We start from the raw sequence: 1,009,485 nt of genomic DNA, 5'->3' as shown, positions 1-1,009,485 counted from the left end.
CGGGGAGGCGTTGCCCCGTCTGCAACTCGTCCGGTGACGAGGAGGTGCTCCTACTTTGCGACGGCTGCGATGCCGCCTACCACACCCAGTGTGTAGATCTCGACGACGTTCCGCGGGGGCCCTGGTTCTGCATGGAGTGCGAGCACGCCCTCGGCCCAGATGTGATGCAACCTGTGGATAATGTCCCTAATGGGGACGGTGGCTTCTCCGGCCGGGGCTACTACTTCCCTCGTACCCAAGCCAGCATGCGGCGCGCGCGCCAACGAGCACGATCCGACGAATGGCAGGGGGCTTGGGGCCGGATCACAGGTCGCGTCTGGGATGCACTCGAGTTGGACCTTGACTACCAAGACGAGGATGACTCAGCCGTGTTCGAGGGCCTGCAACGATCTCGCCAACTACGCGAGCGGGAACGGGAGGAACATGAACGGTGGCAACAACGCCTTAACATTGCGGCCCGCTTGGGTGCGAGGGACGTCTTTTTGAACAACATGGCGCGGTGGGTGGAACGCCCCCAGCCCAGCCCACCGACCCGCGAGGAACGGCTTGCCTGGGGCGCCTTGGAGAAGGCTCGGGATATGGATTCGCGGAAGCGCAAATCACGTTCTGCCACGGCCGAGCCAAACGAGGAGGAACCACACCACGAACCCGAGAGGAAGTTGAAGCGGCCACGCACCAGGCGGTTGCCACTCACGAACGGCGAATCATCATCGTCTGTGGCCCGCGATCCCGGCTCATCAAGCCGACAGCAGCAGCAACAAATAGACCAACAACTACAACAGCCACAACAACAGAGCAGCTCAGCATCGAACAGTGCGACTAGCGCGGGTGGCGCGCCGCCCTCATTTTTATCATCATTACTCAAAGAGGTGGAAATGAGCACGCCGTCGGACGAAGACACTTTGTTGCAAATGTTTGGGCCGATTCCAGGTGTTAATGACGCCCCATCGCCCGCGCATAGCCATGGCTCGATCACGCCGCCACCCAACCGTGCCAGCTCCCCAGTTATGACGCTGAGCTCGCACATCGCACCCCTCTACGCTGCACCGTCTTATACCCCAACAAGAGGGTTATCATTGGACACAGCGGAGCAATCACGATCATCGTCGCCCCAACGAGCAAGCCGTCGAGAGCCCCAGTCCTCCCCTGACAACAGCGACTCGGAGCACCGGGGCCGGAGGCAACACTCATCTCGCCGACACGGCGCGCTAGAGCTCCGGCAACCGCAGCCTCAACGGACGCACAACAGCATCTTGCCGTCCCGGTCGAACAACACATCACCCGCGCGGCCCCTGCCTTTTGAGATGAAGGAAAACATTAGTAAAATTGTGCGAGGTGCGCTGAAACCGCACTGGCGCTCCAAGCAGCTAACGGCGGAGCAATACGAAACCATCAACCGCGACATCTCTCGCAAGATCTACGATGAGGTCAAGAACCCGGAAATCAACGAGGACATGCAACAAAGCTGGGAGAGGCTGGCGACGCAGGAGGTTGCGCGTGCCGTCGCTTCTCTCAAGGCCTAGAGAGTCGGGAAGGCGCAATCGCGGCTCCCCGGCTTTCACTGCGAAACAATGGAACACAGCACACACAGCATGATCATGACACAGCCATGACCGGGATGGCGGTTGACAATGGGATGATTTCTTATCTTGAATGGGCCTTTAGCGGCGGCGTTTCGGGGCATCGGGGCCGGCTGGTTTGTTCGTCACGAGACAGACAACGGGACCTGGATAGGATACCCCAACGGACAATATCTGGATGGTTTACTGGGCGGGGGCGGGTTCATGAGGGGGTACCAGCGATTCGTATCTTTTTTTATCCTTCTGATCTAGTGTGTTTCAGCCAAAGGCGTCGGCGACGGTTGGGTTTGGGCATATGAGTTTTAACTTAGCTATCTGGTAAACATGCATATTAGCAGGTGCGGGATAGCTCCGGAGTGTTTTGGTCAGGGTGGCGAATGTGTGGATGCCTAAAAAAAGGCGGCTTTGTATATGTATTTATACTTTGAGGTCACAGTTATGCAGTGGCAGGTGGATGGTCGGCCATCCGAGTCCTCGGATGGCAACAACACAATTGCATGTCATAATGATCAAGTGGTGTTGCTGTTCTCATCCACTCCCCGTGACGATCCCTCGCCATTGATTATGGTCACGGCGGCTACACGTGCTGATATGGTCGGTCTCGACCCTGGCAATAGTTAATTGTGCTCGAGTAGGACACACACACCGAGAGACCGAGAGCCATGCAACAACTAGGCTCTGCCGCGGTCTAAGAATCATATAAATGAACTCGGCGTTGACCTCTCACGTAGAAAGCCACCTCCATATTGTTTCTCCAGACCTCGATACGAAGACCACCTCACCTCTCCACGATGTAGAACTCCCCTTTCTGCCCCGGTTGCTTCCAGAGCCCAACCCTCAAGTCACCATTTTACACCGCAGCCCCTACCTACTTCTTCACATACACCGAGTACGGACCCGGCAGGCTCCCGCCGAACTACATACATATCACCGAGGCCTCCGTGTACCGGGCTACCTCCACCTTCAAGTACAAAGTTGCCTGAATCAAGTATCCTGCCGCGAACCAGAGACTACCTCGGCCTACCCAAGCCGGTGCCAGAGAACAACCCCGATACTGCCGCCGGTTCATAACCTTTAGCTGGCCCTGCCCACAACTGAGGTGGTTTGAGTCACGATGCCGTGTCCTAACTCGGCCGGCAAGGCACAGAAGGTGGCCAGGGTGGATAGTGACTATACGTGTGCTTGTGAGAAGTGCTGGTGTGATAACAAGGTTAGCACCAAGGGCGGGGTCTGTGACGAGTGTAAGGAAGATGGGGGTTGAATTTCTCCTCCCGGCGTCGGTCTGGCTTTGGGGAGGGTGGCTGGGGGTGGTAGTCTCGTGCGTTTGGTAGAGGAGTGCATGGGAGTCGTTTGGGCGGATTGGATGGTCATGGCACCGGTTGCTTGATATAGATCGATTTATACAGCGTGCGTTTGGCACCTGGGGATCCGAATTGTCCCGGTTCTTCGATGTTGAGGTCTGATGCCAGACCAGCCTGTGAGATCCCACTTCTGGAACACGGGTTATGTTGACCATGAAATGGGCTTGGTTGCGAGCAAGCCAACGTTGAGAGTCCCAGAGTGTGAGGCACAGGTGCATGTGCCGCTACTCGAGTATCGAATCTTCAGGCAAAAGGGCCGGAGACAGCTGCTGCCGAGTAACTCGCTGAAAGTAGGCCTCATGATATACCAATCATTGTTAGGAAGGTCCGTAGCCACGCAAACCAACGCTGCCCGAACTTTCTGAGACCACCCGTGATGCTTTACATGGTTTACACAAAGTAACATACGTGGTCCGGGCAAAGGAACCCCCTCGCTTACTACACAGTTATAAGGACCACTCCGCGAGGTTACTCCGGGAAGTGATGCCTTGGTGTTGGTCAGCGTTGCCAGTGCACTCCACCGCCGCCACTCCCAGCCACCAGCAGTCCATAACTCAAAACACGGCAGAGCATGGACGACTTCGAGCAGCGCGTACCACGCGGCGGGAGGCCCATCGTGACCACCATCAAGAAATTCACCGCGGACGCGCCAGGGCTGGACACATGCATCTGCAAAAAGTGTGGCCCCTGCTACGAAGACGCCGTCGTCGGCCGTGAGTGGCGCCGAAAGTGCCTTGACAAACGATGCGGGATGGGTAAACGGGTTTGGGAGAAGTTACGCGGCTGGTTTGGCGTGGAGGGGAAATAGGGCTTGGGGTGGGAACGTCGTGGTTCATATGTCCTCAATGACGGCCGGGCCGTGATCGCAATATAGGTGGGGAATTGGTGAGGTTGGCGCACCATATCAACAGCGTTGGCTTGGGATGGGGTCCGAGTCCATGATCTCAAGCCCTCTTCTCAATGGTGAAGCGGGACCCGAATTGGGGACCATGGCGACCATCTGTTTCGCGAGAAGGGCCGCAAGGAGACGTAAAAATAGCCTGCCGGTTACACAGCATCGGAGCCGGGCCCGGTCGACCAAAGTATGAAAGCAGCGCATTTTTCCACGCAAGTCCATGCAACAATGGTGCTGGAATATGTGTCGTTGACCGACCCAACCCGACTCGCAACAACGATAAAATGTTTACCCATCGGTATGTTCACGGCAACTATCTAACAGCAACCCGGTAGGAGTATAGCCTTTCGGCGCAGGCACCGCTAGCGAATCAGCCGCATATCCCTCTGGGCACCTGTAAATGGTCAGGACGTTTTGGAGGTGAGAAACAGTCTTGATGATAAGGATTGGTGCCGTGAAGAGAAAGGAAAAAGAAAAAACTTTTTGGGCTGCGAATCGACGAAATTACTTAGCATGGCAAGTGGGAGAGGGCCCGTGCGTCAGGCCAGGAACTAGGCTGGATAAAGAAGGCGGTGTGAAGGAACTGTGGTGGGATGAGAAAGGTGGGTCGCCGGCCCGGCATGGAAAAAGTTCACGGTTCGCTGCCGCGATTTTGAAGGGTACAGAGAGGTCCCATAGTGAAATCGACTACATACAATAGTTGACTGTGTGGGCGTTCGACCAAGCCACAACACCACCACCATGATGTCGGCGCCAGGTAGAGGGTCAGCCCTGCTGAGGGGTAAGCTACATTCCCTTCTCTTTTAAAAAGGACATCAATTGGAAATGTTGACTGACGAAACCCCCTCCCCCTCCCAGGCTCATACCGAGTCTGCACCCAGTGTGCTCGCCCAGCACCCCGGCCCAGGATAGCAACGACGACAAGAACAACCCCTCGGGCTTCCGCCGTCCTCCCCCTAGCCTCTCGCCGCTACTACTCCGCCGAACCGGCCACCGCGCAGCAAACCCCCACCACTCCCGAGTCAACACCAACCCCTCCCACAACCACAACCATAACCCCCTCGACGGACCCCAACCCAGAGACGGCCCTCTACCTCATAAAATCATCCCTGATCCTCACGCGACCCCCGCTCCTGACACGGGAACAAACCCCCTTCGAATCCGCCTTCTACTTCTACCAGAAGCGGCTCAACGAGCGCCTCACCGCGCCCTTCCGACGGCAGTTCTACTTCAAGCAGGACACGGCGGCGGACCTGGACTTCCGCATCAAGCTGGCGGAGCGGCACGGGGTGCCGGCCAAGGACATTGGGCGGTACAACCCGCGCGGGCGCATGGCCTGGAACGACGAGCTGCTGACGGGCAGCACCACGTCCGACCCGGCCGAGCTCGTCAACAAGCTGCTCGCCGACGCCGAGGTCCGCGTCAGTGAGGATGGCGAGCCGATCGCGCCTGAGGAGCGGGTGCCGGTGGAGAGGCCCGCGCCGCGGAGGAGTGAGGCTGATGAGAAGGGGGATGTGAGGAGGTTGGATCGCGCCATGGAGAGGACGCTGTATTTGGTGGTGAGGCGGGAGTGGGAGGAGGTGGTGGAGGGGGTGAAGAAAAAGGAGGCGGTGTGGGAGTTCCCGACGGGGCTGGTACAGACCCAGGAGACGCTGCATGAGGTTTGTTTTGGCCCATCCCATTTTTGTCCTCTTTCCTTTTTTTTTTGTTATTCTTCCCTTCCTTCACCCCCACCCCACCATACATACACACAGTCAATCATAAACGGCGCCCACCAAGACTAACACCACCCCCCAGGCCGCCGCCCGGGTCATAACCGAATCCGCTGGCGTCAACATGAACACGTGGGTCGTGGGCCGGGTGCCCGTCGCGCACCACGTGGTCAAGCCCGTGGTCGACGAGGCGGGCGGCACGACGGTGGTCGACCGCGGCACGAAGACCTTCTTCCTCAAGGGCCGCATCATGACAGGCCAGGCCGACCTCGCCGGCAACAAGCACGGCCTGACCGACTTCAAGTGGCTGACCCGCGAGGAGCTGCAGGAGGTGCTGCCGGAGGAGTACTACCGCAGCGTGCGCGGCATGATGGATTTGAGGTAGAGATGGTGGGGGGATTGGGTGGGCCAAAGGGGGGGTTAGATGGTGGCAAGACATAGCAAGCGGGGCCACTTCTCGCGTGCTCTGTTTTTGTGTATTGTAATCTAGAAATGTACGCTATGTATCAACTGTCCATTTCGGTTCAGTCGCCGCCGCAGTCAGGACAGTATGACAGCGGAACAATCACACCCAAAACACTATCAAAGGGCAAATGCAGATATGGACCGAACCACCCGCCACCCAACCCCTTCCCGCCACTCCCTCAACTCTCCTCCGGCGCCAGATCCATCACCCCAACAGCCCCCATCCGCAATTTATTCCCATATCTCCTCCAAACCTCCCCATCCCACTGCGACGACGACGACGACGACGACGACGACGATATCCGCTCAACACCCCCCTTACCCACCCCCGGCTTCACACCCCCCTTCGACCCACCACCAAACGGACAAAGCTCCCGAAACAACTCATCCCCTTTCCCTTTTCCCTTCCCCCCGTCCCAACGCAACCCACGCGACAGTCGCGGAGGCAAAGACCCCCCCCCCCCCACCACCACCACCACCACCACCATCCCCCGTCGTCAAAACCCGCCCCGACAACACCACAAACACCACCGCCGTCATCCAGCTGTCGAATCCCGCGCTGTGGACCGTGCCGCGCTCGCGGGGGTCAAACCCCGGCTCGGGAATGATAGGGGGCGGTGGCGGTGGCGGTGACGGCGACGGCGGTTGGTGGTGGTGGTGGTGACGGGAGGGATGGGGGTGGGGGTGTGGTTGGGGGTGGTGATGCCGAGGCTTAGGGAAAATCCTGTGGCCCCTGCCAACCAGATCGGCATAGAGCTGTGCGAGGTTGCGGCTCGGTTTCCAGCCGAGCTGGCAGGCCAGGTGCTTGGTGTCGATGATGCGCGGGAAGAAGCGGTGTGTGGCGTGGCGGAAGGCGAGGGCGTCGGCGGGCAGGGGCTGCAGGAAGGTCTCGTGCAGGAAGCAGAGGTCGAGGAAGGGGTTGTGGCCGATGAGGATGGGGCGGTGGGCGCGGAGGCGGGCTTCGTAGAGGTGGAGGTTTTGGCGGAGTTGGGAGGCGGTGGATGGTTGGGAGGAAGTGGTGGGTGGGAGGTGCTTGTCGTCGAGGAGTAGTTCTGGGTCGAGAGCGTCGGCGAAGGAGCCGCCGACAAGGGCTTCGATGATGTAGCGGAATCCTGGTTTGGGTGTTAGCTTGCTTAGGGCGGGTGGTTGGGGGTGTGTTGATGGGCTTGCCGGTCTGTCTCACGACGGAATCATGGCGCTTTTTATATTCGCTGTCCCATGACCTTTGCGGCCGGGCATTCTTCGTCGCTGTGTTCGGATTCTGGGGCTTGGTCAGGTACAAATTGTTGGCCAGTTCTCCCTCCGAACGGCTAAGGTAAGGGACGCCCTGGGAGAAGGTCTTTTCGAAAGAGAAGTTGTTTTCCTTGAGAAACAAGAAGCTGCGGTATGAAAGAACCAGTTTCCGGTCGATGAGCTTTGCCAATGTAGTATTGGGTGGGAAGAACTCAGGAGTGAGTTGAAAGGTGAAGGTTCGTGCTTCGTACCCTGCTGTTATGTTAGCCCTTTTTAGCGGGGAGCAGTCCTATTCGGAAGCGGACCTTTGTGCTTGCAATCGTAGGACAGGCAGGTCAAGCCAACTTGCAAGATTTGGAATGTCCTGGCTGCTTCAGCCGCGAGGTGGTAGAAGGTCGACTCAGCGGGTTGAGAGACCCCGACTGAACTAGGAATTCCGCTCATTTCCAAATCAAAAGACACATAGTTGGCCAAAGAGATTGCCTCTAGGACGGTTGGCAGGGTCTGCCAGAAGTTGAAACGGTCTATATCCATGAGTGTGTATGTGCAGGGGGTTGGCTGAGACTAGGTCGGTGTAGGTTGTCTTGAGGTATCCGAGGTACGAAAACCGACCGATGGGGAAGCTCCGGAAAGTGGTAGTCACGCGGAGTAGGATAGGGTAACGATAAAGGAAAGGGAAAGCTAGACCCTGGAAAGGGAAAGGAAGAATAGACGACGAACTTGCTTGGTATTGTAAAGGGCTACCGATAGGAGGGGGGTCCCACAACAGTAGTAATAAAGCTCTAGGTCGCTCTCTCCCTCGCGGTTGACCTTGGAATCAGGAAGCTAGGGTCTCCTTTCCGCGCCGCCTTATTGAGGGTTGAGGGTGTGGTGGTGGTGGGTGGAGCACGGAACCGACCGACCTCCCCTAAGCCAAACCCCTGGATGTACATACATACATAGATGCGTTCAGGGGTAAATGGCCAACCGTCGTCGACGTCTCAGTCCTTTACGTACACGGCCGAACATGCGATGCAGACAGAGTTTTGAAGAGCCGATAATGACGGTGTTCAGTATGCTATATAGAAAAGTTTCTTCCTTTCAATGCCTTGCCATGTTGTGAACATGACTCCCAAACTTATAACCTCACCCCTACAGACACTACAAGCTAACCTTTTACGCCCATCACTTGTGACAATTCACAATCGCCGTCATATAGTCCACAATCATGCCCAATATCTCATCAGCCCCCTCGTCTCCAATCTCGCTGGGATCAGCATGCAGCCATAGCCTCAACGCGCCGTCCTCGGGATACGCCAACACGGTTGTCCAATCTGGCGTCGCCACCAACTCATTCCACCCCACGACAATCCCAGTCCCCTCGTTTTGCTGCCCGTCTTGGCCGGCGTCGGTGGTGGCGGAGAGACTGAGCTCGGGCGAAAAGTTCATATTACGAAAATGAACCGAGGAGCGATATCGAGAGTCGTCCCCTTCTGGCCACTCGGTGCACCTCCTGACAAGCTGGTCCCAGTCGAGTCCCTCATACGGAAGCCGGTCGTCAATCTGGCGGGCTGATTCCTCGACCAGCTTGAGCAGACCACTGCTGCCGTCACCACCGTCGAGAAGAGTACCACCCAGATCCACACTCCCCAAATCCATCCGCAACGGCACCATGCACACACATGGCCCGACCACATCCTCCAGCCCCGCCATATTCCCACCCCGTCCTGTCGTCACATTCCCAAACACCAAATCTCTCTCCCCGGTCAACCGCATCAGGACCAGCGCCCACGCGACGTTCACCAACACCGCCGGCCTCATCAAACCTCCGTCATCCCTACCAACAACAAAGCCAGGCATGGAGACGGTCCTCAATGTTCTGACCCCTCCACCACCGCGGGCAGGTTTATAAACCACCGGCCCCGCCGTTTTCTCCGACCCCACCAGCAGGTCCCGCCAATACCTCCCCGCCTCGTCGGCGACCACGCTCCGGTGCCGCAACACGGCCGAAAACGGCGGGGCCGGCGCGACCCGGCCGCCACCGTACGCGGTTTCGAGGGCGCGAAAGATGTGCTCGACGCACCACCCGTCGTGCTGGGCGTGCGAGAGGCGGAAGATGACGCGCCGTCGCCGGCCGTCGTCGGCGGAGGTGGTGGTGGCGAGGGTGAGTTCGGTGAAGGGGTCGGAGAGGGAGGCGTGGTGGGCGTTGGAGAGGCAGAAGGTGTTGCTGAAGGTGGTTAGGTCTTGGGTGTGGGCGAGGGTGATTTCGCGGATGGGGAGGGAGGGGGTGGCGAGGATGATTTGGTAGTAGGTGTGGTTGTTGTGGAGGATGAAGCGGGAGCGGAGGCATTCGAAGGATTGGAGGACGGTGCGGACGGCGGAGACGAGTTTGGGCCAGCTGGTGGTGGGGGAGAGGTCGAGATAGGCGTATTGGAGGCCGAAGGGTTCTTTCGTGCTGACCATGCAGTCGGCCTGGAACTGGTTGGCGGGGAGGATGTCGATGATTTCGGATGGGGCGATGGCGAGGACGGGGAGGACGGAGTCGTTGACAAGCGCTGCAAGATCAACGCCGTCGGGGATTAAGCTGTATGGTTTGTACGCATCATCGGCTCCGTTGGTGGTAGTTACAAGTGGCCTGATGGTCAGGGCGAGTTGCTCTAGGCGAGGCGATTTGAAGACGTTGTTGGCCATGATCAAGAAGCCGTGCTTATGGGCAAGTGTGGTGAGGCGCATCACGCCGATCGAGTCGCCGCCGAGTCGGAAGAAGGAGTGCTGGCGACTTATCGAAGCCACGTCGACACGCAGAATCTCGGCCCAGAGCGAGGAGAGGGTTTGCTCCATCTGGGTAGCCGGAGGTGTCAGCGATACCTCTTGCTCGTTCCCTCTAAGCCAGACCAACTGAGACGGGACAAGACGTGCTCCTATTGCCCGGAGTCCGACTCTGTCTGCTTTTTGGGAAGATGTCTTTGGCATCTGTGGCAACACCACAAAGGCCTCTGGTTGGAGATAGGCGGCCAGTGTCTGGCCAAGCCCGACATCAATGCTGGGAGCGAGCTCCAAAAGTTGCTCTTTAATGTTGTCTGTCGTGATGGCTTCATGTTCCTGGCCGAGCGCGGGACTGACGAATGCCAACAGCATCTGGCGGGGGGGCATCTCATCTTTCTCTGGTCCCCATCTCATCGACACCACCTCGGCGGCGAGCTCCATACCATCCTGCCGGACCAACCGTCTCAAGACATCTTCGACCTCAGCCAAATCGACCCTCTGACCTCGCAGCTTGACCTCGGACCCAATACGGCCAATATACACGATTGTCCCATCATCGGCATATCTCGCCATGTCGCCCGTACGGAACAGCGTCCCGCGCCGTCCGGGGTGCTTTGCCGTTCCAGCCACAAGCCACGGTGGATCGATAACCCTCGACGCGCTCTCCTGAGTCTGGGGGGATGGACAGACATAGCCTGCGCCAACCAAGGGCCCCTCGATCAGGATTTCGCCAACCCCGCCCACGGCACAGAGACGTGACGGGTTGCCCAGCTCAGCTAACCAGAGGTTGGCACCGAGACCGTGGCCAATGTTGCAAGCCTGCTCACCACTGGCAACCTGCAGCGTCGCAGAGCACATGATGGTGCATTCCGTGGGGCCATAGACATTGACGAGACGGACACGGTGCGCCCAGGTGGCAATGTCGCCCTGCATGAGAGGCTCTCCGGTGAGGACGAGGCTTTGTAGATCTGGTAACGATTCTGGGTCGAGCGAGCGGGCGACGGATGGGGTGAGTTGCGCGAGGTTGACTTTGTATTCCCGCATAAAGGCGCCGAGGTTGCCCTTGCGGGTGCTGTTGTCCGGGATGCAGAGACAACCGCCCTGCACGAGGGTGTAAAAGAGGTTGAAGATGCAAGCGTCAAACGAGTATGAGGAACTGTCGAGCGATCTCGTGGCGGACTGGAAGCCAAGGGCTTTGGGCTGGTGGTGGAGTGCCGAAGCAAGGTTGGAGTGGGTAATTCGTACGCCCTTGGGAATGCCGTTGCTGCTTCCCGATGTGAAGACTACATAGGCAAGATCGGATTCGAGGGGTTGTTGTTTGTTGTTAATTCCTCTGTTGACGGACGCCGTCGAACCAGTATCGTCTCCGTTGAGACGAGGTCTGGGAGAGCGGACACCCCCCTTAGTCCTCCCCACCCCGATCGACCCGTCGACAACCACGGCACTGCCCGCGTTCCCGACAAGCCGCACAGCGAGATCTCTCGTCCTCGCCGAACAAAACAACACGCTCCCCGTTCCCACATCCAAATTCTGCATCACCGCCCTCAGCTTCCCCTCCGGATGCTCCGCATCAAGCGGGACAAACGCCGCCCCCGCCTTGAGGACGCCGAGCATGGCCACGCATGCCCACAAACTCTTTTCGAACAAGAGCGGGACAAGACGTCCGGTAAAACCCGCCAAGGTGCTCTGCGCCAGGACGGATGAAAGCCGGTCAAGCTCGCCGTACGTCAGCTGGCCGTCCCATGCGTCAAGGCAGAGGGCGTAGGGGTGCCGGGAAGCGACGGCGGTGATCATGTCGTCAACTCGAGAGGAGATGGTGACAGGAAGGCGGCGGTTGCGCTGCCATATTGTGTCGGAATCTTGAGGACTGAGGTAGGGGAGGTTGCCGACAGTAGTGGCCGTCGAGGATGTTGATATTGTCAGGGGTTTTGTCGTTGTGGTCAGGGGCATTGTTGATAGGGGTGTTTGTTTTGTTGTCAGCGCCCCTAAAAGCTGTTGGAGTATGTGTCCCCATTGCGCAATAATTCGCTCCATCCGCGCTGTGGCCAAGACGCTCGAGTCATAACTCGCCCGGATATTCAGCGAAGATGCTACTGGCGTGACTTCCAACATCAGAGCATATTGGTTCAGCGCCACCATTTGGTCAGGGACCACGACCCCCCCAAATTCATCCACTTCCACCATAAATGGTTCCTCACCAGGCCTTTCCTCTTCCTCTTGCAGGGACGGCGGTTGGATGACCATCACAGTCTGGAAGTCACACGCCACATTTCCCGTCGTATCGACACGGCGAATCTCGGGGATGCCGAGGTGTTCGTGAGCCATCATGTCGGTCATCTTCCGTTGTATCCCCGCAACAAAGGCAGCGGCGGTCTGCGACAGGTCCCGTCGCACCCGGATAGGAACGGTAGTGATTGTCGGCCCCATCATCCTGTCGATGCCCGTCACCGGCGCGTTGCGGCCGCTGAGAATGGCGCCAAAGGTGACATCGTCGGTTGCTGTGAGGTGGGAGATGAGAAGGGCCCAGCTGGCGTAGAGAAGAACGGCTGGCGTGGCACCGGCACGGGAACCACCACCACTAAAAGGCAGCGTCGTGTCGAGTGTGCAATCGGCGAGCGGGACGTATTCTGAGTGTGGTAAGGCCGGGAAGAGCATGCTCCCTTCGGCGCCGGCCAGCTCCCGTGCCCAATACTCACGAGCTTGCGCCTTGTCTTCGGAGAGCATGTAGTGAACGAAGGGTCTCATGTCGGTGATTTCGGGCGGCGGTTGCCCAAGATAGGCCTTGCGAACTTGGTCTTCAATCATGGGCAGCATCCAGCCGTCATACAGGGCATGGTGGATAGTCCAGACCAACTTGCGCCGACCGCCGTCTGACTCGATGACAGCCCACCGACTCAGTCTCGATCCCAGACCCATCGTCTTGTGTTTCTCCGCGTCCAAGAATGCCCGAGCCGTGGGGTGCGCCTCCCACTCGAATTCGCAACCGCCACTCACGACAACCTGCACAAGCCCAAACCCAACCAGATCAACCAAGCGTGTCCGGAGGATAGCATTGCGCGACACCACCCTCGCCCACGCGTCCCGGAGCCGCTCCCCATCCATCCAATCCGGAATGCCGTAGACATTGACGCTGACAAAGTCGCCCGCCTTTTTCAGTGTTGCGGCCATCATGTTTTCTTGCAGCGGCGTCGCCGGGTAGGCATCCTCGCACACAACCTGGAGGCTCCCATCTCCATAGGTAGTAGTAGTAGCAGCAGCAGCACTGCATTTCACCACGGCCTCCTCCCTCACCCTCTCCGCCTCGCCACTCCCCAGCCCCCTCGCTCCCACCAGCAACTCGAACGGTCTGAACGCTCCTCCTCTCCCCCCAGCGACGACGACGCCATGATCCGCTCCGGCGGCTCCCAGCTGCTGCACACTCGCCGTCGTGTCGTCCCCGCCGTGCCTGACCTCCATCATCTTGGCCAACGCGCCCAGGTTCGGCGCGCCAAACACGTCGAGGACGGTCAGGGAACCCCACCCGTCGGCCCGCGCGAGGGAGACGAGGCGCATGGCGGAGATGGAGTCGCCGCCGAGGTCGAAGAAGTTGGAGGCGGTGGTGATGCTGACGGACCCTGGCGACCCTGGCGGGGTGGATGGTGGGAGACTGGTTTTCCAGAGGTGGGACAGTTTGAGTTCGGATGGGGTAGAGGGTGCGGATGCGGATGCGCGACATGCTTCGTGGTCTGTTGTTGTTGTTGTTGTGGTGGTGGGGGTGGCCGTTGGTGTGATGATGATGCCGCCGCGGTGGATCTGCTCTGGTCTGGCCTGCAACGCGAGTTCCGCGAGCCGTTTGCGGTCCATCTTGCCGTTGTGGGAGTGCGGGAGGGATGAGAGGAAGATGTAAGCGGAGGGGACCATGTAAGGCGGCAGGGTGGTTTGGAGGTGTGTCGAGACGGTGGTGAGTTCCGATAAAGTGTCTAGGGCTGGGTCGATGACGTGGCAATTGTAGTTGTTGTTGCTCTTCGTGTCCGAGCTGCTGTCTCCGATGCTGAGGAAAGCTGCTAGGATTTTGTTGTTGCTGGTGGTACCAGTCGCCACGAGATTCGCAGCCACGAAACGCACGCGATCCCCCATGGCCTCCTTGATGTGGTGTTCCACCTCACGGAGCTCGACGCGCTGACCGCGGATCTTGACCTGGGTGTCTTTCCTCGACAAGTAGTGGATGTATCCCCTCGAGTCGTACCGCACCAGATCTCCCGTCTTATACAAGGTGCTCTCACGGCCCTGTCTGCCCGCTGCCCCAAGGCGCAGCCACGGAAGGTCCGACACGAACGAGGCTCGAGTCAAAACCGGGTTGTCGTGGTACCCAGTGCCGCACAGAGGTCCCTCAATCAGCAATTCGCCGGCTGCTCCGATGGGGACCAGGCGTGTGTGATCCTCAGCGTCAACAATCCAAATGACAGACCCAACCCCCTTGCCGATGCCGTCCACCGCCAACGCACCGCTGTTATTATCCCCAAGGTTGAACGTGGCACTCGAGGTGCACTCGGACGGGCCATACGAGATTATGACCCTCACCGCCGGACGCCAGTGGTCAAACTCGCGAAGATCCACCGCCTCTCCCGTCAGATTCATCGTCTTGAGCGCGGGTAGCTGGGTAGGATTAAGCAGCCGCGCTACCGACGGTGTAAGGTTGATGTAGTTTGCGCCGAACCGATTCATCGATCTGGCCAGATCGTTCTTGCGCTCATGCTCCGAGGGGACGCAGAGACACCCGCCCGCGCTGAATACCTTGAACATGGTGTCCCAGCTGACGTCGAAGGCGTACGAGGCAAAGTCAAAGGCCCTGGTGCCGCGATGATATCCGGCGGGTGTAGTCTGGAGCATGACGGACGACGAGAGGGCGCGGTGGGATAGCAAGACACCCTTCGGTGTGCCGGTCGTCCCCGATGTGAAGAGCATGCAGGCAATGTCGTCTGGGGCTGGAGCCGGGGTCGGCGTCGCGGGAGGCGTCACATCGTCAGGGTCGCCATCACCATCACCATCGTTACCCTTGCCGGCGGCCATGGTGATGGTATCAAGTAGCAAAACAGCCTTCCCCAAGCCCCTCGCGGCATCCTCCAAATCGCTCGCGGCCAATGTCACCACCACCTGCGATGACACCTGATCCATGATGGCCTGGAGCCTAGCAGCCGGCAGATTCGCATCCAGCGGTAGGAACGCGCCGCCCGCCTTGAGCACGCCCAGCACGGCCGCGGGTACATATCCGCTCTTGTTCGCCAGCACTGGCACAATGAACCCCGGCTGGACCCCATACTGGCCCCTCAGCTGCTCACAAACCCGCTCCGCCATCTCGCCGAGTTCTCCAAACGTCATCCTGCAATCCCACGCATCCACGGCCACGCGCGTCCGGGCCCATCCCAGCCCACAGCTGCTGAGCACAACTTCGTGGAGACACCTCTCGGTGGCGACGGGGACCTCGGCGTTCCACGTCCAGATGTCTTGCAGGTCCTCCTCTCCCAAACACTGGATGCTCCCTAGCAGCGCATCCTTGCGTGCCAGCTGGTTGGTGACGTGCTCGAGACGGCTGGCAAGCCTCTGGAGCTCGCGGAGGTCGAGAACGGCGGGATCGAAGATGGCTTCGAGTTCGATCGTGTCGGCGGTGGCGGTGGGGGCGAGGAATAGGACGAGGGGGAAGCTGTAAAACGAGCCATTGGCTGTCGTGCTCGTGCTAGATGGTGGTGATGATGATGATGATGATGATGATGGCATCCCGACCTCGTAGGAGGCAACCCTGATCCCCTCATCGTCTTTCTCTGTCTTTGACTCGGAAGGAGGCAACACAGTCAGGAGGGTGTGGAACTGACTCGCCGCCTTGGTGTCGTGGCTGATGGAGCCAATCTTGTTGATGCCCATGTGCCCGTACGCGCCCATGCTTGATGTGTTGTGTTCAATGCCGTTGAGCAGCTCAGCGACTGTTTGTGACTTGTCCACGCGGACCCGGATGGGCACTGTGGTGAGCGTCGGGCCGACGATACGCTCGATGCCCCGGATGTCGGCGTCTCTACCGGTGAGGGTGGCACCAAAGACGACGTCGGACGCGCCCTCGGTGGTGCCCGATACAACAAGAGCCCATGCCGCGTGCATGACGGCCTGAAAATTGAACCCCGGGGCGGCCTTGGCTGAAAGTGTTTGTGCGAATGTGCATGTCGGGCGGGCGCGGTATGTTGTTTTGGGGAGAGGCGGGTAACGCACGGCAGATTCGGCGGCGCCAGCTAGGCGTGATGTCCAGAACCGTGTTCCTTCTTCCTCCTCGCTCTGGGAGATGATGTGCTGCACAACGGCATTGAAACCAGGGCTCACGGGGATGGCTTGGTCGTGGTAGGCCCTGCGCAACTGTTGCTCGATGGCGTGGATGGACCATTCGTCGTAGAGTGCGTGATGAACCATCCATGCAATCATGTTTTTCTTCCCCTCCTGACGTATCGTCACCAACCTCGACAGGGGCTTCCCGAAGTCAACACGAGCATCTCCAACGTCGCCGTCCAAGAAAGCCTGCAGCGAATCTGCTGCCTCCCACTGGAAGTCCCTGGTGACGAGCTGAATGAGACCCAGGCCGTCCATCTGCACGAAGCGGGAACGCAAGATGGCATTGCCGCGAATGACAACCTCCCAGGCGCGCACGAGACGGTCAAAGTCGATGTGCTCCGGAGCTTCAAAGACACACCTTCTGACATATGCTGCGGGCTGGCTCAGGGTGATGGAAAAGAGCTCGAGCTGCAACGGCGTGCAGGGATACATGTCGACAATGCAATCTGTCGACACATTGGCCATCTGCGCGGCCACCGAGATAACCTGGGATACGTCCATGTCGGACAAGCCCAGCAGCGAAAATGGAGCGAGGGTATCTCCTCCCGACTCAGAATCGACTCCCCGCAAATCCTTGACACACAGCGCCATGTCACCCAGCTGCGGGTTCATGATGATGGTTTTGACTGGGAGTTCGACATCGTGCTCCCTCGCCAGAGCTGACAGTTTCATGGCCGTGATAGAGTCGCCGCCCATTTGATAGAAATCGTCGGTGGGCATCCCCGGGCCACCATCCATGTCGTGGCCCAGCACGGTGGCCCAGAATGATCGAAGAAGCGTCTCGGTCTCGGTAAGAACATGAAGGCCCTGCACATAACCCCCCTCCGCGGTGGCGGCGGCGGCGGCGGCAGCGGCAGCGGCAGCGACAGAATTGTGTAGTAGCTCCGGCCCCATAGACCTGAGCCTCTTCCGGTCCAGCTTTCCCGTCTTGGTCAACGGCAACTGGTCCAGCGCGAGGAATGCCTCGGGTCTCATGTAGCGGGGCAACTTAGTGGCGAGCTGTTTTGACACGGCCGGCGACCTGTCGGCGATGGTGGCGGCATCCATCTCGCAAAAGGCCACCAAGACCTGGCGATTGGACGTTGGGTGCGCAATGATGTCGACGGCGATGGCGCCGGCCTCGGGCAGGGCTCCCTTCAGCTGGTACGCAATGCCGCCAAAGTCGAGCCTCTGGCCGCGTAACTTGGCCTGAGAATCGTCGGCTCGGCCGATGTACTCGATTGTTCCATCGTGTCTCCAGCGCACCAGGTCGCCCGTTCGGTACAGCCGGCCCTGTCTTCCTGGTTCTGTCGTGGAGCCTCGCACCAAGAAGCCGGGGTTCGTCAGGAAGGCGGCCGCTGTCTTTTCCGGCTCGTTGTGATAACCCCTGGAGACACCAGGGCCTTCCACCACCATCTCGCCGATGATACCGATCCCGACAAGCTCGTTGGCATCCTCGGGGTTGACAACCCACGCATTGGCTCCGGCCGACTGCGTTGTGCCAATACTAATAGTCAGGCCCGGATCGCGAAGTCTCGCCAACAGCGACACGGGGGTGCATTCTGTCGGTCCGTAGACGTTCAGCAGTCGGACGTGATCCTTCCAGGTAGCCACGTCTAGCAGCGTAACAGCCTCCCCACCAACCATGACGGTCTTGAGCGTAGGCACATCTGCTGGCCTGATGGTCCTCGCCAGCGACGGCACGAGAAGCACCAACTCGGTCTCGTACGCTGCCATTGTCTCGGCCAGATGGTCCAGCGTCTCGGACTCGCGCGCCGTGCAGAGGCAGGCACCCGTGGCGAGGGCAGCCAGGGTACACCAAAGCGTCCCGTCGAAGCCGTAGGTGCTGGGGTCGAAGATTCTGGTGCCAGCGGTTATGGCTGCAAACGACACTTGTGCCGCGAGGACGGATGCGACGTTTTGGTGTGAGTAGACGACCATCTTGGGGAGGCCTGTGGTTCCCGACGTGTAGGAAATACAGAGGGCCCGGTTTGTATCACGGGGGAGATGGTTGTTAGTTGTAGTTGTCCAACCAACAACAACAGCCTCCTTGTCCCAGCAGCCTGAGCTCAACGGCGAGTTGTCACCACCCACCGTGATTACCGGCCTCTTGAGCGACTCAGCCAGCAAAGTCTGAGAGGGAGAAGCCAAGACGATGGGGGCATCCAGCGCCTCGACAATGTGGGCAAGCCTCTCGGGAGGATGTGACACATCCAGGAGCGCAAAAGCCGCGCCTACCTTGAGCAGAGCCATCTGGCAGACAGGGACCCAGACCGACTTTTCAAAGCACAGCGGGACAAAGCAGTTTAGCCCAACCCCGCGCGTCCGTAGGGCAGCCGCAAGCCTAGACGAACGCTGGTCGAGCTGGCGGTACGTCAGTTTCCCGTCGTGCGCATGGATCGCCAATGTCTCGGGAACCAAGGCCACCTGCTCGGCAAACATGTCGTCGATGAAGCGGTCCACCACCTCCGGGACCGTCCTGTTGCACTGCCAGAGGCGCTCCACGTCGTTCGCATCCGCCCTGTCGAGATCCCTCAGCAACGCATCCAACCGTGTCACGCAGAGCCTTTGCGACAGCGCCCCCATCTGCTCCATCAAAAACCCCACGAGACCCTCCTCCAGCGCATCTTCACAATACACCACCTCCATCTCCACCCAGTCGCCGTTCTGAGTGAGCACCAACATCAGAGGATAACTGCTATAATTCCTCGTATCATCCCTCCCCCAACCGACCTCAAAAAGGGGCTCCCTCCCACCTGCCCCCTCCTCCTTCTTCTCCTTCTCCTCCTCCCGCTGCTGCACAACCATCAACGTGCCAAACCCAGCCGCCACCCTCGCGCCCTCCCCACACGACCTCGCAATATTCTGCAGCCCCATCTGCTCAAACGGCTGCATCTCCACGCTCGCCTGCGCAACCCGCTGCAAAAACGCCCCCAACGTACCCGCAGTAGTAGTAGTATTATTGCTGCTGCTGTCGTCGTCGTCGTCGTCATCGTCATCATCATCATCATCTCGTGGCACCACCCGCACCCGCACCAGCACGGGCACGGTCGCCAGCGTGGGTCCGCGCAGGTCCTCGATGCCCGGGATGGCGTCGTGTTCCACATGCCGGCCGAGGCGCGTCTCGCCAAAGACGACGCGGTCGCACCCGGTGTGGCGCGCGGTCACGAGCGCCCAGGCGGCGCGGAACAGGGTGGCCGGGGTGCACCCGGGCGGGAGTGGGTGGGGGAGGGGGAAGCGGGAGCGGGCTATTTTCTTTTTGGGGGGGGTTTTGCTGCCGGTGGTAGTGGTGGTGGTGGTGGTGGTGGCAGTGGGACGGGGAAAGATGGCAGCGTCGTGGGCGCCGGCGAGGGTGGTGGTCCAGAATTTCTGGCTCTCGGTGTGTTGGGATAGGATGTGCTGGACGAAGAGGCTGTATTGGGGGCCCGGGTTGGTGCGGGAGGCGGATAGGTTTGGATCATCGTCCTGGTGGTGGTAGATTGCGGAGACGTGGTCTAGGATTGCGGTGAGGGTCCAGGAGTCGTAAACGGCGTGGTGGATCGTCCAGACCATCATCTGGTGGTTGTTGTTTTTGGTTGTAGAAGGCTGCTGTTGTTGCCGGATGAGGCCAAACTTGCAGAGGGGATTGCCGAGGCCGAAGCCCTCGCGAGACATGTCTTGGAGATACTCGTCAAGGGAATCATACCATGTCCATCTTGGCTGTTCCTTGATGACGACTTGGACAAGACTTGGAGTGGTGGTGGTGGTGGTGGTATCCGCTGCCAGCTGTAGCTGTACTAGGCGAGTGCGGAGGATGCATGTCGATGCCACCACCGCATCCCATGCCGCCATGACACGGTCGAGGGACACGTCGGCCGCCATGCCGAGCTCCATGTGCTGCACATAGGCTAAGGGGTCGCTTGCCGTGAGAGAAAATAGGCCTTCCTGCAATGGCGTGCACGGGTACATGTCCTCGATGGCGTCGGCCGACACGCAACAGACGGCAGCGGCGGATACGCGTAACGCGTCTGCACGATCCTGCGAGCCTATCAGGGAGAATGGCGGGATAAACGAACTGGAACCTGGCTGGGTTGCTGGCTGGGTTGCTGGCTGGGCATTCTGGAGTGCGATGGCGACGAGATCCTCGAGCTTAGGGTGGCGGAGCACATCGGCAACGGTGAAGGCCAAGCTGCTTTCCCGACCTCGCTTGACGAGCCGCATGGCTGATATCGAGTCGCCTCGGAGCGCAAAGAAGTCACTCTGACGGTGCACATGGGACGGGTCGATGGAGAAGACTTGAGACCAAATGTCCCGCATCTTGCGGTGGGGTTCATCCAGCCTGTCATTGTCTTCATGTTGCTCCTCCTGGCTGGCCCCGTGCCCGTAGCTGTCGCTGACTCGTTGGAGATTCTCTTCTGAGAGGGTGGTTGCTGCGCATGATCTGAGGCCTTTTCTGTCAACTTTGCGCGTTGGCGTCAATGGAAGGTGGGATGTCTCGATGAATACCGAAGGAACTATGGCAGCCGGGAGGCGGTCCTTGAGATAGCTGATCAGGGGAGAGCAGTCTGGGGTGGCCATGACGCGCATGACCAAGTCGGATTTGGCGGTGCCACCTTGCGCTGGCTGCCCCTGACCGTTTGCCAGCTGATCTGGGACAAGATCTGGGACAAGAAAGGCCACAAGCATCGACGCACCACCAGCAGCCTTGACAAAGTCCACAACGGCATCCCCCGAGCTGAGCGGACACCGACGCAGGTGATACTCAACCTCGCCAAGCTCAACACGCTGTCCGTTGACCTTGACCTGTGCTGTAGACCGCCCCATATACACCAGTCCCCCATCGGCCGCGTACCGAACAAGATCGCCCGTTCGGTACATGGACCCCTCCCTGCCCAGCGTCGCGTCCGTCCCCTCGCGCAGCCACGCCGGGTTGTGCAACCATGACTTGTGTTCCGAGGCCTTGCCACCCACGTGCAAGTACCCGGGGCTCACGACAGGCCCTTCGATAGCCAGCTCGCCCACGGCCCCGATCGGCACCAGTCCATCGCCCGCTGGATCGAGAACCCACGTCACGCACCCAACCCCCCGGCCAATCCGGCTGGGGTCCTCCGCCGTGACCCCCGTCTGCACCACGCACACCTGGCACTCGGCCGGTCCGTACGCGTTAATGACGTTTCTGCCTGCCCAAGTCTGCATCAAATCCTTCCCGATCGCCTCGCCGCTGAGCACCAGCACCTCCAGCCCGGGCACCGCCTGCGGGTCTACCAGCCGCGCCACCGACGGCGTGATGTCGGCCCAGCTCGCCCTCAATCTTTGTATGGACCCTTCGATGTCGTTTTGCCTGTCGTCCTCGCTCGGCACACACAGACAACCGCCCACCATGAAGGTGGCCAGGGCGTTGTGCGCGGCCATGTCGAAGCTGTACGAGGCGTAGTCGTACACGCGCGAGGCTGCGTTGAGGCGTAGCGGGCCGGCGTAGGAGGCGACGTCGGTGCAAAGGTTGGAGTGGGTCATGATGATGCCTTTGGGGATGCCGGTGCTGCCGGAGGTGAAGACGATAAAGGCCGTGTCTGAGGGGGAGCAACGTGTTTTGGTTCTGCCGGTTTGGTTCTTCCCGTCTTCGTCACCGTGGTCGTGGTCATGGTCGTCAGACGGCAGTAACAAGTCCTCGCAGGTTACAATCAGTGCGCCGTTGGCGAGGTCCTGCGTAAGCTGTCTTGTTGCCGAACCAGCCGTGATAATGCACCCGACCACTCCGACCTGCTCCAGGATCGTCCGCAGCCGCTGCTTTGGCTGATGTCGAACATCCATGGCGACAAAGGCGGCTCCGGCCTTGAGGATGCCCAACATGGCCACGGCCGCCCACTTTGACTTTTCCATGCAGATCGGCACCAGACCCGTGATCCCCCGCCGCATCAACACGCCTGCCAGCCGCGACGAGAGCGCGTCGAGCTCGCCGTAGCTCATGTCTCCGTCCCAGGCGCAGATGGCCTGCTTGTTGGGCCGCCAGCGCACCACCTTCTCGATCGAATCATGAACACAATTCTCAACCCCGATGGGGACCCGCCCGTTCCATTCCCAGATCGTCTGCAGCTCCTCCTCACCTACCAACCCAACCTCGGCCAGCCTGCGCTGCTGCTGCGTGCCATCCCCAAGCTGCCGCAGCACAAACGCAAACTGATCCAGCACCCGCCCCATCGCAGCCGGCTCTATGACCTTGGAATCAAAACTCGCCTCCACCAGCAACCCACCACCATCCCGCTCCCGTTGCGGCGTCACAAGAATCATCAACGCAAAGCTGTTGAAGTTAGAAAGCACCTTGCTCACATCCATTCCCGTCAGCAACCCCCTCAGCTCTGTGGACGTTGGGCTCAGACGCTTGTCCTCGTCCTCGTCGGCGTCGTCGCCTGAAGGCGGTTGCACCACAAGCAGTGTCTCGAACAGATTTCCTCCCTGTTGCTGCTGGACGTCCAGGCCGCTACTGCTGCTGCACCTGCGAATATTTTGCAGCCCAAACCCCTCGAACCGCATCATCTCCACGGCCTCGTCTTGGACGCGCTGCACGTAACCCCCGACCGTCTCGTCCCGGTCCGCCGCCATCATCTTCACCCGCACCGGGACCGTCGAGATGGTCGGCGCGAGCATGTCCTGGATGCCGGGGACGGGCGCGTTCCGGCCCGAGACGGTGGCGCCGATGGTGATGTCGTCCGTGCCGAGGAGTTTGCAAAACAGGAGGCCGAAGGCGGCGCGGACGAGAGAGGGGGTGGATACGTGTACCGATCTGGCGGTGGTAGCAGTAGTACTTGTACTTTGGTGGGGATGGATGAGTTTGGTTATGCTCGCGTCTGCAGCGATGGAGTGGGAGGGGATGGAGGTGGGAACCGGCGGGAAGGTGGAGGTACTGTGCGGGGAGGAGAGTTGGGACTGCCAAAAGGTAGTAGCTTCAGGGGAGGGAAAGAGGGAGTGGAGGTGGTGGATGAAGAGGTTGAAAGGGGGGGAGGGCGAGGGGGGGATGCCTTGGTAGACGCGGAAGACTTCGGCGCCGAGGAGTGGGAGGGTCCATCCGTCGTAGATGGCATGGTGCATGATCAGGGTGAAGTGGGAGTGGGAGGAGTCGTCCGGGTCTACGGTGATATTCCAGCGGCAGAGCGGTGTCCCCAGACCCAAGGCTGCCGTGTCGTGGGTGTCTGGTGGCAAAAGACGGTCGGGCTCTTCCTTGAGAACGACCTGCACCAGGCCCCACGATTGAGTGTCGACAATACGCGTCCGGAGAATGGGATGGTTCCGGGCGACAACATCCCAGGCGTCTGTAAACCGCGACGGATCTACATGCTCGGGTAGCCGGAGACGCTGACTACCGACGTAGGCTGTTGCCCGTTGGTATCCAGCAACGATGAGGCCTACTTGCATCGGCGTGCACGGGTAGGCGTCATCAATATTGTCCGCCTTGAGCTGGCAAGTCGAACGCGCCTCCTCAGCCACCCTCTCCGCATCGACATCGGGGCCAAGGAGCGAGAAGCGTTCAGGGACCTGGGTGGAATGCACGCTGTCCGCGTATTGGCAACTCGAAGCCATCTCGGAGAACCGTGGGCTTCGAAAGATGGTTGCGATGCTCAGTACCAAGCCTTCTTGGGCGGCCCGGTTGACTAGCTTGATGGCTGCCAGCGATTCTCCGCCATGGCCGAAGAAAGTATCAGATGGCCGGATTGCGGCGGCGTCAACATTGAGGACCTCGCTCCAGAGATGCCGTAGTTTCGACTCGATGTCTCCATGTCCAGGTGTCTGAAGTTCTTCCGTTATCGGGGCCTGGTTGCCAGACACAGACTCGTGTTGATCAACAAGGTTAGTGTCAACAACTAACAGCTTCTCAGGCTCCATCTCCAACGCGATCCGTTTGAGTCCGGAATAGTCCACCTTCCCACTCAACGTAAGCGGGATGCGATCAACAGCCACATAGCCGCCCGGAACCATATACGCCGGCAGAGACGCGCGCATCTGGGCATCCGCCCGCCTTAGCATCTCACGCAAATCGGCCCCGTCTCCCGAGTTGCTTTGAACAAAGACGACGAGCAGCCGAGCCCCGTTGCCAAACGCTACAACATCGGCACAGCAACCCGCCAAAGACGGCATATACCGCTGCGCGTACATGGTCACCTCGGCCAGCTCAATCCTCTGTCCACGAAGTTTGACCTGCGAGTCGCGCCGGCCGACATACTCCAGCGACCCGTCGTCGAGATAGCGGACTAGGTCTCCGGTGAGGTACAGCCGACCCAGACGACCCGACGTCGCGCCAGGGCAGCCAGACACCAGCCATGGCGGGGTGTGCTTGAACTTGGCGTCGGTAGCTGCTTCGTCACCGCAGTATCCATCCCCGACCAGCGGCCCCTCGAGCACGAGCTCCCCCACGGACCCGATGGGCGAGAGTCGCCCATGGTCATCCGGATCGACAACCCAGGTCACGGCACCGAGACCCTTGCCGATAGAAACACCACCAGCAGCACACGGCAGGGCATTGCTGTTGACAACAGTGGTGATGGTGCACTCGGCCGGACCATACGTGTTCATGACTCTCACCGGCGTGTCTGTCCATCGGGCTAGATCCGCGTCTCCGCACGCCTCGCCGCCGAGATTGAGCACCTCGAACCCGGCCTGGATCTGGGACGGAACCAAGACTCTTGACAACGAGGGGGTCATCTCCGCATACGAGATTTTGTATTTGTTGATCAACCCGCTCGTCTCATGGTCGCGCTCCCACGCCGAGGGGATGCACAAACAAGCGCCGCTGAGAAGGCTGAGAAACATGTTGCTGATGGACACATCAAAGGCGTACGAGGCGTAGTCGAGAACCCGCGAGTGTTTGGTGATGCCGTGAACTGGCGTGTGGATCGCAGCGAGCGTGCACAGGTTGTCTTGACGGATGACGACGGGCTTGGGTCGGCCTGTTGTTCCCGAGGTGAAGACGACGTAGGCCGGGTCCGATGGCAGCGCAAGAAGAGCCTCCATCTCTCCCATCGGCAGCATTCCGGTTTCGCCGCCAAGTCTTCTGTACCCAACCGGAACAACATGGTACGAAGTGATGGCCTTTGCGCGATGTTCCTGGGCGTACGACGAAAGAAGCACCGAAACTCCACCCCCATCGTGAAGGCGGGCCATGCCCTCGATGCAGTGCAAAAGCCGGTCATGCGGCAGATTCTCGTCCATCAATGCGAATGCCGCCCCGGTCCTAGCCACCGCCAACACAGCAACCGACGTCCAGAGCGACTTTTCAAAGAAGCAAGGCACCGCCATACCCCGAGCCACGCCACGCACAGCCAAGTCATCGGCGAGCTTGGCCGCAACGTGATAAAGCTGACGGTACGTCAACGCTCCGTCCCATGAATCGACGGCCAATGCGTCCGGCGTCTGCGATGCCTGCCGCGAGAAGGATTCCCACACGGTCGAGACGACTGGTGCGGGGACAATGGCGTTCCAGGTCCATATGTCGTGGAGGTCCTGCGGCGTCGCCGTCCCGATGACGCCAATGGAATTCTTCTCACATCCTGGGATGCATAACTGGCGGAAGGTATGCTCAAACTGGGACTGCATTCGGGCAGTCTGGGTGGCAGTCCAGGCGGGTGCTTCAATACGGACAGACACGCCGCCGGCATTGTCAAGAAGGCATCTGGTGACGACGTCGAACCCTCCACAACCACCAAGATGATCCTCTTCTTTAGAAGACCCTGCGTCCAAGATGCACACCTGAGTGGAAAGGGATGGTGCGTGATCTATCTCACGCCGAGTCTGGCAAGTTGACTGCGTTTCCAATTCATGCTCCATCTGGCGTAGGAGCTCGCCGATGGTCTGCGCGGGGGCCATGTCCGACATGACTGTCTGGGAGTCTTGGGAGAAAGAGGCATCTTGAACGCAAAAGATCACCGTCGATGTACCAAGGTAATCCTTGAGAAGCACCGCCCAAGCGGTGCATATCCGTGCTCGTGAGACAAGAGGGCCGAGGTGTTGGCGATAAGTCTCCATCATGATGTCGACAGCAAATGAGTCCACCTACTCTGGTAAGCAGGATGGCGATATTGAAACACACAATCATAGGCAAAGGAATAGTGCAGCCATAATATAAACGCGATAACCTTAGGTACCTAGTACCAAGTCGTTCGTTGATCTCCCATGACCTCCCCGCAACCGGCTGAGCCGAGGAGGCTTGTTGACAGTCGAGCTGAGACTTGGCGAGCCCAGTCAATCTCTTCCTGTTTCCGTAGTAGTCTGAGACATACTTGACCATCCTCTCTACTATGTATGTACGGTATCACATCTCCGCGCTTAGAACGAGAAGGACATGGCGCCGGCGAGGCGCACCATTGGTGCGTGGGTGAGCAGTGCGGACATGTCACATGGATATAGCGAGAGGGGGCTGGGCTTGCTCGTTGACGGAAACCACCGGGAGCCGGGGCTCCAACAGAACTCCCATGTTCTTTGAGCTCCACAGGATGCCAGCGACTTCGAGCTTCCGACGCTGATCTCTCGAGCAGATATTCTGTATCCCTGCAACAGACGCACCATTTCCGACTGCGGGACAGTCGCCGGGGTAGAAAAACAGGTATAACATGGGAGACAGTTTGACTTGTCCCGAGAGTGCGAGAAGGGGAGCAAGTACCACCAGACAATACCCTGCCGAGCAAAATGTCGCCCAACAAAGCCCAGATCTTGACGGCCTATGACCTCTGGGTCCGCCTCAAGGAACGCAAAGCCCACCCGGTCTATGAACTCGATGGGAAGAGCCTCCATATTGCTGATGTTGTCGCTACGGCATAGTACGTTGTCAACACAGGCCGTGTGCACTTGTGCGTGCTACTGACGTTGAGTTAGTCATGACTGCATTCCGCAGCTCACCAAGCGAGAGGATGTCATCCAGAAGCTGGAGGACAGCGTACGAGTCCTCATGACCCACCTTGCCAACGGATATTACGTTTACGGTATGCGTCCCGAGTTCTCAGTGCCCGGATGGATACCGATCGTGGATACGTGCTGACAGGCGATCAGGCGTCAATACCGGATTTGGAGGAAGCGCCGACACGCGTACCGACGAGGTGGTCGCGCTCCAGTCAAGCTTGATGCAGCTCACGCAAGTCGGCATCCTCTCGCCTTCTGCCAAAGGCTCACGGCCCGATCATGCCATGCCGGCGTCTTGGGTGCGCGCCACCATGGTGACGAGGCTCAACGCAACGCTCCGCGGGCACTCGGCCGTGTCCCTGCCCATTCTGAAGGCCATCTCCAACTTGCTCGAGCACCGCCTGACGCCCGTGGTGCCCTTGCGCGGCTCTGTCTCGGCCTCTGGTGACTTGATGCCCCTCTCGTACATTTCGGGCGCGATCGAGGGCAACCCCGACATTCTGATAGAGAAGGCCGACGGGCGTGTTCTGCCAGCCCCGCAAGCCTTGGAAGAAGGGGAATTGGCCGCAGTGGCCCTTGGTCCGAAGGAAGGGTTGGGCCTGGTGAACGGCACGGCCTCGTCGGCAGCTCTCGGAGCTCTCGTCATGGCTGAAGCCCAAAGTCTGGCCGTGCTCACGCAGGTGCTTACTGCCATGGCCGTCGAGGTGAGTTTTGGATGGATTTCCACACGTCCGGCACAGCCAGCCCCTTGCTGACCCAACCTCCCTCCTCCCTCCATAGGCCCTCCGTGGTAGCTCCGAGAGCTTCTACCCCTTCATTGCCGAGGTCCGTCCGCACCCTGGGCAGATTGAGGCAGCTCGCAACATTCTGCTGTTCCTGGACAACTCGCATATGGCTCGCGACATCCATGCGCCCAAGGATCGTCGTCGGGAAGACCTCGTGCAGGACCGGTACTCGCTCCGCAGCGCGCCGCAGTGGATCGGCCCGCAGCTAGAAGACTTGCAATTGGCGGACCAGCAGGTCAGCATCGAGCTGAACTCGTCCTGCGACAACCCCTTGGTCGACAGCGAGACCGGGGACATCCTGTACGGCTGCAACTTCCAAGCGGCCAGCATCTCCTCGGCCATGGAAAAGGTCCGGCTGTCGCTGCAGATGTTCGGACGACTGCTCTTTTCTCAGCTGACCGAGATGGTCGACCCGACATACAGCGGCGGTCTGCCGGCCAACCTGGCCGCCGACGACCCCAGCCTCTCCTTCACCATGAAGGGGGTCGAGATCAGCATGGCAGCGTACATGGCGGAGCTGTCCTTTTTCGCCAATCCAATGAGCTCACACGTCCAAGCTGCCGAGATGCACAACCAGTCAGTTAACTCGATGGCGTTCGCATCGGCGCGCATGAGCATGCAAGCCACCGAGATCACCATGCTCATGAGCGCATGCAGTCTCTTCTGCGCCTGCCAAGCCCTCGATCTTCGGGCCCTGCATATGGCATTCATCCGCAGGGTGACGGAGGCGCTAGCACCGATCACCACGGACGCTTTCCATGCGAGCTTGCCGCCCAAGGAGCTGAGCCGGTTGCAGGCTGCCCTTGGCTCCCACTTTGCTACGGCATGGAACGCCACGGGCAAGCTAGACCTCCAAGAGCGATGCTTGTCGCTGATCAGCACAGGGCTTCCTGTGATCTTGACGTGGATCGGCGGGGAAGTGGCTGGCGTGACGGCCTGGCGTGACCGGGCGTCGGCTGTGGCCCTGGAGACGTGGAAGGGTACGCTTGCCGACTTCTCGGCCAGACAGCACACCCCGGAGCTTCTGGGGAAGGGGTCCAAGGCCATGTACACCTTTATCCGCGGCGAGCTCGGCGTGCCCTTCCACTACGGCTTCGTCGAGCACCCGACCTCGGCCAGCGACACGCTGGATGGACGGCCCAAGAAGACGATCGGCGGGTGGCTTTCCATCATCCACGAAGCTATCCGCAATGGGAGGATTTATGAGCCCATCATGTCGTTGGTGGGGGAGAGCCTGCATGTGGTGAAGGTCAATGGTGAGCGGGCCAAAACGAATGGTGTCAATGGAACCAGCTGAAAACAGTGGATGTCTGGGGTGCCGTGGTCGGCCGCAATGCTTGTATGTAGGTAGTTAAAGCGGAGCACAAAGAACAGCGGGCCAGCTGATAACTACCTAGGCAGGCAAGCTAGGCTCCAAGGGTGTTGGGGTGTCTCAGTGTTTCCAAGCATGTCAAAACACCCCGATTGCAGCCTTCAGATTTGTACATACATTACCTACGCAGTTAAAAGAATCGCTTTCGTCCCTGTCATGCATGTGGCTAAATTTGATCTGCAGGCCTCCAACCTAACAAACAGGAAATGAGTTTCTCTTTGACATTCCACACACTATGATTCCTCCTCCCAGCTCAGTGCCATAAAACGCGCCGCAGCCACTTCTTCCTACAATAGGTAAACTACCTTAGTGTATATTCCGCCCTCCGTCGATCGCGTTGTGCTGTGGCCCCCACAGGCGAGAGGCTGGCTGAGCTCAGGGGTTGTTTGGCAGGCAGGAAATCTTACTATGTAGCTCCCAAGCCGGATCAAGCCGCGACTGATCGGAGGAATCGGCGCTGTGGAAACTCAGACACCAGGTCACCTAACCCCGTCACTGCCCGTCCACCAACCACACACGTTGATGGTGCCCCAGAAAGGAAACTACGAAGTAGAAGTGGGGCTCATTCGGGGCCGATCTTGACTATGACTATGCCTATTCGGGCAGAGTTACTCCACAATTCGCTGAAGAAAGCTCCAAGGTTTGGTTACTGCTCCTTCCTGCCTGCTCCCCGTCTTGCACGACCGGTGTCTCCGTCTCTATCATTTGTTTCCTTTCGAATCATACTCTTGCTCGCTCGCTCGTTCGCAACAATTATTTTGTCTCCTTCATTTCCTCACTCCCTCCATGCCGCCATTATTTAGAGGACAAGAGGGAAATTAATATTCTCCATCACTCACCACCAATCGATCTCATAATTCTCATTTCATCTCGGAACATTTGATGATTTGGCCCTTTCGCCCCATGGCCATCCGACTTGGGTCGCTCCTGTACCTCCTTTCGTGATGGCTCCCTGGACCTGTCCCCTTCCTGTGTGGGAGGATGGCCGGGTCTCAGCATGTTTTCAGCATAGGGTGCTTGGTGTCTTCGTCCCATTGACGGCCTGTCTTGTTTCTCTTCTGCTGTTGCTTGCCCAGCTCATTCGACAACGCGTCCATACGTACACATCATACCAATATCGTCAACTGGAATCTGCCCGTCCTGGCGTGGCAGACCACGACAATGACCGCATGCCAAATGCAGATGGGCATGGCGTCCCTCTCCAGACAACGACTCCACCACGATATGTTGCACGCCACGGCCTGTCCCTGACACTTGTCGAAGGCCTCGCCCTCATGGCAACAATGGCCACCGCCGTGATGCCTCTGTTCGACTCGCCCCTAGGCACGCTGCCAGAACTTCGCAAGTGGCAAACTTTGGCCATGGTCCTATTTTCGACCTATCTGTCTGTGCTGCTTTGGCCTGCTATCTGGTTTACCCCAGCACGTACCATCCTCCTCTCTCGCTGCTGGTCTCATTCAACCGCTCTATACTTGCTGCAGTGGATATGTCTCCTCGTCAGCGTTCACGGGGTCATTGTCCTTCCCAGCCCCGACCCCGGAAACAGCCTTGCCACAATCCTTCTTTTTATCCGCTTCGGCCTCTTCACCTTGCTGCTTCTTCTTCGCTTGTTCGCGCCAAGGACGCCGGTAGACTCGTCGTTGTACCCAGGGGAGGAGGAGACCGCATTCCCCACCATGTCTGCAAAGGTAGAAACCGCCAGCTTAGCGTCCCGTCTTACTTTTTCCTGGGCCGGCGACTTGGTGTGGCACGGTTATCGAAACACCATTCAAGTCGGCCATCTCGACGACCTCGCTCATGATCAGAAATGTGCAAACATTGTTGCCGCTTTTTGGGCTCGTTTCACAGCTCCGCTACCCTTGGTCACGAGATTATTACGACTCTTCAAGCATGACCTGTTACTTCAAGGTGTATGGGCGGCGGGCATGAGCGTCATCGTTTTCGTTCCGGTATTGCTCCTACGTCTCATCGTCCAGTATCTACAAGATCCGGACTTGATGCAGCGCAGCACCGCCTGGTTATGCGTTGTGGGACTTCTCACCGCCGGCGTCTTGACAGGTCTCGCCGAAACCCAGTGCGAGTGGATTGGTCGCAAGGTCAGTGCCAAACTGCGGGCCATTCTGATCAGCGAGATTTATGCCAAGCTTTTGCGGAAGAAGATGACGGCTCAGCATGTGCGGGGCGGGAACGAGGAAGAAGCTGCTGAAGACGAAGACGAAGACGTGTGTGCGAGCGACGGCAACATCCTCAACCTTATGGCTGTCGATACCACAAAAGTCTGCGAGGTCGGCGCCTACCTGCATCTGATCTGGGTCACGGTACCGTTACAGATCGTGATTGCCACATTCATGCTGTACAGTATCCTTGGCGTGAGCGGGATTGTTGGCGTCGTGCTCATGATTGCCTTATTGCCGTTGAATGTTCTGCTTGCCAAACACCAGGGCGAAGCCCAAGGCCAAGTCTTGGCAGCCACCGATGCACGGGTTCAGGCCAGCAACGAGCTCATGTCCAATATCCGCACCGTCAAGCTCTGCGCCTGGGAGAGTGGGTTCAAAGCTCGGTTGCTCGGCTTGAGGGGGGTCGAACTCCAAAAACTGCGCCGGCGCTACATCTGGTGGTCCCTTTCCATGACCGTCTGGTACTGCATTCCCATGATTATCACCACCGTCACGCTATTCTTCTACACCGTCGTTGCCGGCAGGACGCTGGAGACGTCCATTGCATTCCCCGCGTTGGCCGTCTTTGCTGTCTTGAGGATGCCTCTCGATCGCGTCTCGGACATGATATCGTTCCTCCTTCAAGCCCATGTTTCCATTTTGCGCATCGACAAGTTTTTGCAGGAGAGGGAGATGACCAAGTATCCTCCCCAGCTCCAAAGTGACGGGACGGGCATTGGGTTTGATGGTGCCACACTCGAATGGCCGACCGCAGACGAACGAAAGGTTGACGGAATGACCGGCGAACAGCTTGTTCAGACAAGCGCCGCCGAACAACCCTTTAGACTCACGAATCTGAGTATCGAGTTCCAACCGAGAAAGCTGAATATCATATTTGGACCCAGCGGTTCCGGAAAGTCCTCGTTGCTCTTCGCCCTACTGGGAGAAATGGAGTTGCTTCGTGGCCGTGTGTTGGTAACGTACCAGCAGCACGGCCAACAAGATGAGCGCCTCATCGGCCCAGAGGACCGTTTTTCCAAAGGTTTCTTCACGGCTACAGCTTTCTGCCCCCAAGAGCCGTGGATCCAAAATACTACCATCATGGCAAACATTCTCTTCGGGCTGCCTCTGGACGCTCAAAGGTACCAGTCAGTCCTCGGTGCCGTTGCTCTCGGCCAAGACCTTGCATCTCTCGACAAGGGCGATCAGACACTGGCCGGCGAAAGAGGCAGCCGCCTCTCTGGAGGCCAAAAACAACGCGTGGCCCTGGCGCGGGCCCTTTACAGTCACGCCCCCCATGTTCTTCTAGATGACTGCCTTAGTGCCGTCGACTCCCGCATCGCAAAGCATATCTTCTTCCACGCCATCAGAGGGCCTCTCATGGAGGGCCGTACATGCATTCTAGCCACTCACAACACCCATCTGGCTCTTCCTCACTGCGACTATGCTGTCTGTCTCCAAAACGGTCAGGTCAAGGCACAAGGCACGCTAGACGCGCTTGTGAAGGCCGGTGTTGTTTCTGAGGACGTCCTGGATCGAAAGGGTGAGCAGTCTTCGTATGACACCCCCCCTAACGATCACAGCAGTATTCATGCCGCCGCTTCTCCGGGGAATATGCAACAACAGGGAGACGAGCGGCAGGCACAAGACCTTGTCGGAGAAGCCGAACGTGACTACGAGGAAGACAAGTTCAGCGGTGCGGTCAGCTGGGAGGTGATCAAGTCCTACATCACGTGCATGGGTTCTGTCTTGTTCTGGGCCGTTGTCGCTTTTGCGTTTGCAGGACAACAACTGGCCTCTCTTGGGACTAATCTCTGGATCAAGGAATGGGCACACCAGTATGATCAACTTTCTTCAATTTCCTCCAAGGCAGCAAGCGCAAGTAACCCACGTGATTCCGTCAACGCGCCATTTTACCTTGGAGTTTATGCCGCTGCCTGCATAGCCTTTGTTCTCATTTCCCTCTTTCGAGATGCTGTCACATTCTATGGAGCCTTGAACGCCACCGCGCGGATCCACGAGGGCCTGCTCTCTGCGATCCTGTACGCGAAGCTGACCTTCTTCGACCGCACGCCATTGGGCCAAATCATCAATCGCTTCTCCAAGGACGTCGAAGCCATGGATCAAGAACTCGCCCCGTACGCCATCAGTACCCTTAACACCCTCTCCGGTCTCGTCATGATCATTGGTCTCATTTCAGCCGTGTTTCCGGCCTTTCTAGCCGCCGCTGTTGCCATCGGCCTGGCCTACTACGCTATTGGGGCCGTGTACATCAACGCCTCGAGAGACCTCAAGCGGATCGAGTCGGTGGAGAGATCACCCCTGTATCAGCATTTTGGAGAATCGCTTAAGGGGTACGTAAGTGTACGTGCGTACGGCTGTGTCGCAAGCTTCACAACACAGCTCTACAACATGATCGATCGCTATAACCAACCGCACCTCCTCCTCTGGGCTAGCAAGGAGTGGCTTTCGTTTCGGATCAACTGCATGAGCGCTCTCGTGTCGTCGCTCGTCGGTGTCTTCATCCTTTGGGACATGGATTCGATCGACCCGGGAGTTGCGGGCCTCGTCCTGACATATGCCGCGACGTTTACGGAAAATGTCCTTTACTTTGTACAACTCTACGCCGAGGTTCAACAGAGCCTCAACTCGGTGGAGAGGATTATAGAATACGGAAAAATTGAGCAGGAGGCGGCTGAACCGCTCAAGCCCAGACTTGCCACCTCCCCGGGGCGGATGATGTCGGAGCGTGGGGTCCGGTTTCGGCAATACACGACACGGTATGCGCCTGGCCTGGAGCCCGCTCTGCGGGATATTTCCTTCGAGGCTGGAGCTGGACAGCGTGTCGCCATTGTAGGGCGTACTGGGGCTGGTAAAAGCACGCTGACACTGGCTCTAATCCGAGGCCTCGAGGCCGATAATGGCCAGATCGACCTCGACGGCATCGATATTGCCTCCCTCCCCCTGGAAGAGCTCCGTCAAGCAGTGACTGTGGTGCCCCAGGATTCCTCCATCTTCCAAGGCACTCTGCGCGACAACCTCGATCCTCTGCACCGCCAAAGCGACGAGCAACTCCGCGCCGCGCTGCGAAGCGTACGACTGGCTGAGTCCCTGCCCACTGGCAACAACGGTACTACAGACCTCGATACTGCGACGGGGGGGCTTTCCCTCGGCCAACGACAGCTCCTCTGCATCGCCCGCGCGCTCGTGCGGCAGTCGCGCGTCCTGGTGCTGGACGAGGCCACCGCCTCGATCGACCATGACACCGACGCGCTGATCCAGGAAACGCTGCGCTCGAGCGTGTCGGACCACACGACCCTGCTGACCATCGCGCACCGGCTGCACACCATTGCGGATTACGATCGTGTCGTTGTCCTAGACCACGGCCGCGTCGTAGAGCAAGGATCACCTGCCGAGCTGCTCCGGCGTCAGGGTCCCGAGGCTGTGTTCCGTGGTCTGTGTGAGGAGTCGGGGGATTGGGAACGGATTCAGAAGGCTGCTGGGGAGTTCTGATATTTTGTTCTTATTGCGAGCTACCAGTTTGTCCCGGATAATAATAGGGTTCGGCAAAATCACACTAAATTATTAGATTTGGTAGGAACGCCCGGATATTGAATTGGGGCGTGCCAGGTGTTGAGGGAACAGGCCAAGTAGGTCTGGCCTGCTTAGGGGTAACTAGAGTGTCTTTAATTTTTCCGATTCCGAGTTGCATTTCGCTATACATAATAAGAGCCCCTGGGATGGCCTCAGTTTTCCTTAGTTAAGAAAGGGAACAAGACATCAAGATCACCAGTTTTCCAAACTACGGCGTGCGCGGTTGCCAGTATCCCATGAGTGCATGACTACAGGAAGAGGTTTCAAGGGAGCCGGTTGTGATGAAAGCAAAGTATCAGTTACGGTGATCAGCGGGATACCTTGTTTGCTCTACATGAGGTCGTTGAGAGGCCTGGACTTGCATGATAAAACCCGGGGGGAGGTAGGAGAAACCTAAGTTGTTTGTGACACTAACAAATAAAAATTGCTCGAGAGAGCGTTTGCTAATAAAACAAGATGATATGTGCAATGGGGAAGGTGCTTGGTGCTCAAAAAGTCATTCATACCTTCCAAGAAGGGGGAGAACGCTTGACAGACTGGCATACCACAAACAAGCTGAAACAAATCTTGGAGGAAAGAAGAAGGGAGGGAAAAAAAGAATCAAGCAGAAACATGGTTCATTCTATTTTACCCTTTCATACCGAGACGCTTGCAAGCACAATAACCCCTTTCCATCGACCGACACTCCTCCCTCACTTTCTCTTGGTCTCTTTTTTTGCGACTGTCTTGGTTACTCTATTTTCTCATCGACTGAACCTGGCACCTAAAACATCCGGTTACCCGTCAATCAAGACCCTTAAATCGTATCATCTCCCAGCAATTAGTATCGAGCCACCTTAACTACCCGCGCATCCGTAATAACTACAAAGCGCGTGATGGCTTCTTCCCCCGACCCTCCGCAGGAGTCATCAGAAAGCTCGTCGCCGACAAACAACAGCACTGGTTGGCAGTCAGTTCCGCTGACCTCCGGTGGATGCAAGTCTCTCCCATTATGTCGAAACAGGCTATCGAGTACCACTAACATGGCCATAACGCTAGCTGACTCCGACGAATCGGGACAATCGGGACATCAATCATTTTCGGAAGGGGATCTCCCCTGGGGCCCAGAAGATATTTACGACGTCTTCCCTTGGGAACACATTACCGGCGAGAGCAGAACGTGGATTCGCTACGTGGAGGCCAGATACGTATGGCCCCCGAATCGCAATCTCGTATACTCCGCGCTTACAAACATACCAGGGCCCCAACTTCAGATGGTGCCGGCCCCGGGCCCCCAGAGGAGGTGACTCTCACTGGGCGGGCATGGTTGCGAACTCGGGGTTCTTGAAAGGAATCTTCTACGACCTGGCCGGTCCCCCGCTGCGACCTACCTATCTTACCCGCAGCTCGAATCCCACCGTTATCATGAATGGAGAGCCCGAGTGGTTCGTGCTGCCGTTCTTTTGCAGTCCCCGCCGGTCATTCTCTGATTATATCGAACCATTCAGCACTTTCGATCCCCGACCCATGATTTCCAGATCTCCCGATTTGAACCCACGGCAACTAGATCTACGCCAGCGCAACGCCTCGATTGCGACCATGGTCTACCTCTACGGCCAGGTCCGGCTCGGCGACAAGCAATGCCAGCGCTGCCGGCGCCGGAGGATCACCACGAACATCCCCGGCGAGGCGATCCCGGTGTGCGCCACCGCCGGGCGTTACTACCATGGCGTTTGTGCCAACTGTCTGGCAAAGGGCGGCACGCTAAACGAGTTGTTGAGACGCTGCGATCTGTCCAACCAGTTGAGCGACGAGGAATACGGCCAGCTGAGTCAAGGGCTGGGCGATCCGGGCTGGGTAGGACACTCACCGTTCATCGGAGACAACGCGACTGATCTGGCCTTTGCCAGGAATCTACTGTGGTGGAAAGCGACAGGCCGCTGCAAGAACCCCACACCAGCGAGAAAACGGGATAAAGTTGGCGACCCAGTGGCAGCATATGGGAGACTAAATGTCGCAATAAATAAAAACCCGGGCCTGGCAAGTAGCTCGGTCAGGGCAGTAGTCAAGAGGATCGTTGGACCGGTCACTTACGGGACCACAGAAATAGCGAGAACCCCAGATACGGCAGTTTCGAAAAGCCAAAACGCCGGGATGGCCAGCCCTACAACGGGCAGAAACCCGAACATAAAATCACCTGGTAACCGAAGCACGGTAACAGCCAGAAGACCAAGCGAGACGGATAGCGTGGAGAGCCATAAACAACAAGAGGGACGGCAGATAGTGACGGTAACAACAAGAGGGATGGTAGATAGCGATGGTAAGCAAACGTTAGCGAACAACATCTAACTTCATCATCAATTCATTACCATACAGCGAACCACCCAGCCCCAAACTAAAAGCCATCCACCCGCACATGCATGCCCGTCCCCATGCCCGTCCGCCTCCCAAACCCGGGTTGCGCTACGAACGGATTCGAGTCCCCAAAGGGCGGGCCGACATCAATCCCCGAATCCCTTCGTCTGATAAAATCGTCTCTGATTCTCTCCTCCTCATCCCGCCTCAACCTCTCCTCGTCCCGCCGGAGCCGCTCGGCACGCATGTCCCTCTCTCTATCCGCGTCCCTACCAGCATCCCTTCCCCACGCCCTGGTAGGTGGTGCCCCATGAAATTGCCCGTTCCTACCCTGCCCATAGTACTCGTCATCTTCCAGACCGACACCATCCCGCTCATCATCCAACCGCAGCCGATCCATGTCCCGCTCTAGCCCATTCCTACCCACACCATCGCGCGGCGCGGCATACCCGTTCGAGGGGCGGACAATTCTGAAGCCAGAGCGCGGACCACGGTGCGGCTGGGGAGGAGAACGGGCCCGTACACGGTCGACGCTTGGGCTTCGGCTGCGGCTGCGGCTGCGGCTTCGGTCCCTTTCACCGCGCCGATCTCCGCGCCGCTCTCTCTGCCTGTCGCTATCCCAGCCCCGCTCGGGTTGACGATGACGGTCCCCGCTGCGGTACCGATGCCGATGCCGATCGCCGCCCCGGTCCAGACCCCTGCTTCTGCTCCTGCTCCTGCTCCTGCTCCTGTCCCTAGTCTGGCCCCTCCCACCGCGCTGCCTATCCAAACCCCGGGATCTGCTCCTGGTCCGACCGCGCTGCCTGTCCAGGCTGCGGGTCCTGCTACGGGCCCTTTCCCGGCGTCGGTCCCTGTCCACGCCGCTTCGTGACCGGTCTCGACCCTGACCATGGCCATGGTGACGGTCCCGGTGGCGCTGCTCATGGCCCCTATTCCTCTCGCCGCCCTCGCGATGATCCCGGCGCCTGTCCACGCTCCGGCTTCTCTCCCGGCGCCGGTCCCGGGTATGGCGATCCCGATCCGGGCTGCGAGAGGGAGACCGCGAGCGTGACGCAGACCGAGATGGGGACCGAGACGGGGACCGTGCTCTACCCCTGTTGTCGTAATCATCGCGGTCGCGGTCGCGGTCACGCCCAGCGCGCCCCCGACCGCGATCTTCCTGTATCACGACGGGCGACGCCCCTCGCCTTCGGCCTTCGGCGGCCCTGGGCGGCACGGCGGCGGCGACGACACGCTCGGCGACCCGTTCGGCCATGTGCAGGGCTTCCTCGTGGATGTCTGCCCGGCCTCTGGCGTAGGCTGTTGCGTAGAGGGCGGTGGGGTTGAGGGCGGGGTTTTGCGGTGGTGGGATTTGGGATGGGTTGCCCTCTGTGTTTCCTGGGTGTCTTGGGTGCATTGCCGGGTTCGGGCCGTTTGCTGGGTTGCCGGCCAGGTTTACCGGCTGGTTGGGATTCATTTGGCCCATTCCGTTCATCCCGTTCATGGGCCCGGGACCGCGCGGGGCCATGTTCGGAGGTGGGTGGGAGCCGGGCGCCGCGGGGAACCCTTGCCCATGCTGTCCCGGCACAGGTCCGGGATTGTGTTGACCTGGGGGAGGGGTTGGATTAGGCTGGCTTGGGAAAGCGGTTGGGTTATGCCCTGGCGGAGGCCCCTGAGACTGGGCTCCCGGCGGCGGCGGCGGGAACTGGGCTGGCCCTGTTGGTCTTGGTCCAGTTGGGACCTGAGCCGTAGGGGGTTGTGAAGCTGCGACAGGTGGTGCGGCATCGGTCATGTTTGCGTGACCTGGCATTGGCCGAGGGAATCCTGGCCCCGGTGCTGGATTTGACATGTGCCGAGGGAGAGGCTGCTGGTTAAGGACCGGAATTGTGTGTTGACGTTCCCCTAGATCTGGTCGCCGCTCATGAGAACGATGTGGTTGAATATGGACCTCTCTCTGGGGCTTGCCGCGGGGGAACTTGGGCTGGATACCGTAGTGTGCTGGGCTCTCCCTGTAGCGTGAATTTTGCCGTGGCCGATCGAAGAAGTCACGGTTAGAAGTGTACGAGGGGGTCGAGGGGGAGGTGTAATCTGTGTCGTCGTCTGCGTCGGAGAAGACTTTGGAGGAGGCTGACTCGTCTGTACTGAGTGGGCTACGGGCGCGTTTCCGGATGGGTGAGGATGGGCGACGGTAAAGTGGTGAACGCTGGTGGAAAGAAGCTCGCCTGGCGGGTGAGTTGGGGGGTCTCCGAGGAGGAGCCTGGCCGGGGCCCGTTCTTGGATTTTGGGCGTAGGCCTGAGCTTGGTGGGCCGGGTTGGAATTTCTGGTCTCGGTAGGCCTTGGAGGAGGTTGGGGCGGCGGGTTGTTTAGCTGAGAGGGCGGGATACCCTGCTGGGGCGGAGGGTTGTTCATCTGGGGTGGTGGGACATTATGCTGGGGCGGCGGGGGGTAGTATCCGTTCACAGGTTGAGTTGCTGGCGGGGGGTACGCTTGCTGCATGTCCGCAGTGTGGATATTGTGCTGGGCATTATTAGGTGGTGGCGGAATAGAGAAGGGGTCGATCTCAAGTCTCGGCGCCCTCTTGAAATAAGCCGTGATGCTCACTCGCTCGGTGGTGGTCTTCTTGGGCTGTTTTGACTTGGAGTGTGGCTTGGAGTGCGGCTTGGAGGGCACCCTGGCAGCACCAGACTGGCCAGCGTCCTCCTTTCGGTGCTTATCATTCCTCCGCTCCCTCTCCGTTTCCCCTTCCCATTCGTTCTCCTTGGGTTTCTCCTCGAGTTCATCGTCCAGCTGGACAAGTTCCGTTTCGAACGTCTCATCATCCCACTTCTTCCGCAGGCGGAGAAGGACCAGCTCGACCTGACGTCTCTGATCCTCGGTAAGATCCCTCTTCTTCTCGGTTACTGAGGTGGTAGTCTGGTCGAGCTTGCGGACTGCGCGAGCCGCTTCTTTCTTTGTGGTACTCGGGTCTGGTCTGAACTGTACACGGGCCCAAGAAGGCTTTCGTCTTGTACCGTCACTGGCGTGGCGGCCCCCTTCGTCTCTCACGATGCGAATTATACAGTATTGAGAGTGCGCCTCGCGCTCTTTCTCGCGAGCTTCCTCGTTTGTTAGAGGCCGCTCCTTGCGAAGATCGGAGATCTCGACATGAGCATCAGGCTGCGCTGTGGCATATTGACGTTGTCGCCACTGTGGCGTTGATGCAGAGACTGGCGTTGTGTAGTACTGCTGCTGCCCGACTGGCGACTGGGGGTGGTATTGTTGCCCGCCGGCGTTTACGGTCCGGGGTGGTTGTTGGCCAACCTGGCCTTGATAGCCGGGTGTTGCAAGGACGGCAGGTCGGTTGACTGCTGGGTTGTAAGGAGGCCGCTGAGGCTGGGCCTCATGGAGGGTGATAAATTCCTCTCCGGGCATTTTGACTGTGATATTGCAGGGTTGAACAAAAAGGTGTATTTCAAGCCCCGAGGTATGGGGAAGGTTGGGACCTTGGGAGAGAGGGAAAATTCTTCTGCCCCTTTTGGCAAAGGCGTCTAGGGCGGAGTGGGAGTGACTTATACCGGGTGGATGGTAGGTGAGTAGATGACCCTGCTATTGAACCCCCAGAATCACAGCAGATCAATTATGAGATGGTATGGGGTAGATCGAGGCGCAGCAGGAACTGTCACATTCAGGAATGCGGAGAAAGAGAGACATAGAGACCGGGCAATGGCTTGGGAGCTAGATATATTGCCCATCTTGAGGGTAGCAGAGGACGAGCCTCTGAGGTTACGCAACCAGCGGGCCAATTCAGATGAGAAAGAAGGTGTGTGCCAACCTGTTCTGTGGGCGAGTGTGAGACTCGGCATGTACGGCAGGGACTTGAAGAATGGAGGGACGAGGCAACCAGACACCATCCATATTGATAGTATATTCATCAACAACTGCAGATGGTGTATTGTGGCGTAATCTGCCAACGAAGCTGCAGATCGAGGCTCTCGCTCTCGCCTCTCGCCTCTCGATCCTCGGAAGCCGGGCAAAGAAGGTGCATGAAACATGGTGGGCGAACCAATTTTTCAAGAGTGCCAAGTGGTTGCCTCTTTGAGCTGCTCTGCTTGACCGGGCAATAACGAGGCAGACACAAACAGAGGAAGGCTCGGGTCGGGCGTATAAGCCTTCAGGGCAACAAGCTGGGCTGTGCTTGCCGGGTTTCAGTTTATTAGTACCTATCGGGATCGGATAAGGTACTGATGGGAAGGGAAGGCTCTGGAAAACTGATAGAAGGAGCCACTCGGAAGGTGTGGCGTGCTGTGCCGTAGCTCTTTCTCTCCAGCCGTCGTCCTCGTCAACCCCGCATTCTCGGTTTATCCCTCGAGACCTGCCGTCAAAACTTGCCAAACCTCGCTTGGTCATACACACGTTTATTACTTATTTCCCCAGCGGTGCGGTGCGGCTCTGCAGGATGATCTGAAGAGTTTCCGCTTTCGGCTTGTCTTGGGCTCTCGTCGGTGATACATGCGATACATGTTGCGAGGCAGGGCACTTGCGCTCAGTTGCACAGCAGAGATGGGTTTTGGGTGGCTTCGTAACAAGGGGCATGCTTGGTGCGCGCTGGTGATGTCTGAATGGACCGGGTGGTGTTGGTATGCGTGATGATTCAGTGTGATCGAGTTCTTCCAACAGCCTTGCTTTTCTCTATCTTGGTTCCCAATGGGAACACTGAGATGGATCCCACATCAACCCCGTGTTGGTGACCGAGGTGAGGGGAACAAGCCCGAGAGAGAGCTAAACCCGCATAGCTCCCACCCTCCTTCAATGACAGCTTCACTCTTTACAACACGCGTCGCTGTTCCCTACTTCCATCTCGTTCACTGCCCGCTCTCTCGCCACCTCCCAAATTACATGCAGATACCCGCAGAGTGCAGTTGACACACTGCCCACCAAACATAATCCAGTGGCTTCGTCGTCTGAAGCTGGACATGCCTTGGCATGCAAGCTAACATAAGGGATGCACCGCCCGGCAGATGCACCCAAGAAAGCACTAGAGTATATGTACGGCATCAGCATCTCATCCGTTCGTTGCCCGGTTACCAACGCTTGCCGCCCGGCCGCGGAGCCGTCCTCTTCGAACGTTACATCTCTTGATGGCAAGGGTAAAATACATTGGGATAATATACACATCACAGTAAGGGCGCGACGCCACACTGCTTACTTTGCCTTGTATTCCGGTTGGCGCTTGTGACGGCATGGCTGGGCTGAGACCAAAACCCCGAAAGAGGGCAGAATCAAGGATCGAGCCGCAGGACGGGAGCCTCAACTGAGTGGATAGAAGGGAGCAGGCTGCCTCATCTGCGAGGCTCGGGGCATTCCATTTGTCATATCATGGGAGGTGGATCAGCCCTGATTGCAGGTATCGTACCACTCTTCTAACGCCACACAAGGCAACTGCTTTGGGATTTCTCTCGGTTTCCTCCTGGTATCCTAGATCAGGAGACACGTCTACCATAGCCCGTGGTTCGCGGCCAAGCACAGGAGAGATGGACGGCCGTCGTTGCGAGTCAAGCCAACGAAGCTGACCAAGTCCTCACTCAGGTGTGCGTTGTTCTGTGAAACCCCAAACTCACGGGGCCATTTGCATCTATCCATTCAAAAATGAGAGATCGCCAAAAAAAAAAAGCCCTCCGCCTAGATAGCACGGCCTCGGTATGAGGGGAACATCCAAGCGGAGAGAAGACGTAACTCTGGTTTCTTATCCCCGGCACGAGCTAGTCGGACAGGGCTTCCACGCCCACAAAGCGTAGCAGAGCATCCCAACGCGGTGCAATAATGAATAGCCTTAAACAGGACCTCGTCCAGCCCGTACCACCTTCATCTGCAAAACGAATCCAAACACAAGTCATCCGAGTAGTCGTATCACCGATGTGACAGGAATCCAAAACCCCCTTACCCCTTTCAGCCCCGGTGACGACGGTGACGACAGGGACGCATCAAAAGCCCCGAGCCCGACTCCTGCATCATCACTACGACACACACACACACACACACACACACACACACACACACACACACACACACACCAGACGCCGAGGCACTCGACAAGAACCGAGGGGCCGATGCAAGGAGCCCGTCAAAAAAACGATGTTGTCCAACCCTCCAACCCCCGCCAACACACAACAGCTACAGGATCCAGGTAGGTAACACAGAAGATTAATCAACTAACCAACATGGCTCAAGCTAGCCTCATTGCATCACCGACCTCGAACTCAACCACCAGACCCAAACCCAAACTCAAGCACGAGACAACCAGCGTGATCAGCCGCAGGCACGTCCCCTCCGACAGACCGGTTACACAAGTTCTCCTTCCCGTCATCCCACACCACACTTGATGCCTGAGAGTACATACACCCCCGCAAACACCAACTTTGTGCGCCAACTCGACTCAACCCGTCACACCCCTACCCCTTACCCCCTGATCCTGGCGTGTTACCATGCCACAAGCCTAAGCCCGGCCGAGTTTACCGACCCCGTTGCGCAACAACAGAGCCAACTTCAACGAGAAACACCGACAAAGAAGCCGGGAATCGAAGGGTGCTCGTCACGAAAAACACCCACAGTATGGTTAATTGTCCATGTCAATGCAAAGCACCCGATGATTATGAGCAAAGTGTCTGATTCCTAATCCTAGACCCCTATCCGATGAACGCCTGCCCCTTACCCATAATAACAATAACCTAAGCATTCCAAACTCTGTACATGCTCATAGTCAAACAGCGCCATCAATGCTCCCTCTTGTCACCACAACTCCTGTTCTCTCAGTCGGATTTGCTGTCCGAGTCGGCGCCGTCCTCACCGCAGCTATTTTCGCAGTCAGAGCCATCGTCCAAGTCGTTGTTTTCACTGCAATCATCCTCGCAATTGTTGTCTGACCCGTCGTCCGAGCCCGACTCATGGTCCGCGCCAGAGTCATGGTCCGAGCCAGCGTCATGGTCCGAGCCAGCGTCATGCTCCGAGTCAGCGTCATGGTCCGAGCCAGAGTCATGGTCCAAGCCAGAGCCATCGCCGGACTCATCACCACTGTGATCCTCGGGGCAAGACCGCCGCTTGCAAGTCTCATTGTTCTGGCGGTTGGCAACATGGCTGCAAGAACTTTCGTGGCATTTGCTGGGACGTGCCTGTTTGAGAGTGCAGACCCCGTCGTGGCAGTTGTTGTCCTCCTTCTTGTCGCCGCAGGACTTGGTGTTGCAGTCCTCGGCAACCTTCTCCTGCTCGTTGCATGAGTCATGATGGCAGCTGTCTAAGCCACAAGAACCGGCCTTGCAGTTGTCCTGTTTGTTGTCCTGTTTTAGGTCACAAGATTCACCCTTGCAATCATCCTGCTTCTCCTCACAAGGGACCGGAAGGGGGATTTGCGGCTCGCAGATCGACCAAGTGGGCTGGTGGAAAGGAATCACGGGGATCACCTCGATCTCGGCATCGTGTCCTTTGTGTCCCTTGTGGTGGTGCCCATGGTGCTTCTTCTTCTGGGGGATGACCTGGCGCGAGCTGACGTGGTACTTCTCAAAGACCCAACAGGAGTGCAGAGTCTTGGTGTTGTAGTGTCCGCCAAACTTGCGATGGTCTTTGCTCACCGAGGGGCGGGGCACTTCCTTGTTCTTGTGGTGGTGGGCGCGCTTGCCAATCTTGCCCATCCCACCAAACTTGCCCATCTCGTTGTTGTGTCCCTCGTCCTGGTGCTCGTCGTGCCCACCGTGCTCGTCATGCCCACCGTGCTCGTCATGCCCGCCGTGCCCGCCATGCCCGCCATGCCCACCGAATCCAAAGTGTTCGTCGCGGGCCCATGAGTGAGCAAAGTCGTTGCCATGGCCACTGTGGATCTGGAGATGCATAGTTAGTGGGAGATCGAGCAAGGTAAAGGATGACCGAACTCACTTCAAGCTTGTTCACGTCACCATGGCCAGACACCTCGTACTTGGCGCCCAGCTCTCCCGACCCAGTGAACTGGTCGGGACGGTCGAAGCTCGCGTGTAAAGGCCACTCCATCTTGGCGGGTAAAGACAGCCAGTCGATCTGGCCGTGGCCAGCGTACTCCCAATGTGACTGATTCCCAGAGGCACCATGGGGCTGTTCGATGGCGTCATTGTGGGAGCCGCCGGAGGCTGAGTCGTGCGACTCGCCATGTTCAGGGGCCCAATCGACCTCAACTTTACACTTGATCCCGTGGTGGGTGTTGGCGAGGAGAGGAAGGAGTGTTGACAAGTGCGCCGTGGTCTTGGGGCAGTCATCCTTGGCAACCCAGTTCCAGAAAAATGACCAGCTGTAGAGGCTGATCGTACGTGTGGTCTCGAGCTTCTTCTTGTGGTGGCCGTGATGGCCGTGCCCGTGGTGGCCGTGGTCCGCCTCGTGGACTTCGGTGTGGTCAATCTCGCTGAAGCAGGTAACACGGTGTGACCCGCGTGCTGTCTTTGGACATGTCGAGCCTGCGATGACAATTGGGGGACAGAGGAGGGCGGCGACGAGGCCGGCCGAGAGTGCCGACTTCATGGTATCGGTTGGCAATCTGAGAATGGAAAAGCTGGTAAGAGCAAATTAAGTAAAGGAAACAATGATGAGATGCTCAGATGACCAAAAATGGGATTGATGTTGTGGCGTGGATGAAGATTGTTGGAATGGAAAAGGAAGAGGTCCAAGAATGGGATCAGAGAAGAGATTAAATGCTCGTCTCTGAGCATAGAACTCCTTCCAGATAGATTGTGGCCTGATGCAATGTGGTATGGGTATTGGAAGGGGCAGGTTCACATCAGAGAAGGTGGCCTGGGGAGACCTCAGACCTGGGAAGGGGCAACAACGCATTTGCAAAGGGGTTAGGGAGACATGGTTTGTTGAGCCATCGGGAAGGTGCGAGGTGCCAGATTACACTGCCCACAAAACTCCACGGAAGGGATGTGCAGGAGAAGGCTCTTTCTGTATAATCCTACTGAGGTAGGTGCCTAGTAGACAAGGCAACTGCCCTGATGCCTGTCTCAGATCCTTCCTTGCTTCGGGATCGCAGCGACCACTACTGGTCCTTGCCCTCCACACAACTTTAGATCAACCAGGGGAGAGCACAGCTTAGAAGGCCAGGTGCATAACTTGCATATCCGAATATGGACATTCTTGTTGTTGAAAGTTGTAAGAAAGCTGATTATCCTCCAGTCAGGAAGTCGTCGCAGACGAGTGTATCTGGAATGACTAGTGCGCCCTCCACAGCAATCACGAACTGACCGATGCCTCCATTTCGACGGCCGGTCCCTTATTCCCCTTCTCCCGGACAAAATACCACGTATCCAAGATCCTATCCTCATCTTGCCCCGTCCGCTGCACAAAAGTCCCGTACAGCCTCCACCCATGCCCCTCTATCAACTCCAGCAGCCGCATCATCATAATGCGCACCGCGTTGCCCGCCGCCTCCCCCCTCGACCGCCACGGCTTGCCCTTGAGCTCAAACTCAAACGAATCGTGACTCCAATCCCCCTTCGCAAAACACCCCATCTCCTGCAGCGTCTTCTTCACCCCCGCGACCAACAACCCGAGATGGTCATGGTCATGCTGGCTATCCTCCCCGTCCGCGTCGTACACCAGGCGCAGCTTGTCCGTCCGCATGGGGGCTAGAACGAGCCACTCCACCGCGGGCACCGTACCCGCCACCCCTCCAGCCCGCGAGCGGCTCCGGAAAAATAGCGTGTCCTTGGAGGTATACCGCTTGCTGCACAGCACGGACGTGACCAGCTCCCAGCCGTGGCGGTAGAGCACGGCGAGCACGTCGCGCATGAGGCGGATGCCGCCGACGTGCTGCTGGGTGCCGAAGTAGCCGAAGGGCCGGTCCTTGCACTTGTACTCGAACGACAGGCCCCCCGCAGGGGGCGACGACGAGTCGAGGCCCGGCGGCCAGGCGGCGACGATGACGGGCTCGAGGACGGTGGCAAGGGAGGCGGGGAAGTTGAGGAAGCGGATGGTGTCGGATTTGTGGAGGGAGACGGTTGCGTAGCTGCTGGAGGGGAGGGTGGATGTGGAGGTTGGGGCGAAGGGGGAGGTGGGGGATGAGTGTGATGAGGACATGGTTGGTTATTGTGGTGTTGTGGTGTTGTGAAGTTACTTTGATGAGTAACCACCTAGGTAATCATGGGATGGATAACAAGAAATGGGATGACAACTAGGTGAGAGATGGGACGAAAGGCGAGTGGGACTAAATACTCTCGAAACCACAGCGTGAGGCTGATTCTTTGAATCGCATCATCCTATCATCTCCAACGTTCTGTAAGCCCTGCAGAACACCACTAGATAATTTCTCGCCGGGTGCATGGATCACTTCAGCTTCGACATCATCACTGCGAGGGTTGAGGCTCATGGTCGGTCACGAACACGGAACCGGAGCTCGGTTAGGTATACGATGCAACCGGCCATTTTTAGACCCGTGGAAATTCTAGGCTCAAGGCCCTTCGCAATCTGCTCGGTTGTGTCGACTGACCAGGAACAGCTCTACAAAACTTGAGAAGACCACTGAGCTATTTCCCAATCGGGTTCTACGTTAACAGCATGAGACTGTGTGAAGGGCAGCGCTGCGGAAGAATGCCAAGAAGACTGCCTCCGTATCTCGTTTCGATCGCTCATTGGTGCCTTTGACCCACGAAAACTTGGTCTGAAAACAAGCCACCCAAGCCACTCAAGCTTCAGACGGACCCACATTTGATTCCCGCAGATGGATGGTGAAATGGTGGAGGCCCGAGCTTGGCTGGCTTTCATGGTTCCCCGGCAACCAGTTGTTGGCCTTGGCATCCCCAGCTGACGGCAGGGCCAACGCATCGAAGGGTCCAAGAGCACCACCGAGGTTCTCACTTTTTTGGAGGCTGTTTCTGCCATGGGCAAGATGACGATGCAAATCCGCACCACGGCCGTCCTCTCTTTCTAAGACAACCTAGAAACTATTTCCCCACGAGCACTAATTATCCATGTGCAAGACAGAAGCACAATTGCGTCCAATCACTTACACGCCTGACAGCCCGATTGCCCCGCCATTCCTTCTTCCACCGCCAAATTGACGGGATTTATTGCCGGGGGTTGGTCGTCGAGGGTCTAGATAAAAAAGCCCAGCATTCCACAACTCCAAACTACACAATCTTTTGACAGCTCGGCCTCCCGACTGCGGAATACTCTGCTTCACACCACTCCCCAACCTGCCCGCGCTGGGCTCCATCGCCGCGCATCGCCGCAATGGCGCCGGCAGACAACCTTTCCCCGCCGGGGTCGAGTTCCTATTCTTCCGACACCCTGACGGTGGGCGATGGAACATGGGACTTCACCAAGAACACATTCCTGCTACCCAACCTTGTAGGGCTGAATTTTGACACTATGCGCTACAATGGTATGTGGGCCGGGCCCTACCGAGACATCCTAAGCCAGCACCACTAATACCTGGGCCACATAGGAATGGGGAACCGCTTTGCGACACTGACGGAGTACCACTCGCTGATTCTTGGCCACGGCGTCCTTGCTGCGATAACGTTCCTCTTCATCGTCCCCATAGCCGTCTTGCTAGCCAGGTTCTACACCCGCCAGCCGGGGAGCGCCGTCCGCTACCACGCATACTTGCAAATCCTCGCCGTCGGCCTCACCACCGTTGTTTTCGTCCTTGGGTTTATTGCCGTCGGCCCACCGCGCAACCTGACGAACCCCCACCATGGCATTGGCGTCGCTATCTACGTCCTCATCCTGCTCCAGGCCTTTGGCGGCCGCCTCGTTAGCAAGATCACTGGCCGCTCGTTCCGGCTACACATCCACCGCTGGTCTGGCCGAGCCATCACGCTGATGGGCATTGTGCAGGTGCCCCTGGGTCTAACGCTATACGGGTCGCCCAAGCACCTGTTCATCCTTTACGCCGTCTGGATGGGCTTCCTGCTGGTGCTTTATTTCATCCTAGACTACCGCGACTACGGCCGTCGTGATTACAACAGAGGTCGTGCTCATAGCAGTCATGTTGGGGCTGGGGATGAAAGTAGTCGAGTTACCGAGAAGTCCGGCGGCATGATGAAGTGGCTCGGTCCGCTCGCCGCCGGCGCGGGAGCGTTGGCACTGCTCCAGGGCCGCAAGAAGAACAAGGACACCGAACGGGCCTTGAGTCGCAGCCCCAGCCCAGTGGGCCGGCCGCACCGCGCGACTGTCATTTCCTCACGACGAGAATCGGATAGCTACTACGACGAAAAACATCCGGACCAACGGCGTGTGAGCGGCGTACCAAGCGGAGGCGGCGGAGGCGGCTTCATGAATAAGATTTTTGGAGTCGGTGCCGGACTGGGCGCGGGGGCGCTCGTCGCCAAGATGATGAACCGCGGAGACAGGCGCCACGACGATGAATATTCGGCTGTCGCAACCGACACGCCTAGCCGTGTACGCAGACACCCGCCGCCAAGGAGCGAGTTCACCGAAAGCGAGTTTACGGACTTGACGGAGGACACCCGAAGATATCCGAGCCGCCGCGACGCAGAATCATCCATTCTCCCGCCCCCTCGACCACCGGCGGGCGGCGGTAGACCGACGAGACCTATGACCCCGCAGCGTTCGCACGCGGCTACATCCCGGTTTGACAGCACTATCGATGGCTCAGATTACTCGTCTTATGTTAGCCCCTCCAGGAGAGCCTCCGAGCCGGCGCGAAAGAATAGTACTGGTGGTGTCGGAAAGGGGCTCCTTGCCGGGATGGGGCTGGGATTCCTGGCTAAAATGGGCAAGGACAAGCGGGATAGGAGAGAAGAGGAGCGGTTGAGGGACGAAGAAGACAGGCGGAGGGAGGAGGAGGAGGATAGAAGAGCAGGGCGCCGGAACTCGAAGTACATGGGCGACGGGTATCCGACCCCGACCAGGCAGGGATCGAGACGGCGACCACACAGGCCTCCACCGTCTGGAATCACCGCCACCGAGACCATGACCGGGACCATGACTGGGACCATGACCGGAACTTCAGTGTTCTCGGAGGAATCATCGATTGAGCCGCGCGGCAGTACACCATATGACCCAGCGCCGCCGGGTATGCGGCCACCTCCACCAGGCTCAGTCCCCGCCCCTGGGGCCCCTCCTGCGCCGGGAGCCTTTGCCGGAGGGCCACCCCCAGCGGCCATTCCGGTTGCAGGCACCATGCCCGGGCCTCCTCCGCGATACGACGCAGCCGACCCAGTGTCGATGCCACCAATCCCGGCAGACCCGCATGGGATCTTCCACCGCGACTCGGACGGCAGCGAAGCCTACGGCGCCACCGCCCCCGTCCGCAGCCGCAGTAGCCGACGACGGCGCGAAGCCGACCCGGCCATCGCCGCCGCCAACGCTTCCGCTAGCGCCCTGGCCCTCGAGGAAGAAGAGCGCCGCCGCCGGGGCGAGCGCCCCCACCAGAGTCCCGTCAGCGTAAGCCTGCGCGTGGCCGAAAACGACCCCAACCGATTCACCTTCCGGCGCGTCGCCGAGGGAGAAGCCGCCGGACACTCCGGCGGCAGCAGCCGCCCCCGCCGCCGCGCCGACTCGGTCAGCAGCCAATCCGGCAACGAGACCCCCACCGCGGCCAGCGCCGGCAGGAGCTATCGCCGCGACCGCCGGCAGTCGACCAGCCGCGGCCGCGCCGAGACGGCCGCCGAGCAGCGCGTCGAGGCAGGAAACACCACCGGCACCTCGGCCGACGAGCTGGATCCCCCGAACCCCGCCTTCGCGAGACGCGCCGGCGGCAAGGACTCGGCGTACTATTCCGGCGGGGCCGGCGCCGCTGCCGGTGGCGCTAGCGGTAGTGGTGGTGGTGGAGCGGGCCCGTCGGGCGCCGTGCCTGCTGCCGGCGCGACCATGTCCACGCTGGATAGCCCTGCGGGGCTCATGAGCCCGGGTGGGAGCCATGCTACGTTTACGAGCGTGCCGATGACGGATGCGGGCGCCGCGGCGGATCGGAGGCGCAGGAGGAGGTTGGAGCGCAGGGATGGAAGTCGGCAGCCGACTAGTGTGGATTATTCGTGATTGCGTAAGGTAGTGAGTGTGGGTGGGTGGAGGTGGTTGTGATTTGGCATGGCGTTGTTGTTGTTTTTTTCAGGTAGGGGGATGAGGTATTCAGTGTATTGTCTTGATGAGGGAATGAGGTGGATGCGAATTGTTTTCTTTTGTTTGTGTATAGTTGGTGAAGATGGGCTGGGGGAAGATGTGTGGTATGATGTGATGAAGGGTGGGTTGGGGGGAATAAACGTGCTTCATGTCGAGATTGAGATGATATTTTCTAATACCCGCGATGTAAATATGTAGATGAATTTCCTTGCGTTTTAGTTGGGGATCAAAAATGGAATTTTGAAGATGTTCGAGTCCGGGCTTCGATTGCTTTGTTAAAGAACCGTTTTGGGGTTGTTAGTGGGGGGCCTCAGAATATGGTTCAAGATCCAAAATGCGGTTCAAGAAGTTCGAGTTTGGGCTTCAATTGCTTCTGTGAGGAAACTGTAGTTATTAATTGGGGGAGAGGTCCAAGATGTTCGGTCTGGGACCCAACCGCCAAAAGGTGCTTCAACATCAACATCACCAACATCAACAGGATGTTGAATAAAAAAGACAAAAAAGCTCACCGCGCCAGCTTCCTGGTAAACCAGGCCGGTGGACGGCTAGGAAAAACCACAATCGCAAGAGGGCTACTTTCACGTGCAATCTAGGATTGACACCGAAACAATGCAGCTCATTGAAAGAGTTTTTACGAACATCAGCGTGTCTCGAACAAGCGACCTTTCGACCGGTAAACCGGCGGAGCTCAGAAGCAGATTCTAGACTTCTTTAGGCTGGTTACCTCCGCCAGACCGCTAGGCCATTGGGGAGGTCGGTGAAATTAGGGACTTCAAAACTGGTTCATGTACCCAGTAGGTAGGGCGGGCGGCATGAATGGGCAGGAATGGGCATTTCATCTGATGATCCGAGGCTGTCGCCAGGTGCTTGGTGGTTGATAGAGCCCGTGCGCCCTGCAGCTCAAGCAACAAGCGAGCTGCCCCGCGTTTTGCTGGGTCCCCTGTCGCTGCACCCCGCCGCCAAGGGTTAACGCGCCGCATCAAATGGATTCTAAGCGCGACGCGACAACCGCCGAAGCATTTTTAACTCCAACGAGGTCTGGTGGGAACGGTCAACATCCGGCCAAGAGCTGCGCAATTATTGTATCGGGTCAATTACCACGCCATCTCATCAGTGGGTACAGCAGTATCCGAAAATGGCCTCCGAACAAGACCCTCCCGCCCCGGCGCAACCGCAACCGCAGGACCCAGACACCGAGATGCCCGACCACCAGCAACCACCAGCACCACCCGCTCCAACCGACCCCTCCGCCACCACCACCACCACCGAAGCAACCGAAAACGCACCCCCAAACCAGCCCGAATCCCAACCCCAAGACCAACCCCAAGAACCCCAAGAACCCCAAGAAAAGAAACAACCGCCACCACCCCCCCCAGCACCCGGCCCGCGCGCGGCACGACTACAGGCGCTGTTTGCGTCGACGGCGAAACACACGCTGGACAAGATCAACAAAGAGAATTTTGGGGCGTGCTTCCCGACCATTTCGGACAAGGCGCCGGGGACGCTGGAGTTTGTGCAGAGGCAGATGGTGGAGCGGTTGGGGGGGTTGTGGAATGTAGGTGTTTTTTTAGGGGGGTTTTGTTCTTTTGTTGTTAGTTGGGGTTGTGTTGGGTTGTTTGGGAGAGGGGGGGGAGACGGTCAAGGGAAAGGGGGGAAGGGGGTTGTTTATATTTAGAGGGGGACTATTGGGTCTTAGGTGTTGATTTTGCATTGCATTTCAGGACAACAGATAAGCTAACATGGACTATAGAAAGAATTCGAGACAATCATGGCCAACCGGCAGGTTGTGGCACGGCTGAACGAGCTGGAAGAGCTAGTCAGCGACGCTGCCCGGCGGAGGATAGAATCCGACGACCCAAGTTCACCACCAGTCCCGTATGTTTGTTTACTTTTCTCCCCCCTTTACCCACTCCCCTTTCTCTTTACCTCCCCCCCCCCACCTCCCCCTTCCTCCCCTCTTCCCCCCTCCCCCCCCCATCATTCCCCCTCCCATCATCCCCCCCAACAACCCCCCCATCACCCAACCCCCCCAACTAACCCCCTTCCCAGACCACACACCCTCCCCGCCCCCACGATCCTGCACGCCCACCTCACCCCGCACCTCGCCTCCCATCAATCCCAACTCAACGCCAAACTACAAAACACGCAGGCGGCCAACGCGCGGCTGTGGGACGAGATCCGGGCGCAGCGGGCCGAGATGGAGGCGCTTCTGGCGGGCGTGGAGAAGGCGGTGCGCGACACGGAGGGCGCCAACGCATTGCTGGGGGAGGTGGCGGACGAGTTGGCGGCGGAGACGCGGGCGGCGGAGAAGGATGTGAGGGGGGTTAGTGTTGGTGGTGGGGGTGGTGGTGGAAATAAATAGGGGGTAAGTGAATAGGGGCTTGTTGTTGAAGAGGAGGGGGGATGTGGGATGATTGAAAGTGGTGGGATAGGATGGATGAAATGCCGGATGGCGTTGAGTGCGCAGTCAGAGGGCCAAGCGGGAAAGGAAACATGGGGTTGGCGTTGCGGGCTGGGTTTAATGCTGGATATCTAGGCGTTCACTGAGGGCGTTGCGTTCACATATAAGAAAGCCAAATGAAACCCACGAGATCAAAACAAATCAAACCAAATTGGTATATTGCTGTGTTGCTTCCAAAAGCTCCCGATATATACTGGTATGTCCATCACACGAGAACCCCCCAGTCTCCCCGGGATTCCGTCTTACATGCAAGAAAAAGTGGTATATGATGCTCGACCCGCCCACCGGTCCGCAACTTCCGAGTGCCATGCCTAAGGATATGCAAAAGAAAAAGCTCGCCAGATGCTCCGCCTGTACCCAAGAACGCCACGCCGCTGGTATGACAAAAAGAAAGCAAAGGTATATCGCAGGGGGTTGCTCGTAGCGCACGACCGTGGCACAACCGCCACGGGCGACGTAGCCTCACAACCGCACCCTTAAATCAGCCTGTTCTCCGGCATGATGATCTGCCACGGGCCCATGACATCCAGCTCGCCGTACGCTGGCGGCAGCACCCGGACCATGCGCCCGGTGCCCCAGTCCACGTACCAGCGTTTGCCCCGCGCAATCACATAGTTGCTCTTGCGCGGGCTCTTGAACAGCAGCACGCTGTAGCACAACCGCGCGTACAGTAGGTCGTGCGTCGTGCTCCAGCCGTGCTGCGGCTTCCACTTGCCCGTCTCGGGGTCGATGCTCTCGTTCGGATACGATGTCGTCGATAGTCGCCCCACGATCGGGTGGTCGGTCCGCGGGCCGTACCCGGCGGTCCCGTCTTCATCCCCTCCATAATCGAAGTCTGCTGGTTCGTCACCTCCACCTCCTCCATCGCCGTCTTCATCTTCGTCACTCCCGTCCTGCCTCCGCTGCTCGGTCAGCCGGTGGAAGCCGATGCTGTCTTCGGGTTGTGGCCGTTGCCCGCGCAGCCATCGTATCCGTTGGATCCGTGGTACGCTGAAGTCTCGGGGAAAGTCGCGCTCGTCGATTGGTGGTGACACGTTGATGGCGGCGAATATCCCGTCCAACCATGAGACAAATGTGCCGAGTTCGACGCACGACAGGAGGAACTGATCTGTTTCTACTCTCATGCGGATGACGTATCGTCGCCTAGTTTGGTCAGCTTTTGGTCCCTCAAGATGGCCCCCCATTCCGAGTGTACGCACTTTCTGTAGTCGGCGGCCATCCCCGCATCCGCGTGAAGCAAGCTGTAGCTCTTCTCCAACGTCGACTTCTTCACCCACGGCGGGTTGTCAGGCGAAATGTCGGGCCCGTCATGCTTCGACGACGACCACCACCCACGCTCCTTCTTGACGGAATAGACGTTGAGCGCAGTGCCCCGCAGCTCGACGTAAACCATCCTCCAGTCGCGGTATTCGGCCCGCTTAGTCGTCTCCTCGATCTCCATCTTGCGCATAAACACCCCCTCCATATGCACAGCGCACGAATACTGCGGCAGCACGTCCTCGGCGATGTGCCTGGCAGCGCCTTGTCCGGAAGCTGCTTGGGCCCTCCTCTGCGCGGCGACGACGGCCTTCACGGCCGAGTCGTAGCTGGGTGGCTTGGCGGGCCGCGATGTCATGAGCTCGCGGTAGAACATGTCCTCCTCCATCGACATGCGGCGCGGGCGCCCGGACGGCGCGTCGCTGCCGACGCTGTGCTGGGAGAAGGCATCGCTGGGTCTTCGCGCCATGGGACGGGGACGGGTGCCTCCTCTCGACGTGGTGGTGGATGGGGGGTGCTACGGCCTTGCGCACTACGGCGGCGGCGGCGGCTTTGTCGAAAATGGGGACCAAGCCCGTTCCGTCTCCCCCTCCCCCTCCCCTCCTCCCTTTGGGTGTGTTGGTGTTGGTGTTGGTGTTGTGTTTGTGAGCCCTGACTCACTCGGTTGCTGGTCCGGTCCTCTCCGGCATGACATGCCCGGCTCCGGAACAGCGTCGAGTGGAGTCCCCCGGAGGTACTAGAGAGGCGATGTGAGAATGCCACGCTCACGGTCCTTGGGTGCGGTTTTCTGATTCGGCGCTGCACTCCTTGGCTCTAACGGGCCCTCTCTTTTTTCTGCACAAAGTCTGGCTTACACGAGATGCCGAGATATATCGATCGTTCAGATGAGGTGATTGCCAAGGCCGCGAAACTTATCATCCAAAATCACCAACAACATCCAAAAAAAGAGGCTGTAATGCCGTCTAGGGTGAGCAGCAGTAGCGCGATGGTGTTTATGCGGCAGTGTGGTAAACGCAGGGGCTTCGAGGTGCGTCGTTAGAAGTCGGGATGCCCAGATCGGATGACTGACTGCAAAAAGACACCTCAGGGAAGGAAAGGTGAAGAGGGCACAAAGTAACGAGCGGAATGCGACCGGAACTGGCGCTAACGTTGTGAACAAGAGCGGAACACGGAAAGCGGAATGGGCAGTCACTTTGACGTGGCCCGCAAGGTAGGTGCCAGTTGAAACTACCAAATTGGCAGAAGTGGAAACGACGATGGAGAACGGGCGAAGTGACGGGATGCGGAAGCTGTGCCAATTATCCTAGGGAATCGATCAGTGACTGCTTGGCGACAGGTTGAGGGGCTGAAAGCCACCCCGGCCCGTCAGCATTTCAGTGGGTTTGATGGCGCCCGGATCCCTGGATCCGTGCCAAGTGCCCTGTCTCTTCTCAATCGAATAACTGAGACCTGACCCGACCCGACCTTCATCATCCTCAATATCGATCTCCCGTTCCGCACCTGCCGTTGAGGAAGGCGAATTGGGTTTTCAGTACTGCCGAGTGTAGGCCGGCAGCCAACAACAGGACGAAGTGCAGTCGAAAGCACCTGCACCATCTAGATTCGCAGCAGTGTCGCTCGCTTGCATGGGATTGTCGAGCGAATGGCCGATCCGGATTACACGACAGAGCTCTCGCCATGGGCTTCCATGTCCTCTCCTGTGCAAGGTGTGACAGCTCGCCCAAATGCTGTGCCGGGTTGCTCTCTTTTACCCGACTGGGTTTCCAGGAGCCGTTGGGGTCCAGCAATTGCATTCCATCAAATTTCATTTGGCTCTGCATCTCTCTGCGACGCTGAGAATAGCTCTCCTCGGCTCCCGCCTCATGTCTGGCATATAGTAGATTATCTACGAATAATAGCATGGCGTGATGGCCCGGTCGGACCCACGTCTCGTTCTCTTTTGTTTCTTCCCAGAGCGATGCGGCCTCCACGTCAGGGAGGTGCTTGCGCAACTTCATCCCAACTCGGCCCCGCCGTGTCGATGGGCGAGCCGGGCGTGACAAGCGCCAATCAAAGGGCGTGGGCGTTGCCTCACACAAATCTGGGCTAGGCTGTTCCGGGTAGGTGGTTGAGGGTCCGCATGGAGTCGGACAGCAGGGTTCATGAAGTTGGACCCCCGTTTTGAACAAGAATTCACTTTTCGCGTTTCTTTTCGCAGACCGAACATGTTTCAAGAGTCAAGAACACACTGCAGCGTGATCATCGCTTCTCTCTTCCAAGGGAGCCACCCGAATCCATCTCTGCCCGAAACATTCTGGCACCTCGTGCAGCTGGCTGCATCGGGTCGAGCTGGAGCCTGTGCCGTGGACTGGCGCTTCGGCTTGTGCTCCCTCTGTCGTTTCTAGAAGGCAGTCAAACCAAGCAACGGAACCTGGTACACCAAGCACTTCTCCGTCGCTTCCTGTCGCCACACCGCAGCAGGGTCCATTTCCCCAAACTCCGTGCAGCAGCTGAACTTGGCAGGTAGGAGCCGCGATGGAGGAGCTGACGAAAAGAACCTCTCTGGTTCGGTCCCGACTCCCCCTGCGTGGGCGGTTGTTGGACGGAGAGTCCGACTGCCACATTGCTTTGGTGTCTGGCCATCGCCCTGTGATTGCTCTTCGACGGGCAGGCCAGACCAACAGGAACAAGCCAGGCTGTTCATGAAACCGCACCTTCCTCTCCCATCTGTGAACTTCTCGGCAACCGCGCCGCCATCTCCCCTCGAGGCTGAACCGTCTGGTGGGGTCCGGGTGGGTCCAGACCATCGATTTCCGTTAGTTAGAGTGCGGTCGACCTTTCGGGAAGGTGGGAGCAAGCGCTGCCAGGCCCGACATGATCTTCGGCAAGGGCGCGGTAACGATTTGCCCTTGCCGTTTTCTTCCACGAGTGGCTGGCCGGAGTTGATCGTCTCCGGACAAGGAAGGCGAGAAGCTGTGTGCAGCGAAAACTCATTCGAGCCATTCTCTCAAATACATGGTGCAAGTGGAGAGAAGATCCGGGAGGTACGTGGCCGTCGCCACTCTGCCACAGCCCTTGATGTACTCGGTGGTTTTTTGCGGTTGTTTTACGGCTGTTTTGCGGATGTTTTTACCGCGTGATGGATTGGATGCGGGAAATGTTGCCTCGAGAAGAAGTTGGCGCCTAACATTGCTGCTCCAACAAGTCTCCCAAGCTCCCTTCCGACGCGAGCAGCCGGCCTCGTTGGTGCCCGGAACTCGGCATCGGGTCGAGTTGATAACCCGCATCCTTGGAGCTTACTCTGCACCGACCGCCTCACAGACGATCCCGACGGTGTTTGACATACGTTTCTTCGACTACCCATTCCCGAACCGGCCTGGCGGACGCGGGGGTAGACAGGGCTATGGTCAACCCCATGGAGCCCCGTGGTTCTGTCCTCCACCAGCGCTCCGGAGCCGGCGAGGGGCGGAGTTGCGGACCACGTGGAAAGCGCTATCGGACGTCAGCACGGGGGAGACTTCCCAATGGGAAAGAAATGATGAGTCTGCCGTCTCCGAAAACCTTGTTTCAGTGATCCATGCCCGGTGCGGCTGCTGAGGCAGTCGACAATGCCTCGGAACTACATACCTGTCGGCACTCGAGGGCCGATCCCTCGACGCTGGTGGACGATCACCTAGGCGATCCAGTGACGTGATTCCCCTGACCGTTCACCGGTTGAACCGGGTCGTGGCAGATTCCGTGGGGAGCGGGCCAGCATTGCCTGGTCTCGACTCGGCAAGCGATGGAGTTGTCGATCCCCAGGGCAGACCTGGGGCGCCTTGAGCGACCTGTCTGCGATCGACGGCAACATAATCCCCCAGTTGAAAGACGACCCCGCCTTCCGGTCCTTATCAAGGTGATCTTGCCCCCGTGAACATGAGGAGCGCTCGATCGTCTCGGAACATATCATGAAATCCGAGATATTGTGAGACAGGACCGCCGTTCATGATCGCCGTCATAACGGCGCTTCCCTATCACAGCCATCCAATTCCCCGAACCCCCAAGAGAATCTACCAACCAACGTTCCAGGGTGACCACTCTTGGAACGATTCCAGAGGGTTATCTCGCCTGCCGAAGTCGTTCATATTTCCAAGATCCCAAATAGTACCTCGTAGATACCCGTTTCCGCTCGAAGCTAATTTGAAGTCACGACGATCAAATTACGTCGACAGCACAACAGAAAGTGTCGGCTCAGAAGAGTTTACTTGTCACATCCTTGATATCATTTGGCTGTGGTTTTTAGGACGCACTTTTACAAACACGCTTGTATCAGACACAGAGCCACACCCATAGTTTGGTAAACTTGCAAAGGAAGGGTTATAAGTCAACTTGGAGTGGATGTGCCCAACTTCCCCGGGTAATGGCTTAAAAGGGAATCCGTTGAACATAAGAACCTACCTCTGATACCTCAGGACTCATCTTCTCCCGCTTTGAAGCAGTGTCAGTGCCCTGTAAATGCGGCGTGACGGGGGCATGTTTTGACCCCTTGCTGCCCACCATATTCTACTTATAAATACCACCCATGACATGAGAAAAGCGAACACTTCAAACGCCACAACAGAAACTACCCATGCACTAACTTGATACGGCTGCCTTGCTCTCGAGTCCTTACTACTCGAACCTTTTGAGGAACTATCCTTTGGAGTTTGGCGGTTTCCTCCCCTGACGGTGACACCGATCAAGCGCTCATAACCAGTCAGTCAGTCTAAGCAAGGAGGCCACTCTGATATCAGTCTGTCCCAAGCAAGTTGTGGCTTGGTCCCATGGCTGTCCACCACCAGTACCTTAGGTATGTACCGACCGACCAGAGCTACTCAGCTATGACAAGTAATACCACAACATCGAGGATATCTCGGGTCCGTTCACACCACCATTACACACACCCACAGATAAGTCAGAACACGTGCCACAGCTATCATTATACCTCACGTCCAAGCCTGGCAAGCTACGTTGATCTGCCCATACTACCTACTAATGTATGTATGTCTGTCTGTCCAGAGCCTCTTGATCGTATCGCCCGCCTATCCATGTCGTAGGGGCGGGACAGCCTGGCTGAAAGGTTGAGGCAGAATGAATCCTTCACCCCATGGTCAAGTAGCTAGCCCAGCACATCAGACCTTCTCAATCTTCGTTGTACAGGCCACCCAGTACCGCTGTGCCATTGCTTCCCGACCCCCAGCACAACCAACGGGTTATTGCCCCCAAAGGCGTCGAAGGCGGCAAAAGCAGGGGAGCAAACAACGAGGCGGCAAAAAGAGCAAAGATAAGAAGAGCCCATCGGATCCAGCAACGCCAACACGCAACGCACGTCCCTTATGTCATAGAAAGCACAACCTTTGCATCGAAAAGAGACATCCATAAGTGATTCTTTTGGCCGGTTTTCCTGTCCTAACCTCATCCATAATACCCCGTTACTCCATGACGCACCGATAAATGCCCTCGCCACCCAACTCATAAAAACCCGCCGTGATGTCGATACGATATAACGAAATGTCCAGGTGAATAGTCACTCGCTGCGGAGGCCGGCTTTGGCTCCCGCGCGCAAGGCAGCGACAAATTCAGGCGTTAGGCGGTGGTTGCCAACTAAGCAGCACCGGCCTGGGAAACCCCCCGCCCGCGCGGGCCGCCGCCGCGGCCCCGGGACTGACCGGTAAAACCACCGCGGCCACCACCCTGGCTGCCAGACCGGGAAGGCTCGAACCCACCGCGGCCACCGCGACCAGGACCACCCCGACCAGCGTTGTAGTTAGCACCGCCGTAAGCGTTGGCCTTGGGGCGGCGCTGCTCAACCATGATGTTCTCGCCGTTCACGGTGTGGGGATTGGCGGCGAGAGCGGCGTTGTAGCCGGCCTGGGTCTTGAACTCGACAAAAGCGCAGTTCTGGAGAAAAGAAAAAAAAGTCAGTCAAGCGTCGCTCATGGTGTGCATGGGTTCCAGACTCGTACCTTTTGGCGGTTAATGTCGAAATAGGCCAGCTCGCCAAAGGTGGTCAGAGTAGCCCTCAAATCCTCCTCCTTGACCTTATCAGTGACGTACTTGATGTACGCCATGGCGCCCTCTTTCTCGGGCGGCGCGGCAGCGACAGGCTGGACACGGCTCTGGCGCTTGGTCTCCGCGGTTTGCCACTCGCTACCTTGATCCTTGGGGGCGGCGGGTGCAGGGGCTTCCTGCGGCTGAGCGGCCGGAGCGGCCGGAGCGGCCGTTGCGGCTTGTTGGGGGGCAGCAGGGACTGGAGCGCGCACCTGAGCCGGAGCGGGAGGCGTGGCGGCCTTAGGAATAGGAACGACGGGCCGCGAGGCTCCAGCAGCCACCCGGCTGGCCCAGGACATGGGCTTGGGGGGCTCCTTGGGCTTCTCTGGCTGAGCCGGAGCGGGGGCGGGGACTGGAGTACGGGCCGGAGCTGGGGCAGCGGCGGGCGTAGGGGCGGGGTCCTTGGGTTCCTCCGGCTTCTCAACATCCTCCTCGGCAATCTCCTCGACCGCCTTCTCAACGTCGGCTTGGGGCTGCACCTCCTCCTCCACGGCAGCAGCCGGCTCCACCTCGGCGGCAGGCTCGGGGGCAGAAGGGGCTGTAACCGCAGGGGCCTCCTCAGCAGCGATCTCCAACTTCTCGTCAACGACCTCGGGTTCCAAGGGAGCTTCTTCCTCTTGAGCGGCTTCCTCCTCTGCAGCGAGAGGCTCGGCCTTGGCCTCGGCCTCAGGGGCGGCGGGCATCTCGACACGGGCCGAGGACTCCTCAGCGGCCGCCTCGGTCTCTTCCTCCACATCATCGTTCAGGAACCGCAGCATGTCGTTGAGGACGAAGTAGCCGGACGGTTGTTGGGCAAGAACGAATGTCTGCACAAACTTCTTAGGTTCCGCTTCCTTGTTGGCCAGCTCGCCGATGACAGTGATGAGAATATTCTCCTCGGAGCCCTGGGTGTCAACGTTGGAGATCCGGACCTTGCAATCCTGGAAACCCATGCTCTTGATACGGTCCTGGATGGGCTGTTTGAAACGGGTCAACATGAGCTCCCATCATTTGACGACCCTGCAGTCGGCACTTACCTGTCTGCCGAACGAAACATCGACGACCTGTGCCTCGCGACCGCAAACGAACTGGGCCTTCTTGCCGTAGTACAGCTGCGGAGACGGTCAATTCGATTCCATGCCAGAATTGACGAGGCATTCAACTCACATGCAGTCTCTCAGGCGACTTGCTCATCGTGGTGTAGTATTGTTCCACGAAGTACCAGCCGACCTCGACCTTGGGAAGGTTGTTGGTAGCGCCCTCGGTGCCGGTGCTGGCCGGGGCCTCTGTTGTTTGGACCGGAGCAGCATACTGGTCGTGATTAACATTACCGTTGGTCGCCATGATTGCTATATGTTCCTAGGATAGGGTGAAATAGCTGTTCAAAGCGAATGCCAAAATTCGGCGTGTGTGTGTGAGGGGTGCGTCGACAGGCGCAAAGGTCTTCAGCAATCGGAGGAGGGGGAACGATATGGCTAGCAAAAGAAGCTAGGTCAGCACAAGTTCAAAGAAAAGGTTTTCTGGGTCATTGAGGGCCGTACAGTTCCAGAGAGTCGAGGTCGATGCTCGGTTCAGAAAGCACCAGCCAGATACGTCAGGTTCCAGTTACCTAATCTCGCGCGCACCTTCAACTCGATATCGGGCAAGGGCGAGAGGGGAAAAGAGATGGGGTGGCGAAGAGTACAGAGGGAAATCCGTCTGCGAAATGGAATGCGGGGAAGAGGAAAAAAAAAACTGCTCCAGCGGAGTGGGAGATGGAGGAAGGAGACGCTCGTTTGCAGCTTGTTGCGCAACTTCTAAAATCGCAAAGCTGTGGTGGTGCTTCAGAAAATTGGTTTGGGCGAGTTCGGGCCCGGCCCACAAGAATAGTAGAGCACAGAACAGGTTCCATGGCTTGGCAATCTGGAACCTCACGCACGCGGTTTGCCACTACACACTGTGCAGCCCCCCCACTTGCTTCACTGCGCGTTTGACCCCTCACACCATACCTTAGGTAAGAGAGCGAACAACAGCAATACGGTTAATAGGGAGGCAATGGGTTCATCATTGGCCTTTTTTTTTTTTATTTTTTTTTTTACTACCTACCCAGCTCGCCACATGACTAATACACGATGGTTTTGCAACTTAGGCAATACATCCGAGGCGAGGCGACTAAGGGTGCCCAAACCTCCCATGGGCGAAAAAAACCGAACTCCAAGTGTAGGTAGGTACCGACAAAACGTTCAACTAAAGGAACGGAAAAAAGTCATTCGGAGACTCAGAGTCTTGTTGTTCGACTCGGTTTCTCTTCTTTAGTTTCTTCTACGTGGTTTTCTTTCCCTCTTTCTTTTTGGTTTCCTTTACTTCTTTCTCTTTTTTTAATATCTTGTTTCCCCTTTCGAGTTCGGCTTTTTTGGTCGGAGGGTGCCAATGTGCAGCGAAGAAAGAGCCGCAACCACCCGAGCTGTGGTCGAGCTTGCGCAGTAGGTATGTACCTCTGCGTCCTATCAGCTGGACTCACCGTCTCGGGATAGCCTACCCAGATCCGGGTCCGGGTCCGGGCCCGGGCACGTGCCGGCCCGCTCGCATCTCCTACACATCTCCGGCGGCTGTCGAATCTAATTCGTATGTTGTCAACATCGACTTTGTTGATCGCGCTTTTTACCGCCGGGAACCTACCAAGTGATTCAACATCCGTTAGAAAGGGCATAGAAGCCGATTGACCCGTCCCCTGTTCCCAGACATGATTCCTGCAATTCGCTTCTTCCATCCACCTCTCTGCATAAATGTTGTATTGCGATGGCAGCCTCTTAGTTATTTTACCCGCGCTGGTCGGGAACTACCTAGGTAGTTAACTACTGCTCCCTACCTGAGAGGTTAGAACCTAGACGGCGGCCTGTTTCCGCAGTAGTGAAACGAACAGCACCTTCAGCAAGTTGAAGCGCAATATTGGCTCGGTACGGGGAGAAAAGATACCAAGCCACCCAAGGGGAAGATTCTCTTAGGTCCTTGTAATTATGAGGATAACTCCAGTGCGGATTGGTAGGTGACGCTTAGCGACGGCATGCTTTGAAAGACAGTTAGCAAACTGTTGCATCCTCAGGCCAGTGGTCAACAGTCCAGTCCAAACTAAACGCCAGGAGAAAGTGGGCTGGGTTTAATGCCGAGCTGAAGGCCAAACGTTGCATCTAGTGACGCCGAGCCGGTGAGTTTTTAGCTAACTAAATTGGAAATGTCTTGACACTTATTCGTAGGTAGTTTATGTGGATCTGCGAAACCAAGAAGTTGCCCGGCCGAGGCAGTTCGAATTTGCCGGGGACGAGGCAAAACGTCTTCTCATTTCCCCTCCCAGCCCGGTTGCCTGCCGGGTCTGCTTGGCCAAAGGGCTATAACCACCGGCAGGCAAGGACTGATGGCGGTGGTCCGTGTCGTAACTGGGATTGCGAGCTAGTGGCTTTTCTCCTCCTTCCTGTCTTGGCCCAGAAATCTCAGTCATTGGCCGCAGGGAAACCAGCACCAAAACCCAGCAACTGTCTTGATTATGCTGCTTGTCTTTCCATTGCACCTAGCCCTGGGATGGTTAAGTTGTCGTTGAGGGGGATTTTGATTCTGTGGATTCTCGTTCAAGAGAAAGTGGGAGATGGTTCCCGACACACCTCAGTACCTATGGAAGCGTAGATGTCCGGCAGTTACCGTCTGCGGTGCCCTTCGACGCCGAGGCCTTCCAGCGACCTAACTAAAAACCCCACCACCAGTCAGGCCTAGCATCAGGGGAAACGGGAGCTAACGAGCTTCTGTTACAGGCCAGGGTCGCATTTGCATGCACCTAGACCAGGACACGAACGTCTCTCAACATCTCTTACCGAAAATCGGGCCATGGAGAAGCAGCTCTAACGGCGTCTAGCGTCAATCATTAGTTTCCCCGTTGCGATAATTATGGGTGTTTCGGGTTGGCGATCTTGTTGAGATTTTTATTTCTGGAGCTTCTGCAAGGTTCTCCTTGCTCATCACTTCATTGCCTTCTCGGCCGGTGCCGATCCTGGACCCTCTGCCCGCTCTCGTTCTTTTTCCAACACCCCGTCAGCCCGTTTCCAGCTGGGGGATTCGCCTTGCGCCTTGCGTCTAGAGCCGGACACCGTTTGCCGGCATCCTCCCTCCGCGCTAGTCGGCGAACTCTCGCCAAAGCGGCAGCGCCATTGGTGAGGAACAGAAACAAAGGACCGGAGCTGCCCCCGCCACTGCAGAGGAGCCACACTACTTAAGGTAGTTGACTGCAACCCCATCCACCGCGGAAGCCAGGCTAGGCTTCCGTCTCCATCCGGTTCTGGAGAGAGTCTATTAGTGGCTATTAACTGAGCGATGCTGGGATACGTTTCTACGTGACTAGTATGCTTTGTGCCCTACCGAAGCGAATCCGAGACCCCAAACCCACGCACGGCATGCAGGAGTGGGCTGCCGCTCATTTACTGCCATCTCTAGGTCGCCGACATCCTGGGCCCCCTGCGTGACCTGCCCGGCCAGGTCTCCGATTTCCCGCTATTACCTGAGTAGCATCCGACCTCTCCGTGTGAGTTGGATCCCACGTTTGGTCTGGCGAACTGGATACCCGTTCTGGGCCTTCCCTCGTCCACACGTGTGAGTGATATCAGCCATGGTATATTGTGGCAAGGCATCCCAGGGTTGCCAGAGTTGTCGGACAAGACGCATCAAGGTAAGATTTCGTGCCGAGCCGTTGTTTCTCTCTTTTGATTGTTGGGGAGATATTGGACAAAAACCTGCAAGCTGCTGGTCTGGTCGTGTTTCACAAAATCAGAAACCTGCCGCCTTGCCAACCCGTTTATTCGGTCTTCGGCAACCCTCAAGGACAAGGGCCTCGAGAGACGTCTCATGCTGACCCGAATTAGTGCGACAAAGTCCAACCGCAATGCACACAATGTGTACGAGTCCGCAAACAATGCCCAGGGTATCGAGACCAGCTTTCGTTGATGTTCCGGGATGAAAGCAACAAGGTCATGAAAAAAGCCCATGCTCAGTGGGGAGGAGTATCCGAGATATCAGAACTGGGAGATTCGTCCGGCTCTTCACCAACGTCCATGTCACCCTCCTCAGCAAGAAGCCGATCATCAGCTCCAGAAGCCGCCGTTCCGCCACCATCCACTACGGTCACTACCAACAGTCGAAAGACAAGCGCAGGGAAGCGTTTGGTAAAGGAGATATACGCTACCCCCGTCGAGAAAGGCATCCAATTCTATCTTGAGCACTACGTAATCGGGCTTCCGGACGAGCCGAGGGCAGGTCACGAGCTCCAAGGGGTAAAATGGTTTCATTCACGAGCAACACGCGACATCATAGCCGCCGTGGGACTGGCCGGCCTGTCAAATCTCACTGGCGACAAGGAGCTGAGCACGTTGTCGAGGTATCATTACGGTCTCGCCCTGCGCAATGTGTCTTCTTCCGTCCGAGATCCAAAAAGTCTCGAGCTGGACCTTGTAATGCGAACCGTGGTGATGATGGCCATGTATGAGGTAAGCTTCAGCTGTCAGGGGCGAGGGCTCGGGGACATGCTGGGCTGTGACAAAGACAGCAGCAAGCTAACTCACTGCCGGCAGGTCATACGTGGCGGAAACGAGCCTTCGAGTCCCGCGCGAACACACGTCATGGGCGGTGCCGCCATCTTGAATAACTCTCTACCCCTGCCACAGTCGCCGGCAGATGGTCCTCGAGGGCTCCTACAGCTGTGCTTCTCGATGGTCTCGTCAAGGCAGGGTTCCTTCCAGCACTCTTCGCAAGAACCGAACGTTGTGATCCCCACCCACATCGACCGCCATTGCGAGGGGGCTCTTCCCAGCACCTTCTTCAGCTGGATCGCGACCATCGACAGCACGGTATCAGAACGTGACCGGCCGTCAGCCGAACTCATCAAAGTCATTGCACGATTCGTCCAGCTGTCAGCCCTCGTCCGCAGCCAACCACACATCGACGGGCGCCCCAAAACAGCCACACTAATTCGCGAAGCACTAGAGATCAACCGGGACCTCGAGGCATGGGAGGGGCGACAAGAGGGTATATGGGCAGTTATCGAAGAGCGTTCCGACGACGACGGTTTTTTCCCTTCCGAGGCCGTCCTCGACGGCTGCTACCACGTCTACGACAACACATACATCGCGCGAGTCTGGAATCACTACCGCTGGGCCCACATCCTCGTCAACCAACTCCTCCTCGAGAGCGTAGCCCGCTTCCCCACCAGCAGCGCGCCCCTGATCTCCCCCGAACAGCAAACACGCTCTCTCAGCTGGATCCGACGCCTGGCGCGCGACATCTTGGTCTCGGTCCCGACGCACTACCGGCACCCCACGCTGCAGCCGACACACTGGGATTGCTTCGACAAGACGAAGCGCGGCGCCGTGATCGGGCTCGCGGGCGTGCCGACGCTGATGTTCGAGGTGAAGATCGCCGGCTGTGCGCCGGGCGTGCCGGCCCGCTACCGCGCGTGGGCGCTCGGCATGCTCGAGACGGCGTACAAGGATACGGGCATGTTTCAGGCCAAGGCGATGGCGGGGTTTCTGGGGAAGGTGGTGGAGCAGGAGCGGAAGCGGGAGCGGGAGGGGGGGTCGTCTCCACCGAATACGAATCCTGGGAGTGTTGGGGAGGGTGCCGTGAGGTGACCCGGAGGCGCTGGCGCAGGGTCGAGGAGTGGGAGCTTATGGTATGGGGCGGATGTTGGATAACAGATGGATGCTGCTTGGGGCTTGCCGATTGAGGGGCTTAGTTTTGGGAAGATAGGGAGGGGTAAGAGTCGGCCGGGGATTCGGGGTGCGGTGACGGTGGCCGGGGAAATGCATTCTAGAGGAGACACCGAGGTGTCCCCAAGGTTTTCCTGCAAAGGAAACCACGGAGTTAAAAGGGTCTTTCATACACATCTCTCATCAATATGACCCCTACCGTTCTTAGTAGGATTCTAGGTCTTTAAAATAAACATCCATTCGCCTTCTGTCCGACCCACCGCACCGTCTACAACTTAACCAGGTCACCAGAGATTTTATCTACACCGTAATAGCACACCCGTCCCAGATTCGCCCAACAAAATATCCCCCGCTCTAGTTAATCCTGGTTGATATCACTCCCGTCAACCCGACTCCTGTACTTCTTGGCCTCGATATCGTCGTCCAGCCGCCACGTCTCGGCCAACCCAAACGCCGGGTCCGGCTCGGGATACCCGCCTAGCGCCTTCCTGACCTTGAGAATCTCGGCCCGCATCCTCAGCGCCACCTCTATCCTGATCTCCTGCGCCTCCTTCCCATACATCAGCTCCTCGGTCGGCAAAACCCCAGGCGCCAACGCCGCCGCATCATCATCATCCCCCCTCCCCACCACCACCGCCCCATCATCCCCTCCCTTTCCGTCCCTCACCCCACCACCACCAACCCTCTCCCTCTCCCTCCTCACCAACCCCTCCCACCTCCTCTTCAAATCCCCAAACGTCCCCTCATAATCCAACACCTCCCCAAACGCCACCCTGACCGTCTTCCCGACACGCGGCAAAAACCTTGGAAACCCCCGATCCTCCGGCATCACCCGCTGCGTGCCGTCCACAAACATCGGCAGCACATCCGGCACCGGATCCGCCTCCAGAATCAGCCGCGCCAAACCCCACTTGAAATACCGCATGTCGGTGGCCGCGTGCTGGTGCACGCACCCCTCGGGGAAGACGTGCACCCAGCTGTGGCGGCGGAGGGTGGGGTAGCGGAGCGGGGAAGGGTGCGTGTCGAGACCGGTGGTGGTGTAGGTTTGGTGGTGGGGGGGTAAGGGGAGGGGGGTGGAGAGGAGGCGGATCGCTTGCCCGAGGGAGGGTTGGAAGGGCCCGCCGAAGGGGGAGTGTTTGAGGCGGTGGCAGGGCAGGACTTGGCCGTGGGTGAAGAAGTTGGTGAGGAATCTGAGTGAAAGTGGGGGGGGGGGAGGGGGTTAGTGAGGTGTTTTGAGTGAAAGGGTGGTGAGGAGAAGGGGGGGGGGGGGGGGTTTACTTGTTTGCGAAGCAGATGTCGGCTGCGCCGAGTGTCCAGCGGAGGTTGGATGGGTCAAAGGTGTAGCGCAGGGGGAGGATGCCCCATACTACGGGGTCGTCGAGGCTGGAAATGGCGGTATGAGTTACATGTCTTGATCTTGTACAGGTTCCTGGTTTTTTGAAACCAAAACTCACACGCTGACGTGGTTTGAGACTACGGCGTGTCAGCGTGTGCATGGGAGAACAAATGGGCTAAATGGTTGATATCCCACCGGTCAGGAGGCCGCGCTGGCGTTTTGCAGGATCTCTACGGCTGTCTAGGATGTCGAGAAAGCGGGAGAGCCCCGTCACTTCGACCCTGTTAAACCCATATAAGAAGCATTTTGAGAGAACGCCCGTCATCCCCATAATCATGGCCGATTTCAGGCGCATCGAGAGGGTCGGCCCATGAGGGCTCGGCGTGGGTGTCGCCATGGTCGGATCACCAAAGGGGAAAAAAGAAAGAAGCGAAATATTCAAGAATTAGGTGCCGACCGAGATTTCACATCATCTCACTGCCTCCCGTCGCGCACCGGGTCGGGCTCATCAGCATGGCCTAATGGAAACAGGGAAAATAGGTAAATCAAGAAGAAAACAGTGCCTTTCAACCGATTCGCCGCAGGTTCCACAACGGCCTGTAATTGTTGGGAATGGCAATTCCCTCAGGCTTGAAAGAGTTGCAGGTTGCCGAGCCACGAACCTGGAAACAACTGCCATTTTTGGCACGTGGAAAATACAGGGGTTGTTCCCCCACAAACCGCCAAGAGTTAGCTGGCTCCGCTTGTGCGTTGGCAGGCTGGTTTGCACGACAGGGTACGAATAGTGGAGCCCGAGGTCGAGGCCCTGCAGTTCGTGAAGGTCTACAGTTTCCCTTGGAGTTCAGGTACAGTACCTTAACTAGGGATCAACTCTTGCTAACATCAATCCATCCACATTCAAGATGGCCCACAGTGAGTTATCCCGTCAGGCCTATTCGCTACTCGACAAGTTAATCTAACTCTTTAGGCAAGAGAAACACCAGCCGACCCATCTTCACGTCCCACGAACGGGCAATGGCCCGCGTGGCCTGGGGCACGTCGACAGCTCGCCTTTCGCGGGAATCCTTCCTGCCATTTGCCTCGTGCTGGCTGTGCCTCGAGCCCGCCATCGACCCGGTCGCATGTGCCCACGGTGATATATTTTGCCGCGAGTGTGCCCTCAGCAATATCCTAGCCCAAAAGAAAGAGATCAAACGAGCCGACAAGGCCCGCGAGCAGGAGGAGCGCGAGGCATCGGAAGAAAAGGCACGACGGGATGCCGAGGCTCAGGAAAGATCCATACGAGAGTTCGAGTTGACGCAAGCCGGGCTGAGTATTAAGAGGGGGGATAATACAAGTGGTGGGAAAGAAAAAACGGAGCCGCCAGGACGGGATGCGCAGGCCGAGAAAGGGAAAAGCGGGCAAGACGACGGCCCAAAAACGGGCGAGAAGCGCAAGTTCTCGCTAGACCCCGACGAGGTTGCGCGCATTGCCGACGAAGAGCGGACGAAGGCGAGACGGGCCATTGACGACGAGAAGGTGGGTTGAACAACAATGGGCCCTCGGGACAGAGAACCTAACGCAGTTTCATAGGCGTCAAAACCCACGCTGCCGTCATTTTGGTCGCCTACTGTAACCCCGACGTCAAATAGCAGCAACACGTTGCATGAGGTGAAGAAGAAGGTCAAGTCGCAGCCGACCTGTCCAGCATCAGCAGAGGATAAACCGCACCACTACTCACTACACAGCCTCATCACCGTCAACTTCTCGGAAGAGAAGGACTCAAACAGCAAATCGCCCCAGAGGATATGCCCAGCCTGCACGAAGGGGCTCACAAACTCTTCCCGGGCTACACTGGCTAAGCCTTGTGGACATGTGCTTTGCAAGAGCTGCGTGGACCAGTTCATGAAACCAACCAATGGAGACTCAATGCGCTGTTATGTTTGCGAAGCTGACCTTACAGAGAAGGAGTTTGCGAAGAAAGAGGGCAAGGAAAAGATCCAGCCAGGCTTGGTAGAGCTACGTCGCGAAGGCACAGGGTTTTCGGCCGGTGGCAGCAACCAGGTCAAAAAAGATGCCGTGATGTTTCGATGCTGATGGTATGATCTTTTGGATTAACTGCCCTCTCAGCTACCGGGCTTCTTTTGGACCGCACTCAACCAATTGGTCGGAGTGTTCTGCCCCGAGTCCACTGCATCCTTGACATAGCGTGCTCCCCGGCGGATTTCGTTGGCCCCTGATGACGAAGCCCGAAGGTACCGTTCCCGCGCCTCTTCGCGGGCTTTCTTGATCCTCGCAGATAGCCTCGCCCTGAAGTGAGGATTCCGCTTCAAGATGGCCAAGATAGCGAAATAAAGCTGCACGATGAAACGGTGGATGACGTCCTTGGACAGCATGGTCGTGCCGTGACTGAAGAAGGCCTTGAGTAACTCGCCGCCAATCCCGTCATACAACGCCTTCCCCCCTTCGGCCCTTGCTATCCTCAACACCGTCGCGAAAATGTTGTCTCTCCCGATCGGCCTCCCGCCATCTCCTTTATCATCTGGCGCCGCCGACACCTGCATGCGCGCCTTGGCGATCTGGAACGGATACGTCATGCTCGTGGCGACGACCTTGCTCGCCGCCGCCAAGAGGAATGTCGTCGCTGCGCCCGGCTCGTCCCACCGCTCTCTCGCCACCAGCGCCCTCTTTAGCACTTGCTGCAGAAAGAATGTGATGCTTGGGTTTAGCGTCAGCACCAAGCTGGCCGAGTAGCCCGCCCACAGGCCGAGCACGCCTCGCTCTCGCCGCATCTCAGAGATGGTCTCGCCGAAGCTCAGGTCTCGTGCCTTCGTGCCACTGCCACTGTCGAGCAAACTAGCCGTCTGCCGCCTCGTCACCACATTGCTCACCGGTGTCGTGAACAGCTTCGCGCACGCCCCCGCGGCAGCACCAACCGCCAGCTCCTCGAAGCCACTCAGATGGGGCACATCCCGATGAGCCAGCCGTCGCGCGCGGAACCACTAGCCCCCACATCCCATATCAGCAGCCAACCACAAAGAGCACCCCCCTTCTCCAAAAGAACACCAAGAAAAGAAACGACAAAAGCGAACTCACGGTATAAAACCCAAACCACAACCCCGCATCCACAACCCCCTTCCCCAAATCCACCCCCAGCCCCGCAAAGAACCCCTGCAACCCACTTTCCCGCGCATAGATGGTGCGAAAGGCGTCGATCACGCCGTCGTACGTGTCCGCCGCCGCGATGCTGCCGTCCCGTTGCAGCTGTCGCTGTACCTTGAGCCGCGTGTTGACGAGGTCCAGGGGGTAGGTGGCGAGGGTGGAGAGGGCGGTGCCGGTGGCGCCGGAGGCGGCGTGGCCGAGGGCGGGGAGGAGGGGGGGGGGCATGGTTGGTTGGTGGCTTGGTTATAAGGGATAAAAGGGGGGGGGGGGGGGTGCTTTGGGTTGGGAGGGTTGGTTGTAAGGAATAAGGGGGGCGGGGGTTGGGTTATGGGGATGTCGATATCTTCACCAAGGGTAAATGGGAGATGTAAGCCGAGGAGGTTAAAGGGTGTGAAGATAAACTAATTGTGCTAGTTATTCACATATCAATTTTGGGGAACCACCCGAGTATATATTTCCCCATCTTGTTCCTTGATGCTGGCTGGAAGCCGAGGCATGATGCCCAGCCGCAACGACGTCATCCCGTGTGCTAGTGCCGGGTATGCCATGCATGAACACTGGCACCACATGGGCTTCCTGATGGGCAAAAAAGCCGAACTCTAAGATGTAGCCGTCGCGGAAACCTTCAGCTAAAATACCTACTGTTTTATTTAGCTTGTTTTCTTTTGTTTAATTAATTATTTTATTTTATTTTGCTTGGGTTCTTTTCACCTCCTAGTCATCAAATCAGCTACGCGTCACCTGTCACTCATATCCTGGACCTTTATCATTATCAAAAACGATGGACTTACACATGAAAACGAAGAGTATTTAACGTAAACGTACTAACTACCATTTGGGATCAAATACAACGCAATATATGCCGCAACTCGGTCTACCCACCCAATCGCTACCCCTTACCTATCTTGCACTTCTCCCCGAACCCTTGGTAAAGCTTGTTCATTGTAAACTACGGCGAGCCCGCAGTCCTTTTGGACCGAGGGCCGGTCGCCTGAGCCTCGCACCCAGTTCATCGCCACAGCTCGCTTCGTGTACCACCGCTTCAGGGTTCAACGACGGGCCGTCCTTTTCCGCATCCTGCACAACGAGCTGGGCCCGGTGCTGGCTGATGCCAGGTTCCTCTTTTTACTCCCTTGCTCGGGCTCCAGAGACGCCGCCCAACATCTTATCCGTCTTGCGGTCAGCCTAGAACGGCTGCTCCGAGAATTACTCCGCTACGATAAAATCTAAACCGCCATCGCCAGAGCGAGCTCCATAGCGCGCGGTGAACGGGATTTTGAGAGTTGCTTGTTCCGGAAACTCGGCCAAGACGTAGGATTTGGTAACAAACACCGTATCAGAGCTCTGGGATGCTATAGCGCTCTGGTCGGTCTATGTTCCAAGGGGCCTCAGGATGAATACGGCGGTGTCAGTCCGAAAATAAGATAGACAGGAAAGATGAGGTGGATAGGGGATAATCAGATGGATAGAGAGAATGGGATGGACATAGAATAATGAGATGGACATAGATAATGAGATGGACGGGGATATCGTCTCCCACCATTTACAGGGGTGTAGCACCGGAGATCGAAGGCCGAACCTATATATTAATAATGTCACGGGCACAGCCCGTTCCATATACGGGTTAGGGTTGTAGTTAGTCAGGGTCAGGGTTGCAGGGCAGGACCCCTGGTAGTGGGGTCCTGCTAGTGTGGTCTGTGCGCGGCCCACACAGATAGGGTTTTCCCTGGGCGCGCCGCGCCTCCTACATTCGGTTGCTCGTGCAACCACACAATATACCAGAGATCCCCTACCACGGCGATTCCACCCGTGATACCTCCACCTCAACCCCCAACCCTCTTGAACCGGAGAGCCTCAACCCTCTTGGACCGAAGAACCCCAACACCTCTGGACCGAAGAACCCCAACACCTCTGGACGAGCTGGGAATCGAACCCAGGACCTTTCGCACAACCGGAGCGGACGACCCCTCGCTAGGAGGGAGGGTCCAAGGAAAATGCTAAGCGAACGCTCTACCAACTGAGCCACACGCCCTGCCGAGTGGAAGTGGAGTATCACCAGTCAGCGGGGTGGAGCCCCTGTGATGGGGAGGACTGGGTCGAGGGTGGGTTTATGAAGGGCGATGGGGGTCTGGTTTGGGTGGGTGATTTGTGCTATGGTATGTCGTGTCATGTTGCAGGGATGGGTGAAGGGGGCAGGTGTGCTGGTGATGGGATTGGGGTGTGATGAAATGTTGCACTAGACGGGGGGACACAAAAACAGGCCACGAGAAACCTAGGCCGAGGGTAATCCTGAAAAATGTATTTCCATTTCCCTTCGCAAGTATGATGCTCAAACCCGATATGGAATGAACCAAGCAGCAAGCCGCCGACCCAACGCCTTGATATCCACCCCGCCAGCCAAGTCAAACCAGGCCCGAGACCCAATCCCAGCCCAAGCCAAGTCCGAGTTGCACCTGATCATAAAACGCCGTTGATGCCGTGTACCGTAACCGTGTAAAAAACCTGATGCTTCAGAGCAGGAAACCCAAAATATTCCGAAAGGGGCTTGTACCCCGAAAGCGAGGATGCTCGAGGTGAGCCCCGCAAAGTAAAGAAAAGAAAGAAGCCGGATGGGGTGGGGTATAATATAATGTTACATGGCCTCAACGCCAATGCCCCGGGGTAAAAGCAGTGGTGCAATGCAATGAACGCCGCCTCATAGTCATGCACCTATCACCCAGTCTCTTGCTTAATGCCACCCTGAGCCTGCTCCTGCGCCAGCGCCTGAGCCTGCGGTTGCATCTGTCCCTGCATCTGTGGCTGCGGTCTACCGGCGGCAGTGGACGCAGACGTAGACGCATGTGCAGACGCAGATGTAGATGCAGCCGTAGCCGCAGATGATGCAGACGCTGCGGCGGTCGAGAGCTGCGGCGAGGGTATAAGAGGCCTGCGGTTATGAGGACCGGCAATCGCGACGGCGGCCGCCATGGCAGCGGTGATCGACGCGGTCGGGCACCCAGCCAGCGGGTTCGGAGCCTGGGTTGCCGCCAAGTGCTGGGCGTGAGCTCGGATCTGCGCACGACGTTGGGCATGGGCCTCCCGCCTCACGGCCGCAATCTGGTGTTGCGCTTGTCCCTGCGTCTGCCGCATGGATCCTTGCGTATAAGCCCGGGCCTGCGCCTGCTGGTAGGCCCGACGCCCTTTGCTGTGACTTCCTCCCCGGCTCGTAGCTTGGGCCGATACGGTAACCCACTGCAACTGGTTTTGCTGTTGAGCATGCTGCTGCTGTTGCTGCGCCAGCAGTTGCTGATACCTAGCCACTTTTTTCTCCGGCTGGTGCTGCTGCAGCTGCTTTTGCCTCTCAACATTCATCGCGGCCCAAGTCCCCATAGCCTGCGTAGCATGTATGTCGGGGAGAGAGCTATGACGCGGAACCAGGCCGCCACTTCCAAAGCTGACATTCGGGTGCGGCCACCCGTACAGAGCAGGCGTCGGTACACTGTAAGCTCGAGCACCCTAGGCTCGGCCTGCAACCGACGGCTGCCGTTGGGGTGGCCCACCGAGGCTAAAGCTGGACGATCGCCGCGAAAAGTCCCCGCCCATGGCCGCCGGGTCCGATTCGCCCGGCGCGTCCTCGTTTTCGAGCAGGCCCGGATGTCCCTCGGGAAGCCGCTGGGCGCCGTAGCCAACGACCTGAAAAATGTTGACGCGGCCGCCGTTCGTTGCAGTATGTAGTTGTTCGTGGAGCCGGGCAAGCTGGTACTGACGCTTGGTGGGCGCAAACACGGGCTGTGGGACGACGGGCTGTGGGTTCCAGTTGGCCAAGGCACTCATCACGGCAGCCGTCTCCTCGTCGCTGTCGACCGCTGCCTGGTTGGCTTCGTCTTCGTCCTCCAGAGGCGCGTTCGCATCGATAGCAGCCTTCTGCTGCTTGGCCTGATTCTTCTTTTGGTACGCAGCCAAAAGCATGTCGTATGGTAGTGATCGGCCCGGCACGGCCCTTTTCGCGCTCATGCTATGGCTCTTGCAGGTCAGAGACCGGGCACACGGCTGGCCATTCGGCAGCAGCACACCGCATTGCCTCTCCACATCAACGGGGCCCTTTGGTTTCGCAGCTTTCGGCTTGGGCTCGTCCTTCTTCTTCTTGGCCTTGCCCTTGTCGAGCTCGCCCTCGGCCTTCCTCTTCTTGCCGGCGACGTTCGTCTTTTTCGCCTTGCCGGTCGTCTTGCCGGCATTTCCGTCCTTGATCTCGTCATCGTCGTCACTATCGTCGTCGCCCCGCCCGGCACCGTCGCCCTCGGCTTTGCGCTCCTGCTCCCTCACAGCCTCCTTCATCCGCTCGCGGGCCTCGCGGGCCTCTTTTTTCCGCTGCGCCTTTTCCTTCTTGATTTTCAAGCACCGGGCGACATGTTCCACGCCCGCAGATCGGGTAATGACCTTCTTGCAGTGTTTGCATTGAAACATGTCGAGCTGGTCTTCGAGCGGGCGGCCGGTCTGGAAGTTCTCGCGAGAGGCGTCGTCGAGCTGGATGGTGACGGGGCTGGGGGAGGCGGCAGTGATCGCATTGTCTTTTGATTTTTTCTTGTCCTCTGCCATCGAGCACAAGAATTAGCCTAGCTGGCAGATAGGAAAAAATGCGATCGAGGCCGGAGGGATATCAAAGGAAAACCCGGCGAACCTTCAATGACATTGGCCTCTTTCCAATTTCCAGGCTTGGCCTGTTTCGGCGGGGCTTTTTTGAGTTTGATCTTGCCGAACACCTGGGGTCGTGAGGGAGTGACAGATTTTTTGATCGAGGCGACCTTAATGGTGGCCTCCTCGTCTGTTGCGGCCGAGCAGAATCGTTAGCAAAGATGAAGCACGTGAAGTGGGAGAGCGCGTGTCGCAGCCGCAGTCGTACCCTTGCGAGAATCCATCGTGGCCGGGTCGGAGCAGCGGCCGTGCTATCAAAAAAGTGGTTGCATTCACGAAATTGAGCTAAGAAAATCCCGGGGGAATGTTATTTTGGGTGACGAAGTGATGTTGCCCATTCCCGCGCGTCTTTGTTGGTGATGGGTGTTGTAATGCCGGTCGCTGGTTGCACGTTGCAGGAGAGGCATCAATGAAGCTGCGCGCACCAATCAGATCGGTCAACTTTTAGGAGGCTCGGAGGTCCAGTGCAAAGGTGGGGCCGGTCCATGCATCCCAACCAGGGCATGGCATGAATAGGTGGATCCGATATGGCGACCTTTTCTTACCTTTGTACTGCACGAATACAGAGCAGTTCAATGCAACAATAGGGTAGGTGGTCAACTACAAGCAAAGAGCAGATAAAGCGTATCAAAAAAAAAAAAAAACCGTTTCATTTGCCATCTCCCTTCTATGTCGCTAGAAAATGCCCGCTTCGCTCATCCGTCCCGTCACGGCCTAGCAAGGCCCTGTTTCGGCCCTGCTTCTCCGGTTCTCATTATTACCCCCTTCCTTTCACTGTCGCCCTATTGAGCCAAAAAGACCTCCCGGAAACTGAAAACTGTGGCCCTCCTGTCTTCTTCCACTTCCACCGACTCGGATAACATTATAAGAATGTCGGTACGGGCTGCCACCTCCTTTTATCTGCCCTGCTTCGCCGCCGCCCCTTGCTAGGAGCAAAATTGTGATGAGGATACTACTCCAGGGGCGCCCCGTTTCCTCGTCTGGCATCCGGTCGCCTCTTCTGAAGGAGAACCTGCTCATTGATGCTGCCTCGGATAACGAGAGAAGGGTGTTGCTATAAAAGGTCGATGCTGATACCAAGCTGGCCACGGATGGCTCCTGGCGAAATCCATGCTACCGTATCCGCTGGCGTGGGCCGTCGCGAAATCCTGCCGTCCTGCAGGCATCCAGGATTGCTAATACTAGTAGCCTCCATAGTTGCTCTGGCTTGGCACGGTCTGCTGGTAACCCCCATGCGGGTGCATCATCTGCTGTGCCTGGAGATGTTGTTGGTGTTGCTTAGGTCCGATCAGGTCGTTGAACCATGGGTGGACGAGTGCCTCGGCCGCCGAAATGCGTAGCTCGGGTCGGACCTGCAGCATGCGCTGGAGGAGATCGATACCGAGGTGGTCGATCTGGGGCAGGATGCTGCCGAGTGGCTGCGTGGCGTACATCTGCCAGGTCGTCTTGTACTCGGGGAACTGCGAGAGGCCTGGCCAAGTGCGCTCCGTCGGCGTGCCCATGATGCGGAAGATGCGAATGATCTGGTCCTCGTTGGTAGTACCCGGGAACAAGGGTCTGCCCGAAAACATCTCGGCCATGATACAGCCGGCCGACCAGATGTCGATGCTGGTGTTGTAGGTCCGGCTGCCGAGCAGAACGTCAGGAGCCCGGTACCAGAGCGTGACGACCTCGTTCGAGAAGGTGTTGACCGGGATGCCGAAAGCCCTGGCGAGGCCAAAGTCACCCAGCTTGAGTTGGCCCTTGCCGTTGATGAGAAGATTCTGGGGCTTCAGATCACGGTGGAGAACCCGGTTTTTGTGGCAGAAGTCAATCCCCTTCAGCAGCTGGTACATGAACGATTTGATGACCGGGGGCTTCAGGGCACCCCTCTCGCCCTGGGTGTCCATGTACTTCTTGAGATCGCCATCCATGAACTCAAAGACGAGCATCAGCTTGTTCTCGGTGTGAATAACATCGTGAAGGGCAACAATGTTCTCGTGCTTGAGCTCTTTCATAAGTGAAATCTCGCGGATGGCAGTGCTGGGTGTGCCCTCCTCTGAATCCAGGTGAATCTCCTTCAAGGCCACCAGCTCGCCTGTCTGGCGGTTACGGCCTTTGAAAACCTCGACGAAGTTAGTATATTGGGGGTTAGGATTGATGTTATGAAAATCTCCACTCACTGTAGCATATGTTCCCTCGCCGAGCTTCTCCAGCTGTTGGAAGGACGCAGCATGCCTTTTGCCGTCCATGTCTCTGACGGTGAGCTGGGCGCTCGTGGTTTGCAGGGATGGATTGTTTGTTGGGCGGAGGCCGTCGCTGATGGCAAAACGGGCGATAGGTGGCGGTCGAAGAGAGGTGGAGTGAGGGAGGCCAAAAAGAACGCTACCAGCGGTGATGGTGTCGCGAAGAGAATTGTGTTGTGGTCCAGGAGGTATCCTCGGTGAAGATCCGGGAGAGGCCGTGATGGAGGAAGAGAAAATGCCTGCACCTTTGGAAGGAGAAGGCGTGAGTGACTCTTTTTGATGAAATGCTATGAACAACGGCTGACCGCTGGTGGCGAATTCTGCACACGTCGGTGGCTAGGTATGTACAAGCAGGCACAGGGCAGTGATGATTAGACGGAAGTTGAAGGAGAGAGTTCGCTGCTCCTGGGCGTTCGGCTTTTTGATTACTGGCTGAAGATGATGAATGGGTACGAAGTGAGGGTGAGATGGGATGTTTCAAGCCAACCGAAACACATGTCGGGTCGCAAGGGCGGCCGCCGCAATACCCCGCCCCCACTAGGCGCTTCACTCAGCTCGTTGGGTTGGGCGGCAGACAGTGTGAGCTAGCCATGAGTGGACAATTCAGACTGTGTCAAGCTGCGATGGCCAAGCTGGACAGAGAGGCACAGCCAAGGTGGGATGTCGATAAATAGAGAAAAATATGAGAAGTAAGAATATAGCCCCAAATAACAATGCAAGAGTAAACTGAGATGGTAGAGTCTTGGGGATTCAGTTGTGTGACTGGGAAGGTGTTATACCTGCTACGTCGCACGGCTCACCCGCACGGTGTACGCACTCAATTGTCGCCGCACTGCACTGCCCCTTTATAGCGCAACTCGCTGTATGTATGTACACTGGTACTTGATAGTGGTCTTACTATCCTACTATCCATCCAACCCAACCGAGGGAATCCCTGGCGAAGCTCGCCGTTTCAAGCCTACCCTTCAGGGCTTTGTGTCGAGTGCTGTCCCCCTCAACGGACTATCTCCGAGGGTATAAACGCCCAAAACATGTGTATGTATCGCCCACGGCTTCATCGAGAAGCCAGATCAAACCGTCCCGCCCACAACCTCCACAAGTCATGGAGGGCCCCAATCCGCACGAATGCCGTCCATAGAAACCACGTCATGACTGTCCCTCCCCCTTGGGCTCTGTGTTCTGCACATCCATCCACTCCAGCGTAAAGGCGGTGACAATCCTCGCCCAGTCCTTGATAGTCGGGACATCCAAATGCTCCGCGTCGTCATCCATCGTATGCCACACCTTCGGAAACGGCGAGGGAATCAGATGCAGCACGGGCGCGCCCCTCATCATGAACGGTACATGGTCGTCGCCCACAAAACCACCCCCGCTAAACTGCGTAGACATCTTCCCGCTCTCGTGCAAGAACTGGCCTCCACTTGGTTTGCTCTCCAGCAAGCCCATCTGCCGCAGCCGCCCCTCGAGGGCCGCCATCCGCTTGTATGCCCAGTGCGTGCCCTGGAAGTACGACGGCACCTCCGGGTCGGCGGCGCCCAGCAGGTCGAGCAGCACAAACAGGCTGATCTGCTGCAGCGGGTTCTTGAAGGTCGATCGAGCGGGATGCGTGGTGTTCTCCCACTCTTCCGCGAGCGCCCTGTCCCCAACAATCAGTCAGAAAACCCTATCAACCAACCACCCCCCCTTCCCCTCAACGCACACATAACACTGAACACACAAAACCAGCACTCACCTCGACCCATACAAACTATCCGTCTCCGTCCACCTCACAAACGCCTCCTCCCCATCCAACAACAAAATCTGCACGCCCTGCCCCACCAGCCCCTTCATCTCCTCCCCGCCCACCTTCGCCCACATCCTCGCCAAAAACCCCTCCACCCCCCTCGCCACATCCATCAACACGGCACACGGCGCCGCACTATCCGTCGCGCCCACAAACCCCTCCGGCTCGATCTTGCTATCATAATGCGCCACCAGCGTCAGATACCCCACCGTGCCCGGCCGGCCTTTCGTCCACGGCGGGTCGCGCCGCAGGATCATGTTGGCGAACGGCAGGCGGCGGTCGCCCGTGGCCGGGGTGGTGGCGGACGAGTTCTGCCAGGAGAGCTCCCATTGTGGGAGGTGGGTGCGGAAGAAGCTGGCGAAGTGGTGCTGGGCAGTTTGTTGGCCGGGGGTGCCGGGCACGCGGGGGATGAGGAGGGGGGAGAGGAGGGTGCCGGTGGTGGGGTGGTAGTCGGTGTCGGAGGGGGCGGGGAGGGATTTGAGCAGGGTGGTGGAGAGGGGGGTGTAGGCTTGGGTGAGGCCGAGGAGGGTGGGGAGGAGGAGGTGCGTGGGGCGCATGGTTGGGTTGGTGGGTGGTCGTTTAACTAGGTGTGTGTTCGTTTGGGGCGTTTGTGGTCGTCGCCGCCGAGGGCAAGGACCCCGACGGGGGGTTTGGGATCTTCGCGCGACTCGTGGCTGGGTAGCTAGGTAGCTTTTAGTGTTTTAGAGTCGAATGTCATGCGCATGCTCGGGGGTGTATCGCGGAGGACGAGTCCGGACGGATGGTACGGCCGGAGTGCATTGGCGCTGTCGAAGACGACTAGGCAATTGATCGCGCCGTCAAGACTGGAACAAAAAGACGAGCCGCTCTCAACGACAAAGTCCGATGTACGTGGTGTTTGTCGCTGTTCGGAAGACAAACCCCCGAGTGTCTTGACACGGTTGCTTGTACGCTGATTGGTCGGTTTCATATTCCCACGAGGGCCCCGCCCGAATCGGCCGGCCGGCAACGCAAGCCTCGAGCGCCCGGTGATCGCCGATCCAGGCACGCCGGCTGCCAACCCCTGCCGGGTCCAGCCCACAGATCGGCCTTGTTGGTGTTGGCTTGCATCGCGGGCATGCAAGAATTGAACTTTCCATTTTCGCTCAGAATAACAAATTATTGATCAAGCAAGATATGACAAAACCACGGGCTTCCATCTCCTGGTATAGAATCGTCTCACTCTATTATGATCCAAACCCAAACACACACAACTCCAACCATGCACACCCTCAAAATGCCGCCCAATATGGTACAGTACATAAAAAGGCACACCTGTATATGGATGGGACCACCCGCCCAAACAACCAATCTATGCGAGCCACAACATTGCCCATAGCACAACCCCTCTTGTCCAATGTTCGATGCAAATCCAAAGCAAAGCAAATCTACTCCCCCCCACCAACGCCTCATATCACACCCCAAATCACCCCCCCCTAAAAGGCCTCCTCTTCCCTATCCCTCACAGAATTCCGCCTCTCCATCTCCTCCTCCAACGCCAGCCTCTCCGAAAAGCTCCTCGGCACCCCGCCCCTCGCCAGGCTCGACGCCCTATAGCTCGTGCCCATGCTCGCGGCCTGGGCCGCCGAGATGTCCTTGACGCTGCCCACGTAGAGCTGCACGTCGTCCATGCCCGCGATCTCGTCGTACAGCTGCGCGTCCTTGACCGGGGGCATGACCACAGACCGGCCCATGTACGAGCCGACGCTGTGGCTGAACAGCACCGACGAGGGGGACACGGGCGGGATCCGAGTGGCAGCAGCGGATGTAGAAATAGATGCTACCGTTGGTTGCTGCGGTCGTTCGAGGCCTTCGTTGCGGAGGCGGCCGGGTGGGGTGGTATCCTCGTCGTCGGATGATTCGGGATCGGGTAGGTATTTCTGGGATTTTTGGGACTGAGATGCGGCGGGGCCCCCAGCTTCGTCGTCGAAGTCAAAGAGTGGGTTGAGGCCATCGTCGTCTGCGCTGTAGTTTCGGTTGGTTTCGGGTGCGGTTGTTTGGGACACGGCCGCTGGGGCGTTTGGTGGCCGGGTACGAGGGGCGGCCGTGGAGGGGGGTGGCGTAGAGGGGGATGGTGTAGAGGAAGAAGACCTCCGCTTGATCGGTATCGAGAGAAACTCCTCGTCGGACGCGCTCTCGTCTTCGTCGTCGTAGATCGCCGATTCCTCAAGCGGTAGTCCGGGCTTCGGCCCACGTGCAAAGTACCCGGTGCCATTTGTTTGGATAGTTGGCGACTCAGTCTTGGCCGGCTGATTCGATGCCTTTGCTGGTTGTGTTGTGCCATTCATTTTGGCGGGTTCTTCTGCGTCTGCGTTGACTTCTCTCCACGTTGTTCCTTCTTCTAGCGGACTCCGGGTGAGTGCCTGCAGTGCTTGTGTCGAGGACACCTTTCTTGGTCTTGGGAGGGAGTCCTGTTCCCCTACCGCGTCGAGCAGCGAGGTTCCCGAGTAGGCAGTTGACTCATTCTCGGTTGTCATAACCGCTGCCTCCGCCTCGGGCTGTGGTTCAGCCCCACTTTCCTCGACCGGGGCGATACTCGGTGCCTTGGGGGACGAAGATGCGGGAAACACTTCCTCGCCCTCAAACTCAAAACGTACCCGGCGTGGGCTGCCCTTAACTGAGCTGGACGATCGCCGGAGCGCGCTTCGCCGGGTTTTGGAGTCGCTGCTGGATGACTCAAGCGATGACGTAGACTGGTCAGTCAGCCTCCGAATCGCACTCGGCCTGTCCTCGTGATTCTGGAGGAATGCCTGCTTGGACTCCGCCACTTTCTTCACATTATCCGTCGACAGAGCGAGTGCTGTTCCTCTCGAAATCGGCGGCGGCGACATTGGCGGTGATTGCAGCGCGCGGCTGTCCTCGAGCAGCGGTAGGTAGGTTGGCGTGAATAGTCCCTGGAATTCCTTCTCCCTCGCGTGCGGATCCCTGGGGCTCTCCTTCGGGATGCCCGAGGTATGGCGAAGGATGGGTGGCGGGGATTTGCGACCGCCCCAGACTGTGCGGTCGATTGCCGGCGAGTCCGGCGCCTCGCGGCTCAGGCAGTTCAGTGCTGGGTATCTGCCCGCGGATATGGAGGCGGCGATGGCTCGGGAGACCTCCCCAGATATGTGATCCGGATAGTCCTTGAGACACTCGTCCATGTGTTTGTGGAATTCTGTTAGCATGTCGCGTTGATACGCAGTGACTTTGCCGTCGAGCTCGGTAAGCTTGTCTTGCAACTCGCCCACGAGCCGGGCAGCGTCATCCATTGTGTTGTTGCGGGCAAGCGATGCCGGAGCTTGAGGTAACCCCGCGGACGTTAATGATGCGCGTGACTCGATTGATTGGTGATCGGCAGGTTGTAAAGCATGGCCTGCGCCGCTGTTACACTCGGGATGGTTGCGTGAATCTGACAGGTCGGTATTCATAGAGGAAGAATGGATGCAAAAGTAACAGACGGGGACTGTGGGGGACCGAAGATGCGTGTTTTGTGAAAGAAGTTGTGCTTCTGGTCAGGTTAGGTAGGTAGGTAGGTTTGTGTCTCTTTTGCTTGCATGTGGTGGTGAGGTAAGGCAAACGTCAGTGAGGGACAAATCGCTGGGGCTCTTGGGTTCCAGAACCTGCAAGTCCCGCCCTGCCCACACGCCTTGGCCACTGGAGGCTCCGCTGATTCGGGGCGGGGGTACCTCCTGTTGTGGACCCCCGGAGCCGGCACCAGACGGCAACGGGTGTTCTCGATTGGCGATGCAGCACCCGAACATTGGAACGCTCTTTCATCGCCCTGCACGCAATATATCCATGCAGCCCGCTAGATGATACCAAATCCAGCACCCCGATTGGCACGGAACGCCCGTAGTTTGCTGCGCGTCAGAGTAGCCTCAGAACGGCTGCTCCAACAGCCTTGCCAGGAGCAGCCAGTCACTGACTCGGTACGCCGAACAAGGCCCCGGTGTTGGTGGAGGAGGATCGAGACAGTATCTGCGGCTCCCCTCTCGAAATGTGGTAGGCGGGGTCACCACGAGCCGGATGGCCTAGATCTTACTTCCCATTAGGTACGTTCAATCCAACGAATACAACTCCACGGAACCACGGCCGAAGCCGAAGCCACCGGCCAGTTCCATCCCGCCCCTCTTTCATCAAAGCCACGCATGACTGCGGCCGGTTCTCCAGTAAGCTTAGCCCGTGATCTGGGCTCATTTACAAATGCATGGCTTGAGTACGAGGTTAGCTACCTACCCAGTCGCCTTGTTACGCCCATGAATACGGGACTCGGGTACCTCCCCGTCAGCACGATTGAAGTTCTTATATTTGAGTACAGCTCATTGGTGGGTACATTAACCCGCTCATCATCAACGGCTTCCTCCGGATCGAATCGTCGAATCGTCGAGTATCTGCAACCTGAATACCCTCTCGAGCAAATTGAGCGTTCCAAGCCAATGACAATGGAAAGCGAAAATAAAGTGTAAAACAGCAAGTAGAGCAAGATATTGGTGAGGCGCGTCCGCCATCAAAGTATAATAAATGCATCAAGACCAGTCAAAGTCGGCCAACCATCATAAGATCCTACCAGCTGAGTTGGTTTGGGGATGAAAGGTTCAGGCCCACATACCAAATACAAACGTTATCAGCAGTCGCCTCACAACGGCTCCTCCTTGATCTGAAGGTTGCCAGCGATAGCCCCAGAGGACGCTCGATCAGTGCTGGCGGCAACGGGGACTTCACAACCTCCACCCGAAGCCATGAGTGATGTTCCAGGGTCAGATGTAGTCGCCGATACTTCGAAGTCGACATCCATGATTGCTGTATTTTCGTGTGCCGTTGGGCGCAGCACCTGCTCGAACTGTTGATCAACCTGTGACAGCAGATCTTGAATCTCATCTCGAGAACTTGACAAGGCTCTGAAGATGTCCCGGTTGGCCAGCAACGAGCTGTAGCCATTGTTGACCAGGCCAATAACTTCCCCCACCTTCCTAATCATCTCCAGCTCGGCCTCTTCGAGTGTGTGCTTGAGAGCGCTTTCCACGTTGTCCGTGGCGGCCTTGAACATGGTACCTCGCACATTATTAACGTGCGCGACCATGTGTGCCTTCATGCGCTTGAAGCATCCAATGCCTGACGAGGAGTTAGTATTTGGATCACCTCCATCTGCGTCGTATACTCATACCGCGCTGGCCAACACAATGCATGTAGGCGCCCGCCATCGCCGAGCCAATGGCTGGGATAAAAAGCCGATTGGCTTGTTTTTGTCCGGTCCTGACCATATCCTTGATCTCCATGATGTCCTTGAGATGGATTTCAAGGTTCTCCGCTTGGCGAGTGACCAAATCAAAAGACGGCGCCTTCTTCAACTCTGGCCGCTTATCCATCCGTAGGCGGAAAGATCTCAATGATTTCCCGAGGGCTTCGGCGAGAGTATCCGAATTTTGGGGGAGAGCAACCGAGAAAACATACTCCCAGGCCCGTGGGAAACGTTTCGTCATGGGGTCGGCGAGAGCTATTATGGTTAGATCACTAGCATTGACACGACAACTCGGGCGAAACCATAGAAGGCCTGCCTCACTTACCCGCGTTGAAGTCCAATGACCTCTTTTTGAAAGCACCGCTATGTGAACCGTTAGCAACAATGGTCCAGGAGGGATAATGTAGGAAGAACATACTCTCGAACGCAAGTCGCACGGAAGGTTTCGTATGCCAGCCCTCCATTTGTCCTGTGGGAAATCCACGAATTGACGGTGGGAATCGCGGCCTCTGAAGCTTCTCTCGCTGCGAAGTCAAATTTCCGGGAGATGTATGAGTCTACAACCTTCCGAGAATTGACAAACGACTGCAAGATTGCCGAGACGAGCTCCTATATGAAGGAAATAATAGATTAATCCAGGATCCGATACCCAGGGGGGCTAATGACTCTGTCGAGCATCAAAGGTGCATACCGTCTGGAGATCTCCCACGGCCTTGGCCAGAGATTGAAGCTCTTTCTCTCTCATGTTATCGGCGAGCTTTAGAGGCTGGTCGGACTGGACGACTTGAAGATGAAGCGAAGTCAAGAAGTGGCTAAGCTCATTGAGGAAACGGCGGCCGGTTGCTGCCCGCGCCTCTTGGACAATCCCCAACGCATGTCTCTGCAAAGCCGGGACTTCCGTATCCTCGAGACGAGAGAAGCCTGCTACTCTCTCATCGTTCTCGAGTCTACCAGAGATCTTCTGATATGCCTTGCTTGACACACAAAAGACTGGAAGCTTTTTGGCGATATCGCTGTAATCACGGCGAAGGTCATGAGGGTTGAAGTTGTCCTCATCATCAGCCGCATTTTCATGGTCCAGCCTGGTACCTCGTCAGCGTCACCAAGAAAGTTGGGTACAATGGGTGGATACTTACTCCCGAATGCCCTCGGCAAACTGCGCCTGGATGGTGGGCCGAGAATAGTTATTGCGATACCTGATGCAAGCTTGTTTTGTCTCGGACTTGAGGGACCTGGTCTCCGTCTTCACCTCCTTGAGGTCCTTCTGTGTCGAAGAACCCAGCCGTCTCAACTCCTTGCGCTCCGTAAGCAGCTCGGCCTGGCGGGACTCGCTTTCCCGCAATTGCTGCCTTGCCTTTTCACGTGTTATATGCTCCTTTTCGGCTTCATCTTCCGAAGTAACCGGCTCCTCGCCCTAGGTGGAGTCCGAATTCTCGGAGTCGTCATCGTTCAGACGGCGAATGCGCTTGGTAGCCTTCGACGCTGCTTCCCGGGTCGGCCTCTTGCGGGACCCCCCCGGCGAGAACAGAATCGGATCATCCTCATCGCCGGGATAGTCGAGAGCTGATCGAAGATTGTTAATGTCTGTCTGGCCTTGTTCAATCTCACTGTTGAGCTCGGATAGACGCCTCTTCAAGCTGTCAGATGTCTCTTGAAGCTCATCGCGACTCGTCTCTAAAAGCATGGTGCGGGCATGGAGTTGCGTGGCCTCTGCCTCTTCGGGCAACAGTTTCAGAATTTCGGTTACCGACAGGTCGTCGGCTTTGGAACAAATGACGGAGATGCTTGAGTAATTTCCATCAAATTGCAATTGGCGTTTAAAAGCGCCCCCGAGAAGATTCTGAGCAACCTTGTCGTCGACTGCCCGTGTGATGGGCGCAACGACCCAGAGTCCTGAGCATCGCTCGATGTACTTCGCGGCAACTGCCGATCGAGCGGCATTCGAATCATGGACGCCAGGCTGTGCAACGAGTTAGGACCTCAACCATATGCGGATATTAGAATCACCTACCAAGTCCACCAGGACAAGGCCTGATTCCAGAATTGGCGATCGGACAAAGACCTTGACGACCTTGATCAGGGGCCAGTACTCCATTTCATCAGACTTCTTCTCCCCGCCGCCCGCTTTCTCCTTGGAGTCAATGAATCGTTTGAGAAGCCCCAGGAACTCCTTGGAGGTGGAGCTGGCAACCTGCTTGACGGTGCCAAGCAGGCCCTTAACTGAAGGGTGTGTTACCAGTTCTTCGATGTCAAACGTGCCCTTGTTGAGGCCCTCGCTCTTCAAAAACGGGTAGACGGCACGCATCTTGTGGTAAGCAACGGCCGTCTCACTGTCGCTGTTCGTGAGTTCTGTGCCGAGACCATCCTGGCCATCTATTATATCAGCAAGCATCACCCGCAGTTCCCTGATCCAGTCTTCTTTGGCGACGAAATGTATTTCTGCGCAATACTTTTGGTCCTCTTGCTCTGAATAGTTGTAGGAAATTTCGGTGATCACCGCAGTGCATGCACGCATGCAGCTGGTTGGAACGAGGCACTCCTCATTGAGAACTGCATTTATCACCGAGCTTTTGCCAGCACCGGTGCTTCCAACGACGCCCACCACTGAAGGTCGAGGAGAGGTTTGGGCCTGAAGTTTGTCGCATGATTTCACCCATTCGGCGATCTCGGGCACGGTCTTTGCAAGAGCGAAGGCCTTCTTGACGCTGCTGAGAATGCGAAATCCGGTTTGGATGCCGCCCTCTGACTTGGATGGGGACTCGCCCACGATAAGCTCTTGAAGTTGAACGAGCTTCATGACGCTCGTTGGGTCTGGGTCATTCATGATGTCCCTGCTAGGTATGTCAGTCTTAGGTCAACAAAGTCTCTACTGTCGTGCAGCATGCCAGTAATGTGGAGACAACAAGAGATGAAATAGAAGAAAATCGCGATTGTGATCAAGTGCTAGATCAAAGACGATAATATCGCTGGTTGGCAACAGAAACTGAATGGGGACCCGACTCACTTATAGAAAAGGCCCGCGTATCGTGGTCGCGATTCCGCAAGGTGGTGTTTTCGAGAATGTAATGCGAGCTCCTTAAGCCGCGCAAGAAAAGACGACGAGAGGTGAATTCAGTCGCAAATATGAAGTCGATGATCTCGATGACAAAAGGGAAAGAAAGAAAGAATCAGAAGATCTGATGAATTTGACTTAGTTGCGATGAAATTCGCTTCTAGCCAACCGATTGGATCGATGGCATAGGTTTGAAGTTTCGCGTGGAAAAGTGGGTTGGGAAGAGTTCGGCAGCCAACTAGAAGAATAAGAGGAAATCGTTGGGAAATGGTGGGATGGAAAAACAATCAGAGTATGGCGGAAATATTGGATTCAGCAGAGGGGCATCGCTGAACGCGGCTTTGGTCCCTGCTCGAGAGAGTTGGGCAAAGAAGCGGTTACCTGAGAAGAGGGGAGAAAAAAGGGACTTCGAGAGGAAGTTTGTGAACAACCCAAAAAACATGCCGTTCGCTTCGAGTTTGGTAGTTTTTAAGTTTTAAATCCGTTACAACGTGTTGTATCACAAGGGGCAACCTGGGCAACCTGGGCAACCTGGGCAACCTGGGCAACCTGGGCAACATGGGCTTCCCAGTATCATCCACAGGTGACTGAGTGTTGGATATTGAAGCTTGAGAGATAATCATACCCCATCCCATGAATTGGATTAGTTGGGAACGACGGTTGTGTTTGCCTCTGGTATTTATGGATAATAAACTGGCATGAAGTAACCACTAGGTAGGAATCAGAACTAAAGGATTAGAAGTACCTAGGAAGGTATCACAGTCGCCACCCTAGTACCCTCTAGCCATAGAAAGTCAAACTCGAAAAGGTGAGAAGAAGACAAGAAAAGAGAAAGGAGCCAAGGAAACTAAGAAAGAAGAAAGCGGAAGAGCAGAGCAAAAAAGTTGATAAAAGAAACCGAGTCAAATAAAAAGTAGACTTTGGGCTTCCGAATGGCTTCCTTTTCGCTCCTCTAGTCGAAGATTTCGGCGGCACCTACGCCTGGAGCTCGACTCTTTTTTGCCCATGGGGTGTCTGATTCTTTCTGAGTTTTGACTCCAGATAGGGGCAAGCACTATTGTGAATGTTGGTGAGGAAGGAGGACGTCTGGAAAATGCGGCTCAAATCGGTTAGGCCTTGCCAAGATTAGATGTCTCCACAATAACTGACGCTAAATTTGACCGCCTTCCTTTTTGATTCTTTTGCCATCGCTTCCCCAAAGCCTGGGGCACTTGTCGCATCCAGAACCCGCACTCACACAACCGGACGAGACGCGGTTTCATTCAACAAACCACGTCCCATCCTGCCGCTATTTGGCTCTAGCAAAGCGATTTACCTTCATCTCATTGCCAGTTTGTTTCTTCCGAGAAAATCGCAACGACAAGCCTCAAGATGTCGACCATCACCCCGACGGCGCTGCAGAGCACGCAGCCGCCCATCATCCCGCTAAACTTCAATGGGAACCAGCCCGAGACCATCCGCTTGTACCCTCTCTCCAACTACACTTTCGGTGTTAAGGAGACCCAGCCGGAGGAGGACCCGAGTGTTTTGGCTCGCCTGAAGCGCCTGGAGGAGCACTACCAAGCCCACGGCATGCGGCGCACTTGCGAGGGCATCCTGGTGTGCCACGAGCACAACCACCCGCACATCCTGATGCTGCAGATCGCCAACGCTTTCTTCAAACTGCCCGGCGACTACCTGCGGCCCGAGGACGACGAGGTCGAGGGATTCAAGGCGCGTCTGGACGAGCGGCTCGCCCCCGTTGGCAGCCTCGGCGAGGGCAACAAGGCGGCGGACTGGCAGGTCGGCGACTGCCTCGCGCAGTGGTGGCGCCCGAACTTTGAGACCTTTATGTACCCTTTTGTTCCGGCGCATATCACGCGTCCTAAGGAGTGCAAGAAGCTGTACTTTATCCAGCTGCCGCACTCGAGTACGTCCATGTTCTCCATGTCTAGTGTTATCGTGATGCTAACCGATTGTCTACAGAGGTCTTGAGCGTTCCCAAGAATATGAAGCTTCTCGCTGTCCCCCTCTTCGAGCTTTACGAAAACACCCAGAGATACGGCCCCCAGCTCTCGGCTATTCCCCACTTGCTCAGCCGCTACAATTTCGAGTTTGTCAACGAGGACGGCGAGGTGGTTGCCATGACGCCAGGCTCCGGCCCGACCGATGGCGAAGTCCCCAAGACCAAGGTCCTGGCTGGGGGCGACGACATCGACATGAAGACGGAAAACGGGACGCACTGATTAGTAGACGGCATCACTCATGGGTTTGCTTTTCGGCGGGCGTCCGGCGTTGGGGTTAGGCATCATGGGATGGCGATTTACGGGTAGATATCGGTAGCTGGAGAGCAATGCTGAGCCCGCCATTTAGATAGGTAAACTGGGGGAAGTATACCCGAGATCTGAATGTGAATTCATGCCTTCTCACCCTGAATTGTAGCTACTATCTTGCGTGTGTGCTTCGCGGCACGGAATTCAAGGTACCAAATGCCTTGCCACGTCCCAGTGGCCTGATATTGTTAGCAATGTTCCCGTGAACTCCCCTTGGCATCAGGCCAGCTTACCAGTTTTCCATCCTTGATGGGAATCGTTACGCTCGCTCCGATCAACGCAGATTTGACATGCGCAGGGAGATCATCAGGCCCTACCCTCCGCGTCAGCCATGCCCGGCTTTGAAATCCAACCGAGTAAGAAAGGAACGTACCTTCGGCATCATGGCGATACAACGCCTCCCCATTCGGCCCAGCCTCGGGCACAATCTTATCCAGCGTATCGCTCATATCGGCTCGGACATCCTACGGCACAACCACCCAAGTCAACACTTCACTCCCATTACGTCATAAACACGGGGAGGGGGGAAGAAGGGGAAAAAAGGAAGGTATTGCGAGGCCCAACCGAAGCTAGCCCATCTAAAAAGAGCTAGAAAAGGACAAAAAAACGCACCTCATCCCAATTCTCATTCAGACTCAGCGCGCAGCTGGTGTGCTGGATGAACAGGTGCAGCAGCCCCACCTTGTACGACCGCAGCTCCGGCAGCTCCTTGACCACCGTGTCGGTGATGAGGTAGGAGCCCCGCGAGCGCGCGGGGAGCGAGAACTGCTTCTGGGACCACATCGTTTGTTGTGGGCTGGTGATGATGGGTGTTGGGGGATGGGGGGGTTGGTGGTTGGGGGTGGTGGTGGTTGTGCTGGTGGGGAAGAGTAGGGCGAGGGGCGCGGTCCAGAGGAGGTGGAAGAGGCTGGGGAAGAGGCAGATGAGGAGGAGGAGGAAGAGGATTAGGGTGGTGGTTGCTGATGTTGATGATGACGACGTTTTGTTGTTGTCCTTGTTGGTGGTAGTGGTGATGGTGGGGCTCGCTCCCGCCGTTGATGGTGTGGCTGGTGATGGTGAGCGTTTCGGAGACATGGTCTTTCAATTCGGAGATGGCCCGGAGAAGGAGGGGCAGATTAGTTACCGCCTCCACATCTCCTGCAAGTTATAAGAGGTGGAGGCGAAAAAGGCCGGATAGCTTGAAATCACTGGACACATCAAATTGCGGGTGGGGAGCCCATTCAAATCTGTTAACACCCTCTACCAATGCACGACTATACTGTGTAGGTGTCGTATCAAAGTATGGAATGGGTAATAACACACTGAGAAGAGGTTTACCAGAGGCAGCTATCAAGATTTCGGTCTCAATTTGTGAAGATTGGCTTGATAAGCGGGGAGATAAGAAGAGAATTGTCTTTCTTTCCAAAATTCTTTAGACTCTTCCATCTCTTCAACGCACCCTTGGTTGCCTAGCTCCTATCGGCTTGGCTGACCAAATCTCTTTAGTTACTCAGACAATGCAACACGCCGTCGTATCATGACACACGCCGAAAATAAAACCAAGGGTTCTACGTACTTCGTATCTTACAAAGCAACGAGGCAGGCGTTGTTGGCGTCAGTCCTCAGCGCCTGGCACGGTAAACGGGGCAGTTGGGTGTGCGGCCCGGTCGATGCATGGATCGACTTGTGGGGATGGGGGGTCCGAAGTCGGGTGGGGTAGCTGCACCAAGCCCGGTTTTGACGGTACCGGCTCTTGGCGGCGTTTACCGCCACGTTTTGCAGTGGTTGGAGCAACTTGTGAAGTCTCCCAGGCGCGCCAGGCTCGGTTCAGGCTGTTTTTTGGTGGAGCACCCGCTAACTGAAGCTGCATGCAGGCTGGGTGCCCCTGTCGACCAAACGCCCATACCCCCGGGCTGCTGACAATTGCACGACACCGACGGGGCAAAGTTGGAGCTCTCTTTTTTCTTTGAATGTTTCTCTTTCTCGGCGCGACTTCTTAAATCCGTAACCGCCGCGGGCTCTATTAGAGCAATTGAAACCAATGTGTTAACTTCGCATCCGAGCAATACGTAGCTCCGACCAGTGTATATCACTTGCTACTCCCGCCGATCGTTGTTGAGCAGCGGACGTCATACCAAGCCAAACGAACCGTCCAAGCTTCCCGTCTCGCCGCAAAGCGCTTCTCCGAACATCCACCGCCGGTATTCTTCTGACATGTCACTACTTCTGTACACCATCCCGAAGTCATGATATCTGCGCCAATGGGGCCGGCCGATTACAGCGATGGCCTGCAACAGGCGCAAAAGGTCATCTTCGAAACGGGGTCGTTTACCGGTTACCGCCATGCCGTGTCGGAACTCGGGAGCGGCTATCTGAGTGCCGCGCGCGTCTTTGCCCAGCCCTTGTGCGGAAACGAGGAGGGATGGGGCCCGATGAGCCCGTTTCGATATGACTTCACGCCGTGCTTTATCGACGTGTGGGTGGCTACGGTGGCCGCGTTTGGCATCTTCGTCGGCTCGATTGCCGTCTGGTGGCTGATTAAGAGGAAGCAACCGACACATGTGTCGAAGGACTGGCATTTTTGGACAAAGCAGGTGGGTGATGTCTTGCGGTCGTGGAAATGGTGATGATTATCATGTTCTGACTTGAAGTCCAGACGCTCCTCGGGCTTATCATCGCCAATGTCGCCGTCCAACTAGGCTTCCAAATCGCCAACTACCCGGATATCTGGTACGGCGACTTTAGGGTCTACACCACCGCTGCCACCGTCCTCTCCCTCTTCGTCATCTTTACGATCCAGTGGCTCGAGCACTCGCGACTCCGAAACGCAAACGGCGTTGTTCTGTTCTACTGGCTGTTCCTCCTGATCGCCCTTGCAGTCAAGCTTCGGTCCTTGATATCGCAGCAAATCTACGCCAAGAGCCTGCCATACTTTGTCACATACGCCGTAGGCTTCGGTCTTTCCGTGGCCGAGTTCTTCCTTGAGTGGCTATGGCCAAAGAAGAACAGCACGTACGAGGCGCTGGTCGACGAGGAGGAGGAGTGTCCCGCCGAGTACGCTACCGTCTTCTCCCTCCTCACTTTCTCGTGGATGACGCCCTTGATGAAGTACGGCTACTCCACGTTCCTGACGGAGGATGACCTCTGGGCGCTGTCAAAGGACGACACGACCAAGGCAACCGGCGATGCCTTCGACAACAGGTGGCAGCACGAACTGAAGCATCGGAAGAACCCTTCGCTTTGGCGAGCGCTTTTCGGTGCTTACGGCGGCCCTTACATGCTTGCCGCCGTTTTCAAAGTGGGAAACGATATTTCGCAGTTCATGCAGCCGCAGCTCCTGAGGTTCCTAATTACGTTTGTGACTTCCTACCGCAACGGGAACGAGCCCCAGCCCGTCGTTAAGGGCGCTGCTATCGCGCTCGCCATGTTTGCCGTTGCCGTTTTCCAGACAACTATGGTTCACCAGTACTTCCAGTTGTCCTTTGTCACCGGGATGAGGATCAAGGGTGGCCTGACTTCCTCCATCTACAAGAAGGCCCTGAAGCTTTCGAACGAAGGCCGGGCAGCCAAGTCTACTGGTGATATCGTCAACTACATGGCGGTCGATGCCCAGCGGCTGCAAGACCTTACTCAGTTTGCCCAACAGATGTGGTCAGCCCCCTTCCAAATCATTATTTGCATGGTTTCGCTCTACCACCTAGTCGGGTGGTCTATGTTGGCGGGCATTGGTGTCATGATCTTCATGATCCCCATCAACGGCATGATTGCTCGCATCATGAAGAACCTGCAGAAAAAGCAGATGAAGAACAAGGATGCCAGAAGCCGGCTGGTTGCCGAAATCATCAACAACATGAAGAGCATCAAGCTCTACGCCTGGGGCTCGGCTTTTATGAACAAGCTGAACTACATCAGGAACGACCAGGAGCTGAAAAACCTACGCAAGATTGGAGCTGGCCAGGCCTTCGCCAACTTTACCTGGTCTAGTACTCCGTTCTTGGTCTCCTGTTCCACTTTCGCCGTATTTGTGCTTACCGATGACCGTCCCCTGACGACCGACATTGTCTTCCCTGCCCTAGGTATGAGCCCTTCTTTACAAACCATTCTCCCACGATCTTCTGGCTAACCTTGGCTTCGCTCAGCTCTGTTCAACCTTCTCACCTTCCCCCTGGCGGTTCTCCCCATGGTGATCACCAGCTTCATCGAGGCTAGCGTTGCCGTTGGCCGCCTTACCTCATACCTAGTTGCCGAAGAAATCCAGCCCGAGGCTATTATCGCAAAGCCACCCGTTGAGATCTTGGGAGAGGAATCGGTCTTGATCCGCAACGGCTCCTTCTCTTGGAACCGCCACGAGGACAAGACCGTCCTAAAGGATATCAACTTCAGCGCCCACAAGGGTGATCTGTCCTGCATTGTCGGCATTGTCGGCGCAGGCAAGAGTTCTCTCCTCCAGAGTATCCTCGGTGATCTGTGGAAGATTAAGGGTGAGGTCGAGGTCCATGGAATGGTGGCCTACGTCAGCCAGTCGCCGTGGATCATGAACGCTACTGTCCGGGAGAACATTGTCTTTGGCTACCGGTATGACTCCAATTTCTACGAACAGACCGTAAAGGCTTGTGCCCTTCTGGATGACTTTGCCCAACTCCCTGACGGCGACGAGACGGTTGTCGGCGAGCGCGGTATCTCACTCAGCGGCGGTCAAAAGGCTCGCGTTGCTCTGGCGAGAGCCGTCTACGCGAGAGCCGACATCTATGTCATGGACGACTGCCTATCTGCCGTTGATTCCCACGTCGGACGCCACATTATCGACAACGTCCTCGGTCCCAAGGGCCTGCTCAGCTCCAAGACAAGAATCCTTGCTACGAACTCGATTCCTGTTCTTGTCGAGTCAGACTACATCTGCATGATCAAAGAAGGCGAAATTACCGAGAGGGGTACCTACCGCCAGCTCACGGCAATGAGAGGCGCCGTCTTCGATTTGATCAAGACTGCTGGGCAAAACGACTCGGGCTCGAGCTCTCCTGTTGCATCTCCTAGTGATAGCGACAGCGAGACCTCGACTGTCATCGAGGCAGGGTGCAGCAGCCAGGACAAGGAAGAGCTAGAGGAAGCTCAGGAAGGGCTAGGCGCATTACAGGCTATCAAGCCCGGTCCTGGCAGCTCCTCTTACCAAAAGCCGCGGACTGGCAGCATGGCTACCTTGAGGCGTGCGAGCGCCGCTAGTTTCAAGGGCCCCCGTGGCAAGCTTCATGACGAGGAAAATCCCAGCAAGACCAGACAGGCCAAGGAGCACCTGGAGCAAGGCAAGGTCAAGTGGTCAGGTATGTGACTAGGCGTTACCCGAGAGGCCAGCCCCCCGATGCTAACCCGACGCCAGTTTACGGTGAATACGCCAAGGCGAACAATCTCGCGGCCGTTGCTGTCTACCTCATTGCTCTCGTTGCTGCTCAAACGGCGCAGATCGGTAAGTCACCCACTCCTTCGCCTCGGTCATAGATCCCACTAGCATGTGTCCGTGGGGCTCATCACCTTGCCTCCATTTGCCTCCTTCTTCACCGCCTCTTTCAGTCACCATCATCGGCCTTGTTTGCTTTGTGACACGGATCGCTAACTCGGCACTTAGCCGGGAGCGTTTGGCTCAAGAACTGGGCCGACAGAAACACCGAGGCCGGCAGTAACCCCGAGGTCGGCAAGTACATCGGCATCTACTTCGTGTTCGGCGTCGGCGCTGCCGTCTTGACGGTTGTACAGACCCTCATTCTTTGGATTTTCTGCTCCATCGAGGTATGTCTGGCCAAACAAGCGGACCGGGTCTTGGGCTCACATGTGGTTCGCATAGGCATCCCGCAAGTTACACGAGAAAATGGCCACGGCCATCTTCAGATCGCCCATGTCCTTTTTTGACGTTACACCGGCTGGCCGCATTCTAAACCGGTTCTCGAGGTGCGTAACTGTGGCCCTACTCCAATAATTCTTTCTGTTTTCTTTTTCCCACGGGGTAGGACGGGCCAGCTGCTGTGAAAGGGGGCTTGAGCCAAGTGGCTCCAACGGTGCGGGAACGACCGGCGCCAGTGATGTCGTGCATCCGTGTCACGTAACGCCCATCGAACTCCCAATCCAGCACAGTGCAGGCAGCCTCAAACCTCCGCAGTTTACTGACTGTTTCACAGTGACATTTATCGTGTCGATGAGGTACTTGCCCGGACCTTCAACATGTTGTTCAACAACCTTGCCAGGTCGCTATTCACCCTTGTCGTTATCTCGGTCACAGTGCCTCCTTTTACCGCCTTCATCGTTCCGTTAGGTCTTATGTACATGTGGATTCAGCGGTACTACCTACGGTCATCCCGAGAGCTCAAGAGATTGGACAGCGTGAGCCGCAGCCCAATCTATGCTCACTTCCAGGAGTCCTTGGGCGGCATCTCCACCATCCGTGCATACCGCCAGCAGGACAGGTTTGAGCTCGAGAACGAGTGGCGGGTCGATGCCAACCTTCGTGCTTACTACCCTTCCATCAGCGCTAATCGATGGCTGGCGATACGGCTCGAGTTCATTGGTGCGATTGTCATCTTGGCTGCCGCTGGGCTCGCCGTCACTGCGGTGGCCAACGGCGTTGATCTCAGCCCCGGGATGGTCGGCTTGGCCCTCTCGTACGGCTTGCAAATCACCACGTCTCTCAACTGGATCGTCCGCCAAACGGTCGAGGTAGAGACCAACATCGTGTCCGTGGAGCGCGTGCTCGAGTACGCGCGGTTGCCGAGCGAGGCACCCGAGATCATCCACCGCAACCGGCCGGCGGTGAGCTGGCCGTCACGTGGTGAGGTTGAGTTCAACAACTACAGTGCGCGGTACCGCGAGGGCCTCGATCTTGTGCTCAAGAATATCAACCTAGATATCAAATCACACGAGAAGATTGGCGTTGTGGGACGCACGGGAGCCGGGAAATCCTCCCTGACCCTAGCCCTGTTCAGGATTATTGAGCCTGATACGGGCAATATCAGCCTTGATGGGCTCAACACTTCGACCATCGGCTTACTAGATCTTCGGAGGCGTCTCGCTATCATCCCGCAGGATGCGGCTCTCTTTGAGGGTACTGTTCGGGACAATCTGGACCCCGGACATGTCCATGATGACACGGAGCTTTGGAGCGTTCTCGGTATGTTCCCCCCGTTACACTTTCGACCGTAATCAGTCGACCCCTCCACCACAGTGTCCACATGGCCCTGCCGTTTATCGGATACACAAGACTAATCTCTGTTGCGCACAGAACACGCTCGGCTAAAAGACCACGTCGCCTCCATGGAGGGTGGGCTGGAGGCCAAGATCCACGAAGGAGGTAAGCAGTGCATATTTCCACGTGCTAGTCCCCATCTCGTCCCGTTCGTTTCGCGCTTTCTGTCGGCTTTCGCATGTGCCTGTCGTGTCATGTCGCGCCGGTTGCGTCAACGTGGACTGCTTGCTTTTCGGCAGCATCACGGCGCGACACGGCTAGTTGCATTACACCTTGACTGCGGAGCCTTTGATTCGAGTAGCCCTTGACCGCAACTACTCGGATTCGGACCACCAGGCCAGTGGGCGGAATGTCATATCATGGCTCGCACATGGGGGATGGGGTGGAAGTCGAGGTGCTCCGCGAACCGAGGCGCTGTTTCTGTCCTACCTCTTGCCTCGCCATGTGCACCACCGCACCCTCCCATCTAATTGGATGCGTGCCCGTACACAACGCAGGTCCTTGCAGGATCTCCGATGCCATGGGCATGGCCGCAACACTGGATAAGCCGGGTTCCGAACGTGGCCTGCCCCCCATCACACCATCCACCTCTATCCTGTGTGCTCTACCCGCTTACCGACATTGCCTGTCATCCGACCCAAATGGTCGCCGCCGCGGCACACAATCTGCCGGAACCAAGTGGTCCGTTGCTGTTCGGCCGGTGCCAGTCGGTGCAAACGAATGTCATTTCTCACACCCGGCAAGGTTCGGGATCGAGATGAGCGGCTGTGATGGAACCAAACCCTTCAGCAGACATGCATCACACCCCCCCCCCCCCCCCCCCCCCCGCATTACACCCGCACACCCCTTCCACCACGAATTACGATACAATACAACCCCAGATTACTAACCCTCCACCCTCACACACACAGGCTCCAACCTCTCACAAGGCCAACGCCAACTCGTCTCCCTCGCACGCGCGATGCTCACGCCCTCCAACATCCTCGTCCTCGACGAGGCCACGGCCGCCGTCGACGTGCAGACCGACGCCATGCTGCAGACCACGCTGCGCGGGCCGCTGTTCGCCAACCGCACCATCGTCACCGTCGCCCACCGCATCAACACCATCCTCGACAGCGACCGCGTCGTGGTGCTGGATAAGGGCGAGGTGGCCGAGTTTGATACACCCGCCGAGTTGATTAAGAGGAGGGGGTTGTTTTATGGGCTGGTGAAGGAGGCGGGGTTGTTGGAGGAGGAGTGAGTGAGTGGGTTGGGTTTGGAGAAAGGAGGGGGGGGGGGGTGTAAAAATGGATTGGATTGCGTTGGGGTCTGAAAATAATGAAAAAAGAAAGGACAAAAGGGAAAGGACGGAATGGGTGTTGTCATCATTATCATGCTGGCCCTGTCTGTGCTGGTGTGTGTGTAGTATAGCTACTGCTACAAAACAAATGGTGTGTAATGTACATATGGGAGCGGTAATGTTCCGCGCGAGATCAGAATGCATGGAGTTGAGAGTGTTTTGTGCTTTCCGTGTTGAGAATGTCTGCACGACGCACAGGCATAAAGCAGTTGGTGGTTTCGTGCTGTTGGTGTTGGTGTTGGTGGTGATGTTGGTTCGCCTGCTTGCATTGCATCACCTGGCTAGAATCCTTTATCTTCACCGCCACTCTCCTTTTCTCCTGTCGATGCCCTCGGTGTCGCCTCGTGGCTGTCTTCCTGTCGGTCTGTCGCCGCTGCAGTGGGATGTGTGTGGGGGGGAGAAGGTATCACCAACAGGACCTGCGGGCCGGTCTGGCTGGATGAGAAAGCTAGGCTAGGCTAAGCTAAGCTAAACTAAGGTTATCGAAGTGGGAGGGTGGGTTGGGGGATGGATGGCGGGATGGGTGGATGGAAGGATGGATTCGATGTATGAAGGATGGAGAGATGGATGTATGAATTGAAGTTGGAATTGGAGGAAATGAAACAAAACATGGCAGCTAGCTCGAGGAGGCAAAGCAGACAACCCGGGTGGAGAGGCAGGCAAGAAAAGATAAGAAGCTCGCTCGTCGCCATCAACAGATAGTTACCACACTTACACCCAACACAGCGCAATGCAACACAGCACAGCAGCACGCATGGCCAGCCAGCCGTTCAATCCCAGGTCTGTGTGGTTGGACCGTGACCAACCGCGTGACCGAATCTTCATGTCGTGTCAGCCCGAGTCATGCCAGCCACACACACACACACATCGGCAGTTGAGTTTTGCTTGGGTTGTGTGTGTATGTGTTTGGGCTGTGTGTCTGGGCTGTGTGTCTCGCATCGGTACGGCGGGGTGAGACATGTTGTTGTTCAGAGACCAGACAAAAAAGCCCTTCGAACATGTATGTGATGTGATGATGTGCGTATATGGTTCTGTGGCTGGCTGGCTGGCGGGGGATGGAACTCTAGATCATGCAGGCTGCCGCGGGTCGGCTGGGAAGGGGAGGCGTTGCGGTCGTGATGAAGTTATTTGAGTTGGTGGTGGTGGTGTGCTACAGTTGCCTTGTTTGGAATTACCTTGTTGGTGATGCCGGACGGATGGCGCCCAGGAGGGAAAGGGATTGCCATCCTGGAAGGGATATTTCCGAATGGGGGATGTCGGGTTGCGGCTCAGCGAAATGGTTTAGTATGGAAAGGGTGTGGTCTGGTCGCCTTTGCATGATCCGTCCACAAGGACACCACAGGATGGGTGAGACAGGACTAGATATGAAGAGGATTAAGAGATGAAGAACGAGATTGTCCCAAAAAAGCTCGCGGAGAGTCTGCTCCGGGTGGTATGGTCTTACTGTTGTGACCTGGCGTGGCTGATAAGAAGGGCCTAAACATCTCCATGCTTTTGCTTCGCTGGGCCCTGAACCCCCTCCTGCCCTTGCTTCTCAGTCCCACTCTGGGTACCGTTCCCTTCCATATCCCCGTAGCCCGCGCCTCACGGCCCCAGGGTGTCAGAACCAGGACCAGAAACAGGGGAACGGAGCGGGGGCCAGGGTCGTGTAACCCGTCCATTTGTCCAGACATATTAATTGTCCGCATTACACGCTTGATGACGGCGTCTGCGTGGACGAACACAGCTTAGTCGGCTTATGCTTGGGACTCGGGAAATATGGGAGAGAAACGTGTGGTTCGGTAATGGTGAGGTCGAAGGGGTCGTACCCTATGCAGTTGAGGAAAAGGAGGGTGGGACAAAAAAGACGTTGGGAGGTCTGAGACTGAGATCCTGCGGTCTGTTCGCTGAGTTACACCGGCGCAAGCCATTGCCGCGGTCGAGGGGTTACGCAAGGGCAGCCCCGTGGTACACGTGGTGATCGCAATGCCTAAAATGCAGATTCAGGCGGTGAGAATGACGATGAGGGAACCCTGTAGGCAAGATCCAAACCTCCGCGATATTAGCATGAAACCAACGCGCAAAATGCTGTGCTGGGACTCAACGATGGCACATCACCCGCGGAGACCGACGGCAGCGGAGCAACCGTGGTTCATCCACGGCCCCCTTTCCCCTGAATAACGAGTTTCTGGCTCAGCGAAGCGAGGTGCAGGCCTGGCTGTGTCCGCTGTTGTGAACACTGTGATGAAGCTTGTCAGGCACCGGAACGGAAAGTCCCAACAAGATCAGGGCGGCATGACAAGGATGGCGAGGCAGCGGCACAGCTTCCTGGAAGGGGGGTGGTCTCCGCATATCCAAGGCGATAAAGTTGCCAATAAGACTCAGTGTGGGTCCAATGCCGCAGGTGGGAGAGAGCATGTGAGCGGGCCCAGACCCTGGAAGACTCGCACATCTAATCTACGCATGTACATAACATATTGTGGATAGCCGGTCGATCTGCTGCTCTTGGGCTCGGGCCAACTTTGGTAGTTAACGCCGCGTGGGTTGTCTCAGTCGGTTGGTAAACCGTCAACGTCTGCTAGCGAAGCCAGAGAGACCAAGACGCCGATCCGGATACCCTGCAGTGAGACCCGGCGCGCCGCCTTGGCTACGGCATTGAGAAGACGTGTTGGTGCTCTGGGCGGCTTGGGGTGACAGGGTGGGCGTGGATGACGCCTCCATTGCTTCGGGTTGGCGATGCGCCCCGAAATGCAAGGGAATCTAAAAGGGGCTTAGGGCGGGGAGACATGATGTTGTGCCACCTCAAGTTGCGCGCGTTCAGCTTGGTGGCTGCCGCCCGCCGAGCCCCCCCCCCCCCCTTCCATCGTTAACTACTGTATAGTTAGCGTTGATCCGGCAGGCTTTGGGTTTGAGACAAGCGGAGCCCAGCCTTGTGGGACGGAAATGCGGGTTGTGGAGAGACGACTTTGGCAGTTGGCTCGGGGTCCAGCGCGGGATCTAAGACAGAACGAGTCGCGGCTCACTGGTTCTCACTGAACCCCGTTGTCGTCGAGGTCGGCGACCATGGGGCAAACATGCTCTTCGCCCCGAGTTCTCACCGACACCCAAACCGATGATTCCAGGCGCAAACATGGTGTACCTTGACACTTGGCACTTGTGTGGTGTCGAGTACGGACTTTCCCATAGGCCATGTCCTAGTCACTCACTTCGGACACGGGGATTTGTGCAACGGCACGGCGAAAGATGCTAAGGAAGCTCCTATTATTACGGGGGTTTTCGGAATACTTGACTGATTCTGGAGAGGTCATGGTAACTCGGCGCGGGGATGACGACGGTTCTGGCATCGGGTCCGTCCCTAGAGAGAGATTATTAGCGACCTGACGCGGATCGTGCTGTATGTACCCTCGGCCCTCTTCCTGCATCATGGCCTCTACCATGAATGGATACCGTCAGTCCTGGAAGATGGGAATGGATGGAAGAAGTTGCGTCACCCCCCTCCCTCGTCTTGGTGAGATCGCGAAATGGTGACGGTGCTACGTCAGTACTTGTACAATCCAATCTGGATGCCAGGCGAGGGCAAATGCCGAAGGTCCCGGGAGGACGGTTGTCATTTTCCTTCTTTTCGACCAAGATAAGCTCGCGGCAACCCGCCCAGTCGCTGATGGCGTGCATGTCGCCGAGGTCCTTGCAAGCCGTCCGGACCAACTCCAAAACCGACCACTCGGGTCAGGTGCTCCAGGTCGGGTCAATGATGAATTGGGTGTCTTTCCCGCCAACACGTCGGTCGACCTTTGCATTTTTGTATTTTTGCCTTTTTGCATTTCTGGACGGGGGGCCGAGACCATCGTCATCCCGGCTTCCTTTCTCATTTTGTCGCTTTAGGAATGCAAAAGAATCTGGGGTATTTATGTTGGAAAGAAAAGAGGAAGAGTTTTAATCGCGATGATGGGGGATTTTCTTTCTATCACATCATCTATTGTCTTGAGTTAGCGTGCGGATGCCGCGGGTGCGGGACTGGCAAGGCAGCTAAAGGGCCGTTCCGAACCTGGTGCCGTATCGATTTGGGCAAATGTGATGGAAAATGAGATGTTGTGGATAACTACCTAACCCAAACCAACAGTTATCCGTTCATGCCGTTATCTACGGTGCCCGGCATCTCGAGAGACCGACCGCAGATCGAGCCAGGGTAAGAAATCGTAGCCCCACCACGATTGTATTTAGTATGTTCAGCACAGCCAGGAGTGAGGTCCCTACATGCGCACAGTTCTCCCCGACATTTTTCTGCCGTGGTTTCGCCGTCTTTCCGCCGCGGCTTTCTCGAGTGTGTTGTTCCATATAATTGGCTCTAAATGTTCATTTTTGTTCTATTTGCTGCGTATTCGTATGTGACTCGAGGTCGGCCGCTGTTTAGCCATTCCGACATGCAGGATGCGAGGTACCTCGGTATGCAAAAGATAAGATATGTCACGTACCTTCCCTTACAACCCAACCAAGAGTTAGTTGGCCTACCTGACATGGAAGGTACGAAGGTACTCGGTCATTTTCACACTAGGTCGTTTCTGTCAAAATCACCAACGGAGGAAAGCGTGCCCGCCCGAGACATTCCGACGGTCTATTCATCCGTCTTATTGGCGGGCAGCTAAATGGTGGATTCAGACCAGCATCTGGCGGTTGCTTCTTTAGGTCATTCCGCTTCACCATATTGCATCCCAGGGTTACACTACCTCTTTTTTTCGGCGCTCAGGTACCTGTCGGGGGCATTATCAGCAATCAAAAAATAGCCCATTGGTCGTTTGCAGTCATGGGGAGTGAGATTGACCTCGTTTCCTATTGCCCAATCTGCGAATTTGGGCGACTCTGGGCTTTCTCCGGGTACGGTACGCGCCCCATTTTTCTACCTCCGTCCCCCCGCCATGTCGCATCGAGGCCCAAAAAGACTCTCGAGGCCGAGGATGCTCGTTGGTATTGGTTATTCGAGAATGCATGGAACACAGTGGGTAACATGGATTAACTACAAGTTTCGACGCAATGCTTGCGAGCTGCCTCTCGCCGCGTTCAATCGGGAACGATCCGGGCCATCGGGCGCTTCTGCAGCCGAGGTGACGATGACCCGAGCTTGCAGTTTGTTGGCTATGCCATGCATGCAGAGCAGAGGTCTCTCGAAGTTCTTGCTCAGCTCATGCAGGGATTCCGATCGATGGCTGGCCCCCGCTGCGCATCAGTGGGGAGTGGGGTTTCGTATTGGAGAATACATACAAGGGTACGGGAGGGAGATCTCTTGGACCGATGAAACCACAAAGTCCACTTGCCCGCCCATTTCCCAACCTCACGACTGGCGAACGGATTTTCCCGTGAATTCAGGATAGGCGGGGATGGGGTAGATGGCTTCGGGGGGAGCACGTTTCTTGGCGCGCACGTTGCTGGATGATTCATTGAAACTAGAGTAAACGGTTCTCCTCTGGCCGTTCCAATTCTCGATGGCGGTACGATTTTGCAGAATGGCGGCCGACCACCACGACGGCGGCTAGGTAACCTCGAACTCTCGAAAGCTCTGCGCGTTGGCCTCCCGAATGTACCTATATATGTACCTATGTACGACATTGCATTCTGGGCCAAGTGGGATGTGGGCGCACGAAAAGGAAAGCGCAGACAAGGATCACCACTCCTGTTGGTTCCTTCTGCTGCTCGCATGTTGCTCGCCTGCTGTTCGCCCGCCTGCTGCTCGAGGCCTGATCGAGATTATTCCGGCAGCAGCCGGCATGCATGCAGCGTCCCGGTACTTTCGAGTTATTCGAGTCATTCGAGTTGTTCGGGTTGGGGAGAAAGATAGGCTCAACTGGGCAGCATCGGCAAATATTGGCCGCTTGTCGTCATCGCCCCCTGCCATCGCCCAGCTTGCCGGCTTCGTCCTCGTCGTCGCCGTTATCAACGTTGTGGAATGTTTCGCTTGCTGTCTTGGTTCATGTCAAACTCGGGCCCAATTCGGGAATAACTGTTTGATTGACTGGGAGGGGAGACGTCATCTTGTGCTCTTGAAACTAGCCAAGACGGTGGCGGCGGTATAGCTATTGATTGCGCCCGGTGATCCAGCCTCGCTCAGATGGCGATAATGTTCATTCATGGCTGGCAGTGTTCGTTTGTAGGTACCTTATGCATGTAATTACCAGGAACCGCCAGCACTGGAAATTTCTAAGCCAGGCGACGAATACCGTGCCAAGACCTGGGGGTCCCATCGCACCCAAAACTAACTGATTAAGTGGGGCAATGATCTGAACCCAAGCTCCGGTCGATCTTTCTTTAGTTTCCATCCACGATGGATCCAGCACCAAGCTTTTTTTCAGGGACTTCGTTAAACCTACCCCAGTTCCCGAAACGTCCTCTTATTTCTTCTTTTCTCCGCGGGGAGAAAAGGGACGTCCCTTTCCAGAAGCCCCGCGTCGCGTTGCAATTATGGCGCCATTCGAGACAGTCAATCCTGTCTTGTCAATCCTGTTCCTGTCAATCCGGGCGATTAATAATTCAATTGCTGCTCTCAGGCGGTCTGCATCACTCCCCATTCATTGTCACTGACAGACTGGTTTTGCCATCACTTGGCTGTCGAGACGGAGCGGTGCAACATTGACTAACCTCTATCCTTGATAAGCCCGAACGATCCCCGATGGGAAAAAGAAGGTAGTAACCGAGCGCAGGCAGATAACCGAGACATGGTGCAGAACGAGGACGATATGGCGAGAGCCCTGTCCTCCCATTCCCTGCCCTGCCCTGTCCTGCCCTGTCCTGCCCTGTCCTGCAGGGTGGTGACGGCCGTCTTGTCCCCCCCAGCTCCAACGGGCTCCGTTTTGGCACAAAAACGCCCAGTCCACTCTCTCGCCTCCACCCACGGCGGCTGCGGTTATGTACCTGCGACTACACAGGGTACATACAGTGCGAGCTGCTCGCCAACGCCTCTCATGCTTGCCGTTCCGCAAGCCTTGCTTGTTCTGCCAGCCCGACGGAGGTACTGGCCAGTCTTGGGTTGGCCTGCGTCCAATGTGGCGCCTCGTTCGGTGTTGTGTCTCCATCTCGACGGCAGAAATAACCAAACACAGTAGACATGCACGGGCATAGGCATGAAGCTCGATTACACAGCATATGAGCAGCTGTGCGACGACATGCTGAAGGTCGGGAAAAAAGGAAACGAAGTTCGCTCATTTGTCTTCGTATATTTCCTCGTCTCGCGCCTTGCTCCTGTCGCCTTCTCTCTCTGCCTCTAAACTCCATCCAGCGTCTCGAACAATCGCCAAGCTCTCTCGTTCTCGTTCTACCTCCCTCTTTGACATATGAACCGTCACATCACGCTAGTTTAGTCCGGCTACCGTCCCGTGTCTCGGAGCACATCTTCATCTGCACCCGGTCAATCGTTGTCTTGGCTTCCAACCAGACTCAACCGGGCCTAGATACAACTCCCCCAGAGTCAGTTTCAGACTGAGCAAAGCCTACACTTCCCCTATAAGTCGACAATTGAGCTCGGACGTTTAAGAACCAGTCAGAATCGACGGAGACGGCGCCGAACATACATAGACCAAACCCAACGACGTTCTCGTTGCTACCGTGGAGTCGTCCTATTTTCCCAGTTAACTAGCAACCAAGGCCTGGGCGGTTGACAAGAGCCCGGCTCCCCGACAAGCTCAAGTCGGTCCCAGACCATCTCCACTTCAACTGCGCTCTCCCGTGGCCCCCGAGACCTCGATTGAAGAGGGGTGGTCACGACCTGTTCTGTATTTCCGGTACTTACTTACTCACCTTGCCTGCTGAGATACCTTCTCCCAGGACCAGCGGCCTTCCTCCACAGTAAACTCTCCTCGCCCGTTGGCCCCCGCTATTCCTTGACCTTGTCACCCCAGAGGTGACCCTGTCAGCCACCTCTCACCTGTGATCCTTGCGCCCAAGGATCCTGGCCATTGACCAAGTCAGCTTCAAGCAGGCCCGGTCCTTTGGCTCCTTCAAAGGTAGGGGGCGCCCTCCACAACAAGAAACCACATCCACACACCAACCCATCACACCACACACAAGAACCCACTCGCCTACTACCCCAGGACGGCACAGCTGGAAAGGGACCTACTATTCCCACGCTGCTATTTCTCCAGTGGTCAGTTGCCCCCCCCCCCCTGTTTCACAGCCGCACGAACAGACAAAGAAGTCTAACTGCAGGGTCCCGCCCCCCCCAGGCCATACTATCTCCAAATCTGATATCACTGTTTGAGACTGGCACCCTTACGTCTCCACCGTCTTGATAAGCAGCAAGCGCCTCCAGTACCGACATCTGACAGCCACTGTCAGCTCCCTTTGTTGTCCAGTGTCCCGCCGGCCCACTTCATCTGGCACCATCAGCGAGCCCGGCTACTTCCGCCCGTAAAGTAACGTTGTTGACTCCCTTCGGGTTTTTGGGCCGCGATCCTGTGGCTCGTCAAGATCCGTTCGACCATTGCGGCCTTCTGCCATTGGGCTACCTCAAGGGATAACGGCTGCCATCCTTCTCGCAGTCTTGTCCCAGAGACACACAGATAGATCTACGGAGTCCAACGAATTCAAGGCCGAAGCAATTTTGACTCTTGTCTACAATCTCAAAGTCCCGGAATAGCAAGGCCTGTGTGCCTGCTTTCCGAACCTACCCCCCTGACCGAGCTCATCAACGAGGACCCACCACGGTAGCCCCCGTGTCTCATAAGCCCACGCCTCGATTCGACCCGGTTCCACTCAGCCTGTGGCAACAAGATATATCTGCAGGTCCTCTCGCGTGTTTGCCCGGCAGAGCGCATCATCCTCGCTCCTCGACGCACAGAGTCCCTTTGAACGTTGACACTTGATGCAACCTCTCACTGCTGCCTTACTCGTGCCGCCCCCTTTATACGCCACGAAGCCCGACCCAGCCGCCACCATGGTCACTGCCCACAGTGACTGCTGCAATGCCTGCTCTCGGCCCTGGGATGGAAGCCGGCCCGTCCTGGACGACGCTCGAAATGCGGAAGCAAGGAACTCTCCGCCTCTGGTACGCGCTCCCACCCACCCCCGGCCCTCCTAGCTCGCTAAATCCGGGGCAACTGGGCATGCCTCGGACACAAGACTAACCACGACGCAGACTGTTGCTAGGGCACTACGGGAGCATTGCAATATTCCCTTCGACAGCTTCTTCCTTGCCACACACCTTGGGCATGGCAATTTTGCCTATTTCTCTGGCCCCGGCCCCATTTCGGAAGAAAACATCTGCAAGATGTTCCTAAGGGACAAGTACCTCCAGTTCCAAGAGCGGGCGTCATCAAGTAAGTTCGAAGGAAAGGATGCTACATTCTACCCCAGCAGTTGCTGACTGCGAACCTAGGAGACGGCGTACAGGAAGGGTATGAGGACGAATATCGGTGTTATTCTACTCGCAGCTCGGCTCTCTTCGACGACCGCTGGCCGGTCGAACCTAGCCGCAGAAAACGGGCGAGAAGGCAGGCCCCAATGCGCCGTGAACCAGACGACGACGCACCGCCCGTCATTACCAGCTCGAGAAAAACGCTTCTGATTGGCGACTCGGCGTCCGTGATGGAATTTTACGACCGCGGCTTCAAGGCCATCCAGCAAACCGCCTGCAAAGAGATCGCCAAAGCCTTCATCAAGATTCTCTGTCCCAAAAAGCAGCGCAGGAACGCGTACGTGGGGGGCGAAAAGACGGCCCCGGACTGGTGGCCTCTGCGGTACGGCCCGGGCGATAAGGACAAGGTCCGGCACGTCGAGCCTGACCATATGTGGAAGATTGGTGGGTGTTTGTTTTATCGGAGCCGGCTCTTGTGACTTGGGGCTGACTATGAAATAGAACGCGTTTACATCTTGAAGTACATACTGAGGATGGTCGTCCAACCCGAGGCCCGGTCAGCCAGCGTCCAGGCGCTGGGCGTACTCACCATGGATAAGTTCGAAGCCGCGGCCATGGATTCGCTCTCGTCCTGGTTTGTGGATCCTCATAGGCCCAGGAATGCAAAGAAGAAGCCCATCTTGAAGGAGATCTTCCGGGTTGCCAAGATGGAGGAGAGGTACCGGAAGAACGAGATCGGTGGGTTACCGTCGCCCGATCCTGCTCGGAAGTTGTATTGTGCTGACCTCGAGCCACAGATGCCACCACACAGATTATCGTCACGGCCGATGACATGGTCATGAATCACTGCTTCGACCCGGAGGAGGAAATGGCCGACGACCTGGCAGAGTCGGCCGCTATGGAAGCCGAGCGTTGCCGTCTAGACTCGCTCTTGACTCGCGTCTCACCGACCCGAAGTACCGCCGTGCCGGTGCTCCCGTCAATGTTGTCCACGAGCCCATCGGTTCAAACACTGACCACCCAGTTCCAAGCCACGCCGTTTCTCCACGAGCTGCCGATCCGCGCCCAGACGTACAGCGCGCCCGCTATGCTCCCCACCGGGCTCACCGCAGATCAGTATCCGTACACCGATGCCCACAGCTTGGCTGCCACCCATCCTGCGGCCTCTATGCAAATGAACCCCATGATCACCGGCAGCCCGCACCACCATCCCCAGAGCCCCCACAACCCACAGCACGACACGAGCCGGCGCTCCTCCCTCTTCGTACCCACCACTGAGTTCAACAGCCCCTCCCCGTCGGCCATCTACCATCACGCGAACCCGTGGCCCCAATCGCCCCAAACCCCGGGGCATGCCACGCCCAGCACGACCGGTGCATCCTCCCCGGATACGTCCTCCCCTCTATTTGCGTATGCGCACGCGCACGGTCTCCCGAGCCACCACCATCAACCGCCACCACCGCAGCAACATCATCACCACAGCCACGTTCAACAGCAGCAGCCACAGCAGCAGCAACACATCCAACAGCATCAACAACATCGACAACAACAACAACAACAACAGCAGCAGCAGCAGGTCACCAGTGTCCCGGCGCTTCCCCGGCCGATGCCCCTGGTGCAGATGGCACACCAGCAACACCAGCAGCACCAGCAGCACCAGCAGCACCAGCAACACCAGCAACACCAGCAGCACCCGCACACCAGCACATACAGCACCAACAACTACTACACCACCGCTGTGCCCCACGGGTTCGAGGCCCTCCCCGAAATGCCTCTGCCACCACAGCCCCAGCAGCATCATCACCATGGCCTGCCTACCATTTACCATCACCACCACCAACATCATATCCAGCAACAGCAGCAGCAGCAGCAATCGGTGATGGGCCAGAGCCAGGGTCAGCTTCAGGCTCACCGGGCCCTAGCAACGGCCGATATGGGCGCGGTGCAGGCTTAGTGTCTGCTTGCCCGCTTGCCTGCCTGTCTGCCTGCCTGCCTACCTTATGATCGGTTCGGTGTTCTGGTTCATTTTTTGGCTATAAACGTGTTACATGCTGTATGGCTTCCTTCTGTTTTACTACATCGCTCTGTCGTCGCTGTTTTCTGTTTTCTCATCTGGGCGGGTGGCAAGGCTGTGATAAAACGGTTGAGGGTGGAGGTGGTGTCACTGGGTGGGCTGCAAGACTGGATACGGATATGCCCTGGTGTTTTTGTCAGGCTCGGAGGGTCGCGTCGCTGGGTTTCTCTGTTATCGGTCTGTCTTATTTTTGGTGAGAGGAGGGGGTAATATTGGGGATTGATTGGCTGGACTGATTTTCACTTGGACGACGACTCTGGAAGCTCTTTTCTTTTCTCCTTGGTTGCGTTTGTGTTCATTTTCGTTCAATAACATAGTAAACTATCTACTCAGACTGGCATGGAATCACAGAACATACAACTCCCACAATTAACACCTGGGCTGTAAACCTCGTCTTGAATCTTGTGCTATCAAAGGGTGTCTGTCTTCGTGGTCATCCTTCCCATCTCCAGCTTCACACTAGGGTCCACTCCTACTTGCTCGACAGAATTCCACGCGTTCTGGAAGCCCTTCGATGTCGTAAGATTTGGTCCCTAATTCCCGCCTTGTCGAATATCACGTCTCCATGCCAAAGCCACCTCGTGCCCAAATCTCGTGCCCAAATATAGGAAGGGCGCCACGCCACAGTGGAAGTCCATGCCCCGATGAGATTCGCACTCAGCAGCAACACCTCACACACATACACCACACCCTACCCCCTTGTGTGTTGACATTACCCACACACGCTGCCCCAGCATCAAACACGCTCAATTCAGGGTTTCTAAAATAGACACCGCAGAGGAATCGCCAAATTAGATGACACACAGCACATGGAAGGAGGGAAGGGGGCTATCACCCGAGCAAGGGGGAGGGGCGGGGGAGGGTAAAAGACCGCCGACGTGTAACATGTCATTTCAACAATCTCAGCAACATGCCATGTCATGTCGTCAACATCAGCCAGCCAAGCGAAATAATGCGGGATTTTACACCATTTTTCTTTTGTTCGTGCTGCAGAATATTGACAGTCCTTTTCAAGGGTGTGTGGGCGGCGAATGTGACGAGGCTTGCCTTGGTGTGTTTGGGGTTTTTCGGTTTTCTTTGTCCTCATGCTGGCCGTGCAGCGTTAGCGAAAAAGGGGGAGGCGCTGCCGGCTGTCGGCGATAGGCTGCTGCTGGCCTGGGCTGGTGATCGATCACATTGCGTCCGCAGGCAGACTCCCATGTCCGTGTCGTTTTTTGGGGGGGAGGGGGTGGGGAGGGGGAAGGGGGGGGTTTGTTTTGCTCATCTGATTGAGGAGGACCGTACATACATTTTGCTCGTCTCGTCTTGGTTGCCCAGTTGGGAAGTTGGGGAGGTCAATCTCGCGTCGTATCGTATTCGGGGATCGGGTGTTGTGTGTTGTTGCCTCGGTAGGCTGTGTCGATGGTAGTCGGTCCTCCTCCCCTTTCCTCTTCCTCTATCCACACCCGTCCTCCGTTTTGTGCTCCCCGAGCTGTGGCGACGGTCAGTTCGGGCAGTAGCTTGCTCCCTCGGGCCGAAACCAACGGGGGGTATCGATCTACGTGCGCAATGACTTGCATATTGGTATCGACCGCGGGGGCGCGTGGGGAGGGAGAGGGGCTAAGGTATGTGTCGGCGAGCAAACAGAGGTGCTGGCAGACCGGCGTCGGCGGAGGTTGATGTGGAAATCGCACCAGTTGTGCAGATTCGCAAATCTTTTTCCGTTTCCTCTGCCCTTGCCTGGCCACGCGGTGGAGTGAATCTGCGCGAGGAGTGTCAGGTGGCGTCCATCTCCCCTCGGCTTCCTCACTACCCGGGAGGTCTACAGACAAACCCGCAGCGTGGATGAGATGCTCCGGTGGTGAGGGCAGCGGCGGCGTCGGCAGGCCACCCCCTCGCCGCCCCGCCCTCCTAGACCCCCGTATCATGTCATGTACCTAGGGACGCCACGCCAATCGCGGGCCCCCGGACCAGCTCGGTTTTCGTTGGCATGCACGTACTGCATGCATATGCGCATCGCTGGGTCCGCTCCGATGCGATGGGCCGTCAAGCCATCGTCAACGCCAGGCTTGGCGTGCGTTCTGCAACGAAAACAGAACGCGAGATGGGGGGTTTTCTCCTCCTGGGAGGGGAAGGTGCGGTGTTCGGGGCCGGCCCGGGCGGATCACTTGCCCTGCGAGGGGCGGCCTGTGGGATTTACGATGGGGAAGAGACATGGGTTGGAACGGGTGAGTGCAGGAGGCTACGGCAGCTGAGGAAGCTAAGGGGCCTGGTGCATCTGCACTGTGCTGCTGGTGTATCGTTTTCTCTGTATGTATCTTGTTTGTATCCGGTCCGTAACGGTGGTGATGGCACGAAACGGTGGGCTAGGTTGGTGTTGTACTGGGTAGATCTCATGGCACATCGTATCCTGCCCGTTTGTCCTTCCCAAGGCATCTTGAAGATGATGCAACGTGGCAAGCCCGGCTCTGTCCTCCACAAGATCCTGCGCCCTTCGAGTCACTTTACACCACCTGGTGGCTGGCACCGGCTTTTTTTGTTGGCAACAATGTTTCTCTAGTAGAGATTTGGTCATGTGTCTGCGAGACGCCACCTGCCGTGGATGCGGCGATGCCGCGGGGAGCGCGCTCCGGAGCCTTTCGGACCCCGACTCGAGCAGCGACTGGTCCTGAGCATACCACCGGCAGCTAAGCAGGGGTTGGCGGAATGGGTTACTTCATTACTTGTGTGGTATTTGTGACCACGGGTCCCTCGAGCTCCCCCGGAGACAAACCCCGTTACATGAGTTGGTAGTTACATGTAGGCCCACAGATATCGGGTATCTCGAGTCACGGTCGCTGTGGGATCCCGCAGATATAGTGAATCTGTAATTGAGCAGTGCACCCGTTTGTCGTTCGGTTTGATGCCCCCGTTCAACCAGGGTAGATGAACCTTGAAAATTCCAAATAGCCCGAAATCTAAGGCTGGGCTTTGTGTGTTGTGGTTATAAAACCGCCTCGTTTGTCAAGGTGGTAAATACCCAGCTTATCCTATTGTTTTCGATTGCGGTAATGCCGGAAAGTTGCGAGAATCGCCGGCCATTGCCCTCAAAGCTAACGGGAGGACGTTAGTTGAGGACGTTAGTGGTAAAGATGTTGGAACTAGAAGCAGCACCGCGAGCCGAGCTTGGCCTAGGGGCCTAGATCGAGTGCCAGAATAGAGTACGTCTGATCCCAGACATGTTCTCGGAGGCTCAGGGAATCGTATCCCTTGCTAGTTAGCGCTGGCGGTAGCTCTCGCGTGCTGGTGCCCCGATGAGAGCTTAGGCGTGTTGATGATGTATGGCAAGGCAACAACCATGCCTCAATCCCCATTTCTCGAAGGGTTCGCATCCCCGGGCTCATTTTCAGGCCCGCTCTCGCTCCTGTTGTCCCCTTCCTCCTCTTCAACATCATTCTCCTCCTCCTCCTCTTCATCCTCTCCCTCTTCATCTTCAGACTCATCCCCCCAATCACCTTCCCCATCCTCCTCCTCCTCCTCTTCCTCGTCACTACTCTCCTCCCCCCTCTTCCTCTTCCCCCTCCCCCCACCACCACGCCCATTACCATCCCCCTCCCCCTCCCCCTTCCTCACAAACACAAAACTCCTCGCCGCCCTCTCCTCCCCCCTCCACGCCCCCACCGCCACCCCCCCCTTCCGATTCCTCACCACCCCCAACGTGCGGGCATGCTCATAGCCCGGATACACCCCCGCCACAAACCGGAAACTGCGCTCCACCTGCAGGCCGGCGTGGCGGGCGAGGTCGCGCACGTTCCACAGGGTGTAGGGCTCGCCCTCGAACAGGGTGACGACGATGGTGCCGCCGGGGGCGAGGGATGGCTGCGCGCGCCGGAAGAAGTCGACGAGGAGTTCTTGGTTGTGGCGGACTTGCCGGTTGACGTCGGTGGATTTGCCGCCGGTGTGCGGGAAGTTGAAGATGATGCGCTTGATGGTGCCGGTGGGGGTTGGGGTGGCGGTGGTGGTGCGGGTGTGGAGGTTGTTGGGGTTGTTGGGGTTGGGGTTGGGTTTGGAGGGGGGGGGCTTGGTGGTGAAGGCGGGGAGTTTGCGCGCGTCGATGCCGTAGAGGAGGCGGTTGTTGGGTTGGGAGGGGTCTTCGATTACGGAGATGTTGGCTGGGACGTGGGGGTATTTGGCCGAGAGCTCGGCGAGGTCTTTTTCGAGGACGGTGGCGGTGACGTTGGTGCAGTGGTGGTGGGTTATGAGGGAGGCGGCGAACGAGAGGTCGCCTTCGCCGATGAGGAGGATGGAGTCGGAGGGGGAGAAGGGGATGGTTGGTTTTTGGTTTTGTTGCTGAGGGCCATTGCTGGGTTTGTTGGTAGTGGTGGTGTTGCCCGACTTCTGCTTCTTTGCTGCTGGATGTCCAGACCCAGGCTTCTTTGATGCGGGCGCCGACTTGGATCCAGGCACCGTCTTTTCTGTCTTTTTCGTCTTATCCGTCTTTTTTTGCTGCTTGACGGCCTTCACGGCGTTCTGCAGCAAACCGCGGCCTTTGGCCATGGCCAATCATCCAACTACTCCAAGATCGTTGCTGTCGATGAATAAAAAATAAAAACTGGGCCGGGAGCGAGGTCGGAGGACTCGGCTCGGGCGGCGACGGCAGTGTTCGTAGTGGTCGGGATCGGTTCGGGATAGACCAAGGTCAGCTCCGGACGGCCGGAAATTCGGAAATTGGCCGCGAAAAAAAGAGAGAAAAAAGATGACTTGCCGTTTGCTCGGCCCCAGCCGCCACTGACTTGCGTGGTTGGCTGTGGGGGAGCTTGATTCAGGACTGCCCGGGATTGGTATTGGATGGTAGATGCCAAGGCGGCTCCGGAGTTAAAGCTGTGGGTTCCCAATGCCTGTTTGAGATGCGGCCAGTCACGAGAGAGGACAACACAGCAGCAACAGCAAAGCAATACAAGGTGAAGAAATCAACGACTGCCAGCCTGGCATCGAGGGGTTTAACGAGCAGATGGTAGGCTTGCGGTGCTCATCACAGACACCGCCAACGCCTGCTATATTTTACGGTTGTTCAGGTCTTGTAAAATCTTGCTTGTCAAACTGGAAGCTAATTGACTGCTTCCTTACAAGTTTTGCAACCTCTAAGTTATCTATCCGACGTTGAATAGGCAGGTACCCGTATGTGCACGACATTCAGTTCCATACCCCGGATTCGTCGGCTTTAGTTCGTCCTGCCCATCTTCCGTCACGGCGATGCGGGTTAATGCAATTGGGAGTGGTAAGTCAGGAACAGGTATCTTAAGCAGGGAGAACGAACGCAGGGTCGAGCCCAGCGCTCAGATTGCATCGAGATGAGGAATCCAGCCTGCACATTCGTATATAATTCTGTATGATGCCGAGTATTCATCGCCGCTAGTAGTAAAAGCACATGCGATAGTTATTCCGATGCTGTGCCTGATGGAACGTAGCCTTGGCTTGGGGGGCTTGAGGAGGCACAAACATGAATCCGGCAATGGAAGGTGCTGGGCCAGCGCCACATGTGGCTGGGTCTACCAGGGAGGGCATTTGGCTGAAGAACAGAACGAAAAGAACAATAGCCAGCCAGCCACCCGATGCACAGACAATGCTATAACATCATCGGAACAATAAGATAGACTAGTACATTTTACCCAATTGATAATGCCACTTTCTGCCCATACATGACCGTAATTCCAACATTCAAGATCAAAAAACCAGCCACGAAAAAAAGGACGACTTTGCTCCTGTCCAGATTTGGAAGGAGTCCACGGGCTGTGATTGGCTTATGACTCGGTTAAGCCTCAGTGGGGCCAGGCTGGTGCCATGGGCGTGCCAGGGTAGGTTTAGGTAACGGGGGGCCCGGTTGGTCTGGCTGATCCGCCCGGCTGCCAGTGTGGAAAACCAGCGCCAGCCAGAGCAGTCGTCTCTTATTGTCAAGTCCTTCAGCACGGCGCACAATACACATACAATAAAGCGATGCTGCAAGCGAGGAACAACAATTGCTGAGGGCCATCTCATTTAAAGGTCCTCTGGTATATTGTGTCTATCTGTTCCATCTACTCACTTAATCGTCGTCGGTCTTGTTGATCAACCTCTTCCGACTACTTTCTTTCTTCGCTTTTTTTGCATTCGATGCAGAAGTCGTCATCGACGTCGTCTTCTGGCTCCCGGCCATACGTCTGCATCTTCTTCTCCCTCTTTCTCCATACCCCCTCTCTCCTCTATCGAGGTCTTCGTCGAATTCCCATCATTCATTCACGTCTGCATTGCCTCGACTTACCATCACCCGCTCCTCCCGTGAGCACATCTTGGCATTCGACGTCCATCCTTCAAGACGCCACGCCTCACCTGCTGTTTGATCGCAGCCTCTTTCTTCTCCGCAAGTCTTTTCTCCGCCCGGTCATCGCCTTTGACTACGGCATCCTACCAAAACGGTGGACCTTTGCACACTAAGCTTTATTTCTGCAGCCTGCAGCCAGCGGCGTGCAGCTTGTGGGAGATCGCTTTGACAGGTCACCCGAATCGCAATCAGACCAGTGCAGAGATCGTTCCCTCCTCGTCACTCCATCGGCACATGGGCATGGAACACTCGGATAGTCACCTGCAGGTAGAATCCGCACGTGCTCCCACTTACACCTTCATAAACAACACCTCCAGTACCCGGCCACTCTCGGGTTTTCCATCACTTCCATCACTCCCAATCAACCTCAAATCCCACATCAACCCACCGTCAAATCACATGATGAGCCAGTACAGCCTCCAAGCGGCTGCCAACGAACCAGATATGGACGGCGCCATCCCAGAAGAAGTGGCCATCACCCAGAATGCCGCCGCGTCAAGAGCCACTGCGGTCCCCAGCAATAAAGGCAGAGGTCGTGGTCGATGGACCCGCCCCAGGAACACCAAAGTCACAAAACCCGCCCAACAAAAAGCACCTTCCGGTCGGGGACGTCGCCAAAAAGTATACGAAAACCCCCGGGTCCAGGCCGCCCATGAACGCACCCAAGAACTGAAGCAGGCCTTCCTTGCCATCAGCAAGTTGGTTAAGCCGGCAGCTCAAGAGGTCGCCGACCGCTCCATCAACGAGCTGCTCGAAGACCCCGCTCTCTACAAGCAGGTGCCTCAATACGGAGCCACCAAGAAGTTCCTGCGGGACCGCCACGACGAGACCATTCAACAGTGCAATGACCGCCTCGAGCACGGCCTCGCCATGGCAGAGCATGTCTGGCAGGCCCAGCATCAAAAGGTCATGGAAGAGTATACCGTAAGTCGCCACCATTCCCTTAACCGCCGCCGTGTTCTCTGCTGACGTATCGACTTTCATAGACCAAGGTCGCCGAGCTATGCGAAGACAGATACGGCCAGCTCCTTCGCCAGCTGGACATCCTCGAGACTCTCTACGAGAACGGTCTGCCCGCTGATGTGAGTCTCTTCTTACCACGCAATTTTCCCGTGAATCGTTAGCTAACCTGGTCCCTCTCCAGTTGCCCGCCGACGACGACAACAGGTATCTCTTCAAGGAGATCACCCAGGAAGACGCCGACTGCCAAGGCGTCTTTCGCGAGACCGAAGGCGGCGTCGAGGTGCCGCATTCCGGCAAGACCATCTCCCAGCTGATGGTCAAGCCGCAGACGCTCCCCCTGGAGCCGAAGCGGAAGGCAGATAGCCAGCCGGAGGGCTTGCCTGCGGCGAAGGTGGCCGCCGTCGCCAAGGGGGACGAGACGGCGCCCCAGATGCCCAGGCATCCGGCTGGCCTCCTCGGCGCCGCCGACGCCATCGAAGAGAGCGGGGCGACGACCTCGGACTCGGGCTCCGGCGCGCCCACCCCGACCCCCGTCCCCGAACCGGCAGAGGAAGCGGCCCCCGAACCGGCCAACCAGCGCGTCGTCAGCGGCGTGGCAACCCCGGACGACGGGCCGGAACTCCCAATTCCCCGCGGCGCGACGGACCCAGACGAGTTTGGTGTTCGTCTCATCTCGAGACGACCCACTCGCATGGACATCCCGAACAACCGCATCATGGTGCCCAACTTGTTCGAGTGGGACGACCTTGACATCGGTTTCCGGGACTCGACCAACTGCGTCCAGAAGGGCGCCACCAAGCAGCGCCGCGGGAAGTACCTGGGCCGCCCCGGCTCGAACTGCATGTTCATCGACCGCCGGGCCGGCATCTGGGATTCCACCCTGGCCGCCGGGGAGCTGGACGACGACCTGGTGAAGAAGCACAAGCTTCACCCCACCCTCGGCATAACCCTGCCCGACTCCGTCAACGAGTGGGAGCCCCCCAAGCCCACCGCCGACGGCTGGAAGTCTGTCGTCTTCGTGCCGCCCAGCGGCGACCCCATCCACGCCTCGCGGACCATCGAGGCCGCTAGGATGGACGCCGAGACCGAGGTTGCCGAGCGTCGAATGAGGGTTGCACGGCTGGTGCGCGCTGCCTGCAAGCAGGACGACATCTCGCAAGAAGACGTCGCACCAGACGCCGAGCTTGTGGAGAAGAACCGGACCGAGGTATTGGTCGCTCGGGGCCTCGACCCCGCCCAAGTCGTCCAAGTCGCCCAGCCCGAGCCATCGCCGCCCACCCCCGAGCCCGCCGTCGAGGACACGCTGCTCTTCGACCAGTTCGCCAGCGATGCTCTCGGTGCCGCTGCCGCCCTCGAGGCAGAAGAGGAGGCCACCCGCATGGCCGCGGCGAAGCGAGCCCAGCAGCCCCGGCCCTACGACGCCATCCGGGACGTCTTCACCGAGAGCCCCTCCACCCGGCAGCCCTCCCCTCCCACGGCACAAGAGGCCCCCGTTCCTGCTCCTCCCGTGGCCACCGACACCACCGGGCTCTCCTACCTTGCCGATCTCGCCCTGCACCCGGAGCCTCCCGCGATGCAACACGCCGCAACCGAGCAGCCGCATCACGGCCAACCACCGCTCGAGATGATGATGGCCCTGGGCGAATACGACCACCAGCAGGCAGAATACGCCCGGTCAGCCGAATATCCGCCACCCGACCCTGCCCACTTTGCCCGGCAGGATGGGCCGTCGGCACCCATGGAGCCTGTCAGGACCAACGACTTTCTCCGGACCGCCCTCAACCCCCAACCGGCGTCCCCTCCCCTACACATGTCGTCGGTTCAGGAATACGGCGGCGTCCCCCTCGCCCCGGCACACGGCCCCATGACCAACCAAGGACCACAACCGTCGGCTGGGCGAACCCCCTTTGCCAGCACCAGCGCTGCCAAGGCCCTTCCGGCGCTGCGGCCGATGCGAAGTCTTTTGAATGAGGCCCCGGCGTTTCAAGAGCCACAGGGCAACCCAGCCTTGCATCACAACATGGTGCCTTCGAACAGCGGTGCCTACTTCCCACCCGCAGCCAACCGCCCATTTCACAACTCCTACTCCGTTCAGGGGCAGCCACAGCCGATGCAGTCCATGATGCCGCAGATGCAGCTAGGAAACCCCCACCAGCCGCCGTCTCACGCTTGTCCACCTATGGGACCAGCACCCATCCGGCGAATGAGCACGCCTCCACCTTACCACCAGCCGGCTAACCCTCCGCTCGGCCCCGCGCCGGGGTCCGCTCTCGGTAGCCAGGCGCCCATCCACTACCAAGGAGGGCAGCAACCCCTTGCACCAGCTGGGTCCTCAGCGCCTCGGTCCCGCCCGGGAAGCTCCTCGGCTGCGAACTCGGCGGCCGCTTCTAAATACCGCAAGCTCGAGCCGGCACCGACTCCGCCCCATCGCCTATCCTACACGGGCAATGGTCAAGAACTACGAACCGTCCAGTTCGACTATCGCGAGGCCATCAAAGACTACAGTGCCGTCGAGGCCCCGCCGAGGCACGGTCCCACCCAGATCAGGGGCTGGACCCACAACAATATCAGAAAGGTCGGAAGGCCGGCCTCGTCTCCTTCCAGGGGCGATGCACATGCCGGCAGCAGCGCCAACTCCGATGAACCATCCGCTTAGAGGGCGGATGGTGGAGGCGGCGCCAGTAGCGGAGGCAGCCCTGCAAACAAGAGGAGCGGCGACAGGAAGCGCACAAGGGAGGATCTCAACGAGGGACCACCGGGGAAGAAGGTCAAAACCGCGGGCCCCAGCATTGCTCCCATTTCTGGCCATGGCCGCGGGTTTACTGCTGCGTCTCAAGCTCCCTTCTCTTTACCTCCCTCGCGTTTTGTGCCAATCGCGCCGCGCATGGAGAACCACGCGAGACTTCCTACACCCACATCGGCGTCAGCAACGGCACCTGCACCGCCCATGGGTCACTTCCCTCCTATTCCTGCGGCAAACACGAATCCTGCCATCACACATAACCAGCCTGCGCCGAAGAGCGACACCAAAAAGCCGAGAGCGCGGGCCGCTACTCGCGCCCCGCGGGCAAGGAGCCCTTACAATTTGCGGAGCCGTGGTGGTGCGCAGAGCACTGGCACCAATACAAACCCAAGCCCGTAATCTTTCTATCTCGGAGGGCTTAAATATTAATACTGGTGGATGGAAAGAGATGGGGGATAACAGGTTGGCCAAGGCATCCAATCGGGCTGAGGTTATCACAGACTTGAAAAAAACATTCCAAGTAGAGGAGTTCCAAGCAGAGGAGTTCCAAGCAGAGGAGTTCCAAGCGACGGAGCGAGCCGGAGTTTTTGAATCATGCATTCATCATGATGGGAAAGGAGCGAGAGCGAGAGAAACTCGGGTAGGATATGGGCGTATGGATGGATCAACATATGACGCAAGGTGTCTCTGGTTTGGGTCAGGGCTGGAAAAACCATGAGTTGCATTTTTGGGGGTGTTGCATAGCTGGCCGGCAAGGTTTTACTCGGGCATAGCATCGACTTTGGCATTTGTGCGGATGATACCAAAAGAGCATGGTTGCGAAGCCCAGGGGCGAGAATACGGATGTCCCTGAGGCGGTTTTGCGTTGCGTTTCGTTACTGGGTAGCTGTTGGACTGTATCTAGGTACATACTTAGGAATCAGAGCTGCCCTATCTTACTAAAACTCCGTTTGTGATGGCGATGATGAAGTTGAAAAGTAACTGTACGGTGAGTCTGAGACCCTAGTAACCGTACATGTCGGTGGTGTGCTACCTTAGTGTTCAGAGATAATAAATCAATACTGAAGGGGTATACAGCCCCTCTTTGTCCCTTCGTTGATCCTCCCAATTTCCCATATCCCTCCAGGAGATCCAATCCACAGTGCTCAAGTCGGTTGTGTTCAAGCATATCACATCACAATTTCAGAGTTCAATACGTGGAACACGTCCATTCGTGCTGAAAACTATGGTCTGCGTTGCAATTCCACCGTCTAAAGCAAAACCACCCGGAGCCTGTCCCCAGAGCGTAGCGTTGCCATCGTTCTATTGTCTTCCCCTCAAGATATCTGAGTATCAACCCCCCGGGATAACGAGTTGGCCACGGCCCCTAAATACTCCCACGACAACGCGAGAGAGAGCGACAGAGAGAGAAAGAAAGACACCGTGGATTGCTCGCATCCTTTTGATTACATGATTCCACATAACCCAACACCAACCAACCTACTCTAGCCCAACAACAACAACAACAACCACACCCCGCGACCCCCCATCCCTCATCCCTCAACCCACCATCAACGCACCCCCCTCCCCAACCCCAACCCCAGCCCCAGCCCCAAGAACAGAACCATCAACACCACCAACACCCTCCTCCAACCCCACCACCGGCCCCGCACTCACCAGCAACCCCCTCCCCAGCTCACCCTCCGGATGCAAGGCATACACGCCGGCCTCCATAGCCTCCCCATCAAACACAACAAAGTTCTGAATTGGCTGCTGCGTGCACCCCAGCACATTAATCACGTCCTGCGCCAGCTGCCCACCCAGCACGGCCGCCACGGGCGCGACCTCGCTCGCACCGCCACGACCACTACCACTACCATCCCCCCCATTCGCAACCCCATTCCCAACCGCCGCCGCAGCCGACGGCGCAACATTCTGCAAAAACGCCCTCAGCACATCACTCCTCAGCGTCTCGGACGGCAGGCCCAGCGCCTTATGCTGGTCGCTACAGAGGCGGGTGAACTCAGCGAGGTGGGAGCGGTCGGCGGTCTGGGGGGCGGCGCCGGCGTGGTTGGCGGCGAACTCCCAGGCGGCGCGGAAGCAGGACAGCAGCGGGGTGACGGCGCGGCGGCGGCGCGGGGAGCGCAGGATGTCGGCGGGGAGCTGGGAGGCGCCCGAGGCCAGGTACCAGGTGGAGTAGAGCTCGCGCTTGGTGACGAGTTCCGTGGTGGCTTCGGCGCCGGGTTTGGGGGCGACGGCGAGGATGGAGCGCGTGCGGGATTCCGGGCCGAGGGGGGTGGGGAGGTTGGATTTGGCGCGCGAGATGACGAAGGTGTGCTCGATGAGGTCGGCGAAGAGGAAGCCGTAGAGGCCGTGCGAGTTGGCGGCGTAGAAGGGGCGGGAGTGCAGGCGGGTGGCGGTGTTGATGATGTTGAGGGTGGGGGAGTCGAGGTCGGTGGCGATGATGATGTCGAAGGGGGCGAAGAAGGAGGGGGGCTTGAACCGCACGTCGACCGTGTCGATGTGGATGCGCACGCGGGGGTTGAGGCGCTGGAGGGCGGCGGCAGCGGCGGCTGCGCGGTTGGTGCCGAGAGGGGTGGTTTCTTCTGAGAGGAGGAATTGCGCCCCTAGGTCGGAGGGGGTGACGGGGTCCGGATCGAGGATGGTCAGCGAACCGATGCCGGCGAGGACGAGGTTCTTTGCGATCTCGTTGGCTAGCGCTTTCATGGTGATGAGGAGGATGTTGGCATTGCGGATCTTCTCCTGGGCCTTCATCCCCCAGAGACGGATTTGGCGATCATAGAGGGCAATCTCATCTGGTGGGTGGTTAGAGGATGTGATATGGCAAACTGAATATTGCGGACCGCTTACCGGCGCTGATGGCGTTGCCTGGCGCCGGCACCGACCCGTTGTTATCAGTTGGCATGGTTGGTGTCGCGGCCGTTTGATTGCCAAAGTTGACGGCTGGCTCTGGGACCTGGGCTTGTTGATGATCCATCGAGAAGACTTGGGAACTTTTGTGAATTATGGATGTCGTTGGAGTGGGAAAGTCGAGGTTCAATTGTTAGGTCGGTTAAGAACCTGGAAGAGGTCGCTTGGTTGAGGGTGGAGGGATAAGTTCAGCAATTGCTCCCCGCAAACACGGAGACTTTTGACCCTTCTTGCCGAAAAGAATGGTCGAGGTCCGTTTGTTTTCAAGCAGAAGCGCAAACGCAGCTGGAGCAAGTTAAAACCGTTGGCTGCCCGATGCAAGCCAGTGAGTTGTCCGGTCTTAAACACCGTCGACTTGTAACTCGTGAAATCGGCCTGCCCAGGTGGGTATTCGTAATGACGAGCCTGGGACCTCAGCCTGAAACCTGAGCCTAGAATCTCGCCCCGTACCTTAGGTGAGCTCAAGATGCAGACCCCGCCGTGATTTGGGGCATGTACTCGGAACTGAAGGTTTAATGAACAAGAAGCTGGAAAACGCAGCAGTCACTCGTTCCTGCATTTGGTTGTGTGTCGTTGCAGCCCGTCGCACCTATTGCAGCTTGGCGAGGTTGCGTTAAGAGGTACACAGTTTAGGTGACGGCAGCAGCCAGGATGCGAGTATTTGCTAACTAGCAGTTTGCCTGATCCACTATTTTTATGCGACCCACAGTTAACTCGGAAAGCCGAGTGTTCGCTCACCATCTGACATGTTCCCTACAGGTTATATCCGTATTTCTCATTTTGCTCTTGTTTTATCACCTTCGATGCAGATTCCAATATTAAAATGTATAGCTTGAATGCCGCTTCCCTTTTTGTTTGAAGATCTTGTGATGAAGGCATCGAGAATGAAGCCTCGAGCCCGGACTGTCATTTGAAGCCGTCCCTGATTGGCTAACATTCCGTGAGCTTTCACGCCACAGTGCCAGCCACGGACCCTGGCTGATTAGCTTTCCCGTCTTGCATATTAACTCGTACTTGCGCTACCATTCGACTGAGGGCCTCGAATCTCCACCTCGAGCTGCCCACCCCGATAACCGACCGGTTTGTTCCTCAACTACTTCAATACATATTGTGGTGAATCTACCAATTTCAACTTACTGCGAGTTAACGTCTTTTCTCACTTTCCACTAATCGAACCTCTCTTTCAGGCTGCGGCTTTGTCCCATGGTTAGTCGTCCCTCAAGAAATCGGTACTTCTTACGGTCCGCCTAATAGCGTGGCCTCGTGTCACCTGTATTTGCTGCCATTTGCCGCATCCCCAGGTTGCCTGCTGGTTCGGAAACTGGCCGCATTTCCTCCCGTCCGCAATTTTAACACATAACTCAGTCCGGCGACCGTCCTCTGCTTCCTCCGCTGGAACCCGGTACATTTCGGGGCGCCGACGGTACCATCCGTCGCTTTCTCGTCAACCCCACCGGTTCCTCCTCCGATGACCGATCGACGGACAGCGCCTCCGAGAGGTGGTCCTCGGTAATCCGCCAATTCCACCCCGACTTCTCCAGCTTCAATCAGCACTTGTCTGCCAATACCCAAAGTACAGACCCGGCCGTCGCCAGAATGGCCTCCAATCCAGACGGAGACTTGCGACCGAGATTCAACCGAGATCCGCAACCCCCAAACGCCCCGCCTCCTCCCGCTGCCGCCTCGCCCGATTTTTCTTCGCTCCCGTCGTTCCGGTTTCTCGATCCGACACCGCGGGCCCCTCCTACCACGTTTACCGGGCCGGGATCCCGTTCCAGGCGCTACCGCCCCGTTCACTGGCACGCGGGCGCTACCTTTGATGACCTAGACCGAAACATGCACGACCCTGACGCACTACGAGCGTTGGTGGATTTTGCCAACAATCCTGTCATGCCGCGTTCATCCTCCGCCGTTTCGGACACACCAAACGACGTGGATATGGCCGATGCGAACTGCCGCATCAAACGTCGAAAGCTGGATACGGAGAGGACCACTCCGACTTACAAGGGCTTCCGTTATGGCAGATACGGCCAGATCGAGCCCGGCCAGCTCAGCATGGAAATCGTGAGCTGTGACGGGGGCCTCTACTCGGACGAGCACTCGTACCCACCCGAAAACATACTCAAAAACGACTCCTCTGTCTACTGCACCAAGAGCAATCGCTGCAACATTGTCTTGAAGCACCAGGCCGGGACCGTGTTCAGCTTACAGGAACTTGTCATCAAAGCCCCCGGGTCCAAGTTCTCATGCCCGTACGTTTCACTACCCACTCTGCGGAGATCTGCCATGCTCATCGTTGCCCATTAGTATCCGAGAAGGCATGGTGTTTGTGTCCATGGAGTCGGACGACCTGCTCAACCGCACCGCACAATATCAAATCCAGTATCTCCCTGCCCGCAGCCACCGACGTGGGACCGTCTACTTCCGCCACGAGGAGGACGACCTTCCCCGGATACAGCGTCGGCCGTTGCGGGCATACAGCTACGGCGCGGATGACGACGACGAGGACGGCGGCGGCGGCGACGGCAGGACAGCACAGATTCCGCCGGAGTTCACCGCTTCCCCGCCCCCCTTCAACGTTACCACCGTATGTAGCGACGACGAAAGCGACGGCGAAGACCACTCTTCAAACCTGCCTGCCTATCGCCAGGCAACCCGCCAGCCGGCGCGCACCTTACCCTTTGAAAGCGACAGCGACGACGAGGAAAGCACCCGAGTCTTTCCCCACAACCCACGCATGTCTTGGCCCCCCGTTGACGAGGACGAACTCGACCACGGCAGCAGCGCCGCCGCCGCCCTCCTCCGGCAGCAGCGGTACCGCGCCTCCCGCTTCCGCAACCGCGCACCTTCCAACAGCAACCAACCAAGCAACACCAACCGAAGCGCCAGCGGAAGCGCCAGCGCTAGCACTAGCACTGGTGCTGGTGCTGGCGGGAACGGCATGACGCTCGAGGAGGCGCAGGAGGCGTCGCAGATCGCGACGCAAGAGGCCGTGCGGGCGGTCGGCGGCGAGCTGATGGCGCCGCTGGCGCACTTCTTCATCGAGAAGGACAAGAACAAGTGCACCGTGCGCTTCGACCCCCCCGTTAGCGCCCGCTTCATCTTGCTCAAGATGTGGAGCACCCACCAGGACCCGCAGAAGAATATTGATATTCAGGCGGTGGTGGCGAAGGGGTTTGCCGGGCCGAGGTATTGTCCGGCGGTTGAGCTGGCTTAGATGGATGGGCATGGGCATGGGCATGGGGGTTGGGATTGGGAATGGGTTTATCGGATGGGAAACACTTTTGGCATTGCCCTGTTTAGAGGCGAGGGCTGGGCTGGGCTGGGCTGGGCTGGCGTCTCGGATGGGGAATGATGGTTTGGCATGGCATGGAGGATAGTATTGTATCTAGGGAACTAGATACCCTAGCATGGGTTTATGATGTGGGATCTCTCTTGGTTTGGCCACGGAAGCATGGATCATTGGTACGGCATAGTTATGGATTGGGTTTTTGAGATGCGGGTACGCCTGATCTGTTTGCTGGGTTTTGTTTTTGGTCCGTTTTGGGATCGGGATTGGTAGCGTTGATCAATGGGATGGGCATGGTACACAACAACTACGTCTGTTTTGTCCTGTACGAATGAATACTCTTTTGAGGAACTCGGTGGTTGAGCGGAGAGGCACATCCTCCGTGTGTTTGTTATTGGCGAAGCTGAGGGCCAATGAGGCGGTCCCCGGATGATTCATAGTGAATTGCACGGTTTGTTGTTAGGTCGCTGCTGAGTCACTGCAGGAGGCAATGCTGCTTCCCAGCCCTGAATGTCTTGGCGAGCGTGGCGTTTGACTCATCCGGCAGGGGCAAGAATTGGTCGGCCGTGGTGAAGAGGCAAACGGATGTTGGAGAGATACCTCGTTTTGGAGGATGGGAACGGGTGTTTCTTGGACGGTATGAAATATTTGAGAGGTGAATGGGGTTGGTAATGGGGAGGTTGTCTGATAATTGTAATATACTGTAATATGCGTGCCTGTTAAGCTTATCGCTGTACCAATATTCTACGTAACATTCAGCGCCAGCTTTCAGGTACGGAGGTAGGTACACCCCAGTGTAGCTCACAAACAGTTTGATAAAATAAGGCCTATACTTCTTCTATGCATACAATTCAGCTTCCTACCGGGGTCAAATTAATCATTATGGGGAGTCACGAGCTTCGCATTGGGCCGCAGGACGCAGGACCTTTAAGATGCGGGCTCCTAGCCCCACTTAGATTTCTGCCCAGTATCATATATATCTGCCGTTTTCTCTCGCCTCCACACCCTCGCATTAGCAAGCAAAACAGCAAACACCAAAGGCGACAGACCTCAAGGTCCCCCAGCGAGAGAAAAACACAAGACCCTTTCACCTTACCTCCCCACATTAGACACATAACAGCGACCACCAGATATTTGCAATCATGGCTGTCCGAGCACAATTCGAAAATTCCAACGAGTAAGCCACACCCAGTTTTGCCCCGCGTCCCGACGACCCCGCGATGATATGCGATTGTGCGACAGCACACACGCGACCCCCTTCTCTCGCATGATCTTGAAAGCATGGCTGACCATAATGTAGGGTTGGCGTCTTTGCGACATTAACAAACTCATTCGCCCTCGTGGCGGTCGGCGGGAGCGAGAACTTCTACAGCGTGTTCGAGGCCGAGCTACAGGACGTGATTCCCATCTGCAGGACAACAATTGCGGGCATGCGCATCGTTGGGCGGTTAACGGCTGGGTATGTTTTGCCTGGAATTCCCCTGAAACGGGAGAATGGTCCCATCGCAATAAATAATATGCTGACGGTACTCCCCGTGCTCTAGCAACCGGAAAGGCCTGCTTGTCCCCACCACCACAACCGACCAGGAGCTGCAGCACCTACGCAATAGTTTGCCGGACGAAATCAAAATCCAGCGCATCGAGGAGCGGTTGTCGGCGCTGGGCAACGTGATCGTGACCAACGACCACACGGCGCTGGTGCACCCAGACCTAGAACGCGAGACGGAGGAGATCATCGCCGACGTGTTGGGGGTGGAGGTGTTCCGGCAGACGGTGGCGGACCACGTGCTGGTGGGCTCGTACATGGCGCTCAGCAACCAGGGCGGGCTCGTGCACCCCAAGACCAGCATCCAGGACCAGGACGAGCTGAGCAGCCTGCTGCAGGTGCCGCTCGTCGCGGGCAGCGTGAACCGCGGGAGCAACGTCATCGGCGGCGGCATGGTCGTCAACGACTGGATGTCGGTCACCGGCCTCGACACCACCGCGCCCGAGCTCAGCGTCATCGAGAGCGTCTTCCGTCTCGGCGAGGGCGCCGCGCCCGGGAAGGTCAACACCACCATGAAGGATACGATAGTGGAGTCGTTTTACTGAGCGGCGAGGCGGGTGGGACCGGTCTGTCTTGGTTAATTACAAACCTTTCAGGTCTGCGCGAGGCGGGCTTGACAAGGTTGGATTCGCGCCATTTCAGGGGCGCTTTGGGTGGTCGAACGGGCGAATACCGATGTCGGGCTCGTGGACCGCCTTTGCGGGGGTATTATTAGTAGATCGAATAGATCACTTCGCTCCCACTCCTTTCCATCATGGCATGGCGCCTTGGTTGTCTTACCCAACTGCCGGTGCGAGGAGTGGCTCCAGGGTTAGGGTTATAATATCTGATTCTCGTCATGATTGCCAGATCGACATCAAACACGTTCTGTTCCTGTTCCTGGTTGCAAATTAGTTATGACCCCTGTGAATTTGAAAGATCAGCGGCGAGCTGGTCCATGGTATGCAGGTTCCTCTCGCTTGAAACCAGACCAATCGAGGCTCTCTCGAAGATCTCTGACCACGTAAGGGTACCGCATTGGTGCAGCATTTCATACCTCACCAGATATGGACACCACGAATGGATATCCTGTCTCTTCAAGTATGCGGGTCTGACTTCAAGCAAAGCCAAAGTGATTCGAGACAAATGGAACCTCGAATGCATGTGCTGCCTTCGAGGTTAGCGGCGGTTTGTTAAGTGGAGCCTGACGCGTGGAAATGTCAACTGAGAACCCCGGAAACTGCCCCAACTTGGAAGGCGCTTGCCGTTCTTGTAAATAGAGCAATGTCCTCGGTTCCCACCCGACGTTTTCTCCTGTTCACCAGCTTCTTTTCTCTTTTCTTTTTTTTCTCTTTGGGCTCCTCGACCAGCTCATGCCAACATCGGCATGGTGGTCGATGCGCATAACTATATTTGTAATCGATAGCTATCCCCTCTCGCGTTCCATTGCCAGCCCGCGCTGCGCATAACTACCGACCTGCGGGTTTGCGGGGATCTGGGGTGGTGTTGACCTGAACGAGGGAGCTCCTATTCGCCCACCTTTGCCGTGTCACGTTCTTATCCCCGACCTCCAACTCTCACTTCGTTCACAACTCGCGGGCAGAACTCCATTGGAGCTCGGTTCTTGACGACATTGGGCTTGTTTAGGCTTCCGAATCCTACCCGGACGTAACTGACGCGGCGCTCCCGTTGGAGGATTTCGACGTACGGAACGACAAGAACAACCTGGGAACTCATCGTTACGATTGCGAGTGTTGGAATGTCGAACTGTCACCGGACAAATCACCCAGTTACAACAACTTGAAACTCTCGAATCAGCCCCGCCAAACGAAACTACTTTAGTGGAGGCGAACCCGAATCGAGATCAGATTGTCGTGGTCGATCCAGGGATATCCACGGAGCGCCCGAAACATTAATGCATCATGCTAAGCTCCAACCCTGCCTTGTCCTCCCCGCCGCCCTTGCAGTCTCGCCCGCCGCCTCATTCTACACCAGCTCGCGCATTACAATCACGGGTGGCTACCCCGGATAATGGATACGTTTCCCCGCGGCAGCAACTCGAGAGGCACACACCCACACCCGGTTCACCACTTCAGCGAGGCCAGCAGCAGCCGCCGCATGGTCTGAACGCGCCGCACCCGTCGCTTTCGCCGCTGTCAGAATACCACAGCGGGTTCGGAGACGAGGACCTCGGCTCTCCCTTCAATCCAGCCAACCACCGCCGGCAACACTCTTTTCCCAACTTGCTTCCTTTGGCCTTCAAGAGCAGGACGCCATCGCCCACCAGGAAAACGCACAGTAGATCGCCCTCGGAGCAGATGCCTTATACCGGCGACGGGAGGAGTAGAGGTGGAGGGGGTGGAGGGTTGGCCAACTGGTTGAGCGGCAGCGCGGGGGCAGCGGACGCACTGGGTCTATCCCACGACCCAGAGACCCGCAATAGCCCCGGGCCCGGGACCTCGAAAGACGCCACAACGCCAAACATGACGCCCACCCGACCCCAGCAAACCCGTACCGGGCAAAGTACCACCGGTTCGAACGTAGCGACCCCCAAAAGCACGACCGCCACTACCACAGCCGCATCCCGCTTCATGTCGGCCCTCTCCTCCCGCTTCAACCCTACCACGCCCACAACCAGCCCCCTTCCCAGCGCCGCTACCGCCCACCCGCAAGACGAAATATGCACCCTCAACATCGAAGCCGCTCTCTTCCCCTCGTCCCCGTCTTCGCCCTCGGGAGCGGCACGGGACACCTTCTCACCCTCGGCCTTCAAAAACCTACACATCAACGCCGTCGGTCTACTCAATAAAATGCAAACCGCCTATCGCGAGCAAGCCGCCACGTTACGCGACCTCCAGGCGGAACGCTCTGCACAGGGAGACGAGGTCGAGGAGGCTGTCACGCGCGCAGAGCACCTCAGGATACAATTGGAGGGTATGGCACGGAAGGCGGCGGAGCAGGAGCGGGCAATGGGGGCGCTTGAGGCGGAATTGGAGGCGGAGCGGAAATCAAGAGCTCGGGCAGAGGCGGCTTTGGGTTGGACAGCGAGGCGAGCTCCATCGTCGGTAGGAGAAGGCGCATCGGTGGTGTCGGAAGATTTGGGGGTTGAAGAGGAAAGAAGGAGGCAAAGGCGAGAAAGTAGACACCGAAAGAGCGGTGCTGATGGTTTGTCGGGCGAGGAGGATACGACTACGGACGACGAGAACGATAGTGCCGGGAGCGAGAGCGTGTTCTCAAGATCCCGGAGCCCGGCCCTACCTCTGCAGTCGCCGCTACAACAGGCGCACACCGTCAGCAGCATGTCGGACGCGGCATCGATCGTGGGGGTGGCGGATGCGTCCGGGACCCCGCAGGCTGCGAAGACCCCGAGGAGCGGATCAGTGAATGCCACGCCGAAGCAGAGGCCGATGAGCGCGTTTCAGAAGATCTTTAAGGGCATCTCGCGCGAGGACGCGGGGTGCCCGAACTGCAAGGGGCAGGACGCGAGCGTGGCGTGGGATACGGTTGGCTTGCTGAGGGACGAGAACAGGCATCTGAAGACCAGAATTGGAGAGCTTGAAGTTGCGGTGGAAGGGGCATTGGATATGGTCAATGGGATTGGGTTATAGGTTGCTCAACTCGTCTGTTTTGGGTCTCGGCGTTTGGGCAACCATTGTGTTCGTATTCCATCCATACGGTGCTGTGTTCACACTGGTTTTTGGCGTTAACGGCGGTTTTGCATAACGGACACCTATTGGCATATAGGATATAGACTGGGTAGTGCTCATTGGAATAATAGAAAAGAGCACATGGAGCCCTCTTGTCAGAAATGCATATCGCTTGCTTCTGAACTCTGTAGGCAACGTTGTCACCTTGCTCGATTTCTAATTAAAGAATATAAACTAAAAGAAACATTTCTAACTTTCTATATCTACTAACCATTGTTACTACATTCCCTGAAGTAGGTTGGCATGTGGCCGGTCGGTTACCATAGCAAGATCCCTAGTCAAAAATGCAAAAGCTCACCGGCTAGCCCCCTTCGCGGTCGAAGGGGGGTAGCCGGTTACGAAACCCCTAGGGGGTTTACTTCGTGTGCCCAGTTGCAGCCGGTTGGTGCCCCGTCGGGCGGCTGCGTGATTCCTTCTGAGGTGGAGGACTCTACCGGCGGCCCGGTACCTCCCAGAAAAACCCCGAGCTAGCATCGTGATTCGAACCTTAGCCTTCCCTTAAGTCCGGTAGTGACGAGGGGTGAACCAGATGGCCCGTGGGCCGAGGGCCACCGCCTAACCGCTGAGCTACCCAGCTAGGTGGTGGTCCTCGTTGGAAACCGGCTGCGCAAGCCCCTCCTATATTGTGCAGGCGGTTCACGCATTGGCACCCCGCCTAGTTCCAGCAGTCATCGTGTGTTTCCAATCTGCCGTTGGCAATGGGCAACTTCGAGTGTTAGCCAGGCATACACCACCCAAAAGTCACTGCATTCCAGACCAACAACGCCTCGAAATGTACAATGCTATTCCATCTGACGTGCGCGAGGCACGAATCCGCAGATTTTACGAGTTTGAGCCCACTTTCGGAGCACCAACAACCCATCTGTCGGCCGCTTTAACCACCGCCTTCCACGTCAACCCATCCATTCCATGGATATGCCCACCCTCAACCCTCTCCATTCTCCGTATCTTCCCCCCACCGCACCGCATCACGAACCCCCCCGCCCCTCCCCCTCTTTCCCTCCCCCTCAAACCTCATACATCCCCCCTCACTCAACCCTTCCACCCCTCCACCTCACCCCCACCCAACCCTTCAATCCTCTCAGTGATGTCCCTCGCTGCTGCCGCCGTGGTGGTGATCGTCCTGCATGAAGAAGTGCTCGTACGCGCAGTAGCCCGCAAAAGCGACCGTGGCGATCCCGAGCCCCGGGAAGGCGTTCTTGAATCGGTTGAACCGTGTGAACCGGCCGGTGTAGCGCCAGGCTTCGCTGTGATGGGAGGTGGGGGGTTAGTTTGTGGGTGATTTGGGGTTGAGGTTGGATTATGGGGAGGGGGAGGGGTGGAGGAGGATGGTGGAGGGGTGGAGGGGCGGATGAGGAGGGAGAGGGAAGCGGAGGCTGTGACGGGTGGGATGGGATGATATGGGCTAATGATGCGTCATGAGAGGGGGAAGGGTGGTGGTGACGTACGCCCTCTCCCATGGATCGTAGCGTGGGTGGCCGCTGGCGGCGAGGAACTTGCGCATCTCGAAGCCCGTGATGTTGGGCTTCGAGTCGCCGCCGTTGTAGCGCAGTATTCTGGCGGGGAGCGTGGAGGTTAGTCAATTGAAGCGTGGCCGGGGGGTAGATCGAAGTGGCCGTACCTGGAGGGCTGCATTGTGGCGCTGGCAATTGCTCGTCGGGTCGGGCTACTGCTCAGCAAGCTGGACTGGAGATGGGGAGCTCAAATCAATGACAGAGGTCGCATCATCATCGAAAGCACCGCAAGTGGGAGTTTGGCTGCGGGCCGATCGCGCCAAGCGCTTAGTCAACCAGAATACGGTCCGTGCACACAAGGGGGGCAGACCTGTGCAACGCCTGGGCAGTGGCCCATCGCCAACCTTGCAGTGCTGTTGTTGCATTCGGGGCATGAGCAAACCTGCCGCTTTCACTTCAGCCCCCCGCGAAACCCAAACTCGTCCAAACTACTACCTACCTATTTGCCACTTCCTCACCTCAAAATCTGTCTCGACCCGCTCGACTCGCGCTCGCCAAATTCTTCTCCCTAGCATTTTCTAGGCCACCTTACGACAGCGCTCCGGTCCATCAGCACAACCAACCTGAATAGGAGGGTCTAATCGTAGTTACCTTGTCTCGTCTCGCGATTAGCCAGCATCGCCCAGCATCCGGATTACCACCAACAAGAGGGACGGGAATGGTCCCTTCAAGACCCGATCTTGACACGGCTATTAGGATACGGCCTTCACGATAGGACATAGTAGAGGCAACCCACACTACGGGCGCCGCCACCACGCGATGCCGCCGCTCAACCGGTTCCCGAGTGGGCCCAACACCATCTCCCCCTACCACCAGCAATTCCCCTCCCATGCCCAGCACGCGACGAGCCACCCGCCGCCTATGGGTGCCACCGCAGCATACCTCAACGCCCAAGTCGGCGGGAATCCCTTCGCTGGCAATAGCAATCTGTTAGGCCTGGCTGGGGGCCTCAATACCGGCGCCGGCTTCGGCGTAGGTGCTGACTCGGGCCTCGCTAGCCACGCTGCTCGTATGGGCTTCGCGCACGCTGGCAACCTCCAGCAACACCAACAGTCGCAGCAGCAAGCCCTCCAGCAACAACAACAATCACAGCACTCCCAACATGCCCCTCCCGTCCAGCACCCACAACATGCACAGCAGCAGGGCCATGGCTTGGTGGAACACGCGACACGGGCTGCGCCGAAGGGGCGGATAAGAGAAGTGTGGAAACATAATCTGGCAGAAGAGATCGGGCACCTGCGGGTGCTGATTGAAAGTTATCCGTACATTGCTATGGTGGGTTGATCCTGGGACAAAGCCAGGAGGGTGGGTTATAACGGGCTGCTGACACGAACCCCCGACAGGACACCGAGTTTCCGGGCGTCGTCGCGAGACCGATGGGGGGCTTCCGGGGAAAGAGCGACTACCATTACCAATGTCTTCGCACCAACGTAGACCTGTTGAAAGTGATACAGATCGGCATCGCTCTTTTTAACGAAGACGGCGAGCAACCCCCGGCCCGCCCCAACTCGACCGACTCGGCAGAGCTACGGAGAGCTGGCAGCCAGGCGCCCATGCCTTATGCCTGGCAGTTCAACTTCAAGTTCTCCCTCAAGGAGGACATGTACAACCAGACGTCCATCGAATCCCTGCAGCAGGCAGGCATCGACTTTGCGCTGCTCGAGCGGGACGGCATCGACCCGCACGAGTTCGCGTCCCTCATAATCCCGTCCGGCCTCGTCTGCTTTGAAGATGTCCGCTGGATAAGCTTCCACGGCGGTTACGACTTCGGCTATCTCACCAAGCTGCTGTTTTGCGAACCGCTACCCTGCGACGAGTACGAATTCGACCAGAACATGAAGCGTTACTTCCCCTCCACTTACGATGTTAAGCACCTGATGAAGCACGCTATCAAACTGCATAACAACGGCGCGCTAACCCCCACCGACCCAAGCGCAATCGAGATCATGCAGAAGTTCGAGCAGAAGTCGGGCCTCGAGCACATCGCCGAAACGCTCAAGCTCAAGCGCGTCGGCAGCGCCCACCAGGCCGGCTCCGACAGCCTGCTGACGGGCCGCGTCTTCTTCGAGCTGCGCAAGCGCATCTTCAACGGCGACATCTCGGACGACCATCTCGGCAAGGTCTGGGGTCTCGGCATCCCCGACTTCTCGATGGGCGGCGGCGGCGGCGGCGGCGGCGGTCCCAACCCCTCCAACAACCCGGTCGAGAGCACCCCACCCAGCCACAACCACCACCCCAACGGTGGCCTACAAAACGGCGGCGGCACCCCGAGCACCCCAAACACGGGCAGCGTCGCCCTGGCCGGCACCCCCGCCGCCTCGTCCCACAACACCAACGGCACCGCCAACGTCGGCAACAGCGGCGGCATGGGCCCCATGACGCCTGGTGGGGGAGGCGGCGTGTTTGGGGCGTTTGCGTTTGCGGGGAATGCGCGATAGTGTCGGTTAGTAGTTGTCGAATAGAAGAAGGTTGTGGGGCTGGGGGGAGTGGGGGAGGGAGCGGAGATATATATAAAGATGAAAGACGGGAAAGCTTTTATTTTGCGCGCGTTGTTCTGGGCTTTTTTTCTGGTCTGGCTGCCCTGTCTGTGTGTTGTGCAGTGTTGTGTCCGGTGCGGTAGGCATTTAAAGACCCCTTACTCTGTATCTCGAAAATCGGTTGGTCGGTCGGTCGGTCGGTCGGTGGGACGGATGCAAACAGCGGGAAAGGAAGGGAAAGGAAAGGCTAGGCTGGGCTGGGGCTAGGGCTGGGGCTGGGCTAGGCTTCATATTCTTTTAGGGGGGTATGCCTGTGTGTCCTTTTGTATTGCGGGTTCTGGCTTGCTGCTGCCGCTCTGTCTTCCTCTCGTTTTTTTTCTCTCTCTAACTAGGTACTTACTGCGGGGGAGGAGGGGGGAGATGGGATGGATGGATGGATGGGAATGTGGGTGAGGGGGCTACGGATACCCCGGAAATAGCATATGCGTCCTTCTGACACACACTCCCTCTCTCGCGTTTCGTTGTTGGCATGCCCTGCTTGTTGACTTTGTGTGTGTGTGTCGATGGAGCCCGTATGAATAGCCCCCGCCCTTTCGTCTGGATATCCCTTTCGGGTTGGGAGAGTGCCTAGGGCCAAAGGTGGCGGATATGGCGTCCCAGAAGCATTGTTATTAGGGGATCAGCCTCGTTCAACTTCCAGAGGACTCATCGCTTGTGTTTCTTATGTACTTATCTGAGTGCTAACCACTGGCCCTGTTCGCCTGCGTTCTCGCTGATCCCATCAAACCAACCGGAGTAGAGATAGAAACTCGCGTGCGCCGTACCCCATCAATGCCCACCATGCCCATTCTGCCTCCCGTCCAAGCCCATATTCCCTAGTCATCGTATAAACCAATCCAAAGAGCAACCAAAATTTAACGCCAATAATGCACTCTGCCGTTCCCGAACGCACCCCGCATAAAAGTATCACGATCCTCTTCAGGTGACGAAAACCTTCCTCCCCTCCTCCCCCGAGAACACTTCCCCTGTAACCAAATCCTTAACCTGCCCCGCGGGCAAGCCCGATTTCGCAGCGTACTCGTCCAGTCGGGCCTTACCGTAGACCCTGCCGTTGGGCAGCAGCACCAGGTCCTGCTCGAGAAGGCGGCTCTTGCCGTGGTGGGCGTAGCGCACGCTGCGGGCGAGGGCGTTGAGCTCGGTCGAGCAGATCGGGCAGACGCGCGTGGTGAGCGAAGCCGTGCCATGGTGGTGGTGCGGGACGGCGGTGGAAGTGTTACTGGAGGAGACGGCGGCGGTGGCGGCGGTGGTGGCGGTCCCGTCGCCGGCCCCGTTGACGGGCTGGGATTCTTCGGGTTGGGTTGGTACCTGAAGCTGGGTGCTGTGGCAGGCGGGAGTTTTGAGAGCGGATAGGCCCGAGGAGAGGGCGATGTGTAAGAGGGGAGTCATAGGTAGACCGAGAAGTTTGAGGTGGGCTTCGACGAATGTGTCGGCGAGTTTTTGCCAGCGGGAGGCGCTGTAGAGGGAGGCATATGGTTCGGAGATGGTGCCGGGACGGTAAGCGAGAAGTCCAGCGATGCTGCTTATCTCAACCGGGTAGGTTTCGGTGAACGGTGTGATGTACTTCCTTGCGTGGTGAATGGCCTCCGCCATCTTGGCCGGCGAATCGGTGCGCATCATTTCTATGTACTGCTGGCATCGCAGCAAAAATTCGAGGTTGGACTGCATCTTGCGGAGCTCCTTCTTGTTCTCGTTGCACCAGTTCAGCGCCTCCTGGACGCTGCCGCCCTCGAGAGACTTGCGGATCCTGCTCATGACCACGAAAGTATCAATATCGACGAGATCCCGCATCCCCCGCTCGTCCGCCAGCGCTATTGCAGATGAGTCATAACCGTGCCGGAGCATGTAGTCCACCAAGAGGCGGTCGAGGCGTTGGCGGGACCATGCCTCGTACCGAACGTCGTCAACCGTGTGAAGATCGGCGAGCTCGCGCAGGTGAGCGACGCGAGAGTCCATTTGGCGATACAGCCGGTCCTCCTCCTCGGCGGCGGCCGTCAGCTTGCGCTTCAGGCCTCGCATCTTGACCAGCATCTGGTCCAAGTTCTTGACGGCATCTTGCGGTGAGGCTTTCCCGCTGATCAAGCCATTAGCTGTTTCTTTGACCACATTCTTGACCGAGGTCGAGTCCCACTCGAAGGGATAGTGAACCGAGCGGAAGTTCTTTCGCAGGAGTTCGTATGGCAGTCGCAAACACGGTTGATCCTGGAGGAGGGCTGGGCGTTAGCAAGAGGGCATGCGGCAGAAATCAAGACGATGACGTCGTCTTACAAGAAGCAAGTGATTGTCGTGGTTGATGTTGGCCGCTTCAAGGTCCGCCATGGTTGCAAATCTGCTTGCTCCCAGCCACTTAGGAGATCGAAGGCTTCATGCGGAATATTTTGTACACGAGGTGCTGTTGGACTGCTTTGGGTGCGAGCATGCAGCAACTCGGAGAGGAGTTGAAGCGGATGAAGTTGGCCCAAGGACCAAGGGCCAACTGAACGCCGATTGGGAAAGTTCCCCAGTGGCCAGGAAGGCATGAGGGCAGCTATCCGATTTGTTCTTGGCTTTTGTGATGGGGCCTAGAACATCAGGTTCCCTTTGGCCAAACAAGGCCGAAGCAAAAACCAAGAAAAGAGACAGAATTAAAAGAAACCAAGAAAAGAAAAAAGAGGTAAAGGAAACCGCACAGAATAAATCAGATAAAAGAAATCAAGTAACGCAAAAGGTAGAGTTTGAGCTTCCCAATGGCTTTCCTTTCGTTCCTCTGGTCGAAGGTTTCATCGGCACCGACTGCACTTGGAGTGGGGGGATGAGAACCGCCAACCCTAACCCGCCACTGCCCACAGCAGAGTACGTACTTACCCCCCACCTTTCCATTTCCAGGGTGGCAGTTATTGGTTCCACAGGATGGATTCCCCCCCCCTTCAGCCCCCTCGCTGCCCGCGAACTTACGGACAATACAACAAGGGTGCAAGGCAAGGCAAAGAGAAGAGGGAGACCGAAAGCGCTGAGGTGATGGTTTAGTGGCTCGTGACATGCGCAGGAGGTCCAATCATGTGCCAGGCTGTCTCACTGCTTTCGCGTCATGAGGGGTTGTTGCCAGGTGGGGCAGTGAGAAGAGGAGAGAAGCATGATGATGGTGTCGAGGAATAATGCGCGGCTACTGGAGGGGGAGGCGTCGCATCGTCCTGCCGTCGGCCTGTTGGGGTTGGAAATCTGAGATGGTGGGCAGGGCATGTCCGGGGCAAGCACCTACTTTGTACGAGGGCTGGGAAGGAAAACAGGCCCATGGTGTCTAACTGTTAGAAAATAACAGGAAATATATCAATGATCCAAGGTCATATAATAATCTCAAGCGTTTACTACCCAGAAGTGCCTTTGCAAGATCAACGAGTTCCAACAAAGTCCCCCAAGCTGGTTGGTGGTTTCGCGTCTGTCCAAGGGTCCAACGATTTGGCGCGGGAGAAGAAGATTAAAAAGGCGCCAGTGGAAGGTCGAACCGGGGTGGGTCGTGGTGCTGATCGCTCGTGCATGCAGGCCGAGAAAAGGGTGTTTCGGCAAAGGTGTTGGACCGTGCGCCCTGATCCCTCCATGACCCGCGACTTTGATTAACCTTGACCTCCAGCCTCAGCTCACATGATCTTCCCTCTACTCTCGCGACTCCTCAAACAGCAACCTTCAACAGACACCGAAACACCAAGACATATCCATCGTTCAAGAATAGGTATGTATGCATTCCTAGTGACTATTTATTTCTTTTTTAAATCGATTCGGCGAATTTTGCATCGATTTTCCGGCCCTTCACAGCCCAGGCTAACCTCCCCCAGCTCTTCGTCACGTTTTCGGGCACGTTCTTCACATGACCTCGCTCCTCGACCCAACCACAGAGAGTAAGGAAACCCATCCCCAGGTGCGCATCTCCATCAAGAATGAGCAGGGGCCATATCAATCCAACCCCAACGCAGCCATGTTTGGTGTATAACCACCATGGAATGAGCGGCTGTGGATGCCCTCGATGCGACAAGCTCTGTGCAATTAGTCGCCTCTCGAGTGAGAGAATAGGTGTGCGTGAAGCAAACATCGCTTTCACAGGGTCTGTGATTGCCGTGACTGGCTTACCGTTGCCGATCTGATAATTCGCTCGACGCGCATGTGCTCAAAGGCGAAATCAGATTATTTCCTAAAACCTTCGCTGCACACGGTTTTTTTTAACGCTGATTGCGCGTTATGCGACATTTCGAGATGAACATCGGCCCGAGCAGGCAAACGGGGGTGCGATATCGTCTTGCACCATCGCAACAAGACCGGACAGGACTTTATTGTCGTTGGATGGCCCCAACCAAGTGCCGGGCTACCAACATGATCCTCTACCAACATGATGCTTGATAAACACCCTTGTTGAAATGTTCAATCATATATATTCCTGTGAAAGCTAACCTCATTTCTAGGATTGGCAAACCTACATTCAGCCATGGCCGCGACAGTCAGTGTCCCGCATCCCGATCTACCCGAGGCCACAACAAGCCCCAGTCAGAAGCGGAAGCGGGTGACTGAGTCTGCCTCACCTGACTCGCGCCGCAACAAGCGCGGGGCCCCGGCTGCAGCCATGTCGGTGCCGGACGCCGACACCCAGACTTTCCTCAGCGACACGGTCAGCATCGCCCAAGCCGCCCAAGCCGCCCAGGCCGCCCACGACCATGTCAACGTGGACGACTTCAGCGCTCTTGCCCAGGCCAGCGCTTCTGATCACAACGACACCACTGATGCCTCCAACGCATCAAGTACAGCTGCGGCGGCACTAAACATGTACCCATCACTGCATATTCCGCAGTCGACGGAAGAGGCGTTCGCAAACCAGGCAACGTCAGAGACCCAACATGAAGACAATACCTTCAGCAACCATTCCGTCAGCCAGGCACCTCCGGATGGTCTCCCATTGCCACCGCCCCCTTCGACCATCCAACAACCGCCCTCGAACGGAGTGCAGCAGGAGCAGCGCTACAGTGCTCCACCCAATGCCAAGCCTGCGGTAGGCTCTGAAGAGTGGCACAAGATGCGGAAGGACAACCACAAGGAAGGCAAGTTGCCATTCATCCCTGCTATTCTAAGGCATTCCTTTCTAACAATTCTGCAGTCGAGCGTCGCCGCCGTGAGACCATCAATGAGGGGATTAACGAGCTCGCGAAGATTGTGCCAGGCTGCGAAAAGAACAAGGGGTCCATTCTCCAACGGGCCGTCTCTTTCATCACGCAGCTGAAAGAGAACGAGACTCAAAATATCGAGAAGTGGACGCTGGAGAAGCTGCTTACTGAGCAGGCAATCGCCGAGCTAAGCCAGTCCAATGATAAACTCAAGCTGGAGTGCGACCGCCTCTACAGAGACATGGAGACATGGAAGCAGATCGCGCAGAGCGCCGGCCTGCAGTTACCGCAGCAGAAAGAGGAGTCCGGATCCAGCAGCTAGGCACTTGATGATGCCCATGCTCATTCGGCTGCGAAAGCTGATAGCTGGCTGGCGAGCTTCTCCCCGGCCGCCCTGCGGGAGAAGTTCTGCTCTGGCTTGCAGGAGGTACTCCGCCAGGAGGGGTCTAAGAGGCTGGCCAAGAAGGCAGCCAAGGTGGCCGACTAGACACGGACTTGGGTGTTTTTGCGTCGCCAGGTCAAGGAATACTTGTCTAGTCCTTTGGCCCGCTGGTGGGGTCACCACTTCGGAGTTGTGCGGGGACTGTTCTTGCGGCCGGAGATGTTGTGGTTAGCGACGATGCTTGGCTGAGTATGGCGCCGTGTCTAGGCCGCCTTGTCGAGGGCTTTTGCGATTCTTGAGGGTATACCCGGTGCTGCCCCTCACCATCTCCTATTGTCTCTGTATGGATACGAGAATTCGTTTGCTTTCTGTTTTCGGCGGCTGGCCTTCGGGGCCATTGTTGCAGATGGCGTGTTGGTATCTTTTATTACCCTTCTAGTTCGGTAGATTAGCCCTCGACTGTTTTTGTTTTGTTTGTACTTTCGGTTTTGTGGGAGGCCTTTTTGGCCGCGCTCTTTTCTTTTTGTTGGGAACCAGCGACGATAGCCAGGCGTCGGTCGGTGGTGGGCGTTGGAGGTTTGGCTGGTTGCAGTTGGTGTACACTCTCCTCCGTGGTCTACATGGGACGCTGGGCTGGCCGGTTTTTGATGGGAGGAGAACTCTCCTCTCTATTACATGAGCACAATGAGAAATATTGTTAAGGTCGACGCACATACACCGCTCGTTTGACCCGGACCCATTCGGGATTCTCGTCTAGGCAATCCGTAGCACTCTTTCGGTCTCCTTCGGGATTGCGTTGTTCGGTCTCAGACTTTTACTTAAAATGCACGCCGGGGGTTGGGTGATGGAGCGGCCGAGTGGGCTGATCTCTTCCGATGGCGGGCCGGGCTTTGTCTGTGGCCGCTTCGGATGCAACTGCGTGCTGATAAGAGCGGCGTCCAGACCCCGCCGGACCCCCGGCGGTGGAGGGCAGGTGACTTGTGCGATGGTTTCCGACTGGATGGGCCCGCACCAGGTCAAAACATCCCGATCCGGCATCGTTGGTACCTGAGCTCTGAGCTGTTGGGTTGGATGGGGTTGGATGATGGGAGGACAGCAAACAAGGACCGAAACAACTATCAATATATGCAAAATAATGCAATTGGTATTTTGTATCAGACATGACCACTACAACCGCACTGTGGACAAGCATTGGCTGTTTCTCTGGTGACATGACCATCTCCGTTCTTTTCTACTGACGTAATTGACAACGGCGACCGCGCCTTCCTGGAGCTCTCCCTGTCACACTGCAGCTTCCCCGCACCCGAATCATGGCAACTGAACCCTTGATAGGGCCTAGCCAGGGCCCAATGCACTGAATATAAGCCGGCGATATCCATCAGGGTGCTCCATTAGCATTCCTTGCCTCCTCCAGCCCCCAAGCAACTGGCAATAAAAGAAGGGCAACATCCCGCGGGTGCGTCTTGATCGATTGGCTCATCCGATTACGCGTTGTTCCCCTCAGTTGTGACAGTCGAGCATATTAGCGAGTGGGATAAACGGCAAAGAGGTATCAGGGATATTACAGGTATAGTACCCCCCGAGGTGCTATATACCTAGAAGACGACACCACCATGTCGGCGTGCAGAACGCTCCGGAGCAGCAACGCCCTCCTGCGCGCCGTATCCTCCCCTCTGATCGCCCGGCCCATTGTTGGGTCTCTCGAAGCCCGTCGCCGATTCACTGCTACAACCCGCGCCATGTCGTCCTTCTACCCCTCCTGGGAGCCCGAGGGCCCTTCGGTCAAGACCGATATTCCCGGCCCCAAGTCCAAGGCCGCCATCGCCGAGCTCGACGAGGTCTTTGATACCCGCAGCCTAAACATGCTCACCGACTACACAAAGAGTGTGGGCAACTACATTGCTGACCCGGATGGCAATGTCTTGTTGGATGTATACGCCCAGATTGCCTCCATCCCGCTAGGGTACAACAACCCGGCTCTGCGCAAGGCCGCCCAGAGCGATGACATGATCAACGGCATTATCAACCGACCCGCCCTGGGCAACTTCCCCCCCGCCGAATGGGCCGGGATTCTCAAGACCGGCATCCTCAAGGTCGCCCCGAAGGGACTCAACCAGGTGTTCACCGCCATGGCCGGCTCCGACGCCAACGAGACCGCCTACAAAGCCGCCTTCATGTGGCGCCGCCAGCGCGAGCGAGGCGGGCCCAACGTCGAGTTCACCGAAGAAGAGATGAACTCGGCCATGAACAACCAGCCCCCCGGCGCCTCCCAGCTCTCCATCCTCTCCTTCAAGACGGGCTTCCACGGCCGCCTCTTCGGCTCCCTCTCCACCACCCGCTCCAAACCCATCCACAAGCTCGACATCCCCGCCTTCGACTGGCCCCAGGCCACCTTCCCCCAACTCAAATACCCCCTCGACCAACACGCCGCCGAAAACGCCGCTGCCGAGCGCGCCGCCCTCGACGAGGTCGAGCGCCTCCTCACCACCTACCACGTCCCCCCTTGCGCGGTGGTCGTCGAGCCGATCCAGTCCGAAGGCGGCGACAACCACGCGACGCCGGCCTTCTTCCGCGGGCTGCGCGAGGTGACGCGCAAGCACGGCGTGCTGCTGATCGTGGACGAGGTGCAGACGGGCGTGGGCGCCACCGGCCGCTTCTGGGCGCACGAGCACTGGGACCTCCCCCACCCGCCCGACATGGTCACCTTCAGCAAGAAGGCCCAGACCGCGGGCTACTACTTTGGCGACCCGGCCCTCAGGCCCAACAAGCCCTACCGCCAGTTCAACACGTGGATGGGCGACCCGGCGCGGGCGCTGCTGTTCAGGGCGATTGTGGACGAGGTGGAGAAGCATGATCTGGTGAGGCATACGGAGAGGGTGGGTAATTACTTGTTTGGGAAGCTGGAGGGGCTGGCGGCGAAGTATCCGGGCGAGTTTCAGAACTTGAGGGGGAAGGGCATGGGCACGTTTATTGCCTTTGATAACCCGCGGAGGGACCAGTTCCTGGCGGTGGCGAAGAAGCTGGGGGTGAATATTGGTGGGAGTGGGCAGAGCGCGGTCAGGTTGAGGCCGATGTTGATCTTTGAGGAGAAGCATGCGGATATCTTGGTGGAGGTTTTGGAGAAGATTATTACGTCGTGGTAGTTAAGGGGGTGGTGCGCCGATTTATGCTCAATGAGATCTATGCTCGATGAGTACGAATGTATTCGTGCAAAGGTCCAGCCGGAATATTTCCATCCTCCTAATCCCACACTTGAATATCTTGTCGACCAGGCTGCCTGACCGATCCTTACTTATATATATATACACACACACGTTGGTGGTACATAACCTCGGACATCGGTAACCCCCCACCTGCGCGTGTACCTAACAACAAACGCGCGGGTGGTTGGGACGATATACATGACAAAGACCAACCCACATCACACCAAGCAAATGCAACATGCAACAACAACACCCACAGATGCGACGCCCCCGAAATGCCCCCACACACAGAATGCCAATGCCATTTGCTGCTGGTAACACCGCGGACAACCGCCGCCAAGCAACGGGCCGGAACCAGCAAACACCACCACTACCGCCACCACCCCAACCGAGACAAGAGAAGGAAGAAGGAATGCCACGATAGTTTTGGGGGAGGAAAGAAAGGGCAGATCAAATATATAACCCCGTCTCCGCCTTGCCCTAGAGAGAGAGAAGGGAAACAGCCCCCGTCTAGAAAAAAAAGAGAATATATACCCGGTATCGTATCGTACCCTCCTTCAATAACCCCGCCATGATATGAAACTAATAGGCAGGTAGCCTCGCCTCGCCTCCCAAGTCCTTCCCTGCCCGGCATGATCCTGGGTTCGAATTCCGAACCTGCTTGTCTGCCTGCCTGCCTGCCTGCCTGTTTTGATACCATCAAAGAGAACCCGGGACAATTAAATATATGTATTGTGTGTGCTGTGTGCGTGCGTACGTTTCCCTCGCAGACGCAATCCCCTCCCGCCCCTTGCCTCCCTAGGTAGCACGGAGCAAAGTAAGCGAGGGTTTTTAGTGACCCAGCACTGCCTGCTGCTGCCGTTGCTGCTGCTGTTGCGGCGGCTCGTCCGTGTCCATCATGTCCATAGCACCGCCCATGTCCGACCCGCCGCTCGACCGCCCGCTCGCCGGCGGCGCAGATACGGTGGCAGCGACCGTTCCATTCGTGTGAGCCTTCCCGCCGCCCTCTTCGGCCTGCGCCTCGTCCTCCAGCCGCTGGGCCTCCTCGTTCTCGCGCATGAGCGCTTCTTCTTGCTCGCGCATCGAGCGGTCCTCTTCGGTCGGTGGGGTGTCCGCGGGTGGAGGCGGCGGGGTTGGCGGGGACGGGATGGTGGTTGGTTCGCCTTCGCCTTCGGCGTCGTATTCCTTGACACGCTTGACCGATGGTGTCTCGGATGGGGGGGCACCGGGGGACTCGGCCTGGTCGTCGTGCTCGTCGTCGCCGTCGCGTTTGCGTTTGCGGCCTGCGGAACTGCCCGGGCTGGTGTCGGCTTCCACGTCGGACATTGTTACGTCGTCTTTGGCCGAGCTCGCGGCGTCGCCCGGGGGGCCATCGGAGGTCGGCTTGCTTGGGTTACGGGCCTTCTTCTTCTCATGCTCGGTGTACTTGGCTACGGCGCGGTCGAAAAAGTCGTGGGCATACTTTCGGACCTTCTTCGCCTGTTTGGGTGGGATGGATGTCGGGTCCTCCACTCGGTTGTTCTTGTAATCCGAGGAGACAAGCTTCTTGTTGACCTCCCGGGCGAACTTCTTCAGCTCCTCCTTGGGCAGTTTGCCGTGGAACCTGTCCACCACATGCTTGACGTGAGGGAAAAGCTGGTCTGATTAGCACACGGACATAGCGGCCAACATGGATAGACTCACTGTATTCTCGTAGATCTTCATCTGCTTCTCGAGAGGCAGGGAACGCCATTTGTCCTTCTTGGGCTCGGTCGCCGGCGTGGTAGATCGCTGTGGGGTGTGGCCTGCCGAGTGCCGCGGCGTCGGCTCCTTAGTTAAACTATCAATAATGCTCTGCAGGGCCTTTTGGTCCTGCTGCGCTTTGGCCGACACCTTGGGGGTTTCGATGGCGGGGGTGAGGGGACGCTGCCATTGCGTCTTGCCGGTGGCATCGTAAAAGTAATAGCGGCCGGTCTTGTCGGTGTTGACGAACCAGCCGGCCGGTAGATTGGTTGGCGGTTTCCGGGGCCGCTGTTGGCCGGTGAAGAAATTGGCGTTCCGCTGCGGGATGGTACTGCGGGGTCCTGTCGGGATCACGATGTTGGCGAAGGGATCTGTGGGCTTTGCCGGCTCCTCGCGGTCCTTGTTGCGCCGCTCCTCCTCAAACGAATTGCCGGGGATTGGCCCTGCGTGGTCGTGTTTCTTGCGCGGGATCCGGTAGGCCGTCTCCAATTTACTCCATTCGTCAAGCAATCGTTTCGCAGCGAAGGCGACCTCTTCGTGCGCTGCCGAGGCCAGTGGCTGCACTGCCCCCTCGACCTTGGAATCCGAGATTTTGTTCTTGGTGATCCTCGGAAGCTGGTACAAAATGTCGAGAATTTGCAAGACGACGTTGGTGTCATCCTTGAAGGTGTTGAGCGTGGTCTTCATAATCTGGTAACCGTGCATCCTCACAACTCTATGGCGGAGATGCTCATCCTCGGTGGCCTGAAGTCGGGAAAGCAATTTGACGGCAATCCACTTCTCCTTGCACTGCATGAGTGTTGCCATGACCTTGTTGACGCCGTCCTCGTCCAGTGCGCGGGGTTGCACGCTGTTAACATAATCCTCATCGTCCTCGTGGGCCTTCTTCTTGCGGGGCTTCTTGGCAACCGCCGTATCCCAACTGTCGCCATCGTCGATGCCGAGTGCCTCAATCGTCGCAAGTGGCAGTTTCGTCGCCCGTTCTGTCTGGGTCTTGCCGCCGATGAAACCGACGCAATTGGATTCCCCGCAGTAACAGGGTTGCGGGTCGGCACCGTACCGGTCGACGTTGTAGTTGAAGACCAACTCCTCACCAGCGCGAATGGCGCGGGTGGCAAAGATGCCCATGCGCAGCTTGTCGCCAACCACCCATTTGTCCACGTAGCAGTTCGGATTGCACGAATGGTTGCAAAACCTGCCCAGGTTCCCCTTTTTGGTGGCATCAACAAACTCGCTCTTGGTCAGCGACATGAAATAGAAGTGCTTGATGCCCTCCTTGTCGTACTTTACCGTCCGGTTGCGGAAAGTCGGCTCGTTGATGACTTCGCCCACATACTCAAACACAAAGTCGTTGGCCTGCAAGTCAGCATCTGTCCGTAGCCCGAACCCTTTTTTCTCCGTCTTAATGACCGAGACGTTCGCATATTGCTTGCGCTGGAACCGCTGGTTCTCGCAGCCCTCTCCACAATTGCAGTCGCCCCTGACACACTCAATTTTCGTCGCCCGATTGATGCAGTCTGAATCTTCGCCGCAAGCATGGTTCTGGCCGTCATCTGCGAGGCGGGGGGATTAGTGTGTTTACAGGCGGCATGTCACCCAGGAAAGGGTCATTATTAGGGTGCCAACTTACGCCATTCTTCAGCGCAGTCACAGTCCAGCGCGTCGTGGTCCGACGATCCCATGTTCTTAGAGCCATACAGGCAATCGTTGATCACCTGGAAAGTATCGCAGGCGTCCCCGGTGGCATCGGGGAGATGGTCGAACAGTGGCGGCGGGCCCCGGGGCGGCTTCTGTGACGGCTTGCGCGATAACTTCGGCGCGGTTCCGTTCTCGGGGGCCGATGTGCCGTCGGTGGCAGACTTTGCGTCGTCGGGCGACATGCTGAGTCGGGCGTCGGTTTTGGTGCCGTTCAGGGTGGTGGAATCGCTCGTGTCCTCCCTTTTTAACCTGACCCCATTGGATTTTGCCTTCTCCTCGGTCCCTGGCCCCGCCACCGTGCTCGAAGCACGATTACTTCCCTCCATGGCAACCAAAAGGCGAGCGTAACGCGCGGAGCGGCGAACCGAGGATTAGGGTCGAGATGAAGGTGCGGGTGCGGGCGCGGGCGAAAATGAGCGTTTTGCACGGGAACAAAAAGGGGTGTTGCCGGTAGTGCAGAAAATGAGGTACATGGGGGCAGCGCGAAATGCCGGCGGGAGGTTGTGGGAGAGAGCTGGGGGGGAGTTCGCGGGAGAAGAAAGACGGAGGCGATAGATGGGAGGAAGCTATTCTGCTGCGCGCCTCGGAGCATGCGACATGGCACTGGCAACGCCAAAATCGACAGGCGGGTCCAAAGAGATCTAAAGCGCAAACAGAGGCCACCGGTTCCACCGCATCCCGAGACTAAACAGTTTGATGCTTTTTGTCCTTCATAGCAGGACGAATCCCTATTCCACGGCCGATTACCAATTGAAGTTGTGGTGCTGGATTTGCTGTATTCTCAAGGATGGCGTCTCATGTCTGGGCTTTCGACATGGGTCCAGCGCGACGCCAATCCCACTTGCCTCCGATATTCAGAGGTGGAGCCAAGCCTCCCGACAAGAGCCCCACTAGTTGGCCGGTCCGATCATGTTCCGCCTCGGCGCCTCGGCATCCCGACAAAGGCACCTTTCATCCTCAGCAACGAAAGCTTGATTGAGGGGTCAAGTAGGTAATTCAAGAACAAGGTTGCACAGTACCCCGTTTATCGTTTATCATAGGCATGGGCCAATATCATTCACTAGGTAGTTGATCCCATGCATTCAACCTCTTGGGGCACTTACCTTGCGTTTGTTTGGTTTCTGCTACCGCGAGTTGATGGGCTTACGAATATTCAAATTACCTATCCCCTCTATGATGCTTTTTCTTTGTCTCAGCAAGTTCCCGTCAAGACAAACCCACAAAAGCAATCAGCCCAGCTCCCAATAAAGTATTCCATAGCGGGGTTTCGAACCAGCTCGCTTGGGTCGGAGAAAATTCCACGGTGGTTCCGTCATTCATGCCATCTCCCTCGGAACCTTGCAGGCGGATCGGAGCGGTGTGCATGGATTGGCAACCGGGAACGATGTCTGGCATAACGGCATAACGGTCCAGTCCAAAACCGCCCTTTATATAGCTTGTAACCCGAAGGAACCTGGAAATAGTCGCCGTGGTCCCGGTGCCAGCTCATCGTGCAGGAGACGGGTGGAGCGGAGCCCAAGGCAAGCCCAAAGGCATTTAAAGACTTGAGAGGGCTCCTTGTTGCCGACGATTTCAGGAAAAACTCCACACGTTTCATACAGCATACCATGATGCTGGTGAAAAACATCCCCAAGCCACCTAAACAGCATGGACCCACCGCGATTAAGCGTTGCGGCTCTTCCACGAGAACGAATCGATCTCTCGAAGGCCTGTCTGATGCTCGACTAGCACTCCGGTTGCTATCATTGGTGAGGAATCCTCACCGATGCGGCCAATGGGCCGCCTGAACGGGCCGCTCCTACCTCAGGCCTGGTGGGTACCTACCCCCTTCTGACCTCCAGCGCCGGCAGAGCCAATTGCGCTGAGTCTTTGAAAAAGCATCGACTTCACCTGTTAGTCTCTTCGTGCAACAGCCAGAGATACCCAGTCGAGGCCCGCAGACGATGTCTCGGCCGTGGCTAGAGATGTCAACAAACCAAGGCAGGTGCGGACCGAAGATTGGGCTCTTGATCAGGCCGAAATCTGAGGGGGCACCTTCCCCAGACTGCCGTACCCTATCATCGCAGGGCAGGCGCGCTGGGGGGTCACATGTGCAGCTGCACGTCGCTTCAAGGTGCAGATGGCCCGCCCATTCATCAACCGACGCTGTCTGCAGAGCTGCATGGATCCAGCAAGTCGCGAGCCGCTGATGCCCTCCTTCCGGCCTGCAGCAGAGCTGGGCAGTCGCTTGCCGTCTTTGGAGGACGAAATCGGACATGCCCTCTCCACGCACGTCTCCAGTCTTGGAAGGCGTCTTGTTTGTTTCAGTCCGGATCACCCGCGGTGCTCACTCGCCTCAACGGTCGGTGGGGAACAAGCCGCACGCATCCAAAGACGAGATCGCGGAGGTTTGGCCGTCCGTCTTGGATGGAGCGAGCCGGAAAACTCGCGCGCTCGCCGAGAGCCGTGCGGAGGATCCATTCCTGGCATCCATGGATGACGGTGGTGCTTTCGGGTTGAACCAAACAGGACAGCAATCGCTCCCACCCCTCTCCCATCGGGCGCTCGCTGGTCAAACAGATCAAACAGACCGCCAGAATAGTGTGCTTGACGGACGACTGGTCTTTTCGGTCTCTGACTCGTCGACAATTTTCTCACGCACGAAGACAGGCTGGGTTGATGTCCACACCACCTCGCCCCGGCCCGGCCGCACGCTATTAGCCACCTGAGCAGTCAAGTGATCTTCTGGGCTGCAGCTGCATGGTCTGTGAGACACCCAAACGGACCCAAAAAAAATTACAGAGGGGCAGAAATACGCGACAGCCATGGCGGGCCAAAGACATGGGAGTTTTGGGGCGGCTGATCATATGCCACATTTGGGTGGTTGATTCAAGAGAAAGCGTGGCGATGATTCAGGGTTGCCTCGTGCATCTCTTGTCCTGATGCAGGAGAGGAAAAAAGGGGGGGAGGAGAGAGCAAGTTGCTAGGCTGCTGCTAACTGACTAGGTCCATGCTCAGGAATCAAACACCCGACTCGACTAAGGTGTGGGCCGGGGCGCCGAAAGCTTGGGGCAAGCCACCAGGAAGTGCAGGCCGGGCAGGCAGGGTCAGTGGGTTTCGGTGGGACACTGGTCGCTTGTTTGCAATTGTTCAGGCCATCTCCGCACCGGAAGACGCGCGCTTCGGACGGCTCGCGTGTCTTTGCCGCCCTTTGCCAGATCCGCCCATGACTTGTCAACCACTCGAATTCCCGGCGTGCGAGCTTCCTGAAGTTTGACCCCCGATGTTGTCTTTACCCCGGGCGGCACTCCTGCGCTGACGGTCTCGCCCTCGGCGGATCTCGACATTCATTAATTCCCTAATTAGTCCATCTTTCAGTCATTCCAGCTTCCTTTCCTTTCGCCGATGCAGCACGCGCGCGCTGTGGGCAATCAGCAGACTCGTTCCAAGCTTCTTCCATCATAAACAGTGGCCTTGCCCTACCTGTTACGGCTTCGCCACTGCACCTGCTGTTGCTGTCACAACCAGACCCGAATCTCGAATCACGAGCGGCCTCCTCTTTTCGCCGACTCATCTCATCCGCGCCTTCTCAAATGACCAACTACCACACGCTTATGACGGCACGCTTCTTTACTTTATCGCCTTTCTTCTCTCCCGTGGCACTGGGGAACCGATCCTAGCCATGGAGTCTGTCCTTAATGATACCGAAAAGGTACGTTACCACACGTCGCTCAACCCCCGCTTCTGTCTGCCCTTCATGAATCTTACCTATGACGTGCAGCGCTTCATTCTCGCCGAGATGATCAAGCTCAGCGATGTTGATGTCGGGGTTCTCATTCACTTGGTCAAATCGCACGATATTCAACCAAAGTGGATGTATATGCAGCTCCCTGGAGGTAAGCGGTGTTGCCCGTGACTGCCATGTCGAGATACCGAGCTCGGTAACGAAAACGGCCCCTTCCTAACTTGCCATCGCAGGGCGCAACATGAGTCAATGTCTCCATGCGGCAGAGGCCATGTTCAACACGCCGATGCCGCCGCCCTTGATATCGCCGCTAAAGCGGCCTTCACTGGGCGAACTTTCCGATTACGGCCCTAATAAAAGGCAGGCTCTTGCGTCCCCGGGCGAGGTGTCGCCGCGCGGGTTTCCGCCTGGACCCAGCAGCCAGCCTGCTCCAGGGACGCAGCCAGTGAACATCCAACCACGTCCTAACGGCTTTCCGCCGGGCCTTCCAGCCCCTTCTCCGTCTGTATCGGCTACTCCGTACAATCCAGCCCCGAAAGCTCGCAAACGTGGACGTCCTCCGAAGTCGACACAGAGCACGTGGCAGGTGTCAACTTACCAGAACATCACGCCCGCTCCGCACCCGCCTTCACCCGCGTTCGCTCCTCAACCGCACAGCCCGCATTTGCCGCCTCCCGCAGCGCAGCAGTCTCCAATTCAAGGACAGCCCGATCCAAAGCGGGCCAAGAAAGGGCTGCCCGAGATTGCGCCCCGGCCACCGCAGGGCCCGCCAACGGCAGAGCCGGCCGCGATGCTGCCAGGGGTGCCAGGCGCAGCATTGGAGTATCAGAAATGGCGGGAAGAGACCTCCCGCCGCGACTACTACCAACTTCACACCTTCGAGCCTCCGCCGCGAGAACGCCCCGCGTCATTCGCACCCATTTTGCCTCGACCGCGGAGCCCGCTACCGCCCCCGAGAGAGTTGCCACGCGGCGCATCGACGGAACCACGACACTTCGCGGCGACCCCTCCGCCGAGCGCCCCAGAGCCAGTGAGGAACGACAGCCAAACAACGACGACGGGGCCCATACAAACATGATTTGGCCTGCCTGAAGGTCCGCGGCAGCGCTCCTTTTTTTTTTCCTTCCATTTGACCGACCTATACCCACAGTATACAAAGACAGTTGTCTTCATGTCCGTCCTTTCATTTCACAGGAGCGATATATTACGTTTCCCTTGCATATCGGAGATTTTACTTCACAGCTTGACGCCCGGAAGCACACGGGCACGACGGCATGGCGGCACGACAGAACGACAGGACGAGCATGAAAACAAAGTAACGGCCGAGTAACCACCATCTACAATTTCTTCAACGTACCTTATGCCGTACGACACGGACGAACTGCCCTACCTTTTTTTACTATATCAAGATTTCTTCAGGCTTTTATGATTGGTGTATAATGACACGAGCCAGTGTTCGGCAGAGTGGCAGATATAGTGTTGACTGTCCAGCTGGGGCCAGAGGAGGGTAAAAGGGGCGCGGGTTGGTGTTGTAAGATAACTGTACCGAGATCAAGGAGGGGGCTGGATCATCACGGGCGAGGGGCTAGTATGGTAATTGTAATGCATATTGGCAGAGAGACCTTTCAAAGTCTCGCATTGGTGCGCCGGTCCATCCTACGTCAAGAGTTGGGGATCTACGCATTCTGACCTATCAAACCCAACAATTTGTCGACCTATGGCTGTTGCAATCCACCTGTAGTTCCTGTGTCAGACTGATTACTTGTTAGGAGAGAATGATAATAATATTTCCCCCTAGTAGTAATGGGACTGTTGGAATATTATTCAGACGTCACCGGTTCCCCTTCACCGAGCCCCGGACTTCCTCCAGAGGAATCGATTTAAACTCGGCGTTTCTAATCATCATCTTTGACATGTGGTGGGCAAGCCGCTATAACAGACCGAACGCCCCTTAAAGACAGACATAATGTGCCCATACATTTACTTAGTATCTATTTTCCGGTTTTTGTTCGCGCCACGTTTTGTCTGGTTAGGTAGGTACCAAAGCACCTCCGGGAAGATGACCGGACACCGAAGACATCCTAGAAGCTCAAGGATTTGAGTAGAGAACATGGGGCAAAAGAAACTAAATGGGGCAAAACTACTCTATAGCAAGACTATCCCTATGTTCCCCGGAACCCACAACATGCGTTTTGGGACAGCAGAGGTTGAATCAGACTACACGTTTAGTTGGGCGTCAGTTCGGGTCACATGACTTGACTCGTGAATGGCTGCCTCGGAGCATCGACGCCTCTGGAACGCATCATCAACAGCTTCGGTGGATAACTAGCTCCAGGGCCGGGCTATAGCAGATGAAACTATACTATGCCGACGAGCCGGCGTTGCCAGGCCACCAACATGCCTGCTGTTTTGCTCCGGCCGGTGAGTTCCCTCCGAGATTGACCACGGAGATGACCCTGGAGTTAGGCCCCAAGTTAAACACCTAGGGCTTCGGCGATGGCTCTGTCGCGGAGCCGGCGGAACAACACTACTCCATCTCTCTGTCATCAACACCCACTGACAGTGGAGTTTTAAATTTCAGTTCGAAGCGGGCCCACTGCGAGCACAGAAGTTTGAGGCCGCAAACCCAGCCGAAAAGAAAAATTAAAACCCACGCTAGGGGAAGCCGAAGCCGAAGCCGTGAGCAATGACCACCTCACGCCCAAGGCTGAGGCCCAATATGGGAGTTGCGTCTGCCTCGGAGCATCACAGGCCCGTCTCTTTTGGAACCGAAGTGAATGGCGGCGGCCCGAGACCGGACACGTCCGCGCGCTCTCCTTCCCAAAGCAGCGCTGCGATTCCGAGAGCCAGATCTCTCTTCCAGCCCGTCGCCAGCCGGTAATGTAACGATGATGAGAAATAGCCTCACAAGCTCCACGACGAATCATGGTTCGGACCACAACCGGGCAGGTTCCGGCGACGTCCAGACCGCGAGCGAGCGGAGCACGCACTGCGAGAGAGAAACCGAAAGAAATGCCTCAGGCTGGCAGGCTGGTAGGCCGCCAGGCTCAACATCATCGTGTCGTCAGCAGCTGACAGCGACAAGGACCTGGCCCGTCGGCAGCTGCAGGGCGGGAAATGAATTGTGGGAGGGGAGGAGGGGGCGTGTCTGCATGTCAGACCACCGACAGAAAAAAAAAACTCTGCGGGAAAGAAACCGATGGAGGCCATCATTGGTGGCTTGGGGTCTGTGTGTCCCCCGGAAACACTCCGACCAAGGGTTGCGAAATTGCCTCCTTCGCACTGGACTCCCGACGGGAGAGCGGGCGGTTCGGAAGAGGATTTCTTTCTTGGGAGCGGGAGAGGGGTGAATTGGCGAATCAAGGGTGATACGTGTGCGGCTGAGTCACTGCTGCTGCTGCGGCGGCGTTGTCTGAACCTTGGGACGCGTTGAATCCCCCCGCGATTGCTGGGCTGTCTGCCTATCTGGCTGTCCGGATCACCTGTCTTCGTAGCGTACAATCGGGGGGTTTCGATGTCTCGTCCCAACTGCCGTTCAACCTTTTTGCAACTGCCGCAAAGAGAACCTCGAGCCGAGCGCAAAAGGCTGTGAAACTCGCTATTTCTGGAAGGTTGAGCCGTTGGATCTGCCCTAACCAGGTGGCAGTCAGCCCGGTGTGGGGCCGCATCGGTACCTGCGTCAGCGTAACCGACGCTAATCCCGAGCGGGTGGTGTACAGTTGGCCTTGTTTCACCATTCGCCGGGTCGCACTGTGGTGAGAGGAAAGGTCGGTTCTCAGACCTCTTCTGCTGCTTCCCATCCCTGGTCATGTTGACTGATCCCAGAGCTGGGGAGCGTTCTTTGTCCGAGCAACAAGCTTTAGTCTTTTTTTTCCTCGGATTTCCCGAAATCAAAAATTATCCCAGTTGCGATGACAGATCAGGGTTGATGACACGGTACTTATTTCGTAGTAGTGCACTGTTTCGAATTAGGTTCTCCACATCGATCGAGTTGGTCTCTTGGCATCTCTTGACCGGTGTTTCTGGAAGGAAAGAGGGAAGATCCATGGATCGAGGCTGTTGTTGACGGAGCTGTTTCCAAATCAAGTCGCGGGATGTTTGGTGCGGCACAAAGCATGTTTGTGAGGAGTTGAGACCCAACGGGAAAAATCAAAACAATCACATGTTTGAGGGGTCAACCTGGGACGGACGATAAGAGAGTTTGCGTACATCTGTACACAGTACTGCCGAAGCAGTGGAGCCGAGGCAGCTCTGCTTTCAAAGAAGAAAAATCGAGGCTCAGATTCTGCGCGCATTGCTGGAGAACGACAAATGAAGAAGGAGGGTGTTCCAGTTAATATACGCGCAGTATCCGACAGGTGGGAGCTGACGCAGAGGACCTCCTGTGCACCCACCACGATTTGTTTCTTGCATGAAAAATGGGATGGTTTGTCCGACGCGGCGTCGGTAGTCGATGGAAAGTTGATGGTGCGGCTTCGTCTCTCGTTGGCTATTATCATGCTTCGTGGAACTGTTGGATGGATGTGTGGTATCCAATCCTGTCCTCCATACTCCAATGGGTACGAAATGATACCTGGGTTGGTAGATAACGTCACCAACTGGTCGAAATCCGCCTGTCGTGGTCGGGACAAACCAGGCACACCTCAATTCTGATTGGAGTGATTAGGGAAATCCGACCCAGCAACTCCGTCCTTGGACAATCGAGATCGGGACTAACACACAAACAAATAATCGCCTGAAGCACTGTTGGGTGTCAAGGGAGCTTGTTGACTCGCAAGCGACAGCGAGATGAGGCCTCGCCATCAACAAACAGTGTGCTCTCGCATCGTGGTGGATCGGTCCCGATCTCTCCTCCCTTGCTTCTTTCACAAGCGTCCTCGCTTCGCCGGACGCCTGGAATCCCCTTGTCTCAGTCGGGACCCGAGCGGGATTTGAGCACGCAACCCAAGCAAGGGGTTACCCCTGTCTTGGGCCCGCCACTCCGTCCCAATGTCACTCACACCCCTTCCAGTGTCCACAACCATGTTGTCCCAGCACGCCCAGCAAGGCACAGCATCCCAACCTGCAGGTTCGGGGCTGGACGAACAACACTGGCCCCCTCGGAGGAGGGCTCCACGCGATCCGGACGCGTCGTTTCTTGTGTCTGCCTTTGCTACATTTACCCGGGGAGCCCACATCCAGGCCGCTGGGCGAACCCCAGTTTTTGTTTTCGTCGAAATCTCATCATTGTTATTCTCTCAGGTCATTCGTTTCCTCACTCCTCTCTTCACAAACCGTAACGGAAAAGGTATCCTTCGTTTTAGCCTCATTCCCTACCTGAGAGAACCTATCTGTCAGCTGTCAGCACAACGCCGCACACATATCAGACGGAATACACAACCCCGAAATATTGGACGGCCTGATACCACGGTCACCAAAACCCACAGCCTTACCTTCTTTCGACTTCGGCCTTCCCCATCCAACCATTCGTTTAGGAACTCCCGCGTGTAAGCCAACGCCGGGTTTCCTCCGCTTTACAAGACGGCAGAAGTCTTGGAATGCCATTGTCTCGGCGCCAGACCCAGTGACCCAGTCGCATGAACACGGCTGCTAAACAGCACCCCGCATATATAGGCGAAGCCCAGCAACACTTGTTGACCGGGGAGCTTCCTTCTCCTTACACGCCATCATTGGGATCGTTCGTCTGCTTCTCTTCCGCCATCGACCAGAGTAACGTCGGACCTTAGCGCTTACCGGCCCTGCGGATCAGGAGCTCGAAGACACTCTCCGGCCGGCGAAGACAGCAGGGCGCAAGCCGGGACTTGCAGGCATTGTAATCCTAGGACGGGCAACCGGGCTTTGGAGAAAGAGTATTGTTGTTGTTTGGGTTTGTGAGGGGAAAGGAACGGGTGGAGAAGTCAGCATCAGGGCGAACATTCCAGACGGTTGATAAATCCGTCCCACCAAAATCGATTCGACCAGGCCGGTTTTTTTTTTTGCGGCATTCTAGTAAGCCCGGAGATATGGCGATTTCCCGCACAGTCCCAGCCGCGCTGGGCGCGGTTGCATTCTTACCGACAACCGCCATCCTAGGCATCCACATTATCCTTGCTCGGTCACCCGCGGATCGAGCCTCGTCAGTGAGGACAACGGGTATTGTTGCGGCGCTTTTCGAAGCCGTCATCTTTGTTGCGGTGCCATTTCTCAGTCTCTCGCACCTCGTGCCATGGGCCCCGAGTTCGCGTTGGAAAGTGTTCAGGAGGGTATGGTTCGACGCGGGCTTAGCGTTGTGCACAGTTGCCACGGTTGTATCGATATCGAATATCGTCTGCCTCAGTAAGGTTGTTGATGATCCTTTGAGCACTATTTTGGGGTGGGGGGTAGGGGAGTTCCTGGTAGGAGCCTCGGTTGCGCTGGGGCTGGCGTTTGCGACACAACTCGTCTTTTTCATTTTCCACTTTCTCGCTGGGAGAGCACTCGGGAGTCGCCCTGAAGGATCGGCCCAAACCGAACTGGGCAACAAACTGGGCCCTCGTATCAAAACGGTCCCGTATCACGAGACAACCCCGACCTCGGGCAAGGACCGCGGGAGTGCCTCTTTCGATTCCCCTACACCCCCCGGGTCAAGCGGCGACCGTTCGGGGATGGAGACCATCAACTCGACTCGGTCTTCCCTCTCACACGCCATCCGACCCATCACGTCCAAGACACGCTTGTTGTCTCTCAGCCGCCGGTCCTCCCACCGGCCTACTTCTCTCGACTTGCCCGCCGCGCAAGACCGTCAGTCCCGCTCGACCGAAGCCGGCTTTGACTCCTGGGACACGTCCGCCGTGGACCCGGAGACCCGCCAGACAGTCTTGGAATCCTCGTCACCGCCGCACAGCCGCTTCCTCGAGACCATCCCCGCCAGCCCAACCACCAGCCGGAGTCCCAGCCCCGGCACCGCGCTGGACATCCTCGAGCCACCGCGGGCGAAACGGCGGAGCCGCAGCTACAGCCCCGTGTCGACGCGGGCGATCCAGGCGCAGCGGGTGGCCTTCACGCAGCAGGAATCAAACAGCGAAGCGCACATCCACCCGCTGTTCCGGTCTGACTCGCCCGCGCCGCCGAGCGCCACGCCGGGCACGGTGGTGGTCGCGGCGCCGAATGCCGGCCAGGTCATCTCGGACAAGCACAGCATCCGCAGCATCCAGAGCATCCGCCGCCTGCGCAGCGAGAGCCTCCCGCCCGTGCCCGGGCCCAGCCCGCTCAGCCGCGCCGGCTCGTGCGAGTCGTTCGCTCGTCGGAGGGCGGACAGCAGCTCGCCGGAGCTGCGCGAGGAGGACGAGGTCGAGGCTGTGGTGGCGGGTGCTGCTGCGGCGGCGGCGGCGGCGGTGGATACGGAGCGCAAGATGACACCGCCGATTCCGGATTACATCCTCAATGCTGGGTCGACTTCGAGTTTGGCTACTTCACAAAAGCCTTAAGGTCGACTCGCAAGAGTTGCCCGAAGCGCCTCGGCGTGATCTTGAAATCAACGGTTCCAGAGGATTTGATGAGTTATGACCATGATGCTATGGGACCAGCACAAGGTCTATAGGAATCTGCCTTTCTTTTGTCTTTGAGTTTTGGGGTGATCGGTCGAGCCAAGGCCTCGAGGTTTGGGAGCAAGATACCAAATGATGATTGATGCTTAGCGAGGCGTTGGATTAAGACGGGAAAACGGGAAAGGGGCAAGGAATGGGAAGGGCATTTTTGTCGCTCGACAATGTCCTGGAGTTTGAAGGGTTAGAATAGACAACTTTGGTTCAACCAACCGCCGCCGATTGGGCAACTACGAATACCATGTCGGTATCCATCTACACACCTTTTCTCTGCATGAACTCGTGGAACAAAGTGGGAAAGCGAAAGATTGAGTGAAGAACGGGAGGCTACATGTTATCCGGAGGTCCGTTTCATCCATGGATATCATTGGTCACTGTGCACCGTCTCAAACCACTATGGATCAGATCTGATTCGTCGCGAGTCGATCGGTGACGGCGATGTTGTGTTGGCGTTGAGAAATAGGGTTGGCTTGGCGGGATCATCAGCTCGAACCCAGGCAAGGCTCGCCCCCAAGAGAGTGGGGCATGTGCACAGCTGCTAGGCGACAGCGGCCGCGTGCCCCCCAATTCCCCACCTTGCTCCAACCTAACTTGAGTTCCCTCTGCAATGGTTTCGTTGCTGCCTCCCTCTTGCCACAGAATCACCTTATCATAACACACAACAACTGAGCTCTACAATATCGTAGAACCATCGACGGCAGTCCTTGAAATCACTCGATTAATCGCCATCGCAACCCATCTACCGAAAAAATCAGCCGCTGGTGTTTATTACGTTGCCCATCATGAAGGTGACGTTTAAGGTTTGTTCGACCCGACTAGAGCTGGCGGCTCTTGCACAAAACCCCAACTCCCCACGCACTCCTTTTCGGCACTTCATCGCATGTTGAGGGTTGCTCTATGCCAGATGTTAATTTATGGCCGCCCGCATTTAGGACCTCAAACAACAGAAGTTCGTGCTCGATGTTGAGCCGACCGACCTTGTAGGTTACCCCTCTTCATCCCTCAATCCGAGCCCTCGCCCCGCCGCTATGACGCTACCTAGCCGACAACCACTTTTCGCGAATGCATACGACGGTGCCTCTTAGTCGGCTCGGCGGATCATCATAATTATGGGCTTGCGTTCTGGAGATAGACACTGACAAAATTCAGATTTCTGCTGTCAAGCAAAGGATTTCTGAGCAGCGGGGTTGGGACCCCAAGCTCCAGAAGCTGATCTACAGCGGTATGCGACCACTTCCCGTGCTTTGTTCTTGACTTGAACTGGTAGCTTACTTCGTGTTTAAGGCAAAATCCTAAAGGATGAAGACACCGTTGAAACTTACAAGATTGAGGAAAAAGGTTTTGTGGTTTGCGTCGTGAATAAGGTAAGTGCGAATAATCATCGGCGCCAACAGTTGACTCGAAGCTGACAGCACTTAACACAGCCCAAGCCTGCACCAGCGCCCGAGGCCTCTTCATCGGCAGTCCCGGCTACACCTGCCCCCGCACAAAGCTCTACACCGGCACCCCCGGCCGCCCCTGCGCAGACTTCCGGCACAGCTGCGGCTGTTCCGGCTACCCCGACCCCGAGTCGGACTGCCGCCCCCGAAGCGGCTCCCAACGATGCCAATGCTCTGGCTACAGGTGAGCAGCGCGCAGAGGCAATTGCCAACATGGAGGCAATGGGCTTTGAGCGGGCACAGATCGACGCTGCTATGCGCGCTGCGTTTTACAACCCCGACCGCGCCGTGGAGTACCTCCTGACCGTACGTTCTATCCTGGGTCGAAGCGGCGTTGCTACAAAAGGCTAGTAGCTAACTATCTATAAGGGCATCCCCGAACACCTTCAACAACCCGCCGCTGCAGCTCGTCAGGCTGCCCCAGCTGCCGCCTCACCTGCGCCGGCAGCAGCTGCTGGTGCGGGCGCCGAGGACGATGCCAACGTAAATCTATTCGATCTCGCCGCTCAACAAGGTCGTGGTGGCTCTGGCACACGCGGTGGTAGTGGCGCTGGTGCGGGTGCGGGTGCTGCCGCTGGTGCAGGCGCCGCCGCCGCCGCTGCCGCTGCCGCGGCGGCCGGTGGCCAAGGCCTGGGTAACCTCGAGTGGCTCCGTGCCAACGCACAGTTCCAACAGCTTCGCCAAGTGGTGCAGCAACAACCCCAAATGTTGGAGCCCATTCTCCAGCAGCTTGGTGCCGGCAACCCCCAACTTGCCCAGTTGATCGCTCAGAACCCTGATCAGTTCCTCTCCCTGCTTAGCGAGTCGGGGGGTGACGACGACGCGCCGCTTCCCCCTGGGGCCCACCAGATCTCCGTGACGGAGGAGGAGCGCGATGCCATTGAGAGGCTCACTCGACTTGGCTTTACGCAAGACCAGGCGATCCAGGCCTACTTTGCTTGCGATAAGAATGAAGAGCTGGCGGCAAATTTCCTCTTCGATCAACCCGATGACGACGAGGACGTCAACATGCCTTGATTTTTTCTTTCGTCATTTCGGAGTTCTTAGCGGAAGGGTTGTGATTCCCGGCCTTTGTGGTTTCTCGTGGAGATCTGGATGCGATATGGGAATTTGGGCTAGACGTCCTAGCTAGGGTTCGGTTCTCACAGCGAGATGAGTCGGGGATCGGTTAGCATGAGCATACGGAAATGGGGCTTCGTTGATGATGGCTACGAAACGATGCACCTTTTAAACCCCTTCCCCTGCAAACATATGGCGGTGGTTACTAGATCGATGGATGGCTGCCGTAGGTTTGCCCCCTCATACTAGATGGGGATAATAACGCCCGGTTTGCAATGCAGGAGAGGGATGGAGCGGATGAAATAGCGGCCTGGACAATGGATGTGAATCTCGGCCGTTCTGCTGCGGCACCTAGCTTGCGTAGGGATGGGTCGGGGGCCGGAGGATTTAGCCCTCGGAACATCTTAGAAATCAGTCGATGAATTCTAAACTGAGCGAGTGAACTTGGAAACAGCGGAGCGTTGTTGGGCACCTGTGTATGCAAACTCACAAACCACAGTACGGAATCGCTGTGTCTCCTGTATAGCCTACATTGGGGTAGGTAAGCCCCGTGCTCATTACCAACACACTATATCGCTTTTGTTACCCCTGGATTGCCGGCCATTTTGCGGCCCGGCCTTCGAATGTCTCCTTCTGTATACTGTGAAAAGGGTATCAATATAATCCATCCATCGGATTCCGCTTGTCTTGCCAACCAACCAACCCCAAGCCCGATCTCGCTCTAAGTGCACCGCGTCTCCAGGTTATCTCACGGGAAACCAAGGGAAAAAAAAGGACCCAGGCAAACCAAAGACACCGCCGAGGCCGAACCCAACCAATATCAAAGCCCCATCGGAACAGGGCCCTTCTTCTTCCTGCCCTTGCGCCCGCCCTTCTTGGGCCCCTCGCCGTCGACGGCGCTGTTGAGCTGGGCGAGGACCTCCTCCTTCTTGCGGCGGACCTCGTCGGCCTTTTCGTCCTCGAGGGCCTTCTGGCGGGCCTCGAACTCCTCCTCGGCCTTCTTCTGCTCGGCGTAGATGGCCTCGGCCGTCTCGTACTCCTGGCCGGTGGCGCGCTGGTACTGCTCCATGTCGAACGAGACCGTCTTCTGGCCGACGAGGGCGGCGGTGATGCGCTGCGGGTTGACGCGCTCCTCGCGGTTGAACTTGAGCTTGATGTGCTTGCGCGTCTTGCCCCGGAACATGCGGCAGATGGTGTCGAAGTCGGTGCCGAACGCCTGTAGGGCTTGGTAGAAGAGGTCGGTCTCGTCGTCGGTCCACTGCTGCGGCTTGAGGTTGCGCCGCAGGTAGGTGGCTGAGGTGGTGTGGTGTGTGAAGTCGTTCTCTTCGATCTCGACGAGGTCGCCTGCCTCTTCGCGCGCCCGTGCGTGCCGGTCGACTTGGAGGGAGCGGTGGTCGAGCACGATCTCGCCGTCGATGATTTGATAGGTTTCGCCAATCGGGGCGCGGGCGCTGCTGTCGGCGGGGGTTTCGGCGGGAGCGTCGTCGGTGGCAGAGGGAGTGGGTTGGGCGCTGCTGTTGAGGTCGGATGATGGTGTCGCGCCGGGGGCTTCGCCGGCTTCCGCCGTTTCGTCGCCTTCCTCGCCAGTTTGCTGTCGCTTCCTACGCTCGTTGTATCGGAGACGCTTAGCACGCTCGCGCTCCATAAGCTCGTCGTGCAGGCTGAACTTTTTGCCGATGTGCATATCCTTCGCAAGGTCGGCCATCTTAACTTGGGTGATGTCGATCTCGACGGCCTCCGCATCGGGCGGTGTGGCTTCCCGTTGCGGCCTCGGTGGCTTCTTCTTGTGTTGCCCTGCGTTCTCCTCCCCGTCGTCTTCTTCAACCTCCTCGTCTTCTACCGCGGACGCGCTACGCTTTCGGCTCCGTGTTTCCCTTCGGGCCGCCGGTTGGTGTCCTTCCTCACCTGGGGGCGGAGCGGCCCTCTTTCGTGGTCGTTTCCTTGAGGTAGAGGGATCTTGTTCGCCGGCATCTCCAACAGCGGCAGCGGCTGTTGTGCGTTTACGGCCACGCTTTGGTCTTGCGGTTTGGGAAGAGTTCGTTGCAAGCTCGGGCGCCGTTTCACTCGCCGGTTGCGCCTGTTCGCTGATAGGCGTCTCGGCAGGTGTTGCTGCAACCTGCGATGATCGGTCCGCCGGAGCAGCTGCCGGGGAATTGGGGGTCGAGGCCTGGTTGGCGATAGGGGGTGGCGTGGCTGTTGCAGTCGTGCTAGAGGCTTGTATCGTAGATAGAACCTCTGTGGAGGAAAGAGAATTGTTGGTTGAAGGGGCAACGGTAGCGGCAACCGTAACGGCCGGCGACCGATCATCCACGCGAGATTCGGAACGGCTATCTCTGTCTATTACTGGCGAGTCTGACGGTGGGTGTTGTTGGGCAGTACGCGAATTCTGGGCTGTGGTTTTTTCGAGTTGGCTAGCGGCTGCCTCACTCACAGACTTTTCGCTCGAAACCGCGGTGGTAAGACTCCCGACTCTGCCTTCTAGAACGGTTCCCGTGGACTGAGGTGCTAATTCCGCATCCCCCGATTCTATATGCTTCTCCTTCCCCTGCAGAGATGTTCCAATATCTTCAGAGGCGCCATCGGGCGGGACGGCAGCGCGGACTTCGACGGATGTGCTAGTGGCCGGGTGCGGGGCAGATTGGTTTTTCAAGGACGAGGATTCCTGAGGCACAGGTGTACTGTTGGACGAGGGCTCTGTTGTCGATGGACGCGAAGCGTTCTGGGAGCCTCCTTTGCCAGGCGGGCGACGGATAGCGGCCTTCGGCTTGAAGGCAGATTTCTTATTCAACATCTTTTCGGTTCACTGCCCCGCAGTCGTCGTTCGCTATCGTTGGAAACGTGCGCAGTTGCGCATTGCCCGAAATAATGACAGGAAAGGTCTAAGTCTCTCTGTTCCGGCCCCGAGAGTAGTCGGCACGGGGCGCGGGTGGTTGTAAAAACTCGCCCGGTCGAGACGGGTTGGCAGAATCTAAAAGTCGAATTGAATGAGTCTTTGCTGCAGCAAGTGCAGGGCATTTCAGATCGAAAGATGGCGCTCAAAAAGCGGGCGCGACGTGGGGCGAGGGTGATAAGACAATGGGTTGCTGAGCGCTAGGGCCAAATATGGTTAGCGTAATGCCGCAGCATTCGAAAATGACCCTTCCTTGGCCGAACATGCATGCAACTCGGCGGCCCGTTCTTTCTCTCGTTCCCTTTCCATTCCCAAACCGCACGCTCCTTTTCACCACCAGGCTCTTGCCTTTCAGCTTCATTTTTCTCGGGGCGTTGCCTGAGGCTTAGGACGACAGATCATATCCCGCCAATCCCCGTTAATCCGGCTTCGATTTTAATCATTTTCTTCTTTTTTACTGCTTTGTTCACCACGTCGCTGCGCTTTTTCTGATGCCGATTGCCACCTCTCCATCCGTGTTGCCCCGTCCTGCCACCTTCGCCAAGATGGAGGACAGGAAGAGACCCGCGTCTGGCGCGGTCGATGACTACGCTCCGCCGAGCAAACGACAAGCTGTCAACGGCGGCGGCAAGTCGAAAGACGACTCCGCCGACATGAAGGAAGAGGCCTGGATCGAGGTAAGTGTGTCACACGACAGCCCCTACTTCGTCATCCTTTGGCCATCCCGCACCCCCTCTCCCTCCCGAGACCTGGCCTATGGCGCCGTCGCGCTGATGCCGCGTCCATCTTGCGGCGACAGCTGGCATCAAACGCGGCGGTTTTGCTGCGTTTCTTTGCCTTGACTGTGGCTAATGCGCGGCTGGCTGGCAACAGCACGCCTGGCTCCCTCAGACCTCTCCCTGATCCCAGTGCCCTCATACCTCCAATCATTCCGCTTCTTCTTCGCTACGATGTACATGGAGACTCTTCGCATGGTTAGGGGCGACGGGTTGGCTGACATGGGTGTCTCCAGGAATACCAAAAGGGCGCCATATATCGCCAAATGCTCGAGTACAAGAGGGAAAAGATAAATCTAGAAAGTCGCGTCCAAGAGCTGGAGAAAGGTTCGACGGATCATGACGACCATATCCGGATAATCGACGCATGGGTGCTCCAGGTACGTCCCGACGTCCGACCGCCCCGTGGGCCCCCGCTGACCACGCTTAGCTGCTGCAAGAAATCGAGGTGTTGGTGGATGGCGCAATATCATCCCGTGGTTCGGCAGATTTAGCACCAGGATCCGCCCTTTCCTTCAAGGACAGTAAAGAATTCCAAAGGCACCTCAACGACAAAGGGAAGACCTTCAGATCAAAGACCGACGCCATACTGCAGCGCCTAGCTGGCGCGCGAGGTGAGGTCAAGCCGGAAGTAACGCAGCTCGAGTCCCAAATCAACTCTTTACTGGCGCGGCAGAAAGAATTGCTTGTCAAGGTCGATCGACTGGAGGCACAAAATGCGTCACTCTCGGAACAGTACGACAAGGCCACCCTGAAGGTCATCAAGGCGGAACGGAAGCTAGACCGGACGAAGAGCGCGCAAGTACAAAAACTGGAGCAGCAAGCCTTGGCTAGCGCCACGGCTCATCCGGCCACGAAGGACGAAAACGGCGCCAATTCCGGCACCGCGAACGGAGATAGCGGAGCGCTCAAGCTGCAGTATCAAGAAGCGATGGCCATCGTGGCCAAGCAAAAGCAGCAGCTCGAAGCTGCGTTATCCGAGAATAAGGCCCTGACTGACGAAAATTCGACTTTCAAGATCAAGAAGGAAGCCGTCACCGACGAGGAGTACGCCCGGACAGAGGTTTTCAAACATTTCAAGGGACAAAACGAGGACCTTATTAAGCGCATAAACCACCTGGAGGCGACGAATAAGCACTTGCGGGAGGAAGCGGAGAAGCTGCGCGGGGAAAGAACCGAATGGAAATCCAAGCTAGAAACCGAGGCCCAGGCCGCTACGCTAGAAGTGGAAGATCAGCTCCAGCAGAAAGACCAGGACCTCACCCGCATCCGCTCCGCCCGCGACGAACTCCTGGCAGAGGTCGCGATGCGCAAAGCCAGCCAGGACCAGGAGAAGACGGCTCTGACCCAGATCAAGGAGCTCGCGGAGGTCCAGGTAGACCGCATTGCCGAGCTCGAATCGGAACTCGAACGATTACGACCAACCGAGGACACGGCCATGTCGGACCCGCGCCCGGACCTCGAGGCTCTAGCTGTTGAGGACCTGCGGCAAAGATATGTGAAATTGGAGAAGGACTTCGAGGCGATCAACAAAGAATTACCACTCCTGGAGAAGTCGTATAAAAAGTCGATGGCGCTGGCGCACAAGAAGGTCATGGATTTCCAGCACCTCGAGGACCGAGTTGCGACGCTCACGGCCGAAAAGAGCAAAGCGGACCAGAAATACTTTGCTGCGCGAAAGGACATGGACATCCGAACCGCCGAGATCCGGACACTTCGAGCGCAAAACGGGAAAAGCTCCGAAATCATCTCCCAGCTCAAAGACGTTGAGATGCAAAACAGGGCTCTTATTGGCAGCCTCGAAAAGCAGATCGCAGCGTTAAAGCAGGACATCTCGACGGCTATGGCGGAGCGAAAGAAGCTAGAGCAGCTGAGTACCGAGGCGACACGAAGGGCGGATTCGTGCAAGTCTCAGATATCCAACCTCGCTGATCTCGTGAAAGCGAAGGACGCGGCGGTTGCCGCCATGAAAGAGCAGCTCCTGAAGGCCGAGACCGAGCTGGAGAAGGCCAAGGTTGACGTCAAGGAGATCGGCAAGGATTGCACGAAGTGGAAGCTCAAGTGCCAGAGCAATTCGTCAGAGGAGGAAGAAGCGCTGAGGGTGAGTTGGTCCGCCCGCGTTATGTTGAGTTGTCACTAACGATGTGCAGAATTTGGTGATTTGCTCTGTCTGCCGAAGCAATTTCAAAAACACGATCCTGAAGGGGTGCGGCCACGTCTTCTGCAACGGCTGCGTCGACGACCGGTTGGCAAACCGCATGAGGAAGTGCCCAAGTTGCAACAAGGCTTTTGACCGAACCGATGCTATGGCCGCCCATCTATAGTGACGTCCGATAAAGGCATGGCGACGAGCAGAGCACAAGTCCCGCCGAGGCGCAAACGCGCCCAGGGACGACACGACACAGCCCCGCCGTTTCCGCCCCACGGCTACGGCGGTGTGGGCGGACAAACGCGGCGCCGAGCGCAGGATTGACGACCAGATGCTTCTTGTACGAGCACGGCAATTGTACCTGTACCAATGTAATTTAGTGGTGTGTGATTAGGATCCGGGATGCGTTGATCAAGTGCGGTTAAGGTTGGGCAAACCCAGAAGGGTTTATCTACGAGCGGTGACTTATCGTTCACTTGGAGAGCAGGATATAGAACTGGGGTCATGAGGGGAGGAGCTACGATATTGTACAAAGCGGTCTATCGATACCTATCAAGCCTTAATTTTTCCCTCATTTTTCTCAACGGCGACTGGTCGATCCGAAGCCGGTGCTTTCGTGACGAGCGCCAGACCCTGAGCTGCTCGCGCTTGACGAGCTTTCGCCACCGCCATAGCCGGAGCCAGACCCCCAAGAAGGCCGATCATTGCGCCGGTTGTTGTTCCGCTGTCCGCGACTGCTACCAGCCGTGTACCCGGCCGCCGCACCGCTCGCCAAACCAGTCCAGAACCCAGGAGACCAGCCCCCACCCGACGACGACGACGACGACGGCTTCGGCCCCGAACCGGGATACGGCGGCGGCGGATCATCCCCACGCCCCCAACCACCACCACCACCACCGCCGCCGCCACCCCAACCCGGTCTGCCACCTCCACCACCACCACCACCACCGCCACCACCTGTTCCCGCCCAAGCATCAAGCCACCCAAACAAAATCACCAAGCACACCGAAATAAACACCACCCAAAACAGAAACGCCCCCCACCCCATCCCCTCCCCCTCCCCCTCATACCCACCACCACCACCCTGCCCCCCCTTATACGCCCCCTTAACCGCCCTCAGCGTATACTCCACCCCGCAACTCCCCCGCAACACATACGCATCATCCGCCGACGCGTACCCCTCGCACTGCACCTCGGTGCGGTCGAGCTCGATGCCTGCGGGGAGATTGGCCGTGCACGCCCACTCGATGTCTTGGGAGGTGTAGGACGCGCCTTGGTTCGTGCAGCGCATGGTTTGGATGGCGGCGCGGTTGCAGAGGGAAGGGCGGGAGAGGCAGGAAAGTTGGGGGATGGCGGGGAGGCGGCGCGAGGTGGTCTTTTTGGGGGGGGCGTGGAGGGTGAGGGATTGGACCTGTGGGGGGGGAGGTTAGTATCCAGTTATTGAGGGGGCGGATGGGATGGGATGATGGGGGTTTGGTTGAGAGGGAGAGGAGGTTAACAACATACCTCGGAGAGAAGGATTGCATTCTTGGGGCGCGCGGCGAGAGTGACGGAGGGGAGGGCCAGTATGAGGAGGGCGAGGAGGGACGAGGTTACTGCGTTGAGGCGCATGTTGACTGAGGCCCGGGGGCAGTGTCAGTGTGTCGGGTGTGCGATGGTAGGTTGATCTTTTGGTTGAGGCGGTTGTGGGTGTTAATTTTCAGGAGTGGTTGTTGAGTATCTCTAGAGTTGGCGACTGCTGATGGACAAACGGACCGGACCTTGAGGGGCGAACAGGTCGTAAATACTGAGTTGCAGATGAATGCGGCTTTGTCGCCGAGCGAAGCTACCCTCGCCTCAAAGGCCGGGTGGGAAGCGGAGAAAAAGACAAATGTTGAAATCTATTTTGAGGTGGTCCCTGTTTGCCTTTCTTTCACCAGGTTGAGAGGTACGACAAATGGTGTTTGTCGCAGGCCAAGCTGGATGTAAGTTGTGAGTGGCGATTGGATGTGTGGTTTGAAGAGTGGTGGGGGAAGTTGGAGGCCGTTTGACCTCTTGAAGTGCCTTTTGAAGTGGGAAAAGCAGCGGTGGCAAGGCGCAATTGCGCGTTGCTAGATTTGTTGACACGTCAGTCAATCGACATTCGAAACAAGCCACCTAGCTAGTTATTCGTGAATCCAGGGATGAGCCAGTCAAGCCAGGGCTGGAATAAAGGAAGTTCGGATTGAATGTTTGACTGATTGATTGATGAACCCCACTGGAGCTGAGGCTGAGGCCGGCCAGGGGTGTTTAGTTGGATGGAATACTTGGTGGGCTGTCTGACATGTCACTTTCATACTTATCACCTATCACATTTCAAAAACCTCATAAATTTATCAATATCACATCCCAAACTTGTGATTATCCATTTGTACTTGTCATATTAAGAGAAGCCGACTATAATGCTACCCGTAGTGTGATGCGGAGATGTAATGTACTCGTACACATCATACACACATGCTAATCCCAGTTATCCCTCCCTCTCCCAGGGTTGTTGCCGCCTCGTCTCTGTCTATCATCTTCCAAGTATGTGTGTGACATATGCCAGCCCGCTGCCTAAACGCCCCCAAAATTCAAAATGATATCTCGCTCGCTCAACATTGATTACCCCCCCAGTCTATCCACCCTCCTTCTTCTTCCTCTCCGCCTCCCCATGTTTCATCCACCCCCCTCTCATTGATGCTTCTCCAAGCTCTGCAAGTTGACCAACTCCGCATAGCGCCCATTCCGCTTCATCAGCTCGCCATGCGTGCCCTGCTCCACCACACGCCCCTGGTCAAACACATAAATAATATCCGCCTTCTGGATGGTACTCAACCGATGCGCCACCGCAATCGTAGTCCGCCCCTTGGCCGCCTTATCCAGCGCCGCCTGCACAACATGCTCGCTCTCCGAATCAAGCGCACTCGTCGCCTCATCCAGCAGCAGGATCTTGGGGTCGCGGATGAGGGCGCGGGCGATGGCGATGCGCTGCTTCTGGCCGCCGCTGAGCAGGGCGCCCTTGGAGCCGACGACGGTGTTGAAGCCGTCGGGCATGGACAGGATGAAGTCGTAGATGTTGGCCTCCTGGCAGGCGAACTTGATCTGCTCGTCCGTGACCTCGCCCGCGGCGCCCAGGATGATGTTGTCGCGGATCGTGCCCTGGTAGAGGGTCGGTTCTTGGGATACGAGTGCGATGAAGCTGCGGTACTCGTTGACGTTGAGGCTGCTGATCTCCTTGCCGTCGATGAAGATGCCGCCCGCGAGCGGGTCGTAGAAGCGCTCGAGGAGGGCGATGGTGGTGGATTTGCCGCAGCCTGATGCGCCGACGAGCGCGACGTACTGGCCGGCGGAAACGGAGAGGTTCAGGCCGCGGAGTACGGGCTGCTCGGGCCGGGTCGGGTAGCGGAAGTGCACGTCGCGGAACTCGATGTTGCCCTCGGTGGACTCGAGCTTCTCGCCGCCCGCCGACCACGTGTCGACCACGGGCTTGCGGTCGAAGAGCGTCTTGAGCTCGCGGGTCGCCTCGACGGCCTTGCCCATGTCGGGGGCGAAGCTGAAGACGGAGCCGGCCGACTGCGCGCCGAAGATGACGGACGAGAAGACGATGAAGAACTGGAACATGTTGTACTCGTACTTGGCGATCAGGGTGCCGCCGTACCAGAAGCCGAGCGCGAAGGCGAGGAACATGAAGGACTGCGACGCCGCGTATAGGAGGCTGGACTTGAGCACCGACACGAGGCTGGAGCGCTGCTGCACCGCGAGCGACGCCTTGTACTGGTTGAGCACGTCGTCCTCGCGCGTCAGCGCCGCCACGGTGCGCATCGCCGTGATGGCCTCGGAGGCATAGCTGGCCGAGCCGGAATAGGCGCGCTTCGCGCGGCGCTGGTAGTGCGCCAGCATCCAGAAGCGGAAGAAACCGCAGCCGATGACGATGGGCATGGTGGCGATGCACACGAGCGCCAGCTTCCACCCGATCGAGAGGGCGACGACGCAGGCGGCGATGAGCGTGGTGGACACCATGATCAGGGTGCCGAGGGTCGCGCCGCTGAGGCCGGCGACGTGGGTCGTCTCGGTGCTGAGGAATGAGGTGAGCGCGCCGGCCGAGTTCTCGTCGCGGTCAAAGTACTCGACGTCCTGGCGCAGCATCGTCCGGAACGACTTGTCCCGGACTCTGTGGATCAAGCGCTCACTGCACTTGGCGAAGGCGACACCCTGCGTGACGAAGGAGATGAACATGACGATGGCGAGCATTAGGTACATGAGGGACCAGAAGGACGCTTCGGACTGGATGGTAGGGATCGACTCCGGGGTGACGGGTACCGAGCTGATTTCGATTAGTTAGCATTTAGAGTTCCACGAGCTGGCTAGCTAGCCATGGATGAGAGCAGAAAAACTTACAGAGCGCTGATGAGCTTGGCGAAGAAGACGGCTTGGGTCGGGTTACCACAACCGCAAATGGCCGAAAAGAAGAGACCGATCATCATGAGCTTCCACTCCTCTTTGTTGAAGCTGGCGATCACCTTGATGAGCGTCCCGAGGCTGTACTGCTTCTTGGCGTCGCCCGACTTGCGTCCCGCTAGGGCCAGGGAACTAGCACTCTGCTGCGTCTGGCTGCGGTTGAGCCTGGCTTGGATGTCGTCCTCGGGGTCTTCGGGCACGCCGGCGCCGCTCGCGCTCTTGCGGGTCGACGACTTGCGGAGGAGAGCCGACTCGACCTTCTCCAGAGCCTCCTCCTCCTCGACCGTCATCTCGTTGACGGCCGCGATGGCCTGGGCCGTGACGAGGTTGTAGTATGCGCCGCGCTTCTCGAGGAGCTCGTCGTGCGTGCCCTGTTCGACGATCTGGCCCTGCGACATGACGACGATGTTGTGTGCGTCCTTGATGGTCGACAGCCGGTGAGCGATGGTGATGGTGGTGCGGCCCTCGGCGGCAACCTCGAGGGCAGCCTGTACGACGCCTTCCGACTTGGTATCCAGGGCGCTGGTTGCTTCGTCCAGAAGAAGGATCTTGGGATCCGAAACCACGGCACGGGCGATGGCGATACGCTGCTTCTGCCCACCGCTGAGCAAGAAACCGCGCTCGCCGACGTTCGTCTCGTATCCCTCAGGGAGCGAAGTGATGAAGTCGTGAGCGTTGGCCTTCCGGGCGGCGTCCTCAATCAGTTCCTTTTGCTTCTCCGCACCCTCGTTCTCCCACTTTGTCCCGATCAGGCCGTGGCGGATGTTTTCGTAGATGGTGGTGCCGAAGAGAGTGGGTTCCTGAGATACCAATGCGATCTGTTGACGCAACCAGCGGAGGTTGAGAGTCGAGATGTCCACGTCATCGAGATACACGGCTCCCTCGAGGGGCGAGTAGAACCTCTCGACAAGTCCGATAATGGTCGACTTGCCGCTTCCCGAGGCGCCAACAAGCGCAGTCGTCTTGCCGGCGGGGATGGTGAGCGAGACGCCGTCCATGACCACGACGTCGGGGCGCGAGGGGTAGACATGCTTGACGCCCTCCAGACGGATAGTGCCGGCCACCTTTTCCAGCTTGGTGCCCTCGGTGCTCGACGGGTCGATCGGGGACTGGCGGTCGATGGTGCTGTAGATCTTGGCGGCGGCGCCGAGTGCCGTCGTGAAGGCCTGGAGGTTGGGCGCAACGTTTCCGAGGTTGAAGGCACCGATCATGACGCTCATCATGACAATGAGGACCTTGCTGAGAGGGACCTCCCCGTTCACGAGGAAGCGCGAGCCCATCCAGAAAGCCAGACCGTAGTTGAGGTAGAGGATGGTCATCATACCGGCAATCATGACGCCGAGCGTGCTCTTGAGCTTGAACCCGAAGCCCTCGGCACGGATGAGATGTGTGTCGTACTGCTTGGCCAGGCGGTCCTGGGTGCCAAAGGCGATGGAGTTGCGGACACTGCTGATGACCTCCTCGGCAATGGAACCGCCCTGGGCGTACGAGGCGATGTTCTGCTTCGAGAACCTGACAATGAACCGCGAGCCCGTGCCCATGCAGAGCATCAGCGCCACCACGGTGCTGAGCAGGATGAGCGTCAACTTCCAGAAGCTGACGAAGCCGATGACAAACGCAGCGACAAAGGTCGCGACAGCCGCGAGGGTGAGGCCGACCTTCTCCGAGATACCCTCCTGGATCAGGTTGGTATCGGCCGTGATGCGCGTGGTGACCTCGCCGGCGCCGAGCTTATCGAAGAAGCCAATGTTCTGCTTCATGCAGCTCTGGAGGTAGTGCTCGCGGATCTTGGCGCTGATGTGCTCACCCGTGTAGATGAAGCCGACGGTGGCGACGTAGGAAGTGACGAACTCGCCGATGGCCAGGTAGACGAAGTAGAGCACCAAGCTGCCCAGCTCGCTGTTGAACTCGGCCTCTGACATGGTGGTCCCCGGGGTGAAATAGGTCTGAAAGGTCCCTTGGAGGTTGCCGAAGATGATGGTCATCAGGGGGAGGGCGGCACCGGAAGCGATGGCGCAGATGGCGGACACGAAGATGATGAGCAGGTCATTGCGTGATGAGTAGCGGTAGAGGGTGGCCATCCCGACCTTGACGTCGGGGGTGTAGACCTGGTCTTTGAGGATCTTGGCCTCCCTCTCGGGGAGGTGGGCGAAGGGGTCGGCCTCGACTTCTTCATCTTTGGTCGCGACAACTTTGCTGTCGGCTTTGGCGAGGTCTATCGCAACTTCCTTGTGGTGTCCGTTGCTGTTTTCTGTCGAATCCCCGTTGCTCGAGCCACGTACTGATGGGACGCGGTCCGGCGTGGGCGCCGCGCTCTTCTCGTTCAAGTCGGCGGCGGCCATGGTGTGGGAGTGAGAGGGGTCGCTTTCCTCCCAAACGGCTTTAGCTTAGAACTATGTCCGAAGCAAAACGCGTTCAAAATGCAGGGCTCAGGTCGAGCAGCTCGCTCGACTTTACACAATGTGTTGCATCAGCCGATGGATGGGATGGGATATCGTAGGGCTATGATGATGATGCTTGATGGGGGAGGAGGGGAGGGGGGAGGTTTAATAAATAAACAAAGACAAGGTTGTTGAAAGTCAGAGCATGCATGGGAAAAAAGAGACAGACAGGCTAGTAAACGCGCCTCGGGTCCGATGTGAACTTTATTTGAAGTTAGTTGTGCCGACCCCCATCCATCCACTCTTGCCTCCCCCCCCATTCCCCCATCTCCCATCCCTACCTTACCCTTCCCATCACTTTGTTCAAAAACAGAATGGCGCCCCAATGGTAGGGTCTCAGGAAGCTTGAGAAAGCTGACCGCACGAGGATCTTGCCGATCCAACCGAACAAATCCGGTATGCGTAGCATGCCCAGGGAGTCATCGCCGGTGTTCGCACTCGCCACCGGGCCGATGTTGCTTTCGAGAAGTCCCCGGAGGAATGAGAAGAAAGAAACGGAAACATCTGCGTGCGGCTTGTGCTCGCTTCCGCTTCCAGGGCCGCTGCTGACCAGCCAAACGGAACACCCTAGCCCGATGCCCCACCACGCAAATTACAGGGTCCCGTCGCCGATGCCCGAGAGGGGACTTTTTGGATATTTGACCGCTTCCAAACAAGAACTTTCCCAGGAGCCCAGCTGGCTTTTGACTTTCACACAACCTAGCCAACAGCATAACTAACAAACCATCGTGAACCGAGCGCATTCGGACCCAGCTCATGGATGGAAGAACCACTCAACACATCTCGTACGAATTGCATCCCATGTTGGGTTGGGTGCCAATGGACAAGGCACAACCTGTCAAAGTCCCCATTCGGAATACAATCTGACCCCTCCATGAGTTATCGCCTTCTCCGAATGACGCATTCCATCAGTAAGGTGAGAAAGGGAGGATTCTTGAATGTGGTGTAACCATGCAACCATCCATCCACTCGGCGAGGCAGAGAACGTGGGCCAAGGCTTCCCGGAAAACCGGGGCCCCGGGGTTTAACAACCTCCGAGATGATTCAGTCGGAGACCGTGGATTATCCAGCCTTTGCCGCATTCAGGAGGTGGGAACGAAGAGACCTTGCAATCCTTTGCAAACGGCAACTGGACCGCCTACGAAGCACATACGAACCGAGAGACATATTTTTAACTCAATTGGGATCAATCCATGGAGAGAGGGAAAAAGATCGGGGATCTGGAACACGGACGCTCTCCCCGAAGCCCTCGATAAGCTCCCGAACTTGGCACTTGGCGATGCATGGCTCCCGGGCCGTTGTTTGACAGCTGTGATTCCATGTCCCGTCGTGGGAATGGGGGCCTACCTTGTGTCACGATGCGGCTGAAAAGAACCTCATCCGTTTGTCACCAACAGGGCTACTGTGTACATAACTTGTCATAATGATGCCTGGGAGGCTCTGTTTCACTTTGCCCCACGCCGAACACCGCTTCACGTACGGATATAAACGGAATTTAAATTTGCTACGCGTATTCGAGAAGCATTGAATACGCAACACGCATCTCGGTTAAGAACCCGACCCGGCCTGTCCCCTGTCCCTTCAGCCCTGCCTCACTGGTCGTTGAATCCTTCAAAGAAAGATGGAATGATTGGGAATGGAGAATGATTCCCCCTAAATCCTGAACATGCGGCCGGGTCCACGGGGGTAGGTTGCGACTATTTCCGGTGTCAGTCGGGGGGCGGCTGCTTCCAGGCCTTGGGCCCAGAACCATGCCCGACATGGGTCAACCAACCATCCGTCTCCATCGGCCCCAATTGCCCGTGGAACCGATGGTCGTTCGGGTTGGAAAAACAAGACCCCTATCGTAGCGGGGCTGTTCTAATCGGTGGGCTTCCGGCGGGGACCCAGCGACACCGCCCAAAAATTCCCATGGCAGAAAAAAATCCCCAGTTGAGACCGACTTGAGTGCAAGTTGGTGGTTGCTGGAGACCAGAGTACCTGAAGCTCCGTTGACGATTCTACACAACAACATCACCACCCCAATTTAACCCCTCCATTACCGTCACCCGACATCAATCGAAATCAACCACCACCGAAACACTAATACAATAACAAAACTGCCGCCACCATGCCCAAATCAAAACGCAGCAAGGTCTTCCACCTCACCCAGGTGACCAAGAAGACCCGCGAGCAAAAGGACAAGCTCTTCTCCAACATCCGCGAGTGTGTCCCGCAGTACCAGCACTGCTTCGCCTTCAGCATCGACAACATGCGCAACAACCACCTCAAGGAAGTCCGCCACGAGCTGTCCGACTGCCGGTAATTCTACCCCACCACCAACCACACCAAACCCAAACCCCCCAACTAACAACCCCCCTCCCCCCCCCGCAGCATCTTCTTCGGCAAAACCAAACTCACCGCCCGCGCCCTGGGCACCACCCCCGAAGACGCCCAAGCCGACGGCATCGACCAACTGACCCGCTACCTGGCCGGCTCCGTCGGACTGCTCTTCACCAACCGGGCCCCCTCCGCCATCGAATCCTACTTCTCTTCCCTCACGCACGTCGACTTCGCGCGCGCCGGCACGGTGGCCTCCCGCACCGTAACCGTGCCCCCCGGGCTGGTGTACTCGACGGGCGGGGAGGTGCCGGCGGAGCACGACGTGCCCGTGGCGCACACGTTGGAGCCGGAGCTGCGGCGGCTGGGGATGCCGACGCGCATGGTGAAGGGCAAGGTTTGTTTGGGGGGCGATGAGAGTGGGGAGGGCAGTGCGGAGGGGTATACGATCTGTCGGGAGGGGGAGGTGTTGGATTCGCGGCAGACGCGGTTGTTGAAGCTGTTTAGTGTGTGTATGAGTGAGTTTCGGGTCGGGTTGTTGGCGTATTGGAGCGCGGCGAGTGGGGAGGTGACGGAGTTGGAGGGGGCGAAGGAGAGGTTGGCGATGTTGCAGCAGCAGCAGGCAGGGAAGGGGAGCGGCGGGAAGGGAAAGGCGAAGGAGGGTGATGATGATGAGATGGAGGAGGATGAGGAGGATGAAGAGTAGGCTAGGCGTGAGGTGGGGAGGAAGCAAGGAGGCGATCTGTTTGTTTCATTGATTGTGCATATAGGGGTACTTTTGCATGATACCATAGCTTTTTCTGGGCTTGGGTTTTCGGGTACTGGCGTCTGGGAGGCGGGTAAAAAGAAAACGAGGGCGGGAATAGAGCAGGTCATTGCCGTCAGTCAGTCACTCACTCGGAGCCCCGCTGCACTACTAGTTCGTCGTCCACTACCTAAGCATTCTGCTTCTCCTGGCAACACAGGACGGACAGCTCTGCAAAGCTAGACTGAAAGGACTGAATGCGAATACGACTCAACGCAGGAAGGAAACTTACACATCAAGGGGCCACCATATATATATATACACACATCCCGGGGCCAAAGCCTAGGTTGCCCGCCCTCCTCCACCAGGCCAGTAGCAGGAAACAAACGAGTCCCTTACCTCTGACCTACCTTCACGTCGTTCTCATTGGGCAAAACGATTATTACCTAACATCGCTTCCTTGCTCCGTTTTGTTACAGGCATCAAGAAGTAAATAAATACAAGACGAAGAATGATTACCTTCCCGCGAACTCTTTTGTTCGTACTCGTGGCACAAAGGCATTGTAGCAATTCGGCCGTGGCACGGCTGGCCTGATTGTTTGGTTGGGTGGGTCTTTGGGCGACAAGAAATATCCGGGCAGTGAGCCGTCCGGTTCGGGGTGACGTGAGAAACTTCCTGGAGTGCTAGACATGGCGCTAGTCTGATGGATGAGGAGATGATACTTTGAGGCCGGACGGCATCTGCTGCTGCCGGCCAAAAAGTGGCCTTTCCTTTGTTGGCGAGTCGGTGTTTTGACGAGACGGCTTACCCTCATTGTCGGGACGAGACGAATCAGGGAGACGAAGAAAACGACAGTGAAGAAAGTGATACCCACCACAAGACATGAGCCAGTCTTGTTAGTAGCGTCGCAACTTCCTGGGGTCTTCGTAGCCGCCGTCGAAGCCGCGCTTCCGGGAGTCGTCGTGGTCTCTGGGCCGGTCGTAGTCTCTGCCACCGCTGCCGCCGTACCCACCATTCTCGCCGCCGCCGCGGGGTCGGATGGGCTCCATGTTGCTGCCAGACTGCCGGGGGTTGCGGTCGCGGAAGCCTCCGCCGCCAGATCTGTCATCATATGAGCGCGAGCCGCCACCGTCACGGCCATACCCACCACCCCCTCCTCCTCTGGGGCCGTCCCGATGGCCGTCGCGGCCGCCGTAGCCACCGCCGCCAGGTCCGCTGGGAGCGTTAGGGGGACCGCCGAAGCCACGATCGCGGTTTCCATACCCGCCGCCGCCGGGACCGCCGGGACCACCAGGGCCGGAGCGAAACCCACCCCGGTCTCCAAAGCCGCCGCCGCCGCCACGGAATCCACGATCGCGTCCTCCCCGGAAGCCGCCCCCAAAGCCGCCACGGAACCCACCACCGAAACCGCCGGGACCCATGGGTCTGGCCATAGACGCCTTGGTGTATCCGCGACCGCCGAGACCACCTCCCAAGCGGCGGGGCTTCCACCCTTTGACGGTTCTGCCCCTCTCAACATCAACCTTGATGCGGCGGTCCTTGATGCGGATACCATCACATCCTTCCAGAGCAGCTACTCGCGCACGCGCCAGATGCGCAGTTGTCAGTAACGCCTTACCATGAGATGACTTGTTACCTTTGCGGTAGGAGGGTGGGGTGGAGGGAAGGGAAAAGAAGGGAGGACTGGCAAGCTTGAGGGCCGTCATCGTCCTGGGGTGGGTTCCGGCAAGCGGCGGGATGGCAGTGTCAGAATCAAAGTGGCAGCATTACCTCTCATGTCCTTCTCGCGCTCGAACACTACGAAGCCGTAGCCGCGGTGGGGTTTCTTCTTCTTGTTTCCCTTCTCGTGGGCATGGGTATCACGGATGATGCGGATCTGTTGAGGTCAGCCCATCGTCCACGGCAAGGGGAGGGTGAAGCGACGGGGTACGTACGCGCTCAATGGGCCCAAACCGTCCAAATTCGCGCTCCAGATCCTTCTCATCGGCGCTGTAATCCAGACGCGCCACGATCAACGTCTTGAACGCATCACCACGGATGTTAGGATCGTCATGCGGCGAGTCTAAGCAAACACAACAAATTAGCTCCACGATCAACCAAACCAACCCATCAACCGAACCACCCCACCGTCAAAAGCAAAGGGAAAGGCAAAAAAAAAAAACACACAATTCTTCGGCCCCTCCGTAACGGCCTCCTCCACCTGCTGCAGCTTCTCGCGCTTCTTGCGGTCGCGGGCCTCGAGCCAGCTCTCGGACGGGTGGTACTCGTACTCGCGCTCGTACTCGGCCAGGGCGGGCAGGAACTGGGCGACGCCCGACACGGCGGCCGTCTTGCGCAGCTCGGGCGCGTGGTCCGAGGGCGGCACCCAGCGCAGCGGCGGGCGCGGCGCGAAGAGCGCGAGCAGGTTGGGCGGGAGCCGGTCCGTCATTGTTGCGTTGCGGGGGGCGGGCGGTGCTGTGGCCGAGTTGGTTTCTCTTTTTTTTGGGGCTGTTTTTTTCTACACTTGCTACGCGGGTTGTTGGGGCTGTCGTGGTCGAGGGATGAGATTCGCAAGGGGTGTTGTCGAGGGCGAAATTCCAACTAGCAGGTTGATGCTGGGTGCTGGTTGTTGATTAGTATAGTGCCCAATGATGAGTGCGAGACTCGGTTGGTTGGCTCGCGATGGGCATCGGCGAGGTGTTTGGTTGGAAACGAAGAAAGGGACTCGAGACAAAATGGGAAGCTCGCGATGGAAAGAAAGCATGCCTGGCCTGCCGCGCGCGGCCCTGGATTGGACCGTGCACGTTGTTCACTTGTTCAAGAGACTCGAGTTGTGGCCAATAATGTGGCCCTGGGCCCGCTTATTTTTCTGCCGCGTTTGAGCCGGGCCCTGGGCATTTTCTACCGCTGCAACTCGCGATATTACTAGGTCATGCTCTCCGGACGACGACGGCGACGATGACGGTAAGGGCATTACAACAAATCTCCACCGGCCGGGTAAGATAGTCCAAAAATCACAATTTATTCACTCTCACAAGTGCTGACCATGGCCTAGAATGGCGTCGGAACCTTCATCTTGCAATGCAAGAAGATGGACTTTCACTACTGTGACTGGGCGGGCAGTTCCAAGGGCATGAAGTACATCACTTTTGTTTCTTCTGTAGATGTCGGTAATTAATTCATTTGTACTAACTAATTCCCAGCGGCTTCATCAAGTCCCTACTCCCCAAGTTCGCCGCCTCCAACGCCCAAGTCGAGTTCGCCGTCTCGCCCCGGCCGTCCAAGCACCCTGTTATTATCGCACAGTACATCAACGGCCGCGAGAAGTCTATCTGCGTCCGCAACATGGAGCCGTATGAGATCCTCAAGAAAGCCGAGATTCTCCGCGACGGCAGCGGCGAGAAGAACCGGAGGACCGCCAAGCCCGTGCAGAGTATCAACGAGTCCGTCAGAGGCGTATGGTCCCCGTACCACGGGAATGGGTTGAAGGTATAAGGGCTCGGGGTTGTGGGAATGGTTGTATAAAAGAGTGTGCATATGGCGCAATGATTTGTAACAATACGAATACTCATGCAGCAATGCTTGCTCGGGCTGGAGTAACGGTGTATGTACCACATGGTCCAGGAAAGGATAGAAAGGCACATATGCGGGTTTGGTTGGGTTCATTAAGTTTTTTTTGCTCATCTCCATATCCTCGCGGGTGCAATCCCGTTCTTTCCCTTTTCAATTGCCCCAGGCGCCTTACATGCCTGTCCCTACGTTGCCCCTTCCTTAGCTGAGACGCTTACAGGTTGGAGTTGATGATGTCGACGACTAGTTTGGTTAGCTTTAATACACAACAGTGCTTGGGTGAGGTGAGGGGGCATACACTCGGGCTTCAAGCTGGCACCGCCAACGAGGAAACCGTCAATGTCCTTCTCCTTGGCCAGGTCCTTGCAGTTCTTGCCGTTGACGCTGCCACCGTAGAGAATCCGGGTCTCCTCGGCGACGGCGTCGCTGACCTTGGCCTTGAGCCACTTGCGAATGGCCTCATGCACCTCCTGGGCCTGCTGGACGGTGGCGACCTTGCCGGTGCCAATGGCCCAGATGGGCTCGTAGGCGATGACGATCTTCTTCCAGTCGTCACCCGAGACCTTGGCGGCGAGGGCGGCCAGCTGGCGCTCGACGACGGCGACCGTGTTGCCGGACTCGCGCTCCTCGAGCGACTCGCCGCAGCACCAGACCACGCTGACGCCGCCGTCGATGGCGGACTTGGTCTTGGAGGCCACCACCTCGTCCGTCTCGCCCAGGATGGTCCGGCGCTCGGAGTGGCCCAGGATGGTCCAGTGGATCTCGCTGTCCTTGAGCTGGGCCACGCTGATCTCGCCCGTGTAAGCGCCGTTGGGCTTGTCGTAGACGTTCTGCGCCGACACCTGGACGGTGGCCTGCTTCACCTCGTCTTGCGCGAGCTGGAGGTAGAGGGCCGGGGGGGCGATGACGACCTCTGCGAGTGAAGGGGTTAGCGAGCTCTCACTCCCATCCCATTCCCCCCCACCCACTTCACCAGCTTCCTTAACACTGCGAGGACTAACATACCAACATTGGGATCCAATTGCGCCTTGTTCAAGCCCTGAACAATGCTCTTGATGGACTCCTTGGTCCCGTTCCTAGTTATCGCGGTGGTCGGGTCAGCTCGCCGGAGCTTCAACGCGGGGTTTTGTACACTTTCGGGTCATGGCGGGGTAAAGCGGCCCACGTACATCTTGAAGTTACCGCCGACAAAGAACTTGCGAGCCATGGTGGGCGGTTGTTTCGGTTGTAGGATAATAGGGTTCGAAAAAGGGAGAGTAAGAGTATCAGAATCAAAGTCTGGTTGAGTGTTGAAGGTATTGAATAGAGAAGTTGTCTGGAAGTGGAAGTGGGATGGGGAGCTGCGGGACTAAAAAGTGGTGCTCAGCTCCAGCGGGATTTGGTGCAACCGTGAAGTCCACCCCACGCAATGGAGCACCTGCACGTCAGTCTTGGGCCCTCCATTTTACGTTAAGTACTTGGGCTTTTCCGGTAGGCGGTATTTTGGTGTACTAAGGTGAATAATGTCTGCTACTTACCTAGTTCAGATCCCAATCAGGAAATAAGTAAACATTGGGCTTTTGATATTGTGCTGCGCGGTTGGCAGACTCGTTTCTTTCTGTGTTCCCAGATTCTATTGGTACCATCTAAATGCCCGTCCCAAGAAGGGCCAACGTCACATTTCCCAATGTTCCCACACGTCGCGTCTCCGTCCTGGAGATTTCGGCTCAGACCGGCTATTGGTACCCCACAAGAAGCCGGGCATGTCCGGTCCGGCCCGGTCCATGAACTCCAGCCTCACCCTCGCCTTTCATCGCCCCAGGCATGCTTAGCGATTCTTAACAAAGAACCCCCCTCTTGGCTGGGCTATCCGGTCTCTCCGCAGAAGTGCCTCCTTCAGGTTAACCGCCTGCTTCTTCACCCTAGGGGCCAACCTCACATCACCGGCCCGCTTCACCACCCGGTAAGCTGCCGAGCCCAGCCGTTTGTCCTTTGGAAGCTTGGGCTCGCGGAGCAAGGCCTGTTCAGCAGCCCCAAGTTTCCTCCGCTTGTGCTGTCCATTGGCGTCAGGGTCGGTTTGCTGCGGGACGTCATCCTCGTCGTCCGACTCAAGGAGTTCAAGAGGTAGGAGTTTTGGCACCTCCCTCCTCTTTTCCGTCTCTAACGCAGGATCCTCGATGCCCGGAGTGTCCTCATCATCCTCGTCATCTTGCCTGATGGGCTTTTTCTGAGTTTGTTTCCTCTCTGCTGCCTGCTGCCTGAGGAACGTATCACGCTCCTGCCGTTTCCGCTTTAAAGCTGCAGCTTGTCTGCATGAAATTAGTGATCGCCGTCAACTTAGTGAGGATTTGGGATTAACTCACTGCTCAACCGCTTTTGCAGCAGCCCCAGCGGCTTTTAGAGTCTCGGCTTCCGCGACACGCGTAGAGACGGCTTCGGGCGGCGCCTCGTCGTCGGACTCTTCCTCCTCATCTTCCTCGTCGTCTTTCTCATTCGTTCCGGCCGTGATGGTTTCCATGGGATCCTTAGACGGCCCCTCTCTCGGAGTTACAAACTCATCGTGATCACTATCATCAAATGTGATGTGTTTCCTGTGTTCTTTCGGTGTCTTGAACACATCCTCGTCATTCCCTTCCTGGCTCTCTGAAGCTGAGGCTTCAGTCTTCTTCCGCCGCGCCTCCGCCGATGCTGGTAGCGGAATCTCAATGCTGACATGCCTATGCTTAGCAGCCCCAGTCTCCTTGTTTCGAACAGCCAACTTTGCGCCTGACACGGAGTGCGGTTCGTCCTGCTGCAGCTCTTCATCCTCTTGGGGTTCCGGTTTGTACTTGATGCCAGCTGCCCTGAGTAGTGGCTGGTTATGGATGTCTTCGTTGTCGTAAGTTGGTTCCTCGACGTCATCCTCGACATCGGGTGCCTCTGGCTCAGAATCTGATGAGAGGATCTCGATCACATCCTGGGCTTTTTGCTTCTGCTCAGCCAGTGTCTGACTCCTGCGAGTGACCATGCTGCTGAATCACTACAAACAGGAATTGTGAAAGTGAAAAAAGGACCGGCCAAACTACCCTAAATTTTGAAGGTTTGTGTGGAATATTGTCGTGCAAATTATGTTCTGTTTCAAAGGTCGATTCAATTGCTGAATGATGAATGGCAGAAGCCTCCGATACGTCGTTCCATTTCCTTAACTGAACTTTTTTTTTGGTTGCAACCGTTCGAATCTCCGAATTCTGATTGGATCGTTGCTTCGATTGGACCCACCGGCGTTCGTGCACGCCTGTCCCGAGTGTCCTGAGCCCACTCGCTCAAAACTTCCAGCACAGTGCCAGCCAGTGGTTGAAGCTGTCGTTTGGTTTGGTTTGTTTGTTCCATCAACACCATCACCAACCACCACTTCACTTACACATTTCCATAAAGTCAACGCAAAATGATTGATGATCCAATTCCGACCTTGAAGAACTCATAATATTGGCTAGTCGGTCAACCATTTGGATACTCAATCCGAAGAAACTTGTCCTCGCACCAAGCCCTCACTCAATTATATCTTGAGAGCTTCAGCCATGTTCTCACTACGGTCTTCAGCCCCGGCAAGACGGGCTGCTTGTGCTGTCCTCCAACCAAATGTGTTTGTGTTGACTTCACAACTCTCGGTCTCCTCGCATCTTGGACAACCCCAACAACAACAAGTACAGCAACAACGACGGCAGTATGCAATGCGTGCCCCTTCAGTTTCAAAACGCAAGAGATTCATACCTCTTGCACTCGTTGATTCGCCCGATTTGCCCGATCTGCCCAATTTTCCCTTCAAGGACGTCCCGATTCCACCTATCGACCTTTGGCGGTCGTTCAAAGACAAGCGGGGGCTTGGTGAGATGGCTCCAGAGACTTGCCTTCATGCCTTCAAGCAATACTGCCTCGTTGCTCCCAATGATCCTATGAGCACCGCGCCGGCTCTCGTTTTGGAAAGGGGTACGTGCGAGACGGCGGACAAACCTGTGGCTTCTACCCCGGAAACTAAAAGCCTACAGACTTTAACATCGACCTCTACACTCTGTATTACACCTCTCTGCCACTGATCAACTCACTGGATCAGAGCCTCGCCAAAATAGGGTACCGTATGCTCATCATGGCTTCTAATTTGGGCTATGCACCCTCCACCCTCACAGTCGTGGGCATGGTTGCGCAAACCGGCCGACAGCCCAAAAATGCAAAGTCCACGGCGTGGCGCGCATTCGACACGAACTTCAAGCGGCTCGTCCGAACCGGGAACAGCCCAGACATCTTCACCCTGCAAGGCCTCTTAGCCAAGCTTCAAGGCGATGCGGATAACTACGTGATGAGTTGCTTGGACAAAGCTATTCAAGCGGCAAGGAGCATCCCACGAAGCATCGCAGACCAACCAGCGCCAAAGAACCAAGACACCCCGGCAGGCCGTAAACCGAGATGGACTTATGAAGCTTTCTGCCACCTGGGCCGCGGGCGCATCTTGCTGAAGCTCAACCGCACCAGGGAAGCCCTCGCGTCATTCAAGATTGCCGCGTTAGAGCTGGACCACCCCGATGGTTATGCTGAGTTGGCCAAGCTACTGCCCCCAGACGCGCCGGAACGAGAGACATATCTCATAATGGCCGCCCAGGCCGGCAATTTTGAGGCTTGCCGGCTTCTTGCTCTCCTCATGGCCGATAGGGCTGCAGACCCCGCCCTTCCGCGGGGCGAACGTGCCGTCGCTTCGAAAATGGCCCACGAATGGGCGGCGATGGAACCGGACGCTGAGTTGAGGGAGCAAGTGGGGCTTCAAGTGACTGAGAAGTTGAGTGCGGCTTCACTTGGCTGAGGGAACGAAGTGTCCTTTGGGTCCGAGTCCGTAAGGTTAAATCCGAGTATAGGATATTGCCCTGTGTCCGGGCAGGTGGCCAACCTCATGGTCACAGACCCAACAAGGACATGTACATGCCATACGGAATGTGTATAATAGGGGATAAAATGCCTGTACTTTATTAAGAAACGCCATAGAAATGGAGAGATACCCGTTTGGAATTGTTTCTGGGCCCAAACTCTGTTATTTATTCTTTTCTTCTCTGCCTTTTCAATATCACAAATTGGTTGGTGATAACCTCACTTACAACCAACCCGCTTGGGAGATCAACTCGGAAGCATACCCCCAGGATTTTATCAACATCAAAGAACTCGGTAACTACACGTATTGGGGAGGGGTTTAGATTACTCGGCTCAAAAGTGAAGTAACAAGTATAATGATGGTGACCATGTATTTCTCATAAGGCATTATCATTGACTGAGCAGGTATGAAACTAAACGGAACATGCAGTTGTATTGCTAGCTGCGAACCCAAAAAAAGCCAAACCGTCGCCTGAGAAACACACAACCATGTATATAACTCCGATCCATTGCCGAGTCGCTCATTGAAATAGGTATCAGTGTCCGAGGCCGTTACCCAGTTGCTCAAAACGCCGGGCTAAACCGAACCCTTCGCCAACCCAAGTAAAACCCTTTTCATGACCAGGTGCCAAGGGGGAGGAGGTGAGCAGTAAGCAACCCAATGGCTGATTACCTCTTCACCCTCTTCCGCCCCCTCCCTTTCCCCTCCCCATGGCCACCACCACTACCCCCATCACCGCCATCCTCCCCCTCCCCATCCTCATCATCCTCATCCTCCTCCCCCCTCCCACTCCCCCCCGCACCACCCACCTCCCTCTTCTCATTCCCCTTCTTAATACTAATCAAACACCCCTGCTCCTTCAACCTCTTCGTCAACAACGTACTGGCCTGCATCCCCGGAAAATCCTTCGCATTATACACCTGAAAACTCTCACTCATCGCCGTCGCCACGATGGCCGACCGATCCCCGGTACACATCCGCGCGGGATCCAACACCACCAGCGCAAACTTCAGCCTAAAAACCCCCGGCGTGCGGCAGCTCAAATCCGGAAAACAGAAAAAACACCCCTCCTCGCCCTTCTCATCCAGGCCCACGAACGGACTCGCCACCAGCGTGCCCATCAGCCGCCGCTGCTGCCGGAAATCCTCCGGCATGCTGCTCATGTCCTTCTGGCCCTTCTCGTCCCAGATGCTGCAGTGCACGACGGAGAACTGGTGGCGCAGGCGCCGCGCCACTTCGTCTTTGCTGAGGGTGGTGTCGTGGATGGTCAGTTGCACGATGGGCGGTGGGTCGATTACCCGCCGGTCGCGCTCGCCGAAGCCGCAGCTGCGGGCGGCGGAGGGCTGTTGGCGGACGGTGATGCGGTGCTCGGAGGTGGGGGTGCGTGGGGGGGCGGGGGCGGCTGGTAAAGGGTGTGGGTGGTGGTGGTGGGAGCTGCTGCCGTTGGGGGTGCTGCCGTTGGTGATGGTGGTGGTGGTTGCGGCGGTGGTGGTGGTGTTGTTGTTGCTGTTGTTGCTGCCCCCGGTGAGGAGGTTGGATATGCTCATGGATTTGGGTTCTTGCCGCGGTGAGGTGGATGGCTGCGTGCTCGGTGGGCTGCGCGGGAGTTGTGGTGCTGGGGGGCGGCCGTTGGGTATTATGGATGGGGAGGAATAGGAGGTCGCCGAGGGGATTTTGGCGAGTACTGGCGGAAGAGACATGTCGTGTTGGAGGGAGCCTCCCCTTGACCGCGGTGATGGGTAGTGGATGGGCTGGCGTGGCATTGGGCCTTGGCTGTGGGGGTCGTGTAAGTTGCCCATATGCCTTAGGCGCAACTCCTGGGCCATTTCTTCGTTTGACCTATCGCTGGCTGCTGACGAGAGGCTCGGGGAGTGCCGGATATCCACCGCCCGCTTCGACATTGGGTGAGGGTCACTGTTTGGGATGGGGAATTGTGGTGGTGTCTGCCCAACCGGCGAAGGGGTCGCGTAGTCGGAGTAGTAGCTAGATCGTCCGCCATGATACGGGCCATCGCGGCCGTTGTTGGAGAGCACAGGAGAAGGATTTGATGCTGCTGCTGGAATCATGGTGGACATGGGCGGCAGCCGCGGGAGCTGCCTTGGTTGGGAGGGTTGCTGAAACGGCTGTTCTTGACCATAGTGCCCGTTCCCAGGAGCGTATGGCTCGTGATAGTTATGATGTTGAGCCATACCATCCAAGTGGGTACGGCGGCCAAAGTTGTGATGAGCAAAGTCGACCGCTGCAGACATTTGGGGGGCAGTCAACAGACGACAGGCAGGCGTGGCTCTGTCCTCCGCAATCCTGGTCAGCCTGTGTTGCTTGAAACCGGCCGTCGGCTTAACCAGAGCCGGGCAGCCTTACAGAAAGGGCGGCGACTTCCAGCAGCACAGGCACGAATCCGGCAGCCGGGTCCTGGGCCGGGCGCGAGAGTGTCTCACCGCGGGACACGAACAGCGGGAAGGTCTCGTCGAGGCGGCGCAGCTCCGGGCAGAAGCTACCTAGGTTGGATCCCTGGTCCGGATCTCCAACGGCGATTGTTCCGATGCTGGTGGAACCGAGGCTTGCTCTGCGGCTATGGAGAACTAGGCAGTCGTCTCATGCAGCTGCGGGAAGCCACGTCGAGTCCAGCACGAGTATGCCTAACCGCCACCGTCGGGAGGCTGTGTCACGCGTGCTTTGGTGTAGAGGTCGATGATCGTCTCTTGCCACGACTGTGGAAGGGCCCGAGACTTTTTTTTTGTTATTGTGAGACCTGCGGGAGGTGTGTGATGCGATGGTTCTGGGTGGCTGAGAAGAAGGAGCCAAGAAATAGATCCGATCTCGTGTTGCTACACAATGTCGAGGATTCTGCAGGGCGTTGGCTGTTTATCAACCGCTCAGGACGGGAGCGCTCAGGAGCTGCCAAGGCCCGGCTCTTGATAGATGGGTCTGGCGGGGCGTCTCTGACAAGTCTGGGGAAACGGTGCAGCGGGCTAGGATGCTAGCAAGATGCCTTGGGTTGCAGTCGGTCGGGATGTGTCAGAACAATATGGCAAAGCCGGGCTGGTGGGCCATGATGGGAGATTGGGGGGGGACGGCGTTAATATCAAGGGACCGTATCCGCATCCTGCTGCCCACCAGGGCGGAGGAGCCAACCAGTTCTTTTAAGTATTGCTCGCTTTCCTGACTGGACGGGATCAGTCTCTGCAGATTGCTCGGCAGGGATCTCAGGGGCTGATCATGGCAGTCAACCAGGCGGGTCAACGGGTCATGGTCAGGGCCGGGGCCGGGGCCCTAGACGGAAGTGCCGTGGCTTGAGTTCCCGGGGGCGCATCACTCGAGGACGGACTTACCAAACCCACGATTTCTGGGCATGGAAGGTGATGTGCTCTTTCGAACGGCCTGGGAAGAAACCATGGAAGACCCATAACGGCTGGGGTTTAAGCTATGCGCAGCTGGGGACGGCTGATGGCCCGGCTTGGGAGATGTCCATGTCGGTGTGTAGGCATGTACTGTACATACAGTACATACACTACATCCACAGTACCTCCGTCTAACCCACCTCATTTGCATACGCAACCAAGGCAGCCGGGTCCGGTACTTCTGGGGAACCAGGACCAGCCAGGCGGCATCGTTCTTGTCCGATGCGACCCCCGCCAACTCACCACGACCGCACGGCGTCTGGTAGCGGCAGAGCAGGGGGGAGCAAGAGTGGTCCACGGGCTTGTCAAAAAGTCAAACCGACCGGGGTACGAATCAGCTCCAGTTCGCTCAGATATGCCAAGTCGCAGCCGTTGCAGCAACCCAAGACCTCGACTTTGGCGCGCCAGAATGCCACATGGAGGCGAGACCTATGTGCTGTGCGTCGGTGATTATGGGAGCGCAAGGCATGGCAGGCAGCCACGGCGCTGATGATGAACCGCGAACCGCGAACCGCGAAACCGCCCGGCTGAACTCGAGATCCAGCAACCCTCGACAAAGTGAAACCCATCAGCCCATCTTCGGTCGCTGGACCGCGCCAGTGCATGAGTCCACGGGCCGGGTGCGCGGTTTCCTCCAGTTCAGGATGTCATCGCGCAGCTCGCCTCAGACATAGCCGAATTATTCCACAAACCCGGCATTCGAGAGAATAAGCTTGTTGGCTGCAACGAACGGGGTGGGGTGCAAGAGCGATGATCTTGGATTGTTGCGTGGCCGATCTCGCCCACAAAAATCATCAATTTCCAGGTTCAACGGAGGCAGCGCTTCCACAGGGCGGGTCCTGCCTGACTGGGCAGGTACAGGCGGCCACTGTCATTCTGCCACTGTCATTGACAGCCCTTGGGAGTGGTTGGCACTGGCAAGCACGGCAAGCAACCACAGGGCAGACCGAATTTTTACAATTCCTTCCGTCTGGGGGAAGGGACGTTGTGTTCCATGGGAAGGTGTGGGTGGGCGGCAGGGCGGGTATCCCAACCCCCGGTTACGGCAGTCGCAGCGCGTTCCCCATTGGCGTTAGGAAGCCTGAGCGGAACCCAAGAACCCCCAAAGAAGTCCGTTGTTTGGTCCCCTCTGTTCAACCAAACCTTCTCTCACTTTTTGTATTGTCTTGCTCCGCTTGAAAATAACCGTGCCGTCCCCCTCTGACTTTCTGTGACACTCATCATTTTCCGCGAACCTCGAGTGACTTCCTTCGGCCTTAGCGCCCCTCGAGGTCATTTAACATTTTTCGGTTGGCCAAGCCTCCAACGGTCGGTTGTATCAACAAACCAGCATCTTTCGTCTGGGGATAGATTGGCCGGTGTTTGCATCAGGCGGACTACCTGTACCTGCCGGCTTAACTGTGGACATTGCACACAAAGGTGGCTGCAGCTCATTAAAATCATCATGGAGAACCAGAGTCCAATCGGCTCGGGCAATGAACCGCGGAGCCGACTCCTCGACAACGGAGGAGCAATGGGAAAAGGAAGCGTACCCGGTCTGGCCAGCCAGGCGTGTGCGGACCAAGAGTCACGCCTCAAGCCACTTCAACGCCATCGCGTGGTCAGTCGGCGATTTCCTGACTTAACTTCGCCTCGATCCTCCATCTTGCAGCAGTCCCGGGCAGATATTCCCGGGCAGGCAAGCAAACAACCACCCTTGGAATTGCTTTTGACACTAAGCCTCGCAACGGTCGTCCGAAATGGCGTTCCGATTGCTGATCGTTGACGCCGGCCACGCCCCCGCGGCTAACTCAGACACGGCCACACGGCCCAACACTCGCGGCTTCTTTTCTGTGTTCCGCCTCTGCAAAGCCAGTGGGGAGGCGGGGAGGGGGTTGCTTTGAGAAATAGGTTGACTTGTGCGCCGCCTTTGTGCATCGACAACAACTGCCGTCTCTCATCGCCGAAACGACTCAAGAAGTAAGGAATCTCGTTGGGACTGGCCCAAGCGTGGGGCCTACATCACCGAGTCCAGACAAGAACGCGTCACAAACGGACCTCGATGTTAAAAAGGAATTTGCCTCTGCTGTGGGACGCTCCACCACCGCGAGCCAGCAGACTCGACGTTACAGAGGATTTGCAGAGGCGCCAATGAAACAATGGCGTGTGAGTGCCGCCAAGGGTCCTGGTCTGACACGGCAAGACATGGTTCGCCAGCACCCGTGGTTGGATGGATGTGACCCTGATTCCCGGTTTCCCTCTCGGTGCCCATGGGAGATGGCGGGGAAGAGGTTGAATGCTGCTTAAACTGTGAGGCTAATCCGCAAGACGTGCTGGCTCGTTTCGAGAAGCTTATCGGCATTTGGCCTGCTCTCCGCATCGGCGCCATGGGCGCTAGTAGGAAGACAAATCAACAAACACCACAGGACATCCATCCAGCCAGCCGCGAGCCTGACACAGAGACAGCGATGGGCATCCTGCTTCTCACGTCGTGCAGCCGTCGTGGACCCGCAAGGGCCGCTGTGGTGCACGAATACCACCACTAGGGAACAGTCAGCAGGATTTAGGCTTCGAACACTGCCGGAGGCAGTTCCGCTATCCCGTGCTTCCAGTCCAGCTGGTCGTACCCTTTGCTCTCGTTCGTGCTGGCGAGGCGGTGAGCCGACCTCGTCTGATCTCTCGCTGCGACCTCCTAGGGGCAACCTCGGTGCCGAGGGCTAGGCCTTAACGCGCTGATGACTCGAGTACTCGTAAAGCGTGAAAGGATGGTAGGGCGGAATGGAGTCCTGCAGTCAATATGTTCGTCAGAAATTGAACCGACATCAATGCGGCTATGCTTCTTTCGGGAAGAGGTTCCCAGTGGAGCATGATCGTCCCGTCCGAGTGGGGACTCGGCAACCGGCGAGAACTTGGCGTTCTCCGTCTTGGCCTAGCTTGGCTGGCTCACCCTGAGCTGAGCACTCGAGGTGCTTCTCTGGCTCGCATTCGTGACGCCTTGGCAAAGTCACAAGAGACCGAGAATGAAACGACACACCAAAATTGAGCAGGTAAACCAACGTCCTTACCACCTCAACTCTTGACGGGACGATAACTAGACAACCTTGACCTGTATGGTTCATTTTCTTACGCAGGTCTTCAGCAGGGCGCTGAGGAACCACCAGCCCCTAAAACGAGTGGTGTCTCTTTCGAAACGCCATGCACGACGTAGCCTCGAGCACAAGTAGGGCCACGGCGGTTGTTGATTATCGAACCAAGCTCACTCGGCGTCCTTGGCTGCGTCCAACGTCGAATCCAATATCAATGTCACTGCTTTTCTAGACCACGATGGACCGCCGCAATAGACGCCGCTTTTTTCCCAACGCGTGGCACCTCAAGAGGCACCAGTGGATGGCTGCATAAACGAACCCCTCGCGAGACGGTGTTCGGCCGCCTATACCCCCTCTCTATCAACCTGGGGTTGAACGCCGCCAAGACGTACGGGCAAACTGGGTTCCCCGACGAACGTATACCGGCCCAGTTAGAGCCCGTGAGCCCCAAGCGCCCGCTCTGAATAGACACGGCACGGGATCGAGTCATGCTGGGCGCCGCAACGGCCTCATAATCATCTCATAAGCAACCACGGAACCAACGAAACCCTCAAAGTTCAGCGCCCCAGTGCCATCGTCGCCCCCAAAGTTGACAAATCTAGCCGCTCGAGTGTGTTCTGTCGCTATCCTTCGTATCGGTCCCGAGGCTGCTCGCCGGCGGAGGCTTGCAGCTTACCAAGGCTGACCGAGGCGGTGGTGCATATCGCTCAAGGAGTGCAGTTTATACACCCCTAGCGGCCAAAGCGCCTGTGCTTTCTTTCTGCGGGAATCACTGCCCAATCGTTGATATTCGAAAACCACCGTGTTCTTTGAATGCCACACACCCAACCACACACACAACACGGGAACCATCTCCTACCTGGAGGCAAAGCCTTTTCGGTCTTGCTGGCCCGTTTGGCGGAAATCAACCGTAATCCTAGATCGGAGTGGCCGTTGTTGAAGTTAGGATGGGGGACAAGCTTTGAAAGGCAGAGCCGAGATGCCGAATCGAGGGGAAAATGTCCGAATGGTCGATGGCCTGTCGCTTGGCGCCCCAGATGTCTCCAAGGACCCGGACACCGTCTACAATGGTGCTCCACGCACGGGTCTAGCGTTGGTTTCGGGTAAAGGATATATGCAGGGCTCGATATCAAGACCTGGCAACTCACGATCCACGCCTTCCCCCCCCAACCAACACTAGTTATCCGTTTGGAAAGGTACTTGGCACGCAGAAGGCAGGCTGACTGGTCGTCCATCGGTTTGACCACTCTCTGCATTGACTGCTTTATTGCCAGCCGTGCGCTCGAACATTCTCGCAGCCCACGAGTTGGGACGGCTTCCCCGCGTCAAATGCAATACTACCCCAAGCGCCCGCAAATCGCGGTCGAGAAGACATGGTCCTTGGCTCGTGGTTGGCGATTCAGTCAACCTCGTTCGCCTTACTGTCGCTTTCTCGCTGCCGCGTCAGCCCGCATATCTCCCGCGGCTAGCCACCGCCGGTAGTTGCAGGAGTTTCCAGGAAAGCCCATCTCTCAAGAGACATCCGCGGATGATGCCGTCCAGCCCAACACCCTAGGGCAACCATCTTCCCAGTCTCGTTCATTCCAACCCGCACCCGCCCTCCTAGTTCCCAACTCGGCATCTATTATTCTGCCTTGGAAGGGCCGTCGGCGTATCGGGGAGATGGTTACCTGCCCAATCCGTTTTCATGCACTCCCACTGTCAAATCGTCACTCGGTTGCTCGACATGATCAACTTGCCTTCGTTCCGATAAAGCGCGGGTCGGTGTCAACGGGCTGCTCAGCCGTTGAGAAAGTGGTGATTTTTCGAAAGAAAGAGAAAAATACGTCCCATGTATCTCTCGGGACCCCATGAGCATGTTTTCGTTGTCGCTGTTCGATCACGCCTCGGTCGTTACACACCTTATAAAATCATCGACAAATCGACTTCCGAAAATGGACAAACAAGAGCCGAGATGTTGCGCTGCAGAATACTACCCTCCCGCATGTCCAAGAGACTTGAAACTGCGGCTAATTCTACCCCGGACCCAATCACCAAGGAATGGTTCCCCCCGCTTGTCGACCAATATCCGGCCACGGATAATTAATCTGACGGGCCTTCTCGAAATCTGCGAGTGAAGATCACGGAGCCACGCTGTCAGCACCGAAGCCACGCTCCCACGGCATGCAAGCACGGATTGACATCCAAGAGCCCCGTCCGGTTTGAGCTCGGAGCATCGTCCCCTCCCACCTTTCTTCGACCCATCCCACGACGATCACGCGATCTCGTGGCCGGCCGCCGATCAGTTCAAGAGATCAGATGGACTCTTGCCAGTTGACCATGTTGTCTAGAGCCGATCAACAAGCCCTTGGGTGACGGAAGCTTGACCACCACATCTTTCTTGCGCCCATCCTTTTCGGTTGCGATCCCATCTTCCGATAGTGAGACAAGACCAGGGGGGGCCGATAGACGAGAGTGAAAATCCGGGTAAAATCTACCCTCTCCAGATTCGGCTGTCACTTCATATACGCTTGCCTATCCTGGCCGGCTACGGAATGCCTTTTCGGCTTCGTATCGGGTCTTCCGAACAAAACCAATGACCGGATCGTCATACCAGCTGCTTAATGTGAACTCCCCCAGGTTCCGGGAAAGAGTGAAGCCTCGCTACAACTACCCCGCGGGCCGGCCGCGGGAGTTGTTCCAGGCCAGCTCACACACTTGTCATATTTGTCGGCTTCGCAACCGGGAACGACCCTGATTGCCTTTCCAGCCGCCTGGAGACTCCATACATTCACGAAAGGCCCTTTCCGTGCTGGAGGATAGGATCTGCAACGTTACGAGTGTTGCCATAGTACTCCCGCACCAAGGAAGGGACTCCTCTCGGCACGCCGCTATTCCCACGAACTGACACACACACTCCCTCTCCAGCGACCCCGTGACCGGAGCCCACTGGAGAACTGCCACATCCTTTCGAGGGCACGCCTGGGCAATTATTGCTCTCACTAATTGCCGCATACAGCTTTGTTCGATCCTTACCCGGAAAGTCTGCTAGTGCAGCTACAGCAGCAGCTTGATGCACTCGTCGGCTTCCTATTGGCGAGCCCACATCGACAGCTTCCAGATGAATGATCAGCCGGGAGAGAGAAAAACGGCCGTTCTTCTCTGACGTGGTTCCCCGGCCGGGAGTATGTACGACTGTCTCGGGAATTCCAAAGCTGGTTTTTGGCATACCGCCGCAGGTCTCGAGGGCGCTGGCAGAATACATCCGGCACACTTGGCGCCTGCGGGAGTTTGGCTGGCAACGGGCCGGGAAAAGCCACCGTGTTTGGGATGATGAAGAGGCTCCATTTCTCCCCATGCCGCTGCTGTCTCATGAGCCTCAGGTTTTCTGCTAACCGCCGGAAATCAAGGTCACCGTGAATGAAATACCGAGCCGTCTTATTCGGCTATCCTTATTTCCTGGATAGTGCCTCGCTGGCGGGCAGCGAAGGGGTTGTGGGTTTGATCATCGATTATCTGGATGCTATCGTTTACCGCGGGATGGTTGATATCGCCCAGTTCGACACGATGCTCTTCGGCCCAAGTGGTGTCCCCCTTTTCTGTCACGGTTCAGGTGAGTTACGGGCATGGCCGGTTGTTTTCTCCAGGCATGGGATACGATGTCTGGCTGAGCTCCTTCCTTGTCGAACTACTCGACGGGTGTGTCAGACTGCGGCCAGCCTGGGACGCAAGAGGAGTAAACCCGGCCACGGCGCTATCGCATGCAGAGGCCCAAGGTCCTACCTGTCTCGTGTTGGTCCGCTCAATTCTAACTGGGGCTGTTATAGGAGGGGAGCCAACATCGAACTTGATGCTATGGCCCTGTTCGTGTTAGTTGTCAGCTTGGCCCAAAACAAGGTGAGACATGGAATTGATGAATGAAGCGCGCCGGATGCCTTTTACCCAGACCAGTTATACCCCTATATCTCATCCTAAGTAGACCAAAAATGGACGCCACCTGCCATGGCGGCGGCAGCCGTGTGTGGGTATTTCGGTCGCCATGCTGGGAGCGTGTGAGTCCCAAATGGATGACATTCTTGGTTATCGTCCGTCTCCCTGAACCCGCAGCTGGTCGGCCTGGTCGCGATTGTAGGGACAAGTGTTCCTTGCGAGTCGTTTGAAGGGGGTTGTATGATTGCCGGTGACCTGCTGGACGAGAAGGCGTGTATGTGCCTGGGTCAGGTAGAGCACACGGGATGCCTGCTCGGCTGAGAGGTGAAACGGCGTTTGGGGCATACCGACGTGTTCACGACCGCACTTCGCTTGCTGCCGGATAAGCCAGAAAGGGCTCGAGAAGGGCATGAAACGTTGGTGTAAATTGAACATTCGTTCACTCGCTTCGAAGTTGGTTGGTCCCCGCCACGTCCGGCTTGGTTGCTCTTTGGGGCCATTCATCTCTGTGCTCTTTGCACACGACAGTTGTCTTGGTTCTAGCCATTAATAGATAGTGCGGATGATGGCCAAATGGCTCCCTCAGGCGGGAAGAGGCGTATGTCCTACATATTCAGCTATGCTTTTCATGGTGTTGATGGTGTCTCAATTGTGATATCCCAAGATAACAACGTACACGCATGATCCTACAGACTCTTGTAGGTTATCCTAGAAGGGACTTCCACGTTCCATGGGTCGAAAGGCATTGCTTGGGGTTGAAGGTTGAACTCAAACTGTACTGTACGTACGTCGTGGGGGAGGCCTTGCTAGCCTTGTTGTGCGCTTAGGGAAGATCCTCAAGCTCTCCATCTCAGCCCCAGCACTGTTTACATTCATTCAACACGATAGTCGAAAGATAGCGAACCATATGCCCTTTCCCAACATAATCTCACTCAATGTGAAGCACACTCACGTGTTTGTTGGGGAGCCGAGAAAAGAATCATTGTGGGCTCGATGTAGGATCTGAGCGAGGGCTATCTGGACTTGTTCTCCAAAATCCAGGCCATTAAACCCATTTTACGGGTATTGGTGACGGAATGATAGATAACAGGGAGAGGTTGGGTGTGCTTTTAGGGGCATCCGTTCTTATATCTATTGTGAGCCTTTGTTGTATTTTTGATGTTGATATAATAGGAGCCTGTTCGTTTACTTGCCCTGAAAATAAGAGCTCGATGGTTGAGCGGAGGTGATGATTCATCGTGTGGACGGCTGTGGTCTGGATTCCTGACGTGTAAGCTAAGGAAGAGTGTATAGTCCGTTGTCAGATGCCCCAGTTGACATCAATCCGCTCTATGATGCTGCGAATATATGTTGGTTATGCTTGTAGTTAGCCGAGGACTGGGTTCGCAAGTGGAATAGACTCGGCCGTGACAACATGGCCTATGGCGAGACGTCGAGATCACATATCTCATTTTGGAGTGCAAAGGGGACCTAATCTCGAGAAGCTTTAGGTAGCTGAAATGAGGTTGCTTGAGTGTAGATTCTTGTTCAAGAGGTCGAAGCTTGGAACGAGCGGAGAAGGTTGTCGAGAACACAGTGGTTTCTACTTGGCCATAACTTGTGACGAAAGTATGGGCTCACCGTAGAGGTCTGACCTGGTTGCAAGTTCAAGGTAGTTATAACCCTGCTAACACCTTAAATATGAAACTTGAACACCAGGCAACTAACTGTATCATTACACAGGGAGGATGGGGACGCATCCCCATTATCCTTGATCTTTAAATTCAGAAATATCGACTTGTTCGTAAATTACCAGAGTGTAGGGTCATTTGAATTTTACCTAGGCCGGCGCTAGCTTCGCAAGCATTCTACATCACTGTCAGGTATCTCGAGATTGTCGTTTTGCACTTTGGTAGTATCCTAGTAGGCGCTGCCCACACCGTCTAATTCGACAGAACTAGGCCTAGAATTGCACCAAATCATCTATGAGGAGTCGCGCAGTTTTATGGAATATCAAGCGCATCAAACTGTTGTTGAAGAATGGTCATGACAAGTGCGAAAACATCGGGGTCCTGGAAAGTAAACAAACCCCTGAATCACATCCTGAGCGACCCAACACGCCGCGCAACCAGGCAGAATTCAGTGTATTGATCGAATCTCACGACAAAAGCGGCATAAAATCTTTGATATGTGCTAGTGAGATTAATAACAAGCCGAGGGGGTGGGTTATAGAGCAACAAGCCAACGGTGAAGAGGTCAGAACCTCAGCTCGTCGTCCGGGTATACGACAGTTGTTCCCCAACCCACCAAGCAACAACATCACAGCGAGAACCGACAGGTATCTTAAACATTACATTTCATCAACTAGCCAGCTACTAACGAGCAGGTTCGTGCTGCCAGCCAGGATGTAGACCACGCTGTCCGAAATATACACAGGAAGGTATCGTAATTCCAAGCCAACCCAAGCCGCCAATGCACCGACCGACCAAACCAAAACCAACACCGCAGCTCGCTCCGGCTCCTCGAGGCGAAGCTCACCGCTGTAAGAGAGACCCATAAAATTCCGAGCCTCATAACCATCCATCCATAGGTATGAAGTAGCCCAGTTAACCCGAATCAGCACCCATAACACCATGCTTGCTCGCCCAGTACCCCAAAAAAGGCAATAGCCTGCAAAACGCCAACCTCCAAATGCAGCCAACCGGCCGCTTTTTTATCTTGCCCCAACCCACCGAAGAAAGTAACCAATAAAAAGAGGAAAAAGAGAAAAGAAAACAGAAGAAGTAGATGAAGGCAAAATAAGCCTTGCTCGCCCTCGACCGCACTTAGAAAAGCCATACGACAACGCCCAACAACAAAGGCATTGCCGTCTTCAGCCACGTCACGGACCGGCCCACGGCCGCCGCAGAGGCCGCAGTGGCATCGGCCAGGGACTCGTTCGCAAAATCGGGACCGCAGATGGCATTGACCTGCTCGGCAGCGGTGGCGTACGTGTTAGCGATCAGCTGGGCGCGATCGGCGGTGGCATCGTGGTACAGGTCCATGGTCTGCTGCAAGCAGTAGCCGCAGGCCGGGCGGGTACTGCCGGGCAGGGTCTTGTTGAGCGGCAGGAAGTAAAAGTAGGTCATGCTCGGGTTGGTGTTGTTGGTGATGGCGTTGGCGTAGCAGTAGGCGCCCGTTTCCGGATCGCGCAGGCATGTGGCGCCATAGATAGGGGCGTAGGCAAGCATGGCGCGGTGGGCGTCCACGACGGCGGCGAGGCCGCGGTTGTAGTCGGTCCCACAGTTCTCGGGAGCGGTGAGGTTCTGCGCGAGCTGCGTCAAGAACGAGGTGCAGAAGGTCACGTTAGCAGCGCAAGTTGCGTCCAGGGTGCGCGTTATGCCGACAAGCGAGCTCTGAGCTTCATAGAAGGACCGGGATGTCTGTCGCGGGGGTTAGCCATGGGCGGAGGTCCGAGTTCCGACGTTACACTCACATCGAAGAGCATTGATAGGGGGTAGCACCGCTTGAAATCGGGATTGTCGAGGAAATTATTAATAAAAATTGGGCAGGGCGCGGCCTCGCCGTTGGGGCCCAGCGAGAACTGCGAGGGCACGCTGTCGAGGATGCTGGGAAGAGGGCTTGCGGCCACGGTGGTGCTAGTACTGGACGCCTTCGGCGAACCCCCACCGATGGTGAATGTCGTCGTCACCGAGTGGACTGCGGACGTCTTGGAAGGCTCTGAAGATTTCGTCGAGTCTGATTCCTCCGGCTCGTCCGACGTGGCGCGCCTCTGCACCTTCCTCCTCTGGACCTCGTGCCCCGGTGATATGGCCCATCTCTGGCCCTCCTGGTGCAGAGGTTCGTGGTTGATAACCAGGGTCTCAGCGGGTGCGGCAGCATTTGGAGGGGCTGCTAGCGCGTGTGAAACGAGACAAAGGAGGACGGCGAGAATCATGGCCCATGGCGCCGTCGGCCGTCTGTTCACCGACGGGAAGCTGCAGTGACCGGCGGCGGATGACACTGTTGTGGAGGCCATTATGCTGTAGGTGCAGAAGTGATCCGGTGCAACATCACTCTGTGCAACGGGTCGAGGTGGTATAACGAGTGACTAGGTATCCGATTGCCCGGGCCCAACAAAAAAGATCGGCGTCCGGGGGATGCAGGACTGCAACACTGAGTTCCAAGCCGTCGAGATGTCGTTGGCGGGAGTTGTAACCAAGCCCTCGCCAACGAACGCAGCAGTCGTCCGTATTATATCGGATGGTCCAGACTCTCGGCCGTGTGTAGGGCGGGCGGAAGACCCGACCAACAGGTTTCGAGTAACAGGAAACTGGGAACCCCAAAAGACAACTCGGCGATGGTGAGTGATAGTGGGTTGTCCAATATGGGCGATCCGGGTAAATATACGCAGTGCCGGATGGGAGGTGGGCGACACCAATGGGGGCGGGCAATCGAATTTCGGTGGTAATGCCGCCGCCAAGTTGGGCAAGCGGGCTGCTGACTGACCGACGCGTGCAGACGGAAAGGGTGGTGTGCTTCGTAGGCTTCGTGTGCTTCTCAGCCGTCCTTGTGTCTGTTTCGAGGAGGTGGTGAGGGCCAATCGTGTCCGGAATCCTGTGTGGTGTTCGATCACAGACCGGAGAGGCTTGTCGACCGACGTTGTTTTCAGGGCGGCGGAGGGCGTTGGGAGGCTCGGAGCAGCAAGCAATGATAAAATAGGAACAAAAGCGCGGCACAGCGCATGGGCGAGAACACTTTCCCACGATCTGCTCCAGGGGTCGAGCTGCTGGACCACCCACCCATCCGCCGGGGACCCTTGGCAGAAGCCACGATCGGGGTTTCTGAACCAATGGTGAGCAACCCCCGGGCTCCAAGTCCAGGGGAGCTGTGGGCTGGTCCGGTTGGGGCAGCTGGGGCCATCGTCTATTGAGCGGGCTTTTCCTCTTTTGGCGGCACACCAACGCCTCTCAGATCTTGGCGATGAACCAGGACGGCACGGATGGTGGGCTGGGCTGTTCTTTCATTCTTTCAGGCCAACCGCAAAGCAGTGGTGTATTGATTTATTGGTAGCCCGCAGATAGTTGTTCGTATTATCGATGCGATGGTATGAAGACGCGTGACAGACGCTGACCTGCCCGAAGCGGCGCTGGCCTTCCATGCTTGTGAAGGCATCAACGAGAATGCTTGGAATAGTGGAGACTGCGTGCATCGATGGGGGAGGCGTTTGCGGCACCATCTGATATGCTGTAGCTACTGCGCCGACTTTGGCCGCCCCCTAGGCTTCATCCAACGTATCAAAAAGAAGGGACCACCTCACGGGCTGGTGGATGGCTGAATAGTATCAAGCCGAGATGAGGCAATCATCGGATGGCGGGCCGGACGCTGTGTTTTGGCCAACCGCGCGGGTGACGCAGGTACAGATTGAATCCAGATAAAAAAAACAAGTTGGGACTGGGCAGGAAATGAATTGGCACATGGAGCGGGAAAATCTTCGTGGCCATTTTCGAGAAGCAGCAGAAAGTTGTGGGAACCAAGAAAACAAAATATCGGGCATAAGCGAGATTTCATGCGCACCGTTGAGTTCTCAATCTGGCTCCAACATTCGTTCCATGGAAGGAGAAAGAACGGCCTGCATGCCTGCCTATACTAGAGGAGAAGGCATGGCATAGCATGTCGGGGCAAGTCCCCAAACCGGGCAGGCACGACCTGACAAATTCTGTTTATCTGAGGGAGGTTTCGTGTGAGGTTCGAGCTCTCATGACGATCTGTTTCCAAAGTACATATACAGGACACAGAGAGGCAAACAATCGCCCGCTGATCGGCGGTGTTCCACGTGGGTTTTCCGGTGTCGTGGGGGAAGCAGCCGGATCGGCGAGGTCAGAAATCGGTGCCGAGGAGGGAATGGGAAAGTGGGTCATATCGATTGCGATTTTATGCGTCTTTTTGCTGATGTTAATTGACTCCACAGCTTGCGTTTTTTGTTGGACCATTGGCAGCTTCGGGCAAGCTCTAAATTGGACCCACCGACTACTGACGGAATGTAACCTGGGGATCGGTCTGGCTTGGTCTAGACCCGAGGTCTGATGGAGGTCAGATAGAGCTGAGCTGCTGAGGTTGGCCCTACGAGCTCTCTCTGTCATCGCTGAACACACCAACTCATCCTTCGTGAATTCCCACGGCTTGGCATATTTAACGGCCACCTCACAAACGTCACACGGAGATGATTCGAGGCCTGTTCTGTGCGGGCAGCCGCCGGTCTGGGGATGGTCCATGCAGCTGCCCGGAGCTTCGATAGAACCTGGGGAACGGCCAACCAATCCCTGGACAGTAGTCCACCGTTGGATGGCGAGACAGACACAGGCACCGCGTCGCGTGGTGCGAGTTACACAGTGCACAACCTCCACACGACCTCCATCAGTACTGGTACCTATGCACACAAGCACACACCTTAGCTCCAGCCTCCATTGGTAAGTCAAGTTGCAGTCGGACAGCATGACGGCAACATGTTTCCGAGTGAATCAGGCCAGGCAGGCCGCATATGCAAGGTCCCGGATGGTGTGTCTCCAAAGCCATCCGTCGGGCTATGTACCTATGTCTGTCCTCCGTAGCCCAACCCCAGTTTCACGGCCGCTTGGCCGCACCGTTACGGCGAGGAGGCGGTGGTGTGGTGCTCACTCATGGCGACCTGCTTGCCCGTTCAAAGCACGCCAAGGTGGCGCGGACACGTCCAGCTGAGCTGCGCGAGCCCACTTCGTACAAACATACATACTGCTGAGTTTCGGCCCTCGCATGATGCACCGCCCTAAACGACGTATGCGGTGAACCTGGCTGGGAGGGCTGGAGGAGGGACAGTAAAGCCGACGGGCGGTTTGTATCTGCTTTAGGTGGTGGGGTCGGCCTCGTGGGTGGATGGAGCACGAGCGGGCGTGTGTTGCCGGCCGGCCTCCGTGCTCGCCGCTGAGACGGTTGCGTGTGTTGAACTTGGAGTACAGCGTTGAACCCATCTATGCTGTGTCAGCGCGGAGAATCCGGAGATGCCGGGCCGGCAAGGCTGTTCACCACTGCTTTTGTGTTCCAGAGATGAGACGACGGAGTGCTCATTTCAGATTCCATGTATTCATACTGGTAGCTCATTTCGTTTGGGTCCTTGAACGCTGCGGGTTGCTTATACACACCAGTCATGCGCGGGGAGCAAATTACGAAGGCGAAAATCGCCAGATGATGAAAACATCACGCAAACACTGCCTAGTAGCTGATCGAGGTTAGCTGTTTTACAGTCAAGTCATCGACAGCACCAACAATATCCCCTAACACATGAGAAAGCCACATTTGAATTGTTGCGAATAGTTACCTGACCCTAACTCCGTACAATGCTCTATTGAGCCTCTGGTACCCGAAACAGATAGATATCCTCCTATAGATATGGAACTGAAGCACGCCACGCTTGACCATCGCTTGCTCTTGCTTATCCAGACCGCTCCAAACAACGCACAACCGCAACCCGGAGCCGTTGCTTACGCCAAGTAAGTATACGATCCGCCCTCACGCTCTAAGTAATCCTTCTCGATGAGCCTATCAAGACAGGTTAGCATCACACCACACCCACATATCAGCAACGTAAACTTACTTCTCAATATTTGCCTTAATATCGGCGGGATCCACCGACCCCCTGCTCTTCGTCTGGTCGATGACCTCGGCGACCAGCTGCGAATGTGTCATCTTTTTCCGGCTCTTCATGATCCGGACGATGGCCGCCTGCGTCTCGAACTGCCGATCGGCAGCAACGCGCTGATGGGTCTCGCGGTTCTCCTCCTTAGTCTCCTTCATCTGGATCTGGTTGATCTTGATGCGAAACTTGGGGTCCGTAAAGGCCTTGTTGACGGTGAAGGTGTCGGTGGGGGAGACGTCGCGGCCCTTGGGAGACTTGGTCAGCACGCGAACCTTGCCGCAGGCGAGGGACTGCAGAGTGCGGTCGAGCTCGCCTCCCTGGAGACCCGTAGACTGAGCGATTTGCTCGTACGAGAGCACGCCGGCGGTTTTGCTCTTGGGGTCGTCGTCCTCGACCTCGTTGAAGAGCATGAGGACGGTGGCCTGCGGCGCGCTGACGAGGAGGTCCTTGGAGCCGCGGTTGAACCGGGCTCCGACGACACAATGCGCCATGTTGTGCATCCAGGTGAGCCGCCTGCCGGTATGCTTGGACTTGTAGTAGCTGTCGAAAGTGTTGACCTGCTCGAGCACCTCCTTGGGGAGGAGGACCTTCACTTCGGGGAAGGTCGGCCACGCCGCGGCCGAGAGAATGTTGACCGTCAGGTCGACGCCACCATCGTTCTTTCCTGTGCCTCTGAACCACTGCTTGTATGATGTCATCTCTTCCTTCGCCAGCGCCTGGTCTTTGAACATCTGTTCCAGGTTGTGGGTGAAGCCAGACCCGCACTCGACCTTGAGCTTCGCGAGCATGCTCCGCTCGGCGTCTTGGCTGGCGCTGCGACCAAGGAGCAAGCGCCGCGCCAGGTCTTTCTTGTAAAAGGCTTCGAAGACGTCCTTGCCCTCGATAAAGCGGAACAGTTCGAGGGCGTAGTCCAGTTGCCGGTCCAGTTCGGAGTCTTCGTCGCCCGTGCTTGCCACGCCGCTCATCTCGGCATCCGCCCTGTCCTTATTGTCGGATAAGAGCGACTTCGGGAGCGTCTTGAGACCCCCGCGCAGGAGCATGTCGATGTACTTGGCAATCATCTCGCCAACCTTAGACGTACCTGTGCCCCACGCCGAGGTGTTCTTCCTGCTGTTGATAAAGTTGCCGAATGACTCCCTCAGGGCGTAGTGGAAGACGTCGTCCCTGGAGAAAGCGTCCCGGATCATGGTGTCTAGGGACCGCCTCAGCTCCAACAGGCGGAGAACCATATCGTCTCCCCGCGCGGTATCGCTGACAATTGCGGAACCCGTCTCCCGGATGTACTGCTCCCAAGGGCCCTTCAGCCGTTTCTGCAAGCCAGAAAGCTTCAGCAGCTCGTAGAGCGCCTTTGTGGATTCGACATCATGGGCGTCTAGCAGCTTCGCTACGCTACCGGTGTCGAGCAGCTTGTTGGCGTAACTCTCGATAAGAACGTGGTGGGCATCGCCCAGTAGCTGCCGTTTGGTGGTGCTCTCGAAGTTGAAGGTGTCGCACCTAGCGCCCTCCCTCTTCAACAATGCCGCAACCGCAGTGATGTAATCCTTGAGGCCATACGAGGCGCTGACATCGCTGGCGAACTGTTCGTAGTAGCGATGGGACATGACCAGAAACATGGACTCGAACGACTTGCCGTAGACGCCACAAAGCCTCAGCATCTTGATCGCCTGCCTCAACAGCTCGTCATCGGTCCGCTCATCACCATACCGTGAATAGTCCACCAGCCGACACACGCCTTCCACCACCGCCTTCCCATACGGCGAGGCGGACCCCCCTTTGGACGACGAGCTGCCAAACACAGCCTTCCGAAACAGCGTGATCCCCATCTCATTAATCCCCTGCTTCCCCTTGGCCCCCTCACCACCACCCAACAACAACAAATACCCCCGATCCAAAAAGCTATACAGCCCCCTCACCACAAAAATAACCTTATTCCACCGCTCCCACCTCCCCACCACCCCCCTCAACAACACATCCCCCGCCCCCTCATTCCCAACCTCCCCACCGGTAGACGCAGCATCAAACCCCTCCCACAACCCCCCCAACATCTCCCGCCCCGCCAACCAGGCATTGCAGCGATCCCGCAGCCGGTCAGTCAGGGCGGCCGCGTCGCCCTTGCGGCAGACGTCCTCGATGCCGCGGTAGAGCCGCTCCATGGACACGGCCACGGGCCGGCCGTCAAAGACATTGTCGAGGGCGGCGTCGAGGTCCGCGAGGATGCGCGCGTAGTGCGATTCCACTGCCGCCGCGGGGGTGGTGGGGGTTGTGGGGGTTGTTGTTGTTGGTGAGGTTATTGGTGGCGGGGATGGCGATGGTGGTGCGGGTTGGGATGCGGGGCGCAGGTTCTTGATGACGAATCGGCGGGAGCCGAGATGTGGTTGGAGGGCGGGGCGGGGTTGGTGGTGGTAGGGTGACTGGCGAGCCGCGGGACTGTAGGTGAGGTCTATTACCTCGGGGCGCTTGCCCTGGACTTTGGCGGACATTGCGGTGGTTGGGGGGTTGTAGTGTTCGGAGCGGGGGCGTTTCGAGTTCGAGTTCGACTTCGAGTGGAATGACGTTGGGCGGGGAGTGGTAGAGTCGGAATCGGAATCGACGCGGCGTTTCCGCCGAGGAGGGTTTGGGGATGTGGATGATGGAGGTTGAAAAGAGGTTGTGTTCGGGTTGGGCGGGCCAGACGCGGGTGGCATGTACGCCGGTGGAGGCATGGACCGAGAAGTCCCGGCAGATCGGGTGTCGTGCTGGGATCTTTCTTATTTGCGGGATGGAGCTCGTTTAGCTGTCGTTGGTTAGTGTATGGGGTTGTTATTGTAATGTCGGTTTCCTAAGTACTGCAATGTCTCTTAGTTTCGCTGAGTTGATGTTTATTTACATTTCAGATGTGGTAGACTTACGATTTTCGATGTCTGTTCGAGAGCGGAGAGATGGATCATGGGTGCAATGCCGGAGTTAAGGTGCAGTGGCGGCCATACCGTCGGTCACGTTATCGATAAGATAATAGCACTGTGGCAACAGCTGGGGGAGAGTGTGAAATACAATACGCAGGACTGATGTATTAATGTATCTCGTCCTTGACGTAGTTTTCTTGGTTACACGTAAATCCTGGCTCATATCAGTGATTTTATGACCATAAATGCAAACCTTTACTAAATTATTCATGGGTCTATATATGTGATGAGATAATAGCTTTTTTCCAAGAGGTAAACGACCCTTATGAAGTATGAAGAGCTTCCGTGAGAGCTTCGGGAAATTTCGTGTGATACAGAGCAGGGATGGAGACGGCAGTCCCATAACGGTAATTACGTCATGTCAAGGGAGCTCCGCTCAATCCACTCTCTCCACAAAAAGAAACCTTCGAATGCAACTCAACCTGTAATTGGGAAATGCACATCCATGACTCGACGTGGACCACCCCGAGACTTTTCCTCCTACAACACCCATCAGACCATACGTTTTGCCAATTGCTAGCGACGAGGCTCACATAACCAGGTCCAACTTAAGAGAGAGCTTTTGGACACGCAATCCGCTGTTTTATTTTTGTTCGCTTTGATGAAAGTTTTTTCTGTCTCGTCTAGGCTGAGATAAAACCCGTTCCCACTGGTTCAATCATTCCATCTTTCCCTGACAGGGACTATCGGCATCCTTTCAGGTCCCTCTCAATGGCGCCGCCGACCGAGAACCTAAACCTCGATGTTGAGGCCATCTCGGGAATTTGCGGGTACGCATAACTATTGCACATGCACTCTTTGTCCCACGCCCGACATCTTCACATCCACTCCCCTAGGCAAGAGCACCCCGTATTAACAAACAGCCTGTAGCTCCATATCAATCGCTTGTTGGGTGGTCGTCTTTTCGCCCCAGATCATCGAGAACTTCCGCCGTGGTAGCGCCGAGGGCCTCTCGATCCAGTTTGTCGTCGTCTGGCTGCTCGGCGATGTCTTCAACATTCTGGGCGCCGTGTTGCAGGGCGTGCTACCAACCATGCTCATCCTCGCCATCTACTACACCATCGCCGACATCGTGCTGATGGTGCAGTGTTTCTATTACCGCGGTTTTACCCTGCGAGACGACGTTACCCCACCCGCCGCACCGCCACCAAGATCGAAGCGCAACGGTAACGGCAACGGTAACGGGCATTATCACCCCGGCGAGCCGAGTGAGCGGACGAGGTTACTCGCTGGGGGCCGTGGCGAAGGTGCTGTTTCTTCTGCCCACCCGGAAAGGCCGATGTATCACGAGGACCATGAGCGGAGGGGGTCTTGGACCCATCTCTCGCCGGCAGTGCCATTCGTGAGCGAGGAGCCCGAGACGATGCCAGCGCCCCCGCCGACGACATGGACGCAGGCGGTCGCTTTCAACAGTCTAGCCGTGCTCATGGTGTGTACCGCGGGTGTCGCTGGGTGGTGGCTGAGCCGGACGTACGGGCGAGGCGGCGACGGGGACGGGAAGCCGCCGAGCGACGGCCAGCAAGATCCTCTGGAGTTCAACATGCTGGGCCAGATCTTTGGGTGGCTCTGCGCTGTGCTGTACCTGGGCTCGCGGCTGCCCCAGCTGCTACTTAACTGGCGGCGCAAGTCGACCGAGGGCGTGTCGGTGCTGTTCTTCCTGTTTGCTTGTCTCGGCAACCTCACATATGTGTTGTCCATCCTGGCGTTCGAGCCCAAGTGTGCAGGGGAGGAGGGATGTCAACGGGGCGAAGCGGCGCAGATATTCTGGCAGTACATCCTTGTCAATCTCTCATGGCTGGCTGGCAGCGCGGGCACGCTGCTGCTGGACATGAGCATCTTCGTACAGTTCTTCGTTTACAGCAAAACCGAGGAAGACCAGATTAGCGATGACGACGAAAGCACGGACGAGGAGGAAAGCATTGTGGGCCCGGACCCTTGGGATCCGCGACCTTTACTGCAAAGGAACAATACCGGATACTAGCGGGGTGTTTGGATTAAGGTCTCGGGAGCAAGGCGTTGGAAAACATATTTTCAAAATATTTTGTAATGTATCACGAGCCGGCGGTTCAAAACCTCACTTCTCGATTGTCTTAGATAGGGGGGGTCGGTCCCAGGGTATACGGAAAAGGGGCAACCCAAAAATATAGCTCACGGTTCATCTAATTCTTCTACAGCAACCACCGAGTGCTGCCCATGCCTTCCTACAGCCACCCCAGTTTCTTCCACAGATAGCTGCCGCCGCCAAAGAAAGCAGAGGCGCCAGTAAAGACAATCAAGCCCCCGTAGCCGCTGCCATAACCGCCAAACGCCTGCCCTTGCCACGGCATCCCCTTGACCAACGCCTCGCTCAGGGGACCCGAGATCACGTTCCCAACGCCACGGCCCATGGCCAAGAAGGCAAACACCATGCTCGGATCAGCCAACTTCCCGTGATCCGTCCCGCTGCCCTCGCCCTCGTCCGAGCCCTCTGCCGCCGGTCTCCCCTTCGTAATCTCATTCATCACCCCCGGCCACGCCGACGTGTACGACCCCGCAAACATACCATACACCACGCAGAACACGTACAGCACCGGCAGGTTCACCGACAGACCCCACAGCAGAAACGTTCCCACGGCCGCACCCACCGCCGACACCATCAAACACCTCGTCACCTCCAACCGGTCAATCAACCACCCCATAGCCACACACCCCGCCCAGCTGGCCACATTCACCAACATCATCGCCACCACCGACGGCACGGAACTCGCCCCCAGCACCGCGCGCGCATACGACGGCAAATAAATCCCCGGCAAAAAGAACCCCACCGCCTCCAGCACATTAAACACCTGATACAACACAAACGGCCTCTCCACCACAAACCGCAACGAAAACGGCCTCCCCACACCCACCCTCCCCACCGGCAGCCGCGGCCTCACAAAATAGCTCAACGGCGCCGTCAGCACAAACACCAAACACGCAAACACCCTCAACGTCGTCTGATACCCCCGCGTCGCCAACAACCACTCCAACAACAACGGCAACACCACGCCCGACAGGCCCGTGGCCGACCACATGATGCCGAAGGCCAGTCCGCGGCGCGCCACGAACCATTGCTCCAGGTACACGATGCAGGACGCGTAGGCGATGGAGCCGCCGATGGCGTAGAACACGCCTTGCGTGATGATGAGGTGGGTTACGGTGGTGGAGAAGGAGGAGAGTGCGAGCGCCAGGCACATGATGGTTAGGCCCGTGATGGTTGAGTAGCGCGCTTGGTGGGGGAAGCGCCGGTGCGACCACATTACGAGGGGGGCCGTGAGGTACATGATTCCCTGGTGGGGGGTGTTAGTGGGTGGGGGGGTTGGAAGGGGGGTGGTTTGGGGGAGGGGGTTGCGTACCATGGCGCAGGTGCCGATGGTGGGGAGGTTGGAGGCGCCGATGAAGGGCTCGTGGGTGCTGTAGTAGTTTTGGAAGACGCCGAAGCAGTAGGTGAAGCCTGGATGGGGGGTTAGCTGGGGGTTTGGAAGGGGGGTCTGGGGTGCTCTTTGGGGAACTCGTACCCCATACTAGTGCCTCGATCATGAAGCAGGCGGCGAGAAAGAGGTAGGCGTCCTTGCCGGAGTCTACCGCGGGCAGACTGGGCATCTCCTGGCCGTTTCCATCCTCTGCTCGGCGTTCTGGGCTGGCGGTGCGCGGCGAGTGGTCGGAGCTCTGCAGCTCGATGGCTGTTGTGGTTCCCACTTCTGATCTCATGGCGGGCGAGTGTGTGAGGGTGAAAGGCAGATATAAAAATCAGCAAAACCGACGCTTGAGAGCTTTATAAACTGCGCTCGCCGATCCGAAGATATCATGCCCACTTTCACACCGAGCATGGCTCCACCAACGCCCTTGACAGAACATCGGAAGGGGTCCGAATTGGCCAATAGGCACAGTTACCGCCCTGATAGGCTCTGGCCAGGAACGGTTTTGACGCTTGATTACTATACATATGAAGTAGTTGGAAGATAGCCGCAGGTTGGTATGATGTCGTTGACTAGTAGGGCCATGAGGCTGAGAAAGAGGCCGGGCAAGATAGCTATCTGAAAGATATTAATTAGTTCATCTTTTTCCCCCTTTCGTCTTCTTTCTTTCCAATGTCATGATAATCTCGTCCAACCCTTCCGAGAGAGCTGCCCGCGCCTGTTGAACGAAATCATGACAGCCACAGCCTGTACCCAACCAATTCCCATCCCCATTCATCCTCCGCCGGTTTTCGATACCTCATCGAATTCAACGAACGATATGCAGGTCAAACTTAGTCGATAACCCCAAGTTCCTTGGCAGCCCCTCCCCCGTGTTTTTTGTTTCTTCCTGGGTTCGCGGGAAACAGCGGAGAGCGGAGATACCACAGTAGACCCCTGTCGACAGGCTTGACAGGCTGCTAAAACCGATGCGGGGGAGCCGAGGTCCGCCGAACAGTGGGTTTCAATTCCCCTTTCTGGCAAACAGTAGCCGAGGGGAGGCATGGCACGGATGCGAAGGATGGCTTTCTTATTCGTACAAAGTTGGCTTACATCTTGAACCGCGTGCCTTTCGTTCACTTCATGTTGAATTAGCATTCACTCTGCATCTCTGGTTTGGCCTCGGTTTCGTGGTCTTGTTTTGCTCTCTCTATTTTTATGAATTAAATTTAAAAAACAAACAAAAGAGCAATCCCAGTCTCTCACTCTCTCACTCTCACAATGGCCTCCCCCATCAAAGTCGAGTACCAGGGCCGTGTCGCCATCATAAGCATAGACAATGACAAGAAGCTGAACGCCCTCAGCCAGCCCGGGTACTACGACCTCGCCCAGGCCATGCGCGAGGTCGCCACCCACGACGAGGTGTTCATCACGCTGCTCATCGGCAAGGGCCGCTTCTTCTCCGCGTAGGCCCCCCTTCCCCCTTACCATCCACACATCACACAACATATTCTAACCCACCCCCCAGCGGCGCGGACGTCTCCATCTCGCGCACCTCCCCCCCCACCACCCCCTCCCCCACCGACCCGCACGCCACCCACCGCCTCTGGCTCCAATCCTTCGTCGCCTTCAACCTCAACCTGACCCAAGCCTTCTACACGCACCCCAAAATCCTCGTCGTCGGGCTCAACGGCCCCGTAGTCGGGCTCTCGGCCGCGCTCGTCGCCTTCGCCGACTTCGTGTACGCGGCGCCGCACGCCTTCCTGCTCACGCCGTTCAGCTCGCTGGGCCTGGTGACGGAGGGCGCGGCGTCGCGGGCGCTGGTGCAGCGGCTGGGGATTGCGAAGGCGAATGAGGCGTTGATTATGAGTAAAAGGATTAGTTGTGAGGAGCTGGTGGCGACGGGGTTCGTGAATAAGGTGTTTGGGGAGTGTGGGAAGGGGGAGGAGGATGGGAAGTTTAGGGGGTTGGTGCTGCGGGAGATTGAGGAGAGGTTGGGGGGGCATTTGGTGGGGGAGAGTTTGTTGGGGATTAAGAAGTTGATAAGGAAGCCGGAGAGGGATGTGATGGATGTGCAGAATGTGAATGAGGTGTTTGCGGGGTTGGATAGGTTCGTGAGCGGGGTGCCGCAGGAGATGTTTAGACAGATAGCGACGGGGGAGAAGAAGCACAAATTGTAGGCGGGTATGTTGTGTATATTGAATGGCAATAACGAGATAGGTAGTGCTCTGTGGGGTGCTCATTTCGGTATCATACCAGCAAGCCAAACAGCAGGCTTGTCTTCTTGAAGTAGTCCTGTGATGCCTCCGCCAGTCTCTCCTTCGCGGCAGTCTCGAGGCCCGACTCCTTTGCTATCGTCTCCTCCAGCCCCCTCAACGTGTCGTCAGGCCCGAGGAACAGACCGAGGTAGGATATGTCCATGAGCCATTGAACAAGTAAATCTCGCTTCTCGAGGTTGGTGTTGGCTTTTTGGTCTGTCTCCTCTGTGGCCGATTCTTCGGCTTCGGTCTTCTGGTCCGCGCCCTCCTCTGCTGCCTTGTCAGCCTCCGTCTCCACTTCCCCCTTCGTCTCGCCCTTTGCTTTGCCCTCGGCATCGCCGTTTGCGTCACCCTCTTCTGACTCTTCCAAAGCCCCAAGGGCCTCCAACCAGGCTGCAGAGAGTTGCTGGCTTAATTGGTGCTTCAGCACAGCGACGGCCGCGGGGCTCCACAGATCCCCGCCCGCATCACCCATGACCGTGGCCAGGGTCCGTAGAAACTTGAAGGCGCCCGGAGATGGTGACGTCGGGAGGGCTGGCTCCCCATCCCAAAGACTCCGGCCGACGACCGTCTTGCGCGCCAAAGCCCCGGTAGCAAACTCGTCGAGCGGCGAGACAATCACCGCTTCCACTATCGCCTCGTGGAGGGAGGGCACAGATGCCAAGCCGAAGCTTTTGACCGACTCCAAGTCTGGCAACCTCGCGCGGATGCCTCTTAGTAGCCGGGCAAAGTACATAGCAACAGTACCATTGTTCGGACCGTCTTTTTGCGAAGCCCACAGGGTTGTAAGCTGGTCATCCAGCCGCCCAAATGCCTCCACCAACAAGCGATTGAGATGCTGGTTTAGCGCCAGTGGGTCGTCCTTGGAGAGAAGCTTCTGGCGCTCCTCGATAGTCTCTTCGTCCTCAATCTCCTCGACGTCGTTGTCCCACCGCTGCCGCCTCAGCTGATCCACCACGTGAGCCACATCGTCAATGACGTGAAACCAGCTGTTGTAACTCGTGTCTGCTCTCGACACGACGTCATTTTTTCCATATAACCGCGCAATGACGTCTTGAGTGAACTGGGCGGCGCCGTGGGAAAGACTTGTGTCGAACGAGCGGACGTCCCAAATGGTCTGATGCCGGTCGGTGATGCCCTCGCGCCAAGTGTCGAGGGCGGCCGCCACTTCGGATCCCACGAGCCGCAACTTGGCCACCTTGGTTTCGAGGACCCGCAGCATGTGCTTGTTGATGGCCTCGCGGAGCTGGTCGAGCATCTCTGACGGGTCGAAGCCGCGCGCCTTGCCACCCTCGGCGATCCACAGCTTGAGAATGCTCGTGCGCAGCCCGACGATAGCCTTGAATTCGGTCATGCTCTCGAGCGTCTTCTCGAGGCCTTGAAGCAGGACGTCAGCCCCCTTCTCCGCCCATGTTGAAAGCATCCCCCTAGCCTGCTCCCCATTCAGATCATCATGGCGAATGAAGGGCGTGTAAAACTGGATCTCGTCTCCGCACCACCGCTTGTAGACGTCCAGCCTTAGCCCCTCCATCTCTTTTAGCGATGCGTTCTCTAGCAAGCGGCTCTGCGTTAGCGCAACCAGCGCCTCGGTAAGCTTATGCGGTACCAGCGTCTGCACGTCTAGAAGCGTCTTGGTGTACAACCCCAAAGCCTTAAGGACTTCCTTCGGGTTCCTCACTGCCCTCTCCTCCCCATCGAGCTCCAGCGCCACAGCAATGGCCTCGGCTCTGACTCGCAAAAAGTGCGCTAGCACATCCCTCGCGCCGGAACTCGTAGCCAGGCTGTACGCCACCAGCGCCTTGAGCACGTCCCCCTGTTTCATGGGCTTGTCGCTCCCCGTGCGCAGCACAGCATCAATACTCCTCGTCAGCCTCCCGCGGTGCACGCCCTCCAGGCTCTTCCTTGCTGCCTCTATCTTCCCATCCTTCCCCGGCGCAGCACCGCCCAAACTCTTGACCAGCAACCTCCCCAACACATACAACCTTGCCCCCAAAACCAACCTCTCCCCCCTCCCCTCTCCACTCTTCCCCTCCGCACTCTTCCCTCTCACCTCCCCCATTCCCTTCCTCCCCACCCCCAACCCCACCCCCTCCCTCAACCCCAACAGCACCCCCTCCAACAACCTCCCCCTCGCCACCCACCCCATCTCACCCCCCCCCTTGTCCCCTTCCCCCTCCCCTTGCCCAACAAACCCCCTCAACCCGCCTACCTTCCCCCCCACCACCCCCCTCCCACACCGCGCCCCCATCCCGCCCAACCCCAGCAGCACGGCATCCATGTCGGCGCGCATGGCGACAATGGTGTCGGCCGTGCCCAGCAGCTCGCGGTACGAGCCGCCGACTTGTGTGCGGAGGCGCCCCGCGGCGTCGCTGGCTTGGCGCTGGAGCGCGGTGTGGATGGTCCGGATTTGGGGGAGGGTGTATTCTGCTGTTGAGGGGGAGGGGGTTGGGGGGGGGATGGGGGTGGTGGTGGTGGTTGGGCGGGGGGATTGTGTGTGGTTGTGGTTGGGGTGGTGGTTGTGGTGGTTGGCGGTGGAGGAGGAGAAGAGGGCGGCGGAGGAGGGGATGGCGGTGAGGTCGATGTTTGGGGGGAGTTGGGTCGCCATGGTTTTTCTTTTTTTTTTTTTTTTTTGTTTATTATTATTGAAGGTTGGGTTGTTCGTTCTTGGGTAGACTTTTGGAGGACGGTGTTCGTTTCGGCTTTGTAGAGGTGAAAGTTGCAATTGGTGTGGCTGCGGTGATGATTATGACGTCGGGCGGGCCATTGGGGACGGCAGCTGCACGGGTGAGGTATCGCAATTCGTAATCGTAGTGGCGAGGTGAGAAATGTCGCGGACAATTGTCTCGAGGTTGGCGTTCGGTTCGTGCTTTGTTGCTCAAGCTGAGCTGCCAGGTTCGTGGTAAGAAAGGCAGATTGACCCTAACCCTGGATCTCGAACCAAAGAAGCAGCTCAGGGGTCACCGCGGGAGGTCAAGATGGAAAAGAATGATTATACTTCAGAGTCGAGAACGGATGAGTATTATCGTTGTGAAATTCAAGTCGCAGACTGTACTGCGTCAGCCAACCGCCACACCCAGCCATGGTCCGGAAGCCTGTTTGGGCACTTAGCAGCATGCCCCTCCTTCGATGACGGATCGGATGATGAACTGACACCAACGACGAGGATGAATAGGTAGCTCCTAGGTACCTAGGTATGTACTCGTACCTCCGGATTTGCGGCCGCCCCTCTGCCCCCATCCCCACCCAACCGCGCACAGTTCTGGGGCTACAGCTGACCTACAGCCCGTCGGAGAGTCATGACTCTTGCTAGCGTACCTATAAACGTACGGCTGCCCTTCCTCTGGAGCTCAACGGCCTGTCCCATTCTTCTCCCCCAACAGACAACAACCCCGGACTCACCTTTCTTCCCTCGAAGACTTAGGCACCCCATTAATACCAAACGTCGTTTGCCCAACTCGCAATGCCCGCCTTTCTATCTCCTTCCTCTACCCCTGGCATTCCGACTCCCGAGTCCGACATCCTGCCATCCTTTTTGCTTGATGACCTTTTCGGCCGGCCACCAACCCCTCCCAGGGATCCGTGTCCCTTGGGCTTCCTCAACCCCCTTCGCGCGCCACCACATCCCCCAACCCCCCACTCCTACCCCCGACCGCCTTCCGTCCTGGCGCTATCCGTCGGGGGTTCCCAGATCTACTACCTGCCGTCACGCTCCATGCTGGACCTTCTGGCTTTCTCTTTGATTCTTCTTCCTCACGCGTGCGCGAAACTCCATCGCGTACCAATGGCGCCTGCCGGCTACCACTGGCGCAAACTCCCACTGGCCGAGGAGGATCAGCCACAGGCTCCGGGCCTGCCAGTACCCCCGCCGGCATCCCCTTCAGCGTCCCGGCTCGACTCCTGGGCCTCGTCGTGGTACCGTTTTCGCCTTCCAGCAAGAACCCCCCCGCTCGTCATGTGGTGCCCCTTCACCCTATCGTGGTACAGCGCCATCCACAGCTGCACTTGCCACCTGCTACCGACTGGGGAGTATCAGACGGAGTGGGCCGAGGGCAACGGGCTCCTGCCATACTCGTGGCTTCTCCGGCCTCCCGGATATGCCGTGTTCCCGGCCTCCTACCCGCCGGCGGACTGCATGATCTGCCGGGAGATCGGTCGTTTCGGCCTGGTGCGCGACGACTGCCCACTGCATGATCCCTTCCCTTGGGATTGGCAGGTTTGGCCAGGCAGAGGAAGGGAGTGATTGAGCGGGGGCAATAATGGTTATCTACATGTAGTTAGCGTCGGTGTTTTGTCTGTTTTCTCTGCTTTCGCTGCTTTCTTCGTCGGAATAAGTCGTGGACATGGTGGGAGCGGAAGCACCTGGACGGGAGGGAGGTAATGTTGTCATTAGATTATATATATTTGAATGTTTGTGTCTGTGTATATGTATAGTGAGTGCAACAACAATCAAGATACTCATTAAAACATACATTCCGGATCCACGGGATTTTCCTTGACCCATACCACCACATTGATAAGCAAATGCCGGTGGGTGAATTACTCATCAGAGTCGCCCACTGTCAGTGGTGGGCGACCAGGCGACATCGGTGGAGCGCCGGTCCCGATGCCGCGGCCATGCACCCCGCCCCCGCCCACTCCGGAAATTCCGCCATCATGGAGAACCCATACTACACAGAATTGTATCATAATTCTAGCCGGATATAAAAGGGATTTCCCAACCTTTACTCACTTCTCCCACCCAACTCCCACCTAACCCAACCCCCAACTCACCCCCCAACACAATAACTCACCTCTTCATCAACTCTCCAACACCGCCTCCCCCTTGTCCAACCTCCACTCCAACTCCATACCAACATCCCCCTTTCACTATACCAACCACCAGATAACTACCAACGATCAAACCCCAAACCCACCACCCGCCAAACCCACCACCCACCAAACCCACCACCCACCCACCATGCCAACCCCCTCCCTGCCCACCCTCCCCCCCACCCCCACCTCCCATCTCACCCTCAAACACGGCCCCGAAACCGCCAACTACTTCTCCGGCAGCCCGCTCAACCGGCTCTCCTTCCTGCGGTCCGACACCACCTTCCTCCGCGCCGCCTTCGCGCACCCCGACGCCCGTTTCCTGCTGCTCAACAAGCTGTCCCCGCTGACGCGGCAGGGTGATGGGAGTAGACTGGGTTTTGTGGGGGGTGGGGATGTGGTGGGGTTGACGGGGACGGGGGAGGAGTTGTTTAGGGAGGAGGCGGAGATGGTGGAGGGGTTTGATTCAAGCGTGGAGAGGGTGGTGGTGGTGTTTTTGGGGGTGGATGATGGGGGGGTTTTGGTGGGGGGTGATGTTGGGGTGTCTGGGGAGGGGGAGGGGAAACAGCAGCAACAGGGGGTGGAGGAGTTGCAGAAAGAGGGGTTTGTGTATAAGGATTTTAGGGGGGCGCCGTATTTTGCGGTGGATGTCACGCCGAGGGGGGAGAAGGCCGGTGTGGCGGAGGAGTTGGTTAAGAGGGTGACGGAGAGGGGGTTTACGTTCAAGGAGGCGACGCCGCGGCATATGGGGCTGCAGGCGGGGCACGGTCGGTTTACCTTCTTTCTTACTACACGCTCCTCTCGCTCTGTCCCTTTCTTTCCCTCCTCTTGATAAACTCAGCGATGATACTGACACTGCACCCCACCCAGCCGCCATGTACGGCCAAGCACGCGCCCTGGTGGACTGGAACGCGCGCACGCCCTTCTGCGCGCAGTGCGGGCAGCCTACACTCTCGGTGCATGCGGGCACGAAGCGGGTGTGCCCGCCGACGGACCGAGCCGGGGTTCCCGCGGGCGAGCCGGCGCGGGAGCGGCGGCCGTGCGCGACGCGCGGCACCGTGTCCAACCACAGCTTCCCGCGCACCGACCCGACGGTCATCATGGCCATCGTCAGCGCCGACGGCACCAAGGTCCTGCTCGGCCGCCAGCGCCGCTGGCCCCAGTACTGGTTCAGCACCCTCGCCGGCTTCCAGGAGCCCGGCGAGTCCATCGAGGAGGCCGTGCGCCGCGAGGTGTGGGAGGAGAGCGGCGTGACCGTGGGGCGCGTCATCCTGCACAGCTCGCAGCCGTGGCCGTTCCCCGCCAGCCTGATGATCGGCGCCATCGGCCAGGCGCTGCCGGGGGATGGGGAGAAGATCTTTTTGGGCCACGACGCCGAGCTGGAGAGCGCCAAGTGGTTCCCGCTGGAGGAGGTGAAGGAGGCGTTGGTGTTGGGGACGAGCAACATGGGCGAGGGCGCACCCGAGGGGTATGTCGAGGGCGCGCTGAGGCTGCCGCCGCAGACGGCCATTGCGAATCGCTTGATAACCGCTGTCGTTGAGCAGTGGTGGGTTCAGCCGAAGATGTAGGAAATATAGAGGGGAGGTCGTTATAGAACGGATAGAGATAGAGCATAATGGACATGATGTAGGGGCTATCGGGTGTGAGATGCAAATATACATTCATTCGTTCTTGTAGCCTTGGAATACAGAAACTCAGGTTTAAGCATTTAACACAGCGACTTGCGTGCATTGTGAAGCAGGCCAGCTCCGCTCGGGTTCCTGCATGGCGGAGCTGTTTAATCCCCATCGTTCGGAAAAAGGAGAAGGAAAATACATTAAAAATTACAAAGGAATCCTCAGCTCCACGCCCACATACATAGCGAAGGACTTCGAAGTCAACTTGCAAACTGAATGAATGGTGTTGCGAAATCGGCATGGATCCCAATCTGCGCCGCCAGGCTCAACCAGCAGCAGCCTCAGCCAGGCGGAGCTCCAGCCAAGCCCTAACCAGCCCAACCAATCACACCCCCCAATCTCTCACCCCACCCACGGCCCCCGCGCCCCACCCGCCAACGCCCATAAAAAAATCTTCGCACCTCCCAACTTCCTCCTTCTTTCCCTTTCCTTCCCTCATCAGCAACACCACCTCCAACCCAGCGAGAACCACCCCGTCCGTCTCCCCTGCACCGCCACGTGAAGCGGAAGATAGACGGGCTCTGTTTCTCGTTCTGGGTTGTTGGTGGTGTTGTTGACCGGCGGCTCCACACAGTGGCTTGCTGAGGGTTAGTCTCTTTCCTCGATGATTCTTCCTCCGTTCCCGGCCTCCAACAGCAACGTCCCGCAAGGGGTGCGTTAGACCATCTCTCCCTTAATACATAGCTGCGGACGGCGACTCGCCGAGGTCCGTGGCCGTGGGGTGGTCTCGACAGATCTTTTTTGTGTTTCCCATTTTTTTGTCGTGTGTGTGTGTTGTGTGCCTGTGCCTGTCGAATTGTGAGGGGTGGGGTGAGCGAGCGACTGGATCCATCACCGCAATGCGCCGGGCAACAGGTTTATGACTTGTAGAGTGCGAGCGTTTTGTTGGCGAGGGTAAAAGGTCGTCCTCATCGCGTCCCATTCTCCGGTTATTACGTGGCCTACGCGTGAACAGACTGAGAAAGAGAGTGGTTTATCAAGCCACTGGCTGGGATTTCCTCAAGGTGCACAATGGTCACTTAATTGCGAAAGGCATGATGCCGAGTCATCGAGTCACAAGCTCGTCGCGCCCATTAAACAGCAGTGGGAAAAGGCAATCTTCGACCCTACGAAGCATGAGACAATCACATACCGTCACCAGGAAGATTCAGAACAACATTAATTCATTAACCATGATACCGAGCTTTCGCCCGCGAGGTCCAACCATGCTATGAATTATGTTCCGAGTGGCCTGAGGGGCCCAGACTCTTTCCGTCACGGCATCAATCCCCGCTTAGTAGATGCGCTTCGGGGGCGACATGGTAGCCTTGATGGTGAGGCTACCAACGTTCTGCCAGCCCTTCTTGAGCAGAGAGACCAGGTAGTTGATGGCCAACATGATGTTGGCGATCAGCTGGTCCGAAGTCATACCGACGTTGCCGACGGCGACACCCATGCACAGAACCTTCTTGAGCTGGAACTTGACGGTCGACTTGACCTCGGTAATCTTGGCGCTGAGGTCGTCGGCGTGCGAGACGGGGGTAGGGAACTTGCCAGCTGTGGGTGGATGGTTAGTCTCTTGCCGTTGCCAGTATGAAGTTGCTGATTGAACATACCCTTGGACAAACCGGGGCCAAGCAGACGGGGGATCTGCTTGATCAAAGTGTCGGAGGCGACGAAGGCATCGTACTTGCGAGCCAGCTTCTTGATGAGCTTTTTGTTCTTGTTGAGCTTCTTCAAGTCGTCGGCGCTCATGGCATCGACACCGCCGTGCTTGGCCCTGTCGATATCGTGCTGGTCACCCAGGATGCAGATGGCCATGTTCGGGCGGGGAACGGAAGGCAGCTTGACAGTGCCGGAGAAACCTGGTGGTCGGGTTAGACTGCAGTCGCTCACATTTCGCTGTCATTCGACGTACGCTTGTCACGCTGGGGGTCATAGTTCTTCAGGCCGATCTGGAGCCTTTGTGATTGTTAGTTCGTGATTTCCAAGTGGTTCCACTCATTCGTGCGGGCGGCTTACTCGACGGTCTCCAGGAAGTTACGCTTCTTGGTCTCGTTGCTGTACTCGAGGAGCTCAGCAACGTTCTGACGCACACCGGCTGCAAATTGGTCAGTTTGGGGATCGTAGAGTCGTGGGTGGCTGTGATCGCATACCGACGGTAATTTTAGACATGTTGGCCGTCTTCCAGTAGAATTTCTTCTATAGGTGAGGTTTATTGCGTCGTGGACGAGAAGTTGCGAAGTTGGAGGTTTGAGGGAACGAATTTGCGAGTTCACTGGGGCATTTTCAGATGTGGGACAGACGGCGGGGTGCCTGCGGCAGCATGTGTTACGCTAGTCCGTTTCGGGCTGGCCGTGAATTTGTGGGACAGCTGGCCACAGCTGGTCGCCAGGTCACCAGCTGTGTGCCCACAATACCTCCCGCCCAAAACATCAACTGCCTGTAGTTATTTCACGGACGACGTTAAGACTCAGTTATGTTTTCTCCGACCGAAAAACCGGGCCATTTGGTATTACCTAGCAGCCAAGCAGGAGTCATTAGCAACAGCAGTGGCGGCTGTGCGTATCTCGAGCGGCCCCATGATTTCTCTATTCAACAAAACATCATCACAACGTCAAGCAAACAAATCAAGCGCGCAACATCAAGGCGCATCAGACGTCCGCGGCATGATCTCTCCGTTATCTTCGACCTCCCAGCGCTACCCGGCTGATGAACTGCCTCCCTCGTTCATGGCCCCGTCTTCTGAACCGTGTCGCAGACCTGTACCGTCCGATAAGGGTCCCACTTCCTCCTCTTGCACACCCTCCTCCTTGTCTTCATCATCATCCGAGTCGTCGTCGACACCGACGTCGATGAAGACGCCATGCGGCGGGGGATGTAACACGGCGTGAAAGCCATGGCACGTAAAGCAGAGACAGTAGTCCTCGCACTCGATGCACATGTAAGCGGCCCCGACTACGGCCTAGAGATACCAGTTAAGTTTCTTTCTCTCGTTGAAGAGTAAGAGATGTAGCGAGGAGCAGAAAAACTCACTAAGAAACAGCAATCACAATACGACCCGTGGCGCTTCTTTTCTGACTTCAGATTCGACGTTCTCCTCCGAACCAAACCCCTCTTGCCATCGCCCGTGTTGGCAGGCACCGCGAGCGCGTCTAGCGCGTCTAGCACATCCTGCGGAGCGTCGTGGTAATGAGCGACGTCGAGTGGCGTCCACACCTGATGTGGCTGACGTCTAGTCGACGGCCCCTGGGCCGTGGCCGCCCTTGGGTCAGCGCCGTGGTTGATGAGCAGGCGCAGGACAGCTGCATGGTTCTTGTCTCCTTGACTGTCGTCGCTGTCAAAATTGTTCGGCCAGATGGGCGCGGCGCGCGCCGCCCAGTACAGGGGTGTCCAGCCTCGAGCGTCTGGAGAGTTGATGATGGAGCGGAGGTTAGAAGCACCAGCTGCCGCCGTCCCTGTCGCTGTTGCTGTCGCCCCAGGCTTGGCGATACCGAGCTTTTCCAGTACGTGGCGGACGAGATCCGGCTTACCGCTAGCTGCGGCATAGTGCAGGGGGAGGCGGCCCGTAATATCCTTCGATGTGCTCAGCAGTTTAGTGACCGCCGCGGCATCATCTTCTAGCCTGGCAGTCCCTGCTTTTTCCCCGGTGCGGGTGTGGGTTGTGTGGCCGGACAACACAGCATCGACAAAACGGATGTCGCGATAACACGCCAAGTGGAGCGGTGTGCGCCGGGCCGGCGTGTCGCACACATCAACGCGCGCGCCGCGGTCGCGGATCAGGAACCGCACGACGCCGAAGGGTGCCCCTAGGCAGGCCGCGTTGACGGCGTAACCGAGCGCACCCTTGGACGGTACTGACGGGTTCAACTCGGCGCCTTTTTCGAGGAGGAGCGTGATCAGGCGGATCATTTCAGCGGCGAGGGGCGTTATATCGTCAGCGGCGATGGTGGCATCTCCCGTTGTACAAGGGCCCGACGACTGTGCTGATGCCCCGGCGAGCCGGTGACAGACGGACTGGAGTGGCGTGCCGTAGAGTCCGGGGATGTCTACATTGACGTCGGCGCCGCCGAGCCGGACCACGGCCTCGACCAGGTCCGGAGCGGCGTGGATGCAGGCCCACCGGAGGAGACCAGTCCTTCCAGTCGTGCCATCGCTATAGTGCCCACCGGAAATCAGGTTGACTTTGGCACGACCGCGCGGCCCCAGTAACAGCCGGACAATGGCTGCGTTGCCGGCTTGCAACGCGTTCCACACGGGCGTATAGCCGTTGTCGTTGGCAGACTCAGTGTCGGCGCCCGCACAGAGCAACGCCCGAGCGACTTTGACCGATGTAGAGCTCGTTACCCGGTGCAGCGGCGTGTCCCCGGTCGCGTCTCGGGCGTTCACATCAGCCCGGCACTGCAGCATCTTGTCTACCAGGGCTTCGCTGCCGCGTTGGACGGCCACGTGTAATGGCCGGATCTTCTCACCACCCGCAGTGTAATGAGCACCCATCGCCCGGTTGACATCGGCGCCGGCATCGAGCAAGGCAAGTGCGATATTCTCATTTCCTTCATACACCGCTGTTGTCAGCGCTGTGGCGCCGCTGCCGTTCTCCGCCTCAAGGTCGCATCTCTCGCGGCGACCATCAATACCATCGTCTAGCAGAACCCTAACGGTATCAGGATAGCCATACATCGCCGCCATCAACAATGGCGTACCCCAGCGACTTGTCCTGTTGCATTCAGCACCGTGCCGCAAGAGAACCATTGTCGCCTCGGCGCTGTCGTAGGCGATATGGATCGGCCGTAACCCATCAGATTCCGTTGTTTTCCCCTCTGGGTCCGCGCCCCGTTGCAGCAGCAGCTCCAGTGTCTCCGCGTGGGACCTATGCGCTGCACGGTACGCTGGGGTTTCCCTGTCGGCGGTTTTCTTGTCGATCTCGGCGCCCCTATTCAGGAGATATTCAGCCATTTCAGTCAACCCCTGCTTTGCGGCTACATAAAGCGGCACGCCCCTGGACACTTTCCTCGTTGACGTTAGCGCCGTTATCGATGAGGAGGGCGACCATCTGCTTGTTATTCCGAGCTACGGCTCTGTGTAACAGGGTTGCTTGAGTCTCGGTATGCTGCCCCTGGAGCTGTGCCCCTCTCCCAAGTAGCATGCGGGCCATGTTGACGTCCCCGCTTTCTACTGCATGGCCCAGCAACGTCTTTTTATCAACTACCATCTCAAAATCGCCCGCCAGACGACATAGCATCTCGACGCACCGCCAGTAGCCTCGGTTTATGGCCAACGCCACCGGGTGCTCCCCATTACAGTCGTACCGGTCGAGGTTGTCATAGCTGAGAATGCTCTCGACGGCAGGGAAGCACCCACTGGCGGCTGCAAACTGTAACGGTGTCCGATCCTTATCCCCCGCTGTGATGTCCGTCCTGGCGCCGCGCTCGACAAGAAACTTGGCAACTTGCGGAGAAGCATACTCGCATGCAATTATGAGGGGACTTGGGCGAGGGTTGAGGTCATCGGCTACCGTCCCTTCCATGTCTGCACCGGCACCGTGCAAGAGCTTTGCAATCTCAATATGGTCGCCCCTGGCGGCGTAGTGTAGGGGCTGCAAGGCCCCTGCTCCAGCACTACTGTGACTTGCGTTCCAGGGAGGGCCTAGGAGCTCCCTGACGACGGCGGTAAACCCCAGTCTCGAGCTTTGAAGTAGAAGATCCGAAGCCCAGGCTGGCGCGGCGCCATCGGCTTTGGCCGGTAGTTTGTCTAATACTTCGAGGATAACCTCTTCGTTACTGGATGACATGGCCGCCCTTATCGCCTTGTCGGGGTCTAAACCGTCGGCCGCGGTGGGCTCGGTAGCGAATATCAAGCGCAAGGTATCGATTTGATTGTGTGCCGCCGCCTCCATCGCCGCCTGTTGCCAAGCCTGCTTCCCAGACCCGCCGCCAAAGTGGCGTAGGAGGTGGCCGAAGCCAACTTGACCACAGACTCGAAGCGGAGGAAATGTTTCCGAGGCTGCATTCTCTGCTGGCCTATGAGTTACAGTGCGGTAGTAGGCGCGCGCCCATGGCTCTCTTAGCATGTCATTATCTAGGAAGTCTACGACATCGTCGTCTAGGTCAGGCGAATCCGATGCGGTGAACCTGTCAGGAGAGGAGCTGCTCTCTTGGTAGGAGTTACTCTCCTGATAATGAAGAGGCCAGTTCGCCGTGGTATAGGCTAACAGCCTCCTGTCAGGAAGCTCGATCTCATCATTCTGGGCGGCGTCCTCTGCCCAAATTCGACCGGTCGAGCTCAGCTTCTCCAGGGCGTGTTGCATGCCCCGACTGCTGAGGTATTGCAGGCACTTTTTTGCAATCTCCCAGTGGCCATCATGGCTATCCTCGGCAAGAAACTCGTACCAGGGAACTTGGGCGCTTGGTCCTCTGGCGGCGCCCGATTTGACTGCCTGCCAAAGTTTTGGACCTCCCCTTACCTCGCCATGGACGATATAAAGCAAACCCCCAAAGTTTTTGCGGAGAGCAGCCACAAAGTCCCTACCAGAACATGGTCTGTTGTTGTTGGAAATTCCCAACCCAACCGCAGCCGCAGCCTCCTCTATCGTCAGGGGTCGGAACGACAAGGCCAACCACGTCATGACCTCGCGAGCCCAGCGCTGTTTCGGCTCAGGAACCGCGTCTAGGATGGCTCTGCAGACCGAGGTAAACGAGAGAGGGGGGAGCTGTTGCTGCAGCGTGGCCGCCATCTGCTCGGTGCCCTTTCTGTTGAGCTCGATCCATGGCGCCAGCGCGTCGTGGACCTCGGGCATGTCCGCTACTCTTGAGAATAGTTCTGCGGTCTGTGGGTATCGCTCCGGGTCCCGGGCGGCTAGGGGCGCCGGGGGTCTCTCGTACTGGCTTGTCGAGGCGGTGAAGTCGAGCTTGTCCAGGTCAAGGGTGTACAAAATCGGATGGGTTTCGGGCGAAACCGCGCCCTGCCCGAGGCGCGACAAAGCCATCCTGAGTTCGTCACCTTTGTCAGTTCGATTGTGAGTGATGATCAGCTTTAACGAAAGCTCGGTGGCCACGATGGAGGATGAGAGTCTCGAAAGGAACCAGTTGCGGGACCGCGCGTCGCACTCGTCGAAGCAGGCGAGGACCAGCCATACCGCGGGCCCGTCGATAACCCCAACAAGATACAACCAAAGGTCGTACATCTCTCCGTCCGCCCAAACGGTCGAGTTCTCGGCCAGCTCCGCCATGTGATTGTGGAATGCGTTGGTGGTAGAGGGCCGGCTGATAAGTTTGGCGACCTGAGCGATTGCGGTCCGGAGCATGCAACCAATGTTCTTGAAACGGGCGTCGTGGGAGTTGAATTGGAAAAATTGTAGGAAGTTCCGTGGTGCGTTCGGCGTCTCATCACTCCGCAGCTCGTCAGCAGGTTCCAGATTGTTGAGAATGTACTCGGCAGCTGTCCGCACATCCCCATGTCCGAACACTTCCAGAACAGAGATGCCCGCCCTCATCTGTTGGAAGTCCTGGAACGAGAGTTGGCTTCCGAGACGGCCTAGCTGCAAGCGGTCGGGGGTGCGGGTTGATGGCGGATAGACTGGGGATGACAACCGGACAAGGGCCTCCCTTTTCGCCGCATTTTTGACCCCTAGCGAGGACGGAGGTCAATGGCACCGAACAACCATCGTTAGACAAGGCAGTGGCCGGTCACTCACCTAGAGGAAACCCATGATAAAGTTTGATTTCGGAGAGTTCCTGGTGACTGAGTTTGGTCGGCCAGCGAGCTTCAGAGGGCACAAGGAAGCAGACGTCAGCCTTGTCGAAAATCTGAGTCGGTTAACACCCCTGAGGCCAAGATTTCTCTCTAGTGGTAGTGACAGGGACTTACCCGCAGTGAATCGTCCTTGTGAGTCGAATATATGGCAAGGAGGAGGAACCGAGCGAGAAGATTGGCGCTGATAAACTCCTCGTTCGTGGCCCGGGTGGTCTCGGCCATGACGCTGGCCAGGCGAGTCACGCCCGCTACATGGTGGGTTTTGGACTTTGCTTCAAGCAGCAAGAGCTTGGTGAACTTATCTTCCAGGTCTCTGGCACGATCGCAACGCTGAGGGCAGCCAAGGAACACCTGTGACAAAGTAGTCAGTAGGACGAAGTCTTTCTGCCTGGGCTTTGTGGCGGACTTACAAGACCCCAAGTGAACAGAAGCAGGTTACCAAACGACTCGGTCCGAGAGGCCATGACCAAGGCTCTCTTGACAATGGTGCCGCCATAGTCGTGGGACACGAAGGCGATGGGCCAATCGGATTCTTGGCGTGCCCTCAGTCGTTGGACATCTAGGAGAAGCCGGTGAGCCAAGTCGTCGAGGCCACCGCAGTGGGTGATGGCTTCGGTCGAGTAGGTAAACACCTGAAGCAAGGTCCCCGGGATTCCAACAATTTCCGGAAACTTTTGAGTCTAGTGGATTCCGCGGACAAAGATCACACTATGTCATTAAGAATCAGCATCTGAGCGTGTGTTAGGTCTAGCGACTTACTCGACCTCGCGGTCGCCATCCACCTCGCTACCACCAACCGGACCAAACCTTGCCAGCCAGCTTCTGTCATCATTGATTGAGTCTTGCGGTTCTGGGCTGGCCATGGCTGCAACCCGAGTATTATTCGTGCCGCTTGTGAGAAAGCGATACCTTATGGGCTCGCGTTGTGCGTAGAGTATTATGTCCACATAGTACAGTGTGCATGCGAGTGAGTGAGTGAAGCACCGATCCCTAAGGGCCCGGCAGAGCTTGACCGAACAGCATTCAAAATATTCCGCGGTGCAGATACCGTCCCGACGAAGACATGGCTCGCCAGCAGGCGACTGTCTGGCCGCTCCCAGAGCAGCCAAGAGGGATATATTATAAGAAGTACATGGCAAGTACAAGGCAATGAGGGGTCCTGTCACATCTCATTGTACTGGCATGAGCTGAAATGCGCGAAAACACGAAAGGTGCGTTGATACATATGAGCTGGGGTGTTATTGGCTTGGTGCGCCTTGTGCAACCCCAAGGCTCGGTCCTTTGTCCAATCCAGGAGAGAGGTGGCATGAATGCTTGCGCAACCATGTAGCCTTTTCGCTGATCTTCTTCCTCCAACGAGAGAACTACTAATTCCTCCTTGGGCATGAGGGCCAGGAGGGGTCGGTCCATCAGGCTGCCGCGGTTTTCTTGAGTGCGCCCACATATTCGGTGCGGAAAGTAACATCCATCAGCGATTGCAAGTCTATGCCGGTACCCATGTTGACGCGGGAGTAACCCTGCGACAGCACACCCTGCGGGGGCATGTCCGGGTTGAACAGGACCGGGTCGTCGATGGGAAAGCTGCCAAAGAACTAGCCCAGGCCGGTCTTGAAGTCGGCGTGGCAGCCCATACGCACCATGCCCTTGAACTTGGAATGCCTGTCCACCCGCTTGACCACCACGGCCACCCGCAGCGAATCGGGCAAGCCTGATTTGCGCGTTGCGTTTTCCAGCAGCGTCCACCCAGCGCAACTGCGTGGGCCGGAGTTGACGCCGGGCGCGAGACTGATATTGCCCGAGACGGTCGTCGCATCAGGGTTATCGCGCCGCTTGCTGCGCTCAAAGGAGCCGCCGATACTAGGCGTCAAGAACGGCACGCCAGAGAGTGCCAGGTCGACGTTTAGCGCATGCTTGATCTCCTCGGGGTCTGTGGTGGGCACTATCTCCAGCCGGTTGCCCGGCGCAATATCAACCACTGTAGGCTTGCTTGTCTTCGCGCCATCATCAGGCATAGGTATGGACGAGAATTCGACCGTGGCCTTGCAGCGGATGACGCGACGGGCGTGCTTCTTGGGGTCGAAGCGGAATCGAAATACCATCAGCGTCGCAAAGGGGCCCTCTTCCGACTCCTCGCCGAGCCATCCGTGAAGCACCCCGACCAGATCGCAGCTGATGTCGATGGCCCCCGTGCGCTCGATCACAGCCTCACGCTGCCAGTCCTCCAGCGATGTGTTCTCGACCCGGAACCCATCCTCGCCTTCGTCGGCCGCAACCGGAATAAGAGGCACATTGACGGAGAGCAGAGGGACTTCGTGGCCGCCAGCAGCAGGCATGGTTTCCGACGTTGACGACATGATGAGATGGAAGGGAGGGAAATGGGTTTGGATTGGAAGTAGGGTGTGTTTGCAGGACCATGCTGAGCCCTGGGTCTTATAATACAGCCAGATGTGGCAGCTTGATGTTGACTTCCCGTCGGCGCTTCTCGCTTGACATAATGGATAGGCACACAGGTAAGTACACCACATGTACCTCAGCTAGAGCGAGGAGGAGGGGGAAGGTTGTGCGCGGTTCGCCCCACCCTCTCGGCGAACAGAGGTTGGGGACTCGCTGCATGCATGGTAGCACAACAGTCCAAAAGGCCGAGGTACATACATGGTACCGCCATCGTAGAGGCGAGGCTGCCAACCCCGCGGACCACTCCTTGCTCAACGTGTTTCTTGGGTTGGGTGGTCTCTTATATTTAGAATTTTGGCCAGTAGCCGCGGCAAATCACTCAACCTAGATCGTTTGTGCTTCTAAGTAGTTCAGCGCCCTTCCTCTCCTTCAACCTTTGCCTTCCATCGAGTTACCGGTTTCGTCCTCTGCACGGCCACACATACACACATACACATACGCAACAAAGAACAAGCGTGGCCAACCAGGCACATATCTACCAGACTGATGACCCTCAAAAACGCGATTGCTGGAAACGACATGAGCAATGAGCCCGAGGGTATTTCTCTGGACCTAGCCTGGAACTTTGGGTCCCATACTGTAAATGGAGAGCTGGAACTGATCGACGACGAGGAGAGAGATCCTGTCGAGGAGGAATTCAGAGGGACTGTTGACGAGACAATGCGAGGCTTGATAGATCTCTGCGGGAGCATGAGCAGAAGGCCGACAAGGGAGCAGATGGGCGCTCTCAAGGAGTTCAGCGAGGGGGTCATCAGGAACTTCAAGCCCAAACTGCGGAAACGCACGCGCGATGGCCAGACCATCTTGCACATATTTGCGCAGAAGCGGCCCGCGGGAAAGAGTAACAGTGTCGAGTCCATGGTGTACAAGGCCTTCATCTCCTACTTCCTCATGTCCAGCCTCGGACTCATCGGCTACCTGGACAACGAGTTCAGAACGCCACTCTCGGTTGCCATCAAGGGGAAGAACTACGCATTTATCCTTGCGTGCAAGATGATACCCGACGGAAAACTCCTCGACCGCATCCGTGAAGAACTTGAGGCTGAGATCGATTGCGACGACGGCAGCGTGGAGACGTGCCTGGAGATGGCCGTGAAGAAGCAGGGTCTGCCCCAAGAAGTCCGCCTCGAGCTGGTGCGGCTCGCGCCACAACAGGCGTTTAAAAGAACCAACAAGCGCGGCTGCACGCCGTTGCACCTGGCTGTGGCCTACGACAGCTTTGAGAAGCAGCCGGCAGATCAGGTTGCCCTGGTCAAGGCGCTACTCGAGTACGGGCCCGAAGCCATGAGGGTGCGTACCGCGAGTCCAAAGGGCCTCTCCGTCTACCAATACCAGGAGTACACTCGGTCAGAAAAGGCGAAGGAATCGGCGCAACAGGCCAAGAACACGACGGGCAGGAGGGGGTCTCTCCGCCCCTTGGGACTGGACCGGGCGGCGAACACGGAGGTTCCGCGAGGAACCCAGACCCTGGTCCCATTAGAATTCCAAGACCGCGAGGGAGGCCCCAAAGAAAAAGGTCCCAAAGCCGACGAGATGCCCAAGGCTAAAGGAAACACCGGGGTTTCCAGTACGGCCAAAGACATACTCGAGATCAAAACAGTCGACAAGGGGCACGGGCAGGGGCGGGTACCGCAGACTGTCGACGGTCTCGGCAAACACGATGATCAGTTCAATGAAATCAAGGAGGAACTGAAGCTATGGCACTTGCGCAACGAGAAGCCGGGTGATGTGGTCAAGTACCTACATATACCCATTCGAGACCAAAGGCGTAATATATTCCCTCCTCCAACTCCTGCTCCCATGTGGGCGTCTTTGATTGTATCTTCTAACTCCTCTCTTTCACCCATCCTAGGCAAGTCATTCTGGTTCGACTTTGGCCGTGCCAACTACTCCATGACCGAGGCCGAATTTGAGGCCGAGTTCAACCACCTCGAGTTCGACCAGAGCCTGAAATATGTCTACTTCCGCCATGGCAAAATCAACCCGAATACCAAGAGTCCCTGTAGCTACGTAGACAAATCCCTCGGCGGTTGTCAGGGCATGGTGTTTTTCTTCGGCTGGCTGAGACGCCAGGGGGTATCGCGAATCCTATCCGTCACCGTTGAGGACCACGGCCCGCAGACACACAGCGACGAAGCAATAGAAAAGGCCATTGGCGATTTCAAGGTCGAAGTACTGGACTGGAAGAAGGTGGACCTCGACGCGGGCGTCCTGCACCGCGTCGGGGGTCACCTCCGCGAGGTGCACCTGCAGTGGAGCGGAAACAACTCTGCCCTCCGGGCCTGGTCCGGACCTTCTGGATTGTGGGCCATCCCAACGCTCGAGAAGGTGTACTTGTATGCTCGCGAGGTATGTCTGCATAAGTAGCCACTGCTATCTTCTCTCTCTCCTTAGTGCAAGTGTACCTACCTGGTAGCCAGGAATGCCATGCTTATACAGTGCACAGACTCTCGATTCCGACAAGAGAAGGGAAGAGAACCTAAAGACTTTCAAGCACTTGTTGGAAACTTCGCGGGAGAAAGGGTCTCTAGCTTTGAGAGTAGACCACACGGCAGTGGCCGGCAGAGGCAGCGGCGGCGGCGGCGGCGGTGGCGGAGCGGGTAAAGGCAAACCCGGCGCCGGCCAAGGCAAAAACAACATGGGAGAAGGTGGCCGTATGGTGTACTCGCACCAGTGGATCAAGTGTATGGACGACTTTGTGAGCCGCTTCCGCTACCTCAAGCTGCCGCAGCAAGGGCCTAGCTCGCCGCCGAAGTTGTTGAAGCCCGTGGTCGTGGCGCTGATCGACGACGGGGTGGATCTACCTCACCACGAATCGGCCGACCACAGCTTCACCGGCGAGAGCTTTCACGCGTACGACTATGGACGCAGGGTGTGGCCGTGGTGGAATTCAGCAGCCGGCCACGGGACCTTGATGGCTCGCCTCATCCATCGCATCTGCCCTACGGCTGTCATATACGTGATCAAGCTGGAGACCCGAACAACGGAAGCCGATGATACCAAAATTCTCATCGACGCCGAGAGCGCCATAAAGGTTCGTCTTCACTTCCGTTCCCCGGCCATCCCTCTCCATCCCTTGGTGTACGCACCCACACCCATCCAGCGCGGCTGACACATAATTCCTTGGGTATCCTTGACAAACAGGCAATCCATCATGCCGTAGAGGAGGGCGTCGACATCATCTCCATGTCGTGGACGTGTGTCCCGAAGCCCGAGCTGCAGAAAGAATGGGAGGGGGCTATCGACGCGGCAGCGCGGAGAGGCATCCTGATGTTCTGCAGCGCGTCGGATCGTGGCCAGTTTGGCGACCGCACTTTTCCGCACGCTTGCCGGCCCAACATCACGTTCCGCGTAGGCGCGGCGCTGCCCTCGGGAAAGGTGTTTGACCTCGTGCCCGACGCAAGCAGCCTCGACTTCGCACTGCCGGGCTACCAGGTCTTCCTCGAGGACGACCCCGTACGGCAGGCCAATGACATGGCACCATCTGACAAGCCCGAGTCGCACACGGCCAGTAGCGTAGCCACGGCACTCGCAGCAGGGCTCGCGGCGCTCGTACTCGAGATCGTGCGCATCGGCCTGGCTCACGACCTGAGCAAGGGCCGCACCGACGATAGCGCCCTCATGGTCCACGACCTGGATGTCGTCAGGAACCGCACCATCTTGAGCCGCATCTTCCGCGAGCGCATCGGCACCAGCAAGGACTCGGCCGCAAACCTCAACAAGTTTATCGTCGTTGATGATGTTTTCGGCGCCTATGCCAGGAGGCTGGCCGACGACGGGCCGGACGACCAGCTCGACACTATTGCCGACTTGGCCAAGCACCTGCTTGTCGGGTTTCGCTCCCTGCCGTTGCCTATTCGGTAGTCGAATGGTACAGCGAGAACGTCATGTTGGACAACCTCTCCACCTCGGTTAAGGGCGTCTTGCCTTATGTTCGTTATGAAAGATCATAATTGCCGCGTTGAGGGTTGGAGTTCGCTCATCGATTCTCTAAGGTACCTATGAGCATCCCCTTCTAAATAAACAAAATACGCAGCAATCTAGTTCAACCCATGAAATGTATTTGCCGACTGGTTATGTGGCAAGCTGCTCCAAGTATGTCGATATGAAGCGCCTCTCCTTGCAGATTTACACAGTATGGCCAGCTACCTATCTTCCTGTGAGTCTCAAGCCGGTGTTGCCGTAGTTCACCAGCAAATGCGAAGAGAGTGGCGCAGCCGTTGCGGCATTGCGAAGTCTGCATTCTCGTGCAATGGTGATTATGCAACTCGCTATTCGTCTTTACTATCGGAGGAGGAGGCCGATACAGGCGATACAGGGGATGCGGATGATGGCATGGCCGAGTCGCTCTCTGAATCGGAAAGTGGTGGCGGCGGAGGGAGTGGTAAGAATGCTCGGCTGGCATCTCTCCTTCTATATCCCTTCGGATGCCACCAGTCATTTAGAGGGGATCTGAAGTCAGATAGGTCCACAAGCACGCCGCTTTTCCAGTTCTCCTTTTGAAGCGTCTGGGTGTACTCAAAACCAGCCCGCCAGAGGAAATCCAGGACTTCCTGCATCTGGCCCGTGTCGTTGTCGCCTTCCGGAATGTACTCGTACATGATGGCAAAGTGCCGTTGGCCGCGCACTATACAACGGTCACCGTACTTGGGTAATCTGACGGGTATCGGGCGTAGTCGCCGCTGTGGGAGGTTGTGAAGATATTCGCCGTCGATTTTCAGCCAGCCGAAGCACTTCTTCATGCGCGGAACGGATGAAATTTGCACCCCGTCGGCGTCTTTCACTTGCCGCCTCTGACGACCCTCGGCGGAAAACGCCAACAGATTATCAATGGCGTCCTCAAAGCCAGCCGGCCGAGCGTGCACTCGTATGGGAAGAGTGTCTGTGTCATGACTAACCGCAGCTGCCAGCTTCTCAAGGAGAGCGGCGTTTTGGGCCTCTCGCTCAGCCGCGTAGTAGAGCATGTACTTTGGCGGTGGCTTGGTGTCCCAGAACTAGCTAGTGTGTCAGTCCGACCGCCAACATGGACGTGAGGGCATCAATTAACGCACTACCTTGACAGCGAAAGGTCCCTCGCTGCCAACCATAACTTTCCAGACTAGCCCGTCAAGTCCACCGCTTAGCAAAGCAACCCACGAGATGGCTTCGAGATCAAACGGGCACCGCCGGAGAAGGGGCTGCTTGAAGGCCGCTTCCGAACAATCGGGAGGGCCAACCATCGGCGCTTCATCATAAAATGGTCGGCTTGCGAGCTCGGAATTGTGGTACCGAACCCGTCGAGACATTGAATCGACAAGGACACAAATATAAATTGTTAGTGCTGGAACGACGATGACGCTCGTGTTTGCGGGTTGCAAACACAAAACAGCGAGAAAGGGAGCATGTTCTGAGACCCCAGGCAGCCCTCGGGGCGCCAAGACTCCGGAGGGCCTATGAGGCAGTGCGTTGGCGAGCCAGACTCACTGGTGTCTCCCAGGAGAAGATGACATACCGGCCGTCATCCCCTATGCGGCTTCGGACCCGAAGGCGCTTTTTGCTACGCCGCGGGTCAATCCATGGCGTATCGACTTGGTCCCCGTGGATGGACAGGAGAGAGTCTTGTAGTCGAACCGCCACGTTCTCAACTTATAAAGTGTCAAGTATTGTCGCCATAGAGACGAGTATCTGCCATGAGGTATCATGGTGTAGAAATCACATGAAGAGTGTCATCACATCGTTGCTGATGCCCAAGAATAAATGAGTGAGAAAGAGACAAAGACACTTAACGTGCCCTATGACATTATATTCCCGTGTACGTCGGCAACGTAGCGGTACCGATGTGATATTAAATCTCCCTTGAACGACACCGTGAATCCTAACTACATGGCATTAAATGTCCCTGCCGACACACCAACTTCCAGTCCCACAACCGTAGACGCAAGTGACGAAAGCAGTAACCCGGTCCGGCCATTTTCGGCACATTTTACACCGAGGATCGAAGGTGAACTCAAGCCTAGGTGGCAAAGCGCCTCCTTCTGCTGCTGCTGCTGCTGGAAAAACCTTCAGATTGACGAGATGTGTACCGCCCAGCATGTACTTGCTGGTATCCATAGCCTGTTGAGGGGCAACGAATGTCAGTGGGGAAACGACAACAGCAAAGGCTATTCAGGGGATGTCCCCCATTTGGCAGTCCGAGGGGACGGCGACTGGATGTACACATACCTGGATCAAAAGGCACACCTTCGGGTTCACTGGAGGGCCCACTACTTGGTTTGACCGGGGCGGGATTATGGTTCGGTGACGGTCTGATGTTTAGCCCTACGAAACGCATGGTGCTTCGTGGGGGGTCGTGGTTGGTACTGGGTTTCTTTTGATCACGGCCAGGGGCCAAAATGTAAGGAGCTGGAAGTAGTTGGTGGTTTGATGTTGGGTTTGGATCTTGGTTTACCCCTTCTTGACGTCAGTTCAGCTCCTTCTTATATGCGTAGGGCCCATTGTTCATGACCGCGACGACGCCACTAGAGAGGAAATGTTTGATGCTCAGGCGACGCTCCCGACTCAGAGTGTTTCGAAGAACCAAGGTGGCAGCCATCGCACAAGTCGCCGCCGTCCAACCATGTTGCTGAGCACACAGGATCCCTCCCGTCGCCAGCGGTAGATAGCAGCCGCATCTGTACGGAACTCAGGCTATGCAACGGGACGTTTTACAGCCCATGCTCCTTTGAGAGAACCGGCCTCTTTGGCTCTCGAGCAACGGCCAAGCATTACATCTCCTATCAGTCTTCTCTCACAAGTCGAGCGACGTTCACGGCTAGGGGCCAGCTACTACGCCATCTGCGCGGACCGTACACGGCATACAGAGACCGGATGGACTAACGACACGATACAGCGTGAGAAGGTGGCCACGCGGGGTAGGTCGCAGGCTGATGATCGAGTGGTCTCGGACCGAAACGGGTAGGCAGAACGCAAACTCAAGCCAAAACAGGAACAGAAGAGTGGCTGATAAGGCACGGGTGAACCACGAGTCTTGCCCAGACAGGACGATCCCGTCGGGTGGCAGAGTCTTCTGACGGGAACCAACTCCTGGCCGTTCGTGAGCACGACGGTGACTGTTCAGGAGCTGCGAGAACCCACCGGCCTACCTACTCCTTTTGTGAAGGTGCAGTGCCAGTATCCCCAAACCCCTTTGGTGGGCCTTCTAGATTCCATGGCCATCTGCAACCTGCCGCCACGCCGCGATTTGGCCGGGCAGCCGGGGCACGGCCAGGCCATTGCGGCGGGACACGGCCATGCCATGGCGGATATGCCGAGCCTTTTTAAAACGGACATCTCGATCGCGCAGACAGAAAGCAGGCAGATGGAGAGATCCTGTCAAATCCTCGCCGTGCAACCCGTCGCTGACAACGGGCACACATGGCACCTCGCACGCGAGCACAGGCTGTGGATAGCCGCGAGACACACCGTCATATGGACACATCCAGAGGGGATGAGGCTAGTTTGGTGGAATATTGGGACACTAGTAGTTTTCCAGTTTCCCAGCACATCGAACTCGTGGTGAAGAAAGAATGTCGGGAACCCCCACCACCAGAACACAGGGCCATCGAGGCTCGAGCTCTGGTTCCCGAAGGAAATCGTGGTGGGGAGACCCAGAATTCTCTGGCACGCAATATGACCGATGGCGAGTGAGAAATGTCAAAACCGGTTGATTTATGGTGCTAAAGTGTATGGAGAAAAAAAGAGGAAAAGAGGAAACAACGTCCAGATTGAGCCGTTATCTAAACCCAGAAAATGCTGCATGGGCGGGGCCAGGTGTAGCCGGCACGACTCGGGCCGGCAATAAGAGGCACGGACCATGCCAATTTGGGGTTTGGCCCCACCACCTTCGCCAAATAAAAATCGCGAGCTCAAGAAATTCCTTTCCTGGGACTGACAACTCCAACGAAAAGTTCTGGACCTGGAATCCCGAAAAGTGTGCAACGCTTCACACTCTCGCCTGAGCGACCGCGATTTTATGTTGCGGTGTCCTCCGTCACCTCATCGGAGCAGAGCACAATCAGTCACACCAAGGTTTTCCTCGTTACCACGATCGATGCCTACACAGTAGCGGTCTCGCTCTGCGCATCGCTGCTTTTTGGAAGCACCATTTCTTTTCCCATTCCGAACAGCTTCGGAATCTCGCGGCTCTCAACTTCAGAGCCGCGACATCTTTTTAGCGAAACCACGATTTGCCTACCTTTGTGCCTTTCAGTGCACAACAGGTTAACTTATTATATCGTTCGCAGTGGAAGAACAATCCAACGGCCTAGACAGCCAGTCCTATCCACCCTGCTGCCGGGCTGTACCCGTACGGTAGCAGGACTAAAACGGACATACATTTCATGACCAACACAGGCTGTGCATTCTTATGTGTACAAACCCTGGATGTGCTCCAGGCTGCATTCTATTCATCGTCTCATCGTATCAAACATGACCTTGTTCCGTGTGTCCCTGGGAATATCTCTCTCGCACTCGCACAATCCCGTCGATGCTCCAAAACGCCAGAGAATAGCAACCCAATCACAGCCATCCTATGTCTTCCCGTCAAAGATGTACTTCTCGTCGGTGAAGGAGAGCAAGAACTTGGCGACCAGCCGGCCGGTGTAGTTGTAGGCCACGTTGCGAGGGTACGGGTGGTCCTCGATGTTGGGCAGGATGGGGTCGGCCGTCAAGTAGTCCAGCTCAGACCCTGTCTTGGTTAGCACGGCACTTTGCAAACATCCGAGGATAGCAAACTCACAGTCATCGTCGATGAAGCGCCTCAGCTTCCGCACCATGTCGCCCGCCTCGCGGTCCAGCTCGCCCAGCTCAAAGCAGGCATCGTCGATCAGGGGGTTGAAGCTGCGAGCAGCGGCGTCGCGCGAATGCGTCTGGTAGATCTGGTGGAACTGGAAGGCGAACTGCTTGAAGGGCATGTTCTCGATCTCCCTATTGATGCCGAGCACGAAGGACCGCTGCCAGGCGGGGGCGTAGTGGCGGCGCAGGTTGATCTCGTTGTCCGAGATGACGAACAGGTCGGCCGCCATCTCGACCGACTCCATGAACAGGCACAGCACCAGGAACGAGGCCAGACACGGCGCCCACTCCCTGCGCAGCTTGGGCTTGAGCGACTTGCTGAAGTTCTCAAACAGCAGCTGCATCTCCCGGCACAGCATCTCGTCGACGATGGCCTTGATCTGCCGGTTCAGCACCCGCGGCGTCACCCACGGCACCCCTTGCGGCACCAGCCCGGTCGACTGAAGCTCGACAATATTCTCCTGCGTCAGGCAGAGGTGCCTCGTCATAACAAAGTGCATGGCGTAGATAGACAGCGCCCGGCGGACCATAGGCACATCACACCGATTCACGTAGTCGTGCACAATGCGTAACACCTTCCTCGGCAGCTCGGTATGCTGCGGCGCGGGGGTAACCAGCTCCGCAAACCGCGGCTCATCCACCAACGCCTGGATATACTCCCTCAACTTCTTCTTCAACTCGCCCTTCTGCCCATCACTCCCCTCCTTCCCCCCCTCCCCCCTCGGCATCTCCAACCCAATCGGCGCGGCCCCCCTCGCCGCCAAATCCATCCCATTCCTCCCCATCTGCACATGCCAATGCTGCAACACATCGGGACTCCTCGCCGTAAAAAACTTCGCCCTCACCTCCAGCACGCTCCTCCTCCCAAACCCCACCCCAGACACCAACGCCACCGTACACGGCACCTCGACCCCCCCGACCCTAAAACACTCCACATTCCCCTCCACAAACCTGACCACCTCCTCCCTCTTCAAATGGCCCCTAATAAACCCCGGAAACAGCACCGGCGTAAAATCCCCAAACTGCCAGCACACCACCTGCGGCACACTGCCCGCCAGCCTCACGCAATTCCTACACGGCCGCTCCTTGTCACAGCGCACCTTGCGCGCGTGGCAGCTGAAACAGGCGCCCATGCGGCGCACGACGAGCGCGGACTGCTTGGTGTCGGTGGCCAGCGGGCCTTTGCGGCCGCGCTGGGTGGGGCCGCGCGCCAGGGCGTCGACGCAGTCGAAGGGGTTGAGGTTGGGTTGGGTGGCGGTGTTGAGGGTGATGGAGGAGGGGGTGACGATGAGGAATTTGGAGGCGGCGGTGGAGGAGGCGGATGTGGAGGAGGTGGTGGAGGAGGTGGGGGAGGCGGAGGTTGGGGAGGGGTGGGGGGCGGTGGGCGTGCGGCGGGGTTTTTGGATGCGGTTGTTGGTGTTGAGTTTGCGGGTGGCCGGGATGGTTTTGGGGGCGGAGGTCGGGGGTGTTCTGCGGCGGTCGGGGAGGCCGGGTTCGAATTTGATCTGCGGTTGGGCGGGGGAGTGCGGGCCGGCGCTGGCGGGTGGGCTGACCGAGACGGAGTGCAGGGAGGGGGAGTAGGAGTGGGAGTGGGATGGCGAGCCGGACATGAAGCTTGGGTCTTCGATGATGAAGATGGGGGAGGCTTCGTTGGCGGGCGGGGGAGTGTTGTGGTTGCTGCTGTTGCTGCTGGCGTGGGCGTGGGTGTGGGTGTGGGCGTGGACGTGGGAGTTGGTGTTCATCTCGTGATTGCCCCTGAGGTTGATGGGTTCCCATGGTGGCACGTTGATGGCCGACTGCGGGTTCTCGAAATGGCCCGTCTCGATTGACTGTGATTGTTGTTCTTCGAGTATGCTGGCCGAAGAAAAAGGGTTGAACACGGCATCGTAGTCTATAGCGATGGTCAGCATACCACTCTCAAAAAGCCTGCCCAATACCCACACACCTTCACCGTTGAACTGGTCGAACACGAGCTCGGCTGGTGCCTCGACCGAAGGCATGAAGCCCAGTCCATGATTCTCCAAGCCGTGATTCTCCAGCCCCTGGCTATCCAACCCGTGGAAGAAGCTCACGTCCCCATATACACCACTCCTGCTCTGCTCGACGGCCGTTGAATAAGGGCTCGGCTGGTCAAAGTCTCCATGCAAAGGCGATGGCAGAGCTGCTGGCGAAGGGTGTTGTAGCTCCACAAGTTGGCCATTTTGTAAGACGGCCCACGAACTCCCCAAGCTGTGTGCCGGGCTGGACAAGAGCCCGAGTGATCCGGAACTGGGGTTGCTAATCGCCGTCCAAAAGGCCTCGTCCTGTTCGCGCGTCGAATCCGGGGGAAACTCAAATTCGAGGCCCGAAAGTGGCGATGTACCCGACGAGACTGATGCCGATGCCATGGCTGCTGGGGTTACCGTGGTGCTGGTTGCACCGATCCAGCGATGCTGTACTGTGTTTGCCTGTCTTTCGTCGTCGTGTGCTCTGTTCGAGCCTGTGTCGTAGCTGTCCACCACCACCTGCCGTCAACCGTGGCCAGAGTGCACCGAAGGATGTTGTTTGTCCTCGGTCAGGGGCGGCGAAACGTAGCGCGGGGAGTCTGGTGGTAGTGTTCGTCCGGTTTGACGGGGGCTGTGAGAGAGGGGATCGAAGCACAGGTTTCCGTGTGTGCAAGACACCGATTTCCAATACACAACGGGCGAATATCCGAATATCACAGCAAAAACCGGTCGGTGCAAGATGGTATTTTCCTCGATGGGGAGTAGACACAAGAGAAACCCTTGTCGTCGTCGCATGCGGGGCGGACGTTGATCTTAAAGGCGGGCGGCCATGACAATCCCCCATGCTCAGCCTCGAGGGACTAAACTGGAACGAGCGACCGAATGGGAATTCAGGCGGGCAGAACGTGGATGGGGGGCGGGAGACAGGGATTGCCGATCGCCCTCTCAGCGTAAGCTAGCCCCTTTTTGATCACCGAGGCCACTCTGCCGGGCCGGCTTGCATCTGTGGTGCACACCGAGGTCCTGGAACAGCGAGAATATAAAAGGGCCTTGTTCCTTGCTCGGTGACGAGGCAGAATGACTTGATGATTCTTGCCAATCGGGGCTTTGCCCTGTCGCCGTGGGTTGAACAAACTTTGTCTTGTGAGACTGCGAATACTACATACCGAGTGGCGATGGCATGGCTGGGCCTCTCTCATTTTCTACTTGCAAGTGTCAGTAACACAGCGGGGAAGCAAGGTTACCTACTGCTCTCCGGAGTTGACAACGTGTTACTCCTGAGCCCGTCTAGGCTGACACAAATGCATTTCACAACAACAAATACCACAGATGCATCATGCATGCTTTCAGACAACAACAAAGCCATTTGGCCGGGACCAAAACGCAATCAACAATACGCAATCAACAATACGCAAAAAATAAATCGCTTAAGTACTAACTGAAAGCAGAGTGCCTACCCAAAACCACAGATCTTGCCATCCCAGCAACCTTCTAGCAAACGTGTTCGAACGAGATAACCTCCCACCCACCCAGTCATCATCAGATTGCTTCGGCTCCGCTCCAGAGCGTATGCGAAGAGCCGAGTGAAAGAGAAATAAAGGTCATCAGACACGCAATAGACAATAACCAAAACCAGTCGCGCGTATATCCCTTCCTTCATCAAGTGAGCGTCGGATGCCAAAACCAAAACCACCTGACAAAATGCAAGAAACAGGCCATCAGCAACCAAAAGTCATGGGCCAGAGAGCAATGCGTATCCATCGGCCCAGCCCAGCCAGCAGATACCATCAGGCAGCTCTCGCCACATCCGCAATAAGGAGAGGAATGAATGCCCGGCAAAAAGAAAGCCCACGCTTCCTTCGAAAGGCCCATCTATTGTCCCAAGGCCATCCACATCATAAACCAAAAAACCTGCAGTGGTGGTGGTCGAGTCACCGTCGGCATAAATCGTATCATGCTTGCATACATTGCAGCAGCAGCAGCAGCAGCAGCAGCAGCAACCCCTTGTGGCAGGGGGCCAAAAAACGTAATGGGGGGTTGTTTATCCTTCCGGTAAGCCGTCCATTCCTAGGTGGCGGCAGAAAACGTCATAAAAACGTGAGCGTATGAGGGCGAGCGTGAGCGTGTTGGTCTCAAAAACGACCGGGCACGTACGGCCCCAAAAGAGACATGGCAGAGCCGGATCATCATGTATCCAAAAAAAAAAAAAGGAAAAACGTTGTGGGGTTGGTGTCGCTGTTGCCAACCATGCCGTAGAGAGAACGGCAAAGAGTCATGGAGAGGAGGCTCATGAAAGCGCCTCTTCTCTGTTGACGGAATTAACGGAATCTCATGGCGCCAGAAGCTGCGGCGGCTGCCGCGACCCGCTCCTGGATCCGCTGTTCCGTGGAAACGTATAGTCTGTCAAGATAGTCCTGGAGGCGTGTTAGTCTTATCATCGGCCCGGTCGTGTAACAGGAGAGCCAGGGGTGATGCCGATTTCTCCAGCCTTCCACCCCCCAAGCTTGGAGGAGACGTGGTGAGGCAAACAGGACAAAGAACAGAAAAAACATACCATAGCTGGTGCATCCTTGACAATCTTGGCCACCTGTATCCCCGCCGAGATCAGCTGCAAGATATTCCGGTCATCCTTGAGCGGGCGGCTCTGGTGCTTGGCGGCGTGGCGCATCTCGAGCGAGTTCTCCAGGATGGTCACAAACTGCTTGATCTGGCCGTTGTACAGCACGCGGGCAGGGATGCGCCGCTTGGTGGCCAGCCGCTTCAGCAGGTACACCCACTCGGTCCACTCGCGGTCCTGGGGCCGCTCGACGGGCCGCATGTCCTGCGTCAGCGGGATCGGGAACTGGTACTTGGCCACGAAGTCGTACGCGCACTGCGACAGCCGGTCGTTGACCTGGTTCAGGACACTATCCTGCTCCTGCACCAGCAGGTGCGTCGGCAGCCGCGGCAGCTCCCGCTCCTGCATCGCCACGTACTCGGCCGGGGGGCGCTTGAGGTACTGGTGCGGGCCGTCGAACTCGTCCCGGTTCGACGGCCGCCTCAGCGTCCGCGGTTTGGTGCCGACGCCACCGTTGCTGACGCCGACGCCGCCGCCGCCACTACCGCCGCTGCCACCGCTTCCGCTTCCGCCTACGGCCCCGTTCATTCGGCCATTGGTCTTGCCGCCACCCGGTGCCGCGGAACCGAGCATGGCATTGTCCAAAGAGTAATCCGAGAGGCTCGGGGAGGCCAGGTCATCCATGGAATCCGAGGGCGAGTATCTGCTCTGGTAGGGCACCGGGTTGTTCACCGGGTAACTCTGCGGCTGGTCCCATCCCCACGAACTTTTGGAGGAAACCGGCGCTGGTGCTGGGCTGGTATAGGGCCCCTGTGCCAACCGGGGATTGCATGCTGGGATAGGAGAAAACGTGGGCTCGACGGGGGTTCGCCTGAGCTGGGGGATGACTCCGGCCGGAAAGTTGGCCGGCAGGTTATGGGTGGATGCAGCAGCGCCTGGTGTGTATGTCACGCTTTTGAGAGAGACGCTGTTATTCTCATGATCCTGAAAGAGAAAGAAGAAAAAAGGGGGGGTCTCGTGTGGTTGGCAATCTTACCTTTGCGGAAGAGACGGGGTGCTCCCCGTCTCAAACTTGGCACTATAAAAAGGGTTATTGTAAATGGGGCTTGGGAGAGCCGTTAGCTGCCATGTACTCCTCTCCGGCCGGGTGGTTTCGAGGTTTTGTCCACACCTTCGTGAAGCAAGCCACCGCTCGTTGGTCATGGGAGCGGTCGGGCGGTAGGCAAAGTCTGCCATGATTCCTTTTCTCTCACTCTTTCACTCTCTCTCTCTCTCACAATCTTGTGTGGATCCTATCCGTCCCGGCTGGGTTCTGGGTTTTTTTCTCTGTTTTTTTTTTCCTCTGTCCAAATGGTATCCTTGGGAACGGGGCGTGGGGGGAGGGTCTCCTTGAATGGCGCGATCGATCACTGCAGCAATGTCCTCTGGTCCTTGGAATTTGGCTGAAGAAAGAAAACAGCAGACGTGAAACAGAAAAGAGAACGGCCCTAGATAGTACGACTGTCAAGGTGCTAAAGTCCAGATCCGAAGGGCAACCGAAGAAAAACCTGCGACCGGGATGTCCTGGGATAACGGCCACCAAACTCAAAATTTCAGGGGATCCACGGGGCGGCGAGAGCTTCACCGGGATGTGTCCTTTGGCGGTGATAGCAGTTGGTAACCCGGGGGAACGGTCGACCAGACTGACGGAGTCCACCGAACGAATTTGTATGTGTGCCTCTCTCTGGGCGGGAGACAACGTGGCTCTGTTTCAAAGTCAAAGAATGTTGTCAAGCCCAGACAGGGTTTGGGAGAGGCTAGGAAACGGTCCCAAGATGGAGACATATATGCCCCCGCTAGGGCTAGGTGGCAAGGTTGACGCTGTCAGGGCTGCAGGGCAGCAGGGCAGGGCAGGGCGGCAGACCGAGCAGCCGAACAACAGCAGCTAGTCAGTGTAGGGCGGCGCAGCCAGTCCAGTCGCCCGCATCGAGAGAGAGAGGAGAGGGGGAGAGAGGAGAGAGGTGTTTCTTCCCACCTAAACCTGTCGCCCGCCGCCAGCTGGACAGTACCTTAACCGGGGAGAGGACCTAAGGAGCTACGCTAGAGGAACGGAGGCGGCAGAGGGCAAAAGGCGTTGTTGCCCGGTGTGAAGTCGCGCACAAGCAGCTTCGTGACCTCCTTGGCGCCCGTAAGGTGGAGAAACCGGGAACCAAAGCAAGCCAAGTTGGGCCATGACGAGTGGGCGGCGAGCGATGATCACCAAGAGGGTGAAAGCGGCCGAAGATCAGATGCAAGGGCAGTCCAATGGCCAGCAGCATTTCACAGCGACTCGGATCCGCTCCTCCGTCGCAAAAACCTCCCACCACCACCACACCACACCAACCATATGGTTTGTCGTCGCAAGCGCCATGCTGAATGCCGTCTGCCGTCGAGGGAAATCAATGGCACAATGCGCACAATGCACACGATGCGCACAATGAGGGGATGGTAAGGTACCGTTGGGCGCCGATGGACTTCCGAAGCAGGCTTGCGCTGTCGCCCAACGCCCAGACATTCAGACGCCCCGGCAGTCGCGATTGGTGCCAGGACACACACTCCGTCCCGAACAATGGCGGTGACGGTACGATATGATTCGGGGCAGGAGAGGAGCGTTGGGCAGGGACGCGCTTCGCTGGGCGAGCCCAACCATCCCGCAACGTCCGCATCTTGATCTGGTGCCACGCATCCTCATGCGCCCGATGCTCTTCCGGACCAGTGTGGGTTCGACGAGGAATGCCGTCTCGAACCTGCCGCATGTTGACACGCGGTGCGCTTCTCGCCAACACCCCTGACAGCCCGGCTCTCTTTAAGAAGCGAGAGGGACGGCCGTGATGCGCCGCCCCGATTGCCATCCTTGGTGTTTTTGGAGCGAATTCGGCATGGCGGACTGCAGGGTGCCAAACACGGCGCGGGCCCTGGCCGAGAAGAGACCCATTGATAAAGACTCGACCCAGCGCACAAATGCCTTTCTTACCTTTTCACGTGCGCTCACCCTAACACACTGTAACCGATCCCCGATTTCTTCAGCTTCGACGCGGCCCGAGCTCCGCTTTTCTCGGCACCTTTCCCGGCTCTGAAGCACACCAACTCCCGGAACTATCCCAGGTTGTCGCAATTCATCTTCCTGGCTTGCGGACATTGAGGTCGCCGCCGCCACTGCGGCGCGACCACTTTCTAAGCGCATGGCTTGACCGCCATGGCATCTTAGCCTTGGACTTTGTCTTGTTCCTCCAAGACTGGAATGCTCTTTTCCCCCAGCACAGCATGGTAAGTGAGGTAGATGGCCAGCCATGGAGCCGTCCTCGGATCATAACTCTACTTCCCTTCGGTGTAAGCCCCAAGCATCTGGGTGCATCATGCCAAGTCCAGCCGGACGGGACACTGAAAGCTGGTAAACGCTGCTCGGGAGTTAGTGCTGTTCGGTTTGACCGTTCATCCCGATGCGCGACGTTTGGACATCACGATGTCCGTCGCTGATGTCATCCATCGCCCCCTTGGGCCGGAGAGCGAAATCTCAAATCGCCGTCAAGTACCACCAAGACCCAACCGGCCATGACAGTTTCGCAGAAACCCCTCCAACCCTAACGACAATTGCCGGAACTAAGCGCCCCTGCTTTCTCGGACGGACTCCATCAAGGCCGAGGCTGCAGGACACTGCAGGGCACTGCACCGCATCTGCACAACACTTGCATGAGGCTACACCTTGACCTTCACCTTCGGCAGTTGCGCCCCGAAATGCTCTTTTGGGACATGCCTAAGGCGGCGATAGCGTTGTGAAGCGTCAGCATGTTGTTGGAGAGACCAGAGAGCCACACCAAAGTATCCGCGACTTGGTGGAGAGCCTCTGCTGTTGTGAGTGAGTGCGTCTCCCGAGTAATGGCCTGGACCGATGGGAGATCAATATCTAACAGCGAGGCAGTGAATACCCCCTGCGGATTGTTCATGGCTCGGTCACTTCCCGGTGCTCAACCACGATCTTGGTCGGCATGGAGCATGACATATCGAACTTCGCGGGCGTGATGTTCAGGCTCACCCTCTTTGTGAACTGGTCGTTGCTTAATCTCAAATTGGCGCTCGTCGAAACGTCTCTTGGAGGAACCTTTAAGGCAGGGGAATGCTCCCCTTCGCGTAACGTTCATGCCCCTGAGCCCCTTCTCGAAGCTGTTGTTAACAAACGTCCCCGGATTTCTCGTCTCGCTTCACCTTCGACGTACGGTTCTGGCATCTGTTCTTTTGTCCAGTAAACAAGCTTCTTTCATGAACAGAGACGTCTTCGTCCGAGTGTCATGGTGGCTTCTGGGACCCCGGTACCCTTGGAAGAGTTGGGTCTGGGTTGGATCTTCATCTTTCGAAACCTGGGTTGAGGTGAGTCCCCGGAAATTCGCAACACAAGATGCCGAAGCCATGCTTTATGCTTCAGCAGGGTTTGTTGGTGCTGTCGTCAGTGCCCCTTACCAGATCTTGAACTTGAGTTCATGCTGACCCCTCGGACATGTGTCGAGGTGTCTCATGAGACTCGAGTCATGATCAACATGTTCCTGAGGGGTGGCTCGCCTTGAAGGGATGTGAGTTGGCCGGCAGCTTTGTCGTGCTTTGTCGTTTGCTGGCATGCTGGCATGCTGGATGATTTGTAACAGAGCGAGGATCAACCGGACCAAGTCCTATGAGTCAACGCTCCATCGGGCTCCTATCAGTGGAAGTCTTCCACCTATTGGTTTGCCGAAGGTTGGCGCGGCAAACGCGCAAAAGCTGAAGGCCGGCAGAGCCCCTCATCGACGCACGCAACCGGATCCGGCTTCTTGCCCCTCTGCCTCTCGCCCGGCACACATCTCCAGGTAAGTAGGTTTAGACCATGAGACGTTACCTCTTGATGCAGGAGATAAGCGACGACGCGAGCCACAGCAATCACGACATGCCACACATACCGCCCCTCATCAACATTGCCCGCCAGGTTGGCATCGACTCAACATGACTCGCATAGGGAACGGGGCAACTGTCTCGGCGTCGACTTGCCCCAGAGGCTCGAGGCTGGACAAGGCGAACACGGCGACCCGTCACCTGGTCGGAATCCCTAGCAGTTTACCCCTCGCCCCGAGGCTGCGTTGACCACCAACACGTCTGGGGCACAATACTGCTCGGGCCGACCGGCCACCACGCGCTTGAATGGTCAGACATCGTCCACTCAAACGCCAAAGCTCACACCAGAGGCCATGACCCTCCCATATCCGTCGACGCGCATCTTTGCTCTGCATTGCCTTGCAGACCACTCGACACGCACAACACGGCGGGCGGCGACAGCAATGTGAAGACAGCTGGCTGCCGTGGGTCAGATGCGGCTCCATGTCGCAGGGACTCGCATGACAGCGGGGAAGCTCAAACGTCATGGTGAGAGCAACAGCGGGGTCATGGTTCCCACGAGGCTCGCGTATCTCGCTGACTGCCTGCGTCTGCCTGCGTCTGCACGAGCAGAGCGGCTGATCTCGACAGCGCCGCAGCGCAGAGCATCGCGGTCGGCGGCACGCGCGGTTTCTGGAGGCGTGCCATGGCAAGCTGGCAGTTTGCGCTGGCCATGCCAATGCTGCCGTCAATTGAGTCCGCATGAAGAGCCGGCGAATGCGGAAGCAGAATCACCTTGCTCCCCTCACGAGATGGCCGGAGGAGTGGGCTAGCCTGTCTGCAGTGATGCGTTGGCACTCTGTCTGCTGCTCCCTAGGCCCCTGTAAATGTTGCAGGCTAGCCGTGGTTGGAGGTTGTTGGTGGTCGTGATAGGTCCGAATGCCCTCCCCTGCCCCGCCGAGACCCCCCCCCAAGCAACAGAAACAAGAAACCAGCACCAGTCAACAGCGGTGTGCGATGCAGGCGTGCGGGTCTGGCCTATAGGAGAGTCGGAAGGTCTCTGCCAGCTCAGCGCCGCCTTAATGTGACAGGTCGTGAACACGCCGACCGGCGCAGCATCGTGAGAATTCGCGCGCGGATTGGTGAGTGAAAGTGCAGGAAATGCGGGAGAAGCGGGAGGAAACATTGTGATGAGCAAGCGCCCAGAAGGAAGCGGGGCTCTTGCTCATTTGAAAAAATGCTCATTGAATTGCAAGGGGTGGAAGGGGAAGCGACGACCAGGGACGATGCCCCAGGATTAAAACCCGACTGCCCCTTCTCTTGCCCAACTGGATGCTCTCTCCCTCTAATTTTCCAACCAGAGCCCAACGACCCGCAAAACATTTCAGCCCAACACGAAAAACCCCTCGACCCGGACTTTCCTCCTTAGCCTGTTGCTCTCTGCACCCCTCTTGGCCTCGTTGCCTTCTTATACGCCAATTCTCCGCCACCTGTCATCTGTTCTCTTGCTTTCTGATCCAGGCCGCGCACACCCCAGACCAGACCCAGACTTGCTTCCATCACGCCCCAAAAAGGATTCATCTGTTGTACGGCAGCAATTCCTTGCAGCACGACATCAGTTCAGTCCACAGGATTTCATCTGCCACAAGGATTCGGACACGCGGGAGCCCCCGTTGCTGTCTGCCACTCGGAATCGAGCAATCAGCTTGCTCTTGAATGCCTCCAGGAATGTCTTCCATGGTTATGCCCCGGACTGAGACCATGCCTGGCTACAACCACATTGAACTGGACGAGGTTCACACTCCCTCGAGGTATTTTGCTTTGCTTTCATACTGTTTTCCTGGGAGGTCCATTGTGCATTTTGGCGTTCTGCTTTTCCTGTTGCGAATCAAATCATGTCTTTTCCTATATGTCGACCCAGAGGTCCCTCAGTGAGGCGAGCCTAAACGGTCAACTTGGCGACAAATTCACCGAGGACAGCCACAAGGAGCCATTGAGGATCATGCGCTGCATTCACCTGGAGCCCGTACATGCCCGGACGCTTGTTTCCATGGACTGCCATGCGCACACTACCCATGCTGGATCCGACTCGACCGAGTCGCGGAACAAGAACGGCCAACTCGGTCTCTGACTGGGAAGGCTGCTTCTCAAAACGTTATTGTCATCACAAGCTCCTTGAGCTCTTCTACACAGTAAGTTTCACCAACGACTTGGCCGGACTTGGACCTCGACAACCATCTCAACTTTCTGGTTTTCTTTTTCTTTCATGGACACCGCAATCAGTGCATTTTCAAACCGCAACAGCCTTGGTCAAAGGACAGGACGCCAAAAAGGATTTCATTGCTTCACCGGTCTCCCTGTGGATAACGATTTTTGTCAGCTTAACTGGAAATGGCTGGAACCAGACAACTCGACATGGACATCATCTCGCTCCCCTGACACACTTTTTTCTCGCCACTTGAGGTTTTCCTTGTACATGGACGCCCTGACAACTGCATCACTGGATACACTCGGCCCAACATGACAACACTTTCCCTTGTTTCGATCTCCTGGACGCTGTCCATCCATGCACGGATTGATGCCCCACTGTGTTGACGACCTTCACAACACCTTCGCCTTGCTGGAGTTTGAGCCGAGAGCTCAATTGAGCTAATCAACCTCGCTCGATCTTGCACGAATGCCCTTGGATCGCCCTAATAGTCACAAGCCCAGGAACGGATTGCTCTTGATTATGCCCGGATTTTTTTTTCTTCTCTGGCTTTTGGCCCACCAATGCGTTGTCTTTTTTTTCTTCCACGCCGGAACTCGACAACACGCTCAGTTTGGTTTGTGACCATCCCCTGTGACAAGCCGTAGAGCTCAACTAACACACCGCGCCACAGGAACAAAGTTGTGCCATCTGATGCCATTTCCTTGGTCTTTCTTCAGACTTGCATCATGCCAAACAGTGGTTGAACAGCACACTAACTCTACCCAGCGAATACAGCTTTGTCCAGCCCAACATGCTTCCCTCCAATGCTTCCGGGATGTTTTCCTTTTGTCAAACAGGACCAGCGGACCTGGCGGGTTCGTCCTGGGACGCGACAGTTGAAGGATCACAGAACTTCCCTGAGCTCGCAGATGCTGCGGACTACTACACTGGAGAACCCGAGGATTTCGTTCTTCCCTTTGGCCAAAACACCCCCAAACCGGACCATCTGGATGCCGCAGATGACTTTCAGGCCAGGTGGGCTCCTTCCGTCGCAGTCGAGAGCAAGGCTCTGAAGGCGGAGCCCATGCGGAGAGGGACTTCGCGCAGCTCCGCGGGGAGCCACAAGAACAGGAGCACCAAGATCTCCGCCCAGTCAGTCAAGAAGAACCGCTCCAGGGTCCAGACCATTCTGTCACAGACATCTTCGCAGATGTCCAAGCTTGACATGTCAGGTAATGCATCGGCCTACGCTCAGGGCCGCATCATGGACGTTCAGCAGTACCTTGCTCAGGACCTGGACACTCTTTCTGTTTCGCCTCAGGTGAACGGCGCTGCCTTCTACCAGGGACTCGTGGGTTTTGCGGATGGACTTCCCTATGCTGCAGACCTCGGCGCTGCCATGGCCCAGCACGTGAACCCCCAGATCTTCGATGCCGGCCTCATCGCCGCTTCCCCCCACTCGTGGGGCTCGCTGAGCCCCGTTGATTCGCGCTTGTCTTCCCCCGGGCTGCAGGACGGCTCAGACGATGTCTGGTCCGCCGCGCCATCCGCCTCTTCTCCCGCAGACAGCCAGCACTCGAACTCGCCGGCTCTGCAAGGCCAATCACCCAGGTAAGCTGTGCTCTCCGACACCGGGTTAACACAGTATTTCTTACACATTCGGCGCCACAGGTTGAACCGCAAGCTGGATGCCTCGCAATATGTCACCACCGAGGACCTGCACGGAAACATGATCCCCACCATGGGCGACGATGGCTTTGCCCTGCCCCACTCTGCCTTCGGCTCCCGCCGCATGAGCGGCGAGGGCGAGTCCGCCCGTGACCACTACCTTTACAAGAACGCGTTCCCCCACGCGGACGGCCTCTTCCACTGCCCGTGGGAGGGCCAGGCGAGCTGCAACCACAAGGCCGAGAAGCTCAAGTGCAACTACGAGTAAGGACGATTGCCTCCTCCCACCCCTGACCTCGGCAACTGACCCCATCGCAGCAAGTTCGTGGACTCCCACCTCAAGCCTTACCGCTGCAAGGTTGAGGGCTGCCAGAATGCCCGGTTTTCTTCTACTGCCTGCCTCCTCCGCCATGAGCGCGAGGCCCACGCCATGCACGGTCACGGGGAGAAGCCTTACCTGTGCACCTACGAGGGCTGTGAGCGCTCCATCGCCGGCCACGGTTTCCCCCGGCAATGGAACCTCAGGGACCACATGAGGCGCGTGCACAACGACAACGGCACCACTGCCCAGCCCGCTTCTCCTCCTCCTTCGGGAGCTGCTACCACGTCGAGGGGACGCAAGAGGAAGAGCGACGCCGCGGAGAAGCAGTCCAGCCAGGAGAAGCCCAGCTCTCGGAAGTCGTCCAAGGCTGCGGTGGAGTCGGTCGCCCAGGCTCAGAAGCAGCCCGAGTCGGTCGCTCACCCCGAGCTTGACCAGTGGTATGAGCACCAGAAGTCGCTCCAGACCTTCATCCAGGGATGCGTCCAGCCGGACGACGCGCAGACTCTCCAGTACATCAAGGATGCCCAGGAACACCTGAACGCCATGGGAAAGATCTCCCACGGCCTCATCCAGGGATCGCGCCGCTCGTGGAGGGGTTGAATACCGTAAGCTTTATCCTCCATGACTGACTGTCATAACATTTCGCTAATGCGCATTGCAGTATGAACCCATTTATCATCTAGACATGCCGTGTTGGATGTGACGGTCTGCAAGTGCAGATTCCCTTGCTAGGTACTTCGGCATCTCCAGGATGATGCCATTACCATTGGATAGCGAGGAGACACATGATCTCGCGGCCTACCATGGCCGCGAGACAACACAGCACGAGCCGGACCACCCCGGATGAGATGTCGAGCCAAGGCCGACGACCCCCGGGACTTTGTCTGGCCCTAAATGTGGATGGGTTGAGACTGGAGTGTGCTGCTTGGAGACTCGCATAGCGAGCTACCATTGCGCTGCTCTTGTTGGGTATGAACACGGGGATCAGTCAGTAGGACTGAGAGGAATGGGTGGAGGCGGAGGAAAAGAGGAAAAAAAGTAAAGAGTACAAAAAAGTAAAAGGGGCCATAAATTGGTCACCTGATGGTACAGTCACGTCTACGATACGGGGCAATTGGGAGGAAGGCTATGGGTTACGACTTGATGATTGATGACTTTCCTTTGTTTGGGATTTTTTCTTGGGGTTTGGTTTGGTTTAGGATATCCGGTCGCAGTTAGAATATTTGGAATTTTGGTTCTCGAAACATTGGACATTTGGCGTTTGGTAGAAGATCTTGTAGCCTCAAGGCAGCACATAACAAAACATGAGCAATTTTGACAGTTATTTCAAGACTCTGAGCATGAGTTTTGGGTTTGATGTGTTGGTGATGTGTTGGGTGAGTTGGGTGATGTGGGAGGTGCTGAGGGATGAATCAATGGGGGCCGAGCAACCCCTGACGGGGACTGGATGCGCTGTAAAACCAGAGGGTCATTAACAAGAATATTGGAGGGTTAGTGGTAAGTTTGAAGATTGTTGGAAGCTTTCAGGTAGTGGTTCGAGGCTATTTAAGGTGGGAAGTGAGATGGCGGGTGGCAATGGGTTCAGTATGTCACCTTCGGTACCAACCATCTGGAGAAAGAATTCAGGTCAGAATCTGCCCTAAAATTATCCTATCTATCTATCTACTCCTTTTTGCCCAACTACCCGCTTTTCATGCACCAAACTCACCAACAAACCCCCGCTTCCCATCACCGGACGGGAAGCAACAAGAACTGAACGCCCCCTACGATATCCACCCCATTAACCCTCCCTTCCATCCCTTCCCCAACCCCAGAGCAGCCTCCCTCCCACCCCAACCCCCTACCCCAACTCGGCATCACTCAACACTTAAAATCTCAACGAGGCAGCAAATCCTCCCCCGTCAGCACCGTGCCGTTCTCGATCGCCGCCCGGTGCGCCCGCGCCACCATGCCGTAGGCGGGCATGTACCGGTCGATGAAGGGGAACACCTCGGCCGCGCCGGGCGTGTGCCGCCAGTCCCGCATCAGGTCGCAGATGATGGCGAAGAGCGAGACGACGTTCACGCCGGCGCGCAGCATTTGGTCGTTGGCGATGTCGCGGATCTGTTTTTTTGGGGGGGGGGGGAATTGGTTAATAAGGGGGTTGTGGGTGGGGGGGTTAAGGGGTGTTCATCCGCAGGGGAGGGGAAGGGGGGGGGGGGGGTGTTGTTCTAGAAGAGGATTGGGGGTTGGGAGGGAAAAGGAAAAAAGGGAGAATGAAGGATGGGAAAGGGGTGAAGGGGGAGGCGGTGTGGGACTGGGGACCGGTACTGACCTCCTTGGTGGTTGTGCCGCTGGCCTCGAGGTTCGCCCAGACGGAGTAACCCTCGGCGCGGAGCGAGCGGGCCAGGAAGGCAGTGCCTTGGTTTCATGGTCAGAACATCTCCCGGATAGATAAAGGGCGGGGGTAGACATACAAACATCGGTCACAATGCCGGCAATGATGATCTGCGTGCGGTTGGTGGCCTTGATGGCGGCGCGGAAATCCGAGTTGTCCCACGCATTGACCTCGCCCTCGCGCTTGATGAGAGGGGCGTCAGGGTACATGTCGAGGATCTCCTGGGGCAGGACGCCGTTAGGGCCTGGGGAGCAGGGTTAGCGGGCCCCGGAAGCCACAGAATGGCAGGGTGACACAAACCAATCTCGGTCGAGGTCGTCATGATAACGGGCAGATCCTTGAAGAGAGTGCCGAGGCTAGCATGGGCCATCATGCTATCACGGTACAGGGTGGCATCTGGGGCAAGGTCAGCAGTGGATCGGCAGTGTCTTGAGCGAGCGGCTGCGTACCCCAGTCGCGGGCCACGCTGTAAAGGCCTTCCTGCATGTCGAGAATCACGAGCACCTGGGCAGGTTAGCGGGTGTGTCTCGGGGCGGTGGCGGCAGCCATACGGAGTCATTCTTGTCGAGCCTCTCAAACGGGAAGCCTGTGGTTGGGTTAGCCATGTGGTTGCCACGAGCTGGCGTGGGGCTTCTCACTGTCAGCGAGGGCGGTGCCGACCATGAGGCCGGCAGAGAGCAGGGCGGTGGTGAACTTCATGTTGTCAGGTCAAGGAAGCGTATGTACTGGTGGTTGACTGGAGCTCTGATGATGATGGATGGCTGCTGTGACCTGATGCCGGGAAGCAGAAGTGCGTCGTCGATGGCCCCTTATATACACAATCTCAACACACTCTCCCTCCACCCGCCGGTCCTTTCCACATTCCACATCACAAGTGATAACGGTCGAAAACTCGGCTGTCCCCTAGCTGCATCGCGAACCCCGTCCGACCCAGGCATCCAGTTCGTCCAGTCCATCCAGCCCAACCCACAACGAGAGATCTCCGCCGAAGAATCGCCATCGTCCTCTCTCTTCCTTCCCGTTCCGCCGTATTCCCGCCGCTGCCGCCCCCCATCACCCTAGCGATATCACCAACCCCTAGGCATGAGCATGTCGTAAAGAGTGGTTCAGCATTGGCTAATCACTGCTCATCCAAGTCATATCCAAGTCATGCATCACAAATGGGGGTCATCACTGCGTCGATGTAGTAGTCACTATGGAGCACTGCTGCAGTGTACCGAAGCGAGGCCGCCATGATCGCCGCTGGAAACCCCCCGAGTTGGGCGAGGCTGATGATATTTCCCACCAAGCATTATGCAGTTCTGACGCTGCAAAAGGCGGCGACGACGTTGTTGTGGGATGGCCGACATGACTAAGGCAGCGGTTTGTTTCTCCACGAAAGAGCCTTGGCGGCGGGGTTATGTCAGCGATTGCCAAGCGCTCTCCGCACACTCAAATGCTGTCCAAGCGCTGATGGAACGTGCTTCCAGATGGCTGATTCAGCGCCCTGGTTGGGTTCTGGACCTGTCTCCCCTGCGTGCTTCTTGGCGCTTCGTATTACACGAATCTTTGCAAGCTGGAGATATGCTAGCGTTTTGAGTTGGAATAACGTTTATATTGCCCCTTTATTAACCGGTTCATATCCGGAGGAGGAGGTCCAGTGAGGACGATGACAGCTTTAACCCTTTTGTATTACCACGATCTTATCAACCTAGGGCATGCTGCTCCCTGAAAGCGCAACCGATTCGAACCCCCACTCCCCAACCCATAGCCCCCCACTTCCCGACGGAGCATCTTCGCCAAGAGTTGCCCTCCATGGTGAACCACTCGGTAGGTAGGTTGAAAATCGAGCAAAGAATTATCTCCCTTCCTTCTTGAACATTTTTTTTTTAAAAAAAAATTGTTCTTGATACCACGCTCGGTGAGTGTTGATCAATGCGTCGCCAAGGGAGGGCTGCGCAGGAGATGCGACATGTGTGAAAGCTCCCTGAAACAGGGCAAGCTCCTGTTAAGACCGAGTCACTGCTTCAGCTTTCAGCTGAATGTTTCGCCCTGCCACCAACCGCATGAATGTCCACTCAAAATCAGCCGGCACATCGCCGATCGGCGTGAATTGGCTGGGATGATATCCCGACCACTTGTTTTGGACGGCGACAACTTCGAAACAAACACGATCGGGGCCAACGTTCGTTGGGACAGTTGGGACGGGCAGTTGGGAGGGTTAAGACGGTTGGAACGGCTCCGAGTCAGTTCGCGAAAGGATCCAACTTGGCTCCCGCTTGTCGCCACTAGACTCGGTTGGACTTAGCCTCGAATTGACAACACTTGTCGAAGTCTTTCAATCTCACGATCCTTCGGGTCCGTGAATAGTAGTTTTTTGGACACCTCCAAGCAAGAATGCGCCCCTGTTTTTGTCTTTTCAGTGCTGCTCAGTGAGCTCTCTCATCGCAACTGCAAGGCCCACCCACATTGGCCCCATATTCAGCCTCACCATTTACCATGAGGATATCACTGCATCTTCTTCTCTTTTTTGCCAGATCGCTGCTAGCTCGCAGTGACCTAGGACAGACCGAAATATGTGGCTTGGGGGCTTCGTTGATATTCCCGGAACACCCGGTCTGCCTCGCTGCTCTCAAGCATGACGAGCATGAAGAAGTTGAAGTGGTAAGGTCAAACTATCTCCTCTCACCTTGGAGCCCTGTACTGATGAGATGAGATACAGCAGTGTCAGGACGGAAACTGCAACAGCCCAGAACAGGATGTCTGGACACACTCCTCCCCATGCTTCCAGGGTGAGCACGCGGAGCAACCCATCTGCGTATTCACCGACACGCGCTTCGCCGGCGGCAGGGGCATCTCGCTGGTCACCACGCCCAGCCGCGCCACTTACCTCGCGTCAACCCCGGCCTTCACCAACCCGGAATCCGTCCACACCATCAACCAGGACCTCAACCAGACTTCCCCACCCAAATACGAGATGCGCCGCATCCCCGGCAAGGGCATGGGCCTGATCGCCACGGCGCCCATCCCGCGCGGCGAGCAAATCATGGCCAACACCGCCTCCCTCATGATCGACTACCGCGCCTTCAACGAACTCACCCGCGAGCAATACACCTCCCTGCAATCCGACGCCGTCGCCCACCTCCCCCCCAACCACGCGGCCCTCATCCTGGCCCTCTCCCCCGACGCCGCCACCACCCCCAACACCACCACCACCACCCCCCCGCGCGCCGCCCTCATCGACGCCATCACCACCACCAACAGCTTCGACATCGACCCCCTCCCCACCGACCCGGACCAACACCACAGCCTGTTCGTGCTCTTCCCCACCATCGCGCGCATGAACCACGACTGCCGGCCCAACGCCGAGTACCGCTACTCCGCGCGGCACCTGGCGCAGTTCGTGGTCGCGGCGCGGGCGATCGCGGCGGGCGAGGAGATCACGCTGAGTTATATCAACCCGGTGATGGTGCGGGCGAAGAGGGTGGGGCGGTTGAAAAGGAATTGGGGGTTTGAGTGTGGCTGTGGGTTGTGTGGGTTGGAGGGGGGGAGGTTAAGGGAGGCGGATCGGCGGGTGGAGAGGATTGGGGAGGTGAGGAGGGAGTTGGAGGTTTGGCCGGAGGAGGGGGAACTGAGGGGGAGGAGTGGGAGGGCCGGGACGGGGTTGGGGGAGTTGTTGGTGGGGTTGTATGAGATGGAGGGGTTGTGGGGGGGGATGCATGAGGCGTATGCCATGGCGGCGCTGGAGTATAGTGGCGTGGGGGATGCGGCGAGGGCGGAGAGGTTTGCGCGGTTGGGGCTGGAGTGGGGGTTGCCGATGCTGGGGGAGGAGGATGAGGAGGTGGAGGAGTTGAGGGCGTTGGCGGAGGATCCGGAGGGGCATTGGAGTTGGAGGAGGAGGTTGGTGGGTGTGGAGGGGGGGGAGGAGTAGGGGGGAAAGGGGGGTTGGATACCGTACCTAGGGGAGCTTTGGATAGAAAGGCTGGGAGATCTAGTATATATTTCGTACTCTTATACACTACACAGGTATCTTGGATGTTTCATATGTGTAAGTAGAGTTTAGGTGTGTCGTTGAACGCCTTGTTCCCGCTGGGCTTAGCGCCCTTCCCAGCCTGGCAGGTATGGCGCACATCACACTGCCTATTCGGGCAACTTTTCTTCTGATCGACAGCCTCAATTCTCCAATTCCACGCCGCGGAATTTATCACATCCGGTCAGACACCACGTTGCTCAAGAATTTGCTCCTTACCTTGCTATGCTCAGTCTCACAACGGACTGCTTCGATTGATGGGTTTGCTGTTTGCTTGTATCTGCTGGCGTGTTGGTTCCCTGCATTGAATTAACAGAGCGCCTTTCCATGCTTCAGCTTCTAGCTAATGGTATTCCAGGTGCACATGTACTTGTTGCAGGGCAGCAAGTAAGATCCGGGTGTAAGATAAAAGGACCGGGGCTTGCCTGAGATAGCTGCTCAATGTTATTTCTCATGCCCCTCCCTCTGTCAAAATGTTGAGGGATCCAAGGTCCCGTTTGTTGGAGGAAGCGACAAGTGGAGTGCGGGGTACAGTGATGTCAGTGCCTAGAACCGCCCATGAACCGCCCACGCTCCTCCATCCCACTGAATCCAGCCCCCGTTTGTCCCACCCATCAACTCTCCCATCCAAGTGTGCAGCCTCAGCAGACTGCGTCGCAAATAATACGCGTCAAAGCAGCCCGACAGCACCATGGCCGAGACCCCCAAACCCGATCCGACAAAGGCCATCGAAGCCATCCGCGAAGCTCGTCCGCCCGCGACCGACCGATTCACGTATTTGACCATCATCGAGACGAACCTTTGCCCCGAAGTGCTCCCGACCCTCAATGAGGTCCTCCAAGACCCGGGGCTCACCCAGGAAATAGGATGGGACCTGGTGTTCAACCTCGTCAGCCTACCCGGCGCCGAGGCATGTCTCGAAACGGTTGCGCGGCTGGGTAACCCCCGGGAAGTGATCCTCAAGGTGCTCGAGACGCTCGAGCTGTTGGAGAGTGAAGAAATAGAGGACGAAGAAGCCGAAGAGGAACAAAGGAAACCTAAACCGACTGTCTCATCAACCGACAAGTTCATCACCCTCCTCGGCATGCTCGCCATTCTGCACAAGCGCATCCAGACCAAGTACCCCAGCCGCTTCCTCGCACAGACGCTGCTGACTGTCTACCGCACCTACCGCCCGAACCAAGAGATGACGGCGTCCGTTCTCAACCTAGTCCACAGCCTGTCCGGCCAGCGGCGGCCCCCGCTGCCGAGCCGAAAGTCCAGCGTGAACGTGGCCAACCCGGACCAGACCGGCGACGCCTCCAAGAACGCCCCCGACCCGGAGGCCGACCGGGACGACCGCGAGGATCCGGACGAGACCGACCTGCAGCAGAAGCTGTTGCTGAGCTTCGCGACGTGCATCTTGGAGGCGTACGCCAACGGGAATGAGATGGCGTGGGCGGCGCGCCTGCTCGAGTTCTACAACCCCGAGAAGATAGTGCCTGGGCGGCGGACGTTGATGGCTGCCTTTAGGGAAGAGCAGGAGCTGCTGTCGCGAGACTCTATTGTTGGGAAGTTGGTGGTGAGTATTTTAGGTTAACATTTTGCTCGGGGATACAAATCTGACATTCATAGGCACTCATAGGTGACCTCGGCCTCGACTCGTGCTCCAAGGCCTTCATCCACCAGGTCTGCGACGGCCCGATGCACAGCGAGCCCCTCGAAGAACCGGACCTCTCCAGCCCGGACAAGATTGCCCTCTCGACTGGCGGCTGCGTCTGCCTAGTGGCCTACTGGGCCTTTTCGTCGACCGTCTTCGACGCCAGCCACCCACAGCCCGAAATGCATGTCTTCCCGGAGCACTTTGCCGTGCTCGACAAGTTCCTCCAAGACGACGCACACTCGCAGATCCAAAACTCGGTCGGCACCATCGAGGCCCTCATCACGATCGGCCTCTGGCTCGAGTCGAACAACCTCGTTTCCACGAACCCGTCCTCCCCGCTCGCCAACCCCACAGCCTCGCCAGAAGACCCAACCTCGGACTTCATGCGCTACATCCACCTCACCACGCTCATCGCGCTCTACCACCCCTCCATCCAGGTCCGCAACGCAGCGAGCGTGCTGGCCGGCCTGGTGCTGCACGCCAACCCCGAAGACGACGACCGCCTCAAGATCCTCGAGGACCTGCTCGAGAACTGCATGTTCGCGACGCTCAAGGCGCGCGCCGTCGCCTGGCTGCGTGAGGAACTACTGGAGGCGGCGAAACAGCAACAAGAGCAACAGCAAAAACAAAAGGAGGAGACCCCCCAAAAACAACAGCCAACCAACCTCTTCGCCACCCCACAAGCCCTCGAAACAGTCCAATACGTCGTCTTCCCCCCGCTCGCCTCCCTCCTCGACCTGCCCACCCTCGGGCTCGTCGAATACCTGACCGCCAACGCGCCCTTCCTCATGCAGGCCGTCAACTTTGCGCTCTTCCTATGGGGCACCGCTTCCTCTCCTACTTCGTCTACTTCGGCGGAAGGCGAGACGGCGGGGAGCGAGAGCAGGTGGAAGCATGTCCTGCCGGCGAACATGGAGGCGACGGTGCGGGAGCGCTGGTTGGAGCCGCTGCGGGAGGTGGTGGAGAGGGTGCAGCGGGAGAGGGAGAGTGGGGAGTTGGAGAGGGAGGGGGTGGAGCTGGGGCCGTTGGGGGGGGAGTTGGAGGTGTTGGGGGAGAGGATGGGGAGGTTGGGGTTGGGGTCGGGGTCGAGGGGGAGGGAGTAAGGTGTGAGTTACCTAGGGTGGAGGTGAGTGGTGGTGGCTGTTTGGGTGGTGTGTTGTGTGTGTCTGTTAAGGTGATTGACTATGGGGGTTCCTGTTCTGTGTATGTGAATGGTTTAGGGGAGTGTTGGAGAAGTGAATTAGTCCAGTCTTAGTTCAGAAGCAGTGGGTTGGCATACAGAGATGTGAAATATCGCCGCTTGAAAGGGCAAGTAGAATAGCAAGGTGGCCTTGATATAGGCAAGCTTTGAAACCATCACTCTCTATCTGGCCAAGAACTGATATCACGGCCATCTTTCCGACCGAATCGAGGGAATGCATACCTAGGTACTATTCTTGGCAACTGCTCTGTCCCATGGCGCCAAGCCGCTAGAACAAGGATGCCAGGAGAGACTGTTCCGGCCGTTAACACCCCTGTCGCCCAGCGCTGGCGGATGACGTCATTACAACTTACAAGCTGCAACACGACCAAAACGAGGCGGGAAGGAGCAAGAACAATGCCATTCAAGGTTGCCTTTGGGTTCCAATCGCCAGGCACGCCAAGCCAAAGAAAGGGCCCAGGCCCGTGTTTAATGCAGACCCGTTGTTGTTGAATTTAGGGATCGGGCAAACGGGATAGGGTGGTTTTGAGGGTGGCCGTGACCGCCACAACAACGGTAACTTCCATGGCGCTAACCACGGCGACTCGGCACTACGTCAGGGGAAACACAGCTTAATGTAGCAGTGGACATGTGCCGGCAGAAAAGAGATTTAGTATACATTGTGTTCCGTCTGTACGAATGCACCTTCTGTCGCACCTCCCCATCCTCGACATTTAACCCCATGCGTTAGCTGAAGATCACACCCGCCGATCTCCAACACCCAATCCAACACACCACAACACCATCATCAATCATCATCACCACCACCACCACCAACTAACCATCCATCCCAATACACAACAACACAACACACCACCGCCCACCATGTCGGCGCTAACCCCTTCCCCATCAGAGGAAGAGGGCAGCAGCCCCGTCCGCGTCGAAACAGTCACCCACGACGACGGCCGCCAGGTCGCCGTGCTCCGCGACCAGCGCGGTAACGTCATCTACCCATCCTATGTACCGCCGGAGACACAACCCCCAGGCCCCCGCTCTAGCGCACTGTTACCGACACACTCGCGCCCACAGCAAGCACCACAGGAAACCGTGGCGGGGCCAAGCCATAGGCAGGAGGTCACGCCCCAGGATGTGAACGTTGATGTGCACGATCCCCGGCCGCCGCAGGTGAAGAGGGATATGTCGGGCGCGGTGTGGCGGGCGGGGGCCGAGGTTGATGGAGTGGGCAAGGCGCCTGCTGTACAGGAAGGGGAGAGTGAATCATCTTCGTCTTCGTCGTCTGAATCCGATGATGACGACGATGACGGCGAGGAGGGATCCCAGCGGGGCTCCTCCAAACAGCAAAAGAAAAAGAAGCCACGCCAGAAAAAGGACGACGAAGACAGCCGGTTCCGCCGCTTCCACTTCAGCAATGAACACTACCACACCCGCGGCAAGGTCTCCAAGCGCGACGGCCGCCTGGCCATCTCGCTCAGCGACATGAGCAACACGGGCTACCTGGCCAAGGCGCTGGGCACCGCGGCGCGCAAGATGGCGCCCCTCACCAAACTCGCCGAGGAGGCGGCCAAGAAAGCGGAAGGAGAGGGAGATGAGAAAGGGGAAGGCAAGGAGGGCGAAAAGACGACAAAACCCCAAGCATCAACAGCAGCCAAACCCGCTCCCCCCTCCACCACCACCACACCCCCTCCCGCCCACCCCCGCCCCCCGCGCCTCAACATCGTAATCATGGTGATCGGCTCCCGCGGCGACGCGCAGCCCTTCCTGCAAATCGCGCGCCTGCTCCACACGCAACACGGCCACCGCGTGCGCATCGCCACGCACCCCGCCTTCCGCTCCTTCGTCGCCGACGACTGCCCCGGCGTCGAGTTCTTCTCCGTCGGCGGCGACCCGGCCGAGCTGATGTCCTTCATGGTCAAGAACCCCGGCATGATCCCGACGCTGGAGACGGTGCGCGCGGGGGATGTGGGGCGGCGCAGGGCCAGCATGGCGAGCATGTTTAAGGGGTTTTGGAGGGCGTGTATCAATGCCACGGATGAGGAGGTGGATGTGGGGAATGTAAGGATGATGGGGGAAAGGGATCCGTTCGTGGCGGATGCGATTATCGCGAATCCGCCGAGCTTTGCGCATATTCATTGTGCCGAGGCGTTGGGGATACCCGTGCATTTGATGTTTACGTTTCCGTATACGCCCACGCAGGCGTTTCCGCATCCGTTGGCGAGTGTGAAGAGGTCGAATGTCGATCCGGGGTATACGAATTGGATTTCGTATCCGTTGGTGGAGATGATGGTGTGGCAGGGCTTGGGGGACTTGGTGAATGAGTTTCGCGTGGGCACGCTGGGGCTGGATCCGGTGGTATGTGACTTTCTTTTTTGTGCTCTGTCCCCCCTTAAAGCCAAAGCCATAGCTAACATTGGGTGTCTAGTCCACGCTATGGGCGCCGGGCACGGCCTATCGGCTGCATGTTCCGTTCACCTATCTCTGGAGCCCGGGACTGATCCCCAAACCAGCCGACTGGGGCGACGAGGTGGAAGTGGCGGGGTTTGTGTTTCTGGATCTGGCATCCTCGTTCGACCCGCCCAAGGATCTGGTAAAATTCCTCGAGGAGAGCGACGAGCCGCCCGTGTACATCGGGTTCGGGTCCATCGTGGTGGACGACGCGGACCGGTTCACCAACATGATCTTCGAGGCCGTCGAGAAGGCCGGGGTGCGGGCGCTCGTGTCCAAGGGGTGGGGCGGGCTGGGCGGCGACAGCCTCGACGTGCCGGACGGCGTGTTCATGCTGGACAACACGCCGCACGACTGGCTGTTTCCGCGCGTCCAGGCCTGCGTGATCCACGGCGGCGCCGGCACCACCGCCATCGCGCTCAAGTGCGGCAAGCCGACCATGATGGTGCCTTTCTTCGGCGATCAGCACTTCTGGGGCAGCATGGTGGCGAGTGCGGGTGCGGGGCCCGAGCCGGTGCCCTACAAGCATTTGACGGCGGATAAGCTGGCCGAGGGGATCAAGTACTGTCTCACGGACGACGCTAGGAAGGCGGCTGAGAAGATCGCCAAGGATATTGCCGAAGAGGGGGACGGGGCGGAGAACGCGTGTCGGGCGTTTCATAGGGGGTTGGTGTTGCACGGAACTCGGTCGATGAGATGCTCCATCCTGCCTGACCGGGTAGCGGTTTGGCAGATGAAGGGGACGGGGTTGCGGTTGAGTGCGGTGGCGGCCGAGATGCTGGTGGAAAAGGGGCTGTTGTCGTGGAAGAAATTGCACTTGTTGAGGCACAACGAGTGGAACGACTTTGAGGGGCCCGGAGAGCCACTGACGGGGGCGGCTGGGTCGTTGATGAGTTCGGTGGGGAATGTCTTTGGCGGGGTTGGAAAGGTGCCGTATCGGATCGGGAAGGGGGCGAAGAAAAGGAAAGAAAAGAAAAAGCAGAAGAAGGAACGGCGGGAGGGTAAAGACACGAAGTCGGGGGAGCATAATCAAAACTCGGAGGAGCATCAACAAAACCCAGGGGACTCAGAAGCCGACGACTCTCAGCATGGCGACTCCAACCAAGACGTCCCCCACATCGAAACAACAACAACGCATGCCATGAGCAGGCAGCGGACCGCTTCCACGACCGGCACCGGCCCCGTAGAAGACGCAGCCCGCCAAGTGGGCCGCGGGGCTGTGAAATCGGCATCCGCCCTCGCGCGCACCCCGGTCGACCTAATCCAAAGTCTCGCCCAGGGCTTCCACAATGCGCCCCGGCTCTACGGGGACGACACGGTCCGGCGGCCGACGCGGGTGACGGGGATCAAGTCCGGGCTGCGGGCGGCCCGGCGCGAGTTTGGGTACGGGATATACGACGGATGGACGGGCGTGGTCCGTCTTCCGGTGCGAGGCGCCCGTGACGACGGCCTGCGTGGCTTCGTCCCGGGGCTGGGCATGGGACTTACCGGGTTTGTCCTGAAGAATATCGCTGCCATTATCGGGCCGGTGGGTTATACCCTGAAGGGGGTCGTGAAGCAGGCCGAGCGGCGGCGGCAGCCTATCAAGTATATCCGGAGAGCCAGGGTTGTGCAGGGGAAAAGAGAAGGGGGGCTGCTGTCCGAGGAGGAGAGGAAAAAGAAAGCGGAGGAGGTGGTTGCCGGGTGGAGGCTGATGAGGGAGCTATGGGAGGTGATGAAGCGGGCGGAGAGGAAGGGAGAGAAGGGCTTCAGGGGGAGGTTCAGCGGCAACGCAAAAAGGCTGAGAAAGAACCCGGAGTGGGAGGCTGTGTTCGAGAATGTGGACACTGCACAGAGGGCGATGGATGGCTTGAAGAGGGGTGATGGACTCGACAGTGTCCTGGGGAAGAAGACGATTGCGGCGGTCGACTCGAGCCCGGTTCCGCCGAAGGAGGTAAACGACAACGACAACGGCAACGACGATGGCAACGACAACGGTTCTTCCACCCTCGCAGACAAGGATGCGCCCAGCTCGCCGCACGACTCCGGACACGGCATCCCGGTGGAGGAAGTTTCGGCCAAGCCGGCGCCGAGCAAAGAGGGAACAGAAGACGAGAATCCCTTCGCAGCCACCACGCCCGCCATCGCCGAGAACAAGGCTGAGAACAGGCAGACCATGGCGGCGATGGAAATCCAAGCATCGACTTGATCATCAGCTCGCAGCCTAGTCAAGCCATGTGTTCCTGTGCCGTTTCTTCTCGTCTTGAGATCGCCGCCAGTATTGCCGCCAGCATCATAGCTGGGGTTGCTGTGCCTCCCTCAGCCGAAACATCAGGGGTGCCACATGGAAAGTGATTCCGCGGGTGCACCACAGGGCGGGAGCGGGAACTGCAGCGGCGAGACCGACGGCGTTTTCTATTCGATGCATTCGATGCATTCGATGCGTTCGAGCTTTGATGAATCCGTAGGGAGTCGGTGTTCGGGGCGGAATTCCCATCTGTGCAACCTCCCTAAAGAGTGCATAACTCTGGGAACCGAGTTTTGGTAGCGCTGTGCGTGCCGTTGAAGAGAAATTAATACTTGTCCCCGTTGCCGCGCACCTGCCGAATGCAGCTACAAGAATCGAAATGATTGTGATGGGTGCTCAACCGAAACCTTGATTCTCGACCAACGACCCGCGGAACGGCTTTGCATCTTCATATATGTATTTTTTGAAATCCGTTCGGTTTGCTTTGGAGATGTCGATGCGATACCAATCCAGGTTACCACGTTCCCTTGATGGGATGATCTGCATCCCAGTTCAGACGGAAACAAAAGTTGTGGGCCATAGGGCCATCGCAGTGGGTCCGATGCGCTTCTTGTTTCTTAGCGGGTAGCCTAAAATGGTGTCTTGGCAGGAACTTCCGGTTATTTTCTTCGTATCGTCTAGGTACACTCACTATTCGTAGTGGATTGGTAACGACGGTCTTCGTGACTGCCATTTCGCATTCCATACTCGGTCAACCATTTTCCCCTCATCCGATGAGATCTGAGCTCTCAGGTTTTTAACCCCGCTTCTAACACTCATATCTTTCATCTCTTTTTTTTGTCTCAAAATCGCTGCTGTCATCTCCTCCACTCACCAGGATTGGCCGGTCCAGAAGTCTGGACGCCGTCAGCATGCGGGACGCTAGCGAAGATGAGCATTAGTGATGACGCGAAAAGAGACAACCCCCCGTCAGCTCCGCCGCTGCCAATTTATGGGGGCCGGCGGCGTGGCAGCCTCGAGAGGTGTTGCCTTGGGCGTCGGGATATTTTCAGTATGTTTCCGGCAAAATGAAAGGAGCTGGAGTAGAGACTAGCCCCAACAAGCCGTTGCTGAGTGATGATCGCGTCTGCTGAGTTACCGAACCTGGGACCCTGCGACCTTAAGGTAACTCCTGTGTACCCCGGACGAGGGTGGTCCCCGGTTGCAACTATATGCATGCACTGTTCCCAGGACCACGTTCGCGTCGTGCAGTTTAGAAAGCTTGGTGCCCGCCCGACCCGATCTCACTCTCGCTGACCTGACATTGAATTTATTGTCGTATCCCCGCTACCGCCGCGTCGAATTCTATTCCCCTTTTACTCCCCCTCGCTCGCTGAACCTACGGGACCTCACCAAAGGAAGACTAACAAGCATGTCCTTCTCACAACAACGCCTACCACAATCCGGATAGCAACACCACCACCACTCACCCCCGGCCTCGCCTTCCGGGGTCGCCGCCCTCAACCACCACAACACACACACACACACACACCCGTATATATACATACAAAATGGACAGCCCCATCCACCCCGACCTGCAACCCAACCCGCGCTCCCGCATCCCCGTGCCCTTCCCCATCCGCAACGACCCCCTCATCCAAGGGCACGACATCGAGCTCGCCCCACGCCCCTTCGAAGAAACGCTCCGCAACCCCACCCCACAAGTCCTCCCCCCCTCCCACCCCGAGCTCGCCACCACCGACACCAAACCGCCCCAACCCCACCCCTACGCCCTCGCCCTCCCCGACGACCCCACCCTCTTACCAAAAGCCTGGGACGAGGCCAAGAGCCAGCAGGCCTACGGCAGCAGCCGCCCGGGCTCGGCGCACAGCCAGAGCGTGAGCCATTTTACGGGCCATGGCCATGGTCATACTCTCGGCCATGCGCACGCCTACTCCGTCGCCACCACGGCGCCCGCGTCGGCGGCGTCGGTGCTGGGCGGGCTGCTGCCGCATCACAACCACCACCACCACCCTGGGGCGGGGGCGGGGGCGGGGGGGCGGTATAGCTACACGGACTTTAGCAGTCCGTTTGATCGGATCCCGTCGGCGGATCCGTCGCCTCCTGCTGGGGGGGGAGGGAGTGGGGGGAAGAGGTGGGAGGGATTGTTTGGGGGGGAGGGGGAGCCGATTTGTGGTGTGAGGAGGCAGTTGTTTTGGGTGGGGTTGGCGATTGGGGTGTTTTTGGTGGTGGTTGCGGTTGCGGTGGGGGTGGGGGTGGGGGTTGGGCTGTCGGGGGGGGATGAGAGGTGAGTTGTTGGTTTTTTGGCTTTGTTTTTGGGGGGTGGTTGTGGGTTGGGTGGGTGGTTGCAAGGCGTCAAGTCAAGCCCGGGAACGGAGGACAGAGGGCGGGGGGGGGTTGGTCGGGCGTCCTCCGGGATGTTTGGAATCCCCCTCCGGGCTTCTTCCGTTCCGCTAACCGACCCCATATACCACCCACTTCACACATACAGATCGAGAAACTAACGCTCTCATTATAGCGACCCAACACCATCCGCATCACCGACTAGGACCCTTCCTCTCCCTACCGCAAGCGCCGGCCCATCCACCGGCCTAATATCATGTCCCGTCAGCAACCTCACTCTCTACACATCCCCGGAGAACCCCCAAAAGAGCTACCTTCTTCTCTGCGGGCGAGGTACACACCCATCCCCCTCCCCCTCCCCCTCCCCCTCCCCCAGTTATAACCATAACCCAACCTAACCCCCCCTCCCCAACAGACTACAACTCCAACCTCGGCGACACCGAAGACCTCTACCACACCCCCACCGACACGCTAAACGAATGCATGGACCTATGCGCTTCACAGGAGGGGTGCGTGGGCGCGGGCTGGGGCGAGGGCGACTTTGACGACGGCCGCGCCACCTGTTGGCTGAAGAGCCAGTTGGGGGAGCCGAACAACGCGCCGCTGTGGAGCTTTGCGGTGGAGGATACGGGGAAGTTGAGGTTTTGAATGTAAAATCTATCTACTATTCTTTGTATGTTTGGGATACCCCGGCGCGACTTGCTGGGCAAGGGTTGGCTGGGTCGTAGTGGGGAAGGTAATTTGGGTTTTGGGATGGGCGCCTCTCGGAAAATGGCGGTGGGCGGGCATTGGGATAGGCGTAATGGGCATTCTTGTATATTTCATGGAATTGGGTCGCTGGTTTAACAGAGGCCATGACCAACAATGTAATATTTATATTCACGTTGGGTTACCACGAGTCAACAGTTTCATGATGGTGATTTCTGATACGCGATACAGTCAAGCATCGACATTAATTGCTCGTCTCGTAAATCACTCACACCCTCAAACCAACCCCTATTTCTTCACAAAATAATCCAGCCCCAGCCCCAAACCCTCGCACTGCTCAAGCTCCCTAAACCCGCTCTGCTTCGGTTTGGGCCAGTCCAGCACCCTCATGGTCAGCTTTCCCTTCCTGCTCGGTTCCCTGTGGGTAATAAATCGTTAGCAAACAGTCCACGTAAACAAACAAACCACCGAGGGTAGCAAGACCATAAGATCTCGAAAAGGGCCCCCCGCCCCCGCCCCCAAAAGGAGAAAAGAAAAGAGAAAAAAAAGAAAAGAAAGAAACTCACCACCTCCCCACCCCCACCTCCTCAACCTCCCACCCCCTCGCCCTCACCCACCCCCTCTCCAAATTCGGATCCCCCCTCCTCACAAACGCCGCGAACCCATCCAACACCGCCCTCGAGAACCCCAAATCCCCCTCCCCATCCCTCAGCGGCAGCCCTTGCCGCCACAAATTCCCAAACACATAATACAGCTCCCCCGAATGACACTTCAGATACGGCACCCCCGAGGACGGATCCCCATAAGGGTGGCCCGGCGCGGCGCGCGGCTCGCACACGTCCGTGCCCGGCCACCCCTTGGTCTGGTACGACCGGTCGAACTCGTAGTAGTAGATGCTGTCGAGGCGCGCATGCCCGCCAGGGCCGGAGCCAGAGCTGGATAGCAGGCCGGCGGCGGTGGCCTGCGCGGCGCAGCGGAAGATGCCGTCGGTGGCGAGGCGCGCCGAGGCCGTGTATAGGTCGAGGGAGGCGTTGCCGGTGGTGGCGGGGACGGGGAAGAGGGCGGCGGGGGGGACGGCGAAGCCCTGCGAGGCGAGGTAGGTGGATTGGTTGATGGGGGGCGTGGTGGTCGGGGGGAAGGAGATGAAGGGGGCGCCGTCGTCGTGCGTGATGCCCATCATGAGGTTGAGGGGCAGGCGCGGGCCGGTGAGCGGGAGGGTGGCGGTGGTGAGGTAGGTGCCGTCGACGACGAGGTAGCGCGCGGAGCCGAGTTTGCTGAGGGTGGCTGCGGGGACAGCGCGCAGGCAGTCGGCTTGGGAGGGCGCGTCGGTGCAGTTGGTGGCGGTGAGGATTGGTTTGGCGGCCACGGTGATTTGCTCGTCGATGGTGTAGTACTCCGAGTAGGTGGTGCCGTAGTTAATACCGCCGAGGCCGCTGAGCATGATGGCGCCCGAGAACTTACCCGCGGCTTTGGGCGAGGCGATCAGGGCGCGGACTGAGGCAGCGCCCGCCGACTGGCCAAAGACGGTGATGCGGTCCTTGTCGCCGCCAAAGTTGTGGATGTGTGCGCGGATCCAGTCCAGGGCGGTGATCTGGTCGGCCAACCCGTAGTTTCCGTTCATCTTGCCGTCCTTCAAGGCTAGGAAGCCAAACGCCAGGAGACGGTAGTTGATGGCCACCAAGACCATGTCTCCCCTCGAAACGATGTTTGCGCCATCGAACGTAGCGTCATTCGCCGTCCCTCCGGTGAAAGCACCCCCATGAATCCACACGCCAACCGGGCGGAGGGTCTTCTTTTTGGGTTTTGAGTTGGGATTCGGCAGGTAAGGAGTCCACACATTGAGGAACAAGCAGTCCTCACTACCTGTACCCCCTTGGGCGCACTGAGAACCATATGACAATGCCGAAGCTGCCTCTCCGGATCCCTTGAACAGCGAAGGATAGGTAAACCTCTGCGGCTGCGGCGCATAGCGAATACCCAGAAAACGGAAAGAGAGGCGATCCCGGAACCTAAAGGAGTTAGCCGAGTCTTTTTCATACACGTTCCGTCTGGCTTACCCAGTGAGAGTCTGGTTGTTGACGTCCAGACTGATCTGCCACTTGTCGTCCGTGTCTTGGGAGCTCTGCGTCGAGAAGGGTGCCGTGTTGGTGCATAGCCCGAGGAACCGTGACTTTGAAGGGTTGGCTTTGCTGAACCGCCCAGCTACGTCCACGGCCTTGGAGTCGGAACCCGAAACCCAGAACTTGGACGAGGCATCAACAATCCCGTCATATTTCAACGACTCGGCAAATGGCACCGCTGCGGTGTTTCGTTTGCATTGTCCCTTTCCTAGTCCCCACAGCCGTTCACCTAGCTTGGAGCACACTTCGGATACATCCTGATAGGGGCGGGCATCCGTGAGGATCACAGCCTTGTCTGCGTTAGGACTTGATTCTCCTACAGCGATGTTAGCCTACTTCATGAAAGCGTATGCATTGGCCCGTACCCTGGAGATCATTGTTGGTCAAGATGGTCAAGCTGGTGTCCAATTGTTTGAGGGATTCGCCTGCCGCGAAGGAGGCCAGGGCCAGTGTCACACGGACAAGGCGCATATTGAAGCTGGGTCCGAATGCAACGGGGACGAGGATGAGACCCGGAGAGAGGACACTACGAAGAGGATAGTCTGGGTCTCTTAATATGAAGGCGCCGACCCCATTTGGCCGGCGGGCATGCAGCTCGCCCCGTTCTTGATGACATCGCAACTACATACTGCATGTGCATGTTCCTGCCGTCTTTTCCATTTTTGTTTTCGGTTATGACCAGCAACCTGGTTCCGAGATTAGACCCAACCCGCGTTGTGGTCGGTAAAGTTTATCCGCCGCTCTAGCCTACTGTCTAAGCTGGATTTTGGCCCCAGAACGATGTCTCTTTATCGTGGGGTTGAGCGGATCGAAAAAGCTAAGCTTCTTCTACCCGGGTGCGGCGGAAAGATCATGGAAGCGTGAGTGACATCGTGCCTGTACATGAATAGGCTAAATGGGCGTCCTGCCAGGGCGGAGAGGGCTCAACGTGGGAATGTGAGCTGCAGCGGGTGGTTCTTAACCATTTCCTCCACCAAACGCACGGCCATCGTTACTCCGGTCAGCCGAAGCCGCGAAAGTGACGAGGGCCGGACCCGGTCCGTGGAAAGAGCGGGCCTTCGGCCAAGGATGGGACTGCAGAGAACATGTCATGTCGACCATCTAACGGCCAGTATCCCAGCCCCCAAGGACCTCGCTAAGCTTGCATTGCATTGAAGGGCTGAAGGACCCCCATGGAAAGAAAGCCTCGAACTCCTTAGATTCGGATATCGCCGAGCGGCTTGACCACATCCTCGTGAAGAACCATAGAAAGCCTGGCGGCCACGGCATCATCCGTCTCATCATCGCCCTCGGATAAACCCAATTCTTTCCCTCCTGTTATGCACTTCCGGGACGCAGTCTCATAGACGGCACCCATGGAGGCGCCTAGGTCGGCAATCTGCTCGTCGACCAGGAGTTTCTCACGAACTTTCAGGGCAATGGATGGCCGCCCCCTCGCAGCGTTCATGTCAATGCCGAGGACCTGCTCGACGCTTGCCCAGTGCGCGATCTCGACTAGCAACACCCCCAAGCTGTAGATATCGAAGCTCTTCTTGAAGCGCTCGCGCTCCTCCGGGTTCGTCGACTGTGCGAGGGGGTGTCGGTAAAGATTGTACTCGGCATCGTCGCCGGGGCCGGGGATGTCGGTCATCTCATCGGCTCGGGCAGGCCTGGAGAAGTCAAACCCTGAAAGGTACGGTTTCGCGTAATCGACTTGACCGTCGGTCGCCCGGAAAAAGATGATGTTGTGGCTGCGGAGTCCCTTGTGCAGCCAATTCACGGCGTGCAGGTACAGCAGACAGTTGCTGATGGCATGGGCGAGCTTGACTCGGTCTGTAACGCGGGGCTTGCGAGCAGAACGGAGTAGATCCCGGAGAGAGACGGGCGGAAGGGATGTATGCAGACCATCATCCAGGGGTCTCTCGAAGACGAGCCCAAGGCGCATATTTAGTATGTCCTCCTCCTCATCTTCCACCCCGCCAGCGCTCGCCTTGTCGAAGAAGCCCAGGCAATGAGGGGTCCTGAAGGCCTCGGGCTTTGGGGAATGGCTCAAGAGCGCTGCCAACTTTCGGACTCGCTCGCAGATGACGGTTTTAGGGGGCGAGAGGTCTTCCGGCCTTTGTGGTTCGTAGTCCTTCCATTCCACCCACACCTTTTTATTTGTGCCGTCAGGAAGGCGGAGCGTGGCTTCGCACCTCGGCTCGTCAGACTCTTCGGCAGCTGGGTCAACATGCACCATGGACCGGTCAAGTAGGAGATGTTTTTGGTGGTCCGGGCTGCCCAACTCCAAGCACATGGCTGTAGCCTCGTCCCATGGGGTTTTCTTGTTGGATTCGATCGACTCGTTGAAGGCCTTGAACTTGGCTAGCTGGGACAGTAGCTGGAGACCATTAGCGTTGGCACGTTTTTGCGCGACCGACATTTGTGACGCTGGCAGAGGAGGGCTGGCTTCCAGCTTGACGTTCAGTGCCATGACGAGCCGGGACAGGTCAGTGATTTTATGGTGTAGCTGGAGTATCCCACGATTCGAGTCCTGAACGGTGTGGTGGATTTCGACCTGCATCCGAGCGTCCAGGATATTGGTCATGCTGTCGTTGAGAGTAGAGAACCTCGACAGTAGGAGCTCAAACGCGGTCTTATCAAAGGACACCCATTTCAGCCTCTGCACAACATCATCCGAGGTCTCCTTCAGGCTCTGCATGGCTTTCTTGACGAAGTCCCTCCGCCGCTGCGGCAAAGGAAAATTGGCTTTGGCAGCATCCTTTTCGGGGTTCAACACAACACCGTCCTGATCGGGTATCGGCTGGAGGCGCTTGTTCCTGGCCTGATGCTCCTTGAACTCCTTGAAGAGGCACTCCACCTGAACCAGCAGGTCGAGTACTGTCTGGCGATGCAGGACGAACGTGTTGGACTCGAGCACTCTCTGCCTGTTTTTGGCGTCCAAGTCTAGAAGCCCCGATGTCTCGCTCCAGGCAAACAGACGCTGCTGTTCCATTCGCAGACGAAGGTTGAGATACTTGCAATCGTCTGGGAAATTCGAGGCCGTGATGAGCAGTTGAATTCCCTGCACGGCACCAGTGTACACCTGGAGTCCTATCGACGCCACGCCGATGGCGAGGCCTGCCATTGACACGGGATCCATGGTTGGTGTTAGGGGCCGCAGTCTGGACTTTGTACTGTGCAGTCTGTATTCTGAATAGGAGCGAGGAAAAGGGGTGGGGGCGAGTGGGGGAGAGTGGTGCTGGGTGCAAAGTCAGCCCCGAGCCCAATACAAGTACATATCCGGTGCAGAGGGGTTGTGGGAGTGGAAAGCTGACGTTCTCTACATACAACCTCAGCTACCTATGTAACCTTCTCTCTGGCTGCCTCCTCAACTACTGGTCTCTCAAGTCTCAAGCGTGTTGTCTGACGTCGGATGCCGATCAACTTGTCCGGAACATGGAGGGGGAAAGCTTGGTGGCTTGGTAATCGAGCCCTAACCCTGCCAAGGACTATTGGTGTGGACAAACCAATTGTCCTTGATCACGTTCGAGTGTGAGTTGTGTGGTTGTCTCAGTTGTGTAGCGTGATGTAACGCAAGCACGCCTGTGCTACCACACGCCGTGTGGATAGAGTAACCGGGCCGTGGTCATGATTGATTGCCAATACCGGCGATATTAACAAACCGTCGATTGCATTGATCCAAGTCGCTGACAATGGGATACCCATTGTTACTGGGAACAAGAGAGGGAGAAAGAGGGAGAAGTTTTGGGCTTCAGTCCTTGCTGATGGTGAGGGGAAGTACTTGGTAGATATTCGTAGCTTGGAGGGAAATCTGTGCGAGCCACTGTTCCCGATGTGCACCGGCCACGGAAGGTGCGAAGGGAACCAGCCGCGAGAGCCTCGAAGAACAAATCACGTTGAACCGCAATGGGCCCTAACCCTAGTGGATGGAAGGGAGCAAGAAATCAAGGGAAGAGAAGGGATAGAGGAAAGTAAAGGAAACATAGACTTTGAGCTTCCGAATGACTTCCATTCTTTTCGTTCCTCTCGTCGAAGGTCGTTTGCACTTTTAGACTCCAAGCACACTCCCCTCCTGCCCTGTCAGACGGCGGAGAATATGTTTCCGCCCCACACCACTCGGACTTCTGCAACGGTTCAGCCAATAGCTCCATCGCTTGGGTGGGGCCACCGTTGAAGCTGCCGTTGAATATCCATCCCGCGAAGTGTTGAATTCAGGTTCATACCTTCCATTTCTAGAAGCCCGATTTGGCACCTTCTTGCTGCCCTTCTTTCGTTCTTCTGAAGGATTCGTCGGCTTTTGGATTGGCTGGCTCTGCTGGCCCTGCTGGCTCCATTGCACACCAACTCACTCAGGTGACTGATTGTGTTGGCCATGGCGACAAGCCGGGCGAACAGGCTTCTTCCGCGTACGCCAGCGTTGCATTTCCGCCGTTTCAAACTGCAAGGGCCCCCATCCCCGGCGTCCCGGTGCCAATCAGCAAGACTCGGTCGTCGAGTTTCAGCTGCATCGGCCTGCTCACCACGAGTTGTCGTCAATCAGCAGAGCCCAGATCTTCGCAATCGCGAACATGATTAGGTAGCGCTCGGCTCAGAGTCCCGAGTATGGAACTTACTGCGTACAGAAGGAACCCAGGATAGCGAAGGATAGATTGCCACTTGTGCCTGTCGGTTGCCCGCCTCAACCCCCCACCCACATCTTAAGTTTCTTGGATGATCTGCACCGTTGACAGCCCGGTCCCGCATTGGCCCTCTGTTCATCGCAAACTTGGTGAGACATCCCGATGCGCCTCTGTTTTCAACGAACATCACGACTCGGGACGGTGTACACAGTAGAAAAAGAGACTGCCGGGCCCATCACCGTTCACCTCGGGCACTCAACCTTGCCAAGTTGCATCTTTCTCATCTAACCGGCGTTCCGCGTGGAGATCTCGATTTCGCTGGCAAATTGAACGTTGTCTTGGGTTGCACGAGAGGGTCAAGAACCCGGGACGAAGGTCAGAGACACCCCATCGTCCCCGCTGCATCCATGGCCGATCCCTGCGTGTCCCCCTGCCGGGGGATGAGGGCTAGGCTGGGCCGAACGGGAGGGACGGGTCGTGAAGAAAGTCGAGGCCAAATGCGGAGAGGAACTGACAAGTTGACATTGATTCATCCGATCCAGGCCATCGTCAATTCCGTCATATCGTGGCAAACCATCTCGACGAAATCCAAGGGACCAGGTTTGGATCTAGCTTGGACCAAGAGAAGAAAACCAACATCCCCGAGACCAGGGCAGCAGCGCGATTGTTCCTCGAGTTACCACGGGCTGGAGCACTGACAGGCCTTTGCGAATTGATGAGCTTGGTTGGGCCTTGCCTTGCTTGACCCGCCTCCTCGATTCGCTGCAACCCCCTTCTCGATCCCTCCTCCATCAACCTCGTGGTGCCCGAGATCCTCCCCCCCTTTCTGCACCTCACAGCGCGTCGTCTGGCCTAAATCCCCACGCTTGAATTGAAAATCATCAAATCTGGTGGCCGACCATGGAGACTTACTCAATAGGCGCCCCACAGCTGACGGCAGCTTCCAGTAACGGTTCGCCCTCGGTGTCCAGCGACAGCCCAGGAACGGCGACCTCGTCTACCACTACCCCGATGCACTCGGCGACCACTGATGCCCGCCTGGGCCAGCAGCCAGCCGCACCTCCTTCGGTCCCCGCAGCCTGTCTCGCCTGTGTGAGTGTCCTTATCCTTGGCTTTAGTTTCTTTTTTATGAAACCCCTATTTTTGGCTGCTTTTTTTGATCCTTTCTTTCGCGGTGTATGTGACGTGGATGTGCTAATTAATTCCCGGTCGGACACACCACACACAGCGCGGCAAGCATCTCAAATGCGATGGGAACACCCCTTGCTCGCGCTGTACTAGCTCCAACCAGGAGTGCCTCTATGTGCCCTCTCGTCGCGGTTACAAGGGCCCGAGAAGAGGCACGGCGCACAATCCGAACAAGCGTCATGCATCGTCTTCGCCCCCGTACCCCGGGGCCGAGGGCGACAACTGTCCCATGCTACTGGGACACGGGGGTGTGTCGCTCGCTGCACCGACGTTGGCGGGCTTCAACCCGGGCATTGTGCTCCCGGACCAGTCTCCGGCTTCTTATACGACTCCCTCCCCCATGAGCAACGTTCCCCTCTACCGGAACCCGTTTGCCCCAGCTATGGATCCCAACGCTCTAGCTCTGGCGACCACCACACCGGCCGCGCCTCCGGTTCAGCCGCCGCCGCCCTCGCTGGCGGACCGGTGCTTTGATGCCTTCTACCACTTCTTCCATGCGGGCCATCCGTTTGTGCTGCCCAAAGACTACTTTATCCGCATGCTCAAGGAGGGGACAACCCCCAACCTTAACGTGGTCATGGCCGCCATGAAATACATCGGCTCGCTGTACGTCGATGCCGGCCCCGCCAAGGCCACCTACCTAGACGATGCCATCCGCCTGTGCTACCAGCCCGGCACCCCCAAGGACGGCTACTTGGTCCAGGCCCTGCTGCTCATCATCGTCGGCCTGGACGGGCAGTGCAACCAGGCGCGAGCCCGGGAGCTGCTTGCCGACTGCGAGCAGTTCGCCTTGGAGATCGATCTCAACAAGCGTGACTTTGCCACCCTCCACGGCCGCGGCAACCCCGTGCTCGAGGAGAGCTGGCGGCGGACCTGGTGGGACCTCTACGTCTGCGATGGCATGATCGCCGGCGTCCACCGCGTGACCAAATTCCTGCTCTTCAACATCCAAGCGGACGTAGGGTTGCCATGCGAGGAAATGCAGTATCTCACAGGGGTAGGTTCGCTCGCTTGTAAACGCACCACTCCCGCACCCCACTAACCCTAGCCGCAGCGCATCCCCCAAACCCTCTACATGGAGGATTTTGACGACCAGACCTTCTTGGACGATGATCGCGAGTTCTCGTCCTTCACGTACCGCATTGCGGCGGCGCGCAACCTCGGGCGCATGATGCACACGCCGCCCGTCCTGTTCCCCGACGACGCCATCATCGACCGCGTGCAGTCGCTGCTGACCAACTGGAGGATGCATCTGCCGGACAGCAAGCGCGACGACCTCAGCAAGAGCTGCCAGCTCGACGAGATGATGTTCCAGGCCCATTTCATCACGCATGCGTATGTTTCCCGTTGATCCTCCCTTTTCGTCTAGGCATGCATGAAACTAACCCCCTTTTCCAGCTGCACTCTCATGCTCCACCAACCCCTCTCCCAACTCGACACCACCCCAGTCCAAGCCGTCAACTCGTGCGCCCCCCACCGGCCCGTCCCATCCGGCGACGTCTTCAACGCGCACACACGGCACACCCTCACCGCGGCCTCGGAAATCTCCAAGATGATCACGCAGGCGGTGCCCATCACGCAGCACACGCACTTCTTCACGTGCGTGATCACGCTGTCCTCCATCGTGCACCTGTCCAAGTGGGCTTTGTACTTCGTCGACGACGAGGACCACCTGCGCCAGCAGATCCGCCTCAACATCGGCGCGCTCAACAAGCTGAGCAAGGTCTGGAAGGCCGCCGACACCGCCTGGGCCCAGGTCAAGGGCGTCGCCCAGGAGATCTACCGCGAAAAGAAGGCCCAGCAGATCTCGCCCGCTTTCTGGGTGGGCTTCACGCAGGAGCAGATGATGAGCAGTATTAGTGCCGATGAGGGCATCATGAGTGAGTTTACCACGGTTGGGGGGGTCGGGCTGGGGCCGTTGAATGGGGGCGTTAGTAGGGGGTAGGCGGGAGGCTGGGGAGTGTTTGCCAGGGGGCGGTAGGATGGGGAGTGTTTAGTTAGGGGTTGACGGGAGGGGGGAAAGAAAATGGAAAATTGGGGGTGTGTGTGTATGACGGAGCTGAAATATTGATTGATATGGGGGACTTTTTTGGTTGGCTATGGGCTTGGTTTTGGGTTCAACAACGGCCGAAAAAGCGTCTCGGGGATTGGGCACGGGATGGGGATTGATTGTAGGGTTTGTATTGGAAAGGGGCTGTGACAGCCGCATGCTTGAGCCGGTATTTTTTTCTTTTTTTTTCCTATCTTGACATAAGTATCCAACTAGCCCGCGGAGCTGTTGGGGAGTAACATGTGTGCACTTTAATGACCGAAATTGCCGGAGAAAGAATTATTGTTGTCAGATCCCGAACTGGGAGCTTGATTGGGAAACGAGGGGGCGTGTGCGTGTCGATATCGAAAGTAGTTCGTTCCCCTAAGGGGTAGCGGGGCAGGCCCGCGGGTGCGTTCCGTTTCCAGATTCGATTAGTTTTCGATCATGAACTTTGTGAGCCCGAGGTCGCCGTCTTTACTAGTCTGGTTGGCACTAACCAATGGTATTACAACAGCGGAGTGAGCGGCCAAGTAAGAATTGTGCACCCCGGAGCGTCGGCACGGGGAACACACAAAGGCTAGACAGTCGCCGACGAGGACGGCGACGGGTGACGGCACATAGTTATAACCGAAGGAGGTGGCCGATGTTGACTCGTTGTGTGTTACGCAGCTGCGGCGCGGCAGCTAGCCCGGTCCGGTGTCTCACCTCGGGCGGAGATCCCCCGTGGGTGTGTGTGGGTTGTGCATAACTCGTCTCGCCGCTCTTGTTCCCCGGCCTGGGCCCGGAGGGAAGGGGGTGGGGGCTATGTATAGTCAGTACCTAGTTATGTATGCATGTGCCTGTGGTATGCATGTTGCAGTCGGCGACTCTAGCGCATCTGAGACAGACAACCAACCCAACAACAACGGAACCGCGTCCGGCCGTGTCCGGCCATAAGCGGGCTTCCCGTTCAGCTAGTCTCCTAGTGTAGGCCGACCGGACGGTGGCCGATGCAAACCACACGATCTTTTTGATCGTCTGACAGGGCGGGTGCCTGGGTCTTGCCCGCCATTGGTTGCCCCGTCCCAACGACTCGGCTGCTCCCTGCCGGCCGACCTGCTTCCGCCTTGCTTGGGCTGAAGTGCCTCGTGCCTGCATCGGCAACCTCTTGGTGGTGCCCGGTGGTGGGGTGTAGTGTGGTGTGGTGTGGTGTGGTGCCTGACGTGAGCCTGTTGTGCAGTGGTGGGGGGGATCTGAGTTTGACTTGCTGTGATAGTGCCAAGTCTAGTATTGGGGAAGGGGAAGAGGGAAGTGGACTTTTGGGCTGACTTGCGAATAGCGGGATCTGAGTCTCTTTCGCCAAATGGCGATGAAGGTTTGGTTTCGCGGGTTCTGGGTTATTGTGATACCAGGTAGTTGAGGTGGTTGTGCTTGAGCTGATCTCGGGCTCGTGAGGCCTCGATGCGGATATGTGATAGCTTGGCCCGCAATGCCTCACTCAGCCTTGACGACACAAGGCATACTTAATATAGTTGGCCATTTACCGCGCTGTATTCCACCTGAAGTCTTCATTCCTTCTGCTGGTCAAGAGAGCTCCAGGTCCTCATCGGCCCTGACCTCCTTATCCGGTTACATCTAGCCAACCATGAGCACACCGTCTACAACCTCGGGCGAACCAGCCCACAAAGAAACCCCCAACATAGACATCGAACGCGGCGCCGACTCCCACCCCCTCAACACCACCGTCCACTCCCTCGCCTGGAAGGGCATCACCGTGACAGTCAAAGACCGCGAGACCAAGCTCCCCAAGAACATAGTCGACAACGTCCACGGCCTCGTCGAAGCCGGTACACCCTCCCCCCCTTTTCTTTTCCCCCCTTCCGTTTCACTAACCTCCCCCACCCCACACAGGCGAAATCCTCGCCATCCTCGGCCCCTCCGGCAGCGGCAAGACCACCCTCCTCAACCACCTCGCCACGCGGCCCACGCCCGCCGCGCTCTCCACCAGCGGCACCATCCTCCTCAACGGCCACCCCCCCTCCAGCACCGCCGCCCTCCGCTCCCTGACCCGCTTCGTCGAGCAAGACGACTCCCTCGTCGGCGCGCTGACCGTGCGCGAGACCCTGACCTTCACCGCCCGCCTCTCCTCCCCCTCGAGCGGTACATCCTCGCGGCAGGCGCGCGCCGCGCGGGTGGAGGGGCTGATCGATGCGTTTGGGCTGCGGGCGCAGGCGGATACGTTGGTGGGCACGGCGCTGCGCGGGGGGATCAGTGGCGGGCAGAAGAGGCGGTTGGGGGTGGCGTGTCAGCTGGTGGGGGAGGGGGAGGGGGTGCTGCCGAGGGTGTTGGTGCTGGATGAGCCGACGAGTGGGTTGGATTCGTTGGCGGGGGGGGAGGTGGTGAGGTTTTTGAGGGGGGTGGCGAGGAGGGAGAAGGTGCGTTCTTTTGTTTTCTTTTCTTTTGGGTTTATTTCTCTGTCCCCCCTTTTTGGGGGTGATGGGGGAGAGGCTGAGGAAAAGGGTGTGACTGACGGGAGAGCAGTTGATTGTTATCGCGTCGATTCATCAGCCCAGCACGGCGACTTTCAATTTGTTTGATAAAGTGCTGCTGATGTCGCACGGCAAGACGCATTACTTTGGGCCGGTGAAGGACGTGGCGGGCCATTACGAGTCCATCGGGTATCCCATGCCCATACACGTCAACCCAGCTGAGTTTCTCCTTGAGATGGTCAACATGGACTTCGCTCAAGACCGTGACTCGGCGACGCTACGGCTACATGAGATGCAGTCTGCTTGGGCGAGCTCGCGGGGAGCCAGGGAGCTCACTGCTGCGGTGACCGCGGCTGAGGAAAAGGGGCCAGGGGCTCTCGAGCTCGACATGACTGAGAGAAAGCCGAGTCTGCCGAGTGTGGTGTTGGCGCTGATGCACCGGAGCTTTGTTAAGAGCTACCGGGATGTAGTCGTCTATGGGATCAGGCTGGCGATGTATACCGGTGAGCATTCCTCCTGAACTGTGTTGAGGAAGAGTTAACTCACCACCTTGTTGGCAGGACTCGCTATTATGATAGGCACCGTCTGGTTGAGGCTGGATGCTTCGCAGGAATCCATCATCCCGTTCACCAACGCCATTTTCTAGTATGCCCCCCCCCCCCCTTGATGGTTCCAGATTACCGCTAACATGCCGCAGTGGCTCTGCCTTCATGTCGTTCATGGCGTGCGCTTACAGTCCTGCCTACCTCGAGGATTACATGCAGTTCATCAAGGAAAAGCGGAATGGGCTCTATGGCTCGACCGCCATGATCATTTCCAACTTCCTCACCGGCATCCCATATCTTTGTAGGTCCTCCCCTCCAATTCTTGTATCCGATGATGCTAACTGGTATTCCTCAGTCATCATCGCTCTCGTCTTCTCGGCCATTTCGTACTGGCTCTCCAACCTGCAACCCACGCCCCAAGCTTTCTTCACCTGGGTCCTCTGGGTGTTCCTGGACCTGCTCGCAGCTGAGAGTCTGGTGGTGCTCCTGACGTCGCTGTTCCCGTCATTTGTCATCTCGCTCGCGCTGATTGCCTTTGCCAACGGCCTGTGGATGAGCGTCAACGGGTTCATGGTGCCACCAACCGTGCTCAACGTGTTTTACAGATACGTTTTCCACTACTGGGACTACCAGAAGTACGTGTTTGAGAACATGATGGTGAACGAGTTTAGTGAGAGGGTGTACAGTTGTGCGAACACGCCAACTGGATGCCAATGTAGGTTTCCCTCTCCCATCTTCTGCCTCCTTCTAAAAGACTAACGGCGAGCAGGCATGTGGCAGACGGACCTTGCGGACCAGTGCCTCATCCGCGGGCAGGGTGTTCTTGATCAGTACGGCTACAAGCCAGGATACATGGGGAAGGATATCGGGATCATGATGGGCATCATTGTCGGGTACCGTATTGCAGCATGGATCGTGTTGAAGTTGAAGAAGTAAAGGCAGGGTTGATGTTTTGTACGAGTTGGTCAAGTTATACAAATGCAGTCACGTTAATTTGATGATTCGAGGATCGGGCTGGTTGATGTTTCAGTTATAGGTATGTACCTATCGAGCTATCCTGACAATGTGCAACCAAAACCCCTGCTGAGGCCCACCATCTTTAGTGCAGCCCGCCCTAAATCGCGAAAAAAGCCCCACTTGTCGCGTGAGAGCGCGCTGAGTTGGCGTCCGCTAGGGTCTAACTAGCACCCGCAACCCACCACCAACGGGCGGTTGGTAGTTTGCTCCCGTCCCTCAAACATCGAACCAAACTGCCACCCTCTGTTTCCCGCACGAAGCGACGCAGAGTGCTCTGCCGGCTCCAGCATGGAGTTCACTTCACCCCTAACAACACTAGGCAGCATATCCACACCTGAATCATTCTACACAGCGAGGAACTCACCATCCAATGCCGCCGATGATACCACTCTTAGCAGCCCCGTCGAGGACCCCCCGTCCGAGGAACCGACATACCGTGACGCAGTCCAATTGCCTCACGAATTGAAGTCGCACTGCCAAATCCACCTAGAAGAACAACTCTGTCGGTTTTTCTCCCATGCCTCAAATTGTCTACACCATTCTAACTCTCCCACCTCCCTCAACAGACACCGCCGCCATCCACATTCTCTCAGGCCTCCTCAACGACGGCAACACCACAACCGCCCTCCAACACCCCCATCACCTACCAAACCAAAACCTCAAACCAAAACCCGCCCTCATCCCCCCACCCTCCCAAATCGCCCTCCTCACAACCCTCATCATCCACCCCGCCTTCACCTCCCGACCCCCCGAAATCAGCAACACCCACGCCGCCTCGCACGCCCTCTCCTACCTGCGAGGCCTCCTCAGCACAGTAGGCGCCGTCAACGCCAACTTCCGCGCCGCCTTCCAATTCGGCGACAACACCCCCACCACCACCACCCACAAAACCACCCGAACCGCCAGCGGCCCCCGCACCACCACCACCACCACCACCACCACCAACAACAACGACCCCAACCCCCCCAGCGACTCCGAAGACAGCAACAGCAGCAGCAGCAGCAGCGACACCGCGTTGAACGGGCCCTTTGCACGCTCGCAGCTGCTCTTCCGGCGCGCCCCCGACTTCTGGGCCGTGCTGGGCTGGGCGTTCCGGTGCGCGACCGAGCAGCCGCGGCGGTGGCGCCACTGGCGCGTGTGGCTGGGGTTGGTGGTGGGGGTGCTGGAGGCGGATTTGGATGAACGGCTTGCGAGGGATGAGAGGGAGAAATTAGGGGTAGGGGTGGAGGCAGAGGCGGGGGTTGGGGGTGGGAGTGGGGGTGGAGGTGGTGGGAAGGGAAGGGGGAAGGGGAAGGGGAAGGGGAAGGAGAAGACGGTGGAGCGGCCGGCGTACCCGGCGCTGGCGCAGAGTTTGTTGGTGGGCTATCTGCTGGTGCTGAAGCGCGAGCGTAGGAATGCTCTGCGTGAGGTGCTGCGCGGGTTGTTTGCGTTTACCGATGGGGAGAATGGCGTGTCGGATCGGGCTGTGTTTCGGGAGGTGTTTGAAAGGGAGACGGTAGTTGGGAGTGATGGTGCTAAGGGCAAGAGGAAGAGGGGGGAGGATGTGGCGGTGGATTTGGAGAATGATCAGTTTGGGGATTATCTGGATGGGGACGAGTTTGATGAATCGGGCGGCGAGGAGGACGGGGTTGGGAGGGGACCAACACCGAAAGAGAGGAAGAAGCCCGGGAGGAAACCGAAGGCGGAAGCAGCCACCCCCTCGTTCGTCTTGACCGACGACATCGCCGAGACGGTCTCGTTCCGGCTGCGCCTCTTCCGCCTCCTCTCGGCCGTGTCCTTCTACCTCCCGGAGACGTTCGCGCGGGTCGACGAACTCTATGAAAAATTCGCCGACCACGTACGGAGCCTCCCCCTCCCCATGTTCCGCCTCTTCGTCGAGTCCCACCACGCGGACCTGCCCGAGGACGTGCGCGTGTCCTTCCTGCGCATGCTCATCGAGGAGATGCTGCCACGGCACCACCCGGAGCCGGCCGACGTCGACCCGGAGAACGCCTCCGGCACGGGCGTCACCGTCCTCGTGCTGCAGGAGTGCTTCCTGCCCTTCGCCGCCAACAAGGTCACCGCCGAGGACAACGCCAAGCTGTCGCTCACCCTCGAGAGCATGCTGTGGTTTGTCTACTCGCAGATCGACGTCGGGTATTCGCCCGAGCTGCGCGCGGCCGTCGAGAAGGGCATCAGGGCGCGCGAGGACAATATTAGGAATAAGAGGGGGGGCAGGCCCGATAAGGCGGCTAAGGAGGTCTTGGCTCGGTCTGCGAGGAATTTGAGGACGCTGGTTGATGTTCTTGCTGCTGCTGCTGCTGAGAAGTAGAAGGGCGGGTTCTTTTTGTAAGGTGTTGGTGGCTGGTTGGTTGGTGGGTTGGGCGGGCTGGGAGGGTTGGGTTTGGGCGTTTTTCTTGATACCCGTCGCTGGTTTTTGCACCGTTGACATCGCATTTGTAGGCTACATTGGCTTGGGTGTCGTATCCTTAGTGGTTGTCCTCATGAAGAAAGTTGGGGAGGTGATGGCTGGAAGGGCGTTCGCCATGCTATGTTTATCTCGGGGGCGGTTTCGAAAAGGATTAACCGTAAGTAGCAAGTGAGCGGAGGGTATGCAATTCATGCCTAGTATGTTGCGTTATGTACCATCCTGGGAGTGACTCGCATCGCCCAGATATCATACATTCTGCTGTCGCCCGGTTATACAGTGTTCGTACACAGATACGTTTCCGGGTTGGTGATATTCGTAATGCCACAAATCCTGGCGCCTGCTGCGTCGTCTTGGTCCTTCTTGTGTTCATTCGACTCGGGCAATTTCCTTAATCCACAGCCGACAACCTCAACCTCATTTCTTCCCCTTAGCAGCCGGCTCCCAGCCCTTGGGCTGCCATTGTTCACTCGGCCCTCCTCTCGCCTGCTTCCACGGATCCGGCCCCTTGACCTCCGATGTGCTCTTCTCCCCCCCTTCCCGCCCACCCTCCTGCTGCATCCTCTTCCACGTCTCCTCCCTCCTCTCCACGGCCTCGTCATCCCCCAACTTCCCCCCCTCCCCTAAAACTTTACTCCCCGGCCCCACCCTCCTCTCCGTATCCAACGGCGGCACCCTCACCCCCATCAACCTGCCCTCTTTCTGCTGCTGCTGCTGCACCCCACCCGCCACCCCATCCCCCGCCACCCCATCCCCCGCCACGCGCGGCTTCGCCTCCCACCGCGCGTCCGCCTCCGCCGCCAGCACCCGCATGCGCGCCCGCCGCGCCACCTCGCCCTGCTGCTCGGCGAGTGAGGGGGGGTCGGCGCGTGTGTGTCGCAGCCATTGGTGCCAGGCGGGCGGCGGGTTGACGGAGCCTTGGTGCGTACCGGGCGGGCAGACGACGATGCGCCGCCAGCGGGTGGGGGGGGTGTTGGGGGAGGTTGTTGGGGGAGGGGGGCTGTGGGGGTTGGGGTTGCGGTCGCGGGGGGGGATGGGCACGCCGCGGTCGAGGAATTCCCAGTAGGTGTTGCCGTTGAGGTCGAGGCCTGATGAGTGGGTGGGTGTGTTAGTTGGGGTTGGGGGTTTGTAGGGTGGTGGGGTGGTGGGGGATAGAACGCGAAGGGGGGGTTCGGTGCTTACCGACGAGGAATCGACGCCGCCAGGGTAGGCGGAGGGCCTTCCACTTGTACCAGACCCGCAGGGCCGTGGTTATTGGTGGTTGGGACATGGAATGAGCAGTCTGGGCGCTGAAACCCGAATGGTTTGGATGGTTGTTGCTTGGTGGTCCCTGGCAAAATCCCCAAGTCGCGACAGAGCTTCAGTGGATATTTTTTTGAGCTGTGCTCCAGTGACGTCGTCGCCAAGGCGGGAGGGACCGTCGCATCTGCTAGCCTGTGGTTCAAGCTCCAGCCACGATCCGATGCAACACCAGCCTCCCCCGTGCTATTTGTGGCTGTAATCAAGCCAAGACCCCACGCTCCCACTGTCGAATTGCAGCGGGGTGCCTGGAATGACATGTAATTTAGGGCCCTTGAGGGATCTCAGTGCCTCATTAACCTGGAATGGCGCCCCCCTGCCAACACACAACAACCCAGATTCCTCCCACCCCGTGCCTGGTGGCTCTTTCAAACTCTGTTGGCTTCTTGCCAGGAACAATAACAAATAACAAATCCATAAATTCCCAGGCTGTCGTATACAGTTACCGATTGCCGGTACTCGAGCGTCGCCGCGTCAGCTCAGTTGCTGATCCGGACCCCGCCATTCGCCATTGGGACGCCATTGCAGATTACAGCGTCAACTAAACGCCACCAAAGCCTGAAGCCCGACGAGCCATTTGCATTTGCACTCTTCCATTCAACTCGGCCAAAACTACCACTCGCAATTGTTCCCTAGGAACTCGCCTACCATGGCGTCGGTGACGTCCTTAGACAAGGACTTGCGCAGGATGCGCCTCGACAAGTACACGCCTGCCGCTGCGAACGAGGCGCGGCAATGGATCGAAGAAATGCTGGGAGAGAGGTTGCCGGGTGGCGACTTGCTTGAAGTGCTGAAGGACGGCGTGGCCCTGTGCAAGTAAGTAGCTATTGCACTAAGACCTGGGTCCAAATCTAATTGTCCCTAGACTCATCAACCTCGCCGTCGGTCCTCCGGGAGTCAAATTCAAGAAATCGGCCATGCCCTTCGTCCAGATGGAGAACATCTCACACTTTCTGCGTGCCTGCCAGGCGCCGCCCCTCAACCTCCAGGAGCACGACATGTTCCTGACCGTCGACCTCTACGAACAGAAAGATCCCGCTCAAGTACTTCAGTGTCTCGGCGCCTTCAGCCGTGCTGCCAACCGCGCCAACCCGTCGACGTTCCCGGTGGCCATCGGTCCGCGGAGTGCTCGAACCGGAATGGTGAGTCCAGAACCAACGGGACCAACAACTCCAACCGGACTTGGCGGCCGCGGCACCTCCAATTCTAGCAATAACTCGTCGTCCGTCTACGGCAGAGCCCCCGTGGTCCCGGCCAGGACCGGCGACTCCGGGTCGGGGCGCTGGAGCCCTACCAAATCCCCAACCCAAGGTGCCTCGAGCCCCCCGGCCCCCGTCAGCAGCTGGAGTAGGAGGGAACACGAAGGCGCCACATCGCCGGCTTGGAACATTGCCCAGTACGGATACATGGGCGGCGCAAGCCAAGGGAACCTAGGGATTGCGTTTGGTGGCCGTCGGCAGATCACTAGTGCCGGTCCCCACGTCCCCAGCCTCGCCGAGAAGGAGAAGAAGAGGAAGGAACAAGAAGCCGAGGCCGAGAGGCAACGCCAAGAGGAGGAGCGCCGACGGCAGGCCGAGATCGAGGCCGAGGAAGAGCGAGCCCGGCTGGAGGAGGAACGGCGGTGGGAGGAGGAGACCCGCCGCGCCCGGGAGCAAGAACAGAAGCGGTTGGAAGAGGAGAAGAGGAAGTGGGCTGAGGAAGAACGTCAGTGGAAACTGACCCAGGAGAAGAGACGCAGGGAGGAAGAGGAGGCCGAGGCCCGGCTCAAACAGGAGCGCCAAAACGCACGCAAGAGCAACCCCCAGCTGCGCGGACAGTTCCTCAGCCAGTACCAAGCCGAAGACGAGACGCCGGAACAAGCGCGCATCAGGCAGCTCGAGCAACAACTCGAGTTGGCGCGCCAACGCGAAGCCAGCTACGAGAGAGAACGCCAGGGACGCTCTCTCCGGCCTGGCACCAGCGATGGCAAGAAGGCTCGGTCTCGTTCGCGAAGCCGAGCAGCGCAGCCAGTCTCTAGGCAAGACTCGTGGAGCGTGCGCGACGAGCGCAACTTTATCGCCAGCCAGTGGACACAACACCAACAGCACTTGGAACAGCACGACGAGGAACCCGATGACGCAGCAATGTCACCGCCACCCCTTGCGTCGCCGCGGCCGCTGCCCAACCCCGCCGCTCTGTCGCCACCTCCCATGGTTAAGGCCCATCGGACAGGCGAGGCGCCGGCCCTCCCCATCCGGACCCAGCACACGGGTTCACGCCCGCTACCTGACCCAACCGAGGCGCCGATACGGGCGCAGCACACCGGCTCACGACCGCTCCCCAACCCAGCCGTGGCATCACCACCAACCCTCCCCATCCGAAAACAACACACCGGGCCCCGACCCCTCCCCGACCCCGTCGAAGCCGCCCCACCACCCCCGATCCGCCAACAACACACCGGCTCACGCCCCCTCCCCAACCCCGTTTTCGCCGGAAAGCCCACCCCCAACCCCGTCTTCGCGGGGAAACCCTCCCCCGAAGCCTCGCGCCAGCGCCACCACCAGCAACCCCTCTCCCCCCAACCCCCTCCCAAACAAACCTTCGCCCGCGAACTCCCCAACACCACCACCACCGCCGACTTCCCCCCCGACGCCCGCCGCCGCACCTCCCTCCCCACCTCCCCCCCAACCCAGCAGCAGCAGCAGCCACCCAAGAAACAGTCCCTCCTCGAGCGCGAGATGGAACTCGAGCGCCAGCGCCAGCGCGAGTGGGAGGAGGCCCAGCAGGAGACCGCCGCGCGGGCTGCTTCTGCTTCGCGCAGCGGGCATGGTGACGCCGGTGTGGATGGGATTGGGGGCGGGATTGGTGGGCGGTGGGATGTGAGCCAGTGGACGGGGTTTACGGGCGGGGATAGTCAGAATAAGGGGGCGCAGGGCATTGGGGCGGGGAGGAGGCAGATTGTGGGTGGTGGTGCGAGTGGTGGTGGTGGGGGTGTGGGTGGCGTGGTGAGGGGGATTGGAGGGCCGAGGCCGTTGCCGAATCCGCCGAGGTGAAAGGAAGCTTAGGGCGAGGAAGGAAGAAGGGTGGGTTGGGTGGTTAAGGTATGGGTGTGGGCTGGGGTTGGTGTGGTTGAAGAAGTTGGTGTGTTTGGAGAGACTGTCAAGATTATATAGTTTGGGCCGGCGGAGACACCGCCGCCGGCTAGGAGTTTGGCGGAGGAGATATCTGCTTTGGAGTACAGAATACCTGGCCGGGGAAAGGCTGAATACCATTCCGTTTTATCCACACGGAACAGTCTGTATGACATGTTATGGTGACTCCCGCTCGGTGCTGTCAAGTTAACTCGGCATGCCCTTGATATTGATCCAACCGCTAAAATTGTACCCGGACTACCACCACCCCACCCATATGGTACAACATTAGAGATAAGTACATACAAAAGAAACGTAGAGTAACGTCAGTCAGATGACAATCAGCAGGTCGTACACATGAACCAGACCCTTTTTGGAACCCCCCCCCCCTACCCTCCAATCCGCAGTCAGCCAGTCCCAGGTCATGTCCACATGCCGACATACCCCCCCCCCCCCCGACTCATACATCATCCCCAAGCCGTAGTCGTAACAACAGACACAAATACGCCCCCCCCCCCTCGCCCCTGGCCCCCAACCCCGACCCCGTACCCCGTTCCCGCCCCCGTTCCCCGGTTCGACCATCCGCCTGTCCGTAAAACCACCCTCCCCCGTACCTTCCCCATCTTATCTTATACTGCACTCCTTTTTCCAACGGAAAATAAACCATTATATGGTCAAAAATATACACAATCCAAGAAAATAAAAAAACAAAGGATCCTCAAGGATGAAACGCAACAAGGAACACGCTCAAAATTGACTCCCCAGCTTCCCACTCCTCCCCACTCCACCACTGCCGTTATTCCCAGCTTTCCAATACGGGCTCCCTGCCCACTTCCCCGGCACCGGCAGCCCTCCCGTCCCAGAACGGAAGCGGCCTGGGGTGGCGCTCAGCGCCTCGGTGACCGACACCTGGTGGCCGCCGTGCATGGGCATGAGGTGGGCCGAAGCGCGGTAGACGAGGGGCTTCTTGGGTTTTGCGGACGGCGGCTTCGCGTACTGGGGTTTGCTGGTCTCGCGGACGATGTTGCGGAGCTCGTCCTCGTTGTTGCAGATCTGCGCGCGGATGAAGCGGGCCTCGGCGGCCGGGTCGGCGGCGGCGGCGGCGGACTCGGCAGCGCGGAGCTGCTGCATGATGGGCACGCGCGGGGTGTAGGGGATGGCGTCGAGTTTTAGGTCCGCGGCCATGTCGTTGGCGAGGCGGGCTAGGTCGCCCTTGGCGAGGAGGTCCGTGATGTCGATGCTCTCGCCGGGCGGGATGGGGATCGGGTTGGACGGGGTCACGCAGTCCATGTCAACCTCCTTGCGCAGCACCGTGTCGATGTCGACGGCCGAGAAGAAGGCGCAGCTCTGGGGGAGGTCCTGGATGCCGACCTGTTGGGCGAACATGACGCGCGTCCAGAGGTTGGCGACCTGCAGCGCCATGGCGGCGCGGTACTTGTCGTGGTCCTTCACCAGGTAGCGGATTTCGTCGTGGACGGTTATGGCGAGGCGGGCGGCCAGGTTGAAGCGCCGGGTGAGGTAGTCCATGGCGACGACCAGGAGGTGCAGGTAGTCGACACCGCTCGACTGGATTGCCCAGTTAATGCGCGATGTCAGGTAGCCACCCTTGCTGATGAAGCGGCTGTTGAGCGCCTCAGTAATACCCGCGCCGAGGACGGGAGTACGCGGGTACTCTTGCTCGGCGAACTCCTCAAGCTTGTTGAAGACGAACGACTCGGTCCCGCCGCGCCAGAAAGTGCGCTTGTGGAGTACCCTGCGGTTGGTCTTGGTGCCCTTGGTGGTGGCGTAGAGCTTGGTGGCGATCTGCAAAGTCTCTTTCTCGCTGAGGCTGGGGTTGAACTGGCGGAGGAGCTGAGCGGCGAACTTTAGGCCGGCGCCGTAGATGCGGCCGTAGTTGAAGATCTTGGCGTCGTTCCGGGTGATGCCGAGGATGGACGCGGTCCGGCTGTGAAGGTCGGTCCCGGCGGCCTTGGTGCCTTCGAGCGTCATGAAGCCGATGGCGTTGCCGCCGTGGATTCTGAAGGTGGAATCGCCTATCACGGAAGCGATCCAGAGTTCCTCCGAGTCCACGTCGGCGCCGACAAAGGCATAGCCCGGAGGAGCCCTGACCATAGCCTTCAGCTCCGAACCAACACGATTCTTCTTGGCGTTGGAGGCCGTTAGCCACGTATTTTCGACAGCGCGGCGGGTGATGGTGCCCATGGGGATGACCTGGGGCAGAATAAAGCCGCCGACGGGTTCGCCGCTTGTCGATTCCTCGCTGGCTTGGGCGGATTTGTTAGCGGCGGATGGTAATTGGTCCTGGTACACTACTAATTGGGACTTGATCCTCTCCCGCGCACTTATCCAGTACGAGCAGGAGGCGTTCATTTCGAGCGCCTCCTTCGCGTAGGAATACTCCGACGACAGCGTTCCCTTCTCAAAGTAGGAAAGATACGACTTGGCCAAGGGGGTGGCACACCGGGCCGTAGGGCCGTCCTTGTGCGGCAGCTTGAAGTAGACATGGTCTTTATCTTCTTTCAAGGCCTCGACGGTTTCCTCTGCAAAGTCGCAGGGCTCCATCAGCTTGTCCGTGTACTTCTTAGCGTCGCCTCGGGGTACCCTAAATGTCCAACCGTGCTTGTCGGACCAGAAGAGCGGATACCCATCCCACGCTAGCCTGAGGAGCAGCGGCGTTATCCTGGTGCGGACAGTGAGGTTCATCGGGGCGGTACTCGTCGGAAACAAGCCCTTGTACCACTTGGGTTTGCCCGGCATCTTTTGTCTCGCAGCCGGCCGAGGTGGGTCGCCCTTCTTCTTTCCGTTGACCATCTTGATCTCCTGCCCCGACCAGTCCAGCTGCTTCATCCAGGGATCGTTGCTCCACTTGTCGGGGTCGTCCTTGATTTCCAGAGCCTTCTCTGTTAGCAGAATCAGGCGTTCTTGCACAGCGTTAGAGAGGTTGTGATAGGTCGCCTCCGCATTTTCGATGTAGGCGTCCCATGACTTGTCGACGGGCAAGATTACGGACGAGAGGTGGCGGAGGGCGGCAAAGCTGACGGGATGCGGGCATACGCGGAGAAAATTGGGGAAGACGACTTGGTAGACACGATGTGTGATGGCGACATCTGCCGCACAATAGGTCAGGAGCTCATCTAGCCTTTCCACCACTTCGTCCCTGTCGAGCCCGCCAAACGAATTCCGGAGCTCCTTGTCGATGGTCACATCGAGATGGAATTTGGCGACATCGCGTAGTGAGTTTATGGAGCTCCGTTCCACCCACAGCTCCTCCTCCTCAGCTGAAAAAGCTTTGTTGTTCAACAGATCGACCAGGTCGACGTTGTCGGTCTCCTTGACGATCTTGTCCCGTAGCTCCCGGTTCTTCTTGTGTTTCATCCAGGTGGGCCGCTGTTGCGAGCACATGCCGTTGACAGCAACGTGTAAGGACATGGTGTCGAGAAATGAATTCCGCGTCTGCTGCAGGTCGTATTCCTCCAATATCCTAGCTCGATCGTATCCTACATTATGCCCCACGATCACCCGCTCCTTCGCCGGGTCCCCCAGCGGCACCAGCTGGTGTTGGTTCTCAGTCTCCCCCAACAGCCACGGCGATAGCCATGCGTACCACGCCTCGGGCGTGCCTGCGCAGGCCATGACTGCAAATTTGTTTACGTTCCACATGACCTCGGTGTCGAAGGCGAGCATATTCCCCTCCGGCGCATCGACCTGTTCGGTGCGGCCGTCTGGGTAGTACTTGGTCCATCCGCTCCGACGTACCCATGACCTCGGCTTCGGTGGCAGGACCGACTTGACGAACTGTTTCGCGAGCCCTAGGAAGGGCTCCGCCGCGTCGACGCCTAGCTTGTGGAAATGCTCATCGAGGGTCTGGCCGGCGAGGGGAGGTAGCTTGAAAGCGATCGGGGGGGTCTTGTCGGTGTTTTTGCCGAGAAGATTGTGGCGGGTGAGGTGGTCCTGCGCAAGGTTGATGAGCTCGGGGGTGGGCGGGGCGGTGTCTCCGTTGGGAAACAGCTGGTTGTAGAGGCTGGTGCTCAGTCCCTGGACCTTGATGTCGTTGAAACGGACCTCGCAGGGAATGGAGAGATTTTGTTTTTGGTCAGCTACTGGAGCATCGGCAGTCGAGTTCCACCGGACAAGACCCAAAGCCGATCCCGAACGGCGCCATGATCGATGGGGGGTGGTAGCTCGATGTCGAACGAGACGGACCAAGTTCGCGGCGGGCGCAACTCCTCCTCGCAATCCGCGAATAGAAACGAGCATTTTGCGCGGCGAAAAATGAACGGCGGCACCGCACTCAAGTCATGGTAACTTGGGGGCGGATTGTATGGACTTTTGGAGTTGAAAAAGTCGTCCCATCAACTCTAGAGATAGATGACGGCGAAAAAAAGCCGTTTGTGAGACATGCATGGGGGGGCAGATTTAGAAAGATCAGGGGTTCCACATGGTAACTACTGCACATGAATTGACCCACCAGATGACGTTAAGCCAGTGAAATATTACAGTAGGTCAAGGTAGGTAGGTCAGCTTGGCCCTCGCTCGTTTTGCCAAGACGAATAACTCGCGAGACATTCATTCGTCTGTTAATATACGAGGAGCTACATCGACAGAGCAACACCTCACTGTCCGACTCAATACCAACGCCGACCGAGTTTGCCGGACGACTTGTAGTTTCTGCGCTTCTGAGCTGACCATCTGATGCAAACCACGTGCATGTGTCGACCTCAGTCGTCTGCGGATTGTGAGGGCAAGGCTGCGATAAGCCTTTTAACAACAAACGATGACTGCCCACGGTGAGTTTTGATGTGTCGCTAATTTTGTGTCAAATAAAAACAAAGGCTTGTTTGATGCCCGCGGCCAACGACCTTTGTCAGCCAGGAACGACCTAGATCCCAACTACCCGTTTGGTAAAAAAAAAGAACTCGAAAGGGTAGGGAAAAAACAAGAAATAGACAAAAGTAAAGAAACCAAGAAAATAAAAAGAGGTAAAGGAAACTGAGCAAAATAAACTAAATACAAGGAATTGAGTAAAGTAAAAAAAAATAAGAGACTTTGGGCTTCCAGATAACTTCTCTTTCGTTCATCTAATCGAAAGTTTCGTCGGCACCTACACCTGGAGTTCGGCTTTTTTGCCCATAGGAAGTGAATTCCTACCGTGTATATAAGACAGGGCTGGCTGACAACGCCGGGTATTGTTTCTACTGGAATGAACAGATGCCAGGGCCCGGTTTCTCGGCCATTGGATCATCAGCTGAGCATTGAGAAATAAAATGCTCCATTTGACCATTTGACGTTACGAGATGACGCATCACCAGCATCTGTTGGAGGGCCTGAGGCTCCGTATATATCTGCATGCACACTGTGCTTGATCGTGTACACGACACCGATAGTAGCGGAATTAAGCATCCCATCCAGTGAGAATATAGGTAGGTACTTCTACGATGCCCGGCTTACCCGAGCTAGAGAGTTCGAATTCCTACGACGAATTGAAAGTAATGGGGTTGCCTGTGGGGATTCCCGGGCAACAATCCGGACCCGAAACGGAAGGAAGGCCTGCTTTGGGGTACTCCTGCCTATTGGGGGCCTCATCTCATGCTTCCTCTGCAGAGTTTTTTGTTCGTTTTCTTGCAGGGATTTTACATTGTGCGTCCACGATCTGCGAGTTGCCCTGGGAGCTCCCTCCTTCGGCAACCGACTCATATCGGTGTTCTACCAAGGAGCTAGCCTGGACAAGGTGGCGATGGTCAGCGAGGTCCGGGATTCCATCTCGGGTGGTTTACCCCATCGCACTTGCGATACCCCCCGGACACCTGTGTGGCATCCGGAAACCTGGAAGTACTTACTTTGCTTCATTATCTATAAGATAACCTGGCCGCCGAACCGATAATTTGCACACAGTCTTCCCACCTCACATAACCATACCTGCCTTCCCAACACAAGCAGTTCTGAAGCAGCACAGGAGCTTGCAGCTTTGTACAACACGCCGTCTGCAGTTCAAGGTCACGAATCACCCATGGCAGACAATTTCTTCGACGGAACCTGGAGTGATTTCTTTGACGGTATGTACCTATTTTTGAACTACAATTAATTGTCTTCCTCCAAATACCTGACCCCCTGTAGATCCAGCCTGGCTCGTCGCCCTACCTCTCGAACCTCCGTCACCTCCTCAACGCCTCCACATGCCACTAGTCGATTCCTCTTCTCGGCTTGAGCCGCAGGCAGCACACAATGCGAGATTTCGCCCTAGTCTCAGGGATCGACCTGCACCGTTTGGGAGTGGGGTGGTTCGAGAACCATCAGCCTTGCCGGCCGAAGATCTCGGCAGCTGGTCTGTGCCTGGACCCACTCGGCCCGCCTCCAATAGGCGGCCGACACCGGCAGCCTCTCGGCGTCCCGAGCTTTCTCACAACAATGCATCACGGAGAATAGTCGAGAACCAAACACCAGGTCCCTTGCAGCTGAACTCCCCTTCACCTCGCGCTCCCGCTTGCCCCACTTTTTCTTCACCTTCCAATTTGAATCCCACTGCACTCTCCTCTACAGTTCCCGCGCACGGCCTCCCAAACCCCCAGCGAAGCCTCATCGACAACTTGCCCGCCGCAAGACTCCCTCGAAACGTTCCACCCGTTTCATCCCGCCGCCGAAGCCCGCGCCACGATTATATCGCGTCCTTCGCGGCCGCCGCCGCCGCCGATTTCCCTCGGCAACCTGCCACACCACTACTATTCAACGACCACGTGCTCCGGCCGCCCATTATGTCTTCGAATACGCGGAGAAGGAGCGTGCGTCCTAGCGACTTGACGATGCCAACCCCGCCGAGCCTAGCCGCCCAGATGTCGGCGCCCGCACCGAGGACCACCCGCCGGAGCACGTCGCAATCCGTTCAGCCAGAGCAAGGCACCTCCAGCAGCAAGCGCAAGCGAGAGCCAGACCTTGACAATGACCCCTTCGGAGATGGCCATTTTGACGACCAGCAAGTGGTGGATTTAGTCGACAAAGACGAAGTCCCGGCCGAGATTCTCAGCCAGGAGAAGAAGAATTACACCAGAATGAGCACTTTTGATTGTGTCATTTGCATGGACAGCGTCAAGGATTTGACTGTTACCCATTGTGGTAAGCTTTCTTCCCCGTATATGGCTCAACTCCCTCTGATAATGATCTTCAGGTCACCTATTCTGTTCTGCGTGTCTTCATTCTGCCCTCAACATGGACCCAAACCGACGAATCTGCCCCATCTGCCGCCAGAAAATTGATAAGATGCCCATCAACGGTAGCAAATTCGGACAGAAAGCAAAGGGCTATTATTCCTTGGAGCTCAAGCTGCTGACCAGGAAGAGCCTGGGAGCGAAAGCCGAATAGTTGTTTGAAGCCACGGCCTAAGTGGTACGGAACGATGTCACGTTAAGCTTAACCTGATGCGCCGAGACCACTACTATTGAGCCTTGAGTTCTGGAACACATGGATTCCCACATTCCGGAACATGGTTCTGGGTTCTACACTCCGCTGGACTTCTGGTAGACCGAGGTATTCCAACATTCTGGATCCTGAGCAACAATAGGCGGCATGCAGCCATTCATTTCTATATACGTTCGGAATTCTTTGTTTCTTTCAGCCCCGACAAGCTCGAGTGCACCATTTCACGACCCCAGCTGAATAGGACGGAAGTTTTATGGGGCCACGGCTCCAGGCTCGATTCTGCTGCACCGGCTTTCAGGGGGGCGCGTTTTCTCTTTTCGTTTTTCAGCACTCAACGCGGGAGTAGTTTGCTTTCAATTTTGCATGGCCGGTGGGATCAACATGGAGGCGGACAAACGGACAGACAAACAATTGGCGTTATGGGTTGGTGTTGTATACCCTGGGCAAGATGGTTTTGACACGCATAGCATCATGGGTAGGCGGGTTAGACAGGATGGTCTGTCTAGCACCTGGGTGGAATAGGGTTGGAACGGTTAACTGGGATTTTCATCTTCCTTCACGGACTGGTGCATAATGGTGGTTCGTTCCTTTTTGAGGTCTTGTTGAGTTACCTATACTTAAGACGGGGAATCGCCAGGCAGGCGTCCAGCCTGTTTGCTCCGTAGATAGCTTGGAATGCACACATCCTGAGATCATATGTTCACAAGGAACGACATTGTGATTACTTCTTGCTCGGCCAACACCACCACTATTAGACGAAACAGAAATGTCTGGGTAGTTTTATTCCCAACAGTGGGCGAGGCAAATCCATCTCTACTCGTAACAACCAAAAAGGATTCCCTCCCCTTTCATCCCAACACTTTGTCAATACCTTCCCCTCCCCATTCACGATGCAAATACCCTGCCCTGTCCTCCAAAGAAAGAAAGAAAGCAAGCCCCTCCTTCTCAATGGAAAAGCGTGGCGCCCACCCGCGGCTTCTCGGCGGGGGTCTGGCCCGTCTCAAACTGCAAAAGTAACATCGTTAGCCAACCTATCATGCTTCAAGAACCATAGCCATAGCGCGCAACGCGTCGCAAAACCTCACGCATGGACCGCGCGTGCCTGACGCGTCAGAGAGGGGGGGAAAAAGAAAGGAAAGAACGTACCTCCAAGAACCCCGTCGCCATAATCAGCAGCATGAACGCCTCCGCCAGCTCCTCAATCCGCTCCTCCAGCGCGCCCTGCGCTTCCACATCCCCCTCCCTCGCCGCCGCTACCGAACCCAACAGACTATCCCCATAAGCCTGCCCATTCCCATTCCCATTCCCAACCCCATTCCCCTGCACACCACCCCCAGCACCCCTCCCCCCCACCACGCCAATCCCCGCGCTCCGCTTCAATGTATGCACCACCAGCATGCGATGCTGCGTAAGGAACCGCCTCCCCTGCACGACATTGCTCGCGCCGCGGGCGAGCACGGCGGCGGCCACGATGCGGGCGAGCGCGACGAGCAGGGCGTAGTGCTTCTCGAGGGCGCGCGTGTTGCGCGCGTCGACCTGCAGCTCCGGGTCGGCGCCAAAGACGCCCGCGAGCTCGAGCGCGCGGAACAGGCCCGCTTGGAGGACGTACTTGGCGCCGTGGCGGGTCTGCGCGAGTTGGAGGAGCAGGGCGAGTTTGGCGGTGAGGTATTGCTCCGTTTGGCTGTTGTTGTGGTGGGGTTCGAAAGTGGTTGTTGTTGTTGTTGCTCCCCCGGCTGGGGAGGAGATGACGGCGAGCCAGTCGGTGAGGATGGTCTTGAGGGAGTCGACGAGCACGCCAAGGAAGTTGAGCCGGTTGAGGGCGTCGATGATGGCCGTGTCGTCGTCGGCCGAGGAGCGGCGTGAGGTGTGCACGAGCGCTGAGAGGAGGACCGTTGCGGCCGTTTGGCAGGACGTGTCGCTGCCGTAGGCGTCGTCGCAGATGACGTTGAGCAGCCGGTCGCCGTGGAGCTGGATCGCTTTGAGCGTCTTCGTCCGGGCTGTTGCGAGGTTGAGGTTGCGGTTGCGCCCTCCGATGGCGGCTGCGGTGTCCTTGTCGACGATAGCGGTCAGGTAGCGGTAGCAGATCCCGTAGTAGAGCGCACGGAGCTCCGCGCCGCCGGCCCATTTGCTGATAGAGCTGAGGCAGACTTGGAAGAGCTGGAAGAGCTTATCGCTGATGAGGTTGCCGACGGTGAACTTTTCTCTTTGCACAACGGACGCCGAGTTGTCGTCGTCGTCGTTGAAGTCGAGTTTGAACAGGAGCACCTTGGCGACTCGTGCGAGCTCTAGCGCTTCGGCTGGGCTGAGCGTGCTGTAGGCTTCGAGGGTTGGGAGAATGGCTTGTAGTGCCTGCAGTAGGAAAGCCATCTTGGGTGTGCCCTTGAAGTCGTTGGCCTCGAACATGATCAGAAGCAGGTTTGCCCATGCTTTGAGCAAGCCGAGCCTCGACGCGGCGAATAGCTTCTGGCGGTTCGTGAAGGTCAAGTACTCCACCAAAATCCTCTCTTCTGTCTCGATAGCGTCAAGGTGCTGCTGGGATGCTACTTGGAACGTGTCCCTGAATTCATTACGCTTCAGCGCGATGGTTTCCCGCACTTTGTGGATGTTGTACTGTAGGCCGGCATCGGGATCCTCGACAGCCGACGGCCTCAGGTCGAGATCTTTATAGAAGACGAATTGCGGCGGGGGCACGTCCCAGGCGGCATCGGGGTTAAGGAAGTCGAAGAAATCGAAGATGTTTGCAAGGCTCAAGGGTTCCTCGCTGTCCATCTTGATCTGCCCGTTCAGGGCGTCGAAAATCTGGCGCTTGATAGAGGGTATCCTGTTTTGCGAAACGCTGCACAACTCCTTGCCGATGTACTCGAACACCATGGCCCGAGCACCAAGGTAGTCGATGTATGCGACTGAGGCGTTGGAGAGAAGGAACTCGGGGTTGTTCGCCTGCAACTCATCCCATATCAGGTCCGGCTGAATCTGGATCTCCCTCAGCAGCATATGGAAGAGGAAGTTGGTGGCTCTCAACTCATCCATGACCAGAGTGCTGGAAAGCGGAGACTTCCAGAGAACCTGCAAGATGCGTAGAATCCGATACTTTAAGGTGATCAGATATCCGCGCATCCCACGCTCCTCCTCGTATACCGAAATCCCGATGACAATGTTAAGCAGATTGTGGAAAAGAGACTTCTGGGAATCGAACGCCCCCCGTGGCTCGATGCCCAGCTTGTTCAGTTCGCAGTGGAAACCGAGGAGAAGATGGGCGATGGTTGGTTGATCGGGCGTCGCCTTGAGACATTCGTAGATGAAGTCGAGGATAAACAGCTTGATCACATAGCTCTCTGACTCGGCCTCCAGTGCAGGATCCAGGGGCGCAGATATGGTAGCAGCAAGTGAAGCGGCAATGGTATGGCCCTCGCCGCTCCTTTCGAGCTGGACAATCGCCTTGTTTCGGTGGCCCAGCCGGCCAGTATCCGGGTTCCACGCCGAGATGATTTTGGGGGACGTAGATATCTTTTCGAGCAGTTTCAGGCAAGCTAATGTCAACTCGCCGTGCCCGAGATTGCAGTACTTGCCGAGGTCGACCACCAAGTTTAGATGGCTCAGGATACCGTCCTCAAAGGCGGCGTACGCGGCGTTCGCCACGGAAGGCCGTCGCTGTTTCTCCGACTGGATGACAGGACGCACCAGGAGTAAATAAGTTTCTTGCAGGTCGAGAGCTTTGATCATGACCTGGATGCCCCGCAGAATACTGAGCACCAAAGGCGAGTCTGGGGATGCAGTGCCCAAAATAACGGCATCTTGATGGATGGTGCGAATCAAGGCGGTGATGACCTTTTCGTTAAAGAGCCACTCCATGACGCGGGCGAGGGGATGGAGGCGGACGTATGTAGCTAAATCAGTTGTTGGCATGGCCACATCGATGGCAATATTGCTTTCGTTGCCCAGGATTATCAGGTCCTCGTTGAACGTTGATAGGCAAGTCAAGGCGAAATCGAGGCAGCTAAGCCGCACTGCCCTGAGTTGGGTAGGGTCTGCCAGTTCTTGAGCCTTTTGAGAAAATACCCGAAAGACGAAGTCGACGTAAGGTTCCATCCCTGGCGTTCGGACGCTGCTGCCCAAGTCTTCGGGGAAAGTCAGGCTGTCGTTCAGCCCTTCCGGGCCTTCAAGTGGGGCGAAGAGTGAGGCAAGAAGCTGAATGAACGCGTTCGATTCCTCGAAACCATCACTGAGATCATTCAAGACCGCTTCCATGTGCCCCTCTGGGCTCAGTGGTTGACCGAGGTAAGTCATCGGTTGCTGGCTTCCCGGGTTGGTGAGAGTCTGCGTTGCCCAAGCATCGACATACCTCCACAGAATTTCGTTCTCAGGAGGCTGTCTTTGGGTCATCAAAGCCTTAAGGACATAGAAAATGCAAGCGCGGAGTCGAGCCGGCAGTGGGCCATCTCCAAGCTTAAACAGAGTGTCAACCAGCCGCAACTCCTCGTCCATCAGCATCCTCTGCCGAGCAACTTCGCTTTCCGTTGCCAGCTTAGCGATAAGCCGCAAATAGCATTCCAACATCAAGGCGGACTCGGGCTCTGTCTCAGCCAGGTCAGCAACTGGTTTGGCGGGGCGTTGTATGGTGTGCGCCTGTGTCGGAGGTGGCTTATCCCGAAGCTGTTTTGTGAAGTAATCCAGCTCCTTAAAGATCTGGGACCACGTCAAAGACTGAGAGCGCTTCATCTTGCCAGAAGATTGGTGGCCCTCGTCGAGCAAAAAGGTGTGAGCAGCCGTCGCACATTCCTCGTTGTCAGAGAGACACTGGAGCATTTCGCAGAATGCACTGACAAGCGGCGTGGAAGCTCGTCTGGACGCCCACTGCAAAAATCCGGCCAGGTTGCTATCCGGATCTTCCCAGAAGGACATGGCCGCGTCCGGCCTGCCCTCATAGGCATATGATATGATGATCAGGAAGCGCTCAAGATCGAGGTCCTGTTCGTGGCTTTGACTGAGCTGCCTTTGCTCATCCTCTTCCGTCCTCAACTTGCGAAGCATATCTGGAAGGTTGGAGATAGAGGCATCCACAAACCCCTCCAAGCGTACCATGAGAATTTGTTGGAGGAAATGGCTGAAAGGGAACGGGTCCGTTGCTAACGGAGGGGACTTTCGTTGTAGCCATTGACGCATACCCAATCGCGATGGGTCCTGCCATTCTTGGGCTTTACAGTCCGCGGCGACTGACAATATGAAGTCGAATGCGCCCTCTTTGAGTGCCTCGATAAACTGTTTGTTCCTCTCGTCATCTTCCTCGTCCAGGTTAATCCCTTGGAAATCGTAGCTCGTGTCGTCGAGGTACCATCCGCTATACTCGGCAATCCACCAAGCCCGGGCGGCAGCGCCGAGGTACGGGAGAGCCCACGAATCATCGGTTTGTTTACAGACAACACGGTTGAGCTGGCGCGCTTGTTGGAGATCGCCCACCCCCTCCGTGGAGCCGAAGGCTGAGATGTAAGCAGCGAGAACCGGGAACAAGTGGACTAAAATGTATGAGCAACGTTTCGCGGCAGTCAAAGTCTAGGGCGTGTCTCATCATACCAAGGAAGTGATCATATCTGTCGACCTTTCTGAGGGCTTGGAGGAAGTCCTGGAAGTCGTTGACCGTCGCATGACGTTTCTCGACCGCGGCGTGTAGAATTGCCGCCAAACACTCGTGCTGCTCAACGAGGCTGGACCGCGAAAAGTCGAATGTCTCTTGATTTTCTGGGCCCCTCACAAGAGCAGCTTGCTGCAGTAGGTTCCGGGCCGCGGCCTTTTCCGTCATGTTCTGTAGCATGACCCTCACACTCTGCATAGCCTCCATGCACCTTGAGACAGCCTTCGGGCCGCCGCTCCCTGTGCGTAACTCGGGCGGAGGGATGCCGAATACCTTGTCCTCAGCGACGATGCCGAACGAGTCTTGCAGGCCCGGTTCAAGGTCTTCATCGGCCGCTATCTCGACGATCAGGCGCATGCAGTCAAGTAGATACCTGCGTTCTTGGTGGAAACGGATGACGGCGCACTCCCATAAAGGTCGGCTTTGGGTTTCGGTATCGCCTTCTGCATCGCAATCTAACAAAATCCTTGCCGACTCGAGCTCGTCCAGATCCAAGTCGTCGGCAACTCGGAGGCAGTCGTTGACAAAATCGTCATTGATCGCGTACTCGTCTTCGCCAACCTTGACCTTTCCTAGTTCAAACCGTCAGCAACCCCCTCTCCCTTCCCCGGCACTCTATCCGAGTAGCATCACATACCTGTCCCTAGGGTTGCTCTGTGGGTCGAGTTTCTGGGGGGTTTGTCGATCAACTTCTTGAATGCATCGGTTTGCGCGTCCAAAAGCTGTTCCAAAGTCTGCAATCCTTCATATCGATGCTGGCGGACGGCGACCAGCTCCCCGTGCAGAGCCTGGAGGGCTTCGAGCGCGCGCAGTTCAGACATGGTCGACGGGGTGAGATGCGCCTCTGCGCATTCTTTTGATGTCGCAGCCGCGTTATTCGGAATATCGGTGCCGTCGAACGATACCTATACCCAGTGTGTCAATGGATGCGGGTATCGAGCAGCGTCGCAGCACGCGAGTCCCTAGACGACGTAGTTGGTAAGGCGTTTGTACCGTGTAAGTGTCGAGATTTGAAGGTTTGACGATTCAGGCCGTCCCGCGCCAAATCGCCTGCCGATTGGCGCCAAACAGCTGCACAGTCAACAAAAGAATTAGGCGGTGAAGTGTTCTGCCGTGACCCTGGAAGCATGGGCTGCTTGTTCTTGCTGGGGACGCAACCAGAGTGGGGCTGCTTCAGGCTGGGCCATGGATGCATTTCTTGGTCGCGCACCTGGACAGCGGATGGTCATAGCTCCTTCCAAGTTCCGCCTTCCCAAGTTCGAGCCTGCCCGTTTATCGGGATGGAAGCCTAGAAGATTCAATGCTGAAAGCGCAGGCTCTGCTCTCAAATAAAATTGGAAATCCCAAACTTTCTGAACCACCTGACTCTACAGACTAAAGTGGTTGACGTTGATGTTGTTGATGTTGTTGTTGTTGTTTTCTCCAACTCCTCGCGGCCTCTTATTATTATTCCACAACCAATCTGGATAGGCCTGGCGGAACATCCATGTGCACTGCGCGTAGCTGCTTTTTCCGCTCCAATGCCGCACGCGCCTTGTACCTTCTTGGGCCTCTCTCAACATACCGCCTTACCTATTCCTTTCCACCTTTGATGCTGAAGGTGAGCCATGCCTTTGCTGCTGCTTAGGAAATTTGATGGATCGTTGTCGTCATTTCGTTTTGAGCACAAATATTTGGTCTTTGGTCTTGGTCTTGGTCTTTGATTCAAGCCAACCACGCCCTTCTTGGTCAAACTCCACGGCCTGGCTCCAACCAAGTGAAGACCTGAAGATCGCTAGCCTCTCCGGTTGGCGTTCGGGCTGAGAAAGCAAAAATGCCACGGCAACCGAAGACGTACAATGGTGACACGATCAATTTCAAACAACTCGCTGGTAAGTGATATGTTTGGTCGAAGATCGACTCAAGTAACATGCATCGTCTGACACAAGACAACCTTCGTAGGGCTCCTCAAAAGCGGGACAATCACAATACGTACCGATGCCATTGGAAGTAAGCCGCAACTTCCTACTTGCTGGGCCTCACATTCTCTAAAATATGAACTAACCTTGCTGCACAATTACAGCATTATTGGCATTTTTTGATGCCGTTGAGCGCGGTTCTCAGAGGTAGATACTGCCGTGCCCACTAATGCCCCTTTTTGAGTTGTTGTTGTTAACTCGACAAGGAACCCCTTTGATGACAAGTCTTACCACTCACTCTACGAGGCCTTATTTAGCTGCGCTCTCATAGAGAAAGAGAGCTACTTTAGCTCTAAAAAGTCAGCCAAGTCGATTGCAAGACTCGAAAAGTGTGCTCGGGCCCTACGAACAGCTGTTCGCCATGGAGCCACCAAGATCAGGCGCAAAACGGGCAAGGCCATCATCGACCACATCGCCCAAGTCCTTCCCGGGCCCGATGGAAGCTATATTGGTCCTCTTCTCGAAGACTACGTGAAAACCCTCAGCGCCTTCCTCGAATCCTCGGCCAACGTCGAAAATCTCGCTATTAGCGAGTCCTGGGACACGTGTGTCCTTTTCTGTGTTGAGGCTCTTCACCGCTATCTTGAGACGGGCGACCGAGAGAGCGGTTTCTTGTCTCGTGCTTCTCCGGCTCCGGGACCGAGTCTTAGGTCTGGTTCCATCGCCTCACCACAGGGTTCCGGTCAAATCGGTGGTATGATGGCCCTCGAGTTCTTGACATGCCTCAACCTTCTCGTGGCCGCTCCAAACGCGCCGGTGGTGAGGAAGGCAGACAAGATCTCAACCGTGGTGTTGCAAATCCTTCAGCTCCGGCAAATGAAGATTGGAGAGCTGCAAAAAGTGGCCTTCTCGACCTTCAACCTAGTCTTCCAACGCACCCAAGCCGACGACGTTGCCTTATCCAAGACGCTGGCCAGGAGTATGATCCCCCTGGTCTCGTATTGGTGGCAGCCTCGTGCTCTCTCACGAGACGCGATGTTGAATTCTGTCCGCGACGAAATGCTCAAGACGATTTACGGGACACATCTTTACGTTGAGAGCCTGCTTCGGGACGCCGCTGACGAATCTTTCTTTCAAGATGTCGAGGATTTGCTGGATTCTTTGTGGTCCGACTATTCGAAGCGCGAGGATCGCGCCCGGCTTCAACTCGATGATGTGACGTTCACTGGTTTGCGTCTACCCGAGGACCACCCTTCCACCACCGTCTTCAGTCTCCGCCCGTACAATCAGGCAGGCGAACAGAACTGGGCTCTTCTGGAGAATCTCGCAATTCTGGAAGCTGCTTACTCGCGGTACGCCCAGCGAGAGCACAGCCAACAGCATCCCGACCATGGCCAGCCTCGAAAGAGGCGACGGGTAGCTGGCAGCGCCAACAGGATCCTCCAGAAGATCAAGTCTTTGGATGCTGCGGTTCGCCTATCTGCTTTGCAGCTCATACCATTTCTGGCCAAACGGAAGCCGCTTTCACTAGAAGACATCTCCGAGGTGATGGCAGACTTGTCCAAGTCTGTCACTGCTAAACAGGGCGCGGTCGCATCGTGGGCGATGATTGCTTGTTCTGGGTAAGTACCGGGACGTTTTACCGCGCAATGCTTTTGGAGGGGGCTAATCGAGCAAAAGCTTTGCGGCCTATGAGGCCTCCCGGCATGCATCTCTCAGCTCATCCTGGAAGCATCTCTGGCACCTGGGCGTACGAGCCCTGTCTCTGCCGCCTACCAGCCGTGCTGCTTGTGTCCTCCTCCATTCGGTGTTGGAAGCGAACCTTGTGCCCAGACACGAGCTCGCGGATGATGTCAATCAAATCGTCACAACCGCCGATATCAGCGGCCCGTCAGTCCTAGTCGACTCGTCTCTCATTCTTATGCTGAGTCTGCTGCGCCTTCGCAACAACATGTTCCCTAATGCTAGTCAAGCCACTTCGAATCACATCATCCGATGGGTGTTTGTCCGATGGAGTCCTGGTAAGTTGGTATTAACGTCATAACCTCGGGACATTCCTGACTTGTTCGGCAGCTGAGTTGATATACGCCTCCTTTCATGCCACCCACGCAACACCGTTCGATATCGTCAACCTTCTGAAGGCCTGTTATGGTGCCCCAGCACTCACCATGCCAGCGCCACTTCGCTTGTTTGGCGGTTCCATTTCTCAATTCTGGAAAAGCCAGGCGGAAACCCGTTCTTTTATACGGTACCTGCTTCTATCAGACCAGGACGATACCGCGGCGCCAACCACGGCATCCACCGCAAGCACATCCTTGGCCCCTGAGCAACAAGCTGATCATCAGCCAGTGGCCGATCCATCGGGATCTCATGCGGCAAGACGGCTTGCGCTTGAGTTGCTCTATCCGAAGATCGAAGAACTGCATCAGTTGACAGAGTCATGGCAAAAGCGCGGAGCAGAAGGTGCAACCCCAGTTTCTACTGAGCGACTTCAGAGCATCGTTCTCGCATGCCTCACCGGAGCTCTCCTACTTCCAGAACTTGTCAACCTGAATTCATCCGCATCCAGGGATCTTGAAACCACCCTTTTTGGCATCGTTGATGCTACGCTCCGAGTAATATCGGCCGCTCCCTCAAGCGAGAACTATTTTGATCTGGTTCTGACATCTTCGGCCGCGTACGTCCCCCCGGCCATGGAATCCGAGCTACTGTCTTTGAAGAGAGATAGGCCACATCTGCTGAAATTCTTCGGAAAACTTTCTGATGCATTACACGAGAGGTCTCGCCGAGAATCCTCTCTCCGAGATCCCGATGTTGTTGACATTGACGACGAGTTCGAGTCGCAGACAAGCCAACACAGCACGACATCCAAAAACAAGATTCTCCCGAGGCGGGATGTCTTGTTGTCTCATACGTCTGAGGCTTTTTACCTCGAGGCCAGTCTGCGGATACATTTCCTCGAGGTCATACGTTTAGATGACGGCGAGATTGGGCGTGTTCCGGAGACCATCGTTGACCAACTCGTCGAACTCCCGAATGAGCAGTTTCTATTTTGCCGTTTTTTTATGCAGGAGCTCTTCACGTCAGACGCCATGATCCCCCTTGAGTCCGCCATGAAGATTCTGGAGACCGCTGGCCGCATAGTCAGCCGAGACGAGTTTTCGTGCTGCGAGGTAGCACTATGCACTTGTCTCGGCATCATGGAGAGCTTCATCAGCATGTGGACCGATGATAGCTTGGAGATTTCAGCCATGGCAGGGGACCTCTATCATTACCTGGTGAAGCATTCCCTGCCCAGCAACTCGTTATCTGCCGCCGCGCAAGTTCAGCTCTCAAGCCTGCTCCTGCATCTGTTGGAAGTCAAGTCCACTTATGCTTCGACCCTCGAGCTGCCATCCTCTCGGTCAACACTCATGAGCATTCTACAAGACGGAGCCATGGACGTCAAGTACTTCATCGGATGCAACCTCCCCAAAATCTTTGGATTATATGTTCTGAAGACACACGACACCATTTTCGTCGATGTTTTGGAGAGCCTTCCTTCAGACCCGCATGTCACCGAAGGGATCGCATTTCGGTTGTTTGTGCTCGCAGAACTTGCCTGTCAATGGCCAACACTCCTCCGCCGATGCATTTACCACATCTTTGAGACGCCAGGGAAGATATCCCAGTCGGGAAAGTATGCAGCGAGCTGCCTCAAGAGAATATCGCGGACTTTGCAACTGAACGGGGCCCAGGAGCTATTCAGGCTCTTTGCCCCCCAACTATTGTACACATGGCTGGAGGGCGGCTCAATCCAAGAGATCCCGTTTGAGATATTTGGCTTTCCGAGCCACCATGATCTCCTCCAAGAGGCCCAGACCGAAGCTGCCGCCATCATGATAATGCGTGGACAAGAGAAAGAGGCGCTTGATTTAGCGCAGGCCTTGGGCTTGACACCCGAGCAATTGGTCCAGCAGAGTTTCACCAAGATCATTACTTACAGCATCGCACACGATATCAGCATTCCGGGCGGTGCCGACTATGTAACCGGAGAAAGTCGGCTCAGGAAGATCCTAGGGAAGGAAGGGTTCCTCGCAAACATCCACCTCAACTTCGCCGACATCATCGCCACCTTCTTTGACATTTTTGACCAAGAAGACCCCATCGAGAAGGCTTTCCGGAGAGATGATCGATTTGCCCATGCGGCAGACGCCATGGAGGAGATCAAGAAGCTCGGGCACCTACCCGCTGCCCTTCCTTCGAATCAGCAGCCGATGTTCAAAGCAAAGTACTTGCCGAGGGAGATTGTCCACCTATGCAGCCGGACACCATACGAGCCGGAAACGTTGTGGACGCCCGCGCTTGTCGTTTTTGTGGCCCGCAAACTATTGAACACGATACACCCGGCGCTCGGCCCGCTCCATGCTTGCTCCGTACTGCGCAAAATCCGCGTTCTGATATGCATGGCTGGCGAGCACGCGACATCGACATATCCTCTAGAAATGCTTCTGCATTCCCTACGAGTCTTTGTGGTTGACCCGGAGTGCGCCGATGATGCCCTGGGCATCACGCAGTACCTCATTCTCAAAGGAGACAGCCATCTTAGGCAGACGCCTTCTTTCCTCGCTGGTTATGCCCTGTCTAGTCTTGCCGACCTCCGCGTCTTTCTTGAGTCAAGCCAATCCAGCACGACACAAGAGAGCCAGTTCAAGGCCACCATGACGAAGGCACAGCTCTTCCACTCCTGGTTCTCCAAATACCTGGCCAACTACGACTCTCCTGCGTTTCAGGATGACGCACAGAAACGTGCTTTCAGGTCCATCACACAGTCGGCTGCTCATATTCGAGCCTCTGGCAATGCGGAAAAGGGCACACATGAAAGTAATCTGCTCTTAGAAATCCTCGAAGATTGGGATCGCAAGAACCAACTTCTGAACGAGCCCGCGCGAGACGTCGCTCTCTCTATGCTCTGCGGGGTGTTCAAGGTCCCTCCATCGAGTCGGCTCGATGTCATTGAGAGCGATGACGACGCGCTGAGCCACAGTGCTGTTGTGTGGAGGAGCTGCGCCTCGCAACGTTTGGGGGGAGAGTACCTGGCCTGGGCCGGCAGGGTTCTAGGCCGTTCATTCTCAGCATCTGGCGAAGTTCCAGACGAGCTGTTGCGTGAGTCTCATCTCAAGGAGTACCGCCGGCTATCGTTAGAGATCGGCGGCTCGGAGGAGGGGTTGCTGAATCTCATCGAAGCGCTCACTGTCAGTGGCGATTGCTTCACGGCTGGCCTGGCAGAGGCGGCGTTGCGAACCGTCGTCTCAGATGCCGTGAGCGACGATGACCATGACCTTCTCGGCGCGTGCCAGCAGAGCCTTGCTGAGCCGCTGCTGATTTCGTCAAACTGGGATCCTTACCGCACACCGCGGTCTGATGGATACAAGGTAGATGTTCCCTCGGAAGCGGATGTGTTCTCAGCCGAGCACTTTGAGAGTCCAAACTGGTCGCAGCAACTCGCTACACTTTTGGCCCAGTCGGTGCCTGAGATTGTAACGTTGAGGGTCTTGCCCCCAATTCTTAGCAAGGTCAAAGGATTCGCGGAGCGGGCATTTCCCTTCGTTGTTCATCTGGTCTTAACCTACCAGCTGGACAAACAGCAGGGCATAAAACGGAAACTATCAGAGGCCCTCAAGGGATGGCTCAACTCCACCTCAGATTTGGCTAAGGAGAACTTGAAGCTTCTAATCAACACGATCCTCTACCTGAGAACTCAACAGCTGCCGGGCGAGGCCTCGATCGCAGACCGGGGACACTGGCTCGACATCAATCTTTCAAGTGCAGCGGCAGCTGCCACACGATGTGGCCTGTTCAAAGTTGCCGTCTTGTTCGTTGAGTTGGCCAACTCGGAATCGTCGAGGGGTTCACGGCGCTCGTCTACATTCAGGGAAATTGAAGATTCGAGCGAGATCTTGCTGGAAATATTTGAGAACATTGACGACCCGGATGCGTACTACGGTCTGAACCAAGACGCTTCGCTTTCTACCGTCGTGTCTCGCCTGGAGTATGAAAATGATGGAGTGAAGAGCCTTGCCTTCCGCGGCGCTCAGTACGACAGCCATCTGCGGAGTAGGGATTCCGCATCGCGACAGGATGGTCAAGCGCTCATTAAGGCGCTGAGCGGTCTTGGTCTTGCTGGGTTATCGAACTCCCTTCTTCAAACACAGCAAAGCCTGGACGGTTCCTCCGACTCGCTCGATGGAACGTTCACTACGGCGAGGGAACTGGAGATATGGAATCTTCCCGCGCCGTCAACCAACGACAACTGGGCCGTCACAGTGTACAAAGCATATCAGAGCATGCATCAGGCTCCCGATGTTGACTCAGTGAGGAGGGTAATCCATGATGGCCTGAAGAGCACCGTCAAGCACCTGACCAGCCGCAACCTCAATACTACAACACTGCGGCATCAGCTCGGCGCACTTGCGGTGTTGGCGGAGCTAGATGATATACTGAACGTTACCGACCAGTCCGAACTGCAGAATTCGCTAGAAAACTTCGAGAAACGGTCCAAGTGGATGATGAGCGGACGGTAAGATCCCCCTTTCGATGATTAAAAGCGCGAAAACTAACAGACTCAGATACTCCGACGTGGGCCAGATTTTGTCCTGCAGGGAAACCACGCTGAGCATGTGGAGTCAACAGCACAAGTTGAGAGCGACGAGGTTGCCTCCGGCTGATGCTCGTCTCGTCCAAATCCGTGCCATGCTACTCTCATCCGACATCTTCCGCTTCCATCGCGCGAACCAGGAAACCCTAAACATTTCGACAGGCCTCACAGGTCTCATCCGAACGAGCGAGATCCTGGGCCTCAACGTCGATGCTGCGATCAAAATGGAGGCGGCCAACTCATTATGGGATCAAGGAGAGATGATCACCTCCATCCGGATGCTGCAGAACGTTGACAAGGACTCGTCACTCAAGAAACAGACTGTGCCGGTTAGCCGTTCAGATCTTCTGTCGAAGATCGGCTATCAAGTTTCTGTTGCGAGACTCGAGAGCCCGGACAGCATTCAGAAGAAGTACCTTGAACCAGCGCTCAAGGAACTTCGAGGCAAGATTGAAGGAAAGGAAGCCGGACAGGTATTTCACCAATTCGCCATGTTCTGTGACGAACAACTCCAAAATCCCGACAGCTTGGAGGATTTGGCACGTCTGCAGAATCTCAAGAAGGGCAAAGACGAAGAGGTTGCCCAGCTGAAGGCCCTGATCGCTAGCTCCAAGGACTCCCAGCACAAGAACCGGTACTCAAGCCATTTGGCAAAAGCGAGACAGTGGCAAGACCTTGACCAAAAGGAGCTCCGCCGGGTTGAGCAGAGTCGATCCGAGTTCCTCAGGTTGAGTCTGGAGAATTACCTACTTTCTCTGGCGGCATCCGACGAACACAACAACGATGCCCTGCGGTTTATGGCTCTTTGGCTGGAGCAGTCAGAGGAGGAGGTTTCAAACGAGGCCGTTAAGAAGTACATCGGCAAGGTTCCCACCCGCAAGTTTGCGCCTCTGATGAACCAGCTTTCCTCGCGTTTGCAGGACCAGCAGGCGCTATTCCAGAAGCTCTTGATCGACTTGGTCTACCGCATCTCTGTTGACCACCCCTACCATGGCATGTACCACATTTGGTCTGGGGCCAGGACCCGCGTCAACAAGGACGACGAGATGGCTGTCTCTCGACAAAGGGCGACCGACCGAGTGGCGAAGGCACTCACCAAGTCGGAGGCGGTCGCCAAGATCTGGCCAGCCATCGATCAGACAAGCAGAGCCTACCATGCGCTTGCCATGGACCGTGATCCTAATAGGTACAAGGCCGGGCAAAAGATCGCGATCAAGAACTCGTCCGTGGGCCAGAACTTCTTGAGTATACTCGCGAGGTACCCCATCCCGCCCCCGACGATGCAGATGGCATTGTCGGCCAGTCAAGACTACTCGGACGTGCCAATGATCCACAAGTTTGAACCCGACATGTCCATCGCCTCGGGTGTGAGTGCCCCCAAGATCATCACGGCCGTGGGCACCAACGGCCAGCGGTTCAAGCAGCTCGTCAAGGGAGGAAATGATGACCTGCGCCAGGACGCCATCATGGAACAGGTATTCGCCGCCGTCTCGGAACTCCTCAAGCTCCACCGGACAACGAGACAGCGAAACCTCGGCGTCAGGACTTACAAAGTGCTCCCACTGACTTCCTCCTCCGGCCTCATCGAATTCGTCTCCAACACGATTCCCCTCCATGAATATCTGATGCCTGCCCACGAGAAGTACTACCCGAAGGACCTCAAAGGCTCCCAATGCCGCAAAGAGATCTCCAACGCCCAAACCAAGGCCACCGAGACCCGCACCTCCGTCTACCGCAAGGTCACCGAGCGCTTCCACCCAGTCATGCGCTACTTCTTCATGGAATACTTCCCCGACCCGGACGAGTGGTTCCACAAACGCACCGCCTACACCCGCACAACAGCCGCCATCTCCATGCTGGGCCACGTGCTCGGCCTGGGCGACCGGCACGGGCACAACATCCTGCTCGATACGGAAACCGGCGAGGTCGTGCACATCGACCTGGGCGTCGCCTTCGAGATGGGCCGCGTGCTGCCCGTGCCGGAGCTGGTCCCCTTCCGCCTGACCCGCGACATCGTCGACGGCATGGGCATCACCAAAACCGAGGGCGTCTTCCGCCGCTGCTGCGAGTTCACCCTCGACGCCCTGCGCGAGGAGGCCGCCTCCATCCAGACCATCCTCGACAGCCTGCGCCACGACACCCTGTACCAGTGGTCCATCTCGCCCGTGCGCATGGCCAAGCTGCAGAACGCGCGCGGCTCGGCGGCAGAAGGAGGGGAGGAGGGTGAGGGCGGCGGTGAGGATGTCGGCGGGGCTGGGGGCCGCGAGAAGAAGGCGCGCTCCGTCAATGAGCCGAGTGAAGCGGACCGCGCTATTGAGGTGGTGAAGAAGAAGCTGAGCAAGACGTTGAGTGTCATGGCTACGGTGAATGATCTGATCAACCAGGCGACGAGCGTGTCGAACCTGGCGGTGTTGTATTCTGGTAAGTTGTGCCGTCTCTTTCCTACCCGGGGGTTGTTGTTCTCCTTTAGGAGATAGGTTGTGCTAACATTCCACAGGTTGGGCGGCATATGCTTGATTGAGTAGTTGTGGGATGGGCCAGGAATCTTGTGTCTTATATATGTTGCTATACTAAATAAATCAGTTCTCCTGTTATCATCAATCATTAACTTGCGCCCAAGTGGCTATGTGTGTGCGTCACCATACCATTGTAAACCATGATGCTGCTCTTAGGACGTGAAGTATACGGTCTAATTTTTCCAATTCTTTACAGGCGAGATAACTGTATTCCCAGGTACGCCCCCTTCTTGTAGACGCCATAATACGGAAACCAAAGCGAAACCCGCATCTTGTGTGTCTTAACAAGTCCCACACCAAGTTTGGGGTCCTCTGCAGACAAAGAAAAAATGATAAACGCCCCTTTCTCCAACCCATCCATCCACTTTGTACATCCAATGGTATCCCCGGAGCTAGCCAACCCGCTAGACCGGCCGGATGAGGGTGTTGCAAATGCGCGAGCCACCCCAACGGTTCCTGGCACGCCCAGTACGGGTTTCCTCATAACATTAAAACAACCACCTCCCCCCTACCCAACCAGCAAAGACCAACTTGCCGCCGCACCGCCTATATCCCCCTCAGGCCCCTCACAATCCAACCCCAGCATCCACTCCTCGGACCAAAACCGGAAGAAGAAGAAAAAAAAGACTAACCATTCCCTTTCTTCACGCCCCCGGCCCCTGAGGAGGAACAGCCGCCTTGCCAAGCCTCGCCAGCACGCGCTCGCGATGGGCGCGGTTCTTAAGATGGACCTCAAAGTTCTGAACGGTGGTGTCGGGGCCGGCGGTGTAGGATTTGCCGGGGCAGTCGCGGCACCTAATGCGCGGCAGCCAGGCGAACTGGATGTTGGCGGGCTGGGGCTCGCCGGGGGGTATGGCGGTGACGGGCGAGACGAAGGAGTTGGTGTCGGTGTTGATGGCGCAGTAGCGCATCATGGCCTCGAAGGAGTCGGCCGGGTAGGTCTTGAGCAGCGCGGCTAGCGCGGCCGACAGCCAGTCTGGCGGCGGGGGCTGTGAAGGTGTGGTTAAGAAGGACGCTCGAACGACGGGAAGGGGGGTGGGGAGGGGGGAAAGAAGGTGGAATGTACAGGTGGGTCCGGGTTGGCGCCGTTGGGCCCGGGTGGAGGAGCGGGAACGCGGCCTATTTGGCTCTGAAGTGATAGTACGTTGTTAGGCCTGGGCGGAAGGTGCTGGCTGGTTGTGGGGGTGGCGGACGGGGGCCCCATGGGGCCTGGGGTGGTAGCGCTTGGGGCTCGCTGGTGGGCGAGTGTGGGCGTGGCGGATGAGTGTGGTGTTTGTCTAGCCCGGAGGTCGCGCATGAGCTTCCGTAGTTTCGAGGGATTAACGTGAAGGGTGACGATATATTGTTGGGGCTCTTCGGTCTGTTCTCGGGTGGCTTCACGGCCGACACGGCGGGATGTGCGTGTTTCGTGATGGTGAATGATGGCTTCCGGCGTTTCAGAACGCCCCAGGTTTGCCATACGCTGAGCGGCTGCGCTGGCAGCACCGCGCATCCCCCTAGTCCTCGCGGTCCCCTGGAGCTGCGACATGGCGGGTGAGTCGGGGGCGGAGTCGTCGCTATCATCAGAATCCGACAGGTCGCCGTCACGAGCTGCCCGTTTGCCTCTGCCCGCCAAACCACCACCCATCGCCCGCTTGTAGAGTCGACTATCCTCGATGTCCGTCGCAGCACCGGGCAATACTGAGGAAACAATGGATGTCCGTATCGTCCTCTGGCGCTCTTTGAGGTCGGGCAACTGGGGGCCGCCGCGCCGGTTGATCGAGCGCTTCTGTCTCCGCTGCTCGCGCGAGAACATGGTCTCGGTCCTCTCAAGCTCGGCCTCGGTGTTCTCGTACAAATAGGGCGCGTAGTCTTTCGCTTGTTGCTGCGGCCTGAAAACGGAGGGCAGAGGGGTCGGGAGGAACGCAGCTACGAGGTCCGCGTCCTCGATCGGGCGGCCGTCGAAAGGATGGCCAACGCTGTACAAGCTGCGCGTGAAAAGCTGTGACTGTTCGCGTATGCAGTGGGCGATTGCTGTTGTGAATTCGCCTGACAGCGACAGGTCGCGCGCCATGCTAGTGGCGAAGTCCTCGGGTGAATTCATAGGATTATTGACATCCCATTCAAACTGGTCGACTAGCGTATGGGCTCCGATCGTGATATTAAGTTTGACCAGGATGCGCATCTCGTCGTTTTTGTAGGCCGAGTACGGAAGCTCTGGGTCAAGAGCGTCTTCTTCGGAATAAGCGAAGGGGTAAAAATCGTTCAGCTGCTCGTGTATTTGCTGCACAACCTGGTCATACACAGGCTTTTCAACACCCGGGTTCAAGCCCATATCCTCGATTAACTGAGCCGCGAAAAGCTCGACGGATACGAGGCGCTCGTGGAGGTTAAAGGTGAATGTGTCGCGCAGCTTGATCTTATCCCAGTCGACGTCTATCCTGACGGGCACCAGCTCCTCGTGCTGCTCGGCTTGCTTCTTCATATCTTTCTTGGCGAACTTTAGCGCGGGCGTGGCCCTCCTGCCGGGGCGTGGTTTTTGCATTGGGTATATGATTTTTGTCGTGCCGCCATTTTCGGTGTAGCCGTTGCCGTAGCCACGATAGCCCTCTCCGTAGAGTCTGGCAGGGAAGGCAGCATAGAAATCGCGGTATTGGCGGTAGTCACTGGCACGTGAAAGCATATCTTTGGTGTCCTTTTCGAGTCGGATCTGAGCTTCCTTGAGAGCCGCGGAATGAATCCAATCGTGTGTCTGGAAGCGTTCAACGATGGCTCTATTGAGGGCCGCCTTGTCGCGAGTCGGAAGGGTGCTGGTCGCATCGGCTTGGGGAGTGCCGGAGTTGGAAGGTGTGGCATTGGCTGTCGGGGGGGCTACCGCTGGAGCGGCGGATGAGGATGAAGCGGAACTCGGGGGGGCTGTTGATGATGGTCCGTCGCCGTCGCCGCCAGCAGCCAACGATGCGGACACTTGAGAAGTAGCCATATTGAATACAAAAGGGGGAGGGGGTCAATCCTGAAGAAGAAAAAATAAAAAGATAATAAGAAAAAAAAATTGACTGCAATTAAGCAGTAGAGAGGATACCCAGATGCGCGATTCGTACGGTGTCGGCGTCGTGTGGACTGGGGTGTGTGCTGCTGTCAATGTCGAGATGCGACGATGCGCTGTCGCTCGACCCAGTTCTGTTCGCGATGAGGCTGGCCCCAGGACGGGCAGGATGCGCGAAGGTCGAAGAAACGGCGACGCGCAACTGGCCAATGGAACGACAGACAGCAGAGGCTAGCCGAGTAAAGTGCGGGTCAGGATTGAGGGACATGTTTGCGCGCCGAGGGGCCCTAGCACTGCCTAGGTGCAGAACATGCCGGCCTTGGCAGCAGCTGTGGCTCGTGCTTCTTTCCTCGAAGCAGCCCCCAGTCGCCCATGCAGCTCCAAGCCAAGCGCAGAGCGGAGCCTGGACACAAACCAGACAAACCCCTCCCCCGCTTCGACAAAATCAAGGAGCAGAAACTCAAAACCGTCACGGACCCCGCAGTTTGTTCCTTGACTTCCTTCTGGTCCCTTTCCTGTGGTCCTATTTATTCCCTTGGACACGTTAAATTTTATTTTATTTTGACGACGCTCGCTGGAGCATAGCTGGTCAAGATGGCGACCGAAAACCAGGCAACCGGTCAGTGGACGAGAATGCTTCTGTTCTGTTCCCCTCAGGAGCTTCCCCTCCAATTCCCAAGCTCCCCTGAGCTCCCCAAGCTCTCTCTGTTCCCCCCTCTCTCTGCGATCCACCTATTGCCCCAATCTCAATCTTGCCCGTTTACGTCGGCCGTTGGTTTGGTTCGTTTATCTGGGTGCTTGTTTGGGTTGTTACTCAGTTTGCTACTCGGCTTGCTCCCGCAGCTCCCCCTGTGCCGCTCTGCTCTGTCCCGGTTGTCCGGCTCCCGTCCCACGCCGCTTCCCAATCCCGGCCATCATTGCGTGCATCTAGTGCTGATATTCCTCCTAGACTATTCCCTCAACAACCCCGACACCCTCACCAAGTACAAGACGGCCGCCCAGATCTCCGAGAAGGTCCTAGCCGACGTGTCCAAGCTCTGCGTCGCCGGTGCCAAGATCGTCGATCTTTGCGAACAGGGAGACAAGCTCATCGAGGAGGAACTTGCTAAGGTTTACCGTGGCAAGAAGATCACCAAGGGTGTGTTGCAGCTGGGCTCTTGTCGAAATCGGTAGTGGCTGTTTACTAACGGCGGATACCCCAGGCTTCGCGCACCCCACCACCGTTTCCCCCGCTGCTTTCGTGACTCCTTACACCCCGCTCAGGTCGGACGAGAAGGAGGCTGAGGTAGAGCTCCAGGCCGGCGAGCCCGTAAAGATCCAGCTGGGCGCCCAAATTGACGGGTTCGGTTCCATTGTGTGCGACACGGTTTTGGCCAGGAAGGCCGACGAGGACCAAGATGTTATTGAGGGTCGGTCAGCCGATCTGCTCCTGGCCACCCACTATGCCAACGAACTCCTTCTCCGACTGATGGTCCCCCCCGGCCTCCTAGCTCAGGGCACCGACGAGGAGAAGGCGAAGGCGGCTGCTGTCAAGGCCCCGTCGCAATCCAAGATCACCAGTCTCCTGGAGAAGGTCACCGAGGCCTACGAGTGCAACATCGTCGAGAGCACCACTTCGTGGCTGTTTGATCGGAACGAGATCGAAGGAAGCAAAAAGATTGTCATTTCCCCTGGCGAAGGTACCAAGGGTGAGGGTGTTCCCGCTGTTGGCGAGGCCTGGGGTGTCGAGGTGGGCGTGAGTCTTGGGTCGGGCAAGGTCAAGCAGTTCGAACAGCGGACTACCCTCCATCGCCGCACCGCCAACACGTATGCCCTGAAGCGGCCTACGTCCCGGAAGATCCTGTCCGAGGTGCAGAAGAAGTTCGGTACCTTCCCGTTCAGCCTGCGGCAGCTTGAGGACGAGCGTGACGCCAAGTCTGGCGTCATTGAGTGCGTCCGTGGCAACGTCTTCCGCCAGTATGAGGTTACGGGCGACAAGGACAACTCCCCCGTGGCCAGGCTTCTGACCACTCTCGGTAAGCCATACTTGCACTGTACGAGAGGAAAGTGTATGCTCACTGTGACATAGCGATTACCAAAAACGGTATTACCAAGCTGGGTGCCCCACCCGCATTGGACCTGAGCAAGCTCAAGTCAGACAAGAAGATCGAGGACGAGGAGGTTCTCAAGATCCTAGAACAGCCCCTGTCTCGGAATACGGGTAAGAACAAGAAGAACAAGAAGAAGAAGAAGCCGGCCAAGAAGGCAGCGGCGAAGGAGGGAGGAGACGACGAGGAAGAAGAGAGCGACGAGGAGTAGGCATCGAATGGGACTTGAGTCAGAACGGTCTGGGGCCTATCCACTTCTACCTAACATGGCTAAGGCCTACCTAGCCTCACAGTTTCTGCCCTAGCATTATGGTACCAGTCCCCAGTCTCCGGCCTCCCGAAGAGCGGAATCGATGACGATGACGAAATAGGCACTGCGGGTTCAGGCTGGGAGCGGTCCACCACATGCAGTTACCTGCATCGGCCTAGCGCTCGATCTTGACTCGAAGCCAACATTATCACAGCGAAATCCTGCTTGGAGGGGGTGGGGGTGCGAGAGGGGAAGATGGAGTCGTAACTTTCGGTCAAGGAACAAATGTCAAGAAAAAATGGCAGTGCACTCGTTAACTATGGTGACCCGTGACCCTGCTTGCGCAACCAAAAGCTAGGCCGAGCTTTGTTATTGTTGACGAGGAATACGCCCAGTTTATTCGATTACTCGATTTCGAATCCCTTATTGTTATTGTAGGCGATTCCGCACGTTGATTTAGGTTATTGTTTGCTATTGTGGTTGTGCTGATAATGGATGGCAAAACAGAAGCATTCTACGGAGGGTCGGGTGAGCGAACGAACCCCTTACCTCATTGTTTTCAATCACCCCCCTTCTTCCTCCCACTTCTCCTTCCACCCACACACTTTCGCCATCTTTCCTCCATCATCTTCTTCTCCCGCACGTTACATTCTCTCAAACTTGCAAAGTCCACGATCTTATTTTCGTGTTACCCAGGAGTAATAGCAAAGCGGCAAGCGCGTCGCGCGAGTTGACTTCTCTTACGTTCAGGGGCATCCGCCTAAAATCAGTGCGACTCATCCTGAACATCAAGAAATCAGTGACAACAGGTCATCCAGAACAAGAATCACGACTTTTTTCTTCTCGCATCTGACCTCGAGAAGAATTTACAAAACCCCGGAATCGGTCGGGGTCGAATTTGCGTCCACCCACGCGGGAGGCACACGCTGTGAGCTTAGCAGCCACGCCCCCCCTGGTCAGTCGCTCAGCGCCCCCCCCCAGGAAAGCTAAGATCGCTTTCTCTCCCTACACCTCCTTCTCTCGCACGCTTTCCCAACAACCACTCGAACCACACGCGAAAACACCCAAAACGCGACCTTCTTTTTTTTCTTCCTGCCCGGCTTCAGCCCGAGGGCGACAGAACGGTACGTTGCACGCATTGCCCTATTTTTTTTCTGCAGCGATGCTAACACGCCCCGCAGGTGCAAAAAGACGGATCATTATTGTTGGTTCCATCATTGAAGGGGGCCACCGCGGGCCAGTGGTCTGCTGCATCTCCTGCCAGCACCCCAACTCTCACCATGCCGGCGAACAACACCACAGTCTCGGCCAATATGCGGGCCACCCGATCGCGTTTTTCGAGTCCGCAGACAGCAGCAAACGGAGCGACAACCGATTCGTCCTTGAGGCTTCAGGGCGCAAGTACCGGCAACAGTACCGGCAACAGCAGCACCGCGAACGGGGCCGAAGGGTCGAAAACATTACTGCAGCGCTGGCTCGAGCCTCCGGTGCAAGTAAAAGCCAGTTACCAGGACGCCGGGCTCGTGCGTCAGGGCGTATTCGAGAATATGGCACCACTTGGGACGTTGCCAAAGGTTGGCCTTTTTCGGAAGACAGCGCCACCTCCTCCGGCGCCGACTGCCCCTGCACCTGCACCTGCACCTGCACAGCGTGCACCAGTCCGCATCGTCATTAAGCAGAGGAAACCTGCCCTGCCTTCTACGCCGGCCCCCGCACCGCCACCCGCGCCCGAAGAAGACGAAACGGAGGCGGATGAGACGGTAGACGAGGATGACGGCAAGACAGAGGATCAGGACGAGGAACGGCTCTTTCCTGCCGATAAGGAGCACCACAAGGCTTGCACAACAGCTGCATCGCAGCGCTCGCGTCGGTCGGTCACCTCGTTGGAGACGGATTACCAGGGGTGGACGCCGAGCACATCGGCCCAAAATGGCAGATCGCGACGGAGCATATCACGGGCGAGCAGTGGGCCACTGCAGCAACTGCCAACGGGCACAAATGATGGCTTGCGGACGTTTGTCCAGAGGGAGTCTATCGGAAAAGTTGTGGAGGCTGCTATTGAGGACGCGCTCACTCATTTTCGGTACCCCACTGCTTGGGCCCTGCGCACGCTCTACAAGGAAAAATCATCCGAGCAAGAATTTCTCACCATGATTGAGAAGGTGGCTCGCCAGACAGCCAACGCCGACGAACTAGAACAATTCGCCCGATGCATCCTGGCCAAGAAGAAGGAAGGCAAGAAAGACGATCAAGCCTTCTTCAACTTCGAGTCACCGACTACCGGCGGCGCTGCCTCTTCCGCGCCGCAGAAGCCGCAGAAGCCCAAGAAGGCCCCCTACGGCAACCTCGTCAAATTTGGTATTTCCAGCCTGCGCCTGGATCAGGACGGCAGCAAACCTCGAAAGAGGAGGGAGCAAACGGTGGACACGGCTCTAGATTCCGAATCCGTACCCGTATCCGTACCCGAGCCCGAGCGGGCGGTCAAACCTCAGGAGTCTGAGCCTGAGCTAGAACCTGAAATTGAACCAGAGACAGAGCCAGAGCTAAAACCAGAGCCTGAGCCCGAACCCGAGTTCCAGCTCCCCCCGCGCAAAAAGCGCAAATCCGGCAGGCAGCAGTCGGAGGCGACAGCGTCGTCGTCATCGAAGATGGCATCCAACGGCGCAAACGTCAAGAAGAACCCGGAGACGCCTCCTCGGAGACGGACCCGGGCTCGCTCAGAGTCGAGTCTCTCCTCACTTTCCAGCGTCCGATCCTTGACGCCGCCGGCGGATGAAACCCGAGAAGACGGTGAGGAGGACCAAGGGTTTGATGAGGCACCCCCCTCGCGGACCAGCCCTGCGCCGGCTGTCCAGCCAATCACAGCCAATAAGCGCCGTCGGTCCAACGCACCGCGAAAGAGCCGGAACGTGTCACCCTCCCGACCCTCGCCCGTCGCGTCCAACTCCACTGCGCCGCAGCGACCGGCCGCCGCTGTTCTTCCATCGCAGCCCCCGCAGCCGACCCAACGGCAATCTCCCGCTGCTGAGCAGCCCGCTGTTCACGACGAGCAGCAACCTTATGAGATGCCTGCCGTCGTCGACTCGCCGCTCTTCCCGAACTTCAATTCGAAGAAGGGTGGCAAGTCCGGCACACCGTCGCTCGTCCTGGCCACCAAGCTGGGCAAGATTGACCCAGAGGACCCCAACCTGCGCCATCGCCAGGAAGCGCGCAGGGTGACGAACACTGCATTCCCCGTCAGTGACGTCAGGGGAGGCTCTCCGCAGCTTGTAGCCAAGCAGGCGAGCCTCGAGGAGCAGACCAGAACGGCGACGCCAGCCACGCCGGCGACAGTGCCTGCATCGCGACCGCGGGCTACTTTCCCATCAGCCCGCGCGACGCCTGCTCCGAGGGAAGGACGAAGCACGCGCTCGTCGCTCAAGCGGACGCACGATGATCTGGAGGACCAGCCATCGCCGACGACCACCAACTTCCCAGGATCCGAAGCAGCATCCGCCGCGGCGGACTCGCGTGCCGGGACACCAGCTCTGCGGGCGGCCAAGAAGCCCAGGGCCGGGCTTAGGGTTAAGAACTCGTAAGCATCACATCTCCGACCTGCGACATGATTTGATTTGAAACAGTGTATTTTGGCTAACCATCCCACCCATCTAGGCCCATGAAGAAGAAGCATGCTCCGTCGGCAGGCATTCCTCGTTTGAGCGGAGAGCGCAGCAGTCCCGTAGGCAATGCCCCGAGAGAGGTATGTCATGGTTTCTTTCCCCTTCCTTTCCCGTCCATCATCAATCCATCCATCCGTCATCATCCCTCATCGTCATCCCTCATCCATCCTATCCTTTGTGTCAAGCCGAGCTACACTGGGGCCAAGGCTGGGTGCAAGCGCACCTTCCAGGTCCAGGGTCCGGGGGCTGGGGGGGGGGGCGCGGGCGTGTCCCCCCCAACAACCAATTTTAGTGGCAAAGTGCCAGGCCTAGATCGGGCTGCCGTTTTGCCGGAATATGGCGCACGCAACTCGCACCCACCCCTTGCCATGGCTGTTGCTGACTTGGCGCCCCCAACTCAGGACGATAACGACGACTACTGCACGTCCTGCGGCGGCAATGGTCAGCTCATCTGCTGCGACGGATGCACACGGTCCTTCCACTTCATCTGCGTGGATCCGGTGCTGGGTAATGAGGCCATGACCGTCGAGTTCTTCTGCAACGTGTGTCGCGTCAGCCGAGACCCTGCACGCCTGCCTACCCATGGCGGAATATTTGCCGTGATGCTGGAGAAGCTCGACGCGAGTAACTCGAGCGCCTTCCGCCTGCCGGGCCCCATCCGCGATCTCTTCGAAGGCGTGCGCACCGGTCCCGACGGCGAATATGAGGAGATAGTGAACGTGGTGAAGCCTCCCCCTCGGTGAGTACTCGACCATTTCTTTATTGCCTTCTGTATCCCCGCCTCCAGCCTACTGACTGTTACGATAGTAAAAAGAAGAGCGAAGAAGACCAGCTCCCCGACTTGCACCGCTTGCGCGACGCAGAAGGGAATGCCATCATCTGCCACAACTGCCGGACGAGCGCCGGCCCGGACCGCGCCATCATCCCCTGCAGCGCCTGTGGCCTCTTTTGGCACATGGACTGCCTGGAAGTTCCGCTGGCTTCTCCGCCTTCCTTGCGCACCTGGAAATGTCCGCTGCACACCGACAGCCTTCTTGGGGCGCTGCCCGTTCATCATCCGACCCATAAGTACCGCAAACTGAAAAACGCGCCCGTCATCACGCCCACCTTCACCAGGGGCTACGTCAACAATGGTTTTATCGAAGTCGATCTGGACGACAGCGATGATGAGAGCGGGTGGAGGGACGTCGAGACTTTCGGCCGGACTGTGCGTCTCTCGGAGAGGGGAATCAAGCTTGATTTTATCTCTCGGTGAGTAATGTCGTTTTCGTGACATTCCCACGTAATTCAGCGTCCTGACTATTTCTAGTATCCGTGGCCAGTCTGAAAAGACAGCCGCTCGGCCGGCATCGCCGGAACCACCGGCACCCTCGGTACTACGTCCGATGGAGCAAAGATCAGTCGAAGAGCTGCAGGCTGCTCTCAACCTAGCCCAACTGAGTGTCGCGCGCGACGATAGCGTCGCCACTCTCATCAATGCCATGATCGTAAGTTTGATTACTTCCCGTTTGTTCTCTCCCATACTAACGTCTCAAAAAGTCTCAAGCCGACCCGTCGACCATCGACGTAATGGCTCGGGCCAACGCTACCCAGCTAGAGAGCGCCCAACTGGATCACATGGACCAGCAGAGCCTGCGCGCCATGCTCGCCAACGCAGAGTCGATGGCCAACCATATCCGCCGGCTTCTGGCATCGTCCACCAGCGAACAACCCACTCCACAAACCATGGGTGCAAAAGCCGATGCCGAGCAGACCTCTACCATGGCGCCCAGCATCGCCAACTCGGAATCCCCCGATCCCGATCCCGACAACTCGGCCAATCTGGCCGCTGGTTCTAGCGCCATGGAGATAGACGCTGTTAAAAGCCCTCCTTCACCGGCCACTACCGATGACGTCCCTGCCATGACGCAGGGCGAGAAAACGCCCATCCAGGGTGACCAGTCTCCTGCTGCCCTCCTGCCTCTGGAGCAAACTGCCCCGATTGAGAGCGGCGGCGTCCCTGCGACTCCGACCAAGGTGGCCGCTCTTCCTGGCGACGAGCCGCTCGTTCTTGAGGCCGGGGGCGATGCAGAGAAGACGCTGGGCGAAGCTTGCGAAGGCGGCTCCGTGGAGATGGAGTGATTCACCTCTAGGAAAGACCGGCATTATCATCCGTCTTTCGGCGGCACCTGCAACACTGAGCACAAGAAGCTCGACGAACTTTTCGAGACCGATGACCCTTCGAAACGGGGCTTTCAATTATATTTCTTTCCTATACGATACCGCGCTACTCAACGGCGCTATACACTTTTCGGAAGGGCGGCGCCTTCCACTACTTAATCACCCCGCCGACCGGTACTTGCGCCCCATATCACCGCGATTTGGGAATCTCGCAACCTCATGTCCTCACGGTTCATCCCACCGTTATATCTAGTGGTGTGATATCACAACACACCGTTTCTCACTATTTCCCAGCTTTCGGCCGGCGTCTGCAAAAATGACTCGGCGAAAAGCAACCCGTTGGGATGCTCTCGGCCCGGCTCGATTCAACCGGCCAAGGGAGAGAGAGCGCAAGAATTTCCTTTTTCCATCCACCATTTCCTGTTTATTTGTCAAAAACAATGTGTCAATAGCGATTGCGGATCATCGGGCCCGGGTTCTTTTCATTCGGCGCGCGGGCTGGGCAGGCGGTGTCTAGTTACAGGGGAGTTGGAGTTGGCGGATCTTTCAGCCAGCCACCGGGTGTCAGTCACCCAGGGATTTGGGGTTAGGCTCTTTGGGGTGGCATGGCTTCTCGCGATTTGTGTCCTCGGTTTTCAGTTTTTCAATCTTGATTCTTTGATTTGCTTTTTTTTTCTCCCCCTCTCGTCTTTACTACCTGCTACCTCCGCGACATTCGCCCTGACGGGCCATGCCCAACCAGCCGGCTTCAAACTGCGAGCTGGCGGGTAGGCAGGTTAACAAGCAGGGCGGTTTGAAAGATGGATGGGACGGGTAGATGGCGTGTCGCTGGGGCGCGGGGGGAGATACTACTACGTACGTCCTTGAGGTCCTTTTGATGAGGCGGCATCACTTATTAGATAGACGGGACGAATACTGGGCTGGCTAGTTGGCGGACGGTCAGGCAGGCCAGGCAAGCACCTTTGTGTGCTATAGTTGTGAGGGCCTGCTCTTTCTTTCTGCATTTTCTGGCCTTCTGTGTGCGCTATAGCTAGGGGCTTGATGGGGGATGTACGAAATGCATGGTTAATTATTCTCTGATCTATGAGAAGTATGCTAAGCTCTGAGGTGAAGGCTACCTGACTAAATCCGATGCAACGCAACGCCCTCAGCTGCTCGTAACGGACACTCTTGTAAACTGAGACCTGCCTAGTGATGACCAGGGAAAGAGGTAAGAACCCAATATGATTCTAGAAGGGTAGCCTTGTGTGTGGAAACAAGCAACAGGCCCGCTACCAGGTTTCCGCAACAACTACTTATACTTACCATGTTGGTAATTCGACGGAAGAGCTCTCTCTAATGACCTGCAGAGAAGGTAGTGACAAGACATTCCCCCAAGGAATGACATCCCCCTGCGTTCCGCCAGACCGCCCAAACCCCAGACCATGATCCAAAAAACACAGTAACGAATGACGCTCCCCTTCTCTCCGCCAGACCAAACCAGCTCCAGACACCACACAGGAACACAGTAGCGAATAACACTGCAACGAAACCCTTGCCTTATAGTACGGAAACGAGTGCGGTAGTGCAAGGTCTTGTCTTGTGTGTATGCAAGTGGGATTCTCAAAAGTCTCATGATGGTGAAAGTGTAAATAAATAAAAAACGACAACACCTATAACAACAACAATCACAATAACAACAATGAACGGCAGAGGAGCGAAGAAGAGCAACTCCCAGCCCAGGTCCCATTTTTCCAAACCAGTCCCCCCTCCCCTCCCCAACCAAGTAAGGTACGTTTCCGCCCGGCCAGCCAACCGACCGACCTCGCCAGCCAGCCAGCCAGCCCAAAGATAAAAGCAAAAAAACACCATGACATCACAAGACGGCGGTGAAAAAGAGAGAGAGGGACTTACGCTTGAGCCTGCCCCGCCCACCCATCATCACACCACACCGATAGGGAAAGCGCGAAACAATGGATGGTAGGCGAGACAGACGTGCGGGGCGGGGCAGGGTAGGTACGGTAGGTACTCTGGTCGACAGCTGTGGATGGATTGTTCGCTCGTTATCTCGTTTCTTTGCTGCCCCGGCACCTTTTCTCTCCCAAGAGCCAGCCAGCCAACAAACCCAACGCGACCACCACCCTCCACCTCCCGAAGAAAGAAAAAAAAAGAAGAGAAAAAGAAAAAAAAAAAAGCCCATCTCCTCATTCTTCATCGACCCGTTAAGCGAGCGCATCCGGGATCCGTCATACCTCCGGCCGTGAGCCATCTATCTGTACAATACAACTCGTCCACCGGTTTCCTTTCCCCCCTCTTTCCAGCCCTCGCCAGCCAGAATGTAGCCGCATCCCTCGTCCGTCCGATGTGATTTCATCTCTGCAAAATAAAACAGATCATAAGCCTTTCTATCCACACACACACATAAAAACTCGCGCACACACACACAAAACACACCCAACGGCACGGTTACACCGCCTTATCACGGGCGGCGCTGCCGACCATCAGGCTGAGGGCTGCGACCTACACGACCACCACGCTGACGCGCATTCACCTGCTCCGACGGCGGCGGCTGCGGCATGTATCCTCCTGCCGCCCCAGGGGGCCCGCCGCCATACCCGGGGAACCCGCCCATGCCCGGAGGCGGCGGCATGCCCATGCCAAACCCGCCCGGGGCTCCAAATGGAGCTTGTTGGCCGGCGCCGGCAGGGATCTGCGCTGCCGGCGGGATGGGGCTGCCGTTAGCCATGGGCTGGTTGGTGCGATACTGATCGATCGAGGCGCTAGGGTTCTGGAAGGCGCCGTACCCACCGGCCTGCATGGAAGGGTAGTAGTTGTTCATGGGCGGCTGCGGATTGCCTCGGGCCAGCATGCTCTGCTGGTACTGCATCTGCTGGAGCGCGTTAGGCCCTATGAGCGGATTGCTAGCGGTGGTGAACATGGTGTTTTGGGCGTTGAAAGCAGGGAACTGGTCCATGCCTTCTCTGCTGCGCGGAACCCCGTAGCCCATGTCATAGCTGGCGGGAGCAGCGGCGTTCATCGGGTTGTAGTACTGCGAGTTGTTACCGCCACCGTACTGCCCGGCCTGTTGCTGAACGTGCTGCTGTTGCTGTTGCTGCTGCTGCTGCTGATGGTGCGGAGCCGTGGTCGTCTGACGCGAGCCCGGACGCTGCCGTTCAACGTTCCCATGATCACGAGGGGGGCCGCCACTCCCAGCACCACTGCTCCTAGTCGAAAGGCCCACCTCGTCCATTAGTCGCTTGTAGCCCTGCCCTGGCTGCGCTTTAATGCGGATCAGGACGGCCTTGACAGTCTCCACAACCTGGCCCCGAATCGCCTCGTCAAAGAACGGGGTGGTCAGGACCTTGAAAATCAGGGTCGCGCCGCAAGTATGGTCACTGAGGATTGCTTCCAATACTTGGTCGTTCGGGGTGAAGAAGAGCGCCTTGAGAATCGTATCCCGGGCTTCGGCTTCGGCCTTCTGGTTGATAACCTTCAAGACCGTCAAGTACGCAACCTTGTGGGTGCACAAATGGACAAGGTAAGGGACGAGTTGAGGAGAGAGCACTGTCCGTCGCTGCGGGAACGTGCAGGTGTCGAGAAACCAGGTGAGTAGCAGAGCGCCGTTGGCGTTGGTAGCGAGCTGTACACTGTGCAAGGCAATCGCGGCCGCCAACATCCTTTGCTGGTCCTTGGTGGAGTGGTGACTTTCGAGGCAGGCCCGCATGGCGCGAGCCCCGTAGCGACCCTGTGACACCTCCCACATCCTACTGAGCATCGTCTCGAAGATGAAGTCGTTGTAAGGAGAACCAAATTTCAGACATCCCTGCAAGACATAGTTGCCGTACTGGTCCAAGAACAGGGGGATCGTGTAGGGCCGCAGGTACTGCACAATCAGATTCATCTGCTGCGGTGTTTTGCAGACGTCGATGATCTTCTGGGCCGCCCAGGTGCCGTTCTTATGCACGCCAATCTCGGCCATATGTGGGGCGATCTCGGCCAGCATCGAGTCACGAACCGCGTCAGAGCAGTGCTCGAATAGTTTCTGGACGACGGTATTACCCAGATAGTCTGACGCTAGCTCGGCAATCTCGGGAAGCATCTCCATGGCAATGCCCTCGATCTCTTGCTGAGAGAGCGACTGGTTGTCAATTCTCTTGCGAATGTCCCGTAGCTTCGGTGCATCATGGACCCGAGTGTGCGCGGGCTCCTTGATGGGCGGTATCTCGTCCACGAACGTGCTGTATTGAATTGCTTGCTGCAGGCTCACCGAGATGCGGAAGCAGTCTTCCTCGGTCGCCCCAAACTGCTGGATGATTTGAAGAATGTCTCCCGTCATCTTATGGAGGGGAAGGGCGGTCGGGGTGGCGTTGCCTGGCATGGGAGCAGGCCCAGTTTCGCTAGACGCGCCGGCGCCAACGCCTTGGACATTATCCTGGGACTTGGAAAACGGATCAGGGCTGGGCGACGGGATGGCACCATCATGACCCGGTGTGCCGGTGCTCGAAGGCGGCTTCGCAAAGTTAATGCGAATCGGCCCGGCGCCGGGGAAGATCTCCTTGCCATTCATGTTGGCTTTGGCAGCAATGGCACTCTCCACGCGCTCAAAGTTCACGAAGCCGCAGTTCTTGTGGGTCAAGACCCGGGCCGATACTATGGGCCCGTATGTCTTGAACATCTCGGTCAGTGTCGACGTCGTGGTGGACGTCGGGATGCTGCCGAGCCACAAAGCGCTGGTGGGCCCTTCCAGCCCCTGTTCATCCGCACCCAACAGACCATTGTTCCGGCTGCTCGACCTCCCCAAGGACATGCCAGCGATAGCCTGTGGGAGGTCGTCAAAGGCCTTCTCGTCCGGCATCTGGATCTCGGCCGCCGTGAAAGAGTTGTCCAATCTCGAGGGGGTAGGGAGGTAGTTGCGGAGAAGGCGGGAGGCTGGTGCATCCAGGACACCGGCTGTCCGCGCGCGGGGGCGAGCGGCCTGGTTCGCAAAGGCCTGGACGGCCAGGTTGTGGTTGTGGATTGCAGCGTTGGTCGCGGCGAGCTGGTCCTGGAGCTGGGCGTAATGGCTCTCCATGTACGACAAGGGGTCGTTCTCATACTCGTCCTCTTCTTCGTCAGCATACTTGTCCTTGTTGTTAACCGAATAGGACCGGAATCGGTTTGCGGCCTTGCTGAAGTCGGCGTAGGTGGGTATGTAAGGGGTAGTGGGAGCCAGCTGGGCTCGGGCCGGCTGGGGAGTCTCGGCTAGGCCAAGGTAATCCAGTGTTCTCATATGAACGTCCGTCTCAGCATTCCCCTCGCGGGAGAACTGTGACTGAGCTGGAGAACTAGGCCCGTTGGACCCCAGGCTTGCGATGCTGGCCAAGGTGTTACCCCTGTCCCGACCGCTCGGGTTCCAGCTGCTGAAAATGGACGGCCCGAACGGCGAACTTGTCCCGGGTGTATGAGAGAACGGACTCCGCTGAGGCATTGAGCCTGCGCGGAGCCTTGAGAGCAGTGTTGAAGCCGTGGAAGGATCATTGGGCGCCTCGAGGCCCGGCGAGGGCGACTTGAAAGGGGTCTGCGAGGGGCTTGGGCGCGAAGTCTTAGAGGCCAGGGCCGGGATGCCGAGTAAAGGATTGCCGGCAGTGTTGGGCGAGAACCTGGATGGGAGCGTGCCCGCCCGGGCACGGCGGGTCTGCGGCAAGCTGTCGGGCGGAGGCAATTGGGCGAAGTCTGGGAAGCCATCGGTGGGCGACTCGGGGATGTTCTCGCGAAGCGGAGTCGAGTTTCCACTAGTAGGAGGCCCGCCCCACGGATTCAACGGCAGCCCCGGGACGCCTTCTTGAGCTTGTATCTCCCTTGCTCTGCGTGGCACGGTAAAAGTTAGCGGGTGATTGGCCTTGAGGGAAAGCGGGGCAGCGACTCACCGCTTGGTAAACAAACGTCCAGAGGCCGACATCTCGTGCGAGGGCGAGCCGGCGCCGGAGCGGGACGTGCTCGACATCTTTGAGGTGGGCGTGAGACCTGGAGACATACCAAAGGGCGACCGAAGGGTGCCGCCGGCAGACTGAGGGTCATTGGGCGAGGTGGTCGTCGGTGAGTTTGAGCGGCCCTGGGCGGAGAGGGTCTGCGGCGGGTAGCCGATGGTGAGGTGCTCGCCTGGTCGTGAAGCGGACATTATCAATTATTTGATCCCGGTCCTCATCAGAAATATTTCGACGTATCGGCCCCGTTCGTACAGGTAACACGGCAAGCCCAAAAGCAAAGGGCTAGCGGTGAATGTCTTCGACTGCTGTAAACGTTCGAGAGACGGTGCGACGACGTGCGCTGCGCGTCGAGGAGAGCGTCGATCTCTGGGGGAGAGAAAAGAGTTGCAGTTTTTTTTTCGCAGGAATTGAAATCGAGTAACACCTAGGCCGAGAGTCGAAAAGAGATGGATGCTGTGGCGGCGTCTCCTCAGAGGACAAGGTGGCAGGTGCAATTACAAGGCCGATGTGACGAACTTCGCCGGAGGGGGTCGTCGGATGGCGGCTAGTCGACGGGTAAAAAAAAAATAAGGTCGACTCTGCAACTTTTCACTAAGGAGTGTATCAGGGCACGGGAGGCCGCAGATTATTGAGGCAAGGGATAATTCCGAATATCGAGATCGAGGTTTGGTGGTGGAAGCCAGAATGGCCAAAATGCTGGAAGCGCTTGCAAGAATGTTGCTGGCTGCGTTGGCACCGATGGAAATGCTGGGGAGGCTCCTGGACGGTTTTGGCTTGGCTTTTGCTGGGCGAGTTTAGTTAACTAGGACTCGTACTCCACTGCACCTGGTTTTTCGATCGGACCACGGAGCGGCCCCCTGTTTCTTGGACTCGGGAAACAAGAGGAGGGGGGAAAATCAAAGATCTAATCAATATACAGGCGTCATTAGGGGAAAGTTGAGCCCGGAGAAGAACACACCGACTCTAAAAGGGGAGTGCGCAATGGGGCAGAGGAGGGAATCCACTCCTTGTGAATACGGGAATTGGATGTGGAGGAGCAAAAAAAAAGGAGAGGGGGAGTTGAAGTCGACGAGCGAGTGGAACGGATCAAGATGAAACACCTGCGAAGGGGGTGTGCTAGTACAGGTGCATACGCCATCTCTAGGTGGTAATAGAGACAACCCAGGCTGTGGCTTCTGTAATTGGTTGTAAATTACGGGCACAGTTGCAGTTTTTTTTCTCTTTGTTTTCTTTTTTGTTGGGTAAGCCGCCTTCTCGAAAACTATTTCTGGTGCAGGAAGGAGCCTTCAGGGTGTGTCAGTGTCAGTGCTCAGCTCTGTGCCCTGCCGTTGGGTGCCCCACGACCCAAGCAGGTAAGCCAGGCATTGACACCACTCACCCACTCACTGAGACCTTCGCACTGACAGCTTGTGTGGCCTGGCGTGCCTGGCCCATGCCTGGGCGCAAACTGACCCTGTATCCCGTCACATTTCGAGTTTCCAGGTTAGCCTTCTTCTCCCTTGCTTAAACCCTTTTGACGCACACCGCTACCAACGAACGCGTGGTCCCTAGAAAACGACGTCATCGGGATCGAGAGGCAATACACAGCAGTACGAAGACATGCATCCATATTTGCTCACCTCAGGTTGGCAGATACGCAATACATAATATTACTATATAGATACACAGCGAACGAGATTCGACTCCCAAGCTTCGTACGATTTACAGTTTCGCACAGAGTACGAATAGTCGGTGCACCTCTATCGGAGTTGCAATGCCACCTTGCGCATTCCACATTGCCCACTTTGGTGTCACCCATCCTTGCAGCTGCCCTTCAGCAACCTGTTTGCGCTGCTGCATGCTCGCGGCCCCGCTGGCCTCAGACAAGTGGACAGCCACAGCCATTGACTTTTTCCTAGAACGGTAACAACTTTTGCGGAATTGGCCGAAAGGCCCAATTCTACGAAGTACTCGAGGTACTGCGTATAGTGTATACTTGGTATACGGATACCTCGCTGTCCAAGCTGGGTTATGGGTTGCCCTGACATTGGCCGACCCCGGTGGTCTTCGGCTCATTGCTATTTCTGGCTGCGTAACTAACTAGGTAAGCTTGAGGGCGAGCCCACTACTCCGATTCAGCCGCCCAACACGCAGCCAACCTCGCATCTTTTACTATATATACATTAAGCTGGGTCGGTTGCCGACAAGAGCGAGTCCGCCTCCGAGATGCCCTTCGACGGCAGAGATTCCCTAACGAAGACATCAGACGAGGGGCGGGACTAACAGCCCAGCTGTGGAGGCACAGCATGCGACTGCGCGGCTCACGGCTGTTACTAACCATCTTCTGACTAGGGATGTACTTCGTAGTCAGCTAGGAAATGCTAAAATTCAGGGGCTCTCAAGTTCATCTCTTACTTTCTCAGCCCCCCAGTAACATGCTGTCCCCGCCCGATCGAGTGACGACAACGAAAACAAGCGTCTGCCATCCCATCCCCGGCTGCATAACCCGGCAACATCAGCTTAAGATGTGTCCTAACGGATCCATGCCGGATCGTTGACGCCTTGGCAGCCACACCAATCAGCGCTGCACATGGAATGGCTGACCACCGAGGGGGCCTTCCTCGAAAGACCTGAAACGCCGTGTCGAGTTGCCTCATTTGCAATTTCGTGCTTCCCCTCAACGTCTGCCGTTTGCTACCCGCACACCACGGAGTCCCGAGACCCGCTAAACTGGCCCAAACCCCCCTGGGAACCATGCCTCCATGCCCGGGAAGCAGGCTCTTGGCCGCCCTCCCGACCAGCCGCACCCAGTGGCCCATCTTTGCAGATCTACCCGCCAAGAACGTACAAGAACGACCACCGCTCGACTCAGGGTCTTCAGGGGGCGGCCTTGAGGGGGCCATTTTGTCCCACCACTAACCGCCGCGTAGCCTTGGGGCCAACATGCATCTCACATGGTCCCCAGATAATTAACCAACACACGATTCATAAAGTAGCCCTCGAAGGAGGGTACGCCGCTCTGAATCCCCTGCAGGGGGGCCCACTTCTCCACGAAGAGTTGGAGGCTGGCTGTCTCGGAGCAAGGACAAGGATTGTTGGTTTCGCTCTACTCTATATAGTTAGAAGCCTGTGTTTCAAGACCTAACAACTCAATGCTCGAAGACGGCAAGACGCCAGATCGACCCGTTGCTCTCCATAACCGAGCAAACATCAGGCCATGGTCGTCTGGGGGGTGCCTGGGCTTGGCCAGCTTTTGGCAGATCGTGGAACGCCGATCCAGGCAAGGACGGCTTCGATCCAACGGCTGGCTCACTGCACTAGAGTCTCAAGCCGCTCCCCTACCCTGTCTCGCGCGTGTCAAGCAGCGCCCAGTCAACCGCCGATCAGGAAACGAAACATGGCCATACCAGCCCCGCGGTGTCCCTAGCAAGCTCACTCTGATAAAGAGCCCATATCACTCACTCTCTACAACCAAGGCCCCGTATATTGTAAATAGATAGATACACTAGTCGACTAGGAAGTTCATCCAGCATGACAATACACAGTAGCAGAGTCAGCCATCCTTGTCGAGAATGGAAAGTCTCCAGGGCAAATCCTGTCGAACCGATTCTAGACCAACCTTAGAATATGCCAAGTGTCATGCCTGAGCTTCCACGAGCTTCAACTTGACAGGGCATGCTTCCCTTCTTATCACTCCACACAACCCCACGGCAGAAACACAACATCACCAGCCCATCAAAGCATCCTGCCCCTGAAGGACGGAAAGACAGCGCATAACAACTTGAAGACAGCCAAGAAAAAAATGGTACCTCAGACGCCTACTTCATTCACATTTGGGTAATCATGAAGCAGCGCCCACATCCCCATCAACCCACCCACTCACATCAATTTAGGGGCAAGAACACACAAACAACAGCCACCTTTTATTTCACAACCATGGCAAGAAATAGCCCAGTACAGGCAACCTAACCTAATTCTATAAAACCGAGCTTCAAGTTCCCACATCGAGAAAAAAAAGTCAAGATATCTAAGAGTATGATATGAGGCCAACGCAAGCTACCCCGGACAGAAATACGTCAAAAAGAGACAAAAGTACCGGATGATGCCCATAAATCCCAACGCCATTTCAGGGAATGTCGCCCATGCCACTCCTCCACTCATAGTCCCTCCCAGGATGTGGCTGAGAATACACTGAAAGAGAAAGGCTCAGGTGAAGCGAAAAAAAGAGAGAAAAGAAAAAGGCGAGGAGGGAATGCAGACAAGTGAACCACATCTGCGATGGTAACTCTCAACTAGCAGAAAACACAACCCCCAGCCCCTGCCTAGCTTTTCATTCATCCCTCATCCCACATTCCCTCCCTGGTCATCAGTCCAACCCAACCCAACCCAATCAGCTAGCCACCCGAACCTGGCTTCCTTCACCCTGCCACCGACCCCACCAAAGAATAGACATCCAAAACAAAACGCTGAACGGTCTGTCTGTTTGTCTAGCTGGCTGCTCGTCTTTCATCACCGCTTGACATGCCCATATCAAATCAACCAAATCATGCTCGTTGTCATCACATCATTGCTGGCTGCTGTTGCTACTGCTGCTGCTGGAAAACCCAATCTCACCAACCCACACATGAGACTTATTTAGCAACCCGCTTGAAGGCCAACAAATCCGCCAAGCTCGCCAGGGGACACCCATGTTTCAGGAAGTCATGGTTGAGCAGCTCCTGAGCAGACGCGCGGCTCTTAACATCGACGCAAAGGCAGACTGACAAGAAAGCCTTGAGCTCCTTGCTCAGCTTCTCGGGCTTCTTGAGGCGAGGCGTGCCGTTGGTGGCGATGAGGTACAGGGCCTTGAGGGGCTCCTCGTTCAGGTAAGGGGGTTCTGACTCGATCATCTCGATGGCCATGATGCCGAGCGACCAGATGTCCACCTTGGGACCGTACTCCTTCTGCTTGACGACCTCCGGTGCCATCCAGTAAGGGGTGCCAACCATAGTGGCCCGCTTTGACTTGGTCTCGGTCAGTTTGGCGCAGAAGCCGAAGTCGGCTGGTGGAAGGTTAGCATGTGTCTTGTCAGGCAATCGTTTACGGGTCGGAGAACGTACTGATTTTGACGTTTCCGCGGGCATCCAGGAGGACGTTGTCGCTCTTGATGTCGCGGTGGATAATGTTTTGCGAGTGAAGATGGTCGAGGCCTTGGCAGGTCTATCCTAGATGTTAGCTGATGCCAAAACAAGCCACGAGAGAGATCAACGCACCTCGAGACAAATGGTTGAAATCTGCTCCTCCGTGATAATGGGGTTATTCTCAATGACATCCGTCAGAGCGCCACCCTCCATGTACTCCATGACCACCCAGAGTTCCTTGTCGTTGTCCATGAGGAAAGCGTCCAGGGAATTGACAATGTTGGGGTGCTTGTTTTCCCGCATGACAAGGATCTCGTTAACAATCAGCTCCTTGCGCGGCTGGTGCGCAAGGTCCATCTGTTTGATGGCAACCCGGTCGCTGCCGGCCCGGAGCTTGGGATTGACAGGAGCACCAGGTCTTGTGCCCATAATTTTGGCCACATACACGGAGCCAGACGCGCCTTGTCCGATTTTCTTCTGCTTGGCGTACAGCCTGTTGGGGTCGTCTTTAGAGACAACCTCCCTCAGTTTGGCCATCACCTCGCCCTCTGACATGGTCGACATGCGCACATCTTGCTTACGCTCCGAGGGAGATGGCTTGGCGGTTAGGGCGGCTTCGGCAGCCTTGACTGCATCCGTGTTGCCGCCAGGCTTCGAAACATTGAGGGGCTTTACCGGCGCGGGCAAGCGAGACGGCGGCTGCACTTGCGGTTGCCCGTTCGGACCACGTGCCTGCGTTTGGTTAGGATAGCGGGCGGCGGCCGAAGGGCCGTTGGCCTGGTCCATTCGGGGTGTCCTCTGCGTCTGTGCCGTGGGATCCCGGACTGAGGTGGAGCTATTTTGTTGCGCAAGAGGTGGGCGGGATGGGGCGGAGGACGTGCCTGGGGGTGCAGGCGCGGGCCGTTGTGCCCTGAGCGACTGGGCCTGGGGCGCCTTGGGAGCCGCTCGTGTTGGGTTGTACCGATCAGCTTGGGACGGAGGACTTGAATAACCGCCCCCAATCTCTTGTTGAGCAAGGGGAACTTTTGTCTTGGGGAGCGACGCATTGTAAGCCTCGAGTTCCCGGCGAGCCTGCTCTTCACGCTCAGCCCGCTGCCGCTCCACTTCTCGGGCGCGCTGCTCCTCCCGCATCCGATCGGCGGAGATGTAATTGGGGGACACGCCCTGCAGCTGTTGCATTTGCTGGTCCATCGCCCGAGGTGATGGTGAAGCAAGAGGCTGGGGTGACGGGCTTTGATAAGACCCCGGGCTGCGTTGGATGGGCTTCGGCTGTCGTGGCGGTGCGACGGAGTTGCCACTTGGGTAACCAAACTGGTCGTTCTGGAGGTTACTTGGCGATGCGACGGGCACCGGGCTGCCACCATACTGGTCCGGGTTTTCGGCGCGCTTCGTCATGTCCGAGTAGAAATCCAGGACCTCGAAAACGGCCTGGGGGTTCTTCTCCACATCCTCCTTGGTGATGGCGGACGAATTGAGTAACCTCGTCCATTCTTCCGGCAGCCCAGTAAACTGTCCTGTTTGGGGGTTGAACCCGACATGAACGGCGTGAGAGAAGTTGGAGGGGTTGCTGACGCCGCCTGGGCAACGGGCATAGATGCAGTCGATCCACTCGTACAACTCGTCGTCTGTCTTGACGCAAATACGTAGGGATCTCACGCTGCCGTCGTCGTCTCCTGGAGGGCCCGGGTACGAATTGGTCATGTTCCTCCTGATCTCAAAAACCGGGTCACCATTGTCATCGGGGATCCGATCGACGCTGACGACGTCTGATAGTTGGATCTTGTATAACCACTTGCCGTTCTCATTCTTGTGGAAGTCCAGAATGTCCTGGCGGAGGATGAGGTATCTGCTCTTCCATTGTTGGAACGGATTCTTGCTCGGCAAGCCGACATAGCCCTGCTTGATGATGCCGAGTCCCCCGGCACCCTCGAAGCTATTGGAGCCCTGCCGCGAAATCGGGAGGGCTATGGTGGATCCACTGTAGGTACTCGAGACTGGAGAAGCCACGCTCATGTTCGACATGCTATTTGTGAGGCTCACATTTGGCATGAGGCCGAGGCGAGGTTTATCTGTTGGGGGGCGTGGGGCAGGGCCGGGGTTCATGAACTGCCCGCTCGAGTAGACACTGAGAGACAGAAGATATTAGCATTGGTAACTTGGACGTCAGTCGCACCCCTAAGGCCGGCTAGCTAAGGGACTCAAGAGCCCAGCGACATTCTAGGAACGGAGAAAAGGAGGCGGTGTCAAGTCCATTCCGGCCAACTCGTCTTTGCCGCAGGAATGGTGTCCCCGGATCGCTCGCTGGCTTGAGGTTTAAGGGAATACACACTTATTATGCATCGACATTTTGGCGGTGATGTGAAGGTGCTGTACAAAGACGGCGTGTGGTGTGTGAGGTGATGTCGCAGCCCACCGGACTTAAAACCAGGTCTGCTAGCTATCAGCAAATATCGCACATAGTTGAGTTGGCAATTAACCTACCAAGCCCCAAGGGGGAGACAGAATCCCTCGTTGGAAAGCGGGAAGGAACGATACCAAATATCGAACACTGCGAAGTTGTATGTCGTCGCTGAGTTGTGGTCGGCGAAGCGGGTAGTGCAAAAGCGAAGCCAACGGTGATCCACGAACACAGAGTACCGAGTCGACAATGAATATCGCGTCGCGATGGATCAATCAGGCAGACGTAGTTATGGTACCAGCAGTCGGTTCACAGTCGAACACACGGCTGGCACAAGGCCGAAAGCAACATGTGTGAATTTCGACGGAAAAGTCGAGAATCGCCGCACAGTTCGCCCAGTTTGCCCAGTTCGTTTGTTTAAAGTCGATCGGGTTCGCTCAAGAAATGAGAAGGGGGATGGCGGTCAGTCGAAAGGAGGGCTGGAGGGTCGGAATTGTGGGTTATCTCGGCAAACGCTCAGGAGGTCGACCGTGCGCTGTATTGGACGGCAAGGAGAGGAAGGCAACGAGAGAATCAAATTCCTGGTGGGAAACGACCAAGGCTCGCTGTTTCAACTCTCAAATCACGAGACTAAGGCAAATGCTGCGATTAAAGGACTACCCGAGGGTGTGTTCGTCAGGAGTTGACAAAGAGACGGTTTGCTTCAGGGAGGTCGGGTGCCTGTGGATCGCTCAGCAGGGAAGGGCTGGGCGCAACACTGCAATGGCTCGGCTGCGCTGGGGGAGGAGGGGTAAGTTTGCAGGACCCACTCAGGCTCAGCTGTTGCAGACCCGGGGTCATGGTCGTTAGGAAGGTACGGTAATTATTCTGCTAATTCTATAATCAAGATGGTACCCGACTATGCGATCGTCGGCACCGAGGCAAGGCTCAAAGGCATTGGTCCTTTAAGCGCGGTATGTTGACTGCGGCATAGCGGCCTGTTTCAAACTCAAACTGAACGATCTGATGAAGCAACAGGGCTCTACAGCAGTCTTCGTATGACGGTCGCTTTTTAATAGATGCCTCGGTGCCTAACTTCCATAATAGTTACTGAGTGGGAAGTTGATGCCAATGCAGGCAGGTTCCTCCTATCAAATACACACATAGGGCTCGTCCGGACTTGCCAACGGTAATTGTTATATACAACTTCAGACGAGTTACATGCATGGTATTTCAGGTGGATGTTCAGGAGCAAGGTCGCCTCAAGGTCGCCTCCTTGCAGATAACTGTGTCGGGTTAGTTATGTGGGGCAAACGAAAGAAACTTCTAATCTAACCGTGTTTAATCCCGATGTGGTAAGGTATGGTAACTGCCAGTTTGTTTCTCGCGATTTTCTTACCTTCGCATCTCTCTTCAATTAACGAACCCCATTTTATCCAATGTTTGTATGACTTTACATACCACTTAGGTATATCCCAAATTCGTATGAATTACTTTGAATACCACCTTAACCTCTATCGCAATGAATGAACCTTGATGTGCCGTATATCTGGCTGGCAGCAGCGCATGTCAGAATATACACACCTCGTCGAGATAAATTAAAGCCACCGAATCCGCACAAACTGCATCTTCAAGAGCTTTCCCTCTCTCGTCCATCAACTAACCTGTAGAAAAGACCTCTCAGCAGGCCCGGCGGAGTAAGGGCGGCACTCCGGCATCACGACATTCCATTTTGCCTGAGCAGAACCCCGTTTCAGGCGGGTCGATCAACGGCCTCTTTTCGTAGCCAACATCAGGCCAACAATAACCAAACGAACAAACCCCCCGACACTCGCCCATTTTGAAGAAAAGAGCAACAAATCTAGAAACGGTTCGTAGTGTACAGCGACCACCCCTGAACTAGTTACTTCACAATCTCAGCTGAACGACTCGCCGCCCGCAGAATCAGGACCTGCACGCACGCACGCACATTGCCGCCCCCTCCACCCCCCCTTTCCGACAAAACTCAGTACTCCGTACTTGCACACAGTACACAGTAGGTGGTGGGCATTAGCCGCTCCCGAATCCGCAACCCAGCCAGTCCCGCACCGGCACGAATCAGATTTCGGGAGCAGCACCTCCATCCCCAACCCCCACCAGCAGGAAAACCAACCTGCGGTTGGCCGGATTACCCGCCGCAACGACGCAGCAAGATCGTCGGCCATCGTACCATACCTCCTCCTCCCCAAGCCCTCTTGCTTTTCTGCGGCGAGCCCTGAGCGAGTGATGACTGACTGCCTTGCTGCTCTGGTTGTTGTCTGTTGTTTGCGGCTTTCTTTCTCCACTTTTGCCGGGCCCCTTTTTGCCCCCCTATGCTGTATCCACTGTTTCCCTGGCGGTGGTGTTTCTGAAGTGCGGATCCGCTGTCGCAGGATCCTTCGTTGCCACTTCGAAAGTGCGAAGCTGAGCGAAGGCCCGCCCCCGCGGGCTCGCTTTTCTGTTTCCGTCTAGAATGGAAGACGAGACGAGACTAGATAACGGCGCGATGTTTTAGGCTATCGTGGATGTCTCCTTCGGCGGATATCCTAATTGGAATTATCGATATCTTGGCCGAATGTACAACTTAGAATCATTGAAGACGGAGCCATGTAGGTGAGTCCCAACGTCGTCTCCAAAGAAACGAAGGACGAAAGGCAAGGATAAAAACTGGAATGGTTTTGTTTCACGCGATTCTTGTGCGGGTATAGGCGGCTTGGCCTGCAGCATCGATGCATCGATGCATCGACGCGGCGAGGTGCCGCATCCTGCAGCTTGACATTGCATGGACACGGGGGAGATCTTCGAGATGCTACCGATGTCTCAGGCGGCTGGGTGCGTGAGCCCACGGGATTTGCTGCAAAGCATGGAATCCCGAGGCCATGCGCACGTAACAAGAAGTATGATTTCATGAGGCCTCCTGCGCACTTGTATTCTCAAGTTCCAACTGGGCTAGGAGTCAGGGGTTATGGTGGCATGGAGATGGCCCTTCTCCCTGCCGTCTGGAGAGCTCTATTGTGGTATATGCCAAGGGTGTATGTAGTTGGCAATGCGCGCTCAACCCGACCAAATAAACCGAACCATCTTCTGACTCCTCAACGCTGCTGTTCTTAACGGACAGTAACCTCCACCTCCTGCTGGCCCTCAAAGAGAGGCAGTTCAGACTCGATGTCCTGCCATGTCTTGGTGCCATCGACCAACGCCCGGATGGCCTCGATGATCTTGTCCTCCTCAGCGCGCACCTGCCGTGTGCTGTCACGTTCTCTGAGAGTGATGGTGTCGTCCTTGACCGTCTGGAAGTCGACGGTAACACCGAACGGCGTGCCCAGCTCATCGTTTCTGCTGTACCGCTTGCCAATGCTGGCGGACGAGTCATCCACACGGCTAGAAAGGCCGGCAGACCTGAGCTTCTGCGACAACTTCCGGACGGTGGGCGCAAAGTCCTTGTGGGATGACAGAGGAACGATAAGGACCTTCGTCGGCGCGACCGCGGGAGGGAAGGACAGGACCTAACGAACGAAGTCAGCTTTATTTATGCTGGTTAAATCAATGAGTAATTCACTTACACCACGGGCCTCATCGCCACCCTCGCTGGCTCGGGTCCAGTAGTTGTGCTCCATCAGCGAGTATAGGATCCGGCCAATACCGAACGACGGCTCGATGACGTTAGGTGTGTACTCGCGAATGTTTTCAACGCGCTTCTGCCACTTGATGGCCAGCAAGTCCTTGCTGACCTCGACGTTGCCGTCACCGACGCTCGGGACTTTGACGATCGCCTTGCCGTTCTCCTCCAGATCCTTAGCGAGCTTGCCGCGCTCCTCTTGTGTGGTAGCCAAGATGGCAGCCTCGATGGTCTTGCCATCCTTCTTGTAGAACGGGCCAAACTTCTTCTTCTCGATCTCAACTGCCCACTCCTCGATGATCTTGGGCTCATCCAGGCGCTGCCGCACAATCAGGGGCGCACCGGTCTTCTTAGCGTGGACAGACAAGTCGTAGGCGCTCCGGTCGGCACAACCAACACACTCCACCCAGCCAGTCGAGGTGAGGAGCTCGGCGTCCCAGCAGTCGCAAGCGTAATGGGCCATCTCGTTGGCCATATGTTGCCTGAAGCGGATCTTGGACTGGTCAATGCCGATCTTCTTGAGGAAGAGGTGGATGCGCGCTAGGAAGTAGCCAAGAGTCTCGTTGTCGACCAGACCGTCCTTGACGGCTTTCCCAACAGTCTGCTTCGTAGTAGTAGTCTTGCCGGACAACTGGACGTGGCGGTCCAAAAACTCAAGCTCGATATCCTCGACTTCGTGGAACCGGTGGTGCTTCTTGTGGCCCTCGGGGTCGACAAAGTGCTCGATCTCCGCCATTAGGAACTCCCGAACACGTAGAAGACCAGCCCTCGGGGAAATCTCGTTGCGGTAAGACTTGCCAATGGAAGCAGAGGCAAAGGGCATCTGGCCAGTGTTGAACTCAAGGAGCTTGGCGAAGTTCAAGAATTGGCCCTGGGCGGTTTCCGGCCGGAGGTAGCCAGGTGTGTTGCTGCTGGGGCCAATGGCCGTCTGGAACATGAGGTTGAACGCCACAGGAGGGCTGGGCTGCTCACCGGTCGCGGGGTTCCTGAGGTCGTACTTCTTGATGAGCTCACCCAGCTGGTCGCCATTGTAGTTGTCGATCTTTGCTAGCACCTCCTCGTACTCCTGAACCACAGCGTCATCCAGCTTGATGGCCTCCTGGCCCTTGGCCTTCTTCTTCTTCCTCTTAGGGTCCTCCGCCTTCTCCTCTGTCTTCTGGCCATCGCCAACCTGTGCCAGGGCCGCCTCGGACTTCTTGGGGCCATCCGCCTTCTCTTCCACCTTTTCTTCCACCTTTTGGCCGCGGGCCTCCTTATCACCCTTTAGCCGCGACTCCAGGACATCCTCCACAAAGTGGTCGGCACGGAGGATCTCGCCGTTCTTGGGGTCCTTGCACATCCAGTCCGCAAACTTCTCAACGTGGCCGCTAGTCTTGAGGACCTCGTGGGGTGTGAGGACGGTACAGTCGACCTCGAGCATGTCCTCCTCGAGGATGAAGTGTTTGCGCCATAAGTCGATGATGTTTGCCTGCAGGGCGCAGCCAGGCGGCCCGTAGTCGTAAAGGCCCGAGACACCACCGTAAATCTCGAACGAGGGAGTGTAGAACAAGCGACGGCGCAGGAGGGATTCGAGGGCCGCCTTGTCGAGGGGCTGGCCCTTGAGGGTGGTGGCTGTCGTGGTCATATTGGGCGTTTTCTTTTTTTTGGTGGGCGAGTACTTTTTGAAAGCGTACGATCGCGGGGTAGAAGGAGCGAGAGCTGTGAAGCCACGAACTGGAAACCTAAAGACCCTTGGGGCCGTGACTTTGTGAAAGTTGAGGGCAATACCAACGAGTGGTGAAAAGAGAGGGGGTCGCAGAAAAGGCTTCATGAACTTTGTTACAGTGGTTGCTTTGGCCCAACCAGGTGAGTCACGGCCCTTTTAGATCCTCTTTTTCACCGATTTCATACCCGGGAAGCTGCTTGCTGCGCCGATTGAGGGGACTCTGCATCTCGCCTCCACACTCCAAGCACATGCGCACACACACTACTGCCGGAAATTCAATTAGCCGCTAAAACTGCCCCGCGACAGGAACCAGGCCCGGGAACGCGCTCAGGCCTTAATGAGGGGCAATCAGAATCCTTGTAAGTTTTCAGGGTACCCCTTGCACTGCATGGATTGGGGATTGGAGCCAAAAAATTTGGGGCGGCTCCGATAGCAGCAATTCTTCTGCGATAACAAACAGCAGCAAGAACAGCAACAAGAGACAAGTTCGCAACGATGGGTTCCGGAAGAGGATCGTCTGGGAGCTCCTTATCTCTCAAAACATCGAATAAGCTGAAACGTAAACAGCTCTACGTTCAGCAAAAAAAGAACACGAGCAAAGCTCGCCACGAGGAGCGACACCGAAGGCGCAGAGAAGAGGCCAAGGACCCCGAATTGAGGAAGCAGCGGCTCGAGCAGAACCAACCCACGAGCATCGACAAGAAGAGGATATGGGATGATGTCGACGACGACACTCTCGGCGCTGTTGTGGATGTTGCCCAATTGAAGCGGCGGCGCTTGGAAGAGGCCGAGGCGGCAGCGGCAGCAGAAGCAGACGGGGCGGTAGAGGGTGCTGTGGAAAACGACGACGATGTCGACAGTATGCTTGGGTCCGACGAGGAGAGGGATGGGGAGGACGACGACGAAGAGCGCATGGAGAAGCAACGCCAGCGGGCACAGAGACAACCTAGCGTCGCTCCATCAACCGTGTCCACGAATCTCGACCTCACTCCAGATGCCCTGGCCGCCCAATTCAAGTACCTATTTAGCGACGAACCTCCCGCGATGCCTAAGATTCTCGTCACTACTGGACTCAATGGGACAATCCATAAGGAGGCGCAGGATATTGCCTCTGTCCTCCCTAATGGTGGGCATCTCCTAAAACCGCTGAGCCACGATTCCGTGCTAACATTGCGTCTAGCCACCTACATCCCCCGGAGTGCTCATCGCTATGGTCACAAATACAGCGTGAGGGAGATTGCAAAGTTTGCCAAGAGTCAGTCCAGCCTCATCCCTCCCGGCCCCAGACGATCACTAACACGCTACAAGACCGCGGATACACGGCGTTATTGGTGGTGCATGAAGATCTCAAACGGCCAAGCCAGCTCAGCGTGTGCCATCTCAATGGCGAGGATGCGCCGCCCGGGCCCACCCTTACTTACACCATCCGGAACTACCAGCCAGGGAAAGCGATTCTCGGACACGGCAACCCCACCAACCACTATGTAAGGGCTTCCCTCCCATCTCCCTCTTTCTTCTCAGCTGCTAACGAACATTAAGCCCGAACTCCTTCTCAACGGCTTCAAGACTCCGCTAGGTCTGCTGGCGGCCAAGTCCATGAACACACTATTCCCCCCGAAACCCGAGTTGGCAGGCCGGCAAGTCTTGACATTACACAACCAGCGCGATTACATCTTTTTCCGCCGGCATCGGTATATTTTCCGTGAAGCACGGGCAACGGAGAAGAATGTGCAGGGGGCGGACGGCAAAGAGATGGACGGTGTCAAGGGGATCCGCGCCGGGTTGCAGGAGATTGGACCCCGTAAGTCACGCCCACGTAGTTTTGGGGGAGACAGACGCTGACATTTTTAGGCATGACCCTGAAACTCCGCAGAGTCGACAAGGGGATCGGAAGGGCAGGCAGTGAAGGCGACGACGCCCTAAAGTGGGAGTGGAAGGCGAAGATGGAGAAGAAGCGGACGCGCTTCAACCTGTAGGGGGAGATGAAAAGTGTGATACCCGGGGATGTAATCTGTATGTACGTGTTCGATCTGAACTATATACAACCAAACCTCAGCAAGCAAACACCACATAGCCAAGTTACTCTGGCACCTGCTTGAAGACTATGAACATCCAACCCCCAGCACAAAATCCAGCGTGACCCTCTGCTATCATTTCCTCATTTCCCCTTTTGTACTGCCTTCTGCCCTGGCGTTTGCCCCTTCGTCTGCTTCGCCCTCTCATCCAACATGATCACCGAGTATCTGTCTACAAGTCAGCAGCCAATTCCTACGTGCAACCGCCAGCCACACAAAGAGAAAGAGGTGTGAAGGAGGGAAGGAGGGAAGAAAAGAGCAGACAAACAACTCAACAGGTGAAAACAAAACCAAACAAGACCTACGCAACAATCCCCCCCACCGCAACCACGACCCCCCCCAAACTCCCCCACCCCCCAACCCCCTTCCCACCAACCACCCACCCCAACGCCACAATCGCGCACGTCTTGACATGCCCCACGACGGTACTCGACACGGGTCCCGCGCGCGCGACGATAAAAAACTGCGAGATGTTGATGAGCCCCGCAAACCCCCCGCTCAGCGCGATCAGCGCCCAGCGGCGCGGCGCCAGCGCGCCCCACGCCGCGGGCCACGTGTCGGCGAAAGGGATGGCGTACAGCAGCAGGGCGGCCGACACGGGCGCCTGGTTGAACAGCAGCTGCATGCTGGAGAGCTGCAGCCGCCGGTGGTACGCGCCGATCCACACGGTGTAGAGGGAGGAGGCGGCGGTGCCGGTGAGGGCGAAGAGGATGCCGAGGGGGGTTGTGGTGGTTGGGGTGATGATTGTGGTGAGCGGGCTGGTGGTGGGGGGGAGGGAGTCGTAATAGGAGACTAGGCCGACGCCGAGGCAGGCTGGGATGAGGGCGAGTATGGCGCGTGGCGGGAGGGTGGCGCGATAGAGGAGGTAGTTGAGCAGGGCGACGGTGGGGGTGAGGAGGATGCGGGCGATCTGGTAGAAGGTGACGGTGGAGAAGGCGAGGGAGAGGTTCGGCAGGATGACGTTGAGGGACATGGCGAGGGAGAGGGGGAGGATGTCGAGGAGGGGCACACGGCGCGGGACGAAGAAGGCCAGGGCCGGGCGGGAGAGGACGAAGAGGGTGAGGAAGGTGATGAAGAAGTGGAAGCAGGCAAAGGTTAGTTGAGCGAGCTTGAGGGAGGGATCGGAGAAGATGGCTTTGTTGGTGAAGACCTAGTGAGGGATTAGTGGTGGTTGATAATCAGGTAGAGTGCAGAGTCGTTTACAATGCCTATCGTTGCGAGGGTGTTGATCACCATCCAGACCAGACCCGAAGCGAACGAGCTCTCTGGCGTAGACTCCTCCCCACGAGTTTCCTTTGGAAGCAGTTCATTCTTCTCATGACCCCCGGCGGACTCTAAATCATCTGACAGCCTTTGCTTCTCTTCATCGTTGCCGGGATGGTTGAACCGGGTTATTCGAGGGTTGAGAGATGAGAGAGACAGGGCCGAGGGGACCTCTTTTCGGTCCGACATGTTGAGACTCGCGTCAACTAGTGCTCAAATAAAACGCACTTAGATAGTAACCTGCCATGGGGGGGGAGGTAGGCTTTACATCCAACCCCGCCCTCGACAGAAGTAGTGGTAGTAGCGCTTTTACATAAATCGCGGGTGAGATTTCAGGCCACATCAGCCAAGCCGCCGTTCAGTCCCAAATGGGGCGTGCCGAGCTCGCCCAAGGAGGTTACCTGTCAAAGCTCGCAGAAGTGGTGGGTCCGGTCCTTTTGGTATAAGATGATTGGCCGTCAGAACAGAACTGCAAAACCTCATTCATCCTTCATGTGTTTCTTCGAGATAATTGGAAGTTAGTGATTCCTGCGCATTCCCGTCTATCTCTGTTGCCTGCTTCGCCGAACACCATTACATATATCCCCCCCCCCCCCCGTTCCAGCGGAGATGGTTCCTTATCCGAGAGTAGTGCCTGGTCGTTTGTACGAGCTTGCCAAGGGGAGTGCCCAAGGCGGCCATCTTGGGCGATACACCCTTCTCAAGCATGTCAGACGTCCTTAACACCTAGTTGGACGAAAGAGGAAGAGGAAGCCGAGCAGAAGGTCAAGGAAAGAGGAGGGGGTAGGAACGGGGCAAAAAGTCAAGGGAGGAGAAAAAAGTAAAAGTGAGTCAAGGACAGAGAAAGAGGAAGAGGAAACCGAGCAAAAAGTCAAGGGAGGAGAAAAAGTAAAAGTCGAGAGAGAGAAAGAAAATAAAACTGCGGGAAAGGAAGGGAACCTACGTCCTTGAAAGTCCGTCCGATCTCCTTGGCGGCGGCTTTGTCATTCTCCAACGCCGCATCGAGCAGGTTTCGGAGCTTTTGCTTCCCGATGGGGTTCTCTAAACCGAATAGTTTGCCCTTCATCGCGTTGATGTCACCCGTAGCCACAGCTAGGTTCTGCAGGTTGCCCCAGTCGCCTAATGCTGTCGTCGACCGGCCGGCAGGGCTGTTTTCAGGGGGCTCGTAGTTTTCCGGCATGCCCTCGACGAATTCGTAAACCGGGTCCAGATTGATGTCGGAGGGGTAGAGTTCATGCCATCCCGTGAACAGGTTCTCTTCGGTAATGGTGGGTGTCTTGATGAACTGCGTGGCGGCTTTCTCGTCCGCCTTGGGCAGTTCGCCCGTGCATGCGGTTTGCAACAGCAGCTTGATTATCCGGAGCTCAAGGACGTGTTCGGTTTGGAACTTGGTATCTTTGGCCATGTCTGACGCTTGAGTGTAAATGACTCCTGGGTCATTGTGGATGTCGCTTGCTTTGCTACGATACAGTCAGTCGTGGCCGCCCTTTCTATAGGTTGTGGAGGGGTGGTCACTGACCTGAAGCCGCCCTTGAGAAGCATTGTAGAGAGCCCGGTACCAGGGCGGAAGAGGTAATCCCGGTTTTGGTCGTTGCCTGTTGGATACGGACGCGAGCGCCATTCGAGTGTGCGTTTGGTCGTCTTCAATTCCAATTTGTATTTCCTTCCTGGCCCCGTGTGCAGGGAACGGGAACCATGCCGTGTGTTCCTCCCCAAGTTCCTCTGCAAGGCACTCCAAGTCGGATTCAAGCCCATGGTCTAGTTCACAGCACCTAGACCATTGTGATTCGTCAGCAGAGAAGTCAGAAGTTGGAACGGAAAAGTAAATGACAAGGCAGGGAGCTAGGTAAGATGTAGGCGAGAATTTTGGGCAAACGAAACAGGGTAAAGACATGTTCAAGACAAAAGACATGTTCAAGACAAAAGGGACAGGTGAGGGATAGAGGCAGGTAGCGAAAAAAGACAGGTAAAGATAAAGAAAAAATCCTATGCCGATTTGGTCTTACGTTTGAAGCCTGTTTTCGGCGTAAAGCGGATTGCTACGAGCCGGATGATATTAGCCTACAGCAACAAACCCTCTCTCTTCGATTCACAAACTTGTACGGCTCATTTTGTTCAAACCATTCCTTTCTCTAAGCCGTAGAGTAGCCGCTTTCAAAGGTAGGAGCGATTGGTTATCAGCTTAAGGAAAGGAGCGAGCTGCAGATCCAGCGGATCACTGGCCTATAGCTGCTCTTTAGCGATGATGCCCTGGATCTCATATTGGGCAAGATCTGTAGCGAAATAAAGCCGGAGCACGGGGTGTGAGTTGACAACACTAGTCCTATGGGAATACAAATAAAACACAAGTGATTGTGGCACGGCTAAAGCCTCGCAAGCCTTGTAAGCCCTAGTAAGTGTGAAGCGAAGCTACCATCCATCTAGCCACCGTATCCACCCAACCGGGCCGACGACCGCCCTCGCCGACCACCGGATAAGACAACCAGCCATCGCCCAGGGCCGTTCGCCTACTGGCTCGGGCTCGGTCGGCGGCTACGATGGCTTTACTACCCTGGTTGCCCAGCTACCTTACCGATATTGTAAGTACTGGGCTGTGGATATAAGGGTTGTAGGTACGAGGGTTGTAGGTGCGAGGGTTATATAGTTCCTTTCTCGCTTCTTCCAAGTACACAATATGCACATTCCAGGGCTCTGGATTGAAGCTTCGCTTCAATCAAGCAGGGGATGGGTGGTTACCTTGGCTCACGGTGTTGGTCTAGTCCACGCATTTGGTCATGTCGCTTAGGTCAAACCAGCGGGGGTGCCAAAGTGACGAGAGAGCGGTAAACGTGGTGCCCAGCTCACGCCTAGGATTGTGAAAGGTCTTGTGCAGCGCCTCGAGCCTGAGCCGAAGTTCTTGGTGTCGTCTGGGTTGCCGCCTCGATCCGGAGCGTCGGGGTATTCCCAGTCAATGTCGGCGCTATCATATCCGTAGGTGTCCAGAAATTCTAGCATGTCGTTGGCAAATGTGTGACGTATGCCACGATCAAAAGTCATGGAAGGGATAAGGAATAACATGAGGGAATGACACACTTTTGGGTCCGTATGTGAAGTGATTCCATTCAGCTAGCTCGGTTAAAGCGCTGATTCCACGAGCCCAGTGTTCCAAGACGGAAATCCTTTGATGGGTGGTGTAGGGTAGGCAGAAACTGATTCCGCAAGTACTCGTTGTTAGGTACCTAAACAAGAAGTAAAAGGGACACTAGGTGACTTGGAGGAGAATCACAGGCGAGACTTTGTTCAATTCCTAGCTAATCTCATGGACTCAGAGGTCTCGAGGAGCAGATAGGTACTTTATTTCGTCATGCGTCCGCCACAGAGTCGCCACCAGAGCATTTGGAACCTCCCTTCCTTGTAGCCAAGCACTCGATGTGGCGCCTCGCTCATGGACGTGTAATTTGCGCCGAGTGCGATTGCACCGGACGGCACCGTCACCGTGCGTAGCAACACCAGCTTTCACCGGCCACAGTGTTGCTCCGAGCCTCACCCACAATTTCTCAATAAATTCAAGTGCAATGAACGATGAATGATTTATTCATCAATCCTCCTTTTCCATCCACGACACGGCGTTTATTGCCTTAAGCCGGTCCTCAATAATAAACATGTTGCCCCGCGCCATCTGGTCGAAGATTCGAGCCCCCCTCGTCAGACATTCGAGATCGCCTTTTAAGATTTTCATCATGGCACTCTCTTCCAGCCCCAACTCTCCCTGTCGTCTCCACAATTGGCATTAACGCACCTCCACAGACGCATCCCAACCTTGCCACCAGTGCAACGAAATCTACAAGTATGGATGCCGATAAGAGGTCCCGTGACTGGGCTCGTCGGAAAGCATACGACGAGGCGTTCCTCAAAGCTCTCGACCAGCTCTCAATCCGCGACCCCGACCGCCTCCGGAAAGCCTTTGTCGCAGCCATGGAAGCCCAACCCATCGACCCATCCTCTCACAAGTTCAATCTAGGTTGGGAAAAAGATGACGAAGGGTACCGGGGGATCCAGCGGGTCCTCGGCGGCTATGACTTCAAGATTGACTCCCCCTGGGGGTTGGTGTTGTACCGCACCGCGTACGATGACGAGGCTGCCTGGCAGCGGATAGTCACCGGAATCAAGTGCAATGTGGAGATATGGTTACAGGGCTGGGAGGACATGCTTGAGCGGCACCAGCTGGTGATTATGGACGACCGCTCACAATTCGACGGCGCGACTATCGACCAGGTACGCGACCATTTCCGCCGGTGGTCATTGGAGGAGCTGAAGCGCAATTGGCGGCACCCACCTGTGCCCGAGGATGTTCTCGCCAGATTTGACTTCGGGTACGATGCCAACAAACGGGTACACGTGGAAGGCCATGAGCCTGCGCGGTACCACTTTTGTTTGGTGGCCGATGCTCTGTGCCTCGAGTCTGTTGAGTGGATGAGGGATAGGGCCGTGGTGAAGTTGGTCGACAAGAACTGGGAACCTTACGAGTACAACCCCGACCAGCTGCTGAGACTGGGCAAAAGGGGAGAAAAACGTGCCTGGGAAGGCGGTGTCACAGACAGCGGGGAGGAGGAGGTGGGTTGGATGTACATTGAAGCGAGCAATTACGTTGACATGCAAGATGAGCTGGACAACGACGTCCTCTTCTGGGATGAAATATATTTGCGGCCACCTCAAACGAGGTACATGGTTGTGGGTCGCCCTGGGGTTGACCCCACGTTCCCAACAATGCCAGGATTCTGGCGGAGAACCAGGAAGTCCTAGAGGGAGGAGGCGGCGGTGCCGGTGAGGGCGAAGAGGGGAGGGAGTCGTAATATGAAACTAGGCCGACGCCGAGGCAGGCTCTGGAGGAGCCTGGTTGGGAAGGAGGATTGGCGAGCAGCGAATTTGAAGACGTGGGGTAGATATATATCGAATCGTGGGGCTATGTCGAACTTCAAGGTGTTTTACAGGAGTGGGCCGACAACTGAGACCTAGAGGTACCCAGTGGGGGGCGGGTCGTCAGCGAACGATAACTTCAGAAAAAAATGCCGGGGTATTGAGAGAACAAGAAAACAAACATGTAAACAAGTACCATGTTGTGTGTGAATATATGTCGGAGACACTTGCGGACAGCATCTTTTTGAACTCGAATGATGGCGCTCTCGAGGCACAATAGCGATTGGTGGACATGGCCCTTGCAGTGATGAAAACCTGGCAAGGTGGGGGGTATTTGATCGTAACGAAGATGTCACAAGGTAATAAATTTCACTTGGTCGCCTCAAGGACTTCCATCCCATTGCCAGGGGTAACTAACCTGGGTACATACCTAAAACCAGGAACGAGCACATGGCAAAAGCAGACGGGCGCCTTCTCTCGATCTGCGTTGGACGAGGGGCAAAATCCAAATCCAATGGGTCCAAGAACCGTCTTGCCGTCGACTCTTCACGGGCTGGGCGGGCTGCAGAGCGTTTTCGCATTATGTCGCCCTGAAACAGCGACCAATTCCGCTCATTGCCGTTTTTGGCCACCCTCCGTGTGATTGCCAGGCTGGGACAAGGTCAACCTTGGACTTGGCGTACAGTGCCGTTCGGAACTGGCGATTCGGACAGAACCAACAATTGAGAAGGTTCGTCGAACTTGACACCGCGTGAAATAGTCAACATTCCGATTCCCTGGGTCCCCTCCCTCCTTAGGCCTTCCTCTTTCAGCCAGCTCAGGTCGCTCCAACCCTTGTAGCGGGCGTACACGGTAGAAAAATCACATGCGACTCTGCGGCGTCACACTCTTTTGAGAAGCATGACTGTTTCGGGTGGGGCGACGTCGCCAATTGGGGTTGCCAATGGTGAGTGTGTCTCTTCGCGAAACGAATCTAGAAATAAAAGCAGAGATGGAGGAAAGGGATTTTAGTCGCAATGATGCTGACTCAAGTTCCATGTTTGTTCAAGGCTTCCGCCGGCCGAATACTTTCTTTGAGGACTACGGCATCTGGAAGGAGGCACCCGTGCTCATCGGCACCACCAACTTCGAGCCCCGTCCCGATGTCAAGAACATCATGATTACGGGAGGGGCCGGCTTCATGTACGCCCCCTGGACATGATTCGGCCGTGTGCGGAGTGGCTGACCGCGTGCGTGCTAGAGCATGCTGGCTCGTCCGGCACCTCACCCTCACCTACCCGCACGCCTACAACATCATCTCGTTCGACAAGCTGGACTACTGCGCCTCGCTCAACAACACGCGCATCCTCAACGACAGGCGCAACTTTACTTTTTACCAGGGCGACGTGACGAACCCGTCAGAAGTGGTCGACTGCCTGGAGCGGTACAACATCGACACCATCTTCCACTTCGCGGCCCAGTCGCACGTCGACCTGAGCTTCGGCAACTCGTACGGTTTCACGCACACCAACGTGTACGGGACGCACGTGCTGCTCGAGAGCGCCAAGAAGGTCGGCATCCGGCGCTTCATCCACGTGTCGACCGACGAGGTGTACGGCGAGGTCAAGGACGGCGACGACGACCTGCTCGAGAGCAGCATCCTGGCCCCCACCAACCCCTACGCCGCCAGCAAGGCCGCCGCCGAGATGCTCGTGCACTCCTACCAAAAGAGCTTCAAGCTCCCCGCCATCATCGTGCGCAGCAACAATGTCTACGGCCCGCACCAGTACCCGGAGAGTACGCACGCACCCCACCCCCCCCCCCCCCTCCACTCCTTCATCATCCATACTGACCCCTGCCCCCCCCTCCCTCCTCAGAAATCATCCCCAAATTCACGTGCCTCCTCGCACGCCACAAACCAGTCGTTCTGCACGGCGACGGCTCACCCACACGACGGTACCTGTACGCGGGCGACGCCGCCGACGCCTTCGACACGATCCTGCACCGGGGCCAGCCCGGGCAGATCTACAACGTGGGGTCGCACGACGAGATCAGCAACGTGGCGCTGTGCCGGCGGCTGCTCGCCGTCATGGGCCTCGCGCAGCATGGCGACGACGACGACGCGCACGACGACGGCACCTTCCGCCGCTGGGTCAAGTACACGCACGACCGGCCCTTCAACGACCACCGCTATGCGGTCGATGCGACGAAGCTGCGCGGGTTGGGGTGGGAGCAGAAGACGGGCTTGGAGGAGGGCCTGCGTGTGACGGTTGAGTGGTATCGCTTGTTTGGGGAGCGCTGGTGGGGGGATATTACCAAGGTGTTGAGCCCGTTTCCTGTCGTGGCGGGTATGGAGGTGCTGTCGGATTCGGAGCCCGTGTCGGATAACCCGCAGGTGGCGGCGGCGGCGGTGAGTCAGGGGGGTGGGAATGGGGCGGTGGGAGGGAATGGTATGGTGGGAGGGAATGGTGCGGTGGGAGGGAATGGTATGGTGGCGAATGGGCTTGGGGGACACCACCACGGGTGAGTGCATTTACACAGTACATACTTCGTAGGAGGTGAGGGTTGTTTATGTGTCGGATTGTGCGACGCGCACGCTACGTAAATATGGCTTGGGATGGCGTTGGGTTTGGTCACTGGCGGGATTGGATAGCTGATAGCAAACATCCAAGACCCCCTTCATTCGGCGGAAAGTGTTCCATGGAAGGTCCCGAGCGATTTACCGCGACCCGAGGGACCGGACCGTGGCTGAGTGGTGTGGAACAGGCTGCCAGCACAACGTGGCTCGGTTTGTACCTCGTGTGTCGGATCCGTCTAACTAACTGTCCTGCTGTGCACACCGGCACCGAGCGGCCTTGTTAACCTGGTGGTCCCACCGGAACGGTCAGGGCACCTCGTCATATGACACTATGCGATGGGCCGAGACGTGCTTATTTCACAAGGCTGTATTCGTGCGGACAGTGGCCCTATGACCGGGACCCGACCCGATGCGGTGTTGGTCGACGACGCTGTGAACGTGGAGTCGCTATTCGTAGTGTATGGGGGTCAGGGAGGCATGGGGTTGGGGGAACGGGACCGGTCTGCCGGGCCTCGATGTGCGGCAACGGCCGAGCCTCTTGGCAGGACTGGCAATTTTAGCCATGCTCGCCTGCGTCAAGCGAAGGAGCAGCGTCTGGAATTGGGTGACTGGGCAATCAGCTTGGTAAGAGATCGGTTGGACGCCACCCTCCCTGCGCACTTTATCCGCCTTTTGGGCAGTTTCTCCCCGAGGCGCGCGCAACAAGCCGTCGGTAACGGTCGAGAGCCGAGCCGGATGAGAACAAGAGCTCTCATCCGCTTGGATACCGGAATCTTGCTGCGGCTCCACCCCACCGCAGGGACAAAAAACCCCGGCGATTGGGAGAGAAGCCAGTCTTCGATCTGGGCCCCAATTCCCAGCGCCGTGGGAAGGGGTCAAATTTACTGATGAGTGCGTTTGTCGTGGCAGCGTTTGTTTGGATACCGGAACAAACCCCATGCAGCTCCGGTGCCCCGTCCCCGGTGTTCTCGGCAACCCACCGAACCATCGCGTACCGCACCCACGGCACCGTATCCACTGCGCTGAATGGTTCGGGACAAGCCGCTAAAGCACGCACGCACGCTCCAGCGAATGCCAAACGGCGCAGGGCGGGGCCCGCTCTGTTTCGCTGATCTTGGACCGGTTCGGACGGCGCAGCGATGGCACGGCATGCGTGTCCGCGCTGTCGGGTCGGATCTGCTGGGTCGATACCGTGAGGGGGGAAAATGTCCTTTTTCTTATTCTTTTTGGGAGCGGGGGGGTTGTGATGCTCGCGGGATAAGCGGAGTTGGATTTTCACCTTGGCTTGGGTTAGGTCGGCTCGCGATAGAATGAGTTGCTCTCTGATCCCTGGGCCCTGCACAAGATAGCGCGGTTGCGCGGGCGCCGTTGAAAATACTGCCCCGCTTTCCCGACAACCCACCACTTTGTGCGACCGACGCTTCCAGGTTCTTTCGCGACCCACTGTCCATCTACAGCTGTGTGTATGTACCTCCATTATTTCTTGCGTTGACTCGGCTAGCAGGGCGCCTCAGGCGGACAAAGAAAAATATGGCTCAAAAATCCCTGCCGATGTCACCGAACACCGCCGGCTTTCGGGGGTGGCATTTGCCCACAGAGAGTCTCCTTTCACTTGCATTTCCTTCTCTTGCTGACAGTGGTTGTGTGGTGTCTATTGGTCTGTGCGTGAAGGAGCTCGGCTCCGCATCCCTGCATCCCGTCTCCGCCGACAAGGCCGTGGAGCTTGAGAAGACCGACCCGTGCATCCTAAACCGACCTATCGGCGCCATTTTTTAAAAGCCCTGGGATCAGAAATGGAGATGCACGGCGCATCAATTTGGTGTCCAGTAACAGCGGCAAGGCGAGCGTCTGATGTGTTGGCAGTCGGGACGAGGCAAGAGCAACGACGACGAATCCCACATTCTTCTCTTTCTAGTTCTGGTGCCTCTATGCCTCATGGTTTGTTGAAAGGTCACGGCCTGGCCAGGAGAACCCGGCTAGCGTCTCCGCAGGCTGTCTGGTACCTGGCATGTGGGGCTCAATAGCGGACTGAGCAAGGACTCCAGTGGTACCGCGCCGGCGCCGGTCTGGCACGGGCTCGCTGCATCCCGTTAGTCTGGAGGGCCGCCCGCCCTATTAATTGCGCGCCGAGCCAGACCTTCCCGTCGCCCGCCAGTCTCCGCCCTCGCACGCCGTCAATTTGACTGCATTCCCCTCCTTTCCTCCTTCTCCATCCGACGGACAATGGAGAAGTGACGGAGTGAGACGTTAGAACCCAGCCAGCACCTGGGACGGTAGCGATTCAAGGAGCAGCCCTCGTGCTGATCTCCTCTTCGACTACGGTCCGCCTTACGATCCTTCAATAAGAACAGCTGACCGAACCCCCCCGACCCCCGACCCAATTCGAATCCCACGAGCACTCGCACGGCCCATCTACCTTTTATACCACCATAGCGCGCTTTCTGGTTCGCGGCCAGACCCCTCCCACCGTCAGCACAGCTGTCGCATGCCTCCGGCCCCTCGGATGCGCTTCGTCGCCAGCTGGAATAACCGACGGACCAAACTCATGGAGAAGCGGCGGCATCGGGCGGTCAAACTCAGAGCTACAGGGCGATTATCGGAATAGAGCGCTATGAATTCGACGCAAGGCGGGGAATATAGCGGACCACAGGGCGCGCAATCAGGGAACCATCCATTCGCCCACCAACCACAGACGGACTCGACATCGCCCGGCTCCCAGACACTCCACGAGGGCCCCATCGAAATCGACGAGAGCTACCTGTCTCCCGAAGTTCGGGCGTTGTTGGAACAGAGCTCCGGGACGACGGGGTTAGAGGTGGACGAGGACGAAGACGGAGGCGAAGGATACGACGGTTACGAGGAAGCGGACGAGGACGAAGAACCAGGACCCGCCCAGTCCGTTTACGCTATGAGCATGTATCCCAGCGTTGGGCCTGCCTATCAGGTCGAGCACCCGTATGAGAACGGGCAAGACTCGGCTACCATGTGCGTACCCCGTTTTCCCGCGCAGCTCAGCTCAGACATGGAGAGAAAAAAATACTAACTCTAGACCAGCGATTCGGCGCGAACGTTATATGCCGAGGACTTTGACTTCGTTGTGGAAAATGGGCGGCAATATTGCGGGGACTACTTCTTGCCCATCGACCAGACGGAACAAACGCGCCAATATGTCATCCACCAGGTCTTCCTCAAGCTCTTCAACCTCGAGCTGACGACGGTGCCACTGGAGAACCCGCGCTACATTCTCGACGTCGGGACGGGGATAGGCGAGTGGGCTATCGGGATGGCCGAGAAGTACCCGCAATGCGAGGTCTTTGGCACCGACATTGCGCCCATCCAACCCACACAGCAGGTCCCGTTCAACATCGAATTCCATATTGAGAATGCCGAGGAGGAATGGATCCGGCCAGCAAATGCGGTTGACCTGGTGCATCTCCGTAATCTGCAAGGCGCCTTCTCTGACTGGCACTTCATCTACAACCAAGCATTCGCATGCATAAAACCAGGGGGTTGGATCGAGGTAATCGACTGGGAAGACTTCTTCGCCGACGAAAACTACCTCACCTTTTATCCCGAAGGCTCCGCGCCGCACGTCTTCACCAAGGCAGTGCTCGACGCCGCCGAGCTGGCCGGCAAGCCCCGTGATTCCCAGCATCTCAAGAAAGAACGGCTACTCGAGGCCGGGTTCGTCGACATCCAAGAGTCGGTGTATGACCTGGGCATCGGGTCGCGCGAGAGCAGCAGCTACGGCAAGTTCTGGCTCTTCTCGCTCGTCACGGGCATCGAGGCGACCAGCCTGCGCCTGCTCACCAAGTACCTCGGCTGGGAGGCCAGCGAGGTGCGCGAGATATGCGAAAAGGTGGCCCGCGAGACCAAGCTGGTGGCCGAGGACCCGGATCGGGTGGACGCGTTCGTCATCAAGCTCCGCGTGGTTACCGCGAGGAAGCCCTTGGATGCGGGCCAGTGCGCGGGCCAGAGGCTGAATGAAAATGGGGATATGAAAGATAATAGCGGGGATGACAGCACGATTGGGGGGAGGACAATACGGTCTGAGGGGACGGCATGAAAAGAAAGGGGGGTGGCACTGACACTAGGGGACCATGACTTAACAACTACCCGCGGACGGTTTTGGATTTGCGGGAGTACGAATTTTCGACGTCAAATGAGGGAGAAAGCAGATCCCCATTCTACATACTTCATTTTTACTTTTCTTCTTTTTTTTTGTTACTTTTACCTTTTTCTGGAGATACCCGATTGGTCTTTTATGTGTACATAGCTTGCCTCGGGATTGCATGACTGGATCACTGGGAACCAGGGTAATGATAGTCAGCAGTTATTACACGCATCTCATCTATTCATACCAGACCGCGGATGAGAATGTGATGATGGTTGAAGTAAAATGCGGCCAAAATGTATTTGTTACTTGTATGGAATTCTGGGACCATGAATTATGGGTTCCTCCAAGCTCCCAACACACCGGCAGGCATCGTTGTGGGGAAACCCGATGTTGGGGATGACGCACTGACGCCTAAGCTTGGTGCTGTACTGCATGGATCCATGCTCCTCCAACCTCAAGTTGCACAACACCAACCGAGCTTCGGTCCACTCCCCTGGGAACCGATTCAGGCAGCGACTAGTCCCGGACTGTGACTGCAAAACCAAGCCGCCTAAACCTCCCACCATGCGAAGCGCCTAAACACGACACTCCACGATGGCGCTCGATCCGTCCAGCGGCTTCGCGGCAGCCGACGCCGTGCCCGACCTCGCCGACGCAGCGCTGCCCATCTTCGACGTCCTCCCCGTCCAGCTCCAATTCTCCATCGCCGCCGACTTTGTCGCGGGCCAGGCCGCCAACAATGTCCTAGTAATCGCCCTCTCCAATGGCCGCATCCTCCGCATCGACCTCAACAAACCCGAAGACATCGACGGTACGGGCCTCCCTCCTCCCCCTCTCCTCCCCTCCCATCAACCCTCGATCCCCCCACTAACAAACCCCCCATCCAAACACCAGACATCGACCTCCCCAAAAAACCCACCGAAACCGGCGTGATCCGGCGCATGTTCCTCGACCCGACCGCCTCGCACCTCCTCATCTGCACGGCCCTCGGCGAGAACTACTACCTGCACTCGCAGTCGCGCACGCCGCGCCCGCTGGCCCGCCTGCGCGGCGTCGCCATCGAGTCCGTCGCCTGGAGCCCCGCCCTGCCCACCTCCTCCACCCGCGAGATCCTGCTCGGCGCCGCCGACGGTAATGTTTATGAGGCCTCGGTCGAGACCTCGACCGAGTTTTATCGCAAGGAGGATAAGTATGTGAAGCTGTTGCATAAGTTGCCCGATGGCGCGGTGACCGGGCTGTGGGTGGATGTGGTGCCGCCGGGGTTGCCGGGGCAGACGGGTGGGGGTGGTGGTGGTGGTGGTGGTAGTGTGGGGGGGAAGGGGCAGGAGGTGAGGCGCGTGGTGATTGCCACGCAGAGTAGGCTGTTTCATCTCGTGGGCAAGGTGGGCAAGGGGAATGATGGGAGTGCGTCGATATACTCGAGGCTGTTTGAGAGTGAGCAGCCGGTTGTTCATGAGTTGACGAGGGCGTCGACCGCCGCCGCGTCTATGCTCGCCGTCTCGCCCGATGTGGAAGACGTGCCGCGGTTCCGGGGGGATGAGGAGGTGGCCGAGCGGGCGTTTGCGTGGCTGTCGTCGCACGGTGTGTACCATGGGAAGTTGCTAATGGATGGGACTGGCGCCGAGTTGGGGAATAGGGTGTTTGCTGGGGCGAAGCTGCTCCCGAAGGCCCAATTGGCGAATCCTGAGGCGGCGGGTAGGCGGCAGGTGTCGACCGAGTATATTGACGCGATCGCCCTTACACAATGGCATGTTGTCTGCCTGGTCGGGACGCGCGTCGTAGTGGCTAATAGGCTGACGGGGTCGGTTGTCTACGACCAAACGATCTTGGACCCGGGGCAAAAGGCGGTTGGTCTATGTGTGGATCTCCAAAAGAACACCTTCTGGCTGTTTACACCTCAGGAGATCTTTGAGATCGTTCCTCGCGACGAGGATAGGGATATCTGGAAGATTATGCTACAGATGCAGCAGTTCGACGCTGCGCTCCAGTATGCGCACACGCCGGCGCAGAAAGACGCCGTTGCGATCGCTTCGGGTGACTACCTAGTGAGCAAGGGGCAACACAGCGATGCCGCGGGCGTCTACGGCAGGAGCAGCAAGCCGTTCGAGGAGGTGGCGCTCACGTTTATTGACAACGAGCAACCGGACGCGCTTCGCAAGTATCTCATGACCAAGCTGAGCGCGTACAAGAAGTCGTCGGTCATGCAGAGGGTCATGATCGCAGCCTGGTTGGTCGAGGTGTTTATGGCCAAGCTTAACTCTTTGGACGACACTATCGTGACAGGGGCAGAGCTGTCCGACACGCTGAATCCGACGCAGACGAGGGAACAGCTAGACTCGGTTCGAGCCGAGTTCCAGGATTTTGTGAACAAGCACAAGTCCGACCTCGACCAGAAGACCGTCTACGATGTCATCAGCAGCCATGGTCGGGAAGAAGAGCTTCTCTTCTATGCCAACGCTGTGAACGACTACAACTACGTCCTCTCGTACTGGGTGCAGCGGGAGCGGTGGTCAGAAGCGCTGAGAGTATTAAAAAAGCAAACCGACGCTGAAGTTTTCTACCGGTATAGCAGCGTGCTTATGACGCACGCGGCTACGGAGCTGGTCGAGATCCTGATGCGGCAGAGTAACCTCAACTCGCGGAGCCTCATCCCCGCCATGCTCGAGTATGACCGCAACTACAAGGGGCCATTGGCCCAAAACCAGGCCATTCGGTATCTGCAGTACGTGGTTAACCAGCTCAACTCGGCCGACTCGGCGGTACACAACACCCTCGTCTCCATCTACGCCTCCCACCCGTCCAAGGATGAATCCGCACTTCTCTCGTACCTCGAATCCCAAGGCGACGAACCGAAATTCGACCCAGACTTTGCGCTCCGCCTGTGCATCCAGCACCGCCGAGTCCTCTCGTGCGCCCGAATCTATACCAGCATGGGCCAGTACGTGCAGGCCGTCGATCTCGCCCTCTCACACGACGAAGTCGAGCTAGCATCTATCATCGCGGACCGACCCATGTCCAACCCGCCCTTGCGAAAGAAGCTCTGGCTAGCGGTCGCCAAGAAAGTAATCTCCCAACAGTCTGGCGGTATCAAGACGGCCATCGAGTTCCTCAAGCGCTGCGACCTCCTCAAGATCGAGGACCTCATCCCCTTCTTCCCAGATTTCGTCGTCATCGACGACTTCAAGGAGGAGATCTGCGCGGCGCTCGAGGACTACAGCCGCAACATCGACGCGCTGCGGCGCGAGATGGACGAGTCGAGCCAAACGGCGGCCAACATCAAGGTCGACATCGCGGCGCTTGACAGGCGGTACGCCATCGTCGAGCCCGGCGAGAAGTGCTACGCCTGCGGCCTGCCGTTGCTGAGCCGGCAGTTCTTTGTGTTCCCCTGCCAGCACGCCTTTCACTCGGACTGCCTGGGCAGGCGGGTGCTGGAGCAGAGCGGCGCGGCCAAGGCGCGGCGGATTAAGGAGTGCCAGGTGCAGATTAGTAAGGGGCTGGTTGGGGGCGAGAAGAGGGAGGCTATGATTGCCGAGCTGGATGCGTTGGTTGCTTCGGCGTGGTGAGTTTCTTTCGTTGAAAATAAAGGGGTGGTGATGATACTAACGTGGCAATAGTATTCTATGCAGCGACTATGCGATCCGGAGGATAAATGAACCGTTTATCAAGGAGGGAGAGGATACGGAGGAGTGGGCATTATAGGAGGCGCCCCGGTTGGTGGCAAGAGTGCGGGTTTGCATAACATATAGTGACGAAAGACGGCAAGAGAGGGAGAGAGACGGACAGAAAGCTGATACCCAATACGCACATGATGCCAAACTACACGTCCCACCCAGCTACTCCTCTCTCTGTACACACCATGTGATTAACCCGCCACCCCATCTTCTCACAACCCCTTCATGCCCCAGCACCCTACCATGCGTTTGCCCACCCACCTACCTAAATAACCCTCCACTGTCTGGTTTAATAGGGGCACACGGTCACACCCAGCCTCGACTTGGTCAACATCAAGATGGACACAATCACGCCGTACAAACCCAGCACCTCGGCAAAGATGAGGATGAGCACCATGCCGACGTACAACCGCGGCTGCTGCGTGCTGGCGCGGACTATCAACAACACCCCCTCGAATGTCAGCCAGCCCCTAACACCCATTTTCACACTCCTCGCCAAGCTACGGGATACCGGAATACAGCAGACAAGACGGAGAAGAAAGGGGAAGAAATAAGAGTAAGGAAAAGAGTAGACTAACCGCCCGCGTCCCCAATAATGCCAATGGCGAACCCGGCCGCCAGCCCGCACAGGCCGACGGCCAGGCCCGCGCCGAGCTGCATGAAGGCGGTGTGCAGGGCCATCTTCTCGACCAGGTCGTTGGAGATGATCACGGCGGCGACTAGGCCGTAGATGGAGATGATTTGGGCCATGATGGCGCAGAGCCTGTGAGGGGGGGGGAAGGGGGGGTGTTAGTTGGGGGGTATTTTAGTGGGTGGGGGGTCTGGTGGGAGGTGTTGGAGGAGGGCAGGTCGGTGGGTGTGTGTATGCGGCTACTACTTGGTCGTATGGACAGAGGAGAAGGGACTTTACGTGTTCTGCATTAGCCTGTCCGGCCGGATCACGCCCGAGGAAAAGATGGCGCCGGCCGATTTGGCGGTGCCATAGCTTGCGCCGAGGACGGTGAAGATGATGGAACAGGCGCAGCCTAGGGCTCCAAAGAAGGACTGTGGCAGAGAGCGGTTAATATCTAGTACCGGGGGAGTATTTGGGGATCAAGTCAGAGTTTGTTAGGGAGAGACGGACGGCATAGGACGGGCTGGTCGATGTTAGTGGGTGACTACCAAGGTTGGCGGAAGCTAATAGGGGTAATTAGGGGCAATACCATCGATCGAGGTTGACGACGTCCATTGTGGCGGCTGTCTATCACTGCTGTGTCCGTTGATGATGTATGCTGTGTGGCCCGACGTTGTCTTTGCCACGGTTCACTGGAGGTTGTGAAACAAAGCTGTACGAATAGACTCTCCACGTGTCGTGTGGAGGGAGGAGCTGAGAGTCCTTGGGGAAACGGAGAAGCAGCAACAATGGGGCAGATACAGAGAATCACCTCTGGACTTACCTACCGTTAGGTCATGTTCGGGGCCTGGAGACTTCGAGAGGGGTGATGGCCAGATTGGGGTAAGCGAAGGAAAGCTGACGTGTCGCGAGGCTGGCACGCAAAGTATGGACGTCCAACTACTGGATTGTTCCCCAATCAACGAGACTCCCTGCGTTCACCGGCCATGAATTCAGCCGCACTTACTGTGGTATGTACGTAAGTCTTGTCTTGTCGACAAGGCTACCATTACTTGTGAATGAACCCGTTTCCCAATTTGCGGTTGACAACCCGGACCGGAATGGTACTTCAGAGGTCAAACCAACGGCCGCTTAAGCAATACAAAGCATCACCCATATCTCACCATTCAAGGCGAAGGTCCTTCGGTATCGGACTGCTCAGAAAGCTCGGGGGTAAAGGTGAGAATAGAGGGGTAAGCTGGGAGGAGCAGCTCCTAACCAACCCACGGCCCCCCACCACACAATACTTTTGGAGGGGTGGTTTTCTGATTCGGAACGGAGCGAATAGGTTGGCCACGCAATGGCCCGAATCCGGTACTAGACATCCCATTCAGCCCTCCGGTCGAAGCAGGCCGTCGGGAGGTGTAAAGTGAAAATGGGTCAAAGAAATCCACAAGACTCCCATAGGTATCGAAAGCGGCGGTAATGACATCAAATGGCCGTCACCAGTGTCACAACCAGGCCTGAGGGTCAAACAATAGCTCGCTTGGACGAGAGGTGGGCACCTTATCTTTACTACTTCGTACAGGCAAGTACAACCGACTGCCGAACGGGAAGCTCCTTCCCGGTTGCCCACTGCCAGTGAAGGCCCAGACACGCAAGCAGTAAATAGACGGCCAATCAGCGGTCGACGGGGAGACCCTGCCAAGACTGCCTGATCGCCGGTATCAGATTGGCATTCGCGCACGTGCCAGGGTTGCGTTTCACCTTTGAGAGTCGTCATCTGAACCATGAACCACCTTGTACGATACATGATACATACAAACCTTGACTCGTTCTGTAACTAATGAAATTCAACAGGTCTTGTTGCACTAATTTTTTCTTTCTTTTTTCAACAGCCCTAACGACCCGAGGATGCCGCTGCCAAGGGGACAAGTGGCCGAATAGGTACGAGGCCAAGAACCCAAAATGGCCGAGTTATTTCCCAAATACTTTTCAACATCTCCTGGGTTACACCAGGATGTCGCATGTGGGCCGCGCGTCATCTCCATTGCACGTCGTCCCCTGAGCGAGATACATTACCAACTAGTGTAGTGTACTGTGTAGGTCCAGACAAAGTACCGGGCTAGTTATGCAATGAACACGGATGCATCGCTCTCGGAAGATAAGCCTTTTGAAACCCAATCCGGTGCTTCTCGGCTCCAAGGAAACCCCAGGCTCAGTCCGGGGCTGCCAAGGAGATACGGCGTCAGTGCTTTGTGCCTCCAAAAACAACCAACTGGGGAACTCCAACAGAGTCCGTCTCGAACGGAACGCTTTTATGCTCGGGCTCGGGCTTCCCCTGTCCGTGGACCCTGCGGATGGATACACATGTGGGATCCCACATTCCGGATGCGTGTCAAGCCAAGCTCGGCCCTAGCCCACCCCGAGTCCACTCACTTCTCTCATATCCACTAACAAGCCTCTTAGTCTTCTCCTTTTCCGTCGCCTCATCAGACCCTATTTTCCAGAGTGACTATACTGGTAACTAGTTACATACGGTCTCATCCGACACCGTTTTCACTTCTCCTTCCATTGTCCTTCTCTTCGCTCACCATCACGCCTCGTCGGTTCCGGAGGGTGTCCTTGGCAGACTTGCCCAGGCCAGCCGTTCAAGGTCCACCCACGCAGTGCTAATGATGGCATGTGCTGCTCCAAGTGTTGCCTCTGCCTAACCTGCACTGCGCAGCAACTGACCAGAGCCCCGAGCGTTCGCCGCCGGTCACGAGTCTGATTAAACTCTGACAGTCCAAACTGTTGTCTTCTCAATGTTGCAACCTTTTCCAACCTCCGTGTGCCAACATACACGCGTTTTACTGAACTCGAACCACACGCTGAAACAATGAAGCCCGTCTCGCTCTTAGCCATTGCGGCCGCACTCATTCAGAGAGTAACAGTGTATGCTCTATTATTACCGCGTAACAATGATGCACCGAGAGTGCTCAGTTTGGAAACTCAACGCCGGGCACCGCGGAACCCGGCCCATAGGGACAAGCTCCGGAAACGGGCCACTCTGGAGGTCGGCTTGGATAACGAGGTTTGTTCAACCAAAAGAGAGACCTGATACCCACGCACTAACACCAGCAGGAAACCTTGTACTTCATCAATGGCACCATCGGCACGCCCCCGAGGCCAGTGAGGCTGCACATCGACACAGGCAGCAGCGATCTATGGGTCAACACGCCTGCCTCCAAGCTCTGTGCATCAGGAGGCAACCCCTGTGCATATGCCGGCACGTACGAGGCCAACTCGTCCTCGACCTACGAGTACATTGCTAGCAACTTCAACATCTCGTACGTCGACGGCAGCGGTGCAACCGGGGACTACGTCGCCGACACCGTCTCCATCGGCAACCAGAGGCTCAACCGCCTCCAATTCGGCATCGGCTACTCGAGCACCAACGCCCAGGGCATCCTCGGCGTCGGCTACCCGCTCAACGAAGTGCAGGTCAACCGTGCCCGCCTGGCGCCCTACAGCAACCTGCCCGCCCAGCTGGTTGCCGAGGGCGTGATCCAATCCAACGCCTACTCCCTCTGGCTGAACGACCTCGACGCCAACACAGGCAACATCCTCTTCGGCGGCGTCGACGCCGACAAATACATACCCCCCCTCCAATCCCTCCCCATCGAATCCACCACCGGCGTGCACGGCGAGTTCATTATAACCCTCACCAACCTGCACCTCGGCAACCGCACCATCGGCCGCAACAGCGACCTCGTCAACCCCGCCGCCGCCGGCAACATCAACAACCCACTCGCCCTCGCCGTGCTCCTCGACACGGGCTCCTCACTGACCTACCTCCCGGACGACCTCGTCTCGGAGCTCTACACCCTCCTCGGCGCCGTGTACAACGCGACCGCCAACGCGGCCTACATCGCCTGCTCGGCCGCGCGCAACCCGCCCCCCAACGCCTCGCACCTGACCTTCACTTTCTCCGCCCCGGCCATCAGGGTGCCCCTCGACGAGCTCGTCCTCGACCTGGTCACGTCCGCCGGCGTCCGCCCCACCTTCGCGGATGGCACCCCGGCGTGTCTGTTTGGCATTGCCCCGGCGGGGGCGGGCACCTACGTGTTGGGGGATACGTTTTTGCGGTCGGCGTATGTGGTGTATGATTTGGAGAATCATGAGATTGCGCTGGCGCCGACGCTGTTTAATAGTACGTCGACGAGGGTGGTGGAGATTGGGCGGGGGAAGGGGGCCGTGCCGGGGGTGACGCGGGTTGCGAATCCGGTGAAGGCGACGGCCGGGTTGAGGGGGTGGAATGCTTCGGGGGTGGGGGGGAGGAGGGTGGAGGGGGTGTGGAAGGGGGTGGTGCTTGGCGTGGTGGGGGTTGTGGTTTTGGGGGGTTGGGTCTAGGTTTCAAGACGGGCTGGGTTGGGTTGGGTGCATTGCGTTCTGCATTGGTTGGCGTTTTCTGGCTTCATTTGGAGAGGAGCGGATATATTCGGCATCTCAAAACGGGGGCAGCTTGCTGCATGTCGAGAGCCAGCGACATTGGGACCATACTACAGCGGTGAGGGTTTTGCATGTCTGACTGGACTTAGAGTTAAGACTTTTGGCATATCAACGATGTCGATCGAAGCTAGAAGTGGAAAGCTATAGTACTAGACAGCTATATAGCAAGTACTTTCCTAGCAGCCTAGAAACCTGTTACCTGTCCAAGTCCACTCCTTCGTACTTCCTAAACTGGCCTAAACAGCAACGCATGCGGTGAGAGCGGCTTGCTGTCCCAACACCAATCACAACCCCGCACCCCCTCTCCAGCCGGGCTGATCTGACCATAACAGACGTCATGGGCTTATCGGAATTGATGAAACATTTGTGTGACAGAGACAACCGGTCGAGCCGGCGTCTGGCTTCGCTGTAGCATTGTGATTTGTGATGCGGCTTGATCAAGGGCGTCTTGGCGGAATTAACGGACTTAGAACGGAAGAATTTGGCGGATCGGGGTGGTCAAGTGTCCGTTGAGGATTGAGGAGCAAAGAAATGGATTCCGCAGGAGCAATGATGGACCGGTTCCAGCATCTCCGGTTGTGATATGGATAGTGGGATCGGGGTGATCAAGTGTCCGTTAAGATCAACATTATGGAATCTGTAGGGCGATATGAGCCCGTGGTGGTCACTTCGGTGGTATATATATTGCCTTCTTACTTAGCCTCGACAAGTCACGCTACATCTCTCAGCAGCACCCAAACAGACTTTACTTCTAAACCTACCATCTCCCACTTACCATTTCTCTCACTTACCATTTCTCAAACCCACCACACTACAACGCCTCAGCACATATCACCAACACCACTCCAACCGAAACAATGGCTCAAAAATACGCCAAAGACCAGCCCGCAGGCTTCACCAACCGCATCGAGCGCGTCGCCATCGTCGGCGTAAGCTTCCCCCTTCCCTCCCAACCACCCCTCCCCAACACACCACCCCCCTCACTAACCCACCCCAACAGGCAGGCGGTCAACTCGGCCAGCACTTCACCACCGCCCTCCTACACACCGGCCGCCACACCATCACGGCCCTGACCCGCCGTGGCAGCAAAAACACCCTCCCAGCCGGCGTTCTCGCCGCGCCCGTCGACTACGCCGACGAGGCGACCCTCGTGGCGGCGCTGCGCGGGCAGCAGTTCCTGATCATCACGCTGTCGGTGATGGCGCCGCCCGACACCCACGCCGCGCTGGTGCGCGCGGCGGGGAAAGCCGGCGTGCCCTACGTGATGCCAAACGGGTACGGGGCGGATTTTGAGAATGGGGCGTTGATGCGGGATGATCGGCTGGGTGGGGGCGCGGTGAAGGGGTGGTGTGGGGAGATTGAGAAGGTTGGGGCGGCGTGGGTGGCGGTGGTGTGTGGGTTTTGGTATGAGTATAGTTTGGTGTTGGGGCCGGTGTGTTTGGGGCTGGATCATGCGGCGAAGAGGGCGACGTTGTATGATGATGGGGAGACGAGGGTCAATCTGACGACGTTTGAGCAGTGCGCGCGCGCGGTCGCGGCGCTGTTGAGTTTGAAGGAATTGCCGGAGGATGAGGGTGATGAGGCGCCGACGGTGAGTCGGTGGAGGAATAAGCCGTTGTATGTGGCGAGCTTCAGGGTTAGTCAGAGGGAGATGTTGGAGAGCTGGAAGAGGGTTACGGGAGAGGAGTGGACAGTGCAGAGCGAGGCGAGCGAGGAGAGGTACAGGAAGGGGGTTGAGATGATGCAGGGTTCGGCGGATCCGATGATGGCGCGCATGGGGGCCGCGCTGGCGACCTTTGCGAGGATCTTTTATCCCGATGGGAGCGGCGATTATGAGAGCTCGAGGGGTTTGGCGAACGGGTTGCTTGGGCTGCCGAAGGAAGACTTGGACGAGCGGACCAGGGTGGCGAAGAAGATGCTGGATGATGGGTATCCCGGCTGGGTGGTCCAGAGGATGCAGAATGCTTAGGGGTGAAGAGGTATGTACATCTGAAGAGGTAGGAGACAATTATAACTATGGTGTTCCGCCTAGGGGTACCCTAGAACAATAGAAGCCAACACGGCTCACATCGATGTGTCGTGAAGCTGACTCAAAGTAAATAACACCTAACCGTGGGACACTACCCCGTTGTTCCTCCTCCCAACATGCAAAGTTCGAGGCGGCGCAAGGTAATGCTGAGGCCATCATGGCTAGAGATGGTGGTGCGGTAAAAATAGGCCATCAGCGGACGACATGCGCGCTGCCACTCGGTGCTCTCTTGGTGTGCTTCATGTGCTGAATTCAGCTGCTAAGATCGTGAACTGTGAACAAATCAAATCCGTTGTGTTTGTCCAAGGTGAAATGGGCGTCCCTCAATTAGTCAGCAGCCATGACTAACACCCCATGTGACCCCGCGCCTGAACAGGATCGCGTCTGCCTGGGAGCTCCCCACCATGCATTTAAAGTCAACCCCACATGGCTTTGACCGATTTGTTAACCACATCGCCAATCTTTCTCAACAACCCTTGGTCAAAAACAAAATCACCAAAAATCACCAACATCAAGATGGCTTACGGGAAAGGGACTACTACCAACTCCGCGGCTAACAGCCACAAGGATAAGGAGTATGTCTTCCCCAAGGGCCCGGAGGATACCGTCTCGGCATTGCGCTGGTCGCCTGTGTCAAACCACTTGGCGGCCGCGAGCTGGGATGGTAAAGTCTACATCTATGATGCGACCAACACGACCTCAAGCGACACCATCAAGGGCGTCGCCGCCATTCCCGTTGGCTCCCCCGTCCTCGACTGCGATTTCAACAAGGTAAGTTTGACATGAATCTAATCCCACAGCTCCCGATCGATCGAGGAGGATGTTTCAAATCTGGCGAACGAACAAATACGAACGGTTCCAATAGGCAAGTTTGAACTCACTAATGCAGGGTCGCACCGGTATCAGAGCTAACTCCATCGCAGGACGGAACCATCGCCGTTGGCGCGTCGGCAGACAAAAAGCTTCATCTCATGGACCTCAAGTCGAGCCAGACCATGACGCTAGAAGGCCACACCTCACCCGTTCGCACCGTCCGCTTCGTCGACGTCCCCTCCGCCAACGCCCCCATCATCGCTTCGGGCTCCTGGGACAGGACGGTGCGTTACTGGGACATGCGCCAGCCACAGCCCATTGGCGTGCTGGAACTACCCGAGCGCGTCTACGCCATGGACACCGGCGGCTCTCTGCTTGCCATCAGCACCGCCGAAAACCAACTGCACTTCGTCAATCTCCACGACAACCCGCTTAAACTGTGGAAATCTATTGTACCCCCCATTCCCCTTCAGACCACTGCCGTCTCAGTCACCGCCGACGGCACCCGCTGGGCAATCGGTACTATTGCGGGGCGTGCAGCTGCTCAAGTCGTCGACGAGAAGGATCTAAGGTATGTTCTCTCCCATATTACCCCTAAATCTACTTCGGTAACTAACTTTTATAGCCTCGAAAACCTGTCGTTTAAGTGCCATCGCGAGGCCATCCCCAACAAGAGAAACGTCACTGACGTCTACACCATCAACGACGTGGCCTGGTGGCCAGGCCACAAGGACGTGTTCGCCACGGCCGGGTCCGACGGCACCTTCTCCATCTGGGACGTGCGCAACCGCAACCGCCTGCGCTCGTTCCCCAAGGTCTCGAACTCGGTCACGGCGATCAACTTCACTCGCGATGGCACGGGCATGGCGTATGCCATGGGATACGACTGGACCAAGGGCCACCAGCACAGCAAGGCTGGGGCCGAAACCAAGATTGTCATGCTCCGTTTTGAGACGCCGCTGAAGGAGAGGGAAGTCGTCGTCGTCAAGAAGAAGACGAATTATTGGTAACTGTATTTTCTTGTGGAGGATCATGAGCTCGAGGACCAAACGAGTGGGAACCTAACCTGGCCGGGAGGTCAAAGCCAAGAGCATAAATTGCTCCACGGGGGATTTCGAGGACATGTATCGGAGGAGGGGTCACACGTTGGGCATCTCATGGTTCTTCTCACTTGAGAGAGCCGAAAGCATTGGCTTGACGATATCATTGTTGTCGTTTCCGGAGGGAGGAAGATGTGCTTGGAGCGGTCTGAGAGCGTATCGTTATGTGAGCATGGATTTCTGGTGAATAAGTCTGATATACCGGGCACGGGGGAGGTGGTGATTCTGTTGCGGTCTGGATATATGGCGTTTTGTCGGTATTACAACTATCGTCCCAATATCACATGGTTCCCACTCCTCTTTGAAGCGTGATGTGACTCGTACTACGTTCATTGCCACGATCACCATGTCACGTTCCCTTCCCCCGTTTTCTAATCACACACAGGCGGCAAGATCAAACTCGACTCCATTATCCGCTGGCCGGTGAGAGAACGAATCTCTGAGAGTCCTGATCAAGTATCCCAACTCACCCCGCCCCGGCCAACGCATGAACAACCCAAAGTATGACGGCGATGAGCCAGCAACCAAGCAAAAGAACTTAGGGTATGTAAATCATATAAATGTATTTCTTGGAGGGAATAACCCACCGCCCATGTCCCCTTCCCGGCCTATTCCCAACCGACGCCTGCCCCTTTCTACCCATAATTCGCCGCATCCTATACCCGAATGTTCCGAGAGAAAGGAGAGAAATAGAAAAAAGAGAGCAATATCTGAAACAACCCCGGCAATCCACAGCATGATTTACATTAAGATACGATGCGACCCCAAATCCCCTAAACCCCAACCCCGGAGAAAAGTACCGTTAAAAACGAAGCAAAAGCAGAGCAAAGCCAATCGAGGCAAAACCCTCGCCAGTGGGGTTTGTTGGTATTGTCCATTCTATGCCGGTTCTCCGTGGAATTAAAAACGATTTAACCCGAAAAACCAGCGTAGAAAACACGAAGTGAAGCGGGCTTCCCGGAGCCCAACGAGATTTCCGCACCTGCCCGGGCCAGGGCCCCCATTCTCACCGCCGGCTATTGGTTATGAGCGGTTTCCTTTCCTGCTGGCTGGCCGCTGATGGATTCGGGGGTGTCCCCATTCAAGTATGGGGGGCCACTAGAGGGAGTGCTCAGCGGGCTGCTGGGGTCCATGGTCAGGTTGGGCGTAGGCGCCGCAGAGGAAACGTCGACGTGTAGGCCAGGCGACGTAGGGGTCGTGGAAGCCGGTGTGAGGCTGTGACTATGGCTAGTAGCCACAGACGCGGGGACTTGTGAATCCGCGACCAGACGATCCATGGCCTCAATCTGCTTATTTGTCGCGCCAGATTGTCTGAGAGACTGGAGGTGCGACGCCAGTTTGTTGACCAGCACCGCCCTATCCTCGCCTTGAAGGGCCCTGACCAGTTTTTCTAACGTGTGTTAGCTGAAGAACACAAAGGTAACAAGAAGCAACTTACGAATGACGTAGTTGCCAAACTGGTCCTTCATCAACTGGAAAAGTGGGCTGTTTGCATCGTCGCCCATAAGTTGATCCCGGATGGACCGCTGCTCCTCGGGGGTGCCAAGCAGAATGCACTTCTCGACAACATTCGAGGCGTTCTTGTGCCTCGAAAGGGTCAGAAGCTGAGGAGTGATCACGCTAATCATTCGGCCGCGGTCCTCGGGTCTCCCCTTTTCAAGGACATGCTGTATGACATAGTTGCCATACATATCCGTGATGAGCAGTTCGGCGCTGGCGTGCAGTTCGGACATGACGGCGGCCTTGTCCGTCTCAGTTCCGCGTTCCAGCACCCTCTGGACAACACGGCAGCCGTACTGGTGGGCGGCGAGCTCGTAAATGTGACCGTTCAAGCCGGCCATCATAAAGTCGATATGCTCGCGAGGTACCAGCACGATAGCTTGCTGGATCACGTGGTTCCCATGTTGGTCCTTGGCGACCTTTATGACCTCCGATTCTAACTCCTTTACCAACTCGGTTTGCTGCTCCACAAGAATATGTTCGAAGGCCTACTCCATGTCAGTTGCGGTTGTGGGAGGGAGATAGGATACAGGCGCCTCACCTTCTGCACAACTCTGCATGCATAAGGCTGCATCGACAAGTCGACGACCTTGCCCTTCATGGCGTTGGCCAACACCTTCTTCTGGACCTGATCGCCATACTCAAAAAGCTTTTGCATCACGTAGTTGCCGAAGACATCCTTCATGAGCTGGACTGCGTTCGGCTCTATTTCAGCAAACACTTGATCCCGCTCGTCACTGTTGGCGGTTTCAAGCTTCTGCTGGATAAAGCGGGAGGCCTGCTGGTCTCCGCTGAATTCTACAACGTGACTCCAAATATCCTAGTGCGTGTTAGTTAGTCCTCTCTTCCCCGTGCCGTCGGCCGCCCGACGGAGGCTTCTCACCTTCAGTTCCCATTTTTTTGATTTGGGACTGTGTTTAAAATCATGTAGTAGAACACTACGCAAGCTCTTTCCCGGATCCTGGTCTCTGGCTGGACGGGTCGGAATCCCAGCAGGCGCGAAGGTGTATGGTGTAGGGATAGCATACCCGGTCAAGTGCGCGTTGTGTGCTGGCTCCAGGTATGCAGCGTATGGCGGCGCATACTGCTGATAATTGTGCGGAAAAATGGTATTAGGGAAAAATCCGCCCGCCGGTTGCTGGGCGAATTGATCGGTAAGACCTCGCCGCGCGAGCTCCGCTGCCAATCCAGGGTCCCTGGATGTCGGGCGCGACCATCCATCGGGGTTTGGTTGTGCGGCCCCCGTGAAGCTCCTAGGACTGTTCAGGCTACCACCGTTGCGGTATGTGCTTCCAGCCGGTGAATTCCGACCGGCTATCGAGCCTCGCTTCTCGAGACTCGTGCCGTTCGGGTACCCGTCCTTCGCAAAACCGTTGGCATACCCATTCCCATTATCCCACGGTTGTGACACTGGGTTAAATTGGAAGTTTTGGGCCGCATTGTCAAAAGATCCCATGCCCGGACGGGTGGGAGGGGAGGATTCGTCGATTGACGGGCGCTGGGAGTGCATCGCCGGTAGAGTAGGGATGCCGAAGGCGAAGTCGTTGAACGAATCCGCCTGGGTGGAGAGGTCCGGCTCGGCGAGGCCGGAAATCGATTTGCGGGAAGGACCGCTTCCGACTGCGTTCAATGACGCCGGTAGGGCGGCGAATCGGTGCTCAAAGCCCTGACTCCCGGACTGGCGGTCTTCCCCTTCATCGGCATAGCTCGAAAATCTAAGAGGATATTTGAAAGCGCCTTTCGAACCATCCACGGCTGCTGCTGTAGTGGGTTTGGACCCGATCGGACCTCTCTGGGCCATGCCTGAAGGGCTATGGAAGAACTTTTGCCTCTGATTCGTGTCGTGCAGGGAGGCATCTGACCTGCCGCGAGGCGACGCGGTGTCAGGAAGGGTGCGCGTTTGTTTGGCATCGGCCATGATCCAATAAGAGGTTCGCCAGGCTTCGTGCTCGACTGCTGTTTCTAAAGCAGGGGGTATCCCCAAGCCGGCAGAGGCATAGAACTCTTTCGCATCTGTAAATCCGTCAGCCGCGATTCCCCCAACTCACAGCCAAGTCCCACGCGCTGACAGACCTTTGGGTGCGACCACACGTCCAGTGTTCGCAAAGGGCCCAACAGTATTGCTGTTCCATGGGCCGGATGCTGGGGAATTAAAGATAGAGTTCCCGAGACCTGGTTGAAAGGCGTGTTGGCCGTTCGGGGGGTTAGCAAAGTCGGACAAGCGACTGCGCCGTGACTGTAGCCGTAAATGCTAAGGTTAGCTCAAAGTATCAAGTGCACGATGATCGTGATGAAGCGGCTGTGTTGCCACGGTACAATGGTTTGCCGCCGCCCCGATCTCGTTGGATAGGGAAGAAGAAGGCGCAATGAGAGGGATGATGGGGATGGTATACACGTACATTAGTCGCCATCGTGCTAGGCGATGTGTCTGTGCTGCTATGGTAATTCATAAAAGGTGGCGAGAAGCCGAGGGTATCGACGGCGTTAAGTAATGGGTACGGAAGCCTGTCCGCCCAAAGTTATGGTACTTGATGTGGTCAGGGTCGTAGAAAGCGGGATGCGCGTGACCGCGTGAATGAGTTTGTGGCGACTTCTCGAGCGCTCCGGTGCGATATACCGGGTATCGGAAAAGACGTTTGAAAGTTGTGACGGAACTGCGTAGCTTGAAGGTGAGGTCAGCACACGAGAGAACCAAGCAGCTGGGAAGCGGCGGGGGTTGTCGAGGAGGATTGGCAAGGCTGATGCGTCCCACACCTAGAAACTAAGTTGGAGGAGGGAGGTGGGGAGGGGCGGCACTCGGGCTTTTGACAGGTGCTTGACGGCACAGAAGCGGGCTCGGCGGAGGTGCTGGGGGTGCATTCCGTACTGAGCTGAGTGCCGTGGGTGTGCGCTAGACGGAGTATGGAACCACTGCTACTGCAGTAGGTTCCTGGGTATGCAACACACTCACTCCAATCCAACCTCCATGAGTCTTGGACGACGGGAGTTGCAAAGCTCAGCGACCCACCAATACAGGAGGACACCTCTCTCAAAACCTCGCCAAGATGCTCGCAAAGCCTGTGTGGGTGGAAAAGAGGGGGAGGGGAATGGAGGTCGATTGCAGGTTGCGTGCACAGAGGAGTAAAAGAACCAGATGCAGTTGGGGAGAACGAATGGAAGAGTGAGCTTACCTTGGAGCGACGGTTTTCGCTGTCCCACCAACCTCGCGAGTGTTGTCCCGCTGTGCTGCTTGCGAGCTTGCTTTCTGGGGGTCGCAACGACAAGATGGAGGGGCCTCCTGTTATCGAAACCGGGGGTGGGATTGGCTGAAATGCGCCGCGTCGAGTCTGGACGAGCACACGACAAGGGGACGACGAAAGGTAGGAGAGGTAGGTGGAGGCCGAGGTAAGGTTGTTACCTGGACCTTACCTTTTAAGTCGGTGGGACCGGGGTCGATGTTTAAGATCCAGGACAACGTCGGTTGGCGGATCCAGCAAACCCAAAAAGGGAGGTTTGTGGGGGATGGGGAGTCGTCTCAAGTCCTTTTTTTAGGGGATCTTGGAAGGCCGGGCCCGGATGCGGCGTTCGCAGGACTGGGTCAACTCGATCGAGTGCAGCCACGCAGGGCACGGCAGGGCAGGGCAATTCCGTGCAGGACCTGGAATTCGGATTGCGATTAGGACCGTCGGTGTTGGCTGATTGTCCGTTGGCCGAGTAATCAATGGGCCTCGATGACGGGATTTTGATGGAGGAATCGCTGTTAGGAGATGATGATGATGAGGTTTGAGATTCCTAGCAACGGAGCTTGGAGGAATGTGGGATGCGGGCACTGGGGCTGCGCTGGACTCGAGACGACAACAAAAGTCTGGGCGAGACTCGTTCGAGGGCGCTGGCTGATCTTGGCTCTGGCCGATTTTGGCTTAGCTGGCTGGGTGGGGCTGCTTGTTGCTTGCGTGCGGGGGGCCGCCTGAAAATCGGGGAAGAAAAAAAAGAAAGAAACCTGGAAAGAAAGAAAAAAAAAAGCCGGGCTGCTCGGTGCTGCTCGGTGACACCAGTTGGTGCAACAGCAACGTCAATCGGCCGTTGTCGTCTTTTTTTTTTTTTGTTCGTGCCGTCCCTTTTCTCAAATCCGTGGGACCGCCCGGTCGGCTCCCTGATGGCTGTGCACCTGAAACCAGCGGGAACTCGTTTCCGCTGTGTGTTTCTTGTCGATTTCGTGCAGGAAACATGCGGCAGAGCAGATCGCACCGTGCTCAGATCCGACCGTTGGGAAGCGCAAGCGCACTCGGTTACCTACTCAAGTCGGCCTGTGGAGACTAAATCGAGCTGAAGGTGGTCTGTTGGTTGGCTGACTTTGCCGTGGTGTCGTTGGGCGTTGGCTGTGTTGAACCTCAAACCGCCTAAGTGGGCTCTTGGCCGCGATCGAGGGCAAGCGAACGATGATCCGAGAGGCACCGACGCCAGGGAATGCACGCCCAAATTCGTGCTGTGCCGCCGCTCGCCTGCAATTGTTTGTTAGCGATGACGGGGCATCCATATTATTGACCAGGTTTGGGCTTTTTAAGGGCCACCAACACTCTCGCAAACGAACGCCGCACTTCGTTTCTTGGGCTTTCCGATCGATGATGTTTGGGGGCGGGAGCCAATTCGGTGACTCAAACAGAGCGACGAGGGAAACTAGGAGGAACAACAAGTCGAAGCGTGGTTCGAGTGTATGTATTTGTAGGAATGCAAACAAAAAACCAGGGTGATCCTATGTGCAAACACGTACATACATTTTCGAACTTGCACTTTGAGTCGGCCTCCCTGGTGTTGTGCAAACGTTGGGGCCAAGGACGGGTCGACTCCCTGGGCTCAACTCAAGGGGCCTCGCGCCGCTCTTGTATCTGGCTGGGTGGAATGGATCTTGTCCTGTATTCCTCATGCCTGGTGTCTCACTAGGAAACAGAAAAGACCTAGCGTGTATCCTCTCTGGCATGGAAAGACACACACAAAGGCCGTTTCGGGGGATACGGGGTCCTCCAACTCGCGTGTAAGTGCGAGGAATCGATCCAAATAGGAGACAGAATCTAGCGTCAGATAACGCAATGCTATGGTAGCGCCGTAGCTTGTGCTCCCCCTCAACCTATTCTGGCGATCTATCCTATCACTGGCATGGGAAATCCGGGGAGGGTCACGGAACTTGGTGCTGCTTTGCATGTGCTCGGGCGACTTCTTGATTTGGGTCCACCGCGACGCAAGGGATGAAATGCTCCCCGCGAGAGGAGTTGCATGCTCACCACTAGAATGAAGGAATGCCTTTCATCTCCGTTGCTATGAAGGGCCGAGAAGTCTGAGCGGATCAACACACACATTGTCTCGAGTCCTCTTTTTCTCTCCCTACTTCATCCCAACATCCCTCTCCGGATACCGGAAGGGGCTGAGCTCGGAGTAGACCAAGTCGCCTCCCGCGTCGTGACACCTGCCCGATGCCACCGATTCTGTCTGCTAATATGTTTACTAGTTTCAGGAAGCAAGCGCAGCTCGCCCTTGTGCCACGCTCTTACCTACCTTTGGGGGCGCTTCTTGCCTCAGGCCTATCACGTCTCTAAGGAGGGTTCCAAGTCAAACGTTGCACAGCCCGCCAGTCTAAGACGTTGCCGGTGTCCGGAGCTTCGTCGTCCTATGCTTGACGAACGCCGCACCGTGACGGGACGTTTGCGCCCCTCGCCCAACGTGCCCCCGAGTTGGACTTTTTGTTGTTGTAAGCCGCGCACGCCTCATCATGCATGGTATTGCCAAGTTGGTTGATCAGTTGGCTGACCGGAGTGCAGCGCCGTTTCAGAGGATGACAACAAACTGTGGCACCCGGAAAAGAGCAGGTAAAAAAGGAAATACCGACGAGGCTAAATCACCCGAAAGGTCGGCCGGGTTTGCCTTTCTCGTCACCATTACGGGCAGGCGTCTTCTTAAGTTCCCCCACTCTGGCATCACGCAACCGAACAGGCTCTGTGAGGCTCGCCGAGTTCTTAGTTCCCATCATTCGTTGGCCTTAACCCTTGCCAGAACCATCGAAGGTCAGCTCGAGACTTGGACCCTCATAGCAGCCAAAGGGCGTCCTCAGACTTCTCATCGGGCCCTATGTTTTCCTCCTACAAACGGTACAGCGAGGCAGCCATCCTCGCGGTGATGGTAGCGATTGTTAGCCGTGGCTTTTTCGTCCCTGTAGCCGCGGCCATGAGGCAAACGAGCCGTCCCTTCCTCTTTCCCTTTCATTTCGTTGGGTTGAAAAGACATCAGACCGAGACAAAGGTAGCGCCGGGGAGGACCGAAACTTGCTTGTGGCCGTCTGCCATACGGCCCTTAATTTGCGTCCAGCCACCCGGCGTGATCCCGCGACGTTCTGTTGCACCATTGCATCGGAGTCATCTGTGGAACTTCAACACTGCGATACAAAGACCGTGATGCCATCTCGAAGCACGGAAAGGATCATGATGTGGTAATGGGCGCCCAAAGGCGCCATGATTGCAATACCGCAGGACCAGGCGCTTCCAAAGCTGCAGTGACCAGGCAAACTTTTTCTTCTTTTATCTCCCCCCCCCCCCAACAACAACACTTCTTCGTGCAGGAGCCTCATGGCTTCCCATCCTGAAATGCGCTGCTCGAACAAGTTGGCTGAGTAGGACGGAGGGTGGAGTGCGCACTCTTTCCGCAGCATGAAGCTGGCCGATGTAGCCATGGGCATGCGTTGTCGAGTCACCCCTGAACTTGCGGCAGCCCGCAGCCCGAGAAAAGATTCTTATCACGATTTTGGTAAGAGCTACTTTCCCCGATTTCCGAGACGAATCAAACCAGCAGGGCCTTCAACAATACCTATAGAATTGACAAAGATGGCACTCGCTAGTTTTCTTCGGCAGAGGGAGACGGACGTCCGTTGCACCGTCGCCTGATCGAATGTTTAGTTATCCGGTTAGCTTGTTTGATGGGGCTTCTCGTGTGGTGTACACCCAAGAGATCTAGCCGCCGGTGATTGAGGTCGAGACTCGAGGGCGTCTAGTGACTTCGGCAGAAGAAGAAAAAGGTACGTTTGAGGTTTCTACCCAGATTGGAATCATCAGTCTGAAGACAAAGAAAAAAAAGAAGACAACGAAAAGAAGAAAAAAAGACAACGAAAAGAAAACAAAAAGACAACGCTCTTCTCCACCTAAATCTGAGTCGAGTAACGTCGAGGTAATGAGCAGTGGATGTTTCTTCATGCTGACCCGAAAAGTTTCTAAGAACAAGGCTTGGTTTTGGCTGGCCAGACTCGTCCGGCCCACGGCTCCTGGGAAGATCTCTGCCAGTCCGACCGTTTTTCACGCACGGGCCAGAATCTGCAGCTCATGGCCAGGGATCGATTGGGCGGCTCTCAAATTGAGACCCGCTCGCATGTGAGCCCAGGAACGATACGATTGGGCAATGGTTTGATCCATGGGGCGGTTCATCCCAATTCAGCGATTTCGCTTGCTGGGATAGCGCTTGTGTGCTCCCCCTGACCGAGCGGTGGGCGGTACTTGTTGCAAGGCAGCGCCTACTACCTTGGCTCCTTCTCCTCACCTCCTCTTTTTCCCATCTCGACATCTCTCACCGGCGTCAGGGCTCAGGGAATTTGCATTCGTCGTTCTTTCTGTCACTCTTTCCTCCTCCCGATTTAGGGAATCAATTTTGGCATCGACTTCATTCTTTTAGTCGATCTCCGTCCCGTCCTTTTTTTCATCGATGCAATTCCCCGAGTCACGCGCGAGATCCAGTTCGGCAAAACCCTAGCCCTCGAGGAACAGCCCTGGGGTACGAAGTAGGTTGGCTCCCTTTTCTCGTACCACACCCGCCTGGCGCCCTTTGTAAGGGACAGGCGGGGGAAGGGAGACCGTCATGCTGACCATGGGATCATTTCGGGTTATAGCTTCGACAGTCCATATACGATCGCTTTACAGCTAGCTCCAGCTTTCCGCGAACACCATTCTTTTGAAATAAATACTCACATTCATTATCCACAATGGACTCATTCACAAGGATCGTCGCTCGAGGCGACGAGGAGAAGGACAACAACAAAACGGTTAACATCCTGATCGCCCTTCTCGTTCTCGTATTTGTCGGCCTCGTGGCCTTTGCGCTCCTCGTCCTGCTGCGGAGGAAGCGCAGGCAAAGACAGATGATGAACGAGACGCTACCCCAGTACCACGACGTGAAGCGGACGGGTAACCACCGGCGACTCACCATCCAGACCGGCAACGGTCGGTCAAGCGTTATCGTTGTCGACAACAACGGCCAGCCCATGCTCGCGAACCCCCAGTCACCACCTCACTCTCCAGACAACGTCCCCGAGATCCACATCACATTCCCTGACGAGCAGGACGACCAAGGTCGACCGAAGAGCGGCCGGGTGGTCGTTGTCAGGGTCGGCGAGACCAGCGTCGGCCTCGAGCCTCTGGACGATGAGCAGCTGCCCGCCTACGAGAAGGAGAGCAAGACGCAGTTTTACTCCATCGACATGGACAAGATCGGCGGGCTGAAAGAGAAGGAATTCCACTAAGCCGCTGCATGAGCCAGACATTTGAGCGACTTCCTACGGGGACCCAACGATCTTTCTCCTTCGACCAGCCAGCGAGCTGGCAATCCTTACGACTTGATGGGCGTGTGGCGTTGCGATGAACGGACAGGGACACGAAAAGAGATACCACCATACACGCGCCGGCCACTACTTTCTTCTACTTCTAATTCGCGTGTTTCGGCGTCCTACCCTGGCATCTCAACACCGGCCGGGGAGGATTTGATTTTTTGGGGGCAGGGGGGTTGGGTAGGGGACCGGGGACGGGGGGTGTTGCCGGAGACATGGAAAACGGAGCCCATTCGCATCCAGGATATGGCGCTGCAGCACCCGGGATTTATATTTGACGGTTGGTGTACCGACGTCAAGGCGAGAGGAGCGCGATTATATATCTAGCACGCCATTGGCGACAGCGTTGGGTGGGCTTGTGGCATATTTGTACGGACATATTCTCGTATTGTATAATTACTATTCGACTTCTGCCGTCGGGCGGTTTTTTTCGAACCATTCTCTCCGATGCTCGATTTGGGGCTAAGTATCATAGGCCCAGCCTCCTCGTTCTAGTTCTGTGGCCAAGCTTGGAGAAAAAGTCTCAGGTTATAAGGGAACCTTAAAGGCACCGGGTTAGGTCGTTTCTTGGTCTTCTCACCCTCAACCCTCTGGAGTGCTGATGTTGAAGTGCCTTGTTGAGCCTAGAAGAGCCAACCTTGATGGCCATGTAGGGTTAGGGTAGTGCTAAATGACGGTGGAGATACCTTCGCGTCTCGCTGGAGCTCAGAAATTCCCGATCCCTCCAGATATTTCAGTTCTTGAAATGGCGCATCCTCACTTCCCCTGCGCAACTCGCTTCTAAACAGTCGCGAGTCCAATGGCCACCGGGCTCCCCCCCTGAACATTACCCAGCACCAATTGGTGACTTTCTTCCTCATTCCTTGACTTCCCTTCCCTCCGTTTCTTCGTGACTTTGTCGTCATCTATCTGTTACCGCCCCTTTACGCCCTGTTACTTAATACCCCGTCTCAACCCCTTTCCCCCCTCGATATCTCAGAACCGACGAACAAACGAACGAGCGAGCGAACGAATCCCTCCCACAAACAAACACCATGCCACCACCCAAGCCCCCCCCGAAAAACGCCGCCGCCCCCCTCCCCGACTACAAGACCATCGCCGCGCAGTGGGCCGCCGCAAAGCGCGCCAAGGAAGTCGCCGACGCCGACCGCCTTCGCAAGGGCAGTAGCAGCACCAGCGACGACGCCACCGCCGCCGCAGCAGCAGCAAAAAGTGACATAACCCAAGAACAAGAACGCATGACGGCCCGCGAGCGCACCCGCGCCCGCCTCGAGTCGGGCCGCCGCAGGGGATACCAGTCCCGCTGGGCATGGACTGCCGCGTTCTGGGCTTGGCTGCTGTGTGTGCATGCCGTGGGCATCGCCTACTTCACGAGTGGGTTCTTGCTGACGCGCCTGGTGCTGGAGGAGAAATCGGTGTGCGCTGCGCCGCCGGCGGCGTTGGGGGGTGCGGTTGGTGAGGGTGTGGATGGGGATGGGGGCTTGTTGCCGGCGTGGCCGGGCAAGGGGACGATGGAGGGCGGGTGTTGGCATCCGCGCACGTTTGACCGGGCGGTGGTGGTGGTGATTGATGCGCTGCGGTATGATTTTGCGGTGCCGGTGGAGGATGACGAGGCGTTCCATAATGCGTTTCCGTTTCTGTGGGAGACGGCGGTAAGGGAACCGAATAGGGCCTTCTTGCGGCCGTTTATTGCGGACCCGCCGACTACGACGCTGCAGCGGTTGAAGGGGCTGACGACGGGGACGCTGCCGACGTTTGTGGATCTGGGGAGCAGCTTCTCGGGTACGGCAATCGATGAGGATAATCTGCTGATGCAGTTCAAGGACGCGGGGAAGAAGATTGTTCATCTGGGAGATGATACGTGGGAGGCGCTGTTTCCGGGGTACTTTGAGGGGAACCTGAGCCGGGCGTATGACAGTTTCAATGTTTGGGACTTGCACACGGTCGACAATGGGGTCATTGAGCACATCTTTCCGGCTATGGAGAAGAGGAACGACTGGGACGTTCTTATCGGGCACTGCCTTGGTGTTGACCACGCTGGCCACCGTTATGGGCCCAATCACCCGGAGATGACCAAGAAACTGCGCCAGATGGACGGCTTCATCCGGGATCTAGCCGACACCATGGATGACAAGACGGTTCTGATTGTGATGGGAGACCACGGAATGGACAGCAAGGGAGACCACGGTGGCGAGAGCGAAGACGAAGTTGAGGCTGCGCTATGGATGTACTCTCCCAAGGGTATCTTTGGCAGAACGAAGCCAGAGTATGCTACACCGCCGGCCACCGCTAAGACTCGTCCCGTCAACCAGATCGATCTCGTTCCCACTTTGGCAATGCTGATGGGTATTCCCATTCCCTTCAACAACCTGGGGAGGCCGATCGAAGAGGCTTTTGCTGGCGCCGCCGGCAATTCCTGGGCCAACCTCGCCGCGGCGGAGAGAACGGCGGCGGCTGGTATCAAGCGCTACCAGTCCTCCTATTTCACCGCCCGGGGAATTGAGCAGACTTCCGGTCCCGGTTCTCCCAATGAACTCTGGAACAGAGCCGAGAGCCTTATTTCCAAGGGGAAGAAGCAGGATTGGGAGGCCATCTTTTCGGCATTCGCTGCGTATCAGGAAGAAAACCTGCAGATCTGCAAGGGCTTGTGGGCAAGGTTCGACCTCAAGAATATGGCTATCGGCATTGCGGTCATGGCACTTGGGGTTATTGCGCTTCTCGTTTACATCTCTAAAGGAGTAGACGACGATGCCATTGACGACGAGGAGTTGGACCTCGCTGAGAAGAGCTTGGAGCTGCAGGGTGTGAAGCCTGACGCATCGGAAACCCCTTCTGACTCTCTCGAGAGGCGTCTGATCTCTGCTGCCCTCCTCGGCGCCACACCTGGGTTCCTTGGCGGAGTTATCTCCTCCTTCGTTTCAGGGGCTGGCGACTGGTACCGTGGATCTGGCATTGCCGCTCTGACGAGCATCGGCGCCGTTCTCGTATCCATGTATGAGCTTCAGGAGACGATAACCAACATTTTCCCCAGGACGGCCTGGGGCTGGATGGCAGTCGTCTTCACGGTTAGCCAGTCCATCGGCTTCGCATCCAACTCGTACACAATCTGGGAGGATTCGATTCTCCTCTTCTTTATCACGACATTCGGCTTTGTCAGCGCCCTATCGGCACTCAAGATCCCTTCCAAGGCGGACCGCTACCTGGCCATCTATCACTCCGTCGTCTTCGCCCTGCTTGGCCGCGTTGCTTCCTTCTCCAAGCTTTGCCGCGAGGAGCAGATGCCATACTGCACCTCGACCTACTATGCCTCGTCCACGACGTCCACGTCGGCCCCATGGCAGCTGATCATCCCCTTCCTCGTCTCCGTCATCCTCCCGTCAATCCTCAAGGCCTATCTCCAACCGACCCGGTCCTACGAAGGCCTCGCACCGGCCTGGATCGGCTACGTTTTCCGCACCGGCCTCTTCATGGCCGCCCTCTACTGGGTCCTCGACGCGGCCGACAACGGCAACTGGATCCCCGGCCTCCCAGACAAGACCCTCAAAAACATCAGCGTCTACACCGCCCAGATGGTCCTCGGGCTCGCCCTCGTCGCCGGCACAACCGCCTTCGTCTGGGCGCCCCCCTGCGTCTCCATCGTCACCTCCGCCTCGCCCAGCGAACCGACCCGCGCGCAAGTCGCCATCCTCGGCTACGCCAACGCCCACGGCGCGCGCTACCTGCTCCTCCCCCTCAACCTCCTCGCCGCCTGCATCCTCCTCTCCAAGCCCATGGGCGCCGGCGCACTGGGCCTCATGGCCTGGCAAATCCTCGCACTCCTCGAAATCCTCGACCTCAACAACCTGACCACCTCCCCCATCGGGCCCGTGATGCTCGCCGTGCTCGGCACCTTCCACTTCTTCAAGACCGGCCACCAGGCCGTGCTCAGCACCATCCAATGGGACGCGGCCTTCATCCCACTCTTCACCATCCGGTACCCGTGGAGCCCGCTGGTGGTGGCGCTCAACACCTTCGCGGGGCAGATCCTTGCCGCCGCGGCGGTGCCGCTGCTGGTGCTGTGGAAGGCCGGGCCGCGGCGGCGCGGGGTGCTCGAGGCGGTCAGCCGCGCGCTGGGGGTGTTTGTGGCCTACTTTGCCGTCGAGAGCCTGGCGACCATGGCGTGGGCGGGCCATCTGCGGCGGCATTTGATGCTGTACCGCGTGTTTGGCCCGCGCTTCATGGTGGCGGCTGTGGTGCTGCTGGTGGTGGATGTGGTGGGGATCGTGGTGTCCCTGATGGGTGTGAGGTGTAACACGGTGGCGATAGGGGAGGTTTTTGGGTGGCCTGAGTGAGCGGGCTGTGTCTTTGGATCTTTTTTTTTGGTTTGTGTATATTCTGGATGAAAGTTGCCTGGGTTGAACATAGTTAGTTGAATAGGGGCCCTAGTGCCAACTCATACGTTGATAATGTCTTAACATGCCGACAAATCAAGTGTGCGGCGATAAGAGTCGTTACTTATTGTCTCAGTCTGCGATGATACATGCGAAACTATTTTACAAGGACAGCCAATTTTAATCGGGAATCCGTCGATCCCTCGATCCAAATCTTCCTAGGCCAGCGCCTGGTGAAACAAAACACCATCAACATTGTCAACATCAGTAAATCAAATTGTTGGGGACACCATGTATTCTGTTTTGCGACATGGTTGTGTGTATGACCCCAAAACCAGTCTGAACGACTTCACACGCGCGCTGCTTGGTGAAGGCAGACCATTCCCTAGCCTAGAACGCACAATCTTGTTGAAGAAGTGGTCAGGCCTTGCTCACCCACCCCGAGTCAGCACCACCCACCCCAAACCCATGTCCCGCATCAACACCAAAACCAATAAATGAACACCCCTTTTCCATCCCTCTTGACCGCAAAACGCCCAGTTGAATATGGCGACCCACCCAATTATGCTAATGCTGTTGAATCCGGATTTTCCCCTTGCCGACCAACGCCGAGTTGAGAATGGCGCGCTTGAGGTATCATCTATTGTTACCCATTTTATAACCCGCTAGAAGACCCCCAAAAATGCTAAATGCTGTTGAAAAAAATCCGGGAAAGCATAGGGCACCATCAATCAATGATGATGCATTCGTGAGCTTTGACAAGACGCTTAGGCCTTGGTGTACTGCTCACGGAAGTACTTGGCAGCGTTGACCATGTGGGTGAGGGCACCCTTGACCTCATCCCACTTACGGGTCTTCAGACCGCAGTCAGGGTTGATCCAGAGCTGCTCAGGGCGGACTGTGTTTTGTTAGTGTTGGTAGCCCAGTAGTCCTGGATGGGCATAAACTTACGGTACTCGAGCATCTCCTGGATGCGCTGCTTGAACTCGGCCTCAGCGGGAACACGAGGGCTGTGGATGTCGTAGACACCGGGGCCGATGTGGCGGGGGTAGGCCTCGTCAATGAAGACCTTGAGGAGCTTGGCATCGGACTTGGAGTTCTCAATGGAGAGAACATCAGCATCCAGAGCGGCGATGGCTAAAAGTTATGTTAGTACTTTGGCGTTGAGTTCAGGATACAATGATGCTCACCATGGAAGAAGTCCTGGAACTCGGAGTAGCAGAAGTGGGAGTGGATCTGAGTCGAGTCCTCAACACCGGCGGTAGCCAGCTTGAAGCTGTTGACGGCCCACTTGAGGTAGGCGTCACGCTCAGAGCCCTTGCGGAGAGGGAGACCCTCACGAAGGGCCGGCTCATCGACCTGGATGACGAAGATACCGTTCTTCTCAAGGTCAACGACCTCGTCGCGGAGCGCAAGAGCGAGCTGTTGGCACTGGACGGACTGGTGGACGTCGACACGGGGGAAAGACCACCGCAGGCAGGTGACGGGGCCAGTAAGCATGCCCTTCATGGGCTTCTTGGAGACCGAGGCAGCATACTTGCTCTCCTTGACGGTCATGGGAACGGGGCGGGAGATGTCGCCCACGATGATGGGAGGGCGGACGCAGCGGGAGCCGTAAGACTGAACCCAGGCGTGGGTGGTGAAGACGTAGCCCTGGAGGCGCTCACCGAAGTACTGGACCATGTCGTTACGCTCAGGCTCACCGTGGACGTAGACGTCAAGGCCGAGCTCGTCCTGGATCTGGATGGCATAGTCGATCTCCTTCTTGATGAAGTCGTCATACTGCTGCTCGTCGATCTCACCCTTGGTGAACTTGTTCCGCTGAACACGGATCTCGCTGGTCTGAGGGAAAGAGCCGATGGTGGTGGTGGGGAAGAGGGGGAGGCTGAGGTGCTTCTTCTGCTGAGCGTAACGGTTGTCAAACTCAGTCTTGCGGTTGTGCTGCGCCTCGGTAACCTGAGACTGGCGCTCCTTGACCTTGGGGTCGTTGGTGCGGGTCGACTCGGCACGCGCCTTCATGGCAGCGGCGTTGGCCTCGAGCTCAGCGTTGACAGAGCCGGCACTGGTCACAGCCTTGGCGAGGATGGCAACCTCCTTGACCTTCTCGCTGGCGAAGGAGAACCACTCGTAGACATCAGCGGGAAGCTTCTTCTCGCTGGCGAGGGTGTGCGGGGTGTGGAGGAGGGAGCTAGAAGTGGCAACAATGACACGCTCGGGGCCGAGGGCCTTGATGGCAGTCTGGAGAAGATCAAGCGACTTCTTGAAGTCGTTCTTCCAGATGTTCCTGCCGTCAACAACACCGGCAGCTATTGATTAGGTTAGCACAGCTCCACGTCTCGGTACAGGATAAAAGTTCACTTACAGAGGATCTGGTTGGCGCCGAGCTGCTTGAGGACAGGCTCGAGCTGCTCGGGGTTGCGGACAAGGTCGACGTGGAGACCCTGGGCCTTGGCAAAGGCGGGGAGGATGTCAAAGTTGTGGACGATGTCACCGAAGTAGGTGGCGACAACGACAGAGGGAACGGCGCTGCCCTGGGCGGCAATAGCCTCATAGGCGGGCTTGAAAGCGGCCTTGACCTCGGGGCTGAGATCGAAGACGAGGACGGGCTCGTCGATCTGGACGCTCTCGGCACCAGCGGCCTTGAGGGCCTTCAGGAGCTCGACGTAGACGGGGACGAGCTTGTCAAGGAGAGTGATGGGGTTGACCGAGGAGCCACGGTCAGCCTTGCCGAGGGCAAGGAAAGAGACGGGGCCGACGAGGACGGGGCGGGTCTGGATGCCAGCCTCCTTGGCCTCGAGGAACTCCCGAACAGGCTTGGGGTCCTTGGCAAGGGAGAAGGTCTGGTTGTCCTGGAGGGTGGGCTTGACATAGTGGTAGTTCGAGTCGAACCACTTAACCATCTCGAGGGCGGGCACATCCACACCGCCCTTTTGGTGGCCACGGCCCATGGCAAAGTACTCATCGAGCGGGGAGAGCTTCTGCGAGGTGTAGCGTTCGGGGACAGCCTGCGGTGGAAAACGGGTTGGTTAGCCGGATGACTCGGAAGCAACAGATAGCTTGATGTGAACTCACGTTAAAGAGCTGGATGTGGTCAAGAACGTGGTCGTAGAAAGCAAAGTCGTTGGAGGGGATGATGTCGACACCGGCATCCTGCTGGATCTTCCAGTGGGCAAGACGAAGCCTCTTGGCCTCAGCGAGGAGGTCCTGCTGGCTGATCTTGTCGGCCCAGTAGGCCTCGTTCGCCTTCTTGAGGTCCCGAAGGACACCCATGCGGCTAAACAGGCATTGTTAACACTGAGGCCAAAACAATACCAATTCAATTGAACTTACGGGAAACCCAAAACGGATGACTGAACCATCTTGAGGCGGGGGAGGGGTTGTCTGGGTATCAAAGGTCTGATGCGGGGCAGCAGTGTGAAAAAAGAAACCTCTTCCTGTTCCTGCCTCAAGTTCAGATGAAGAGAGTCAGGTTTGGGAAGATGAGGGATGGGGAATAGAGGAGAAGAGGAGGAAGAAGAAGGAAGAGGAAAGAACGAGTTGATGTGCAGGACGGGGAGAATTTGACTTCGCTGGAGGGGGGGCAGGAGCTGGGGTGTGGGGCCGTAATCGGTGGGGGGTCCCACCGCAACTTTCGGAGCCCGACCACCTTGGGAAAGAATGTCTCGACGAGTCGATGCTCTTCATATGGAGGGTTAGAAGGGGAGGGGTAAGCATGGGTGGAAATCCCAGGGTCTTTTCGGATATCTCTGGAGCTTGAAAAGCTTGGCCGCGTACAGCTCTGTTAACGACTTATTGTCACCCTAAGCTGCAGTTGTGCCCCTCAGGTACCCCTCCATGCCCATCGACGCTATCTTTGGCGCGGATGGTGTGACCGATACCCGAATCGACCGGGTTTTCTTGCACCACCGAAAGGGGGGCACCTCCGTGAACCGGGCTCCAGTCATTGCTTGTTGTGGGCGGGGTCCCTTCGATGCAACCTGGCCGACAACGCTCCGGACCGTTTTATTGCGGTCGAAAAATAATCAAAGGGAATACTCGGATGTCACACTCGACGTCTCCGAAAGCCAACATTAACTGACGAGTAGTTCCCCAGGTGTTTCGTACCTCCTTATCTCTCCGACATAGTTTCGAAGCCTCGGCGGGTTTCGATGGAGAAGAATTTATTAATGACTTCATCTAAGTTTCGCCCCCGAGTCAAGCCCCAGATCTCCACGAAAAAGCATTGACATCGGCGAGGGGGGTTGTCGTTCACTAGCTGGCTGTAAGGTACGTCTAGCTCACCAATGTTTGTCCGTTCCATCTCGCCCGTTTTTAGGCCCGGAGTAATCCTCACTGCCTGAGGCCACAACATCGGATGGCTTTGAGAGATATTGTTTAGTTACATAACTAGATATAAAATGACAGCCATGCATTTATCCGTTGTATTCTCAAACAGTGAGACAGTGCAGCAATCAGAGCCCATGGGCCCAAGGCAGATTGCTCCAGCCAACCTGGAAAGCATTGGAGCATGGGCGAATCGCCAACCAACTTGGCTGCTCTCTGCTTTCCAGCCTCGCACAGGCGTCGTCATCACCACCGCTGTTGTCCCCGGAGGCTGGGTCTGGTTGATTCTTGAATTCTCTCAACAGAATAATTAAGTCTTTTTTTTTTTTTTTTTTTTACCTATTCAACCCTAGTTCACGCCGCAAATCCCTCAGAGGCACGACGAGTCGGTCATTTCGAGTCTCCACTTGCACTCGTGCCCGGCTGTCCCCCTTTTTGGTACCTACCTCCCTGACCGACCCCGATCGAGCTCGACATCACCGGCGCCATGTATTCGAACCCGAACAACTTCCTCGGCGGCAATGGCATGGGCCCCGGTGCTCCGCAATATGGCGCTGGCCAGCCCCAGCAGCAACAACAGCAACAGCAACAGCCGGGTCCGTTCGCCCCGCAGCCGACGGGCTTTGCTCAAGCGCCGCTCCAGCAGCAGTATACGGGCTACCCGGGCTTGCAAGCACCGCAGGGACAGCTGCAACCGCAGTTCACCGGCTACGGCCAGACTCCGCAGCAGGGAATGGCCACCGGCGCACCGCCAATGCCAGCTATCCCTCAGCAATATCAGCAACAGTTCCAGCAGCAACAGACTCAACAGCAGCTGCCCCAACAGCAGCAGATGCCCTTCGCGGCAGCGCCCGCCCAGCCCACCCAGACGCTGGCGCCTCCTCCACCTGTAAAGCCGCAAGCCACCGGCTTCAGCGAAATGGCGGCTTCATTCCATGCCGGCGGCGGCGCAAGACCCCAGCCCAGCGCGGCCCCAAGAAAGGCAAACACGGTTCCGAATATCCGTCTCTCCTTCATTACCGCGCCAGACCAGGCCAAGTTCGAAACCTTGTTCAAATCTGCCGTTGGTGACGGCCAAACCACCATGTCGGGAGAGAAGGCGAGAGACCTGCTGCTGCGGTCCAGGCTCGACGGAGACTCGCTGTCCCACATCTGGTGAGTGGGCTCGGAGGGGATATGGTGTTTGTTTTGCCATGGTGCTGACTAGTTCCAGGACGCTTGCCGATACCACCAGATCCGGGCAGTTACATTTCCCGGAGTTTGCTCTGGCCATGTATCTCTGCAACCTGAAGCTCACCGGAAAGTCGCTGCCGCCCTCGCTGCCTAACAACATCAAGAACGAGGTCTCTAGCATGGTGGATATTATCAACTTCAGCATTGCGGAGGAGTCCGGTTCTGCTTCTGCCACATCTACCAACGCGCCCGATTTCGGTGTGCGCCAAAACACGGCTACCCCTCCAGTCATCCAACACCCGCAACCGCAACCGTCGAGCTCACAACTTCTCCAGGCGCAGATGACGGGCTTTCCTACTCAGCAGACCGGGTTCATGGGACAAGGCCTTCAACCGCAGCAAACGGGTATGCCCCAGGCGACCGGCTACACTGGCCCCCGGCCGCCTATGCCGCCCATGCCGACCGGATTCGGTTCGAACTTGTCGCCGAATGTCGGCCCCGGCGGTATGGCTGCACCGTTGAATGCTCAACCCACAGGACGCCCAGGTCAATGGGGCCTTGTCAACACGCCCGCGACCGGGTTGCCGAACATTGATGCCCTGCAAGCGCGCATGATGCCCCAGCAAGGCCGTGAACAGCAAGACTACACCACCGCCGGATTGCAAGGAAATGCTGTGATTCCCTGGGCCATTACCAAGGATGAGAAGACTCGGTACGATGCGCTGTTCCGCGCGTGGGATGGTCTGAACAAGGGCTATATCGGTGGTGACCAGGCCATCGAAATCTTTGGGCAGAGTGGCTTGGAAAAGCCCGACCTTGAACGAGCCTGGACGCTCGCGGACCATGGAAACAAGGGGCGTCTGGACCTTGATGAGTTTGCCGTGGCCATGCATTTGATCTACCGCAAGCTTAACGGTTATCCTATCCCAAACCAGCTCCCTCCTGAACTGGTGCCTCCTTCCACCAGAAATTTTAACGAGTCTCTCGGCACGATCAAGAACATGCTCCACAAGGAGTCGGATTTCCGAAAGAACTCGGGCGCTACTTTGCTGCCGCAAAAGACTGGGGTTAGCTATCTGAAGAACCACTCGTTCCGAGGTACCGGAGGTGCTTCTGGTAATCGCAAGGATGCCACCGTCTTCAAGAACAACGATGACGCCGTGGGATACCGATCAAGCGCGCGGCGCAGAGTCGGCAATGCTTCACCTCGCCCCGAGTCTCCAGCATCCGTCGGTTCCAACGAAGAGTTAAGCCTAGATCAGCTGCGGAAGAAGATCAAGGAGAAGCAGGTGCTCCTTGATGCGATGGACTTTGCCGACGAGAAGAATATGGAGGAGGACGGCATCCTTGACAGGCGTGACCGTCGCGAGGCCGAGGAGCTTTATCGCCGCATCAGGAGAATTCAGGAGGATATCGACAACCACCCGGATGCGTCCCCGATTGGCGGCGACTCTGAAGCCGAGAGAAGAGCCCTGAAGCGCCAACTGCAGAACCTGACCGACAAGATCCCCGAACTAGCGTCTCAGGTTAGAAAAACAGAGAAGGAAATCGCCGACGCAAGACTCGAGTTGTTCCGCCTGAAGGATGCCAAGGCCCACCCGGGCAGCGCCGCTGCCATCGTCGGGACGGGCCCTGGCGGTGCCATCACTGAATCTGACAGGCTCAAGGCCCGGGCCAAAGCTATGATGCAACAACGGACCGCTGCCCTGACCGGCAAGAAGATCGACGTGACCAGCGACCAAGATGCAGAGAAGAGGCTCGAGGAGGAGAGTATCAAGGCAAGGACCGAGAAGGAAAACAACGAGCGTATGGTCCGGGATGTTGAGGATAGCGTCCGCGATTTTGCCAAGGGCATCGAAGACAATCTCAAGGAGGGTGGTCAGGATTCCACTACGGAGCACGAGAAGCGCCGTTGGGAGGATGCTCTCGGGGTCGAGGACGACGTCAGAGATTTTATCTACGATCTCCAACGGTCTAGCCGTGCTTCTCGTATCAGGTCCCAGGATAGGCAGGGCGGACGCAAGGCCACCCAGGAGCCCGTCAGCGCTGAAGCACCTCCTACCGCCCGGGTCGATAGCCCCGCCAGCATTTCGCGTACCGCATCCCCGGCAGCCGCTCCTTCTGCGGGCGGATCGTATTTGTCGTACAAGACTCCCGAGGAGAGAGCCGCATTCATCAAGCAGCAAGCCGAGCAACGCATGGCTGAACGGCTTGCCGCCCTGGGTATCAAGGCTCCCACGAAACCGGGGGAGACGGCGGCTCAGCGAGCCGAGCGTGAGCAGGCCGAACGCGCCGCCAAGTTGCGGCAGGCAGAGGAGGAAGACGCCCGGCGCGAAACAGAGAGACAGGCCAGGCTTGCTGAGGAGCAGGGGGTTCCACCACCCGCTGTATCACAGGCTGCCAAGCCCGAGGGCAAGAAGCCGCCTCCGCCTCCCAGCCGCAAAGCGGCCAAGCCAGACGATAGGCGTGCCGAGGAGGAGCTTGCTACAAAGAAGGCAGAGGAGGAGCGCCTGGAACGTGAGCGTGGAGAACAGGAGCGCGCAACTCGGGAGCTTGAGTAAGTCTATGGCACGAATCTGCGGCTGGAGTATTTGCTAATAGTGCGATGTAGGAGCCAGGCCAGGGTTCAAGAAGATGAGCTTGCCAAGGAGCGTGAAGAAGCCGACGCTCGCCTCAAGGCGCTTGAGGAGCAGGTCCGGCAGGGCAAGCTGAAGAAGGAGGAGGAGAAACGGAAGAAGAAGGCAGCGCAAGCTGAGGCCAAGGAGAAGGAGGCCCAACTGGCCCAACGGAGAGCTGAAATCGAGGCTGCCCGTAAGCGCGAGGAAGAACTTCGCAGGCAGCTTGAAGCTATGGACGACGATAGCTCATCGGATGACGAAGGCCCGGAACAAATCACTCCTCAAGCGTCGACTCCGACGATGAACGACAGTCAGATCGTCAACCGGGAACCAGAACGGCAGCCCACCCCACCGCCGGCGCCGGTGGTTTCCCCGCCGCAAATTGTCACCTCCAGCCCCCCGACCGACGGTGAGAGCCGTAATCCTTACTTTAGAATGATGTCGCACTCTTCAGATGCGTCCCCCGCGACGGCACCTGCACCGCCGGTGGCCCCACCGCCGCCGCCGCAGCCTGAAGCGTCCACAAACCCATTCCACCGCATCGCACAGACCCCCGCGCCCGGAGTATCGCCGGTCCCCGTGACAAGGCGACGTCCCGATGACGATGGTTGGGGCTCGGACAAGGATGAGGAAGACGAGGAATCAGACGATGACAGGCCGGGCGGTAAGAGCGCCGCCGCGCTGGCTTCCATCCTCTTCGGCACCATGGCGCCGCCGCGCCCGCTGTCTGCCACTGGCGACAAGTCTGCTGCCTCACCTACCGTGAGCTCCCCGGTTGCGCCACCTCCCGAGTCAACTTCGCCCCCGGCCGCATCCCCATCAGCACCGCCGCCGCCTCCGCCGATGCCCGGTTCATTCCCGAGCACCAGCCCTGGTCCCGGCGCTCCGCCGCCACCACCGCCCCCCCCACCTCCGATGCCTTCCGCCGGTGGCCCGCCGGGAGCTCCTCCCCCGCCGCCGCCACCACCCCCGGGGATGGCCCCTCCCGCACCGCCGCCGCCGCCGCCTCCCGCGGGTGGCCCGCCGGCTGCTGCACCGGGTGGCGGCCGGCCCGCAGGGCTCCTCGGCCAGATCCAGGCGGGCAAGGCACTCAAGAAGACGGCGACACGCGACAAGAGCGCCGCTGCTGTGGCCGGCCGGGTGCTAGATTAATTTCATCTATTGGTTTATGCCCCGCTGCTGTGCGACCCGGCAGTCGCTCGGGCGGTTGGTTACGTGCAGGAGAGATACGAGGCGCTTAGCCGGGAAACTGGGAAGAGTGGGTGGAGAAGGCAAGCTGGGGAAGCTGGGGAGGGGGTGTATAGTACGCGGTTGTATGTTCTTGGAGGGGTAGCACTCGGTTGGTGAGCTCGTCTGCTGCCGAGGTTTATTTACCGATTGGGTGGCTACCTACCCTCCTGCCGCTTTTCGATTCTATTGTTTTTACTTGAGACAGTAGCATAGAGGTAGCCAAGTCGAGTTTCGAACTGGTAGCTCTTCTTCCTCATTATTACGTAACATTGGAGATAACTACCTGTGTGACTATGGTCAATGTGACGGCGATGATGAGTGTACCTACGTATGGATGTGTAACCGGCCGACGGACCAACCGACCCTGATAGACGTAGCTACCTACCCAGGCAGCGGTGTCGTGGATGCATGCACATTCCATCCTCCTCCCACTCCCACCCCGATTCCCCCCCCGGTCACTATCGGAGGTAGCCCGATCTCTCAAAGATCTCTCCTCCCTGACTAGCGCCGCTCATCACAGCTCGACCTGCCGAGACATACAGGGAAGCTAAGGTACCCGAGCGCGGACGGACGGGGGCATCGCACCGGGGCCGGCCCCTGCATAACGCTGTGGGCGCGCCTCTTTTACAAGCAGAGTGAATTCATCCATCCCGTGCGTTGCAGTCACAGTCACAGTCGCAGTCAGTCAGTCATCCCTTGCGGCGTCTCTTTTTTTTTCACTTTCTTTTTTTTTCTTTTTTTTTTCCCCTAGCCTGGTCTTCTCGCCGGTCCCGAACGCCCTTGCTTGGGAAGGGCGGCTGGGCATGCATGCGTCTAGGGATGGACGGGCGGACGGCCGGCCGGGTGTTGTTGCGAAGGGGGGAGATCAGAGACATGGTGTGTCACCTTTACGTACGGGATCGAACCACCGGCTCTTGGGTATCTGTGCGGCTGGCTAGCTGGTCGCGCTGGCGGCGGCCCGGGGGCTGGGGATGGAGGTTCTAGGCCGCTTTTGAGCCGCTTCTCCTCTTTGCTTTTTTTTTCTTGTCTGGCTTTTTTTTTTTTTTTTCTTTTTTTCGTTTCTCGTTCTCGAGGGCTGAGCTTTGATGGCTCCGTCGAGTCTGGTCTAGGTATGCTGGGAAAGAAACCAACTCCGGGTGGCTTGTAGGTAAATGTCCCCGGATTGGGTGCCCTCGACGTGCGTATTCTTTGTTCGGCCAGTTTACGGGTAGGCACCTTTTTGTTTCGACTGCGAGTTTGACGTTGGTGTTTGAGTTGCTGCATGGAGGGCCGGCCGGGCCGGTCGAGTTGGCAGGAGGAGTTCCAAGTCGGGCAATCGTGGAGAAGTGGATGTGCCTTGTGGGTGCAGGGCTCGATGGGGTCGATGCACCGGGAGTTTAATCCTTGGGGGCTGTGCAGCAGATCCCGGACTGCATATGGGTGGCCCCAGAGTGGGTTTGGGCAACTCTGATGAAACACGCTTGTCCGGAGGCAGATGCCATCTCGACTGTGCGCACAAAGAATTCCATTGCATGGGGAAAGTTTCGAGAACACTGGGGGTTTGCCGTGCCACAGTCGTGCCTTGACGTTTTTTATTTTATTTCTCGTGGCGCTGTGTATGTTACTCAACCTGGGGTTTGCGAAGCAGTTTGCGAATAGCATTAAACAAATGAAGGGCACTGGCCCGGCCTCCGAAGCTGTTGAGAGGTGTCATTGGAGGATCATGGGGCCGGCTACCTCGTGCTCGGCTGAGCCAACTGCCTCTCCCTTTAACCAAAACTGGACAATTCCACGATGAAGTCCGTTCCTATAAATGGGAATTCCTTTCATAAGGATGGCAAGCTCCCTCGCTGCGGCCGAGCACCTAGTCCCGTCACATTTTAGAGACGGGCGCAGGCAGTCGTGCGGGGAATGTGGGCTCAAAAGGCTGCAAGCGAAAGAATTCCTAGCTCTTTGATTCCGGTTCCGGGCCAGCAGTTTCGGGAATGAAAATAATTTTACCATGATTATTCATATCGATTTTGAGCTCGACAGCTGAATACCGGGCTCGAGGCAGGGTTCAAGCTTGCAGTTATTGCACCCGAGCCGGCAGAGAGAGCCGACAACTCCATCCGCTTGATAAGGTAAAAAAGCCTGGCCTGGGCCAACCCTGGACATTGCCAGTGTGAAGCCGAGCACACCCGCGCACGATTTGCTCCTGCGCTGTCATTTGTGGAGCAGGATAGTACTGGCCCGATGTGGGAAGCGGGTCGCCGATGCGCCGTTACTTGCAAGGTGACCAATGATGTCACCTGCCGATCTCCTCACACTAAAACTCTCCCTTGCAAGTCGGCCAGAGTCCGGGCAATCGTGAGGGATGTGCCGGATAAGGTTGGATAGAGCATGTGGTCGAAATGGGAGGGTCACTCCCATCTCGTTACGAAACACACAAACACCTCGGTGGTGGTGGTGGTGGTTGAAAGAAGGTCTGAACATTGGGCCTCGTGCATCATATAGCTATCTGTGGCTGAGTCCTCCACGCCGCCGCCTCGCAGACTTCAGGAAGCAAAGCGGGGTTGTGAGGCACGGTTGGGCAGTTGAGGCGCTGGACTTGAGCACTCGGACTGGGTCTCGAACCCCGCGACTTGAGTCCACTTTCGGTCCCATCATTTGATTGGCTAGTGGGCCGTGAACGCGCGACCGAGACGCGAAGGTCCGCGTCAAGTGGGCCCTTCGGTAAACAAATGCATGCCTTCGCTGCATCCTGTTGGGCCGCAAGCCATGTCGAGCTGGGCCCTCGGCGTCACATCGATTGCACCGTGGCCAACCAAACGCCGCCCGTCCAATCTCTGCCGAACGTGCGACCTCTCCGGCCCACCCGCTCCTTGATCCCGCTCTCATTTTCACTTCCAGACCTCCGCGCGTGCATCGCATTTTGGTCTGAGAAAGTCGGCTTCAAGCTCAGCTGTGGGTTGGAAAGCTTTGCTGCACTGCGCATCGAGATCATCTCATGAGACGACTGGCCAATGCTGCGACCAATGCTGCCAGCAATCGCTCACCATCCCGCCCGCATTGCGTTCCACGTTCGCCTCGTGTCATCCAAATACCAATTCATACCATCCATACCACTGAACCACGGACGACTTCGAGTTCGGTGATTTTTGAGGAGCGGACTCCGGGTGCTCACATGGCCGCTTGGACTCGGCATCCTTCGATTCACACAATTCTCAACATCATCCGTCCCGTCTGTCTACACTACACTACACTAGCTTGGCTAGCTACCTGACGACATCGCCGGGCGATTTTTGCCGAGCCATCAAACCCTCCACCCAAGGGCAGCCTCTGCCGCATCCCTGCACCCGAAGCTCATAAATCCCTGTCGGCGGTCAGCCCTCGTCCAATCTTGTTCTTGTGCCCTCCACTCCCTGCCTGGTTTACCGCCCCACTTGACGACCGTCTTGGAACAAGCGTGTGAGCTGGCAGCGGGTTCATCTTTCTCTTGCTGCACGCCCACACAACCCGGGCCTTTCTGCCAACCAACCCTCTTCGACTCACTCCCTCCCACATTGCCTGCCTCCCACGTCAGCCCAACTTGCCGCATAATTTTTCTCCCCTTCTAAATTTTGGAACCTTCAGTAATCATCCTGGAAACGGAGAAGGCAAAAACATTGCTGCATGTCGACCAAGTATTCTCAATTGCGCCCTGACCATCACCGCGTGCGCCATCATCGGATTCAGTTTCTGATAGTACCTCACGACTTACATACACATCCCTTGCTTCACCGCTTCCCCCACAGCTCGGTAATTAAGCTGCACCCCCGGTGGAGGTCTGGATCACCATCAGCCTTAACGACCTTCAGCCCTTCCTTCTACCCGACCACCTTTGGGCAACATTCGACCGACAAACTATCTTGCGCGCGTCGTGCATGCTGTCGTCGCCGCCGTATAACGTGAACGACCTGGTCGGCTTGGTCGGCGGATAACGGGTCGCAAAGAACCCCTCAGGCTCCACAGCGCGCATCGTGCGCGTTTGGGCTTAGCCACCGATGGCCAGGTTATCGCTTTCTCAGGGCGAAGAGCCTTTTCCCATTTTCTCCGACGATTTCTTCGGCCAGTCGACCCCGATGATGAGCCACGCTCCGATGCCCGCGGCGCCAAAACCCGCGCGACAGCCCCTCCAGAGTGCAAATTCGAATGTCGTCCTCAACCCGCCCACCTCGGCGACCCCGAAGCGGTCCCCCTACAAGCCAAATGCCCGACCAACTAATCCGTCCCTCACCCCACTTAACGCGTCGCAGGGAAGCAAACTCAACATGGTCCAGATGATGCCGCCCAGTAACGCGCCACCGCCCACAGATTCGCTCGAGAAGAAGCAACCCCCCATGTCGCGATTCAAAACGGTCGCGAAAAAGCCTGGACCGCAGCCCGACTTCAGCATGCAGCAATTTATGGGCAAGGAAAATTCGCACCCTCCGATCTATCCGGCTCCGGGCCCGTCGCATTTCAACCTCGACTTGGAAAACTACTACCAAAAACCCTCAGGGAAACGCGTTCTGATGGAGGCAGCCCCGATCAAGGAACTTCGGCCAGCAAAGAAGCAGAAAACCGACGACACTCTTCCCCCGCACGACTCGTTTCCCCCGGTCATCGACGATGGAACGAAACCGAATCACAGCTACGCGACCTTGATCGCCATGGCAATTGTCCGGTCGCCGCAGCGAAGGTTGACTCTATCCCAGATCTACAAATGGATTTCCGATACCTACTCGTATTACCAGGGCGACAACACCGGGTGGCAGAACAGCATCCGGCACAATCTGAGCCTCAACAAGAGTTTCGTCAAGCAGGAGCGACCCAAAGACGACCCGGGTAAGGGCAGCTACTGGTCAATTGAACCAGGTACAGAGCACACGGTGCTCAAGGAGAAGCCGTCGAGGAAGTGTGCGCAACCAACAGCCGAAAACATGCCGGTGATGTCGACACGTCTGGAGCCCTCACAACCTCAACCGCAGCAGCGGCCGCCTTGCATATCCGAGCCGATGCTGCCTCCACAGCTTTCGGTGCCCCAGAACATTCTTCCCGCGCTTCCACCACCGCCGCCGTCACAGCACCTCGCCCCCGCACCACTGCTCCCGGAGATTTCGTCCGACGCAACCATTCCCGCGTCTGATGCGGTCAGTATCGGCGAGAGATGCGGCGGGCCTGCAGAAAAGGAGTTGCTACACGAGTCAGAACTCTACTCGCCCCTGCCAGCAGCCATGCACTCGTCGCCTCCGATCCCCAGGCGCATGGATGCCCACCATAACGGCACTCCCCCCTCGCACCAACGGATGCAGCAATCGTCGGCCACCAAGTCACGGCACAGACGGAGGATTATGTCGATGGATGACAGCGGTTACATCTCGTCTCTCGAATCATCGGCCGTGCGTCCCCAACAACATGCGAAGCTCCTCACATCCGAGGCCGACCGGCCACGACTCAAGAGGGGGCGGGCTGAGGAAGAAATTGCTCGTCTCCGTGCTTCCTCGTACGACAGCCCATCCAAGGGACGTTCGTATGGGTATGCGCCAACTTCATCATCACCGATTCGCCAGGCTCCGGGAACAGGGACGGGACAGATGCTCCCGCCTCTAACCCCTGCCATGAAACTCAAGGCGCCGCCAAAGCCCCCGCCGTCCGTTTCTCCCAGCACAAATTTGCGTCTCCACCGCGAGAGCATCCAGTCCATGGTCGACTCGCCGGTCAGGCGCGTTTCGGCTTTGCTCCCCGACAGTGAACTTGCGGCACAGCAAACGCCCGGCATGCATGGAGATCATTTGTGGTATTATCTCGAGGAGTCCGGCCACAACACAGGCTTTGACATTTTCGAGGACGCCCATGATTTCCAGTCTATCTTCGCGCTTACCCCCTCCGCCGCCCCTATTGGTTCCCCGGCAAAGCGGTCAGTGAGGAAGCAGCGCTTCGAGCGGTCTCAGTCAACTGGCGCATTGAACCATGTCGTGAACCCGGGCCACAGCGCCTCCAAGTCTGCTTCCTTCCTCAGAATCCCCAGCCAGCCGTCGAACTTGGCGCTAGACACTCCGAGCAAGGTCTTCGATGGCTTACTCTCTTCACCAAGCAAGGTCTTCGAAGATATGCAGTCACCGAGCAAGATGCCCGTGATCAACGGCGATAGCTTAAACGTATTCCACGGGATCCCAATGGGCGATCTCGAGGCGCCAGACTACCTGGGGGAGAACGACTTTTCCGGGTTCGACATGCTTGCTGGCTTCGAGAAGATCGGCTCGAATAACTCGCAGGCCTCGCGGGGCACCACCAAGGCGCCTCTCAACCGCAATTACCCGCCGACATTCTGAGCTGGCTTCCGTTCGCCGTCCTTTTCCCGCCTGCATTTCTGTTTGCCCGCGCTGCCCCCGGGGGGCTTTTTGCTCACGACTGTTACGACTACACAAAAAAAGAGCGACTAATTCGCACATCTCTGTCCGGCGATGCTGGCTCCCCAGGATTGACCTGGGGAACACGCCGGAACAATACTTGCCCATCGACCGTCGCGCTCCGCTCGCGGCCTGGTGTTTGAGTTGCGCCTCACGCGTGTGAGGCTTATTGATTGGAGATCGCTATAATCTGGTACTCTTTTTGTCACGATAATGACGAAATGTTTGGGCGACACGGGGAAACCACAACGGGTGGTTATTATACATGGCAAGGGGCGCATAGCGATACCTAGCATTCCAGGAGTTAGGATGGGATGGGCTGGGACTGGAAATGTCGACTGTTTTGTACAAGGAAAGGAGGGGGTGGCCACCGTCTTACTTTTTGCGTTGTTTTTGTGATTCTTTTCTTTCGGGTTTGGCTTGGGGCTTGACCACCTCGCCGCCAAGTATAGGGCTATGGTTCACTTTCGGTGCCTCTTCTTCTTCTTTTATCTCCTTTTATTTTCGGCGATATCACTAGCGAGCGGCTCCGGGATTGTGTTTGGGAACGGATATACTTGGGTTTGGCTCGGCTTCCTGGGACGGGGAGACACTTCCAGGATACTGGGAAAGGGGCGGCTGGGTTTCCTGGGGCGAGTGGCCGTCTGCCTGACTGGATGGGCGCTTCTTGTGTGGGATTTTGTCTTAGCGGGGATCTGATAATTCTGCTCTTTTGCTGTGGTCAATTGACACTTTTCATGGTGCGACACCATACCATACCACCCTCTCCCTATGTGTTTTGTTCAAGCTCGGTCCCCGGTCGTCGTTGTTTGATCTGCGTTCCACCAAACCACAAGATGGTTGCTTATCCCGATTTTCCTTCGAATGTCAAGGACGAGGAAGGCTTATGTGCGCCTCCGAGTATAGATAGATATGTACAACCAACTTAACACGTTCCTTGCATATCCTTCTTCGTCGTTGAGGAAAAGTCTATATTTGCTGTTTTCATTGTGGGTATCTCGACTGATTCTCAGAAAAAAAACTCAGCGCTCCAACACACCGGCTAACAACAACGGCTCTAAGCCGTGGTACCAAAAACCCATGTGCCAAATCTATCCCTGGTGAACCCAAAAAAAAAACGCCAGATGCCATGCCAAAAGCCTCGCTGTCGCTGCTGTACCCAATCCTATATGGGTCCCTCACATGCTTTACTCCCCCATCCCATCACCACACCACAGATTGCTCCTGACATTACCACCCCTCACACCTCCAAACATCAACCCCTGACTAGGCTTTCAGAGGAAATGAGGGCTTCCCCCCGTCCCCCGATCACCACCCCTATCCCCCCCTTCCCAAACCCACACCAACCACACCATCGCCGCGACCACCCTCCACCCCAGGCCGCCCCACGCGCCGACCCATCCCCACCTAGTAAATGCCCATGCGCGTAGCCCACCCAGTAGCAGCGGCAGCGGCGGCGGCGGCAACATTGCCCTCCTTGCTGAGCTGCTTGTGTTGCTGCTGCTGTTGCTGTTGTGGTGGCGGTTGTGGTTGGCCGCCACCACCACCGCCGCCGCCGCCACCGCCGGTGCCGCCCGCGCCGCTGACGTGGATCTGGTAGGGGAAGGGGTTCGAGTCCGAGGTCGTGATGGGTGGGATGTGGTCCTTGTGGGCGTTGGCGAGGGTGACGGCTTTCATGATGGTGTTGTGCAGGGTTTTTTCGGAGGCGCGGCGGACTTTGGCTCGTTCTGGACGGGGGGTTAGTGAGATGGGTGTTGGTGGGGGTTTGAGATTTGGGGGGATAGAAGGGATGAGATTAGAGTGGGGGTCGAAAGTTTTTTTAACATACCGCCTTCTGTCCGCGGGTCGGCTACCGTCACCTTGACTGTCCAGCTCTCCCAGCATACCTCGTCGTCGCCGCGCATGGCGTACCACGTCTTGCGCCGGCGCTTCTCGAGGAATTGGATCGTGATCTGCCCGCGCCCGCCGCCGCCTCCCCCGCTGGAGGTTGTCGACGGCGGTGTCCCACCTCCTAGCAGGCCGAGCCCTGGGCCGCCACCGCGGTTATCGTAGAGGTTATGGGGTTGGTGGCGCTCCGACTCGAGCTGGCGCACGAGGGCGGCCACGCGCTGGTCGATGAGGGTTTCGATCTCGGCTTCGGGAACGTAGGCTAGCTCGAGCCCGAGGACGTCGCGGGTTTGCGGGGAGACGGCGGAGAAGAAGCGAAGGAAGAAGATGGTATGTAGGATACCTGCGCAAAGCCTCAGTTAGGGTTGGGTTCGGGGTGGTGGCTAGGGATGCGCGATCGATTGCTTCGGCGGAGGAGCGCAGGGCCAACAACAAAGTATGGAAATTCTGGATAAAACTCACCGCGAACGACATCGCGCACAGAGTTGGGGTCTGCAAAGGCTTCGAGTATGAATTCAGGGGCGCCGCGCTGGTCCATTGTGAGACTTTTCGGAGGAGCGGTGTCTTGGGCTGGGTGTTGCGAATGGTGGAAACGGTCTGAAAAAGGGGCTCGCTCGATCGGTCTGATCATGGAAGATTGAGGGGCAGCGCAATTGAGGGGCAGCTGGAACGGAGCGAAACGAACTGTGACGTTGGCTCTTTGTGGAGCGTCCGAGCTTGCGTCGGCCCCGGATTCCCGGTGTCAAAGCCCCACAACAAACTCCGGTTAGTTACTCCCTGGAAATGGAAGCCGCAGTTGGGTCGCCACTTCGGGGAGCTCCCCAACACTTCAAATGCCGATACCAACCGCGGGATCACGCCTGTCTGAAGATCGGTAACGGTTCTTCTGTGTGCTTGCAAGGGCTGCCAGACTGGCCAGACTGTCGCCTTCTGTGAAATAGGCAACAGCAGAAAAAGTGTTCAAATGTTTCGTGAGTTAGTTACACCGTCACTCGCTCAGCTTGAGCGAATCCTAATTTATCGAACCCAGTCAGCCCTATCGATACCATCCGACTCCACCGAACCCCAGAGTCGCCCAGGACACCTCGGGGGGCCTTTCCCATGCAGCCAGGTCAGCATGTCGGCCCTTTCCTCCGAACCACATCCACGCATCTTTCCGTGGCATTCCCAAACACATTTCCGACGACAACCTAACTACCTCTCCGCCAAACGCTTCTGGGCACACACCTCAGCCCATTCCCCGCGGCGCCACTGCACAAATGTCTGGGCTAAGCAGAGACGACGCTCTGAAGAATCCCCCTGGATGCCCCAACCTACGCAGTCCTCGTGCGCGTCGTCCATGTTTCCCCCGTGGTGGTTGAGCTCGTCACAGAACAGGACCAGGAAATCATAGAGCGTGATTTGATGATGTAGGTCAGCGTGCCAGGGGTCAAACACGAACTTCATGCGCTTCGCGTGGTCCAGCTGGATGTTTCGAAGCTTTCGCCGTCGCCCAGGCTCGTCGAATGTGGTCTGCAACCGATTATAGTCGGTCGAATCGGCAAACACCACGGAGAGGCTCTGGACCGCCGGGCAGTAAGCAAAGACACACTCCGTCATGTGCTGTCCGACATAAGTGTTTGCCGACGGTATGGCTAAATGGCGGACCTGCCATAGCCAGCGGTGATGGGCGGCGGTATAAAAAGGACCCCAGAGGTGGAAGACCCGGTTTTCGTCCCAAAACACCGTATCCAACTCGGGACGAAAAGGACGGAACGGCACCTCGCAGTCGGCTTCGATAGAAAAGCGAAAGCGGATGCCGCTGTGATTCCGCACGTAGGCGCGCGACTCGTGGCAGGTGTGCATCAATACTGGGAAAGCCGTGTCTACCGTCTTGGGTTCTGGGGGTGCGTTTTGGGCCTTCTGATCAATGTGTGCGGCTTGGATAACAAAGACTTCGGGTTCGTCGTCTGGGAGCGCCAGGTGCCATATCAGCTGCCGAAGTTCGAGGGGGAGTGCGCTGAAGACGGTGAAGGTTGGTGACATGATACCCGTCATGACAGGCCCAGGTCGGTTCAAGATAATCGAAAAGATGTAGAGCAGCTTGGTGTTTTGTATGCTGTGCAGGACATAACGGTTGTTATCTCCAAGCCGGACTCGTACTACCGTGGATAGCGTTTGCTATGCAGAAACAAGTTTATCTGAACCTCGGCATCAACTTTTAAGTGCTGTGTAAGGCGAGGTGGTAAGGTACCGAGAGACGGCAGGTATTCCATATTCGGGTACTACCCACCCCATGGACAAAAAAGGCCGATCTCCAGGTATGGGTGCCGAGGAAACCTTCGACTAGAGAAAGGAAAAGAAAACCCTTTGGAAGCCTAAAGTTTACTTTTTATTTCTTCAGTTCGATTTATTTTATTTTATTTATTTTACTCGGTTCCTTTCATCTTTCTGTACTCCTTGATTTTCTGTATTTTCCTCTCTTTCTTCTTGCTTCCCTGTCGAGTTCGGCTTTTTTGTCCAGAAGGTGCTACCTAACCGATGTTGCAGGGTTAGGGTCAGTTACCGTTGTCTGTCTTCCCCAGGTGCCAATCTCATGCACAGCAGCACCCCAAACCCGGATCAGCCCTATCAGGACCCGCCGAGCCGAGGTTGATTGCAGCAACGCAACAGGGGCTAAACCATCGGCGGGCTGCTGAAAGCTGGGCACCAGCAGCGAGGTAATGTCATTTACCTGACACCCACCGAAACTTGGAACCTCCAACATACCTATGCTCTGCTGTAGCAGAGCTCAACACCGACTGAAGACACCATGTTCGCTGCAACGGGACGATGGTTCAAGCGCAACCGCACGCCCATTGCCATTGGCATGGGCGTTGTCGGCGCAGGCTACGTCGTCACGAATTATGTCCTGGGCAAGTTACGCGACGCCCGGGAGCGCATGAGTAGCGATCGCATCGCAAAGGAGAAGTAAGTTTCTATGATTTATTGAACCCGTCTCAAGGCTCGCTAAGCTGACCGCGGCACCACCAGTTTGCGCCGACGCTTCGAGCAAAACCAGGAGGACTGCACCTTCACTATCCTCGCCCTCCTCCCGACCGCCACGACCAACATTATCGAGGCCTTGGACACGGAGAAGATCACGTACGAAATTCAACAGATGAAGGGCTCGGCGACAGCCAGGACCCGTAGCATTGGTTCGACTAGCCCGCCCAGCATGTCCGAAACGAACGCAACCGACGACGACGGCCGCAGCATCATCACAGTGAGCGCGCAGAGCGAAGGTGGCATGCACACCACGCAAATCTCGGTGGCAACACCGTCATCGACCGCGGTTTCAGAGGGTGGGGCAGCCGATACGCCCCAGACCCTCATGGTTCCGCCAATGGTGCCGCCAAAGCCACGGAAGACCAAGAGGCAGCTCTGGGACGAGCTAACCATCAGCTGTGAGTTGGATCAGTGGACCTCTTCTGATCATCGTGTGTTAATTTTTTGACAATCTGAAGCAATCACGAGAGCCTACACCCTCCTCTATACCCTGAGCCTCCTCACTATGCTCACGAGGATACAACTCAACCTCCTCGGGCGGCGCAGCTACCTCTCGAGCGTCGTCTCGCTCGCGACCGGCGGCAACGGCACCCCGGGCACCATTAGCCTCGAGAACAACGACGACGATAGCTCCGATCAAGCCTACGGCACTGACTTCGACGTGAACCGCAGGTACCTGGCATTCAGCTGGTGGCTGCTCAACCGCGGCTGCGTCGATGTGATGCAGCGTGTCGAGGGTGCCGTGCGCAAGGTCTACGGCCACCTCAGCCCGCGCGACACGGTCACGCTCGACACCTTCGCCAAGCTCAGCCACGACGTGCGCCGCCTAATCGAAGGCAGCGCCCCCACAAAAGGGGCAGGAACAGCCTGGCTCCCCTACCTCTTCCCGCCGCTCAGCCTGGAGGCGTTCGTGCTGCAGGAATCCGGCGTGCTCGTCCCGCCCGAGGCGGGCAACCCTCCCCGCGGGCAACCCAACCTCACCCCCGTCCCCCCGGCCTCCCCCTCCTCCGCCGCGTCCCTCCGCCGCCTGCTCGACGAAACCGCCGACCTGATCGAGAGCCCGCACTTCGCGCACGTGCACACCCAGCTCCTCGACGCGGGCTTCGCCGCGCTGCTCGAGCACAAGCTGGTCGAGGGCGTCTTCGACAGCGCGACGCTCGGCGCCGACCCCCTCGGCGGCGCCGGCACCGTCGTCAGCCGCGCCGTGCTCCTGCCCAAGATCCTCAGCGTGCTCACCCGCCAGGCCCACGCCATCGGCCGCGGCATGCCCAACGAGTACCTGCAGGCCATGGAGGCCGTGCCGGACCTCGAAGGGTTTGCGGCCGTGGTCTACTCGAGCAATTGGCAGGCCGAGATTGTGCCGGAGGATGACAGGGCTGCTGGTGTCGGTATCGGTGTCGGTGTCGATGCTGGTGCCGCCGATTCCGCTAGTTCGGTGTCGACTAAGGTTGCGGGGTCGCCGCCGCCGCCGCCGCCTCCTGGGCCCAAGGCGCTGCCGCTGGAGAAGAAGGAAGCGGGTGGCGAGGCGGGCGAGGCGAGCTTGGTTATTGTGGATAAGACGGGCGAGGAGGGAAAGACGGATTTGTTCGACAGTGCGTGGGAGAAGGCGAGTGCGTCGAAGTGAGGTTTGCTCTTCGGGGGAGTGGGTTAGATTTTTACGACCGTTTTTATGTGGGTGTGTATTATATATTCCTTTTCAGACCTCCATCACGGTCACGCTTGGGTTGGGCGTCGGGGGCTTAAGAATGGCTGGCGCGCGGACAACAAAGACGGGCCATGAATAAACGTATTTAATGGGGTATTACTACCGGGTAGGGTTGGCATACTGCGGAGGGGGGTTGGAATACAACGGAGCTAGGACTCAGTCGGCCGTCGCGAGAATGGAAAGGAAAGATGTATATACATTGACGTGCCCACGAGATAGGTTGAATTTATGTCCGGACTGTTTGTCCTCATTGTCGTTCTCTAAGTGACTACTCTTCGGTATTCATGATTGCCCGAAGGGACGTAGTAAACTGGGTATATACTATTTCGACCGTTTCCATTCGACTTTCTGCGCTGTGTTTCTGTCGGCATCGGGGAACCTTTCGCTCCGCAGCCGTGGCTCTCATGCTTCGATCCGCCGTTTTTACAACCGGGACGTCCCCCTAACCGTTTTTCCAATCATTATATGCCATGTAGAGCAGGTATGTATATTCCACCGGCCCCTGGCTCGGCATGCCACTGTTTACCGAACTCCAAAGCGCCCACTTCTCCCATCTCCCATCTCGGCTCACATCAGCCCCCTGATGAACTGATCCAGGGCCATCTCGAACAACTCGTTCTTCACGCCCACGCCGCGCTTGTGTTCGACCGGCGATAACGGATTCTTGACCACTACACCAAAAGCCACCAGTCAGCAAAACACCCCCGACAAAACGATACCCTCCCCCTCCTCACCACGTACCATACTCAACCCACAAGTTGATATACACCTGGTGCAGCACATTACGCATGCTCGGGGTGCCCGTGTCGGTCAGCATGACCAGGCGCAGGCTGCTGGCCGTCTCGTAGTAGTGCAGCTTGTAGTGGGCGGTGCGGAAGGCCACGAAGGCGTCGTCGTCCCCGCCCAGCTTGCGCACCATGTTGCGCAGCGAGAACACCGTGCCGAAGATCAGCTTGGCGTCGTCCGCGGAGGAGGCGCGCAGTTGCATTGTGGTGTTGCCGCTGCCGCTGCCGCTGCCGGTTGTTGTGCTGGTGGAGGTGGAGGTGCCGGGCGGGCCGTGCTGCTGCTGTTGCCCGCCGCCGCCGCCGCCGCCGCTACTGGGGCCATCGGAGGTGGAGGATGTTTGGGGGAGCCAGGTTTTGGTGTAGATGCATTCCGCTGTTGGGTAGTGGTGGGGCGCGGGTTAGTGGTTTGTTGGAGGTTTGGGGGGGGATGGGGTGGAAAGGGGGAGGGGGGGGTCTACTGTGCCGGTCAAAGATGTAAAACGAGTAAACGGTCATTGTGGTGGTTGTGGTGTGACGGGCGGGAAGGTCCCCCGGGCCCTAGGCGAAACGAGCTCGCGCGGGGGACGAGACAGTCGGTCAGGACGGGATGCGGTGGTAACGGCGATGGTAGATGATATCGTAGACCCGGGGAACCACTATCGGATGTTTACTTGATGTCGGGTTTCTTCAAATCGGAGCGACACGGGAGGCTCGCGGTGGTTCGGCGAATCTGGCTGCTGATTGATCAGGGATGCGAGGTAGGTGCCCGCCACCCCTGTCACTCCTGCCGCACTCAAGTTGCAGCACTGCTTGGCTTGTCTCTGTTGCATTTGGGCCCGTGCGTCATCCCTATGAGGCTCTCTGCCCGGCGGGGTAGTGGGGGTGTTAGAGGGGCGTAATGGAACGGGTTATGGGGTTCCAGGTTGCGGCTGCCCTACGAGGAATTGCGGCAAGCGGCTCGATATGGTCTGGGCCCGATCCAGCCCTGCCGTAGGCGGTAAACCTGGAAGCTGTCTTTGTGATGAACCTCTCAACCAAACCTGCCCAGTAAAATTCCCGAACTTAGGTTGACCTGCTAGTCTCTCGGCGGTTAGTTTCACCAAATCCCATTTTGAGTGCCGCTACCCCCAAGACCTGCCCTCTCGTTTGGCGGCCACTCGGCGACCCCCGTTCTATGTTTAGCAGCGTTTCGAGAAAAGAGCACGCTCGTTGGAACTGAAAATCTTGGAATTCCATCAACGATAAACGACCTAGGTACCCAGCTGCCTTGCCTCAGCTTGCCTAACAACGAACCTTTGCACAGCACATTCCACAGCACAAAGCGGCAGCTGCGGTTAAACCTTGCAACCACTACTGCGCTAGACTTTTATGACTTTGTTCATCTGTCACATCCCGCATCCTACATCCCACATCCCACGCCCCGCTAGTCCACCGCCTGAGTTGTGAGTGAGCAGGGTGTCAGGGTCTTTCGGATCTCGGCCTACAAATATTTGTGCCTAGAAATACCGAACTTGTCCCCCTGTTCCCCTGTTCCCCTGTCACCGTCTCGTCTTTTCCCCTCGTCCTTATTTTCACGACAGAACCGACAGAGCGGACCCGCCTACTAGGGCAGAATAAGCTGGCCATGGCCGGTGAATCGAACTACGATCTACACACTCGACTTGCGCCGCTAACCCTGCCCCTGCGTTCGAACCCAGTTGAAGAGGATGACCCTTTGACCCCGGTTATCCATACGGCAGTGCCCCCGAGCCTGATCTCGCCGGGCATCCAGATCGAACTCTATGGCGATCCTGCTGGGAGGCCGGCCCTGGTTCACCCTCGGTAGGTTTTCGTAGCTCTCTCCAAGGACTATCATTAACAGCGCACTCGTAAGCTCGGCACCCGCAAATGTTCAAAGCTTCCCAAGCCCTATGAGGCATCATCGGAGAACACCTTCGGCTCACCGTGAGATCAAAGTATGTTATGAGCCGGCCGGCACTAGAGGGTGTCACGCGTACTCACAAGACCCTACAGGAAACCCTCAACGCGCGATCTGAATACACAAACGAGGACGCAGATGGCCGCTCTTACCACCATCTCAACCAATATGTCATCAAGGACGAGATAGGCCGTGGGTCATACGGTGCCGTCCATCTAGCTACTGACCAATTTGGGAACGAATATGTGCGTTTTGTCACTGCCCAAGACTTGTTGGGTTGCTAACAGGTCCGTCCCCCTCTAGGCCGTCAAGGCGTTCTCCAAGCTACGGCTCAGGAAACGCGCTCAGTCGAACATCCTCCGCAACGGCCCACGTCATCTTGGCCGATTCCATCGAGCGGGGTTTGGCGCTCCCGATGCTCCCATCCTGGACTTCAAGGCCCAACAAGCCAAGGAGGCCCAGGATGCCCTGTTCCTGATCCGCGAGGAGATAGCCATCATGAAGAAGCTGAACCACCCCAACCTCGTCCAGCTGATGGAGGTCCTGGACGATTCCGAGGACGACAGCCTGTACATGGTCATGGAGATGTGCAAAAAGGGGGTTGTCATGAAAGTTGGCCTCGGCGAATCTGCGACGCCCTATGAGGAGGAGCAGTGTCGTCACTGGTTTCGCGACCTGATCCTCGGCATCGAGTACTGTGAGTCCCCGGCGGTCTACCCTTTCAGAAGCGACATACTTATGCCACAACCGTAGTGCACTCGCAGGGAGTTGTTCACCGCGACATCAAGCCAGAAAATCTCCTACTCACCGATGATGATGTCCTCAAGATCGTCGACTTCGGCGTGTCTGAGATGTTCGAGAAGTCTGGGAACATGAGGACCTCCAAATCCGCGGGCTCCCCCGCGTTCCTCCCTCCCGAGCTATGCGTAGCAAAGCATGGTGACGTTTCAGGGACAGCAGCCGACATCTGGTCGATGGGCGTGTCGTTGTACTGCCTCCGCTATGGGCGGCTGCCGTTTGAGCGGGGTGGTGTGTTGGATATATACGAGGCGATCAAGACCGAAACCGCCAAGTTGCCGCCTGATGAGAATCCGGACTTTGTTGACCTGATGGGAAGGCTACTTGAGAAAGACCCGGAAAAGAGGATAACCATGGCTGAGCTCAGAGTAAGTTTTTCCAGAGCGATGGTACCTACCCATGGGGGCGTCATACTTAACTCGTTCTAGGACCACATGTGGGTGACGCAAGGGGCTACGGACCCCCTCCTCAGCGCAGAAGAAAACTGCTCTGATCCTGTCGATCCGCCCAATCCCCTCGAGCTAAACCACGCCTTCACCCGGCGAATGAGCCACCTGATCTGCGTTGTAAGTTCGTTTCCGGCCACCTGCCGCCCGCCGCTAACCAGCCATCCCCAGATGAAAGCAATCCGGAAGTTCAAGAGCCTCCTCTCCCCACGCCCGACGCCCTCTCACAAGGACGCCCCCGGCGATCACGCAACCACAGTTACCCCGCCTTCCCCTTCGCCGGTCGACGAGAAGCCCCCCGCCGAGCTGGCCCCGTCCACAGCCGAGTTCGCCGCACGAGTCCTGCGCGAACGCCAGGAGTTCCTGGCCAAAGGCGGCAAGGCCAGCTTCGACCTACCCCTCCACCCACCCCCCTCGACCACAACAACAGCATCAACAACAAACCCCACAAACACAACCACCGACGTCACCACCCCACCCGAACACGTAACCGATCACCAACAACCCCACCCTGAAGAACCCGTCCCGCTCCTCGGTATCGGAACGGGCGGGATCGACGACTTCCCCGGCGCCGACGACGCCCCCCACCCGGCCGACATCGTCTCGGACTCGCCCACCGTCGTCGACTTTAACGTCTACGACCGCGCGTTTGAGGAGGAGATTGAGCGGATTCGGCGCTCGACGAGTCGGCGGGGTGTTGGGGGTGCTGGTGCTGGTGGGCTGCGGGGGAGAGGGGTTGGTGGTGTTGGTGGTGTTGGTGGTGGCGTTGGTGGTGGTGCGGGTGGTATTGGTGGTGGCGCCGGGACGGGCGTGATTTATCAGACGCGGTTTAGTGAGCGCGCGGGGGCAGGGGCGGTTGACGGCCATGAGGGTACGCCGCGGAGCTTTGCTGGTTCTGGTGTTGATCTAGGAGGTGCCGCGCGGGAGCAGCCGGGCGGCAGCGCGAGGTTTGCCGAGCTGGTTGCCAAGGCTATGGCTGTGGAGGACGCGCGGGATAGGTTGGAGGATTAGCTAGTGAGCGCGATTTTGGTTTGTCTCAAGGGAGGGGGTCGGTAGAGTGGTTTCTCTACGGGCCATGATTAGTGGCTTCGTTTCCGTTACTAAACGTCAAGATGCCATGCCATAGTGGGACTTGGTGATCTATGTAGCGAAGAGCAGGGGACATGTGTCTTGCGTGTTTGAGTGGTTTTTACTTCAAATGACATCTCTTGAATCGACATGACATATCCGAGGCTTTCGAAGGAGGCTCGACGAGTGATGCAGTTAGACGGTGAAAATGTATATTCTGGGGTTGGAGACAACTCTAAATTGATGGGCCGTCAGCCCCTTTTGAGCTCGCCGTCCCCGCGAGAAGGGTGCATTTGCACTGCCACAACCCCTCTCGTTCGCAACCAAACAGCGGCTACCTCACCCGACACCGCCGTAGTCGCTGGTTGGACGGTAACCCCAAGGCTATTATTATTATTCAGGCACATTTTGAAGACTGATCTGAGCATCTGACGGGAGTGTGTTTGAAGCGTTGTTTCCGGCCCTGGTGGTGTCTATCTGGTTTGGACCAACTCCAATTGCAGGGCATCGTCAGCGAAGTCCGACGCCCCCGAGACGGAGCCTTCCGGTGGCGGCAAGAACCCGGGGAGAGGCGGGTTCGTGGGAACTTGACTGTCATGTAACACCGGACAGATTGCCAGGCCGCTGAGGGCTTGGAAATGGCTTGGTATGTCTCAATATGGGCAGATGTTGGAGGCGAAACGGCTTGTCCTTACATAAATACACGGTCTAGACTATCTTCGCAGCGGCTTGGTATTCCTAAAGAGACCGGCAGACTAGAGGCACCTGCCCAAGGGAAAGATACCCGGTTGTCGTGCTTTGCCCTTGGGATGAGAAGCATATAATTTTGCGGTGTGAGCCCCGGATTTGTCTTGAATATCGAGTCCAGACCCTTGGCTAAGACAATAAACGAACACCTCGAGATCCGGAGGGCCGGGTCGGGACTAATTCCGATTGTGATAACCGATTGAGACAAGCCAAGAATAGCGCAACGGGTTTCAATAAGTCATCTGTAAATCGAGGCTCTTTGGGGCGAGACAAGCAAGGGGTCTCGACCACGACACTGCTGTGGTCGTGTGTAGCGCATGACAACGCTTGGTGCGCCGTAAGACGAGACTTACAAGCTGAGCGAAAAAGAGTCCCAAGCCAGACTCAGCCAGCATCGCCCCCGGAGAGACAACGAGCCGCAATATTGAACGGGCTCGGACTCCGCCTTGTCCTCATATCACGAACCGCCCTTCAGAGCAAAAATCACGAGAAAAGCTCGGTGTGCTTGCCCTGTTGGCTCGGCATCCGCCACAATCTTGGCAAAAGCTTGTTTGGGGTTGGCGAAGGACTTGAAAGGTGGTACATGCTAGCAAGGAACAAATAGCTGTAGGTCAATCGTTGGGGCGGGAGGGATGCCAGGGCCGGATGTAGGACTTGCTTCCCGCGGCAGTAGGCCAAGACTGAAACGATCCTGTTGCGAAGGAAGGGCGAAGCGCCCGTCCGTGCAATATACTGTGTTATGAAGGCCGTGGAGGCCGTGGTCCGCAACGCGTCATGGCGGGAGTTGTCGTCGAGTTCCAACGAATACCTCGGCCACGTGTGGACAATACCCCGTCCGCGCCCTGAAATGGGGGCCTGATACAAGGATTGAAACTTCCCGATGTGGCACCTTGAACAACATATGTACCTGTATGTAGGTATGCCGCCAGAAGTGCACACCGCAACCCGCCTTCCGGTCCTTCTATCCAGGTATAGTCTTGGCCGAATGCAGCCAGCTGTCAAGGGCATGCGGCTCGGAAGCCACCTTCCAGATCGTCGAGAAGCCGAGCCTGCGCGTTGGCATCGCCGAGTTTCGCGGTTTCTCGGCGCTGATTCCAGAGGCTTTTGCAGGCCAAAGCCGAAGCTGCGGTGAAACGGCCGGCCATGGTCATTTGGGCGGTCTCTTGTGCTGGGCACGGTCACGGGGGCGTCTTGGCCGAGGAGAACAAAGCAGGGTTGGCGTTTTGCCCAGAAAGAAACAGCTAATCGCGAGTGGCCGTTCCGGGAGAACGGCACCGGGTTAGTGGAGATCCCGAACATTGACTCGGAGCAAGACACCGCCAAGGACCGGTGTTGATTCTTCTTCAATCACATCGGATATCAATAGGCGGTGGTGAGCAACGGGGGAGGTTCCGAGGCCCGCATGTGTGCGACCACACTAAGCCCTTGGCAATTATCGTCGATTCCAGCAGCCATGCGCGGCTTGGCCAATCTGGGCGTATGTACTGTACGCAGTGCTGACAATTGCTGCGTTAGTGTGGTGTGGCATGGGACGAAAACCAGGTGAAGTTGCGAAGCCGATAGGGGGGGCAACGAGGGATGGATGGATGTTGGGGAAAGGAGTCGGGAGAATGGGAAAATGCCTCATAGAGCTGGACGGAAAGTTGGACAGGAAGCAAGCCGACGCAGTGGTGGCAGGCTTGCTGCACGACACTGACCATCATCTGCTTGTCCTTCCCCTTGCCCTTGCGTGCGTCCTGAGCTGCGGGCTCTGACATTGTGGCCGGGGGAGGGCTAACTGTGGATGAGCGCACATGCTGCGTATGCAATGCAATCTGCAGCAAGGATAAGTTGGGACGAAGGGACGGAAAATGGCAAAGTGGTGTTTGTGTCCGGAAGGGGTTGGGAGGCTTGGGAGGGGACGGGTTGTTAGCCAATTGCGGGCTGATTCAACCAAAATCGATGAAGCAGCCCTCGGACACTTACTCTGACTTGTAGCTTTGTCGATGAATGTAGTATGTAGGCCGTTATGTGCATACATATATGTACATGCACTCATGCGCAGCTATCCAGAACGACTGGCGGTCTGCCTCAGGTTGTGTTACGATGGTTACTGGGTGTCGGTAAGGCATCTCAGGGTATGTCCTGTGTATGGAGGATCAGCAGTACGAAGTAACTAGGGGCCGGACATTCACATGTTGCAGAATGACCAAGTGCAGGATCTGTGGTGGGAGAAACGCAGGAAGAAATGAATCTACAAAGCAGTTATCCGTACTTCGTACATACCCAAGGTACATACCGTACGTGCAGGGGAATCTCACCGCTCCCCGTTAGTTAGCAATTCCCGGAAGCTTACGGGGCACTCCCCGGTCCAAGTACGGCTGGCCGCCGTATCAAACAGCCGGGAGGCCGCCAACGCCGGGACCGGGAAGTGTCGCGAGATGAAGCCGGGTGGAAACAAGCCCTGTGGCCAAGCCTTTCCGGTCGGATTTGGAGTGGAGCAAAGTTGGGGGATCCCATCCCGCGTTCGAGGACGTTGGCTGCCAAGACAGGGACTAATACATGCGATGTCGTGCTGTGTCGTGGCTTCCAGTGTCATCGCGTCCAGTGGTGTCGTCGACTGATGCTCACTCGGAAACGTAAACTATGATGAAAACGGAGAGGCGTCGGTGATCTCTCCTCTCTTGGCGCAGCCTTTCCACTCAGAGGCTTTCGAGTTCCCTGCTGTGGGACAGTGGGACATTCAAGACGTTGTGGAGCGACATCGCAGCGTGCTGCACCTCGACTCGAGTGCATGCGGGAACTTCAATGAGTGCAGGGAGGCAGGGAGGCAGGAAGCAGGAGGCAGGGTGGTAGGGCAGCGACGTGGCGGATGAAGCTGCGAAATAATGGCACGGAATGAAAAAGAGAGGAAGCTGGGTCGCTGTATCACAGCGGGGTGCTGCTGGGTGCTGCTGGGTGCTCGCAGCTGGCAAGCCCAGGCTCGTGCACGATTACGACACAAGTCTTCTCGGCCCAGGCCGTCCCTGCCCTGAGACTTCCACAGTAACACAATTCGGCCAGGGAAGTCGCAACCGCATGTACATACATACTGTACACGGTATTACCTACTTGGTCCTAGAACAAGGAGAGGTAAGTTCGCTGAGGTGTCGGTTGGCAGGGACCCTGGGGTGCAGGAGCAAGACATTGCAGGCGAAATCGGGGCTACCCAGGTGGAACCTGCAGAAGGGCGCACAGGGAATCTGAGGGATTGCTGATTCCATGCAACGTCAATTTGGAACTCCCGATTTCAGACAAGGCGGTATCCACATTACACAACCCCAACAACTGCTCCATGCTGCTGCTGCTTCTCATCCCACGAGCACGTTCGTTCCAATAAGCCACCGGAGTACATACTTCGTCGGGAGGGCCACGGGCCGGAGCATGTTTCCATAACTTTGCAAGCAAGCAAGAATAGCAAACCCAGAACAAGTGACCTATACTTCTCCGTCGATCCGGCATTCCATCCCATTACATAAAGCCCAAAGGTCTTTGGGGGTCGCGTACCTGCCGTTGCACCGTTGTTAATTACCAACCCGTTTTCCGCCACTCACCATTCCCTTCTCGTTTTCCTTGTTTCTGGCTCCGCTGGTACTTGAACCCTGAACAGTCCATCCCTCGGCAGGCTGACGTCTCGGAAACTTCATCGCCCAGCCCTGCTCTTGCCCCCCAGCCCGCCTTGAACCAGTCCACCTGGTCTGCGGCCTCGAGGTCGGTCGTGCCTGTCTTAGGCCAACGGCTAGCGCCCTTCCCACACCCGAGCACTCGAGCATTGGCGCTCTCTTGCTATTCATCTATTAGTGCACTGCCAGGTCGCACCAGAAAGCGTGCGCCGAGGAATGCTGTGACTGCGCTCAAAGACTGGGTCTCCCCGCCGCCAACGTCGTCATTCTTCCCGTTGCGATCAGCAGAAGACCCGACGGGATTTGCCTCCGGTCGTCTGATGCTGTGGCCCAGCACACCCAGCACACCCAGCACAGCCAGAACACACAGAAACACACAACACGCCCAGCACTTTCCAGGCAAATAAAACTTTGCGCTCGCGACTTGGTACTACCGTAAACAGCAATCAGAAAGCAGCCCAAAGTCGATAGACGACAACAAACCCACCACTGCCCTGCATTTACAGCAACTGCCGCCCATCCCAGAACCATACATCATCCTCCTTTTTCTCACCATGTCGAGCCACCGCCTGACCACACAGTCATCCGCTCTGGGCGGCCGCAACTAGCAGCTACTAGAAGACACACTCGCCTCCGGAGAGCAATGATTTTTTTTTTAAAGACGAATAGAAATCGAGAAACAAACCGGGACCAGAATTAAAAAAGAGGAATAACATCCATCCGCCTTTCCAGCTTCCCAAGCTCCACTCCCTTTCACCCCACTTGGCTCACCCTCGACCTGTCTGGATTTTTCTCGCACCCTTTTAAAAAGTACGCCTTTTCCAGTCTAAAATTTCCTCTTCTTCTTCACGGAGAACCGAGGATCTTTTTCGGCACTCGACAACCGCCGTTTTGTGATCGATACAGGCGACACCCTCCGGGCTTTGCCCACTCACCCAAGGCGTTCCTCGCCGCCAAGCTTGCTGTTGCTTGCATAAGCGCAGTAGTGACTTAAACCACAACCCAACCCCCGACTCGCTTGCGTCGCTTGCACCGACTTGGCCCTCGTTCTCACCGGGTGACCAACCCTTGCATCATCAACAGCCTTTTTGAACTTCCAGTCCTTTCGACGCCAGCAAACCTCTCCTGGACCTTGTTGCCGATCGACCACGGCATTTGCACCCTCAAACTTCTTCTCTCTGAGCTGCCCCTCTCCCTCTCTATCCATCCTTCATCATCGTCCATCATGACATCCTCCGGTCATTCTATGGCGTCTGCCTCGCCGAGGGTCTCGCCCCAGATTTCGCCGCGCTCTTCGCACCCGCCGTCCATCAGATCGGTCGAAGCTCCGACCAAGTCGCCTAAAATGAACGGTCTCAACGGACTGCCGGTTATTCCCGCCGGCGCCGTGGAGCACTTGCAGAAGCCTGCCGAGAAGGGCTCCATGAAAGACAGGTTGACCCGCATGTTCTCGACCAAGGACGCCTCTCGTGCCGCGACACCCGACATCAACGGCACCGCCCCAGCCAAGAAACCATCGAATGGAACCCCGGCAGCAACGTCACCGCCGCCCACCAAGCCGGCCACTGCCAAGGAGCCGCCCCAGCGCTTCCTGCTCAACCTGACGGCCCAGGGCGGCCACGAGCACCACCTGAAATCCAGTCGCCGGCAGGAGAAGCTCACTGACCTGATCAAGAGCTTCCTCGGCAGGAAACCGGAGCAGTCGTCGGACCACGATCTCTCCCTGGTGTCGAGCTGGGTTGACAACCTGAGACGTGAAAAGGATGGCCATTTGCCTGAAAAGAAGACGGCGGCAAACCCGTCGGCAACCCTAGTGGAGAAGTACGGCAAGTGCCAAGAGATTGTGGGGCGGGGCGCCTTCGGCGTCGTGAGGATTGCGCACAAGAAGCAGGAGAATGGCCTGGGCGAGAAGGTCTATGCCGTCAAGGAGTTCTGCCGCCGGCCCGAGGAGACGGAGAAGAAGTACAGCAAGCGACTGACGGCCGAGTTTTGCATCTCATCGTCGCTTCGGCACCCCAACGTCATTCACACCATCGACCTGCTCAAGGACTCCAAGGGCGACTATTGTGAGGTCATGGAGTTCTGTGCCGGAGGCGACCTGTACACCCTCATCCTGTCAGCCGGAAAGCTCGAAGTGCAAGAGGCCGATTGCTTCTTCAAGCAGATGATGCGCGGAGTCGAATACATGCATGAAATGGGTGTCGCCCACCGCGATATGAAGCCCGAGAACCTGCTTCTGACCACCCATGGCGCCATCAAGATTACCGATTTCGGCAATGGCGAGTGCTTCCGCATGGCCTGGGAGGCTGACGCACACATGGTGTCCGGCCTCTGCGGCTCGGCTCCGTACATTGCCCCTGAAGAGTACACTGCCAAGGAGTTTGACGCTCGCGCCGTCGATGTCTGGGCCTGTGGTGTCATTTACATGGCCATGCGGACCGGTCGCCACCTCTGGCGAGTCGCTCGGAAGGAGGAGGACGAGTTCTATACTCGTTACCTCGAAGGCCGTCGGGATGAAGAGGGCTATGGCCCCATCGAGGCACTGCACAGGGTAAGTGTCTCGGACAAACAAAAGATCGACACGAGATCTGCTATGATATTAACTCACAGTCACCAGGCTCGTTGCAGAAACGTAATCTACTCCATACTAGACCCCAATCCAGGGCGGAGAATCACCGCCTCACAAGTCCTCAAGTCCGAGTGGGGCCGCGAGATACAACTCTGCAAGGCTGGAGAAGAGGGCCTCTAACACATGCCCCGCCAGATGGATGGTTGATGAGTTTTCCTCCCGCGAAAAGAAGCCCATCACACACTGTCTGGCGGAACATGCTGTCATTCATGTTGAACCCTTGCACCCCAACTCTAACCCCAACTCCTCAAGCCCAGGCCTAAACATGCCCCTTCCCTCACTTCCCATCCCCTTCCCCCCACCAAATCTCCAATCCGATGACGCCCTCCCTCACAATGCCCCTGCACAACAACAACAATACAACACCACATAGCAGAGGCGACGATGGCTTAGCACGTATCACGACACGGAATGCCTCGGTTCGGGCCAGCATCGGAGTTTGGAGTTCATCATTCCCCTTTCCTTATCTGTTATTCCGTTGGGCGGCCTTAGTCGTTTTGTTTTATTCCTCTTTTTGTCAAACAGGGAGACGGCTGGCAATCTGCTCTTTTCGCGCTGGGCGGCCTAGATACATTTTTCTAAACCATGAACATTCGTTCTCGGCGGTCAATCACCCAGTCTTTTTTTCGGTTGGCGGCTACATCTTTCTTGCATATCCCACGCTTTACCAATGTTAATCCAGGTCATATTGACCGGGTGTAGGCAGTTGTATCTTCTACACTTAGCAGTTAAGAAATGCTACTTCTATTCTATTCTCCCACTCTACCTAGAGGAGTTGATTGCCTGGCCTAGTTTTCTTAGGTACCTCCATACTTCCATCCCATCCACTTAACTCCAATCGCTCTCATCACCTACATCTTTCCAGTTGTTTTATTATACCCTGACATTGGACGTATTATGCGTTGCCGAATATTTGCTTAGCCTACAGCTCGTTGCTCCCGGAGCCGTCTGCCCCTGTACTTGACCTATTTGCTTGGGCGGAATACAAAGGGCAACGGATAAGTGGTAAGCAACTCAACCGCGAGGGCCGCGTGCCCCAGCCACCCTGTGTAGTGTTGGCATTGTTGGGTTAGGGCTTCCCTTATTGTAATATACCTAGGTACCTGGCGATGGTCCTAGGGCTAGAAACCCCTAATTTTGCACTCGTTGTTTATTCTGGGCTGTGAAAGAAATACAGCTGGCAACGAATATTGATGGTGCCCACATTCAACCACCCCGGCGGGATAATACGGCCATCTTGGTTCTTCCCATGAGGTGATGCGTCCGTGTACGGCGACGCTCACGCCACGAGATCGGGGGCATTCTTTCAAGCACGTCACCCCCGATCGTGGGTTGGGCACGCCCCCTTTCACGCTCCTCTTCAATTCGCTCATCACATGTTCTGAAACTCGTCGCTCTGGGGCCTGACGTAGGGCCACGCCGTCGTTGCGTCATGGTTTTTTTGCCGCGAAAAGGGAAGGGGATCAGGTGATGTTCTACCTAGCCCTTGTCCGGCATGCCCCGGACATCTATGAAACTTAGACTGGGGTTGAAGCATCATCATATGATCTAACGTCGTCAATTTTGCTGACGGCGTTTTATCCTCGCACTATCTTTTATAGATGATACATGGGCTATCTATCGGAGCTACGGTGCTGCTATGCTAGTTTGGGGTTGAGGCTTGTCACTGTTTTGTTGCTGCTGCTGTGATGACTTGGAGCTAAGGGTTACCACTGCTGGAGAGCCGTTACCATTTGTTGAGCCGCCGATAATACCCATTATCGATAGAGTATCGTTCATAGATAGACCTAGGCCTCACAGACGACAATATTCCGGGGGGGTGAGCCGACGAGATGGACATGAGTCGATAACTAGGACAGATTCTAAACCATCTAATGCATGTGCAGAACCGTGGCCATTATGATGTTTCTAAAGCCGTGTTTGATGTGGTGGTCTTCACCCACCGCCGTTCCTGCATCGTCAACCGTCTAAGACCATGATGCGGCGGGAATCCCAAAACGATGACCGGTTCCGTTGAGAAACCGGTCGGGTTTGGCGGTACATACGTAACGTAACATCTCCGGCAACAAGATACCACAAAACTTACAAACACTTTTGATATTTTGTATACAGTAAGTAGTATATATATAAGACACCAAGAATATAACACAACAAACCTCACCTATCCACCTCCTTTTAGATCCTACCCCCCCTTTATAAAGCTAACGAATGATGATGCTGGCGTGGCTTCAAAGGCAGAGGGGTTAATTAACTAGCCAGCCAGCCGGCCAGCCCACAACACATGCCCGTCTCTTGCTGCCCGTCCAACCTTCATCACCGAGGGTCAAACAGACTGTCCCCGCTTTCCATTCTTTCCCACACCCATGCATCCCCTTCGATACAAAGAAAATAAAAAAGACATGATTATACCCCCAAATCCGGTTCCCGCCCGAGTCCCCCAAACCACCCGGTCCTTCCGTTTTCCAGCCTGTTCCCGTCAACTCCCCGTCACCCCCCCTCCAGCCAGACCAACCGGGAACATCAGACAACCAGGGGAGTATACCAGCCATGCCTGATTAAAAAGAAGGGGAAGCCAGCGAAAAAAAACGAGAGCAAACCCAAATATAATAAGCGGGTAAAAAAAAAGAGGCGCGCGGGGAAAGGGAGGGATAGTGTAGTGAGGGAATATCAATATCAACATAGAACAAAAACGAACCACCTCCCCCGACAAGGTATGTAGCTAGAGTGTAATCACAATTTCCCCACATACACTTGGAAAACAAGCAAATCCCGTCCTTTACGCCGCCAACCACCAACCAGTCAAAAAGACAACCCATCAAGAACCAACCGACCAACCAGCGAGCCAGCCAACGGGGCGTTTCCTTTCCCTCCGTTTCATCCACCACCAATGGTATGTCCTACCGCCATCACAGCCACCACTCCGCCCTCAAAAACCATACTGATGAAAAGTAGCCCCCCCTGACCAGCGGCCTAGAAAGGATCCAGAAGAAAACCAGCTCAAGAGTGGATGAGGTCCCAAGCGCGGGAGCACAGGCTCATGAACTCCTTCTTCTTCGCCTCGATAGTCTCGGGGCTGTCGCGGCCCTCGCCAAACAGGCCCCTTCTGGCATTTGGCGGGGGCGCGTCAACGCCAAACGGTAGCGGTATTGACTGGTGCGATTGGTGCGGGGGGTGGTGCGGAGGGTGGTGCTGGTGCGGTTGGGGGGCGGCCGGGGCCGGGCGGCCGCCGTTCCCCAATGGCGGGCTGCCTTCCTCATACTCGGCGCGCCTCCGCTTCATGCTGTTCGAGCCCATCGGACTGCTCGGACCGGGGCCGGGGTGCGGGGCTTGGTGATTGTGGTTGGGCGCCCTGCTGCTGGTTATAGCGAGGGCCGAGTCAGCATGGGTTGGTGGTGGCCCGTAGTGGGTGTGGTTTTGGTGATGTTGGTTATGGTTATGGTTGTGGGAATTGCTATTGTGCTGGTTTTGCGGGTAATCCCGGGGTGCCTGCGGGGGGGAAGGCGGTGTCGGGGGTTGGTGGCCGCCGTAGCGTACTAACTTTGGTAGGAGCTCCGGTCGGCCACCGGCCAGCTCGGCTTGGGCTTCCTCGGCTGACTTGTACTCACGCGAGCGCGCGGACTGCGGCATGGGTGGGTGGTGGGGCGACGGGAGTGGTGCGCGGCTTTGGTTCGCAAACATGGCGTGGCCGCTCGACTCGGGGTGGCCCGAGAGGCCCTGGCCGAAAACGTCGGCGATCGGGGGAAGCCGGTTATTCGTTTGGGTGGCTTGCACATGGTGAATGTGCGACGTGCTGGCGAGGTTGGAGGGCTGGTTGGTGATGTGTCGCGTGAGTGGGTGTGGGTTGTGCCTCCCTGTGAAAGTTTGGCCAAGGGGTGCCGACTGAATGACTCTCTCATTCGCAAATTGCTCGTGCGAGGGAGCGACAATGCTTAGACCAGGCGGTGCGCCGCGCTTGCGGGCGAAGCCGGGCGTTTTTGCGGCAAAGTGGCCCGTCTCCTTGTCCTTGTCGGGGCCGTCTCCTGGTTTCGTGCTTTGGTGCAACCTCGACTTAATGAGCTGTTGCTGCTGGTCCTTAAGATTCATACTACGATTCAGCTGCTCCTGCTCGGCGGCATCCTTTGGCACGAAGCCCGGCGACAGACACGCGATGCCAACCTCCTGAATCCCCAAACCATCGCGGGCGGTTAGGGGACGGCCGGTGGCGGGAGACACGATGCTCGTGTTCCTAGAGAGATCGAGCTTTCGCGGCCGGTGCCGGGTAGTTTGCATGCCGGGAGAACCGGGTTCCTTCTTCACAATTATTTTCGGTCCGCCGGCATTTCGGGACCTGTGCGTCATCAAACAACGTATTAGTCATGTGCATTGAGCAAACACACATCGAGGTCGCATTTATGCTATCGGGCCTTGCTTACGCGCTGGGGGGAGACGATCTCTGTGTGTTCACGGTCGCACCCAATCCCCTCGGACTACCACTATCGGATCGCGGTTGCGGTGCAGGCGCGTTATTTGAGACTGAGGGCGCTGGCGGAGGAGGGGGCGGGGGAGCCGGTGCTGTCCTGTGTGCGCTCGGGGAAGTTGACGATGATGGAGGAAGGTCAGAGCCGTAAGTCGGCCTGTCGTGGGGAGCCGGAGAGAGAGCCATTGCAACAGCGGTGCTCATGATCGGTGTGTAGCTCCGGGCAGTGTCGTGCAGTAGAAATTACTTGAGGAAATATCCGATGGGATTCGACCACGGAGTGTCGCTTGATGAAAACCTCGAATATCGAGGGGCAGGATGTGCCGGGAGAGGAGAGATGGCCACCAGGATGGACGCGCAAACGGATCAAGCGAGGTTGCGGCGGCGGGAAAGGGGCCGTCGTGTTGGGCCTGGAACCTAAAAATCCTACGGGCGGCCCTTCTTTTGTCTGCTGTTGCGACGCCGAGGGATTCGTCCGTAGGCGTACAAAAACAACAACAGTAAAAAAAAAAAAAAAGGATGGAAGAGGTTGAAGATCGTGGGGAGAGCGAGGTCGCTTCAGGCCGAGCGATCTACGGTTATGTGTGTGTGATTAATCGTGGGACGTCTGATTACCGCACCGATCTAGAAGAATCGCCTGAGCGAAGGTCCTCCTTTCAGCATGGGCGCTTCCGGAGGCTGTCAGAAGGAAGCTGGGGCCACAGTGTGAACCAGGAGGGGCGGAGTGGATGTCTTCTGCTGGCGCCTGCCGCACTTGCCCCTTTTCGGCAGTTCGAGTAGGAGGCCGGGGGGGGACGGAACCTGCAGGGCCCCTGCGTTTCGAAGGCGCTTGGTGCGTGAGGTAGGTTCGCCGCGTGGTCGGGGCTCGTCGGCCGATGGTGGTTTGGTACCCAGTACGTTGCACACCACACAAAAAACAGCTTCGAAAACCCTTTTTGGTGCGTCGTTTGAATTATCTTTTCTTTCTGGATCCTCGAAATGAACGGCTTGGGAGCACCTGGTGTGATCGAGTGGCGTTTTGTGTGACTGATGCGGCTGGATGATCCTGGGCGTGTGAAGCAATATTCGGAGATGTGTGCCGTAGACTTGCTCGACTGGGTAGGGGCAGTGGGCCAAACCGCAGGGCTGTGGTGTTGGAAAACCGGCTGCAGAAAGGAGGGGAGGGGAACCGTTCAAACCTGCAGTGCGGCGGGAGGGGAATTATTATTAAAGTAACAGACCCGGCGAGTCTTGACGTGGACCGCACAGTATGTTCGACAAGGGGTCATCCCGAAGGGGTTGCCCAGGATAATGAAGTCAGGATGATGAGGGGCTATCTGTGAGACGCGGGAACCTCAAACTTTTTTTAGGGGCGACGGCCGCGACGCACACACATGTCCGGGAGAACACCCCGGCGACGTTGGAAACCAGCAGCAGCGCCGAGCCCCGGTTCTGTTTCTCGTAATGAGAGAGGTGAGACCACAAGAAAAGGGCGATGCCACCCGCGTGCGAGATCTCTGGCGAATCCGCACATGCATCCTCTCCACTCGCCGTTACAAGTGTCAGTGAGCTGGATGACTGCGATCCAGTGGTTCTAGTGTTTGAGATTCGCCGTCGGGGGCGCTGAGTGGAGGCCTAGAGGTCTTGGCCGAAGCTGCCCCATGCAACAACCCCTGGAGCGATCGATGTCTTCGAGCTGTCGATGAATTTCCGTGACCGCCTTGCAACCAGCTCCCTGCTGTGCCCCGCGGCGTTGTCGATGGCGAGCATCCCGATATTTTAATTCAAGCCTAGAAAGTCTTGCAAGTTCGACCTTGGGCTTTCTTTCACGTTTTAGATTGAGATGGCTTGTTTTGTTATTGGTCGGATGGCGCAGTCCACCGTTTCCTCACCCATGCTCGTCCAGGCTCCTGCAGAGCACTTTGCGCTCCGAGCCCCAGCAGCTGAAACTCGTCTGTGCTCCAGGAGGGGCGCAGAGTTCCATCGTGGAGGACGTTTTCAGTGCCGCCCCACTTTCGTTTCTGCTGAGGGCGAGAACGTCGCCGGAAGTAGAGGAGCCTTGGGCGAGAGTTTAAAATAATGCGTCTTTACCGTCGCGGGTATCGTCTCCTCCCGTCGGCGCGGGCGAGATGCGGGACAGGATAAATGATCGCTGGCAGTTGTCATAAACCTGAGTCTCTGTGATCCAGCTGAGACACGGCCTAGAGAGTTTCTCTGTGTTCTTTCTCGTCCCGCCTTCTCAAACATGGTTAGTTCAAGTCGCATCGCCCGCATCGCCGTTGCGGAACCATGGTTGCCGTCTGCTGGAGCAATTTAAGATTCAAACAACACGGGTTGCCAGTTCCTCGGGAGTTCGGCGGTGGCTGTCTCGTCTTGATGCTTCGGGTTAAGACGATAATATCTGAGTTACATAGTAATATTATAGTGTTTTTACTACATACCTACTTGCTGACCTCTCGACGGCTAACTACATGGCGAGAGAGCGGGTGGCGCGAGTCGACTCCCCCGGGAGAAGCAAGACATGCTCGATAGTTAGTTCGTACTCATGAGAAGGTTTGGGCGGCGGTTTCTGGTTTGTAACATCTGAAAATCGCAATCGCACCGTGTCCGACACTGTCTCGAATCCCCGGAAGCCCAGAGCTCGGTGAAATTTTTCGAACGATTGGCGCGCAGGCTCTGGTCAACTCCTTTTCCTGATCGAGATACTTTTTCTTCTCGGTCTCAAGTTTCCTCTTGCGTCAGGTCACACGGACACGGTTAGGCTTTTATCGCCGAAAAGGGTGGGCCAATCGGCTGCTCGTCATCGAGTTGTGGTTGGTTCGCCTGAGACGGCCGGTGACGGTGACAGGGCCGCGCTGGGCGTTTTTGGAGATCGGAGGAAAGTTGAGAATTGGTAGAAGTGACTCTCAAATGGCATGATAGTGTGGCGATTTCGTCGATTACACAGTAGCTCGATGCGAGCTCTTGCGGAGCTCAAAGTTCCTTCTTTCTTGAACAGTCTCTTGACTCGCAGACACGAGGGATGACAACACGATTCCTGGTTGTGCGATCGTGTTACTACCCGTACATCGGTACCTACCGAGAAGATGTCCTCCCAGAGGTGAACCTGATTGTTAATCTCCCAGGGCAGTATTGCATGCACTATGTGGTATGCAGCCTTTCCGATGTGCTCGCCAAACTTCGTCCCAATGACGTTGGATGACTGTGATACCGTTGGGTTGGATCGTGCTCCCGTTGGTTGCCGCTGCCGCTGAAAGAAGATAATGGTGGTGTGGGTAATCCTGAGACCGAGTCAAATCTCTGACCCTAACCGCTTTTCTCAACATGAATCCTTGCAGAGACCTTGGAAGAATATGCCGTGGAAGTTTCAGGGCTCGTGCTTTGTCGAATGGTGGTCTTCATGCAAGAACCTCCTGTGTAGGGCTGACGCGACCAGGAGGCCAAGTTGGCGGGGTGCGGGGCATCCTCAGCGGGCCGCTTGCTGGGTGCACCCAATAAAATTTTCTAGATCTTAATACAGAACCAAAACTCGATTTTGAGGCAGGACGGCATCTTCCACATCGGCATCGGCATCAGAAAAAAGCCCACCGCTAGGATACGGACAGAAACTCGCATCTGAAAATGGCAAGAACCAAGGCGAAGAAGGAGGAGTCCGTCGAGCCCCAATCCGACGTTGTTATGGATGAGGCACCGACATCTCATCAGCCCGAGAGGGGTGATGAGATGTCAGTGGACGAGGAGAACGACGAGGTCGAAGTTGAGGACAACGAGGCGGAGATAGAGGAGGATATCCAACGAGTGAGACTGGTATGTCTCACCATTACTGGGGTTGTGTCAAGACATTGTATTCTGACGAGCGGGTAGCTCCCCGGCTCAACACCCACTGCCGCCTCCTTCGAGTTCCTCAATGAGGGCCACACCCTCGGGAATGCCCTCAGGTACATTATCATGAAGAAGTAAGCTATGACTCTTGCTAGCATCGTGTTGCAAATGCTCATTGTGGTCTTAGCCCCGACGTTGAGTTCTGCGCATATGCAATCCCGCATCCCTCCGAGCCAAAGATGAACGTCAGAATCCAAACTTTCGGTACGTTACAGCAAAGCACTGTGGTTGTCGATGTGTTTACTGACGCCTTATTAGACAGTACGACCGCGGTTGAGGCGTTGGAAAAGGGGCTGCGCGACCTGCAGGAGCTCTGTGACGTTGTGACGGATCAGTTTGTTGTTGCTCGGGAAAAGTTTGCGGCGAAGTAGGCTTCGCAGTTCCTAGTTCCTCAGTGTCAACTAAAGGACGGCGTCTGGGCGTTGGTCGAGGTTTGGTTATGCATAATAGAGGGGCACTCTTGGGCGTATTGTAGACCCATCACGATTTGTAGGAATTCTCATTTTCCATTGCTTTATATACATTTGAATCAGGAGCATGTGACAGCTCGACCTAGTTGCGGCCCTAGGTGACAGACGTGTAAGTAGGAAGTCGCAACGCGAAGCGCAGATATCCAACTTACCTCCAGAAACCCGGTAACGAAATCGGACGGCAGTCTTTTCTCTCCCCTGAAGTTCTCCTCCTTGAAGTAGGACATGAGGTGGTTCGTCTGGCGCCAGAAGTTCATGGTTTCCTACCACAGTCAGGTATCAGCAAAGCTGTTCGGCTGTTCGAGAGATGCGGGCATGGGCAGCGGCGTGCGCCGGTAGGCTGCATGTCATACTCCTCCGGCGCTCCCAATCCCGGCCATCTACCCCATTGAATTTCTTACTTGATAATCAGCGTTGCTCTGGAAAAGGAGGACATCGACGGCGGGCAGCTTGTTGACGTATCGGTGACGCTCAAACTCCTTCCTCATGCGGGTTCGGATGGCCGAGACGGGGTGGGGGATCGAATACATGGTTTGGATTTCCGGCGCCTGGTAGGCAAATCTATTAGCTTCCTCCTCGACACCATGCCCGGTATTCGTACCGCCCGGATCCAGTCTCGATATGCCGCAAGCACCCTCCGCTTGGCGTCGGACCAATTGGCCGCTGCTGGTCGTTAGTCGCTGATCGATTGCGGGGGCATAATGATTGTTCGAAACTCACACTGCCTCGTGGTAACGGCAAATTGGGTCGGTGAAATCGCCATCGCGGCCGGAGTAGCGTGTCGTTCGGTTCGGCTGGGAATCAGCAGTCTTGTGGTTGGATTCCCAATTGCTTCAACTGCTGAGCACCCACCAGTCGAGACCGGAAGCTTGGACCACCCCCATCGATGATGCTGGGCCAAGACCCGCTTTTTTAACTCGTGGCATTGCTTAGTCATTTTCAAGCCCAGCATCCCCAAATCCGGCCCATATCATGCCTCCCGAGCTTCCCTCCTCTTTGCCACCTACGAAGAGCATAACCGCCGCCCGATATCCCAATATTTCGCCGTAAACGTCCTGCCGTCGACTGGCCTTAATACATACACACAACCTATTACGCAAAATCCGAACACAAAAGCAACCATGCCCGCCATCCGCCCCTCCTCCAAGCGCAAGCCCCCCCCGGACGGGTTCGAGGACATCGAGGAGGACCTGCTCATCTTCGGCAACAAGATGAAGGACGCGCAAAACACGCCGACGGACAACATCCCCAAGCACCAGGCGCAATGGCCCATCTTCCAGATCTCGCACCAGCGCAGCCGCTACGTGTACGAGCTCTACTACGAGAAGGAGGCCATCAGCCGCGCGCTGTACGACTGGCTGCTCAAGAACGGCTACGCCGACGCCATGCTCATCGCCAAGTGGAAGAAGCAGGGGTACGAGAAGCTCTGCTGCCTGCGCTGCGTCCAGACCAAGGAGACCAACTTCAACTCGACCTGCGTGTGCCGCGTGCCGAGGGCCCAGCTCAAGGAGGACCAGGACGTGCAGTGCGTGAGTTGTGGGTGTAGGGGGTGCGCTTCGACTGATTGAGGTGGGGGAAAGGTGTTGGGCTTGGAGGTGGGCTATGATATGATGATACCATGGGATTCTTTCCCGGTTCTGGGACATTTTTATTTGGACTGGCGGAGAGACAATGTAAGAGTTTGCCACCCGCCGTCTATTTCTCGCATATGGATGCAGCAAGCTCACTGGGGTCAGCGTCGGTACAGGATGTGATATTACTGGCCGAATTTGGCCGGGGGATCTGGGTCTACGAAGTAATGACACTCAAAAACCATTCAGCGAGTATGTCCCGTCTCCAAACCGTGATGCCTGTCTAGTTCTTGTCTCGTCTCCGTGCTCATGTGCTTGTTGTCAACCAGACTGCCTTTTGCCAGATAGATGGTCACCGTTTAGCGAATCCGGCTTTCCCACCGCGTCCAAACCGGACGCTCATGGGAACGAATCTTAATGACGACATGGCATTCGACAGATCTTCCATATCCTCGTCTGGCCGTTGATCGGGGTTCATCTGTTCTACCTCCGTTGTAGGACGGCCATCTGTTGATATAGTTGGTTTTTCTACGGCCTCAGGTTTGTGTCCTTTTTGGTTTTGCAACGGTGACCCCGGGCGCGATGCCGCCGCGGCGCTTGACTTCTGTTGCCGACGACCACCGCCACGGTCTTCGAGTAAAAGAGACCGCCGGCCGTCAATGCCGTCCCTCGTTATGGCGAAGAAGTAATTCTTGGGGTACATGTGCTTATCGATGAGGTGCATCTTTCGCTTCTGCGGCGTGCTGCATTTTCTGTCGCAGCCGTCCACGAAGCATGAGTACTACAGCAGAGCATTAGTTACTCTGGGCAATATGTGCGCACGAGGGTAGAAGGAGGTGGGGGGAGGGGGGGGCAGGACTCACAGTACGCTCTCCCTTATCCCTTCTCACCTGAACGAAGGAGTCGTGGATCTCCTCAATGTGCAATGCGACGAGGTGTGCAGACGGGAAGTTCTTGCGACATTGGGCGCAGCGGTTGGTATGCTGGTCCCTGTAATGGGCTTCATACGCATCGTACGACGAGAACACCATTGCTTCCTTATGAGGAGGGAGCGAGCAATGCATCTCGATATTGCGGTCGCCATAATTGTCGGAAAAATCAAGCCCGGCGATCTTGGCAGCAGGCGGCGAAATATGGCCGTCGCTGTTATTGTTCTTCAACCCTCCATGGCTGTCGCCGATGGGTGCTGCTGTGTTGAGGCCTGCAAGTGCAACCTCCTCATGGTGGGCCTCTTCAGGTTCGCGTGAGCGCTTCATTCTCCAGGCTTTATATAAAAAAGAAGAAAACAGATTCAATCCAGGAGCAGTTACATTCAAATGTCTCGGTGCCCCTGACAAACGCTCGACCTTGGGGTGTGTTGTGTTTTTGTAGCACCCAAGGCTGAGGTTCTATTGAAGGCGCAGTTCTAGCAACTCAGGTCCGTCTGTTGTTAGGTAAGTGACCAGCCAAAACTTGGTCGCTCAAACGATCTCGATGGCACAAAAATTGTAGAGTCTCTGAGATATCAAAACAAGAAAGTTTGGATGTTGATTGTGGGCTGTTGCCAGGCTGTGAATTCATTGCCAGGGGTCTTTCTTGGGCAAGGGGCCGCCCCGTGGACAAAAAAAGCCGAACTCCAAGTGCGGGCGCCGACGAAACCTTTGAAGAGAGGGACGAAAAGAAAAAGAAAGCCATTCGGAAGACCAAAATCTACTTTCTCCTTTACTCAATTTCTTTTATTTGATTGAATTTGTTCGGTTTTCTTTACATCTCTTTATTTTCTCATTTTCTTTTATAGTTATTTTTCTTTTCTTGATTTCTTTCTCCTTCTCAAGTTCGGCGTTTTTTGGCCAGAGCAAGGGGCCTTGCTGAGGGCGTGGGGACGCGTGAAAGCTTAAAGTTGCACGCTCGCCACGTGTGACTCTTGAAAGTGCCAAGCAGTGTTTCTCTGTGCCGCTGATTGGTTGCAGTCCCACGCTCTTCTTCGAGATACTTTCTCGTCCAATGTGATGTCGTTCTCAAGCACGGCGGGTCGCTGCGAATTGCTTCGATTTTTGGAATCGGTCTTGTGTTTTCTTTGCGCCTCTTTGATCTCGCATAGCTACTTTACCGACATAGTCACCCCTTTTCACACCAAGTCCCTGACTAACCTGTCACCCGCCGGCCGTGATTTACGCGTCTTCTTCTCCAATGCGCTCATCACCTGCCGCCAACCCGCCCGCCGAAAGCCGCACCAGCAACACCCCTCATCGAAACGCCAAAATCAGTGCGTCACCACCAACAAGTTATGGACCGCCGGCCCAACATCGGCTTTCCAACTGCTGCGTGTGAGCTTTGGCCATAGGCACAGACTCCTACTATTTAAATAAAAGCGCCGCTTCCCTCTCCAGTTTCATACCGGTTGTGCGCTTTCCTGTCTGCGGGGCACTGTATTGGCAGCGACCACCAACAATGGCCTCAACCAGTGCAACTGGCGCAACTGTCGCCGCTGCCGCTGAAGCCATACCGTCGACCGATGATACCTGGAAGTGAGTGTTTTGTTGTAAAACTGGAAATTCCCAGCTCTGTATTTATTCACGATTGCCTACCGCGGGTTCTCGACAGCGACCATGTATGGCGGCCATCCGGCGTACAAGCTTGAATTTGCTAACTCGACCACGAAGACTCGCACAGAAGTTACGTGCCGCGATTCACAAGGAACTCGAGCACATCCAGAAGGGCAGCCCGGGAACGAATGAGATTGCCCGTTTCGAAAAGGTCGAGAAATTGATGCAGAAGTGAGTCAACGACCGCATTGTTTTCGCTCCTTCGTTGTAGAGGTGATTAACCAAGATGACCCAGTTACCGTCTTGCCTGTATCGAAACTATTTGGCTCGACCTCCGTGCTGCGAACGAAAAATGCGCCGAGAATGTTCTCTGGTCCACCCATACCCTCGTGACAAAGACCTACCGGAAGGTGCTCGGAAGGCAGGGCAATGACCATGTCGTCCTTAAGCGGAAACTTGAGAAGCTCTACTCGAACTACCTCAAAACAGCACAATACTTCTACAGGGGCTATTTGCAGCGGGTTTGCGCACGCTACGACACCCCCGACCTCAAGCGGATCGCTCAACGGGCTGAACTTGAGGCAATGCCCCTGCCAGAAAAAGACAAGGTCGACACTGCGGCGGCGCAGTTAGACAACATTGTCAAGCAATCCTGCCACAAGACCCTCATATATCTTGGTGATCTGGCCAGATATCGCACTCTCCTGCGTACCAAGGACCCCAAGTGGGAGGGCGCTCTCTCGTACTACCTCTTGGCGAACGAGCTGATCCCCGAGTCTGGATACGGTCATCATCAGTGCGGAGTAATCTGCGTCGAGAACGAGGACCATCTCCAGGTGGTGTACTACTTGTACCGCGCCCTAGCATGCGCTCTTCCCCACCCGAATGCGTCAGCGAACCTCGAGCGGGAGTTCCGTGACCTCCAGAAACGGAAGGACATTACCACCAAGCATGCACTGGTGACTTGGTTCGTTAAGCTCCATGCTTTCTATTCTCAAGGAAAGGAATTCCCTGAGCGAAAGGAGCTCGAGAGTGAGGTCGACCATCGGCTCGGCCTGGCGATGAAGACTGGAACCGGATATGGCTCCGACTTGGATATGCTCAAGATGGTTCTCATTAATATCACTGCATATGCCGCCGCACAAGACAAAATCAGCAGTATGAATATTCACACGCCGTTTGCTTATGGCTGAGGTTTGCTAACCGGGGCACAGAGAAATGGACTGATGAGGGCTCCCTATCCTGCCAGTTTATCCTGCTCCTCAACATGCGCACCATCACCGCCATCGCACGCCTACTTGGAGAGGAAATTGCGGGCATCATTAAGCGCATGGGTGCAGAGACCCCAACTGGCACCTCGACTCCTTCCCAATCGGAGCCCACGACCAAGTTCACGCCTGCTCTGAATCGTGTCTTGACGCTGCTGCGCGTCTACATGGCCTGGCTCTGCTCTTACGGATCGCAGTTGGTTGAGTTCCGGGCTCATCTCGAACCGCAATTTGGAACTATGTGCACGACACTAAGCAACACCCTGACCCTCTTGTTCGAATTACTCGGAGGTGACGAACAACTTGGAAACACGGTGTCATGGCGCTTTCCCGAGGACGATATTACCTTGGGCATCGACTGCCTCAACGGACCCAACCTGCATGACGGCTGCCAGCTCTACTACGATGCCTTCGCCCGCAAGCCTAAACCACGCCGTGAAGAGGTAGCTGGTGCTGACTACATCGAGGACGACGTCACCTTTACTCGTGCACTTGACGTCCTTCTCTGCGCCTTGGACTTGTCCATGCCAGAATCGAGGTTCCCATTTACAACGTCCGCAGTCAAAAGAGAATCCCGGGAGCTCACGACGTTTGTGTATCTTGAGAGAGGGAAGCCTGAGCCTACTCCAAATCTACCACCGGCTCAGCATTTGACACCAACAGCTGTTCCTGCTACCCTTGAACAAACCCCCAAGATTCCGGCAGCGGCCCTAAGTCCTTGCGAGTCTAACGAACTCTCCGAGGATCAGGACTTTTATGGCCCGAATTTACGAAATGCTGTCGGTTATGGACCCCGGAGTGGGCAAGTGCCAGCCCCAGTTGTGCCAACGCCAACTGCGCCGGTTTCTGAGTTTCCCATTGAGAGGCAGATGTTCAATATCCTGAACGAGTTCATCAACCCACCGGAATCGACTCTCTTGCCCAAATCCAAGACTCCGAACCACCCGGCTGCGCGAACAAGCCCATACGGTATGGATTCTGCAGGTGTGGCCGAAGCTTTCGGGGCCGGCGCTTCAAACAGCCCGGCGCCGGGCTCTGCTGGGGCCAAGAAATTCCCAACTCTGCCCTGGGAATACTTTTACAAACCTCCGGCCAACCCTACCTTGCGCTCGGATACGAACGCCATGGCCGCGAATTGGGGAGCGAACGGCGGAGGGTTTTCACGGCCGACAAGCTCTGGAAATGCGGCCCAATTCGGTGCTGGGACTACCATTGGCAACCCGCTCGCGCACCAAATTCATCAGAGGTACGGCAGCCTAGGGCAGCCAAAGCCTGTCGAGAACCAGGCCGAGATGCTTCAGTCTTCAGAATCGGCATCCGGCCGAGCTGGCCAGCCCCAACAGGCGTACAGCCCTACAGGAGCATGGCCCAACGCAGCCGCGGAGGGTTTGGCTTCTGCGCTTGGAACGCCTCCTACGCTCCCGCAACAGAGCACCTGGGCCCCCCCATCGAGCCCCTGGCAGAATGCCAACGGCCAAGTTCCCCCGGCCACCACTGGCGCTGCCCTCAACTCGCCCTTCTCGACTTTCAATTTCTCCTCCAACGCGTCAAGCCTTCCGCAAGTTTACAGCCCCTGGGGTGTGCCTGCAGCGGTAAACAGGTTCCCGGCGGCGCAATCCCCCTCTTCGCCGAGCCGGGCTAGCGCCGCATACAGCGGAGGAGCCATCCCATCACCGTCGGGCAGCAGATATGCGACCGACTACGCTAGCGCCATGGCCGGTGGACACATCCAGCAGAACTCTTTCGCTGGCGCCTGGCCCGACGCTCGGCAGCCGCGGAACGGCTCGGTTGCCCAGCAGCCTCTTGGGCAGGTCGACATCTGGGGCGATCCGATTCGGCAGCAGCCTACCGTAGGCGAGAAGGCTAACGGGAAGTCGGTCATGCAGCAGGGTATGCCCAAGCGTTGATTTTCACAGGGGCTGCCGTGCCTTGACATCTTCACCTGCTCCAATGCTCAGCCCGCGCTTCTAGCTGGCTTCCCCCTCGCGGAATCCTGCCCTTGAGTGCCACGGCGCGCAACCGTTGCGTCCCCTGTCCCCATTGCAGGAGCCCAGTTCATGGACCTGCCGGCGACCGCTTGCTACGGAGTCTTGCTACGGAGTCTGAAGGAAGCCGTCGATGGAGTGAATCTCTCGACCGGCTCATCTGGCTCTCCAGACAGTCAGCTTCTTGCGGCATCTCAGTCTACCGCCCAAAGCGGCTGACTCCCTGAGCTCCCTGTTTGTCTGTGTTTTTAGTCCCTTCCAGAGCAGAACAGCCCCTCATAAGCTGGCCGGCGACTTTTAGGCGCCATCCTCCGGCTTTGATACGCCGCTCGATGGCACCTCGCGGTCGACAAACCCGGGGTTTCAAGGTCATAATGCACGGGATGGATAGGTGGATAGGGCTTCTCTCTGGGTTTGCCTCATGGGCACCCGTTGGAAGCCAAGAGACTTTCTTCCCATATGCTAACCTTACCCCGGCGTCCTGCTCGCAGCAGCTCGGTTTATTTCAGCTCAATTAATTTGGCAATGGAAACTGGATGAGCTACCGGGTACCTTTTTTTTCTGCTCTGGCACCCTCTACCCTTGTCTGTTCTGTCTTGTGCTGTACTGGTAATTGTTTTTGGACGTTGACAGAGAGGTGGTGGCAGTGTGGTAATGGTAGCAAGAGGTTGAGGGGGATATCATCAAGTTGAATTTCCGAGTAGTTTCGACTCTGTTGAAAAGATTGCCAGAAAGAATTTGTCTCCCGACAAGCACACGCCATAAAAAAAAAAGACATGATTTAGATTCAGACCGTCCGTCCGGCCCGCCCTGGTTCGCCGTTGTTGAAACCTCTCTACCATGCATGCCTGTATTTGTTCCCATGTTTCCCCTTTTGCCTGCAACGCCTATTCTGCAAAATACGGAAGGTGGAACTTCCTCTCTCTTTTGAGATGTGACTAAGGGAAAACTGCCCGATACCTACGCTCTAGCTCTCAGAGAATCCTGGATCACTGTAGAGGTAGCGGTGCGCACACTCGCTCCCTACTGGCGCTGGTAGGTTTGTTGAGGGAAGGGGTATCTGTTTCGGGGCCCAGTTAGCGTCTTCTTGTTGTGCAGGTAGGGAGGGACAGGGAGTGGCAGAGAGATGGGAAGCTTGTAGGATACGCAAGTAACCATATTTGCTTCGTGTTCATCTGGCTGGGTTGGGGATGGAAACTTACGAAGGACCAAGCTCCTGGATGCTCAGTCGCGCCAGCCATTGGCCCATATCAACGCTCTCGTCCAGCGACTTGCCGCTGACGATACCTGCGCAGAAACCGCCAGCGAAGGCGTCACCGGCGCCATTGGTGTCGTTGATCTTCTCCTTGGGGATCTCGTGCACCGGGATCTCCTTTACCACGTCCTCGCCCTGGACGGCGACCAGGGTCGGTTCGGTGCCCTGTGTGATGATGGCCACGCGCTTGCGCTGCGAGTTGGCCTTGGGCAGGTTCGCCAGCTTCTTGGCAATCTCCTTGACGTCCTGAGTTCCGAGCTCGTGGGACTCGGCGTAGGCAGCCGCCTCGGTCTCGTTGCCAATCACGTAATCCCAGTAGGGCGCGGAGGCGTCGAGCGGCTCCTTGAAGAACTGGGGGATGAAGGGTGCGGAGAGCGACAAAATGAAGGGCTTGTTCTTGCTGGCGGCCTGGTTGGCGAGCTCCATGATGGCAGGAGGGCAGACTGGCAATGATCATTAGTTACCTAATACTCTCTAAGGGGGCGGCGGTGGGAGGTGTACCAGTGAAGTGGTAGCCGCCAATGTAGTACGCCTCAGCTTCCTCAACGAGCGCCCAGATATCGGGGCGCTTCAGGTGCTCGAGGTCATAGTGGTTGGCAGCGCCCAAGTCGGTGCACATGCTGCGGTTGTGGCCGGTAATGACGACGCCGCAGCGGCCGGTGGGGATCTTGGGGTCGACGCGGTACTCGACACGGAGGCCGGCCTGCTTGCAGGCGTCCCGCAGGATCGCGGAGTACTTGTCGTCACCGGCGCCGCCCAAGTAGACGACGCTGTTGGCAGGCAGCATGTACTGGGCACCGCGGGCCGTGTTTTGGGCGGCACCGCCGGCAATCAGCTTGGCATCGTAGTTGTTGAGGAGGTCCTCATAGAGGTCCAGGTGCTTCTCAGGATCGGCCAGGATGGCATCATTGGCCTTGAGACCGTACTTCTCGAGAAGTGCGTCATTGCCAAAGGCCTGGATGTCTAGATAGCATCCCCGGGTTAGCTAAATAAAATGACCGAAGATTCCGTGACCGACATTTCGGTCAGGATGGGAGGAGGAGGCCAAAAGAGGGGGCAATGTTCGATTGGAGGGGCAATTCATGTTTATATCACTTGTACTTACCGAGGAGAGGGTTCTCCAAGCAGAGAAGTTTGTACCCCTTGGTGGATGCCATGTTGCTGAGCCGGCGGTTCTGATGAAGTTGGTTGCGGTAGAAAGGGTTTGTGCCCCTCTTCTGTTGCGAGCTCGATGTGCTGCAACTTAAGAGGAGGCGGGGCAGTCGGCTGGCGGGGCTCAAGCCGCCATCGGCCAGTTTCGCTTTAGCAGAAAATGTTCTGGTTGGGTCGGAGAAGAGGGGCTTGGCAAAGAAGCTGGACCCCGAATAATAAGTTGCCGACCTTGTCCGAAACATGTTACTTTAACGGCCGACGAGGGTAGGCCCGCCGCTGGTTTGCGGGGAAGATGGTGGTCATCTCAAGGTTGTTACCGCGCGAGAAGGGCACCACGGAAAGAAAACCACTTAGAGACACGTCCCCTCTTGTTCGTTGACGTCAGAAGAAAGCTAGGGGCGTGTGGGAATAGCATAACTCCGCCCAACCGTTCCCGTGTTCGGTTCCTCCCTTGTTATACCGCTCGGTTCTAGGCTTGCGTTGTATTATCTTATCCGTCGCTAGCCTTGACTCACCCCGCGCAGGTTCTCCATTTTCTTCTCTCCTTAGGTAGCAAAACAATAAGAAAACTCTTTTGTGCCCTCAACTGATCGACCAACTTCCATTCCTCAACAAACTTTTCGAAATTGATTACTCAGACCGTTGCTCTCGAACGCCAATTGGTACAATTACAACATGGCTGAGCAAAAGGTGGCCGCCCCGGCAGCTGGCATGCTCTGGGGGGGCAGGTTCACAGGTTCGAATGTCTTAGGAAACAAGCTTCGGATATAGTATACTGACCTCACGGTGCCCAGGTGCCATTGATCCTCTCATGCACAAGTACAATGCCTCCATCCGGTACGACAAGGCTCTTTACAAGGAAGATCTCCTTGGATCGATTGCTTTTGCCAGGGCCAACTCCAAGGCTGGCATCATCAGCGAAGACGAATTCCAGGCCATTGAGCGTGGTTTGCTCCGAGTGATGGAAGAATGGAAACAGGGAACTTTCGCCATCATGCCGAACGACGAAGATGTGAGAGGCCACTCGATTCTACGCAACTTCTCGAGGCTGACACAATGGACCAGATTCATACGGCAAACGAACGTCGCTTGGGAGAGGTCATCGGCAAGGACATTGCGGGTAAGCTGCACACAGGTCGCAGCCGCAACGAGCAAGTTGTCTGTGATATGCGCATGTGGCTACGCGATCGGATCCGCGAAATCGACAGCCAACTCGTCGAATTCCTCAAGGTCATTATCACACGTGCCGAGTCTGAAATGTAAGTCCAGCCTCACTTCTGGCTAAAAGCGGCCCCCTGCTGACTGACAACCTCAGCGACTACATCATGCCTGGATACACCCATCTCCAGCGTGCTCAGCCAGTCCGGTGGTCTCAATGGTTGATGTCACATGCCGCTGCGTTCAAGCAGGATCTCGAGCGGTTGCGCCAAGTCTTCGAAAGGGTCAATCTCAGTCCACTTGGTTGTGGCGCTTTGGCCGGTAACCCCTTTCGAATCGATCGAAACGCAATAGCTGAGGAGCTTGGGTTCGGCGGAATCACCTTGAACTCCATGAACACTTCGGCCGACCGCGATTTCCTCCTCGACTTCCTGGTCTGGAACTCAATCTTCACCAACCACATCAGCAGGTGGGCTGAGGATCTCGTCATATATTCGACATCTGAGTTCAGTTTCGTGCGCCTGGCCGACGCCTATTCTACGGGTAGCTCCTTGATGCCCAACAAACACAACGCGGACTCGTTAGAGCTTCTGCGCGGCAAGTCAGGGCGTGCTTTCGGTCAAATGGCTGGGTTGATGATGGTGAGTCCTCATATTAACATCTCAGCCAGTTGCCTTGGCTTTGGGGTTGGCTAGGAGCGTATCGAGAGTAGCTACTAACTATTCACTTGGAAGACCGTGAAAGGTTTGCCATCTTGCTATAATAAAGACCTTCAGGAAGGGTGGGAGCCTATGCTGGATTCAGTTCAGACTGTGTCGGATAGTCTAGGCATCGCCAATGGGGTCATTGCGACATTGAAGGTGCGGCCAGAGAAGATGGTGGCTGCCCTGGACAAAACGATGCTGGCCACCGACATCGCAGAGTGGTTGGTGAGGAGGGGATGCCCGTTCAGAGAGGCCCACCACATCTCTGGACGCGTCGTTGCACAGTCTGAACAGCAGGAAATTTCGATGGACAAGCTGACCCTCGAGCAACTGCAAGCCATTGACTCTCGGTTCACAGCGGACATTGCGGAGGCATTCGAATATGAAACGAGTGTCGAGGCGAAAAACTCTCAAGGCGGTACCAGTCGATCAAGCGTGCTGGAGCAGATCCAGGTACTCAGGGCCATGTTAGATTAGAGGTTTGATAGCCTGGTGGAGGATGCGGCCGGAGCAAGGGAATCTTGAAGCCATCGCTTGAAGGCATCTTCTTCCTACTTCCTATGAACGGTTGAGTTCTTGAGAATCGGCAGTCAAGACGCCGGCTTGCTGCCAATAGGAGTACGTAGAGGATGTTTGTCCAAACGAGACAGACACAGGACATTGTAAGGGGGTATTAGGTGGTAGAGCCCGACTGGCTCTCCGCTTTGCTTGTCTCTCCGCGGCAAGGGACCGAGGGCATGAAAGTACCTATTTATCGTCAAGAGTTGACCCCGCGATCCAGCAGCTGGTACGCAGGGCACCAGGAATGAGGGACAAAAATTTGGGTCCGTGGTGATTGGTGGATGCCGCGGCCAGGCAAAGTATGGCCGACTCAGAAAATGGAAGCATCGACGGCAACGCATGGATTAACTACACCGAATCCCTCAGGCATGCTGCTCATACCACGGCCAGCCCATGTCTAGCTCACTTGGCCAGTCACTGCTCGATTAGGATGCCTCGCTGTATCGCCTGGAAGCGATGAGCTCGCGCTGCTTGATTCCCAAGAGTATTCCCTGACTGCATGGCCTGCCTGGCTTCTTCCTGCGACGCCGGATCTCCGAGTACATTGCCCCGTAACAATCCCTTTCCTGACCGCGTTTGGGAATATTTTATTCATTTCACGCCCATGACCGCTTGCGCAAATGAGCAAGTTTCCCGTCCGCCTTCGCAGTCCCGTAACTACAAAGCAGCAAAAGACCAATGCAATCCGATGAACCCCTTGCCCAGATGTAGAACCATGAACGCATTTAATCCTTCGTCTTCTGGGTACCACGCAGCAGACCCGTCCGCCTCGCAGCAATGAGACCCGCCTTTTGACCAGGCGCAGCGTACCTCGAGATGGTCGACGCCTTACCGATATGTTGGTGGTTACCCTGTAGCGCCATGTCAGATATACAACGTCCCAGCAGTCATTGGGCCTTCCAGCACTTACACCACCGTGGGGATGGTCAACCGGGTTCATGGCAACACCACGAGTCTTGGGCCAGCGGTTGCGCTTGACAGCGAACTTGTGCTTGGCGCGCGAGGCCTCTGTAATCGCTTGTCAGCGTTCTGTTCTGTCCAATCCGAGGATATATTCCTCCACCACCCATGTGAAAACGTACTCAGGAGGGGCTTGTCTGTCCTGCCACCACCGGCAACGATACCGATCATGCCACGGGCGTCGCTGCTGACGACCTTCTTGGCGCCCGAGGGGAGCTTGATGCGGGTCTTGCCCTCGTCGGGGTTGTGGCCGATGACGGTGATGTAGTTGCCGGACGTGCGGCCAAGAGCACCACGGTCGCCAACCTTCTCCTCAACGTTGGAAACCACGGTACCCTCAGGGATGGAGCCGAGGGGGAGGACGTTGCCGACGGTCAGGGCGGCGTTCTTGCCGGCGTAGACGAACTGGCCGGTGTACATGCCCTCGTTGGCAATGAAAGTCTCGGGGACCTTCTTGAACTTGTAGGGCGAGTTGAAAACGACGCGGGCAAGGGGAGCACCACGGCCGGGGTCGTGGATGATCTCCTTCACGATACCCCGGATGTAGCCATGGCGCTCGGCGTAGTCGAGGCTGCGGAACTTCGCGGGGTTCTTGCGCAAACGGGTGTTGGCAGTGAAAATGCTGCCAGCGCCCTTACGCTGGTTGCGGATCTGAAGGTGGAAAATATCACGGTTAGCATCCTCTCCACGGCCCCAAGTTTCGAGATATTCTCCGTCTCAATCGGTCGGTCGTCGCAATCGAGGCCTCGGTGCTGGATCGAGTCGAAGAATTCGGGAACTGGAATAGCGAGGTTGACTTACGACGCGACCCATCTTGCCCTTCCTACCTGGAAAATGTGGAAGTGACGGGTTGTCTCGGTGGTTGAATGAGGTTGAGGTTGCAACACTTGAAAGCTCCAAATGGGTGAAGCGATATTTTTCCCAAATTTCTGTGTGGATGCAGCAGCCACAGATAATTGGTGTGGCTTCCCAATTGCCCTAACGCGGGGAGAGGTGTGGCGCAAGTATTTTCAGGCCAGTGACGCTGACATGAAGCACAGTGCCCCAAGTCGCAGCTTACCACTCACATCAATATTGGACTTGTTTCTTCAATTTCAGCTTGCAGTTTCAATTTACGCTGATTTAAAGACGCTGAAGTCTCTAAATAAGTTGTATTTTGTATTGCAAGCTTGTTTCACAGATCAACCTGAGCCAGCCCTTCAGAGTTGCTTGAGAGGATTTGGTGACTTCTTGAAGCCTGGCACTCATTAATCACACAGTACGCGAATCTACTCGCCAGGCTGAAAGCTGCCACCGCCCGCCACGCCCGCTCGTCCAACCTCAGCTCTCCACCTCGCAACCTCTTGAACATGGCCATTTCCCGTATTCGCAACAGTGGCCATCGACCGCGAATCAATGTTTGCATCAGGATAAACATGTATGACCTGCGATGATTTCGAAATTGAAGGTTGTTTTGACTCGGCTTTTGCTAACAGATAAACTAGGTCCGAATCCTCAATGTGATCGAGGACCTAGCCTCCTCTGAAGCATTAAGTTTCATGATCCCGAAGTTTTGGCGCATCGTGTGGGCCGTCCTGGTTGGCGGCTCTGCTGGTCGGACCTGCGTAAAAGCCAGCCTGGACTGCGCTCCCCGAGGGTGTGTTCAAGCCTTTCCATGACGCGCAGGACGCACCGGGCCGAGTCCGGTACCTTCAAACAACTAACCACTTAGCCTGCTGGCTCTGCAATGCTCTCCGCAAGGCTATTGTGCGTGCAAGTTGATTTTGGCAAGTTTCAGGCCAAGCTGTCGTTCTGGTCTTATGCAGAGTTGCATTATTGAAGGCACCGAGAACCACTTTCCAATGATCGCGCACCTGTCTTTGGCGTCCTGACGAGTGTCAAACCCTTATTTTCGATACCCGAGGTTAGGTCTACAGCCTAGAAGTGTCGCAGAGATACCAGAAGGCGCCTATTGTTGACTACGGTGGTCTTGTGGCACCATTCTTGAAGCTGAGCCACGAACGGACGCCGCTGTGAATCTCCCTTTTTCCCGGGCACCGTTTTCACATCGGATAAGGAAGGTTAGCATGGAGATGCAAAGCTCGCAGTTGGGTCGCCTGGGGGAAGCGCCTAAAAGTGGAAGACAACCAAAGCCCTGGTCTAAAAAAGCTCACCCCGGGTCCTCCCGCTGTCGCGGGGGCCTGGTCAGAAAATGATTGATGGAGACGGCCGCCTGCATGGCAGAACCCACCCGAATGGGCTATGCGGCGGTGGTGTTGTCGAGCTCTCAAAATCATACCGAGTATGGTTTTGGTTGGGTACAACACCAATCACTGGAGCTGGATTCAAAAAGCGGGCCAGATCACGGGCCTCATCAAGCAGTGCCGTTTTCGCCAAACCCGTCGCCAGTGCAGCATTGGCGTCCCACCGCACATATCCGCTTTGCCAACACCGACCACGGCAGGTACCACTCCGACCGGTCCGGACTGGTACTTGTGGGCGGCCTGGACTAAAGTCTAATATGGTCGGTCGGCCCTCTTATCCATGGTCTCGCTATGTTTTTCTGGAACGAGGAATCCGAGTGTTAACAAGATAACACTATTGGGGTGGCTGCTGGGATGTTGGTGGGCAATGGAATGGGTGGCGAGGAAAAGTGATGATGCTTTGGAATCCAGGTTGGCGCAGCTCGCCAGGTCGACCAGGGCAGCTCGAGGGGGCAGGTATTGTGCTTATACGGACAGCCTTGTGAACAGAAGTAGTTGGGTTGGAGCAACATATTGAGCTGTTTGTAGAGTGAATCCACCTATCAAGTGCCCCAGCGTGAAGAGTAAGCTGGCTAGGAAGCCCTTGGCCATTGTCGGGCCGGGTACGTAATTTCTTGCAGCCGATCTCTCACTCGGACCCAAAGTGCTCCTCACTCTCCCACCTCCACTTCCTTCGCGCCAAAGCTCAACCGCAGCAAACGCCAGCCAGCCAACTCGCGTCAACAACATCGAAAATGGCCGACGACGACTCTTCGGATCTATCTTCGATTTCATCGCTTTCGGAGCCACCTTCTGAAGATGAATCCGACATTCAATTGGAAGAGCGCCATGGCATCCTGAAATTCTTCCACAAGGTCGACAACAACCCGGCTCTAGAGCCCAAGGAGAAGACGCCTCCCCGACCGAAGCGGGAGCCCTCCCCGCCGCACGAATATGTTCTGGCTGACAATCCAGACATTGCTGTAAGCATTTACGCTTTAGTTCGCGTATTCGCCGCGTGGTGACGCGAGAAGTCGCGCCCACCATGAGTGGTCCTAGGAGCTGACTTTTTTCTCCCCATAGTTCATTGTCATGTTCCGCGCCCGGTTCACCGATGCTTTCCCCAAGAGCCTGGCAAATTTTGGCCCCCAAGAACTTGAGCGTGACGTCGTCGATGCGATTCCAGGCGAGCGTGTCGAGCATTTTCTCTGCGCCCTCCTGAGCCTGCTCCTGAACCGCAAACAGGATGTCAAGTAAGGCACATTCTTTTGATGCAACGCGAGGTATCTCGGGTTCAAAGTGCTGACGATGTTGGATTTACAGGCCCGGACATTACAACCGTGCGCTCGAAGAAGCCATCCAGACCCATAAAGGGCAGTGGGCTAAGGACTGGGAGAGCCAGAACCCGGTCGCGGGCCAAGCAACCTTTGCCTCGATGACCCCCGTACAAAGGGTATGTGTTGGGCTTTTTACCTCGGCTAGCCCTGTCAGGTTTGGGCCCGTTGCTAACTTCGCACCCAGCTCACCCTCCTCCGAACGCTGGTGCAATGGACTCTCTCATCCTCGGACGCGGTCCGAGCGAGCATTAGCCAAGCTTACAAGAATCGACATGACGACGATCTCAACATTCCCTTGAGCGTGCAACCGTGGGGCGGCGACGGCGACAAGCGGCGGTATTTCCTAATCGAGGGCAACGACGATACCTCATTCCGCGTGTATCGAGAAAGCAATCCAGCCGGCATACAAAGGACGTGGTGGAGCGTTGCCGGGAGCATCGAAGACTTGAGATTGCTGAGCGAGAAGCTCGAGACACAGGACCGCGGGCCGAAGGCGAAGGTGTTCGCTAAGAGGATCGTGAATAGCATACCGCGATTCGAGGCGACAGAAGAAAAGAGGCGGCGCAGAGAATACCGCCAGATGCGCAAGGAGCAGTTCAGACGGCCGGAGCCTGGCTTCTCGCTCTACGAAGGGCGCACGCGGGGGAAGCGGATGAAGTACACATATTCTGACGACGAGGCCGATTTCTACTCGGACTCCACCAACCGCCGTTCGACCCGCAACACCCGGCACCATACCCCGGCGGAGCCCAGCGGCCCTCTTACGACGGCTAGCGGTCGGCAGGTCAGGGCGCCAACCCGTTTGAACGCAGAGAACGCCAGCGCCGGGGCGCCCAGCGCTTCCACGAGTGTGCAGGGGGATGGTGATGATGGAGAGACGAGGCATACCGGTCGGTCTGGGCGCCCCCAGAGGTCTGCCGCCGCTCACCGCAGCTCGAACGGGTGGGCGGGCAAGAAGCGTAAGAGCGAGGAGTACGAGTGGGATGAGTCCGAAGAGGAGGGGAGTGAGCCTGAGTTTGGCGACGATGAGGAAGAGGAGCACGTCCCGGATGAGTCGGAGGCCGACGAGGAGGAATTTGAACAGGACAACGTGTTGGACGAGGATCTTGAGGTGGAGAACCCCAGCTTCATGTTCAAGTTCCCCATCAGGGTCTCGTTTGACGAGGACAGCAAGGTGCGACAAATTCCCGGCCCGCCTGTCGCCGCCGAGAAACACAAACACGCCAGAGCAGCGCACCGGAATGTTGTTGTTAGCGACGACTCCGAGGCCAGCGGCTCCAGCCCCGAGCAGCCTATCATCACGGAGCCGGAACCACCTGCGGCTGATGTCATTGCGGTTGCGACGAAGAGCACCACTCTTGGACCTACCGAACCACAACCCGAAGTCAACGCTGGCAACTCAGCTGAGCCGACGGAGAAGACCGAAACTGCTGTGGACCAGCCGAAAACCGACACAGGCGAGGTTATCAAGTCACCCCCGACGCCCTCGAGCGAGAAGGCGACATCCCTGGCTCTTAGGGGGAGCCCGGAGGTTGCAAAATCAGTTCCTCGGGTTGTTGATATCACCCCAGCAGAGTGATGGGCTTCCAAAGAGATTGCTGGAATATTTTATGATTTTGCTATGAGGAGGGAGTTAGGTGCTATGGCAAGACATGAAGAGGGTAGCTGGTATGCTGTTTCAGGGGTCGGTCTCTGTCGCCGCAAAGGGTGCTTCTTCGGCGCTGCAAAGTGATAAAATGGGGGTCGTTGATATGTTCTCAGACTCTTGGTCCATAATAGAATCGTTTACTCAGATACATGACCAGCAAATATACCATGGTGAAGGCGTCATAAGATTGATCAACGATCTCCTCTTTGTACCATCTCTACCGCAACTTCCTGGATGGTATTTTCCAGTTATTCACCCCATACCACCAGCGCCGCAACCGCGCCCCAACCGATGACCCGTGCATCCTTGCGTTCCGGTTCCAATATTGCCAACCGCAGAGACCCAGGTTGTAAAGCACACCCTGCAAAAAGGGCATCATGAGCTGTTTTACTTGTTAGTTTGCCTGGTCGAAATCTCTATCCGTTCCAACTAATTTCCAATCCTCCCCTCTCGGTTGGTATGAAAATTTCCAGAAGGCTTACTTGGTCCCTCGCTGTGATCCACCCGACCTTCCACCATGTGTCCGCATTCCGTATGCTCGATAAGTAGCTCTGCTCGAAACGCAGGTCGGGCATGGGCGGGAATTGGTGACGTCGGCGCGGCCGAGGCGTGATGCGCGAGCGGTAGACACCCTCGTCTTCCGTCTCGTCGTCCTCGTCGTCCTCTTCGTCGATGGTGCCATCGTCGAGGGTGACGGGCTCCTTCTTGGAGGCTGCGGTCGAGGGGTTCAGATCGTGCCGCGGGGAAGGGTTGCGGTTGATGTGCGCGGTTTGGACCGTCTCGGCGACCTGGAGGGGAATGGAGCTGGCCATTATGGCGGGGTTTCAAATCGCCGTTTTTTGGGTTGTATGGAAGTCGGTGCGTGCGTGTCGAGGTCGACGATCGGGCGTCGCCAGATGTTCAGTGCATCTGCAAACCGCAAACTGCACTGCATCATCAACTGCTCCCAAGGTACCTACGGGAGCCCCACATAAATCATTGGCTTGGCTTGAAACAGCATTGTTGATATTGACTCGGATTTCCAGTTACCAATGACAGGCAAGATGGGAACTTACAATGCCACGTATATGCAGATCCATGCTGCTACCCGTGATAATAATTCCAGCTATCTTGAAACTGTAAATGTGGTAGAATGACATTTGTTTGTGCTTCAAGATTCTTGCAAGGCACTTTCGTCTCGGTCAGCTAAAGGAGCCCCACCCTGAAAGAAGGCAGGGCCAACAAGCTCGGCCGGGGTCAAGGCGAGCGACGGTCCAATGGTGGCTCACATCAGGCAACAGGTGGAGGCTTGGGGCGCCACTTTGCCCCAGCCCATAAAAAGCTTCACGGCCTCGAAACCCCTCTCACATCAACCCCACCACTAAATTCAAGAATTCCCGGTTTCAGAGGCGCACCGAGCCAAAAAGCAACAGAAACCAAAACTCTTCCCTTCTAAAGGAGGAGTTAAGGCGACGTCTACCTTTTTTTTCTTTTTTCCTCTTGCGTCGGTCTTTTCGTAACCATCGTTCACCATGAGCGACCCCAACGCCAGCGAGGCGGAGAAGAACGTGAGCGCGTGTCCCAAAATTCCCGCGGTGATTATGGCCATTGACAGTGTGGCTGTTAGATCGAGATCTGGAAGGTGAAGAAGCTTATTAAGCGGCTCGAAGCTGCACGCGGAAATGGAACCAGCATGATTTCCCTGATTATTCGTACGTCGCTTGACCCCTCCAGCCACCGAGGAAGGAGTGCCGCCTTCGACTGGTCCATCATTGGAAGATGGCTGATAAATTCGTGCAGCGCCAAAGGACCAAGTCTCTCGTGCGGCAAAGATGTTGGCGGAAGAATACGTACGTCTTTTCCAATTCCAAGCATCGGCTCGACGGACAAGCCCTTACAATATCTGACACGCGACATAGGGTACCGCATCCAACATTAAGTCGCGAGTCAACCGTCAATCCGTCCTTTCGGCCATTACCTCGACCCAGCAGCGCCTTAAGCTCTACAACAAGGTTCCCCCCAACGGTCTTGTCGTGTACTGCGGTGAAATCTTGACCTCGGAAGGCAAGGAACGCAAGGTTAATATCGACTTCGAGCCCTTCAAGCCCATTAACACATCGCTCTACCTCTGCGACAACAAGTTCCACACGGAGGCTCTCGCTGAGCTGCTCGAGTCGGATCAGAAGTTCGGGTTTATCATCATGGATGGTAACGGAGCGCTGTTCGGAACGCTCAGCGGCAACACTCGCGACATCGTCCAGAAGTTTTCAGTCGATCTTCCCAAGAAGCACGGTCGTGGTGGCCAGTCGGCGCTGCGTTTCGCCCGTCTGAGAGAGGAAAAGCGCCACAACTACGTTCGCAAGGTCGCTGAGTTGGCGGTGCAGAACTTCATCACCAACGACAAGGTCAACGTTGGCGGCATTGTGCTGGCTGGTTCGGCCGATTTCAAGAACGACCTGAACGCTTCCGACCTGTTCGACCAGCGTCTGCAGGTCAAGGTCATCAAGGTCGTGGATGTGTCGTACGGTGGCGAGAACGGTTTCAACCAGGCTATCGAGCTGTCGTCCGAGACGTTGGGCAACGTCAAGTTCATCCAGGAGAAGAAACTCATCGGCAAGTACTTTGAGGAGATTAGCCAGGACACGGGCCGGATCTGCTACGGTATCGAGGACACGCTCAAGGCGCTGGAGCTGGGTGCTGTTGAGATCCTCATTGTCTTTGAGAGTCTCGAGATCAACCGCTGGACCTTGAAGGACAGCAACAACACCGAATACGTTATTCACACCACCAAGCAGCAAGAAGCGGGCAGCCGCGACCAGTTCATGGACAAGGAGACAGGCCAGGAGATGGAGGTGGTCTCGCAGGAGTCCTTCCTGGAGTGGATCGCCGAGCACTACAAGGATTTCGGTACCACTCTTGAGTTTGTCTCGGATCGGTCGACCGAGGGCAACCAGTTCGTCAAGGGCTTCGGCGGCATTGGCGGCATCCTCCGGTACAAGGTCAACTTCGAGCAGTTAGCTGAAGTAGATGACGATGATGACTACTACGACGATTGACCCGTTGATTCCCTCGTTAACAACGAGGGACCCGGGACTGAAGCCATCACGTCCGAGCCGACGCCACCGCATGCCGACGAGGCCGCCGCGGCGCCGCGAAGCCCGGGGAAGGTCCCGCCTGCGCAGCGGCGGCTGATGAAGGGCTTTCCGGCAGGCCCGAGCCGCGAGCACCAGGTGTCGCGTCCCAGCCCGCTTCGCTCTGTGATGACGGCTTCTCGAGTTGGAGGCTGATAGAAGGTACGTGCGTGAGCATCTCCTGGCGATCGATTGTCAGTCCTTTGCTGACCGAGATGCGCACAGGAAGATGCCCGTACGATCGGGAAGTCGGACCAGGAAAAGTTCATTGCAGGGCATCAATCAAAGATTGTTTACGCGCTTAAGACACGAGCCGGCGGGGCTAGCGGTGGTCCTGGTACGCGGACATCGCCCCAAGCCGCGCGGTGTCTGTCCGGTCTTTACTATCAATCGGGGGGATATCGGAACTTAGATAACTAGTTACGGACAAACACTCGTTTTATAATTTTGTGTCCCATGGCGAACGTGACTAGTGTTTTAAAACGTTGTTAAGAGTAGACAGACGAAGCGATCCGATCTTATTAAATCCTCTCCCTACATATCCACACAAAGTAGGGGATGGACATATGAGGCTTCAAAGGGGCCGAACTCGGCGGATCCCCGCGCCTTTGCGGGGTCCGGGTAGCACATCTCAAGCAATCGGAGTTCCGGCACCACAGCGTAACGGATCGAAGCGGGCGGATCGGGCCGTTGGTCAGTCTTCAAACTCGGGGCGAGCTTGAGCAAAATCTCACAAGGGGTTTTGCGTACGCCCTTTACTTGACAATTGACAACTCAATTGTGCTCATACCATCGGCTGCTGTGTTTCCTTCTCAGCTCCTTCAACTGGCGTTTATTGACCCGTCCGAATTCGGCCCTAGACTTCTCAGTCATGCGCGTGGTATCTTCTGTCAACATGACGGCACCGAGTACTCAACAGGCCGCGGGCGAGGGCGGCGCCAACACCGACACGACAGTCGCCTTCCTCGGCCCGTTCAACTCGTATTCCCACCAGGCCACTAAAATCGCTTTCCCTGAGGCAAAATGGCAGCTTGAGCCCACAACAACGATCAAAGGTCTGTCTCATCTCATCTCAGCCCCTTTCAGTTCAGTTCAATCCGATCCAAATCCCAGCCACTAACCCCCTCACCAGAGGTCTTTGACCGCGTGCAATCCCAACGCGCCCCCTACGGCGTCGTGCCCTTCGAGAACTCCACCCACGGCACCGTCACCTTCACCCTCGACAACCTGGCCGACCGCGCAGGCGAGTACGCCGACCTCGTCGTCTGCGACGAAGTCTACCTCGACGTCCACCACTTCCTACTCGGCCGCCTCCCCCCCTCCCCCACCACCACCACCACCACCACCACCCCTCCCCAACCCACCCCATCAGAACCCCCCCAAACCGGCACCGGCACCCCGCTCACCACCCTAACGCACATCCGCCGCATCTACTCGCACCCGCAAGCCTTCGGGCAAACCTCGTCCTTCGTGCGCCGCTGGCTGCCCGCGGCCGAGACGGTCGAGGTCAGCTCGACGTCGCGCGCGGCCGAGCTCGCCGCGGCGGACGGGAGCGGGGCGAGCGCGGCGATTGCGAGCGAGATGGCGGGGCGCGCGGTGGGGTTGCAGGTGTTGGCGCGGTGCGTGGAGGATCGGGAGGATAATATGACGAGGTTTTTGGTGCTGAGGAGGAGGGCGGTGGGGGAGGGGGGTTGTGGGGGGGAGGGGGGTGAGGGTGAAAGGGGGGTTGTGGGGGTGGGAGGGGGTGATGATGATGTGTATGGCGGTGGCAAGTACAAGTCGTTGGTGTCGTTTACGGTGCCGCATCGGCGGCCGGGGGCGCTGGCGGATGCGTTGGCTTGTTTTGGGGCGCGCAGGTTGAACTTGACGAGTATTAGCAGCGTGCCGAGTTTGGTGGGGCCGTTTCAGTATCTGTTCTTTGTGGAGTTTGAGGGGAGCCGGTTTGATGACCCCGAGGGGAGGGTCAGTGGTGTGTTTGGGGATTTGGAGAGGGTTGCTGAGCGGTGGCGGTGGTTGGGGAGTTGGCGGAACCGGAGGGGGGGAAGGTGAGATGTTGTTGGGTTGCTTGTGGTTAGTTCATGTTGGGAAAAGATGCTGGTTGTTTTGGAAGTTGGGGTTGTGAAAGGGCTGATAAATAGTTGATTGAACGGTTGTTAATTTGGGGTCGTGGGATAGGAAAACACCATGCATGGCTCAAATTCACGAACACTCACGTGGGTGTGCCTATTGATTGTTACGAAAATCGATTGAGATCCGCATGAATACGCCAGACCGCAGATCACCATGCCCCGAGCCCTCAGGAGGTGAAGCTTCGAGAATGGTTGCCTGTTGCTGGAAGGCACTCGCCCCGCAAGCTCAGACTAAGGTATATGTATTACATCCCGCACGACCATTTCCAACGAGGACAACCACCCAGCATTTGGCCAAGTGGTCGAGGCTGTGCGGTGTCCTCACCCGAGGTCATGAGTTCAACTCATGCCCAGGGATAGCCTTTCTAAGCTGGGGCCCCGGCTTAGAAAGGTGCAAACCCTCAACGAGGGTTTCGTAGCCGCTACCCCTCGGGGGTAGCAGGTGAGCTTTTGCCATTTTTCTTTTTAACTAGTTGTTTATTTATTATTTATATGTTTATTGATATTATCATGATTGACTCCTGAGGTATATGTCATGAATGACCATAAGGGCGGCCAGGGAGGCTGCAGTCGGAGGCGCGGGACGCGCCGACAACCAATCGCTTAAGGAGCCAATCATGGCAGTGTCACGATCATCACTGGTGATGAAGGTGATAATCACCAAGGTCACTGGTGATCGGGGTGATAACCCGGACGTTATCACCAATATCACCAGTGACAGGAGTGATAACAGAATGTATATAGTCACTCGTTCTGGAGAGCTCTGGGAGTTCTCCAGTTAGCAATCACAACTACAGTTCGCTACAAGCTCGCAAGCCTACTGTTGAGACAAGTCTATTGTTGTGCACCTTTTGGCTGCACCGAACCTAAGCATCCTCGAGAGATTACCTTCAACGAAGCTGAACCCTAACAGGATAGGATCCTGAAGTAGGTTCGTCACAGTATAACTGAGAAAGGATGCTTGTTGCTAAGTTTTATTAAGATGAAAGAAAAGCCTTTTGTTTTTTTTTTCGTTTTTTTAAGTAGATAGCGCTCAACTCAGCTAGTACTAAGGTTATTAGATAGGACCAAGTAAACCAATTGTCGTTATACATTCATGATTTCTGGGTCTCCTAAGTGGGAGAACAAAGTCCGTATTAGGAAGGCATGTAAATAAAGATAGCGCAACTATGTAAACCCTAACCCTACTTAGTTCAGTCTCAACTCGATCGACAAGAACCGATGATTCTCTTCCCCAACTCACTCTCGACAACCACACTCATAACTCTCGCCCACATTTACACAATTTATCTACACTGCAGTAAAGACCAAAGACAATGCGTCCCTTAATTGCCTCTCTCCCCCTTCGGTGGCACAGGCCACACCTCACCAAGCTCACCCGCCTCCCTCTCGCATGCATCAAAGCCAAAGCCAAAACCAAACCAATCCAACTCATCCACCATACCGCCTCTTACTCCTCCTCCTCCTCCTCCTCCTCCTCCTCATCCACACCCACACCCTTCAACCCCCAAACCTACCTCCACACCGCCCGCCAGAAATTCGCCTCCCAACCCCCCACCCTCATCCACGACACCCTCTCCCCCACCCCCTCCCACCTGCTCACCCTCTCCCTGGCAGACCACGTCCCGGCGCTCTTCCCGCCAGAACAAGAACGAACACAAAAACAGGAACGCACCCTCCCGCAGGGCCACCACCTCGTCTACTTCCCGCTGCAGCTGCCGCCATCCCAGCTGATGCCCGACGGCACCGACCCGGCCCACTGGCCCGGCGCGCCCTTCGTGCGGCGTATGTGGGCCGGTGGGGAGGTTGTCTTTCGTGAGGGCTGGGACCGCGATCTGTGTCTGGATGGGCGCGCGGCGCTGTGCGTGGAGGAGGTGGACGGGCCGGTTTTGAAGGGGGTGGAGGGGGATGAGAAGGTTTTTGTGGAGGTCAGGAGGGGGTATGGGTTGGGTGGGGTGGGGAGGGAGGTGGTGGTGGAGGAGGTGAGGAGGTTGGTTTTTATGAGGGAGAGGGTTGGGGGGGTGGTGGAGGGGGGGAGGGTTGTTAGAGGTTTGTTGGTCTTTTCTCTTTCTTTTTTCTCTCTCTCATTTATATCGGCTGTCTTCCTGGGTGTGTGACCAGGTGTGTGACCGGCAATGATTTAGCTGACTGGAAAATTAGCCCATGCGACCCCCGAGTTTACTATCTCTCTCCGCCCTGACGCAACGCTGCTCTTCCACTTCAGCGCGCTCACCTACAACGCCCACTCCATCCATATCGACCCGGACTATGCCCGCAACCAGGAGGGGTACAAGGGCTTGCTCGTTCACGGACCGCTGACCCTGGTGCTCATGCTCTCGGCGCTGCGGGCGTGTTTGGCGAAGTTGCCCGGGCAGCCCTCGGCGGGTATCTCACCAGAGGGGCAGTCCATGCCCTACGTCAAGTCGCTCAGCTACCGCAACCTCGCACCGCTCTACGTGAACGAAGAGATGAAGGTGTGCCTACGCAGGATAAATACAGAAGAAGCCGGCCAGCTCAGGTGGGACGTGTGGATCGAGGGCCCCGAGGGCGGGATTGCTGTCAAGGGGAGTGCTATCACAACACCGGCTGGCGGTGCTCCGAAGCCTGGGCATTGAATAATCGGATGGTAAAGAAGCTGGAAGAGGATGGCGGATGTGTTATATCACGGAAAACAGAGTTGTTGAATGGCCGACGTGGGCCGGAGAGTGAATTCTGCATTAGAGATACCCAACTTTAGTCTCAACAAACCCCGTGTACACTTACACCCTTCTTTTTGCCTTACTTGGCCTACCTGAGGGCAAGACGTTCGCGGTCTCCCTCCCGTTATTATGATAATAGCATACTGCTTGTTGACGGTAGTTGGTAAATCATGGGCTCCTTATTTACTCCCCTCCCTTAGTCGCGGTTCTCGTTAATAGGAGACCCCAGTAACTTAATTTCACTTGGATTCTTTTATCTATGGGTATCTCGACACTGACTGCATCCCCTAGCAAACGCCAATCCCTTCCCATCCCAGCCCTTTTATACAGATACATATTATTACAAGACAACACGCCCTGTCGTCAAATATACCGAATCACCACGGCAAGATGCACATCATAGCGTGCTAAACCTCAAATCCCGCCTTCCGGAAATCGTTCACCATCTTGCGGAACAGGTCATCCCCTTCCACTTCTTCCTGGTCTGGCTCGACCACCACGCGCACCTGCGTCTGGTCCCGTTCCTGGCCCTCCGCAGGCGTCTCGATCTCCGACACGGGGTCCAGCGTCTCGGTCGGGCTCTCCAAGCCGCCGGCCACACCGCCGCCATAACCGCCGTAGCCATAGTTGCCGATACTGCCACTGTTGCCGGCGCCAAGCTGATATTTATACGACCCGTCTCTCTCCGCCATCGAGATGCGTACCGTGGGCCGGGGCACGGTGCTGCTATTGCCGCTGCTGCTGCCCGGTTCCGAGTCGGTGCTCGGCCACCTGCTAGGTGCGCCGCTTCCTCCCGTCCCAATCCCCAAACCCACACCGGCATCAGCAACCATGTCAAAACCCGACCACTCCTCCTCCCCGGGGAACACACCGCCGCCACTGCCACCCAACCCCGCACTACTACTCCGCCGATGCCGATGCCTATACCCCTGCTGCGCACCCGCACCAGCACCACCACCAGCCATACCACCACCATCCACCACAACCCCCAACTTCTTCCGATTCTCCCTCAAACACCCCTCCAACCGCTCCCACAACCCATCCAGCACGCCCCTCAACAACACCTCCTCCCCCTTCAACAAATCCCGCACCGCCACCGCCGCCCCCATACTCGCATTATTCGCCGCGCTCACCGTCCCCATCACCGACACCGCCGCCGACGACGGCGTGCGCTGCAACCCGCGCAACACCGTCCGCCACACCGCAGCGCGCTCCTCGGCCGGGCAGGGGAACTCGGTGATGGCGCTGGTGGGGGCCGCCAGGGAATCGACCAGGAAGCGCAGGCTGGTCAGGTTGAGCCCGTTGCCGCGGCAGTCGAGCGCGCGGAGGGTGGCGTTGCAGGCGAGGGCGCGGCCGAGCACGCCGGCGTCCGAGTGCAGGTTCTGGTTGCGGATGCGCAGGTGGGTGAGGGTGGTGTTGGTGGCGAGCCCGGCGAGGGCGCGGCCCGCGCCGGGGGGCAGTTGCCCGTCGTCGAGCTTGCCCGAGAAGCCGGAGAGGTCGAGGCTGAGGAGGGAGGTGTTTTGGGCGAGGAGGTTGTGCAGCGTGGTGATGAGCAAGTCGCTGCAGGGGCCGGGGGAGTCCGGGGAGGGGGCGGTGCCCGCGAGGCTGAGCAGGGTGAGGTGTCGGGTGGTGGTGAGCGCTTCGAGGAGCGTGAGGTAGTTAGCCTCGTGCTTGAACTCGATCATCTCGAGGTAGAGGCCGGCGGGGCCTTGATTGGTGGTGATGGCGGCGGCGAGGTCTTCGATACCGTCTTCGATGGGGTTGCCGCTGAGGCAGAGGTGCATGCCGCGGTTCTCGCCGACGGCGTGGAAGAGGCGGGCTGCCTGCGTGCCGGTGATGCGGCAGTGGTTGAGAACGAGCTTGTGGAAGCGCAGGGGCTGGCCTTGGTCGGCCCGCCAGTTTCGGTACTGCAAGAATCGTTCGAGGTCGTGGGAAGTGGCGTCGTCGAGCTGGGAGATGGTTAGTTGGGGGAGACAACTTCACGGCTGGGGGGACAACACAAGTTCTGACTGACCTTATAACCCGAGACGTCAAGCTCCTCGAGCCTCTCCATCGACTCGAGTGCGGTAAAGGGGAGTAGTGAGCCCTCGATGAAGCTCTCGGCCTGGATACTGCCGCTCAAGTTCAACTCCCGGATCTCGGTGAGGTATCGAAACAAGCCGGGCAGAATGTGCGCTGGAAGGCGGCCAGGATTTCCAGAGATAGACAGAGTCTGCAAGAGCCCCGGGCAGTCGGAGAGCGGGTCAACAATCACCTCGCGCAAGCTGGCGTCGTCAAGCCCGCAATAGGATACGTCGAGGGCTTGGATCGTCCCGCACTTCATCGTCTCGGCTGTGGGAGGTTAGACGTGGGACTAAAGTCCAGGGGAGGAGTTGGAGGTGCTTACCAAGGTCCTCAACATCGGCCTGAGGCAAGGTATTACCGCTGACGATCAGGCGGTTGCACTTGGTGATACCGGACCTCAGCAGGCTCAAAATGGGGGCGAGAAACTGGAGACTCTGGGGCTGGTTGTTGTATTGCGCCATTCGTGAAGAAAGGGACCGGCTGCAGTTCCCAAAGTCGATCTGCCGAATCTTCTCGGAACAGAAGGCGAGGGCGTGGAACTCCTGGTGCAGCACGGGGCTGACCCTCAGTGTCTCGATCTCGTCAGGGCCAAGGGCCACGCCTGCGAAGGGTCAGCACAGCACACCTACGGCGAGCTTCGTAAGAATAACACCAATAACTTACAAGTACGGCTCAGGTACGCAACATTCACCTTCCTAAGGGTGTTGTCCTGAAGGCCATGCAGCACCGACAAGTCGACGTCCCGGAAGGACAACGACGTAAAATAGTCGTTGTACCGCAGCGCGCGGAGGACGGCGAGAAGCTGCAGGGGGGAGTATGGCCCGCGCTTCCCAGGCAGCAGCCGGAACTCGGGGGCGAACCGGGTCTTCCAGTTGATCTCCCAATCGACATCCTGGCAGTGGTACGCCGCAAGGTACCCGTCGAGGGTCCGCTTGAAGCTTCCAAAATCTTCCTTGGGCACGAGGTACTGCGGCTCTTTCAGGCCCGAGACGTGGAAGATCTCCATGCTCTGCCAGAGCTGCGGCCAGGCGGGCTTGAGAAAACGATCTGAGGTGCCGAGGACGCGGATGATATGTCGGTAGTAGCGGCTGGCAAGCTCGAGGGCGACGGGGCTCTTGAACGGTTCGCTGGTGCTGTTGTTAGCTCTGCCAAAGATGATTCGGTTTACACTCTCAAGATGTCTTACCGGAAGGTGATGTTGAACCGCTCTTCGTGCATAACCCACTCCCCCTTGAAGCTCTCCAGCGTCACCAGGCCGTAGGACCTGTGCCGGCAAACTGCGTCTCCGCCCTTCCCTTTCTGGATCTCGACGAGATGGCAGAGGTAGGTGCCGACAACGAGGTAGAACGCGGGGCCTTCCTGAGACTTTTTCGTTGCATCCTCGAGCTTGGGCATGTACCCCCTCCTCGTAGCACCACGCGGCACGACAGGAATGATTTCGGGTTTCCGGTGGTGGAACCGAGGCTCCTCGACCTCGTGGATTTTTTCTATCGCCGCCTTGACGTCCTGGGAATGTCGAGTAGCTCCATCCTCGTCTTGTTGTTGACCGGCCCGCATGGAACGGGTGATATGGTGTAACTGCTCGTTCCGCTGAGTGGGATCCGTGAAGAAGAAATCCGACCGACAAAACGAGTGGCCAGCCAGCGGGTTCCTCCACCACACTTCGATGCCGAACGATGGTCGCGTGCTCTCCGCCGCAAACACAGACACGATTGCGTCCGTTGGGATGACCAGCAGTGGCTCGGGATTTGAGCCACTGTTTTCGGGCTTGCTCCCTTCCGCCACCAATCCTGGGATGAGCGCCACGGCATCAGCGCGACTCTTGGTCTTGAGCAGGTAGTTGGTCGTGACGACGAGGTAGGGTGTCTTTGTTTTTGTTTTTAGAAGGAGGGTATCGGACTCGAGGGCGGCGAATCCCTCGACATGCTGGGCACTCCAGTCGACCGACGAAGAAACCGAGCTCGCGTTGACTAGGCTGAGACTATCGGCGGTCGACAGCGATAAGCGGCTATGATCGTCGGAAACGGTCGAGCCCCGGCGACTGGGGCCATCGGTATGCGAGGAAGAAGATATGGGTCTCGACTTGGAAAGCCTCCGGGCGTGGGTGCGAAAGCTATGGCCTGCGTCGGGCGTCCCGCCCTTCTCCTTGGAGCTGAATGAGCGCCATGCCCGGCCTTTGATGGAGCTGATGGAGAAGGATCGATGGCCGCTGTCGAAACTCGCTGGGGAATTCGGGTCCGGGGTCGAAAGACTAGCATTGGAATCGAAGCTATCGGACTTGGAGATGGTTACACCTCCCGGAGTGGGTCGTTTCTTGACCAGTAGGTCCGGGACAGCCATTGCCTTTGACATCTTACCATGTGCGGCCGATTCACAATGCTGTTCGTTTGCGGTTCAAGGGAGATCGGGGTTCTGGGGTTCGAGAGGGCACAAAAGCCAGCAAAGGCGGAAAAGCGGATCTAGTTGAGAGACACCGCTCTGCAGACGGGGGTCTTCGTCACACGAGGGGCAACCGGTTGTCGTCTCGGCGTGTGTTGGCGACTGTTGACGACTGTAATGTACTAGGCCACGAATTGGCTGCTGAAGCAGGCCGGAGCTCACGCACACACAGCACAGTATGGTGCGTGGATGTGCATGCCGCTCGCTCGCTGTCGCTTCTCCCAATCCCAATGTAGATGTCGATGTCGAGTTGACGGTCGTGTGTGTGGGGGTCCAGCAGTCAACACGAGAAGATGTGACCACACAACGCACAGCCGAGGTAGTTAGTTATCTGGCGTCACTCCTCAGTGAACAGGAGAGACATCAACAAAGCAAGGGGCCACAATGTGAATATGTGTGTGTCCCTGATCAAACGGAGCCTAGACAGCTAGGGCAAGGCAATTGATCCCACTCCACGCAGCAGGAAAAAAAGGAGAAGCGAGGACAGCTTGACTCAGTGTGCATTGTTTTCTTCAGATGAAGGAACTTTGTTAGTTACGGATACTTCTTCGTATTACCAGCCGCATGGGTGGGCAGGCGGGAGATGGGGTAGACCAGGAGCGGGGACCATCCTGCCATCTCGCTCGCCGGCTTCGTGCTTGTCGATCCAGGGCTGGAATCAGGGCGGAGACAATGCTCTGTCTGTCGATGCAGGATGATGTCTTCGTTTCCGGTTCTGGGAGAATTATTGCCCAATGAACGACGTGTTGAGAACCCTTGCCAGCAGGGGGCCGGGCCCGAGCAGCCTCGAACAGTCTGTGCCAGTATCCCGGTCTGCTATCCCAGTCTGCCAATCGGTCCCGTCAGAAGGTTCTCCGGTGGGGAAGCAGTGGGAAGCCAAGCTGTTCTCTTCGCGGGTGCAAGAACCGGATGAGGCTTCCACCGGCTTCGTCGATCAGCAACGCCGCCGGAAACGTGTTGACTGCATCTTCGTTCCCTGTTGATATCCCTGTGTCATTTGGATGAGTTCTGGCCATCCACGTGCTGCCCCACGACAACAACTGCAAGACATGTTTCTATCTTTTGTAGCCAACCACCGTGCTGCCTTTTTTAAGCTTCTTGAGCTTTGAAGATTATTCAAACATTTCAATTTGAAGATAAGAGGATGGACGGGTGATTGGGGGAAGTGTTTGACAGCACGTGCCTGCCATTTCATCTGTCATTGCACCCGACATCCCGCGCAGAAAAGACACAACCAGAACTTCTCAGCCGGACCGGGGGGTGCAATCGAGATCAAAGCTGAATGAAGGTGGAGAAGAAATGGTGGCAGTGGAAGTTCTGCCAAGAAGTAACCCAGCGGGGTTTGACCCGAGGTGTGGCGCAAGCTTTCATTGATGTGGTAGTGTGGCTAGATTGTGGCACATTTTTGTGCCCATCTCGGTTATGATAGGCCCCAACTCATCGATGCGCCAGTTGATAGGCAGTGAGTTGACTTGGAACTCAGGTTTCTCCTCGGGCATGGTGCGGCACGAGAGCAAAACTAGTGTACTTCGTACTTGTCAAAGTTCCTAAGAACAGATAATCGAAGAGATGATACGTCATATCCACCCTAGTCTCCTTTTTCATACGGAGATGAGTTGAGATAGACTCCTTGGCTGCTTTTCCCCAACTCAGCTTTTCCTCAATTCGACCGCTCGCAACAACGGCTGGCAGTACCTGCTTGTTTCAGGTTGCAGCCGCCGGCCGTCAGTCCCAAAGGGGCATTAATCAACACTACCTATCTTTGCCTCGTCACAAATCGGTTTTCCAATCCTGAAGAGAGAAAAAGGGGCATTCGAGCCAGGAGACCAACCAGGGATGGCTTGACAGCCGCGCGGTTTTTTTGACAGGCCTGGTCCTCGCCGCCGAGGCTTGTGGCCCAGCATCTCGGCTTGCTCGAGTGGGCCGAAAATACGGTCAGCATCGCATAACGAGGAGCCCCCGTCAAGCCAGGGAAACAGACAAAGCCAGTCTGCCTTGTCGGTTTTGCTGGTTGATAGCCAAGCCAGTTGTTGAGTTTCATTGCCGACACCTCGGACGACCAACCCGGTTATCATTCCCGACCATGCACAACACCCAAGTTTGACGGCGCAGCTCGTTGGATCAATCAGGCATTCTCGGCCACGGCCCTCGGGAGACGGAGACGGGAAGTCGGAACCGTTGATGGGCACACCCACAGGCCGCTTCGATGTATTCAGTCAATGACTTCATTTGCCGTTGGTCAATGCATGCTTGGTGGTGACGAACTGTTAGTGACGCGCCTCAAATCTGGCGCTCCCACTAACAAGCCGATCTTGACCACTCCCTGTCATTCGTCGCTGATGAAACAGCTCCCGTTTCATCGCCAAAATCTGGCCCGCTTTTGCTCAACCCGACTCTGCTTTGTCCCGCGTGGTGATACCTGACCCCGCGGCCATTGGCTCCCACGCTTTTTGTTTTCATCCTCGGTTTGTCCCACTGACTGTCAACAAGGTCCCGGGTGCTCCGGGCTGCTGGCTCATCGGCCCCACGGGCCAGAGGCACAGCTGAATTGCCAAGGACGCCGGCATCCACCGACTTTTGTCAACACCAGTCTCGGGCCTGGAGAGTCGCCGACCTCCAACCCAAGAGGGCCTGACGAACTAAATCCCCTCGACCGGTGAGACACGCAGGAGGCACAGTACCGGCAGCAAAGCCAGATCCTTCTTTGTGTCGTCGGTATGCCAAAAGTGATAGATTTAGCGCCGAGTGGCCAAAAGTGACAAAGCGGTTTCGTTGAGATGCGACACATCGTCCCCGCTGCCGCTGACGATGGGGAGGGAGACAAAGCTCTCATAACCAAATGCTCCTGTGATTTATTTTGAGACGGGCTAGATTTCCGATCTGTATCCTGGGCATCCACGGTAGCTCCCCCAGCAAGCGCCTGCATTGGCCCGTGCTTGGTTTCATCTCAGGGGAGGAGCCTCAAGCGATTGGCGAGCCTGCCCAATCCGAATCCACCCGCACTGTATGCCCCTCACTTCTGTCTCCCCCCAAAGAAGACTGCTGCGCCGGAGCCAACCCCCCATCAGCCTGAATTAGCGCTGCCCTCGCATCCCCTGGGGGCCGACCCACTCAGGTCATCCTCAGTTGAATCCCTCATGAGATCGTGTCAATGACCGACGACGCCGCTGGGCTGTTCCCTCTACAACTTCACTTCTTTCGCCCCCATCTCACCCGGGACCCTTCCCACCTTGGTAACCTGGAGCAGGCAGCACTCGCTGTGTTGCACAACACGGCGTGTTGAACACAACTCCGGTATCCGTCCGTATTCTGGCTTTGTCTGACCGAACGGTGGAATTTACTGCAGCCGCTTCTGCATCGCACGGAAATCCGGGGAAAAATTCCACAAACGCAACAAGAGCGTGGGCGACCTTGTTTGCAGACCTGACCCTGCTTTGGCCCCTCGTTCTTCGCCACGCGGTGCTCGCCTCCGCATCCTTCGGTCACCTATATCTATTCCAACCCAGCAGCGAGATACACCTACCTACCTGTATGCAGTAGTCCAGCATAGGTAGCGAGGTGCCATGGCAATGCTGGCCTCCAAAACGTATCCGACCGCGCTCGGGTCGCAACCTTCTGGCATCGTCGCGACCGGGTCCCAATCGGCATACGCACCCCCGAGACGAGCACCTACGGCCCCGATGGCCTCGCAGAATTATGCTAGCCCGACCGAATCCGAGTTCGACGAGGCGGACGGCCCCGACTCCGTCAAGAACTGGGATGAAGATCGAGTATGCGAATATCTGCGGAGCGTCAAGTGCGGCGAATACGAGAAGGTATTTCGCAGGAATCACATCAATGGCGAGAACCTCTTGGAAATAGACAAGGAGGTTCTCAAGGAGATGGGCGTCGACAAGGTTGGAGACCGAGTGCGCCTCTTCTTGGGCATCAAGAAGCTGCGGACAAAAACATACGCCAACCAAAAGAGACGCAACAGGGTAAGCCATCTATCCCAAAGAGCCGTGCTTGGGCGTGAGGACTGACATTGTGCCCCTCTAGGAATCCTTTGCTGGGCTTGATATGCACTATGTGCCATCCTCACCTCGGCCTTCGGGTGGCCGCGCGGTGCCTCCGACACCCTCCAACAAGCGATACTCGCGGCAATACGATCTCCCAACCGCCGTGCCCGACCTCTCCAAGCCGTCGTCGAGACCAAGCTCTCCTCTTCCGAGCGCTGATTTTAGGGCCCGCCAACAACGATACCCGCAACCCCAGACCTTCGCCGGCCAGCCAACACCTCCATCCGCGAGGTTTCCTATGTCCCCGCCCGACCAACCCCACTCCGGCCGCTTTCATCAAAGAAACCAGTCCAGCATGGATGGCTCACTGATGGCTGCCTTGCCGCCGGGCCAAGATGTTATCCGCGTGATTTCGACGGGCGGCGGAACCAAGGTTGTCAAAATTGCCGGCTGCAACACATGCGAGGAGGTCATGCGCGTTACCCTCCGGAAGTTCGCACTGCGGGAAGACCACGAGAGGAACTACTGCTTTTGGGTGCTCAACGGCGTGGAAGCGGACCCTAATCAGTGCCGTCGGCTCGGCGACACAGAGCTGTGGAGAGTCATCAAGGACCACACGCGGCCGGAGCGGAACCGCCTAATCCTGAGGCGCGTGCCTGCCGGGGAACCGGGGCAGCAAGAGCTCGAGAGAGCCGCTGCCATCGCTATGGAAGAAGCCCAGCAGAATCACAACCGCGTCATTGAAGGCATGGAGAAGCGCAGTCAGATGAAGGCGCAGAAGCTCCTGGGTGAGTCCTGGGAGACCATACAGCAGCCCCCTCTTTCGCCCGTCTCATACCAAGACCGAGAAAGAAACGTGTCAAACACGGCAAGGGACCTGGAGGGACCGGCAGTCATCGAGACAGCCCAGGCCGTACCGCGTCGCAAAGGTTTGCTGCGCCAGTTTGGCGGGCTCAGGCCGCCGAGCGAGCTTATTGCCTCGGACTTGACCAGCTATTTCCCGGATCACTCTCGAGAGGCCATTGACAGGACAGCCCGCATGTCCATGAGGCGGTCGCAGCGCCTCAGCAGGGTGAATCACCGTCTGAGCGTGGCGAGCACCATGAGCTTCGCCTCGACCATCCAGGATGCGCCGCCGATCCCGACGATTGCCGATAGCTGGCTGACGGCTTCCAACCAAATCGCCAAGGTCCGCGCCCGGGACCCGCGCTTCCAGGGCTACCGAGACTCCGTCGCCTCCTCCGTGCTCGACACCCTGCAAGAGGAATCGTCGCCTATCGAGCCGAATCGGAAGTCCTACGTCTCCTTCGCTGACAGCGGCTCGGATACGGCCGCCCTGAGCATCACGGATCCCGATGGCAACGTTCGACACAGCTACTTCGACGAGGGCACCATCGGCTCTGGTGGCTCCGGGTCTCTAGAGAACGTCAACCAAGCTTTGACAGAAGACGGGGAGGACGCCGACGAAGAGCTCCAGAGCTTCCTGGCCGGCGAGTCCTGGGACGACAGCAAGTGGATGAAGGGCTCCCTGATCGGCCAAGGCTCCTTCGGCAGCGTCTACCTTGCCCTCCACGCCGTCACCGGCGAGCTCCTCGCTGTCAAGCAGGTTGAGACACCGTCGCCGGGCGCTAACAGCCAGAGTGACTCGCGGAAGAAGAGCATGATCGACGCGTTGAAGCGCGAAATCAGCCTCCTCCGAGATCTCCGCCACCCCAATATCGTGCAGTACCTCGGCTGCGGTTCATCGGTCGAATACCTCAACATTTTCCTCGAGTATGTTGCCGGTGGTTCCGTACAGACCATGCTCAACTCGTACGGTGCCCTCCCGGAGCCCCTCATCCGCAGCTTCGTCCGCCAAATTCTCAACGGCCTCTCATACCTCCACAACCGCGACATTATCCACCGCGACATCAAAGGCGCCAACATCCTTGTCGACAACAAGGGCACTATCAAGATTTCCGATTTCGGCATCTCCAAGAAGCTCGAGGCGACCAACATCCTCAACGGCGCCAACAACAACAAGCACCGCCCCTCGCTGCAAGGCTCCGTGTTCTGGATGGCGCCCGAGGTGGTCAAGCAGACGTCATACACCCGCAAGGCCGACATCTGGTCCCTGGGCTGCCTAGTCGTCGAGATGATGACGGGCCAGCACCCGTTCCCTGACTGCACGCAGCTGCAGGCCATCTTCAAGATCGGCGGCGCCAAAGCCACGCCGACCATCCCGGACAACGCGAGCGAGGAGGCCCGGCAGTTCCTGGCCCAGACGTTCGAGATTGACCACAACAAGCGGCCGAGCGCGGATGACCTCATGCTGAGCCCCTTTTTGACGCCGCCGGCGTAGTCATTTTACTCACGGGGGGCTCGCTTGTTGTTTGTTCTCTACTCTTCGATTCGATTCTCTTCATTTATAGCGGACTTTTGCTTTTTATTTACCACATTCACCCAGCCAGAATCGGGTTTTTTATCTTCGGTCTTCGGAATGGCCTTGTTTTGATGTATACCAAGGTGGATTTTACGGGGATAATTTTGATGAATGTCACGAAATACTTGGGGGCCGGGAGGAGGTGGGCGATGAGGGATGATCGGGAAATTGATGGTCGGGGGGGTGTAGAGTCTGGCGACGGCAGGCAGTACACACATGGGCTATATGGTATCTTATCTACCCATCCACATACAGGCACGGCGATCAAAAGAACGTTTTGCAATTCTGCTTCGGTTGTTGGCATGCTGTGATGGTCATTGTTTGCTTTGTGGCTGTTTATTAGCACTGTACTTCAGATAGAGGGCTGCTTCTTCCCCTGGTGTATAAACTTCCCTTATCTCCGATCTCAGTGTTTTTTTTTATTCAGCCCGTAGTTCGCGACACATACTCTGCCGTGTCCCGTTTATCTCACATCCCTGCGCAGGAGGTCGGGAAGGATTGCGGCACGATGCTCCTTGCTTGACACGTGTGACTCGTCGGCATGGTAATCTCTTACACTATGTGCATGCCTGTTCCCTCTGCTGGTATCATTCAGGTTGACAGGGCCTTTTCCCTCAAAAGTCTCGCCAAAGGGGGGGGCAAATGGAACTATCGCTACCGAAGGGCCCGGGAGGGGTTGTTTAGTTTTACACGACGATCTCGCTTCTCCTCTTTCCCATCCTCCCCCTCCCGGTATGTCGTATACAAGTCCTGCATCCATGCGGAGATACCGCCCGACCCCGCGCAGCCAGCATGAGAGTGATATCGCGATCGGCGACCGGTGTACACTACACAGTAGTCGGGGAGGAGGGGGTTTGGCATAGCGGGACAGACCGGTCAAGACTGGGTTGGGATTACCCGGGTCGGTGGTAGATTGGGGTGTTGCTATATATAGATCGGTTTTGGGGAGGTATGGGAGATGGTGGTATTGGGATGGGTCCGTGGTCTTGGAGGGAGGGTGGTATTTTGTCGGGTGCTACCCCCTCTTGACAGCTGGGGCGGGGGTATCTCCGAGCGGGAAATCGAGTTCAGTGTCGAACTGGTGGGAGGAGAGGTGGCTGATTTAGAGTTTAGAGCTAAGACGCAGATTCGCGTTGTCTGTCGTCAGTGGCTTAGTTTTAGCTTTAGAAGAGGGTTGTTTGTGTCGGGGGGGAAATACCTTGAACTCAACTGGATAAGCGTGTGTCACCGTTAACCATAACCTTCGACATGGACGATAATGTGTAGCCAACGGCTGGGGTAAACAACGATACAAAAGGTAAACTTTGTGATTTCGAAGCTTAAAAAAACTAATAGCACAGTATTATTACAGCCTTTGCCGCGTGATTTACGGGTCTACCAAGACCCCTGATACCTTCTCTCCATCCAGTCTGTTACCAGCCCAATGTTCCGTCCGCCTTCCTACCCAAATTAAACTCTTACGACGACGAGCTGCTCTTGTGCAGCTTCGCCTTGATCTTCTCCTTCAGACCAAGCTTTTCCTTGCCACCGTTCTCGCCATGACCGTGACTACCATGACTGCCATGGCTCCCACTGCTGGTATCAGTTCCACGGTGCGTGGTAGCAGGCGGATGCACGCCCTTCTCCTCTAACAAACCTACACGCACACACACCCGGTTAGCCTTCCCCTCCAACAAGCAAAAAAAAATCGGTGCTCAGTGCACGGTGCAAACTCACGATCAGCTTCCCTCCCCGCCCCCGGCCGCGACGCATCAAAATCCCCGCCATCCGCCGCGAGCCCACTCGACTTGACGTACTCCTCCCCCATCCCCTTCCCCTTCCCCTTCTCCCCACCACCAACACCACCACCACCAACCCCCTCCTCCTCCCCTTCCTCCCCCTCACCACCAAGCCCCTTCCCACTATCCCGCCTCTGCTGCTTCCCCTCAGCACCAGCACCAGCAACATCCGCAACATCCGCAGGTCCGCCGCCTCCACTGGCGTCCCGGGCACCTGCGGCGTCGCCGCCGTTCTCGCGCGCGATTTCCTCGAGGGGGCGCGGGCCGGGGCCGTCGAGCTTGACCTCGGGGGTGGCGGGGGCGTCTGTTGTGTCTGTACCGGAGGGCTGGGGTTGGGGTTCCTTGGTGGTGTGTGTTTCGTCGTGGGGGGTGTCGGTGGTGGTGGTGGTGGTGGGGGTCTTGGTGTCGGCGGTGCCGGGGATGTTGCTGGGGGTGTCGGCGGCGGTGGTGGTAGTGGTAGCTGGGGTGGTGGTGGTGGCGGTGGGGGTACGGGCTGTGGATGCGGAGAGGTCCTCGGGGGGAGGGCGCGTGTCGTTCTGGGCTTTGGTCGAGTCCTCGCGCATGCCGATGGCCGAGGGGGCGGAACCGGCGGGGCCGGCGGGGTTGGCGGGTTGGCTTGTGCGTGCTTCCTCTGTTGTTTCGGAGGCGGTGTCCTTGGCTTCGGCGAAGCGTGGTTTGGTGGCGGCTTCGGGCTCGGGCTTGGGCATGGCCTCGGGGACGGTTCTGCCGGTGGTTCGGGTTGCGGTTGTCGGCTCGTTTAGGGCTTCGGTGTCTTTCTTCCCGGAGGCTGCAAGGGCTGCTTCGTTGGGTTCTTTTCAGGGGTTAGTGACGCCATTGGTTGCTTCGGTCTAAGTGACGAGACTTCAGGGGTTCCACTCTGTGACTAGTAAGTATAGTATACATGGTTGGATGAGCTAATGATCAAACTTACCACCAATGTTACCGGCATCGTATGGCTCTCCGGCGGCTACATTGCCAAGCTTGCCTGACACGGGCTCTTCGTGAGACTGTTCCTCGCCCCAGATGGCCTTGGAGGCGGCGTGTGTGACTTTGTTGAAGGTATCCATGGTGGTGTGGTGTTTGTAGGGAATTTGAGGTGTTTACTTTTTGTTTATTCACAGAGTACGCAATGTTTGTTGGAGCATGGAATTGAGTAAATGATAATTGAGTTTTGGTATGCGTACATCAAAGTCTTTATGCTTTCCGAGTCCATCCCCTCCCGGGCTACCTCATTTCTTCAACATGACTTCCAACACCAGGGAGGAGTGACGTATGGTCCCTCAAAGACCTGGTTATCTCCCACCAAGTCGTGTACCCTGCCTCGCCTATCACCCTTGCCAGCCACTGAATTGGATCTGAGATCGAAAGTGTGGCCCAATCTGGACAGCCCTCAGCTGAAAGGTGAAAAGGTGAAAAAGAAGCGGGACGGCATGACGTTGGTGGGGATCGCGGGGTGGCCTTAGGTGACGTCACGCTTGGCGATCCCTTTTTTTGTTTGCGGGGAAGAGCGCCACTCATGTGAGCCTCCGGATTCCCCAAACTCCTGACTAAAAAGCTTGTGTCCCTTGCTTTGCCCGAAATTAGCACGTGTCCAGCGATCAGGTTCCCGTCAGGGTTGCAACTTGGCAATTGCTCGTCACTCCCATGTCAAACAAAGGCTGTGATGTCGGTTTGTTGGTTCAACACTTCAGGTTGGGACAACGACTTGGAAGAGGAGTTTGAGAAAGATACGGCGAACCCCGCACAACCAAGGGCCAAATGGGGGGGGGGCCAATTCCCCACTCAGGCCAAATGGAAAAATAACGAAAAAGAAAGGTCGTGCCCGGAATCGAACCGGGGTTGCCGGAATGTTCTGAAGAGATCAGAATCCGGAGTGATAACCGCTACACTACACAACCGTTGTTTGACCAACAGCTGATTGCTGAGCGAGTGGCTGCAGCCACATACTTATAAAGACAGCCACAACAGCTAGTACAACCCCTAACAACCATGAAGCCCGTATAGATTCCTAACACTGTCACGTAGTTAGTCCGTGATTCTAAGTCATAGTTATTTCTTATTTTTAAAAAATTGAACGTTGCTACGGAAATATAACTTTTTACAGACTAAAAACATACTGAAGTTTCATTTGAATTGCTAGCACAGCAGACAAACACAGAACTGCAAGTTGAACTGGAGTAAAAGTTGACCGATTTCCCATCTATCTCAGACTATCTATACACTCACTACTTCCACTTCACCAAGTGCCCTCCACATCCTCGCCATCTGTCCAATCTCTGATTTAACATCGCTTACACCGGCGGCAGGCTGTAGTTGGAGCAGTAGATGACGTTGCGGTCCTGCTTGGTGATGTGGTACGGGAACTTCAATTCCTTGCACTTCTCCCAGGCCTGGGCAAAGAGCGACTTGTAGCCGGCCGTGCGTGGGTCGCCGGCGATATTGATGGTGAAGGTGGTGCTGCCATTGTGGCCGGCCGCCGTGCTGTAGGCGTAGATGCTCTTGTTGTTGGCGAGGAACGTGTTGGTGTCCTCGGCGCAGACTCGGCAGGCGCCAACCTGGATGGCCATGGTTTCTGTTTCGGTTTAGGGGTGGTGAGGGCGTTGGGGACTGATGTGGTGGGTTGGTTAACTTGCTTTGTGATCTGAGTGAGGCAAGGTGGTGGGCTTGCTTGATTGTCTACAAAACATGATGGGTTTGAATGGGTTTCTATACTACCTGTGAGCCAAGGGAGAGTGGATAAATCCCATCTTTTAAGACCATCCAACCATAGAGTGAATTACGCCACAGTTACTTGGCCCTGCCCGCGGCCACTGCGGCATAGCCCCTTCGCCAGGCACCTCGAATGTCTCCACGGTGGTCGAGAGTGAAACAGGGAGAGCCCCGCCGGAACTTTGTAGGCCGCAGTATAAAGAAAGAGAAACACCAGGAGAGACAACCGCCTACTTGAAGCACAGCGGGGCCGCGGGGCCGTGGGGTATTTGCGGCGCAGAAATGTGGCTTCTACTTAGACGGTTAGACCTTTGCTTCCTCTAGGCTCTAGGCATCAAAGCATTGACACCGAGGTAACGTAACTGTCAGATAGTGGGGCCATGCGTTTCGAGTTCAAGACTTCAGGTTAAGGTACATGCCCGCTGTGGTGTTGAAGCAGACTGGACATGCAACAAACCTAGGTCCAGATTACAGCCCTGAGTTCAACAACAAAACAGTCCATCGTGGGGCGCAAAATATATGGGGAGATTCCTCTTGAAGACTATGAGTTTCTTTTTTTTTTTTTTTTTTGTTTCAGAAGTGGTCCCTCGGGCCGTTGGACCCTGTCTCTTGAATTCTGGTCCGATACCCCTGTCTAAACTGGAGTTTCCCGTATGGCACAGGCAAAGTACCTGTCTACGATTTCCGGGGGATAAGTAGAAAATTAAGAGGTGAAACATATGTCCACAAACGCAGACCGAGATGAGGATATTGGGGATAGTCCGGATGAAGAGGATCGTTATTGTGAGTACTAATTGGGGCCGTGGGATGAGGTGGGATCCTTCAACTGGCTTGGGCCGCTCGTTGTTTGGGGTCTCTAGAAAAGGTCAAAAGGAACGGCACATGCGGCGACGAGGGGTTTTTGAATCACCAACTGATCCAACTAACTCCTTTGCACTAGCGGGTGGACCCGTAGACCAGATATTACCTGCCTATCTAGGTAAGTAGGCAGGCTTCGGATGGAACACAATCTAAATCATCGAAGGTCATGCCCAAGTTACAGCTCAAATCACCTCCAATCCATATCTATGTTCCCGCGGTCTCTGCATGGAAGGTACGAGCCAACAAAAAGTGAACAACACACACTACGACAAAAATACCATGACATGATGACTCTCGGACTCTCGCCCCAAGGACCAAGGTCCACATTACTACTGATTGGGAGTCCGAACCGGCGCAAAACGCGCCAAACGGCTTTTAAACTAACGCAACCAATCTTGGGCCTGAAATGTGATGTCGCGATGCGGGTACTTTGTAGCGTGAGAACCCTGATGGTTCGATCGGCTAGCCAGACCATCAAGGTTCTCAGTGCCGTCTTTGCATATATGCCCTCAGCTCGCCCAGCAGGCGAAACCTGGCTTAGATTTTCTCGTCGTTTTTCTTGAGGTGTTTTACCCAAGAAAACACCAAGAAAGAAGCCGAACTCGGTTGTTGCTCTCCACCCCAAACGTCTCCTCTCCCGCCGGATTCCCCCCCTCCTTCCCCCCCCAAGCCCAACCCCGCTTCCATCTTCGACATGTGGCTGCCGCCCGCCCAACAGGCAGGCGCGTTTCGCGCTCTTATCACCGCAGCACTCTTTCTCAGCCGGGAGACTGACAGGATTTAGTCACCTCAACCCCACCCCACGGCCAATCGCGCTGCAGGTCCCCACGAACCCGTGACAGAATCCTCCGAACCGATTCGTCGCCGATACGCCAAAGACCCGAAAAAGGGTGTGGAACGGGACGTCATTCGGCATCCACGGTTCTCGTAACATCCACTTGGACTGAAGATCTGGCATGTTGGATTGAGGCGCGAGTACAACGGCACGTAGACGCGGGGAAGAGGAAGAAGAGGAGGAAGAGGAGCAAGAGGAGCAAGAGGAGGGAGGGGTAGCTGGGCCAAGGCAGGCTGGTGCAACGACGGTGTCGTGTATTTAATGACACCCGTGGCCCCTCCTTCTTGGGTTTGCGAGATTATTCTTCCCGACAACGTAGAACTGTCTTCGAACCACTGCTTTTTGCCTCAAATAAAAAATCAATCACCTCGGTATCTCGGTTCGCAAAGCTCTTGTTCAAAATGGCCAATACCTGGTAAGCCTACCAGTGTCCGCCCCGGGACTGAATAGCCCTCCTCGGCCGTATCCCAAATGATACTGACTGCCGGCCTGTAGCTCATGCAAATCCTGCAACTGCTCTGGCTCTTGCGACAGCTGCTCTTGCTCTAGCTGCGGCGTAAGTTGACCATGTCCCACCCTCACTACTACCGAGGCTTTTTGGTTTGCTAGGTACTGACGTTTTTAGCACTAAATATGCTGCTACAAGCGCAATTGGATGGAGGAGGAAGGGAGATTGACAAGATGGTGGGCATGATTTAGCACTCTTAGGCCAGGGGTAGCTTGACATGCGCCTGCTGCGCATACTGAATTAGTCGCTCTTTAACTAGCAACCAATATCTCATTTCCATGGATTGGACGTGCCCCAAATATTGAGAGTAACTGATAGGTCTACAGTCCGACCTGTATCGAACTACCTAGGTAAAAGAGAGTGAGTGACTGTTATAGTAGTATACCCCACGGGGCCCGGGCTGATCATGCCGAAGCCTCGACGAGGCTCCTGAACATGTTTCCTGCACCCGACGTGTACCCCGCGAGCCCTTCATCCTCCTCGGGCTGGTACATGCCACCCTGGCCGCCATAGAAGAGGCCGTGCCCTTTACACACGACCTCCTCGACCCCCCACGCGATCCTCTCCGCCGCCAGCCTCGCGCCCCCGAGGTTAGGAGCCGACGGGCCTAGCTTCAGCGCCGCCAGCCGCCCGGCCACAAACAACGGGACGCCATCCTCCCACATCAGATCGTCGTTCAGACAGGGAAAGCCCCCGTGGCCCTCGATAGGGTGGCTCTCTAGCATAGTCCGCAGGAACGGCAACTTGGCAAAGTCCGACTCCACCCCCGTCGCAAAATAGATGTGATCCATCGCCGGCAGCCCACCACCACCCTCTTCCACAACCAAACTATCCGTCTTGACATACCACACCCCCTCCCCCCCTCGAACCCCATCAGCATCCTCAAACCACCCCCCCACCACCCGCACTCCCTCCAACAACCTCACCCTCCCCGTACTCACATGCCCCCTCAACAACCGACCATAAGTCGGCGTGACGCTGCCGCCGCCGCGCGCCGCGCGCAGCAGGGCCAGCCGCTCGGCGTCGCCGCCCGAGGCTTGCCAGAATCGCGCCTGTTCGGTGTTGCGGAACTTGCCCATCCAGGAGAGGTCGACGTCGAAGGGTTTGGTGCGGAGGGGGGCGCGGGTGGTGTCTGGTTTTTGCGGAGGGGGGTTAGTTGGGGGGTGGGTATGGGAGTGGGATGGGAGTTGGTTTAAGGGGTTGGATAGGGGGGTTGGGGGAGGGGTTGGGGAAGGGGTTGGGGAAGGGATTGAATAGGGGAGGGGACGGGGATGGGGGAGGGGACGGGGATGGGGGCAGTCATTTCATTGGGGAGGACGGAGGCAAGGCTGGGAATTGCGGTAGGTCATGGCACTGGACTCATCTTGTCGGGAGTATTGTGGGAGGAAGTCGCGCGGTTTGGGGGAAGAAGCAAATAAACGTAAACTTGACTCACGCCAGATAGTCCCCACGCCGTGGCGCACCGCTAGGTCGGCTAGTTGTGCCGAGGTCAGCCCGCCCCCTACAATCAGTATGTTTGTGGGGCGGCCCGCCGCGATCTTCTTCCTGACGGACTCCGAGGGGAACCTTTTCAGCTGCATCGCGTGGCTGACTTGTGGAGGGGTCCAGTCGGAAACATGGATGTTGGTGACCGGGTTCGGGGTGCTGATGCCCGGGATGGGAGGGATACACGGCTGGTTGCCGGGGCCGACGGCGACGACCACGATGGGCGCGTAGCGGATGCCGTGGTTCGTTCGGACGGTGAACATCTTCTCGCCCGCCACCGATATCCCGGGGACTGGCGTGTAGGCGATGTCGAGGACCCGCTCCTTGCGGATGAGCGTCGACGCGTTGAGACCGTAGCGGCTGACGACGTCGTTGCAGTGGTCACGGAACAGCGCCTGGGTTGGGTTGAAGTAGTCGTTTCGGTCGCGCTCGTTGATGTGGACTCGGGATTCACCTCTGTTTAACAACGGTAAGCGTCCCTCTGTGGTTGCCAATAATAGCACTACTTACTTGCCACCGACGTATTTGCTCCGCTTCTTCTTCTGGTGCTTGCTGACCTCCTTCCCCACGCAGTTCTTAATCTCCAACAGCTCCTTTTCCCGCCCCTGCTCGTAGGCCTTCGACAGCAGACTATCGCGATCGTTCGGGTCAACATGCCAAAACATGGGACTGCGCAGATGCTTGATACCAAACGTCTTAAAGAGGTGGTTCCACCGCCCCATCCAGGTATCGTGCTCGGCATCAAGCACGACCATGTTGTATTCGGAGCGGGCGCTGGTCGCACCCGCCGCTGTTGACACGCGGTGTTTTCTGTCTCGTTGGAGCGCCATCTTCTTGCCGTGCCGCTTCATCCAGTGGAAGCGCCGGTGCTCCTCGTCCGTGAAGAGGGCGGCCGGGTTCTGCTCGCACAGGCGCGCGGCAACGGCAAGGCCGCAGGGGCCGGCCCCGACGATGATGATATCGTGGAGGTGAGCTCCATCCGGACACGGGATGCCAGGGTCACTTGGTGGTTGACTGGGTGTTGCCATGTTGTTGGATTTGGGAGGGGGACGCAGTGTGAGCTTCGACGGGATAGGGGCTGGATAACTGGCACAATGTGACAAACACTCTACGAGTAGTCACCAGAGGAGTCGCGCGGTAGTGAGCTAGCAATATTAATGTGGCATTCCCGAGAACCCTTAGGGGTAGGAGTGACTTAGGCACCTTGACGACCCCCATGGCCCGTAGTTCTGGCCTTCATATACTCCATACCAAGGGTATATCTATGACAAGATCTCCGTCTTGGGGTGCCTTTTTACCACGTAGTAGGCCGTTAATTTGAATCGTGGTATTTCTTTCTCTAATGGGCTTTCCAAGTTTAAATTGAAGCAAAATACCAAACAGCCAGTCGGGGTCCTGTCCGGTGGGTGAATATTGGTGGTGGGTTGAGGACCGTGATGGCCAGGATCCCTGCCCCTGACTGAGAATGTCCCACCCGGTTATCAAGGTTCTCAACCACATCCTACTGTTGAGCACCTCGGCCTGGGCAGTGGATATTCGGGAGTGGTGTCTGATAACCGGCTCAAGCGCCCCCAGCGCCAACTTGTAGAACCGGGAGCAGTTGATCGACGTAGTAGTATACAGAACCGGGAGGGCACCGTCCGGCCGTTGAAGAGAGTTACCATAGAAAACCCTCCAACAAACCTAAACATGTCGTCAAGCAAGCTAAGCCCACTTCCCCAACACACTCATAACCACCATCCCGGCCACCAACCCGCCCATCCCCAGCCCCGTAACCACCACCCCCGCATCCGTCAACCCGCCCCCGAACACCCAATCCGCCGCCCACATCTCCACCACGCCCACCCACAGCAGAATGCCCGCCGAAAAGGCATCCAGAACGCCAATGGCGACAATGGTCTGCGGGTCGTTGCCGTTGAAGACGTCCAGCACGCCGATGCCGATGGCCATGCCGACGGGTGTGACCAGCGCAAACGCTGCGGCGAGGGAGATCTTTTTGGCCGTGGATACGTGGAAGAGTGGAGGGGCGGCGTCGCTGAATTCGGTGTGGGAGGTGGTGGTGGAGTCTTCTGGGTGGGTGGTGGCGGTTGTGCTGTTCTCGCTGGTGGCTTTGGTGGCGGGGATGGGGGAGGGGTGGGTGTGGTTGTGGCCGAGGGTGAAGCTGGAGTTGCTGCCGGAGCCGAGCGCGGCGATGCGCGTACCGAGAGCGAGGCCTTCGAACATTTGGTGGAAGATGATTACCACGAAGAGGGTCAGTAGGAAGCTGTCCCCCGCTACCATGAGGGTGAGACCGATGACTTGGAGGCGGTTAGCATACGGTTTCTTGAAGGGGGGAATGCTGGGGAAAAGGCTCACGCAGGGAGTGGAAAATGATGCCGGCTTCCATGATGTACACGCTGACCAACTCCAGCGATCTTATGCTTTGTACAGACATCACGGCGCCTTGCATACTCTGAGCGGCTGCCGCCTTCTTGGCCCGCGATTTGACGAAGCGGTAGCCAAGGTATTCGACGAAGAAGGACATGAAGAGCCCGGCCATGAGAATGGCGGCCGTGGTCGCCTCGTACATTACCCCCTCTAGACATTCGTTGCCAAACATGAGTTCCGCGTGTGTAAACAGCTGGGGAAGGGGTCAGCGCTCCGGTAGAGGCACAGGTGGGCGTTGTCCGGCGGATTTAAACACTTACATGCACAAGAGCGGTCGACATGATCACACCAGTACCGAACTGTTTGATGATCAAAAGAACCGTGTTTGCTCTGGCGGACAAGAACTTGGCGAGAAGGATAGGCGCGAAGACACCTATTCTGGGTGAGCTTCTAGGGCCGAATAAACGACGAAGGCAACATACCGATGGAACTGGTGACCAAGATAGCAAAGAGAAGACCAATTCTCAGGGGGACATTGTACTCGCGGTCTGTCCGCTCGCAGCTGCGAGCGCCGCCACTGCCGCCCACGCAGTGCCTGATCCCACCATTAGCCAGCTATTTACCGATGAATCATTAATACGATGGAGAACGCACTCAACACCGGCGTGGAAGTGACAATTTTCTTCGGTTGGCTCGTCGGAGCCTGTATCGGCTTCGGCTTCTTCCGACTCGTTTACAATTTGGACGTCGTCCCCCGATGGCTCGAGACAATATCTACGGCGCGGTTGATCAGAATCGGCTTACAAGCAGCGGGAACGGGAAGATTACTTACGTGTCCGTGCCGTGACTGTGGCAGCTCGTGTATGCCGGCGGCACATCCGAGCTCGCCGTCACCGTTGCCGAGACTCGGAACTCGGTGGCGTCCGACGAGCAGTACCTATTTACATGGCAGTGTTAGCTTCATTTGCGTGTCCGGAGGGTGCATGGTACGCAGCCACTTACACTTGAGATTCGCTCAGATGGCAGTCAGTGACTGCCGTGATGCTGGGTGGTGGAGTAGCCAAGGTGATCTGGACTTCGCCGCCGTTGGGGTTCATGCACCACCTAGACGAGAGTCGTTTTGTTAGGGAAATCAAACCACATATTTTGGGGCGTGTTAACATACGTTTCTGCGACATGGGCGTGGCAGTCCGTGTATGAGGATGCGAGCTCCGAAGTTGGAGTTCCGGGCGCGAGAACGCGATATCCGGTGGCACCCACCATGCAGTATCTTTACTCCCGCATCAGTACATATCTCAACCATGGATATTGAGTGTTTTTGGCCTGCCCTTACTGGTCAGTCTGCTGCATCCGACAGTCGCTAATCGCTGTGATGCTAGGTTCCTGCCTCCTCTCTGGCGGACTTGTGATAGTCGCCTTGGCCGTGGCCGCCAGGAGTGTAAGCGGGAAAGCATGGCGCTTCCACGCCCCCGGAAGACGCATTTTCAGTTTAGCTTGGGGTGTTCAGGTACAAGTCCAAGCAAGGTTCAGGGCTTGGAGGAAAGAATGCCAGTGTTGCAATATGGAACACTTCGAATGGGGTCGAATGGGGGGTGAACTGTAAGACCAGCACAGTAGAGAAGGTATATCAATTATATCAGGTTGTTCTTCCTGCCTCGTGTTTCCTCAGCTGTTCCTTCAAAGTCTTGATAGACTGGTGTGGGCTGGGCATGGTGAACCTTGGTGAACATGCATCCATGCCCGGGCCATTCGGTGTGGGTTGGTTTGGTCTTCTCCCATGCGCCCACCCCCACGTTCGTGTCGTTCTCTCTTCTCTTGACTTCCTGTTGTAGTTTAAATCCTGTTATTTTGTTCCTTTATTACTTAGGCGAGCGGAGTGCCAAGCAGATATGGCAGAAAAAGAAGGACAATAAATCCACTCGGAACTTTCAAACTCGGAACAGGAGCCGTTTGGGTGTCCATGCTGGCGCCACTCGAGCGGGTTGGTGAGACCTCAGAAGTTCGTTTGACTTTTCAGGCGGCCTAAAAGGTGGCTCATCAGCCTGGAAATGCTCCACTACCCCCCTCTCGTGGTGTCGGTATCGACTGTGGAGGGAAGGTGCCAATGTGCCAAGGGGGCAAGAGGGGAGGAGGGAAGGTGTTGGGAGAACCTTGATGGCCTCAGCTGGGCCGACCCCCCCGGCAGTGGTTGGCTCACATTCGCGGACGCACTGCCTGACAAAAAATACCTTGAACCTGGAAATTGGCAGGCGCGTGGGATTCATCCCCGAACCCTGGTTAATGGTGTCCCGGAAACCGGAAGCATGAGGTGGGATGGCGGGGAGGGAAGAGTGGGCGGCGCTCCATGATTCATGAATTGCATACCCGAATATGCTTCACAGTCCCGGGCTTGGGGCGGGAAATCGTCTTGTTTCGGCAAACTTACCCGACCCACAACCATGGGAGAGGGCTAGGGAATGGTCCCAAGTAGTGCGGACAGGTATTGGGTTAACGCCTGAAGGAACATCGAACAGAATCCAGGCGGACCACCGACTTCGAGACTGGAACTCTAGGTATGTCCTTTACGCCCATGCCCTGGAAAGTATCTCTCGCGTGGTTGCGGTTCTCAAAAGTGGCTGACACAAATTGACTTTTTCTCCGGGACACCCAGGTAATAGTGTAGGTACAAGTGGGTGATGCCGCTCAGTCATTTCATTGTGAGACAAAATACAAGATACACAGAAGTGGTTCGGGCAGAAATATTACTGCCTCAACCGAACCAAAAGAATTCAATCCTCCACCACTGCAATCAGACCAGGCCATCCAACTAGTACATCTAGATACAAGAACCCACGACCCAAACATCCAACCACCCACTCACAAACCAACCACCGCAAACGCCGCCAACCCAAGCACAGGCACGGCAGCAAAAGCAGGACCTCCAGCCGCCCCAGCCGTAGAAACGGCGCTCGAGGTTGTCGACGCAGGCTCACCCGCCTCTGTCGTCGCGGTCGTGGCCACGGTAATCAAGGAGGATGGCGTCGGGGTCTCGGTAGCACCCTCACCCTCGCCCTCACCGCCGCTGCCGGTCTCGGTCGCCGGCGGCCGCGGGCCCTCGCAGTGCCAGTGGTCGCCGTGCGGCTCGCACCCGATGGACTCGGTCGGGCTGGGGGCGAGCGATGCCGTGCCGGCTTCGTCGGGGTGTGAGTGGTCATCGTGGTCGTCATCGGCGGCGGCGGTGGTGGTGGTGGTGGTGGTGATCACGGCGGGAGGGGGAGAGGTGGTGGGTTCTGAGGTGGTGGCGGCGGGGGGGCGGGGGCCTTCGCAGTGCCTGTTTGAGTGGGGAGGGGAAGGTGAGTATGTTGTTGTAGGGGTGCTGTGCGGTTAGGTTGAACTTACCAGTGGTCGCCGTGGGGCTCGCAGCCGATGGACTCGGTGGGCGAGGGAGCGAGCTCTTGGGCTAAGGCGGGCAGGGCGTAGAGCCCGAGGAGAAAAGCAACGGCCGAGGTCTTCATCTTGATGGGTTGAACGAGAGTGGGAGGTTTGTGGAGGACGATGTCGGTGTCACGGTGACTTGCTGTCTTGACGAGTCTTCCAAACGAATGAGAGAGGCCTGGGTCGTCAAGGCGAGAGTTACGGAAGCGGGAGGGCGGTTTTAAGACGCCCCGGGACGCCGGATACCTCCTATCACAGGCTATCAGGATCACGATCTGCTCAGCTTAACCAACTTCCACCCCGACTTACACCACAAACGCCGCTGAGAAGCGGACCAATCGGGCAGCGCCAACTTGCCAAGGCACAAAGTACGGCCGCCTGCAGGAGAAGTATTTTCCTGGCAGCCATCAAGGTCCTCCTTATTCCCTGTCCGGAACCCATTCAAGTTGTCTGGGCGTTTTCCCGTGGGGGGAAGATTGCATTCTTGCGCATCTGGCTCCGGCTCACCCGCCAATTGGGGGGGGGGGGGGGGGGGGGGGGTGAGCAGCCGGTTACTGAGTGCACGCGCCACCTGCTCTTGCATTTCGCCTCTGTATCGCGAGAGCTCTTCCAGCTTCTCCTCCTTTCTCCCCATCTTACGATTAGCAGAATTGAGTCGGCACTTGTAGTGCCCCTGTGCTTCGCCTTAATGCCACTTGTCTCTCGCAACCGAACGCGCTAGCTAGCTTGTAATATCAAGGTCTCTCTCTCAAGGTAGTGTTTATCTATCTGTTAGGGACTAGATACTAGCTAACTGTAGTTGTTTGCCACCAAGTTTAAAGGCCCTGTTTCCCCTTGTCGATGATCACCTGTTGCGGGCACCGGTATTCCGGCGCCACCTTTTCAGACCGCCCAGCTCCGCCCTGCGCGGGCTTAACCCACGCAGTGACATCGCCTTCTGTTTGTTTAGCCTTTTCCGCAATAACACAATTCAGTCAGACCGCCACTTTTCGTCTCCCTGTGTGTTGTTACATTAAGGTACCACACCAATGATCTTCACGCTGTGCTGTTGAAGTTCGAATCTGCGCTTCACTAGGATAGGGTCGGTCTCGTCCTCCGGGGTAAGAGGCTTCTTTTTCAAAAGCGCCTCAAATTCTCTCTGGTCGACATGCAATCCCAGCTGAAGCTTCTCATCTTCGCTCAAGTTGAGCTCCTTATAATAGTTCCAGCTTCCCTTGGTCAGCCTGCTCATGGATATGATGGCTTCCAGGGAGCGAGCTCCGTGGTGAAAACGAGGTACCCTTAGCAGTGCGTTCAGGACCTTGTCGTTCAGCTTGATCTTCTGGCTCTGTGGGCTCTCCGGCAGCCTGTCGAGCATCGACCGAAGCAATATTGCACGTCGCAGGACAAACATCTCGTCCTTCTCATCCACCCTGTCGGGCCCCAGGATGTCAACATATCGGTCACCCACGACGGCTACAAACTTGCTCCGTCTGTCGCTCTGCAATTTGTCTGCCTCAGTGCCCTTGCTAGCAGTGCTAATCTGGGGATCCTCGGGAGTCTGGTCCGGCTGTTTGGGCTCGGGATCTTGAAAGAAGCCCAGGGAGAGGGGTTTGGCCTTGCCACTATCCTTGTACCTCTCAATCACCGTCTTCAGGCAGTCGAAGGACCCCATATCTGGCTTAACATAGCCCTGGAGCCGGCTCATGAAATCTGGGCCCTTGGCCCTCCGGAAGACGTCTGCTGCGTGCTGGTTTTGGTCCTTATTTTGGTCATCCTGGCAGTCGAGGAAACTTTTGATGTGACCGGATTCGCCCCCGATGAAGACAAAAATGGCGCGACCCAGAGGTCGAGAGAATCCTCCGTCCATGAAGGCCCCGTCCTGCATGGGGGCCAAGAAATACTTTAGCCACCCAAGGGGCTCTGTTTTCGACTTCCCGTCGCCGGTTGAGCTGGTCAATTCCGTATCGAAGCCGTGGATGAAGACAAGTGGAGTCTTCCCAGAGACCGTCTGCTCCCGAACTTTGTAAAAGTCATCAACAAGGTGGGTGTAGCTCTTCTTGCCCGAAATCTCGACGTCGATGGGCCTTCCCGGAGCCGTATTCTCCTCCCCTAGTTGCTCCTTGAGGAACGTTTCCAGGGCCTCGCGATCTAGAGCCACACCGCCCGGCGTAGACGGAGGGGTACTCACCGACGATGAGTCGGCTTCTCCCTCGTCCTCCTTATCTTCGGGGTCGCTACACGATGCGGAAGGTCCCTTTAGCTTTTTGTCGTTTTTGGGGTCCCTGAACTCATCCCGCGTCTTGGCCGTACCCCCGATGAAGACAAAGATGCCCCGACCCAACTGAGTTTTAGTTCCGGCTTTGGTCTTCCATTCTCCAAACTCAATGGGATTGAGAAGATGCTGGACCCAGTAGAGAGGCTCGTGATTGAAGGTGGTGTCGAACTCGTCAAAGAAGACGACAGGCATCTTGCCCCTCATCGACTGGTCGCGGATTGTCTCGAACGCCGTTTGGAGATCCGAGGGCTGCTGAAATTGGGAGAGGTCAAATTTTAGCGTCTTCATTTCGTCCTTCTTTCCGCACTCCTCCATGATGGATAAGATGACCTGCTCGATGCCGAAGGACTTCCCCGATCCGGGTTGACCAAACACGGCAATGGACAGAGGTTTCGGTTTCGGATCCGTCTTGCCCTTATCAACATAGTCTTGTATCTCATGGGCAATGCTGCGAAAGCGTTCGACTTCATTCCTGTCAGCGGTAGCGAGGCCCTTGAAGCGGGCCGTCGGCACCAGGGACAACACAGCCTCCCGGCCCTTCCTCACAATATCCCACGCGGCGTGTTTTATGGGATTGTAAGGCATTGCACGGAAGACCAAGGATCCGCTGGTATTTCTGTCATCTTCCAGGCGGATAGGGATGAGGACAGGGTCATTTTTGGTCTCCAGCTTCATGCTCTGCCAGGTGGGCGGTCGTGGAGATTCCTTTCCTCGCCGGGCCGACTCGATGGCAGCTGCATATCGGCGAGACCAGCGTAACGCAATGGTTGCGGCTTCCTTAACCTGTGTTTCGCAAAGCCACTCAAGGGATTTTTCAGATTCTTTTGCCAGCGAGGCAGCCAGACCGGCAAGATAGGCGGCTTGCAGGTTGCCCTCCAGAGCTCTCTGAGCCTCCTCGTCGAACCCCTTTCGGCGAAAGTAAGGCTGGAGGAAATGGCCTTGAGGGTTTCGACTGTCGAAAATGAGAACTTGGCGATTTTTCTTGTTCTTGCTGTGAGGTGGTTTGTAGAGCGCACCCTCGTGACCCAAGCGGATGAGCAAATGGAACGGATTGTCCGCCTCTTCATTCCAGAAGTCTTCGACCGCCTGATCCCACGATAAGTGGCGGTAATCCTCGGGCTTGTTGAAAGCACTCGCATCCATCACAACCAGGAGACGGTTGAATGGAATCCCGGGTGGCTCTTTGATCGCCTTCATCTCTTCCAACTTGGCGGCCTTGTAGATCACAATTTTCGGCTGATTTTCAGGCCGATTCTCAGGCTGATTCTCAGAGACGGATACGATCTTGCCCTCGGCGACCGTTTGGTAGCTGACCTTCTCACCAGGCCCTCCCTTGAGCAGCTCGTCGGTGGGTGCCTCCACTGTTCGCCCAGCGACCAGTATGGGGCTACATGCCGCCGACCCCAGACGCAGGTCTTGTGTGACTATTCATTCTTTGTAAGCTCAGAGTCACGACGTAGGTGGTAGGTAGGTAGGGGGTTTGGATGGGCTTACAGGTTTCACAACCAATATTAAACACCAAGAACACCCGGCGCACAGCAATTGTCCAATTAAAATAGGCATAGGCCCGCACCTGTATTCTTTTCTCCTATTAGGATGGAGGCAAAGTAAGCAAAGTCTTCTCTTGCGAGTTTCGCCCCAGAAGCGCCTACCTTGAGAGGCGACTCCTTGAGAAACTTCAGCAAGCCATGTTCGGCCCCGAAGATTCTGCCTTCGCGCTGCATACCGGTGGTGATTAGCTTTATAGGCTTGCGTGGCTACGGCTGTAAATAGCGCAATATGGATTGTGAGACGTACCCAAGCATGGGAATTCGTTAAAAAGGCATTCTCATGGCTCATCCAACGGCGCTCCTTTGTGCCACTTTCCGTGGAGCCGACAATGCAAACCTCGAACCACGTCCAATTGCCTGAGGATGGGTCTCCGACCGAACCTGGGCCGTGAGACTCGGTGATGAGCTGGATGCTGGCGATGCGTTTGACGAGACCATCCGAGAGCGGCTGCGTTCAGAGAATTAGGTTGGGTGGTTCCGGGTGCACATAAGCAGGTTGAGTGACTGGATGGAAGGTCATGGTTAAAGACACACCTCGCAATTCAACCAAACCTGGACTTTGTCCCTTCCCGTTGTTTCGGGGGGGACCATCCTTTCGCCAACAACCCTGTATTGACCACAGGGAAGGTTGTCGTTTGTAGGTTCGAGATCGGGGAATGGGCACACCACATCGTGGGGGACAGCTTCGGTCGGGTCTTCGGAGGCCATGTTGTCTTGGGAGGAGGTTTTCGAGGGGAAAATTTAAAAGGCCAGTTCTCGGTAGGGGATTTGGGATATGTTCCAGAGTTCTGACTTGCTCTTCGTTTTAGTCTGAAACGACAGTGAAGGGGTCTCTACCCTTCTATACGCACCTCAGCACAGGCCCCCTTTCCCCGTTGTTTTCTCCCCGTCCTCTTCTCTTCGTCTTGGTTCCTTCTCCTCTCTCCATTACCACGCACCCTCAATCCGCTACCATTGACTGAGTGGCCGTGAAACCGGCGAAAGCAACCCAACCCCCGCTCCTGCCGCAGGACATCGGAACCCCAGAGCCCGAAAGTTTCCTCATGACACCCCTCTCGAACCCAAGCTACCTCTAATAGATGAGAGGCTAGATTGGACTATGCACCGCATGCTGTCAGTCGTCCAACAGTAGCCAAGTTTGGCCAGCCTTGTGATTCTGCCCCGCCAGGGTACGGCCTGCAGGCTGCTGAATGTGTATCTCAACTGGCTCAATCTGGCCAGTGGCTTACATCGGCTGGCTAGAACGTCCGCGTCAAACCCTCCCTTCCCTTTCCCCACACAACCAGATCGCTTGTCGCGGAGACACTCCATTTTTGATTGGCATATGACTCTTCTTTGACGGAAGGACAGCCATGCCCAACAACATGACATTAGCCTGGGTTCAGCCGCCCATGGACGAGTCACCAACCCAACCGAACGAGATTTGCCAAACGTCAGGAGATAGGAGGACACTGCAACTGCGGGCCGAGTATCTTGGGAGCCCAATAGGCAGTCGTCCGTCGATGGAGCATTCCATGCGGGGTTCACACCATGAATGTGTAAATACAGACAAGGCTCGCAAGACGACACACGACTGGCCGCCAACTCCTCCATTCTTGGAGCCCCAGCCATCCCACTGGGCGTGTAATGCTGCCCAACAACACCCTCAAAGCCCAGCTTGGGCTTGCTGATCTGTGGATTCTCGAACGAAGGTTGTTGCAGCGGGTGAGAGCCGCGCTTGTTTGGCCGCCCAATACGAATCTGATAGTTCTGAGGGAAACATGGAAGCAGAGAGATGAGGGTGGAATGTGTTTCGGGGAAGGAGAGTTGCAGCCTACAAGCCAAAAGGAGCTTTTTTAGAGGCTGTCCTGTTATCCCAACGATGCTATTGTTTTCAAAGATACCTAGTCTGCCGTGCTTGCCTGGCTACCAGGTAAGTACCTTGCCGCCGGCAGCTCACCCTGTCTCGCGCGACCGCCGGAGCCAACCGCGGGAGAGTGTACTATTCTGGTGGGAATATTGAATCGCGAGAGAATCCCGGATAGCTGGGTTTTATTTACCTCATTTCGATCACCATGCGGACAAGCGTTGCATCTGGGATGTCAAGTATGGAAAGTATACCTTCTTCTACTTCATATTTTCTGCCCTCCTTAATCTCTGCCGAGCAGGACCGTAAGATATCTGGGAAGAAAATCAAAGAGGAGACTGTCTTTGAATTGCCTGTTTACTTGACCGCCTTTGGCTTGGCCGAGCCTGGAAACATGGGGTGTCAGTGCCTGACTCGGTGCTCCTGCACGTGCACGCACACGAAAACAACCTAGGTATCTACCTACCTGCCTATCGGTCTTTTGATCGGCTGCTCGGAAGCCGCCATAGTCGCCCACGATTACAAATACTTGGGCAGAAGAAGGTTTAGACCGGAGTTTGGGCGACCTTCCGGTCATTCAGCTCCCGTTTAACAGCTCACGTGTCCCCGTTGTCAGGGGTTTCCAGAAGGACGACTCGAGGGAGCTCCCGCGTGGGATGACGGACACCATCCTGGCTCTTGGCACCAAGGCTGGTGGCAAGTGCAGCGTTAGGGGTTCACAGGAAGCACATACGTACATACCTAGTTACCTAGCCTAGTTCGCATCACGATGCTTCAAACCCTTCTGTTCCGTGGGGTTCTTGCGGGGGCTTGAGCTACCGGGCCCAGCTCAGCCCCGTTCTTACATAGCTAACCTCTTGGCTCTTGCTTACCAGTGGCTCGGTAGAGTTGGAGCAAGGATGGTTCAACCTTGACGGATATCCGTGGCAGAACCTTGATGGACAATGTAAATCCAATTTTTCTCTTGACTTCAAACCCCCATTCCCTAGCCTCGCTCCTCTTCTCGGTTCCCGGGGCTGCTTTTGGCCCGCGCAGCCACGCTACTGATGCCTTCCAGGCTCTGGACGGGTATCATCGCCGTAGAAACCAACCATGCTAAGCAAGACTCAACCGCGGCGCGCCTTCAATGTCGTTGCCGTCGTAGCTTTTTTTACGACTCTTATCCTGCTAATGAGCTGGAGTACTATCTTCAACACCAGCAAAACACAATCGCCCGTTTCACCCCTTCCACCTCATCAAGACAGCCTGGGAGGCGCTGGCTCTGAAGACGGGGCGGGTGAGCGACATTGCCCTTTCCATGCCGGGATAGAGTATGTGCCGCCTCTCCTCACCCGAACAGGTAAACAGTCCCTGACGAGTAAATAGACACTGCGTTGGGGGCAATGTCGACGAGTCGGCTTCGCGCTGTGAGCGCATTGATAGGGACTACAACATCCCGCTCCGGATTGGAGCTTTGTTTGTGGTGTTGATAGCCAGTTCTATCGGTGTGTTTACTTCCTTTCCATCTGCCACTCTCCGGAGTTTGTGATATGAGTGCACACGCTAACAGGATTCAGGGGTATATGGCCCGATTCTTGTAGCTGCCATCCTTCCCCCAAAAACGAGCGTTATCTCTGCAGTACTGAAACAGTTCGGCACCGGTGTCATCATTTCGACTGCGTTTGTCCATGTGAGTGCCGCTTTTTGTATGCTCTGGATCTGTCGCTAATGGCAGCCTCGTGAAGCTATTCACACATGGGGTCCTAATGTTCCAGAACGAATGCCTTGGCAAGCTTTCCTACGAGGCAACACCCGCGGTAATCCTCATGGCTGGCGTTTTTGTGTCATTCCTGGCGGATTACTCTGTACAGCAAATATTGTTATGGCGGTCCGCAAAAAAGGGCGACACGGCTGAGGAGGATCTAGGGAAGCCTGCCGTTTCCGCAGAACTAGTCAATGTGGCCATACTCGAAGCTGGCATTATGTTTCATTCTCTACGTAAGTCAAGCGACCACCACTGTCCCTATGACATGGATCCGTTACTGACCCTCGTTGGGGCTGATTTCAGTCATCGGTCTCACTCTAGTAGTCACTGCAGACGGCTTCTTCGTTACTCTGGCAATCGTAATCGTCTTCCACCAAGCCTTCGAAGGGATTGCTCTTGGGACTCGAATTGCCGCTCTCGGGTCCCCCGACCGGAGCCTAACTACCTTTGGGCACGGCTATCACCACTCTTATGAACCGGAAGTCAACGGAGTGGCGTTGGCTAAAGATACAACTTCTTCAAAAGTCTCGACAGCCCGCAAGCTTCTCTTAGCGAGCGGCTTCGCCTTCGTCACTCCCGTGGGAATGGCAGTCGGCATCTGCCTCCTGAAAGTCTTCAACGGGAATGACCCCTCCACCATTGTGGTCATTGGGTCTATCGATGCCTTCTCCGCCGGCATCTTGGTGTGGGTTGGTATTGTTGAGATGTGGGCGCACGATTGGATGGCAGGAGGTGAAGTGGCACAGCTAGATGCTCGGGGCAAAGTATTGTGTTTGGCCGGGCTCCTAGGTGGGATGATCAGTATGAGCGTGCTGGGTAAGTGGGCTTGACATGCCCCTGGAATAGAAATAGTAGCAATATGTGCTAGGGCGGCTTAAAACAACACTTCTGTTACCACTGTCGCCAAAGTAGCCGTCACGTCCAGTCTGTTCGTTGCTCTAACCACATACATGTCATACCATTGAAGTCGGGCAACGAATTGGGCTATTGGAATCAGTTTCTGACCACCCCTTTTACGATTTCCCACCCCAAAAGGAGAGGACGAGGCTGCTCTTCAGAGCCACTGATGGTGTACCTCTTCCGTGTTGCCTCTGGTTACTTCAGAAATTGAACATGTCGTGATCTGCGCCTCAATGCTGCAACATAAATTGATTGACGGTTTAGCTTGTCCCAAATCCCGAGTTTGGTCTCGCTTTCGCTCTTCTCTAGTCCAAGTCTGCGGAACACACCAGCCACCACAGCGTCGCTCACCCTCACAACTTGGTACTCTTGACCAACCCCGTCTTGATACCCGACAACTCGCCCTGGTACCCGCCCGGGCCCTCGCCGCCCTTGTACGTGGCCTTGATGCTCCGCAGCTTCTTCTGCTTCTCCTCGTACTTCATCCTCTTCTTGACGCGCGGGTTGCGCACCTCCTTCTTGCGGTGCGGCGTCAGCCCCTTGTTCTTCTGGATCTGGTACGTGATCTGCCGCTTGCCGTCCGCCCCGACCGCCGAATCCTCCACGACGCGCTCGCCCTTGCGCGCCTTGGCCAGCGCGTCGTACCGCGCCGCCTTGTCCTCCCGCTTTTTCTTTGCCCCGTGCGCCACCATGTCGTAGTACTCGTCCTCATCGCCGCGCACCTGCCTGGCCACCGCGTCCTCGCCGTCGCTGTCGTCGCCGCCTAGCTCAGCACCCTGTTTGCTGCCCTTCTTCCCGCGGTTCTCTGCCTCGCGGTCGAGGCGGGCTTGGCGGTCCCTCTGTGAGGGGGTCAGTGGGTGAACTTAAAAAGAATTGTGTAGGTAGGGTTAACTTACGAATCGTTCGCGGTACGGAATATCCATATCACCACCTGCATCGCGGCCGGCACCAGCCCGCTTGTTGGCCTTCTGGACGATTTGCGAAGTGTAGAACTTGAGCGTCTTCTTCCGGCGGGCCTTATCGGCGGCTGTGCGAGCGTCGAGGGCCTCTTCCTCACCAAAATCGGAGCGGTTGTCATCGTCGGCCGTCTCGGCCGAGGCAACAGGTGCAGACGCAGTCTTGCTGGCCTTCTTGGTGCTCTTAAGCAGCGTGGACAGGTCTGCCAGGGACTGCTCAATGGCCTGGGCCTTCCGAGCGGCATCTGCCTCCTTCTTCTTGTTTGCTTTAATCTCGGCCTTGGAGAGCTTCCCACCTCTCCGCTTTGGCGCCGACGCGACGTCAAGCATCTCGAGATCGTCATCCTCCGGCGGCGAGAGCATGCCAGTGGCAGGAGCAGCCGATTTCGTCGAGCTGAACTGCTTCGCCTTCAACCAGGCCTCGCGGCACTCCATCAAAGTCTCCATGACCTCATGGTCCCTCAGTTCCGATGGATTTAGCGTCGCCGGTGACCCGTTTCCATCGCGCGAGGGTGATGTGAGGATAGCAAAGTAGCTTGCCAACGCAGCGACGTAGCACCCTAGGAGCCAAGACTTGACCACCTCCAGCGACTTGGCAGGTTTCCCCTCAGCCTCTTTTTGTAGCGTTGGGAGAAGAGGCTGCAGTTCCCTGAACTCGTCCACCAAGTAATCGAATTCCGGGTACCGGGCTTGCAAGAGCTTGTACCTCTCCTCGTGGCCCATGTCCTCTGTCACCTCGACTTCCTTCAACACTTCGGTCACAACGTCCTTCTCGTCCCCATCTTGTTCTTTCGGTGCTAACCATTCACTCTCGTCAAAGGCAAAATCAGCCTCCTGCATCTTCGCCAGCTTCTTCGCCTGGAGGCGCTTTGCCTCTGCTTCTTCTTCCTAGAATGGTTGTTAGCGCCAGCAATGACATCCGAACACAAGGCAACTTACCAAGGCATCGGCCTCCGTCTCGATATTGTCCGCATCGTAGTACTCCTTTCTTGAAGACCCCCACCACCCCTCGTCACCCTCTTCCTCGCCCGCCTTTTCCTCTTCATCCGACAAATCCTCGTCCCTTGTGCTCGGCTTCTTACCCCCCTTCCCCTTGGCCGGCGCCTGCTCTTCTTCTTCCTCTTCGCTCTCGTCTGATTCTTCCTCCGCCAAGATCTCCTCTTCCGAGACCTCTAGGAAAGCGTCCTCCTTCTCCTGCCTCTTGAGGCGTTTGGAGCGTGGTTGTTCATCGTCGTCGAAGTCGATGCGATCCTGGTTGGCCCAGTACTCGTCCCCCGAATCGGCGACGTCTTCGTAGGTTTTGATGGTGAGGCGCGCGTCCTTGGCGTCGATGTCGCGGGGGCCGCTGGGTTCGGCCTTGCGCGGGGCCTTTCTCTTTTTGGCCATGGTCGAAGGGGGATTAGGTTGCGGGAGTGGAAGTGAGAATCGGAACCGTTCCAAGCCGTGGCTATAAACGGTCAATTGCAAACTCGGTTGTCTTGCGCTGGCGCAGTGTGGGGTTCGTCGTTGCGAAGGCTTCACTGATCCAAGTCCATGGCGGCAGAACTTTTTTTTCTGGTGACCGCCTAAAGACGGATGAAGTGGTCCCACCTTTCCCGCCTGGCCGCCCCGCTGTTGTGCAGGTTCGGCAGGGGCCTGGCGACCCACAAGCTGCAGAAGTTGGCGTGGGGCATTCCCAATCCAGTGAGCTTGTCTCCTTGTTGTCAAAGCCAATCAAGCCCCTGTTAATAACGACAATCTGACAGGAGGTTGAAGCTCTCACTGAACAGAAATCATCCTTGGTGTTGAACTTTCACTCATGGATATTCTCCAAAGGCTCGGTATCCCCCTGCCCATTGCCACCGGCGCTTTAGGCCTCATCATAGCACTCATTGCAGGCATGGGTTTATTCGGGCGAAAGAACCAGATGCCAGTTGATGGCCGGGTACGTGATACGAAACATTATTATATTCATCAAAGCAAAACAAAACAATCCTTATTAACCCCATTCCCAGACGGTTCTCATCACTGGTGCCTCCGAGGGCATGGGCCGCAGCGCTGCCATCCAGCTCGCTGCCAAAGGCGCCCACATCATCCTCGTGTCCCGCAATGTCGGCCGCCTCGAGGAAGCCCTCACCGACGTCAAAGCCGCCGCGTCATCTCCGGCCACCCAACGCTTCACCTACATCTCAGCCGACGTCTCCGAGCCCGACTACGCATCCGCCGTGATCGCCGAAGCCATCGCCTGGAACGGCGGCCGCAGCCCCGACATCGTCTGGTGCATCGCCGGCATGTCCACACCCCTTCTCTGGACCGACGACAACGCCATGTCGGCCGCGCGCCGCAACATGGACGTCAACTACTTCGGCTCGGCCGAGATGTCGCGCGCCATCCTGCGGGAATGGCTCAACCCAGACAACCGCGACAGCACCAGACCAGAGCCCAAGCACATCGTCTTCACCGCGTCGGTGCTAGCCCTCTTCGCCATCGTCGGGTACGGGCCCTACACGCCGTCCAAGTGGGCGCTGCGTGGCCTCGCCGACACCCTGGCCATGGAGGTCAACCTGTACCCGGAGACCCCCGTCAAGGTGCACGTCGTGTTCCCCGCCACCATCACCAGCCCGGGGCTCGAGCGCGAGAACCAGACTAAGCCCGCCATCACGGCCGAGCTCGAGAAGGACGAGCCGCCCGAGACCCCCGATACGGTTGCCCGCCGCGCCATTGCTGGCCTTGAGCGCGGCGAGTACTTTGTGGCCGTGTCGTTCTTGGGTAACTTGATGCGCTGCGGCGTGATGGGCGGGTCGCCGAGGAATAATTGGCTGTTTGACACGCTGCTGGGGTGGTTGGTGCCTGTGATTTACTTTTTTGTGCTGCGCATTATGAACGGGCAGGTGAGGGGGTGGGCGAAGACGCACGGTCATCCGGCGAAGCCTGTGAAAGCGCCGTAATGTGTGTTGGCCGAGGTGTGGTCAAGGTATGGTCAAGGTATGGATTAATACTAAGGGAACATTTATGAGAGACTAAAAGGGGGGAATTTGCGACAAAATGGCCCTATACTGGTTGTTTATTTTAATGGAGGAGAGTGTATTTTAGGTGTTCATCCCACAGGCCCTAGCATCCCGTTTGATGTAACCTCTAAACTCTGATGACTTTCTCTTCTTCTTTCCATTCTTGCTATTTCTTCGCAATGTTATTCCAAAGGGGTCTTCACAGAATTAGTGGAGAAGCCAATGCACAATGCAGCACAGACCAGCTGTACCCAGAATCCTCAAGTCTCTCAAACAAGCCAATTTCATTGGGCGGTCCCATAAAATTCTCCGCCGGACAGCCACGCTTCCTTCGCACTCGAGCTTCTTTCAACTCGCAACCCAAAAATACCGACTTTACAGCTGACGACAGCTGCTCAACCACAACAATCCCTACCGACACCAGCCATCGCGTACCGCCCCTGGGACCATTTTGATATCCCGTCCGGGTACGAGCATGAAATCATCCGTCATCCGCTCGCAACGCGGTCGACCAAGTAAGGTGACGAAGTCGGTCCCGACGCCACGCGGCCGCACCCCGCGCCAGGTGGCAGCTCACTTGGCTACTCAAGAAGACCACTCTCAGGTTCACAACCTGGGAACTCAAAATCACCTTCATTCTCACACTCACGGTCACGCCCACGACCTTCCCGACGAACTGAAGACCGATCCTGCTTCCGTGTTTGACGACGTGAGGATGGGCGCTGAGGACTATGCTGCCGCCGCGGCTGCCGCTGCCGTCATGGACACCGACCTCACCGAGGATGCCCATGGTGAAGCCGAGGCCGAGGCCGACATGGACGATGACGATGGGGGACCTTCTGGGCTGCCCCACGTCGACCTCACGGCCGCCAACATTTTAGCTAACGGCGGTGCCGGGCCCCCGGGGAACGCCATGTCTCAGCCCGTCCAGGAGCAGCTCCAAGAAATGCAACAAAACTTGGCACATGCCCAGCATGCTCATCAGCATGCTCACCAGCATCAACATCCTCATCCGCACCAACATCACCAACCACCAGCCCAGATGGGCACCCCTCAACAAATACAACCCGGCCACCAAGGAATGGACGGGTCTATGGTGAAGACGACCGAGGACCTCGCACGAGACTCTGGGTACGGCGACCTCAATGTGGAGAGCGCCCTAGCCAAGCGCCTAGCCAGAGATCCGGGCCAACGCCTCGCCCAGCAGCGTCGACCTGAGCAGGTCCTCAACCTAGCGCGGCGCAGCAACGTCGAGGCTCTGTTTGCCCACATCGCCGGGGAGCCCGCTCGTATCCCCTGCAAAAACTGCCATAAAGGCCACGGTCCGTGGACTAGCTGCGTAGTAGTCGATGGCCAGATGTGTGGGAGTTGTGCCAATTGTTGGTTCAACGCGAGCGGCGCTCGGTGCAGCTTTCACGGTAGGTTCACCTCGGATCCGATAAACGAGCCACTTCTGACAAGGCATTACCCGTTTGCAGAAACACGGAATCCGCAGCCTGTCCCACAGCACCCCACCATCTTGCCAGCCGCCACTACTGCCATGACCAACGACCCTACCTATCGCTTTGCCGCCGCTTCCCACCCGTTACTACAGCCTCACGGCCCTGCCCTGGGGGGTGTCAGTCATCCCGGGGGGTTACTGATCAACAATCCAGTGCTCCAGGAGATGGTGAACCGAGCAATGGTCGAGGTCCGCCAGGCCAACAAGGCCACTCGCCAGCTCATCCAGATTGAAATCACGGCGAAGCAGTTGGCCCTGCAAATTGTCGAGTGCGAGGAGATGGTGAACAACCAGGAGCAGTCCGGGTCGGGGCAGCAGGCCATGGGCGACGACTCCGGAGCTTAGAACCTCCGGGTTCCAGTGCTCAGACCGCCCCGTGCAACTTTTGGCTGACTCCTTCATTCCATGTACCAACGCCCCCATTTTCTGACAGCGGGCGCCGCCTACCTACCAATTCCTCAACCGCACAACCGGACAGGCTTTACCAGCAGTGAGAGTTACAACGGCATCTTTTTTTCACACAGTGGAACGAACGAAGTACGTTCCGCTTAGCACCCTGGCGGGGCTATACGGCTCTGACCACGGTTTTCTACAACATGGATAAAGCGATACCCTCATGTTCCTCAAACGGCATCCCCCATTGCTCCCTCGCAATTATCTTCCCCTTTTCTACCTGCTACCTAGACTAGCAGAACTACACTTTTTAATGCACGTCAACGTGCTACCGACCTGTTTCTTTTTCCATATCGCAGTTGAGCAAGGGGATTGGGGCTGTTCTGTATCACGGCTAGCTGGCGAGGTGCTACTGGGGTGGCGGTGGACCTGGGGCACTCGCGGGTTGCATGAATCTATGGCATGTCTTACAACAACATGGCCGTTGGGTGCCCTCTGGCGTTTCTGGTAAAACAGTCTCGGGCACTCCGACAAAATTGGGCTTGGGTTGTTTGGTTTCCCGGTGCTCGAGGGGCTTGGTTTTCAGAATGCTACTGCGGATAGAGGGTATGGCCAGGAGCCCAACGACCCGGCTTTGGGTCAGATAGTATAGCTTGGTCCTGAGGTATAGCGATGTTTGTGTCATGGTCATTCCATGCGCCATGGGTTGTGGCCGTTATGTCAGTGGTTTGAAGTCGTCGGGACAGGAACCGGCAAGGATGTCTTCTCCAGGTTCTCCTGGGGTTATATAGCCAGACCAATGCATTATTACCCTCAAAGACTTGGACATAAACGTCGCAACTTTCCAGTCTGTACATACACACACCATGGAAACACTACGCGCCAAAGCCCACCCGGCAAGTTGCCCTGACTGTCGGAGGTGCCAGCCCCCAAGCCCGTGAACCAACAACAGTATCCCAACCGCGCACAGCACACGCCACCCCCATCCATCCGCCTCAACATAAACCACCCCCATCCCACGACCTACTCCATTGAGACAATGAACAACCCTACTAACCACAAAACCTACCTACCAAGCAGGAGGTCACCATCGGATCATCACACACACACGGCATAAGATCGCCCCCCCGCCAGCCCTGTGCCCATTTATCCCGCCATCCCGGCTGGCGATCCGGTTCCGGGGAGCGTCTTACCCTCATTGATGCACACCCCGTGGAAGGTGGCGTTTTTGTTCATGGGACCCGGTTGTTCGGGACGTCTGGGGTGTGGCCCCTGATCGGAGGGATTCACATCCAAGGGGCGGGTTGGTTGTTCGTACTTGTGGTTCTGAGGTTCTGACGACTCGGGGATTTATTTGCTGGCCTGTTTGTTTGGAGGGGCACCGGATAACTCGCTGTTTCAAGCCCATTCATTTATTGCATACAGACGCTCCGGCAAGATGAGTGAGTGCAAACAAGAGTTGAACGGCGAAAACGGAAATCAAATGTCTGCCAAAACTAGAAGAGAGAAAAAAAGTATGGAAACCCCCAACTGGTATATGTCCCGCTCGCTTGCTGGTCTCGCTATCCTTCCCGGATCGTATCACACACGGTCAGTCCCACACTCTTTCACAAACGGTATCCCATCCGTCAAATCATCGTCGCCGCCTGTTCCTTTGCCCTCCCCTCCCTTTCCCTTCCTCGTGCGGACCAAGGCTCTGCAGCGCTATATCATCCAGCATCTGGAGGGAGACGACAACCCGCATATGCTTCCAGTAAAAGAAAAAAAAGAAACGGTGGGACAGAAAAAGAAGATTTCATACACGATTTGAAAAGACACCAAAGCCAGGACGAGATTCATTATTAAACAAGATATTTTACCCTCCTCCCAATGACAGACACGGCTTGTTCATGTCCCGATACGATTCCGATTCGATTTCATGATCCGGCCATGGGTCGTAGAGGTAGTAAACAGGCCCGGGGTGCATTACTCGGCGGAGTGTCATGATTCCACCGGTTCTGGTATATGCGACCCAGGGAGGGGTATCTTCCACGCCAAGCACTCAGCACGGGCGACGCGAATTTGTGCATGTGTTGTTAGAACGACGGGGTTGTCGTGGTTGCCGCTCAGATGAGGCCGCAGAGACGGAGGTTTTCCTGAATGATGATGTCTGGACCACGGTTAACATTCTGCACATTTTTGTAGCGAACATCATGGCTTACCATTCACTGCCGCCATGACGAAGCGGATTTGTGTTGTGTCAGTTGCACATGTGAAATGTGTGTAGATCTGCTTGCTCTCGTGCTGGTTCAGGCTGACGAAGCGGTTCAGGATGTAGTCGCACGCCGCGCCGTAGTCGTCGCCACCCTCGTAGTCAGGGAAGTAGTTGTTCATCGGGCTGACGGGCAGCTTCTCCTTAAACCTGTCGATCTTGTTGAGGAAGAGGATGATTGACGTCTTAATGAACCACCTCGAGTTGCAGATCGAGTCGAACAGGGTGAGGGCTTCCTGCATACGGTTGACTGTTTCGTCCTCGAACAGAAGCTGGTCGTACTCGGAGATGGCAACCAGGAACAGGATGGTGGTAACGTTCTCGAAGCAGTGGATCCACTTCTTCCGTTCAGATCGCTGGCCACCAACATCGAACATGCGGTACGTAAGCTCGCCGATGATGAAGGTCGTCTCGGTGATACCAGTGGTCTTGACACGCGACCGCAGGACATCCTGGTCGTTCGGCATGTAGTCCGGCGCAGCGATACGAGCGATATTATCGAAGTAGCTATCAGATTGTTAGTACAGGGACGGGAAACTGAGCGATACCGAGGCACCCACTATCTCGCTGAGTCGTTGAGTTGGTACTCCCGGGACCGCTTGAAGCAGCTCTGGACACCGGCATCCTTCCAAAGCGCCTCGATGGCGTTGCCAACCTCAGGTGGCAGCACATCCCCCTCGATCTGTGCCGGCTGCATAAAGATGGTCTGGACGTGGTACTCCATCCTGGAGTCCGCCAGTGGCAGCTCCAGGGACTCCATCGCCTCGAGGATGACGCGCATCGACTGAACTGTGTTGCTAAAGATGATCTCCTTGAAGGACTCGCGCTCGTCGCGCGAGTAGCCGCCTTCGTTGATGAGCTTCATTTGCTTCAAGATTGTCGACTTTCCGGATTCACCAGCACCTGGACCAAATTGTTAGACCTGATGCGACGCTGCAGCCGACACCAATCGGGACATGGCTAGCCAATTGTCCAAGATCGCGAGCATCATCCAGACGTACCCAGAAGCAACACCTTGATCTCATTGCGCTGTTGCATGCGGTCCTTCTTCAACTGGTTCTCGATCTCCTCGTTCCGGGCCTTGCCCTCCTTCTCCTCCGTGCTCATTCCGCAACCCATCTTGGCGGTTCGTTCGAGTAGTGTCTAAGCGATGTAATGAAAAGAGCGCCGTCAATCGCGAGGTATTAAGGTGGTTCTGTTGATAATTGGTACATGTTAGTGGAATTGTGTCGTGGGCATGAAATCTGAAACCCAGTTTGGGCCCCTTCTGGCGCTAGAGTCTTCGGCAAGGAGATGCTGCCTCCCGCGACTGGCTCGCAACGGACACGGACAACAGCAAAACCCCGTGAGAATCACGCCGTCGCGACCATTGCTCAAATCGCCATCGACATGGGAGCAATCAAAGGGTTTTGGATGATCGGGTAGGTGGGAGGGTGGTGGTGGCGCTGATTTAGCTTAGGTGCACTCACTTGCTAAAGGAGGTCGTGGTCCCAAACTTTTCAGGGCGTCCACAGTGGTTCAATTTGAATGTCGCAAACAATCAAAAGCCGACGGGAAGAAAGAATGTTGCGATCACCGCAACGATCGCAAGTTGTCGCCAAGGTGGTGAAACAGGAAGATTGGGGCTTCACTGTTTGAGTGGTCGCGGGAGGTGCGGACCGGAGTTGAGGGAAGGATGGAGAGGAGGTGGGAGGGCTGGTTCTGTTAATGTGAGGAAACGCGGAGCCATGCACGCTGAATTTCGGGGGATGCAGCGGCCCTGGGCGATTTGGCGAATCAGCCGCCAGGGCAAGCAGGATAAAGTGGAGCGTCAAGATCCCTGGAGCGGCCAGTGCCCGCATCATGTTTCCTCAACTGCAAGAAAAAAAAGAGCCATTCCCTGTCAACGCTGGGGCCACCACTCCTGGATTTGCGCCGCGATCGAGTTGGATCCTAGGGGAGCTAGAAGGTTTCGGATTTCAAATGAGGCGACGGCCAATATGCCTCTACATGTCTTGTCTGGGTGATGTCTCTACTATGTAGCCTTCAACAACTTAGACTCAGGTATTTCGTACCGGGCTACTGTGTGCAATAGAATTGCACATACCGAGGAAAGCAAGAAGGGGAGATCCGCGCCGCCCAGAGCCTTCCCAAAAGAGAATGGGCGCTTTCCGCCCCTGGCAGCACCAAATTCCAGTGGCGCCTTCACGACTGTGAGCCTAACCGGAAAGGTTTTTACGGACAATTGGATTATCGAGGGGGGTGTACCGGAGCATGTCATGCGTCGTGGGATCGTGTCGATCAGCAGCAAAGGAGAAGTTGGTCCCGATCGCTGTCATATTATATGTTCCCCGGAACCCGGCTTTCTCTTTATCTTTTGCGCACTACGAAGTACAACCGAGTTATTTGTTCTTAACATTCGGTAGGTCTGTTTGCCCACAACTGACACATCACAGTTCATCAAACGGAGCAAGGTGCTCTGCTTAGCTTTCGTGAAGCTGTGAAATTGATGGTTGCCAGAGGGACACGATGAATTGAGCACGACTACGAATATCTCAAGCGGATGGCCACCGGAACTCGTAAGTCTCTGGCATCGAAAGTCGACGGCACTACCATCAAAATGTGCTGTTTTGCCTCCTTCCAGGAGTGGCTGCTGAAAGCAGGATCAGCGACACGCCCCAGTTCTCCTGCCGACAAGAGAGCTGTTTCGACAAGGTCTGTGTGGATTAACGATCGACACCGCACCGTTTTAGGTAGCCGACTCTGAACTCTGAGATTTGAGAACAAACCAAATACAGGTCACATAGCGCTGCGATATGTCGAAGTTGACAACTCAAAACGGTTGAAGGCGTAGGTCCACCGGCTGGCGTTGCCAATCCCTTAATTCCGATGTTACCGCCACCCTCGTGGTTGCAAGAGGCGAGTCCCCTTAGCGGACTCCCTTTCCATGCATTCACTAATGGAGCCCAGTGGGCCCCTGCAGGCGCCGGGCCTTTGATCGATAACTAAACAGACGAGAGGCGGGAATGAGACCGAGTCATGGCCGTGGCCACGGTGTGCCTGCTTCTGTCTCCCGAGATATTGGAACGGTGATAGCCGTGCCGCCGGCCAGCAGTTTTTCTATTTTCTGCGCAGTATATACGAAGTCTACTGTTAGCTTGAACTTCTCAAATCGCCAAACACACCGCCGTTGATGGGAACGTCGCCACGCGAATTGCCATGGATGAAATTACTCCCATCCGCACCCGTTCGGTTTCATGGCCCCTTCTCCACCTTCTAGCCGTCTTTGGGTCCTGGAATTTCGACTTAGATCCCGCGAGTTTATGCGTCCGGGGATCTGAGACGTGCCCATGGCTGCCCACGCCGTCTTCACGTGCGGCGATGGCAAGGTATAGGTAGCCAATGATGCCGACTGACGACTGCAAGATGCTGCACCGATCAACCGACAATTCTGAGATCTGACGAGCCGCCCATGTTCATCTCTGCCGAGTGGCCGACGTGTTCCGGACGGACGAAAGTCTGGCATTCGCGAACCTTATTTTCCGGTTCCCCTGGCGCCCCGCAAATGGGATCGACATCAGCAGCCGATCAGGCAAATATCGATCGAAGCCACATCCAGCACATTGAGCGGACACACGCAAACCTGCCGGTTGGAGGTTGGAGATGATGTCAAACCCCCCGAGAAGGCCGCCAGATCGAAGCTTCTTCGGCTGAGGACTGGAATGGTAATCTCGGGACGGAGAGGCTAACCTTCCAACATTTTTGCCGATGCTGGGCTATTGGCGAAGACGAGTTCCTGATCCCTGGAAAGGGGATGGGGACGGCGTGGGACTCCACAGTTCATTGCGAGACCTTACCCCACCAGCCCACCTCCCCCTGGTTCCCAGCAGCAGCCAAGTGATTCGATATCCGTGTTCCGGGGGCTGAACCACTGGAAGAGGGGGTTCGAGCACGACACAATCCCCGTGACGCCGTCAAGAATTTCGTTGACGATAAAGGCCACGATCAAGGCTCGGCATCGCCGGCTGAGCCGCTTTGTGCCGACGGGCGGTTGCCGCCTTCTGGTCAGAATATCAGAATGTTGGTGGCACAAGAACGGCAAAGAGCTGACCAGACCCCACCCCCTCCCCGGGCTGTCCGGGGTGTAAAACCCGGCTCTCGCTACGAAGTAGTGTACATACAGAACCTATCGGGCTATCCCAACCCAGAACTCTGGCATTGGATTCGGCGGCATGAGCAACGTGCAGGCGGCAAGGCAAGACAGTGGAGGCGAACCGCTGGCCCCGTTTGGTCGATGCATCATTTTCAGCTTTCGAGCCAAGAAGCGAGGCTCAGGAGCAACCCCCCACTGCTGCGATGCCGAGCTGGCGGATGGATGGATGGCGCAAGCTGCAAAGGTGGATATCCATTCATTTCTTTTCCGGGTGACCTGCAGGGAGTCCCCACTGCCCCTACCTTGGCAATGGCACATCTCGGCATGGCGCTAGGATGGGATGGGTAAGATTCTAGAAAGTGATGTGACCGTGTCGATGGGGCCAGGGGCTGACTTTGATGGCTGGGATGGCTGGATGGGTGCTTCCTTTGATGCCGTGGAACGATACGCGACAAGACGAAAGTGACCCATGGAAAAGAATATTGAAAAGAGCCACATATCCTGGGAGAGGCAGCGTTGTCAATATGTTACAGGACTTCGTTTCTGACGTTTGACCAGTCAGATCAGATCTGTCTCTTCGTGTTCGGACGAACCGTCTTGTTCCGTCTGAAACTGTGTTTTGGGCATGGCCCATGTTGACACGACGAGACCACAGAGTTGGGATGGCACAACGTTTAGAAACAACTTACACAGGAGAATTGAGTCACCAATGTAGCCAAGACAGGCGTCTTCCTGCTGGTCGCCGTCTGTCAAACTGCACATTCAAGGTTACCCAAACACAACTCCAAAGCGGCAGTCCAGCGCTTGGCGCAGCTGAACTGCTGGCAGCGACAGGGGTAGCCCACATTACGCGCGCCGATCGTTGAGGAAACAGACGCTGTCGTGTCTCTGGGCCTCCGAGCTCCGCGACGCCAAAAACATTCGCTTTTTTTATGAGGCTTTCACAGGAGTTACAGTACAGATTAGTGCTACACCCTTCTGGACTCCGACTCCACGATGGCATCCTCCGCGATCCATATGTCTCGTCTTGGCGGGCGCGGTATGAACTCCGACCCCCTGAGCCCCTGACCGCCTCATATCCCCACCCACATGAAAGAGGCTCTAATTCATGTGTGTATTGTGCCTAGCCTTCAACCACGACAACAGTGCAGACGCCGAGGCCGAGTATGACCGCCTACGCGATCTGGCGCGGGCTGAGGCCGACAAGAAGAAATCATGCTTCGATCGGGTACGATGCTCACCCACTTATGGCGTGATTTATTCTTTGCCTCTGTTCCACAAATCGCCTTTTGATCGTTGACTCATTGTGAACCACGGGGTGTAGGCTCACGAAGCCTACGAACGTGGCGACGGCGCGGGAGCCAAGGAACTCTCGGACGAAGGCAAGCGTCACCAAAAGAAACAGGCCGAGTACAACAAGCAGGCCTCCGAGTTCATCTTCCGTGAGAACAACGCCCCCGGCCGCATCGCCGAGGACACCATCGACCTGCACGGCCAGTTTGTCGAGGAAGCCGAGGACATCCTCGAGGAGCGCATCCGCTACGCCCAGTCCACCGGGCAGTCCCACTTGCATGTCATTGTCGGCAAGGGAAACCACTCGACCGGTCACGTCCAGAAGCTGAAACCGAGGGTGGAGAGGGTGTGTCAGGAGGCTGGGCTGGACTATGCCACCGAGGAAAACGAAGGGCGCATTTATGTCGACCTGAAAGGTGGGAGGGTGGAGGCGCCGCCGCCGCTGCCCGCCCAGCCTGGGGGGTACCATGGTGGGTATGGTGGTGCGGGTGGTGGTGGCCATCATCAGCAACAGCAACAGCATCATCAGCAGCAGCAGCACCATGAGCCGCAGCATTACGGTGAGAGCGGCAGTGGGCATCAACAGCGCCCCCCGCAGCACCACCAGCGGCCGCCTCAGCAGCAGCAGCAGGAAGAGGACGATATCTTCAGTTGCCTCAAAGGCTGCTGTCTGGTCATGTAAATGGGTGCTGGCGTGGTTTTCTACTTTTTGGATGAGATCATGTTGGCCGGGCGTTGGTGGAGGTTGTCACTCGCTCGCATACATAGACGATGAAAGAAATACAGGATCATTGTTTGCGTGTGGTCAGACCGGCGACACCTTGGTCCCAGCATTTCATAGTAATTCCGCCCGACGCAGCAAACTGAATCATTTGAAGAAGCCACGAGTGCATGCCATGAACTCCTGCCGGCTCTACCCCTAAGTGTGATCCTGCACTCTTGCAATCGTACCTGCCCATTAAACAACCAGTCATCCTCATTTCTGGCGTCCTCCCTTTCCAATGCGCCTCTATTTCCAGCCCTTGAATCGATACCGCCCAACCTCACACAAACCCTCGCGGCCGTATCTACCCAAGAAGAAGGGCCTCTCCCTGGAAGTTACCAACGTCAACGACGCATTAGTCAAGGAACCGAATAGTTACCACAACCGCCTCTCCGAACGGTCGAACACCGATATCAGTACCAGCAGTACCAACGCCGAGACCAACACCAACCGCAACCATAACCATAACCGCAACCGCAACACGCATCACACCCACCCAAACCCAACCGCACCCAACCACCAGCACCCTCCCCCAAAACCGCCCAACCACCAACAACCTCCCACCATGCAGCAGCAGCAGCAGCAGCAGCGAAAGCAGAAGAAGAACCCTCCCCCCTTCCACCTCCCGCGCCTCACCCACGCCACATGGGCCTCCCCAATCGACAGCACCACCACCACCACCACCAACAACAAAAACAACAACAACAACTACAACACCAAAAAGCCTTCAGCCTCCCGCCTCGAGATCGGCCTTATCTCGTTTGCTGCCGTGCTGGCTGTGGCGTTCTTTTTGTTGGCTGTGTATGCCTCGGTGCGGCAGCGCCGGCTTGGGAGGAGTGGGGGTAGGGGTGGTGGTGGTGGTTGTGGGGTGAGGGGGCGGGGATGTGGAAAGGGAGGGGGGGAGGGAAAGGGGAAGGGGAAGGGAAAGGGGTGGGGATGGGGGCCTGTGTGGGTGGGTGGTGGGAGTGGTTGTGGGGGTGGTGAGGATGGCGTGGGGGTGGAGGAAGGGAGTGTGGATGGGGGAGGGGATGGGGAAGTGAAAGTTAAGGGGGGGATGAGACAGGAGGTGAGGCCGTTGCTGGGGTTGTTTGTGAGCGGTGGAGGGGAGCGCTGTGATGAGAGGGGAGGGGACTGGGTGGCGGAGATGGTTGGGAGGGCTGGGGAACGGGTTGCGTGGGGGCTGCAGATGTTGGGGAGGAGCGTGTCGCTGGTGTCGCGGCGCGTGAGGTTGGCTCCGCCGCCGCTGGTGAGGGACGTGGAGTTTGGGGATGCAGCTGGGGGTGAAGGGAGGATTAGAGAACGGATGTATGGGTTCGAGGCGAGAAGGGACTCGGTTCCGGTTATGAGGAGTGTAGGACGTCCTGCGTGGCGCCTTGCTGGCGAGTGTCGGAGACGGGCATCGCCGCGAGTATCTGCGGATGACGAGTGTCTTGTTTGAGCAACCCAACTTAACTGGCGAAGTGTGGTGGCGCGCTCGGATTGCACTGTTACCAATAGCCCTGGTTTTGAATCGATTCTGCTTCTGGTTACGGGACAACAGCATACCGTAGATACGAAGCTAAACAAAGGAAAACGTTGCATTTTTATGCCTCTAAGTTGACTGATGAAACGGGGTTTGTACAGCCGAGTGTTCCCGCCCTCGCTCTCTATCCACGCCGTGGTCGGCGAACAGACGTCCGTTAGCTCTCAGGCCAACTCGTAGAACGCTGCCACCTAGCCACTTTTCCCAACCACTCTATCTTCAAGCCTGCTTCCTGATGTCCCGTGCCGCCGCCTTCAGGCTGTAGTTGCACTCCTCGTACGCCCGCCCCGCACCGAAACCAACACCGACAAACGCTGGCCACGCTCTCCGCTTGAAGATGAGGACGGAGAAGACGACGCCGAAGCCGAGGCCGAGGGAGGACTTGATAATGAGGTTGGAGAGGCAGCGGTCCCACTGTTGTTGACATGTGTGTTAGCTATCTAGTTTCGAGCATGTATGTACTGTATTGTGCTGTTTGCTTCCCGGGGGGGTATCTGGTGTGGTGCTGACCTTCTCGTTAAGGAGAGCCTCGCTGACGGGGCGCGACACAGCGCGGGTGGGCGCAGGAGGGGTAGCGGTCTCGGCCATGGCGGCTCAACTGTAAGTGACGTGACGTGTGCGGGCGATCGAAGGGAGCTGTGACTGGTTTGCCGGGTTCGACGGACGTGTTAGTGAAACCGTTCTGTTGCGAAGCTTCCGGGGTCACTTACCTCTAAAGGGTGACCCAATTGAGATCAAAATGCAATGCTGGGGGCGGTGGTGGAAACAGGCGGCAGCTGTCCCTCGTGCTCATCGATGAAGCTATTTTGCTCCGGACAAACGTCGTGCCAAGAGCTCGAATGCCTGTTGTAAATGGCTCGGTCGTTGCCGTGGTCCTCCCGAAGGCGGTGAGCGGTGGGATGGCAGGGGTATGGAGCTGGAATGGAGCAAATTCGAGATTGGAGCGGCAGAATTTTGTAAATTTTGGGGCAGCTTTGGCTTCTGTCGCGGGTTGCGTGGGGCAGGCAAGTCGCATGCCAATTGCAACACGGTTTGAGGAGGAGGACAAAACACCCAGAGTATGCTTCCAAAAATCTGGGAATAATACTCCGCTACAATGGGCGATCCCACTATGGTAAGCCTTTTTTATCTCATTTTTCCCGCTCTCTTTGACCTGAATTCTAACCTCTGCGCAGGCTGGCGAAGCCGCCCTCGTCCGCGCGGTACGAGCACTCGACCAGGGCGACGTCGAAACAATACCGGACAGACTCGAGAGAGTCTGGGATATTCTCGAGGAATATCAGGGAGGCAGCTTTCATGCTGCCGAGGAAATGCTGCTGCGATGGCTTCTCAAGAACATGACCGGAACCTCTGCGAATGCCGAACGAGTACGACGATACCCTCGGGTTTGGGATATATTGGCCGCCATTTTCGCCTTGGTCCCTCTTTTCTCGTTAGCCAAGTCGCTAGCGGATCGCCGCTTTGTTAGCATTCTACAACAGATGCTCAAGGATGCTTCAGCACCGCAGCAGGAAGAAACTCGTGAGGATGGGGGTGATTCGGACGTCGATATGGTTGACGCGCCGACCGCGGAGAACCCAGCGAATCCCCGGAAAAGGAAAAGAGACAGCGCAGCTGGCTTTGATGCCGCAAGCCAAAGGCGAGCTGCCGGCTGCCTGCAGACTGCCGAGGCTAGCTTCGAGGCCATTCGGATCCTTCTCTCTCGATGCGAACTCAAATCCCAAGATGGGCCAGCCACACATCGGATGGGCGCCGAGCATGTCAAGTCGTTGTTCTCGACATCCGCGACCGAGACTATGGGCATCTTGGTCCCTTGGCTTGCCATCTGTGGTCTTGCATTGGAAAAGCCCAAGGCCGAGCCATTGAAGGAGCAGTTTTCGTGGCTATCGACGTTCGCCGCCCTATGGGAGCTTCACCTCCAGGGCGCAGCGGATACGTTTGAAGTTGCGACGCATCTCTCGGGGACGGCCACTCAGCTTCTTGGCAAGCTGGCCGGCATCCCGCAGCAAATGCCGCTAGGGATCGAACTTGCGGTTCAGGGGCAATGGGCTCGGGACCTACGTCGTTTCTTAGCACGTAACCTAATTCTACCCGCCAGGGCGCTCTTCTTGACGAAAGGGAGCCAAGACATAGTTAAAGTCGCCGTTGACATGTCAAGCGCGTCGGCCCAGATAACCTTCCCTGTGTTGTTTGACTTGGTCAGCAAATCCCCGCTGGAAATTGGCGGTACAACTTCCAGGAAAGACTACGAAACATGGGTCCAGGCTGTCTTCGATGCCATCATGCACGCTGCAAAGAACCTGGGCCGTGAAAACAAAACGGTAGCCGTCAGGGCGGCCATGGAGATAGCAGCAGAGCGAGATACGGTTTTGTCCGCCACCAGTCTCCGCGCTGTGTGCAGCGACTATGCACTCCGGGCAGACGCTTACGACTGGAGCTTACTCCTTGCCGTCATCAAACTCAACCCAGACGTCTTCTTGGTCACGGACGAAGGGAAGCAGCTCCTCGAGCAGATTCTGGAGAAGACTAAACAGCCCGAATTATTCACGGACGAGGACTCGAAGAAAGCGGCGCAATTCATCGTTTTACTTGCGGATGGGTACGCGCAGGCTCGCGATCTGTCGACGTTCGCTCGAGTCTGGCTCAAGCATCTTGCCCCTGTCAAACCGAAAGCTGGCCTACAGCCACTGTGGGCGCAGAAGGAGCTTGCTGACACGGTCGCAAAACTGCTCCAATCGTCACTCAATTCAACACAACTCATTGAGACCCTGGAGTGGCTCTCGTCCCAGACAGAACCAACCGAGAGCATGGCCAGGATACACATTCTTGAAGCCATCTCGGGCGGTATCTCGCAGGAAGAGTTCGTGGACATTGCAAACATCAAACTCTTTCAGGGCGCTTTCTTGGAAAAGCCCTCCAAGAAGGACCTCCCTGCCATCTCTGCATGCCGGTGGATGGTGGCTTCCAAGGCCATCGCCAGGGGTACGCTCGAGGAGGCTGACCAGATCTGGTCGCAAATCAAGTCGGATATCAAGAGCGCTCTCCGGAAGTCTCCTCTCGACCGGGTAGATACTTTCTCTGCATTCAAATGTTGCGTCGCAGCTTGGCTAGCAAACCATCCCGGCGCGGCGCATGAGGATGATGCGGCCTCACTGATTTGCTCCTTTCTCGAGAGAATCGAGAAGGGCAGCGAGCCCATGGAACTGGACTCCGACACCGGCGAGTCTTCAGTTAGTAGAGGGGCATACCTCTCTTGGGTGCTCTCTGACGCGCCGCGTGTTTTGAGGTACGGCCCGGGTTTTCTTCTTCCTCGACGGGATGCTAACACGCCTTCCAGCCTACTCATAGAGAAGAATGGGAGCATCCCGCATGGGATACTATCTCTCCTTACAGTATCCGAAAGCGACGATACCTCCCGTACGGACTCGGCCCTAGCAGTATCACACTTGCTCCTTGGACGCGAGAGCAATGTGAATAATCAAACACTAATGGGTAGGTTGGCAAGCATACGGATACAGACACTGGTTGCTGATTTGACCTAGATTTGTTGGTTGACACGGTAATTCCAATGATCGATACCTCGAAGGCAGGCAGGTCTGGGCCCTCGACAAAGATAGCCGTCCAGTTCCTACTTGGCGTTCCTATCGAGATCCTGAACAGAGCTCAGAGAGAGGCGGCGATGAAGGCCCTTGTATCACATCTGCCAAGAGATTCGGACAAACCAGATGCTATTGGGACTGAGTTCTGGAGGCCGGTGCTCAGTCTCATGGTCAAGCTCATGGGGAGGCCGACATTTTACGAGGTATGTTAAAGCTCCATTATGCATCTGGCCAACACTAACCTAGACAAAGGGCATGAGCTTTTCACATTTGGAGTCCATCGGACGCTGTCTCTTGACAAAACGCTCAAACCGCCGGTCCAGGGGGGGACTTCCTAAAGATGATACCCCGCGGGATCGGGAAAATCTCAAGCTTCTGCAGCAGCTAGCTGTGTTGGCTATTCGGTACGTCACTTTAGACTCATAATCTCGCGGTGTAGCTAACCCGTCTCAGGCAAATGACAAACGGCAGCCCAGAGGAACGTGAAAAGACCTATATCAAGGATGCTATTTCGCTCCTTCAAAGCCCTTGCCAGGATTCAGGGGCCGCACCACGGCTTGTTTTACTTCAAGCTTTTATCTCAACGGCGCAAGCCTCGTCTATCGTCACAAAATTTGAGGAAGACGGCTTGAACCTTGGCAGCCTTAAAGCTCAACTTCTTCAGGTCGCATCGCCAGCTGTCACGGCCGAGAAGCGCACAGGAAAGGGGCTGTTGGTACTCCTCGTCGCCCTAGAAGCACTAAACGAGCTGGACCGTCAGGCTGTGAAACAAGCGCTTTCCAACGCAGTCCCCTCGCTAATCGAGGCTAGTGACTCGCTTCTCGAGAACGGACTACAGGTTGGTTGGGAAGTGCGCATGTTCGTCTCGAATCACTTCCCCGAAGCACTCGGATCACCGTTGAAAATCAAGATGCCCGTGGCATCGCCACCATCTCAAGGGGAGGACGTCGAAGGAGCGGAGGGCAACGAGTCTGCTGCGAGCCTTGGGAAGAGAGCTCTGCTGGGATATGTCGATGCTGTGGTCCAGCCTGCCGACGAGGATACGAAGCTTGGGTACCTCAAAGAGTTGCTCCTTGAGGACGGCGAGGCCCAGGATATGCTTGGCCGCCAACTGGTTATTTACCGTTTAATCCAACATCTCAAGGGTAAGTTGACCGTCCGCGTCTACGGTACCCTGCTAACCTCTCTAGGCTCCCGACCATCAGAGTCCCCAGACCGGTTCGACCTCACCCAAGCCCACAGCACGCTCTGCACCCGCCTCGTGCGGACAACCACCGCCCCACACTTCCTCCTCACAGCGAAATCCATCCACCTCCTCCTCGACCAGAACCCGGCGTGCATGACCCAATGGAACATCGAGCTCACCCTCAGCACCGTCTCGACGCTCTCCGCCCGCCCCTCGACCCAGGCCCTCATCTCCGACTCGCCCAGCATCTACCCCTCCCTCTGCCGCCTCGTCGAAATGGTCATCAAGCGCCACCGCAGACGCCTCGACGGACACTTCCACATCCTGATCACCGCCCTGCAATCCCTCCTCCAGCTCCTCCTCTCCCGGCCCCAAACCCTCCACCACCACCACCACCAACAACAACCAACCTTCACCACCACCCCCACCACCTCCCCCAACAAGCGCTGGGAAACCCACGCCAAGCTCTTCACGCGCCTGCTCACCCTCCTCTGCTCCCCCACCGCCGCCTCCGTATCGCGCTCCTCCCAAAAGACAACCGGGCTGGACTCGGAGCGCGACCGGGCGAAGCGGTACGCGGGCCAGTTCATGCCGCTGGTGCTGATGCAGTACGTGCGGCTGCAGCTGGCACACGCGGTCCCGCACGGCGTGCGCGAGGCCCTCGCGCCGGGGGCGTACGCGATTCTGGATATTACGAGTCCGGATGGGTTGAGGGTGATGAATGATGGGATGGATGCGAGTGGGAGGGTGGTGTTTAGGGAGATGTATAAGTTGTATCAGCGGTTTGGGAAGTGGAGTGGTGTTTGAGCGGGGGTTGGTTTGTGCTGCCGAGAGAGGCTGTTGGAGCTGTGAGCTGTGATGGCTTTTTGGGTTGGGTGTATGTATGGATTATATCTTCTCATATCGAAGGCGTTGTACATATCTCCCGCCGTCTAGTCTTTTTGTTTGATTTAGTTTCCCGTCCATTTTTGTTTTTCCCCATCCCCATTCGCTACCTCTCCCTCCCCTCGGTAATCCTCTGCCACCGCTGCGCAAATTCTCTAATGCCGCCCTGCCCGGCCAAGCTCGCATCCACCACATCCTTGGGCAGCTTGTGCGCCGAGTACTGCGGCGAGCTGAAGTTGTACGCCGCCGGATCATCGTGCTCCACCAACCTCACCTCGGGCTCCTCCTCCGTGTTCTCCTCTTCCTCATCCGTCGTCAAACTCTCCTCCTCCTCCTCCTCTTCCTCTTCCTCCTCTTGCAACCCCTCCACAGACCCCAACAACGGCCGCGCAACCTCCCGCCCCAGCAACTCCCCCCAACCAAAGAGCAGCGTATCCGTCCGCGGCGCCCAGGGATTCACATCGATCAGCCGCGCCCGGCCCAGCACCTTCCTCTCGCCCCACGCTTGGTTATAATCATCATCGTTGCTATCATCGTAATCCGCCTCGGGGATGTACACGTCGAAGACGAAGTTGCCGTCGGGGAAGGTGAAGCGCATCTTGCGGAAGAGCTCCTGCGCGCGCTGGGCGATCTGCGGGCGCAGCGCGTCCAGGAAGGCGTAGTAGTTGAGGTCGCGCTGGCTGATGGCGATGAGGGTGCGCGCCTTGACGAAGCAGCGGAATTCGAGGGATGGGAGGGGGTTGAAGAAGGTGCGGAGGACGAGGACGGGTTTGAAATCGGGGTTGGTGGTGGTGTTGTTTGTGGTGGTGGAGGGGGTGGGTGCCGGAACGGTGTCGTCAAAGGCGTGGTCGAGGTCGTGCGAGATGAAGGAGGAGGATTTTAGGAGGATGTAGACGTCGTTGGCCGAGGTGCATTTCATGGTGTTGGGGTGGCGCGAGATCCAGGTGGCGTCCTTGGGCGAGGACCAGTTGAGTTTGGGAGCTACGGCGCCACCGAGGGCGCTGATGGCGGAGGTTATCTCGGCGTGAAGGGCGGGGAAGCGGACATCTGGGGGTTGGCGTGCTGGTTGGTTTTCATCGGGTTCCGAGTCGGAATCGGACACGTCGTTCTCGTCGCGGGGTGGTGGTGGATGTGAGGAGGTGGGAAAGGAAGGCTCCCAATCGTCTTCGCCGTTGTCGGAAGTCGCTGTGTTATCGTCATCGTTCTTGTTGTCACCCTCGTCTGCGAGGATGATGCCGTCTTCGTGTAGCCAAGCGGCGAAGTCGGGGGTTAGGGGGATGATACGGGAACGAATGCAGGAAGTGCGGTATCTGAGTTAATTAGCATGAGGTGCTCAAAGCCCTGAGCCTGAGAGTATTTCCCACTTCGGAAACCAGTAGTCGTAGGAGCAATGGAGGATGTGCTCCCTTGCGACAGGTGGAAATGGCAGTTCCCCTTCTGCGACCCCGAGGGGTGCCGATGATTCGATGGCGGGCATGGTGCGGGTTTGGGGGATTTTATTGGTCGTTATCAAGTTCGTATGAAGAGCCAGATAGCTGATTGTTCCAACTATGATCTTCAACTTAACACCGGCCCTAATTATACCCCTTTGCCCCGTGTCGCAAGTTCAGTTTGGAGGGGGATGACTCCGAGGGGCAATATGGAATTTGTAGTGGGGTTGAGTCACTGACAGGGGTCCCCGCATTGGAGCATGTCATTTCTGCCGGCCATTGACACCCCAACTCTTCAAAACTCCACTCAACTTTACACCGCCTTTCGCAGCTGTCTCTCCGTCCAGCATCACCGACAACTATCTTCACCTTTCTATCGCCCTGCTCGCTAAGGCATCCAATTCGGCTTTAAATATACCCGCCGAATAAAATGTCCGACAATGTCGGCCTCTCGACGCCGCGCGGCTCCGGTACCTCCGGGTACGTGCAGCGTAACCTGGCACACATGCGGCCACGCGATAACGCGGCGCCGTACGCACCACGCAACGATGTTGACAGCCTACGACACAAGCCGCGCCAGCCGGATAAGGGTCTTTTGGAACATGACCGCAAGCGGGAGGTTGAGGTCAAGGTGTTTGAACTCAGGGACAAGCTCGAGGAAGAGGAGTGCGTGCTTCACCTTGCTCTCCCCCCATTGATGGAAAGGCTGATCTAACCGTTTGGGGTACAGGGTTGACGAAGAGGAGATCGATTCCCGCTGCGACGAGCTGCGTAAGAAACTGCTAGCCGAGATGGAGAAAAACCAGGCCGGTGATGGGAGGAGGGGAGGGGTTGGGCCGAAACGGAACTTGAAGATGCATCAGGTGCATGAGCTGGCCGACGCGAAGATCAAGGAGAGCGAGCGGTTGAGGCAGGCGCTCAAGATCAGCAAGGACTACGAGGAAGGCGGGCATTGGAGGAGGCAAGAAGAGAGGCTGAAGAAGAGTTTGGAGCAAGAGGCGGGTGGGGTCACGGACGGGGTCAAGGATGAGGTCAAGAGGGAGAGGAGTCGGGACAGGAGTCGGGACAGGAGTCGGGATAGGTATTGATATTGGGAAGCTACGGCGAATGGTCTGATATTAGCGTTCTTGATGAGGTACAGTAGGCGTCCGGCGTCTTTAGGGCAGAGCGAGGGTTCGATTTTGTCTAGTTTGCATGGTGGAAAGGGCCACCTCTCCCGAGTGTTCCTGTCGTCGAGGAAACAAGTAGCCTCAGGCCACTGTCAGCCCAACCTATTCTCGGTATCACGGCGTTGGTGTATTCGGCCAAGCAACCATTTCAGCATCCCCCTTTTCCTCGTCCCATGTTACACACAGCCGAGTTGGGGTCGACTTCATCCGCCCCCAATCAACCCCCACCCACCCTTGTCTTCTAGAAGGGCACCAGAAGGATCGCATCGAGCAGAAAGCCAAGAGCTCGCTTCCCGTCACCTTCAGGGGGTGTCACTCACCGACAGCGCCATCTCATCTCATTCCCATCTCATCTCATCCCACTCACGCCTCACAGCGGCACGTACATAAATTCGCCACGAGATACAACCAAATCAAAGCACTCACTCCTCCCGAGGCCTCCGAAAAACGGATCGTATCAGCAAACAACACGCTCACCCCTTAAAATACCATACCATACCACCACACATCCCCTTCCCACACCCCTGCCCTCCCCTGCCCTGCATGAATACACACAGACAGGCGGGCGGGCCAGGCGGCTCATGCAAGCACCCCCAGCCAATCCATTCCAAAGGATTGTGCATCTCGCATATGCCGCACGGTACCCCGAGTGGAGTTTTTGGACGGGACGTGGCACGCCCGAGGGCCCTCACTGAGGGAGGGGGAAATGCTCGACATACATACCAACAAGTAACTTCCCGGTGGGGGGAGAGATGCCGAATGCTGTGCAGACGGGTGTGGATATGGATCCGCGCAGGGGAGGGGAGGGGATGCTGGTTTGTTGGCCGTTGCTACGAGTCAGGTTGATTGACCGTTGCTACTAGTCGGGCAGGTGAGGGATGGGGTCACGAGGAGCACAATGGGCGGCCAAACCCGGGCGTCGTTGGTATCATCCCGAGTCATGATAATCAACGTCCGATGCGGTGTAGTCATCTGACTGATGACATGACATGACTGACTGGCCAGGGCGAGCTGCGAGACATCACTGGCTGACAGAAGCGGGATGCGGCCGACCTGCAGCCCCGGCACGTCAACCAGCCGGGGTAAAAGGGGGTCTCGAGTTGCTGGCTGCTGCAAGGACGGAAGACTAACAGAGACAGGCCGGTTGGGGTTGGCGTATAGGCGGGATAGAAGGCTTCCGTAAACACTCATCCATCCATGCATTCCATTCATTCATAGCTAAGATACGTTCAAGTAGGTGTAGTGAAGGTAGGTTTTTCCATTCCCCGCCTCATCCGTCCCATTTCAGCAACCAGCATCATGAAGAATAGGTAGCTCCCAGCCAGATAGATCCAAAACAAGAACGCCATTCCCGTAACCACCGCACCCAACATGCAAATCTTGGATTGTTTAGAGTGTGTAGGAACTTCCATTCCGGTTCCAGTATTCACCGACTTGGTCCTAACCCAGCCCGACCTCGCCGCTTTTCATTCATTTCATACCCTTTGCATCTGTTCGTGATGTTGTATCGTGTTATGTCGTGCCCTATAAATATGTCCCAGTTCCCTTTCAGGATCAAGATCTCCTCCCTCCCCATCAGTACTGAGACTGTACTGTGGCTGCTGGCCGAAATTGAAATACTTGTCCCGCCTTGTGGCCCGTATTGCAGTCGCTTGACTTCGCTAGGGACGTGGTTGATAGCGAAGAACAATTACCTCACACTCTCAAGGAGTGTTGAACAAGACATTGCTGTGTTTGTGACGAGGGGCACAAATGGTGGGACAGCTTTCACCCCCTTGCTTCGCTCAGAGGAAGCCGGATTCGGCCAAGACCCTGCACAAACAATCAGGTTAACACCATGATCATATAACGTTTGATAAAATGGAAAACATAAAAAAAAAAAAAAAAAAGCAAAGCAAAGAATTTTGCAAAAAGAGGAGCGATGCTGCCTACCTCACGATCTTCTCGTCTTCTCGCTCCCTGGGCTCGATCTGCAAGCTCTTGTCGTACATCTCATGAACGTCGCCAGCAGCTTGCATGTTGCTCAGGATATAATCCTGCAGCTCCGGCACAGGCTGCAGGGAGTAGGCTACATTCTGGAACTGCTGAATGTCGCGGATCACCTCGGCTGTCTTTGCCCGCTTGGCAAAGTTGATGAGGTTGGTCTTCTTGATGATAGACGGGATACCATCCTCAATGAAGGTGAGATCCGTGAGGTAGACACCTGTGGGCATCAATTAGCACTGGCCGTTATCCAGGTTATGCAAAGCTGACTTACCGAAGAAAGGAATGCAGGGTGGGTTGCCGCCGTGCAGAGCTTCCCTGTACTCTCCAAAGTTCTTGGTGCTAGCCATCAGCTTGCGCATGACCTCCAGGGTGGCCTGGACGCGCTGGGGGACTTGATCCCATGTCCGCTTGAGGCGGGCGATAGGGGCGGTGCCCAATGCCGAGATGATTGAGGTCAATGTCGAGAAGTTGTTCAGGACTCGGCATTTCTGTTCCACAGTTAGTCACTGCTGACAGGCAAAGTCAGACACGAAAGAGAATGGGGGTGTTACATCTGCAACTGCCACAAAGTGCTTGATGACGACGACGCGTTTTCTGACGTCAGTCTGTGACAGAATCATTTCGGCCACCCAGTTGGTCATTTGGTTGGAGTGCAGAATGAGCGCTTTAACATTCGGTGCGGGCTCTGGCTCTCCTTCCCCAACCTTCTTCTGCCATGTCTTGTTAAGGCATTCAGTCGATTTGATTTTGCTGTACAGCCGGGATTCGATGATGGTGAGTTGCCGAGCAAATTCGGTCACGTCGATGTCGAGGAACTTGAGCTTCTTCATGTTCTTAGGCATGATGGGCGACGGTGTGTTCTGGTTAACTGTTTGGACCATGCGCCGCCCGCCGAGGTCTTTCCCGCCAAGTCTCTGATCCAGGAGTGACATCAATGGGGCCGACCCAGGTGTTTCGGCTGTCTTGATGGTGTCCTTGGCAAAGTTGAACATGTCACGGATGAGCTGCTTTGTCTCCTCATTGAAGTCTTCCATCCAGAACGTGTCAAGCCAACTCTTCATAATGTTGACGACTCGGAAGCGGATCGGCTTCAACTTCCTGTCCCGCCAGGTCTCGTAATCGGCCTGTGTCAACCCTTCCGGGGGCTGGGTGCTGAACCTCTTGACGAGCATCTCAAACAACTCTCGTGCATTTGTGAAAGACCGGTATGTGAGAAGGAATGTGTTGTTGAAGTTGGCGTCCAGCTTGTCGTGTCGTGTCAACTGCTCCACCAGGGCAACCAAAGAACCTCCCTTGACAGCCGGAGGCGTGACTTTCAGATCCCAAGACAAATCACTTTCATGGTCCAGGTTCAAGAACTCGGGAGTTTCCTCAACCACCGGCGGTGGCACCGGCTCTGGATCCTCTCCAAAGAATCGCTTCATCTTTGAGGGGTCGCCCTTCCGGTAGTTGTTGGCAGGCAGGGCCTCGCCTTCTGTGAAAGATTGCGACCCCATCGGTAGACCTGGCCTCATCATCCCCCGGGATTCTGTCCGCCGATGCGGTTGTTCGTATGGCATGGTCTCCATCCTCCTGAGTGGCTCCCTCTGGATAGCTTCCTCACGCATATGCACCTCTTGCTGCTGGAGGACCATGGAGACTTGCTCGGAGAGCAGCTGAAGGGAGAAACCGATATGTGAAGAGTTGGTCTCGAGGGCCCGGGCACATTGTTTGGCATACTCTAGCCTCTCTTCCAGTGCCTGGCCCCGGACTTCCGACCATTCATCCGCCAGCGGCCCGGCAACAGCTTGGCAGCCCAAAAGTAGGTCCGAGATATTATCGTACAGGCTTTGCTTGTTGGTGCTGAAATCGGTGAGTTGCGGCGTTTGGAAGCTGTTGCCGAGCAGGGACAGATCGATCGACTCGATCATGGCAATCCACGGTTTGAACATGTCCAACACCTTGCCTCCGGCGACGCAAATATTGTTGCCGATCATTTCATGCTTGTAGGGGGTGACCACCTTATCGCTAACAAGGAGGTTCTTCTCCAGCTCGCGAATGCTCGAGACTAGCATCCGCTTCAGCTCGTCCAATCGCTCGAGAAGCTTGCCGTCGAGAACAGCAGTGGGTTCTACAACACCCTCCTCGTCTTCGAGGAAATTGGACGTGATGGGGTCGCGCGGGGTCAACCCGTTATTCTGCCAGCTTCCGCCGGCGCTTGATCCAATGACAAAACCAGGGAACAGTCGTGGAATCTCTTCACCGCGTTGCTGTCTTGCGACTTCGACGTAGCTGAACACCCCCAGGAGAACGCCGTCGGCTTCCTGCAGACATTTCTGAACTGATTCGGCGTTCGGCCAGTCGGCGGCTGCGATATGGGAGGAGATGACGAGCTTGGAGAACTTGGACATCATGTCCCGGAAGTGGGGATACAAGGCCTTATTGGTCGATATGATGGATGGCTGCCCGGAGTGATTGTCGGTCGTACCTGAACCGGCGGCGAGAAGAAGGCGCAAGTGGTCAGAGATGTCCTCTGCCCGTGCGACATACTCTGACCGGTTTCCGTTCTCGATGGCTTGGCGATAGCGATCGACCGACTTCTTCATGTTCGAAACGAGTCGGCTCCAGGTCAAAGGCGGGGTGGTGCCGTCATCAAAAAACGACCGCGGGATAGTGGCAGCCGTCGGTAAATTGAATGCAGAGCTTGTGAACGAGGTCGAGCCTCCTGTTACCGGAGCTTGGAGGTTGCCGTTTCCGACTGTGTCGCCGCGCACTCGAGTTCCGGGGGAATGGCCATTCATGGAGTCCATTGAAGTGGCAGGCGAGATGCCGTCTCTGGCACCTAGTCGGCGAGTCTTTGACATTGGGCCACGAGCTGCGTTCATCAAAGCCTCGCCCTCCAACTCGGATGCCGAGTTCACGTCAGATTCCTCCTCCTCTTCCTGGGTCAGGCCCCTCGCAATCATTTCAGGCGGCGGCCTCGTCCTGTCCGGCATGCTGACGTTCATGCGGTCTCGGGGTCCCGTTTCGTTCAGCGACGAGGGAGACTCTAGCGGTAGCTCCATGCTGCTCTCGCCCGTCATGGTGTTGTAGTAGAAGAGCCTGCCATCCGGCGTCGCCTGCGGGATCCAGAAGTCGGCCCTGGAACGATCCCCGTCGGTTCCCTCAAGCGGAAGCTCCTCGCCATCGTCATGGTCGGATAGGTCGTCATCATCGAGCGCCTCTTCATAGGCCTCTTGCTCGTCGTTCTCTTCATCCAACCGCTCAGGGTCGCCGGCGTCTTCGAGGTCTGGCATCTCGTCCGGGCTCGTGATAATCTGACAGTAGTTGCTTGGGAACCAACCTCTTACACCATTGATCACGCCGTCCCACCAGCCACTTTCCAACCTGGTAATGACCTGGATAGTGTCTCCTTCGTGGAAGCTCAAGCTCGTTCTGTCGTCGGCCTCGTAGTCGTAGAGGGCCCGCACGTACATAGCACCAGGCGGTGCTGAACCGACAATGCCGTTCATGACGGAGGATGTATCTGCTGTAAAGTACGACACGTAAGAACCCTCACGGCCACCACCTGAAACGTCCAACGTTGCCGTCGAGTCGACAGAATCACTGTGGTGACGATGCGCCCCAGAATTCGAGTGCGGGGAAGCGGTCGATTTGCTCTGACTCGGAAAGGCCGACACAGGCGTCCGCGTCATTAGCATATTGAGGTTCTTATCAAGCCGAGCAGGGGCGACATGGGACGAAACACGACTGTGGCGAGTCGTCGGTGCAAATCTGCGGGTTCCCTGACTTGCGATACTCGCTCGCGCAATGTGGGCTTGAGGATCGAGCTATCGACGACCGAGTTGCGCGCCCGAGTTGCGACCAATTTCGGCGTTGAAAGAAAGACGACCACTCACGAGGTGGGTGGTGGTTGTCAAAAGTATAAAAGTGACGGGCGGGTGGTCGTTCTTTTGCGGGCGCTTGAGAACCTTGCAAAAGAGCGAAAAGAGCCGCGATGGGCGATCTGACTGGTCGGTTTGAGGAGGAGGGGGGGGTTGATGGTCTGCGCGTCAGGAGGTCGAGAGGGGGAAAGGGTGCAATTCGCCGAATTTCTGGTCTCGCCAGGCGGGCCGCTGGGAAGGATCCGCTCGCTTTCGAGGTCTCTCCCCGCAAACTCGCTCAATGCGCGAATCAAAGACAGTGTGAATCCAAAGTCCTCCCACTTTGCTAACGCTATTGAGGATGGGTCAGAGTCAGAAGAACGAAAGCAGCTCAAGGATTTTGCTGGTAAAAGGTGACGGTAGTTGCCCAGGGCTGGTAAAAGGTCCGTTCGTTGGCTACAACTTTGCTTGGGCGGGGTGGACAGGGCAGGGTACGGTACCGCCCGCATAAGTCTTTCCAGGAACCTTGGGGGACGGCAGCTCGAGGACAGGATCTTGTTCGCTTGAGGGGGGCTTCTTTTCTGCAACGCGCCATCCGACCTCTACGATACCCACTGTTTCCTTCGTCGCCTGATTCCAGAAGACCCGAGCAGCATCGCAGGTTGCAATTCTCGCCTCACAGACGAACATGAAACCGTAAAATTCCAAGCCACCTTCCTGTATTGTAACCACACTCTTTGGGCAGATGCCTTGTGCGGTCCTGGCCGTCGCGCTTGCCTGCGAATGGTGACTGAGCCACGAGTCTTGGCGCTCGACCCCCGACGCATTCTCCCTCTTCCGGTGCTAGCGTCTTTCCATGCAGCCGCGCGATGGTACTGTACCGATAGTGAGGCCCAGGCCAGAACGCAGCAGTCCCACAGGGCAATCAATGTTTGGTTCGCGGGGCTGTCTCTTTCAATTCCCGCCCGGAAAACACGGCGAAAGATTCCCGACTCGGAACCGCTGCCGAGGTCGACAAACAACACAACCCCGCGATGAAGGGATGGTGTAGTGAGCTTTGGGAGGAAGACGATAGTGCCATCGGCGATCGACCTCCTCCATTCGATCATGTCCGGAGTAACCTGTTGGCCTCGAGCACAGTGCCACTGTCACGAGGCATTAACTTGCGATCTTGCAGCTCATGGATCCCTCGTTGTCGAGTTGCCTCCTTCTCATTCTGGTATCACGACCATTCAGGCACATTGGAGATCCTATGCCGGCTCGAGTCGTTATCAAACGATCATCCGACATCCGCGCTCGTTTTGAACGAAGACAAGGAGTCAACAGGATTCGTAATACAAACACGGGAGATACACAGGAGGATGCACCGTATCACTGCATTCGTGCCCATGCGAACATCCGAGTCCTCGAGGTTCCCCGAGTCAGACGTTGCTTGCCATGACTTGCTCCGTAACTCCACACTACTAGGTTGCCCTCGGGTTGGGTACGACCAAAGCTTCGTCGAGTAGGTATTGGCCCGCGTTACACAGTCGACACATGGCATCACAGGGTCGGATATGGTCTTAGCATGCGCGATGACCTAATCCACCACCAGCAAATGATTTGCCCGCCTTGACCTGAGAGGCCCAGACGCACAAGATCCGGTTTCGCGACGACCTTTTCATTTTTTCGCCCACCAACGTATGTATGTATCTCTTGAGTTCCCGTCTTGTCTTTCGTACAGCAGTGATGGTCGAAGACACGTTTCTCTATCACTGGATAGTATCATCTCAGAGATAACGTCCTTCACCTGCCATTCTCGGCGACCGAGCGCCGTAGATTTGGCAAGGATGAGGTCTGTTAAGACGGCGAAGGTTGAGATGTCGAAACCCCGTGGTATCGTCTCGAGATATCACACGCGACCGCCGGGGACTTGAGGATGGCAAATGCTACATGCTTACATGGGTGAGTAAGCAGCCTCTATGCTTCCACTTCGTTTTGCTAACCGAATCAAGCGCAACGAGAGGCGAATGGCCAAAGAAGCATCCGTGGGGGTGGAAGTGTGGCAACCGTCTGCCATTCATATATCACACCTTACCTCGAGGTCTCCCGCCAGCACGTGGCCGTCAATGTGGCGTTCAACCTCCAGCCTCCGCCCGCCCATGAGCTGAATGGCATTCCATACCCCAAACAGGGCCGAGCTGGTGTCTTGGAGTGTTCCAGCTGGAATGGCTGGAGGCCAACGGCTCCTGCATGGGTGGGCAGCTTGTGAATGGCGCCCCGACTTATCGGTGAGCGCTGCTGAGCTGGTTTCTTGTCGGTCAAGATGAGAACAGCGCGGTCGACAACACAAATTATCGGGCACCAACAGCAGCCGCACGTGTCTCCACGGGACCGCTTCCGGAAGCGCACGCCGGGATGGCGACAACCCCCCCGAGCCCAACAGGTCTCGTGACCGGCCTCTCCGCCATCGGGCTTTGTGATCGGCTCGCCGCTGACAACAGCAACTCGGCGCGAGACCGCATCGCACGACACTTTCGGCAGATAGCCACCAGCTGAGGACCACGTGTATCCCTGACCAGGGCTAGGCCTTTTTCGAGCCCCGACCGTCGACGGCGGTGTCCGGCACCAGGCCGGGACGGATGCAGGAAAGGCACAGGGCAAGCCACCGCCGTTTGGGAGAAAATGGCCCGGTTCGCTTGCATCAACCCGCCACTTGGCCTTTCCTTTTGGAGCAACCGGCGGGCGCCCCGAGCAAGGGATCTTCCGCCCTTTTTTTTTCTCCTTGAAGGTGCGCGGCGGTGAAGGCTTGATCCCGGCTCTTGCTTCTTTTCCCCTGAGCACGCACTTGATAGGTCAGAAATTGGCAATGAGGCGTTTGAAGAATCTGCCCGCCAATTCAGTTCTCAGAAAGCACTTCTCACACAAACCGCTGCGTCTCGTCTCAACGATGAGACGTCCTCGCATCTCTCATGCGAAACGGCGAGTCAGTCCTGAGCATGAAGGATGAGCAGGGTTAGCGAGAAAAGTCAATGGGACCAATTTCCGAACCCTCGGCCTCGGGCCATGTGTTTGGAGAGCCGGATGTCACCCGGATGGAGTCGAGGTCCCACCTCCAACGCTTCATGCGAAACACACACGCCGGGAGATGACATTGAAGGGAAGGAAGCAAACAAACAAGCGCCATCTGTCTTGAAAAAAGATGCCGGCAGGCAACCAAAGATCGAAGTCGAACAGAAAGTTTGTGTGATAGCGACCAGGGGGACGAACACACTGTGAGCCCAGCAGTTCGACGCAAGCTAAAGGTCCCGATCGATCTGGCGATCAACCACGGTTTTGGGCGATGAACCTCAATGGTCACTGGCCCCGCCGAGCTCGCCGAGGAACCAAGCTCACATGGGTCTGTCGCGCCGTCTGCTCCTTCGAGAAGCGTTTGGACCCGCCCCTCGAATCCCGAGATCCCCCGCCATTTCGTCGCAGGGCGTCAAAAGTTTCTGTGCGTGCAGGTGATGTGGTTATGCCCCGAGCAGGTCTCTCCATATGTGGTTAGGTATCATCACCGACTGCGTCCCTGTTCTTAACAATTTGGTCAGCATTCAACAAATACAGGGGGGGTGGTGTCAATGGCTTCGAGGGTCACCTTCCGCCGTTCCGGATTTTTCCAGCTTTCCAGGATTGCTTGCTTGCTGGAAACTGGAACCAAATTTCATCGTGTCCCGCCGAAAGAAAGCAAGGGCTCGATTGCCAGCAGCTGACAAAGGAGGGGCAATCAGCAATCAGCTCGGGAATCCGTAGCCGTTGTTGGTTCCCCTCAGCACTCCCTCAGCACACCGTTAGCACCTATCACAGGGTGCCGTTATCAGTCCTTTCGATCGCGAGAAAACGGGCTCCCCACACCGCATGCTGCACACCTGCAGCGGGGAACGCGCACCGAGCTGGTTGCGGGCCGGCCGTTCGCTGCGACCACTCTGCGAAAAGGGAGCAGCTCCCGTCTCCAAATGCACCGGGCTGCGACTTTGGTGCGGGTGGGGAGGGTGGACAGGTGGGTAGGTGGGGTGGCTTCAGAGAAATCGAAGGTTCCTTAGGGGGAGGGGTTGCATCCCCAAAGCCGGGCCGGGCAATGTGGCTAGCAACCGGCTTCGTCTTCCGCCCCGGATTAGCGCAGCAATTTGCTGGCAGGCTGACGGCCACCGTGCGCGCAATTTCAGGGGCCGAAAATTCTCTTCATCCAAACAAGAGCAGCGCCGCCAGCCCCATGCTGCCAGATCTGGACGGGTACAGAGTTACAAGGTACTCGGGCATTTTACCAGTTGCTTGGCTGAGATAGCCAGGCAGTTACCGTTAGCAACGCTGCCGAGCAATTAGTTAAATGGAGTCATTGCTACCCCTCCAAATTACCATGGATGAAGCTGGATCGCAAAGTCGTGATTTCGCTGCGGGCTCTAGCCATCTTCGGCCAATACGCCAAGGCATTAAGCCTGACCGGTCGGATCCACCCCTAAGCGGATCACAGAGGCCCAGCTGCCACCGCGCAGATGGAACCGAGGGATCTGGATGACCAGCCCGGGTCCCTCTGGCCAAAAAAAGCCGGACTCGAAATGGGGGATGGAAAGAATGAAAGAAAAGAGAAGGAAATCAAGAAAAAGAGAAAAAGTACAGAAGAAAACGAGAAAAGAAAGGTAAAGGAAACCGAGCAAAATAAGTCAAATAAAAGAAATTGAGTAAAGTAAAAGTAGATTTTGGTCCTCCGAATAGCCCTCTTTTTCTTTTTCGTTCCTCTCGTCAAAGGCTTCGTCGGCGCCTACAAGCACACTTGGAGTTCGGCTTTTTTTGTCCACGGCGCGCCAGACTCACAGCGCAGCGAGGGTCTGATGACAGCCCAGGCCTGAGTGAGGGGGAGGGGCTTCGCAGCAGAAAGTCGCGCCGCAACCTCCGACTGGGGAGTGACCCCGCCAACTTTTTGACGGGCCTCCTGTAGTGTAAAGAAACACTCAATCGTTACGGGGCCAAACGGGCTAGTTGCGCTCTCGTAGGATGAGTGATCACGGGACGCCTGTAAAGTTGTCAATGTGGCATTTTCGATGTCGACGACAAAAGGGATTGGCTGTGATTGCCCGCTGCCGCAGCCCTGCTTGCGGCATTGCCGTGCATATCGACACCTCCACCCGCGACCCTCCTGCTAATAAACGGCACTGTCGAGAGACCGCTATTTTAGGGGACGGCTGTACAAGACAACGTGCTGGACAGCTGTGTAAAGGTGGATTACCCAAGGGTTTCAGTTCGTTCGTCCGCGATGCCCCGCGATGACAGCGCAACGCTCCAACGAAGTTAGCAGACCCACAGCGCCCCAAGCTCTTGCAGCTCTTGCAGCTCCGAACTCCACTGCTCCTCGAAGTCACCAACCGCCCGATGTGGCGGTCAGTCCAGAAGCTGCTCGAGTTTTGGCCTCGAAGACGAGGCACCGACTCGAGAACTCAGCGAGGGGCTGATTGCCCGTGTTTGCACACCCGCTTGTAAAAAAAAAAAAAAAAAACGAGGGTGAGGGGACATCGAAGAAAAGCAACTGCGATGCGCTACCAAAAACGTGAACGTGGCCAATTTCCGCCGTGCCAAACGCGAGCCCGGCAGCTCCGTTCTCCAACGCGTTAAGGCAGGAGGGACAGATGATAGGCAGCCCTCACAAACTTCGCGTCAACCCTAAGACGTGTACCTCTCCTGCTAATTCCACCTCTGCCCCGCGTGTCCCCCTCCGCACCCCACCTCATTTTGCCAGTACTTGCTCGAGACCTTCGGGACCTTGAAAGACAGCTGTCGGGTACCCCGCCACATGCCCTTTAGTGCGCCGGAAGCGCAGGAAAAATGCTGTTGTTTCTGTCAAGACATTGCCAGGGCGTCCTCACCGCTCCCCCGAAGGACAACAATCGAGGGGAGTTGCCCCAAGCTCAAACGGCCACCTTGCGATGGAAGTCAATGACTGGTTGTGGATTCCCAACCACTCGGTGGGTCCGCCAGAGCTCGTTCCCGGGCTTGACTGGGGACGCGAGCCGCTAGGCCTGTTCGGGACAAAGCAAAATTGTTCCACCTTTTCACACGCAGCTCGGTGGTCGCTGGGGTGGCACCCCCACCTGCATTGGCTGCTTCCCTTCCCCCCTCCGCGAACCTCCGCAGCCCATTTTTCCCCTCTCATCCCCCCTTCTTTCCCCGTCGTCAGCGACTTCGAAAACCCCTCCCACTTTCCACTTCCACTCCCATCACATTTTGGCCGACCACCCCTCGTGCCCACACAACAACACGTCTCCGCTCCCTGCAGCAAGACGGCATCACCGACCCATTTGGCGCAGGCCACCTTATTCAACCCCTCGTTGGCATCTATTCCATGAGCATATCACCAATGAGCAGCTACACGACGCAAAGTCCGCAAGACACACTTTAAATCCCACGGGAGCGCGCGAGCGAGAGAGGAGTCAGGCGATCTCAACTATCGTTCTGTGAGGAGGGTCCAACACCACTTCCGAGTACCGTTGCCATTGTCGCCATCGCCGTCAATCCTTCGTTGCAGCCGACCGGTCTTTTCCCCCGCTCGACGTGCAAACGCGACAATCGTCCACAAAGATGCCTGGCGCAAGTGTGGCAGTCATGCCAACCTCGGCCACGTCCACACCGGCTACCCGGAAAACCTCACTCGCCCCGGAAAGAAAATACAAGTGCCAGTTTTGCAACAGGGCCTTCAGCAGGAGCGAACACAGGAGCAGACATGAGCGATCCCGTATGTTGCTCTCTTGGACTACACCCTACCCCGATCATCCCCCTCCCCCCCCCCCTCCCCCCCCCCCCCCCCCCGCCCCCGCCCTTCGCAATCCAATCCAAAACTAACCCGTCGATGCAGATACCAAAGAGCGGCCGTTCAAGTGCATGAAGTGTCGCAGCACCTTCGTGCGCCGCGATCTTCTTCTCCGCCACGACCGTACCGTCCATGCCAAAGATGGGGGCGTCCCCCTTCACAGCGACGGCAAGCGTCGCGGCGGCCCCAAGACTGCCCGCCCGGCCAGCGGCCCTTCCAAGTCGGCGATCGCCATCGATGCATCAGCTCTCGAGCAGATCGAAGCCAGCAGCGACGGTGTTTTCGATGTCGAAACCGCAGCCATGCTTGTTGCTGACCTGCATCAGAAAGCGACCGCGGCAGCCAGGGCGAATGGCCACTACGACGGCAGCTCGAACATGTCCTTTTCCCAAGAACCCTCAGTGGCATACCCCAACGGTGCGATCGGCCTGTCGCAATGGGATGGCTTCATGTCCCAGGAACACAAGGCACACTCAATCAGCTCAGCCGCTTCGACGTCGTTCGAAGCGCAGAACTCCAGCCAGCCGCATCCTCTTGGCGCGCAACATCCCAACAATATGGCTCCGGGCCTCCAGGCGCTCGTCAACTCGCTCCCCCCTTCGGCCACCAGCACGCCCACTCCCCAGTCGCCCTTTTTGATGCAGCGCACCCACACCCCGGTCGACACTGCCCAGCCCGCCGCAGGGTTCCGGGCCCCTCAGGTCCACAGCGATGAGGAACGGAACATGATCTTGGACAACATCCGGAATAGCGATAGCGAGCACGCCATTCCAGAGGGCTTCCGCGTACCAAACTTGCCCTCGTTGAACCGCTACTTGGCTACCTACTTTGGCCTGTTCCACCATCACCTCCCGTTCCTGCACCCTGCCTCGTTTGACCCGACCCGTGTGTCGCCCCCCTTGCTTCTGGCTGTCTTGTCCATCGGCGCCTTGTACGCGTTCGACCAGGAACAAGCATACATGCTCCATATCGGGTCCAAGGTGCTCGTCAACCAGTTCTTGCAGAACAAGGAGAACTTCAGCTCCCGGAAGTGCCCGCTGTGGACCATGCAGGCCTCGTTGCTAAACATGATCTTTGCCAGCTGGAGTGGTGATGCCAAGGGCCTTGAATGGGCGTGCTCAATCAAGAGCTTGCTTGCCAACATGGTTGCCGGAAACAGATACGAACTGAAGCTTAGACAGGAAGCTCGCGAGGGTCGCCCGCCGACCCGCGCCGAGTGGGTCGAGGACGAAGGTTGCCGCCGTACATACTACGCCGTCTACATCTTCTTTGGTTTGTTGACGCTGACATACAACCACACGCCGGCCATGAGCTTCAACGAGTTCGAGGATCTCCAGCTGCCGTCCACCGAGGCTCTGTGGAACATCAAGGTCGCTGAGGATGCCTGGCAAGACCACCTCAAGGCCTCGCCCAGCGTCACCTTCATGATGGCCCACGACAACCTTTTCCAGGGTGAGACGCTGAAGTACAGTGCGTTTGCGACTCGTGTCATGATCAACGCCCTCTTCCTCGAGGTCTGGTATCACAAGCGCAGCCCCGAGGCGCTGCAAGACGTGGTCACCGAGTACAAGCTGCGACTTGCTCTGGAGACGTGGGAGAAGTCCCTGGATCTCTGTGAGCCTGAGGCCTTCTCGGTGCCGCTGAGCGCGCCTCACAAGGGGCATCCCCTGATCTTCAACGCCAAGGCCATGTTCCGCAACGCGCGTGCGCGGCTAGAGGTGGACTTGAAGACGGTTCAGGAGGCGCTGCGATACCATGACTCGTACGAAGTAGCGGCGGCCATGTCAAACGCGAGGGACCGTGTCAAGCGCTCAAGCGAGATGCTCAAGGTCATCCAAGAATGCTACGACTGTATCGAGACGGCCGTTCTCCAGGGCGTCCGCTGGGTGGCCCGCACATCGCCGACCAACTGGAGCATCGAACACCCGCTGTGCGGTCTGGATCTCATGATCATCCTCAGCCTATGGCTCTACCGTCTGGAACATGACGAAGAGCCGGCCACGGAGGAGGAACTGGTCATGTACAACCGCATCCGCCAGCTATTCGACAAGGACCTCGACGAGTCCTATGTTACGCATCTGAGCACTGTGGTGGCTCGGCTCTGGGGCTCCATGTTGGACGAGGTGGTTGTCTGGGGGTGAGTTCCTATGCCCGCAATTTTCTCATTTTTTTCAAGAACATGTGCTAACAATCTGGTGCAGAATCACTCGGCTGATGGGTGAATCCTTCCGCCTCCACTCACAAGCCTTGATCGGCTATGTGGACGATGTTGCTGCATCCTCTAGCGTCTCGACGCCGTCCATGACCTCGCAGGGCGCGGATGAGGACAGCGTGTATTAAAAAAAAAATTGATGACGTTGACGATTTCTTATGTCTGTCAAGTATGGTTGGGATTTCCTAAGGGCATATACCTCTCTGCGTCGTTTTTTCCTTTCTTATTATTCTTTCCTTGGTGTTTCCTGTTTCCTTGCGGGGGTAATGTCTTTTGTCGGTCAGGTCAGGCGCCGTGTGGGTGTTGGGGGCTTCGTTACCTCGGGGATTGCTCTTCTGCTTTGCTTGGTTGCTTTTCGCATCTTGCTTCTGCTGCATTATCGTTCATGGGCTCGGCAAATGGGGGCAGGGCTGGTACGGTTTCGCATACAGAGTGGTCCAGTGGGAGGACCACCGCTCCCGCAAACCTAATACCTGCACTGTTGGCTGGTCCATGTGGAGGGCTCTACTTCGTTCTCCGTGTTTCATTAACACCGCTTACTGACTATTTAATCTTGAGTTCACAGCGCTTTCTCTTGTTTTCTCCTACTTCACTTCGACTCGGATACCTTGTTCGATATACTGTTTGTTCTTTCCTTGCATTTTTCCTACACGTTTTGTTTTGCTCTTTACTTGTTATCCCCATCTGTTCTGCTTCCTGTACTAGATACGGGCGGGATCTAGGGAAGGAGGGGCTCGAGAGGATGGCACTCGAGGGGACGGATGGGTGGTCGGGGGTGGGCGGTCGGGGTTGATGTTGGGCGGGGTGGGATCTCCTTTAATAGTTTGGGCTCATCTGGCGCAGAGGTAGCCGCGCAGAGCTTGTTAAAACGCAAGATTGATAATTTTTACCTGGTTCATCTGTCTCCTGTCGTTAGTCTTTGGCCTTGTTAGTCTGATGATTTAGTTAATGGGTTGGCATCTCCCCACATCATTATTCAATGCGTATCTCCACTATTCTGGTTGCTGCTTCATGTTGTGTCACCTTTCGTCGTAGATCGCCGTGTCCTTTGGTACCTTTTATCAAGGTATTCAGATACAATATTGCACGAACATAAGTAGCCGCCCGTTTCGTGTCCCCTACGGTAAATTTGACCCCATCACTGACGGGTTCCTGCAGATACAATCTATTGTTTAGTTCTGGGTTAGCCGTACCCATCTTAAATAACGGGTGCCTACTTCCACGAGCGGCGATGGAACGGGACCTTGCCTCGGGTCATTCCCTTCGCCGATGGCTGGGGGGCTCGAGTCAGGCCTGGGCCCTTCCCATCTCGGTTCCCCATCTGTTTGATCCAGACGCCGGTGTTTTGTCTTTCAGCTTCTATCTTCTGTCTCGCTCAAGGGCTCGTCGTCGTCCCAGACAGCGTCAAGTTGGGTATTTGCTCGCGTGTCGGCCTGTGTGACAGCTCGTATCTCAGCCCTGCGTAACAACAATATAGCACTCACTAGGGAAAAAAAGGAAACTCGAGAAACACCTCCCGCAAAACCCGCAAACTCACAACCCAACCTAGGCACCTCCCACCCAAACACCACCCCCAACCCCATGGGCACGCCACCACCCCAACCATGCCCACCCGCCTCCACCACCACTACCACCCCCTCCACCTCCTCCTCGCCTCCCTCCTCCTCACCCTCTTCCACCCCCCCTCCGCCCTGGCCGACTGCGAATGCGGCTACCTCGCCCTCCCCACCAACACCAACACCAACACCAACTCCTCCCACCCAACCCTGTTCACCGACCTCCTCGAAACCGACTTCACCCGCCTGGCGGGAGGAGCAGACGGCCGCCACCCCTATAACGAGGACATCTGGGCGCGCGGGAGGTCTGGCTGGGCGCGGCAGGCGTTCAACGTGAGCAGGGAGCGGGCGCGCGGGGAGTATGGGGAGGTGTTTGACGTGGGGAACGTGCGTGTTGTTGGTGAGGGGGGAGGGGTGGAGGGGTCGGGGTTGGAGTTGGTGGTGAGGAGTCGGGTGATGGATGGGATGGTGGCTGGGGCGGAGCTGGACACCGAGAGGTTGGATCTGAGGTGGGGGACGTTTAGGGCCGTGATGAAGGTGTCGCGGGTGAGGGGGACTTGCGCGGCTTTCTTTTGGGTGAGTTTCGAAACTGACATCTCATCACTGCTTCTTCCGTGCTGCGGTCTGGAGATACTCTCATCCTCGTCCACCCCCCCCCCCCCCCCCCCCCCCCAGCCCCCCAGCCCCCCAACCCATCCCCCTTTGACCTTGGCGGAGAGACAGGACTGACTGACTGACCGGCCACTCTGCCACGGCCCCCAGTATTTCAACGACACGCAAGAAATCGACATGGAGTTCCTCTCCCAAGACTTCCACCCCTCCAACGGCAGCTACCCAGTCAACCTCGTGCTGCAGTCCCGCGAGGCAGCGCTCGCCGGGTACGACGCGGCGCAGACGGGCAACTTTGTGCGGGCGGACCTGCCGTTCGACCCCACGGCGGCCTTCCACGAGTACCGCATCGACTACCTGCCGGGGCGGGTATTCTTCTACGCCGACGGGGTGCTGCTCGCGGCCATGGACGGGCCGGCCGTGCCCTCGTCGCCGGGCCACCTGATCCTGCAGCACTGGAGCAACGGGAACCCGCGGTGGTCGGGTGGACCGCCGGCCGAGGATGCGGTGCTGGTGGTGAGGTCGGTTAAGGCGTATTTTAACTCGTCGTTGGCGCAGCGTCAGCGGGATTGGGAGAATCGGTGCCGTGATCCGGCGGCACCGGGCGCGGTCTGTGTGATTCCGGATGTGACGCCGGGGGATCTAGGTGCTGCAGACTGGTTCTTTAGCGATCATGGGAACATGACGAATAATCAGACTACTACATTCGAGCAGAGCGAGGGGTCACGGTTGAAGCAGCTGTGGTGGTTGACCGTAGGGTGGTTGTTGCTTGGGGTGGGTGGATGGGCGGTTGTATTATGATGGGCTGAAGTTGAATCTGGTCAAATACGTGATGAGTTACGGAGTTCATGGAAAGGCAATGTTCTTGAAGTCCTGCTTGAATAATCACTCTATAATATCTGCACGTATAAGCCGCTTCGTTCCGACATACTTCGAAATGTAGAAACAGACTATAATATCCGCGAACCCCCGAAATAGCGAACAAGAGCAAGACCCGAGTAGCAATTTGCAGCGACCACCCTATCCATTCAGCAAGCAAGAAGCAAACAGGCAAGGACGATGGGTATGAACAGAGAAGACACTGAGCACAAATGATGAAAAACCAGGACACGACCACACCAGATCTCCAGACTTTGGGAGGAAATAAGAAACTGGAAGCGAAACAATAGCACATCGTAATCATACTGGCTGGCTGCCCATCCTCAACCGAGCGCGAACGTCCATCTTCCAATCATTGAGACACCCCCCACTGCCCCCGATTTATACTCGCTCCATTCCATCCCATTTCATATCCAGCAATTCGGCAGCAAAGAAATCCCCTTATTCACGCCTCCTCATCGCCAGCCTTCTTCCTCCCCCTGGTAACCCTGCCTCCTGCTTTGGCCGGCGCAGGCGCAGGCGCAGGTTTCTCGACGGCCTTAGCAGCAGTAGCAGCAGCCTTCCCCTTAGGCGTAGCCTTAGCCTTCGCAGCAGGCTTGGTCACTTTAGGTGTCGGAGCGGCAGCAGCAGCCTTCGCCCTGCGAGCGCCCCGGGAGGGTGGCGGGGGGGTAGGCTCCGGCTCTTCCTCCTCTTCACCTTCCGCCTCCGCCTCCTCGTCTCCATTCTTGTCCTCGGCCGGTTCCGACGCCTCTTCACCGGCCTCTTCCATCTCCACATCCCCGTTCTCCGCTTCCGAGAGGTCACTCCCGGACTTGTCATCCTTGTCCTCGTCCTGTGCCGGCGCTGGCGCAGCCTTCGCTCTCCCCCTCGTCGGGATACCCCGCTTTCCCCTTCCAGCCGGTTTCTCTTCAACCTTCTCCTCTTCCTCCTCGGCCACCTCAGCCTCCTCCCCTTCCTCTTCCGCCTCCTGCTGTTCCGACTCGACGCCATTCTCCGAATCCTCTCCCCCCTCTTCGTTATTATCCCCGCCCTCATTTCCATCCTCACTCCCCGAGCCAGACCCAGAACCGGCATCACTGCCATTCTCATACTCCCATTCAGCAACCCCGTCCAGCATCTCCTCGTCGTCAACATCTGAATCACGCTCCATGTACGACTGGTTCACGCCCGCCGCGCGGCCGCTCCGCCGGCGCTCCGAGTCGGGAATAGCCCTCTCGGAGGCAGACTTCTTGGCCTTGCTGCTCGAGGACGACGACTTTTTCGGTCTGGGGGTGGTGCCGGCCTTCTTTGCGCTCTTGATGGGCCTGGGTTCCTTGGCGTGGCCAGAGCCGGACTTGGATTTGGATTGGGTGCGGGCCTTTTTGGAGGGGTGGTTAGGGTCGCCGCGGTCGTCGACGGATTTGCGTTTCTGGGGCGGGTAGGGTTAGTTCTGGGCAACCTAGGTAAAGTGAAGGAGGGGGAGGGGTGAAATGGTGAGAGGCATACCTTCTTGCGGTCCATCGCCCGGAGAAGCTCGTCTAGCTTCTCGTCAACGCCGTCCGGCACGAGCTGCTTCTCGGCGATAGCCTGCGCCTCGTCGTGCGACTTGAGCGCGTTGTATAGGCCGACGGGCAACCCGACCTTACCCGGGTAGGCGTTGAACACCCAGTTCTTCTTGTCCTGCCACTTCCTGATAACGGCCTGCGCCAGGTCGCTCAGCACCTGGTGGTTATTGCTGTGCTGGTCCAGCGAGTCCTGCGTCTGCTTGACCCGCTCGGCGTACTTGTAGATAAGGCCGATATTGGATTCGGTCGCAACCAGGCTGACGTAGAAGAGCATGTACCGGGCGTGGTCGACCAGCTCGTCCAGTTCAGCGATGTAGTCAGGGTGGTGGGCAAGGAGCGACAGGAGCCGGGGCATGACGGCCTCCAGAACGGGTTGCTTGTTGTCTTGGAAATGGCGCGATCGCGACCGGATCCAGGTCTCGGTCCGCTGCTTGAACTCGGCGTTTGGTTCGAACGCCATCAAGAAGACGACGGTGTAGAACCGGGACCGCAGCTTGCCTTCCGCCAGATACTTTTGCAGCTTCCTCACAAAGTCGTGGCGAACCTCTTGAACCGCATCTTGGGTCGTGAGAGCGAGCGCGTCGAAGTCTTCGGGGGAGAGCAACTCGTCGAAGTGTTTCTGCTTGCACAGCTTCAGCAGCAGCTGCGCCGCGAGCAGCCTTAACCGCGCCCGGTGATGCTTCGGGGTCTCCTTAGACTTGGAAAGCTCTCCCTTAGAGCGTATCAGCTTCATGAACAACTTCCAGACCGGTTTTGCTTTCTCCTTTGCCTCGTCGACATTTTCGGTGCTTATTAGCCTGTTGGCTAGGGTTCTGAGGGCGAGGCATTTGGCTTGGCACTCTTCATCCAAGTCGGCGTCGTCGACCCAGTCCGGATCTTTGGCGCTGGCTTCCGTCCGGACATCGAGGAGAACTTGCTGGACTGCCATGTTGAGGATCTTATCCTCTGCATCTTGAGTAACCTTGGGCGCGAGGAGCTCAAGTTGGCTCACGGCGGCCAGTTTGTTCAGAAAGTTCTTCGACCCGTACGACCAGTCTTTCAGAGATCGCTGAAGCAGGTCGGTTGCGCTGAGCATGCTCCTGTCGTCTTTCTTGGCGAGCAGGATGTTCACCGCATACTTTGCGGCCCTGGTAGGTTGGCCGTAAAGCGCATAGTTGATCATGGTCCGCATGAACTCCTTTTCGGCCGGCACATCCTTGGGGTACTTGCGGGCATATGCCGAGCACGCCTTCAACGTCTCGACCACCACCGGGTCATTCTCCCGTGTCTGCGTGGGAGCTTGGTCTACAAGGTCCTTGCAGAGCTGCCCAATGTGGGTCTTGAACAGGTCCGGATTCCGTTGCGATATCTCGTTCAGGATTTCATGGGCGGCGGAGCCCATGTTGTTCTTGTCTGACCTCGAGAATTCCATGATAGAAGCGAGGTGGCTACGATTGAACATCAGGCAGCCGGACCGGTAGAGGAGCGGTAGCAATGTATCGCGGACAACGGGGTCCTTGCTGGCCTGGATGCGCTTCATCAACTCCTTGAGCGCCTTGTGGACCGTTTTGAAGTCATGTTCCTGGCCAATAACAAACTTGATGAGATTGTAGCTGCGCCGATCATTGGCTTTGGCAAACCGGTACAGGTCCTGTTCTGCCTTGGGCCCGTCGGGGAGGAACTGAGAAATATATCGCGTCGTTTTGTTGAGATTAGCTGTCTTCTTCGCGGCATCGTTGTCCATCACGCCACCGTTGAATTGGTCGCACTGCTTGACGTAGGTCTCGAGAACATGGGCGAACTGGGGCTGTCTCGCTTGCATGGCAAAGAAGGCCTTTTTGCCATTGGCGTCGAGAGACCTGAGGAGCAGGAGTATCCTTTCCGCCCGTATCGCATCCGGATCGAACGCCGCTGCTGCGGTAGCTTGGGACTGAGAGCTGCCGTTGGATGTGGCGTTTTTGGGGGCTTTCTTCGGTGGAGGATAGGAGAGGGGTACGAGGCATTCGTAAATGACGCGATCCAACAGAACATTGAGCTCGAGGTCATTTGCGTAGAACGAGTTGTAGATGCGGGTGGGGACCGCCCCGAGAGCAGCCGTGACCGCCTCGTGGCCGGCGAGGAGCTCTCCGGCCGCGACCCCCCAAAGCTTCCCTAGCAGAGACATGGCGGCAACGCGAACGGCTGGCTTCTTGTCACGACAGCGATCGGCCAAGGTGGATAAGACAGAACCATCCTTTCCGACACCTCCACTGGGGCCGAGTTTCAGGATGACGTCCCGAAAGCTGAAGCACTCGATGGCCTTCACGGCTGCGAGTCTGACCTTCTCGTCGCCGTCGGAAAGCTTTTCTCCAATCCCCTGTATCAGCGCCGCCTCATCCTCACGCCCTAGCCCAATTCCACCGGCCGAAGTTGAAATGATGTGCCCAACAGCTGTTGTCCAAGCAGCCCGAATGGCTGGCGACTTGTCGTTTCTCCTGCTGAGAAAGTTGTGGAAGGTCACGTTGTGGGTTTGCGAGAAAGAGATGGCGGAGAGCGGGGTGGTTAGGATGTTCGCCGCAGGGGCCTCCGTCTTATCCTCGTCGTCCAACCCCAGTGGTGGGTAACCGGCCGGATCCAATGTCGGGGGAGGAGGTGGCCCGGCCGCGCCAATACCCGAAATCATGTCGCCTAGCGTCTCTGTCGCGAGGAAACGAAGGTGAACATTGTCCGCCGAGAGCTCGGCATCGACTTGCGGGACCACGTTCTGAAGAATCTGTGGCGCGGCCTTCCAGATCTCTCGGATGAGCGTGTGGGCCTTGCGCAATTCTCTCAAATCCGACTCGGACGGTGCGGAAGGTCCGTCATCATCCTCGTCCCCGTCCCTGTCCGGCCTTCCAGCAAAGCTCGTCGCGTCGACAATAACATCGCTGAAATACTGGCTGACAAAGCGGGCCATTTTGTCAGGGAATACTTGGCACATGTGCTTCACGATCTGGTAGGCCTCGGGTTCTTCCTTGGCGAGAAGAGTGGCCTGGTTTTCGTCCAGCTGGGCATGGTTGTGCTTGTCCCTGCCACCCCCCGGCGCAGCCGCTCGTAGAAATTGGGCCATCATCACATCGACAACCTTTGCCGGGAGGCTCGTGGCGTCCTCCACAAGTACGCCCAGGAGCTCCTGCATACTATACTCGACATCCTTGGCGACTTGTTCTCCCGAGGCCGACTTTGACCCTGACACGCCGTCGAATATGGTGGAAAAGAGATGAAGAAGGAGGTTCTCGCTCCCATCAACGTCAAGCAGCAGGACGATGCTCTTAATTTCGGCCAGAGAGCGCAGGACGTATTTGTGCTGGTTGTTATAAGGATTTGACGGATCAAACAGGGAGGGAATGATGGAGGTGACGGTGAGATTAAAGACGTCCTAAGTGGTCTGGTCAGCAACAGCAGTCCGGGTGTGACAGTGACGGACCACACGGACCTTTAGTTGGGACGGGGTGAAGGGTGCATCTGGGGCGCAGAGGCGGAGGATATCGACAACACAACAAGCCGTGTACGCGCGCACCCCCTTATCCTTGTGGTTGAGGAGCTGGTGCGATGCGACCTCCTTGGCGACCTTGGTGAGTGATGCTGGGTCGGTCAATTCCTGGTCCATCTCAGCCAGCTCCTTGGTCAATTTGTCGAGCCTCTTAAGTAGTGTGTCAATTGCAATCGGTTTCCCGGGGCGCCATGTCAGCGGCTCGTTGAACTGCAGCCGGGCGATTCCCTCCTCCGGCTCTTGTTCCTCCGCCTCAACGGCAGCGCTCCGGCGAGGCGCCATGGCGCGCTGCGGTCTTCAATGGTATCGCGGAATATTATCGCCCAATCTCGGTCGCGTGGGTGAATCGGTCTCCGTCTCGAGTTCGCCGTCCAACGCAAGAAGGGAGCGGGGGCGTGGGGACAAATCGGCCGAGGTCGTCGCGTGCGTGTGCGACTTGGACTTGAACACGCAATTATCGCTTCGGAGAGGCGCCGCGTTGATTAATAGCGGCAGAGCGGCACAGCGGCACGCCGAGGTTTTTGACGAAATGCTTGGCCTGTAAAAATCAATTCCGCTCTCTGTTTTGCGGTGTTGCGGAGAGTAGTGAGTCGTGAGAAATTATGATGCTAGGTATCGGCTGTTCATAAATATCAGAGAGGTGGAGATGTTCAACTGTGTTGAGTGGTACGCGCTTTAGGTCGCGTAGCTTTCAAGTTTCGGGAGCTGCAGAGAGCGTATCTTGAGTGGGGCCAGCCGTGGCGCGAATAATAATTTTGGTCCCTGAAATGGCCACGAGCGAGAAACAACAATCGGACGATCCAACCTGACAACCTAAAATGTCAGGGTCACTCCCCTCTTGCTCCCAGACCCAACAACGCTAGTTTTTTTGTTTAAAAAATTAACAAAAAACCACAGTAGCAACCCAATTTCTTGGTCAAATAGGGAGTGAATCATCCTATTCACCATCGCTTATCTACCGTTCCAGTTGGAGGGGGAATGCGCCAAATCAGAGTCTGCTGCTTGGGTGCCAAGACTCAGGGGCACTTGTTTACTTGGACCCTTTTTTTGTCATCAAGCACCTAAGGTAGGCAGTTTTCACAGCCGCCTTTATATTCCTATCTTAGTCCCATTCTGCATATAGGCCGGTCATTTCCTAGGCTTCGTTGTATTGGTGACTTCATGTTTCATTGACCGGTTCTCAACGTAATTCCTTGAATCGTGGTCGGCGTTCTTATGTGCTCATCTCCTTGAGCTCATCAAAAACAGAAATCGGCTGGGACTCGGCTAGAGAAGGAAGAATGACTTATCGATGAGCTGAGTATCAAATAGCAAAGGGCCAAAGAATAACTTGCTTCAATGAGCATACCGATGACCCTCAGCTCCTGCCCTTGGGTAACAGCGGCCCATGTCCGCTGGCAGAGAGAGAAAGGTGTAGTCTGTTCGACCGCACCCGCTCAATTTTCAAGCCAGGCATGAATATGTAGTTGACTTTGGAATGGTCCTTGAGTTTGCAGGAAGACAGTGCTGGCCAGTTGACTAACTTGGTCGGCTTGCTCGACTTAAGTAACACCGCGAATATCTCTAGGGGAAAAGGGGGGTGGCTGGTGCAAGGAAGACCTGGGTTATTAACTATCAACAAGAGAGTCTTCATTTTCTGTGACTCCTATCATCTCCTGTAGCCATCTGGTCAAGCTGGCGGCTCAGTTTGGAGAAGGAAACCAGGCCAAGTGCTGCCATTCATCTGAAGTCCTGTAAATTATTACAAAACTCCTGACTAACATTTGAGCATTCTGGTTTCCCCTCCTTCCTGTCACCAACAAACCGGGCACAAGTTTCTCCCAATCACCCTCTTTCCGGAAATTCTATAAAGTTCCGGTCCCTCCATCTCTCTCGCCTTCTCTCTTCCCCCTCCAACCAAACCACTCGACCGTTCTCTCGGCGATCGCACTAGTCATCACTCGCGCACACAACTCTCATTCTCGGCATTCCAATTGTTTACCGGCATCAGTTCCGGAATCAAGTAAGTAATGTTCTTTTTTACAACTTTAAATTACAAATTATTCGACGAGATATCGATGGTGGAGGCAGTCGGTTGTCTGGACCGCGACAGACAGAAGTTCACCACCATGTTTCTGCTTTGAGCGGCTGATCGCAGGCACAATTATTGTTTGCGAGCTTTCCATTTTGTCAATTCTAGCACTCGCTCGTTATTTGAGATGCGACTTCTCTCATTTCTTACCCCATTCTTTCACTCTCCGACTCTCTTCTTGTTCTGTCAGTACGAACCGTGTACGGAGTTCACTGTCGCTAACAAGGAAACTTGACAGAAGTCATTCGTTTAAACAGCTCGACATGGAGCTGAACATGGACTATACTACCGAGAAGGTCGGCAAGAAGGCTAAAGCCAAAGTGGCCAAGGCGACCAAGCTACAGGCTGAGGAGCCCCAGTCCATTGCTGCTCTTATCGAGGCTAGCATGCTTGAGAATGCATTCGATGAGACTAAGTGTGGCAACTGTGACAAGATGCGCAAGGCCAATTACATTTGGGGCCTGGCCTTTTGGTCCTTGGTCTTTATATATTTGATCTTCGGCGTTGCGGCCGGTAAGTCTCTTTTGATTTCCTCTTTTGTTCAGTGCTGACAAGTGTGTGTTTACTCTAGTTACTCTCGTTAATGCCCACCAGATGGATGCTGGCGAGGCTCCCAAGCTCATTGCCCGTGGTTTCGAGGCTGACACCACCACCTCTGTCATGGACTCTGCCTGCACTGTTTCTACCAGCATTACCTACCCGGCTCCCTCGGCTGCGTTTGTCACCAAGACTGTTGACGGCACCATTGTCACTGAGACCGTCGACGGTGCCACTGCCACTGGTGATGTGACCGTCACTCCGATCGCTTCCCAGACCACGTAAGTACCCCGCAATCCCAACTCAACTGTTCATTCCACTAACACCCATTACCCAGCTCCTCTGAGTCGGCCTGCTCCAGCCCTGAGACCGTGACTGTCACCGTCACCACCGTGACCGACAATGACGCCATGACCGCAGGTGCAGGCGGTGCGCCTCCCCAGACCAGCGAGGAGGGCACCACTGCCCCCACCACCGACAGCAGCGTCCAGCCCACCGTCACCATCACGGAGAGCTACACCATCACCGACACAGCCACCATCACGGAGAGCTACACCATCACCGACACAGCCACCATCACGGAGAGCTACACCATCACCGACACAGCCACCATGGGCACGACCACCGCCACCTCCACCACCTCAGAGGACGAATCCACCTCCACCACCGACAGTGCTACCACCACCCAGCACACCACAACCACCACCCAATTCATCACGGTGCGCAACTCCACCAGCACCACCATCACCACCCTGCTCGTGGACACCCCCGGCACCGCCTCACTGATCACCACCCTCGGCAGCATGCCCGTAGGCGGTATCATCACCAGCACCGTCGGCACCGGCACAGTCGGCACAGTCGGCACAGTCGGCACAGTCGGCACAGTCGGCACAGTCGGCACAGTCGGCACCATGATGGGCACCGGCACGGTGGGCGGCCCGCAGCCCTCGACCAACGGCAGCCTGACCTACAGCGTGCCGGCGGTGTCGGCGAGCAGCAGCGTGCTGCCGACCATTGTCAGCAGCTCGGGCAGCTCGTCGTTCAGCAGCGGCTTCCTCGCCCTTCGTGGTGCGGGGGGTGTTGGTGTTGGTGGCGACAGTGCCAAGCGCGACCTGGTCCAGCGTGGTGGCAGCAGCGGGTTTTACTGCGTTGTTATGGCGGTGGCTTGTGCCGTTGCTGTGCTGGTTTGATGGGGGTGTTGCTATTGCTACTTACTGCTGATGTGATGCCGTGATGGGTTGTTTCTTTCTCGTCTTTTACAGGTTCTTAGGGGGGTGTGGAGGATCCTGGATGGGGGGACCCGGCATATGGGGATGGAGAGAATGGGGGGTTGTTTCTACTCCTTTGGGCTCAGTTGATAGTTTTAAATCCTGGTCCGAGTCTTTGTGTTTTGCTTTTCTGCCTTGACTTTTGTGATGATGATGCTGGAGAGTGCTGAATGGATGCTTGGGCAATTGTCAGGGGATGGGAGAATGCTACTTTTGCTGGGTTTCACCATTGTAGTTGAGTTGAACCACTTCATTTTGCAGACTCCATGAGACTGTGAATCACCACAGCACATCCAAATTGTTTCAAGTGCTTTTGATTTATCTTGTGTGCGATAGAAGCCCTGCCCACTCGCTTCCGACGTGTGAGTGACGCGTTGCAGCGCGTTTCCTCAACGATATTGTGCTGGGAGCAGCGGCCCCCCTCCTTCCTTCCTCTGTTCGAGGGTAACGCGACGCGCGTCATGCAACACACACCACCACGAAACACACGCCTGCCCTATCTATAAGGCAAAAACTCCATTTTGAGGAAAAGGATATTTCGCTCAACCATCACCTAACGCCTAAATAGGGATGGTATAGACAATGCTTCCAGGTCCCGGCTCAACCTGAGCAACACCCAACCAGCCAGACTCCTGTAATAAAAAAAAAAGGGAGGAAACAAAAGAAAAAAAGAAAAAGAAAAACCCACATAAAAGTACAAGGACACCAATACCATAATTCAAACCCTAGACACGTAAAAGAAACCACAACCCCCAAGCCCCCAAGCCCCCAAGCTCCCAAGCCCCCATCCCTCAGCTATCTCGCCCTGCGTCCCTAATGCCCCCCATGCTGCTGCTGCCTCAACTTCCAACTATCCTTGATGCCCTTGGCCGCGTGCAGGAGGTCCGCCTCGCTGACGGCGTCCTTGATGCTACCCATGACGGAGTTCACGGTGCTAACGTGATTAGCCTCGGTCTTGTCGTCGCGAAACCGGTACAGACGCCAGCGCTTCTCCTCGTCCAGGCAGCACTCGATGATGCTGTCCTGCAGCGGGTCGTTCCACTCCTTGAGCGTTTCCCACTCGGCCTCGGTCAGGTACAGCGGCTCCTTGAGCTCTTCGTAGCTCGGCTTGCCGCGGTCGTTGCCGGTGAAGATGAGTAAGCGTGCGTCGGGCAGGCTGTCGTAGTCTACGAAGGGCTCGGTGATGCCGTCGGCGCGTTCTAGTTCGTTGGGCTCCACGACGGGGAAGTTGAGTTTTAGCCGGAAGTCGATCGTGTTCTCGTGCGGTGCTTTCCACTTGAGGATGTGTTGGTCGGTGCCGAATTGGTAGGGGCTGGTGCGGCAGGTGAAGATGAGGCCGTCGTTCTGGTGCTTCAGACTAGGGAGCACCTCGCGGAACATCATCTCGATGCCGTACGAGAACTGCATCTCCTTCATCTCGACCTTGAACGCCTGGTAGCGCAGCTCTTCGGGGAAGGCCGAGAACAGGCTCTTGTACGGCTTCATGACGTGCTCCTCGAAGTAGCCGAGCCGCTTGTCGAGGGGCCTGGAGAGCACGTCGGCCTTGCCGTCGAGCGCGAGCAGGTCGAAGACGAGGAAGACGGGCGCCTTCTCGCCGTTGGGAAATGTGTCCATCACCAGCTCGCCGTCGATCAGTGTGCCCGTGTGGAATGCTGCACGGTCTTGCGCCAGCGGGAAGTGGAGGTTGCGCTGTGACAGCCACCAGTAGTCGTTTTTGCGGTCTACTAGGTAGTGGCACTCGTTGCCGTTCTCGTCCGACGTCAGGTAGAGGAGGTAGCGGATGCCATCGGATTTTTCGCAGACGTAGTAGCTGTTGAAGAAAAAGGGGGGCCCGGTCAGTAACAAGCTAGCAACGGGGTGAAAGAAAGGTGACAGGGACTACACACTCCTCTCTCCGCAATTCCTCCAGATGCCTCCGCGCGAATGAGACGGGCTGGGCTCCCGGAAAGTTATACGAGTTGCGCCCGAGCAGATTGGCGACCTCGGTGCGCAGCTCTCGAAGTAGGTCACCTTGGGCCTTGACGCCCGGGGCCGCGATGTCGCGGAGGGGTTGCGCTCCCTGGTCCATGGCGACTTGCGGGGATGATTAATGATTCAGGGGTTTCGAACGGGGATTAAGAGGTCGAAATGCTATAAATACAGGTTTAGAATGATAAGTAAATTAGTCCTCCTACGGTTGTCGAGTCCAGCGCGTTGAAGGTGCGTACCTCGCCACTCGCGTTTCTTTGAGGGTTGCTGGTTGCTATCTTATCATGGAAGGTAACCGTACTTGAAAGGCCAAGCTGGTGCAGCAGCTCCCCACCATTTATAACCATTGAGACAGACCCACATACCTAGCCGGATTGAGGAAACGCGGCCCGAGACAGACGTCGCTATCAGCAGATATCCAACACAGGGGCAAATTCAGTGTATACGGGTCTATGGACCCTAATCGCTGGTCTATCGACTAGCAATGTTCATTTCAAGCACATTACAGCAGAGCCTAACATTATTGAGCCTCCTTGGCCGGGATCGCTCTTAGACCTCTAGGTATCTCGTAGGGTAGGGTAGGTGGGTATTTTGTGAGCGCATCAGCCCATCGACTCATCAATCTTCTCCACTTCGGCCTTCGCTTCCTCCCATGTTTCCTTGTTCTTCTTTGCCCACTCAATCTGGCTTTTCGCATAGGCGAGCTGTGGCCGGCTGTCAGCGTTCGTCTGCAGTCAAGTTTCGGAAAGTCACCTACCATGTACCGCCTTAGGTCGTCCTCTTTCTCCTTCTGGAAACGCTTGAGGTCCTTGAGGATGCTCGCGCTCGCATCCTTCACGTCCTGGGCCGACGCGACCTTTGCTTGCTCGAGCTGTACGATCGACTCGCGGGTCTTGGTGATGGTGTCCCGCCGCGTTTTCTCGGGGTCCGCGTCAACCACCCCTTGAACGGCGTGACGGAGGGGCCCAAAGATCTTGTTCGTAATCGACGTCGCGCTCGGTGCCTTCTTATGGCTAGGAGCCGCGGGTGACCTCTCTGGGGTCCCGATATTGGCCGAGGGCGCCGAGGCGATGTCGCCGTGCGTGGGAGGAAAATCTGAGTCGATCGATGCGGTGTCCTCGTTACTGCCATCGCGGCGATGCGACTGCGTTTCCCTCGTGCTCGTTGATTTCTTCGGAGGGGGCGGGAGTTGCTGCGTGCCACTCAAGTACTGCTCTATTCTCCTCGCCTCCGCCTCGCTCCGCTCTAGTTGGTCAAGCAACTGGCCCTTCCGATTCAGTTCGTCTGCAGTCATATCTTGTTGCACCCGCTTCAGAACCCGATACCGCAAGACGCTCCTAATTACACCGGCAAACTGCGCATTCTCACGCATGGGTTCAGCAAAGCTCGCGCCGAGAGAGCTTGAGAGTTCCTCGGTGGCGATGTACGACGAATCGGCGGCTTGCCCTATCCGCTCAATCGCCGTCGAGAGCGATTGAATGGGCTCGGAAAGAGAAAACGCGTTATATCTCGCCCCTAGCTCGGAGAGATCCGAGGCCAAGGACGACAGGTGGTTCAGGGACCGCCGGTTGACCTTTTCCATGGGCCCCATAAGTAGCGATTCGAGCTCTCTGATAGAGGTTTCGAAGGCGGTAAAATACGGGTCCAACTCCTGCTCGCTAAGGTTACTGCTATCCGGCGGGAAGCGGGAAAAGACCTGGGCGCCGGCCGTGCTGTTCGGAGCTGGCGCGGCGGGTGTGGATTTGAGCTTTGAAGAGCTGGCGGGAACGGGGAGAAATTCGTGACCCGGAGTCGGATTGGCCGGGTCCAAGGGCGGCGCCCGCATTATGGACTTGGGAATAGATGCCACGGGATGCGAGTGGAGGACCTCGTTCTTGTCTTTTGTTAGTCGCGCTTGTCATTGTCTCTGGATGGCCATCGCAACCTACCCAGCTTGAGTTGGGATCCAAAAACCGCCACCAGACGCCATCCGCCCGGACCTGCTCCATCCTCCGGCACCTGTTCAAGAAAACTGCCAGCATGCGCTTCCGGAGATCGATTATTTGCTGGTCCTGCTTCGCGTTGGTGGGGTTGGCGGCATACTCGGCCACGGTATGCTTTTCGGGAATCGGAGGTATGATGAGGGTAGGGTGTAGCCTTGTGAGTGCCTCCCGGAGTGTCGCAAACTCTGAATAGCGCCGGCGAACTATAAGCTCCTAACAACAACCGGTCAGTGTCTACCCTGTCGACAGAGCCCCAGAATTCAACCCTTACCCCGGTCTTGATCGTGTAGACGATGTATCTACCACTCTCCGTGCTCTTCCCGGCGTCGGTAATTAAAATGGGTAGCTCCGGGTTCTCGTAGAGCATTTGCTCCACGCGACTGTCATATCCGCCGGGCTTTGGTCGTGGGACGAGCTCGCCCTGGGAACGGACAGTTTCCTCCTCTTGGCTCTCGGCATCTGTAGACTCGCGCGGGGGAGCTTCATCCCCGGTAGAAGATGGTGTGTTAGGAGCTTCATATCCCGGGTCTATTTCCACCCAGTCGCTGTCAGTCTCGTCGTCCTCGTGGATGGGGGGGCCCAAGTCAATATCAAAAAGTTGCGACGACATGATGCTGAAGGTGTGTAATTGCAATAAATTGAAAGATCAGAAGGAGATTAGAAGGACTCACAGTCGTGCGTCACAGGGGAGGACGGGTTCGCAGACGAGGCAAATGAGTCCCTGCGCTCAAAGCTCCCCCCATAAGGGTTGTTATCCTCGTCATTCCACATGATGCGGAGCTTTTCACCAAGCCGATGACAAAGATGAGATGAAAGGCTGCCTGCAGTTGGGTAAAACGAGAAGCGGAAGGTGCAAACACAGTGGGTGCTGGCAGGCGCAGCGCTGTGCAGCTTTGTGCGGTTCGATGTCGCTCGTTGAGCTGAGGCTCGTTCGCGGGGCACGACCAGGGAGTGGTTGTTGGGAACCCAGCAACCGCGGGGTTGCGACTAGGGCTGGAGAGTTCGTCGGACTGTTGATTATGATAATATCTGGGGTCTCCTAATATGCGGGGGCAATTGAAAAATGGTGATCGGTTCGATGTCTATACGCTTATACGGCTGGTGGGAACTTGGTGGGTGTTGGTGCGGGTGATTCGCCGCTCGTCTTGGGATGTAGTTTGTACGTTACTACTACGCGGCAGAGGTTGGTGGGTCGGAGCTTGTCAGATGCGAGGCACAGCCTGCCAAGAGGATGACGACGGTTGTCCGCTTGGACCATGCTGAGTGCATGTTACGTAATGCGCTAGTGGGCAGCTCAGACCCCACACAAATGATCTGGGGAAGCTGTTTGGAGATTGTCAGATTGTTTGCAGCTTCATTCGCTTGGGAGCTTGGGTATGTGTACCTGGTCACGGCATTATCTTCAGGGGATTTTTCGTTCTTTTTTAGAATGTTTGTCTATTTCTTCTACTGACCACAAGACCGCTTCCCTTACAGAACTTCATTCTGAGGTTGCCATTATTTTCCGCTAATCTCACAATCATGAATGAACGAATGCTCACAAACTCTCATTTTATGATGTCATTGTTCCTACATGGATACATACCTACAACTCAACCATAGAGTGCGCCTTCAAGTGGGATATAAGAAGACCAAAGGATCATGGCTCTAATGGCGATATCTGCTGCCACAAACCCGGTAGTACACAATAGTCAATACCTTGCCTAATAGCACCGGCCACATATGTCACCTAATTCAGGACCATGCCTCCCTCCCACCAAACCAACACACCAACACACCAGTCATCTCACACTTAATCCTCCCCCCTCAACGCCCGACGCATGCGATAAAACCTCCCCGTAACCCGGCCAGCCACCCCAGGCCGCCTGCCCTCCTCCTCCTCCCGTCCACTACCATCCCCACCACCCCCACGAGTCTCCCGCTCCCGGCTCCTCTCCTCCCCCCTCAACTCAACACCCCTCCCCAACTCCACACTCCACCCCGACCCCAACGACGACGACCCCGCCGACACCGACACCGACGACGATGTACCCAACACACCACCACGCCCCTCCTCCTCCTCCTCCTCCTCCTCAGGCAGCGTAAACGACACGCGCGGCCGCCGGCGCTCGGGGCTCGGGAACTGGAGGTCGGGACTCGGCGTCGGATGGCGCTGGTGGCGCCGCTGACGCTGCCGCTGTGATGGCCCTGGCTGTGGGCTGCTGTCGTCTGAGAGCTGTCGCCGGTGTAGGTCGTGGGCGAGGGGCACGGTGTCGGAGGGCCGGATGCGTGTCTGGGTCTGAGGGGCGTGGCCGGGGTGCTGATGGTGGGGTGGGGTTGTCTCGGGGTTGGAGGATGCGCGCGGGCGGATGCGGGTGCGGGTGCGGGTTGAGCGTGTGGGGTGGGGGTTGTTGGTGTTGAGGACGGCTTCGAGGCTTGTGTTGAGGTAGCTGGAGCTGATGCTGGATTCGGATGTGGATGGGGGGGTGTTATCGCGCCGGTCCCGTGCGCTGGTTTGGGTGCTTCGTCGCGGGGACTGTGAGTTTGGGCGAGTTCGATGATTCTGTTTGGGAGATTGCGGTTGCCTTCTTCTGGAGGGCGTTGAACGGTCCCTTCTACGCTTGCGCGAAGGTGATGGGGTCGGAAAGGGTGGGGGCGACGGTGACCTGGGCTGGCTGGCCGGAGAAGACGAATCGGACAGGGTCCGGGCATGGCCGGTGGCAGGGGATTTACCCCGAGAAAACCAACGGCGCCATTGGCTTTGGGGTTCCGCAACTGGAGTGGTTGGAACATTCTTCTCCTTCTTGTTTCTTGGCGGAGTCGATGGTGTGACTGGTGGAGGCGCGCAAGCGGGTTGGGGCACCGGTACCACCCCTGGCCGAGGATACTTGCCTTGAAGGTTGGGTGGAGCGGCGTAGCCAAAATAGGGAGGCGGCACATCTGCCGGATATGGGACCGTGGCCGTGCCGAATGTCAAGGGGGTCGAGTGAAAGGTAGCCGGAGGATGACCTGATTGTACGAAGGCTGTCGGGCCAAACACCGGCGGATGGGGTACCGTGGAGGATGGAGAGGCGGACCAAACAACAGGAGGCGGTGGGGGCGGCGGTGGCACCAGGTGTATATCTGAGGTGTGAGCCATCCCAAGCTGCTGAGGCATTTGGCCGAGTATGTTGTTTTCTTGTTGTTGAGTCTGCCCAATCTGTCCTTTTCCGGGCGGTGGAATCGGGCCATCTGTCTCAACAGGTTCTAGGTCGCACAATTGCCTTGGCTCTCGGTAGATGGTGATCGAGACCCTACTAGGATCTCGTCTCGAGAGTTCCCAATAACCGGTGACAGGATTTTGACTATCGTCACGACGGCTTTGAAGGCCAGGTTTGATCTGGAGCCGCCAGTACAAGTACACCAGCACTATTACAACGGCAACAATGACAAGAACGATGCCGAATTGTGCGGCATCGCCCAAGCAGTTCCACCCAGAACTATCGACGATGTTAGTCCTCGTTTTATCAAAGTACGGAGACACATACCAGTCATCGCTTTCAGCTCTTTGGGTAAACCGACCTGCCGAGCGAAAGTCACTGTAATAAGCCGAGGGCGCCATCAGTAAGGCCGACCAAGCGACTCATCCTCCATCACAGAATAAAGAGTTAAGGAACAGAAACAGTCGTATTAAACCCTTGCTTTTGATTGCTAGACTTCCGATGATTGAGGAAAGCCTTGCAATGAACCGAGAAGTAAAGTGAAAGGGCGGGGTAGTTTTCAAGATGGCAGTGGCCGATCGGAAGTATGCATTTTTGGTTGCTATTATCTGAGGAGTGTTTATTTTGACATGATTGGAACACTAGGTTAGGTAGAGGGCGTGAATTAACAGTGCGGAAACACGGCTTGAGACATGGTCAGGGCGTGTCCGGATGCGGGAATCCCCAAAGTTAATAATGAAAGGTCACATCTTTCAGGATTCACACGTTGAACTTGGGGATTTGTTTCATGAATTGCACCTCGGTTTAACAGGACCGAGAGTGTGGTGCTCGTAATATGCTGCGATACCTAACAATACACACCAAGTGCTTTAAGATATGTAAACGGCAGAATACTGAGGATGATTTTAGGGCCTGAAGCCTGATCTGTTGTTCTTGGTAGCTAGGAAGGATGGAGCTATGGGCTGGCGCCCACTGGCCAAAAAAGTCCGAACTCGGAGGCAACAAGAAATCAAGAAAAAGGAAAGAAACAAGTCACAAGAAAAAAGATAAAAAATGAGAAAAAGGAAGTAAGTAAAAGGAAAGCAAAGAAGCAAAGAAAATATGAAGAGTAAATACGGTTTTTTTTGGGCTGTTGGATAATTTTCTTTTCATTCCCACGGTGAGGTTTGGTCGAGGTTTGGTCGGGGTTTGGTTGACATCTCCACTTGGAGTCGGCTTTTTTTGTCCATGAGGTCGCTGGCGTCGCTGGGCAGCCTCGTTGTTCAAGGGTGGTTGACGGGAAGCGGCTTGAGACAGTCATCCAATGACAAGTTACTTTGGGAACAGGGGTGGCCTGTAATTTGATTTCTTTACAGCCGCCTTTCAGCCTCATCGCCTTCTTGGACCAAAGTGGATTCCTTATTCACGGCCTCGAATCAATAAGAATAATAGGAAGCTGTCGACGCGACAATACCTCACCGAGTGGGCTGCCATCCCCTCGCACATCGGAACCCGAACCAACGAACCAACGAACCAACATGCCATACTAGCAACCGAAATCGAATGCCGATCGAATCTTAAACCCGACCTTTGCTTCGAAAATTCCATTGCGAATGCGAATACCGACTCCGAATCGATTCAATCGCAAACTTCACAGCCCCGATCTGTTTGCTCATTGCACGGTCCTCCTGACTTCGATATCCCGAGTCAATAAAGAGATCAACTCGGGACCTCTGATTGTCGACTTGCTCCCGGATCCCTTTCCGTGATACCGCGCGCGAGACGCGTCGACCCAAGCCATCATGGCTTCGACCCTCCCCAGCAGCCAAGCGAATGGCTCCGATGGACCTGCGAAGGGTCTTGCCTCCTACATCCCCAAGAGCAAACGCTTCTCTGATATCCCCTCTACCATCGACATCCCTATGCAAGATGACGTGGAAGTGGAGATTGACCTCGAGGTGTTGCCCGACGACCCGACTGAGCTCTGCTCCGTTTTCGAGAATGAGCAGTCCGCTAGGATATACTGGATGACCGTCGCCCTGGCGTACGCGAAACAGAACAAGATCGACTTTGCCATTGAGATGCTCATCCGTGGCGCCAATGCCCTGCAGGGTAACCAGCGCGAGAAACTCGGCATCATCACCTGCATCTGCTGGCTGTATTTGTGGAAGAGCAGGGAGGCCCCCAGAGTGGCCCCTGAGGGGTCTCTCGTTTCCGATGCAAAGACCAAGGAATACTATCTTCAGTTAGCTACCCAGAGTCTGAACGACGCGTCGCGCATCAACCCGGCTTTCCCGCCACTCTTCTTGGCCCGCGGGGTCCTGATTCTCTTGAAGGCGTCGCTTCAGCCGTCGTCCAAGGCGCCGGGCGCAGTCGATTCGCGCAAGTCGGAACAGCTGCGCAACGCACTAAAATCGTTCGAGGAAGCTATCCGTGTATCACAGGGGAAGAACATGCTGGCCGTCATGGGCAAGGCGCGCGCCCTCTTCTCCCTCGGCCGGTATCCAGATGCGCTATCTGCCTACCAAGAGGTTGTACAAAAGATGCCGGACTTGGTCGATCCTGATCCGCGTATTGGTATCGGCTGCTGCTTCTGGCAGCTGGGCTACAAGGACGATGCCAAGCTCGCCTGGGATCGCTGCCTCGAGATCAACCCAGACTCCAAACACGCCAACATCCTGCTCGGCCTCTACCATTTGGACGCCAGCGGCCATGTGCCAACCAACAGCCCGGAGTTCATTCGCTTGTACAAGAAAGCCATGACCGAATACACACAAAAGTCCTTCAAGCTCGACAAGAACCTCCCACTCACCTGCGCCACCTTTGCCGGTTATTTCCTCTCCCGGAAGCAGTTTGCCAACGTCGATTCTCTTGCGCACAAGGCGATAGAGTACACGGACGTGAACGCCATCGCGAGTGACGGCTGGTATCTCCTCGCTAGGACAGAACATCACAACGGCGACCTGGAGAAGGCTAGCGACTACTACCGCCGTGCTGATGATGCCAGGGGCGGTACTGACCGAGGCTATCTGCCAGCCAAGTTTGGTGTAGCTCAGCTCTCAGTCCTCAAAAATGATCTCGGAGAGGCGAAGCTTCGGCTAGAGAAGATGATTCAGCACGCCAAGAACTACGAAGCCATGATATTGCTCGGCACCTTGTATGCGGAGGAAGTGTTTGCCAACCAGTCGGCCGCCGTAAAGGAGGACAAGAGCGCTGAGGCGAACAAGGCCCTCGGGCTCTTGGAAGGCGTCCGCTCAGCTTGGAAGGACTCCAAGAAAAACCTTGCGCCAGATGCGGCCGTGCTGCTCAACCTCGCGCGTCTATACGAGAACGAGAGTCCAGACAAGGCATTGCAGTGCCTGCAGCAGGTCGAGCAACTGGAGATTGACCAAGTTCCCCAATCGGAATACCCTGCGGATACAGAGGATGAGGCGGCGACCCGCGCTGCCATCCGAAAACTCTTGCCGCCACAGCTCCTCAATAATATCGGCTGCTTTTACTCTCAGGACGGGAAACACCACCTCGCTACCGAGTTCTTTCAAGCTGCTCTCGACTCCTGCGCTCGCATTAGCCAGACCGAGAACGATCTGGACATCGATGCGCTTCTGACAACCATCTCGTTCAATCTCGGCAGGAGCTACGAGTATGAAGGCGATGCTGACACGGCGATTAAGACCTACGAGCAACTGCTGAGCCGCCATAGCGATTACACAGATGCGCGGACGAGGTTGGCCTACATCAAGCTGCGCAAGAACCCCAACAAGGAGGGACCGGATGCGGTTGCCAAGCTCTACCAGGAAAACTCGTCCGACTTGGAGGTTCGCGCCCTTTATGGCTGGTTCTTGGGCAAGGTGAACTCGAAGAAAAGACCGGCCAACATTGCAGAGGACCCGGAACAACGACATTACAAGCACACCCTGCAGAACTACGACAAGCACGATCGCTATGCCCTGGTCGGCATGGGCAACCTGCACCTCATGTCTGCACGCGAGATGCGCCGCGAGACCGAGCAGGACAAGCAGAAACGGAGTGCTGCATACAATCGCGCAGTCGAGTTCTTCGACAAGGCGCTGCAGCTGGACCCCAAGAACGCCTACGCCGCCCAAGGCGTCGCTATCGCTCTCGTGGAGGACCGGAAAGACTACAAGAACGCCCTGCAGATTTTCATCAAGGTCCGCGAGACCATCCAGGACGCCCACGTCTACGTCAATCTGGGCCACATCTACGCCGAGCTGCGCCAGTTTAGCAAGGCCATCGAGAGCTACGAACTTGCGCTCACCAAGGAGGGTAAGGCTAACGATGCCGGCATCATCTCGTGCCTCGGGCGGACCTGGCTCAACAAAGGCCGCGCAGAGCGCAACCTTGACGCCTACAAGATGGCTCTAGACCACGCCAAGAAGGTAAAGCAAAGCCACCTCCCACGGCAACCTGCCCCCCTGACTAACCACACACTCCCTTAGGCCCTCGCTGTCGCCCCAGACCAGCTTCACTTCAAGTTCAACGTCGCCTTCGTGCAGATCCAAGTCGCGCTCACATTGCACTCCATGCGCGACAGCGAGCGGACCTCCTTCCAGCTCGAAGAAGCCGCCGAAGGCCTCGAGGCCGCCATCAAAGCGCTCGACGAGATCGCCGCCTCCCCCTCCCCCCCCTACCCCAAACACGACATGGAGCAACGCGCCAACATGGCCCGCAACACGCAGCGCAAGCAACTCGAGCGCGCCCTCGCCAGCCAGCGCGAGTACGAGGCCAAGAACAAAGAAAAACTCGCCGCCGCGCTCGAACAGCGGCAGGCCGAGCTCCGCCGCCGCGAGGCCGAGCGCCGCCGCCTCGAGGAGGCCGAGCGCGAGCGCCAGGACAAGATCCGCCGCGACCGCGAGGCCATCGCCGCCCGCGACCGCGCCCTCGGCGAGCAGCGCGCCGAGGAGGAACGCGCCCGCATCGAGGCCGAGATGACCACCGACAGCGAGACCGGCGACAAGGTCAAGCGCAAGAAGCGGCCCGCTGCTGCTGCCTCCCGCCGCTCCCATTCTGGTGAGCCCCGCTCGGGTAGGGGTGGTGGTGGTGGTGGCGGTGGTGGGAGGAGCAGGAAGAAGAAGGCCGCGTCGGCGGGTGGTGATTCGGATGGGGAAGACTCTGCCGGTGGTGGTGGTGGTGAGAAGAGCCGCCGGCCGCCGAAGAAGAGACAGCGCCTGGCGAGTAAGAAGGAGAGCGCCAAGTACAAGTCGCAGGAGATTGTGGTGGATAGTGATGAAGATGAGGACGCTGACTACGGCGGTGGCGGTGGCGACCGTGAGGACCCGCTGGACAAGGCGGAGCGCGCGCTTGAGAGGGCGGAGCGCCGGAGTGGGAGTCGCACGGCTGGGGAGGGGTCGGATGACGGTTCGGAGGAGGAGAATGGTGGTGCGGAGAGGGGCGGGAAGCGGAGGCGCACCCTGAACCGGTCGCGGAGGAGGTCGTCTGGTGCTGCTGAGGATCGTATGGATGTGGATGAGGCGGGTGGTGGTGGTGGTGGTGGTGGGGAGGGGAGTGGGAATGATGATGGGGAGGAGACTGTCGCGCGCAGACCGCAGGCGAGGGCATCGCGCCGTAGGGGGATTGTGGATGAGAGTGATGAGGAGGAGGAGGGTGGTGCGGCGGGAGATGCGCCTACCCCGGGGGTGGCGAGTGCTGCCGATGAGGGCGAGAAGGGTGATACTAGCATGGTGGATGCGGATGATGAGTAGGGAGGGTATTGGTATGGATTGGGCGGGCGAGACTGTAACATGTAGTATTTATTTTATCTGAGGGGTTGGGGTTGGGGTTTGGTGTTTTCATCAAAGACTAGAGATGAAGCCATTCTTGGCTGTATTACGTGCGTGTGCTATATGCATTATTTGCCTGGATAGTGTGTCCGTTCTTGAATTAGTATTACAGTGGGTGCGTCTCCGCGATATGGGAGCCGCTTCTTATTATTATAACATTCAACGCATTCATGACCACCTCCCCCATTTTCCGTAGCCCGTCCACCCTCCATCCCCTTCCTTGACACACTTGTTTATAACGCCGCCCGGCCCCATACTCATCATACATACAACTCCACGCTCCCTTCAACCACCAACACCCCAACCACCTACCCCATCCCATCCATCACCCATCCCCCAACACAATCCCCCTCACCAGCCCCCTCACATCCCACCCCTCCTCACCCCCCTCCCCACTTTCCTCCCCTTCCTCACCACCACCAAAAACACCCCCCACCCCCAACAAACGCACCATCTCGAAGTCCCTCCTCGTCAACCCCTCCACACCCCCCACCCGCGCCAGACACGTCCGGAACACGTCCCGCGGATACCGCTCGCTGTCGGCGACGCGGCCCTCGTTGGCGTCGGCGGTGCGCGAGGCGAGGGCGCCGACTAGGGTGAGGTAGAGGAGGGGGGGGTTGAGTAAAGTTTTGGGGGGGCTTGAGGGGGGCTCTGGGGGGGGCGAGGGGGATGGTTTGCTGTGCTGGGCTATGAGGGTGTGTAAATGCTGGCGGAGGAGGGAGAGGAGCACGGCGTAGCCCCCGAGGTTGCGCGGCCAGTCGGGGAGGAGCTCTTTTAGCTGGAGGAGCGCGGCTAGGCGCAGGGCGGGTTCGAGGGGGCTATTGCTGTCGCTGTCGCCTGAGGGGGGTTGGGCTGGGGTGATGGGGATGGAGGGGAGGAGGCGGTGGTTGGAGATGTAGCTGCCTGGGTTGGAGAGTGAGGTGGAGTAGGGGTTGGAAGGGGAGGTGTCGTCGCGGAGCGGTCCGGGGTGGGTGAGCAGTGCGTGCGTGAGGGCTTGCCATTCTTCGGTGAAGGCGTGGGGGTCGAAGACGACGGTGCTGGGGGATCGGCGGGCGAGACGGATTGCTGAGGTCAAGTTTGACAAGGAGGCGAGGGACTCGATGACCAGGGGGTGGATGTGGAACGGCCTGAGGAGGGCGGAGATGGAGGCGGACGTCTCTTCGCGTACCTCGAGAGGGACGATGTCAGACACTGGGTTGTATTGTCGGGTGAAGGAAAGGTATGGGCTCGATACGAGGGCTACGGCGCCTCGAAGATCGGCTCTGTCGATCTTGTTAGTCGTTGGTGACTCGGACGAGAATTGCGCCGTGCTCACTTGTACATCTCCGCCAGCAACCACGGCGGCAGTCCATCCAGACCCCCGTTCAAGTCGAGTACTTTTTGTAGCCCAGACATGTGGAGCTGCCAATGGTCGAGGCGGCCGACGTAACACTGGTGGGTAACTGGTCAGCCATCGCCATCATAGTGGTGGTATCGCATTCAGGGGTTGGACTGTTCATACCCCTACGCAAGCCAACTTTGCGATGCAATGCAGGGTTACCACGTCGACAGCGTGCTGTTGGTTGAGCTTCCGGTTGAGGATGGCGCATATCTTGGAGATGTGGTATGCGAGCTCTTTCGGTTCCGTCTGCGTCTCGAGGGCCACCGCGATGCTCCCACACATGAGCACGCAGTGTTGAGCAGCCCTGTCACTCGTGACCATAGAGTAGAAGTCTGCTCCCCTCGAGGGGTTATACGATAGGATGCCCTCATCGGGATACATGCTGCGTGGGGTGCAGTCAAAGTAGCGGCTGAACAGTGCCCGATCTTCGTCCGACAAAGGAGACTCGGGGTCAGAAGCGGCATCTCCCGTTGTTCCTATGACTGAACTGTCGAGGGCTGGATCGATGTGGAGCATGTCCTGGCTTACGGCAGATTGCTCGAGTTGGAAGCTTCGCTCGTCGAAGGGTGTCGGGGAGTGTCGGGATGGGGTTCCTGCCCCGGGCGTCGCCGGCGATTTCCCCCTCCGTGCCGTCCTCCGCCGCCGTCTTGGCCCCTGAGCCCCGACCGAGGACTCCGAATGCGCGGCATCGTTCCAGTAACTCCCTTCGCCCTGGGATTCGCTACCCTCTTCGACGAACTTGATCTCTTGCTGTGACGAGCCCGGAGTCCCTGTTGCACCCGATGGACCGGCCCCGGCGCCGGTGTCCCGGGGAGATGCGTTAACGAAAGACAGCCCGTTAAATCTTTGCCTCGAGACTTGTAGCCCTCGCCGAGTCTTGACCAGCTTTCCATCCTTGACCGTTGCGTTGAAGTGATCCATCACGTCGAAGCTTGAGGTTGCGGGAAGCGCGTCGCCTCCCTAGATACCGGCGTCGGTCTAAACGGGCAACTAACAAACATGGTGCGGTCGAACGCCGGTTTCAGTGCAGTCCGGCAGCTTGGAACCAGACGCAAGATAAAGGCTAGAGCAGCAACTAGTGTAGACATGATTGGCAGCCTTTACCCGTATGCGCAGGCTGTCCCCTGCGGCTGCGCATGAGGCGCCGGGACGCCAGACCTGCTGAAGCCTAGTGATAGTTCATCCATGATGCTCGGAAGAGGCCTCTAATTCTTCGTGAAAGACTCTTGACAGGGCCGCAGCCCTCCAAGCTGAGGTTGGTGGGCCGGGCCGACGGCAGTGTCCTTGGCTGAGCTATACGAGGTAATGCTACCGGATACGGGGTTCTCCCTGGAGACGTTAAACGATGCTAAACGAAAACCGGGAATTTTATTCCACACGTTGCCAAATTGGTTTCGAGGCTATGAGTAATCCCACGACTATCAGTTTGTTGGTCGGGAACATCTTCTCTTTCCCGAAATGGTCTGGGGAACCGACCTTAGCGAGGAGAAAAGGGGCCGGCGGGTTGAGTGTTTAGAAGGCTGACAAAGGGCTGAGAGCGTCGATCAACGCTCTATTGGATGCCCCATCCGGGGTGGCGATGCAGGGTATGTACGAGGCTCGATCTTTAAAAAAAGTCCTGAATACGTCCGACTACCATTCTCAGACCGGGGTCTCACGTCAGCCTTTTCTTTCTCCTCTGCCGGCATTCCGGCCGCCGATGACGCTATACAGAGTTGTTGGATTGTTTTTTTTAAGTGCCCGATATAGTTCCGACCTGTGTCGGGCCTTAATTCCTCGTGATCAGTAGAACACCGAGCCCTTCATCAGCACACGGGCGGTTCTCGAAAGATCGACCGAGAGGACTTCCCCATCTTTGGCCTTCGCCGCAACGTCCAACTTCCCACCTGGGTGTCCGACAACAATGGTGTCACCCCCGTCAGCCCCGACAGCGAGCTGGTTGGGTATCGTCCCCGGAAGTCGAGCGGCCGCACCGAGACACAATCCCAACGTCAGCGGCACGGACTTGTGCGCCTGTCCCATCGACAATGCAAGGCACTTGATGTGGACTCCGGGACGCTGTTGAGTAACTTCGGGAGGAAACACGAGCACAATTTTGGGGACGCTCTGCGTGTTCGGGTCAAGGCCCATCAAGGATGCACCAGCCTGGCGGATCTGCTCTAGACGAGCTTTCAGCGCCGCATCCGCCTCAACGGCGGTAGGATCCAACGCCGCCGGATTCTGGACGCCAAGGTCCGAGATACGGATAAACACGCCTGGGTTAGATACATCGACAAGAGACGCCTCGATTGTACCACCGTCCGGAAGGCGAATAGTGTCGACCCGGTTGCCCGTTGGCAAAACTTTACCGGTCGCGGCACCGCCGGGGTTGATGAAGCCGAGGTTGATTTGTGACTGTTTTCCTGGTACTCCATCCATCTCGTACGTTCCCATTGGAGAATACGAGGGCGGCTCTCCACTAACGCGGAACCTAGAATGCACCACCTTGCGCGTATTAGTGTTGAATATGCGCACCATAGCTGTGCGTTCGCCTGTTTGAGGGTCCGTTTCTATCCGGCAGTGCTCCGACAAGCCACCGTCAAAGGCAACGGGCCCAACTATGGATAGCATGTTGCCGCAATTACTAGCGGTGTCCAAGCTGCCATCGTTGACACCAACTTGCACAAAGGTAAAGTCCACGCCGGCGACACTCTTGTCCGGGCTCGGTGATAGGATGCAGATTTTGGAGGTGGACGAGATCCCCGAACCCATGCCGTCAAGCTGTCGACCATAGGGGTCGGGTGACCCCATGAGTGCAGGCAGAATTTCGCCCCCCGTTGGCGATGTTAGCCGTTATGATTAGTGATACCAGGAGGGCCATGGTTGGTAATGGTATTTTCGGGGAACGGCGAGAGGGTACCCGACATACATTGGGATTCAGGCGGTAGGTCTTTCTTCCAGAGAACAAGACCAGTGGAAGTTCCTCCTCGGGCAAAAATGGCAGGGATGCTTCGATTTCCGATCGATGCCGTACCGCCGTGATTTATAGGCGTAGATAATCGACTTTCCATCCCCATCTTCGTCTCACTGAGGAGGCAGCGCGCTGTTGCAAACGAGCGCTGGAAAAGCCCAAGGCGGCGCATGTCAAACTGTGCACAGTAACTGCAAGGCACGCGTTAATGCAAGCAGCGGTAGAAAGATAAATCTAATCGAAGATACACTATGCGAAGTGCGGGATGGGAAATGTCATATGAAAGCGTGTAGAGTGTGTAAAGTGGAGAGTGAGGAGGGAGGTGCTGAAATTGGTGGTGGGAATAAGGGGTGCCGAGGCATGTTACTATAAACCCTAACCCTACATCAGCCCCCCTATCTATCACCCGTACCAGCTTGTGAGCCTCTTGCACTCAAGGGGTGGAGGGGACTCTTCTCCACTGGCTCAGTATCCCTCTTCGGTGTCGTCTCTGCGTGGATCATACTCATGAGTTGTAACTATTTTACTTTTTCGGGAAGATAAGTGTCTCGCCAGGCTAACACACTCCCATTAGCCATGTAATGTTCAAACAGATTCAGGGGCACTCACCTCCAGGTATCAGCGCCGCGGCATACATGACCAGCGAAATCGGCCGCAGGTCCTCATCTGTCGACTCTTCGAGGTAATGATGCCAAAAGTTCACCACGGCTTCCACCCCGCTCTTTATCTCCTCGTCAGCGCCAAAACACTCCAGTCCCAAGCACGTCCCAAACTCCCTAAACGCCAACCTCCTCGACGCATCCCGCGCCATCAACCCCTTGTCCTTATCCAGTATAGCTCTCGCCATCCCCAGGCTCTCGCTCCCCAGCCGGACGGCCCATGGCTCCTCTTTAAAGAAGTGACACATCCACAACCCCATCCCCAGGTCCAACGGGTCCCGACTGGCCTCCAGCTTCCCAGCCCTGTGCATGAGCTGTTTATAATCGTCAATCTCCCTGCTCAGCACCTCCGACGCGCCGTGCATGTGCTCAGCCGTCCGCTGCAGCAAGCGGTAGACCACAAACCCCGTCGCCGCGTCGAGGTGGCCCTCGGAGGGAACCAGCACGGTATTCATGTCGGTGGATATTTTCCAAACCATACGAAGTGTGTCGTTGTCTCGGTGGATGACAAAGTGCGGGTGGATGGCCTTGGCGAGCTGCACGGCCAGCTGGTTGTATTCCTTGTCGCCCGTCGCGAGGGCCAGGCGGTTGAGCGCAAACATCCAGAGCGTGAGGTAGTGGTGGTACTGGCCGTCGCGGTCGGGGCCCTGGTCCGAGGTCTTGCCGATGCGGAGGCCGCCGTTGAGGGGCTCGGCGTCGGTGGCTCGTGGCAAGCGTGCGGTGCCATCGCGTGTGCGGCCGAGGATGTCGTGGACGGTCTGGGCGAGCTGCTTTGCGAGGGTGAGGTAGATGGGGGAGGAGGTTTCTTTGGAGAGGGTGATGAGGTTGACGACGCCAAAGGCATCGGTCCATAGGTACCGGCCTCGGTGGCCTCCTGCGCCGGGCTTGTCCGGGGCGGTCCACTTGCGTGCCTCGTCCTCTGAGAGGTGGTCGATGTTGCCGTAGACCAGCTTCATGGCCTCGGTAAAGTGGATCGCGCTCCGATTAGTAGTCATTTTTCTTGTTAAGAATTTGATGGGATTCAACATTGGGACTCAACATGGAAGCTATCGTGATGTTTGTAGCTGCAGTTACCAGTCTGAGTTCAGCAAGGATAGCTTCGAATTGACTACGATGGTGATCGAGATGTACATATCGGCATATCGCATCATCGAGGACGTCACAAGTACAATCCCATTAGCTCGGAAAGTCAAGTACCACAACGGACGAACTCTTTTTTTCGGATCCTTTGTTCCTTCCGTTCTTCTGTAGGCCGGTGTTAGGACAGGACAAGCGCTCAATTCAGGCGAAGAGTAAGTACTATTGTGATGATTTAGGCGACGTTATAGTCCCTGTATCGCAATGGCTTCAATTCCGTGCAACTGCTGGTGATGCAACCGTTGGCGAACTCGATTCGTGCACCTCGATCTGTGATCGAGCTTGTGTTTCTCAATGTCGTCACTCTGTGTCAAGGGTGGCCAAGCTCTAAGCCGCTAGTCCTTTCAGGGCTTAGACCAGAACTGTGCCCCTCATTGGCCGCCATTTGCCCCGCGTTGGTTGAGATGTTTCGAGCGGCTTCTGGAGCCTGCTAGAATGTAATCAAGGGTACTCGCTGCTGCTCGCTACCACCCACACCCCCCAGAATCATCATCCCACTTCGAGGACCCTCGAGCTTCGAGAACAGGGTCGGCCACCTGCTTCAATTCCCGATATAATTGTGTCTCGCTTTCTCGAACTTGCTTGTGTGTTTGTTTTCTTTGTTTCTTTCCATCCACGGACTCATCCCCCGAATGCTTGGTATTTAATACCACAGCGGGCTCTCGAAAGCAGAGAAGCTATCACCATAGCCAGACTCCCAATTGAAGCCTGACGTCACTTGGACCCTGAAAAACTCAACGAACACAACCCTTATTTGCTCGACCGAGCACGACACGAAACACACTAGCCTTATCCGAGACATCGGTCTCGCTTCTACCAGCCCACGATGAACTCGAAGATGGAGTTTACCGACAGGGCCAAGAAGGCGTTGGAAGACGCCATGGTCCTGGCCGAGCAGTACGCACACTCCCAGCTGCTGCCTGTGCATCTGGCTGTTGCCCTCCTTGATCCGCTCCCCGACCAGAGCAAAGACCAGCAGAATGTCACCCCCGGCACCACCAGCACCCTCTTTCGCCAGGTCATTGAGCGTGCCCGCGGCGACCCGCAGCTCTTCGACCGCGCTCTCAAGAAGAGCCTCGTCCGTTTGCCGAGCCAAGACCCGCCCCCTGAGCAGGTCTCGATGGCACCCACATTCAATACGGTCCTGCGAAAGGCCATGGACCTTCAGAAGGTGCAAAAGGACACATACATTGCCGTCGATCATCTGATCACCGCTCTGTCAGAAGACAACTCGATCCAGACGGCCCTCAAAGAAGCCAACATCCCGAAGCCGAAGCTTATCCAGGATGCCATCACAACTATCCGGGGTACGAAGCGCGTCGACTCGCGGAACGCCGACACGGAGGAGGAGAATGAGAACCTCGCCAAATTCACCATCGACATGACAGCCATGGCAAGGGAAGGTAAGATGGACCCCGTCATCGGCCGCGAGGAGGAGATCCGCCGTGTTGTCCGGATTCTCTCTCGCCGCACCAAGAACAACCCCGTGCTCATTGGTGAGCCCGGTGTGGGCAAGACGACCGTGGTCGAGGGTCTAGCGCAGCGCATCGTCAACTCGGACGTCCCCGATAACCTAGCCGCCTGCAAGCTGCTATCCTTGGACGTGGGTGCCTTGGTTGCCGGCAGCAAATACCGGGGAGAATTCGAGGAGCGCATGAAAGGCGTGCTCAAGGAGATCCAAGAGTCCAAGGAGACGATCGTCCTCTTCGTCGACGAGATTCATCTCCTCATGGGCGCCGGCTCATCAGGCGAAGGCGGTATGGACGCAGCCAACCTCCTGAAGCCCATGCTTGCTAGAGGACAGCTCCACTGTATCGGTGCCACCACGCTGGCCGAGTACCGCAAGTATATCGAGAAGGATGCCGCTTTTGAGCGTCGTTTCCAGCAAGTCCTCGTCAAGGAGCCGTCCATCCCTGAGACCATTTCAATCCTCCGTGGCCTCAAGGAGAAGTACGAAGTTCACCACGGTGTCAACATTGCCGACGCTGCCATCGTTGCCGCCTCGAACCTCGCCGCCCGCTATCTGACTTCTCGGAGGCTGCCGGATTCAGCTGTTGATCTCATCGACGAGGCAGCAGCTGCTGTCCGGGTTGCCCGGGAGTCCCAGCCTGAGATTATCGACTCGCTTGAGCGCCGGCTCCGCCAGCTGAAGATCGAGATCCACGCCCTCACTCGTGAGAAGGACGACGCGTCCAAAGCACGCCTTGCCCAGGCGAAGCAGGACGCTGAAAACGTCGAGGAGGAGCTGAGACCGCTCCGCGAGAAGTACGAGCGCGAGCGCCAACGCGGCAAGGACATCCAAGAGGCCAAGCTCAAGCTGGAGAACCTTCGTGTGAAAGCGGAGGATGCCAGCCGGATGGGCGACCACAGCCGCGCCGCCGATCTCCAGTACTACGCTATTCCCGAGCAAGAGCAGATTATCCGGCGGCTCGAGAAGGAGAAGGCGGCCGCCGACGCGGCCCTCAACGATAGCGGTGCCGACGCCGGCGGTTCTATGGTCACCGACGTCGTCGGGCCCGATCAGATCAACGAGATTGTCGCTCGCTGGACCGGCATCCCGGTCACACGGCTGAAGACGTCCGAGAAGGAGAAGCTGCTACACATGGAAAGTGTCTTGGGAAGGATTGTGGTCGGCCAGAAGGAGGCGGTCCAGTCCGTTTCCAATGCCATCCGGCTGCAGCGATCCGGCCTCGCCAACCCGAACCAGCCGCCGAGCTTCTTGTTCTGTGGTCCTTCCGGTACCGGTAAGACGCTGCTCACCAAGGCGCTTGCCGAGTTCCTATTCGACGACCCGAAGTCCATGATCCGCTTCGACATGTCCGAGTACCAAGAGCGGCACTCGCTCAGCCGCATGATTGGTGCTCCGCCCGGCTACGTCGGCCACGATTCCGGCGGCCAGCTGACGGAGGCACTCCGCCGCAAGCCGTTCTCCATCCTCCTCTTCGACGAGGTCGAGAAGGCGGCCAAGGAAGTGCTCACCGTCCTCCTTCAACTCATGGACGATGGCCGCATCACCGACGGCCAGGGCCGTGTTGTCGACGCGAGAAACTGCATCGTTGTCATGACGTCCAACCTTGGCGCCGAGTACCTCGCCCGGCCCAACGGCAAGGACGGCAAGATCGATCCGACGACCAGGGAGCTCGTCATGAACGCGCTGCGCAACTATTTCCTGCCCGAGTTCCTCAACCGCATCTCGTCCGTCGTCATCTTCAACCGGCTGACGCGGCGCGAGATCCGCAAGATTGTCGACCTGCGCATCTCGGAGATCCAGAAACGCCTGTTCGACAACGACCGCAACGTGGTCATCCGCGTGTCGGAGGCCGCCAAGGACAAGCTCGGCGCCGCCGGCTACTCGCCCGCATACGGCGCCCGCCCGCTCCAGCGCCTGCTCGAGAAGGAGGTGCTCAACCGCATGGCCATCCTCATCCTGCGGGGCAGCATCCGCGACGGCGAGACGGCCCGCGTCGACCTTGTCGATGGCAAGGTCACCGTCATCCCGAACCACGTCGACAGCGAGGGCGAGGACGAGGATATGATGGTGGATGAGGACGAGGCGCTCGAGGAGGTCGCGCCGGATTCGATGGATGAGGATATTTATGATTAAAGAGGGAATGAGTGAGCCACGTCTCTAGAATGATGATGCATTATGAGGATGAGATTTGGCGTTTGGAGCGTTAGCATGTATGGCTGTCAATGCTTTTTATTTCTTTTAGTGATGATGAGATGAGGGGGAAGCGGTGGTTGGGCTGTGAATTAGCAATCGGTCATTGGGGACAGAGGCAGATAGATCCCTCAGACCCGGATAGGAAAAGTAATTTTTTACATATCCTTTAACCATGATTATCGAACATGTTCGTGATGGTGGAATTGATGTCGAAGTCAAGGTGCAGGATAGGTTCGTCTGTGGAGTGATGCCAGATGCCAGGATGTGTGGACAAGGCGTTTGAAAATGAGGGAATGCCCCGCAACTTCATGCCATTGAGCGATCCTGATTGGCCTCCCATACCTCCAAAAAATATTTTGGGTCCGGCAGCACCAGCAGCACCAGCAGCTTGGGCAAGCATCACGACATTCCACATTGCCGTCTCCTCTCCGACACCCGTCTCGAATCCCCCAACCACGACCGACTTCCCCGGCGCCAGCATCCGGTCGAACAACAAGCCGCCCCCCGTAAGGAAAGGCAGCCGGGCCCCGACGACAATGAACACCCTACGGCCGCTGCCGCTGCTCAGCAGCCGGCTCCTCTTCAGCAATGGCGCGCGGACGACAACAATAGGCGTGCGGTACGCCAGCACAGAGGCAGCCACTGCCACCGCCACCACAACAGCACCGACCGAGGCGGCGTCTGTGCCGGCCATACAAGGAGAGAGCAACTCGAAGAAGCCCGGCGGCCACCGGCCCCGATCCATTCCCCCACCAGGCCACGCCGAGCGCATCTGGGTACACAACCACTTCCTCGCCAACCACATCATCTACTCCTTCACCCCGGAGATGAACGTACGTCTTATACCCCCTTTCCCCCCGCCAAACCCAACCCCAACCCCCCACTAACCACCCCCCCCCCTTTCCTCCAACAAACAGCCCACCAAAGCCTTCCGCCAATTCGCCTACACGGGCAAGAAGCTCGTCCCCGCCAAGCTGCGCAAGGACTACTGGCGGCCGATGGCGGTGGTGGAGTTTGGGGCCGGGCGCGGCGACGTCGGCCGCAGCGTGTTCCACAAGCTGCGCGAGCTCAAGAAGCGCCACCAGCTCGAGTGGGACGACCCGGCCATCCTGCAGATGGACCGCCGCGCGCGGGGTCGCGCGCTGAACGATGAGAGGGGGAACGCGGTGGCGGATATTGCGGCGGTGTTGGGCGGGAGGGGGAAGGGGAATCGTGTTGTTGTTGGTGGTGGTGGTGGTGGTGGTGGGGTGAAGGGGGGGGAGGGGAAGGCGTTGGTGGTGGGAGGGTCGGCGGCGGCTGAGGGGGGGAATGCGGCGGATGCGAAGGAGAAGAGGGAGAAGGAGTTGGCGGGCCTGCAGAGTGCGACTGTGTATTGGGCCAACGAGCAGGACAAGTACTACGCGGAGGAGTGGACGGCGAATGTGACCCATGTGGTTGGCCTGCCGGAGAAAGGGACCAAGAAGACGGAGGAGGCTGTGGTGGAGGAGAAGGAGGCCGCCGAGACGGAGGCGGCGGCCGAGACTCCCAAGGCGGAGTAGTGATGATGGGTATGCGGCTTGCTTGTTGATAAGGGGGAAAATGGAAGGTAGGCAAATGGGCCTGTGCATGTACAGATGGCGTCTGACTGGTTTCGGCTTGACAAAGGGAATCTTGTCGCTGGCTGCTGGCCACTGTATTTGTATTGTACACTGTATATCACGCAATAGAAGGCATTTACAGCAGCAGCAACTCAAACACCGTATCCATTATGCTATGCAAAAGTCTACTCAACCAAGCTCATGCTACACCTTAATGGCGAACGACTTGAGGTATTCGTAATCGGCGACATTGGCATCCACGCACTCCCGGATGACCCTCTGCCCCTCCTCGCCATACTTCTTCCGCCACTCCTCATCCTCCTCAGCCTCGGTCGGCGTTTTCTGTCACGGCCAGTCAGCATCGTCCTCCCACTCAAAAATGCAAAACCAAGAAAGGGAAAGAAAAGAAAAAGAAACCCACCTTAGGCTGCACCCTCGCCCGCAACTCCGTACTACCGATGGCGTCATCATGAAACCCATTCCACTTCTCAAACGCCGCCACCGCCAGCTGCTGGCCCTCCTCATCCTCCCACTTGAGCATCCCATCATGGTAATCAATACCCACATCCTCACAGAACGCGCGCACCACCTCGGCCGGCTTATCCAGCAGGTCATCCGCATCCACGACCGTCACCCGGATGCCGCCCCCGGCCCCACTTCCATTAGTCGTGGCGCCGTTGGTGATGTGGCCGTGACCGTTCTGCTGCTGCCGCGACTGGGGGACGATGATGCGCTCCTGCAGCAGGTAGTCGAACAGGCGGCGCAGCTCGTCGTAGCCGGCCTCGTTGGGCATGAAGCTGTGGAAGCCTGTCTTGGCCGACAGCGGCGGGATGGTGCAGCGGTAGTAGGAGGGGATGGCGCGGCGCGGGTGGCGGATCAGGAAGGTGAAGTGGAATTCGCGGAGGAGAGGGAGCGGGACGACCGTTGGGTTGCTATCGCTACTGGTGGTGGTGGTGTTGCCGTTGGTGCGGGCGGTGTCGTTAGCCGCTGCCGCCGCCGCCGCCGCCTTGGGCTTGTTCGTGGCGAGAGAGGGGACGATGTAGGCGGGCTTGCGGTCGGGGGGGAGGAGGTAGTGGGCGATGTCTTTGATGAAGAGACGCTTGGACTGTGTGGTGTTAGTTACCCGGTGGTCTCATTCCCCCCATTTATATGGGATAGGACGAGAAATGAATTGAGCTAACGTCGTCATCCCTAGACAAGCGCAACAAGTTCGTCAAGACATCTTCGTATGTGGTGTTGGCGAAACCACTGCTACTCCTAGCCTCCTCGTCCTCCTCGTACCGCGCGCTCAGCCGCTCGGGACCAAAGTAGAAGGCATCCCCGAATGGTTCGTGGACGCAGCGGAGGATATCACGGCGCGTCATAAACACCCGCTCAAAAGCCGTTGAGCAGGCTCTTGGGTGTGTGGCCAAAAAGATGGGTTTGTTGGACATGTTGAAAACGTATGTAAGATGATCTCGGGAGATCAACAGGCACAAATGAAAGAGAGAGAGAAAGGACGAGAGGACCAAGCAAGATCAGGAACGAGAAGACCCTGGGGTAAGCACCCTGACCCGCTCCCTACTTTAAATACCTTACCTAAAGCACCTGCCTGTCTCCCGTGACGTAGATTCGTACGTGTCTCTGATAACAGTGAAGAAAGGCCGAGCCTGTTTCACAAGGTCTCGGTTTTACCTTGCAGCCGGTGGCGGGGCTCTATCCGCCCGTTGCCTTGAAGAGACTGCATGTGCGAGGATGTAAAGGTATGTACCTCCGCAAAGCGAGAGTGGCAGAGTGGTTCCGTGGACCGAGCCCCGCGCAAGGAACCGCTACAACCAAGGAAGACCGCAAACGGACGGCGAACATCCCAAGCAAACCCCTCGAGGGATCCATTTGTTCAAAGATCACATTGGAGGCTCGAGTCAACCCGCAACACACGTGCGGATACCCACCTTCCCAGGGCAGCGAATGGGACGACCCCGACGGCAAGGCGGCACCCTGAAATGGAGCGAGGAAGTGGGCAAAGCTGTCACAATCCCTGCCCACGGGCGCGCCGTTGTGGTGGTACGGTGGGGGTGGCTGCGAGATCTCGAGACGATGCGAATCCCATTGGAGGGGGAGCGGCGAGCAACCTTAGCTGCAGGCAATAGGCTGCACGTGCGCGGCAGGCACGGCAGGTATCAGAGCGCGGGGAAGGGAAAGCTTTCAGATAATTGATGGAAGGTGACCAGCATGCAGTTGGGGAGTGAAAAGGAAATTTGAGAAGCGAGAGTGTGAATGTGACGTCACACCTAACCTGGAACCTGCCAAGATAAGGCAGTAGTAGGGTCCACGGGTAACGGAAAGCCTAGCGGAAGCGCTGTACATGAAATACAAGATGCGGCGTTAAAAGATCTCATTATTTCGGATAAAAATAGTCAATTGGCGTCCGTCTGCGAATTTCGCTTAGAAGAGAGGGAAACGGGGAACTTATCCGTCGGCGCCTAGCCTCGGGTTGCTTGTCGGTGAGGCATTAGTTAGGTACCTAGGTAGTTGGTGGGGGTGCTTGTAATTGAAATTGTGACAGTTGAAACAAGCCGGTTAGACGCTCGGTATGGTATCTTGGAAACATCCAATAGACTTTCTTAGTCTAAACCTGTGTTATGAACTACGGCAACCCCAAACGACATTCCATTACCAAATGACAACATCCACAAATTTACATTTGTATATTACAGGGACCGCACCCCGCCCACGCCCCCAAACCAAACCTAACCTGTCTCACTGCCTCTTCTTCTCCCTCTCCCTCACACCCTCGACCCCGCCTCCCTTACCCCCCCTGGCCCAGACCCCAACGATCTTCCACACAACCCACGCGAACCCAACCAACACAGCCGCCGCCGTCCCCGCGTTCACCCACCCGGCCCTGTCCACGTCCAGCACCGGCACCCTGACCTCGTTCACCAGCAAGCCCCCCTGGGCCGCCGCCGGCTTCGGCGCGACGTGCCAGAACACCGTGTCCCCCCCAAACAGCGCGTCGTACCCCAGGTGGTGCTTCTCGAACGGGTTCGGCGGGAACACGGCCCCTTGCGCGGGCTCGCACGCCCAGAACACGGCCGGGTACGGCACGGCGATGGTGGAGTAGCCGCCGGGCGCGGGCGCGACGTACCGCAGGTGGAGGGGGATGGACGCCGTCCATTCTCCTGTTCCCTTTCCCCCAACCCGCTCCTGCGACGCCGGCGGCGACAGCTCGAGGAGGACGGACGAGCCCCACTGGGTCATGACATACTCGGGGGCCTCGAGGTCGACGGGCTGCGTGGTGTGGCGCAGGGCCGTGAGGTTCTTGGACGCGAGGAACAGCGGGTCCGAGAGCTGGTACTTGTCCGCGAAGATGGTGCGCGGGAGCGTGAGGTAAGCGTAGGGCGTGCAGGTGGTGGTGGTGGCGTCTTCGTCGTCCGAGGAGGAGGAGGGGGGTGGGCCGTCGGAGGTAAGCCGTAGCTGGAGGGTCGGGTGCAGCCCTGTCGGGGTGAGGAACCGGGCTGAGAAGGCCGACTCGGCGTCGCGGTGGCGCGAGCCAAAGGAGAACATGGTTGGCGAGGGCTTCGAGTCTTGGCCTAGGACGGTAAGGAGACCCGAGATGCCGATTTCGTGTGCTTCGAGCGTCTTCGGCTTATCCGTAGAGAGAATGCCGACCTCGGTGCGGGTGTTCGGGCGGGATGTGGCGTGCACCTTTTGGCGCTGGTAAGGCCAGAGGGCGGTAACCCGCAAAACCCTCTCACCAATGTCGTACGACATGTCGAGTGTGCCGGCTGTCGAGAGGGTGTCTAGCCTGGCTGAGCAGGACGCATCGGTCGCGCCGCATAGCTGGCCCTTGGCATATTGAATGAAGTGGGATAAGCTGTTCAGCTCCTGGAAGTATTGAAAGCGCTCTTCACCGACGACTGTGAAAGATTCCTAAGTCATGTCAGCCCAATCGCCGCGTCGAGTACGGCTCTAGTAGCTCACATCAGGAGTGGTGCAGGATATATCTCCGAATATGTTGCCTAATATCGAACATAGCCCCTTCCTGGGCACATCCACATCTATTAGCAAGTGATAAGACTACCCATGGATAACAATGGCATGACATACGTTACAGCATGATTCCTCCCCGGCGTGAAAAAGAGATGGAAGCCAGGAGGCAGTCTTGCGAGGAGCGGGCTAACTGTTTCATAGGCCGCGGTGCTGACCCATCGAATATGGAGATCTTGAGCACCCGTGACTAGTGTCCGTAATTCGGAGGGAAGTTCATTGACGGCAATGGTCAGCCTGTCCTCGCGGGCAGCGTCTACCTCGGGACCTCTGATTACGCCGTCATTGACCGTCAACGCCGACGGCTCCAGCGAGTCGCCCAACTTCTGGACAAAGCTGATTCGCTCACGCATGATTTAGGCGAGCTGGTGATGGCTTAAATGAGACCCGATTCTCACAATGATTGTTGATTCAGATCGAGTCCAGCTTAATCAGCAATTTAGCAATTTGGCAATTTGGCAATTCAGCAGCACCATGGCAAGGCGAACAACACGTATCCGCAGGGTCGGTGAGGTGGGAGTTGTCAGCTCCCGCCAAGATCAGCCAGCTGTTTCGGGCTGTCCAGGCACAGCAGGCCAGGGCTGTCAAAATCCCCCGCAAGGGCGCGCCTGCGATCCGGTACTGTCAAGCGCTGCTGCGAATGCTTGGCTTCCGCATCCCGATTGGCTCAGCAACAGCCCAGCGAGCATCCCGCACTGAGATCTCCTGGCTCCTTCCCAAAGCAACACCGGGGCTGTGAGGGGCTAAACCCAGAATGGTGACCGGGAGGCAGCACTCAGCCTTCTTCAGCGGGTGGCACACGGGAACACACCTAAAGACGGCACCGACGACGGAACGCCATGGGCCCTCCACGAGCATCTCCCCTGATGTGGCAACAAATGTCTGGCAACACATCCCCATTCTCTCCCATGTTCTGAATTTTACATCCAAAGAGAGAAGGAGAAAAAAAATAGAGAAAAAGCGATGCACCGACCAATGCAACACCGATAGCCACCACTCGGTACCCGTTCTTTCGCCAATCGCCGTGATTCTAGGCTCGTCGAGTGTCTTTTCCTACGCCTTGGCCGACGTCTGGCCGACGCCCCCGAACGCCGCGCCGACGGTTCGGTACGACGCATTGGTACAACCCGTCGGATCTGGGCCGAGCATCGCTTTCATCGGACTTCGTACCTTCCATCCCGTCGTCCTTACCCGTAGACGCTTCTCTCTTTAACTCCCGCCTCGGGCCTTTGCTTTCATCATGGCCGATCAACCATCCTTCATGACTCTCCGGACGAGGAGGCCCGCAAACGACGAGCACAGCATGAGCAGTAGTGCCGACTCTGCCGTACGTTCCTGTCACCTTCTCTGTCAGTCTTGGCTTGGGACCCGTCGCGGCTAACATCACCCGTCTAGTATGGCTCGGCCACTGAAGGTTCTCCACCGGCAACCCATGATATCAGTAGGGTGAGCTATCATGTGAAGCATATCGAGAGCTTCGCCCAGGCTCTCCAGCATGTAAGCCAAACCCCCGTTCTTCCGGGCCTCGTGGAGGTGGGAGGGGACTTGCATCTAACTTGAATGTGCTGCTTGAAGTCGGCCACCAGGGCATTCCCTAATCGCGGCCGCTCAGCTCAGAGATACACCAAGGTGCAAGCTCTTTTGCTGCACTGGAAATCCGATGATCTCTTTGTGCTGCCTGAGCTTGAGGACTTGGAGAAGTGCTTCCGTGATCACTACAACTTCTCGACCGACATCTTCTCCATCCCTTCGGAGAACTCACATCTGGAGCTGATGCTGAAGATTGGCGACCTGGTCAAGCAACACGAGTCCGATGACACGCTGTTTGTGGTCTACTATGGCGGCCACGCCAGGATAGACGAATCCCGGCAGAGCACATGGTGCGCGTAAGTGGTGATGACTTTGATCATTTCCTGCTTTCCACATGTCTGACCGTCATTAGAAACCGCCGTCCCGGGTCTCCCTGGCTTCAGTAAGTCTACTACCCCTACCTCTGCGTTACCTGTGAAACCCAGTGACCAACCATGCAACAGATGGTCCGCCATCCAGACCCTACTCGAAAGGTCCGTCTCGGATGTTATGATTCTCCTCGATTGCTGCGCTGGCGCTGCAAGCGCCACCTTCCCCACCGGCAAGAGCATTACCGAAACCATCTCAGCTTCGAGTTGGGACGCTATCGCACCTGATCCGGGGAGGTATTCCTTCACCAATGCCCTCATTGAAGTCCTCGAAGAGTGGCGTCAACGAACCTTCTCCGCCGCCATGCTCCACGCCGAGATCCTCGCCCGCCTAAAGCACCCGCGGCCCATCCTCATCAATGGGAAACATTTCGAAGCCCGGTCCACGCCGGTGCACTTCATGATGACTTCCAACCACAGAGCACCCAGCATCGAGCTCTGCCGACTGGTCCCCAGGAAACAGATGCCTCCGTCACCCCCGAATGAGCTGGCCTACTGGGACCGACCATCCCACCCGAGAATGATCGAAGGAAGGAACCCCGTCGAGCAGTACCCTCTCGCCATCCCCGACTTTGGGATCCCAGCCACCTCCGAGCCCAACGAGGACGAGCCTCACGTACTAATCTCCTTAGCCCTTGAGGACGACCAGCGACTGGACTTGAATGACTGGGAAACCTGGCTGGCCGCGTTCCCCTCCATTGCGAAATATGTTAAAGTCCAAGGGGTCTTCAAGAGTCATTCGACCATGTTGTTGTTATCGCTCCCCGTCATGGTCTGGGATTTCCTCCCCGATGACCCGGCGTGCTCATTTGTGGCCTTCATTCGGTCGAATAACCTCATCCGGAACCAGCCGCCGACTCGGGAGCCAGAGCCCACACCTGCCCCCGTTCCAACTCACGTCCCAGTCTCGGATACGGGACGCGATGATGCTGAGTCCTATCTGTCTGGAACAACTTACGGGCCGACTGAGAGTCTGAATATTGCTCGTTATACCACTGCTAGCGCCAACCTTCATCGAACGCAGTCTGCTGTTTCCGCCCCGTATCGAGAGTCGCACGCAAACCTGAGAACACTTCCGCAGGACGAGCCCCCAGCAGGTTTTGAGCATGGATTTGAGTGGTCCTCGTATGACGAGCCAAGCTCTAGGTTACGGCCCCAACCGTCACCAAATAGTCTCGGTGGCTCTCTCAGGAACGTACCTTCCAGCACTTCGTTGCGCACCGTTGACCGACGCCCGCCCGCTGAGGGGATCTCGAGAACAATGATACTTAACCAATCCCGAACTTCCAAGAAGTCTGTGTTTCAACCGAACCAAGACGTCCCAAGGGCCCAGCCCATGGCTCCACACGTGGTCCGACGCCTGGAGGATTACTTCCTCAAAGATCCTGAGCCGAGTGTCGCCATTGTCGAACATCTTGCGTCCAATCTCGGCGTCGAAACGTCAGATATTCATGTAAGTCTCAATGTCGATCCCGTATGCCACTGTTGCTGACAAGTTAGTTCTGGTTCCACCATCGCCGAGACCAAGCGCGGACGACGTTCAACCTCCAAAACCTGACGATCACGAGCCACTCGCGCCAAATCCATGACGGCGGCCGCATGATTCTCCCGGGCCATCTTACAAGACTCCTTGAGATATACCCATCGAAGGGTGTCCTTCTTGTCGACTTGCGATCATCAACCGACTTTGAGCGGTCTCACGTTCACCACGCCATCAACTTGCGCGCGCCGTTAAGCTTCGTTGAAAACACCTCGCTGGAGATGATCGAGGATACATTCATGGACGACCAGAGCCGCCGCAGCTTCAGCAAATGGTCACAGTTCAAGTGCATTGTCTTTTACGATAGGGTCATCGAATTCGATTGGGAGTGCCCCGTCGCCGACGCCTTATACACCAAACTGCGGCGCAAGGGCTGGCAGGGCCAGTGCTTTATTCTCAAGGGCCATTACCGGGAATTCTCAGATTCGTTTGCCAAATACATCAGTGGGGCCAAAATGACCAGTGAAGCCAAGGACTACCTCGACAGTCTTCGGCAGCAGTCCAGTCCGACAGAGGTAAGCCTCCAGGAAGTTCCACCTGCGTGACATCCCAAAGCTGACAATTATTCACAGGAGGAGGCTAGCAAGCGAGACCAGGCCTATCATGAGTGGTTAAACACATTCGCGAGCCAGCAACGCACGCCGACGGCGGACCTTATCCCGACGAGAAAGTTCGAACGGAGAAGGACGGTGGAACAACACCAGAAGGAGCTCGAGATGGCGTTTGAGGCTCGCTTCCCCGCGCTATACAAAAAGGCGCAAGCCATGCGCCCCGTTGCAGCGTTCGGGGACACTCCCTCTCCGCCCCCGGGGTCACCTCCTCCTCCTTTCCACAGTGGAACCCGGAGAAGCCAGTCCTTCAAGGACGTGGATTGGGCGGGGTCAGCAAAATACGACGATGACGACTTCGACTTGCGGAAAGGACCACTTGTCGGGCCGCTTATGAGCGGGTTAGACAAGATGCGTGAAGCCGGAAACCTCCCACGGACCAACTCCGGGAATTCCTTCAGGAGTTACAACGACGACTACCCCATGAAGGGCAAACTGGATTACTTAGGCGACGACTATGACCATGATTACGACGAGATCGACCCAAAGAGCGAGGAGCTGGGCAATGACCCCGGATTCCAAAAGGCTGGGGTGCCAACTGGTACGGAGACCGGTGCTGGGGCTCTGGTCAAGCATGAAAAGGGGGGAGAGGACACGTTGAAAAAGGCTACAAAGAAGCGACCACAAATCTGGGAGAGGTTAAGGAGTGGCGGGACCAAGTGATCTTGGCTATTATTTGGGAAGGCTGAAAAGCTTTGCTGCATTTTGCATCTCTACTGTTGCAGCCTCCGAGGCTGGCTCTCGGTTTGGGATACATACCGGCGTTCAATATTTGGGATACCTGCGTTGGAGTCATCTACTGTACATATTTTCTTTTTGCAATACCCCGGCGCGCTGCATAGCGAACACTTTGCTTCTTTGTACAACAAAATAAGGCCGCTATGGCTTTACTCAACACAGTAGTTATTCACCCCTTGATCCCTGGCGTGAGATTAAAGGGTACGTGGACTTGAAGCGAGCGTAACGTCTTGGCCCGGCGGTACCATCAGAAACAGGCCCTTTCTCAACCATACCAAAGTAATGGATTGCAGCACACTGTGCGCGGGATATTCTCTTTTCCAGCCGAGTTTGGGCTTTCGGTCCTATACAATAAGGGCGGTGTGACATTGGCATTGCAATGCCTCGTACCGCTCCATAGACGTAAACGGTTACGCTGCATCGGATATACCCGACAACGAGGAAATATCACTTGGCCACGGCGGCTTTTACCGCGCATCCAAGACGACCCAACCCCATACCAACGCCCGCCAGTGCGGCACGGAACTGCAACCGAAGGAGCAGGTCATATATCCCCGGAGATAAACTGGCGCGGCCTGGCCGCTCACCTATGTACACAGTACCCAGTACCACCCCCCGCTTGCTCCCCCGGCCCCTCCCCCCTTCCTCTCTGGCGCTTATTTGACACGCGCTCGGCTCGCCCGTCCAAGGAACGCGGCGGGCAAGACACCGGTCAGGTCATTGCAATATCGCCCGCACGGCAAGGCAGCGCGCGAGTGCGGTACAGCAATATCTTCCATACTTTCTAGAAGATGAGTTCTGACAAGGGGGTTGGTTGGTTGGTTGGGTTTGGACGAACAACATCCGTTGTCCATCGAGATTCAAGGAGTTACTACACTACTAAGTTAAGGGGTAGGCACCCAACCGAGGGCTCAACATCCCGCCCGGGCACCCGTCCGCGCGCCAAAAAAGAAAAAGGCAAAACTTGGTTCAGTTGTGCCCTGTCTTGCCTGTCTGGCGCTTGCTGCACTGCAAGTCCAACAAGTCCAAGTCACGGTCCCGGTCCCGATTTTCTCCCCCACCTCCTTCCGTGCCCGAGTTCCCGGACCAGCATCGACCAAGGGCGCGTGATTTATTTAGCCTGCCGGGCGTGCGTGCCAGGTCAGTTAGGGTGTCATCTAACTATATTCTCGTCATATTTTCCTTGATCATAACTGGCATCTACCTGCCGCCGGTTGCCCACTCTGTTCGAGACCCTTCCCCCGTGGGGTCCATGTCCTTGTCCCGATCCCGGTCCCGGTCCCTGACCTTGACCTTGTCTTTCCCTGCCTTGCGTGTACACTTTGTGTTGCCTTGTCTTGTCTTGCCTTGCCTTGCCGGGCTGAGCTGGACTGGGGGGAATGGCTCGCATGGCAATTCCCTCTTGCTCGATGCCTTGACTCGGGCCAAGGTTGATATCTCGTATCCGTTGACTCGCGTACAACTTTGCAGGTAAGAGAGCAGGTTTGTCCCCCCCCCCCCTCCCCCCCGTCACAGCCACTCGGCTCGATGAATAAATAACACACGTATGTTAGTTAACTCCCGCATGTGTATACCGAAGTTCGGTTACCTCCCTCCCTCCTCACCCACCACCGTTCCCTTCGCTTTGGACCCGGCACAGGGGCTCAAACCCGGTTTTGCGTCTCGCTCTGCCCTGGCTTGGCCTGGCCTGGCCTGCAGCAGGGACGGTGGTACTCGGCACTGGGTTAGCGCGTCCGGTTCCTGCATTTTTTTTTTTACCAAGCACGTACATACTGTACCATGCCGTATGTGATATGTGTGTGGGAGAGAGGAGAGGGAGGGAGCGAGGGAGTTGTTGTGGGTGTGACGAGGAGGGCCGTTATGGTGTCGAGATCGATATCATATAGGGCTGTTAAGTAGCTCCTTGACAGGGTTTTAGTTGGACAATAGCTACGCTCGCCTTTACCTGCCGCTGCGGGATTGAAAGCCGGGGGCTTGGCTGCATCTCCGTTCCAACGGTTTTCCCCGTTTTGGGGTCCTTTTCGCTCCCTTTTGTTCCTTTTTTGTGTCGTGACGAGATGAAATAATTCGCTAGCGTTATATCTTGGTACCGTCGACCCAAACCTCGGTGCACGCTATGGTTATGTTCCATTCGGCATTGAGCGAAGCTGTAATGTTAAATCATGGTATCCGTCGTCGTCCGTTGTCGTTGAGGATGTGAGAGCAAACTTCGGGATACTCCGTCTTGGCCAGCGTGCCGGCTTCCCCCGTTGTTGAACCATCGCCCAAGAAAGGAAAGCAATGAGTGCTGCGATTGATGCGCCGCCGCCCTGTGATTTCCAGAACCCCCACACGCCATGCCGTGGTTGGACAACAACCAGTGGGGTGGGCCATTTGCTCGGCGTGGCTCAGGGGTTCGGCTGTCAAGCAGATGAAAGGCTCCGCAAGTGTACCGCGGTTCACCGAAACCCCACTGCGGGAAGGGACATCGATAGGGGGAGGAGGGGGGGACGATTGGGGGGATGGAATGGCTCGAATGGGCACAGACCAGCGCTTCTTCCCTCGTGCTTGCCCAGTCGTGCCGGTCACCTACCCAGTTCGGTCTTGCCACAACCCCGGACCGTTTGACAGTTTCCTTCGCTTCGATGCCCACCCCCCGCAACCTCGCATCGGCGAGAGGCCCAGAAGAAGCCCCTCGCTCCGGGGAACGGAGCTGTCGTCCGCGCCCCGGCCGTTTGTTGATGGGATGATGCACGTCAGATGCCTTGATCCTTTCATGCTCTACCCTCCAGGTTTCCGAATTGCAAACACCCACCTCCTTGATGAGCCTTTCTCTCCCTGGCTAACTTATGCCTGTCATTGGCACACACACAACACACACACACACAAACACACAACTCGACTCGGTGCTTCTGGGTAACATTGAAACTCGGAACTGTGTCGAGCATATTTTCCACCAAGGACAGACACGTATAGTGGGGACTGAGAAAAGAGGGAATCAGCTGCCGGCGCTGGGAACCGAAACAAGAAGGCGGTCTCTGAAAAAACCGAGGACGCTGATGGAGCGAGCCCATCAATTCCACTTTCGGCCAAATTTGTCGCCATCGTCGGCTTTCGTCTCCTCTTCCCTCCCCCACCCTCCCGAGAGCCTCCGCACGACGAAACCGAGAAGCTCCCATTTGACGCATTTGTTGACGGCCTGGCATGTGATTCTTGGGGCGTGGTGAGCCCCACAAACTAAAAACTTTGACAAGTCATTAGCGCCAAAGGTGTCAAATTCAGGGCTTCGGTTCTCCTTCGAACGAGATGCCCTTGTTCCCGCGCCCTGCCCGTATCGGGCAATTCACGCGAGCGCCTCGTTATCTACATGGTACGATTCGTGTAACAGCCGGTATTCACAGCCAGCTCGCCAGGTCTGGACCCCCTTTTCATCTCCTGGTGGGGGGGGGGGGGGAGGGTTCAGGTTCAGCGGCTTTGGTTTGTTGCACAAGGCGCCTCGTGACGGAAGGAGGGAAAAAGGAAAGAAGCAGAAACGAAGCCGCAAGAGGCCCATGTCTCGGTTCTATCTCGGGCCACGGTATTTTGCGTATGACGAGGGGCATCCTCTGATGATGTTATCGGGGGTGACGGGTTTCGAAGGTGACACCAACAAGTGCCTGGACGGTGTCTTGACATCGGGGTTGGTAGCCCGGGGTATCGAGCCTTGTGGCCGGAGCCCACGTTTGCTGCTATGGTGTTGATCTATCCGCAAACCTACCAGGTCCCAAGGACATTCTTAACGGTGACCACAACCCTTCTCCACCAGCGAACAGGGTGTTCGGATACGTACAGGAGGAGAGTGGCTTGAGAGTGGTTAGTTATTGAGGTGTTGAGCAACTTTGTTCCCTCCATAAGACTCTCTCTGCGCCCCACTCCCCAAGTTTTAGGGTGAACGGTGAAAATCAGGCGATTGTGACACCTGCCTCTCCGTCAAAGGTCCCCGATTTGCGCCTGCGCCGTCAGCTTGGCGGCCGACGGTTGACAGATCCACCGTGTACTGTGACCTCCGACCAGGGTACAATAATACCAAGGAGACTGTTTCTGGGTTGGGACTGTCTATGTAAGTCATGACAAATACGGCACCGAACGTCAATGTAGCAGCGGAGCAGGTACCAAGTACATACGCTCGGCCAGGATAGAGACGACGGCGCTTGGCAAAGCCTCCAAAAACCACCGATGCCAATCTGGCCCAGGGAATAGTCTCGCTTCAAACGCGCCAGATCGCTCGGATGGTATTTGTAACTCGGTGGTAGCGGGGGGGTGTTGTTTCCCACGCTCCCCAACTGCCGCCCTCCCCCTTCGGTAGGTTTGGACCCGAACGTAGGGGACAAACGGCTCTGCCAGTCGTTGTCACTGGTAGTTCGCACTAGCTCACCAGCCGGGTCATAGCAACGGCAAACAGAAGATGTTTGCGTGTGCGAGAGTCCTCGATGCCCAACCCCGGCCTTGTGCGCGTGAGCCTCCCGTCTGCATGCCGTCATGTCCGTGGCCCGGCAGGGCGGCGTTTGTAAAAGACAACCATTTCTCATTCCCGCCACGGGCGTGCTTGGGTTTCGACGTGCGACATATGCCCGCATGGAGGACCAGGAAGTGGTCTTGTCATACCTGTCCTCCAATCACCCCGCCCGCAAACGATGCAAAGGATAGGACCAGAAACGGAGAGGCCGGAGTACCACATGCATACGGGGTAAGCGAAGAAGTCGATGCGGGTGGCCGTCGGTGACCACCGGCCGGCGAACGATTGGGGAAAGATTGCAGGTGGCTGTTTGTCTGCCGCCCGGAGGACGGTGCCGCATCTGGCTTCCTTCTCCGCGCCTGCGGCTTCTCCTCGTGATTGGGGCCCGACGGGACGGGCGCCGGCCGTCCAGCCAGCCTCGCTGGTGAAACCGACTGTCAAACCCGAACTCTCCGTCGTTCAGGCATGTCGGTCAGTCTCTGCTTCCTTCCTCCCGAATCATCGGCGTGTTTTTACTACATATTGTTGAGTCAGTGCGGCTACCCTAGTGCGATGGTTAGCTACGGAGCTGTGGAGGGCTTGTTTCACCAAGCGGCCATGGCTTGTCGGGTCTGGATGTGATTTGGCTGGCGGGTTGGTGTTTCGAGATTTGACACTGGAAAGCTGAGTTCCCGAGCGGGTGTGGGGTGTTTGGTTCAGGCTCTGCGGCTAGGATACCCATGCTCAACGTTTGTGCGTCCCGATGATCCTTGTTTCTTGCGCTTGGCACTGATCCCCCCGGGCAAGGGACCATTCCCGTTCTAGTAAGTCTCTCGCATGGCGACCACTCGGGCTCCATTCTCCGGGGAAACTTTCGACATTTGACAGAAGGGGGTTGTCCTGTACTGTGTAAGCGAACGGTGGGTGGGGGGTTCTCACATCATCAAAAGAGGGCCCTGACGGGCCCGGAATAGCTTCGTCCATGTCCCTCGAAAAGGACGTCCTCGCTTCTGCGCGAAAAAGGGGCGACCTCCGACTCTTGTGGTGTACCCCGGGCGTGAGTAGTGAGCACCGATAAGGGGACTGAAAAGAACCTGTCGTTTGGACGTCTCGGTTGGCGTGGGTAGCAACAGCTCGAGGGCAGGCTACCGGCAGCGAATGGGCGCCCCGTTGCAGGTTCACGAATATGTATGCCACCGAAGAAGGAAACATCCCTCGGGTGCTGGATGGATGGGAGTGGTGCTGGCGGCTACGCTCTTTCTTATCTCACGCATTTCAACTGAGGTAAAAAAAGCCTGGCCAGACCTGTCGTCGTCATCCCGCCTGTCGGGTCCAACGCTTGTGTCTCTCGAGTTGGTTGTGTGTAACACCGTGATCAGCCTGTCAAGCGCACACCGCATGCGGATTAATAACGTCAGTCTTAGCTCTCATGCTCAGCCGGGGGCCAGGCTTAGCCGCAGGTTAGTTAGGTATGTAGTTACCGATGTATTTGTAGAAGTTCCAGCTCCGCCGGGAATAAGCTCAGTTTAGTTCAGCTGTCAAGATCTTTGCGACGGAGTGCTACCCATCCCCGAGCGATCTCACGGGCGATGCAACACACTTCCTGAGGATCTCCCCAACATGGCAACACCACGTTCTTGTCCCCGGGTATTTAGGATTCAGGTAGCGCTGCCTGGGGTCTCTTCTGTCGCTCGAAGGCACCTGGCCGACTCCACCTTAACCTTGCTGGAGGGTGACAAGCGTCACAAGCCCGAGAAGTGGCCGGAAGGTCTCCCGTTTGAGGAACAGGCGCGGCGGTCAGCCACTTGGGAGCTTGGCTTTCTATCCCAGTATTTTTACTCCGGGTCGTGTACTTGTAAGTGGCAAGAGAGACGAGGCTCCCGGCCACCGGAATACACAGTCGGTGGTGACACAACACATGGCAGCCTGTCAAGTGTAGCTGATCGTGTTCCGGGTTGCGCAACAGGACGCATGTCTCGTTGTTTTCGGCCTAGGCGTGTCTTGGGCACGAGATCTTCGGGAGCACACACGGGGGTAACTAACCGCCATACGGCAAGAACCCGATCCGATTTGTGATACCTCGAGTGTGCAGGCTCGTTTCTTCCGCCCACTCGAACGGCGGCGTGCTGATCTGTGTGTAACTGATCGAACCGCTGGTTCCGGGAGATCGAGGTCGGTACAACATGTTTCTTCATGGAGTGACAAGCAGCTGGGTTTCGACATATTCGGGTTGTCGATAGCGAACCTCCTCATGCTGGAAATGCCCGAAATGCTTTGTGCTCGGAGGAAACGATTGGGTGATGGTTATGGTGTGACGAAAACGATCTCTTTCACCGCCAAACTCGTTTCGGCAGTGGCCCGACTGGCAGAAAGTAGTCAATCGCTGATGGCATCGACGTTGTGGAAGAGGGGAGAAATTGGCATGGTCGGTACCGAGAAGGCAGATCTTGGTAGGTATTTTACTTTTAGTGGTATTCCAGTACGAAATACAGTGGTCGACAGGGTGCGAGCGTCAAAACAGGAACCCAAGCCTTCATAATAAGCGAGCCAATCAGATATGCAAATGGTGCGTAACTGAATTTTATTACGGAAAATTGTATTGTTGTGTTTTCTGATTTGGTGCCTCACCACGCTCACCAATGCTGAACTGGAATTGATTCTCAAGAGCCGTAATGTATTTTCCCATATGCCCCCCAACCCATCACCCAACTCCACAGATGAGAATTGAACCGTTTGCAATCTCATCTCGATTTCTAGGACAAGCGTTTGGACAATCTCCGATCGATGACGCAAGTGGCTTGTGAATCTTGACAGGAATTTGCCCAACGGCCGTCATGACTTCAGATGTGGGTTAGAAAGGTTGCCATTCCCCGCCCCTTCCCCTTTCGATCTTATCTCTGCACCTTTGGGGCTGCATGTGATAATCGCCCGAGTCAGAATGCCCTCAAGCTCGGCCGCGTGGCCCGGAGCTACACCGGGACCTGTATTCAAACGTTAAGGTCAGATGATCAGACACATCGCTGTCCATCTGAAGAGGGGAACAGGGCACCGTGGTCGACCAAGTTGTGGCATCATCACGAATGGCATCTATCCAGAAATAATTCGATCTGCTAGTGTTTGACGGCAGCCGAGGCACTGTCAGGGCAGACACGGCAGGAGGGAGCTAATCGGTACTGCACATGTACTGACTATGTAACAAACAACAACCCATCCGATGAGAAATGTTGGATAACTAACTAAATATATGAAAGTAGGCGACACAGAAGACCCAGTCGAAGCACGCACATGCGGGGAATGGAATCCCGGCCTGCAGCTTGTCGGGTCCACAACCGAGGACCCCTGTTCCAAAAGGGGTGTCATTTTTCGGGGGGTGGGTTTACTGACTGAGACTGGAGAAGACACCGAAGGAAGGTGCCGGCGGATGACACCCGTCCTGGCATCTCTGTCCTGGCACCCCCCCCAACCCCAGGCCCGGCTCGCATGTCCACCCTGGCCCTGGACAGCCATTGACATTGATCGCTCAGGCACAGGATGGGGTCTTTATTGGACACAAGAGTAATAAAACTACCGGTTGAGCCCTTCTTCGTGTTTCTAGTGTCTCAACTCGGATTGCGGCATTGTGTTAGTCGGCCAGATAAGCCTTGAGGTATCCCTGAGAAGCACATGTTGAGCCCCGATGCTCCATCTGCCATGGTAGAGAGCATTCAATCAGATTTGTTGACGCTTGTTCCCGCTGGATATCGTCCCTAGACACCAAGTTCTCCCGTCACCATCGTCCACTATGCGTTTAATGGTCCGATCTCTCATCATTACTCGCAACAACGAATTACTCGCACCCTGTCACTGAACTAGCGACTCAGTGGTCCTGTCAAGAACGTCATCAGACCTTTAGTTACCGCCATCCTCCGCCTTCTCTCGACACCTTCCCGTCCAACCCTCTTTAAACCCAAAACCTCCACCAACGAACACCTTTATTCCTCGAACTCTCTCCCCATGGCCTTTTCCAACGACAACATGTACCAGTGCAACGGATACCCGCCAGCGGCGCAGAAGGCCGTGCTCTCCATTTCTGAGGTACGTTGCCCGGCCGTGTCCTACCCACCGCTCAAGAACTAACTCACTATACAGATGCTGAACCCCGCGGCGCCGGTTAGCCCTCACTCATCTCGGTACGGGGCGGCGTCGTCACCAGGGGCGTGGTCGCCGAGTGACGCGGCCCCGTCTCCCAGTAATTACACCTACTCCTCCCAGCCGGAACGCACTGGTTGGGAATACCACCCGTCAGCCGCCGCCTGGGAGAGTGACCCCGCCCCCCGTCGCTACCCAGCAACCCCAACAACACGGCTCCCGCCCATTTCGGTGCCGTCCTCAGAGGGCCCGGCGGGAGGGTACGCCGGAGACGGCCATAGAAACAGCCACAGCTCCTGGGGCGGCGGCAGCGGAGCCAGTTCGCCAAGGGTATTTGGTAGCTTCACGCCCGTCGAAGGCACCCGTCAACAGCACATCCCCACAGGTGGCGGCCTCGCCCGCGGCGAACGGGAGACATCGCTATCGACACTGGACGGCTCAGAGGGACCAGCGAAAGCAGCGGGGAAGACACGGCAGAACTTCCCGGGGCCCGTCACCAAGGTCTTCAACGAATGGGCCGAGAAGCGGATCCTGGTAAACGACGACCGGTGCCGTTTCACCAAGAGCGAGATGGTCACCATCGCATCAGTAACAGACGTCGAGCTGAGTACGCCACCTATCCCCATCCCCATCCCCATTCCCAACCCCACACCCAACCACCACCCCAAAAACTAACCCCCCCTCCCCCCACACACACACAGAACAAGTCGAAAACTGGTACACCAACCACCGACGCCGCGGCTTCCCGCAACAAATGATCGACGTACTCCACCGCGAGGCCAAGGCGGTGGAGCGCAAGTATCGCGACGCGGACCAGCTGGCGGCGCAGCTGGCGGCGCAACAGCAGCAGCAGGAGGGGGGTGCGGCGGCCGCCGCCGCCCGGGGGGAGGTGCTGCGGGCGCAGGCCGAGGCGGCCGGGCTGCGGGCGCGTCTGGCTGATCTCAGGCAGTGGGAGCAGGCGGCGAGGCAGAGGCTGGCGGCGCTGAAGGCGAAGGTGAGGGAGGGGAAGAGGAGGCGGATGGGGTTGTAGTGGTGGGGGTTGTTGTGGTGATGGGGGTGGTGGTGGGGAGGGGGGGGTTGTAGGATTGGCTTTTTCGTGTGGTTTTTTGCTTTTCTTTCTACCTATGCTTTTAACTGGGTTTCACGGGGTGTCGGGTCGGTATCAAAAGGCTGGGTCGGGCTCACGCCCGGATGGGTGGGTTGGGCAAAGGAGTTGGGCGGGTGGTCGGGTCTGTTTTTGCTGTATATTATCCTTGTGTATAATCGCATCCCAGTGCATGTCGTTGGGCAATGTAGAGGTCCCAAATAAGGACCATGGTCAGCTGCAAGTGTATCCTAAATGTGTTGTGCATCCAAAGTGCGTTTGGTGCGGGCTGTTCTACTGTGTATGATCAAGGCGATCCTGCAGGCCTCAACTGTGAGTTTTGTGGGTGCTAACTGTTTTGGGTGGGGGACTTGGGACCAGAGAGCGAAGGCCTCACTGTTCAGGCAAGAGCAAACGGACTGGAGGCAGGAGCAAAGGCTGCACCTTCCCGACCAAACCATTTACCCCTGAAATGTACAAAACACCAAAAATGATTCTCACCAACATCCAAAAACATCACGCAACGCCTGGCGTGGCCATCGCGCTTGCCTCGGAAGGTCTGAACTCCGGTACGGGGAATCGAACCCCGAGCTTCGCGGTGAAAACGCGATATGTTAACCGTTACACTATACCGGATTGTTGAAAAGCATTCCAACAAACAGGACCCAAGTACCCTGCGCCACCCTCTCTTGGGCAGGCTGAGGTGGGTCTAGTGGGACCACGCCAACGTCAACCGACCAACGAGCCCAAACAAACACAACGAATCTCACTCCCTCGCTGGAAAACATGGGCGTGATAGTAGGGAATCGAGCCGAACGGCCGCTCAACCCCCTCTCTGGCGTTACCGATGGCGAACATCGTTTCTGACTCCACAGATTCCAGGTTACTGGAATAACGACATTGCTGTCACGGAGCTGAGCAGAGTGGTCAAAACACAAGTTTCTGCGAAGTACAGCTCCCCGAGTGGGTTAGGGTTATGTGTGGTGTTCCCCTGATCTTGAATCTGGGCCAGTTGAAGACGGGCACTGTGACGGCAGGGTGGTTCTGACCCTAACCCTGGCCGCAACCTGAGTGGTGGTCTGTGCGCCTCCCACTTGTGTTTTCCCACAGTTGCGGGAATCCTGTATCTTGATTCTTTTCTTCTCTTTTCTTCTCTTCAGCTTTAGATTCACGTAATTGAGTGGGATCATTTGAGCCTTTGTGCCTCTATTCCTCGCTCGCTCGTCACAGGCACCTTAGAGTTCGACTTGTAGCCACCAGTCTTAGTATCTAGCGGCCATCAATCTGTTTCCTAGGTATAGACTGCTAAATTCCTGGGTAGATGAGTAGCTTTTACAATTTCTCTGCCAATCTTATCCTCGGCAGCTTAAATTACGACCTACGAAGGGGTGCAAGCTTAGGATCGGTAACTTCACGGGGCATGTATAGATTGTTCTTCATCTCTGTTGTTTTCGTCATTAAACTCAGAATCCAACGGTGACTAGGTGGCATTGAAAGTGGTGGCCAATGTCTGAACGAAAAATGCAAAGAGGAAGCATATTACCACTTCGTGCGAGAAAATCCACTGGCATCAAATAACCTTCTGTGCGATGAACTCCTTCTATCCAGTCCTCGAAGGCATGCGTAATGATTCAATGAGAAAATTTAATGAGAGAAGTCTTTCCTCCACGAAATGCAAGGTACACAGAGCAGTACGTACGGTCAACTTCAACCAACACCATAATGAGACTTAGGGACCTAGGTCGAAGGTACCTGCTTGGGGTTTTCGACCTTTATGTTCAATCTCATGGTTTTCTCTCCTGTTTTACATTCTCATCTATTTTCTTTTTCTTCCTTGCTTCTTTACCGTGTCTCTTGTTTTCTTTTTTCGCCCTAATTTCTGTTACCTTTTTCCTTCTCTTCTACCCTCTTTCCGTTTTCTCTTTCTTCCTTCCGTTACTCTTTCTTATCTTTTTCTCTCCCTCCATTCTATTTTCCTTCGTATCTAACTATTCCTGCTTTTATCAGTCTCGCCATCGCCAATTCTGCATTCCTCAAATCTAAACACATGACCCAACACCCATCAAAAATATCAACCACGCAAAATAACTGTGGATGCTTTATTAAACCAGATAGGAGACATCATGATAAGTTATCTCCTTCCTCTGTTCTAAGTTACAGATTCTGGTTCAGTTTTTAGGTTTCAAAATACATTTTTTTCCCTCGGATTTATCCCCGCCACCCAGATCACCACTCTTGTGCCATCCACATACCGCCCACTTCGCTCGCGATAACTTCAAACCCGAGAGCCTCGTAAGTTATTGCCTCCCTCTGCTAGATTCGTATATACTGATACACCCGGCATTAATCACAGACTATACTGCGAGCCCGCGGTTAATTTTTCGGTTCATCCATCAGTATCCGAACGTGGCGGAATCTATCGATATCGCTCCCTCTGCTCGCAGCCGGCTCTGTCCTGCCAACATAACCTCCAAAATGCCGATGACAGTTGACGATTACCGATTAAGCGAACCTATGGGCCCTCAGATCTTAGAAAACAGCTTAGACGAGCCTACAAGCCATTTTTCCGAGAGAGAGGCCAAAAAGCAGCGGCTGCGCGAGCTTCGGGAATCGTACCACTGCGTTGGAACTATTGTCAACCACATGGGCAGGTATTACAAGACAAAGGACCCACCACCCTGGCTCGATCTCCGCCTCGTAGCCGGCCAGATCTTGCGGTCTGCCAAACCGCACACTTCCCCTTCAAATCATCCCGCTTGGAAGTACCTACGGGACTCTATGACGTCTATCTTGGGGTGGATGCACGACCACGATAACTGGGAGGACGCTGTGAAAGTGTCCAAGATGCCTCACCTTGGTTTTCGGTCTGAAATAAAGGCAACAGAGTTCTTCGATGGTAGATCCGGCTTCATGCCGAGACCCATGATGGTGCTCCTTCAGCAGATCGAGCTTGACTTCCTAATGGAACCTCAGCCGCCTAGCAATGACGATATACCTTATTTTTGGAGAGGCGCCGATGTCGATGACCCCGCCTGGCGCAGCCGGTTTATGCAAAGGCAGTGCTACCACCATCATATTCCTTTCGACGACGACCTTACAGACCTAGTGCTTAGCGTTGTGTGTCAGGAGGCCAAGCCCAAGCCCGAGGACCCGGATCGATTTCTAAAAGAAGCCAAGGCTGAAGAAAACGACGAGCACTTCGAGCCGTCCCGTGAAGGACTCGCAGCAACCGCGGACGCAAAGACGGATGACTCCGGGGACGCCGGCACCGCGTGGAAGAACAGGGTCCAGGCCACCATGTTCAGGATTGCCGACACAGTCAACGAGGCCCTTGCAGCAGAGAAGACGAAGCTGCTTGGGAAGCGGGACCGACAGGAGAAGGACAAAGTCCAAGTGGAGGCCCAGAATAAGCGGCGGAAGGCGGGGGAAACGGGTCCTCGGCAGCAGGGGGTTGTGGACTCGATCGAGGACAGCGACGACGAGGACGGCCTGCCCAGTCCTCCGCCGGTGGAGGACGATAAATACCGGGCATTGAAGGCCGGGCTCAAAAAGCTCAAGAAGCAGGACCAACAGTTGGCCTGTTTATACAGCAGTCTCGACGAGAACACCAAGAAGCAGGGGAAGGATGTGGAGCAGTTAACGAAACAACAAAAGGACTTACGAAAGGATACTAACGCCAATAAACAAAAACAACAACAACTTGCGGAGAAAGTTGCTAACCTGGAAACCGAGAAAAAGACCCTCGAGGAACAGGCGCAGCAACTGGCTGTCCAATGCGCCGCACTAACGGACGATATCAGGAAGCTAGAGGACAAGAGTGGACAGGTGGCTGCCAAGTGCAGTGCCTTCGAGGACGAAAACAAGCTTCTTAGGTCCCAAGTCGTCAACCTGATTAGTCGAGTGGAAACTCTAGAATCGGCTCCAAAACCTGTGGTAGAGCCTACCCAGACAGTCCCCGCAGTGCCTGCGAGCGCGCCCGAGCCCACCAGCGAGCCGGCATCAGTCCGTCCACGGCAGCATTTCGTCGCCGAAGTGTCCAGAAGTGGTGGCGGCGCGGGGCTGCGAGACATTGTAGACGGCGGCGCGGCTCCTACCACGCCGTCATCGCAGTGGCAGTGTGCCGGCGTAGCCAAATACGAATATATGGCCGGCCGTTCCACGGATCAACCACCGCCACCACGTTATTACGAGCGCGCCGGCTCGCGGTTTCCTCGCATTCTTAATATGCCCACCTTTGATCCAAGCTGGAACCCTCAACAGGAGATTCTCAGATCTCGTAATTCCGGCTACACTCAGTTCTCTCAGCGGACCACGTACTCGGACACCATCTACGCCACCGATAACCCGCCATCGCCATATTCGTACCCCGAACCGGCAGCGGGGGCACCGAGCCCAGTGCCGAATCCAGCCCAGCAGCCTATTCCCGCCGAACTACCAATCCCAGTTCAGACGCAGATGCCGACATCATCTCGCGTTCCGGCGCCGAGCCCACTCCCTGTTTCAACATCTGTACCGGTCCCTGCTCCGACACAACCTCAGTACCCAACAGCCGCCCCCGTCAGCCCTCTTCCATGCCTCCGTCCAGAACCGTCCTCTTCATAGACACTTCGCTCTACACAACCGCCAGTCTGCCGCTAACCCATGAGTCGGTGGAAGGGTTGGGGGGGGGGTTGGGGGGGGTTGGATGTTGTTGCTTGGGTGAGAGAGGGATAGGAAGAGGGCGCGTGGCGGAGGGTGCGCGAGGCGGGGGAGATGGGGGGGTGTAGGATGTCGAGGGAGAAGGTAAAGGGATAGAAGAGCAACGGGGGGAGGGGGGTCGTGGCGGGGTAGGAGGTACGGGACTGGGGAACGAGCGCGATGGGGTTTCGCTAGATTCAAGGTGCGGTATTTCCCACGTTTAGGACGAAGTGAATAACTATACCGATGCAGTCGGGTAATCGACAAAGTGAAGTTGTGGAGGTGAGATTGAAAGTACCTACCTATGTACCGGAACAGGCCAACCCCTGAACTTCGGGCTTCTACCCATGCTCATGGTCCACTTTTTAAGACCTCCCTTGAGACACAGCAGATCATCTCACTCACCGGCTCACCCGGCCTCTCACAAGCATCAACTCGCCATGCCGTAACAATGTACAACTACCTCCTCGCCCTCATCCCAATCCTCCTATTCTTCGCCAACCCCATCTCCCAGTTATTTGCCCCCTCTACGCCCCGGATCCACCGCATTCCACGTCCACAACTCAACGAGGACCTCCTGGCCCTCGAGCAACCTTCCAACTACACGTGCCCTCCCCACCCTTACACGGTCCATGTCGTCTCTCGCGCGCCCCTGGTCCTCTACATTGAAGACTTTCTCACCTTGGAAGAACGACGGCATTTACTCGAGATAAGGTCCGCCGCCCCTTTTCATTTTTACCACTTACACCCATTCCCCTTTCCACACCCATCCCTCCCCCCCCTCAAACTCACCACCACCAAACTAACCCCCCCCTCCCTCCACCAACAGCGCCCCCCTCTACACCCCCTCCACCATAACGCACAACGCCGGCCAATCCCTCTCACACCAACCCTCCGTGCGCGACTCGGAGGTCGCGCTCGTGCCGCGGACGGACGCCGTGCGGTGCATCGAGGACCGGGCGCGCGCGGTGCAGGGCTGGCGCCGCGAGGCGTGGATCGAGCGGCTGCGCGTGCAGCGCTATGGGGTCGGCGGGCATTATGCGCATCATTTTGATTGGAGTTCGGGGAGGGGCGGGTGGGGAAGGGTGAGTAGTTTTATGGTTTGGGTTGGGGATGGGGGTGATGATGGTGATGATGATGATGGGGGGGAGAGGGAGAGGTTGGTGGGGGGAGGGACCGAGTTTCCTTTGCTGAGGGCGTTGGGGGATGATGATCAGCGGTGGTGTCGGTTTGTGGAGTGTCCTGCTGGGGAGGAGGATCGAGGGGAGGAGGGCGGAGAGGATGGGAAGAAGGGGGTGGTGTTCAAGGCTGTGCCGGGGAACGCGGTGTATTGGGAGAACTTCATGGCGGACGGGAGTGGGAGAGGGTATGAAGAGACCTGGCATGCGGGTCTGCCCGTGACAAAGGGGGTCAAGGTCGGGCTGAACATCTGGACTTGGGGCCGGATTGAGTAAACAACTGTCAAAGTCAACACGGTGGTTTCCGGGTTCCTAGAACTTCCGTCGGTTTGAGAATACGCGGCCCAATTTGGATTATATTTTTAGAATACCAAGCGAAATATTGTCTGCGAACTCAGCCTTGGAGAAGTGACGAAAACAAACGCAACCGTGGCGTTTAGCTAAGACGATGATTTCGCGGGATGTGAAACCGTATCTCGGTCGTGCGCGGCTGTGGAACTTGAAGGCTGACTGTGTAATGAGGTGACGCACCCAGCTTGGCGATCGCTAAAGCGTTTGAGGGTTGCAGGGCTCTGTGCTCACAAGACCATCTCTGGTCGCATTTGGCAGTTACGAATTGAGTCACGACGGCCTAGTACGGGAACTTTAGGATGCAACGAGTTCAGCAGGTGCAGCCGCTCTGCCAGCGTCCCCAGTTCGTTCCTGTTTTGCCCAGAGTGGACTTCGTCATGCTCATTTCCAGGCCTGGTAGGATGAGTCACCAGGCCTTCTCCAGTCGTTTGCTAGTCTTTGGCCGTTTCGGGCATCGATACTGAGCGACTTGGCCGGTTTTAACCAATTGTTGGAGGGTTCGAGTTTTGTCAGGGGCCTATTGCGCAAAAAACGGCATTTGGCTGCTTGGGTCTGTTGGACCTCCCTGGCTTTTTCCAGGCAGTTTTATGACGTTTTCTAGCCGAGCTGGGCTGTTCGGTGGCCTGGTGTCGGCGCCGGAAAAGGTACCGACTTAGCTGATTTTGGCTCGGCTTACGGAGCAAAAACCATCCGCCTAACAACCCCGAGAGCCCACCGGCCGAATCCGGGATATGCGTGCCGCAGCCCTGTCATTCAGGCAGACGGCCGGCCAAGGGGGTGACGAATATGGAGCGGGAAGGTTCTAAGGACAGCTGGACCTGGTCGACGCCTTACGGTATAGGTATACATTGGGATTGGGAGCCCGGAGCCGCAACTCGAATGTGCCCGAAGTCTTTCGATTTTCAGTCATCGCCGCCCTTCGGCATCCATCTCGGACTTGGCAACACCGCAGTATGTCACCGTCCTCCCCCGAAGATGGCCCGTCTGAACCATCTGGTGCCCCCTCGGCCTCCACTACCACCTCCCACGAGCCGTTGGCTTGTGTAAGTTGCCGCAGTCGCAAGCTCAAGTGTGAGAATCTTCCGCCCCCGGTCGAGTTTCGCTTGAATTTCTAATCGCAACTGCTGACTGTACACCCACTACCCCCCAGGCGACCGCCATAAACCAGTCTGCGCCAGGTGCGCCAAAACTGGTGGCGATTGTGTATACCCCGAATCCCGGAGGAAGCCGGCGTTTAAGCGAAGGAACGTGAGAGAGCTCGAAGACAGGCTTGGTATGTATGGCACCGTAATTACCTCCTCCAGGCCGATAGTACGGATACCGTGTATTGACCCAACCCAGCCCAGGTGGAGGGCCTGCTTAGAACCGTCGGTAGACAACGAGTTTCGCAGTCGGCTCGCTCTGATGGCCCCTGGACAGAGGGCTCGTCACCTATTGCGCCCGGGGGTGAACCCTCTCAGCCCGAGAGGCCGTCACGAGATAGGCCCCGTGATAGGGAGACCTCTTGGAAGCCGCCGTCGCCAGCTGGGAACCCCTCGAGCAGAGACAATGCCTCGCCCGGCGAGTTATTGTCGCTTGGCCAGTTCGAGAGTTTGCCCCCTTTCGAGATGATCGAGGAACTGTATGTACAAGCCGTGACCCCAACACAACATCCCCCCCCCAGACGACTGACGGCGGCAATGTAGTCATACCATCTTCTTTGCGACCCAGCAGCATTTCCTGCCCATCATACACCCGAGCAACTACCTGCGGTCCTTCCACTCCCCGCCCCATATGCGCCCACCCTTGTCTCTTCAGTACGCCATCTGGACCACGGCTTCAAACGGACACCCCAAATATGGGTCCTACCACGATGCCCTCTATCGTCGCGCTCGCCAGTACCTGGAATCCGACGAGCTCAAGGTTGGTAAAGACCGTAAACCTTGGCCGCCCTTCATTTGTTTTAATCTCGATTCAGGGACACGGGGAGCACTTCATAACCATCGCCCATGCTCAGGCTTGGGCGCTGGTTGCGACTGACGAAGCGCGTTGTTTGATGTTCACCAAGGCATCCATGAGCTGTGCCAAATCGGTTCGGTTGGCCGGCATGATGGGGCTTCACCGGCTCGACGACACCCACTCCGACGATGTACTTCCCATGGCTCCCATGATCACCCCGGCCCGAAACTGGGCTGAACTTGAGGAACGCCGGCGTCTGTTTTGGGGTGGGTTTTGTATCGACAGCTACGCAAGCATCAGCGCAGGGTGGCCCACCCTAATCGATGTCGAACAGGCAAGGCGCTCTCTGGAATACATTACATCCTGGCCGTGCTGTAACTAACCGTCACTAGATTACCACGCATTTGCCGGCGTCGGATGATGCATTTCACACCAGCACCGAAGAGAAGAGCTTCACGCTCCGGGACGCATTCCGCGGATCGAGCTACTCGATATTTGCCGGCAACGTGATTATCTGCCATGTCTTCACCCGACTTTTGAAGCATGCCCACCGACCGCTGCCCGACGACAACCCACAAGACCCAGAATTCGGCCGCTTCTGGAAGCGTCATAGGGAGCTCGACAATATGCTGTCTGATGGCTTCCTGTTCTTGCCCGAGCGTTTTCGGCTTCCGCGGAACATCCACAACCCCACCGCCGTGCAGGCCAACCTGAACTTGCATGCCGCCGTCATCTGCCTCCATATTGCCGCGCGCGAGAGGGCTGACCGGTTCAAGCTGGCAGGCATACGACAGGCCAGCCGGACCAGGGCGCTCACGGCCGCACAAGAGATTATCGACATCCTCAAGGCGTCCAAGGATGTGACGGCGGGCTACAGAGGGCCTTTGATGGCCCTCTCCCTATACTTCGCCGCTTCCGTGTACATCGCACAGGCAAAAGACAACCTGGAGGACTGCAACACGGCCAACCTAGAGTACATTGTTGAGTGTATGAACTCCACTGCACGCCAGCATGCCATTACCCACGCCTACCTGCGCCAACTCTTGCTCGATATCGAACGGAACGGCATCCCCGTCTCGGTGGACCATATTCGTAACAATCAAGCCGACAGAACCTGCAGCCCAGGCGTTCCCCTCATCGCTCAAATGCGCCACACCCAAGTGCAGTCACCACTCCCGGGACGCCTTCCCTTACACGCGCCGGTGGGCGTTATTTTAAAACCCGACACTGTCACATTCAGACCCTGCGCCCCCCCGAATTTCACCGAGTCGTATTACACATCCGACGACCCCGAAGGCCCCGCCAGCAAGCGGATGCGAACCTCGGCCGGGCCAGGCACAGGCCCCCGCATCACCATGCCCACGATCTGGTCGGCCCAGGGCGTCGACCCCCTCGTAGACCCAGCACCCGACCTGTTCGAGTACACCGGCGGCGGCTGGTCGTACACCACCAAATACATGACCAACCCCGTCACCACCCTCCCCCACCGCATGGCGGCGGCGCCCGTCATGGACCCCATCTACTCGGGCTTCGGCATACCCAGCCCCAACACCACCCCCACCCCCTCCTTCCCGCACCTCTCCCCGGAAGCCATGGCCGCCGCCGCCGCCGCCACCTTCCGCTTCGACATGGACGACACCACCACCACCAACACCACCACCACCACCTCGCCCTCCGTCACCACCACCACCACTACCACCGCGGCAAACACCCAGCACGACGCGCCCGACCTAGGCGACCTCGGCGACCTCGGCGACCTGGGCATCTTTGATCTCGACCAGCCGTGGTCCGTCACCGAGTCGCTGTACGCGCTGCTGGACATGTCCGCCGTGGACGATGACCTCGCTGATCCCTCCGCCGCGGGGCCGTCACAGGCCGGTGGTAGTAGTAGTGGTGGTATGAACCCCTGGTTGAATAATGCTGGCGCTGGCCCTGCTGGGGGTGGGGGTGGTAGTTCTGGAGGTGGTGGTGGTGGGGCGTGGGATACTGGCGGGGCCGGTGGCCGTGGTCGTCGGTCGGGGACTGGTTGATCCAGTCTCTATCGCTCTATCTCTCTCTCGGAGAGGTTCAGTTTTCGATTCTGGTTCTTTTTTTTTTTTTGTTTTGGGTGTTTTGGGTACTAATGAGTTAATGACCTCTCCTCCTCCTCACCCACCCCCTACTTACTGTATTGCATTGTACTGTACTGTATTATTTCGTGGTTTGTTTGTACAACATCAACATCAACATCAACATGGAGGTCAGAGGCGTTTTGGATTGGATTGGATTGGATGGGATATAACTATACCATGGGATTCATTGCATTGGACGGTTTCAGGTTCAGGTTGGCTTGGGTTTGGTCTGGTTGGTTTGGCAATCAGCCGGCAATGGGCTGTATATTATTTAAACTCCCAACCCTCCTCAGTAGATGATGAGATCTCCCATCTAATATTATGATCAAGACCAGCGAACTAATAGACACACAACGGAGTTGATCCGGGATACATGTACACGGGCTTTTGTCTATCTCCTTGCGTTTCGTCTCTTTCTCTCGTTTTTCGGATCAAAGGTCGTGTCGTGCGCGTTTCGATGTTCAGGTGGTAGGATGGGACCCGTCTCCCCTACCAATTAGTAGGTCAGGTTTCGTGCCTCGTCTGCTGCGCAGCAGCTTAGAAAGCGAACACCTGGTCCTCCAGCTTGCTGACGGGCCGGGCCTTCTGGAACCCGAGGCTCTCGGCGGCCTTCTTCAGCCCGCCCACCATGGGTGGCGGGCCGCACAGAAGGATCTTGACGTCATCGGCAGCCTTGGGAAGCCATTTCTGTGCGACGATCTCGTTAGCAACGCGCTTCCCCAAAGTAGCAACAAAATAGATAGTCCTGAGAAACGTACCTGGAACATCTCGGCGGTGACGTAGCCCACGCCACCCTCCCATCCCGCGGGAGGCTTGTCCAGCACGTAGTGCACGCGGAAGCCCTTGTCCTCGCGGGCGAGCTGGTCGAGATCCTCGCGCAGGAGGATGTCCTGCTCGGTGACGTTGGCAAAGATGAGGTCGACCTGGGTGCGGTCGCCAGTGGCGCGGCCGCGGATGATGGCCTTGACAACCTGCAGCATGGGGGTGATGCCCGTACCGCCGGCGACCATACCGAAGTGGCGAACCATGTTGGGTGTGTAGACGAAGGCGCCCTTGGGCCCCCGGACCTTGATCGTCTGTCCCACCTGCAGCGACGCCATATACCGGCTGATGTTTCCCTGCGGGTACGACTTGATCAGGACGTCGAAGTACCCCGGCTGGTGGTCGCCTGAGATGGGCGTATACGACCGAACGATCTCCTTGGTCGTGCCGTCGGGCTGGCCCAGCGTCGCGCCGATCGAGATGTGTTGGCCGATGGGGAGGCCAAGAATGGCGGTCGGGGACGGGAGAGAGAAGCGGTAGCTGTGGTAGATTGGTGTTAGTGTGTTGAAATGCGGTGTGGGTAGGAAGCGGGAAAGGCCACGTACATAGCGACATTGTGTGAGATGATGGTCTTCTCCTTGAGCTCAAACTCTTGGAAAGCATCGGGCTTAAGGACAGCCTTGGGAACTGCATCGAGTTAGCTATCTCGGTGTTTGATGAGGTTGCTTCATAGGGAAAGGGAAGCGCACGGTTGTTGTAGAACTTGATGCCGCCCAAGACAATCCCCAGCAGCAGCGCGTATGCGGTCCACTCGCGCTTAACGATGGCGGTGCCTACGACGAGCAGACCGAGGGGGATGTAGATGCCATCGACATACTTGCGGGCGAGCAATGAATCGGACATTTTGCTTGTCAATGCTGCTCGAGCTCTCTTATGGCGGTCCGGGGTGGAAACTATGATTGCACGAGAGCTGTTTCGAAGGTAGCAGACAGGTCCGCGAAGTTGGGGTGTCTCAATTGATAAAGGAGTTCGAGAAACTTTGTCGGACTGGGGTCCGTGGAAGCGAGCTAGGGTGGCACGGTGTGCACGGTGGGCCGATTTTGCTGCGGGTGCCGGCTGCTACCAATGCGAGTGGGGACCGGGGCCCCAATGTTTTTGGCGGAATGGTTCAACAATTTGGCACCCGTGAAGCAACAACCCGGGAGCAACCGCACAGGGCAACCGCCGAACACAACACTCCGATGTCCGGCAGTTGGGCCCCTCCCCATGCATGTCGGACTTCCACCAATCTTTAATTGACCGAGAATGCACTTGACACACCCGAACCTTCTCTTGCATGTTGTTCAAGGCTCTCGCTGCTTACTTCCGCCGCCCTGTAATTTTCCTAATTTTCTAGCAGCCCGGGGTGTTTGTTACCTTCTCAAATGCCAACGTCGTTCTTTAAGGTTTAACGTTATCGGATCTTCAACTTCTAAACTTGGCTTCTTTGCCCCGGCCCGACGGCGGATCAGTGGCGGAACCCTGAACAAATCTCGGGCAGCACCCCACCACTCGCGTTTCCGAGTACCGGGTAAAGACTTCCAAATGGGCGAGAACACACAGGAAGAGGCCCCGTTTCCTCTTACCGATGTGGATAGATGGGTCCTGTCACAGACAGATGAGGAGTTCACATATCACACTTGGGACGAGCTGTGCCAAATTATTCGTACGACGATATGTTTCCATTCTATGTTACCAAGCTGCCCGTAGGTATACACACTCACAGACAGCAGAAAATAACCGGCTCTCCGTCCTCAAGAGAAAGCCGTCCGATCTCCGGCGGTACATGAAGTGGACTGCTGACACCAAGGCCGAGTATGGGGGCATCACCAATTTCCTCATCGCCCACCGCCTTCCTAAAGCCTGGGGCTCGCCGCCTTTCGAGCCGGCCTCCAACACGCCGTTTGCAGACCCGTCGGATTACCGTGTACTGATCAACGACTGGCCGTACGGCTTTGTGCCGGGGATCACCCACATCGTCGTATGGTCTCGCACCCCCATCGCGACAGACAACACTGTCGGCGATATGACCCCAGAGAGCAAGAGGACGGTGGCCGAGTTCATGAAGCGGTATTTTATCGATAGCCTCGGGACGGGTGGAGAGGACAAGGTGATATGGTTCAAGAATTGGGTGGCTCTCCAGAGCGTCCGAACAGTCGACCATGTCCATGTCCTTGTGAGAGATGTTGAGCCAGCTGTGCTTCAGGCGTGGACGAAGGAGCTCGGATGCCATAGGGCGTAGTAATTGGCGATTGGCGCGTTTGGCGTAACAACCTAGAGGCGGGCTGCTTAGGAATGCTAGAATTATGCTGCGCGCCGCTGCTTCCGGTTGCCTGCGGGAGCTGGGGCCCCATCGTTCGCGTTGCCCCCCATCCCGGCCATCTGTTTGGCGGCACCCATCATGCCGAAGGCCTTGTAGCCGCCATAGGCGGGAACCACGAGCCAAAAGAACCATGCCCAGTTTCCGAAGAAGGCCACCAGAATAGCCGCCGCCCAGGTCACCCAGACGACATCGAACATGTAGTCGGTCAGCCCGGGTGCCGCAAGGTCCTCGCCGGAGGATTTGAGAGCCTTTGTGTCGGGATCATAGCTGGGACGTCCAGTCCTCTCCAAGGTGAATTGGCACAAGAAGCTGGGGAGGGAGAGGAGGAACCAAAGCAGCAGCGAGCGCGACCTGAAGACAAAGTGCAGTAACAGGAAGAGACCATTGACGATGACCGATCCGATGTGAAGGTTATTGAGAGCTACCGTGTTCGATTTGGCCCGGTCTTTGCGTGCTTTTTGAGCCATGTTGCGTGGCGAATTGGGTTTGGTTGTGACGATAGGTCGGTGATGTGGTCTCAAACGCTGTTTCTTGTGAGCGGATGATGAGAACAGCACGCTGGCAACTGCAGTTTCAAGGTCCTGTCGCTCCTTGCTGCTTGGCGCTAGTTCGTTACCTAAATGCTACTCTGTCGTCTAGCCCCACATGCCTAACGCGACCAGTATCGAAGACCACCAGCCACCGTCATCACGTTTGGATGTTATCGCAGATATTTCGATGAATGGAGACACTCCGAAAATCTTTCAATACAAGCAGCAGAGTGTAAATTTATTGTGTTTAGAGAAAATCACCGAACTATTGCCGTTGTTGGTCTTAAAAACTCTTTCACATGGTATCAGCTCATCGCTCAAGGTGTGGCTGGCGGAGCAAATGAGCTGGGCCACCTCCCCCCGTTGGTTCGCTCGGCAGGCTGCACCAGCCCCATCGTTAAACGCTTGGCCAATCAAGCGCCTGCTGCCGCCGCCCACCACAACAACGCAGGCCCAGGGCAGAGCAACGCCGCCATTGACGCCTTGACAGCTTCCCGACAAGTGCACAACACCAGCCTTCGCTTGGCTAGGATTCCAGGGGCTGGCTATTGTCAACCACGCACAATCGCGACTTCTTCTATTGTTTTACTTTTGGGAAGTCATGTTTCCGGAACTCGGAGAAACCTGAGCATCAGCCTTGCTGGCCCGCATCCATCCGCCTCCGTCGTTGCCATTGTTTTTTCGCTTCCGCTGTTTTCGGCTTCAGTGGCTCGAGACCCTGTTGTTCTCGAGACTTCTGGCTGACAATTCAACGCCCTGCCTTACAGCAACCCGTCGCGCCATCATCAGCATCCCATAAACGCTGCGAGGGCCATTCCCGCCATAATTTTTGAATTTAATACAGCAGTTGCATCGACCATTCTTCCCGCCCGCTCCGACGACAGCCCCTCGCTGGGACAGGTTCACCAAGGGACCAACAAAATAAGCGACCTGAGAATTCGGGCCCCCCGTTCCCGCTGCCAGGCAACCCACCTCGCGCCGAACCCGCCCCATGCGGAACAGGCGCGCGCAGCTCACGTCGACAGCCGGTTTGCGCGACTCCATGGAGCATCCTCCTTGGTAGCAACTGGATCATCGAGTCGCACGCCAACCCGGCCCACCCCCCGTGTCCGCTGCGAGATGGCACCGACCAGCGCGGCGATTGCTGGCTTGCTGAAGCAAACCGTATACTATCACCTCGACAACCTCGCCCATCGTAATGCTCTCTTCTTTGCCGAAAGGTTACATGCTCACGATCAGCGGTCCCCCGAGTCCTCATACCTCCTCGCCCTCTCCCACTTTCGCCTCGGCGACTCCCGATCCGCATACGAAGTCAGCAAACCGTCAGGATGTCGAGGGGTTCATCTGGGATGCACTTTCGTCTTTGCACAGTCCTGTCTGGACCTGGAACGGTACAAAGATGGGATCACAGCGTTGGAGAAGGCCCGGCCGTCCTGGGCAGCCAAGTGTAGCATAGGGAGGCACACGACTTCAACCCGGGCTCCATACCCCGATGCGGCAGCAGTGAGCTGCCTTCTAGGAAAGCTATACCGGGGATATGATGACAAGAAGCGAGCGGTTTCCTGTTTTGAGGACGCGCTAAGAGCCAACCCCTTCATGTGGGATGCCTTTACCATCCTCTGCGATATGGGCGTCAATGTCATGGTGCCAAATATTTTCAAGCTTAACGACGGTTTCGCTCGCAGCTTCGACCAGGACCCAGGTGCGGCTAACATCGACTCCAGCGGAGGACCTCCGGATCCGTTACAAAGGAAAACAGGCATCCAGGGCGTCAACCACGACAGTGACCCCTTTGAGGGGCATCGGTCTACTGCTTTTCAGGACGTTTCGAGCAACAATATGCTCTTTGTCGACCCTGGCGAGAACGACATGTCGTCAAGGCTAACAGCCGCTCAGTCAAGATATGCAGCAAGCAAGCACGGGTCCGAGGGGATGGAAACGCCGACCGGCTCCGCGGCCGTTCCCGAGACGCAGCAACCCCGCATCGGCTTTCCTCCAGAACCCCCATTAGCTCCGACTCGCCGAACGCGGGTAACACACGCCTCAGAACCCGCTTTCCTGGACGCTCCGCCAAAGATGAGCTACCGGTTAGGTTCTAGAAAGAGGGACAAGATCCAAGATCAGATGTCGGAACCCCAAGAACCACCCATGAGAGGACCCGCTCTTTCCCAATCAATCACAGAAAGGAAACGCACAGCATCAGGGCACCCCGTCCAGGCGCGGCCTACCAACGGCGAGGAGCCGAGGAGGAGCGCTAGGTTAAACGTGGCCCCAAGAACAACGTCAAGGACGAATATGAATATCTCCACGACCGGCACAACCGTCACCCGCGAGTTGAAGAAGGCTAGGCCCCCCATCTCGAGGATCGGGCGCCCAGGGTCGAGTGGGGCCAGCGTCGGCCGGGTTGTCAGTGGGAACCGGAAACCACTGGAAGAGAATACTATGGATATTGACGAACCGCCGCGGATTAAGGAGCTGCCTGTGGCGCAGATCCCGCCACCTAAAGCAGCAGAGCCTGAGCCGGTGAAGGCAGACGAGGGCCTGAAATGGATCCTGGACTTCTTGAAAAAGATCGCGTCTGGGTATCGCCTCTCATCGCAGTTTCGGTGTCAAGAAGCACTGGCTGCTTTCTCATCGCTCCCCCGAAGCCATCAGGACACGCCATGGGTGTTGGCACGGGTAGCAAAAGCCCACTATGAGTTGGCTAATTATGCGGATGCAGAACGGATCTTCAGGCGCCTCCGCACGCTCGCCCCGACGCGGCACGAGGACATGGAGTTCTACTCGACCGTTCTTTGGCAGCTTAGGAAAGGGACCGAGCTTTCGTTCCTCGCGCATGAGCTGACCGACATGGACTGGGACTCGCCGCAAGCGTGGTGTGTGATGGGGAATGCTTTCTCTCTGGATTGTGACCACGAGCAGGCGTTGCAATGCTTCAAGCGAGCCATCCATCTTCAGCCGAATTTCTCATACGCCTACACCTTGCAGGGCCACGAACACGTGGAGAACGAAGAATATGACAAGGCCTTAGTTTCGTATCGACGCGCGGTTGCTGCCGACAAGCGCCACTACAACGCCTATTACGGCATCGGGAAGGTCTACGAAAAGCTGGGCAACTACGACAAGGCCCTGAGCCATTACCACGCCGCGCTGGTGATTCACCCGGCCCATGCCGTCTTAATTTGCTGCTTGGGCACGGTGTTGCAGAGACAGAAGCAGATCGTACAAGCTCTTCCTTATTTTATCAAAGCAGTCGAGCTGGCACCTCGGGCGCCTGAGATGCGAAGCAAGAAGGCAGGGGCATTGCTGGCCACTGGGCAGCTGGAGGAAGCGAAGAGGGAGCTCATGATTTTGAGGGATGTTGCCCCGAATAACGCCCAGGTTCACTTTCTGCTCGCCAAACTCGCCAAGACAGTCGGGGACAAGAGGACGGCCGTGCGTCACTTTACCATAGCCTTGAGCTTGGATCCAAAGGTACAGTCAACCAAGTCCGGAGCGTTCGGGATGATAAATCGCTAACCTCACTTGCCAGGCGAGCGGGGAGATCAAAAACGAGATCGGCGGGCTCGAGGACGATGACTGTTTGGACGACTCCATGATGCATTAGTGCTCATGATCGAACGTTCCAACGCGACATTAATCCTACGATTTCCTACGACCCTGAACGAACGTGCCATGATTCGGGCGGGCATTCCGCTTGTGCTGGGAGGCGTCGTGCTTTACACTCGGCCGGCTTGGGGGAGGTTGCGAGTGCTCCTTTTGGACGGTCGTTCTTTTCTTTCGCAGCAAGGGCATCATTCTATAGCATGCATGGCAAAGGCGTTCCTGGAGAGCATCGAACATGCTTTTCTTAGTGTTGTGCCCACCGTGGTGGACTGGGCTGGAGTTTTGTATGAGTACCTAAGCATCGCAATGGCCGACATGTATAGTACGGAGTTGGCGGGCGTCATCACGGGAGGGCCAGGTTGGGGACCTCAACACGGTGGGACAAAAGGGGCAAATACAGGGACTGGGTCTGAGTTAGCTCTGGACCTTGACTCCTTTCGTACACTCATTCCTAGAGCACCGCCATCGATGTGAAGGCAGGCATGACACCTAAAGTTAAGCGTAACCTTAACCTCCTAGTACTAGCAGGTATTAATTTGACCAAACAAGCGCGAGACCCTGAAAGTTATTGATACTGGAGACCCAGATCGGTACGGTTCGAGACCAGCCTCACTGACCTCAAAAAGTATAAGAAGGCTGGCATTCTCCAGTTTTCTGGCTCAGTTTTCAGAAACGCGTCAAGGCTTCATTCATTCAATCATGGAAGCGAGGCGCGAGAGAGCTGAGACCAAACCATAAAATCAGCAAGGGGGAGAGGGGCTGATGCTTGGCAGGGGCGCTTGGACCATGAAATGTGGAGTTGATTCTCCAATTGGCAGTGCCGCAGGCACAACAAAGTGACTGAAACCCGCCCATTTTGCAGCGCTTTCTTAGCCAAAATTTGGAGCTCCAAAACGCGCATTAAAAAGCTCCCATTTTTCAAGGAAAGAACCAACAATCCACATCCGAAACAGGACTAGTGCCCACACGCCCTGAATCAGCTGCGCCTGTCTGATTCTGCCGCCCGCACCCAAGACTATTTAACTTATCGTCCGCTCATCCCCAGCTTTCCCAGAACACTACTCATTTTACCAATTGCGTGGGTTTAGTCAATCGTCAACGGCATCAACTTTCCATCGATTTTATCGGCCCAAATCATTCTAATACCCATCTCCAACCCAATACATCGATCAACATGACTGGACGTAAGTTTTGCCATTTCTATAACGTCGCCGTCGTTGTCGCTGGCAATGCACTCTTGGTTCATGGTTCCGACATGGTGATGCTTGAAGTGGTGGTGGGGCTACGCGTTCCACGACGCGTATTTACCCTTGCCCACTAGCATCATCGCGTCTACCGAACCCTGCATTGCCTCGACACTTCGAACCATGGAATCGATTCAAATACTAACGCGTCTTCTTCATCAGGCGGCAAGGGCGGCAAGGGTCTCGGCAAGGGCGGCGCCAAGCGTCACCGCAAGATTTTGCGCGACAACATTCAGGGTATCACCAAGCCCGCTATCCGCCGTCTGGCGCGTCGTGGCGGTGTCAAGCGTATCTCTGCCAGTATGTCCCACCCTATTCACAACCTCTTGCCTTGGGCCCAGGCACTAATCATGCTACAGTGATCTACGAGGAGACCCGTGGTGTTCTCAAGTCCTTCCTCGAGGGTGTCATCCGTGACGCCGTCACCTACACTGAGCACGCCAAGCGCAAGACCGTCACCTCCCTCGACGTTGTCTACGCCCTCAAGCGCCAGGGCCGCACCCTCTACGGTTTCGGTGGTTAAGCAACTCGTCGAGTTGGCGCCTGAGAACGGGAGCCCTTGCAATCAAGATAAGCTTTGCTTGTCGACGCAGGCCACGAGCCTGTTCCGATTCCGCGTCGCTGCGCTACATAGCAAGGCTATTCGCCTGACCAAAGGAAGGGCCACGGGGCCCGGTGATTATGGCATGATCGGATACATTTTTTCGCGCTTGATTTGCGCTTGCGTTTGGCGTTGGGATGGGGTTTTAGGTACAACTATGACACGGCCGATGGGAATGGCCAAGGCGTCTTTGGGAGGGTGGTTACCCATGTGAATACATTGATTTGATCAACCCTTTGCTCTGCTTCCTGTGATGACCGTGAATCATGCATTTTGCTGGTCGTGGACATGTACAACATTATGATTGAGTCTTCCGTGGGATTACGTCTACAAATATTTCCTCCCAGCCGCTGCAACCCTCTGCCGAAACACCGGACTCCTAATCTCCATATTGACCTTGTAAAACGGGCTCATGATGGCCTTGACGTAGTTCTCGTACACCTCGCTAAAGAAGTTTTTGATGGCCTCCTCCGTCTGCGGACTCGTCGGGTTGGCGCCAACTGACGTCGAGTTGCGCGTCGCGCTGGCCGTCCCGCTCGCCGTCGCCGACGGCTGGTGTAGCAATAGGAACTTGACGCTGCCGCCGGTCATGAAGCAGGATATGTAGTTGGTGAAGAACTTGTCGATTACTTTCATGTATCTGTATGCGGAGAGGAAAGAACTGTCGTTAGTATTGGGCGTGGTGTGGTGGTGGGTAGGAGGGGGAGGACGGGAGGGTGCTGGAAAGGGGGTCACGCACAGCTGCCCGTTCATCCACTGCACCTCCTCGACGATGTCCAGGCTGCTGTGCAGCACGAACTGGTTCAGGTGGTGCGCCTGCTCGGTGAAGCGGGACTGCCCGTCGCCGCCTTGCTTGCTGGTGCCGAACTCATACTCGAAGAGCGGGTTGTCCTGCGTGCCGATGACGGCGAAGTAGTAGCTCATTGTGTGGGTTTGGTTAGTTTGCCGTGGTCTGTCGTCTGAATTTGACCCGGAGTGTTCGTCCCGTCGGAGGGTGCTGGTGTCGGTGTCGGTGTCGTTCGGTCAGTCGTTCGGTCGGGGGCGTCGCTATCTGGTTATCGGTCGATCATTTGGTGCGTGCGTTTGCTACACGTCTATCGGGTGTGAGTGCGATCGTGGGTGGTTCCCTTCGGGGGCTGTCGTCATCGTTGGTTCGGCCGGTGGTTCGTCAATCGGTCAACCCCAGCTCTGAGCTGGTGGTTGAAGCTGGCTTGCGCTAACGCTGCAGGGCGAATGTCTAGCTGGTGGGTCGCGGGGTGTCGGTTCCACTCCATGGGCGCTGGGCTGTGATTGGGCTTGGCACAGTGACTGGGGAGCCGCGTTTTTCTGGCCCGCTCGATAAGGTCCCGACCTCCGAGAACATCCAATCCACCCCCCCCCCCCCCCGGCCGAACGGTGTTGCAAGCTCCTACCGCAACAAACATGTTTGGGCCGTTCAGAATCACAAGTTCCCTAAGCGGGGGTCTTCTATGGTGAGGCCGACTAAGCAACCCCCTCCCTATTTTGCAAATTGCCGCTGACACCAAAGCAGGAAGATCCCGTGGCGCCTCTCCCCGACCCAGAAAGCCCGCCAACGGAAGCGGTTACGAGCTGTCGACCAGGTCATCGAGACGGTGACTAACGCATTGGCTAAGAAGGGCGAGACCCTCAAGTCATTGGACCGGTGGAAGGCCGAGATGCCGACCGAGGCCGAAATGTTGCCGCGCGACAAGTACACCATGTTCGACCGGAAAGCAAAGAGATATCGCAAGGGCATCCACAGTGCGTTGCTTTCCTGGGTGAAGGCCCTCTCTGTGCGGCCCATGACTGACGTTTGGCTTCAGAACTCCCGAAATGGACCCGTGTTTCGCAGAGAATCAACCCACCAGGTTTCTAGACGAGGGAGGTGGGACGATTCTGGTGTGTATATTCTTTGTATTATACCAACGGCAAATAAACGGCGTTCTGATGGCACTTTGGAGTTGTATGCAATTGTGAGCATGTGCGAGCTTGGCCAATGGTGGATGCATTCGCTATGTTTCTGGATCTGGGAACATCAAAACAAAACGACCGAAAAACGCCATTATGATTTCCAGGGGTATTCCCATCATTCCCACCACAAACTTGATCAAGTACCACGCCGTCTGCTGGTGACTAGGCTTATTTCAGCCGTCCATAGGGATCATCATCGTAGTCCCTCGTCTCACGGTCTCTCGACCGCGGTGGTTGAATCGCCCGCCCAAGGCCACCGCGTCCCTCATCGAAGTCCTCGCGGTACTCGTCACGCACCTGCCCTCCCGACTTTCCACGGCCGTATTGCCGACCCTCGGTGAATCCCGGGTCCAAATCTGTGCGGATAATGCGCTCATCCAGTTTCGTTCCACCGATGTACTTCATGCAATCGAGGGCGTCCTGGTGAGTGTAGTACTCGACAAAGCAAAAGCCGCAGGGTGTCTTGTTAAATCGGTCGAGGCCCATTACCAGGCGTTTGATCTCGCCGCATTTGGAAAAAAGCTCGTACACTTGCTCTTCAGTAGTGTAGAATGATCTAGGGGGCGAAGGTTCGGTCAGCGCTGCTACCTCTCGATCCCCAAGCGCTGCAATGGACCGGGATGCTGCAGCTTACAGGTTGCCGACGTAGAGAGTGGTCGCATCCTTCAGCGGGTCCTCCTCGGGCTGGTCGTTATTCATGTTCGTATCGTCGTCCCCATCGCGCTGTTCCTTGTCGAATCGCCTGCGTTTATTCTGAGATGCCGATGAGCGTGTATGTTAGACATTTCACTGTAGCTTCCCGTGACCGTCTGATCTTGAACACTCACTCGACTATTAAAATATGCGCTCGGCTGGTCGAGCCGCTCGACTGTCGCGCGTGGTCCTCGCATTGTTGTGGTGGGTGGTTTAGTATGGTTGGAAAATGGATGGATCTTGTAACTTCGCCGTTCTGACTTGGAATTGGCGATGGAAGCTGCCGCGTCTGTTGCTTGGTATCACAGGTTGCCAATCAAAGTGGGGCTGGCTTGGAGGGTCACTTCAGCGTGCCTGCCGAGAAAAGGTTGTTGTCCTGGGGCCAAGAGAACGCGCTAGCTGGCTTAGAGCACCTCAAAGCCCAGCTTCTTGACCGGAAGTGGCTCCCCCAGCCTCCGACAAACCTGCACTTTACAGCGACAACCACAAGGCAAACGGCCAATTTCCGACGGGAATTGCCAGTCGCCGCTTGTTGAACCCAGTTTACACTGATTTTGCGCATCCGACAACCGAACCTTGACAGCACCGACCCTAGCACCCGATGCCTAAGATCAAGAGCTTTGCGCCGAGCTGGCTCAACGAGCCGTCCCCCGGCCACAAGCTATTTGCACAGTCAAGCGACGATGCCAGGCTTTCCATGACCTTGCCATATGGCAAGAAGCCCAAGCCAGGGCCACGGCGGACCATAGCGCGGCGGGGCACCGAGGTCTTCGTCGCGGTCGGAAAACAAATACGATGGGGGGACCTCGCCTACCTCAAGGAGTCGTGGGAAACAAACCATGCCCGTTCCAGCTCTGGGACTCGCATTAAGCGGGAGAGTCCAGATGACTCGTTTGACAACGAGAACAGGATTGTTGGCCATGGAACTGAAGGATGCCGAGTAAGTGGGATGCGCCAAGGCTCAACGCGGGAGGGACATGACCATTAACCTTTCTCCATGACCAGACCATCAAGACACCTGTCGCCGACGATATCCGGCAGCTTGTTATGTCTCCGAATCAAGACCTTCTCGCAGTCTTGGCCTCGCATACTGTTCACATCTGCATCCTGCCCGATTCGTCTCACCTCTATGCGAAGGACGCCGCACCGTTCAAGCCCAAGTTTTGGACCCTCGGCCCTACCACCCATGTTACCTCGCGCCCTGCGGTTGTCTCGGCGCTATGGCATCCTCTGGGCGTCAACGGAACGGCGCTCGTTACAGTCACGGAAGATGCCGTTGTGCGTGTTTGGGAATTGTCCACGGCCGACCGCTGGACCTTCGACTCTGCGACTCTCGCGATCGACTTGAAGAGGTTAGCGGACGGGACGTCTTTGGATCAGGACTTTACTGCATCAGTGTCGGCCACGAACAAGGGCTTCTCGCCTGACGCATTCGACATGGAAGTCGCGTCCGCATGCTTCCCTGCTAGGGGTTCTGGGGGCTGGTCGCCGATGACATTGTGGGTGGCGATGGCGGGAGGCGATGTGTACTCCCTGTGCCCACTTCTCCCTCAGCGCTGGGCGCCCCCTCCCACACTTATCCCGTCTTTGTCGGTCTCCATCGTGGCCAGAGTCGCGGCCACGGAGGACGACCCCGAAGCTTCCGCCGAAACCCGTCTTCTGGCCCAACAACAACTTGACTGGATATCTGACTTGGACAACCAAGAGCCTAAAATTGTGGAGGGCAGTCTTGACGAGGCTGCGGTGGAGGTTTATACCCGGCCCACCCGTCCCGGCACGATCCCGAAACTCCAAGGCCCGTTTGAGTTCGACCTCAACCCGGAGGACGAGCAGGACGATGAGGTTGAGCTCAGGGACATTTACGTCATTGGAGAAAAGGCCCGCATTGCCGATCTCATGATGGGCGAAGAAGAGGACCTGGAGATGGATAATGACGAAGGCAGCGGCTTGTCCCTGACAGTCATTTGCCTCCTCTCCACCAGCGGGCAGGTCAAAATTTGCCTCGACGTGGAAGGGGTCGAGGCCCAATGGCTTCCGCCCAAGCCAAAACACGGATCGAGGCAGTTCGCCGCCCCCGCCAACACCCCATCGCTACTGACATTCCAGACCTTCGATACTCTCAAGCCCGTTGAGGTGGTGCCTGAAAGCTGGCCCGTGTTTAGCGAAGACGTCACCTCTCGGTATTCATTTTACATCACGCATCCCGCGGGCATCACTTTTGTTTCTCTAGCGCCGTGGGTGTTCCGGCTCGAGAGCGAACTGCAGGGAGATTCGGAGTCTGGTGCAGAGTTCCGCCTCGACCTTCTGGTCAAAGGGCAAGGATCGGAACGGGAGCGCATTTACACACAGGGCCGCGGCCTAAGCTCACTAGCGGCAGCCACGGCCATCAAAGACCCCGACCTCGGCCATTTTGTTCTGTCCGCCACCTATAACGACCCGGTTGCCCTCTTTTTCGACACGCCGGAACGGGAGAGCCCCCCCCGGGAGTCACCAGCAGCGGTTCTTGAGCATGTAGACTCGCCGCTGCCGGAAATCGGCTGGGAACCGCGCCCTCTTTTCTATGTATCGGAAGCGCTGGATCGCAAGAGCGCAGTGCCGGCGTGGATCGATCACTTGAAAACGGGCAGGCGGCGCCCACTGTTTCATCAGGAAGTGCGTCTTTCGATGGCGACACTCGAGGTCTTGACCGAAGGGCACAAGGTTCTTTGCAACGAGGTGGATCCCATCAATGATGCTGTCGCAGAGCTATTCAGAAAATGCCAGATGCTTCAGCATGAACTCAAAAGCCAAATTTTAGCGGCCAATTATGTCAAGAAGAAGGTTGACATGATCACCGGCGAAGATTTGGCAGACGATGATGAACCGCCCATCTCGCGAGACGACATCGCCCAGGACCGTCTTCGTCTAGCCCGGGAGCGGCAGGAGGAGTTGGCGAGCAGAATGGAGAAGCTGAAGCGGCAACTGGGCAGGGCGACGAGCCGTGAGCTGAGCGACAAGGAGAAAGCATGGGCAGAGGAAGTACGGGCGCTTAGCGGAAGCGTCCTTGGTTCTGGGGCTGATCAAACTTCGTCGTCAACTCCCAAGGCTAAGCAGCCTTGGAAACGATTCGAGGAGATTCAGGCCCTCCGGGACGCCTTATTTTCACAGGCTGAGCAGTTGCAGCGGGCTCGGGAGGGAGCCGACAGCGACGCTCCCGCCTCGTCGTTGCCTGGCTTGAGGATCCCGGCCGAGGTGCGCAGGCAGAAGATGGCGCAGGTCATTGGTCTGCTGGATCGGGAGTCTGCTCTCGTCGATGCAGTCAAGGCCCGTATCGAGAGATTGAGTGTTGGGTAGTGGGCTGGGGGTTGGTTGGTTGGTTGGGTACGAGCCCGTCGGAAGGCGGACAGGAGACCGGTGGACTTGGAGAAGGACAAACTAGGTCAGATGTCCCACGGCGGTCATTGTTTTGATGCCAGTGAGGGAAAAGAGCGAAATCATTTGTTTACACGCAGCCCTGGATGGATCACGGCCTCTCACTGCATGCCCTAGTGTTGCCTTTGTTCCTGGTCAGAGGGCGCCTAGTTGCCTGGCTCTCGCAAGTGTGGCGAACGGAATCCTGCTGTTGAAGCCGCTGCAAGTATGCTGAGGTCCAATCATTTTGGATCGGATCGGTGCCCTAGTCGGATTCGCCCGTCGTCTTGTTTCTGGGACAGGGTGAGAGTTTTCCCGGCTCGGGTCATTCGTTTTGGAGCCACTCGACGGTTAGGGCTAGAGCGAGAAGTAACGCCAGTGCAGTAGCTCCGTGCGACTCAGGCGCTTCTGGTGTCTTCTACGAGATACACTGTTCCGACTTTGATGTCGAACATCGACACATTTTTCGGGTCTACGCCGACAAGCCATCTCACGTCCTACTTACGATGATGGTGTTACCTGACACAGCTTATTGCTGTCTCAACGGCTGACTACTTTCTGCCGTGTCTTGCTCTTACAGGCGGTAAAACACATCGAAAACTTGCCAAGATGTGGCTGGCTGCAATGGACGGACACCGACCGATCTTCGGAAGAGAAAAATGAATCCGGCGTTGTTCCTGGTGGGCTGGAAGCGGCTGGATTTATTTCTCTTCGGTTTTCCGTCTACCACTCTTCGGTACACTTGCTCATCGCTCACCGCCGCTTACACACCCAACCACCCGGCGCCGCCGCAGTGTAACAACCTCCTCGTTTTCTCTCTCCAACTCAAGGCGTTTTCTAGCAGAGGGAGAATATTGACAATGGAGTTGCGTCTACCTTTTACGTGACCGATAGCCGGGCACTCATACCATTGCCCCCTCCCCTGAATCATGTCCTGAGTTAGTCCGTTGTGTTGACCCCCCCCCCGGCCGGTACTCCCGGGACTCCTCACCTTGCATCATGCAGCAGCCTCACTTTTTTTACTTGCTGTAAAGCTTCTGTGCCACAAGGGCGTCCGCACTCTATTTCCTTGTACCTCAATTGCTAAACTCGCTGTGCTGAAGGGCAAACCTCGCGGCATGGGAAGGGTATAAGTATGGGTGTCCGTCACTGCCTCGTGGGCTTCATTCAGGTACACATGGTCCAGCTTCTCCCGGTCTAATAACCAAATGCTCGTACGCCTTCCTAGTGCTAAGCCCGCCCAAATTCCACTGCAATTGAGCCTCCATTACAAGATGGTTCCTGAAACTTCTTCCCCTCCTGTGGACCTGCGGGCCCAAGTTATTGGTCAGTCCTCTGCATCCCTTATAGGCACCCCAGCCACTAACACCGCTCGTTCTGCAGAGAACTGCGAGTTCTTCAGCGGGTCCTTTGCCCGTTTCTCTTTGGTCGCCGCCAAGGAGCCCCTGGGCACCTTCAGGGCCATTGTACTGAAAACAGAGAACGGCATCCGAGAGGTTCTCCTAGCCGAAACTGCGTCGTCATACTACGAGGCTCTGCAGGCTCTTCATGTCAAGTCCGCGGAGGCAGTGCAGAACTACATCAACACCAATGGTTTTGCTTTGGCGTCCAGCGTCAAGAAGCAGAGCCACAAGGCCAGCCGCTATGACGACAGCCATGAGAGCGATTCGTCCACCGTGACCCTGGACGACTGCGAGTCTCTCTCTGACGACGAGACTGTGTCGGTGACTTCCGTTGGCAGGACCAAGCGGAACCGCCGCAAGGCGAACAGGGAAACCAAAACGAGCTCCACGAAGCACAAGACGAGACAGGGCCGCACCAGGTCCCGCTCGCCCTCCTTCTCCACGACTCGGGCTCGTTCGCGGTCAACATGCTCCAGCTCGTCTGACTACGAGCTCCATTACGACCCACCAGCGCCCCCTCCCAACCGCGCGCCCTTCCTCAACTCCTTCCCCCAGCGCATGCCTCCCCGTCCGCCCCAGAACACATTCTCGGCTTTCCCCACGGGCGCCCCGCCGCCACCTCCGCCCTCCGGCCCTCAAGGACCCCCCCCGAACAGGTTCGCCCCGGCCACGACCATGCCACCACCGCCTCCTCCCGCTGCCCCTTTATTCTTCACCAACAAACTCCCCCCTAACTCACCAATGCCCCCGACAATCCTGACCATCCCCCCAACACCCCCCCAAGCCAGCCACAACAACAACCACAACAACCACAACCACAACAGCCCCAACCCCTCCCCCACCCAAACCACCCAAACCACCCAAGACCTCATCCTCCACATCCGCTGGCGCCACCACGGCGAGCGACGCACCCTCGAACAAGTCCCCACCCGCGGCCGCGGCAGCATCTCGGCGCGCAGCCTGCAGCAGGCCGCCCTCGCCTGCTGCCGGCGCCAGCCGGCCTCCTTCACGTCCTCCCAGACACCCCCAGCTCCGCAGCATGCGTCTGTTCCGCAGTGGCGGCTGGCGGGGCTGAAGGCGGCGGTCCGGGCGGTGGTGGTGGAGGGGGTGGTGTATGATTTGGGGGGGTGGGCGGGGGATGATTTGGGGAGGGTGGTGGAGGGGTTGAGGGCTGGGGTTGGCGCGGGGGTTGGGGATGGGGAGGGTGAGGGTGGGAAGGAAGGGGGGGGTGGGATGTTGTTACGGTTTGAGATTGAGGTGTGGAATGAGGGGTGGGTGCCGCCGGGGGTGATGCCGTGGGGTGGTGGTGGTGCTCCTGCTCCTGCGCCCGGTGGGTTGATGAGTACTAGGCCTGGGATGGGCGCGGGTTCGGGCTCGGGCTCAGGCTCGCCGCCAAGGAGTTTGTTTTCGTCGTCGGGGGTGCCGGTACAGAATCAGGGGTAGGTGGGTGGGTAGAGTGGCTCGGTTCCAGTGCTCTGGGTGGGCGTCGCAAGGGGGGAGGAGCGGGATGGGAAACAGGGCGGATGGATGGCGGGCAGGTCAGGTGTAATTGCAACTGCCGATCTAGCGTGGTTGGAGTGAGGCTGCAAACCGCCCTTTCTGTAGTTGCGGTGATCTCTAGCTACACATGTCGTCCCATCGAGTGGCAAATCACACGATATGGGGCTACAGCCGAAGTGATCGGCATCTGTTTACACCCCGGGGATGCAGAAAAGCACCTTGTTTGGCTTCAACACATCTCATAGGAACGTATGTTACCGGTCCGGGTACTGTCTAGACCTTTTTTTTATTATTTAGCTCTTCAACAGGAATGTCAATTTCCCTCCGTAGCTCCTTTACCCAGTGCTGTCATTTCCTTGTAGGCCTTTAATTTTACTGTATCCGGGGACGGCCCTTGGAAGCATAAAAATCTCGACTCAGGAGGGGAATGAGAAGGCTGAGGGTAGTAAAACATTGCCAGATAAAGCCCGCCGGACCCATATGGTGTATGTGTGTGTTATACCCATTATACACACCCTCGTTGCCCATCCCCTATGATCATTCCCGGCCCCCAGGTAGAGATCAAAACCCCGTTCAAGGTGGCGCATCGCGTGCCCTTGCTTTATTATTTAGCCCTACTAAGAAATCGAATGCTAAGGCCAGATGGTCTGCTTGCTCTGATCTAGCCCGCCTCATGACTGACTCATGTTTGTATGATATTCTCAAGAACGGTGTCATGGCAAGGAGGCCGTATCTCAGCGGACAAGATAGGAGAAACCGATGAGACCGCCAATGCTTCAGGGGCCCAATAATCCCGCGCCCACCCACGCCTGGCTTTCAGCTGAGGCCTCAACGCCAAAACAAAGAACAAGATTAGATTCCGCGGACTTTCTTCACCACTCCCGCATACGAGGCATGGGGGAAGAGTTCGGTTCAACTATAGCAGGGCGTCGAAGGAGAAGTGGTCGGAACAGTCCGAGGCATCCCCGAAAAGTCCGGTGTCCCTGGAAGGCACCCAGACAACACCACCAGAACCAACCGGTGACGGAATGAGAAACGCCGCAGGCGTACATGGCTTCTCAATAGTTTCTGCTATCGTCAGCACCCCATGTTACCGCCTTCCGAAAGCCTCCGGCGAGCAACCGGGGCGAGCAGTCAAGTTAGTCTTGGTTTCGTTGCCCTGTTGTCTCACGAACCTGTTTCCTTGCACATCTCGCCGTCGCCCGTCTTCGAATAGCAGGGGGAATGACACCACGTCGGGTCTTTTACCGCATCAAACCCCAATAATCAAGCTCGCCACAACCATAAGATCAACATACGGTAATAACCAACCGACGTAAACGCAGGGAACGAGGTTGCCGGAGTCTAGAAGACAAGGCGAACGAAACAACACCACAACCGCCCTAACCCACCATCACACCATCACCATAAAAATCAAGGAAGCAACCGCAACAGTGACAACGATAACCCGAACCAGAAACCAGGCGCTTACCTCGGCAACCCCCAAACGGGGGGGAAGACGGGGGGAAAGACGGGGGGGAAAGACGGGAAGCTTTTTTTCTCGTGGCGCAACCAATCCGGACCGCCGGGCCCAGTCGATTCGTCACCGTCTCCCCGGCCGTCCCAGCCTCGCCTCGTCCCGAGTCCTTGCCAGCTGACTGGTCAATGGCCCACGGGAGGTTTTCACTCGCTCGTTAAAAAGACCCGAAAGAGAAAGAGAAGAAAGCTCCTCGAGGCGGCGGCTCGGTCGGGATCAGCGAGAACAAAGGTGGGGGGAGGTCTGGCCGTCTCGAGGCCGTCCCCCATCCTCCCGTCCCCATGCGGTAGTTATTGGCTTATTGGCTGCAGGGACGGGCATGGCATGGGGGTGATTGGCACGTTGTGCCGTATGCACGCCAGATTTGCCGGAGCGGGCACGATCTGGGCCTTTTTGGTGAATGGTGAACCTACCCGGAACCTTGGTTCTTTGGGTGGTGGGAAGTTGTGCGGCAGGTTTTCCCAACACGGAAGGTTGCGCGCGGATCGGGGGTTTGGTGAGGCTGTCGAGCTTGGCGGCGGTAGTGGTGGTTGAGACATCAGTCACGTCCTCGTTCATCGTCGGCTTCATCTTGGCGGTGGTCATTCCCTGCTTTTCGATGTCCGTGGACACGTGCCATACGACATATGCCATACTGCAGAATGGATATGGGGGATGAAGACGAGGATGGGGTGGGTTGGCCTTCAACCCCTCGGACTTGAGTGAACGAAAACCGCACGTCCCAAGGGTGTACTCCGTCGCATGGCGCTCAGCACCACGGGAAGAGCTCTGGCATCATATCTCATTACCTGTCCCCGGTCTATGTGGTCGGTCACCCAACGGCCGTTTCTCGTCGTCCACCCCCTGGCCCCTCCCTCCGTTGACCAGACATCACCCAACAACAAGCTAGGCGCTGACTTGGCAGTACAACTCTCAACCCAAACAACGGCAATAACCAGCCCGTTGCCTTTCTACCGCCCATCTATTATTGTTTCGCCCAACCGCAACGCCGTCGATCGATATGTCTTGATGCCAATATCTCGCTCCTGGAAACAGAAGCCAACTTGTATATAACCCCTGATTAATTCCATGCCTCCAAGGGAGACAACCACCCGTCCTACCAACTTTCTTTTTCATCCGTCTAGTAGATCCCCTGCGTCCTATATTGGAAGGTATCATAACTGTTGCCTCATGTCAGCGCCGCCGGTACATCACCAACACCATAAACTCCTCCACCTCCACCACTCATAGCCCAAGTAAACAAGAACTCACAGTCGTGTGTAATAACTGCCAAGCGCCTTGGCAATAAGGTCCGTCTCGACGAACTGCTCGGCCTCGTCCGCGCTCAGCTGCAGCTGGAAGCGCTGGCGCAGCGCCGTCGTGACCTGCGTGACGCCTGCGCCGAAGCAGGGCATCTTGGACTCGCGGCCCATCATGGCGACGAGGTCGATGATGTTGTCTGCCGACCGGCGGAGGGCTGTCACACACAAACGACCAACCACATTAGCATGCATTCATTCATTCATTCATTCATTTCCCACCATGGAAGGACAAAAAAACATACCCTGGAAAGCCTGCTTGCAAAGGCTCTTGTAGTCGTCGAAATCCGGGGAGCCCACCCCGCCCAGGACATCGACATACTCGTACGTGAGCTTGAACGGGGCGGCCTCGAAGCCGACCGATCCCGGCGAGTTGGACAGCATGAAGCCAAAGTCGATGTGGATGATGTGGCCCTCGTTGTCGATGAGCACGTTGCCGTTGTGGCGGTCCTTGAGCTGCAGGACATACGAGATGACGCTGTAGGCGGCGAGCGAGCGCTTGAAAGCGTCGACGCCCGCGCGGAAGGACTCGCCCTCGGGGATGCCAAAGGCCTTGACAAAGTGGTCCTTGAGCGTGGCGATGCGCCGGCGGGGGTTCTGGCCGGATTCGATCGAGGCCAGGGTCAGGCTGCGCTTGATCGAGTGCAGCGACACGCCGTTGGCGATGGTCTCGATCAGGCCCGACGACTCACCCGTGACGAGGATGCGCATGAGTTTGACCCATACGGGCACGCCGGCGTCGACCCAGATCTTGTGGCAAACACGGATCAGCTGGCAGGCGAACGCTTCTTGCCGGAGATCCGAGCCCGTCTTGATGATGACGCTGACGAGGTCCCAGTTCTTCATCCACCCATAAGGCGACGACTTGCGGATCCGCTCCTTCTTCGTCTCCCATGCCTCACCAAAGACCGCCGCGCTGGGGTCGTCGCGGTCACCCTTCCGTTGGAGGCCGCCCGTCTTGATGTCGTTCTCCATCCTGTCGATGCCGGCATTGGCGTTGAGGTTCGGCTCGACGGTTGCGTCCTCGGCAACTTCGGCTCCGCCGGCGTCGGTCGCTGCCGCTGTCACGGCGGCTGCCTGCGCCTTGGCCATGATGGTGTCGAACGTCGGCCCTTGGCCATCGTCCAGATCAAAGCTCTGCTCTTCCAGGCTTTGCATGCTGGCGATGATGCGCGCTCTGATGGCCGCTACTTCCTGCCGGGGCCGCTTGCCGCTGGTTGCATCGAGCTGCGCAAGCATCTGCGACGCAGTCCGCATGTGCACCGCAAGTGCCGAGAAGTCTGGCTGATCGACCGAGTTGTGGCGCGGGTTGGTGAGCGTCAACCTCCTCCGGTTGAGGGGCGGGCTCATCGACTCGGAGGAGCCTCCCGAGCTGCGTGACGGTGTCGTCTTGTCCCAGGAAGCGGGGGCCGGGGTGCTGTTGTTAGACAGGCGCAGCGAAAAGTGAGACTGGGTCGGCGTCGTCCCGAATAGCTCATCATCCTCGGGCCTGAGCATTGGCGAGCTCCCGAGATCCCCAGATGACGGCTCAAAGACGCTATCGACGACTGGCTCTGGTGCCCGAGAAGCGGGCGGCATGCTCGGTGAGTCGGACAAGTCGAAGATCCGCTTCCGGGTCCCTTGTTCATCCAGCAACGTTGTGAGCAGCCTCTGGTTGTCAGTGGTGTCGGGGTCGAAGGTGAAGTCGTCGCGGAGTATTTCTACCATCAACAAGTAGGGCACTTTCTCGGCACTGTTCAAGACGGTCGCTTCGGCCGGGTTAAGCCGGACGATTCTATGGTGGCGGCTCTTGGACGGGGAACCATCCACCAGGTTAGGGGGGCAAAGAACTGGGATATCAACCTCTGCTGGGAGATCCCGTGCAATCAGGGCGAGTTCCGCGCGGAGTGCGCTCAACCGAGCCGGTTTTGGCACCACAACAAGGCGGTTTGAGATATCCTCAAGCGCGGTCAAGAAGGCGGTCTGGCAGCGGAAGTAGTTTTGGCGGAGCAGTCGTGTTTTTTGTAGTTGTGTCATCTCACCCTGGCTGAGCAGCGTCTTGACGTGGTGAGAGTGCCTCCTTGTGGGTTCGGAGGGACGTAATCCTGCCGACACGGGCGTGGTTGGCCTCGTAACAAGACGGGGCCTGTGTTCCGGCAGCGGTAATGAAGCTGAACTGATGCGCGCCTCCAGGGCGAGGTTCTCGAGATGGCTGGGTAGCTCTTCTTCCGCCTGTTCCCGCGGTGCGGGTGTGGACTCATTCGTTTTCGACCTTGAAGGAGGCCGGGGGGTCTTCAACTTGAGCTTGCCCGGCGATTTCCGCGGACTGGCGTGCGTCTTGCCCTCTTGACCACTTGCGCTGCGCCCCTCTTTGGCGCGTCTTGACCGGGTGCTGCTGGCAGAGATGGTGTGTGCTCGAGTTGGTACGTTATTCTTGGCAGTAACGGCGGTGGGCTCGGAGATGATCTCAACAATAGGGCGTGGTTTCCGGGCCTGAGCAATGGCCAGAGGTCCAGCCCACTGGGGCAACAAGGGGCATGCGATGCTGGCGAGGACGAAGCTTCCCAAAACCGTGACCGGCAGCACATTCTCGGTGATCCTCTCCTGTCGTACAGTCTCGGAAATTCCAAATACAACGTGTTGAACCTTGTTGTACACCCTACGGCATGTCTTGAAGGCCTCGGTTTGGGGGTTTGGTGCGAGGTCGTGGAGGTAGGTTTGGAAGAGCCAGAAGGTCTATGTGAGCGTTAGCCATGGGCTGTCGAGTATGCAGAGGCGGCATGGGAGGGCGAACCAGCAGCGCAGCGGTAACCGACTCCTCGCAGAGGTCCAATAGAAATTCTTCCAACGCCATCGACTCGTTGTCGACGCTTATTATCAGGTGGCATAGCTGCGGTAGGAAGAACTCGATGTCCTCGTAGGGGAATTGGCGGAGCTTGCTGCAGAGGACATAGTGGATACCTATATGATCCGCATAGCGACTAGACGTCACTCAGTCAGCGATACGATTCACTAACAGGAAAGCCGGGATTTCCAAGGTACGCACGAGAGATACGACACCGAGAGGAAGGGGTTCTGATTGAAGACATCGCTCTCAAGGAACCGCTTTAGCAAGTCCCAAGACATTGGTCGCGACTGCGTCAGGGAGGGCGGCTAGATTGGGTAGAAGAGAAGGTGATCGGACGGGACGGTATTGGGGGCTGTGGCGTCGATGGCGGTGGTGACGATAGTGGTGGTGGTGGTTATGGTGGGGGGAGGGCCTAAGCATGCTCATGTCCTCCAAGCCCTGTTCATTGGCGCTTTTCGGCGGCGGTAGTGCTAGCAAATCCGGGCGTGCGCAACTGATGCAGCATGGCTGGCTGCCCCGTGAATCTCTCTCGATGTGTCTGTCGGTCGCGTCGCTAAAGTCAAAAAAAAGCTGGGCGTACCTCGGAATGCTGAAGCTTCGGAACCAGCCGTTCGTGTTGAGGACAACTGAGCCAAAGCGCCAAAGCTCCATTTGGCCAAATTCACAGGGGGTTGCTCCGCACTCCTCGTTCGTCAGTGTGCCCCACCTGCCAATGTCTCCGGCTCGGCGCCCCGAGCCCCGATGTGAGGAGTTAACTAGGTGCTGGAAATATGTAAGTATATTCAAAACTTGGTAGCTGATCATAGTCGGCCTTCCTGCTCGAGTTTGTCTCTGTTCCTTTGCTGTGCTGTATTCACTCTTTTTTTTTTTTTTTTTTATATGCTCTGAACCATCCCATTCTTGTTTTTCTTTGTCCCTTCTTCGATTCTTGACACGGTTAGGCTCGGCGTTCGGGGTCATTCAGGGGCTACTCAGGGGTTGTGAAATGGGAAAGCAGTGTCTCGCTCTGTTTGCCATAAAATTTCTTGATATGACAGACAGCAGAGCCCCAGTTTCCTGTGGGAAATAATATGATGCAAAAAATAACGTCAAAAACTCCAACCCTGCCATTAAAGCCCGCTTCACCAAACAGACCGTTTCCGCTGCCGAGTCCATTGCCCCGGTTTCTTCCGTTTCTTCGGCTTGACCCTCTGCCACCAAGATGTCAGCCAAACACCCCCTCCAATGTGCACATCGCCCCATTGTTAGACTCACCTTGTATTTGACCCTCTCGCTCCCGTCCGGCATCTGCACGATCTCATGCTGGATATGGTACCCAAAAGCCGGCAGCACCTTGGCCCACACGAGCCAGTACCCAGTGCCAATGACCAGCAGGCTGGTACCGAGCGTGGGGAAGACATAGTACGGCACAAACTGGAGAAAGTCATTGTCGATGAAGGGCGCCACCTGTACGAACAGAAGTGACAAGATCCAGAAAATGGTCAACAACGGCGAGCTGCGGAATGTCGTACGCTGCTCGGCCCAGCGCTCTGAGGGGGCAAAGTTAAGGTAAACGAGACCAAGAGCGAGAAAGACTAAAGCCAAGGTTAGATGGGCGTGGGAAGGAGTGACGAGAAAGAGAACGTACGTTTAATCCAGTTGCCGCTGTAGATAAAGACGTTGGTGACGAAGCTGTAAACGTCTGGAGTTCGGCAGCCGAGGATGAAGATCACTGTGAAGATCCAATGCAAGAAGATGGCTCCGGATGGTGCGTTGAACGGCCAGTCGCTGGCCCAGAATCGAGAGAACGGCAGCACGCCCTCCTTGGAAAGTTCCTGTTTCACTCGAGGCATAGCAAAAGATTGCGCAAACGCATTCCCAAGCGCGGAAAGGCCGATGAAGAGTGGTACCACCCTGGTTACGAATGAGCTCTCACCCCACACGTTTTCGAAGAACTTGGCCGCAACAACCGTTTTCGCCTCTGCGATTTCGATCTTGCTCATAGCCGCAAACTGTAGAAATTAATAGGGGGCTCTCGAGCATCCGAGTATGTCGGTTCTTACATAGGATATATTGGCCAGCACGTAAAATATTGTGACCGCCAATATGGAGATCGGTGCTGCCCTCCTCAGCGTCTTTGGAGCATTCCGAACCTCGGTGAGGACGTAGTTGGCGTTCTCCCACCCGCTGTACGAGTATAAGACCTGTAGCAGAGCAATTGAATACCCGCCGGCTGCCCCCGCGGCGTTAGCATCAGGGGCCCTCGACGAGCCGGCGCCGCGAAAACTCGAGAAGTTATCGGGCCGCGGCGCTGCCGTCCTGCCGGCGAGGGCGGCAAATCCAGTGCAAACGAGCAGGCTAAGCATGACGAGCTTAAAGGCACCAAAGCCATTGCTCAACCAGATACCCCACCGTGGGGCAAACGCGTGAATGAGGCAGACGACTAGGATTGTGAGTTACTGTCGGGGCATGCTTGTGCTGTTGGCGGCATGAACTCACCAGTGATGGCGGCGATGGCAATTCCCTGATTCATCCAAGTCCCCTCTTGGGAAGACTTTGTGGCAGCGTGGAGCAGGTAGCTGCTGAAGCTGATGCTGTTGCCCGTTGAGATGGCGAAGAGGACGAATTGTACTACTCAGGGGTGAGCGGCCGGTATCATTTCGGGGGCTGGGTGAGACAAACCTGCAAAAATACAGGTGGCCAAATATCTTGGCCGTTGATACACTCGCTCCAGCTGGGTGAGAGCATATCGCGTCAGCCATTTACTTGTCATGTAAGAGGGGAGGGCCGTGGCTCACATAGACCTTCTCTCCACCCGAGCGCGGCAAAGCGGTGCCATACTCAAGATAGACAAACAACCTAATCAAGGTCAGCGGATAAACGTGCCAACGCAGTGTCGATTACCCATACCCGCTACGGGATGTTAGCCCAAATTCCTCAACAACTGAACGCGAAATGAATGGGAACTCACCAAAAAGTCATCACCCCGCCCAAAACCCAAAAGAGCAGCGTCGCGCCAACGCTATTAAGATAGAATATGATACCCGATGGGGTTGAATATATCCCCGCTCCGACCACCCGGTTAATGATAAGAAACGCGGTTGACCATGTCCCTAATTTCCTATCTGGAGAGCACAGCGATGTTAGGAAGCGAGCCCCTTCACCTTGCCCGTGGAGAAGGAGAAGGGCACGACCAACCTTCTGGAAAAACGAAGTCGCGGTAATCGTCCGATTCGTCGTCTCGAGCGGCCACTGGCGAGACCCCGTTGCTGTAAATGGTCCCGCCATAAGCACCGCCATACATGGCATGCTCGTCACCGGCGCCATGAGCTTCGGGATCCTTGCTGGCCACGGGTTGCTCGAAAATCTCGGGCTCTTGCATGTCGGCCTAGCTGGCTGTTCTTCCAGCTCGATCCCGCCGTTGCTAATTTTGTTGATGAACCCTGACCGAGACCCCTCGTCTCTCCAGCGCGCGGGCGCTGTGACTGGGCGTGGGCCGCCAACGAGGAGAGTCCAGGATGGGCTTGTTGAAACCCCTCGGTATGGCGCTCGCAGTGTCGAATCACGCACACAAAACCCCAACACCCGCCTCAGTGAGTTGCCCGATATTGTCACGCCATCCACCGACGCCAAAAACGGAGACCGCGTGGCCCCGGGAATCGTAACCCTCCAAATCCGAAGCTGACCCCGGGCGCAAAGTCGGCAAGCAAACCAGGAGCGGACGGAGTAAGCGCACAGCTGCAAATGCTTTCAACCCCGGGTGTGCCGAATGGAAAGTAACTGTAGGCAGGCGAGCAGGCACGCAGAACCAAGTACGAATGAATACGCAGTACACGGCAGTGAATAAACAAGAGCAAAAGCGGAGAATGACACTTCGGAAAACCCACAGACCCAAACTTTCAGCAGAGCCTCATCTCAATCTCACGGGCGACAACTCCCCAAAGAGAGCGAGGATGCCCCCCGGGTGGGACACCGACCTGGGCGGAGCATCCCTGCCTCGAGCCATGCACGATGCACGGAACCTGCGCGAGCTGGAGGCTGAGAAAGGACGAAAGGGTTCCATTCGCCATCCACCAGCCACTGAACGGTTGAGCCAAGCCCCGACAAGCGAATGCCTGTGCAACTGGCCAGGTGGGTGGACCGGGGGGCCAGACTGCGAGAACACAACCCAAGGACCGAGATTGATTTGCTTGAGCGAATCGCCTGGATTCGATAAGCGTGGAAAAGACAGTGCGCTGGGAGGGTGGTGGGGCGACCCCAGATTAACCTGGACGAAGGATAATGGAAGCGACGTAACGATGGAACCATGCGGTGGGCCGGGTCATCAAGCCATCCGAGGTGACACTTTAATATCGTGAGCCTGCCTGTTGGGTTGCGCTGACCGAACCTTATATTCATGGCTTGTCCCATTCCATACAACCACGCCGCAAGACAAAAGGTGTTGTGATTCTTCGAAGTCGAGTCGAGGGAGAAGTTCATCGAGGTTCCAAGGCTGCTGCCTCGTGGCTTCCCAACCCCTGTCAAACTTTTAGCTCAGGAGGGCGGGGCCTCGAGACGACGTTGCCAAGATTAGTCCCCACCCCCTGTTTCTGCTCGCGTGCTCACTTTGACAGCGGGCTACCTGCCGACATTAGGGGTCCATTCATCAAACTACCGACCACATTGTGTTCGAACGACGATAAAACTAGCGAGGCAACAAACAATAGACATACCCTCGAGTGCGCCAGTTCCGTCATCGGTAAAACAACACTCGGTTGCCGCATGGACAAACGTTCCACTGCCGCGCAAGGGAAAGCTGCAGGCCGATTCAATATTCGCAGCCTGGGCTGACTGCGCCGCCGGTTCTCTGCAACCGCTTATCTGCAAGCGCGGCACGCACGGCTCCCTCGGTTCAGCTGCCGGCCCCCGATCCTGTTCCCGTCTGCAACCTACCGCGTCGCCCCCCGAGCGACCGAGGGCGACAAGCAAAAAAGAGATGATTGAATGTTCCTTCTTTGATTACGCTCACATGGCCCCTACCAAGAACCCCATATATGGTTCGATATCTACAGAACAACTCTTCCATATCGCAGTTCACATAAAAACGCCCCGTGCCTGACGCCCCGTAAACACCGCCGCTTCCATATCCTCCTGTATGTGGTTGAGCCGCGCACGCTGGCTTCTTCGTTCCCGGATCACTTCCTCCCATTTGCGCAGGAAGTTGTCTTGGCCTGATGGAATGTTGTTAGAACCCGAGGCTGGCTGCAAATCGAGGGCGGGGGGCACAAACTCGGCGAGTTCTCAAACTCAATCTCAAACGTCTTGTACGAGTCGTAATCCGACCCGACGTCTACCTCAACGGATTTGCCGTGGATATCAAATCCTGCCGGCTCAGACCCTTGGTTTGGTTCTAGGTGCGCTGCTGCCTGTTAATAAGGGGGCTACGACACACAAGACAACAGTTCGAGAAACGCACCTTTCACAAACGGCCAACGCGACGCCTTCCTCGAGAACGGCGTTGGCCCTTTTTTCGGTTTCAGTTTCACCAGGGTTTGCCCGTCGGCTTTGATCTCAAGATCATCCGTGACTGTTTCCAAGTCAGCACAACTGTCGCCCCCGATGCCCCGTGATTGTGCAAACGTACTAAAAACGGTAATATATCCCCCCGACCGTCCCAAATATAGCATCAGCCTCGAAGAGCTTGCCACAAGCCTCTCCCTCAGAGGCCCCGATAGTGCGGTGCCAGCCGTGACGAACGACGCGACATCCGACTGGGCTGTTCGCCGACCTTCTGGTTCGTGCCAAATCTGCAACCGTGCGCTTGAAAACTGGGTGCTCGACCGGCTGCCGGCTTTGCTAATCGTTACCATGCGGACGCTGCCGATGTCCAGGACAACCTTTTCGCCCGTAAGTTTAGCCTGGAAGTCGAAGAGTTCTAGGACGCTGCAAGTCAGTATGTGAACTTCCTTGATGAGGGAGCCGTGTGCGTTATGCTGTACCTTTCAGGCTCGAGAACTGATAAATGCCACTTGGCCTGCTATTTCCCTGCGTATACCCATTGACATTGTCGTTTTCCTTATCGCGGATGTACACGACATTGGGCAAGCGCTGATCGTATGCGTATGCGGGGATGAGTTGCGCATTGCTTGCTTTCACTGCACATGGGTGTTAGTACCATTAGCGAGAGAGGAACAGTGTGGAACCCATACTCCAATATGTCTCAGATTCGTAATCGACCTTGCAATGGAATCTAAGATCATTCGTGAGGGCGCTTCGAAACACCTTCAGCACCCCGTCTCGGAAGACTGGCGATGTGAGGGTTTGAGTACTTTTGACGGGTCTACGTAACAATCGATTAGAACTCCGATCGGTACGCCCTAATTGGCGAGGGGGTCACTCGCCCATCAAACAGCATATCCTCCCCTGGCAAGACATTATCCCGCCCCGTACTTGCCCCGTCACTCGCGGTAGATTGCGCATGATCATGCACAACCACGGGGGTCAGAGTATCGATATCGCCAAACCCCGTATTCACGTAATTGGATTGCCGTCCGACGAACGATGGCGCTGATATCGAAGGGTGGAGCGGATAGTAGGAGTATCCAGTCCCAGCCCCTTTCCCATCCCACACTTCCTTGTCTGGTGATACTGGCGAAAGAGTTGAGGTCGGGTCGGAAGCTCGATGCGGAGGAGGCGGCAAGGGTGTGGCGTCTTCTAGGAGCGATGGGAGCCCCGTCGTTGCTGTTGCGTTTTGTCGCGAACTCTGAAGGTGGGCGTAGGTTTGCGTTGTGTAACTAGCATAGTTGACATTCGTCCAATATTGCGGCGCGGCGCCTGGGCTGGGGTAGTCGTGCGGCCCCCAGGACGCGGCCAGATAATGTGATGGCTGTTCGTGATGAGCATATGACGCCCTCGGTGAGGCTATCTCGCGCCCGGGGCTCCCTGGGATCATCGGTGCCCTGGGGGCGAGGTCGGGATCTGTAAGGGTCTCAGCCGCTTGCACTCCACCGTCCGACATTCCGTACATCGGCCTTGCGCCGAAGCCGTCGATGCTGAGGTGCGCCATCGTATTCGAAACTTCGTGGATCGACACTTTTGGCTCTGGCCCACGAAAAGCGGCCCCGGCATACCCAGATCGAGTTGAGTGTGCGCCGGAGGAGCGCGAGTATGAGCTAGCATTGGACGGAGACCGTCCCCAACCCAGGCCGGTCCCAGGAGGGGCGTGTACGTGTAATTGCGGCGGCGGGAGAGAAGCTGGCGACCCCGAAAAGGTAGAACCTGACGTGTATAGAGAGGCTGGTCGTGCAACGGCAGCAGCAGCAGAAACCGGAGTTAAGGTAGGCACGCGACCTTCGACGGGGGTCTGATCTGGGATTTTCTCGATGCGATAGCGGCTCCCGTTGGATGCCACAAAGATGCTTCGATCGGCGAGCTGGGTTGCAGCATCGATGGCTGCAGGATCGAAGCCGCTCTTGAAAAGGTCGGAAAAGGGAACAGTAGCCTCATCAATGACAGGTGGAAGGCTGGGAGCCGGGGAACGACCCCGAGCTGGCATTATGGACGGTGCCGCGCAAGCCCCATCAGCTCAACCGGCCATGACGGTGTCGCGCTGGCATGGAGAGGGAGCGGATCGGCAGGTCGCATGTGTGCCTTTCCGTGCCTCTTGGCCTGAGCATATGTAAGGGTTGCTGGAAATCCGCACGAGCGAGGGTAATCTGAAAAAGGGACGGAGCAGGGAAAGACATGGGGGAGGGCAGGGCAAGAAGGGTGGGAAACCGGGGTAAATTCTTGGGGCGCTGGGGAGCAGGCTAGGTTGCCCTGTCCACCCCGGTGCTGCAGGCCCTCGTGCGGGCAGCTGGGGCTGCGTGGCTGCGTTGGTCCGGGGGTGTGCATCGCTCACCCCTCCCCGATTCAAACTCCCATTCGCGAACCGCTCCTACCTAAGTTCGAGGAACGGTTCGCGGGCATTGAAACCAAGTCGCACAGCTACATCATTTTGGATAGGCCGCATTGCCTTGTCTTGCCGGTGCAATAAAACCATCCATCCATACTGGCGTTAAGGCTGAGCACAATTGACTCTCCTCGGGCAGCATGGAACCTAACAGTGGAGGTGGCGAAAACCCCCGGAACCTCCCGCTGCAGCGGGCACTCATTGCTTGCCTGCATTCTACGCAGGTCTCGCCTCGCTGCAGCGCTGTCTAACCGAAGCCACCTACCTCAGGTAGGCAGGTAGATAGATACTTTACTGCCAGCTGCACTTCCGATAGCAGCAATGGATCTCTTTTTGACTATTCGAGAACGAAAGAGGGACGTCGAACTTATCGCCTTATCTGCTCGAGGGCAAGCCTCGCCAGGTGACGAGCACACCGCCAGATAACTAACATGGATCATCCGGCACTAAAACGCCGAGTATGTACACTACATCGGGTCAAACCCCGCAGCCTCCTTTGACACAATTGAGAAGCCAAGCAACCTACTTGTCCGCTGCGATCTATCGAGTTCGAAATCTACGTCAAGTAATTCCAGCACGCCGCCCGGTGGCACGAATTGCCCACTACCAAACACCATTTAAACATCGCTTATACAATGCCCCATCCCAACGCCCATTCCCCGCCCGTGAATATCATTTGCCCGACCATTCATTCCTCGTTCCTCAGTTGCCCGTCCCTCATGCTCGCCTCAACCACGGGGCACAGCACAAGGCCCCAGTGTCCCCCTGCCCCTCAACCCCAACCTTGAGCCACCCTACTGGCCCTTCTTCTTCCTCCCACCACCCCTCTTCTTTTTCACACCAGCAACAGCAGCAGCAGCACCAGCAGTTGCCGCCTCACCGCCGCCACTGCCCATTTCCTCATCAGTATCACTATTCTCCGCTTTCCCCCGCCCGCCCTGGCTCTGGCTCGCGCCCCTGCCACCTTTCTCGTCACCGTCCACCTTACCGACGATGTCCCTCAAGAAGTCCCACTGATCGTCGCCCTCGACCACCTGCTTGAGCATCTGCGCCGACACCCGCTTGGAGTTGCGCTGCCGCGCCACGTCGGCGCTCTTAGTCACCAGTGCCATCATGAACAACTCCAGCGCCTTGCCCACCGCGATGGGCGTCTGCTGCGCCACCTTGCCGACCTCCTCGTCCGCCTGCATGATGCGCTTGATCCGCGCCGTCGGGAACTTCGTCTTGACCGTGGCCGCCTCGATGGACGGCGCCGCCGCTACTACCACCGATGCCGCCGCCGACGCGGACGCGGACGCAGACGCGCCTACCGATGGTGGGGGGCTCAGGGACTCGTCCCCGGCTGTGTCGGACGCCGTCTGCGCGGCGACGGCGGCTGCTGCCGCGGCCGCGGCCGCTCTCCGAGGAGGCATCGCGTCGACCGATTCGTGGAGGTTGTTGTGTCCGTGTCCTGCGCCGCCCGGTGCCGAGTAGCCGTAGGGATGGTGCGCCTGGGCTTGGGCAGCAACGAGCTCGTGCGGGAGTTGTTGATGGGGATGCTGGTAATGCTGGTACTGGAAGCTATCACGGTAAGGCGGTTGGTAAAATGTCGACGCGTGCTGTTGTGGCGGAGGAGCTGGTGTTCCTGTCTGGTATCCGGTATTAGGCTGCAAATATCCAGCGGTGGGATAGCTTGTTGCGCGAGGCGAATAGTATTCGTGCTGTTGCGAGGGGGAGTGTTGTCCTGCACCAACGCCAAATGATGCTGTTTGGCTACCGTTTGGGTTGTGTGTAGGGCGTGCCTGTGCGACTGCTTGGGGTGGCGTCGCAAGCTGGTATTGCCGGCTTTGAGGGACTTGACTGCTGTGTGGGTGGTGGGAGCTTGCAAAAGAAGCACTTGCAGGAGACTGCAGGTGCAAAAAGTTTGGCTGGGATTGCTGCGATAAAAACAGCTGGGGTTCTGCAGGTTCCGACGGGGGTGTGGGGCCCGAGTGAAAGGAAGACAGATCGGGGCTCTTTGGCGCATAAGTGTCGTCACCGGACATGACTTCAGCTCGCCGGAAAAAGGACCAACTAAAACAAAAACAAAAAAATTACTTGGGACAAAGAACGTGACTGTCTCACGGGCCTGATTTATGATAGGCTGCCGTGGTCTTGGTGTTCGCTTCTTGGTCCCTTTGGGTGGGGCGCAGAGTCGCGTTTGCAAACGAACGAGTGTAGGAGCGGGGTGGTTGGAGCTTCAAGTAGGGCGAGTTAATAAGGTCGTAGCTCGCTGTGGCTGGGCCACAAAGGCGGCAACGAGCTTCAATCTGGGAGGGGCGAAATGGAGGGGTAGGTTTGAATGTGGGGCATTGATGAGCAGGGAGCAGGCAGAACTCCAAGTGGCGTGGTGGCCAAAAGAAAAATAAAACGACGCCAACCTACAATCAGGCTGGGATCGGCATCGTTACTTGGCCGGAATGCTGGGATGAGTGCCCGTTTGAGTCGTTTCACAAACATCCACGCATTGGAGTTCGCCGCTTGGCATTCATTACCAGTGAGGCCAACAACTTCAATGATATCGCTGTCAGGTCATCAGTCTCTCCAGCCTCTCGCACAAGCATTCTAGCGGCACAGCCGAAAGAATATGCTGACATATTTAGATGTATCTAACTAACCACGGGATGGACTGAACTTAGCAAAAGTACGACGGGCCTGCTGTGCCGTAAATTGTGGAAAGGGGCACCACATGACGTATCACAACAGCCAGTGATGGAAGTCTGGCTTGTAGTTACACTCGATGCTATTGTTTGAACTCTAGCCTGCTGGCCGTGATACGCCAACACGCACGCACCGGTCGTCCAAGATTGACCGGGCTGCCGAAGGGGTGGCTCTCACTTGAAGCTGCTTCTTGATGCTTCCAAGCGCCGGCTTAGAAGCCACAAGAAATTGATTCTGCACTGCACACTAGGCAGTGGTAACAAACCAGATATATCGACAGGTTTTATTAATATGTGCATTTTACGAACCTTCTCGGTCATCCTCACCGTCATGACTTCCCGTCTATTTGAAAAGGTTCTACTGCTTCACTGCCATGACAGTTGCCCAGCATCCCAGTTCAAGCTCCTTCCGTTCAAGTGGGCAGAAGGCCATGACTTATACATCTGTAAGAATGCATGTGCCTGGCGCCTACCTCATCTGCCTGGAGACTGTCGGTGTATTTGCCCGTGTTCCTTCCGTTGTTCCAAGGTTGCCCGAAGAGTTAGGTTGCTCTTGCCTGCCAGCTCCAAGCCAGGGAAGATCCCGCTGCTCTTCAAACTCTTCCGACGTGGGCACGGGAACTCCCAAGACTGATGAGCTGCTTCTTTCAACAACTCAAGCTATCCGAAGTCGTCAGAGAAAAGGCGGCTGCGACCCTTAAAACTTTCGATTATAGACACCCGGAAAGCAAGAATCACCCAAAATGGGCCGCTGGGGTCACTGTAAGCCATCCGTACCTACCATTTTAATTTCTAGTTGCGTATTGGGAAGGCACTGACAACCTTCTAGGCCTCTTCGAGGCCGATAACGACCAAGACCGCGCGTACGAGCTCGCTCTGGAAATCGCTGGCGAGGAAGATGGACCCGAGTCCGAGGCCCTCTGCTCCTTCGGTTACGCTGGTCTCATGGCCGACGGGGGCAACACTGTTGACAAATCAGCATTGGAGAGTGTCCGCCAAAAACTCGACGCTGGCCTTGGTGACAAACTCATCGGGAAGTACCGGGCCCTCGCGGCTGCTACCGACAACTCCTGGAACGAGCACGAAGCCAAGTATAAGTTCGTCATTCTGGGTGCACTACTGATGGGGACCGGTGCGAAAATCAGAGACCACGACCTTCAGCATCTCCGTCAGCTCGCTTCCGAGGTTCAGTGCAACGAGAACTTCGCGCTTGCCTTTTCTGATACAGGATTTCGAGGTCCGGGCAAAAGGCAGTTCCTCGCCGCCCTGGACAATTACACACCCGGAACTCCACGTAGTTACAACGAGCCAAGTTGCCGTACGTCAAACCCGCCCCCTTCCCTCCTTCCCTTCCTCACGGTCGCTCCTGAGCGGGCTGGTAAGGCAGCTCCAGCCGTAAACTGCTCCCCATATACTTAGGATGACAATAAGAATCTAACATATTTGAACAGATGCCTGCGGTAAGTCAAAGCAGGACACTGGAAAGGCCCCCTTGAAGTGCAGTGGTTGTCCGAAGGGCTGGTTCTGCGATAAGGTAAGTTGCATGCACAGAGCTGGCCTGGGGTGGCGGAGTTAGCTAACACATGAGTAAGACTGCCAACGAAGTCTATGGAGTGTCCACAAAAAGAGTTGTGGTGCGAACGTCAATGTTATGATGTTGAACGTTTAGAAAGGGAGTGGAAAGGTAGAAAGGGTTGTGAGGCCTGGGTGATGATGAGTTACCCGATTAGGCAAGGTCGGCTTAGTTAGTCAAATTCAATCTAGCTGTTTCAGACCCACGGGTTGGTGTTTTCATTTGTCATTTGCGGCTGATCCTCATGCCCGTCCACACCACTCAAAACCCACCGTTCGCGACAATCGGCGCATTTGTCCTCGAGGCAACACCATCGAGTCGCCAACAATTTTCGCAGGTAAACAAACCCATTGTCTTTACCCCCTGCCCAATGTATTATATCTGCAGCCCCGTGATGACCTTTTTTGAGCAACACAAAAAGCCAAAGACGAGAACACAGCGTTGAAGAAACCGAGTCTTGCCTCTGGGGTCATCTTCGCTGACATGTCGATGCTGGCATAAATTACTTGATCTAATCTGAGGGCACCCAACTCATTCTTTTGCGCTCATGAACCACCGTTATGGGATCCGTCGTCTAATTTCATTCGTCATAGTCAATAGTCCGTCCAGCCGGTCGTCGCGGTCGCCAGAAAGAAACAGCGAGGCAACAGGCCAGGCATGGATGCCCCCGATATCTACGTTGCTCTCTACGGCAACTTCAGCTTCTCGGAGCGTGTTGATAAGGCTCTCAATATCAGGTGCAAGCATCTCCTCCGTGCCATACGTGATGACGATACCTTGGGTCGGACTAGATCTCTCCCACCACAGAATATCCTTGCAACAGCCCGGTGACACTAACGGATCTGTCGCGGGGATTCGGTTGCCCGCGAAATGTGTGCCATATCGACGGAGCTGCTGCGCGTCCAAGTAGTCGCTCGCAGTATTCTTATGCCGAGTCGAGACCAGCGTCGCCCAAGGCGATATTAACACAGCAAATGCAGGTTTGGCGGGCAGCTGCTTCTTTCCGCTGCTATTTACCCGATTGTCACCCAAGCGGAGTAGCAAACACAGAATAAGCGTCGCACCTGCAGAGTCGCCGCTTACACATACGATGGACGGATCCTGCGCCACCGCTAGGACGTGCTCGTAACCTTGCAGTGTCTCCTCGACTTGCGTGGGGAACGAAGCATCGGGGACGAGCGTGTACTCTAATGCGAAAATTGCCGGGTTCTTGTATCCTGCTGAGCCCAGAATTGACAGCCATGTCAAGAGATACTCCAGATAGAAGTACGACGAGCCCATCGAGAAGCCTCCCCCTGAATCTGTGTTAGCTCGAGGAAACCTGCACTGCCGAGCTCCTTACCATGGGCGTAATAGAGGACAAAGTCAGGCTTTGCTTCTGGATTCTTGCTCATCCAAATGCCACGAAGTCCGGGCTACAAGCCGGTCAGCGTGGAGGGCCGGGAGACAGATGCACGACAGCTACCTCGCGATGCTCCCACCAGTGAATCGGAGATCCCAGATGGCCATGGCGGAGCAACCGGAACCAAAGAAACGGAAGCGACACCTCTCTCGCAAAGAACACCCGTCCTATTCTCGGCGGAATATTTGCGAAAGCGTACCGCACACACCGGACCACGCCGTCCTCAAACAGCGACGCCCTCCTCTGAAAGCCGCTCTGCTTCTCGCGACGGACCAGGTACCGGTCCCGGATGAGCGCAACAGGCAGCCCCGCCACTTTCGACCAGTCAGCGGGCGTCACAAGACGCGGTGGTACCACGACATGTCTGTCGCCCGGGACTTACAGAGGAACGGCAACGCCTGCAGGGCGCACCACGCCGTCTCGAAAAAGCCGGCTCGCCAAATGAGCTGGGGCGCTAGGAAGAGGCAGAAGACGGCGCAGTCCAGATACGACACGGGCCCGAGGTTCATCTCACCCCGGTTAGGTGGGCGCCGTGCTGTAGTTCCGCGGGGGTCAGTTACACCAGTCTCACTGCAGATGTTGAGGACAATGCTGCCTACCACTCATTTTGGCTCCCGTCCCGCATTGGTCGGGCCGGGTGTGCTGAAGGGGGGATTCGGGATGGTTTGGTGAAGCTGCTTGTTTCTGCAATGGGAGGATGACGTCGGAGCGAGACGTAACACACCTACGGTTGCTTGGCAATCCCTCTCGTCTTGGCCCAAGTTCCTCCGATCATGCAAAAAGTCACCACTGTTTTGCAAAGGGGGGGAGGAGAACGCCGACAAACGCGGCGATGTAACAGTTCGACCAGCTCGCCCGTAAATACTTGGTCCGGCCCAGCACCAGATAACACCAACAATGCATTTATGGATGATATGCGTTTGAATCTACCCCCGACCCTCAATCACCAGATCATCCTCAGAACCAAGGACAAAATCAATGCTATTCATTCCCACAGCTTCCCACTCACTCACCACCCCAGTACCTCAACTCAGGTATTCTTCGCCACCTTCAAAATCCTCTCCTCCATCTCCTCAAACGCCGCCAGCACATTCCCATACTTCTGGAACACCCCATCGCGATACCCATCATCCACCTTCTGAATCGCCCCCTCCTCCTTCCAGCGCTTGCCAATCAGCTCATCAAACGTCTCGCTCTCGGCCCGCTCCAACGCCCACACGGCCTTGTACGCGCCGCCCAGTGCGCAGGCATTGCCGCCCACGTCCAGCTTGTACACGCCGTCCGCCCCGCCCAGCACGTCGCCCACGATGCGCGCGATCGCCGGGTTGTGCGACCCGCCGCCGACCAGGTAGATGCGCCGCGGCTGCGCCGGCAGCTGCAGCTGGCCACCGCCGCCGCCGCCGGGCGGGCTGACCAGGTTCTGGCTGCGCAGGCGCATGGACAGCGCCTGCGACTCGACGATGGTGCGGGCGTCCGTCTCGGGCGCCCAGCCGGGCTGGTCCTGCTCGCGCAGCGCGCCGCCCGTGGCCGCGTTGCATGTGTAGCGCCAGGTGCCCGCGCGGATGTTGGGCACGATCTCGGGCAGGTAGAAGTACAGGCCGAGCTTGGCGCGGTCTGAGGCTGAGTGTACGTCGAGCGGGGGGGTGGCTAGCGCATGCTGGTTGAAGGTCGCCCAGGGGTCGTTGTCGTGGTCGGTTGTGGCGGAAGAGGATTTGGGGAGTGCGTCGCGCACCTTCTCGCGGGCGAGGCCGCCGTTCTTGTAGCACAGCATGAACATGTACTGGCCCGGGGTGGTCGGGTGGTTGAAGAAGTGGTAGCTCGGGTCCGGCTTGTAGACGGGGGTGCTCATGAGGAAGGTGGTGCTGGTGCCCAGGCTGACGATGGCGTCGAGCGGGCGGAGCGGCAGCGCCAGGATCGTCGCCGGGTTGTCGCCCGTGAAGGGCGCGACCTCGCAGTCGGGGCTGAAGTTGTACCGCGAGGTGAAGTAGCTGCTGATCCGGCCCATGCTGCCGCCGCCGTCTTTCCGGACCTCGCCCAGCTTGCTTCGCAGGTCTGCCACGCCGTCCTTGCCGGCCGTGAGCTCGAGGAGCGGCTCGGACCAGTCGTTGCCGGCGATGTCCCAGAGGTTCATGCCGCAGACGTCGCTGATGTCCATGGGCGCCACGGCGCCGAGGAAGAGGGAGGCGAGGAAGGACGAGGCGAGGGAGATGCGGGATGTGTTGGCGTACATGCCCGGGAGCTTTCGCCGGAGGCGCATTATCTGTGTGCCGGTGAAGCGCTACTTGACCGTCAGCCCTTGTCCCTCTCTCAAAAGGCATGTGTCCCATAATCCCGTGCCCTCGACTTACATGATGCGCAGCACTCCCCGTAACCTCGGCCAAACGGTCCGCAGACCCCAACTTCGCATCGAATTGGTCGCATTCCTGCTGTGTGCTGTGGTCCTGCCAATTCGGGGCGTACGGGTGCGAGAACGCCTCCTTTAGCTGGTCGACTAGCGGCTTGTCCGACTTCAGACCACCGAGTAGAGAGTCGGCCTGGCGGCTCCAGTAGACGCTACCGTGTTGCTGGCAGGAGCCGCTGATACCCCGGATCCGGTTCAGGGGTGTCTTCTTCTCCTGCAACCGCTGCAGAACTAGGTCGAGGGACTCTACCCACATGGCCACGGGGGCAAAAACCTCGCCCTCATCTTCATTCACGAGCACGCCCTTCTTGACCTTGTACTTGGAAGCGAAGTCTTGGTCGAAGTCGACTTTGGCGTCGGCGACAACGTTGAGATCGGACTGAACGACGATTGCTATAGGTAAGAATAATGTTAGTGGGTTGATTTCGTCCCAAGGAGTGGTGGGTTTGCTCAGTGAGGCGCACCCTTCAGCTGCTGGGTCGAGAGGTCGAACCCCAGGTACAGGGGTCCGTCACTCATGATGGTGTACTTGAAGGAGAGAGAGTTGTCTTCGTGAATCGCGAGAAGAGATGGCGGGGTAAATCCAATCAAGGAGTCTTCAGGCTTGGAAATCACACAAATTCAACAAGAACGAGAGACACCGCGGAACAATTCAAGCAAGACAGGAATTCCTCACGAAAATAATTAGAAGGGGGAGGGACCTCGTGCCCCTTTCAACCGACGTGGGGTCATCTTCGTCATTATCCCAAGCCATTCAGGTACACGGCATGGCGGGGCAGGCAGCCCCACGCTTCACAGAGAGCAGCCTCGTCTGGTGGCATTTAGCCTGAAATAGGATTGGTGGTCTCGACCAATGCCGAATTGGCGACTGGCAGAAAAGGCTCCGGTGCGCGACATCTTTGGGCGATAGGCGCGCTTCGCATTGCGCATTGCCTGCCACGCTGCGTTTGCCGATGTCGCTCTTGGCTACTGGAGGGGTCTCGAGATTCGGCTATTGTGTTGATAGAATGGATTCACCAATTCTTTGAGAGAATGTCGAGAAATTGCCCAGCATTGGCTGGACTCGGGTTTCCGAGTTGAGACGAGTTGACTGCCACATTGTTTCATCAGTGAAACCCTAACCCAGGCCCTCCAGCCGCTAGAGCCACCTCACCCTGGACCCTTGAATGATGAATGCCAGCTTGCAGCTGCATTGCTGCAGGCCCCTTCTCTTTTGGCAGGGCGCCCATTCCCGCCGCCAATGACAAAGGGAACTAATCCGTTAACCCTTGGACTGAACAAAAGGTCTTGACAGAAAAGCCAACCACCTGCCCCCGACGACTGTTTTATTTCACGACAGCGCCATGGACAGGCTAGGACCTCACGCAACGGCCTGAGGAAAGAATGCGCGCCTCGGCAAATTGGGCAAAACCATTGACGCCGGCGCTAGTGGTCCTGGGACTCCACGTACTCGCCGCCTATGGCTCTAGGTCCGGCTCTGAGACCGCCGTGACCACCGCGCCGGCTGCCACAGAGGTATGCGAGTCAAGAACCATCAACTACATCACCCACACCCTCCCACAGCAATGTCTGCGGACCTCATGGACGAGTCCCACCCCAGCCGCCACCACCGACGACTCTACAATCCAGGCCACCGTCACGACTACTGCCACGACCGTCACCGAGACCCCGGGGTCAACCCAAGACAATGAAACGGTACAAGAGCAGGATGCCCAGGAGGAGCTGGCCGCAAGCTCCTTCATGTCGTTCGAGGAATGGAAAGAGATGATGTTGCGGAAGTCGGGACAGGATCCCGCCAACATCAAATCCCAGAAGCAGCGCGAACACCGAGAACGGGACCCAAGCATGAACAGCGGGGATGCCGACAGCTTTGGGGAAGAGGGGGAGATCGCGCTCGATTTTGACGCCCTGGCCGAGAAGGTGTCTGAGATCACGTCGTCCACCGACAAAGCTACCCCAAAAACGGACGAGGTGGCGAAAGAAGAGCAAATCTTCTACGACGACGGCAAGACGCAGTACTACCGGAGCAAGGACGCCGGAAAAACGTGCAAGGAGAGATTCTCCTACGCATCTTTCGATGCCGGCGCGACGGTCCTCAAGACGAGCGCCCGTGCTAAGAATGCCAAGGCCATTCTGGTCGAGAACAAGGACTCGTACATGCTCCTAGAATGCCGCGCCAAAAACAAGTTCGTCATCGTCGAGTTGAGCGACGATATCCTTGTCGACACCGTCGTCCTGGCCAATTTCGAGTTCTTCTCCAGCATGATTCGCAAGTTCAGGGTTAGCGTCAGTGACCGCTATCCCGTGAAGTTGGACAAATGGGTAGACCTAGGCACCTTTGAGGCTCGTAACGCGCGAGACATGCAGGCCTTCTTGATCGAGCATCCTCAAATCTACACCAAGTACCTCCGCATCGAGTTTCTGAGCCACTGGGGCAACGAGTTCTACTGTCCGGTATCACTGCTCCGCGTCCATGGCACCCGTATGCTGGATACGTGGAAGGAGCCGAACCACGATGACGAGCCGGAGCAGATTCAAGGGTCAACTCAAGAGCCTGCCGCGGAGCCGCAGCAAGTGGAGGAGCCAACAGGCAGTGACAATCTATCAGTGGCTGAGACCGAGGAGATTGCTCCCCGTGCCTCCATAGAAATGGGCCTTAGCCCCTGGCGTCCCCTTTTCCAGGGGAACTTCTCACTTCAAGTGTGCGAACTACGTTCGCCAACGACGGCCGATCCCACACCTGTCGAGTCAGGTTCAGTTATACCACCCAAAAAACCTGCCGCGGCCCCCGATTCGGTGACTCCGCGCCCATCGGCGCCCTCCGCCGACGACGCATCTCGGTCCCGACCAGGCAATTCGTCCTCGTCCGAGCCCGCATCTCCTGGGGCGTCCGTCTCTCAAGGGCATTCCGGGGGTGCAGCCGCTTCTAGCGCCCCTTCAACACCACCGCAGGCCAACACCGACAGTACGGCCAGCAACCCAGGCCAGAAACAGTCGGATGGTAAGGCGGACGCCGCGGATAACTCATCTACCACCACAACCACCCCCCGCAACAAGACCAGTTCCGTCTCCTCCGCGTCTGCCTCCCCTACCGTGCAAGAATCTTTTTTCAAGACCATGACCAAACGTCTTCAACTCCTCGAGTCCAACACCTCCCTCTCTCTCCAGTACATCGAAGAGCAGTCCCGCTTCCTGCAAGAAGTGCTCCTCAAGATGGAGCGCAAGCAGATAACGCGAGTCGACTCCTTCCTTGACACCCTCAACAAGACGGTCCTCTCCGAGCTCCGCAACGTGCGCACGCAGTACGACCAGATCTGGCAGAGCACCGTGCTCGCCCTCGAAACCCAGCGCGAGCAATCCCGGGGCGAGATCGTCGCCCTCACCTCTCGCCTCAACATTCTTGCCGACGAGGTCGTCTTCCAAAAGCGCATGGCCATCCTTCAGAGCGTCCTCCTCCTCGCCTGCCTCGTCCTCGTCATCTTCAGCCGCGGTGGCCTCGCCGCCCTCAACAGCGCCTCCTTCCCCAATTTCCCTCCGGCCTCCACCGGCACCACGTACCGCCGCTACGGCTACGCCCGTTCTGACTCCCTCTCCGGCATCTCCATGCCCAGCTCATCCCCCCCACATCCGGGCCCTAACGGCCAGCCCCCAAACGGAGCAGCCACCGCCCAAAACTACAGCAACAACAACAACAATAGCAGTAACAACAACCTCGCCACCTCCGCCCTCCCGCGCCACCTCTACCCAACGTCCTCCTCCGCTTCTTTCCGAGACAAGACCCTTCCCTTAACCCCGCCATCCGAGTACAGCAGGGAAAGCACGCCGGCAACATCACGCCTCAACCACCTCCACCATAGTCCCGAATCACGCTTCTACGAGAAGCAAGACCAGGACCAAGACCACGACCCTGAGCAAGAACAAGGCCATGAACAGGAACAGGAACAGGAATACGGGACGCCATCGCGCCCACGCCCACGTCGACGCCACACAGCTTCCCCGGCATCGACAACAGTGCCAGCATCGGACGCAGATGCTGAGGTCTCCTCCATTGAGATAAACACCGGTACGACAGAAGAAATCGCGTCTCCGTCACGAGGAGGAGGGGAACAAGGGGAGCAAGAGGAGCAAGAGGAGAAGCCACCGGTGTTGAGAGCCCGGTCATCGCAGCTGGGCGGGCTTAGAAAGCCTTTGCCGGCGCTGCCCGAGGACCCGAGCTAATTGTGCCGGTGCCTACTTTAAATGTGTAGACCGTAATGAGCCCCGTGTCGGTGCTTACCTAGATCCATTCTAATTCTGTTTTCCTGTTTTCTAATCCTTTTCACAATCCCATTGGAAACCTCTGCAATGGCCATGTTGACAAAATCACTCTCCGTGACGAGCTCGAGTGACAAACAGGATGGAAAGGTAACGCTAATTGAGAGGCCCAAAGCTATCTCCGGGAATCCTAGTGATGCTGGATAATTGTCCGGGTCATACTCAGCCGCCGTCCGACTGCTCAAAAACCAGGCTCTGCGATATGGGACGACCTTTCCTAGACTACCAAGGCTTCAAGAACCCCATAGTCCAATCCCAAATGTCGTCCCGCTCCTTCACCTGCCGTTCCCCTCTCTTTCCCCTGCCCACATTTTCCCTGAATTCTTTTCTGGTTTATTTCGTGAAACTGGAGCCAAGTAACGCTGCGATATCATGCTTCCCCTCCGTTTCCGCCCAAAATGTGAACGTATCTGTAAAGAAAGTGTATCTCGAAGACAGCAAATGAATTGCAACGCAAATGGTGTCCACCTCTGTCGACTTCTCAAACATGGCAAAGCAAGCTAAGCCAGCGCTATTCCGCGGGGTCGAATATTAACGTGTCTCGGCATGCCACCAAAACTTCTGTGATCTGCGATGTTGGCGTTCCCCGTGGAGCGCCCTCGTGGCGTCTACTGCTGCTGTCCGAAGTATCCGTGCTGCTGGGCGTGAGCATCGTAGTCGTACTCCTCCAGAGCCGCAAGCCTGGTGCCACGATCGTACTGAGAACGACGGCGGCGCTGCTCATCACGAAAGTGCTGGCCAGCGTTGGGCGTGAAGAGCCCTAAAAACGGAATAACTTAGTCAAGTATATAAACCCAGCCAATGCCTGCTACTCACCGACATGCTCAGCATTCTCGCAGCTGCGCTTCATTTTGGACTGGTTGTCAGGCTCCGGGAACGGTTCCTCCTGGCCAGCCAGATCCGGCCTTGGCCCATTACAGGTGAAATAGAGCTGAAATTGTCAGCTCAAGTGTAAGGCATGACAACAGGAACAGGGCTCACCTTGGGTCGATAATGAGGCGCCTCCAGCATGACGGAGCTGTTACGAAACTTCTGAACCAGACAATCTTTCCCTTGGATGGCTTCGAAGCGTCAGCATGGAACCCAAACTTCTCGAGTGTCATCTTTGAGAACGTACTCGCGTAGGAGATCTCGGCGACCTTGTCGCTCTTGAAGCAATTCCAGCGTTGGTTGCCTCGGGCATTGACGAACTGATCGCAAGTCAGATAAACCAGCCTGTAAATACTGTGGTAGTTCAAGGAGTGGTCAAACATACATCAATTATGTCCAAAGGCTGGCTGATTGTTAGCGACTATGGTGCTAGGCGGACAGACTAGATGACTTACATCCACGAAGTTGATGAAGGCGTAACCAACACTAAAAACGGACCGTCAATAAGGTTGCATGGATGCGAAGAGTGGGCTGATACTAACTTGCAGTCGTTGGCAAAATCAATGCGCAAGTACATGAAATCATACTTGCCCCAGCTCGACTCATCGACAATACGCTTTAACATAGCCTGGTCGACTTTGTTGGGGATATTTCGCAACATGATCTACTTGTGTGAGCTACCGCGCAATAGGTGAGTATGGGGGAGAAACATACAGTAGTTCGGACGTCAATGCCGTCTCGGATGCGGTTGACATCAACGTGGTTGTGATGACCAGCGTTGTTGAAGTATGGAGTGCGGTTGACCCGCATGGCGGTATGGCGGCGCGTGTCAAGAGCTTGACGCCCATACGGCTGCATGCTTCTCGGGCTGGTGAAGTCGCTGTGCATTGCCATCGGCGTATCCGGGGGGGTGGTATTAAACAGCGGCGTCATAAGTGGCATGTTTCCCGAAATAGGAGTCATTGGCGCCATATGGGCAACGCCCTGGCCGCGTGTCGGAGTCTGATCAAGCATGTGCCGGCCCGGTGCGGCAGACTGGAGACCATGGTAGACAACCGGATACACGGCGTATTGCTGCGGCTGGGCACGAAGTCGGGCAGGTGATTGACTGAACCGGCCAGGTGCGAGAAGTCCACTTGGTCGCTGGGGGTTCTCTGAGGCACCCATGCCCTGGAAGGCACTTGTGATGTTGTGATCGAGGGCTTGTGAATCATTGAAAGGAGGGTTGTAACCCTCGACCGGCCGAGACATGGTTGCCGCCCCGTTCAACTGACAAAGTGTCAAAATCAGGTGGACTCCCTGCGGCGAGAATGGAGGTTAGCGTAACTCAACGAAAAGGATCAGAGCATCTTACACCCAATGTAGCCCTGTTGAACTTGTGAACAACGGAGATGGCAATATCGGCGTCTGAAAATTCAACCGAGGCCCGGAAAGTCTGATCGTTTGTCTCGCTCTGCCGCAGAAGCGCGAACACCTCACCTTGGGTTTCCAAGAAAGTATGGACGACAGTTTCAACGTGGACGGCGCCGAAATTGACACCTTCATCAAATGCAGTGATTTGAATCTTGCCGTCGCAGATCGGGTCGATTTGAGCCACCGGGCCACAGGCCTGGTACTCGTTAGCAACAGGAAACTGGGTTCCGCAAATCAGTGAGAGTCTCACCTTGTAAAATTCGGCTGCGGCGATATATTCGGCACACCAGTGAGGAGAACCAAGTTGTACGTTGTCGTGGATGTTCCGGGCATCCCGTACGTTAGGAAGATGAAGGTAGACCCGACCCTCGGCGGCGACTAGGTTGCGTTTACCCTGGCAAGGCGACCCAAGCCGCTCAAGTTTCTGTTTCCGCTGTCAGCGACGCATCGATGAGTTGATATTGGGGGGCCAGTGTCGTCTTACCGCGAGATATCCCTCAGCGTCAGTAACGGTGATAGGGAAAGAAGGTGAATAGAGAACAAGGCAGCGGGAGATTCCCAGATCGCAGCTGAATTTGGCTGTGGCCTGGGGCGCGAAAAGTTGGCGGTTGACACCGAGACCGGCATTCATTCCGGGCGACGCATTCAACGATCCATGGGCCACGAGGGGAACCGAGAGGGGGCGAAATGCCGAGGCGGTGGGTGACAACTTCTGTTCTCCCTTACTAGTCGTGTTAGAGATGAAAGGATCCTTCTCAACGGTGGCTGAACTTGTATTGCCAAAGCCTTCGGGCCCGACATGGTGGTAATGGGCAGCGTGGCTGGAAGGGTTGTCAAGGCCGAGGGTGGTTAGCAGCCTGTTAGATTTGGCCGGGTTCTCATCAGGAGAGAACACGGTGAGCTTGGTATCCGGGGTTCCCTCGTATTTGTAAGAATCGACACCACCACTCGACGAGTGGGGAGAAGACGGGTTGAACGAGGCATCCCGCACATGCGCCATGGTGATGGTCGCCGTGCCGGTTCTCGTCACCGTGTGTCTTCTTGGCAGCGCTTTTTGAAGCACGCGTGTATGAGGAAGTCGACGATGATGTGATTAGGTATCAGGTAGGACCTGACGAGAGGAGAAGTGAAGTGAGGGTAATTCTCGCAGGCGGGCCTCTGGTGAAGGAAAGAGGAGACCGATGCGCGATCCAAAAGTGGTTTGCGGAAAGAGAAACTGGGGTCGCTGGCAAACTCTCTAAAATCCTGAGATGGTGGGACAACCAAAAGTTGGGAAGGAGCGTGGTGTAAAGAATATTAGAGTTCCTGAGGCAGGAACCGAGAAATTAGAAGTGGAAGGCAGGACCTGGGTTAGTTCAAGTTGAACAGCTGCGATTTTGGAGATCGCCGCGAGTCTAAGCTTTGGAAAGCCGCGCCACTCTGGAAGGGAACAAAAGGTGGAGGGCAAAAACTAGACCGTGAATACCAAGAAATCGGATGATAGGTAGTGTTCGTAAACACATGGAATCATGGAGGTGTTCCTTCAATTTGGGCTCGATTTCGGTGTTACCACGAGATCTACGATGAGACGAGAATGTTGCTTGAGAAGAGATTTAAACTTATCCTCCAATGCCAAAGTGTTGTGGAAGGAAGAAGAGAGACCACCTGAGTCCTACGGATGAAGAGGGGGGTAGCCGGAAGTGCAAGACCGCAGGGACTAGAAGGCCCAGAGAACAGAAATGAACTCACCTAAGGTACCTACAGAACTGACCTCCGTTGTCCCAACCTGACTTTTTATTTCATTCATCGCATATTGTCATGGTTATACTTCGGCTACACATTGGTATCGCCCTTCTAAACTGCACAGTTGCGAAAGAGCCCATTCCATAGGGGAACTTGGGCTGTATACCAGAACTCTTTCTGGTGTGGAAGTGATCATATTCAACGCCGATAAGGGGCCGCTTGAGGTCTGATCCGAAATGGCCGAAGGTCCAAAGTTGTTCCATATGTTCACCTTCGGCGGCAGTAAGTTGGCCGTCGCAAATTTGAGAGTAAACAACTGAACCCTTTGTCTACCCTCATGTGTTTTATGCGACCACGGTGATCCTGGATATGTTTCCAGGTTTTTGGTTTGCGGATTTTGATCATGGGCAGCAAAACGGAGGCCAAAGTGAATCCAGACCATGGTTTGGCCGAGTGAATAAGTGGCGGGTATTTGCATGCACACAAAGGGGACCGGGGACTCGACCGATGTCGTCGGAGAGACGGTGCTTGGCAACCGGTCCGCTCAACTCAAATCCCACGGCGTCACAAGCCGCATGGAGCCGGCGGGGCGGGCGCACAGACCACTAACCGCTCCCCAGGAAGCATGTAGCTCGGCGTTGAAGGGGTCGCCATGAAACATTATCCTTTTGCGATTCGACAATTCCCCGAAGAGTTAAAAGTTAGGAAGCGGCAGAGGCCTTGATGCCCTCGATCCAAAATGCCGAGGAAACCCCAAACGTGGGACGACTATGACTCGGCTGTCACCCAGGTTCGTAATCCGCGATCAAGTTGTTGGCGAGAGTGTACCCCCTCGTTCCCCATGCTCGTTGCTTACAGATTGCGTTGCCATATTGTAGATCATCCTTGCGCCATCCGATTCCGAGTTTCTCGACCAGTTGATTCCCGTCCTTAAAGATGCAACAGCAAGCAGCCGCATCGGGTCCCTCGTCCAGAGCCTCTCCCACTACGCCGAGGAACGCGAGGGAGACATCGAGCGCATCGGCCTGACCAAGCACGAGGAGTTCCTAGGCTCCGTCAACCAGCTGCAGAAAGTGCGCGAGGGAACTGTGGCCCTGACGGCCGAGATCCTGGACCTCAACCAGTCGATCCAAGCGAGCACGGAGAAGCTCGCTGAGCAGAAGCAGGGGCTGGTGGACACGCGCGGGGTGCGTCAGAACATCACGGATGTGTCGGACGCGCTCGAGGAGTCGCTTAAGATATTGCATGCTGTCAACAATGCCCACGACCTCATCCGGAAAAAGAAATACTATGCCGCCCTCAAGTCCCTGGAGGACCTCCAGAACGAGTACTTGGTACCCATCATTCAAAACAAGTTCGCGACTCAGTACAAGCTTGCCGACATGATCCAGAAGTCGATCCCCGCTTCACAGAAGGCAATATCGGAGGCGGTCATGTCGGATTTGAACAGCTGGCTGTTCATCGTTCGAGAATCATCGCAGTTCCTAGGCGAGGTGGCTTTCTATCACACGGAGCAGCGAAGGGCTAGGCAAAAGGAGCGGATGGAGGGGAACGAATTATTAAGCCGCTTTAAGCTGAACTCGGCTATTGAACTGGTTTTCGACGAGGACGACGAGTTTGACGTTCTTTCCAACGACGAGCTCCAGGTCGACTTCACGCCGTTGCACGAAGCGTTGCATATTCACGAAGCGCTTGGGCAGGTCGACAGGTTCCGTGTTGAGTATGCAGCCACTAGAAGGCAGCAGAAAGACTTGATTTTACCCAGCTCCGAGAACCTGTTTGCCAATAATGACAATGAGGCTCTCAAGGCCTTCTTGGAAAGTGTGGCTGGGTTTGCGATCATTGAAAAAGCCACTATGCAGCGCGCGCCGTTAGTTCGCTCGACTCTCGATGTAAGCTTTTACGATATTCTAGATCGGGAACAACGACTGACGCTAAGCAGGTTGACGAGCTTTGGGATTCGATGTGTCAGGCCGTTATCCGAATCACCTCGAGGTCGTTGGAAGGCGTAAATAATGAGGAGCTGCTCAAGCATATCAAGGAGGATATTGCCCTGTTTATCCAAACCATGGAGGTGAGTTATCCGGTTGCGTCATACCCGCCGCTGTTTCTGACAACACATTTAGGGCTGGGGATATTCCGCATCTTTAGTGAACAATTTCCAGCTTGTGTTATTTCACAAGTTTGCGGAGTTGCTGCAGGATCGGTTTGCGGCAGTCTTCAAAGAGGTGAGTCAACTGATGAAGGTGACCTTGGACAGAGCTGACAAGCGTTGAAGACCGTTTCAACGGACGATTACATGCCCATGAGCATCAAAACTCCCAGCGACTACAGCCAGGTTTACTCTGCCATCCTATTCGACGACGAGATGCCTCCAGAAGAGGTCACGTATGTTACCAAACCATGCCTAGGAGAATACTGTGCGGGTTCTAACCGCCGACTTGCTGCAGGCTCCCCATCGTCCTACCGTTCTCCAAGATGTACCCCCACTGCTGCATGCACATTAGGGAATTTGAGCAAGACTTTCGCAAATTCACCCAAGAGAACTTTGACCGTCCCAACGTCGTCGATGAAATGCTTAGAAAGGTATGGAGATGGAGTTTAGATAGCCTGGGTTTGGTCCTCGCTAACCATTTGCCCAGACGCTGGATGAGCTCCTCACCGATATCGTTTGCAAAACCCTTGTGGAGCGGCTGAACTCGCAATATCTCGGGCAAATCGTGCAGATTCTAACCAACCTCGAGCACTTTGAGGCTGCCTGCCAAAAGCTGGAGCAACTGTTGATCCAGGGCCGATCCTCCACGTCGGCAGGGGGTCCAGTCACCTTGAAAGCAACGGAGTTGTTCAGAAACCACAAGAAGACCGCCGAGAAACGTATCTTTGAGCTCGTGAACTCCAAGATAGACGATCTTGTAGACACCTCTGATTACGACTGGTAAGTCCACCGGCCCGGGACCATTGCCGGATTTGCTAACGCAGAATAGGACCGCGACGACACCACCCGAAGAACCCAGCAACTACATGGTGACCTTGACTCGCTTCCTCGAAAATATCATGAGCTCAACCCTCCTCGGCCTACCCCGCGAGATCAAAGAGCTCATCTACTTCGACGCCCTTAGCCACGCTTCCAACAAGATTCTCGTAAGAACCCCCCGCCACAACCCCCCCTTATGCAGCATGGCGTGATCAATAGCTAATACCCACCCCCCCAGGCACTCCCTCTCCACCCCGACGTCAAGAAGATCAACCCCAACGGCGTCGCCGCCATGGCGCTCGATGTCAAGCACCTCACAGACTTTGTCAGCAAGCTCGAGAACGCCTTCATGCTGGAACAGAACCTGGACGAGCTGCAGCAGACGGCGGCGCTCATGCAGTCCGAGGACCACGAGGAGTTCTACGACATCTCGATCCGCAACAAGAAGTACGGCCGCGTCGACGCCATGAACGGGCCGTTACTGCTGGAGAAGTACGTTTATTTTCATTTATTTTGTAGGGATCGGGATAAATGTCGTGAGGACTTGCTTGCTAACCACTAGTTCCTCATCAGGATCACCCAGACGGTCGAGAACCCAAGCCGGACAGCGCCGCTCGCTAATTTCGGATCGCGCTTCGGCTTGAGGTGATTGATTGATGGCCTCCCTTCTCGACACGATGTTACGATACCACTCACTACCAACCAGCTCTTGCCATTTCCGGAAATGACGTGGAAAAAAATGAGAGTCATAATTCAATCATGAAAACTAACCCGACATCGCCGCCGCCACCGCGCCCAGACAGACCACCACTACTACTACTACTGAAAGCCCGATACCGACAAGGAAATGGATGCTGAACACACTGGGCGGCTCTGTCGGGGGAAGATGGAGGAAAAGCCCGGCAAAACCACCCTGATGATACCCCATCCTTACTTGCTGCGCCAAAACCATATTCCCCAATTTGATACGATAAACTAACAACTCGGTCCCTGTACATCCGTTCTGCTCTCCGATCTTCGCTGGCCACGGCTCCGCATTTGCCCGAAACGCTATCGCGGCGTGCAACGCGAGCCCCGATAGTTTTTATGAGTTCTTGAGTGAAGGGTCCATAGGTGCCGCATCATCGACCGGCTCCGATTCCATGCCAGCGATGGTAGAATGGCTCGGAGTTGCCCCCGAGGTAATTGCTGTGAGCCCTGTCTAATCCGTGGGGGAGTCGATCTGAGCCGCGATTTCTTCATCTGGCTCAAGCTTGATTGTCCCCGCGGGAGGCTCAGCGCCAGCCTCATACCCCGCCGCCCATGGCTGGCTCACCGGCGCATTCTGGTGCGCAAGCCAATCTCCCACCGTGGGGCTGCTCACCGCCGGGCCGGCCATCTAGGCGCCCTACTGGTCCAGTTAGCTTGATTCGACACGGGAGGCGACATAGGATGCAAGGGGGGTTGACGGGAGAAACAAGCGGGTGGCAAAGAAGAGTTTAGGTGCCTGAACATACCTGCTGAGGGGGCATCGTCCCGTAGGTGTACATATCGTCCACGTTATACATTTGGGCTTGGGGTTGGCCATACGTGGGTGCGCCTGGCTGGACTTGGCCGGCGTACATGGGCTGGGGCTGACGGTAATCGGCTTCAGGACCCATGTTATGGCCGCCGAGGGTATAATCCGGCGCAGCCATCGGATGTTGGCCGGCGTGATTGGGGGCGCCGACGCCGGGGATCTGAGGCTGGGGGGCAGCGGGTTGGGGAGCGGCGGCGGTTTGGTTGGTTGTCCGCTTGGCGTGGGAAGAAGCTTCTTCACGCGGGACAATGTCGATGAGGAAGTCGAACATGTCAGACTTGGCCAATGCCGAAGCGATGTCGGATCGCTGGAGGGTCCGCCGTTTGTTTTCTTCCGCATGGATCCAGGCCCGCATGGTAAGCTCGGTAATGAAGATATCGCAACCCTTGGCGAACAGAATCGGGGCCTCGGCCGAGATCATCTTGACTTCCGGGTCGGCCTTCATGACCTTCTTGATCCGCGCAAGTGGTAATTGATGCATCTTGTAGTCGTGTGTATCGCTCTCAAGGTGGCTGATAGTATGTTGCCAGTAGGCTGTGAGGACATCTTTGTAGTGGCCCGTCAGGCCTTGGTGCACATTCGCCCATGTCCCAGTGTACAGCTCGGAGGGCGCAAAACCTTGAGTAGAGATCTAGAGAGGTGATGTCAGCGGTCGAAGTTTGTCGGCTGGGCGGGATGGAGACAAATCGTACCGCGGCACTCGCGCCATAATGCCCACCCAAGCTGAGGTCGTAAACAGGCATTTGCCGGGCCTGCTGCCCGTGCTGCCCGTGCTGGGCCGAAGAGGGGTTCGGATCCATGATGAGTTTGTCTTGGGTGGTATAACCTAGGGGAGCGTTTGGGTGACCTTTAAACGCGCCACGAAATCGAGGTAGAGGCCGATGGTGGTAGCGCGGGGATTATGCCGATGTCGCCCGAATTGTCTTAGTTTCTCCACCTTTCTGATGCACTGTGGTTCGGGAGGTGCGCGCTGGATTCACTTCACGGTCTGTTAGCCCACGCATTTGTTTACTTTGCGACTGCCGCCGCGCCGCTCTATGGTCGCAACCAGCCTCCCGCGAATGCCCAGTTGATTGGGCGGAATGGTGATTGGGTGGGCGCGTCAAGTGTGGGAAGGGGAGCGAATGGGTGGAGTTCAAAAAGGTTGTTTGAACGACTCGTCTGGCCGAGGACGCGAGCCACTCAGCTCTCGTTGCGAGCGGTATTATGTAGATGATTGGTGAGAATTGAATTGGCGGATTGGATAGAAGCTCAAGTGGGAGGCTTGGAGAATGGCGCAGCAGTTGCCGGTGATAATGACGGGAGGCAAAAACTTGTAGCACGTACCTTGCAATAGAGTTTTCACGACGCGGTATTTGGATGAAAACTGTCGAGGTCTTGAGAGATTGGGGAAGTGGTGATTTGTGCAGGCGGTCAAGTCAGCTCGGAAGGTTGGGCATCAGCGTGGGCGGACAACGTGGGCGGACAGCAAAGTGTGGCGCAGGTCCCGGTTTCCGTGTGAGAAACGTGCGGGGATTGGCTGCTTTTATGGGTATTTTCCCGAAGCTGCCCAACCGCGACAGCTGGCCGGTCTCCAGCCTCATTTGTTGCCCTATGACGACACGGCCAATGAAACCTGAGGCTGGAATGGGCTGGCGCCAAATGAAGCCGGGGCAAGCCGGGCATCATTGTTTCTCCTTCTGCCGAGCGCACGGACTGGGTTTCCAGGATGGGGACAGCCCAGAGCCTCGTCGCATCGGCCCACCTGCAGCGGAACAGCTGCAGGTTGAGGAGCCCCACCTCAGATTTTGTCGTCTTCATTTTTTTTCCCCATCGCGCTCAGCTTCCTACCGTTTCTCCTTCGTTCGGTTCGCAACATTGTGTCACCTTCATTAGGCAATTATGGCGGCCACTTTTGGCTTGCCCGATGATGAGATCGACCGGCTCCTTTCGGAAGCCGAGGCTCGCCTTTCTGGCAATGGCAGTTTAGACGCTGTCGCTGTTGTTGGTGCTGCCGCTGCAGCCGCAAAGACACCAGCAACCATCGTGGCGCCTCCCGCGCCAACTGCTGGGGAACAGACGTCAGTCCCCGAGAAGAAGTCTGAGAAGCTGACTGTTCGGGTTCCCCAGCTTCCCCAGAAGAACAAGGTACGTAGCAAGCGTTATCGAGTCCATCACCCCCACGTGTTCCATGATGAAAGCAAATCCCAAACTCTATGACGCCAGCAAGATCCCGTCATGGGACTCGAGCTGGCACCATAATGATTTCCTTAGTTCATAGTTACTCTGACACGGACACTCCCTCAAACCTTTGTTGATTGTATACTCTATCGCTTGGTTTGTCCACGGTGCTGACCGAGGACAGGGACCCAAAGATACGCTGGGCGCCGATTGGTTCAACTTGCCGCGTACCAACCTCACGCCCGAGCTGAAGCGCGATCTGCAAGCTTTGAGGATGCGTGACGTGGCCGCCATGGGCAAGCAGTTCTTCAAGAAGGATTCTCGCAAGGACCTCATCCCGGAGTACAGCCAAGTCGGGACTATCATTGCGGGAGCAACAGATGGCGTAAACAGCCGTCTGACGCGCAAGGAAAAGAAGCGAACGATTGTCGAGGAGATCCTGGCGAGTGAGAACGTTGACAAGCTCAAGAGCAAGTACCAAGATATCCAAGAGAAGAAGAGGAGCGGGAAGAAGGGTCATTACAAGAAGCTGGTGGCTGGCCGGAGGAAGCGCAACGGGTGAAAGCCGGGCAGAGCCATCCGTGAACAACGATACGCATGCCGGCCTCGGTATCAGGTTGGTTTTGATCAAGCACCATATGCGGCCGCGTTGCGGCCGCCAGCGCAATGCGCACATCACGAGTTGAAGACTTGGCTACAGTTGGGTCTCCTCGATGCTTGTTCTATACGAATATGCCTAAAGGGACCAGTCCCACTTGCTCAGGACGAAGCACAGTGTGCTGGCAGGTGGGAATCATGCAGCAACCCTTCGGACGGTGGAAATGGACTTTTGGCGATATTTGCCTCTGCCAGATAGAAGAGCGAGGTTTAGTCGAGGGTCTTATCAGACGGCCCTTTGACCACACACAATTCAAAACAAATGTCAAGCCGATCAAAACGATACCTAGTGTACTCAGTGAACGCCTTGCTCGTGTTGGTTGCTTGCATTTTGGCTGAGAGCATGCCGCTGTCTTCTTATTTTCTCGAGATCTTATCGATAACAACCCTGGCCAACATGGCGCCAAAAACTCGGCTGAGCGGTTCGAGGTGTTGCACTCGACATCCACAGTTGTCGAGGGTCACGCAGAGATGAATCCGCCGCGGTTAATACGGCCATTACGGCCCTTCCTCCAAGGGCAATTGGTAAGATCCATGTTTGCATAGGAAGCGGGGGATATATCTGACATGCCGGGAATGTTAGCCCCTCACAGCCCCTCGATCGGCCGCGGTCGGCATCCCGCGCGCCTCGACCCAGCTTCGAACCTATGCTTCGGTGTGAGTAGACATTGTGCCTTGGAATTGCGTCGAGTTTCTAACCTGAATCTTGACAGTGAAGTTCCTAGTACCGGAGAGAAGTCGAGGTCAGCCAGCCCTGCCTAAGTCCCTCGCCGGGACCCCTGAACCGCTCGCTCGTAGACGAAGGAAGACTAACACAGCACCCCCGCAACAGCGCCACACCGCCCGCCCAAAATGCGAAATCCGACAAGCCGGCCGTCTCCCGCATGCCCCGCGCCCTGGAGGCGCTCTACCTGAAGCCGCTCCGGCGCGAGGTCGAGTACGGCGTGCCGTCGTGCAACCTGCAGCTGCGCTCCTACTCGGTGCGCAACCTCGAGTTCTTCTGCGACTTCGCCCTGCGCGCCGCCTACTACCTCGGCCTGCCCGCGTTCGGCCCCGTGCCGCTGCCGCGCAAAGTCCAGCGCTGGACGGTGCCCAAGTCGACCTTCATCTTCAAGAAGAGCCAGGAAAACTTTGAGCGCATCACCCTGCGCCGCATGATCCAGATCCGCGACGGGAACCCGGAGACGGTGCAGCTGTGGTTGGCGTTTCTGCAGAAGCATGCTTACTATGGGATCGGTATGAAGGCGAACGTTTGGGAGTTTAGCAAACTGGGTATGTTGGCTCTTCTATGTGTCGTGATAACGAAGAGGGGTCGTGGCTAATTGTCCTTTTCTCTCTCTTTTCAACAGGTGTCGGAAAGGAGATGGACAAGAACCTCGAACAAACGGAGAAATTGATGGAGGACAAGTGGGAGCACCTGAGCTACGTGGAGCGGCGGCCGGAGTTCCAGAAGAAGAAGGACAGGGGGCCCCGCGAGCAGCTGCCTCCAGCAGAGGATATGGAAGCGTTCCTGGCGTCGGAGAGGAGGAAGATTGCAGGCGGCCGGTAGACAAGGCTATGTGGATGTTGTTGAATGTATCAATATCTCAAACCTGTATCTTCTGTGGGTGGTTGAGTTGTACAACAAATACCGTTTTATCTGGCCCGACGGTAATATTATAAGAATTCACCCTTGTAGGAAGAATAATCACAAACTAGACTCTACTATATAAGTTGTTTACGTTCTTTAATTCATGCACGACACTCCTTGGGTGCCAAGGTGTTTGCAACTGTGATCCTTGTTTGATAAGTCCCAGCGAGCCAATCCCGAAATTTTTATGCGCATACCTAACCCTGAAGTCTCATCTCACCATCAACTCACAACTCAACTCAGGTGACAGTTTGTCCGGCCGACGGCTTCACATACTCTCGTTTTAATCTGCGAAAGGCAAATACCGTCAATTCGCCATGTACCGCGGTCTCAGGGCCGGAAATAATGTCTGGCAGCAACTGAGGGCCAGTGGGCCTAGCTGTTCGTTGCAGAGGGCAGCAGCATCCATTGCAACAACAACGGGAAAGCCAAGAACCACAATCACGAAAACTATCACTGGGACAGGGCAGACTAGGACCTTTGCTTCCGGGGCGCGGGATGATACGACTTCGGCGACAGAAGCAAAGACAGAAGCGGAGGAGCCACCCGTCGGTCAAGATACGGCAAAGATCTCATTGCTAGTGGATGAGAAACCGTTGGAAAACGGCCCCAAGATCATCTTCTCGGGCATACAACCTACGGGCAGGCCTCACCTTGGCAACTACCTCGGGGCTCTGAAGCAATGGAAACATCTGCAGGACACAGCTCACCCGGACACGAAGCTCTTTTTTTGTATTGTTGACCTGCACGCCATGACCACACCCCACGCCCGAGGGGAAATGCAGGAGCTCAAATGGGATATGATGGCCAGCTTGCTCGCCTTGGGGCTCGACCCGGATCGGTGCACCATCTTCTTTCAGTCGACCGTACCGCAACACGCCGAGCTGCAGTGGATCCTGAGCTGCACTGCTTCTACAGGCTACTTGTCACGCATGACACAGTGGAAAGTAAGTACCTAGGCATTGGACTGGATAGGGGCGCCCTACGGCTTGGCAGCTAATACGGTGCGCAGAGCAAGTTGAAACTCGACGACAATGCAACAATAGAAACCACCAAAGGGAAGAAAACTCTTAAGCATGGCCTGTTCTCCTACCCTATTCTCCAGGCGGCCGACATCCTGCTTTACGGCACCACCCACGTCCCCGTCGGCGAAGACCAGCGCCAGCATCTCGAGTTCACCCGAGAGTGCGTTTCCAACTTCAACTACGCCTACAAGACGGACCTTTTCGCCGCGCCCGAGACTTTGATCTCTCCTTTCCCCCGCATCATGTCCCTGACAACACCGCGTCAGAAAATGTCCAAATCCGACTCCGCAACCAAGTCGCTCCTCCACGTCACCAGCTCGCCCAAGAAAATCATCCAGAGGATTTCACAGGCTGTTACCGACGGGCGCAACGAGGTCACCTACGACCCGGAAAACAGAGCGGGAGTGGCCAACCTTATCCACCTCCTGGCCGGCTTCGATCCCAAGGGCCGCACCCCCGAGGAGCTGGGCGAGACGATGAAAGGGTATAAAATCTCCGAGCTAAAGCAGGTTGTAATCGAGGTTCTCACCGACGAGCTCGCCGAGACCCGGGAGAACTTCGTGCGACTTTCGTCAAATAAAGACAAGCTACGGGAGATCTCGGCTCAGGGAACTCAGAAGGCGAGACTCCAGGCAGAGAAAATTATGGCCAAGGTGAAGGACGTCACTGGTATATTCGAATGATCATTGCTTGGGCAGGTGGTAGTGTACAGATAGGGCCGGGCACATACAGGAGCGTGTAAGTTTGTACAATAGCAGAACTAGATCGTTGTATGTTCGGTCCCTGGGGGCCCTTTAGCCCGCTCGGCGTCGACTTGGTACATCACAACGTCTTGTAAGACCTTGAGAGGGACGCAGCCGCATCAAATGCGCCCGGTTTCACTTAGCCCACTCACACCAAACCCGAGTTTCTTCACACACGGCAGAGCGACACAGCTTACACTCTCATGCTCGCCATATTCAGACCCAACAATGTTGTCTACTACAGACAGACCGTGCCTGCTACAACACTTTTCTACGCTACCACCTCAGTTCACCGACAACCTACCCACACCATTCAACCCCCCCTCGACATATCTTAGGATACATACGCAAAGTTCGCCCCCCGACAGGCCATCCAAAACTCCCTCACGACCTGGTTTGTCGCTCTCGCACCTCTCAACCTATTGGTGAATGTTAGCCATAACTCTCCTTTAAATAACCCCCAAAACAACAAACAAATGAACCAAAAAGAACAAGACAGAAAAGAAAAGAAAAAACTCACGCAACAACCCTCCTCAAAAACGCCATCCTCTCCTCCCTCCCCACCCTCTCCGCCCCCGGAAACCCACCACCCTGACCACCCTCCCCTCCCATCCCACCATTCCCATTCCCACCACCCCCCTCAACACCAACACCCCCCTCAAAAAACAGCGCCCCCTGCAACCACCCCTGCGCACCCGGGTGCGTGCCGACCAGCTTCTTGAGCGGCTCGCACAGCTTGTCGAGCTCGGAGCGGGCGGCGTGGCCGCCAATGTTGCGGACCAGGGCGGCGGCGATGAGCGGGCCGAGGTGGGTCATGGCGTTGGCGATGGTGGCTTTGAGGGTGGGGTCTGGGGAGGGGTTGGGGGAGGGGGTGGTGAGGGTGAGGGTGGGGGAGGTGGCGAGGGGGATGAAATTGGCCTGTTTTTTTTTTTTTTTGTTAGTTGGGTTGGGCTGGGTTGGGAAGAGAGAGAATACAGTGCCGGCTTACCCAGAACTCGGCTGCTGCCCCCTTAGGAAGCGGTTCGTTGCCGTCGAGCACTTTGATGGAGAAGAGGAAGAAGAACTCGAGGAGTTGGGCGTGGTGCGGGTGGAAGAGCACGTCGGGGTATTTGGACATGACCTTGTCGATGAAGGAGATGCCGTTGAGGGAGATTTCTGTGTCGGCCTCGGGTTCTGTAGGAGGATTAACACTCATCGGGGCAGAGAGATAGGGAGGGGGCAGACCTGGCAACGCCTGGAGGATGGAAACCACCCATGGTAGGAGCCGAGCAAGTTGCGCGGGTACGTGGGCCTTGGGACCGCGGTAGAGGCTGCCCACAAACGAGCAGGCTGTGCTAAGCAGAGTTCCTACCCGCGGCGTCTCAAACCGCTGTTGGACGAAGTAATCTGTGACTACATTTGGTGGAAATACGAATGGCCCCGGCTCGGTCTCGGAAAAGCCTGCGCGGAAGATGTTGCAGATGATCTCGACCACCTCGCCGCTCGTGTTAAACACTCGCTGGACTTCCACCAACACCCGCATGATATTCTCCTGCAAGCCGGCGAGCCTGCTGTTGGCGTTTTGCGACTGTGGTTCGCTATCCAGGTCAACTAGAGACTCTTTGACGTCCTGCATACCCTTAGCAATGCTAGCGAGGCACCTCATGGACCTAAGCGCAATCTGAAGAGCGATTTCTTCTGTTAGGGGCGCGGACTGGGGGTTCGGCGGATCAAGCCCTCTCAGAAAATCCGGGTGCTGGAGGTTTAGGAGCCCAGGGTTTGCCTTGAGCTGCACAGCAAGCTCAAAGTCTTTTTTGAGTATGTTGTAAAGCTCCTCAAACACGCCCAGTCTCTGGTTCTCATCTTTGATGGCCTGGATAATGGATGCAATCGCGAGGACGATCCTCTCTTCGGCCAACGAGTCGAGCACTTGACTGCTGCGAATGGTTTGGTAATGGCTGATGAAGGCACCGGCCTCGCTCGTGAGAATAGAGCGGCACGAAGAGCAAAGTGTAGAGATAGACCTTGCCGACGGCCCTCCAAGAACAGAGTCGCCGACAGCAGCAAAGAGGAGATTCAGAGCGTTGGGTAGATACTGAGCATTCCGTTCAAAGTACTCACAGTACCGCTCAATGAGCGCCAGCCCGGTCTGGCGGAGGCGCAGAGGAATCAAGCCTTGGGCCTGGCCGAGGAGATCGAAAAAAGGAGAAGCAAAGACCTTGTTTAGCTCCTGGTCAAATCTGGCCTCGTCCGATATACAGTCGGAGAGAGCACCAAGGCAAAAAGCCGAGGCCTCCAGCTCGGCCCAGGACTGGGCAGCAAGAGCTCGAAGGAACAGATCGGTAAAGAAAGAGACGAGGCTCAAGCCCTCGAGAGTGAAAACGGATTGCAGCATATCGCTGACGTCCTTCCTGGCGTCACCAAAAGCAACACGTTCGGTTGAGTCCCACTCGGCGAAGGTTTCGGCCGAAGGCCATTGGATTTTGCGCCAACAGTTCATCACCACGGCCTTCAGATGTTGCTCGGCGTAGGGCTTCCAGTTCTGGGCCTCCTCCTCGTCCGAGTAGGTACTATCAATCATGGTCTCGATGAAGGTTGACCAGAACTCCAGGGCAGGGACAAATATGCTATCCTCGCCGACGAGGTAGCCGTCGGCGGCAAGGAGCCCACTCAAGCTCTCTAGGAACCTCTGTGAGCGGTTGTCAGTGCTACGCATGAGGTCTTGCACTTTGGCGTCCCCGTAGGCTAAGATGACCAGGCCGAAGGAAATGCCGTCCTCCTCGTGGTTCCCGTGAAGAATGTGTTGGTAATGCTCGGCAGCCCAGGGGCTCTCGAAAAGGGAGGCGAGCGTGTTGTAGTGCTCGTCGGTAAAGAAGGACGAGTAGTTGCCAAGGGCGTCGCTGAAAAGCTCGGCGGTCGCGTGGAAGAGGTCTCTATCCGCGAAGCAGTTGATAGCAGGCCCCACGAGCTGCCTAAGCGGCGCAACTAGATCTGGGATTGGGGATGCTCGCTGCGCGTATAAAATCCAGGCCTGGGGTCGTCAGTAGGTGCATGGAGGATTGGAGGGTTGGTGCTCACCTGAAAGCAACCGAGAGCCTCTCCCTGCGTTTTGAGATCGGGGTTGTCTTCAGGCAAGGAGAAGCCTCGGGCGAGTAAGCAAGTGACATCGGGACCGTTCTTGACGAGGCGATCGTGAACTTGGATACTGGTTCGGTCAGCGCAGGTCGATTATTGAGTATGAAAGCGGGATGCTCACAATTTGGGAGCGTTCATATCGGTCTTGCCAACCTCCTCGACAAACGATGTAGCGAACCATATTGCCGCCTTCAGCTTCTGGGGGCCTAGCTTGCCGACAAGAACGTCGGTGGGGAGAGCATTGTCAAGGCTGTCCACTGGCGTGCCTTGACCCAGATCAAGGCAGTAGATGAAGTGGCGGATGCAGTTGGGCCACAGATGGGAGAAGTGCATGAAGTAAGTGACGAGAGCGGTGCACAATTTCTTGATCACAAAGTTGCCTGCCCCGTCGGCGAGCGATTGGATGGTCCAGCCGATGATGTTCTCCAAAAGGCCCTTTGCATCATCCTCGCTCAGACCAGAACTAGGCCAAAGTCAGTTCGATGTCTCTTCCTCGTCATACCCGCCCCTCGCCCCCGGGCCATGGGCGCGTACCTGTCTCGGTTGAGCTTGATGATGAGTGTCAGGGCGGCATAGAACCTGATGTTGTCCTCGCGATGGGCGATCAGACTCTGAGCTAGCTGCCATCCCTCAGGAGACCTTTGCAGACGGTGCAGCACCTCCTGGATTTTGGAGATGGTATCGGGAGGGTTTGGTTGGTAGAGTGCCCGGATCAGCTGCCAAGTCGAGTCAGTTAAACTTGGCTTTATTTTCATCTCCATCACAAATGTCTAGTCTACTTACTGCTTCGACCTCGCCGAGGTTTGTTGGTAAAGGCAGTTGTTCCATCGCGCCGTTGCTCGTTTATTTTCTGTTTGGTTCTTTCGGCGGTTGGTTTGAGATGAGTCCCCTCCAGGATGGGGCACCCCATAAAAAGAACCTGCTGCTGACCACGGTCCCGGAAACACAATGTCACTCCTAGTACTTGTATCTCATGGTCTGAGAAAGAGTTTGGGGGATTTTTAGGACCAAACTGTGATGTTGTTTGGTGGGTTTTGGTGTTTTGGAGGTTGGTTCTCTCAGCAGTTCGTCCTAGCTCAGGTGCTCAGGTGCTCAGGTCACTCAGCTCTACCTTAGCTGTACTGACTGTGAGCTGTTGGTATGATGTACGGTACAGTCAGACGAGGTGAATGGATGTATAAATTCTTGTATATCTGCACATGCATATGTCAGTAAAATACAGTGCAAAGACATGAAAGAGACCTTCTATATATGACCTTTTGTTGGACTATGATGGCCTGTTTGCAATAGATAGACAGGGCCTGGACCTTTGAGTAAATTACTCTCGTCGGCAAGTGTGAGATGCTGTTGTGGAACCTCCAGGCTGGCAGGCGAGCAAGGTGGGACAGCGGCAGGGGGTAACCCCACCATCGCCTGCTGGGAGCAGTAGTGGGGTCGAATGTTCATGCAGTTATCCGTAACTGCACCTTGTCTTCCAACGGTTCTTTGACAACATACAACACGAGATGTTGTTGCCTTCTCCAAATAACGACAAGTTTGGTTTGAGCTGATTAGACTACCGTGCTAAGATGTGTGGTAACTGCAGCACACCATCTCAGTGTGTGTGGGAGGCACCTTACACAGTAAGAGAATCAGCTTGGAAACAACTTACCCCCCCACCACACCTAGGCGGTAGTTAACCCGATCCGGTAATAGAGCATGGCTAGCAAGACTGCCTAAGCAGGCCGCACCTCAACCTCGAATATCCGTCTCTTGCCCGACGGTCTTCAGGTACCACCCTAATTCATCCTCCGTTTACTGGCCCGACACACCCACTCGCTCCGCCCCGGCGACATTTGGTTCGCCGCACCCCCCGGCTACCTGAAGCCCATGCCCCATATATGGGCGCGGCAGAGCTCGACAATATCGTCACTCCTGCGCAACCCCTCGATTTCCCTAGTACGACCACAATCTTATCGCCCAGTTTCGGCTATTCCAGCTTTATTCCGAGCCAAGAGAGGAATACACCCACCACCCACCAGAAGTAGAACGCCGACTGTTGAAGAGATGGAGACCGTCAACACCACAGCTCGGTTGACCACCCTCCGGTCGTTGATGAAGGAGAACGGCGTCGACATCTACGGTATTAGTCCCCGCAGCCCTTTGAGCCCCAGCGACTGATATATTTGGCCATATAGTTGTTCCGTCCGAGGACAGCCACGCCTCCGAATACATCGCACCATGCGACGGCCGTCGCGCCTTCATCTCGGGCTTCACTGGTTCCGCAGGGACGGCCGTGGTCACACAGGACAAGGCGGCCCTCGCCACAGACGGGCGATATTTTAACCAGGCTGGCAAGCAGCTGGACGGGAATTGGCACCTCCTCAAGACGGGTCTGCAAGATGTCCCGACGTGGCAGGATTGGACGGCCGAAGCGTCAGCCGGCGGCAAGACGGTGGGCGTCGACCCTTCTCTGATCTCGAGTCCCATCGCGGAGAAGCTGGACGAGAGCATCAAGAAGAGCGGCGGCGCCGGCCTGAAAGCGGTCAGTGAGAACTTAGTTGACCCGGTGTGGGGTAGTGACAGGCCTGCCCGCTCGAGCAACCCCGTCAAGCTCCTTATCGGTAAGTACTCGGGCAAAGACACAGCTGCTAAGCTTACCGAGCTCCGCAAGGAGTTGGAGAAGAAGAAGGCCGCCGCCTTCGTGTTGTCTATGCTGGATGAGGTCGCATGGCTCTTCAACCTTCGCGGCAGCGACATCACCTACAACCCCGTGTTTTACTCGTACGCCATTGTGACACAGGATTCGGCGACGCTATATGTGGACGTCTCCAAGCTGGACGACGAGAGCCGGAACTACCTGGACCAGAACAAGGTTACCATCAAACCGTATGACACCTTGTTCGAGGATGCCAAGGCCCTGGCCAGCGCCGCTGAGGCCAAGGGGACGTCCGAAGCGCCGAGGAAATACTTTGTCTCCAACAAGGGTTCTTGGGCACTGAAGCTGGCACTTGGTGGGGACAAGTTTGTGGAAGAGGTTCGAAGCCCGGTTGGGGATGCCAAGGCGGTCAAGAACGACACCGAGCTCGAGGGCATGAGGCAGTGCCACATCCGGGATGGCGTTGCTCTCATACAGTTCTTTGCCTGGCTTGAAGACCAGCTCATCAACAAGAAGGCAGTCCTCGACGAGGTGGCGGCTGCCGATCAGCTCGAGGCGCTCCGGGCGAAGCAAACGGACTTTGCCGGTCTTTCCTTCGACACCATTTCATCCACAGGGCCGAAGTGAGTAGCTAACCGTACAGTGTGCCAGTCTTTCATTCACTGACATTTTCTAGCGCTGCTGTCATTCACTACAAGCCGGAGCCGGGGGCTTGCTCTATCATTGACCCGGAGGCCATCTACTTGTGCGACTCAGGGGCTCAGTTCCTAGACGGCACGACCGACGTCACCCGGACCCTCCACTTCGGCACCCCCACCGCCGAGCAGAAGAAAGCCTATACCCTCGTATTGAAGGGCAACATCGCGCTCGACACCGCGATTTTCCCCAAGGGCACAACCGGCTATGCCATTGACTGTCTGGCCCGACAATTCCTTTGGGTAAGCACCCCCTTTAACTTCCTTCGCTAACCGCTGAACCACAATAAAGTACTAACACCGCGCAGAAACAAGGCCTCGACTACCGCCACGGCACGGGCCACGGCGTCGGGTCGTACCTCAACGTGCACGAGGGCCCAATCGGCATCGGCACGCGCAAGCAGTACGCCGAGGTAGCCCTCGCGGCCGGCAACGTGCTGTCCATCGAGCCGGGCTTCTACGAGGACGGGTCCTACGGCATCCGCATCGAGAACCTGGCCATGGTGCGCGAGGTCAAGACGGAGCACTCGTTCGGCGACAAGCCCTTCCTCGGCTTCGAGCACGTCACCATGGTGCCCTACTGCCGCAAGCTCATCGACGAGGCCCTGCTGACGGCCGAGGAGCGGCAATGGCTGAACCAGAGCAACAAGGAGATTCGCGAGAAGATGGCCGGGCGCTTTGAGGGGGACCAGCTGACGCAGGCGTGGCTGGAGAGGGAGACGCAGCCTTTTTGATGGCGGGCGGATGGGAGAGGCATAGTGTCTATGGATACACGGAGTTGAATGCTTGGATCGTGCATAGCATGGCATAGCATAGCATAGCAATGGCAATAGCATTACGCCGTCTATTTTGCTTGTCCTCTGGTCTATGATTGATATCCGCCGGATCGGAGCGATCAGTGAGTGACAGTGGGAAGGGGTAAATTAGAAGGACATGAAGGCCGAGAGGGCAAACGCGATAGCGAAGGAGAACTTGAAAGCCGTGTGCTGGTTCAGCAGCGCCACGATGCGTGACGTGCTGGCCCGCTCCTTGAGCTTGAGGTACGAGACGATGTCTATCCCATTGCGCGCGGCGACCTGGGCGGGGTGTTAGTGAACCGGGCCAAGATGAGAGTTTGCGAAATACGGTCTCAATATGAGCACCCGGCTAAGGGCGTATGTACGCACCTGGATAAGCACCATCCCAATCCCCGCCAGCAGCACCAGCGTCTTGGAGAACACGCTCACCAACATCCCCGCAACGAACCCTACCCCCCCAAACACCACACACATTAGCACACATCCATCTAGGTACCCATCACCCACAACCCGACCCCACACAACAAAGGGTCACACCAAAAACAAAAATAGAGAGAGATCCCCTACCCGAAAGACTCCCCCCCGACAACTGCTTCACCGTCTCCCCATCCAACAACTCCTTCCGGTCCCCATCCCGGTCCCTCTTACTCGAGTACGCCCGTGCCTGCTGCTGCTGTACGGCGGCGCTGTCAAACCGCATCGGCCGCTGCTGGTGCACGGCCACCAGCCCTGTGGCGAGGCCCAGCCCGAGTGGGAGGGCGGCGTGCCGGAGGGTGAGGCGTCGGAGGGTTGGGGTGGGGGCGGTGGTGGTGGTGATGGTGGTGCGGGCGTGGAGGGCGCTGCGGGTTAGGGTGCGGGTGGCCATTTTGTTGGGTGGGAATTGGACTTTTTTGCCTTTGTTTTTTGCCTGGTAGGGAACGGTTTTAAGCTTCGTGCATATGGGAGAGCGATGGATGAGATATTGGGGGAATGTGAATTGGGAGCTGGTATTGGTTGTATTGGTGCCGAGGTGTGACGTAATCTGACGGCGAGGCCACTTGACAGCGCGACGGTTTCGCGTCAGAAAGGTGTCCCACCGTTACCCCCTGCTAACTATGCAGGGTTTCGAAGAACTGATCTCCTGGCGTTTCGTGATCAATTTCCTTGAACCACTTTCAGAACTGTAGTTTCAGTATTTGACCAAAGTCTTCGGAGCTTCGGGTACTACTGGGCTTTCCAATGCAATGAAACTCTGGAATAGAAGAAAACTTTGTTGGTGTGACTTGATGTTTGTAGAGAAGAGAGCCCCAATTCCATGACGACTAGCGGCTACGTGACTTGAGCTTCATAAGAACCGAGGCCGCTACCACCGTGGCGGCGGCAACAAGAATGATAGCGTATATCGACGTGTGCTTGGTCGGGGAGCCGTTATGAGAGGTGGAAATGTGGAGGCGTTGCCTCTCAGCTTTCAACATGTAAGCGGTTACTGGGTCGTTGGTCGCTAGAGATTTAAGACCTCACCTTTCAAGTCACTAACGGCTTGGCTGCATTCCTTAAACTCTCCTCGCCAACACTTCCTAATGATACTGCCTACACTTCCCAGGGAGTTTGTGTCAGGGAACTTCCCCTTAGAATAGTGGTCGAAGATCACTGTGTCGGTCAACCCAGCGTACGGCCGACTTTCGTTCAGCAGTTCATATAGCGTGGAGTCCAGCGCGAAAATATCAGCTTCAACGGACAGGAGGGGCCCTGGGTATTCGTGGCTAGCCGTCACCCCAACGAGAAGCGGAGAGCCATCAAGCGAAGACCCCGCGAAATCAGCTAGCTTCACGTCGAGGTTTCTATCGAGGAGAACGTTGAAACCATTGACGTCTCCATGAATAACACCGCATTTGTGGATGAAATCGAGAGCTTCGGCAAGCTGTACGGCCCATAGTGTTCTTCTTTTCCCATCGGCGGGATGGTCTTCAAGGTACGATCGGATGTTGCCGCGAGGAGCATACTCGAGGCGGATCCCAGACTCGAACGGGCCGTGGTAGCAGAGAATGGCCTTGTGGCCACCCCGTTGGACGAAGCGCTCATATATATGCTGCTCTATGGCGAGAGCATCCGTGGACTCGTCGTCGTGCGGAGATTTAATTACAGTATCGGTGGATTTGTCGAGGAGAATCATGCCAGTGCTACCACAAGCGACGAGATCTTTCATCCCAAAACCGGTCGGGAAATTGATCCTGTCCGACATGTCGTTCTGAGACGTGTCTTCAGGAACTTGAACGCTCTCAAAATACGAATCAGTAGACGGGAACGATAAGCGAGAGTTCTGCTGCTCTCGTAGCCTCCAGCGCCCAGCAAGGGGCAGTCACCAACGACCGAAGTTCCCAGGCATGGACGGCAGGTCCCCAAGCTGTGGACAAGCATTTGGGCCCACTAATTAACTACAGGGGTCCCGCCACGAACCAGGGTTGGTGCACCGCCAAACTCGGTGGGGGCTCCTCAAAAGCTTTCTCTTGTTGTTTTCGCGTCAGACGCGTCAGGAGCTTCCTCCACCCCCACATTTTGAACCCTGAATATCGCAACCATCGACCATTCCTCTCGCGCCGCGAACCGATCGATACTCAAATCTACCACCATCTCCGAACCGTATCTTTCCTCACACAAATACCCAGCGCAATGCCTCGCCCAAAACGATCACGCGTCCCTGCGACGCGTCCCAGCAAGGTCGCTTCACCATCACCCGAAGGGCCACAGTCGTCCGGAACGCCGCCCATTGTGACGAAACCAATCTCCGCGCAGCCCGAAGTCCCCAGTAGCGATGTTTACGGTGTTAGCGATCGCGAGAAGGAGCGCATGAAAGAGCGATCCGCTAAGGCCGCAACGGCTGGCTCGCAGTCCCGTCGGACACGTGCATCCCAGCATCTGGATGTGGACTCGGACCAAGCGAGGGCGTTGGAGGACTCGAAGCGCAGGCGGGACGACGCGATGAACAGGTTAGATGATCTTACCTCGACCTCACGACCGGACGAAGCCGAAAGCCCAGGCACCGGGCAGCGTGGGGAGACAGCGAGCGAAAGGCAGCCCCGGTTGACCGACTTGTCGGGTCTCGATCTGGATGACGAACTTTTCGCCAATCTTGACGATAGCCTAGACGACACAGAGAATGGGATTGAGGAGACACGGACTGGCTACCGCTCCACAGACACGTCAACATTCAATGTGGCCATGTTCAAACGCCGGCCTCGGCAGTCGAGCGTTGCTGGGAGGGGCGATGGTCCTATCCGTCCGAGTAGTAGAAGGCAGAATACACCTAGTATTAGCGGTGCTCTTAATTTCGGCGACTTTAGGCGGCGTGCCCGGGAGCAGAGCATCCTCGGGACAGACCGAAAGGCTCGGACGGCGAGGTCTCTATCGCGGACTTCGCAAGCCTCGCGGAATGCGAGCGTTCTTGGAGACGGATATGATTCTGGCCCGGACGGCGAGTCAACACCACTTGACAAGACGAGGAGGCAAACACGCGCATCGCCCGCAGGAAGCCCCTCAAAGACGGGCTCTCCAGTCCCGCCTTCGCGCAAAAGGAAGTCCTTGGAAAGCCATCAGGATGATAGAGAAAAGCGATTGGCTGTGGAGACCGAGGCGGAAGAATCAGAGGCGGATGAGATATACCAGTCGATTGAAATTGAAGTCGAGCGGACTCCCAGCCCAGCGCGCGGCCGCGGCAGGGAGCGGGAACGTTTCTCGACGCCAGTCCAAGAAGACGATCCCGATATGGCGCCTCCTCTTAGCAGCTCCTCAGAAAGCAATAGTCCAGCAGCATGGCCTTCGCTAGACACGCTAGCACACCGCACCTACACGCGCAGACAACCGACAAGAGCACTGAAAACGCCAGAGCCACTCGATTCCTCCTCGGAACTTTCCTCTCCGCCGTCACTCACCCATTCGCCAAACTACAACGCGGCAAGCAAGGCGGCCGCAAAGAAGAAAGCAGCGCCACAGCAGAAGAAGGTGACTACGGCTGATCTGGCCTCTCTCCTGCCTCGCCGGCGCCACAAGGCATCGAATCGCGACAATGACAACCACGACCCTTTTGACCTCGATGCCTCGGAAGACGAGCGCTACAATGCCGATGGGAATGATGCGAATGAGACCTCATACGTCGACTCGCGGCCTACGCGGCGGAGAAAGGCCCAACGCCCTCTCGGCAAATCGACGTCCAACGGGAAAGGCAAGCAGGCTGAAACCAGGAATGCGGGCGGCAAGCGGCGTGCTGTGCGGACGTACGGGACAGTGAATGACGACAAGGAGAACGACGAGGTCGCAGATGAGATTGTGGTCGGCAGTGGAAACGAGGAAGTCGACGAGGAGGCGCAGGAGGAGCTCCCTGTGGAGGAGACGAGCCAGATGATGGTGGAGCGGCTCGGGGAGGAGCTGCAGAAAGCCGCGAAGAAGTTTAAAGAGGTGGACAAGTGGGAATTGTCGTTTGAGCAGGCGACACAGAGTTCGTCGCCAGGCCCGTTCGCTCGCTGAGACACCGGAACGATGGGTGTTTTTTGTTTTCCTGAATCCACTGATACCATTTGGCTTGCTTGGCTAGGATTCCGGTGTCCGCTTTTCTTGTCGCAGTTGTGGATAATGACGGGTTGTTTCAAGGTTCCGGTTTGGAAGAACTTGCACTGGGTATCAGCGTTTGCTTAGGTTGAATCTTTGGCCTCGGCGAGGGCTGTTTATTCGTATTTGACGGAGTATATGTTCATTCATCATGCCTCATGTTTTACGTTATCACAAGGGTTTTTCACGCCCCCTTATTTCGTTTTGATGGCGGCAGTGCCCTATGACTTTTCTGCCAAGCAGACACTGTCCAGTGAGTGCTCAACAACCGGCAGTAGGTTAGCTACCTGGTTGGAGTCTCTCAGGGCGATGGTAACAGCGTCTGGCATCATGCCGCTCATGTGAAGATTCTGCCATTTTGTTAGTACTCGCTCTACCCCAAAAGAACAACAAAGAACGATGACCTACCCGCTTCACGTTCTCAAACCCATCTTCCCGTGCTGTGTATTCCCGGATCACCAGCTCCTTCTCAAAGTCCACATACACCCTCGTATCCCTGACCCTAACCACCACCCCATCAAGCCTCATATACAACCGACACAGCAACAGCATCCTCTGCGCCATAACCCGCACCTTGACCGTCATGACACTTATCCCATTATCATCCAACTCACTCTCATACAACACCACCTCATCCGCAAACAAAATCGGATCCCTCCTCTTCAACAACTCCACCGGAATCTCCTCTCCGCCCACCTCCAACCCCCGCCCATCCACCTTACTCTCCCCCCCCTTATACGCCGCGCTATAACTCCAATCAAACGGCCGCACCACCTCCGAGATGCCCGCACTCGTCTTCTCGCGCGAGCGGCTCCACTCGCGCGCGTAGGCCACGCGCAGCATCCCGCCCTCCCCCGTCTTGTCCACCGTGTCCAGCGCCGCCTCGGCCTCGAACTGGATCGTCCACCCCGTGGGCAGGTGGCGGATCGCGACCAGGTTGTCGCCGAAGATCATCTCGGGGATGGGGATGGAGAGGCGCGCCGCGAGCGCGTCAATGGGGCCGGCTTTGAGGATGGGCAGTTTGCGGGTCGTGATTTGGAAGGGGGGTTGCGTGTGCGTGCGCGTGGAGAGGGTCGGGTTGGGGGTGCTGGTGTTGTCGAGGGGGGCGGTTGGGGGGTCCATTATGTTTTTTGGGGGTTGGGTTTGTGGTTTGGGGTGTCTGCGTTTTGTTCGTTGGGAGGAAGGAAGGTTTTGTAAACTGCGATTGTTCAGTTCGGTTCGGTTCGGGTTGGTTGGTAATCGTGAGGGTGGTAGTGGTGGTGGTCACGGCCGCTGAGGTTGGGATCGCGTGGTCAGTCGCGGGGTTGGAGGGGTCGAGGTTTGGTTCTTGTCGGCCTGCGTTGCGCTGTGGTGGGAGAGACGTCAGAGAGTGTAGTTAACGGCGTCGATTCGTAAATCGCAAGGTTAATTTATCTTCGTCCTCTGGCACTTGGAAATAGAGTTTGGGTAGCTTTGGTGTTTCTGAAGGGCTGTCGGCTCATGTTTCAAGAAATTGTAGGTTCTCAAAATGGACGAGTGGTTCACAACTGCCCAAGCCAGGGTCCACTTTGGCCATGCAGCTCTTCGAGAGCTCTCCAACTGAAGATGTCAGAACGAAACCACCTACAGGTTTCAAACAAACTGGTTAAAATTAAGAATCGTGCATCTCATTTTGCCGAGGACAGGACGAATAGCAATTGATATTAGTTGGACAGTTAGTCAAGAATCAGTCTCTGAAACGGACCACGTAAAACCTCGAAGGCTACTTCTAGCAGCTAAAACGTAGCAATACTTTGCTCGTCTTCTTCTTACCGTCATCTGCCTTGCTCCATCTTGTTAATTCAAGCACAAGTTCATCCGAGAAGCCATTTCTAAATCTGTGTTGAATCCCAAAATGGATTTGATGCAGCCTGGACGGTGCCAGCATTGAACCCTTGGCGGGACTAGTGCGGCGGGCCGGTTGCTGGGCAACGACTCACTCCCGGCAAACGTAAATACCCCGACATTCCTCAACTTGAGGGATCCTGGAACTCCATCCTTCTCCGAAGTCGAGAACCGTCACAAAGTCGCACTTTTCTTTCTTTTTATTTTGATTAGCGACGACACCCTCTCTAGACCCTCACCTAACAACAGCAACACCATGGCGACGACAACAAGAACGTTGGAAGGCTGCTTTGACCGCCTTTCAGTGAACGACGAGAACGATCCGGGGGAGAACACCCGGCTCTACCAAAAGGCCAAGGTACTTTGACCATCGTCCGCCGGTTTGCCAATGGTATTTACTAACGTATTATCCAGCCGATCAACTCCTCCAGCCAACTCAACGGCGCCAGACCGAACCACCTCCTCAAGGTTGCGCTCCAAGCACAACACACCAACACCGTTATCACAACCGTCAACCTTCCCTCGCAAGCGGCCCAACGAAAGGGCACAGCCCCCCCCGCCAACCCCGTCTCCCCCAAGAAGGAGAAGCCGTCATCATTATCATCACGCCCCTCCGATGAAGATTCTCTCGACAGCGCTTCCTCCTACGTCGACCAGCCCCTAGTCCCTAAGCAATTCCATCTCGGCATGTTTGAGATTGGCCGCCCTCTCGGAAAGGGCAAGTTCGGCCGCGTGTACCTCGCGCGCGAGCGCGGCACCGGCTTCATCTGCGCGCTCAAGGTGCTCTACAAGTCCGAACTGCAGCAGGGCACCGGTGTCGAGAAGCAGGTCCGCCGCGAGATCGAGATCCAGAGCAACCTGCGCCACCCCAACATCCTCAAGCTCTACGGACACTTCCACGACAGCAAGCGCATCTTCCTGATCCTCGAGTTCGCCGGCAAGGGTGAGCTGTACAAGCACCTCCGCCGCGAGAGCCGCTTCCCCGAGTGGAAGGCCGCGCAGTACATCGCCCAGATGGCGGCGGCGCTAAAATACCTGCACCGCAAGCACGTCATCCACAGAGACATCAAGCCTGAGAACATCCTGGTGGGGATACACGGCGAGATCAAGATCTCGGATTTCGGCTGGAGTGTGCACGCCCCCAACAACAGGCGCAACACGCTGTGCGGTACTCTTGACTACCTCCCGCCAGAGATGATCAAGTCCGGCAGCAAGGACAACTGGTACAACGAGAAGGTCGACCTGTGGAGCCTGGGCGTTTTGATGTACGAGTTCCTGGTCGGTGAGGCGCCGTTTGAGGACACGCCCATTATGACGCACAAGCGGATTGCCAGGGCTGATATGACCATCCCTGAGTGGGTGAGCAAGGAGGCCAAGGACCTCATCAAAAAGGTATGTCGTCTTATACCCTCAACCTTGCCGTGCAATTCCCGCTAACGCAATGCAGCTGTTGGTGCTTGACCCCGAGAAGCGACTTCCCCTTGAGGAGGTCCAGAACCACCCCTGGATCATCAAGCACTGTGTGAAGGGCGAACGGGCCACCAACAGGGAGAAGCCGGCCAAATAAATTGGCCATGATTAATGAGGCATCTGCGAATTCGGGAGTTAGCGAGTGGCGTTTGGGGTTTATTGGGTTCACCGGGGACACTGTCAGGAGTTCATTGCATCTAGCCTTGGTTGTTTAATTTTGACGCCCTCAGCCATGTCCTATGAGTGGCGGTGCATCGTCTGTTGTTGCAGGGAGGTCCTTTACTAGTACATACAAACATTTTACATTTACAGTGGGGAGATAGCCACTCATCAGAGACTCAGCGATACACCTCCTCAAATGGCCTCTTGTCTGAAAAACATGAGTCCCACACCTCGTTGACGACCTTGGTCGCATGTACGTCGTCCCTGCAGGTCGGCCGCGCCATGACAGACTGGATCGCACGCATCCGCACGCAGTTCTGAAACTGTTGTGTCAGTGTCCAGTTGCCCCGTGTCATGGTCTCTCTTGTCCACCGGCACTCTCCGCTGAGCATCGACGCCCGGATCTAGAAAACACCCAGTTAGCTTGTCGTACCCCATATGCCCACCCATCCAAGCACCGCCTCCCCTTAACTAACTCACCTCCGTGCACGCAGCATGCCTCAAGTTCCCTCCCCCACTCCAATCCACCTTCCACCTCAAATGATCCCACGCATGCACCATCTCATGCGCCAGGGTATCCTCCAAATGACTGCGATCACGCATCTCATTCGCACAGATCAGTATCCCATGCTCGGGACTAAACCCACCCCCCTGACGCACCACCCTCCCATCCTCCGCCACGCGCGCGGGGCACCGCCGGCACACCACGTTGGCCTCGTCCAGCGTGCCGTTCAGCGCGGCGACCTTGTCGCGCAGGAAGCGGATTGTTGGCGAGTACGCGAAGAGATAGGCCCGGTCGGCTTCGCACCGTGCGCAGTCGCGGGCCTCGTTGGCTTTGTATCGGTCTTCGCGGTAGTGTTCCACCCCTTCGCGGGTCACTTGGCCGGTCATGATCCGGAAGTAGTTCAGCCACCATTTTACGGTCGGGTCGTAGCCGGTGCGGGCGGGGTCGTTGTCGAGGAAGCGGGGGAGGGGGGGTTGTGTTTTGAGGGGTTGTTGTTGTTGTGGGTTGGAGGAGGCGGAGGGGGGGGAGGGCGGTTGTGGGGAGGTTGAGGATACTGGTGGTGGTGGTGGTGTTGCCATGGTTGCTGGATGGGGTTGGGAGGGACGGGTTGGGGCGTGGCGTTGGTGTCGACTATGGACTCGAACTCGGTCTGGTTCTGGCGTATCCTAAAAATGGGTATTATTCGGGTGTTCGGTGGTGACGTAGAAACGCCGTCGTCCAAAGTCTGGCCGAGAAATGTCGAAGTTTCGCGATCTGATCTGCAAGTTGCTCTCGGCGGCTCCACCGCCGAACCTCCAGTGCCTGGGCCCCATCTTTTTTCCCTGGCAGAAGGTGGAGCTACCACGCCTTTCCGGCCGGCGAGTCAGGCGGTGAAGCTCAGCAGAAGGGCGCGTCTCGAATGGGGATGTTTGAACCCCGGATTTCCATTGGCGCCCCTCCCGATGTCGGCCAATCGAACGGCTCACTCACTCCCCAGAACTGTCACAGTGGTCCCACTGAATTTGGCGAGCAACAAGAAAATTACAGCACCCCTGTGAAGCATACCCGAGGCCCGATGCTATATAATGGAAATGAGTTGCTGCGCGTGTAAGAGAGAAATCCCGCAGAAGAATTTGATGTTCCTGCTTTTGCTGTTTTGCCCTCGTTTTGCTTGCCTTTGACTGACTTTTGGATTCTGTCGATTTAACAGCCATGAGAGGACCACGTCCGCTTGGTGTTGTGATTAAGCTCGGTGAGTAACACATCTATCAATTGATGAAATTTAAAGACAGGGGTTTGTGTAACTAACCTCTCATTCCCAGGGACGAGCTCCATCGTCGACGAGAAGACCCATGAACCTCTCCTTTCTATCCTGACGTCGATAGTGGAAACGGCAGTGAAACTAAGGAAAGATGGACACAAGGTCATCATCGTCTCCTCTGGAGCTATTGGCGTTGGGCTACGGCGGATGGACGTCGATAAAAGACCAAAGCACCTGTCAAAGTTGCAGGTAAGGTGCTCGCCCCTTCATAGTTGAGCTTGTTGGCTAACCAAGTTGCAGGCCCTTGCAGCCATCGGCCAATGCCGGCTGATGAGTCTCTGGGACAGCTTGTTCACTCATCTCATGCAGCCCATTGCTCAGATTCTCCTGACACGAAGTGATATTGCCGATGTGAGCAAGTTCAACGGCCCTTATTAGTGCCGGTCACTTACACCATTCACAGAGGTCACGGTATCTCAATGCTCAGAGGACTATCAACGAGCTCTTGGACATGGGTGTCATCCCCATCGTCAACGAGAACGACACGCTGGCCGTGTCAGAAATCAAGTTTGGGGACAATGACACCCTCTCAGCCATCACGGCCGCCATGGTTCACGCCGACCTCCTTTTCCTCATGACCGACGTCGATGCTTTGTACGATAAGAATCCGCGGACTCATCCTGACGCTCACGCTATCGAGGTGGTCGAAGACATTGGGGCGCTGGTAGCAGATGGTCCGTCCTCTACTTCCAGTTTTCAAGAACCGTTAACTAACCCTCCTCCAGTTTCATCTGCAGGCTCCTCCCTCGGCACAGGCGGCATGTCCACCAAGATCGTCGCCGCGCGCCTCGCAACCTCAGCCGGCGTCACAACCGTTATCACACGGTCCTCTATCCCCGGCAACATCATCAAGATCGTCAAACACATCCAAGCCAGCCGCTCCCCACCCTCCCTCGCCACCAAAGCGAACCAAGCCCCCGGCACCCCAGGCACCCTCTCCCGCAACCAAAGCACCGACGCGCTCCTCCACTCAGCCGCCGCCGCCACCACCCAGCACCACCAGCAGCAACAGCAGCAACAATCCCCCCCCCACTCCGACGCCGAGCGCACCCTAACCTCATCCCCCACCCCCGGCTCCACCCCCTCCCACAACACCACCACCACCAACAACAAAATCCCCCTCCACACCCGCTTCCTCCCCTCGCCGCACCCGGTCCGCGACCGCTACTTCTGGATCCTGCACGGCCTCCGCCCACACGGCACGCTGTACATCGACCAGGGCGCGTACAAGGCGCTGGTGGGCAAGGCCGGGCTGCTGCCCGTCGGGGTGGTGGATGTGGAGGGGACGTTTGCGCAGCAGGAGGCGGTGAGGCTGTGCGTGGTTGATAAGAGGAGGCGGAGGGTAGTGGTGGGGGATGCGGAGGGGGAGGGTGGGGATGGAGCAGCGAAGCTGTGGGAGGGGGAGGCGCGTGAGGTGGGGCGGGCGTTGAGTAATTATTCGAGCGCGGAGATTGCGAGGATTAAGGGGAGGCAGAGCGTGGAGGTGGAGGGGATTCTGGGGTATGCGGATAGCGAGTATGTGGCGCATCGGGAGAGTATTAGCTTCTTTGCTTCGATGAGTAGGCCGGCGACCCCGGTGAGGGACGTGGTGGAGGGGAAAGGGATTGGTGGGTATGAAGGGGAGGGGGCAGTCTTGTAAGGGGGCATGGGGTTTCACATCTTCAGAGGGGGAACGCGGATAGACAAAATAGACCTTTTCTTTGGTATTTTCATATAGCTAGTCGACTTCGGTCATATTCAAGCCAATTATTTGTCTTTACTATTCCGCCCACTGCCCGCCCGTCTCGCCTGGGAATCTAAGACCCTCAAAACGCCTGACGCCGTGTATTTTTGCTAAACATACCGCCTAGCGGTTATCCCATCAACCAGCAAAGAGTGTGTCCTCGTCGCGGAGATACTCCCCGCAGTCCGATTGCCGGAAGCACACGATACCCGTAGGGTCCAGCCGCCTCGCCTCGGCCGTACTCCTCGCAGTCTACTCCACGTCAGCCACGCCTATCCCCTGGAAAACCCAATATAAAAGGGAACTTACCACGCCGAACCCAAGCGGGACATCCGCCATGCTGTACACCACGCAGCCCTGATGTTCAGGGCAGTCCTCAGACCACCGACCAACATGCGCCTTGACCACTAATTCCCCCCAAAAGAGTCAGCACTTCCCCTTCCCACAACTCATATCCACATCCACCACCACCACCGCCCCTCGACCAAAAAAAAAGACAGAATCTCACCGTTCGACCCATAAAGAAACGGCTGAGCCCCGTTGTCCTTAACCCAGATCTTGTGGCGGGCGCCGGCCGCGATGATGGGCAGGGCCGTGATGTGCAGGCGGAACTTGCCCGTCTTGGTCACCTTGCCGAGGCAGGTGCCCAGGCTGAGGAGGGCGTCGCGGCTGATGCTGGTGGCAAGGTTGGCGATCGAGAGCTTGACGTAGTAGACCTGTGCGCGACGGGGTGAGGTAAGTAAGGGTGGGATGGATGCGGTGTTGGTTCGCGGATGGGGGGGAGGGGCGGGGGTCGTACGCGAGAGTGGTTGAGGCGGAAGACGTAACGGTCGCCGTCTTCGAGGGGCGCGATCAGGCTCTTGAGGTCGGACATGTAGTTGGCGAGCTAAGGGGGGTGTTAGTTGTTGCTTTGAAGTTTTTGGTCTTCGGAGGGACCCATTGGAGGCGAGTGAGGGAGGGAATTGGTAGGCGTACCTTGTCCAACACCGTCTTCATTTCTTCATCTGTTAGGGGACGCATATTGACGGACTGTGCAGGTTGATTGCTGCCTTGACTGAGAAACTGGCGTGTTGATTGCTGCTTTCGCTCTCTGCAGCAATCTCGAGGCTTATCGGAGCACCAGAAAAAAAGTCAAAGCCAATCGCAACCCCACATTTCGGCGTTCGCTTGGCAGGCCCGCTTTTACCCGCCTCACCACGGTCAGCTCCGACCCACTTTCATATCATTTCAGCGAATCGCCACTTCGGACTTTCTTTCCTCCGATATTTCCAACAAAGCAAGGGGTTATAGGATCTTTTTTTTACAAGGCAATGTAACACAATTCGAGCAATTCGAGGCCCGCTGGCCAAATGGTAAGGCGCCAGATTTCGGCTCTGGAGATTGTGCGTTCGAGCCGCACGTGGGTCGTTCCTAACTTTTTGAGTTTTGTCGGGAAAGCGCACCCGCTCAAATTCTTTTCTGGGCTGTGTTTCTCTTCGTGGCCAACAGATTGGAAAGGAAGGTACCAACAATTTTTATTTAATTCGTAGTTGCATTTTGTTCAGCCAACTGAGACACACTCTCGCCGCCACCCGCCCCCCCACTTTCAGTTCGGCATCAAGCAGTTGACTCTCCCGTCTCGCTGCCACTACCGCTTCTGCATGAGCCGCAATCAAAGAAAGTTTTAACAATGGCTGATCATTTCCTTGGTTCCAGAATTCCGGTGCTTCTGAAGATGCGGCTCTCGCTGATCAACGCAATCAAGATGCGCCCCGGATCACTCCTTCGACTGGTCAATTGGATCGGAGTAATCAATGGTGGAAATCATTCGAGTGGCCCAAGCAGGTCCGCATGGTACGGCAGAGTGATGAGCAACAAGAGGTAGGGGCAACGACCGGGTTTTCGGGTCGTGGGCGACGATACCTTCCTCTTTCGATATCGCTGCAACATTCTCAAAATACCCGGCGCCCCTCCCATCTGCCTCGATCTGCTTCTTCACATCTTCCGCATCTCAAATCGTCCTCAATATTGCGCAAGTGAGATCCTAGAGGATTCGACGCGGGGTTTCCTCTTATTCTCCACGAGTCTGCTACGCCCAGACAACCGCCAAGCCCATCATCATGACAAACATCGGGCTCCTCGTTGGCCCAGGCTCTCGAGCCGGGAACTTCGGGCGGCCTTCGAACGGCGGGGCTCTCGGAGGCCATGCGCCGTCGAGATCGTTTACGGAATGGCTGCGGCTCGCCGGGAGCCCAAGCCCCAGGAACAAGTCTTGGCTTGCTGCCAATTAACCGCGATGCTGGCCCAGCCTGCCTCCCGTTCTGGGCGCCGAACGGCACGGCCCTGCCACTACCCCTGCCGCTGCCCTGCTGCCGCCCCTGTAATCACCGGGACTTCCCATCCGAGGCGTCGACTTCGGCGTGGCAGCCACTCTCATACCCACCGACCCGGTTTGTGTGCTGCAGGCGAACTGTAACTGGAACTGGAACCAAGTTGGGTTGCCAAACCCCCCCGACTCGGGCAAGACCGAAAGAGTATGGCGTGCTGTAGTATGCCGGAACCATGGCATATCACAGCTCTCTCTCAGGCACCTCCCAACGTAAGCTTCGGCGTCTTACCGCGTTGAGAAACGGCGGACAATCCCCTTCTGTGAGTCTAGACTACAGATTACAAGCATTACGAGATAGACATGGAGGTGGTGGTCAGCTGTCCGCGCCGCACCTAGGTGTTCCCGTGGCCTCCACTCGCTTCATCCGTCGTGGGATGTCCTTGCCTATTCCCCGGATGCATCGTTGGAGTTGCATCCTGCTCGCGATGGCGGACAGGGTTGCCGCCGTTCCACCTACCGGAGATTTTGCGTACCCTGTCCCTCATTTGCCCCTCCACTAGAGGTGGAAGCGTGCCGGATTGCCTGGTGCCGAGTTCAGGGAAAGGGGGCCTTCGACGATGGCTTAAGAGGGAAGCTATGTCCTCGGGTTGCCATCTCTTTGTGTGCCTGTACGCCGGTAGAGTCGAGGTAAACTAGTCTCTGCACTCCACGATGAGGTCTTCCTCTCGCTTCGTTGGCGCCCTTGCGGCGGCGGCATCGTGTAAGTACGAGTCGGGTCACGTTAAGCCCGCCAGCCACTAACACCCATCTTGTAGTCCTGCCGTCTGCCCTTGCCCAGAACAACGTTCCCGTCACTTTCACTGACGCGGACTCTGGCATCATCTTCAACTCTTGGAGCATCGCCAACGGCGGTGCCCAGACTCAGGGAGGTTTCAAGTTCGGTGTGGCTCTGCCCGAGAATGCTCTCTCGACCGATGCCTCAGAGTTCCTCGGTTACCTGGTATGTTCCAAAAGACCGCAGAGGTGTCGCTCCCAGAGGCTAACTTCCCTAGCAATGTGCGAGGACTGAAGGCGCGGGATGGTGCGGTGTCTCCCTGGGCGGCCCCATGACCAACTCGCTCCTCATCACGGCCTGGCCCCACGAGGATACCGTCTACACCACCCTCCGCTTCGCGACCGGCTACGCCATGCCGGATGTTTACAAGGGGGATGCCGAGATCACCCAGGTCTCGTCTACCATCAACTCGACGCACTTCACCCTGGTCTTCAGGTGCCAGAACTGCTTCCACTGGAGCCAGGACGGCGCCGAGCGCAGCGTCTCGACCAGCGCCGGTGCCTTGGTCCTCGGTTGGGTCCAGGCCTTCGGCGAGGTTGGCAACCCTACCTGCCCGGACCAGATCACTATCGACCAGCACGACAACGGCATGGGTATCTGGGGCGCCCAGCTCGACGCCAACGCCGCCAACCCGTCCTACACCGCCTGGGCTGCCCAGGCTACCAAGACCGTCGCGGGCGACTGCGACAGCTCGACCCCGACTGACGTCATCAGCGTCCCCGTGCCGACGGATGCTGTGTTCGACTACATCGTCGTTGGTGGTGGTGCCGGTGGTATCCCCTCTGCTGACAAGCTCAGCGAGGCCGGCAAGAAGGTGCTGCTCATCGAGAAGGGTTTCGCCTCGACCGGCGAGCACGGCGGCACTCTCGGCCCCGCGTGGCTCGAGGGCACCGGCCTTACCCGCTTCGACGTCCCCGGCCTGTGCAACCAGATCTGGGTCGACTCTAAGGGTATTGCGTGCGAGGACACCGACCAGATGGCCGGTTGCGTCCTCGGCGGCGGCACTGCTGTGAACGCCGGTCTGTGGTACAAGCCCTACTCTCTCGACTGGGACTACATCTTCCCCACCGGCTGGAAGTACCGTGACGTCCAGGCCGCCATCGGCCGCGTCCTCCAGCGCATCCCGGGTACCGATGCCCCCTCGACCGACGGCAAGCGCTACTACCAGCAAGGCTTCAACATGCTCGCCAGCGGTCTGACTGCCGGTGGCTGGAGCAAAGTCACGGCCAACTCGGCCCCCGACCGCAAGAACCGCACCTTCTCCAACGCCCCCTTCATGTTCGCCGGCGGTCAGCGCAACGGCCCCCTGGCCACCTACCTGACCAGCGCCAAGAAGCGCAGCAACTTCAACCTCTGGCTCAACACCTCAGTTAAGCGTGTCATCCGTGAGGGTGGCCACATCACCGGTGTCGAGGTCGAGGCCTTCCGTGACGGTGGCTACAAGGGTATCGTGCCCGTCACCAGCGTTACCGGCCGCGTCATTCTGTCCTCCGGCGCTTTCGGAAGCGCCAAGATCCTGTTGCGCAGTGGTATCGGCCCGGCCGACCAGCTCGAGATTGTCAAGGCCTCCGAGAAGGATGGCGCGACCATGATCAGCGATGCGTCGTGGATCAACCTCCCGGTTGGCTACAACCTGGACGACCATCTTAACACCGACACCGTCATCACCCACCCTGATGTTTCTTTCTACGACTTCTACGCGGCGTGGACCGACCCCATTGCTGCCGACAAGACCAGCTACCTTAGCAAGCGCACTGGCATCCTTGCCCAGGCTGCCCCCAACATTGGCCCTATGTGAGTTACACCATGTCCCCGGATCGCCCCAAGCCATTTAACTAACCGAAACCAGTATGTGGGAGGAGATCAAGGGTGCCGATGGCCGTGTCCGTCAGCTCCAGTGGACTGCCCGTGTCGAGGGCAGCCTTGACACCCCCAACGGCAGTACGTTCCCCTCTCTAACCCCCCTTGTAACAAAAAAAAGCAAAGAACAATCCACTGACCCCTTCCCCCCACAACAGAGGCCATGACCATCTCGCAGTACCTCGGCCGTGGCGCCACCTCGCGTGGCCGCATGACCATCACCCCCGCCCTCACCACCGTCGTCTCGGACGTCCCCTACCTCAAGGACCCCAACGACAAGGAGGCCGTCATCCAGGGCATTGTCAACCTTAAGGCCGCCCTCAGCTCCGTCCAGGGCCTGACCTGGACCTTCCCCAACGCGAGCGTCTCTGCCCGCGACTACGTCAACAACGTACGTGTTTATCACCTCCCTGCTTCCCTCACCTGCATAAAATACTAACCCCCCTTACAGATGGTCGTCGCGACCAGCAACCGCCGCGCCAACCACTGGATGGGCACGAACAAGATCGGCTCCGACGACGGCCGGCAGAACGGCGGCAGCGCCGTGGTGGACCTGAACACCAAGGTGTGGGGCACGGACAACCTGTTCGTCGTCGACGCCTCCATCTTCCCCGGTGTGCCCACCACCAACCCCACCTCGTACATCGTGACCGCCGCCGAGCACGCCTCGCAGCGCATCCTCGCCCTCCCCGCCCTCAAGGCCGTGCCCCGCTACGGCCAGTGCGGCGGCAAGCAGTGGACCGGCAGCTTCATCTGCGCCGCCGGCACCACCTGCCAGGCCCAGAACCCCTACTACTCGCAGTGCTTGTAAAGCGCCGGGGGGTAGGACGGTCTGTCCTGGTGTGATTGGTAATGGGGTTCTATTATAAAGGGGGGATTCGAGGTTTGGGGGGTTGGTAAGGTGCATAACCATACATATACACATACAAACCTGCGTTTCGTTTCATGTCTATAGTTCTTTTTTGATCGTACATAAATTCGAACCTGATCAGTTTTGCAAAGGGCTTCTTCTTCTAGGAACGTGCACAAACAAGTGGGGGAAAATCAGTATTGAGGCTCCCTAAACATCAACTATCCCTTCTCCTAACTTCAGCCCAAGCCATCATCCGAATACCAGACACCAATGGCTCCAGATCCGTCAGCTATGCCACAACGACGAGGCGCGCTATCAGCTATGAGAAGGAAAAGCAATACAAAATACCAATCACCAAACACCAACATAAACCTGACCCTGATCGCAACCTCCCAAATATATGAGAACCATGTGCATGGAAACAGGCAAAGCATCAAATGCCCCCACCAGCCATCTCTTTCACCACCACAAAGCGCTAAAGCCAAGGGAAACACGAGTCGACGGAGGGCTAATAATCGGGATCGACGGCACCCGGGCCAAAAGCGCAAGTGTGCTCAAAGAGGACCTCATCTAGCCAGCAAACCGGCTCCTTCCGACCCTTGGGGGTGCGATGGACGGCCTCAAAGCGGACGAGCTCCGTGAAGTTGAGGTTGTCTTGAACCAGTTTCTTAACCCAGACCAGGTCGTCCGGGTTCGCCGCCTTCTCATCCCAACCACTCTTATGCGGGATGCGATAGCTCAGATACACTTTGAAGTGTTGCCGCCTGCGGCCGCGCGTCTTCTTGTAGACGGGGCTGTTGTCAGCATCAATGAAATCGTACGCGGCCTCGGACGAGAAGCAGTCCGAGACGGTCGTCAGTAGCATGTCGAGAAGCGAGAAGCCAATCTTGTTGCGCTTGTAGTCGGGATGGACGAAGACGTTGATCTTGCCCGTGGCTCTGCTGCTACAGACAGTGCTGCCCCAAAGGCCGGGCTGCCAAACAGACAGGTAGGCAAAGCCCAGGATCTCGCCACGCTTCTCTCCATTAAACGGCACCTGTTTGAAGACCGAGAATGAGGTATTGCAGTTGGCCACGCCCAAGTTCCTGGCCGAACCACGGACGGCAACAAGGAACGGCAAGCCGAGTTGCTGCGTGGTGGCGAGGATCCTCTCAAAATCTTCGACTGTGAGAGGTTGAGAGTCGAGAGCTTGGATGCCATGTTCCACCTCCCAATTGTAAATAGCCCGCACCGCCTCCAGGTCACACTTTTCGGCTGGACGCAGGAACGAGGGAATTCGTGGAACAAAACGGTGGAATTCGGGCGTCTCAATCACCGGCTCGTGAACCACGACGGGCAAGTTCTGGTTGATGGTTGCTGGACCCTCAAACTCCAGTACCATAGGGGTGTTGCGGCGCCTGTCCCCACCAGGGCGGCCGCTCTTTTGCTCGTTGTACTTTTTGATTGAGAGGGCGGTGCTCCAGATTTGGCGCCGCCACTCCTCTTGTGGATTCTGCGGTCTGATGCCAACAGTAGAATCCGGGTGGCTGATGGGCTCTAGGAGATTCCCTGTGAGAGTGTCGATGTCACACCTCCAATGGGTGTCATCCCTATCAAAGGTAACTACCGGGGTCTGAGGAATTCGTGCCTGCCAGGCGCCAATGAACGACTCAAGATAGGACTTTTCTGTAAAGATCTCCTCCTCGTTTCGACCACTCTCGTTCCGGAGGCCATACACGGTCCAGGAGTTTCCTGAGGCGTAGATTCTATGCGGCAGGCCGATGGTGTTCCTAATGTCCGCATCTGTGCCTTCAGCGGCCCGTGTGTCAACACCGGTGTCGCTCACATTGAATCCGGATCCCAAGGACGGAAGGCTGTACGACGATCCAGCATAGTTCTTGTTTGGGCGTGGCAGCCGATATTGACGCAGGTCGAGGTCCATTTGGTCGAGGCGAGGAGGGCGTATCACATCTCTCTCCCCATCAGTCGTGCGCACGTCTTCCTCCTTGGGGCGGCCACCTCCACGCCGGCCACGTCCTCGGTGACCACCTCCACGTGCGCGACTCATCTCGCTCGTATCGGTTCCGCTGGAAAGCGAAGGCGATTTGGGAGGGTAGCTGTGCTCTTGTGCCTCCGGCGTTCTGTACCTAGGATTGGGGTTAGCTGGCAAAAATGGCTGGTGAACTGGAGAACGATAGGTCGGCGTGGATTCGTCAGGCTGTTCCCAAGACTCGAGGTCAAGAGACCTTAGGTCAGGCCACTCGGCCGCTTTGGCCCACATTGTCCGAGTCCCGGTTACGGGATACATCGATGGGTCGACGATGCCCTTTGCAATGCGCTGAGCATCCCAGTAGGTGTTCGTCAGTTGAGGTTCGTTTATCGCTCGTGCCTGCCGAGCGCGGAGCGCTGTGGGCTGGACCGCCATGGGCTGGGGTGGGTTCTGAGCCTTCGGGGGTTGAGGCGTGGGCTGTGTGGCAGTGGGCACATTGTGCGGCTCGATGCTGCTTTTTGCAGGACGCGCAAAACCGATGGCGGAAAGAAATGCGTTCTCCAAATCTGGAGAGTCCAGATCACGGGCCTCCTTGGAGCTCAAACCCGCACTCGGCTTGGTGGTTTCCATGGTGCCGTGATGAAACATGTTGCAGAAGACTCGACTAAGAAGAGTTGAATTGTCAGCGAACAAAACGCCATACAGGCGGCCCTGAGCGACTTACGTTGCGATGTATTTTCAAAGTGATTTAAATCAGAAAGACATAATCGCATAGGTAGGCAAGCTGCGTTGAGCTGGTGAGCATCCATCTATGCTTGGGGCCGCTCTGGAGCAAGGAGGGATGGACTTACTTGTCGAGAAGTCGCAAACGATAATGCTTTCAATCGATTTCTGAGGATTGAGATATTGGACAACGTATACCAAATCCTATGGTATAAATGGGAGTTCTCCCGATGCCAGCATGCCCGGTTGACTTGCAGGGCTGTTTGGAGATGGCGAGAGAAAGAGAGGGGGAAGAGGAAATAATTTGGGGCACAGGGGATATTTCTTACCAAATGGTAAACTGTGTGCAATCCAAGGCGGAGAAGAACAGAATTTTAACAGCCCTGGCGGCTGATAGGTGTGCAGAGAGGTGTGCAGATATGCTCCGGAAAAGTGAAGCTTGTGAAGAACGAGTTGGTGGACAAGTTTGGTGTTTTCCGTAGGATGATAAGAGCGAGAAGGGATGAAAGGAAGGTGCCTGATTTAGCCCCAGACTAAGCCAAGTATTTAAAGCTATTCGTTCAAACTTGCACAGGCAGTAGCAAAACAGATCAGATTAAAATTTTAGCAGCAGTCCTAGAACCTAAACTTCCAGGTTGGGAAGGCGCTTTTGAGGCAGGCCATTTCAATGGGCAAGAGGCCTAAGGGAGTTGTTACCTGGAGCATCACATTCAATCATTGGGCACTACAGCTAATGCTGCATGATAAAATGGCAGCGATGCATCGCAAGTACATTAAGAATGTATTCGAATAATAATATTCTTATTGCATTTTGCTGTCTCTTCTACCCGCACACAGTTTTTTGTGAAGACTTGGGAGTTGGGACCCTGGTCGAAACGATCTCCAAGACGGAAGAGATACACAGTTTGGCCACCGTGGCCAGAGCTGAGTTATGAGGACCTAGCCATTGCCTTTGTAGGCACTCCAGGTTGTTGTTGTCGGGGTGCCCGTCTTCCTATAGCGTGGAGCCTGTCCTGGGCACCTAAGATATCAACGGCCATTTGTTGAGAATAGTGGGATCCCGCTTCATTTAGGTAACCAGTAATTGATTAGCACAGGGGGATACCTATTTGCGTTGGGAAAATGATTGCACAAATAAACTATGAAGCAAACCGGCGATGTTGATATTTGTCACGTGGGAGCCCCCTTCAGGTTGCGTATCTATTTTCCGCTTATCATTGGCTTGTGTAAACCAGGCACCGATCTGGGGGCAATTCACTTCCCCTCTTAACATACCGCTGGTGCAGGATATGTGCGTGCTTGGATATTTTGAGTGGTAACCGACTAGCTTAATCCCAATGATTGACGGCTCCATCGGGTGTTTCTGGTAATTATTCGAGAAGTTGCTCTCTTGGCTCTCTCAGTATTGTGACCCCGCAGCGAAGCAAATATGCTCTCCATTCTGCGCAAAGCGAGACTCAAGGATAAGGAGTTGCGCATCTTGATGCTGTATGGCACACAGAACATTCTTCATTTGGCGGTAGTTATCCTCGCTAATATTGATGCAGCGGCCTTGATAATGCAGGCAAAACTACCATTGTCAAAAAGATAATGGGTGAGGATGTCAACACTGTCAGCCCCACCCTCGGCTTCATCATCAAGACGATCGACTACGACGGGTATGTTCGCACTTTCTGGGGAACTCACCACGATTAGGCAGGTTACATGTGCTAACCTCTCTCAACGTTAGATATAAGCTCAACATATGTCAGCACAGTCTCTTCTCGTCTGTCTGCTTCCAGCACTGATTTAACATCTAGGGGACGTCGGCGGCCAAAAAACACTCCGTTCCTACTGGCGCAATTATTTTGAGAAAACGGATGCCTTGATTTGGGTGGTCGATGCTACCGACAGGTTGCGCATCGAGGACTGCAGAGAGGAGCTGCATGGCTTGCTTCAGGAAGAGGTGAGGGTCCCTGTTGCTGTCCTGTCGCAGGTGCTCGTCACTAACGCGCAGAAAAGCGTCTTTCAGGGGCAAGTCTGCTGGTGTTTGCCAACAAGACCGATGTTGCCGGGTGCATGGGGAGTGATGAACTGTTGAAGGTTGGCCTTGACTGTCGAGCCCCGGTTTGGCCTGGTTGGGTTTACGCTAACGTCACGGTTCCGACATAGGCTCTGCGACTCGACGAAATCCGGACGCACAAATGGAATATCCTCCGGTGTAGTGCAATGACTGGAGAGAACCTCAAGGAAGGATTGGCCTGGGTTGTTGAGGATGCCAAGGCCCGTCTCTTTTTGTACTGATGGAAGTTATACAAAGTACAGTTATTCTTAGTAGCTCTGCCTCATCTTTTCCTCTCTTGTCGTTCTAAAAGTTGGCAATATCCGCCCCCCTGTAAATAATCTCGGATGAGCCCAATTTCCCTTTGTTACTAGGACAATCAATGTAAACAAATGGTGATGTGGGTCTAGGGAGGTTTGTGGCAAAGCAAATCCAACAAATCCAACATCCTGCCAGTTGGGTGAGAAAGAGAAGCAGGTTGGTTCCATTTCTTACGTCCGAGAATAAATCCTACCCACAGTGACACAGGTTTTGGTCCAGAAATATCCTGAAACAAAGCGTAGATTGGCTTGATGTTGCAGTGCTTTGAACAATGCCGGTGCGAGGGAGGGCACTTGGCCAGAGCGTCGGGAGAGCAACACAGGGCTCTCTGTGAGACCAGACTCCGCTCAGCCTATTAGAGGGCGCCATAGGGCCGAACACTGGAGCCAGCGCCAAGCCCCCCAGTCCCGTCCCGTGTGAGCCCTGTGGATGCCCCGTGCAGCCGGTCCGGCTGGGCACATCAAACTGCCCCTCCGGGACTCTGCCTGTTTGTGTTCAGTCTTTCCATTCTAGGATTCGGGTTTTGAATGTTGACATCCAACCCGTCCTAGGATTCCCCCGACAACCTTCTCCTCGTGCCCCCGTGCCCCCAATTAATACTGCATACTGCCGTTGTGTGTCATGCCGAAGACGTCGCCTCGGAAACAGCCATGTCTGACGAGGTATCCGACTTTTTGCGCTCAGTCGAGCTGCTGAAGGAGAGACGAGAGGAGGAAGATGAGGCCCGATCGCGGGACCTGGAAGAAAAGATCTTGCAGGAGAAGAAAGAACGCCAGGCCCGGCGCGCAGGTACGCCCGATCCCGATCCCGTTACTCTACCACTTCCCACCGGGCAGCTTCACCCCTCCGTCCAAAACATCGAATCGAACCCATGTGCGCGTGCCTTCCCGCAACTTGCGCACTGGGGACCCAGGAGAGCTCGGGGCATTGCTTACCGGATTTGCCCACCTACCTGGGCTGCATTGCCCACGATTTTCTGGACCAAAACACTGATAGGTTTTTTTCTGTAGAGCGCGCAAGATCGATTTCACCGCAAAAGTCATCACCCGCAAACACTCCGCCGCCAACAGCACACCGCGCCAGCATCCTCCCGTCTGCTTCCGGCGACACGAGTTTGGAATCACCGGGGCTTGAGAGCTCCGGGAGTCCCAGGCAACGCACCCTCGAACCATCCTCCGATGCCATGAATAATAGCGCAGCCGAGCAGTCGAGCTCCCCGACAAAAGAGAACGACTCCCCATTCGACTCAGAATTCAAACGGGCTAGCGTGAACTTGGGCTCGCCGTCGATCGGCATGCCGTCCGCGCGATCCACGCTCTCGTGGCAGAGGCGACCGACCTCACAGGCCTCCGATCGCCCTAAAAGCCGACCTCTATCCATGGTCGCTGCTGAGAATGCCGCCCGGAACGTTCCCGGCAGCGCCGAACCGGCCGAGCCGACTTTGTCTCGGGATCAAATCGCCCAGTCCCTGGCGGGAAAGGACCCCTCGTGGTTCCGCCAGACGGCTGACCCGGGCCGGGGATCGGGGGCTTTCAGGAAGACTCAGGTGGAGGACCAGGATACGGTAGACATGCCCGTCATGCGCACCCAACTTCCCGGCATGTCGCAAGAGTCAACACCAGAACCAGTCAAGGAGAGCCCGACTGCCCGACCAGTGACACCCACCAATCTACCCGCCAAACTTGGCTCTCCGCTCCCTTTGGCCGGTTTCCAACGTCTGGATCCGCCAGCTGGCGAAACCGTGGAGGACGCGGACACAGCTGCAGCTAATCGCCAGTCCATAGCTTCGCCGCCAGGCCGGACGTCGCCCACAAGACCGCGTTCTCCCACCAAGGGGATGGGTGGGTTTGTGCAGAGCGCCATGATGAAGCGCTCCGACAGCGTCAAACGATGGAGCGTTAACTCACCCGCCGGCTTCCAGCGATCGGATTCCGTTCGATCCAGCGCAAGCACTGTGGACAGCGCACAACGCCCTACCACCCCGAAAGCGGGAGGGCGTCCAAAGAGCATGCTAGGGGGACCGTTGGACATGCCTACCCTTGCTCCCGGTTCGAGTGATGAGAAGGAACCCGAGTCAGAAGAACAGGCCGCCCCCGCTCGGCCGACCACACCAATGGAGTCAAAGGCAAAGGGGGACGACGAAACAACTAGTCCGCCCGTGAGTCCCTCCAAGACAATGGATTCCCGAAGATGGAGCCCCACGAAGAGCTCCAGCTGGTTGGATGCTGCGTTGAACAAGCCCGAGTCACCCAAGGCGAAGCTGGCAGCACCTGCACCGGCTCAGCCAGCTTGGATGGTCGAGTTGAACAAAGCGAAGGCACAGAAAGCCACCACGGACCTCGCTCGGGACGTGGCCTTGCCCAAGAAGACCGAGGTTAAGACTGGTGGGCTTATGAGGTCCACTCCTATGGGCGCAAGTCTCAAGCCGAATGTCCTAGGCGGCTTCCCAGTTATCCCTCCCATCTCAACGGCCGACGACAAGCCGGCTATTTCCGAGTTGCGCGGAAGCCTTCGGAAGGCATCCCCAACGACGGAGGGCCCGAGTGAGAGCCAGGGAGAACTCGCAGCCGTGACTAAGACTAAGCCTGGCATCCCGTCGAAGAAAGATTTCCGCGCCAACCTCAAACCTCGGGCTCCGCCGCCTGAACCCAAATCGGGGGACAGTGCCGAGGAGTTGAAGAACGTTGTTGGGAGCCTACGGAGGACCAAAACACAAAACTACGTGGCGCCGGATGAGCTGAAGGATAACATCCTGCGCGGAAAGGCGGGTTTATCTTTAACCGGCGGGCCCAAGAAGACGGAACACGTAGACGAGTTCAAGGAGGCGATTCTAAAGAAGAAAGATGACTTCAGAAAGGCGCAGGACGAGGGCCGGGGCATCACCCGGGAACCGAGCACAGCCAGCGAGAAGTCGATCCCCGAGGGGATTGCAAAGAAGTTGGTGCTGCAGCGGACCGGCACGTTCTCTAAGCAAACCCCAACCACTCCCGACTTCCCATCGCAAAGCCCTTCACTCACCGGCTCGAACCGGTCTAGCCATGCCTCTACGCGTTCTAGGCATGACATCCCCGGCTTGGGATCTGGACCTTCTTCGATCGGATCTCCCGAGCCCACCAGGGAGGCGACTGTTAATCCAGTTGCACCGACTCGCATCGGAGGGAAGGTCGGAGGCTTGGCAGACCGTTTCAACCCTGCGTTGGCTGGCCTCCTTGCAAGGGGGCCCCCATCGGCTCCCGGGAAGGCGGACGCTTCGGGAACGCCGACAACAACGGAGCCTGCCGGTCCGGGCCCTCAGCTAACCCACATGACGAAGAACCGAGCCCGTGGTCCTAGGAGGAAGGCTCCAACTTCTGTTGCTGCCGCGCCCGAGGAACCCAAGGAGACGCTGGTCCGGGCAGCATCTGAGCCGGAGAGCAAACCTATCCTCTCACCGCTGGAACCCAAAAAGACGATGTCGTTTCCACCGCCTAAGTCAGAAGAGTTCATCCCCTCTCCTCCTTTAGAGCAAGCGGCAGTCTCCTCGAAACAAGGAAAGCCTGTTGTTTCTCCTAAGCCTGAGAAATTTACACCGACGATCCCCGGGGGCGTTTCGTTGATGGAGCGTAGAAAGTCTCTAATGCAGGACAGGACAAAGCTTGCGGGTGAGGTCATCTCTCTCGTGGACTCAACCGGACGTATGTCCAAAGAGGAGTCGAAACCAGTTGGCCAGCCCATCAACCTGGTTGGGTCCACCCCGATCAAGACGCGTCCCCGTTCGCCCACCAAGGTCCATGAGCAGGTGGCAGCTCTGGCAGCATTGAATCAGCAATCACCCAAGCCCGCCGAAGCTAGCAGCGAGATCGCTTCGCAGCCATCCTCACCGAAAAAGCTCGATATGAAAAGGATGTCGAGGTTCCTAGATGAACAGGACCAATCAATCCCAACGCCCGAACCTGTGAAACCGAGGTCATCATCGCCGGTCAAGGACCGCTCTAACTCCATAGCCACCAGGCCCATGTCTCTAGTCAGGGACCGAGCCGAATCTATCACGGCAAGGCCCACGTCTATGGTGAGGGATCGCTCCGAATCTATCACTGGGAGGCCGCTCTCTTTGGTCAGGGATCGTTCTGACTCCTTCAGATCGAGGTCGTCCTCCCCGGTAAAGGACCGCTTTCCCGGCCTTGAATCACCCTCAATCGCGAAGCACGCGGGAAACGAGCAAGGTGAATTGAAGCCTGCGCTTCCGATCAAGAACGGCGCGGCCGCGTTTGGTGGTATCGGCCTAGGCTTAACGCAAGCAGCGGTATCACCGAGACCAACGATTCAGAAGCCTGCAGAGGCTGAGCTACCGCCACCCTTGCCTCCCAAAACCGCGAGACCACTCCCTGCACCTCCTGCGATAATGTCTCCTCCAGCGCCAGCTCCCCGCATCCACTCCCCTACACGGTCACCAGGGAAACAAGCTGCGGAGGCCTCGGATCTCATCCACGAATTCTTCGGGCCAGAGCGCCCTAGGCGCAGATACACTGTCGACGCAGCCGACATTCTCTTGAAGCGGCCGGCCTCAACTGCCAAAATCCAGACCCAGCGGGCCCAACTCATCCAGATCACAGCCGAGGGCAAGAAGATGCCTGTGCCGTCGCACCACGAACGGGTCTTGTTCGAGCGCGAGATGTACCTTTGCCCCCACAACTTCATTGATAGCACCGGAAGGAAGGCGACCGAGGTCTACTTCTGGGCTGGCGATGAGGTGCCCGAGTCACAGGTTGACGACGCCCACCTTTTTGCGGCCCGAGAAGCGAGAGCCTATGGCGGGAAGCTGGTCAAGCTCACGCAGGGCAAGGAGACGTCCGAGTTCCTGCAGGCGCTCGGCGGGATTGTCATCGTCCGCCGCGGGTCGAGCAATAAGTACGACTCGCTCGCGCCCAACATGCTTTGCGGCCGGCGCTACCTGAGCCAGGTCGCCTTCGACGAGGTCGACTTCTCTCCACTCAGCCTCTGCTCTGGGTTCCCCTACCTCATCGCCCAACAGGGGAAGTGCTACCTCTGGAAGGGCAAGGGCAGCGATGTCGAGGAACTGGGCTGCGCCCGGCTTGTGGGTATGGACCTCGCGCTGATGGGCGAGCTCCTCGAGGTAGAAGAGGGCAGCGAGCCCGATAGCTTCTGGCACATCTTTAACGGCGGGACACGGCCCACCTCGGCCGACCACTGGCGGTTGAAGCCCAGCTACGACAAGTACTGCACGCGGCTGTTTTGCGCCAACGCAGCCGACAAGCACCAGGTTTGTTGTCCCTCACCCCACCACTCTATTATTACCCATCACAGCACAGCACAGCAAGCTAACACCCTAAAAAAAAAGATCACCGAACTCTCCCCCTTCTCCCAAACCGACCTCCTCCCCTCCAACATCTACGTCCTCGACGCCTTCTTCGAGATGTACATCATCGTCGGCGCCCGCTCCCAGCACCAGTACGCCGCCTTCCGCAACGCCCTCGACTTTGCCCAGGAGTATGCCATCCTGGCCGCCGGCATGGAGGACCGCCCCTTCGTGCCCATCTCCACCGTCGTGCTGGAGGGCATCCCGCGCGACCTGAAGAGCGTGTTTCGGAAGTGGCGCGACGGGAATAGCCCAACCGTGATGCACGCTAGTCCGCAGGGTGGTGGTGGTGGTGGTGGTGGTGGGCCGACGCCGAGTCCGTTGAAGAGGGCGCGGAGTTTGAGGATCGTGCCGTTGACGCAGGCGCTGCAGGCGTTGGCGGAGTAAGCGGTGGGTGGGTAATAGATGAGATGGGTGGGTTGGTGGTCATGTGGGATATTGTTGCTGGCTTGATGTCATCATCTGGGCGCTTGTACGGCGCGGGTCATATACGGGGTGGGGTGCATAGGCGGCAGGGTGCCGGCTGCTTTTGGCGTCGGAGGGAAGGCTTCTTGTTAGATGGCGGTCTGCCTGCGGCATAGCATGTTGGCGTTAATGGAAAATAATGCTCTGGGCATTTGTGTCTGGTAGTTGTCTGGACGTGTGTATTTTGTTCATATATGCCTGAAACCAAATGGTATCACGTTGTTGACTGTCTGTGCCCCCCAGCAAACGAAGCATGTGTAGACTTTTTGTGGTGCCAGCCTGGTTGACACTTTATACCAGTACCTTCTTCTCCCGTGAAGTGACGGCTTTACAGCCTGTATATTAACTCCCAAACGCCAGTCATGCCCAAGCAAAGTCAGTACCAGGCCTCTTCCCATCCGTTCCGAACCCCCAAACGCCAGTAGGTAGTTAAAAAGCCAACCAGCACCCCGCCATTTTCAGGTATCACCACCCCACTTCCTTCATCCACATTCCACCCTGACAATAACAACAACACCACCAACAACCCCCATCTAACCCCTCCCAGCCCCCTCCCCCCCCTCCTCCCCCCCGTCTTCCACGACCGTCCTCCCCCCCGTCGCCCCCACCACCACCTTCACATCCGCCCTCAACTCCGGCAGCGCACTCTCCATCTCCCTCGCCAGCACGTCGCGGAAGTCGCGGAAGGCGTGCATTTTCCCGCGCGCCAGCTGGTTCATGCGGCGCACCAGCTCGGCGAACTCGCGCGTGTAGATGTCCGGGTTGCGGCCGTTCTCGACGTACTGGATCAGCGGCTCGGGGATGGGCTTGTCGGCGGTCGGGGTGGGCAGGTGGAGGGCGTTGGTGTGGAGCGTGTGCAGGGTTTTGTCGAGGGTTTGGCTGTGGGAGGGGGGAGGGGGGTGGTTAGTATTGATTGGGTTGGTTTGGGGTAGTGGGTTGATGGGTTGGTTGGTTTGGGGTGGTTGGGGAGAAGGTTGGGGAGGGTGCGTACATGTCTTGGGCGAGGACATCGCGGGTTGGGCGGCCGGCGGCGTCGTAGTTGGAGACTTGGACGAGAACCTGGAACAGGTCTTGGATTACGTTCTTGATGTCCTCTGCGCGGAAGTTAGTGGGCTGGTGATTGATTGGCGGCCGCGGGTGTAGGAGACGGACCTTGGACGTTTTGCAAGTCGGGGTTTATGGGCGCCATTGTCGTTCCCGGTGATGGGCGGTTGTGGTTGTGATACGCAAGTTTGCGATGGAGGATGTTGAATGATGGAGGAGGGCGGGTAGGCAAGGCATGTGATAGTTGCTAACACTGTTTTGTAATCTGTACGATCGCGGCCTTGTAAGTTAGGATCGCAGCCTTGTAAGTTAGGTATGCGCACGTCACTAACCGTATTCGTTACACACCACGAACATCAGATAAAGGTGATGATGGTATAAGTCGGTCCAACCAACCCACCCAGATGAAGCTCAAGAAAGCGATCTTTGCTCATCATGAAAGGTGATTATCTGCAAATCGAGGCAATGTAAATTCATAAGGCTCATAATAACGAGTAACAAACAACAACCCATTTCTTTACTCCGACAGACCCAATGCCCCCAACAATCGAATAGCATACTCGCTGTTCCCCCAGCGTCAACGCCATGCCTCCGTTCCATTAACGGCCCAATGATGCTCTGCTCGTCGATGCGAGCAGCAAAAGCAAAACTCATACAAACAAACCCACAACCACATACTCAGCCAACCAATGCCAGTCGGGATCAAGAGCCTGTGCAGAATGGCTTGTCCAAACTACAAAGGTGTGGTACCACCCACACCATCCAGGCAGATCTTGCCGCAGACCGCCATAACGATTCAATGCATAACTAGGCCAAATTGCTGTACAAGAACGAGTTCCGTCCCTCTAATTCCGCGCCTTCGGGCGCGCAAGCATGTTCAAGCGGCTGAGGCTGATGCCCTTCCGCTTCATCGGGCTCGGCGTGCCGGGCGCTTGGCCCGGCATGGCCAGCTTCCGGGGGCTGCTCAGCGTGCGCTTGGCGCTGGTGGCAGCGATCAGGCGCGGCGCGAGCAGCGCATCGCCCTCGGGGACCTTCTCCTGCTTTTGCTTCTTGGCCGCGCGCTCGGCCGCCTCCTGCCTGGCCTCTTCCTCGTCGGTGCTGACACGGTGGCGTTTCTTGGTCGACATGCCGTGAGGCAGAGCCTTGAAGACGCTTCGCGGCGCCTCGTTCTCTTTGTCGATGCTCGAGGCCGAGGCCGAAGTCGGGAAGCTTCCGGGCATGTTCTCCGTCGGTAGGATCGAGGGGCGAACCGCCCGGACGCTGGCCTGGCCGGGGGACGACCCGAACGACTTCGTCGCGCTACCGAAGCTGATCGTGTGATCGCTCCGGAAGGTGAACTCGCCAGGAACGGGCGGCTCTGCTGAGACGGCTTTAAGATCCTTCACCGGAGGCTCAGGGAGGGGGCGCCGGGCCGAAATATCCGGATATGTGACGGTGTCCGCTGCACTCTCGGCCAACACGCCTTCGAGGGACGGATAATGCACCTCTTGTCGGAGCTCTTTCTTGCCTTGAAGAATGCTAGATTTAATGGGGGACGGGGAGTTCTGTGTCAGCGCTGCCCGCTGCGTGTCCGGCGTAAAGGCAACGCGCTTGGTAAGCTTGCGGCCAGGCGTGGTCATTGGGGCCACAGGGAGTTCCTTTGGCAAGCGAACAGGAGCGGGAGTCTTGGAAACAAAAGCCGAAGGCAGTGGCAGAGTGCTCTTGGGCTTGGTCGCGCTGGCTTTCGCACCACGGAGCATCGCCTTGACCTTATCAAATCGGCTCCGGGGGGTCTTGATCTCCCTGGTGTTGGGCTCCTTAGTACCCACGTTGGTAGTGGGAAGATTATTTGTTGTTGCCGACCGAGGGATCCCGCTGGCTTTCGATGGTGACTTAATCAGCGAGCCATGGCCGGGCGTCTTAACGCTGGTCGCCCTAGACAAGGAAGACTTGGTCGGGGTCATCAAAGAGGCGAGGGTTGATTTTGACCGAGGGATACCCAACCCGGCCGACTTGGGTGCCGGAATCGAGCTTCCGTCACGCGAGACGGGGCGCTTGCTTGACGCGTCTTCATCCACGTTCTGCCGGGCGCGCTTGGCGGCCGTCCTCGGCTCGTTGGCAACCTCTGCCGGCGTCGATTTCGTGGCGCCAGAAACTGGAATATTGACTTTCGACTTTGGTGTTTCCACCTCATCCAGATTCGCCTGGGATTGACTGCGCTTAACACCTGCCTTCAGGGGGGTGGTGTGGCCCAGCTGGCCCCTAAACGCTGATGGGTGGTTCGCGATCGAATCCATCTTCTTGAACTCGGCCATGTGGGCGGCGCTGTACCGGCCGGCTTTTCCCTTCGCCTGCGCAATTTTACGTCCGCCGCTGTTTTCCTCATCTAGTTTCTCGGCTTCGCGTTGTGCCCTCAGGTCCTCCTTGATTTTGGCGGCCTTTTCGCGCAGCCCATCCATTATGCGCTGAGCCTCAGGCCCCAGCCTCAACTCGGAGTTGGGCTTTTCGCCCGGGACGCGAAATGTAAACAGAGATGAGGGAATGGTAACGCGAGTAGGTGTGGTTTGGGCGGCCACAGGCAAGCCAATCTCGCCATTGCTTTTTGGTTTGATATCCGTGAATCCGAGCCGGAGCCCAGATGATGGCGGAGCCATGGTAGCGTGGGCTCTGCCCGGGTGCATCTCTGACATGGACGGCCTAATGGGCGACAAACCGCGTGGTGTTTTAGGCCCTCGGATTGGAGACGACGCACTGGGGTGGGAGACATTGTGGACGGTCTCGGAAATGATGTCTACCGGCTTGTCGCCATTTGCCGGCTTCTCCTCGTGTGCCGGCTCCTCAATATCTACCGGCGTTTCGTCATGTGCCAGTTTTTGGTTGCGTGCCGTCTTCTTAGTACGTGCTCGCTTCCCGTTGCGTACCGGCTTCTCCTCGTGTACTAGCTCTTCGACCTGTGCAGAGTTCTCGTCGTGTTCGGCAACAGAAGAGAGAGTAAGAGTTTCGGAAACCTGTTGAGGTGCCTAATTGTCGAGATATGCGGGTTAGTGTACTGCTTCCAGCAGAGGCATGGACGCGGATTGCCGCTGGGTTGATTGTCTTTGGGTGGTGAAGACAACTGTTTTGTTTACCTTGGTAAGGCTGGCCAAGCGCGCTGAACGGCGAGCCATTGTTGTTACGCTTGGTTTGCGAATAGACAATGGACTTTTGCAATCAAAAATGTAGATACACTCGAAAAGGTGAAAAAAGGATCGGGAGGATCAGAATGCCAGTGGCGCGTTAGCGAGATCGCGACACGGAACGTGTGGTAGATTAGAGTGTGGGGTGAGGTTTGATTTGTTCGCACTTGTCAGAAAGTAAACAAATTCTGGCTGGTCAGTGCTGCTTTTGACATGTGCAACACAGTCCAAGAACACTGTGCGGGGTACTCCTTTTGCACAGTGACTCGAGAATTGATCATTTCCATGTTCTCTGTCCAGTCTCCTAAACTGACGGGTCCAAGCAAATTGAGCGAGGAACGAGTTTTATCTTGTTCTTCTACTCGTAGTTATAGCAACCAGGGAATCACAATTCAGCTTGTGAGGAAACACACGATATACAGTGCCGTTCTCTGCTCGACCGCGACGAACTCCCTATGTAGGTGCATACTTGAAGCTTGAGCTTTCTGATCTACGAAAAACATCTCGTCATTATGACGTTTATTCCATCCTGACCACCGGGTAAAGGTCGGTCGGCATCCCGGCCGAGAAACCTATTACGAAAGGCGTTCTATATTCCAGCCCTCCTACAGCTAGCTACTACACATTCGCGAACTCGGCACAGTCTTGTTGGATTTAGGCCACCTCCGTCGTCGGTACTTACTCACGGCATTTCGAACCTGTTAACCCGAAAGAGGTAACTAAAGGACAGCTCAGAGGCCCGCACCTGGTCGAGTGGCGTGATTAAAGTCGTCTTGTTGAAAGCGCATCACTTCCGGCTGCAAGATATTGAGTACACCTTGGCAGGGGCGTTGAGATCACATTTGAGAGCGATGGCCCCCGGGGACATGCGGGCAACGCCACCCAGAACGTCACCCAACCCTGCAGTCGAAGGTTTCCAGAAGGCGGAGTCTCATGGCTCGAAGTGGTTGCAAAGCCCAGACCAATCACCTTGCGATAGGAGGAAGCGGGAATTGTTCACGTTCGTCTGACACGGCATGGCATTAGTTAGAAAACCACGCGACTTTCGTGCTCTGTTCTGGGTGTGGCAAGTAAGCCCTTGGCCGCCCGGGTCGCTGACAGGAAAAGGCGCCTCGACTCCAACCCCTCAGACGACCTCGGATTGCGATGAACGGTTTAATGCGGCATTTTCAGGGTTTAAAAACAACCTGCCTCCTCGGAGATGCAGTACGGTGATGCTAAGGACGGCACGCTAGCGACTGGTCGACGGTTGACCCACCGACTCGGTGACGGTCCGAGACATCCTCGGGGACTCCCTGAGACAGCTTCAGCTGTGAGTGATGTCCTTGATGGAGTCAGTTATTTTTGTTATTATTCCCCATGTTCACATATCGGATAGATCGTCTCCAGATGGTTGAATGTCCTCGAAATGGGCCCCTCCCATCAAACGTGAGTGGCATTAACCCCCAGGATCTCCACCCACACCATGGTCGACATCCGTGAAAGTTCAAAGCCGTCAACAAGCGGCGGGGCGGCTTAGCCCCAGTGCCCCATCAACTCAACTCCTGGATCCCCGAACCCCGAGATTCTTTGGCCAATCGGTTCTGAGACAACTCTTACTTCTGGCCTGCCTCTCCATGTCTCACAACGTCGCTGGTGCGAATGCCCCCGCATTTGGCAGGGCTGCCTTGACGAGCATGCAGTGAACCATGCAGGTCTAGGCCTGAGACGGTGACACAAAACTGAACACAACGTCCCGGGGGCGCGGTTGCCTGAGCGTTTGTCTGGGCTTTGGGTCGTGTTGACTTTATCTTTGGTATTGCCTGGGATTCACGTTGTCAAGGAGAAAGCGGGACAAATTGGAACCTCTTGGCACTTTCAAGAAAAGACTGCCAAGCTCACTACAAAAATTTCTTTGGTCACCTGAGGGGGTGAAAAGCCGTCTCCACCTTGGAACAACCAACTCAACCACAGCGGCAAGAGGTTCCAGATCGGGAAGGGAGGGGCGCCTGGCCTCATGCTCTGGTTCGAGTTGTCGGCTTAGGGGACCGATGTCGGCTGTGTGCCTACTCGCCATGGATCATGAACTAAGGTATCTGAGTTGATGCATGGCTGTGTGTCGCACGGTTCCCTTCGGCATCTCTCACTGCCTTGATGGGCTTCTTAAAAACGAGAACGTGAATCTATCATGGGATATAAAATCGTGGGAAAGAAAACAGGTAGAGAAGGCCCTTGTGTTTCCTCGAGACGCCAAGCCTTTCGCCATGTAAACATTGATGCCAGGAGCCTGGGGAATACCGCTTTGCATGTGTTGTTTGACCCTTCACTCAGGCTTCCTTCCATAGACCACATACCTAGATCAAACATGATGGTTAGCTCGTGCCCAGAATCCTGAATCCAGGGGCAACTTACACCGGCCAGTACGCATGTATGTCCCGATTCTTTGCCTCCTTTCGGACTTGAGTCAACAGGAGCTCGACCTCGGCAACAGGCCAACCCAGGACATTAGTAAACAACATCAGGCTTACAGCCTGGATGCCCTGAAGCACGTTGAAATAATTCCATTCGCCTAGAGATCCGCGGGTCAGTACGGGTTATCCGACAAGACGAGGTGTGGGCTTTTATTACCGAGCTCCTTATATCTGGCATCTCTCGGCCACGAGTTCAACGGCCACTTGAACTCGATTTTGGTGACATCCTCGAATCCAGCGTCCTTCATCTGTTGTTCATAGTGTATCGCTGATTCCAAGCTGGGGCCGAGCTTGTCAGATGCCTGCACTAGGAGTTTGTTCCACTTCAGGAGCGCAGAATCCTCCTTAAGGGACCCATCATCGCTCTGAAGAGGGCTGAGCGAATCGCATAGCTCGAGGTAGCCTCCAGGGTTGAGGTTGCTAAACATAAATATTAACACCATACATAGAGGGGTTTTGGGGGCCGTGCGATGCTTACTCGAAGGCCTGGGCCATCAATTTGGGCCAGTCCCTGATGGAGCCTGTGAGCATGCGCCCGTAGATGAGGTCGAATTTGGTGTGGTAGTTCCACTCGGTCTCGATATCGTCGATAAAGAACTCGGCGTTTGGTGGGACACTGGCGTTCGGTCAGCATGGCACAATTAGGGATAGCGGTGCGGGATATTCACCAATCCGGCTGGATAGGGCTCAGATCGACGCCGGCAACCTGGTAAGAGTCAACAATGCTGTCACATCTGTTTGTCCTTATCAATGGCAGGGGAGGCATACGGAGACCTCGGGGTGCTCGTCGGCTAAGAATGGTGAGTGACATGATCCCACCCTCACAACGGACATTCCAGAACATACCGAAATCTATCGCCCAGATACCCGTCCCAGTACCGATGTCAAGAACCCGGTTCAAGGGCCTGTCGTTCCCAGCTGGGGAGACGTACAGTCGGTTGTCCTGCATTCGTACGCACATGTGATGTTGAAGGTCTGACGGTCAGTTAGGTCTGGGATCCCGCGTCAGAGTTCACAATGTCTTACCCAGACGTTCATTCTCTCGCTGCGGCTTCCTATCAGCAAGTGAACGGTTGTGTTGTGCATCAACGGATATCATACCTCATCATTTGGCATAAAATACGCCGCCTCTAGAAAATGTGGGTTAGACAACACACCACCTCTGCTGCACCGGCGACTCGGGCCAAATAGTCCTCACCTTCTGCTCGGTACGCGTGATATGTGCGGCCATTCTCCTCCCGAAACTTGAAAACGCTAGACATGACCGACGTTGTGTCACTCAACCCCCCGCGCTAGAGGCTCGACTTGTAAGCGGCGCAGCCCACTTGCAACCGCGAACGCGATTGAGGGAGGACCTACAGAACCCATGGCAGAATCGCCGTCACCGCCGTCATCATCCTCACCAATAAAGTCCGGCTAGGTTTCACAAATCAGCCTCGTATTCTGGCCCATTTAAACATGCGCAAACTCCATGACAACGGGCCGGAACGCACATCAACTTCCAGGTGTCCGGTGCCGGTGATCGGCCCCAGGGCCGCGGCGGGAGGGCTCGCCGGCGTTGACCCGCTCGGGCCCGGCGGCGATTTTGGGGATGCGGTGGACCGGCGCGGGCTAGAGTCGCCGGCTTTCACAGCGCTGTCGGCCATGGTAGCGCGGTGGATAGTTAGGCTTTCGACGGGTTGCAAGTCTCCACACACAGAGGCGTTTACGTCGGGGAAAGGGAAGCTATCAATTACGGTGAACCCGCGCGGGAGTGGACGAATTTTCAAGTTTAGTGGGTGCGGGGGTTCTAATGCAGCAGCACCTTGGCCGCTTCCATCCTTCCCCGAAGCTTGCTGGCGGCGGGTTGAGACCCCGGTAGCCGTGCCAATGGCACCGTTTCATCCCCGGCTTATCGGTTACGAGGGACGAGAGGGGGAGACGGTGATTTGAGAAGGGAGATTGTATGTAACGAAGAGAGCAGTCTAAGTGTTCTGGTGCTTTTCCAGAGCGCTTCCTGTTATAATGAAGGTGAGGCAGCAAGGTTTTGGGGATTGCTTCATGTTTGGTGTGCTTAAAGCGCGCATGAGGAGTCGAAACTCGAAGTGAGAATGAGGGGCACTTCGTGGTACCCCTGCCTGGGTTTCATTTGTGGCTTCACGTCACTTCCCTTCCCTTTGTCGAATGTTGCCTACCTACATTGGAAAGAGCAACCTTCGTCTTCTTGTCTCCGAACCCGCATGCCCCAATAAAACAAGACTGCTTGGCATAGGAATCAGTTGGGACTTCACATACAGCTGATGCTGATCTTTATCACCGGAGACAAGCGAGAATAGCTCGACTCTCCTACTTGTGTGATCGAACCAGTCCCACCATCAAGCAGTGTCATCTTGGTCAGCTTTGCAACATCTCACACGAAAAGCACACACTCCCCGAGGCTACTGTGTAGGTCGTTCCCTATCCGAATGGGATGTTGCCCGGGAGTCCAGGTGTCCAGGAGTCAACGGCCCATGACCGACTGGCACTTTCCGAGGGTACGGAACCGCATGTTTCTTGTGCATGAACCCACCTTCCACCCCCCAACGAACCGAACCCAACGAATAAGCGCCCCCGAGTCCGGACCCCGCGAAGGGCAACGTCTTTTCCCACCTCGACCAGCCAGCAAACGACTCGAAAATCCGAGTGCTGCAGGTCGACTGAATGGGCATTGTTCCTTCCTCACTTGTCACGATAAGTGGGCATTTTCCAAGGTTGCCACGGTTGCCACGGTTGCCAGTCCTCAGTGGGCTTGAAGAAGTGGGGAACGAGCCATCGGCTGGACGAGTAACTTGGGCGGCGAGTGGAATCGAAAGCGGGAAGCCGGGAATCGGACGTGGTCCAAGGCGAAACTTCGGTAGCCTGGGGAGCTGCCACTTGGGCAGCCCGGCAAGAGAACGATTCGCGCGGACGAGTCCCGGACTTTTTAATATTTTCGAGGCTGGGTTGTTGATGGTGGGTACATGGTTGTGGACAAGGATGCGGGTGGGAGGTGGGAGAGCGCCAATTCCTGGGGCGAGGATCTGGCCCGAGAAAAAAAAGTCCAGGTGACCTGGTTCAGCCCAAAACCAGAGCTAGGGTGAGGTGGCAGCACCTGGGTATTTGACCCTGTGCAGACCCCTGGGGGCTAGCGGCGGTCTGCGGGCCCCTCCCACTTCGAACGGCATTAACATTACATAAAACCCTCCATTTTTTCCTTTTCTTGACACATCCTCGACCTGTCGTCAGCCGTCCGCTTATCTCTGACCCTCCCAGAGTCACTCTCGACAATCTGGTTTTGACACACAGAATCTGGGGAACCGCCTCGATCCTCCAAACCTGCCCTGCCCTACCTTATCGCCGGGACCTGACCACAGACCCGGTCCCAGACTGCCGGATCGATCCCGCAATCGCAAAACATTCCCCCCAGATGACGCACTGATTGGTGCCACTCACTCCCCGGTCCTGAGATCAAGCAACCCCGGGTGCGTGGTGCGCGTGTCTTCGGATATTTTCTAGGGTTGGGCGTGGGATACAAGCAGCAGCAGGTCGCGCTGCCGTCGTGCTTGTCGCCCGAACCAGAAGTTCACTCAGGTGGTTGCAGCGCCCGGCGTTCGCATCCCACCACTGACGCTGGCTGCCCCGCACAAAGGCAAACGCCCTGTGGTCAGGGTAGCGCAGTGTGGTAGCCATTAGGATAGCTGTTGGCGCCAAAACTTAGAAGTCCCGTGCCAGAGAGCCAGCCCCTTTGTGCAAGAAGCCCCCCCAAGACGCACGCTCTCTTGCCTCCCTCGGAAGGTCTAGGATATGTCCGATAAGATGTCTGTCGACAAAAATCCGCCCAAGGAGGATAGCGAAGAATCAATGGGGTCAAGCCCAGAGGGAGAGGCCCCCGCTGCGCCTCCGCAGCAACAGGCTGAAAATCAACAACCGAAGCGAAAAGGGGGTCGCAAACCGGTACGTCAACAAGAGTATTGCGGGCATGTGCCCCGCCCCTCCTCTCCTTGGCTTCCAGGTTGTCTCTGGGCAAAGCCAAGGGTGTTCGTCCCATCTCGTCGTCATCCCGATCCTGATAGCTTCATGGACTGGGACTCGTACGCGCGCATCTGCTAATGCAATCGATAGATCTATGCGACGTCTGAGGAGAGGAAGCAAAGAAACCGCCAAGCACAGGCGGCCTTCCGTGAGCGCCGGACCGAGTACATCAAGCAACTCGAGGAGGCCATCCGAACCCATGAGCAAAACCTGGCCAACCTCCAGGCTGCCCATCGACATGCCGCCGATGAGTGTCTCATGCTGCGTTACAAGAACTCACTGCTAGAACGCGTTCTCTTGGAGAAAGGTACAGTTAAACACCTACTCGGATCTCGGGCCCACAAGCTCCTCCTTGCCAAGGGGCGTGCTTGCTCTATCTTTTTCTTCATTGCTAACGCGTTGAACCTCGTAGGCATCGATGTGCAAGCTGAGCTTCGTGCCAAAACCGGCAGCCCAAATCTGGGCCCGACCCATGTTCCCCAAAATCTGGTGCAGCCGCCGCCGATTCAGCGGGCCATTCTAAACAGACATCATGCTCGTCGATCGACCTCGGGCATTGCGCCAAAGCTCGAGCCCGGCATTCCCGTATCCCCATTACCACCACCGATGCACTCCCACCAGTCGGCCATGTCCCCCAAGAACCAACACACCCCGTCGTCTCATTCGGCCTCGCCAACTGGAACCGCGGCTTTCGGTTCCCAGCACGCCGCTTCTCCTGCCGGATCTGAGCATCTCAACGGTCAAGTTCGGTCGCCGATGCCGCCTGTCGCCGGGATGAAAGCAGCACCGCCCCACTTAGCACCTCTTCATGGCTTACCAGGGGCTCGACAAGTGCAGATTCCCGGTCTCCCGCCGGGGGCTAATCATGTACGGGGTGTCTCGGGGACCTCGGCTCCGTTCTACCCAACACCTTCATTCCAAAACCACATTGAGCAGCTCGGCAAGTTGACCCGTTCCCTTTTCCCCTCTGTTTCCTTTCCAATAGAACTCTGTCGTCCTAGGTTTTAATACGTCAAATACAGAACAGGAATATGATGCTGCTGCTGATATGATGGACGATGGTGGCGACGCCCCCGATACACCAAGCGGGCCTGGCCCTTATCCCGGCTCAGCTTATGCCGGCGAGCCACAAGCAATGTCGCTCTCGTCCCCGGTTACCACTGGACCGCCTGGAGGTCAGACCATCGCCGGACAGTCACCGATCGACAACGTCGCTCATACGCAGCATCCGACTTACCCCTCGATGACTCAACTGCTGGACCCCAGCTATGATTTCGACCCCTTTGGGCTGAGCGCGAGCATGGCCTTTCCCACACAATTCTCGTTCGATACCAGCAACATGCGGTAAAATATCAGCCAACCAACTCTACGACCAATCAGGCTGTCGATGAGAAGAGCTAGCCTGCTCGAGGTGCCACTGATGGGTTTCCTATCAGCATCGGGGCGCACCACTCTGTGCGTCGAGACCATGCCTAGGAGAGCCAGAGCACCAGGGCGCGTCTCGGAAGGGACCCGAGGCGATTTGCGGAGGAAGAGAGCAAAGAAACAGAGGTTCGACGGCATCCTCACCCGCCTCCCTGCGAGACGAAATTCTCGAGGCGCGGACAACAAAAAGTTTTTGAGATACCCCACGAGCAAGTTTGCTTTGGGCAGCGAGACTGGGTTGCGAGAGAAAAAAACGATACCCATCCCCCGCTCATTTCCAGCGGGCGGGCAACGACACACGTTTGAATCTGTTTCACAGCCACGTTGATGGATTCCAGAAAACAACATAATACCCGACTGTTGAGATGGCGTTGATAGTGCGAGTTCTGATCATTGCCAGGCGTTTTGCTGAGGATATAGTTGCGGTCTATAAAAGTTTTGCTCTTCAAGGAAGCGGTGATGCGAGTGTGGATAAGTCAGAAAGAAAAGGAGACCTGGGGCACCGCACCCGCGAGCGGTGTTACCATGCGGAACAAGGAGGATCCTGTTTGAGCAGGCCATAGCATCTTGATGATGTCGGCGAACGGTATCGGTTACCATGGAAACCTCTTTAATCACCCGCTCGGTACTTCAGTTGCGGTATCATAAAGCTGCAAGGCTTATTAGTATAAAATACAAGCCCATCTCCAATAGATAGTAGCTTATGAAGCGTTCATTCTGCAACTGGTGACCCTCGTTTCATACCATCGTCTACAATAGCGCGAGCCGAGTCCTACAAGTGAACCGGAGAGCGACATCCTAGGCCGAGAATAATGTTCCTCGGTCAGAATTCTCTAGAGCCATGGGAAAATTAGAATGAGACTCATTCTTGAGAAACAGGTCATGCTTGACTGAATGAAGTTGTATTTTACGAAGCAAAAGAAGAAGAGAAAAGCGGGGCACCCCTTATGACAAGCGAGTATTCGAGGTCATTGGCGAGTCGGTGTTTAGCAGGAGTGAGTGGCCAACATCCTACATGTAGTAATTTTCCTGTAATGAACCCGCAGGCGCGCCGCTAGCAGGTGCACAATGGCTTTCGAAGCATGAAAACTCTAGCTTTGCCCTAATTATTGCGAAAATAAACGGTAAAGTTGACGAATAGTTATAACAAACCACGAATTCCTGGGCATATATATATTGCACTCAGCGAAGCTATCTTTGTCGACATTGCGGGGTTGATGATGTATTTGCTGGGGTCAGCGGCAGCGATCATGTTCGTTGGCCAGGAACCGGACCAGTTGTTTACTCCAATCCCGAATCCTTCCAATAGCAAATGTAGACAATATGTATTGTCAATGATTTGGCCATTGATCTGCGCTAGTTAATTCTAGGAAGAGTCTCTTTTCGTTCTCCGTTTCAATGCAGCGACTGGTCGGCGCGAACACAGCGACAATCATGACAAAATGGGGACTTTGCTACCCCTCACTCGCTTGATTGTGATGCAACGCTTTGCCGCTTCCAAGGCTGGAGCAAGCCGAAGCCCTAACAAAAAAAGAACCCCGCGCACTGAATTTTCAAAAAAGGAAAAACGTCGGCTCGGGTTGCGAGGGGTGGTGGGGCAGCAAGCGGTCCGTGCAGGTGCTTTCCCAGGCGAATTGGCCCAGCAGTATAGCAAGAGCTCCAATTCTTCGCTGCTGTCACAACCCAGAGAAAATTCCGCCGTGGACACCACCCGGAAACAAACAGGCGCACTGAACCAGGGCTCGTCCTGCGACGTGCTCGTTTCACCCACCATCTCCCCTTTATTTCACTCCGTCCGGAGCTTGTGGTTTTCTTAACTTTATACGCCTTGAAGGGCGATAAACCACAGCGGCAAGATGTCTGTCGCTACCAAGGTGCGTTCTGCTTTTCGATCGAGCGGGGGAGCTCTCTACCCACGTTTTCTGCACCACTGTCGATGCGGGCCTTGTTTGCTTCGACCAATCGTGCATCCATCATGACCTGGATAGCTCTCGGCCACCAGAGCTTTACAATTTCGAATCGCGATACTGATCATCGATTTATTAACAGAACCTCTACGACCTCCTCGGTTGGTTACCTCCCACTCGCCGATTGACGAACCATCCCGAGCTCGGCCGCGCTCTGACGCAACCACAACGCCCCGATACTAACATCAAGCCGTAGGTAACGACATCGAGGGAGATGAGCCCCCCGCTCCTCCCCTAAGGCCCGTCGAGAAGACGTCGACCCACACCGTCAAGCGCAACACTGATGGCCTAGCTCCCTCCAAGGGCCCGGTCACGACTGGCAACCGTCGGGGCGGCGCTAATGTCGGCGGTAACGAGGCTGGTATGTTGCCCCTGGTATTCCCGGGCTCGATCTTAGGATTATTTTCTTTACTAACGATTGAACTAGCCTTCCGTGACCGTGGCGCTGGACGGGACTCCAACCGTGTTAAGTCCACAGATGAGGCTCCCCGCGGCGGACGTCGTGGTGGCTTCCGTGGTAAGCTGTACCCCGCTGAGAAATAATCAACATTTAAGCTGGCGAAGTTAAGCTAACGTTGAGCCCGCAGGAGGCCGTGGTGGTCGACGCGAGGAGGGCGATCGTCACCCCTTCAGAGGCGCACTTCAGTAAGTCCACCATGCATGGCCCCATACTCTTTCAAGCTGCTGTTAACACCCTCTGTAGTAGCAACTCCGAGAAGCAGGCTGCCCAGTCGTGGGGCGCCAACGAAGGCGAGGCTGAATTGAAGGACGAGCAAGCCGCTGCCGAGATTGCCCAGTCTGAGCAGAAGGCTGAGGGTGAGGCTGCTGCTGAGGGCGAGCTTAAGGAGGAGGAGCCCGAAGAGAAGCACATCACCTACGATGAGTACCTCGTCCAGCAGGCCGAGAAGAAGGCCGCCCTCGAGGCCGAGCTTCAGGTCCGTCAGCCCAACGAGGGCGTCAAGGACGACAAGTGGAAGGATTTTGCCCCTCTTGCGAAGGACGACGAGGAGGAGCTCTTCCCGGCCTCTGGCGGCAAGGCCAAGCGCGAGCGTGAGCGCAAGACGAAGCAGTTCGTCGAGCTCGAGAACCGTTACATCGAGCCCGAGCGCACCCGCGGCGGCCGTGGTGGTCGTGGCGGCGAGCGTGGTGACCGTGGCACTCGCGGTGACCGTGGCGAGTTCCGCGGTGGTCGTGGCCGTGGCGATGGTGCCCGTGGCCGTGGCCGTGGCGCTCCCCGCGGCGAGTCGCGTGGCGAGTTCCGTGGTGGTCGCGGCGGCGGCCGTGGCCAGGAGAACAAGCCCATTAACACGAACGACGAGGATGCCTTCCCTAGCTTGGGCGGCTCCAAGTAAACTCCGCATATTGGGCTACTCCCCGGGAACTAGACATCGACTCATGTTCCCCGCGTTTGCGGCTTCAAGAGGGCAATGAAGGATAGCGGGAAAGGAGGGCATAGGCATGTGCATTGGCCGTCGACTACAATGTGGTCCAGCTTGGGGGCAAACTTCCCGCCTCAATGAACGGCAAAGCAAATGGTTCCTCCATACTTCACCTCTAAACAACGAAAGTTTCTTTTTCTCTTTTCAACCCAACACCGGCCCTTGGGTTTCCCTTGATACTTGCATGGTCATGTGTATCCGGAAAATGGTTGGCCGCTTCGGACCAAAAATGGATTTTCACGCCGCTTCCGCCATTTCTGTATTGGTAGCGTCGGTTGATTTACGTATTCCCCTTTACGCCACGGTCCACGTCTGGCAGTGACATGCGCGGCGAGTACTGGTGATGAAACTTGGAGTAGAGGTAGGTCTTGTGCTGGGGCAATGAGGTGGCTAACAGCCTACCGACGGCTGGGGTGACCCTGTGCATACACAGACAGTACTCATCCGCGTTGGCGTGGATCTAAAAAGAACGTAAGCTTAGTTTGTACGTGACAGGTAGAATGACAATGGGGCCGGCCCGTCATGAAACAACATGGACTTCCGCTCCGTCGCGGCCTCCTTCCCCAGCAACACCCCTGAAAGTTGCGTTGCCCAGGGCATATATGCCAAGTCAACAAATAACCATATTCAGTAGAAAGTAACCACACGAGGATGACTAAAGCGCCCCCTTCTCCTGTATGGCACGACCAATGCTGACAAGGAGCTCTACGTTGCCAAAGCCTGTGACTGTACCGCGGCATGTATGACATGTGCTACTGATGTTCATAAGTTGATCCAAGGAACTCACGTTCTTGCTAGACCAAAACACTGTCCGAGCTAGTCCCTAAAAACGCCCTGATGACAGGTTTTGATTACAGCCGTCTAGTGAGATGGGGAGTCATGTACTATTCCAACCAAGATATCATGTTAAGCATACAAAGGCCGTTCGTGGCATGGTCAAAGCAAGTGGTGTCTCCTCCTCGCACCAGCCGCTCGGCTAACATCGATCGCAATGCTGGCAAGCAACAACACCCCGTTAAACACAGCCATCAAGTAGAACGGCGCGCCCGTAGACCAAGCGTCGAACAAATACCCGCCGAGCTTGGTCAGCAGCAAAATCGCCGCACCTCCAAACCACGAATACACCCCAGCCACCGACCCCTTCAACCTCACCCTCGAAACCGTATCCTCCGGCAACGCAGCCGAGTTTTCCAACAACGGCGCCGTATCACCCTCACCGTCCGCGTCCTCGATGAGTGTCTCCCGCTCCCCATCCACCCGCGCCAGCACGTTGACAACCTCCACCTTCAACACCCCGCGCCCGAGCGACCCCAGACTGCACACGATCGCGCCAATCTGACTCACCCCCATCAGGGCAGCCAGCAAAAACACCACGGGACTCCCGCCCCGCCCCTCCACATCCTTGTACTCGGGGCTCTCCAACATCGGAAACGCCACGTACCCCACAATGCCCAGCACAGCAGACACCACAATCGGCCAGTTGACGCGGGCGCGGCGGCTGGCGAGGTAGCCAAACAGGGGCGCGCAGACGAGGCCGACGAGCTGGGCGACGCCGGCGAGGATGGACGAGAGCACGTAGGCCTGGCGGCACTCCTTCTTGAGCTCGGGCGAGGGGTCGGTGGGCGAGCCCTGGCAGAAGCCGCGGCTGAAGAAGTAGGTGTTGACGAAGAGCGGGAGGAACAGGGAGATGGCGACGGTGGAGGCCCGCGCGACGAACCCGCCGAGGTAGCCGAGGGCGATGTCGTGGTCGGTGAAGCCGAGCTGGAGGGCGCGTTTGAGGAGGTGGTGGTAGGGGAGGATTTTCTGGGGGGAGGGAGGGAGTTAGTTGGAGGGGTAGGAGGGAGAGGAGGGGGGGGGGGGGGTTGGTTCTTACGTTTTTAATGAAGGCAGATGAGTTGGAACCGCCTGTCCCTTGAGAAGTTGAAGCCCTTGAGCCAAAGAGCATCCGGAACCCTTTGCCTTCCTCGCCTCGTAGGCCACGTAGCCCGAAGAAGACGAAGATGGCGACCAGAAACGAGATAGTGCCAACAATATAAAAGCTGTCCTGGATTGCGTCGGCGAAGGTCACGCCGTCGACGTGGCTGAAACGAGCTGGCAAGGGAAGGAAGAGCACGAGCGCCACTAGGGCGCCGCAGCCAGTGAAGAGGCCGACGTATCCGGCGAGTGCGGAGGATTTTCCCTTGCCTTGTGAGCCCATGGGCGGTTCTTCTCCATTTGTGGATGTCTGGTCGTTATCGCCGCGGAAGCGTTCGGGGGTGATGGTCGCCTCGGAGTCGACAGACAGCGTCACGCTCGGTCTTCCGCCTGGCGAGACTGGTCCGCGTGGGATTTCTGCGGCCGGCCCGGTTTCGTCGGTCAATGATGGAAGGATAGCGGTAACCATGGTGGTTCTAGATAACACACATGCACCCATTAGCATATTGTTGCTTCTCCAAGTCCCTGAATCACTTACACGGCCGCAGCACCCACAGCAAACAATATCCTAGCTAGCAACAACTGCGGATAGACATTGTGCGCCTGGACAAATAGAAACAGGGATAGGCCAATGGTGGCATATCCGAACACGGCAACATAGCGCACGCCGCTGCGGTCCGAAACCAGACCCCAGATGGGACAGGCGATGAGGACCACAATCTCGTCGACGAAGCCCAGAGTGCCTACAATGTCGCCCACGCCATCCTTGATGCCAATCAGGTCGGTGATAACAAACGAGACACTGCTATTGAGGAACACAAGGAACGATATGCTGAATAGAGATATGCCCAGCAGATAAGTCAGGGCCTGGAGGGGAGTTGTCGATGCCGAGAAGGGCAACCGCCGCAGCAGTCCCTGGCCGAACGTCATCGTCAGCAGGAGGAGGGACCGAATGGTCCAATTGCTCTTCGCTCGTGATCCAATTTAATATTCTTGTGGTACCGCGTCCATCGCGTTGGACGGCGGTTCTTTCGTGTTGAGGTGTTGGCGGGCACGCGTTTGCAGGACGGATGATGCAGCTCCGGTTACGCACGCCCAGCATCTGATCATGGGAATTTCGTCCCGTCCGGCGGTAAGCGGGGCAACCCGGCGTCCATCTTGCTCCCCCTGTTTGCCCGCCCTGAGCCGCCGCAGAGATGCTAGGATGCCCCGCAATCCGCTATCAACAACCCTGTACTCCACCGACGCCGGAGTCTTTTTAGGGCCACCAGCGCCACCATCTCGGCAAGCCGTTTTAACGCTTTCCTCAAATCGTTTTGCGACACAGCGCCAGTGCAGTCGTGGTCAGTTGGCGGCTAGATACGGGTGGTTGGTTCCTGGTGACCAGAAGTGCATTGTTTTTGGCCATTCATTGCTCATAGTGCTTTCGCTGTTCTTCCTTATCATACCCTTCACTCTTTCGTCGCCGTTTCTGCACCACCACCACACCTTAGACGTCCCAAGGGACAGCCGCCAGCATGTCCGCTTCTCTCCCAGGCAGCCGGGCGCTTCCGGACTCACAGTACGACCTTAGTACTTACTGGGGGCGTGTCAGGCATACTATGGGAATCACGGATCCGAGGTGAGAACGCTCGATGGGTGGAGGGGTTCCATGGGGGGATGGGGGATGCGCCGGGTGTGTACCCTCCTGTCACAGCGCAAACACGGATGGAGGTTGATATCGACATCAATTGGGAGCAGAAGAAGCCCATCTTACTCACGAACAAGCGCTGACTTGATTATCTCTCCAGTACCCTCCTCGTCGGTAGCGCCGGTCTCGAACAAGCCAAGAATGCCCTGATCGCATACAAGCAAGGCCATGTAAACTCGATGACACCTGAGCTATGGCGGGCCAAGAAGATTGTCGACTCAACACTTCACCCGGACACAGGCGAAGCCGTTTTTCTGCCCTTCCGCATGTCATGCTTCGTGCTCTCCAATTTGGTCGTCACAGCGGGCATGTTGACCCCAGGCCTCGGCGTACGTCCCCCCCACCCTCTTCCCCTCCCTCTAACTTTCTTTCTGACTTTCCGTGCCCAACAGAACCGCGGCACAATAGCCTGGCAAATCGCCAACCAGTCCCTAAACGTCGCCATCAACTACTCCAACTCGAACAAGTCGTCCCCGCTGTCCTGGTCCAAGATCGCCCAGTCCTACTTCCTCGCCGTGACCGCCTCCTGCTCCGTCGCCGTCGGGCTCAACAGCCTGGTCCCGCGTCTCAAGCGCCTCTCGCCCTCCACCCGCCTCATCCTCACCCGCCTGGTGCCCTTCGCCGCGGTCGCCAGCGCCGGCGCCCTCAACGTCTTCCTCATGCGCGGCGAGGAGATGCGCACGGGCATCGACGTCTTCCCGGCCAAGACCAAGACCAAGGCCGAGACAGCGGCGGAACCGAGCCCGGCCGCGGCACTAGAAAAAGCGCCACAGGCGGACGACGATAGCAGCAGCAGCGGCGGCGAGAAGAGCCTGGGCAAGAGCAAGAAGGCGGCGACGCTAGCCGTAGCCGAGACGGCGGCCAGCCGCGTGTTCAACAGCTCGCCTATCATGGTACTACCGCCGCTGCTGCTGGTGCGCCTGCAGCGCGGCGCGTGGCTGCGCAAGAACCCGCGCTGGACCACCCCCGTCAACCTCGGCCTGATCCTGATCACGAGCTACGCGGCGCTGCCCCTTGCGTTGGCGGCGTTCCCCCAGCGCCAGCGCATCAAGGCGGAGAGTTTGGAGGAGGAGTTCCATGGGAGGGGTGGTGAGGGCGGGCTGGTTGAGTTTAACAGGGGGATTTAGTTAGGCCATTTTGGAAGGGGGTCGGTTTGGCGTGGTGGTTTGGGTTTGGGGGCACTGGCGGATTTCGGATTCAGGTGGTGGCGGGTTCACGGGAACTCGGTTTCAATCTGGACGAGACGCTGTTCTGTAGCTTTGCATAGCGTGCTGCATGGCATAGCCTGGAGTAGGATCTGGGACGTTTTGGCTTTCGACATTTAGACACCTGTTTCAAGAGAAGGGAGATGGAATGCGAATGCTAAGATTTGGGGACCGCTGAGTGTGCCACGACCCCAGTCTCAACCCTGGACTTCAAACCGCCACACCGCAAAGGGCCACACATAACTCGCCGGCATCTAAATGCTAAATCACTCTGATGATGAACAGATGATCAGATCATCGAACGGAAGCAAGTTTGTGAGATCTAAGTGGGGTTGTCACACAGCAAAAGGGAACCGGAGGCTTTCTCCTGAATCCTGCCAAGGATTAGGTCAGGTGTAAGACGACGGGAGCCCAGACCGGGCCCGTTGGGACGCGAAGGCGAAGTGTCAAATGTGAAAAAAAGGGGCGGGGTTCCGCAGGCCACAATCACGACCGCAAGCAAATGCGCTCATTGACTCGCTCTCAAGATCTCCCAACTTCAGGCGTTCAGGCACCTCGCCCCCCCCTCTTATCGGACAAAGAGCCTCCTAGCCTCCTCCCAACCTGACGTAGCGGGGGCCCGCACGACTGGAGACTGGAGATGGGACGAAGAAACACCACTCGCTCCCTGCACTCCCACTGGCTGGGAAGGCCCTCCTGTGTGACGGCGAGGTAATAATCGACGCGAAACGGGACCGGGTCGTGGTTGGTGCCACTCGTGGTCCCTTTTAGGGACGGTGCTGTGCTTGCTTGCCCCGCAGGTGCCGGTTACCTTTCCGGTCCCGGTCGTCGCAATTCGCTGCTGGCGCTGCGACCCCGCAGAAGGGTCGCTGCGAGTTTGTTCTCTTACGGCTTCCCGTCGCTAAGGGTGGTCATCGGATGCAGGTGCCGGCAGGAGGATGAAGTCATTTCCCACACCACCTAGGTACGTAGGTAGTTATTCGGCGAGGGAGGCTTGGAGGCTCGAACGCAAACGGTTTTTTTTTTCTTTCAGGTTTGGTTGGAAAACTTGCAAAGTACGAAGTCGTGCCGAGTGTGCTAACTACCTAGTCTAGCCTCTCAGACAGATTGTCTGGGGGTGGACGGTCCATCTTTTGGTCGCTGCTGGGCGGGTTTGCCGACGAAAAATTGACCCCTGCCACTGCTCGAAAGGGATGTGGCCGAGAATTCGAAGGCTGAACTTGTTGAGAAGTGTGTCGCTTCCCGCCCGCCGTCGTTGATCACCGTGCCTCAGGTTGCTTCTGGGTGCCAAACCAGGGAGGAAACCCTGGCACCAGCTCGCGGTTGTGTTGCTGGGAAACGCGCTAGCATCTGCTTCGGGAGTTCCAGCGCGCTTCGCCTAGATAATAGCGGATTCCCAAAGGAAGATCACTTCGGGAACATGATACAGGAGCCATATTCTTCGGGGATATTAATTACCAAAATCCCCTTGTTTAGTGTCTCGGCTCGGTCTTGTTTCCTTCCTCCTGGCGGCCCCTCATTCTCCTTTCCGGTAGAGCTCTGCATGACCGGCCGGCCTTCCAGTCAAAGTCAAGAGCAGCCTGAGATGTCTCTTCCATGTCAGACTCGGGAGCAAGCCCGATTGTGGCATGGGCAGGGACCACGAGCCGCAGCACGTTCGATGGACGGATTTTGAAGAGCTTTGGGAGCTGACTCGCCAGTTCAAGTAATTCACCGAATTCCCGCGCTTGTTTTAGACCGCCGAAGGATGAGAGTCAACCTGGGAACCTCTGCTGCGTGGTGGGACGTCGGATCTATCCTCATCGCTGACCAAACACGGCCCGCAGGCTCGATGCTCAGTCCGACCTGCATGGAGAACACCCCCAATCGCTTTGTCGGTGACGCCACGCTTTTCAAGTGGGCGATGACAGGGGGTGTTTACGAAGCAGAGTTCGAGTACTGGCTTACAATGATAACCCAGGTACTTCGTATGCCCAAGGCTTTAAAGTAGGTAGGTATCTGAGTAGGGAGATGGGACAGGGGTTGGGGCTGACCATGTCGCATCGCTCGCCCATCAGTCGGCGATGCACAGGAGCCGGAGCCCCCACCCGGCGAAAGGTCCACCATAATCTTCCAGTGGCGTTCTTGTGCTGGAATGCTCGAAGGCGGCGCTGTTGCGGCTTGCCAAACAGGGCAGTGGCCCCCTGGGAGGGAATGAAGTGCTGTCACGGAAAGACTCGTGCACTTGGTGAGTGGGCTCGAGGTGGGTTTGTATCGGGAAGGCACGAAAACGGCCTCATTCGCACTGTTCAATAATCCCACAGGAAGGTGGCTGCTGCCAGCGATCAGCTGAAAGCACGGTGCCGGCTTCTTGTTTAACCACGGAGCCCACAACTCGAGAAGGTGCGAGCCGTGACTTGGCGGAAGCCACGGCCGCCCTCGGCGGCTTCCATTTGCCGTTCACTGCAGAGCCATTTCGGAAGTTTGATCGATTTCATTTTTCCCGTGAAGGTCTTTTATGGGCTGGGATTTTTTGGTGAAAGCCGTCAATTTGGATTCGATAATGTGTAGTTAGATAAATTACTTGTAGACCCGCAAAGCAAGAGTTCAATGCGTGCCCTTGCGGCTGGCAAAACCCCGACTCCTGTAACGGCGTTGCCGAGCGAAACGTGCATGCTCAGTAGGGCAATCAACCGTCCCTCGGCCACAGCGGAAATCCGGTTCTCTTTTGGCCAGGTCCCTGTTGAACGAGTGGGCTCTGCCACGCACAACCAGTGTTGACCCGAGCCTGCACACAGACCACCACCACCTACCTGCTGATGGTTCGGGTGCCTGCCCGCCGTGAGCCGCCTCCCTCTTCTGTCAAGGGAATCTGGAACCTGGAATCTGGCCGAGTTCCATATCGTGACATACCTACCCAGTCTGTTCCATTTCCACTTCATGGACTCTCGAGAACAATAACTGTTTCCGAGACTCGCCACGAACACAAATGCTGACTCGGCCACTAACAAGGTTTTGTTTTGTTAGCCACCGGAACTGAGCAGCTGCGAACCACGCGCTTCAGGTTCAGGGACCTCATTTAGCGGGTAACAACCGCCGCGCAGCGCAAACCCCCCCGGCGAGGTCGCCCACCACACCACACACAAACCTACTGTTCAACTCCCGTCGCCAGCAACTTCTTCCACCCTTTCTCGCCCCAACTTGGAAGCCCTCCCTCGGCTTCTCTTTTGCATTCCCATTCCCAAAATATCCTGTTCACCACGACTATTTCTATCGCGGTCAACGAGTCAACGAAAGAGCGATCATGTCGACGCCGACAACTGCGACGGCAACGTTGCCTCACTACAGTCCGCACCATTTCCGCTACCAACACCACCCTCACCAGTCGTATCCCCAGCCAAACTCGTCATCTTACTGTCCACCGAACCCAATTCTCCCGCCTACCACCCGCTTGGCGTATCCGTCTCCAGGCTACTCTACCGCGAGCCACTCTACCGCGAGCCACTCGTCAGGAAATGGAGTAGCTGCCGTGCCGTCGGGCCACGCGAGAGTCGCACCGCACGAACCAGCCGAGCAGACGTCGAGACTTAATCACCTCTATCCAGCTATGGGCACGGCAGCTTCGCAGGCCCAGCCTCTAGCGGAGCCGCAACCTCCCCGCAAGAAACGCCGGTCGAAGGGACCGGACTGGAAGGCCTTCTACAAGAATGGCCTGCCTGAAGAGATCATCGTGATTGATGACACGCCGGAGCCCGAGCGTGCGAATGCACCGACCACCGCCGTGCAGACCCTCGCGAGCGGTCGCTCGCATGTCGTAACAAATGGTGGTGCACCCGGATCCTCGGCCAAGAAGCGAAAACGAGACGACGAGCCCACGCCGTACGATCCCGTCCATCACAGTGCCGCTCTCGGCTCCCATACCCCCAGCAAGTCCACTGCCGCAAGCGACCGGACAAACTCGGCAATTCACACGACAGCAGCGACATCACTGGGGTCGCTCTCATCAAATGGCCAGTATGAGTACGATGCAGCACAATCCGGCCAGAAGCGGAAGAGGACAACCCGCCAGCAGATCGCAAACGAAGCGAGGCGTCGCGAGGCTGCGATATATACCGATGCCCTCGCCCACTACCGGCCACCACCCAACCCCCCGAAGAAGGCCCGTGATGTGCACATCAAAGTCGTGGCGGATGTGAGTCGTCTGCTTCTCCCATGTCATGCTTGCATAGGCGGCTAACCAGCAATCTAGCCCCCCCATAGCAAAAACATCCGTGTCGATGATGACGATGGTCACTACATCGTCGTCCCCGACAATGACCTGACTGAACGATGTAAGTGTCCGCTCCGCTATTCATGAATCGCCTTGAACTGACCGATTTCGCTCGTAGATCAAATGGTCAAGCTGCTCGGACAAGGCACGTTCGGCAAGGTCGTACAAGCAAGAGATAAGGTGTCAGAAAAGCTGGTCGCTATCAAAATCATCCGTTCGGTGCAAAAGTACCGCGAAGCGAGTAAGATCGAACTTCGGGTACTGGAGACCCTCAGAGCCAATGACGAGGAGAACCGGAACCGCTGCATTCACTTTCGAGACTGCTTCGACTACCGCGGGCATATCTGCATCGTCATGGATCTGCTCGGACAGAGCGTGTTCGACTTTCTTAAGAGCAACAGTTTCGTGCCCTTCCCGAACAGCCAGATCCAGAACTTCGCCCGACAACTACTCACCAGTGTCGCTTGTAAGGAGGCCCCGCTCGGACGAACCGTATTTAAGGAGGGACGTGAACTGACTCGGACTAGTTCTGCATGACCTCAACCTGATCCACACAGACTTGAAGCCGGAGAACATTCTCCTGTGCCACAACGAGTACCAGACCTTCACGTACAATAGGAAGATACCGTCGGCTAGTACCAACAACAGCAACCGCCAAGCCAACCAAAGAAAGGTACTGCTGGACACGGAGATCCGACTGATCGATTTCGGCTCGGCAACCTTCCAAGACGAATATCACTCGTCAGTTGTGTCGACCCGCCACTACCGCGCGCCCGAAATCATCCTCGGGCTTGGGTGGTCGTACCCTTGCGATATTTGGAGTATCGGATGCATACTGGTCGAGTTCTTCACCGGCGATGCCCTCTTCCAGACGCACGATAACCTCGAGCATCTGGCTATGATGGAAGCAGTCGTCGACGCCAAGATCGATTCGTCTCTCGTCCACCAGGTCAACAGGATGACGAGGAACGGCGGGAACCCCGCCTCCAAGTGCGTATACAACGCCCCACAAACGATCGGACCAAGAAGGCTAATATGTGGCAGATATTTCAAGCGCCTCAAACTCGACTATCCCATGCCCGATACCACACGGGCATCGCGGAGATTTGTCAAAGCCATGAAGAAGCTACCGGTTGGTGCTAACTCTCTTAGTTATCATCATCACTGGCGACTGAAAACCTTGCAGGAGATCATCCCCTCAAACACGAAATTCTTGCAGCAGTTTCTCGATCTCCTCCAGAAGATATTCGTCTACGATCCCGCGCGCCGCATCACAGCAAAGCAGGCTCTGCAACATCCCTGGTTCCGCGAAGTTGCGCATCCTGATGACGGGACCGAAGCGGCGCGAATCCGCGCCGACAAGTTGAGGATGCGGGAGCGAGAGCTGTCCGGCGCCAGTCATGGCCCCGTAGAGGAACGATCGGTGAGGAGGTAATAGGAAAAAAGGCGAGGGGCGTTAGTTTTTACGCAACCAAATACCGTCCGGTAACGGTAGAGCGGGGAGTTTTACGAAGCCATGTCCCCCTCAAATTAGGTATATGATACTCCTCTCCATGTGGACCCACCGCCTGCTTCTCATGGGGTTTGCGGTGGCCGTGATATCAGAGGAGATAGGAAAGGGGCTTTCTGCATTTTATTCGTTATACACCACATCTCGCTTTTCGTTGGCGGGTCATCATAATGAGTCAGGGGACGATGGGCGTTGATGCGAGGTTCAGAGGAATGTGCTCTCATACCCAGGATTCCTTGAGCGGGAAGCGGCGGCTGGATTTATATATAGGCGTGAAACTTGACACTGCTTTCTATTCGATGAGCGATATTGTTTGCTAGCCGATTCGCGCCCATGAGACGGGAGCTTTCTCAGTTCGAAGAGCCGCACACATTACGCGTCGGATTTTGAGTTCGGATATGGTTCGTCTCCCTTTAGGCTCTTGCCCGGCGGTTATTTGTCGCTAACTTGTGTAGTCAGGCCACTCCGGAACGAGAACCGTTAAGGTACCTTACTTACAGCCACTGTTCAACCTGTGGCAACACGGTGCTTGCTGTTCTTTTTTCGTCTTTGGAACAGGGCAAGTTTACTCGCCATTGGGAGACCTTACATGTTCAAGCTGGGAGTCTCTGTTTGAAGTGAACACTGACAATGAAACACCAACAACACGGACGCTAGTTCTTTGTGTTAGGGGGGTATATCACAACCCCAGCACCTTCGAAGGCATCTTTTTAAGATCTATCTCCCCAAGCTCGAGTACCCCTGAGTTCCGCAACCCCAGAGACTTTTACCACCACGAATCGAATCGAATCGAATCGACACCGAACCAAGCCACTCGGCCTCGTTCAGCTACTCAGCCTCCTCCTCGCTCAACACTCACTCAACAACACGCATTCCACCCAAAACAACAATGGCACCCAGCAAAACCACATCCTTCACACCCCCCAACATCGCCGACGACGCCGCCGTCGACTACGACTACGACCCGATCCTCCACCTCAGCCGAAAGACCCTCCAACAAATCGCCAACCTCCTCTACTTCGCCTCGGCGCCCCCCGCACCCCCTCACCACACATCCCCCTCCACCACCACCACCACCACCTCCACCACCCCCACCACCACCTCCCCCTCCACCATCTACGGCCCCCCCAACCCCTCCTCCTCCACGACCCCCAAACCCCACCAACCCATCCTCAAAACCACCACCACCGCCACCCTACCCCCGCCCTGGCTCACCGCCCAGCACGACGCCGTCGACGCGCTCGCCAAAGCGGACCCGCACGGCCCGCTGCTCGCGCGCCGCCACCCGGCCGTGCGCGCCGTGCGCCGCCTGCTGCCGCTGTATCGGCGCGACCCGTGGGGGCTGTGCCGTGCGCATGAGGGGCTGGAGGGGGAGGTGGTGGGGGGGTTGTTGAGGCTGGTGAAGGTGGAGGTGGGGGTGCGGTGTGATGTGGTAAGGTGTTGGGGGGGGTTGAGGGGGAGGGGGGGTGGTGGAAGGGGGGAGAGGGGGGAGGGGGTTGAGGGGGATGGTGTTGGTGCCGGGAGTGGGGATGGGGTTTCTGGGGAGGGGGGTCAGGATGAGGACGGGGAGGGGTTGGCGAGGAGGACGAGGATGAGGTGGATGGTGCAGGTTTTGAGTGGCGTGGGGAGTCTGTTCTTGGACGAGGAGGATTTCGGGCGGTATTTTGGCGACGGGGTGCGGCCTGAGTGTTGGTTTGAGAAGGTCGAGAGTGGCTGCCCGGCGTGCGTGCTGGCGGTGGTGGGTGGCAGGCAGGAGGTGTTGATGGCGCTGAGGGCGAATTTGAAGGGGAGGGCCAAGAACAGGGAGCCGAGGTTGTTGGGGCTGGTGGAGGCTTGGATGGCCATGTTTGGGTGGCATGAGGAGCGGGAGATGAGGGCGCAGAGTGACGCGCTAGCTGAGGAGGTGAACGAGGTCAGGCAGTGGATGCATGACCGGAAAGTTAGGAAGAGGGAGGAGAGGGCGGCAAGGGGGGAACCCGAGGACCGGAGAAAGCCCCCGGGGGAACTCCCGTCGGGAACCAAGTTCATTGATGGCGTGCCTATGCCTAGTCATAGGATGCTGGGCCGCGTTCGGCAACATCGTAGTAGCAGAGACCGCGGTGGATCGCCGACGGAAAACAAGGCCGTGGACGACGGTGTATCAACGCCGCGCTCTCACCAGCCAGCCGACGGCCACCAGCATCACGATAGTATTATCTACCAAGCCCCAACAACGACCGCGGGTTGGTCAAGAAGGGTAGTGGATACTGCACCCCCGTTGAATGGTACGGTTTGGCACCAAGAAAGTTGGACCTCGATTATTTCGTCGCGAACCACTTCCCCTATTACACCTGTTACACCCGTTACACCGTCTTCCTATACCCCCTCTTCCGTTTATTTCACCCCTTCCTCCTCCCAGCCCCATCTAAACCCTTCCATCCCCAAGCCCAACTTCGCCCCTCCCCCTCCCCCTCCCGGCCCCTACCTAACCCCCTCCACCTCCAACCCTTGGTTCAAACACGCCTCGTCTAACCGTGACGCCAACACTCCCACCCCCCCTCCCCCCAGCCTTTCCATCTTCACCGCTGCCAGCTTCGACTCGGCTGGTGCCTATTTCCCACCCCGCAACGACTGGCACAACAACAGGGAGGGCAGCAGGGTCCAGGGCTCTTCCCGCACGCAGCGGCAGAGCGGGGACGAGGAGGGCCATCCGTCGACTAAGACCATGTGGGCCGGCTTCTATGAGGCTCGAGGTTTTTGAGTGGCTGATGATCTGGTGCGTGTGGTATGGGTGGGAGTGACAAGGGGAGGTCGTTTGTTCGACAATGTTCTGCGCTCAATATGAAAGAAAGTAAGTATTGTAGCGATTGTAGGGAACAAGGAAGAGGTTGCCACTTGTCGTAGGCGCCGCTTTATGGTGGCTTACCGTCTGCCTACCTACGGCTCTTAGCCACTGCATCTCGGTTATGAGCAGGAGGTAATTAGCAAGCAAGGCCTTGCCCTCAGCTGGGTACAAACCTGAGGTAGACCCTAGGAATCTCCATGTAGGTACTAGGCCATTTTTGAATATGTATTGCTTTCATAATCTACATTTTATCTATTGTCATTCTTGAATGTCCACTTTCCGTGATATAGACATTTGACAGTGACGAAGCACGCTAGACATGTGAATGTAAGAGCATTTAGAGCTAGAGCGGTAATTGTTTGTTTAAATGTTGAGATAGATACATAGATAGACATGGCTAAAAAAGCCTCCTATGGTACAGCGGAGAACACCAGTATTTTAGAACCAAGTCCACCGACCCATACATTGAAGCTTCTTCGTTGCAGCCAGACAGGGTATTTCCCAGCTGTGTCTATGACATCTATGCAATGCACCACCTATGCCACCCAGCCTACTATACAACCTTTCCCTCTTTCTATCATCATCATCTATCATCATATCATACACCCCCCTCCTCCGCATCCGCGCGCTCCTCCTCCTTCAACAACTCCCTCAGCGCCGGCAGGAACAACCCCGCCTGCTTAAACTCCCCCAACCTCACCTGCATCATATCAAACGCAAACAGCATATCCACATCCCGCCCGCCATCCGTCTCCAGCGCCTTCTCGTCCACAACCGGCAGCTTGGGGTAGCGCTGGGAGAAGTGGGTGAGGAGGATGCGGCGGGCCTCCATCATGCGGCCGACGTCGAGGGCCTCGGACAGGGTGGAGTGCTTCTTGGCGAGGGCGTCCCCCCCGAGCTCGTCCTCGAAGGTGCACTCGTGCAGCAGCAGGTGGGCGCCGCGGCCGAGCTCCGCGAAGGGCCGCGAGGGCCGGCAGTCGCCCGAGTAGGCCAGCTTGAGGCCCGTGTCCGGGAAGGTGAGCACGACCGCGGTGGCTTCGTAGCAGTGGTCGACGAAGCAGGCTTCGATTTGGGGGAGCGGGAGGGTTTGGGGGTCGAAGTCGGCGGGGAAGGTGGGCGGGGCGTGGCGGCCTGGGAGGGGGTTGCCTGGGGAGCGGAGGGTGATGGGGACGATGCGCTCCGGGCTGAGGTCTTGGACTTGGTGGAACTCGCGGATGAAGTCCTGGTATTTTTGCGTGGAGATGAGCGCGAGCTTGTTGCCCTCGGGGGCGACCTCGCGCCAACGGGACATGACGCTGATGGTGCCGAGGTGGTGGTCGGCGTGGGCGTGGCTGATGTAGATGGCGCGGAGGTCCCGGAGGATGTCATCGGCGGCTTCGTAGCCGAAGGCGCGGCGGAGCTGACCGAGCGTGTTCTCGCCACAGTCGAGGATGTAGTTGCCCCAGCCGGGGACGCGGATCAACGTGGCCGACACGTTGCGGTATTTGGATGGCATGGCTGAGCCGGTGCCCAGCGGTACGATTTCGGTCTCCGGGCTCGGCAGGTCCTGCTGCAAGCTTTCGACCTCTGCAAGGAAGTCCGGCTCGGAAACAGCCTTTTGGGCAACCCTGGCTAGCTTCATGACCTGCGGCGTGTAGGTTGCCAGCTCCCAGAGGGGCCTTTTAGTGTCCATCGGTGGGACGACAAGGTCGGTGAGGAACGAGGGTTTCGGAGCAAGCTGATATTTGAGGCCTGCGCGGGCAAGCTCGGCGACAGATTCTAACTCTTGACCAAGTTCGGACGTCGGTTGGGAGTCAAACACGGGGAGCGGAAACCTGTCTCTATCGATACTGTTCATCTTGATGAGTTGGGACATAGGGGACTCGAGGGCCGGGACATTGGGACACACGGCGCTGCCGAGCACGATGTGTTTGGCTGATGACAGCGCCTTGATGAATTGCGACACCCCCGGGCTTTCGAGGGTGATACCATCGGAAAGGATCCAGTACACGGTATCGATCCCCTGCATGATCTCGGCGTTCGACCATTCATGGCGGTTGAGCAGATCATCGATCAGATCCTGGGATGTAAGGTCGATAACGGCAAAACCGCGACCTTCAATCTGCTCACCCATGACCATATTGGGAGTGACAACGGCCCCGTCTTTCCCAGGCACGGATTCGCCCTTCGTGAGCTTCTTGAAATCGGTCTTCTGGACACCGAGACTGATAGCCGCATTGACGTCGAACTTGCCTCGCCGCGGATGACACTTCACGATATAACACATGGACTGCTTGGACGGTTTTGTGGACGGGAGTTCGGGAATCTGAGAGGCCGGCCAGGGCATCCGGACGAGGACCTTGGTGTTGGGAGCCTCGGATGCCGGGGGGCCGGCGTAAGCTTCTATATGACCCTGGGCGTTCCTGACGAAAATCTTGGCCGGTAACTGCACGTCCGCAAGCTTCATCTCGCGCAGGGTATCGAGCTTCCACTTGGAACAGAACATGTCGTTGACGACGGCTTCTCTGATATTTTGATCCGCCTCCTCTGCGGCCAGGTTTCCGTGCGAGTCGGATGACGAGCTCAACTTCTGCTTCTTAGGCGAGCTCTGCCCGGAGGGGCGGGCAGTTGGCTTCTCTTTCGACAACGGGATGGACCACACGCGGATATTCTCATCTTCGTAGTCAGGGTCGTCCTTCCCTTCCAGTTCGGCGCGGGGGTCGACCTGCAGCTCCCTGGTGTGGACGGGGAGGGCCTTCCGAAGAATAAAGCGGCGAGCTGAGGCCAGCAGGTGCACCAGGTTCTTCCCACCATGTATATTCAAATGAGGGGGACTCGATTTATCCTTTTCCTTCTCCTTCTTTCCCTTGCTGCGGAGCTTCTCGTTGGTCAGGTCAATGTCGGCGGCGGACGCGGCCTTGAGGTCGGCGAGGGTAAGGATCATGCCGAGCAGGCCACCGGTAGCCTCCCAGTTGATGCATCCCGTAAGGAAGACATCTTGAATTTTTGCGAGCGACACCTTGCGCTGGACCATGGTGCGCTGCGACCCTTCGGCTATGCGACCAAAGAGATACCGGCGATTGTCGAAATGGAGCATGAGGCACCCCCCCGGCGTGTCAGCCGTAGGGGTGCTCAGGATCTGGACGTAGCACAGCATGCCGCTCGGTCGAGGGAGGATGGTGATGGCGGGGTGAGGACCCTGGAACCGGCGGGAGGGGACGAGGACAAAGCGAGGGGCCCTCGGCCTACTGGATTCGATGGGTCGGGGGGTGGAACCAGGGAACAACGATCTGGGGACGATGGTCGTGGTCGATTGGCAAAGCTGAGGTGATGGGTTTGTAGCTTGGAGTTTGGCGAGGGTGCGAAAGGAGCAGGACTGGAGGAGAAAGAATGCAGGCGGCGAGGAGGGGAGGTTCAGCGGCAGCGATGGGGTTGGCACTTTTTGGAGTTTGCACGAGACCCGCACGATGTTTGCCTTTGCGGTTGCATACATCTAGGGAACCGGCGCCTCCGCACGCACCGCTTTGAATTGCCCGTCCGAGGGGTGCCCTGGATTTCATAGGTTCTGTTCGTAGACGGAGGCGAGGCTTTGGCCGGTGACTCAACCCCGATCTGCTGGTTACCTATACTCAGCACAGACGAAGCACAACACCATGCTCGGCTTTCCCTCGTTTCTTAGCGGTTGAAACCCACTGGGCTTTTTTTTCTGCTGGCTAATTGCGGGTCCTCAAAGGCGGCTTCTTGATATGGTAGGCGGTGAGGGCCACTTACTCGTAGAATTATCTGGGGGTTAGGGTTGAAGGTGTGATGCCCACCAGCATTGCTACTGAATGCCCATGTGAATAATTCTTTGCGCTGCAATGACTCTTGAAGGAATGGAATGGCACTAATTTGAAGCCCATACACTCGAGTCTTATCCTCTTAATAACACCTATCTACCCCCGTGGTATATGCGTGTATTCCATCCGTCCCAACGTACCCCCCCCCGCCTGAGTTACCCCTTACCCCCCCTCTTGATACCACAGTCCTCATTTATCAAAGTCCATTATCCTCATCGCATCTCTCACAATACCCTCAGCCTCAGCAATGACGTCGTCGCCTTTCCTCCAAGTATACAACTTCACCCCTTGCTTATCGAGTGTCTCGTGGGCCATTGCCAGCCTCTGCAACCATAAAGCCACCTTCTTGTTGACAGCCGCTGTTGCCGCCGCGCCGTTTGGCGGTGTCGCTGTTTCGGAGATGCTAGTTGGGTATCCGCCAGACACGTTCGGGAGTGGCTCCATTTCCGGCACGTCCGAGTTGAGATAGCCGCTACTGCGCGGGTTCTGTGGGTTCTGTACCATCGGGGCAGTCCCCCGGCGGCGGGGTGGTGGTGGCGGTGGCGGTGTTGGTTTTGAAGTGATTGGAGATGTGCCGGCAGAGGTACGTGGCCGGAGGGGTAGCCCTGGGCTAATATCAGGCCCAGTAGGGGTACTTCGTTGGCTGTTGGTGCTGGCATCGGAGGGTGTGCTCCGTAACGCAGCCGGTTTGACTGGCCGCCGTGGCGGTGGTTTCCGTGATGGCGTATCGGAGCTCGGAGTGCTGAGATTTGCTAGGTCCTGGAGACTCCCAGTTCTAGACGAACTTGTCGGTTCGGGTTCGTCAAAGTCGATGAGCGTTCCCATGATCGGCCCTGAGCTGGCGGGCGGGGCTGTCGCCCGGGGAGGTAGTTGTGGCCTCCTCTCAAGCTCGTCACTGGCTGACTGTGCCCCTGGCCGGGCTCTACTGCTTCCCTGTCTGTTCCGTTGCCCCGAATCTATGCTGTACGAGGAATCGAAAAACCCTGTTTGCTCTGGAGTGGTGACATCGCGGACGAAGACCGCCAGGATGCGGCCGGGGTTGGCCACGGCAAGCTCGGTATAAACCTCCAAGTCTGCCTCCCCGCTATCGCCAACGAGTATGAACTTCCGTTCCGGGAAATCCCTGATAATGGCCTCCAGTGTCCCCTTCTTTCGCTCCGCAACCGGTTCAAAAATACCCTGAAGCATACCGCTATAGTGTTTCAGGTGCATCGACCCCTGGGGCAAACCGGCTGTGTGGAGAAAGGTGGCTAGGACCGGGTATAGCTGCCACGGGCTGTTGGAACAGTAATGCATCTTGACGCCCATATCGTGCATCGTGTGGTACCATTCCCTGACCCCGTCGACCGTCAAGTCGGCCAGGTCGCGCACCAAAGCGTTTCTGAAAATCTCGCGGGCGCCCATCGAGATGTTGGAGTGCTTGATCGTGTCGTCGACGTCGCTGATCAGGCTGACTCCTTTGGAGCCGGTGATCTCGACAGGCTTTGTGGTCGAAATGCTCTCGTTCGCAATGACTCTGACATCCGTTGGAACAAATTCGAGGGCAACGCGGGTGTTGAAGTGTCCGGAATCGTCGGTCATGACCGTGTGAGACCGTGACTGTTCCTCGTTGTAGAAGAATATGGTGATAGGGAGTTGCACTAATGGCGTTGTCATGAAAGGTCCGAGGCGGGCCATGAGATTCGCGTTGGCCACTGCGAGTTCGGCTTCTGTCATGTCCGTCTGCGACATCGTGGGTGTCCTCCCTGATAAGGTAGGTGACGTTGGCGCTGACCTAGAAATGGGGTTGCTTCCTTTCAGACCGCCCGGAGCCTCGCTGTATCCTCCTCTGTTTGCGACCTCTTTCTCGTCTTGCCCGCGTTTCTCGATCTCTTGAGCCTCCCGTGCAATTCTTTGCTCTTCCTTCATCTCTTCGTACTGTTCGTGAGAGCTCTCAGCAGAATCGGATTGTACCGTAGGCGCCGGAATCCCACTCAGCCTCCTCGCGAGACCGACCAGCATACGGTTCCGTCGGGTCATCGGGCCCTTGCTGGGCATGTAAATCCACCCCCTCACATCCACATCCACCACGGCCTTTTCATCCTCCGCCCTCGCCCACTCCTGTTTCCAATAGTCTTCCTCACTCACGCCCATCTGCGCCGCGTTCGCAGCCTGGAACGACTGTCCCGGCGGCAGCCCGCCGCGCTCACCAAACTCCCTCACATGCTTCTTCGCATACGTCGGAAACAGCACCATCTGCTCATGTCCCTTCGTGATAATGGAAACCTCCGGAAACGCCCCCGGAATCGAAACCTGCGCGCCCGTCATATCCACCCCCCTAATCCTCGTATTATTATACTGCTCCTTCAACTCGCTCGCGGCGGCCACCCCCGCACGGTATACACTCCCCGCCACCGCAGCGAGCTTCTTCCGCCGCGACCCTCGCTCACCAGGCGGCGTGGAAGCCCCCGACCCAAGCCCCGTCCCGTACGACCCGTACGCACTATACCCATACCCACCACCGCCGCTCCCACCGCCGCCGCCATATTGACTCTGCATCGCCGTGCGCGCGGCGCGACCTCCCAGCGCAGGCGCTGCCCCGCCGCTGCGCTCCGCAGAGGAACCGGACCCTTCTTTCCCAGCTGACACCACCCCCTTATTACCCTGCCCAAGCCTCTGGCCAAGCCAACGCCAACGGCCCTTCACCAACCCAGCCCCAGCAACAACCGCAACTCTATTCCTGTCCCTACGCTCGCGCCTGCGCCGCTGGCGCTCGACAATAAAGCGGTAGATGCGGCTCTGCAGGCCGCGCTTGTAGCGCGGGAGGGTGTCGAGGCGGAAGCGCAGCAGGCGGTCGCGGTAGCGCTGCGGGAAGAGGGCGCCGAGGAGGGAGGAGGAGGGGGCGCTGTAGTGGTGGTGGTGCGGGAGAGGGCGCGGGTGGGGGTTTGGGGGTTGTGGTTGTTGTTGCTGCGGTCGTGGGTGGTGTGGGAAATGGGGGTTCGTCGCGCGTGCTGCTGAGAGGGGGAGGCGCTTGGGTCGGAGGTGGGGGGGTAGGGGTGGTGGTTTGAGGGGAGCCACTGTTGATGTTGAGGTTTGTTTGTTCCCCCGGGGAGGGAGGGGAGGGTGTGGTGGTAGTTTTTGGTTTTTCGAGAGGTGAGTTCGGTTTAGCTTTGGTGGGGAGAGAAAGGTTGGGATGTGCTTGAAGGATTGCTGGCGAGCTTGGCTGGATTCCAATTGTAAACCTCGTGTCTACCTTACCTGATATCTTGGATTAGGTAGGCGCCAATGTGGAAGATTTGAAGCAAACAATTGATCATAAGAGAAAACTTGAAAGTAAGCTCCTAGGATTATTTTGCGTCTGAACTAGGAATGCGCAAAGCTGTTCCCCAGTTCTTGCCCCTGGCTATGCCTTACGTCACCCGCTAACGCTGACTGGGGGGGCGAGTGATACATACAGGGTGTGGTTATGGACTCGAATACAGCCTCGAAAGGAACAATGCAACTGGCCAAACTTCGGCACGAAACAATACAATACACGTGTAATCTGTACTATCTGGATATCACTAACGATTACCTCCTCCCCTTCCGCCCTGCTGGCGCTTTTGTCTTGGGCTTCGTGACTTTCTTCAGATTCAGCACCGCCCCCTTTCCGTCTCTCTCCGCCCGCCCCTTTTTCCACCCAGTCGACTTGCTCTCGCTCCTCTCTGCCTTGGAGTCGAGCTTCTTCTTGTCTTTGTTGCTGAGTCTGCCCGCGCCCTTCTTCTTCATCGCGTCTCGGACGCCGTTGAGCTCGGCCCGCCCAAGCTCCTTGGCTTTCTTCTTGTCCTCTTGTGTCTCGAACCATGTCCTCTTCGGTCGCGCGTGGATCTCCTCTTCGTGCTTGATCAGGTTCTCGCCCTTCTTGACCTGCATCTCGATCTGAGCCAGCTGTTTCTCCTCCTTCTCCTCCTGCAGGATCTCGTCAATCTCATCGTCCATCTCATCAATCTGATCCTGCCACTTATCCGCATCCGCTGGGTCAATGACTCGGCTGATGATCTTGGCGCCTTGCGTTTTGCCAGCCCTGACAGCAGCCTTCACGACCTTGCGGTCCGGTTCCGCCGCCAATGTGATGGCAACACCGCTACGACCAGCACGAGCCGTACGACCGACACGATGGACGTAAATGTCCAGAGATTGCGGTGCTTCGTAGTTGATGACGGTATCGATTCCCTTGATATCCAAACCACGGGACGCAAGATCAGTGGCAAGCAGATAGTTTACTTTGCCGTCCCTGAACGCTTCGACGCTGGCAATGCGCTAGAATTTGTTAGCATCATGGTGTCGCCGTTGGTGAGAGGAGCAGGGGCCATACCTGAGCCTGGTTCATGCTTCCGTGAAGCTCTGTGCTCGAAAGTCCCAGCAAGCCGAAGATAATACGGGTCCGGTGAGCAGTCCTCTTCTGTCTGAAGAAGATAATGACTCGTTCGTGGTACAGCGTCTTGCAGATATGGGCCAAATACCCCATGCGCTTCTCCTCGCGACCCGGCCGCAGCCGCACAAACTCCTGCGCTAGGGTAACGGCAGTTTGCTTCTGGGAGTCAACCATAATCCGAGCGGGCTTGTTGAGGCCGACCCTAATCAGTTTGTCGACTGTCGACGTCATGGTGGCGGAGAACAGCATCGTCTGGCGTGACTTGGGCAGCGTCGTCAGGATCTCGTTCAACTCGTCCGCGAAACCGTCCTCGAGCATTCTGTCGGCCTCATCGAGTACCAAAATCTCGACCGTCTCAACAGCAAAGCTCGCCGAGTTCCGCATGTGATCGATGAAACGACCAGGCGTGGCAATGACCACATCCGGTCTTAGGCGCAGCTCGCCCTCTTGGACCTTCAAGCTGAGACCACCAACAGCAAGACAGAACTTGATGTCGGTGTGGCTGGCCAGTTTGGTAGCCACGGAGTGACACTGGATCGCCAATTCACGGGTGGGCGTCAGGACCACAACTCGTGTGGTTGGTACTTTCTTCGGTCGGTACAGCAGCCGTTCCAGAATAGGGACCACGAAGGCGGCCGTCTTGCCGGAACCCGTGACAGCGCCACCAACAACGTCCTTGCCCATCAACGCAATCGGGATCGTCTTGGCCTGAATAGGGGTCGGTTTTGTGAAGCCAACTGAAGTGAGACCCCTGAGAATAGGCCTTGACAGCGACATCCCTTGGAATGAGGACAACCCGCCCTTCTTGCCAACATTTTCGGTCTCCTCTGGGGCGGCGAAGAACTCCTTTCGCCTCGCCTCCTCTTCGGCGTCTTCTTCGTCGTCGTCCTCGGAGGCTTCGTCGTCGGGATGTTGCACAGGCGTAGCCACGGAATCATTGTCCGACGCGGCCTCATCGTCATCTTCGCCTTCCTGCCCTTCCTCGCCCGCACTTCCCTCGCCATCTCCCATCTCCTCATCTTCTGGTTCTTCATCGCCCTTCTCCTCCTCCTCCTCATCGACATCAGACCCGACCCCCATCCCAAACCCATCCTCAGCCAGCACCTCATCATCCAAATCCAAACCCACCTCCCCCATATCCTCAACCTCCACCTCCTCCTCCTCCACCTTATCCGCCCCCTTCTCCTTCTTCTTCTCCCTCCGCCTCCGAATAATCTCATCCAGATCCACCCCACTCTTCACCTCCTGCCCAGCAGCACCACCAGCACCCACCACACCCTTCTTCGCATTCTCAAACCCCCACCCCTCCTCATCAAACCCGCTCAGCCCATCCTCACCCCCACCGCCCGCCACAAACTCAAAGTCCGAGTCCATCGCCCCATCATCCGCATCATTGGCACCCCACAGACCAGTCACCTCCTCCTCCTCTTCTTCTTGTTCATCCCCATCCTCACCACCCGCGGCGGTCTTGTTTCCCTTCTTCCCCTTCTTCTCCTTCTTATTCTTCTTCCCCTTCACCGCCCCCGCGGCGGCCGTCTTAGCCTTCTTACTCGGCCGAGCGGCAAGAACAGCTTCTTCTTCCTCGAGAATGTCGGGCTCGTCGTTGTCCGAGATGGTGTGGATGAAGTCGTCGTCGGGGAGCGACTTGCGCTTTTGTGAGGGCGCCATCTTGGGGGGAGCAATTGCACGGCTGTGGTTGTTAGTACAATGCCGGTGGGGTTGGGGTGTGGTTTTTGTGGTGGTTTTGCAAGTCGCAAAGCTGGCTTGAAGGGAATGGTAGGGTGATTTTTTTTGGGGGATGTAGAGGCCGCTGGAACTTTTTCTGCCGGGCGGTGAAGGGGCCTGGTTTGGCAGCTAGTGGGTTGTTCGGTGGGTTTGGCGGCCGAGATGCCCGCTGTGGGGTCGATTGATCGCCTGTGGACCGGTTGGATTGCAGATGGAATTTATTACATACAGGTGCTGGGGGCTCCTCCTTCAGCCCTGCCTCGTTGGAATGACACCCTTGCGGCATCCTTCATCCATACATACATCCATACCAGCTCCGTCATACCGGCTCCTTCATATCGGCTCCTCCACCTCGGCTCCTTCGTACCGATTCCTTCGTACAGGCATTTCTTCCATCTACGAACATGCGGGCCGAAGCCGCCCGCCGAACAGGGCAGGAGGTGAGGTAGGTGTACGTACCTTTTTAAGATGCAATGGGAGATCTCTTACTACGTAGATTGAATGGTTGGAGTGCTGTCCAATATTTCCCCAGTTACTCATTTAATTCTTGGTTAAGGTCATGGTATATCTTCACGGAAGGGCTCAGTTGCGGTAGAGAGGGTTCCAAGAGAACAGTTGAAGACTTGTAAAGTTCTTTTGAGTGAAGCACTATCCAAAATCCAGACCATTGCCGTCCGGAGAAAAGCGTCACCAGTTGTATAGGTAGTTAAAATGTAGCTCGCAGAAATCCCCAACGCCGTGCCAATGGTATAATGCTCCACCTCTTTCCAGTCAGTCCAGGTATATCCCGACCCGTTCCATGCCGCGGTGCCGTGTTGACTTTTGCCTCCCTGTCAGATCCATCCTCCTCCATTCCATGCTCGTAGGTCGGTAGTAGTAGTAGTAGTAGTAGTAGTAGTAGTAGTAGGTATTAGGTAAAAAAGGGGGTTGCAGAAGAGTGTGTGTGTGTGAAGATACCTCTCCAAAAACGGTCCACGACCCATCACCAACGTCACCTCGCTCCCTCACCCAGATCAAACTCTTCCACATCCCCATCCCCCTCCCTCCTCTCGCGCCTCGCATTGGCGGCCCTTGCCCTCGCCTTCGCCTCCCTCAACCTCATAATCTCCACATCATCCAACAAAAACTTCTGCTCATCAATCTCCCGCCCCTGATGCGGCCCACTTCCACTTCCACTCGCACCACCACCGTTATACGCCCCATGCGGCTGATACGGCCGGAACGGCAGCTGGGGCGCGTGCTGGAGCGCAGCACCGGGCAGTTCGTACTCGACGATATCCGAGGTGTAGTGGTAGAAGCCGTCCTTGGTGGGGGGCAGCTCGGCCTGGGCCTGGGGCTCGGCCAGCTTGCGGACCGCGCCCTTCTCCATGGCCTCGAAATCCTCGGTCGTCGCGTACGGCGGGAGCGGGCCCATGGACGCTCCGAGCAGGGGGGAGTCGGCCTCCCACGAGAATTGCCGCTCGTGCGAGCCGGCCGAGGCGGAGGAGGCTTCTTGGATGCGTCGGTTGACGATGGACTCGTCGGGTGGGACGGTCGGGGATACGACGAGCGGGGTGGGGGTTACCCGGTTGGGACCGTAAGAGACGACGATGGGGATGGCGGCTTGTTGGCGCGGCGGGGAGGGCTTGGAGTCGGGCGTGGGCGTGGACATGGGGAGAGGTGCTGGGGGCGGGATGCTGTAGTTGGAGTAGTCGGCGTACTCGGAAGAGGGGAGGGGCATCATGGGTACGTGGCCCGGTAGTTGTTCGATGCCGCCGGGGGTTATTGGGGTAGTGACCGGGTGGATGTTCAGTCGCGGGGTAATTCGGGGTGTGAGGGTGGGTGTGACGGGATTGGGGCCATACGATACGACCGTCGGCGCTGAGGGTTGAAGTTGAGACTTGAGCCGCGCCGCTGTAAGCTCCTCTCGTTCGATGCTGCGCTCGTGCGTCCAGAATCCGCCGGACTGCGAGTGGGTGGGCGACTGTGTCGTCGTGGGGGAGTGCGAGTGGGTAGAGTGTGTTTGCGAAGCAGAATGGAGTGAGCGTACGTCTTCGTAGCCCATCGAGCCAGGGAAGCCGTCGAATACTGGTTGTATGGGGCAGAGCGGCTCATCCGAACTCCCAGACGTTTCTGACAAGGCACCCCCCCGCTTCTTCTCCGCCCCTTTCCTCCCCCGGCGGCCGTGGTCGAACATGGTGCCGGATACTTCAGCATCTGGTGTGCGGCGCCGGCGCCTAAAGTACAAAAAGGACGCCATGGCACCGATGGCGATGCAGATGAGCGCGACTCCGACCCCTAGGGCTGCTTTGGCTCCTGTGCTAAAGCTTTCTTCCCGAGCGTCAGGCTTCTTGGAGTCCACGTCGGCGGCAGTGCGAGCTGCCAAGGGGGGTGTCGTCGAGAAGGGCTGTAGGCGGGACGGCTTTGGCGCGTCGTTGGCCGAATAATCGTCCGTGTTGCGCTGGTCGGCAGACAGGACAAACGTCTCGCTGGTCTGTCGGCAGTCACCAGCAAGGGAGCCGAGCTCGAACCAACAAGGATCGTCGGACAAAAACGTTAGAGTAACGGTGGCGCTCCCGTTGAACGGATCGACATTGTTGTCTCTGAACTCTAGAAAGGGGAGGGTCAGTTAGTGCGATTGCTTTTGAGGAATGTTTGCGGAAGCACGCAATGAATGATGGCCAGCAGCGGCGAGCCGCTCGCTTGCGAGATAAGGAGAGAGAGAGTGCTGCGGCAGGAGGAGACTGGGTGGGTTCGAGTGCAACTTGGCGACCCAGAAGGTGGAGGAAAGGAACGGCACTGACTCTGTGTTGCCCGCCCGGTCGCGCCGCACCAACACGACAGTGTGGGATGGGCGAGGTTGGAACGGTAGGTGATGTTGATGGTGTCGAGGTGGTGAAGGGTGAGTTCTGGCGTTGGAAACGAAAACTCGGCTTCACAGTTTGCGCTCGCGACTCCGGCGGCGCTCGTCAGCAGACTCGGGATGGCTAGGGAAGCGATGGGTAGGGTCTGGCGGCGCCGGCTGTTCCGCAGAGTCACAGTAGCCGTTCGTTTCGCCGTCGCCATAGCCGCGGCAGAGCGAGAGAGGCGGGATTTCGTCTCAGGGAGACATGGACTCGCTCCAGACCATCACAGATGGTGTGAGTTGTTCAGGACTTCAGATGAGACACAGGACAAACAACGAAACGGTTGGGATGGAAGTGTGAGCGGCAGAACTGTCTGGCACGCGGGATGAGTGGATCGACGGGGTCAATGGAACAAAAGCTCCAGCGATGCGCAGTCCCTGGCGAGCCTGGTGCGAACGGGCGCGGTGCGGGAAGAGGAGGGCGATGGGCTGAAGGGGGGCCGGGGGCCGGGATTGGACAGCCAGACGAACAGCTGGAGCGCCCCTTTGGTGTTCGGTGTTGGTACTCGAGAGACCCCGAGACCCGCTCCTGCATGAACGCCCATCCTGGGACCCATGCATGCTTGTCTCCCTTGTCTCCCTTGTCTCCCTTGTCTCCCTTGTCTCCATCCAACACCGTCCCAGCAAAGCCGACTAGCCGGTTGTCCAGCCCTCGATCTCATGCGCAGCAACGGCAAAGCATCTTTTCTGCCCTATAGGTGCCATTCCCCTGCCGGTCGATGGGTCGCCCTCTTTCGTCGACGGCACTCCTCATGCAGCTTTGGCTCTCCTGCGTTTCTGCACTGCGTTTCTGCGCCGCGGCGATGCGGCGATGCTGCGGTCTGCCCCGTCCTCGGTGCCAAATCCGCTAGTTAACTACTTGTACTACTTGTAGAGTCAGCCCTGCGTTCAATGCTCGGTGGCTCTGGCGGCTATTCGTGCAATCGCGTCTGGGGGTGGCGTCGAGTTGAAGATGTGGATGTGTCTGGCTGGCGTTGCATTGCCCGTGTCAGGCACTCTGTCGCCATCTCTCGGCCTCTTTTCGGCCCCCGCACTAACTCGTTAACCCAGCCCAGGACCAAAACCACAATTGCGCATTCCTCTTTCGTCTTGTGCGTGAGCTAGGCGAAACCACTCCTCAACATCGAGGTCAAGATACGTACGCAGGACTGGATCTGATGCGATTGCGCGATAATCATCTTTTTATGCAGCGATCGGATTGTCAAAACATTCCATTGTCGACGACCACATCAAACTTTCTTGGTTGACCGTCCGTTGCCATTGCTCGCGCAGCCCACCTGCACTGGCTTCCACCAGTGCTTCCCAATTCGACTTCGCCTGCTCCATAATTAGCGCGCTAGCCTGAGGCGCATGGCGTCAAGGAGCGGTTGGTGATTGGTGAACTGGTCCGCGCACCGCCAAGGTTTGTTTCACTTTTCCTCGCATCTGCAACCAGAACAGGCAAGTTGGGTTGTGGTGCAGAAGCCCTGGGTTTTTGATCGAATCTGGAAGAATGCCGGTGCCAGCCAACAAAAAGTTTGGAGAAAAGTCAACTTCTTTTCGACAGCGGCAGAGCGGGTGCTGAGCGACACCAATCTGGCCCCCAAATGTCATTATCCATCGCAAATTTTGCGCTGCGGGGCTGTTCGGAACTGCGGCCCCGTCGAGTGTCACGTCACACGGATGGATCGCATCGCTTGAGCAAAAGTCGGTCGCTGTCGAGGCTGAGCATTGCCGGAAATGATCTGATGGTTCTGGCTGGGTCTGGCACGCCGCGGGACGGGCAATTCAGGAAAGTTCTGAGTAAGAAGTGAAAAAGGGCTTTGTGCCACGGTTGAGGCACGGCTCACAAGAACAACGTGGTGGTCATGGAATGATCGGGTCGAGCCGACTCGGCTCGTTCAACCATGAAACTGACTAGTGCGGCATGCAGTGCGGCATGTAGTTGACGGGTGCTATCGCAGCTCTCTTGGACCACAACTACTCTCGCCAAAGGAGTAACTTGGCGTATAGTTGCATGGCTATCCTTCAGCAACCGGTTCGGTTTCTATCCAACTACACTAGGAACAGCAACTTAGAGAGTGAGCCGGGAGCCTCGCTCAACGGCACCCACCTTCATGGATTGTAACTCCATATTTCAAGATTTCGCGCTTGGAATAGTGTGTCTGTCTCGAAGAATGGGCTATCAGCAATGTGTTGCTCAAGTTCTGTTTCCAGGGACCCAAACTCACCCGATTCTGGTCCCGGTGACCCCGAGGAGCCTTCCATCTGGAGGTTGATGATGCTACCGTCATCGTCAGCTTCTCATCCTCAAGCATACCCTCATGCCTCGTCCGATCAAACTAATAACAAACAAGCAAAAAGAAAAACTCACAGATACATAGCCTTCCCTACGAACCCCCGCCCATACTGCGTCTCAACCACCTGCCCATCCATCGAGAACCGCACGCTCACATCCTTCCCATTCACATCCCTCACCTCACACAGAATCTTATGAAACTCCCCCGGACTCGGATACGCCACATCGCGCGCCCTGACCTGCGACGACGTATTAAACGTATTAAACGAGATCTTGCCGCTACCCTTCCACTCCGCCATATCCACCTCAGGCGGCCAGCCCTCAACGGCAGTCAACCAAAACGCCGGCCAGGTGCCCCGGGCCGTGGTGGCGCGGAACTCGCCCGCAAAGTCGTACCCGCCGCCCGGCGACACATTGAAGTGCTCCTTGGCGTGCACCGCCCCGGAGAGGTAGCGGATGGCGATCTGCTGGCCGCCGTGGGAGGCCGGTTTCTCGCCGTTGGCGCGCCGCGCCGTGAGGGTGAGCACGCCGTTGGAGAGGGTAGCTTGGGACTTGGCCATGCGCGCCGCGCCGTTGTGGTCGCTGCCCCAGGGGTAGAGGTAGTTCCAGTCGGTGTCGAAGTCGGATTGGGAGTTGAAGGACGTGTTGGGGATCATGATGTGCTTGGCTAGGGCGGCGGGGAGGGAGGGGGCCAGCAGCAGGGCTGCGAGGTAGGTTGCGAGGGTCGCCATTGTGGTTGGGTTTGAGGGACTCGGCTGCCTGATCAAACGCGAGTCGTGAAAGAATCTGTGAGGGCAATGGGGTGTTATGGGAAGCACGTTATATAACAGGTCGCCATACCGGGAGGCCGGCTATAAAGATCTGCATCTTATTCGAGGAAGATTTGGGGCGTTAAGGGGTGATGGCATGCTGCTTCACTGCTGGTTAATCTATTCGAGAACAACCCCCTACCGCCTTGGGGTAAAGCCCGATGTCCGGAAACTGTCCATCCGCCGCGAGATGGAGAGCTTCAGGAAAACTTGGAGCAATTCCAGTACATGGTAAACTACCTACACATGTCCTAGGCCATTTTTAATTCACAAGGCGAGTATATTCTTCAGGGTGTGGTGTCATTGTTGACCCTGGTTACGACTCACGAGGTATCAATTTACTTATTCATTCAAAAGCAATCCTTCACTCCAACATTTCCATCGCTAATCTGACCAAGAAGTGCTTGTTTTTGACTTTTAAATGCCCGATCCTAGCGGCGCCGGATCTTTCCGTATGATGACGAAGTTCCAACCATGCACGAGCGGCAGTTGATGCCGGTTGGGAGTCCGGGCTTGGCATATCCTGCGTCCACCCCGGCCCGGTGGGTTCGGGGAAAGGCCGAGTGTTTCGGAGGTTGCTGCATTGGTGGCTGAGGAATGCTGGTCTTGAGTCAAGCAAGACTCCATTCTCCAATTATCTTTTTTCATGGTGCCGTTGAAACGGGTCTTGCTAACCCGAGCCCACAGCCGGCAGCCGTTCCGCAATCCGTTACCCGACGGCAAGCGCTCTCGCCGGGTTGCCCCTCCCCCACCTTCGGCCTTCGCTTCTACTGCCGGGGGCACTCTTATCACCAAATATTTACTTGACGCCCTCCCCAACTTCACATATGAAGCAAATTAAGAAACTTCTAGGTCTCAAGTCCAACCCCATCACCAACCCCAAATTCTACACCAGCAAACGCCCCCTCAACAACACCGCCAAAATGGCAGCCGAAAAGACCGCGGCGTGGGAGAAGTCGATCCAGCGCAACCCCCACCCCGACTTCAAGAAAGTCGAAGCCTCCCGCCCCCCCTTCGACCCCTCCACCACACTCACCTACACGCAAACCCCCTCCCCCACCTGGCAATTCGGCTCCGGCGCCAACTCCACCACCCCCCCAGAGGACGCCACCAAAAAGCACATCTCGATCGACCCGTACGAAGCGGACCGCCCGGCAGGCTTCAACTACAAGCTCCTCATCTCGGCCATCATCCCGCGGCCCATCGCCTTCCTGTCCACCCGCTCCGCCGACGGCGCGACCACCAACCTCGCCGTGTTCAGTTACTTCCAGGTGATCGGGCACGACCCGCCGCTGTTCGTGGTGGGGTTCGCGTCGGCGCTGGAGGCCGGCCGCGCCAAGGACTCGCTGCGCAACCTGCACGAGCGCGGGGAGTGCGTGATTAATATGGTCGGGGAGGGGTTTGTCGAGGCGGCGAATAGTACCAGTATTAATGCGCCGTATGGGGTCAGTGAGTGGGATGTGAGCGGGTTGACGCCGGTGTATGATTGTGAGACGGTGGGGTGTGCAAGGGTGAAGGAGGCGGTGTTTTCAATTGAGGGGAAGTTGGAGAGTGTGAGGGAGTTTGAGAGTAGGGCGACGCCGGGGAAGGTGACGGCTACGTTGGCGGTTATTGAGGGGACTAGGTTCTGGGCGAGGGAGGATGCGGTGAATGAGGAGAGGAATCTTATTGATACGAAGGTGAGTTTGAAGAAGTCTTGGGTTGTGAGAGATATGGAGTGATGCTTACTTAATATGTGTGTTGCAGGTGTTGAAGCCGATCAGCAGGTTGGGGGGGATCACATATGGCCGGCAGACGGAAGCATATGAGCTACCAAGGCCGGACTTTGAGAAGGATCTGGGTGGTATGGAGGGTGCGAAGAAGCTGGAGAAGAAACATGTTCCCAACTGAAGGTTAAGATGCGGAAAGGTCGAGTCGTAGTACTGGTTGGCCGTGTTTCAAATCCGTAGAAATAGAAATAGACAACGGCAATAATGTGTGATGGCTTATTCAAGGACCCTGAACTGCAGTTCCTCAGGCGGTAAAATCATGGCTTCCTCTTGTTTCCCCAAGAAGTGCCTCAAAGGTGCTAGAATAAAAAGTAAAAAGGAGCGTTTCGAAACTAAGGAAACATGCACTGCAAGGTTTCGAACTCAGAGTACTTACCAGCAAGAGGGAGAGCGAACTACGAGGGTAACCGCGTTGCTATTGCAAGTGTTTACCAAACTGTAAGCCATCCACTTACTGATTGTGCTGTCAATTACACCACGCCCCATGTTTCAGTTGTTCCTTACTCTCCCTAAAAGTGCATTAAATAGTCGCTGGCATTTTTGGATACGAGCAGGCTATCTCTGGGCTTCGAATGTTAACCCATCCTTGAACTCATTTATCCACGCCTGCTCCCTTCGGCTTCCATTCCTGATTCAATTTTTGTTTTCTTTCTTGACCTCGCAATCTTCACTTCCCCGTACAATGTATCTCCCCTATTGCTATGTCCTAAGGTCCGCATCCAATTTCACAGCCCTAAACTTCGCAAATTGCCTATACATACACCCACCTATTACGCGTCCCACATAGGTAGGTATACAAACCCAACTCAACAACTCGAATCCCTCCAAAGGCGATCCTATATAACCTCACCCGTCTATATGTTCCCCCCTATCATGTCACACAAACCATCACTGCCACCATTCCGCTCGCAACGCCAGAATGTAAACAACCCCCGGGTATCCTTAACCCCGGCCACCACCCCCAACCGCCACCTCAGTATCAAACACAACCTACACCCAAAAAAGCGAAAAAAAAACCAAGACAAGCACCAAACCCAACCACCAAAACTGACACAGAGAAACAAACAAACCCCTAAAAATAATACCCCTCCCCCTTCCGACTAACCACAAACTCCACCCCCAGCCTCCCCCCCCTCTCATGCTCCCGCAGCTCCTCCAGTATGACCTCACCCGGCGGCGGCCCGTCCACCATGGTCTCCTTGACGTGCATGACAACAACCTTCAAGCCGCGCAGGGCATTACGTAGTGAGGAGGACGACGACGGCGACGACGACGGTGGAACAGCGGAAAGGAGGGGGACGGATGTGGGAGCCTCTGGCGGTTCTTGGTCTTGTTGTGTTGGTATGTGGGGGGTGGGGATGGTGAGGGGGGATAGGGCGGGGAGGTGGTCGGGGTGTATTGGTGGGGGTGGTGGTGGTGGCGGGTGTTGTTGATCGTCCCCGCTGCTGATGGATCGGGGGCTGGACTCGGAGGTGATGGCGCTGCGGAGGGGGTGGGCGGGGAGCGGGTTGAGGGTTTTGGGGAGGAAGAGGTCCTGGGTGTGGTCGAAGCTTGAGGCGCGCGACACGGAGCTGGTGGTGGAGTCGACGCCGCGGCGGGGGTCGAGGCTGCGTGGGGAGAGGGGGGTGTCGATGTGGCGGGGGGTTCCTGGCTGCGAGGTGCTTTTGCGCTTGGCTTGGGAGGCCGCGTCGCTGACGACGCGCTTGCGCTTCTTTTCGCCGCCGCTAGTGCTGCTGGCCCTTTTGTTGGCTTGCCGCGCGGCGACAACCTCCTCGGCGAGGGCGGTCATCTCCTCGTAGATGAATCGTGGTGTGAGATGGCCGAACAGACGTTCCACGCTCCGTGAGTCGTCGTAGCTGCACTCGATGAAGATGGCAGAGAGTTTTCCAGCGGCAATCTTGGGTGCCGCTTCCTGCCAGACCTGCCTGTTGCGTGGTGATAAACTGATGCTGTCCGGCTCGACGTCGCCAAAGATGAGAATCTCGCGCCCTGTGGATATGTCTCGAATGAAATAGACCGAGCTGTCGTAAACACAGACCGACTCGTCAACCGGCGGCGCCCCCGAAAAGGAACTGCCGCGTCTTCCACCGGAAGAAGCCTGGAGGCGTTCGTGCTGCTGCAGGATAGCGCCAATGTTGGTGGGTAAGGATGTGTGCGGTGGGAGGTTGCGAGCAGGAGACGGCATGCTCTGCACGGGCCCAAGCCCTGTTGACGAGGCGTCGAAGCTGCCGTGGCGGGTACTGCTGCTGCCGCGATGGCTGTGCCTTTCGATGCAGTGACCGTGACTGACGCTCCATACTTTGACGGCGAGACCGCCGCAAACCTCAAGATAGCCCTTCCCTTCCCCCTCGCCAAGGGCGGGGGAGCCACCCTCAACTAGACGCATGTAGGTTACTAACCCGGCGCCATTGTTTTCGTCGCTGAGGTTTGGCCATATAACGTTGTTAAAGATGTGTGTCTTAAGAGCAGTGATGGTGCTCGGCAGTCCCGCCACGCGCTTGGGTCGAGTGCCCGGTAAGCCGGCCGTGTTTACGACAAAGCCGGCGATGTGGTCGAGATGAGGGTGGGTGATTAGATAGGTTTCTATCAAACTTTTGTGAATTTGTGCAGCGTTCGCCTCTGCTGTGGTATTGTGAACCTCGAGCCCGGCGAAGGGGCCTGTGGTGAGGGTATGAGGGAGTGGCGGGCCATCGGGCTGCCCCAAGCTGGCCGGCTGTGTTTCCTCTAAAATCGTTTTTATGGCACTGAGATGGACGCCGGCGTCGACAGCGACAAGCGAGCCTCTGGCCCAGCCTGTCGCAACCGAACGCACAAGAAAGGCGGTCACATTATTTTCTAAGGGTCCTCCACCAGCGCCCTGGGGATAGGTTAGTCAAGTTGCAATAAGCACATTATGAGGGTTGTTTCAAGTCTGAGAAAGCCTGCCGGTTTCGAAGCGACCCAACTCTGGGTAGGTACCGAAGCCACTTTCTGGGTAACCGGTCTGACGGTAAAGATGACGACTGCCGTGTCTCGGCCCGGCAGAGCCTTTGTTCTACAACTTCAACTTGGAAGCTTGGTACGGAAAGTGGGATCTGGAGTTTGCTTCTCGGGAACTGCCCAGCCGCGGGAAGAACAAGGAAACCTTTGCAGGCGTTATCTCGGCCCAGGGCCCCGGAGAGACAAAGTAGCGGCGGGTGGTGTTCCGAGACGCTCCATGAACGCCGCGCTTCGGTTTAGGGAATCGCTTTGTTTCATGTAGTCCGTCGGAGGGAAGCTAACAAAGAAATGGGGAGTCTAAAAAAGCAAGGAAAAAGAAAGACACGCGGGATTCCGGGCCTAGCGCGGCCCTGGGTACCGGCACCGGGCATCGATGCTGGCCGGACATTGCCGGCTCCGGGTCGGCTCCACCACCCGGGTTGACGGTGTCGCCAGCACCAATTCCACGGCCAACGCTTGAATTAATAGGGGGTATTCTCGGCTAGCACTGGCTGCGGAGAAGGGAAGGTGCCATTACTCAAACATTGAGCAGCGGCCTGAGTCGTCGAAATGAAGGACTTGGGGTAGGTAGATGTGAGCCCGTGAGATGCAAAAGTGTTAACTCACCAAGACAATGACCTGCAGCGCAGGCGCATCGCCGGCCGCCTCGCTTGTCGCAGCAGCAGCGGTCGCCGCGCCAAGCGCTGCTCCGTTGGAGCCTCCTCCCATCACACAGCCTTTTTTTCGCTAACAGAATTGTCGGAAACGGGGATGACGATAACTGGTTGGGGCCCCCCAATACTGGGCGGCGCTGACGGGAGGTAGTTCCGCAGCGATTCCTAATGGCGGGTAGCTGTGGTCTCACGACAAGCGAGCTGGATGATGCTGCCGTGTAACTTGGTAGGGGATGCGGTCAGATCTGTGAGATTCCGTTATCGAAACGAAAGGGGCCGAAGCAGGAATCCGATGGGGGCTCAGCCTCGAGTCTGGCCGACGAACGGGAATGCAGGGTCACCCTGCACACACTGCAGGGAAGCCGGGATGTGTGCGGTACCGACAAATGACCGTTTTGAGCCGCGCTCAATAAATGAATGGATGAATGAATGAATGGCCTTGTTGATGTCGGTGTCCGGGGCTTGGGTCGATAGCAGGGAGATGGAGCGAGATAACTAACTGGTCATGTAGTTACGCGGCAACTTGTTCTGGGGAATTTGCTTGTTCTATATAGGTACGTATCGAGAGGCCGCATTCCGGGTCAGTCAAAGCGCGGCCGGCTTTTCTTTGCTGGGCGCCTTCTTTTGTCCAGCCTCCTGGGTTCGAGTCGCTGCAAGGCAACGGCAAAGTCTTCTCGACTCCCTGGAGCGGAGCCACTGCAGAGTTGGGATGGTAGATGGCCCGCGGGCAAGAATGTAAAATGTCGTCAGGGCACGCGACCGACTGTCTTGGCGTCGCAGGGAAGGGACGAAACAGGCAAATGGTGCTTTGCTGTGAGAAAGGGAAATCCCCGTAAGAGTGTATTTATTATCACTTGTCTCTTTTTGAGGGATCCAAGTGCAGTAAGCAGTGCGGTGATGGAGCACATTTATCAGCGGGCAAGGCCTCCTTCCATTTGAGAGGAATTCTCAATTCTTGGCCGGCTGAAGTTGCTGGCTGGTTTGGATGCCCGCGCCCACTCATTCATTCACATGTGCCTTCCTTCTTGATGGTTCTTCCCGAGTCTGAGTTCCTTCATCACGGCGAACCCGTTCCTGCGAGGAGATCAACAACCCCAACTCCATTGCATGGCTCCATGATGCAACCTGGCATCGAAGTGGTTGGATTGCGAGTTCGAGGCTAGAGTGCAGGAATGTCTGCCTTTCACCTGCGGGCTGCCGTCGCCGGAGACCGCCCACCTATCGGGTTTGCCGCCGACCGGGTCTTCGGTCAAGGCAGGGAGGCCGATGCCAGGGAGACTGGGATCACTGGTTGCCTTCTGCATCACCTGGATATTTTTTCCACTTTACCGACTACTGTGGAGTAGATATCTGGTGAGTTGTCTTTGCAAACATGGTTGTGTTGTATCTGAAGGGCCCGCGGGGTTACTGCTCGGGCAAACCGACTTCAACGGCCGGGTCTTAGTTGTTTGCTGCATGCACCGTTGTCATCGGTGTTTCCGATTGGCTAGGCAACTGGAAGATCGAGATCCGGAGACAACCGACTGGAACGACGCAACGGCTTCTCTCCTGTTGATATGTGTACCTAACTTTAACTCCCTTGGATTCAAGGACGACCTACTCGCCGAATCCAGAAACAACATCGCATCTTGCAAAACACACACCACACATATTTGAACCCCATTCATCTCCAAGATTCACATGGTTTTCTCAATAGTTATTTATCACGGTGATAATTATATTAATAGTACGTGACAGATATCGTGACAATCATAAACACCACAACCATCTAGGCCGGGCTCTAAAAACAACGCTTCCGGACGCCTCGCTCTCTACTCGTGCATCTGGGAAAGGCAAACCCCCGCCTTTCCCAGCCGAGAAATGTACAAAAGAAAAACTCCTACCTCATCTTACCAACCCACCTGGTTTTTTTTTTTGGGTTTTCTCCTTCACTACTTCTTCATCAGCAATCATCCGCGGGTGGCATTCACACTCACCCATCCCCAAACCCCATACATCCCACAACACTCCTTCACTGAGTACCCGATGATGATATTCCTCCATTCCCCCTATCCCCCCCCTGCCACTCCCTCCCCTCCACAGGTAGATAGCCAGCCAGCCGGTAGCCGTGCCCTCTCAAATCGACTGAATCTTCCTCCTCCCCTTCTTCTCCTCCCTCTCCACCGCCCTCTCCACCCCCCTCCTCTGATCCCCCTCCAACCTCGCCAACCGCTCCCCCAACCGATCATCATGCACGTACGGCAGCCCCGACACATCTTGCTCTTGTGACTGCGCCTGTGACTGCGGCTGCACCAGCGCCGCGTACTCGGCCGGCACCGCCGCCAGCACCTGCTCCCGCACGTGCGCCGGCTGCGCCTCTAGCTGTGATTGGATGGCGTGCGCGGAGGACCGGGTCAGGTGGTGTGGGGTGAGCTGGTTGATGATGGAGATGCTTTCTTCGCGGGAGCGGGCGCGCGTGCGGGGGTAGGCCGGGGTTGGGGTGGTGGTGGTGGTGGTGGTGGCTATCGCGGTGGTGGTGGTGGGAGGTGTGGTGGTGGAAGAGGGTTGTTGTTGGTTGTACCAGTTGGGTTGGGGCTGGGTGTAGCCCATTTCGGGCTCGTCGCCGTCCCCGGGCACGTAGGAGCTGGTGTCGAAGAGGGCGTCGTTTTCGTCGAAGGCGACATTGATGCTGTCCCCTTCGAGGCTGTCCATCGGGAAGAGGTCGTAGAAGTTCTCTGGGTTCAGGAAATCGGGCGTCTGGTACGAGGCATCTCTGGCCCGCTTGCTCGAGTCGGGGGACGTGGAGGATTCGAGATCGTCGATGGCCCGCTTAGTTCCCCGCGTGGTCGGGGGCTCGTACTGGGCCTGCTGGGTGTCGCCGTCGACTCGCAGCCGCTGTGCAGGCCGTTGCTCGGCAGCCGATGAGCTGCCTTCCCCGTTGTCATAGTCGTAAGCCCGCTTCTGCCCCGCGCCTTGGGCCAAGCTGGTGGCATATGTGACGGAGGTACTAGCCGTAGCCTGCTGGGTCCCCTGCTGGGTCTCCTGTTGGGTTTCCATCAGGGTAGGCCGCCTGCTCTGCTTGGCGCGGCGCTTCAGGTGCATGAGCAGGTCCAGATCGCCCATGTGGATCCCGATGTGAGGGCCACCGCGGTTGTCCCTCGTTGCCGCCCGACCCTTGACTTGGAGGCTGAGGTGCTTCTCGACGAGCTTGTACCCAAGGCGCTGAGAGTGAGGAGGGATCATGTGCGGCATCGGTTCAATGCCGGTATAGATCTTCCTGGTCTGGGGACTCGCGTTGACGCTTTCGATATAGTCAGCCCGAGCCCTTTGCCCCGCTACCCAGTCGTCGTAAGCATGAATCATGTCGCCGTGATCCCGGGTGAGGGAAGCGGCGTTCCTGGTCTCGTGGTTGAAGATGCGCCGGTCGGGAAGGATCCTGAACCCCAGACGAGCCGCGCCGTGATGGATCAGATAGCCCAGATCGAACAACTTCTCGAAGCAGTGCAGGTGCATGTAGCCCGCGTTATGCATTGGGTCAAGCGTCTCGCCAGTCATGTCCGAAAACTCGTCAAAAGCTATCCGGAAGAAGCCCTTGAAGATGGTGTTCTGCTTGGCCGGACAATTCTTGTATCGGCATTTGGTCGATGCGCCCCTGTTCGCGTATCGGTCGTTCGACTGGGCCGCCACGTTCTGGATCCACAGCGTCAGCCTCCGTCCGGGAAGTGGATGCCCGATGCCGAGGAAGAAAGTGACGAGTTGGTCCGCGGTAAAGGTCAGAGCAGGCCTCAACTCGGCAAAGTGCTTGTAGTATCGAAACACGGGCTCCGGCTGCCTCGGACCTGGGACCAACGGACCCCACGAAGGTATCCTCGGGGCCCTGACGTAGAACCGCTGTGAGTCGTTGTTGGAGGAGGCCTTGCGGCTCCTCCTGTGGCTGATCCTGCCGCGATTGAGCGGATGAGGATAGTCTTGCGGTGCCAACAGGTCGCGTTGTGGGGGGTAAGCGGCATGGTTAGGCACGGGTGGTGGGAGGTTAATGGGAGGTAGACGCCTGATATCCTCCAGATTCATCGGCGGTGTTACGTCCTGGGGCAGAGGAAGCGGATAGCCGGGGGGTTGTGGCCCCATGGAATGCCGATATCGTGAGGCCTCGGCTGCTACGAACCGCTGCTGTGCCTGCGTGTTCGAATACGCGTCAAATTGCCCAACCGCGCGTTGGGCTAGTGACATGGGGTGGGCTGAGTTGTTGTATGGCTGGCTGTTGTATTGGTAGTGGTCGCCATAGCCCCCCTGCCCTCTCGTCGCCTGGCTAATGCCATTGCCCTGTCCCAGAAGAGGGCCAAGAGGGTATTGGCCCGTGTTGGAGTTCGTCGTATCAGGGAGTATATTGTCAACTCGACGAGGGTAAAAGAAGTCGTTATTTGGGACTGCAAGAGCAGGCTCTGGGATTTGTTCCTGAGGCGGCACAAAACTATGAAAGTTCGGCCCCGTCGAGATCCCAGGTGTGGGGAGATACGGTTGCGGGTCAGATACTCTCGTTGGCGCTGATGGTTGGCCGGCATTGGGAACCTCGCTGGCAATCAAAGGGTCGATTGGGGGAAGTGAGTAATCCGGTCCTGCGGGCTTTGTTTTTTCTTTGATGAGATCGGGAGCCTGAACAGGGTCGACCGGCAGAAGTGAGGTGTAATCCGATTCTGCGAGCCCTGGCTCTTCTTTGATGAAATCAGGAACCTCAGAAGGGTCGAGCGATAAGGTGAAAGTGGGTTGAGATGATGAAGGCTCTGGCGCTTGGTGAGGGTGGGAGGCAGCTATGACTGGGTCAGTCTTCGGAAAAGTAAGAGCGGACATGTCACTGGGGGCTGCGGGCGTTGGCGCTCCTTGAGAAGCGTCAGAGGCTTTGGGCGATTTGCCAAACAGTTCTTCATCGTCTTCACCTTTAATCCCATCGGTCGGGGTCGATTCAACAATGGCCGGAGGCGACGGAAACAGATTGTTACCGATGTCAAACCCAAGGTTGATATCGTTCAGGCCGACATCTTCATGGTGGAAGTCGGCTTCATCGAACTTTTCGTTGTAGTTGTCGTCATCCTCGTGGTTGCCATCCTCGTGGTCGCCATCCTCGTTGTCGTCATTTTCGCTGTCCTCATCCTCGCTGTCGAGGTCTTGGACATGGGCAACTCCATCGTTGCCTTGCGCCTCCTCGCGGAGATAGTCCTCGACATAATTGAAGGACGCGACAATAGTGTCTTCATATGGTTGGGCATAGTCACCCAGGTCCGGGTCGCTATACCCCCCAGTGTTGTTGTTCTGACTCATGGTGGAATGTCACCGTTTCGGGCTGGTTGCTCTGGCTGTGTATCCTAGATGTTCACACGAGAGAGCCGAAACGTGCTGAATAAAAAAAAAAAAAAGTTTAAGTAGCAGCTCTGCTGAACTACCTCTATTAGAAAGAGAAGAGAACGTATGTGGTGAATTAGGTCAATGAGTACAAGAAGAAGGGCGACACAATCCGGTTGTTCAGGCGGGGTGGGCTCTTATACTACTGTTCTTCTGTTCCACGCCCTCCACATCCTCCACGCCCTCCACGCCCCCGAACAATGGGGCGACGCTCGCCCCGAGGCCCGAGAAAAACAATGGCGTTGAGGGGCGGCAAAGCCATTGTGACGGAAACAAGACCGGCCGAATATTTTTGGCACGGGCACGAAAGAAGAGACAAGAGACAAAGCGGCAATCAGGACGCGCAGAGCAACTTTCAATAGGTATGCTTAAATTAAGCTCGAATAGAGACAAAGACAAGCGTTTTCCGTCTGGCGTACGGTTCCAGCACAATGTGGCCTGGAGACGAGTCGTCAGCATGTGGCTCCGAGAGTTGGGGTGAAAGCCATGTTTTATGTGACGAGCCAGGATCAGTAGAGAAAGCGTTGTCTCAACACAAGAGGTTCAGAACAGGTCTGTGAAATGCGTTCATTTCATCACGTAGGCTGCGGCGGTCGGGAAAACGACGAAGAATGACGAGAAATGGACTTACCAGACGATGGGTTAGTGACTCGGCAGGCACCTACTTGGTTGGCAACTCCAGCAAACAGAGCTGCCTGGAATCCGTCATCGTAATGACAGTCCTCAAGAGGGTAACGTTAGCCGAAGCTATTGCCTGGTTGTTGAGTTTTCCGCCATCGACTTCAAGGACCTTTGCCTCGAAAGTCGAGATAAAGGTTGTTGAGAAATGTGCGGATGCCTTGGGTGGTGAAATTTTCCGTTGTGGAGCTCTTCTCTTTTCGGTCGGGGCCCGGCCCGGTGTGAAAATGCGGGTCTGTCTCTGGGCCAAAATTTCCATTGGGCATGGGCGTTCGTATTTCAAGTGTGTGAGCATCATTACAGATTACAAGTACTCCTGGCGTAAGTATGGAATTGGGATGGTGGAGCAAGTCACAACCAAGTTATTCATCGTACTAAGGGTGCTGCTATCTAACCCCCCATATATACCGGAACCTCTTGTTTGTAATAGTTCGTATGGACGGCCGTCTTGTTTCCCACCTTATCCAATCGGCCACGCTTCCGCCTCTCTGCGCGCTTCACATCGTCTAGCGCCTTCTTGCGTGCCAAGAGAAGTGCTCGCTGCTGGGATTGTGGTAAATGCATGAGACTCATCTGATCCCCTGTGCGCAGTTGAGCGAATTGAGTGGTAAGGGCTTGCTCCTTGCGGTCTCTTTTTGTGAGCGCCTGACGGTCAGGTTTATTTTGCTGGGCAGTAAGAAGAGCGGATGGGCCATCGGATGGCCCAGCAAGCGACTTTTCCTCTCGCAGCCTGCTCTTTGAAGTGGGTTCGACGTAGGAACGGTGGGCGAGGAGCTTCCCGGATGGCAACCGGAGCGTACGATCGTCTGGATGGCTCCGGCCTTCTGGGCTATGTTGACCGATTAATTCCATATCATAGAATCCGGCCATCTCCTCGGTCACGTTGAAGCGACAATGGCCCATCGACGTCATGTGCTGCTGCACGGCCTCGATCGTCCGACGGCGCTTCCCGCAGCAGATGCATTCCCGGTAGCTGAAGATGACCATATGGAGGAACCAAATTAACGTTTGGAGATCCACTACCAATAAGGATTGGAAGGGTATGACGAGGCTGTGTGCTTGGTGCATGTGTGATAGGTTCTCATCCAAGTCCTTGCTGGTCTGGTTGCAGAAGAGGCACTCCTCGGCGACGAATTCGAACGCGTCCTTCTCGTCAGAGGATGTGTCGCTTTCTGATTCTTCATCGTAGCTCTCCTCTTCAGCCGTTGGTGACCCGGATCTTGAAGACGATTTCCCGCCTTGTGTTGTGCGGCCAGTTGAAGGTTTGATAGGTGCACTGCTTGGTGGGGTAATGATAGTCCCAGGCTCTGCGACTCGACAACGAATCTTGTACACACTAAATAAATGTCAATGCTAAAACCCAAGAGGAAAAGAAAGGCAGAGGGGCACTGGCGTAATTCGACAAAGAATGTGAAAGGTGAAAAACTTACTGCCATTCACTTTTCGCATGCTGCCGCTTTTCCTCAGCGGTATCAAAGGATAAATCGCAGAGAAGGCATTCTAGTAACGCCCGGCTCGGGGCGGGACTCGCCGAGGTGGGGTCTTCCATTATTGTGATGCTGATGTGATTTACGTCCTCTTAGAGCTGCTGTTTTGACGAGGGGAGGGTCTTGAGAATGGGGAGAGCGATGACGAAGAGCTTTAGGGAGTGAGTTAGTTAGTAATGAAAGAAATGAGTTCCTCTCATTGCTTAGGATGCTGTCTCTTATATTCATTCATCAAGCAATCATCGAGGAACAGGTGATATGGTATGATTCATAATGAGTTTGCCCGAACGGCAGGTAACTAGAGGCTAAGCCGCTTCTGGGCCCGTCGAACTGACTCAAATGCGGATATGCCGGCTTGGCTCCCTCTGGCCAAAAAAAGGCGAACTTGAAAGGGGAGCAAAAGTCAAGAAAAAAGTCACAAGTAAAACAAACCAAGAAAAGGAAAAGAGGCAAAGGAAACCGAGCAAAACAAACCAAATAAAAGAAATCGAGTAAAGCAAAAAGTAGACTTCGGGCTTCCGAATGGTTTTCTTTTCGTTCCTCTAGTCGAAGGTTTCGCCGGCACCTACACTTGGTAGGCTGGAGTTTGGCTTTTTTTGCCCATGGGGTGCTTGGCAATCTGAGGTTTAACAATGCCTCGACAGCTGAGCATCCAGAGCCGGGCTGAGTTGCTCTGGAGTGTCTGGGCTGGCGGGGTCCGGCGATCGTGGGTAAGGTGTTTTCATGAGATTACGGGCCCGAATTACATGATTGATATAGTGCCTGATGAACACACTATACGAGACAGGAGAGTTAGGCTTGCGGGGATGAGGTTGCGTACGGGTACTCACCTCGGTGACGAGGAGACTTCTGTTGGTGATAGCACATTACCCCTCCGTCCATGTTGGTATCATCGAGTTGTGGTGCTCGTGACCACAGTCACCCCGGTTTCGTTCTTCTCTACTACTGATTGAGGACTCGGAGGGGAATTGTTGTACTTCTCGGTGTTGATACGAAGTATTGCGAGCGAGGCCCGTAATTGCCCCGCACCTGCAATGGCCATTTCTCCATGCATTTCTGAGACTTCGAGTGCAGCGGAAACGGGACCGGCGCGCCAGTGCCTGATGAGGTAAGTTTCGGCGGGGACCTGACCTGCCATGTGCGGGGGTGCAGCGCCGAGCCAGGGGTTTTAGTTAGGTCAGGGTCTGTCGGTCCTCGTAACTGATGACATGCCCCACCAAACCTGTGCGTGCCATCTGGCGACATACCCGCTGTGACCACAACCACCGTTAGGTTCCAGGTTACCAAGTGCTGCTCCTTGGCTCCTGGCTAAATACCATCCCACCCACAACCAACGTTACGTCACAAGGGCAACAATCAAAAGCCCGCACTACGACCGCCTACCACCGGCGAACGATTGAAGGCCGGCGTGACCGGGGCATCTCGCGCCCGAGGCAACCGACTTTTGCATGACTGCTCGCCCGTGAACGACCCGCCAGACTGCGCAGGGTTCAGTGTTTAGTGTTCAGCGTTTCCGTGGCGTTCCACACCCACACCTCCCGCTTCTTCCCCACGACGACCGCCTAAAACATTGCGCGACACCGACGACGACATGGCTGCGCTCAGCCCCGAATTGCAGGGGCAGCTCGAGGACCTGGATAGGGAGCTTGAGGTGCGTCAACACGTGCTGCAGTTTTCTCTTCCTCCCTTGGTTCCCTGCGGGCAGGCCTCGAAATACACATGCCGGATCTCGTGTCCGTCATAGTTGGCTGTCGCAGCGGAACTGGGCCGGGACATCGCCGCTTGGCTTGTTCATCTGTCGCTTTCTTGCGTGCCTCGCTGACATGTTGCTATCTGCAGGAGGGCGATATCACACAGAAAGGGTATGGCTGTCTACTTCCCACACCCAGTCCCCGAGCGCCGGGACTCTGTTAACATTCCTTAACATTCCTACCCCGCTGACGAGAGCAACGCGCTAACAATGTGTCCCCCTTATCCCCAGGTACCAGAAACGGCGCACCCAGTTAATGTCGCAGTATGGATTTGGCGACATGCCTGCCCTGAAGTTGGGCGGCCTACGCATCCATTCCCCTGACGACTATGAGGGACCGCCCTCCGATCACCGGGCCGCTTCGCTCGCGGCCTTGAATTCTAGCGACGCGGATGCCCAGCGTCGCGGGTCCGTGGGTTCGACAAGCGAATACCGGGCCCAGTCTCCGTACTTGAATATAGATTCGCACCCTGCGTCCCTACTTGCTCCGGGGGGACCAATGGCCGAGCAACGGCCGAATATCCGTCAGCACGACTCATTATTTCTCTCAGCCCCCGCCCCCGACCCTTCCACTCGGACAGGCACTATGGTATCAGGGGACTATGCCTTCAATCCGGAGCAGCAGCCAGGGTATGCGGACCAGCACCAGCAGAACATGTATGACAGTAGGACCGGGACATTGCTGGATTCGCAGGCATACTTTTCAGATTTTGCCGGCCAGTCGTATGATCCAGCCGCCACAGGGGAGTATGGAGGACCTCAACGATACTCAGCGAGCGATGCCTTCTCCCCCACGGCAGCAATGGCACCGCCCATGCTCACAGCGAACGATTTGCCGCCGCTAGACGCTCTTCAGTTCCAGCCGCCGCTCGAGCCGCGCGAGGTCCCCTTCGCCATTCACGACCCCCACGACGAGACCATCCCCATGTCTAACTTTGACAACATCGCAGCCGTGCTCAGACACCGTGGGCGCACCTCGGCGAAACTTCCAGCCTACTGGGTGTTGGACAGCAAAGGAAAAGAGATTGCATCCATCACATGGGACAAGTTGGCTATGAGGGCCGAGAAAGTCGCGCAAGTGATTCGTGACAAGAGTTCTCTGTACCGTGGGGATCGTGTTGCGCTTATCTACCGCGATGCCGAAATCATCGACTTCGCCATTGCCTTGCTAGGGTGTTTCATCGCTGGCGTAGTTGCGGTGCCCATAAATGAGCTCCAGGACTATCAGAAGCTGAACCTGATCCTGACCTCTACGCAAGCCCATCTGGCGCTGACAACCGACAACAATCTCAAGGCCTTCCAGCGCGACATCACCGCCCAGAAGCTTAATTGGCCCAAGGGAGTTGAGTGGTGGAAGACGAACGAGTTCGGCAGTTACCACCCCAAGCGGAAAGACGACGTTCCTCCGTTATCTGTCCCGGATTTGGCATACATTGAGTTCTCCCGGGCGCCCACGGGTGATTTGAGGGGCGTTGTTCTTAGTCACCGGACCATCATGCATCAGATGGCTTGTCTCAGTGCCATCATTTCTACTGCGCCAGGAAATGGGCCTGCCGACACGTTCAATAGGAATCTCCGCGATAAGAATGGCCGGCTGATAGGCGGTGGCGCGAGCAGCGAGATTTTGCTGTCCTATTTGGATGCACGTCAGGGAATTGGCATGATCCTTGGTGTTCTTTTGACCGTTTACGGGGGCCACACCACCGTCTGGCTGGAGAGCAAGGCCGTAGACGTCCCTGGTCTTTACGCCCACCTCATTACCAAATACAAGCCTACGGTTATGGTTGCAGACTATCCTGGTCTGAGACGAGCAGCCTACAACTACCAGGCCGATCCGATGGCGACGAGGAACTTTAAGAAAGGCATGGACCCCAACTTTCAGACCGTCAAGCTTTGCCTCGTCGACACGCTCACCGTCGATAGCGAGTTTAACGAACTTCTTACCGATCGCTGGTTCCGCCCCCTGCGCAATACGCGATCCAAGGAGATAGTGGCGCCTATGCTTTGCCTGCCCGAACATGGTGGCATGCTGATCGGTGTCCGTGACTGGCTGGGCGGCGAAGAGCGTATGGGCTGCCCCCTTAAGCTCGATCTAGGTTCCGAAGGTACACCGGAGGATGAGAAGGAGAAGGAGGAGGAAAAACCGACGCCTTCAAACGGGTTCTCGACCCTGCTTGGCCAAAGTACAACTACCGCCAAGGAGGAGCGCGCTAAAATGGAGCTCAGTGAGGTCCTTCTTGATAGGGAAGCCCTAAAAACAAACGAGGTGCTGGTTGTTGCTATCGGCGACGAAGTTGGCAAGCGGGCTTTGACCGAGCCGGGAACCATCCGTATCGGCGCTTTCGGTTATCCGATTCCCGATGCCACACTCGCCATCGTTGATCCTGAAAATGGTCTGCTCGCTTCGCCCAACACAGTCGGCGAGATTTGGGTCGATTCTCCGTCCTTGTCCGGTGGCTTTTGGGCATTGCCAAAGCACACAGAGCAGATCTTCCACGCCCGACCCTACAAATTTGAGCCTGGTGATCCTACCCCCACAGCGATAGAACCCGAGTTTCTCAGGACAGGCCTCCTGGGTACCATCATAGAAGGCAAGATTTTCGTCCTTGGTCTGTACGAGGACCGAATTCGGCAGAAGGTGGAGTGGGTTGAGGACGGGGGCCTCGAGAACGCCGAGCACCGCTACTTTTTCGTCCAGCACATTGTTGTCAGCATCATGAAGAATGTGCCAAAGATGTTTGATTGCTCCGCATTCGACGTCTTTGTCAACGAGGAACATCTTCCAGTTGTTGTGCTCGAATCGCCGGCCGCATCCACGGCCCCTACCGCGAGTGGCGGGCCGCCGCGGCAACTGGACACCGCACTGCTCGATTCTCTTGCGGAGAGGTGTATGGACGTCTTGTTGCAAGAGCACAACCTCCGCGTCTATTGCGTCTTGATCACGGCGCCTAATGCTCTGCCTAGGGTGCTCAAGAACGGGCGCCGTGAGATTGGCAATATGCTGTGCAGGAGAGAATTCGACCAGGGTAACCTCCCATGTGTCCACGTCAAATTTGCGGTTGAGCACGCAGTCTTGAATTTGCCTGTGGGCGTTGACCCCGTTGGCGGCATCTGGTCGCCGATCGCAACTCTTTCCCGCGGAGATCTTCTCTCTCCAGCGGACAAGCAGTATTCAGGCATTGACCGTAGAGAGGTCGTCATCGATGACCGGACATCCACACCACTCAACAACTTTTCGAGCATCACCGACCTCATTCAGTGGCGTGTAGCCAGACAGCCTGAGGAGTTGTCGTTTTGCACCATCGACGGCCGAGGAAAAGAGGGCAAAGGTGTGACATGGAAGAAGTTCGACATGAAGGTCGCCGCCGTTGCCGTTTATCTGAAGAACAAGGTGAAGCTCAGGGCCGGCGACCACGTTGTTCTCATGTACACACATTCCGAGGATTTCGTCTTTGCCATCCACGCCTGCATCAACCTGGGTGTCGTCGTCATCCCTCTGGCACCCATGGATCAGAACCGTTTGTCGGAGGATGTTCCGGCCTTTTTGCACTTGGTGTCGGAATATCGCGTGCGGGCCGTCCTGGTGAACCAGGAGGTGGACCATCTGCTGAAGGTGAAATCCGTTTCACAGCATGTTAAGCAAACGGCACAGGTGCTCAAAGTTACCATCCCCAGCACATACAATACCAGTAAACCGCCAAAGCAGAATAGCGGCTTACGAGATCTCGGGATCACCATGGATCCTGCTTGGATCCAGCCTGGCTACCCAGTTGTCATCTGGACGTACTGGACCCCCGACCAGCGGCGACTGGCCGTGCAGCTCGGCCACGACACGATCCTCGGTATGTGCAAGGTGCAGAAGGAGACTTGCCAGATGACCAGCTCTCGACCAGTCTTGGGGTGTGTGAGGAGCACAACCGGCCTGGGCTTTATCCACACATGCCTCATGGGTATTTACATCGGCACCCCTACTTACCTCCTCTCACCCGTCGAGTTCGCCCAGAGCCCCGCGTCGCTCTTCTTGATCCTATCGCGGTACAAGATTAAAGACACGTACGCCACCCCTCAAATGCTGGATCATGCTATGAGCATGATGCCTGGGAAGGGATTTACTCTACACGAACTGAAGAATATGATGATTTCGGCCGACGCCCGGCCCCGAGTCGACGTATTCCAAAAGGTCCGCATGCACTTTGCGGCAACGGGTCTCGACCGGACGGCCATCAACACGGTGTACTCGCACATCTTGAACCCCATGATCGCCTCGCGGTCCTACATGTGCATCGAGCCCATGGAATTGTGGCTGGACCCTAAGGCGCTGCGGCGCGGACTTATCTTTGTGACGGACCAGGAGCGGGAGCCCAAGGCGCTGCTTGTTCAGGACTCGGGTATGGTGCCGGTGTCGACACAGATTGCCATTGTCAACCCCGAGAGCCGGGAGTTGTGCATGGAGGGCGAGTATGGTGAAATCTGGGTCGACTCCGAGGCGTGCGTGAAGGGCTTCTACGGATCGCAGGATCCATTTGATGTGGAGCGGTTTGATGGGAGGACTGTCGAGGACCCGAGTATCCGGTACGTGCGCACCGGCGATCTCGGGTTCCTCCACAGCGTGCGGCGGCCAATCGGGCCTGGCGGCGCGATAGTTGACATGCAGGTGCTGTTTGTGTTGGGCAACATTGGGGAGACGTTCGAGATCAATGGCTTGAGCCACTTCCCCATGGATATTGAGACTTCGGTAGAACGGTGCCATCGCAACATCGTGCCGAACGGATGGTGAGTGCTGGGTCCATAACTGCCTTGCGTTGAGTTGAGCTGACCGTGTTTCTAGTGCAATCTTCCAAGCCGGTGGCTTGATCGTGGTACTGGTCGAAGTCGCCCGCAAATCTTACCTCGCCTCCATAGTCCCCGTCATCGTAAACGCCATCCTCAACGAGCATCAGATTGTAGTGGATATCGTTGCCTTCGTCAACAAGGGCGACTTCCCGCGCAGCCGCCTCGGCGAGAAACAGCGCGGCAAAATCCTTGCAGGCTGGGTCAGCCGCAAGCTGCGCACTATGGCCCAGTTCAGCATCAAAGACAACAGCCGCGAACCCTTCGGCGCGCCGGCGGCCGCCGGAGGCGACCATGCTTCCACCCTCAGCGGCCCCACCCTCGACGACCCCCACCGCGCCAGCCTGGGCAGCTTCCGCAGCTCCAGCGGCGGGCCCTTCCCCGGCCACGGCGGTGGCGCAAACAGCTCCCTCCGCAACGTCGAACCCGCCCCGCACCTCCTGGAGCAGCAGCAGCAGCGCGCGCTGGAACATCCGCAGATGTACCACCACCATCAGCCGGGGTACGACGACAGGTCCATGACCATGAACAGCATGACCGTGGCCGGCACCGTGACCCCGGGCCCCGTCGAGATGCCCGCCGACGAGAATCAGATCGGAGTCGCCGCGCCGTTTGACAACGACCAGACACCGACTAGAGGCTACGCCCAGCAGCAGCAACAACAACAACCACCGCCCTCGCGCGGCGGTATGCTCGCCACGCCGGCGCTGCATGGGTTCGAGCTGCCGGACTTTGACCAGTTTGTGGGGCGTGACGAGCAAGGCGGCGGGGGGAGTGCGGTGCCGCCTCCGGGCTCGTCTCATGGCAGACCGGGGACGGGGACGGAGACGGGGACAGGGGCGGGGATTGGTGGGGCCATGCCGCCGCAGATTCGGCTGCCGGGAGTGGATGGGCGTGAGTCGTTGGATGATTGGGACTTGAGGCCTGGGAGTGGGGGACACGGTGCTGGTGCTGGAGCTGGGCGAGGGCCGGGTGGTGGTGCTGGTGCTGCTGGTGGTGGAGGGGAGGAGGATGATTGGAGAGCGGACGCGTACATGTCTATGAACCTGGCCGGGACGCTCGGGGGGAAGTGAGTGATGTGGGGTTGGGGACGTAGATGCGGTCGTGGTGGTGGGTGGGTGGTGTGTTGGCTTGTGGCCTTACTTTTCGCGGGTGGGTGTGGGATCTATTTGCTATAGGGTTGCTTGCTTGCTTGGAATAGGGTTGATGATGTCTTGGGAATGGGTCTCTCAGGATATGGGATGGTGAGTAGGGGAGCGGGTCTTGGGTGATTAGGGAATGTCTAGTTAGAGGATGATGGGGGTTGATGAGCACCATGGTTGTTGGCAGATGATAATGTTGTTATACCATATAGGGCAGGGGTTCGTTATTAGATTTTACAGTTATGCTTCTTTCATTCATCGCCTTTGTTGAGTTCTTGTTTGAGGACTCGAGCCGTCGTCCATTCCAGTCCCCACATGCGAGTGAGAAACCCGTCCCAGCAACCCCTGCAAAGTCCGAAATCCGTCGTCTGATGCATCGACGCGAACTTGGCGTCAGATGCCGAGATGGCTCAGGGGCATCACGCTATACGCACATCAGACGGTGGAGACGGAGAGAAATCAATAGTTAGCGTTGACGTGTCCCGAGACCCCGACGGTGAAGCAAGGCCGGACATCTCCGTTGTTGGTGTTGGGGTTAACGTTAGTTCTGCCGTTGGTAGCATGGCTGCAGCCAGCACTTAGGTACACTAATACCACCAACAACAATACCAAGTCACCAACACACACACCAACACGGTCAATAGATCACCCCACCACACTTCCCCCAACCAACAGAAACTGCCCTCTGTGAGGGGAGCGCGCACAAATATGCAAGATCCCCCGCCCGGCTTGTCGCCCGCGAGGATGATGGGGTGATGCAGTACGAGGCATGTATGTACATACATCACTAGTCTAGTTAATGCAGCAATGTCGCGATGTAATGCAGCGCAAGCTGAGGTGACCGGACCTGAAAAAGAAAAAAAGAGAAAAATAAAAAAAGAGAAAGATAAGAAAAGAGAAAGATAAAAAAAGATAAAAAAAAAGATAAAAAAAAAGAAAGAGAAAAATAAAAAAGGGCCCCATCCGATCCCCACCCATCTTCTGCCTGGAACGGGCTGACGGGCGCAGTTGACGATCGCCGGGCATGCTGTAACCCACACCACACCGAGGGAAACGCGCCTGTGCAGCAGCGGCACGGCGATGCGCAGTTCAATTCCCTGCAGCAAAGCTGTCCTGCTGTCTTCGTATGGAGCACCGGCGGCGGGTTCTCGCTTTTCTGGGCCGTCTGTCCCCTCTTGGGTAGCGCACGTGCAGCCGCGGGACTCGGAGGGAAGAGGAAATCGGCGAATTGGACGAGCGGGTGTGGGTGGATTGTGTGCGTCTGAATGATCGAGCGTGGAATTATTGCTGAGGTCAGAACGCCAAATGAGGAAGGGGGGGGTTCGTGAGGTTCGATGCAACGTTGGTGGACGGACATGCTCGGCATTGGCCCCCACTCGACGAGTCCTCGAGCCCCCCTCCCTGCTCAGATCTTTCATCTTGCCCTGTGAGGATTGTTCGTCCGAGTCGGGGCTGCGCGCTTAGCCTCGACTCCACGGGCTGTGCCGCCGAGAGCGTGGGCCGGCGGGAGGCAGGAACCTGGCAGGAGCAGCCTGGAGGTGCATTGGAGGACAGGCAGGTGCAGGACAGGCACAAGGCCACGGGTACCTCTCGCAGTCTTTGCTGCAGCAGCACAGACAGACCTGAACTTGACAGGGCAGTTGCAGTTACTTCCCCCCGGTCTTCTCGGTTGATCCGGGTTGTTTGCTGCGTTTGCCGCGTTTGCTTTCTTTCACCTTTCTTCCCCCCCGCCTCATTCCTTTGCGCCTGCTTCCAATATCCCAATATCCCACAACATACCCTTCGAAAAGATTGCCGCGCGGAAACTGCAATTGATGGAGTAGCGAACCGGCCCAAAACGGACGACGAACCTGGAACCATGGCGCCGTGGCTGGGCCCCGCAATCACAAGCGTCGCTCATGGCTCTGAATGAGCACGGATCATGGACTTTCTCCCACACCCCACGTCTGGCGTTGAGGCTCTTGACATACCCTTCGTCGCCGACACGCCCTTTGTATTCGGCTCTGACTTTTGGGACTTCCCCAAGCTGCACGGCTTCGGCGATCAATGGGCCAGCCTTCCCGCACCCCGTTTGGCATCTCTCGCCCAGTCGTGGCTCTACTTCGGCACCATCTCCGAGTTCCTTGGCAGGCCGATCGACTATCGCGAATTCCAGGTCTCGCGGAGCGTATCAGGGAAGCCCCTGCTTCCGCTGCTCAACGAGTGGCTCACCGCACACGCCATCAACACCAACGGCTTGACGATACAGGATGCCGACGATTACGAAGACAAGAAGCTGGTGCTTTACGAACATTCCCGTTTTCTCGAGGCCGTCCTCCGGCTCGCCGAAGACTTTGACAAGGTGTCGCAGAGCCATGTTAAGCCCATCCCGACCATTATCCTCTCCGTCAAGGTGTTGTGCATCACCCTGAGGGGCGTGCTGTGGGATTTGGCTCGGGGCGACATCGACGAGACTCTTAGGCCATGGCCCTCACCCGCCACTCGCATGCGCCGCGAGATAGCGCCGGCGAAAGATGCACCGGGGAAGCAGACCATTTCGCCCAGCGCGCAGTTGATGCTAGACGTATTGCGCCTACGCGGCTGGTGCCCACTCTACGCCCGGAAGGTTCTCACTCAATATAATTACGCCCTCGCTTACTATTTTACCCGCCTCTTCCGGACCTACTCTCCGGGACTCAGCCACCGCAACTGCTCCGACGACGAGTGCGTCGCCAGCAACGCCGATATCTTCAGCTATGTTCCGAAGCATGCCCGCCGGGGTTGCCTATGCCAGCCAAAGGCCGCCCCGATGGATCAGATCCGGGCCATTATCGAGGATGGAGGGATACCCCTGATCCGTCTCAGAGGGTCTTCGAAGAAGGGGGTCAGGATGGAAGTTGTCAGGATGACCGCCCAGACACGCTTTGTGGTCGTTTCCCACGTATGGTCTGACGGGATAGGCAATGCGCATACCAACGCCCTACCCGAATGCCAATTACGGCGTCTTCATGCTCATATGAGCGAGCTTAAACCTTTGAAACAAACTCGGGACAGGGACGGGGACCTTGATTTTAACCTCCTGAGCTCACTTGACACAGGCTTCCAGGCGGCCACCGCACGCAGTCCAAATTACCTCTGGATCGATGCTTTGTGCATGCCTCCTGGTGGATCGACCGCCTTCCTACGACTTCGGGCCATCAATAAATTGCCCGCTGTCTATGAAGCCGCCGACCGAATTCTGGTTTTGGACTCGACGCTGGAGCGGACATCGGTAGTGGATTCGGACAGCGTTGAACAATTCGCGAGATTCGCAGTGAGTCCGTGGATGGGGAGGTCCTGGACCTTTCAGGAGGCAGCTCTGGCGTCAGCATGCGAGGTTCAGTGCGCCGATGGCACGTTCGACGGCTTTTCACCGCAACCCAAACAGAGGCTATCCTCATCCACCGCGACTGCTAGACGGCGACGGCTTGCTTGGCTGGAGGCTCTTACTCGTCCTGCGGATTGGATCGGGAGAGTGGTATTCCGGAAGTCGCAGAACGAGCCCATGCAGTTATTGAACAGCACCTCAACCATGGGCGTCGGCATCGAGACATCGGTGGTCAAGAGCCTCACCCGATCCCTGAGGGAGGAGTTCCGCTCAGGGTTTGCGAACGGCGTGAAGCCTAACCGCGCTGCCGTGGGCGAGGGCAGGCTAGCCCCTGACTTTTGTACACTCTTCGTACAGGTCTGGAATGAACTCAGCAAAAGGGCGGCAACGGTGCCGGGAGACATGCATATCATCATGGCCAGCCTACTTGGCTTCCACACTGAGCCGATCATGCGGCTGACGAAATCAGCCGACCGCATGTCGTGCATCTTGCGGAGCATGGACGGCATCCCTATGTCTTTGCTTTTCAACATCAACGGGCCGCGCCATAAGCCGACGAGGAATCACCGGGATCGCTGGCTCCCGCTGTACCCCTCGAGGCAAAAGTTGACCTTTGGGTCAACCTTCACTAATATCCGATCCATCAACGACGACTTATACCTGCCGAATAATAGCGTGAGTCGGGAGAAAGTGGTTGTCTTGGTCTGCACCGGTGAAGTCGACCCGTTTTCGAGCTGCACTTTCACTCTGCGGGACACTTCCTCAGGAGAGCAGTACTCCGTGGTAGTTCACCGACAGGAGGGGGAAATGGACGAGTTTGCGACGCCGGAGGCTGGCCCCTATTGCATCGCCATCCAACTGGACCCGGAACTCGGTAGCCTGCCGGATGGCCACATTGATGGTCTAGGAGCTATCCCCAAGACATATGCGGGCGCCTTATTCCGCGTCCGGCGAGTCGTGACGAACGTCAGGAAACTCTATTATCACAACCTTGAAACAGATTACGAAAATTCATTCGAATTGGTCGAAGACCAAATGTACGAGACCCGCGACCTGGAGACGGCGAGCAAGCGAACCACGAACTACCTCGACGGCAATCTCGCCTCCGCATTCTCGAATCACCATCGGGGCATTCTACGAACAGTATACGACTGTCCCTTGACAGTCTCTTCTTACTCGCCTAGGAAGGCAGACGGCGTCACCTGGCCACTGAAAGAGGGCCCTACCCTGCTCGCTCAACAGCTCCCCGAGACCTGGCAAACGGTCATCGAGCGAGGTTAGTTCCCCCTCAACCCCCTATCGTTCGCTCCCCTAGCTAACTTTCCTCCCCCCCCAGAACCAGCAACCTATCCCCTCCCCCTCCCAATCCGCCCCTCCTTCACCGAAGCAGTCAGCCCCGTATCCGCCTACCTCGGCATCACCGCCATCGACGGGCTCGTGGCATCAGGCTGCGTCGGCCTCGCCATCGCAATCTGCGCCACCATGTTCTCCCGCCTCGCCCTACTCGCCCAAGCAGCCGTCATCGCCAAGCTGGTCCTGCACTCCCTCTTTCTCATGCAGATGTTCCTCTTCCCGGGGATCGAAGTCCGCCTCATCTGGGACAGTCTGCACCTCGCGCTCGTCGCGCTGTACACCTTCTCGCGCGTGAGCTCGCCCGCCCCCGGCGGCGGGGTTGGTAGGATGGACGCGCTGGACTGGTCGTTCATCGCTTGGGGGTTCCTGGGGCATGCTGTAGATTTTGGGGCGCGCTTGGCTATTCGCTGGGTGGTGGTGCCGCGCCTGTTTGAGAAATATCTCCGGTCGTTTGATGGGGACGCGTTTCGGGATGAAAAACATGGGGGAAAGGGTGGTGGTACTGTGGGGGCGGCAGGAGCACGGAGACGGGGGTGGTTTTCCCGGGCGCGGTTAAAGCTTGGAGCTGGGTTTGGAGGTGGTCACCAGTATCAGGAACAGGCGCAGCTGGATAGGGAGATGCATCCGCGAAACCGTGATGCCATGCCGGCTGGGCGACCAGAGCAGCATTTACTTGGGGATATGGAGGGACATGTTTAATTGGGGTTTATTGTAAGAAAGGTATGGGTGAACGGTTGGGTTACACGTCGGGATACCATTGGGAGGCAAGATACCTGGGGTTAGGGGGTTTTCTGATTTGAGGAGCTGGATCTGGCTGGCTGGCGTTGGATGTAATAAACATAGTTGCACGATAACGTTAATCAAAAGATGGAGTGGTCAATGAGACAGTAATTTCACAAGAACATCCATCATCAGACCAAGGACAGACGGAGTATTAAAGAGTGTATTGTACTACCTCACATGTGATTACCTTACCGTATATACCACCAACAACGACCACGGTCGCCCCCAAATGCATCATCTGCTATGCTGTGCTGTGCTCCCGCCGGGCAATGCCATGTATGCAAATGGGTATGTGAAGTACAGTATCTGACAGGATGAGTGGTATGATGACATGACAACATCGACAACCAACAAGAATGAGAAAAACCGCAATCTTCCCTGGAAGAAAAAAGACACGAAAAACATGGTGCGCAAAAAAGACATGGATAGGTATCTCCCCACGCAGTCCATCCGCCCACCCACCCCCCTACCGCCTTCCTTCCTTTCCTCTCGTGACCTTTCTCCCATCATCTCGTGACCTTCCTCCCATCATTTCAGTCATCACCTTTCGCCTCTCCCTGGAGTGGTTGAAACACACATTTTTTGTTGTGTGTGCATGTTGCGAGAGTATAAAAAGAGAAAAAAAGAAAAAAGAAAAACGGCAAAATAACCCAAGAGTTAGTTGCGTATACCAATTAGGAGGGTTCCCCGTCCTTGCTTTGAGGCATGTCTCACTGCCATGCCAGGTGGAGACGGCCGTTGAGACATGGACACCTGCCTCCACGACGACTTGGAAACGAAGTGGAGAAGCAGCCGACACGACCCCAACGCCGGCGCGGCCCGCCCCTCCCTCTTCCTTCCCCTCACCGGCTCAGATGAGACCCAGACCCGGACAACACTCAGGCCGTCCACCCGAGGGTATCCAGCAGCGTCTTGGACTCCAAGCCACTGAACCCGGCCACACCCAGCGCCCTGACCTGGCTGCTCCCACGCAGAGCAGCCAGCCCGCCAGCAATCTTCCAAGCCTCCTCCTCACCAATGACAAACAAGTAGCGCTTGCCCTCCTGATCCCTAATCGTGGCGCGCAGCAGATGCAGACCCTTGCCCTTCTCACCACTGGCACCACTCACAGTCGACCCACCGGTAGCGGCAGCCTGCTTGCAGTTGCCATCACACACGCGGCCAAACTCATCAATGTACCCCACGGCTTCCTCGCCCAGCATAGTCTTTGTGGCGCCGCGCTCGGCTGCGCGGCGCCCGCCCTGCGGCATGGTCTTGAAGAAGGGGTGGTTGGTGGGGGCGGAGCCCGGGGTGTTGGCGGCCTGGGCGGAGGCGGCGTGCACGGGGCACCAGATCTCGACGAGCTTGAGGGTCCAGGCCTTGACGTCCCACTCGCGCTGGGCGACGCCGCGGACGTCGTCGTCGACGAAGAGGCCCGCCGAGGTGACGCGCAGGATGAGGCCGTCCGTGACGGGGCTGACGCCCGAGATGAGCTGGGAGGCGGGGGTCTTGGAGAATTGGTTGAGGTAGCCGTAGACGGCCTTGATGATGATCTTTTGGGGGTCGCTGGTGGTGTAGGGGCCCCGGGTGGAGGGTGGCGGGGTGGTGCGGGCGGTGGAGGCGGATGGGGCCCAAGAGGATTCGGAAAAGTCCGAGATGGACTTCTTGCGCGCTGGCTTTTTGGGCTTGTCGTAAGGGCGGTAGGAGTAGGTGTCTTCGGTGCCGGTCGCAGAGGCGGTAGATTTGGTTGGGGACGGGGCGGGTTTGGGAGGTGATGGTGGAGGTTTGGTGTAGGATGGTGGAGGCTTGAACGACGGCGCAGGCTTGGGGGTTGACGGTGCAGGCGCGGGTTTTGTTGGAGATGGAGGGGCTTGGGACGGTGTCGGTTTCGCCGGCGGCGGGGTGGATGCCGCTTGGGACGCGACGCTGGGCGGTCTCCCATTCGGCCACATGCTGGTCTTCTCGCCGACCGAGGAGTAGGCGTAAGTGGTGCCCTTGCGTTCGTTCCTCTCCCTTTCCATCTCCCTCTCCATTTCCCGTTCCTCTTCCCTCTCCCTTTCCCGTTGTCGTTCCTGTTCTCTCTCTCTTTCCCGTTCCCGTTCCTGTTCCCTCTCCCTCTCCCTTTCCTTTTCCCTTTCCCTCTCTGCTTGCTCCGCGCGGAGCCGAGCAAGTCGTTCTTCGCGCTCCTTCCGTTCCTTGTCTCGGGCAGCTTGACGCTCCCTCTCTTGACGGGCCCGTTCCTCATCCCTCTTTCGCTGCTCCTCTTTTAGCCTCGCCTCCCGCTCCCTCGTCTCTCGCTCGCGCGCCTCGCGCTCCCTGGCCTCTTGTTCGGCCTTTTCGCGGAGCTCCTTCTCAACCTTTTCCCGCACCTCCTTTTCAAGACGCTCCCGTTCTTTCGCTTCCTGCTCTTGCCGGAGCCTCTCTTTGATCTCGCGTTCCCGGGCTTCCCTCTCCCTCTTATCACGCTCCTTGGCTTCGCGCTCACGAAGTTCGCGTAACCGGCGGGCGGTGTCCTCCTTTTTCTTGGCTTCGGCCTCCTTGACCTTCCGCTCCTCTTCCCTTCGCCGCATTTCCTCCCGTGCTTTTTCCCACGCACCCCTTGGGGCTTCCGACTTTGCCGATGCCGGTCTAGGCGTAGGCGGTTGCGGTTGCGGTTGCGGTGGTTGTTGTTTCGGCTCCGGAGGCGGCTGTGGCTTCGGCTTGGGTGCCTCCTTGGGTGCCTCTCTGGGCGCCTCTTTCGGTACCTCCCTAGGCACCTCCCTTGGTTCCTCCCGCCTCGGTTCTTGCGGTTTCGGTTTCGGCTTCGACTTCGGCTTGGGTTGGGACTGAGGCTGCGGTTGGGGTGGTGGAGCTTGTTGAGGTTGAGGCTGCGGCTGCGGCGGCGGTTGCGGCCGGGGCTGAGCCTGTGGTTGTGGCTGCGGTCTGGGTTGGGCCTGTGGTTGTGGTTGGGGCTCAGCATGTGGTTGCTGCCTCGGCTGCTCCTGCCAAGATTGGTACTGTCCACCACCGCCTCCCGGAGCCTCATGTTGAGGAGGTGGTGGCGGGTGAGGGGGCGGTCCCTGGTTCGGCGGGGGCCCGTTTTGAGGCGGAGGGGTGTACCACGACGACCCTGGCCCGTTGCCGTATCCTCCTCCCGGTCTTTGGTGGCCTCCCGACTGGTTGTTACTCTGCCCATTTTGCTGGTTCGAGGAGCCGTTCAGCTGGCGACCCAGAAGGAAAGCTGCTGCGCCAATACATGCCACCAATGTTACCCACAGCAGCGGCCACGTCTTGTCGGGGCTGCTGAACATGGCCACCACCACGGGGCTTGCGAGATTCGCCATGATGATGACCGCCAGCGTGCTGACGACGCCGGCAATGAAGCTGTTCCATTGTGGCTTTAGGGAGGGTAGGTAGAGGAACCCCGCGCCGGCCGAGTGTTCGGGGATGATGAAGACGTCGTATTTCCCGGGCGGGAGACCGGAGCCACCGGCCGTTGTCCTGGGGTTCTCCCCATGCGGGGGCGGGGGCGGAGGCGGCGGTGGCTGGCTCATGGTTCGCGAGGGGCCAGCGGGCCCGAGACCAGGTGTGTTGGTCTAGAGGGAAGGTTGTCGACGGTAGGTGAGTCGAATGAGCGCGAATCGGACCTTAGTGATGTATCAAAGCAGCCATAAGGATTACAACGTCATGACAACAACTAGACGGCAAGATGGGTTAGCGGGAGAGGTGCGACAGTGGCCCAGAGAGAGATAGAAAACCGTGGCTGTTGGCATTGCATTGTACATGAGAAGAGGGCTTACCGTGAAGCAAAAGCAAGGGACCGAACTCCAAAAGCGCACAAGCAAAAACAGCGAAGCCAATTGCGCTCAGGTCAGACGAGCGGGACAAACGGCGGCGTCGGCCTTGACTGTCTAGTCTATCCAGCAGCACCTTGATGTCGGTCGTCCACCCCAGCCCCGCAATTTATTTCAGAACCGATGTCGTGTGTCGTTCGTGTTGTCGTCGCCAATTCCTTGTATACTGGGCCGTTTCTGGTGTTTCGAACGCGGTGTTGAATTCTCGGGGTCGCAACGGTTTTTCTCGGACAGGCTAGAAGTGGCAGGTTTGCGCAAGCGACGGATGGGTGGCCTCTAGGAAAAATGCAGGCACGGGCCCTGTTCTGTTTACTTTCGACGAGCTTCTGGCCATTCGGCGGCAGAAGATTTGGTGTGGCGCACGGTCCATCTGCAGCCCAGCCAGCCGAGCCAGCCCAAAGAAAGCGACAACGAGGCACAGAGCCGTCCCGCCCATACCGGGGACACCTCTGCCGGGCCTTCCCGCCTCATTGTCGTTTCTTCCTGCCCGTGGCCGTGGAATTGCATTCTGGTCACCCGACCCCCCAACAAACGGCTTAAGAGCTATGTTCCTTGCAGAGGTTCCTTTTTGAAAAAGGGGCACCCAGCACTAACACGCGATGGTCAGGGAAGTTCCATGCTGGTCAAAGGACCCTGAATACGGGGAATCGAACCACAGAGACACGTTCCTGAACACCGCATCAATTGACCACGCGCAATTGCTCTCAATTTGGCAACCATCCCTCAACGGCCGTCTGCGCCAACTCCCCCTCCTTCCTTCCCCCCGGATCTCTCATTTGTCTGTCGTCTCAACACGCGTCACCAGGAACCAAACAACGAATGGTAGTCGCCCCTCCACAAAACAAAAGTGTGCGCAAACGCTGACCAACCTCCTCCTCAATGGAGGGGCTGGTGATGGCACCCTGGACACCCAATCCTGCCAATCCGACTGATGTTCTGTGTTCTGTCCACTTTGACAGGTTGTGACGGGCCCACTTTCCCAACGAATCGCGCGAGTAAGACAATGAAGGACCCTGAAAAGTCACTGGCTGAGACTGGCCACAAGCAAACCCGCGGCTCCGGCTCCGCTTCGCGGAGTGTGGGGGGAGGGGACGATTCCCCTCGGTTTGTCCGACCTGACACTGACGCCCAGCCACCCTCGAGCCACCCGAGGTTATCAATCCATCAATCCTGCTTCTGCCTTGGTTCTTGTTGTGCAAGGTTTGCCAATTTCTACCGAATTTATGAGGGAATAATCTCAGCGAATGCTGATCATGATGTCAGTTCAGCGCAGAGGAGAAGATGAGCAGAGGATTGCTTGTGTGAAATTGAAGCGTTTCGACGTGTTTACTTAAACGTTAACCGCTCGTGTTGCCGAGCAACGAATCACTAAATACTGCGTCGTCATCGCGGGGTGGGTGACGTCGCCCAGACCGCCAGCTCACCCATCACCAGCCACTCTAATGAGGGGCACACAAGAACTCGGCTGATAGGACAACTCATCAGCAAAAGCTCTTGGTATCCTGGGTTTGTCTCCTTTGAGGATGTCGTAAGCGAAACCGGAGCCGCCGTGGTCGGCGCGCTGTTGCAGTTTGTTGTTGCCATTGCAACCTAGAATGTGCACAAGCCAGTCATTTTGTGCCCATCTTGTAAAGGTAACGTTGGATCACGACCGACAATCGGTCGATTGCCAGTTGCCCCGGCAGTGGCACCAAACCCGTGTGGCATTGGAAACCGAAGAACGCCTTGCGCGGCTTGTTTCCATGTTTCCGACTCAACAACACCTGCGGCAGCGGCGGAGGAAAGTCAGGTAGAATAGAGTGGGAAATCGCCGGCCTGTATTTCCGACTTGCTCTGTGGTATGTATCAAGGAAAAGTAAAACCCAACTATGACTGTATCCATGCTCCATAGACGTATAGCAAACAAACCAATGCACCTCCACGCCGTTGCCAGCGTTATTGTATCCCCGAGACATCCCAGCTTGTAATCATTATCAACTTGGAGGCTGGATCAAAACCATTCCCAACTCCACAGCCCAGATTAGGACCTCCAACGCCTTCCCGAGGAGCCATTCCAGCACCACGACCCCCTGAACGCCGGCTAGAATAAACTTGACAATCAGCAATAGCACGGCGTTGATCACGCCGCCTCCCGTTTGTTGCTCTTCTTCCATCTTCTCCTCCTCCGCTACTGCAACGATAGTCGTCCCGGACGAGCCACTCCCCGCAGAAACCGCAGAAACCGAAGACGAAGCATCCATATCCCAATCCATCTTTTTGGGAGGCGGCGGTCCCCGTCACAGGTTCTTAGCGCGTCTGTTCGCCGCGCGGAGCTTGCGGTCCAGGCCATCAGCCGCTTCGTTGGCCTGGTCCAGCATGCCGTTCTGGTAGATGACCTCGTCGTTGATGGCAGTCCCGAGCTGGTTCAGCCGGTGGACCACGGCGCCCAGCTCGCTCACCCTCTGGTCCTGCTCCTGGGTGACCACCTTCTGCCGCTGCAGCACGCCCTCATTGTCCAGCTCGCGCGTCTCCTCCGTCTCCGGCAGCGGCGCGCCAATCGTCCTCCCCACGGGCCTGCGCGTGCCCACCAACTTGACCCGATCACTCTCCACCTGCTCCTTTCCCCCACCACTTCCCGACCCCCTCGTAGCCAACGCCGCCGCCAGCTGATCCAACAACCCCTTCTCATACTTCGCCGCCTCGACCGCGTCCCTCCTCCTCGTAAACTCCCCACCCCCCAACCTCCCAGCCTCCTTCATCACGCGCAGCCCCTCCTCCAACGGCCCCAACAAACTCCCCGCCTTCACCAACGCCCTCCTCGCCAGCGCCTCCGCCTCCCTCACCTCCCCCTCCCCCACACCCCCCGCATGCTCCCTCCTCGCCAGCGCAGCCCTCGCCACCCCCAGCTCCCTCTTCATCTCCTTATTCAAATCCACCCACGTCGCCGGGTCGCTCGCAGCGGCCAGATTCGCATCCCTCAACCCAATCGCCGGCACGCGCGCCTCCACACTCACCCCCGACGCCCCCCCACCGCCGCCCCCACTCGGCAGCGCCGGCAGATTCAAAAACGCGCGCCAGGCCGGGGTATCGCGCCAGCGGCGGTCGGGGGGCTCAGCGACGGCGCGGAGATAGCGCTCGAGGCCGGCGCGGCGCTGCTCGGTCAGTTCGGGGGAGGCGACGGTGGAGCGGAACCAGGATTTGCCCGGTAAGGGGGAGGGCGGGGGGGTGCCGACGAGGGAGGTCAGGGCTTGGTGCAGGGCGGCGAAGTCGGAGTAGCGCTTTTGCACGACGAAGGAGCGGAGGGGGAGGCGGATGGTGATGTTGTAGAGGGTGTGGGGTTTGGTGGTGGTGTCGGTGGGGGTGTGCAGGGAGGTGCTGGGGATGGAGATTTCGAGGGGGGGCGCCATGGTGGGTTGGGTTGGCTGGTGGTGGTTTGGTGGGTTGGTTGTTGTTGGGTTGGTTGGTTGGGTTTTGAGTAGTTGGTGGATGGGATTTCGGAGTGTGGTTTGGGTTGAGGATGGATGGGTTTGGTGATAGATTGTGTTTCGAGCGGTCGGAGAATCGGGGGATTGAAGAGGTGGGAGCTGGGTATGGACAATCACAGGGAAAGGCCGTTGGCGGTGGCTGGTCTGTTTCGGACGGCAGTTTCGAGTTCGGACGGTCTGAGTGGAGGGCGGCCTGCTTTGTCGAGCTAGAATTGACCGGATACGAATAGTGGATACTAGTATAATGGCAGTAATGCAAAAATGTAGCGGAATAGACGGGTATCTCGTGGGGCGTGAGGAAACACAGAAAACAAAGAGAAGATGGCAGGAACCTTGATGATGCTCGGTGCCTGGCGGTGTTCTGGGCACGAGATCGCTGGTGTCATCGACTGCCGGGCTGGTTCGAGACCTGATTGGCCGGCGGGCGATAAGCACGGGACCCAGGCCCAGACCCTTGCTCGCCACTCTCTCGCCAAAAAACAGCCGAACTCAAGCGGAAGTACCGCCGAAACCTATCACTAACTTGAACGAAAAGAAAGCCCTTCAGAAGCCCATGGTCAATTGTTCATTTAATTTACTTTCTTTTATTTAATTTATTTTACTTATTTTTCTTGGTTTTCTCTTTTTTCTTAGTTTTCCTTACTTCTTTCTCTTTTCCTAATTCCTTTTACTTTCTTCTTTTCTTAGTTTTCCTTCTTCTTTCTCTTTTCCTACTTTATTTTCCTTCTTTTTTTCTTGTCCTTCTTTCCTTATCTGCTTTCCCTCTTTTCCTGATTCCTTGCTCCCCTTTCGAGTTTGGGTTTTTTTTTTTGGCCAAAGGGAGCTCGCTTGTCCGCCAACATCACAAGCAACAGAGCACAGAAGTCGGTCCCGTCTCAATCCGCCACCACGAAGCCCAAACAGGCAGCCCGGGTCCCGAAGGTTGGAATCATAGGGGGAACTCTATTCCAACGATGGAGTCTGAGTCGAGGAGAGGGGAAGGGGGGCTGCTGCTCCAAAACGATGCCGTGACAGTCTTGTCATGAGGCGGAGGGCGGAGCTAGATAGGGAGGTAGTTCATCTTGGGTTCTTCATACAAAGAAAGCGTGTCATTTATCGGATAACTACCAATGTCCCGCTCCGTCTCACCGCGGAAACGGCTATCAACGGGGCAAGGAATGCAGGGTAAGGTTGTGGGTGAGGTGGGCGAAGTCGCCTCATCTAAATTGCGACTTCCTCATAGCTACCTATCTGGTGACTAATTCTCACCGGGCGCCGACATCAACCGCGCCCAATCGCCTGTCAATCGCCGGAAGCGAGGATTGGGTTGCCAGGAAGCATCACTGAGATCTCCCGGCATCTCTTAGGAGTTCACCTGACTCGGATTGACACTGCTCAGTGGGGGCCCTGATTCCATTTCACCCAAAGCCCGAAACCGCTTTTGCGCTGACTTTATACTCGGAACCGGCATTGGGGATAGTCTCTCTACCTGAGCGTCCAGACCGACACCATAGCGGTCATTGCTGAGAGCAACGCCGCCCTCGTCCGCCAGCAGGTTGGTCTCCCGCAGACTCCCTCCCCTCTGGCGGAGCCGAGGTAGCCATTGGTTGCCTGTCGCTGCGGCGCAACACATCTTGTTGATGGCACTTCGGGAATCATTCCTGAAGTAATCTTCAACTTCCGATTCCCCTGCGCGCATCCAGAGCGCACCCAAGTCAGCGTCTTGCGCCACCTGTTCTACCGAAGGGCCAGGCGTTTATCGCCGCCCAAAAGCTCCTAGCTCCAGACGGGCCGTCGTCGCCTTTGAACTTTATGACGAGGAATGGATAAACCAGGCTTTGGTTATTGACGATCATCTCTGATCCCATTGAAATGAGTTGGGCTCGGCTCCTTGGCAGGCCCAGTGGCTATTCTACCTATCTGGTGATTCATTTTTCACGGGTGATTGTGCAGAACTCTTGGACTTCTCTTCTTGTTCTTTGTCGACCCTCAGCGGATATGGATGCTCTCCTAGCCGCGACGGGGTGAACCATTACGCCGCGGGTATCCATCAACGAAGGCGTGATAGCCGGCCTGCGACAAAAAGCTATCCTCCCTGCAAACTGCGAGTGGCGAGATAGCACGCTCTACATCAGTAACCTTGTGCTGGGCCGCCCGGAATTAACCAACATCATCAACCTCAACCACAAGGAGGCAGTAGCGGCTATCGAGCCGCTGTTGCTGGGGCTAAGCCCCAGCACCATCGCTGTGCCATTCTTAGAGGCTGTAGTAGACGACCGCACCAACGAGGTGGTTGGCTACTCGTTCGTGAGAGAGCCAAAGAACGCAGGGTGGGTCGATCGCTGCAGGCGATAACTGGGCATACAACTGGAAGGGGACAGGGACCAGGCAGTGAATCCCCGTGGGGTTTGAATCCCGTGCCCAAGCTACTTTGGTGACATCCAACCCTTGGGCTCGCGGTTCAGGGCGCGGCTGACTTGAGAAGATCGGTCACCGTTGCAGATTTATTTGTTACGAATTGGACGGTTGTGTATTTCTTCGTCGAAGTTCGAGTAAATGTTTTATAGAGACATGCACTTCGGACTGCAGACCTCAAGCCTCCCGGACTATACTACCTGATTTCCATCACACATAACCGCAACCCTAGGATACAACCTCCCCGCCCTCCACCTCATCGGTGACAGCTCTTTTCGTCGGGATCACACGGCTCAAACACATACCTCAAACACCCGGCCTCGACGTAGCCTCCCACATATCCACCATCCTTCTCGCCTGTTTCCTGCTGTCAGCCTTATGATCTTTTATAAGAGAGAACCTCCCATCACCAAAAAAACTCACAATTCTCAAAATTCCCCCGCATAATACTATAACACGTATCCTCCCCCCCCGGCACCGGCACATACGCATACTGCTCACTCACGCTCGTCCTACACCCCTCGATCCACGAGACCGAGTACCAGTACGGCACGCCGTTGGTGCGCGTATCAAAGCTCAGCGGCTCGCTGTCCGGGCCCAGCACCACGTCCACCGCGGCCGTGTCCCCCGTCGCGCACGCCCACGGGATGTACTGCTGCTGGAAGTACTCGTCGATGTCCGGGGGGTCTTCGCCGTTGGGGAAGGAGTCCGAGGCGTAGTAGCAGCGCTTGGCGTTGATGGCGAGGGGGGTTGAGGTGGGGCCGGTGGATGTGGTGGTGGTGGGGGTGGAGGTGGTGGTGGCTGCCCAGGACGCGCAGGTTGTGCTTACGGCGCAGGCGGAGTTGCCGACGCCGGGGAAGATGCAGGATGTGAAGGTCGTGGTGGAGGCGCAGGTGCTTCCTTCGGGGGTGCTCCATGCGGTTGATAGGGTGGGCAGGTCGGTGGGGTCGAAGGTTGAGAAGGTGGTTGCTGTTGCTGTTGGTGTTATTGTGACCGGAGGGCTAGACGTGGACGAGGTGGATGTGGTGCTGGTCGGGGGGTCGACCTCCTCAATGGTGGTGGTGCGGGTTGTCAACAAGACACAGGACCCGGATCCGAAGGTGGTGCTGACCGTCCCCGTGACCGAACACCCGGACTCGACCACGCTGCTGGTTGTGGTGCACGAGGATGACCCCGGGGCGGTGGTAGTGCACGACACGAAAAAGTCGGTCACGGTCGCTGTGGAGCAGGACGAGGTCACAGTCCTGGTTGTATCCGAGTCGTCCACGGCGCACCCGACGATGTTGGTGCACGTCGAGGCGACGTTGGTCGTTGAGGGGCCGACTGACGACGTAGTTGCGCACAGCGTCGCCGACTCGGTTTCGCACTCGTCTGGCCGGGATGAATATGTTGGTTTATGATCCGGGCCCACTCTGCGTCACCTTGTCAGTGTCTGTTTTGTGGCTCCCCCATTATGACTTCTTTCCGTTATTCTACAAAGATGGGTGGTAGGAAGGTCAGAAGCTTACGTGATTCGCGGCCATGGTGGTAGAGGACCTTGGATGTTGATTCCCGTTGGGAGGTTAATGACACCCGGGGGCGGCGGGCCCCTTACGGGTTATTAGCGGAATGTAGATATGTAGTAGAGTGGGAGGAAGGGAACTTACGGCGGATAAACGCCCGGTGGCAGTCGCCAGAACCACCCACCGATGTTGATCTCGGGCGTGCTAATACAGATCTAGAACCGGTTAGTACCTCAGCATAATCAACTCGGTCGAATCCCACGACACTGTGATCTTACAAAAAAGAACCATAGGTCACATGGAACAACAGCGCCGCCGTCTGTCTCTTCCGGCTCGTCAACTTCAGTCGTCACGGGGGTGATCACGGCTCCAGTCGGCCATTCCGAGAAGGTGACAATGGGACCTATGTCGGTCGAGGACGTGGTTTTTGTGGAGGGCGATGTAGTTATAGCACTTTGGGGCGGCGTCAACGTGAATGTTTCGCCGCCCGTGGTGATCGTCGTAGGGGCCGTGACGGTTGGTAGGGTGATTGGGGTGTTCGTCCCAATAATGACCACCCCTGAACTAGAAATGACTACATCGCCATCTGATTGAGTCCAGGTAGTGGCGATGGGAGACGAAGTTTCGCTGCTACTGCCTGATGGGGGGATCAGCGTGAACGTCTCCCCTTCGGTCGTAATTGTTGTAGGTGCAGTGACGGTCGGTAGGGTACTAGGGGTGTTCGTCCCAATGATGACCACCCCTGAACTAGAAATGACTACATCGCCATCTGATTGAGTCCATGTAGTGGCGATAGGAGGCGATGTGCTACTGGTCATGCTAGATGGAGGGGTTAACGTGAAAGTCTCTCCTCCCGTTGTAATCGTTGTAGGGGCGGTGACGGTCGGTAGGGTAATAGGGGTCTTCGTTCCAATAATCACTACTCCCGAGCTAGAAATGACTACATCACCGTCTGACTGAGTCCATGTGGTGGCGTCGATAGGAGGCGATGTGCTACTGGTCACGCCAGATGGAGGGGTCAACGTGAACGTCTCTCCTCCCGTTGTGAGGGTGGTTGGTGCGGTAACAGTGGGAAGCGTGATGGGCGGACTGGTTCCGATGATGACGACGCCGGAGCTGGAAATGACTATATCGCCGTCTGACTGAGTCCAGGTCGTAGCGCCTCCGCCTCCCCCGGTGTCAGAGCTTCCCGTGGCTTCTGTGGAGGTGGCTGAAGGCGAGCCGAACGTGAATGTTTGTCCGCCGGTTGTCACTGTCGTAAACCCGGTTGGGACAGGAATAGTAGTTGTCCCCCCGATGATGATGGCGGATCCGCTAGAGACAATGGTCTCACCGTTCGATGCCGTCCATGTGGTAACGCTTGTGCCTTGCTCGCCGTCGGATCCGGTGGTTTGCGACGAGTAAAATGTTTGGGACATTTCCGAGGAAGACGGCGGGGTCTGCGAAAATTCAGATGGCGAGGGCGGGTTTGACGTTCTGGAGGACATGGATGCTGTAGATGAGTCTGGCGAAGCGCTGTCTGAGCTGCATGACTTAGACGGCGTCATGGTGATAAATTCGGTGATGGTAGTGTAAAAGGTGAGGGAAGATGGCGAGTTTGAGCAGCTCTTTGACGTCCACGGCGGTGGCTCGGAGGAGGTAACATTGCCGGATAGGCTGTCACATCCTCCGACGGCGTTGCAAATCGTGCCGGCGGGACAGCAGCCATACATGCAGCAGATGGTGCCTAGGTATCCAGAATATCAGCACTGCGGTCATCGCCATCTCCATAATTGATTCAGAACGTTACTCACCAGCGCCGCAGAGGTTATGTTGACCGTTAGGGGTCTCACAGCAGGTGTTGCCATAGTCGTCCGACCCGCACCTGTCTTGACACCAGTACTCGTTTGGTGCACACCTGGAAGTAGAGCGGATGACGACGGCTTCCGTCAAGGCAGTGAAAACAACGAGCCAAAGAGTGGCTCTCCGAGGCATGGACAGCATGTCGACGGAGCTTAGGAGATGTCACCAGTAGTCCCGGACACAAAGCTAGGTCGAGCCCGTGGATTAAAGGCGAAGGAATGGAGAATTCACGGGTCATGGCGGTTGCCTTTGATATCCATCGTCTGGGGTGGGAAAGCGACCAGAGACAACCCCCTCCGAGAACTCGACCACATGGTACATTGGTACTTGCGCAACATGGCTGGTTCGTCACTCTTGGGAAGTCCTCCGTATCACAGGGCAGGTGGACATCGGCCAAGTTACGACTAACAACCTGTTCATTCGTCTGTCAAACAAGATTCCATCCGCCCGAATCCAACAGAATATCTTGCCAACCAAGGATTCTGGTCGTAGTGCAGGATCGACTTGAACTTCGGTGAAATCCTTCTTGACGACGGCATCACATGCTTTGGTTGGTAATCGAATCAGAGCATTGCTTGGAATAAGCGGTAGAATCATGTTGTCTGAGCAGTGAAACTAGATACCTACCCCCGGCTAAAGGGGGGAAGGGGAGTGGGTGAGTAAGCTGACGCCTTGCTGTCGTAGTGGGAACCATGGAACAATTGTCAATGCGTGACCAGTGCGGTGTCACAAGAATCATCAAGAGCCTCTAGAAGTACCTTTTGGTACCTGGGAGGGTATACTCGAAGGATCACAGCCCTGGATCGACAACACCAACTGTTTGGAGGGTGGTCACGGGCAGCGTTCGAAGTTCTTTTTGTACGTAGTACAGACTGGAGGCCGATCATGGCCGAGACAGTTTCTTTTATTTTTTATTCTGTCTCACATTTCGGGTGAGTTTTACCCGAGTGATGTAATCGAAGGTTGTTGTTCGAGCGTTAATTCATCGTTCGTTCCGGTCAGCACTTCCACGACGCCAATCCATCTCCATCCCAACAACCAACATCACCGTATCACCGCATCGCTAGACCACACCTTCAACATGTCTGAGGGCCGTGTCCTTGGGGAGATACTTGAGACACTGCAGCGTCTTGAGACGAGAGTCGATGGCCAAAAGGGTCGGCTCGACGCCATTGAGATGTCCATCCGTTCAGGGGGTGCCTCCTCCATGGCCACAAACAGTTCCATCGTGAACTCAGATCGCGACTCGACTGCGGCGGAGCAGCTCCACGAGTGCCCGAGCCCCATCACGCCGCCATCCGCGGAACAGCCTATGTATCCGGCCTCTGTTTACAGAGCATCCGTTGCCGAGATGCGCAAGCGCTTCGAGTTTGTCGATGCCAGCTGCTCTGATGTTCATCCCGTGCAGGCAGCCAGCCCCGATGATCTGCAATGGGACCAGACCCGCGTGGCACCAAATCTGGACCAGGACGAGGGATACGAACACGAAGTGGTATACACCGAGTCTGCCTATTCGAGGCCTCTCTCGCGCCTGGATCTCGGCGGTATGACCGAGGCGCCACCTCTCCCGAACAACATTCAGTTTCAGGGAGACTTTCAAGGGAAGGCGGTGCCTATCTATTCAGAAGAGCAGAATCACGAATCTGTCACCGATATCCGAGACATGCAGACCTCATACTCAGACCCTGCGCACACCCAGGACGAAATTCAGGCAGTCCGCTACGAAGATGTCCACCGCAGCCAAACCCAGAAGGGGATTACCCAGACGACTGGGCATAGGCATGACATCTCGCAGCGGCACGAGCACGTCGAGATGATGTACTTGGCCTGGGACAACTTCAAGATATCTCTCCGCTCCTCCTGGTGGCTCTTCTCGTCCGAGCAGAGGGCAGCTCGTACTGAGAAACGGCGGCTGGGTGAGCTCTGCGGAACTGGGACAACGCCACGACAGGGGCTGGGAGAAGTGCTGAAGTGGTATAGCTTGGCCATTCAAGTCATTCGTCGGACGGGAACGCAAGGTTTGGGCAAAGTGGACATGGCGTCGGTCGCTCACATGTGATAGTGTGATTCTAGTCTCATTCTTGTACTTTTCGTAGCAGTTGCTCAATTACTATTAGTTACTATGCGGTAGTCCTCTCCCTTGCTCCCGGCATGAATGAGACCTTCCACCCCAAAACATCAATAGCACCATACATGTGCATAAACGTGTAAGTCGTCCCTTTCTTCCCCTATTGTTCTCTCGACCCTGCCCGGCAGTATTCATCGCAAGTCCCTGATCAGGGCTCTGTATCCGTTGTGATTGCCATTATTTCTGTCCCTTCTATGATCTCCATTGTGCATGTGATGTGCATGTGATGTGCTATAATACCAAGAATAATCGTTCCACGATCCTTCTCTAGTTGTTTCTTGTCGCCGATTGGGCCGGCGAACACACCAAAAGCGGCATTCGTCAGCAACCTGTTTGCTCGTTATCGAATCATCATCCATATTTCCCGGCTTTTATCGGCTACTCCAGAGGGATTATGTCGGGAGGGATTTCCTAAGGGGTAAACGACCTGCTGATCAATGGGCTACATGGAGGTACACCTTACACATACACCAGGCTCAAGGCTGTGCGACATTCTGCCCGACTGCCCTGATCGATTTCCAAGTTTTGCGTTTTTCGTTTGTACGCCGTCAGCCCTACCCGGGGAACCAGGCGGTCCAGGCCATCCAATAGCGACTATCCGCGTCACACCCCAATCGCGTTCCTTTGAGCTCCTACCATCCTTGCTGTAACGAGATAGTCAAAATCCGTGTATGTATGACTTGCGGGTGGTCAGAAATGCCTTCACCGCTTCGTTTCGAACCCTCCACATGACAGAGAGAGCCGAGAAAAACCTGAAATTGGGGCTCTTGGAGGCCGCGATCATGGCATGACATCCGGCCAACAAGTAGCCACGGGGCTTCTGATAGGATAACCACGATTCCCCTCCTCCCGTCTATGACTGGCGATACCCCGGGTACCAACGGCAACGGGCCCTCTAACGTCGAGATCGGTGCTTACAGACCGTCATCGAACAGTCACGCGGTGGGACAGGGAGATCCTTCGACTCGGCAGTTGTAAAAGTTGAAAGTGTTGGAACCTGTTAGGAAACGGCCGGGAAAGTGTGCCGTAGAGCATGAAGACTGAGATGATGGAGAGAGGCATCGCATAAGGAGGGCAGAGGAAACCCCTCCCCTCACAATCCAGAAGAAGGCGCGCAGCTGAGCCCCGAGATTCTGCTTTGCTTCCCCCCCAACTTTCCGTCCGTCATGAAGCTCCTTGCTGTTCTTGCCGCGACTGCGGCTTTGGCTCCCCATAGTGCCCTCGCTAGATGGCTCTCACGGACCAACACACCCCCCGGATGTGCCTTCACTCTCAGTTCGTCGGGGTCGTTTGTCTGTCCCGCCGGACAGCTCGACGACGGGCAGATCCGCCTCAATGGCAGCTACCCAACAGCCACCTTTTACCTTGGCGCCGACGGCGGCATCACGGACTCGGATGGGTACGGGTGTATTGTCACAGGTCAGTCTTTCCACCCACAAAATAGAACTAGGGCTTTCAACTGACTGCTTCCTCGTATTACGTTGGGAGGAATTAGAACCCCCAACCACACAAATCCAGTGTGACCAGGGCAAATCGCCCGTGAGCGGCTTCTCCATTGATGCGTCCAACAACCTGCTGTATCGGGGCTCGCCCGACTTTTGGGCATGCCCAGCCACGGACACCGAGTACAACATCTACGCCAATCCCGAGTTCGGGCAGACCAAATGTTTCCCTATTACCCTGAAGACGAGCGGCTGCGGTCCTGAAGCTCCGACCTGCACTCCTCCATCCACGGTATGGGAGACACAGACGCAGACGGTCACCGTCATAGTCACCAATTCCCAGACTTGCTCTGCGGAACCGACCAGCACGGCTTCCACGTCTTTGGACACGGTGTGTCACCACTGCACGAGGAGTAAATCCTCAACGAGCTCGAGTGAGAGCGGAAATTTCACTATCCTGCCCATCAGCACGGAGACAACCCCCCCTATCAATCCTAGCAGTGGCTCGGAAATATTTACTATCCTACCGATAAGCACCGATGTTGCCCACGCAAAGCGGAGGTACGTGAACGACCCAACGCCTTTGGCTTTTCTTGATAATGAGAGCTAACTCACATGGTCAGCCCTTCTCTTGAACACGTCAAGAAGGCGCCCGATGCGGGCGTTGAGCCTCGTAGTTCCCATCATCGCCTCTCCAAGCGCGCCCTTTACGAGGACTGGAACGCAGTCCGCCAGGCGACGGGGAATGGCGCTCGGGACACCCCCGAGATGAAATGGGTTCGCACGGGACGAGTCCGCGTGTTCCCGCTGGTACCCGGTCAGTCTCTTCGTATAGGAACCGACTACTTTTACGGGTGCACCGTTTTTGTCGTTGTCGGTTCGCAGCGCGTCATCTTCGGCCACATAGCGCAGATCAGCGCGACCGGTTGCGTCGAGTTCGAGGACCGCGACGATACCGAGTACGAGATGATCCCGCGCATCACCAGCCTCCTTACCGACGCCAGCACCTCGCTGGCGGACGTGTCTCCGCCGACTTGCCCCAACGAGCGCTTCGCCTGGGTCATGGGCACCGTCGAGGATAACAGTTGGGACAAGGGGCCGGCCGCCCTCAAGGAGTGGATGGTCCGAGAGGGCGTCCCGCCCGGAAACATCCACTACACCGAATACAGGGGTGGTTCGGGCCAAATCGACGGTCCGCCCCCAGGGGAGCTTGGCAAGGCTCTCGTCACCGTCACGCCCGAGACGGATCCGGACACGCAAGCACAGCGATCAGTCCTCCGCGTGTATATGACGAGCAACCTGCCCCGGATAGTGCTGACGTTCGACAACCAAGATGGACGACTCGTCCTCAATCCTATCATGGACGTGAGCCGCTCTCCGCGGACGACCGACGGCAACAAGCAGTACAAGGATGCGCCGGCTGAGTAAAGGATACTTCCCAAGGCACGTATTTGTCCGTCGTGACACTGGAATCAACCCATCAGGGTACTGGTCTTTTTCTAAGGTATCGAGGCCAGAACTTCGGGAGGTCTAAAATACATAGGTAATAAGGTGCCTACACTAGCTAGTATTACCGCTTCAGGCTTCAATTCTGTCAGTTCTTATCCAAGAAGGGAACATGAATATTGTATTGTTACGATCCCGTAGTTCAGCCTAACGTGGATGGGAGGGGCGAGTTGATAGTTTGCTATAATTGTACCAATTGGTTTGCCTCTGCTAGAATGAACGCAAGGTGACTGGAATATCCCGGACTGCATAGCCCTAGCACTTGCAACACAAGCCTTCGCGAAGGGAGCAAAGAAGGAAAGGAAAGAAAGAAAAGGAAGAAGTAAATCAAATCAAGAAAACTAGAGAAAGGAATAAAAGGAATTAAGAAACGAGAAAGTATTCCGGATAGGTTTCTTTTTCATTCCTCTACTCGAAGGTTTCGGCGGCGCCTACGCTTGGAGTTCGGCTTTTTTTGGTCAAAGAGTGCGAGGTTGGTAGAAAGGGAGGTCAGCTTGGAAACCTTGTGTCACACCAAATCAGCTGAGGGGAACGAAGCGGGGGTTCAGTGACGTACATTTAGTAAGACTACTGGTATGTCATTGGCAACAAGTTAACAACCCAGAGGAGCTTGAGGGTCCGAGGGGGCAGAAACCAACCATCTTTCATCCACATCCACCAATTCCTCTACGCTATGCTCCAGAATCTCCCGCCAGAACTCGTCCACCAAATCGCCAGCTCGGCTGCAGACACCGACATCCTCCATGTGCGTCTTACATGCCGGACGCTGTATGAGAAGACCTTTTCGGCCTTCGCAACCGCCTTTTTCGGCTGCGTGACCGTGGATCTCTGCCCCAAGCCCCTTGAGAGGCTCCGTCAGATCGCCAACGATGAGAGACTGCGGCTACATGTCCGTGAACTGGTCATCGTCGGCGAACTCGCCAACGGCTGTCTGAACCCGCCACGACACTTGCCGGGGACGGGCCATCGCTGGGCCCGTGGCCCGTCGTCGGGCTGCCTCGACCCTTCGTCCCCCGTCATTTCCGATCTCCGTGCCGTCGTGTCGAGGCTCGCCAATTGCCACTCCGTCGCCGTCCAGGACGATCAGGAGCTGAACGCAGAGCTGCGAGAGCCCAGCGAAACGGGCGGTCTTTTGCTCCTGGACACGGTGCACGTCGCCCTCCTCTTCGCCAACAGTCTCGAGACCATCAGATCCTTCCGGATCACCCATGACCCCTCCGTAACGAACGGATATACACGCAGTCTGCTGCCCCGTAGCATAACCAGTTCGCTCAGCGAGTCCTGGGCAAGCAATCTCGTGGATCTGCATTTGCAGTGGTATTCCCGGCACGACGCCGACTCGCTGCTCGCGCTCGTCGATCTCGTCCTAGGCGCCCGGTCCCTCCGGAAGCTGTACATGCGCGGCGCCCCGGGCAAGTTCTACCGCCGCCTCGCCGCCGCCCCACCCGATGACCTGCCGCTCGCCGTCCTCGAAGTGAGAGAGGCCACGCGCGACATGACGTCGGACGTGCTGATCGCCCTCGCGGCGCGCTTCCGCCGCACGCTCGCGCACCTGTACGTGCGCCACGTCCGTCTGGGCGATCCCGGGGGCTGGGCCGCCGTGCTTCGCAGCTGGGCGCGCGACCTCGGGCGGCTCGAGTCGTTTGGTTTGGAGTACCTGCTCGGCAGGGCGGCTGCGGGAGCAGCACCGAAGTCGCTGCAGTTTGGTCCCGTCCTCGAGTGGCAAGGGTTGCCGACGTCAGGCGCGCTTCAGTTCACCACCTGTCTAGTTGCCGCGTCCCGGCGCGAGATCGACGGCATCCATTACGAAAACAGCAGCAAGGTCGAGGACGTGCAGAGTGTGCTGCGGGAACTGGCTGAGTGTTGTTCTTCGGCTCCTGCTTCTGACTCTGCTACGGCAGGGCCGGCTAGGGCTATTCGTGAGTATAGGACCGCGGGGGGATTGGTAGCCCGGAAGGTGCTTTTCTTTCCTACCCCTGACTTGCGCTTGTGATGTTCGTTACTATCCAATAGTTATACTCATGGAAGACGGCGAGAAGCGGCACAAACTGCCGCGAAGAGAATACTGAAGTGTATACGTATATGGTCACCCGTTCGGTAGGAAACTGTGAATCATGCAAAGTATGCGTCGTTCCCTGTTGATCGGCTAATGATTATTTCCCCCCTGGCCACTACACGTGCAACTAAAAAGTGTCATTTATCGGATGGCTGGAGCTTGGAAAGATGGGCTAGGCTGCGGAGCTTTTTGCCGCCAGAACCACCGAGGCTGCCGGAATTTAAGGACTCTTCCGGACAGGCAACGGCCAAAACGCACGACCAGAAGGCCAGCGCGCTGGCCGAGAGGTTCTTCCCGGACCCACCGGCCGACCTGACGGACGTGGAAGACCAAGCCTTTTTGGGCAGCTGGAACCCGGGCTTCGACGTTGTACAAGCAGTGACGCCGACCGAGATCACGGAAGCGATAGGAAGAGCAAGCCCCTGGAAGGCGCCAGGCGAGGATTTGCTCCCGATGGGCCTTCTGAAGGCGTGCGGAGCACCGTTAGCTGAAGTGCTGGCCCTTCTGGCGACAAGGTGTCTGGAGCTAGGATGGTTCCCGAACCGTTTCAAGAGGGCGAAGACTGTAGTACTACCGAAACCAGGAAAGGCTCCGCCGGTGTATCAGACCCCGGGGGGATACAGGCCCATTGCTCTGCTGCCAACCCTAGGGAAGGTAATAGAGTCAGTGGTCGCCAGGAAGGTCACTCAAACTGCAGAAGTCAACGGCCTCGTACCAGATGAACAAATGGGGAACAGAGCACACCGCTCCACAGAGCTGGCTGTCCGGCTAGTAGTAGCCCAGGTCCAGGAGGCGTGGAGACAGAAGGGTGCGGCGTCCCTATTGCAACTGGACATCTCAGGAGCCTTTGGCACGGTCAACCACACCCGACTGCTAGCAACTTTGCGAGAAATGGGCTACCCGAGGTGGCTGGTCCTCTGGACGAGAGACTGGTTGACTGGTCGAGAGGCCACCCTTCTTTTCGACGGCAAGACGGCGGCACCGACGGCAATTCGGGCAGGGGTCCCCCAAGGCTCACCTCTTTCCCCTGTTCTCTTCATCCTCTATATTTCCTCGTTATACAAGCAGCTAAAAGACGAGCACCCTCACTTGGCTATAACGGGGTTTGCGGATGACACCAACCTCCTGGTGTTTGGTCGAAACCCCGAGGCCAATGTCCGGCAACTGGAGGCGGCGTGGGAAACATGCATGCGATGGGCGGACAGTCGGGGGATGAAGTTCGCCCCGGAAAAGAGCGAACTGATCCATTTCAACAAGGGACGACGGCAGTGGACAAACCAGCTGGAACTCACTAACCCAGGGGGAGGCACCAGCCCCGTCAGACCGAAGGAGTCTGCCAGGTTCCTGGGAGTCTGGCTGGACCGGAAGCTCAACTGGAAAGCCCACCTTGCGGCGGTGGAGAAGAAGCTGAGGACCCAGAGCTATGCCCTGTCGAGGCTAGCGGCATCGACGTGGGGACTGGGTCTAGCCAAAGCGCGAGAAGTGTACACAAAGTGCATCCGGTCAGCGCTGGCCTATGGCGCATCGTCGTTCCACATTCCCACGGATGTGGGAGGCGAACCGGTGAAGAAAGGCATCACCAAGGCCCTCGGGAAGGCCCAGAACAAGAGCCTGAGGATTGTGGCGGGAGCCTTTAAGTCTACCCCCATCCGTAACCTCGAGACAGAGACGTGGGTACCACCGTTGGACTTATACCTAAACAAACGGCTTGCAGATTTCGAAAACCGACTCCAACAACCCGATCTGGACGACGGCCAAGGCGGCAAAAAGACGGCGGGGAGCGTTGTCCTTACCGCCTGCCGCAAGATACAGCAGAGACTCAGCTCGAGGAGGGGCAACAGGGGCCGACCGCGAACCTTGAGACCTCAAGGGCCCACGGCGGTAGAGAGAGCCGCGGGCACGATCATGCGCTGGACGGGGGGAACCATAGACACGGACAAGGCAGTAGAAGAGGCCTGGAGAGCGAGGTGGTTAAAGGAACGGGACGGCAGAGCAATCACCAGGCCGGCGGACGACTTTGACCATCAGCGGGAGACGCTATTCCGGAACGAAACCCTAAGGAGGCATGACGGTCTCAGCAAGGCGAAAAGCTCACTGCTCATTCAAATCCGGACGGGAGCAATAGGCTTACGGGACTACTTGTTTACACGGGAAGTCCCAGAGGTTCTGACGCCTGCCTGCGAGTGTGGCGAGGGACGAGAGACTGCCGAACACCTGGTAGTGTGGTGTTTGGCCCCACCGTTGACTCGAAGATGGGAGAGAACTGGAATTCGGACACGACGGGACTTTTACTCAGTTCTACACGGTATCAATCCCACGACTGCACGGCTTGCGAGGAGGATCCTCGACTGGCTGATGGACTCGGGGAGGCTGCCGATGTACAGCTTGGCCAGGAGGCTCGAGCTGGAAACGGCGGCCTGAAGCGCCCCCGTTCGGAGGCCAGGAGGCCTCCTCTCTTTGTATACGTAGACTCACCAGAACGCATCGTTCCTTGATTGTTGGTAGGGGTTTTTCACCCGGCCCGGGAGGGCACGGTTTTCCTGTACACTAAATAGCAGAGGGTCCGGCACGCCCTAGGGCATAGCGGAGTATGAATAATAATAATATTTCCTGTTCCGCCTCACCGCGGAAACGGCTCAATATCAACAGAGCAAGGAATGCAGGGTCCCGCTATTGATATTGTTGGTGGCCAATACGCCCAGTGCCTCCAATGCACCCACCAGAGCGCCATCGTTCAACGTCACCCTGAGCCCTTCCGGAATGGAGAGGTCAGCGGGCTATCCTCTCTTTTCTTAATTCCTTTTACTTCCTCGTCTTTTTTTTGTCTTTTTGATTTCTTGCTCCCCTTTCCAGTTCGGCTTTTTTTGGCCAAAGGGAGCCCCCCTTCTCTTCCTCGTTTCAGGCTCCATCTTTGGAGTAGAGTTCCCTGAATAGGCTCCGTTTGTGCTCGGCTACGGCGACGGCGTCGAGGTGGATGCCTTCGTCTCATGTTCCACCTCCGACTCGGTGGCACTATCCCATTGGGGGGTGTCTGGGATCTCCCTTTCCGACTCGGTTTCCCGGGGGGTGTCCGAAAGGATACTGGGGGGGGGGGGTCCAAGCGAATGAATGAAAAGGAGTAAACTCCTCCTCTTCCGTCTCAAACTCCATTCTTCTCGATGCTAGTAATACAAGCTATTAAAGTTAATAGAGATACTATAGTGAGTGAAGTGAGACCACATACATCATGAGGGCGAGATGGGCCGTTACAATGACGCCTAAGTTTGATACCTTGTTTGGGAAAAGCGAAGGGGGAGGGGGGGAGGCGAAGGGGAGCGAAGGCGAGGGGGGGGGGGTCATAGCCTTGACAGCCACGCACACGATAAACAAAGGGTGCTGTGAAAGCTTCCTAGTCAATATAGTCGTCCGGAATCCCAGTATAGTATTTATTGGCTTGTGATTCCCGGAGGGACGCAGCTCGGGCAGTGCGCTGGATTATCTCCAAAGCCCAGTCGAGTACATCATCATCTAACATTCCCGTTAGATTCACATCAGTTTCGAAATTATATATAAGTAACGGTCAAGGGAACTCGGATGACGGTCAAGGGCTCAAGGGAGCAAAAGCATAGCAAAGCAAACTTCAGAGACAACCCAGAGGTGACGGTCAAGGGAGCCAAAGCAACGCAAAGCAACCTTCATTGATACACTGAAGAGGACGACCGATTGTTAAAGCGATATAAATATAAAACCTGCCTTCTAGGGCGTTTGGGTCCCCAGTCCTAGAAATGGGAATTGGGAGAGCGGGGGGTGATGGCGGTGGTGCTGGTGCTGGTGCGTCTGGCCATCTAAAATTGTCGCTTTGAAGAAAAGCGGAGGGGGTTAAATCGGTAGCCTCGCGGCTAGGAGAGCTTGAACCGTACCTGTTTGCTGAGGGTCGACAAAGAACACGGAGAGAGAAGTCCAAAGAGTTTTGCACAACCGCCCGTGGTGGGTGAATCCGTTCTGCTCCGGACGGAAAGAAAACCCAAAAAAAGAGAAAGAAGTAATAAAAGAATTAAGAAAAGAGAAAGATGTAAAAAGAAGACTAAGAAAAAGAAGAGGTAAATAAAATGGAGAAATAAATCCATTAAATAAAAGAAACCGAGTTAAATAAAAAGTGCCTAAACTTTGAGTGTTCATGGCTTTCTTTTCGTTCCCTTGGGTAGGTAACTACCTAGGTAGTCAGTCCAAGGGTTCGGCGGCACCTCCACTTAAAGATCGGCTTTTCTTTTGGCCAGAGAGTGGGGGGGGGGGGGGTGCTGCTCCAAGTCGATACCGTGGCAGTCTTGTCATGAAACGGAAGCCGGAGCCAGATATCCCGCCTATGAGATTCCAAGACGGACAAACCTTCCCCATACCGAAATCTCAAGTCGAAACGACTGTCGATCACCTCCTTACCTTACACCCTAGTCATAACCTAATCATGCCGATAATATGGACGAACTATAAGGAGCCAACCGCACAAGAGCGACCTTTTCAGGCAGGGATATTGCAGTCTAGCCTGCATGGCTCCTGCGAATTCGGGTGTGTGAGCCAAGTCTACAGGTATCTAGACTTTGGCCCAAACTTCGAGTTTGCTTTTAACGTCGGCATTCCGAGTGATGGTTGAATACATCCAGCCTCGGGGATCCCGTGCAAACTACGTTGATAGGCGGGGAGTTCCTTCTAACAAAACATTCACTTCAAAAAAAAAAATACAAAACTGTCCAATGTGTAGCAACTAAATCTAAGGCCAGCCGCGGTTATCCATGAGGGACTTACACAGACAACCCTGGGCCGTGAGTCCAAGAATTGGATGTCACCAAAGTACCTAGCTTTAGCATACTGCAAAGTAACTAGGTTTAACGATGAACCCTTAAACTCATGTTGGGCACGGGATTCAAACCCCATAGGGATTCTCCGGCCCCGTAGAGTCGGTCCTCCGCACAAATTCGAACCCTGTAAGGAAGGCAGGAATGATGATCACTCTTAGCTACCCTTCTCATGGCTTCGAACAAACGAAGCCCAATTTCCCGCCAATGAGATTTTGCACTACTTCCAAAAGAAAAACATTGGCATCGAGGAAAGAATACAGGTATATACTATAAAAATGGCAACGACAGGCGGCTTCTTCTCGGCTCTCCTAGCACAGCAGAGTTGTCATCGGATCAGAAGAACAACCCCGCCTAGTCAAAAGTCCTTTACAACCCTCTTCGAAATGAAGTCTGTTACTATTTTCGCCATGTCCCTTGCCGGCGCGGCCGCAGGCGTGGCCGGTGCGGCGACGACTACCTTCCCGACAGCCAGCGGCGAGACCGCCCTGCCTACCCCCATGGTCGTCTCCGGGGCGTTCGACGGAGGCATGAAGAGATACAACCGAAACCGTAGGCAAAAGTGTGGACTCTAGAGCTTGGACACGGACACACCACCAACTTATGTTTTCTTACAGCCGACACCTGCGAGGGCCAGACGGAGACGGATGAGGATGCGGCCATGTTTATCGTTGAGGACGGAGGAAGCATCTCCAACGTGGTCATTGGCAAGGCTCAGGGTGAAGGTATTCACTGCCGGGGTGCTTGGTCCGTATACCTAAAATTCCTGCTTTCAACTCCAGCTGTCCCACTAACTGTGTGATCAATAGCACCCTGACCAACGTGTGGTGGGAAGATGTCTGCGAAGACGCCGCCACGTTCAAGCAGGCCGAGGGCAAGACCTCGTACGTCATCGGCGGCGGGGCTCGTGGAGCCTCGGACAAGGTCTTCCAATTCAACGGCCGCGGAACCGTGTCTATCAAAGACTTCTATGCCGAGGATTATGGGAAGGTGATGCGGAGCTGCGGTGACTGCACTGCCAATGGAGGGCCGCGCCATGTGATCATCGACGGCGTGGTTGCCAAGGACGGCGGACCACTGTGCGGGATCAACAGCAACTTTGGCGGTAAGTTCGGTCAGATCTAAGGACGTACAGAACTCGTTGGGCTAACGTTGAGCTTAGATACCTGCAAGATCTCGAACTCGTGCCAAACCGATGGCAAGTCGTGCGACAGATACAAGGGTGTCGTGAAGGGTGACGGTAGCTCGGAGAAGCTCGGGAGTGGCCCTGACGATGTTTCGTGCTTCGTGACCTCGCTCACAGAGACGTGCTAAGAGAGGGATGGATCATGGATGAGAGGAGGGCGGGGGTTGAACCCCATCTCCGGCAGTGGTCTAGATTTGGGCTCTTTCGAACACGAGAAAAAAATAAGGTTCTGCGGTCATTCTAGGGTTTGATCTTCGGATTTGATATGTTGCCATGCTATCCAGGATTGCCCTCGCATGGGCACATGTACCCGATGTTGGTATTATGTTGCTACCCCGCACTGTGTTGCCATGCTCGCCACCCTCCAACGACCTCCGACAGAGGAGATCATCATAGATTACATGTATCGGTCACACTAGGTAAACCTCACGGTTCTCAGCATATATCGTCTGAAGCGTGCTTATATCCCGAATCTGAACCGTCGTTGCGTTTGGCATAGCGATGATCTCCCATGTGCGGCCGAAGCCGGCGTGAGTAACATAAGCCCCGATGTGGAGAGTGGTGGTTGAGCCCTATAAGGAAATACACACAGTTAGGTAGGCGGTTAGGTAATGAGCTCTAGCCTGGATACAGGTGAAATGTAGGTAGCTTCTTACCCTATAATTGTACATTGTTTTAATCACTAAGGGTATGTATGGGTTGGGTTCTAAAATTTGAAATTGATTGGAATGAGCACGAGAGAGACGTTTAAATGCCGCGTATCGCCTCTTGGTATGTGGTCAGGTGAGCTCAGCACACCCCTCCCCAGAGGAGTCCAATTATATTTAGGTACCTGTGTGGCTGTGTGTTGGCTGACACTCTCTGCTCCAAAAAAAAGCCGAACTCCAAGCGGAGATACCGTCGAAACCTTGGACTAGAAGAACGAAAGAAAGCTCTTCGAAAGCCCGAAGTCTAGGTACTTTTTATTTGACTCGATTTCTTTTATTAGATTTATTTCACTCGGTTTTCTTTCTTTCTTCTTTTTCTTGTTTTCTTTTTACTTCTTTCCGTATGTTTTCTTGATTTCCTGCTCAGGTATCAATGTCCGTGGAAGTTGGGTATCGTCTAGGAAAAACAAGCAACTTGACCAGTCTGTTTTCATGGTGCCCAATAACAAGGGAGCGTAACACCCGTATCCCGACCATAATCCTGTATTTTGCCGTGCCGAGAGTATAACATGAGAGATTTCCTGGCAGTGGCCAGAGACCGCCAAGTTTATGTCATTGTGTGGCGTGCCCTACTAACATCAGCACTAACATCGCACGGGTCCTGAACACCAATACCGCTGACACCACCAATATCCAGTGCTGGAAGGCCGAACTCTATGTGCCTCACCATCGGAGTAGCGGCTGGGCTGGCTGGAGGACACGACACTCGGCGTATACCGGGGGGAGAGCTAAGCAGCCTAGGCCTCGAGCAGCACTCTACGACACGACCGACCACTTGTAAAAGTTTTGCTCAAAAGCTAAAGTATTAGCATTACTCACATTCGAACGACAGTTCGCCAAAGTCGATCATACCAGACTAGAATACGACTCCTGTTTCATCCCAAGCTTTTCCCGTACCTGCCCCATAGAACCCGCCGGAGTTTCAGACACAACCAAGAAACCTTCCACGACAATGAAAAGAAAGAGCATACGACAAATAGGAAAGTAGCCTCCCATTAGACCAAGGCTACCCCCAACTAGTTAGACAGGCTATCGAAAATTAGAAACTTCGAAGGCTTAAAGATTAGGTAGCATCAGGACCTCTTCCCACGACAAATCCAGTTACGACTTACACGCTACATCCGGTTGCCACTCACACTGTTAGAGTGGTGATTGCCAAAGTTCGTATAAGTTTTAGCAAAGAATGAGAGGACTCTTTTGGAGGGGACTTTTCGACAGTGACTACACCATCATCGGCCATATCGGGATTTGACCCAATACCTCACCAGCCACTAATAACATTGTAGAAATGGGTAGAACTCCAGCATCTTGTAAACAGGGGCTCGCTGTATATAACGAACTTAGGGCTCACATAGGTACCCTGTGGAGAGGGAATCACCATACCCATACATCATTCACTCGGCAACTCAACCTGGAAAGACGCGCAAGATTTATGTTGATCATCACAAGCTATATCAGGGCCGGGAGGATAAATGGTATAGGACCATTCTGAAAATGACGATAGTGTTGTAAGCAGGCTATTGGAGGAATTGGTGATCGTTGGCCGGGAGGAAGACTTGGTGGGAAGAGGAGTGGACCTTGAAGGGCGATAAGAACATTGTTGTCTGCTATTGGTTCTAATATGGGGTGTCTACGATGGGGATATCGATTATTGTGTCCCGGGGATTCCTAAAAAAGGAAAAGACGGAGTACCTAGTCCAATTAAAAGAAGCAACTTTACCAGTGTGCTTTTACCGCCTCTCTTGCATCCTCTGAGAGAAGAGCTCACCCGCAGTTCACCCTGCTCACCCCTATTGGCGGCTGGGGTGAGCCGGAGCCTACCGAGCAAGGGTGTGATATTCCCCGCAGCAGTGAGAAGCTTGAAAGGACATTTGCCGGCATCCGAACGGTCGCCTTGGTATTTGCCGTCGCTGATATAGCATAACCACACCACCGGTTAAGGATCCTAGTGGTGCGGTGTCGAGCCGATTCGCTGGTTTCCGGCCTCACGTTCTGTCTTCTTCATTATCAACCCGTCGCTGACTCGCCACCGTATATGAAGGCAGCATTTCAGGTTTCTAGCTTGTGCATGGAAGCCCAAATCTCGAAATGCCGAGAACGGGAGAGACGGGGTTGAGCCGGGGACTGGGAGCTATATATAAGCTGCAATAGAAGCAAAGGAACAAGGTTCTAGCCTCCGTCTTCTTCTCCCCAGGACTCTTCCAAAACCAGACTTGGCAAACCCAACATTGTGATAAGCCGTCAACATGAAGACCCTCTCGGCAGCTCTCGCGCTGATCGCGCCTGTTCAGGCCGGCCTCCGCTTCCCCTGCTCGACCCTGACCATTCAACGTCTCGACCCCGTCGTCCAGCCGGGCGCCATCCCGGCCGCCCATGTCCACCACATCGTCGGCGGCAACGCCTTCAACGCCACGATGGAAGGCGATGTTGGCGCGAGGGCCACCTGCACAACCTGCCAGATGGCTGATGACTTTTCGAACTACTGGACCGCCCACTTGTACTTCAAGCACCCCAACGGCTCTTACCACCGCGTGCCTGTTCTCCCTGTCCAGCCCCTACTGGGCGGCTCGCAGGGCGCCCAGGGTGGACTCACCGTCTACTACACCCAGTTCGACCTGTCGAGGGATAACCTCAACCAGCAGAAAGTCACGGCCTTCAAACCGGTAACTCTCCAGCCCCTTTTCCAGATATCATCTCGTCCCGACCGACCGTCCCAGGTTTCTAACCCCGAATACCTACCTACCTAGGGTTTCCGCATGACCGTGGGCAGCCCAACCGTGAGCGGCAAGCCGCAAGTCGGCCTCCGTTACCAGTGCCTGCAGGGCCAGAACCGAGGTCGCGAGCTGGACAACTTTCCCACGGGGCCCTGCTCGGGCGGCATCTTTACCACACACCATTTCCCCGCGTCAGTTTAGCCCTCCCATCCCTCCATCCACCCCTCCTTCCTTCCTCCCCTCCCTCTCCCACCTACTCAACAAACTAACCCCCCTATTCCCCCCTCCCCAGCTGCTGGGACGGCAAGAACCTGGACAGCCCCGACCACCAGTCCCACATGTACAACACAATCCAGTACGACGGGTTCATGAACGCGCCTGCCTGCCCCTCCTCGCACCCGGTGCGCATGCCGCAAGTCACGTACGAAACGGTGTGGGACACCACCAAGTTCAACTCGCTCTGGCAGTCCGGACAGCCCAACCCCTTCGTTTGGAGTTTCGAAGGCACGGCCGGAGGCACGCATGCGGATTATATGTTTGGCTGGAAGGGGGATTCGTTGCAGAAGGCGATGGATAAGTCGGAGTGTTTCTATGATGGTTGTGGCTCGATCACCAAGCAGGCGATGAGTGTGGCGAATCAGTGCACGATTAAGGAGACCGTGCGCGAGCAGACCGATGGCTGTGAGTGTTTGCTTGTCCTTTTACGTCCCCCCCCCCTTCTCCCTTCTTATTCAATGGGTGGTACGTCGGGAGGTGGTGCGTTGGGGGTGGGGGGGGTTGAGATGCTTGTCAGTGCTAACGTGTGGAATAGGGTTGATGAAACTTCCGGGCCGTGACTAAGGCAGGTACCTGTGACGGGCTGGAGGGCACGCAGAGCGCGGCGTGCAGAGAGTGGTCTCCGTCTGTCTCATGTGCGCTTATATCGTTCGAGCTGGGGGATGACACGTGACTTTTCCCATACATAACCCCAACCCTACCAATTCACATCTGTTTCTTTTCCCCTCGGGCAGATCCATCAGTACAGTCAAATATCGTTGAATGTATCACATGTACATTGCTCAATTCCTTTCAAACTGATATTCATGCGGCGACACAGAACTAGCTCCTTCGAAAACGCTGTTAAATACGGCTGTGGAGGTGGTAAATTGCGAGTTAAATCATTTAGACTAGGGTTAGGGTTACAAACCCGGCGAGCCCGGGTCAGCTCGCTTGGGGTAGTTACCACATACGAAAAAAGAAACAAAATTTTATGGATATCTGTTTTCTCGAGCGATCAAGTGCCTCTCAGACTGATAGATTTAACGGTGTTGTGGTTGTGTATGGGAAAGATTACGTACCATAGTCCTGCACGTCAAAAAAAAACACAGTCCCAAACGCCCCTCTCTTACATTTTGGCCACGATACGTTATCTCCGCCGGCCACAACACATGCACCCCAAGAACAAGCCAACATCAAGCACCAGAAATCCCAACGGCCCACGGTCATGTTCTCGCAGACGGTTAATTGCGCGCGGGCTATGCTAAAAAGCCAAAGGGTGGCGGCGCCGCAGCACCAGACAAGTGCGGGGTATAGAAGGGCAACCCCATCCCAAGATAAGCCCTCAGTCGTTACCGACCGCGCTCCGTGTCATATGCATCATGTGCTTCGGGGGGACGTGCCCGTAACCCGATAATTACCTCCTCAAAGCTTCCACCAAACTCCCTCATCCCCTTCGCGCCTCCCACCCCTCCCGCCACCTTTGTCAGAGCTCGCGGCCCCTTAAAACGTCTCTTGGTCGTCCACCACCTGCTCCGCGGAGTCGGGGATCTCGAAGCCCTCCTCGGTCGAGTAGAGGATAGTCTGGATCTGCTTGACGAGCCCGTCTTCGGGCTTCTCCAGCTCGGGGTCCTCGTCGACGGCCTGCTGGACAAGCAGCTCAATGTCGCGGAGCTTGCTGAAGTAGAAGTCGCGCTCCCGCTCCAGCCCGACAACTGTCTCCTTCAGCGTGCTGTTCTCCTGCTGCAGGGCCGCGCTCGCCGCACCGCCCGCCTTGATGCCGCCGGCCCGAGGGCCCGTGGTCGGGGTGGTGCCGCCGGGGCGCCGCGCAGCGCCACTAGCCGCCCGCGGGGCCGCACCGCCACCGGCGGGCAGAGCGCCACCTTTCCGTCGGCCAACGGCGTCGTAGTCGCCGCCCGGGTAGTACTGGTCCCAAAACTTCTTTGTCCACTGCAGGAACTCGAGGTTGTCCTGCATCTTGCACTTAACGAGCGACTCGACGGGGATCGACCGCTCGACGCGGTGCTTCGTGAATGTGTCTACCCAAGCAGGAATTTGTGAGCAATGGGTTCCAACTCAACACGCGGGCCTCGTCTTGGCGAACGTACTCTGCAGGACTTTGAAGTTCTGGATATAGGCATATTCGGAGTTGACGTTGAACTTGACGCGCGACATGGGCACGTCAAGGAAGATGCTGTCGTACACTTGGCAGAGAGCGGCGCTGTTGTGGTGGTTTGCATGGTCAGTAACTTTTTGCGCGACCGCGATGCGGGGGAGGGGTTGGCGACCTACCCGGTACCACACTGCTCGACCTTGGTGATGTTGAGCTGCAGGAGGCTGTTGAGCCATTGCACGAGTTCTTGCCTGTCGAGGGATTGCCTGTCAGTCTGCGTCCCGGAGCGTGTCGATCGCGCGCGTCGTCGACTTCTGCGGGAATCGGGTAGAAACCAACCGAGATTCGCCCATCTTGACTGAATGCTGGGGATGTGTTGCGCGGGATTACGCGGGGATTGCGATGAAGGGTCCGTGGCCAAAGTCGCAAACGAAGGGAAGGGTGCGGTGGAAAGGGGCGAGGTTTGCTAGAACAGAACAACAGCAGAGTCCAGGCAGCGACGGTAGGTGTGATAAATTGGGAGGAACTTTCTTCTCCATTCGCCGCCAGTTGACATCTTCCAAATCAGAACCGAAAATCGGGCGTCGGCCAATCAACCATGGTGGGGGTTCAAGGGTGATGCAATATTGATTGGCCCGTGCGTTAAGCGAAGGCACGTGAGAAGCAGAAGAGTTCCTTGCTCGCCTGGCCCCCTTCTTGTCTCTCCTAACAACGGCGACTTGTTTACTTTCTGCTTTCGCTTTCAACACACAACTCCAAGTTTACGGCTCGTCACGATCGCTAACAAATCCCAACAGCGTTTCCAAATAACTGCATACGACAGGAATTCGTAAGCGCAAACTATCTTCTCTTCCACTTCCGGTCGGCATCGGCGGAAGTCTCATCTCCTTGGCGACCTTGGCACGCCGCTCTCAATATGAGTCAATGACCTGAATCCGAACCCCTTGCGATGCAAGACTTGTACTTCGTAAGTCGTTATCCGGGAGTTATACCATTATGATGAGTCGCCGAGCAAAGAGTTGGCGCGGTCAAGAGAGGACCAGAGCTGGCATTTTTTGTTTAGACGAAAACCGTAATACATATTTCTTTGAGCCCGAATTTCAAGACGGCGTTGAAAGTTGTGACGGCTACCAAAGTGATGATCGATGAGGTTGATGACAACCTACTTGAGCCTGGCCGAGTCCAGCGCAGTATTCGGAAGCCTCTAAGTGACAAACACAATGACCTACTGGTGAAGTTGCAAGTCGTGTGGCTCGTAGACTGGCGTAGTTAATGTTGGCGATTGTCACGAAAGGGAGAATAAAAAAGGGAGTGCTCTATTTTGGATGAGAACAGAAGCTTGTGTAAATCAAGCTTCCCGACACTTCAATACCACAACTTGAAGCCGATCAACCATGATTTTTCGGAGGCCCCTCACCACTTAACTACCAGTCAAGTCCACCCCCCACTTCCCATCCAACTTAACCAACCAAGCGCCCTTCGCAACCCACCACCAACCATCGGCCCAAGAACCCTCCCCCACAACCGCCTCCTCCCATCATCCAAACCCACCCCCGACACCCCATCCCCAACCCACTCCCCTCTCCCCCCCTTCCACGCATCCAACCACTCCCCCACAGGCGCCCTCCCCTCCCTCCCCTCCTCCCACGGCCTCCCAAGATCATACAACCGCACCCTACCCGCGCCCCATCATACACACTCCCTTCCAACGACTCTAGCGCGCTGTACTCGGGCAGCAGCGAAGCCACACGCCCGCGGTAGGCCATGACCAGCACGTCCTGCTCGTTAGCGCGGGAGAAGAAGAATTCGTTGAGGGTGCTTCGGAGGCGGTGGTATTGGGCCAGGGAAGGGTGGAGGATGATGGTGCTGGGGTGGGGGTGGCCGGGGGCGGTGAGCACGGCGGCGATGTAGTCGTTGCGGTCGCCGCTGCCGCTGGCGAGGAGGCCGTGGCTGAAGAGGGTGGTTTGGAGGTTGTCGATGGGCTGGAGGATTAGTTGGTTGCTGTCGAGGAGGACGATTCGCTGTTGGTGGTGGTTAGTGGGGGGGTTGTGTTTTAGTGGTTGGGCTGTTTGGTCTGGGAATGGGTTGGCGACGGACCTCGTAGTCTGTCAGGCTCCAGGCTGATAGCTTTTGCCAGTTGCCGAAGTACCTCTTGCCTTGATACTCGGCAAATATGGTGTCGACAAACACCATGGTGATGCCTGCAGCATCAAGCACCGAGGTGATATCTGCATCCCTTGCGGCTTCGTTCGTCATGATCACTATCAAAGGATGTTTGGTGCCTTGCTTTCGCAGCGAAAAGTCGAGCACTAGCACCCCGGACAAACAGAGCCGATCGTAGAGCACTGTTGCCCAAACACGGCGCCCTGTTGTTTCGGTTTCCATTTTGTCTTGTAACCCCTTGGACTCGGGGTGATAAAAGCCTGAATTGATGTAGCAGAAAACAGTTTGTAATACCTTGCTGGTGCAGGGCTTTCTCGCACTCAGCAAGTGTGGCAAGTGTGAAGCGGCGTTTGCAAGGCCGGACCGCGCTCAAGAGGGGTGGTATGACGGTGGGTGGTCTTGTGCGACGGGAAGGCCGAATGCTAAGTTTGCTGAGTAACCTGGATTTATGATATTCCTTTAAAAGCACGGAAGACTCAGTTGTAATAGCCATGAAAACTTTATGGTACTTGTAGGAGAATTGCAAATTGTAACCCCGGTTGTGGCCTGGCATTCTGATCGAGTAAGTTCAAGCTCAGACAAGGCCTAGACAGTCTACAGCACCCTAGGGGATGATGTGTGGTCCCCGGCGAGTGGACGGCAGTTCTAGATCAGCAAGTCGACGGGACCTGCCCATACCAAAGATGATGCTATACTTGCGGACCGACTCAGGGTGAAGCGGGCGGAGGCAACATAATTTGGTGGCATGCACTTGTGGCTCGCACTCGCGGCTGATGGGGGCGGGAAGGGCCGGGCAGGCTTGTCATTCCGAGATTGCTGTGTGGGATTGGTATGTGGGCAGTCGTTGTGACTGGTTGTTGTAGCCCGTCTCATTCGGAATGTGCGACGCCTCATCTCATTCGCCAGGTAGAATACATGTAACTATTACAAAAGGCACAATTGCACCTCAAATCGGCCCTCAAATCGCACCTCAAGGCACCACCTGGCAGCCTTATTCTCCCAAACCCAACTCCGAGCCTATGGTGGCAGCGAATCGATCGATAATAAATTGAGCTCACTGGTCCAAAGTCAGCATGGCCATCGCCTTTTGATGGTTAGAAAACAGCGAGATGATTGCGCACCTGCATGGAGCTCTGCATCCAGGCCAGGGGGTAGCCTTGGCGCAGGTACTGGTCCCGGCGATTCTGGTTCCATCCCGAGATGATCATTCCGCCGCCGGACTGGAAAGGTTCGGGCGCCGGCTTTGGCGCTTGTGTGGGCGCTTGGATGGGCGCCTGTTGGGGAGTGTCGTCCATGTCTACGTCGATAGACGCGGGTGTTGAGGGAGTGGATTCGCCTAGGCTGGGAGTGGAATCGCGTGTCGACGCGTCCATGTCCCATTGGCGCGCCCTCTTCGCGAGGTGCTGGTCATTGGCACCATGCAGCTCCGGCTCGTCGCGGCATCGCTTGCGGGAGCTGTCAATCTGCATGGCGAAATCCATTTTTAAAAAGAGCGTGATTGGAAGGAGTGAATTCGTTTCGAATGAGTGGATGCGGTCGGTGAGTGAGCTGTGGAAGGGTTTCGTGGCCAGTTTAGTTTTGGGAGTTGAGGAACGCAGCCAACGCAAGTTTAATTGAACTCGACGCCAAGACTGAAGGGGGCTGCTTTTGTCGCGTTACCTGGCCAACCCACCAACGATCGAGGAGTTAATCCCGAGACAGGCGTCAGCATCCTTGGTCCCACAGGCTGGGAGGTGGAAAACGGCCGTGCGGTTGTGGAGATAACTAAGACAAACACAATCTTGGAAAGTTCCTCGCCGGGCTCCCAAGGTACCGAATTAACATTGATAAGGTAACCTTTTGGTCCGCGCAATGGCATGAATAACTATCATTAAAGCATCGTGTTACTCCGTAGACGCCACGATGCGAGTGTTGGTTGATCGTGCGTGTTCTGGGCGAGGACCGTGACACACTGTCTCTTGCAACTTGCCGAGTGTTCAAGTTGCAGACCTGGACTGGTCCCTTGCTCCGGTATAACCAAAGAATGATAGATTCAGTTCTTGATTTTAGAAGCTGTTTATTGATGGGGTGCGGATGAAGGGCATTAGCTGACTCACATCAACTCTCTGACATTTTCAACCGAATCCGGCGACTAACCCTAATTAATGTCTAGGTAACCTTTCTATCAACTTGAGCCAGGTGCTTCATTGCCGTTAAAGTACCTAATGACAGGTACATACCTACCTCCTAACGAGAGGTAGAATCCGCTGGAGCACCGACCTATCCACCCAAGCTATGTACGAAACTACCTACCTACCTCTAGTAACTCCAGAAACACTACAGGAACTCGGCTTTAATCACGTCTCTTAGGCACTGGGTCTCCTCTCCCGAATCTCGTTTCGGTCTTGGGCTCATTTCATTTACCATGTGAGTAGCTCAGGGTTAGGGGTAAACCCGCAAATTATGGTCAACCACAACTGCTGCATTCGACAGGGTGGCCCACATTCTTCGCTGTGTAACGACAAAAGGGGTTCTGACAGGTTTCGAATCCAAGTTCATCAAACCGTTGAGTCGACGACGAACTTGTATGACAGGTTCACAAGAAACCAACAGGACTTGCCCGACTAAGCATCTAAGTACCTACTTTATGTGCCCAAAAGCTGATGGAGGTACCAACGCCATTGCAGATTCGGCGCAAGCCAATCAATGCAAATAATGCAATTCCGGCTCCGCAACCGCTACACACCGGCAGCCGCTATGGGAATACTCCAGTACAAGTAACTGGCTTAACTCCCGGTAATCACAGCACTACCGCGCCAACTTCCCCCATCACACCAGACCGAGACTTGTCAGAATGGGTGTTTGAGGAAAAGCCGCCGCCACTCCCAACACGCCCCAGACCGCAATTGGAGCAAGGGTTGCGGCTTGACGTGCAACCTCCGGCAAGGCCCGTCTCCCGCGGCTCAGAAGTTGCGGAACCCCAGGAACCGCTCCTGCAAATCCCGCGTAGCCATCGCCTCCGGCCCCAGAAGAGCATGCCCGAGCTGTCACGGCTCGGCGGGTTCGCACCAAACTCCGAGTCGTCTCCCCCAAGCCCGTTCGATGGCCACCCATCGACTCCGGCTGCCACTTTCGGCCCCGGTGCCAGCGCAGGAGCGGGAAAGAGGACCTTTGTGCAGACAGCCCTCACTGAGGCACGTCACTTTGCTGGAGGCCTGATCCCCCATCCGGTTGAGTCGACAAAGCACTACACCATCCTCCGCCACTCCCCTCCACTTATCTTCTACCGCGGACCGAGCACCTCCGTGGAAATGACTATTTTCAGCTCGCCAGATCATCCCCTCCCCGCGGACCGCACGTTATGGCTGCAGCAACGGGGCTACTCGGGAGACAGCGGGATGAAGATCAAGGCATTTTTCAATGCCACAGATAGCTGGCTGCATGTGACGCCGTCGAACCAGGTCGAGACACATCAACTCACCGCCGACACGGACCGCGCCTGGCAGAGAGACATTGGCAAGGCTGCAAAGAAGCTGCTGAAGGAGAAAGGGCCGAAAAAGGCCCATATCGTGAGGGAAACGCATGTCATCAGGGTTCCCGAGGCTTCCGATGATGGATATTTCCGCCTCATCCTCTGCACGGGGAAGGGGGTACCCAATGAAATCAAAGAAGGCTCATCCAGGTGCAAGACGCTTTGCACCAGCCCCATCTTCCGAGTTGCCAGCACGTCTACAGACTCTAGCGTATTCCGCGGTGCTTCATTGAGTACAATGCCCCTAGAAATGGGAGTCTACGTGGCGTCCATGGTTGCCACCACGACCGTCAACAAATACACCGCCCCCGTCCGGGCCCCTGTGGAAGGCGTTATGAACAAGGTTCGCCCAGGCTTCATCACCGAGACGGTCGGTGGGTTTGTACGCGACGAGCTGAGCGACCGGTCCGCCGAACGGGACGCGGAGCGCGACCAAGCCTACTTTGCGGCCCACCAAGGCCACGTCGCGCGCTCCCTTACCGTCGACCTCAACGTCATCTTCCCCATCGGGCCCGACTCAGGTCCCGAACCGCCGTTCCCGTTGCAGTTCCAAGGCAAAGTCGTCCCCGGCACCGGCCGCAGCCAAGCAGAGCTAGGCATACCCACCGCCAACCTGGCCGAGGTCCCAGATGAGATCCGATACCGCCTCAACGGGGTCTACTTCGGCTGGGCACAGGTCCTCCCCCCAAAGAACAAAACCAAGAACAGCACCCGAGGCCCACCCGCTTCGATATTCGACCCGGTCTGGCACGAAGCCATCATCACCGTCACACCACACAACCCCTCGGCCGCGCCCTCCGTAACCCCCAAACCACTCGTGACAGCCCACCTCCTCAACTTCCCTCCCCCACCCTCACCCCCCAACAACAACTCCATCACCACCCCCAGCACACCACCGCCAACCCTAACCAGCCACACCCTCCACCTCCTCCCCCTCGGCCTCCTCCACGCCCTCCCTCCCATCACCACCCCAACCCCCACCACCAAACTCACCCTCGACACCCACGCCCGCGACACCTGCCTCACCCTCGTCAGCCTCGCCCGCCCCAACTGGCATCCCACCTCCCCCGCCGTGCAAGCCGCACTGGACCTGCAACAGGCAGAAAAAGGGGTGGCCGAGCGGGTGCGTGGTGAAATGCGCGCGAGGGCAGGCGGTGTGGTGGGCGGTGTGGCGGGTGGTGTGGTGGGTGGTGTGGTGAGGGGGGTGTCGGGGCAGATGCATCGGGTGGGGGTGAGGGTTGGGGGGGTGGTGGGGGGGGGGAGGGATCGGGTTAGGGGGGTGGGGGGGTATTGGGTGCGGTGGTAGGTACTGTGTATATGTGGGTATTGGGTGTGGTGGTAGGTGGTGGATATTTGTTTAACTACGTGGTCTGTGGCCTGTGGTCTGGTAGAGGTTTTGTTGTTGGGGGCCGGGGGGGTTCTGAGAAGGAGGTGGTGATTAGGGGGGGGATGGGATGAGCGGTGAGAGTGTTGTAAGTTTCTACGGGACCCGGAGAATGCGGTTGTTTATGTTGCGAGGAGCTGGAGAGGCCGGATTGCACAGGCGGTATCCTGTCGGTTGGATCTTTTAATGGGCTGTACGGGCAGTGTTGTATTTTTGATACAAGGGGTCTCTGTTTGAGCGGGGCTTGCTTTTAGTTTCTCATTGCATGTTGCCATAATATTTCGCATGTTGTCATATTTTGGAGTCTTGCAACATTTGTTTATCTGCGTCCCGCTCTAGCGATGGAGGATGCCTCCAAAGGAGGCGCAAGCCGCTCTTTTCTGACTGACATACTGTGTAGCTCGCTGGAAGTGCGGGATATTGCTCAAGAGCCAAGCGACCCAGCCGTGAGCGGGCCCGAACTGCCGCTTCAACGTTGCCTACCAGACATTCAAGCCAGTGCTCCCACTGTTCAAACGCCAAACAGGCCCGGCGGCAACATTTTTCGTACGCGCCCAACGCCCCACGGCCAAGGGGCGGCCGGGATCCGAGGGCCGACAGCCTTCACGGACCCACGACGATTCGAGACGTTGAAACAAAGGAGGCTCGTCTCCCTCGCTATCCCTAACCGGGCTGGTCTGCACGCTGCAAGCCAATGACTTCATCCCTTGGGCTGAGCCCGCCACATTTCCGGTCGACAGTTAATATTTTGGGGGGCACTTTCACAATCCGGGGTAGCACTCTGTCTCCTTAGCGGCATCGGGCTCGGCATGACTGCCATCTCGGCGCCACTCTTTGCATGCTGGCTGGCCCCGTGGTACCGGAACCGCCACGACTGACTCCGACCTTTCCTCTGCCTGGTTGAGAAAAGATCGACAGTGGTTTTGGCTCCAGAACCCCCATGATTTCGAGCCCAAAATAGGATTCCACGGACCCGGTTCAGAACAAAACAGAATCCCGGGAAAGCGGTAGATTCTCGCTTGCCCTGTTGATCTCCCGATTTTCAACCTGAGACTCTCCAGCGATCGGCAGCAGACTTGGCATTATGGAGTCGAGTTTCGCCTTCTTCGTCTTCTTCGCAGCATAAGGGGGTGCCAAAATTGGGACGGGACATGGCCCGCCGCCAGCCCGGTTTTTGGGATCGTAGCGCACGGCAGTGCCATTCCGCATTGCCGTCCTTGATTATCCAGCATATTAACCGACCCTGAACCCACCAATGGCCCCTACCAAAACGCCCTGTTTGGGAAGGCCTCACGTACCCCGGACCACTTCTGGGGTGGTATTGTTGTGGGGTGTCACGCCCGATTCTGTTCACGGGGCTGCCGCCAAACCGCGCCGAGCGGCCTCGACCTGTGGGACTCCCAGCAGAACTGCATGGAAATTAGAGGACTGGCGGAGGCGTCACCGGCCGTTGGCGCCGCCAGCGGGATGGAGACCCGAACTGTCAGAACTTCTGGTCCGCTAGGCGGACGCGAGCTACCTTGAGGGCGGAGGTAGGAGTGCAGTGGGCTTGGAAGATGCGACGCCACGGCGTCATATAAACAGGTCGCTGGCCTCCCTCGCTGTCACTTCTGAACTCTTGGACTCTCCTCATCCTCGACAGCATACACCCCGTCAGGTCACCTCACAACCATGAAGTCCTTCACCCTCGCCACCCTGGCCGCCCTGGCCGGGAACGCCGCTGCCCACGCCACCTTCCAGCAACTCTGGGTTGACGGTGTCGACTATGGTTCCCAGTGCGCCCGTGTCCCCTCCTCCAACTCCCCCATCACCGATGTGAGCGGCACCGGTGTCCGCTGCAACGTCGGCACCAGCCGTCCCAGCGGCAAGTGCCCCGTCAAGGCTGGCTCCACCGTCACCGTCGAGATGCACCAGGTATGTTACTCACTTGACATGTCCCCGATACCTCCAGAGCCACAACCCAGACTAACACCCCACCCCTAGCAAAACGGCGACCGCTCCTGCAACAACGAGGCTATCGGCGGGGCCCACTACGGCCCGGTGATCGTCTACATGTCCAAGGTCTCGGACGCCGCCTCGGCCGACGGTTCCTCGGGCTGGTTCAAGGTCTTCCAGGACGGCTGGGCCAAGAAGTCGGGCGGCGGCTCGGGCGACGACGACTTCTGGGGCGTCAAGGACCTCAACACCTGCTGCGGCAAGATGAACGTCAAGATCCCCTCCGACATCGCCCCCGGCGACTACCTCCTCCGCGCTGAGGTTATCGCGCTGCACACCGCCGGCGGCGCGGGTGGCGCCCAGCTGTACATGACCTGCTACCAGCTCTCCGTCACCGGCGGCGGCAGCGCCTCCCCCGCGACCGTGTCGTTCCCCGGCGCGTACAAGTCGACCGACCCCGGCATCCTCGTCAACATCCACTCGTCCATGTCCGGCTACACCGTTCCCGGCCCGGCTGTCTACTCCGGCGGCAGCACCAAGGTTGCTGGCAGCGGCTGCTCCGGCTGCGAGTCCACCTGCAAGGTCGGCTCCGGCGCCACCCCCACCCTTTCCCAGCCGACTTCCTCGGCCACTTCCAACCCGGGCAACGGCGGCGGTGGCAACGGCGGCTGCGAGTCCGCCAAGTACCAGCAGTGCGGCGGTACCGGCTACACCGGGTGCACCAACTGCGCTGTAAGTTGACCTGCCTACTCCTCAAGTAAACAGGGATAAGAAAAATGTGGATGCTAACTGTCTTGTTTAGGCTGGCTCGACCTGCAGCGCCGTCTCGGCCCCCCACTACTACCAGTGCCTGTAAAGGATCTTATGGGATCCGTAAAAGGGTACCGCATCTAGTGGCGCCGCTTAGTTAGGGTTATACCCATTGTCACACAAGCATTCATGTATATAGTTGATCCTTGCCGACTGTGAATACAATATCCATCACTTGGACTTGGTGGTTGCATTGCTAGGGACGTGATATGTGAATGTTTCAAGTTTCCTTGTAAGCTAAGCATCTTTCTTGTATGACCTGCCCCGAATTCAGTAAGTGATAAAATTGATTTTCTCAGCGGTTTAGGAAATCTTGAAGTGGAATCGGTGATGAGTGGGTGGTAAGAAGGATATGGCACGAGGATCTGTAGGAGTTAGGGTAAGAAGATGACTTAGAAATGCATTATCATTTACAATGTAACGAGGAACCCATTTACAAAGTTGCGTGTGATCTAATGATTGTTTATAATATTCGCGAATCTGAGTGTTGCACGAGGGAGAGACAAAGGACTCCACGACAATGTGGGACCTGACGGTTACCCCTATGTAGGTATGGTTTTGAGCTACCCTATCACATCGGCTCAATGGTCTAGTGGTATGATTCGCGCTTCGGGTTTCCACCCTGATTTGAAAACAAGTCATGTGCGAGGTCTCGGGTTCGATCCCCGATTGAGCCCCTTTCCCTTTTGCATTTTTTCTACATCTCTCATGGGAAGAAGGTGATGCTTTCTTTTTGTGCTTTAGCTTCCTTTACTTACTCACATACGGGGGAAGGGCATTGAAGCAGGAGTGTACGTGGGGATAGCCGGGATGAGCGGGCTGAGAGGTTAACTTTATCTTTCGCGCTATTTCAGTATGTGCATTTCCCAACTTCATCAAAAGCATACTGTCATTTACTATCATGCCCTACTGGGTATCCTATTTAGGTTGTGCTCCATGGGTGTAGATAGGTAAGCTTAACCAAGACCCTAATCCGAATCCAATGAAAACTCCTTGCCTGTCCCTATCCTATCCCGATGCCCATCCTGTCCGTGTTGCGAGAAAAAAGGAAAACCAAGCGTAAATCCAAGGCAATTCCCAATCCATACCCAAATCCCCCCACCCGTCTCGAGGGACTAACTGCCCAAATTCCAATTCACTCACTGCCCACCCCCAAAATCTCATCAAACGTCGTCGCCCTCTTCCTCGCCCTCGCACCCCTCGCACCCCCACCTCCACCCCCACCGGCCCCAGCTCCAACCCCAGCCCCAACTCCAGCTCCAGCCCCAGCTCCAGCCTCAGACCTCCGCGCAGGCCCAGGCCACGGCTCATCCAGAGGCGTGAACCACCCGCCAGCCCCAATCGTCGGGCCCGCACGCCTCCATCCCGCAGCATCCGCACGGCGATTTGCCGCCCCCCCACCGGCTACCGTCGCACGGCGTGTAATCCCGGACGTCGATGTCGTGATGAACTGCGCCAGTTTCGAGAGGGTGCCCGAGCGTTTGAGCCCGCCGCCGCCGCCGCCGATACCGTTGCTGCTCGTGGGTGCATTCTGGCGCCGGGCTGGGGTGTTGAGGTCGCTGGTGATGGTGCTGCGGCTGCGGGTGCTGTCGCTTCGGTCGACCAGCGTGGAGGCGACGCTCATGCTGTCGGCGTCGATGGGGAGTTTCGGGGCGGGCTTTCGTTTGGGGCTTGGGGACAGGACGGCTTTGGAGGGGAAGGAGGGGAGGCGGTTGAAGGTGGGGGAGGGGCGTTTCTTTTCGTCGGCGCTGGAGTTGTCGTCGTCGTTGTCGCCGTCCTCGCCAAAGATCTGCGAGAAGCGGGTGGCGGGCGGGCGGTTCTCGTCGGTGAGGGTGCGGTTGTCCGCGTCCGCGTCCGCGTCCGGGTCGTAGTCGTGCAGCACGTAGTGTGCCTCGTGGCCGGTGATGTTGCCGGTGACGTACGCGCTGGGCAGGACGGGTGCCGATTGCTGCACCCGGTAGAGCCGGCCGTACTTAACGCCCGGCGCGCCCTCCCAGTAGCTGCCGTCGCTGTCTTGGTAGGTGTAGACTTGTGTGTCGCCGTCGTAGCCCACCCGCGTCATGCCGTCGGGCAGGCGCTCTTCATCCGTGTCGAGATGGGACCAGCGGCCCATGATGGCGGTTTTGATAAGGGTGTGGTGATAAGGTGGTGTTGATAAGATGGTGTGAATGAGGTGGTGGTGGGGTGTCCAGGGGAGGATTGCAAGGATTCGATGCCGATGATTGCGCTACAAGGCGGGGTGCAGCTGCAAGGGGAGTGGCCAGGTTGTCGAGTCGCGTGAGGAGTGCCCAAACTTGGATACCTAAGGTATGTGGAATCTGGGGTCGTTGGCCTGGGTTGGATGGACACGGGGCCTTTAAAAGCAAGAGTGCGTGAGATACAACAGGGCGCACAAGTTCTCTGACTCAGGCACACGTAACGTGGCTGGTTTGCTGTACGCAGGGGACGTGTGTGATGTGGCAGAGGATATGTGGCGTTGTTAAGCCAAGCTTCCCAGACCACATCACGGGGCGATTGAGGCGCATGGAGAGGTCCAGCAACAGGACAAGTGGAAAAAAGATTCTATTCAAGTCGCCTCTATAACCGATTCATTACCCGACACCCCCACTCATCCGGTTTCAAGTAGCAAGCTTCCAGGATCGAGGCCAGTAGCTATCCTCTAGCTTCAGAGCCTAGCAGCTCAGCGCAGGACTGGTATTGTTTCCTTGAATATCCGATTAACCCTAAATAAAACAAGACTTGGCCGAACGTGAAGTAAACATGTCAAGACCAAATGAAGCAAACATGCTGTAGAAGGATCAGTCATCCCACTCCTCATCGAGCTGGTCGATCAGACGGTTCTCGTCGTCACGGTTACGGTGTCTCCCATTGGGAGAGCCCGACAGCGCGTGGTAGCCTCGCCGGTTCGGGAGGAGCCGGGCGCATGACGATGTCAGGATAACTAAGAGGTCCTAAGGCGAACAGGTCAGTGCGAGCGGTATTCATGCGCCTTGAATCTCGGGCCTACCTTGATGAAGCTCCAGATCCCGGCCCACAAGCTGTAGTTGGGCAGCTGCCTCCAGCCGCGCGCATGCGCCACGGTACGCTGGTAGAAGATACCCCCCACGACGTACACCAGAACGGTAATGAAGAAAATGATGGCGAAGACGCTCCCTGGTCCGACGCTGCCCGGCTTGTGGGGCTCGGCGCCAGCGCAAGCGTGCTGCGAGCGAACCTCGAAAAAGTACGCGCACTCGTCCGGGTCGGTGCCGACAAAGGAAAAGGCCGTGGGCGTGTCGGGGTCGTGGTCGCAGAGGAAGGAGATGGTCGCGGACTTGCGGCGTTTGTTCTTTTCTTTCTCTTTCTCTTTTTCTCTTTCTTTTTCTTTCTCTTTCTCCTTGTCTTCGTCTTCGTCCTCATCCTCCTCCTTCTTTTTGTCTTCGTCCTTCTTGTTGTCCTCCTCGTCGTCCTCATCATCTTTGGGCTTCTTGGGATCGAGCTCTTCGTCGTCATCATCGAACTCGTAGTGCTTGTACCTCGCCCCTTCGTGGACGCTGGCACGCTTGTCTTTGTCCTTGTCAGAGGAGCCGCATGGTGAGCCGCCTGTGTATTGGAGAACGAGTTTGCGCCCACGGGGAACGAGCTCATCTGATTGTTGCCTGTAACGCATGGTCAGCATCATGGGCCCCGTATGGACCACATCATGAGAGTATCATACCCTAAGGAATAGACCTTTCCGCCGGCCTTATAGTATGCACTGATGTTCTTCCACAGCGACTCATCCACCCCGACGACATCCTCCGCGGTATTGATCACGGCATTGCAAACATTGATTGTGAAGTTCGACCCGTAGTCCCAGCCTCTGGCCGTGTAGTCCTCAGTGGGTATCCCTTTAGGCGGCTTTTCTCCCTCGACGACAGCCACGGCGGCGTCCGGGCGCAGATCGAAGAAGGCGCCGTTGGTAGACGTCGCGACACATGGTGTGTGGACCGGCGTGGTTGTGGACACCGTCTTAGTGGCGTCTTCGGCGGAAGATACGCTAACAAGAGCGGCGAGAGCGAGGAGAATACCCCGCGACGAGTTTGGGGAAAGCATGATGATCGGTTGGTGGGCCTTCAAACGGGATGGTCGTGCTGCGCGCTGTCGCGCTGAGCGATGCGTAGAGAAATGCAGGGGCTTCTCATGCAAAGAGAAGCCGCTTCCGGCTAGTAGAGTAGGCGAATGTCAACTCTGCAGCATCCGGGTCAATAGTGAATCGGATGCAGTTCGTTGAAGATGGATCTCGAAAACCCCTGACGCGGCTTCGACAACGGTGTTCAATCTGTCGGCTTGCGCTGTGTTGGTTTCATTGGTGCGGCGTGCGGCATGTGCTTGGCAGCTTGGCAGGCGGCGTACTTGCAGCCACCATGGAACTTTTCGTCCTTGCATCTTGCATGAGAGAAAACGGATGCCATGGACCAAATTTGGGAAATTCCTCCATCAGTAGCTAGGTAACCCACGGTTTTTTATTAATGTACCGGGTGTGTAAAGTGAGTACCAGAGGAGAAGCATGCACAATTCATCGCCCGCTTTATGTCTGAGCATCAAGGTTCTCTTTTGCGAGGATGGTCCGTCATTCACAATTCCAGGAGATCCATGAAAACGGCTGGGTTGGTGCACGAGCCACATGGGCGCCAAGATTGGATGCCGCAGCGCGCGCGATCCGCTCCACGCCCGCAATCCCTGTCGCGTTGCCAATTGCCCATCAGCCCACCCGGATCGCGGTTTGCCGGCAAGGATGCATCTTGAGCAAACTGAGCTCTCTGGCCGTCGAGCAACCCACCTGATCCGGAATCCGAGCTCCCGGCTGAGCTAATGCAGGGACATATTGTCATTGCCAAGCGAACGACCACTTCTTAGGTTCCTCTTTTTTTTTCTGCTATTGCTCAGCATAAAAGGGAACGTGCAACACCTCAACTGGCCACGGCGCCAACAATTGCCCCTGAAGCGCAAACATGGCGCCCAAATCGAAGCAGCAAGCTGTGTCCCAGCCTCATGGCTACGAATTCTTTGGCCCGTGAGTACTCGTTGTACCCTTAGAACCCACGCTCAGCTAACAAGTTCAGTCCCGGTGCTGCAGTCATCAGTTTCGGCTTGCCCATCCTGATCTACATCTTCGCCTTCGCCTGCAACGACATTTCAGGATGTCCCGCGCCGTCGCTCCTCCACCCGAAGTCGCTCGATTTTGAGTTGTTGAAGAAAGAAGTTGGCTGGCCCGAGGATGGAATCAAGGGTCTCGTCAGCTGGGAGGCCACCAAGTGGACACTGGCATACTACCTCTTCAGCGCGGTGCTGTACAGGATCCTGCCGGGGACGGAGATTGAAGGGACCAAGCTGGCCAACGGTGGTCGGCTGAAGTACAAGTTCAATGGTTAGTTGACATAGTGTCGATTACTCGGAGGAGACTAGTAACTAACCTGCGCAGCCTTCGCCTCATCCATGTTTACCTTGGCCATCTGCGCCGCGGGCACCTACGCTCAGGGCGCCGAGTTTCCCCTGTGGACTTTCATCAGCGACAACTACCTACAAATCCTGTCCGTCAACATCCTCATCTCGTACGGCCTCGCCACCTTTGTCTACATCCGCAGCTTCGGCGTCAAGGACGGCAACCCCGAATTCCGCGCGCTCGCCGCCGGCGGCGTGTCGGGCAACATGCTCTACGACTGGTTCATCGGCCGCGAGCTGAACCCGCGCGTCACCCTCCCCCTCATCGGCGAGATCGACATCAAGGAATGGATGGAGATCCGCCCCGGCCTGACGGGCTGGATCCTGCTCAACTGCGCCTTCATCGCCAAGCAATACCGCACCTTCGGCTTCGTCACCGACAGCATCGTCTTCATCACAGTCGTACAAGCACTCTACGTGCTCGACGGCCAGTTCATGGAACCCGCCATCCTGACCACCATCGACATCACCACGGACGGCTTCGGGCTGATGCTCGCCTTCGGCGACCTCGTCTGGGTGCCCTTCATCTACACACAACAAACCCGGTACCTGTCCGTGCACCCTCAAACCCTCGGCCCGCTCGGCCTCGCGGGCGTGGGCGCGCTGGTGCTGGCGGCCTTCGCCATCTTCCGGCTGTCCAACAGCCAGAAGAACGCGTTCCGCACCAACCCCAACGACCCCGCCGTCGCCCACCTCAAGTACATCGAGACCAAGGCCGGCACCCGCCTGCTCGTGTCCGGCTGGTGGGGCATCGCCCGCCACATCAACTACTTTGGCGACTGGCTGCAGGCCTGGCCCTACTCCCTGCCCACCGGCCTGGCCGGGTACACGATCCTGTCCGCGGGCAGCGCGGCCGAGGGCGCGGTGCGGATGTTGGATGGCCGCGAGGTGGTGCCCGGTGATGCGAGGGGCTGGGGTGTCATCTTTACGTACTTTTATGTGGTGTACTTTGCGGTGTTGCTGATTCACCGCGATCGTCGGGATGATGAGAAGTGCTCGCGCAAGTATGGCGAGGATTGGGAGAAGTATAAGGCTATCGTTCGATCGAGGATTGTGCCGTATGTGTACTAGAGATTGAGTGGGAAGTAAAATGAACGTGGTAGAGTTGGGTTATTGGGGGCTGGGTCAAGGGCCATAGTTGGAGTGGTGGACGGACCATGGAAGAGTTTGTTATAGAGGGAATTCTGGATTTACCAAGTAATACTGTCTCTTGGGTATAGTAAATGTAATCACTATTCGTACTTCAGTCTTCGCTTGTGCCAAAACAGTGTGATGCGTAAGGTTCCCTGGAGCTGTCTAAATCCTTGAATCTCGCCGTTTCAAACAACAGTTTCCCAATTTGGCCAGAACATAGGCTTCCATGTCTATTCCTTCACTGAAGAGTTCGCTGGGGAAAATATCATAGCAACTGAACCTTTGCCACAATGACTTCAAGTGCGATGAGAAAGCTGTTCGTTGCTGTCAGGAGGCAGAATCATGCCCGGCCTGAAAGGCGGTGAAACGCCCCATCCAACTTTCTTGCACGTGACCAGCTTGCCAGCTCGCGTCAATGTGGGTCCCATCAACCTGCTGCTCATCACGGTTCTCAACATCAAACATCCAAAAAGTCCACCCCGTCTCTCATCTCATCGACCCTACCTGCCGGCAACCGATAACCCCCCCAAAAGTCGCCCTCAAACCATCGGCAAGATGTCAGACGTCAACATCCAGTGGGTTTCCATCATTTACCAGGCGCGCACCGACCCATTTTGCTGACGATTCCGATAGGGCCCTCCTCCAGAAGCCTCGCAACGAGTGCACGTGAGTTATTGCTGTTGTCCATGATGTTTTTGTGTGGGGGGAGAAATGCTGACTGTCGCTTCTGGATAGGGAGTATGAGATTGCCCAGCTGGTATGTTGTGGGGAACTGGCCTCTGAGGAAGCTCAGAGGCTGTGGGAGGCTGGTGTAGCTGACGCTGTGTGTGCAGGAAAACTGGGAGATGAGCAACGGTCCGCTCTCCCTGCTGCAGACGGCTGTGCGGAGTCACTCGCAGGTGCTGATTAGCATCCGATCGAATCGCAAGCTGTGAGTTTGGGTTGGGTGCAAATAGGAGAGTTTGGGACGGAACGCTAATGTTTCCGCTGTCTAGGCTTGCGAGAGTCAAGGCTTTTGACCGCCACTGCAACATGTAAAGAATTCCTTTTTTTTCTTGGTTGCTTTGGGCCACTTTGCTAACTCTTTGATAGGATTCTGGAGAACGTTGTAAGTACAGCAGCAGTTCAAACGCTCGTAAACTTGTGAAAACGAGGCTCGAAAGAGGCGCTAACTCACTGTCCAACAGAAAGAGATGTGGACTGAAACCCCAGTGCACAATGGCAAGAAGGGGCGGCCGGTCAACAAGGATCGTTTCATCAGCAAGATGTAAGCATTTCATCCCCCGTTGCATGATCATCCAATGCTAACAGAGGACAGGTTCTTGCGTGGTGACAGTGTAATCATTGTCCTCCTCAGTTAAGCGCATCATGGGTTTAGGTGGGAGTAATCCGGGGTCACTGGGGAGGAGTCGGTTCTGGTATTGGTCCTTTAGACAGGCATGCCAGACATTCAACTCAATTCTGAGTTTGGAGCGGCGTTGCCCAGCTTGTCTTAATTAACACAACGGATCAAACAAATTAGGATGGCTAAAGAAAGAGGTTAGGCGTCCTTTATCAGGCGTTTTCCATATGCATGGCTTTGATAAAGCTGAATCTGTGTATTAGGCTCTCGGCAAAGAATAAGCTGGCATATCTGTTATTAGGGTTCATTTGGCCATCACTGTCGTTCTTTCAGTTCAATGGACGTGATTTCAACCGGGCACACTGATGTTAACTGTATGCTGGTTCCACTAAGACCTGGGCATGTTGATTCACAGAGACAGCCGGCTCAGAGTTGTGCCCCTGAGCCCCCGGTCCGGCTCCGTATGCCCCTCGGTCTTTCACACCTCGTTCCCCACGACCCCAAACGATCCGGAAGGTTCTATGTCGATGTGATCTTTCGCTTTTGTTTTGATTCCCCCACTTGTGTTCCTGCGATCGATTTCTTTTTGCATTCTCTTCACCCACCAAAAACACTTTCCCTCATATTCTCGCTGGTGTCGTGGCAACATCACCATTTTTTTACTTCCTTTTCAGCCACGCGTTGAAGATCAGGCGTACGTTTCTCAATGAAGAAAATCCAGCCTGAATTACGAAGATTCCATCCGCTTTCCTCAGCCCGAAAGCCCTTCGCGATACAGCGGGCCGGGTCGCGACCTGAACCTTCTTCCCCGACCTCGGCCGACTACAGCTAACCACCCGCCTTGGACAAGAGGCAGCATCAACACACTGAAAACGAGGTCGAATACAAGCCCTTCGCCATGTCTCAGTGGACCGCTAATCCCGAAGGTAAATCAAACGTCCTCCACCCAGCTAGTTGGCCTAGTCGGCCGACTCTTCCCATGTTTGCACCGGCGTCCGACTGGCGGTTCGCTAACGATTCATAACCTACTAGGCCAGCAGAGCTTCTCAGGCAGAAGGGTTGAGAACGTTCCTTACAATGCCAACATGGACGAGGGACAGCTCGCTCACGGCCTCCCGACGACCGACTGGCAGCCGCCCTCTGCGCCTTTTCGAGGATCGCCGGCCGGAGCGGGTTTTCAAGGCCCTCCTTACTTTAACCCCCACGCGCACCAATACCGCCCTCGGAACTCCCAGGTCGCTGGGATGACTCATGGGCTACCGAACTGGGACCACAGCCAGCAAGCCCGACCGCCTCCTCCCTCTTTTGAGGACAGAGGAATGAACAGCACAGCACACTCAGCCCAAACCCTCTACCTGGCGCACCGCCTGGATCAGGTGGAGGAACGCTCAGAGGAGGAGCAGAAACAACGTCTCCGCCTTGAGTCGAAGGTGGATGGGAATGCCCAGACTCTTGCCCACATCTTGAAGGAACTGAAGGGTAAGACGCATTGTTCCCCACGCACTTCTCCTACCTCCTAGGCTAACCCCAACAACTCAGCCTTGAAGCCTCAGGCTGTCGCGGTCGCCGCGGTCAACCTAGTTCCTGCTGGTGTTAATCCGAATAGCGAAGTGCCCGCTGTTTCAGCCGCACCCATTGCACCCATCGCATCCGACCTCACAAGCTCGGTCACCCGTCAGCCCCTTGCGAACCAACCATCGACCACCGGGGGTAGCATCCGGCCTCAGCAGAAAAATGGCCGTGCCCACAATGATGCGACGGACGAACCCAACAGCGTTGCCGAAACGGCAGCCCGAGTTCCCAAGCGGCGGGTTCAACCCAACCAAACCAGCAGCCAGGGCGAATCATCGAAACGGGCGAAGACGGCGCACCTAAATCCCGCGGGTGCTGGCCAGAGCGGCCCGGATCGGGCAGCCTCCCTGCCGTCGCTGGAAGCCCGCTCCACGGCCGTTTTCCGCCCCCGGCCAGAGGCCCAAAAATCGCCCCAACACCCTCAACAAGAGGAGCAGCAGCAGCAGGAGCAGCAGCAGGAGAAAGGGGAGGCCGCCGCCAACCGCGCCGCACAGCCGACCTTACCCTCCGCCCCGGCCGACAACAACCCCAACAACGCCACCGACCTCCGGTGGGCACGCGAATTCCTCGACTTCATCAAGCGCATGGACTGCCGCTCCGACGCGGAGTTCCTCAGCCTCAAGAAATGCGTCAAGGGCCGGGTATCCTTCGACTTCCCGCTCTGCACCGACTCGCCCACCCGCCGCACCAAGATCTGCTACTTCCTCAAGGTCGGCGGCAGCCTCAGCACCACGCTGGCGCCCAACCCCGACAACCGGCCCGCGGGCCAGCCGGGCGCGGCGCGCGAGGAGGTCGAGAACCTGAATATCTACGAGACCTACCTGGATCAGCGGTGTGCAGCCGCAACCAATAATGCGTTCCGCGCCTTCCACCCGCCCAAGTACGTGGTGCCGCTGGGGGAGGTATATCGGGCGTGCCGGTCGTCGGACGGCCCCGGGGAGGTGGCGTCGACGAATTTCTTGGTGTTTATGGATGTCACGGGCCCGCGCAAGAGCGTGTGGATGATGTACAGGTATGAGAAGGCGGTGGAGGACCGCGACCGCGTGCAGTGGCGGCCGGTGGCGATCCACAACGAGCGGGACTCGGTGTTTTCGAGCAGCGTTCGCACGTTTGATGCGGTGTGTCTGCTGGAGGATGTCCGGGAGTGGAAGGGTCCTGCGGAGGAGATGATTGGGATGGGTCGGTTTGGGGAGGCGTTGCCTGACGAGCAGGTCATTGTCCACGCTGCGTTTTACACACCGGTGCTTGAGAAGATGAGAGAGGTGCTGAAGAACGGTTGGATGCCGGCGGTGGACCAGGAGGAGTAGAGCACGGGATTAGCCGTGAATGGACCCCCCATGGAGAGGGCACCTGGGTATGGATTGTTATTGTATGTACAAGTAGCTACCCAAGCTCCCTTCCATACCACTGACTGAAAGTCAACTTTGCGGATACCTCGTGGAGCCCTGGGGAGTCGTGTCGAGATGAATAAGCCGTGAGTCAAACTGATCATCTCGCAACTATAACCGTTGTTTTGCCTGGACGGCCCGGATCTCCGTTCCCAAGGCCGAGGAGCTGGACCAGGAAAAAACCAGGTCCTTGGGAAGAAGGGGAAGAAGACTGATCCGTCCCTTCGATCGCTACGGTGCCGGCCCTTTAGGGTCCACGCACGCTGCGATGTAAGGTGGTGGAACGATGGCGGGTGGGACAGAAGCTTGGAATACGACGGTGTTGAGGGTAGCTGCTTGTTCTCAATTGTTACTTTTGCCCAGCGTAGCCCATCCACAGCGGGCCTCGACGGCGGAGTACATGTAGAAAAGGGCCGATGTGGTGCACAGGCAAGACAGAGTGGACAGGCAAGGGTACTGGCGCGGCTGGAGTTTGTCTTCACGGTGTCACGACAGATTTCGTCGCTTTGCTGGGACCAGGAGCTTGCGAGTTTTGCGGGGTGGTGGGCCGCGGGGAAAGTTGGAGTTGGTTGGGAGAGTGTGGGGAAGCTGCGGGACCTTACCATTCATCTCTGGGACGGGATCTGGACTGACATCACCACTAGGCTACAGCCATTGAGCTCTTCCAAGTTCTCAAGAGATGCGAGGGTGAAACCCCCCGATATGTACATACATACAGTTGGGGACGCGTTCTCATCATTGAAGGTTGTGCAAACAGGATTATCGGGAGGTTTTGCACGATTCCTGAATACTGTGTACTGTCAGCGAACGGAACAAGGTACGCCAACGCCGATCCCCATATTGGATGTTTGCATTGGTTTTTGGGACGGGGCAACATCGCGGCTTCGGGAATTCCGGCACCAGCCCGCGTTTTCATGCGGCATCAATTGGAGACTCGCTTCTTTGCCACGACGCGGCATCATAGTTACTGTGTAGTTGACAGACTTAGCTTCGTTGTGAAAACGTAACGCCGCCGAAGCAATGGCCGACACGTACCTGTTTTAGGCAGGTCTCTCTGAATGTGCACTGCTAGAAGTTATGCTGACTGTCATTCTGTGACATTCGATGGAACCGTAACCTGGCAGGAACGACCGCAACCGGCGCCTTACAAGTTCCCACCTGCGCAGCACGTGGTGGAAACGGATTTTACAAACCAGCTCCAATTTCACGGGTGCTTCCGGTGGTGAATTGAACCTGTGCTTCTCATCGCGACGGCGATCTTTCCCCGCGGTATTAAATGCCAAGAATGACAGGGTTCAATGCAGCTTGCAAAGAGCTCTCACCCTTGCTTGTGCCCCGACCAGATCGGCCCGTTTCCAACCACGGTACGAGCACGGCCACCCGAACTCGTCAGGTCGAGAGCTGGCGAATGCAACACAGAGTTCTCCCCGCCTCTTGGGAATGCAAACATGCGGAGAAGACTGCCGGCCCAGATGGATCTGGCAGGACCCCACATTGTCCACATTGTTCCTACGCGAAGGCCAGGGCTGGCAGCCGTTCTCGCCATGCTGCCGGCAAGGGACCCGAGCGACTTGGCATGGTCCAACGGCTCCCTGCTGCCCTGCCAGAGGGCCGATCTCTGAACATGACCAATCTTGCGATCCCAGGAAAGATTTATGTATATATGCACAAGCATGGCACCAAATAGCCTGCGTCATGTCTCACCTCGAGCCTCGTCCCGGCGGTGATCTCTGCATCTCCCCATCACTAAACTCTCGGGTCGCCCAACTGCTCCTTGTGTAAGCTGAACACGGTCAGATCACACACCAAGTTACGCGGTTCAACATGAAAGCTGCTGCTGCGCTTTCCTGCCTCGCTGGCGGCAGTCTTGCTGCTGCAGGCACAATTAACTCGGCACACAAGGTACGAAACCGTGTTGCTTTTCTTTTTTTTCCCCTTTCCTTTTTCCTACTGGTAATTTCGCCAAGTTTGCAGGGAGGTGCGGGTGCAATTACTCGCTAGCATCCGATCTGGTGTAGTGCTGCCCCGGATTGATCATTGATCCAACTGCGAGACCGCTTTTACGGCAGATTCCTCTCTGCAACACTGTTTACCATATTGGCGGCCTTGTTGAACGTTGCAGTCCGCAGCCAACATGCAACTCAAATCTGCAGCCCAATGGGTGTTGGCCCTGCCAGCGACAGCTTCATTTGCTAACAACGAACATGAACAGATCCAGAAGAGGGCTCTACACACGTCGGACCCCCACTACCCGTCCCCATGGATGAACCCGGATGCCGATGGGTGGGCGGAAGCCTATGCCCAGGCTAGGGACTTCGTCTCGCAGTTGACGCTGCCAGAGAAGGTCAACTTGACCACTGGTGTTGGGTAAGTGCGGAAACTGCCTGCTGCTTTTGTGACCGCCTTTTTAACGAGAGTACAGCTGGCAAGGAGAGCAGTGTGTCGGCCAGACCGGTGCAATTCCTCGCTTCGGCCTTCGGAGCTTGTGCATGCACGATGCCCCTCTCGGTATCCGCGGGTCAGACTACAACTCGGCCTTCCCCTCCGGCCAGACTGCCGCTGCCACGTGGGACAGAGGTCTGATGTACCGCCGTGGTTATGCCATGGGCAAGGAAGCCAAGGGCAAGGGCATCAATGTTCTGCTCGGGCCCGTCGCCGGCCCTATCGGACGTATGCCCGCTGCCGGCCGGAACTGGGAAGGCTTCGCCCCCGATCCCGTCCTCACCGGTGTCGGCATGTCCGAGACCGTCAAGGGCACCCAGGATGCTGGTGTTGTTGCTTGTGCTAAGCATTTCATCGGCAACGAGCAAGGTCAGTTGAGGCGAGTCGGATCTAGGCAATCCGCCAAGCTAACAACTATTCAGAGAACTTCAGACAGAGAGGAGAAGCCCAGGGTTACGGCTACGACATTGACGAGTCGCTGTCCTCGAACATTGATGACAAGACCATGCACGAGCTCTACCTTTGGCCCTTCGCGGATGCCGTCCGTGCTGGAGTTGGCTCGATCATGTGCTCGTACCAGCAGGTTAACAACTCGTACGGTTGCCAAAACTCCAAGCTCTTGAACGACCTGCTCAAGAACGAGCTCGGTTTCCAGGGCTTCGTCATGAGCGACTGGCAAGCACAGCACACCGGCGCAGCCAGCGCCGTGGCTGGCCTCGACATGACCATGCCGGGCGACACGACCTTCAACACCGGCCTCAGCTTCTGGGGCACCAACTTGACCCTCGCCGTCCTGAACGGCACCGTCCCTGCCTACCGCGTTGACGACATGGCCATGCGTATCATGGCTTCCATCTTCAAAGTCAGCAAGACCACCGACTTCGACCCCATCAACTTTTCCTTCTGGACTCTGGACACATACGGCCCGGTCCACTGGGTTGCCAAGGAGGGCTACCAGGAGATCAACTCCCACGTCGATGTCCGCGAAGACCACGGCAAGCTCATCCGCGAGATCGCCGCCAAGGGTACCGTGCTGCTGAAGAACTCCGGCGCGTTGCCGCTGCAGAAGCCCAAGTTCGTCGCCGTTATTGGCGAGGATGCTGGTGGAAACCCCAACGGACCCAACGGTTGCGGCGACCGCGGCTGTGATGATGGCACACTCGCCATGGGCTGGGGTTCCGGCACGGCCAACTTCCCGTACCTTATCACCCCTGATGCCGCCCTTCAGGCCCGGGCCATCGAGGACGGTTCCCGCTACGAGAGCATCCTCTCCAACTACGCGCACGACAAGACGGATGCTCTGGTGTCCCAGGCCAACGTGACCGCGATCGTCTTCGTCAACGCCGACTCTGGCGAGGGATACATCAACGTGGACGGTAACATGGGTGACCGCAAGAACTTGACTCTCTGGAAGAACGGCGACGACTTGGTCAAGCGCGTCTCGGGCGCCTGCTCCAACACCATCGTCGTCATCCACTCGACCGGCCCCGTGCTTCTGACTGAGTGGTATGAGAGCCCCAACATCACCGCTATCCTCTGGGCCGGTCTCCCGGGCCAGGAGTCGGGTAACTCGATCGCCGATGTCCTCTACGGTGACGTCAACCCCGCTGCCCGCTCGCCCTTCACCTGGGGCAAGACTCGCGAGGCCTACGGAGCCGATGTCCTCTACGAGCCCAACAACGGCAACGGTGCGCCCCAGCAGGACTTCAGCGAGGGGGTCTTCATCGACTACCGCTACTTTGACAAGCAGAACTCCTCGGTCATCTACGAGTTCGGCCACGGCCTCAGCTACACAACCTTCGAGTACAGCAACATCCGCGTGGAGAAGTCCAACGCCGGCGAGTACAAGCCCACGACCGGCAGCACCGCCGCCGCCCCCACCTTCGGCAACTTCTCCACCGACCTCAAGGACTACCTCTTCCCCAAGGAGGACTTCTCCTACATCTACCAGTACATCTACCCCTACGTCAACACCACCGACGCCAAGAAGGCCTCCGCCGACCCGCACTACGGCCAGACCGCCGAGGAGTTCCTCCCGCTGCACGCCGTGGACGCCGACGCGCAGCCGCTGCTCCGGTCGTCGGGCCGCAACTCGCCCGGCGGCAACCGCCAGCTGTACGACATCGTGTACACCATCACGGCTGACATCACCAACACGGGCGCCATCGTCGGCGAGGAGGTGCCCCAGCTGTACGTCGCGCTTGGCGGGCCCGAGGACCCCAAGGTCCAGCTGCGTGACTTTGACCGCATGCGCATTGACCCCGGTGAGACGAAGCAGTTCACGGGCCGGTTGACCAGGAGGGATCTGAGCAACTGGGATATTGAGGTGCAGGACTGGGTGGTCAGTGAGCATAAGAAGACGGCGTTTGTGGGCAAGAGCAGCCGGAAGTTGGACCTCAAGATTGAGTTGCCTTGAGCGGTGGATGGGGGTTGAGAGGGGGGGTGGACTTTGGGAGGGAGGTTTATGATGATGGGAATAATTGGGGATTTATATGACAGTAGTCTGGCTTAATTACTAGCGAGGTACTCTTTAATTATTTAATGGGTTCGCTGCTGGCCATCTTGGCTTTTTTGGGGGTTGTGTGTGTTCCAATGTGTGCTGGTAATTAGGTGTGCAGAGAGCATGTGAGATTATGGTCATGCCTTCTTGAATAGGTACCAGGTAGTTGGTTCGTCCTCTCTGGTTGGTACCTGCCTAGGCAAGAACGAGGCTACCAAAAACGAAAGCTGATTCCACCTCGGCGGGAAAGGAAGTTAGGCGGCAGGTAAGGCAGCTCTCAAATAGTTCCCCATCCCAAACAAACTTCCTGTTTGTTCGACTTTCCTCAACCATAACTTCGTTCCACCTAAAACCTCCGACTATCCGCATCGCCTAAGTAACCCTGATAACATCCATACCCCCCATATTATCCAGCATGGCATCAAACACGCCAACCTCCCCCGGAAACGGGGATCCTGTCAAGGACAGGAACAGCCCCTTCGACACGGTTCAGCATAACGACGCCTCTGTTTCAGAGTCGGCCAACAACCGGACTAATGGCTCCTTCGACGAGGACAGCGAAAGCGAGTCTGTTGACTCCGAGATCATCCTTGCAATCTCTAGGTCGGCAATGTCCCATCAATTTTCGCCAATGGCAGCGATGACGCCCAGACTTTCTCAGGGCACTGCTGGTCGACTCACGCCTACTCTTTCATCCCCGTCTGCAGGTGCTACTCTTTTAACGAGGCCGGTGCCCTTTATTCCCAGCCTCGGCGGCGATTCTCAACCCGGCCAGCATGTTCGCAATGCGCACACTCTGTCGTATGGGGACATGGTCAACACCGCCCATGGCCTGTTTGTTCCGGCCATCAAACAAGACTTGGCCGTTCACGGGACGAAATCCATCGCCCACATCCTCTTTCCATCTCTTAGACATGACAGTAACCAATCTGATATGTCGGTGGAGATACTGGAAGTGGCGATGTGGTACGCCTTGGGTTTGGCGCGCATGTCGGAAAGTGGTCGCTACGCCCTGAGACACAGCTAGGACAAGGTTGTTGATGGGACAGAACCACAGGCGCACTGGGCAGTCTTTTGGGAACGAGCCAGTACGTTGATATTCGCCGGTAATGTCGCCCGAGCGGCGTCCGACATCCTTGCTGGGGGCCCCGTGGCAACCGGAGCAGCAACCATGCCAAATGCCGAAAGCCTCACCCGGCTGGTGGCCACAACGAACTGCGAACGACAGAAGATTGTTGAGCGCCTGAGTGACCCCGATGCTTTGATCTGCCGTGAGTCAAGTTCTCTTCTGATGTGGTGACCCAGTTGACTGATCGTTCTCAAACGCGTAGGGATATCTCACCTGATTGTTCACCCCGATCATCAACGTCAAGGACATGGGTCGGTTGTTCTGTCGAAACTCTGCGAAGAAATGGACACAAATAAGGCCTACGGTATTGCGATTGCACCCTCGAATCTAGTGGGTTGGTATCGCAAGTTTGGGTTTGAAGTATTCGGCCGGCTCAAGGATCCGTTCGACGACCTGCAATATGTGGTCCGCAAGCCCGCTGAGGTTGGGATCTCCCCGGTTCCAGGCCCGAACCATTCTGCCACTGGGGGACTGGAAACAGTCGCCGAGGCCGCATCCCGGGCCAGGGACTTTGCGCTGGGGTTGGCACATGAGTTGATTATGCCAGAGTTGGTGGACGTAATGGGCGCACATCTGAAGTTTGCAGGACAGGTGTATAAAAGGGAAGAGGCAGAGAGAGAGGCGCTGTTGAAGTTGGTCGTGCCTGGGAGGAGTCAACCTGCAGATAATCGACGTGTGGAGAGGTCAGTTCATGTGTTGGACGTTACGGTCTCCGGCGGCATCGCAATTGGGCGTGGGCTAGCAGAGGTTCACGTCGATCAGCCCGGATCAGCAGGAGACTATGCTGGACGTCCCGAATCAACAGATGGCCACCCTGAACGGCCCGAATCAAGATACGGACATTTTGAGCAACCCGGACAAATAGGAGATGATGGTAAACGACATTACCACACTGAGAAGCCTAGACAACCAGAGGGTCATGTCGAAAGGCCGGAGACTGTGGAAGCTTGTACAGAGCAGCCCGGATCACCAGGAGGCGACCCTGAAGGGCCCGAATCAACACATGACCACATTGAGCAGCCCGGAGAAGCAGAAGGTCACATCGAACCGCCGAAGCCAGCAGAGGCTCGCGTGGAGCAGCTCGGAACATCGGGAGGCCACGCTGAAAGGCCCGAATCAACGAATGGGCATGTTGAGCAGTCCGGACCAACAGAAGATCACACAAAACATACAGAGCAGCGACAGCCAGAACTTGCAGAAGAGGGTCATGTTGAGCAGCCCAGATCAGAAGAACACACTGAACAACTGGAGCCACAGATGTTCATAGCATATCCGCAACCGAAGAAGCCGCATAAACGGAGGAGGTGAGGCAAATGGGGCGAGGAAAAGGAAGTTCTTTTTAATATTCCGAGCATCCAAGCGAGTTAATAATAATGAACAGCGGCGATCTTGTTTCTTTGCAGGCTGATGGTGAACTTGCACCGAGGAAAAAGAAAAAGTGATGCGTCACCTGTAGGATTCGAACCTACGCTCCCGAAGGAACTGCCTAGAGCTGCTAAGCAAAGTTAGCAGGGCAGCGCGTTAACCACTCCGCCAAAGTGACTGGTTGACATGCTAGTATTTCGATTGCAACTATTGATGTTTCACGTAGTAGCTGCCCTGAGGCTCGTTTTTCTTCTGTGACAGGAGTGACCGTGCCCGCTGCGCGCGGGCACGCCAAAGGAGCCTGGAGGAACTTGCCGGTTGCAGGTAGGCCCCATAGCGGAGTTAACGATGTAATTGTATATTTTTTTTCCATTTCATCATGGTTATTTACGAATGCTGGGAAAGTAAAGAAAGGTGGTTTCTCCAGTCAGACTAGCGTCTAATCGTACAGTCGCGCCCTCTTTTTTCCTGCTGTAGACCTCTTGCTTCTGATCGGCTCGGGAGAGGTTTGCTTTTTTCTCTTTTTTGTTGGGGTGGTGTCAACCGGAGCGCGTTGATCTTCCAACAACTGCTCTGTGTCTGAACCGTCGTTGGTGTGATAGGTATCTTCTTTGTGGTTAGCCTAGTTGGTGAGCTGGAAGGAAGTCATACCTGAGCTTGAAATTGCAAGCACTGGCTCGGCGTTGGTTGTGGTCGAGTTCGGTGGTGCTTCAAGGACATGTTCCGTATGAAAGACGGCCTCCACACGCTGCTCCTGACGGGTGCCAGCGGCAACGCGGCCGCGCTGATTGGCGGGGTGACGCTGCACTCGGCGACGAACATTGGATTCGAGGGCAAGAACGAGGTGGCAAGGAATATATCGGAAGAAGAAAAGCTGCGTTGGAAAAACATGGTCATGTTGATCGTCGACGAGATTAGCCAGGTGGGCGGGCTCACGCTCGCGGCGGTAGACAGCCGTCTGCGGCAGTACAGGGACGACCAGCATCGCCCGTTTGGTGGGATCCCAATGGTCCTGTTCTTCGGCGACTTCTTCCAGTTCGACCCCGTTCTGCAGACCAGCCTCCTCTTGCCAATGCCTAGGGACCGCGGCGGACAGAGACCAGAGAGCGCTGCAAGGCACCTAGCTGCACATAAGCTGTTCCTCCAGTTCACCACCGTTGTCATCCTCCGCGAACAGGTCCGCGCAGCCGGCTGTCCAAAGCTGCGGGGCTTCCTTCGGCGCCTGCGCAATGGCGAGCAGACCGAGCTAGACTTCCAGCGGCTATGCCACCGCGTCTATACACCGTCGTGCAAGTCCTCCTTCGTAGATGGTTTGAGAGCCATTACGCCTCTGAACCAAGACCGGTGGGACCTGAACATGGCCGCCGTTGTCCAGTGGGCTCGTGCCCACGGCAGACACATCTCCATCTTTGTGGCCAAGCATGACACCGATTCGGGGAAGCGACTAAGTGTGGAAGAGCTGTGCCGCGTGCTTCGCTACGGAGACGATTCCCAGCTGCCAACCCCGGGCCTGTTCTTCTACGCTCAAGGAATGCCGGTGGTGGTGACTCGGAACCAGTTTGTCGGGCTAAAGGTGGTCAACGGCGCACCTTTCAAGGCCGTCGACATCTTTCCCGACCTTGCTGCCGGCACCATTGCCCTCGCCAGTGACGTGACTCTTCATCTTGGACCGCCGGTGGCCGTCCTCCTTCAGTCAGACGATAGCGCGGACCTCGCCATCCCCGGGCTCCCTAACGGCACCATCTTGATCAAGAGCAAGACGGTCGCCATCCCGAGCCAAATGCGGGGGAAGGAAGGCAGATGGAGGGGCAAGCCGGGTTTTCGGCGGGTTACCCATAGAACAGGACCTCTTTGTACGCCGGCCTTCGCCATGACAGATCAGAAGAGCCAGGGAAAACAATTCTCGGACGTCCTCGTCAACCTCAAAGGCGTCCACTTTGGCGGCACGGCGACTCGACCTAGCTTCATGAGCCTGTATGTGCAGCTGTCGAGGGCGCAGAGCTGGGACGGGCTGCATCTGTTCCGGAAGCCGGCGCGCGGTGACTTTATCGAGCCGAAGAACGTGCTTGATAAAGACATGAAGGCGGCAATCCTCAAGCTGGAACGACAGGGCGAGGAAACCAGACGGCGGTTCGAGCAGGACCACAGGCACGAACCGTGGTTCCAGGAATGGGACGCCATGGCCGAATTAGCGCAGGCCACTGAAGCAGCTGACGAAGATGCGGGTACGTCGCTCTAGTAGTAATAGTCAACCCATAATAGATGTCGACCCTAAAACCTCATTTTCGCCACTTTTTGACAGAAACTTGATATCTTGGTTCGTGATTGTCGAGGATTGCGCGACGGAGGCACACAAAGGCACGAGTGAAGCAGCGAGTCACAGGGGCCCTGATGCCAATGTGGGGGTAAGCGGCTTTTTTCTGGCGATCTGATTGGCCAGATCAAAGCAACAACGGTCCGTGCACCTCCACCGCCAAGTCCAACCGCGAGATGCTAATTCGATGAAGCAGAATGCAGATGACGCCAGACGTCGAGATGCTCGAGAGAGAAGTCGAAAAGGAGAAAAAGCCAAAATTCTACAGTGAGAAGTCGACAGTACAGGTTAGAAATGACACCGTTTTTCAGGGTTGTTTTAGTGGAGAAAAAACTGGTCCGTGCTTAGAGCAGGCCATGGCATTTTCGCCCTAAGGAACCTGGAGTTCCTCCAGGCAAAACGAGCGAAAACTCATTCTTCCAGCCAAGGTCCCAAGTATCTTGCATTTTAACGTGCCAATACTACTACGAGGAAAAGTAAATATGATGTTATACGGGGCAGCCATTGCATTTAACGAGATTCAGATATCATTGATCAATCAGTTCACGGCAATCAGGGGCATCATCCGATTACAGTTTACACAGAAATAGACAGACACAGCCAAGGGCAATAGAATGAAGCTTTCTATGACTTCACATACACACCGAATTCTGCAGTGACGACACCGAGACACACAGTGCTTGAGGTAGGTAGGGGTAGTGAACTACACTAGGTATTAGCACTTTCATCAACGACCCCCTTATTCTTCCAACCCTCCCTCAGTCCCTCTCCTCTCTGACGGGAGTGAGTCAGGAGTCCCACCCCCCTCCCCCCTTCCCTCCAACCAACCCCCACCAAAAACCACAAACAAAAAGCCCCCCCCAAAAAAGATCAAAAATCAATGCGCAAACCGAAAATCCAACCGCTTACACCCCTTGACGTCGCTCGTGCGCACGTAGGCCGCGCGCTCCTCGGCGCTCAGCCGCGTCCACACCGCCTCCTTGGCCTTGTTGCGGTACACATAGTAGGCCTTGGTGCCCAGGAAGACCAGGATGGACAGCAGGTTGATGGCGAACAGCTTGGTGTTGCCGTCCCGGTAGTAGGGCTTGTCGGAGTCGACGTAGATGAAGGAGTAGGCGACGTGGCCGATTTGGACGGATATCTGAAGGCGGGGAGGGGGGGTTAGTGTTGGTGGGTGTTATGGGGGGTGGGGTGTAGAAAGGGTGGTGGGGGAGGGTGTGGTATAAAGGGAGAGGGCTTACGTTGTAGAGGGCGGAGGCTACGGTGCGGGTGCCGACGTTGTTGGCGTTTTTGGAGACCCATGCTACGTTGATTGCGTCTGAGGATGGGTGGTTAGCTTGTGTGGCGGTCATGGGGAGAGGGTGTGCATACGGCAGTAGGGGTAGGATAGGAGGACAGTGATCAGAGCGTAAGTCCCCCATGCGTTGTTGATTACGCCCGGCCAAAACCGGAGGGCGATGATGCAAGGCAGAGTCCATATGTTTTGCCAGACGGCGACATAGGCTCGCTGGTTGAGCCACTCGGAGATGCGGGTCAAGATGAGGAGGGTTATGATGTGGAGCACCGTCTGGACTCAGGTTAGCAAGCAGTTTTGAGTGCAAGAAAAACACAGTGCGGCGCCTACCGAGGGAATTGTCAAGAGATTGGTCGTAAAGGGGTCGAACCCCAGAGATCTCAGTGTCAGCGTCAAATAAGCGCTCACTGGGCCCTGCGGGATGAACGCAAGGATGCCAATGGCATACATCGGCCACAAGTCATACTCCTTCAAGACCTCCCAAAGACGCCGAGGAGTGATGGCCTCGCGGTTGTGCATGTCGCCCTTGGAGGGGTCGTCCCTGAGCACGCGGTTGACCACAATGGCCACTTCCCTGTCGCTGAACCACCCCTTGGGGCGGAACCATGTCTTGGTCTGCACGGCCGAAGCAGGCATGTTGAAAAAGGAGGCGAGTCCAACCACCAGAGTGATGAGACCCTCGACGAAGAACAGCCACCGCCAACCCGCCCAGCCGTTGACACCGCGCAGGTGCAAGAGAGCAAAAGCTAGGAGCGAGGTTGCGATTGTTGTCAAGGACAGCGTTGTCCAGAAATAACTGTCGGGCTCAGTCAGTAGGGTGAGCGGTGAGGAGGATAGTAGGTGTGGAACACTCACCTCAGCCGGATAGGTAACTCGCGAGATGTGTAAAAGTATGACAGCCAGAGCACAATATCGGGGATGAACCCGCCCTCGAGCAAGCCGAGAAGCGCGCGTGTGGCAAGGAAACCCGAGCGTCCCGTGATGGCACATTGTGTGATGGCCACCACTGACCAGAGGACAATCTGGATCGGAATCCACCGATCGGGTCCCAGTTTCTTGGATACTAACTGAGACGGCAGCTCAGCTAAGAGGAAGCATATGAGAAACACCACCATGCCGTAGTTGTAGTCTGTCGTGCTGGTCAGCCCTGCTTGAGTCTTGCCGGAGCAAGAGGTGTATCGTACCATTTGTAGTGAGCCCAAGATCGTCAAGCATATTATCTGCCAACGCCTGTTGAATGTTGCCGCGGTCGACCTGAAGGGCAAAGAACATCACACACTGCCCGCAACTCTTGTTAGCTTCACAGTACTTTGATATGCCATAAGAACGCCAGCGACGTACCGCCCATGTGCAAATCCTCCAGTCCAACTTGCGGCGCACCCGTTTCTCCTCCTCCTCTGTCCACGTCAAGGTGGGATCAAACACATGACGGGATTCGTATTCGGCATCCTCATACACCTTTCGCCAGTGTGCTGCAACATCTGGGTCGAGGAAAGGGTTCTTGATCAGGTCTTCCTCAAATTCCTCGTCCGACCCGGAGTCTTCGCTGGCCGACGGGGAAGATCCGAGAGCAGCGACATCTTTGGTGTCGACAATACTTTGGGTTTTGTCGTCTCCAAGCTCGGGCGAGCTTTGCTCAGGGGGGCTCGCCATGGTTATTGGGCCGTCCGGAGTGTAGTCACGTAGGGAGACGACCACGGGGATGACGAGGCCAGGACGAGGGCGTCGATCGTTAATTAATATCGATCGATTTGAGATGCCGAAGAAAGGGGTTGTACAAGCGGCAACTCGGTGGCCATTTATGCAACCCTCTGCCTGCCATCCTTGAGGGTGGCGGGGGCTAAACGTGACTGTGAACGCATGCTGGCATCCATCTACATATGGCGTGATGGTCAATACCTGCCCAAAGTGGTGTACCAAACACTTGAGGGGGCCCTCCGCAGGTCACTATCGAATGGTGTCAGCCGTCTAGGTCCATCAAGACGGGTCAACGTCCGGTTCCATGCCAGTGAGTGGACCTGGCAAAGGATACCACGAGGCCGTGGGACGAAGCCGAGGAGGCACCCGGGCTTATTCTGACGGTCCCCGTGCCGGCCCGGCTTACAATTGCTTAAACCCGATAACCGCCCTTCCGGGACGTGGGGGCCGGTGGAACCAAGACGCTTCAAACGATGTGGGTGGAGTGTCGTGATTCCTGCTTGTATGAGATGATGAGGATACCGGGACCGTGAATGGCCAAGGGAGCAGAATCCCTGGAAAAAAAGTCCCGAAAGCGACTGACCCTGGCATCACCGTTGGATTGTTGATCATGGCATTGCTCAAGAAAACTGGGTTAACATGCCGACTGAGGCTGGTGTTGTGACAAAAACGAGTATCATCCCCGTTTCGTTCGCAAAATATCAACGAGATGACACCATCGACACCCCGCGCTCAAAATCACGACAACTTCGGGGGTCCCCTCCCCTGACTTGTTACTTAGAAGATGGAAACCTCAACCTTGACGCGGCTTTGCAGCCCGCCGAATAGCCCTCCAAACCGGATCAAACCGTCTATCTCCCACTCCAAACTTGCACATGGTCGAGTGATTGCCGCCCAGCATCATGGGGTCCTCGTTCGGCAGGCCCATGATAGCAGAGGATTTGTCCACCACCTAACGCCATTCCAAATTAGCCCAGCCCATATTAACAAACCAGAGCAAACCTAAGTGAGATGAAGCACACAACACAAAACGACAAGAATCTAGAAGAAGAAAAAGAACTCACCACCCTCCCCAACCCCCGATGCGCATGCTCCTCATAGAAGCTCACAATATTGACCCCCCCACACAGCGGCCGGAAATCCTCCGAGATCTTGCGCAGCTCGACCGAGTCGGTCTTGAGCGCCTCGAGAAACTTGGACGGCGGCTTGTGCGTGGCCGTCGCCAGGATGCCCGACAGCGTGGACGCCCAGCCGGCGGCGTCGGCGCCGCGGTGCGGGGTGCCGAAGAACACGATGCCGTGCGTGTGTGTTGCGATGTCGGTGAAGTGGTGATCTTTGGCGTGTTTGAGGGCCTGTGGGGGGGGAAGGGGGGGGGTGGGTGTTAGTAAGGGTGCGTGGTGGTGGTGGAAGGGGGCGAAAGGGGGGTGCCGGTGAGTGTAAGTTGGAAGTTTGAGAGCTTTGCTCGCTCACCTGCTTGATCACAATGCCGCCGAGACTGTGGCCGATAAAAACAATCGGGCGGTCCTCGTCTTCCTGTAGACGTGGATGTGAGCCGTAGCCAGAGAGGGCTGGGGGTGATTTTATGGGTACAAACATAATCTTCCCTGATATCCCGCAGCAACCGAACCAACTTGCCAGCGTTGCCGCGCACTGACTGTTCGGACATGCCATGCGTCGACGAATCATACTGAAAGCTCATGACGTGAGCGTTTGGGAGTTTCCCTGGTAGAAGATCCCACAGCCACAGGGTCTGTGGCCCTTTGCCGCCTTCGGGGACGTGTGTCCATGTATTGTGATAGTCACCATTTAGTCCATGGACGGCGACGATGCTGTGAGGTAATTAGCATGGTGATGTGGGTACAGGGGGAGACCTCTTGCTTCAAATGGTGAAGTGCTGGATGCCTCTTGGTTTGCGTACTCAATCTGTTTCGGAGTCCCGCTCGGTGGGATGTACAGCCTGTGGAGCTCTCCCCTTGACTCAATCTCCTGAATGGTAGACATGATTTTGATATCCTTGTGGTTTCCTGAAGAGCGATGGTGTTGGGGAGAAAGTTCGGTCGCTACGCTCGGAATATGACGAAGATATGAGGCAAGAAAGGCTGATAAACAAGAACAGAGAGTGCCCCCACCGTCCCTTCGGAGGCTCGTCTGCGCTCAAATCACATTTGGCCACGCCGTTGGGGTCGAACTAAACGTAAAATTGCAACATCCATTCGACCGTGAAACCAGACACAGTTGATGAAAGTAGGGCCCTAACCGTGTGATCAGATCAGGCTCGGGCTCTCTCACCTGCACGCCTTTGAGCCGCATCAGGCTCCGTAACGGAGTGTGTGTTGGCGCCATTAACGGGGCTGCGTTTCTCGGGCATGAGCTGCTTGGCCAGGCTTATTGTTATTGGGCGAGAAATATTGCAACACGGCTATTCGGTTCCAACTCTCAGGCAGCCTGGTGACCCGCGCTTGACGTGTTGTATCCAACAGGGAACGATGTGTTGACTCACGTGCGAATAGGGCAATTTCATCAGGGTTGTATTGGGTTAGCTGGACCTCCAAATCAAACATGATTATTTGAGGACCCAAGTCAGCTTGTAATGGGTCATGCTGATCGGTTTGGGCCTGAATTGGGCTGCGATCCAGCTGGCAAGGGGCAGTCTCAGAGCCTTACGGTTTATCCGACGTTCAAGTAGGCTTTTGTGTCACTTCTTTATCTAGTTGCTTGAGAGCTTTGAATACATCCAGCATATTTTTTGGAACGGAACCGAATACAGTCGTCCCTTCGTCGAGTTCGTCACTTGCGACATCATCAACCATGGCTAATAGGCTTGCTCTTCGAGAGGTCTATGACCCAGCTGAGGAGAAACAGTTGACTCCCACTGTCGAGTGAGTAGTTTCACCCCGTCTCGATGTATTCAAAGAGCTTACTTAGGAAACCCTTGGACCACAGTCTTGTTCTCGTCCACGGCCTCGACGGCGACGCCACCGAATCCTGGACATGGCGGGACAAAGACTCCGAGGTCTTTTGGCCCCGGGAACTCCTCCCTGAAGAACGGCCACGCACCCGCGTCCTCTCCTTCAGCTACAACGCCAAGTCCTTCCACAACAACACTGACGCCACCATCCGCGACAGCGCACGTTCCTTACTCGCACTCCTCAATGTCCGCCGCCGCAAGATCGCCGACCCAGCCAGCCGACCCCTCATCTTCGTCGGCCACTGCCTCGGCGGGCTGGTCATCAAGCAAGCCCTGTGCTTCGCCCACAGCGAAGCCGAGTACGGGACCATCGCGGCCGCCACCAAGGGGATCATCTTCTTCGGCACCCCCCACGGCGGCGCCGACAAGGCCAGCTGGAAGCTGGTGGCCTCGGGCTACTCGCTCCTCGGGGGCGGGCCGGCATCGGCGCTCGTGGGCGCCATCACGCGCGCGTCGGACGACTTGGAGGAGATCAAGGAGGACTTTGTGCAGCTTTCGCCGCGGTACCCCATTATTAGCTTCTATGAGGAGGGGCATTGGGGCAAGACGGGCAAGTGCATTGTCAACCAGACGAGCGCGAGGATGATGATCGAGAATGAGTATGCGATGGGCGTGGGCGCCGATCATCGGGGCATATGCCAGTTCGAGGACGCCGAGAATGCTGCTTTTATGGTGTTGTGTGAGAGGATTGGGATGGCTGTTGGGCCTGATATTGAGGAGACGACGAGACATGGCAGCAAAAGGACGGCCGGAAGGGCGGTTGGGAGGGCGGCTGGAAACGAACCGGCTGTAGTAGAGAGGCCAGAGCCTTGGACCATTTTGCCGTGGTCAGCTGGTCCGGGTCGGGAGATGTCTGGGAGTGATATGGGTGGATATACCCCACAAAGAGTCACGATGATTGAATATGAGCCAGTCACAGGAGGAGATGAGTTACAGGACATCCGCCGGAACACATTCACGGCTGCCAATGCCACTCCTGTGCTGGAAGGGGCTGGCTACGCCCCTGGGCCCAATTGTTCACCTCCGTACCAGGAGCCTTTTGGTGAAAAGCGGAAGAGAGGCTTTTTTAAGCGGATGAACAAACTTTGGAGTTAAGGCTATCATTACACTCGGTAGAACGGGATAGAATTAGGGTATGGCATATCAATTTTGTGATGTCGAGCTCATTTAGTAGCGGGCCAGTGGGGGTTGCTATGCGAAGGCTTTTGGCTCGTTTGATCTTTGCTGCATGGCTACAGCAGCGCAGGTCACCGGGTTGAGGCCTCGCCGTCTTCTGATAAAACCTCTGGTTGCATCCTATTAAGTGTTTTGTAAATAAATACTATGTAATGCTCCTTAACGCGTGTTTAGAATGCACATCCGTCCGGCCAGATAGCTAGCCTCCGATGCTATTTCGCAAATACTTCCTTCACTGTAGTCGATGATTAGTTATTGACTGTTCTTCAACAATAACTGAGGCGGTATGTTGACTTACCAAGCTTCTTACCAGTTTTCTTCACACGCCCCCATCTTGATAGCTGTATCTTTTGCTTCTTTGGCGGCGTCTTGTCCACCTCCACTATCACTTCCTCGACCCTTTCCACTTCCACTTTCCTTATCTTCTCCACCTCCTTTGTGATTGTTTCTACAACTGACTTCTCCACAGTTTGAACCTCCACCACCGGCCGATCGACGTAAACTATCTTCTCCACGTATACCACCTCCTGTTCCACCGCCTCCCGTTCGGTCCTCTGTCTCCCACCATTTTGAGTTGTCCTTGTGGACGTGTCTTCTGGCGGGGCAACCGACCCATCCCCTTCATCCGCATCCAACCTCTCATCCTCGCGGCCAAAGGAGTTAAGAGAATCTTCACCGCCTTCCCTTTCAGACCTCCCCTCCACAACCACGGGGTCCCGTTCAACCCCTCCCCGTTTCTGCTTCTTGGGTTTAACCGCGTGACCAACCGCATTCATGTTAACCTCACCACCACTTCCCCCACCATCCTCGCTACCCCGATGCCTATCCCCGGCCCTACCCCCATCCCCAACCACGCCCACAGCCGCAGAAGCAGGAGTAGAAGCAGGCACAGAAGAAACAGCAGCACCACCCTCCCCCTTCCCCTCCACCCCCTCCAACGCCACCCCCACCCCCACAACCCTCCCCACCAACCCCCCCGCTCCCCCCGTTCCCTCCCCCGGAAAAGCCTGCCCCACCCCTCTCACAAAAAACCACCATACCTCCGCCCAGCACCTCCCATACGGATTCTCCCCATCCTCCAGCCAGCTCCTGCGTTCTCGTAGCATTGCTTGGGCTTCCGGTCCGCCTGCCTTCCCGGGCCAGGCCGGCCCCGCTGCAGCGAGGTGTTCGTGCCAGTGCAGGGCGGCGTAGCGCAGGAAGGGGTGGGTTGTGGTGAGGTGGCGGAGGCGGGATTCAAAGGTGGTGAAGGTTTGGGGGTTGGGGGGGTTGGTGGGTGGTGGCTGTTGTTTTGGGGGAGGGGCGGGTTGTTGGGTTGCGTTGGTAGGGGGGAGGGGGATGGGGAGGTGGGGGTTGGAGGTGGTGCTGTCGAAGCAGGGCATGGTGAGGTAGGTGATGCAGAGGTTGGCGAGGGCGGCGTGGGCGGTTTGGGGGTCGAGGAAGGCGTTTGTGTTGTCGAGGTCGGCCGGGGAGCGTGGAGTGGGCTTAGTTTTGGTGTTCTTGAGGTGGTGTTGGAAGCTTCGGTGGACGAGGGAGAGCCGGCCGTCGTCTTGGAACTTTACGAGATGGCCGCAGTGGAACTCGATGCGGAGTTTGATGTTATCGTTGAAGAAGGAACCCAGGATTTCGGGGGTGATGATTTGGTCTGTGTGTTCTGATGTGGCTTTGGCGAGTGCGTCAACAATCTTGAACTCGGAGAGCTTCAGACCCTCTTGCTGGAAGATGGCCCACTGGAGAACTTGCTGGACAAAGGTGGCGCTTTTGGGGTTATTGGCGAGTCCGAGCAGAATGTGCGAGTAGAGATCATCGACATCGCCTTCCACAAATTGCCTGAGAAGGAACAGGACATCCTTCTCACGTGTCGTTCGGGATCGCCTGAGTATCTCCACGACAAGGGTCGCCCACAGATACGAACCCTTGGAGTTATCGGCAATCTTGTTACATGTCTGTTCCAGCTGAGCATCCGCGTTGCGCCCCTTGGCCTTCCAAAGGGGGTGCAGCCTAGTCCATGCGGTTGTCTTGATATCCTTCTTGACATCCTGCGACCGAATATGGTAGGACTTGAATCCCAACCGGCCAAGCCGCCCACGGATGTATTCATCTCCTTGAGAGACAGCAAGAAGCTTCATTTTGGGCGTGGCTGTCTCTCCTATTCCTTGCTTGAGTCGTTCAAATGCCTCCTTGGCTTTCTGTGGGAGCTCATCCAGAAAGTCAAAAAATGTTTCTTGACATTCCTTGCTCATCTCATCAAGGCCGTCGATTACAAGGGTCAACGACTGGCGGGCCATTACCTCAGCCATGGCATCAACCCAGATTGTGACAAGAACCTTTTTTGTCCATATCTGTTGTTCATGAGAATCGCGGCCCTGTGCTGCTTCAAACGTGGGTAGCAGAAATCCCGTAACCAGTTCGGGAACGAGATGGAGTGCTTGATGCAGCGTGGCGCGCAGGAGCGCTTGTAAGTCCCCCCGTGACGGATGGGATTGGCTGAGGGCGCAATGGATCACTCCGTGTTGCGCCGCAGTCTTTCCATCGTGGAGCTTTGTGATGATGTGCTGTGCGAGGAAGCTTTTCCCACAGCCCGCCGGACCGTGGATCCAGAGCTTTTCTTTACCAGAGTCGTTGGCGAGCCACAGCTCCATCTCAGGTGTGTCGAATATCCAAGCGCAGGTCCCTTTGGTGGGCTTCTGACCTAGGGTGTGGCAATGGAACGACGTAGGGCACAGCGAATGGAGAGCTCGTTTTTCTTGATACCTGAGTCGATGTATCGCTCTGGGCTCGTCGTCGATCAAAGCCCGGATTCCATCCTGAACGAGCCCAAACTCGTCCATATCGTCTTTATGATTCCTGAACTTGCAGAGCCCGATGTGGTCTCCAGATAAACGGCGGGGAGTCTCTGTCGGTGTACGGGTAAACCCATATACGTGGTTGACCATCTTGTGGCGGTCAGTCCACTGTCTAAGGGATGGTAAAAAGGGGGGTCAGGTAGGTGTAGTGACACTTACGACGTCGTCCATGCCCTCCATCGGCCTGTCCTCAATAAATGTAACAAAAGACAGATCAGGTTGGAGAGGCAGGAAGTCTTCGGTCACGCGGTCGAGCATCCTACTGTTGACGTGCAACTCTTCTAGCATCTTCTTGGTGGGAACAACCCCTTCGGACGGAGCACGGCGCAGCAACACCCTGTGAGCAAATCTTCTCCACTGTTCCTCGTTTAGGCCGAGATGGGGGGTCGAAAAGAACATGACGCCTCGACTGGCATCCCAGAGGTCTTGATACTTGATGTTGTGAGCCATTATGGTAAGTGCCTTTTATTTGCAGATGTCAGCCGAGCTGGCACACTGGAGAATTAGATCGACATGTAGGTAGATTTGATGGCATACTCTCTTGATGATGACCCCACCAAGACTGTGCCCGACGAAAACGAGGGGTCTCAGTGACGCAGTCTCGTCGTCTTCTCGATCGTTGGACAACCAGACCAGAAGATCATTGGCATGATCTCGTATGCCGGCCTGGCTAGTTGTCCCGTTGAGTGACGTATTGTACTTGAAGGAAACGACCCTAACGTCGGGAAGATGGTTAGGTAGAGGCAAAAGGTCTCTTGGCCAGACAGTTCCCGGTTTATCATCGGCTTGCCATGTCCCGATGTAATCACCTCCTAAGCCAGGAACTAATATGATGCTTGTGCGACACCCCAGTTGGTCAGCCACACGCTTTTTATCACCATTTTCCCAAGTGATCAAGCACACTATCTGAAAAGCTTACTCGGCTTTGACTTTGCGTGTGACCTCTTTTAAGGGGTGGAGCTGTTCTAACCACGTGGAATCAAAATCTCCGGTGCTGAAAGCTTCATGGTAAGAGCCCATTTTCTCTATTGATGCCTGCGTTGCTGTTGAGGGAGGGAGGTGCGTGCCAGGCAAAAAAGGGTCAAAACATCTGCCTGTTTCTTTTGTCCCACAGGGGTATCATTCGAGAGCCTCCCGAAACAGGGTAGACTGTATTACCACACGCGGCTCCCACCTCCCACTGTGGGGGTCTGGGGGATGCGGGACGTTGGGGGGACGGTCACATGAGCCTTGCCACTTGCTGCCCGATGGGCCGATTCCCGTGTGCAGCCTGATGGAGGTTCGGAAGTGGTTTGCCTGTCACACACCACCTTCGGCATCACGGATACCTCCATTAGGCAAAACAAGATATGTACGTGCCCTGGTTTCCTTGGGTGGGGGGTCAAATAGCGTGTTACGCCCCTTTAAACCCTGTTGTTCTGATTCGAGACTGACGTATTCACCCCTGAGCCGCAGCGATCTCGGGGCCCAAAAAAGCAGAAACAAGGCATGAGTCAGCAAGCCATTGCCCCGAGCATACGGAAAGATGCGGAGGATGCGGACGATGATCTAAACCGGCAAGCGGAAGGGGTCAAAACCCTCATTGCAAAACTCCGAGAAGTCTTGAACAGGGACGACGCCAAGAATTGGGAGCAAGTTTACCAAATCAGGGATTTAACCGAGCAAGTACAGCGGTTCAAACGACAACTTAGAGACAGTCTGCCTATCGGAGATCCCGACAACGTTTCACAGGACGCCATGAGTGCACTAGAGGTGGCCCAAGAGAAAATGGCAGAGGCGCTGCGCGCCAAGATACTGCAACTGGAGGTTGAGCTCGGAAACCTCACCGAGGCGCTTCGGAAGGAGAGATCAAAAAGCTGGGATTTAACATATCAATGCCAGGACCTGCGGGAGGAAGTCTGGAGGCTCACGATGCACCTCAGCCACAGCATGACCATCAGCGATTGGGAAGAGGGCCCTTTGGTGCCCAAGACGGCTCGTGAGAGGGCGCTGGAGGAGAAGGTCAGGGGGTTGGAAAAGCGCGTTACGGAGCTGGACGATAAGGCAAAGAACAGGGATTTGAGGATCGGATACATCGATGGAACCGGCAGGGCACGGTCTCGGTCGATGTAAGGTCTTTGAGGTACGTGTACATACTTGAGTGGTTCCCGAGATGAGTTGAGCCTCTTCTGCCCCATGGAACGAACCGAACGAAAAATGCGTCATCTATGCACGGAATATCGGAGCTGGGGCCAAACCCCTTCTTCGCCAATCGAACTTCTTGGAAAGAGTGGATGCGGAAACTCGGTTGCTCCCAGAGCCACCATCAGGCAGGGAGGGTCCAGTCCTGTAGCCCCCCTCAAGTCCCGTGGGCTCCGGTCGAAGCATTCGCTGGCGTCATGCGATTGGCCAATGCCATCCAGCACTCAGCACGCAAACAATGAAGCCCCTTGGCCAAGCTCACTCAATATTTCAACCCGGGATACAGCAGGGTTCGGCAACACATCTCGGACCATGCGCTAGTTCACGCCATCCTACCTTGATAACGCACACGATCCGCCGTAGTAGATGGACATGGGGGTCGTGCAAAGCATGATTGGGCGTTGAATATAACCCTTGTATCTGTGCATGTCATCCTTGTGGGACCTTGGCTCAACTTCTCAGGCAGAGCCTCACCCCCGGCCCAGCAGAGCCTCATCCCCTCCCTCAGTCCACCCAAGCAGAGCCTCATATTCTCTCAGCTTGAGCGGGGGAGTGGGAATGGCATCGCCCAGATCCCGCGCAAACGGCGTTGCCAGCCGTATTGTTCAGCTCGCCGATGGTGGGTGTATCAGGCATCAGTGCAGTCAAATCACTTCGGGCCGTGACTGGACGGGCCGAGAGCGTGAGAAAATCCCACGCTTCATGGCAAACACCTGAGGAGTCTGAGGCTCTGCCATGTTGAGGCTCTGCCATGTTGAGGCTCTGCAAGTTAGAAGATCTGTTGCTCCGCTCAATGGCGCCGACTTGAGCCCCATAGACATAAATAGCCGCTCTTGCTTCAGTGTGAGAAACCGTCAGCACTCTTGTTCACCGTTTCCAACCTAAAAGCGCGGCCTACCCATCCAACATTCAGGTATCTATTCTCTTGATTTGTATGAGGTTTCCCGGGCTCTGTTGATGCTTACCTCGCTAATGCTGTGACCCCAGGAGAAATCTCATCGCAAATCTCTCAGAACAGGCTTTGTCTGTCCGGTGTTTTCACAATGGCCACCGAATACATCCAGCCCACCGAGGGTTTCAAGGCCCTCGCCGCTATCACCGACATCTACACGAGCACCTTGAAGCTCGTTTATCCCGCTGCTAGGGACATCGCCAGGGAGCTCGATGGATATGCCACAGAATTTACGGCAAATGCAAAGGCTCGGATCGACGGGCTGATCGTGAAGGTCCAGAACCTGAACTGGGAGAAGCAGAAGCTTCAAGCTGAGGCCGAGGAGGCGCGTGTAGCAATCGCAGAGGCCGTCGGGACTATCCACACTTTTTTGAGGGGCAATGGCCTGGAGGACCTTCGGGGCTATAAGGCGAACGAGGAAAACGATTCAGTTCCACCTTCTGCGGGAGACAGCCCTCCCGTGGATGCCAACCCTTCCGCGGATGAAGGGGCGGACGAATAAAAAGAGCGTAGGGTGGAGAGGAGGGACTAAGGAACACTTTCTAGTTTGTCAAAATAGCGAGAAACTTACCCATAAAACCTGTTATTCCGCGACCAGGTCGCCTACCTAATGTGTTTAAAGGGCATGGTTATTATGGCTTCCGACTTTCAGAGTTGGGGAGTGAAAGGTTCCCTTCATAAAGAGAGAAACCATGGGAGATGGCATTGACAAAGTAAGGTCCGTAGGGGTACGTAAATGTCAGGTAATACCTGGAACTGCATGTACATAATAGCGTGCATTTTATAGGTAACTTATCCCATATCTACCTAGTTATCTTTCTTTCCCCTGATATCAAGGCCCACATGGAAGGGAAAAGGTCAAGCTTTATTGGTCCATCCGCTTGGCCCTGTGATTCAACCGAGTGTGTGGTGGTGGCGGTGGGATGACCTTACCCCTTGGGTGCAAAGGTACCTTAGGTCAGACACATAATATGCCCATCAGGGCTCCGACGGCGGACGTCTCGTCGTAGAGCCCAACTTCCTCCTGCTCTCTTCTTATTTTCGCTACCGGGACACGAAATGGCGCGTGCGATATCTCTTTTTGCTGCCTTGGTGTTTTTGCTCGGACTCAGCGACAACGTGACAAACAAACAAACAATTTATTCCGCCCGGCGGGTTTAACCCGAAAGGGCAACTAATACTAACTCAACCATACATTTCCAAAGATATGCCTTGATCTCCTTAAAGCCCATGCAAGTCCATTCTAGCGTGTTCGTTCCGTTCTACCATTCTTCTTCGGATTCTCGTGGGTTGGTAGGATTAGTAGTGGGCTGGCTTGAAGGCGATTCTCCAAGTGTTCAACGTCCTATCTTCGGCGGCTGAAGCGGTGCCTGCTGTCCGGGGTACGAGGTGATGGGGGGGGGGGGGATTCGGTCATGGAGAGTAGTGGGTGGTCACTTAGGTGTTTTAGTCGGTCTGCGGCGAGTTTGCGTCAAGTCGACCGTTGCATTGCTTCCATCGCCCTCGTCGTTTTCACCCTTTTGCGCTGGGGCCGGCGATATCCCACTCCTGGAGACCCCGAATCGCCTCTCATGACGTCAATGACGTCTGAAGCGCCGCGCGCCGCACCTGGCATCTGGAAAGACAGAATCTTCAACCAGCTGCCTCAAAAGACGCAAAGAAGATCAATGTAGCACAGATTTGTTTCAACGAGATTTTTCGGAGTCTGTTCCGTAAAAGAAACGTCTGTAGTGCCGAAACGCGATGGTTCGATCGGGGGCCACACCAACGTGACAGCTGCAGCCAGGATACGGGTTTTGGAATACGCCATCTGCTTCGAGTACTTTGCCCCTCGCGAACCCGGAATCCCCGGATTGGCTGGGCCGATCCAGGAAGGGGAATGCAAGGTGCCCGCCGTGCAGCAACAACTGGCCACTCTGAGAGCTTGGTTGGGAGCTCTCGAGGCACTTCCTAGTAAAACAAAACAGTTCTTGGTTTTTCTGATTACTTGGTGTAGTTATTAAATGTGGCACGCTGACTCCTCATTTGTCCCAGTCCTCCTCGTTGGACTACCCCTGTGCTACTATGCGGACAAGATCGGACGGCGTCCGGTGTTGATATGGAGCGCCATCGGGATTCTGCTCAATCTCGGTAGCATGGCGGCCATTTGTGAGTCTTGCCGTGTGCGGCTGTTATTTGCTAGGCTCTCCCCCTTTTTCTTCTGTCATGGACTCCAGCTCAACCTCGCATGATGAAAAGGCTATCTTCGGCAACTATTCCCCGTAAATGCCGTACTTGCGTCGCCCATCTTTCTCCTTTTCGGGGGAGGCAAGTTTGTGTTTCTGGCTATGATCACAAGTATGACGATCGACGTCAGCCCCGAAAACAAGCGGTACGCTGTGCCAGAAGGCACCCTGACAATTGGCATAGAGTACCGATTTTGATCTTGCTGCCCTTTTTGTCAATCACGTACCACTGGTCTCTCGCTCAGGTGCGTTGGCATAGACTGCCTCATGGTTTCGCCCTCGGTAGCAATTTTGCGCAAGTACTAATGGCTATCTCACAAACAGGCATCCAATGTCCTTCCCTTGATGGCTGTTCTCAACCTCGGCCTTGCTTTCGCCTTGCCCCGGTTGGCCAACAAGATCAGGACGGCCTCGGAGCTGACTTCTTGGGAGGTTGATTGGGCGCTTACGGTTGGAGGCGTGCTGCCTCTTGTGGCCGGCCCCGTTGTTATTGGATTGTGGCAGACCATGGAGGGTACGATCATTGGTATGAGAATGTCGTGTTTGCCCCGTCTTCTTTTTGGATACTAACGTTCTCTTTAGGTTTGGTTATCCAGACGGCTGGCTACGGAAACCGTATATTTCTGTTATCCCTGTTGCCCTCCATGGTGCCAGCAGATACTCGAGCGCAACTTTACATGTTGTTAAGTCTAGTCGACACCCTCGGCGGATTCGCCCGCTCTACACTCATGGAAACCTTGTTCGGCTTTAGTCTTGGGCCTGAAGGACAAGGCGCTGGACTCCCTTTCATAATCTGTGCCGTGAGTCTTAAAAGCTAAGTAGGTGTCTGCTACTCAGGATGCTGACTTTGGCCTAGTTCTGCCAACTTGCCGCCGGTGTTATTTTATTTTTGATGCGACCGCAGGCGGACGCCATCTACGTCTAAGAGGGACGGGACTATTTCTTGCGTGATCGAACACGTCTGAGCACTTCTGATTTACTTTTCATTGACCTTTTGTGGGCATGTCGGAAGCCAAATAGACCATAGAATAACATAAACGCTTCAAAGCGAACTTGCGATACCGTCAACTCCCCGCCCCCTTTTCCCCTGAATTTCACCTCCCCCCAAAACCAACACTTAATCCCATCCAAACCACCCCCCATCACAAACCCCCCAAACCTAAGGCAACACCACCCTCGCCCTCCTCGCCAGCACCACATCCCCCCCCCTCTCCGCCCGCCGCGCAAGATGGTACTTTATCCCCACATGCCGAATCATCCTGCGGTCCGTCTTTTTCGACGGCGTGCGCGGCACGTGCGACAGCAGCAGGAACTGCGTCGGCACCATGTACGGCGGCAGCGCACCCGCGATGGCGTCTTTGAGCTCGGCTACTTTGGCGGCGGTGTGCGGGTCGGTGGTGGCGTCGGTTATGGTGGGTTCGTTGGGGAGGGTTGTGTTTGTGTTTGTGTTTGTGGGGGTGGGTGTGGTGGTGATGGGGTGGTTGTCCAGGTGGAGGAGGGCGGTGAGGACGGGGTCTTCCTCGCCGTCGACGAGGCCGAAGATGTCGACGATGATGGTGTCGAGCGGGGAGAGGCGCTTGCGGGTCTGGTGCTCGACCTCGAGCGCGTTGATGCGGCACCCGTCGAGCTTGAGGATGTGGTCCTTGCGTCCGACATAGTCGATCGTGCCATCATGGTTCCAGCGGCCGAGGTCGCCCGAGCGGTAGAGGCGGGGTTGGGCGGCGCCTGAGGCGCGGGTTGGGTGCATCGTGGCTAGCCAGGCTGGGGGGGTCTCGAGGAAGACGGCTTCGGTGCGTCGGGCGGCGGTTTGGTCCAGGTAGCCGCGCGCGAGGTGCGAGCCTTCCATGAGGAGCTCGCCTACGGCACCAACGGGTAGGAGTTTGTCGTGCGAGGTTGCGTCCACCACGAAGACTGCGCCGCTTGTTGGTCGGCCGATGTTGGTCCGTCCCGGGCGGACCTTGTCGTTGTAGCAGCAGCTGATAGCGGCTTCGCCCATGCCGTACTGGTTGACGAGCCGCGTGCTGCCGCATGTCCAGTTGGCCACAAGTTCGGCTGACAGCGGCTCTCCGCCAACACAGAGGATCTCCAGACTCGGGACGTCAGCCGGGTCTAGTTTGACGGCCACAGTTGGCGTCAGGAAGGCCGCGTTGGCTTTTAGGACGTTGATGTTGTAAGCTAGATCCTGGACTGTCCCCATGGGCCCCGGCACGCAGCAGCAGCCGCCCGTGATCAGGGGCACCATGAACTCGAGGTTGCTGATGTCGAAAGCGTAGTCATCAAAGCTGAGGTACCGCGTGTTTGTATCAAGGGACAGGATTTTGGCGTAATTTCGTATAGCCGTCGCATACGACCGGTGAACCTGCACGATGCCCTTGGGTTTCCCGGTACTGCCCGAGGTAAAAAGAACCAGACAGGCATTATCGGGGCGCACCGTGTCGCAGACCGGGCCTCGATCTGATACTGGGAGGCTCCGGAGGATGCTCGGGGAGGTTTCCACGGTGATCGGGACGAGGTGGCGGAATCGGTTGGCGTGTTTCTCATCGCAAACGACGATGCGAGCGCCGGTCCGGGTGATGACTGAATCGAGATAGGCGGGCGGGTTGGTGGCGTGGATGGAGATGTAGGCACCCCCAGCACGCATAATAGCCAGCCGGGCCACCACGGCCCAAATAGACTTCTCGAAGCAGCTGAGCACAAACGTCTCGGGCTTCACGCCGAGCCGAGCCAACTTGTACGCTAACCTTTGCGAGAGATCGTCGAGTTCGCCATAGGTCAAGGTGTCCCCATTCGTTGACATCACCGCAGTGCGGCTAGGGAACTTCCTGCATTGCCCCACAATAATGTCATGAAGACACTGTTCCTCCACTGGACTAACCGATGCGGTGAGTTGCCGGACTGATTGCCAGTCGTGGGCAGAACAAACATTAATATCCTGTAGCCTCGTTCTGCCTCCGCTCGGGGTGGTCATGGCCATATCTGCTAGCTGCGAGGCGATATGCTGGAAGGTCCGGAAGACGCTGGTTGCGGCATCCTGACTCATGTGGGAACGCCGGAAGTCAAGGGCGGCTAAGATTCTGCCGTTTGCCTCCTTACTCATGCCGACACGGATGTCCATCTGGTGTATCATTTGCTCAGTCTGTAATCATGCATTACGGGGCGGATTCAAGGCACTTACCCCCAAGGGCTTTCTGCCGGATAACAGCCTAGGTCTTGTGCCACCGTCACCCTCTCCAGAGTAGTAGAGCAAGGTGTTGGCAAAATCCCCTACCGCAGGCTGCCCTTTCACGATACGGATTTCGTGACCACGCGGCGCTGTCAAGACGGTAGATACCGCACCAGCCCCGAGCCTTCGTAGAAATTCCTGGACCTCCTCGCCCCCGTCAACCCGAGTCAAATACAAGACTGGATCACCGCTTGTACTGTAAATGCGACCTGCCGACTCCACTTCTTGGTAGACAAAGCAGAGAATGTCGGCCTGGACGAAACATTGCAGCGTCAATATCCAGGCTGCCTTGCATATTGTTACCGGGTCGTTGTGGTGTCCCGACTCGTGCCATTCTCGTTCCGGAAGGAACTGAGTTTCGATGACGGACCCAAACTGGGTCACCGGTGCTGATACTGAGAACGACGGTGTCGTTCGAGACCCGCGGAGAGTGGGAAACAGACAAGGAGGAAGCCGGTCTTGTTTAACTTCTGAATCGGGATGGTCGTCTATGCGTGAAGGAGACATGATTCGACGAGTTACTAGTATCCGGAGTGTATTTCATACTTGTTCTTTTGGTTCTCGGTTAGAAGTGTAGTAGTATATATCTGTTTTTCAGGAACAGGAAGTAACATGGCTCCACAAGAGATCGACTTCTTCCCCATGCTCTCGGGTTTCGTCAGCCCTGTCTCAGTCTCCCTCAGAGCGGAGGTATTCTAACCAGCCTCCTGCAAGCAAGGCTGTGTCTGAAGCTCCGGAGCGCTTCACGCGTTTGTGAGTTGTCCCAGGTGTTTTTCACGCTACCCTAACTAGGAAATAGGGAGGTTCATCTGCAGGCCGCCCCATGCAGATCGCTGATGCCTAACAAAGCCACCATGTATTGGACGAGCTGAACTGCATGGTGGGGGTAGGATTGGCATTTCACCACCAATAAATCTTGATACACGCGGTGGGGGACCTGCAGCTTGACGGGGCTTCCTGCTTTTGAGTCTTAACCATATTGAGCTGTGACATGAACATGCCTGTCTTGCATGGGCGGGACTGAGCTGCAAACATTATCATGCTGCATGCATCACACATCGCACGGTCCATACCTCGAGCAAATCGCGTCCTGCTAAGTGAAGAGGGGGAACTCGAGGGAGGTTGCAGTACGACGATGGGATTGTACGGGTCTACAGAGCCGCGTCACACACTCCGTGGGGACCTCGGAGGTAATTACCCTGTGTGGGATGAACCTGTCCCCCCAAGTAAAGAGAGCGGAAGCTTCCGTGTGGATTCACCCATCAGAAGAGACATACTAGTGACCTTCACGGCCACGATTAAGACTTCCCCTGATTGGGATTCGCCCCCTGAAGGCTGATCGAACCGCCTGGACGCAAAGTCCACCTACCCAAAAAGTGACAAGCTGATAGCCACGGTCACCGCGATGCCTTACAAGTGCTATCCCATCCAGGGAATCAAAGCCGGCTGGGGCCCTGGCAACCGGGTTCCTATTAGGCGAGAGATCAATGAATGGAGTGAGAGCAAGAACCGCGTGGACCAGGATGCAAGTCATCTTGTTTCTCCTGGCTCGCGAACGGTTCCAAGCCCTGTCCCCAACATCGAGGGATTCATACTTCCAAATCGCAGGAATTCATGGCATGCCGTACACCTCCTGGGATGAACCTAATCTTACGGCTGAGGAGGTCCGGAGTAAGGGGTACTGTGTGCACGCCAATGCTCTCTTTCCGCTATGGCATCGTCCGTATCTTCTCCTCTACGAGGCACGTATTACTCTCAATTTGGAATCCATGTCTTGGCAGTGCCATGTCTTGCTCACCATCCGTGAATGATTAGCAACGCCTCTACGAGATCATGGTTGACGAGATCATCCCGAACCTGGGGCTTGGTCGAGCGGGAGAGACCGAGCTCCGAATAGCCGCCCGCTCGTTTCGTCTTCCTTATTGGGACTGGGCGAAGAATCCGCAAACGCCAAAGCTAGTACTCCCGAGGAGCTTCAGAATCCCGCTCGTCAAAAGGGTGGTCGATAATCCGCTCTACCAATTCAAGATGCCGCGCGGCAAGAAGATGAGTGACTACGGGATGGGGCCGCTCAGAACCATGGAGTTTGATGATGCTATCCAGTACGGAGAATGTGTTGCCACAAGCCGTTGTCCGACAAAGGACGATCGTACGGACGTCGAGGGGCGGTAGAAGGACGGCGTCGTCCACCATTCCACAGTGGACAAGTTCTTTTCGGACCATTCCTTCATCACCGGTTTTGACTATGGCAAAACCGCCGAGATGGTGTACCGACTGCTCACCTACCCCCTGGACTTCAAGAGCTTTGCGACCACGGCGAGGGATGCTACCGGGATCTCGGCAAGCGAATCCAGTGTCATGCTGGATATGAACATCGAGTTCATTCACAACAACATCCACTATTGGGTTGGTGGGGAGGGTGGCCACATGTCTCAAATCCCAGTGGCAACCTTTGACCCCATCTTTTGGTTTCATCACTGGTGAGGGCACATCACCTGAGGCTTGAACATCAAGAGTCAACGCTGACACATCTCGTAGCAACCTCGACCGTTTGTTTGCCATCTGGCAGACGCTGAATCCGGAGAAGTGGTTCGGTGAAGACAAGACAAGACCGTTCGACCAAAAGGTAGTTGGCATGGGTGACACCGTCACCAATAAGACGCCATTCCGGCCCTTTCACAAAGACGAGAAGGGCACGCTCTGGGACGCCGACGCGGCGGCGGACTGGTTCAAGTTGGGGTATACGTACCCTGAGCTGCAGCCTTGGATGCCCGATGACGACCCAAAGGCTACGCTGCTAAGAAGCATCAGTGACACGTACGCCGTGTCTCGGAAGGAGGCGCTCGAGATGGGCAAGCCCAGCGGCGAGCTTGCGGGGGTGGTGGATGTCAAGGACGGCAGCATCGTGGTCAATGATTATGCTGTGAGCATCAAGTATTCGAAGTGAATCTTTCCCCAAAGCTGTTCAAAATTGGTCGTCAATTTAATGTGTGGCTTGACGGGGGTAGTTCCATGTTGTGGAAGATTCCAATGTATTTGCTATCTACTCGGCACCCATATTGATCATCTACCTGACCCTTCTCACCCAACGTGTTCGTGTTCCCCAAACTTCTTAACACAAACCTCGTTATTGCAGTAAGACAAGAAACACTCCCGGCACCAGTCCTGCGAGCTGGCCTGGATACCACACAGAAAGCACCACAGCGGAGCAAACCCAGCCCGGTCCGCTTCCGCCGACAGCGTTTGCCTGTGCTTCCTGCTCTGCGACCCAAACACGTTCTCCATGAGCAGACCACGATCAGCATACCCAGCACTGAGACTAGGCAGCCAGCGCACGATAGGACTCCGGCGGCGAATAGCCCCCATGATACCAAACCGGGTGACATATTTCTTGTCGAGAGCGATCATGGCCGCCAGTCCACGGATAACCCCTGGCTCCCTGGTCTGCGGCTCCAGCTCGTAGAGGATACCACGGATGGTCTCGCCGATCTGGACGCTCCGTGCTGGCCAGTTCTGCGCCTCAGCCTTTCGCAGCGTACCGTAGGCCTCGATGAGCGTTGTTAGGCCGATGGGCCGGCTCACGAGCGCGCGGTAGTAAAGGATGGTCTGCTTCATGTCTGGTGTTTCGACGTATCCGAGGTTTTTGATCAACGCGCCGTTAAAGTTCAGCGCAATACCGCTGACGCCGAGCCCCTTGCCGAAGATTACAAGATCGGGCTGTAGGTGTGGCTCTTGCGCGGCGTACTCGCTGCGCTGGAAAGTGAAGGGTGCTCCGCATCGGATTGCTGTCATGGTCTCGTCGACAATGAGGAGGAGTTTGTGGCGTGCGCAGCTTTCTTTGAGCATTCCCAGGCGCTCTGGCGGGAGGATCAAACCGTCCTCGGTGCTGACTAGGTCAATGAGTGCCGCGATGCAGCCCTGGGCTTTGGCCTCGGCGAGGAGATTGTCCAGGGACTCCTTTGTGGCTGTTCTGATGTTGACCAGAACGGGTTTTGGTCCCGCCGCAATAGCGTTGATCTCCCATTCTTTAGAGGCATGGGCCTTTCCGACGGGAACGCGTTAGCAGCAGACCTCCCCGGGGTCAGTCAAAAAAAAATGAGAAACTTACAAGAGGACCATAACCCGCTCCGTAGCCTCTCACCTCGTAGACAAACTTAGGTTCCCGGACGTGAGTCTCATTCCACCCTAGCAAATCCAGAGCGAACTGGCGGACTCGCTGCCCGGTTTCCTCGGGCTTTTCATCGGGTCTAGGTGCCAGAGTTGGGGAGTGAAGGACCAAGGGGCTGGTTGCGCCCGTGTTGATGAGCAAGCTTGCGATGGTCGTCGGATGCAGAGCATCGCTTGCGTGGGCATGTAATGATATGGGGTAATACCCCTGGAAGAACCGGTGAAAAAGGGTGGTGTACTCTTCCAGAAGCATGTGGTACTTTCGCCCAGCCGCCGCTGGATCCGATATGTACTCTTGCCACAACTGAGAGACTTCGAGCCCACCGTCGCCTATATCACCGTGGCCGCCGCCGTAGGAACACCCCCAACTGTTGTGGAAGTCATGGTCTGGTGGGGGATCGCCCGGCCGGGTTGCCTTGACTTGGGGCGCGTTGAAACCGTCCAACGGGTCGGGATTGTCACCCATGTTAACGTGGTGGGAGAAAGTAGCTAGCAGGTCGTTGGAAAGAAGGTGATGAGGAAAGGACCGGTGAGTAAACACCAAACGGCAGCACGTTTTATACATAACTAGGTAAGGAGGGATAGCCCATGTCCTGCATGAAAGTAGCGCCCAACCCCCACAGCTGCACAAGCAGCCCAATCAACGCCACAGACAAGATCCGCACGTCTCACTCTCAGCTGCTCGGAGCCCTGAATGGCCAGGCGGAATTCGTATTTCAGACCAAGGTAATAGTTTGCTAGCTACAAGGTCACCACCAGCTTCCTTGCTGACACACCACCTGATGCTTCATTCAGGGCAGCTTGAATCAATAAAAGCCCATTACCAACAATCTTTGGCTGCGGTTCTGCTTGATACTTGCCTGCTTTCAGTGCATCCGGTAAGAAATCTTCGTACACCATGGTGCCTATGTTCGGCTCGGAAGCCTCCGTCTCCTCGGTTCCCCGGATGCTGATTGCCAGGATAGCTTTGGCAAGAACACCATCCGGTATGATTTTCTCGTCAATCCAATGCGTTGTCGACACCACCATCTTTGACTCGTCGATCCGGGAGACCGCCTGGGCAGTCTTCCCGAGCGAATCCGCACTCCCAATAGTGTCAAATGCACCAGCAAACTTCTTGCCTCGGAAGGCCGTCTCCAGGTCTTCAAGCACCGTCCCGCTGTTGTAGTCCACAGCCAAGGATGCCCCGAGCGGCTTCATCTTATCGAAATTCCTGGGCGATGCCGTGACGTGACTTCGCACCCGGCAGCAACGGCGAGCTGGATGGCGTTGCACCCGGCGCTGCTCGATCCGCCCCAGATGAGAAGCGTTGTAGATGTTGGGCTAGGGTCTAAGCTAGGAGGCGGGAGCATGGCGCTCGTCGTTGGTGGCAAAGGCCAGGGCGTGGCCGACAACACGATCCCCGATTTTGAATAGACTCTCATCAACATCACAACCACGTCGACCACTTCGCCCGCAACGTCGGCACCCAGGATCAGGGGATATTCGAACGACGTCCAGGGATAGCTTTGCATCTTCCAGTCGAGCCGGTTAATGGCAATCGCTGCATTCTTGACCAAGATCTCATCCTCATCCGGGTACCTGTCGTCGGTATCTCGCACCTGGAGCGGTTTGGCCTGATGTCCCACTAGGAACGCCGCAGAGTTGGGCGCCATCTCTCTTTTGGAACTCCAAGGATTGAACTACGTGACAAAACTCCGGTGTTGTGGAACGAGCTGGTGGGTTGTTTGGCAAACCCTGAGCGAGACGAGCCCCTGACCGCTTCTTCCCCAGGGGGTCAACTCCTCCGCCTTGAACCGCATCGGAGTAACATTTAGATTTGGAATTGATAAGCCGGCATGCATCTTCCGTAAGGGGTTGAGGTTCTCCGTCTCTGAAGCTCGTTGCCGTTTTTGTCTTTCAGCTGGGAACGCGCATGAAGAAGAAAGCCACTGATGAGTCGCATGCACGGGTCGGTTTTATTGGATCGGAACAATTGGGCCGCAACAATTCTCTCTCACAACAAACGACATGCACTTGCGCCATCAGACCCGATGAGAGGGTGGTGTGGGAGGGGGGTTGGCTGGGTTCCTATGGCTCCGAGTTATTCTGCCGATCCAGATCCTAACATATGCATCTCAACCTCGAGACCGACACAATCCTTCCCCCGTGCAGCTTGATGTGCAAGAGATGTATTACAATGTCCTGATACACGGTGTCAGGAAAGCTTCCTAGCCTTGTCACGAACATCATGTTCTCAGCTCTGTCCGGCCGCATAATGCAGATGCATACCTGATCCGGGTCCCCGGGGACAGCGGAAAATGCTCTTCTTCTTGATTCTGGAATTTTCATCTGGCAAATCAAGTTCCCACCAGTAATTAATCCCTCGCGCGATGTGTAATGTGAATGCATCGTCGGTTGACAGGTAAGTTGGGTTACGCCGCAGGGGCAAGACCCCGATTGTGATTCTCTGATAGGTATGCTTTGATGCGCTTAACCGGCATAGTTGTTTCTAATACTACTAGCTCATCAGTTTGACGACGATGATAACTCCAAGCGGGCAGTTTCGGTCGATGCTGCTCATTACCGGTAGCACGTCGTGGCCTGACGGTAGTGTCAGATCCAGTCAACTTCAACCTTCAACCCTCAACCCCTGCCCCCTTCCCGTCACGCTTTTGTCTTTGAGCCTCTAGGGACAACAACTTGCTCTCTTCCCTTGATACAACGCTCTTTTTAACAGTGGGCTTGACCAATGCCGCCGACAATTTGGACCGCCGCGGCTGACGGGACCTTGACAAAAGGGTCGCTTCTGGATTTTCTAGACAAGGACCCTACTCTTCTTGATCAAGAAGACAAATCAGGTATCACTCCGCTCGGATATGCCTTGATTAAAGGGAGGGCGACAGTGGTTGGGCTCCTGTTGGAGAACCAAGCCAACCCGGACAAGGTGATGGGAGAAAAGATGCCGTATCCGGATCGGAAAACGCCGGTTTATGTCGCAGCCACGGCGAAGAAATCGAGCGCACGCACGAAGCAGTTGCTACTAAAGAAGAACCCAAAGTCTTTCGACCAGCCCATGATCCCCGCGCTCAAAGACGAAACCCCCTTGACGGCCGCTGTCCGAACGCAGAATGTCGAGGTTGTCAAGATGCTCATCGAACAAGGGGCTTCCGTGGATAAGCGAAGAAATGATGGTAAATCGACAATCGACTTGGCAAAGGAGCTTCCAGATGGCTCCAAGAAGACTGCGATCCAGGCTGCTTTGCAACCAAACCTGAAGGGCGCAGGTGGTCTCCGAAGCTACGTCAAAAACTGGGCGGTGCGAGTGCTTGGTCGTTTCAAAATCTTCAAACCGCTCGGCAACATCCTTAAGGGCGCTACCCGCTACTTCAACAAGATTGCTCCGCCCACTGGACCTGATCAAGTAAAGACGCTGCCCTAGCCAAAGGCCCCTTTAGCCTCGAACGGCTCGCTGACGTTTGAGTTCATCACAGGACTACTACTCTGAGATCAAAGACCCCGAAACCGTTGCTGACTTTAAGGAGAATCTCAACGCGGCCGTGGATTCTGGTGGTCTACAGAAGTTCTTCCCTCCTGGGGATCCGTACATCGACGAGGTAGCCAAGAAAGCGGCCGGATTGAAGAAAGATCCAAACAACCTCCTCAACGATCCTAGTCAAATCCAAGGCCTCGCAACTCTTGCCCTCTACCAGGCCGTGTTGTATTGTGGTAGGTAACCTAGTTAGCAGCGTTGCCCTCCCCCACGCCCGAGCTGACCGGTACAAAACACGCTTTAGACGACAGCTACTCGATGCATGAAGAGGACCGATGGCCGAAACAAACGGAACTCGCCACGCGCATTGCCGACATCGCCATCCAATCAGTCCCCAACTTCAAGGGCGTCCACTTCCGTTTCATTAACAGGTGGACCGACACCAACGACCTCAACGGCGCCGGCGTGGGGGCACAGCTCGCCGCCAACATTGGCGGCAATATAAGGGTGCTTTAAACCATTTACATTTCGCAACCGTTGCTAAACCCAGTTAACCGTTGGTAGACTCTAATAACCGTTGGCATTTACAAACCGTTGAACTGAATAAACCGTTGTTGAAAGGTCGGGAGATTATCCAATAGAAGCCTTTACTAAAAACGCCATCTTTCGATCCAGCCAATCCTATTATATAAGAAAGTTCTAAAATAGGCAAGTCCAGTCAACAACACAGGCAACAGCAACAGCAACAGACAGATACATCACAATTTGCAGGAACCTACCACCAAATCCTACCACACACAATAAACAATCTATCGCATTCCATCAAACCAAACCAGATATAACCTGTACATCATCAGCTAAGCCCCGGGTCCAAACACTTTTATTCGGGGAACTCCATCGATCGCTAACTTGATAGTTAATACAGAGACTACCAACCAGACCGTTCCCCAGATCAACACCCCATACATTTACTTCGCCGGCACACCGCCACACAATACTCGGCCATCGAAAGGCCCGGCACCATAGAGAGGTCATCGCAAGGGCACATCACCCTACCGGATAGCGATACCATTATCGTTATTTGTTGTGTTCAATTGATGGCTGGTTGGCTGGCTGGGGGGTTGTTACTTCCACCAACGATTAAGGTTTTAAGGTTAAGTGGACTGGCCAATGAGGACCCCGATATCAGGGGTTCCAACCAATCAGGTTCCATATATACAGGAGACAACGGTTTACCAGAGCCAACGGTTGTCTGATTGCCAACGGTTGCTTCAAATCAACTGTGTTTATGATGGTAACGGTTCCTTAAAACCAACCACTATTATTGCAGTGGCACACCAATAATGAACGCCCCGAACGGTTCCACACCCATCGGCACACAGCTCCGGGACAAGATCCTCAGACCCTTGATCTACTCGTTTCTCGACGCCGGCAAGAAGCTAGAGCGCCCCTACCTCATCGTCATCATCACCGACGGCTGCCCCTGGGACGAGAACGTCGACGAGCTCCGTAATACGATCCTGGACTGTGGCAAGCGCTTGAAGGCGGCTGGTTATAGAAGGGACGGCACGTACCCCGCGCAGACCCCTTCCAATCACCAAGACACGCATCTGACCGTCTTCATCAATACTAGCCGTCCGGCTCTGCCTCTGCCAGATCGGAACCGACGACAATGCCAGGGCCTTTCTCGACAGCTTGGATATGGACGACGATGTCGGAGAAGTGCTTTACCGCACGGCGGGTGAGTTGACTCCCTCATCTAGCTAGCCAGCCGCAATGAAAGCAGGAGAAAAGTGAGATGGGTAAGGCTAATAATATGTGACTATTAGAACTTGTCGATGCCAAATACGAGGAACTCCGGGAGAACGAGAAGGATCTCCAGAGCTGGGTAAGCACCCGACGCCTGTTGCGCAGTTGAAGGTTTGCTGTTGGCTGACTGCGTTGATTTGTAGTTGCTCGGAACGCTGCTCACTCCGCTGGACGTGCTGAACGCTCCTTAGGTTTCCAGGCTGTTTTTGAATTCGGGCATTGTGGTGCCAGGAACTCGTTGTTGGCTTAGATTTGGGTGTGTGCGTTGATTCAGGGGTAAGATCCGAATCGTGCAGCCTGCCCATATCAGAGTTGGAGCGCATATGGCCCAGGATGTCGAGGGGAACAATGGCGGAAGGATGAGATGGATTCAGATTGGTATTTTAGTTACGGGTAGGAACAAACAGAAGTGTGGATGACGATGTTTTTCGGACGGGATGATCAATCGTGGTACTAAGTTAGCCCCTTTTTGAGGAGTTCACATTTGGTAATCGTTTATTTTGATGCCCCCAAAATCCCTTGGACCCAAAACGTTCCCAACTCACCATTGCCTGTAATATCCTGGAAAAACGCTCCGATTAAAGACTTCTCTCTTCAGGCTCGAGTCGGCTCTTGATCACGCGAAGACCCCGATTCCGAGCCTCCACACCCAAGTGGCTCGGCTCCAAAGGCGTGAAAATCGTGTAAATAAAATGACTATGGAAGCATACGAAGGTTGATTCTCGACGAGAACACTATCCCATATCCCCGCCCCTCTTCCCAGTGCTCCAGCTCGTGCCCGCACGCCCACGCGGATCTGCCAACTCCAAATACTAAGGTACCTTTCCGGCCGATTTGTCACAGGCTGGTTTTCGTTGGCCACCCCCTTGTACTACAGGATACTCTCGACCGTAAGATTCCACGACTTCGGGTCCATCAAAGCGGACACGCCCCCGTGTGCGCCTTCGTCATCGCGGTTGCCTTCGCTGACGCCCTCGTCGGCAAGGACGTTTTGCAACGTCTTGTACACGACCCTCGTGACCCCGATGCTATCCATCAGCGCCAGAAGGAAGAGAATTAAGGCCGAGACGAGATTGCCGGTCGCCGTGCGCATCTGCCGCCTCCAGCGGGTGGACTCCATGGCATCGTCGATGGCCGGGTTGTTCAGCCTGCTTGCCTGGGCCTCGGACTGCGCCGTCGTGCCGTTGGCCTCGACGAGGAGCTGGACTACGTCGGGGTCTTTGTTGCGAGCTAGTTCGTTTTCGAGCGGCCTTGAGCCTCCGTTGACGTCTTGACGGCAGTGTCTGACGTTGGCCTTGTGCTTGAGAAGGAGCTCGACAATCTTGGCTCGACTCCGGCCGATTCCCGAGTCCGTCACAATCCACAACGGGGTCTTTTCATCGTGGGTGAGATCATCGGCGTTGGCGCCTTGCTGGAGGAGGAGCCGGACGGTATCGAGATGCCCGTTGCGGGCTGCTAGAGCGAGGGGGGTAAGGCCGTAGATCCCTTCTCCCCTCTGCTCACTTTGTTCGTCAATTCCGTGGTGTTGGAGATACGACAACAGGCTTGGTCGGGTGAGGATACCCGCCGCCGCGTCTTGATGAAGAGACATTTTTGAGAGGATGAAGTGACGTGTAATGAAATGAGGTTATGCTCTTCTTCTGGGTGCAAAAGGAGACACGCGAAAGACTGCTAAGTTTATGTGGGGTGGCTAGTCTGGAAGAGTGTACCATAGGGCACCGTGGGCCGAGATACTGAGCAGTTAGAATCGGGGAGGGCCCCATTTCCCTCCTTTCTCCTTCCCCTCACTTCGCCCACAACTAGGGCTTCCCTTTTCACGCACGTACATACTTCCCGGACAGATTTGGGCCGCTAAGGACGAAGATGACATATCGTATGTAATTAGCGAATGGATTCCGGGGGTTTCCTGTAAACCCTTGCAGCGATCGTCCATTTACATATCCCCGCATCAGGAAGCGTTGTCATGTTGCCAGTCGTCGGGTGCTTGGGTACCTATCGACGACAAGGCCTTCGGCCCTAACCTGTCTTACAGTCTCGGAGACGCTGCGGTAAAGGCGGGGAAAAGGCCAATTGAACGAACTAATACGTAAACATATCGTGCTCATCGCCCCGCGCATACTGCATTGCATGCGCATCCCCTCAGCTGTGAACGTGCAGATGCAGGGAGCATAATGCCTCAGCTGAACCTGCTGCAGATCACCACCCAATCTGATACAACAGCAGGCTGCTGGTTTCGGAAGCATGGCCCAAGGGAATGATGTGCAGAAAGACGAGTGAACTACAGGGTAGAGAGACATACAAGTGACTTCGAGCTTCACAAAGTCGTAATCGTTGGCATATCACTGCCTGCAATCAGCAACCACGGCGTGCATGCTTGGCTTCCAAGTTCTTGCTTTATCACCCGCAGGCTCTTCGGAGAGTGGCGGCTGATGGTACAGCTGATGGTACAGCCACCAGGTGGCATCTGTATTGAGAGGTATGTTTTCAAGTTGATTAGGTACATAAATTGTCACCATGTTGAAGTTGGTTGTGAATAGCAACTAGAGTGCGAACTTGCTCCTTGGGTACGGGTACCTACCAGGTAGTTAGTTCATCAGGTTTGGAGGTTCCCGGGAGCGCAAAGACTGGATACACAGGAGATGGGGGAAAATAATGCGACGGGCCTGGTAGATAGTATGTCCTAACCACAGCAGCAAGTTCTAAATATCAACTAACCCATATGCTGCGTCGCCTTCCCCGTAAACATTAGAGGAGACTAAAACTTCGACCATCCAACCTTTTGAAGTTTCCCCCGCGCTATCACCAACAAAACGCCCACTTGACAATAATTAATACTCGCTTGGCGGATGAAAGATGACACTCTAGGCGTGCCGACTGCGATCCGCATTGTTACAGAGCACACAGGCATCGCGTGAACCCTCATCTTCCTCACCTTCCTCATCTTCCTGATTTCCGTCTGCCTCCTGTCGATTTTCCTCCTCATCATTAGGTATCCATATTAGCCTGCCTCGTCATCCCTTCAGCCATCCGCGTCAAAGGCGGATGACTACCAAGGGAGAGATATGGGCTAGAGGGGGGGCAATATCTCCATGCTTCTCAGTTCCAGGGTTGGAGAAGTTTCGGCCCAGCCCAGAGACCGATATGCGAAGTTACCCCCCTCCGGAGTGGGCATACACGTGTTTGGGTCAATGATGCTACCTAATTCTAGTCCAAACTACTTCGACAGGATTGCGGGCTTTTCGCAGTGTTATCTCAAGAAGGCAAAATGGCTCCGTCGTGGCGCGCCTCCCGGGAAGCAATAACCATTCTGCTACTGAATCAAGGCGAGTTTCGCGGGTTAGGTACCCGGGTACCTACTAACAGTTCGACCCGGATGTGCATTGTGCAACCATCAACATCTCAATACTGGTTCGCCCCGACACACCCCGCCGGCAGTCTCAAACACGTGCCTTGTAAGTCCGGCGGCGCCGTCAACTAATCTGATTTGTAAGATACCTAGGCAGCGCCCGGCATTCAGCGCGGCGGCTCCCGGAAGCCAGTCGCGCACTCGGGCCTAGTCTAGCTTAGCCAACGTCGCCAGGGAGAATCTTGATTCCCAATATGATACCTCCCCTTTATCGACGTTCCGTTTTCCAACTCGTGGTCTTCCCTGCGCTCGAAATGCACCATGCGTGGCCCGAGCAAAAGTTTCCTAGTGGAAAGACACTGCTCCTGGAAGGCCCGGCCACGTACGAGCCTTGGGCCAGGCGACCACCCATCTCTGGAGTCGTGTAGTACTGCTAATTGCGTGGACCTGTATAAACCAAGGAGTCCCCCGCGCCGGCGGATGGAGAGAGGATCAAAAGTTGAACTCGAAAGTGTGGTGGGAACGATCAAGGAAGCTTTGGCGGAAGTTCGTTGTACATACCATATACGGCGCAGATGGCGAAGTAACCATGCTCGTAGAGCTGGCTTGCCTGTTCGATTTCTCGTTTACCATCGCCTGGGGCTGTCGGATTATAGATTATGTTCACAACCCGCAGGCAGCGGACTAATGGCTTTCCAAACTGTGATGGCGTCTCGCACAACAACCGACATATTGTTAGTGGCCCGGGATGCCACGCGGTCTCTTGTAAATATTTGCTCGCTCGGCCTCTGTTTAGGCAAAGGAATCTACTTCGTTTCACTAATTAGCAGTCACTTATTAGATATCGAATAGGTTTCGAGGCATTCTGCCTTGCACACACGTGCGACTGGACGAATCGGCCGTAATGCTAAGACGGAGATGAGAGGTAGGGTCCGCCCCGAAGTCGTCTGATGTGTGTTTTGCTCAACAGCACTCCTGCATAAAACGGACAAGCCCGGTATCTTCGGACCGACGCTGGCATAGTGCCGGAGCTAGCCACGGCAGGACAATGCCTCCATTCACATAAACCATCGTCATGCTGCAAATAACCATGAAGTAGACAAGTGAACTTGGGTCTGATTTGTTCAATTGCCGTCCAGCAAGCTATTTACAGCCTCCCTTACACCTCTATTCATCAGCCTTCACCTTGGTGACACCCGTCTCCCCATCCGGGGCCATCTGGCGGAACATGAGCATGGGGTCGAAGAACACCTCGATGGTGCGCAGCTGCAACTTGTCGTTCACCTCGGCCACCACGATGCCCTCGATGTCGATGGGCCCACCGTGCGCCTTGATCGTGACCTTTTCCCCTTTGCTGTAACACCACCGCTGTCAGCACCGCCGCTCGATAGCCACCAACAACAAGACAGATCAGATCTGCAAAGAAAAAAGCAAACATACTTGTTCAACCCCGTATAATCCTCCTTCATCGTCCCCCAATGGCGCCACTTGAAGGCCACCTTCGGCGGGCCGGAATACACCTCGAGCACCTCCCAGGCGAAAGTGGGCATCATGCGCTTGAAGGTCTTGTGGGAGGCGTCGAAGGAGGAGCGCATGGGGCAGTAGTACTCGTTGCCCTCGATGATGGCGTTGTAGGTGCCGACGGTCAGCATGTGCTCGCCCGTCTGCGGCGGGCCGCCGTTGACCGAGAAGGTGTACGACGACTGGTCGATGGTGCGCCAGTCCGCCAGGTCCACCTTGTAGCTCGCCTCGATCTCCCAGTTCTTGACCAGCTTCTCGACCAGGTCGGGGAGGGAACCGGCTTGGTGGTTGGCTTGCTTGGCTGTGGGGAGAGGTTAGTGAATGTTGTGCTCCTGGGTGACCGGGCTCGCTGGCTGGTGGGGGTTAGAGATGGAGAAGGGGTACTTACTCTCCTGAAAGACTTTGCGCGTCTTGGAGTAGTCGGGTGCCCGACCGTGGCGCCAGTTTACGTTGGTGTCTTTGAGCACTGCATCCTCATCAAGGACGTAGTCGGGAAGGGCCGGGGCGGGCGCCTCAGCGGGAGGGTTTTGGATTTCGGCGGTGGCCATGGCTGTGGTGGTAAGTTTTCAAGTCTCCTGTACTTGAGTATCCAAAGTCGGGAGGCAGGTACCGAGTTATAAACAACGAATTGAAGGTGTTGAGGCAGGCGGGTGAAATCTGTGGAAACGAGGTGAGAACTGCAAGAAGTCGCAGCTGCCGATTCATATACAAACCGGCCACCGCGTCCTCCTTGCCCCCAAAGAAACCAAGGAGACCCCTCACACGGCACGTTGGTTCCAACATGCCACCCCACTTCACATCTGAAGGCCAGATCCCAGCCTCCGATCCGTCTGGATGGACCCATGGTCGTATTCTGCCCTGACAATCAAGCGCGGCGCGTGTGGAACCCCTCCTCTTCGACCTCATCGGTCCATGGAACCGCGAGCGGCCACCCTAGCGGAAACAAGTTCCATACATGCCCACACCACGCGTTCTCAGGTAGCGAGCGGCTGCCCGTGCCACGCGAACGCCAGACCCTTGAACCCGGGGAGGGGATGCAGAAAGAAGGGGTTGCCCATGAAGACGGGAAAAGTTGGATAGTGTCGGCCCCCAGAGCCCCTATGTTCTGCGTCCTCGGCAAGCAGGTATCGACAGGGGTGATTGGCTGAGGGCTCGCCTCCTGATCCTTTTCTGATGCAGACCGTTAAACGGCCCTGCAGCTTCGACCTGCATATCGTGTGGCTGGCTTCGGTTAAACGGTTTCAACGGAAAGTTCGGGAAATGCGGGCGGGCATTTCGACCTCGGCCTGGCACGCGAGAGACGCGCGGTTGTACGGAGCAGTCTGTACATTGGAAACATCAAACACATCCAGGTTACGATACTGAAATATTGAATCGGGGGCAACAAAATCCAACATCCACAGAGAAAAGGGGGGGCGTATAAAGTCTGGTCAGCATGCAATATTGTGACTAAGAAAGACGCTTTACCTCAAAAGAAACAGCTCAGAAATCGAGGCCAGAACCTAAAGTTCCAGGCCTAACGGTGGGCGAAGCAAGGCAGAGGCGCAGCAGCAAACCTCACAAGCCGGATGTTGCGTTCCGCAAAAACCTCTGGAACACTTCGTGGAGGTATAAAACAGGGGGCAAGGATCAATAATATCCTCTGGCACTCTGGTACTCTGGTTCACAGGAGGTGCAGTCGTGCAGACCACGAACCATTCGAAATGCACAGATGATGTGAGACTGGCCAAAAAGGACCAACAAGGTTACAGCGCATGTCGCCCAGTGCTGCCCTGCGACGTTGGAAGAAGCCAACTGCAGAGCGACGGCCCTAGCGCTGCGACGTCGATCCGGAGGCCCACCCGACCCCTGTGCACCTCGCACCAATCCGCGCATTGGCAAATCAAATCGGTTTCTGTTTCTCAAATCAGGGCCAGGAACAGGGGGAGATGGAGAACTTCAACAACAACAAATCGCTATTCCAAACAAAACTAAAACACGACTCGACAAACTGAGCGCTGGTTGTATGTACTGTGCTGTGGACATAGGTGTGCGAAGGTCCCTCTCGGCCCGAACAAACCACTCTCAAGGTTCTGCCGCGTGCAACCCCCAAAACACCACTTCCCATCCCACCTCCATTTCTCCCCCACGGTACCATCAGCGATTACCATTCGCATCAACCACTCTCACTAACCATCCTCACTCCATCCCCATCGCCAAAACCGTCCAACTCACCCACTCACTCACTCGCTCACTCACTCATCCGCAACTGACTCACACCCATCCCCTCACTCACTCACCCCCTCCCCCTTCCCCTTCCCCTCCCCCTCCCCCTTCCCCTTCCCTCCTTTCCCTCCCCTGAGTCTCCTCCGACACCATCAGCACCTCCCACCCCGCCACCAACTCCTGCTGCAAATCCTCATGATCCTCATTCGCAGGCTCCCAATCCGAACCAGCAGCCTCAACCAAAACCCCATCCCCCTCCCCATCACCCCCTTCCACACCACCACCCCCCTCCTCACCAAAACCACCCTCCTCCTCAACAACCACCCTCTCCGACATCAACCCATGATTCCAGAGAATGTCAGGAAACGCGTCCGCCGCGCTCGCCGTTGCGGTGGCTGACCCGCGGTCGTAGTTTCCGATTGCGAGGGCGGTGCTGAGGCGGAAGTTCGTAGGGGCGGTCTGGGTGGAGGCGTGCGCTTGTGGTTGGGGGTGGGGGTGGGGGTATGGGTGTGAGTGTGAGTAGGGGTTGGAGTGGGAATGGGAGTGCGGTTGTGGTTGTGGTTGTCGTTGGGGAGGGATTGGGAGGAAGTTGGCCAAGAGCGAGCTCCGGATCGGGGCGGTGAGCGGGCGATTGTCGTTGGTGCCATTGGGGCGGGTGGTGCCGTTGGTGTTGTTGTGGGGGGTGGTCCCGTTGGTGGCGGCGGTAGTCCCGTTCGTGGTGGTGGTGATCCTGCTCATGGTGACGGTAATGCCGTTTGTGGTGGCGGTGGTCCCGTTTGCTATAGGGCTATCATGGATGCCGTTGGCGCCATTGGCTCCGGATGCTGAGGGAGCCCGGCGGCGGCCGTTGATCAAGTTCCGAGGAGGGTTGGCGTAGGTGATCATGTATCTGCCGCTCCTACCGTGATGACTACCATTGGTTCCATTTACAAGCTGGCCGCCGTTGACTCCGTTGATTCCGTTGACTCCGTTGATTCCGTTGACTCCGTTGATTCCGTTGACTCCGTTGATTCCGTTGACTCCGTTGACCCCGTTGGCTCCGTTTGCGAAGGAACTGCGGTAGGTGGCGGTGGGCCGAGGAACACCATCCTGGTAACTGCTATTGGCTCCATTCGTCAGACCAGTGCTCCCGTGGTTACCGGTTTCCACGAGCGACAAAACGGCGTTCATAAATTCTTGGCGTATGCTCTCGGCAACCCGAGAGGAGTCGGAGGACTGGTCATCGCTGTTGGCTCGGTCCGAGGCTTCGTTGTCTACCGGAGGGATTATTGGCACCTCGGCCTCGTCATATCGGATGTTGTTTTCCGCCTCAAAGGCTAAAATTGCTGCGTGAACGGCGCGCTGGCGATCGAGGACATCAGTGACAGAGGTCTCCCCGTGGTCGCGGGGCGGCTCAACGACCATATGAGCCAGAGAAAGGAGCCGGTACATATGTCGCTGGACGGCAGTTTGAGGGACCGCAGGGTTTTCGCTCAGCCACATTTGTATCTCACCAAGCATACGGATGATGGTCTCCTGGCGCTGCCGAACAGCCGCTACACGGATGAAAATCGGGTCCAGGGCCAGCTGGCCGTGAAGGGCGTAAACAAGGAGCCGGTGCGAGTTGGGTCGGTAGGATGTACGGGTTCGCCACGGAATCCTCACCGGCCGAATGGGGTCGCTTGATGGGGGCGGGAAGAGATGAGGCCAATCATCCCATTCTTGCGGCGCCGCCGGTGCCAGTCGAACCAGGTCGAACGCGCGTCGGTCTAGTTCCAACGACCGAGAACGACCGCTCCGTAGTACGGTCGTGTAGAGGTCTTCGCGGCTTATCTCTCGTATCGGGTCGCTTAGCCCCCGACGCCTATCCCACGCCATGGTGACCGGAGACTTGTTCTTTTTTACCCCTTTCCGAATAGGAAAATCCCACCAGACGGTGCGGTTGGGAGGGTGGTTTGAGGTTGTGATCAACGGACAGGAGCGCCACTGCAAAAGGATACTTGGACTAAATTACACATGTAAATTTGGGGCCTTCTCCTTGGTAACCGTTGAACACTCACAATTGTACTGTGCTTTTGCGCACTTAGGGGGTAGTCGAAGGGAATGTTGTTGAATAAATGTCGACGGTGGCGCACGGGGTGAAAGGTGTAACCAAAACGGCGCTTCAAGTACCTGGACATAAAGGATGCTGGTTTAACGACTGCTATTAGGAAAGACGCATGAGTTGGTCGCGGTTCTCTGTATAACCTAGAGCAAGTGTGAACCGGTAAAGTCTGCAACCACGGCCCGGCGTGTCGAGAAGCAATTTCCCGATAAGCAAGACAAACAGTGAGCCAACCGACTTCTCAATCCTCTCTAATTTCAACAATGCCCCTGCACATTTTGAGGAACCGTTCCCGGTATTCATCCGGGGTCGTGGTAATGCTCATATGCCCCTGTTTGCTTATCAACGTGTTCCAGAGCTTGATCAATAACGTCATGGCCCTCGGTTGAGCTTTGTGCTTGGCCCAGAAGAAATCCAAGATGGAAGCGCGAAAGAGGTACTTCCCATCTGCCGAAGAGATCCCCGTCCTCCAACTTTGCTGGGAAGGCGGGCCCGACGGCAGATTGGTAGTGACTGCGGCCGATTCTGCGGGGGGAAGCATGGATGCGGCCGCCTGTTGAGGTGTTCGCATCCGCACTAAAAAGAGTGAGTAATCCACGGCGTTGTGCTTCGATAGCAGTTTGGAATCTACTTCGAGGCTGGCAAAGAAGTCCTCGGTCTGATCCCGACTGAGAATAATTTTGTCGTGGAACTCATCGGCGAGGTGGTCCTTGGTTGCCTCGCTGGTCAGGACACCACCAGCAATGTCCCTTTCGGGGTAAAGGTATGAAGTTGGTTTCAGATCCCAGCTTTCCCAGTCTGCCTCGCCCTGCTTTTTGGCTTCTTCTCGCCCATACATAATGTTGTCCATGACTATGTGGTGGGAGGGCGCGGACCGGAGAACACGCCCCAAGGACGGGCCCGAGACAGCGAGAAAGTCGAAGACGCGGACCAAGAGGGAACGTGGTTGGGCTGCCATGTGCTCGACATACGGGGTCAGGAGATCCTCGCGGAAAAACGAATGCTCGGAATGTCGGGGTACGGACTTGACGAGATATTTGTGATTGGCGGTGGAGTAGAAGGTCTGACCCAAGTTAGTCGAATGTGCACATGGATGAAACAACCTTTTCCGACTCGGGCACTTTGACTAACCGAGCCAGAAAAGCCCATGTCCCCTATCGCGTTGAGGGCTTGTTCCTCTGCGCCGCCATCATCAGTTTGGAACGCCTCGACATAGTCACTGTCTGTGACGCCCCAGTGATTTCGACGGAGATTTCCAAAATCGGCTGGCCGAATCTTGCGAAGAAGCAGTTGATACAGGGAGAAGAAGGCGGAGAAGAATGCGAGGATCTGTGCAAGGAGGGTGCTTCGTTGTCTGTTTGTCCCGTTCGCCTTGACAATCGCCTGTACAATCGACCGTGCGATTTTCTCTTTTCTGCCCATCTTGTAACCCCCGAAGTTGATTCGGTTGCGGAGGATTGGCGCGGTTTGTGGTCAATGTGGTGTTGTGCATCGACTGAAGGAGGGGAGAGAAATGATGACGTCAGTGGTCTCGACCTCGACAAGCGACGAACGGTTTGCTCCCGCATGTTAATCATGAGACGAGCCCCACAGATCTCGCGACGATAGTTATCTCGCAACGACATCTCGCAACATTCACACGTAGTCGGGATTTCGACTCGTTCCGAGTCCTTAAAATTGGACTTTTATTTCCACATGACATTTTCCCAACCTAACCTTTGCAGACACTACCGCAAATAAGCTCCCGTTTTCCACCCTTCCCTTGCTCCCGAGGTCTGCAGAGGGACAGTTCCTCCTAGTTAATTAGAAGAATTGGTGGTTGGAGTCACAAACGTGTACAGACATACAGTGGCTTGACCTTCATGGTGCTTCCATGGTATCCTGCCCGCCTCATTCCTGCCACTAATAGCAAACACCTGCAAGCCGGATCATCAGTCGATGTAGATGTGAAGAGATCCCAAAAGTAAATACACCTTCACAATACGACACAAGACTGCTCGGGATATTTTTCTGGCTCCCAAGAAGGCAATGAATGCGCCGACCGATCTGGAACTGCGGGTGGGGGCGAATGACAACGTAAGACCCCTGAAAGCGGCCGGACCCGGTGCTTCGGGTGAGTGCCGGGTGGCGCATACCGTCGGCTTGTGGAGCCAAGAGCCCACATCCCACATTCCACGCCGTTTTCACCCCCCACCAACGCCCAATTCCTCACTCCCTCCCGCGCTTTCGCCATTGTCAATTTATTACGGACCGTCGCTGCTCATTGGGGCCACGAACCGGGAAGACCAAGTTGTACCAGACGACATTTAAGACGATCAAAGTGCTGCCTCGGAGCCGCGAAGTACTTTCTGCAGACCTCAGTCGACGCGGAACAAATCCAAGACACCCAACTCACGATTCCCGCCCCCTCCGAACACTCAGAATTTTCGGAACGATGGCCACGCCGAATGGTAAAGTTTCCCAGGGCGAGGCGCGGCCGCCCGTCCCGATCCTCGAAGCGCCCAAGCTCAGCGTCAAGCTGTCGGCCACCGAGCTGATTGGCAACACACCGCTTGTTCGCCTCAACAAGATCCCGAAGTCGCTTGGAATCGAGGCCGAGGTGTATGCCAAGGTTGAGCTGTTCAACGCCGGCGGGAGCGTCAAGGACAGGATAGCCCTGCGCATGGTGGAGGAGGCCGAGAAGAGCGGCCGGATCAAGCCTGGTGACACCCTGATTGAGCCCACCAGCGGTAATACGTAAGTCCCCATGGGTCTAGCTTTGGTCGTAGCATGTACTGACGTGAAGACTAGCGGCATCGGTCTTGCGCTGGTTGGCGCGATCAAGGGTTACAAGACCATCATCACGCTTCCCGAGAAGATGTCCGCCGAGAAAGTTTCCGTCCTCCGTGCTCTTGGCGCCACCATCATCCGCACACCTACCCAGGCCGCCTGGGACGCACCTGAAAGCCATATCGGTGTCGCGAGGCGTCTTTTGAAGGAGATCCCCAACTCGCACATCCTCGACCAATACACGAACGAGAACAACCCGCTCGCGCATGAGTTCGGGACTGCCGAGGAAATCTGGGCGCAAACCGGCGGCAAAATCACGGCTGTCGTTGCCGGTGCGGGGACTGGCGGCACCATTTCTGGTATTGCCAAGGGGCTCAGGAAACACGACAAGAACGTCAAGGTTATCGCGGCGGACCCACATGGGAGTATCCTGGCGCTCCCCGAGGCGCTGAATGAGGAGCAGGCAAATGTGTCGTACAAGGTTGAGGGCATCGGGTACGACTTTATCCCCGATGTCCTGGACCGGGAGCTTGTGGACAAGTGGTACAAGACCGACGACCGCGAGTCTTTCCAGCTCGCGAGGCGGCTGATTGCCGAGGAGGGCTTGTTGGTCGGCGGCTCGTCCGGCAGCGCCATGGCGGCCATGCTGAAAGCGGTGAAGGACTTTGGGTTTGGCAAGGGCGACGTGATCGTCGTCGTCCTCCCCGACAGCATCCGGTCCTACCTCTCCAAGTTCGCCGACGACGACTGGCTCGCCGCCAACGGCCTGCTCCCCAACGACTCGGACAACATCGACGGCGCGGGCGTCCCCCCGCAGCCCAAGACGCACAGCCAAGACGCCGCCGACGCCTACGCCGGCGCCACCGTGCGCGCCCTCCGCCTCAAGCCCGTGTCGTCCGTCACCACCACCAGCGCCTGCTCCGAGGCCATCGAGACGATGCGCGACAAGGGCTTCGACCAGCTGCCCGTGCTGACCCCGACGGGCGGCAAGCTGGCCGGCCTGGTCACCCTGGGCAACCTGCTCAGCTTCATCTCGCGCGGCCGCGCCACGCCCCAGACCCCCGTCAGCGAGGTCATGTTCAACTTCAGCCGCATCGACGAGGTGGTTACGGACCCGCGCCGGTTTGGCTCGGATCTCAAGGGCAAGAAGCGCAAGTTTGTCGAGATCACCCTCGACAGCCCGCTGTCTGCGCTGAGCCGGTTCCTGGAGTGGAACAGTGCTGCCGTGGTCACGGAGAAGGATGAGAGTGGGGGCTCCAAGCCCGTGGCGGTTGTGACTAAGGTGGATCTGTTGACTTGGATGGTGAGGCAGAAGTCGTGAGCCGTCCAAGGAGGTGAGATGGAAAAGGATTTCTGGGTTCGTTCTGCTGTGAGCATTTGAGGGCGACTAGAGATGGGAACCGGGACTCAACGTCCACGGTTGGTTGGCTTGGGAAGCGTTGTTGGGCCTAGCGTAGCGTGTCGGCATAGAAAGGGCTCAACCCGTGCAAATGGGGGGGAAGGTATCTGGATTGTTATACCCATTAATAATAGATACGCTATCTATCTCATTACAACTGCTGATCACACACCTGCTGCGCACCGCCAAACAAGCACGCAAGTCCACCCTCTATACAACCACCACCACCCTCTAATTCATTAAACCCTCTCCCCAATCCAATTCCACCACTTATCCGCACCCGGCCCCTCCCCAAGCACATTCCCCCCAACCACCTCCACCTCCACATCAAACTCCATCATCTCCTTAAAACTAAACCTCTCCGTCCCGTACGCCCCCAACCACCCCTCCCCCTCCTCCCCACCAACCGCCCCCTCCCCCTCCCCCTCCTCCGTACTCAACAACCCCTTACTCCGCGCCTTCCTAATCCTCGTCAACTCCCCCTCCAAATGGCTCTTCACCAGCGCCGCCGGCAACGCCGTGAACAAATCCAGCTTATTCGCCGCCACCAGCACGGGCACGCTCGCGGGCGCGCGGGACCCGCTCCGGCTGTGGAAACGCCGCTGCAGCGCGAGGAGCACCTCGTACAGGTACTCGGCCGTGGCGGCCAGCGCGCCGCTGTCGGGGTCGGCGAGGGCGGCGGCGTCGGTCACGAAGACGAGGGCTTTGAGCTTGGATTTGTGGGTTTCGGAGGAGGTGGCGGAGATGGTGGAGGGGGTGATGGTGGGGGAGGAGGCGGAGAGTTGGGAGAGGGCGTGCCCGCGCAGCTTGGGGTGGCCCGGGGTGTCGACGAGGAGGAATTTTTTGGCGGTGGCGCCTGCCGCGTCGAGGTCGGTGCGGAAGGTGGTGGAGTCGGGGGAGACGGCGAGCTCGACGGTGGAGGGGACTTGTGAGGTGTGGGTGCGGGCGACGGGCGTGGATACGGATGGTTTGTCGGCGGAGGTGGGTTGGTCGGGGGTGTATAGGGGCCCGCGTTCGAAGAGGGTGAGGAGGGCGGTCTTGCCGGCGCCGGATGGGCCGATGAGGAGGACTGAGGGGAGGGTCGTGTACGGGGTTGTGGCCGAGAAGAGGAGGTGGAGGAGGATGGGGAAGAAGAGGACGATGGCTAGACCGATTGTGATGACGGTCGGTGAGGGCGTGAGCGATGCCTCGAAGGCGGCTTTGAGTGTGTCGAGCGCCGTCATTGTCGCTGGCTTGTGGACAAGTCGAGGTAACGTGTCAAAGGAAGAGTGCGATTGAAGAGTTGATGTCGCTGCCGACGCAAGAAAAGTCGGCCGTCTTGTACTCTAGTTCTGTTCTAGTGTGGAACGGGTTGTGATGGCTCCGGTCGTCGAATTCTCGGCCCATTGTCATCCGATCGTCACCGGATCGGATCATGGAATTTTAGCTGTGGATTTGTTGGTTACGTAGCCGTTCCCAGATCCGCCAAGACTTAAGCTGGGACGCGCCAGTGGGTCTCAGCCCTGCAACGGCGCGGCAGTTTCCCTCAGACGAATCAGATCTCCTCCACCTGAGGATCAGTGGCTCAGCCTCGCTCTGCACCGCTCGTTTTGGGTTGGTCAACGCGGGTAAGACGGCGCTGAACTTCTTGTCAGGGTCTTTGCTGAAATATTTCCCCTCCCACAGAGAAGACGCCTCGCCGCAAGGTCGCTCTTCTGGTCTCTCAACACTCCCAACGGCGGCCCTTTTTGGCCCCAGTGAAACAATCGTTGGCCGCAACAGGCACAGTTGAAACTCGTCATGCTGTGATTCTTTTCCCCTAATACCTACCCCCTCCAGAGTCCTAGTTTCCTCTCGTCCGCTTCTGCCGTAAGCCCATCCGATCTACGAACCGAGCACACGACTACCGCCGCAAGCGAATTCAGACTTTAAATTTCAGACTTCAGGTCGCCAGCGCCCATCGACCATGGCGCATCAACATGATGACTCCGGGCCACCATCCGCGAACGGCGCGCCGATTCAACCGCCCTCCAAATCGGAAACCGCAACGCCGAAGCTAAACAACGAGGTGGAGCTTGGGAACATGCCGGACAACTCAAGCCAGAATGATATTATGCAGATGGCACGGGTGGGGGATCTTGCGGGCATGGAGAAGCTGTTCGAGAATAGCGACTACGATGCGACCTACACCGATGACGAGGGGATCACCCCGTTACATGTGCGTACACAAGTCCAGTCTACCCCAACACTTTCGACTCTCACTAACAGCTGTCTCGCTAGTGGGCCGCGATTAACAACCAGTACGCCATGTGCAAATTCCTGATCGAGCGCGGCGCCCCGATGAACAAGAAGGGCGGGGAAAGCGTTGCGACGCCCCTGCAGTGGGCTGCCCAGCGCTGCCACTACTACACTGTCCACCTGCTCCTCCAACACGGCGCCGACCCCCTGATTACCGACGCCCAGGGCTACAACACGTTACACATCAGCACCTTTAACGGCAACCTCCTTCTCATCATCCTGCTGCTCCATCAGGGAATCCCAGTCGACGTCGAAGACTCCTACGGCCACACGGGGTTGATGTGGGCCGCTTATAAGGGATACCCAGCCTGTGTCGACGCCTTCTTGAGGTGGGGAGCCAGCGTCCATGCGAAGGACGAGCAGGGGTTTACAGCGCTACACTGGGCACTGGTCAAGGGCAGCGCTGGCTGCATTCAGAAGATTATCGAGTACGGCGCGGACCGATTTGCCAAGACAACAACGGGGAAAACACCATCCATCACTGCGAGGGAGCTGAACACTGCGGGCGCCTGGCACAAGGCCCTGTATGAGTGCGGCTATGACGAGGATGGAAACGCCATTGTCCCCAGCTGGCCGGGCGCGAGCTACTTGCTGAAGGACAGGCGGGGGTTCACAACCAAGTTCTTCTTCCTGTGGCCGTTTTTGCTTGTTTGGGGGACTATATTCCTCTTTTCGTCTTTGCCTGTCTACGCGGGCATTCCGTTTGGTCTCTTGGCTGCGTACACCGTGCAATGGGTGGGCCAGCAGCTGCTTGCGTACGCCCCGCCGGATATGCGACAGTTTGAGAAGACGGTAAGCTCTACTACTTCGTGTCTTTGGGACAGAGCTGACCGTTTCTTAGCCTTGGATGGCGGGCATTTTTGCGGCGTCACTCTTCTTCGCGGGGTTAAACTGGCTATTTGTGATCTTGCCAGGCACAGCTTTTGGAGATGGTAGGTTTTCTTACAGGAAGCCGTTCTTAAGTTAGGCCACTGACAAAATGCGATAGAGGGAACATGGCTGTGGAACTTTGTGTTCGCCGCTGCAATTTCGCTCACTGGCTTCTTCTACACCAGGGCCATGGTGGACGACCCTGGTTTTGTGCCCAAGCTCAACGGCATCGCCGAACAAAAAGCTGTCATTGACGACTTGATCGGCCAGTGGAAGTACGACGAGGCCCATTTCTGCGTGACATGCATGATTCGGACACCGCTCCGGAGCAAGCACTGCCGCAGGTGCCAGCGCTGCGTGGCCAAGCATGACCAGTAAGTGACCTCTAGGTGTCTTCGTGGATGTGCGCTAATAGTTCGATAGTCACTGCCCGTGGGTCTACAACTGCGTCGGTGTCAACAACCATCGCCACTTCTTCCTCTACCTGATCAACCTCACCCTAGGCGTACTATCCTACGATGTCCTGACCCACCGCTGTATGTCCAACCACGCCCTATTTCTTCCCCAAACCACACCCAACTAACCACCACCCGTAGATTTCACCTCCCTCACCCCCAACGCCTCTGACGAATGCAACGTGCTCTCCCCCGCCCTCTGCCGCGTCATCAACACCGACGCCTACAGCCTCCTCCTCGCCATCTGGGCGTCCTTACAACTCACCTGGGTCTCCATGCTGCTCTTCGTGCAGTTCATCCAGGTCTCGCGCGCCATGACCACCTACGAGAACATGTTCGGGGTCAACACGCGCGCCCCAGCCTCCCTCGCCAGCGCCTTCACCTCCACCGGCGCCCCGCTCGACCCGGCCTCCGCCGCCCCGCCCTCCGGCGCCGACGCCGGAGCGGCGGGCGGCGGCCACGGCCACGGCCACGGTCACAAGCATGGTGGGATCCTCAAGCATTGGGGGCGGTTGTTGGGTGTTGATACTTTTATGCAGACGGCGCGGGGCAGGGGTGCGGCGGCGGGTGGGGGAAGGCGTAGGGGAGCAAACCGCAATCCGTTTAGCAAGGGGTGCTTGGCGAATTGTAGGGATTTTTGGTGTGATCCCGCGCCGGTGTTTGGGAGGCGTGAGACGGGCGCTGCGGTGCTGGGTGGGCAGCCGGTTAATTATACGGAGATGTATGAGAGCCCGGCGGTGATGGAGATTTTGAGGGGTGGTGGGGCGAGGAGAGCGGGTGGGTATGAGGAGGTTGCCGGGGAGGAGGTGTAATGGGCTGGGTGGTGGGTGGTGGTAATGGGTGATGATGAGACCATGACGGGGGGTGGCTGGCGTGCGGTGTTGGGGGTGTCCTATGTGGCTGGGTGGTTTGTCTGCCGCGTGTTCTTGGAGACTCCATGGCCGAGGGTCAGTCAGGGTCGCCTGCCACCTCCATGGCCGTCTGCGGTATAATGTTTGGACATTGGCGTTAACCCATAGAACAGGCTTGGTATCTAGACCTCGATGAACGAAGTTTTGCCGGGGCCTGCCGTCTTTGACCGGACCTAGCTCCGGCCGGGCAGCTAACACCGGACACTGTTCCTACATGGTGACGCCGTCGTGTTCCATCCCCCCGGGACGCGCAGGGAGTGTTGGACTTAACCCCGGCTACTCCCGCCAAAATCCGGGCAAAAATAAGCAGCCCTGGGCCTCGTCGCCAACAAAGCTGGGCCATACAGGTTCACAGCGGCACCGCTCAGAAGTTCAGACGACAGCCCCCACTGGTGGCGATTACAAAGCAACATGCAATGGAACAGCAGCCAGGGGATATCGGCCTCTCTATAACGGGTAATTATCACTGATCGCACCCTATTAGGCAAGTATGCAGCGTCACATTGAACCAGGATGCGCTTAGTTAAGCTCTGCCGGTGCAATACCGGCGATCCTGCCGATGGACAAGGGAGCAATGGCGTAACAGGCACCGGCAGCTATAGCTAAGCCGGCAGAGTGATGCATAAATTGGACGAGACGACCCGGCATCGGTAAAGCTTTATCCGTGTCAGCTCATCTCCCCGACCCATCTCCTCAACCCATCTCTCTTCTGCATCAACCTTCTTGAGCCATAACAAAGCAAAGAAGTTAGCAATATGCGCACCTCCATTGTCTCAAACGCCCTGCTCCTCGCCGGAGGGGCGGTGGCTGGTTGTCTTGGGAAGCCCAGCGCCTGCCAGAGCGTCGACGCATCCATCGTTGCCCACACAGGCGAACCCCTGGGCAAGGAGGTTACGCACAACAACAGTAAGTTCAGCCACCACCAACCCCTGCCCAACACAGCTCACTAACCCGCCGCCCAGTCACCCTCTACATCGCCGAGCCCGACGCAAAGGACCCGCGCACCAAGGCCAGGGCCGGCAGCGCCATCCTCTTCCTGACCGACGTCTTCGGCCTAAACCTCGCCGAGAACAAGCTGTCCGTACCCCCCTAACTTTCCCCCAAAACCCCTTGTTAACATCCTCCACCACCCCCCAGCCTCGCCGACAGTTTCGCGCGCGCCGGCTACCTGACCCTGGTCCCCGACCTCTTCCAAGGCGAGCCCGCGCCCGGCGACATCAACGTGCCCGGGTTCAACACGACGGAATTCCTCGCCAAGCACGAGCCGGCCACCACCGACCCCATCATCGCCACCGCGGCCGCCTACCTGCGCACCGAGCTGAAAGCGACCCGCCTCGGCGCCACGGGGTACTGCTTCGGCGGGCGGTACTCGTTCCGTCAGCTTGCTGATGGCGAAGGTGCGGTGGATGTGGCGTACGCGGCGCATCCGAGTTTGCTGAGCGAGGAGGAGATTGCGGCCGCGGTGGCGGGGCCGGTGGCTATTGCGGCGGCGGATCAGGATACGCTGTTTAATGCGGCGGCGAGGGCGGCGGCGGAGAAGGTGTTGTTGGGGACGGGGAAGCCGTATCAGGTGAATTTGTATTCGGGCACGCAGCATGGGTTTGGTGTGCGGGTGGATCTGGCGGATGAGCAGCAGAAGTATGCGAAGGAAGAGGCGTTTCTGCAGGCGGTGAGGTGGTTTGATCGGTTCTTGGTGACTGCTGCTTAGGGCGTTGTTGGGGGTCTGCAGTGTTGGTGAATGAAAGGGGTGTCGAGGTTTGGAGTCAGTCCGAGGTCGGGTATGGTAGAAAAAGGGTAGCAGAGGCGGAAAGGGGTAGCAGGGGAATCTCTCCGTGTTTGGGCACCTAGATAAACCACGGCGAGAGGTAGTCGACGTCCAATAAAAGCTCCCTTCTTCCGCGGATACATGTAATCACAAGCTTAAGCCGGGCCCGCTTACAACATACCGCCCTTACTGATAAACCACCCCTTCACCTCATCAGCACCCAACAGAGCCGTCAGCATAATCCGACCATACTGATCAATATCCTCAGGCTCCGCCTCGGCCAGGATATCCACCAGCCCCCCGTTCGCGACAACATAATGCTTCCTCTGCCCCCACGCCAGCGCAAACTCCACCGCGTCCGTAGCCTGCCACAGATGCGCCGACGCCGTAAACCTCAACGGCCCATGCACATTCTTATCACAATAGATCGGCCCCGCAGTCCGCAACAACCGATAGAACAACCACAACACCTTCATCAGCAACACCGTCCGCCTCGCCGACTCCCGAACAATCCACTCCTCCCAGAACGCCCGCGTGCCCGCCAGCGGGTACAGCGGCAGCTGCGGCCGCCCATCACCACCACCACCACCACCACCACCACCGTTTTGGGCATCATCCGGCAGGAACGGCCCGGGCTGGTCCTCGGCGGCCACCGGCGCCAGCGCCTTGACCATGACGTCCAAGTACGGCATGGTGTTTTCAGCGGCGGCGCGCGCGGCCGGGTCGCCGTCGAAGAGTTGCATGATCTGATAGAGGATCAGTGCGTGGGCGCGCGCGAGCGTCTCGAGCGGGTTGGGCGCTGCCGTTGATACGGGCGTTGGCGTTTCCGTCTCTGTTGTTGTTGTTGTTGTTGTTGTTGTTGTTTCTGTTTCTGATACCGGGGCAGGGGGGAGGGGTGGCAGGGTGGCGATGAGGTCGGCGACGCGGGCCTCGACGATGCGGCGCACGGCGGCGGCGTTGGCGCGGTTCCGCGCGGCGTACAGCGCGCTGCAGGCCTGCGCATCCTGCATGGCTCGAGGTGTTGCGTCGCGGTACAGCTGCGGGTGGCACCAGGGTAGCGTGTTTTCGTGTGCCATCTGCTTGGGCGCGTTCATGAGCGCCTCGAGCACGTATTGCAGGCGCTGGTAGCTGATGTGGAAGCCGGTGAAACCGGGTTTTTTGGAGGCCATGGGGAAGAGGGGCATGGGTGTCAGTGGACTCAGGGGTAGGCCGGGGAAATGGTCGATCGTGGTAGTGGTGGCGAGGGGGGGTCGGTTGAGCTGGTTGGGGATAGCTGGGGTGTCCAGCAGAAAGTCAAATGTCCCCATATCAAAATCATAGTCGACTCGCGGGAATATGTCAAGATTCGGGAGACAGTTTCCAGTCTGTTCGGCTACCGCGCTGCTTCTCGCCTCAAGGGGGATAAGTTCGGTGCCGGGACGGCCATGGCTTGGTCTATCGACTTGGCCCGATGGATAAACACACTGAACCATTCGATGAGAGCACCTTGAGCATGTCGGTTGTGCTAGGTTGCAGCGCCGTTTCGCGCGGATGCAAGCAGCGCATGACTTGCGTCGTGGTGGGGGCTTCCCCCGTTCTAGCGCTGACCGGGACACGAGCATTTCGTTTCGTTCCTTTGTTTTTCAGGCAGCGTTGCTTCGAAGGCATGAACACAGCGTGGCGGGGGCGAAAAGAAAGGGGGGTGGGAAATGGAAATCCACACCTCAAAATGTGTGTGCGGTGTTGTTGGCGGTTGTCCGCCATGTTGGCGGAATTCCGATCGCTGACAAATTTAAAGCCACAGTGTCAACTGACAGGGTATGGTTATAACCGCTGACAGCCTCACTCTTGCCTGACAGGGTAAGAACATGACAATGGCGACATGGACTCTGTGGACCTCCAGGCGGACTTCCCCTTTTTGCTACCATGATGGTTGGCGCAAAACTGTGTTACCCATGTTCCACACTGTTATATCATGATACAAAGCTACTACTACCATCAAAGCTCACTGGTTTTGTACTTTAAAAGCCCAGTATCCAAATACACATCCAACCCTTTACCCCACCCTAAAACCTCCTTCACAATGACCAATCCCACGGTATTCGTTTGTGGTGCCACGGGCGCTCAAGGCGGACGGCTCGCTCACCGCCTCCGAGCCATCGGCTGGGGTGTGCATACCACCGTGAGAGACCCAACCTCAACGACTGCCCAGTCTCTACAATCCATCGGCGTCGAGACCACCCCCGGGGACTGGTACGCCACCCCAACCTGACTTCTACCCTCCAAAAACCCAACTAACACCACCCCCCCGTAGGAACAACGAAGCCGCCCTCGCCCACAGCCTCGCCGGCTGCCAAATGCTCTTCCTCAACCTCTACCCCACCCTCCACGACATCCCCCTCGAACTGCACCAAGCCCAAACCCTCCTCCGACTCGCCCGTGCCGCCCACATCCAACACGTCGTCTACACCTCCAGCATCCCCCTCCCCACCACCGACCCCACCAGCCTGCCCGCCCTAGCCCGCGCCTCCAAACGGCACATCGAAGCCGCAACCCGCACCTCCGGCATCCCCGCCTGGACCATCCTCCGCCCGGCCTTCTTCATGACCAACTTCGTGCGACCCAACGTCGACCGCCTGTTCCCGGGCGCCTCCACGACGGGGGAGTTTACGCTGGCGCTGCGCCCCGACACGCCGCTTTCGCTGATCGACCCGGATGATATCGCGCAGTTTGCGGTGGCGGCGTTTCGGGCGCCGGGGCGGTTTCATGGGCAGGTGGTGGATTTGGCGGGGGAGGTGAAGCCTATGGGGGAGGTGTTGGGGGTGTTGGCGAGGGTGGTGGGAAAGGGGGTTAGGGGGAGGTATTTGGGGGAGGAGGAGGTGGAGGGGAGGAAGGGGGTGGAGGTGTTTTTGAGTGGGCAGTTGGATTTGAGGGAGGCGGTGTCGGTGGATGTGGGGAGGGTGAGGACTTGGGGTGTGGAGATGGGGACGTTGGAGGGGTTTTTGGAGAGGGAGAGGAGGGCTGTGGAGGAGACGTATGGGGGGTTGGAATGTTGATTACATGGCGAGTTGATGCTCGGGGATGAGGTTGGATAGAAGGGTATCGCGATGTGGGTGTCCGGGAATGATATTTGCAGTTGGGGTTGTGGTTCTCAATATGGGAGATCTTACGTCTTGGCATAACGGGGGACAGTAGCATCTCATATGATGGCATGAGGAAAAGTCGTGAGTGCATTAATGGGGTAATTGTCGGCGGTTAATACGTCTTCGAGTTGATATCTGAGAATGTACGCAACATAAAGTGTATTTCATCAATCTCCCCCTTTACCGGCTCTCCATTACCGAATAATGTCCCGAATACCTCCTACACCCCAGACTGTTCGGCATTGCCTGCCACGTCCTGACGGTCCTGGCGGCTTACTAGACGACGTAGACATCGCCCAAGACGTCCGAAGCAATCACCCAACAGTCCGCAGGTCTCGCACAACAATCCGTTGTTTTGGTCGGGCCAATCTCCGAAGCACCCGATCCCAAATGCGAGTAAGGCCCACATACCAAGCAAGACGTACATGAAAATAAGCATCGGGTCGGCGGGATCGATGCCCCCCTCAGCGGGCTCATCGTTTGGCTGGTTCTCTGGGATTGGCAGCGCCGCTGCTGCTGCAAATGCCACCGCCATCAAGCTCATCAGTTTGATATTAGTCGACATCATCGCGGTAAACCTGTTTTGGTTGGTTAATGGTGTGTCAGGGTGGGTTTTCGGTGGTGGGTGGGAGAATCTTAATCAAGGTGGACGTTGGTCTTGCTGGATGCTTGTATTGGTATATTGCTCAGAAAGCTTTATGAGGGACGATGTTTTTGTATTCCAAGTGGCTTTTGTGGCGCTAGATATTGGTGCTTGACCAGGTAGTTGTACACTAGAACAACTAATATGATTAGATCATAGCAGGCCGTATTTGTTGTGTCTGCGATGCTATTTACAGATCATGTGGCTATTGTAGATGGAACTGTACCCATGTGATGAGCTCAGTATAACGGGTTGCGGTTGGGTGATGTTGAGTCGTGCCAACAAGATGAGGACATTCTTAGGTACTGTTACCCGAAAGGCCCTATATTGGGAAACCACCATACAAGGATAGGGGGATGGGAACCAATGCTAGATCCATTCTCCACTTACTTTGTTATAATGTCAACGTTTTACATGATTTGTTCGCAGTCTATATATACTCTAACCCAAATCTCCCTCTTTACTAACCCCACCACACATCACTACCCACGAAATGCATATTGTGCATATAACCCACCCTCTAGTTCCCTGTTCTCAATGTTGCGGGCCTTCTCAGCCTTCTGGATGCTCCGGGTCATCCGCCATAGGCGCCACTTAATATACCACTCTTTACAATCCCCGTTAGCCCAACAGATAAAAATAACCCCAAACAAGACTAGACCCACCGCTAGACCAACAGTGAGGGCTACAATTTGCAAGGTTTTGCTGCTGCCCCCGTCGTTACTAGGCTCATTGTTTCCCTGTTCTTGCGGGGTTGGCAGTGCTGCTGCTGCTACAAATGACACCATCATCAAGCCCACCAGCTTGATATTAGTTGACGCCATCGCTATGATCAGCGTAGCTGTGTTTTGGTGGGTAAATGGTGTGTCAGGGTGGGTTTTCAGTGGCAGGTAGGTGGTGGGGTAATTAGAATGAATACTTGGGCTTCTTGAATGCTGGGATACCTGTACCTAGGTAGGTGGTAGGTATTTATATGGGGATAAACACAGCCCGAATCGCCTATGATAAAGGTCTGTTATCTGATCACTTTGTTATCAACGTTCGCAGCCCTTTTCCTGTTGATCCATCAATTTATCCTCCCAATATAGTCCAGTGCCAGTGGTGTTTGTGCTGTGCCTGGCACTAGACAAACTATTAACGGTCTCTCTAAGCCAAGAGGTTAACAAAGTCTCCAATCTCTGCTACAAAGAGGTTCTAGCACAGCCGCCGAACCCAACAAACCGTTTGTTCGGGGATAAACCCCATGGCAGTAATGGCAAAGGTCAAACCGAGGGGTTGCTTCTAGTAGATACCTGTATCCTTGTCGCTTTGGGACTTGTGACTTGTCACTGACAGGTGCGAATAGCTTTACGGCAGAACCTGCCCCGGCCATCAGACCACATTTGCCCTTTGAGATCTAGGGAATCTCTAATATTACCGAGACAACTAAACGAACCCGTTCCCGAACATACCCAGAAACCCCCCACCGTCGCAAGCCAGAAGTACAGATTCCCTACGGCTTCCCACTGGAAAATTCCTCTCTCAGACAGGCTCTTCGCTTCTCCCCATCGGTAAAAAACCACGGCGGGAGCCAGTCGCAGAATCTATCTTCCCAACCCGGGTCTTCACAAAAGCTGATCGGGTCTATGGTGGCTGGAGGGGCTCGCTTCGGCGTCATCAAAGGGAAGATCTTGGCGATGTTAAAATCGCCAATAACGACCCGAAACTCAGCAGTCTCCGGTTCGCCAACGAGGAAGATGTTGCGCGGCGCAAAGTCCCCCTGCCCCACGCCTGCCATGGTCAGCCGCATGAAGGAACTGGCGGCGCGGGCGAATGTGTGGATGCGGGACTGCTCGGTGCCGGGCAGCTCGACCACCCGGAGCTTTCCCCAACCGTTAGGGTTGTTGCGAGTCTTGGTGACGATTTGAGACTCCATTGATGAAGGGAAGTGCTCGGTGAGAATCAAGGGTACAATGCGAGTGTAGAGTTTGCCGTTGCAAACAAGCTTGAAAGTGATGGAAAAGGAACCAAAAAAAGCTGGGTAGCACCCGCGTATGTTTTTGGACTCGTCCCTGGGGTCCGTCGCTGCCCAGGACTTCTCGTAGGCCTGCAGTTGTTGGTATGCGGCGGCTTCAATGCTGTAGTCGCGTGCCGCGGTCCACACCACGTCGGTCGGCATGCCCGGGTGGTCGGGCTCCTCAAAACTGTAATACAACGGGTCATATATCTTGGCCACGTATTTCGTTTTGTGGGCGTCGTGTTCCCAGTGGCAGGTGACAACCTGGGCTCCAACCTGGTCGCCGCTCCGGATCAAGGAGTCGATAGCCAGCAAGCGCCTTGGGGCTGAGGCAAGTGTCATTGGTGCGGGTGAGTTTCCATGACATGGTGGCTTCACGGAGCTCTTCGCACTCGCGGCCGGTGGCGTCGCAGATCTCGAGGGCTCATCTGGCTGTAGATCCTTAACGCAGTATTGAGTTTGGGTGAAGTCCATGATCTGGCGGTACTGTTCCCATGGTCGGGGTCCTGGGTTGCCGCGGTAACTGCCACCGCCAAAAGGAGGGGGAGGGTTGTGGACCGTCACAGCGAACCTAATACCGACCACGTAAGGACAAGCAGGTTTCTCGCAGTCATCTGCCAGTTCGTGAGTCATCATGGTGAGGTCTGATTGAGATTCTGAGACCTCTGACGGTTGAGATGTCTGTCAAATGAAAGAGGCAAAAAATACTACGGACGAAGCCTTGCCAAGAGCTGTTATTGCTTGTCCCATGCACAGGGGTCGTATAAATAAGACCGAGGGCCGTGATGCTAGTTGTAGCGTGGAACCAACGTTGGACGGGAAACTTCCCGGTCACCCGGATCAGGCGGCTTTATTTGACTGGGACACTCCTGGTCCTCATATTTCTTCACGAAATGAAGCCGGGTGGCTATTGTGGCGGGGGCATCACCAACACTAGGTACGATCCTTAGCCTGGCAGGTAAAAACAAGTACATACATCACTGTAACGGTTCCCGAGCAGTGAACATTAAATGCCTTACCAAACATCTATGATCACTGACGCAAATGGACAGAAAACACATTCTTTTATATACCGGTTATATTACCCGCCACCTCACCCTCCTCCTCTACGGATCTAAACTTTGCGCAACCCTACCATCCTCAACCGTGCCATTCTTTGCTGCAGCCAGCTTGCGTCTTTCAACCCCTATGCGCACTGCCATCTCGAATGCGTTGTCCTTGCCCTGCCTCTCACGCGCGTCGCGCCTCTGCTTCCACTGCTGGTAGCAGTAAAAGATGAACATGAGGCCGAGAATCCCTGCGACTGCGGATGCGGTGCCTATCACTTCCGGCGTGGCGGCCGGTGTGTCGCGCTTGGTTGCAGTGACAGTCGTGGCGCTCTGTGAGGAATGAGTGTGGTCGACTGCTATCGGCGCGGCCTCTGCCACCTGTGTTAACAACAGGATTATAATGGCCGTAATATCGGCCTTGATTGGGATCATCATGACTTTATGCTTCTCCTGCATCCAATCAATGACGGGGTTGTAGATACAGTGATCATGCAGAAGATATGCACCACAACGTCGGCATGGTGGGGAGGACTTGTAATATTAGGTTTCTATGGAATTGACTACTGGGGGTTTATTATCTACTTTAAATTGTTCTTGATCAGATACGCTCTTCAAAGCAGTTGTTGCTTAGCCACCTAAGTACCTACCATTGTCCGCGGAGCAACCAAGGGTTGCAGAAACAAGATTTCCGGATTATCTGGTTCAAATCTGTATCATAAAGAAAATGTAATAATCCACTGCGGGTAGTTTAGGGCTTGTATAAAAGATGCGCCAGTCTGCTCATCGTGTCCATCCTCGTTGTTCTCAGTGTCCATCCAGTCATCATCACTCGAAGTCTCTCATTGAACATAAGCACCTCTAGCATCATCTTCATCGTTCCGCCACACCACCCATCCAGAAACATGGCTCTGAACGTAGTTCTCAGCATGCTCAGGGATGTGTTCCTGGTCGCCTCAGCAGGGTGTTGCTTCGGCTTCGGCCTTTTCGCCTGTTTCATGACTGTTTGTAGACTTGCGTTGGAGCACCCAAACATCGCTGCCGCGTTCGCAGAGATTGCCAAACACCCGTCCTTTGATAGGGACTTCGAGTTTTATGTCGAGCGCTATGCGTACCTCTGGGACTTTTGTTTCCGGGTGGCTTTCATTGCCGGTGTGCTGATTACCGTGATCTCCTTATTGGAAATCACTCGCATTTGTGTTGACAGCATCACGGAAGGGGTGAAAAGCGCCAGGGCGCGGATTAACGAGCTCCAAGCCGAACAAAATGTCGCAGACTCTCTTGACTCTCTTGATAAGAGTGTGTCACGGATTAAAGGGTGTTTAAGCACTGCCTAACACGAGATTAGCCTTGTCCCATGAACAATTGAGTGGCAGGTACCTTCTTGAACATGATACTTTGCTTCACAAAGTACCTATAGATAAATTAATTTCTTTACATTATCCACCGCTTCATGCTGATCAATTCGTGACTTTGTTGATTGTCTTTCACCCCTCGTAGTTGAGTTTGGAGAGCATGAATCTTGAACTTGGGTGAATGCCTCCTAAGGGATTGAACACGGAGCCTTCAATCTTAACCTCCCGTCACACTATATCTCATACAAATCTAGCATTACACCGCATTCAATGCAACTGATCCCCAAAAACAAATCAAATCATAAGTTTAAAACTCCCCACGATCAAATATGTCCTCATCATCTGAAAGATACGGGCAAACATGGCATAACACTATCCATGGAGCAGAGACTACACTTTGGGCAACTAAAGATTGGCCTGATGCGCGGCGATCCCCACGGCTGCCCGCAACGTTCCTCTCAGCTTAGTCCCAGGGTGGGATGGAGAAAGGTACCATGGAGCATCTTACCCAGTATCATACCCCCCTTCCATAGCGGGACACCACCCGCAAGGCGCCCAGAACTCCTCCGCAACATTTGCTTCACATCCTTCTCCAGGACTGGGCGCATTTCCGGGACGCCGCTGGGGCCCAGAGGCGCTGAACACCTCGCCTTTCCCTCCGCTACGAACTGCAACTTCGAGCAGCCGAGCCCAGACTGAAAATCACTCCAACCGTAATCCTCCACAAGTAGCCGCTACAGCCCTCTCCAGGATAATAATACACCGAGCCCCCGGGCAGCGAGTTTCCCCGTAGAGCTAACAACCGATGTGTGCGATCGGCCAGCCCTGTATGACGAGTCCATGACCGATATCCAAGCCATGGTGAAGGAGTCCGGTGTCTTACCCCGGGAACGCTGGAACCGCTTCGAGCGAATCCTCCTGCGGGGGAGCAATACCCTGTCCTCCTCCAGCCTGATGCAGCTCTTTGACTGGCCGGTCCTCCAAGCCCCCTGGGGGCAGTTCCAACGTGACGTTTTAGAGCACCACGAGCCCACGGCCGACCCAACGCGCCCACCGCAGTGGCGTATCGCCCAGGCCCCCTCCCGCATCCGCACCGCTGCCAGCAACACCTGGCGCCTGCTCACGGGACACGAGCCAGCCGACTCTTCACACGACATGGGCCTGCCCAACGCGCGGCTGCTCCCCAACCTGCTATTGCCAGCCTTGCACCCTCAATAATATATATTATTCATACTCCGCTATGCCTTAGGGCGTGCCGGACCCTCTGCTATTTAGTGTACAGGAAAACCGTGCCCTCCCGGGCCGGGTGAAAAACCCCTACCAACAATCAAGGAACGATGCGTTCTGGTGAGTCTACGTATACAAAGAGAGGAGGCCTCCTGGCCTCCGAACGGGGGCGCTTTAGGCCGCCGTTCCCAGCTCGAGCGTCCTGGCCAAGCTGTTCATCGGCAGCCTCCCCGAGTCCATCAGCCAGTCGAGGATCCTCCTCGCAAGCCGTGCAGTCGTGGGATTGATACCGTGTAGAACTGAGTAAAAGTCCCGTCGTGTCCGAATTCCAGTTCTCTCCCATCTTCGAGTCAACGGTGGGGCCAAACACCACACTACCAGGTGTTCGGCACCCTCAATAATATCAACAACTCCCTCACACCACCACCACCACCACCGACCTCATCACCACCACCACCGACCCCGCCAACGTAGCCACCACCACCACCAACCCCATCAACACAACCACCCTCGCCCGCTGGACCGGAGCCAACAGCCCCCACGACCCCCACAACCGCACGCCTCCCCGCCGCCACCACTGGCGCCGCCGCACCGGCCAGTCGCCGCGCGAGTGCACCGTCGAAGACTACTACGCGCGCTTCGTGGTGGCCTGCATGAGCGGGCTGTACCCGCCGTCGCCGACTTCGCTGTCTTTCCCGGCGTTGCCTTCCTCGTCGTCATCGGGAGGTAGTGGTGGTGGTGGTGGTAGTGGAGGGGATGGGGGGGAAGAGGACAGGGAAGAGAAGTGGCGGGGTCGGTTGGGGTGGTTGCGTGGGGAGGGCGGGGAAAAGATGGTGGTGCGTCGGGGGGTGGGGGAGCAGGTGTGGATTTTTTTTCATGTGCTGTGTTTTATGCATTGTCAGTTTCGGAGGGAGGTGTTGGAGGGGAAGGGGGGATGGATGAAGAGGATGTTTGGGAGGTTGGTTTAGGTTGTTGTTTTGTTTGTTGGGGAACCTCCGGAGAGGGGGGGAAGTTGTATTGATACCGCTGCAGAGGATCCAGCAGCACCTTACCCACAATTGTCATTTCTTTGGCCAGCCGCCATCGACATGGCTGCTCGACTCATGGTTGCTCTCCTTCACCGGCATGCAACTTCTCTGGCTCCATCAACATCATCCGTAAATTTAAGAATGCGAAAACTGATAACTAAGTTTGCGTGCTGATATCAATTTGGCCCAACTCAATGTAAACTTGAAAACAGGTAATGAGCGTATGGTGCAACAAAATAAGATGCATCGCATCGTAAAACCCCAACAAAACATGCTCGCCCCCGCTCAAGATCCGAAAACCCGAGACCGCCAAACTCTTAAATGTTGCCGCAACCCGGGGGCAGCGCATACGCGACTAAATCAACAACATCGCCTACCATCTCGCTACCAACTCGGTAATTCTCTTATCAAACTCGGGAGGGGTTCTAAGTCTAGATGAGCTCACGGCTACCATCCTCGTAAACCTTAAGGGTGGGAGTCTGTACACGCGGTTAGAAGGCTTCCATGCAAACACACTCGAGGGAAACATACAGTATCCATGCCGTGCATCTCGGAGAAACGGCAGTCGTCACCAAAGTAGCACGATCCCGCGTTGGCGCAATGATGGCCGAGATTGCACGTAACCTCGCGGCAATGGTGGCCAGAGCCACAGACTAGGTTCCGAGTCTTATGGCGCAGAGCAAGCAGCTGGGCGGGCGTCAAGCGCTCTCCGTGATAGAAATTGCAGTTGGTGTTTTTGCAGTTGTTAGCCAAATGGTAGCGGTTGCAAAGATTCATGCCGCTCATCTGCCTCCGCTCTTCCAACGCCTTGACAGCATTAATATCGGGCTTCCCTAGCGGGACATCCACGCGCTCGTTATTGCCGTTGAGCATATAAAAGGGACGGGTCGATGCTGGCTTCTTCTGGCTCGCAATGTTGATAGTCAAGGGGGCGGTGCTTCGCCCCACCGTGGCATAGCTGTTGGTGGACTGGGCTTCAGGCTTGCTCACGGCGATCGGAGCCGGGGCAGGCTTAGGGGACACAGTTGCTGCCGGGCTAGGCAAGCTGTTCATCCCATTCCCGATGGGGCTGAATAGTGGTGGCGGCGAGGTTCTGGTCCCAGTGTATGCCGGAGACACCACCGGGGGCGCTGTGTATGCCGAGAGGCCGGCCGGCTTGGAGGGTATGGGCTCCGAGCGGAAGACCGAAGGGAAGGCAACGCGCTTGAAGGTAAACTTCCTGAAGTCGGCGGCGGGAGGGGTCGTTTCCAGTAGGCAGATCTTGTGGTTGCCGCGGAAGGACTCGAGGAATGTAGCGTAACCGTTATCGTGACAGCCGGCCAAGATGAGGCACTTGCACTGAATGTTCTTCTCCATGAGTTCAAACAGCTTACGCACTTTATGGTCGGCCTGCTCCTTGCCGTAGCCAACATCGGTGAAGGTGAAAAGAGGCTGGGCGCGGGCGAATCCGCGGGCAAACTTGGTCAAGGCGGCGAAGTCGGTAACAGGGAGAGTACCGGAAGCATGAAGAGCCCGGGAGAGCCCCTCGACACTAAGGACGACGTGCACAAAAATGCTGTCGATGTTGGAGAGTTGTGGGTTTTCGTGGAAGTAAGCCTTAAGTTGTTGATGCAGCTCGTGGGCAGCTTGTCCGCCGCCCTCCTCCCCACGTGCAATAAGGTCTTCCCGAAAGACAGCCCCATCCCCGTCAACAACGACAAAGGCAAAGGGAGAAGCTTCCTGGATGGTGTTACTAATATGGTGGGAAACGGGAGGATGCGAGATCCGATCCGTGGGGGCTGCGCTGCCTGCAGGGTCCAGACACGGACATCATCTCAACCCTGGGATTCGGGACGCGGGGGGGGTCCGGGATGGAACGGGCCTTGGATCCTCGGGGGGCGGCGGGCAGGGACTTTTGAGAACTTGTGGAGACTTACGACAGCAACCTTGAGACCATTCAACTCTCTCTCAGACATGCGCTGTTCTTTTTCCCAAATCATAGCGTTGCGCTTCTCGCGGTCGCACTCGTCACATTTCTCTCGATAGCGGCGAAGCAAATCCATGTAGCTCATGTGAAGGTTCTGCTCGATCGCATGCCTATCGCGAACAGAGTTTTCCCATGATTGTAAAGCAGCAGCGTAGGGCTGGGTGGGATCCCGCTCAACAGCCTCTGGTCCATCGTATCGGCTCATGATGGTGGTTTAAATGTTAAAGGCACTGGCGATGTAAGGGGCGATGTTCAGGGGGCGAAGAGATGGTTTGTTTGCTGGGTTGCCAGGATGCTGGGATGCCAAATGCCAGGATGGAAAGGAGAGCAAGCCGGATTAGGGTTAAGGCGGGTTGGGCTCTGCAGCAGAGCCTGAGTGGGTTTCGGTAATGGCAGACGCCGGGAAGGAGGGACCGCGGCTTTGAGACCACGTTTTGTCGGCCGCGCAAGCAAGCTGAAGAGCAACGTTCAGAGAAAAATCAGGTAACCGGGGGGTTCTCAAGCGCTTTAAGAAAGAATGAGGATGAAGAGAGGGGCGCGCGCGATGCTGCTGCCTTTCGCTGCGGGAAGAGGGTGCAAAACACGAACGCTGGCCATGGATTTTCTCTCCCCTCACGTGATCGAAGAGCAGTTTGTGGTTTGTTTGGTTTTGCCTTGCTGTTTCTGACGGGTTAGGGTTGCCTGTTGCTCTTGATACTGATCTGCAGGTTTCCAAGATTCCATCCAAGCAAGCCTTGCCGCAATGCGCCCACTGCTGCGCTGCCGCGCCACAGCTGCGACCCGCTTCGTGCCGTGCCACCTGAAGTGCACCAGGCGCCACCTGGGTGCCATCGTGCCGCCTGGGAAGGCGGCACTGAGGAATGTGGAGTCATGGACGCGTAAACTGCGAGTCGACGAGTTAACCTCCCTTGATACACGAAGTACCCTCGTCTGTGTTGGTTGCGTTGCTGTGACTGGAATCAATGGCGGAGTCAACTTTGTCAAGAAAAAAGAAGTACCCGCCGGTGCTAACTATAGCCTATAGCCAACACAGATGAAGCGCGTGCATATTGCCTACGACCCGTAACGATGCGGCCACATATCACGCAACGTTTCACCTTCAAGCCGCTTGTCCCGGCCTAAAACTGCCCGAGTTTCCCCTCAACCCCCCAACCGCGGTTTCCACCGTGCAAACCACAGCCGTCGCGGCATCCCTTGCACCTCTCCCACCACCGCACCCACCACAGCACCCGGCCAGGCGGCACGCGGCCCAGGGCAGATTAGGTTCCCACCATGCACCAACACCACCCCATCCTCAGCCTCGGCCTCCTCGCAGCAACCGCCTCAGCCCACCCGCTAACTGGAACAAAAGGCTCCCCCCGGGACACCGCCGACCCACAGTACGGGTACTGGGACCTGGCCTACTCGCGCGGCAACGCAGTCTCGGGCTACCGTTGGGAGAACCTGTCTGCCACGTACTCTGGCATCCCTGAGGTTGTTGTCACGTGCAAGCAGCTCTATGACCCGAGTTCGGGCGAGACGACCAAGAGTTGTGATGAGCCAGGGTTCTGGTATGAGGTGGATCCGGAGTGGCCTGAGAATGGTGAGTGATTGCACGGGTTTGTGAGGTGGTTGGTGAAAGTGTTGAATGGTTGTCGATGGACAGACAGCTGGGGTGACTTGTGTTAATCATTGATGTCTTGTGGTAGTGATCACTGTGCGCCAGACCGTACGGCTTGACGGCGGAGGGAGGGCAGTTGCTATCACCGGGAAGACCCAGTTGGGGTTGGAATGTGGGAAAGGAGCTGCCGGGAGGGCTTGTGAAGCATCTGCAAGGGTGGAGGCAGCAATTGACAGTGAGGCAACCCTTGAGCGGTCGTGAGTCGTCCGTCCACGGTATCAATCAGGTAAAGCCCAACCAGGGCTCGGAATTAGTACCGCACTCATTAGTAATACTAGACTACTAGACTACTAGACTACTAGACTACTAGACTACTAGACTACTAGACTACTAGACTACTAGACTACTAGACTACTAGACTACTAGACTACTAGACTACTAGACTACTAGACTATTAGACTATTAATAAAGTGATTATATAACACTACGATATTATAGATTTCTACCTGATTATTGAAACGGTGATACACCTCAGAATCACACACACTACCAACGCTTGGGTTAAGTACCCGCCTTGTGATGTCAATGAGAGAGGGGATAGCTCAGAAAGCGGTAAACTCCCCCCGCGAATGCTATGATTGCGGTCCTGGATCGCTTACGGGCGTGGCCCTCTGGTCACAGGGCCGCGGTCTTGCGTACCGCGAAAGCGAGTCACCTCCGCAAGTGTAGAAAAGAAAGGTATGGATTCCTTGCCTCCCCTCCCTCAAAGAGGTCCGGGCCTCTGACTAAATACAAGGACGCCGAAGCGGAAGAAAGCGGGAAGTCAAAAGTCCTTACCCCCTGGCCCTCCACTGGTACCTAGCCGAGAGGCTGGTGCCCCAGTTCAACATTCGTATCCGTGCCGCGGACCTTGCTGCTTGCCGCTGCAGAGACCCACCGGGCGGAAATCCACCACATCATGCAGGAGCGGCTCCGGTCACGGTGGGGATAGCCGGTACCAAAGTCGGATCCGGCAACACAGCCGCCAGGGGGGTGTGAATTCCTTGGTTCGCCCCGGCTACATCCCGACGTGGTTCCTCACCGCCTTAATCTCAACCTCTCTCATGGCTTGTCCTTCTCCCCATTGCATATCCACGGCCAACGTGGCGGTGGGATGAGCCAATGTTAGGATGGTGCAGTCGAAGACACGGGGCCGCCGACTCGCCGCTAAGGTGAGATAGGGGGGCGGTCGGTTATGTAAGTGTGGCTGGTTGGTTTCCATGCCTATCGCCATGCCGAGGCGGTACCTAGCGTGCGGGATGAAGAAGTTGACAGCTTCAATGCGTGCCTCAACATCCATTTCTGTGATGGCCCTGTCCTCAATGTGAACCATTGTGTACCAGGACAGGTCGGCCTTGATCATGGTGATACTAACGACGTGACTTGGCTCAATAATGGGCCGAGTTAACCGGGGAACCCGCAGGAGCTAAGTTTCGTCCTGCATGCCTAAGTGAGCTGGTTGTTGTGGTTCGTTTCTGTCTTGCAGTATTGCCGGAGTTCATGAACGTTATCTTTTATTATGTCCTGTTGTAAACTTGTTTTTCGACGTTCGATCCGCAATTTTCTCTTCCAGATCTGTCACATAATGTTTTGGAGAAAGTTTTGGCCCGTTTAGACTGCCGCAAGCTGGCCAAGGCTTGGTCATTTTCTTCCACAACGATCGTGATAAAATGCTGGGGGTAACTGGGCAAGGTGATAGCAATGGACGGTATAGACTGGCAAGATCAATAGAGCCTTTTGTATTGTGTCAGGATGCGGTTCTGTGGCTTGTCCTGCAAGATCGATGAAGGGGCTGCGAGCAGGGAGATAGAGTGGATGAGAAAGGGCCCAAGGGGGCAACAACTTCAGCGTGGCGAGCGTGTCTGAGTATTTCATATTTGCTCGTACTCTCAGAAAGCTGCGAAGATGTTTGGGATGGGTTCAGAGTCATAGCATTTAAAGGCACACACAAAACCCTTGTCACCGAGGAAACTGTGACGAGACGACTAGGGAGCAATCCCACATCAGGATAGAGGACATGAATGTCACAAGCTTTCACGTTGTCGACCGGACTGTGGAAGGGGTATCCCAGAACGTTAAGCCCGATGGGAGTGTCTCTATCGTGTGCTGAAAACGCCATCACTCCGTCCTGGCCCAGGATTGTGAAGGAGGCCGATCCTGGTCGAAAGCGGTAAGTGGGGAGTTTGAAGCAACAAGAAGCTTGGTTTCCCGCAGACAAGTGGACAGGACGGGGATCTGGGGCCGGGGGCAAGGCGACTCAACCGGCACTGGGAATCTCATGTTGCACTATCGGCAGCCAACTTGCCGTTTTGGAAGAGAGAAGCGACAGGATCGGCGCGTAACGTCGGACGGCATGTGAGAACTGGGACGCTGGGCATTGAGGTTGAACAACAAGGCTGAAGATACGATGGCACAAAAAGCCAAGCTCGCGGGGCTCGGTGTTTCGTTACGGTGGATTTACGGCTTGAGGTTGGGTTGTGCTCTTTGGGGTCTGCTGCAAGGGCAGATTTGAGCGTTCCCGAATTAGTTCATGGGCAGGGCACCTAACGATGGCGCGCGGGCCGAGACAGCCTGCCGAAGTCAGAAGGAGACTCGGGAGCAAAAGCTGAATCATCCGGCTAAAACTCCGAATGGCACGTGAGCAAATGTACAAAAGTAAATATGGGAAAGGTAGCAGGTAGTTATGCGGTACCCTTGTGAGAACGTGTGCAAAGGGCCGGTTATCCGAAGGCGTGCCGGTTGCCGGTTTAACATCTTGGATTGGGGGTCTTGAAGCTGTTGTTTGGTTGACAGAGGTGCATTGGCGCCAAATTGCTGAGTTGTGCGTTCTTGGGCGTGGGCCAACAGGTCTTGGCATCGCGTGGGACTGATTCACGTCGCGTGCCTTCTGGAACGGGCTCTCTCAACGTCTGCCAGTCTGTCAGGGCCGTTGATTGGATTCTCACACTCCCACTTTCGTCAACTCAGACTCTTCGTTGCGCCTCGTAACACAGCACCACACCCGCCATTCAAGTTCCAGCTTTCGGCTTGAAAAACATCGCAAAAGGCGCAGTGCAGCCGTCTATTTGCCAAGTCCAAAATATTGAATTTGATCCAGCCAAGGCCAATCGGGCAGCGCCCAGATTCGCTTCTTCAGTGGTTGACACTGTTTGCGAGGCGCAGCAGACAGCACAGACCAGGGCAATCTGTGGGGGCGGCAAAAGCCCCTTTTCCCTTTCGAGCTTCCCCCCTGGCCCACTGGCTGAAACGGTCTGTTCGGCCCACTGGGGCCAGAATCCCTGATTTGAAGGCCCGTCAGTCATGCTCATCATCAACGTCCGCCCATCTCGAGCCCTCTTTCTCTCGAGTCGGCGACGTTGAGATCTACGATGCCGAGTGACCTGGAAGGGACAATTGAGCCGAAACGGGACGACGAGCTGTTGAGCTCTGGTCCCCCTTCCTCCGACATGGTCGCCATCGCCTCATGGCTGGCATCCTCCGGATCCTCCGGTCTCATCCGCGTGCTCTCACCATGGTCATCCAAGCCCAACGGTAGTCAACCCGAGAAGCTCAGGCCGACGGCATATCTCGATGGCCTCAGAGGATTCGCCGCCTTTTTGGTCTACTGGCACCACCACGAACTCTGGGCCCACGTGCCCCCCCAACTCGTATCCTTGGAATCGAGCTTCGGCTTCAACGGCAGTCACTATTTCGTCACATTACCGATAATCCGCAACTTCTTCCACGGTGGTCATTTCGCTGTCGCTTCGTTTTTTGTTATCTCCGGCTATGTCCTTTCCGCCAAGCCCATAAGTCTCATCCACGCCGGCGAGCAGGCGAAGCTGGCCGACAACCTCGCTTCGGCGCTGTTCAGGCGATGGCTACGGCTCTACATCCCTATCCTATGCACCACTTTCGTCTACATGACCTTTGTTCATGCTTTTGGGATTTGGATCGACGACCGTCCGGCCAAGGCCAACTACCTCCAGGCGGCGTGGGATTGGTATGCCGAGATCAAGAACTTCAGTTTTGTCTTCAACAACGGCAAGGTCGGCTGGCTGAGCTACAACTTCCACCTCTGGTCGATCCCTGTCGAGTTCAAGGGCTCCATCGTCATCTACACCTCCCTTCTCGCCTTCTCGAAATGCAGCAGGAATGCCCGGCTGTGGTGCGAGGCCGGTCTGATCTTCTACTTCATGTACATCGTCGACGGCTGGTACTGCGCCCTGTTCTCCGCGGGCATGATGCTCAACGACCTGGACCACCTGGCTGCGAAGGATGACCTGCCGGCCTTTTTCGACCGGTTCCGCCCTCACAAAACCACCATCTTCTACACCATGTTCGCCATCGCGCTCTACCTGGGGGGCTGCCCGGCCAACGGCAGCGAGGCTGAGGATTTGGCGCGGAACCCTGGATGGTATCTGCTCTCCTACCTCAAGCCCCAGGCCGTCTTGGACGTCAAGTGGTTCTTCCTCTTCTGGGCCGCCGTGTTCCTCGTCGTGTCGACGCCCCACATCTCCTGGCTGAAACGTTTCTTTGAGACGCGGTTCTGTCAGTACCTCGGCCGGATTTCCTTTTCGCTGTATCTCGTCCACGGCCCGGTGCTCTGGACACTCGGCGATCGGCTGTACGCCGCGGTGGGATGGCCCAAGGACTCGCGCTTCCTCAACATCCCCCAGTGGATAAACCTCTTCCCGTTGCCCAAGTCAGGGCCGTTGGGGCTTGAGGTAGCATTTCTGGTGCCGCATCTGATCCTCCTTCCCGTTACCCTTTACCTGGCGGAGGTGGTTACGAGGGCGTTTGACGAGCCAAGCGTGCGGTTCCCGCAGTGGTTGTATAAGACGACTTCAGCATCCCGGCCGGCAAGGCTGCCGGCATGATATCTCGGAGTTTGCTACGGCCCTCGTTTTCTTGGACATATTTTGGACATATTTTGGGCATGTCATGTGTGTGATTTGGGCAATTTCCCCCGGAGTATTTACCATGTACGAAATATATACGTGTTTAATGGCGTGGATGGGAAACACACAAAAGAGGTTAGAGATGGAAGTCACCAGGCCTGACTCGGCGTCGCGTGAGGTGAATATCTACGTTTCCTTCAAGTTGCTTCTGCACAAGAATTACTGCTTTTTTTCATGGCGACGGCGGCATCTCCCCGACTATCTACAAATGTTTCCCACTCAGGTTCTCAGTCAGTGCATCCTAATTATTTATCCAAGATGAAAACGAGATTTCCACGCATTGCCATGCAACTCGTGCCGTTCTCGGTTGCTGCGTTGTCTCGCGTGCCATGCCTCGTTCGTTCTCCTTCCTTCTTCGTGTTCTGCGGTGGTGAGATCAACCAATCACCGAAGATAATGCCGCCTTCCCCCTTGAATGCGGGGCTGAATCCGGCTTAGTGGGTTCGAGGGACGGGCTCGCACAGGTGGTCTGGAATGCGCCAGGGTCCAGCCTGTCTCACTTGCTGATGGTCCCAATTTTTGTTGCCAATTTTCTCATCCGGCCCCACGGATGCAGAATATCGCCGCCCTCAGGGGCGCCCGGAAACGGTAACCCTGCGATTTCTGGCATATGCCACCGATGGGAACGATGAGTTCTTGATGCCGAATTGTGGCAATGATCTCCCGTAGCCAGCATTCGACATTCTTGAGCCCCCTCAGGTACGAAGTCAAAACCACCCCTTTCCCTCCTCACCCTGATCCCCATCGTTCTCTGCCCTGTCAGATCTCCGTGGATTTGCGCGGATGGCTGACGGGATTCTGCCCCCACCACCCATTTTAAGTTTGCTCAAGCTTCGCTGACGCTGGCTTGGCACTAGCGCCAAAGTGACCTAGCGTTGGAATCTTTGGGGGCTTTTTCTCTGCATCTCGACTCGCGTTATCTCCTTTTCCTTCCCGACCGCCGACCGCCGACCGCCCGATTCAACATTGACGATGCGAGGTTCGCAGTGACCACGGCTGAAGTCGAGTTGTGCAGTGTTACTTCCGTCTCTCGCTTGGCCCCCCGTTCCGAACGAAACCAACTCCCGAACACCGACCACCCCTCCCCACGCCGTTGACCATGATCGTGAGGGATCTGAAGCGCTTGACCCTTGTGGTTGGGCCTTTGGCGGTCCTGCTGTTGCTCAGTATCGCGCTGTGGCACTCGCGCGCGGATTACGTGCGCTCCCACGTCGGCGCCCTGCTCAGCAACGATGCGAACACCCCGGCCGTTTCTGGCCTTCACCGCAAGCCGAAGCTGACCGCCAACGAGACACACTACGAGATTTTCTCGGCATCCTCGAGCGACGGCAGGTTCTTCAACATCAACTTCGGCAGGGACGTCTTCAACCCCAACATCATCCCGCACCAGAAGATCAACAACACATGGCATGTTGTAGGCCAGCTCTTTACTGATGCCAACAGCGATACGCCCGCCAATGAGGCGTACGAGTTCGGATGCGTCGCGCAGTTCATCAACGGCATCCTGATGTGCATCGACTATGTGCGACCCATGCCCTACCAGCCGTCGCCGGGCGGCAAGTGCGTGGATAATCTCTCGCTTTACAACCTGGCGGTCGGCCCCCATGACGCCCGCGTCTTCTTTGGGCCCCAAAACCCACTAACAATCTACGGCTCGAACGGTGGCCACACCTGCTTTGGCCAATTCATTCGAGATTTCCGAAAGATGGTTGACTGGGAGTACGAGCTGATGACCAACACCGACTTCGAGGACGGGACCGAGATCGTGCGACCTCCGCCGTTTTTCCCCATGGAGAAGAACTACTTCGTCTTCTGGGACAAGGATAACGAGATGCACGTCCACTACGATGCTTACCCGAAGCGGGGGTATGCGAAGCTTGAGCGCGACGGAAGCACAGGGCCAGAGCTTGCGACTAAGACCGCCAAACCCGACGAGAAGTGCTTACAGCGTTACCTCCCTAAGCTACCCGCTGAGCTCGAGTCCATTCACCAGGCGACCAACTCGCTGAAGATCACGCTGTGCAACCGCGCCGACAAGAAGTGCGAAGCGCACGACGGTAACACCTACATCATGACCATCATCCAGCACAAGACGTACTACGACTATCACAGCGAATACGACCCGTACGTGATGCTCTTCCAACAGCGCGCCCCCTATGAGTTGTACGGAATCTCCAAGAAGCCCCTCTGGATCAGCGGGCGTAAGCATCACAAGGGCCGGCGGACCGACATGATGTACGTCACGTCGGCCAACTGGAAGGACCGCGGCGTCAACTACCACGGCTACCTCGACGATGTCGTCTTCCTCGGCTTCGGGTTTGAGGACAAGCATGCCGGAGGAATAGATGTCCACGCCGGTGATCTGCTCGTGGGCCTCGGTCTCTGCGAAGAGTCATGATCGTCGCCGGCCTGTTAGCATCGGGGATCGAAGCGCCCCTTTTGTGCCGGCCCCGCAAGACCGCGGCTACGGAGCAGCCCGAAGATCGCCCGAGACAACTTGACAACACATCCAACCCCTTTTTGGCTCCGCGAGATTCACCCCGCCTTCGGTCTTCCCACAATCTCCATTTCGGGATAGCTCATCCTTACCATGTTCAACGACGACCATGTTGTGAAACCACAGCCCCCTTCATTACCGGTACCCCCACATCGGACTCCTCATAATATAACGTCACCAACTTTCTCTCCCAAGACAGCCAGGCGACGACTCTTCACCAACCACTGCAGGCCGCTGTCTGCATCGATGAGGTTGCACTCCCTCAGCTTTCTCTACAATCTGCCCAGGGGGCTTTCTCCGCCGCCTGCATTCGCCCCCACCGGAGCATCCCCCAACACTCGTGGATTTCACGATTTTTTTCTCGTATATACTTGTTTGTAATGGCGTATATGATGATGGTCCTGATTCTGCTGTGTCATGACTTGGAAAAGACGGGCTTCGGCGTTCGTGACAACAGGCAGGGTCTTCGGGATTATCTAAGGGTGGTGTTTAGAACTGGATTTGGGCTTATATCTCGTTTAATACTTTCTGCTGTTGGATATAAGATACAATTAGTGTCTATAATGCGTTGCCGCGGACATTTTGCGTTGTCGTCTGCCATTTACTCACCATCCATCTGTTACTCATCGCACTCTCTTTTTTTTATGTCCATCTCCTCTGCTTCTAATACTTGATCAATCCAAAGACAAAACCGTCTGCGCTCCCTCGCGGCCAGGCTACCAAGTTGCACGGGCGATGTTTGCGCCGCCTCCGCGCAAGGCAAAACCCACACAGATCTCCACCGCCGCCAACCCGCCCCGAAACCCGCCGTCCCGGGCCGCCCACACGCCGCCGCCGCCGCACGATCTGATGCCCAACTCCGAGCTTCTTTGCCTCTGTGTCCCTGCATCCCTGCGACTGCAGTGGTCCTATTGCCCGGTCCCCTGTTTCGTTCCTCGGCAGCCCCCAGTTTGGTAAGTACCACCCGCGCAGATGGGCACAAGACTGTCTAGGCATGGCAGGTATTCCACAACCCCCTTCCCCTGCCCGCCTTGATGTGATGAACAAAGTCAAACATGCACATTGCACCCTTCCCCAGCAAACTACGAAGAGAGCACCGGCAATCCCCCAACCGCCACAGCCCCACAGAAACCACCCATCATCCATCCCCCGTCCTCCCCAGTTCAGGTACCGCGGCACAAGCGTGGCTCAGTCCAGGGGTGAAGCAACCTACCCACCTACCTACCTACCTACCTACCTACCTACCTACCTACCTACCTACCTACCTACCGGCAAGGCAAGGCAAAGCACGGCAAGGCAAGGTAAGGCAAGGCAAGGCAAGGCACGAGTGAACCCACAGGGATCTTTGCGTGGGGTCTGTTTACCGGGCCGCTGCCCGGCCGATCTGGGCTGGGTTGTTGGGCCGCTCCCGAGACACAGGTCCGGCACATACGCCGCTGGGCCGCATGTTTGTTAGTTAGTTTTGATGAGGGAAGGTTTGAACCGGTTGGGGGTTGTGGCCGTGGTCGTGGCCGTGGTCGGGGTGGTTGAGGTTGGGGTGGGCGGGTTGTTTCTTGGGCAGGGGAGGGCCTGTTTCGGGCTTTTGGTTGGGTGGGTTGTTGTTTGGATGGGTTGGTGGTGGTGAGCATGGAGAGAGGGAGGGAGTATGGGGTTGGGAAGTAGGGGTGAGTGAGTGAAGCGAAGGGACACTTCACAACGCCAGCTCGAATCTGGTTGCGACAGCCATGCAGTAAATAATCCATTCTCATTGCGTCGTATCATAATGTGACAAAGGAAAAAAGATGCGTATCCCTAAAGTCGGGCGTGGCACATGTGTTCTGACGGTAATCCGCCGTCGCACAACGAAGAATCTCCGACCTCGCAACCCCCAAGCAAAAACAACAACAAAACAAAAACAATGCCCCAACACCAAAGCCAAACCCCACCATGTGTGTAACCATCAACTCCATCCCCGATGCACCATCACCTCATCAACATGCACCACCATCATGCTCAATACCGGTACAGCTCATCACCATACCCCCTGCTCCTCTTACGCCTCCCACCCTCCAAATCCTCCGCCCCATACCTCCCACTCGAACCCCAATCCCACTCCCCCCTGTGACCGCGCGGCTCCCGATCCCGCCCCCGCTCCCCCGTACCACTGCGCGGAATCTCCATCCGCTCAATGGCCCTCCTCAAGCCCGCAATATCCTCCACCTCGCGGCCCTTCCCCTTCCCCTTACCACCACCCATCGAATCAGTATGCTTCAAAATACCCTTGACCTCACCAGGGTAGGGACGGTTCGCAATCTCAGCGTTGTGGCGCTCGCGCTCGGCACGCACCTGGTCGTCCCAGCGCAGCTGCTTGCGGCCGGAGGAGCCGGTGCCGGCGCCGGTGGAGATGGAGCCGTCGCTGTGGTGGACGACGGTGGAGGCGCGGCGGGGGAGGTAGGGGGCGCCGACGGCGTAGGGGTCGCCGCTGATGGTGGTGCCGGAGGTGGAGGGCTCGATATAGCTGGAGGTGGACAGGCGGCGCTTCTGCTCGCGCCGCTGGCGGCGCCGCTCGTCGTCGTCGTTGTGCAGGATGTAGCCGTGCGGGTCGTCGGTGCGGCGCCGTGAGCTGCCCGTGTAGTAGAGGCCGGAGTGGCTGGGGTCGCTGCCCCCGCCGTCGCGCTCGCGCGAGCGGGAGGAGGAGGAGTGGCGGCGGCGGCGGCCGTATTCGTCCGCTAGGGGGACGAGGCCGAGGGGGATGTCGCGGCTGCCGGAGCGGGAGCGGGAGCGGGAGGACTTGCCGTCGCGGTCGGCGTCGCGGTCGCGCTCGCGGTCCATGTACACGATGTGAGGGGCGGTGGAGGAGCGCTTGAGGCGGGGTTCGCGGTCACGGTCGCGGTTGCGGTCGGGGCGATCGTAGCGGTCGCGAGGATCGCGGCGGGAGGAGTAGCCGTAGGTATCATAGCCGTCGCCGTACGGGTCGCTGTAGTCGTAGCGTTTGCTGCCTGTGTTGGCGCCGCTCATGTAGACTCCCGAGTCACGTCTACCGGAGGGGGAGGGGGACTTGGAGCCGCGAGGTGTGTGGCCCGAGAAGTAAGGGGTCGGCTGGCGCTCCGACAGGCTTCGCTGTGACTCGGGCTCGGCCTCTCCGAGCTTGCTGAAGGGGAATTTCCGGTCATACCTGCGCACATCAGGACGGGTGCAGTTTCTGCCGTCGCTGCAGGGGTGGACCTTCTCGGTGATGTCCTGGGCCCCGTCCGAGTAGGTGTTGTAGTAGACCTTGGTGAGACACATCTTGCCGGTGTTGGGTGCTCTGCAAAGGAGAAGAAGAAGGGGCTAAGTTGTCTGGTGGGCAGTGAGGTGAAAGGGGGAATAGAATGGCCTTCAAGCGGCGTCCTTGTAGGAAACCGTGGTGTCCACGGGGACGGCGGGCAGACTCAAGTTCGGTGTCAGTCGGCCGTATCCGAGACAAGAGAGTCAGAGTGTCGTCTGATATTGTTCAACGACATGAGGACATCGAAGACAGTCGGGCGGGTGGTTTGGTGGCAGGGACGGGGTCCGCGGCCAGATATATTGCCTTCTCTCGACTCGGGTATGGCAGTGCTTGTAAGAGACCGTGTTTGAGGGCGGGTTGGAGGTAGCAGTTGTTACTACTCAGAACCGGCTTCTTGTGGGTTGAATAAGACGGTTAACAACCGGGGCCGACGACCCAAGGGCGGGCGGCCGTTTCTTATTATATGGGAATGGAACGTGAGTCGGTGTTGGAAGGGGAGGGTTGCCCCCCGGGTCGGCTCTTGCGCATCCTTGCATGCTTGGCGGCATCTCGTGCTCTCCGTCGACACCCCTCCTCGCGGTCAGTGTCTGCGCTAACGCTGAAGATGCCGTCAAACCTGGCACAGCCTGGCCATTCTCCGGTTTCCATAGTGGCCGTCTTCTTTGGACCCGGGGGTGGGCGCAGAAACCATCTGCATCGCAGGTGGGTGGGTGTGGGTGCTAAAAACCAATAAGACAGCATCGACAAAGGCTGAGCTGGGCGGGTGACCCTGATAGGTGGATGGTGGGTGTGGAGGGCCGGAAAGGCAAGGGTCCTGTGATGTTCCCGCTCTTCCCTGTCTTCCTCTTCGTCATTCAGCCAACGACTGAGCCCTCCTGCTGCCAGCGTCATGTCTGTCAGTCGTTGGTGGGGGACGTGAAACGGAACAAAACTCAGGGTGAGGTAACCCACAAGCGATGCGGCGTCTACGGCACACCCAGCGGGTTGGAGCCGAGAGCGAAACAAACCATGCCCGCAAAAATAGCAAGGGACCAACCAGGCCCGATGTGTCGAACCCATGAATGCACCCCGTCACCATCCATGCTCCGCAATCATGATCGGAGCAACAAACAAACATTTACGGCCCTCTCCGACCGGGCAACATCTGCACGGGAGGGGTTGCATTCCTTGATCGGACCATGTACCCCGTATGCCCTTCTCACCGAGCCATTGCCATACCTCACGCCTCATGCTGCTGTGCCACGCGGGTTGCCTGTTGGTTGCGTGTTGCTTCAAAGCTTCAACTTTGACACTTGTCTTGTGGGGGCGCTCGCCAAGCCGACAGCGACGGAGCACGAAACGCAGCCGCTAACTCCGGCCTTGGCCGCCTAATTGTTACAGGCCAGTATCAAGACGAGGGGCGACCGGTTCGGAGCCGGCATGCATGCAGCCAGAGAGTCGGCCCATAAGCCCCTTGTTGTCTGCATGCAGCAACGGCAATGCAAGTCATTCGGGCAGCAACCCGCGTGGGAAATTTTGGCGAATGTGTCGAGGCTGAGTCTCAGATGGGGATGGCGACAACGTCATCTGGCTCGTTGACTGGTCCCGGCTTTTGACAGCCATGGGGAGAACGAATCGAAGGGCACAGCCACCGGCCGCTCGCATGTGGTTTATCGATGCGGGCTTGCCGCCTCCACGGTCCGCCGTTTAGCCTTGCCCAGGCACCACGTATCGATCACCGGGCAGCTCCGTGGAACTTGGCGCGCGAGAGTCTGCGGTTGTGAGAACACAGCTCGGTCTGGCTGGCGGCAGCGGCCACAACTGGCCGGGATGTAACCATTTCTTCGCTTCTTTCTGCAGCTAAGAAGAGCCGCATAGACGCCTGGATGCTGTTCCCAGTCACCGACACGAAAACCGTTAACCGTTCAGATGATGAGTTCAACCGCGGTCTAGCCCGGCGCCGTCCGACTTGCCACTTGGTGGTTGCTCAGCTAGACAAGGCTTAACACGAACCCGTCATCCGGTTCGACCCACTGGGGATCATCATGTAGCGTCATCGGGACCTTGGCAGAGGGTGAACCGGGACGGCAATCACTGACCGAGGTGAGTCCGCCGAGCTGCCGAGTCACCCCGTTACGCAAGCTCGCCACCACTTCTCTTGCGAGAGCGCGAGGCTCCGAGGCCGCCTTGGTCATCATTTCAAGCTTGCTAAGCATCTCCTTGGAAAAAGAGTCGCGTGCTCACTTCCTTGGAAGGATTGCTTCAACCGTTGCACAAGGAGAGGAAGCCTTGGGTGCGGTCGCGGCCTAACCGCGACGTAATCGGAAGCGGTCCGCAGACATGCCTTTTCCACACCGGGACACAAGCTTGCGAAGGGTGTAACCGTTGGGGGCGAGTGGCCGAGGGGCGCTCAAAGGGGAAATACGAAAGGCAAAAGGCGAAAGGCGATGTGCAAGGCCGCTATTTTGGTGGTTCCATGATGCATCGGCGGAAATGGGCCGTTGGAGGATCGACCAGTCGTCCAAAAGTGAGGGTTACGGGGATGCGCTGGTGCAACCCGTAACGCGCATCGCGATAAATGTTGGCAAAGGGATTGCCAAGCAAGCGGCGGCGGCAGCATTCATGGTTTTAGAGTGGGTGAACGCAGTACAGCATGCAACGCGACTTCCTCCTGGAGGCTCGGGACCGGACCGTTAGGGCTCGGCATTTTGCCCGATAAGCTGCCTTAGTTATTGGGCACTGGCCCACCAAGCCGCTTCCCGACCGCAACCGCCCGAGTTGTGGCACAAACAAATAAACTAAGACCACAAATCATTCCAGTCGTCAGGCCACCCACATCTCCTTTTTTTGTCTTGTCGCGCCACCGAGCAGATGTCGAGTTATTGACTTCCACGAATATCCGTGCAAGGAATGACATGCAGAATCCAGTGGCGTGGCCGCGGGCATGTCCGTTTGAGATGGAGCTCGGCGTCGGCTTAGTTATTGTGTAACTGCCAAGTTTGGGAACCGCCGGAGCCCACTTGAGCGCACCACGCTGTGCTTGCACAGTACACTAACAACCCGACCAACATGACATTGACCTTGACCACTAGGTAGGTAGCTCGGTTGGAAATGGCGGCTTCTGTCGTTAACTGCCTACCGAGCTAGTATCCAGCATTGATTAGGATGGTATCCAAACTATTGAAGATTTCACAACATGAACGCCATTCACAAAACTCGAGGGCCAAAAACAAGGGCGTCGACAAAAATATCACACGAAGAACGTATGTCGGTCACCCTACTCTACATATCTGTATTCTTGCTTAGATGGCGTGGAAAGCCACTGCCGGCGGCATCCTCAGTTGTTGAAAATTATCCCGGCCTTATAAACCGATTATGTACTAATAATTACGCGGTATCAGGCCGAGGTTCAATGTGTACGGCTCCTCCTCGACCCAGTTCCTTATATCTGAACGCCAAACGCCCTTCCATCTCTAGGTACCTTAGCGAAATCCGAAGCGAGAGAAAGCAGAAACCATGTAAGCAGGCTCATATGCCGGCACTGCTCAGGAATGGAAGCCTTTTCCAATCCCCCTCACCCTGAAGCCCAAACCTTGAAGCTCAACGTGGTTAACAACATTACGCCCGTCAAACACCCACCGCGGCTCTTGCATCATCCCGGCGACTTCGACCCAGTTCACCGCCTCCTGGTCCTGCATGCGACTTTGACCAAGACTGCAGTTGTTGCAATCTGCCGAGCATGGCGTCAGCGGATTAAGCCTTCCTAGAGGGTCGTCTGAAAGTGTTGACACTTCTTGCTGCGACAGCTTCTCCAAGTCCATGATACCCCTCTCGCTCAGGCAGGCGTCTAGGGCATGGGCCGCGAATCCGGGACGATCTGGCTTTGCCGTCTTACTCACAGCGGCCCCAGAGTTCCCCAACTGGCGCCCACGGAATTGTTTCCACTGCGTCAGAATGCAAGCGGCACTAGCATCCTGAACACACTCCCGCCAGCTCGAGCAAATTCTGACCCTCTCCATCTGCGAGGCGCTCAGCCCCATCCGCTGGATTTCGTCCATGATATCAGCCGTAGCGCAGCCCGGGTCAAACACGGCGATTTCTCGCGGCATCTCTGACGCCAGGTCCTTGATGATGTGGACCGCTATGCTGTTCCGCGTGTCGTTGGTCCCGTCCTTGAACGCAAAGCCCAGCACCGCGATCTTCTTCCCCCGGAGAGACCCGTTCAGCTCTCGGACAACGTTGCGTGCGAAGCGCTGACGCTGGTCTTCGTTGATCTTGAGAACCGCCAGCCAATACTCGGCCACCACGTCGAGGTGCAGCTCCCTGGCAAGGTATGCGAGGTTGAGGATGTCCTTCTCGAAGCACGAGCCGCCAAATCCGACGCCGGCTTGCAGGAACTTGGGGCCCAGCCTCAGGTCCTTGCCGATGGCGAGGCTCACGTCGTCCACGTCGGCGCCCAGACCAATCTCCTCGCACATGGCGCTCACTGCGTTGATGCTGCTGATGCGTTGGGCGAGCATGGTGTTTGCCACAAGCTTGGCAAGCTCGCTGCTGAATGTGTTGACGGTGACAATGCGGGCGGTGGGCACCCACGCCGCGTAGACATCCTTCAGAATGGCGGCCGCCTGGAAACCGGCAAGGCTTCTTGTGCTCCCGATGAGGATTCGGTCCGGGTGCATGAGATTCTCGACGGCGGTGCCTTCGGCGAGGAACTCGGGGTTCGATAGGACTTCGAATCTGCTATCGGGACGCTCATGGCGGAACTGGTCAGGGTGGGTCAGTATGGAATCGCCATGGTTGTGTTCCTAGGAGGTGGTACTGACTATGTCCTGGATCATGCGAGCTGTGCCGCATGGTACTGTGCTCTTCTCGACAACAATGGCTCCTTCTTTAGCGTGCTTAGCAACCGTACGCGAGGCGCTCTCGACGGCGCTAACATCAGCCATGGACCCGGCACCCAGCCCTTGCATCTTGGTGGGCGTGTTAACGCAGATGAAGATAATGTCCGCTTCGGAGATAGCATCGACGACCTTGGTCGAGAACACGAGGTTCGGCTTTCGCGCCTTGAGCTTGACCGGACGAGAAAACCCTGGCAGAGAGACAATGGCGTCGCGGGTGCCGTCTCTGCCAACGCGGACCACCTTCAGCAGACCATCTTCGTGGATGGGGAGATGTGCAGAGTTCCACGCGGCTATACGCTGCTCGTTCAAGTCGACGACGTTCACCAGAACCTGTGGGTTGTGGTAGGCAATCACAGCAGCAGTCGGGCCGCCTGTTTAACTGTTATTCACTCATACGCCGCATCGAGAGGGGACTAGGCTTGGCCTTACCGACAAACCCTGCGCCGACGAAACATACACTCTTCGCGGCGGGTCGAGAACGGCTATCGATGGACTCGTCCACGGAAGAGACACTGCTGTCTTCTGACAGCCGCTTGGCCTGGAGCTCCGGGGAACCGACTCCCGAGCTGGGCGGCGACGTATCGGGCGTGCCACGGATCCAGTCATTTCCTGACCACGAGTTCGGTGTCGACGTCCCAGGGCTGACTGTGGATGTAATGGAATGAGAGCTCGGAAACGACCTGCTTAAATGGCCACCCATCGAGGGGGTGGCCGGCACCGACTGCTGAAAATCAGGCGAGTTGTCCATGGCTAACCTTCGGAGTCTCAGTGTCGGGTATCTGGTCTACTTTCTCGGGTCTCTCCCTTCTCGTGGTCGGTGAAACAAGGCTGCTTTAGGGGAAAACAGTCCTCCGGCGGAGGCTCGCTTCGGTTGAAGGGGTGAGGGTATATAATGCCCCTTCGGGACGGCAACCGGCAGCCCCGAGACCGCGTGGCCGTGCTAGCCGAGCTACGCCCAGTCTGCCAACTTTCTTCTCAGCTTCCGGTTAGGAGTAGCAGAATGTTTGTCGTGCGCGCTTCACATCGCCAGCTGAAACATCCTTGCGCCCTATCACAATCTTCGCCTGGGCTCCGATCGTCAAAGGAAACTTCCTTGGTAGTCGAGGACAAGTCGGCCGTCCGCCACGTCGCGCAACTTGACGCTCTCGTATGCGAGGTTGTGTCTTTGGCACAGGATCATGGGTCTAAGCCATTCCCATGCTATCTAGCTTCGCGGTTCAATCGGAATTCCTGAAACCCTCATCCAGCTGACGACGCATTCCCATGTTGGTGCTAGCCTGCTAGGCCTGCTAGCGTTGACATGTGAGTCGCCGACTCGCCGCCATGAGACCCAAGCACCCGGCACTGCCGACACACAACGAGACAATGGGGAATGAGAGACGTAAAGGCCCGACTGTTGCGCCGTGGCTCATCACGCAACAGACCTTTCATCTCGAGATGGAAGGTTGGATATCTTGCAACTGTCGATCAAGCCGCGGGGCGAACATGTTGAGCCTCAACCGGTCGCCCCGGGTCGATCTCCAGCAGGGAACCCCGGTTCGGACTTGGCATATACTGCTGTCTGTACAACAGTACGGCGTAGATCAGCGCGATTTTGAAGATTTGCTCGGGGGTTTATCTGTAGACCCTGGCGACGAAACAGCCGTACAACAACGGGCCTTGGCCAATGCAGCTCAGCGCGGTGTAAGCGGAAGCTTCCGCTCGGAGTGACAGTTGCTGGATCTCGTCTCAAACTTCGACCCCTATCAACACACCTACGTAGGTGGCGTGCGGCCACCGCGGTGTGTCACTCTGGCACCTCGCACAAAAACGCCTCCCAGCTCGCCAACCCGAAGAGTGTGCTCTGCCTCTTGTCCGACCCGGATTACCCCAGCAACCCGCCACGAAGAAGCACTCGGCGCGGCGCCAGCCTCCGAGGCGATCTCTCAAGGGTGAGGCGCAAGAAGCCACACAACAGAGGAAACTTGAGGCTTTATCAATGAAGAGCCGGCGGAGTAACCATTGCAATTCCCGGGCCTCCCTTCATGCCCTCTCCAGCACCGCACAACAATTCACCCAGCATGCGGTCACCGATCCCCGTACTCTCCGTTATCGCCCTGGGGGCTCAAGCTGCCAAGAGCGCGTACGATGGCAGGCTATGTAACAATGGCAGTTACGACACCCCTGGCACCAGTTTGACATGTAAGACACCGGCCCGTTATTAGTTGCGCGGCCGCTAGAAAGGACTAACCCGGCGGCAGACGTCCCGAACGCTTGGAATGCGGATAGCAAAGGGTTCTCCTGCATCGCGGTTCGTGATCGGCTACCCACCTTCCCCACCGCGCTTACCGCCCAGACTAACGGGGGAGAGAACCCAGATCCGAGATTCACCGCCGACCTTCGACGTGACCTGGAGGTGGTCGTCGGACCCCGGGTCCGTCCACTCGTACCCCCACGTCAAGTTCTCAGACCCTGCCCTCCCCGTACCCCTGTCCAACATCTCGGCCCTGACCCTCTCGGCCCAGTGGGCCATGGGCCCTGGATCGACATCGCGGTCTGTGCCCGGTATCGACTCGTCCGGCTTGGCGAAGCTGGACGCCTCGGCGAATGCCGCTTTCGATATCTTCGCTGACCGCATCCCGGAAAACTCGCTGCGGGAGACAGAGGCGGAGACCGAGATTATGGTCTGGCTGGGCAGGGTTGGCTACGCCCAACCATTGGGCTATGAAGGGACCGAATCGTATCGGGCGAAGTTGACCGTCGGCCACGTCGACTTGTAAGTCTTATCTGAGTCAGGACTCGGGATGGGTTGTGGGCACGTCTTGTCAGGATGACAGAGCCCCTGAGCCGTTCAATGTTGCTAACGAGCATGGCCCCGTCTCAGCGCCTTGTACCTGGGAGAGAACCAGAGAGGCACGTCAGTCTTCACATGGGCCGCGCAATCCAACGAGACAAGCTTCTCGGCTGATATATCGCCGCTCCTTCAGTACCTGTGGCGCAATGGCTTGGTCTCCTCCGGATCGAACGTGGGACTCATCGGGTTCGGTACCGAGGGCTACCATGCCGAAGGAAACGTCACCTTCTCGTCACAGAGGTACGATGCGAATGTGCTGATCGGACCTGCCCCAACCCTCAACATGGCGCCTGTTCCCACCACGGATTCTGCTCCATCGGCGGCCCCCTCTTCGGCCACCGGAAGCCTCCATATGTCGTGGCTATCGGGCTTGTCGATCAGCGGAAGTGTTGGTGCCATGATGGTTTTCCTTTGATCAAATGTTGAATTGCGGCTGGCCGCCTATCCTAATCTGGGGAAAGGGTACCTGCATTTGGAAGGGTGTACAGACAAGACTAGACTGCATCGGACATTTTCTTTTTTCTATTTCACCTTAATCTTGGGGAGCGGCAAGTAGGCGGGTGGTTCGGGCATACTCCTCGGTCAGACTGAGCCCGAGCTTCCACCCCGGCGGACAAGATCTTGGGATATCTCGGCTTGACGATCATCTTTCCTATTCAGAGATAGCAGGCTGAACCACCCCCGCACGCAAATTCGATGGTTACTTTTCCCTCGGGCAGATCGTTCTGCAGCTTGCGCCGACGTGCCACCGAAACGACGTCACCGCAACTTGCCATTGCCGACTGGTGATTTACCAAGTGTTGACTGAACCATCGGCTCCTTATATGGCGGACATGTCAAAGCCTCCGTACACTCCTTTCCGTGTCCCGCAAGCGGACTCCAGTGACGCTCACTTGGGATAGCAAACAACATACCTGCTGCTGTCTAGAAAACCACCGGATATCTGCTCCGGATGGCTACCCTCCATCCCTCCCGGCCTGGGACACCGGGTTCGCAGCGGAGCAACCCATCCAGCGGTGGAACTCGCGATCCCTTTAGGGACCCATCCCAGGCCTCGTCACCCGCTACTGGTTCAAGGACATCACTTGTATGTAACCTGATGTTTTAGTCCTCCTCACAAGACTAATGTACCATCAAGGAAGCACCCACCCCTGCTCCAGCGCGGCCACTGCCAGTTGTACCGAGGGCAAGGCGAGATGCAGGTGATATTATTGTAAGTAGTGAAGCGCTGTAAGTGTCACCAGATACTAACCAACAACCAGACGCCTGTTACGAGACTTGGAGAGATCCTAAACGAGAAGGCGGGCCATGCCTCCAGCTCAGATGTGGACGCTGCTGCTGCCGCTTCGGACCCGGAAAAGGGGGCCCTTACGGCAGCAACAGCAACAGCCGGCCCCAAGAAGAGCCGCAACCCCTTCAAACGCAGCTACGGCGCGTTCCGGCGGACCTACTGCCCCCTCGAGGAACCAGGCCTCGTCTTCCCCACAGGCCCAACCGACAAAGAAAAGCTCGAATACATCAGCACCAACCGCATCCCACTCTACATCTTCGGAGTCTTCTCCTTCCTGACCCTCTCGGCCGGCATGTGGCTCTTCGCCGTCAGCTCGCCCATCTTCTCGTGGTACGGCGTCTTCGTCGGCTTCCTCAACATCTACCTCATCATCTCCTACCTCGTCGGCATCATCGGCCGCGACTGGGACTACGCGGCACACCAGACCCTCGTCACCCAGCACCCCATCACCGACACCACCGCGCCCACCGTCGACGTCTACCTCCCCTGCTGCTCGGAGCCCCTCGAAATCCTCGAAAACACCTACAACCACATCCTGCGCCTGGACTGGCCCGCCGCCAAACTGCAAGTGCACGTCCTCGACGACGGCGCCCAGCCCGCCGTGCGCGCCCTCGCCGCCCGCTACGGCTTCCGCTACCTGGTGCGCGACGACCGCCCGCGCCTGCGCAAGGCCGGCAACCTGCGGTGGGCGTTCAGCCGCACGGAGGGGGAGTACTTCGCGATCTTCGATGCGGATTTCTGTCCGCGGCCGGATTTCCTGCGCGAGCTGGTGGTGGAGCACATGGCGGATGACAAGACGGCGATCGTGCAGAGCCCGCAGTATTTTCGTGTGACGGATGATCAGACCTGGGTGGAGCAGGGGGCGGGCGCCACGCAGGAGCTGTTTTATCGCGTGGTGCAGGTCAATCGGAATCGGTGGGGGGCGTCGATTTGTGTGGGCAGTAATGCGGTGTATCGGAGGGCGGCGCTGGAGGAGGTGGGCGGGACGGCGGAGATTGGGTTCTCGGAGGATGTGCATACGGGGTGAGTTTGTTTGTTCTTTTGTTCTTTTGGGGAGGGTTTGAGGGACAGGAAGCTGACAAGCGCAGGTTTGGGGCTGTTGACCGCGGCTGGAAGGTCAAGTATGTCCCGTTGTGTCTGGCGACGGGCATCTGTCCCAACACGCCGCGCTCTTTCTTCTCGCAGCAGATGCGCTGGGCGCGCGGTAGCACTACGCTGCTTACTACCAAGCACTTTTGGGTGTCCAAGTTGACGGTCATGCAAAAGATTTGTTATCTCTGCGGTAAGCTGCGCGTTGATCCTGCCAGTGAAGCCCCTGGCTAACATCCCAGGTCTCCTCTACTACTCGGCCGTCTCGCTCGGCATCTTCATCTCGCCCATCCCGGGCACGCTCCTTTTGTTTATCCGTCCAGAGTGGTTCAAGTACTACAACTTGGCCTTCGCCATTCCCTCCATCATCTACGGCTCGCTGCTCTTCCGCTTCTGGGCCAAAGCCAAGTACGGCTTCAACGTGCAGCACATCATGGTGGTGCAGTCGTACGCCTACCTCACAGCCATCAAGGACCGGCTCTTTGGCATCGAGCTGCTGTGGGCGGCGTCGGGCGACAAGAAGGCGCACAAGAGCAACAAGTACCGCAACATGCGCATCCTCTGCTGGCTGTGGACCATCGTCTCCGTCGGAGGCGTGATCGCCGCCGTGACCTACCGCCTGGTGACCGGGTTCCCGTGGTACCACACGATCCCGCTGCTGGTGCTCAACGCGTACAACTTCTACATCACCCATTATTTCCTGTTTTGTTCGTGGCGGTGGTAGCGTAGCCGCGGGGCTTGAGGCCCGACCGGGGATGGCGCGGCTTGCATCAGCCATCATATGCATGGAGAGCTTAGAACGTCGGGGTTTCAGATTGCTACTTTAGTATTACGGGGGGTTGACGACGGCCGGACCGGGGCAGAAACAAACAACACCACACTAATTTCTTAATGACATATTGACCTGACGATGGACATAGATGGGGTACTTTGGGCTTCTAATCGAAATACTTAATTTCTCTTCGCTCAGACGTCGTTCGTGTGTTTGATCGACTCGGAGTATTGGGGGGGTTATGTCTGAGAACTGTCTAAGAAATGTCTGAGCTGAACCGCTTTTGACATGACAGGTGTCCACTGCATCAAAGCTCCGGTAACACCAGTTAATGGGTGATTACGATGGGCCTGTACCGCATTACACGGCGTGGGCGTGCGACGGTTCAGCCTCAGATTCCCGTCTCAGGGCTTATTCCGAGTCTCGGCCAAAGAGCAACCCTCACCGTCAAGTCTCAGCCGAGGGTTTATCACTACGCTATTTAGCAACTCTTCTCTCCACGTCATTGACAAAACCAGCAATCTTTGTTGGCGATGAACCAGCCTCGCGGACTACAACATTTCCATCATTCATCGGACGTATGGGGTAGCCCGTGAATGCCGCCGAGGACACGGGTGGGTAAAGGCGGCACATCGCGTTGATGTTGGGAGCGAAAGGTTCCTCGGGCCCACGGCCTACGGGTATACCCTTGCTGGGTCATTCATAAGGATGCGTCTCCAATATAGCTGCCGAGCAGTACTGTTTGCCTTCCTTGTCCTTGAAGATCACAGTTACGAGAAGCTTTTACATGATTAAAAGGAGGCCTTGAGCGCAAGATTCGCAATTAGTTATTAAAGAAGATGGCGGGAAGACAAGCACTAGGGCAACGGTGGGTAGTAGCTCACGAGTCACGGGGGATTCAAAGTCTGGGACACGAAGTGCTTTGCGACATCTGTTGTTGCTGTTCGAGAATTCTACGCAGCGGTCTATCAAAACATGTCAGCTCGTAAAGCATCGATTCGGTTAAATCGGAGGGTATCGAACCCAAATCAACCGCCTTTGAAGCTTGAAACCCGTCGGAGTGACCTTAGACGAGAGGAGTCAGTGCATTAGCACGACCCTCTACTTGTAAAGGCTATCTTGCCGTGACGTTTAGCTCGCAGGGCTCAAACTGGCGTCGCCGTGACGGCATCCGGCTTCTTGTCTCGCGGTTCCGTGTCTGCTGTCCCGTAACTGGGGACCCGCGGTTCATTTCCAGGGAGCAATGGGTCAGGGGTGTGAGGCTCCGCGCTCGCGGCCACCCGTCGATCAGCCCTCTTATCCATCCGCCTTCTCCAGGGCCGATAAATGAACACCGAACCAACACCGACGAGAAGGAACAATCCGCAAATGCAGCCACCGATAATGTCGTAGTAGTCGCCAATCGCGCCGACGCCTTCCCAGAAGCTCCCGTCCGGTTCGGCGACGTGGTTAACCAAGGACAAGAGCTGGATGATGCCGATGAAGGCCGAGACGAATACGGTGATGCCGGTGAGGACGATGGAGTAGTAGAGAATGGCCACCACGTCCCGGGAGAATGCCTTGGACGTGTACAGCGCCATCATCAGCGCGCCGTCGGTCGTGTCTAGCAGACACATGCCAGCTATAGCCCGTTCAGCACAACCACCTCACCTAAGTACGCGCATGATAAGGGGTACTCACCAGTAAACAACGCCGGAAAGATCAGAATCACCCACATGCTCGTGCCCTGAGCAGCCTGAATACTCGCAATGCCCAGAATAGCAATCTCCGAGCTAGTATCAAACCCCAACCCAAACAAGATCCCCAGCGGCAGCATCTTCCACGGCCGATCGACCATCTTAAACACCCTCCTAAAAACCGTCGACAAAAACCCCGGCCCCTCCAACTGCAGCGCCTGCTGTCCCGTCGCAGCATCCACCCCACCTTCCACCCCCCCATCCTCACCCACCTCCCCCCTCCCCTCCGCCCTCCCCGCCCTCTGCTCCTCCACCAACACCCTCACCCTCCTCACCAACCGCCACAACACCCACCCATTCCCCACACAGAGCAACAACAAAAACGCCGCGGAGACACTCGTCCCAATAATCCCACCCACCCTCTGAAAATCCTCGAACCGATCGCGCAGCGCCCCCGCCGTCGCCGCCACCACGACGCAGGTCACGATGACGACGGTCGAGTGGCCCAGGCTGAAAAAGGTGCCGACGGCGACGGGGCGTTGGCCGGAGGCGATCAGGCGGCGCGTCATCAGGTCGATGGCCGAGATGTGATCGGCGTCGAGGGCGTGGCGGAGGCCGAGGGTGCTGGACATGGGGTGGTCAGTTGGGTGGGGGGGAAGCGGGAGATAAGGGGTGCGGTGGGGATGGGGATGGGGATATGGGGATGGGAGTAAGCACGTACTAGGAGAGGACGGCGGGGGAGATGAGCTTGGGGTTGTAATCTGTGGTGGTGTTAGTTACCGAGGTAGGTACTGATTCCGGGGATGTGGTTGAGGGATTGGTGAGGGGTCAGGGGTGTCATACGCAACAAGATGCCAGCAGCAACCCAGACGATCCCGTTAACAAGGATGAGTAGGCCTATGAGCTGGGCAGCGGGGAGGGGAATGGCGGAGAGGTACCGAGGGACGGGCCATCGTGATGGCCATTTCGGGCGAGGGAGGCGGAAGGGCATGATGCGGACAGGGAGCGTCTGGTTGGAGGTGGGGTTGGTGCTGGGATCTACCAGCAGCCGCGCGAGGTTGTTTGGTTTATTTTATGAGAATTATTTGCATTTCAAAAGTTCAAGCATAAAGATTTTCACTTGGTCGAGAATGAGGAGGTTTATAAATGCAGGAAAAGTTCAAACTCTTTTAAAAGTGGTGAAAATTTTCGGGTGGACTAGCAGGTTGGCGGGGAGGGGTCATGTCGGATGACTTCATTTTGGGGGTACCCAAGGTAGGTAGTGAGCTGAGGTAGCGTTGGTTGCCGACCAACGGCGTGTGCCCCTCCCAAATCCCAGTAGGCCCTGGCAGACTGGTGTTGCAATGAGCATGAGGCAAGACCTTGTACGCTGATACGAATGGTCCACATGCGCATTGGTTGCTCTCGGCGCGCATGTGTTAGGTTACGCCGAGATAGGCTTATCTGATTGTTCCTTCTGCTTGTTGACTTTTGCCCCAGCGGGCATTCTCGGCATTGTGATGATATTAGTCAAGGCGCTGAAAGTGGATATTGAAACCTTGTTTTGAGAGGTTCAAGACGGGACTGAAGCTGGCACGGGGGTTGGGGGTTATTGCCGAGAAGTTCAAATTATCAGATCCCATGTGGGGGGTTCCCAATTGCATTCGCCATGCTTTGGCTCGCTTCTCGTTGCTCGCATTACACGGCATACCCATCAGCCCAAAGAGCTAGTCGCATGGGGGCACACCGGTCAGTGATTTTGGATTACAGCACTTCACAGCAACTAGATAGGTAGTTCAAGTAAACATTTTAGTGAGAAGAAGGAGTGCGGTTGACATGGATGGCAGGGAGAAACAACGTATGCCAAGATCTATGGGGAAAGAAGATGGATACCAATGACCAATCTCGAAGTCATAACTGAAAATTTGACTGAACTAGGTAGTTATCCCATTTCCGAGAACGACTAGTACTTTGTCGGAGCCCTCGGACGAACCTGTGCTACCCACCACTATTACGTTTGAACTTCCCCAACCTTCCTAGGTTGGGCTCCCATTGATGCTCGGAAAATGCTTCCCGCCCTTGGCGTATGTCGTGTACACTAGCACGGAAAAGGGCGAAATTGATCACTTCAAGTGTGTGGTTGATTCAAAAAGTTAACAATGGCCCAGACAGCATCGAACAGAGAAGCGAACTAAGGTAGCCTCTTGCCGGGTATTAGGTTACGGTGCTGATGGTGCAAGTTGACACCAGAATGGGGCAGATTCAGGAGAAAAGGGCTGATCTATGGCACACACTTTCGGCAGAGCGGCACCTGTGAACTCTGCATCGGTCTAAACAAAATTGATAATACGAATAATACTACACGAAGCCTAGTAGTAACTGTATCAACGTCGTTAGGCTTTCTTAATGTTCCACCAGCAAGTTCTCGGGATAGCAATAGTACCTACCTATTTACAAGAAGCCAAGGAAGAAGATGATAGAAACGAGCATAGGGCTCCAAAGTATGCCGGGGTAATCTAGGCAGTTGTAACGGATGGGGGAGTTTGTCAACCCGTTTACGGATCTAAGTGCAGGCCAAGACTGTCTTTTAAACAGCAGCCTGGATCTGGCGCTTTGGGATGAACCGTACCTAGTTTTGGACCATACGCCTACCGGACGAGCCAATAATTGTAACCTGAGATAAATAAGAGGTACCCGTGGATGTATTGAGCAAGGAGGCAACTGTAAGCGGCGATTCCGTGGTTGGTTCTGCCATTAATCAATCTCTAACTAAAGTAAGCTTCTCATCATAAACTTGGTGCAGCCCAGAGTTGATAACTTGATGATGTTGCCCCTTTTTATATCACCCTTCGACCCGCCCTCGTATTGTAGCACAAAACTCACCTTTTCTCGCCCCCCCAAGGTCGTGAGTGCTTCTCATAGCTACCTAACTGAGGTTTCCCTTAACTACCTACCTGGGTAGTAGTCCCTACTCATCCATCCGTCCACTCGCCTTTGCCACGCGGTAGGTACCTATCTTGCTAAGTATCTTGATGAAAGGGAGACTGCGAAAAGCCCACGGCGAGGACTGAACGACCGACATTATCCTGTAGGCGCCAGTCCGCCCCCGGCCGTAAGTCTGGAAACTGAGCAAGCCCAAATTGCTTAGAGAATCTTCACAAAACGTCCAGCGTATGCAGCGCTATAAACGAGACGCCTCTTTGAGTCCGGAGGCTTTGGGCAGTCCTAACCAGCGGAAGGGGAGTAGTATTGAAACGAGTCAATTATGACGCAGGAAATCCTAGATTACGCCCCTGTTTAAGGGTTCGGCGGGTTTAATGCCCGGAACGTGGGTCCTTCGTTTAAAATTCAGGAGTCGCGGATAACCCAAAGCGAAGAGGCATCCGGGCTTGCCTCTCTTGTGAGCTGGAATAGCTAAAAGAAAAGTAAAGAGGAAAACCCGCATTCACTCTTTCCAAGGAGTAATTACAAGCTCAATGCCGATCTTTCCGTGATCTGTAGCATGAGTAGCGGGGGAGGTTTCCGAAACGGAGCCGCAGCGGTTGGGTCAGCATCAGGAAACCGGGGAAAGACCCCTGAATCTTTCCACCAGCCATAGCTATCTCCATAAACCGCATGGGTGCCACGGTCCATTAATATGAGGCGCATGCTCAGCCGCTCCAACGAGAACCGTGGACGGGGCCGCGTACGTTCCGAAACGGGGTAATGATCTCAGGGAGCAAGCGTGGATTTACCCTGGTATGCCTTAAGTAGCAGGATTAGCAGTTGGCCGGCATTGCTTGCTCCACGGCCAACTTTCCCGCCCCAGTTTCACTATGCCGTCGGCGAAATAACGAGGTGCCGGGCCTATAAACTTGGCTCTCCGGGGCCCACCTCCCGCTCTTCGCCCGGAGTTACCGGGAACGGTTGCCAAGCAGTTCTTCCGAGATGCCAAGTCGGTTTAGGCTGGGCAGCGGGGAGGTATCATTGCAGGACGAACGGCCCGAGAATCAAGATGATCGGCAGTGTGAACTGGGATAGCCTCGGTCGGTTGGTGGTCAACGCGCTCGAGGGCAAGAGGAGTAAATAATAAGTAACAGAGGATAAATAAGATGAAGATGGGCTCTCTCTTCTTGAAATTCAGCCGCAGAGCCTCTACCTCTCATTCACCACCACAACGGCACACCCTTCCAAACAACAAAGACCCCAATCAACCATGGGCCAGAGAACATTGCAAGGGCTGGTCGCCACGGCGCTGGCAACCTTGCCGTTGGTGAATGGCCAGCAGCCCGGGTCGGTGACTCCCGAAGTCCACCCCAAGCTGCCCACCTGGCAGTGCACGAAGAGCGGCGGTTGTGTCGAGCAAGACACCTCGGTGGTGCTCGACTGGAACTACCGCTGGTTCCACACCTCGGACAACACCACCTCATGCACCACGTCCTCGGGTATCGACTCGACCCTGTGCCCGGATGAAGCCACCTGCGCCCAGAACTGCGTCGTGGAAGGCACCGACTACACCAGCAGCGGCATCGAGACATCCGGCAGCTCCCTCACGCTGAGGCAATTCGTCAAGGACAGCGAAGGCAAGACCAACAGCGTCTCCCCCCGCGCCTACCTTCTCGGCGCCGATGGCGACTACGTCATGTTCAAGCTCCTCAACCAAGAACTCAGCTTCGACGTCGACGTCTCCACCCTCCCCTGCGGCGAGAACGCAGCGCTCTACTTCTCCGAGATGGACAAGACCGGCGGGCGGAATGAGCACAACACCGGCGGCGCCAAGTACGGCTCAGGCTACTGCGACGCGCAGTGCCCCGTCCAGACCTGGAACAACGGCACGCTCAACACCTCCCACCAGGGCTCGTGCTGCAACGAGATGGACATCCTGGAGGCCAACTCGAAGGCCGAAGCCTTCACGCCGCACCCCTGCGTCGGCGACAACTGCGACAAGGGCGGGTGCGGCTTCAACTCGTACGCGCGCGGCAACAAGAACTACTGGGCCCCGGGCGGCACCCTGGACACCTCCAAGCCCTTCACCATGGTCACCCAGTTCATCACCGACGACGGCACCACCTCGGGCAAGCTCAGCCAGATCACGCGCTACTACGTGCAGAACGGCCAGAAGGTCGCCAGCGCCGTGTCCGGCGGCGACACCATCACCGTCGAGGGCTGCTCGTCGTCCAACACGTACGGCGGCTTGGTCGGGATGGGCGAGGCGTTGGGCCGCGGCATGGTCCTGGCCATGAGCATCTGGAACGATGCCTCGGGCTTCATGAACTGGCTGGATAGCGGCGACAACGGCCCATGCAGCGAGACGGAGGGCGACCCGGCTAACATCCTGGCTAACCACCCCGATTCGCAGGTGGTGCTGTCCAACATCCGTTGGGGTGATATTGACTCGACTGTTCAGCTTTAAGAGGCGTGTTGGCGAGCTGGTGGGGTTGAAGAGGTGGATTAGAATGGGTATGTAGACAGAACAAAAGTTCGAGTGCTTCTAGTATCTGAGATGGGTTCTCGGGCACGTTGTACATAGATTCTTTCAGGGGTATATAACACGAACTGGGCTTTATGGCTCGTTGTACAGAACGTTACCAGTTTTCAAGCGAACCGTGCCTATATTCCTCGCCGTTCCCTCTTTGCCCCTGAAGTCACCGAAATTACATCTCTCCGTCCAGGTGTATTGGTGTTGCTTAGATCATCAACTTATGGGATTGTGTCGGCGCCATCTGTTGAACTATCGATTGAGGCCGGTCTTCTTGGCCAGGTGGTCAGACTGCATCCACAGAAGAGAGCATATTTAGTGGCTTGAGGACTGTACCGCTGCAGTCCAGAGAGAACTGAGTGTAAGTGCGCTTCAAACTGACCCTGGCTGGTAAACCGTCGGGGCTGACAAGGGCTAGCGACGATGTGTGCTCATTCGTCATAGCGGTGGCTGATGCGAAGAGCAAAAAACGCCTTGGCTTCCCCAATAGCCGCGAGGAAAGCCTTGGGATGTGCCGCACCATTGCAGCGGAAAGCGATAGCCTTCCCCCCATCACTCATCCCAGTGCAGATGTGGCGTTTTTTGGCGAGCTCGACTGGGTGTCAGGACGGAAGCACCCAATACCCGGCTCTCAAAAAGGGAAAGCTGAAGAGCGGGCATGCAGGACGAAATATTGGCGCGTGGAAATGCGTGGCATTGCATGGTTCGAACATGGTTAGTCCTCAAATCCCCAAGATAACGTAGTGCGTGTATAAACCCCGCGTGGACGCAAGCTGAGACGGTGGGCCTCACTCCATCTCCCCATGTCTCATTATTCTACTCGCATCCCTACAGGGCTTTACTTCTCACGAGGCAAGATTCAACCACGGCAATTCGATTATGGCGGCTTTGTGGGATCCCGAGAGGCTTCTGAACATAAGAGGGAGTTCCAGGTATGGGACAACTGGATTGCAGTGCTATGGCAAAAATCACGGAACCGGTCCACGGTGCGGGTGGACAAAAGGGGGCAGAAGCGAGGAGATGGCCGACGTTAGACAAGCAGGCCTCTATCTTCAGGCCATGGCCGCGAAGCCTCCGTCCAGCGTCACAACCCAGCAACTCCTAGATCTTGCCAAGGTTTGCTTGTGCAGAGACCATCACATGAACCAGTCCCAAATGGAGAGAGCGGTACGTGAATGGGTACCCATCGTTCAACGGGCTATGGCCGCATACGCTCCGGCTCCAGCACCGGTTCGACCGACGCCTGCTCCCGTCAAAGCCCCGGTTCCTGTGTTCAACACAACGAGTTGGCAGGCCACCAACTGGCAGGCGACGTTGGCATCGCAAGCTGCCGGCTTCGGGGTTGCAAAGATCAGCACCCAGAGCTCGCAGTCGACAATCAACGGCGCTCAGCAGCAACACGCCGACGCCCCTCCTAGCTTTACCGCGAGGAATACGACGCCCATTAAAACCCCTGAACAAGAATTGGCCGCCGTGCAGGAACAGCTCGCCACTCTTCGGCTCGAGAACACCGAGCTCCGCGAGAAGGACCGCCGCCTGGAGTCTCTTGTTAAGGAGAATTCAGCGACCAGACTACGTCAAGAAATAGAGCGGGCGGCCACTCAAAAGGAATTGTCCACTCTACAAGACGAGAACCGCCACCTCCTCCAAGAGCAACAGCGCTTTGCGAAGCTCGACTCGGAGTACACCGCATTCCGGCAACGCACCGAGGCCGAGCTCGCCGCCACGCAGGAACAGGTCACGGAGCTCCAATCCCAGAGCGAGACCCTCGTCTCGAGCCAGCAAGAGGACCTCGAGATCCTCAAAGCCGAGCACTCGGAGTTCCTCACCCAGCTCGAGAGGGAGCTCGAGGCCGTCAAAGAAGAACTCTCCCAGACCGACGCCGACAGAGCCCTCCTCAAAGAATCCCTCACTCGCGACCTCCTCACCCTCCAAGAGGAACACGATGCGGCCCTTGCCCAGAAGGACATCGACCTCATCACCAACATCCGCGAAACCACCACCGCTCTCGAAGACCTCCGCGCAGAGCACACCATCCTCCAAACCACCCACACCACCACCATCACCACCCTCCACTCCACCACCGCCGCACACCACGCCCTCGACCAAGCCCACCGCGACCTCACCACCACGCTCCAGGAACGCGACCTCACCCTCCAGGAACGCGACCTCGCCCTGGAGCAGCAAGCCCAGAAACTGCTGCAGCAGGACCTCACCCTCCAGCAACAAACCGAGCAGCTCCTCCAGCGCGACGCGGAGCTGCAGCAGCGAGACGCCGAACTCCAACAGGCGCGTGCAGACATTGGCCGGCTGCTGTATACCCTGCGGCTGGCCGAGTCCAGGTCAATGTCGATTCCGCAGCCGGCTTATGCCGGGTTGGGGGGGCAGGGGCAGGGGAGTGGAAGGGGGTGGGTGAGGAGGGTGAGAGGGTGGGTTAGGAGGTTGTAGGTGGCGTAGGTTCATGTAGGGGGGTTGGGTTGGTTTGTTTTTCTTTTCTTTTCGTTTTTTTCTTCCGTGGTTCTTTTTAGGGGGATTGCCAGTCTTGTTCGGTTGCGGTCAGCCGGGTTGGGTTGGTCTGGTTTGGTATACTGAATGGGAGGTGTTTGGAAAGGGCGAAAACGAGTTGGGAGTTCTTTTCTTTTGGGATAGTGTTGGGTCGGCTAAGGGTTAGGGCACTGTCTTGTGAGCTTCGTACCCTTATGAAGTCTAGGTATTTTTGTTAGGCGCGGTCTCTGACATGACGAAATGAGTATTCGCTTTCCGATCTTTGATAAAGACAGTCGTGTAATGGAAGATGGCAGGTTGGCCCAGGTCTTTCGCAACAAGTAGTTGGTTTTCTCAGTAACAACCAACCACTCTGCATATGCAATATTACGCAACGAAGGGCCGCGCCTCGGAAGCAAAGCTTCTCCCCAGGTAATGTTTGCTCGGGCAATGTGTTCTAGACCTCGATATGTACGCGCTGAATTGTACTCCGTCCGTGCATGTCCGCTCTGGAACCACCGTGACAGTACCTTAAAGAAGATCCACCCCAACATACATGTACAGAAACACCGGAGAGTGGCTATATCCCAGTGGCGTTCTCAAAGTGTTCCAAGACCCAGTTTTGCTGCCCCCAGTCCTGCGTTGTCAGCCAGGAGTCACCCAAATCCTCCTCCATCCCGTACTGCAGTCCCATCATCCACGTCCCCATGATCGGAGGAGGGATCGAGTTTGTGTGATCCCACGGCTGCGAAGGCGCGTATGGTTGCTGGAGTTGGTGGGGTTGCTGGAAGTGGTGTGGTTGCTGGAGGTGGTGTGGCTGCTGTGGTTGTTGGCCTTGCGGATACGTTGATGAGGGAGGCACCATGCCGCCCATTTCTTGCTCCGTCGTGGCAGGGACGCCTGTGTCATTTGTCAGTGGACCTGTTGGGGGAACAGCAGCGGGCACCAGGCGGTAAAAATACATACCCGGCGTTAAGTCGGTGCGCATGGCGATAGACCGGCGATACCGTAGGAGCACTCCGATGCCTCGCGCGGCGGAGGCGATATGGACCTTGTGGAATTCGAGAATGGCCATGGCGCGATCCCAAGATGACTTGGTCGGCTCTGTTTCAAGACTCACGCCGAGATGTGGTGAAAGAGTAGCCACGAGAAGAATGGTGGCCGACGCAAAGGTAACTGTTCCAGAGTGTTAACACTGCGGCCGGGGCACCAAGGGAATAAGTTCATACAATGCAGCGCGTACCACGCCGAGATACCTCCGCTTGTGGCGAGGCTCGTGTGTATCTCTTCTAGCATTTCGTGCACCGTATTCAAGCACTGGTTGCATATTTCATAATGGAGCCGCTCCTGGAACACCAGTGACGCCGTTTGTACGGGGCCGGAGTCCCGCGTGGCCCATCGTTGCGCCTCGGCGAGAAGGGACGGTCGGAGGAGGAAGACCCGGAAGAGCGACAGGCGGAAACGAAGGGCGTGGCTTTGTGTTTGAAAGAATTTGATTTCCTCCGGGTTGAGGGGAAACTTGGAGTAATCGGCATTTACGCGGAGATGTTCGGGCAGCTCGTTGAAGAGGTCGTCGACTTTGGTATTGATGCCGAGCAGAGCGGTGGGATCTGGGAGTGTGACGTCTTGACTCCCCGGTCTGAGTTTGATGCGCGGCGCCCGCGCGGTCGCTCGCATCTCTTCGACGACTTTTAGGAGTTTTACCGTATAGAGAATCATGTCCATACGCGAGGGCACACCCTCAGGCTGACGCGCTTCCTCGGTGGTCGATAGATATTCCTCGTCGATGGCGAGGGGAAGAGGTGTGTCGGTAAGGCCTGGGACGATGGACCCGGGCCGAGCAAATATGGCGGAGAGGATCCTGTCACGTTGGTTACTAGGCTGCGCGCAGGGAGGACTCGGATCGGGCTCCGTACTGATCTAGACAAATACAGCCGCCGAACCACACGCGTCGGCGCATCTCTCGTTCCAGCTGGTTGAGCTGCCTTTTGGGCGTGGTGTGTAAGCCCAGCCCAACCGCCACGCGTATTGCAGCGCCGGACATGAGCCAGCAGCGATCTGCTCTGCCTGCAAAGTAAAGATAGACGCCTCGGAGCAGAAGCAGCTGCACGATCGGGATCGAAGCAGTATCTAGGGTTTCCATCGATATGAGCCGCAAAGACCGCTTGTAGAAGGCGTCTCCGCACTCATGCCTCTGACCGAGCGGTATATTCTCGTTTCGGAGGCAGCCCGTGGCTAGGATCATGTTCAAGGTGGCATAAAATAAGAGCTCATCAAATGTCGGCCTTGCATTCGTCCTTTCCTTCCAGACGGCGTTGTATCTGATTTTGAGCATGGGCCAGTGCAAGAAGGGGAAGATGGAGTGGAAATTCTGCCAGTACCACCGAAGCAGGTCATCGGCAAAGGGACGTGGAGGAAGTATCAGGGCGTGGGGGTCGAACTCGTCCAGGGGCTGCTCCTGCGTCTGCATGGCGAAGCCGGCGAGGTCCGGGAATGTGGGCGACTCGGACCCGGACGCGGGGGACTCTGACCTGGTGGTGGGATCGTGAGAATGACGCGCACCTGCTACCTCCAGACCTTGGCGTACGAATGCTATATTGGTTGCTGCCATCGGATAGTCAGCACTAAAGGGGTCGGCCAGCCCCTGGTGCTCCCGGTTGTCATCAACCACAGAGGCGGCTGGCCCGGAACTTGACCCTATGAAGGGGCGTGTTAGATATCTCTTCAGGGGGGGTTGTCATACAAGGAGGCGCATGTACCAACTGATGGTGCTGCATTTGGGGAACCTTTGCGGGGCAATTTGGGGTCAGCTCGAGCATCACTCTCAAGTCTCTGAAGTCTTCGATCAAGCTCAACCAAGGTCCTGTAAAACGTCAGCACGCGTTGTCGCTTGGGACCTGCTTGGCTTACAGTGCTGCTGACGGCTGCATGACACTGTCCGGATAACCGCATTTGTCGTCCCAGCCTCGGAGCGAGCAAGCGGTGCACACTGGCCTTCTTCCGTCGCATCCTGTCTTGCGTGCCCGGCAGGGGTTGCAAGCCAACCGCGCCTTGCGGCGTCGCTGGGGCGGCTGCCCAGTCTCAGCGACAAACGTGTGCTGCGGTGTCCCCATGGTAGGAGATTGCCGGGGAGGAAAAGTCAAGATACTCGCGAAGTGACGAGGCCTCCTCAGGTCCTCGGGACCACAGACAGGGCAGGCGGGTCGCGAGAGGAAGAGCCGTGCCGCATTATGTAATTTGCCCAGCCTTCTGGCTGGCCGGCTTTGTCGATTGGGCTGCGGCACCAGAGCCGGTCGAATATTGACAGGGGGGAGGCAAGCGTTTCTCGGGTCAGTCTTGGCCAGCTGCCGATCCCGCAGGCCAACCAGGGGCCAGAACCATGAGAATCAAGTGTGTTGTTTGGGTTGGGGAGAAGAGGCCGCGGGAATGGTACCCAGCATCGGCCGGGAGCGCAAACGAGACACCACGCTCCCACGGCAGGGTGCTGCAGTTAAGAGAGAGGTGTGTCGTTGACCGCCCCCGCCAGGCTCAGATGATCGTCCTGCGGCGCCATCCAAGCGTGGCCGAGCTGACATTCCTTCGTGTTCAACTTAACTGTGTCGAGATTAGAGCAGAACGGCCCTTGCTATTCCCTTATAAACACGGGCATTGTTTCGGCTGCTTACAAAAAGCAACATGAGGATCGGCCAGCCTTATTTTCACATCCGAGCAGAAGCGCCTTTATGACAGGGCAGTCTTCGTAAGTCGAGTGAGTGAGTACGAAGGACGGGGTTTGTCGGTCGAGCCGGTTATTTCTGCTAATGTGTAAGGGATAGCCTTGGGAGACAGACAGCCTTGACAGCCATTGTGTAGTTATTGAACTAGATCAGCCGGACACATACAACAAGTATAGTTACATCACTGTCCTCAAGCTTCTCGATGCGACGAGAATGGCCGAATACGGAAATGGTGGGGCTCAATGTTCAAGGGCAGTTGCGACGCTAGATCGGGGTCTAGGTTCGAAGCAGCATGATAGATGATAGGTGCTCGGTATCTCCATCTGGGCCGAGCTGATTTTGCGCTAGTCGGTGGCAACATCTTCGCATGGTAGAACGAAGATGGGATTGATGATTTTCAGGGTCCACTGTGATGGTGGGGGAAGGAAGAACGAGGGAACAAGGATTCCTCTGGTGGGCTGCTACACGTGTAAATTTCCCCACAGCGGGGATCCCCACTGTCAGGAACCACCCAAAAGCACGCCCACAGCGCGGCCTCAGTGAGCGCGACCAGCGAACAACATCGGAGATTTGAGAAATACCTCTTAAGTTACAGCTTACAGCGTCTTCCCCTCCGACAGCAACCCCACAAACTGCTCAATCTTCTTTTTACGCGTCTCTTCCCGCTTCACCGTCGCGATGCGCCACAAAAACGCGTAACGCTTGGTCTTTCCCAGGCCCTCAAAGAAAGTCTTGGCCTTCTTGTTCCGACCGAGCGCCGCCTGGAAATCGTCGGGAACTTCCATCAGGCTGGACGAAAAGTACGCCTTCTCCCACCGCCCATCAGCCTTCGCGGCATCGATCTCTGCCTGGCCCGCCGGCCGCATGCGCCCGGTCTCCACGAGCACGGCGACTTTCGCGCAGTTCCGCTGCGACCACATGCTTCGCTTGCGGCGCGGCGTGAAGCGCTGCAGGAAGTGGTCCACGTCGTGGCTCTTTTTCTGCCCGTCGATCCACCCGAAACACAGTGCCGTGTCGAGGGCCTCGTCGTAGGTGACCGATGCGATGGCGCTGCCTTTTTTGCTGATCTTCAACCACAAGCCCGTCGGGTCGGTGTGGTTGGCCTCGAGCCACGTTTCCCAAGCAGCCACGTGCTCGAAGAGCCGGATTGGTGGTGTTGTTGGGGATGCTGGGGATGCCGGGGCTGCTGGGACTGCTGGGACTGCACGGGCTGCTCGGGCTGCTGGAATTGCTGGGGCTGGTGTCGCCTTTGCTGTTTGCAGGGCTTTTGCCGCGAGCCTCGTGCTGGTGCGCGGCGACATGTTTCCGGTTGCTCACCGCGAGTTTCACCGATAGCTGGTCTTTGGCTCAGCTGAAGTTGATCTGGCGAGGGAGCGGGGAGCCGGGGCTGGCAGCCGCTGATGATCAATTACAGGCCCCCCAGGGTTCGGGTTTGGAACTGTCACCAAAAACGCCCTTCCCTTCCAATGTCTACTTCGCAACATTGCCCATTTACGAATACATAGGTAAGTTGGCAAGTGGAAGAAAAGCCCCCTTCACACCTTGACGAATTCCCACACCATGCCTTTAATATCCGCGTTCGCAACCAAACTGCCCTCCCGGTTGAGGCCCACCGTTAGCAACCTCCCATGGGTCGACACTAGCAACAGGTAGCCACCGTTTGGATGTCTCTTCGTAGCGAAACACTCCCATCCTAGGTGATGTGTGACCTCGGCCTGGAGAACACCCCAGAAGTTGATCCCCAGATACCTTCCCGAGGCCGTGTTGCAAAACCCGAACCACCCGTCTTTCTCGACACATGACCAGTGCCAGCAACCCTTCCGGTCTGTATTGTCCTCGAGTTGTAATACGCCGTTGGTATGGCTGAGCACCCGGCCGGATGCATTGTCAACGATGACGAATGTCTGGCCGGCCCAAGGTACGGCATCGCGGACGGCGGTTTGACCCCAGAAACCTGTGGGGGCGGTCGTCGTGATTTCCGTGAATATGGTCTCGGTGTCGGAATCTTGGTCTCTGTCGTCCTCTATCGCCGGGTTGTCCTGCATCACTGGCTTGCCCTCCATCGCCGGCTTGTGCTCGTCTTCGCTTGTTGGCCTAGAAGCCATGTCGCTGGCGACTAGCGGCCTGGCCTGCAAAGTGTTTTGACGGGCGGGCTTGCGGAAGGCCGCCCAGCTCCAACCCCCAACCATGAGTTTCGTTGGCTCGGGATATGGCAAGTCTGCGATGAGGTTTGAATGAAGAAGAGAGTACAACTGTTGCGCAGGGAAGCTTTGTGTAATCGGGGGTGTGCCAAGGGTACAAATTGGGACGCAAGGAGGCTTACAACCTCTTGATTCGCAGAGGGTATGGTCCTCGTTTTGAGCTGAGCTTGTGGTTTTGAGTGCCACCAGACCTGGACTGGCCAGGCATTTTGTTGGGTTTAATCGCCGCTGATTTTGGGCAGCATTTTGACACCCAACAACAGCTGGACAGCTAATAGCATTTTGTTCCAGGAACCATTCCACGTGGTGCCATTCGATAAGTAATCAGCAGGTCTTCAAGACCAAGACCTTGCGATATTACCTATTAATAACATGCCAGTTTGCATGCTGTCAGATAAGTTGGAAAGAGCTGCCAGATCACATGTTAAAATCACATATTTCGAGACATGTTCAAAGATTTCCCTGGTCAACCTGCAATAAAAAAGAAGCAGGCCTCAAACACCAAAAGGAAATGTTGGTCTTGCGCCCAGTTAACTCGATCCACCCAGGGGTCGAACCTGGAACCTCCTGATTACTCGATCCTTTCCTGGGATGTCCCAGATCTTGGAGTCGTAGTCAGACGCTCTGCCATTGAGCCAGCGGACCTTGTTGAATGGATCCGGTTAAGGTTCCGGTTATTGGTGGGAGAGCCGAGACTGGGCTGTGGAGTTGGAGCTGATGGCTCGTCCATTCAAAGCGCTGAACTGCTGCGAAATCTGAGTGGAAAGGAACCTAACCCCTGAACCCCTTTTTCGCAGCTGAAAACCAGCACTGGGGCCACACGCTACATTGCCTTGACTGCGTCACTTGTTCCCTCAAAACAGTACTGGGACCACCTTCGGAGACTGCCGCACACCATATCGATATTAACAAGGAGAATACGAAGGTCACTTACATGCCGGAACAAGGGAACCAGTCCATTTACGGATTTGGCCGATCCCTCGACTGAGGGACTTTGCGCTAGTTAATTCTGACGAGCCGCACCATACGCCAAGCTTCGAGAAACACAACCTCCCGAGAGTCTCTAGGGCGATGCATGTCATCAGCAGCAAAGGCGCTCAGGGGAAAAGGCAGTCATTGTTCGAGCGGCACAAGACCAACTCGAGAGCGGCCCCAAATTGACCCCGCGTGTTAATCACCGGGCCTTGTTCCCGTCCGCCAGATGATTGAACTTGCCGATCATTTGGATGCGCAAGAAATCCTTGACTGGAGTCCCGGGACGAATGGGGAGCGTTACTCACATCAGATAGATGAAACGCACCCCACACTCTCGGCAAACGTCCAAGCAATTCGATCCACACTTTGGGGAGACTCAAGGCGACGAGTGCCAGCTGTGCCCTGTTTTAACCGGAAAGGCAGAGCTTTATGTTCATAACATGCACGACAAGGAACAGAACTCGGCGGCCGTGGCAGGATACCAGAAACGGCAGAAGTACCGCAACGGTTAGTCCCGAAATTTCCAGACCCTCCTCCTCCACATGATCGGCTTTGGGAATTTCCCCATTGTTCGAGCACGGAAGATGGGAGAGCAAGAACACTTAGGAATAGATCTGCATCTTCCTTCGGGTTTGGTCCCTGAATCAGCACATCCCGCAAACGACTTGGATGATGATGCAAAAGAGCATGTTTCGATTCACTTGGAGAGAAGACGCTCACCAATGAGACATGCAACCGCGTCTCGGGATCCCGGGGACCAGGGTGCAAGCGACGGCAGACAAGACTGCCACGCGATGCCGAGCACATTAGGGATGCAGCGATGAGCCGGGCGGATTCCCGGCGCAATATGTATCTAACAAACGGCGGTTGACGCGGACGGCGTACTCCCGGGCCAACTCGATGCTGACCCGGGATAGGGGCCAGGATCAACACAATCGTGCAATTAGGGTAAATAGGGCGCAATGCCGCCCGTCTCCTCCCCAGACTTTTTCATTCTGTCCCGGGCAACTTGATGTATGTACGACACGAAGATCGCCCGTCTCCAGCGTTCTCTACTATACCTTGCATCTGAAACCCGGCCACTGTCGTCACTCGACAACCCGTCTTCTGCCGTCCTTACCAAACCACAACCTACACCATCTTAACAAACCACCTACCGCACCAACAACCACCACCAAAACCACCACCATGCCCCCCCCCCTCCTCCGCACCCTCCTCCCCCTCCTCCCCCTAACCACCCCCGTCCTCGCCCACTCCCACCTCTCCCACATCCTCATCAACGGCCAACTCTACCACGGCTTCGACCCGCGCCCCAACCAGTCCAACACCGCCTCCCGCGTCGGGTGGTGGACGTCCGCGACCGACGACGGTTTCGTCACCCCCGCCAACTACACGCACCCCGACATCATCTGCCACCGGGACGGGACCAGCCCCGCGGCGCACGCGCCCGTCCGCGCCGGCGACCGCATCCATGTGCAGTGGAACGGCTGGCCGGTGGGGCACGTCGGGCCGGTGCTGACGTATTTTGCGGGGTGTGCGGGTTTGGAGGGGAGTGAGGCGGGGTGTACGGGGGTGGATAAGCGGGAGTTGCGGTGGACGAAGGTGGATGATTCGGAGCCGGTGTTGGAGTTTGTGGAGGGGGCGGGGATTAATGGGGGCGTGCCTGGGCAGCGGTGGGCGTCGGATGTGTTGATTGCGGCGAATAATAGCTGGCAGGTGGAGGTGCCGAGGGGTTTGGCCACGGGGCCGTATGTGTTGCGGAATGAGGTGATTGCGCTGCATTATGCGGCGGAGGAGGATGGGGCGCAGAATTATCCGCTGTGTATGAATTTGTGGGTGGAGGGGGAGGAGGGGGGGATGGAGTTGGATGGGTTTGAGGCGACGGAGTTTTATAAGGAGGATGATCCGGGCGTGTGGTTGAATGTGAGTGCTGGGTTGAAGTCGTATGTGGTGCCGGGGCCGACGGTGGCCGCGGGGGCGACGCCGGTGCCGTATGCGGAGCAGACGATCAGCTTGTTTGAGGCGGAGGGGACGCCGGTGGTGGTGTTGAGGGGGACCGAGACGGCGCCGTTCAGTGGGGGGGCTTCACCGACGGCGGAGCCGAGGGCTAGGGGGAGGTATGACCGGAGTTAGGTTCAGTGGGTGGGCGTATCGGGAGGGTGATCCCTGGGATTCTCTGTACATATTCTGTTTTGGCTGTTGATAACCATGAGCATACTCTGGAATGCAATGCACTGCGTTGTCATATGAAATGCTTGTTCTGTCTTGTCCCCGGACCCCATATCCTAGCCAAGGTTCGGTAAGAAAAGCGGCAACTCGAAATAAAACTCTCATCTGTATCTGCTTGGGATGTTTGGAAAGGATGAATTTAGTTCGTTTTCTAATTACAACAAAGCTTCCATAATAGTCATGAGAAGCGGTCGAACCCACCAAAGCACTCATTCTTAGTAACTGTAGCAGAATCGGGGCGTCCCAATCTCCATGACCTCTGCCACCTTGATATCTGGCGTGATACCCATAAACGGCATGATATCTTCGAGTGTGGCTTCTGTGGTGTTCTGGTCCTGGGTCTTTGGGCCAGCAAAGTCCATGTTCCGGGCGGCGGGGTTCTCCTGCTGCCAGAGGGCCCACAGCCGGTCGACCTGGGTGTGATGGAGGAAGAAGATGGGGTCTGAAATATAGTCGACGTTAGTTTTGTAGTGCAGGGAAGTGTACCAGCCATGCCAACACGTACCGTTCGGGGATGTCGCAGGCATCATATCGCCGCCAACCGCAGAGTGGACGGCGCCGTGAGGCCCGCCTTCGAGCTGGTAGCGGAATGATGCATAGTCTTCAAGAGCGTGGATGGTCGCCACAGCCTCGGTCGTGTAATGCTGAGCGAACATGTTTCCAGGAAAGGCGGTCCCGTTGTTCCAGTTCCGGGCAAGGCAGTGCGGTTCATATCCTCCCATCGTGTAGGCGGGCACGACTCCCTGCAAAGGTCCGTCCACAAGGCACTTCTTCTTGCTGCTCTCTGTCCAGGGGTCGACGCTTGGGTCACCGTTGCCGCCAAATCCGTGGATCGGGTCCCAAATAGGCGACCTGGTCACATCCGCAGTGTCGAGGGTCCAATCCCAATAGCTATAACATCGGGGTCATGTTATTGGATCTCGGGTGTGGTGGGCAGGGAGACTCACGGCATGGGGCCGGTGTAGCCGCAATTGACCAGGGCTTGTTCGTAGACTTGAACGAACATCCTGTGCCAGGGGAGAAACATGGCCACCGTGTGGACTGTGGGTGGTTAGCTTTGGCCGGGGTATTAAGGGTATTGGAATGATACGCACTGCTTTTGTCAAGGTGGGTATGCACATAGGGGAAATCATCGTAGCGTGCCGTGTTAAGACCTATTTCGGAGGGCTTGGTCTTGAGACACAAAACAGCGTTGATGTACTGAGTTTGGAGAGCCGGGTCCAACTCTCGCCATTCTGTACGCTTGATGGGGTTTTCACAGGTACTGGTTTGTCGGGGAATGCTGGCCGCAGCGGAGAGCCCAGCCGTGATGATGAACGGAGTGAAACGCATGTTTTGATGTTCCTGTAAACGGGACGATAGGGACCAGGTGTGATTAGTGATGTTCGAGGTTTTGAGACCGGCCGGAATTATAGGAGATGTCGGTGGTTATATAGCTAAGCATATACCTCGATAAGTACAGTGGGTCTCCAAAGCTGACATGGAGTGAGACAGGGGACTTGTGGGGGTCGGTGAGTTTGAAGCTTCCAAGAGCGGTCCGGCATCAAGGGTGGCACTCCTGGTCGGACTTGGGACCAGATGAAGTCATAGGCTTCACGAGTCCTAATTCGTACGACTACCTACCTCGTAATCCATTCCATGGCCATGGGCTCAAAACATGCCTATGTGGAGTCCGGCAGTGAGCCGGAGACGTTCGTTGCGTTACGTTACCCCTGAGTGATTTTTTCGGGCTCTCTTGGCTTCTCGTATTCATTCTCGCCTCCTCGGTTATCCACTCCGCCCGCGCACAGCCCCCAGTCGACCTACATAGTAACGGGTGGCACACCTGGGAATAACTAGGTATCGAGGGCAAACGAGTATTTACCATTCTCACGGGCGCCGTGTCGTGTTCTCCATACGGTTGGATCTGAGTACCCAACAAAACTGTACGAAATCCTAGACAAATATTGAAAGAAGGGCCGATCCGGCTTCCATTTCCGTAAACCACCCAAGCATTCCCTTATTGCGACCATCATGTAAAAAGAATTCCACGTTGCCGGCTGCAAATAGATCCGGGACAGGATGCTTCGTGATCTCCCTAAGGCGGGCTTGGGCCCTGCCGCGCAGTATCGCCAGGTGTGCCAGTTGGGGTCTCCAACTGTAACGCACATCCCGAATGTTGAGCAGGACTTGTCGTAGACTTGGGCACTCCGATAGGGAGACGGCGTGTGCAAACCGCATCATCTCCTCTCGAGGAATCATATCGGCGCCGTCCAGCACCAAACTTCGAAGATGGTTACAACGTTTGATCAGGTTGATGAGTAGGTTGCTCTCCGGCCATGAACCTGTTGCACAGTTGATACCCAACACTTTGAGGGCCCCGAAGTTCCCCAAGTCGACCGACGATGCTGCCTCCAGTCGTGAACCATTCAGTCCCAAAGTTACCAACGTGCCAGCTACCTGGGAGCGAGAGAGGGGCTGCAAAAGCTCGGCCCCCAGGTGTGGTGGTGGCGGTCCAACGCCGCCTTTCCTCTCGCGCAATACGTAAAACCGTTTAAGCTGTGGAGCTTGGCGAGCCATGACCTCAAGACCGCTGCCCGAGGCGTAGTGCGTGTCAATCAAGGCAAAGGAGGCGAGCCGAGACGGGAGAGGGAGCCCTCCCTCGAGGACACCAAAGCCGCTGAGCTCGAGTGAGGCAAGATTCGGGGCGGCGGCAAGCAAGCACGCAATGCCATCTCGGCATCTGCAGCCCTCCCGCATCAACGATTCAGCCCAGGAGTGGCTCCATATCCGAAGACTGGCTAGGTTGGGGAACACCAGCTTGGGCACAAAGGTGCCATCAGACAACTTCCGAGCAAGGCCGTGGTCCACGTCCCACCCGCAATGCATGTACATCTCGACTGATGTTACATTCGGCGTCATGGACAACAGTAGGAAGAGAGGGACGGCGCTCTCCCGGCACCACTGCGCCATGGTAGACGGTATGGGCGGTGATGCCTCCGCCAGGTCTATGCCGAGGTGCTGTTTGAGAGCCGCCGACAAACCGGTACGGTTCTCATCGACACTCCCCCGAATTAAGTCGAGCCGTGGCCGGGAGCTCGGTTCAGGCCGTGTGGCAGAGTTTAAGGTTACATGGTGGACGAGAGGTCTGAGGCCGGGGTTGGCCCAGAGCCGATGGAACTAACAGGAGCATATGTCAGCTTCGGCCAAGGTTCAAGCCAACAAGATTAGGCAAGAGGTCATACAAGCTTCCCGAGATTGATACGGCGATGGTGCTCATACGGAGTGTGGTTTTCCCCGGCGATTATATTCCGGTAGAGGAAGGGCTGGACAACAGCGTAGAAGCGCTTACAAGTTCGTCCCAGCCGGAGCCAGTCGTCCGGGTGATAAGGAGGCTTCTTATCCTTCTCGGCGTCTTTGAGTGCCCAGTGGCAGATTTGGACGAGCAGTTCTGTGGGCAAGTCGAGAAGGCTGCAGGGACACTGACTTAGGGAATGGATGTTTGCTGCGTCCGGGTTTGGGGTTTGTTGGGCCATCTTTGGCGGAGAAGGTCTGTCTAAAATCGAAACGGGAATCTGTATTTTAAGAATGGCCTTGATGTGGTTCCGAGAGACCCGAGGTGCGCGCCGTTGATTTCGATGTTGTGGAAAAGGCGGGTATGGACATGCTGCGACTTGGCCGATCCTTCGGGTAATTATCCACCGAAAGGATTGGCTTAATGGTTACACCGTTCGTACATACCTCGTCTCGGCCCCATGGTTTCCATAATCAATCATTGCACCGAAAGAGACTGGTCAAATCTACGATAACGGCAATCCCTTACAATATCCAAGATGTCTAGGGTTTGATGTTATGAGTGGGTACCTAGGTAGGTACATGTATGTATATGAGTGTCCCCCTACTTACATGTAGCGTATTCCCGACATGGACAAGATAGTTAGATACCAGCCAACGTAAGCGTGTGGACTCGGGGGCCGTTCAGGATCAATTACGGTTGATTAGGTCGGTTACAATTGAAACAGGTGAATACCCACATACCTAGGTATAATTACCTAGGCATCTGGCGACTGGATCTAGGTACCTACAGGTAGGTAGGTACCTAGGTACTTGGCGTATTATAGACTTTTCAATAGTTATAAGGTTACAAGAAACTTTATTCACCGGTAGGAAACCAAAAGACAAAGAGATATAAATGTTTCGTTCTTCTTAGAGGCCCCATTCGTCCGCGAAACGCTTCACCGTCTTCGAACTGAACTCAGCCAAGAAGTTCACACCAACCACAACAGCCCCAACCTTCTTGCTAATACGCCTTTCCTCACACACCGCCTTTCTCAAGCCCAGCATCTCCAGCATTTCCTTCAACGCCTCCCATTCCCCTTGCTTCGCCCCGTCATTCTTGTACATGTGGTCATACCAAAAGTCACTCATCTTAACCCTCCGAAGACGCTGCCACTCGCACACCCGCACCCTCTGTATAAACGTCGCTATCTCCCAGTAATGCGACGCCTTTGCCTTCACCAGCGTAAGCTCCTCTAGTAGCTCCAGCCCCGCCAGCAAGTCCGGCAGCCCCGCCACTGCGCGGACATCGAGGGACAGCTGCTCCAGCGCGGGGAACAGATCCGCCAGACGCACGCCATCGAGCAGCGGGAACCGTTCTCCCGCTTTCAGGCCCCACCAGTCGTCCTCGGGCATCCAAGTGTGGAGGGTGAGGCGGCGCAGGGTGAGGCGGGCGGGCGCCAGAGCGTGCAGGGCTTGCTGTGGCGACACGGGGGGCATGCCTCGACGGCGGCCGCGAGAGCCCCAGTGCGTCAGGCGAAACTCGACCAACCGGGCGCTATGGCGCACCAGCTTTCGCAGGTTCCGAGTCGACACGCTGGTCCTGCACAGGTCTAATGTCGTGAGCTGCGGCAAGGACGCCGTCACTTGGCCGCCTTTGTATCTGCAGTTGAGGCGCAGTGTGGTGAGGTTGGGCGCGCTGTGCAGCAGCCCGTCGAGGGACGGAATGAAACAGGCCGGATAACCGCCAGGCCCCGAGTAGTCGACGACGACAGTGGTCAGGAAGGGGAGCGTAAATTTGGGGGTGGAGATCCGCCCTTTGGCGCGCTTGTTGAGGAAGAGGTTGTTAGTATGGCCCCAGTTGTGGCCGACTACAAGGTATAGTTCCGTGAGGTTGGGCGCCGAATAAACCAAGGCCATCGTGGCCACTAATATGTGGTAGTCTTTCCGATCGTCCGGGCCTCTCTCGTACCAGGGTTGGTTTGGCGGGCGCCAGCCGAACATATTATCGAAATGGGCGTAGCATCTTTGGAGTACTTCAGACGAGAACTTAATGTACGTGGAATCGCTTGCATCTAAAATCATCGTTCGGACCATGCCGGCCGCTTCCCGATTGTTTTGAAAAGTGGACAGAGCCTTGACGATTCTGGGCCGCCATCCTCGGGCGCCACCTATCATGGTCTGGTATAGCTTTGGAAAAGCAAATTGATACAGAGTGCGGCATGTCCGCAACAAGGGACACAGGTCCTTGGTTTTTATCCGCCCTAATACTTGATTCGTCGTTGTTGCCCCGGTGATGGGAAGAAGTTCGTCGCAAATCAGGTGGAGTACTTCTAATGGGAGGTTGAGGAGCAAGCAAGGTCTGCTGCCCAAGTCGGAATCGGGCACAGTGGGGGTTGGATCGGGGCCCATGAGTCTGGTCGGCCCATAAAGCGGCAGGGGGGCAGCTATTGTATCCATAAAAGGCAGGTTGGTCGGTTGATTACATGTCGGTAGGATGTGGGCGAGGGAGTGGTAATCTCCAAATTGGCGGCATGGAGGGCGTGTTTAGGCAGTGTGGGGGGGTTGAAGGAATTAAGAGAGGGTTTAAATGGAAACTTAAGGTGGTAAAAAAAAAAAAAGTCCCCGCGGCCCTGCAGCCTGGTTGGGGTCTCGTTGAGTTGTTTAGTGCTCACTTACATGTTCCGAGCAGGAGCGAGGTGACTTTAGGTGACAAACGGAACAAGCACAAGCTGCCTCCAAGAACTACCAACCAAGAATTTCCGACAAATCACGCAGAGAATAAGACAAATGCCAACACCATGGATCACTAGCTGTTCGTGATTGTTCTGTAATAGGGGAGGGATGGCTCAGGCGGAAACCCTTGCTACCACACCTTCAGTCCTATGACTGTGGTATCCACGCGTCGATCTGGGCGGCCCTCTGATCTGAGAGGGCCATTGACACATAGTCACGTTAATTGAAGCGGCTCCTACGAGTGAGAAAGAAAGCCCATGAGTTGGATGTTGCATGCCCCGTTGAGAAGCCCTTGACGTCTTGTTTAAATACCTCAGCTACTTCCGACAAGTGGAGGAAACAAAGAAGAACCGAAAAATGAAAGCCCCCCCTCCCTTGGGTAGAGGATAAGGCCACGCACCGGTTCAAGGTTATAGACCATCTAATTAGTGCCTCTAATAACAGGCTCAAGCTCCCTAGGTACCTAGGTAACCCCTTTTGATCAACTCTCCATCACTGTCACCACCCGTGTCCACCGCCATCGTATAGAAGGAGATATGCCGCAAAGCCCGTAATCTTCAACAATTGATACCAAGTCTGATTTAGGCAATCATGAAACTCAAATCGAGGGATTTCCACCTGCGATCCCCACCGTGAGAGTGTTGACTAGGGGAGTTGAGGACGTTGTAATGAAGGAACCAGACTGAGTTGCCTGTTGGAGTGGTGCAGTGAATCAAAGTCTCCTCGAGTAGGCTCCTGCAAACCAGGACCTCGTTCAACCTTTGGTCCGGTAGGGTCAAGTCCGTATTCGGAAAGGAGCCGAAATTGTCAATCGAAATGATGGTGACACATGGACCGTGCGATCATTTTTTTATCGGCCGTGAGGGCCGTCGTTTCGCTTCCAGCGCTTCTTGCAGATTCTCTCGGATTCTTTCGGCGTCTTTGTGTTTGCCCCTCTCACTCAGTATCTGGCTGAGCACTGATAGTGTCCCTAAGATATCGGAGTGGTTCGGATCTGTGGGATGTTTCTGTCGCTGGTCCTTGAGGATTGTTCGGTATTCCTCCTCTGCTCGGGCGAGCCCGGCCGGTGTCCGCTCGTATTTGGGCAAGTCTATCTTCGACGAAAAACAACCCATTGTTGCGTCTATAATGGTCAAACTCTGGGGATGGTGCCAAAGCCAAAGGTGGATTTAAAGGATGAGGGCCTCTAGATGTGGGGTTTCTCGGCCGGAGGTCGGGGGCGGAAATGGGATCAGGGAGATTGTGAGGGAGGGATGAGGGCGTCGTTTCTCTTTTTTTTTTCCCCCTTTAACACGACCAACAAAACTTGGCCCCGGAGACGGTCGAGGAACTGGTGTGATGAACAAGGTCACATGTATGGGTGGTGCATTGGACGTCAAGCTTGGCTGGGCACGAAGCAACCCACATCTGACCCCAGTTTATCAAAGATTTAGACCAATGATCCGGGTAGTCACAACTCACCAGCACCTCGGTCTCGCTGGCACACTCTGGGTGCTCGTCTCGTGCATGACGTTGGACAACAGGGCCTGTTTCCGAACACAAAACGCAGAGGGCGCATGGGGGGCGTTTATTTGCCGGCCATTGTAGTGATGATATTTAAGACGGATGGGTCGGGTTTGGATCGATTGAGCAACCGGCCAACCGTTGAAGGACGCCAAAGGCGACTGGCGTCAAGTTGCTGACCCCCTCGCCCTGGACGCATGAACAGCATGCAACCACATGTCGACTGGCATTCCCAATCAGCCAAATCGCCCAATAATCATAATTATAAGTCTGCTTGTTCGTGTTCAAGTTCCTTTGATCAGAGCTTGGCTTTTTACCCCTGCTTTTCGGATCTCCAACGCCGACATCCGAGGGCCCTACGCGGCCAGAACCCGGCTTATTCCATTTCCTGCACATGTGTACATCCCCGCTACCTATCAAGCCCCGTGCTGTCTCGCAGCTCGTACGGCGGAGGTGGTGCAGGCTCGCCCCACGCAACAGACGAATCCGGCAACAACGGATTCCCGAAGTCCTTTCGGTTCGCTCTACACTCCTCATTGATACCCTCCGTCTTGAGACACCGGGGAAACCCGCTGATAGACAGGTATGCCTCATCGTTTGCGTAAACAAGGGCTTCTTCCAGGCGCATAGATACCCTGAACATACTAGCTCGCTCTGCCGTGAGCTCCACTGGAAGAGGAGGGAAGATGCCGTTACCCATGCTCGTCATGACTTCAGCAGTGAAAACCTTGATCTCGCCTTGATCCCGTTGTGTGGCCGCTCCCCGGCTCGCGTCAAAGTCGGTCTGGACGAGGAATGATGGAGAAAAGCCGGATTCGGCGTTCATAAACCGGCGGAGGAACCCGCCTAGCGCCTTCACCCTTGCCTTGTCGCCGCCGAATCTGCACTCTATCATCCCTTTGCGCACTGAGTTAACGAGAGACACTTAGGACGGGGAATGCGAGCTCGAACCTTTCATTGTGACGAGATCCTGGGAATTCCGATTGACGGGATCCGCAGAGATCAGTCGAAGATAGAAGCAACTCGCAATCAACCGATGCGCTATCTCTTTCGCCTTTGGAACCCCGGCAACACGAACCCATCCCTCCAGGTCATCAATCTTGTCGGACATGTAGAGCTTTGGCACGGCTCCGGGAATGTCGACGTTGAGCCGGATGTAGCGGCTGGTGAACTCCGGAACCTCTGGCTTGCGGTGTGGCTCAGTGGCTTCGCGGAGGAACTCGTTCCAAGTGTATTGGCCCGCAAAGATATTCTCCAGCAAGCCCGCTGTGAGCTCCCATGTCTTGCCTATAATGCCGCGCCTGCCAATCCTTGCCAAACTTGGTCGAAAGACGGAGTTGTCCTGGGTGGGATGGCCCTTTCCAGTCCCGAGTGACAGCAAGATGTCAGGGTCCTCCCTTCGCACGTCGCCCCAGATCAGGCGCTTCTCACTCATCGCAATCTTTACAGGGCAGTTGTGGTAAAAGCCTCCGTCAACAAACTCCCGCTTGAGCTCGTCCTTCAGAAAAGGTTTAAAGTACGGGAATGCCGCGGATGTCGCCCGCGCGCTGTTGTGGGAAGAGGACCCACGTTAGCTCAAACTCTGGTCGCTTCATGTCCTCAAGAATACTCACGCTTCCCAAATCTTCATCTCGCCGCTTGGCATTGCTTCACGGAAGAAGTCGTACGGGGTCGACGTTGCCGCTGGTGGCAGGCCAAGTACCTTTTGGTCAGTAAGGCGGTCAAGTGGGGAAACCAGGCTGGCCAAAAAAGCTGTACTCACCTTTCTCTCCTGTTTCTCCCGCTTCTCGAGGTCTATTGTAGTTGGCAAGAACCGTGGGTCGCTGTTTGCTGGTTTGGTCGGTGGTAGTCACAGCCACTCTCGCGCGTCCTCGCTGCCTGGGGTTGCCAGGACCACCGAAGAGAAGGCCATTCTCTCCCAGCGCGTCTGGGGATTGAAGGATGGATTCGAACGGCCTCGTCTTGAACACACTTCCATGATTCATCATGGCAAGCTTTCCAAGAATTGGGACCCCCTTAAGCTCCCTCGGAGAAAAGGCCCGCCCGCAAAGCCTCTTGAAATCCCTGATACAGTGATCAAGGGGACGATCCTTCACGAAGAGATTCAAAGCGGTAATTCCGCCCGTGCTGCAGCGACAAGGTTGTTTGCGTCAGTGAGGGAAACCAGACTTTGGCGGAAGCGTAAGGTAGTACCTTGTGCCCACCACGAGATCGAAGAACCATTGGATTCTCAGGTCCTTCCCAAGTTCCTTTTGAATTGCTTCGAGGAATCTCAATTGGATGATACCCCTCACACCGCCGCTAGTCACCGTTAGCATGACAGAACGCAGAAAAGGTTGAGCGGGGGAGGGAGGTCTTGCCCGTCCAAGCAAAGTATCCGCACTCCAGCACCGCGTGGTTTCTCATCATCTTGCAATAAGCAATCGGGCTCGCCCTTGGAATGAAATGGACAAAGTGTAGTCCTCGGCAGATGGTAGTCGCTCACTGCTTGTACTGGGGTAGACCTCCTGAAAGTCTTCATGCATGCTGCGCAAAGCACCTTGCCACAACGCATTGGATATTCGGGCATGTTGTGTCGGAGACAACAGAGGCAAACATGATGATCCTGAAATTCCGCTGTGTCCGCACTGGCCAAGAATGACGCCAGGCGCTCACGATGGACTTCTGCAGCCCTGGCTTCACGGCCATGACTTGCGTCCTCGCTGTCTTGTCGGTGTTCCTCGTCCTTCCTCTGTGCACTATTGAGAGCCTTGAGCTCTTTCACAATCTCTTTCTCCCACTTTTTGTAGAAACTCTTGGGTTCAAATCCGGCCTGAAATTCGAACTCGCCCTTGCCCAGAGACTTGCCATCGGCGTCTTGATGGCCTTTGTCGCCGTGATTGGACTTGACGTTATGGCATCGCGCACCGCCACCATCACGGCGAAATGCGCAATGCAATGAGGAATCACAACATGCGTCAAATGCTTGTCGAAGGGGACGACCGTAGTAGTCTAGGAGAAGATCGTCGTAAGCGCCTAGCCATGGTCAGTACATCTAGTAGACTGCGGCAAGGTGCGGATATATGTAGGTAGTGGCTTACCTGGAATCTCTTCTCTCTCCGTATCCAAGAAGATCTGAGAGACAAGGATGGAAGCCATCTGTTTGAAGAGCTGCACTGCGTCGTGCTGAGCTTCGGTGCTCGTGCCCTTGACCGACCTCTGGAACGCCCGGAAAAACCTGAGGAAGTTGTCTTGCAGCCCGCCTGGGAGAGGGCTGTGCCACAGCGACTCTTGGAGGAAGTTGAATGGCTTCTCGTTTCCTTGTGAAAAGTGGTCAAACGCAGCAGCGAGAACGCGTTCAAGTCTCTCGGCCTTGAGCAATGCCCTGGATTCCTCCTTGCGCCGGTGTGACTGCGAGCATCTGTCCTTGATGACGCCATACAGAGCCCGAAGTTGGGCGTCCATCCTCATGAGGTAGGTCTTTTGTGGAATATTATTATTATTATTCATACTCCGCTATGCCCTAGGGCGTGCCGGACCCTCTGCTATTTAGTGTACAGGAAAACCGTGCCCTCCCGGGCCGGGTGAAAAACCCCTACCAACAATCAAGGAACGATGCGTTCTGGTGAGTCTACGTATACAAAGAGAGGAGGCCTCCTGGCCTCCGAACGGGGGCGCTTCAGGCCGCCGTTTCCAGCTCGAGCCTCCTGGCCAAGCTGTACATCGGCAGCCTCCCCGAGTCCATCAGCCAGTCGAGGATCCTCCTCGCAAGCCGTGCAGTCGTGGGATTGATACCGTGTAGAACTGAGTAAAAGTCCCGTCGTGTCCGAATTCCAGTTCTCTCCCATCTTCGAGTCAACGGTGGGGCCAAACACCACACTACCAGGTGTTCGGCAGTCTCTCGTCCCTCGCCACATTCGCAGGCAGGCGTCAGAACCTCCGGGACTTCCCGTGTAAACAAGTAGTCCCGTAAGCCTATTGCTCCCGTCCGGATTTGAATGAGCAGTGAGCTTTTCGCCTTGCTGAGACCGTCATGCCTCCTTAGGGTTTCGTTCCGGAATAGCGTCTCCCGCTGATGGTCAAAGTCGTCCGCCGGCCTGGTGATTGCTCTGCCGTCCCGTTTCTTTAACCACCTCGCTCTCCAGGCCTCTTCTACTGCCTTGTCCGTGTCTATGGTTCCCCCCGTCCAGCGCATGATCGTGCTCGCGGCTCTCTCTACCGCCGTGGGCCCTTGAGGTCTCAAGGTTCGCGGTCGGCCCCTGTTGCCCCTCCTCGAGCTGAGTCTCTGCTGTATCTTGCGGCAGGCGGTAAGGATAACGCTCCCCGCCGTCTTTTTGCCGCCTTGGCCGTCGTCCAGATCGGGTTGTTGGAGTCGGTTTTCGAAATCTGCAAGCCGTTTGTTTAGGTATAAGTCCAACGGTGGTACCCACGTCTCTGTCTCGAGGTTACGGATGGGGGTAGACTTAAAGGCTCCCGCCACAATCCTCAGGCTCTTGTTCTGGGCCTTCCCGAGGGCCTTGGTGATGCCTTTCTTCACCGGTTCGCCTCCCACATCCGTGGGAATGTGGAACGACGATGCGCCATAGGCCAGCGCTGACCGGATGCACTTTGTGTACACTTCTCGCGCTTTGGCTAGACCCAGTCCCCACGTCGATGCCGCTAGCCTCGACAGGGCATAGCTCTGGGTCCTCAGCTTCTTCTCCACCGCCGCAAGGTGGGCTTTCCAGTTGAGCTTCCGGTCCAGCCAGACTCCCAGGAACCTGGCAGACTCCTTCGGTCTGACGGGGCTGGTGCCTCCCCCTGGGTTAGTGAGTTCCAGCTGGTTTGTCCACTGCCGTCGTCCCTTGTTGAAATGGATCAGTTCGCTCTTTTCCGGGGCAAACTTCATCCCCCGACTGTCCGCCCATCGCATGCATGTTTCCCACGCCGCCTCCAGTTGCCGGACGTTGGCCTCGGGGTTTCGACCAAACACCAGGAGGTTGGTGTCATCCGCAAACCCCGTTATAGCCAAGTGAGGGTGCTCGTCTTTTTTTTGTGGAATATTGACGAATGTGACGGACGAGTAGTAATGTTTCAAGAGGTCCGCATGTGTGCGGATGCCAGCGGCCACGGTCGGCGGGAGGCCCTGCACTATTGATGTGAGTTCCCTGTAGTTGTGAAACGAGGTCCCGAGCGACTCGAGATATTTCTTCGTCGAGGTCTTGTGATCCCATTCCTCCTTCGGGAGGGTAAAATCTACATCGTTGATGATGATGACGACGTGTGGCTGAGCTGCTTGATTGAGTGAACTATACATCGACCGGGCAGCCCACGGAATCAAGTGATCTGCCACTACCTTCTCAAGTGTTCTAGTTGCTCGGGGCTTTTATCAGTATAGGGACCGACGCGTGACAGCGACAAGATTGGACATCTTACCTGGATGCGCGCAGGACGAAGACCACAACGTCGGAGATAGTGTACAGAATTTTCGGGAAGAGTTGTCTGACCACTTCATCTCGTCTGAGCTGCTTCGATCCCGAAACCCATGTAATCTTGCGTTTTGCTCTCCCCCGGAATGCCCGGACCCTGTCCACTCCTGTTGCTGTGTTACTCAGAGCCACCGGGGTCTTGTCTCCTGCATCCAAGCCTTCGCAGTCTGCAAACAACAACGGGGTAGAACCCCATTGCGTGCTAGGATCCGGATAAAGATGGACATCTCCGGTGGTTGGATTTGGATCGCCGGGGCGGCCAGGAATAGGGACAATAAACTCGTCGTCACCTCTACCCGAAACCGCTCGCTGAAGATCGAGCAGGGTTCGGGTGATGGTGCTTTTCCCAGCGCCTGCACAATTACTGTTAGTCCGCCGTCGAAAGATACGGGAGCGAGGGTGTTACATGCCAGTCTGTCCCACAAAGGACGCAATGCACGGATACTGGTCTGGGTTATCCGCTGTCCAGCTGTCGTTGATGATACTCGTAAGTCTGGTGGTGTCCCCAAAGTAGAGGTGATTGCCCTCGCCACGATTCACGCCGAACCATTTCGCCTCCGACTCGGTCTCATGGGCGCGTATCCGGCGATCGACTGATTGGGGAGCGAATGTGTGAGACAATCTGTTGTAGACTTCCTTGGAAACCTTCTCGTGAATTCCAATGATCATCTGGTCGTCGCGCGCAAATGGATCGTCGCTGTCATCGTTGTCATCGGAGTCGTCTACGTTGTTGCCAGAATTTGGATTGTGCGCTCTCTCCTTCTCCCAGCACGCATCACACCACGAATCGCGGCACTGTACACAGAGCCAGATATCACCTTTACTGCTCACCGTCCTACAACCGCGGCATCGACTCCTGGTCGAGCCAGAACCCATTGTGGTTAGTTCCCGTGGCGGATCACTCGTTGGGTACCTGAGTAAAGAACTCAAGATGTTGAGAGACCTCGGGCGGCCGAGCCTAAGCGCGGTGGAGATTCAACAATCAAGTGAAGGTGAAAAGAAAATGAAATCGCAAGAACCAAGAAGGCAGAGGGCAACGTATGCGAACAACGAGACTTTGGCGGGGTCATTTGAAGTCGGCCGGTGAACAGTGGTTGCCTGAGGGGCGTTTCTGGAAACAAAGAGGACTGGAAATGGAAGCCAGGTTTCTCATATCGCACAACAATTGAAGGAGTCGCTTGAGCCGCCAACTTTCTTGCGCAAAATGCGACGGTGCCTAACCACAGAAGTAAGTATCTGAGCCGGGCCCGACCCAAACGACAGGGCAGCATTCGAGAGTTGAACAACCAAGTTGCAAGGCTCGGCGGCCATCGAATGTAGGAAAGCCGATCATCGATGCCTTGTTTCCGCCAACCCAACTCCCCCAAACACTGCACGCCCAATTCCAACCGGTTTTGCCGAAGGTCATACTCTGTAATGCATTGGGTCGATTTCGCAATTTTAGTCATATCCAGACCGACGGTAACATTTGGTGCCCCCAAGGAAACCCAACGGTTCCTAGTCGTATTGTACAAAGCCCCAAGTAAGGTACCTGGTACCTTCCCTTCCCCACAGGCACGACCAGCGAATGTCGCACAGGTTTCCATGGGATCGAAACAGGACGCTTACAGCGAGCGGCAACCTTGGCGCTCAATCGCGATGCAACAAATGGCCGCGGCAACGAACGCGGTCATCGACACACGTGGCACTGGATGTGATGGAATACTACTGCGCTCAATTTTGACAGACAGCACCCGGAAATCGGGCTAACAGTCAGGCAGCTCGAGCCACCTAGGCAAGGGAGATTCCGGCTAGAGTGGATACGCGGCCAGCCACGAAGCATGCATCCATGATCCGCCTTCTCCCGACCGGTAAATGCACAACTTCGAAAACATTATATCGAGTGTGGGGATAGGATAGTAACTTAGTTAAACTAAAGCTCGATCTGTACGTCGTATTTTATTTTGCCTTGGTATAACCCGAGACGTCCCATGGGATGGGAGTATCATCATCAACATTCGTATCATCGTCATCGAAGCCATTCTCCTCAGCATAATAACTTCTTCTCTCCTGTGCCGTTCTTTTCCTACCTATTTTCAGAGCCCGCTGCCACTGGGTGAAGATGGGAGGGCCACATCTAACTATCAAACGAATAAAACGAAACAATCCGCTTTGGGAGTGTCTCAGTTTAAGGTAAGATTTAGTCACTTTCGTGAACGAGGAAGACGGAATGGAGGCCAAATGGGGGATGTAACTGTGTTCTATGTACCTGGGTATTTTGAATGATTGGCTGAATGCTTTTGTGCCGTTGTCTCGCCTCTGCTGCTTCTCGAATCCCTCGCATTAACAAGGAGCTGGTTGAACAATCAAAAGAGCGTTTGGCTTTGACGGACAAAAGGAGTCAGCTCCACCATCTGTAATGAGCAGATGTTATTTTCAGGGGTTGATGTTATAAGTGATGTGGTTAGTTACCTTAGGTATTGAAGCCGTATGTTCTTAGATATCCTCTGGGGTTGCGAAAGGCCTCATTCTGAAGCTTGGCACGGCCAAGAAGCTCACTCCAGCCACAACGGTCCTAACCTCCTTTTCATTCACATCCTTCCAACCCCACTTCTTTAGCCTCTGCCCCAACGCATTCCAAATCGCCTCCTGCGGGCCCTTAAAATTGCCACTACGAAACGGCGCGATCTTAACTATCCGAAGACGCGGCCACTTATACGTCTCCACACTTCGGAGCAGCGCCTTCACCTCCATTACAGACCGATTCGATACTCTCACATTTACCAGCGCCAGCCCCATTCTCATCTCCATACCAGCCAGTAGATCTGGCAGCCCCGTCACTGCGCGGGCATCGAGCGATACCTGTTCCAGCGCGGGGAACAGATCCGCAAGACGTACCCCGTCAAGCAGCGGGAACGTTTCGCGCGGATAGAGAGCCGGTTTAAGGTGGTCAGGGTCGTCACGGTGACCGTCCTCGGGCATCTAGGTAACAGGGCGAGGCTGCGCAGGGCGAGGCGAGCGGGTACCAGCGCGTCTAGGGCACGCCGGGGGGAGACCGGGAGGGAGCCGATGCGGCCCCCGCAGGCACTTGCCAACGACACTACGGCCAATCGCGTACTACCGCATACCAGCCTCTCCAGGTCCCTCGCCGTCATATACATGTCGCGCAGTTCCAGCCACGTCAACTGTGGCAGGCGTGCGCTAAGGGACCCGCCTTTGGACGGTCTCCCGAGGATCAGTGTCGTGAGATTAGGGGCGGAGTGCAGCAACCCATTAAGGTCCGGAAGGTAAAGGGTTGGAAAATGGGTATAGGCAATGAGGGTGTCGAGGAAGGAGAGTGTGAACTTGGGGCCGATGACTTGCCCGTTGTCGACTTTGTTAAGGAGAAAATTGGTGTCGCCCAAGCAGCCGCCCGCAACCTCGAGATCAGCGAGGTTAGGGGTCGAGCACACCAGGGACATAGCAGCAAGTGTGCCCTCTTCGTGAATGGAGGACGAGAATTCCTTGTCCTCTGGGCGCCAGCCGAATAGTCTGTAGAAATGAGGGTAGTTCCTTTCGAGCACGTTGGTTGGGAAATCTTCGGTCCCTATACCTACATGTATTGTCTGACCCAAAATCATATTTCGGACCACAGCCCCCGCCTTCTGGTTGCTTTGAAAAGCGGACATAGCATTGAGCATCTTTTCAGTGTTGGCGTTGGGGCCCAGGTTGCAGAAGCAAATCACTGTCTCGTGTAGCCTTGGAAGTACAACTTGATACAGAGTGCGGCATGTTCGCAACAAGCGACACATGTCCTGAGTCTTTCTCTCGAATCGATCGAATGCTGCTGCCTCCTTGGCAAGTAGATGGTCGCAAATCAAGTGGAGTATATCTAGCGGGAGGTTTAACAGGAAGCATCCCGGTTGTTGCGGGGTGAGATCGAGAGCCACGGGGCCGGTGGGCGAGGGGGGCATCGGGAGGGCGTCCTGCAGATCAACTGTCGTTCCCATGATAAATGGGTTGTTGGTTGATTAGGACGATTCGACAATGTGGTAGTATCAAAGTTGTGGAGATCTTGTCTAAGGTACAGAGCGTGGGGGTTGGCCAAATTAAGAGACAATTAAAATAGAAACTTGAAGTAATAAAGGCTGCCATGGCTCCACCTTGAGTGTTTAGGTAGGTAACTCGTCAAAGCTACCTTAGGCCATTGTTTGGCGCTCATTTGGGTGCTTCGAGCACAAAGAAGTGAGCAACTGAGCAAACACAATCTGCCTCTGAAATTATTGAACAGGGAATACTGAGTGAATAAGGTATGCCAAGTACATAGCTCGGCACTCTTTGACAGCAAGCAGATGGGGATTCTAGTGCCCCGGGCTTCCAGACCATGACAGAGAAACGAACACCAAAGTGTGAAAAAGAAAAAACTGAAACAAAAGAGGGCAGAGTGGCTAACCACCATCCCCTTTCCATTGGACCAATCGGTGATACCTGAAGTGAGCACGAAGAGTTGGGATGCTTCGAATGAAATATCACGAAGTTCCATGGCAGCAGACGGGATGACCTTTGGCAGCATTAGGGCAACCCAAGCTAGGTAAGGAACTTCCCAGCAACCAAGTTCATCTCAATAACAAACAACCAAGCTAGCAGCCAACGCTGAAGGTATTAAACGACCTCGCAGGCCCGGTTGGGATGGCGTACGATACGGAGGGGCACTACTATTAAGCGATGGGCAGGCGATGAATAATACAAGGGAGATCGCCTATCCTTACTTGTGTTTCAGTGTTTCATAAACACAAACCAAAAAAAAAAAAACAGAAAAAAAAAACAATACACGCTCAACCGCCCAAACACCACCCAAACACCGCGCACTCAAACACCTCCCACCCAAACACACTCCCCGGGCACCCAAACCGACAAGCCACTAACAAATAACCAACAACTCCCGACTCCCAACCCCCCATCCAAACATCAGCCCGCAAACGGCCCCCGCTCCTCCAGCGCCCCAATGCCCACCACCTCCACACCGGCGCGGCGCATGCGCACTACGTTGAAGTCGCCCCACAGGTGCCGGTGCAGCTCTGTGTTGGCACGCGCGGGGAACGGCAACCAGCGTGCCATCTCGAGCCGGATTTTGGTGAGGCGGGGCCTACGGGTTGGGGGAGGGGGTGTTAGTGGTGTGGTTTTTTAACTTTTGGTTTTGGGTGGGTTGATTTGGGGGGAAGGGGGGGGGTTGTTTGGGCTTGGCGGGGTTGTAAAGGGAGGGGGGTTGCGGGAGGGGAGGGAAGGTGAGGAGTCGGGCTGGGTAAGAGAGAAGGTCGGAACGTACCACTTGAACAACTTGATCATGGCATAGGTAAAGGTGCCAAACTCCTCCGTCGGGAACCCTCTCAGCCCCATAATAGACAACCCCTCAAGGAGGGGACAGTCCCACAGCAGCTGGCACAGCGCCCTGTGATCGATCTGGTTGGCAAGGGCCCGGTGGTCGATGGCGACTTGCTTGAGCGCGGTAAAATTGGGCAACCGTACGAGTAAATCCCACGGCCTTCCTTCAAGCGTCGATGGGTCGGCAACCCAGGGCGCGAGGTGGAGCTTCTCCAAGGTCCCGCTGTACGGGAGGAGGCACTCAACAATTTGGGCGGGCGAGGCGGGCAAGTAGTTTTCTGGCCAGCCGTGGGGATAGTTGACGAATTCGAAGTGCGTCAGGTCGCCGCACCTCCGGACCACATGCCGCAGGCCGCGATAGCAGAGGAAAGAGTCGATCAGGCGCAGGCGGGTGACGTTGGGGCGGCGGCCGGTAAGCGAGGTTCCTCCGCGTGGTCTCTCGATGGTCATCGACTGTAAGTTCACGGCGCAATAGAACAAACCGTTCAGGCTGTGGAGGTTGATGCCGTCGGACCATCCAGTCCCCTCGACCACGGGAAAACGGACGATCAGGTTCTGGAGGCTGGGAAGGATGCAGGTGGGCTTGGGGCCGGCGACCCGGTTGTCGACCTTGTGTAAGAGGAAGTTGGTGTCCCCCCACCTGCGGGCCAAGGTGATCTCGAGCGTGATGAGGTTGGGAATGAGGCAGATTATTGCCATGGTCTTGACGGGCGCGGAAACGCTGTTTCCCTGGAAGGTGACCATACCAAAGAGGCGCTGAATCACGCGATGGAAGTCCCAGATGATTTCCTGGCTGTAGGGGGCCGCGTGTGGGCCGTTGTACGGGGCGGCGAACTCGATGGACGTGATGGCCGTGCGAAGCTTCGGGTATGCCAAGAGGGTGGCTGCCAACGCGAGGTCCCTCCGTGGCTGGGGCTGCCCGTCCCTCAAGTGGGTGTACAGCATTGAAAGGGCGACAAGGTTGAGGATCCGACTGGTCCGGCCCAGTCGGGCAAGGCTGCTTCTGTCGTCGGCCAATTCTCCGCAGACCTTGGTGAGGATTTCCATCGGCAGCTTCTGTAAAAAGCATGGTGGCGGCGGTGGCTCCTCCGAGGTAAAACGCGACCAGCTCTCCCCGGCTGTGAATGAGCTTAGGTCGTTCTGTTGGTCCAGATCCATCGTCGCGTCGAACAAAGGGTTTCGTGGGCCTTGGGAGAAGTGCTCCATGGGTTTTGTATGTATGAAGGAGGAGTGAATAAGTGTGTGAGAGAGGGGAGGGTGAACCTTTGAAACATAAGTGGTATCGTGAATGAACGCGTTTGTTCGAGGTCGTGGAACAGAGAGGAAAATCAACATGGTAATTTTTGAATTAAACAAGTTGGTGGGTGAAGATAGCACGACCCACACTCTCTCATCCGTCCGGTCTCAGAATTTAACAGTAAGAACTGATATTGTTGCTACGGAGTAACAAGAGACGATGAAGCGCTAAAATTTACAAGTTTTTGAGCACTGGCAAGGTCAACTTGACTTCAGAGGCAGGGATGAGCAGTGGAAATCCCCCCAAGCTTAACCAGTGCACGGCGCGCAGTGGGCATATGGACGACAAGAGGTGGGAACCGGATCATAAATATGTCAAGCATAAGGAGTATGTGAGTAAAAGAGTTCTTACAAGTCTAGATCTCACAGATGACACGCCAAATGATAACCCTGAAGACCAAAACACTCCCATGCTATCTTCTAACCCACCACATCATCCATGCTGCATAGCAAGCGGTCTTCCAAAACCATATGTGCTGGGATAAGGTAGTAGACTCTGGTTGGCTGCTGTGGCAGTTTTCAGTCATTCAAATCACATTGTTTACACCTTGGCCAGTAGTTATCGCCGCAATCTGGCTCAGGCTCCTCTTTTGCCCACGCAACACAATGCCACACATCATTCCCACCTTCTAACCCTAATAGAAATTAGCCTACGTGAATATCGAACATTTCAAAGTGGGAAATAGAAGTGGGGAAGTACACATCGACCAAAGTTTGAGTGGTGAGAGAATATGGACATCCACCAAACAAGGTCTCGTCATCCTGCCTTCATAAGTCCATGCCGGATGTGCCGCCATATTTAATGCTTTCCATACTTTGGTTTTTGACTTTGTTGCATTTTATCACGCGATTATCAACAAAACACCTTTTTAAACATGGAATTGCCATGTTTAGGCCTGGATCATGATTGGGGCTGATCAATCCAGGAGTTGGCCTGCCCGGCAGCTATGGCCTTGGAAAACATCACAACATATTCTTCCTTCTAGAAATGCGAATGATATTCGAAAACCATCATGAGTTTCCCTTTTATCGGCTGCTGAAGCCTCATTAGTCAATAACCGCTCAGTCCCCCTGTTGCAGAAAAGTGATGCTTCTGGTATCAGTCCTCCTCTCTCACGTCAGCGTCGTTGAAGAGCCAGTGTCCTCCCACTTGCCAAGCGGATTACACATCGAGTACCATTCACAGCAGGGACAATTGGTCGACCAAGGTCAGCCCTGTGAGATTGCGATCTCGTGTGCATGTCATTAACGGTCCATTAATGACAGGGATGGCAGGGAATGCAAGGCACTGCCGCAACCGTGCATCCAACATAGACATGTTGGGCTGTTGGTGATAAGCTGATGGAATGCAGCCGCTTAATGTGCTCCGGCATTCCATCACCCGTGTGACGGCGGTTGGCCTCGCATGGGATAGGATCTGCGTCTGGGCGTAAATGTCCTGGACTCCGCCTCCCGGGACCCCGAGGCACCAACCACGCCGCAGCCGAGTCCCAAGAGGAGGGTAGCACAGAGAGACAAACACATCGGGATCCGGGTATTTGGCGAATGAGACGTGGGGGGCAGAAACATCGGCGTGAGATGACGCCTCAGGGCGCCCGGTGACAGGTCCCGTCTGATGTGGCTCCCTGACAAGGGACATCCCGGGTTCGGAATCCGGGTATATATATGCATCGACGTCGTCGATGTAGGGTGTCTGTCGCCCTTCGCCTTCAGTCTTCATTTCGTCTCGATCCATCAAATCATCACCATGGCATCGACCAATGGGCCCCTGAATGGTGTTCACCCCTCTGGTGACACCAAGAAGCCCAACGAGGATGAGGAACTAGTAATCCCGCCCAACTTCAAGGCCACCCTGATAGAGCGCATCGGTATCGGCGCCTTCAAACTTCTCAACAAAGCTATCCCTTGGTACAAGCTTCCCGGTTTTCTCGGTGCCTTTAACTTGGCCTTCCTCAGGATCGAACTCCGGCAATACAATTTGCATGACGGCTATGCCTCTGCGGAAGCCCAGGGCAACGCAACGGACAACCCACTGTCGGATGAGCGCTACCGTGGAGCCCGCCACTCCGATGGCAAGTTCAACTCCCTCGACCAGCCCCTGATGGGTTGCAAAGGCATGCGCTTTGGACGCAACTTTCCACGACACCTGACCCAAAAGCCGACTGAAGAGGAATTGTGGACGCCGAATCCACGGATGATCAGCGAGAAGTTCATGGCCCGGCGCGACGGAAAGATGATCCCTGCTACAACGCTCAACATGCTGGCCGCGGCTTGGATCCAGTTCCAAATCCACGACTGGTTCAACCATGTGCAGGTGAGTTTGCTCTTGCGAGCCCCAAATAATTGCTGAGACTAATACGGGGCAGAGCGAGGAGAAGTTCAACGTACCTGCTCCGGAGGGAGGGGACTCGTGGCCCCATCCTCATATGGAAGTGTTCCGAACCAAGCCAGACGAAATCCTGGACCCATCTGACATCAAGTGCCCGGGTTACAAAAACGAGAACACGGCTTGGTGGGATGGATCGCAGATCTACGGATCCAGCGAGGCCGTTACTCAAGCTTTGCGTGCCAAGCTGCCCGACGGCAAACTGACGCTCGATGAGATTGGCGCCGTTTCGTTTTTGCCGCGGGATAAGAATGGCAATCCCCTTACCGGCTTCCACGATAACTGGTGGATCGGCATGGAGATGTTACACACCCTTTTCGCGCTGGAGCACAATGCGATCTGCGACGCCTTGAAAAAGGCATACCCGGATATGACGGGGTAGGTCATCTTTCATCCCTGAAGTGATGATCTTTGTTGACATGCCCCCAGCGACCAGGTCTTTGACAAAGCCCGCCTCGTCAACTGTGCCTTGATGGCCAAGATCCACACCGTCGAGTGGACGCCGGCCATCCTCGCGCACCCAGCGCTCGAATTCGGGATGAACGCCAACTGGTGGGGCGTTGTGGGCGAGAAGCTGACCAAGATGCTCGGCCGCATCTCCAAGACCAGCGAGATCATCAGCGGTATTCCTGGTAGCGGCGCCGAGCAGGACGGGGTGCCGTACTCGCTGACGGAGGAGTTTGTTTCCGTGTACAGGATGCACTCGTTGATCCCAGGTACGGTGTCTTGTTCTTGACCACCCAAGTTCTTCGCTGACCTCCTCATTCAGATGACATCGCTTTCCACTCGGCCACCAACGGCGAGCACATCCGCACCATCCCCGTCGCCGACATGACCTTCTCCAGTAAGTCTAGCATCCCCCTCTCCCCCCCAACCCAACAACCCACCCCCCTTCCCCAATCACCCCCTCCCACCCACGTAACTAACCACCCCCCTCCCCCCTCCAACAGAAGCGCAACTCCCCCTCCGCGCCCCCACCCCCCACCGCCTCACCTTCCCCGACGCCTTCTACACCTTCGGCACCTCCCACCCCGGCGCCATCACCGCGCACAACTACCCCGCCTTCCTGCGCGCGCTCCCCACCCCCGACGGCCAAACCCGCGACCTGGGCACGATCGACATCCTGCGCGACCGCGAGCGCGGCGTGCCGCGCTACTGCGCCTTCCGCCGCCTGCTGCGCATGTCGGTGCCCAAGACGTTTGAGGAGTTGACGGGGGGGGATGTGGACAGTGCGCGGGAGTTGAGGGAGGCGTATGGGGGTGATATTGAGTTGGTGGATGCGTTGGTGGGGTCGCATGCGGAGCCGGTGATTGAGGGGTTTGGGTTCTCGGAGACGGCGTTTAGGGTGTTTATTGTGATGGCGTCGAGGAGGTTGAAGAGTGATCGGTTTATTGCGGGCGGGGAGGGCGGGGAGTGGGGGGAGGGGACGTACACCAAGGTTGGGTTTAGGTGGGTGCAGGATGGGGGGATGAGGGATGTGTTGGGGAGGCATTTTCCTGAGTTGAGGGAGACGTTGGAGAGGGGGAAGGGGAAGAATGTGTTTGCGCCGTGGGTGAAGGTGGGAGATCGTTAATCGTGGGGAGGTCGGAGGGGTTCATATCGACGCGGACCGCTACGTGCCCGTACATGTATTGAAGATTGTATTATGAATGTGGTTGAATGCGTTTCTTTTCGTCCAGTAATAGTTTGGCATCGAATACATACTTCTTTATACTGTAGGAAGCAGTTACACAGTATACAAAGTTAGGGCTAGAATGAAGTTTAGCCCCCTTTGCATCTCATCAATGAAGCCGATGAGGTTATCGCCGCCTGGCGATCACGCACTCCCATTCGGAGTTGAGCCAAGACCCCTTGCATCCAGCGAACCACAGCCAGGTACCAGGAACCAGTTAATTGCGTGCGAACAACACCGGGGTTCTCCATCTTGGCAATCCACCGTCTGAATCACCACCTTCCCCTTTAGGCTCTACTACATCAGTGCCATGGCCAGCCACTTCTTGACCTGCCGTGCCCGGGTGAATAACCGGGCTTCCCATACGGGCAGGAGACGTAGATCGGTAAATAAAGTTGACCACGGATCACCCGTGTCACCCGTGTCTCACCAACTTCCCCTCACCCCCTCACGCTGCAAAGGGGATCGCCATGATGCGACGATTTCTCTCACTTTGCGTCGCTGCCGCGTTGGCAACTGCCATTGAGCCTCCCCGGTTCCCTCATCAACCTTCCGGCAACGGCACCAAACTGTTGACATACAACATCACCACCGGCAGCCCCGGAGAGCTTTCCTCGTCCACCACGTCAGTCACATGGATCAACTCCGGCCAGGACGGCGACTTCATCACTCGAGGGGAGGATGGGTCGTTCGTGTTTGAGAACGTCGCGAGCGGGAACAAGACCACGTTCTTGTCCGCCGATAAGATCCCCGCCGATTACTGGGACTACCAGATCTCGTCCGACTATTCCAAGATCCTCTGGGCTGTCAATTACACCAAGCAGTACCGGCACTCGTACTTTGCCAACTACCTGGTGCAGGATGTGGCCACGGGACAGATCGAGTCCCTGGTCGAAAGCTCCGAGGGCGACATCCAGTACGCCACTTGGAATCCCGCGTCCTCGTCCGAGATTGCTTTCGTCCGGGGGAACAACCTCTTCATTTGGGCCGAAGGCACGATCAGCCAGATCACGGACAATGGAAGTCCTGACATGTTCAATGCCATCCCAGACTGGGTGTATGAAGAGGAGATCTTTGGCACCAACAACGCCTTATGGTACTCGCCCGATGGAGAGTACATTGCCTTCCTGAGCTTCAACGAGACAGGCGTCCAAACCTACACCATCCCGTACTACATGGATAACCAGAAGGTAGCTCCGTCGTACCCGCGCGAGTTGGAGCTGCGCTACCCCAAGGTCGGGACCAAGAACCCCACCGTGGCTCTCAGCCTGCTCGAGGTCAAGGCCAAGGCGGTCTTCCCAGTGGCTATCGATGCCTGGCCGGTCGACGACCTCATCATTGGCGAGGTTGCATGGGTTACGGATGCCCACGACAAGCTCATCTACCGGGCGTTCAACCGCGTGCAGGACCACGAGAAACTGGTGACTGTCGATGCCGACACCAAGCAGTCCACCATTTCCCGGGAGAGAGATGGCTCGGATGGCTGGCTCGACAACAACATCGCAATAACCTACATTGGCGAGGTGGAGCGTGATTCGGGCCATGGCAAGCGGCAGGACGGCAAGGGGAAGGGCAAGGGTAAAGGCAAGGGCAAAGGCAAGGGCCACGACGAGCCCGAGACTGACGACCCCAAGGCCCGCTACTACCTCGATCTCTCGGACGCCTCCGGCTGGAACCACCTGTACCTCTTCACCCTCGACGGCAGCTCCAACATCACCCTGACCTCCGGCGAGTGGGAAGTCGCCTCCATCCTCAAAGTCGACACCACCCGCGGCCTAGTCTACTACACCTCCACCGAGAACCACCCCACCGAACGACACCTCTTCTCGGTCTCCTACCTCACCGGCGTCAAAACCCCCCTCGTCGACCCCACCACCCCCGCCGTCTGGACCGCCTCCTTCTCCTCCGGCGGCGGCTACTACATCCTGCGCTACGCCGGCCCGGACGTGCCCTACCAAGAACTCTACACCACCACCGACCCCACCACCCCGCTCCGCACCATCAACGCCAACACCCGCCTGCACACCGCCCTGCAAGCCTACCGCCTCCCCAACATCACCTACCTCGACCTACCCCACCCCTCCGGCACTTTCACCCTCAGCGCCATGCTCCGCCTGCCCGCCACCTTCGACCCCACCAAACAATACCCCCTCCTGCTCACCCCCTACGGCGGGCCCGGCGCGCAGGAAGTCACCAAAGCCATGCAGCCCTTCGACTGGAACGCGTACATCGCCTCCGACCCCGAGCTAGAGTACATCACGCTAACGGTGGACAACCGGGGCACGGGGTATCGGGGGCGGGCGTTCCGGGCGGCGGTGGCGGGGCGGTTGGGGACGCTGGAGGCGGCGGACCAGATCTGGGCGGCGAAGTGGCTGGCGGGGGAGTATGGGTGGGTGGATAGGGAGCGGATGGGGATTTGGGGGTGGAGCTATGGCGGGTATTTGACGGCCAAGGTGGTGGAGGTGGGGGATAAGGCGATTGCGTTTGGCCTGGCGACGGCGCCGGTGGCGGATTGGCGGTTTTATGATACGATGTATACGGAGAGGTATATGAAGACGCCGGAGTTGAATGGGGAGGGGTATAATGTGTCGGCGGTGAGGCGGGTGGAGGGGTTTAAGGGATTGCGGGGGAAGTTGTTGGTGCAGCATGGGACGGGGGATGATAATGTGCATTTGCAGAATAGTGTGGCGCTGGGGGATTTGTTGATGGGCGCGGGGGTTGGGCCTGAGAAGTTGGATGTCACGTATTTTACGGACTCGGACCACAGCATTCGGTATAACGGGCAGAACGCGTTTGTGTATAAGCAGTTGACGGGGAGGCTGTGGGCGGAGAAGAGGAGGGTCCCGGGGGATAGGCATCAGTGGAGCAAGAAGAGGGGCATGCCGTGGAAGGGGTGAGGGCGGTGGATGTAATACCTAGGTACACTAGCGAATTGTACTCGCATTCGGCCATCCGGTGGTCTTGAAACGAGCTAATAAGGTATCCGTGATAGTTAACATGATAACGATCTAACCTACTAATATGCCTACCCGAGTTTGCTTTTCCCTTTCCTTCTTGGTCTCCTTGACCCCGGCCCCTCGTTATCCTTGCCTCAAGCCTAATGGTCGTGGTGAGCAACGAGGAAACGACGCCCGTATTTCCAGCGCCGGTTGAGGTTTGAACGCCAACCTCCTGCTTCACTCCATGTACTTGCTGGGTGTTGCCAGAGGCCCACGGCGATGGGTAGTTGCCTTTGGGCCGTCTCACCAGGTACCCCAGTGGTTTGATGGAAAGATAGTAATGTCCACAAGAAAAATATAATCCTCTGGTTCGAATCCAGATTCTACCTTTCTGACCCGGACTTCCACGCCGGGAAATGGCGCGGTGTCAAACCGCCATGTATCGTCTGGAGAGGCCATTGCCTTCTTCGACAACACCTCAAATTGGCCGTATGCGAGAATCGAAGTGGGAGACCACGTAAAGCCATCCCTATTTAGCGGAGCCTTCTTTTCTGATTTGTCAAGTAACGCGGGTACAAGTGACACTGACAGCGAAGCTTGGTTGATGTCGCGGTCGAAAACAATGCCGAACCCTAGGGGTGGCTCCTTGTGATCCGGGCTGAGCCAGAAGTAGCTCGCCCATAGTCTCCCAAAGGTGCCTCCCTGTGGGATACTGACTATGCCCTCGCGCATAATTGGGTGGACAGCGGCATGGTAAGTCTCCAAGGAGTGGTCGTGGAGCGGAGTGTTGCCCCAGCGGCGAGGCAGGGCGTCCCCCGGCTGCGGACCCGGGTGCCGCCGGGGTTCCAGCCGTAGATATTGCGTCATGTTGGTGAGTTGGCTCAAAACAAAGGCGCTCGGGGAATACATCAGTTCGTCTGTCCGGCTCCACCGGTCGTGGCCCCAGCCATAGATTGGGACAAGAATGAGAGGACTGTCGCCACTCTCGGACTGGCAAAGCAAAATGGCGAACAATAGCCAACGTGGCTGGGCCAACTTGAGGCGTGGCCAGTGGAAAGCGAACAGTTCAACAGAAGGAAGAACTGGAAGTTCGATAATAGCGCATGCGCCGGCCACGGTCGGGTAGGGCACTTGTAGACGTCGTGTAGAAGGGTTGTAGAAGTTGTGTATTCCGGGCCATGGCCTATAGCAAGACGAACCCTCGAAGCTCTTGGGCGATTCGGCAAAGAGCCCGTGGAAAGTCGTCCCTGCCTGGCTTGCTTCCCAAGGGATTGATGTGGGCGACTCAGGTGCCTTGCACAATGAGCCATTTGTGATTTGTCTCATCGGCCGGTCAACAATGTGGCCCCATGCAAACAGGGTCTGATCTGTCGGGTTCGCCTTCATGATCTCTTCCTGTAGCCTGCGAAAGGCCTTCTTTCCCTCGCCTTAGAGCAGTGGCATATTGACGTCGAAGATCCCAAGAAGGCAATAGGCGAGGTCCTCCGTTCTGGACGTGTTCCGTCTTGCAGCCCAGGACATCCTCTTGGAAATACTCGCTGTTTCCAACGGGGCATGGTTACAAAGATACTTGATCTCGATGCTCGTAATCTCACTGAGAGCCTCACGTAGTCCGCCTCGCGTGCCAATTGGTTTCCAGTGGCTGGAATACAGCACCACGTCCCGGGGAGCTAGTAGTTCCTGCAACGTCCACCCTCGTATAAACCAACGAGCGCCGGAAAGCTGAGCGTGAAGCAACTTGAAGTCGGAGCCGGCGTGGGCCTGAACATCTGCAAAGTAAGCGTAGCAAACGGCCGCCTCTTTGTACCAGCGGAACATGGAATTGATCGCCTCTGATAACTCAGCACTACTTCGTTTGTCGATACAACAACTATCGCGAGTGTTAGTGTTTCGTCCCTAAGATACATTGCCACTGATAATACTTCGGGTGGAATAGGGGCTTCTGCTAAGTACTTACGTGTCGATCCAGACCCAATCGTACCCGTCAGCTATCGCTTGTAGGCAACAGTATTCGATCTTGGCGTATCCTTTCTTTTTTGCGAGCGCCTCTTTCGAGAGGGACTGGAAGTCCTCAAATGTGACTTCATCTTCGGCCCAGGTGTGGGACAGAATGGCATAGGGCTGGATGTCCAAGTCTGACAAAAACTGACCGATATCTCTAGTGCGTACGTTGAGCAGTCTCATGGCCGTTTTCGTCGTGTAAAGCTGCCCGGGAAGAATTATTCGAATGTTGGGTTGGCCGAGGAAGGCTTTGTGCTGCGTTTCAACCCGACACACGATTTTGGGCGGGGTTGGCCCCCAGGCTGACTGACCCCGGGCTGAATCTACTGATCGCTGAGCCTCGTGTTGCCGGCCGGGTTGCCAGATGCGCCCGGATCGACGTTGGGAGTCCCGTTCGTGCCTCCAGCCTTGTGTCAGCCGGGCAAACAACCCCCGGCCATCAGGCAGGGATATGTTGAAGGATTCTAAAAGAGAGCCAGTTGTATCGAGAAAAGGATGAGCAAGTTCAACCTTTTGTGTGCTGCATAGAAAGGATATGGACGCCCAGACACCATCCCCAGCTGTAAAAGTACCACTGACTTGGCCGCAACATTCCATTTGCAATTATATAAGCAAGAAGTCGCGGCTTGAGCTCACCCCAATAATTCCTCCTTCTCCCCCGCCTCATCTCCCCCTCTTCACTCCTCGGGTGACGTTTCTTTTTCTCGCTTTCTTCCTCTGCTAGTCTCCTCGGCACTCCCAAACCACCAAGATATTCTTATGTCAATATAACATCTCACACACCCCTCTTTTCCCACACCAAGCAAAGCAAAGCCAACCTCTTCCTGCACTTGACTCCTTACCCCACAGATCATCCTTAGCCCATCCAGCGCTATGTAACCAGACGGAGCGCCCGCACGAGGTTCTCGCCGGGAGCCTCCTCAACATGAGGCCGGTCAGCGTGGCCAACACCTCGCGATTCAGCGGGATCGGGGTTCAGTGGCAGGTTTCCAACGTGAGGGCGTGGCTTGAGAGACTGCTTGTCCGGTCAGCGGTGAAAAGGGAGCTTGTGGTGCCGGGTGGGCCGACCAGGGTTGTGAACAAGGCGCTGGAGGGGGCTGGGAAGTTGAATAGGATTGGCGAGTAAGATGGTTGAGGGGGATGGTGCAGGAGGGGGGCCGGTAACATCGGTTGGTGGGGGGCTGAGGGAGAGGTTTGGGCAGGTGTATGTGTCTGCTTCGCTTTGAGGGACACTGTTAGGTAGTGATCTGGCCGTCAAAGGGATGGATGGAAGGGAGAAACATCTCAGGCCAGGACAGTAGGTACTTACGGTAACTGTAGGGGTCCTCGGGGAACTTCCAGATGACACGGGCCACAAGCAAAATGTAAGGAATGGTTTTGCTGCGTTGACGAGCTCGCTCTTCCAGTTGGCAGCCGGTATGCTTCTGTCAGCATTCCGAAATTACGTCGATTTAATCGCATCCGAGCTTGTGGGAGTTTCCATTAAAGCTTCGAGAATAACCTCCTCGGGATCCTCGCCAACGCTTTCGGTAACACTTTCGGTGGCGCCTTTCGTAGGCCTGCCGGTCCTCGGGCCATTGACGACATGCTCTTCCTTGATAGGGCCCCCGACGCAATATCCTCTGTCTTTGGCCCGGCGAAGGAGGGCCTTGAATGCCTCCTTTCTGATACCAGTTATATTCTCAATCTCTGGTGTTTTTGCTCCCTTGCTGTGAAGTGTCAGGGCCTGCACCCGTTCAACGAGGGTCGACTCCTTGCGGGGGATGGGAGCCATCGTGGGTGGGTATGTGGATCAGGGCCTCCTGGCAGAAAATTAGAGTTAATTTCCAATTAAAACAGCTGACGGCCTACCTCAACACCATAAAATAGTATCACGGACCCAACGGCGCTGGGAAAAAATGGTATACACAAGGTTGCGAAAGTGGTTGCGGGGTTGAGTGAGGTTCGTTTCAATGGCTTCAAGATGTGCGGGGCACGCAGGTGCTTTTCGTTGGGAGGGACAGGGGATTTACTTTTGAACTCAAAACTCAACCCTCGTACCACTTGGCATCCAAATGCCTGGGTAAGACTGCGGTTGAATCAAGACCTTTGATCATACATCCTACCAGCGGGCAGACACACTTTTTTTCGTTAACTACTTGTGTCCGTCGCGGTGCCTACGCAACGCCGGTCGATTGCGATCTTCGGACCCTCCAGCGTTGACCAAGTTGAGTGGGATATCGGACGAGACCAGCAGGTAGAGAGTCACTGGTCAAGCCGTGTGGGTTGGGAACCAAGAACTGAAGAGGAGTGGTTTGGAAAAGTAAACGGGGGAAAATTTGACACAAGGGAAGGAACCATCAACATGCGAGTTCTCCCATCAAGCCGCCCTTCTAGGCCGCCGCTACTTTGATTCGAGCGTTACTTTGAGCGCTACCTTATGTACCGTAACTCGGAACGCGTCATATGCGACTGTTTTCCCCCCCAAACTCCCCAGGCATGGCTTGCCATTATTATTACCCAAGTCCAGCCTCCAATGGGTCTGAATCGCCGTCACTGACCGGAACATCTCTGCCATCGGCCGCGGGTTCAGCGGGTATGCATCATGCCTTATCTTGACGCCAGTGCCTCCATTCATTCCAACCTAGCGGGATTTCGCCTGCCGCAGTGCCGCATCGGGTCGTGGTTCGTTGTGGTGCTTGAAAAGAACCCCTGTCGATTCTTCAAGTGCCTCGAAGTTGCAAGACGGCGGGAAACAAAACGGCGCCTCGGGTTTGAGACATGGCCCCGCGGATTGATGAGGCAGTCGAGAGCGGGGAGGTACTGCGAGTTGTGTACGGTCAAGTACAATCCGTTGTGCAGTGTGTCCGCCTGGCCGCTTAGCCAAATTCCTGGTCATGGCGATCTTCGCTATCCGATTCGTGTGAGATGCGACGCGTAAGAGGGGCAGTCTCCAGAAACACTCCGTCGCTTAGCGGTCGGCGCACGCAGCGGCGATTATCGTAACCGAGATGTGACTGGCATATTTTGAACTTGGACAAGAGCGGCCGCAAGGTCTGGAGACAGGCGCAGAGTATGCCGCAGTTGAGCTCGGTCACGGACCAGAGGGTCAACTCGACGTTGTCCCACGTCGGGTCCTTGGCTACGGGAACGGCGCCGAGGTAAGATAGTCGGATGACGGAAATAGTCCAGGTACTAGCGTTCGGTTCGATCTGATTAGAAACCACAACAGTCGGATAGAGCGCTGCTCAACGGAGCCGAATTAGACTTGGGACACGTACAAGAAGCCGAGGGAGAAGATCCCAAGGACAAGGAATTTCTCCTTGGTGGGCATTGTCAATTTGTAGACATAAGGCAGCGGGACGGAAAAAATGAGGAAGTCGGTGAAGACGTTCAAGGTCTGTGAGGCGTACCACACTGGCACTGTGTTGAGGCACTTTCCGGCCATGCTGGGCACGATGACAGCGAGCGGGACGCAGGAGAGCCCTAGCAAGATAGCCTGCATGACAGCCCATATCATAAGAAAAAAGAAGAACCAGCGGCACACTTGGTCGGCGGTCGGGCTGCTGCTGCCAAAAATGCGTCGATATTGGAGAGTGAAAGACATCTTGACGACATTATTTGCGATGTTGTAGTTGATGATCGAAGCGTACAGTGCCTGCACGGGGTTCAAAGCTGTTGGCATGACATTTGCACCAGTGCGGAAAGAGGACGGCGTACCTTCATCTGCTGCCCCAGCATCTCCGGAGTCACCATCCACGAATGGAGCCCGAGCCCCCATTTTGTCTCTGGACAGCCAACATTAGCACTTTTCCCAGATTAACTCTCATCGCGACCACCAGGTTGGGTCTAATTACCTAACGCAATTGCGACGGACGAAGAAACTGCTAGCAACTGTGAGTAAATGTCAGTCCCGATGTCATGGCCAGGGGCAAACAGAAAAGGCCCATCATGCCATACAAATGCACCGAGAATAAACCAGTCGTCAGGCCCAGTCCGCTTGACTACAACGAGCCGTGTGTATAACCGCAAAGACACGGCAATTGCTGAGAGTGCTGGGAAGCCGATTGTGAGGGCCAAGGTCGCCGGCTGCTTCGTCTGGGCCGAGATGGCAGGGTCATGATCCGGGATAGGCGACATGGTGTTGATGGCGCCTCCACCACCTTACACCCTGACAAACAACAGGAAGACCGGAGGGTTCGCTGGGCGATGCATGGACCATTTGACCGAGTTTCGATACGTGGGGTCGCGGGGTTAAGCTTTCGGGAGAGATAAAAAAACGCCCGCAGTGACGGAGTTCTCGGAAGTATGTAGTTTTGCCCATCGCCTCTTGGTTCATTTCAGGGATCGCTCACATCGATATTATCGAAAGATCATCATCCAAAGGGTCCAATGGAACCGCGATTTTCCCCGGGGTCCTGACAGGCGATCCAAAACTGCGGGGCGCAAAATCCCAATGGTTCCAAAAGCATTCTCGATGCACTGCACTTTTTCCCCTGCTCGCCTGCCCCTAAGAACGCCACAACGCCCCCAGGAGCCCGGGGGTCTTGGGCGCGCTTTCCGGCGAATACGTCGGCATGGTTGACATGGAGAGAACCATGCTTCTGCGGAACCCGGCCCCCTTTACCGCCCCATAGCAACTCTCAAAAGCCAATGATGATTCCAGGAACCCTGGGCCCAAAGCGACTTTATGCCAACAGAAGTAAAAAGAGCAACACCAAGCCGGCTCGGCTGGTAAGCGGGAAGTTAAAGTTTAGTTACCTAACGACACGCTCCCCGAGCTTCTTCGGACGGGGCTCCTGGCGTATCGGCTGGAGACCGGGCACGTCCCGTATACAGCCCGCTCCTTCCTCAGAGCTGCTGCTTAACCGCTCTTGCCGTGGAGAGCCTTCAAAATCGGGCATGAGGCGAAGAAAGAAGGCTCGTTTCTGTGGCCGGATTTGTCTCGGCTCGTTGATTCTCGGACACTTACCTTCCGTCGCTAAACCACAAATTCGGTCTTCATTAGGATGAGCGCGCGCAGCATTGTCTCGACTCTCGACACCCAAAGGCGGCTGCACTGGACTGCCAAATTCGGCGGCCACTGCAGCAAAGTTCTCTGCTTGACTTGTAAGTTATGCTTTTTCGTCGCCCTTTCACCCCTAAGGACGGTAGGTCGTGGGACAATTAGGTAACACTCAAAAGAATCACCCACCCGATGATTCAAGATGTGGATGAGAAACAGGTCAACTACAAAGTATGTACAGGTTGCTTGCATTATTCAGTCTGTTCTTTATACGACGAGAAATCCCGGGCTGGTCTGTAGATCTGGCTTGTCCCCTTGGCACCCTCCCGGCCAGCCCAGGAATTATGTCCAACCGCGAAGTGCTTTCCTCTTCTGAAATCACAACCTGCGTCTCACAATTGCTTCACCGAACTTCATTGTGCCCGTTACATACCAAGCCCTGGTTTGTGTCCAAATGGGTGCAGAGGCACCCCCCTTTCTGAACAACTGAATAATGCACGCAAATTCCATTACCCAGAGCCGCCTTGCCCAGCAGTCCGAATCAGTGATCCAAAACGGTAACCTGCAGTTTTCTCAGGCTCAACCCCGCCACCCAGAAAGAAAACCACACAGCTCTGTTAGCGCCGCAACACTTTGTTTTGGTACGGCGTGGCGGGGCACCATCGCCCCCGAGGCCCCCAACTGGAAATTCTGTGCCAACACCACAGGCCCACGAGCCAGCTGCGCGACTTGCAACCTGCGTGGCAACATCGCCGGAAGTTCGGCGCCCAGCAACCCCAAATGGCGCTCAGGGGGCGATTTCAGGAGTTGCGCCACTCGCCATAACCCTTTGCGTGAGTTCAAGGGAAGTGGCGCACAGCTGGCTTGTGATTACCACCGGCAAGCTGATGGATGGAAATGATATGGTGAGGTTGTGGCGAGGATGCTCTCCCTCCCGGCAACGGGGTGTCGTTGGTTTTCACCACAAAAGACGTCGCACGGGCCTGGACAGGAAGGTGGTAGCTTAGACGGCCTCATGTGATTCCGCCGCGCTTCTGGTCGACGGTCTGGGACTAGTCAGCGAGCCCGGCGCTCTGGGCTAATACCCGACAAGCGCATTTGTCCGAGGATCTGTCTCAGCTGCCATCATGGTGAACCACCGCGCTGGAAACGACAAATGAGGCGGCCGCATCCGGGGCAAATCTCCATTTTGAGGCGAAATGCCACCAAATTACCTCGGTAGCCGTCCTGTTCTCACCGTCTTATTCTCCCCGTCTTACTCGCCCACATGTGCCAGCTGCGCTGTTGCTGCAACAAGCAGGTGGTCAGGTCAACAGGTCTAGAATACCTTGGCGAACGTTTCCCTTTCTCCGCAGCCCCATAACCGACACCACCCGAGCAGACACCGGCAGTGAGGTTCGGCCGCGGTCGAAGCAGGGCAAAACCTGGCACGCGGGTACGGGTTGCGCTGTTCGTCCCCTCTCCCGGCCACCGAACAGGCGGCGATCTTGGCCGCTCTAGGATTAGATTCGCGGGGGGGCTTTGGTGCTTGTAGCCTCGGGGCATTCGGGGTTGCGGGGGCGAGTTTGCGGGGAAGTGGACTCGGGGACGGCACTGGGGGTGGTCCTTTTGCGGGGGAGGACGGGCGCGGGGCAACGCCGGTTTGCTGGACCTGGTCTGTTGGTGTGGGGAGGTGGGTTTGGAGGTTTGGAGAAGGGTGCACAAGTGACGTTGATAAGCATTCGGGTATCACCATGGTGGATTCATGGGGTTGTTGATTGGGGGGTTTAAGAGGAGGGGTACGGACCGTTGATGGGTTTGGGCCTGGATGCGTGCACGTTTCGTTTCTTTTTCCCTCCCGCGGCGGTTTGTAATTATCACGCGTCATATTGGACCCAAGTTCCAACCCCTGGAAGGCTTAAGTTGTCGACAAGATGGGGGCTATCACCGCTGAGGCTGACCGGCCGGGGTCGCAAACCGATGAGAAGATCGACGTTGAGCAGCTCGACAGGGCGGGCGTGCCGCCGGTAACGCTGCAGTCGTTTGCCCATCTGGATGAAAAGAAAATCCTGCGGAAGGTGAGCTTGCAGCCGGCGTACCATGCTTTTTTCATGTGATGCTGACATGTCTGCCACAGATGGATATGCGGCTGATTCCGATGCTCGCCCTCCTCTACCTCCTCTCCTTTCTCGACCGTACGGTTTCCTCCTCCGAGTGGACAGCCCCTTGCACTGACGATGGCTAAACAGGCGGGAACATTGGAAATGCAAAGATTGAAGGCCTACAAGAGGATCTCGGCCTAACAGACGACCAGTATAACTGGTGCCTGACGGCATTTTTCTTCACTTATGCCGCCTTCGAAGTGCCGAGCAACCTTATGCTGAAAAAGGTCCGGCCTTCCATATGGCTCCCCGCTATTATGGTTGCCTGGGGCATTGTTATGACGCTGATGGGTATCGTTCACAATTATTCGGGACTCCTCTCGGCGCGCATCTTCCTCGGGGTGACCGAGGCTGGGTTGTTCCCTGGCGTTGCCTATTACTTGACGAACTGGTACAAGCGGGAAGAAATACAGCTCAGGCAGGCCATGTTCTTCAGCGCCGCGAGTGTTGCCGGAGCCTTCAGCGGGTTACTAGCGTTTGCCATCGGGAAGATGGACGAAGTTGGGGGTTTGCATGGCTGGCAGTGGATTTTCATCCTTGAGGGTTGGCCCCCAAATAGTCTCTCCTTTACCGGAAACGTTACTAATAATGGTTTGTGGGAAGGAATCGCAACCGTTATCGTAGCCGCCATCGCCTTCTTCGCGCTCTTCGACTTCCCCGAGACGGCAACCTTTCTCACCGAAGAGGAGCGAGCCTTCGTCATCTACCGGCTCAAGTACCAGGGCCAGAGCCAAAACCCGAACGGCACCCAGGTTGCCCAAGCCGACGAGTTTCGGTGGCAGTATGTCAAGGATGCGTTCCTCGACTGGCAGATTTGGGTCAACATCTTCGTCTACTGGGGTGTAAGCGGCCCCCAAATCCAGTCATTATCCCTTTTTCACCCCCTGGGGAATCCTAACACTCACTCACGCACCAGGTCGTCTGCCCCCTGTACGGCATCTCACTCTTCCTCCCAACCATCATCCGGCACCTGGGGTACCAAAGCAGCGAGGCGCAGCTCATGACCGTGCCCATCTACATCACCGCGGCCATCCTGGCCGTCGTAGCCGCCTACTTCTCCGACCGAGTCGGCAAGCGCAGCCCCTTCATCGTGGGGTTCCTGCTCGTCATGGCCGTCGGCTTCTCCATGTGCATCGCCACCGACCCCAAGGAGCACCCACGTGTCGTGTACGCCGGCGTGTTTGTGGCCGCCTGCGCCATCTACCCGGCCTTCCCGGGCGTCATCGCCTGGCTTTCCAACAACCTGTCCGGCTCGCTGAAGCGCTCCGTCGGCATGGCCGTGCAGATCGGCGTCGGAAACTTGGGTGGTGTGAGTACCGCAGCTGCAGCCCTTCCCTTCCGTGCGTGCATGAGAATCCCGTGCGTGCTGACTGACTGACGGCTTGTCGCCCTACCAGGCTATGGCATCCAACTTCTACCGCGCCCGGGACGCTCCCCGGTACCGGTTGGGGCACGGGTTGGAGCTCGGTTTTATTGGCGCGGGCGTGGTTGCGTCCCTGATTTTGGTGGTTGGTTACACGGCGCAGAACAAGAAACGGGCGCGGAGGATCGAGGAGGGCGCGCTGGACTCGTACACGCCGCAGGAACTGTCCGAAATGGGCGATAGGGCGGTCACATATCGTTATGTGCTGTGATGGGGATGCCCGCGTGGTTGGTTGGTAGGGCTTAGACGTGTTCGGGGGGTACAAACGGCCGGAGTTCGGGGAAGGATGCCTATGCACGTCGCCTCTTTTTCACTGAAAGGTTGGGGGCGAGGCGTGATACCTGTCATGCTATGTTGCTGGCAGGGTGACATCGAGACGTCACACCGACTCTTGATCCTACGAAGAATATACTCGAAACTGGCATTGATCTGCCACTTGTTTTCTGAACCAAACTGTTGGGTATCCTGGAACCCGGTTCTCGGGACCGATATTGGTTGCCGCGGGTTACACGGGGCAGACAGAGCAAGCTGACCAGATCCCGAAAACTCCGAAAGCGTTTCACCTGGGGCTTATGCCAAGACCATTAATGTTTGGTAACTGGTTGCTCCTTCATCAGTATCTGATGCTGCGAGTTGTTGAGTATGGATAGGGGAGCGCGCGGGTGAAGGCTGATAGGAATCATGGCTATTTCGTGACAAGACCAAGTCTTTGATTGTCTCAGTCGTTTACTACATATTAGGTACTAACTGGCCACGTCTTGGCTCCCCAGAAAGAGAAGTTCAAGAATATGTTGCAACTTCTGGCTGGTATGTTGTCAACGTGGTTCTTCAGAAGAACAGATACTTCCCAAGGACAGGTGATGGTCTCTACCAAAGGAAATGGAACGACACCATCTGAGGTTTTGCCCGGGCTAACTATGAGCTAACTATTTCGCAATGCATTGATGCTTGAATCAGGTTATGTTCCTTCACTCTTATTCCCAGAGGTTAGGGCGCACCACCTGCCTCAACTGAGGCCGGGCTGTTGGCGTGGCACAAATAGAGGTCGGGCCTATGCTTACATCCCATGTCTAATTTAAGCCCCCAACCTCAGAGACTGATATTCGTTTCCGGGGAGGTTGAAGGGCTCCGGCAATCATCGGTCAGCTCCTACAAGGTGAGCATCCTGCTTGTCATCACAACGACTTCACGGGCGCGCAGAGACACATGACCCAATCAAATGCCATATTACCGGTTGAAACTGCCGGTTGTTTCCTCGTTGATGTGATTCCCAAACTTGCAAGCATCTCCTAAGAGTCAGGCGGTATTAAGGCTCCAGAGCTTTCAGGAATCCCTCGAGCGTGAAGGAATCTGCCGGGGTAGGACCGCTTAGAGTGCCAGAAAGCAGAAGTTATGGTTCACGGAAACGTGTAGAGCATCTCCGCATTGACCTGTTGCTTCCTGCCTGGTGCTGACGTTGAACCGACAATCCTGCGGCAAGACGGGACCTCGTTGGACTGGATGCCCATGGGAGTAAGGCAACTGTTCGTCTATAAAGACCATCCCCCCCTTCACCTCAACCACAGCTTCTTCTGCTCAACAACAGCTCCTCGCAACAATCCACAGTTTACTACAGCCCAGCCTTAAAACTATTCTTCAACTCAACACCAATCCCTCAAAACCGCCAAGATGATGTTCAAGACCACCACCGTCATTGCCCTCGCCGCGGCCCTTGTTTCCAACGCCCAGGCGGCCGCCGTTGACGGCGCCACTAGCTTCAAGGCTCGCCAGGTCACCTGCCCGACCAGTGGCCAGCACTGTGGCTGGTTTCTCCTGAACAATGGCTGTACGTAACCCCAACAAATCCATCAAGAAAAGAGAAGAAATTCTGACCAAACTTTGTGCAGGCGTCGCCAACCGCGGTGTGCTGGACGCTATCCCCCACGGTGGCGCCGACGTTTTCAGATCCATCTGGTCGCTTGAGGACAGCCAGCCCGTGACTTGGGTTCAGGATTGCGTGTCCGGTTGCTCTGAAATTGGTGACCGTCCCCAGACCGAGTGCAATTGAGGGAGCCCTGAATCAGGAGGCGGATGGGGGAGGAGCCACAAGAGAGTCGTGTGATCCGTTCTTTTCGGTTATTTCCTTTTACTCGCTGGCCAGCGATTCGTCTATTTGGAGATTGTCCGACTACCTAGCCTTGCGGCTTGCAGTCTAGATAAACTCCCCACAATAACAACGCGCGTTTCAAACATGGCGGCTACCGGCCGGCTCCTTCTGTCTGTTCTGCCCTGAACGGTGTCCAAAATTGACATGAATGTTGCTACCGTCAAGCTTCAAGAACCCAGGGATTCAGTGTCTGGGAACGAGTGACTTTGGACCAGACGGTGTGTATCAGCGAGTGGACACTGGGACACTCGAAGTGCTCGGTTCCATTACAATATGTTTCTCAGGTTGAATACAAACATATGGAAACTTTAGGACTGGGCACGCCGACATAACCCAACCCTTGTATTAACGGACCGTATCCTAAGAAACCACTTCCCAATCCTCCTCCCCACCCTCCTCTCCACGAAGTGTCTTCTCATCCGCATCAGCATGACCGTCCTCTCCCCCCTCACCCTTATTCTCTTTCCCTTCATCGCCAGGTTCCTCCCCACGAAGCGTCTTCTCATCCGCATCCACATCACCATCCTTCTCCCCGTCACTTCTCCCCTCCCCGCCCTCACCCCGACCCCCTTCCCTTCCAACCACCACCCGACCCGCACCCCCCTTCCACGCCTCATCCCAACAAAACACCAACCCGCCCACGCCCCTCACCCACCCCTCCCACTCCACCCCCCTCTTCCACCCCCCATCCACCTCCTCACAAACCCCCTTTCCATCCCCATCCCCACCCCCCTTCCCCGCCTCCGCCTTTTCCACCACCTCCTTCCACCACCTCCCCAAATCCCCCACCACCCTCTCCCCCGTATGACAAACACACCCATGCAGCCGCCCCCTCCGCAACTCCGCCTGCAGCCCCAGCCGCTGGATCCTATCCGCCGGGTAGTCCACCGCGTTGGGACTAAACCCCCAACGTACCGGCTCGCCGGCATGGCAGGGGCAGTTATGGTAGCGGATCGGGGGGGGCGGGGCGTAGGGGGGTTGGAGGTTTGGGGTGTGGAGGAGGTGGAGGTAGTAGGTTATTTGGTTGGGGGGGAGGGGGGAGGTGGTGGTGAGGTGGTGGAGGTGGTGGGGGAGGGTGGTGGAAGGGGTGGTGGAGGGGGAGGGGAAGGGGAGGATGAGGTGGGTGTGGATGTATTTGAGGAGGTGGGCCTGGGTGGTGATGGTGGAGGGGGGGAGATCTGGGAGGGGGGTGGGGATGGGTTTGGCGTCTTCGAGGAGGATGGCGCGGTGGAAGTACAATATTTCGGGGGAGGGGAGTTCCGGGATGAGGCCGAGTGTGTGGAAGTTGGCTTTGGCGCGGTGGTGGGTGGGCCCGATCCAGAATTTGGGCGCGTGCATGGTGTCGGGGAGCGGTTTGCGGTCCGGTGGGACGAAGGCTGCGCGGGCTGGGACGCTGTCCCAGAGGGCTGGGGTGTAGTAGTCGGTCCATGCGGATGGGGAGAGGTTGAACGTGGCTTTGAACTGGGGGTAGCTGAGCTCCTGGACGAGCTCTGGTCCGCCGACGGATATGAGCCCCGCCAAGGCAGCGTGCACTAGTTGGAGGTAAAAGTACGACTGCGTTTCCGAGTAGGCTGAGACCTGTGGCTGCGTCGACCGCAGCTGGATTGTCTGCTGCTGCAGCGAGGAAAACGCCAGGTTGATGAACCAACTGCGCCGCCGGGTCTCGCCCGGCCGGAGATACCGCTGGACTACAGCAAATGCAAACCGGAGACGACGCTCGGGGTCCTCGAACTGCGTCTTTGTGAAACGCTCCCGGAACGAAAGGTCTGGGTGCTGTACGGGCTCAATGAGCTCGCGCAGATTCGGCAGCATCCAGAAGTTCTGGCTGTACTCTGACTTCAAGATATCTGGGCTGTAGTGGGTGGTGGGCAGGTTTTCATCGACCATCTCCGGGATGTAGTGCAGGAGCCGCTTGAAGTTGTAATACTCAGGGTTCATCTGGTAGGCCCGCATAAGGCTCATGGCTAGTCTGATGTGGTAGAGCCAGAAGACGGTCACTGTCCTACATATTGTTAGTAAACTAGACGCACCGAGGCTTCTGTTATCATCGGTACATACCTCGACTCCGGCTGGTTTTGAGCCTGAGAGTTCCGCTGCTTAAACCGGTCCACATCAGCGGCAAACTTGCTCGCCACCTCAAGCAGGCCAAGTTCCATGTTTTCAGGGTCCAAAAGCGTAATGTATGCAGCACGGAGGTACTCATTGTGGTTCCATGGGGAAATTGAGCCGTCGAGGAACCCGCGGCGGAACTGCTCGATGGTTAATTGTGCAGGCCTTTTGTCCGGAGGACTGGTCCAGGCCTCAAGCAACGCCATCTCCTGGCAGGCGTCCTCAACTTGGGTCTCGATGACCCGGCAACCGATAGTGCTAAACTCTTGGATTGCATCGTTGTGAACTGGGGACCTCAACGCATGTTCAAAACGGGGGGCCAGGCCGGATGTAGGGGTGGGGTCAGGCTTGTTTGAGCCATCAATGACGACCCAAAAACGGCATTTGTTGGCGTACAGGAGCTGCTGTTCCCGATTGTGGCGGAGGCAGAGGATGGAGGCCTCAACATCCGGATTCGATGCGTCGTGAACAAACATGAAGGCTGCTCTAGAGCCATGCGAGTTTAATTGATTGAGGAGATGCATAGGTGCTAGCTGCCGTCAGCTAGGAAACTTTAGATCAGGTCAAGGGGAGAGGGAGCTCACGGGTTTCCGTGGCTTCCTGGGGTTCTAGTGAAGCGGAATGGAGCAGAGTAATGGGTCCATTTGTTATCATTTCAACGTCGGCCGTTCTCACACATGAGTCCTGCCAGGGAGGAGCCGGGCTAGGGTCCCATTTTATAGAGCGGGTGAGGGAAAGAAGTGATGTTGTGAGGCCACAGAGGAAGATTGGGCGTTCCGGGGCTGGGTTGGGGAGACAATTGCGGGGGCCATCAGGGGCATCTCCCGCGTCGCGAGGTGGGGGAGACATGGTTGATGGTATGGTGATGATGATGATGATGATAATGGCTGAGACGAGAGAAAAAGTGAAAAAGTATGTAAAAAGACGGATGATTTCAATTCACCATGAGGATACAAATGATGGGTTTTAAGCGCAGTCGAGTGGCTCCCAAAACGTGTCTTTTGTGACGGACGCGCAATGCTTACCAAATGGAGTCAAATCAGAGTATCAGACTCCAGGAACCATGGGAGGGAGATATGTTTAGCAAACAAGCAGTGACGCCAACTAAGAAACAAGTCCCTTAGGTACCTTAGCTTCCTCTCCCTGCATTGCAATTATACCACAATACAGTAGACCCAGCCATCCATAGTCCCACAGAGTACTTCGTCTCGGGCCCGTGTTGGGCTCATGGCACAGAGACCTGCAATTATTCCCAAAACCCAATCAATGCGCGCCAAGCATGTGAGACAGAGCTTGCCCAAAAGGGAAATGGAATCATCTTGGCGAATATTGAAGCAGAGAATACGTAACCCAGGATGCCAGGCCTTGATGTATTTATTGTTTTAATTTGAAGTGTGGCCGAGGCAATAGCTTCATTCGATAGTTTCTGTCACTTGCTGAATTCGTGATTATCCCTCACGGGGAACGCAGTTCAAATTCTCAACCCACGAAACCTTCCACATTTCCATTAACACGATGGCAGCTTCGGACCAGATTCCAGAGACGGGCTCCCCTTCCTCACTGGAGGAAACTCATCCGTACGATAATTCTCTCCAAGAAAACACACCATGTGCTGACTAGGTATATATACTATATAGCGATTCTCCGCACGACTCCTCAGTTTTGCGGTGGCTCCTGGACAATCGGAAGAACGCTCCCTGGAATCCCCTCGACCCTACCCACCAAGCCCCAGCAGCGAACGACGTCGAAGCGTACCTCGCCCGTGCCAATTTCCCCGGCATAAACCCGTCATGGGATTATAAGACTGGGATTGCGAGGTCCCAACCGTCAAGAAGAGCCCTGAGATCAGGGGGGATTTCGCGGCCGTCATCGACAGCAACCCGACGCCCTCGGCGTACGCCGAGGTCACAGTCCTCCTATCCGCCCGAACAGGAGGTGGTGGATGATAATTTTCCGTATCAGAGGGAGATTCGCGACAGTGACCTCACCTCGGAAGTTCCACCCGAGCTCATCTCAGACGGCACCATCGATCCCGCGCTGTTGATTCCGGCCGTTCCCTCCCAAACCACCAGCGCCTTGCCCCCTACGGCAACCGGCGATTCGGCTCCCGACCTCCCGGGGCCTCTTTCTCCTCCCGACCATAGGGGCAGCGGCGTCAATCCGTCACCTGCGCCCCTGACACCCTTGGACGGCCCCGAAATGAAGGATGACGCTGTCGAAGCCATGATCCGCGTGTAACGGTCCCAGGAGTATATTGCAACTAACTGGTGACGACTCTACGAGTACACTAAGCTTGAAGAAGAAAAGGAAAGATGAGAGAGTCTGGCAGCTCGTGGGGCTGCTTTATGATCGCGAGCGCGATGGCCCGAGCGCATTGCTAGAATGTTCGGTGCGCTGTGGGGCAACTGGGAATAGCTTCATCCAGGGGTTCGGTGGACCGTGCTTGTACGTGAGCTGGCCGAGGGTTACCGAGGCCCACCTCGGGCACAGCCCGTTACACCGCGAGTTCCTCAACGTGGATGAAGATGAGGCTCCGGCTCGAGGATGACCTCCATCCAAAGGTGATCCTTGATTCAAGATGTTAGACAGACCAGCAATTTCCATCCCGGTTGTAACAAAGAGGCGTTCTTCTTGGTTAGGCAAACATTATAGCGTCACTGTATAGATGAGTTTAGAGGTCTAATAACAACTATCATCTCTCTTACATATAGCCGTCTTCTTAGCAAGCTCGATACCTTCCATATGCCATCTAATCCTATACCTTCCTACGTGAGACTGCCACCAGCTCAGCCCTTCGTTTGCTTCCCCCAGCACCGTGATAGTCTCTTGATGAAATCCGCCCCGAGCGGTTCGATTCTATACACGTGTACTCTCGACCCCCCTCCTCTTCAACCTATCCTGTTCTAGTCGTACCGTTGTCACAGATCCTAAGAGAAACAACCTAAAAAGCGTCTAAGGAGGCGATATCTAAGCGTTAGCACAGGAGCTTGTTTATTTCGGCGACTATACTCTAGCACCACCAGGTCAATACCATCCTATCCAAACGTAATGGGCAGGCTTGTTCCTAATTAGTGTGGGTACATATGTACTCGAGGCATCAAAGCATTTCGCCGGTGCCAATGATCATTGAAGAACGCCCGTTTGCCTCCTCCATTGAACAACCGGTGTGCCTCTCATTCTAATCGACAGAGAAACTGTTCTCAAAACACAATGGCTGGCCAGATACTTAAGACACCGATCTGGACGTTCCGAATCGTTGTCACCTGTATCGGATCCGCCAGACCTTCTTAACATTACGTCCACGTCAAGCACGACAAGTAGCAGAGTGTCAAGATGTGCACCGGCAAATTGATCCGCTTTTTCTGCCCCGAGGCTGGCAAGCACAACAAACTCTGTCCAAGTTACAATGCCACAGGTCGCATAATTAAGGATCACCGCAGGGTTTGGGTGCGCACCGAATTCAAGTGCTGCGGTCGCCATGGCGGCTCATGTGTCGAATGTATGGACCTGTACGAGCCCAAAAATGTCACGGTTGTCAACGCCTGGGCTGTCTTGTGCGATGGCTGCGGCGCCCGGCTGAGAAGCGATATTAAGGCCATAATGGACCGTGGATGGCACCTCCGAGAGCGGGGACCTGTCGGATCAAAAGTCGGTGATTATTCGGAGAACGGACCCGGAAACCGACGAGGAATCCACCGTGCCCGACGATGAGTCTGGCCAGGCTAATGATGATGAATCCATCTGCGACTGCCCCAAGTGCACACAAAAGGGGCTTGACAAAGAGGTGAAACCCGTGCCTAACAATGAGGCTGGGGGCACTAGCGTTGATGATTCCATCTGCGACTGCCCCAAGTGCACACAAAAGAGGCTTAGGAGGCTTAGCAAAGAGGTGTAATAATGGGATTAGATGAGACGCGACAAGTTCGAGTAGTACTGACTGCAACAGTCCAAGGGATGCAAAGAGGAGATGACAGCGAATTTAATGATATCGAGAAATATGGCGAGTTAACATGGGTCGATGAGTTAGGTAACCTTCGACTGCAGTAGTTTTAGAAGAAGATGAATCTGTGATGTGGCCAGGTAAACGTAAAGCACCATTCCCAGCCGTAGACCGACCATTGTCATCCCCGCGAGTACAATCCCCAAGTTAGGTAAGGTAAGGTACCTTTGTGTTCGGAACCCGAATCAGCATCTTAGCCCGGACAATCTACCACCCCAATGGGCACCATTGTTTTTCTATGACCTCGCCGTTAACACCCGGCTACCTAAGAACATGAAAAATAAACCAAGATACTCAAGCACCTACCTAGTAGCGTTCCATCGACACCCCCTCATCCTCCGCACCCTCAGCCTGCTCCTCCTCCCCCCCAGCAGCGGCAGCATCCAACCACCCCCACCCAGGCAACCCAACACTCCAACTCCTCGGAAACTCCTCCATCCCATACCTCCCCAACACCCGCCTAAACCCCGCCTCCGTCCCTGGCACCACACTCACCACCAGACAACTTGAACCACCCCCCAAATCACCTCCCACCTCCGAAACCACGGCCCCCCTCTCTGCACCCACCCGCATAACCACCATCTCCCCCACCCTAGGCTGCACCACCTGCACCCCTTCCAACCCCTCCAACCCCCCACCGCCACCGGATCTACCCCCACCCCCCTCCGCGCTACCGCGCAGCAGCAACTCCCGCGCACGCACGCCGTCCACCGCGAAACGCATCCCGGGCCCCTGCAGCGTCGCATACAGCTTCCATCGGTGCACAGCGTCGTTGGGGGTGGAGTCGTCGTCAAGATCGGGGTTGGCGAAGAAATCGCCGGCGGTATGCCATCGCGACTGCTGCTGCTGCTGCAGTGGTTGCGATGATGGCTGCGCGGCAAAGACGGTGGCTGTGGCGGTCGCGGCGGGGGCAGTCACGGTAGTGGTGGTTGCTGCTGCTGCTGATTGGCGTTGCGACGCGCGCACCGTCAGCCAGTAGTGCTGCACGCCGTGCTGGGCGAGGAAGGCGTGCGCTGCGCGGAGGAAGGGGGTGAGCTGCGGGAGGAGGGAGCGGTTGAGGGTTTGCGCGGACCAGGTGTGGAAGGTTGCGGGGAGGTCGGCGGTGGTTGCGGTTGCGGTTGCGGTTGGCGTTGGGATGGTGGTTGTGGTGGGGGGGCTGTTGGTGGTCAGGGTGAGGAGGGGCCCGCAGTAGGTCCAGGTGGATGAGTTGGAGAGGGTGAGGGGGGGTGGATTGGTAGGGGCGTTGGGGATGGGGAGGAAGTGGAAGTCGCGGGTGGGGAGGGACGCCATTTCTGAGTCTGTCGGGACTGACGTGCAACCTGACTCCTGAGTGAAGGCTTTTGGTTGCGGGTGAAGGGTGGTGCTTTCGGTGTGCTCTGCTCGAATGATGTTGACCAGAGGCTGACGCGCAACGCCCTGCAGGTCTAGTAATGGCAGCAGCTCCCTTCGGCCAGCCACGTCTGCACGCCACAAGATCCCGTCCCTTGCTTAGAGTTACACTGCATTCTGCATTACCACCTCCCGGAAGGTTGTCTTGCTAGGGGGTCAAGACGACCAAGATTGAACTCGAAATGCCAGGATGGCGTTCTGTGATTATTAGCACAAAGGGATGGAGACTCTCTTTCACAATCCCACGGCGAAGAAAACCATTGAACATGAACCTTCTGCTTTTGCCATCGATACCGGTGCAAGGGGAAGGAAAGCATGAGTTGTGTCAACATTCCTGCGGCATGGAAAGCACATTTGGGTCGGGGCCAGGGTGGAAGACGGAAGGGAACAGTCGGGTTGCTGCAAGCCTGCAACCATCTTTACCAGGGCAAATATATCGCAGGACTACCATGATTGATCGAGGAATCCGCGCCACATACTATCCAACATTCCAACGTCGAGGTTGAACAGCAATACTTGTATAACCAGGCCACTGTGAGTAAATATATCCTGAGCAAAACACAGCCATCTCACCATCGCTCCCAGACCAACAGACGCCATACCTTCGTCTTCGAAATATCACTCTGCCATAACCAAAGAAGCCGAGCCCGTCACTCGTATAACCGGCGCCCAGACGCAACAAACAACACCATGTGCCGAGTCACCGTTTGCTGGTTTTACTGCCCTGGTAGTCTGAGCCTTGACCCCATGTGCCCATGGTGGGACCGCGAAATCAACGAACCCATGCCCTTCGACGGCTACTGCCAGGACTGGGGCTCCATATGCTGCCACTGCCACGACCCGAAACACGACTGCGACACGTGTATTTCCGCAACGGGCTATAACCGAATACATCTCAACTTCACGGATCTCCAATGCCTTACTTGCGAAATACGCTTGCTAAAAGCACTTAACTAACGGGAAAGGCTCCGAAGCCGGCGTTGGGGAAAGGAGCGGTGACGACTATGAACCTTTTGGAAGATCAGGGGTGACGCGGGCCGCGGATGGAAGGCAGTCGAGATTATGGATAAGGCTCTAATTCCTCAGTTTGCGCTGGTTAAGGGTCATAATATCATTGATAATCAAGGTTCAGGGCTGTAAATCCGGTCCATTGTGTCAATCCCCCATGGATGAACATGCACCTTGGGTCTGCTCGGTGAATCTTAGTTCAGGTACCGCTAGTCCCATTCACAGCCCATGGGATTATGGATATTCCTCCATTGACTTGTGGATCAGCTGTCGTGCTCAGATTGACGCCACAGATTAAGCCATCCAATGTGACCATTCAATGTCCTGCGAATGGTGTTGGTTACTCCCGTTCACAACAATACGTAACGCAGGTAAAGATTGTGGCCTCAGAATTTGAACACAGGGGCAGTTTTCCGTGGCCAACAGGGAACACAATTCCGCTGTGTTTCTCTATAAATTGACCGTGGAGGTATGGCCGTCCCTTTCCTCCTCCAAGGCTACCAACCCCGGACTTTAACATCACACGTCTGACCATCTATCATTTACGGCTACTCGCCCGACTTAGTCCCCAGGCAAGCCAAGACCTGATCCTTAGCCTTGCGTATCAGCCTTCAGTAACACGACCACCCCACAGACACCCTCGCGCCGAGCAACGAACCCGACGAGCACGCCGCCATGTGCCAAGGGGCGCTGACCCGCTACTACTGCTGCCTTGCGGCCATGGGATTCATGTGTTGCCCCTACTATGACGGCATAAATACGTACCGATTCTGGCGCACGGGATGGCGCAGCGACATGTGGGTTTGCTGTAAGTCGCATTCGGGCCCTTGCGAACTTTGTCCCAAACTCCTTGAGCTTGCCAGCATCCGGTACTGTGATGACAACGACAAGAGGTGCGAGTACTGTGGGGAAAACGGAATCTCGCTGAGCATCGAAGAACTCAAAGCGGTGCGTGCTAAGCTGTCGTCGAGGCGTGGTGCGGCCACATTGCCTGTGTATGCTGACGCTCTCGCTGGTGGTCAACGTCAGCAGCTAAGGGAAACGGAAGCCCAAGGGAGCCAAACGAGGACGAGTCGAATTTCGGACAGAGAAGATATAACTCTCGGCCTCGAGAGGCTACAGTTGGTAAAGAGCCGGGAGGCCATGTTATAATAGGGGCTAGTTCTGATACGTTCCCGGAGGGCGGAGAAGCAATAGCTCGATCAATGATGCTTCGAGGGAGGATAAAGTGCAACCCAAGAAATGCCATGTGATTATATGCCCCAGCATCCAGACTTGTGCCACTTAGCTTACACGCAATTTCCCTGTTATCAGAATCATATCCAAGGTGAAATACAAACATGAAAAGAACAACAACACCACAACAACCCCCGGCCCATGTTGCACCCCGCCAGCCCCATCATCCGGAAACCAACCCTTGAACTCCTTCCCCCGTCCGAACGAACATCCACCCTCAGCCAGCCACCCACTCCAGCAAATCCTATCCAAGCCCAAACCACCAACACGAACAACCCCAAAGCACCATCCCCTCCTACTCCGCCCCCCGCTCCTCCCCCGGAAACTGATCCCCAAACTCCGTCCCCCCCTCCAACAACACCTCCGCATTCAACCTGACACTCCACCTCACCATATCCGTCATACCCCTCTCCCTCCACCCATCCCCATGATCCCCAATATCACTCATCGCGCTCGCCGGCCCCGCCGGCCGATGGTGCTGAAACAAGCCCGGCTGCGTCGTCAAGCACTGCCTGCCCGCCGCCCGCCCTTTTTCCCCCTCACAATAGTACCGCAACAACAAATCAAACGCCGCATCCACCCCCTTCAGCCCCACCTCATACAACAACTTCCTTGCCCCCTTCTGACTCACCGCGTACCCCAGCGTGCACACCCCCTCCTGCACGTGGTGGTAGGCGCGGGTGTGCGGCGGGTAGTCCTTCTTCAGCGTGAAGGGGATGTTGAAGGTCCAGAGGTTTTTGGGGGGGGCGACGGTGGCGTCGGCGGCGCGGATGATGCGCGCTTTGGGGGTGTGGGGGTGCTGCGGGAAGGGGAAGTGCATGCCGCAGTGCCCGATCCAGAGAACGTCCCAGGCGTCGCCGTAGGGGGAGTGGGAGGGGGGGGTGGTGGGGGGGAGGGCGGTGAAGGGGAATTCGGGGAGGGAGTCGGGGGAGGAGGGGAGGGGGTGGGGGTAGGTTGGGTCCATGTAGGTGGGGGAGGAAGGGGGGCTGCCACGGACGGGTTGGGTGAGCGCGTGGGCGGCGAGCGCGAAGTCCGCGAGTTGGGAGCGGATGCGTATGTCCCAGTCGACGTCGTCTTCGAGGATGAGGGCGGAGGAGAGGTTGCGGTGGACGACTCTGGGGGGGTTGTGAGTTGGTTCATTCACGGCACCCGTAGGTTTGTACAAGAGGGAGGCGTGGTAGGGTATAATGGGGCAGGTAACCAAGCTGGATGAGATAAGTGTCTTACTCTCGGATGGCGTTCATGTGAGCGCGCCATGAGCCGATGGAGGCATCCCTGAGGCGCTCTTGGCCTTTGTTCATGGGGATGGCCTTGTCGGGCACGTCGGCGCCGGCTACGCCATCGATGAACTCAATGTCCATGTTGCTGAGGGCGGCCTGCAAAACCATGCCATCGCGACGGTCTGTCCGCGAAGGGAGGCCGACTACAAAGATCTTCTCAAACTGTAGTCCGGGGTCAATACCGCGGACGAAATAGTTGCACACAAAAACACTACCGTGGACTCGTGGTTACACTGGCTGGCTGGACCCATGGCATAACGGGACGGGAAAGGAACCGAAGAAATAAGACGGGATGTATCAAAACCATAAGACACCAACTATGAAACGGTTGCACACTCACACCCAGCGTGGTATTTTGGATGTCGCGCATGAGGCGGCCCCCGGAAGAGGCCCATCGCCGGCTGTCCAACGCTGGGTCCCCAGAATTGCTGCTGTAGAACTGGAAGAATAAAATGGTAACCGTTATAAGCGTCCCCACCACGTACAAGATGCGTCTTGGCGGTTGTCGCTGATGCATGTTTTATGTGACGTGACTCGTGCAGAGTGCCCAGGCAAACTAACTGTGCGAATGGCGGAGGGCGGCGGAGTCGGGAACATGCCTCGAATCGAAAAAGGAGTTCAGATTCCCAGCACAATTCGAAGCTAAGAAACCACTGCGGCGCTGCTGCAGGGGCCCTGCACCGCCGCATCGAAATGAATGCTTCAATCGGCGTTGACTGGAAAAACCCCCCAATCAGAATACAGGCTGCAGCAGGGGGAAGTGGGGTTTACAGGCCAAAACGATGCAGAACGATGGCACAACTCCCCACCACCCCACTACAACTTCTTCCACACTCCGAATCCTGTTGCAACCGTTGAACCCACAAAACAATCAAGGAAACCGACTCGCCATTGATCAACCGCAATCCCGCATCGCGGATCTGTGGCCCAGTGCTGCGTCTTTGTTTTCTAGCTACCTATACTGGTATAGTCGACCCACCGAGCGATAATTTTAGTCGATGATGGCTCCTCCTGTCGGGATCCAAGCGGGTTCTCCGGAAGATGCTGCGAGGAACCGTGGCCGTGACCAAAACCCACCCTCACCCACCTCTCCTCGATGAAATCAATAATTCCTACCGCTTTAACGCCAGAACAACATATCTTGGTCACTCTTCTCGGTCTCGCAAACTATGACCCCGGGCTCATGACAACACTGGATATCTGGGTCGCAGTTGAGGATGGTTCACAGAGTTGAGCTTTACACGCTACGGCTGATATTGCTCCGGCTCACAACACTCGGCCTGCTTTTTCTCTTCCCGAGCCTTAGCCATGCCAAGGCATCGGGGCAATTCTTCCATCCAGGCGTGGGGGAAGTGTGGCGGGTTGGGGACATCATGACGATCGAATACCAGACGACTCTGACAAACTACACCATCGCACTCTGGCAAGAAGCCCTCCCTAAGGCGGACGCGGCACGCAAGGGCCCGATACTGTTCCGTAAGTGTGCCTTGGGAGTGGAGAAGCCTCAATGCCTCTCTAATTAGCCTGCGCAGGAACCACGGCAGGCCCGGACACCGGGTTCAAGTGGGAGGTTCAGCTCTACGGCCTCGATCTGACGGAGTCGAATGTCTTTTTCCTGTGGCTCAAACAGGGGGGGCCCGACAATCAAAATAACATGAACGCGGATAACTTATCAACCCCTTATTTCAACATCACCAATGGGCCACTTCCAGTTACCACGTCTAAGCCCTCCACCGCCACGCAGCTCTCAACATCCAGCGAACTGTCAACGTCCACGAGCGGGCCCGCGAGATCCCTATCCGCATCGTCACCACCGTCGACCGAAACCACGCCGTCGCAAACGGCACCTTCTGCAGCGGATGACGCCGAATCATCTTCTCGCGCTGAGACGGGCTTGCCTGTGGGTGCTCATGCGGGGATAGGCGTGGCTGTGTCCGTGGTTGGGATCACCTGCATTATCTGCGCCTTGTTTTGGTACCGGCATCTGAAGAAGAAGCGGCAACTCCTCGCCGGTGCCCAACAAAAAGACTTTTCACCATACTCCTCCTCCGGAAGCGACCCCTGGAAGGTCTCCGAACTGCCTCCCGCACATTTCCAGAACCCTCCAGCCGAGCTGCGAGCGAGCCATTTCTACAGGTCTCCTGGCGAGCTACACAGTGGCCATTTACCCGTTGAGATAGGCGCGGGGCGAGACTTTGCCGAAATGCCTACCCCAAGGGACTACCGCCCTTCAGAGCTGGGTGGCCAGTGAGCCGGAGGACTTAGAACATGGGGAGGATTCTAATGTACCAAGTGTTATGACAATCTACAATGCATCATTCTTATAATCACATCCTGGGCTCCCGGATACGCTCGGTGCTATTACCTCGGGCCTCGGGAACACCCCCGGGTTCCATTTGCGAAGATATTTACTTGGCCATCAACCCCCCGCAGGCTGGATAGCAATGCTATTTACACCAAGAAGGTTTTGCCAGCCGGGCTACCATTTACTGGCCCTCCGAGCTCGTGAAGATGGTCCTCACCCTGGTCGACTACAGGCACTGAGAGTAGTAGTCGTTCTGGGCGCGGCAGGTAGCGCCAGACGCACATGCGGTGCACCCCTTCCAGTCCCGGCCACCACATTGACCCCTATTAAAACGTCAGTCATGTTCATCGATCTGGGAGGTTGAACCTAGTTCCACGCACCACTTAGCGACCTGGCAGCCACCGCCGTTGTTGCCACCACCGTTGCCAGGGTCGGGGTTTCCGCCTTAAACGCCGTCAGTAACGTCTCACATCACAGGAGCCGGCCCAAACAGTTGTGGATGGCGAGAAGACAAAGACTCACCACTACCATTCCCAGCCCCCGGCTGCGGCCCGGACGGCTCAATCCCGCCCGGCAGCCCGTCCAACCACCCATCAATCTGCTCAGCCACCTTCTTATCCTGCTTACACTGATTCCCCACCGCAATACTCTGACTCTTCAACGTCGGACACACCACATCACAATTCTCATCCATCGCCCTCTGCAACGACGTCCCCTTCCACCCAAAAACATAATCCCCATGCGTGCCATACCCCGTATAATCCCCATACGACCACACAAACGGCTGGCTGCCATCCTCGGGCCACAGCCCCCGGTCATTAAACCCCCGCGTATCCCAAATCACCTCATAAAACAGCTGCGGGATCCGCACGGGGTGACTCGCCGGGCACGCGCCCCCGCTCTCGAACGTCCCGCTCGCCGGGTAGGCCACGTGGTCCGAGTGGTTCGGCGTGTCCAGGTTGGTGCCGTCCCAGCAGGTCGGGAAGCGCACGTTGGCCATGATGCCCTCCTTGCAGGGCTGGGTTGGCATGGAGGTCGTTTCGCCCGTCCGCGTGTACATGGTCTCCAGGCAGGTGAAGGTCAGTTGGCGGAATTTGGAGGCTTCCGCGGCGCTGCGGTACATGGGGCTGCCGACGATCATGCGGAAGCCGGGCTGGAAGGCGGTTACTTTGGAGCCATGGTAGGAGGCCGTGTAGTAGACGGTCATGCCGCCGCCGCGCGCGCCGTCGAAGTCGATGTTGGGGCGTTGGGGGACGCGGATGTAGCTGCCGTTGCGGGCGCGGAAGAATAAAGTGGCGGTCCAGTAATTGGAGAAGTCTTCGGCGAAGGTGCAGGTCGTGCAGGTGGCTTCTTCGCCGATGTTGTGCCGGGCGGGGTCCATGGTGATGTTGAACATGTTGCCGCCGACGATTTGGTGCAGGTGGGGGGACTGGGCGGCGCCGGGGAAGACGAGGCTGGATGGTCGGGGGAGGTGGTGTTAGTGAGGGGAGGGGAGGACAGGGGATGGGAGGGGAGGGTGGGTGGATGGGATGGGGGATACGAACGGATCCAGGCGCTCGGTGACGAGTTCGGAGCATGAGAACCGGAGGACGGCGTCGACGCTCGGTGCCCCGGCGAGTGCCAGGGCAGCGGCGAGGAAGCTGCGCTGCTGGAGCTTCATTGTCGTCTGAGAGACGGTGAATTTGACACGGAGGAGAGGTTGAGCTGGCTATGAGGGCGAGTTGTGTAAGCTGTCAAAGTCAATGCTCGTCGATCACCGTGACAGAGCGGGCAGATCCCCCTTTCTTATCCTCCTCCGCCCATGGCATAACCCCCCTCGAGTTGCTTCAACCCATGGCATCCCCCCCATCAAGCCATGGCGTTGATCCCTAGTTCCGACCTCCCTGCTATTCCGGTTCACGCCAAGCCGAGTTGCAATCCGAATACGCCGTGTCCTGTCATGCTCCGCGTTCGGGGCACAAACGGCCGGCGTCGAGGGTATCCACGTGCCAATATTGACATCGTGGGGGTTCGAGCTCCGGTTGAATGCAGAGTTGCAACGGCCAGATTATCCGTCACTTAACTGAGGGAGGCTCTGGTGTTGTCTGCGTCGACGGAAGAGGGCATTCGTGGATAATGCGGGGAATATGGACAGGGGTATCAGAGAAACCCGGGGGTTGGACCTTCTACCAAGTTTCCATGCGTCTTCGCTGCGTCGGGGTGCAGTCTGCATGCCGAGTGCCACCTTGAAATGGCAGCGATTCTCGGTAGAGTTGTACTGTACCAGACGCCACGGGCCCGGTCCGCTCCTTTTCAGCCTTTGCCTGCCCGTTTGAGCTCGGGGGAAAATTCCCCGTGGAACATTCCACCTGTCATGGGCCTTGAAAACTCGAGTTTTGTGAGCCAAGCTCTGCAAAATGACAGGCTTGGTTCCGTTGTAGCGGTTTTCCTGTCAAAGCCCGTCTTGCTCGGTGATTCTTCTATTCCGGCGTGCCATTCCAATGTAGGCCGGGGATGCAGCCCGTTTATCGTTCCAATGTCGGTCTCCGATAGCCAGCGGGCTCCGTCCGTTTAACACAAATCAGAGTGAGAAGGCAGGGAATGTTACTCTGTGATGTGCAGGGTGGAGATCTTGGTGCAGATAAACAAAGGTGTCAGCTGAGACCCCAGAGAGGAACGTGCGATATTAACCACATGTCGGGCACCTCGTTCCTGGGACAGGAGACGCCGAAGCAACATCGGGGCTTCCAGAAGCTTGCCTCTACCGTCTTGGCGAAGGCATAACCTGGATTCGGAGATGGAGGCGCAAAAGCAATATCGAGCTTTCATTTGGATATATTGTTGGGCAACCAACTCGGCGTCTGCAGGACGTGCAGTGCCCTCCCCTGAATATCGACGACATCCTATCCCAGGTACTGAACTTACCGTTACGTTCGACTCAGCCGCTGTCTAAATGGTTAATCTATTTCCACGCACGCACGCTCGGGAGGCATGGTGACGTTGAAGGAATATTCTACGTTGTTCCGTGCTTTTTCTAGAAGAAACCCACCACCAGCTGTTGAGGGTATCATCGTGATGCCACTATCCCCAACATAGTAATGACAACCGATTGGCAGGCGGGGACCTGGGAAAAGCTGCTGCGTTAGCAGCTGCAAGTACCTAGCTTCCGCCTACTGTATCTGGTCATTGATGCGCTGCTTTCCTGTTCATTGGTCTCCAACTGTGTTGCGGCTGTGTCGGCGTGGTCCGGTTCCTCCGGAGTAAAAAGGGGTAAACACATCGGGTTCGCTTTCCTGAAACAGCCTTGACATACCGAAATAAGAAAAACACATGATTCTAAAAGGCGGTCCTGTTCGTGCGTCCATTAGGGTTACAATGCCCATACCTAATCAGAATGGGCTGTGACCGCAGGTTGACATGCTTGACATGGCTCATGGCGGACGAGCGGAGACGGTAGGCGGAGAAGGCGGACAACCCCAGCATCGAGGAAGAGTGTGAGAGAAGATAGTTGGTTTCACCCCGCCATAATGTCAATGCAACCTTGATTGGGGCCTCGCCTCCTCCGAGCTCTTTCCAGTCATGATGGATGGTGTTCGTTCTGTGTTGGTTGCACGCTCAGCGAGGGTGGTATCTTCTGAGCTTGGGCCTAGCCCCAGACCCGAACCCCGGCGCCGGCCATTCTCACCCCATATCACAAACACCGGGGAATTCCCCTGGGCCCCCTTGTAGAACCTTGAGCACCAAATTGGCCTCTTCTCGCGCCGCCTTCCATACCGTATAGTCAACATCAAAAGTATCCGTGTCCAGGGCCCTACACTCTCCCCCGACAATACAGTCTCTTTTCCCAGCAATACCGAGCGTGTCATTATGAACTGAACCGTAGAACTTGCCAGACAATAACCCAGAGTGCCATCTTTATTTATAATTCCAGTCTATCTGATTCTCTCGTGGAGTGCCTATAAGTAGGTACCACTTACACCCGCTCGCAAGTGCCAGGGTCATATCTACCAACGCCCACCCATCGGACGTCACGGCGCTCGACTACCAACACGACTCACGGTACCACGTGGCGTTTTGCTAACATGTTCTTGCCTTCTTGAGAGGGGATAATAAGTAACAACTGTGACACATGGGCGGGAATAAAGAGTGATCAAAGGATGGGGAAGATGGGGAGAGGCGGCCAACTAAACGAGAGATGACAACTAGCGGGGTGTCAAAATTCCTCACTAAACAGCCACACATCTGACACAACTTTGTTAGCATAGGTCTCGGCATGTTGGTGACGAGGGGGGAAGGACCATGATTCCAACGGGCCATGGCTCGCTACTAATTACACCAATCTCAATCTCTTTCGTGGGAAGATATGCCAAAGGATGTCAGAAGCCATGGCCATAGCTCTACACACTCATTCTATTGGAAAATTATTCCGGTATTGTTGTGTGGGACAAAGAGGGACATAACATTGCCAACCCCGAGCCAGTCTTTTCTCGGGCTTGCTCACCTCTGCTCATCCTAAATACCGCCAACCAATTAAAAACCACAATTAATTCTGCCCAGAGCGTTTTAGGCGTCCTGGGAGAAATGCAGCCCCAGAGCCTCATGTTGCACGTGAGGGGACAATCAATCCGCATGGAGATTGGATGGCGACCTCCTGACCGCCCTTTCTGGCACTTGCGAGGCTGTGCCAGCCAGTAGTTGTGGGCTTGTGGCTGTGGGATGCAGAGGCCCACGTTGACAATACAAGTAAGGAGTTCCCCTCAATTTGTGAAGTACCAACCATCAACCACCTTTGACTTTCGGCGTCTTCGCTTTTATCAGGAATGCAATAGGGTGGCACCGGCGAGGCGCAAACCAATCACATTCACCGTGGAACCCGGGAAACCATTCAACACCCGCTAGGTACCCTACCTACTCTTTTTTCGTTCATCTTCCGACTGTGATGGAGGGATTAGCCGCAGTTGGGGCTGCGAGCTCAATTCTCCAGCTCCTGGACTTCACCATCAAACTTATCAAGGCCGGCAAAGAGGTTCGAGAGAGTGGATGTACACTCCAAAATGAAGCCCTGGAAAGCATTTATGAACGAATGCAGGCATTTCTGATGCCCGTCGAGGCTGTAGCATCGGCACCACCTCCCATGACACTCCCACCCGAGATCGCCTCATCGGCCGTATGCGCGCTGCGAGACTGTCGTGAAATACTCTCGTATCTGCGGGAGCTGAAGATCAAGAAGGGTGGGAGGAAAACGTTGGGGAGTGTGATAGTGGCTTTCAGGTCAATCCTAAAGCGGAGGAAGATTGGCGAGATTGAAGGGCGACTGAAGATGAGGTTGAATGTCATATCTCTCTCGATGAGTCGAATAGCCTGGTAAGTAAATCTGTGTTTTGACATTTCGGGCCATATATCTGGACAAGTACCGGACTGTCGATCCAATTTCGAAGTCGAAAGGTCTAACTTGAACGTTACCCAAGTCTAGAGATCCACAGGCTAAGGCGGGAGACCAACACACTGGCGATTAATGGTAGGCTAGCCGCCGACCGCGATTTCAACATGCTGTCGAAACGCCTTGAGGATCTCCACATGGAGGTTAGGGGCGCCGGGCAGCCGGGGGAAGTCGAAACACTTTGCCGGATGGCCAAGAAACTCAAAGAGCCGTCGGAAACGTTCAACTTGATGTGGCTTAACGACAAGTTCCTCGACAGCCTATCCCTCCGCTGCCTCGACCACCGACACGAAGCAATCCCAGATAATTACGCAAACACGTTCAAGTGGATATACGATATTCCTCGTTTCCGGGACTGGATGGAGCGTGGTTCAGGAATTTTCTGGATACATGCAAAACCGGGTGCTGGCAAGTCGACGCTGATGAAGTTCTTGGCCGACAACGCGCAAACCCAGGAGCATCTAGATGCGTGGGCAGCCCCATCCAAAGCAATCATTGCCGCACATTACTTCTGGAACCAAGGAAGCCCCATGCAAAAGTCGATACTCGGGCTGCTGCAAACTCTTGTCTCGGAAATCCTCCACAAAGCACCGCACCTTGTCCCCCTGGCAATGCGCACTTGTCAAGCAATAATAGCACCGTCAGATCCTGTCGACTTCTCTAAGCTCGGCCGTACGCACGCGGCCAGCATTCGCGCTCATCTTATACCCAGTTCACCTCGATTGTGGGAAATGGGGACATTGTCCCGGATCCTCCAAAACTTGGCTCAGAGCGATGCTGTCGATGTCAAGTTGTGTCTTTTCGTGGATGGCCTCGACGAGTTTGAGGGCAATCACCAGGAGGTGTGCGCACTTTTGGGCTCTCTGGGAACCTCACAGCATATCAAATTATGCGTGTCTAGTAGGCCCTGGAATGTGTTCAAGGACGAATTCGGCCAAGATTGTACGAAACACCTCGCCGTTCACGAGCTCACCGCCTCCGACATGGAAACGTTCGTTCAAGGGGAACTCAGCGCGCATCGCAACTGGAATGCCAACATGACAAGCGCGACGGACAGGGATTCCTTGGTGCGTGAAATCCGTACGAGAGCAAATGGCGTGTTTCTCTGGGTCGTGCTGGTCACGCAGTCACTCTGTAACGGCCTTACAAATCACGACAACATCCATGACCTGAGACGACGATTACGGATGCTCCCGACAGACCTCGGCGATCTCTTCAAGCACATCCTACATCGTATTGATTTAGTATATGCGCAGAAGTCTGCCGAACTCCTCCAGATCGTCTTACATGACGACATTTCGGCCAAGCTTCCACCCGAGGCATATTATTACCACGAGCAAGATTCTGAACAAGATGATCCAACCGCCATGTGGCCAGTCGGCAAGCTCAGCGTCGAGGAATTATTGTCTACAAGACAGCTAGCGAATCGCCGCATCACGGCCCTTACCGGTGGTCTTTTAGAGGCCAACTTTCATGGTCCACTCGATGCACCAACAGTAGAGTTTCTCCATCGAACAGTCGCCGATTTCCTTAGAACCGAGGACATCGCAAAGGATATCCGCTCCCGAACGAGGCCGGACTTTGACGTACACCTCGCACTGACGAAGCTTAACGCGATTTTGATCCGATCCGCCTCAAGCCCGAGCTACGAGGATAGGATATGGTCATTGACCCGCGTCTCTGCAATCATGAACGATTACATCCCCCAGGTCTTTAAAGGCTACAACACTCGGTTAGCATACGGATACTTGGATGTGATCGAGCATCACATAGCCAATTGTTCCGAGGCCGAATTTGACCTGCACGACTTCAGAACCACACTTTTAGAATCCCGGTTGTTCGAATACGTCTCGGAGAAAGTATCAAGGAACAACAGATACTTTTCGGACTTGGGCATCGACCCAGAGGAGACCCTTCGAGATGCAGAGAACCGTTCCGCGGCATCCACAATGCTTCGCATCATCGGGTTCCAGTCTTGTGTATCCATGTCGGGCAAGTTGGTCGAGTCTCCAGCCAGGCGATCAAGCACAGCCTAAACGTCGAAAGCGGTGTCAACAAGGTCGTGCTTCACATTCTTCAACCACGTCATGGAGACAGATTGGAACGCAGCATTACATATTGGCCCGGGTGATGATATTTACATGTATGAAGTATCCATAGCAGCAGCAACGGCTCAGCTGCACCGCAATCGGGAAAGGGATTCATGTCACAAAAGAGTCACAAGAAGCTGTGCGGGGTGGTGTCATTGATTGGTATCAAGTTGCAGGGGTACACATGCCGTCCTCAACGTCCTCAACGTCCTCAACTGCTCATCCGTCCTCACTACCATCTAGTCACTTCTCCAGTCCCTCCCGCGGCACAATTTCCACAACGTATTTAGTCATTGCCTGATCTTCTTGTAGGTTTCTCGACCTCTCGGCTACACATCACATTGATCTCCTGCCAACTGCGATTCGAAATGGATGATCTTTCTGATCTTGAGCTGGTGGGCCTCGTGGTTTCCGAGGTAGAGATTCATCTTGGGATTATAGACAGGAACCTTGCTGACCTCATTATCGCCCAACGAGTTGCTTCCGATACATTCCAAACCTTCCAGCAGAAGGTGGGCAGCTTGACCGGCAATTCGCTTCCTACCAGCTTGCTCGAGACCATCGATCGCCTTCTTCGCATGATGCATCCGGCAATGAAGCCAAAGGAAGCTGACATGCACCACGCGCCCGAGAAGCAGCGTGGCGTCGAGCAACCCCACGTCCGAGCCCAAGCATACGTCGAAGCCCAGGCCCAATGCCGCCCTGCCCTGCCCGATCAGACCCCCTCCCACGATTCTATCAACAACACGCGGAAACGAGGTCGCAGTGGCAGTCGAAGCAATGACCCCGACGCCCAAGGAAACCGACGGTTGAGAAGCGATCCCTACGACCAGGATAGGCCCAGACGCACACCCTACGACGCGGACCTTGACCGGTTAATAATGGAGGATGGGCAGCGGCGCGGTCGGCAAGGCCGCGACGAAGACGACCGCGGTCAGAGAGAATACGAAGTTCCTGTTCTGAACCACATCTACGAAGGCCATATGGCGGGTGTCAAGACGTTTGGTGCCTCTGTGAACCTCCAAGTTGGCAGTGGAAACTTGACCGGCCTTGCTCACGCCTCACAGCTGGCAGACGGGCTCAACCATCCATCGGATTTGGTCGCTCGGGATCAGCCAGTGAAAGTCGAGATCATCAGCATGGATGGGACACGCATTGGACTGTCGATCAAGGACGTTGACCAGCACACGGGTCGGGACCTCGCACCTCGCGTGACCCTCACTTCGAGTGCTAAGATGGAATCCCTGAACAGAGGCAACGAACACGCCGACGCGGGACTCCAAGCACCCAGTTCCGCTAACGGAGCACCAACGGAAGATGGCATCACCCGAGAGGTTGGAGACTCGACAGGTTACCGCAGCTGGGGTTGTGAAAGCTTCAGACTTTCCCGGTCTTGAAGAACACAACGCAACGCCCGAGGTTGACGGCGGAACACGGCTGGAAGGAGACCTGGAAATTAGGCTCAGAGGCGAGGAGCCGCCTTTCCTCATCGGCCAAGCCAAGCAGTCTCTCGAACTTCTGCCTATCCGCATGGTGAAGACTCCCGATGCGTCGATGAACAGGGCTGCTCTGTCCGGGACTGTTTCAGCCGAAGAGTGGGCCGAGATACAGCACCAACGGGCTGCCGAAGCGGCGACCAAAGCAGCTGGCAAAGATCAGGACAGTGCTGACCTTCCAATGCAGTGCAACGACCCCATGCCAGACCTCGAACAACCCAAGTCGGCTGGCGGGGTAAGAAGTGCTAACTAATCCCACCACGACAATAGCCGATAGCATCCTGAGCCATAGCCTTGGCGGCCAAGTGTATGCCATGCTCCAACTCAACCTCCCCAACACCTTCTCCCCCTCCCACCCTAAGGAGAAGGACAAGAACGCAGAACAGTCTCACCTCCACAACCCCCCCGGCGACCGCCTCACCCTCCTACCCCCCTACACCACCTGGCAACAACACACTTCCCCCCCACCCGGTACCTTGAGCACGCCATCCCTGCCCGCGCTATGCACCAGGCCAGACACATCCGTGACCAGTTCGCCACTGTCATGGTAGACCGCCGCCGCCAGCCCCTTGTCTCGCGCGGCGGAGAAACAGACCGTGTGCGGCGTGCGCTGTGCAAGGGGTATTTTTGTAATGCGGCCCGGCGGTGGCGGGGTGCGGAAGCTACCGTTACTGGTGGTGGCAGTAACGGTAGCAGCGTTGGTAGTGGTGATAGTGGTAATGGTGGTGGCGGTAGTGGTGTGTACACAACGTTGGTGCAGGGCACGGGGGTGGGTCTGGATCCGGCGTCGGCGCTGTTTGCTACTGGTGAGCGGGCGGAGTGGTTGGTGTATCATGAGCTTGTGTTGACGTCGGCGGGGGAGTATGGTGTGCGTGGGGTTACGGTGGTGGAGCGGGGGTGGTTGGTGGAGGCGGCGCCGGGGATTTTGAGGTTGGTGGGGGCCGATGGGGGGTATTGGGAGTCATTGGGTGGTGAGTTGCTAGGTCCAGGGGTGGGGTTTGAGGGTTAGTTGATGGGGGGGTGGTGTGAGGAGGGCGTGGGAGTAAGTGTCGTGCGTTTTCCTGGTGATGTGAGTGACGGTGATGTCTTGGGCGTGCCAAGATTGTGTGCCCGCTTGAGTGGCTGGTTTAGGCGGTTTGGGGCGTGTGTTTCATGCTTTGGTGTTCCTATAGTGATCAGTAGTCACTCCTGTCTTGCTGTTATTACGGGGTGGCTTATAATGATACAAGTCTGCCCTGGGGTTGACTGCTGACGTCCTTCCACGTTGACCAGATGTGGAAACTTCAGCTACTAAGCTCAACATGATACGTCCAGCAACAACGCAAGTGAGATATGTGAGCCGTACAGCGTCATCGGGTTGGAAAAGAACGCCCTCAAGATCCAAGGCTCTAGCTTAGTATTAACCCCACCATTGTGCTAGGGGTTATGTGCCCAACGGAGCCTCGTTGCGGCCTAAGCGGCACGGTGGGCGCAGGGTGTCCCACAGCTCAAGTTACAGGAGCACTGGGAAGGATTTGATAACAGCAGGGTGCATCGTTTTCTCCGACAGTTCCAGCGTTAGAAGTAGAAATCGACCGAGATCAAAGCACAACAAGGCGACGCTTGAAATGAACTTTTGTATTAAGGAGCTCGCTTGCTTAACCCCTACGAGGTTCACGGGTTGGCCCTATGCTAACCTCCACAGCCGTTGTTATATCAATCATCTGGCCCCCGAGTCACGGGTCCACAGGGACTTAGGATTTGTAGATGCGAATCAACAGTTTGCTGTTCCCCGGAGTATACTCGGACCCTTGAACCGTGTTGTCCGCCCGTGTGCAGGAATCCATGATGAGGCCACCAGCGCGGGCAATGTCGTTGCTAAGCAAGCCAAACTAGTCAGCGATCATCACTAGGTCGCCATCTTGGGATACTGTTGCTGTTGCTGTCGCTGTCGTAAGGTGGGGTGGGGTAAATAGCAGCGACTCACCAAGGGACGGTAATGTGGTTCACGCCCGACTGGCCCGTGAGCTGTGCGCCGCCGAGCGAGCAGAACTGTCTGTAGCTCTGGCACTCGCACTTTTGCTGCCCGAGGCTGGCGAGATAGTTGATGCAGGCTACGGCGTCGTGGACGGGGGCCTCGGTGCCGGGAGATTCGTTGCAAGTGACCCGCTTCGTGAGCTCGCCACGCTTGCTGTGTTCTGTGAAGGCGTCGGTGTGGTTAGCTGGCTGTTTTCTGTCTCCCTGTCTGGGCCCATATCCGACGGAGGCATGGACGAATATGGTGTCACCTACCGACAGAGCCAGTGTTGTTGCGGGCGGCGTTGAAGGCATCGACGGCTTGGTCGGGAGTCATGGCTGCGTCGGGGTTGGCGATTATCTGCTCTACCCAGTCGGCGAAGGAGAAATCCGAGCTGACGACCTTGGACTCGGCGGCTGAGGGCGCAGCGCCGACAGCCCGGCACACGGCCAACAAGGCAACGGTGGTGAGAGTAGCGCGGACCATGGTTCCTGGTTGTATGGGCTTAAGAGTGGACTGGAGAGGTGTGTATTGTTGCTACCTTTTCGCCTGGGACGCGCCCATTTTATAGTAGCCAGCCCAGACTATCCCTGTTGATCTCGTCGGCGACGTCGCGAATTCCACATATTTTTGAGTGGGGGCCTCGCAGCTCTCCCCCAACCAACAAGCGCGCTACACGTTGGATCGCTGCGAGGAAGTGATCCTACGAAAAGAATCAGGCCACCGCATTCTTCTGGGCGCTTAGTTCTTACGGGGCTGTGTTCTGCAGCAAGACATGTACATTCTGGAAGGCGGTGTGGAATATTTGGATTTGATACTGCATCAAACCGAGTAATTTCGTAAATATATATCACGAACGGAGTGGTCAGGTTACAACATTCTAAGCTAAGCAATTGCAAGGCTGTAGCAGGCGGGCACGAGTTGCCCACTGTCATACTACTGTGAACACGAACTACACGGTCATCGTGTCGGAGGCTGAGATTGAAAACACTCTGAATAAGGTTATCAAGATAAAAGTGGCTTTCAAGTTGTTGTTTAACGTCAACTTTCGGACGGGATCATGAACCAAGGGCTCGGAAACTGCACTATTGCGGGATGGAGAAGGGCACCGAGAGAAACTGAGCAGAAAGCGAGCGTAGTTTTGAGTTCAAGACCGTCCGTTGTTTCTGGTCGTCGATGGTAAACGCCGTGCCGGTGCAACCCCCGCAGTCGGGTGGTTTTCCATTTTCAGGGGCTGCGGCTGAGAATCCATCTCGGGTAAGGCCTTTGGCCTAACTCAGCTGCCCCACCGATTTTCTGGGGAAAGATCGGCAAAGCGATTTGCCAGTCTCGACAGCGCACTGGCTGAAGAATGGGATTGGCTAGAGAATGGGATGCGCCGCCGAGAACGAACGCAGGGGCGTCGGTATCGCCGTCATCCCCCAAAAATCATTCTGACCTAAATTAGGATAACGTAGGTAGTTAGCTGGCAAACAAAGGCGAGAACGGAATCAGTCTGGAATGTTATAGCGGGCATCATCGATGCGAAAAGACAGGGAATAAAAATAAACCGTTGTAGAGAAAGGAACAAAAAAGACGGCCCCTGATTGTCGGGAGTGTTGACAGTTGCCCAACAGACCTCAAACCTCGAATGAGACCAAGGTGGGTGGACCCCTTGTGGGCCCGCGCCAAGTCGCCGCCTTCCACTCCTGAAAATCGCATTCTTGCGGCACCGGCTCAAGCCTGGGCACGCAGCAACCGCAACCCGACCCCTTGTGCCTCGCCAAAAACAGCAACAAATTTTTGGTCGCCGCCGCACGAGCCTCTTGGATCGTCGCAAACTTGGGTTGTTGTTTCCATCTGCGCCTGCGTTCTTTCACGCCTCCCCGGTTGTTGTTGTCCTCCACACCAAGAGAACTCACTCTTTCAGGGCGCACGAGCGAATTGTGAGAATCGCCCCGACCCTTCGAATCCGGCGGACGAATACATTCTTTTTTTCTGCAGTTTGGCTTTTAACTCGCTGCCACGAACCGGACCGCCATTCCACTCCGCCTTCGTGTCCGCCTTTTTTTCTCTTCTCATTCGCCCCTCGGCTCCGCAACAAACTTTCTGTCAGCTGTGCCAGTCCCGACTCTCTCGCTCTCCCCGGTCTCCACCATCTTCCCTGCGTGGATCAATTCGATGCCGTCAGGTTCCTGAAAGTCTCGCCTCTCGCTTTTTGGATCGCCCGTCTTCGTCATCGCCTCTCGACGTTAGCAGGGAGTGCCGTGTCAGAAACGATAAAAAAAAGGGGTAGGAGGTTCTTGGCCTCGAGTTGAAAAGTCGACGTTCGAGCGAGCGGGGCGATATCTCGGCAACTGTCTGCACGACACACCAGCCTGTACAAATTCGACCATGGCCCCTTTCGGCTCGACTTCCGCTATACTTCCCACTCCCTCCGAGTCGAGCGCCCACAGAATTATCCAAATGCAAGACTGGGTTCCCGCACAGGAAGCCATGTTCTCTGACACTGGTGCCGCGCTGCCCATCGGGCCGCCGTCGCAAGTCCAATCCTACAACTTGCACCCCCCGCACTCCCGACTACGAAGTATGAGCGTCTCCCTTCCGTGGCGACAGCGCCCTAAGTCGGCGCTGATCGATCCCGGTATGGAATCCGGATATTACGACTTGTCGCTGGAGAAGAGCAAGAGCCACGGGTTCGGCGAGCAGGAAGACATTCTCCCGCCGGCAGCCCCGAGAGAGGGCAATTTCAAGCGAATGTTGCGTCGGGCCTCAGTCTCGCTGAAGACAGGAGTGAAGGGATTCATTCACAGACGGACCTCGGTCCCGGCTACGACGACCTTCGATACCGATGGCCGGCCTGCGAGGCCCCAGTTCGCCGGCTCCTCTCACCATGCCCCGCGCCCGACGACCTCACACGCCGGTTGGCACCGCCTTCGGCAGAGGGCCAGCTTCCACCGACAGTCGCAAATGATGTACCCGGGCTACGGCGAGAAACTATTCCAGCACGACCTCGGTCCGATCGAATCCCCGACCTTCCCAGTCCCCGGCTCCGGCGAGCAACCACCCATCATCCCGCGAAATACCGGGGCCGCGGCGAGACATGCGGCGGCGATTGCCTGCAACGGACTGAACGGTTACGATGTTATGGATATGCCGTTCCCGCGTCCGGGATGGCTCGCAAAAGATTCGCTGGATGATCACGAGAGTGGGATCGGTATTGCCCTGACGAGCTGTGAAATGGAGGCCTACGTCCCCGGCGACGAGGTGGATTCTGACGTAGATGTCGGAACCGATCTCAGCCGCGATGACACGGCCATCATCAAAGTTGACTTCATCTCGGAGCTACCGACGGAGCTCGCAATCCAGGTCCTTGCGCTCCTCGATGCGGCGACCCTGAACACCGCCAGCCGGGTGTGCTCGGGCTGGTCCGAGGTGATCAGAAACCAACACATCTGGCGCGAGTCGTTCTTGCGCGAGAAGACGACCGCTTACGCCACCAGCGGGCCGGTGAAGCCAGGCGCAGGCCTGGGTGTGCCGAGTGTGCAGCCAACCAACGACTGGAAGGAGATCTACAGGGTGAAGACCGAGCTCGACAAGCGCTGGAAGGAGGGCAAGGCGCGGCCGGTCTATCTGAACGGGCACACAGATAGCATCTACTGCCTGCAGTTTGACGAGTACGTCCTCTACCTCCCCATCGATCCACCGTTCTCCTCTAACTAACCGGCTCCAGATCCAAGATCATCACCGGCTCCCGCGACCGCACCATCCGCGTCTGGGACATGCACACCTATGCCTGCACGCTGGTCATCGGCCCCCCCGATGTCGTCAACGACGGCGCCTGCGGGCTGCTCTACGATGAGAACGACAATCCGCTACACCACGCCACCATCCCAGATATTGACGCGTCCCCGACGACGGCCGACGGGCTCCCGCGCGCTCCGATCCGCGCCTGCCCTTCCGTCCCGGCCCTCTACGCACCGTCGATGCACCACCAAGCCTCCATCCTCTGCCTGCAGTATGACGACCGCATCCTAGTCACGGGCTCCTCCGACTCCACCTGCATCGTCTACTCCCTCGAAGACGGCTACCGGCCTGTCCGACGACTACGACACCACTCGGCAGCCGTCCTCGACCTCGTCTTCGACGACAAGCACATCGTGACGTGCTCCAAGGACGTCTCCATCTGCGTGTGGGACCGGGCGACGGGCGCGCTGCTGCGGCAGCTGCGCGGGCACTCGGGCCCCGTCAACGCGGTGCAGATGCGCGGCAACACCATCGTGTCGTGCAGCGGCGACTTCAAGGTCAAGCTGTGGAACATCGACACGGGCAAGAACATCCGCGAGTTCCTCGGCCACTCCAAGGGCCTCGCCTGCACCCAGTTCTCCGAGGACGGCCGCTACATCGCCAGCGCGGGTAACGATAAGGTTATTCGCCTGTGGGATGCCAACACGGGAGAGTGTGTGCGCTCGATGGATGCGCATGATAATCTTGTTCGCAGCTTGCATGTGGATAGTGTCAGTGGTCGGCTGGTCAGTGCGAGCTATGACTCGGACATTAAGGTCTGGGATATGGAGACGGGCCAGGCCCTGCTGGATTTCCCCAAGTGGCATTCGAGTTGGGTGTTGAGCGCCAAGAGTGACTATCGCCGGATTGTGAGCTCGGGGCAGGACCCTAAGATCTTGATCCTCGATTTTGGTGCCGGTGTGGAAAACATTGAGATGTTGGAGAGCGCGCAGACCCCTGGATTGGTGGTTGAGGTGGAGGAGGAACAGAGGGCTGGGGCTGGGTATATTTGACTATAGACAGACGGAGAGAGAGGATAGACTTCTGGGGGTGTGAGCCAGTCGTGTGTGAGTCGTGTTAATGGTAATCAAGAAAGAGGTGGGAAACCCTGGCTGGCTGATGCTCGCTGGCGGGCGTTGGTGCTAGGGCGGGGGATGGTATATAGTAGATTTTCTCATGTTCGGCAGATTGGGAGACGGCGTTTGGACGTGTTGGGATCTATGGAGGGCAAAGGAAACATGGCCAGTATCTTGGAGGTGGATCAATGGATTGGTTCGCCCCATCACTTTTGGGTTGGGGCGTGTTGGGCGTATTGTCGTGTGTTGGATTTTCGGGGGGTTTGCATCACGAGGGGGCATTGACATCCATCCTGCATATATGGGGGCATCTAGAGAGAGCATTGAGACAGACACGTTTGTAGATAGGATCGATGGGGCGGGGAGAGTTGTGGGATTTATTTGAAGCATTTTGTTTTATTTGCCTTGCATCATTTTTGGGTTGGGTGGTGGTGATATGTGATGTGTGATGTGATGGGGGGTTGGCAGGAAGAAGTTGGTGGTGAGGTGTGATAAGGGGTTGACGGTGATGTAAAATGACACGAGATTCAGTTGACGCGCTGAGCCGTCATCACATGGCAGATGTGTTGGTGCCGTCACTGCTGGCACACTGTGGTCATCTCCTGTGATGCATGGATCAACATAAAATACCATCATGATCTGGAATATGCACATCATGATCGGGCCGATGCTTTAACAGGCAACTATTAATTCACAGATCAGCAGCAGGGGAGAACTCGGCAACGGCGGACCTGGAGATAAATAGGGGGCTTCACATGGAAAGTGCTGGGAGTTGGGCAGGGAAAGTGAAAGCGAGGTTGCTCGGATCTTGGGTGCCGGGTCAAAGTCCCTGGTAATATATGTGAGGCGCGGTGCCTGGCGGCATCTTGTCCTTGGCCGCGCAGCGTGGTAACGGTGTGAGCTTTCAGATGGTAACCTGTGGCGAAGCGCCAGTCAACGGGCCCGTGGCATGTTACACCAGGTCGGGCCGTGACGACTGGATTTGGAATACCCTTGGCGACCTATTTCAAGTTCTCTAAGTGCCGGCAGGGGAAATGCAGAGGTTTTCTTTGTGATAGCGCTGCCCAACAATGCATCTGCCAAGCGGGATGCGACGGGCGAGGCGTTGTTGGGCGACGCGCGCCAGCGAGCACCGTGATGCACCGCGGCTGGAGTGTGACGCGGGGTCCTATCGATTGGTGTGGGAGAAATCGGGGGCACATCTCAAACACTCGCAGCAACCCTCAGCGGTGGGGTTCTGAGATGGAAGGGGCAGAGATGGAGCTGCAATGACTGGCTGGGAAAAAACAGGAGCTTCTTGTGGGGGACTCCACTCCATGTTTCGAAACGTCGCCTTCTGCAGCGAGTCCTTCCCCTGCGCGACATGGGTTGGCCCAAGCGCCCTGTTGCCAAGAATCGGTTTGGGCGATCCCCAGCCAACGTTTCTTCACCCAAGGAAACTTGCAATCCACCATCTGAACCACTCCCTTGCCCATCAAGCATTTCATGCCTGCGAAGAAGATCTCTGGGCGATCATTCGAAACGCCCGAGTGCCCAGTCGTTGAGATATTTGGATGACGTTGGAAACGCCAGTCCACGATACGATGTGATGCTCTGGCACACAGCAGAGCGATGAGCACTCAGCAATGAGCAATTCACCGTTGCGCTCTCGGGCCCCAAGCGGCGGCGGTTACACGGTTGCTTTGTTGGGCGGTTGCATGAACACACACCCCTGAATATACCCCTTGATGTGGTGGTCATGGTCCCGCCGGCCTTTCGTTTCTGTCGTCTGATGTCGTGGTCCCACACTCTACCGGCCCAGTTGGTCGGGCGAGCACTCCATTTCTAGAGAGCTTGTTTGACCTGCCTGGCCCCCGCGGCCAATTACAGCGGATACAGCAAGGGCAAAACTCCATCTTTCTTTTGCGATCGCAGATGCTGAGCTGCCAGCGGGTCTGAGCTAGGGATACCAGATTCCTCGCATGGCCTGCCAAGCTGTGCATGGAGACACCGCACCCTGCCCCCACTGGCATGTGGGAGGCTAGCGTCAGGAACAAGCGCACCGGAGCATTTCCATGAGCATGCCTGTCACTTCCTTACCGCAGGGCCATCTGGACAACCAGCCGCCGAGGGAGGGATACGGTGCCGATCTCCGGGGCGGCTACCGCTCGCCACTTGGGTTCCCAACCTTGCATCGAGAAACAAGGGGTACGTGGGTCGGGAAACCGAGCATCACCCCAGCGGCAGACACAATATAAGATCGTCCGACCACACCCGTCGTTTCTACAACAGCTTGTGATGTGTCTTGCACGTCAACCGGCCTTCGTTCCCTCTCACACCAGCTCTCTCTTCTCCTTCGTTTGTCATTCATTCGCTGCCTTTGCTGGCCAGGGCGCATTTCTGGCTGGTTCAGAGCAGTTGCATTCGTAAGTATCATCTGAGGTTCCTTTCTATTCTTCTATTCTTGTTCACTTGCCCCTTTGGGAAGTCAAATGTCCGGAACAATGGCCTCGAGTGAGGCCGTCCGGCCTGATTTTGAGCATGGCAGGCCCCGCTATTGTTCATTGTTCTGAGCCCGCGCTTGTTGTCCGAAATGGCATCTTCTGAACAATAAGCATGACCAGTCATCTCTATTGTCAGTTCACGTATAACGCAGAAAATGCGTGCACCCTACGACCCGTGGCCGTATGGGTCATACTTATACCTGCCCATGTTCTTTATCCTCATCGTCACCTTTACCAATCCCCCTTCCGCTCCCTACACCCGCTCCTATACGCAAACCTTATTTTGCAACTCGCTTCTGGAAAGCTGAGCTAACAAACCAAATCAAGACTATATACCTCACACCGACATCTGGAGATAGCTGGATCTAGACCACGATGCTCTCAAGGATATCCACAGTCTGCCTACTGGCCTTGGGCCTCGTGTCCCCGGCCCTCGCGGTGCCGGCACCGGCACAGGCACCGGCAGTAAACCCAAGGCAAAACAGAGAGTTTTGGATGGCAAACATCGAACGGGCCGGCGTAGCGCCTTTCAACGGCGATGCCAACTACAAGGTGTTCCGCAATGTCAGAGACTACGGTGCCAAGGGAGATGGCGCGGCCGACGATACGGACGCCATCAACCAGGCTATCAGCGATGGCAACAGGTGCGGCGAGAACTGTACCTCGCAGACGACGACCCCCGCCCTCGTTTACTTCCCGCCCGGCACGTATGTTGTCAGCAAGCCCATCATCCCCTTTTACTACACGCAGCTGGTGGGCGATGCCCTTGCGCCCCCGACCCTCAAGGCCGCCGCCGACTTTGCGGGCATGGCTGTCATCGACGCGGACCCGTACGACTCGACCGGCAAGAACTGGTGGACGAACCAGAACAATTTCTTCCGCCAAGTCCGCAACTTTGTCATCGACCTGAAGGGTATGCCCGTCGAGGTTGGCGCCGGCATTCACTGGCAGGTCGCGCAGGCGACTAGCCTACAGAACATCGTCTTCAACATGCGCGAGGATGGTGGCGACGCCAACAAACAGCAGGGCATCTTCATGGACAACGGATCGGGTGGTTTCATGTCGGACTTGACCTTCAACGGCGGCAACTACGGCGGCTTTTTCGGCAACCAGCAGTTTACCACGCGCAACCTGACCTTCAACAACTGCAAGACGGCTGTCTTCATGAACTGGAACTGGGCGTGGGTGTTCCACGACATCAAGATCAACAACTGCGGTGTCGGGATCGACATGTCCAACGGCGGGCCCGACGGCCAGACTGTCGGGTCCGTCCTCGTTCTCGAGAGCCAGTTCACGGACACGCCGATCGGTATCAAGACGGCCTATGACCCCAGCTCTCCCCATACCAACGGCACGCTCATTCTGGAGAACGTTGACATGACCGGCTCGGCCCAGGCCGTCTTCAACAATGCCACGGGCACCACGATCCTCGAGGGGAACCAGAAGGTCAGCTTCTTTGCCCAGGGCCGGGGTTATGGCGGCGCGGGAGGCAACTCTGGCGAAGCGTTTCAGGGACCGCAGGAGGTCGTCAAGAAACCGGATGTGCTCATCAACCCAAACACCGGCAAGGTCATGACCCGCAGCAAGCCACAGTACGAAGAGGTCCCGGCAGGAGATTTCGTCAGCATCAAGAGCGCCGGCGCCAAGGGTGACGGCGTAACCGATGATAGCGACGCAATCCAGAAGGCTTTCGACACCCTCGACACCGCCAACGTTCTCTTCTTCGACCACGGCGCTTACCTCGTTACCAAGACCATTAAAGTGCCCAAGAATGTCCGGATCGTCGGCGAGGTTCTGCCTATGATTCTGGCCGGCGGCGACAGCACGTTCAAGGACCAGAACAACCCGCAGCCTGTCTTCCAAGTCGGTCAGCCCGGCGATTTCGGCACGGCCGAGATGTCGGACCTCATTTTTGGCACCGCCGGCCCGCAACCCGGCGCCATCATGATGGAATGGAATGTCAAGGGCGTCGTCCCGGCCGCCGCTGGCCTCTGGGACGTGCACACGCGCATCGGCGGGTACCGCGGCACCAACCTCGAGCTCGAGCAGTGCGCCAAGAACCCCAACGCCACCAACCCCATCAACCCCGACTGCTTCGGCGCCTTCATGATGCTGCACGTCACCCCGGGCGCCAGCGTCTACCTCGAGAACACCTGGTACTGGGTGGCGGACCACTCGCTCGAGCCCGAGGCGCAGGACGGCCAGATCGACATCTTCAACGGCCGCGGCATCCTCATCGAAGGCCCGGGCCCCGTCTGGGGCTGGGGCACCGCATCCGAGCACTCGGTCCTGTACAACTACCAGTTCAACAACGCCTCCAACATCTTCCTGGGCCACATCCAGACCGAAACCCCCTACTACCAGCCCAACCCGGACTCCACCGAGCCCTTCCCGCCCAACGCCAAATACGCCGACCCGGACTTCGCCACCTCCTGCGCGGACGACACCACGGGCACCTGCAAGCGCGCGTGGGGCGTGCGCGCGGTCGACTCCAAGGACGTCTTCATCTACGGCGCGGGCCTGTACTCCTTCTTCGACAACTACGCGCAGGACTGCCTCGAGACCGAGTCGTGCCAGGCCAACATCGCGTCGCTCGAGGGCGGCAGCGAGGTGTATTTCTTTGGGCTCAACACCAAGGCCAGTGTTAATATGGTCAATGTTGATGGCCAGAGCGCTGCGCTGGATAGCCAGAACCGCAACACCTTTTGCGCTACCCTTGCCTGGTTCCAGCGACCCTCTTAGAGAGTGGGTGGCGGGGGCGGGGGATGCGGTGGTGGGGGTGGTTATGGCGGGGGTGGTTATGGTGGGGGTGGTTATGGTGGTGGACTGGGGCCGGGGAAGGGAGAGTAGAGATACCCTATGCAAGGGGGGGAAATGAGTGCGATGGGAGATGGGCTTGTTGTGGTCTTCTTGGTTTATTATCTATATTAGTTCGTTTTATACCCTTCTAAACACTGGCCGAGAGGCAATTGGTTGCGAGTTTGGTTCGGTTCGGTCGTGGCTTTTGGTGAGCTGGATACGGGGGATACATTTCCTGGAGTCTGCGTGAAAAAAAGAGTAAATAAATGAGACTTGTCCATGAACTCGCTGTTGCTGTCTGACTTCCGTTGTTTGTGGTGAAGGTGTTGGTGGGGCAGACCGAGGGCGCCCAGTGAATTGCCAGATTGCCAGATTGCCTGCCGCGCCATGCCACTCCAGAACAGTGCCAAGGCAATCGCTGCAGTCCAATTCGGCAACGTCATAGCTTCCAGGCTTTGCCTGCCAAGATCTCTTCGCGGCTGCTCTCCTTTGCATTTTCCCTCCGCCATCCCCCGGCGAGACGAAGCATTGCGCTCCTCTGGCCGCTTTCGGACAGCGCCGTCGTTTCATTGTGTCGCGCCCACCGAGGATATCGCCTCAGGTCAAAGAATTCCGCCACCGCCAGCGAGCGAGCGACAGCCGAACCGATTTTCCGATCTCCCATTCCTCGACCATCAAATCCGACAGCAAAAACAACCACAACCACCGCCACTACCGCAATACACCACACGCCCCAAACAAAACAACTCACCATGGACGACACCGACCGCCCAACCCGCCGCTATAAATCCCCCTCCCAACTCTCCCGCGAACCGAACTACCGCCCCCCTTCTCCCCCAAGCCGCAAAACCACCACCACCACAACCACCCCCCAAAACAACAACACCACCACCCGCCGCAACACCCCCTACCTCCCCACCCCCAGCGAGCTCGCCCTCCTCACGCTCTACCCCTCCATCCTCCTCTTCGGCACGCTCTTCAGCCTGCTCTCCCCCGAAACCCGCGCAGCCCCCTACGACCACACACGCCAAGCGCACATCCAAGACGCGGCGCTCGCGCCCTCCTACTTCGCGCGCAAGGACAACATCGTCAATGTTGCGTTTGTGAAGCGCGGCTGGGCGTGGGTGACGGCGGCGTTTGTGGTGTTCGTGTTGACACACCCCGGGGTGGGGGGCTGGGTGAGGAGGGGGAGGGCCGGGGTCAGGTGGGTGGTGGTGACGGCGTGGTGGGTCGGGGTGACGCAGTGGTTTTTTGGGCCGCCGATTATTGATCGGGGGTTTCGGTGGAGTGGGGGGAGGTGTGAGGTTGTGGAGGAGGTGGTGAGGGTGGGGGAGGGGGGGGTGAGGGAGGTGTTGACTGCGGCTGCGTGTAAGGCGGCGGGGGGGAGGTGGAGTGGGGGGCATGATATTAGTGGGCATGTGTTTCTGTTGGTGTTGGGGAGTTTTTTTTTGGTGCAGGAGGTTGGGTGGGTGGCTGCGAGGTGGGCGAGGTATGGGGTGGAGGAGAGGTGTGTGGTGATGCATGATGGGGCGGTGAAGGGGGCGAATGTGGAAGCGGAGAGGGGGAGGGCGGAGGGGGGAGAAGGGGTGGTGTCGACGGTGTTGGAGGCGCTGGGCCATGGAGGGAAGCTGGCGGCTGTGGTGGTTGGGCTGTGCGGGTGGATGTTGCTGATGACGGCGATTTACTTCCACACGTGGTTTGAGAAGGTAAGCATTCCAGGCTGAGTTGGGACCTGCTTTTGCTGAGATTGTGCTAACAAATTTGACAGCTTACTGGACTCCTTGTTGCCTTCGTTGGACTGTATATCACCTATGTACTCCCGCGTTGGATCCCTGCGATGCGCAACATCGTTGGGCTTCCGGGGATTTAGGTTTGGCTGGCGACAGTAACAGGAGTACAGATTATTTACCTACTTGATAGACCGGCGGCGTAATAGAATTGGTATGTACATTGGAAACAGATCAGAACACTCAGTCTTCACATGCCCGGCCATGGCATGGTACCTAAGTATGGTATCCCTGTCACGACAAGCCTTGGCAGGGGATGGAGGGGCAGCGCACAGACAGTTGCATGACCTCATCGGTATTCGCATTCCTCTTCCCTCCTTCAACACACATTTACCTCGTCCTCCTCAACGCCATGACAATATCGCCTGACGGTATGGGTCCGGTCAAGGTCCCCGCCAATCTCCCGGAGTTGGTCAGGGCAGCGTTCAACCGTGCCCGCGCCAGCGGCGACGTGCACTTCTTCCCGACGCAGGTCACGCTGGTCAATGTCAACTCAGTTCCAGTGCGTCCCTCTCCATTACCCCTGAACATCCCCTAATAAATGGGAAATACTAAACTCTATTGTGACAGTTCCAACTTCGCTTCTCCCCTGCCCTCGCCAACAAACCCAGCGGCCCGCAACCTCCCGCGCCCTCAACCGACTCCGTCCCCACGCTCTCCTCACCCCCGAAAGACCCCGAACCAAAGAAACCAACCCCCAAACCCTTCTTCGACCCCTTCGACAACCCCCCTCCCAGCATGCTCATAACCCCTCTCACCCCCTCGCACAACCTCGTCCTCAACAAATTTGCCATCGTCCCCGAGCACTTCATCCTCGCCACACAATCCTTCAAACCACAAACCCACCTCCTCGAACCCGCCGACCTCCAAGCCGCCTACGCCTGCATCGAGGCCTACCACGCCGACACCCCAGCCACAACATCCACCGACGAAGACGGAGCACCAACGCAAACACACACAACCACTACCCAGGAACGCGAAGGCGAACAATCACTCTACGTCTTCTTCAACTCCGGCCCCGCCTCCGGCTCCAGCCAGCCGCACCGGCACATCCAACTACTCCCCGTAGCACGCATGCGTGAGGGGCTGGGCGGGGATGAGGCTGCGGCGTGGGAGGTGCTGGCAGGGTCGCTGGTGAATGAGGAGGTGCGCGGCCGGCTGCCGTTTGCTGCGTTTGTGGAGAGGATTGGACAGGGGTCTGGGGTGGATTTGATGGAGATTTATTTGCGGTTGTATCGGAGGGTGTGTGAGGCGGTTTTTGGGGGTGGGGAGGGGTTGGGGGAGGGGGTGGTGAATGGAGGGGAGGCGAAGGTGGATTATAATTTGGCGATGACGAGGGAGGTGATGGTGATTATGCCGAGGGTTGTGGAAGGGGCGGCGGTGACTGTGCCTGGGGAAGGGGGGGCGAGGAGGGGGGTGGGGAAGCTGGCGCTGAATGGCACGGTGTTGGCGGGGACGGCGCTGGTGAAGACGCAGGCGGAGTGGGAGGCGTTGAGGGAGGAGCCGGAGCAGTTGGTGGAGATTATGGGCAGGATAGGGGTGCCCCAGGTGAAGGCACCGCCGCCGGTTTAGGGGGGCGCATGTGGATGTTGATTGGACAGACGGCGGTTTGGAAAGAGGGGAGAAAGAGCAGATAGAAAATGCTTTTGTTCTCCCGCCGTTATCTTTCCGTTTTGATGCCCTCTAAATGCACAAAATGCAACCCACAACCTCTCCTCCTGAATGCACACTTGTATCACATTAGAGAATTACTTGTGTTGACCCCTGACCAGACCCAAACCCCCAGAAGCCCAAGCCCAAGTCCAAGCACAAGCCCAAGGCAACACCCAACACCAAAGACTCAACCCCCTCATCACCGAACACCAAACGCACAAAAAAGCCTCCTCACCACCGCCACCACCACCCCATCAACAGCAACCCCCCCGAACAACCCTCCTCCCCATCACCCCTACCTAAGCATTCAAACCCCCCACCAAAACCTCCCCCCGCCCCTCCCCCTCCGCTCCCTCACCAACTCATCCCACCTCTTCCGACACGTCGAGTTCCCAAACCGGTACGACCCGCCGTGCTGCACCATGTGGTCGGCCACCTTCTTCCAGGGCACTTTGGCCGACGCCACGGGGGGCTCCCGCTCGGCGGCGGCGGCGGCTGTGGTGGTGGTGGTGTTGTTGGGGTTGGGGTTGTTGTGGTTGTTGTTGTTGCTGTTGCGGGAGCGCGGTGCAGTTGGGGCTGGGGGTCGGGGTGGGGGTGGGGCGAGCAGGCGCACGGCGGTTTCGAGGAGGTGGAGCTGTGGGGAGGGGGGGTTAGGCGGGTTGGTTTTTTTTTTGAAGGGGGGGGGGTTTGAAGAGAAGGTGGGAGTGAGGGGGGGAGGGTGATGGAAGGAGGGCGGGGGAGAGATGGGGAGTGGTGGTGAAGGGGGGGTGAGGGTGTGGTGGTTTGGCTGTGTTGGGAGTTGAGCGGGGATGGTTGGGTGGTTGGAGTGCTGTGGCCCTTTTGGAGGGGAGGGAGGGGGTGCCGCGCAGGGAGGTCGCCATGGAAAGGGGGAGGGCTTCTGGAGAGAGCAGGGCAGTGTAGGAAAGGGGAAGGGATCTGCCGGACTCTGTCCAAGTGACCACCCTTAACCAAAGAGGTTGACGGTGACAGGCCCAAAATGCCGGTGTCGAGGGACAGGGATAAAACAACACAAAAAAACACTCACATCCTTCTCGGACCACTCGGGCTTGCGCACCCTCTCCTCGCGGCTCTTGGTCAGCGTGCGGTACCGCCCGCGCAGCGTCGACTCGGCCTCGATGAACCCCCCAAGCCGCCGTATCTCCTTGTACGTCATGCCCTGCTGCTTGTGCTTGACCAGAAACTCGTCCTTGGACTTCCGGTCCGTCAGCTTGACCGGCTCCCTGGCCCTGGGCGGCCTGCGCAGGTGGCTGGGAAGGGGCTTCGGGGGCTTAATCGGCACGGGCGACGGCGACGGCGACGATGGCGATGTCGACTCCGACTCCACGTGCCTGGCCTTGGGGTGCGGCCGACGGTCGAAGCTGCCCGAGGCAGAGGAAGAAAAGTCGGAATCGGTTGGGGATGGGCGCCTGTGGGTGTTGTTGGTATAAGGGAGGGATCGCAGACCGCGGGTCGGCGCATCCGGGAGCTGCTTGCGGGGCTTCGGGGCGGTGGACGGCAGCGGCACCTCCACCGAGGGCAGAGGCTCCATGGCGTCGGGCTGCTCGTGGAGGTGAGTGTCGGAGAGGAAGCTGGTGTGCAAGGACTCGCAGGACGAGGACGGGGTGGGAGTCTGGCGGATCTTGAGCAGTTTGGGAGACACGGTCTTGTCGTCGTCGGTTTGGCCTGGCTCCGTCTTGGTGTACGTTGGTTCTTCGTACTCGCCTCGAACCGCGGGGGAGGCGTCCCATATCGGGTGTTCGGGGTCGTCGAGCGCCATGGCCTCCAGCATGCCCGACGATGCATACAGCTTGGAGCTGGTGCTCAAGTCACTCTCAAACATTGGTGGCAGCGACAAGTGGTGAAGTGCATCGCCGGGCCGAAAGGACGTTTGCGGCAACGCGCTAGCGTGGACATCCCAGATGTACTGGCTATACTCGAGGCTCGAAGAGATGCCTGGGAGCGAGTGGTCCCAAATTGGGTCTCCGCCATGTGCAAACGGGGCGAGAGCAGGAAGCCCATGTGGGACCATCTGCCAGTAAGATGAGTCCAGGGGGTCAGACGCTGGGACGTTTGCGTCGGAAAAGAGAGGAACACCCCTCAATTCCGTGGAAGTGGGATAGTGCGAGAAAGACGAGAAGGCGGACCGCGACGTCCGGTTGCCTGTCAGCGAATACCCTGCTCCGGCCTTTCCCGCAAACCAAACATTAGTTCCCGGCCCCTGTGCTGTTCTCCCCTGAGACAAAGAAAGGTGTGGAGATGGAGGCAACGCACCATGAGAGACATGCTTTCCCCTGTGTCCTGGGTCTCAGCGAAATACCCGCTCCCATACGTCGGGAGACCGTGCTGCGGGATGGCTTGCTTGGGTCCGGGCTGGGCCCACCCGGGTTTCGGCGACAGCTGGTTGAAAGACATATCGTAGAGCCTCTGTTGGTGGAAGCACAGCGCCGTGTTGATCTGATTCAGTTGAAGGAGCCACGGTGCAAGGTCTGCAGCTGCAAAAGTGAAGACATTGTCCCGAAGTGAGACCACGTCCACCCGGGGCATCTCTGGGGTGATAAACATTCTCAACCCCTCGTGTGTTCCCAGTGGCAGCCCAATGCCCTCCGACTTCCCCTTCGCCTCCCGCTTGCTCGCACCGCTTTCCACCGCTCACGCTTCCCTCCTGCTCACCGCTGCTTCACTCACTGTACGTGAGCGTGGGCAATGATGCGTTTGACTCCGCTCGCGAGAAAGATATTCGAATCACCAGCTGTCTGAACCAGTGAGGGGTTCGTCGGGCTGCACCGTTGAGCGGTCAAGACGGATGCTTTCTGGTTCGCATGCACGCTTGTGTAGGTTCCCGATAGAACGCCTGGGGGATTCGGACTGGCACAGGTTGGGTATGAGCGGTCCAATGACTCTAGGGGCACGAGAGGGAATCAGCGCCCGCAACTCCAGTTTTCGAGCGGTTTTCTGTCGTTCCACGCACACTTTGACGTTTTCAAAGGTCGGGGTGATGGCTATGTTATGAGGAACAGTGTTTACATACGCTCCAAAAGAGTCAAGGTTCAGGGCGGCGGAGGGTCAAGTTGGAGGAGGCAGGGACAAAGACAAAAAGTCGACGAAGGCAGGAAATACGACAGGAGATTCTCAGATGAAGAGGGCAGATGTGAGTCTTTTACGAAGTAAGCCAGGGGCACAGGAGCAAATATCAGGACACGGGGTGGCGATGAACTACAGTCGGCCGGACTCGACAGCGCCAGGGTCGAGGCATTGTGTTGCTCTTCCTCGACAACCAAGCCATCTCATGTTTCTGTCATTTTTTCACGAGATTGAATGAATGCTTGCGACGGCAACCTTGCTGAAAATGGACGAGAGATTGCCAAAACAGGACGAGTCGAGCCCTGTCTCCCGTGCGGGATGTATCCGCTGCCCGGAGCTCCCCTGGGACATGGGGGGCAAACGTCGGCCCGGCTGTCTTCCCCGGGTCGCCGACCCAGTCCAGGCGGTGGCGGACGAGACGGCGATATCATATTTCACTCGCTTGAGAAAGCAACGGGGGTCAGAGGCCAAGCGAATCTGATCAAAGTGTAAACGCAGCCCCCTGCCTGGGCCATGGATGTATCACGCAAGGCAAGGCGGGTGGCAAGCCCGAGCATGGGTCCGGATCTGGCGCAGCGGTGGCTGTCGCGGCTAGCCACGCACATCTGGAACTGTTTCGGCAACGACCAGGAATTCCACCCACGTGGGTAGCCAATGGTTGAGTTCCAAAGATGGAGGCGTTGGCTAGAAGACTGTTTGACCGCACAAATGCAAACGTCATTGGCTTGCATGCTGGGTCTTGAGGGGGCTTGTCGCTCGTTGCGTGACTTGCATTTCTCCTCCCCTCCCACACAACCAATCTGGGGCAGATGCATATCTGCGATTCGGGTATCTGGTCGATACTGTCGATCCCATGCAAGCCTCAGATGATGCCGCAGCACAGAAGCAATCGCCGGGACACCACCAGGGCTGTCTCCCCCGACGCTGGGGGACTGGTCGGGAGACCAACAGTGCTGATTGGGCTCCGGCGGGGTGGGCGATGCTTTTCTGCAGAGGCATCGGGGCTTGGAACACGCCATGCATGAGTCCTGTGTAAGACAGGTCGGTAGTCGGTAGCGCTAGAGCAGGAGCGGCAGAAACGCCACCAACGACGGCATTTGGGATGTCAGTGCTGCGCTGACTCTGCAGCAAACAAGAGAGGTGTCATATTCTGATCGAGGGGCATAGAAACTCGGCGAATATCGGCCCTTTCCACGCTTCCGTTCTGGGAATCTCGCGCATACCGCTACGGGATGGGCCCGTTCGCTAGCTGCCCGATCCGGATGGGTTTGAATGACCGACACGGCAGACAGGGACAAATGCCCACGCCGGGGCACACTGACGGCGACCCCTTTCGGGCATGTGTGATGTACTCTTCCGTGGGCCTGCCTGATGGGTGATGCACCCGATGATCGGAGGTGCCGCACTGTGGGCCTCAGTGTCATTGGTCATGGCACTTCATCTTCGTTTTGAGGGCAGCCCTCGATACCCCCTTGTCGTTGTCGTGAGCGGAATCACGCACAGCCAGACGGCACGATGAGCGGTACCTACCTACCTAAGCTTAAGATGTGGTAAAAATCAGGACGAGGATTGAAGACTGATTGGCCTCATTGCTAGGACTAGTTGCTTCGTGTGGGATCATATCAAAAAGTGGCCCATGGTTTGCAAGCCAACGTCAACGTTGATCGGGTGAAGCCAAAAAGTAAGAGGTGCGTACAAGTCAGTTCATGATACGCATCGCATGCTGCATTACCTTGATTTTCCAATGCAACCTGGAGCTGGAATGCGGCGTAAATTGACTTGCTGCTTGGTGTTTTGTCTGCTGCGGTTTGGCAGCGCCCGCTGGGAGTCTAAGGTAGGTAAAAAAAAAAAAAAAAAAAAAAAGGCTGAAAAGCCGAACTCAAAAAAGCGGAGCAGGAAAACGAAAACAAGCAAGGGAACCCTCGGAACCGAACCGTACTGTGTACTGTGTAAAGACCCCAACCCTATCCACGAAAAGCCGGAGACCAAAACTCACGAAGCTCAGACTCCTGATGATGTAAGATTGATTGACCCGTATGTGGGACAAAACCACAAGTCTCTCCTTTCCATCCGCCCGTTGCCAAAAACGCCACATCACATAGCTACTCTTTAACTGAAATCCCTTCTATGTTATACTTTTGAACCCGTTCTCGCCCACCAGCACGTAACACCGTCATTAGAAAGTTCGCGAAGGTTTACCTAGGTACCTAGTCTCCCAAGACAGACACTCACTCCGGAACAGGGTAAAAAAAAGCCTAGACTCCTACGTAGGTACATATATTGCTCAAGGTTAAGGCAAGCCGCCGCAACCACCCTGAAACTTCATGCACCTCGTATATCGATGGGTAACTTCCCATCATCCTTATCCCTATTATCTTGCAGTTCGCTCTTTTCAGCTTCCTCATCTACCGCGCTGCAGAACCTAGTTTCGCCCATTGGGCGATTGGCCATTCACCGGATCATATATGATATGCGTCGGTCGTTGGTTCGTCGCTTCGGAAGTCGAGCAGGCGGGATTGTCGCAGCACGAGGGACCTCCCGTGGCAGTGGAACTGCGAGAACCGGCCAAACCTGTCGTGTTGAAACGAGAAGACGATAGCCTAGGTACATGCATTGCGATTAGCCCAACTCTTATAACATGAGGACCAGAAAAAAAGCTGTTTCCGAATCGACGGAGCTCACGGGTAACGTGTGGTGCTGGCAGAAGTGCTCTTGGCGAAACTGGAGCTTCAGGAGCTCGAGCGCAGCGACGACCTCGCTACGCAAAACGTCCCCCTCGCCGGATTCCGCGGCGTCCACCACAGACCCTCCGATATGTGGCATGTCGAGAGAAGGGTCTCTCATAACGAATGCTCTGGTCACTTTGAACGTATAGAACCGAGGAGGGCTGCCAACCCTCACAGGCCCATAGTGGCCTGTAAGAGCTGATTTACCCCATTCATCCGGGGGGAAAGACCAAGAACTAGGAGCCCGGAAATCAGTAATACTAATGCCTCGTGGTTAACATTCCAGGATTCGATTTTGTAACTTACGCCCAAAAACACCACCGTGAATCGCCCCATACGCCTTGGTTAGGCGATCCATCAGGAGCGCTCCCACCCATCACCTTCTCACACCAACCCAGCCTGAGCTGCGCATCCGTCATGGGACTGCAGAGCGGGTGTAGGTCCTCGGGGTCAGGGGGGCCCATTTCCTCGCTCTACAGAAGACTGCGGTAGGAACCTCGTCGGCATCTCTCTTGCCACTCCGGGTACTCGGATGAATTTGGGTAAGCGTCGGCAAGGTATGCAGAAGTCTTTTGTCGCGCCTCCTCTAGTGTAAAGCGAGGGCAGAAAAACCGGGGACCAAAATCGATACTTTTTTCCTCGATGTCGAGAGGTTCTGCCTTTCGAATATTCAGTGACGCAAGACACTCATCGTCGAGAACATAGACACCGGCGCCAAGTGCCTTGATTTTAGCGAGCACGCCGTCGAGGGACTCGCGGTACAGGCGCCCCAGCTTTGCTGTCTCATTCAGGTTGTCCTCCATTGTCATCTCGCTCCCGCCCTCCGTCGTGGTATCGTGGAAGGAAGGTAGGGTGGAAAGGTAGGGTGAGAAATGGGGCGGCCTTGTGGGGGGTGGAGGACATGGCTTGCCTCGGCTGGTGCCGAGAAGGCAGGCCGTTAAGTCCCAGCAAGGAAAGTCAAGCCATGTCACCAATCAATGAGAGCGGCGGATTCACCGTGAGAGCTTTTGTCAGTCCCCTATATTGCGCAGTGAATATACAATGTGTGCAGATACATATCATCGGTCCCGCGAGGGCTTCAGCTTCGGTCCATTGACTCAAGGCCCGTGGCACCTAATCAAGGACTGTGAGCTATGACAAGAACAAATGGCAAACACGGCCTCGAACACAGTTTAGAGTGAATATGATAGCTGCCACACATCATAGCTGCCACAGTAACATAACCAACCTCCCCCTATCCAAGAAAAGCAGTATAGGTACCAAAACTTACAAAGCTATCTTGATAGAGTATCTTTGGGTTAAATCGAACCGGAAGTAAATGAAGCTAAATGTAATATAATTCATGGATATTTCTTCCTCTATTTCCGCACAATCATTGTTTTAACTTCCATATATAAACTTGTTCCCTGTCGAGGCTAGCGGCATCGACGTGGGGACTGGGTCTAGCCAAAGCGCGAGAAGTGTACACAAAGTGCATCCGGTCAGCGCTGGCCTATGGCGCATCGTCGTTCCACATTCCCACGGATGTGGGAGGCGAACCGGTGAAGAAAGGCATCACCAAGGCCCTCGGGAAGGCCCAGAACAAGAGCCTGAGGATTGTGGCGGGAGCCTTTAAGTCTACCCCCATCCGTAACCTCGAGACAGAGACGTGGGTACCACCGTTGGACTTATACCTAAACAAACGGCTTGCAGATTTCGAAAACCGACTCCAACAACCCGATCTGGACGACGGCCAAGGCGGCAAAAAGACGGCGGGGAGCGTTGTCCTTACCGCCTGCCGCAAGATACAGCAGAGACTCAGCTCGAGGAGGGGCAACAGGGGCCGACCGCGAACCTTGAGACCTCAAGGGCCCACGGCGGTAGAGAGAGCCGCGGGCACGATCATGCGCTGGACGGGGGGAACCATAGACACGGACAAGGCAGTAGAAGAGGCCTGGAGAGCGAGGTGGTTAAAGGAACGGGACGGCAGAGCAATCACCAGGCCGGCGGACGACTTTGACCATCAGCGGGAGACGCTATTCCGGAACGAAACCCTAAGGAGGCATGACGGTCTCAGCAAGGCGAAAAGCTCACTGCTCATTCAAATCCGGACGGGAGCAATAGGCTTACGGGACTACTTGTTTACACGGGAAGTCCCGGAGGTTCTGACGCCTGCCTGCGAGTGTGGCGAGGGACGAGAGACTGCCGAACACCTGGTAGTGTGGTGTTTGGCCCCACCGTTGACTCGAAGATGGGAGAGAACTGGAATTCGGACACGACGGGACTTTTACTCAGTTCTACACGGTATCAATCCCACGACTGCACGGCTTGCGAGGAGGATCCTCGACTGGCTGATGGACTCGGGGAGGCTGCCGATGTACAGCTTGGCCAGGAGGCTCGAGCTGGAAACGGCGGCCTGAAGCGCCCCCGTTCGGAGGCCAGGAGGCCTCCTCTCTTTGTATACGTAGACTCACCAGAACGCATCGTTCCTTGATTGTTGGTAGGGGTTTTTCACCCGGCCCGGGAGGGCACGGTTTTCCTGTACACTAAATAGCAGAGGGTCCGGCACGCCCTAGGGCATAGCGGAGTATGAATAATATATATAAACTTGTTCGGGGGTAATAATGATGGATACCTAGGTACATCTCAATGTTATGGAGGCGATTTGTAGGTAAGCTTACTAAAAGTGAATAACACCTCGCCAGTAACAAATGTGTAGCACTTTCTCCGTAGCGCTTGGATGGCTCTAGATAGAAACAGTTCATTTGTTTGCCGGATCATAGAGTCAATGGAGCCGGACGAACGGCTCCCTGGTAAGTTGGTTCGTCAGTTCGCCAACTTGGGTTTCTTTTTCACAACCCGGGTTTATCTATTCTGTGAAGAGTTGTACAGCCTGTACAACCAATTGTGGGCATTGCAGTGGTGGTAGCTTTGCAGAAACATATATCATGCTCTAAGGCCGTGGGGTGAACAGGCTGTAACGAATCTAGCACAAGCTAGATATAGTGAGGACCTTTACCCTCTCTGCGTTGAGTCACGGTGCTAGCTCGTCAATATATAACACCTTGTCTCCCAGTTTCCGGAAATGAAATGCAATATCAACGTTTTATTTCTTTTGTTAAACTCAATGAGTGAGGTAAGCTTCAGAGGAAGGGTTATTATAACTCCCAACTGATATTATACCTAGTCTAGGACTGGCTAATAAAGGGCGATTTCGACCAGAGAAAGTCTAATTATACAACCCATCCATCCACCAGTCAAATTCACCATATCCACCCAATAAAGACCCGCAAAATATACAGCAACGAGAAGAACACACTCTCCACAATACTCCGAATAACGCACCGAGGGCCACAATTACGGCGGCGCAACCGTTATAGATAGGGTGAACTACTTCCTATAGGAAGACCCAGTCACAGACCGGAGTCCGAGTCCTAACTCAATATTCTATAATAACACGTACCACATCCCTAAAATAACCCATTGTTTCCGAGAAACAAGGGAGCTACCTACTACTATATTCTAGGTTTCCCAATTCGCCATTACCTCGCCTGACCGGGCTAGCTCTTCGAGATACGATAACGAGAGAGCAACAGCAATAACAATAGCAACGCA

The 1,009,485-nt window shown here is 56.6% G+C and overlaps 334 protein-coding genes and 7 non-coding genes across 341 annotated transcripts in view; 163 read left to right on the top strand and 178 right to left on the bottom strand.

Moving 5' to 3' along the window:
- The window catches only part of F5144DRAFT_173832 (uncharacterized protein), a 2,397-nt gene extending 653 nt beyond the window's left edge, over nt 1–1,744 (top strand). The window contains exon 2 of the mRNA XM_066782648.1: nt 1–1,744. This exon is cut by the window's left edge and continues 108 nt beyond it. Coding sequence (XP_066644579.1) covers nt 1–1,523 — 1,523 coding nt within the window. The 3' untranslated portion in view covers nt 1,524–1,744.
- A 643-nt stretch (nt 1,745–2,387) lies between these two features.
- On the bottom strand, nt 2,388–3,601 carry F5144DRAFT_173817 (uncharacterized protein). The gene is made up of 2 exons (XM_066782647.1): nt 3,381–3,601; nt 2,388–3,237 (listed from the first exon to the last, which is right to left on the bottom strand). Exon 2 carries the CDS (start codon nt 3,157–3,159, stop codon nt 2,497–2,499), a length of 663 nt encoding a protein of 220 aa, XP_066644578.1. The 5' UTR covers nt 3,160–3,237; nt 3,381–3,601; the 3' UTR covers nt 2,388–2,496.
- A 773-nt stretch (nt 3,602–4,374) lies between these two features.
- On the top strand, nt 4,375–5,961 carry F5144DRAFT_173790 (mitochondrial 54S ribosomal protein mL46). Its single transcript, XM_066782646.1, has 3 exons — nt 4,375–4,617; nt 4,695–5,497; nt 5,634–5,961. Exons 1-3 carry the CDS (start codon nt 4,578–4,580, stop codon nt 5,931–5,933), a joined length of 1,143 nt encoding a protein of 380 aa, XP_066644577.1. The 5' UTR covers nt 4,375–4,577; the 3' UTR covers nt 5,934–5,961.
- Nucleotides 5,962–6,687: 726 nt separating this feature from the next.
- On the bottom strand, nt 6,688–8,082 carry F5144DRAFT_566960 (ribonuclease H-like domain-containing protein). The gene is made up of 2 exons (XM_066788574.1): nt 7,552–8,082; nt 6,688–7,498 (listed from the first exon to the last, which is right to left on the bottom strand). The coding sequence occupies exons 1-2, from the start codon at nt 7,778–7,780 to the stop codon at nt 6,726–6,728; spliced, it is 1,002 nt and encodes a 333-aa protein (XP_066644576.1). The 5' UTR covers nt 7,781–8,082; the 3' UTR covers nt 6,688–6,725.
- Nucleotides 8,083–8,277: 195 nt separating this feature from the next.
- Nucleotides 8,278–26,317, bottom strand: F5144DRAFT_645137 (putative nonribosomal peptide synthase; the record flags this gene model as incomplete). The annotated part of the gene is made up of 1 exon (XM_066792872.1): nt 8,278–26,317. One exon carries the CDS (start codon nt 26,315–26,317, stop codon nt 8,411–8,413), a length of 17,907 nt encoding a protein of 5,968 aa, XP_066644575.1. The 3' UTR covers nt 8,278–8,410.
- Nucleotides 26,318–26,974: 657 nt separating this feature from the next.
- F5144DRAFT_591477 (phenylalanine ammonia-lyase) lies at nt 26,975–29,551 on the top strand (the record flags this gene model as incomplete). The annotated part of the gene is made up of 5 exons (XM_066790282.1): nt 26,975–27,105; nt 27,161–27,267; nt 27,335–27,888; nt 27,965–29,191; nt 29,525–29,551. The coding sequence occupies 5 exons, from the start codon at nt 26,975–26,977 to the stop codon at nt 29,549–29,551; spliced, it is 2,046 nt and encodes a 681-aa protein (XP_066644574.1).
- Nucleotides 29,552–30,021: 470 nt separating this feature from the next.
- On the top strand, nt 30,022–35,287 carry F5144DRAFT_566942 (multidrug resistance-associated protein). The gene has a single exon (XM_066788573.1). It carries the CDS (start codon nt 30,286–30,288, stop codon nt 35,008–35,010), a length of 4,725 nt encoding a protein of 1,574 aa, XP_066644573.1. The 5' UTR covers nt 30,022–30,285; the 3' UTR covers nt 35,011–35,287.
- An 826-nt stretch (nt 35,288–36,113) lies between these two features.
- Nucleotides 36,114–37,046, top strand: F5144DRAFT_611057 (uncharacterized protein; the record flags this gene model as incomplete). The annotated part of the gene is made up of 3 exons (XM_066791684.1): nt 36,114–36,278; nt 36,331–36,927; nt 36,981–37,046. 3 exons carry the CDS (start codon nt 36,114–36,116, stop codon nt 37,044–37,046), a joined length of 828 nt encoding a protein of 275 aa, XP_066644572.1.
- Nucleotides 37,047–37,786: 740 nt separating this feature from the next.
- On the bottom strand, nt 37,787–41,939 carry F5144DRAFT_173676 (uncharacterized protein). Its single transcript, XM_066782645.1, has 4 exons — nt 41,217–41,939; nt 38,314–40,952; nt 38,034–38,171; nt 37,787–37,976 (listed from the first exon to the last, which is right to left on the bottom strand). The coding sequence occupies exons 1-4, from the start codon at nt 41,789–41,791 to the stop codon at nt 37,834–37,836; spliced, it is 3,495 nt and encodes a 1,164-aa protein (XP_066644571.1). The 5' UTR covers nt 41,792–41,939; the 3' UTR covers nt 37,787–37,833.
- Nucleotides 41,940–44,190: 2,251 nt separating this feature from the next.
- Nucleotides 44,191–46,027, bottom strand: F5144DRAFT_645134 (uncharacterized protein; the record flags this gene model as incomplete). The annotated part of the gene is made up of 2 exons (XM_066792871.1): nt 45,308–46,027; nt 44,191–45,252 (listed from the first exon to the last, which is right to left on the bottom strand). Exons 1-2 carry the CDS (start codon nt 45,917–45,919, stop codon nt 44,191–44,193), a joined length of 1,674 nt encoding a protein of 557 aa, XP_066644570.1. The 5' UTR covers nt 45,920–46,027.
- A 467-nt stretch (nt 46,028–46,494) lies between these two features.
- F5144DRAFT_173647 (uncharacterized protein) lies at nt 46,495–47,646 on the bottom strand. The gene has a single exon (XM_066782644.1). The coding sequence runs from the start codon at nt 47,471–47,473 to the stop codon at nt 46,628–46,630; it is 846 nt and encodes a 281-aa protein (XP_066644569.1). The 5' UTR covers nt 47,474–47,646; the 3' UTR covers nt 46,495–46,627.
- An 828-nt stretch (nt 47,647–48,474) lies between these two features.
- F5144DRAFT_173627 (uncharacterized protein) lies at nt 48,475–51,599 on the top strand. The gene is made up of 2 exons (XM_066782643.1): nt 48,475–48,776; nt 48,840–51,599. The coding sequence occupies exons 1-2, from the start codon at nt 48,626–48,628 to the stop codon at nt 51,398–51,400; spliced, it is 2,712 nt and encodes a 903-aa protein (XP_066644568.1). The 5' UTR covers nt 48,475–48,625; the 3' UTR covers nt 51,401–51,599.
- Nucleotides 51,600–52,490: 891 nt separating this feature from the next.
- F5144DRAFT_628340 (Nnf1-domain-containing protein) lies at nt 52,491–54,107 on the top strand. Its single transcript, XM_066792334.1, has 3 exons — nt 52,491–53,036; nt 53,232–53,356; nt 53,531–54,107. Exons 1-3 carry the CDS (start codon nt 52,617–52,619, stop codon nt 53,841–53,843), a joined length of 858 nt encoding a protein of 285 aa, XP_066644567.1. The 5' UTR covers nt 52,491–52,616; the 3' UTR covers nt 53,844–54,107.
- Nucleotides 54,108–54,418: 311 nt separating this feature from the next.
- On the bottom strand, nt 54,419–55,668 carry F5144DRAFT_591473 (uncharacterized protein; the record flags this gene model as incomplete). Its single annotated transcript, XM_066790281.1, has 2 exons — nt 54,419–55,085; nt 55,142–55,668. The coding sequence occupies 2 exons, from the start codon at nt 55,666–55,668 to the stop codon at nt 54,419–54,421; spliced, it is 1,194 nt and encodes a 397-aa protein (XP_066644566.1).
- A 2,421-nt stretch (nt 55,669–58,089) lies between these two features.
- F5144DRAFT_173594 (uncharacterized protein) lies at nt 58,090–58,968 on the top strand. The gene has a single exon (XM_066782642.1). It carries the CDS (start codon nt 58,194–58,196, stop codon nt 58,773–58,775), a length of 582 nt encoding a protein of 193 aa, XP_066644565.1. The 5' UTR covers nt 58,090–58,193; the 3' UTR covers nt 58,776–58,968.
- Nucleotides 58,969–60,689: 1,721 nt separating this feature from the next.
- F5144DRAFT_173556 (uncharacterized protein) lies at nt 60,690–62,700 on the bottom strand. The gene is made up of 4 exons (XM_066782641.1): nt 62,394–62,700; nt 62,264–62,338; nt 61,163–62,203; nt 60,690–61,097 (listed from the first exon to the last, which is right to left on the bottom strand). Exons 1-4 carry the CDS (start codon nt 62,568–62,570, stop codon nt 60,801–60,803), a joined length of 1,590 nt encoding a protein of 529 aa, XP_066644564.1. The 5' UTR covers nt 62,571–62,700; the 3' UTR covers nt 60,690–60,800.
- Nucleotides 62,701–63,244: 544 nt separating this feature from the next.
- On the top strand, nt 63,245–63,684 carry F5144DRAFT_566919 (uncharacterized protein). Its single transcript, XM_066788572.1, has one exon. It carries the CDS (start codon nt 63,261–63,263, stop codon nt 63,519–63,521), a length of 261 nt encoding a protein of 86 aa, XP_066644563.1. The 5' UTR covers nt 63,245–63,260; the 3' UTR covers nt 63,522–63,684.
- A 2,614-nt stretch (nt 63,685–66,298) lies between these two features.
- F5144DRAFT_601032 (uncharacterized protein) lies at nt 66,299–67,870 on the top strand (the record flags this gene model as incomplete). Its single annotated transcript, XM_066791120.1, has 2 exons — nt 66,299–66,730; nt 66,815–67,870. 2 exons carry the CDS (start codon nt 66,299–66,301, stop codon nt 67,868–67,870), a joined length of 1,488 nt encoding a protein of 495 aa, XP_066644562.1.
- An 18-nt stretch (nt 67,871–67,888) lies between these two features.
- Nucleotides 67,889–69,839, bottom strand: F5144DRAFT_645132 (uncharacterized protein). Its single transcript, XM_066792870.1, has 4 exons — nt 69,480–69,839; nt 69,403–69,421; nt 69,227–69,358; nt 67,889–69,138 (listed from the first exon to the last, which is right to left on the bottom strand). Exons 1-4 carry the CDS (start codon nt 69,679–69,681, stop codon nt 68,307–68,309), a joined length of 1,185 nt encoding a protein of 394 aa, XP_066644561.1. The 5' UTR covers nt 69,682–69,839; the 3' UTR covers nt 67,889–68,306.
- A 347-nt stretch (nt 69,840–70,186) lies between these two features.
- F5144DRAFT_601030 (uncharacterized protein) lies at nt 70,187–71,360 on the top strand (the record flags this gene model as incomplete). Its single annotated transcript, XM_066791119.1, has 3 exons — nt 70,187–70,196; nt 70,252–70,802; nt 70,857–71,360. 3 exons carry the CDS (start codon nt 70,187–70,189, stop codon nt 71,358–71,360), a joined length of 1,065 nt encoding a protein of 354 aa, XP_066644560.1.
- Nucleotides 71,361–71,389: 29 nt separating this feature from the next.
- F5144DRAFT_485911 (mitochondrial carrier domain-containing protein) lies at nt 71,390–72,650 on the bottom strand (the record flags this gene model as incomplete). The annotated part of the gene is made up of 2 exons (XM_066785520.1): nt 71,390–72,265; nt 72,360–72,650. 2 exons carry the CDS (start codon nt 72,648–72,650, stop codon nt 71,390–71,392), a joined length of 1,167 nt encoding a protein of 388 aa, XP_066644559.1.
- Nucleotides 72,651–74,337: 1,687 nt separating this feature from the next.
- On the bottom strand, nt 74,338–74,457 carry F5144DRAFT_t72. Its single transcript has one exon. It is a non-coding gene; the product is annotated as a tRNA-Ala (tRNA).
- A 680-nt stretch (nt 74,458–75,137) lies between these two features.
- Nucleotides 75,138–77,490, bottom strand: F5144DRAFT_619634 (SCA7, zinc-binding domain-containing protein; the record flags this gene model as incomplete). The annotated part of the gene is made up of 4 exons (XM_066791982.1): nt 77,305–77,490; nt 77,083–77,226; nt 75,982–76,993; nt 75,138–75,825 (listed from the first exon to the last, which is right to left on the bottom strand). The coding sequence occupies exons 1-4, from the start codon at nt 77,318–77,320 to the stop codon at nt 75,138–75,140; spliced, it is 1,860 nt and encodes a 619-aa protein (XP_066644558.1). The 5' UTR covers nt 77,321–77,490.
- A 229-nt stretch (nt 77,491–77,719) lies between these two features.
- On the bottom strand, nt 77,720–78,196 carry F5144DRAFT_173271 (uncharacterized protein). The gene has a single exon (XM_066782639.1). It carries the CDS (start codon nt 78,114–78,116, stop codon nt 77,868–77,870), a length of 249 nt encoding a protein of 82 aa, XP_066644557.1. The 5' UTR covers nt 78,117–78,196; the 3' UTR covers nt 77,720–77,867.
- A 1,889-nt stretch (nt 78,197–80,085) lies between these two features.
- Nucleotides 80,086–82,146, bottom strand: F5144DRAFT_566904 (peptidase family M28-domain-containing protein). The gene is made up of 2 exons (XM_066788571.1): nt 81,054–82,146; nt 80,086–80,957 (listed from the first exon to the last, which is right to left on the bottom strand). The coding sequence occupies exons 1-2, from the start codon at nt 81,659–81,661 to the stop codon at nt 80,468–80,470; spliced, it is 1,098 nt and encodes a 365-aa protein (XP_066644556.1). The 5' UTR covers nt 81,662–82,146; the 3' UTR covers nt 80,086–80,467.
- Nucleotides 82,147–82,558: 412 nt separating this feature from the next.
- Nucleotides 82,559–84,862, bottom strand: F5144DRAFT_619630 (uncharacterized protein; the record flags this gene model as incomplete). Its single annotated transcript, XM_066791981.1, has 3 exons — nt 82,559–84,510; nt 84,744–84,767; nt 84,802–84,862. 3 exons carry the CDS (start codon nt 84,860–84,862, stop codon nt 82,559–82,561), a joined length of 2,037 nt encoding a protein of 678 aa, XP_066644555.1.
- A 790-nt stretch (nt 84,863–85,652) lies between these two features.
- Nucleotides 85,653–89,164, bottom strand: F5144DRAFT_645099 (uncharacterized protein; the record flags this gene model as incomplete). Its single annotated transcript, XM_066792869.1, has 8 exons — nt 85,653–86,213; nt 86,266–86,595; nt 86,666–86,703; nt 86,759–86,949; nt 87,032–87,422; nt 87,477–87,723; nt 87,796–88,300; nt 88,352–89,164. 8 exons carry the CDS (start codon nt 89,162–89,164, stop codon nt 85,738–85,740), a joined length of 2,991 nt encoding a protein of 996 aa, XP_066644554.1. The 3' UTR covers nt 85,653–85,737.
- Nucleotides 89,165–90,763: 1,599 nt separating this feature from the next.
- On the top strand, nt 90,764–91,813 carry F5144DRAFT_645096 (nucleotide hydrolase-domain-containing protein; the record flags this gene model as incomplete). Its single annotated transcript, XM_066792868.1, has 2 exons — nt 90,764–91,301; nt 91,358–91,813. 2 exons carry the CDS (start codon nt 90,764–90,766, stop codon nt 91,615–91,617), a joined length of 798 nt encoding a protein of 265 aa, XP_066644553.1. The 3' UTR covers nt 91,618–91,813.
- On the bottom strand, nt 91,788–92,487 carry F5144DRAFT_591463 (uncharacterized protein; the record flags this gene model as incomplete). The annotated part of the gene is made up of 4 exons (XM_066790280.1): nt 91,788–91,883; nt 91,938–92,017; nt 92,078–92,168; nt 92,317–92,487. The coding sequence occupies 4 exons, from the start codon at nt 92,485–92,487 to the stop codon at nt 91,788–91,790; spliced, it is 438 nt and encodes a 145-aa protein (XP_066644552.1).
- Nucleotides 92,488–93,944: 1,457 nt separating this feature from the next.
- F5144DRAFT_591462 (ABC transporter type 1, transmembrane domain-containing protein) lies at nt 93,945–100,151 on the top strand (the record flags this gene model as incomplete). The annotated part of the gene is made up of 11 exons (XM_066790279.1): nt 93,945–94,277; nt 94,340–95,759; nt 95,823–96,258; nt 96,373–97,001; nt 97,058–97,144; nt 97,304–97,464; nt 97,520–97,623; nt 97,851–98,836; nt 98,948–99,016; nt 99,253–99,678; nt 99,823–100,151. 11 exons carry the CDS (start codon nt 93,945–93,947, stop codon nt 100,149–100,151), a joined length of 4,980 nt encoding a protein of 1,659 aa, XP_066644551.1.
- Nucleotides 100,152–101,560: 1,409 nt separating this feature from the next.
- Nucleotides 101,561–102,316, bottom strand: F5144DRAFT_173104 (uncharacterized protein). The gene is made up of 2 exons (XM_066782638.1): nt 102,059–102,316; nt 101,561–101,958 (listed from the first exon to the last, which is right to left on the bottom strand). Exon 2 carries the CDS (start codon nt 101,936–101,938, stop codon nt 101,609–101,611), a length of 330 nt encoding a protein of 109 aa, XP_066644550.1. The 5' UTR covers nt 101,939–101,958; nt 102,059–102,316; the 3' UTR covers nt 101,561–101,608.
- A 6,830-nt stretch (nt 102,317–109,146) lies between these two features.
- On the top strand, nt 109,147–111,977 carry F5144DRAFT_645092 (uncharacterized protein; the record flags this gene model as incomplete). The annotated part of the gene is made up of 5 exons (XM_066792867.1): nt 109,147–109,257; nt 109,348–109,528; nt 109,588–110,010; nt 110,068–110,304; nt 110,358–111,977. The coding sequence occupies 5 exons, from the start codon at nt 109,147–109,149 to the stop codon at nt 111,518–111,520; spliced, it is 2,115 nt and encodes a 704-aa protein (XP_066644549.1). The 3' UTR covers nt 111,521–111,977.
- A 3,242-nt stretch (nt 111,978–115,219) lies between these two features.
- F5144DRAFT_508516 (uncharacterized protein) lies at nt 115,220–116,448 on the bottom strand (the record flags this gene model as incomplete). Its single annotated transcript, XM_066786504.1, has 1 exon — nt 115,220–116,448. A coding segment is annotated over exon 1 (936 nt), but the record flags the coding sequence as incomplete, so codon positions are not given.
- Nucleotides 116,449–118,355: 1,907 nt separating this feature from the next.
- On the top strand, nt 118,356–122,368 carry F5144DRAFT_645084 (uncharacterized protein; the record flags this gene model as incomplete). Its single annotated transcript, XM_066792866.1, has 4 exons — nt 118,356–118,880; nt 118,943–119,038; nt 119,101–121,494; nt 121,576–122,368. 4 exons carry the CDS (start codon nt 118,356–118,358, stop codon nt 122,059–122,061), a joined length of 3,501 nt encoding a protein of 1,166 aa, XP_066644547.1. The 3' UTR covers nt 122,062–122,368.
- An 833-nt stretch (nt 122,369–123,201) lies between these two features.
- Nucleotides 123,202–124,639, bottom strand: F5144DRAFT_591459 (uncharacterized protein; the record flags this gene model as incomplete). Its single annotated transcript, XM_066790278.1, has 2 exons — nt 123,202–124,457; nt 124,513–124,639. 2 exons carry the CDS (start codon nt 124,637–124,639, stop codon nt 123,202–123,204), a joined length of 1,383 nt encoding a protein of 460 aa, XP_066644546.1.
- Nucleotides 124,640–125,595: 956 nt separating this feature from the next.
- Nucleotides 125,596–127,910, top strand: F5144DRAFT_172845 (uncharacterized protein). The gene is made up of 3 exons (XM_066782635.1): nt 125,596–125,778; nt 125,938–126,824; nt 126,880–127,910. The coding sequence occupies exons 1-3, from the start codon at nt 125,776–125,778 to the stop codon at nt 127,787–127,789; spliced, it is 1,800 nt and encodes a 599-aa protein (XP_066644545.1). The 5' UTR covers nt 125,596–125,775; the 3' UTR covers nt 127,790–127,910.
- Nucleotides 127,911–128,574: 664 nt separating this feature from the next.
- F5144DRAFT_566867 (uncharacterized protein) lies at nt 128,575–129,019 on the bottom strand. Its single transcript, XM_066788570.1, has one exon. It carries the CDS (start codon nt 128,974–128,976, stop codon nt 128,752–128,754), a length of 225 nt encoding a protein of 74 aa, XP_066644544.1. The 5' UTR covers nt 128,977–129,019; the 3' UTR covers nt 128,575–128,751.
- On the top strand, nt 128,575–130,288 carry F5144DRAFT_611035 (eukaryotic translation initiation factor 6). The gene is made up of 3 exons (XM_066791683.1): nt 128,575–129,038; nt 129,162–129,320; nt 129,406–130,288. Exons 1-3 carry the CDS (start codon nt 129,004–129,006, stop codon nt 129,950–129,952), a joined length of 741 nt encoding a protein of 246 aa, XP_066644543.1. The 5' UTR covers nt 128,575–129,003; the 3' UTR covers nt 129,953–130,288.
- A 1,416-nt stretch (nt 130,289–131,704) lies between these two features.
- F5144DRAFT_591457 (uncharacterized protein) lies at nt 131,705–132,994 on the top strand (the record flags this gene model as incomplete). Its single annotated transcript, XM_066790277.1, has 1 exon — nt 131,705–132,994. The coding sequence occupies one exon, from the start codon at nt 131,705–131,707 to the stop codon at nt 132,992–132,994; it is 1,290 nt and encodes a 429-aa protein (XP_066644542.1).
- A 1,102-nt stretch (nt 132,995–134,096) lies between these two features.
- On the bottom strand, nt 134,097–134,875 carry F5144DRAFT_566863 (NADH-ubiquinone oxidoreductase B12 subunit family-domain-containing protein). Its single transcript, XM_066788569.1, has 3 exons — nt 134,715–134,875; nt 134,542–134,649; nt 134,097–134,340 (listed from the first exon to the last, which is right to left on the bottom strand). Exons 1-3 carry the CDS (start codon nt 134,726–134,728, stop codon nt 134,175–134,177), a joined length of 288 nt encoding a protein of 95 aa, XP_066644541.1. The 5' UTR covers nt 134,729–134,875; the 3' UTR covers nt 134,097–134,174.
- A 491-nt stretch (nt 134,876–135,366) lies between these two features.
- Nucleotides 135,367–137,045, top strand: F5144DRAFT_486445 (ribonuclease H-like domain-containing protein; the record flags this gene model as incomplete). Its single annotated transcript, XM_066785550.1, has 3 exons — nt 135,367–135,579; nt 135,951–136,423; nt 136,541–137,045. 3 exons carry the CDS (start codon nt 135,367–135,369, stop codon nt 137,043–137,045), a joined length of 1,191 nt encoding a protein of 396 aa, XP_066644540.1.
- A 1,017-nt stretch (nt 137,046–138,062) lies between these two features.
- F5144DRAFT_486128 (CTLH/CRA C-terminal to lish motif domain-containing protein) lies at nt 138,063–139,460 on the bottom strand (the record flags this gene model as incomplete). The annotated part of the gene is made up of 2 exons (XM_066785532.1): nt 138,063–139,343; nt 139,410–139,460. The coding sequence occupies 2 exons, from the start codon at nt 139,458–139,460 to the stop codon at nt 138,063–138,065; spliced, it is 1,332 nt and encodes a 443-aa protein (XP_066644539.1).
- A 1,188-nt stretch (nt 139,461–140,648) lies between these two features.
- F5144DRAFT_172728 (uncharacterized protein) lies at nt 140,649–143,023 on the top strand. Its single transcript, XM_066782634.1, has 4 exons — nt 140,649–140,851; nt 140,951–141,013; nt 141,572–142,201; nt 142,258–143,023. Exons 2-4 carry the CDS (start codon nt 140,983–140,985, stop codon nt 142,584–142,586), a joined length of 990 nt encoding a protein of 329 aa, XP_066644538.1. The 5' UTR covers nt 140,649–140,851; nt 140,951–140,982; the 3' UTR covers nt 142,587–143,023.
- A 737-nt stretch (nt 143,024–143,760) lies between these two features.
- F5144DRAFT_628314 (aminotransferase class-III-domain-containing protein) lies at nt 143,761–145,789 on the top strand (the record flags this gene model as incomplete). Its single annotated transcript, XM_066792333.1, has 1 exon — nt 143,761–145,789. Exon 1 carries the CDS (start codon nt 144,260–144,262, stop codon nt 145,787–145,789), a length of 1,530 nt encoding a protein of 509 aa, XP_066644537.1. The 5' UTR covers nt 143,761–144,259.
- Nucleotides 145,790–146,552: 763 nt separating this feature from the next.
- On the bottom strand, nt 146,553–149,825 carry F5144DRAFT_172580 (methyltransferase-like protein). Its single transcript, XM_066782633.1, has 3 exons — nt 149,202–149,825; nt 147,533–149,124; nt 146,553–147,484 (listed from the first exon to the last, which is right to left on the bottom strand). Exons 1-3 carry the CDS (start codon nt 149,593–149,595, stop codon nt 146,681–146,683), a joined length of 2,790 nt encoding a protein of 929 aa, XP_066644536.1. The 5' UTR covers nt 149,596–149,825; the 3' UTR covers nt 146,553–146,680.
- A 441-nt stretch (nt 149,826–150,266) lies between these two features.
- On the top strand, nt 150,267–150,838 carry F5144DRAFT_566846 (uncharacterized protein). Its single transcript, XM_066788568.1, has one exon. It carries the CDS (start codon nt 150,346–150,348, stop codon nt 150,664–150,666), a length of 321 nt encoding a protein of 106 aa, XP_066644535.1. The 5' UTR covers nt 150,267–150,345; the 3' UTR covers nt 150,667–150,838.
- Nucleotides 150,839–151,252: 414 nt separating this feature from the next.
- Nucleotides 151,253–152,118, top strand: F5144DRAFT_172305 (uncharacterized protein). Its single transcript, XM_066782631.1, has one exon. The coding sequence runs from the start codon at nt 151,525–151,527 to the stop codon at nt 151,975–151,977; it is 453 nt and encodes a 150-aa protein (XP_066644534.1). The 5' UTR covers nt 151,253–151,524; the 3' UTR covers nt 151,978–152,118.
- Nucleotides 152,119–152,728: 610 nt separating this feature from the next.
- On the top strand, nt 152,729–154,420 carry F5144DRAFT_172118 (uncharacterized protein). Its single transcript, XM_066782629.1, has 3 exons — nt 152,729–152,960; nt 153,030–153,144; nt 153,227–154,420. The coding sequence occupies exons 1-3, from the start codon at nt 152,931–152,933 to the stop codon at nt 154,069–154,071; spliced, it is 990 nt and encodes a 329-aa protein (XP_066644533.1). The 5' UTR covers nt 152,729–152,930; the 3' UTR covers nt 154,072–154,420.
- A 1,199-nt stretch (nt 154,421–155,619) lies between these two features.
- On the bottom strand, nt 155,620–156,939 carry F5144DRAFT_172183 (uncharacterized protein). The gene has a single exon (XM_066782630.1). The coding sequence runs from the start codon at nt 156,801–156,803 to the stop codon at nt 155,898–155,900; it is 906 nt and encodes a 301-aa protein (XP_066644532.1). The 5' UTR covers nt 156,804–156,939; the 3' UTR covers nt 155,620–155,897.
- A 798-nt stretch (nt 156,940–157,737) lies between these two features.
- F5144DRAFT_172110 (uncharacterized protein) lies at nt 157,738–158,881 on the top strand. The gene is made up of 3 exons (XM_066782628.1): nt 157,738–158,479; nt 158,607–158,718; nt 158,780–158,881. The coding sequence occupies exons 1-2, from the start codon at nt 157,983–157,985 to the stop codon at nt 158,704–158,706; spliced, it is 597 nt and encodes a 198-aa protein (XP_066644531.1). The 5' UTR covers nt 157,738–157,982; the 3' UTR covers nt 158,707–158,718; nt 158,780–158,881.
- F5144DRAFT_172315 (uncharacterized protein) lies at nt 158,716–160,888 on the top strand. Its single transcript, XM_066782632.1, has 2 exons — nt 158,716–158,718; nt 158,780–160,888. The coding sequence occupies exon 2, from the start codon at nt 158,996–158,998 to the stop codon at nt 160,436–160,438; it is 1,443 nt and encodes a 480-aa protein (XP_066644530.1). The 5' UTR covers nt 158,716–158,718; nt 158,780–158,995; the 3' UTR covers nt 160,439–160,888.
- Nucleotides 160,889–161,149: 261 nt separating this feature from the next.
- On the top strand, nt 161,150–163,011 carry F5144DRAFT_611026 (XPC-binding domain-containing protein; the record flags this gene model as incomplete). The annotated part of the gene is made up of 6 exons (XM_066791682.1): nt 161,150–161,355; nt 161,488–161,535; nt 161,705–161,777; nt 161,840–161,919; nt 161,980–162,300; nt 162,349–163,011. Exons 1-6 carry the CDS (start codon nt 161,338–161,340, stop codon nt 163,009–163,011), a joined length of 1,203 nt encoding a protein of 400 aa, XP_066644529.1. The 5' UTR covers nt 161,150–161,337.
- Nucleotides 163,012–163,539: 528 nt separating this feature from the next.
- On the bottom strand, nt 163,540–166,074 carry F5144DRAFT_566833 (uncharacterized protein). Its single transcript, XM_066788567.1, has one exon. The coding sequence runs from the start codon at nt 165,842–165,844 to the stop codon at nt 163,874–163,876; it is 1,971 nt and encodes a 656-aa protein (XP_066644528.1). The 5' UTR covers nt 165,845–166,074; the 3' UTR covers nt 163,540–163,873.
- A 151-nt stretch (nt 166,075–166,225) lies between these two features.
- F5144DRAFT_566830 (BRE1 E3 ubiquitin ligase-domain-containing protein) lies at nt 166,226–169,423 on the top strand. Its single transcript, XM_066788566.1, has 4 exons — nt 166,226–166,620; nt 166,956–167,099; nt 167,150–168,820; nt 168,870–169,423. The coding sequence occupies exons 1-4, from the start codon at nt 166,435–166,437 to the stop codon at nt 169,041–169,043; spliced, it is 2,175 nt and encodes a 724-aa protein (XP_066644527.1). The 5' UTR covers nt 166,226–166,434; the 3' UTR covers nt 169,044–169,423.
- Nucleotides 169,154–170,824, bottom strand: F5144DRAFT_171749 (uncharacterized protein). Its single transcript, XM_066782626.1, has 2 exons — nt 170,375–170,824; nt 169,154–170,279 (listed from the first exon to the last, which is right to left on the bottom strand). Exons 1-2 carry the CDS (start codon nt 170,477–170,479, stop codon nt 169,449–169,451), a joined length of 936 nt encoding a protein of 311 aa, XP_066644526.1. The 5' UTR covers nt 170,480–170,824; the 3' UTR covers nt 169,154–169,448.
- A 630-nt stretch (nt 170,825–171,454) lies between these two features.
- F5144DRAFT_171706 (P-loop containing nucleoside triphosphate hydrolase protein) lies at nt 171,455–175,790 on the bottom strand. Its single transcript, XM_066782622.1, has 2 exons — nt 173,267–175,790; nt 171,455–173,192 (listed from the first exon to the last, which is right to left on the bottom strand). Exons 1-2 carry the CDS (start codon nt 175,666–175,668, stop codon nt 171,560–171,562), a joined length of 4,035 nt encoding a protein of 1,344 aa, XP_066644525.1. The 5' UTR covers nt 175,669–175,790; the 3' UTR covers nt 171,455–171,559.
- A 235-nt stretch (nt 175,791–176,025) lies between these two features.
- Nucleotides 176,026–176,666, bottom strand: F5144DRAFT_171732 (uncharacterized protein). The gene has a single exon (XM_066782623.1). It carries the CDS (start codon nt 176,523–176,525, stop codon nt 176,187–176,189), a length of 339 nt encoding a protein of 112 aa, XP_066644524.1. The 5' UTR covers nt 176,526–176,666; the 3' UTR covers nt 176,026–176,186.
- A 1,037-nt stretch (nt 176,667–177,703) lies between these two features.
- On the top strand, nt 177,704–178,940 carry F5144DRAFT_171735 (ribosomal protein L10-domain-containing protein). Its single transcript, XM_066782624.1, has 2 exons — nt 177,704–178,068; nt 178,141–178,940. Exons 1-2 carry the CDS (start codon nt 177,878–177,880, stop codon nt 178,790–178,792), a joined length of 843 nt encoding a protein of 280 aa, XP_066644523.1. The 5' UTR covers nt 177,704–177,877; the 3' UTR covers nt 178,793–178,940.
- A 405-nt stretch (nt 178,941–179,345) lies between these two features.
- Nucleotides 179,346–181,359, bottom strand: F5144DRAFT_171740 (U1 small nuclear ribonucleoprotein of 70kDa MW N terminal-domain-containing protein). Its single transcript, XM_066782625.1, has 4 exons — nt 180,999–181,359; nt 180,767–180,894; nt 180,603–180,708; nt 179,346–180,405 (listed from the first exon to the last, which is right to left on the bottom strand). The coding sequence occupies exons 1-4, from the start codon at nt 181,258–181,260 to the stop codon at nt 179,729–179,731; spliced, it is 1,173 nt and encodes a 390-aa protein (XP_066644522.1). The 5' UTR covers nt 181,261–181,359; the 3' UTR covers nt 179,346–179,728.
- A 329-nt stretch (nt 181,360–181,688) lies between these two features.
- Nucleotides 181,689–182,668, top strand: F5144DRAFT_171508 (mitochondrial 54S ribosomal protein mL43). The gene is made up of 3 exons (XM_066782619.1): nt 181,689–181,808; nt 181,867–181,949; nt 182,015–182,668. Exons 1-3 carry the CDS (start codon nt 181,770–181,772, stop codon nt 182,304–182,306), a joined length of 414 nt encoding a protein of 137 aa, XP_066644521.1. The 5' UTR covers nt 181,689–181,769; the 3' UTR covers nt 182,307–182,668.
- F5144DRAFT_600996 (Triosephosphate isomerase) lies at nt 182,596–183,588 on the bottom strand (the record flags this gene model as incomplete). The annotated part of the gene is made up of 4 exons (XM_066791118.1): nt 182,596–182,624; nt 182,680–183,294; nt 183,387–183,457; nt 183,551–183,588. The coding sequence occupies 4 exons, from the start codon at nt 183,586–183,588 to the stop codon at nt 182,596–182,598; spliced, it is 753 nt and encodes a 250-aa protein (XP_066644520.1).
- Nucleotides 183,589–184,031: 443 nt separating this feature from the next.
- F5144DRAFT_171672 (uncharacterized protein) lies at nt 184,032–185,716 on the bottom strand. The gene is made up of 2 exons (XM_066782621.1): nt 184,724–185,716; nt 184,032–184,669 (listed from the first exon to the last, which is right to left on the bottom strand). Exons 1-2 carry the CDS (start codon nt 185,365–185,367, stop codon nt 184,189–184,191), a joined length of 1,125 nt encoding a protein of 374 aa, XP_066644519.1. The 5' UTR covers nt 185,368–185,716; the 3' UTR covers nt 184,032–184,188.
- Nucleotides 185,682–187,209, top strand: F5144DRAFT_171512 (uncharacterized protein). The gene is made up of 2 exons (XM_066782620.1): nt 185,682–186,326; nt 186,386–187,209. Exons 1-2 carry the CDS (start codon nt 185,918–185,920, stop codon nt 187,189–187,191), a joined length of 1,215 nt encoding a protein of 404 aa, XP_066644518.1. The 5' UTR covers nt 185,682–185,917; the 3' UTR covers nt 187,192–187,209.
- Nucleotides 187,210–187,922: 713 nt separating this feature from the next.
- Nucleotides 187,923–189,503, bottom strand: F5144DRAFT_600993 (velvet factor-domain-containing protein; the record flags this gene model as incomplete). Its single annotated transcript, XM_066791117.1, has 1 exon — nt 187,923–189,503. One exon carries the CDS (start codon nt 189,501–189,503, stop codon nt 187,923–187,925), a length of 1,581 nt encoding a protein of 526 aa, XP_066644517.1.
- Nucleotides 189,504–200,226: 10,723 nt separating this feature from the next.
- On the bottom strand, nt 200,227–201,826 carry F5144DRAFT_171308 (uncharacterized protein). The gene is made up of 2 exons (XM_066782618.1): nt 201,084–201,826; nt 200,227–201,030 (listed from the first exon to the last, which is right to left on the bottom strand). Exons 1-2 carry the CDS (start codon nt 201,624–201,626, stop codon nt 200,434–200,436), a joined length of 1,140 nt encoding a protein of 379 aa, XP_066644516.1. The 5' UTR covers nt 201,627–201,826; the 3' UTR covers nt 200,227–200,433.
- Nucleotides 201,827–204,604: 2,778 nt separating this feature from the next.
- F5144DRAFT_611014 (Cullin family-domain-containing protein) lies at nt 204,605–208,180 on the bottom strand (the record flags this gene model as incomplete). Its single annotated transcript, XM_066791681.1, has 5 exons — nt 208,148–208,180; nt 205,218–208,084; nt 205,137–205,162; nt 204,791–204,856; nt 204,605–204,744 (listed from the first exon to the last, which is right to left on the bottom strand). Exons 2-5 carry the CDS (start codon nt 207,959–207,961, stop codon nt 204,605–204,607), a joined length of 2,976 nt encoding a protein of 991 aa, XP_066644515.1. The 5' UTR covers nt 207,962–208,084; nt 208,148–208,180.
- Nucleotides 208,181–208,615: 435 nt separating this feature from the next.
- On the top strand, nt 208,616–210,376 carry F5144DRAFT_529645 (PQ loop repeat-domain-containing protein). The gene is made up of 2 exons (XM_066786904.1): nt 208,616–208,971; nt 209,072–210,376. The coding sequence occupies exons 1-2, from the start codon at nt 208,913–208,915 to the stop codon at nt 210,180–210,182; spliced, it is 1,170 nt and encodes a 389-aa protein (XP_066644514.1). The 5' UTR covers nt 208,616–208,912; the 3' UTR covers nt 210,183–210,376.
- Nucleotides 210,293–212,171, bottom strand: F5144DRAFT_645046 (major facilitator superfamily domain-containing protein). Its single transcript, XM_066792865.1, has 3 exons — nt 211,738–212,171; nt 211,576–211,673; nt 210,293–211,509 (listed from the first exon to the last, which is right to left on the bottom strand). Exons 1-3 carry the CDS (start codon nt 211,928–211,930, stop codon nt 210,403–210,405), a joined length of 1,398 nt encoding a protein of 465 aa, XP_066644513.1. The 5' UTR covers nt 211,931–212,171; the 3' UTR covers nt 210,293–210,402.
- A 375-nt stretch (nt 212,172–212,546) lies between these two features.
- On the top strand, nt 212,547–213,832 carry F5144DRAFT_171247 (ClpP/crotonase-like domain-containing protein). The gene is made up of 2 exons (XM_066782617.1): nt 212,547–213,083; nt 213,146–213,832. The coding sequence occupies exons 1-2, from the start codon at nt 212,899–212,901 to the stop codon at nt 213,795–213,797; spliced, it is 837 nt and encodes a 278-aa protein (XP_066644512.1). The 5' UTR covers nt 212,547–212,898; the 3' UTR covers nt 213,798–213,832.
- A 35-nt stretch (nt 213,833–213,867) lies between these two features.
- Nucleotides 213,868–216,911, bottom strand: F5144DRAFT_645042 (uncharacterized protein; the record flags this gene model as incomplete). The annotated part of the gene is made up of 2 exons (XM_066792864.1): nt 216,085–216,911; nt 213,868–215,826 (listed from the first exon to the last, which is right to left on the bottom strand). The coding sequence occupies exons 1-2, from the start codon at nt 216,478–216,480 to the stop codon at nt 213,868–213,870; spliced, it is 2,355 nt and encodes a 784-aa protein (XP_066644511.1). The 5' UTR covers nt 216,481–216,911.
- A 588-nt stretch (nt 216,912–217,499) lies between these two features.
- F5144DRAFT_566779 (uncharacterized protein) lies at nt 217,500–218,349 on the top strand. Its single transcript, XM_066788565.1, has one exon. The coding sequence runs from the start codon at nt 217,588–217,590 to the stop codon at nt 218,113–218,115; it is 528 nt and encodes a 175-aa protein (XP_066644510.1). The 5' UTR covers nt 217,500–217,587; the 3' UTR covers nt 218,116–218,349.
- Nucleotides 218,350–218,706: 357 nt separating this feature from the next.
- On the top strand, nt 218,707–220,414 carry F5144DRAFT_171233 (NUDIX hydrolase domain-like protein). Its single transcript, XM_066782616.1, has 3 exons — nt 218,707–219,193; nt 219,260–219,451; nt 219,555–220,414. The coding sequence occupies exons 1-3, from the start codon at nt 218,833–218,835 to the stop codon at nt 220,250–220,252; spliced, it is 1,251 nt and encodes a 416-aa protein (XP_066644509.1). The 5' UTR covers nt 218,707–218,832; the 3' UTR covers nt 220,253–220,414.
- Nucleotides 220,415–221,505: 1,091 nt separating this feature from the next.
- F5144DRAFT_611008 (60S ribosomal protein uL1) lies at nt 221,506–222,612 on the bottom strand. The gene is made up of 5 exons (XM_066791680.1): nt 222,496–222,612; nt 222,362–222,440; nt 222,258–222,301; nt 221,956–222,204; nt 221,506–221,896 (listed from the first exon to the last, which is right to left on the bottom strand). Exons 1-5 carry the CDS (start codon nt 222,512–222,514, stop codon nt 221,634–221,636), a joined length of 654 nt encoding a protein of 217 aa, XP_066644508.1. The 5' UTR covers nt 222,515–222,612; the 3' UTR covers nt 221,506–221,633.
- A 428-nt stretch (nt 222,613–223,040) lies between these two features.
- On the bottom strand, nt 223,041–228,954 carry F5144DRAFT_546358 (ankyrin repeat-containing domain protein; the record flags this gene model as incomplete). Its single annotated transcript, XM_066787409.1, has 8 exons — nt 223,041–223,304; nt 223,376–225,272; nt 225,592–227,965; nt 228,033–228,144; nt 228,206–228,442; nt 228,502–228,762; nt 228,799; nt 228,851–228,954. The coding sequence occupies 8 exons, from the start codon at nt 228,952–228,954 to the stop codon at nt 223,041–223,043; spliced, it is 5,250 nt and encodes a 1,749-aa protein (XP_066644507.1).
- Nucleotides 228,955–229,500: 546 nt separating this feature from the next.
- F5144DRAFT_600981 (uncharacterized protein) lies at nt 229,501–230,445 on the bottom strand (the record flags this gene model as incomplete). The annotated part of the gene is made up of 2 exons (XM_066791116.1): nt 229,501–229,683; nt 229,729–230,445. 2 exons carry the CDS (start codon nt 230,443–230,445, stop codon nt 229,501–229,503), a joined length of 900 nt encoding a protein of 299 aa, XP_066644506.1.
- Nucleotides 230,446–230,824: 379 nt separating this feature from the next.
- On the top strand, nt 230,825–234,613 carry F5144DRAFT_170863 (uncharacterized protein). Its single transcript, XM_066782614.1, has 3 exons — nt 230,825–232,894; nt 232,992–233,579; nt 233,690–234,613. Exons 1-3 carry the CDS (start codon nt 231,032–231,034, stop codon nt 234,407–234,409), a joined length of 3,171 nt encoding a protein of 1,056 aa, XP_066644505.1. The 5' UTR covers nt 230,825–231,031; the 3' UTR covers nt 234,410–234,613.
- F5144DRAFT_171095 (uncharacterized protein) lies at nt 234,613–235,909 on the bottom strand. The gene is made up of 2 exons (XM_066782615.1): nt 235,600–235,909; nt 234,613–235,539 (listed from the first exon to the last, which is right to left on the bottom strand). Exons 1-2 carry the CDS (start codon nt 235,828–235,830, stop codon nt 234,817–234,819), a joined length of 954 nt encoding a protein of 317 aa, XP_066644504.1. The 5' UTR covers nt 235,831–235,909; the 3' UTR covers nt 234,613–234,816.
- A 1,173-nt stretch (nt 235,910–237,082) lies between these two features.
- F5144DRAFT_546354 (uncharacterized protein) lies at nt 237,083–237,820 on the bottom strand (the record flags this gene model as incomplete). The annotated part of the gene is made up of 3 exons (XM_066787408.1): nt 237,083–237,195; nt 237,383–237,607; nt 237,667–237,820. The coding sequence occupies 3 exons, from the start codon at nt 237,818–237,820 to the stop codon at nt 237,083–237,085; spliced, it is 492 nt and encodes a 163-aa protein (XP_066644503.1).
- A 1,271-nt stretch (nt 237,821–239,091) lies between these two features.
- Nucleotides 239,092–241,743, bottom strand: F5144DRAFT_591439 (uncharacterized protein; the record flags this gene model as incomplete). The annotated part of the gene is made up of 2 exons (XM_066790276.1): nt 239,092–241,247; nt 241,302–241,743. The coding sequence occupies 2 exons, from the start codon at nt 241,741–241,743 to the stop codon at nt 239,092–239,094; spliced, it is 2,598 nt and encodes an 865-aa protein (XP_066644502.1).
- A 1,916-nt stretch (nt 241,744–243,659) lies between these two features.
- F5144DRAFT_591438 (uncharacterized protein) lies at nt 243,660–245,134 on the bottom strand (the record flags this gene model as incomplete). The annotated part of the gene is made up of 4 exons (XM_066790275.1): nt 243,660–243,755; nt 243,896–244,850; nt 244,935–244,976; nt 245,070–245,134. 4 exons carry the CDS (start codon nt 245,132–245,134, stop codon nt 243,660–243,662), a joined length of 1,158 nt encoding a protein of 385 aa, XP_066644501.1.
- Nucleotides 245,135–247,902: 2,768 nt separating this feature from the next.
- F5144DRAFT_546351 (uncharacterized protein) lies at nt 247,903–248,888 on the top strand (the record flags this gene model as incomplete). Its single annotated transcript, XM_066787407.1, has 5 exons — nt 247,903–248,000; nt 248,182–248,281; nt 248,460–248,481; nt 248,642–248,751; nt 248,793–248,888. 5 exons carry the CDS (start codon nt 247,903–247,905, stop codon nt 248,886–248,888), a joined length of 426 nt encoding a protein of 141 aa, XP_066644500.1.
- On the bottom strand, nt 248,647–249,716 carry F5144DRAFT_170479 (uncharacterized protein). Its single transcript, XM_066782613.1, has one exon. The coding sequence runs from the start codon at nt 249,514–249,516 to the stop codon at nt 248,971–248,973; it is 546 nt and encodes a 181-aa protein (XP_066644499.1). The 5' UTR covers nt 249,517–249,716; the 3' UTR covers nt 248,647–248,970.
- Nucleotides 249,717–251,754: 2,038 nt separating this feature from the next.
- F5144DRAFT_591437 (uncharacterized protein) lies at nt 251,755–253,533 on the top strand (the record flags this gene model as incomplete). Its single annotated transcript, XM_066790274.1, has 3 exons — nt 251,755–252,554; nt 252,615–252,875; nt 252,930–253,533. 3 exons carry the CDS (start codon nt 251,755–251,757, stop codon nt 253,531–253,533), a joined length of 1,665 nt encoding a protein of 554 aa, XP_066644498.1.
- A 1,232-nt stretch (nt 253,534–254,765) lies between these two features.
- On the bottom strand, nt 254,766–256,426 carry F5144DRAFT_170376 (isochorismatase). Its single transcript, XM_066782612.1, has 7 exons — nt 255,949–256,426; nt 255,862–255,896; nt 255,760–255,814; nt 255,611–255,706; nt 255,390–255,554; nt 255,248–255,333; nt 254,766–255,036 (listed from the first exon to the last, which is right to left on the bottom strand). Exons 1-7 carry the CDS (start codon nt 256,007–256,009, stop codon nt 254,809–254,811), a joined length of 726 nt encoding a protein of 241 aa, XP_066644497.1. The 5' UTR covers nt 256,010–256,426; the 3' UTR covers nt 254,766–254,808.
- Nucleotides 256,427–258,197: 1,771 nt separating this feature from the next.
- On the top strand, nt 258,198–266,792 carry F5144DRAFT_487476 (uncharacterized protein; the record flags this gene model as incomplete). Its single annotated transcript, XM_066785613.1, has 7 exons — nt 258,198–258,805; nt 258,848–259,193; nt 259,996–260,880; nt 260,934–261,971; nt 263,501–264,511; nt 264,582–265,605; nt 265,711–266,792. Coding segments are annotated over 7 exons (5,994 nt in total), but the record flags the coding sequence as incomplete, so codon positions are not given.
- Nucleotides 266,793–268,214: 1,422 nt separating this feature from the next.
- F5144DRAFT_645008 (uncharacterized protein) lies at nt 268,215–269,822 on the top strand (the record flags this gene model as incomplete). The annotated part of the gene is made up of 2 exons (XM_066792863.1): nt 268,215–268,952; nt 269,590–269,822. The coding sequence occupies exons 1-2, from the start codon at nt 268,382–268,384 to the stop codon at nt 269,820–269,822; spliced, it is 804 nt and encodes a 267-aa protein (XP_066644495.1). The 5' UTR covers nt 268,215–268,381.
- Nucleotides 269,823–270,170: 348 nt separating this feature from the next.
- Nucleotides 270,171–272,473, bottom strand: F5144DRAFT_591433 (Alpha/Beta hydrolase protein; the record flags this gene model as incomplete). Its single annotated transcript, XM_066790273.1, has 4 exons — nt 270,171–270,300; nt 270,482–271,831; nt 271,940–272,318; nt 272,368–272,473. The coding sequence occupies 4 exons, from the start codon at nt 272,471–272,473 to the stop codon at nt 270,171–270,173; spliced, it is 1,965 nt and encodes a 654-aa protein (XP_066644494.1).
- Nucleotides 272,474–273,177: 704 nt separating this feature from the next.
- F5144DRAFT_170144 (prion-inhibition and propagation-domain-containing protein) lies at nt 273,178–275,470 on the bottom strand. The gene has a single exon (XM_066782611.1). The coding sequence runs from the start codon at nt 275,121–275,123 to the stop codon at nt 273,198–273,200; it is 1,926 nt and encodes a 641-aa protein (XP_066644493.1). The 5' UTR covers nt 275,124–275,470; the 3' UTR covers nt 273,178–273,197.
- A 2,033-nt stretch (nt 275,471–277,503) lies between these two features.
- Nucleotides 277,504–286,164, top strand: F5144DRAFT_487549 (uncharacterized protein; the record flags this gene model as incomplete). Its single annotated transcript, XM_066785616.1, has 14 exons — nt 277,504–277,671; nt 277,832–278,788; nt 278,846–279,126; nt 279,190–279,675; nt 280,376–280,443; nt 281,305–281,385; nt 281,714–282,201; nt 282,344–282,786; nt 282,968–283,137; nt 283,192–283,551; nt 283,606–283,768; nt 283,988–283,995; nt 284,420–285,069; nt 285,148–286,164. 14 exons carry the CDS (start codon nt 277,504–277,506, stop codon nt 286,162–286,164), a joined length of 5,340 nt encoding a protein of 1,779 aa, XP_066644492.1.
- Nucleotides 286,165–286,217: 53 nt separating this feature from the next.
- F5144DRAFT_628272 (uncharacterized protein) lies at nt 286,218–287,649 on the bottom strand. Its single transcript, XM_066792331.1, has 2 exons — nt 287,443–287,649; nt 286,218–287,348 (listed from the first exon to the last, which is right to left on the bottom strand). The coding sequence occupies exons 1-2, from the start codon at nt 287,528–287,530 to the stop codon at nt 286,678–286,680; spliced, it is 759 nt and encodes a 252-aa protein (XP_066644491.1). The 5' UTR covers nt 287,531–287,649; the 3' UTR covers nt 286,218–286,677.
- A 161-nt stretch (nt 287,650–287,810) lies between these two features.
- F5144DRAFT_628271 (uncharacterized protein) lies at nt 287,811–290,823 on the top strand. Its single transcript, XM_066792330.1, has 2 exons — nt 287,811–288,375; nt 288,425–290,823. The coding sequence occupies exons 1-2, from the start codon at nt 288,209–288,211 to the stop codon at nt 290,589–290,591; spliced, it is 2,334 nt and encodes a 777-aa protein (XP_066644490.1). The 5' UTR covers nt 287,811–288,208; the 3' UTR covers nt 290,592–290,823.
- A 406-nt stretch (nt 290,824–291,229) lies between these two features.
- F5144DRAFT_566648 (DNA polymerase family A-domain-containing protein) lies at nt 291,230–295,090 on the bottom strand. Its single transcript, XM_066788564.1, has one exon. The coding sequence runs from the start codon at nt 294,924–294,926 to the stop codon at nt 291,417–291,419; it is 3,510 nt and encodes a 1,169-aa protein (XP_066644489.1). The 5' UTR covers nt 294,927–295,090; the 3' UTR covers nt 291,230–291,416.
- A 1,645-nt stretch (nt 295,091–296,735) lies between these two features.
- On the top strand, nt 296,736–298,232 carry F5144DRAFT_169983 (uncharacterized protein). Its single transcript, XM_066782608.1, has 2 exons — nt 296,736–297,776; nt 297,829–298,232. Exons 1-2 carry the CDS (start codon nt 296,843–296,845, stop codon nt 298,020–298,022), a joined length of 1,128 nt encoding a protein of 375 aa, XP_066644488.1. The 5' UTR covers nt 296,736–296,842; the 3' UTR covers nt 298,023–298,232.
- A 792-nt stretch (nt 298,233–299,024) lies between these two features.
- On the bottom strand, nt 299,025–304,529 carry F5144DRAFT_600961 (nucleoporin Nup186/Nup192/Nup205; the record flags this gene model as incomplete). Its single annotated transcript, XM_066791115.1, has 4 exons — nt 299,025–299,084; nt 299,226–303,592; nt 303,651–304,280; nt 304,346–304,529. The coding sequence occupies 4 exons, from the start codon at nt 304,527–304,529 to the stop codon at nt 299,025–299,027; spliced, it is 5,241 nt and encodes a 1,746-aa protein (XP_066644487.1).
- Nucleotides 304,530–305,245: 716 nt separating this feature from the next.
- F5144DRAFT_170020 (uncharacterized protein) lies at nt 305,246–314,776 on the top strand. The gene is made up of 7 exons (XM_066782610.1): nt 305,246–305,579; nt 305,650–305,697; nt 305,771–305,813; nt 305,873–307,228; nt 307,287–307,627; nt 307,680–312,165; nt 312,215–314,776. Exons 1-7 carry the CDS (start codon nt 305,522–305,524, stop codon nt 314,718–314,720), a joined length of 8,838 nt encoding a protein of 2,945 aa, XP_066644486.1. The 5' UTR covers nt 305,246–305,521; the 3' UTR covers nt 314,721–314,776.
- Nucleotides 314,777–315,323: 547 nt separating this feature from the next.
- Nucleotides 315,324–318,031, bottom strand: F5144DRAFT_169999 (uncharacterized protein). Its single transcript, XM_066782609.1, has 2 exons — nt 315,826–318,031; nt 315,324–315,748 (listed from the first exon to the last, which is right to left on the bottom strand). The coding sequence occupies exons 1-2, from the start codon at nt 317,719–317,721 to the stop codon at nt 315,404–315,406; spliced, it is 2,241 nt and encodes a 746-aa protein (XP_066644485.1). The 5' UTR covers nt 317,722–318,031; the 3' UTR covers nt 315,324–315,403.
- A 386-nt stretch (nt 318,032–318,417) lies between these two features.
- F5144DRAFT_488067 (peptidase M24, structural domain-containing protein) lies at nt 318,418–320,082 on the top strand (the record flags this gene model as incomplete). The annotated part of the gene is made up of 3 exons (XM_066785639.1): nt 318,418–318,922; nt 318,987–319,799; nt 319,853–320,082. 3 exons carry the CDS (start codon nt 318,418–318,420, stop codon nt 320,080–320,082), a joined length of 1,548 nt encoding a protein of 515 aa, XP_066644484.1.
- A 1,209-nt stretch (nt 320,083–321,291) lies between these two features.
- Nucleotides 321,292–326,079, top strand: F5144DRAFT_169953 (uncharacterized protein). Its single transcript, XM_066782607.1, has 6 exons — nt 321,292–323,695; nt 323,773–323,860; nt 324,182–324,519; nt 324,588–325,031; nt 325,090–325,267; nt 325,320–326,079. The coding sequence occupies exons 1-6, from the start codon at nt 321,402–321,404 to the stop codon at nt 325,899–325,901; spliced, it is 3,924 nt and encodes a 1,307-aa protein (XP_066644483.1). The 5' UTR covers nt 321,292–321,401; the 3' UTR covers nt 325,902–326,079.
- A 1,738-nt stretch (nt 326,080–327,817) lies between these two features.
- Nucleotides 327,818–328,391, top strand: F5144DRAFT_169947 (uncharacterized protein). The gene has a single exon (XM_066782606.1). The coding sequence runs from the start codon at nt 327,967–327,969 to the stop codon at nt 328,285–328,287; it is 321 nt and encodes a 106-aa protein (XP_066644482.1). The 5' UTR covers nt 327,818–327,966; the 3' UTR covers nt 328,288–328,391.
- Nucleotides 328,294–332,434, bottom strand: F5144DRAFT_169908 (uncharacterized protein). The gene is made up of 2 exons (XM_066782605.1): nt 331,826–332,434; nt 328,294–331,762 (listed from the first exon to the last, which is right to left on the bottom strand). Exons 1-2 carry the CDS (start codon nt 332,074–332,076, stop codon nt 328,399–328,401), a joined length of 3,615 nt encoding a protein of 1,204 aa, XP_066644481.1. The 5' UTR covers nt 332,077–332,434; the 3' UTR covers nt 328,294–328,398.
- A 1,473-nt stretch (nt 332,435–333,907) lies between these two features.
- On the bottom strand, nt 333,908–334,891 carry F5144DRAFT_169802 (uncharacterized protein). Its single transcript, XM_066782604.1, has 3 exons — nt 334,280–334,891; nt 334,203–334,223; nt 333,908–334,114 (listed from the first exon to the last, which is right to left on the bottom strand). The coding sequence occupies exons 1-3, from the start codon at nt 334,765–334,767 to the stop codon at nt 334,048–334,050; spliced, it is 576 nt and encodes a 191-aa protein (XP_066644480.1). The 5' UTR covers nt 334,768–334,891; the 3' UTR covers nt 333,908–334,047.
- A 1,604-nt stretch (nt 334,892–336,495) lies between these two features.
- F5144DRAFT_600955 (kinase-like domain-containing protein) lies at nt 336,496–338,997 on the bottom strand (the record flags this gene model as incomplete). Its single annotated transcript, XM_066791114.1, has 3 exons — nt 336,496–336,905; nt 336,964–337,063; nt 337,117–338,997. 3 exons carry the CDS (start codon nt 338,995–338,997, stop codon nt 336,496–336,498), a joined length of 2,391 nt encoding a protein of 796 aa, XP_066644479.1.
- A 3,489-nt stretch (nt 338,998–342,486) lies between these two features.
- On the bottom strand, nt 342,487–344,622 carry F5144DRAFT_591421 (uncharacterized protein; the record flags this gene model as incomplete). The annotated part of the gene is made up of 2 exons (XM_066790272.1): nt 342,487–342,885; nt 342,943–344,622. The coding sequence occupies 2 exons, from the start codon at nt 344,620–344,622 to the stop codon at nt 342,487–342,489; spliced, it is 2,079 nt and encodes a 692-aa protein (XP_066644478.1).
- A 297-nt stretch (nt 344,623–344,919) lies between these two features.
- F5144DRAFT_610980 (anticodon-binding protein) lies at nt 344,920–346,725 on the top strand. The gene is made up of 5 exons (XM_066791679.1): nt 344,920–345,829; nt 345,884–345,958; nt 346,012–346,187; nt 346,243–346,504; nt 346,555–346,725. Exons 1-5 carry the CDS (start codon nt 345,199–345,201, stop codon nt 346,677–346,679), a joined length of 1,269 nt encoding a protein of 422 aa, XP_066644477.1. The 5' UTR covers nt 344,920–345,198; the 3' UTR covers nt 346,680–346,725.
- F5144DRAFT_610979 (uncharacterized protein) lies at nt 346,726–348,458 on the bottom strand. Its single transcript, XM_066791678.1, has 3 exons — nt 347,982–348,458; nt 347,162–347,928; nt 346,726–346,946 (listed from the first exon to the last, which is right to left on the bottom strand). Exons 1-3 carry the CDS (start codon nt 348,228–348,230, stop codon nt 346,862–346,864), a joined length of 1,101 nt encoding a protein of 366 aa, XP_066644476.1. The 5' UTR covers nt 348,231–348,458; the 3' UTR covers nt 346,726–346,861.
- A 156-nt stretch (nt 348,459–348,614) lies between these two features.
- F5144DRAFT_546326 (uncharacterized protein) lies at nt 348,615–349,796 on the bottom strand (the record flags this gene model as incomplete). The annotated part of the gene is made up of 3 exons (XM_066787406.1): nt 348,615–348,767; nt 348,985–349,501; nt 349,561–349,796. 3 exons carry the CDS (start codon nt 349,794–349,796, stop codon nt 348,615–348,617), a joined length of 906 nt encoding a protein of 301 aa, XP_066644475.1.
- A 978-nt stretch (nt 349,797–350,774) lies between these two features.
- Nucleotides 350,775–351,353, bottom strand: F5144DRAFT_566618 (uncharacterized protein). The gene has a single exon (XM_066788563.1). It carries the CDS (start codon nt 351,096–351,098, stop codon nt 350,823–350,825), a length of 276 nt encoding a protein of 91 aa, XP_066644474.1. The 5' UTR covers nt 351,099–351,353; the 3' UTR covers nt 350,775–350,822.
- Nucleotides 351,354–351,515: 162 nt separating this feature from the next.
- On the top strand, nt 351,516–353,026 carry F5144DRAFT_169572 (uncharacterized protein). Its single transcript, XM_066782603.1, has one exon. The coding sequence runs from the start codon at nt 351,870–351,872 to the stop codon at nt 352,821–352,823; it is 954 nt and encodes a 317-aa protein (XP_066644473.1). The 5' UTR covers nt 351,516–351,869; the 3' UTR covers nt 352,824–353,026.
- A 947-nt stretch (nt 353,027–353,973) lies between these two features.
- F5144DRAFT_487257 (uncharacterized protein) lies at nt 353,974–355,443 on the top strand (the record flags this gene model as incomplete). The annotated part of the gene is made up of 3 exons (XM_066785598.1): nt 353,974–354,119; nt 354,178–354,713; nt 354,794–355,443. 3 exons carry the CDS (start codon nt 353,974–353,976, stop codon nt 355,441–355,443), a joined length of 1,332 nt encoding a protein of 443 aa, XP_066644472.1.
- Nucleotides 355,444–357,688: 2,245 nt separating this feature from the next.
- F5144DRAFT_169557 (S-adenosyl-L-methionine-dependent methyltransferase) lies at nt 357,689–359,580 on the top strand. The gene is made up of 2 exons (XM_066782602.1): nt 357,689–358,479; nt 358,549–359,580. Exons 1-2 carry the CDS (start codon nt 358,106–358,108, stop codon nt 359,558–359,560), a joined length of 1,386 nt encoding a protein of 461 aa, XP_066644471.1. The 5' UTR covers nt 357,689–358,105; the 3' UTR covers nt 359,561–359,580.
- Nucleotides 359,581–360,050: 470 nt separating this feature from the next.
- Nucleotides 360,051–363,383, top strand: F5144DRAFT_508394 (Pep3/Vps18/deep orange family-domain-containing protein). Its single transcript, XM_066786503.1, has 4 exons — nt 360,051–360,422; nt 360,506–360,872; nt 360,918–363,170; nt 363,226–363,383. Exons 1-4 carry the CDS (start codon nt 360,206–360,208, stop codon nt 363,308–363,310), a joined length of 2,922 nt encoding a protein of 973 aa, XP_066644470.1. The 5' UTR covers nt 360,051–360,205; the 3' UTR covers nt 363,311–363,383.
- F5144DRAFT_566602 (uncharacterized protein) lies at nt 363,384–364,603 on the bottom strand. Its single transcript, XM_066788562.1, has 4 exons — nt 364,485–364,603; nt 364,406–364,418; nt 364,193–364,326; nt 363,384–364,045 (listed from the first exon to the last, which is right to left on the bottom strand). Exons 1-4 carry the CDS (start codon nt 364,508–364,510, stop codon nt 363,856–363,858), a joined length of 363 nt encoding a protein of 120 aa, XP_066644469.1. The 5' UTR covers nt 364,511–364,603; the 3' UTR covers nt 363,384–363,855.
- A 2,152-nt stretch (nt 364,604–366,755) lies between these two features.
- On the top strand, nt 366,756–368,556 carry F5144DRAFT_546320 (aspartic peptidase domain-containing protein; the record flags this gene model as incomplete). Its single annotated transcript, XM_066787405.1, has 4 exons — nt 366,756–366,811; nt 366,860–366,950; nt 367,001–368,069; nt 368,534–368,556. The coding sequence occupies 4 exons, from the start codon at nt 366,756–366,758 to the stop codon at nt 368,554–368,556; spliced, it is 1,239 nt and encodes a 412-aa protein (XP_066644468.1).
- A 669-nt stretch (nt 368,557–369,225) lies between these two features.
- F5144DRAFT_485880 (uncharacterized protein) lies at nt 369,226–370,337 on the top strand (the record flags this gene model as incomplete). Its single annotated transcript, XM_066785518.1, has 2 exons — nt 369,226–369,297; nt 369,369–370,337. The coding sequence occupies 2 exons, from the start codon at nt 369,226–369,228 to the stop codon at nt 370,335–370,337; spliced, it is 1,041 nt and encodes a 346-aa protein (XP_066644467.1).
- A 576-nt stretch (nt 370,338–370,913) lies between these two features.
- On the top strand, nt 370,914–372,220 carry F5144DRAFT_529567 (WD40-repeat-containing domain protein; the record flags this gene model as incomplete). Its single annotated transcript, XM_066786903.1, has 3 exons — nt 370,914–371,168; nt 371,321–371,781; nt 371,836–372,220. The coding sequence occupies 3 exons, from the start codon at nt 370,914–370,916 to the stop codon at nt 372,218–372,220; spliced, it is 1,101 nt and encodes a 366-aa protein (XP_066644466.1).
- Nucleotides 372,221–373,270: 1,050 nt separating this feature from the next.
- On the bottom strand, nt 373,271–376,373 carry F5144DRAFT_169355 (armadillo-type protein). The gene is made up of 6 exons (XM_066782601.1): nt 376,210–376,373; nt 375,884–376,046; nt 374,694–375,823; nt 374,352–374,630; nt 373,749–374,298; nt 373,271–373,700 (listed from the first exon to the last, which is right to left on the bottom strand). The coding sequence occupies exons 1-6, from the start codon at nt 376,258–376,260 to the stop codon at nt 373,327–373,329; spliced, it is 2,547 nt and encodes an 848-aa protein (XP_066644465.1). The 5' UTR covers nt 376,261–376,373; the 3' UTR covers nt 373,271–373,326.
- Nucleotides 376,374–381,803: 5,430 nt separating this feature from the next.
- F5144DRAFT_546316 (uncharacterized protein) lies at nt 381,804–382,340 on the top strand (the record flags this gene model as incomplete). Its single annotated transcript, XM_066787404.1, has 1 exon — nt 381,804–382,340. One exon carries the CDS (start codon nt 381,804–381,806, stop codon nt 382,338–382,340), a length of 537 nt encoding a protein of 178 aa, XP_066644464.1.
- Nucleotides 382,341–383,147: 807 nt separating this feature from the next.
- Nucleotides 383,148–386,864, top strand: F5144DRAFT_619579 (uncharacterized protein). Its single transcript, XM_066791980.1, has 3 exons — nt 383,148–386,416; nt 386,447–386,704; nt 386,735–386,864. The coding sequence occupies exons 1-3, from the start codon at nt 383,459–383,461 to the stop codon at nt 386,753–386,755; spliced, it is 3,237 nt and encodes a 1,078-aa protein (XP_066644463.1). The 5' UTR covers nt 383,148–383,458; the 3' UTR covers nt 386,756–386,864.
- A 697-nt stretch (nt 386,865–387,561) lies between these two features.
- On the bottom strand, nt 387,562–390,153 carry F5144DRAFT_600940 (cobalamin-independent synthase; the record flags this gene model as incomplete). The annotated part of the gene is made up of 6 exons (XM_066791113.1): nt 387,562–387,692; nt 387,746–387,931; nt 387,985–389,100; nt 389,157–389,799; nt 389,867–390,068; nt 390,125–390,153. The coding sequence occupies 6 exons, from the start codon at nt 390,151–390,153 to the stop codon at nt 387,562–387,564; spliced, it is 2,307 nt and encodes a 768-aa protein (XP_066644462.1).
- Nucleotides 390,154–391,484: 1,331 nt separating this feature from the next.
- Nucleotides 391,485–396,506, top strand: F5144DRAFT_169020 (actin cytoskeleton-regulatory complex protein PAN1). Its single transcript, XM_066782600.1, has 3 exons — nt 391,485–392,272; nt 392,331–394,847; nt 394,902–396,506. The coding sequence occupies exons 1-3, from the start codon at nt 391,605–391,607 to the stop codon at nt 396,058–396,060; spliced, it is 4,344 nt and encodes a 1,447-aa protein (XP_066644461.1). The 5' UTR covers nt 391,485–391,604; the 3' UTR covers nt 396,061–396,506.
- Nucleotides 396,507–396,885: 379 nt separating this feature from the next.
- On the bottom strand, nt 396,886–398,117 carry F5144DRAFT_566556 (uncharacterized protein). Its single transcript, XM_066788561.1, has one exon. The coding sequence runs from the start codon at nt 397,777–397,779 to the stop codon at nt 396,952–396,954; it is 828 nt and encodes a 275-aa protein (XP_066644460.1). The 5' UTR covers nt 397,780–398,117; the 3' UTR covers nt 396,886–396,951.
- Nucleotides 398,118–399,920: 1,803 nt separating this feature from the next.
- F5144DRAFT_168688 (uncharacterized protein) lies at nt 399,921–402,506 on the top strand. Its single transcript, XM_066782599.1, has one exon. It carries the CDS (start codon nt 400,143–400,145, stop codon nt 402,450–402,452), a length of 2,310 nt encoding a protein of 769 aa, XP_066644459.1. The 5' UTR covers nt 399,921–400,142; the 3' UTR covers nt 402,453–402,506.
- Nucleotides 402,507–403,937: 1,431 nt separating this feature from the next.
- Nucleotides 403,938–404,955, bottom strand: F5144DRAFT_600937 (uncharacterized protein; the record flags this gene model as incomplete). The annotated part of the gene is made up of 3 exons (XM_066791112.1): nt 403,938–404,257; nt 404,359–404,760; nt 404,880–404,955. The coding sequence occupies 3 exons, from the start codon at nt 404,953–404,955 to the stop codon at nt 403,938–403,940; spliced, it is 798 nt and encodes a 265-aa protein (XP_066644458.1).
- A 656-nt stretch (nt 404,956–405,611) lies between these two features.
- F5144DRAFT_600936 (uncharacterized protein) lies at nt 405,612–406,442 on the bottom strand (the record flags this gene model as incomplete). Its single annotated transcript, XM_066791111.1, has 1 exon — nt 405,612–406,442. The coding sequence occupies one exon, from the start codon at nt 406,440–406,442 to the stop codon at nt 405,612–405,614; it is 831 nt and encodes a 276-aa protein (XP_066644457.1).
- A 616-nt stretch (nt 406,443–407,058) lies between these two features.
- F5144DRAFT_168552 (Peroxin-3) lies at nt 407,059–409,153 on the top strand. Its single transcript, XM_066782598.1, has 3 exons — nt 407,059–407,366; nt 407,430–407,842; nt 407,903–409,153. The coding sequence occupies exons 1-3, from the start codon at nt 407,209–407,211 to the stop codon at nt 409,066–409,068; spliced, it is 1,737 nt and encodes a 578-aa protein (XP_066644456.1). The 5' UTR covers nt 407,059–407,208; the 3' UTR covers nt 409,069–409,153.
- A 225-nt stretch (nt 409,154–409,378) lies between these two features.
- F5144DRAFT_566545 (Longin-like domain-containing protein) lies at nt 409,379–410,695 on the bottom strand. Its single transcript, XM_066788560.1, has 3 exons — nt 410,393–410,695; nt 409,891–410,307; nt 409,379–409,820 (listed from the first exon to the last, which is right to left on the bottom strand). Exons 1-3 carry the CDS (start codon nt 410,427–410,429, stop codon nt 409,717–409,719), a joined length of 558 nt encoding a protein of 185 aa, XP_066644455.1. The 5' UTR covers nt 410,430–410,695; the 3' UTR covers nt 409,379–409,716.
- Nucleotides 410,696–411,537: 842 nt separating this feature from the next.
- F5144DRAFT_591406 (kinase-like domain-containing protein) lies at nt 411,538–414,086 on the top strand (the record flags this gene model as incomplete). The annotated part of the gene is made up of 7 exons (XM_066790271.1): nt 411,538–411,734; nt 412,167–412,528; nt 412,585–412,997; nt 413,058–413,195; nt 413,254–413,333; nt 413,370–413,434; nt 413,506–414,086. The coding sequence occupies 7 exons, from the start codon at nt 411,538–411,540 to the stop codon at nt 414,084–414,086; spliced, it is 1,836 nt and encodes a 611-aa protein (XP_066644454.1).
- Nucleotides 414,087–419,777: 5,691 nt separating this feature from the next.
- F5144DRAFT_487607 (kinase domain-containing protein) lies at nt 419,778–421,280 on the top strand (the record flags this gene model as incomplete). The annotated part of the gene is made up of 2 exons (XM_066785620.1): nt 419,778–421,082; nt 421,149–421,280. 2 exons carry the CDS (start codon nt 419,778–419,780, stop codon nt 421,278–421,280), a joined length of 1,437 nt encoding a protein of 478 aa, XP_066644453.1.
- Nucleotides 421,281–424,157: 2,877 nt separating this feature from the next.
- On the bottom strand, nt 424,158–425,802 carry F5144DRAFT_591404 (uncharacterized protein; the record flags this gene model as incomplete). Its single annotated transcript, XM_066790270.1, has 3 exons — nt 424,158–425,385; nt 425,441–425,487; nt 425,674–425,802. The coding sequence occupies 3 exons, from the start codon at nt 425,800–425,802 to the stop codon at nt 424,158–424,160; spliced, it is 1,404 nt and encodes a 467-aa protein (XP_066644452.1).
- Nucleotides 425,803–429,069: 3,267 nt separating this feature from the next.
- On the top strand, nt 429,070–429,881 carry F5144DRAFT_168175 (DNA-directed RNA polymerase). The gene is made up of 4 exons (XM_066782597.1): nt 429,070–429,402; nt 429,460–429,551; nt 429,605–429,681; nt 429,736–429,881. Exons 1-4 carry the CDS (start codon nt 429,217–429,219, stop codon nt 429,846–429,848), a joined length of 468 nt encoding a protein of 155 aa, XP_066644451.1. The 5' UTR covers nt 429,070–429,216; the 3' UTR covers nt 429,849–429,881.
- Nucleotides 429,882–429,974: 93 nt separating this feature from the next.
- On the bottom strand, nt 429,975–430,812 carry F5144DRAFT_566526 (uncharacterized protein). The gene is made up of 5 exons (XM_066788559.1): nt 430,668–430,812; nt 430,549–430,610; nt 430,349–430,495; nt 430,100–430,210; nt 429,975–430,041 (listed from the first exon to the last, which is right to left on the bottom strand). Exons 1-5 carry the CDS (start codon nt 430,708–430,710, stop codon nt 430,030–430,032), a joined length of 375 nt encoding a protein of 124 aa, XP_066644450.1. The 5' UTR covers nt 430,711–430,812; the 3' UTR covers nt 429,975–430,029.
- Nucleotides 430,813–431,068: 256 nt separating this feature from the next.
- F5144DRAFT_487070 (G10 protein) lies at nt 431,069–431,515 on the top strand (the record flags this gene model as incomplete). The annotated part of the gene is made up of 1 exon (XM_066785586.1): nt 431,069–431,515. One exon carries the CDS (start codon nt 431,069–431,071, stop codon nt 431,513–431,515), a length of 447 nt encoding a protein of 148 aa, XP_066644449.1.
- A 216-nt stretch (nt 431,516–431,731) lies between these two features.
- F5144DRAFT_168128 (uncharacterized protein) lies at nt 431,732–432,907 on the bottom strand. The gene is made up of 2 exons (XM_066782596.1): nt 432,382–432,907; nt 431,732–432,299 (listed from the first exon to the last, which is right to left on the bottom strand). The coding sequence occupies exons 1-2, from the start codon at nt 432,772–432,774 to the stop codon at nt 431,871–431,873; spliced, it is 822 nt and encodes a 273-aa protein (XP_066644448.1). The 5' UTR covers nt 432,775–432,907; the 3' UTR covers nt 431,732–431,870.
- An 866-nt stretch (nt 432,908–433,773) lies between these two features.
- On the top strand, nt 433,774–437,423 carry F5144DRAFT_167885 (uncharacterized protein). The gene is made up of 4 exons (XM_066782594.1): nt 433,774–434,025; nt 434,161–434,274; nt 434,339–435,201; nt 435,258–437,423. The coding sequence occupies exons 1-4, from the start codon at nt 433,949–433,951 to the stop codon at nt 437,216–437,218; spliced, it is 3,015 nt and encodes a 1,004-aa protein (XP_066644447.1). The 5' UTR covers nt 433,774–433,948; the 3' UTR covers nt 437,219–437,423.
- Nucleotides 437,424–437,962: 539 nt separating this feature from the next.
- On the bottom strand, nt 437,963–440,169 carry F5144DRAFT_566516 (Ribokinase-like protein). Its single transcript, XM_066788558.1, has 4 exons — nt 439,657–440,169; nt 439,053–439,514; nt 438,499–438,994; nt 437,963–438,356 (listed from the first exon to the last, which is right to left on the bottom strand). The coding sequence occupies exons 1-4, from the start codon at nt 439,943–439,945 to the stop codon at nt 438,320–438,322; spliced, it is 1,284 nt and encodes a 427-aa protein (XP_066644446.1). The 5' UTR covers nt 439,946–440,169; the 3' UTR covers nt 437,963–438,319.
- F5144DRAFT_167923 (L-Aspartase-like protein) lies at nt 440,163–442,283 on the top strand. The gene is made up of 5 exons (XM_066782595.1): nt 440,163–440,439; nt 440,498–440,715; nt 440,769–440,962; nt 441,019–441,502; nt 441,596–442,283. Exons 1-5 carry the CDS (start codon nt 440,379–440,381, stop codon nt 442,040–442,042), a joined length of 1,404 nt encoding a protein of 467 aa, XP_066644445.1. The 5' UTR covers nt 440,163–440,378; the 3' UTR covers nt 442,043–442,283.
- A 568-nt stretch (nt 442,284–442,851) lies between these two features.
- F5144DRAFT_600923 (60S ribosomal protein uL2) lies at nt 442,852–443,899 on the bottom strand (the record flags this gene model as incomplete). Its single annotated transcript, XM_066791110.1, has 4 exons — nt 442,852–442,977; nt 443,037–443,134; nt 443,209–443,737; nt 443,888–443,899. The coding sequence occupies 4 exons, from the start codon at nt 443,897–443,899 to the stop codon at nt 442,852–442,854; spliced, it is 765 nt and encodes a 254-aa protein (XP_066644444.1).
- A 1,963-nt stretch (nt 443,900–445,862) lies between these two features.
- On the top strand, nt 445,863–448,467 carry F5144DRAFT_167645 (uncharacterized protein). The gene is made up of 4 exons (XM_066782593.1): nt 445,863–446,291; nt 446,392–446,561; nt 446,632–446,761; nt 446,830–448,467. The coding sequence occupies exons 1-4, from the start codon at nt 446,064–446,066 to the stop codon at nt 448,222–448,224; spliced, it is 1,923 nt and encodes a 640-aa protein (XP_066644443.1). The 5' UTR covers nt 445,863–446,063; the 3' UTR covers nt 448,225–448,467.
- A 43-nt stretch (nt 448,468–448,510) lies between these two features.
- On the bottom strand, nt 448,511–449,105 carry F5144DRAFT_600921 (uncharacterized protein; the record flags this gene model as incomplete). The annotated part of the gene is made up of 2 exons (XM_066791109.1): nt 448,511–448,675; nt 448,776–449,105. 2 exons carry the CDS (start codon nt 449,103–449,105, stop codon nt 448,511–448,513), a joined length of 495 nt encoding a protein of 164 aa, XP_066644442.1.
- A 699-nt stretch (nt 449,106–449,804) lies between these two features.
- F5144DRAFT_486100 (eukaryotic peptide chain release factor subunit 1) lies at nt 449,805–451,328 on the top strand (the record flags this gene model as incomplete). Its single annotated transcript, XM_066785528.1, has 4 exons — nt 449,805–449,840; nt 449,900–449,984; nt 450,073–450,122; nt 450,192–451,328. The coding sequence occupies 4 exons, from the start codon at nt 449,805–449,807 to the stop codon at nt 451,326–451,328; spliced, it is 1,308 nt and encodes a 435-aa protein (XP_066644441.1).
- A 970-nt stretch (nt 451,329–452,298) lies between these two features.
- F5144DRAFT_486019 (Prephenate dehydratase-domain-containing protein) lies at nt 452,299–453,452 on the top strand (the record flags this gene model as incomplete). Its single annotated transcript, XM_066785524.1, has 3 exons — nt 452,299–452,458; nt 452,536–453,080; nt 453,177–453,452. The coding sequence occupies 3 exons, from the start codon at nt 452,299–452,301 to the stop codon at nt 453,450–453,452; spliced, it is 981 nt and encodes a 326-aa protein (XP_066644440.1).
- Nucleotides 453,453–454,774: 1,322 nt separating this feature from the next.
- On the top strand, nt 454,775–456,448 carry F5144DRAFT_628227 (uncharacterized protein). The gene is made up of 2 exons (XM_066792329.1): nt 454,775–455,581; nt 455,693–456,448. The coding sequence occupies exons 1-2, from the start codon at nt 454,849–454,851 to the stop codon at nt 456,145–456,147; spliced, it is 1,188 nt and encodes a 395-aa protein (XP_066644439.1). The 5' UTR covers nt 454,775–454,848; the 3' UTR covers nt 456,148–456,448.
- Nucleotides 456,449–456,460: 12 nt separating this feature from the next.
- F5144DRAFT_167509 (uncharacterized protein) lies at nt 456,461–460,779 on the bottom strand. Its single transcript, XM_066782592.1, has 5 exons — nt 459,482–460,779; nt 458,959–459,422; nt 458,618–458,896; nt 458,246–458,562; nt 456,461–458,180 (listed from the first exon to the last, which is right to left on the bottom strand). Exons 1-5 carry the CDS (start codon nt 460,645–460,647, stop codon nt 456,639–456,641), a joined length of 3,768 nt encoding a protein of 1,255 aa, XP_066644438.1. The 5' UTR covers nt 460,648–460,779; the 3' UTR covers nt 456,461–456,638.
- Nucleotides 460,780–464,414: 3,635 nt separating this feature from the next.
- Nucleotides 464,415–467,073, top strand: F5144DRAFT_487404 (kinase-like domain-containing protein; the record flags this gene model as incomplete). The annotated part of the gene is made up of 2 exons (XM_066785607.1): nt 464,415–464,711; nt 464,773–467,073. 2 exons carry the CDS (start codon nt 464,415–464,417, stop codon nt 467,071–467,073), a joined length of 2,598 nt encoding a protein of 865 aa, XP_066644437.1.
- A 1,120-nt stretch (nt 467,074–468,193) lies between these two features.
- On the bottom strand, nt 468,194–470,097 carry F5144DRAFT_628224 (uncharacterized protein). Its single transcript, XM_066792328.1, has 3 exons — nt 469,864–470,097; nt 468,871–469,743; nt 468,194–468,790 (listed from the first exon to the last, which is right to left on the bottom strand). The coding sequence occupies exons 1-3, from the start codon at nt 469,997–469,999 to the stop codon at nt 468,612–468,614; spliced, it is 1,188 nt and encodes a 395-aa protein (XP_066644436.1). The 5' UTR covers nt 470,000–470,097; the 3' UTR covers nt 468,194–468,611.
- Nucleotides 470,098–470,745: 648 nt separating this feature from the next.
- On the bottom strand, nt 470,746–470,830 carry F5144DRAFT_t71. Its single transcript has one exon. It is a non-coding gene; the product is annotated as a tRNA-Gln (tRNA).
- An 82-nt stretch (nt 470,831–470,912) lies between these two features.
- Nucleotides 470,913–471,499, bottom strand: F5144DRAFT_600913 (uncharacterized protein; the record flags this gene model as incomplete). Its single annotated transcript, XM_066791108.1, has 2 exons — nt 470,913–470,946; nt 471,228–471,499. The coding sequence occupies 2 exons, from the start codon at nt 471,497–471,499 to the stop codon at nt 470,913–470,915; spliced, it is 306 nt and encodes a 101-aa protein (XP_066644435.1).
- Nucleotides 471,500–474,249: 2,750 nt separating this feature from the next.
- Nucleotides 474,250–476,358, bottom strand: F5144DRAFT_600912 (uncharacterized protein; the record flags this gene model as incomplete). Its single annotated transcript, XM_066791107.1, has 3 exons — nt 474,250–474,977; nt 475,281–475,786; nt 475,841–476,358. The coding sequence occupies 3 exons, from the start codon at nt 476,356–476,358 to the stop codon at nt 474,250–474,252; spliced, it is 1,752 nt and encodes a 583-aa protein (XP_066644434.1).
- A 574-nt stretch (nt 476,359–476,932) lies between these two features.
- Nucleotides 476,933–479,559, bottom strand: F5144DRAFT_167333 (uncharacterized protein). Its single transcript, XM_066782591.1, has 9 exons — nt 479,031–479,559; nt 478,863–478,967; nt 478,700–478,801; nt 478,530–478,634; nt 478,352–478,471; nt 478,180–478,292; nt 478,018–478,130; nt 477,686–477,950; nt 476,933–477,627 (listed from the first exon to the last, which is right to left on the bottom strand). Exons 1-9 carry the CDS (start codon nt 479,177–479,179, stop codon nt 477,035–477,037), a joined length of 1,665 nt encoding a protein of 554 aa, XP_066644433.1. The 5' UTR covers nt 479,180–479,559; the 3' UTR covers nt 476,933–477,034.
- An 875-nt stretch (nt 479,560–480,434) lies between these two features.
- On the bottom strand, nt 480,435–481,274 carry F5144DRAFT_167273 (uncharacterized protein). The gene is made up of 2 exons (XM_066782590.1): nt 481,076–481,274; nt 480,435–481,007 (listed from the first exon to the last, which is right to left on the bottom strand). Exons 1-2 carry the CDS (start codon nt 481,189–481,191, stop codon nt 480,554–480,556), a joined length of 570 nt encoding a protein of 189 aa, XP_066644432.1. The 5' UTR covers nt 481,192–481,274; the 3' UTR covers nt 480,435–480,553.
- A 390-nt stretch (nt 481,275–481,664) lies between these two features.
- F5144DRAFT_610938 (uncharacterized protein) lies at nt 481,665–485,626 on the bottom strand (the record flags this gene model as incomplete). Its single annotated transcript, XM_066791677.1, has 6 exons — nt 481,665–482,061; nt 482,133–484,792; nt 484,863–484,941; nt 485,021–485,086; nt 485,166–485,366; nt 485,585–485,626. 6 exons carry the CDS (start codon nt 485,624–485,626, stop codon nt 481,927–481,929), a joined length of 3,183 nt encoding a protein of 1,060 aa, XP_066644431.1. The 3' UTR covers nt 481,665–481,926.
- A 2,308-nt stretch (nt 485,627–487,934) lies between these two features.
- F5144DRAFT_488146 (uncharacterized protein) lies at nt 487,935–489,338 on the top strand (the record flags this gene model as incomplete). The annotated part of the gene is made up of 5 exons (XM_066785642.1): nt 487,935–488,074; nt 488,130–488,248; nt 488,321–488,433; nt 488,489–488,741; nt 488,812–489,338. The coding sequence occupies 5 exons, from the start codon at nt 487,935–487,937 to the stop codon at nt 489,336–489,338; spliced, it is 1,152 nt and encodes a 383-aa protein (XP_066644430.1).
- Nucleotides 489,339–489,466: 128 nt separating this feature from the next.
- Nucleotides 489,467–491,921, bottom strand: F5144DRAFT_508319 (Sas10 C-terminal domain-containing protein). Its single transcript, XM_066786502.1, has 3 exons — nt 491,304–491,921; nt 490,305–491,252; nt 489,467–490,247 (listed from the first exon to the last, which is right to left on the bottom strand). Exons 1-3 carry the CDS (start codon nt 491,748–491,750, stop codon nt 489,762–489,764), a joined length of 1,881 nt encoding a protein of 626 aa, XP_066644429.1. The 5' UTR covers nt 491,751–491,921; the 3' UTR covers nt 489,467–489,761.
- A 241-nt stretch (nt 491,922–492,162) lies between these two features.
- Nucleotides 492,163–495,197, top strand: F5144DRAFT_486537 (uncharacterized protein; the record flags this gene model as incomplete). The annotated part of the gene is made up of 4 exons (XM_066785552.1): nt 492,163–492,288; nt 492,359–493,234; nt 493,743–494,769; nt 494,830–495,197. The coding sequence occupies 4 exons, from the start codon at nt 492,163–492,165 to the stop codon at nt 495,195–495,197; spliced, it is 2,397 nt and encodes a 798-aa protein (XP_066644428.1).
- A 2,153-nt stretch (nt 495,198–497,350) lies between these two features.
- F5144DRAFT_600904 (guanine nucleotide-binding protein alpha-1 subunit) lies at nt 497,351–498,615 on the bottom strand (the record flags this gene model as incomplete). The annotated part of the gene is made up of 4 exons (XM_066791106.1): nt 497,351–497,394; nt 497,447–498,003; nt 498,057–498,399; nt 498,498–498,615. The coding sequence occupies 4 exons, from the start codon at nt 498,613–498,615 to the stop codon at nt 497,351–497,353; spliced, it is 1,062 nt and encodes a 353-aa protein (XP_066644427.1).
- Nucleotides 498,616–502,488: 3,873 nt separating this feature from the next.
- On the top strand, nt 502,489–503,801 carry F5144DRAFT_566443 (uncharacterized protein). The gene is made up of 3 exons (XM_066788557.1): nt 502,489–502,667; nt 502,756–502,856; nt 502,953–503,801. The coding sequence occupies exons 1-3, from the start codon at nt 502,625–502,627 to the stop codon at nt 503,601–503,603; spliced, it is 795 nt and encodes a 264-aa protein (XP_066644426.1). The 5' UTR covers nt 502,489–502,624; the 3' UTR covers nt 503,604–503,801.
- A 1,018-nt stretch (nt 503,802–504,819) lies between these two features.
- F5144DRAFT_644837 (uncharacterized protein) lies at nt 504,820–505,626 on the bottom strand (the record flags this gene model as incomplete). The annotated part of the gene is made up of 1 exon (XM_066792862.1): nt 504,820–505,626. A coding segment is annotated over exon 1 (446 nt), but the record flags the coding sequence as incomplete, so codon positions are not given.
- Nucleotides 505,426–505,794, bottom strand: F5144DRAFT_600901 (uncharacterized protein; the record flags this gene model as incomplete). Its single annotated transcript, XM_066791105.1, has 2 exons — nt 505,426–505,620; nt 505,717–505,794. The coding sequence occupies 2 exons, from the start codon at nt 505,792–505,794 to the stop codon at nt 505,426–505,428; spliced, it is 273 nt and encodes a 90-aa protein (XP_066644424.1).
- Nucleotides 505,795–506,302: 508 nt separating this feature from the next.
- Nucleotides 506,303–510,798, top strand: F5144DRAFT_591389 (Urb2/Npa2 family-domain-containing protein; the record flags this gene model as incomplete). The annotated part of the gene is made up of 5 exons (XM_066790269.1): nt 506,303–506,320; nt 506,382–508,271; nt 508,344–508,436; nt 509,052–509,209; nt 509,259–510,798. 5 exons carry the CDS (start codon nt 506,303–506,305, stop codon nt 510,796–510,798), a joined length of 3,699 nt encoding a protein of 1,232 aa, XP_066644423.1.
- A 92-nt stretch (nt 510,799–510,890) lies between these two features.
- On the bottom strand, nt 510,891–512,544 carry F5144DRAFT_166890 (D123-domain-containing protein). Its single transcript, XM_066782587.1, has 2 exons — nt 512,241–512,544; nt 510,891–512,186 (listed from the first exon to the last, which is right to left on the bottom strand). Exons 1-2 carry the CDS (start codon nt 512,351–512,353, stop codon nt 510,983–510,985), a joined length of 1,317 nt encoding a protein of 438 aa, XP_066644422.1. The 5' UTR covers nt 512,354–512,544; the 3' UTR covers nt 510,891–510,982.
- On the top strand, nt 512,267–513,688 carry F5144DRAFT_166903 (cwf21 domain-containing protein). Its single transcript, XM_066782588.1, has 2 exons — nt 512,267–512,972; nt 513,037–513,688. Exons 1-2 carry the CDS (start codon nt 512,737–512,739, stop codon nt 513,392–513,394), a joined length of 594 nt encoding a protein of 197 aa, XP_066644421.1. The 5' UTR covers nt 512,267–512,736; the 3' UTR covers nt 513,395–513,688.
- Nucleotides 513,689–514,973: 1,285 nt separating this feature from the next.
- Nucleotides 514,974–519,141, bottom strand: F5144DRAFT_644823 (ras guanine nucleotide exchange factor domain-containing protein; the record flags this gene model as incomplete). Its single annotated transcript, XM_066792861.1, has 4 exons — nt 514,974–515,287; nt 515,408–515,678; nt 515,733–515,949; nt 516,013–519,141. 4 exons carry the CDS (start codon nt 519,139–519,141, stop codon nt 515,260–515,262), a joined length of 3,645 nt encoding a protein of 1,214 aa, XP_066644420.1. The 3' UTR covers nt 514,974–515,259.
- Nucleotides 519,142–525,894: 6,753 nt separating this feature from the next.
- F5144DRAFT_591386 (uncharacterized protein) lies at nt 525,895–528,463 on the top strand (the record flags this gene model as incomplete). Its single annotated transcript, XM_066790268.1, has 3 exons — nt 525,895–526,048; nt 526,169–528,260; nt 528,325–528,463. The coding sequence occupies 3 exons, from the start codon at nt 525,895–525,897 to the stop codon at nt 528,461–528,463; spliced, it is 2,385 nt and encodes a 794-aa protein (XP_066644419.1).
- F5144DRAFT_166816 (uncharacterized protein) lies at nt 528,370–529,218 on the top strand. Its single transcript, XM_066782586.1, has one exon. It carries the CDS (start codon nt 528,475–528,477, stop codon nt 529,126–529,128), a length of 654 nt encoding a protein of 217 aa, XP_066644418.1. The 5' UTR covers nt 528,370–528,474; the 3' UTR covers nt 529,129–529,218.
- A 518-nt stretch (nt 529,219–529,736) lies between these two features.
- Nucleotides 529,737–531,563, top strand: F5144DRAFT_166776 (concanavalin A-like lectin/glucanase domain-containing protein). The gene is made up of 2 exons (XM_066782585.1): nt 529,737–530,467; nt 530,654–531,563. The coding sequence occupies exons 1-2, from the start codon at nt 529,940–529,942 to the stop codon at nt 531,299–531,301; spliced, it is 1,176 nt and encodes a 391-aa protein (XP_066644417.1). The 5' UTR covers nt 529,737–529,939; the 3' UTR covers nt 531,302–531,563.
- F5144DRAFT_508291 (armadillo-type protein) lies at nt 531,370–537,151 on the bottom strand. The gene is made up of 3 exons (XM_066786501.1): nt 536,357–537,151; nt 532,865–536,299; nt 531,370–532,787 (listed from the first exon to the last, which is right to left on the bottom strand). The coding sequence occupies exons 1-3, from the start codon at nt 536,693–536,695 to the stop codon at nt 531,825–531,827; spliced, it is 4,737 nt and encodes a 1,578-aa protein (XP_066644416.1). The 5' UTR covers nt 536,696–537,151; the 3' UTR covers nt 531,370–531,824.
- A 1,169-nt stretch (nt 537,152–538,320) lies between these two features.
- Nucleotides 538,321–540,317, top strand: F5144DRAFT_644821 (uncharacterized protein; the record flags this gene model as incomplete). The annotated part of the gene is made up of 4 exons (XM_066792860.1): nt 538,321–538,415; nt 538,723–538,997; nt 539,056–539,302; nt 539,359–540,317. Coding segments are annotated over 4 exons (1,470 nt in total), but the record flags the coding sequence as incomplete, so codon positions are not given.
- A 628-nt stretch (nt 540,318–540,945) lies between these two features.
- On the bottom strand, nt 540,946–542,548 carry F5144DRAFT_566376 (mRNA capping enzyme, catalytic domain-containing protein). Its single transcript, XM_066788556.1, has 3 exons — nt 542,497–542,548; nt 542,176–542,419; nt 540,946–542,099 (listed from the first exon to the last, which is right to left on the bottom strand). The coding sequence occupies exons 2-3, from the start codon at nt 542,355–542,357 to the stop codon at nt 541,103–541,105; spliced, it is 1,179 nt and encodes a 392-aa protein (XP_066644414.1). The 5' UTR covers nt 542,358–542,419; nt 542,497–542,548; the 3' UTR covers nt 540,946–541,102.
- Nucleotides 542,549–542,625: 77 nt separating this feature from the next.
- F5144DRAFT_566375 (uncharacterized protein) lies at nt 542,626–544,933 on the bottom strand. Its single transcript, XM_066788555.1, has 4 exons — nt 544,511–544,933; nt 544,186–544,452; nt 543,015–544,130; nt 542,626–542,961 (listed from the first exon to the last, which is right to left on the bottom strand). The coding sequence occupies exons 1-4, from the start codon at nt 544,847–544,849 to the stop codon at nt 542,860–542,862; spliced, it is 1,824 nt and encodes a 607-aa protein (XP_066644413.1). The 5' UTR covers nt 544,850–544,933; the 3' UTR covers nt 542,626–542,859.
- Nucleotides 544,934–545,588: 655 nt separating this feature from the next.
- On the bottom strand, nt 545,589–548,143 carry F5144DRAFT_566372 (uncharacterized protein). The gene has a single exon (XM_066788554.1). The coding sequence runs from the start codon at nt 547,817–547,819 to the stop codon at nt 546,032–546,034; it is 1,788 nt and encodes a 595-aa protein (XP_066644412.1). The 5' UTR covers nt 547,820–548,143; the 3' UTR covers nt 545,589–546,031.
- Nucleotides 548,144–549,102: 959 nt separating this feature from the next.
- Nucleotides 549,103–553,069, top strand: F5144DRAFT_166691 (uncharacterized protein). Its single transcript, XM_066782584.1, has 3 exons — nt 549,103–551,797; nt 551,858–552,734; nt 552,823–553,069. Exons 1-3 carry the CDS (start codon nt 549,200–549,202, stop codon nt 552,831–552,833), a joined length of 3,486 nt encoding a protein of 1,161 aa, XP_066644411.1. The 5' UTR covers nt 549,103–549,199; the 3' UTR covers nt 552,834–553,069.
- F5144DRAFT_566370 (uncharacterized protein) lies at nt 552,846–553,585 on the top strand. Its single transcript, XM_066788553.1, has one exon. The coding sequence runs from the start codon at nt 552,879–552,881 to the stop codon at nt 553,179–553,181; it is 303 nt and encodes a 100-aa protein (XP_066644410.1). The 5' UTR covers nt 552,846–552,878; the 3' UTR covers nt 553,182–553,585.
- A 405-nt stretch (nt 553,586–553,990) lies between these two features.
- On the bottom strand, nt 553,991–556,228 carry F5144DRAFT_644813 (uncharacterized protein; the record flags this gene model as incomplete). Its single annotated transcript, XM_066792859.1, has 5 exons — nt 555,692–556,228; nt 554,700–555,539; nt 554,514–554,629; nt 554,367–554,460; nt 553,991–554,263 (listed from the first exon to the last, which is right to left on the bottom strand). The coding sequence occupies exons 1-5, from the start codon at nt 555,764–555,766 to the stop codon at nt 553,991–553,993; spliced, it is 1,398 nt and encodes a 465-aa protein (XP_066644409.1). The 5' UTR covers nt 555,767–556,228.
- Nucleotides 556,229–556,361: 133 nt separating this feature from the next.
- Nucleotides 556,362–559,183, bottom strand: F5144DRAFT_591380 (PrpF protein-domain-containing protein; the record flags this gene model as incomplete). The annotated part of the gene is made up of 3 exons (XM_066790267.1): nt 556,362–557,176; nt 557,488–557,621; nt 558,135–559,183. 3 exons carry the CDS (start codon nt 559,181–559,183, stop codon nt 556,362–556,364), a joined length of 1,998 nt encoding a protein of 665 aa, XP_066644408.1.
- Nucleotides 559,184–559,955: 772 nt separating this feature from the next.
- Nucleotides 559,956–562,982, top strand: F5144DRAFT_166679 (heat shock protein HSP98). The gene has a single exon (XM_066782583.1). The coding sequence runs from the start codon at nt 560,152–560,154 to the stop codon at nt 562,927–562,929; it is 2,778 nt and encodes a 925-aa protein (XP_066644407.1). The 5' UTR covers nt 559,956–560,151; the 3' UTR covers nt 562,930–562,982.
- Nucleotides 562,983–563,353: 371 nt separating this feature from the next.
- On the top strand, nt 563,354–564,716 carry F5144DRAFT_610917 (mitochondrial 54S ribosomal protein mL67). Its single transcript, XM_066791676.1, has 2 exons — nt 563,354–563,822; nt 563,907–564,716. Exons 1-2 carry the CDS (start codon nt 563,526–563,528, stop codon nt 564,525–564,527), a joined length of 918 nt encoding a protein of 305 aa, XP_066644406.1. The 5' UTR covers nt 563,354–563,525; the 3' UTR covers nt 564,528–564,716.
- On the bottom strand, nt 564,684–565,999 carry F5144DRAFT_644809 (P-loop containing nucleoside triphosphate hydrolase protein; the record flags this gene model as incomplete). Its single annotated transcript, XM_066792858.1, has 3 exons — nt 564,684–564,908; nt 564,988–565,671; nt 565,748–565,999. 3 exons carry the CDS (start codon nt 565,997–565,999, stop codon nt 564,771–564,773), a joined length of 1,074 nt encoding a protein of 357 aa, XP_066644405.1. The 3' UTR covers nt 564,684–564,770.
- A 1,139-nt stretch (nt 566,000–567,138) lies between these two features.
- On the bottom strand, nt 567,139–569,110 carry F5144DRAFT_566354 (PIG-X). Its single transcript, XM_066788552.1, has 3 exons — nt 568,656–569,110; nt 568,530–568,590; nt 567,139–568,478 (listed from the first exon to the last, which is right to left on the bottom strand). Exons 1-3 carry the CDS (start codon nt 568,946–568,948, stop codon nt 567,306–567,308), a joined length of 1,527 nt encoding a protein of 508 aa, XP_066644404.1. The 5' UTR covers nt 568,949–569,110; the 3' UTR covers nt 567,139–567,305.
- A 455-nt stretch (nt 569,111–569,565) lies between these two features.
- F5144DRAFT_166476 (uncharacterized protein) lies at nt 569,566–573,534 on the top strand. The gene is made up of 7 exons (XM_066782582.1): nt 569,566–569,922; nt 569,991–570,092; nt 570,171–570,481; nt 570,538–570,567; nt 570,629–572,006; nt 572,054–572,608; nt 572,666–573,534. Exons 1-7 carry the CDS (start codon nt 569,836–569,838, stop codon nt 573,362–573,364), a joined length of 3,162 nt encoding a protein of 1,053 aa, XP_066644403.1. The 5' UTR covers nt 569,566–569,835; the 3' UTR covers nt 573,365–573,534.
- Nucleotides 573,535–577,218: 3,684 nt separating this feature from the next.
- F5144DRAFT_166348 (uncharacterized protein) lies at nt 577,219–578,206 on the bottom strand. The gene has a single exon (XM_066782580.1). The coding sequence runs from the start codon at nt 578,032–578,034 to the stop codon at nt 577,417–577,419; it is 618 nt and encodes a 205-aa protein (XP_066644402.1). The 5' UTR covers nt 578,035–578,206; the 3' UTR covers nt 577,219–577,416.
- A 379-nt stretch (nt 578,207–578,585) lies between these two features.
- Nucleotides 578,586–579,308, bottom strand: F5144DRAFT_166346 (uncharacterized protein). The gene has a single exon (XM_066782579.1). The coding sequence runs from the start codon at nt 579,102–579,104 to the stop codon at nt 578,637–578,639; it is 468 nt and encodes a 155-aa protein (XP_066644401.1). The 5' UTR covers nt 579,105–579,308; the 3' UTR covers nt 578,586–578,636.
- On the top strand, nt 579,267–580,056 carry F5144DRAFT_166365 (uncharacterized protein). Its single transcript, XM_066782581.1, has 2 exons — nt 579,267–579,288; nt 579,374–580,056. The coding sequence occupies exon 2, from the start codon at nt 579,513–579,515 to the stop codon at nt 579,966–579,968; it is 456 nt and encodes a 151-aa protein (XP_066644400.1). The 5' UTR covers nt 579,267–579,288; nt 579,374–579,512; the 3' UTR covers nt 579,969–580,056.
- F5144DRAFT_166344 (uncharacterized protein) lies at nt 580,056–580,482 on the top strand. Its single transcript, XM_066782578.1, has one exon. The coding sequence runs from the start codon at nt 580,144–580,146 to the stop codon at nt 580,429–580,431; it is 288 nt and encodes a 95-aa protein (XP_066644399.1). The 5' UTR covers nt 580,056–580,143; the 3' UTR covers nt 580,432–580,482.
- A 1,403-nt stretch (nt 580,483–581,885) lies between these two features.
- On the top strand, nt 581,886–583,050 carry F5144DRAFT_600880 (uncharacterized protein; the record flags this gene model as incomplete). The annotated part of the gene is made up of 3 exons (XM_066791104.1): nt 581,886–581,966; nt 582,021–582,627; nt 582,722–583,050. 3 exons carry the CDS (start codon nt 581,886–581,888, stop codon nt 583,048–583,050), a joined length of 1,017 nt encoding a protein of 338 aa, XP_066644398.1.
- A 618-nt stretch (nt 583,051–583,668) lies between these two features.
- On the bottom strand, nt 583,669–583,740 carry F5144DRAFT_t70. Its single transcript has one exon. It is a non-coding gene; the product is annotated as a tRNA-Glu (tRNA).
- Nucleotides 583,741–585,579: 1,839 nt separating this feature from the next.
- F5144DRAFT_546257 (uncharacterized protein) lies at nt 585,580–587,706 on the top strand (the record flags this gene model as incomplete). The annotated part of the gene is made up of 1 exon (XM_066787403.1): nt 585,580–587,706. One exon carries the CDS (start codon nt 585,580–585,582, stop codon nt 587,704–587,706), a length of 2,127 nt encoding a protein of 708 aa, XP_066644397.1.
- A 526-nt stretch (nt 587,707–588,232) lies between these two features.
- Nucleotides 588,233–589,235, top strand: F5144DRAFT_591375 (uncharacterized protein; the record flags this gene model as incomplete). Its single annotated transcript, XM_066790266.1, has 2 exons — nt 588,233–588,495; nt 588,611–589,235. The coding sequence occupies 2 exons, from the start codon at nt 588,233–588,235 to the stop codon at nt 589,233–589,235; spliced, it is 888 nt and encodes a 295-aa protein (XP_066644396.1).
- Nucleotides 589,236–590,006: 771 nt separating this feature from the next.
- Nucleotides 590,007–593,278, top strand: F5144DRAFT_619543 (uncharacterized protein; the record flags this gene model as incomplete). The annotated part of the gene is made up of 6 exons (XM_066791979.1): nt 590,007–590,381; nt 590,461–590,583; nt 590,652–590,931; nt 590,996–591,212; nt 591,268–591,582; nt 591,641–593,278. Exons 1-6 carry the CDS (start codon nt 590,264–590,266, stop codon nt 593,276–593,278), a joined length of 2,691 nt encoding a protein of 896 aa, XP_066644395.1. The 5' UTR covers nt 590,007–590,263.
- A 309-nt stretch (nt 593,279–593,587) lies between these two features.
- Nucleotides 593,588–595,290, bottom strand: F5144DRAFT_166145 (uncharacterized protein). Its single transcript, XM_066782577.1, has 4 exons — nt 594,871–595,290; nt 594,727–594,808; nt 594,118–594,661; nt 593,588–594,046 (listed from the first exon to the last, which is right to left on the bottom strand). The coding sequence occupies exons 1-4, from the start codon at nt 595,022–595,024 to the stop codon at nt 593,897–593,899; spliced, it is 930 nt and encodes a 309-aa protein (XP_066644394.1). The 5' UTR covers nt 595,025–595,290; the 3' UTR covers nt 593,588–593,896.
- Nucleotides 595,291–595,705: 415 nt separating this feature from the next.
- On the top strand, nt 595,706–596,402 carry F5144DRAFT_600875 (uncharacterized protein; the record flags this gene model as incomplete). The annotated part of the gene is made up of 2 exons (XM_066791103.1): nt 595,706–595,826; nt 595,894–596,402. 2 exons carry the CDS (start codon nt 595,706–595,708, stop codon nt 596,400–596,402), a joined length of 630 nt encoding a protein of 209 aa, XP_066644393.1.
- A 62-nt stretch (nt 596,403–596,464) lies between these two features.
- On the bottom strand, nt 596,465–596,950 carry F5144DRAFT_600874 (uncharacterized protein; the record flags this gene model as incomplete). Its single annotated transcript, XM_066791102.1, has 1 exon — nt 596,465–596,950. The coding sequence occupies one exon, from the start codon at nt 596,948–596,950 to the stop codon at nt 596,465–596,467; it is 486 nt and encodes a 161-aa protein (XP_066644392.1).
- Nucleotides 596,951–598,132: 1,182 nt separating this feature from the next.
- On the top strand, nt 598,133–601,086 carry F5144DRAFT_644775 (uncharacterized protein; the record flags this gene model as incomplete). The annotated part of the gene is made up of 2 exons (XM_066792857.1): nt 598,133–600,448; nt 600,546–601,086. 2 exons carry the CDS (start codon nt 598,133–598,135, stop codon nt 600,618–600,620), a joined length of 2,391 nt encoding a protein of 796 aa, XP_066644391.1. The 3' UTR covers nt 600,621–601,086.
- A 788-nt stretch (nt 601,087–601,874) lies between these two features.
- On the top strand, nt 601,875–602,712 carry F5144DRAFT_566316 (histone-fold-containing protein; the record flags this gene model as incomplete). The annotated part of the gene is made up of 3 exons (XM_066788551.1): nt 601,875–601,892; nt 602,034–602,163; nt 602,223–602,712. 3 exons carry the CDS (start codon nt 601,875–601,877, stop codon nt 602,384–602,386), a joined length of 312 nt encoding a protein of 103 aa, XP_066644390.1. The 3' UTR covers nt 602,387–602,712.
- F5144DRAFT_628184 (Sedlin) lies at nt 602,713–603,737 on the bottom strand. The gene is made up of 2 exons (XM_066792327.1): nt 603,204–603,737; nt 602,713–603,104 (listed from the first exon to the last, which is right to left on the bottom strand). Exons 1-2 carry the CDS (start codon nt 603,386–603,388, stop codon nt 602,792–602,794), a joined length of 498 nt encoding a protein of 165 aa, XP_066644389.1. The 5' UTR covers nt 603,389–603,737; the 3' UTR covers nt 602,713–602,791.
- An 86-nt stretch (nt 603,738–603,823) lies between these two features.
- On the top strand, nt 603,824–604,340 carry F5144DRAFT_644773 (mitochondrial 54S ribosomal protein mL60; the record flags this gene model as incomplete). Its single annotated transcript, XM_066792856.1, has 3 exons — nt 603,824–603,936; nt 603,996–604,225; nt 604,288–604,340. Exons 1-3 carry the CDS (start codon nt 603,887–603,889, stop codon nt 604,338–604,340), a joined length of 333 nt encoding a protein of 110 aa, XP_066644388.1. The 5' UTR covers nt 603,824–603,886.
- Nucleotides 604,341–604,603: 263 nt separating this feature from the next.
- On the bottom strand, nt 604,604–605,325 carry F5144DRAFT_600869 (uncharacterized protein; the record flags this gene model as incomplete). The annotated part of the gene is made up of 3 exons (XM_066791101.1): nt 604,604–604,991; nt 605,070–605,188; nt 605,263–605,325. The coding sequence occupies 3 exons, from the start codon at nt 605,323–605,325 to the stop codon at nt 604,604–604,606; spliced, it is 570 nt and encodes a 189-aa protein (XP_066644387.1).
- Nucleotides 605,326–605,729: 404 nt separating this feature from the next.
- On the top strand, nt 605,730–608,461 carry F5144DRAFT_486680 (uncharacterized protein; the record flags this gene model as incomplete). The annotated part of the gene is made up of 2 exons (XM_066785564.1): nt 605,730–606,068; nt 606,134–608,461. 2 exons carry the CDS (start codon nt 605,730–605,732, stop codon nt 608,459–608,461), a joined length of 2,667 nt encoding a protein of 888 aa, XP_066644386.1.
- A 1,331-nt stretch (nt 608,462–609,792) lies between these two features.
- Nucleotides 609,793–611,364, top strand: F5144DRAFT_591369 (uncharacterized protein; the record flags this gene model as incomplete). The annotated part of the gene is made up of 1 exon (XM_066790265.1): nt 609,793–611,364. The coding sequence occupies one exon, from the start codon at nt 609,793–609,795 to the stop codon at nt 611,362–611,364; it is 1,572 nt and encodes a 523-aa protein (XP_066644385.1).
- A 1,528-nt stretch (nt 611,365–612,892) lies between these two features.
- F5144DRAFT_566297 (uncharacterized protein) lies at nt 612,893–613,858 on the bottom strand. The gene has a single exon (XM_066788550.1). It carries the CDS (start codon nt 613,568–613,570, stop codon nt 613,154–613,156), a length of 417 nt encoding a protein of 138 aa, XP_066644384.1. The 5' UTR covers nt 613,571–613,858; the 3' UTR covers nt 612,893–613,153.
- Nucleotides 613,769–617,785, bottom strand: F5144DRAFT_566294 (kinase-like domain-containing protein). Its single transcript, XM_066788549.1, has 4 exons — nt 617,261–617,785; nt 617,009–617,195; nt 614,481–616,950; nt 613,769–614,393 (listed from the first exon to the last, which is right to left on the bottom strand). Exons 1-4 carry the CDS (start codon nt 617,338–617,340, stop codon nt 614,185–614,187), a joined length of 2,946 nt encoding a protein of 981 aa, XP_066644383.1. The 5' UTR covers nt 617,341–617,785; the 3' UTR covers nt 613,769–614,184.
- Nucleotides 617,786–618,102: 317 nt separating this feature from the next.
- F5144DRAFT_165748 (amino acid permease-domain-containing protein) lies at nt 618,103–620,641 on the bottom strand. The gene is made up of 9 exons (XM_066782576.1): nt 620,240–620,641; nt 620,013–620,166; nt 619,840–619,900; nt 619,724–619,775; nt 619,541–619,672; nt 619,105–619,484; nt 618,690–619,053; nt 618,317–618,636; nt 618,103–618,252 (listed from the first exon to the last, which is right to left on the bottom strand). The coding sequence occupies exons 1-9, from the start codon at nt 620,421–620,423 to the stop codon at nt 618,184–618,186; spliced, it is 1,716 nt and encodes a 571-aa protein (XP_066644382.1). The 5' UTR covers nt 620,424–620,641; the 3' UTR covers nt 618,103–618,183.
- A 1,050-nt stretch (nt 620,642–621,691) lies between these two features.
- F5144DRAFT_485875 (uncharacterized protein) lies at nt 621,692–624,575 on the bottom strand (the record flags this gene model as incomplete). The annotated part of the gene is made up of 5 exons (XM_066785517.1): nt 621,692–621,896; nt 622,307–622,442; nt 622,665–622,955; nt 623,020–623,175; nt 623,471–624,575. 5 exons carry the CDS (start codon nt 624,573–624,575, stop codon nt 621,692–621,694), a joined length of 1,893 nt encoding a protein of 630 aa, XP_066644381.1.
- A 695-nt stretch (nt 624,576–625,270) lies between these two features.
- F5144DRAFT_165585 (uncharacterized protein) lies at nt 625,271–627,143 on the bottom strand. Its single transcript, XM_066782575.1, has one exon. It carries the CDS (start codon nt 626,993–626,995, stop codon nt 625,766–625,768), a length of 1,230 nt encoding a protein of 409 aa, XP_066644380.1. The 5' UTR covers nt 626,996–627,143; the 3' UTR covers nt 625,271–625,765.
- Nucleotides 627,144–628,392: 1,249 nt separating this feature from the next.
- On the top strand, nt 628,393–629,240 carry F5144DRAFT_546242 (uncharacterized protein; the record flags this gene model as incomplete). The annotated part of the gene is made up of 4 exons (XM_066787402.1): nt 628,393–628,411; nt 628,479–628,967; nt 629,101–629,183; nt 629,226–629,240. The coding sequence occupies 4 exons, from the start codon at nt 628,393–628,395 to the stop codon at nt 629,238–629,240; spliced, it is 606 nt and encodes a 201-aa protein (XP_066644379.1).
- A 223-nt stretch (nt 629,241–629,463) lies between these two features.
- On the bottom strand, nt 629,464–630,710 carry F5144DRAFT_566271 (Alpha/Beta hydrolase protein). Its single transcript, XM_066788548.1, has one exon. The coding sequence runs from the start codon at nt 630,501–630,503 to the stop codon at nt 629,781–629,783; it is 723 nt and encodes a 240-aa protein (XP_066644378.1). The 5' UTR covers nt 630,504–630,710; the 3' UTR covers nt 629,464–629,780.
- A 523-nt stretch (nt 630,711–631,233) lies between these two features.
- On the bottom strand, nt 631,234–633,544 carry F5144DRAFT_644727 (uncharacterized protein; the record flags this gene model as incomplete). Its single annotated transcript, XM_066792855.1, has 3 exons — nt 631,234–632,884; nt 632,973–633,418; nt 633,490–633,544. 3 exons carry the CDS (start codon nt 633,542–633,544, stop codon nt 631,655–631,657), a joined length of 1,731 nt encoding a protein of 576 aa, XP_066644377.1. The 3' UTR covers nt 631,234–631,654.
- An 864-nt stretch (nt 633,545–634,408) lies between these two features.
- On the top strand, nt 634,409–637,243 carry F5144DRAFT_488257 (UNC-like C-terminal-domain-containing protein; the record flags this gene model as incomplete). Its single annotated transcript, XM_066785651.1, has 1 exon — nt 634,409–637,243. One exon carries the CDS (start codon nt 634,409–634,411, stop codon nt 637,241–637,243), a length of 2,835 nt encoding a protein of 944 aa, XP_066644376.1.
- A 704-nt stretch (nt 637,244–637,947) lies between these two features.
- On the bottom strand, nt 637,948–640,622 carry F5144DRAFT_591361 (uncharacterized protein; the record flags this gene model as incomplete). The annotated part of the gene is made up of 9 exons (XM_066790263.1): nt 637,948–638,099; nt 638,156–638,244; nt 638,321–638,427; nt 638,457–638,529; nt 638,665–638,873; nt 638,924–639,478; nt 639,564–639,818; nt 639,873–640,016; nt 640,107–640,622. The coding sequence occupies 9 exons, from the start codon at nt 640,620–640,622 to the stop codon at nt 637,948–637,950; spliced, it is 2,100 nt and encodes a 699-aa protein (XP_066644375.1).
- Nucleotides 640,623–641,942: 1,320 nt separating this feature from the next.
- On the top strand, nt 641,943–645,016 carry F5144DRAFT_165324 (exocyst complex subunit Sec15-like-domain-containing protein). The gene is made up of 10 exons (XM_066782573.1): nt 641,943–642,134; nt 642,223–643,236; nt 643,287–643,418; nt 643,471–643,572; nt 643,623–643,732; nt 643,795–643,930; nt 643,987–644,279; nt 644,329–644,485; nt 644,557–644,810; nt 644,892–645,016. Exons 1-10 carry the CDS (start codon nt 642,084–642,086, stop codon nt 644,965–644,967), a joined length of 2,325 nt encoding a protein of 774 aa, XP_066644374.1. The 5' UTR covers nt 641,943–642,083; the 3' UTR covers nt 644,968–645,016.
- A 503-nt stretch (nt 645,017–645,519) lies between these two features.
- On the bottom strand, nt 645,520–646,858 carry F5144DRAFT_529416 (histone-fold-containing protein; the record flags this gene model as incomplete). The annotated part of the gene is made up of 3 exons (XM_066786902.1): nt 646,569–646,858; nt 645,815–646,507; nt 645,520–645,696 (listed from the first exon to the last, which is right to left on the bottom strand). The coding sequence occupies exons 1-3, from the start codon at nt 646,674–646,676 to the stop codon at nt 645,520–645,522; spliced, it is 978 nt and encodes a 325-aa protein (XP_066644373.1). The 5' UTR covers nt 646,677–646,858.
- A 707-nt stretch (nt 646,859–647,565) lies between these two features.
- On the top strand, nt 647,566–650,393 carry F5144DRAFT_610892 (Fcf2 pre-rRNA processing-domain-containing protein). Its single transcript, XM_066791675.1, has 8 exons — nt 647,566–648,003; nt 648,221–648,594; nt 648,779–648,822; nt 649,064–649,218; nt 649,277–649,350; nt 649,407–649,436; nt 649,526–649,965; nt 650,043–650,393. The coding sequence occupies exons 1-8, from the start codon at nt 647,758–647,760 to the stop codon at nt 650,240–650,242; spliced, it is 1,563 nt and encodes a 520-aa protein (XP_066644372.1). The 5' UTR covers nt 647,566–647,757; the 3' UTR covers nt 650,243–650,393.
- Nucleotides 650,394–650,640: 247 nt separating this feature from the next.
- F5144DRAFT_591365 (tryptophanyl-tRNA synthetase) lies at nt 650,641–652,031 on the top strand (the record flags this gene model as incomplete). Its single annotated transcript, XM_066790264.1, has 3 exons — nt 650,641–650,871; nt 650,938–651,270; nt 651,336–652,031. The coding sequence occupies 3 exons, from the start codon at nt 650,641–650,643 to the stop codon at nt 652,029–652,031; spliced, it is 1,260 nt and encodes a 419-aa protein (XP_066644371.1).
- Nucleotides 652,032–652,712: 681 nt separating this feature from the next.
- F5144DRAFT_508223 (armadillo-type protein) lies at nt 652,713–656,478 on the bottom strand (the record flags this gene model as incomplete). Its single annotated transcript, XM_066786500.1, has 6 exons — nt 655,989–656,478; nt 655,740–655,921; nt 655,327–655,668; nt 655,149–655,275; nt 653,080–655,101; nt 652,713–653,009 (listed from the first exon to the last, which is right to left on the bottom strand). Coding segments are annotated over exons 1-6 (3,015 nt in total), but the record flags the coding sequence as incomplete, so codon positions are not given.
- A 138-nt stretch (nt 656,479–656,616) lies between these two features.
- On the top strand, nt 656,617–659,368 carry F5144DRAFT_566240 (putative Xaa-Pro aminopeptidase P). Its single transcript, XM_066788547.1, has 4 exons — nt 656,617–657,327; nt 657,383–658,466; nt 658,520–658,781; nt 658,847–659,368. Exons 1-4 carry the CDS (start codon nt 657,075–657,077, stop codon nt 659,270–659,272), a joined length of 2,025 nt encoding a protein of 674 aa, XP_066644369.1. The 5' UTR covers nt 656,617–657,074; the 3' UTR covers nt 659,273–659,368.
- A 93-nt stretch (nt 659,369–659,461) lies between these two features.
- Nucleotides 659,462–660,200, bottom strand: F5144DRAFT_600850 (uncharacterized protein; the record flags this gene model as incomplete). Its single annotated transcript, XM_066791100.1, has 3 exons — nt 659,462–659,614; nt 659,705–659,784; nt 659,903–660,200. The coding sequence occupies 3 exons, from the start codon at nt 660,198–660,200 to the stop codon at nt 659,462–659,464; spliced, it is 531 nt and encodes a 176-aa protein (XP_066644368.1).
- A 210-nt stretch (nt 660,201–660,410) lies between these two features.
- F5144DRAFT_165038 (kinase-like domain-containing protein) lies at nt 660,411–661,705 on the bottom strand. Its single transcript, XM_066782571.1, has 2 exons — nt 660,836–661,705; nt 660,411–660,779 (listed from the first exon to the last, which is right to left on the bottom strand). The coding sequence occupies exons 1-2, from the start codon at nt 661,554–661,556 to the stop codon at nt 660,637–660,639; spliced, it is 864 nt and encodes a 287-aa protein (XP_066644367.1). The 5' UTR covers nt 661,557–661,705; the 3' UTR covers nt 660,411–660,636.
- A 279-nt stretch (nt 661,706–661,984) lies between these two features.
- Nucleotides 661,985–663,835, top strand: F5144DRAFT_591354 (uncharacterized protein; the record flags this gene model as incomplete). The annotated part of the gene is made up of 2 exons (XM_066790262.1): nt 661,985–662,752; nt 663,314–663,835. The coding sequence occupies 2 exons, from the start codon at nt 661,985–661,987 to the stop codon at nt 663,833–663,835; spliced, it is 1,290 nt and encodes a 429-aa protein (XP_066644366.1).
- Nucleotides 663,836–663,986: 151 nt separating this feature from the next.
- On the bottom strand, nt 663,987–665,220 carry F5144DRAFT_165067 (TIP41-like family-domain-containing protein). Its single transcript, XM_066782572.1, has 2 exons — nt 664,325–665,220; nt 663,987–664,266 (listed from the first exon to the last, which is right to left on the bottom strand). The coding sequence occupies exons 1-2, from the start codon at nt 665,036–665,038 to the stop codon at nt 664,138–664,140; spliced, it is 843 nt and encodes a 280-aa protein (XP_066644365.1). The 5' UTR covers nt 665,039–665,220; the 3' UTR covers nt 663,987–664,137.
- A 707-nt stretch (nt 665,221–665,927) lies between these two features.
- Nucleotides 665,928–667,555, top strand: F5144DRAFT_165031 (kinase-like domain-containing protein). Its single transcript, XM_066782570.1, has 3 exons — nt 665,928–666,137; nt 666,194–667,171; nt 667,227–667,555. Exons 1-3 carry the CDS (start codon nt 666,036–666,038, stop codon nt 667,344–667,346), a joined length of 1,200 nt encoding a protein of 399 aa, XP_066644364.1. The 5' UTR covers nt 665,928–666,035; the 3' UTR covers nt 667,347–667,555.
- On the bottom strand, nt 667,316–668,805 carry F5144DRAFT_165028 (mitochondrial inner membrane protease ATP23). The gene is made up of 3 exons (XM_066782569.1): nt 667,892–668,805; nt 667,543–667,815; nt 667,316–667,369 (listed from the first exon to the last, which is right to left on the bottom strand). Exons 1-2 carry the CDS (start codon nt 668,492–668,494, stop codon nt 667,588–667,590), a joined length of 831 nt encoding a protein of 276 aa, XP_066644363.1. The 5' UTR covers nt 668,495–668,805; the 3' UTR covers nt 667,316–667,369; nt 667,543–667,587.
- Nucleotides 668,806–669,107: 302 nt separating this feature from the next.
- Nucleotides 669,108–670,889, top strand: F5144DRAFT_644685 (Aspartate/glutamate/uridylate kinase; the record flags this gene model as incomplete). Its single annotated transcript, XM_066792854.1, has 5 exons — nt 669,108–669,147; nt 669,218–669,405; nt 669,457–669,567; nt 669,620–669,890; nt 669,942–670,889. 5 exons carry the CDS (start codon nt 669,108–669,110, stop codon nt 670,853–670,855), a joined length of 1,524 nt encoding a protein of 507 aa, XP_066644362.1. The 3' UTR covers nt 670,856–670,889.
- F5144DRAFT_566230 (uncharacterized protein) lies at nt 670,861–672,050 on the bottom strand. Its single transcript, XM_066788546.1, has 5 exons — nt 671,915–672,050; nt 671,739–671,825; nt 671,448–671,655; nt 671,249–671,346; nt 670,861–671,191 (listed from the first exon to the last, which is right to left on the bottom strand). The coding sequence occupies exons 1-5, from the start codon at nt 671,957–671,959 to the stop codon at nt 671,078–671,080; spliced, it is 552 nt and encodes a 183-aa protein (XP_066644361.1). The 5' UTR covers nt 671,960–672,050; the 3' UTR covers nt 670,861–671,077.
- A 224-nt stretch (nt 672,051–672,274) lies between these two features.
- F5144DRAFT_t84 lies at nt 672,275–672,346 on the top strand. Its single transcript has one exon. It is a non-coding gene; the product is annotated as a tRNA-Arg (tRNA).
- Nucleotides 672,347–673,494: 1,148 nt separating this feature from the next.
- Nucleotides 673,495–676,944, top strand: F5144DRAFT_566225 (uncharacterized protein). Its single transcript, XM_066788545.1, has 6 exons — nt 673,495–674,007; nt 674,063–674,247; nt 674,300–675,876; nt 675,932–676,023; nt 676,101–676,333; nt 676,394–676,944. The coding sequence occupies exons 1-6, from the start codon at nt 673,959–673,961 to the stop codon at nt 676,751–676,753; spliced, it is 2,496 nt and encodes an 831-aa protein (XP_066644360.1). The 5' UTR covers nt 673,495–673,958; the 3' UTR covers nt 676,754–676,944.
- A 206-nt stretch (nt 676,945–677,150) lies between these two features.
- Nucleotides 677,151–679,394, bottom strand: F5144DRAFT_619523 (uncharacterized protein; the record flags this gene model as incomplete). Its single annotated transcript, XM_066791978.1, has 1 exon — nt 677,151–679,394. One exon carries the CDS (start codon nt 679,392–679,394, stop codon nt 677,304–677,306), a length of 2,091 nt encoding a protein of 696 aa, XP_066644359.1. The 3' UTR covers nt 677,151–677,303.
- A 1,331-nt stretch (nt 679,395–680,725) lies between these two features.
- On the top strand, nt 680,726–682,127 carry F5144DRAFT_566221 (ADP-ribosylation factor family-domain-containing protein). Its single transcript, XM_066788544.1, has 6 exons — nt 680,726–680,975; nt 681,035–681,145; nt 681,217–681,233; nt 681,287–681,432; nt 681,489–681,569; nt 681,639–682,127. Exons 1-6 carry the CDS (start codon nt 680,917–680,919, stop codon nt 681,768–681,770), a joined length of 546 nt encoding a protein of 181 aa, XP_066644358.1. The 5' UTR covers nt 680,726–680,916; the 3' UTR covers nt 681,771–682,127.
- A 144-nt stretch (nt 682,128–682,271) lies between these two features.
- F5144DRAFT_566218 (uncharacterized protein) lies at nt 682,272–687,884 on the top strand. Its single transcript, XM_066788543.1, has 3 exons — nt 682,272–682,638; nt 682,860–687,109; nt 687,188–687,884. Exons 1-3 carry the CDS (start codon nt 682,500–682,502, stop codon nt 687,590–687,592), a joined length of 4,794 nt encoding a protein of 1,597 aa, XP_066644357.1. The 5' UTR covers nt 682,272–682,499; the 3' UTR covers nt 687,593–687,884.
- Nucleotides 687,885–688,203: 319 nt separating this feature from the next.
- F5144DRAFT_600838 (mediator of RNA polymerase II transcription subunit 10) lies at nt 688,204–688,859 on the bottom strand (the record flags this gene model as incomplete). Its single annotated transcript, XM_066791099.1, has 3 exons — nt 688,204–688,549; nt 688,662–688,764; nt 688,823–688,859. The coding sequence occupies 3 exons, from the start codon at nt 688,857–688,859 to the stop codon at nt 688,204–688,206; spliced, it is 486 nt and encodes a 161-aa protein (XP_066644356.1).
- A 5,312-nt stretch (nt 688,860–694,171) lies between these two features.
- Nucleotides 694,172–695,965, bottom strand: F5144DRAFT_485526 (S-adenosyl-L-methionine-dependent methyltransferase; the record flags this gene model as incomplete). Its single annotated transcript, XM_066785507.1, has 9 exons — nt 694,172–694,202; nt 694,261–694,417; nt 694,477–694,739; nt 694,798–694,935; nt 694,988–695,237; nt 695,346–695,370; nt 695,477–695,563; nt 695,679–695,735; nt 695,813–695,965. The coding sequence occupies 9 exons, from the start codon at nt 695,963–695,965 to the stop codon at nt 694,172–694,174; spliced, it is 1,161 nt and encodes a 386-aa protein (XP_066644355.1).
- Nucleotides 695,966–698,132: 2,167 nt separating this feature from the next.
- On the top strand, nt 698,133–699,696 carry F5144DRAFT_619518 (uncharacterized protein; the record flags this gene model as incomplete). Its single annotated transcript, XM_066791977.1, has 4 exons — nt 698,133–698,270; nt 698,439–698,655; nt 698,761–699,300; nt 699,371–699,696. The coding sequence occupies 4 exons, from the start codon at nt 698,133–698,135 to the stop codon at nt 699,694–699,696; spliced, it is 1,221 nt and encodes a 406-aa protein (XP_066644354.1).
- A 1,933-nt stretch (nt 699,697–701,629) lies between these two features.
- Nucleotides 701,630–703,092, top strand: F5144DRAFT_600834 (uncharacterized protein; the record flags this gene model as incomplete). Its single annotated transcript, XM_066791098.1, has 6 exons — nt 701,630–701,647; nt 701,823–701,841; nt 701,937–702,101; nt 702,168–702,257; nt 702,328–702,385; nt 702,444–703,092. The coding sequence occupies 6 exons, from the start codon at nt 701,630–701,632 to the stop codon at nt 703,090–703,092; spliced, it is 999 nt and encodes a 332-aa protein (XP_066644353.1).
- A 728-nt stretch (nt 703,093–703,820) lies between these two features.
- On the bottom strand, nt 703,821–706,157 carry F5144DRAFT_619517 (uncharacterized protein). Its single transcript, XM_066791976.1, has 3 exons — nt 705,632–706,157; nt 705,053–705,569; nt 703,821–704,982 (listed from the first exon to the last, which is right to left on the bottom strand). The coding sequence occupies exons 1-3, from the start codon at nt 706,021–706,023 to the stop codon at nt 704,116–704,118; spliced, it is 1,776 nt and encodes a 591-aa protein (XP_066644352.1). The 5' UTR covers nt 706,024–706,157; the 3' UTR covers nt 703,821–704,115.
- A 152-nt stretch (nt 706,158–706,309) lies between these two features.
- F5144DRAFT_644630 (Tricarboxylate/iron carrier) lies at nt 706,310–707,910 on the top strand (the record flags this gene model as incomplete). The annotated part of the gene is made up of 3 exons (XM_066792853.1): nt 706,310–706,714; nt 706,884–707,112; nt 707,176–707,910. Exons 1-3 carry the CDS (start codon nt 706,611–706,613, stop codon nt 707,908–707,910), a joined length of 1,068 nt encoding a protein of 355 aa, XP_066644351.1. The 5' UTR covers nt 706,310–706,610.
- Nucleotides 707,911–711,574: 3,664 nt separating this feature from the next.
- Nucleotides 711,575–713,672, top strand: F5144DRAFT_591342 (kinase-like domain-containing protein; the record flags this gene model as incomplete). Its single annotated transcript, XM_066790261.1, has 5 exons — nt 711,575–712,159; nt 712,217–712,298; nt 712,356–712,745; nt 712,795–713,227; nt 713,282–713,672. 5 exons carry the CDS (start codon nt 711,575–711,577, stop codon nt 713,670–713,672), a joined length of 1,881 nt encoding a protein of 626 aa, XP_066644350.1.
- A 964-nt stretch (nt 713,673–714,636) lies between these two features.
- Nucleotides 714,637–716,487, top strand: F5144DRAFT_546212 (uncharacterized protein; the record flags this gene model as incomplete). The annotated part of the gene is made up of 3 exons (XM_066787401.1): nt 714,637–715,179; nt 715,357–715,973; nt 716,295–716,487. 3 exons carry the CDS (start codon nt 714,637–714,639, stop codon nt 716,485–716,487), a joined length of 1,353 nt encoding a protein of 450 aa, XP_066644349.1.
- A 426-nt stretch (nt 716,488–716,913) lies between these two features.
- On the bottom strand, nt 716,914–720,232 carry F5144DRAFT_566178 (uncharacterized protein). Its single transcript, XM_066788542.1, has one exon. It carries the CDS (start codon nt 720,041–720,043, stop codon nt 717,170–717,172), a length of 2,874 nt encoding a protein of 957 aa, XP_066644348.1. The 5' UTR covers nt 720,044–720,232; the 3' UTR covers nt 716,914–717,169.
- A 179-nt stretch (nt 720,233–720,411) lies between these two features.
- F5144DRAFT_619513 (uncharacterized protein) lies at nt 720,412–726,450 on the bottom strand (the record flags this gene model as incomplete). The annotated part of the gene is made up of 6 exons (XM_066791975.1): nt 720,412–722,370; nt 723,079–723,273; nt 723,943–724,648; nt 724,723–724,829; nt 724,871–725,793; nt 725,857–726,450. 6 exons carry the CDS (start codon nt 726,448–726,450, stop codon nt 720,579–720,581), a joined length of 4,317 nt encoding a protein of 1,438 aa, XP_066644347.1. The 3' UTR covers nt 720,412–720,578.
- Nucleotides 726,451–727,498: 1,048 nt separating this feature from the next.
- Nucleotides 727,499–729,552, bottom strand: F5144DRAFT_591339 (uncharacterized protein; the record flags this gene model as incomplete). The annotated part of the gene is made up of 2 exons (XM_066790260.1): nt 727,499–729,096; nt 729,291–729,552. 2 exons carry the CDS (start codon nt 729,550–729,552, stop codon nt 727,499–727,501), a joined length of 1,860 nt encoding a protein of 619 aa, XP_066644346.1.
- A 2,188-nt stretch (nt 729,553–731,740) lies between these two features.
- F5144DRAFT_600826 (concanavalin A-like lectin/glucanase domain-containing protein) lies at nt 731,741–732,400 on the bottom strand (the record flags this gene model as incomplete). Its single annotated transcript, XM_066791097.1, has 1 exon — nt 731,741–732,400. The coding sequence occupies one exon, from the start codon at nt 732,398–732,400 to the stop codon at nt 731,741–731,743; it is 660 nt and encodes a 219-aa protein (XP_066644345.1).
- Nucleotides 732,401–732,952: 552 nt separating this feature from the next.
- On the top strand, nt 732,953–734,368 carry F5144DRAFT_486553 (uncharacterized protein; the record flags this gene model as incomplete). Its single annotated transcript, XM_066785555.1, has 3 exons — nt 732,953–733,024; nt 733,321–734,157; nt 734,225–734,368. 3 exons carry the CDS (start codon nt 732,953–732,955, stop codon nt 734,366–734,368), a joined length of 1,053 nt encoding a protein of 350 aa, XP_066644344.1.
- A 276-nt stretch (nt 734,369–734,644) lies between these two features.
- On the bottom strand, nt 734,645–738,408 carry F5144DRAFT_619510 (cAMP phosphodiesterases class-II-domain-containing protein). The gene is made up of 3 exons (XM_066791974.1): nt 737,833–738,408; nt 735,714–737,104; nt 734,645–735,014 (listed from the first exon to the last, which is right to left on the bottom strand). Exons 1-3 carry the CDS (start codon nt 737,932–737,934, stop codon nt 734,999–735,001), a joined length of 1,509 nt encoding a protein of 502 aa, XP_066644343.1. The 5' UTR covers nt 737,935–738,408; the 3' UTR covers nt 734,645–734,998.
- A 419-nt stretch (nt 738,409–738,827) lies between these two features.
- On the bottom strand, nt 738,828–743,174 carry F5144DRAFT_591336 (uncharacterized protein; the record flags this gene model as incomplete). The annotated part of the gene is made up of 5 exons (XM_066790259.1): nt 738,828–738,851; nt 739,067–739,186; nt 740,115–742,034; nt 742,068–742,481; nt 742,527–743,174. The coding sequence occupies 5 exons, from the start codon at nt 743,172–743,174 to the stop codon at nt 738,828–738,830; spliced, it is 3,126 nt and encodes a 1,041-aa protein (XP_066644342.1).
- Nucleotides 743,175–744,249: 1,075 nt separating this feature from the next.
- On the bottom strand, nt 744,250–745,962 carry F5144DRAFT_566145 (C2H2 type zinc-finger-domain-containing protein). The gene is made up of 2 exons (XM_066788541.1): nt 745,364–745,962; nt 744,250–745,269 (listed from the first exon to the last, which is right to left on the bottom strand). The coding sequence occupies exons 1-2, from the start codon at nt 745,480–745,482 to the stop codon at nt 744,324–744,326; spliced, it is 1,065 nt and encodes a 354-aa protein (XP_066644341.1). The 5' UTR covers nt 745,483–745,962; the 3' UTR covers nt 744,250–744,323.
- A 677-nt stretch (nt 745,963–746,639) lies between these two features.
- F5144DRAFT_566142 (uncharacterized protein) lies at nt 746,640–753,375 on the top strand. The gene is made up of 4 exons (XM_066788540.1): nt 746,640–747,071; nt 747,260–747,282; nt 747,402–751,943; nt 751,999–753,375. Exons 1-4 carry the CDS (start codon nt 747,012–747,014, stop codon nt 753,071–753,073), a joined length of 5,700 nt encoding a protein of 1,899 aa, XP_066644340.1. The 5' UTR covers nt 746,640–747,011; the 3' UTR covers nt 753,074–753,375.
- A 1,437-nt stretch (nt 753,376–754,812) lies between these two features.
- Nucleotides 754,813–758,765, top strand: F5144DRAFT_163801 (uncharacterized protein). Its single transcript, XM_066782568.1, has 2 exons — nt 754,813–757,764; nt 757,825–758,765. Exons 1-2 carry the CDS (start codon nt 755,064–755,066, stop codon nt 758,538–758,540), a joined length of 3,417 nt encoding a protein of 1,138 aa, XP_066644339.1. The 5' UTR covers nt 754,813–755,063; the 3' UTR covers nt 758,541–758,765.
- Nucleotides 758,766–759,502: 737 nt separating this feature from the next.
- Nucleotides 759,503–762,872, bottom strand: F5144DRAFT_546202 (uncharacterized protein; the record flags this gene model as incomplete). Its single annotated transcript, XM_066787400.1, has 2 exons — nt 759,503–762,178; nt 762,750–762,872. The coding sequence occupies 2 exons, from the start codon at nt 762,870–762,872 to the stop codon at nt 759,503–759,505; spliced, it is 2,799 nt and encodes a 932-aa protein (XP_066644338.1).
- Nucleotides 762,873–764,712: 1,840 nt separating this feature from the next.
- On the bottom strand, nt 764,713–765,258 carry F5144DRAFT_566137 (uncharacterized protein; the record flags this gene model as incomplete). The annotated part of the gene is made up of 1 exon (XM_066788539.1): nt 764,713–765,258. A coding segment is annotated over one exon (546 nt), but the record flags the coding sequence as incomplete, so codon positions are not given.
- A 3,292-nt stretch (nt 765,259–768,550) lies between these two features.
- On the bottom strand, nt 768,551–771,779 carry F5144DRAFT_600817 (uncharacterized protein; the record flags this gene model as incomplete). The annotated part of the gene is made up of 6 exons (XM_066791096.1): nt 768,551–768,651; nt 768,718–769,706; nt 769,803–769,883; nt 769,941–770,011; nt 770,075–771,522; nt 771,590–771,779. The coding sequence occupies 6 exons, from the start codon at nt 771,777–771,779 to the stop codon at nt 768,551–768,553; spliced, it is 2,880 nt and encodes a 959-aa protein (XP_066644336.1).
- An 832-nt stretch (nt 771,780–772,611) lies between these two features.
- Nucleotides 772,612–773,937, top strand: F5144DRAFT_610859 (uncharacterized protein; the record flags this gene model as incomplete). Its single annotated transcript, XM_066791674.1, has 3 exons — nt 772,612–773,554; nt 773,770–773,845; nt 773,895–773,937. The coding sequence occupies exons 1-3, from the start codon at nt 772,720–772,722 to the stop codon at nt 773,935–773,937; spliced, it is 954 nt and encodes a 317-aa protein (XP_066644335.1). The 5' UTR covers nt 772,612–772,719.
- A 737-nt stretch (nt 773,938–774,674) lies between these two features.
- Nucleotides 774,675–776,723, top strand: F5144DRAFT_163761 (uncharacterized protein). Its single transcript, XM_066782567.1, has 3 exons — nt 774,675–775,185; nt 775,262–775,769; nt 775,832–776,723. Exons 1-3 carry the CDS (start codon nt 774,933–774,935, stop codon nt 776,634–776,636), a joined length of 1,566 nt encoding a protein of 521 aa, XP_066644334.1. The 5' UTR covers nt 774,675–774,932; the 3' UTR covers nt 776,637–776,723.
- Nucleotides 776,724–777,304: 581 nt separating this feature from the next.
- F5144DRAFT_566123 (uncharacterized protein) lies at nt 777,305–778,978 on the top strand. Its single transcript, XM_066788538.1, has one exon. The coding sequence runs from the start codon at nt 777,388–777,390 to the stop codon at nt 778,705–778,707; it is 1,320 nt and encodes a 439-aa protein (XP_066644333.1). The 5' UTR covers nt 777,305–777,387; the 3' UTR covers nt 778,708–778,978.
- A 4,899-nt stretch (nt 778,979–783,877) lies between these two features.
- On the top strand, nt 783,878–785,387 carry F5144DRAFT_644591 (pectate lyase-domain-containing protein; the record flags this gene model as incomplete). Its single annotated transcript, XM_066792852.1, has 4 exons — nt 783,878–784,151; nt 784,217–784,346; nt 784,409–784,704; nt 784,762–785,387. The coding sequence occupies 4 exons, from the start codon at nt 783,878–783,880 to the stop codon at nt 784,911–784,913; spliced, it is 852 nt and encodes a 283-aa protein (XP_066644332.1). The 3' UTR covers nt 784,914–785,387.
- A 1,986-nt stretch (nt 785,388–787,373) lies between these two features.
- On the top strand, nt 787,374–789,174 carry F5144DRAFT_566111 (uncharacterized protein). The gene is made up of 3 exons (XM_066788537.1): nt 787,374–788,155; nt 788,240–788,397; nt 788,499–789,174. The coding sequence occupies exons 1-3, from the start codon at nt 787,739–787,741 to the stop codon at nt 789,040–789,042; spliced, it is 1,119 nt and encodes a 372-aa protein (XP_066644331.1). The 5' UTR covers nt 787,374–787,738; the 3' UTR covers nt 789,043–789,174.
- Nucleotides 789,175–789,466: 292 nt separating this feature from the next.
- On the bottom strand, nt 789,467–791,243 carry F5144DRAFT_566104 (calponin homology domain-containing protein). Its single transcript, XM_066788536.1, has 4 exons — nt 790,914–791,243; nt 790,754–790,825; nt 790,570–790,682; nt 789,467–790,500 (listed from the first exon to the last, which is right to left on the bottom strand). The coding sequence occupies exons 1-4, from the start codon at nt 790,925–790,927 to the stop codon at nt 789,965–789,967; spliced, it is 735 nt and encodes a 244-aa protein (XP_066644330.1). The 5' UTR covers nt 790,928–791,243; the 3' UTR covers nt 789,467–789,964.
- A 644-nt stretch (nt 791,244–791,887) lies between these two features.
- Nucleotides 791,888–793,145, bottom strand: F5144DRAFT_610853 (nucleotide-diphospho-sugar transferase). Its single transcript, XM_066791673.1, has 3 exons — nt 792,672–793,145; nt 792,274–792,595; nt 791,888–791,993 (listed from the first exon to the last, which is right to left on the bottom strand). The coding sequence occupies exons 1-3, from the start codon at nt 792,957–792,959 to the stop codon at nt 791,923–791,925; spliced, it is 681 nt and encodes a 226-aa protein (XP_066644329.1). The 5' UTR covers nt 792,960–793,145; the 3' UTR covers nt 791,888–791,922.
- A 646-nt stretch (nt 793,146–793,791) lies between these two features.
- On the bottom strand, nt 793,792–794,218 carry F5144DRAFT_546192 (uncharacterized protein; the record flags this gene model as incomplete). The annotated part of the gene is made up of 2 exons (XM_066787399.1): nt 793,792–793,821; nt 793,859–794,218. 2 exons carry the CDS (start codon nt 794,216–794,218, stop codon nt 793,792–793,794), a joined length of 390 nt encoding a protein of 129 aa, XP_066644328.1.
- A 1,053-nt stretch (nt 794,219–795,271) lies between these two features.
- F5144DRAFT_529340 (uncharacterized protein) lies at nt 795,272–797,554 on the top strand (the record flags this gene model as incomplete). Its single annotated transcript, XM_066786901.1, has 2 exons — nt 795,272–797,416; nt 797,465–797,554. Exons 1-2 carry the CDS (start codon nt 795,380–795,382, stop codon nt 797,552–797,554), a joined length of 2,127 nt encoding a protein of 708 aa, XP_066644327.1. The 5' UTR covers nt 795,272–795,379.
- Nucleotides 797,555–799,220: 1,666 nt separating this feature from the next.
- Nucleotides 799,221–800,548, top strand: F5144DRAFT_163654 (glycosyl hydrolase family 61-domain-containing protein). The gene is made up of 3 exons (XM_066782566.1): nt 799,221–799,546; nt 799,616–800,299; nt 800,370–800,548. Exons 1-3 carry the CDS (start codon nt 799,304–799,306, stop codon nt 800,421–800,423), a joined length of 981 nt encoding a protein of 326 aa, XP_066644326.1. The 5' UTR covers nt 799,221–799,303; the 3' UTR covers nt 800,424–800,548.
- A 407-nt stretch (nt 800,549–800,955) lies between these two features.
- On the top strand, nt 800,956–801,054 carry F5144DRAFT_t85. Its single transcript has one exon. It is a non-coding gene; the product is annotated as a tRNA-Pro (tRNA).
- A 252-nt stretch (nt 801,055–801,306) lies between these two features.
- Nucleotides 801,307–802,911, bottom strand: F5144DRAFT_163459 (uncharacterized protein). The gene has a single exon (XM_066782564.1). The coding sequence runs from the start codon at nt 802,488–802,490 to the stop codon at nt 801,513–801,515; it is 978 nt and encodes a 325-aa protein (XP_066644325.1). The 5' UTR covers nt 802,491–802,911; the 3' UTR covers nt 801,307–801,512.
- Nucleotide 802,912: 1 nt separating this feature from the next.
- F5144DRAFT_163493 (mannose-6-phosphate receptor binding domain-containing protein) lies at nt 802,913–804,711 on the bottom strand. Its single transcript, XM_066782565.1, has 3 exons — nt 804,075–804,711; nt 803,385–804,015; nt 802,913–803,328 (listed from the first exon to the last, which is right to left on the bottom strand). The coding sequence occupies exons 1-3, from the start codon at nt 804,449–804,451 to the stop codon at nt 803,176–803,178; spliced, it is 1,161 nt and encodes a 386-aa protein (XP_066644324.1). The 5' UTR covers nt 804,452–804,711; the 3' UTR covers nt 802,913–803,175.
- Nucleotides 804,712–805,266: 555 nt separating this feature from the next.
- F5144DRAFT_163379 (ergosterol biosynthesis ERG4/ERG24) lies at nt 805,267–807,407 on the top strand. Its single transcript, XM_066782563.1, has 3 exons — nt 805,267–805,412; nt 805,462–805,766; nt 805,821–807,407. The coding sequence occupies exons 1-3, from the start codon at nt 805,351–805,353 to the stop codon at nt 806,909–806,911; spliced, it is 1,458 nt and encodes a 485-aa protein (XP_066644323.1). The 5' UTR covers nt 805,267–805,350; the 3' UTR covers nt 806,912–807,407.
- Nucleotides 807,408–807,529: 122 nt separating this feature from the next.
- F5144DRAFT_600805 (uncharacterized protein) lies at nt 807,530–808,335 on the top strand (the record flags this gene model as incomplete). The annotated part of the gene is made up of 8 exons (XM_066791095.1): nt 807,530–807,549; nt 807,608–807,640; nt 807,710–807,731; nt 807,808–807,905; nt 807,970–808,008; nt 808,067–808,082; nt 808,162–808,241; nt 808,293–808,335. The coding sequence occupies 8 exons, from the start codon at nt 807,530–807,532 to the stop codon at nt 808,333–808,335; spliced, it is 351 nt and encodes a 116-aa protein (XP_066644322.1).
- An 866-nt stretch (nt 808,336–809,201) lies between these two features.
- Nucleotides 809,202–811,515, top strand: F5144DRAFT_163365 (uncharacterized protein). Its single transcript, XM_066782562.1, has 2 exons — nt 809,202–809,795; nt 809,856–811,515. Exons 1-2 carry the CDS (start codon nt 809,402–809,404, stop codon nt 811,193–811,195), a joined length of 1,734 nt encoding a protein of 577 aa, XP_066644321.1. The 5' UTR covers nt 809,202–809,401; the 3' UTR covers nt 811,196–811,515.
- Nucleotides 811,516–812,635: 1,120 nt separating this feature from the next.
- Nucleotides 812,636–816,262, top strand: F5144DRAFT_566082 (glycosyl hydrolase family 3 N terminal domain-containing protein). The gene is made up of 4 exons (XM_066788535.1): nt 812,636–813,178; nt 813,489–813,643; nt 813,699–814,087; nt 814,141–816,262. Exons 1-4 carry the CDS (start codon nt 813,101–813,103, stop codon nt 816,132–816,134), a joined length of 2,616 nt encoding a protein of 871 aa, XP_066644320.1. The 5' UTR covers nt 812,636–813,100; the 3' UTR covers nt 816,135–816,262.
- Nucleotides 816,263–816,589: 327 nt separating this feature from the next.
- Nucleotides 816,590–817,245, top strand: F5144DRAFT_644579 (uncharacterized protein; the record flags this gene model as incomplete). The annotated part of the gene is made up of 2 exons (XM_066792851.1): nt 816,590–816,821; nt 816,945–817,245. Exons 1-2 carry the CDS (start codon nt 816,634–816,636, stop codon nt 817,243–817,245), a joined length of 489 nt encoding a protein of 162 aa, XP_066644319.1. The 5' UTR covers nt 816,590–816,633.
- Nucleotides 817,246–818,791: 1,546 nt separating this feature from the next.
- F5144DRAFT_t69 lies at nt 818,792–818,890 on the bottom strand. Its single transcript has one exon. It is a non-coding gene; the product is annotated as a tRNA-Ser (tRNA).
- Nucleotides 818,891–821,903: 3,013 nt separating this feature from the next.
- Nucleotides 821,904–824,340, bottom strand: F5144DRAFT_529326 (major facilitator superfamily domain-containing protein; the record flags this gene model as incomplete). The annotated part of the gene is made up of 7 exons (XM_066786900.1): nt 823,662–824,340; nt 823,505–823,598; nt 823,176–823,449; nt 822,651–823,116; nt 822,398–822,593; nt 822,268–822,344; nt 821,904–822,167 (listed from the first exon to the last, which is right to left on the bottom strand). Exons 1-7 carry the CDS (start codon nt 823,971–823,973, stop codon nt 821,904–821,906), a joined length of 1,683 nt encoding a protein of 560 aa, XP_066644318.1. The 5' UTR covers nt 823,974–824,340.
- A 360-nt stretch (nt 824,341–824,700) lies between these two features.
- F5144DRAFT_628117 (Alpha/Beta hydrolase protein) lies at nt 824,701–826,281 on the bottom strand. The gene is made up of 5 exons (XM_066792326.1): nt 825,937–826,281; nt 825,613–825,847; nt 825,489–825,551; nt 825,083–825,370; nt 824,701–824,970 (listed from the first exon to the last, which is right to left on the bottom strand). The coding sequence occupies exons 1-5, from the start codon at nt 826,017–826,019 to the stop codon at nt 824,812–824,814; spliced, it is 828 nt and encodes a 275-aa protein (XP_066644317.1). The 5' UTR covers nt 826,020–826,281; the 3' UTR covers nt 824,701–824,811.
- Nucleotides 826,282–826,803: 522 nt separating this feature from the next.
- F5144DRAFT_508141 (uncharacterized protein) lies at nt 826,804–828,081 on the top strand (the record flags this gene model as incomplete). Its single annotated transcript, XM_066786499.1, has 2 exons — nt 826,804–826,897; nt 826,962–828,081. Exons 1-2 carry the CDS (start codon nt 826,827–826,829, stop codon nt 828,079–828,081), a joined length of 1,191 nt encoding a protein of 396 aa, XP_066644316.1. The 5' UTR covers nt 826,804–826,826.
- An 87-nt stretch (nt 828,082–828,168) lies between these two features.
- Nucleotides 828,169–832,261, bottom strand: F5144DRAFT_628115 (uncharacterized protein). The gene is made up of 5 exons (XM_066792325.1): nt 831,925–832,261; nt 831,543–831,840; nt 831,165–831,467; nt 828,461–831,095; nt 828,169–828,397 (listed from the first exon to the last, which is right to left on the bottom strand). Exons 1-5 carry the CDS (start codon nt 832,023–832,025, stop codon nt 828,375–828,377), a joined length of 3,360 nt encoding a protein of 1,119 aa, XP_066644315.1. The 5' UTR covers nt 832,026–832,261; the 3' UTR covers nt 828,169–828,374.
- Nucleotides 832,260–833,163, top strand: F5144DRAFT_163306 (uncharacterized protein). The gene has a single exon (XM_066782560.1). The coding sequence runs from the start codon at nt 832,494–832,496 to the stop codon at nt 833,115–833,117; it is 624 nt and encodes a 207-aa protein (XP_066644314.1). The 5' UTR covers nt 832,260–832,493; the 3' UTR covers nt 833,118–833,163.
- Nucleotides 833,164–834,039: 876 nt separating this feature from the next.
- F5144DRAFT_163313 (uncharacterized protein) lies at nt 834,040–834,820 on the top strand. The gene is made up of 2 exons (XM_066782561.1): nt 834,040–834,118; nt 834,174–834,820. Exon 2 carries the CDS (start codon nt 834,230–834,232, stop codon nt 834,638–834,640), a length of 411 nt encoding a protein of 136 aa, XP_066644313.1. The 5' UTR covers nt 834,040–834,118; nt 834,174–834,229; the 3' UTR covers nt 834,641–834,820.
- A 1,249-nt stretch (nt 834,821–836,069) lies between these two features.
- On the top strand, nt 836,070–837,423 carry F5144DRAFT_566055 (uncharacterized protein). The gene is made up of 5 exons (XM_066788534.1): nt 836,070–836,475; nt 836,548–836,608; nt 836,688–836,889; nt 836,946–837,163; nt 837,220–837,423. Exons 1-5 carry the CDS (start codon nt 836,366–836,368, stop codon nt 837,286–837,288), a joined length of 660 nt encoding a protein of 219 aa, XP_066644312.1. The 5' UTR covers nt 836,070–836,365; the 3' UTR covers nt 837,289–837,423.
- Nucleotides 837,424–837,522: 99 nt separating this feature from the next.
- Nucleotides 837,523–840,128, bottom strand: F5144DRAFT_619490 (uncharacterized protein; the record flags this gene model as incomplete). Its single annotated transcript, XM_066791973.1, has 2 exons — nt 839,539–840,128; nt 837,523–839,478 (listed from the first exon to the last, which is right to left on the bottom strand). Exons 1-2 carry the CDS (start codon nt 840,091–840,093, stop codon nt 837,523–837,525), a joined length of 2,511 nt encoding a protein of 836 aa, XP_066644311.1. The 5' UTR covers nt 840,094–840,128.
- Nucleotides 840,129–841,063: 935 nt separating this feature from the next.
- F5144DRAFT_644527 (common central domain of tyrosinase-domain-containing protein) lies at nt 841,064–842,533 on the top strand (the record flags this gene model as incomplete). The annotated part of the gene is made up of 4 exons (XM_066792850.1): nt 841,064–841,328; nt 841,402–841,735; nt 841,787–842,066; nt 842,125–842,533. The coding sequence occupies exons 1-4, from the start codon at nt 841,074–841,076 to the stop codon at nt 842,531–842,533; spliced, it is 1,278 nt and encodes a 425-aa protein (XP_066644310.1). The 5' UTR covers nt 841,064–841,073.
- A 134-nt stretch (nt 842,534–842,667) lies between these two features.
- Nucleotides 842,668–844,006, bottom strand: F5144DRAFT_488180 (pyridoxal phosphate-dependent transferase; the record flags this gene model as incomplete). Its single annotated transcript, XM_066785645.1, has 2 exons — nt 842,668–843,627; nt 843,695–844,006. The coding sequence occupies 2 exons, from the start codon at nt 844,004–844,006 to the stop codon at nt 842,668–842,670; spliced, it is 1,272 nt and encodes a 423-aa protein (XP_066644309.1).
- Nucleotides 844,007–844,474: 468 nt separating this feature from the next.
- F5144DRAFT_566048 (uncharacterized protein) lies at nt 844,475–845,783 on the bottom strand. Its single transcript, XM_066788533.1, has 2 exons — nt 844,719–845,783; nt 844,475–844,631 (listed from the first exon to the last, which is right to left on the bottom strand). Exon 1 carries the CDS (start codon nt 845,406–845,408, stop codon nt 844,950–844,952), a length of 459 nt encoding a protein of 152 aa, XP_066644308.1. The 5' UTR covers nt 845,409–845,783; the 3' UTR covers nt 844,475–844,631; nt 844,719–844,949.
- Nucleotides 845,784–846,484: 701 nt separating this feature from the next.
- On the top strand, nt 846,485–849,225 carry F5144DRAFT_591315 (ankyrin repeat protein; the record flags this gene model as incomplete). The annotated part of the gene is made up of 8 exons (XM_066790258.1): nt 846,485–847,156; nt 847,227–847,461; nt 847,530–847,690; nt 848,447–848,490; nt 848,556–848,791; nt 848,859–848,966; nt 849,055–849,113; nt 849,178–849,225. 8 exons carry the CDS (start codon nt 846,485–846,487, stop codon nt 849,223–849,225), a joined length of 1,563 nt encoding a protein of 520 aa, XP_066644307.1.
- A 680-nt stretch (nt 849,226–849,905) lies between these two features.
- On the bottom strand, nt 849,906–850,625 carry F5144DRAFT_486246 (uncharacterized protein; the record flags this gene model as incomplete). Its single annotated transcript, XM_066785539.1, has 1 exon — nt 849,906–850,625. One exon carries the CDS (start codon nt 850,623–850,625, stop codon nt 849,906–849,908), a length of 720 nt encoding a protein of 239 aa, XP_066644306.1.
- A 2,922-nt stretch (nt 850,626–853,547) lies between these two features.
- F5144DRAFT_546170 (uncharacterized protein) lies at nt 853,548–854,449 on the bottom strand (the record flags this gene model as incomplete). The annotated part of the gene is made up of 3 exons (XM_066787398.1): nt 853,548–853,734; nt 853,821–854,202; nt 854,290–854,449. 3 exons carry the CDS (start codon nt 854,447–854,449, stop codon nt 853,548–853,550), a joined length of 729 nt encoding a protein of 242 aa, XP_066644305.1.
- A 1,197-nt stretch (nt 854,450–855,646) lies between these two features.
- F5144DRAFT_591312 (uncharacterized protein) lies at nt 855,647–857,963 on the bottom strand (the record flags this gene model as incomplete). Its single annotated transcript, XM_066790257.1, has 2 exons — nt 855,647–855,795; nt 856,181–857,963. The coding sequence occupies 2 exons, from the start codon at nt 857,961–857,963 to the stop codon at nt 855,647–855,649; spliced, it is 1,932 nt and encodes a 643-aa protein (XP_066644304.1).
- A 261-nt stretch (nt 857,964–858,224) lies between these two features.
- F5144DRAFT_163021 (phosphatidylinositol-4-phosphate 5-kinase-domain-containing protein) lies at nt 858,225–859,760 on the bottom strand. Its single transcript, XM_066782559.1, has 2 exons — nt 859,321–859,760; nt 858,225–859,252 (listed from the first exon to the last, which is right to left on the bottom strand). Exons 1-2 carry the CDS (start codon nt 859,609–859,611, stop codon nt 858,431–858,433), a joined length of 1,113 nt encoding a protein of 370 aa, XP_066644303.1. The 5' UTR covers nt 859,612–859,760; the 3' UTR covers nt 858,225–858,430.
- Nucleotides 859,761–860,408: 648 nt separating this feature from the next.
- F5144DRAFT_619484 (tryptophan synthase beta subunit-like PLP-dependent enzyme) lies at nt 860,409–862,499 on the top strand. The gene is made up of 2 exons (XM_066791972.1): nt 860,409–860,925; nt 860,980–862,499. The coding sequence occupies exons 1-2, from the start codon at nt 860,624–860,626 to the stop codon at nt 862,277–862,279; spliced, it is 1,602 nt and encodes a 533-aa protein (XP_066644302.1). The 5' UTR covers nt 860,409–860,623; the 3' UTR covers nt 862,280–862,499.
- On the bottom strand, nt 862,500–863,784 carry F5144DRAFT_628102 (uncharacterized protein). Its single transcript, XM_066792324.1, has one exon. It carries the CDS (start codon nt 863,578–863,580, stop codon nt 862,597–862,599), a length of 984 nt encoding a protein of 327 aa, XP_066644301.1. The 5' UTR covers nt 863,581–863,784; the 3' UTR covers nt 862,500–862,596.
- Nucleotides 863,785–864,302: 518 nt separating this feature from the next.
- F5144DRAFT_486196 (uncharacterized protein) lies at nt 864,303–866,771 on the top strand (the record flags this gene model as incomplete). Its single annotated transcript, XM_066785535.1, has 6 exons — nt 864,303–864,554; nt 864,617–865,426; nt 865,476–865,566; nt 865,623–865,878; nt 865,928–866,040; nt 866,101–866,771. The coding sequence occupies 6 exons, from the start codon at nt 864,303–864,305 to the stop codon at nt 866,769–866,771; spliced, it is 2,193 nt and encodes a 730-aa protein (XP_066644300.1).
- Nucleotides 866,772–867,478: 707 nt separating this feature from the next.
- Nucleotides 867,479–868,692, top strand: F5144DRAFT_162913 (dienelactone hydrolase family-domain-containing protein). Its single transcript, XM_066782558.1, has 3 exons — nt 867,479–867,776; nt 867,833–867,947; nt 868,008–868,692. The coding sequence occupies exons 1-3, from the start codon at nt 867,626–867,628 to the stop codon at nt 868,576–868,578; spliced, it is 837 nt and encodes a 278-aa protein (XP_066644299.1). The 5' UTR covers nt 867,479–867,625; the 3' UTR covers nt 868,579–868,692.
- Nucleotides 868,693–868,775: 83 nt separating this feature from the next.
- On the bottom strand, nt 868,776–870,378 carry F5144DRAFT_619479 (uncharacterized protein; the record flags this gene model as incomplete). The annotated part of the gene is made up of 4 exons (XM_066791971.1): nt 868,776–869,153; nt 869,213–869,417; nt 869,448–870,026; nt 870,100–870,378. 4 exons carry the CDS (start codon nt 870,376–870,378, stop codon nt 869,053–869,055), a joined length of 1,164 nt encoding a protein of 387 aa, XP_066644298.1. The 3' UTR covers nt 868,776–869,052.
- A 112-nt stretch (nt 870,379–870,490) lies between these two features.
- F5144DRAFT_566017 (uncharacterized protein) lies at nt 870,491–871,897 on the top strand. The gene is made up of 2 exons (XM_066788532.1): nt 870,491–870,867; nt 870,929–871,897. The coding sequence occupies exons 1-2, from the start codon at nt 870,590–870,592 to the stop codon at nt 871,668–871,670; spliced, it is 1,020 nt and encodes a 339-aa protein (XP_066644297.1). The 5' UTR covers nt 870,491–870,589; the 3' UTR covers nt 871,671–871,897.
- A 1,727-nt stretch (nt 871,898–873,624) lies between these two features.
- F5144DRAFT_566015 (uncharacterized protein) lies at nt 873,625–875,175 on the bottom strand. The gene has a single exon (XM_066788531.1). The coding sequence runs from the start codon at nt 875,030–875,032 to the stop codon at nt 873,893–873,895; it is 1,140 nt and encodes a 379-aa protein (XP_066644296.1). The 5' UTR covers nt 875,033–875,175; the 3' UTR covers nt 873,625–873,892.
- Nucleotides 875,176–875,282: 107 nt separating this feature from the next.
- On the bottom strand, nt 875,283–876,136 carry F5144DRAFT_644513 (uncharacterized protein; the record flags this gene model as incomplete). The annotated part of the gene is made up of 4 exons (XM_066792849.1): nt 875,532–876,136; nt 875,416–875,431; nt 875,373–875,376; nt 875,283–875,303 (listed from the first exon to the last, which is right to left on the bottom strand). The coding sequence occupies exons 1-4, from the start codon at nt 875,899–875,901 to the stop codon at nt 875,283–875,285; spliced, it is 411 nt and encodes a 136-aa protein (XP_066644295.1). The 5' UTR covers nt 875,902–876,136.
- A 211-nt stretch (nt 876,137–876,347) lies between these two features.
- Nucleotides 876,348–878,015, top strand: F5144DRAFT_628096 (uncharacterized protein; the record flags this gene model as incomplete). The annotated part of the gene is made up of 2 exons (XM_066792323.1): nt 876,348–876,741; nt 877,621–878,015. 2 exons carry the CDS (start codon nt 876,348–876,350, stop codon nt 878,013–878,015), a joined length of 789 nt encoding a protein of 262 aa, XP_066644294.1.
- A 1,222-nt stretch (nt 878,016–879,237) lies between these two features.
- Nucleotides 879,238–881,707, bottom strand: F5144DRAFT_162826 (uncharacterized protein). Its single transcript, XM_066782557.1, has 3 exons — nt 880,969–881,707; nt 879,584–880,771; nt 879,238–879,531 (listed from the first exon to the last, which is right to left on the bottom strand). The coding sequence occupies exons 1-3, from the start codon at nt 881,221–881,223 to the stop codon at nt 879,484–879,486; spliced, it is 1,491 nt and encodes a 496-aa protein (XP_066644293.1). The 5' UTR covers nt 881,224–881,707; the 3' UTR covers nt 879,238–879,483.
- Nucleotides 881,708–882,290: 583 nt separating this feature from the next.
- F5144DRAFT_546158 (uncharacterized protein) lies at nt 882,291–882,996 on the top strand (the record flags this gene model as incomplete). Its single annotated transcript, XM_066787397.1, has 3 exons — nt 882,291–882,600; nt 882,707–882,875; nt 882,981–882,996. 3 exons carry the CDS (start codon nt 882,291–882,293, stop codon nt 882,994–882,996), a joined length of 495 nt encoding a protein of 164 aa, XP_066644292.1.
- Nucleotides 882,997–885,609: 2,613 nt separating this feature from the next.
- F5144DRAFT_566002 (acyltransferase family-domain-containing protein) lies at nt 885,610–887,888 on the top strand. The gene has a single exon (XM_066788530.1). The coding sequence runs from the start codon at nt 886,026–886,028 to the stop codon at nt 887,514–887,516; it is 1,491 nt and encodes a 496-aa protein (XP_066644291.1). The 5' UTR covers nt 885,610–886,025; the 3' UTR covers nt 887,517–887,888.
- Nucleotides 887,889–888,366: 478 nt separating this feature from the next.
- On the top strand, nt 888,367–890,235 carry F5144DRAFT_162261 (uncharacterized protein). The gene has a single exon (XM_066782555.1). It carries the CDS (start codon nt 888,697–888,699, stop codon nt 889,993–889,995), a length of 1,299 nt encoding a protein of 432 aa, XP_066644290.1. The 5' UTR covers nt 888,367–888,696; the 3' UTR covers nt 889,996–890,235.
- Nucleotides 890,236–891,063: 828 nt separating this feature from the next.
- On the bottom strand, nt 891,064–891,931 carry F5144DRAFT_162352 (uncharacterized protein). The gene has a single exon (XM_066782556.1). The coding sequence runs from the start codon at nt 891,840–891,842 to the stop codon at nt 891,360–891,362; it is 483 nt and encodes a 160-aa protein (XP_066644289.1). The 5' UTR covers nt 891,843–891,931; the 3' UTR covers nt 891,064–891,359.
- On the bottom strand, nt 891,788–893,581 carry F5144DRAFT_162079 (uncharacterized protein). The gene has a single exon (XM_066782554.1). It carries the CDS (start codon nt 893,359–893,361, stop codon nt 892,087–892,089), a length of 1,275 nt encoding a protein of 424 aa, XP_066644288.1. The 5' UTR covers nt 893,362–893,581; the 3' UTR covers nt 891,788–892,086.
- A 1,245-nt stretch (nt 893,582–894,826) lies between these two features.
- Nucleotides 894,827–895,515, bottom strand: F5144DRAFT_591299 (uncharacterized protein; the record flags this gene model as incomplete). The annotated part of the gene is made up of 3 exons (XM_066790256.1): nt 894,827–895,003; nt 895,046–895,112; nt 895,355–895,515. 3 exons carry the CDS (start codon nt 895,513–895,515, stop codon nt 894,827–894,829), a joined length of 405 nt encoding a protein of 134 aa, XP_066644287.1.
- A 1,350-nt stretch (nt 895,516–896,865) lies between these two features.
- Nucleotides 896,866–898,969, bottom strand: F5144DRAFT_591298 (UDP-glucose/GDP-mannose dehydrogenase family, NAD binding domain-containing protein; the record flags this gene model as incomplete). Its single annotated transcript, XM_066790255.1, has 3 exons — nt 896,866–898,083; nt 898,144–898,551; nt 898,679–898,969. The coding sequence occupies 3 exons, from the start codon at nt 898,967–898,969 to the stop codon at nt 896,866–896,868; spliced, it is 1,917 nt and encodes a 638-aa protein (XP_066644286.1).
- A 1,312-nt stretch (nt 898,970–900,281) lies between these two features.
- F5144DRAFT_546152 (uncharacterized protein) lies at nt 900,282–904,158 on the top strand (the record flags this gene model as incomplete). Its single annotated transcript, XM_066787396.1, has 8 exons — nt 900,282–900,402; nt 900,490–900,976; nt 901,085–901,442; nt 901,983–902,141; nt 902,193–902,267; nt 902,299–903,368; nt 903,434–903,615; nt 903,653–904,158. 8 exons carry the CDS (start codon nt 900,282–900,284, stop codon nt 904,156–904,158), a joined length of 2,958 nt encoding a protein of 985 aa, XP_066644285.1.
- A 1,166-nt stretch (nt 904,159–905,324) lies between these two features.
- F5144DRAFT_644479 (high-affinity nickel-transport protein-domain-containing protein) lies at nt 905,325–906,962 on the bottom strand. Its single transcript, XM_066792848.1, has 4 exons — nt 906,726–906,962; nt 906,604–906,643; nt 905,887–906,506; nt 905,325–905,827 (listed from the first exon to the last, which is right to left on the bottom strand). The coding sequence occupies exons 1-4, from the start codon at nt 906,871–906,873 to the stop codon at nt 905,352–905,354; spliced, it is 1,284 nt and encodes a 427-aa protein (XP_066644284.1). The 5' UTR covers nt 906,874–906,962; the 3' UTR covers nt 905,325–905,351.
- A 2,689-nt stretch (nt 906,963–909,651) lies between these two features.
- F5144DRAFT_565966 (concanavalin A-like lectin/glucanase domain-containing protein) lies at nt 909,652–911,424 on the top strand. Its single transcript, XM_066788529.1, has one exon. The coding sequence runs from the start codon at nt 910,057–910,059 to the stop codon at nt 911,251–911,253; it is 1,197 nt and encodes a 398-aa protein (XP_066644283.1). The 5' UTR covers nt 909,652–910,056; the 3' UTR covers nt 911,254–911,424.
- Nucleotides 911,425–912,339: 915 nt separating this feature from the next.
- F5144DRAFT_476572 (uncharacterized protein) lies at nt 912,340–913,176 on the top strand (the record flags this gene model as incomplete). The annotated part of the gene is made up of 1 exon (XM_066785036.1): nt 912,340–913,176. A coding segment is annotated over one exon (837 nt), but the record flags the coding sequence as incomplete, so codon positions are not given.
- Nucleotides 913,177–914,496: 1,320 nt separating this feature from the next.
- Nucleotides 914,497–918,820, bottom strand: F5144DRAFT_591292 (uncharacterized protein; the record flags this gene model as incomplete). Its single annotated transcript, XM_066790254.1, has 9 exons — nt 914,497–914,587; nt 914,770–914,854; nt 914,924–914,979; nt 915,014–915,557; nt 915,635–915,870; nt 916,714–917,056; nt 917,237–917,287; nt 917,681–917,757; nt 918,120–918,820. The coding sequence occupies 9 exons, from the start codon at nt 918,818–918,820 to the stop codon at nt 914,497–914,499; spliced, it is 2,184 nt and encodes a 727-aa protein (XP_066644281.1).
- Nucleotides 918,821–919,054: 234 nt separating this feature from the next.
- Nucleotides 919,055–919,465, bottom strand: F5144DRAFT_476478 (uncharacterized protein; the record flags this gene model as incomplete). Its single annotated transcript, XM_066785034.1, has 1 exon — nt 919,055–919,465. A coding segment is annotated over one exon (411 nt), but the record flags the coding sequence as incomplete, so codon positions are not given.
- Nucleotides 919,466–920,256: 791 nt separating this feature from the next.
- On the bottom strand, nt 920,257–920,365 carry F5144DRAFT_t68. The gene has a single exon. It is a non-coding gene; the product is annotated as a tRNA-Arg (tRNA).
- A 1,518-nt stretch (nt 920,366–921,883) lies between these two features.
- F5144DRAFT_486056 (glycoside hydrolase family 61 protein) lies at nt 921,884–922,828 on the top strand (the record flags this gene model as incomplete). Its single annotated transcript, XM_066785527.1, has 1 exon — nt 921,884–922,828. One exon carries the CDS (start codon nt 921,884–921,886, stop codon nt 922,826–922,828), a length of 945 nt encoding a protein of 314 aa, XP_066644279.1.
- Nucleotides 922,829–922,983: 155 nt separating this feature from the next.
- Nucleotides 922,984–924,640, bottom strand: F5144DRAFT_161778 (uncharacterized protein). The gene is made up of 4 exons (XM_066782551.1): nt 924,019–924,640; nt 923,872–923,965; nt 923,430–923,815; nt 922,984–923,366 (listed from the first exon to the last, which is right to left on the bottom strand). The coding sequence occupies exons 1-4, from the start codon at nt 924,254–924,256 to the stop codon at nt 923,140–923,142; spliced, it is 945 nt and encodes a 314-aa protein (XP_066644278.1). The 5' UTR covers nt 924,257–924,640; the 3' UTR covers nt 922,984–923,139.
- A 1-nt stretch (nt 924,641) lies between these two features.
- On the bottom strand, nt 924,642–926,550 carry F5144DRAFT_161846 (uncharacterized protein). The gene is made up of 2 exons (XM_066782552.1): nt 926,149–926,550; nt 924,642–926,083 (listed from the first exon to the last, which is right to left on the bottom strand). The coding sequence occupies exons 1-2, from the start codon at nt 926,437–926,439 to the stop codon at nt 924,860–924,862; spliced, it is 1,515 nt and encodes a 504-aa protein (XP_066644277.1). The 5' UTR covers nt 926,440–926,550; the 3' UTR covers nt 924,642–924,859.
- Nucleotides 926,551–927,328: 778 nt separating this feature from the next.
- F5144DRAFT_475446 (uncharacterized protein) lies at nt 927,329–928,099 on the bottom strand (the record flags this gene model as incomplete). The annotated part of the gene is made up of 1 exon (XM_066785029.1): nt 927,329–928,099. A coding segment is annotated over one exon (771 nt), but the record flags the coding sequence as incomplete, so codon positions are not given.
- A 2,992-nt stretch (nt 928,100–931,091) lies between these two features.
- Nucleotides 931,092–936,626, bottom strand: F5144DRAFT_644463 (uncharacterized protein; the record flags this gene model as incomplete). The annotated part of the gene is made up of 10 exons (XM_066792847.1): nt 936,272–936,626; nt 935,813–936,229; nt 935,445–935,745; nt 933,499–933,913; nt 932,740–933,433; nt 932,612–932,689; nt 932,181–932,545; nt 932,032–932,101; nt 931,370–931,965; nt 931,092–931,324 (listed from the first exon to the last, which is right to left on the bottom strand). Coding segments are annotated over exons 1-10 (3,432 nt in total), but the record flags the coding sequence as incomplete, so codon positions are not given.
- Nucleotides 936,627–937,357, bottom strand: F5144DRAFT_161703 (uncharacterized protein). Its single transcript, XM_066782550.1, has one exon. It carries the CDS (start codon nt 937,311–937,313, stop codon nt 936,792–936,794), a length of 522 nt encoding a protein of 173 aa, XP_066644274.1. The 5' UTR covers nt 937,314–937,357; the 3' UTR covers nt 936,627–936,791.
- Nucleotides 937,358–938,434: 1,077 nt separating this feature from the next.
- F5144DRAFT_565948 (uncharacterized protein) lies at nt 938,435–939,481 on the bottom strand. The gene has a single exon (XM_066788528.1). It carries the CDS (start codon nt 939,462–939,464, stop codon nt 938,682–938,684), a length of 783 nt encoding a protein of 260 aa, XP_066644273.1. The 5' UTR covers nt 939,465–939,481; the 3' UTR covers nt 938,435–938,681.
- Nucleotides 939,482–940,638: 1,157 nt separating this feature from the next.
- F5144DRAFT_508074 (uncharacterized protein) lies at nt 940,639–942,411 on the bottom strand (the record flags this gene model as incomplete). Its single annotated transcript, XM_066786498.1, has 2 exons — nt 940,639–940,969; nt 941,150–942,411. 2 exons carry the CDS (start codon nt 942,409–942,411, stop codon nt 940,792–940,794), a joined length of 1,440 nt encoding a protein of 479 aa, XP_066644272.1. The 3' UTR covers nt 940,639–940,791.
- A 1,837-nt stretch (nt 942,412–944,248) lies between these two features.
- Nucleotides 944,249–946,460, top strand: F5144DRAFT_591284 (heme peroxidase; the record flags this gene model as incomplete). The annotated part of the gene is made up of 5 exons (XM_066790253.1): nt 944,249–944,815; nt 944,868–945,265; nt 945,317–945,603; nt 945,657–945,731; nt 945,838–946,460. The coding sequence occupies 5 exons, from the start codon at nt 944,249–944,251 to the stop codon at nt 946,458–946,460; spliced, it is 1,950 nt and encodes a 649-aa protein (XP_066644271.1).
- A 295-nt stretch (nt 946,461–946,755) lies between these two features.
- On the top strand, nt 946,756–949,568 carry F5144DRAFT_529253 (dipeptidyl peptidase IV N-terminal region-domain-containing protein). Its single transcript, XM_066786899.1, has 2 exons — nt 946,756–949,260; nt 949,327–949,568. Exons 1-2 carry the CDS (start codon nt 947,030–947,032, stop codon nt 949,454–949,456), a joined length of 2,361 nt encoding a protein of 786 aa, XP_066644270.1. The 5' UTR covers nt 946,756–947,029; the 3' UTR covers nt 949,457–949,568.
- Nucleotides 949,566–951,368, bottom strand: F5144DRAFT_161607 (uncharacterized protein). The gene has a single exon (XM_066782549.1). The coding sequence runs from the start codon at nt 950,882–950,884 to the stop codon at nt 949,802–949,804; it is 1,083 nt and encodes a 360-aa protein (XP_066644269.1). The 5' UTR covers nt 950,885–951,368; the 3' UTR covers nt 949,566–949,801.
- F5144DRAFT_600755 (heterokaryon incompatibility protein-domain-containing protein) lies at nt 950,927–951,682 on the bottom strand (the record flags this gene model as incomplete). The annotated part of the gene is made up of 2 exons (XM_066791094.1): nt 950,927–951,368; nt 951,456–951,682. 2 exons carry the CDS (start codon nt 951,680–951,682, stop codon nt 950,927–950,929), a joined length of 669 nt encoding a protein of 222 aa, XP_066644268.1.
- A 1,133-nt stretch (nt 951,683–952,815) lies between these two features.
- On the bottom strand, nt 952,816–953,473 carry F5144DRAFT_161575 (uncharacterized protein). Its single transcript, XM_066782548.1, has 2 exons — nt 953,351–953,473; nt 952,816–953,301 (listed from the first exon to the last, which is right to left on the bottom strand). Exon 2 carries the CDS (start codon nt 953,271–953,273, stop codon nt 952,941–952,943), a length of 333 nt encoding a protein of 110 aa, XP_066644267.1. The 5' UTR covers nt 953,274–953,301; nt 953,351–953,473; the 3' UTR covers nt 952,816–952,940.
- Nucleotides 953,474–954,236: 763 nt separating this feature from the next.
- On the bottom strand, nt 954,237–955,259 carry F5144DRAFT_644412 (uncharacterized protein; the record flags this gene model as incomplete). Its single annotated transcript, XM_066792846.1, has 2 exons — nt 954,237–954,673; nt 954,760–955,259. 2 exons carry the CDS (start codon nt 955,257–955,259, stop codon nt 954,358–954,360), a joined length of 816 nt encoding a protein of 271 aa, XP_066644266.1. The 3' UTR covers nt 954,237–954,357.
- Nucleotides 955,260–958,091: 2,832 nt separating this feature from the next.
- Nucleotides 958,092–960,521, top strand: F5144DRAFT_161452 (major facilitator superfamily domain-containing protein). Its single transcript, XM_066782547.1, has 6 exons — nt 958,092–958,540; nt 958,600–958,657; nt 958,712–959,167; nt 959,228–959,466; nt 959,541–959,933; nt 960,022–960,521. Exons 1-6 carry the CDS (start codon nt 958,397–958,399, stop codon nt 960,256–960,258), a joined length of 1,527 nt encoding a protein of 508 aa, XP_066644265.1. The 5' UTR covers nt 958,092–958,396; the 3' UTR covers nt 960,259–960,521.
- A 1,194-nt stretch (nt 960,522–961,715) lies between these two features.
- F5144DRAFT_486112 (uncharacterized protein) lies at nt 961,716–962,094 on the top strand (the record flags this gene model as incomplete). The annotated part of the gene is made up of 2 exons (XM_066785530.1): nt 961,716–961,872; nt 961,934–962,094. 2 exons carry the CDS (start codon nt 961,716–961,718, stop codon nt 962,092–962,094), a joined length of 318 nt encoding a protein of 105 aa, XP_066644264.1.
- A 459-nt stretch (nt 962,095–962,553) lies between these two features.
- F5144DRAFT_600750 (uncharacterized protein) lies at nt 962,554–964,778 on the bottom strand (the record flags this gene model as incomplete). The annotated part of the gene is made up of 2 exons (XM_066791093.1): nt 962,554–964,195; nt 964,252–964,778. 2 exons carry the CDS (start codon nt 964,776–964,778, stop codon nt 962,554–962,556), a joined length of 2,169 nt encoding a protein of 722 aa, XP_066644263.1.
- Nucleotides 964,779–965,711: 933 nt separating this feature from the next.
- Nucleotides 965,712–966,983, top strand: F5144DRAFT_644388 (uncharacterized protein). The gene is made up of 3 exons (XM_066792845.1): nt 965,712–965,879; nt 965,940–966,536; nt 966,793–966,983. Exons 1-3 carry the CDS (start codon nt 965,818–965,820, stop codon nt 966,848–966,850), a joined length of 717 nt encoding a protein of 238 aa, XP_066644262.1. The 5' UTR covers nt 965,712–965,817; the 3' UTR covers nt 966,851–966,983.
- A 652-nt stretch (nt 966,984–967,635) lies between these two features.
- F5144DRAFT_591278 (uncharacterized protein) lies at nt 967,636–968,273 on the top strand (the record flags this gene model as incomplete). Its single annotated transcript, XM_066790252.1, has 2 exons — nt 967,636–967,909; nt 968,215–968,273. 2 exons carry the CDS (start codon nt 967,636–967,638, stop codon nt 968,271–968,273), a joined length of 333 nt encoding a protein of 110 aa, XP_066644261.1.
- F5144DRAFT_619456 (uncharacterized protein) lies at nt 968,205–969,719 on the bottom strand. Its single transcript, XM_066791970.1, has 2 exons — nt 968,934–969,719; nt 968,205–968,792 (listed from the first exon to the last, which is right to left on the bottom strand). The coding sequence occupies exons 1-2, from the start codon at nt 969,590–969,592 to the stop codon at nt 968,609–968,611; spliced, it is 843 nt and encodes a 280-aa protein (XP_066644260.1). The 5' UTR covers nt 969,593–969,719; the 3' UTR covers nt 968,205–968,608.
- A 534-nt stretch (nt 969,720–970,253) lies between these two features.
- On the bottom strand, nt 970,254–970,721 carry F5144DRAFT_161423 (uncharacterized protein). The gene has a single exon (XM_066782546.1). The coding sequence runs from the start codon at nt 970,583–970,585 to the stop codon at nt 970,310–970,312; it is 276 nt and encodes a 91-aa protein (XP_066644259.1). The 5' UTR covers nt 970,586–970,721; the 3' UTR covers nt 970,254–970,309.
- A 760-nt stretch (nt 970,722–971,481) lies between these two features.
- Nucleotides 971,482–971,851, top strand: F5144DRAFT_591276 (uncharacterized protein; the record flags this gene model as incomplete). Its single annotated transcript, XM_066790251.1, has 2 exons — nt 971,482–971,507; nt 971,563–971,851. 2 exons carry the CDS (start codon nt 971,482–971,484, stop codon nt 971,849–971,851), a joined length of 315 nt encoding a protein of 104 aa, XP_066644258.1.
- A 379-nt stretch (nt 971,852–972,230) lies between these two features.
- F5144DRAFT_591275 (uncharacterized protein) lies at nt 972,231–973,610 on the bottom strand (the record flags this gene model as incomplete). The annotated part of the gene is made up of 3 exons (XM_066790250.1): nt 972,231–973,050; nt 973,163–973,426; nt 973,558–973,610. 3 exons carry the CDS (start codon nt 973,608–973,610, stop codon nt 972,231–972,233), a joined length of 1,137 nt encoding a protein of 378 aa, XP_066644257.1.
- Nucleotides 973,611–974,216: 606 nt separating this feature from the next.
- F5144DRAFT_591274 (uncharacterized protein) lies at nt 974,217–975,466 on the top strand (the record flags this gene model as incomplete). The annotated part of the gene is made up of 2 exons (XM_066790249.1): nt 974,217–974,271; nt 974,739–975,466. 2 exons carry the CDS (start codon nt 974,217–974,219, stop codon nt 975,464–975,466), a joined length of 783 nt encoding a protein of 260 aa, XP_066644256.1.
- A 260-nt stretch (nt 975,467–975,726) lies between these two features.
- F5144DRAFT_161371 (uncharacterized protein) lies at nt 975,727–977,277 on the bottom strand. The gene is made up of 2 exons (XM_066782545.1): nt 977,065–977,277; nt 975,727–976,974 (listed from the first exon to the last, which is right to left on the bottom strand). The coding sequence occupies exons 1-2, from the start codon at nt 977,178–977,180 to the stop codon at nt 975,987–975,989; spliced, it is 1,104 nt and encodes a 367-aa protein (XP_066644255.1). The 5' UTR covers nt 977,181–977,277; the 3' UTR covers nt 975,727–975,986.
- A 3,161-nt stretch (nt 977,278–980,438) lies between these two features.
- F5144DRAFT_488229 (uncharacterized protein) lies at nt 980,439–982,975 on the top strand (the record flags this gene model as incomplete). Its single annotated transcript, XM_066785648.1, has 3 exons — nt 980,439–980,863; nt 980,968–981,839; nt 982,140–982,975. 3 exons carry the CDS (start codon nt 980,439–980,441, stop codon nt 982,973–982,975), a joined length of 2,133 nt encoding a protein of 710 aa, XP_066644254.1.
- Nucleotides 982,976–983,397: 422 nt separating this feature from the next.
- F5144DRAFT_644360 (uncharacterized protein) lies at nt 983,398–985,468 on the top strand (the record flags this gene model as incomplete). Its single annotated transcript, XM_066792844.1, has 3 exons — nt 983,398–984,220; nt 984,282–984,747; nt 984,803–985,468. The coding sequence occupies 3 exons, from the start codon at nt 983,398–983,400 to the stop codon at nt 985,074–985,076; spliced, it is 1,563 nt and encodes a 520-aa protein (XP_066644253.1). The 3' UTR covers nt 985,077–985,468.
- Nucleotides 985,469–986,154: 686 nt separating this feature from the next.
- F5144DRAFT_508050 (uncharacterized protein) lies at nt 986,155–987,193 on the bottom strand. Its single transcript, XM_066786497.1, has 3 exons — nt 986,797–987,193; nt 986,492–986,702; nt 986,155–986,382 (listed from the first exon to the last, which is right to left on the bottom strand). Exons 1-3 carry the CDS (start codon nt 987,005–987,007, stop codon nt 986,259–986,261), a joined length of 546 nt encoding a protein of 181 aa, XP_066644252.1. The 5' UTR covers nt 987,008–987,193; the 3' UTR covers nt 986,155–986,258.
- A 1,701-nt stretch (nt 987,194–988,894) lies between these two features.
- F5144DRAFT_591270 (WD40-repeat-containing domain protein) lies at nt 988,895–991,299 on the top strand (the record flags this gene model as incomplete). The annotated part of the gene is made up of 2 exons (XM_066790248.1): nt 988,895–990,177; nt 990,234–991,299. The coding sequence occupies 2 exons, from the start codon at nt 988,895–988,897 to the stop codon at nt 991,297–991,299; spliced, it is 2,349 nt and encodes a 782-aa protein (XP_066644251.1).
- Nucleotides 991,300–993,999: 2,700 nt separating this feature from the next.
- Nucleotides 994,000–996,640, top strand: F5144DRAFT_161309 (glycoside hydrolase family 55 protein). Its single transcript, XM_066782544.1, has one exon. The coding sequence runs from the start codon at nt 994,221–994,223 to the stop codon at nt 996,585–996,587; it is 2,367 nt and encodes a 788-aa protein (XP_066644250.1). The 5' UTR covers nt 994,000–994,220; the 3' UTR covers nt 996,588–996,640.
- A 449-nt stretch (nt 996,641–997,089) lies between these two features.
- F5144DRAFT_508041 (inositol phospholipid synthesis and fat-storage-inducing TM-domain-containing protein) lies at nt 997,090–998,710 on the top strand. The gene is made up of 2 exons (XM_066786496.1): nt 997,090–998,350; nt 998,413–998,710. Exons 1-2 carry the CDS (start codon nt 997,397–997,399, stop codon nt 998,512–998,514), a joined length of 1,056 nt encoding a protein of 351 aa, XP_066644249.1. The 5' UTR covers nt 997,090–997,396; the 3' UTR covers nt 998,515–998,710.
- Nucleotides 998,711–998,804: 94 nt separating this feature from the next.
- F5144DRAFT_486587 (histidine triad-like protein) lies at nt 998,805–1,000,003 on the top strand (the record flags this gene model as incomplete). The annotated part of the gene is made up of 2 exons (XM_066785556.1): nt 998,805–998,933; nt 999,002–1,000,003. The coding sequence occupies 2 exons, from the start codon at nt 998,805–998,807 to the stop codon at nt 1,000,001–1,000,003; spliced, it is 1,131 nt and encodes a 376-aa protein (XP_066644248.1).
- A 388-nt stretch (nt 1,000,004–1,000,391) lies between these two features.
- Nucleotides 1,000,392–1,002,496, bottom strand: F5144DRAFT_486546 (uncharacterized protein; the record flags this gene model as incomplete). The annotated part of the gene is made up of 3 exons (XM_066785553.1): nt 1,000,392–1,000,718; nt 1,001,130–1,002,259; nt 1,002,352–1,002,496. The coding sequence occupies 3 exons, from the start codon at nt 1,002,494–1,002,496 to the stop codon at nt 1,000,392–1,000,394; spliced, it is 1,602 nt and encodes a 533-aa protein (XP_066644247.1).
- Nucleotides 1,002,497–1,005,241: 2,745 nt separating this feature from the next.
- F5144DRAFT_628062 (uncharacterized protein) lies at nt 1,005,242–1,006,694 on the bottom strand (the record flags this gene model as incomplete). Its single annotated transcript, XM_066792322.1, has 4 exons — nt 1,005,242–1,005,765; nt 1,005,848–1,006,127; nt 1,006,198–1,006,314; nt 1,006,369–1,006,694. The coding sequence occupies 4 exons, from the start codon at nt 1,006,692–1,006,694 to the stop codon at nt 1,005,625–1,005,627; spliced, it is 864 nt and encodes a 287-aa protein (XP_066644246.1). The 3' UTR covers nt 1,005,242–1,005,624.
- Nucleotides 1,006,695–1,009,485: the final 2,791 nt, after the last annotated feature.

This window comes from Chaetomium tenue (genome assembly GCF_020726465.1).
Source record: "Chaetomium tenue strain MPI-SDFR-AT-0079 chromosome Unknown F5144scaffold_3, whole genome shotgun sequence".
In the NCBI taxonomy this organism is placed as follows: Eukaryota; Fungi; Ascomycota; class Sordariomycetes; order Sordariales; family Chaetomiaceae; genus Chaetomium; species Chaetomium tenue.
Note: the sequence above shows the minus strand (reverse complement) of the source record. Positions and strands in the feature narration are given on the sequence as shown.

Excerpts from the sequence above, each read along its gene's own strand:
- F5144DRAFT_173817 (XM_066782647.1), bottom strand. The coding sequence starts at position 3,159 with ATGCACCTGTGCCTCACACTCTGGGACTCTCAACGTTGGCTTGCTCGC.
- F5144DRAFT_173790 (XM_066782646.1), top strand. The coding sequence starts at position 4,578 with ATGATGTCGGCGCCAGGTAGAGGGTCAGCCCTGCTGAGGG. Across the intron at positions 4,618-4,694 it reads AGGGTCAGCCCTGCTGAGGG|GCTCATACCGAGTCTGCACC; the intron begins GTAAGCTACATT and ends TCCCCCTCCCAG. Across the intron at positions 5,498-5,633 it reads CCCAGGAGACGCTGCATGAG|GCCGCCGCCCGGGTCATAAC; the intron begins GTTTGTTTTGGC and ends ACCACCCCCCAG.
- F5144DRAFT_566960 (XM_066788574.1), bottom strand. The coding sequence starts at position 7,780 with ATGGATATAGACCGTTTCAACTTCTGGCAGACCCTGCCAACCGTCCTA. Across the intron at positions 7,499-7,551 it reads CTACGATTGCAAGCACAAAG|GGTACGAAGCACGAACCTTC; the intron begins GTCCGCTTCCGA and ends ACATAACAGCAG.
- F5144DRAFT_566942 (XM_066788573.1), top strand. The coding sequence starts at position 30,286 with ATGGCTCCCTGGACCTGTCCCCTTCCTGTGTGGGAGGATGGCCGGGTC.
- F5144DRAFT_173676 (XM_066782645.1), bottom strand. The coding sequence starts at position 41,791 with ATGACCAAGCGAGGTTTGGCAAGTTTTGACGGCAGGTCTCGAGGGATA. Across the intron at positions 40,953-41,216 it reads CACACTCGCCCACAGAACAG|TCACTCCCACTCCGCCCTAG; the intron begins GTTGGCACACAC and ends ACCCGGTATAAG. Across the intron at positions 38,172-38,313 it reads GGACCGTCACCATGGCCATG|GGGCCAGACTAGGGACAGGA; the intron begins GTCAGGGTCGAG and ends GCGCGGTGGGAG.
- F5144DRAFT_173647 (XM_066782644.1), bottom strand. The coding sequence starts at position 47,473 with ATGTCCTCATCACACTCATCCCCCACCTCCCCCTTCGCCCCAACCTCC.
- F5144DRAFT_173627 (XM_066782643.1), top strand. The coding sequence starts at position 48,626 with ATGGCGCCGGCAGACAACCTTTCCCCGCCGGGGTCGAGTTCCTATTCT. Across the intron at positions 48,777-48,839 it reads TGACACTATGCGCTACAATG|GAATGGGGAACCGCTTTGCG; the intron begins GTATGTGGGCCG and ends TGGGCCACATAG.
- F5144DRAFT_628340 (XM_066792334.1), top strand. The coding sequence starts at position 52,617 with ATGGCCTCCGAACAAGACCCTCCCGCCCCGGCGCAACCGCAACCGCAG. Across the intron at positions 53,037-53,231 it reads GGTTGGGGGGGTTGTGGAAT|AAAGAATTCGAGACAATCAT; the intron begins GTAGGTGTTTTT and ends CATGGACTATAG. Across the intron at positions 53,357-53,530 it reads CCAAGTTCACCACCAGTCCC|ACCACACACCCTCCCCGCCC; the intron begins GTATGTTTGTTT and ends CCCCCTTCCCAG.
- F5144DRAFT_173594 (XM_066782642.1), top strand. The coding sequence starts at position 58,194 with ATGGTGCAAGTGGAGAGAAGATCCGGGAGGTACGTGGCCGTCGCCACT.
- F5144DRAFT_173556 (XM_066782641.1), bottom strand. The coding sequence starts at position 62,570 with ATGGCGACCAACGGTAATGTTAATCACGACCAGTATGCTGCTCCGGTC. Across the intron at positions 62,339-62,393 it reads AGTCGCCTGAGAGACTGCAT|CTGTACTACGGCAAGAAGGC; the intron begins GTGAGTTGAATG and ends CCGTCTCCGCAG. Across the intron at positions 61,098-61,162 it reads TCGACATTAACCGCCAAAAG|AACTGCGCTTTTGTCGAGTT; the intron begins GTACGAGTCTGG and ends TCTTTTCTCCAG.
- F5144DRAFT_566919 (XM_066788572.1), top strand. The coding sequence starts at position 63,261 with ATGGGTTCATCATTGGCCTTTTTTTTTTTTATTTTTTTTTTTACTACC.
- F5144DRAFT_645132 (XM_066792870.1), bottom strand. The coding sequence starts at position 69,681 with ATGGCGACACCCACGCCGAGCCCTCATGGGCCGACCCTCTCGATGCGC. Across the intron at positions 69,139-69,226 it reads GACATCTGCTTCGCAAACAA|ATTCCTCACCAACTTCTTCA; the intron begins GTAAACCCCCCC and ends ACTTTCACTCAG.
- F5144DRAFT_173271 (XM_066782639.1), bottom strand. The coding sequence starts at position 78,116 with ATGAGCAGGTTCTCCTTCAGAAGAGGCGACCGGATGCCAGACGAGGAA.
- F5144DRAFT_566904 (XM_066788571.1), bottom strand. The coding sequence starts at position 81,661 with ATGCGCCCCACGCACCTCCTCCTCCCCACCCTCCTCGGCCTCACCCAA. Across the intron at positions 80,958-81,053 it reads GATAGTTTGTATGGGTCGAG|GGCGCTCGCGGAAGAGTGGG; the intron begins GTGAGTGCTGGT and ends TGTTGGGGACAG.
- F5144DRAFT_173104 (XM_066782638.1), bottom strand. The coding sequence starts at position 101,938 with ATGCGGACAATTAATATGTCTGGACAAATGGACGGGTTACACGACCCT.
- F5144DRAFT_172845 (XM_066782635.1), top strand. Across the intron at positions 126,825-126,879 it reads GGGTCCAAGTTCTCATGCCC|TATCCGAGAAGGCATGGTGT; the intron begins GTACGTTTCACT and ends GTTGCCCATTAG.
- F5144DRAFT_566867 (XM_066788570.1), bottom strand. The coding sequence starts at position 128,976 with ATGTGTCTAATGTGGGGAGGTAAGGTGAAAGGGTCTTGTGTTTTTCTC.
- F5144DRAFT_611035 (XM_066791683.1), top strand. The coding sequence starts at position 129,004 with ATGGCTGTCCGAGCACAATTCGAAAATTCCAACGA. Across the intron at positions 129,039-129,161 it reads CAATTCGAAAATTCCAACGA|GGTTGGCGTCTTTGCGACAT; the intron begins GTAAGCCACACC and ends ACCATAATGTAG. Across the intron at positions 129,321-129,405 it reads GTTGGGCGGTTAACGGCTGG|CAACCGGAAAGGCCTGCTTG; the intron begins GTATGTTTTGCC and ends CCCGTGCTCTAG.
- F5144DRAFT_566863 (XM_066788569.1), bottom strand. Across the intron at positions 134,341-134,541 it reads TACGATCCATGGGAGAGGGC|CGAAGCCTGGCGCTACACCG; the intron begins GTACGTCACCAC and ends CTCCCATCACAG.
- F5144DRAFT_172728 (XM_066782634.1), top strand. The coding sequence starts at position 140,983 with ATGACCTCGCTCCTCGACCCAACCACAGAGA. Across the intron at positions 141,014-141,571 it reads CCTCGACCCAACCACAGAGA|GATTGGCAAACCTACATTCA; the intron begins GTAAGGAAACCC and ends CCTCATTTCTAG. Across the intron at positions 142,202-142,257 it reads GAAGGACAACCACAAGGAAG|TCGAGCGTCGCCGCCGTGAG; the intron begins GCAAGTTGCCAT and ends ACAATTCTGCAG.
- F5144DRAFT_172580 (XM_066782633.1), bottom strand. The coding sequence starts at position 149,595 with ATGGAGGGAAGTAATCGTGCTTCGAGCACGGTGGCGGGGCCAGGGACC. Across the intron at positions 149,125-149,201 it reads TGACTGCGCTGAAGAATGGC|ATGACGGCCAGAACCATGCT; the intron begins GTAAGTTGGCAC and ends CCCGCCTCGCAG. Across the intron at positions 147,485-147,532 it reads TGAAGATCTACGAGAATACA|CTTTTCCCTCACGTCAAGCA; the intron begins GTGAGTCTATCC and ends TAATCAGACCAG.
- F5144DRAFT_566846 (XM_066788568.1), top strand. The coding sequence starts at position 150,346 with ATGCATTCAACCTCTTGGGGCACTTACCTTGCGTTTGTTTGGTTTCTG.
- F5144DRAFT_172305 (XM_066782631.1), top strand. The coding sequence starts at position 151,525 with ATGCCCTCTCCACGCACGTCTCCAGTCTTGGAAGGCGTCTTGTTTGTT.
- F5144DRAFT_172118 (XM_066782629.1), top strand. The coding sequence starts at position 152,931 with ATGGAGTCTGTCCTTAATGATACCGAAAAG. Across the intron at positions 152,961-153,029 it reads TCCTTAATGATACCGAAAAG|CGCTTCATTCTCGCCGAGAT; the intron begins GTACGTTACCAC and ends TATGACGTGCAG. Across the intron at positions 153,145-153,226 it reads GTATATGCAGCTCCCTGGAG|GGCGCAACATGAGTCAATGT; the intron begins GTAAGCGGTGTT and ends TTGCCATCGCAG.
- F5144DRAFT_172183 (XM_066782630.1), bottom strand. The coding sequence starts at position 156,803 with ATGACCAGGGATGGGAAGCAGCAGAAGAGGTCTGAGAACCGACCTTTC.
- F5144DRAFT_172110 (XM_066782628.1), top strand. The coding sequence starts at position 157,983 with ATGTCACTCACACCCCTTCCAGTGTCCACAACCATGTTGTCCCAGCAC. Across the intron at positions 158,480-158,606 it reads TCGTTTAGGAACTCCCGCGT|GCGAAGCCCAGCAACACTTG; the intron begins GTAAGCCAACGC and ends CCGCATATATAG.
- F5144DRAFT_172315 (XM_066782632.1), top strand. The coding sequence starts at position 158,996 with ATGGCGATTTCCCGCACAGTCCCAGCCGCGCTGGGCGCGGTTGCATTC.
- F5144DRAFT_566833 (XM_066788567.1), bottom strand. The coding sequence starts at position 165,844 with ATGTTGAATAAGAAATCTGCCTTCAAGCCGAAGGCCGCTATCCGTCGC.
- F5144DRAFT_566830 (XM_066788566.1), top strand. The coding sequence starts at position 166,435 with ATGCCGATTGCCACCTCTCCATCCGTGTTGCCCCGTCCTGCCACCTTC. Across the intron at positions 166,621-166,955 it reads AGGAAGAGGCCTGGATCGAG|GAATACCAAAAGGGCGCCAT; the intron begins GTAAGTGTGTCA and ends GGGTGTCTCCAG. Across the intron at positions 167,100-167,149 it reads TCGACGCATGGGTGCTCCAG|CTGCTGCAAGAAATCGAGGT; the intron begins GTACGTCCCGAC and ends GACCACGCTTAG.
- F5144DRAFT_171749 (XM_066782626.1), bottom strand. The coding sequence starts at position 170,479 with ATGCGCCTCAACGCAGTAACCTCGTCCCTCCTCGCCCTCCTCATACTG. Across the intron at positions 170,280-170,374 it reads ATGCAATCCTTCTCTCCGAG|GTCCAATCCCTCACCCTCCA; the intron begins GTATGTTGTTAA and ends CCCCCCCCACAG.
- F5144DRAFT_171706 (XM_066782622.1), bottom strand. The coding sequence starts at position 175,668 with ATGGCCGCCGCCGACTTGAACGAGAAGAGCGCGGCGCCCACGCCGGAC. Across the intron at positions 173,193-173,266 it reads GCCAAGCTCATCAGCGCTCT|CTCGGTACCCGTCACCCCGG; the intron begins GTAAGTTTTTCT and ends AATCGAAATCAG.
- F5144DRAFT_171732 (XM_066782623.1), bottom strand. The coding sequence starts at position 176,525 with ATGAGCTGGGTCCGAATGCGCTCGGTTCACGATGGTTTGTTAGTTATG.
- F5144DRAFT_171735 (XM_066782624.1), top strand. The coding sequence starts at position 177,878 with ATGCCCAAATCAAAACGCAGCAAGGTCTTCCACCTCACCCAGGTGACC. Across the intron at positions 178,069-178,140 it reads CACGAGCTGTCCGACTGCCG|CATCTTCTTCGGCAAAACCA; the intron begins GTAATTCTACCC and ends CCCCCCCCGCAG.
- F5144DRAFT_171740 (XM_066782625.1), bottom strand. The coding sequence starts at position 181,260 with ATGACGGACCGGCTCCCGCCCAACCTGCTCGCGCTCTTCGCGCCGCGC. Across the intron at positions 180,895-180,998 it reads TACGGAGGGGCCGAAGAATT|ACTCGCCGCATGACGATCCT; the intron begins GTGTGTTTTTTT and ends GTGTTTGCTTAG. Across the intron at positions 180,406-180,602 it reads GCGCGAGAAGGACATGAGAG|CTGCTCTGGAAGGATGTGAT; the intron begins GTAATGCTGCCA and ends GTGCGCGAGTAG.
- F5144DRAFT_171508 (XM_066782619.1), top strand. The coding sequence starts at position 181,770 with ATGACGGTAAGGGCATTACAACAAATCTCCACCGGCCGG. Across the intron at positions 181,809-181,866 it reads AACAAATCTCCACCGGCCGG|AATGGCGTCGGAACCTTCAT; the intron begins GTAAGATAGTCC and ends ACCATGGCCTAG. Across the intron at positions 181,950-182,014 it reads GGCAGTTCCAAGGGCATGAA|CGGCTTCATCAAGTCCCTAC; the intron begins GTACATCACTTT and ends ACTAATTCCCAG.
- F5144DRAFT_171672 (XM_066782621.1), bottom strand. The coding sequence starts at position 185,367 with ATGGTCACTCGCAGGAGTCAGACACTGGCTGAGCAGAAGCAAAAAGCC. Across the intron at positions 184,670-184,723 it reads GCTGCAAAAGCGGTTGAGCA|ACAAGCTGCAGCTTTAAAGC; the intron begins GTGAGTTAATCC and ends AATTTCATGCAG.
- F5144DRAFT_171512 (XM_066782620.1), top strand. The coding sequence starts at position 185,918 with ATGTTCTCACTACGGTCTTCAGCCCCGGCAAGACGGGCTGCTTGTGCT. Across the intron at positions 186,327-186,385 it reads GGCTCTCGTTTTGGAAAGGG|ACTTTAACATCGACCTCTAC; the intron begins GTACGTGCGAGA and ends AAAAGCCTACAG.
- F5144DRAFT_171308 (XM_066782618.1), bottom strand. The coding sequence starts at position 201,626 with ATGGCCTCCACAACAGTGTCATCCGCCGCCGGTCACTGCAGCTTCCCG. Across the intron at positions 201,031-201,083 it reads CCCTATCAATGCTCTTCGAT|ACATCCCGGTCCTTCTATGA; the intron begins GTGAGTGTAACG and ends CCCCCGCGACAG.
- F5144DRAFT_529645 (XM_066786904.1), top strand. The coding sequence starts at position 208,913 with ATGGCGCCGCCGACCGAGAACCTAAACCTCGATGTTGAGGCCATCTCG. Across the intron at positions 208,972-209,071 it reads GCCATCTCGGGAATTTGCGG|CTCCATATCAATCGCTTGTT; the intron begins GTACGCATAACT and ends AACAGCCTGTAG.
- F5144DRAFT_645046 (XM_066792865.1), bottom strand. The coding sequence starts at position 211,930 with ATGAGATCAGAAGTGGGAACCACAACAGCCATCGAGCTGCAGAGCTCC. Across the intron at positions 211,674-211,737 it reads GATCGAGGCACTAGTATGGG|GCTTCACCTACTGCTTCGGC; the intron begins GTACGAGTTCCC and ends CCCCCCATCCAG. Across the intron at positions 211,510-211,575 it reads CCATCGGCACCTGCGCCATG|GGAATCATGTACCTCACGGC; the intron begins GTACGCAACCCC and ends ACCCCCCACCAG.
- F5144DRAFT_171247 (XM_066782617.1), top strand. The coding sequence starts at position 212,899 with ATGGCCTCCCCCATCAAAGTCGAGTACCAGGGCCGTGTCGCCATCATA. Across the intron at positions 213,084-213,145 it reads AAGGGCCGCTTCTTCTCCGC|CGGCGCGGACGTCTCCATCT; the intron begins GTAGGCCCCCCT and ends CCCACCCCCCAG.
- F5144DRAFT_566779 (XM_066788565.1), top strand. The coding sequence starts at position 217,588 with ATGCTGGACCTTCTGGCTTTCTCTTTGATTCTTCTTCCTCACGCGTGC.
- F5144DRAFT_171233 (XM_066782616.1), top strand. The coding sequence starts at position 218,833 with ATGCCAACCCCCTCCCTGCCCACCCTCCCCCCCACCCCCACCTCCCAT. Across the intron at positions 219,194-219,259 it reads GGTGTTTTTGGGGGTGGATG|AGGGGGTGGAGGAGTTGCAG; the intron begins ATGGGGGGGTTT and ends AACAGCAGCAAC. Across the intron at positions 219,452-219,554 it reads GGGGCTGCAGGCGGGGCACG|CCGCCATGTACGGCCAAGCA; the intron begins GTCGGTTTACCT and ends CACCCCACCCAG.
- F5144DRAFT_611008 (XM_066791680.1), bottom strand. Across the intron at positions 222,302-222,361 it reads AACTTCCTGGAGACCGTCGA|GCTCCAGATCGGCCTGAAGA; the intron begins GTAAGCCGCCCG and ends ACAATCACAAAG. Across the intron at positions 222,205-222,257 it reads TGACCCCCAGCGTGACAAGC|GTTTCTCCGGCACTGTCAAG; the intron begins GTACGTCGAATG and ends CCCGACCACCAG.
- F5144DRAFT_170863 (XM_066782614.1), top strand. The coding sequence starts at position 231,032 with ATGACCCTCAAAAACGCGATTGCTGGAAACGACATGAGCAATGAGCCC. Across the intron at positions 232,895-232,991 it reads TGTACTTGTATGCTCGCGAG|ACTCTCGATTCCGACAAGAG; the intron begins GTATGTCTGCAT and ends TACAGTGCACAG. Across the intron at positions 233,580-233,689 it reads ACGCCGAGAGCGCCATAAAG|GCAATCCATCATGCCGTAGA; the intron begins GTTCGTCTTCAC and ends CTTGACAAACAG.
- F5144DRAFT_171095 (XM_066782615.1), bottom strand. The coding sequence starts at position 235,830 with ATGTCTCGACGGGTTCGGTACCACAATTCCGAGCTCGCAAGCCGACCA. Across the intron at positions 235,540-235,599 it reads AGGGACCTTTCGCTGTCAAG|TTCTGGGACACCAAGCCACC; the intron begins GTAGTGCGTTAA and ends CACACTAGCTAG.
- F5144DRAFT_170479 (XM_066782613.1), bottom strand. The coding sequence starts at position 249,516 with ATGCGGACTCAATTGACGGCAGCATTGGCATGGCCAGCGCAAACTGCC.
- F5144DRAFT_170376 (XM_066782612.1), bottom strand. The coding sequence starts at position 256,009 with ATGAAGTTCACCACCGCCCTGCTCTCTGCCGGCCTCATGGTCGGCACC. Across the intron at positions 255,555-255,610 it reads GACGACCTCGACCGAGATTG|GCCCTAACGGCGTCCTGCCC; the intron begins GTTTGTGTCACC and ends CCTGCTCCCCAG. Across the intron at positions 255,334-255,389 it reads CGGCATTGTGACCGATGTTT|GCACTGCCTTCCTGGCCCGC; the intron begins GTATGTCTACCC and ends CATGAAACCAAG.
- F5144DRAFT_170144 (XM_066782611.1), bottom strand. The coding sequence starts at position 275,123 with ATGGATCCCGTGTCAATGGCAGGCCTCGCCATCGGCGTGGCGTCGATA.
- F5144DRAFT_628272 (XM_066792331.1), bottom strand. The coding sequence starts at position 287,530 with ATGTCCCAACCACCAATAACCACGGCCCTGCGGGTCTGGTACAAGTGG. Across the intron at positions 287,349-287,442 it reads GCGGCGTCGATTCCTCGTCG|GCCTCGACCTCAACGGCAAC; the intron begins GTAAGCACCGAA and ends CCCACTCATCAG.
- F5144DRAFT_628271 (XM_066792330.1), top strand. The coding sequence starts at position 288,209 with ATGGCGTCGGTGACGTCCTTAGACAAGGACTTGCGCAGGATGCGCCTC. Across the intron at positions 288,376-288,424 it reads GACGGCGTGGCCCTGTGCAA|ACTCATCAACCTCGCCGTCG; the intron begins GTAAGTAGCTAT and ends AATTGTCCCTAG.
- F5144DRAFT_566648 (XM_066788564.1), bottom strand. The coding sequence starts at position 294,926 with ATGCTCGTTTCTATTCGCGGATTGCGAGGAGGAGTTGCGCCCGCCGCG.
- F5144DRAFT_169983 (XM_066782608.1), top strand. The coding sequence starts at position 296,843 with ATGCCACTAGTCGATTCCTCTTCTCGGCTTGAGCCGCAGGCAGCACAC. Across the intron at positions 297,777-297,828 it reads TTTGACTGTTACCCATTGTG|GTCACCTATTCTGTTCTGCG; the intron begins GTAAGCTTTCTT and ends AATGATCTTCAG.
- F5144DRAFT_170020 (XM_066782610.1), top strand. The coding sequence starts at position 305,522 with ATGCCACGGCAACCGAAGACGTACAATGGTGACACGATCAATTTCAAA. Across the intron at positions 307,229-307,286 it reads GCGATGATTGCTTGTTCTGG|CTTTGCGGCCTATGAGGCCT; the intron begins GTAAGTACCGGG and ends ATCGAGCAAAAG. Across the intron at positions 307,628-307,679 it reads GTTTGTCCGATGGAGTCCTG|CTGAGTTGATATACGCCTCC; the intron begins GTAAGTTGGTAT and ends CTTGTTCGGCAG.
- F5144DRAFT_169999 (XM_066782609.1), bottom strand. The coding sequence starts at position 317,721 with ATGGCTACTTCTCAAGTGTCCGCATCGTTGGCTGCTGGCGGCGACGGC. Across the intron at positions 315,749-315,825 it reads GCGCCAACCCGGACCCACCT|CCCCCGCCGCCAGACTGGCT; the intron begins GTACATTCCACC and ends ACACCTTCACAG.
- F5144DRAFT_169953 (XM_066782607.1), top strand. The coding sequence starts at position 321,402 with ATGCCGGCGAACAACACCACAGTCTCGGCCAATATGCGGGCCACCCGA. Across the intron at positions 323,861-324,181 it reads TAGGCAATGCCCCGAGAGAG|GACGATAACGACGACTACTG; the intron begins GTATGTCATGGT and ends CCCCCAACTCAG. Across the intron at positions 325,032-325,089 it reads AAGCTTGATTTTATCTCTCG|TATCCGTGGCCAGTCTGAAA; the intron begins GTGAGTAATGTC and ends GACTATTTCTAG.
- F5144DRAFT_169947 (XM_066782606.1), top strand. The coding sequence starts at position 327,967 with ATGGATTGTTCGCTCGTTATCTCGTTTCTTTGCTGCCCCGGCACCTTT.
- F5144DRAFT_169908 (XM_066782605.1), bottom strand. The coding sequence starts at position 332,076 with ATGTCCGCTTCACGACCAGGCGAGCACCTCACCATCGGCTACCCGCCG. Across the intron at positions 331,763-331,825 it reads GGACGTTTGTTTACCAAGCG|AGCAAGGGAGATACAAGCTC; the intron begins GTGAGTCGCTGC and ends CGTGCCACGCAG.
- F5144DRAFT_169802 (XM_066782604.1), bottom strand. The coding sequence starts at position 334,767 with ATGGCCCCCTCAAGGCCGCCCCCTGAAGACCCTGAGTCGAGCGGTGGT. Across the intron at positions 334,224-334,279 it reads GTTACTGGGGGGCTGAGAAA|TACATCCCTAGTCAGAAGAT; the intron begins GTAAGAGATGAA and ends CTGACTACGAAG. Across the intron at positions 334,115-334,202 it reads ACATCCCTAGTCAGAAGATG|GGAATCTCTGCCGTCGAAGG; the intron begins GTTAGTAACAGC and ends TGTCTTCGTTAG.
- F5144DRAFT_610980 (XM_066791679.1), top strand. The coding sequence starts at position 345,199 with ATGGGTTCCGGAAGAGGATCGTCTGGGAGCTCCTTATCTCTCAAAACA. Across the intron at positions 345,830-345,883 it reads TGCCTCTGTCCTCCCTAATG|CCACCTACATCCCCCGGAGT; the intron begins GTGGGCATCTCC and ends CATTGCGTCTAG. Across the intron at positions 346,188-346,242 it reads GCAACCCCACCAACCACTAT|CCCGAACTCCTTCTCAACGG; the intron begins GTAAGGGCTTCC and ends ACGAACATTAAG.
- F5144DRAFT_610979 (XM_066791678.1), bottom strand. The coding sequence starts at position 348,230 with ATGTCGGACCGAAAAGAGGTCCCCTCGGCCCTGTCTCTCTCATCTCTC. Across the intron at positions 347,929-347,981 it reads CCCTCGCAACGATAGGCATT|GTCTTCACCAACAAAGCCAT; the intron begins GTAAACGACTCT and ends ATCCCTCACTAG. Across the intron at positions 346,947-347,161 it reads TGCGCGATTGTGGCGTTGGG|ATACTCGGTGATCATGTTGG; the intron begins GTGGGTGGTTGG and ends ACTTGTAGACAG.
- F5144DRAFT_566618 (XM_066788563.1), bottom strand. The coding sequence starts at position 351,098 with ATGTTATTCCTTATCCCTTCCATGACTTTTGATCGTGGCATACGTCAC.
- F5144DRAFT_169572 (XM_066782603.1), top strand. The coding sequence starts at position 351,870 with ATGGATGCCGATAAGAGGTCCCGTGACTGGGCTCGTCGGAAAGCATAC.
- F5144DRAFT_169557 (XM_066782602.1), top strand. The coding sequence starts at position 358,106 with ATGAATTCGACGCAAGGCGGGGAATATAGCGGACCACAGGGCGCGCAA. Across the intron at positions 358,480-358,548 it reads GGGCAAGACTCGGCTACCAT|CGATTCGGCGCGAACGTTAT; the intron begins GTGCGTACCCCG and ends ACTCTAGACCAG.
- F5144DRAFT_508394 (XM_066786503.1), top strand. The coding sequence starts at position 360,206 with ATGGCGCTCGATCCGTCCAGCGGCTTCGCGGCAGCCGACGCCGTGCCC. Across the intron at positions 360,873-360,917 it reads GTGGATGTGGTGCCGCCGGG|TGTGGGGGGGAAGGGGCAGG; the intron begins GTTGCCGGGGCA and ends TGGTGGTGGTAG. Across the intron at positions 363,171-363,225 it reads GCGTTGGTTGCTTCGGCGTG|TATTCTATGCAGCGACTATG; the intron begins GTGAGTTTCTTT and ends ACGTGGCAATAG.
- F5144DRAFT_566602 (XM_066788562.1), bottom strand. The coding sequence starts at position 364,510 with ATGGACGTCGTCAACCTCGATCGATG. Across the intron at positions 364,046-364,192 it reads GACAGGCTAATGCAGAACAC|GCTCTGCGCCATCATGGCCC; the intron begins GTAAAGTCCCTT and ends CCCCCCTCACAG.
- F5144DRAFT_169355 (XM_066782601.1), bottom strand. The coding sequence starts at position 376,260 with ATGAATTACCATAGCAGCACAGACACATCGCCTAGCACGATGGCGACT. Across the intron at positions 374,631-374,693 it reads CAAAAAAATGGGAACTGAAG|GATATTTGGAGTCACGTTGT; the intron begins GTGAGAAGCCTC and ends AACACGCACTAG. Across the intron at positions 373,701-373,748 it reads GTTTGGCAACTACGTCATTC|AAAAACTGGTCAGGGCCCTT; the intron begins GTAAGTTGCTTC and ends AACACACGTTAG.
- F5144DRAFT_619579 (XM_066791980.1), top strand. The coding sequence starts at position 383,459 with ATGCCACCACCCAAGCCCCCCCCGAAAAACGCCGCCGCCCCCCTCCCC. Across the intron at positions 386,417-386,446 it reads GGTACCCGTGGAGCCCGCTG|ATCCTTGCCGCCGCGGCGGT; the intron begins GTGGTGGCGCTC and ends TTCGCGGGGCAG. Across the intron at positions 386,705-386,734 it reads TCGTGGTGTCCCTGATGGGT|GTTTTTGGGTGGCCTGAGTG; the intron begins GTGAGGTGTAAC and ends GCGATAGGGGAG.
- F5144DRAFT_169020 (XM_066782600.1), top strand. The coding sequence starts at position 391,605 with ATGTATTCGAACCCGAACAACTTCCTCGGCGGCAATGGCATGGGCCCC. Across the intron at positions 392,273-392,330 it reads GACTCGCTGTCCCACATCTG|GACGCTTGCCGATACCACCA; the intron begins GTGAGTGGGCTC and ends GACTAGTTCCAG. Across the intron at positions 394,848-394,901 it reads CGCGCAACTCGGGAGCTTGA|GAGCCAGGCCAGGGTTCAAG; the intron begins GTAAGTCTATGG and ends AGTGCGATGTAG.
- F5144DRAFT_566556 (XM_066788561.1), bottom strand. The coding sequence starts at position 397,779 with ATGCTATTCGCAAACTGCTTCGCAAACCCCAGGTTGAGTAACATACAC.
- F5144DRAFT_168688 (XM_066782599.1), top strand. The coding sequence starts at position 400,143 with ATGGCCAGGTTATCGCTTTCTCAGGGCGAAGAGCCTTTTCCCATTTTC.
- F5144DRAFT_168552 (XM_066782598.1), top strand. The coding sequence starts at position 407,209 with ATGTTCGCTGCAACGGGACGATGGTTCAAGCGCAACCGCACGCCCATT. Across the intron at positions 407,367-407,429 it reads GATCGCATCGCAAAGGAGAA|TTTGCGCCGACGCTTCGAGC; the intron begins GTAAGTTTCTAT and ends CGGCACCACCAG. Across the intron at positions 407,843-407,902 it reads GGACGAGCTAACCATCAGCT|CAATCACGAGAGCCTACACC; the intron begins GTGAGTTGGATC and ends GACAATCTGAAG.
- F5144DRAFT_566545 (XM_066788560.1), bottom strand. The coding sequence starts at position 410,429 with ATGACCGTTTACTCGTTTTACATCTTTGACCGGCACA. Across the intron at positions 410,308-410,392 it reads TTACATCTTTGACCGGCACA|CGGAATGCATCTACACCAAA; the intron begins GTAGACCCCCCC and ends ACTACCCAACAG. Across the intron at positions 409,821-409,890 it reads CAACTTGTGGGTTGAGTATG|TGGTCAAGAATCCGTTATCG; the intron begins GTACGTGGTGAG and ends CTTTTGGTGTAG.
- F5144DRAFT_168175 (XM_066782597.1), top strand. The coding sequence starts at position 429,217 with ATGGCAAGAACCAAGGCGAAGAAGGAGGAGTCCGTCGAGCCCCAATCC. Across the intron at positions 429,403-429,459 it reads ATATCCAACGAGTGAGACTG|CTCCCCGGCTCAACACCCAC; the intron begins GTATGTCTCACC and ends ACGAGCGGGTAG. Across the intron at positions 429,682-429,735 it reads CGTCAGAATCCAAACTTTCG|ACAGTACGACCGCGGTTGAG; the intron begins GTACGTTACAGC and ends ACGCCTTATTAG.
- F5144DRAFT_566526 (XM_066788559.1), bottom strand. The coding sequence starts at position 430,710 with ATGGCGATTTCACCGACCCAATTTGCCGTTACCACGAGGCAGT. Across the intron at positions 430,611-430,667 it reads TGCCGTTACCACGAGGCAGT|CGGCCAATTGGTCCGACGCC; the intron begins GTGAGTTTCGAA and ends AACGACCAGCAG. Across the intron at positions 430,496-430,548 it reads ATCGAGACTGGATCCGGGCG|GCGCCGGAAATCCAAACCAT; the intron begins GTACGAATACCG and ends TTTGCCTACCAG.
- F5144DRAFT_168128 (XM_066782596.1), bottom strand. The coding sequence starts at position 432,774 with ATGAAGCGCTCACGCGAACCTGAAGAGGCCCACCATGAGGAGGTTGCA. Across the intron at positions 432,300-432,381 it reads GGGATAAGGGAGAGCGTACT|TACTCATGCTTCGTGGACGG; the intron begins GTGAGTCCTGCC and ends GCTCTGCTGTAG.
- F5144DRAFT_167885 (XM_066782594.1), top strand. The coding sequence starts at position 433,949 with ATGGCCTCAACCAGTGCAACTGGCGCAACTGTCGCCGCTGCCGCTGAA. Across the intron at positions 434,275-434,338 it reads GTCGAGAAATTGATGCAGAA|TTACCGTCTTGCCTGTATCG; the intron begins GTGAGTCAACGA and ends AAGATGACCCAG. Across the intron at positions 435,202-435,257 it reads CGCACAAGACAAAATCAGCA|AGAAATGGACTGATGAGGGC; the intron begins GTATGAATATTC and ends ACCGGGGCACAG.
- F5144DRAFT_566516 (XM_066788558.1), bottom strand. The coding sequence starts at position 439,945 with ATGTTTCGGACAAGGTCGGCAACTTATTATTCGGGGTCCAGCTTCTTT. Across the intron at positions 438,995-439,052 it reads TGGCGGCTACCACTTCACTG|TCTGCCCTCCTGCCATCATG; the intron begins GTACACCTCCCA and ends GATCATTGCCAG. Across the intron at positions 438,357-438,498 it reads ATCCAGGAGCTTGGTCCTTC|ATACCCCTTCCCTCAACAAA; the intron begins GTAAGTTTCCAT and ends GCCCCGAAACAG.
- F5144DRAFT_167923 (XM_066782595.1), top strand. The coding sequence starts at position 440,379 with ATGGCTGAGCAAAAGGTGGCCGCCCCGGCAGCTGGCATGCTCTGGGGG. Across the intron at positions 440,440-440,497 it reads CTGGGGGGGCAGGTTCACAG|GTGCCATTGATCCTCTCATG; the intron begins GTTCGAATGTCT and ends CACGGTGCCCAG. Across the intron at positions 440,963-441,018 it reads ACACGTGCCGAGTCTGAAAT|CGACTACATCATGCCTGGAT; the intron begins GTAAGTCCAGCC and ends TGACAACCTCAG.
- F5144DRAFT_167645 (XM_066782593.1), top strand. The coding sequence starts at position 446,064 with ATGGCCGACGACGACTCTTCGGATCTATCTTCGATTTCATCGCTTTCG. Across the intron at positions 446,292-446,391 it reads CTGACAATCCAGACATTGCT|TTCATTGTCATGTTCCGCGC; the intron begins GTAAGCATTTAC and ends TTCTCCCCATAG. Across the intron at positions 446,762-446,829 it reads CGATGACCCCCGTACAAAGG|CTCACCCTCCTCCGAACGCT; the intron begins GTATGTGTTGGG and ends CTTCGCACCCAG.
- F5144DRAFT_628227 (XM_066792329.1), top strand. The coding sequence starts at position 454,849 with ATGCGTCCCTTAATTGCCTCTCTCCCCCTTCGGTGGCACAGGCCACAC. Across the intron at positions 455,582-455,692 it reads GGGGGGGAGGGTTGTTAGAG|CCCATGCGACCCCCGAGTTT; the intron begins GTTTGTTGGTCT and ends CTGGAAAATTAG.
- F5144DRAFT_167509 (XM_066782592.1), bottom strand. The coding sequence starts at position 460,647 with ATGTCAAAGGCAATGGCTGTCCCGGACCTACTGGTCAAGAAACGACCC. Across the intron at positions 458,897-458,958 it reads TGCGTACCTGAGCCGTACTT|GCGTGGCCCTTGGCCCTGAC; the intron begins GTAAGTTATTGG and ends GACCCTTCGCAG. Across the intron at positions 458,181-458,245 it reads TTGACGTCTCGGGTTATAAG|CTCGACGACGCCACTTCCCA; the intron begins GTCAGTCAGAAC and ends ACCATCTCCCAG.
- F5144DRAFT_628224 (XM_066792328.1), bottom strand. The coding sequence starts at position 469,999 with ATGGATACCTTCAACAAAGTCACACACGCCGCCTCCAAGGCCATCTGG. Across the intron at positions 469,744-469,863 it reads CGATGCCGGTAACATTGGTG|AACCCAACGAAGCAGCCCTT; the intron begins GTAAGTTTGATC and ends ACCCCTGAAAAG. Across the intron at positions 468,791-468,870 it reads GGCGGGGAGGGAAGCTGATC|GTTTGTTAGAGGAGAAGGGC; the intron begins GTGAGTTTGCAC and ends GTGTGCGTGTAG.
- F5144DRAFT_167333 (XM_066782591.1), bottom strand. The coding sequence starts at position 479,179 with ATGCGTCTTCCGGGGGCGTGGAAGCGCCATGCTTTCCCGCTTACACTC. Across the intron at positions 478,968-479,030 it reads CGGATGCAGCAGACTGACCA|ATACTGCATGGTGGGTGCCA; the intron begins GTAAGGGCAGGC and ends GCGGGAGTAAAG. Across the intron at positions 477,951-478,017 it reads TGTCGACCGCTCTTGTGCAT|CTGTTTACACACGCGGAACT; the intron begins GTAAGTGTTTAA and ends CCCCTTCCCCAG.
- F5144DRAFT_167273 (XM_066782590.1), bottom strand. The coding sequence starts at position 481,191 with ATGAAGACCTCGGCCGTTGCTTTTCTCCTCGGGCTCTACGCCCTGCCC. Across the intron at positions 481,008-481,075 it reads GAGCCCCACGGCGACCACTG|GCACTGCGAAGGCCCCCGCC; the intron begins GTAAGTTCAACC and ends CCACTCAAACAG.
- F5144DRAFT_508319 (XM_066786502.1), bottom strand. The coding sequence starts at position 491,750 with ATGGCCAAAAAGAGAAAGGCCCCGCGCAAGGCCGAACCCAGCGGCCCC. Across the intron at positions 491,253-491,303 it reads AGACGGAGGCCGATGCCTTG|GAAGAAGAAGCAGAGGCAAA; the intron begins GTAAGTTGCCTT and ends CAACCATTCTAG. Across the intron at positions 490,248-490,304 it reads TTCCGTACCGCGAACGATTC|AGGGACCGCCAAGCCCGCCT; the intron begins GTAAGTTAACCC and ends ACCCCCTCACAG.
- F5144DRAFT_566443 (XM_066788557.1), top strand. The coding sequence starts at position 502,625 with ATGGCATCCTCCGCGATCCATATGTCTCGTCTTGGCGGGCGCG. Across the intron at positions 502,668-502,755 it reads GTCTCGTCTTGGCGGGCGCG|CCTTCAACCACGACAACAGT; the intron begins GTATGAACTCCG and ends TATTGTGCCTAG. Across the intron at positions 502,857-502,952 it reads AGAAATCATGCTTCGATCGG|GCTCACGAAGCCTACGAACG; the intron begins GTACGATGCTCA and ends CACGGGGTGTAG.
- F5144DRAFT_166890 (XM_066782587.1), bottom strand. The coding sequence starts at position 512,353 with ATGCCCGCCATCGAATCATCGGCACCCCTCGGGGTCGCAGAAGGGGAA. Across the intron at positions 512,187-512,240 it reads TACGACTACTGGTTTCCGAA|ATACCGCACTTCCTGCATTC; the intron begins GTGGGAAATACT and ends TAATTAACTCAG.
- F5144DRAFT_166903 (XM_066782588.1), top strand. The coding sequence starts at position 512,737 with ATGTCCGACAATGTCGGCCTCTCGACGCCGCGCGGCTCCGGTACCTCC. Across the intron at positions 512,973-513,036 it reads GACAAGCTCGAGGAAGAGGA|GGTTGACGAAGAGGAGATCG; the intron begins GTGCGTGCTTCA and ends TTTGGGGTACAG.
- F5144DRAFT_166816 (XM_066782586.1), top strand. The coding sequence starts at position 528,475 with ATGACGTTGACGATTTCTTATGTCTGTCAAGTATGGTTGGGATTTCCT.
- F5144DRAFT_166776 (XM_066782585.1), top strand. The coding sequence starts at position 529,940 with ATGCCCACCCGCCTCCACCACCACTACCACCCCCTCCACCTCCTCCTC. Across the intron at positions 530,468-530,653 it reads CTTGCGCGGCTTTCTTTTGG|TATTTCAACGACACGCAAGA; the intron begins GTGAGTTTCGAA and ends CACGGCCCCCAG.
- F5144DRAFT_508291 (XM_066786501.1), bottom strand. The coding sequence starts at position 536,695 with ATGGCGCCTCGCCGGAGCGCTGCCGTTGAGGCGGAGGAACAAGAGCCG. Across the intron at positions 536,300-536,356 it reads TCACCCCGTCCCAACTAAAG|GACGTCTTTAATCTCACCGT; the intron begins GTCCGTGTGGTC and ends CAGACCACTTAG. Across the intron at positions 532,788-532,864 it reads GGGCGATGGACCGCAAGAAG|AAACGCAAATCCGTCGACGA; the intron begins GTATGCCTCTCA and ends TACCCGCCCCAG.
- F5144DRAFT_566376 (XM_066788556.1), bottom strand. The coding sequence starts at position 542,357 with ATGGACCAGGGAGCGCAACCCCTCCGCGACATCGCGGCCCCGGGCGTC. Across the intron at positions 542,100-542,175 it reads GAGGAATTGCGGAGAGAGGA|CTACTACGTCTGCGAAAAAT; the intron begins GTGTGTAGTCCC and ends TTTCTTCAACAG.
- F5144DRAFT_566375 (XM_066788555.1), bottom strand. The coding sequence starts at position 544,849 with ATGTCGTCGCAACTTTTTGATATTGACTTGGGCCCCCCCATCCACGAG. Across the intron at positions 544,453-544,510 it reads TCTACACGATCAAGACCGGG|GAGCTTATAGTTCGCCGGCG; the intron begins GTAAGGGTTGAA and ends GGTTGTTGTTAG. Across the intron at positions 542,962-543,014 it reads ACGACCTAAGGCGGTACATG|CTCGCCTATGCGAAAAGCCA; the intron begins GTAGGTGACTTT and ends AGCCGGCCACAG.
- F5144DRAFT_566372 (XM_066788554.1), bottom strand. The coding sequence starts at position 547,819 with ATGGCGCCCTCGGCTTATTACAGTGACTTTCGCTCGGCAGGTCGGTTT.
- F5144DRAFT_166691 (XM_066782584.1), top strand. The coding sequence starts at position 549,200 with ATGGCTTCGACCCTCCCCAGCAGCCAAGCGAATGGCTCCGATGGACCT. Across the intron at positions 551,798-551,857 it reads CTCTAGACCACGCCAAGAAG|GCCCTCGCTGTCGCCCCAGA; the intron begins GTAAAGCAAAGC and ends ACACTCCCTTAG.
- F5144DRAFT_566370 (XM_066788553.1), top strand. The coding sequence starts at position 552,879 with ATGTGGATGAGGCGGGTGGTGGTGGTGGTGGTGGTGGGGAGGGGAGTG.
- F5144DRAFT_166679 (XM_066782583.1), top strand. The coding sequence starts at position 560,152 with ATGAACTCGAAGATGGAGTTTACCGACAGGGCCAAGAAGGCGTTGGAA.
- F5144DRAFT_610917 (XM_066791676.1), top strand. The coding sequence starts at position 563,526 with ATGAACACCCTACGGCCGCTGCCGCTGCTCAGCAGCCGGCTCCTCTTC. Across the intron at positions 563,823-563,906 it reads CCTTCACCCCGGAGATGAAC|CCCACCAAAGCCTTCCGCCA; the intron begins GTACGTCTTATA and ends TCCAACAAACAG.
- F5144DRAFT_566354 (XM_066788552.1), bottom strand. The coding sequence starts at position 568,948 with ATGCGTGAGCGAATCAGCTTTGTCCAGAAGTTGGGCGACTCGCTGGAG. Across the intron at positions 568,591-568,655 it reads GGGAGGAATCATGCTGTAAC|GAAGGGGCTATGTTCGATAT; the intron begins GTATGTCATGCC and ends GGATGTGCCCAG. Across the intron at positions 568,479-568,529 it reads TATCCTGCACCACTCCTGAT|GAATCTTTCACAGTCGTCGG; the intron begins GTGAGCTACTAG and ends GACATGACTTAG.
- F5144DRAFT_166476 (XM_066782582.1), top strand. The coding sequence starts at position 569,836 with ATGGCCGATCAACCATCCTTCATGACTCTCCGGACGAGGAGGCCCGCA. Across the intron at positions 570,482-570,537 it reads CGGCAGAGCACATGGTGCGC|AAACCGCCGTCCCGGGTCTC; the intron begins GTAAGTGGTGAT and ends GACCGTCATTAG. Across the intron at positions 572,007-572,053 it reads TCGAAACGTCAGATATTCAT|TTCTGGTTCCACCATCGCCG; the intron begins GTAAGTCTCAAT and ends CTGACAAGTTAG.
- F5144DRAFT_166348 (XM_066782580.1), bottom strand. The coding sequence starts at position 578,034 with ATGCGGGCATATGTCGCACGTCGAAACCCAAGCACGCCCGTGGCGGGA.
- F5144DRAFT_166346 (XM_066782579.1), bottom strand. The coding sequence starts at position 579,104 with ATGTTTCCTTCTTCGGTGGCATACATATTCGTGAACCTGCAACGGGGC.
- F5144DRAFT_166365 (XM_066782581.1), top strand. The coding sequence starts at position 579,513 with ATGGCAACACCACGTTCTTGTCCCCGGGTATTTAGGATTCAGGTAGCG.
- F5144DRAFT_166344 (XM_066782578.1), top strand. The coding sequence starts at position 580,144 with ATGCTGGAAATGCCCGAAATGCTTTGTGCTCGGAGGAAACGATTGGGT.
- F5144DRAFT_166145 (XM_066782577.1), bottom strand. The coding sequence starts at position 595,024 with ATGTCCGATTCATTGCTCGCCCGCAAGTATGTCGATGGCATCTACATC. Across the intron at positions 594,809-594,870 it reads CATCAAGTTCTACAACAACC|TTCCCAAGGCTGTCCTTAAG; the intron begins GTGCGCTTCCCT and ends AACTCGATGCAG. Across the intron at positions 594,662-594,726 it reads ATCTCACACAATGTCGCTAT|CTACCGCTTCTCTCTCCCGT; the intron begins GTACGTGGCCTT and ends AATCTACCACAG.
- F5144DRAFT_628184 (XM_066792327.1), bottom strand. The coding sequence starts at position 603,388 with ATGAGCTACTACTTCGCCGTCATCGGCACGCAGGACAACCCGCTCTTC. Across the intron at positions 603,105-603,203 it reads CAGTGGATGAACGGGCAGCT|ATACATGAAAGTAATCGACA; the intron begins GTGCGTGACCCC and ends CTCCGCATACAG.
- F5144DRAFT_566297 (XM_066788550.1), bottom strand. The coding sequence starts at position 613,570 with ATGGCATATGTCGTATGGCACGTGTCCACGGACATCGAAAAGCAGGGA.
- F5144DRAFT_566294 (XM_066788549.1), bottom strand. The coding sequence starts at position 617,340 with ATGTCTTGGGACTTGCTAAAGCGGTTCCTTGAGAGCGATGTCTTCAAT. Across the intron at positions 617,196-617,260 it reads CTCTCGGTGTCGTATCTCTC|TCGCTATGCGGATCATATAG; the intron begins GTGCGTACCTTG and ends AGTGACGTCTAG. Across the intron at positions 616,951-617,008 it reads CGGTTACCGCTGCGCTGCTG|ACCTTCTGGCTCTTCCAAAC; the intron begins GTTCGCCCTCCC and ends ACGCTCACATAG.
- F5144DRAFT_165748 (XM_066782576.1), bottom strand. The coding sequence starts at position 620,423 with ATGCAAGAGCCCGAGATTTTCGAGCAACCCGTGGCCAGCAAGGATCCC. Across the intron at positions 620,167-620,239 it reads CGACTTCGTTTTTCCAGAAG|ATAGGAAATTAGGGACATGG; the intron begins GTTGGTCGTGCC and ends TGTGCTCTCCAG. Across the intron at positions 618,253-618,316 it reads GCGAGAGGGTCAAATACAAG|AGGGTCAAGCCGAAGAAACG; the intron begins GTGAGTCTAACA and ends TCTTGGTGGCAG.
- F5144DRAFT_165585 (XM_066782575.1), bottom strand. The coding sequence starts at position 626,995 with ATGTCCGGTGACGACACTTATGCGCCAAAGAGCCCCGATCTGTCTTCC.
- F5144DRAFT_566271 (XM_066788548.1), bottom strand. The coding sequence starts at position 630,503 with ATGGGCTCGTCGTACTTCTATCTGGAGTATCTCTTGACATGGCTGTCA.
- F5144DRAFT_165324 (XM_066782573.1), top strand. The coding sequence starts at position 642,084 with ATGCCGAGGAAACCCCAAACGTGGGACGACTATGACTCGGCTGTCACC. Across the intron at positions 644,280-644,328 it reads GACACCTCTGATTACGACTG|GACCGCGACGACACCACCCG; the intron begins GTAAGTCCACCG and ends AACGCAGAATAG. Across the intron at positions 644,486-644,556 it reads ACGCTTCCAACAAGATTCTC|GCACTCCCTCTCCACCCCGA; the intron begins GTAAGAACCCCC and ends CCACCCCCCCAG.
- F5144DRAFT_610892 (XM_066791675.1), top strand. The coding sequence starts at position 647,758 with ATGGCGGCCACTTTTGGCTTGCCCGATGATGAGATCGACCGGCTCCTT. Across the intron at positions 648,823-649,063 it reads GAAGCACAGTGTGCTGGCAG|ATCTTATCGATAACAACCCT; the intron begins GTGGGAATCATG and ends TATTTTCTCGAG. Across the intron at positions 649,219-649,276 it reads CCTTCCTCCAAGGGCAATTG|CCCCTCACAGCCCCTCGATC; the intron begins GTAAGATCCATG and ends CGGGAATGTTAG.
- F5144DRAFT_566240 (XM_066788547.1), top strand. The coding sequence starts at position 657,075 with ATGCCCCATATATGGGCGCGGCAGAGCTCGACAATATCGTCACTCCTG. Across the intron at positions 658,467-658,519 it reads ATTTCATCCACAGGGCCGAA|CGCTGCTGTCATTCACTACA; the intron begins GTGAGTAGCTAA and ends GACATTTTCTAG. Across the intron at positions 658,782-658,846 it reads TGGCCCGACAATTCCTTTGG|AAACAAGGCCTCGACTACCG; the intron begins GTAAGCACCCCC and ends AACACCGCGCAG.
- F5144DRAFT_165038 (XM_066782571.1), bottom strand. The coding sequence starts at position 661,556 with ATGTCGGACAGGATCAATTTCCCGACCGGTTTTGGGATGAAAGATCTC. Across the intron at positions 660,780-660,835 it reads AGCCGTTAGTGACTTGAAAG|CTGAGAGGCAACGCCTCCAC; the intron begins GTGAGGTCTTAA and ends ACATGTTGAAAG.
- F5144DRAFT_165067 (XM_066782572.1), bottom strand. The coding sequence starts at position 665,038 with ATGGACCCCCCAACCGCCCCCCTCGACAACACCAGCACCCCCAACCCG. Across the intron at positions 664,267-664,324 it reads GGTTTGAGAACGTGAAGCGG|AATCTTCACATGAGCGGCAT; the intron begins GTAGGTCATCGT and ends ACAAAATGGCAG.
- F5144DRAFT_165031 (XM_066782570.1), top strand. The coding sequence starts at position 666,036 with ATGGCGACGACAACAAGAACGTTGGAAGGCTGCTTTGACCGCCTTTCA. Across the intron at positions 666,138-666,193 it reads GGCTCTACCAAAAGGCCAAG|CCGATCAACTCCTCCAGCCA; the intron begins GTACTTTGACCA and ends CGTATTATCCAG. Across the intron at positions 667,172-667,226 it reads CCAAGGACCTCATCAAAAAG|CTGTTGGTGCTTGACCCCGA; the intron begins GTATGTCGTCTT and ends AACGCAATGCAG.
- F5144DRAFT_165028 (XM_066782569.1), bottom strand. The coding sequence starts at position 668,494 with ATGGCAACACCACCACCACCACCAGTATCCTCAACCTCCCCACAACCG. Across the intron at positions 667,816-667,891 it reads GGCATGCTGCGTGCACGGAG|ATCCGGGCGTCGATGCTCAG; the intron begins GTGAGTTAGTTA and ends GGTGTTTTCTAG.
- F5144DRAFT_566230 (XM_066788546.1), bottom strand. The coding sequence starts at position 671,959 with ATGCGTCCCCTAACAGATGAAGAAATGAAGACGGTGTTGGACAAG. Across the intron at positions 671,656-671,738 it reads TCCGCCTCAACCACTCTCGC|GTCTACTACGTCAAGCTCTC; the intron begins GTACGACCCCCG and ends CGTCGCGCACAG. Across the intron at positions 671,347-671,447 it reads GTTTCTTTATGGGTCGAACG|TGGTCAAGGCGCATGTTGGT; the intron begins GTGAGATTCTGT and ends GGGGGGAATTAG.
- F5144DRAFT_566225 (XM_066788545.1), top strand. The coding sequence starts at position 673,959 with ATGAGGTCTTCCTCTCGCTTCGTTGGCGCCCTTGCGGCGGCGGCATCG. Across the intron at positions 674,008-674,062 it reads CCTTGCGGCGGCGGCATCGT|TCCTGCCGTCTGCCCTTGCC; the intron begins GTAAGTACGAGT and ends CCCATCTTGTAG. Across the intron at positions 675,877-675,931 it reads GCCCCCAACATTGGCCCTAT|TATGTGGGAGGAGATCAAGG; the intron begins GTGAGTTACACC and ends AACCGAAACCAG.
- F5144DRAFT_566221 (XM_066788544.1), top strand. The coding sequence starts at position 680,917 with ATGCTCTCCATTCTGCGCAAAGCGAGACTCAAGGATAAGGAGTTGCGC. Across the intron at positions 681,433-681,488 it reads ATGGCTTGCTTCAGGAAGAG|CGTCTTTCAGGGGCAAGTCT; the intron begins GTGAGGGTCCCT and ends CGCGCAGAAAAG. Across the intron at positions 681,570-681,638 it reads GGAGTGATGAACTGTTGAAG|GCTCTGCGACTCGACGAAAT; the intron begins GTTGGCCTTGAC and ends GTTCCGACATAG.
- F5144DRAFT_566218 (XM_066788543.1), top strand. The coding sequence starts at position 682,500 with ATGTCTGACGAGGTATCCGACTTTTTGCGCTCAGTCGAGCTGCTGAAG. Across the intron at positions 682,639-682,859 it reads ACGCCAGGCCCGGCGCGCAG|AGCGCGCAAGATCGATTTCA; the intron begins GTACGCCCGATC and ends TTTTTTCTGTAG. Across the intron at positions 687,110-687,187 it reads ACGCAGCCGACAAGCACCAG|ATCACCGAACTCTCCCCCTT; the intron begins GTTTGTTGTCCC and ends CTAAAAAAAAAG.
- F5144DRAFT_619517 (XM_066791976.1), bottom strand. The coding sequence starts at position 706,023 with ATGACGTTCGGCCAGGGACTGCTGCGGCGGTTGCCCTTCTCGGCATCG. Across the intron at positions 705,570-705,631 it reads GCTGTGGGTGCTGCGGCCGT|AACCACCATGGTTACCGCTA; the intron begins GTAAGTGATTCA and ends TGTGTTATCTAG. Across the intron at positions 704,983-705,052 it reads CATCTGCCTTCATTAAAAAC|AAAATCCTCCCCTACCACCA; the intron begins GTAAGAACCAAC and ends CCCTCCCCCCAG.
- F5144DRAFT_566178 (XM_066788542.1), bottom strand. The coding sequence starts at position 720,043 with ATGTATGCAACCGCAAAGGCAAACATCGTGCGGGTCTCGTGCAAACTC.
- F5144DRAFT_619510 (XM_066791974.1), bottom strand. The coding sequence starts at position 737,934 with ATGGGAGGAGGCTCCAACGGAGCAGCGCTTGGCGCGGCGACCGCTGCT. Across the intron at positions 737,105-737,832 it reads CGCTGCAGGTCATTGTCTTG|GGCGCTGGTGGAGGACCCTT; the intron begins GTGAGTTAACAC and ends ACCTATCCCCAG.
- F5144DRAFT_566145 (XM_066788541.1), bottom strand. The coding sequence starts at position 745,482 with ATGGAAGACCCCACCTCGGCGAGTCCCGCCCCGAGCCGGGCGTTACTA. Across the intron at positions 745,270-745,363 it reads CATGCGAAAAGTGAATGGCA|TGTGTACAAGATTCGTTGTC; the intron begins GTAAGTTTTTCA and ends ACATTTATTTAG.
- F5144DRAFT_566142 (XM_066788540.1), top strand. The coding sequence starts at position 747,012 with ATGGCTGCGCTCAGCCCCGAATTGCAGGGGCAGCTCGAGGACCTGGAT. Across the intron at positions 747,072-747,259 it reads ACCTGGATAGGGAGCTTGAG|GAGGGCGATATCACACAGAA; the intron begins GTGCGTCAACAC and ends TGCTATCTGCAG. Across the intron at positions 747,283-747,401 it reads GGCGATATCACACAGAAAGG|GTACCAGAAACGGCGCACCC; the intron begins GTATGGCTGTCT and ends CCTTATCCCCAG.
- F5144DRAFT_163801 (XM_066782568.1), top strand. The coding sequence starts at position 755,064 with ATGGACTTTCTCCCACACCCCACGTCTGGCGTTGAGGCTCTTGACATA. Across the intron at positions 757,765-757,824 it reads GCAAACGGTCATCGAGCGAG|AACCAGCAACCTATCCCCTC; the intron begins GTTAGTTCCCCC and ends CTCCCCCCCCAG.
- F5144DRAFT_163761 (XM_066782567.1), top strand. The coding sequence starts at position 774,933 with ATGAAGCTCCTTGCTGTTCTTGCCGCGACTGCGGCTTTGGCTCCCCAT. Across the intron at positions 775,186-775,261 it reads GTACGGGTGTATTGTCACAG|AACCCCCAACCACACAAATC; the intron begins GTCAGTCTTTCC and ends GGGAGGAATTAG. Across the intron at positions 775,770-775,831 it reads GTTGCCCACGCAAAGCGGAG|CCCTTCTCTTGAACACGTCA; the intron begins GTACGTGAACGA and ends TCACATGGTCAG.
- F5144DRAFT_566123 (XM_066788538.1), top strand. The coding sequence starts at position 777,388 with ATGCTCCAGAATCTCCCGCCAGAACTCGTCCACCAAATCGCCAGCTCG.
- F5144DRAFT_566111 (XM_066788537.1), top strand. The coding sequence starts at position 787,739 with ATGAAGACCCTCTCGGCAGCTCTCGCGCTGATCGCGCCTGTTCAGGCC. Across the intron at positions 788,156-788,239 it reads AAGTCACGGCCTTCAAACCG|GGTTTCCGCATGACCGTGGG; the intron begins GTAACTCTCCAG and ends CTACCTACCTAG. Across the intron at positions 788,398-788,498 it reads ACCACACACCATTTCCCCGC|CTGCTGGGACGGCAAGAACC; the intron begins GTCAGTTTAGCC and ends CCCCCTCCCCAG.
- F5144DRAFT_566104 (XM_066788536.1), bottom strand. Across the intron at positions 790,683-790,753 it reads GTCGAGCAGTGTGGTACCGG|CGCCGCTCTCTGCCAAGTGT; the intron begins GTAGGTCGCCAA and ends CCACCACAACAG. Across the intron at positions 790,501-790,569 it reads GAACTTCAAAGTCCTGCAGA|ACACATTCACGAAGCACCGC; the intron begins GTACGTTCGCCA and ends CTGCTTGGGTAG.
- F5144DRAFT_610853 (XM_066791673.1), bottom strand. The coding sequence starts at position 792,959 with ATGGAAACCGAAACAACAGGGCGCCGTGTTTGGGCAACAGTGCTCTAC. Across the intron at positions 792,596-792,671 it reads GGAGCCTGACAGACTACGAG|CGAATCGTCCTCCTCGACAG; the intron begins GTCCGTCGCCAA and ends CACCACCAACAG. Across the intron at positions 791,994-792,273 it reads GCTAGAGTCGTTGGAAGGGA|TGGTGAGGGGCCTCCGAAAA; the intron begins GTGTGTATGATG and ends CTGGTAGTTAAG.
- F5144DRAFT_163654 (XM_066782566.1), top strand. The coding sequence starts at position 799,304 with ATGAAGTCCTTCACCCTCGCCACCCTGGCCGCCCTGGCCGGGAACGCC. Across the intron at positions 799,547-799,615 it reads TCACCGTCGAGATGCACCAG|CAAAACGGCGACCGCTCCTG; the intron begins GTATGTTACTCA and ends CCCCACCCCTAG. Across the intron at positions 800,300-800,369 it reads CCGGGTGCACCAACTGCGCT|GCTGGCTCGACCTGCAGCGC; the intron begins GTAAGTTGACCT and ends TGTCTTGTTTAG.
- F5144DRAFT_163459 (XM_066782564.1), bottom strand. The coding sequence starts at position 802,490 with ATGGGCCGCTGGTCCCATCTCGACACGGATGAAGAGCGCCTGCCCGAC.
- F5144DRAFT_163493 (XM_066782565.1), bottom strand. The coding sequence starts at position 804,451 with ATGCTTTCCCCAAACTCGTCGCGGGGTATTCTCCTCGCTCTCGCCGCT. Across the intron at positions 804,016-804,074 it reads GGAAAGGTCTATTCCTTAGG|GCAACAATCAGATGAGCTCG; the intron begins GTATGATACTCT and ends CATGCGTTACAG. Across the intron at positions 803,329-803,384 it reads GGATCTGGAGCTTCATCAAG|GACCTCTTAGTTATCCTGAC; the intron begins GTAGGCCCGAGA and ends TGTTCGCCTTAG.
- F5144DRAFT_163379 (XM_066782563.1), top strand. The coding sequence starts at position 805,351 with ATGGCGCCCAAATCGAAGCAGCAAGCTGTGTCCCAGCCTCATGGCTAC. Across the intron at positions 805,413-805,461 it reads GGCTACGAATTCTTTGGCCC|TCCCGGTGCTGCAGTCATCA; the intron begins GTGAGTACTCGT and ends TAACAAGTTCAG. Across the intron at positions 805,767-805,820 it reads GCTGAAGTACAAGTTCAATG|CCTTCGCCTCATCCATGTTT; the intron begins GTTAGTTGACAT and ends TAACCTGCGCAG.
- F5144DRAFT_163365 (XM_066782562.1), top strand. The coding sequence starts at position 809,402 with ATGGACGAGGGACAGCTCGCTCACGGCCTCCCGACGACCGACTGGCAG. Across the intron at positions 809,796-809,855 it reads CATCTTGAAGGAACTGAAGG|CCTTGAAGCCTCAGGCTGTC; the intron begins GTAAGACGCATT and ends CCAACAACTCAG.
- F5144DRAFT_566082 (XM_066788535.1), top strand. The coding sequence starts at position 813,101 with ATGAAAGCTGCTGCTGCGCTTTCCTGCCTCGCTGGCGGCAGTCTTGCT. Across the intron at positions 813,179-813,488 it reads CAATTAACTCGGCACACAAG|ATCCAGAAGAGGGCTCTACA; the intron begins GTACGAAACCGT and ends GAACATGAACAG. Across the intron at positions 814,088-814,140 it reads TTTCATCGGCAACGAGCAAG|AGAACTTCAGACAGAGAGGA; the intron begins GTCAGTTGAGGC and ends ACAACTATTCAG.
- F5144DRAFT_628117 (XM_066792326.1), bottom strand. The coding sequence starts at position 826,019 with ATGTCTACCATTCAGGAGATTGAGTCAAGGGGAGAGCTCCACAGGCTG. Across the intron at positions 825,848-825,936 it reads GGGACTCCGAAACAGATTGA|CATCGTCGCCGTCCATGGAC; the intron begins GTACGCAAACCA and ends ATTACCTCACAG. Across the intron at positions 825,552-825,612 it reads GGGATATCAGGGAAGATTAT|GAAGACGAGGACCGCCCGAT; the intron begins GTTTGTACCCAT and ends CCACGTCTACAG.
- F5144DRAFT_628115 (XM_066792325.1), bottom strand. The coding sequence starts at position 832,025 with ATGGGCTCTTACCATGAAGCTTTCAGCACCGGAGATTTTGATTCCACG. Across the intron at positions 831,841-831,924 it reads ACACGCAAAGTCAAAGCCGA|CATCATATTAGTTCCTGGCT; the intron begins GTAAGCTTTTCA and ends GTGTCGCACAAG. Across the intron at positions 831,096-831,164 it reads TGGAGGGCATGGACGACGTC|ATGGTCAACCACGTATATGG; the intron begins GTAAGTGTCACT and ends GACCGCCACAAG.
- F5144DRAFT_163306 (XM_066782560.1), top strand. The coding sequence starts at position 832,494 with ATGAGTCAGCAAGCCATTGCCCCGAGCATACGGAAAGATGCGGAGGAT.
- F5144DRAFT_163313 (XM_066782561.1), top strand. The coding sequence starts at position 834,230 with ATGGCCACCGAATACATCCAGCCCACCGAGGGTTTCAAGGCCCTCGCC.
- F5144DRAFT_566055 (XM_066788534.1), top strand. The coding sequence starts at position 836,366 with ATGATGAAAAGGCTATCTTCGGCAACTATTCCCCGTAAATGCCGTACT. Across the intron at positions 836,476-836,547 it reads GTTTCTGGCTATGATCACAA|AGTACCGATTTTGATCTTGC; the intron begins GTATGACGATCG and ends CAATTGGCATAG. Across the intron at positions 836,609-836,687 it reads ACCACTGGTCTCTCGCTCAG|GCATCCAATGTCCTTCCCTT; the intron begins GTGCGTTGGCAT and ends TCTCACAAACAG.
- F5144DRAFT_566048 (XM_066788533.1), bottom strand. The coding sequence starts at position 845,408 with ATGGCGCCCAACTCTGCGGCGTTCCTAGTGGGACATCAGGCCAAACCG.
- F5144DRAFT_163021 (XM_066782559.1), bottom strand. The coding sequence starts at position 859,611 with ATGGGCAGAAAAGAGAAAATCGCACGGTCGATTGTACAGGCGATTGTC. Across the intron at positions 859,253-859,320 it reads ACATGGGCTTTTCTGGCTCG|ACCTTCTACTCCACCGCCAA; the intron begins GTTAGTCAAAGT and ends AACTTGGGTCAG.
- F5144DRAFT_619484 (XM_066791972.1), top strand. The coding sequence starts at position 860,624 with ATGGCCACGCCGAATGGTAAAGTTTCCCAGGGCGAGGCGCGGCCGCCC. Across the intron at positions 860,926-860,979 it reads GAGCCCACCAGCGGTAATAC|CGGCATCGGTCTTGCGCTGG; the intron begins GTAAGTCCCCAT and ends CGTGAAGACTAG.
- F5144DRAFT_628102 (XM_066792324.1), bottom strand. The coding sequence starts at position 863,580 with ATGACGGCGCTCGACACACTCAAAGCCGCCTTCGAGGCATCGCTCACG.
- F5144DRAFT_162913 (XM_066782558.1), top strand. The coding sequence starts at position 867,626 with ATGCGCACCTCCATTGTCTCAAACGCCCTGCTCCTCGCCGGAGGGGCG. Across the intron at positions 867,777-867,832 it reads GGAGGTTACGCACAACAACA|TCACCCTCTACATCGCCGAG; the intron begins GTAAGTTCAGCC and ends CCCGCCGCCCAG. Across the intron at positions 867,948-868,007 it reads AACCTCGCCGAGAACAAGCT|CCTCGCCGACAGTTTCGCGC; the intron begins GTCCGTACCCCC and ends ACCACCCCCCAG.
- F5144DRAFT_566017 (XM_066788532.1), top strand. The coding sequence starts at position 870,590 with ATGATACAAAGCTACTACTACCATCAAAGCTCACTGGTTTTGTACTTT. Across the intron at positions 870,868-870,928 it reads GAGACCACCCCCGGGGACTG|GAACAACGAAGCCGCCCTCG; the intron begins GTACGCCACCCC and ends ACCCCCCCGTAG.
- F5144DRAFT_566015 (XM_066788531.1), bottom strand. The coding sequence starts at position 875,032 with ATGATGACTCACGAACTGGCAGATGACTGCGAGAAACCTGCTTGTCCT.
- F5144DRAFT_162826 (XM_066782557.1), bottom strand. The coding sequence starts at position 881,223 with ATGAGCCGATACGATGGACCAGAGGCTGTTGAGCGGGATCCCACCCAG. Across the intron at positions 880,772-880,968 it reads ATGGTCTCAAGGTTGCTGTC|GAAGCTTCTCCCTTTGCCTT; the intron begins GTAAGTCTCCAC and ends AACACCATCCAG. Across the intron at positions 879,532-879,583 it reads AGATGCACGGCATGGATACT|ACTCCCACCCTTAAGGTTTA; the intron begins GTATGTTTCCCT and ends CCGCGTGTACAG.
- F5144DRAFT_566002 (XM_066788530.1), top strand. The coding sequence starts at position 886,026 with ATGCCGAGTGACCTGGAAGGGACAATTGAGCCGAAACGGGACGACGAG.
- F5144DRAFT_162261 (XM_066782555.1), top strand. The coding sequence starts at position 888,697 with ATGATCGTGAGGGATCTGAAGCGCTTGACCCTTGTGGTTGGGCCTTTG.
- F5144DRAFT_162352 (XM_066782556.1), bottom strand. The coding sequence starts at position 891,842 with ATGAGAATGGATTATTTACTGCATGGCTGTCGCAACCAGATTCGAGCT.
- F5144DRAFT_162079 (XM_066782554.1), bottom strand. The coding sequence starts at position 893,361 with ATGTGTCTCACCAAGGTCTACTACAACACCTACTCGGACGGGGCCCAG.
- F5144DRAFT_644479 (XM_066792848.1), bottom strand. The coding sequence starts at position 906,873 with ATGCCCTTCCGCCTCCCTCGCCCGAAATGGCCATCACGATGGCCCGTC. Across the intron at positions 906,644-906,725 it reads TGCTGCTGGCATCTTGTTGC|ATTACAACCCCAAGCTCATC; the intron begins GTATGACACCCC and ends ACACCACCACAG. Across the intron at positions 905,828-905,886 it reads CTTTCCGGCGTTGTTTACTG|CTGGCATGTGTCTGCTAGAC; the intron begins GTGAGTACCCCT and ends AACGGGCTATAG.
- F5144DRAFT_565966 (XM_066788529.1), top strand. The coding sequence starts at position 910,057 with ATGGGCCAGAGAACATTGCAAGGGCTGGTCGCCACGGCGCTGGCAACC.
- F5144DRAFT_161778 (XM_066782551.1), bottom strand. The coding sequence starts at position 924,256 with ATGCGTTTCACTCCGTTCATCATCACGGCTGGGCTCTCCGCTGCGGCC. Across the intron at positions 923,966-924,018 it reads TACCCACCTTGACAAAAGCA|TCCACACGGTGGCCATGTTT; the intron begins GTGCGTATCATT and ends AACCACCCACAG. Across the intron at positions 923,367-923,429 it reads GCCTGCGACATCCCCGAACG|ACCCCATCTTCTTCCTCCAT; the intron begins GTACGTGTTGGC and ends ACTATATTTCAG.
- F5144DRAFT_161846 (XM_066782552.1), bottom strand. The coding sequence starts at position 926,439 with ATGGCCCAACAAACCCCAAACCCGGACGCAGCAAACATCCATTCCCTA. Across the intron at positions 926,084-926,148 it reads GTATCAATCTCGGGAAGCTT|TTCCATCGGCTCTGGGCCAA; the intron begins GTATGACCTCTT and ends TGCTCCTGTTAG.
- F5144DRAFT_161703 (XM_066782550.1), bottom strand. The coding sequence starts at position 937,313 with ATGACTAAAATTGCGAAATCGACCCAATGCATTACAGAGTATGACCTT.
- F5144DRAFT_565948 (XM_066788528.1), bottom strand. The coding sequence starts at position 939,464 with ATGATTTTGGGTCAGACAATACATGTAGGTATAGGGACCGAAGATTTC.
- F5144DRAFT_529253 (XM_066786899.1), top strand. The coding sequence starts at position 947,030 with ATGATGCGACGATTTCTCTCACTTTGCGTCGCTGCCGCGTTGGCAACT. Across the intron at positions 949,261-949,326 it reads AGTGTGGCGCTGGGGGATTT|CATTCGGTATAACGGGCAGA; the intron begins GTTGATGGGCGC and ends CTCGGACCACAG.
- F5144DRAFT_161607 (XM_066782549.1), bottom strand. The coding sequence starts at position 950,884 with ATGAAGGCGAACCCGACAGATCAGACCCTGTTTGCATGGGGCCACATT.
- F5144DRAFT_161575 (XM_066782548.1), bottom strand. The coding sequence starts at position 953,273 with ATGGCTCCCATCCCCCGCAAGGAGTCGACCCTCGTTGAACGGGTGCAG.
- F5144DRAFT_161452 (XM_066782547.1), top strand. The coding sequence starts at position 958,397 with ATGGGGGCTATCACCGCTGAGGCTGACCGGCCGGGGTCGCAAACCGAT. Across the intron at positions 958,541-958,599 it reads AAAAGAAAATCCTGCGGAAG|ATGGATATGCGGCTGATTCC; the intron begins GTGAGCTTGCAG and ends TGTCTGCCACAG. Across the intron at positions 959,934-960,021 it reads GCGTCGGAAACTTGGGTGGT|GCTATGGCATCCAACTTCTA; the intron begins GTGAGTACCGCA and ends TCGCCCTACCAG.
- F5144DRAFT_644388 (XM_066792845.1), top strand. The coding sequence starts at position 965,818 with ATGGCAGCTTCGGACCAGATTCCAGAGACGGGCTCCCCTTCCTCACTG. Across the intron at positions 965,880-965,939 it reads TCACTGGAGGAAACTCATCC|CGATTCTCCGCACGACTCCT; the intron begins GTACGATAATTC and ends TATACTATATAG. Across the intron at positions 966,537-966,792 it reads GTCGAAGCCATGATCCGCGT|CCCGTTACACCGCGAGTTCC; the intron begins GTAACGGTCCCA and ends CCTCGGGCACAG.
- F5144DRAFT_619456 (XM_066791970.1), bottom strand. The coding sequence starts at position 969,592 with ATGGCGTCCCTCCCCACCCGCGACTTCCACTTCCTCCCCATCCCCAAC. Across the intron at positions 968,793-968,933 it reads AGATCCGGTGGCGGTGGGGG|TGTGGTGCCAGGGACGGAGG; the intron begins GTTGGAGGGGTT and ends TCTGGTGGTGAG.
- F5144DRAFT_161423 (XM_066782546.1), bottom strand. The coding sequence starts at position 970,585 with ATGTATTCGGTTATAGCCCGTTGCGGAAATACACGTGTCGCAGTCGTG.
- F5144DRAFT_161371 (XM_066782545.1), bottom strand. The coding sequence starts at position 977,180 with ATGAAGCTCCAGCAGCGCAGCTTCCTCGCCGCTGCCCTGGCACTCGCC. Across the intron at positions 976,975-977,064 it reads GTCACCGAGCGCCTGGATCC|CCTCGTCTTCCCCGGCGCCG; the intron begins GTTCGTATCCCC and ends CCGACCATCCAG.
- F5144DRAFT_508050 (XM_066786497.1), bottom strand. The coding sequence starts at position 987,007 with ATGGTCCGCGCTACTCTCACCACCGTTGCCTTGTTGGCCGTGTGCCGG. Across the intron at positions 986,703-986,796 it reads CAACAACACTGGCTCTGTCG|AACACAGCAAGCGTGGCGAG; the intron begins GTAGGTGACACC and ends ACGCCTTCACAG. Across the intron at positions 986,383-986,491 it reads AACCACATTACCGTCCCTTG|CAACGACATTGCCCGCGCTG; the intron begins GTGAGTCGCTGC and ends TGGCTTGCTTAG.
- F5144DRAFT_161309 (XM_066782544.1), top strand. The coding sequence starts at position 994,221 with ATGCTCTCAAGGATATCCACAGTCTGCCTACTGGCCTTGGGCCTCGTG.
- F5144DRAFT_508041 (XM_066786496.1), top strand. The coding sequence starts at position 997,397 with ATGGACGACACCGACCGCCCAACCCGCCGCTATAAATCCCCCTCCCAA. Across the intron at positions 998,351-998,412 it reads TCCACACGTGGTTTGAGAAG|CTTACTGGACTCCTTGTTGC; the intron begins GTAAGCATTCCA and ends CAAATTTGACAG.